This window comes from Eubalaena glacialis, chromosome 3 (assembly GCF_028564815.1).
Source record: "Eubalaena glacialis isolate mEubGla1 chromosome 3, mEubGla1.1.hap2.+ XY, whole genome shotgun sequence".
Lineage (NCBI taxonomy): Eukaryota > Metazoa > Chordata > Mammalia > Artiodactyla > Balaenidae > Eubalaena > Eubalaena glacialis.
The window spans coordinates 31,113,020-32,264,406 of NC_083718.1; the positions used below are offsets into that span (position 1 = coordinate 31,113,020).

Genomic DNA, 1,151,387 nt, shown 5'->3' on the forward strand with positions numbered 1-1,151,387 from the left:
TTGCTGGGTCGTATGGTAATTCTATTTTTAGTTTCTAAAGAACCTCCATACTGTTCTCCACAGTGGCTGTATCAATATACATTCCCACCAACAGTGCAACAGGGTACCCTTTTCTCCACACCCTCTCCAGCATTTATTGTTTGCAGATTTTTTGATGATGGTCATTCTGACTGGTGTGAGGTGATACCTCATTGTGGTTTTGATTTGCATTTCTCTAATGATTAGTAATGTTGAGCATTTTTTCATGTGTTTGCTGGAATCTGTATATCATCTTTGGAGAAATGACTATTTAGGTCTTCTTCTTATTTTTGGATTGGGTTGTTTGTTTTTATGATGTTGAGCTGCATGAGCTGCTTGTAAATCTTGGCGATTAATCCTTTGTCAGTTGCTTCATTTGCAAATATTTTTGTCACTCTGAGGGTTGTCTTTTCGTCTTGTTTATGGTTTCCTTCACTGTGCAAAAGCTTTTAAGTTTCATTAGGTCCCATTTGTTTATTTTTGTTCTTATTTCCATATCTCTAGGAGGTGGGTCAAAAAGGGTCTTGCTGTGATTTATGTCATAGAGTGTTCTGCCTATGTTTTTCCCCTAAGAGTTTTAAAGTGTCTAACCTTACATTTAGGTCTTTAATGAATTTTGAGTTTATTTTTGTGTTTGGTGTTAGGGAGTGTTCTAATTTCATTCTTTTACATGTAGCTGTCCAGTTTTCCAAGCACCACTTACTGAAGAGGCTGTCTTTTCTCCACTGTATATCCTTGCCTCTTTATCAAAAATAAGGTGACCGTATGTGTGTGGGTTTATCTCTGGGCTTTCTATCCTGTTCCGTTCATCTATATTTCTGTTTTTGTGCCAGTATCATACTGTCTTGATTACTGTAGATTTGTAGTACAGTCTGAAGTCAGGGAGCCTGATTCCTGCAGCTCCATTTTTCTTTCTCAAGATTGCTTTGGCTATTCGGGGTCTTTTGTGTTTCCATACAAATTGTGAGATTTTTTTGTTCTAGTTCTGTGAACAATGCCAGTGGTAGTTTGATAGGGATTGCATTGAATCTGTAGATTGCTTTGGGTAGCAGAGTCATTTTCACAATGTTGATTCTTCCAATCCAAGAACATGGTATATCTCTCCATCTGTTTGTGTCACCTTTAATTTCTTTCATCCGTGTCTTATAATTTTCTACATACAGGTCTTTTGTCTCCTTAGGTAGGTTTATTCCTAGATATTTTATTCTTTTTGTTGCAATGGTAAACAGGAGTGTTTTCTTAATTTCACTTTCAGATTTTTCATCATTAGTGGATAGGAATGCAAGAGATTTCTGTGCATTAATTTTGTATCCTGCTACATTACCAAAGTCATTGATTAGCTCTAGTAGTTTTCTGGTGGCATCTTTAGGATTCTCTATGTATAGTATCATGTCATCTGCAAACAGTGACAGCTTTACTTCTTCTTTTCTGATTTGATTCCTTTTATTTCTTTTTCTTCTCTGATTGCTGTGGTTAAAACTTCCAAAACTATGTTGGATAATAGTGGTGAGAGTGGGCAAGCTTGTCTTGTTCCTGATCTTAGTGGAAATGGTTTCAGTTTTTCACCATTGAGGACAATGTTGGCTGTGGGTTTGTCATATATGGCCTTTATTATGTTGAGGAAAGTTCCCTCTATGCCTACTTTCTGGAGGGTTTTTATCATAAATTGGTGTTGAATTTTGTCAAAAGCTTTCTCTGCATCTATTGAGATGATCATATGGTTTTTCTCCTTCAGTTTGTTAATATGGTGTATCACATTGATTTATTTGCATATATTGAAGAATCCTTACATTCCTGGAGTAAACCCCACTTGATCATGGTGTACAATCCTTTTAATGTACTTTTGGATTCTGTTTGCTAGTATTTTGTTGAGGATTTTTGCATCTATGTTCATCAGTGATATTGGCCTGTAGTTTTCTTTCTTGTGACATCTTTGTCTGGTTTTGGTATCAGGGTGATGGTGGCCTCGTAGAATGAGTTTCGGAGTGTTCCTCCCTCTGCTATATTTTGGAAGAGTTTGAGAAGGATAGGTGTTAGCTCTTCTCTAAATGTTTGATAGAATTCACCTGTGAAGCCATGTGGTCCTGCGCTTTTGTTTGTTGGAAGCTTTTTAATCACAGTCTCAATTTCAGTGCTTGTGATTGGTCTGTTTATATTTTCTATTTCTTCCTGGTTCAGTCTCAGAAGGTTGTGCTTTTCTAAGAATTTGTCCATTTCTTCCAGGTTGTCCATTCTATTGGCATATAGTTGCTTGTAGTAATCTCTCATGATCCTTTGTATTTCTGCAGTGTCAGTTGTTACTTCTTTTTCATTTCTAATTCTATTGATTTGAGTCTTCTCCCTTTTTTTTCTTGATTAGTCTGGTTAATGGTTTATCAATTTTGTTTATCTTCTCAAAGAACCAGTTTTTAGTTTTATTCATATTTGTTATTGTTTCCTTCATCTCTTTTTCATTTATTTCTGATCTGATCTTTATGATTTCTTTCTTTCTCCTAACTTTGGGAGGTTTTTGTTCTTCTTTCTCTAATTGCTTTAGGTGTAAGATTAGGTTGTTTATTTGAGATGTTTCTTGTTTCTTGAGGTAGGATTGTATTGCTATAAACTTCCCTCTTAGAACTGCTTTTGCTCCATCCCGTAGGTTTTGGGTCGTCATGTTTTCATTGTCATATGTTTCTAGGTATTTTTTGATTTCCACTTTGATTTCTTCAGTGATCTCTTGGTTATTTAGTAGTGTATTGTTTAGCCTCCATGTGTTTGTAATTTTTACAGATTGTTTCCTGTAAGTGATATCTAGTCTTATAGCATTGTGGTCAGAAAAGATACTTGATATGATTTCAATTTTCTTAAATTTACCAAGGCTTGATTGGTGGCCCAAGATATGATCTATCCTGGAGAATGTTCCATGAGCACTTGAGAAGAAAGTGTATTTTGTTGTTTTGGGATGGAATGTCCTATAAATATCAATTAAGTCCATCTTGTTTAATGTATCATTTAAAGCTTGTGTTTCCTTTTTATTTTCATTTTGGATGATCTGTCCATTAGTAAAGTGTGGTGTTAAACTCCCTTACTATGATTGTGTTACTGTCAATTTCCCCTTTTATGGCTGTTAGCATTTGCCTTATGCCTTGAGGTGCTCCTATGTTGGGTGCATAAATATTTACAATTGTTATATCTTCTTCTTGAATTGATCCCTTGATCATATTTAGTGTCCTTCTTTGTCTCTTGTAATAGTCTTTATTTTAAAGACTATTTTGTCTGATATGAGAATTGCTACTCCAGCCTTCTTTTGATTTCCGTTTGCATGGAGTATCTTTTTCCTTCCCCTCACTTTCATTCTGTATGTGTCCCTAGGTCTGAAGTGGGTCTCTTGTAGACAGCATATATACAGGTCTTGTTTCTGTATCCATTCAGCCAGTCTATGTATTTTGGTGAGAGCCTTTAATCCATTTACATTTAAGGTAATTATTAATATGTATGTTCCTATTACCATTTTATTAATTGTTTTGAGTTTTTATTGTAGGTCTTTTCCTTCTCTTGTGTTTCCTGCCTAGAGAAGTTCCTTTATCATTTGTTGTAAAGCTGGTTTGGTGGTGCTGAAGTCTCTTAGCTTTTGCTTGTTCTTAGCTTTTTCTTGTCTGTAAAGTTTTTAATTTCTCCATTGAATCTGAATGAGGTCCTTGCTGGGTAGAGTAATCTTGTCTGTAGGTTTTTCCCTTTCATGGCTTTAAATATGTCATGCCACTCCCTTCTGGCTTGCAGAATTTCTGCTGAAAGATCAGCTGTTAACCTTATGGGGATTCCCTTGTATGTTATTTATTGCTTTTCCCTTGCTGCTTTTAATATTTTTTGTGTGTGTTTAATTTTTGATAGTTATATTCATATGTGTCTTGGCATGTTTCTCCTTGGATTTATCCTGTATGGGACTCTCTGCACTTCCTGGACTTTATTGACTATTTCCTTTCCCATATTAGGGAGTTTTCAACTATAATCTCTTCAAATATTTTCTCAGTCCCTTTCTTTTTCTCTTCTTCCTCTGGGACCCCTATAATTCGAATGTTGGCACGTTTAATATTGTCCCAGAGGTCTCGGAGACTGTCCTAAATTCTTTTTGTTCTTTTTTCTTTATTCTGCACTGCTGTAGTTATTTCCGCTATTTTATTGTCCAGGTCACTTATCCGTTCTTCTGCCTCAGTTATTCTGCTATTGATTCTTTTTAGAGAATTTTTAATTTCATTTATTTTGTTGTTCATCATTGTTTCTTTACTCTTTAGTTCTTCTAGGTCCTTGTTAAACATTTCTTGTATTTTCTCCATTCTACTTCCTAGATTTTGGAACATCTTTATTATCATTACTCTGAATTCTTTTTCAGGTATGCTGCCTATTTCCTCTTCATTTGTTTCTTCTGGTGGTTTTTTATCTTGTTCCTTTATCTACTGTGTATTTCTCTGTCTTCTCATTTTGCTTAACTTACTGTGTTTGTGGTCTCCTTTTCGCAGGCTGCAGGTTCGTAGTTCCCATTGTTTTTGGTGTCTGCCTCCCGTGGCTAAGGTTGGTTCAGTGGGTTGTGTGGGCTTCCTGGTGGAGGGGACTGGTGCCTATGTTCTGCTTGATAAAGCTCGATCTTGTCTTTCTGGTGGGCAGGACCACATCCGTTGGTGTGTTCTGGGGTGTCTGTCACCTTATTATGATTTTAGTCAGCCTCTCTGCTAATGGGTGGGGTTGTGTTCCCATCTTGCTAGTTGTGTGGCATAGGGTGTCCAGCACTGTAGCTTGCTGGTCTTTGAGTGTAGCTGGGCCTTAGCATTGAGATGGAGATCTCTGGGACAGCTTTTGCCATTTGGTATTACGTGGAGCCAGGAGGTCTCTGGTGGATTAATGTCCTAAACTTGACTCTCCCACCTCAGAGGCCTGACACCTGACCGGAGCACCAAGACCCTGTCAGCCACACAGCTCAGAAGAAAAAGGAGAAAGAAAGAAAGAAAAGAAAGAAAGAAAGAAAGAAAGAAAGAAAGAAAGAAAGAAAGAAAGAAAGAAAGAAAGAAAGAAAGAAAGAAAGAAAGAAAGAAAGAAAGAAAGAAAGAAAGAAAGAAAGAAAGAAAGAAAGAAAGAAAGAAAGAAAGAAAGAAAGGAAAAGAAAATGAAGTTATTAAAATAACAAATATTAAAAAATTATTAAAAGTAAAAAAATTTAAAAGTAATAAACAAGAAAGAAAGAAGAGAGCAACCTAACAAAAAGCAAACCCACCAGAAATAACTAGTGCTAAAAACTATACTTAAAAAAAAAAAACAGAAAAAAAAACCCAGGCAGCCAGAACCCTAGGACAAATGGTGAAAGCAAAGCTATACAGACAAAATCACACAAAGAAGCATACACATACACACTCACAAAAAGAGAAAAATAAAATATATATATATATATATAAAATAAAGAAAGAGAGTAACCAAATCAATAAACAAATCTACTAATGGTAATAAACTCTAAATACTAAACTAAGATAAACATAAAACCAAAAACAAATTAGATGCAGAAAGCAAACCCCAAGTCTACAGTTGCTCCTAAAGTCCACTGCCTCAATTTTGGGATGATTCATTGTCTATTCAGGTATTCCAGAGATGCTTGGTACATCAAGTTGATTGTGGAGATTTAATCCACTGCTCCTGAGGCTGCTGGGAGAAATTTCCCTTTCTCTTCTTTGTTCGCACAGCTCCTGGGGTTCAGCTTTGGATTTGGCCCTGCCTCTGTGTGTAGGTCACCTGAGCACATCTGTTCTTCGCTCAGACAGGACAGGGTTAAAGTAGCAGCTGATTAGGGGGCTCTGGTTCACTCAGGCTCGGGGGAGGGAGCGGTATGGAATGCGGGGGGAGCCTGAGGCGGCAGAGGTTGCTGTGACGTTGCAATAGCCTGAGGCATGCTGTGTGTTCTCCCAGGGAAGTTGTCCCTGGAACACGGTATCTTGGCAGTGGGGGGTTGCACAGGCTCCTGGGAGGTGAGGTGTGGATAGTGGCCTGTGCTTGCACACAGGCTTCTTGGTGGCTGCAGCAGCAACCTTAGCATTTCATGCCCGACTCTGGTGTCCGCGCTGATAGCCGCAGCTCGCGCCCATCTCTGGAGCTTGGTTAGGCGGTGCTCTGGATCCCCTCTCCTCGGACATCCTGAAACAATGGTCTCTTGCCTCTTAGGCAGTTCCAGACTTTTTCCCAGACTCCCTCCCGGCTAGCTGTTGTGCACTAGTCCCTTTCAGGCTGTGTTCAAGCATCCAACCCTAGTCCTCTCCCTGGGATCTGACCTCCAAAGCAGGATCCTCAGCTCCAGTCCCTGCCTGCCCCGGTGGGTGAGCAGACAAGCCTCTAGGGCTGGTGAGTGCTGGTCGGCACCGATCCTCTGTGCAGGAATCTCTCCGCTTTGCCCTCTGCACCCCTGTTGCTGCGCTCTCCTCCGTGGCTCCAAAGCTTCCCCCCCCACCCCCCCACCCACTGTCTTTGCCAGTGAAGGGACTTCCTAGTGTGTGACATCTTTTCCTCCTTCACAGCTCCCTCCCAGCATTTCAGGTCCTGTCCCTATTCTTTTGTCTCTGTTTTTTCCTTTTTCTTCTGCCCTACCCACATACATGGGGAGTTTCTTGCCTTTTGGGAAGTCTGAGGTCTTCTGCCAGCGTTCAGTAGGTGTTCTGTAGGAGTTGTTCCACATGTAGATGTATTTCTGATGTATTTGTTGGGAGGAAGGTGGTCTCCACGTCTTACTCCTCTGCCATCTTGAAGGTCTCTGTCTTTACCTTATTACCAATGTTGTTTACCTTGATGTCTTGGTTAAGTTGGTGCCTTCCATGTTTCTCTAATGTAAAGTTACTATCTCTCCCTTTGTAGTTAATAAATATCTCAAGGAAGTATGTTGAAAGTATGCAAGTCCTATTTCTCTCACGAATTTTTGCATCCGTGGGTAGATCTTTTCTGCATCAATTATTATTGTGGTATTTGCTTAATGGTGGTGATTCTCTTTTTTTTTTCTTTCCTTAAAGAAGAGCTGTTCTTTTCATCATTTATTACTTATTTTATTATTTATTTATATCACTATGAAACTACGGAAAATTATTTTTATTCTCTATATTAAAACCAATACGAACATTATTTTGTGACTCAATTTGCTCTAAATTTGGCTATTCAGGTTAGGCTGCCCCTTATGTTCTTTTGACAAGCCCTCTTATTTCAAGTGCATTTTAACTTTCCTGGTACTAAAAGATTTTCATCATTTGTAACTACACGATCTCCAAACATTTCTATGATGATCTTACATGTGCAAAGTGTTCACTTTGAAGTAGAAAACTGATGAGTTAATGTGACTGGTAATTATCTTCTCCATTAATTAGTTCATTTTTATGTTATAACCAACACAATTGTAAAATTGAGAATTGCCTGCACCTCAGTGATACCAATGTCACATAAAATGGGTAGATGAGTATTACGAAATACCACACATAAATGAAAAATAATAAACTGAAATCACATCTAACTTACAAAATTGTTTGTTGATGTGCATACCTCCAAATGAACCTAAGTATACTTCAGATTATTGTAGGGGTTTCAAGGGATTTGGGGGTTGGTCAAGGCAAGGCATGACCATAAGATGGAAGTAGTACACCCAAGCTTTATTGGGTGACACTTTGATAGATGTGAATGAGGGCAAAATCTCTCATAGTATTTGACCTCCTAGAGTCTAAAGATTAGGGGGTCATCACTCAGAAGGGTAGGAAGGCAAGGGAACTCTTAGGGTAGAGGGGCATCAGAGATGGGATTTATGTGGACACGAGTGAAGTCACCCTGCAGCGTGGTGGGAGTCTTTCAGTCAGAGAGTGCCAAAAGGAAGCAGCAGCTTGGTGTCTTTATGGCCTGGATCTTATCCTATCTATAGGTAGCATATGTTGGGTGCAGTTTTTCATGAGGTACACAAAACAGGCAAGCTCTAATGGTTAAAAATCTGCTTTTTTCGACCATGTTTAAAATAGCTGGATGTGTAAAAATTTGTTTGTCTCTGGTAGGCTTTTGAGCTAAGAGGTCTTTGACAGCAGTGAAGAAATAAATAAGCTAGGATCCATTACAAAGAAGCCATCTTTGGCTCATTTATATAACAAACATAAAGTTGTACCACACTTTTCTCATGCCGCATCAACTCTCAATGCCATCAATATAATGAATGATTATTGAGGGTGAGCTGGAGGGCTAAGCCATTGTCAATAAGCTGACAGAAGAGGAGGGTGAGTAATGGATAACAGTTTGTGCCTAGAGATAAAATATTCAATACCAGACAGAAAAAGACCAATTGGACTCAACCTCCAATGCCATACTAACACTTTGGGGGAAGACATAGGAATAGAGTGAGTTCATACATATAAAAATTAATGAAGTAAAGGACAAAGAGGGTGCTAGCTGGATGACTCTTGTCAGCATACTTTATGCAGCAAGAACGTTATTAGCATGGGACTGTTGCAATAGCAATAGTTTAAAACCTGCATTACAGCTCTGTTTCTCTGGTGGGAGAAAATGGTATGCATTCAATGAGAAGCTTAAGATGGCATGTGATTCCTCATTATCTACTTACCACATATCCAAGGGGCCCTTGGGAAGAATTTGAAGTGACTTGTGTGGTGGAGTGGACAATTCTGGACTTGGATGCCAAAGTCCTCTCCAGATCTTGACATTGCTACTTGCTTGTCCTGATACCCTAAGTAGAGGACTTTTAGCTTTGTAAAAGCAACTTTCTTTGCAAAACAGGAGTAGAGGGGCTTCCCTGGTGGCGCAGTGGTTGAGAATCTGCCTGTCAATGCAGGGGACACGGGTTCGAATACTGGTCTGGGAGGATCCCACATGCCGTGGAGCAACTAGGCCTGTGAGCCACAACTACTGAGCCTGCGCATCTGGAGCCTGTGCTCCGCAACAAGAGAGGCCACGATAGTGAGAGGCCCGTGCACCGCGATGAAGAGTGGCCCCCGCTTGCTGCAACTAGAGAAAGCCCTCGCACAGAAACGAAGACCCAACACAGCCATAAATAAATAAATAATTAAATAATTTAAAAAAAAAAAAAAAGCAGGAGTAGAACTTTCTAATTCACATGGTTGTTTTTTGTGCTGCCATAAGTCCCAGAATGTAACTACTACCAAGGATGACCTTCTAAACGTTGTCTGGCCTGTGGTGACAGAGTAGGTGGTCACCATACCAGACATTATTCAAATGGTCTGGAAACAGTCCCTCTCAATGCTGGCTTGAAGACCCACTACATTATAGGGCTCCATGTGTATTTTGTCTACCTCTGAATATCCAACATCTTACACAGTACTTGACACATAGTAAGCACTTCATAAATATTTGTTGATCAAATAAAGACATTATTCAAACTCCTTATTTGAGAAAACCTTGACTCTAGGCAACAATTCCTGATAAACCAAACATTATTAAATCATTAACATTGGCTTAATCAATCAAATTAACTTCAGCCATGTAGTAATATCCTTGGGGAATGGAACATAGTTTTGATAAATGAGGTCTAGACCATGGGATATTATTGAGTAAGGAAGGTAAAACTATGGTGTTGGGGCAGGTGGTTGCTGAGCAGTAGGGAGCTAGAGGAAGTTAGATGCGTTGAAAGAGGAACACTCAAAATTAAGAGAAGGTTTCCAAAAACAGACACTTAAAGCAAATGTGAAAAACTTCCTGGGAATAAGTTATGTGCCTATACAAATTTTAATGAGTTTGAGTCTCTATCTTACTGGGGTTAAGACATTATGCAATTAATCATATCTTGAATATGGTTAGTATTTCCTAGAAGAAATCAGAAAGAGATAGACACCCATTTTTGCAGGTCCCACAACCCAGTTATCTCTGAAGTACAGATCTCATAAGGCCAATATACACAGAGAGAACCACAGGAAAAGGAAGACAGAGGAGAGGGAGTAGGAGAAAAGAAGTGACAGGAGCATGGATTGAGTGAAGGAAGGAAGAAGCAGGGGAAAATAAGGGCTAGAAAGGAAAAAATGAGATGCTAACAGTCTGAGAGCTGCCTGCCATTAGTTACCTGAGCTGTGTTTCAGAGTTCCTGCTCTACTCAACCATTTCTTGGCATAGGCCAGAGTCCTCAGATAACTTTTTTCTTTTTTCTATCATTCTCACCCACAATCTCAACTACAGTTGCCTTTGAAAGGTATTCATCTGCTTCTCAAATGTTGTTCCTACAGAAAGAAGTCTTTAGACTCTGAGTACTATTGTGTATCTCAGCCACCAAAAAGAACATTTATGGAGAGTAATTGGGCAAATTGAGGGTATAAACCCCAGAAGAAACAATGTATTTTGACCAGAAAAATTGGTTGGCAAATGTTAAGGTTTTTATGAGTAATCATGATGATTTTTAAAGTAATTATAATTTGTTCTATACTTTGTCACAGTTGTTTTGATTTGTGGCTTTTATCAGTGTATAAAGTTATTTTGTTGTCCTTATTTTTAGGAAGATATTCACAGCATTGAAATATTTCAAATGCCAATGATGTTAGATTTCTTGAATATTTTCCCTTTCTAGTGCCTGATGAGTCATTGGACTATCATTCTGTCCCAAGAACATTATGGTGACACCAGTCTTAGTCATAAATCTATTACCATTGTGGAGGCGGGGTGGTAGGATATGGGAAGAAATCTACACAATGAGAAGAATCTGTTTTAATCTTAAAGTTGGAGTTATTACCCCATTTTAAAAGCAGATTTATTTTAAAGTAGATTTCCAAGCCTACAATTGCTCAGCTAGCTGCCCTATTATCATGCTATCACCAGCTGCATGAAGTCTTGGGTTTCAGATGTATGCCGTTTGGATGCTATAGTTCATAATTCAATTTTCTTTTCACCAGCATGATGAATGGGGTTTGGGTGGATAATCCTACAGAAAGACTACATTCAATTACTAAATAGAATGTAAGCCATGATGTGTCCTGTTATATCACCTAAGCATAAAGCTGGAACACACCTACAGATTATCTGCTTCAGTTCCTTATTAAGTATGAAACTCATAGTAACAAGGCTCTGATAAACTTTCATACAGAGGAGATGAACACCAAATGTTGGTTGATGAGCAAAGCATGGCATACTGTTGAAAAATCTAAACAGAAGAGCTGTTTTCAAACATGATAAATAGATCAAATAGTTCTGTAAGAATTAAAACTGACAGCTTTCCTAGTTATGTTATAACATATCAAAATACAACACACTATTGAGCCTTTCAGGTTTTGAGGGGGAAATGAATGCCTTTAGTTTCATTTTATAACCAAGAAATATGTGTAAAACTAAACCTTACCTCATCCCTGACCTTCATCCACATCTACAGGTATGACAGCAGAAGGGAGAAGATATATGTACCGTACGGGTTCAGTTTTCTCCATAAAATAGAAGGTCGACCTTCCCAACTTCATATCTGCAGATTGGTTAGGTCAGATCACTGGGAGAACATTATCTTTGAAATAATCTTATTTTGGGTACTATTTTGTTGTAACATATTAGGAAGTGGATTAAGAAGTATGGTCTCTGTTCTTCAGGAATTGATTTACTTTGGTTTTTCTATTTCATCATAATTAACTAACACTTTAAATCGCTAAAGAGTTTTAGAAACAAAATAAGTTCTCATAGAAGCTCCATTAAAAATACTGTTAATCTTATTTTACATAAATTGCATACAAAGAGATTGAAAAAGATCCCCAAACACGGGATATCTAGAAAGAATGGACCGTTTGATCCAGTTAAACAATTCGTTCTGACAATCAGAACTAATGTTTAATTGTTTTTCAAGAAATTGACCAAACCTGCGAATTGTTTTGGCCTTTTGTAAATACAATGATGATATATAAAATGAGACTTTCTAACTGCTCATCTGTATGTACTTCTGTAATTCCTTCCTTTCTTGTGTGTAAATTGATTGTTGAATGAGTGAAAATTGTTTTACTTGGTTCTGACTATTAACCAATAGTCAATCTTTCACTATTCATCAAAGTTGGAAGGGGGAAAATTATTTATCTGACTTTAGCAATTTAACATTATAAGAAGTTTTTTGGTGCTTAAAAAAATCTTATCAAAACCAACGTATTTTATGTGGATAGAACTGAAATTTATTGTCTTACTTAGAGGTTACTTTTATTTTAATTGCTAATGGAAATTTCTGATTCTGATGAAAATTACTTACACTTTTTTATTTGTAAATTATTTAAATCCTTTTATTTGTGAATTATGTAAAATGTTTTATTTTGAAAAATTAAAAAAGTAAAATATACAAAGAACTCTTAAAATTTAACAATAAACAAACAACCCAATTAAAAAGTGGGCAAAGGATCTGAGCAGACACCTTAACAAAGAGGATATACAAATGGAAAATGAGTATATGAAAAGATGCTCAGCATCATACACCATTGTCATTAGGTAATTGCAATTACAACAATGATGACATACCATTACCACCTATTAGAATGGTGAAAATCCCAAACACTGACAACACCAAATACAATTGAAGATGTGGAGCACCAGGAACTCTCATTCATTGCTGGTGGGAATGCAAAATGGTACAGCCACTTTGGAAGGCAATTTGACAGTTTCTTACAAATCTAAACATACACTTACCATATAACCAGCAATTGCTCTGTTTGGTGTTTATACAAATGAGTTGAAAACTTACGTCCACACAAAAACATACACTACTTTACTCATAGTTTCCAAAAATTAGAAACAAAATTTCTCTCAATGAGTGAATGAACAAACAAACTCTGGTGTATCCATACAGTGGAATACTAGTCGGTGATAAAAAGAAATGACCTATCAAGCCATGACAAGACATGGAAGAAACTTAAATCCACCTTTAGTGAAAGGTGCTAAATGAAAGTGAAAGAAGCCAGTCTAAAAAGACTACATACCATATGAATTCAACTATATGACATTCTGGAAAAGATAAAACTATGGAGACAGTAAAAAAATTAGTGGTTACAAGAGGTAACAAGCATTTTTAGAGCAGTGAAACTACTCTGTGTGAAACTGTAATGATATATACATGACATTATGCATTTGTCAAAACCTGCAGGACTATATAACACAACTAATAACCCTAATGCACAATATGGATTTCAGTTGATAATAATGCATCAATATTGGTTTATCAATTGTAACAAGTATACTTTCTGCTCAATTAATTAAATATATGCAAAAGTGTACAGAATATAAATGGATTTTTACAAAACAAATACTATAGAATCACCAACTATAGAATAAGCTTACCATAGAGGACTTACAATAGACTAAGCAACTAACTAAACTAGTCAAAGCTATTGAGTGTGGCACTATGCTTGGTTTTCATCTGAGAAGTAAGAGTAGAATATACTACCTTGATGAGCTTCCAATTTGGAGGAAACACCAGGGATTTATATTACCATATTTTAATAATTCTAAGATGCTTTTTAAAAAAGTTTTAGAGATACATCTCTAAAACTGGATGCATCTTACAATTGATGGCATTTTATAATTGGTTAACTTTTCTTTTTCTTAGTGTTACATAAAATTTATGAGATCTTGGAATTCAATAAAATATGGTAGCTGCTCCTTTGTAGTCTCTTAACTTACTTTCTTACTTTCTCTCTAAATTTAAAGAGAGCTAATTCAAAGTTCTAGGAGAGCAGGTTCTAGTGTTGGCTCTGTCATGAGTTATGTATTGTCCATTAATTTTTCTGATCCCTGGTTTCATCATCTATAAAATGGTAGAAGTTAAAAGATCCTTAAGGTTCCTGCTAGCTCAACATTTGAATCTAGGTCACTTTGTAGTAAGGCAGGAGATACATGGGCTCCAGGCTAGACATTTACAACTAGCCTCCTGTTTATATTTCTTGAGGCAGGAAATAGAGGGACTCCAGGTTAGACATTTACAGCCAGCCTCCTCTTTACACTTCCAGATAGAAATAACAACAGGAACAAAGTAAATAGCTGGCCTTTGTCTCCAGTGGACATGCTAAGGTAACAGTAATGGCAGCGGCAGAAAGGGACTAAACCCTGCTTGGGCAAAAGATCAAGAGGTCACATATTTCTCATCCTTGGGGTCAGGGAGACCTCAACTGCTCATGCACAGAAAGACTCCTCGGAGGTCAAATAGGAAGGGTCCTGAGTCAAAGAACAAAGCAAGACGATTGACCAGAGGAAAACAAAGATTCAGAAGACTGCCCACTTATAAATGATTTAAACTTCCCAAAGGCATGACTTTTGTCTGAGTTCACCATGTGTCTGTCAGCATGTACTCTGCTTTTCAAATAAACACCTTAGACTTTCTAACTTCTATCTCCTTGTCAAAAAAAATTTTTTTTCAAGGCAGACAAGAACTGGGGCCCAGACTTTAGCCACTGGCCCTCGTGGTCTAGTGGCTAGGATTTGGCACTCTCACTGCTGCAACCAGGGTTTAATCCCAGTCTTGCTTCCAGCGGCTGCTCACTGCTGTCATTCCGAAACCAGTAGAACAGGACAGTCAAATCGCAAGGTAATACAAATGAAATTGAATTGTTCTTCTCTCCCTGTGAAGCACCTGGGTTGTTTCCAAATAGAAAATGCAGCTTAGTAATAGTTGTGAGCAAGAAATGTCTTAGCCAAGCTTAGTGAGGAAATAGCAGCAGAATCACAGGACTTGGAGTATGTGATCACACATTTTATATATTTGGCACCACCTTGGACTTTCATATGAATAAAAATGAAGAAGTTTTTAGTTTTTGAAAATAAAATGTTTCAGATTTGATTTGCCTCTGAATTATACTTAGAAGTAAGGGGAAATTAGCTAAATCTATGACACCCTCCAACTCTCCATCTGTCTGCTCACCCCATGCATTCCCAACATCCTTCTGCACTCCTAGCCCACCACCAGTACCACCGAGTATTGTTCCCATGACCACTTCTCCAGGCATCTCCCAAGGCTCTTCTTTCTGCATATAAGCCTATACTCTGCAATCTACCTTCACCACCTAAGGTCACTCTAGATTGTGGACTCTATCCTTCCAAACATTTCCCAGCAAGTCCGTGAATAATACTCCAAATGTCTTAGCTAATATCAAAAGCTAGAGATCCTCTTTTAGGTTGATTATGAAACCGTGGATTTTATGTTTCTTATAGCTGTGATTTGTGAGCAAATTAACAAACCCAGAAAAGCTGCTAATATCTGCTACTTGCCTGCATGAACATGGTGTTAATAACATAATTATATGTTAATGATAATGTTTTATTATGGTAATGAACTATTGTTCTTTCAAATTAACCCCACAGGGGCATTAGTTTAGCCTTTAGTCTTGCTTAAATCTATTAATTAAATGGCCAGAGATATCTATGTAAATCAACCACTTCACTCACCACTGAAACCTGACAGCTGTTTATGTGACACAGAACTGCTGATCACTTCCTTGAGAATCTGTCTCCTGACAGTTCTGGTAAGAAAGTAAGATGAGTAATGTAATGAATAGACATCAGAAGGGAAAGTTTAGGGCAATTAACATTAAATCATTTCCGTTTTGCTGAATTGCTCACATAAAATGTGATAGAAAAATTAATACATGATTTTAAATACAGGAGACATGAAATCCTACTATTTGCTTTTTAATCAGAACTTGAGATTAGATATACAAATTTGTCTTCTTCTCCAGCTTATTGATATTTATTATTTTCATACATCTCATACTTATTGGTATCTTGGTTTTTGGAGGATAATAAATATTGAGAAAAGCCATTATTTCTCTTTTCACATCTCCCAACCTCCCTTCACAGTTTAAGTGGAATAAAAAAATGATCACTCACTTCTCCCTAATTTTCCTTCTTTCTTCTTCATCACCTAGTTTATATCAATAATTACTTCCTAGATTTGGATAATTATAGAGATTGTGATATTTGTGAGTTCACACAATCAAAATTGATTTGATAACAGCATTCAATAAATAAGCTGACCAGTAGAGGGAGTCAAGATGGCAGTGTGGGAAGATGTGGAGTTAGCATCTCCCTACAACTAGGGCTCCTGCCAGCCACTGATGGGGAACTCTGATGCCCAAGAAGATGGAAGGAACCCCAAAGTGAACCGGTGGCTTGTGGGATCTTGGTTCATGAGCCCAGGGTCAGCCTGAAGCTCCTGAGGTGGGAGATCCGAGTCCAAACCACTGAACTAACAGAGAACCTCAAACCCCAGGGAATATTCATCAGAGTGAGGTCTCACGGAATTCTTCATCTCAGCACCAAGACCCAGCTCTACCCAATAGCCTACAAACCCCAGTGTTGGAAGTCTCAGGCCAAACAACCAGTGAGACAGGAAGACAATCACAATCATAAAAAAAAAAAAAAGAGATGGCAAAAAAAGTCACAGATGAAGGAACAAGGTAAAAACCTACAAGACCAAATAAATGAAGAGGAAATAGGCAGTCTACCTGAAAAAGAATTCAGAGAAATGATAGTAAAGATGATCCAGAATCTCGGAAATAGAATGGAGGCATGGATTGAAAAAATACAAGAAATGTTTAACAAAGATCTAGAAGAACAAAAGAACAAACAAACAGAAATGAACAACACAATAACTGAAATGAAAAATACACTAGAAGCTATCAATAACAGAATAACAGAGGCAGAAGAACGAATAAGTGAGCTGGAAGACAAAATGGTGGAAATAACTGCCAAGGAGCAGAATAAAGAAAAAAGAATGAAAAAAATTGAAGACAATCTCAGAGATCCCTGGGACAACACTAAACACACCAACATTCGAATTATAGGGGTCCCAGAAAAAGAAGAGAAAAAGAAAGGGTCTGAGAAAACATTTGAAGAGATGGGAGGAAGGAGAAGAAGGAAGCTGAAAACTTCCCTAACATGGGAAAGGAAATAGTTACTCAAATCCAGGAAACGCAGAGAGTCCCATACAGGATAAACCCTAGGAAAAACACACCAAGACACATATTAAACAAACTAACAAAAATTAAATTCAAAGAAAAATATTAAAAGCAGCAACAGAAAAACAAAAAATAACATACAAAGGAATCCCCATAAGGTTATCAGCTGATTTTCAGTGGAAATTCTGCAGGCCAGAAAGGAGTGGCAGGATATACTTAAAGTGATGAAAGAGAAAAACCTATAACCAAGATTACTCTACCCAGCAAGGATCTCATTCAGATTCGATGGAGAAGTCAAAAGCTTTTCAGACAAGCAAAAGCTAAGAGAATTCAGCACCACCAAACCAGGTGTACAACAAATGTTAAGAAACTTCTCTAGGCGGGAAACACAAGAGAAGAAAAAGATGCACAAAAACAAACCCAAAACAATTAAGAAAATGGTAATAGTAACATACATATTGATAATACCTTGAATGTAAATGGATTAAATGCCCCAACCAAAAGACACAGGCAGGCTGAATGGATGCAAAAAGAAGACTCATATATATGTTGTCTACAAGAGACCCATTTCAGACCTAGGGACACATACTGACTGAAAGTGAGGGGATGGAAAAAGATATTCCATGCAAATGGAAATCAAAAGAAAGCTGGAGTAGCAATACTTGTATCAGATAAAATAGACTTTAAAATAAAGACTGTTACATGAAAAAAGGAGGGAGACTACATAATGATCAAAGGATCAATCCAAGAAGAAGATATAACAATTATAAATGCTTATGCACCCAACATAGGAACACCTCAATACATAAGTCAAATGGTAACAACCATGAAAGGAGAAATCGACAGTAACGCAGTAATACTAGGGGACTTTAACACCCCACTTACACCAATAGACAGATCATCCAAACAGAAAATAAATAAGGAAACACAAGCTTTAAATGACACAATAGACCAGAAAGATCTAATTGATATTTATAGAACATTCCACCCAAAAGTGGCAGAATACACTTCTTTCTCAAGTGAACATGGAACATTCTCCAGGATAGATCACATCTTGGGTCACAAATAAAGCCTCGGAAAATTTAAGAAAATTGAAATCATATCAAGCATCTTTTCTGAACACGATGCTATGAGATTGGAAATCAATTACAGGAAAAAAAAACTGTAAAATACACAAATACATGGAGGCTAAACAGTGCACTGCTAAATAACCAAGAGATCATTGAAGAAATCAAAGAAGAAATTTTAAAAATACATAGAAACAAATGACAATGAAAACACAATGGCCCAAACATATGGGATGCAGCAAAAACAGTTCTAAGAGGGAAGTTTATAGCAATACAACCTCACCTCAAGAAACAAGAAAAATTTCAAATAAACAATCTAACCCTACACTTAAAACAACTAGAGAAAGAAGGACAAAGAAAACCCAAAGTCAGTAGAAGGAAAGAAATCATAAAGATCAGAGAAGAAATAAATGAAATAGAAACGAAGAAAACAACAGCAAAGATCAATAAAGCTAAAAGCTGGTTCTTTGAGAAGATAGACAAAACTGATAAACCCTTAGCCAGACTCACCAAGAAAAAAAGGGAGAAGACTCAAATCAATAAAATTAGAAATAAAAAGAAGAAATCACAACAGACAGTACAGAAATACAAAGGATTATAAGAGACTCCTACAAACAATGATATGCCAATAAAATGGACAACCACGAAGAAATGGACAAATTCTTGGGAAGGTACAATTTTCCAAAACTGAACTAGGAAGAATTAGAAAATATAAACCGACTTATCACAAGTAATGAAATTGAAACCGTAATTAAAAATCTTCCAATAAACAAAAGTCCAGGACCAGATGGCTTCACAGGTGAATTCTATCAGACATTTAGAGAAGAGCTAACACCCATCCTTCTCAAAGTCTTCCCAAAAATTGCAGAGGGAGAAACACTCCCAAATTCATTATACGAAGCCACCATCATCCTGATACCAAAACCAGAAAAAAAATCACAAGAAAAGAAAATTATAGACCAATATCACAGATGAACATAGATGCAAAAATCCTGAACAAAATGCTAGTAAACAGAATCCAACAGCACATTAAGAGGATCATACACCATGATCAAGTGGGATTTATCCCAAGGATGCAAGGATTCTTCAATATATGCAAATCAACCAATATGATACACCACATGAACAAGTTAAGGAATAAAAACCATACGATCATCTCAATAGATGCAGAAAAAGCTTTTGACAAAATTCAACACCCATTTATGATAAAAACTCTCCAGAAAGTGGGCATAGAGGGAACCTCAACATAATAAAGGCCATATACGACAAACCCACAGCAAGCATCATACTCAATGGTGAAAAAATGAAAGCATTTACCCTAAGATAAGGAACAAGACAAGGATGTCCACTCTCACCACTCTTATTCAACATAGTTTTGGAAGCCCTAGCCACAACAATCAGAGAAGAAAAAGAAATAAAATAATACAAATTGGAAAAGAATTAAAACTGTCACTGTTTGCTGATGACATGATACTATACACAGAAAATCCTAAAGATGCCACCAGAAAACTACTAGAACTAATCAATGGATTTGGTAAGGTTGCAGGATACAAAATTAGTGCACAGAAATCTCTGGCATTCCTATACATCAACAATGAAAAATCAGAAAGAGAAATTAAGAAAACACTCCTATTTACCACTGCAACAAAAAGAATAAAATACCTAGGAATAAACCTGCCTAAGGAGGCAAAAGACTTGTACTCAGAAAACTATAAAATACTGATGAAAGAAATCAAAGAAGATGACATAAACAGATGAAATATACCATGTTCTTGGATTGGAAGAATCAATATTGTGAAAATGACTATACTACCCAAAGCAATCTGCAGATTCAGTGCAATCCCTATCAAACTACCAATGGCATTCTTCACAGAATTAGAACAAAAAATTTTACAATTCATATGGAAACACAAAATACCCTAAATAGCCAATGCAATTTTGAGAAAGAAAAATGGAGTTGGAGAAATAAGGCTCCCAGACTTCAAACTATACCACAAAGCTCCGGTAATCAAGACAGTATGTTACTGGCCCAAAAACAGAAATACAGATAGGATAGAATAGAATATAAATATAGACAGGATAGAATGCCCAGAGATAAACCCATGCACATTTGGGCACCTAATTTATGACAAAAGAGGCAAGAACATACAAATGGAGAAAAAACAGCCTCTTCAATAAGTGGTGCTGGCAAGACTGGACAGCCACATGTAAAAGAATGAAATTAGAACACTACCTAACACCATACACAAAAATAAACTCAAAATGAATTAAAGACTTAAGTGTAAGACCAGACACTATAAAACTCTTAGAGAAAAACTTAGGAAAAACACTCTTTGACATAAACCACAGCAAGACCTTTTTTGACCCACCCCCTAAAGTAACGGAAATAAAAACAAAAATAAACAAATGGGACTTAATTAAACTTAAAAGCTTTTGCACAGCTAAGGAAACCATAAACAAGACATAAAGACAACCCTCAGAATGGGAGAAAATATTTGCAAATGAAACAACAGACAAAGGATTAATCTCCAAAATAATACAAACAGCTCATGGAGCTTAATATCAAAAAACAAACAATCCAGTTAAAAAATGGGTGGAAGACCTAAACAGACATTTCACCAAGAAGACATACAGATGGCCAAGAGGCACATGAAAAGATGCTCAACATCACTAATTATTAGAGAAATGCAAATCAATACTACAATGAGATATCACCTCATGCCAATCAGAATGGCCATTATCAAAAAATCTAGAAACAGTAAATGCTAGAAAGGGTGTGGTGAAAAGGGAACCCTCCTGCACTTTTGGTGGGAATGTAAATTGATAAAACCACTATGGAAAACTGTATGGAAGTTCCTTTAAAAACTAAAAATAGAACTACCATATGACCCAGCAATCCCACTACTGGGCATATACCCTGAGAAAACCATAATTCAAAAAGAGACATGTACCACAATGTTCATTGCAGCACTATTTACAATAGCCAGGACATGGAACCAACCTAAAGGTCCACTGACAGGTGAATGGATAAAGAAGATGTGACACATATATACAATGGAATATTGCTCAGCCATGAAAAGAAGCGAAATTGAGTTATTTGTAGTGAGGTGGATGGACCTAGAGTCTGTCATACAGAGTGAAGTAAGTCTGATGAACCTAGTTGCAGGGCAGGAATAAAGAGGTAGACATAGAAAATGGACTTGAGGACATGGGGTGGGAGGGCAAAGCTGGGCGAAGTGAGAGTAGCATTGACATATATACACTACCGAACGTAAAATAGTTCGCTGGTGGGAAGCAGCAGCATAGCACAGGGAGATTGGCTCGGTGCTTTGTGATGACCTAGAGGGTCATGGGAGGGAAGCTCAAGAGGTAGGGGACATGGGGACATGTGTATGCATATGGCTGATTCACTTTGTTGTGCAACAGAAACTAACACAGTGTTGTGAAGCAATTATACTCCAATAAAGTTTTATTAAAAAAATATATGAATAAATAAATAAGTAAATAAATAAATAAATAAGCTGACCATCTAGTAAGTTGGCTACCAGAACTGTTTTTCAGACTTTTCCTAGCATACTTGCTTCTAAGTAAAATACAAACAAAATGCTTTTGAGCAAGATGGTGGCATGAGAAAAAGACATTTTTATTCTTGCTCCCAAATTCCTATTTAAATGAACAGTAAAATATACAAATATATTTTTAAATAACTAAAAACTAGACATGAATATTATCCATACATTAGAAGAAGTGAATACAAAACCCTAGAAGAGCTCTTCTGACAAGCTATAAATTTCAAGAACTGAAGCAAAAATAGGCCCTGGAGCTATAACTCCCACCTGCTTTTTCCCACCAATAGGATTTGTATTCCACTAGTAAATTCATAGGTCCCTGTGTTCATTCTTGTTTCAGTCTAGAAAGTAGAGAACTAGAGTTCAGCTAAGGTTTTCTCTTTACTCTTGTGAGACTGAGGAGAAAAGTGGCTGGAGACTTCTCTCTAGTGAACTGACAGTATTGGTGGCATAGATGAATATTCATTAAGTGAAAATCTATGATTTATGTTCCATCTCCATGCCCCAGACTGTTAGATCATGACAGTGGTTTATAACTGTAAACTTTTCTTTAAAATGTGTGGACTGAGATTAAAGGTATTCAACCTATTTCTTGCTTGCCTCAAAAGTTCACCATGAGAGGACTTCCCTGGTAACACAGTGGTTAAGAATCCACCTGCCAATGCAGGGGACATGGGTTTGATTCCTGGTCTGGGAAGATCCCACATGCCACAGAGCAACTAAGCCCATGCACCACAACTACTGAGCCTGCAATCTAGAGCCCGCAAGCCACAACTACTGAGACCGTGTACCAAAATTACTGAAACCCGTGTGCCCTAGAGCCCATGTGCCACAACTGCTGAGCCTGCATGCTGCAGCTACTGAAACCCGCATGCCTACAGCCCATGCTCCGCAACAAGAGAAGCCACTGCAATGAGAAGCCAGCACACCACAACGAAGAGTAGCCCTCACTCACTGCAACTAGAGAAAGCCCACACACAGCAACAAAGACCCAACACAGCCAAAAAAAAAAGAAAAGAAAGAAAGAAAGAAAAGAGAAATCTCTGTTAAAAAAAAAAAAGTTCACTATGAGTTAACTGAAATATTGTAGGATGTATGAAAATACACTGCAGTACACATAAAATGGATCATTCAAAAATAATTACTTCTATTGCTTTCTTCAGAAATGGATTTTCTGCCTGATTGAGAAGGAAATTCTAACTTCTAGCAAAATCGTTAGTCCATTGTATACACATGATTTTATAATAAGTATTTGTGAAGTGAAGACAATTTTAGGACAGAAAGATTACATGGAGATGAAAAATATATTTTTTGAAAACAAAAAGATGGTTAGGAGAGGACATAGGGAAAGTAAAAGTTACTAATTAATAATTATAAATGAAAGGATGGTTGGGAGAAATCAAAAGTTAGTCTTTTACTCCCTGATGTGAGAATTAGAGAAAACTATAGAACACTTGAGAGGAAGGTAATTTTCCAAACACAGTCCATACAGCAGAATAGGAAAAAGCAAGAAGAGAATGGATATAGAAAGAAAGAAAGAAAGAAAGAAAGAAGAAAGAAAGAAAGAAAGAAAGAAAGAAAGAAAGAAAGAAAGAAAGAAAGAAAGAAAGAAAGAAAGAAAGAAAGAAAGAAAGAAAGAAAGAAAGAAAAATTTGACATGAGTTAAACATATCAATATGTCTGACAATGTAAATGGATTAAATTCCCTTATTAAAGTGAAAAACTTTCAGATTGGTTTAAAACAAAAACAAAACAACACCAAATCCCATAATATATTGTTGGGGCCCAGAGTAGGCCACACCAAAGTGTGACTCAATGGCATATTGAGTATTCTGAATTAAACTTACTTAAGAAATGGCCAACGCAAGGGGGACACTCTGAGTCTCCTTCTGTTTCCCTGTAAAGCATGAAATAAATCTCCCACGTGAAAGATGCACTCCTTGCAGCTGGAGGTAGAAGGGCATGCTTATCATTAAAGATATGAAGTTCAGGCTCAGAAGACTGTATAAACAAAACTTGTTACTTCTTTAAGTTACTACCCCAAGTCCAAACTCTGCTTAGATTTTTCACTAACTGAGCACCCAAAACCTAAGTTTCTTTGTCCTATCAATTCTTCACAAATTTATTGTTTCTTTGTCTAAAAAGTATAAAAACTGCCTGCTTTGGCCACTTCTGAGGTCCTACTTCTATGGGACCTCCAGGTACATGTATTAAAATTTATTTCTGGAGTCAAGATGGCAGAATAGGAGGACGTGGAGTTCACTTCTCCTCACAAGTAGATCAAGAATACATCTATAAATGGAACAAATCTCATGGACCACCTGCAGAGCACTAGTGGAGGACCTTAAACACCTAAAAGTACAAGAAAAATCTCCATGCAACTGGGTAAGACTAAAGAAAGAAAAAAAGAAAAGAGGAAATGGGAAGGGACCAGCACCCCTGGCAGGGAGCTGAAAGAGAGGAGAGTTTCCCACACTAAGAGAAGGCCCCTCACAGCAGGGAACTCAGCTGGGACAGAGAGGGAACTTCAGGGTATCAAAGGGGAATGAAGCAACTGGTCAGTGGAAGGCAGGACAGAGTAAGATCTGCGTGCATGGTTCATGCTGCAGCCCTGCGCACCCCAGCCTGAGTTGTGTGTCTCCTGGTGTGGAGGGGGTGTGGGTGCTGGAAAGTGGGGTTTGGAGACTGGACCCAGGGAGTGGACAGCTGTTGGCTGTGAAGAGACAGCCTGAAGGGACGGGAGTAAGGAATTCCATGACCAGGAAAGTTTGTGGAAGAAGCCTGGGCCACCATAGAAGCAAGGCACCATTGTTGAGTAGTGTGCAAGGGGTGGGGCTGCCATTGCACCCCCTTTCTCCACCTGCTGGCCCCTGCCTCCATGGGCACTGGAAGGGGTGCCCATCTGAGCAGACTCACCTGACCTGCACAGGCTCTGGGGACCCACGTGCCATGCCTGCCAAAGCCTCCTTCGGAGTCAGCTCTCGGCACCCCAGCCTAAGATGGGTGTCCACCAATGCTGGCAGGGGCTGGGTGTTAAAGTATGGGGTTAGGAGAGCAGACCTGGGGAGAGGACTGCTGTTGGCTGTGCAGAGATGACCTGAGTGGATGAGAGTGAGGAGCTCCGCTGCCAGGAATGCTCCTGGACTAAGCAGGTTCTGCCTTGGAAACGAGGCACCATCGTTGAGTGGCATGCAAAGGGCAGGGCCACCATAATGGATTCTCTCTGCACATTCCAGCCCCTGCCTCCACAGACAGCAGGAGGGATTCCCACCAGAGTGAGCATGCCCCAAACCATCACAGCTTCCTGCCAGCCCCTGCCTCCGCAGAGGGGGATCCCATCAGTGCAAGCATGTGAGCCCCAGTCATGGCCACCTTATCCCTCTCCTGCCTGAGTGAGAAATCTTGCCATCTCCCCCTCTCACCTGGGTGGGGAACAGATGCCTGAGGGTGGCCCACACACAGAGGTGGAGCCAAAACCAAAGTTGAGCCCCAGGGACTGTGGGACTATGGAAGAGGAACTGAAATCTCTCTGTGCAGCTGCACAAGCCACAGATCAAACCCCTATGATTGGCTTGGTAAACCCTGCATCTGTGGAATATCTGAATGGACAAAAAGTGCTCCCACAACTGAGACCAGTCTAGCTTTACCAGCTGTGGAATTTGGGGGCAAGAACATGTGGGAACTGGGCCAGGTCAGAGTCTGAGTTGCCCCCACAGTGCCCACAGTGGGTACAAGAGACCTACCCAGAGGTCTTGGAGGGCCTCCTGGGGAAGTGGGGGGTGGCTGTGGCTCACTGTAGCTGCAAGCACACTGATAGCGGAGGCCCCAGGAAAATTTTGTTTTGTTTTGTTTTGTGGTCGTTTTATTTTTTTAATTTTTTTAGTTTTCAAAGTTCTAAAACTTTTAATTTATTTTTTGAAATTTTTAAATATATATTTTGTTTTTCTACTTTTATTTTACTTTTTTGTTTGTCCATTTATTTTTGTTTGTTTGTTTTTGTTTCTTTTTGGTTTTTTAATTTTTTTTCTGATTTTATCTTTTTTTCGTAGTTTTTGTGTTTGTTTTTTGTTTTCTTTGCTTTTTTACTTTATTTTCTGTTTTTTGTTTTGTTTTTTATTTGTTCTTTTTCTTGTTTGTTTTGGTTTTGGGGTTCTTTGGTTGGTTTCTTGTTTCTTCTCATTGTGTTTGTTTCTTTAGTTGGTTGTTTGTTTTTGTTTGGTTTTGTTTTTATTACTTGTCTTGGGTTTTTTTGTTTTCTTTTCTTTTTTGTTGTTGCTTGTTAGTTTTTCTTTTTGTTATTTGTCTTGGGTTTTGTTTGACTGTTTATTTTCTTTTCCTTTTTCATTTGTTTCTTTTTGGATTTGTTTGTTTGGTTTTGTTTTTATTACTTGTCTTGGGTTTTGTTTGTCTGTTTCTTTTCATTTTCTTTTGTTTTGTTGTTTTTATTTTTGTTATTTTTCTTGGGTTTTGTTTCACTATTTGTTTTCTTGTCTTTTTTTTTTTTTTTTTTTGGCTGCACCATGTGGCTTTCAGGGTCTTGGTCCCCCAGCCACGGGTCAGGCCTGTGCCCCCAGCAGAGGGAAGCACTGAATTCAGGATGCTGGACTGCCAGAGAATTCCTGGCCTGAGGGAATATTAATCATTTGTGATCTCATCTGGAGGCTCCCATCTCAGCACCAAGACCCAGCTCCACCCAACTGCCTGAAAGTTTCAGTGCTGGATGCCTCAGGCCAAACAACCAGCAAGACAGGAACACATCCCCAACCATCAACAGACAGGCTGCCTAAAGTTGTACTAAGCTCACAGACACCCCAAAACACACCACCTGACACAGCCCTGCCCATCGGAGGGACAAGACTCAGCTCCACCCACCAGAGCACAGGCACCAGTCCCTCCCACCAGGAAGCCTACACAAGCACTTGGACCAACATCACCCAACAGGGGAAGACACCAGAAGCAAGAGGAACTATGATCCTGCACCCTGTGGAAAGGAGACCATAAACACAGTAAGTTAGACAAAATGAGATGACAGAGATATATGTTGCAGATGAAAGAGGAAGATAAAAACCCACAAGACCAAATACATGAAGAGGAAATAGGCAATCTACCTGAAAAAGAATTCAGAGATGATCCAAGATCTCGGAAATAGAATGGAGGCACCGATTGAGAAGATACAGAAATATTTAACAAGGACCTAGAAGAACTAAAGAACAAATAAACAGTGATGAACAACACAATTACTGAAATGAAAAATACACTAGAAGGAATCAATAGCAGAATAACTGAGGCAGAAGAACGAATAAGTGAGCTGGAAGATAGAATGGTGGAAATAACTGCCATGGAGCCAAATAAAGAAAAGAGAATGGAAAGAAATGAGGACAGTTTCACAGACTTCTGGGACAATGTTAAATGCACCAACATTCGAATTATAGGGGTCTCAGAAGAAGAAGAGAAAGAGAAAGGGACTGAGAAAATATTTGCAGAGACTATAGTTGAAAATTTCCATAACATGGGAAAGGAAATAGTCACCCAAGCCCAGGAAACACAGAGAGTCCCATACTGGATAAACACAGGAGAAATATGCTGAAACACATATTAACCAAACTAACAAAAATTAAAGACAAAGAAAAAATATTAAAAGCAGCAAGAGAAAAGCAACAAATAACATACAGGGGCATCCCCATAAGGTTATCAGCTGGTTTTTCAACAGAAACTCTGCAGGCCAGAAGGGAGTGGCAGGATATATTTAAAGTGATGAAAGGGAAAAACCTACAGCCAAGATTACTCTACCCAGCAAGGATCTCATTCAGATTCAATGGAGAAATTAAAACCTTTACAGACAAGCAAAAGTTAAGAGAATTCAGCGCCACCAAACCAGCTTTACAACAAATGCTAAAGGAATTTCTCTAGGTGGGAAACACAAGAGAAGAAAAAGACTTACAAAAACAAACCCAAAACAATTAAGAAAATGGCAATAGGAATATACATATTGATAATTACCTTAAATGTAAATGGATTAAATGCTCCAACCAAAAGACACAGACTGGATGAATGGATACAAAAACAAAACCCATATATATGCTGTCTACAAGAGACCCACTTCAGACCTAGGGACACAAACAAACTGAAAGTGAGAGGATGGAAAAAGATATTCCATGCAAATGGAAATCAAAAGAAAACTGGAGTAGCAATTCTCATATCAGACAAAATAAACTCTAAAATAAAGACTGTTACAAGAGACAAGGAAGGACACTACATAATGATCAAGGGATCAGTCCAAGAAGAAGACATAACAATTGTAAATATATATGCATCCAACATAGGAACACCTCAAATATAAGGAAAATGCTAACAGCCATAAAATGGGAAATTGACAATAACACAAGAGTAGTGGGGGATTTTAACACCCCACTTATACCAATGGAGAGATCATCCAGACAGAAAACTAATAAGGAAACACAAGCCTTAAATAGCACATTAGACCAATAGACTTAATTGATATTTATAGGAAATACAACCCAAAAGCAGCAGAATACATTTTCTTCTCAAGTGCAGACAGAACATTCTCCAGGACAGATCACATCTTGGGTCAAAAATCAAGCCTTGGTAAATTTAAGAAAATTGATATCATAACAAGCATCTTTTCCAACCACAATGCTATGAGATTAGAAATCAATTACAGGAAAAAAAAAACCTGTAAAAACACAAACACATGGAGGCTAAACAATGCATTACTAAATTATCAAGGATCACTGAAGAAATCAAAGAGGAAATCAGAAAATTCCTAGAGATAAATGACAATGAAAACACAACAGTCCAAAACGTATGGGACACAGCAAAAGCAGTTCTGAGAGGGAAGTTTATAGCAATAAGATCCTAAAATCAAGAAACAAGAAAAATCTCAAATAAACAACCTATTCTTATACCTAAAGCAACTAGAGAAAGAAAAACAAACAAAACCCAAAGTTAGTGGAAGGAAAGAAATCATAAACATCAGAGCAGAAATAAATGAAATAGAGACCAAAAAAATAGCAAAGATCAATGAAACTAAATCCTGGTTCTTTGAGAAAAACAAAATTGTTAAACCTTTAGCCAGACTCATCAAGAAAAATAGGGAGAGGACTCAAATCAATAAAATTAGAAATGAAAAAGGAGAAATACAAAGGACCATAAGACATTACTATAAGCAACTATAAGCCAATAAATTGGTTGACCTAGAAGAAATGGACAAATTCTTAGAAAGATAAAACCTTCCAAAACTGAACCAGGAAGAAATAGAAAATATGAACTGACCAATCACAAGTACTGAAATTCAAACTGTGATTAAAAATCTTCCAACAAACAAAAGTCCAGGACCAGATGGCTTCACAGGTGAATTCTATCAAAAATTTAGAGAAGAGTTAACACCTATCCTTCTCAAACTCTTCCAAAAAATTTCAGAGGAAGGAACACTCCCAAGCTCATTCTATGAGGCCTCCATCACCCTGATTCCAAAACCAGACAAAGATATCACAAAAAAAGAAAATTACAGGCCAATATCACTGATGAACATAGACACAAAAATCCTCAACAAAATACTCACAAACCGAATTAACAACACATTAAAAGGATCATACACCTTGACCAAGTGGGATTTATCCCAGGGATGAAAGGATTCTTCAATATGTGCAAATCAATCAATGTGGTATACCACATTAACAAACTGAAGAATAAAAACCATATGATCATCTCAATAGATGCAGAAAAAGCTTTTGACAAAGTTCAACACCCATTTATGATAAAAACTCTCCAGAAAGTAGGCTTAGAGGGTACCTACCTCAACGTAATAAAGGCCATATACGACAAACCTACAACTAACATCATACTCAATGGTGAAAACCTGAAAGGATTTCCTCTAAGATCAGGACAAAACAAGGATGTCCACTCTCTCCACTTTTATTCAACATAGTTTTGGAAGTCCTAGCCATGGCAGTCAGAGAAGAAAAAGAAATAAAAGGAATACAAATTGGAAAAGAAGAAGTAAAACTGTCACTGTTTGCAAATGACATGATACTATACATAGAAAATCCTAAACATGCTACCGGAAAACTAGTAGAGCTCATCAGTGAATCTGGTAAAGTTGCAGGATACAAAATTAATACACAGAAATCCCTTGCATGCCTATATACTAACAATGAAAGACCAGAAAGAGAGATTAAGGAAACAATCCAATTTACCATCTCATCAAAAAGAATAAAATACCTAGGAATAAACTTACCTAAGGAGGCAAAAGACCTGTACTCAGAAAACTATAAGATACTGATGAAAGAAATCAAAGATGACACAAACAGATGGAGAGATATACCATGTTCTTGGACTGGAAGAATCAATATTGTTAAAATAACTATACTACCCAAAGCAATCTACAGATTCAATGCAATCCCTATCAAATTACCAAGGGCATTTTTCAAAGAACTAGAACAAAAAAATTTTACAATTCATATGGAAACACAAAAGACCCTGAATAATGAAAGCAATCTTGAGAAAGAAGAACGGAGCTAGAGGAATCAGACTCCCTGACTTCAGACTATACTACAAAGCTACAGCAATGAAAACAGGATGTTACTGGCAGAAAAAAAGGAATATAGATCAATGGAACAAGATAGGAAGTTCAGAGAGAAACCCTTGCATCTATGGTCACCTAATCTATGACAAAGGAGGCAAGAATATACAATGGAGAGAAAACTGGACAGCTACATGTAAAAGAATGAAATCAGAACACTCCTTAACACCATATATAAAAATAAACTCAAAATAGATTAAAGGCCTAAATGTAAGGCTGGATACTATAAAACTCTTAGAGGAAAACACAGGCAGAACACATTGACATAAATCACAGAAAAATCTTTTTCAACCCACCACCTACAGTAATGAAAATAAAAACAAAAATAAACAAATGGGACCTAATTAAACTTAAAAGCCTGTGCACAGCAAAGGAAACCATAAACAAAACAAAAAGACAACCCTCGGAATGGGAGAAAAATATTTGCAAATGAAGCAACTGACAAAGGATTAATCTCCAAAATATACAAACAGCTCATGCAGTTCAATATCAAAATAACAAACAACCTCATCAAAAAATGGGAAGACCTAAATAGACATTTCTCCAAAGAAGACATACAGATGACCAACAAACACATGAAAAGATGTTCAACATCACTAATTATTAGAGAAATGCAAATGAAAACTACAATGAGGTATCACCTCACACCAGTCAGAATGGCCATGATCAAAAAATCTACAAACAATAAATGTTAGAGAGGGTGTGGAGAAAAGGGAACCCTCTTTCACTCTTGGTGGGAATGTAAATTGGTACAGCCACTATGGAGAACAGTATGGAGGTTCCTTAAAAAACTAAAAATAGAGCTACCATATGACCCAGGAATCCCACTCCTAGGCATATATCTGGAGAAAACCATAATTCGAAAGGATCTATGCACCCTGATGTTCACTGCAGCACTATTTACAATAGCCAGGACATGGAAGCATCCTAAATGTCCATCAACAGAGGAATGGATAAAGAAGATGTGGTACATATATACAGTGGAATATTACTCAGCCATAAAAAGGAAGGAAATATTGTCATTTGCAGAGATGTGGATGGACCTAGAGATTGTCATACAGAGTGAAGTAAATCAGAAAGAGAAAAACAAATGTTGTGTAATATCATTTATGTGTGGAATCCAGAAAAATGGTAGGGTGAACTTATTTGCAAAGCAGAAATAGAGTCACAGATGTAGAGAACACACTTATGGTTACCAAGGGGGGAAGAGGGAGTGGGATGAATGGGGAGATTGGGACTGACATATATATACTACTATTTATAAAATAGATAACTAATGAGAACCTACTGTATAGCACAGGGAACTCTACTCCATGCTCTGTGGTGACTAAATGGGAAGGAAATCTAAAAAAGAGTGGATATATGTATATGTATGACTGACTCACTTTGCTGTACAGCAAGAAACTAATGCAACATTTAAAGCAACTATACTCCAATAAAAATTAATTTTAAAAATAAAATAAAATAATTTATTTCTTTTTCTCCTGTTAATCTGTCTTGTGTCAATTTTATGGTTAGTCCAGCCACAAGAACTCAAGAGGGGTAGAGGGGGAAACTTCCCCCTCCCCAACAATATAGTTTACAAGGAATATACCTAAAATAAGGAAAATGAACTGTTAAAAATAAAGAAGTGCAAAGATTTATTAGATAAACACAAAATATAGGAAAGCAAGGGCATTGATATTAATAAGCATGTGTTCAAATCATTATATTCTTATTCACTCATTTTCCTTTTTACGTACCTTGTATGTGCCAGCCAAGCAATTTCCTAGGCACTGGGGATATAACTGAGTAAAACAAAGCTCACGTCATACTTGAGCTTGCTTTGTAGGGGAGACAAAAACTAAACAAATAATTACATAATGTAAAGTCAAATAATGGTAAATGCTATACAGGAACTAAAGCAAGGTAAAAGGAGACAGTGAGGGAAGCAGCATTTTAGAAGGGAAGGCTTCTCTGAGGAAGTGACATTTGTTCCAGGACCTGAATGAAATGAAGAAGAGCCATGTAGTAGTTATTTGGGGATACTTCAGTGGTCTAGAACAGCATGGTCCATGAAATGTTTGTTTCCGGTTGACAGTAAGATAAGGAGAATACCCCAGAATGTAAACCAACTACATCATGGAACACTGTTCTGTCCTGCTAACATTTTTCTTTCATATTGCAAGACATTCTTGATGAAGAAAGCAGTTTGTCAATTTGCACTCTAGCTCATTATCTCTGGCTTTTTATCTTCTTGCACTTTGAGAAACCCTGCTAGACAGAGGGAACAAAGGACAAAGGCCTGAGGCAAAAAGATAATTAGCATATTAGGCAAAGTAGACAGATTGAGTAGACACAGCTAAATAAGTATATTTAGCTTAAATACACTAAATAGTTAAATAATTATTTGACTTAAATGATTGTCTTAATTATTTAAATTAATAATATTCCTTTCATAGATATCAACATCCAAGATCTGTAAAGATCTCTCTCTTGAACTCACGACTTGTATCAATATATAAAATTTTCAACTAGAACTATCCATTTTATGTGTAATAAGCATTAAAACACAGCATGCTCCAAACTCAAGTCCTGATTCCAGTCCCTTTTATCTTGTCTTCCCAAACCATAGTCATCACCACCTTGGTTCAATCCACCATCTTCTAATGAAGATATATTTGCAATAGATTTCTAGATGCCCTCCATGCTTCTATCATTGCCCTCTCTCCAGCCTATACTCCACTTAGAATCCAGAGTAGTTCTTTTAAAATGTTAGTGAAATCATCTCAGGGTCTTTGCTTGTTAGCCCTTTTTGTCATTTCTCTTAGGTCTATTTGTATCTGTGAAATTTTATCTGACTACCATAAATACAATTTCAACTCATCCCCAAGCCAGGACATCCTCTCACTTACCTAGCTTTATCTCCAAAACACTTCATATCAGTTGACGTTTGTTCTTTCTTATCTGTCTCTCAACCACTCCCCCAACAGCTTTATGACACAAGAGAAGTTTGTTGCCTTTATTTTATCTGTAGCACCAGAATGAGCTCAATATAAATCTATAGAGATTTATAGATCTCTCTCTCTCTCTCTCTCTCTCTCTCTCTCTCTCTCTCTCTCTCTCTCTATATATATATATATATATATATATATATTTGTTTACTAGATGAATACAAGAAAAGACATTTAAAAGAAAACACTAGGGGTAGAACAGAAAGTGTAGCTTTCTCCTGCCAAATAAAAAATAGATCTGGAAAAACTATTTATAAGGATCATTGCAATAGGGATAGAGAGACAATTGCAATGGAGTTGGGGGACAACAGTGGGAGGACGTCTATTGCATTAGGGAGAAGGCATAACATCTACAAGTGTCTCAAAGGTCAGGCAGAAAAGGTCTTTTCTCTTATAGGGAGGAGTAATGAAGTTTAGAGAGAATCGGGTATGCAGGAATGGGATGAGTAGGTGATGTGAACAGACACTTTGAGCAGGAAAGGGCCTTCAAGGGGAAGATATTCTGCATTTTAGTGCTTGCTTAAGCTTACTTAAGCTTATGGGTGAGCCAAGGTTCAGCCACGCGGGGGAAGGAAAGAAGCCTGATAAAGTTTAAATGAGTTAAGTTAGTGAACAATTTTCCACATTGGTCAGTGGGGACCAACGGTTCAGCTAATCATTCATGAGACAGAGAATCAGAACATGGAGGACTTTTGTCTGCCTTGTCACGGGTACGCAGGAGCCATCCATGAGTCTCGTCTGAGTCACATGGGACAGGCACCCCTCCGCAGCCAACCATCTCCTGAAACACAAAAGGTGGAGGATTTCTTGCACGTCACTGTTTTCCAGGAGCACTGAGGTCAGGTAACGTTCCATATTGTTAACCCATAGGAGTTTGGTGCACTAACTTCATGACTGTAGAATGGCAGCTGTGGTGCCATCACTCAGCTACCCCTCTTCTACCACAATGTGGTACAGGACTTAGAGAGGTAATGGGTCTCCATCTGCCATCCAGCTCACTGACTCTTGAATCTCACTTTGCCACCTTTCCTTTGGGTAATCAAAAGAAATTAAAAGGTGATTCAATGGGGAAAGTCAGAATATATATCTTATTTTATTCATTGCTCTGCCAACCAATGTGATATGGTATTACTAGAGCTAAAACAACAATGATTTCAGTTATAAACTGTTAACTATCCCCCCAAAAAAGTTGGAATTAAGTTGCTTATGTTTTCTTCCTTTTAAATAGCTTGCTCATGGAGCCAGCCCTGTTTCCTAAACCTACTTTGGCACTGAATTCCAGGATTCTGTAGATCTTATTAAATACACAAATCTGTGTTTTCTAAAGCACTGCTTTATATGAACAAAGCACCTCAAGTTCTTACCCTAATTTTTTTTCTTTTTTTTTTTTTTTTTAAAGTATTTGTTTATTTATTTATTTATGGCTGTGTTGGGTCTTCGTTTCTGTGCGAGGGCTTTCTCTAGTTGTGGCAAGCGGGGGCCCCTCTTCATCGCGGTGCATGGGCCTCTCACTATCGCGGCCTCTCTTGTTGTGGAGCACAGGCTCCAGACGCGCAGGCTCAGTAACTGTGGCTCACGGGCCCAGCCGCTCCGCGGCACGTGGGATCCTCCCAGACCAGGGCTCGAACCTGTGTCCCCTGCATTAGCAGGCAGATTCTCAACCACTGCGCCACCAGGGAAGCCCCTTACCCTAAGTTTTAAAGGATGAGAACCTTGAGGAATACTAGGACCTTATTGGTCTTAGCTAGAAAATGCTAACGTTTGAAGGATGGACATAGCAGAATGGCTTTAGAGAGGGCACACCCAGTCACCTAAGTAATGCTCAAATTCTCTGTTTATAGAGAAAAATCTCAGGGTACCAGTCCTATGAGCAACTTCTCCCAGGCTTCCCTGTGATAATTCCATGATATGAAGAAAAGTCAGATGTCCCATAAAAGAACGATTAAATTGGTACGGTCTCAGACTCCAGCACTTGAAAAGAACTGTTTTTCAACAAGCAGTAAAAAATAGTACCTTACACTTGTCTGGAATTTATACTTTACAAAGTGCTTTTAAATATACCATGCCATTAAATTTTACTACAATTTGGCAAGAAAGAAATTATCTCCATTTTGTTGATGAGTAATAAGATCTATTATCTATTTCACATTCATTTCTTGCCAGGCACCATGCTAAGCACTCATTTAATCCTCACAACAATCTTATGACATAAGTGCTATTATTATCCTCATAATACACAGATTGAAAGTTAGGCTCAGAAAAATTAAGGAAATTTTCTAGGGTCAGGCAACGAGTAAGTGGCAGAGTGGAGATTTTCCCTTTTTGAAACTCCATATTTGAAAACTCCCCTTTTGAACTCCCATGTTTTCTTGACTCACTGTACTCTAAATCAGTGGCCTTCATGCTATTTTGGCCACATAACTTAAAAATTATCTATGTACTAATGTACTATAATGTGCATTAAAAACACACCCAAAATAGACATTTAAAAAGAGACTGTGATAAAAATACATGCAAATAGAAGTTCTAATAGTTTCTCCTCACACTCTTATAGAATATCTTGTACACCTCACGAGCCAAATCTTGATTAGTCCACTCTTCTAGATAATTACTCTATATGGACTGTGTGGATGAGGTAACTAAGGCCCACTGTGTCTTGGTAAGTTGCCCATCACACAATCAGTAAAAGATTTATTAGAGTCTCAACTCCCATCTTCAAACTCCACATCCTCTCCCAGCCATCCACTGCCTCTTGGTCTGCCTCTGACCATGGTATTCTGTGCTGTGTGCTCAGCTGGAAACCTACGGTTGCCACCTCCCCCACCCCCATACACACAAAGACCTACCTGTCTCAGAGGGACATCCTCCTTAGATTCTATGAAGAATGAGAGACATTAATACTCTAACTATTGTAGTTGCTTGAATGAATCAGGCCCAAGTCCACTTCAAGCCCAACTTCTCTTGACAGAGAACATCTGCTTTCACTGAATAATTGCTAACCTCTCCCCACTACTTAGATGCCATGGAGGGCTGCCTGTTTAGCATGGTTCAACACAGATTTATTTGGGGGGAGGGTGATGGGGAGTAGAGCTTGTATTTGACTGACTGTACTCTTGTTTGGAGGCTGACCACTCCCCAATTTAGTATTCATCACTTTACTTGAGTGCTTTTTGCTAATTTCCAATGATTCTGTGAGTTCATTTTAATATGAACAATACACACTGTTGCTCTAGCCATTTACACATCCAAAACAATGTAATTGTGTTAACTTTGCAGGGGTCCTCAGCACACAAGGTTTGTTTTGTCAGAGCCCTCAGTGCCAGATGGCCAGAGTGGATCTGTCCGTGGACATGGGATGAGATGGAGTGAGAAGCCTGGAGTCATTTCTTTCCCAGAAGGCATATGAGCCTAAATAAGCTATGCCTTGTCAACAAGTATCCTGGACAAGAGTCTCCAGGGACCACTACACAAACACAGGAGCAGGGCTGTGAATTCTGACAGGACTCTGGAAAGTCACTGAGGCGAGCAATTGCTTTATCAAGCTTCTCATTCCAAGGACTCCAATCCTTTACCTCTAAGAGTCACTTAAGAACTTCCCAGCTCTAGCCATTTGTATTTTAAAAACAGTCCACTCTCACCAAATTATAGCACAAGGCAGATATAACAGAAATACGAGAGTGATAATAAAATGTCCCCCCAACCACCTATCTAAACTAGTACCCATCCTCTGTGCTTTATTTGTCCTTCAACTGTGCCCCCAATATGATATCTTCTTATGCTTCTGTGCTCTGGGGTCCCCAGCTGGAATGCAACAGCCTTGACACAGTGCCCTGGTCTGGCTCATCTGCTGTTGTGTCCCCAGTTCACAGAACCCTTCTTGGACCATTAACTGTTAGTCGATTTAATGAATAAGCAGAAGAATGAACAAACAGGTGCATATATTGCTCTGTAAATATCTTGCACAGAGGCTAATTCTATTAGATTCTTACCAAGGAAGAGCTGTTATATTTAAGGAAACCAAAGATTGCCTTTCACAAACCAGAGCTCCTGTATTTGTGATCCTCCATTCACTTGAGGACATTAATTTGCATATCCACAAAGCCATGTGGACCCTTTGCTAGAGTTGTCTGATCGAATTCATAGAATGACCTTCACATGTTTCAGATGTCAAGGCTTCCTAAGGGGAGTGAATTATATCCAGATGATAGGGTGTTCTGCACCCTAGAGTCCCAGGTTTCCCTGACAGTCCCTCAGGAAAATGTCTTTCCATCATGTTTTTTTAAAAATTTTTATTAGGGTATAGTTGATTTACAATGTTGTGTTAGTTTCAGGTATACAGCAAAGTGAATCAGTTATTCATATACATGTATCCACTCTTTTTTAGATTCTCCTCCCATATAGGCCATTACAGAGTATTGAGTAGAGTTCCCTGTGCTATGCGGTAGGTCCTTATTAGTTATCTAATTTAAGCAAACATTTTTTTTTCAGTTTTTTTTTTAACATCTTTATTGGAGTATAATTGCTTTACAATGGTGTGTTAGTTTCTGCTTTATAACAAAGTGTATCAGTTATACATATACATATGTTCCCATATCTCTTCCCTCTTGCATCTCCCTCCCTCCCACCCTCCCTACCCCACCCCTCTAGGTGGTCACAAACCACCGAGCTGATCTCCCTGTGTTATGCGGCTGCTTCCCACTAGCTATCTATTTTACGTTTGGTAGTGTATATATGTCCATGTCACTCTCTCACTTTGTCACATCTTACCCTTCCCCCTCCCCATATCCTCAAGTCCATTCTCTAGTAGGTCTGTGTCTTTATTCCCATCTTACCACTAGGTTCTTCATGACCTTTTTTTTTTTTTCCTTAGATTCCATATATATGTGTTAGCATACTGTATTTGTTTTTCTCTTTCTGACTTACTTCACTCTGTATGACAGACCCTAACTCCATCCACCTCACTACAAATAACTCAATTTCTAAGCAAACATTTTTAAGCCAAGAAACAAAGAGTTTCTTTGTTTAAGAAACAAAAGTGTTTTCTTTCTCTACCACTTTGTGAAGCTTTCTGGGTTGGGAGAAGATTCTGTTTTTACTTATATTTCCCCCCAACAACTTCCACTTTTATCTCCTATGGCTACTTCACTGATTTTCCTTTTCCTTACTCAAATTCTTTGAAGAATGACTATTATTTGTCAGGTCTCCTTTTGGAGCATGGTGGTCAACCTATGAACTGGCTGCCAATGAGTAAAGTGCCTACCCCTGGTCCAATCTGTAAGGCCAGGGGTGAAGCTGAATCCTCTGTCCTATGTATGTGCTGAGGTCTGCTCCATGGTAGAGGTTGTGCTTGGGGGTATCTTCTCTTAGTGGCTATGTGCCAGCAAATATTTTTGACATGTGCACCGCCTACTGGCTTATCACCTGAAACTTTCAAATTGGCAATTGGAATTTAAAAGTCAGAGAGTTACCCAGTTTCTCACAGAGAAAAAAGTCCAATTCAGCTCTAGAATACCAGAGTCTACTCATAACCTTGGGAAGTCATCTTGTAACATAAGGCACTGGAGGCAGAAAGAGACGGTGGGGAATGGGGGGCTGAATACAAGCCTATTTGGAAAAGTTACTCAGCAAACATATTGTTCTGGTGGTGAGAGTAACAATTTCCACAGGAAAGAGGAACGTTGAGTATAATATTCACAAGGAAAGAAAAGAAGTGGATTGAGGTAGAGAAAAGAATAGAAAGTGGGAGGAGACACCAAGTACAATATGGAGACAAAACATGAAGACCTGAGCTCAGATGAGAAACGGAGCAAGAACAGAAGAGAGGGTCCTACACTTTCCACAGTGCAGTGGGAGGAAGGAGCTTTGGCCAAAGTCAGCTCACCTGCAGTGATTTTAAGTACTATGGGTGCCGATAAGAATTTAAATAGGATCATGTTTCTTTAGCAGAAAATCCTGCTACTCTTTCCTTTGATGACACAAATTCGGGGTTGTTTGTCTCCATTGCACAGCTATGACCCCTGGGCTCTGTGAAATCTCCCTTTCCCTCTGGAAAACATCATGCAGTTTCATAAAATTACTTTTGTCTTCAGGATGGAGGTTTAGTGGTTCTCCACACAGCTGGGAAATTATCCCTTTTGGAGTATGGGAAGTCTTGATTACCCCTTCCAAATTAGATTTTTCCTCCTCTGTGGAACTTTTAATCAGTACAGGTTTGCCAGTAGTAAGGCAGTATATCCAGAAAGTGAAACAACTTCAGGCTTTGCAGACTGCAGTTTCCCAGGGCATATCATTTCTTACTTCATCCTTATGAAGAAAAATGGTGGAGAAAGAAAACACATATTGAGACTTACTATGTTCCTTGCTCTATGTGAGGTGCGTCATATGATATAAGACTTCGTTGTGTACCAGTAACACTCTTATGATGTAGATAACATTTTGGAAAGGTTACCTGACTCTCAAAGAGACTGAGTAATTTGCCCAAGGACTACTGTACATGAAGTGCTGGGACATGGATTTGAGTCCAGCTCTGACTCCAAATGTTTGCTCTTTGTAGTATAGCTACTTAGTACTCATTAGCTCCGATTAGGCCTGGGCTAAAAACAAGGCTGAAATGATGCTAAATTCGGGAGATTAATGCAATTGAACCACCCCTTTGCCATGTACATGGACTGATACAAATCTTACAAAGCTCTTCCCCTTACCTAGTACAAGACCCTCAGCTCTAATTTTGCTCCTCTATTGGAGACACTAGTTTTTGAAATTCCCCTGGATGTGTTTTCTCTCTCAATTTTCTTTCCTTCTTTATTTTCTCCCTCCCTCCTCTTTCTTTTTTCTTTCTTTCTTTCCTCTATCTCCTCTTCCTTTCTTCCTTCCTTCCCGCCTTCTTTTTTTCTCTTCTTCTTTTTCTTCTCTTTCTTTCTTCCTTCCTTCCTTCCTTCTCTCTTTATTCTTTTTCCCTCTCTCCCTCCCTCTCTCTCTTTTCTCCTTTCTTTCCTTCTTTCTTTCTTTTTTCTTTCTTTCTTTCTCTTTCTTTCTTTCTTTCTTTCTATTTCTTTCTTTCTTTCTTTCTTTTCTTTCTTTCTTTCTTTCTCTTTCTTTCTTTCTTTCTTTCTTTCTTTCTTTCTTTTTCTTTCTTTCTTTCTTTCTTTCTTTCTTTCTTTCTTTCTTTCTTTCTTTCTTTCTTTCTTTCTTTCTTTCTTTCTTTCTTTCTTTCTTTCTTTCTTTCTTTCTTCTCCCCTCTGTAGCCTTTACTATCACTAAAGCAAATAAGTGAGATTTATTGCCCTAGTGAAAGGCAACATATATAGACCAAGTCCATAAAGTAGGAAAGAGGAAGGTGGTGACTGGGGTATTCTTCCCAAACAGGAAAAAGTAGAAGCTCTTCCTGGGTTATAGGGCAGGAGAAAAGGGGATTCAGAGGAGATGATTCAAGGGTTACAATCCCTCAGTAACCCAGAACCTCCAGTCCTCAGGAATTATACCCCAAACTGACGATGGTAGGAGCCAGCGAAAAGGAATGGGGCCATTTTGATAAAGCTGAGGGTTTTCCATAAAATCCTATATGCCCTTATGCCTGTGGGGAAAGACTGGGAAAGCAAGATGTTTTGGAGAAAAGAATCATCATGGATAGGAAATTGAAATAGTTGTTAGACAAGAAATAGTTTTTACCATAAAATAATAGTTATCCTCTCCTGGCAAGTTCCAGGTTTTTCTCATTATCTGCCATCATTTGGGACAGGGCCTCCAGATTTGGATGAGAAAAATTACAGAAAGTAGAAAAGTCTGCATTGGTAGTACCTCTCTCATTTGTAATTGTATTAATTCTGGACAATGCTATGCTTCCAAAACCCATTCTTTGGATTGTTAGTGGCTCCTCTCAAAATACAAAGGGACTGTCTGGGAGGCATTACATGTCCAGCCATGCTAAGCTTCCACACCTTGGTATAAATTAGGTTATTGTGGCTCATCTCGATGACCTGAAGAGACCTACGAGGACCCAGAGAAACTGATATGATGGGACCATGTTCCGCAGGTAAGTCTCTGATGAAAGGGCAGACCCAGGAAAGACCCTATTGTGCGGAAACAATTCAAAAGCTAAAAAATGAACACCTGGGCCTAAGGTGTTTGGGTAAGGCTGGACAGTGGACATGAAAAGGCAGGCCAGGGGGTGGAGTCAGGGGCACTGGCAAGACAATCTTCTCCTTAGCTCAGGATGTGTAGTGAAAGAGTGTGGGCTTAGGGCTCAGACAGATCTGAGGTTGGGTCCTCCCTGGTCACTTACTCCCCAGTGCCTTTGGGCAAACTCATCTGTATAAGGGGCGAGTATAAATTTAGGGGATTTAAGGCGTTGTGAGAATTAAAGAAGAATGTTTGTCATATGCCCAACATTGTGCCTGTCAGGTGGTTGGTAGCTGTCAATTTTAAAGTCTAAAACCAAGGACCAAGCTGATTTGCTCTGGAGGTTTCCCTGAGAAGATGGCTACTAAGAAGTGACTGGAAATGAAAAATATGCTCTGGACATGGTGGCTCAGAATCATGTGGAAGCATGTGTGGTAATTTATGCATCTCTTCATGAGGGTCTGAGTACTCTGGATGAGAGCCCTGTTTAAGCACCTCCTGTTAGCTGGCTTGGTGGTCTAGAAAACCAAACAGACACAACACCTGTCCCCTAAAAACCCCCAAACCTCGTTTTCTTTTGGAGTAGTTAGCTTTGTACCTTTCTGTGAGGATGACTTGATTTGTGGCTTTCCTAACCAACTTACCTATGGCTTTGCCAGACTGTCCTACCTATTAAGTTAGAACAAAGAGCTTTACAGATGTCAGCCCAGGGAATCTGGTTTTGGGGTTCTGGAGGTGCTGGCAACACTAATGGGGAGAAAAGAGGGATGGACACTCCTTTTGTGAGAATGTATGTTACTCCCTTATCAGGATCCTTTGTGCTACCACTTCTTATTTCCTGTTTAAAGTGAAAGAAATTGGGAAGCATATAAATCAGAATGGGAGTGTAGAGCTCTGAGTCTATGAGAAATGGTGATTTGAGGATTCCTCCTGTGTGTATATAACCCGAATATGCCTGGCTCTCCTTGCATTTATACTTGCCCTTGTCCTTTCCAGTACCTGACTTACACGAAGTTTTAACAGTTGTCCCATCTTGACATCCTGCCCACCTCTCAAGCCCACTCCCTAATTCTCAAAGTGGTCAAGGTATTGGAAATGCTTTATTGAAGTTTGAAGGAGGAACCTGAAGAAGGATATTGCACAAAATATTTCACTTCTGGCTTTACCTAAAGTTGCTCTCCATATGGCAGTGGCCACATCTCTCTCCTTTGATCACTCCCTTGTCTTACTATTAACTTCCCACTTAGTCACTATAGACCATAAACTCCACACAATTTTTCCTCTTCTCTACTTCAAATTCCCCAAATGATGTATCCGTCTACAAAAGACCTCTAGCCTGCCTTAGCTTATCCTATCAAGTGTATTTTCTATTTTGTATTTATAATATTTATCTAAACTTTTTTGGTAATTAATCATAATTAAATTTAAAAGGAGAAAATAGGCAGCTATGAAAAAAATCCAAACCAGTATAAAAGTCTGGAAAAGTCTATTGTCTACTTTAGAAAAATGCTTGGAAAAATCAAAGCTCTTCTGAGTGACAAATGCAGTTCTATAAAGGGACCATTTCTCAGTGAAGGATCAGAGCTGAAGATTTCTAGGGCTGGGTCTTGGGATGAAACTATCCAAGTGAGGAGAAGCCTAAACCTAAGGCTAAGGCGTGCATACATTTTTAACTTCCAAGACTGTCTTAGTCAGCTGGGGCTCCTCTAACAAAGTACCACAGACTGGGTGGCTTATAAACAACAGAAATTTACTTCTTACAGCTCTGGAGGCTGGAAGTCTGAGATCAGGGTGCTAGCATGGTCTAATTCTGGAGAGAGCACTCTTCCAGGCTGCAGACTGCCAGCTTCTCTCTGTGACCTCACAGGGAGGACAGCAGAGAGGAGAAGCAAGCTCTTTGGAGATACTTGTAAGGGCACTAATCCCATTCATGAGAGTGGAGCCCCCGTGACTTCATCTAATCCTAATCACTTTCCAAAGGCTCCAGCTCCTAATACCATCACGTTGGAGGTAGGGTTTCAACAGATGAGTTTTGGAGGGACACAAACATTTCGTCCATAACAAGGACTGAGATGCTAACGTGTCACATTTGTTATTTCTCCAGAGCATATTCTTCAACATGGGAGAGGTGCCAAGTCTGGAGATGGCAGCCTTACCTGGAGATACCTAAAAGCTTATGCCCACCCCACCTAGGGAAAGCCTGCAGTCACTGACTGAGACAGTGATGTTGGGGAATAGAAAACTGGCACTGCTGCTTCAAGTCAGGACACCGCTGCTGCCATTCATGCTCCTGAGCTCCCTGAGGGACCAGATGAAGCTGTGTCTTTGCTTAGCTTCTTCCTCTGCCCACTCCAGTGTCTCTAACTTTTTTTTAAACGTCCTTATTGGAGTATAATTGCTTTACAATGTTGTGTTATTTTCTGGTGTATAACAAAGTGAATCAGCTATATGTATACATATATCCCAATATCCCTGCCCACTTGCGTCTCCCTCCCACCTTCCCTATCCCACCCCTCTAGGTGGTCACAAAGCACTGAGCTGATCTCCCTGTGCTATGCAGCTGCTTCCCACTAGTTATCTATTTTACATTTGGTGGTGTATATATGTCAGTGCTACTCTCTCACTTCGTTGCAGCTTACCCTTCCCCCTCCTGGTGTCCTCAAGTCCATGCTCTACATCTGTGTCTTTATTCCTGTCCTGTCCCTAGGTTATTGAGAACCATTTTTTTTTAAATTCCATATATATGTGTTAGCATACAGTATTTGTTTTTTCTTTCTGAATTACTTCACTCTGTATGACAGACTTTATGTCCATCCACATCACTACAAATAACTCAATTTCATTTCTTTTTATGGCTGAATAATATTCCATTGTTTATATGTGCCACATCTTCTTTATCAGTTCATCTGTTGATGGACACCTAGGTTGCTTCCATGTCCTGGCTATTGTAAATAGTGCTGCAATGAACATTTTGGTACATGACTCTATTTGAATTATGGTTTTCTCAGGGTATATGCCCAGTACTGGGATTGCTGGGTCATATGGTAGTTCTATTTTTAGTTTTTTAAGGAACCTCCATATTGTTCTCCACAGTGGTTGTATCAGTTTACATTCCCACCAACAGGGCCGGAGGGTTCTGTTTTCTCCACACCCTCTCCAGCATTTATTGTTTGTAGAATTTTTAATGATGGCCATTCTGACTGGTGTGAGGTGATACTTCTTTGTGGTTTTGATTTGCATTTCTCTAATGATTAGTTGATGTTGAGCATCCTTTCATGTGTTTGTTGGCAATCTGTATATCTTCTTTGGAGAAATGTCTTTTTAGGTCATCCACCCATTTTTGGATGGGTTGTTTGTTTTTTTGATATTGAGCTGCATGACCTGCTTGTATATTTTGAAGATTAATCCTTTGTAAGTTGCTTCATTTGCAAATATTTTCTCCCATTCTGAGAGTTGTCTTTTTGTCTTGTTTATGGTTTCCTTTGCTGTGCAAAAGGTCTTAAGTTTAAATAGGTCTCATCTGTTTCTTTCTTTTTTATTTCCATTTCTCCAAGAGGTGGGTCAAAAAGGATCCAGCTGTGATTTATGTCATAGAGTGTTCTGTCTATGTTTTCCTCTGAGAGTTTTATAGTGTCTGGCCTTACATTTAGGTCTTTAATCCATTTTAGTTTATTTTTGTGTATGGTGTTAGGGAGTGTTCTAATTTCATTCTTTTACATGTAGCTGTCCAGTTTTCCAAGCACCACTTATTGAAGAGGCTGTCTTTTCTCCATTGTATATTCTTGCCTCCTTTATCAAACATAAGGTGACCATATGTGCGTGGGTTTATCTCTGGGCTTTCTCTCCTGTTCCATTGATCTATATTTCTGTTTTTGTGCCAGTACCATACTGTCTTGATTACTGTAGCTTTCTAGTATAGTCTGAAGTCAGGGAGCCTGATTCCTCCAGCTCCATTTTTCTTTCTCAAGATTGCTTTTGCTATTCGGGGTCTTTTGTGTTTCCATACAAATTGTGAAATTTTTTGTTCTAGTTCTGTGAAAAATGCCATTGGTAGTTTGATAGGGATTGCATTGAATCTGTAGATTGCTTTGCATAGTATAGTCATTTTCACAATGTTGATTCTTCCAATCCAAGAATATAGTATATCTCCCCATCTGTTTGTATCACCTTTAATTTTTTTCATCAGCGTCTTATAATTTTCTGCATACAGGTCTTTTGTCTCCTTAGGTAGGTTTATTCCTAGGTATTTTATTCTTTTTGTTGCAATGGTAAATGGGAGTGTTTCCTTAATTTCTCTTTCAGATTTTTCATCATTAGTGTATAGGAATGCAAGAGATTTTGGTGCATTAATTTTGTATCCTGCTAGTTTACCAAATTCATTAATTAGCTCTAGTAGTTTTCTGGTAGCATCTTTAGCATTCTCTATGCATAGTATCATGCCATCTGCAAACAGCAACAGTTTTTGTTCTTCTTTTCCAATTTGGATTCCTTTTATATCTTTTTCTTCTCTGATTGTTGTGGCTAAAACTTCCAAAACTATGTTGAATAATAGTGGTGAGATTGGGCAAACTTGTCTTGTTCCTGATCTTAGAGGAAATGGTTTCAATATCTCACCATTGAGAACGATGTTCACTGTGGGTTTGTCATATATTACCCTTATTAGGTTGAGGTAGGTTCCCTCTATGTCTACTTTCTGGAGAGTTTTTATCATAAATGAATATATGAATTTTGTCAAAAGTTTTTTCTGCATCTATTGAGATTATCATATGGTTTTTCTCCTTCAATTTGTTAATATGGTGTATCACATTGATTAATTTGCATATATTGAAGAATCCTTGCATTCCTGGGGTAAACCAGATTTGATCATGGTGTATGATCCTTTTAACGTGCTGTTGGATTCTGTTTGCTACTATCTTGTTGAGGATTTTTGAATCCATGTTCATCAGTGATACTGGCCTGTAGTTTTTTTTTTTTTCTGAAATCTTTCTCTGGTTTTGGTATTAGGGTGATGGCGGCCTTGTAGAATGAGTTTGGGAGTGTTCCTCCCTCTGCTATATTTTGGAAGAGTTTGAGAATAATAAGTGTTAGCTCATCTCTAAATGTTTGATAGAATTCTCCTGCCAGTCCATTTGGTCCTGGGCTTTTGTTTGTTTGAAGATTTTTAATCACAGTCTCAATTTCAGTGCTTGTGATTGGTCTGTTTATATTTTCTATTTCTTCCTGGTTCAGTCTTGGAAGGTTGTGCTTTTCTAAGAATTTGTCCATTTCTTCATGGTTGTCCATTTTACTGGCATATAGTTGTGTGTAGTTATCTCTCATGATCCTTTGTATTTCTGCAGTGTCAGTTGTTACTTCTCCTGTTTCATTTCTAATTCTGTTGATTTGAGTCTTCTCCCTTTTTTTCTTGATGAGTCTGGCTAATGGTTTATCAATTTTGATTATCTTCTCAAAGAAACAGCTTTTAGTTTTATTGATCTTTGCTATTGTTTCCTTAATTTCTTTTTCATTTATTTCTGATCTGATCTTTATGATTTCTTTCCTTCTGTTAACTTTAGGGTTTTTTTTGTTCTTCTTTCTGTAATTGCTTTAGGTGTAAGGTTAGGTTGTTTATTTGAGATGTTTCTTGTTTCTTGAGGTAGGATTGTATTGCTATAAACTTCCCTCTTAGAACTGCTTTTGCTGCATCCCATTGGTTTTGGGTCATCGTGTTTTCATTATCATTTGTTTCTAGGTATTTTTTGATTTCCTCTTTGATTTCTTCAGTGTTTTCTTGGTTCTTTAGTAATGTATTTTTTAGCCTCCATATGTTTGTGTTTTTTACAGTTTTTTCCGGTAATTGATATCTAGTCTCATAGCGTTGTGGTCTGATAAGATACTTGATATGATTTGAATTTTCTTAAATTTACCAAGGCTTGATTTGTGACCCAAGATATGATCTATCCGGGAGAATTCCCCATGAGCACTTGAGAAGAAAGTGTATTTTGTTGTTTTTGGATGGAATGTCCTATAAATATCAATTAAGCCCATCTTGTCTAATGTGTCATTTAAAGCTTGTTTTTCCTTATTTATTTTCATTTTGGATGACCTGTCCATTGGTGAAAGTGAGGTGTTAAAATCCCCTACTATTATTGTGTTACTGTCAATTTCCCCTTTTATGGCTGTTAGCATTTGCCTTATGTATTGAGTTGCTCCTATGTTGGATGCATATATATTTACAATTGTAATATCTTCTTCTTGGATTAATTCTTTGATCATTAGGTATTGTCCTTCTTTGTCTCTTGTAATAGTCTTTATTTTAAAGTCTATTTCTCTGATGTGAGTATTGCTACTCCAGCTTTCTTTTGATTTCCATTTGTGTGGAATATCTTCTTACATTCCTTTACCTTCAGTCTGTATGTGTCCCTGGGTCTGAACTGGGTCTCTTGTAGACAACATGTATATGGGTCTTGTTTTTGTATCCATTCAGCCAGTCTGTGTCTTTTGATTGGCGCATTTACATTTAAGGTAATTATCAATATGTATGCTCCTATTACCATTTTATTAATTGTTTTGGGTTTGTTTTTGTAGGTCTTTTCCTTCCCTTGTGTTTCCTGCCTAGAGAAGTCCTTTAGCATTTGTTGTAAAGCTGATTTGGTGATGAATTCTCTTAACTTTTGCTGGTCTGTAAAGATTTTAATTTCTCCATCGAATCTGAATGAGATCCATGCTGAATAGAGTAATCTTGGCTGTAGCTTTTTCTCTTTCATCACTTTAAATATGTCCTGCCACTCCCTTCTGGCTTGCAGAGTTTCTGCTGGAAGATCAGCTGTTAACCTTATGGGGATTTCTTTGTATGTTATTTGTTGCTTTTCCCTTGCTGCTTTTAATATTTTTTCTTTGTATTTAATTTTTGATAGTTTGATTAATATGTATCTTGGCATGTTTCTCCTTAGATTTATCCAGTATGGGACTCTCTCCACTTCCTGGATTTGATTGACTATTTCCTTTCCTATATTAAGGAAGTTTTCAACTATAATCTCTTCAAATATTTTCTCAGTCCCTTTCTTTTTCTCTTTTCTGAGACCTCTATAATTCAAATATTGGTGCGTTTAATGTTGTCCCAGAAGTCTCTGAGACGCTTCTCAATTCTTTTCATTCTTTTTCCTTTATTCTGCTCTGCAGTAGTTATTTCCACTATTTTATCTTCCAGGTCACTTATCCGTTCTTCTGCCTCAGTTATTCTGCTATTGATTCCTTCTAGAGAATTTTAAATTTCATTTATTGTATTGTTCATCATTGTTTGCTATTTAGTTCTTCTAGGTCCTCATTAAATGTTTCTTGTATTTTCTCCATTCTATTTCCAAGATTTTGGATCATCTTTACTATCATTACTCTGAATTCTTTTTCAGGTAGACTACCTATTTCCTCTTCATTTGCTTGGTCTAGTGAGTTTTTACGTTGCTCCTTCATCTGCTGCATATTTCTCTGTCTTCTCATTTTGTTAAATTACTGTGTTTGGAGTCTCCTTTTCACAGGCTGCATGTTCGTATTTCCCATTGTTTTTGGTGTCTGCCCCCAATGGGTAAGGTTGGTTCAGTGGGTTTTGTAGGCTTCCTGGTAGAGGGGACTGGTACCTGTGTTCTGGTGGATGAGGCTGGATCTTGTCTTTCTGGTGGAAGGACCACGTCTGGTGATGTTTTTGGGGTGTCTGTGACCTTATTATGATTTTAGGCAGCCTCTCTGCTAATGAGTGGGTTTGTGTTCCTGTCTTGCTAGTTGTTTGGGATGAGGTGTCCAGGACTGGAACTTGCTGGACCTTGAGTGGAGCTGGGTCTTAGCATTAAGACCGAGATCTCTGGGAGAGCTCTCGCTGACTGATATTACATGGGGCTGAGAGGTCTCTGGTGGTCCAATGTCCTGAACTTGGCTCTCCCACTTTGGAGGTCAGGCCTGACACCAGCCCAAAGCACCAAGACACTGTCAGTCCCATGGCTCTGAAGAAAAGAGAGAAAAAAGAAAAGAAAAAATTAATTAATGAATGAATTAATTAAAATAAGTCATTATTAAAATATAAAAGTAAAAAATAAATAAGAGAGCAACCAAACCAATAAACAAATCCACTAATGATAACAAGTGCTAAAAACTGAACTAAGATAAACATAAAAATCAGAAACAAATCAGTCACAGACAGCAAACCCCAAGTCTACCGTTGCTCCCAAAGTCCACTGCCTCAATTTTCGGACGCTTCATTGTCTATTCAGGTATTCCACAGATGCAGGTTACGTCAAGTTGATTGTGGGGATTTAATCCGCTGCTCCTGCAGCCGCACAGAGATATTTCCCTTTCTCTTCTTAGTTCACACAGCTCCTGGGTTCAGCTTTGGTTTTTGTCCCACCTCTGCGTGTAGGTCGCCCTCAGGCATCTGTTCCTGCTTAGACAGGAGGGGGTTAAAGGAGCAGCTGATTAGGGTGCTTTGGCTCACTCAGGCCAGGGGGAGGGAGGGGTACCGTTGTCATAATTGGAATGTGGGGCAAGCCTGCAGTGGCAGAGGCTGCTGTGACACTGCAACAACCTTAGGAGTGCCGTGTGTTCTCCTAGGAAGTTGTCCCTGGATCACAGGACCCTGGCAGTGGTGGGATGAACAGGCTCCCGGGGTGGGTGGGGTGTGTGGATAGTGATCTGTGCTTGCACACAGGATTCTTGGTGGCAGCAGCAGCGTTAGCATTTCATGCCCATCTCTGGGTCTGAGCTGATAGCCGCAGCTTGTGTCCATCTCTGGAGCTTGCTTAGGCAGTGTTCTGCCTTCTGTGGGCACATGGGGAAGGAATCCCCTCTCCTTGTGCACCCCGAAACAATGGTCCCTTGCCTCTTCTGCAGGTCCAGACTTTTTCCTGGACTCCTTCCCGGCTAGCTGTGGTGCACTAGCCCCCTCAGGCTGCCTTCACGCTGCCAACCCCAGTCCTCTCCCTGGTATCTGACCTCTGAAGCCCGAGCCTCAACTCTGAGGCCCCACCCACCCTGGCAGGTGAGCAGACAATCCTCTCAGGCTGGTGAGTGCTGGTCAGCACCGATCCTCTGTGCGGGAATCTCTCCACTTTGCCCTCTGCACCCCTGTTGCTGCGCTCTCCTCTGTGGCTCTGAAGATCCCCCCCACCCACCCACCACCTGTCTCCGCCAGTGAAGGGGCTTCCTAGTGTGTGAAAACTTTTCCTCCTTCACAGCTCCCTCCAAGAGGTGCAGGTCTTGTCCCTGTTCTTTTGTCTCTGTTTTTTCTTTTTTCTTTTGCCCTACCCAGGAACGTGGGGATTTTCTTGCCTTTTGGGCAGTCTGACGTCTTCTGCCAGCATTCAGTAGGTGTTCTGTAGGAGGTGTTCCACATGTAGATGTATTTTTGATGTATTTTTGGGGAGGAAGGTGATCTCCACGTCTCACTCCTCTGCCATCTTGAAGCTTCCCTCCCCCCACCTTCATTTTTTTTAACAGCCTCTTTTTATCTTTTTTTTTTTTTTTTACAGGCTTCTTTTGAGAGCACGCCCACAAAAAATCACTGTGCAAGACTCACCTTCTGAGAGTTCTGGGAGACCCAAATAAAACACTTGCCATGGTGTAAGTAGGGTGATGGAGTGGTCTGCTGGGCAGTTCATGGCTGGTCAGTGATATCACAACATCCAAGCCTCTGTGTAGCTGTGGTTTCACCATCATCTTAATGGTTATATGTGATAGATTACAAAAATGACCACCACTTTCCCCCCTCACTTCAAGCAGTGGAATCTGTTTGCCTAATCCTTGAATCTGTTTGGCCATGTGGTTTGTTTTGGCTAACAGGATATTAGCAAACATGATGCAAAGACTAGAAAAGTATATGCACATTGGGCTTGCTAGTTTGCTGTTCTTGGATCCCTGGGCTACTATGTGAGTGAACCCAGGCTAACCTGCTTGGTGATGAAATGCATATGTCTCAGTTACCCACATTTTCCCAGAAGCAAAGCTGCCTAGCTAACCAGAATTGTACCTTAGATACATGAGTGAGCCCAGCTGAGATCAGCAGTAGAACCACACAACCCAAATTGCTGACCCACAGAATCATAAACTAAATAAATATTTATTATTTTAAACCACTAAATTTTGTTTATTTTATAGCAAATACTAACTGATACAGTGTCATAAACTATGATGGCTCATATTTATTTATACATTTTTGCTGTTTTAGGCTCAAATCGCAGCCCTACAAATGCATATGGCATGATATATGCATATAAAAATATAAAGACACAAATATATATATATGTTGCAAAAATATCTTTTTAAATTAACAACTTTCTTGAAATTTAGACAGGTAAATGTTGTAGTTATCAGTAATTTACATTTTAGGTAGGCAATTTATACAATACAATGAAGGAAAAGATTCTTAACATTTATTGAGTGCCTTCCATGTGTTGGGAGCTTTCATATTTGCTATCTCATTAATCCTCACAATTACATGGTTAATGCGCTGTATCTATTTTTACAAGAGAAAAAAACCCCTAATGCTCAGAGAGGGAATGTAACTTGCCCATGGTGAGTTGGTTAGCAGATGGATTTGAAGATTAGTTTTCCTGACTTCAAAGATGCTATAATCAGGGAATTCCCTGAGGGTCCAGTGGTTAGGACTTCACACTTTCTCTGCCGAGGGCCCAGGTTTGATCCCTGGCCAGGGAGCTAAGATCCCGCAAGCCATGCGGTGCAGCCAAAAAAAAAAAAGGGGGGGGGGGAATAAAGAGTTTAAAAAAAAAAAAAAGATGCTATAATCAGGTACCTCCTGCAAGCCTGGGAATTTTCTTTAAGCGGTTATTTGGAAATTGGAAATGCAGGGCTTCTCATTGTAATATGTATCTTTCATAACAGTGTAAGTATAACTGGATGAATCTGTGGACCCTAATTACCACCCTTTCAATGTTGGCCTCCATGGCTTATATATAGCTCAGATTTGCAAGAAATTTTCAAGCAATTGTTATTTCCATGTTTCAGTTTAGAACAGAATTTCCCAATTTTCAGAGTAGGGGATACACCTCTAAACTTTAAAATAAACCCTTCCAGTCATCTCTCATCTAAAACATCTCCTCAGGCATAATATATATTTTATATTCAATACAAATGTTTATTATGCACTTTTATGTGTCCATCTTTGCCCTAGGCTCTGGAGAGGCAAGAAAGAGTAAAACATAATCCATTCTCTCAAGAAGCTCAAATTCTAGTGAAGGCAAAAAATACACACATAATTACAAAACAATCTAGTAAATGAAATGTAAGAGTGCTACATTGCACACTTAAGTGAGTCTGGGGGCTGGAGAGGTGGAGTGGTCAGGGTGAGTTTCTTAAAGGAAATGATATCTAAGTCTCAGAGGAGTCCACATGGCTAGGGGTGGGGGTGGGTAGGCACATTATTAGTTAAGGAGATAGTAACTGCTGGAATGAATAAACCCCCAAATTTCAGTAGCCTAATACACTAAAGGTTAGTTTCTTATTCACGTTTTGGTCTAATGCAGATGTTCCTGTTGGGGGTGGATGTGGACGTGGATGGGGCTCAGTCCCTAAAGTCATTCAGGGATCGAGGTTGACAGAGGCTCTGACATTTTCAACACACAACCTCTGATGTCTCATTGGCATCCAGAAGAGAGAAAAGACAGGGTGTAGAAGGCACTTCTGCATCTTATCCACTTCAATATACTTCACTTCTATAAATACTAAATTGGTCTATATTCATGGAGTAGTCACATGGCCCAGCCAAAAGGACCAGTACTTTGTTTTGTTAACTGCTGTGTTCCCTGCACTGGGAGCAATCCCTAACACATATTAATGGCACAACAATACTTCTTGGATTTTTTTGTGATTGAATGAATCTTTATAGCAACCAGCACACAGTGCCATTTCATGTATATTTGTAGAAATAAAATGCAGTTTCCCATCCTCCTGTTTTCCCTACGTTAAACATAGTCAAAATGTAGTGAAAAACCTAAGGCATCAGAATATGTGGACTTCTTAGTAATGAACCTAAGTGCTGTGACAAGTTGGCAAAATTCTAGGAAATATTTGTTTGTTGGGCATGAAAGAGGTACCATATCTCTCTAGTCAGACTCTCTCTTAGCTGGAGATTTTTTTCCTTCTGCCCTCCTTCTCTCCCTTTCTTCCATTTCCACAGGCATGAGCATATTCCACAGTGCTGCTGTCCCATATGCTTGGGGGAATACAGAGATTTATTAGACATACTTTTGTTTTGCAAAAGAAGCCCAGACACATCACCAAGAACAAGAATACAAGGAAAACAGTGACAAGCACCACATTAGAGCCGTTTATAGAACTGCTCCCTTCCCTGTTCTCTGAGGCCAGGGAAGGGCTGGTTCTAGAATACCTCCCATCATCTAGATGGTTCTAGGATATCAGCTTTACCTTTTCCCTATCTGGAGACTCTGGTACACCTAACATTCTGTTGCCATTTCTCACTTGCTAGTTCTAGTGAGAGGAAAGTGGAGAAAAGATGACTGGGTGAAAACCTTCTACTGTCAAAGCCATAATTTTCATGTTAAACATCTGATGTCTCCCAAGAGAATGTTCTTGTCATACATATGTGCCTGAAAGTGATTCTCCCCATGAAGAATCTTCTGGTTGTCAGGCCCAAGGATTAGAATTTCACATGTCAGAAGGACAGTTTTTACCCTCTTTAAGAAGTAAGTTAACTAAAATACATATAAATAGCTATTCCCACAGATGCAGCTGAGTTTGGAGGACACCCTAACCAGCAGAAGTTAGTGATTTTTTATGCAATCAGGAGAATTAGCTTTAAAAAGCACTGCTTCCCAGTGAGACATTCATCAGCCAGTACATCAAGTCAAGCTCCAAGTTCTCAAGCTCCTTATATTAAATGGATCATGGGGTTCTTCAGTAGCTTGAGGAATATGATGAATTTGTAACCCTAGGGATTCATACTCTGTTACAAATGTTACATGGCCCACTGATAGTTCCCAAGGGCAGCAGGGTTAATGCCAAGTTAATGTCATTAGAGGAAGAATCAAAGATTCTCACCACATTTCTTCTTCATGAAGAAAATTTCAGTAATGAGGAATAAGGACATAAAATACTGTGTCTTGTTGAGATATCAGCTAAATGGTTGTTTATGTTTTCAATTTCAAAGAAAAGTCAAGAAGAATATGGAACATTCTCAGTTCTGGTCATATCACCAACATCTACATTGTGTGCATTTTACCAGATTTTCTAATTTCCAACTGACGACCTCACCAACTCTAGCCCTTTCTTACTCTTCCAACTGGTTGTTTGACTTCTATTTTTATGATTTTGTCTTATAAACTACATGAGCCAAGTTATTGGTGTCAATCATGAAAAGTCATCTAAATGGAATTTATTTTCTTTAATATTTACAAGGAAGAAAACTAGTAGCCTGTGTAGATAGAAATGTATCTAGTTCCCTGAAAACTGATACCTAATAACCTAAAATGGTCAGTCTGGAGATCATGGGCAAACTGCAATCGCTCTGTCAAGAAAGCCAACCTGCCTTCTGCAGACCTATTAGGCAAAAGTAATAAGATCTGTTAATGTCTTTAATCTTTGGCTTTACGTTACTCTTAGATCATTCTTCCTTGAACTTGTTTTTAGGTCATAATCAAATCCAGGATTCCGCTGAGGTGGCCCTGAAAGGTCCTTCATGAATAGTCTATAAAGTATATATTTCATTAGTATTAGAAAGTAAAGCTATATTTTAGGAACAAGTATAAGTAATGGCAAACATCCAGAATCATTCATTTATTAAAATAACACTTCCTTTCAAAGTTATGTGATGATTCAGAGGCCTGAATCTGAATTACCATTCTGCCACTTATTAGCTCTCTGACATTGGACATCTCTCTTAACCATTTTGTGCTTCATTCAGCTGCTGATGTTTAAAGTGAAGGTAATAATGTTTTATCATCTGACTTCAAAGGTTTTTTTTTTTACAATAAAAAGATTTTGAAAATGCCACTTGAGCTATAAAAGTTATAAACTATTATTAAAATAATCCAACAAGTAGGCCTCACATACTATTGTCTATGGGTAAGTCCTTTCTGCTTTGCATTTTAAAAAATACCTAAAGCCAAATAAAATGAACCAGAAGGTCTTTTTGTTCCTATTATTTTTAGCTCGGGAGGTGTATTGAGATGGAGGAAAACTACCTTAGAGCTTATTAGATTAGTCAACAACTGCATACTGTGTTAAATGGGTTTGGACTAAACTTGAATTAATACTACTACTAGACGTAGGGGTTTTTTAGATTCCACATGTAAGTATTTGCCTTTCTTTATCTGACTTCTTTCACTTAGAATAATGCTCTCTAGATTTATCCATGTTGTTGTAGATGGCAGAACTTCCTTTGGTTTTTTATGGCTGAATAATATTCCATTGTTTATATAGATCACATTTTTAAAATCTATTCATCCATGGAAGGACATTTATGTTGTCTCCATATCTTGGCTATTATGAAAAATGCTGTAATGAACATGGGTATGCAGATATCTCTTCGAGATACTGATTTCAATTTCTTTGGATATATACCCAGAAGTAGGATTGCTGGATCATAAGGTAGTTCAATTTTTATATTTTTGAGGAACCTCTATACAGTTTTCCATAATGGTGATGTAGGCCAAAGGCACAGATTTCTAGTTATAAGAATAAGCAATGAGGATCTAATGTACAACAGGATAACTATAGTTAATAATATGGTGTTGTATAACAAAGTTGTTGAGAACAGATCTTGAACAATCTTAGCACAAGAAGAAAAAGACTTAAGTATGTGAGGTGATAGATGTGTTAATTATTTTGATCTTGGTAAACATTCTACAATGTATATGTATATCACAAGTTGTGCACTTTAAATATATACAATTATATTTGTCAATCATTCCTCAATAGAGTTATTTTGAAAATAATACTAGACAGAATAAGTGATTTGAAGAAAATATCCTGCCTCTTTATTAAAAGCTTGGACAGACTTTTCATAGACTCATAGTGTCAGGGAATACAGATCCTTGGCTCTACTATCTTTAAAGTTATGAGGGCAAATCACTGTCGTTCACTAAGTTGAAGGATCTTAAAGTTAATTTCTAGATCCCTACATGAGACCAATACAACTGATTTTCTAAAAAATAAGAAGAGTAGACTTTGGTATATAACATTCTAAATGATGAATTTCACTAACTTTTAGTCACTGAGGTGACTAGTTTTGGGGTATCAGATATCTGACTTCAGTCAGAATATGAATTTGGTTGATCATAGATTAGGCTCTTGATAAAATAGAATAAACAGAAGATACAAGCCCTTTAAAAGAAAATGTTTAATCCCAAATACCAATTCTACAACTGCACATTTCCTCTGCTGCAAAGGTGAGAGGGAGGGACTATAGAAACAAATGCTAACATGGGAAGAATCTTTGATGTATTTTAAGTTTGGGTTAGTGCTGAGTCATATTTTGACACTTTGAGGAGAATGTGATAGTGAACACTTCCTATGGCTTCTCTCATTTTGGAGCCAAGAACTTCATCAGCAACTTCTAATGTATGAATGACAATTGATGATTAGTTTTCTATGTGGCAGACATATCTTGATTGATCCCGGAAGAAAATATCCTCTTAACATTTTGGGAATTTGTTGATGCATTGTATTTCATTTTAACCCATGTCAAATCATTAAAAAAATAGATATTTTCATGGCAGCTCCTTTCTTTTAAATGCAACAAAAACTTTTATTAGAATATTGAAATTATTTCATTTAATCCTTGTAAAAACTCTGTGAGGTTGCACATTTATTAGCTCCCAACTCTCATTGAAAGGTGTGAAAACTGAGGCACAGAAATTACAAGAGAACAGTCAAACCATTTATTGTTATATATTTGTAAGAGGAAGTTAGCAAGTACCCAAGTACATGCAAGTAGTGAGCTGGCCCTGTCTGGTTACATGGACAAGTGTAAACTTCAAAAATATATATGCAAATAACAATAGAATTCAAAAATCCATGAAGCAAAAATTTTAAAGATTAAAAGGAGAAGTATACAATTTAACAATAATAGTTGGAGACTTGAATATTCCACTCTCAATAATTGATAGAGTGCAGAAAAACAGCAAGGAGTCATAAGACTTGAACAAAATTGTCAACCAACTTGTACTAATCAATATTTATAGAATACTTCAAATGATAGCAGAATATACAGTCTTTTCAGAAGCACATGCAACATTATTCAGAATAGATCATATGCCAGGTCATAAAACAAATTTCAATAGATTTTAAAGGATTAGAATCATATAAATTATGTAAATTAGAAATTAACAGTAGGATGAAATTTGGGAAATCCTCAAATATTTGGATATTAAAAAAACACACTTTTAAATAACCCATTGGTTGACGAAAAATTCACGAGTAGTTATGAAATATTTAAACTGAATGTAAACATTTATGGCCATGAGTGGCCGTAAAATGGTACAACTACTTTGGAAAACAGTTTGGTCATTTCTTAAAAAGTTAAATGTAATCTTACCATATGACTGAGCAGTTCATTCTAGGTGTTTAGAAGAGAAATAAAAGCATATGCCCATAAAAAGACTTATACATGAATTTTTATACAGCCACTATTCATAATAGCTCCAAGCTGGAAACAAATCAAATGTACATAATAGATGAACCTCAAAAACATTTTGCTAAGTGAGAAAAGCCAGATGTAACATATTACATATTATATGATTCCATTTATATAAAATGTCTAGAAAAGGCAAATCTACAGAGACAGAAACCAGATCAGTGTTTGCCTAGGTCTGAGTTGGAAGGGAGATTGACTCCAAATGAACACAAGGGAACTTTTGGGAGGTGATAGAAATGTTCTCAAACTAGTTTTGTGTAACAGTGCACAACTTTATAAATTCACTAAAAATCATTGTAGTGTGCAGTATGATGGGTGAATTTTATGCTATGTAAATTATACCTCAATGAAGCTGTGAAAAATCATAAGCAGCAAGGAGTAATTGTTGGACAAGTAGAGATGAAAGAAGATTGACAATGTGTTTACAATTGATGAAGCTAGTTGACTCATAATGGGGGCTCATTATACTATTTCTCCTACTTTTATATATGCTTGTATATTTTTATAATAAAAAGTATGTTGAATGTTAATATTAAATTAAAATTAACAAAACAAACACCTGGTTTCCCACTCCTCTGGTATCTAAAGTATATCTATCTCTTTTCAACAGTATCAATCCGGGACTTCCCTCGTGGTCCAGTGGTAAAGAATCCACCTTCCAATGCAGGGGACACAGGTTTGATCCCTGGTCAGGGAACTAAGATCCCACATGCCACAGAGCAACTAAGCCCATGTGCCACAACTACTGAGCTAGCGCACCTCAAGGAGAGAGACCGTGTGCTGCAACTACAGAGCCCACGCACCCTGGAGCCCATGCGCCACAACTAGAGAGAGAAAATCCGCATGCCACAACTAGAGAGAAGCTCATGCGCCACAATGAAGAGCCTGCACCACAATGAAAGATCCCGTATGCTGCAACTAAGACCCAACGTAGCCAAAAAAAAAAAAGAAAACAAATATATAAATATTAAGAACAGTATCAATCTTCAAGTGTCTCATCAGATAATTAAACCACAAATTAACTTAAGCCAATTCAATTTAACAAATTTTGATTGCACATCAGTTATATGCAGGATTTCTTGTTGATGCTTACGGCATTACTTTTTTTTCTCCCCGCCAGTTCCTGATTGATTGAAGCAGATAGTCATGTCATTGTTTTTAAATTTGGTGTTTTCTGTTCCTTTTCACTGAATTTTTATTATTGTCAATAGTAAGAACTTAGAAACATTCTGTTCTATATCTCTCCCTAGATCGTCTTCCTTTCCCATATTTTATCTATAGATAATAGAGGTTTCTTATAGATAATGGAGTTTTTACCCTCACAATTCAAAACATGTAATTGTTGAAATAAAATACTTTGCAATGTGGTAAGATAATTAGGCTTTGGAAAAAGTTGTTAGCCCCCTCAGATGACGTCCAGCAGAGACAGTAATTCAATGTCATGCTCCAAGTGACAACAAGGTCTCACTTTATAAAGCTGATTTACTTCATATAGAGATGAGATGGGTGAATTCCTCCCATCAAAGGGTAATGTACTCAATTGAAGTAGCCAGTCCATAATTCTAGCTTTACCTATTTGAAAAATCTCAGAAGGAAGAGAAGGAATGAAGAACGGTTTTAGAATGTTTTTCATTCCCTGCTTCCCCTTAAAACAGAATCACCTATAATGGGACATTTGAGATATTGCATTCACAGACCTTATTAAGATATTTATTTTGGGGCAATTGTTAGAGCCAAAGGAAGATTGATGTCCCTAGGTATGATCAGGCCCTGAACTGTCTTAACTTCTAGAAGTTGGGTACAATGTCAGGAAAGTCAACACAAATTAAACAGACTAACTCTCCATAGAGGTAACTTTGTTACCTCCTAGCAAACATAAGAGATAAGATTATGGAAGTTTTCAAAAGCTCATCAAAGACATGGGAGAATGTCTAAAACATTTATCAAAAAATCTCAGGTTTTCTGAAATCTCCGCACCTGTTATTGGGCCTGTAAAAAGCAGGAGCTCAGTAAAAAAGAACTGAACTGAATGTTATTTATCAGCATTGACAATGACTAATGTAAGATAAATTGTAGAACTATTAATGATGTTATGCCTCAAGTGGTAACAATATATATGTATTGTGGTATATATACTCAAGGACAAAGAAAATTAAAGATATATGTATACTCCATAACATTATATATATACTCATATAAAGTATACATGCACACATATATATACTCTTTTAATTTTAATTTTTTTAACGTGTATATATTGTGACTAAGAAAAAAAGACACGATCTCTGAGAGATACAAGAATTTCTGTCACTAGAAAAGGTGACTACAAAATAAAATAGGAAAAAATGTCCAGATTACACCACAATCTAAATGAAATGTTTTTACTGTTTCAGCCATCTGATTATTTACTCTGTCTGGAAACACCTTCCAACTTGAAAGGCATCAGGCAACAAATACAAGTATCTTGGTCCTTGAAAAAATAGCTTTCAGTGGAAACTGGAATTTTGTTTTGTAAATCAGTGTTTAGTCTTAATGTAGCTAGTATTAATTGTGTGACCTTCAGAAAATCAATTTACTTTTCTGGGTTTCAGTTTCTTCACTTATACAATGTAACGAGATTAGGTCAGCATTTCCCCAACTGTCTCCCTCAGGATGAAAGTCCTAGAAAAGTGCTCAATCTGCTAGAACAACTGGACATCCTCATTTACTGACTTGCCATTGATTGTTCATTGAGTCCATGAGCGTTGGTTAAAATGTATTCTATTTTTTAAAAACATATTTTCACTTTAATTTTCCTTCTGACTTCAGAGTATGAAGTACTACTCCCTCTGACCTGAGGAAGGGGAATGGTATTCCCCAGTATTGCCTCTTTTTCCAATTTCCTGAAGGTGAAAGCCTTCTTTAGAAATGTCAGATGAGTATCAGTGAAGACAGATCCCCAGACTGTCAAAAAACGTTGCTGTCCATTCTGTGCAGGACTTTCTAAAGGACTTGTGGCGTCACACATCCTTATGCATCCAGGTCTCTCAATCTAGCTGCAGGACATGGCCATTTGCAATGACTTCACTGAGTCCATATTCCCTATAGACACTTTCAACCTTCTTATTATTTTTTTTTATTTTATTGAAGTATAGTTGATTTACCATGTTGTGTTTAATTTCTGCTGTACAGCAAAGTGACTCAGTTACACATATATATACTCTTTTTCATATTCTTCTCCATTATGGTTTATCACAGGACATTGAATATAGTTCCCTGCGCTATACAGTAGGACCTTGTTGTTTACCATCCTATTTACATATATAATAGTTTGCATCTGCTAATCCCAAATTTGCAGTCCTTCCCTCGCCCACCCCCCACCCTTGGCAACCGCAAGTCTGTTCTCTATATCTGTAAGTCTGTTTTTGTTTCTAGATATGTTTATTTGTGTCATATTTTAGATTCCACATATATGTGATATCATATTGTATTTGTCTTTCTCTTTCTGACTTACTTCACTTAGTATGATAATCTCTAAGCCCATCCATGTTGCTGCAAACAGCTTTATCTTATTCTTTTTAATGGTTGAGTAGTATTCCATTGTATATATGTACCACATCTTCTCTATCCATTCATCTGTCGATGGACATTTAGATTGCTTCCATGTCTTGGCTATTGTGAATAGTGCTGCTATGAACACAGGGCTGTATAGCAGTTTTGAATTATAGTTTTTGAATTATACTTGAATTATAGTTTTGAATTTTTTGAATTATAGTTTTTGTGAATTATACTTTTGTCTGGGTATATGCCTAGTAGTGCGATTGCTGGATCATATGACAACTCTATTTTTAGTTTTTTGAGGAACCTCCATACTGTTTTCCATAGTGGCTGCACCAACTTACATTCCCATCAGCAGTGTAGGAGGGTTCCCTTTTCTCCACACCATCTCCAGTATTTGTTATTTGTAGACTTTTTAATGATGACTGGTGTGAGGTGATACCTCATTGTAGTTTTGATTTGCATTTCTCGAATAATTAGCAATGATGAGAAACTTTTCATGGGCCTATTGGCTATCTGTATGTCTTCTTTGGAAAAACGTCTATTCAACTTTCTTATTCTTGACCTCTTTACCTCTCTCATCCCTTGGCTTAGCACTTAGTCTGTGACTGTTTTGCTTTGATTATATGTTTGGTCAGGTTTCTTTGGCTCTGCATGGCCAGCACTTTCAACCACAATTTTGTCCATGTTAGGTCTCCAGTTCCTTCCACCACAGTTACGGGTAAGATGTGATCTTGTCTATCTTCATTCTCAATATCCCCATTGGCCAGGGCCTCCATTAAAGAAGGATTAGAAAAGATCTGAAAGCTGCCTTTTCACCATTCTCCCAATCTCCTGCACAATTGTTTATGATGGGAGGTTTGGGGACACACTGTGTATCTCTGCAAAATCTAAGTGCCTTAGATTTTTCTTTTTGCCCCCTACCATGTGGGGTCTCCTGAGAAGTTAGAGGGAGAAAAATGGTGAAACTCACATTTATCATGTGCCTCCTGCACCAGGAACTGTGCTAGTTGCTCACAATATCTACATCACTGCCATTTCACAAAGGGGATAACTAAAGTTCACAGAAATTTACTTAACTTTTCCATAGCTGGTAAAGGGCAGAATTATGATTTGATCCTTATGCCTTTTTCTTTCCTCTCCATATCAGTGCCTCACTTGAACATCTATTTATGGACATATAGCCCAATGTCTAGAGAATCAGATATAATGAAATTTGAGTTTCACATTATTTTTCCAATACCAGTTAATAAATGATAATGAATATTGAACATATTCCTCCTTTTATTCAAAAAACATTCATTGAATAAGTTCTATATCAGGCACTGTTCTAAGCATTTGGGATACATCGATGAAATAAAATGACAAAAATCCTTGCTTCTTGTACAGTTCACATTCTAGTGGGTCAGGGATAGAAAATAAGCAATAAGCACAATAATAAATAAGTAAATTGTACAGTATATTCAAAAGTGTAAATAAACAGGAGAAAAGAAATAGAACAAGGGAAGCACATTGTATGTGGTTTAGAGGGAGGTTTACAATTTGAAATGGAGTGGTGATTGAGAAGATGACATTTGAGCTAAGACTTGAAGGAGTCAGGAGAGCAACTGGGTGGTTGAAGACTTTCCAAAGGCTCTGATGTGACTGAAGCAGAGTTAGCAGTATTGGGAGTCAGGGAGAGGGGAGGGAAGGAGAGGAATACAGACACTTGCACACAAAGGATTTTGGAAGGGCTTTTCTTTTACCTCTTTTGAAATAGGGACCCATTGAGTGTGTTTGAGTAAAAAAGTGATTGATAAGTTTAAAAGAGTGCTGTGTTGAGAATAGACTGAGATAGGTTAAATGTCTAATTTATCATTGTGCATTTACCATATCTCATGTAGGTTAAGACTGGATCTTAACAAGATCAAAATCATGGCAAATGTTCATTTCATTAGACTAAGATGAGCAGCTGAGAAGAGGTGGCTGTAGTCAAGCCTAGAATGTTAACAGTAATGGAGTGTAGGAAACATGGGGGCAAGTAATAACCAGAAAAGTAAAGTGTGGTCTCTGATTTAAGAATCTCGATTTATAACCCCAGGCTTACTCCCAGGTTTGATCTCTTTGATGTTCATCTTTCTTTTCTCCGTTTTGTGAAAAGATTTCAGTTTTAGGAATTGAATTTTCCCTGAAAGATCCTATTTTCAGTTATACATAAAACTAAATTTCAATGTATGTGACAAAGAAACACAAGACTTTGGGCATAATTCTTTTTTTTTTTTTTTTTTTTTTTTTGTATTTTTTGAGCATATGCCAGTAGCTACGTGAGATTCTGTTAACACCTGTTAATTGATTCTTTTATATTCTCTGTTTTTCTTCCTTTTTTACCTACATAGTTCCCTTAAAGAATCCAAGACAAGGGACTTCCTTGGTGGCACAGGGGTTAAGAATCCGCCTGCCAATGCAGGGGACACGGGTTTGAGCTCTGATGTGGGAAGATCCCACATGCCACGGAGAAACTAAGCCCATGTGCCACAACTACTGAGCCTGCATGACACAACTACTGAAACCTGCATGCCTAGAGCCTGTGCTCCGCAACAAGAGAAGCCACCACAATGAGAAGCCTTTGCACCACAACAAAGAGTAGCCCCTGCTTGCCTCACCTACAGAAAAACCTGCACGCAGCAACGAAGACCCAATGCAGCCAAAAATTAATTAATTAAGTAATTAATTAAAAAAAGAATCCAAGACAAGATGAATAGAAGAGCTTTCCAAATAAATGTGAGAATCTTCTCTCTCATCCTCTTTTGTTTTTGTGATTTCTCTCTTCCCCAACTTAGAATTTAGAATGTGAAACAGATGTTCCTACTCTCAAATAGTCATTTGTATTTCTTTGATACTCTTTTCCCTCTCGTCTGAAACATGAATCATATTTATATGTATTAAATATAAGTTAAAAAACATTTACCAAGCACCATTTAAATTCAAAGCACCATTAACCCTCCAAGACTTCAGACCATACTACAAATCTATAGTAATCAAAACAGCATGGTACTGGCACAAAAACAGACATATGGATCAATGGCAAAGAATAGAGAGTCTAGAAATAAACCCACGCAACTATGGTCAATTATTCTTCGACAAAGGAGGCAAGAATATACAATGGGAGAAAGACAGTCTCTTCGGCAAGTGGTGTTGGGAAAGTTGGACAGCTGCATATAAATCAATGAAGTTGGAACACACCCTCACACTGTAGACAAAAATAAACTCAAAATGGCTTAAAGACTTAAATATAAGACATGACACCATAAAATTCCTAGACGAGAACATAGGCAAAACATTCTCTGACATAAATGGTACCAATGTTTCCTTAGGTCAGTCTCCAAAGGCAATAGAAATAAAATTTAAAAATAAACAAATGGGACCTAATCAAACTTACAGGCTTTTACACAGCAAAGGAAACCATAAGCAACATGAAAAGACAACCTACAGAATGAGAGAAAATATTTGCAAATGATGCAACCAACAAGGGCTTAATTTCCAAAATATACAAACAGCTCATACAACTCAACAACAAAAAACAAACAACCCCATCAAAAAATGGTCAGAAGGTCTAAATAGACATTTCTCCAAAGAAAACATACAGATGGAAAATAGGCACATGACAAGATGCTCAACATCACTAATTATTAGAGAAATACAAATCAAAACTACAATGAGGTACCACTTCACACCAGTTAGAATGGCCATCGTTAAAAAGTCTACAAGTAACAAATGCTGGAGAGGGTGTGGAGAAAGGGAACCCTCCTACACTGTTGATGGGAATGTAAATTGGTGCAGCCAGTATGGAAAACAGTGTGGAGGTTCCTTAGAAAACTAAAAATCAAATTATGATATGATCCAACAATTCACTCCTGGGCATATATCCAGACAAAACTATAATTCAAAAAGATACATGAACCCCTATGTTCATAGCAGCACTATTCACAATAGCCACGACATGGAAGCAACCTAACTGTCCATTGACAGACAGATGGATAAAGATGTGGTGCATATATACAATGGAATACTACTCAGCCATAAAAAAGAACGAAATAATGCCATTTGCAGCAACATGGAGGCAACTAGAGATTATCATACTAAGTGAAGTAAGTCAGAAAGAGAAAAAGACAAATACCATATGACATCACTTATATATGGAATCTAAAATATGACACAAATGAACATATCTATGTTGCAGAAACAGACTCACAGACATAGAGAACAGACTTGTGGTTGCCAAGGGGGAGAGAGTGTGGGAGAGAGATGGATTGGGAGTTTGGGGTTAATAGATGCAAACTATTACATATAGAATGGATGGACAACAAGGTCCTACTCTATAGCACAGGGAACTATATTCAATGTCCTGGGATAAACCATAATGGAAAGGAATATAAAAAAGAAGAAAAATTCAAAGTACCAGGCTGGAAATTGAAATATGAACATGAGCTCCAGGAGCTCAAAAGCTAGTGGCTTTCATTCCAGTGGGAACTCTGTTATGGGACCATTATTGAAAGCATCGTCTAATGTTTCTGCATGGCCATGCAGAATTAAATGATTGTGACTGAGGCCATGAACAACTCTCCTGCCTGCACTATTATTAAGGAATGGGTCACACGAGATGTTAGAAATTCTTGCTAGCCACATTATAGCCCAGTCAACTTACACTCTTGGTGACTTTCTCTGCTCATTCTGGTCTTGTAAAATCACTATTGGGATTCAGAGTTGCAGGAGTACCTTATATATTTGAAAGATTTGTAAATAAATCCAGTATGCACAGATCTAGATTTAAACAATAGTTCAATTACTGATTATTCATTTTACCAAAAGATTCATAACTAATTCCTTTAAGAGGCAAGCTCCTCTTATGTATTTAAAACTATGATAAAATCCATTAAATATTCACAGTTGACATATTACTCTTTAGGGGTACAAGTATTATATATATAGAGAGAGGTATAGTTGTACCTTGGCAGAAGTAATAACTCCTATTAATTCTGTGAAGTGAAAAGATAACAGTATTGGAACTAGAGATTCCCTGAAGATAAAAATCTGTATCACAGAAACTGAAGGCAGTTACTTACACCAAAGGGAAAAAAGGAAGGAAAGAAGGAGGGAGGAATTCATTTGTCATTTCCTCAAGGACAGACCAAGTAGAAGAAAAAGGAGATGTACTTTTCCAGTTCCCTACTAACACAGGGAAAGCTTTTAGATGATATTTTATTTTTTAAATGCCTTTTCTATTTTCTGTTTGTGTTCATGTTGTGTATGTATATTTTAAAAACCCATACTTTTGGTAAATATCACTATGTAATGTATATTGTACTGCTATATTCTATCTATCACATTTACCAGATCTATCATCTATCTATCTATCTATCATCTACCTACCTATCTATCACCTATTTATATAGCCATCTATCCTTCTACTCGTCCAGCATAAAAATCTCTGCTCAAGATAACTACATTTTACAAGAAAATCTTTCCATTTCTAATTCTAGCCCACTCTGGAATCTAGAGTGATAAAAAATAGCTTCAAGAGGGAAAGATTATTGTGAGACTTTTCCTCTCTTCAATATATCACATTACAGGGCATTCAACAAATCAAATGACAAAGTTGTCATTGCTACCTTAGAAGCTATGGAGAATAACCACACACATGCACACACATACCCCTGTCTTCTTAGAGTTTATCAACTACTGAAGAGACAGAAACCCAACATGTGATCCAATCACTGAAAATCAGCTTCTGCTACCAGCAACAGAGCACCCAGGGCAGGCAGGGGAGCTTGTGCCTAGAAGATTCTGCATCCTTTACATGCAAGCTGAGGATCACACCCCAAAATCATTTATTCAGTAGAGTCAAGATGTGAACATTCCTCACTCTTTTTCATGTTTTTACTTCATTTTGAGGAAAACAGCCCTGCCTAGTTCTCTTTTGAAATAGCTGTGGGCAGGCCCAGTTTACAGGGGGCTTGTGCCCCTCACAGTCTGGCTCTTTAGCACACTTGGCTCCAGGCCACTGGTAACCAGTATAGCTCATGACCAAATGTCATTCCCATTGCCAGGTTGTGGGAGGCCATGAAATGCTCACAGTATGAAAATGGAATTCATCCAATGTGTGCCATACACTACCTTTTAAAATAAATTAAAGTACAGTTGATTTACAATGTTCTGTTAATTTCTGCTGTACAGCAAAGTGATTCAGTTAAACATATATATACTTTTTTTAAAATATTCTTTTCCATTATGGTTTATCACAGGATATTGAATATAGTTCCCTGTGCTGTACAGTAGGACCTTGTTTTTCATCCATCCTATGTATAATAGTTTGCATCTACTAACCCCAAACTCCCAATCCATCTCTCTCCCACCCTCCCTCCCCCTTGGCAACCACAAGTCTGTTCTCTATGTCTGTGAGTCTGTTTCTGCATCATAGATAGGTTCATTTGTGTCATATTTTAGATTTCACATATAAGTGATATGGTGTTTGTCTTACTCTTTCTGACTTACTTCACTTAGTACTATAATCTCTAGTTGCACCTATGTTGTTACAAATGGCATTATTTTGTTCTTTTTTATGGCTGAGTAGTATTCCATTGTATATGTGCTTCCTGTACTTGGATTTCTGTTTCTTTCTTTAGGTTTGGGAAGTTTTCAGCCATAATTTCTTCAGATACATTTTTGATCCCCTTTTCTCTTTCTTCCCCTTCTGGGATCGCTATTATGCATAGATTGGCATGTTTTATATTATCCCATAGGTCTCTTTTATTGCTTTTATTTTTTTTCATTTGACTTTTTGTTGCTGTTCTGATTGGGTGATTTCCCTTATTCTATCTTCCAGATCTCTTATGCATTGTTCTGCATTATTCATTCTGCAATTCATTGCCTTTAGCTCATCTTTCTCTCTGCAAGTGTGTTTTCTAATTTTTCTTGGCTCTTCTTTATAGTTTCTAGATCCTTTTTACAATAACTTTGCATTTCTGTTGATAGCCTTTCTTAATTCCTTCAGTATTTTTATTACCTCCTTTTTGAACTCGGGATCTAATAGACTGGAGAGGTCTGTTTCATTGTTTGTTCTTTAAGGGGAATTCTCTTGGTCTTTTAACTAGGAGTGGTTCCTCTGCTTCTTCATTTTATTTATATTTCTCTTTCTCTGTGAGTTTAGGAGAAACAATTATCGACTGTGGTCTTAGAGGGCTATTTATAGGTGGGACTGTCCCTGTGTAGCTTGTGTGGGTTTAATATTTTTGGTGCAAGGGTTGTTTTTAGTATGGATGCCTGCTGCCTCTTTCCTCAGCATGGACTGGCCATTATCCCCTTGGTAGGGGCTATGTAGGTGCAGCTGCTGGTTCTTGGCAGCAATGGCAGGTTTTGAGAGCCCCTGTAGCCCTCAAGTGCGGCTCACAACTGCTCCTGGAGCCCGGGAAGGAAGGGGCTGCCATACACTACCTTTTGATCAAAGGGAGCTGTAGGAGAGAAGCAGTAACAACAATTCAAACCAAGAAAACATATCCCATTTCCCAAGGGAGAAAGAGTCACAGCTTGAGAGGACTCTTTCTTTCAGGTCCCCACAGAAAGCATTGCCGGATGGCCCCCAAAGGTGGTGGGGAAAGTGAGCAAACACACAGGGCCTACTCCTGGAGACTGCCTCAGGCAAGCATCTCGTTCATGTGTCTGGTTACTGTACTCTGAAGCTGGGGTCTTATCTTGGTGATTTAGTGCCTGAAGGAGTTTTGGCAGCCATTACATACACTTGGCTCAGGAATGAAGTGTATGCTTGGCAGAGCATGACTCGTTATTTTCTGATAATGTTTACATCCTGATCAGTGTCGTCAGATTAAAAATACTGTCCATTGTGCGGTGATGTCTGTGTGTGACTACAGCTCAGCATAGGAGTGCAGGCACTGTTCTGAGCTTTCACAAAGTGCCTGCTGGGCTACAGCCTCATGCGGCTACAGGCACACTGACTTGCACTGTAGTTCTCCTCTTCTTCTTCTGTGATGCATTTTTACCCTAAACACAGATTCAGTGATTAAAATGATCAAATGATAAGAAGCACCAGTTTTTTCATCACTCAAATCTGGATTCAAATCCTAGCTCCACTAGTTAGCAAATGGGTGAAACTGAGCAAGTCATCTAGGCTCTGAGGCTCAATTTACTCATCAGTGAAATGGGGATACTAGCATACCACCCACTGCCTTATTTTGAGGAATAAATTAGATGATGTATTTAAGCTGCTCTTCAAGGAAATTGGCATGACTAGAGTGTAAGAAACACTATTTATTACTATCGGCAAATCTGTCTCCGAAGCTGCTTCTGTGAACTGGGTGGTAGGCGACCGTATTCCTGCTGATTTATTCAGTAGCTGCAGCTGAATTCAGTCCACCTGAAATAGAATTTTTTATCTGGAAGGGGATGTTGCAAGTAAGATTCTAAAATCTGGAATTGGCTGAGTGAAAGAGGTGGGACTTTGGACAGTTAGGATTCAGATATTTCAGGCTACAAATCAGGTGACCCTTATTATGTGATGGAAAAACATTTGGTCAGATTGCCACCTGCTGTTCTTTGGAATACAGACCATGTGCCATGGCAGCTTTGCTATCAGCATAAGTAGTAGGAAAAATCCAGAACCCTGGCATGAGGTTATAGATTTTTTTTTTCTGAAGGAGAGCTCTGCACTCAGCCTAGAGTTTGCTAATCTGTAAGCAGAGATGGGAGAGGTATTCTTTACCTGTGGCCTGCATTCTAAATTCACTGCGAAGCCTATATTTTGCATACATGCAGAATTTTTAAAATAAATGTATTCTTACCAAACTCAGTACCTGAGGAGTTTTCTTATACACAGTATCTTAAGTGTTCTTTAGACAAATGCCAATTAACTAAGATCATATTACGCTTGATATCTCCCCACTAATGCCTATTATATTTTAAACTACCTCAAAACATGGCCATTAAGCTATGGAATAGAGGACTTGGAAGAGCCCAGAGATCAGCAGGTGAGGGAAAGGAATCTTCAAGCTAAATATCATGTCTAGATGAAATATTTGTCTGTGGTCATTCACACATGGAATTAATTGACCAAGAGCAAAAAGATTGGAAATCGAAATTTTTGATGGAACTATATTGCCAAAGGCCATAATTATTAAACCTCTAAGTCCATTCCTGTATCCCAAATTCAAACCAAAAGAAGTGGCCCCAAAATATCTGTGGCCCCCTAAGGGGCCCCCTAAGGGAAGTTATCCTCTACAAAGCCTGCTTCATATGTAGTCTTGGATGACAATGGTCAAGAGATGGTCTCCCAGGGAGTAGAATGTGAGGCTGTTGGACTGGGTAAACCCAGGAAGGTATCCTAGTGATAGAGCACAGAAGTTCTGAGCTTTCCTGCCTGGCAATGTTTGGTATTTACTCTGGTAATATCTCTGCTGTGTGCTTTCCATTGTTCTCTTTCCCAAATAGGAGTTAATATTGCCCTTAACCTGTTCCTTTTTTTAACCATTAAATATTGAGTGTTCTGGGGAAAGATAGCTTGTCTTTCAGTTTACCAGTCATTAGACTATGTGAAGTCCCATATAGATCTGATGTAAGGGTTGCACCCAGAGACTTTGAAGAGCTGAATGAAGCAAATAAATTAGGCTTTAAGGTTGATGCCTTTGAGGAGCAATGCTAACATATTCTGCCTTGGAAGGAAGGGTGTGTGTGAATATTGGGTAGCCGAAGGAGTTGACTATGACAGATATAGCTAACTGTCTCAATAGCCATTCTCCCCTTACTTACTAAAGAAACTCTAATTTTATTTGAAGTGGCAAACAAACAATCCCACTTACCAATCACCCACTTGGCAATCACCTTCCACTTACCTATAACCTCCCCAGACTTCCTTGAATAGTCATCTGACCCACTTGGACTAATGAGATACAAGCAGAAATCTATTGGCTAGGCCTCCAGAGATTTTATTTTCCTGATTAAAAAAGAATAAAGCTGTTTAGCATTTACTATTTGCTCCTCATCTTCCTCTCTTCTTTTATTTTTAGCTGGAATTAAGACTCAGAGCCTGAAGGTGGAGGAGTCACCTTGAGACCATTAAGACAGAAGCTGCATGCTGAGAATGGTGGAGCAGGTAGCTAGCAGGAAGCTAGCTCCTGGTGACTTCCTTGAGCAGTTGCACCAGCTATGGATTGACTGTCAATTTCTAGATTCCTTCTTATGTTAAAAAATCCCTTACTTATTAAAATCCCTGCAGTTGAGTTTTTGTGTAAATACATGTATACAGCCGCATTTTAATAAACTGTGGCTTGGTTGCCAAGAGAAATAAGAGGTCATGGAAAAGAGAGGAAGGTCAAACATTCTTAGTTTTGGAAAGTCAATAGAAGCAATACCTGAAATGATGGAAATGGCAATGGAGTTGTGAAGGAGGCAAGTGTGAGGTTTATATAGTGAGGATGATGGTACCTAAGGAAGTTGAGGAGGCAGAAGAGTGTGACTGTGCCAGAGGCCAAAAGGAGAGGTGAGGCCAAGAGGGGGCAGCGGTACTCTCTTAAGTAAAAACCTTGGGACAGATGAAGGCCTGTGTCAAACAGAGTTACCCTGCCTGGGCCCAGGTACATAGTAGCAAGCTTCACTAGTACATGTTGGAACTCAGAGGTGGAAGAATCAACAGAATAATCTCCCAATCCTCTGGACATTCTGTGAAGAGTCATGTTTGGGCTGTATCATGGGTCTTCTGCTCTTCTGTCTTTTTCTTCTGAATGAGGACAGTCATTCAGGGGACTAAAAAGGCTGGGTTTAGGTTTCGTGCTGGCTGTTCAGGGGAGTTGTCTGGGTATGCCGCTTTCTAGCATCTGATATGCCTGAGGGAAGCTGGGGCTAGATAGGCAAGGCGAGCTATCATTTAGGCCTTCAAATCACGCTTGGTTAATCCTGTTTGACTCTAGTAGCCTGGGAAGACATTTATTTGCCTTTAATATATTTTTTACCTACTAATTCCATGAGATGTGATATTAGGCATAGAGACTCCTTGTCTAATGAATATATAACAGAATTCTAGTCAAGAAAAGTGATTACATCTTAGTTACCTGTATAATAAACATCTGAATAATTTCATTGGTCTCTCTGATTTTTCCTGATTTCTGTTCCTGCATTTTAAGAAAATACAAAGGAAAAGGTCCTCTAAGATACAGCAGTCTTCCAAGCTTCAAGCAGACCTCAACTTGGAAGGCCTGAAATTGAAAGCACTGGTAATGGATTTGCTCAAATCAAGCAGAATAAAGTCCTCCCTCCTGGCATGAATAAAAACAATCATAATCTTCAAGTAGCATGTACTACATAGATGTTGTGATTATGCCTCTCCTTTTAACATACTGATAAAGAAAACAAGAAATGGAATAAAACAATGAGGAAATCTGTCCATCCCTGCTTTTGCTTCCATTATTAGTTTTAAGAGAGATTATAAGGTCATAGTGGTTTGCCCGCCAGACCTGGCTCATAGGCCAGCTATGTTTGACCCAGTGTTTTAAGAGATTTTCTAAGTACTTGTTGTTAAGCCAATGGATCAGAGACTATTAAGAACACATCTGTAGTTAAGGACATTAGGCTTCTTTATATTGTTGCCACAAGGGTGATCTCACTCTGGGGAAACCTCTGGGGAGTTTCTGGTAAGGGGTTGTTGAAAGGGTCTTCTTTTAGAGGTTGGGCTTGTGTTCGATTTTGAGAAGGAATTGGGAAGCAGATACCAGTTCTGGATTTCAGACTACCAAGAAACTAGGAAAATTCAGACATTGAGTATCTTAATAATTTGTACCTACAAGGTGGGAGCATTATATGAATCTAGATATACGATTGTTAAAGAAGCAGTATCCACTCAGAAATAAGAGATGTTAGCCAGAAGAGGAGTTTTAGCCATTTTTGTGTCAGGGGGTGACCTCATCTATGTCTTTTTCTGAACATAGTCATGGAGTGGCCTTATTTGTTTTGCTTTGAGTATTATAATTTGGGGGTAACATTGTGGTCTGGTTGTCAATAGGGCCATTTTTTTACTTTCTCATTATCAACATATTAAAAATCAAGAGATTTTCACCTAATCTGAATTTGTCTCTTTGGGGAAAAAAATGGAAATATTGGAAAATGCTGGGCTTTTATTTCCAGATGACACTAATTGGCTATTTTATCTCCAGTTTGCCACAGTCTCCACCCACTTATTGTTTGATAACAGGCATACTTTATTCTTTCATGTTATTTTCCTGACCTTTATAGAGGTGTGCATTTTAAACCTCTGGTCTAGATAATTAGCTAACCTCTCTTTTGCAATGGCCTAGGTCTTTTCAGTTATTGAAAATGTTTAATTCTCAAATTTTCTTCACAGTTATTAAAATGAAAGTATTTACCATCATTTAACTAAATCTCTATGTATTAAATTTTGGTCTATATTATTTTAGGAAAATAAAATGAAATCCTCAAAGCATATATCACATTTCAACTGATTGATCAGTCTCTAAATGGCTCAGCTGATTTATGTTGAATTTTAAAGGTAGTAAGCTAGAACACATCTTTCAAGCTAAATCCCATAGGATACTTATAATTTGTCCATCAGTAGGACTCTTGAATACAAGTGACAGTATAATCTCACTCAGACTGGCTTAAACAAAAATAATTTATTGAAACACAGTAAGATAAGCAAAATGAGAAGACAGAAAAACACACAGCAGATGAAGGAGCAGGGTCAAAACACACCAGAACTAACAAATGAAGAGGAAAGAGGTAGTCTACCTGAAAAAGAATTCAGAATAATGATAGTAAGGATGATCCAAAATCTTGGAAATAGAATAGACAAAATGCAAGAAACATTTAACAAGGACGTAGAAGAACTAAAGAGGAACCAAGCAATGATGAAAAGCACAATAAATGAAATTAAAAATACTCTAGATGGGATCAATAGCAGAATAACTGAGGCAGAAGAACAGATAAGTGACCTGGAAGATAAAATGGTGGAAATAACTACTGCAGAGCAGAATAAAGAAAAAAGAATGAAAAGAACTGAGGACAGTCTCAGAGACCTCTGGGACAACATTAAATGCACCAACATTCGAATCATAGGGGTCCCAGAAGAAGAAGAGAAAAAGAAAGGGACTGAGAAAATATTTGAAGAGATTATAGTTGAAAACTTCCCTAATATGGTAAAGGAAATAGTTAATCAAGTCCTGGAAGCACAGAGAGTCCCATACAGGATAAATCCAAGGAGAAACACACCAAGACACATATTAATCAAACTATCAAAAATTAAATATAAAGAAAACATATTAAAAGCAGCAAGGGAAAAACAACAAATAACACACAAGGGCATCCCCATAAGGTTAACAGCTGATCTTTCAGCAGAAACTCTGCAAGCCAGAAGGGAGTGGCAGGACATATTTAACGTGATGAAGGAGAAAAACCTACAACCAAGATTACCCTACCCAGCAAGGATCTCATTCAGATTTGATGGAGAAATTAAAACCTTTACACACAAGCAAAAGCTGAGAGAGTTCAGCACCACCAAACCAGCTTTACAACAAATGCTAAAGGAACTTCTCTAGGCAAGAAACACAAGAGAAGGAAAACACCTACAATAACAAACCCAAAACATTTAAGAAAATGGGAATAGGAACATACATATCGATAATTACCTTAAATGTAAATGGATTAAATGCTCCCACCAAAAGACACAGACTGGCTGAATGGATACAAAAACAAGACCCATATATATGCTGTCTACAAGAGACCCACTTCAGACCTAGAGACACATACAGACTGAAAGTGAGGGGATGGAAAAAGATATTCCATGCAAATGGAAATCAAAAGAAAGCTGGAGTACCAATTCTCATATCAGACAAAATAGACTTTAAAATAAAGACTATTACAAGAGACAAAGAAGGACACTATATAATGATCAAGGGATCGATCCAAGAGGAAGGTATAACAATTGTAAATATTTATGCACCCAACATAGGAGCACCTCAATACATAAGGCAAATACTAACAGCCATAAAAGGGGAAATCGACAGTAACACAATCATAGTAGGGGACTTTAACACCCCACTTTCACCAATGGACAGATCATCCAAAATGAAAATAAATAAGGAAACACAAGCTTTAAATGATACATTAAACAAGATGGACTTAATTGATATTTATAGGACATTCCACCCAAAAACAACAGAATACACATTTTTCTCAAGTGCTCATGGAACATTCTCCAGGATAGATCATATCTTGGGTCACAAATCAAGCCTTGGTAAATTTTAAAAAATTGAAATCATATCAAGTATCTTTTCCGACCACAACGCTATGAGACTAGATATCAATTACAGGAAAAGATCTGTAAAAAATACAAACACATGGAGGCTACACAATACACTACTTAATAACGAAGTGATCACTGAAGAAATCAAAGGGGAAATCAAAAAATACCTAGAAACAAATGACAATGGAGACACGACGATCCAAAACCTATGGGATGCAGCAAAAGCAGTTCTAAGAGGGAAGTTTATAGCAATACAAGCCTACATCAAGAAACAGGAAACATTTCGAATAAACAACCTAACCTTGCACCTAAAGCAATTAGAGAAAGAAGAACAAAAAAACCCCAAAGCTAGCAGAAGGAAAGAAATCATAAAGATCAGAGCAGAAATAAATGAAAAAGAAATGAAGGAAACAATAGCAAAAATCAATGAAACTAAAAGCTGGTTCTTTGAGAAGATAAACAAAATTGATAAACCATTAGCCAGACTCATCAAGAGAAAAAGGGAGAAGACTCAAATCAATAGAATTAGAAATGAAAAAGGAGAAGTAACCACTGACACTGCAGAAATACAAACGATCATGAGAGATTACTACAAGCAACTCTATGCCAATAAAATGGACAACCTGGAAGAAATGGGCAGATTCTTAGAAATGCACAACGTGCCGAGACTGAACCAGGAAGAAATAGAAAATATGAACAGACCAATCACAAGCACTGAAATTGAAACTGTGATTAAAAATCTTCCAACACACAAAAGCCCAGGACCAGATGGCTTCACAGGCGAATTCTATCAAACATTTAGAGAAGAGCTAACACCTATCCTTTTCAAACTCTTCCAAAATATTGCAGAGGGAGGAACACTCCCCAACTCATTCTACGAGGCCACCATCACCCTGATACCAAAACCAGACAAAGATGTCACAAAGAAAGAAAACTACAGGCCAATATCACTGATGAACATAGATGCAAAAATCCTCAACAAAATACTAGCAAACAGAATCCAACAGCACATTAAAAGGATTATACACCATGATCAAGTGGGGTTTATTCCAGGAATGCAAGGATTCTTCAATATATGCAAATCAATCAACATGATACATCATAGTAACAAATTGAAGGAGAAAAACCATATGATCATCTCAATAGATGCAGAGAAAGCTTTCGACAAAATTCAACACCCATTTATGATAAAAGTCCTGCAGAAAGTAGGCATAGAGGGAACTTTCCTCAACATAATAAAGGCCGTATATGACAAACCCACAGCCAACATTGTCCTCAATGGTGAAAAACTGAAACCATTTCCACTAAGATCAGGAACAAGACAAGGTTGCCCACTCTCACCACTATTATTCAACATAGTTTTGGAAGTGTTAGCCACAGCAATCAGAGAAGAAAAAGAAATAAAAGGAATCCAAATCGGAAAAGAAGAAGTAAAGCTGTCACTGTTTGCAGATGACATGATACTATACATAGAGAATCCAAAAGATGCTACCAGAAAACTACTAGAGCTAATCAATGAATTTGGTAAAGTAGCAGGATACAAAATTAATGCACAGAAATCTCTTGCATTCCTGTATACTAATGATGAAATATCTGAAAGTGAAATTAAGAAAACACTCCCGTTTACCATTGCAACAAAAAGAATAAAATATCTAGGAATAAACCTACCTAAGGAGACAAAAGACCTGTATGTAGAAAATTATAGGACACTGATGAAAGAAATTAAAGAGGATACAAATAGATGGAGAGATATACCATGTTCTTGGATTGGAAGAATCAACATTGTGAAAATGACTCTGTTACCCAAAGCAATCTACAGATTCAATGCAATCCCTATCAAACTACCACTGGCATTTTTCACAGAACTAGAACAAAAAATTTCACAATTTGTATGGAAACACAAAAGACCCCGAATAGCCAAAGCAATCTTGAGAACGAAAAATGGAGCTGGAGGAATCAGGCTCCCTGACTTCAGACTATATTACAAAGCTACAGTAATCAAGACAGTTTGGTACTGGCACAAAAACAGAAATATAGATCAATGGAACAGGATAGAAAGCCCAGAGATAAGCCCACGCACATATGGTCACCTTATCTTTGATAAAGGAGGCAAGCATATACAGTGGAGAAAAGACAGCCTCTTCAATAAGTGGTGCTGGGAAAATTGGACAGGTACATGTAAAAGTATGAAATTAGAACACTCCCTGACACCATACACAAAAATAAACTCAAAATGGATTAAAGACCTAAGTGTAAGGCCAGACACTATCAAACTCTTAGAGGAAAACATAGGCAGAACACTCTATGACATAAATCACAGCAAGATCCTTTTTGACCCAGCTCCTAGAGAAATGGAAATAAAAACACAAATAAACAAATGGGACCTAATGAAACTTAAAAGCTTTTGCACAGCAAAGGAAACCATAAACAAGACCAAAAGACAACCCTCAGAATGGGAGAAAATATTTGCAAATGAAGCAGCTGACAAAGGATTAATCTCCAAGATTTACAAGCAGCTCATGCAGCTCAATAACAAAAAAACAAACAACCCAATCCAAAAATGGGCAGAAGACCTAAATAGACATTTCTCCAAAGAAGATATACAGATGGCCAAGAGGCACATGAAAGAATGCTCAACATCATTAATCATTAGAGAAATGCAAATCAAAACTACAATGAGGTATCATCTCACACCGGTCAGAATGGCCATCATCAAAAAATCTAGAAACAATAAATGCTGGAGAGGGTGTGGAGAAAAGGGAACACTCTTGCACTGTTGGTGGGAATGTAAATTGATACAGCCACTATGGAGAACAGTATGGAGGTTCCTTAAAAAACTAAAAATAGAACTACCATACAACCCAGCAATCCCACTACTGGGCATATACCCTGAGAAAACCATAATTCAGAAAGAGTCATGTACCAAAATATTCATTGCAGCTCTGTTTACAATAGCCAGGACATGGAAGCAACCTAGGTGTCCATCATCGGATGAATGGATAAAGAAGATGTGGCACATATATACAATGGAATATTACTCAGCCACAAAAAGAAATGAAATGGAGGTGTTTGTAATTATGTGGATGGAGTTAGAGTCTGTCATACAGAGTGAAGTAAGTCAGAAAGAGAAAAAGAAATACAGTATGCCAACACATATATATGGAATCTAAGGAAAAAAAAAAAAAAAGGTCATGAAGAACCTAGTGGCAAGATGGGAATAAAGACACAGACCTACTAGAGAATGGACTTGAGGATATGGGGAGGGGGAGGGGTGAGATGTGACAGGGTGAGAGAGTGTCATGGACATATATACACTACCAAATGTAAAATAGATAGCTAGTGGGAAGCAGCCGCATAGCACAGGGAGATCAGCTCGGTGCTTTGTGACCACCTAGAGGGGTGGGATAGGGAGGTTGGGAGGGAGGGAGATGCAAGAGGGAAGAGATATGGGAACATATGTATATGTATAACTGATTCACTTTGTTATAAAGCAGAAGCTAACACACCATTGTAAAGCAATTATACTTCAATAAAGATGTTTTAAAAATAAATAAATTAAAAAAAAAATAATAAAGTGTCCTGAAACCAAAAAAAAAAAAATAATTTATTGACTCACATAACTAAAAAGGCAAGGGAAATATTTGTCCATACTGCTTGATCTAGGCACGTAAATAAAGCCATCTATTTACAATGTTTTAGAGTCTTTTCCATTTCTCATCTGGTCTTCTTTATGTTGGCTTCCTTCTCAAGCTCTGCATGAAAATGGCAAATATATATTAAACTTTACAAATATAGTTTAATGTTTGACTCTCTTCTCTTTTTGAAAGCTGCACATTCATTTTTTTTAAGTTCTCAATTCGATTATTCCATTTCATCCCTTCGGTGAATAAATTAACAAACTTAATTTAAAAAAATCAGCACTGTATGCTCTATGCCAGACACTGCTGAGTGATAGGAATGCAAAGGCAAACATAACACATTTCCTTCCTTCAAAGAGCTCATAGTTCATTAGGGGATTCAGACAAATGGGCAAATGATCACAATCTAATGGGATGAATGCTATTATACCTTTATGTACATGGTGCTAAGAGACCATAGCTATCAGATTCAAGTCTGCCTGAGTAGGGAGTGGGTGGTCAGGGAAGGTTGCATACAATAAATACCCCTTGATCACTTACCATGTTCAGATACTATGCTGAGGGATGGGGTTACAATGGAGACAAGAAAGCCCTCACAGGTCTTACCATCCTTAAAAGATGAGGAGGAATTTGTCATATGGAAGATTGTTAGTGACATTCCTAACAATGTTAGTGACATTCTCTTTGACCTAGAAATTGTCCTTCTACTGCCCCTCACCTGAGCAACTCAAATAAACTAAAAACAATACTCACCATAGCCCTGCTCCTAATTTCATTATTGGCAGCCCTAATGATCCTACATTCACACTTCACCTTGGCCAGCATAATACCAATCATCCTATTAGTGCTCACAGCCTGAGAGGCCGCACTCAGACTATCCTTACTAGTGATAGTATCAAACATATATGGCACTGACTACGTACAAAATCTTAACCTCCTCCAATGCTAAAAATTATTGTTCCTATGATTATATTAATACCCCTGACTTGGCTATCAAAAAGTAATATAATTTGAATTAATGCTACAGCCCATAGCCTGCTAATTAGCCTCACAAGCCTGCTCCTCCTTAATCAGTTTAATGATAATAGCCTTAATTTCTCATTAATGGAATAATAAATAATTAGTGCTAAGATATGAAGACATGACTTGTTTAGAGAACTCCAAGTTCAATGTGCCTGGGAGAGGGGCAGAAAGTCAAAATGAAGAGAAAGAAAAACTAAATCACAAAAAACCCTGAATGAATGAATTGTATATTGTAAAAATGAGGAGCACTTGAAATCTTTTCATTGGGGTAGTAATGTAATCAAATTCCTATCTTACGATAATTCTAGCATTGGTGTGGAAATGGATTACAGCAGTGGTCCCCAACCTTTTTGGCACCAGGGACTGGTTTCATGGGAGACAATTTTTCTATGGACGGGGTGGGGTGGGGGGCAGGGATGGTTCAGGCGGCAATGTGAGCGATGGGGAGCAATAGGGAGGGGCAGATGAAGCTTCTCTCACTCGCCCGCCACTCACCTCCTGCTGTGCGGTCCGGTTCCTAACAGGCCGCAGACCGGTACGGGTCCGCAGCCCGGGGGTTGGGGACCCCTGGATTAGAGAAAGCTGAGATAGGAGGAAGGAGACCAATTAGAGATATATGTTAACTTTTGAGCTGAGGATGTGCAGTGGAGGGAAATAAGAGACAGTCTAGAAGTAGAATTAATGAGATTTTGTGTCCAAAGTATGGGAAAAGTCCACAAATGAAGGCTGAAGATGACTCTTGGGCTTTTGCCTTAGGCATCTTGGTGATTAGTGGTGATATTAACAAAGGCAAGGGAAGGAGCGGAAGATTGGTGTGAGGAGGGGAAGATAACGAATTCCACTTTGAAGATATTAAGTTTGAAGTAGTGGCCTGATATTATAAATGCCAGAAAGCAATTGAATGAGTGGGTCTGCAACTCAGGAAATTGGAACTAAGATATATAGATTTATTTAGAACACATCAACCAGGGAATCGAAGACAAGAAGTTAGGATTACTCAGGGAGAATGTTTAGAAATTTTAGAGGAAGACTAGGTTGGTGCCTGGGCAAATTTTGAATGTAGTTGAGCAAAGAGAACCCATGGAAGCAGAGTGACAGGTAAAAAGAGTGTGATTTTTTTAAAGAAAGGAAAGAAAGTATTTCTGAAAGGAAAGTGTAGACGATAATGCCAACTGTTGCAGAAGTGAAGTAAAATAAAAACGAGGAGTAGATTTTAGATTTGGCACCTTGATGTCTGTAATAGTTTTGGATATAGGTGAGGAGGTAAGTATAAAAAGCCAGGAGGGTGGAGGAAAGAATGGAAGATGAAGAAATAGTGGATGTATGTTGCTTTTTCCAAAAGTTTGGCAATTAAGGAGAAAAGGATGATAGCTAGAGGAATTCTCAGAGCAGAGGTTAACTTTTGTTTGTTTGTTTGCTTAATTATTGTTTATTTTATTCCAGGTGGGGAAGAACTGAGTATATTTACATATAGACAAGGTACAGCCATGGAGAATAGGTTCCTACGGGGTTGTGAGAGGATTCATGGAGCAAGAACAAACTGGAGGCAGGAGATGATGAAATTTAAAGACTAGCCAGAGGGATTAGCTCACTGGCTTTCAAACTTGTCTGTGCATTAGGTTCACCTGGAAAGCTCTAATGCAATGCCAATGCTGAGACTCTGTTCTGAATTTCTGAGACTGGGCCCAGGGAATGGATACTTTTTAATAGCTTTCCAGATAACTTCAACATATAATCAGCATTTCCTAAAACAAATAAGATGTATCCAAACTTGTCAAAGTGTTAAAGGGTGAGGAATATTTCCAAGGCTAGAACATCATGAAGGGAGTTTGAGATGATCCTCTCTCAATTCTAGGCAGTAATCAGGACTTTATTTTTTTTCTGGCATCTGACAAGTTACAGAAATAAGATATGGAGGCCATGAAAGAGAAGCACAAAAGAAAAGCTTCCAGAGAAGCACAAAAGAATAACAAAGTTGAAGTATTTGTCCTCCAGGGCCCAGGGGTGTCAAGGAATTTCTCTGGTCATATGAATGGCTTTGAGATGATGAAAAACATGTTTGAAGAGGATATTTTCTTTAGAAAATGTAGACAAAATAGATATAGAAAGGGAGTAAATGAATTCTAGGGATCTTTTTGATCCTTGGGAAAACTTTTATATTGAATAAGTCCCATAAAGTTCCTGTCATTTCTGAAAGGAAACAGTAAGACAGAGCTCTAACTCCAAAACATTCCCTCAACACGCACACACACACACACACACGGAGAAAGGAAGCTAAACCTAAAACAAAAAACCAATATTTGGGATTTTTATTAGTTATGAATGTTTGTCTATAGGCAGCAGAAAATATGACTTCACTGACTTAGCAATTAGGAATTGCTTATGTAATATGACCATCGAAGTAGCTGTTAGTGTTGGTTCAATGACTTGATAATAAGAAACCTCATGATTCATTTGCCTTGCCTTTTGTTTTTTCATCCCATGCTCAACACCTTATGTTGTAAGATAAGCACTACTCTTCTTGGCACCAACACACATTCAAGGCTAGGAAAGGAAGGAAGGGCAGGAGGTTATGCAGGCTGTGACTTCTATTTTATCAGAAAAGCAAAATCTCCCTCAGGACTTCTGCTCCCTGGCAGAGAATGCAAGCTGCTTATCCAACATTTGTCCTCCCATAGTCCTCAATAACAGAAGCCAATTTTATTTGGGGTGTCACTGTGCTCAGCTAAAAGACTATATGTCCCAGCTTTCCTTGCAGCTTGGGCTAGTCAATAAGACAACAGGGAAGTTGTGGGGTTTTAGGAATGTTCCTTAGGAGGTAGCCAGCACATGCCTTTCTTGTCCCCTCTTTTCTACCCTCTCCAGCCCCCCAGGGCCTGCCTGTAATGTGGTGTCATGCCTGGAACCCCAACACAATTCCTCATTTAATCATAGGCAGTGGTGAACTGCCAGAGCAGTCCCTTTCACTTTCTGGTGGAACACAGAGAAGAAGGAATGGTTCCTGCTGGTGGCTACATCCCAAGTTGTCCAAAAGTTCACTGTTCTGCCTTACATCTATCAAATTTGGAAAGAAACATATTTCCACCTTTGAGAATAGTTAATCCGGGTAGATATTTTCTGAGAACTTCATTCTCAGTTATATCAAAGACCAAGGGAAAACACTCAATGGTTTATAGGGGAAGGAAGGTATACGGAAGAAGTAATTTTGGATTTAGCCTCGTCGACTGAAAAACAGGCACAATGTGAGAGTTGTGAGTTAAGTTTATTTGGGGCCTAATGAGGACTATAGTCTGGGAGATAGCCTCTCAGATGGCTCTGAGGAAACTGCTCTGAAAAGGTAGCGGGGAGGTCAGTATATACGTGATTTTGGTGAAGGGGGATAAGTGTAATCAAGCACCCATTTTGGCAGAAGGTTGCTGCTAGTCATGAGGAGCAGACGTCACCATTAATGATTTTAGTGCTTTTCTAGATATGAGAAGATGCAAGAAACTGGGGCCATAAAATTGTCTTCTGAAAATACCTATCTGAAGGCCTATTCAGCTGGTTTTCCCAGAGCACAGAGTGTCTCATTCCTGATCTCAGCCTTGAACTCCTTTCAGGGTGTGTTGAAGGTCAGCGACTGCAGTGGCTAGTGACTTCTTTCTTCCATAACCAAATGGCAGGTAACAATTTTTAGCTGGCAGTTTTTTTTATACATATCAATTTATTAGAGAAATTACCTACCAAGTGGTTAATTTTGGCACAATGCGTATACTCTGATGGGGTTGTGGCAAGAAGTCCCTCATGAATGCCATGTTTTTCTCTCAGAGAGAGTAGCATTTGAGGGCATTGCTACATTTATGCAAAGTTGAGCAGTTTGTCAGGGTGACTGCCAAGTGACGGATCTTATCTGAGGTGCTTTTAACTATTCAGCATACTCCATATGTCTTCGTTTTACTTTAATCTTGGAAGTCCTTGGTTCTGGACAGAATGCTAACCTGAGGGTGGGCTCTGCCCAGTGGCCTCCATTGTCACTTTGGGGTGTCTTTTCGTCATATCACATGGCTACTGCCACTCCTCTTTCTATGGAACTTTTTTTTTTTTAATTTTTTTTTAAACGTCTTTATTGAAGTATAATTTCTTTACAATGGTGTGTTAGTTTCTGCTTTATAACAAAGTGAATCAGTTATACATATACATATGTTCCCATATCTCTTCCCTCTTGCATCTCCCTCCCTCCCACCCTCCCTATCCCACCCCTCTAGGTGGTCACAAAGCACCGAGCTGATCTCCATGTGCTATGCGGCTGCTTCCCACTAGCTATCTATTGTACATTTGGTAGTGTATATATGTCCATGACACTCTCTCACCCTGTCACATCTCACCCCTCCCCCTCCCCATATCCTCAAGTCCATTCTCTAGTAGGTCTGTGTCTTTATTCCCGTCTTGCCACTAGGTTCTTCATGACCTTTTTTTTTTTTTCCTTAGATTCCATATATATGTGTTAGCATACTGTATTTCTTTTTCTCTTTCTGACTTACTTCACTCTGTATGGCACACTCTAACTCCATCCATCTCGTTACAAATACCTCCATTTCATTTCTTTTTATGGCTGAGTAATATTCTATTGTATATATGTGCCACATCTTCTTTATCCATTCATCCGATGATGGACACCTAGGTTGCTTTCATGTCCTGGCTATTGTAAACAGAGCTGCAATGAATATTTTGGTACATGACTCTTTCTGAATTATGGTTTTCTCAGGGTATATGCCCAGTAGTGGGATTGCTGGGTCGTATGGTAGTTCTATTTTTAGTTTTTTAAGGAACCTCCATACTGTTCTCCATAGTGGCTGTATCAATTTACATTCCCACCAACAGTGCGAGAGTGTTCCCTTTTCTCCACACCCTCTCCAGCATTTATTGTTTCTAGATTTTTTGATGATGGCCATTCTGACCGGTGTGAGATGATACCTCATTGTAGTTTTGATTTGCATTTCTCTAATGATTAATGATGTTGAGCATTCTTTCATGTGCCTCTTGGCCATCTGTATATCTTCTTTGGAGAAATGTCTATTTAGGTCTTCTGCCCATTTTTGGATTGGGTTGTTTGTTTTTTAGTTATTGAGCTGCATGAGCTGCTTGTAAATCTTGGAGATTAATCCTTTGTCAGTTGCTTCATTTGCAAATATTTTCTCCCATTCTGAGGGTTGTCTTTTGGTCTTGTTTATGGTTTCCTTTGCTGTGCAAAAGCTTTTAAGTTTCATTAGGTCCCATTTGTTTATTTGTGTTTTTATTTCCATTTCTCTAGGAGCTGGGTCAAAAAGGATCTTGCTGTGATTTATGTCATAGAGTGTTCTGCCTATGTTTTTCTCTAAGAGTTTGATAGTGTCTGCCCTTACACTTAGGTCTTTAATCCATTTTGAGTTTATTTTTGTGTATGGTGTCAGGGAGTGTTCTAATTTCATACTTTTACATGTACCTGTCCAATTTTCCCAGCACCACTTATTGAAGAGGCTGTCTTTAATCCACTGTATATGCTTGCCTCCTTTATCAAAGATAAGGTGACCATATGTGCGTGGGCTTATCTCTGTGCTTTCTATCCTGTTCCATTGATCTATATTTCTGTTTTTGTGCCAGTACCAAACTGTCTTGATTACTGTAGCTTTGTAATATAGTCTGAAGTCAGGGAGCCTGATTCCTCCAGCTCCATTTTTCGTTCTCAAGATTGCTTTGGCTATTCGGGGTCTTTTGTGTTTCCATACAAATTGTGAAATTTTTTGTTCTAGTTCTGTGAAAAATGCCAATGGTAGTTTGATAGGGATTGCATTGAATCTGTAGATTGCTTTGGGTAACAGAGTCATTTTCACAATGTTGATTCTTCCAATCCAAGAACATGGTATATCTCTCCATCTATTTGTATCATCTTTAATTTCTTTCATCAGTGTCCTATAATTTTCTGCATACAGGTCTTTTGTCTCCTTAGGTAGGTTTATTCCTAGATATTTTATTCTTTTTGTTGCAATGGTAAACGAGAGTGTTTTCTTAATTTCACTTTCAGATTTTTCATCATTAGTATATAGGAATGCAAGAGATTTCTGTGCATTAATTTTGTATCCTGCTACTTTACCAAATTCATTGATTAGCTCTAGTAGTTTTCTGGTAGCATCTTTAGGATTCTCTATGTATAGTATCATGTCATCTGCAAACAGTGACAGCTTTACTTCTTCTTTTCCGATTTGGATTCCTTTTATTTCTTTTTCTTCTCTGATTGCTGTGGCTAACACTTCCCAAACTATGTTGAATAATAGTGGTGAGCGTGGGCAACCTTGTCTTGTTCCTGATCTTAGTGGAAATGGTTTCAGTTTTTCACCATTGAGGACAATGTTGACTGTGGGTTTGTCATATACGGCCTTTATTATGTTGAGGAAAGTTCCCTCTATGCCTACTTTCTGCAGGACTTTTATCATAAATGGGTGTTGAATTTTGTCGAAAGCTTTCTCTGCATCTATTGAGATGATCATATGGTTTTTCTCCTTCAATTTGTTAATATGATGTATCACGTTGATTGATTTGCGTATATTGAAGAATCCTTGCATTCCTGGAATAAACCCCACTTGATCATGGTGTATAATCCTTTTAATGTGCTATTGGATTCTGTTTGCTAGTATTTTGTTGAGGATTTTTGCATCTATGTTCATCAGTGATATTGGCCTGTAGTTTTCTTTCTTTGTGACATCTTTGTCTGGTTTTGGTATCAGGGTGATGGTGGCCTCGTAGAATGAGTTGGGGAGTGTTCCTCCCTCTGCAATATTTTGGAAGAGTTTGAGAAGGATAGGTGTTAGCTCTTCTCTAAATGTTTGATAGAATTCGCCTGTGAAGCCATCTGGTCCTGGGCTTTTGTGTGTTGGAAGATTTTTAATCACAGTTTCAATTTCAGTGCTTGTGATTGGTCTGTTCATATTTTCTATTTCTTCCTGGTTCAGTCTCGGCACGTTGTGCATTTCTAAGAATCTGTCCATTTCTTCCAGGTTGTCCATTTTATTGGCATAGAGTTGCTTGTAGTAATCTCTCATGATCGTTTGTATTTCTGCAGTGTCAGTGGTTACTTCTCCTTTTTCATTTCTAATTCTATTGATTTGAGTCTTCTCCCTTTTTCTCTTGATGAGTCTGGCTAATGGTTTATCAATTTTGTTTATCTTCTCAAAGAACCAGCTTTTAGTTTCATTGATTTTTGATATTGTTTCCTTCATTTCTTTTTCATTTATTTCTGCTCTGATCTTTATGATTTCTTTCCTTCTACTAGCTTTGGGGTTTTTTTGTTCTTCTTTCTCTAATTGCTTTAGGTGCAAGGTTAGGTTGTTTATTTGAGATGTTTCCTGTTTCTTGATGTAGGCTTGTATTGCTATAAACTTCCCTCTTAGAACTGCTTTTGCTGCATCCCATAGGTTTTGGGTCGTCGTGTCTCCATTGTCATTTGTTTCTAGGTATTTTTTGATTTCCCCTTTGATTTCTTCAGTGATCACTTCGTTATTAAGTAGTGTATTTTGTAGCCTCCATGTGTTTGTATTTTTTACAGATCTTTTCCTGTAATTGATATCTAGTCTCATAGCGTTGTGGTCGGAAAAGATACTTGATATGATTTCAATTTTTTTAAATTTACCAAGGCTTGATTTGTGACCCAAGATATGATCTATCCTGGAGAATGTTCCATGAGCACTTGAGAAAAATGTGTATTCTGTTGTTTTTGGGTGGAATGTCCTATAAATATCAATTAAGTCCAACTTGTTTAATGTATCATTTAAAGCTTGTGTTTCCTTATTTATTTTCATTTTGGATGATCTGTCCAGTCCATTGGTGAAAGTGGGGTGTTAAAGTCCCCTACTATGATTGTGTTACTGTCGATTTCCCCTTTCATGGCTGTTATTATTTGCCTTATGTATTGAGGTGCTCCTATGTTGGGTGCATAAATATTTACAATTGTTATACCTTCCTCTTGGATCGATCCCTTGATCATTATATAGTGTCCTTCTTTGTCTCTTGTAAGTCTTTATTTTAAAGTCTATTTTGTCTGATATGAGAATTGGTACTCCAGCTTTCTTTTGATTTCCATTTGCATGGAATATCTTTTTCCATCCCCTCACTTTCAGTCTGTATGTGTCTCTAGGTCTGAAGTGGGTCTCTTGTAGACAGCATATATATGGGTCTTGTTTTTGTATCCATTCAGCCAGTCTGTGTCTTTTGGTGGGAGCATTTAATCCATTTACATTTAAGGTAATTATCGATATGTATGTTCCTATTCCCATTTTCTTAAATGTTTTGGGTTTGTTATTGTAGGTGTTTTCCTTCTCTTGTGTTTCTTGCCTAGAGAAGTTCCTTTAGCATTTCTTGTAAAGCTGGTTTGGTGGTGCTGAACTCTCTCAGCTTTTGCTTGTGTGTAAAGGTTTTAATTTCTCCATCAAATCTGAATGAGATCCTTGCTGGGTAGAGTAATCTTGGTTGTAGGTTTTTCTCCTTCATCACTTTAAATATGTCCTGCCACTCCCTTCTGGCTTGCAGAGTTTCTGCTGAAAGATCAGCTGTTAACCTTATGGGGATGCCCTTGTGTGTTATTTGTTGTTTTTCCCTTGCTGCTTTTAATATGTTTTCTTTATATTTAATTTTTGATAGTTTGATTAATATGTGTCTTGGTGTGTTTCTCCTTGGATTTATCCTGTATGGGACTCTCTGTGCTTCCAGGACTTGATTAACTATTTCCTTTACCATATTAGGGAAGTTTTCAACTATAATCTCTTCAAATATTTTCTCAGTCCCTTTCTTTTTCTCTTCTTCTTCTGGGACCCCTATGATTCGAATGTTGGTGCGTTTAATGTTGTCCCAGAGGTCTCTGAGACTGTCCTCAGTTCTTTTCATTCTTTTTTCTTTATTCTGCTCTGCAGTAGTTATTTCCACCATTTTATCTTCCAGGTCACTTATCCGTTCTTCTGCCTCAGTTATTCTGCTATTGATCCCATCTAGAGTATTTTTAATTTCATTTATTGTGCTTTTCATCGTTGCTTGGTTCCTCTTTAGTTCTTCTACGTCCTTGTTAAATGTTTCTTGCATTTTGTCTATTCTATTTCCAAGATTTTGGATCATCTTTACTATCATTATTCTGAATTCTTTTTCAGGTAGACTGCCTATTTCCTCTTCATTTGTTAGGTCTGGTGTGTTTTGACCCTGCTCCTTCACCTGCTGTGTGTTTTTTTGTCTTCTCATTTTGCTTATCTTACTGTGTTTGGTGTCTCCTTTTCACAGGCTGCAGGTTCGTAGTTCCCGTTGTTTTTGGTATCTGTCCCCAGTGGCTAAGGTTGGTTCAGTGGGTTGTGTAGGCTTCCTGGTGGAGGGGACTAGTGCCTGTGTTCTGGTGGATGAGGTTGGATCTTGTCTTTCTGGTGGGCACGTCCATGTCTGGTGGTGTGTTTTGGGGTGTCTGTGGCCTTATTATGATTTTAGGCAGCCTCTCTGTTAATGGATGGGGCTGTGTTCCTGTGTTGCTAGTTGTTTGTCATAGGGTATCCAGCACTGTAGCTTGCTGGTCATTGAGTGAAGCTGGGTCTTGATGTTGAGATGGAGATCTCTGAGAGATTTTCGCCGTTTGGTATTACGTGGAGCTGGGAGGTCTCTTGTGGACCAGTGTCCTGAAGTTGGCTCTCCCACCTCAGAGGCACATCCCTGATGCCTGGCTGGAGCACCAAGAGCCTTTCATCCACACAGCTCAGAATAAAAGGGAGAAAAAATAGAAAGAAAGGAAGAGGATAAAATAAAATAAAATAAAGCTATTATAATAAAAAATAAGAAAAAAAATTATTAAGAATAAATTTATTAAGAAAAATTTTTTTTTAATTTTTAAAAATAGATTTATTAATTTTTATAATAAAAAATAAGAAAAAAATTATTGAGAAAAAAATTTATTAAGAAAAAAAATTTTTAATTTTTTAAAATAAAAAATATGAAAAAACTTATTAAAAAATTTTTTTTAATTTTTAAAAATAGAAAATAAGGAAAAAATTATTAAGAAAACATTTATTAGGGAAAAAAATTTTTTAAGTAAAAAAAAAAAAAAAAAAACAGACGGACCTAACCCTAGGACTAACGGTGAGAGCGAAGCTATACAGACAAAATCTCACCCAGAAGCATACAAATATACACTCACAAAAAAAGGAAAAGGGGAAAAATTAATATATCCTGCTCCCAAAGTCCACCTCCTAAATTTGGGATGATTCGTTGTCTATTCAGGTATTCAACAGATGCAGGCACATCAAGTTGTTTGTGGAGCTTTAATCCGCTGCTTCTGAGGCTGCTGGGAGAGAGTTCCCTTTCTCTTCTTTGCTTGTACAGCTCCCGGGGTTCAGCTTTGGATTTGGACCCGCCTCTGCATGTAGGTCGCCTGAGGGCATCTGTTCCCCGCCCAGACAGAACGGGGTTAAAGGAGCAGCTGATTCGGGGGCTCTGGCTCAGTCAGGCCGGGGGGAGGGAGCGGTACGGAGGAGGCGGGGCGAGCCTGCGGCGGCAGAGGCCGGCGTGACGTTGCAGCAGCCTGAGGCGCGCCGTGCGCTCTCCCGGGGAAGTTGTCCCCGGATCACGGGAGCCTGGCCATGGCGGGCTGCACTGGCTCCCGGGAGGGGTGGTGTGGAGAGTGACCTGTGCTCACACACAGGCTTTTTGGTGGCGGCAGCAGCAGCCTTAGCGTCTCATGCCCGTCTCTGGGGTCCGCGCTGATAACCGCGGCTCGCGCCCCTCTCTGAGGTCCGCGCTGATAGCCACGGCTCGCGCCCGTCTCTGGAGTTCGTTTAGACGGCACTCTAAATCCCCTCTCCTTGCGCGCCGCGAAACAAAGAGGCAAGAAAAAGTCTCTTGCCTCTTCGGCAGCTGCAGACTTTTTCTCGGGCTCCCTCCCGGCTAGCTGTGGTGCGCTAACCCCTTTAGGCTGTGTTCACGCCGCCAACCCCAGTCCTCTCCCTGGGATCCGACCGAAGCCCGAACCTCAGCTCCCAGCCCCCGCCCACGCCGGCGGGTGAGCAGACAAGCCTCTCGGGCTGGTGAGTGCTGCTCAGCGCCGAGCCTCTGTGCGGGAATCTCTCCATTTTTCCCTCTGCGCCCCTGTTGCTGTGGGATCCGCGCTGATAGCCGCGGCTCGCGCCCGTCTCTGGAGCTCGTTTAGGTGGCGCTCTGAATCCCCTCTCCTTGCGTGCCGCAAAACAAAGAGGCAAGAAAAAGTCTCTTGCCTCTTCGGCAGCTGCAGACTTTTTCCCGGACTCCCTCCCGGCTAGCACCGAAGCCCGAGCCTCAGCTCCCAGCCCCCGCCCGCCCCGGCGGCTGAGCAGACAAGCCTCTCGGGCTGGTGAGTGCTGGTGGGCACCGATCCTCCGTGCGGGAATCTCTCCGCTTTGCCCTCTGCACCCCTGTGGCTGCGCTCTCCTCCGTGGCTCTTAAACTTCCCCCCTCTGCCACCCGCAGTCTCCGCCCGCGAAGGGGCTTCCTAGTGTGTGGAAACCTTTCCTCCTTCACAGCTCCCTCCCACTGGTGCAGGTCCCGTCCCTATTCTTTTGTCTCTGTTACTTCTTTTTTCTTTTGCCCTACCCAAGTACATGGGGAGTTTCTTGCCTTTTGGGAGGTCTGACGTCTTCTGCCAGCGTTCAGTGGGTGTTCTGTAGGAGCAGTTCCACGTGTAGATGTATTTCTACTGTATCTGTGGGAAGGAAGGTGATCTCCGCGTCTTACTCTTCCGCCATCTTGCCAAGACCCCCTCTATGGAACTATTTAAGCCTGTGAAACCCGCCTCCTGTGGAACAGCTTTTTCTCTTCCCCACTTCTTGTCTCCACTGAAGAGTCACTCAGCAGCTTCTGTGGATGTTTTTGAAGCTTTGGAGCCCAGTGAGGACTGAATTTTTCTCATGTTGCCTCAATCTTTTAGACTCTAAGCACAATTCCTTCTGCTCCACCTTTCCTGCAGGTGTGGGATACAGCTCTGCCATTATACTTTTCTTTTTAGAACTTCTAAGTTGTGTTTAATTTGCTGATTTTATTCATTCCTTTCTTTCTCTAAAACTGCAGGACCCCCCTGGCACAGGCTGAGATACCTACATGTCCCTGAAGTTCATTCAGCTACCCTTCAAGTGTTTTAAAACATTCAGCCTTTGGATAAGCTACCTCTATTCAAGGCTATCCATTCACAGTTTGCTCCTTCACCCTGAGAACAGAATGGATTTTGGGCAGTGACTCTAGCACTTTCCACCTAAGCTTTAAATTAATAATTTAAAGGTAAATTCTCCCTAGTGTCAACATTCCAATACCTGGAATGTTGTTCATTGCCTTGAAATTTAAAAGCAAACATTTCTGCTCAACAATGCCTAAACGGCCTGTTTATGGAGAAATTCTATTTGTCTTAAAGTTGAATCCTTGCCTCAGCTACGAGTACTTAGAGAAATTATGCCTTCTAGTCCAAGGTCAGTCTGTGGAGATACTGTATGCTGATACTTTGCACTGTTTTCCAGAATGCTAGTACCTGCAGCTTTGTCTCCATAGAAACAGCAGTTTACTGTGGCAAAGTTGCCATAAACTCATGTGAACCACTAAGGTGAAAAATCCAACATGGCTGAGCCTCACACCCAAAGCTGCGTGCCTTGGTGATGACAGCTAAAAACTAAATAAAGGCACAGTTGTTAAGACACAGCCACATGGCTCAGAATGGCCTCTCTAGGTTGTCAGGGTCCAAGCTGTGTACTTACTGAAGCCCACACCTAAATTCCCATGCCTTGGCCTCAGCTAAAGATTCACCACGTCTTATTTTGGTCTGGTTCTCAGATTTCTGGCCCAATCCAATAGATGTTGTACACATCTATTTTCCCCCCCTGCCCAAGTATTGAACTACTTGAAAAAAAAGAAAAAAACAATAAGTTATAGACTGGAGGTCTGTGTCCCCCCGAAACCTAATGCCTGAAGGGATGGTCCTAGGATGTTAGACCTTTGAGAGGTGATTAGGTCATGAGAGTGGAGCCCTCATGAATGGGATTAGTACCTTCATATGAAAGAGAGCCCAGAGAGCTCATAGGATTATCACAGTAGCACAACAATGAACTCTATTGTGTGGGTTTTTTGGTAAATTTACATCGCATTTCTCTTGGGTAAACACTTGGAAAATGAAATTCTTGGCTAATAGGGTAGGCACATGTTCAGCTTTAGAATGTATGACCAGTTTTCTGAAGGGATTTATAATTTATTTTATTTACAATTTATCCAAAGGGATTTACCAATTTATATTCCCATCACCAGTGTAGGAGAGCTCCAGCTGCTTTACATCCACATGAACGTGGTTTTTTCAGTCTTTTTAATTTTGGCCATTCTGGTGGTTGTGTAGTCATATCTCTTTGTGCTTTTGATTTCCATTTTCATGATGACTAACGATTATAAACATGTTTTCATATTCTTACCAGCCCTTAAATATCCTCTTTTGTGAAGTACATGCTCAGGTATCTCCCCCAATTTTCTGGGCTAATTTGATGTTTCTGGGTTGTTTGATGTTTGCTTATTCATTTGTAGGAGTTCTCTATACATTTTGTATTTGCATCCAGACCCAGGACATCTCTCTCAGTACCACAGTGAGCCCATACCTAAGCAACCTGGATGTACAGGGAGTTTTACCACCTTTTAGGGTAAAAATTTGACCAGCACGGGACAAGAGTTGATGGGTTAATGTGTTCCCTTTTTATCTTACTTGGACAAACATCCTGAAAGCATGCTGTATAGTCTTAGTCAGTCCCATGGAATTGAGACACCAGTTGTCTGCATCAGAGACCAAGTCAATAATTTACCCTTAAACTCCAATATCAAAAACATTCTTCCAAGACTTTTTTAAGAGCTGCCTCCCCTCAGACAATTTATCCCTTTGTTGAATTTCTTTAAATATCACATAGTATTTTTTTAATGAACAGTTCAAATTTATTCACCCTTAACTTCCACACAACAATAGATATGTTTGAAAATGCATTTGCTATATTTACAGCACTGTGCTCAGCCCTTTATATGTATATCAGCAAATTCTCACACACACACAAAATAATTACTGTTATTAGCTCTATTTTACAGATATGACGATTGTACGTAGCAGTTTAGTAACTTACTCAAGGTTGTGAACTGAAACAGGAAACCAAACTCAGATCTTTTTTCAAAAATCCTGTTTGAGGGACTTCCCTGGTGGTCCAATGGTTGGGAGTCCACCTTCCAATGTAGGGGATGCAGGTTCGATCTCTGGTCGGGGAACTAGGATCCCACATGCCACAAGGCAGCCCGCGTGCCACAACTGGAGAGAGGCCTGTGGGCTGCAACAAAAAATTTCGCATGCTGTGTCTGGGACCCGATGCACCCAAATAAACAAATAAGTAAATATTTTTTAAAAATAAAGCTTTTGAAAAAAAAATCCTGTTTGATTAATTGCAATGTTCTGCTGCCTTACTTTGATTGTAGTTCTAAATCCAAACATGATAAATTTGCTGCTGATATCACATGACATAATTTTCAGTGTGTTCCCTGAGGCTTCTTCTCATTATTTTCATACGTTAATGAGGAGGAGGAGAAGGAGGATAAAGATGAGGATGATGACAATGAATCACTTAGTCTGATATCCCTTATAAAAGAAAAAGTAGCGAAATCTCTGGGGGAAAATGTCATTCACCTCAAGAGGAACAGATGGCTCAAGCTTACAAGGAGCTACGCAAACACAACTAGGAAACTGGAGCCTTTTCTAAGCATACAGTGGGCTAATAAAGAAAACAAACATTTACTAACCAGTGTTGAATGAGATAACAAGAAAAAGAACTGCAGCCATAATCATAGGGCTTTGGGCAAGCCAGGGAGAGCATAAAGGGAATCTTATCCGTATAGCAACATGGTTAGTTTCCCATTTGCCCATCCTGAGAATGTTTAATCTCTATTTTACTACCGTTGGCTCACTGAAGACAGAGATTGGAGTGAAAGGACCAAAGACTTTGGGGCTGCACATACTTGGGTTTAATACCCGGGCTTGGCCACTTACCAGCTGTATGTCTTTGTGGAAGCTGCTTGATGTCTCTATGGCTCAATTTTCTCATCTGAAAAATGAAACTAATAAAAGCCTGGCCTTTCTGGGATTTTGCGGAGGTAGGTGTCTGGAATTGTTTCCTTGGCAAACATAATGAAATGATAATTTGCATGCAAGAGTTTAATTGGGCTGTTTTCAGGATCACCACCTGTGGGGGAGCAAGGGAAGCAAGTTTGGGCTGAACAAGAAGCTGACGGCCTGGGCAGTTGCAACAGAAACCTCAGCTGATCCTGTAGGAGCTCTAGAACTGAGATGACCCTTAAGAGTTGTCCTGCCTGAGACAAAGGGCCAGGTTTTTATACCCCACCTCTCCCTGTGGACCAGACATTGGATGTGGGTTGTGTCCAGTGGGGAGTTTCTGACCTTGGGCTAGGTGGCTCTCTTTAGCTAAAGCAGATTACCCAAGAGCTGACACTCTCAAGGGATGGCAGAATGAGTGCTTCCGTTGCGAAGGGGGGCCTAAGTAGTGGCCCACAGTATCCACTAGAGTAGGTAAAGCCCCAATGCCATGACTCAGTAGATGTCTCTTCACCCTAACTCTCCTTCCCAGAGTCTCACCGTGCTTTTCCTTAAGACACTGTAATTGAACTTTGAGCTGCCATCATTGGCGTCTACCCTAGGGATCATCCATCTTCCTGGCCCCATTCCCAGCTTCCTTTCCTGAGGTGACAGCATGCCTTTCAGGCAAGACCCAGTCACTCAATTCAGAGACTATCTTTGAGAAGTTCCTGAGAGCTACCACCTTTTAAAGCCTACATCCTGGAGCTGTTTATCTTGAGTCTTTGCACATTTCTGCTCATCTCTTCTTTACTTCAGATACTAGAGTTCAGTTTCCAAATATGAACCTGGCACAAGTCAGACAGCACAAAAAAACTGCCAATAGCCAGACACTAGCCAGAAAATCAGGTAAAAATCAACAAAACAAGCCCCACTGAATGTATCTGCATGGAGGTCAGGCCATTTCCCATAATAGATTCAGAAGAATAAGTGACCTGGTTGGGAATAGCTAGCTAGCTGACAGATGGCACACTTCTCACATGGCCCCAGGGCTGAATGAGTCTTGTTTTGTATATTATGTGAACCCTTCTAAAGCATCAGTGCTGGTTTGATTAGTGACAGCTAATATTTATCAAGCCCTTCCCATGGGTCATGTGGGTTATCTCATTTTCTCCTCACTGTAACTGGGTGGGGTTCCTGTGAGGAGGGGAGTACTAGTTTCTCCATTTTGTACCTGAGGAAATTGAGGCTTAGAATGAATTTACTTTTCTAGGGTCAATGAGATTTGAATCTAGGTAGTCTGATTCTTAATATCTATGTGGGAATTATGGCCTAAAACAATAGGAGTGGTGCAGAGTCCAGTACCTGCTCCCTTAGATCCAGGAATGATCTCTTTGTGTCAAGGAGGAACGCATGGTATATAGTGGGTTGAATAGTGTCCCCACCAAAATTCAAGTCTAGCCAAAACTTCAGAATGTAATCTTATTTGGAAACAGAGTTAAAATTAGCTAAGGATCTAAGATAAAATAATCCTGGTTTTAGGGTGGGCCCCAAATCCATTGACTGGTGTCATAAGAAGATGAGCAGAGGACACAGAGAGACACACAGAAGGAAAGTCCATGTGAAAACAGAGGCAGAGATTGGATTGATGTGATCACAAGCCAAGGAATGCTTGGGGCCACCAGAAGCCAGAAGAGGCAAGGAAGGATTCTTCCCTAAAGTCTCCAGAGAAAACATGGCTCTGCTGATACTTTGATTTCAGATGTCTATGCTCCAGAACTGTGCAAGAATAAATTACTGTGGTCTTCAACCAGCAAATTTATGTAATTTGTTATGCCAGCCCTAGGAAACTGATACGTGGTATAATAGAAACAGACCTAAACTGGAAACCGTTCTTGTTCTTCTGTAAAATGAGGAGTTTGGTTTAAATGACCTCTAAAATCCCCCTCATCTTTGTCAGTGTATGATCCTAAATCATGCCCTTCCCCAAAATAATCTTTGCACCAGCCATTTAATATCACAGTTACTCAGATCCTTCAATACACCTTTTTAAATGGCATTTCTTCTACAAATCTCTTAAGTAAAATGTAATCTAAAATGACTTCAGTTTTGAAAATACTCTTTGTTTGTTCTTGCCATCTCTTCACTTCCTAATACAGGCACTTATAGCACAGATGACAGCATCAAAAATTAATGCAAGCATTTGAATTTGCCTGAGTTTGTCGCTTTTCAATGGGCTATGCCAGTAATGATTAGATTCTAGAGAGAAATTGACTCTCAGAAGTACGTAATCACACCAATAACCTACAAAAGGCTGAAGGCTATGAAATGCAGGACTTTTCACAGTACAGATAATGCCCATGTAAATGTTCTTCCTTACTTAAACTTTTGCAAGATAAGACTGTGACCAACACCTCCTCATTATGGGGGCAGCAAAACTAAAACAATACAAAAGTAGATTTCTACCCCTAAAACACTTTGTTTCTCAGTGGCCCCACAACTAAATCTAGATATGGATCATACTCCTTCACTTTAGAGATCCTGTTTACATACCATTGGCTGAATGCTAAAAGCAACAGGGAGCTGAAGAAAAGAAAAGTTAATTAACTTGTCCAAGGTCACCCGGTCAATAAGTAAAGGAACCAGATTCAAAGTTAAGACAGTCTGACTCCAGAGTGTGTGCTCTTAATCCCTACTGTACTTCCACAACATCTCCATACTATGATTTGGAGAATGGATTTGATGGAATCAAGAATGAAGAAAATGAGACCAGTTAAGAGACTGATGTAATTTTCCAGGCAAGAAGTGATACACACTTGAATTAAAATAGAAGTAATACGGTAGAGGGAGTAGATTACAACATTAAGGAGGTAGAAGTTAGATAGACTGATTTTCAGGAGAGAGAGGGTTGAGGTATATGACATCCTGGTTTGCCTCTTGGTAAGTGAATAAATGGTGGTGTTATTCACTTAGGTAGGGAGCACAAGAGGAGAAGAGATAAGCTTGAGTACAGATAATGTGTTCAGTTTTGGACACACCAATTGTATCTCCATTCCTGTGGAGATGTTCAGTAGATGTCTAAATGGTATATATCTTACTCCCAATTTTTACATGTCTCCAGATTTTCTTGGCTCTCCTGCTTCCCAAGCACTTGGCCACTTGCTCAGTGGAGAACCTGAACTGCTTGCCACCTTGTCTCTCAACACTGCTGGCAGTTCCAGTCACTGTTAGGGAAGGCCAGGCTCTGGCAGTCTCCATTGTCCCCAGAACAGTGGGAGCCACTGCAGCTCTGGCCTCCAAACCTGGCCTGAATGCATCCGGAGGTGTTGGTTTCTCTACCACTCTGGAATCAGATGAAGTACTACCCTGGGAGATTGGCTTCCCCAACAGCTTCCCATAACCTGGAAGTATAGGAAATAAATGGTCCAGGTGGTGAAATTTGACTAATAAAAGACAAAAAATGGAGAGAGCCAGCAGATGCCTTATTCTTCCTGCTTTCCCATGACAACTGTTTCATGGCACAATGGTTCCAACATCTTATCTGGAGACATCCCCTGGAGAACAAGCAAAACAACAGTGCTTTTTTGGAGCTGTACCAACCTGGCCATGTTACAAATTGTATTTGTTTTCCCTTTTTTTCTTTTCCCCTCATTCTTGATTTCCTGGATTGTACCTCCTCCCTGAATAAAGTATTATCTTGTAAGCTTTGTCTTTGCCTCTGTTTTCCAGGGAGCTTTGGTTATAACAATTGGTACAAGAAGTGCCTCTGGAAAGCAGACACTTAGCATGGGGTTTTGACAATGTTCTTCCCACCTCTATAAAGTCAGGAAGAAGTTACTGCTGGAGTAAGTGTGATGGCAAAACCCCTCTGGCATGTAGAACATAACAAATACTAAAGCTTTCACATGTATTTAACTGGGACAAGATGCAGGTGGAAGGGAAGGAGAAAAGAGATCAAGTATATGCTACACTAGGTTGGTATAAGGGCAAGAATAAGTTGTGCTGTGAAGTAAGTACTTTTTTTTCCCCCTAACTTCCAGGGCTTTATTTATTTATTTTTTTGAATTTTATTTTATTTTTTTAACATCTTAATTGGAGTATAATTGCTTTACAATGGTGTGTTAGTTTCTGCTGTATAACAAAGTGAATCAGCTATACATATACATATATCAGTATATCTCCTCCCTCTTGCATCTCCCTCCCACCCTCCCCATCCCACCCCTCGAGGTGGTCACAAAGCACCGAGCTGATCTCCCTGTGCTATGTGGCTGCTTCCCACTAGCTATCTATTTTACATTTGGTAGTATATATAAGTCCATGCCACTTTCTCACTTCGTCCCAGCTTACCCTTCCCCCTCCCCGTGTCCTCAAGTCCATTCTCTATGTATGCATCTTTATTCCTGTCCTGTCTCGAGGTTTTGTTTTTTTTTTATTCCATATTTATGTGTTAGCATACAGTATTTGTTTGTCTCTTTCTGAGTTTGAAGTAAGTACTTCTGAGAGCACTGAAGATCTTGCAAAAAATATAAACAATACGTCCAGAGTAGTTAATTGCCATCTTAAGGAATACTGTGAATGTTAGGGTACCTTTGTGGCAATTTTAAAGGGGATTCCTGTCAACTGCATCCTCAGGGCATGCATGCTCTGCTGAAATATCAAGTCTAGGATCAAATTGTAAGTGTGGCTGTGTTACAAACAAGGCTTAATGCATAGATTGACAGGTTTTCTATGTCAAAGTCAAGGCCCTCACAGGGAAACAGTAGACCTTGAGACCTGGGATGAAGACATTTGGGTTGGACTAATCTGAGCATCTTATACTTGTAAATTCCCCAAGATCCTTCTAGCAAGGAATACAGCCTTCTTTCCCTTGCCAGAGAAGAATAAATTTTACTTGTCTGGAAACTGTAGAAAACATCATCTGAATGAGGTTACTTGTAATATAATATTAGCTTCCAAGTTTCACCTCGCCACTCCTCTTTGGCTTCAGGCCAATAAACAGGGCCATATGTCAGCACAGCCCGAGCAGGGAAACATAGCCTTTGTTTCAGGAAAGATAGCCAAAACATGTCAAAATAATCAAGTGGCATGACTACTATGTACCAGTAGGAAAAGGGAGAATATTTCTGAAAGGAGATATTTAGGGTATTATATCGTGGTATGGAGAAAGCTGGAGCAGGATGAATAGAAAAGAATTTGTTGACATGGGGAGAATTCTCTCATGACTTGGAATTTAATATTCTTTCCTGGAAAGACATATTTGTGCCAAGTGTGCCAATTTCATGGGGCTGGCATGTTGGTGAAATTTTCTAGCAAAGACATTTGCTTAAAGCTGGTTCTTATATTTTGTTAGGATGACTCCTTGAAGCTAGGCATGACAATGACCTTCAATAGATGAAATAGAGATGACAGAATCTCCTTGGCCCAAGATTGAGGAAGGAGTCAGAACGCTCAGGGGTATAGAGTATGAGGATGGGTTTGCATGTAAAACCCCAAATCCATCACTTGACAGTGTTGCCACAGGAGTAGTCAGAAGATGGTTGCTTCACCAAGGCAATCAAGAAGGACCAGAATCATGGGACTTCCCTGGTGGTCCAGTGGTTAAGACTCCACACTCCCAATGCAGGGGGCCTGGGTTTGATCCCTGGTCAGGGAACTAGATTCTGCATACCACAACTAAGAGGGTGCATGCTGCAACTAAAAGATCCAGGATGCCACAACTAAAAAAGATCCCACATGCCGCAATGAAGACCCCACGTGCTGCAACTAAGACCCAGCACAGCCAAATAACAACTAACTAACTAAATAAATAAATAAATATTTTTTTAAAAAGAAGGAAGGACTAGAATCTTTAAAAGGCTTGGTAGCATTCTCTTCTCTTAGTGAGGGTTGACAAAACGGTAATTCTGCCATGGAACTGGACTTCCTTTTAACAATGGGTGTGATGGGTTTCTGGAAAGTCAGAGGCCAGAAGTAATATTAAATCTCAGAAGGCAAGTAGACATATGTGTTATTTATATATTGCTAAGTGCATTTATTAATTCTAACAGTTTATCAGCAGATTCTATATATAAAAATAATCTTTTCTGTACAAAATGAGAATCATATTACTTCCTTTCCAGTCCTCATTATCTTTTATTTCCTTTTGTTGCCCTATTGCTTAGGCTTGAAACTTTACCTTTCTTACAATGTTAACATCTTTATCTCATCCTTGAGCATGGGGGAAAATATTTCAATGTTTCACAATTAAATGTGATGTTTGCTGTTGATTTTTTGTAGATATCTATGTCTAGGTTAAGAAAGTTCCCTTGTCTCCCAAGTTTGCTAAGAGTTTTTCTTATTATTATTATTATCATTATTATTAATCAATGTTAAATTTTAAATCTTTTTTCTGAATTTATCAAATTGATTTTTCACCTTCTGTTAATGTGGTGAATTACCTTCATTGTTCTTAAATGTTAAAATATCTTTACATTCTTGGGATAAAATCAGTATTTTTGTGACATATTTCTGTTTTGTATCTCTGGGTTTTATTTGCTTTTTTAGTTTAAGATTTGACATATTTCCATGAGAAACACTGACCTTTACTTTCCTTTCTAGTACTGTCTTTGTCACATTTTGGTATTGTGTTAATACTGGCCTCAAAACAAATTGGGTGGAAGAATCAATATTGTTAAAATGACCATACTACCCAAGGCAATCTACACAGTCAATGCAATCTCTATCAAATTACCAATGGCATTTTTCACAGAACTGGAACAAAAAAATTTTTAATTTGTATAGATACACAAAAGACCCCAAATAGCCAAAACAGTCTTCAGAAAGAAGAACGGAGCTGGAGGAATCGTGTTCCTTGACTTCAGACTATACTACAAAGCTACAGCCATCAAAACAATACAGTTCTGGCACAAAAACAGACACGTACATTAATGGAACAGGATAGAGGGCCCAGAAATAAACCTACTTTCTTACGGTCAACAAAAAAAGCAAGAATATACAATGGAGAAAATACAGACTCTTCAAAAAGTGGTGAGGGAAAAAGTGGTGCTGGGAAAACTGGACAGCTTCAAAAAGTGGTGCTGGGAAAACTGGACAGCTACCTTTAAAAGAATGAAATTAGAACATTCTCTAACACCATATACAAAAATAAACTCAAAATAGATTAAAGACCTAAAGGTAAGACAGATACTAGAAAAATTCCAGAGGAAAATATAGGCAGAACACTCTTTGAAAAAAATCACAGCAACTTTTTTTTTTAATCCATCTCCTAGAGTAATGGAAACAAAAGCAAAAAAAAAAAAAAAAAGTGACCTAATTAAACTTAAAAGTTTTGCACAGCAAAGGAAACCATCAACAAAATGAAAAGACACCTATGGAATGGGAGAAAATATCTGCAAATGATACAACCAAGAGATTAATTTCCAAAATATATGAACAGCTTATACAGCTCAATAAAAAAAGAAAACAATTGAATCAAAAAATGGGCAGAAGACCTAAATAGACATTTATCCAAAGAAAACATACACACGGCCAATAGGCACATGAAAAGATGCTCAACATTGCTAACTTTCAGAGAAATGCAAATCAAACCTACAAAGAGGTATTACTTCACACTGCTCAGAATGGCCATCATTAAAAAGTCTTTAAATAATAAATGCTGGAGAGGGTGTAGAGAAAAAGGAACCTGCCTATGCCATTAATGGGATTGTAAATTGGTGCAGCCACTATGGAGAACAGTATGGAGGTTCCTTAGTAAACTAAAAATAGAGTTGCCATATGATTCAGCAATCCCACTCTTGGGCATATATCTGGGAAAGACAAAAACTCTAATTCGAAAATATACAGGCACCCCAATGTTCACAGCAACACTATTTACAGTAGCCAAGACATGGAAGCAACCTAAATGTTCATCGACAGATGAATGGATAAAGAAGATGTGGTATATATATGCAATGAACTATTTCTCAGCCATAGAAAGAATGAAATAATGCCTTTTGCAGCAACATGGATGGACCTAGAGATTATCATACTAAGTCAAGTGAGTCAGACAGAGAAAGACATTATTTTAGACTCCACATATATTACTTATATGTAATATAAGTAATTTATTACTTATAATATAGTAATATATTACTTATAAGTAATATAATATATTACTTACATGTGGAGTCTAAAATAATGATGCAAATGAACTTATTTATAAAACAGAAAAGACTCACAGACATAGAAAACAAACTTATGGTTTCCAAAGGGGAAAAGGGGGAGGGATAAATTAGGGATTTGAGATGAACAGATACACACTACTATATATAAACTAGATAAACAACAAGGTTCACTGTATAGCACAGAGAACTATATACAATATCCTGTAATAAACCATAATGGAAAAATATGCATAAGAATATATATTCTTTTACATATATTCTCTCTCTATATATATGTATATGTGTAACTGAATCACTTTGCTGTACAGCTGAAACATTGTGTTGTATGCCTGAATCAACTATACTTCAATTTTAAAAATAATCAATAACAACAACAAAAAAAAACACCCAAAAGAAACAAACTCTTTCCCTTTCTAATCTCTGAAAAAGTTTGTGTGACATTGGTATTACTTCCTCTTTAAATATTTGGAACAATACATCAATGAGACCATCTAGATCTGGATATTTCTTCATGACAAAAACTCTAGTAGTGGGTTCAGTTTTGATCATTGTTTTATGACTGTGGCTAGGTCCTTTTTCAGTGGATATTTCCAATTCATAGTGAAATGTTTTAGCATTAAGTTCTTGATAATATATTATTATTCTTTATTGTCTGTGGGGACTGTAGTGATTTCTCCTTTTTATTCCTAAAATTGGTAGTTTATGCATTCTCTCTTTTTTTTTTCTTGATCAGTCTTGCTCAAGGCTGTTTAATTGCGTTATTCATTTTGTAGACCCTGATTTTGAATTTTTTCTGTTGAACATTTTATTTCACTTAATTGATTTTGACATATATTTATTATTTAGTTTTCTTTGATTTGATATTATCTTTCTATTTATTTTCATGAAATGTTGGATCATTTATTTTCTGCCTTTTTTCTTCACTAATATATGTACTTACATCTATAAATTCTTCATTTCTAAACACTGTTTCTGCTTTATGCCATATTTTGGCATGATATATTTTCATTGAAATTAAATTAAAAATACTTTCAAATATTTATTTCAATTTCTCTTTTGAATTATTTGTTATTTAAAAGCTTACTGATTAATATTCCTAACATTTGTAAATTTTCTGGTTGTATTTTTGTTGATGAATTTTAGCTTAATTGCACTACAATTTAAGAATGCACTCTCAGTTATTTTAATTCTTGGATATGTATTGAGGCTTGCTTTCTAATGCAACATATGAAGAGTTTTGGCAAATGTTCATGTGCATTCTGTAATTCTTGACCATAGTGTTATCTTTAGTCAAAGTATGTAATGTTCACATTTTATATATTGTTACTATTATTCTATCTCTTGGTTCTAGCACCTTTTGTAAGATGTGTGTTAAAATCCCCCAAATTGATTAAGATTTATGTATTTATTTTATTCTTCCTTTCTCGTAATCTCTTTGTCTGGTTTTAGGATATTGCTAGTCTCATAGAATGAGTTATGAAGTGTTCCCTCTGTTTTTATTTTTGGAAGAGATTGTAGAAAATTGGTATAATTTCTTCCTTAAATGTTTGGTAGAATTCACTAGTGGAACCATCTGTGCCTGTTACTTTCTATTTTGGAAGATTATTAATTGTAGATTCAATTTTGTTAATAAACTTCAGCCAATTCAAATTATCTATTTCTTCTTGTGTGAGTTTGGTAGATTGTATCTTTCAAGGAATTGGTTCTTCTTTTAAGTTATTAAATTTGTGGATATAAGATTTCATATATTTGAAGATGTTCATAATATTTGTTTATTATTCTTTTCCCTTTCAATGTCATCAGTAGTGATGAGCCCTTTTCATTTCAAATATTAATAATGTCTACTTTAAAATAAAACGTCCAGTTATCTCACCAACAAAGTTAGTTTATTCAGGAACAGCCAGAGAAATTGCAATTTGTGAAGCACTAGCTATGGCAAGCCATGGGCAGATACAGAGAAAAAACGAGGGGAGCTTGCTTTTATAGGGGAAAGAGGGAGATGGGAGGGGCTGTTCAAAATGAAAGTTCATTAGAGGAATGTAAGAATTCAGGGTGGCAATGGCTTCTCATTGGCTGAGCTGTGGCATTTTCCATTGGCTGAACTTGTTGCTGGGCAAGATGAAAATCTTCCTTCCTCTTCCTAGAGAAGTAAAGTAGAGGCACCTTCATGTTAGAGGTGCAAGGTGCGTCTCTTCCTGTTTGAGGACATTGACACCAAACAAAAGAGGTAGAACATGAGAACTCCTTCAACAGACTTTCCTAACCAACTTTAATTGAGGTTTCCTTTATTAATTTTCACAGTTATTTGTGTCTCTTTTGTTATCTTGATTATAGTGGCTAGAGATATAACAATTTTATTGATCTTTTCAAAGAATTAGCTTTTGGATTTGTTGATTTTCTCTATTAATATCTTGGTTTTGATTGCATTTATTTCTGCTCTGATTTTCACAATTTCTTTTCTTCTTTCTACTTTGAATTTATTTATTTATTTATATTGAAGTATAGTTGATTTACAATGTTGTGTTAGTTTCTGATTTACAGCATAGTGATTCAGTTTATATATATATATATATATATATACAGTTTATATATATTTATATATATTTATATATTTATATTATATATTATATATTATATATATAATATATATATTAAATATATATTATATATATTATATATATTATATATTATATATTTATATGTTTATATATTTATTTATATAAATTTATATTTTATATATATTTATATATTTATATTTATATAAATATATATAATATATATATTTATATATATTTATATATTCTGTTTATTACAGAATATTGAATATAGTTCCCTGTGCTATACAGTAGAATCTTGTTATATGTATCTAATTTATACATATTAGTGTGTATCTGTTAATCTCAAATCACTAATTTATCCTTTCTCCCACACCCTTTCCCCTTTGGGAAACAACCAACCATACTGTTCTCCATAGCGGTTGCACCAATTTACAATCCCATTAATAGCATAGGCAGGTCCCCTTTTCTCTACACCCTCTCTAGCATTCATTATTTATAGACTTTTTAATGATGGCCATTCTGAGCAGTGTGAGGTGATACCTCACTGTAGGTTTGATTTGCATTTCTCTGAAAGTTAGCAATATTGAGCATCTTTTCATGTGCCTATTGGCTGTGTGTATGTTTTCTTTGGATAAATGTCTATTTAGGTCTTCTGTCTATTTTTTGATTTGATTATTTTGTTGTTGTTGTTTTTGTTGTTATTGAGTTGTATGAGCTGTTTGTGTATTTTGGATTTTAAGCCCTTGTCAATTGCATCATTTGCAAATACTTTTCTCTATTCCATAGGTTGTCTTTTCATTTTGTTGATGGTTTCCCTTGCTGTGCAAAGTCTTTTAAGTTTGATTTGGTCCTGTTTGTTTATTTTTGCTTTTATTTCTGTTGCTTTAGGACAACAACCGAAGAAATCATTGCTACGATGTGTGTCAGAGAATGTTTTGTCTATATTCTCTTCTAGGAGTTTTATGGTGTCCTGTCTTATATTTAAGTCTTTAAGCCATTTTGCATTTATTTTTGGGTATGGTGTGAGGTAGTGTTCTAACTTCATTGATTTACATGCAGCTGCCCAGCTTTCCCAGCACCACTTGTTAAAGACATGGTCTTTTCTCCATTGTATATTCTTGCCTCCTCTGTCATAGATTAATTGACTGTAGATGTGTGGGTTTATTTGGGGGCTCTCTAGTCTGTTGCATTGGCCCATATGTCTGTTTTTGTGCCACTACCATGCTGTTTTGTTTACTGTAGGTTTGTAGTATTGTCTGAAGTCTGGGACGGTTATTCTTCCAGTTTTGTTCTTTTTCTTCAGGATTTCTTTGGCAATTCTGGGTCTTTTATGGTTCCATATAAAATTTAGGATTATTTGTTCTAGTTCTGTGAAAAATGTCATGGGTAATTTGATTGGGGTCCATTAAACCTGTAGATTGCTTTGGATAATATGACCATTTTAACAATATTAATTCTTGCAATCCAAGAGCATGGGATATATTTAAATTACTTTGAATCATCTTCAGTTTTCTTTATCAATGTTTTATAGTTATCAGTATATAAGTCTTTCAGCTCCTTGGTCAGGTTTATTCCTAAGTATTTTTTATGTGATTTTTAAATCTTTATTTATTTATGTATTTATTTTTGGCCATGCCACGTGGCTTGTGGGATCTTAATTCCCTGACCAGGGATTGAACCCAGGCCCTGGGAGTGAAATCACTGTGTCCTAAGCACTGGACCACCAGGGAATTTCCTTCTTTTTTTGGCTGCATTGGGTCTTCGTTGCTGCATGTGGGCTTTCTCTAGCTGTGGTGAGCTGGGGCTACTCTTCATTGCAGTGCACAGGCTTCTCATTATGATGGCTTCTCTTGTTGCAGCACATGGGCCCTAGAGTGTGTGGGCTTCGATACTTTACAAGTGGCGTGCAGGCTCAGTAGTTGTGGCTCATGGGCTCTAGAGCACAGGTTCCGTATTTGTGGCACTTGGGCTTAGTCGCTCCATGGCATGTGGGATCCTCCCAGAGCAGGGATCGAACCCATGTCCCCTGCATTGGCAGGTGGATTCTTAACCACTGCACCACCAGGGAAGTCTCGCTTGACGTGATTTTAAAAGGTTTTTTTTTTTTACATTCTCTTTCTGATGTTTCATTGTTAGTATAAAGAAATGCAACTGATTTCTGTATGTTAATTTTGTACTTTGCTACCTTACTTAATAATTTCATCAGTTCTAGTAGTTTTTATGTGGAGTCTTTAGGGTTTTCTATATATAGTATCATGTCATCTGCATATAATGACAGTTTTACCTCTTCCCTTCCAATTTGGATACACTTTCTTTCTTTTTCTTGTCTGATTGCTGTGTCTAGGACTTCCAAAACAATGTTGAGTAGAAGTGGTGAGAGTGAGCATTCTTGTCTTGTTCCAGATTTTAGTGGGAAGGCTTTCAGCTTTTCCCTGTTGAGTATTTGTTGGCTGTGGGTTTGTCATAAATAGCTTTTATTATGTTGAGATATTTTCCCTCTAAACCCACTTTGGCAAGAGTTTTTAATCATTAATGGATGTTGAATTTTATTAAATGCTTTTCCTGCATCTATTAAGACATCATGTGCTTTTTGTCTTTTCTTTTGTTTATGTGGTATATCATGTTGATTGATTTGCATATTTATCCTTGTGACCCTAGGATGAACCCAGCTTGATCATGGTGTATGATCTTTTTCATGTGTTGTTGGATTCAGTTTGCTAATATTTTGTTGAGGACTTTTCCACCTATATTCATCAAAGTTATTGGCCTGTAATTTTCTTTTTTGGTAGTGTCTTGTCTGGTTTTAGTACCAGGGTGATGATGGCTCATAGAATGACTTTGGGAGTGTTTCCTCCTCTTCAGTCTTTGGGAAGAGTTTGAGAAGAATTGGTTTAAGTTCTTCTTTGTATGTTTGGTAGAATTCTCCAGTGAAACTGTATGGTCCTGGACTTTTGTTTGCAGGGAGTTTTTTAAATTACATATTCTATTTCACTTGTAGTGATCAGTCTGTTCAAATTATCTGTTTCCTCTTGATTCAGTTTTGGTGGGCTGTATGTTTCTAGAAACTTGTCCATTTCTTCTAGGTTGTAAAATTTGTTGGCATATAATTGTTCATAGTATTCACTTTTTTTTTGTATTTCTGTGGTATCAGTTGTTGTTTCTCCTCTTTCATTTCTTATTTTGTTTAGTTGGGTCATCTCTTTTCTTCTTGTTGAGCCTGGCCAGAGGTTGTCTATTTCGTTTACCCTTTCAAGGAACCAGCTCTTGGATTTATTGATTTTTTTCTATTGATTTTTATCTCTATTTTATTTATGTCCTCTCTGATCTTTATTATTTCCTTCCTTCTGCTGAATTTAGGTTTTTGTTTCTTCTCTTTATAATTCATTTAGGTGGTAGGTTGGGTTGTTTATTTGAGATTTTTCTTGTTTTTTGAAGAAGGCCTGTATCACTATGATCTTCCCTCTAAGGACTTCTTTTGGTACATCCAATAGATTTCGTATGGTTGTGTTTTCATTGTCACTTGTCTCCAGGTATTTTTAAATTTCCTCTTTGATTTTATCATTGAACCATTGGTTTTTTAGTAGCATGTTGTTTAGTCTCCATGTAATTGTTTTTTGTTTCTTTTTTTTTTTTTCTCATTTCTCTTTCTGTGGTTGATTTCTAGTTTCTTGTCGTTGTGGTCAGAAACGGTGCTTGAAATAATTTCTATCCTCTTAAAGTTGTTGAGGCTTATTTTGTGTCCTAGTATGTGGTCTATCCTAGAGAATGTGCTCTTGAAAAGAATGTGTATTCTGTTTTTTTTTGGATATAACGTCCTGAAAATATCAAAAGTCTAACTGCTCTATTTTATCATTTAGGATTTCTGTTGCCTTACTGATTTTTTCCCAGAAAGATCTGTCCACTGTTATCAGTGAGGTGTTAAAGTCTCCTATTATTATTGTATTTCCATCAATTTCTCTTTTTCTGTCTGTTAGGATTTGTTTTGTGTATTTAGGTGCTCCTATATTGGATTTACATATGTTAACAGGTGAAATAACCTTTTCTTGTATTGATCCTTTTATCATTATATATTGTCCTTTTTATGGGTAGTTTTTTTTTTAATTTATTTTATCGAAGTATAGTTGACTTACACTGCTGTGTTAATTTCTGCTGTACAGCAAAGTGATTCAATTATACATATATATATTCTTTTTCATAGGCATTTCCCTTATGGTTTATCATGGGATATTGAATTAAAGTGTTGTTCTTTATCTTTCTTTATGGCCTTTGTTTTAAAGTGTACTTTTTCTGATATGAGTATTGCTACCCCCTCTTTCTTGTCATTTACTTTCACATGAAATATCTTTTTCCATCCCCTCCATTTTAATCTTTGTGTGTCCTTCATCCTAAATTGGGTCTCTTGTAGGCAGTGTACTGTAGGTTCTTTATTATCCAATCTGCCACTCTATGTCTTTTGATTGGCACATTTAGTCCATTGACAATTTAAGGTAATTATTGATATGTATTTATTGCCATTTTAAATCTTGTTTTCTATTTGATTTTGTATTTTTTCATTTTTCCTTTCTTTTTCCTTTTGTTTTCCTTTTGTGATTTGATGGTTTTCTTTGTATTATTCTTGTGTTCTCTTCTTCTTGGTGTTTGTAAATCTACTGTATGTTTTTCATTTGTGGTTACCCTGCTTTTCAAGCATTTTATCCCATTACTATACCTACTTGCTTTAGACTGGTAGTCATATAAGTGCAAACACATTCTAAAAAAAAAAACCCTACATTTTCTTACTCCCCTCCCCCACATTTTATGATTTTGATGTCCTCTTTTACATCTTCATGCTTATCCTTTTGCTGTTCATTCTAGGTTTCATTGCTTTCACAAGATTTTTTTTTTTTGCTTTTGTTGTTGTTTTTGTTGTTTTTAATCTGTGTACTGGAGTAAGTGATTTACTTTCCAATTGTGATGTTCTCTTTCCTATAGTTTCTTGCTTCTTTTCTATTTGGAGAAGACATTTCAATATTTCTTTGAGGATATGTTTAGTATTGCTGTATTCTTTGAGTTTTTGTTTTTCTGTGAAATTCTTTATCTCTCCTTCTATTCTAAATGATAATCTTGCTGCATAGAGAATTCTAGGTTGCAGTTTTTTCCCTTGCAGGACTTTGAATATATCTTGCTACTCCCCTCTGGCCTGCAACCTTTCTGTAGAGAAGTAAGCTGATAGCCGTATGAGGGGGTTCCCTTGTAACTAACTTTTTGTTTTTCTCTTGCTACCTTTAGAATCCTCTCTTTACCTTTAATTTTGTCATTTTATTTATAATATTTCTTGGTGTATGTCAGTTTGGGCTCATCTTCTTTGGGATCCTCTCTGTTTCCTGTACCTGGATGTCTGATTCCTTCTCTAAGTTTGGGAAATTTTCAGCCATAATTTATTCAAATGCATTTTCAATCCCCTTTTCTCTTTCTTCTCCATCTGGGATCCCTATTATGTGTAGATATGGATGCTGTATATTATCCCATAGGTCTCGTATATTGCTTCCATTTTTTTGCTTTTGTCTTTCTGTCTGCTATTCGGATTGAGTGATTTCCATTATTCTATCTTGCAGATCACTTATTCATTCTTCTGCAATATTCAGTTTGCTATTTATTGCCTTTAGCTCACCTTTTGTCTTGGCAAATGAGTTTTCTCTATCGTTGTCACAATCCTGTCAGGTCAGGAGTCTTCCCCAGTTGTTGCAGTAGAAGCCCCTAGATCCATTTCTGAGCTGTGGTGTGAGGTGGGTGGGACTGGAGTGCTTCTTCTGGGAGAGGAGCCACTGAGTATTCCTCCATAGGAGCTGTCCATTGGGAAGTGTGCTCTGTGGTGTTGCTTGTCACCTATTGTGCAGGTTCACAAAGTACACTGTTGATGGCATGTCCTTGGCCCCAACTCAAGTGTGGGGATGCAGGCAATTGGCCTGGGTGTCCCAGGCTCTGTGCTCACAGAGCCATCAGCACAGATCTCTTGGTACAGATCTGCTGAAGTCTGGCACTGGGACCACAGTAGCCATGCACCTGGGCCCACCAAGGGAGAGTTGGAATCAGCACAGACCCTGGCCTGCCTCCAGGTGTGTTCACCAGCAAAACCCACAGCCACTAACACTGGACCCGCCCCAGCAGTGGGAGCACCAGTAATCTACTCAGATGTCCAGCTGGTGCTGCTCATGGAGTAAATCCCTGGATCGACAGCCCTGGAACACTGCTCAGATTTCAGCCCTGGTTATGGAGTCATGTGGCCCCTGGGGATCAGCTCAGATTTCAGCCCAGCCTCTTTGTGTGGGCAACCTGCTCATGCCTGCGTACTCCTAGAGTTCATAGAGGTGGAGCTGGACCTGCTGTGAGCATACCAAGAATGAAGCTGCTATGGCTGCACCCTGCCCCTCCCTTTGTTTACAATGGGCCTTCTATGGTGGACATGGGTTCCATCCTCTGCACACCCCCAGTTGCACTTCAGACCACACTCCAGCCCCTTCAGGCTGTCTCCTTGCAGCCAACTCCAGTCCTCTTGCCAGGTCTGTCTACTGAAGCCCGAGTTTCAGCTCTCAGCCCTTGTATGCACCAACAGATGTGTTTCTTGGTCTGGGAAGTACAGGGAGGTGGCCAGGACGGTCTGTGCTGGTTTCTTTCTGTTCTGCCTGACAGAATCCAGCTGTTGCATTCTCCTCTGAGCCTCTGAAGCTCCCTTTGTGTCCTGGCTGATCTCCCATCAGTAAAAAGCTTTCCCAGGCTGAGAGTCTCATTCCTCTTTCACAGCTCCATCCCATGGGCACCAATCCCATCCAGATTCCTCTTTTTTTGTTTTTTTTTCTTTTGTCCTACCTGGTTATCTAGTGATCTTTCTTGCAACTTTGGTTATATGAGATCTTCTGCCAGTGTTCTGTAGGTATTCTATAAGAATTGTTCCACCTGTAGGTGTATTTTTGATGTATTTGTGGGAGGAGGTGAGCTCCATGTCCTTCTAGTCCACCATCTTGATCTCCTCTTCTTTACTTTGGATTTAATTTTCTCCTTTGTTTTCTTGTTTCTTAGAATGGAAGTTTAGATAATTGATTTTAGATCTTCTTTTCTAATGTGTGCATTTAATATTATAAATTAATATTTATAGCATGGTTTTTACTGCATTCTACAAATTTTGATAAGTTGTATTTTCATTTTCATTTAGTCCCAAATATTTTTAGCTTCTTTGAGACTTATTCTTTGACCACGTGTTATTTAGAAGTGTGTTGTTTAATCTTCAAATATTTTTGTATTTTCTAGCTCTCTTTCTGTCATTGATTTCCAATTTGATTCTATTGTAGTCTGAAAGCATACTTTGTATGATTTCTACTTTTAAAAATTTGCTGAGGTGTGTTTTCTGCCCCAGGATGCAGTCTATCTTGGTGAATATTCCACGTGGACATGAGAAGTATGTGCACTTTATTATTGTTGGATGAAATATTCTATAAATGTCAGTCAGATCCAGTTGATTGATGGTGCTGTTTGGTTCAACTATATCCCTATTGATTCTTTTTGCCTGCTGGACCTGTTAAGTACTGATAGAGGGGTGCTGAGGTCTCCAACTATAATAGTGGAATTTTCTATTTCTCCTTGCAATTCTGCCAATTTTTCTTTCATGTATCTTGATGCTGTCTTGCTAGGTTTATGCATGTTAAGAATCGTTATAATTTCTTGGAGACATGACCTCTTTAATATTACATAATATCCTCTTAATCACTGATACTTTTCCTTGCTCTCAATTCTACTGGTCTGCAATTAATACAGCCATTCTCTTTTCTTTTTGTTTGCATTAGTGTAGTATATCTTTCACCATCCCTTTCTTTTCTCTTATGTTTTTTATTGGAGTAAAATTGCTTTACAAAGTTGTGTTAGTTTCTGCTGTACAATGAAGTGAATCAGTTATATGTATACTTACATCCCCTTCCTTCTGGAGCTCCCTCCCACCCTCCACCCCCCATCCAACCCATCTAGGTCATCACACAGCACAGAGCTTAGCTCCCTGTGTTTTACAGCAGGTTCCCACTAGCTATCTATTTTACACATGGTAGTGTATTTATGTCAAACCTAATCTCCCAGTTCATCCCACCCTCTCCATCCCCCCCACACTGGGGTCCACATGTCCATTCTCTACGTCTACATGTCTATTCCTGCCCTACAAATAGGTTAATCTGTACCATTTTTCTAGAGTCCACATATATGTGATAATATATGATATTTGTTTTTCTCATTCTGGCTTACTTCACTCTGTATGACAGACTCTGTGTCCATCCACATCTCTACAAATGACCCAATTTTGTTCCTTTTTATGGCAGAGTAATATTCCATTGTATATATGTACCACATCTTCTTTATCCATGCCTCTGTTGATGGACATTTAGGGTGTTTCCCTATCCTGGCTATTGTAAATAGTGCTGAAACGAACATTGGAGTGCCTGTGTCCTTTTGAATGATGGTTTTCTCAGGATATATGCCCAGTAGTGGGATTGCTGGGTCATATGGTAGTTCTATTTTTCGTTTTTTAAGGAACCTCCATACTGTTCTCCACAGTGGCTGTATCAATTTACATTCCCACCAACAGTGCAAGAAGGTTCCCTTTTCTCCACACCCTCTCCAACATTTATTGTTTGTAGATTTTTTGATGGTGGCCATTCTGACCAGTGTGAGGTGATACCTTATTGTCCTTTTGATTTGCATTTCTATAATAATTAGTGTTGCTGAGCATCTTTCATGTGCCTCTTGGCCACCTGTAAGTCTTCTTTGGTGAAATGTCTATTTAGGTGTTCCATCCATTTTTTAATTGGGTTGTTTGTTTTTTTGATATTGAGCTCCATGAGCTGTTTGTATATTTTGGAGATTAACCCTTTGTCAGTCGCTTCATTAGCAAATAATTTCTCCCATTCTGAGGGTTGTGTTTTTGTCTTGTTTATGGTTTCCTTTGCTGTGCAAAAGCTTTGAAGTTTCATTAGGTACCATTTATTTTTGTTTTTATTTTCGTTACTCTAGGAGGTGGGTCAAAAAGGCTCTTCCTGTGGTTTATGTCAAAGAGTGTTTTCCTATGTTTTCCTCTAAGAGTTTTATATTGTCTGGTCTTACATTTAGGTCTTCAATCCATTTTGAGTTTATTTTTGTGTATGGTGATAGGGAGTGTTCTAACTTCATTCTTTTACATGTAGCTGTCCAGTTTTCCTAGGACCACTTATGGAAGAGACTATCTTTTCTCCATTGTATGTTCTTGCCTCCCTTGTCATAAATTGGTGACCATATGTGTATGGGTTTATCTCTGGTTTTCTATCCTTTACCATTGATCTATATTTCTGTTTTTCTGCCAATACCATACTGTCTTGAGTATTGTAGATTTACAGTATAGTTTGAAGTCAGGTAGCCTTATTCCTCCAGCTCCGTTTTTCTTTCTCAAAATTGCTTTGGCTCTTGGGAGTCTTTTGTGTTTCCACACAAATTATAAAATTTTTTGCTCTAGTTCTGTGAAAAATGCCATTGGTAGTTTGATAGGGATTGCACTGAACCTGTAGATTGCTTTGTGTAGTACAGTCATCTTCACAGTGTTTATTCTTCCAATCCAAGAACATGGTATATCTCTCAATCTGTTTGTATCATCTTTGATTTCTTTGATCAGTGTCTTATAGCTTTCTGCATACAGGACTTTTGTCTCCTTAGGTAGGTTTATTCCTAGCTATTTTATTCTTTTTGTTACAATGGTAAATGGGAGTGTTTCCTTAACTTCTCTTTCAGAATTTTCATCATTAGTGTATGAGAATGCAAGAGATTTCTGTGCATTAATTTTGTATCCTGTTACTTTGCTAAATTCATTGATGAACTCTAGTAGTTTTCTGGTAGCATCTTTAGGATTCTTTATGTATAATATCATGTTATCTGTAAATAGTGACAGTTTTACTTCTTCTTTTGCGATTTGGATTCCTTTTATTTCTTTTTCTTCTCTGATTGCCAGTGCTAAATCTTCCAAAACTATGTTGAATAATAGTGGTGAGAGTGGGCCACCTTGTCTTGTTCCTGATCTTAGAGGAAATGGTTTCAGTTTTTCGCCATTGAGAATGATGTTGGCTGTGGATTTGTCATATATGGCCTTTATTAGGATGAGGTAGGATCCCTCTATGCCCACTTTCTGGAGGATTTTTGTCATAAATTGGTGTTGAATTTTGTCGAAAGCTTTTTCTGCATCTACTGAGATGATCATATGGTTTTCATCCTTCAATTTCTTAATATGGTTTATCACATTGATTGATTTGCATATATTGAAGAATCCTTGCATTCCTGGGATAAACCCCACTTGATCATGGTGTATGATCCTTTTAATGTGTTGTTGGATTCTGCTTACTAGTATTTTGTTGAGGGTTTTTACATCTATGTTCATCAGTGATATTGACCTGTAGTTTTCTTTTTTGTGACGTCTTTATCTGGTTTTGGTGTCAGGGTGATGGTGGCCTCGTAGAATGCGTTTGGGAGTGTTCCTCTCTCTGCTATATTTTGGAAGAGTTTGAGAAGGATAGGTGTTAGCTCTTCTCCAAATGTTTGATAGAATTCACTGGTGACGCCATCTGGTCCTGGACTTTTGTTTGTTGGAAGATTTTTAATCACAGTTTCGATTTCAGTGCTTGTGATTGGTCTGTTCATATTTTCTATTTCTTCTTGGTTCAGTCTTAGAAGGTTGCACTTTTCTAACAATTTGTCCATTTCTTCTAGGTTGTCAATTTTATTGGCATAGAGTTGCTTGTAGTAGTCTCTTATGTTGCTTTGTATTTCTGCAGTGTTACTTCTTTTTCATTTCTAATTCTGCTGATTTGAGTCTTCTCCCTTTTTTTCTTGATGAGTCTGGTTAATGGTTTATCAATTTTGTTTATCTTCTCAAAGAACCACCTTTTAGTTTTATTGATCTTTGTTATTATTTCCTTCATTTCTTTTTCATTTATTTCTGATCTGATCTTTTTGATTTCTTTCCTTCTGCTAACTTTGGGGTTTTTTGTTTTTCTTTCTCCAATTGCTTTAGGTGTAAGTTTAGGTTGTTTATTTGAGATGTTTCTTGTTTCCTGAGGTAGGATTTTATTGGTATAAGCTTCCCTCTTGGAACTGTTTTTGCAGCAACCTGTAGGCTTTGGGTCATTGTGTTTTCATTGTCATTTGTTTCTAGATATTTTTTGATTTGCTCTTTGATTTCTTCAGTGATATCTTGGTTACTTAGTAGTGTATTGTTTAGCCTCCATGTGTTTGTATTTTTTACAGTTTTTTTCCTGTAATTGATATCTAGTCTCACAGCATTGTGGTCGGAAAAGATACTTGATATGATTTCAATTTGATTAAATTTACCAAGGCTTGATTTGTGACCCAAGATGTGATCTATCCTGGAGAATGTTCCACGTGCACTTGAGAAGAAATTGTATTCTGCCACTTTCGGATGGAATGTCCTATAATTATCAATTAAATCTATCTGGTCTATTGTGTCATTTAAAGTTTGTATTTCCTTATTTATTTTCTGTTTGGATGATCTGTCCATTGGTGTAAGTGGGGTGTTAAAGTCCCCTGCTATTATTGTATTGCTGTCAATTTCCCCTTTTATGGCTGTTAGCATTTGCCTGATGTATTGAGGTACTCCTATGTTGGGTGCATAAATATTTATCACTGTTATATCTTCTTCTTGGAGGGATCCCTTGATCATTACATAGTGTCCTACCTTATCTCTTGTAACAGTCTTTATTTTAAAGTCTATTTTGTCTGATATGAGTATTGTTACTCCAGATTTCCTTTGATTTCCATTTGCATGGAATATCTTTTTCCATCCCTTTACTTTCAGTCTTATGTGTCCCTAGGTCTGAAGTGGGTCTCTTGTAGAGAACATATATACGGGTCTTGTTTTTGTATCCATTCAGCCAGTCTGTGTCTTTTGGTTGGAGCATTTAATCCATTTAAATTCAAGGTTCATATCTATATGTATGTTCCTATTACCATTTTCTTAATTGTTTTGGGTTTGTTTTTGCGGGTCTTTTTCTTCTTTTGTGTTTCCCACCTAGAGAAGTTCCTTTAGCATAAAGGTGAAACTGGTTTGGTGGTACTGAATTCTCTTAGCTTTTGCTTGTCTGTAAAGCTTTTGATCTCTCTGTTGAATCTGAATGAGATCCTTGCTGGGTAGAGTAATCTTGGTTGTAGATTTTTCTCTTTTATCACTTTAAGTATATCCTGCCACTCCCTTCTGTCCTGCAGAGTTTCTGCTGAAAAATCAGTTGATAACCTTATGGGGATTCCTTTGTATGTTATTTTTTGCTTTTCCCTTGCTGCGTTTAATATTTTTTCTTTGAATTAAATTTTTGTTAGTTTAATTAATATGTGTCTTGTTGTGTTTCTCCTAGGGTTTATCATGTATGTGACTCTCAGCGCTTCTTGGACTTGCATGACTATTTCCTTTCCCATGTTAGGGAAGTTTTCCACTATAATCTCTTTGGATATTTTCTCAGAACGTTTCTTTTTCTCTTCTTCTTCTGGGACCCCTGTAATTTGAATGTTAGTACTTTTAGTGTTGTCCCAGAGGTCTCTGAGATTGTCTTCAATTCTCTTCATTCTTTTTTCTTTATTCTGCTCCTCAGCAGTTATTTCCACCATTCTTTCAGTTCATTTATTCGTTCTTCTGCTTCAGTTATTCTGTTATTGATTCCTTCTAGTGTATTTTTCATTTCAGTTATTGTGTTGTTCACCTCTGTTAGTTCTTCAATTCTTCTAGATCTTTGTCAAATATTTCTTGTATTTTCTCAATCTGTGCCTCCATTCTATTTCTGAGATTCTGGATCATCTTTACTATCATTACCCTTAATACTTTTTCAGGTAAGATGCCTATTTACTCTCCATTTATTTGGTCTTGTAGGTTTTTACTTTGCTCCTTCATCTGTGACATAATTTTTTGTTGTCTCTTTTTTTCTTTTTTTTGGTATGTGGGATTGTATTCCTATCTTACTGGTTGTTTGCCCTGAGGATTCCAGCACTGGAGTTTGTAGACTGTTGGGTAGAGCTGGGTCTTTCTGCTGAGATGACAACCTCTGGGAGACCTCACTCCAGTGAATATTCCCTGGGGTCTGAGGTTCTCTGTTTGTCCAGTGGTTCGGAGTCAGAGGTCCCATCGCAGGAGCTCTGGCCCAACTCCCAGCTTGTGAACCAAGATCCTGTAAGCAGCATGGGGCGGCAAAAAGAAGAAAAGAAAAAAAAGAGGGACTTCCCTGTTGGCACAGTGGTTAAGAATCTGCCTGCCAATGCCAGGGGCATGGGTTCGAGCCATGGTCCAGGAAGATCCCACGTGACGCAAAGCAACTAAGCCCATGCACCACAATGACTGACCCTGCTCTCTAGAGCCTGCAAAGCCACAACTGCTGAGCCTGTATGCTACAACTACTGAAGCCCGCATGCCTAGAGCCTGTGTTCTGCAACAAGAGAAGCCACTGCAATGAGAAGCCCATGCAGTGCAACAAAGTGTAGTGCCCACTCGCTGCAACTAGAGAAAGTCCATGCACAGCAATGAAGACCCAATGGAGCCAAAAAAAATAAAAAACAGAAAACAAAAAAAGGAGCAGAACAATAAGAAAGGGTAAAAAATAAAATTAGACTAGAAAACTAAAAGATATGTTAGAAAGAATAAAAAAATAAAAATATAGATGAAACAACAACCAGAAGGTAAAACAGAACCACAGTAGTAAAAAAGAGAAGAAAAGGAAAACAAAAAAATCTGGAAAAGGCCTTGGTTGTGGGGAGTGGCACTTAGGCTGGGGCAGGGTTTAGGTGGTGGGCAGGGTCTATGTTTAGGCCCCAGAGGGCCAGTAAAGGCCCTCAGGGGGCTGGGGGGGGGCTTAGTCTTAACGCAGCAGGAGGGGCCCTGGCATGCCTCTGGCCTTGGAGGGTGGAGGACCAGGTCCAGGACCCCAACAGGCTCACTGGGCCAAAGTGGACAGGGGAAATGCTAGGCGTGTTCCCCCCTGATCTTCCAATCCCAGAGAACCCCTCCCCATGGCCTCGCTTTTTCTTCTGCCGCCTCCCTCTTATGACCCTGGGACCCCTGCAGCCAGTGGGGACCCTGGAAGGCAGGGGACAAGACCCAGAAACCCAACAGACTCCCCAGGGCCTAGTGCATGGAGGAAACACCTGCAGTGCCTCCTCTGATCCCCCAGCCCTGGATATTCCTCCCATCTGCCTCTCCTCCTCTTCCCCCTTCCTCCCTCCCTCCTACATCCCTAGGACCCCTGCAGCCAGAGGGAGCCTCAGAGGGCAGAGGACCAGGCCCAGGAGTCCAGCAGGCTTCTCAGGGCCTGAATGGGTGGGGGAAACGCCTGCTGAGCCTCCCCTCATCCTCTGGTCCTGGAGGGCCCCTCCTGCCTGCCTCTCCTCTTCTCTCCCCGTCTCCCTCCTATGCCCCTAGGACTAACGCAGCCCGGAAGGGGCCTTGGAGAGCAGAGGACCCAGCCCAGGTGCCCTGCAGGCTTCCTGGGCCCCAACTGGGCAGGGAAGACCCTAAGCGCACTCCTCCCAATCCTCCAAGCCCCCAAGGGTCCCTCCAGGCATGGGAAACCCTCCCCCTTCCCAGATACCCCCTAGGGGTGCTGGTCCTGTCCGGCCTCCACTATTCTTCCCCCCTCACTCTCCTCTCATCCTACCCGGTTGCTCGGGGATTCCTCCTGTCTCCTTGGGCGTCAAAGTCTGTCACCAGTATCCAGCAGGCACCCTCATTGTAGGGAGACATGAACTCCATGTCCTCCCCTGCCACCATCTTAACATGCAGTATTCCTTTACTTTTAATCTATTTGTGTTTTTATATTTAAAATGGGTTTCCTATAGAAAACATAGTGTTGGATCTTGTTGGTGGTGGTGGTTTTTTTTAACCCATTCTGATAGTCTTTTAATTGTTGTATTTAGACCATTCTAATTTAAAGCAATTGTTTATATTGCTGGATTAGTATCCACCACCTCTGTAACTGGGTCCTATTCATTGCCCTTGTCTTTTTCCCTTTTATTTGTTTTCCACATCTTTTTCTGCCTTTTGGTTTTAATTGAACATTTTATATGATTCCATTTCCTCTTCTCTCTTAGCATATAAATTATAATTCTTTAAAAATATGTTTAAGTGGCAGACCTAGATTTTGCCACTATCTCAGTCCACTTTCAAATAATACTATACTGCTTTATGGGTAGTGCAGGTAACATAACAGAGTATTACCAATTTCTCCCTCCCCTACTTTATAACATTATTGTCATATATTTCACTTATCTGTAAGCTATAATCATCATTGTTACTATTTTTTAACAAACCGCTATTTGTTAGATCAGTTAAAAATAAGAAAAGTAAAAGATGTTATTTTAAGTTCATTTGCTCTTTCTCTAATATTCCTTTATTCATATAAATCTGATTTTCTGACCTATATCATTTTCCTTCTCTCTGAAGAACTTCTTTTTAGCATTTCTTGCTAGCCAGATTTATTGGTGGGAAATTCCCTCATTATTGTTTACCTGAGAAAGTCTTTGTTTCTCTTTCACATTTGAAGAATAATTTTGCTGGGTACAGAATTCTATGTTGATTGGTTTGTTTGTTTTTTTTCTTTCAACACTTTAAATATTTCACTCCATTCTCTTTTTCCTTGCATGGCTTCTAAAAGAAGTCTAACATAATTATTTTATTTAGTTAATTTTTATATTATTAATATTTATTATGAAATGTACATCTTTATCTCTAGTAATGCCTTTTGCTTAAAGTGTACATCTTTGGAGTTAATATAGATATTCCACCTTTTTGCGGGGGAGGGTTACTGGGATATACTTTTCTACCCCTTTATTTTCAACCTTTTGTGTGTTTATATTTAAAGTGTGTCTCTAATAAATAACATGTAGTTATATTTTCTTTTTAACTCATACGTAGTCTTAATATTTAGCACATTTATGTTTTTGTTATTACTGATGTATATAGACTTATTTATATCTTTATATTATATTTTTCCTATTCAGCACCTCTCTTTGTTTTTATCCCTTTCTGGTGTCTTTTATTAATTATAAATAAATTAATACCATTAATATCTTAGTGAAATATTTTTCTTGTTCCATTTCTCTCTCTATTTATTTGACATATATTTATTCTTTTACTATTCTTTTAATGGTTACCCCAGAGATTACAATATGTACCCTTGACTTATTATAGTTCAGTAATAACTATTATTTTTATTACTTCCCAATAATGTTAGAAGTTATGGATATTTTAGTTCCCTTTCAATATTTTGTTACTCTTGCCATGAATTTTACTTATATTTTAACTCTCACATAATATTGTGTTTTTATTAAAGTCAATATTTATTTATTTTTACACACATCTTTGCCCTTTCTAGTGCACTTTATTTCTTCATTCATTTCTATCTTTCCTGGCAACAAATTTCTTAGTTTCTTTTTCTTTCTGGAAATGACTTTTATGATTTTTTTTTTTTTGGTATGGATATTTTCACTGGTTAAATAATTCTAAGTTGGCAGTTATTTTCTTTTAACACCTTAAAAATATAATTCTGTTATCTATTGGCCTCCATCATTTTTATTGAGAATTCAGTTGTCATTTTAAAGTCATGTGTCATTTTTCTCTTTTATTCATTTTAAAGTTTTTCGTTATATTGGTGCTGAAAGGCTTTACTATTATTTGCTTACATCTTACTTGACTTATTTAGCTTGTGGTTTGCAGTGCTTCTTCTATATCATTTTGCTTCTCTCTGAAGAACTTATTTCAACATTTCTTGCAAGTCAGGTCTATTGGTGAGAAATTTCCACAATTATCATTTATCTGAGAATGTATTTCTCCTTCACTTTTGTAGGATAATTTTGGTGGATCAGAATTCTAGGTTGGTGGTTGATCTGTGGGTTGATGACTTTGATTAGTTTTGAAATTTTCTCATATAGTTTTTCTCCAAATATTGTTTTTATTCTTTTCTTTCTTTCATCTGTACATTACAACTCTTCATTTTACCCCAAAATATCTTCCACTTTTTTTTCTGTATTTCCTATTCTCAATGGTTCTGTTTTTTAATCTCAGTGCTGCTGTTTGATTATTTTCTGTTAACATTTCTTCCAGTTCACTAATCCTGTCTTCAGCTGTGTCAAAACTGCTGCCAAAGACCTGTTTGATTCTTAATTTCAGTTATTATATTTTTATGTTATAGAATTTAAATATTAAATGAATTACAACACTTTGGTGAAGGTCTTTATCTTTTAATCTATTTTCTCCATCTTTGCCTTTATGTTCTTGAACATGCCAATCATAGTTACTTTGAAATTCTTAATTTTCAACTTATTATCTTGATTACCTTTGAGTCTGTTTCTTGTCTTCTTCCCTCTTGGCTTACAATCATATGTTCCTGTGTCTTGGCATGATTAGTAATTTTTAATTGAAAGGTAGATATTGAATAGTAAAAAAAATGATAGAGCCTCCAGTTTATATTTCTCCATAGAGATTTTACCTTTTCCTGTGCTGGGCATATAGAGAAAGGGCTTATAACTTTATTTCAGTCAGAGACTGTGTTGAGTCAAGGCTATATTTTGTTTTTGGAAAGGCTTTGTCTAGTTCTGGTTAATTTAAATCCTAGGTTGTAAATTTTCAGTGCCTTTTTGTGTTGACCTAAACAAGTAGACTGCCAAATATTCCTCCAGCAAAGATGGGTTTATTTAGGATCTGCTGAGAATTGAAATTTGGGGTCTGCAACCATGGTGAGTCCCAGGCAACTTCCCGCATGGCAGGGGAAGGAAAGGAAAAGGAAGTAAGGAGGGCTACATTAGAGAGTCCATGGCTTTTCATTGGTTGAGTCCTTGCCAGAAAAGAAAAGAAGTCTTCCTTTTTCCTGTTGGACTGTTATTATTACAGGGTGTGAGAACTCCCCATTCTGGTCTCCCACTCTATTTAATTGAGGTTTCTGCTGATTAATTTTTTACATTTCCCCCTTTTGATCAAGACCATTCTCTGAAAGCATCTCTGATCAAGTATCAAGTTTTCTAGTTTCAGCAGCTTTTTGTCCCTCAACATCAGGAAGAACCTTTCCTGGGCATCATGTGTCTTATCAATGGGAAAGTTCACAGATTGAAAACCTATTAAGGTCACAGTGAAGTAACAAGTTAAGAGTAGGAAGGAGAACTGTCAGGCACTTTTTATCTGAAGTCCATATGTTATCAAGTTCATAGACATTGGAGATCATGTGAAACATTACATCATCAAAGGCTTGGCAATAAACTTCCAATAGACCTGGTCCAGATATCTTAGGAAAGCTGTCTCATCAGATGTCATCTGCTTCAATTCTGGGAAATCTTTACTTTCAAGTCACCAGATGAAGTGTATGTCTAGTCAGGGTTCAGTGTTTTCTTTAGGTGTGTAACATGAATCCAAAAGTCTATTCCTTAGAGTTTGGTGGCACAAGGGTTGGTTAGCAGTACTTGATAGGGGCTTTTCCAGCAAGGTTGAAGAGAGTTCTTGTGGTGGTGTCTTTTCCCATAGATAAAATTTCCAGGTTGCAAAATGTGATGCTTAAGGTCTTCATCTCTAGAGAGTACACTGTGAAAAGATGGCTCTACCAAAACATGGTTATTTTAATAGAAGCAATTAGGCCTTTGCAATATTAGGGTATCTCTCCTTCTATCAGTTGTTGATCAAAAGAAGCAGGTGTCAATTGTATTGGATCTCCTGTGACCATTTCAAAGGGTGAGAGTTTATGAGCTCCAAGAGGGGTGGGTCTAAGATTTAGAAGGACCCACAGCAATGCTTTTGCCCAAGGTATTTGGAGGGCCTCTACAAATTTTGTCAATTGAGTGTTAATAATGCTGTTAGTGCATTAGAGGATGGAGGGTTGTAAGCACAGTGAAAGTGTTGTAAAACCAGACACACAACACAGACTTGTTAAAGCACCTGGCCAGCAAAACATGTTCCTTGGTCACTATGAAGTTTGAATAATCTTTCCCAAAAGGACTTTAGCCACAAAACAGGTAGTAGACTGTCTGCAAGGGAAGCCTTCAGTCCAGTCTGAAAATGTACAGATCATGACTAAACATATTTATATTCATTAGACAAAGGAAGTTGTACGAAATCTATTTGCTAGTTTTTAAAAATTATCATTTGGGAAAACATCTCTTTGGACCATGACAAAGGTTTAGTTGCTGTTGTTCCCCTTAAAGGCATCATTCTTTGAAGGATTATCAGCAAGGTGATTTCCCCTAACTTCCAGAGAGTCAAGTTTAAAAAGCCCTGGAATCTTAATAATAGCTAAAGTGACAGGTAAAAATATTGCATCAAATAATTCTTAAATATAGTGCCCATTTAAATTTTTATTTCCACTGGAAGTAAGGAAACCAACATTCCTTCCACAACATTCCAAAATCATGAACTACCAAAAGCATATCTACTATCAGTATAAATATTGGCAGTTTTGTCCTTGGCTAAAGTTCAAGCCTGTGTAACAGCATATAATTCAGCCTGTTGGGCCAAAGTAGCCATGGGTAAAAATGCTGCCTCAACATCAAAAGTAGTTATAATAGCATACTCAGCACAATATTTGCCATTGTCACCTTTAAAATAAGAACCATCAGTGAACCATGAGAAGTAAATATTACCCGATGGGATTTTCTGTAGATCATCATGAGGAGTCAGGAGGTGGTCCATCAGTGTTAAGCAGTCATGAGGGACTTTGTCAGTGATGGAGGGAAGAAGAGCAGCTGGGTTAAGTTTATTACAATATAAAGAGTTATGTGCATGGCAGTTAACAAAAGGACTTCATAGGAGGTGAGGCAGCTGGCTGAGAAATACTGAGTGTGATGAGAATTTAGGAGAGCTTCTACTGCATGAAGTACAAAAATAGTTAAAGGGGATTCCACAATAATTTTCTCTTTGTCCTTAGCCAAAAGAGCAGTGGCTATAATGGCTCTAAGACCAGAGTGGTATCCCCATGCCACAGGGTCCAGTTGCTGACTATATTTCCCCATAGGTCCATGGTAGTCCCTGTGTTTTTGGGTGAGTACTCCAAGGGCATTCCCTTTTCATATATATAAAGGGGGGATATGATAATTAGGGAGCCCAAGGAGAGGTGAGTTCATCAAATTCTCCTTTAAGGCTTTTAAGGCTTTTAAGACTACCTTGTTCCACAAAATTGGACTGGGGTTGTTAATGTTGAGTAAAACCTATAGTGGTTTGGGCATAAGAGAAATTTGGAATTCAATTTCAGCAATAACCAAGTAGCCCAAGAAAACCTCACAGTTGGTGCTTAGTTTTGGGTTTTGGGAAACATAGGACACCATGAAGTCTATCTGGATCTAGGTGTAACCCTTGTTATAATATCAGATGCTCTAAATACCGAACCTGGATTTGGGAAAACAGTAATTTTTCTTTGACGACCTTGTGTCCCTTTAAGGCTAAAAGTTTTTAGATGCTGTCTTCCCATGAGGAGCTTTCAGAAGTAGAGCAAAGAAGCAAATGGTCCACATACTCCAACAAAGTAGAACCTCTAGGGAACTTTATGACATCCAGACCAGCCTTTAGGATTTGGGAGAAATAAGAAGGTCTCTTACTATTACCCTGAGACATTGCTGTCCAGGTGAATTATTCTTCCCAAGTGAAGGCAAAAAGGTTAAGGCAAAAAGCTTCATTAAATGGAATACTAAAGAATGCACTGCATAAATCAATTACAGTAAAGAATTTACTTCCAATGGGAATGGATGTTAGTAGTGTATGGGAGTTAGAAACAACAAGGTGTTAAAGGATAACAATGCTGTTTATTGCTCAGAGGTCCGGAACAAACCTCCACCCTCAGCCTTTAGGTTTTCTCACCAGTAATATGGGAGTGTTACAGGGGTTAGTACAAGGAATAATGACACCCTGAGCGTTGTAGTCTTCTATTATGGGCTTTATGCTTTGGAGGGCTTCTTATAGGGTATTGATTAATTCTGAGAAGACGTTTTGAGACGTCTATTTGCATCTTGATAGGAGTTGTGCTGTGAATTTTGCCAACATCAGTTGGAGATTTTGCCCATAAGGAAAGTAGTAGCTGATTCAATAGGAATGAGTTATCAGTGTTTCCAGAATCACCTCTAGTACCATCAGAGATGGAACAAATAAAAGATGTCAAGGGTCATTTAATTCACTTGGTGGGTTCCTTTGATTACTACTGTTAATTTCTAGAATCATTTCTCTCTTTGGGAAGAAAGACATACTGGCATGATACTTCTCTAAGAAGAAGTCTCAACCTAATAAATAGATGGGGATGGAGGAACTAAGGAGAAAAGTGTCAGTATCTCTCAAAGAGCCTAAACAAAAGAGAATAAGTTTAGAGAGAGGAACCTTTTGAGGTTTATTAGAGATGTCCACTATCCACTATTTGAACTGTTTTAGTACTCCGAGGCAGGGGCTGCTTTATAGTAATGGGGTTGAGCACCAAGAGTGTGGCTCTGGTGTCAATTAGGATTGGAAGCGAGTCATCCCCAGCCTGGAGAAATGTTTCTGAAAGCCAATTAAAAGGGAAGAGTGAGAAGAGCCCCTGCAGTTCCTTGGAGCCCCATCATTGAGAATTGGGAGAAAGTTGGAAAGGCTGGTTAGAGGGCTGTAGGCACCTAAAGCACTTCAATTTGTAATGATCTCTTTTCCAATGTCCTGGCTCTTTGCAATAACAGCAGAAATCAGGAAGGTTTTGGTTTTGTTTAGGAACCCTCATTTGATGGAGTTGAAGATTAAGAGCTGACTGCCAGATTAACAAAATCAGCAGTGGACATAGTTTGCATTCCATCCTGGTCTTTCTTACTAGAAGGAAAAGGTCCCAGTTCAGCAAATTAATAAACATAGAGTTAAAAGCTACCCAGGTGGAATCAATATCTGAAGACTAGAATTTTCTCTAAAGACAACCTGAAGTCGATTGTAATAATCATGAACAAGTTCTTCAGATTTTTGTGTGCAAGACTGAATTTTGTTTCAATCAACAGTCTTCAGAAAAGTCCTAGGAACTGCTAGGTTGATAAGTCTGAATGATTATATTAAATTCCTTAGCAAATCTGAGGAATTTAGTTACTTTGGGAAACTTTTTGACTATGGCTTGCAGTTCAGCTTTAGTCCAGGGAGTATAAGAAATTAAGGGTTTAACCTCTGGATCCTCAGATGGCTTAATTTTAAAGGGACAGGTTCTGACAAGTTCAGAGGAAAAGGGAGTGAAAAGATTTTCAGAGAAAGGGAGAAGTTTGGCGAGAGACTTGGGGGAACTGAGGCTGTAGTGGAAGCATAGGCAGCACAGAAGGCAAGGAGGCAAAGTCTGACCACAAGGAGTTGAGGGAAACAAGACAAGGCTCTGCTGGAGACAGAGCCTGAGACAGAGAAGCCAAGGAAGAAGAGCCTGAGGTGCCGGGAGCCATTTTATCTCTCTTTGGTAATTTGTTTGCCTCAGTTAATCTTAAAATCTTATTCTTTAGTGAGGCAATTTTAGATTCCTAACAGCATTGGGAAGCTTCAAAATACCAATCGGAATAAGCATTCCACACAGTTCTGAAAAATTCTGAGCTATTGTAGTCCAATTCTGTTTTAAGGGAATTAAGTTTGGGGATTCCAAAATTCCCCATAAAGGTCATTGATCTTCTAAATTGCCTTTGGTCAGGTCAGTCTATTTAATTAGAAATGCACAGGAGGAAGGACTGTGTTTTTTTGCTGCGCTGCCCAGCTTGCGGGATCTTAGTTCCTTGACCAGGGATTGAACCTGGGCCACGGCAGTGTAAGCACCACATCTTAACCACTGGACCACCAAGCAATTCCCAGGTTATGATTTTTAAACATAAAATCAGCTGGAGTTCCTGTGAGGGGGGCACCCTCAAAATACTTAGATAACTGGGATCCCATTTCCTACAGGTCTTTTATCCTCTAGAATAAAGAACAATTTTCAAACAACTTAAACAGCTTACAGAACAAATGGCTCAATTCAAACAGCTTGCAAGCTAATCCCAGCCAATCCTAAAAAGATAACTTGGTCTGGGAGGAGCCAGGTCTCCAGAAGACAGCTCTTCTAAAGGAATGGGTTATGGGCTGAAAAACCAACACAGTTTCATTTATTTTTTTCTTAATCATCTTTATTGGAGTATAATTGCTTTAAAATGGTGTGTTAGTTTCTGCTGTATAACAAAGTGAATCAGCTATACATATACATATATCTCCATATCTCCTCCCTCTTGCGTATCCCTCCCACTCACCCTATCCCACCCTTCTAGGTGGTCACAAAGCACGGAGCTGACTTCTCTGTGCTATGCGGTTGCTTCCCACTAGCTATCGGTTTTACAGTTGGTAGTGTATATATGTCCATGCCACTCTCTCACTTGCTCCCAGCTTACCCTTCCCCCTCCCCGTGTCCTCAAGTCTATTCTCTTTGTCTGCGTCTTTATTCCTGTCCTGCCCCTAGGTTTTTCAGAATCTTTTTTTTTTTTAGATTCCATATATATGTGTTAGCATAAGGTATTTGTTTTTCTCTTTCTGACTTACTTCACTCTGTATGACAGTCTCTAGGTCCATCCACCTCACTACAAATAACTCAATTTCATTTCTTTTTATGGCTGAGTAATATTCCATTGTATATATGTGCCACATCTTCTTTATCCATTCACCTGTCAATGGACACTTAGGTTGCTTCCATGTCCTGCCTATTGTAAATAGAGCTACAATGAACATTGGGGTACATGGCTCTTTTTTTTTTTTTTTTTTTTTATAATGTATGTAAGGCACTTAGAACAGTGCCTGGCAATTGGGAAAAGTTACTCTTTTTTTTTTTTTTTAATTTATTTATTTATTTTTGGCTGTGTTGGGACTTCGTTTCCGTGCAAGGGCTCTCTCCAGCTGTGGCGAGCGGGGGCCGCTCTTCATCGTGGTGCGCAGGCCTCTCACTGTTGCGGCCTCTCGTTGCGGAGCACGGCTCCAGACGCGCAGGCTCAGCAGTTGTGGCGCATGGGCTTAGTTGTTCCGCGGCATGTGGGATCCTCCCAGACCAGGGCTTGAACCCGTGTCCCCTGCATCGGCAAGGAGACTCTCAACCACTGCGCCACCAGGGAAGCCCCATGGTTCTTTTTGAATGATGGTTTTCTCAGGGTATATGCCCAGTAGTGGGATTGCTGGGTTGTATGGTAGTTCTATTTTTAGTTTTTTAAGGAACCTCCATACTGTTCTCCATAGTGGCTCTATCAATTTACATTCCTACCAACAGTGCAAGAGGGTTCCCTTTTCTCCACACCCTCTCCAGCATTTATTGTTTGTAGATTTTTTGATGATGGCCATTCTGACTGGTGTGAGGTGATACCTCATTGTAGTTTTGATTTTCATTTCTCTAATGATTAGTGATGAGCATTCTTTCACATTTTTCTTGGCAATCTGTATATCTGCTTTGGAGAAATGTCTATTTACGTCTTCTGCCCATTTTTGGATTGGGTTGTTTGTTTTTTTGATATTGAACTACATGAGCCACTGGTAAATTTTGGAGATTAATCTTTTTTCAGTTGCTTCATTTGCAAATATTTTCCCCCATTCTGAGGGTTCTCTTTTCGTCTTGTTTATGTTTTCCTTTGCTGTGCAAAAGCTTTTAAGTTTCATTAGGTCCTATTTGTTTATTTTTGGTTTCTTTCCATTTCTCTAGGAGGTGGGTCAAAAAGGATCTTGCTGTGATTTATGTCATAGAGTGTTCTGCCTATGTTTTCCTCTAAGAGTTTTATAGTGTCTGACCTTACATTTAGGTCTTTAATCCATTTTGAGCTTATTTTGTGTATGGTGTTAGGGAGTGTTCTAATTTCATTCTTTTACATGTAGCTGTCCAGTTTTCCCAGCACCACTTATTGAGGAGGCTGTCTTTTCTCCATTGTATATGCTTGCCTCCTTTATCAAAGATAAGGTGACCATATGTGCGTGGGTTTATCTCTGTGCTTTCTATTCTGTTCCATTGATCTATATTTCTGTTTCTGTGCCAGTACCATACTGTCTTGATGACTGTAGCTTTGTAATATAGTCTGAAGTCAGGGAGCCTGATTCCTCCAGCTCTGTTTTTCTTTCTCAAGATTGCTTTGGCTATTCGGGGTCTTTTGTGTTTCCACCCAAATTGTGAAATTTTTTGTTCTAGTTCTGTGAAAGATGCCAGTGGTAGTTTGATAGGGATTGCATTGAATCTGTAGATTGTTTTGGGTAGTATTGTCATTTGCACAGTGTTGATTCTTCCAATCCAAGAACATGGTATATCTCTCCATCTGTTTGTATCATCTTTAATTTCTTTCATCAGTGCCTTATAGTTTTCTGCATACAGGTCTTTTGCCTCCTTAGGTAGGTTTATTCCTAGGTATTTTATTGTTTTTTGTTGCAATGGTAAATGGGAGTGTTTCCTTAATTTCTCTTTCAGATTTTTCATCACTAGTGTATAGGAATGTAAGAGATTTCTGTGCATTAATTTTGTATCCTGCTGCTTTACCAAATTCATTGATTAGTTCTAGTAGTTTTCTGGTAGCATATTTAGGATTCTCTATGTCTAGTATCATGTCATCTGCAAACAGTGACACCTTAATTCTTCTTTTCTGATTTGGATTCCTTTTATTTCATTTTCTTCTCTGATTGCTGTGGCTAAAACTTCCAAAACTATGTTGAATAATAGTGGTGAGAGTGTGAAACCTTGTCTTGTTCCTGATCTTAGTAGAAAAGGTTTCAGTTTTTCACCACTGAGAACAATGTTGTCTGTGTGTTTGTCATAAATGGCCTTTATTATGTTGAGGTAAGTTCCCTCTATGCCTCCTTTAAGAGGGAAGTGTATAGCAATACAATCCTGTATCAAGAACAAGAAAAATCTCAAATAAACAACCTAACTTTACACCTAAAGCAATTAGAGAAAGAAGAACAAAAAAACCCCAAAGTTAGCAGAAGGAAAGAAATCACAAAGATCAGATCAGAAATAAATGAAAAAGAAATGAAGGAAACTATAGCAACGATCAGTAAAACTAAAAGCTAGTTCTTTGAGAAGATAAACATAATTGATAAACCACCTACCAGACTCATCAACAAAAAAAAGGGAGAAGACTCAAATCAATAGAATTAGAAATGAAAAAGGAGAAGTAACTCCTGACACTGCAGAAATGCAAAGGATCATGAGAGATTACTACAAGCAACTCTATGCCAATAAAATGGACAACCTGGAAAAAATAGACACATTCTTAGAAAAGAACAACCTTCTGAGACTGAACCAGGAAGAAATAGAAAATAGAAACAGACCAATCACAAGCACTGAAATTGAAACTGTGATTAAAAATCTTCCAACAAACAAAAGCTCAGGACCAGATGGTCTCACAGACGAATTCTATCAAACATTTTGAGAAGAGCTAACACTTATCCTTCTCAAACTCTTCCAAAATATAGCAGAGGGAGGAACACTCCCAAACTCATTCTACGAGACCACCATCACCCTTATACCAAAACCAGAAAAAGATGTCACAAAAATAGAAAATCACAGGGCAGTATCACTGATGAATATAGATGCAAAAATCCTCAACAAAATACTAGCAAACAGAATCCAACAGCACATTAAAAGGATCATATACCATGATGAAGTGGGGTTTACCCCAGAAATGCAAGGATTCTTCAATATACGCAAATCAATCAATGTGATACACCATATTAACAAATTGAAGGATAAAACCATATGATCATCTCAATAGTTGCAGAAAAATCTTTTGACAAATTTCAACACCCATTTATGATAAAACCCCTACAGTTTCATTTAAAGCAGCCTCTTCCCAATAGAATTGGGCTGAAGGCATTCTTAGCCAGCTTCAGTTAAACAGTCTGATCGCAAGATCAGATCAAAGTGCCAAACAAGTAGTTCATACAGAACAAGGCCTTAACCACAAGGATGAAACCTTTATATAGATCCCAAGTAAAAACTAGAGAGCTTCAAATGCAAAGAGGGTGTGAGCCTGGATCCAGGAGAAAGATGTACCTTCAAACGCCAGGGTCAGGCAGAAAAGCAGTGAGTGACAATGGGCTCCACCGTGGATGCCGCACCTATTTGCTCACCAGCCACAGAGCTGCGGAGGTCTTCTCTGGTCCCCATACATGCCACCAAAATGTTGATCTGAAACAAATAGACTGCTAGATATTTCTCCAGCCAAGATGGGTTTATTCAGGATCAGCAGAGAATTGCAATTTGGGATCTGCAACAACGGCAACCCATGTGCAAGTCCCCACGTGGCAAGGGAATGAGAATGCTTTTATGGAGACGATAAAGAAGTTGGAAGGGCTACAGTAAGCAAAGAGTCCATGGTTTTTCATTGTCTTAGTCCTTGACAGGGAAGAAGAAGAATCTTCTCCTTTTGAGCTCTGCTTTTGTCCCAGGACATGGGAGCTCCCTTTTCTGGTCTCTGAGCTCTATTAATTTTTCACATTTCTGATAGCCTGATATGTTCACTGGGAGCCCTTCCCCTAGCAAATCCTGAACTCTAATTTTTATGTCAATATCATAGTGAGACTGCAAAAAGCACGGCTCTGAATTTCAGGAGATTTCGGCTCAGGTTTATATCTTCCGAAGACATTCAGCTATAGAAATAGGCAAATTCCTAGAGTGCAAAATGGTCCCTCACCAGATTGAGTTTCACTCTTCTCTACTCACTGGAATGTTGCCTCCTCACTTCCAATGTTGTCTCTCTAGCCTTGTGAGATTTACATAGTCCCTTCTGGTTTCTGTCCTCCAGCTACGGCCCCCTGCCTGGGAAAAGCCCAAATTATCAGCCTCTTGCCTTGGAACTGGAATTGATAATTGCCCTCAGTAACAAAGTAGCTACTATTGTGGTCTCAAGTTGCATTTCCCTGATGACTAATGATGTTGAGCATTTTTCATGTGTTTATCAGTCATAGATATATCTTCTCTGGCAAAAATCTTTTGTCCACTTTTAGACTGGGTTTTTGTTTTTTTATTGTTGAATTTTAAGAGTTGTTTATAAATTCTGGATACAAGCTCCTTATCCGATATATGATATCAAAATACTTTCTTCCCTTCTATAGGTTGTCTTTTCACTTTCTTGACAGTGTCCTTTGAAGCACAAAGGTTTTTAACTTTAATGAAGTCCATTATATCATTTTTTTCCTTTTGTTGTTTGTGCTTTTGCTGTCATACCTGGAATTGTTCCCTAAGCCAAGGACATGAAGATATACTCGTAAGTTTTTCTTAGAGTTTTAGAGTTCTGACATTTAGGTCTATGATCTATTTGAGTTATTTTTGGTAAGTGGTGTGAGTAGAGATCCACTTTCATTCTTTTGTGTGTGGGTGCTAGTTGTCCCAGCACATCTGTGGAGAAGCTATACTTTCCCCGTTGAATGACCTTGGCACCCTTAACAAAAATCAATTGGCCATAGATATATGGATTTTATTTTGGACTCTTAATTATATTTCTTTGATCTATGTGTCTATCTTTATGCCACTGCCAAACTCTCTTGATTTCCATAGCTTTGTAGTAAGTTTGGAAGCAGGGAAGTGTGATTCTCCAATTTTATTCTCCTTTTTCAAGATTGTTTTGGATATTCTGGATATCTTGAATTTTTATATGATTTTTAGGATCAGCTTATACATTTCTCAAAAAAAAGGTAGATGTTTCAATAGGGTTTGCATTGAATGCACTGTCAGTGTAGTTTAAAATTACATTTATCTTATGAATCAGAAGAACATATTTTTCATATTTTAAAGCCCGTTTGCGTTTCTTTTTCTGAAATAGGAACTCATATCTTTGACTCTTTTCTTCTTTGGGTGTCCGTTCCAGTTCTATTCTTATAACACTCAAATTATGTTTGAGAACAAGACTAGAGGGATGGGCATGTTTCATAGCTACACTAGAATATAGACTCATATATACTCTTCATGCTCCACTTGTATTGTGGTACAGGATATTTCTGATTAAAATAACCAGACCCACATTTAAACTAACAAGGGAAAAACCTGTTCTTTTTTCCTCTTTCCTCAGAAGACAAAGTATATTTATTATTATGTCCATGGATTGAAAATTCCAAAATGACTTTCATCAAAATAGCCAGACAACTCATACTTGGAAGAAAGTTGTTTCACAAGACACATCAATTTATTATTAATGGTTTTTTTTTAATCAGTTTCTTTTTCTTCAGATTTTTTTTTCATTGTTCTCCATGGGGAGAATTTATAGAATTTTTGCCCCCTTTCTGTTTTGAAGGGATTTCCCCTTAGTTATGTTATTTCTCCTTTCTCCTTCCCTTACCTGGTATGGGCTAACAATTATTTATGCTTCTCTTGTATTTTTCAGTTTTCTAACTACAATTTATAGGTCTTAAATTTAGCCTAGTCATGATCCTTGGAAGAAAAAGGCTTAGGTATATAGCTATGTCTTGGTTAGTGAGAAAAATAGCTCCCAGATGTGTCAAGGCCAGATAACCAGTGTCACCGCGAGGTGCACAACGACAGAGGGATAGGGAGCATCAACCTCCATACTGATCAAGGGTCAGTGATGGGTAGTTTTGCTGTTCTCTCCACTATGCTAAGAATTAACTTATAAGTACAGGTGTTTGACAGCTTTTGTTTCAAATATGAAGACCTCTTATTCTATTCCCCTGGAGTACTGAAAGTGTGCATTTTCATTCACTCCAAACAGACTGTCAGTGTCAATGGGTGTTAATCAATTCTAGATCACTAAAAGGCTGTGTGAATACCTAAATGGCTCTGCCTGTTCTTGATAACACATTAGAGAAACGAATAAGGCAGTGAAATTATAACATAATTAATTTCAAATCATGAGCAAAGTAAGATGACCATGCGTTTTAAGCAAGTTTTCTCTAAGGGCTCAGTGCTGTATCTTTTCAAATTTCTTTCTGGGAGCAACTAATGTTCTCTATCTGTCCAGTCTCTCTCACTTCTTTATTTTAAATTGTCCTGTATGTTATTTCATCATTCTTCTTGGTGACGGACACAGATTTTTGAAATATTGACTTGGGTACATTAGTATAGAAAGAAAAAGAATATGTTATAGAGTTTGAATGTGGTTACGTGTGGCATTTCCACTGAAGAATGATATGAACAGAATTTTGCTTGTATTTATTTAACATTTTTCTCCTAAGGAGGTCAAAGAACTTTATAAATGTGACTGTGAATCATCTTTGCATTACTTGCAAGTGGTGCCAAATTCACAGGATTTTTCATGGCACTAACATTAGCAGAAAGCATTGATATTTGCCAGTTTCGGTTAACCATGTTCTCTAGGTTTTTTCACTTTAGTTGTTTCAGAGGACAAGATTTTCTTCAGGTATGGCTAAAGCTATTTTATCAAGAAATTGTTGAAAGAAAGGAACTAACTTCTATGTAGGTCTTCATGTGCCAGAGGCCATGCTAAAAGACCAAAGATGTTATCACATTTGATCCTACGGCAGGCTTATGAGGTATCTTTTATTATCTCCACCTATTTCAGATGAGGAAACTGAGGGTTCTCACACTGCAGAAGAGAGCTCTGAATCCTAGTCTAACTCCAAAGCCTGAACTTCCTCTTCCATATTCACTATCCCACCCCCAAGGAGACTGCATGAGAGTCCTGTGCTCAGGATACAAAAGAAGTAGACTTGGGTTTCCCTGGCCTACAATTACATTTCCATTAAATTCCAAAGTGTGTGTGTTTTCCTATAAAGTTTTAGAAAATGTTTTCAATTCCTTGATTTTTTCTAGGATAGGGGTTATACCTCACACTCCCAGCCAAGTTCACTGAAAATGGGACTTTTGTCAGAACAGGCTAAGCATGACAGAAACCTTATTGCAAGTCAGCTTTATCAAGGATCATTTATGAATAGCATTTTTGGGCCACTTCACTCTTTACAAATGAATTCAAAATCAGAATGTTCACTTATGGAAGCAACAAGTATGTACTGTACAGTACAAAGAAATATAACTATTATTTTGTAATAACTTTAAATGTAGTATAACCTATAAAAATATTGAATGACTATGTTATACACCTGAAACTAAAATAATATTGTAAATCAACTATACTTCAATTAAAAAAAAAAAAGAAGGTTCACTTGTGGAGAAGCTGTGCTTTCTGCTGCTATGTACGTGTGGCCAGAAAATGGGAAGAAAAGGAATATGGAAGTAGCTTAGGTCAAAATAGAAAAAATAAATAAACTAAGTGTGCCTGAAAATAAATGGCCATATCATGTCAGCTCCACTGTTGGTGCTAAGGCTGATCTCTCAGAGGTGTCAGAGCTGTAAGAAAGCTCAAAGATCATAAAGTCTAATTGACCCATTTTTTCAGATGAAAACATTGAGCCACATGTGGCAGCGGCAGGGGAAGCCAGATTCCACGACTGCAGCAGCAGGTTCATGGCAAGAATCATGGCTTGCAGGCTGCCCTGGGTGGCCTCGTCTTCCTGCAGCTTGTAGACCCTCAGGATTAGTGGAGCTGCTGCAGAGGCAGTGGTCACCCAGAGCAGCAAGAGTACCACCACCAAGCTCCTTCCCCTGGAAGTACACTTAGCATTGCAGCATCAAGATGCTATATGTCTGGTCTTGGTGCTCTGGCCGGGTGTCAGGCCTGAGCCTCTAGGGTGGGAGAGCCAAGTTCAGAACATTGGTCCACCACAGACCTCCTGACCCCTCATAATATCAATCGTTGAGAGCTCTCCCAGAGATCTCCATTTCAATGCTAAGACCCAGCTCCACTCAACGACCAGTGCTGGACACCCCGTGCCAAACAACTAGCAAGACAGGAACACAACCTCACCCATAAGCAGAGAGGCTACCTATAATCATAAGGTCACAGACACCTCAAAATACACCACCGTACGTGGTCCTGCCCACCAGAAGACAAGATGCAGCCTCATCCACCAGAAGACAGGTACGAGTCCCCTCCACCAAGAAGCCTACACAACACACTGAAGCAACCTTACCCACTGGGGGCACACACCAAAAACAACAGGAACTATGAACCTGCAGCCTGTGAAAAGGAGACCTCAAACACAGTAAGTTAAGTAAAATGAGAAGACAGAGAAATACACAGCAGATGAAGGAACAAAGTAAAAACCCACCAGAACAAACAAATGAAGAGGAAATAGGGAGTTTACCTGAAAAAGAATTCAGAGTAATGATAGCAAAGATCATCCAAAATCTTGGAAATAGATGGAGAAAATACAATAAACGTTTAACAAGGGCCTAGAAGAATGAAAGAGCAAACAAAAAATGATGAACAACACAATAATGAAATTAAAAATTCTCTAGAAGGAATCAATAGTGGAATAACTGAGGCAGAAGAATGGATAAGTGACCTGGAAGATAAAATAGTGGAAATAACTACCACAGAGCAGAAGAAGAATGAAAGAATTGAGGGCAGTCTCAGAGAACTCTAGGACAACACTAAACAAACCAACATTCGAATTATAGGGGTCCCAGAAGAAGAAGAGAAAAAGAAAGGGACTGAGAAAATATTTCAGGAAATTATAGTAGAAAACCTGCCTAATATGGGAAAGGAAAGAGTCAATCAAGTCCAGGAAGCACAGAGAGTCCCATACAGGATAAATCCAAGGAGAAACATGCCAAGACACATATTAATCAAATTATCAAAAATTAAATACAAAGAAAGAATATTAAAAACAGCATGGGAAAAACAACAAATAACATACAAGGGAATCCCCATAAAGTTCACAGCTGATCTTTCAGCAGAAGCTCTGCAAGCCAGAAGGGTGTGGCAGGACATATTTAAAGTGATGAAATGGAAAAACCTACAACCAAGATTACTCTTCCCGGCAAGGATCTCATTCAGATTCGACAGAGAAATTAAAACCTTTACAGACAAAAAAAAGCAAACAGAATTCAGCACCACCAAAATAGCATTACAACAAATGCTAAAGGAACTTCTCTAGGCAGGAATCACAACAGAAGGAAAAGACCTACAATAACAAACCCAAAACAATTAAGAAAATGGTAATAGGAACATACTTATCGACAATTACCTTAAATGTAAATGGATTAATGTTCCAACCAAAAGATATGGACTGGCTGAATGGATACAAAAACAAGACCTGTATATATGCTGCCTACAAGAGACCCACTTCAGACCTAGGGACACATACAGACTGAAAGTGATGGGTTGGAAAAAGATATTCCATGCAAACGGAAATCAAAAGAAAGCTGGAGTAGCAATTCTCATGTCAGACAAAATAGACTTTAAAATAAAGACTATTACAAGAGACAAAGAAGGACACTACATAATGATCAAGGGATCAATCCAAGAAGAAGATATAACAACCGTAAATATTTACGCACCCAACATAGGAACATCTCAATACGTAAGGCAAATGCTAACAGCCATAAAAGGGGAAATTGACAGTAACACAATCATAGTAGGGGACTTTAACACCCCACTTTCACCAATGGACAGATCATCCAAAATGAAAATAAATAAGGAAACACCAGCTTTAAATGACACACACATTAAACAAGTTGGGTTTAATTGATATTTGTAGGACATTCCATCCAAAAAATCAGAATACACTTTCTTCTCAAGTGCTCATGGAACATTCTCCAGGATGGATCACATCTTGGGTCACAAATCAAGCCTTGCTAAATTTAAGAAAATTAAAATCATATCAAGTATCTTTTCTGACCACAACACCATAATATCAATTACTGGAAAAAAAAAACTGTAACAAATACAAACACATGGAGGCTAAACAATACACTACTAAATAACCAAGAGATCACTGAAGAAATCAAAGAGGAAATCAAAAAATACTTAGAAACAAATGACAGTGAAAACATGACTACCCAAAACTATGTGATGCAGCAAAAGCAGTTTTAACAGGGAAGTTTATAGAAATACAATCCTACCTCAAGAAATAAGAAACGTCTCAAATAAACAACCTAACCTTACAGTTAAAGCAATTAGAGAAAGAAGAAAAAAAAAAACTCCAAAGTTAGCAGAAGGAAAGAAATCATTAAGGATCAGATTAGAGATAAATGAAAAAGAAATGAAGGAAATGGTAGAAAAGATCAATACAACTAAAAGTTGGTTCTGTGAGAAGATAAACAAAATTGATAAAGCATTAGCCAGACTCATCAAGAAAAAAAGGGAAAAGACTCAAATCAATAGAATTAGAAATGAAAACAGAGAAGTAACTCCTGACACTGCAGAAATACAAAGGATCATGAGAGACTACAAGCAACTATATGCCAATAAAATGGACAACCTGGAAGAAATGGACAAATTCTTAGAAGAGCACAACCTTCCGAGACTGAACCCGTAAGAAATGGAAAATATAAAAAGACCAATCACAGTCACTGAAATTGAAACTGTGATTAAAAATCCTCCAAAAAAAAAAGCCCAGGTCCAGATGACTTCACAGGCGAATACTATCAAACATTTAGGGAAGCGCTAACACCTATCCTTCTCAAACTCTTACAAAACATAGCAGAGGGAGGAACACTCCCAAACTCATTCTATGAGGCCACCATCACCCTGATACCAAAACCAGACAAAGGTGTCACAGAAAAGGAAAACTACAGACAAATATCACTGATGAACATAGACGTAAAAATCCTCAACACAATACTAGCAAACAGAATGCAACAGCACATCAAAAGCATCATACACCATGATCAAGTGGGGTTTATCCCAGGAATCCAAAGATTCTTCAATATTTGCAAATCACTCAATGTGATAAACCATATTAACAAATTGAAGGAGAAAAACCATATGGTCATCTCAATACATGCAGAAAAAGCTTTCGACAAAATTCAACACCCATTTATGATAAAAATCCCTCCAGAAAGTAGGCATAGAGGGAACTTACCTCAACATAAAAAAGGTCATATATGACAAACCCACAGCCAACATCATTCTCCATGGTGAAAAACTGAAATCTTTTCCTGTAAGATCAGGAACACGACAAGGTTGTCCACTCTCACCACTATTATTCAACATAGTTTTGGAAGTTTTAGCCACAGCAATCAGAGAAGAAAAAGAAATAAAAGGAATCAAATCAGAAAAGAAGTAAAGCTGTCACTGTTTGCAAATGACATGATAGTATACCTAGATAATCCTAAAGATGCTACCAGAAAACTACTAGAGCTAATCAATGAATTTGATAAAGTAGTAGGATACAAAATTAATGAGCAGAAATCTCTTGCATTCCTAAACACTAATGATGAAAATTCTGAAAGGGAAATTAAGGAAACACTCCCATTTACCATTGCAACAAAAAGAATAAAATACCTAGGAATAAACTTACCTAAGGAGACAAAAGACCTGTATGCAGAAAACTATAAGACACTGATGAAAGAAATTAAAGATGATACAAACAGATGGAGAGATATACCATGTTCTTGGATTGGAAGAATCAACATTGTGAAAATGACTATACTACCTAAAGCAATCTACAGACTCAGTGCAATCCCTATCAAACTACCACTGGCATTTTTCACAGAACTAGAACAAAAAAGTTCACAATTTGTATGGAAACACAAAAGACCCCGAATAGCCAAAGCAATCTTGAGAAAGAAAAACGGAGCTGGAGGAATCAGGCTACAAGACTTCAGACTATACTACAAAGCTACAGTAATCAAGACAGTATGGTACTGGCACAGAAACAGAAATATAGATCAATGGAACAGAATAGAAAGCACAGAGATAAACCCACGCACATATGGTCACCTTATCTTTGATAAAGGAGGCAAGAATATACAATGGAGAAAAGACAGCCTCTTCAATAAGTGGTGCTGGGAAAACTGGACAGCTACATGTAAAAGAATGAAATTAGAACACTCCCTAACACCATACACAAAAATAAACTCAAAATGGATTAAAGACCTAAATGTAAGATCAGATACTATAAAACTCTTAGAGGAAAACATAGGCAGAACACTCTGACATAAATCACAGCAAGATCCTTTTTGACCCACCTCCTAGAGAAAGGGAAATAAAAACAAAAATAAACAAATGGGACCTAATGAAACTTAAAAGCTTTTGCACAGCAAAGGAAACCATAAACAAGAAAAAAAGACAACTCTCAGAATGGGAGAAAATATTTGCAAATGAAGCAACTGACAGTGGATTAATCTCCAAAATTTACAAGCAGCTCATGCAGCTCAGTATCAAAAAAACAAACAACCCAATGCAAAAATGGGCAGAAAACCTAAATAGAATTTCTCCAAAGAAGATATATAGATTGCCAGCAAACACATGAATGAATGCTCAACATCATTAATCATCAGAGAAATGCAAATCAAAACTACAATGAGGTATCACCTCACACCAGTCTGAATGGCCATCATCAAAAAATCTACAAACAATAAATGCTGGAGAGGGTGTGGAGAAAAGGGAACCCTCTTGTACTGTTGGCGGGAATGTAAATTGATAGAGCCACTATGGAGAACAATATGGAGGTTCCTTAAAAAACTAAAAATAGAACTACCATACAACCCAGCAATCCCACTACTGGGCATATACCCTGAGAAAACCATAATTCACAAAGAGTCATGTACCACAATGTTCATTGCAGCTCTATTTACAATCGGCAGGACATGGAAGCAACCTAAGTGTCCATCGACAGATGAATGGATAAAGAAGATGTGGTACATATATACAATGGAATATTACTCAGCCATAAAAAGAAATGAAATTGAGTTATTTGTAGTGCGGTGGGTGAACCTAGAGTCTGTCATACAGGGTGAAATAAGTCAGAAAGAGAAAAACAAATACCATATGCTAACACATATATATGGAATCTAAAAAAAAAAAAAAGGTTCTGAAGAACCTATGGACAAGACAGAAATAAAGGCACAGACGTAGAGAATGGACTTGAGGATACAGGGAGGGGGAAGGGTAAGCTGGGAGCAAGTGAGAGAGTGGCATGGACATATATACACTACCAAATGTAAAGTAGCTATTGGGAAGCAGCCGCATAGCACAGGGAGATCAGCTTTGTGACCACCTAGAGGGTGGTATAGGGAGGGTGGGAGGGAGACACAAGAGGGAGGGGATATGGGGATATATGTATACATATAGCTGGTTCACTTTGTTATACAGCAGAAACTAACACACCATTGTAAAGCAATTATAATCCAATAAAGATGTTTTAAAAAAAATTGAGCCACATGGATATTAAGTGACTTGCCCAAAGTTAAATATTTCGAGTCTCAACACCTAGTCCAATACCCATCCCATGACACCACAATTACTTGAAGGCCATGAAATAATACATGGCTTATAATTTTTCTATAGTTAATCTGATATATATGTTTTATATAGAGTACATTTAACTTACTAAGCTGGACTTTTCTTGAGAAAGAAATAACCCCCTCTTATTTTAAGCTATAGAGATTCTGGGGCTTGTCTGTAACCACAGCATAGCCTGCCTGTCCTGAATAATACATTCCTGTATTGAGTTGATCATACTTTTTTCTCTCTTAATGTATTTATTGAAATCTTACGTTAAAATATTTTTTGATGTTGACTTATTCTTGCATTCTTGAGGTAATTCCTAGATTATGATATAGTATGTTGATATGGCCTATTTGATATATACTACATTTAATAAAATTATTTTATTTATTTCTTGCCTCTAGGATCACAAGCGAGATGGGTCTATCATGTGTTCTTCTTACCCTATCCTTGTCCAGTTTTGACATTAGGTTTCACTAGATTCATACATTGGCTGACTTTTCCTCTTTTTCTATTCCCTGAAATAGCTTGTGTAAGATAAAGATGATCATCTCGAGTTTTGAGCAAGAGGGAATGTAGCATCAGATGAACTTGATGAGGTGATGAGGGGTCAGATGATTTAAGATTTGTAGGCCACAAAATCTTTGTAAGAAGCTTGAGTTTTATTCTAAGGGAATTGGGAAGCTATTGAAGGATTTAAGCTCCCAAATATCATCATGATCTATCACGTATTTTAAATATATCACTCTGGCTTTATTTGGAGAATATATTAATGTGGCTAAGCATGGAAGCAGAAAGAGTAGTTAGGAGGCTACTTAAGTAGTCTGTGTAAGAGATAACGGTGGCTTAGTCTAGGAGGAGGCAGATGAAGTGGGAGAATAGAATTATCTTGATGTGATATTTATTTTGATATATATTGACAAGACATTAATGGATTGTATAAAGGAATGAGGAAAAGGGAAGGATTATGGCTTCCTTGAATGATTCTTAGATTTTTGTTTGTGTAATTGGGAAAAAGAGTGTTCTACATGCTCACATAGGGAATTCTGGGAAAGGAAGAACTTGGGACGTAGGTTGGGAAAATATAATTTCTGTCTTGGACCTCTTTAAATAGAAAAGGCTATTATGTATCCCAGTGAAGATGTAAACAGTTGGAAATGTGAGTTTGGAGCTCTGGGTGATGGGGTAGAAATCAGGATAGGGGATGTAAATTAGGATATCATCAGCATAATGATGGCATTTAAAGCCACTGAGCTGGATGAGGTCACCAGAAGAGAGAGTATCTGGGGGCAGGCAAAGAAGTTGAGCCAGGAAGAGACATTCTCCAGGGTACTTTAGTAGCTCTCTTGTATTTCTAATTTGGGTCTGGATGATTCTCCATCTACTTGGGCTGTGATATTCATTTAGAAACCTGTCAGCCACTGTGTAGGTACTTAATGAATAAAGATTTAATGATTCAGAAAAGATAGTTTTTTGTGGGCAAGATGTTTGGGAATCCACAGGAGTTCTTGCAGTGGCTTCCCGGGCCTCCCTCCACCTGTAGTGGCTTGATAGAGAACTTCAGGTTCTCCCTCAGAGAACTTCTAGCATAAATGTTCTGCTTTCAGTCAGCGTAGAATTGTGTCAGCCAGAGAGTTGAATTGAATCTGGCACATTTCACCAACGGGTCTCAGAAGGGAGGGAGAGCTTTAAACCAGGATCACTCCTGAAGGCCTGGAATGTCACACCCTTGGCCCAGGGCAGGATTTTTAATCAGTCATAGCATTCTTTCTGCTGATCCCACAAATGATGACCTCTTTCTCAACACGCAGAGCTCAAGGCATCTAAACAAAAATGAAAGCAAAAGCTTCATTGTCAATCAAGGAATAGACAGATGTGCGATTTAAGAGCTATAGTATTTGGAGAGCTGAAGAACATGTGTTTAGCCTCTCAAGAGGACCAAAAGAGATGGCTTCAGGGCCTTGATCTGCTGTTCAGGGAGAGTTTCTCTCCCAGGTGGCCATACGCTACACTGGGAAACTTGGAAAAACCTTGTTTTCCAAATATGGGCTCTATTAGTCAAGGGCAAATAACACTGATTTTTGTACCTTGAAAAATTATTCCTGGAGTAATCAATGGTAAGAAAGAAAAGTAATTCTTTCTAGGGGTCTAATATTTAAGGAGAATTGGAAAATACCACCCTGTGTCAAGTAGATTGAAAGCTGCAGATTCGATGGTTTAAGTACCATAAGAGAAAAAGTTACACAGCACAGGGAGAATCTTATCCTGGTGCTAAGCTCTTTGCTATAGACTGCTTTGCCATCTTTCAATTACAGCATTATTCTTTGTATAGTATTTGAAGTTGGTAAGCATAAACTAATTTAGGGTCTACTTTCTAAATGTTTTTCTATAAATTACAGAAGTGTATTAAGTAATTTAAGTAAATCTTCAGTTCACTGTTTTTTGGTTTCCTTTTGTTGTTTCTTCTTAAAAACAAGTTAGGTTTGTAGAAATTCAGTAGTGTTCATGCTTGGCTAGTTGAAAGAACTAGGAAATATTTATAAGTAGAGATAATGGAGAATCAAAGAAAAGGCTAATAAGAGAATTACAAGTGAGGTTCTGACTTGGGGTGAGCAGTTGCCCTTTACCCTGAACATGATAAAATTAGCAACTTCTGAGAAAATACAAGCTGCTGGCGGGAAGATATATATAAGACAACCATGTGGTGAAGACCAACTTCATGATATCAGATAGCAAATGTTTCTAGGTGTGCAGCTTCTCTCACAGTCACACTTCAGCAACAACCAGCCCACCCCTTCTGTATGCAATGTTTAAAACTAAGTCCCTTCTCCTGCATGAGGTCTTCCCTGACACCAAGAAAGCCCTAAATGAAATCAAAGAGATATTTTATTATTGGTATCCTTCATCTGTCATTTTTAATGTTTCAGGTCACTCTTGTCTCAATTTAGATGAAAATTATTTTAAGTCTTCATAGGAAAATGGTGTTCAGTTTTCAGTGTCCAGTTTCAAATCATTTCCTCCTATGCCATCTCATTTTGTAGTTAGACAACATGGATTAGAAGTAACCATTGTAGCCACTTAGTCCAGCATCCTCAATGTAACAATAATCCCTAACGACCATTCATCATGCCCTTGGACACCTCCAGGGACATGCAACTCACCTCCTCAGTAAGGCCATTCTGAACAGCCCTAATTGTTAGAAATTACTTCCTTGCATTGAACTGAAATCCATCTGCCTGAAACTTCTACCCTTTTAAACTTAAATTTGTCCTCTGGGGCTTGAAAGATTATGTTTGATTCTTTTTCCTCAAGAGAATCCTTTAATGTTTTAAGATAATCATCACAAATCACCCAAGCCTTTTCTTTTACTGACAAAGCATCTCTATTTCTTCCTATCATCAGAGTGGCTTTGAGCACCTTCACATCCTTATTGCTTTCCTCCAGATCCATTTCATCACTCCTTCAACCTGTTGTGCCCTGCTTGTGCCTGGCACTGTTGTAGGCACTGGGTGTACAATAGGGTGCAATAAGTAGTGAAAACAGAACAAAATCTCTGTGCTCATAGATCTTAAATAGCAGAGGTAGAGGCAGAGTTTTAACAAACGATTGAGTGTGGAGGTCTATGTCATTGGTATGTGGAATCCAGAACATTCTAGATGTGTCTGCACAGAGCAGTGCTGTGCCAGGCCCAGTTTCTAATAACTCCATTCATTTGGTCTATACTTCTCCATCACTGTATTTCTAGCAATGCAGTCTGAGATTACATTATTTTGGGGGGACAGACGTGCACTCTTTTTGAACAATATTAAGTTTGCTTTCAATTACAAACAAAACAAACAAAACCCAAGTATTTTTTTCATTTGAACTGATGTTCAGTCATATTTTGTCCATCCTGTACTTAGTGTTAATTTAACTCTCTCCCATCTAGGTATAAGACTTAATATTAATCCTTCCTAAATTTCATCTTATTTGGTTACAAGTTCATCTTTCCAGCCTGCCTTAATCTCCCTGGTTTCTGCCACCATTAACCGGTGCATTAGCTATTCTTCATAGCTTTGTGGCATTCATAAATTTGATAAGTGGACTACTTACACCCTTACTTGAGCCATTGCACAAGCCCAGTTAGAACAGGGAAATTCTAAGGTCAGAACTCTGAATCCTCCCCATGAAGTCCTCCTTTCTGGTGTGTCCTGGTCAATTAATCAGCTCTTTTTTCTGACTTTTTTCAGTCTGTTATGAATCCAATGAACAGTTTTTCGAGCCCTCACTTTATCTTCATGTTTACAAAGCTCTCACAAAAGAAACTGTCGAATGCCTTGTTGAATAGTACATATTGCCTTCATATAGTCCTCATTTGCCAGTCTAGAGACCATACCTCCAGAGGAAATGCGGCTGGTCTGCACAATGTTGTGGCGGGTGTACCCTCATTTGGCTCTTTGTGATCCCCATTCTTTTCTTCAAATATTCAAAGCCCATCCACTTTCTGATTGCTTAAGTCCCAGACTTCCCAGCATGGGCTGTAGGTTCTTTGCAATCTGGCCCCAATTTATATACCATCTTCATCTCCATCAAAGTCATTCTTTCTCTTTGAAACCATCCACATCAAACTTCTTGCTGTTCATTAAATATTTGTCTCTTATTTACGTTTCTGTAATTCAGCATATGTTATTCCACCCACCTGAGATGCTGCTGTGCTCTTCCTCCCCTTTGTCCATCTGGAAGATTCCTATCAATTTTAGAGAGTCTGATAAAATGTCCTTGACTTTCATTTCCGTGCTTTCCTAACACTTTGTCCACACATGCACTGAATACATCACATCATAGTGATTTACCCATCTTTCTACTGAACTCTGTCTTGGGAAAGGTTTATTCATCATCAGAGACTAGCATAATGTCTGGTATGTTGTAAAGGACTTAATAGACATGTGTTGAATTCTATTGTAGAACTTTCCTATGGGCAGGCTTTAAGTACCAATCCAGTATGTGCATCTTCTCCCTTATTTCTGGCAAACTGGCTCAATTTTGCTATCACCGTTTCTCTACCATGCTTTAAAAGTTCCTGAGAATTTCATTTCCAAATTCTCTCATTGCCAATGACTGGAACTTCTCTGACTTTGGAGATAAATTCTTTAAGACGATTGAGTGCCTTTTTTTTTTTTTTGGCTGTGCCGTGTGGCATGCAGGATCTTAGTTCCTTGACCAGGGATCGAACCCACACCCCCTGCATTGGAAGCACGGCGTCTTAACCACTGGACCGCCAGGGAAGTCCCTGAGTGCCCTTTTTATTTTTCTTCTCTTATCCTGAGCCTCAGTTGCCTCTTAGAAGTGTTATCACATAATGTAAGAATCATTAGATTTGGAATCTTAAGACTGGAGTTTAAGTCCTGACTCTAATTCTGCCAACTTGTGTGACCTTGAGAAAGTAAGTTCACTTTATTGAAGCCCAGTTTCTTTATTTGTTATTTGAAGGTTATTGCTTCCATTTTTATTATTTTAATATTCTAATCATGTTTTCTATCATTTCTAATTTGAAGACTGTTCTTGGCTAAGAATTTGGAAACTAAATAGGAAATGAGTTCTTCTGTGTTTTCCTACCTTCTGGGGTCATGACCCCACTTACCCCTGTCCAGCTGCTGGACTCTGCACCCATGCATCCCAATATGAGCCCCGCTGAAAACTCCAAACATGGCCTCTTCTTGCCATGCTTAGCCCTCCTGCAGGGGCTCTACCTTCTAGCTCTCATTATACCATTCTGATGCTGTCACCTGGTTTTCACTACATTTTAGACACCATACACTGCCTGTTGGATGGATTGTTTTCAATTACTGTAGCTACAGCTGCCCCTGGTGTCTGACCAACAGAAATGATGGTCTATTTCTAGGCCACTGCTTCTGATCTAATCAATATGACTGCTATCAGACTGCCTTTCTAAATACTTTACTTGCCTTGCAATAAAAAGATTTTCACACAGAACAAAGCAGATAATACGAGTTTTGTTTTATTGTTAAGGACACTGAGGCTTAGAATGGTCAAGTCACTTGCCCACTGTGACCCAGATTTTAAGCAGTGAAGTCAGCTAAAACTCAGATGTTCTGATACCCTCTCTAGTCCTACTCCAACATGCCAAAAGGGCAGGAACAAGGTCGCAACACTTTCTGTATTCCTTCCCAAACATTATACAGCATCTCACTCATAATATGTGTTCAACTAATTTGCCAACTAATTGAAAAGTGTATATAACATTTAAAAATTGTGTCACTTTGGAAGTAATCTATATCAGAATTTAAACATTTTAACAGGAAGGAGTGTTATGATGTGATTTCTTTTGTGTTATGATTTCTAGTCATCTTGTGTGAAAGTTACAGGATTTATGCTATGTTAAGCTATGCTAAGTAGTTCAAATTGAGTCTCAGTGGCCAATGTAAACTTTCATATTAGTTGTTTTGAAATGTCTGCTGTAGGATTGCAAGTGTCTTTGAGTAATAAACTGAGAGTGCTAATTTCGATAAGGGATTTGTTAGGCAAATTAGGATTTATGTCACTGGAACTGAAGGAGCAACTGATAGAGACAAGATCCCCTGGGGTATAATTGTTGCTCCTACTGACAGACAGACTTCTTAAAATGAGACCACTGAGCTGCATGACTGGAAGGCTCTTTGCTGGAGGAGCCAACTCTGAGCTGCTGAGAGCTATTCCAGGAAACTGCTGGGGGCTCCCTCAGAGCAACAGATGTCTTCCCACACATACTTGTCGCTTGTCATGAGCCCTGCTGCTGGACCTGAGATGCCTCCTTCCCATGCTTTTCCTTGGAGCACCTCGTTACCCCCTTGCTATTTCCTCACTTTGACTAACTCATGTTGTGTGCTAATTGTGTGCAATGTACCTAGTGATTTGTGAATTGAATTGGCTACATTTCGTAAGTCTATAATTTTGTGATTCTTTTCTTTTTTAAAAAACGTTATTGGAGTATAATTGCTTTACAATGTTGTGTTAGTTTCTGCTTTATAACAAAGTGAATCAGCTATACATATACATATATACCCATATCTCCTCCCTCTTGCATCTCTCTACCACCCTCCCCATCCCACCCCTCGAGGTGGTCACAAAGCAGAGAGCAGATCTCCCTGTGCTATGTGGCTGCTTCCCACTAGCTATCTATTTTACATTTGGTAGTGTATATATGTCCATCCCACTCTCTCACTTTGTCCTGGCTTACCCTTCCTGCTCCTGTGTCCTCAAGTCCATTCTCTACGTCTGCATCATTATTCCTGTCCTGCCCCTAGGTTTTTCAGAACTTTTTTTTTTTTTTTTTAGATTTCATATATATGCATAAGCATATAGTATTTGTTTTTCTCTTTCTGACTTACTTCACTCTGTATGACAGACTCTAGGTCCATCCACCTCACTACAAATAACTCAATTTCGTTTTTTTTTATGGCTGAGTAATATTCCATTGTATATATGTACCACATCTTCTTTATCCATTCATCTGTCGATGGACACTTAGGTTGCTTCCATGTCCTGCCGATTGTAAATAGAGCTGCAATGAACATTGTGGTACATGACTCTTTGTGAATTATGGTTTTCTCAGGGTATATGCCCAGTAGTGGGATTGCTGGGTTGTATGGTAGTTCTATTTTTAGTTTTTTGAGGAACCTCCATAGTGTTCTCCATAGTGGCTCTATCAATTTACATTCCTACCAACAGTGCAAGAGGGTTCCCTTTTCTCCACACCCTCTCCAGCATTTATTGTTTGCAGATTTTTTGATGATGGCCATTCTGACCGGTGTGAGGTGATACCTCATTGTAGTTTTGATTTGCATTTCTCCAATGCTTAGTGATGTTGAGCATTCTTTCATATTTTTCTTGGCCATCTGTATATCCTCTTTGGAGAAATGTCTGTTTAGGTTTTCCACCCATTTTTGGATTGGGTTTTTGTTGTTTTGATATTGAACTGCATGAGCTGCTTTTAATTTTGGAGATTAATCCTTTGTCAGTGGCTTCATTTGCAAATATTTTCTCCCATTCTTAGGGTTGTCTTTTCGTCTTGTTTATGTTTTCCTTTGCTGTGCAAAAGCTTTTAAGTTTCATTAGGTCCCATTTGTTTATTTTTGTTTTTATTTCCATTTCTCTAGGAGATGGGTCAAAAAGGATCTTGCTGTGATTTATGTCATAGAGTGTTCTGCTTATGTTTTCCTCTGAGAGTTTTATAGTGTCTGGCCTTACATTTAGGTCTTTAATCCATTTTGAGTTTATTTTTGTGTGTGGTGTTAGGGAGTGTTCTAATTTCATTCTTTTACATGTAGCTGTCCAGTTTTCCCAGCACCACTTATTGAAGAGGCTGTTTTTTCTCCACTGTATATTCTTGCCTCCTTTATCAAAGATAAGGTGACCATAGGTGCGTGGGTTTATCTCTGGGCTTTCTATCCTGTTCCATTGATCTATATTTCTGTTTTTGTGCCAGTACCCTACTATCTTGATTACTGTAGCTTTGTAGTATAGTCTGAAGTCTGGGAGCCTGATTCCTCCCGCTCCATTTTTCTTTCTCAAGATTGCTTTGGCTATTCGGGGTCTTTTGTGTTTCCACACATATTGTGAAATTTTTTGTTCTAGTTCTGTGAAAAATGCCCTTGGTAGTTTGACAGGGATTGCATTGAATCTGTAGATTGCTTTAGGTAGTATAGTCATTTTCACAAGGTTGATTCTTCCAATCCAAGAACATGGTATATCTCTCCATCTGTTTGTATCATCTTTAATTTCTTTCATCAGTGTCTTGTAGTTTGCTGCATACAGGTCTTTTGTCTCCTTAGGTAGGTTTATTCCTAGGTATTTTATTCTTTTTGTTGCAATGGTAAATGGGAGTGTTTCCTTAATTTCTCTTTCAGATTTTTCATCATTAGTGTATAGTAATACAAGAGATTTCAATGCATTAATTTTGTATCCTGCTACTTTATCAAATTCATTGATTAGCTCTAGTAGTTTTCTGGTAGCATATTTAGGAATATCTAGGTATACTATCATGTCATTTGCAAACAGTGACAGTTTTACTTCTTCTTTTCTGATTTGATTCCTTTTATTTCTTTTTCTTCTCTGATTGCTGTGGCTAAAACCTCCAAAACTATGTTGAATAATAGTGGTGAGAGTGGACAACCTTGTCGTGTTCCTGATCTTACAGGAAATGGTTTCAGTTTTTCACCATGGAGAATGATGTTGGCTGTGGGTTTGTCAAATATGGCCTTTTTTATGTTGAGGTAAGTTCCCTCTATGCCTACTTTCTGGAGGGTTTTTTATCATAAATGGGTGTTGAATTTTGTCGAAAGCTTTTTCTGCATGTATTGAGATGACCATATGGTTTTTCTCCTTCAATTTGTTAATATAGTTTATCACATTGAGTGATTCGCGAATATTGAAGAATCTTTGGATTCCTGGGGTAAACCCCACTTGATCATGGTGTATGATGCTTTTGATGTGCTGTTGGAGTCTGTTTGCTAGTATTTTGTTGAGGATTTTTGCATCTATGTTCATCAGTGATATCGGTCTGTAGTTTTCTTTTTCTGTGACATCTTTGTCTGGTTTTGGTATCAGGGTGATGGTGGCCTCATAGAATGCGTTTGGGAGTGTTCCTCCCTCTGCTATATTTTGGAAGAGTTTGAGAAGGATAGTTGTTAGCTCTTCTCTAAATGTTTGACAGAATTCATCTGTGACGCCATCTGGTCCTGGGCTTTTGTTTGTTGGAAGATTTTTAATCACAGTTTCAATTTCAGTGCTTGTGATTGGTCTGTTTATATTTTCTATTTGTTCCTGGTTCAGTCTCGGAATGTTGTGCTTTTCTAAGAATGTGTCCATTTCTTCCAGATTTTCCATTCTATTGGCATATAGTTGCTTGTAGTAATCTCTCATGATCCTTTGTGTTTCTGAAGTGTCAGTTGTTACTTCTCCTTTTTCATTTCTAATTCTATTGATTTGAGTCTTCTCCCTTTTTTCCTTGATGAATCTCGCTAATGGTTTATCAGTTTTGTTTATCTTCTCCAAGAACCAGTTTTCAGTTTTATTGATCTTTGCTATTGTTTCCTTCATTTCTTTTTCACTTATCTCTGATCTGATCTTTATGATTTCTTTCCTGCTGCTCACTTTGGGTTTTTTTGTTCTTCTTTCTCTAATGGCTTTAAGTGTAAGGTTAGGTTGTTTATGAGATGTTTCTTGTTTTTTGAGGTAGGATTGTATTTCTATAAACTTCCCTCTTAGAACTGTTCTGCTGCATCCCATAGGTTTTGGGTCATCATGTTTTCATTGTCATTTGTTTCTAGGTAGTTTTTGATTTCCTCTTAGATTTCTTCAGTGATCTCTTGGTTATTGAACATTGTATTGCTTAACCTCAATGTGTTTGTATTTTTTACAGATTTTTTCCTGTAATTGATATCTGGTCTCATAGTATTGTGGTCAGAAAATATACTTGATATGATTTCAATTTTCTTAAATTTACCAAGTCTTGATTTGTGACCCAAGATATGATCTACCGGGGAGAATGTTCCATGAACACTTGAGAAGAAAGTGTATTCTGTTGTTTTTGGATGGAATGTCCTATAAATATCAATTAAGTCCATCTTGTTTAATGTGTCATTTAAGGCTTGTGTTTCCTTATTTATTTTCATTTTGGATGATCTGTCCATTGGTGAAAGTGGGGTGTTAAAGTCCCCTACTATGATTGTGTTCCTGTCGATTTCCCCTTTTATGGCTGTTAGCATTTGTCTTATGTATTGAGGTGCTCTTATGTTGGGTGCATAAAGATTTACAATTGTTATATCTTATTCTTGGATTGATACCTTGATAATTATGTAGTGTCCTTCTTTGTCTCTTGTAATAGTCTTTATTTTAAAGTCTATTTTGTCTGATATGAGAATTGCTACTCCAGCTTTCTTTTGATTTCCATTTGCATGGAATATCTTTTTCCATCCCCTCACTTTCAGTCTGTATGTGTCCCTAGGTCTGAAGTGGGTCTCTTGTAGAGAAGATATATACGGCTCTTGTTTTTGTATCCATTCAGCCAGTCTATGTCTTTTGGTTGGAACATTTAATCCTTTTACATTTAAGGTAGTTATTGATATGTATGTTCCTATGACCATTTTTTTAATTGTTTTGGGTTTGTTATTGTAGGTCTTTTCCTTCTCTTGTGTTTCCTGCCTAGAGAAGTTCCTTTAGCATTTGTTGTAAAGCTGTTTTGGTAGTGCTAAATTCTCGTAGGTTTTGCTTGTCTGTAAAGATTTTAATTTGTCCGTCGAATCTGAATGAGATCCTTGCTTGGTAGAGTAATCTTGGTTTTAGGTTTTTCCCCTTCATCACTTTAAATATGTCCTGCCACTCCCTTCTGGCTTTCAGAGTTTCTGCTGAGAGATCAGCTGTTAACCTTATGTGCATTCCCTTGTATGTTATTTGTTGTTTTTCACTTCCTGCTTTTAATATTTTTTCTTTGTATTTTATTTTTGATAGTTTGATTAATATGTGTCTTGGCATGTTTCTCCTTGGATTTATCTTGTATGGGACTCTCTGCACTTCCTGGACTTGATTGAGTATTTCCTTTCCCATATTAGGGAAGTTTTCAACTATAATCTCTTGAAATCTTTTCTCAGTCCCTTTCTTTTTCTCTTCTTCTTCTGGGACCCCTATAATTCGAATGTTGGTTTGTTTAGTGTTGTCCCAGAGTTCTCTGAGACTGCCCTCAATTCTTTCATTCTTTTTTCTTTATTCTGCACTTCGGTAGTTATTTCCACTATTTTATCTTCCACGTCACTTATCCACTCTTCTGCCTCAGTTATTCTGCTATTGATTCCTTCTAGGTAATTTTTAATTTCATTTATTGCATTGTTCATTGTTGTTTGTTTGCTCTTTCGTTCTTCTTGGTCCTTGTTAAACGTTTCTTGTATTTTCTCTATTCTATATGCAAGATTTTGGATCATCTTTACTATCATTATTCTGAATTCTTTTTCGGGGAGACTGCCTATTTCCTCTTCATTTGTTTGGTCTGTTGGGTTTTTACCTTGCTCCTTCATCTGCTGTGTGTTTCTCTGTCTTCTCATTTTGCTTAACTTACTGTGTTTGAGATCTCCTTTTTGCAGGCTGCAGGTTCATAGTTCCCGTTGTTTTTTGTGTGTGCCCCCAGTAGCTAAGGTTGGTTCAATGGGTTTTGTAGGCTTCCTGTTGGAGGGGACTGGTGCCTGTGTTCTGGTTGATGAGGCTGGATCTTGTCTTTCTGGTGGGAAGGACTGCATCCGTTGGTGTGTTTTGGGGTGTCTCTGACCTTATCATGATTTTACGCAGCCTCTCTGCTAATGCGTGGTGTTGTGTTTCTGTCTTGCTAGCTGTTTGGCATAGGGTGTCCAGCACTGTAGCTTGCTGGTCGTTGAGTGGAGCTGTGTCTTAGTGTTGAGATGGAGATCTCTGGGAGAGCTTTCGCCGTTTGATATTACTTGGAGCTGGGAGGTCTCTTGTGGATCAGTGTCCTGAACTTGGCTCTCCCACGTCAGAGGCACAGCCCTGACGCCTGGCTGGAGCACCAAGAGCCTGTTTCCACACGGCTCAGAATAAAAGGGAGAAAAGGAAGAAAGAAAGAAAGAACATAAAATAAAATAAAATAAAGTTATTAAAATAAAAAATACTTATTAAAAAAATTTTTAAGTAATAAAAATTACTTAAGGGGGAGGGAGATGTACGGAATACAGGGGGAGACTGCGGTGGCAGAGGTCGGCATGACATCGCAACAGCCTGAGGCACGCCGTGTGTTCTACCGAGGAAGGAGTCCCTTGATCACAGGACCCTGGCAGTGGCGGGCTGCATAGGCTCCAGGGAGGGGAGGTGTGGATAGTGACCTGTGCTTGCACACAGGCTTCTTGGTGGCTGCAGCAACAGCCTTAGTGTTTCATGCCCATCTCTGGTGTCTGCACTGGTAGCTGCGGCTCGCGCCGGTCTCTGGAGCTCGTTTAGGTGGTGCTCTGAATCCCTCTCCTCGCGCACCCTGAAACAATGGTCTCTTGCCTTTTAGGAAGTTCCAGACTTTTTCCTGGACTCCCTCCCGGCTAGCTGTGGCACACTAGCCCCCTTCAGGTTGTGTTCACGCAGCCAACCCCAGTCCTCTCCCTGGGATCTGACCTCCGAAGCCGGAGCGTCAGCTTCCAGCCCCCATCTGTCCTGGCGGGTGAGCAGACAATCCTCTCGGGCTGGTGAGTGCTGGTCAGCACCGATCCTCTGTGCGGGAATCTCTCCGCTTTGTCCTCTGCACCTCTGTTGCTGCACTCTCCTCCGTGGCTCCAAAGCTTTCCCTCCTTGCCACCCGCAGTCTCCACCCGCGAAGGGGCTTCCTAGTGTGTGGAAACTTTTCCTCCTTCACAGCTCCCTCCCAGAGGTGCAGGTCCTGTCCCTATTCTTTTGTCTGTTTTTTCTTTTTTCTTTTGCCCTACCCAGGTACATGGGGAGTTTCTTGCCTTTGGGGATATCTGAGGTCTTCTGCCAGTGTTCTGTAGGAGTTGTTCCACATGTAGATGTATTTCTGATGTATCTGTGGGGAGGAAGGTGATCTCTACGTCTTACTCCTCCACCATCTTGAAGGTCTCTCTAATTCTGTGATTTTTAACCTGGCCTAACCGCTGGGCCCTGACAAACAAGGAGAGAGGAATAAACTCCTGATAAGGACAAATTTTAGTTTTCATTTTTATTTTTTTCCTCTTTGCCAGCCCCCTGACATTGGTATGGGAGTTCTAATTAGCAAGAAAATGGCCATAAAATAGACAAAAGGATGGTAAAAGTGGAGAATAATTCATTAATGTGAGTATTGTGCCATAAATAATTGAGAGTTGACTACAAAGAAGAAAGTATTTCTTAAAAGTCCGTCATTTCAGATAAGATTTCTTAAATCGCTTTGCTTTTTTCACCCTGCCTATATCAATCTCAAATTAATTATCCCATAAAATGCCAATGTAATATTGTGACCAGCATTATCCATTTAACATGTCCTCATCTTTGTACTTGCCCCTGTGTCACTTGCAGTTCTTTCACACAATAAAAGCCTCAAATTAGTAAAGTGCTTTCTTCTAGAAATTTAAAATGCTTTCTCCATGTTAATGTTTAATTAATTCTCAAAGCATTTTTCCGTGGAGTGGGCATGTAGTAGGAAAAGGAATTATTCTTTCCTTTTATGACACATAGGAAACAGGTTTGAAGAGCATATCATTTCCATCTACTGTGGAACTTGATGTTAATTCAGTTTTGTTCAAAGTCATAGACCATGTTCTTTTCAAACAGAATCATGTTCATGGATTTATTCACTCAATAAATCAGCAAATAATTACTGGGTGCTCTCTATATGTCAGGTCCTGTTCTAGACCCTGGGGATATAGCAGTGAACAGGAGAGGAAAAATGCTTGACCTCGCAGAATGTAAATTCTTTCAGAGGGAGACAGACAACAAACATCGTCAATAAGTAAATTGTATTGTATGTTTGAAGGTGATAAATGCTCTGAAAAAGAAAACAAATCAGTGTAAAAAGGAAGGGGAGTGACAGGAGGGGGCATAACTTTAAATAAGTTATTTAGAGTAGGCTTCACTGAGAGGGTGCCTCAGCGATATCTGAGGGAAGAGCTGTCAGGGCAGGGGGATCAGCTGCTACAAACGTCCTTTGGTGGCAGCATGCCTGGAATGTTTCAGGAATCAAGGAGGGCAGTGTGGTTGGAACAGAGTGAATAAGGGGAGTAGCACAAATTAAGGCCAGAAGAGGTAACATGGTGTCAGATCAAATGGTGTCAGAATGAGGTCACTAGGGTGGGCCCAAATCCAGTATGACTGGTGTCCTTATACAAAGGGGGAAATTTGGACACAGAGAAGAACACAGAATATGATGTGAAGAGACACAGAAAGCCATCTACAAGCCAAGGAGAGAGGCCTCGGACAGATCCTTCCTTCAGAGCCTTTCAGAAGAAACCAACCCTGGCTGACACCCTGATTTTGGACATCGAACCTCCAGAGCTGTGAAATAATACATTTCTGTTGTTTAAGCCACTCATTTTGTGATGCTTTGTTACAACAGTTAGCAAACAAATAAACTATTTCCAATATTTCAAAAATATTAATCAAATTCTATTTTTTTCCAAGGTAAGACTGAAGCTAAAGACAAAGACAACAACAACAAAGACCTTAAATGTCATTGTTTGGGGTGGAATTACATTTATTGGGTGACGTAACAGGACTTTTACCTGATTCTCAGGAGTTCTATATAGCATGAAAAAATGGATGCATTATTACATTTTACAATTTAATTTGTTTGACAAAAATATCTCAAAATATAGGGTCCATGAGGAAAATGATAAGTGATTTTGAGCGATGATATCTGAGAATCACATATTTACATGGTTTTGGAAAGAAAGAAACAGAAAAACATACCAGAATATCCATGTTGTTTTGCTGTTTGCAACATAAAAAGTCATTACATAGGCCAAAAATACAAAAAAGAACATATTAAAGCTTTATGTTCTAAGATCCAGACAGGCTTTGAGAGATGATCTAGTCTAATTTCCACAGTTTATATATGAAAAATGTGAGTCCTAGAAATGTTAAGGTGATGGACATAATTTTGTTTCCAATATACTGTAACACAAATTATGAATTGTTTAATGAGGCTTAATAATAACAATAGAAAAGATGGTGAAATGTGCTATTCCTTGAATCTTCCTCCTTGATATTTGCCTTGCAAGGGTAAGTAGTCAAAGGAATTTTGAGTCATAAATGCACAGAGAGAAAGGTGTAAGTTAGGTACGTGGAGGGATGACAGTGGGATGAAAGATGAGACAGACAATAGAATGAAAGGCATCTTGGTGGGAGACCCCTGGATGTTTTTAAACTCATGCTGTTGCTAGAGGCATTTTTGCACATTTTTTTGCATAGGGCTTTGGAGACACACAGAGGCATGTTTGAATCCAGGCTCTGATAGTTAGAAGGTATATGACCATGGTCCAGTTTCCTAACATGAACCTCAGTTTCTTTACATAGCTTGTGGGGTAAATTTTGTCAGAAATTGTGAGAATTAAAAAAAATGTATAGGATGAATATAGATATAAATTATGTCTATATATAAATATAGATATGGTAGGAATCCTGTAAATGGTGGTCTTATTATAGTAATTTCCTAATGCGTTTCAGAATTTCTTGCCTATGTGTCTTACTGGAAACCTTTTCTGTCATTCTCTCTACATGGAGATATCCTATCAGTCCTTGAAGAGTCCAGTTTGAATGTCAACCCCTTCCCTTCAGTCAGTTCACATACTTTCTATCATTCAGTTTTGCACTTTCATGTAGTTATTGGTTTCAAGGTTTTAGCTCCCTAACTTGGATTTCTTGTAGAATAATGAAAAGCACCAGGAAGACTTGGATATGAACTCTGCCAGCCATTCAGTCAGGGAAGTAGAACCACCATGAGTATAATGGAATAAGAGTTGTACTTTAGGAACAATAGTTTACACAATTGAAATATCTGAGAAAAGTCACTGCCAGACCCTCTGAGGCCTTTGTGTCGGTGGGCAAGTTGAAGCTTACAGGGATATCTCGGAAGCCAGACATAGCCGGGTGCTGGAAGGGACCATTACAGGAAGCTGGTAGAAAGTCAATGGAAAGCTATGGTCTTTGCATGGCTACTGCTCCTTTAGGTCCACATTCAGACTCTTGGTACGTGTGTAGGGTGACTGTTGCTCATAAGGGTTGGGAATTAGGAATGTCTGAATATGAAGTGAGGGAGAGCAAGGACATGCTAGAACACTCTGGGACTCTGTGTGTGTCACGGTGTCAAACTACAAAGTCCTTCAGAGAGGAATAGGTGCTATCTCACTTTGTTTCCCTTATTTTGCACAAATTCCTCCTTTGGCAAACTCTGCTCACATGCACACAGGGAAGGGGATCTTGGGAAATGTACTTTTGGCTAACCAAGTTGACAGAGTAACAACCAGCACAGCCACTTATTGGTTATGTGGGCTGTATCTGGACAGTTTATGTAAGCTTTCTAATCTTCCCCTTTCCCACTGGTGTATCAGTGTAAAAGACATGACAATTATAACTACCTCTGCAGGGTTTTAGTGAGGATTAAATGAGATAATAATGTAAAGAATGTATTACTAAATATAAAAATTACTTATCGTATTATTATTATTAGATACATCTATTCATTTAGCTAATGTGCATCTACTGTGTGCCAGAAACTGTACTATGCCTGAGATGTTATATAGCAGTGAGATAAATAGACATTATCCCTGTTATCATGAAGCTGATCAGACACCAATTAGATATTCAAATAGAGATGTTAAGCAGGCAGATGAAAGACTGGATTTCAGAGCATGGGTCTACATTAAAGGTATATATTTGGGAGTTATTAGGATTTAGGAAGCATTTGAAGGTCTGAGTCTGATTTAGCTCACCTAGGGAGTGCTCGTAAATTGAGAGAAGTAGAAGCCCAATGACTGAGATATGAGGCATACCAAAATTTAGAAGTGAAAAAGATAAAGAGGAACAAGCAAAACAGCAGCCAGAAATGTAGAAAAGAAATAAAAGGGGTGGGGGGATGAGAGAAATAGGTGAGGGAGTTTAAGAGGTACATACTTAACAGTTACAAAATATATGAGTCACATGTATGAAATGTACAATGTGGGGCATATAGTCAATAATTATGTACTATCTTCGTATGGTGACAGATAGTAACTAGACTGACTGTGGTGATCATTTTGAAATGTATAGAAATATTGAATCACTATGCTGTGCAGCAGGAACTAACATAGCCTAATAAGTCAATTAAACCTCAAAAACAAACAAACAAAGAAACTCAAAGAAAAACTGATCAGATTTGCGGTTACCAGAAGTAGGGGTGGGGGGGAGGTAGAATTGGATGAAGGTAGCCAAAAGGTACAAACTTCCAGTCACAAGATAAATAAGTACTAGGGATGTACTGTACAACATGATAAGTATAATTAAGTATAATTAACACTGTGGCATGTTACATATGAAAGTTGTTAAGAGGAAATCCTAAGAGTTCTCATCACAAGGAAAAAACACATGTTTTTCTTTTCTTTTGTATCTATATGAGATGGTGGATCTTCATTCACTAAATTTATTGTGGTAATCATTTTATGATGTATGTAAGTCAAATCATTATGGTGTACACCCTTAACTTGTATAGTGCTGTATGTCAATTATGTCTCAATAAAACTAGAAGAAAAAAAAAAGAAATAACAGCGGTGTCCTGATAACCAAATGTAGAAAGTTTTTGAGAAGGTGAGAGGGATCAACTTTAACTTCTGCTGCAAAGTTGATTCACATGATAATTGAGAACTGACCATTGATTTAGTAACAAGGAGGTCATTGTCAGAATAGAATGGGTTCAAGACAGAATTAGGGTGAGGAAATTTTTGGTGTAAAAGGAAGCAGAAAAATAGGACAGGAGTAAGTGGGAAGTGTGTCAAGGGAGATTTTACACGTATCTATAACTGTATCTACATATAGATATCTTACGTACATATCTTACCTAAGATAATCTACACATAGATATAGATATCATATCTATATGATGGGTGGATAGGTGGATGGGGTATATTTTACACCTCATTCATAAAACATGAAATGTTAGCTCTATTCTGTTAGTTTGTTGATTGGTGGGAATGTTCCATCAGTGCTGAGCTTGGGTGAGACCCCCCTATAGGGACAGAACCTCTATCTCGAGATGTGAAGGAGAAAGACTGCTTGTTTCAGGCAGTTCCTCCTAAAGAGAAAAATGTTCAAACTGAGTGAATATGCCCAGTTATTCTTTCCAAACTTATTAATCCAGTTCATGACAACTTCCCGGAGTTGACTGAGTGAAGGGGAAGAGAGAGGGGCCGAAGGCGAAGAGGTAGTTTTTGGCTATGGTAAGAAGGTTAAGGACATATATAGAGAAGAATTTGAAAAAATGGCAATTTTGCTGAAAAAGATCACAATTTCCAGAGCACACCATGGAAAGAGTTTGGGAATTGGGGAAGAGTGGGAGATGGGTCAGACTAGGGTGTGTGTAATGTAGTTTGGGCTAGTAATCTTTGCCCCGTAGTATTTAGAACAGAGGATAGGTTGAATAAATATTTGTTCCCTGAGTGAAACCTGACAGGACCTGGGTAGGACTGGGGAAATACACTGGTGCACATGGCCGCTGGGTTTGCTTTGAACAGTTGTCCTGACCAGGGGTAAGTTCTATTCTTACCTAGGATGTTAGGAGGGGCTGGCTTGATTATTTTCTGTCTCTCCACCACACCTGGCCCAGCTGTGGAAGGAAAACTTCAGATACTTATAACTTCACAACCCTGCCCCTGAAAGCTGGACACACAAGTTTCTTTACTATAACTGGGACACAAGTGATTTTTCTTCTTAATGTGGCTCTAATCCTTACAGAAAAGAATTAGTGACAGCAACCTGAAGAATAATTATGGGGGATCAGCACCCCACACTTTCTTTGAAAACTGCTGGAGGTTGAGAGTAAGTGGGTGAAAGTTCCTCTGAGCACCATCTGTCAGAGAGAGAAACCAGATATTGGGGATGTGCCTTCATTTTAACAGGTGGCAAGATGTTCACCTCGAGTTGGCAGCCTCCAGATCATTTCCCGTTTCTCTAACTTAGGAGGAAGCTGTGAAAGTCGCAGGCAAACGGGCTGAATGACTCATTTGATCCTGGACATTTCCTTCACTCCTAGGATGTCTCAATATCTCTCTACTCTCGTTATTTAAGCATAACGATGAACACTCATCTGCTTCCCTCGCACCGTCAGCGAAGTCATCAGGCACGTGACGAAACTGCCGGCTGCAAGGGGCTCCATCCATTCCTGCATGCCTCCATCCATCCACCCACCTACCCATCGCCCTTCCTGTTCTCCGGCTTACACTCCCATCGCCAGGCCTTCAGCGGCGCGCGCACCGCCGGGCCGGGTGTGCAAGGGCCCGGGCTGCGCGCGCTGGGGGCAGGGCGGCAGCTTCCCACAGCGGAGACTGTGGGGCGGCGGGGCCGGAGGGGCCGCGAGGCCGAGCGGAGCCGAGCCCCGCCCCCTAGCCAGCACCTACGGACGCCGGGTCCCACGTGACAGTCCCCTCCTCCCTCCCCAGTCGCGCGCACGGGCCGGGCGTCTTGGTCCCGCGCACGCTCGTGGTCCGAGAGCCCGGGAGCAAAGCGAAGCGAAGGAGGGAGCGTCGGAGCGCGGGCCGTCAGAGCCCTGTGCCCGCGCGGAGGTGATGAAGCTGGCCGCGCGCTGACACCGCCGCACCCAGCCGCCGGGAAGAAGGCGCCTCGGGCCGCGACCTTCAGGAGAAGGTACGTGGCTGGGGGTTCGGGGGTGGGGGTTGGGGGGAGGCGGCGCCCCGGAGCCCCGCGACCCGGTCTTCGGGGCTGACACTGCCGCTGGCCCGGCTCCCGCGCGCGGCTCGGGCTCGCCTGCCATTTGCTGCCGCCGTGAGAGCTGGGCTTGCTTGTTTTCCCCTCTGTGCCTGGTCACTCTGAGGCTTCCGCAGTTAGGTGCTGCTCACGGTGACCCAGGTAATTGCCTAAAGGGCCGACCTCCCACCTGGTCTTGTTTCCGGGACACCTTCTGATGCCTTCTTGCAAAGGTTGGGCAGGGTTACGCCGTGACTTCCGAAGCCGAGTGGGCCGAGGGGAGAGGAGCCAGTGGCCGGCAGTGCAGGCAGGTGAAAGTCGGAGAAGCTGCCCTGACTTTGTGCGGGAGACCTAGGGGAATGAAGACGAAACACATGACTGGAGAATGGCTCGGGGAATGGGCCTCTCTGATGCGCCTGCATGCGGGAAACTAGACAGACACCTGGGCGAAAGTGTGCTGCCACAGGGTGTTGCCTTTCTGCCCATTTGGGGAAAACACCGAAGATACTGTGGAGATGCAGTATTGGGAGAGAAGAGAACTCATAGGATGGAAATGGTAACCGTGGTTTTTTTTTTTTTCAGTGAGCCTTAAACACTTTAAAAAATGAGTACCCAGAAAATCAAGTCAATTAAAACCATAGTCAAATGACTATTTTAACTAAAAGATTGTCATTTCTTACTTATAATTCCCTGGGAGTACTGTAGGTGTAAATTCAGTTTTTTTTTTTTTTTAAATCTGTTTCTGTGCTATTTCTTGCAAGCCAGCCCCAGCATTTAAGCATGCTCTATTGTGGGATGGGTGCTGTGGATGGGGAAGATGAATCAAGAGTCAACCTTCTTAAGTACTACCATTAGGATCTCACTGATGTCTCTCTGACTCTTGCAGGGAGGACTGATAATTCCTGTATCTAAGAGTGGACCACGTGTGTGGTGACATGGCCCAGGGGAATAATTATGGGCAGACCAGCAATGGGGTAGCAGATGAATCACCCAACATGCTGGTGTACAGAAAGGTAAGGATTTCTTCACTTTCGTGGAAAAAGGGAAACTTCTGGCTTCCTTGAATTTTTTTTCCCTCAGATCAGAGTATATATCAATTTTGTGGCCTTATGGATTCTCCAGATCCCCAGTGACTGCACATTATACTTGAGGATGATCTGACATTCTCAAGTAATGCATATGTGTAGAGACACAGTGAAGTAAATGAGGCTACTCATACTGTGTTCTCACACTTTCCCTGGTGATCTTACGTAGATTAATCTGCAGTCAGCAATAGCAGCAAGTTTGGACATCCCACATATTTTGTTTGTTACATACATGATTTTATAGCATCTGTAATAGATTTTAGAAGCTTTTTCTTATACTCCTTCTAAGCATTTAAGTTATAATGATTATAGAAATGTATAACATTTTGGAAATGAAAATAGACTACTTTGCAATTCTGGGGCAAGAGTGAATGTGGCTGTGGATGTATGGGTGGTTTAATAATTTTACTTTTAACTAAACAATTCCAGTTTTCTTCTTGTTAAATCTTAGCTTTAAAGCCACCATAATAAAGGTGTATTTGAATATTGTATGTGCTTCAGAGTGGTTGCTTAGGTAAGTTCCTTCTGGTTATAGTCAACAATCTTACTAAAATTAAGGAAGCAGTATTTTTTATTTAACTTCTGTACCATTTGTTTCTATTGCTTTTTATGCTGGGATTATTTTTCTTTAGCATATTATCTGTAGTGCTTATGGGGCAAGATTTCTTTAGTTAACACTAGCAATGGTAAAAAGGAAATCAGACCTTGAAACGAAGGAAATTGTTAAAGATTTTGGTAAGTGTGAACCCACTGAAGAGTCTAGGATGAGTTTGCCAGAGGATCAGAGCTGGTTATGAATAAAGATGAAAAGCTTTCCACCTTGACCTATACTAAATGAAAACTCTCCTTCTATGTGGGCCAGGATGATTAAGAGGTGGTGATGATATGTGTTTGAGGAAATCTTGTTATTGCTTTGATGTGAATATGCATGGGCATCCTGTCAATGCTAGCCTTGTAGACCGTAGTGTATTGTGTACCTGTGAATGCACTTTTGTGGGTCTGGGATAGCACAGTAAAACTTTTTTTCCACAGGGAAAAAAATTGCCTATTTTAGTCTTAAAGCATGCCAACTGGATAAATCAAGAAAATAATCCACTTAAACCTAAGTTATTACTATTATTTTCCTACATTGATTGAAATTACTGGATATTTGCCCATTCTGTATAGATTTGGTTCTGAGAAGAACTATCTTGGGGGCAGTTATGTGTTTTTTAAAGAAGTTATAATATTCTTTATTGTTTTGTATGACTGAATATTGTAATATGCAAGATGTGAGAATTGTAAATTCTATCTTACAGGTTTGTGCAATGTCGAGAGTTGGACTTTTGTAAAATTATCAGTAGTTAGCTATTTTTGTTAGGTCAAACACTATATTCTCTGTTTCCCTATTAAAGGATCAGGGGCTGAATTGATTGGACACCTAACAGTTAATCTTGATTAGAAATAAAGTTAATGTGACATCAGTCTGTGTCTCATTTAGTCAGTTATCATGAGAATAAGTGAAAAATGAGTCTAGGAGTTTTATAGATAGTTATTGGATTATTTAGTGTACCTAAGCTTCATATTGCTAATTTTGAAACACTCTATAAGTTGTTGTTTAGCATCAAATTGCCGTTAGGGCTACTTATAAATTAACAGGTTATGATGACTTCAGGGAGAGAATGTAATGCCTCATTCTTTTAAGCATTGTTATTCTGTTGGGTAAGGTTGGAACTGCTTGTGCTACTTCTTTGCCCTCCTTTTCCTAGCTTTTTGTTTAGGGTAATGATACATACAATTTATTTCTAGAAAAGATTTCCCTGATAAATCATTGTTGGAAAAAAGTTGTTAACACCAGTAAATTTTACTGAATGCTTAATTATGCATTGCCTGTCTATGCTTTTATTCTCTGAACATATATGTTTTTGTTTGTGATATAAATAATAATATATAAAGAAATACCAGATAATTTGTATAAAGAAACACAGTTGTTCTTGGTTATCATTTGCTGGTTACCAAGTCAAATGGTCCATGTCTGTAGGCAGACATACAACATGATGTCATGTGACCATTTTACCTCTGTTTTTTGTATCTTATGTGGGCTTTGACATTTAATATCTTCTCAGTAGAGGCCAGATTTTAATGTGAAGAACAGCGGAATAGTTGGAGAGGGGTAAAAAGGAAAGGAGTAGGTTGACTCCATATGTCAACTGCTCAACCTGCATGAAAGAATAAGCGACTTGTTACAAATGCTTATTAATCATGAAGTCAGTCAAAGGTTAGGAAAGAGCTTTAGCCTCAGGGTGCATTGCTTAGTATCAGTGAAGAGAATGGATAGAGAGATTGCTGTTTTATCGATTCATGCCAATTTTCCACTTCTAGTTCACTGTTGAAACACAGTTCTTAAAGTGGGTTCTGTGTTCTCACCATTTCCCCTCCCTGCAAGCCACCTCTTGTTTACTGCCCAGGATTCTGATGGTCTATACCTACTAAAGATATGCATGTGCTGTTTCCATTTTTTCTCGGTAGGTTGTGAATGAGGTTTAGGAACATTCTTGTGCGGGATAGAAAACAGTGAATGGTTGTCAAAGTGTAATGCACAGAAAAGAGCTGGGATTTGTGAATTTCTTGTGTTCGTCTGATGTCTCTCCATTATGATTATCCTCATATGGATTATTGGAATTCCTCCAAATAATGGGAAAGTTCCAGGGATCTTTTTTCCATGGAGAATTCCTTAGCGATGTTCAGGAAAAATGTATTTTCAGTGGGTAGAAATATGATCCTCCAGGCAGAGTGAGTGCTGCCATAGTGAGGGCTACAGGCATTAGTAACACTGTTACCGACCAGGGTTCTTGGACTCCTTAATCAATAGAAATTGATAAGAGGCCAGATGAGAAATTCAGGCAAGGGTTTATTGGGACTCCCACTGCAGCACAGGGGGGTGAAAACAAGTAACAGTTCCCCTTACTTGCTGCCTGAGTGGAGGGTGAGCTGGTCCCTTAAATGGGGTGAGGGTAGGGGTGGATCCGTGGGTCGGACTGGAGAGGTGGCTTGGGTCGTCTGCCCACTCCCTTGATGGTGCTGGGTGCAGGGATCATGCACAGCACCCTGCTTTTGCTCTGGACACCTCAGAAGTGGCAGTTGGGTTTTTGGTCTTTTTGTATCTTCTTCATAATTTGCCCCAACTGCACATGCACGCAGTTATTTTTAGTCCCTTATAGTTTCTTTGTATTCTGTTGCTCCAGGAGACATTTGTCCAGGTGCAAGCACTGCAGCAAAGGGTCCCAGGTCCCAGCCTGTCTCAACACTGCCTCACAGTCAGGGTTGGTACCTGCAAATCAGTCTCGGATATTTGCCAGTACCTTTTTGGCTTAATGTGAGGGCTCTCTGTAGGCATCATTTGATATCAGAGGTACATTTAAAAAATCCATATGGACAAAATATTTTCCTTACCAATTTTTCAATTTATAATGCTACTTTTTTTTTTATAAGCAAGTGATTAAGTTAGAGTGGTTATGTCATTTTATGTATTTGAAAACATTCAAAAGTTTATAAAATGTGAAGCTTAACCACTTTTATTTCTGGGGCTTCCTAAGCTCCCTTCAGGTAGGCCTTAACTAGAATGGAATAGAAATAATCAACTTCTTTAAGAAGAGACCCACCTAGCTCCAACTCACCTTGGATTCAGACTAGCTTCTTGAAATGTATGTAGAGGTGAAAACTCAGAACTCAAACACTACTCTCATTCTTGGTCTGCTTTGGGTAAAACTCTCATTCCTGGGGGTGGTACTGGCTGTAAAGGATCGCTGAGCTAGAACCCAGGGTTACAAGGAGACACATTCTAAATTTGGTGTCTGGCCAGCATGCTGCCCACTAGACAGTATACATCACTTTTTGTCCAGAAGCTGACATTCCTGCATTTGAAAAACAAAATTTCTAGGGCACCTTGGGGCCAATATTTCATATTGGCTGGAATGCTGGCTTCTTACTAGCAAGAATGCTCAAAATGACCAATAATTTCTGTTATTATTGTAGCAACCGTTTATCCTCCGGTTGTCAGAAAAGAAAATGAAAATATTTTCCTCATTCACTGTTTTAGTGGAATGAACACATATTTTGGAAATAGCAAACCTATAAAGTTCACTATGCGTCTCCCTTCCCCCCCACCTTTTCCCTCACCCATTCTCTCTTCCCCTCCTCTCTCTTCATTTTCCATCTAGTCACTCTCATTCCATTTGTTTCTTCCTTTTCACTTTTCAAAAACGGCTTAAGCGGGGACTTCCCTGGTGGCCCAGCGGTTAAGACTCTGCACTCCCAATGCAGAGGACCCAGGTTTGATCCCTGGTCAGAGAACTAGGTACCGCATGCCGCAACTAAAGATCCCGTGTGCTGCAACTGAGACCCCATGCAGCCAAATAAATAAATAAATATTTAAAAAAAAGACCTAGGGTGAAGATGTAATTTTCCCTGAGATGCTGCTCATTTTAGTTGTGAACGAGAAAATGGTGTCTTTTGGAGATGAGAGCAGGTACCAGCTTGTTTGAGTACCTGTTATACACAGACGTTCAGGTGCTTTTAAACTCAGTATCATATTGTCGTAGTGGCAAAAGGTTAGTCTTGAAAGATTAAGACTGCTCTATTTTTTGAAGAGTAAGATGGGACCACTGACCTTTCTTATATAAAGGTGTAATGGGAGCTATCAGCCCAGTAGGAAGATGACCTCTGCTGATTGGCTTGACCTAGACATTGCCTTTGAAAGCTTTTTCTGAAGGCAGTCTGTTCTGTGAAAACAGATATATCTGCAAGAGAGGGGAGTGACTAGTTTTCTTCTTTGGAAAAGATTTAGTCACAGACATCACTAGTTTCTTAGTGGTGAGTTAGCTGACATTTTTGGCACTAACTCAGTGCATTTGTCACTTCAGGATTGTCCAGTCTGGTCAGCCTTGAAGGTGTCACATTCCTCCCTCCTCGAACTCCATTATGAAAAATAGCCTTTGACATTTTTGAACCTTAGTTATCTTGCTCTGTCTGGGTATAGGGTGCAGCTACATGTTAGTACAGTAAAGAATATTTCTAAGTGATGACCAGAGAAAGGCCTGTTAGAAAAGGAAGGAATGTTTGCAAATGGATAATCACAAAAGGCATTTAAGCCCCTCAGATTTCTAAATTAGGGGCTCAGATGGGAGGCGGGCATCAGAAAAATTCCATTTCTAAAAAATTCCAAAATGGAGTGTCTTCTATATGCATTATTTGAAAGCACCTTCCTAGACTGAAGGATGTTGTCTACTATAAATATGAATTTAATCTGTTTGAATCAAATGCAGACCTGTTTTTCCCTCAGTGACACAAATGCGTCCTGAGATAGGATAGGACCACCATCTATGATACTTCTGAGAAGTAGATAGAGACATTTTATGAGTAATAATTTCATGTTGAATTTTGGATAATAATTGAGTTCGGAGCAAGAAAGCCTTCCATGGTGGAGCTTTTTCCTCACCAGTTGTTGCTTATCAGTGCTATTTGTGGCATTAAGATAAGAATTTGTGGCCTGAATTTTATTTCCGTTTCTCACCTCCAACCTCCCCACATCTAATCGATCAGAGGAAAGTGCAGATGTAGAAAGGAGAAGCTATGAAGGGATTTTATTGCCTTATAATAGCCTTTGTGGCTCTGTTGAGTGATGGAAAGCAGGGTATATTTCGGTAGTATGATTGATGGAATGTGGTCACTGCAGAGAATATGAAAATATTTTGGATTTGGATAGTTTAGTGACTTAATAATAAATATTAAGTCTCCTTGAAAACGATATTGTGGAAAACAAGCAGCACAAGTAATTGGCCCTTGCTCCCCCTTTCATAGCTGTGAAAAGGAAGCATTTGAATGTCAGAGTTACAGAGGCTTCTATCTTACAAAATATCAATCTAATTATAAAATAATTGTAAATGTTAAAGTGGGTATGCGGTTCCTTAGGGGAAAAAAGACCCACTTCTCTGCCATTTGCCCAAGGCAATATGAAAATTTGACTTTCCCTCTTTTTAATTCCCTTTGTCTTGTGTCTAATTCAATCAACAAAGGTCTCAGGACATTGGAACTCTAATAGACAATCATGAAGGTTATTTCAGCTCCATTAAAATTGCCACCTGGCCTAGGCTAGAAAAAATTTTGACTGGGGGGGCCTATCCAGGGAGATAAGTTGTTCTGTCTTCCGGAAAACTCTGTAGGAAAATGGCAGCTTTGTTCTAGCTGGGTTCTTAGGAATAGTTTAGAGGCCTTCTTATGTTAGGTCCTTTCTGGTGATTAGCAAGTAAAATTTTCTTAAGGAGTCAGTGTGCCGAAGTAGAAGCATGTGCATTGCAGTTGGGCGGTTTTGGTTTTAAATCATGGCTCTGCCATTGTTTAGCTCTGCAGTTGTGGGTTAACAACCTAACTCCTTTCATTTCAGTTTCCTTATGTATAAAATGACAAAAAATAAGGAAATATTTCCTTCATAGAGCTGTTTGATGATAAAATGAGGTAGCCTATGTTAGACCCTCAATGAATGTCTCAAAAATGCTATAAGAATAATATAATTATACAATTATAATTATAACATAATTTATAATATATAATAGTTACATTATATATTATAATTCTAATAACTTCTTTTCTTATTACTATTTATTTAATGAAACACCTTGTATGTTCCATGGGGTCCAATATGTTGCTATATTTTTTGATAAAGGTGAAAATGTGAACATTTTAACCACCTCCAGTCACGTCTTTCTGGTAGTTAAAAGGGCAGATTCTGTAAGATGCTTTGGTAATACCATTTTTATGACACAATGAGTGTCCTGTCTTATGTTATTAGTTCGATATAGCTAGCTTCTTCTATTTTTAATAAGCCCTTTGAATTATTATCTAATATATCTTTGAAGTCTGCATAGTTACTTAGATATTATGTAAACTCAATAAAGCCTTTGCATTCTGGAATTTCAGAGGTAAAAGGAAACTAAGAATTTATCTACTTTTTAATTTTGCAGATTATGAAATTTAAGATCAGAGAAGTAACATGATTTGTCTAAGGTCACACAGGTTGAATTCAGGTCTTTATTTGTCTTTCTGTGGTGTGTGTGTGTCTCTCTCTTAAAATAAATGCAGTAAGTCTTGTGTTTGTAGTTCAGTTTCAGTAAGAAATCAGCATCCTGGTTACTCTGTGGCATCCATGGATTATTCCAGGATATTTAATCACCCATTATAAATAGATTACTAGATTCCCTTTTCCCTTCAACTATAGTTTAGCATTTGGAGCCCCAGGAATGATAAGATTGGGAACTAGACTGACTGACCTACCCTGGTAGTAGTTCTGTTCTTGATTTGATCCTGACTGGAAGTTCTAGGCTGATGAAAACCCAGAATTTGATGCTCTGTGCCAACACTGTCCAATAGAGCTTTCTGTCATGATGGAAATATTCTGTGTACTGTCCAGTATAGTAGCTACTAGCCACAGAGGGTAGTTGAACACTTGAAATGTGGCTAATGTGACCAAGGACTTGAATTATAAATTATATTTAATTTTAATTAATTATAATTTCAATTTAAATAGCCCCCTGTGGCTAGTGGCTATTATATTTGATAGCATAGTGATTATGGAATAAAGACCTTTGGAAAAACAGCATCAAACTCAAGAGAAGAGATAAAAGAAAATGCTATACTTAGCTTGAGACTTGGCATGCAGTGCTTGTAACAAAGTAGAGCCCAGCAAACAATTTTTTAAAATAATAATACAGATGTAAGGTTTTAAAGGAGGACCATGGTCTGCTAAGGAGATATTAGGAGATATTATAATAAATGACACCAAGGGTTGATGTTTTGTTATTTTTCATCCTATGGAAACTTTAAGTTGTCTGCAGAGGCTGGCCCTCCAAAGGTCAGATGATAGGGGCTGTCTTTCAGTAAGACTAAAGTCTGCATATACCATGAATATTCCAGGAAGTGCACTCGCAGCATCTCAGATGATTTGCTGATGTTGAAAGTATTCCAATTAATTTCTATCTTATGGTGTCTCAGACATGCATCATAGCCATTCCAATTCCTAATAAGACTGAGGGAAAACCAGAAGCCCTGGGTAAAAGGGATTTAAAGTGGTTGGAATCCTTGTTCAGAATTTAAAATTGGGTTATAAAGAAATCCATTTTTTTTAAGCTCACTTCTCTTTCATATGTCTCAGAATGTTGAAAGGAAGACAGTAGTCTAGGGGAAGTAGTAATTCATGACGGAGTGACAGAGTCTCCAAGTCAGAAGGGCTAGATGTGAATTCCTGCTCTGCCCCCGACTGGCTGTGTAAGTTTGGGCAAGTGTGTTAACTTCTCCTAGAGACTACTTTACAGAATCATTGAAAAGATGAAGTATAAGTGAGAATGTTTGACTGAGAGTGATTGACAGGTAATACAGACTCTTTTTGGGAATTGTGGAAGTTACTGAGGTTCCTTGCAAGAATAAACTTTGCAAAACTCTCCTTGACAAGTCTTCCCTGCTTGCTGAGTGTCCCCATGGCTGTAGGTCATTTAGGAGTCCAGCTAACATGCTTTCCCCCATTTGGTCATTGCTGGAAGATGTCAAGACCAGTATAAATCTACATAACCATGTTTGGCCACACAGAAGCTTTTGAACGTTAGGCAAAAGGTTAGTAGAAAGTTTTTTTCTAGTACAGAAATCTAGGGAAATTTTTCACCTTTAATATTTAAAATGATGTATACCAAAGCATTTTGAAGAAAATTAAGTACACATAGAACATATTATTAATAATATTTCTCTTGCTGAACTTTTTTTAGATGCATTTCCTCTGGAAATTAATGCCATTTGTCACTTGCTCTGTTTTATATTTAGTATTTTGGGTTTTGACTTTTGGTTTATTGTTAATTAGAATAGTTGTCATTTATTGAGTGTCAAGGCCTTTACCTGTATTACCTGATTTCCTTAAAATATGTTGCACGTTGATTATTAGCATCCTGTTTTTCTAATAAGAAAGCTGAAACTGACTTATGCAGACTATGTGACTGCCCAAGATTGCTCAGGGATTAGTAACAGAGCTGGTGAGCTCCACGAGGGTGGAGACTCCTATCTTTCAGTGCTGTGTTCCCAGCACCTAGAAAAATGGCACATAATAGGTGTTTCTGAATATTGAGTGCCTAAGCACATGAATCAATGAGTGAATAAATGAATGAATGCTTGATCCAAAGACCATATTCTTGCCTCTTCACTGTGTTGCTTCCATTTAAGTTAGTGAATGGACAGCACACTCAAAATTCAGTTCTGTATACCATACATACATTGAGCCTCAGCTCTGATTGAGCCTTGTGTGGGCATTGGGGATAGAGTTGTGCTCTAGATAGATAGGGTTTGAGCCCTCACTGAGCTTACTTTACAGTGGTGAGGACAGATGTCAGACAACTTATCATAGAGTGATTACTGCTGTGAAAAGGGAAGAACTGACTGTTAGGAAAATTTATTTATATTGGGTCATCTGGTTTCTAAAATAAATATTATGTTGATATGTATCTTCTGTTTGCAGTTCTGAGTGCTTAGCACAGTGCCCAAAGTGCCCAGCTTCTGACACTTAGTAAGTGCTCAATAAATGAACTAAATTGAGCTAAGCTAATGTTGAAAGTCTTCAGAGATTTATGGAGACAGAGGAGGCAAGAGTGTTGATCTTATCCCTTAGAAAACCAAATGTCTCCTGCCATAGACTTAAAATTTACTTAATACTTGTGAACTTTAATGAAATTACTTTGCCTCTTTGAGTCCCAGTTTCCTCCTCTGAAAAATGGAGATAGTAATAATAATAATGATAAGTTATTATAAATAGTGCATGTAAAGCTTGGATAAGTAGGAAACATTTAATATATGTTAACTATTACTTATAAATGCTGCCCCAAAAGGATTTCTCTATAAGTGGAAGTGATGACATATAAAGAGGATTTCCCTTTAAAATTTGTCTTTCTTATACATATTTTAGAATTTAGAATTTGCTGCTCTTCATTGGCTCTTGATGATTTTGTTTCAAGCTGTTTCATATGGTAAATGTACAATAAATATTAAAAATTTTTCATCTTACACAATTCAAACAAATATAAAAGAGAAAAATAATATAAAGAATCTTCATGTACCCATCACATCGTGTCAACAATTCTTAACTGCTGGTAAATCTTGTTTCATTTATGCTTCCTCACTTCGGATTTCCCCCAGTTGGTTATTTTGAAGCAAATCTCAGAAAATATATCATTTAAGATATAAATTCTTTAGTGTGTATAAGTACTTTTAAGGAAGATAAAGGTAAATAAAGGTAAATAAAATGATAATTTGTCCTAGGTCCTTAAAATAATGGCATATTTTACTCCATGAGCTTTATCATTTTTTTCATATTGCTCAAATGGGTCTATCATTCTTTCTCTTTCTTTTTTCTTTGTGGTAAAATACATCTAACATAAAATTTACCATTTTAAACATTTTTACATATATAGTTAATGGCATAAAGTACATTCACAATGTTCTGCAACTATCACCAACATCCATCTCCAGAACTTTTTCATCTTCCCAAGCTGAAACTCTGTACCCATTAAACAGCAATTCCCCATTCTCCTGTCCCTCAACCCCTGACAATCACCCTTCTACTACTCTCTGGCCCTATGAATTTCACTACTCTTTTTACCTCATATAAGTGGAATTATGCAGTATTCTTTTGGGACTGGCTTATTTCACTTAGTATAATTTCCTCAAGATGCATCCATGTTATAGCATGTGTCAGAATTTTCTTCCTTTTTAAGACTGAAAAGTACTCCATTGTATGTATATACCACATTTTGTTTATCCTTTCATACATGGATGGGCATTTGGGTTACTTCCACCTTTGACTATTGTGCTAATGCTGCAGTGAACATTGGTGTATAAATATCTATTCGAGTCCATGCTTTTAATTCCCAGAATCAGAATTGCTGGATCATATGGTTATCGTATTTCTAATTTTTTGAGGAACCACCATATTGTTTTTCATAGTGGCTACACTATTTTACATTCGTACCAGCAGTGCACAAAGATTACAACTTCTTCACATTCTCACCAACACTTGTTATTTTTGATAGTAGTTATACTAATGGGTATGAAGTGACATCTCTTTGTGGTTTTGATTTGCATTTCCCAAATGATTGAGCATCTTTTGCTTATTGGCTATTTTCATATCTTCTTTGGAGAGTTTGTGAACTTTTAAAGAGATTTGATTGTCTGCAGTGAGGAATGGTTTGACCTATGAACTACATGACCACTTAGATTTATGTCTAACCAAAATTCTGTTATTTTTGTTTGGATTTCTGAGCTACCTTTTTAATAATGGGGAGGTCTTTAAAGTCCTTTCTATCCTTAGCTTCCAAGTTTACAGTTAAAGTGAAACCTCCATAATTGACTCTTTTGGGTGATGGTAGTGATGAAGCTTAATGAATAAAAAATTTAAAAATAATAGCACATTTAAAAATGAATTCAGTTTTATTTGTTTTGAATCTATGAAGTAACTGCTTTTGGGGCTATTGGGATGGGACAGGCAGTCCACATCTCTTAAAGAATCTTGTAAATGTTTTAAAGAATATTCCAGACTCTCTCAAGAATATTTATTGTCTTTCTTTGACTTTTATTTAGTCTTTCCATCCTTTTATTCCCAGTACATTTAAGTTTGGAAAATGTTAGTGAATATAGAGCACTCACTTTATTCTTAAGGTAAGAATAGAGATATAATTGATTTTAACCAGAAAAGTTACTATTCATTTTAGATTAGTATAGAAAGATAATTTCAAATGAATTTCTCTTTTCATCTTAAATCTTGTTTTTATGCAGTTGTATATTCTTTTCATAACATTTCTTTTAACTGATTTGAACTGATTAACTGATTTGAAGATGTCTTAGTATAGGTCATGTGGGATGAGACTTTCAGTGGCTTCAATCAAAAGGACTTTATCTGTTGGAAATGTGTTCTAGCATTCCCCATTGCTGTCTTACTCTGAAAGTTTACTAGAAACTAATTAATTTACTTGTACACTATGATTTGTTTGACTTGTACCCTATTGATTTGTTTGACTTGTACCCTATTGATTTGTTTGACTCAAAGCTCATTATCACTTTATAAAACTGTGGTAAACCCCTCTGTCCTTGATATTTCTTTTCCTCTTCTTCTGTAGTAATAGCACTCTGCATTTTCATGTAGGCACATGGCCACTAGAATAAAGATTGCATTTCTCAGGCTCCCAGGCAGCTAGTCATGGCCATTTGATATATTCTGGCCAATGAGATGTAAACAGAAGAGGTGTATATAGTATCTGGGAAGTACACTTAAAGAAAGGGAGTATACCTTTCTTTTTTCCTTTTCTTACTCTTCCTGGCTAGAATGCAGTCATCTTGGCTGGGAGGTAGAAGCTGAGAGTTATGGATGGCAGAACAACAAAAGGGAATGAACCGGGTCCCTGATGATTACAGAGTCAGCATACAAACCTGACCTGCCTACATAATTCTATGTTAGAGAAAAATTAAAAATTAATTAAAAATTAAAAATTCTTCTTCTATTTTTTTAAAAGATTTTTTTAGAGCAGTTTTAGGTTTACAACAAAATTGAGAGGAAGGTACAGAGATTTCCCATATAATCCCTACCCTACTTAACCAACCTTATTATCAACATTATTCATCAGAGTGGTAGATTTTTACCAAGGATGAACCTATACTGATACATCATAATCACCCAAAGTTCATAGGCTACCTTAGGGTTCACTATTGATGTTGTACCTTCTGTGGTTTGAACAAAATATATAACGACATGTATCCATCATTATAATATCATACAGAGTAGTTTTATTGCCATCTTTATGTCTTCTTTAAGATATTATGATTTGGATTTTCTGTTACTTGCGACCAAACCAAATTCTAACCAACTCAACAGCTACATCCGAAACCTTTTGTTTTTAATCTGTAAGATAGTAATAGGGAAAAAGTTTTTTTTTTTTTTGAAATATACGTTTCTTGTTTTATTTTATAAACCTTTTTAAAAAAAATTAATTAATTTATTTATTTTTGGCTGTGTTGGGTCTTCGTTTCTGTGCGAGGGCTTTCTCTAGTTGCGGCAAGCGGGGGCCACTCTTCATGGCGGTGCGCAGGCCTCTCGCTGTTGCGGCTTCTCGTTGCGGAGCACAGGCTCCAGCCGCGCAGGCTCAGTAGCTGTGGCTCACGGGCCTAGTTACTCCGCGGCATGTAGGATCTTCCCAGACCAGGGCACGAACCCGTGCCCCCTGCACTGGCAGGCGGACTCTCAACCACTGCGCCACCAGGGAAGCCCTTGTTTTATTTTAAAAGCAACCTATTTGCTTTCTAGGAATAAATGTAGTTTCTTTTAAATAATATAATTGAGAAATTCTGCCGCATTAATTATGTAAATAGTTCAATTTAATTTAGTAAATATTTATTGAACAATTGTTTTGTGCTAGGTAATTTTGCTAGACGTGTCGGGGGTAAAGAATCAGTGATGACAATCATATATTCTTTATCAGAGCACTTTACAATCCCAAGATTGGAGGAGCAACAGTTTTACAGTTAATTTCATGTATGTATATGTGTATGTGTAAAACCTCATAAAATTGATGGTGCACTTATTAAATTTTTTATTATTTATTATTTTTAAAGATTTGTTTATTATTTATTTATTTACTTTATTTTGGGTTGCGTTGGGTCTTAGTTGGGGCACACGGGATCTTCATTGAGGCATGCAGAATCTTTCGTTGTAGCGGGCGAGCTTCTCCTTAGTTGTGGTGTGCAGGTTTTTCTCTTCACTAGTTGTAGCGTGCAGGTTTTCTCCTCTCTAGTTGTGGCGCACAGGCTCCAGGGCACACGGGCTCTGTAGTTGTGGCGCGCAGGTTCCAGAGCGTGTGGGCTCTGTAGTTTGCAGCACTCAGGCTCTCTAGCTCAGTAGTTGTGGCGTGCGGGCTTAGTTGCCCCACGGCATGTGGGATCTTAGTTCCCTGACCAGGGATCAAACCCTCATCCCCTGCGTTGTAAGGCGGATTCTTTACCACTGGATCACCAGGGAGGTCCCTTACTCAATTTTTAAAAAATTCTTATTTTCCTATGAGGAAACCAAGGCCTGGAAAGGTTATTTGCCCATGTCAAAAAATAAATGCACATTAAAACCATATGTTTCATTTTATTGCCAATTAAATATGCTAGGTATAAGAGGAAACACTTTTAAAAAATTTGAATTTATTTCTTTACCTTAGAAATTACTCATATAACAGATTTTATAGCTGAAGATGCTCTTCTTGCAATGTCTTTTTAGCTGATTTGAAAATGGAATCATTTTACATACTAAAACACAAGCTACTTAAAGTTGTAGAGCTAGGCCAGTACTGCCTAAATTTATTTGAACACTATATATGAGCCTTGTTTTATGCTTATAAAAAATTTTATAAGCATTTTGTTGAGCATATTTATGAAAAAGAATTACCCTTCTCGGTAGCGTCTTCGTAGGAAATTGTACATTCTTAACCATGCAGATGAGGTGCTGAGTTGAATTTTAACAAAGAGAGTCAAGTAAGTGCAATGAAAACAATTTATTTACACCATCTATTCCATCAATCTGTGGTGCCCGAGTATATCAGAAATACCCACACAACAAAGCAAAATATAGACGTTTCTGCTGTGGCATAATAAGTTCCACTAAAAAAGCCCCACACTCTGCAAAATCACACACTAAAAATAACTGGCATTTTGAAGGAAATAGAATTGGAATAGATCACTCAAAATGTTTTAACCACCAAAACATTTAATGTTATAATTAAGCAATAACCAAAACAATCTTATTAAAAATTCTAGCATGGCTATAAAAACATGCTAACTTCCCTATAAGTAAAGAAATAACACAGTAATACAAGCCTTTACCTTTAGAAAATACAGGAGAGGGTGGCTTGATGGAAGAGTATATAAGGAAGTATTGCCTGCTGAATTATGAAAACAAGGACAGAGGGACATAAGCAGCAGAATTTGCAGGTAGAGGAGCAGTGACAACCTTACTATGAAATGGTTCTGGCTCCTTATCTAGTGTTTGCTTGTTTGTTTTGTACCAATATATGAGAGAAATGTGCAATAAACCCTTTTGAAACCTAGCATTTAGCCAGACTGAGCCAAGAGGAAGAATGGGTCATGTGAGCAGTGCTACATTCCTCCAGGGCTTGCTGCACCCACTATGTGTATACTTTGTGTTTGGCTCTTGTGTTGTGGTGGCACAAAACGTAATGTGCTAAGAAATATTGTGCATGAACCCATGGGGCTTCTATGTTGGTCTGACATAATTCCCTGGTTTACCAATGGGCTAATTCTTGCTATGGAAATACACTCTGTGTGAAACACACTGCATCAAATGATTGTTAAACTCCTCACTGTTGAGCGAGGGAGACCTGCCCAGTCCAGGCAAGAACAAAAGCAAGTGTGTTTGAACTAAGGGTGGTGCAAGGAAAGGAGGCAGAGGAGGTGAACAATGGGTAGATAAAGGCAGACAAGGGAAGGTGAATGCTTTGAGAACACACTGTTTCCCATGTGTGATTTTATTTGATTTTTGTAACAGTCCTATGAGGGGGTACTGTTTCCTCTTTCTACATATTAGGAGAATGAGGCCCAGAGAGGGTAAAGACTTGGCCCAAGATTGCACAGATAGAAAATGGTGGTGTCAGGATTTGAAATCAAGTATGTGTAACCCCAAATCCTGTGTTTTACAAACTATAGCAGGTGACTTCCCTACTGGGTTGGAATATGGGCCCTGTAGCCCGTGTCTTGAAGGCAGTGGGCCACACTTCTGTGGCTTTGTGAACTTACGGAATCTTTTAAACTCCCTGAGCCTCTTTTTCCTCACAAATGGAGGTGCTAGGAATAGCCACTTCAGAGGATTATTGTGACAATTATATATGATTACACACGTAGAAGTGTTTTACAAATGCGTAAACATTATGCAAGCAGTAAAGCATCTTATTTTCTCTCCACGAAACTTCCAGCTCTTTACATTAAAAATGGTTATAAATGGTTTTTTAAGATTACAGGCGTAGTAGTTTATATAGTCACAAGTTAAAAAGCAGAAAGAGGAAAGTCCCTGGGAAGTTTGGTTCCAAAGCAAAACGCTTCTGTATGTTAAGTAAACTGAAGGAGGGAACTGTTGATTCCAGCTGCAGATACTGCTTGCATGTGTGCTTATTTTTTTTAATCTTTTTGGCTCTTTAAGAAGAGGATCTGGTTCTGGTTTCCCTTGTGTCCCTAGAGAAACTAACGTATCACCTGGCAGATTTAGTGGATATTTAATAACTGTCTGACAGATTTAGGACTGTGTGAAGGAAGAAAGAGAATTGTGGTTAAAATTTTTACAACAGATTCAAAATATTTGTTTCTACTATTTTATTAAAAAGTAGTTCCACGAACTAAGACAAAAATGGCAGTTTCTCAGTTTGCTTTGTAAGTTGTTAATAGCAGCGGCATTTGCTGCAATCTCAAGAGTGTTTAAATAGCCATTTAAGCCCTTACAGAGTAAAAAGTACATTGGACTAATCTGAAGTCCCTGGTTCCGACTTTGCTTATCATTACTAGCTGGTTGGTTTGGACAATCTGGGTCTTAATTCTTTGCTTTGTGAAACGTGTCTGTGTTTGTGCATGTGGGAAGGGCATAGCTGATGTAAGGATGCTTTCCAAGCAGTGCTAAGGTTTCAAGGTATGATTCAAGGTGCTGGAATAACTTCCCATACTCCCCCAGTAACCTGAGAGATATAATCCATCTCTCAAGGTTATAGACCACCCCATTACAAGTGGGCTCAGTCTTTAGTTTCTTGCTGTGCTGTTTCATTTTATTTGGTTTAGCCTTTCTTATTAATGTGGAGATTGGAATAATCAATGTGCAGGAAATTAATTGTCTCGTGGATATTATTTTTGATTGTTTGGAACATTTGACTGGCAAAACCTAGTGCCCCTGCCTGCTAATTGTTAATGACTCCTAATATGTCGTAATTTAATAATGCTTGTGGAAATTAATGTTTGCTTTCTTTTGTATTTGCATATATTAGAGCCTTTGCATAAATCAACTGATGATTCTAGAAGTGATTTTATAGCTAGAACTACTGATACGGATTTTTGCCAAGACATGGCCTTTTTCATTGCAGTTTCCTCTTTTTATAAAAATACAAAATGGTCATAGTATTCAAAGGAAACTGAAAAATCCATGGACTTTCTTAATGCTACTTTTTAAAAACTACATTAGAGAAGGAAACTTTTATCAGTTGAGTGGCTGTTGCTGTTTGGGAGGAATGCTCTGTTTGCCCCTCCTCACTGTATTGCCCTATGATATACAAAAGAACTTTCTAACAGCCATTCAACTGTAGAATGAGTCCCTTCAGGATAGGAAGTTTCTTTTTTTAAGAGGTGCATCAGTTCAGTGAGATTGAGTGTCATTGAGCTTATTAAAGCATTCCATGGCCTAGAATGATCTTAATGATCTATATGACCCATACAACCTCTGACTGAGAACGGATTCTGCTATTTCAACCATTGCCCTTGTTCTTAGTGGAAACCTTAATTATTCTTTAAAGGGAAAAAGATTTTAAACCACCAATTAACCACCATCTTCATAATGTCAGTCTAGAAGCTGAGAATTCTGAAAAGCTTTTACTTTTCTCATCCATCATCTGCTTATTCTAGATAATTTTATTTCTGGTTTACCTTTTTTTTTTTGGAAGGGAATAAAACACTTTGATGTATATTACATTGACTTATTATACTAATAGATTTCTGAGCAAGTTCCTTTGTGGTTATGGTTTTGTTTTACTTAAACGTTATAGAACCAAACAATGTTCACGAAACTATAATATTATACTTGCTATTTATGTAGAACTTTCACAGAAACTTATTAAAACAGAGAAATACAAAGGACTATTTTTTCTACGAAAAAGATGAGAAAACTAAGATGCAAAATAAATAGAACATTTTTGTATTAATAAAGAGAGCTAATAAAACTCAAAATGGCCTTTTGATCTTGCTAATAGATCATAATGCCTATACAAATAGTTTTGATACTCTTACAAAAAATAAGAAAATACAGTGTATTCCTTTAAATCATTGTTAAATTATTGAGATTTAAGGAGTCAAATCATGACTGTCAGGCTCAGTAAAAGATTGCCATAGCCTAACATTTAAGCAGTATTTTGACCTTTACAGAGTGCTTTTAGAGATGCTATTTCTTTTTAGTCCTCATAGTTATCCTATGGGAGTTATTATCCTTATTGAGTATGGCAGATGAGAAACCTCAGTCTTAGACTTAGCCAAGATTATAGATCTGAGGACACAAACCCAGGTTTTCTAACTCACAAAGTAGTTCTCATTCTTCCAACCTAAGTCTTTCCTTAGTCGTCTAGATACCATTTTGAATACATCTGTTATAATGGCCTCAAAGTAAAGACTGGAATGATCCAGTTGAGATATATCCAGTCACTACTGGATTACTCAAGGCAAATTCTCACACGTGACTAAACAAACTTTGTGAAGTTGCTGTCACCTCAGTAACCTCATCTCACCAACTGAGTGTTTTTCTATCAATACCAGTAGTCCAGCAGGCCTTGAGAAGTAAGTGGTGGAGAAAGCTAGGCAAGGCAAATGACAATATTGTAGTGGTTGATGCCTTTAAGGAGTGCCTAGGTCTGCCTCTCTGTTGGTCTGTTTGGAGATTTTTTCTAAACTCCACCTACTGAATTTCCTCTCTGTGAGAGACTCTTCAAAACAAAATAAAACCTTGTATTTGTTATCCTTCTCCTCCCAGGCGACAGTGAATTGAGACCAACTCAGTTATGACTGTTCACCATTTTGGAAAAAAACTCTCCATCCCTTGCAGGAGGCAGTGAAAACAAAGGCTGGTGGGGAAATAGGACTGTCTGTTGCATTCCTATAATGTCAGAACCCGTATTATATGGTTCAGAAGTTGAAATTTTAATTTTTTTTCTTCCTCCTGTTCGTGTCAATTTGTGGGGAGGATTCAGAGGCTTTATTTTATCAGTATTCCAACTAAATTCCCCAGGGAAGGTCAAGCTGCCAATAAGTTTCTGCTTCTCATTTGTTTACAGGTATGCAACTAGGAGATACACCACAATCAAGTTTTCCAAACAGTTTGCACAATTAATTAGGCTTTATCTAAAAGGGAAGTGTTTCATTGTTTTTGATATTTCATTGGCAGTGTATGAAGTAAAAAATTACTTTTTAAAATTGAATGGTACTCTTTGGAATAAATGTTTAAATGAAAGGACTGGAGTGGAGGCTGAGGATACAGTGGGTGAGAGGGAGATTCAGTGTGAAAGTACCCCACGAACAATTTTGGAAACTAGACTGTGCTCTCAGTCTATTACAATTTTAACCTTCCTGGACCAACAAAATTCCTCCTCTGTCTGCCGAACTCTCCCAACATTTGATTGATGTTTCTTTTATGATACGAATCACTTTTCATCTCTGCCTTACCATATGTCTTTGTATTGTGTGTGTATGAATGAATAATTACCTTGTGACCCCCTAACTGGGAATATCTGAATATAAGCTGTATTTCTCATTTTGTATTTCTATAAAACATTCCTGGGCAAACTACTAGCTGGCTAATAAAATTACCCAGAGTTCTACCCATGAGTAGATTTAAATCTCTGCTGTTTTAGAGAGTCTATGGATTGAGTGAAACTAGTAAGTAAATGCAGAAATAAAATAGCAAAAATGATTGCTAGATTCCAGGTCTAAAACAGTCTCATAGTATGTAAAAGTGAATAAGTAATAGTAATAATAGTGACTCTAATAAGAATATCAAAAACAACAGTACAATAGTTAAAATATATTATTTCTTTACCATATGTGAGGCATTGTGCTAAGCACTTTACATATGCTATATAATTTTATCCTTAAACTAGTTACAGATTTGGAGAACTTAAGGAAGATGCCAAGGCTAAGCTGCATTGACAGAGCCAGGATTCAAACTCAGATTTTTTTTAAAGCTTGTTCTCTCCACCATTATATTATAATGCAATAGATTCTCAATCGGGTTTCATTAACAGTTTTTCACACTCAAAGTGAAGCTAAGAGGTTTTGCAATCTTAGTGGTGACTTTCAGTTCAATAAACAACAGCACAATGGGTAAGTGATAATACCCTCTTTCTAAAATTAGACTGTTTCTCTCATTTTTGATAGACAGGATTAGGAGTTGGCAATAAAATAGTATGTATATTTTAAATGTCTCTTTAGTTGGTTTTTGACGTCTGCTAGAGCAAACAGTTTAAAAAAATAGAAGGAAAAATCCACTGAAGAAGAATGCATTTAATATAGGAATTATGAAAAAGCTGTACTAAATAGAGATGAAGTGATGACTGATGAAAACATTTGTTGCATCCAAATAGAAACAGGGTTTTATTTTGCTTTGTAGTGTGGAAGATTATGCCTTTAGATTCTAGGGTGTATAAATAGTTTCCATAAGAAAATTCAACCACAGAGTGGCTTGATTAGTATAGTGGAACTTCTACCACCTATTTTCTGGACATTATAATTCTGTTTTTGCATAAATGGTTTCAATAGCTTTTTGTTTTATCAACCCTCCTACACTTCAGATCACATTGAGCTTGCAATCAAAGGAAGTATTTTTCAGAGAAGCTACTGTATAGCAAGGCCCTCTTCAAGTTCTGTTGATACTTTTCGTGATTGGTTATTTAAACCTAAACACTGGCTTTATGTTGAAATCTTTCTAATTACATTTTATTAAATTTCATTCAGTTTTTCATCATGTTGGGTTTTTTTGTCTGACAGATTATATGTTCTATTCCATTTCACTCTCAGATATGTGACATGGGCCACTTAAAGCTGATCTCATCAGAAGACAGAGCCATGAGGCCTCACTTTAGTTAAAAACTTGCCACCAAATTTTCATTGACTTATTAACCAGTATTTTCTGTAAAATCTAATTTGAAAACATCATTTTCAATTCTAATTTCTAATCGTTGAAATTTAATGTATCTTTATAATTGACCTTAAATATATTTTAAAAATAAGATATGACATAATAATATAAACTTCAAATACATTTTTTAAAGAACGAGATGAAGTACAAACAAGAAACATATGCAAAATTTGGTAAGAGCTGTTGTGGGCAGGCCTATTGATACTGTTGGTTCAAAACCTCAGGGCCTTCCTGGGTGAAACCTGAAACCCGCTCCATACATGGAAGGCAAGGGGAGATGGAAGAGGCAGACACTCCAGATTGGTAGGTGGCAGGTGGAATAAGCAGGAAACTCATGTATGAGACTTGCCTTGGGCAGCTAAAATAGGTTTCCACATCTGCCCGCCAGAAACTTAAAAGTTTATCTAGTTACATCAACTATACCTCAATGAAAAATAGTAATAGTGTTAAGGTTGAGAAACCCTGGAAAAAAAAAAAGTTTATCTAGAGGCCTTTAACCGGGTTCAGTCACATATTCAGTTCAGATGGTCTCAACACCACATTGCTCTTGGAAGTCTGCGTTCTTGCGAACGGCTTCTGCTGGGAGAAGCTTGCCTGAAATGTGTATTCCAAGGACCGGAGAGGGGTGAGGAGCCTCTGACTGCCCAGGTGCAGCTCAGGGGTCAACCTGCGGTCACGTCCTTTCCATGCCCTCTTCCAACATGCATAGCGAAACACTCTCATAGGGAAGTGAAGAAGGGAAGGTGATAGCAGAAGGATTCTCTACATTTAATAAGCGAAGGTGCAAATGAGGAGGTCAGATATGCCCAGCAGACAGTCTATGGCGATAAGCCTTACTTCTGGAGTGTCCTGAGAGAAAGACAGACTAAGAGTGGTGTTTCTTTGCTCCTCACTCGGGAGTTGATGTAATAACACAGCTGGGGTCCCATAAGTTGGATGTTGAGGGATTTCTTCTTTCCCTCAGTCTTTTCCCATTAGAGGTGACTGGAGATGAAGCTCCTGGAGGTACCTCTGTCTGCATAGGAATCCTAGGGAGGAAAACCGAAGTTACTGGTGGTGCTTGAACAGCTTATGACTTTCCTAAGGAAGCTAACAGCCCTGGGGAAGCTGACCTTTGCTGGGGGATTTGGCAAAGGGATTACACTGTTTTATCGGTAGATCCTGTTACCGTGTACTTAAGTTTATTTATCAGTGTAGTCTCTAGAGTAGAGGCTACTTGTGACATAGTAAAAAAAGAATAAAAAACTAATGGTTGTTTGAAGTCATCCTGTTTACCTGGAGAAGTGAGAAAAATTACATTTTCCTCTAATCAACTTACAGATATTCTCTCTTTCTCTGTCCCCCCACCTTTCTCCCTCTTTCTTTCCCTCCCTCTCCCTCTCTCTGTGTCTCAATACTTGATTTGGATTTAAGAAAAAAAAGTTAATAACTTCTGAGCATAATGTTATCCTACAACACAACAGACATATGCATAGCAGACATCAGATCTAAAATCTGTGCTTGATGCCTTGGAGTTTGAAAAATGGTCTCCACATAAAGGTTGGAGTAACCCAAATGGATCACCATTTCTCTTGTCAATAGGCATATCCTGTTACTTTCCTATAGTAATGAAGTGAATGTCAAAAAAGATTTATTTGGGAGGCAAGTAAGTATGTGCACCTGTGTCTGACAGTGGATTATGCATACATGAAACATGCCTTGAAGCTGTTCAGATCCTTTAATTTTCTCCTACTTCCAACACTCATGTTAACAACATAAATACCCGTTTTACTGTTGTGTGGTCATTTTGCAATTTTGTATTTACAGCTTTGTGTGAGTAACTGGAGAGTGACGAGCACAGTAGTACTTATTGTATGACTTTTTCCCCTTTTATTTTTTCCAGTTTTATTGAGCTATAATTGACATATTACATTGTTTCAAGTGTACAACATAATGATTTGGTATTTCTATATATTGTGAGATGATCACCACAATAAGTCGAGTTAACATGCATCACATCACGTAGTTATATTTTTTTCCTTTTGATGAGAACTTTTAAGATGTACTTTTTGGCAACTCTCAAATATCCAATATTGTTAACTTTAATTATCATGCTGTATATTATATTCCCAGAACTTACTTATCTTATAACTAGAAGTTTGTACCTTTTGACCACCTTCACCTACCCCATCCCTCTCTCTGGCCCCTGGAAACTGTAAATGTGATTTCTGTTTCTATGAGTTTTTTTCTTTTAGATTCCACATATAAGTGAGATCATACAGTACTTGTCTTTCTCTGTCTGACCCACTTCACCTAGCACAATGCCCTCATGGTCCACCAACGTCATTGCAAATGGCAGGACCTTCCTCCCTTTATGACTAAACAGTATTCCACCACATACACACACCACATCCTCTCCATCCATCCATCTGCTGATGGATACCCAGGCTGCCCCTGTGTCCTCGGCATCATAAACAACACACACCACCATGGACCTGGGGGTGCAGACATCCTCTGGGGATGGTGATCCTGTTTCCTTCAGACACGTCCAGAAGTGGAACTGCTTGACCATATGGAAGATCCATTCCTAGTTTTTTGAGGAACCTCTGTTCTGTTCTCCTCAGTGACTGCATCAGTCCATACTCTGACCAACAGTGAATGAGGCCCACCCTCATCCCTGCCAGCACTAGCCATCCCTCATCCCCCTGATAACAGCCATTCCAACAGTTGTGAGGTGACACCTCACCGTAGCCCTGCTCTGACCTTCTTAATAATTCCATACACTTGCTGGACACCTGAATATCTTCTTTGGAAAAAGATCCATTCAGTATTGTATGGCTTCTGTGTAACTAGTAGGTGCAAGGATCCCCTGCTAGTTTGGATCACAGTGATCACTCACTAAGAATTGATTGAAAAGGGCTGCATAGGTCCCTTGCATCTAGTTTCACATTGCTGTGCTTAACAGCACCAGGAAGGCCTGCCATTGTAGTGAGTAAAAAGTTTGTCACATTGAAATAGAGAAAATCTTTGTTGTGTAAATAATTGTTTTTTCTTAGTTACTAGAATCCTTTAAATCTCCTTAGAGTCAGGTTGTTGATGGGGATGAGTGGACATTGAAATATATATGATGTCGACTAGTTTCAGATATGTTTACCAATATTTTTCTCATATCAAGATTACCTTGTTTGTGAACTTTACGTTCATTTTTTTCATTCCTCTTCATTTAAAATGTAGCTATGACTATAAAGTCATAAATTTATAGTAGAATATGAAGTGTTATAGATTACTCTGACCACAGAAAATTTTAAATTCTGAATATAAGTATTAAATATATTTCTTAAAGAAAGAGCAATGAGCTGAGCCTTATGAAATAGGTCAGATTTTGACTTAAACATATAAGTTAGAAGAGGCGTCTAGCCAGGGAAAAATAGCCAGAGAAAATTAATAGATATGAGAATAAGCCATGGAAAGTTGGTGGGCAACAGTAGGGAATGATGCCAAGAAGTGAGATCAGATTCTGAAAGGTCGTGATGATCATGATAAAAGAATTTAGCCTTTATTCAGCAGACGGTGGTGCTCTATAGAAGAGTTTTTAATTGGGGATGACTATGAATTAGGAGGTCTTCTGAAGCAATACAAAGATTGCACATGGGAGAAGGCAGAAAGCTCAATGATAAGGCCCTCATAAAATCCCCAGGAGGGTAGTGAGGGCGTAAGTTATACTATTTGCAGAGAAAATGGAAAAAAGGGCATTGGTTATATATGAGACGTAGCATCACTAGGTGGTAATAGAAAAGGAACCATCATCTGTGTCATAAGGCAAAAAATGTTCTGGGTTTCTGCTTCCATATCTATTCTTTTCCATTCCAAATTGTCTCCAGGGCAATGCATCCAATGTTTAAAATATTCACTATAATAGTCTAACTGTTTTAAGTGAACAAGCTAGTGATAAGTAGCTAGAGAGTTAGTTTAAATTTAAAGCTCATTTATTCCTTCCTCTATTGAGTAGAAAAGAAAATCATCATCATTATTGTCGTCATCACGATCAGGACCATCATCTAACAACATTGAAGGCTATCTGTGCTAACCACTATTGTTCATAATCTCACTTATTGCTCATAATAACCTCTTGAGGCACTCTTACTATACCCATTTTACACATGAGATAGATGAGGCTTAGAGAGATTAAATAGCTTGCCTAGGGCCACATAGGTAGTAAATGGCAGAGCTGGGCTTTGGGCTCAGGCAGCCTGGGCTTTAAAAAATAACACTGTTTGCCTGTGCCGCTTTGCTACAGCAGTATATCAAGAATAGATTAAATTCTTTTACTATGAACTTCCAGAATTTATCCTAATTATTTGGGTATATTACGAATCTGTCATACTGGGGTTTGGGGTATATTTCAGAATAGTTGTAACCCAGCGGGTTGACTGGAATCAGATTCTCAGGGTATCAGGACCTCAGACAGCTCTCAGGCTTGTTCTCTAATGGGAACTGCTTCTGTCTGGCATTTTCATTTGTCGTTTTTTCTACTAATTAGCCTTCATCCTATACTTCACCTTTTGTCCTCCCTCATAACATTAAATTATGTTGGCTCTTCTGATTTCTAATTCCAAAATTTTGAGATTAGAATCTGATTGCCTGGTTTATCTTCTGATACTTGGGCATAGGTTTGCCACTGCCTAGTGTGTGCATTGACTGTCCTTCAATGAGAACCCAGTTTGTCTTCTTAAAACTGGATTTGGGGGAAGGAGAAGACTGTACTCCCCTAGGCCTGCCCCTTCAGCGAGAGTGATGGGTGACACAGGCTCTGACAGGTACCTCTTTGGTTTAGAAGAAGTAGATGGTATATGTTACAAATGCATCACTATTTAAGTAAAATAAATTGTCACATCATCTATTGGTAAATACTGTGTATTAGCCAGAACTTGGTTGTGTTCATTGGCACTTAATATAGCCACAGAAACATATTATCAGGAAATTTTATATTATCACAGAATCAAACACTTCACTTTTTATTTTTTTTTAATTTCCAAATAAAAATATCACAGTAGTTTGTAGTGTATGAGAATAACTATGATATTTAAATGATTAAATCAGATAATCAAAATCCCTTGGTTTTTGTTTTCTACCTTGATAAAATTTACATGTTTGTTTCTTACTGTCAGAAGAATTTAGAAATCATTTTATTTCCCAGCTCTATCAAATTGATTTCTGTCCTTTGGAGTATTCTAAGACTGCAGCATAAAATTCAAGATCTGGGCAATATTTGTGTGATTCTGTTTTCATTTGTTCCTCATGTGGGAATTCATGAATTATGATATCTTTATCTTACATTTCATAGACTATTTGCTAGAAAAAGGTAGGGCCATTGACACTGTGACTGTATGGAAATGATACTTGCTACTCTACAGCCTAATAGGATTTCTGAAACTATCACCTTCAGTAGTAATCATGTTGGTATTTATTATTTAATGCCATAAAGGCCTTCAGGTTTTCTGAGGTTGGAACTTAAAGAACACCTGAGGGGCTGCCTAACATCAAGGCTCAGTTCACCCTTAAAGGGAAATTCATATAATTTACCCTGATAATTCAATTCAGGGTAAACTGTTTTTTAACTTGAATTTTTACATGTAGGTTATTCAACCATCCAATTTTTTTCATTAACTTTCTTTATATGAGAAATAAACAATTGGCAGATAAGCTGCTATATATATATATTTGTTAAAACAACTTCTGATGTCAGTTATAGGGTGAACATAGAGTCATTAATATCTTACAACACCTGAACCTGTTAAATAATGGTAGCAGATATGTGTGGATTATGTGGAGAAATAAAATAATCCTGGAATGTCTTCTGAATAATTATTTTAAAAGATCCAGTCATTCACTTATAGTTCTGCAGTTGTATACCTACTATGTCCTCACTGCTGTGGGAGACTATGAAAATGAATAAGATGTGTTAGAGGTGGCAAGAGAGATATAAACCAGAAGACTGAGAATGTAGAGGACAGAGTTGTTACCCTCATATGGCATAATTTGGGCAGATTAATAGAGGAGGGGTTTGGATGAGTTGGGTTTGAATACGTGGAATGGGAGGTATGTTAGTCCAGTTGAAAAAGAGAGGAGAGAACAGACATGGAGCGGGGGTGAGTTCTCTGAATGCTAAGAGAATAGCACAAGGTCTTTTGGAGATGAAGTATAGATTTTACAAAGGATATGTGGCTTACCAGTGAAGGAGGCAGGTTGGAGCCAGCTTGTGAAGAGCTTGAATTCCAGACCAGAGGTTTGGACTTTATTCTACAAATAACAAGCAAGAATTATACAGTTTTAAATCAGGACACATACACATACACATATACACATTCTTGAGCTGTGTTTTAAGAAGTCTAATCTGTCTACTATGTGTGGGATATACTAGAGAAGATTATTTAGGATTATGGTTATTAGTTCTAGGTATATTTTATTCTTTAAGTTGGGCAGTAAATATCTGATATATGTGGTAATTCTGACAGAACTGAAGCAACCACAACCTCCTATCTTCTTGTTGTTAGGTATAAATGACAATATTCTTTGGTTTGAAGTAATAATTTTAGGAAGAAGTTTGGAAGAGTCTGACATTGAAGTAGTTAAAAATCTGACTTGTGATTCTGAATCAAGTGGAATATTTTTCACTATGCTTTTGGAAAGTGAATCTGATGTGTCCACCCAGCTTCATATTTGGAATGTCATGGAAGCATGTTGGCTGAGCTGAAAGGGAGATAGGGTTCACATCCAGCTGGAGACTCTGAATTGCTTAGAAGCAGAAAGCTTTGGAGAGAAAAAGACTACTCATGCTTACTACGTTTTAAATATAGAAACAGCTTCATTTCTTTGGGAGATAGAAAGGGCAATAATGCTCAAAGATGCGATGGCCAAAAGTGACTCTGTTATTCTGCAACAATTTGATCTGAAAGAATTTCTCCCTGTGGTGGTACAGTTTAAGGAGAAATTTATTATCTCCTCCCCACCACGCTGCCCAAGTTTGGACCTAGGGATTGGATTTGGGAAAGAATAAGTTGACACCAGGTCTAAATATTTATAAAATCTTTATGAAACTCCCTTTTTCAGATCTAGACTTCCTGTATTGAGTGGCAGTCTGCATGTCTTCCAGTCATTCACTGTGGGCCAGTGCTTATAACAGTGGGTTTTGCTGTTTCCTCTGTCCATTCAAGTTATGTAACATTGAGTGTTTACACTGATATATTAGGTAATTGTCCAGTCCAATTTCTATTTTGCTTTGTATTGTAGACGCAGCTGCATTTTAATTTTATATGTTATTGGAACAGAGAAGGCTTGTGCCCACATCCCAACCACCCCTTTTTTGCTACTGCTACAGAAAGTGCTTGCCTCACTACAGCACTCAGCACCCTCTACCGAAACTGTAGATTTACCTTGCATCTCCACTAGTCTCTGTTTGTTGAGAGAAGAGGCAGTGTCTCTCCTTTCTGTGTTGCAGTGCCTAACACAGTGCCATCAATTAATGTTTAGTCAATAAATACCATTAATTAAATTAATGGATTGTTTACATAAATAATTGTAACCTTTTCTAAGGCATCAAATCACCTAGTTTGGTTTAACTACCTAGTCAAAGGGCCAATTGCTTAAGTGAGAGAAAGAACAAAGGTCAGCCATTTGTTTAACTTTTGGAAATGTCAAAGTTATCAATTCACTCATCTCTTTATTCAGTAGGTGCTGTGCTAAGTCATGTGGGAATAACACACTTTCTGCAGTTATTTCAGTGTGATAAGTGCTTACTGTTGATGAATGCATGGAGGGGTCTGTCCAAAGGATAAACATTTATATTGCACTAGAGAGCCCGAAAAGGCTTCCTGGAGAAAGTGATGCTGAGTTTTGAAGGAAAACCAGGAGTTAATTACTTTAAGAACATAGGGAACGGTACTTACAATATCAGGAAGAGCATCTATAAGGGCGCAGAGTTGGAGTCAGCATGATGCTTCAGTGAACTACAAGTACTTCAGCATGGCTGGGAAAAAGCCTGGGAGAGTAGTTAGCTTCTTTTGGACATTTTAAAACTTTAAAACAGAAATTATAAAATATTTTCTTAAAGATATTTAATAAGTGAAATGAGATGGTAATGCTCTCTCTCTTTTCATTTATCCTTATTAAAAATAAAACTTTCTTCAACCCAATAGTAATACATGATTATTATGGTAACTTGGACTACATGGAAAAGATAAAATAAAATAAAACTCCTCCTTTAATCCCTCCATTCAGAGATACTACTGCCATTAATATTTTGGTGTATTTTCTTACTGATTTTTAAAATATCAACATTTAACAGATACCATTAACAGTAATAATTGATGTGTTTTTGTAGGTTTTTTCTTTTATATCAGTATTCCATATCTAATTCCATAGATGTAGAACATAGGAAAAATGAAAGTCAAGCAATAAATCATTAAATGGCCTTTATTTTAGAAAGGGAGAAGAAAGTTAACATTTATAGACAAAATGTTAGGTTTTTCATATTAAATATTATCAGTCAACCAAGTTAACGTTGCCAGAGGAATTTAGACTCTAATCTCTAGAAGATAAGAAGTGCCTATGGGATGCTACCATGTCTACATGGATTTCCTGCTACAGTTCTGGTTGTTCACTTAATCATTTAAACAGTCTGATGAATCACTTGAAAAATCACAGATAACCCAAATGTCTTACTTGAGGAGTAATTTATGGATCAGTGCCCTTCATTTGATCATCTCTTTCTACCCTCTTTTTAAAAAAAAGTCAAATGCCATGCATGTTTAAAGGGTTAAGTCTACGCAGCCTTTTCTAAATGAAGCAGAGAATTGAATTATTTTATTATTTTATTCAGTAATAAAAATTGAATAATTTTTTATTGCTTTACAATGATTAAAAAATAGTATGAATGTTGACTATTTTTACTTGTAAAACAACACTCCTGTGTTGAAAGTCCTCACAGTAGAAGCACTTAAATGCTGGCAATTGCATACATGTACCTAAGAATACTTTAAAATACTATCACATGTAAGAACTGACTTTTAAAAGTGGCGAGCTCTTTGAGACCACCTGCTTGCTACATTTCAGCCAAGTCTTATTTTATAGTTATTGTGAAATACTGTAGATGTGTACAATTTTATTGTTATTTTATTATTAAAACTGAGATACTTCCATTAGTGTTTGATGTTTGGATTCCCATATTGACTTAATAACTTTAACTTACTGTCCATATATATGTATTTATTATTTTCGCTTTTCTATCAGAATGTTTACTCTTTGGTTATAAACTCCTGGGTAACAGGGGATATGTCTGTAATACATAGACAAATGTATTAAACAAGGAATAAGTATTATGCTCAAACTCTCCATTGAGAAGGTGAAGTGGGTCAGCAGCATCAAGATGGCAAGAGATGGCTTTCATATGGAATACACAAGAAAGGATTTAGTTTATGTAAGGAAGCCAAGGCCTTGAAAAGGAATCTCAGAATAACTTGTATGGCATATGAATCACTGTTTACTGCCCAATGTTATATTCTGCTTTGGCAAAGGAGATGATGATATTATTGTCCTTGTAAGATATATTCAGAACCCAAAATATATCCAACAACAGCAGCTGAGGAGTGGCTTCGAAGCAGATGTATGAAATCTCGATAATCCGAAGAGATACATCTATAATGTAAACAATTGAGATGTTTATTCCATGATGTTTTGTAAAGGGCGCATACTTTGGTATGTGGGGACCACATTGGTCTCTCCTCTCAAAACCCGTCATCAGAATCCTGGGTGGCTGGGCGTGTGGTCCTTAGTATAGTGGGTTCTTGGGTGAGGTCTTAAAAAGCCTGGCTCGAGGTTCAGGGTTTGATTCAGCTGAAGGGTTGATAGCAGCTTCTCTCAGGCACATTGAGAGACCCACGAAAAGATAAATGCAGAAAGCAAGACAAAGGTCTTTTCCCCATATTTGGCTCCAGGTCATCTTAACAGCTATCTTACTGGAGACCAAGATGAAGTTCTAGAGCTGACTTGTGTTGTTTCACAAGAGTCAATTGTTAAACATACAGATGACCAATAGGCACATGAAAAGATGCTGAACATCACTAATTATTAGAGAAATGAAAATCAAAACTACAATGAGGTACCACCTCACACAGATCAGAATGGCCATCATCAAAAAGTCTACAACTAACAAATGCTGGATGGAGAGGGTGTGGAGAAAAGGGAACCTGCCTACACTGTTGGTGGGAATGTAAATTGGTGCAGCCACTATGGAGAACAGTATGGAGGCTCTTCAAAAAACTAAAAATAGAGTTGCCATATGATCCAGCAGTCTCACTCCTGAGCATATATCCAGACAAAACTCTAAGTTGAAAAGATACATGCACCCCTATGTTGATAGCAGCACTATTTACAACAGCCAAGACATGGAAGCAACCTAAATGCCCATTGACAGATGAATGGATAAAGAAGATGTGGTATATATACCCAGTGGAATATTACTCAGCTATAAAAAAGAATGAAATAATGCCATTTGTAGTAACATGGTTGGACCTAGAGATTACCATACTAAGTGAAGTAAGTCAGAAGACAAAGACAAATGCCATATGATATCACATATATGTGGAATCTAAAATATGACACAAATGAACTTAGCTACAAAACAGAAACAGACTCACAGACATAGAGAACAGACTTGTGGTTGCCAAGGGGGAGGGGGTGGGGGAGGGATGGATTGGGAGTTTGGGATTAGCAGATGTAAACTATTATATATAGAATGGATAAAGAACAAGGTTCTACTGTATAGCACAGGGAACTGTATTCAATATCCTGTAATAAACCATAATGGAAAAGAATATGAAAAATAATTTGTATATGTATAACTGAATCACTTTGCTGTACAGCAGAAATTAACACAATATTGTAAATCAACTATACTTCAATAAAATAAATTAAAAAAAAGAGTCAATTGTTAAATTCTCAGGAAGTCTCTGTGTTGGTTTTTAAACACAGCCATTATTTAATATTAAGTAACATAAACTTACAATTCAGTAAATTATATTAAAAGGCAGTAATAAGTACTCAAAACTCATCACTTCCTAATTATTTTTTACAAATTTTATTATTTTCTGTGCTTTTAAAACTGTTTACATCTTGTAAATAAACTGCTTATCTCTTCCCAACTCTAGGTTCTATATCATACATTGGAAGCTTGAAATCAGCCACATTGGGATAGTTGCACCACAAAAATCAGCTAACAGTACAAATGGATTGCTTACTTGATTGTTTTATTGAATTCTAGATCTGAGAAAGTGATGGCAAAAACATTGACAATGCAGATATAAACTTAAAATACATCGTGTTTAGAGCTGTTACATTGTGAACAGCCAAAAAAAGAGGAAATGTTCTTCTGATATTTGAAAACTGTTATCTGAATCAACAAAGTTACTCACATCTTTGATAAACAAGTAAAGTTTTGACATTCATCTTCACTGTTTTACTTGTTAAAATAAAAATATCAACCAGCATTCATGCTACATATAAAATTATAACAAAAACTATTTGGAAAGGAGTTATGGATTGAGATGCAACTCCATTTGTCAAATCATGGTTGAATTGCAACCACTGTTGGCTATGGATATAACAGTTGGGTAGAAACCAATGAAAGCATCCTGTGAGAATCAGTTGGCTGTGTAGAATTTGCAATAAGAAGTATGTATATTGTATTCTTGGTAAACTGTGTGGTACTCATTCTGTCAGTATAATTTATAATAAACATGTTTATACTTATATTTTTGGAGGGCCAGGTGCTGTCATTCATTAGCATAGTGCTGCCAAACTAGAAGCTGACAGCAATACCACCTACCCCTTAACCTTAAAAGTTTGGGCCTGTTTATGAGGCTATGATTATGAGGCTGTGGAAAAGCCCTTTCTCCTCCTTCCTTTGATGAGTAGAAATTTATTTCATAGACTCAAGGCTTCCTGTTTGTTTAAAATGTTAACATTCTTGGGAGAAGTGGCACATTATTCTTTATTAATCATTTGCATTATAGTATGCTTGAATTTGTTATATTGATTCATTGATTAGAGAGCCAGGGATATTGTGGAAGTAAAAAAGCTCAGAATGGAGAGTCAGAAATCAAAGAGGAATTTTACATACTTCGTTATTTTGTTCAGTGGCAGCAGGGAATTTAGAATTAGAATTATTTATGAATATTGGTCACAGGAGAGTTTAACATCCTTTGTGGGGTTTAAATAGTTTGTTTGCTTCTTCTATCAGGGTCTTTTCTGGTCAGCTGGCTCTATGTGACATTCCATAGCTCAGGGGCAGGAAAGTTAATAAGGGAGAATTGTTGGTATTGTTCAAAACATAATTTAGTCGAAATTATCAAAAAGAAATCATATTAGAGAATGCATTCAAATCTTTGGTACAACCAGAAAGTGACTCGGTATTGATACATTTTTTAAGCCATTAAATTCCTGATATTTATTTTCTCCTAGTCTGAAATTTTAAGGCAATAAGGCATAGCAATTTTCAGACAATAGAGAGTTAACAGGATAACTATGCTGGAGGAAATACAGGACTCAAGAGAAACACTTTAAGTTAATTATTAAAAAAATATGAAGTCAAAACATTAAAATACCCCTGGTAAACAAAATGAAGTGGTTGATTGTGAGATTGATCACTATTCAATTTAAAATAATTCTGTATGAGGCTTCTCTTTTTCTTAGGTTGAACTCGCTACTGTTAAGTAGATCTTCATTTCTGGCACTCCTCCACTCCCCGGGACCAAACTTATTTCTGCCATCATCTGCACCTCAAAAAATGGTACTACCATTCATTCCATTATTTAAGTAAAGAAATCTAGAAGCTATTCTTGATTCTGTCCTTTTTCTCACGTTGTATTCTATCCATCAACAAGTTTCCTTGGCTCTACCTCTAAAATACATCATGACTTCATCCACATTAAATCATTTCATAGTTACCACTATCATCTCTTACATAGACTACTGCTATTTTTTTCTCCACAGTACAGACAAAATGATCTATTAAACATTTCAGTTAGCTTATGCCACAGCATACTCAAAACTCAGTGCGCTGTAGGTCCTTGCCTTAGTCTACAAATCCCTATGGGGCTTGGGCCTGGCCATTGCTCTGACTGCTTCTCTCACCAAATCTCCTGCAAGGGTCTCTCTCTGGCCCTTTGCTAGAACTTCTTTGGTCTCTGGATGGGTTCTGAAGGCGCCAAGCTCATCCTACCTCAAGCAGTTTACAGCTGCTGTTCTTCTGTCTGAAATTCTCCTTCCTCAGATATTCACGAGTCACGATTTCTCTTAGCTCATACATCAACTTTCTTGAACTCCTTGCATTACTCTCTTTGTTTTCACCCTGCTTTATTCTTCTTAGCATTAATCATTATATGATATTCTATTACATATGATTTTTAGTGTTTATTGTCTGCTTTTCAATGAGGACTTCCTTGACCACATAATTTAATAATGCTCAGTCTGTTTCCCTGATATTCCTAATTCCCTTTACCCTCTACTATACTTATACATTGCACTTATCACTTTCTAACATTGTACGTAATATTATGCTATTGTTCCTAGTGTATTTCCCTCACTAGAATGTAAGCTCCATGAGAGTAGGTACCTTTGTAGATTTTGTTCACTGGTGCATCCCCAGTGCCTAGAATAGTAGGTGCTCAATAAATAGTAACTGAATGAATAAAGATGAGGAATGAAAAATTTGTTGAGTGATTGGAAAAAGTAAGGAAAAGCTCCCTATGGTTTGTAACCTAGTGATGTTAATTCCCTAATCAAATGTCCTTTGGGAGGCTCAAAGTTAGTAATATGCTAAGAAAATCCCAGTTGTGGTGAAGTTCACTTTTGAAAGCTTTAATTTTTCAAAGTATCAAATGTTCATCTATTTGCTGATGAAAAGAGAGGCTCAGAGCAATGCCCTGTTGCTCTTGCTGTGTATGTACTCGTCTTTTAAGTATCGGGGGCAAAGAGAATCAGCTTAAATTATTTTGTGGCTTTATTTTCCATTTGGGGAACACATTCCATGATACAGTCAGTTCTGCTATAACACTCATTTGAAATCACAAATTTGTTCCAACACAATTGATATATTAGGGAGCAATTTGCATATAATGCAAATTCACTTGTGAGTGAATGAAGAAAACTGCACGCAGCTGAATTGAGCCATATACAATAGAAATACACAAAACGCACATTTCTCAAACATCTACCAACTACCTCACAGTTTAGACCTATGCTATGAGCCACACCCACCTTCATATGGTGTTACCACTTTGCAATTTCAGACAACCCTTTTTCCATCACTTCACAGTAACACAAGTTGTAACCCTTGCCATGCCCACATCTGTTAGCCAACATCAGGTCTTTTCAAGATGGAGATTATGTATTATCTTGAAAATACTTAAGTACTGTAGAAGTTATGTATATATTAATCAATTAACATGTGAAAAACTGCTGCCATTTTTAATAGGTTTGCATCTTTTTTTCATGTGTCAGAGATTTTTTTTTTTAAATTAATTTTTATGGGAGTATAGTTGCTTTACAATGTTGTGTTAGTTTCTGCTGTACAGCAAAGTAAATCAGCTATATGTATAAATATATCCCCTCTTTTTTGGATTTCCTTCCCATTTAGGTCACCACAGAGCACTGAGTAGAGTTCCCTGTGCTATACAGTAGGTTCTCATTAGTTATCTATTTGATACATAGTAGTGTATATATGTCAATCCCAATCTCCCAATTCATCCCACCCCCACTTCACCCCCGGTATCTATAAATCCATTCTCTTCGTCTGAGTCTCTATTTCTGCTTTGCAGATAAGTTCATCTGTATCATTTTTCTAGATTCCACATATAAGCGATACTGTACTATATTTGTTTTACTCTTTCTGACTTCACTCTGTATGACAGACTCTTGGTCCATCCACGTCTCTGCAAATTGCACAATTTCATTCCTTTTTATGGCTGAGCATTATTCCATTGTATATATGTACCACATCTTCTTTATCCATTCTTCTGCTGATGGACATTTAAGTTGCTTCCATGTCCTGGCTATTGTAAATAGTGCTGCAGTGAACATTGGGAGGTATGTATCTTTTTGAATTATGGTTTTCTCTGGGTATATGCCCAGTAGTGGGATTGCTGGGTCATATGGTAGTTCTCTTTTTAGTTTTTTAAGGAACCTCCATACTGTTCTCCATAGTGGCTGTATCAATTTACATTCCCACAGATGAAGTTTTGACTGTTGTGCCTCTAACTACATTTTCCCCCCATAAGCTCTGTGATTTATTATTTATTTACTTTTATTTTATTTTTAAATTAATTAATTTTATTTTTGGCTGCGTTGGGTCTTCGTTGCTGCGCGCGGGCTTTCTCTAGTTGCAGCGAACGGGGGCTACTCTTCTCTGTGGTGCTTGGGCTTCTCTTGTTGCGGAGCACGGGCTGTAGGCGTGCGGGCTTCAGTAGTTGTGGCTCGCGGGCTCTAGAGCGCAGGCTCAGTAGTTGTGGCGCACGGGCTTAGTTGGCCCGCGGCATGTGAGATCTTCCCAGACCAGGGCTTGAACCCGTGTCCCCTGCATTGGCAGGTGGATTCTTAACCACTGCGCCACCAGGGAAGCCCCTATTGCCCAATTTTTTGTAGTGCATAATTTTTAGGAACACCTATGTTGTGTTATAGCTGAACTAGCTGTGTTTTCAAAAGGGACTGCAAAATGTCTAGTAATAATAATACCTTACAATTGTGTTATACTTTGCAATCTATAGGTTCCATTTTTGTTATCCAATTTTTTATTTTAATAATGATTCTTTGAGTAAGATACTTTATAAATGAAGAATCAAAACATGAGAGAGGGTTGAGAACCTTGTCAGGGGTCAAAAATCAATGTCAGAACTATAGTCAAATCCAAGCCTCTGTCTATAAGTGCAGTTCTCTGCCTCAGCAACTACAAGTACCAAGAAGAGAGGATACTGGCTCATTTCTCTGATCACTGTCTTGCAGATATGCATTCCATATCCCTCTGTGGGAAAAATATTTCTGATCGTCAAATGAATACCTTTGATTGAGCAGTGAATTTTAAAAAGCAATACAAGAATATTAAGTTAAGAATTTTAAAATTTCACATAACAGCAGAATAGGAAAGAGAGCAATTCTGAACTGAGTGAGGGAGGCATTTAAAGGCTAAGGGAGGATGATTCACCCATCATTCACTCCTATAAGCTCCTTTTCATGGATAGTCGTTAGCTCCCTGGGAATTTTATGATGCCATGATTTTGTCCTGGGTTTTCTTGACTGTAGGGGATGGTATGTTGGTAAAAAGAACATATTCCTGTCTTCCTGTGTTGACTGTCTCTTTGTCTTTCATCACACACACACAACACACATGCACACACACACGGCTTCTTCATCCAGGTCTTAATTTACACTGTTTCTTAAGATAGATATACTTAACGGAAAATGGTTGACTTGACTAAATTAGAAGATGTATTTGCTGCCATGAGTCAATTTCTCAAGTTCTTGACTTTTTTCATAAAGAAAAGAATGACTGCAAGTATTGGTTTCTTGTTCCCTTAAGATGAAAGTTCTTTGAAAAAATCCACCTTCAGGAAGAAGCAAACATGTTGTGTGCCTTGGAAATATGCCTTATTAACTTGTAATGGAATTACTCACAAGACAGCATTAATGGCATTTTTGGGCTGATGCATCCCTTATCTTGCTCTGGAATGCTAGCATATTTTTGTGAGTAGCAGAGACTGTGGCATTAAAACCCCTCTCACTAGGGTTCTCAAGGATACTTGTGCCAGTGTGACAAGTGGATTATTTTGAATTAATAAGAATCTGAGCACTGTATGGTGAGCTGTCAGACTGGTGCAATCATGGAGACTCATGAATCATGTGCTATTTCAATTATCACATTAAGCACGATATTGTAATTTGAGATTAATTCTAACATTTGCATTTTGCCTTGCCTCCTATGCCAGAGAATCAAATGTCACAATCTGTATTGTTTTCCTAAGTTTTCAGTGAATCAGGCATCTTTTATAGGAAAAGACACTGTAACGTATAACATTGTAACACAGTGTTCCTCAGATCTTTGGTATTATACTGACCTTATCACTTTTGCATTCTAGTAATGCTTCTAAGTATGAGTTTATTGCTGAAATCTTCTGTTTCCAGTGGCAAATGTCAGATGTCTATACTTTAATGCCAGATGCCGTGACTTTTGAATAATTTCTTTTGATAATGAACTTTCTTTTTTTTTTTTTTTAAGATAGTAGTCATCTTTTCTTTTTTTACATTTATTTATTTATTTATTTATTTTTGGCTGTGTTGGGTCTTCGTTTCTGTGCGAGGGCTTTCTCTAGTTGCGGCAAGCGGGGGCCACTCTTCATCGCGGTGTGCAGGCCTCTCACTATCGCGGCCTCTCCCGTTGCGGAGCACAGGCTCCAGACATGCAGGCTCAGTAGTTGTGGCTCACGGGCCCAGTTGCTCTGCGGCATGTGGGATCCTCCCAGACCAGGGCTCGAACCCGCGTCCCCTGCATTGGCAGGCGGATTCCCAACCACTGCGCCACCAGGGAAGCCCCGATAATGAACTTTCTTTACAACAGCCTGCAATATGACCAAGATGATTGGGTGATTCCTGTTCCTTATGAACTCCTTGGGTTGTTTATTCTTGTCATTTTCTTTTCGGTGCTTGCATGCCTTGAATTTTATAGGAGAGGTTAGTGAAAGATAAGCAAGAGAAATAAAATGAACAGTTTTGAGCCCATTGTTTGTCCATGTACTCACTCATTAATGCCACTCTGACATAGGTGATGGCTGTCCTCAGTTTAGAGAGGATGATGGAGAGTAAAACAAAGGAGACCTGTTGGTGTAAGAACCAGTATTTAAGTAATTCCAAACATTTTTAGTTTAAAAATCTGCATTAGCTAGCTTTCTTTTAATAAATCCTGCTTTCTTTCTTTTGCTGACTATTTCCGTGTGCATTAAGCTCGGAGGACACCCACACAGTGTGCTCATTGTAAGTATCCGTGGTGTGAACCAATGTATAAGTCTGGAGAGCGTGCTGTAAAAAGCAGCCCAGAGTCATGGTCAAATCTACTAGATTACGGATACTTATATCCAGGCTATGTTAGAAACTTTAAAAATACTTAGCAACTGTCTAGCCCAAGCCCTTAGAAGTACTTACACAGATGAGCACAATCCTTTCTAGGTCTCTCAGGCAATAGACCAGCTGATAAAAATAATTTGCTCTGACCCCCTAACAGGCTTGTTGCTGTCATCTTACAGGGCAAATGTTTAAAGTGTGATGCTTTATCCAGGTGCTTGATCCACATCAGTGTAAAAATATAAAGTTGATTTGTTTTTGGTTAAACAGAACTGGAATATTAGAATACAGCTAAGTTTTAAGCTGTTATTTTGATGGTCCTATTTTAAATACCAAAATGGGATCACAGCTCCTTCTATATTCAGTAGACTGTAAGGGATTTGATTGGGAGGCTGGACTGGAGTTGTTTTTCCATTCTGGTCAGTGTGCCCTGGGCTGCAGGCTAAAGAAAGCACTCAGTGCCTCCCCACCTCATTATTCTCATCTCCCTAGCAACTGCAGTGGCATCAGTGCCTGAAACAGCCCTTGAAAAAGAATAAAGATCATTGTGTCCAAAGTTATTCCTGATTTCGCAGAGGTAAGGATGTGTGTACATCCATCTGCACATTTTAAAAATAAAATCACAAGAGTGAAAAAAATTATTGGAATGAGGCGAAAAGCTGAGTATCAACATACAGCTGGAATTCTCATTGAACACATATTCTTATTGCCGTCTGTATCTGTACCTGAGGTCAAGGGAAGATAAGACTTTCACCAAGGACACCCGCTGAATGCTCTGGAGCTTTGGGTCAGCAACTTCTTTGGTAAGACATCCCATTCATTCAGTCGATCATTCAAGAATATTAACTGAGCATCTATGTGTGTCAGACACTGCAGATGCTGAGAGACACAACAGAAACACAAAACAAGTAAGACTCCTGCTCTTAGGGAATTTCTGTTCCAGTGTACATTCATTCATGTCTTGATATGACTTATGAAAAGGGCCTGGAAAAAAGCCTGCCATATTATGAGTAATCAATGACCAGCATCCTCTTCTTATCTTCTCCTTACCTGAAATTTACTTTTCTAAAGCAAACCTATTTCTTTTAGTTGGTTTGAGTGAATAACTAAATCTCTTAGCAGTTTGTTGAGATCTGTTGGTGAGTTAATAGAAATGTACTGGAAAGCCCTGATCAATACCTTTGCTCAATGGGAAGTAGCAAGATAATTGATGCACTCAAAAGTCTGTTGTTTATTTTTATATAATGTGCGTTTGTTATTTATCTCTTTTGGCAGTTGGTTACGCCAGTTTCCATTAGAATCTTTCTCAGTGTGGCCTTATTAGCAGGTCAGTGAATTTAGTAAGTTTTCCTTTAACCACTTTTAAATTCATTAGGATGGAGTGGAGAGTATGCACTTCCAGGGCCCACTCATAGTGTTTGGGATGTTCTCAAAATGTTCCTATAAATGACTCATCCAATAGATTGCATATTGAGATTGGACACAAGAAGAGCATTTTTCTATGGTCACATTTATAGTAAAGATGAAAAAATACCTAAACCACAAGAAACACAGTAGAATCTTTCAATAAAAATCTGTATTAGCAAAAAACACTCAACAGGTGAACAAATACTAATTTGCCTACCAAGGGCTTTGATTTCATTTTTACAGCCTTTCTCCCTTACAAACCATCTCATTACCTTCTTACCTTGTTGTTAGTGTGCTATGAAAGGAAACACTGGATAATCAATCATATGACACTATTTTGCCAGTTAACCTCTTCTGTTCCAAAGTAGGCTTCTAGAGGTAGGGATGTGTGTCTCTGTGTGTGTGTGTGTGTGTATGAGAGAGAGAGAGAGAGAATGAGTAGGAGGTCTTCTTGTAGTTACTTAGAAAATATATTAATATATCTTCTTTATTCTGATCTGAATTCCATGCTCCAAGACCATAAACTTTTCCAACTTCATTTCTACTGGTTAGTTACAGGTTAGTTAGACCTTGGAGGAAGTTACTTCACCTCTTTACATCTTTTTCCTTCTATAAAGAAGAGAGTGGGGAGAGTGGAGTTTTTGAGAAGGCCTTTGAAGTCCATCCAGTTGTAAGATTATTCTATTCTTTTAATAAATGTCTCTGAGGACAGTGCCCACTCTGAGTTCTTTGAACACATCCTCTAATATCCTGACACAGTCATTAGCAAGAATGGCCGTTATCTGAGCCTGTGAGAGCATGGCAATCACTTTGGTGGAACTCGATCTAGAAAAACTGAGATCGAAAATGATGTGGGATTGAGCATCAGCTTCATATTAATGCCTGCTTCTCTAGTTATGTGTGTGTTTTTTTTTTTTAATAAGAGAAAACTAGCCACTGGGGTAGAAATGCTGGAAAAAAAAATATATGTTTGTAAATTAAAACTTGGAAAAGGATATGAGCCAGTGAAAATAGTTTAAAATTCCTAAAAAGAACCTACCAGAGAAAACACAGAATACCTTTAGAGAAATTAAGCAGTTGTACCACTCATAAACAGAAGATCTGAAAAATTTAAACCTTTAAATAATATAGTAGATCAGGTTTATTGTGAAGTTTGGTTGTTAGATATTAGGACAACTATTTTTTGACAGATCAAGAGGGTTACAACATATTACAATGACTACAATTAGTCACTGTGTTTTAATTCATGACATAGCTAAATACAGGTAATAATAACAGATACTGATAACAGTGTGTAGTTAAATAAATCTTTGACACTACATTCCCAGGACCTTCTCAAACCTCACACATGGCAGATACATGATTTCTTACTTTATTTTCAAGCCAGCACCATAACTATCTTTGATGTCCCCTACCATCTTTCAAAAGTAAATAACTATATTTTTTAAACTAACTGCTTATTTAGCAGTATGTATACAACCCGAACTTTGTTGATATAGGAAAACTGGATGGTCAGTTCTTTTCTCCATGTGCACTTCTCCCAATCCCCTCTCAACCCCTTGCTGAGTCATTTGCTTTTCTATCCAGCTTGTAGCACCTAGAACTCAAATTCCTGCCTCAGCCACATTACAAACTTTTAATCATCAGGCACCTCCTGGGCCACTTGCAAATAGCAAAAACAACAACTCCAATCCATTGAGAACTTTTGTTGGATGTACTTCAAGACAGATCAAGGATCTGATGCTTCTCGTCACTTCCAGGGTTACACCCTGGCCTTAACCATGACTGTGGCTCTCTTGGGTGGGTGAAACACCTAACTCATATCTCTGCTTCCACACTTGCCTCTATGGTCTTTTCTCTGCACAGCAATCAGAGTGGCCTTGTTAAAATGTAAATTCACCAAATGGTTGACAAATGGAAATTTCTCTTATAGATATATTCAAATAATAAATGAAGAATAAGTGACAGAATGCAAACTGTTATCATTTTGAAATGATTATCAATAGGCTGTTACCACCACAAAATAAAACTTAACCTACATTACTGTTCCTCCTGATAAAAGTATTCTTCCTTCACCTATGAAGGAGTTTTGTCCAAAAAACAGAACCTGAATCTGAACAAGCCACTTGATCTTACTGCCAATTTATAGGAGACAGAGGAACATGTTACATGAAGCCATAGGCCTGCAATCAGCAAAATCCAGACTGTGGCAAATTCTGCAGAATAAACAACCTGGTTTTTTCAATAACAGCAAAAATAAATGCAAGAAAAAAAAGAGATGTTGGAGACCCTATAGATTAAAAGAGACTTAAGAGATAGCAACAATTACAAAGTATGGATCGTATTTTGATTCTTATTCAAACACACAAAGTAAAAAAAATTGTAAGTTTACCAAGGAACTATGACCGCTCACTGGACATCTGATGATATTAATAAAGCATTGTTAATTTTTCAAGGTTGAATCAGAGGTGTGATGGTAAATATTTAACAATTGGATCTCCAGAAATAAAAGCCCTGATTTTCATGTTTGTTGATTTCCGTGAAGTATATACTCCCCCTGTGGCCAATTTCAAGTTACCTACTTGAGGTCAGAGATCCCTGAATGAGAAGAGATACACACACAGGTGCTTTCAGGCTAAGCCAATATGAACTGCTCCAGCCCACAGTGGGGGTGATAATTATGTTGCAGTGGTGTTAAAAAAAAAAAAGTGCCTATATTTTGGAGGTGCCTACTAAAATACATATAGTTGAAATGACATGATGTCTGAGGTTTTCCTCAAAATGATCTGGGGTGGGGGTGAGTAGGGAGTATAAATGAAAAAGTATTTTAGTCATAAATATACTGGGGTTTCTTATACATTTTTCTCTACTTTACATATGATTTACATTTTCTAAAATAGAAAGATTTTAAAAAGTAAGTCACATCTTCTACTGAGAATCCTCCAGGGACTACCTTTCTGAGTAGATACCAAAGTCCTGACTATAACTTGAGAGGCTACACTTGACCTTCTCCTTTCACTCTGCTCCACTGGTGTTGACCTCCCTGCTGGCCTTTCAGTATGCTAAGCCTGCTTTCTCCTTTGGGCCTTTGTACTGGCTGCTGTCTCTGCCCAGAATACTTTCCCCCAGATGACCGCAGAACTCACACCTTCACTTTCTTCAAGCCTTTGCTTAGATGCCATCTTCCTAATAAGGGCCCTATTGAATGCTCCATTCTGCCCACAGCCCCAGCCTAGTACTTGTGATGCCTAGTACTTATCATCTTCGAACACATAATATTATTTACATATTTAAATCAATATAAATTACATATTTAAGTAGTTAGAATAGTGCCTGGAATGTAGTGGTTACTCAAAATAATTTTTTATTGAACAAAATGAGTGGATGCAGGTGACATCTGTGAATGTCACAGAATTTTTCTTCTCTTGTTTGCACTTCTGATTATATTACCTGCACTGACTACAACATTTAAATTATATTTTCGGAAGATGGTGCTGCTGGAAACACTTTTTAATATTGATAAAAATAGTACAAATTATCTTAGATTCTCTTCAAAAGGTCAATATAAATTTGTTTCTACACCAGAAATGCGGAGGTAGAAACCTTTTAACAGACTATAATAAGTATCTTAAAAACAGAATCAGTAAGCTTCCAGAGGAAAAAGAAAGACAGTTTGATTAGTTTACTTCCAAAATGTCTTGGCCATTGTTTTAGGGAGTTAACAATTTTTAGTTAGGAGCTGAAACAATTTTTAGTTAGAATCTTTTAGATTCTAGAATATTTGCTTGAATCAGAATTCCCCCACCTCCACTATTCCCCCATTATCTTGCAGCGTATACTTAGATATATGCTTTTTTCAGTATTTGTTCATCTAGGTAGATTAACTTTGACACTCCTTAACCATCATCCCCAAATATTCAGGGGAACATCTTGTAAGAACTTCAAGGAAGAACAAATCTCCTCAATTTTTGGACTTTCAAGCAAACACTGATAATTCTAGATGAACTTCCTAATGCCATGGTCCAAACAGAGAGCTCAAAAACTTGTCTGATGTTTTTTTCATACATGTAGTTAGGGTACATGGACCTAAATGCTATATTGAATTGTGTAGTCCTTTTATTACTCTTCATTTCTGCACTGATTTCTTTGCTCTAGCAAACAAAATTAGCTATTTCAGTGACCCAGGAATAGGAGCACTCCAGTATAGAATGTGAGAACCATGGTTGGTTTTTTGCTTAAGTCACAGCCAACTAATAACTAAAGGGCTTGGTTTTCATTCTGTTGCACAGCATTCAGTGGGACACTCAGGTCTTGAGTAAAAGGAGAAAGGCTTAGAAAATAAGCATATGAAAAGATGGGGAAATGCAAATTAAGACAACAATGAGATACTACTACATGCCTATCAGAATGATTGAAATCCAGAACACTGACAACACCAAATGGTGGTCGGGATGTGGAGTAATAGGAGCTCTCATTCATTGCTGGTGGGAATGCAAAGTGGTGTAGTCACTTTGGAAGACAGTTTGGCAGTTTCTCAAGAAATTAAACGTACTCTTGCCTACAATCCAGCAATAACTTTCTTTGTTATTAATCCAAATACATTGGAACTGTGTCCACACAAAAACTTATGCATGGATATTTATAGCAACTTTATTCAAAATTGTCAAAAGTTGGAGGCAACCACAGTGTCCTCCAGTAGGCGAATAGATAAATAAACTGTGGTATAACCAGACAGTGCAGTATTACTCAGCACTAAAAAGAAATGAGATGTCAAACCATAAAAAGACATGGAAAAACCTTAAATGCATGTTATTAAATGAAGGAAGCCAATCTGCAAAGGCTATGTACTGTATGATTCCAACTATATATGACATTCTGGGAAAAGCAAAACTATGGAAACAGTAAAAAGGCAAGTGGTTGGCGGGGATTAGCAGCGAGGAAGGGCTAAATAGGTGGAGCACAGTGGATACTTAGGGCAGTGAAATTACTCTATATGATCCTATAATGGTATTTACATGTCACTGTACATTTGTCAGGACTCATAGAATATACAATACCAAAAGTGTACCCCTAATGTAAACTATGGACTTTGGGTGATTATGATGTGTCCGTGTAGTTTATTGGATTCTAACAAATGTACCACTCTGGTGGGGGATTGATAATAAGGGAGGCTCTGTGTGTGTTGCGGGGGCAGCAGGATATGAGAACTCTGTATTTTCAGCTCAGTTTTGCTGTAAAAAGTAAAGTCTGTTTAAAAAAAGATAGGCAGGCCTAATAAAACTGAGAGGAGAGTACCTAAGTGATGCCTTAATGTGACTAGTTAAGGAATGAAATGAAGGGCTGCTCCATAATGAACTAGATTGTTATCTATTGATTTGCAAATATGAGCATAAATAGATTTTAGGAATGAAAATCAAAGCTGTGTTTCGAAATTAGAGTAGATTAGATCTCATAGTCTTTTCTGTTTCCTGCAAAAGATGCTGTATGTGTAGTGATGCTGGTTTCAGATCATTTCCTAAATATTCCAGTTGCCATAGCAGCCAAAGCTGATGATGGAATTTATATACAAAGCCCTCAGAAAAGAGATTTGCCAAAAAAGTCTTTGGAGTTGCTCAAGATAGTTGGCTTTTTCATATCTCATCTTCAAAACATTTCTTTGCTTATAAGTTTTCTGCATTTATTCTAGTAACTAAGATAGTAGTATTTTTTTTTTTTGAGCTAAAAATATGTACCTATCATCTAAGTGACATACATGAAATGGTCAGTGTAGTAACTAGACAGAATAATTGAAACACTGAATTTCCTGGAAAATATGGAGACTATTAACAAGCCTAGGAGTGTCAGAGGTTAGAAAGGGAAGCCCCAAGAGTCTTCAGAACTGTATTAGCTCAGGTTAGTTAGCCCTTCTTTCTCTTTAAACATATTATCATTTCTTGGGGACTAATCCTAGATTTAAGGTTGTACACACTAGGGACTTCCCTGGTGGTGCAGTGGTTAAGAATCCGCCTGCCAATGCAGGGGACATGGGTTCGAGCCCTGGTCTGGGAAGATCCCACATGCCGCGGAGCAACTAAGCCCGTGCGCCACAACTACTGAGCCTGCGCTCTAGAGCCCGTGAGCCACACTACTGAGCCCCTGTGCTACAACTACTGAAGCCTGTGCGCCTAGAGCCTGGGCTCCGCAACAAGAGAAGCCACCGCAATGAGAAGCCCGCACACTGCAATGAAGAGTAGCCCCCGCTCGCCACAACTAGAGAAAGCCCGTGCACAGCAACAAAGACCCAACGCAGCCAAAAAAAAAAAAAGATTGTACACACTAGAATTAAAATTAAAGGGTGAGAAGTACTTGTCATGTCTGCAGAGATCACTGAACCAGCTCTGGACTCCCCTGGAGATGCAATTTTGTAGCCTCTTGTTCTTTATCTGCTGATTTATGTGATGGTAAACATGCCCCAGCCTTGGGCACAGCTCTGTTGACCTTATTACACTTGTTTTTCTTTTCTGGAAGGTTATCCTAAGGTCACCAGAATGTTGTGAACGGAATCAAAACAATGGACACTAAATTCTTTCTCCACGGCTATGTGATCTCCTCAGAAGATTAGATGATGGGAGTCCCGGAGACTTTGAGAGAACTGACCTTTACCAGTATTGCTACTACCAATTAACATGGTTTCCCTGTTGACTGGTGCTACCAAGTATTTGCTTAGTGTTTAACATTCATAGAAGAGAACAAGCCTTATTTGGGGAAAACTATTTGTGAGATACTTCTTCTGGTCTACCAGAATTTTCTCTAAACTTGGACCTTGGTTTCCACTCAGCCTAAGCATAATAATACACAAGGGTGTAGATGACTGTGCTGAGTGCTGTGAAGAAACAGTAGAAGGTGCCATTAGGGAATATGGGAAAACCTGATTTAGTCAGAGGGGTGAGATGAGCCAAGATCTTCCTGAAGTGGTAACGTTTAAGCTGGGACCAAAAGAACGAGTAGGTGTCAGTAAGGCAAACAACTCTACTTGGATTAACTGACCTTATTTCAACTTTCCAAACATAATGCAAGCTCCCTGATCAGGGTATTCACACAGGCTACTTAACATTGGCTTGAAATGTTGGTCCTCTCCTGGTTTGTGATCATTTTTGTAATTATCCATTTAATATTAGTCTTCCCTAGTAATCCGCAATCAGAAGTTATATTTCTTTCCTTATCACCTGGATTTGAGTAATATTGAATTACTTTGTGATTCCTCTTCTTTGTCCCATTTGTCACTGTCCACCCAACATCTCCTTTGAGGGGAGTGAGTTAATGCACTGGTAGTAGATCCAATGGCAAATGAATGAGACTTTTTTTTTTTTTTTTTTTTTTCTGGTGTTGTTTGCATTTATCCCCAGAGCTAGAATAATGTCATTACATGCTTAATCTGTAGAATGGATAATTTTCCTTGTTCTTAGTTATGTCTTACCTGATTTACTACAATAGTTTTTTTTTTATTTATTTATTTATTTTTTTTTTATTTATTTTTTAACATCTTTATTGAAGTATAATTGTGAATGAGACTTTGCTTGAATATTTTTCTGTGCTGCCCAAGTTCCCTTTAATAAAATAATTTTGGTGGTTTTCTGGTTGACTATCTTTAATATATTGCTTTACCATTTATAGTGATAGCACACTTGTGTTTCAGTGTTTGATTTAGGTCTTGTAGTAGTTAAACTTTGCAACATATTACAGTTGTTCCTTCACCATTTCGTTGGACACCTTCAGACTGAAGTAGATGCTACTTCGAGTCACTTTGATTTTACTTTCTTTGATACTGTTCATTAGAAAAGTATTCTTGGGGACTTCCCTAGTGGTCCAGTGATAAAGAATCTGCCTTCCAATGCAGGGGATGCGGGTTAGATTCTTGGTCAGGGAACTAAGATCCCACATGCCGTGGGGCAACTAAGCCCACACACCACAACTACTGAGCTTGCATGCCTCAACTAGAGATCCCACGTGCCACAAACAACAAAACCCGCGCACCTCAACTGGAGAGCCTGTGTGCCACAAACTACAGAGAGTGCTCTGGAGCCTGCATGCAACAACTACAGAGCCCATGTGCCCTGGAGCCTGCACCACAACTGGAGAGAAGCCCATGTGCCACAGCAAAAAGATCCCGCATGCTGCAATGAAGATCCTGCCTGCAACTAAGACCTGATGCAGCCAAAAAAAAAAAAAAAAAATCTGCAACTCCTTAAATCAACCCATTATTGAAGTCCAGATTAATGGGGGATTTAAGGATTTATGAGTTCAAAAGCTGTCTATGGCTTAGTACTGTAATTATTTACATGTCAAGAATTCAGCCATGCCTTTTATAGACTTCACAGCAGATCAAGCTTTACCATGTAGTTCTTCCTAGTATTGGCCAATTATACTGTTGAATTTTCACCTGGTGGTGATGCCCCTGGTGACAGGATCATTCTTACTTGCTAATGAATTCCTAAATTTCTGAAATGAGGTTTTTAGGATCACAGAGTTTGTTACTGATTTTTCTCCTAGTAGAGCTGAATAATCAAAGCCACATTCAAACCAGATATGAAGAAAGTTGACTATCTATTCCTATACCTCATTACAAAAATTCACATCTTCTCCTTATATTGGTAGGGCGTTCTTGTTGTATTCTTTCTGAATTTAATCCACTCATCTTAATCTGGTTCTAAAATGGTGCTGCTATCCTTCTGAGGATTCATTCTCATAATTTATCTGTCCTTTCCATCCTTCCTTTTACAAATTAATTCCATAAATATTCATTGAACACATTCTATGGGCCAGACAGTTTTCTTTTTTTTTAATTTAAAAAAATTTTTTTTTAAATTTTATTTTATTTAATTTTTTAATTTTTTTTATTTTTTTTTTAAAATTTATTTATTTATTTTATGTATGGCTGTGTTGGGTCTTCATTTCTCTGCGAGGGCCTTCTCCAGCCGCGGCAAGTGGGGGCCACTCTTGGCCAGACAGTTTTCTAGGTCTGGGGCTACTGCAGTCAATTAAAGACAAAAAAATCACTTTCTTAATGGAGTTCACATTCTAAAGGCATGAGACAATGAGTAAGAGAAATAAGTAAAATATAGCATTTTAGTTGGTGATGAGTGCCATAGAAGAAATAAGGGAGAGAGATGGAGTGTTGGTGGGCAAATTGAAAATTTAAATCAGGTGGCCAGGGGAAAACCTAGCTGAGAAGCTAACCTTTGAGAACAGATGTAAAGGAAATGAGATGGCACTATTGGGGGAAGAATGTCCAAACAGGAAGAGCAGCAAGGGGGAAGATCCTAGAAGAGAAAAGATGCCTAGAATGGTCAGGGAACGATGAGTAGACCAGAGGGGTAGGACCAATAGGGAGAGGAAAGAGGATAAGGTCAAATATGTGACAGGGATCAGGCCATGTGGGGCTGTGTGGGCTACCTCAGGGACATTGTGGCTTAGTTACTGTGAGGGAGATGGAAAGTCCCGGGAGTTTTGAGGAGAGGAATGACATGATCTGATTTACACATAAGCAGATTTACTCTGGCTGTTGTGTAATAGGCTGAAAGGGATACAGTTGGAAGCAGGGAGACCAGTTAGGAGGTTGTTGCAATAAGCCATGCAGGAGGTGAAGGTGGTTTGGATCATAGTGGTGGCTGTGGAGGTGGTGAGAAGGAGAAGGATTCTGGCTGTATTTGTAAGGTAGATCTAAGAGAGTTTGTTGATAGATGGGCATGTGAAGGAAAGCAACAAGTCAAGGATGACTCAAAGTTTTTTGGCCCAAGCAACTGGAGGTGTGTAGTTGCTATTAAGAGAGATGGGGAAGACTGGAGGAGTGTAGGTTTGGTAGAAGATCGGAAGTTTGAGACAAGGTCTCCTTGTACCTCCCTTTCTCAAGACCCATGGCTATTCTCAGGCCTTCCTCAGTCCTGACACATACACACTCACTCATTCCCCACTGAAGGTGGTTGACAGGTTCCTGGGAGCTAGAGTCTCATTTAGTTCTGAACAAAGGGGCTGGGGGAAGGGAGAGGATATGTGTAGAGACAGAGTTGCCTTTTTAACATCTGAATTTTGGATGGAGTCCTGGAGGGCCAGGGACTTGAAGAAAAATACAAATTATACTAGAATTCATGTTTCATTTTAAAGTAACATAATCTCACAAGGAGTGAAATAAAGAACTTTCGTTGTAGCTGTTCTGGTATGCTGGTATGTATTTTCCTCTTTCATGTCAGATTTGAGACCTCAAGCTAGAAGCCATTCCTCTGGGATTCACATTTTTTAATTCCCTCACGCCATCCCACACCTCCTGGGCCCCTCCTGCCTGGTTTTAGGTCTTGCTCCCAGCCTGTTGGGTAGGGTCCATATTTGCTTCTTCACAGCTGAATTTGTTGAATGAATGGCGTTCAGCTCTATGATGTGACTTGTGCCTTAAAAAGCTCTCTGGTTATAACAGATCATCCTATTATTTGTAATTGGTTTTCCTTTACGTAAGTGTTTCACATTGAGATTGGGCTTCATTGGGAAGGGGTTCATTGAGATATGGGTACATAAGCTATTTGAATAATAGCAAAGAAATAATGTGCTACAAAATCTTAAAGCTGAAAATGGAATAAATCTTTGAGATTCAGAATTCTCAGAGGTATTAGCATGTCAGTTTTTTGGTAAACTCTATTTTATCTGGTAGTGTTTACATGTTTATACTATAAGGCCAATCGTGTTATTACTTTGAAAGAGGCTCACCTAAAAAGTGCTGATTTAAGGAAAACTTAAGTAATAGTACAAGAGGGTCATAGTTATAGCAAAAATTGTGAAGGTTGGGATGTAAATATAAGCTTGGGAAACACAGGTCTAATCTAAACAACCAGTTGATACTTGGAAGTATTCTTCCATAGCTCTGCTCAGTGGTCATTCAGCCTATCATTGTGTATGTTGAAGACTGGAGATTTTGCATGCCATAAGGTCATATTCAGACAATTGGGATTTATGGGAGTTCTCCACTGCATTAATGGTACTTTTCTTCTGAATCCGTCTAATAATTGTAAGAAACATAGTACATGGATCTTCAACTCTCAGTTACCCTGGGCTGCTTCTCAAGCATGTTTTGTTTGTTATTTTAGTACTATTATTAACGATAATTAGATAGGTAACATAGATTCAAATAATTTTAAATATTATCTCCTTTGGCTCATAGAAATGAATAAAAGAAGAATCAATTTATGTGAAAAAGAGAATAGACTGAACAGCTGATTCTTGTCCTTTTCCCAAGCTGGCCCTTGGGGGCAAGGAGAGACATAAGCAAGACCCAGCTTTTGGTTTGCTTTTGCAGGGATGTATTAGGTGTAAAAAATTTCCTCTTTAATATTAAGGAAAAGTGTCAGTTTGATTAAGGAACTGCTAAAACTGTGTCTTAAAAACCAACTAATTAAAATAAATCCAATTTGAATTGATAAATATATATATATTTTAGTCCACAAAGCTAGGAATTAATTTGTCTCTCCTGACTGCTACCAAACTGCATGGCAGATTTTATCATTACAATTATTAAAGAAAATGTCCTAAGTCAGGCAGTGTTCACAGACACCTGCAACCAGGCTAAGTCCCATGCAACAGTGTCTGAAAAAACAACTTCATTTCTATGCATTTCAAAAGCTTGTATGTAGTTAGTGATGGGCAGAGTTAAAAAACAACAGTTATTCTGTTGGTTGCTGTGGTGATGGCCTCAAGCTGGTAGCACCTCAGAGATGAACGTCTCCAGCTCATTTGGATGAGGCAGAAATGACGTGATGCTTAGGGTATGGCACTCCAGGTGTGTTTTTAACATGACAGTTACTGCGGAGAAATGTCTATTCTGAGACAAGTTGACTTTATTTTTAATTTTTCACTTGAAAACATTTTTATGTCACTTGACCCCCTAATCACCATTTCCAGCAGCCATTTCTCAGAGCTCAGTGTGATGGAACTTTGTACAGCGTTTACCATTGAGGGTGACTCAGCATTCTCAGCTCCTTTTCCGTGGTACTGAAATAAGGGTTCACCTTTCTGTTTGTTTTTCCTGGCTCTGTCAGTGCCTCCTTCTCCTCTTTGTTTCCGAAGTATGATCCTCCAACGTTGTTGCCTGTCTCCTCTGTCTGCCTCCTTCTGTGTCCCTTCTCCCTTCTCCTCTCTCTCCTCCCGCTCTTCATCTCCCTGTCTCCTCCTCTATTATCCAACCACCTCTCATGTCTATACAGATGATTCCTGAACCCTCATTACCAGCCCAGGATTCTCTCTCCAGTTGCAAATTCACATTTCTAACTCCCAGTTAGAATCTTCTCAAGATACTCTGTGGACACTTTAAACTCAACTTGTTCAAAATAAACTCATACTCCTACCTCCATTTTTGTGAATAATATGGATCTCTTAACTAACCACCCAGAATTGAGTCTTTGAGGCTATCTTCAATCCTCCCCTCTCCCAGGCCATTTGTATCCAAGCATGGGTTGAGTAGTCTTATAACCCGACACTTGGATCTACCTCATCCTCGCCTTTGTCACTGAGGCCACAGCTGTCACTGCCTGACACTTGGACTCCTAGCATAGTCTTTCACCTCTGATTGATTCAGGATGTTACTTGCTGGAGCTCCACAAACACAGCTCCAACTTAGCCTTTCCTGATATTCAAAATATGCCCTGTGGGCAGAAGAAAATCTCTATTCGTAAGTGTGGTAGTCTGACCCTATTCCCTGTTTTCTGCCTCAACACGGCTGTTTGCACCCACACACCACTGCTCTGGCCGCATAGGAAATGGGTTATGTTTTCTTACTGACTTTTCCTTGCTGACATTTCCCCTTTGCTTTGAAGACTCTTTCCCTCAACCTTTGTTACCTTTACATTAGTAAATGTAACTGTTTTTCTTATTATATAACAAATTTTAAATCATGAAAGTAACCTCACAGAAATTTTGGAAGACAGTAGAAAAATATTAGAAAGGAATTAAAATTCTTGCATAGTCACATCACTCAGATGTAAGATCTATTATATTATTTAACTTTATTTTCATTGATATATATTTACCACACATTTAGTTTAGTGATATTGATAAACACTGTATGTACAGGTTTTACATCAGCTCTTTTTACTTCGAATTACATTGTAAGCATTTTCTGGTGCATTAAATGTTATTTGAGAACATGTGTAATGTCTGCAAAATATTTTATCATATGGATGTACTGTAACTTATTCAAAATCTACTGGTTTGTGTAGTAAATAATTTTAAAGAGGTATAGTTTTCTGTTGAATTTTTAAGATGATTATCCCTGTACTGTTTCTTTAGGACACATGGTTTATTTCCTCCTGCCCTCCCTTTCTTCTCTCTGTTGCCCTTTATTTTCCCTGGGGTGAGAAGTGTTCAGTGTAGATTAAGCATTTGGCTGTAAGCAGGGGCGATGGCTTGTACATAATCCACCCGCTCTTGGCTTGAGTGCTGATAGTGTCTTCTCAGACCCATAACCTGGACTGGTTGTGCTATGAGCAGTTTCTAAGTCCTGTACCCTTCCGTTGGATTAATGGCATCCTCTTCTATCCTCACTATTTGTCTCTCTGGTGGACTAATAAATGGACAAAGTACATGAAAATCCACAGCCCTGATGTCCCTTTGCTACTAGGGCTCTTCAAACTTCACTATACAAGTAGCATTTTACCAGGATGGTGAAGTAGCACTTCATCATCCTGTAGCATTTTACTTTTTGGGGTCATACCCGTTTCCAGGGAGTGCTTTATTTCTTAAATGATCCCTTTTACACCCTCTCTTCTTGTTTTAAGGAATTAGTTTGTATAGGAAGCTGTGGAAAAAATAGTATGGATTAAAGTAGAGGCCAAGACATAATTTCTCTCACTGATTGCACTATAGAAGGAGTGCTCCTAGTGCTTTGGTTGGGACACTGAGTATTCTCTGGGCTGGAATTAGAAGAGTAAGGAATGTCCTATCTCCCCTTAGGCTGGTAGCACTGTCCCATTTTAGGTGGTAAACCATGTTCTGGCCAGTAGCAATCCTCAGGTCAGCTCTACAAGTTAGTGACCAGTGGAAATTCCTCAGGGTTCTTTATCAGACAGCCATCTGCTTTAGCTTCTTTTTCTGTGTTAACATGTTATTTCAGTTGCTAGATTTACGAACTATAAGCCACACATCAAAAGCACCCACAATTCTATGAGGCCCATCTAAAATGGCCTTTACATGAACTGATCCTGATGTCCAGGGGGACTTGGCTCACCGTCTTCCTCCCTTGTGTTCTCATAATACTTGGATTATTCTGCTCTCAAAGTGTATATCTCATTTGGCATAATCTGTGTACATTTTATCCCCTTTACCAGTCTAAATTCGTTAAGGACAGAGAGGTGCTTTATTTACCTTGCCATGTTCTCAATAGAAATCTGGGAAGGAGGTGGGGTGAGTGGAAACAAAACATGAGTGCTTGTGGCACACTAAGTCAGGCGCATGATACTTTACCTGTGCCATTTTATACTTCCATTATATTGATTAATTGCATGCATACATGCAGATATCCTTTTAAGTGCCAATGTCACATTAGAAAGTAGTGTTCACATATACATGTGTTTGTAAATAAGTTTATAATCCATCTAATCAATCCATGACATGTCTACACTCATTCTCCATTGACAGTTGAGAAAACCGAGCTTTGGAGAATTTATATAATTTATCCAGACTCACACAACTATGAAGTGACAAAACTGGTATCCAAATCCAGATCAAATCAATTGTAAAGCCTCTTTGTCACCCTTCCACACCCCTACTTTTTATAAACGTATGCTGAGGTGTTTAGTTAATGTACAATTGAGTACAGAGTTCATTCTCTTTTTTATTTTATCAATCAACCTAACTTGAAATGGGAATAGGCCAAAATTTCCTTTCTACTTTGCATAAATAAAAAAATGAAACAAAGGGTTTTTATTTTGCACCCTGAGATAGTGGATGATTAGAGAGAGATTTGGATATTTGGAGTTCACGTAACCATGCTAATTTTCTAAGTCAGTGCTACCTTTTTGTAAGCTTTTGTTGGAGAAGCTATTCATGTATCTTAAAAATTTAATCTGTTGGCTAGTGGATTGTGTCTGAGGGAAATTTGCACACGTTCTTTGGAATGCCACTTTATTTTCAAATCATGTAAATTGCACACTTGGCATCAGCTAGTGCTATTTTCCTTTTGATCATCTTGCCTATAGCAGCTCTGGGTGAGACATTATTACATATGCACTCCCTAAAATACATACTTCTCATTTACAAACACTTGTACATGTGAACCCTACTTTCTACTGTGGCATTTGATTTTAAAGGGAGATTTTCACATGTGTATGCAACTAACTAGAACATAGAAACACTGAGATGGAAAATGCAGGGCTGCTTTAACTTTTGCATATATTCTAATGATATCTCCCTTGGTGAGATAAGAAATTTCTCAACAAAGGATTCCTGCTGAGCTTGAATAAGTGATAGCACCACCTACTTTCAATGTGAGTGCACTGGGCAGAGCCGTGGAGAGCGGCCCTGTGCTCTACCTTGCCTCCATTGCTCCTCCTCTCACTTCAGTAGCAGCAGGCACAGTCATGACCCAACTCCGTCCTCCTCCCCCCCACCATTCCCCGTCTCCCCCCAGGCAGATTGAGAGTCTGTTTGATCTCTGATGCACCTGAGACAGTGAGGTGTGATGAAAGCTTCCTTAATTTAGAATAAGTGCTCAGGAACCCAGGTGCTTTCTAAATATGCTTTGTGGTTACTCCATAAATATTTGTTCAGTCAATGAGTGAGATAAGTGCACCTTTTACTAGGCACTTAACAACTACTGTGTCATGGAATCTGGAACTATAAAATTGAATGAGAAAAATTGAATGAGTTGTTGCATAGAATCTAATTGTTCAGGAGGGTTACTAGATGTTACTATACAACATGGTGAGTATTATGATGGAAGCCTGGAAAGGCTATTAAGGGAATATAGAAGACAAATAAACCAAGCTTGTAAATCAGGGAGTATTTCCTGACAACTGGACAATGGGATTAAATTTTGAAGTATGAGTGGGCATTTACTAGATGAAGAAGGTCCACAGGGCAGAAAGAGGAAAAAATTTATGCAAAGAAAAGTGCAGAGTTAAGGAAAGGATGATGTATTTAGGGACCTACAATTAGTTTGAATTGACTGGAGAAGGAGACTTAGATGCTGAGGCTGATAGAGAGGCAGGAGCCAGACCATGAAGGACTTATGTACTTAGTATCTCATGGAAAGTTTGACTTGCATTGTCTTGGGTATGGGGGATGCTCTGAGACCAGCACCCCTTACTGAGGGAAGAATTGGTGTCATTACTTGCCTTGCATATTAAGCCTTATACAACAAAAACAACAACAAAGAATGGTCTGGGCATTTGCAGAAGTTGAGTGGATTTATACAGTTACTAAGCAGGCAGGTTGCTTTGGTTTTGGCTGGCGTCTAATGTCAGAACAGTGCCGTCACTGGAAGGCATCCTCGTGGTAGTGGTAATTGTGCTCCAGAAAGGCGTATTTCCTGCTGAGTAGCTAGAGGTTAGGATGGAGAGGCTACAGGGGCCAGAACCACCAATCAGACGTGGAACCTGAGTTCCAGAGGTTGGGGAGGAATCCTATCCTGCAGGTCCTCAATTTCTTGCGAGAGGCTTTGGGCAGGGTGCCATGAAGAGAATTTTCAGGACTTTCCAGAAATGGATTTATTCCCTTACAGGATGTTGCAGTTGTTAGGAGCCCTCAGTTTGAAAATGGAAGTAGGCCTTTTTACTTATCTTACTCCTCTTGATGGCAGATAACCTTGATGTCTGCAGCAATGCAGTTTCCCATCTGAGGAGTCTACAGATCAGAGAGAAGGTTCCCTTCCTTTGCATCACTGCCCCACAGGCACTTCAGCACATTCATAACAGATTCAGATGGAGTTGGAAGGAGGATCCACTGTACACTTCGTTAGGCTTCCTGAAAAGCCTTCTCAGAGGACAAGTAACAGGCATGCTGGTCTCCTTACCTGCTCAGAGATGAAGCCTGAACTAGATACATGAAAAAGAACAGGAGCTTTGGAGCAGAACAAACCTGGACTCAAATCCTGAATCTTATCATCTCTAGCCATGTGATCTCAAGCATGTTGCTTTACCTCTCTTAGCCCAGTTTTCACATATGTGAAAACTTCACAGGTAATAAAATATCAGGTGCTTGGTCACATAAACTGTATGATCTGTTGATGTTCATTTTTTCTCATTGCCAAAACTTCACAATTTCTGTGCTGTGGAAATTTTCATTATTTCTCATAAGTTTCTACATCAAGTAAAATGTTAATTGATCTGCAACGAGGTGCCCCTAGTTTTCTAGAAGAGTTCCACTTTCAAATGACTTGTCCTATGTCATGTATCTTGATTTTTTTTTTTCCATCAGAAAATCTGGCCACCACAGATGTCCAAGCCTGACTGTTACTTCCTTTAGAACAGGGCAGAAACCTGATTTCTGGCAATGCATGTGATGTTTATACGGGAGAAGTTCATCTGTCATATGTATAGTAGATATTTATAGGTATCTATAGAAATGAGGAGAACCAGAAGGATCTTCCTTTGCCTAAGATCATTATATGATGCAGAACACTTCTGTATTACAGAAAAATAGAACTGGAAAAACTAGAACCAGGGGCTTACGGGTCATACACTGTACTAGTGACCTCATTGCCATGTATCCTTTGTGCCCAGAGAGAAAGGGTTCTACCCTCACTGTAATACTTTATGTTAATGGGCGGAAACCACTCCTTTTGTGCTAAGACCCTGGACACATCATGACTTCTCTTAGCATTGATCAGAATAATTTTGTTTAGAATAATTTAGTGATGTCTACATGTGTCACTGTCTAGTGACTTTTAAAAAATACTGTAGTCAGCTGTATTTTGAGCTTTAAGGTCAGGTAATTTTATCATGACATACAGGAATCTATATTTTGAAGGCTCTCCAATGGTTGGAGTCTTTGCAGGAGTTAAGCACTGAAATCTAGATGCCATTTGTCAATTGTGGTGGGTGGTGTATAGGTTACCAAACAGAAGAAGAGGGCTGCAAGTGGCATGTTTATGGGACTGTGAAGTCACTTTAATGATATTACTCTTCCTTGAACAATGTGGCATAACTAGAGACTTCTGGAAGATAGCAATAGTCAGGCTGGTAGCAGCAAGCTGCAGGGGGCTGGCTTTTATTCAGGAAGCTGAAAAGACCTGATAGAAGGATCTCTGTTTGGACTAGATGGAGAGAAGGAGAAGAAACTCAGAGGTTGAATGAGACTGATTCCTGGTGAGGCAGGTTTGATATACTCTCTATGCGATTGAACCAGCAGATAGTCTGTATATTCAGGCTTGCTAATAGGATAATACCATCATCTGTTCATCCCCCCCTTTAAAATTACAGTGGGAATTCTTCCTGATGGTGTTTCGGAATTAGGTTTGGTTGGAAGGAAAGGAAGCGTCTCACATATAAAATAATAGGAAACAATTTCATTCTCCTTTATTAGAGCTGATGAAGGGAGTCAGTGTAAAACAAACTGGACTGAATGGAGAATCTGTATTCTGATCTTAGTTTTACCACTAAGAAGTAGCATAACATTGTCTAAGTCACTTCATTGCCTTATCACCTATGAAAAGATCCCTAAGGCTCTTTCTGTCTCAGCATTGCCATGACCTTAGGTATGGGAGAAGGTAATAGAATTGTTGAGGTTTTCTGGGATGGAATGGGTATGACTAGAGATGAAGGTAGAGAGAATGGAAGTGACCTCAAAAAGGGACTTGGAATGAATGATTTCCTTGAAGATAATGCAGCAAAAAGTTGGTAGAAAACAAAAAGTTTTGAATTCAAAAGGATATGATCAATAAACAAAAGGATTATGATTACATTTACAATTATCATTTTCAGGTTATTATTAACTCTTATGATAGAGTTTCAAAAATAAGGAATATGATTGATAATCTTTATTCTAAGAGACTTGAACCTTTTAGATTTGGTGTGTGTTTGTGGGTGAGGGCTGGGGAAAGGTTGGGGCATGTAACCTTGAGGACCACGTTCCACAGAGGGCACTCTTAGCTACTGTGAAATAGTCAGGAGTCCAGCCCGGCAGGAAGAGGTCAACCAAGACCAATAAGGAGCTTCCTTATTGGTAAGAAAATTTATTATCTGAGAGGAGTTTTAGTACACTGTTTGAAAGCACTGACTCTGGAGACACACTTCTTGGGTTTGAAACCTGGCTCTGCCACTTTTAGCTGTGTGACCTTAGACAGGCTATGTAATATCTTTTTGAATCAGTTTCTTTGTGTGTAAAATGGAGATGATAATAACTTTACTTTAGAGGGTATTATGAAGATTAGATGTAAAATACCTGGGACAGACTTCTGTCTCCAAGCAGGTGAAGTAGACATACTTTTTCCTACTGGATCCTCTAAGTACAATGAAAAGCCCTGGACACTATATACAAACAAATGTAAGAAGACTATGAAAGGAGAAGATAAGAAGTTAGACTAGCTAGGGACTTTGGAACATGAGGAATGATACTGCTAATGAGTTCTATAGGTAATCTTTTTGCTTCATATCCCAGACTTGGAGTAGAAGAAGGCAGCAACCTAGAAATTCCAATGGGCACAGACCAGAAAAAACCCCCACAAAAACCTGATCTCTCTAGTTGAGGGACCAGGAAAAGGGCAACTCAGAAAGACAGATACTTTTAGATAATAACAGCTCCACTCTAGCCAAACACCACAGAAAAAACTGTGGCCCCACCACCACCCATACCAGCAAAGGCTCAGTGGGGAGACTAGACATTTTCTCTCACAAAGCTGTAATGAGGTACCCAACACCTTCATCACAGTGGTGCCAGAGAAGACCAAGTAGGGGTCGGGACTTTCATTCCTTGTTGTTAGTATCAAGACTCTCTCTCCCATCCCACACCATGGTCAGTGGAAACAATATGGGTAGCCTGGACAGTAACGATGTAAACCCTCTCTTTTCCTCTGAGGTGGTGTCAGAGGAGGCTTAATGGAGAGTCAGGACTTTCACCATTGCCCAGGGGTAATGAGAATATCCCCATTGTGGTGTCAGAGCTGGAAATACCACCCATGACAAAGAGTGACAGGGAGCGCCCTCCACTCCCAGGTGTCAGTGGAAGCCAAGTGGCAAAACTGAACTTCATCTGGCAATAATGAGGTAGCACCCTCCCCAATACCCTGCCAGAGCAGTGTCAGAAAACATAAGATCCAGAGTCTCCTAACATGTGACAAAAATGCCTTGTTTCAGTTGAAAATCACAAATCATACTGAGGACCAGGAAGATCCCAAACTGAATGAAAAAAAAAAAAAATCAATAGCTACCATCATCAAGATGACAGAAATGTTAGAATTATCTGACAAAGATTTTAAAGCAGCCATAAGAATGATAAGAATACTTCCATGAGCAATATGAGCACACTTGAAACAAATGAAAAAATGAAAAGCCTCAGCAGAGAAATAGAAGATATTAAAGAAAAAAGCTAATTGGAAAATTTAGAACTGAAAAATGTAATAACTAAAATAGAAAGCTCAGTGAATGGGCTCAACAGCAGAATGCAGGTGATAGATGAAAGAGTCAATGAACTGGAAGATAAAGCAACAGAAATGACGCAATCTGAAAAACAGAGAAAATAGACTGAAACAAAATGAACAGACTCAGGACCTGTAGGATTATAACAGAAGATTTAATATTTGGGTCATCAAAGTCCTGAAAGGAGAGGAGAATGAGGGTGGGCTGAAAAGGTGATCAAAGAAATACTAGATGAAAACTTCCCAAATTTGGCAAAAGATATACACCTATAGATTCAAGAAACTGAATGAACTCCACCCAGAATAAACCCAAAGAAATTCATGCAGGGACACACCATAATTAAACTGAAAATTAAACTAAAAGAAAAAAATCTTAAAAGCTGCCAGAAAAAATGTCATTTTAATCTATAGGGCAAAAAAAAAAAAATTAAAATTTTCATCAGAAACATTGGAAGCTAGAAGGAAGTGGCATATTATTTTTCAAGTGCTGAAAGAAAATAGTTGTCAACCCAGAACCCTCTATCCAGCAAAAATATCCTTCAGGAATGAAGGGGAAGTCAAGTCATTCTCAGATGAAGGAAAACATAATTTATTGCCAGCAGACCTACCCTAAAAGAATGGCTAAAGGAAGATCTCTAAACAGAAAATAAATTATAAAAGAAGGAACCTTGGAACATCAGGAAGGAACAAAGAACATCGTAAGTGAAAGTATGGGTAAATACGTAGTTTTTTCTTCTCCTTTTGAGCTTTCTACGTTATGTTTGACAGTTGAAGTGAAAACTACAACACTGTCTGATGTGACTTTAAATGTATGTGAATGAAGTATTTAAGGCAATTATATTATGAAGAAGAGAGGGTAAAGGTACATAAAGGGAGTTAAGTTTTCTATATATCACTCAAATTGGTAAAATAATGACACCCAAGTAGGTTTTGATAAGTTATGTATAATGTAAAACCTTAAAGCAACAAATAAAGTTATACATGGAAATTCACTTAAAAAGATATCAAAATGAAATTCTATAAAATGTTCAAATAATCCACAGGAAGGCAGGAAAAAGAAAACTTATGAAAAACAGAGGGAATAGAAAAAATTACAAAGGCAGACTTAAGACCTAACATATCAATCATTACATTAAAAATAAATGGCATAGTACACCAATAAAATTACAGAGCTTGGCAGAGTGGATTTAAAAACATGACTGAGCTATATGCTGTCTATAAGGAACTGGTTTCAAACATAATAATTAACAGAAAGTGAAAGATAGAAAAATAAATTTATACAAATATTAATTAAAGGAAACAATGAGTGACTATATTAATATCACATAAATTAGTCTTCAAGGTCAAAAAAATTACTAGAAACAAAGAGGGACATTATATAATGCTAAAAATGTTAATCCAGCAAAAAGACATAGCAGTCTGAAATGTGTATACATCAAAAAATAGTTGCAAAATATTTGAAGCACAGCTCATAGAATTGAAAGAAGTAGACAAATCGACAGTTTAGCTGGAGATTTCAACACTCCTCTCTCAAAAATGGATTAGAACAACTGGACAGAAAGACAGCAAGGATATAGAAGAACTCAGCAACATCTTCAACCACCAGGATCTAACCAATATTTAAAGAACACTCTAGAAGTAATATATATATATATATATATATATATATATATATATTTTTCACCCCCCCCCAAATGGTTATGGAACACATGCCAGATAGACCACATCCTGGGACATAAAACTCACCTCAGTAAACTTAAAAGAATCGAACCCATAAATAATATGTTTTCTGACCACAGTGGAAATAAATTGGAAATTAATAACAGAAAGGTAACAGGAAAATCTCCAAACACTTGGCCACTAAACAACACATTTCCAAATAAATCGTGAGTCAAAGGGGAAGACCAGCAGGAAATAGTTTAAAAATATTGAACTGAATGAAAATGAAAATAGAATATATCAAAATTTGTGGGGCATAGTTAAGTAGAACTGAGAAATTTAGAGCATTAAAAACATATATTAGAAAATAAGAAAAGCATCAAATCAATAAGAGGAGCAAAGCAGTAAGAAATAAGGAAATAATAAAGATAAGAACATATAGAAATGAAATTGAAAATAAAAAAATAGAGAAAGCAATGAAGCAACAGGCTGGTTCTTTGAAAAGATCAAATAAAGTAGCAAACCTCTGGCAAGACCAACAAACAAAAAAAGAAAGAAGACATATGTTACCAATCTCAAGAATGTAGCAGGAGCTATCACTATAGACTGCAGATAATAAGGATAATAAGGAAATACTCTACACACATAAATTTGATAACTTAGATGAAAGGACCACTTTCTCAAAAAACACAAATTATGGGCTTCCCTGGTGGCGCAGTGGTTAAGAATCTGCCTGCCAATGCAGGGGACACGAGTTCGAGCCCTGGTCTGGGAAGATCCCACATGCCACGGAGCAACTAGGCCCGTGAGCCACAACTACTGAGCCTGCGCATCTGGAGCCTGTGCTCCGCAACAAGAGAGGCCGCGATAGTGAGAGGCCTGTGCACCGCGATGAAGAGTGGCCCCCGCTTGCCGCAACTAGAGAAAGCCCTCGCACAGAAACGAAGACCCAACACAGCCAAAAATAAATAAATACATAAATAAAATTAAAAGAAACAAGCTACACTTCTCTTAATATACTCTTTAAAAAAAAAAACAAAACAGAAAAACCCCAAAATTACTACAATCTACTCAATATAAAGTTGATAATTTGAATAGCCCTATTAACAAATGTTTAAAGAGTTGACACCAATTCTACACAATTCCTTCCAGAAAATAGAGTAGGAGACAACACTTCCCCAATCATTTTAGGAGCCTCATATTACCCTTATACCATAACCAAACAAAGACTGTACAAAAAGAGAAAACCTCACATCAGTATATCATTAATATAGTGCAAAAATTCTTAACAAAACAATCACAAGTAGAATTCAGTAGGATAAAAAGAATTATACACTATGCCTACCTGGAGTTGATTTCAGTGATCCAAGGCTGATATAGTAGTTGAAAATCAATCATAAATCACCGTATTAGAAGGCTAAAGAAGAAAAATCTCATGATCATATCAATCAGTGCAGAAAAACCATTTGACAAAATCCAACACCCTTTTATGGTAAAAACTCTCAGGAACCTAGAAATAGAAGAGAACTTCTTCAACTTAATAAAGAACATCTACAAAAAACCTACAGCCAGCGTTATTCTTAATGGTGAAAAACTGAGTGCTTTCTCCCTAAAACTGTGAACATTGCAGGGATATTTACCCTTGCCACTCATTCAACACAGTGCTTAAAGTTTTAGCCAGAGTACAGTAACTCATGAAAAGGAAAGGACATTCAGATGAGAAAGGAAGAGGTCTCTCTTTGCAGATGACATGACTGACTATGTAGAAAATTCCAAGGAATCTATGAAAAAACTCCTAGAACTATTAAGTGAGTTCAGTAAGATCATGGGATACGTGGTACATGTCTTAAAATCAATTGTATTTGTATATCATAGCAATGAAAATTTTGGCACCAAAATTAAAAATATAATACCATTTACAATTGCTAAAGATAAAATTGAAATATTATGTGTAAACCTTATGAAACAAGACATATGCTGAATATTGTGCAATGCTGATCTAATAAATCAAGATTTAAATAAATGGAGAGACATACCATGTTCGTGGATTAGAAAACTCAAAATATTAATGATGTCAATTCTCCCCAAATTGATATATAGGTCTAACATAATTCCTATCAAAATTCCAGCAAGAGTTTTTTGTAAATATAGGCAAGAATACTCTAAAGTTTATGATGAAAAGCAGAGGAACTAGATTAGGTAAAACAATCTCGGAAAAGAAGAATAAAGTTGGAAGAATCAGTCTTCTCAATTTCAAGATTTATTATATAGCTACAGTAATCAAAACTGTGTGGTATTGGTAAGAGGGATGTATACATAGATTAATGGAACAGAATAGAGTAACTAGAAACAGATCCACACAAATATGAACAACTGATTTTTGGCAAAGTTGCACAGTTTGAAGGAGGAAAGGTAGCATTTTCAACAAAAGGTAATGGGGTAATTGGACACTCATGGGGAGAAATGAACCTCAACCTCTTATGTTTCACATTTTATACTAAAATTAACTGAAACGGGATTATGGACTTAAATATAAAGTCAAACTGATAAAGCTTTGATGAAAAACATAGGAGAAAACCTTTGAAATGAAGAGTTAGGGAAAGAGTTTGAATATATGATATTAAAAGCATAATCCATAAAAGGAAAAAAATAAAATGGACATCATCAAAATTAAAAATATTTGCTCTCTGAAATACCCTGTTAGGAGGATGAAAAGACAAGCTATAGACTGGGAAAGAATATTTGCAAACCATGTATTTGACAAAGGGCTAGTATTGAGAGTGTATAAAGAGCTCTCATGACCCATCTGTAAAAAACCAAACAATCCAATTAAAAAATGGCAAAAGAAGTGAAGAGACATTTCACAAAAGAGGACAGATGACAAATAAGTATGTAAAAATATGTTCAACATCATTACCCATAAGGGAAATGAAATTTAAAACGAACAATAAGAAATAACTACACAGCTATCAGAATGGCTAAAATAAGAAAATAGTGACAACAGCAAAAACTGGGGAAAATGCAAAGAAACTGGATCACTCATACATTGCTGGTGGGAATGTAAAGTGCAATAGGCACTCTGGAAAATAATTTGACAGTTTCTTAAAAAAGTAAACCTGCAACTACTATTCTATTTTCCCAGAGTTTGCAATCCTGGACATTTTTATTCCAGATAATTGAAGATTTATATTCACACAAAAACCTGTATATGAATGATTGCAGCAGTTTTATTGATAGTAGCCCTGACTTCATTTGCTAGGGCTGTCATAACAAAGCACTGAAACTTTGGTGGCTTAAGCAACAGATAGTTGTTGTCTCACATTTCTGGAGACTAGACATCTGAGATCAAGGTATAGTCAGGGTTGGGTCTTTCTAAGGGCTCTGAGAGAGAATCTGTTCTAAGCCTCTGTCCTATCTTCTGGTGGTTTTCTGGCAGTCATTGGTGTTCCTTGGTCTGATCTCTGCCTTCATGTTCACACAGAGTTCTCCCTGTGTTTATGCCTGGGTACAAATTTCCTTTTTTAATGCTGACATAAGTCACATGGATTAGGGGCCCACCCTACTCCAGTATGACATCATCTTATTATTTATCTGCAAGAACCCTGTTTCCAAATAAGATCATATTCTGAGATACTGGGGGTTAGGACCTCAATATGTGAATCAACAAGCCCCAAACTGGAAACAAGCTAGAAATCTTTCAACAGGTGAATGGGTCAACTGTGACATATACTGTAAAATACTACCCAGCAATAAAAGAGGACAGACTATCGATACGTGCAATAACCTGGATGAATCTCTAGAAAATTATAATGAGTGAAGAAAGCCAATCCCCAAAGTTTACGTGTGGTATAATTCCACTTATATAATATTCCTGAAATGACAAAGTATAGAAATAAATAACTGATTAGTGGTTGCCAGGAGTAATGCAGGGGGTGGAGTAGAGGGATGTGGGTGTGGCAGGCAGTATGAGAGATTCCTGTGGTAATGGACAGGGTCTGTGTTTTGTACTGATATCAATATCCTGGTTATGATACTCTACTATATTTTTGCAAGATGTTACCATTGGCAGATATTGACTAAAGGTTTCAAGTGGTCTCTCTGTATTATTTCCTGCAACTGCATGTCAATCTGCAGTTATCTCGAAATAAAATTGTAATGCCAAAAATACCTAAGATGTAAGTGTGTGGTACATAGCTAATTGTTCAGTAAATGAGCATTTGACTCAGTAAATGAATAAATTAGCACTAAATACTAAGTTATTATTATCTTTGATAAAAGACCATGTTTTTCATATAACTTCAGCACTGAGTGTGTCTACACATAATACATTTGACTTTTACCTTCCCTCAAAGAACAAATGTAGAAATAATAAGAAAATCAGTAGGTACCAACACCCATTCTTCACAGTAACTGTACTGTGTCCTTCCTCTTGAGTCCTAAGTGGAGCTCTCTGAGCTTTCTTGAGTACTGAGTACTGAAGGAAGTAACATCTTTGTCCTAATTCTCATCCATGTACTCCAGTGTATTTCTTTGTTCAGTTATATTATAAAGAAGTTCTGAGATATTGCTGCCTTCCATATTGCCCATGATTTCTTGTGGTCTTCATTGGGGAAGGAACCAACCAGAGCATGTACTAATTGTGTCCCACTATGGGGAAGATGTGTATGTTGATGGAGGCCCCCATGTGAATAGCTGTTGGTATGTGTTCCTTTTGTGGTGGAGTGAAGAGAGTGCTTCTCCCACTTTCTCTCAGAAAATGAGAATGGAGAATGGAAACAGGAAACATACAGTCCATTTTCAATGGATCTAGAAGGCATCTGCTACCCTAAACCACAATGAATGAGGAAGGGTGGACAAGTACACTAAAGGTCAAGGAGAAGTGTGCAGAGACATTGAGTCAGCATGCTCAAAATGAGAGTTTATAGACAAAGCCAACAGAGTACAGGTCTTCAAAGTGGGTGGAACAACCTGAGGGACAAGACAACCATCCACTGTTGGGAACAGTGATAACGAGGTGCATGGGCTGGTAAGGGAAGGATGAGTAGTTGCGGGTGAATGAGAAATGACACTGACGTGCTATAGTTGTGAGCTGCGGGCAGCAATGGAGGATCTGCACTGGGCAGCCTACAGCTACTGAAGAACCCTCACCCACCCTGTGTCAGAGAGAACCTCTCCAACAACCTGTAAATACCTGCTCCAGGAAGAGCTCACATTGTTCAAAAACAAGTGATAAATTATAAGGGGGGTGGGTAAGGAGAAGAGCCAAGAACAAGTTTTGTACAAAAGTAATGTAGAAAAGATTAGAAAAAACAAATACAAATGGCAGATGGAGAACGTGCACTCCAAAAATGTTCTCTGAACAGAATGATATTTGTGTTTTTAAAAAATTGAAGAAAGCAATAACTTCCATAGAATAAACATTTCAACCATGCATATGAGGTCATGGAACATGTGGTGAGGCAGTAGAAGAATGTGAAACATGAACTGCTTGAGCTCAAGAAATAACATGAAAGAAAAAAAAATCATCAAATATGAAGTCCTGCTTGGAAGCAACACAAAGAAAATTAGAGATTATTGAAAATAAGGCAGGTGAAATGAGGAGGTATTAGGCAAAGGATGCAAATTCTCATTATACAAGATGAATAAGTCCTGGAGATCCACTGTACAGCATAGTATCTGTAGTTAACAATACTCTATTGTATACTTCAAATTTTATTAAGAAGGTAGATCTTAAGTGTTTTTTATCATAAAAAATAATAAATAGAGAGGGCAGTAAAAGACTTTTGGAGGTGATGAATGTTTATGGCAAAGATTGTGGTGATGGTTCCATAAGTGTATATTTATCTCCAAACTCATGAATTGAATACTTAAATGTGTACAACTTTTGTATGTCAGTCATACATCAATAATGTCATTTGAAAACTATGGTTAGAAATATGAGTGTGACAGCATTGAGGAAAGCAAGCAAAATGATGACATGAGCAAAGCATAAAATGATTTTAAAAAATGATAAATATGGTAGAGAAAGTGAATCAACATATATATATTTACTATTCCTGAAGAAAAGAATCAATTAATGAAATGGAAAAAAAATCTAAAGATACAATTTAAGAAAACTTCTCATAACCAAAAGAAGCCTTGAGGCCAGGATTCAAGTGCCAAGAAATGTTGACACATAATAATCAAAATAGATGTATATCCTAGTAACTTTACTAGACCTCAGAATTGTAAAAATAATTTGGGTATAATAAGATGAAAAAACTGAGCCCAGCTTTAGACCTTTCCACAAAATTATCTAGAGCAGAAATAGAGGAAATTGGAGCAATGCCCTGCACTGTTCTGTACACCCCCCACAAACTGAAGCAGTGTTTTTAACAGCAAAAGAATCAAAGCAATCTGTAAATGTCAATCATTAGAGAACTATTTAAATGAATTATAATATTAAATTATAGTATATGCATGCAATGGAAGATTATATAGCTATTAAAAGAATATAGCATCTCTGACAATAATGTTTGGAATGATTTCCAAGGTATATTTTAAGCAGAAAACCCAATGACATGCTACTCTGTATTATTTTAAGATATATTTTTAAAAACTGATAATAGAGATTGTCATTGAGCAGAGTTAAGAGGGGTACCTTTCTCTGTCCCTTTTTTCTTCCTCTGTGCACATGCTATTAAGCTAAAGAACTGAAACAAAAAGAAATGGACTTGTTTATTCAAAATATCTTCTCTACTAGAGCCTGAAAATTCACCATTAGAGTCACCTTTCAGTTTTATTCATTGATTTCCATTTTAAGGTGCAGATATTCATAGGTCAGATAGCACATTGTGATTCCCTTGGGAGAAATGGACCATTACAATTCTTTTGTTTTTCTTCAGAACACATTTATCAGAGAAGATGCTCAATAAACACTGATTGTCTGGACATTCATTAAGCTAAAATGAAGCAACAAAATAGGATCCTTAAGATGATTCATATTGTTGCTTGAGTATGAAAGTATTACCAGATTGTCAGCATTGCTTCTTAAACCCATTTAGCCAAATGAAACATGGAATTGAGAATTAGAAATAAAATTAGCACTTTGAAGCCATTTTTTACTCTGCTTTAAGAACTGTATTTTTCCTTTTTGACCTGTCAGTAGAATCATATTACCTTTCAGGCTTTATCAAGAGCTAAATGTACTAATGACAAGAGTTGCCCCAAGTTAATTGTGTTTAGTCTAAACTGTTTATAGAATATTTTTGAAGTCCCTAGCGTATTCTGTGCTCTGATCCATTCTGAGCTGATCTTAAAGTCACCTACTTCATTTCCAAGTTCTGTAGGACAAATGTCACTGTGACCCCTGTGGTTCCCACTACCGACACAAGAGTTATGACAGACAAAGGCTTTAAATGGGGGAAGGTGATAAAATAATTGGATTATCTCCGTATCTCACATACAACCACATCAATATTTCTCAGCCATTAGCATGGCTCATTTTGGTCATGATTTAACCCACACAAGCCTGTATAAGGCACCTATCTAGATTCATTAAAAGCTTCAAATGATTAAGTCTCCATTTGAGCTGTTGCTACCCCTACTAAACAAATAGGTTTTTCTTTTACTGATTTGATTTTGTTTCCTACTGTAACTTTTTGAGAAATGTATTTTCAACCGACAGAACTGAGTGAAAAGAGCTGAGTGAAAAGTAACTGAGTGAAAAGTAGCTAAAATGCCATCTGGAATGGCAGTGCTTGCGTCCTGGCTGGTTTAAAGCATACAAGCTTGATTCTTTCCCCTTTGTCCTCAAGTAGGGCTTTATGAGATCCCTGGGAGAAGGAAGTCCCTGGAAAGCTTTTATAGATGAATACCCTGCCTACTCTTAACTCTGTTTTTCCGTCTGGGCCATTAATAAAAATCTACCAGCTGATCTTAATTGCTACAAGGGAGAGAAAGATGCTCTCAATGGTGGTTAACATTTCCTACCACAGAGGGTTTTAAAGAATCAAGACAATGTCTTAAGCTACCGTAAGATGCAAATAGGGAAACACAAAGCTCAAGATGGCGGAATAGAACGTGTATTCCATCTTACGAGAACAACAAAATCACAACTAACTGCTGAACAACCACTGACAAAGAAAACACTGGAACCTACCAAAAAAGATACCCTGCATCCAAAGACAAAGAAGAAGCCACAACGAGATGACAGGAGGGGCGCAATCATGATAGAATCAAATCCCATACCTACGAGGTAGGCAGCCTACAAACTGGAAAACAATTATAACACAGAAGTTCTCCCACTGGAGTGAAAGTTTTGAGCCCCACGTCAGGCTTCCCAGCCTGGGGGTCTGGCAATGGGAAGAGGAGCCGCCGAAGAATCTGGCTTTGAATGCCAGTAGGGTTTGATCATAGGAATTACACAGGACTGGGGGAAACAGAAACTCCACCCTTGGAGGCCACACACAAGGACCCATGTGCACCAAGACCCAGGGGAAAAAAGCAGTGACCCTGTAAGAGACTGGTCCAGACCTACCTGCTGGTATTGAAGGGTCTCCTGCAGAGGTGGGGGTGGCTGTGACTCACTGTGGGGACAAAGACACTGGCAGCAGAATTCTGGGAGTACTCATTAGTATGAGCCCTCCTGGAGGCCGACATTAGCCCCACCCAACAGCCTATAGGCTCCAGTGCTGGGAAGCCTCAGGCCAAACAACCAACAGGGTGGGAACACAGCCCCACTGGTCAGCAGAAAAGCACAACCTTCCTGAACATGGCCCTGCCCACCAGAGGAACAAGACCCAGCTCCACCCACCACCAATCACACCCATCAGGAAGCTGGCATAAGCCTCTTAGATAGCCTTCATCCACCAGAGGGCAGACAGCAAAAGCAAGAAGAACTACAATCCTGCAGCCTGTAAATGTAATGGAAACCACAATCACAGAAAGTTGGACAAAATGAAATGGCAGAATATGTCCCAGAAAAAGGAACAAGATAAAACCCCAGAACAACTAAGTGAAGTGGAGATAGGCAACCTTCTGGAAAAAGAATTCAGAGTAATGCTAGTGAAGATGATCCAGGATGTTGGAAAAAGAATGGAGGTAATGATCAAGAAGATGCAAGAAATGTTTAACAAAGACCTAGAAGAACTAAAGAATAAACAAACAGAGATGAACAGTATAATATCTGAAGTGAAAAATATCCTGGAAGGAATCAATAGTAGAATAACTGAGGCAGAAGAATGGATAAGTTACCTGGAAGACAGAATGGTGGTAATCACTGCGGCAGAACAGAATAAAGAAAAAAGAATGAAAAGAAATGAAGACAGTCTAAGAGACCTCTGGGACAACACTAAATGCACCAAGATTTGTATTATAAGGGTCCCAGAAGGAGAAAAGAGAGAGAAAGGTCCTGAGAAGATATATGAAGAGATAATAGCTGGAAACTTCCCTAACATTAGAAAGGAACCAGTCACCCAAGTCCAGGAAGCACAGAGAGTCCCAGGCATGATAAACCCAAGGAGGAAGATGCTGAGACACATAGAAATCAAATTAACAAAAATTAAAAACAAAGAAATAATATTAAAAAGAAGGGCAAAGCAACAAATAACATATAAGAGAACTCCCATAAGGTTATCAGCTGATTTCTCAGCAGAAACTCGGCAGGCCAGAAGGGAGTGGCACAATATTTTTAAAGTGATGAAAAGGAAGAATCTACATCCAAGAATACTCTACCCAGCAAGGCTCTAATTCAGATTTGACAGAGAAATCAAAAGCTTTACAGGCAAGCAAAAGCTAAGAGAATTCAGCACTACCAGACCATCTTTGCAGCAAATGCTAAAGGAACTTCTCTAAGTGGAAAAGAAAAGGCCACAGCTAGAAACAAGATCACAAATAAAGGTAAACACACAGTAAAGGTACGAAATCGTCCACACACAAATATGATATCAAAACCAGCAATTGTGAGAAGGGGAGAACACAAGGCAGGATATTGGAAATACATTTTTAATTAAAAGACCAGCAACTTAAAACAATCTTGTTTATATATAGACTGCTATATCAAAACCTCATGGTAACTGCAAACTGAAAATCTACAATGGGTACACACACACAAAAGAAAAAGGAATCAAAACACAATACTAAAGTTAGTCATCAAATCATAAGAGAAGAGAACAAAAGATGAAGGGAAGAAAAAAGACCTACAAAAACAAATCCAAAACAATTAATAAAATGGTAATAAGAACATACTATATCGATAATTACCTTAAACATAAATGGATTAAATGATCCAACCAAAAGACACAGACTGGCTGAATGGATACAAAAACAAAACCTGAATATACACTGTCTACAAGAGACCCAACTTCAGACCTAGGGGCACATATAGACTGAAAGTGAGGGGATGGAAAAAGGTATTCCATGCAAATGGAAATCAGAAGAAAGCTGGAGTAGCGATACTCAAATCAGGCAAGATGTACTTTAAAATAAAGACTCTTATAAGACACAAAGAAGGACACTATGTAATAATCAAGGGATCAATCAAAGAAGAAGATATAACATTGTAGATATATATGGACCCAAAATAGGAGCACCTCAATATATAAGGCAAATACTAACAGTCATAAAGGGAGAAATCGACATAGTGGGGGACTTTAACAGCCCACTTTCATCAATGGACAGATCATCCAGACAGAAAATCAATAAGGAAACATAGGCCTTAAATAGGTCATATTAGACCAGATGGACTTAACTGATATTTATAGAGCATTCCATCCAAAAGCATCAGAATACACATTCTCCTCAAGTGCACATGGAACATTCTCCAGGATTCGTGCTGGGCCACAAATCAAGCCTCAGTAAATTTAAGAAAATTGAAATCATATCAGACATCTTTTTTGACCACAATGCTGTGAGATTAGAAATCAATTACAGGAAAAAAAACCTGTAAAAAACCACAAACACGTGGAGGCTAAACAATATGCTACTAAATAGCCAATGGATCACTGAAGAAATGAAAGAGGAAATCAAGAAATACCTAGAGACAAATGAAAATGAGAGCACAACGATCCAACACCTATGGGTTGCAGCAAAAGCAGTTCTAAGAAGGACTTTTATAGCAATAGAATCTTACCTCAGGAAACAAACAAACAAAAAATCACAAATAAATGACCTAACTTTACACCTAAAGCAACTAGAGAAAGAAGAACAAGCAAAACCCAAAGTTAGCAGAAGGAAAGGAACCATAAAGATCAGAGCAGAAATAAATGAAATAGAAACAAAACAATAGAAAAGATCAAGGAAACTAAAAGCTGGTTCTTTGAAAAGATAAACAAAATTGACAAACCTTTAGCCAGACCCATCAAGAAAAAAAGGGAGAGGACTCAAATCAGTAAAATTAGTAATGAAAAAGAAGTTACAGTGGACACCACAGAAATACAAAGAATCATGAGACTACTACAATCAACTATATGCCAATAAAATGGACAACCTAGAAGAAATGGACAAATTCTTACAAAGGTACAGTCTCCCAAGACTCAACCAGGAAGAAATGGAAAATATGAACAGACCAATCACAAGTATTGAAATCGAAAGTGTGATTAAAAAACTTCCAACAAACAAAAGTCCAGGACCAGGTGGCTTCACAGGCAAATTCTTTCAAACGTTTAGAGAATAGTTAACACCTATCCTTCTGAAACTATTCCAAAAAATTGCAGAGGAATACTCCCAAACTCATTCTATGAGGCCACCATTACTCTGATACCAAAACCAGACAAAGATACCACAAAAAAGAAAATTACAGGCCAATATCACTGATGAACATAGATGCAAAAATTCTCAACAAAATACTAGCAAACCATACCCAACAATACAATGAAAGGATCTTACACAGTGATCAAGTGGGCTTTATCCCAGGGATGCAAGGATTTTTCAGTATCCACAAATCAATCACTGTGATACACCCCATCAACAAACTGAAGAATAAAAACCATATGATCATCTCAATAGATGCAGAAAAAGCTTTTGACAAAATTCAACACCCTTTTATGATAAAAACCCTCCAGAAAGTGGGCATGGAAGGAACATAACAACATAATAAAGGCCATATATGACAAACCTACAGCTAACATCATTCTTAACAGTGAAAAGCGGAAAGCATTTCCTCTAAGGTCAGGAACAAGACAAGGATGTCTACTCTCGCCACTTTTATTCAACATAGTTTTAGAAGTCCTAGCCATGGCAATCAGAGAAGAAAAAGAAATAAAAAGAGTCCAAATTGGAAAGGAAGAAGTAAAACTGTCACTGTTTGTAGACAACATGATACTATACATAGAAAATCCTGAAGATGCTACTGGAAAACTGTGAGTTCATCAGTGAATTCAGTAAATTGGTGGGATACAAAATTAATATACAGAAGTCTGTTTCATTTCTATACACTAACAACACAAGATTAGAGAGAGAAATTAAAGAAACAATCTCATTTACTGCTGCATCAAAAAGAATAAAATACCTAGGAATAAACCTACCTAAGAATACAAAAGACCTGTACCCTGAATACTATAAGATGCTGATGAAAGAAATCACAGATGACACAAAAAGATGGAAAGATATACCATGTTCTTGGATTGGCAGAATCAGTATTGTCAAATTGACTGTACTACCCAAGACAATCTACAGATTCAGTGCAATCCCTATCAAATCACCAATGGCATTTTTCATAGAACTAGAACCAAAAATCTTACAATTTGTATGGAGACACAAAAGACCCCGAGTAGCCAAAGGAACCTTTTTTTTTTTTTTTTAAATTTTTTTTAGATTTTTTGATGTGGACCATTTTTAAAGTCGTTATTGAATTTCTTACAGTATTGCTTCTGTTTTATGTTTTGGTTTTTGGCCACGAGGCATGTGGGATATTAACTCCCTGACCAGGGATCGAACCCACACCTCCTGCATTGGAAGGTGAAGTCTTAACCACTGGACTGCCAGGGAAGTCCCAAGGCAATCTTGAGAAAGAAAAGTGGAGCTGGAGGAATCAGGCTCCCTGACTTCAGACTATACTACAAAGCAACAGTAATCAAAACAATATGGTACTGACACAAAAACAGTAAAACAGGATAGAAAGCCCAGAAATGAACCCACTCACCTATGGTCAATTTATTTACAACAAAGGAGGCAAGACTATACAATGGAGAAAAGACAGTCTCTTCAATAAATGGTTCTGGGAAAACTGGACAGCTACATGTCAAAAAGTGAAATTAGAACACTCTTTAATACCACAGACAAAAATAAACTCAAAATGGATTAAAGACCTAAATGTAAGATCAGATACTATAAAAGTCTTAGAGGAAAACAGGCAGAACACTGACATAAATCGCAACAATATCTTTTTTGATCGGTCTCTCAGAGTAATGGAAATAAAAACAAAAGTAAACAAATGAGACCTAATTAAACTCAACAGCTTTTGCACAGTAAAGGAAACCATAAACAAAATGAAAAGACAACCCAGAGAATGGGAGAAAATATTTGCAAATGATGTCACTGACAAAGGAGTAGTCTCCAAAATTTACAAACAGCTCATGTGGCTCAATACCTTAAAAACAAACAACCCAATCAAAAAATGGGCAGAAGACCTAAACTGACATTTCTCCAAAGAAGACATACAGATGGGTAAGAGGCACATGAAAAGATGTTCAACATTGCTAATTATTAGAGAAATGCAAATCAAACCTACAATGAGATATCACCTCACACCAGGCAGAATGACCATGGTCAAAAAATCTATAAACAAATGCTGGAGAGGATGTGGAGAACGGGAACTCTCCTACACGGTTGGTAGGAATGCAAGTTGGTACAGCCACTATGGAGAATGGTGTGGAGGTTCCTTAAAAAACTAAAAATAGAGCTACCATGTGATACAGCAATCCCAGTCCTGGGCATATATCCAGAGAAAAACTTGGTTTGAAAGTATACTTTCACCCCAATGTTCATTGAAGCACTGTTTACAATAGTTGAGACATGGAAGCAACCTAAATATTCATCAACAGATGAATGGATAAAGAAGATGTGATACACATACAATGGACTATTACTCAGCCATTAAAAGAATGAAGTAATACCATTTGCAGCATCTTGGATGTACCTGGATATTATCATACTAAGTGAAGTAAGTCAGACAGAGAAAGGCAAATACATGGTATCACCTATATGCAGAATCTAAAAAAATGATATAAATGAACTTATATACAAAACAGAAACAGACTCACAGACCTAGAGAATGAACTTCTGGTTACCAGGGTGTAAGGGTGGTGGGGAGAGGTAGATTGGGTGTTTGGGATTGACATGTATGCACTGCTATATTTAAAATAGAAAACCAACAAGGGCCTATTGTATGGCACAGGGAACTCTGCTCAATATTCTGTAATAACCTACATTGGAAAAGAATTTAAAAAGAATAGATACATGTATATGTATAACTGAATCACTTTGCTGTCCACTTGAGACTAACACAACATTGTTAATCAACTATACTCCAATGTAAAATAAAAATTTAAAAAAAGATCCTCAAAAAAATAAGTTGCAAATAGGAAGCTAGCATACTCCCAAGGTGACCGAGCCTAAGAATGTATAAACAAGTATCCTGTTAGGGGTTTGTTATAACATGTGTTTTTAAGGAAGCAAATAACTAATTGCATAAACTCTTCCTACTGAATATCACCTTTCCTCAAATTGAAAAAATAGACAACTTCCTTGGGTCATCATATGAACTAGTAGGTACTGAGCAAAGTCTTGTCTGTCCTGGGTCAAAGCACAGTCCAGGACTGTGGCTTTAATGTATGACTGTGGCCACTTCTGAAGTGTCTTTCTAATAATCCATTCTGTTTCTTCAACAAGAGCTGAATTGTCAGCTGTACTCAGTCTTTATGGTGAGGGAGGTCTAAAAAACTGTTCTGCTGAGCCAGCCCTGCCTTGCCTATGGTAATCAAATACCATAAGTACACTCATAGTACACTGTTCTTACCCTTACTTCTCACTTCTGTCAGTAAAATAAAGTGGCTATCCAGATAAAATAGGAGCACATCTACCTTGCCAGAGTTAACTTGAATAATCAATCCATCCTGTATAAGGTAAGGTCTTCTCAGTGCTCTGGTTGTGATATGATCTGAAAGAACATATTTAGAAGGTCAATGATACAGATTATTTAGTATAATTTCTCAGCTTAATATAAACCAGGGGAAACCTAGGCTTGCAATTTTCCATTGTCAGTCATGAGATTGGGAGGAAATACTGAATGTAACCACAGGGCATTTCCATGGGTAGTAATGAGGTTTTATTAGTAATATAATTGTATTCATTTTAAACCTGGAAAAGTCATGAGTAATAAGTCAGTTCAAACCATCCATTAAAAAATTTCTAACTTAATTTCTGTATTTTCCACTTAAATACATTAGAGTTTCTTGAGCCTTCTCAGTTAATGTCATAATCATATCTGCATAGATTACATTGATATTTCTTCATCTGTAAAATTTCTTCAGATATCTGTGTTACAAAATCATAATAAATAATATTAGTTCTGGGTACAAAGTTGCCTTAGAATGGCATCATTACTAAAAATTATTTAAATAGTTCTGTTATTTGTGTAGTCTTTGCCTCTTCAAAAAATTCAGGGGAAGTTTAGTTTAATTAATCTTTGTCCAGTTAGGTGTCTGGTTAATACAACCAATTTGGTGTATAATACCACTCTCCTCGTTTTAGACATTCAATAAAAGTTTGAGCGGCTACCAAGTATCAGTACCAGTCCAGATGCTGAAAATATAAAGATGAAGGAGATTTCTGGGTGCATGTAGGAAGTTACAAGAGACTATCACTCCCACACTAACTTTGACATTATCACTCCCACACTAACTTTGACATCAAGTCAAAGTTGATACTCTATAGTATTATAACCTTTCAAATCCATCAGAGCTGAGTATGAAGAGAAAGCCAAATTAACTAAATTTCAGAAAGTGACAAGCTGTTTCTGTGAGAGGGGAGACCCATAGTTGCTTTCATTCTTGGTTGATTAGTAGGAGAGGAAAAATCTACCATAGACAAAAGTATAAAGAGAAACCAGCTTAACTTTTGACAGTTGCATGTGAGTTGGCATGAAGGATTAGAATTCCAAAGAGCTCCAGACACAGCATATCTGCTTCCATCTGCCAACTCTTTTCCAGGGACCTTCACCAAATGTGCAGAGGTACAGTGCCAAATAATGGCATCAGAACAAGTTTGCTGAACTAATTTATCCCTGAGATATGAGAGGTCTTTCTTAAATACAAGGCGGAAGACTATTGAAGGCTAGGGATAGGGCAGGAGATAAGACAAATTTCTCTCAGGCATTTTAGACCGTCATCAAGTATACTATAGTAGGCCCCTAAAGGCTGAGAGTGGGGCAGGAAAGCTGAGATCGTCTCACTAGAGTAATTAGGGACTTCACAGAATGTACTGTAAAAGACTTCTGAAGGCTAAGGGTCAGGTATTAGTGCTAAGAGGGATATCTTGAGGTGGAGAAAGCTATAAGTGGGACTGGAGAAGAAAGATAACTCCCTAGAGACCAAAAAAAAAAAAAAGCTGGAAGATGTACTGAAAAGTAGGTAGAGATTTCTCAGAGCTTGAAAATTTGGTGGCTGAGTTCCAAAGCAGAACAGTATTTCTAGAGACTTACCAATGGCCCAGTCTTGCTGAAGGGAAAGTCCTGATCGTGTCTTTCAACTTTTGAAGCCGGTGCATAACTAAATCTGACTAAAACAAAACTTTAGCCCAGACACATCTCAACTACAGATTATCCTAACTAAGCACTGACAGAAGGAGGAGTGTATCCTTTCTTAGGAAGTACTATTATTTACTTTAGTCTCTAATATTACTTTACTTACAATGTCTCAACCACAATAAAAATTCATGAAGTATGCAAAGATGTAAGGAATATGGCTTGAAGTCAAGAGAGGATATAGTCAATAAAAGTGGACTAAGGGTTGGACTAGATGATGGAATTATCAGGCAGACTTTAAAAAGGCCATGATATGTATGTTAAAGGATCAGTGGAAAAGTGGGCAAAATATGTAAACATACAGGAAATTTCAGCAGAGAGATAGAAACTATAAAAAAAACAGCCAAAGAATATGCTAGAAATGAAACCTACAAAAATAAAAAATAAAAAAAATTACTTGATGAACTTAATAGATAGAGGAAAGGATCAGTAAACCTGAACAAGTAAAAAGTGAACAAATGATCCAAACTGTAAAAGAGAAAAAAGGAGGAAAAAAATGAAATGAGCTACTTGAAACCTGGGGAAATTTTCAAATGGTCTAATCATAGGTAATTAGAACCTATGGAAAAAGAGGAGAAGAGCAGAGAGAAAAGAAATATCTGAAGAGAGAGTAGCTGAGAATTTTTCAAAATTGATTAAAGGCCTCAACCTTGACGAAAGATCTGGAGAGAGACTGGTTATATGGATGGGGTTAGGAACTTCTTTTCAGATTGGGTATTCAAGGAATGCTTATATGAGATTAGTGTAATTTGTGCAGAAATCATTAACCATGGTAAAATATAGTTGAGAGCATTCTAGGGTGAAAAAACAAACAAAAGCCCTAAATTGGTAGTAATCCTGGTGTGTTTGAGGGTGGCAGGAAGCCAGTGAGGGGAAAGCTGTGGGAAATAATGTGTAGAGGTCAGCAGGAGTGAGATCACATGACCTTGAGTAGGCCATTGCAAGAGGTGATGGGCAAATTCTGCTATGGGAAGATATTGACAAGTCTTAATGCATTTGATGAGAATTGTTTGAACTATGGGAATACCCGAACAGATTTCCACATCTGATTTCCTTTTTTTTTAAACATTTTGAGATACAAAAATGTTAATTCAGGAAAGATTCTTTACTTGTCTCTCTAATCAAGCTCATCAGGAAGCTCTGAGGTCATCTTTGGGTGAGGATCATAATAATTTTAAAGGTTATAACATCTATTTACAATTTTGGACTTTTAAATTTACATTTTAAAAGAAACATTTTAGCCAGGTTAGTTTCCACCAGCAGAAAATATACAGGTTAATTTTCCACATAGGTCAGAAGTGAAATGATGAATGTTTCAGCCACTGTGGTGATATTTAAAATAGGAGCCATGCATAATTCAAAAGGGACGTTAAATGTCTGAACGGGGAGTTTTATTTCTATGAATGTTACTTCATAGTCATTCTGAATGTCAGGTCTTCTGTACTTCTCATGGCCTAGGGCAGTAACCTACCTGACGAATGAAAAGCAGATTCACTAGAGCTTCAATTGGAGTTTTCTTTAAACTACATTAAAGTTTCTTTAAACTACGTTAAAACTTGAAAGTTTTCTTTACTAAGACAGGTACTTGATCTTCGAGCTATCAGTACACTTTCCAAGGCCACCAGGTTGGAAAAAATTGCTTTAGTTTTCATGTAAGCCATGGGAATATGGCTTAAATTTTGTCTGTTAAAATAAAGAAGTTTAAGTAGATTTAGGATTAAGTTTTATCCTTGTAAGACTTGCAATGCAAAAAACAAATGACCCCAAGATCATTAAAAGAGGACTATTTCTGCACCCTGAGATAGATGGAAGGAATGCACTTCTGTTGTTCCATGTGTCCAGTTTTAAATATGGTGCTAGTTAGGCCAAGGGCACGGACTTGCTTGTGCCATAGGAATGTCCTTAGCCTTATTCTACTCTGTCCACCGAAATGGAGAATTTCAATGGGAATTGGCACTGTGGGAGAGGGACTGCCATTTTAAAGCTAGGACCCTTGAGAGTACTCAAGGAGACAGGGGCAGGCATTCATCAGTGGAGTCAGGCAGGGCTGGCACAGTAGGCCTCCCAGAGAGGGTGAGGCTTAAACCAGTTCTGAAGGAGTTGAGATGAATTAACTAAGATTTCATAATATTCAAGGTCTTTGAGTTTATTTTAAAAAAAACATATCTGCTCCTATGTGCTATCCAAGTCATTTCGCTTGCTGATAAATGCACTGCCGAAAGTAACGGTGTTCAGAAAGAATGAGCTGTTTTTAATTCAGCTTCATAACGACCTAAGTTTGCCAACTGCTTGTGAGTCCATGGCCCTAAATGGCTAGAATGATTTACAATGCAGGATTTGTTCTTGTATTGTTCAGGCAGTAGTGTAAATTTCTACTGGAAAATCCGTAGATTTTCAAGTGTTGAAAGCATGACAGGTCTCATTTGGGATACCTATGATACATTTAGATAGAGGAAATGTACTTATGGTTCAAAGAATAGCAGATCTCCCCTTTGTCATCAGAATCACTTTTCGTTCTTTTTAAATTTCTTTCCCTTTTATTTTTCTTTCTTTTTCAATTACTCTCACTCAGTCTTTTCTTTTCCCTTTTCCTTGCTTTCTAAATCTGACCAGAGGCATATGAACAGACAAGCTGAATACATATTTCTGGCAATTATTCTTGGAAAAAGCTTTGGAAAATTATGTGACTGTTATATTACCATTCCCACCTAGTAGAATCTATCAAGATAAAAATACATGACTCGGCAGGAGCCCTTGCTTGAGGACCCCTGGGAATGAAATGTGAGGTTGAACCCAGTCTTCTTTCAGGTTTATTTTTACTTGCTGGCATCCTCAGTCATTGTGTTTGTCCACTAGGAGGTGTCTACCCATGTTTCCACAAAAAGCATCAGTGGACTAGAGTGTCACCTCCATAATCCTCCTACCATGTTCATCTGAGGCTTTTAGGCTGGTTACAAAAGAGGCCCGAGATTCTGTCAACTCTTCCATTTTCCTTAAAGTATTAACGCTAATCTCCTGGAAACATGAGATAGTTGTTGAGTTAGGAAAAAAAATGGCAGGGATGATAAGTATCACTCTATATAATTAGTCTGTATAATCTCTAGAATAACTACTGAAGAAATTTCTTATATATTTATCTAAACAAAGAAAGTTTTAAAATAATAGTACAGGTTTCTAGTTGAGCATGGAGCTTTGAACACCTGTTTTACCTCAGCTCCCTTTTAAAAGTCCACTTAAATGCTAGTGTAAGGCATAAAAATCAAGTTCAACAGTGAAGAGGAAGGAGAGAAATCAGGAGTGGGCTAGAGGTGTCCACACATTTTTGGAATATGTAAAGAGGTTGGAGGAGTGGAGACTGATTTAGCAGTGAGATAAAGCTGTAACTTATGCCTGTAGATGTCATCAAGCAACACCACAGATTCCCAGAAAGGCAACATGATTGGAGGCTTCAGGTACCACAGACAGCAAGGATAAAGTACAAGGCAAGACTATAGGAAAATCAATCCACATGTAGCATTTAAACCTCCACTTTCCCTCCCATACCCCATAGTGCCAGGCAACCACCCCTACCCTTGCTTCTATAGGAGTCTAGAAGTCTACCGCTGGAAAAACAGACTGGAGAAACTGTTACCTCAGGGAGCTCAGGCACATTGCAGGCCTGTGTTCTCAAGCAGGGACTGTTTTGCTCCCCACCCTCTGGGGGATGTTTGTCAATATCAAGAGACATTTTTAGTTGTCACAACTTGGGGAGGCTTCTGGCATCTAGTGGTTAGAGGCTAAACAGTCTAGCAATGCACAGCATGGCCTCCCATAGCAAAGGATTGTCTAGCCCCAGGTGTCCTCAGTGCTGAGGTTGAGAAACCCTGCTCTGGGGTAAGGAGAGGCACAGGGCTTGATGGGAATTAAGCCAGAGTCTGCACCTTGAACACTGGGAACCCCAGCTCCTTTCCCTACTCTGGTCTTGGAATGCCAAATGGCAGGCAGGAACTCTGATGAGTCTCTTCTGCAAGAGAGAAGAAAAGGCCACCAGACAGTGACTTTTGGGGAGGGGAGGTGCCAATAAAAATGCCTCTCACTGCCAGATTGTCCAACCACCAACTGGCAAGACCACCAATACACAGGTCCAATCAACGTGTTAACGTTTTATCTTTAAATATGAATGACAGGATATAATCTTAGAAATATTTCAGACTCAGAAAAAAAAGCACACACTTAAACTGAAATTAAAATTGTAAAAAGTGTAAACAGAGAAAACCAAAAAAAAAAAAAAAGTGTAGAGAAAAGAACACTTAAAAAAAATCTCATAATATCCTCAGAGAGACGATAGAAGTTTCAATGTATTCTATACTAAAAAGAGAAATCAGAGAGCAGGAAAGAGCTTTTTGAAATTAAAAATATGTGGGACTAAAAAAATAGAAGAGTTAAATGAAAGTTGAACTTTGCTAGGAAGTAAAATAAGAAGCAAAGAAATTGACAATTGGAGAGAAAAGATATGAAAGCTGGGGCTTTGACATGTGTCTACTGGAAGTTCTATAGAGAGAGAATAATAGGCAAAGAAATGTGAGAATAATTCCTCAAACCAAGGAATATGAGTCTCCAGAGGGGAAGAACTGCCAAGCAGCCAGCACCAGAAATTGAAAGAGAAAAATCAAGGCAAATCATTGTGAATTTTTAGAACACCAAAGAGAAAAAATGGGTCCAAACAAAGGACTGGGAATAGGAATTGGATCAGTCTTCTTAGCAGCAACCTGATCCACTAGAAGTTAATGGAACAATCCCTTCAGAGTTATGAAGAACAATGGTATGACCTGGTCACAGCCATCTAACTAGAATTCTCAACCCAGTCACACCCTCCGTGAAAGGTGAGGAAGGAATAAAGGCATTTTCAGACAGGCAAGAGGCCCCAAATCTACCTTTTATGCATCCTTTTTTGAGGAAGATACTGGAAAGGGGGGGAAGGTACAAGGGGTGAACCTGGGATCCTGGAAGCAAGGTCCCAACCTCAGAGAGTGTCTGAAGACAGGTGCAGAACAGCTGTGCAGGTGGTCTGGTGAGCACCCAGTCCAGCCTGGAGACAGGCAGAAGCTCTTGGGCAGAGTCTCCAGGTAAAGAAAAACGAAACAATGATTTCCTGTTTTGTTGGATTAGTGGAGCACAGACTTGACTTAATCATGGCACATACAGAGAGCAGAGGTCTGAATTATCGGGCTGTTCTCATAAATACAATGCTATATCTGAGATCTGAGGAGGTTTGAGGAAAAGGAAGAAAGAATTTGTCTGATTTTGTTGTCACATTTTATTGGATTGGCCAAAAAGTTCATTCGGGTTTTTCCGTACGGTGGTACCAAAAACCAGAATGAACTTTTTGGCCAACCCAATATATCCAAAAGGCTTGCTTACACTCCTTAAAATAAAACTCTGTTTTTCACTATGTCCCTGAAGTTTCTACCCAATGTTTGAAAAATATTAGGTGTTCCGCAAATAAATATTAGTTGAATGAATGTTTCAGATATGGACCTCGGTTCCACAAATTGTGGAAGAGTACACAAGACTGCACAGAAGTTCTCTATTCTGTCTTGAGGGAAGATAACATTCAGGTGAAAGAGGCCTGACTCCAAATGAGAAGGCTCAAGAAATGGGGTGTTCATCAGTGACTAAGAACTGGAGAGAGTTTTTAAATAAAGGAAAAGGAATGGAGAGATTTCGCCAATTTTGGAGCCAAGATAATCCCGATAAAAACCACTTTCAAAAATCAGATAATGGAGTCAGTGTGTGATCTTGACAACATGCAATTCCCCAGTCCTTGGGGTTTAGCTAACAAATTTAATGAGGCACTTCCAATTATTCTGAAATCATGGAGACCTGGCATGAAACCAGATCTATGCATAGAAGCCACATAATAGTTTCTAAAATAGGTGAATAACGGTCTTAAAAATTTGGTGTTAATCCTCAGAACAACAGTCTTAAAAATTTGGTGTTAATCCTCAGAACAACAATGATTTAAATGAGATAAAGGCAGAAGAATGGCAAGCGGCTCTGAGGCTCTGGAATCCTAGGTAGAGAATTCTGAATTTTGTGGTTCACAAAACCTTGAGCTCTCCACAAACACCCTCTACAGATCACCTCTGTTCCAGCCCCTGGAAACCAGGCTGTCTTGTACATTGAAAGGCAGGGAGGATCAAGAGGGAGGTGAATATAAATTGCTCTTGTCTAGTACTCAGGATTTGTGTGACCTGGATGCTAATGTCACACATTAATTGAATGTTGAATCATTTTACCCCATGATTCAATCTGAGTAATCACAGTTCTGTTTTTTTTTCCTGAGACTAAATGTCCATCCCATGTGTACTGTTGACTCTTTTATATTTGTTACCCTATGCTTCGGTCCCTGTAACTCATCCAAATCCTTCCTTTCTTTTGCTTGTCCAACCCGTTCAGGCTCATCTTGGAGCCCTGCCCCCTACCCCACCCTCTTGCCCTGACTCTGCACCCTGAGGATAGATATTGATCTTGTAGGACTGCCTCTGGGAACACCTCCCATGGCTGTTCTCCACCTGCCTATGGAAAATTTCTCTGCATCTTCTTGGCCTCTGCTGGCTTCCTGGATACCCTACAGCAAACCACCTTCTGGGTACTCAGAATCAACTGTATGCTTTAACTTTGCCCATGGGTCTGTTTTGATTGCCTTCTCTTCACCTATTGGTGAGGGAGGGATTACCATCCTAAGATTATGGGATGGCTGAACACATGGCACCTGACACTGGACAGATGAGATCAAAAGCAGTTTATTAAGCATATACACTCACAGCCTGGCAGAGGAGAACAGACTACCACCCAGAACATGTGAAGGCTGCACTTTGGAACAGAGCGAACAAGAAGGCAATGTGGTTCGTAGCCTTTGCAGTAATAAGAGGTTGGGGTGATCTCTGGTTCCTATGGGAGGATGTGATTGGCTTGTTTGAATAATTCCAGGGGCTGGCAAGGAACTGAAGCACACTATTCAGGGATGAGCAGGTACTGTGTCTGCTCTCCTTGATAAGGAGGGCTGTTTGTTTAGCTAGGGGACATTACCTGTGGGAACTTGCAGTTGGGCCATTCCAGGCCCCTCCTGGTTTGCTGCAGACTGTCAAGACAAGTATAATATTAGGCCTTGATACCTCAGGGTCTTTCCTTTATCTCCTGCCCTATTTGTGTGTTTATGTCTACTTAATCCTTTCCTGCCCCAAACACTGCATTTACCTTTCCATCTCTTGCGACATCACGGGAGAAAGTCAATCCACACCCACTGCATTAATCTACTTAGTATTATGAGATAAAATAGCTTGGTGGAAACCTCAAGATTGTCTGCCTGGATAACTTCATTTCGTAGCTGAGGGAATGGAGGCTATGGCATGCCTTGATCATAATCCCACAGTTAGTATTGCTGCCGGGGCATGAAGTTATTAAGATAAAATATTCGTTTATTTGATTGACAGTGAGATACTTTGGAGTTTCCATCCAGGAGCCATAGAATGCCTGGGTCCTCATCAGCTGAACAGGGACCTTAAATATTTTAAGAATTATAGCAATGGGTCATTAGCCATAGACACACACATCTCTCCTGTGGCCTCTACAGTACTTGGGATCCATCCAGGGAGGCTTCCTTCTCTTTTTCTTCCCTAGCATAGTGTGAATGACCAAGGCATTGCAAGGGGGAATGATGAATGGAGTAGGGAAGTGGGCTGTAACCCGGTATATGAAGGGCTGAAATTCAGACTTTGAGGATATAGAAGTGTGCCCTAGTGTTGCTAAATAATTCTATCTCACTTGAAAATTCCTTTTTTCCACTTGTCCTTTGAAAATAACTGTTATTTTCCCTGGCCCATCCACATAGTATACATGCAATATATATTATTTTTATTTCAATCTGAAAATTACCTTCATCTTTTTAAACATTTTTTTCTTTTTTAGTGTGCAAACACACTGTAAAAATCAGGGAAAATAGCATTTTTTATTTCCTGCTTTCTTAACCATCATACTTTTCTATAGGTCTAGTATTACTAAATGGTTATTTTTCTCTCCTTGGTTACAATTAACATCATGACTGCTGGTCCTTATTTAGCAGCTGTCTTCCTGGTATAAAGGGTAGAATAGAATTCTAGAGCTGGAAAGGATTTTTGTGACCATCTCAATTGTTGCCCTTATTTTTTATTTTTTTTCCAACATCTTTATTGGAGTATAATTGCTCTACAATGGTGTGTTAGCTTCTGCTGTATAACAAAGTGAATCAGCCATATGTATACACATATCCCCATATCCCCTCCCTCTTGTGGCTCCCTTCCACCCTCCCTATCCCACCCCTCTAGGTGGTCACAAAACACCGAGCTGATCTCCCTGTGCTATGCAGCTGCTTCCCACTAGCTATCCATTCTACATTTGGTAGTGTATATATGTCCATGCCGCTCTCTCACCTCGTCCCAGCCCACCCTTTCCCGTCCCTGTGTCCTCAAGTCCACTCTCCACGTCTGCATCTTTATTCCTGTCCTGCCCCTAGGTTCTTCAGAACCTTTTTTTTTTTTTGTAGATTCCATATATATGTGTTAGCATACGGTATTTATTTTTATCTTTCTGACTTCACTCTGTATGACAGACTCTAGATCCATCCACCTCACTACATATAAATTTCATTTCTTTTTATGGCTGAGTAATATTCCATTGTATATATGTGCCACATCTTCTTTATGCATTCATCTGTTGATGGACACTTAGGTTGCATCCATATCCTGGCTATTGTAAATAGAACTGCAGTGAACATTGTGGTACATGCCTTTTTTTGAATTACGGTTTTCTCAGGGTATATGCCCAGTAGTGGGATTGCTGGGTCGTATGGTAGTTCTCTTTTTAGTTTTTTAAGGAGCCTCCATACTGTTCTCCATAGTGGCTGTATCAATTTACATTCCCACCAACAGTGCAAGAGGGTGGTGTTTTCTCCACACACTCTCCAGTATTTATTGTTTGTAGACTTTTTGATGATGGCCATCCTGACCGGTGTGAGGTGATACCTCATTGTAGTTTTTTTTTTTTTTTTTAACATCTTTATTGGAGTATAATTGCTTTACAATGGTGTGTTAGTTTCTACTTTATAACAAAGTGAATCAGTTATACATATACATATGTTCCCATATCTCTTCCCTCTTGCATCTCCCTCCCTCCCACCCTCCCCATCTCACCCCTCTAGGTGGTCACAAACCACCGAGCTGATCTCCCTGTGCTATGCGGCTGCTTCCCACTAGCTATCTATTTTACGTTTGGTAGTGTATATATGTCCATGCCACTCTCTCACTTTGTCACAGCTTACCCTTCCCCCTCCCCATATCCTCAAGTCCATTCTCTAGTAGGTCTGTGTCCTTATTCCCGTCTTACCCCTAGGTTCTTCATGACTTTTTTTTTTTTTCTTAGATTCCATATATATGTGTTAGCATACGGTATTTGTTTTTCTCTTTCTGACTTACTTCACTCTGTATGACAGACTCTAGGTCCATCCACCTCACTACAAATAACTCAATTTCGTTTCTTTTTATGGCTGAGTAATATTCCATTGTATATATGTGCCACATCTTCTTTATCCATTCATCTGTTGATGGACACTTAGGTTGCTTCCATGTCCTGGCTATTGTAAATAGAGCTGCAATGAACATTTTGGTACATGACTCTTTTTGAATTATGGTTTTCTCTGGTTATATGCCCAGTAGTGGGATTGCTGGGTTGTATGGTAGTTCTATTTGTAGTTTTTTAAGGAACCTCCATACTGTTCTCCATAGTGGCTCTATCAGTTTACATTCCCACCAACAGTGCAAGAGTGTTCCCTTTTCTCCACACCCTCTCCAGCATTTATTGTTTCTAGATTTTTTGATGATGGCCATTCTGACCAGTGTGAGATGATATCTCATTGTAGTTTTGATTTGCATTTCTCTAATGATTAATGATGTTGAGCAGTCTTTCATGTGTTTGTTGGCAATCTGTATATCTTCTTTGGAGAAATGTCTGTTTAGGTCTTCTGCCCATTTTTGGATTGGGTTGTTTGTTTTTTTGATATTGAGCTGCATGAACTGCTTGTATATTTTGGAGATTAATCCTTTGTCAGTTGCTTCGTTTGCAAATATTTTCTCCCATTCTGAGAGTTGTCTCTTCGTCTTGTTTATGTTTTCCTTTGCTGTGCAAAAGGTTTTAAGTTTCATTAGGTCCCATTTGTTTATTTTTGTTTTTATTTCTATTTGTCTAGGAGGTGGTTCAAAAAGGATCTTGCTGTGATTTATGTCAGAGTGTTCTGCCTATGTTTTCCTCTAAGAGTTTTATAGTATCTGATCTTACATTTAGGTCTTTAATCTATTTTGAGTTTATTTTTGTGTATGGTGTTAGGGAGTGTTCTAATTTCATTCTTTTACATGTAGCTGTCCAGTTTTCCCAGCACCACTTATTGAAGAGGCTGTCTTTTCTCCATTGTATATTCTTGCTTCCTTTATCAAAGATAAGGTGACAGTATGTGCGTGGGTTTACCTCTGGGCTTTCTATCCTGTTCCATTGATCTATATTTCTGTTTTTGTGCCAGTACCATACTGTCTTGATGACTGTAGCTTTGTAGTTAGTATGAAGTCCAGGAGCCTGATTCCTCCAGCTCCGTTTTTCTTTCTCAAGATTGCTTTGGCTATTTGGGGTATTTTGTGTTTCCATAAAAAATTGTGAAATTTTTTGTTCTAGTTCTTTGAAAAATGCCATTGGTAGCTTGATAGGGGTTGCATTGAATCTATAGATTGCTTTGGGTAGTATAGTGATTTTCACAATGTTGATTCTTTCAGTCCAAGAACATGGTATATCTCTCCATCTGTTTGTATCATCTTTAATTTCTTTCATCAGTGCCTTATAGTTTTCTGCATACAGGTCTTCTGTCTCCTTAGGTAGGTTTATTCCTAGGTATTTATTTCTTTTTGTTGCAGTAGTAAATGGGAGTGTTTCCTTAATTTCTCTTTCAGATTTTTCATCATTCGTGTATAAGAATGCAAGAGATTTCTGTGCACTAATTTTGTATCCTGCTACTTTACCAAAGTCATTGATTAGCTCTAGTAGTTTTCTGGTAGCATCTTTAGGATTCTCTATGTATAGTATCATGTCATCTGCAAACAGTGACAGTTTTACTTCTTCTTTTCCAATTTGGATTCCTTTTATTTATTTTTCTTTTCTGATTGCTGTGGCTAAAACTTCCAAAACTATGTTGAATAATAGTGGTGAGAGTGGGCAACATTGTCTTATTCCTGATCTTAGTGGAAATGGTTTCAGTTTTTCGCCATTGAGAACAATGTTGGCTGTGGGTTTGTCATATATGGCCTTTATTATGTTGAGGAAAGTTCCCTCTATGCCTACTTTCTGGAGAGTTTTTTCATAAATGGGTGTTGAATTTTGTCGAAAGCTTTTTCTGCGTCTATTGAGATGATAATATTGTTTTTCTCCTTCAGTTTGTTAATATGGTTTATCACATTGATTTGCGTATATTGAAGAATCCTTGCATTCCTAGGATAAACCCCACTTGATCAGGGTGTATGATCCTTTTAACCTGCTGTTGGATTCTGTTTGCTAGCATTTTGTTGAGGATTTTTGCTTCTATGTTCATCAGTGATATTGGCCTGTAGTTTTCGTTTTTTGTTACATCTTTGTCTGGTTTTGGTATCAGGGTGATGGTGGCCTTGTAGAATGAGTTTGGCAGTGTTCCTCCCTCTGCTATATTTTGGAAGAGTTTGAGAAGGATAGATTTTAGCTCTTCTCTAATGTTTGACGGAATTCGTCTGTGAAGTCATCTGGTCCTGGGCTTTTGTTTGTTGGAAGATTTTTAATCACAGTCTCAATATCAGTGCTTGTGATTGGTCTGTTTATATTTTCTGTTTCTTCCTGGTTCATTCTCAGAAGGTTGTGCTTTTCTAAGAATTTGTCCATTTCTTCCAGGTTGTCCATTTTATTGGCATATAGTTGCTTGTAGTAATCTCTCATGATCCTTGGTACTTCTGTAGTGTCAGTTGTTACTTTTCTTTTTTATTTCTAATTCTATTGATTTGAGTCTTCTCCCTGTTTTTCTTGATGAGTCTGGCTAATGGTTTTTCAAGTTTGTTTATCTTCTCAAAGAACAAACTTTTAGTTTTATTGATGTTTGTTATCTTTTCCTTCATATCTTTTTTATTTATTTCTGATCTGATCTTCATGATTTCTTTCCTTATGCTAACTTTGGGTTTCCTTTGTTCTTCTTTCTCTAATTGCTTTAGGTGTAAGGTTAGGTGGGTAAGGTTAGGTTGTTTATTTGAGATTTTTCCTGTTTCTTGAGGTAGGATTGTTTTGCTCTAAACTTCCATCTTAGAACTGCTTTTGCTGTATCCCATAGGTTTTGGGTGGTCGTGTTTTTATTGTCATTTGTTTCTAGGTATTTTTTGATTTCCTCTTTGATTTCTTCAGTGATCTCTTGGTTATTTAGTAGTGTATAGCGTATTTTTTAGCCTCCATGTGTTTGTATTGTTTACAGTTTTTTCCTGTAATTGATATCTAGTCTTATAACGTTCTTGTTAGAAAAGATCCTTGATACGATCACTATTTTCTTAAATTTACCAAGGCTTAATTTGTGACCCAAGGTATGATCTATCTGGGAGAACGTTCCATGAGCACTTAAGAAGAAAGTGTATTCTTTTGTTTTTGGATGGAATGTCCTATAAACATCAATCAAGTCCATCTGGTTTAATGTGTCACTTAAAGGTTGTGTTTCCTTATTTATTTTCATTTTGGATGATCTGTCCATTGGTGAAAGTGGGGTGTTAAAGTCCCCTACTATGATTGTGTTACTTTTGATTTCCCCGTTTATGGCTGTTAGCATTTGCCTTATATTTTGAGGTGCTCCTATGTTGGGTGCATAAATATTTACAATTGTTGTATCTTCTTCTTGGATTGATCCCTTGATCATCAGGTAGTGTCCTTCTTTGTCTATTGTAATAGTCTTTATTTTAAAGTCTATATTGTCTGATACGAGAATTGCTACTCCAGCTTTCTTTTGATTTCCATTTGCATGGAATATCTTTTTCCATCCCCTCACTTTCAGTCTGTATGTGTCCCTAGGTCTGAAGTGGGTCTTTTGTAGACAACATATGTACGGGTCTTGTTTTTATATCCATTCAGTCAGTCTACGTCTTTTGGTTGTAGCATTTAATCCATTTGCATGTAAGGTAATTATCGATATGTATGTTCCTATTATCATTTTCGTAATTGTTTTGGGTTTGGTTTTGTAGGTCTTTTCCTTCTCTTGTGTTTCCTATGTAGAGAAGTTTCTTTTGCATTTGTTGTAAAGCTGGTTTGGTGGTGTTGAATTCTCTTAACTTTTGCTTGTGTGTAAAGGTTTTAATTTCTCCATCAAATCTGAATGAGATCCTTGCTGGGTAGAGTAATCTTGGTTTTAGGTTTTTCCCTTTCATCACTTTAAATATGTCCTGCCACTCCCTTCTGGCTTGCAGAGTTTCTGCTGAAAGATCAGCTGTTAACCTTATGGGGATTCCCTTGTATGTTATTTGTTGTTTTTCCCTTGCTGCTTTTAATATTTTTTCTTTGTATTTAATTTTTGATAGTTTGATTAATATATGTCTTGGCATGTTTCTCCTTGGATTTATCCTGTATGGGACTCTCTGTGCTTCCTGAACTTGATTGACTATTTCCTTTCCCATATTAGGGAAGTTTTCAACTATAATCTCTTCAAATATTTTCTCAGTCCCTTTCTTTTTCTCTTCTTCTTCTGAGACCCCTATAATTCGAATGTTGCTGCATTTAATTTTGTCCCAGAGGTCTCTGAGTCTGTCCTCAATTCTTTTCATTCTTTTTTCTTTATTCTGGTCTGTGATAGTTATTTCCACTGTTTTATCTTCCAGGTCACTTATCCATTCTTCTGCCTCAGTTATTCCACTATTGATTCCTTCTAGAGAATTTTTAATATAATTTATTAAAATTATATATTTATAATTATATAAATATAATTAATATATTAATTAATATTAATATTAGTATATATTATACATTAATATGTTAATACATGTTAATTGATATAATTAATATATAACCAATATAATTATAATTATATTAAATTTTAATATAATTTATTAAATTTATTTAATATAATTTATTGTGTTGTGCATCATTGTTTGCTCTTGTTCTTATAGGTCTTTGTTAAACGTTTCTTATATTTTCTCCATTCTATTTCCAAGGTTTTGTATCATCTTTACTATCATTACTCTGAATTCATTTTCAGGTAGACTACCTATTTCCTCTTCAGTTTTTTGGTCTGGTGCATTTTTACCTTGCCCTTCATCTGCTGTGTATTTCTCTGTCTTCTCATTTTGCTTAACTTATTGTGTTTGGGGTCTCCTTGTCGCAGGCTGCAGGTTCGTAGTTCCCGTTGTTTTTGGTGTCTTCCCCCAGTGGGTAAGGTTGGTTTAGTGGGTTGTGTAGGCTTCCTGGTGGAGGGGACTAGTGCCTTTGTTCTGGTTGATGAGGCTAGATCTTGTCTTTCTGGTGGGCAGGACTGCGTCCGGTGGTGTGTTTTGGGCTGTCTGTGACCTTAGTATGATTTTAGGCAGCCTCTCTGCTAATGGGTGGGGTTGTGTTGCTGTGTTGCTAGTTTTTTGGCATGGGGTGTTCAACCCTGGATCTTGCTGATAGTTGAGTGGAGCTGGGTCTTTGCATTGAGATGTGCATCTCTGGGAGAGCTCTCACTGATTGATATTATGTGGGGCCGGGAGGTCTGTGGTGGACCAAAGTCCTGAATTTGGCTCTTCCACCTCAGAAGCTCAGGCCTGACAGCCGGCCGGAGCATCAAGACCCTGTCAGCCTCACGGCTGGAGAAGATGGGCTATGAGTTGGGTGTCAGCCACTGCCTTGTTGTCGCTTTGTCTCAGCTGTCTCCAAAGGTCACCCAGATACATTGGGTTATTCCACCATTCCTCAGAACTTGCACATGGCAGTCTAGGATTTTTAGATGCCCTCCTGATACTCTTCATCGAAATACCTTGCATTCATGGTGGTGAGAGATATGCTAATAGTGTTGGTTCTCTTTTGTTCAGAGACTGGGACAGTCTGAGCCTTCACGTGGCCAAGTCAGGAGCAGCTGGCCAATGGCCCCAAAGTGATAACATGTCAGATTCCAAGAACGCTTTCTGCAGCGCCTGAGCAGTGGTCCCAAGCAGCCGCTCTGCTCAGCTGCAACACTCTTACCGGGGAACTTGGTGGGACCCTCAAATGAGGATTTCTGCCGCCCCTAGTGCCTGACTTGCCCACCCAGGCAAGGAGATGAGGAGAGCGTCTCCCGGCCCTGTCTTACCAGAGGAGTGGACACCTGCTGTTGCCCTCATTTTTGAGAGGAGTAACTTGAAACCCAAGTAGAGCTGGAACTGGAATATAGTGCATGAGAAACCAGACAATTTGGGGTTGCTGCTTGTGTGACATGGCTTGAGGAGTGCCAGCAGGGCTCCCTTGCTAAATACCTGCTCCACTGTCTGTCATCCATGAGGACATTGGAGCCATTGAGGCTTGAAGAAGTTTTACATTAGAAGTCTTCTGTTGAAACCAGATGTCTTAGGGAGGAGTCCCACGTTAAGCCCATTTTAGCCAAACCTTTGGATATTTGTTGGAACTGTACAAGGAATTAGCAGAATGAGACACAGCATTGATCTGGAGTTAGGAGACAGGGAACAGTGGGATATGGAGGGAAAGGGCATTCCAATGCTTTGTTACTGACTTTCATGACAATATTGTCTGCATATAAGGTAGGTAATATTATCCCCATATTAGAGATGATGAGCCCAAGATTCAGAGACATTAACTGTTTTATCCAAGGTCTACCTATGGAACAAAAACAAATCCTCCCAAAATAAACGATATAACACTTTATTCTTTTGCCTTACCTAAACCCAAGTTGAATGTCTTTTGACTTTAGAAGCATGAATGCTTGGATTGGTTACCCTGTGAAAAATCAGGTGTTACTTTGAAGTCTGGCTTTTTCAGGCAGTATAGGTAATTGATATAGTCAACATAGGTGGACAGAAACAATTAGGTTACATTTAATGATGATTCAACCTCTGAACAGGTATTTAGAGCCACTTTGTCTGTGCCCAGTAGAAGCCAGGAACAGAAGAGCAGTACCAAGTAATCAGTGCCTACCCTCCAGTCATCTGTAGTGTGCTTGTGAGAGTTTCCTAGGAGAAACTATTGAATGTTTGTTAGGACAGCTGTGTGGCTAAGCCTGCTAGTGTTGTAGGCGCTCAAAGAAGACTGAGGCTAGTAGAGCCACGGTGGTTAGAGGAGCTCCACGGTGAAGGTGGAGCTTTTAGTGGATAAGCAGTGAGAATTTGGGCGGATATAGGACAAATCTCATATGAATAGGAGGCAGTGTGGTGCAGCTGAGCAAACGTAGGGAGTCAGATGACTTTGCATTCATTTTGGTCTTTGCTATTCAAAAAATTGATTATGGGATTATGATTATGATTTTAATCTCTAAACTAAGTCTTAAAATGAGGGAATAAGACTACATGATCTCTAAGGTCCCTTCTACTGCTAACATTTTATAATTTTAAATGGTGCACATTAAATAGAGTGGTATCAGTTGAGGTTTGAGTACTATGTCATGAGGCCCAATGATGCCTACAAGTGGGGATGGCACAAGTGTCCTGCCTGCTTTGTCCTAGATCCTTTCATTCTTGGGCCTCATAAACAATTGTTGTTGCTATTAGATTAGTATTTTAGTGGTATGTAATTTGTTCCTGACTTCATTCTTTGTGGTTTCTTTTTAGTCTTTATACTTACAATACCTTTATATGTCATCCCAGTGAGTACATTGTGATAAGCTCCTTGAAAACAGGGCCATACCTAATTTTTTTTTTTTTGGCTGCGTTGGGTCTTCATTGCTGTGCAGGGGCTTTCTCTAGTTGTGGCGAGCGGGGGCTACTCTTCGTTGTGGTGTGTAGCCTTCTCATTGCGGTGGCTTCTCTTGTGGCGCACAGGCTCTAGGTGTGCAGGCTTTAGTAGTTGCAGCACATGGGCCTAGTAGTTGTGGCACATGGACCCTAGAGTGTGCAGGCTTCAGTAGTTGCTGCACGTGGACTCAGTAGTTGCGGCGCGTGGGCTCAGTAGTTGTGGCTCGCGGGTTCTAGAGCGCAGCATGCCTAATTAATACTTGCCTAGTACAATGTATGCCACATATTTGCTGCTAAATATTTGCCAGATAGAGTTAAATAGAACATTTAAAGTGCTTTTCAACTTTTTGTAACATGAGAGAAGTTGCATTGGTCCTTAGAATTGTGCTAGAAACTGAGATGAGGGAGAGTGGGAAAAGAAGGGAGAAGTGGCCTTGGTTATGTGGGCCCAAAAAAAAAAAAAAAAAATGGAATTAGGGCTAATATCTCTACCTTTGTATAATTTCCTGCTGTGAAGCCTGGTCCCCTGATGCAATTGACGTTGCCTATATTATTGGAGAATTATCATTTCTATTTAGATGTAGAAATAAAAGAATGATGGTGTAGATTTAGACTAATTGTTTTCTTTGAGGTACTGTAGGATAGTAGTATGGAAATGTGAATTATCATGTTGCTAGGCAAAGTTAATTGGTGTAGAAAATTTTCTGTGTATCTTGCCTCTCATAGATCATTTGAGTAATCCTCTCCCTACTTCCCCCCTGAATTTTTGCTTGTTTAAATTCAGACTTTGGTGATGTTCACAGAATTTCTAGCCTAAATCAGTTCAATTAGAACCTCCCTAGGGTTGTCTGTTCCTTGTTAGGACTGTAAGTTGTTTGACTTGCATGACCTTGGCCTTTCCTAATGTAGGCATGGACTGAGAAGAACCTGTGGTTGCTGGGGAAAATAAAAACATGGCCTTTTATGATTTCCTCATTTCATCTACTTAATTCTGTTCCTTAAAAGACATGGCATGCATGAATGAGTACTGAAAGGCTGCTGTAGCTCTCACTAAATATTTAAGTAAATTAATTGCCTTAGAAAAGGTCATCAAAATCTTTAGATGTTATAAATTGTGTGATTCAATGAAACTAAATTCTGCCACTCAAATTCTTCTATTACTTCTTGTGTCTGAAACATATAAGACTTTTAGTCTAGAATAGTTTTCTCATTTCTTTCCCACCCACATTCCCTGTCAATTTGTTTTCTCTACCTTGAGTTCAGGCTTTTCCCTCATTCTTGCAGTGGAAATGGGGTTCACTGTGATTATTGAAGTGCTACAGTTAATTCCTTTTCTGGAAGAAAGGGGAAGTCTTTCTCCCTTCCATAAATCAAAATGAATAGGATGAAATGAAAAAAAAGGATTAAACCTCTTGCCAACTCAGTATATGAGATCTCATTAGATTAATTGTATCCAACGATTCCAGATCTAAGTTTTTAAGAGGCCGTGATATATGTCTTTAATTCACTGTTTAAGTCCTCCTACCTGCATGGTGTTATAGATTGTTAATTTTCAATGATGAAAATAATTTAATTAATTTTCTCTCTACTTATTTAATGATTGGTCTAATGGAGTAACAGCTGATTCTAATTCTAGCAAATACTTCCTGTGTGAAATTTGGCAAACCATTTCAATTCTCTGCATCTCTGGTTCCTTATCTGTGAGGCAAGGCACATAGTTTTTCTTTTCTTTCCTTTGTGTGTGCCTGCAAGGGGAGTTAGAGAATGAGAGGTGGGGAGAAAGAAAGTGGGGAAAGTCTCCTTACTGTTGTCCTACTGAATTAAAAATGATATTTTCCTCACACTTTAGACAGAATTTTAATTCCCAGAGGGAAATGTATTGTTTTCTCTTAAATTAGAATATAAGCATTTTGAAGACAGGAACTTGTGCCTTCTCCATATTTATTTAGACTGTACAGGGCAGACTCAAATATTGCAAATTCTTATTTCATAGATTTGTGCCTTTAGGCACAATCTTGGTTGTTTTAACTTTTTTTTGCAAAGTGTTCCAAAGTTTTCAGTACAGTAATGTATACATATATTATTCTAATAGCAGTTTAAAAATAATCGGCATCTTGGCCTATGGGAGAAGTTTGAGAAAGTCGTTGCTGTGGACTGAATGCTTCTATTCCCCAAAGTCACATGTTGAAATCTTAACCCCCAAAGTGAGGGTATTTGGAGGTGGGGCTTTGGGAGGTCTTATCTTAAGTCATCAGGGTATAGTTCATGATTGAGATTGTAAGGAGAGACGAGAGAGCTTGCTCTAGCACTTTCTGCTCTCTGCCATATGAAGGTACAACAAGAAGATGTCCATCTACAAACCAAGAAGCAGGTTTTCACCAGACACTGAATATGCCAGCACCTTGATCTTGGACTTCCAGCCTCTGTAACTGTGAAAAGTAAATTCCTGTTGTATAAGCCACCCAATCTATGATATTTTTGTTATAGCAGCCTGAGCTAAGATAGTCCTTTGAGGAAATAGTGCAAAATGTAAATAAGTGACAGCAAGACTACCTCACAATTACAATGGATTCTCATCCTCAACTGTTGACCATTATGTGTTTCAGCAGATACCAGTTGTTTGATACTTCTCTGTGCTGGAAGACTTTTTGAAATTATGTCAGGTGTTGGACAGACATTTTGTTCAGAGCATAAAGTCATTTTTAATAATTTCTGTCTCTTTGGAGAATGAATCTAAATTTTTCCAAACACCTAGAGCCATTCTAGAGATGTATAACTTTTAAGATCTTGACACCCTAATTTCCTAAATCATCTTACACAAACCACATGGAGTGATGGTTCAGGCTTGCTGCAGTAAATTTTTTTGAGGTGGGCTATAGGATTACAGAACAGGGGTTACCAACTGGTGAAGATCTTCAAAGATCTTTAAACTTTACCTGGGACTTCTCTCGTGGTGCAGTGGTTAAGAATCCACCTGCCAATGCAGGGGACACGGGTTCGATCCCTAGTCCGGGAAGATCCCATGTGCCACGGAGCAACTAAACCCATGTGCCACAACTACTGAGCCTGCACTCTAAAGCTTGCGAGCCACAACTACTGAACCTACGTGCCACAACTACTGAAGCCCGTGCGCCTAGAGCCTGTGCTCCACAACAAGAGAAGCCACCGCAATGAGAAGCCCATGCACCGCAACAAAGAGTAGCCCCCGCTCGACACAACTAGAGAAAGCCTGCGTGCAGCAACGAAGACCCAAGGCAGCCAAAAATAAATTAAAAAAAAAAAAACTTTACCTGATCCATGTCTACTTGTATTCAATAGTATTGTTTCCAACTTCTCCTCTTTTAGTTTCTGTTGTTGTTCAGGGACTTCTCAGTCTATTTCTTTTTCCACCTCTGGTATCTCAAAATTTCAAGAAATATAAAGTAGATTCTTTTCATAAAAATATTTTTGAATTCCAGCCATAACTTCTGGTTTCTCTCATTAATGGAATTTCCCGCATTCTGTTTTGCAGTGAGTGTTTGTGTCGTTAAGCACCCACTTGAGAGTTTTAGTGAAGGGCATAAAGCTAGGGAATGCCTTCCTTCTAGTCAAACCCAAATTCAGAGCCCTTTCTGCTCCATATCTATCTGAAGAAAGAAGCACGTTGCAAATCCTCCAGGAATCGAGCCCTGTCTACTTACATTTGGACAGTATGCCCCCTAAATGCTGTTGGCAGTTACTCTTCACCTCCCTCATCCAGTTTAAACACAGGGAATATTTTTGTTGTTGTTCCCTCAGATTCAGTGTCTGCTCATTCTTCTGTCTGTTCTTAGAGTGCTTTTTGTGTTAGTGTTTCCTGTCATAGGCAGTTAGTTCCTGGAATTTGTTTGATTCAGGTTGAATGACACTCTGTTCAAGTTATGGGCATTACTAACTGCATCTGTCAATGACATGGTGGAAAGAAGGTTTTTAGGTGGTGATTAATGCCAGTCTCTCTACAAAACTTGGCTTCAGCAGTAAAATAATAGAGTTATTTCTCATTCCCAGTAGAAGCTTAGAATACCTTTATTTATGCCTCATAAAATTGGACACGACTGATTCAGAACTAGTGATCTCTGCTTGCTGTGTTTCATGTTTATCATCCAAATAAATTGAAAATCAGTAGTTGCTAACTAATAATTATACAGGATCAGTGTAAGGTATTGTTCACTTATTTAGAAGAATTGTGAGAACTTTAGCAAACTAGTTCCTAAGATTATATATCCTCAGGGTTAGAAAAGATCTCAACAGTCATCTTCAGTCCTCTGTGTGGCCTAGTTTCTTCGTCTTCAAAAGGAATGAAGACAGAATAATTAGACAAGATGATCTACCAGCTGTGAAATTCTGTGATGCTATGTTGTGGGTATTTCAACACTTGGGTCGGTGAATTTCAGGATCAGTCTCAGGAGTAAATTGAACATTTTGGGGGGAACATCAGAAATGTTGGTTGCTAGTACTCTCCAGGTGGTAAAGTGCCAGGCAATATAATTCTTAGTATATAATTATTGCTTTGCAATTTATTCAGTTATTTTTCTGAGAACATTCTGAGATTAGTCAATATTATTTTGAGAATAGTCAGCATCTTATAACTAATTTATAAACATACAACTAAATCCTCAAAACCCGGCATCCTATGGACTAAATGTTTGTGTTCCCCAGATACCTATGTTGAAGTCCTTAATTTGTAATGTGATGGTATCTGGAGGTGAAGATTTGGGGAAGTAATTGGGTTTGGTTGATGGTGGAGGCTTCATGATGGAATTGGTACCCTTATGAGAGAATGAACAGGCCGGAGTTTTCTCTCTCTACCATGTGAGGGCACAGTAAAAAGGCTGTCTGTAAACCAGGAAGAAGAAGAGGGCCCTCACCAGAACCCAGTCATGCTGGCACACTGATTTCAGCCTTCCCAGCCTTCAGAACTGTGAGAAATAAATTTTTGTTGTTTAAACCACCTACTCTATGGAATTCTGTTAATAGCAGCTTGAACAGACTAAGACACATCTCAAAAAGAAAAAAACAAAAAACTCCCTCCCTTTGGATTTCATTTCCTACAAACATGATTTTATTACCTCCTTGAATGACTCCCGTGTCCTTCTTACCCCTTTACAGCACAACTTTAACATTCATTTCTTAACAGTATCCACTAACCATTCATGGCCTCTGCTTAGTTCGCTTCTTAATTTCTTAACCATATGGTACGTTGTCATCCTTGATGCTGAAATTGTGATTCTTAGGTCTATCTCTGATTGCTCCTTTTCTGTTTCTTGCCTCCTCTATTTCTAGCCTCTAATTTGTTAGCTTTTTTTTTTTTTTTTACTGGGAAAGAAGGAGGGCCACAGAATCAGAGACCCTGGGGAACTTTTCAACATCCACATGCCCCACATTGTTCTTAACCTCATGCATCTTTGAGTCAGAATTGTGGAGGGAGAGAGAAGTGTACTTTAGCCCTTTTTTACAGCCAAAACAAGAGTTGGCATAAAGCAATCAAGTATTGCCAGGCGCTATTGCTGGAGCATCACAGGGAGTGGTATTTCGTCTTTGCCTCTTGCACAATTAGGGATCCACTTTCATTTCCACTCCAAGAAGAAGGTGATTTTTTTTGTCAAATGGGGTTTAAACCCTCCCTCCTATCACCACAATGCCCAACGGATGTTCATGTCATAGAAATCTGCAGCCACCAGGAAGCCCTCAAGAATGAAGAAGTGAACATGTCACATTAAACTATACAGAATAAAACCTCAGAACATGGAGATCCAAGCCAGACCAAAACCACTCTCCTGACTTGCACACTTGCATTTCTTAACCTGTCTCCTAGTGAGAAGAAATTTAAAGAGAATAACACCAGATTCTACTGTTTATTTCTTACTAATAGTGTATTACATGTAGATATACCTAGCAAATGATAATAGTTCTCATCCAGAGTTTTTATCAACAATATTGTTTGTCTTCATAAATTTGGGAGTTAAATTGAGTTACCATAGAGATGAGAATAAGTCAAAAACCAACTCAGATTAGGAAGAAAATAAGTAACCACTATAGAATTCTGTGTGAAAGCTTATTTCTGACTTAGGTTACTACACATGACATAGGTTTTCCTCAAGTTTCTGTGAAACTCTAGAATTTCAGAGAATGAATACTGCTTATTTCTCACAAAGACAGTGAATCCTGAGGAACAAAATATAGTGTGCTTAGGGCAAGGCATAGTGGACTTGATCTTCTGCCTCAAGACCCATGCAGAATAACCTTTATCTTCCTTGAGAATGCACCATGTTGGTGTAGAGGTAGGAGAAAAGAAGTAGCCGTAGATGGGCTCTTGTTAGTCTGGAGGCCATGTTGTGGAGATGGCTATGTGCAGGAAATGATAGGCACACTCTAGGGGCCGAGGGCCTTGCTCCTACAACCACAAGAAATAAATTTTGTCAACGAACGGGGAGGTTGGAAGAAGACCCTGAGACTCAAACAGGATGCAGATTTAGCCAGCACCTTGACTGCAGCCTTGTTAGACCCTGAACAGAGGGCTGATGTAAACTGTGCCCAGATTCATGACCTATGGAAACTGTGAGGTATTAAATATATGTTGTTCTAAGATGCTAAAAAAAAAGAAAAAAGGAATGCACCATGTCAAACATCTGCTAGAGAAGGTGAAAATGCCGTAACATCTACCCTTGAAGGATTTAAAATTTATTTATTTGTAGAACTAATAATTTGTAGAACTAACTAAGTGGATGTGTGTGGGTGGGGGGAGTTGTGAGGCTTAGCAAAACTCAGGTGAGAGACGACCAAGTATGGTCTCAAGGCCTCCTGTCCCTCTAAATTCTTTGATCCTCCTGGAAAAGGGGCATCATATTACAGAATTTCTCTATAAGATCTCTTGGGAAATAGCTACTAAATGAACTGAGAAAACACTGAACTGTGTGTAACATGTTCCCCAAGTATTGAGACTTTACTTTGTGATGTTTCCCAAAGAAAGAAAACCACAGTGCATTGTTCAGGGTGGGTGTCTGCTCCGGGACATGATGAGAACTTGGTCTTCACCTCCTGGTAATAAGCTCACCTTTCAGTTCCATTTGCTTTCAGAGTCATCAAGAAAGAAGGACAAGAGCTAACCTTTTCTTGACCTATGCTTATGAAGGACAGCATCACGCCTGCAGTGCCATTCTCTGCAGCCTTGCCATGTAAATCTGGGTGTGGCTGGTGGTGAGGGTTCTTTTGCTCTTAACAGAGCTCCCAAATAATTTGCTGCTTCCGGTGGCAAAAGGATTGCCTTCTTATGATTTAAATGTTTAGCTTAGTATTTGGAACTAGAACATACATTCTTGAAAAATTCAGGGCCTCCTGTGAATTGGAGAGCCCTTTGACTGGAAAGACCTTCACTCCAGTCAAACTTCATGTGCTTTATTCCTTAGACTATTTACTTTCTTTTCTTTCTTCCTCACAATCATATACTCTCTACAGAGAGAGCATAATAGTAAAACATTTCAGCAGAGGTTCTTGTCTTGCTAAGCTACAATGATAAAGGTAAGATATCTGAGTAATTATTAGTGTCTTTGAAGCCCAAGGTGGTTGTTGAAGGCTTCAGGTACTTTTTTATTAGCACCAAACACAAAAATTAATTAAAAGCAGCCAGGGATTAATTTTAAATCTGTGTCACTGGTAGTATCTTCTCAGTATCAAATAGTTACTTGAATAATGTCTCCAAAATGTTGTAAAAGTGTGTTTAAATTTTCAGAGGAGTCAGTATTTGCTGCAAAAAACAAGATTTGAAAATATACAATGAAAGAGGCGTTAGCATGTTATTATTTTAAAGAGTGATCAATAGGTAAATGTCAGAGTATGAATCAAGGACACTTACTGAAAGCCAATACTAAGTATAAGGGATTCAAAGATGAGCAAGGCTGAGCCCTGCCTTTGAGCTGAGCAGAGGAGGCAGACATGAAAATAACAAATACAACAGAACAACTCATTATTCAAAGGGCCTTTCAGAAATCCACTGGGCTCAGCCTCCTTGTTTATTGAACTTCTTGATGCTACCAATATTTCTTGGTTTGAATGAGTTATTATTTCCTCTTGAGTTATAGAGTTTTATATTTGTTACTTGACAAATGACAGACATCATCTGACAAATGTCCAAACACTGCTGTAACAGCCATTTATCAAAGTGACTAGTGCTTTAAAGGAACAGTGCTTACCCCTAAGTACAGATGGTTTGTGCAATAGAGAGACCTGAAAGACAACAGAGAGGCAGAGAGACAGGCATTCCCTGCTTTATCTTCTGTGGTGTTTTTATCCAAACATTAATTCTCGCATTTTAAAGTGCTTTAGTTACTTTGTAGGAGGTGAATGTCAAAAACCACAGCACTAAAATGTTTACAGTGGTGACTCCAGATATTATTTAGAGCATCATTTTTTTAAAAAATTTTTATTTACTTATTTATTTATTTTTATATTTCTTTTTGGCTGTGTTGGGTCTTTGTTTCTGTGCGAGGGCTTTCCCTAGTTGCGGCAAGCAGGGGCCACTCTACATCGCGGTGCACGGGCCTCTCACTATTGCGGCCTCTCTTGTTGCGGAGCACAGGCTCCAGATGCGCAGGCTCAGTAGTTGTGGCTCACGGACCTAGTTGCTCCGCGGCACGTGGGATCTTCCCAGACCAGGGCTCGAACCCGTGTCCCCTGCATTAGCAGGCAGATTCTCAACCACTGCGCCACCAGGGAAGCCCTAGAGCATCATTTTGTAGTTCATAGGTCAAAAGTAGAAAGGTAGGGATAATCAATTACACCATTTTAAAAGAAAAAGAACCATAAGTGCTTGTTATGGACTGAATGTTTGTGTACCCCCCAAGTTTATATGTTGAAATCCTAACCCTCAATGTGATAGTATTTGGAGGCTAGAACTTTGGGAGGTGATTAGGTCATAAAGCTAGAGCTCTCATGAATGGTATTAGTACCCTTGTAAAAGACATCCCAGAGAGTTCCCTCCCCCCTTTTGCCATGTGAGGATGCAGTGTGACATCAGTGTACTAGGAAGTGGGCTCATATGAATATCCCAGTGCCTTGATCTTGGACTCCCAACTTCCAGAACTATGAGAAATAAATTTCCATTGTTTATAAGTCCACCAGTGTATGGTAGTCTGTTATAGCAGCTTGAACAAACTAAGATGGTGCTTTTGACCTGTTTCACTAATGTAAGATTTAATTCACCCTTATTCCCTCCTCCAACAAAATTGTTTGCTCTTTCTTTTAAAAAACGAATTTTTATTAAGTATGAAATATAAAAAGGTAGTGTAAAATATAATGTATGCCATAGAGAATAACACTTAAATGTGTTATGTACTCACCATTTTCCTTCCATGAAAAATTTACCCTTATCCTGATTCTTCTATTTATCATTCTCTAATTCTTTACAGTTTTCCCGTATATGTTTGCATTCTGAAACAACATCTTTGGCTTTTCATATTCTTAATGTAATATTAATAGAATCATATTGTATATATCCTTTAAAAATTTAACCATTATGAGTCAATTCATTGTTAACTGCCATATAATATTTCATAATTTATTTATGTACAAATACTCTACCATTTATTTATCCTTTAAACTGCTGAAGGAAATTTTCAGTATCTTTCTGTGGTACAAGCAGTGGTACTAGAGGCATCCTTGCATATGTCTCCTGGCGAATTGTCTAAGAGTTTCTAAGATGTATACCTAGGAAGAGATTGCTGGGTCATAAGGTCTGCATATGTTCAGAAGACACAATGTTATTAGTATGTGAGTTCTCCCACAAAAGATTTATAGATTTAATGTAATATCAGTCAAAATCCCAGCAAGCGTTTTAGGAAGAAAATGACAAGTTGATTCCAAATTTATATGGAAATGCAAAAAGCCTAGAATTGCCAAAACAATTGGGAAAAGGAGGTCAAAACTGAAAATTTTACACTGCTGATTTCAAGACTTACTATAGGAAAGTAAGCAAAATAATCATGCTATTTGTGTAAAGATAGACAATTAGAACAACAGAACACAATAGTAGTCTAGAAATAGACCACACACATATGGTTGAAGAGTTTTGATAAAAATGCTAGGACAATTCTATGGGTAAAATAATCTTTACAACAAACTGTGCAATAACAATTATGTAGTCATATGAGAAAAAAAATGAACCTTGACTTTTACCTTGTACCATGTGCAAAAGTTGACTCGAAATGAATCATATACTGAAATATCAAAATCTAAAACTTCTAGAAGAAAATCTTACTGTCCTTAAATTTGACAGAGTTTTCTTATGTGCCATAGAGAACTATAAAAAGAAAGTCAGTAAGTTAGACTTAATGAAAGTTAAAAACAGGGATGAATAGACAAGCTACAGACAAAGCACATGTTCAATAAAGCACTTGTACCTAGGCTATATTAAGAACTCTTACAACTCAATATAGTCTAATTAAAAACAGGGAGAAATGTTAACATCCAATGTTAATATCCCTAAAAGAAGGAGTGCTTATAATAAGAAAATGCTTTTCAATAAGAAAAAGTATACCGTGATAGAAAAGTGTGGATGGTATGTGAATAGACAGTAAACAAAACAACAAAAATACTAGTTTAACCCCATTAATAATTAAATATGCAAATAAAAGTAACTCAATAGTTTTCATTTACCAAGATTTCAGAAATTAAAAAAAATCTAAGCAAATCAGGTGTAAAGCAAAACAGGCAGTTTCAAGTACTTCTGATGGTGTATATTCACAGAAATTTTGTGGAGGGCATTGTGCTAAATGTGTCTGAGTATCCCAACTTCATTCTTGTGGACTGGGCAATCGCACACTTAGAAAATAATTGTATATCTTTAAATATATATTTACTCTAGCACTGTTTATATTAGTAAAATTTTAGAAACAACCTAAATGCTCATTAGTAGAGGAGTAGTTACATAAATTATAATATATGCATAGTATGGAATATGTAGCTATAAAAAGTGATGATTGACCAGTTTTTCACATTTCCATCCATCCCTTTATCCATCCACATATTTATCTCTTCGTGTGTGTGTGTGTGTGTGTGTGTATGTGTGTGTGTAACTAGGTGAAATTACTCCTGAATTAAATGCTACATGTTCTGAGGCAGAAAATGAGAGTTTTTCAATCGGAGAGAAAAGTGCTTCCCCTGCTTGAGGTGGTAGGGGGTTTAGGAGAGATGGATGGGTCTAGGAAAAGCTGAGAAAATACATATGGACAAGTGAAAATAATGAGATGGTGGCTCTAAATCATGATAGAATATTTTGCACGGCTCAAGAAGACTTTACTCCTTGTGGTAATGTCTACATTTGACCCATGGACTGAATGAGCCTCCCTCCAATGATGTTATTATCTCCAGAGAAAGAACTTAGGGAGAGAAGAAAGCTTTTTATGCAGGATGAGATTCAGATTCAGAGTTAATACCTAACTTGAATATTAAAAGAAATCCCATTTCTTTTATGAAATATCATTTAATTGAAATATCATTTAATTCCCTAGCTGCTGAAGCAAAACACACCTATTATTGTACATCAGTGTGTGCTTATAAGAAGAGATGTCTTGAATACAGTCACTTAAAAGCTTATGGTGCTCATCTTTGGGTAGTGAGATTTCTAATGACTATAACTTTCTTCTTTTAACTTTTTTATGTTGTTTGATCTTTTCCAAACAACCAAGTATTATTTTTACAAAATCCAAAAGATTATTTTAATAAAATGCCATTAAATTTTGCATGTGATCATTTCATTAGGGAAATGAAGCTGACTAATTTTAAATGTTTAATTAGTTTTTGAACTTTGAAAATGTTTTCATCTACCTACAGATACTCCTGTACAAACTTCTTGTAAAAATTAAAACATTGAACACTGTAAAGAAAATTCTTCTTTCTTTGACTTAGGAATGTTATAATTTTGAAGATAACCTGTATATTTTCAAGAGTCCCTCTTTTGTCCTTATGCCTTTTCTATTTAATTTTCACCTCTCTGCAGATTGTCATAAGTAAGTTCAGCAGAGTTACCAGGATTTCTGAAGGTGGTGTGTGTTTTATAAAAATTCCTCTTATGAGCTCAGAGATTAGAGCAGAGATGGCCAAACAATAGTTTTTAATCTACTTAAAAATTATCTTGAAATAACTTTTGTAGTAAAGTCCATATAATAACGCGCACTCTGGCAAACAATTTAAAGTACTTCTCAGATAATATATACATATGTATATATTGGGCTGGCCAAAAGATTCATTCATTTTTTTCCATAAGATGGCTCTAGTAAACTTAGTTGTCTTTAGCTTCATTCAAAATAATTTTGATAGATTGTATGTGACAGCTGTCATATCAGCATGCATTTAAAAAAAGACTTATCAAAATTGGTGAATTTTTGGGACTTCTCTGGTGGCGCAGTGGTTAAGAATCCGCCTGCCAATGCAGGGGACATGGGTTCGATCCCTGGTCCAGGAAGATCCCACGTCGTGGAGCAACTAAGCCCCTGAGCCACAACTACTGAGCCCGTGAGCCACAACTACTGAAGCCCACGCGCCTAGAGCCCATGCTGCGCAACAAGAGAAGCCACCGCAATGAGAAGCTCACGCACCACAACAAAGAGTAGCCCCCACTCGCCGCAACTAGAGAAAGCCCGCGCTCAGCAACGAAGACCCAACGTGGCAAAAATAAATAAATAAATAAAATGGTTAACTTTAAAAAAAAAGGGTGAATTTTTGTGTATTTTAATATTGAAGATGGAAGAAAAAAGCAACATTTTCGGCATATTATGCTTTATTATTTCAAGAAAGGTAATGCAACTGAAACGCAAAAAAAAAAAGATTTGTGCAGTGTATGAAGAAGGTGCTGTGACTGATCAAACGTGTCAAAAGTAGTTTGTGAAGTTTCATGCTGGAGATTTCTCATTGGACGATGCTCCACGGTTGGGTAGACCAGTTGAAGTTGATAGCGATCAAATCGAGACATTATTTGAGAACAATCAATGTTATACCACGTGGGAGATAGCCAACATACTCAAAATATCCAAATCAAGCTTTGAAAATCGTTTGCACCAGCTTGGTTATGTGAATCGCTTTGATGTTTGGGTTCTACATAAGTTAAGTGAAGAAAACCTTCTTGACCATATTTCCGCATGTGATTCTGTACTTAAACGTAACAAAAACGTTCCATTTTTAAAACAAATTGTGATGGACAGTGAAAAGTGGATAATATAGAATAATATGGAACAGAAGAGGTCGTGGGGCAAGCAAAATGAACCACGACCAACCACACCAAAGGCCGGTCTTCATCCAAAGAAGGTGATGTGTATATGGTGGGATTGGAAGGGAGCCCTCTATTATGAGCTCCTTCCGGAAAACCAAATGATTAATTCCAACAAGTGCTGCTCCCAATTAGACCAACTGAAAGCAGCCCTCGGTGAAAAGCGTCTGGAATTAGTCAACAGAAAACACATAATCTTACATCAGGATAAACACAAGACCTCATGTTTTTTTGATGACCAGGCAAAAACTGTTACGGCTTGGCTGGGAAGTTCTGATTCATCCACTGTATTCACCAGACATTGCACCTTCGATTTCCACTGATTTTGGTCTTTACAAAATTCTCTTAATGGAAAAAGTTTCAATTTCCTGGAAGACTGCAAAAGGCACCTGGAACAGTTCTTTGCTCAAAAAGATAAAAAGTTTTAGGAAGATGGAATTATGTAGTTGCCTGAAAAATGGCAGAAGGTAGTGGAACAAAAGGGTGGATACATTGTTCAATAAAGTTCTTGGTGAAAATGAAAAATGTGTCTTTCATTTTTACTTAAAAACTGAAAGCGCTTTTTGGCCAACCCAATGTATTATGTATATAATTATACCTCAGATATAGTATAGTTTGAAAACAATGCCTTAATAAATTATTCTCCTGGTCTGACATCGAGTAAGGGGGCTCCTTGTTATAAGTAGAGGAAAATCAAAGAAGAATAAGATCAACTTCCTGGCCTCAGAGAGCTTAGGCTATGACTGTGTGGGCCTCTGTTTCGGGGAACACAATCTTCCCATTAAGTTGACTTAAGTTTTTGTGATACTGTGATTAGTTATTGTGAAAAGTTGTTATCTAACACAAAATAAATCAGAATAGGTTTCTCTGATGCTACAGTCTTAAACTCATCAGAATATAATACTCCTGAGATGAGGTCTGTTGCTCTAGAGCTCAACTCCTAATTTTCTAAAACTCACCGTGTATTCTTAAACCAGTCATTTAAATTTTCCTATTTCCATTTTGGTCACCTGTAAAATATAAATAAAACTTACGTCATTGACTTCTTTGGCAAGTATTCTAAAATTGTAGACAACATTAGAATAAGATTTACTTATCTTGAACTCACAGGGAATTAGTAGTCATTAATTGCTGGGTATTTAAAGTAGGTAGGGATGGATTAGATGCTAGCACTCCAATTGTTTCAGATTAAAAATTGAATAAGATATGGTATATGACACCTGGTTAGATTTGCACTTCAGCATTGCCCTATAATATTGGAGCAACTAGGTAATCCACACACACCCTGGGCCTTGAGGTTTTCATTTATTAAATGGATGTAAGAGTAGGACTTGCTCTATTTAATAAGATTAGTATGAGAGTCACATGAAATAATATATGAAAAAACTTTATGCATTAGAGTGGCCTATGAGTATAGATTACTAATGTATCAGATTCTTCCTTAATATAAATAGAATACACTGGATTATCATCTAGGTTTTTATTTTCTATGTATATTATATACATATAATTTAAGGAAGTCATTATGAATATTCTTGCATTTCCTATGCCAAAATACAGCTGTAAATATAAATGCAGTTGTAGTACATAAAAATGTTTACTACTCTACACAACAGATGAACATATCCCACATACCCCACCCTACCCACATCCTGAGATGCACTTTAGAGGTTGTAACCCTTGTAGCATCAAACACTGACGTGCAAAGTACTACTGGATTGCTGGTAGCTTTTGGCCAGAGTTTCCTGCAGAAATTGTTACCTATCTCACAACAAATATATATAGCAATTTTTTTCTACTTTATTTTCTTCAGACACTGCAATACTGAAGTTCAGGTTGATTTTTAGCCCCCACATATCTCTTCCCCTCAGAGCTTCAGAAGTATTTTTTTCTTGTTATTTTTTCTTTATATTTTAATTTTTTTCTTCTACCATTTTCTGCATGTAATATTTGACTTATTACAGGCATTTTTGGCCAGTCAGAAACTTTGTTTCTTCCAGGCCAATAAATTACTCTGTGATCTAGGCCAATTAGAGTGTCTTACCTAAATTCACTTTTTACTAGCAGCCCAGGGTCATCATTTTGGCTGTGAAAGTGAGTGCATGTATGATTAAAAACAAGCCAAAGATTCAGGAATCTGAGAAAATCCCAAGCCAGATTAATAATGAAGAAAAGAAAAGCACACCTATGAACATCATTATAAAACTTCTGGAAAACAAAAGTAAAGAAAAATAGAAATCTAAACACAGTGACCAAAAAAAGACACATTACGTAAATGGGAATGTTGATAAGAATGGCAGCTAACTACTCCCTAATAACAATGGTAGACAAAAAAAAAAAAAAAAAAAAGGAACAGCATTTTTTAGTACTAAAGGAAAAAACCCTGTCAACCTAGAATTCTATATTCAGTGAAGCCTTTTGTGGAAGTCCAAGTGTCTAGCAAAGAAATTTTAGCACTGTTGGATACACTGGAGAGGGTAAGAAGAATATTTTGACTTTTACCCCTGTCACCCTTCCCTCAGCTCAGTGCCAAGAGAACACATCTTGGGCCATAATTTCTGCTGTGGAGAAAAGTGAAACTATGTTAGTGAGCACTTCCCTAGCTATGCTGGACACTGTCAAAGAGGCTCATTTCTCTCTTTCCCCATCCAGAGTACTGACTGTGAGAGGCATGATTTGGCGGGGGTGGTGGTGGTGGCAGTGAGTGGCTTGGAGAAGAACAGCCAGCGCTCAGAATGGAATGTATCAGAACATGGATTCTACTAACCATGTCATGGACTCTACTGGGAGGCCTGCCCATGAGCTGCTGGGGATACCTTGCCTGCAGATAACTCCAGTTGGCCCATGGGCACCCCTAGTGCTCCATGGGCCTCACCCACATATCCCCCACTCCATGCCTGGCTCATCGGTATGCTCCTGATGGCAGCGAGAGCAAGCTACTGTAGATGGCGAGTGAGTACATGCAGAAAGCCAACCAGGATCTGCAGGCCTGAGAGAGACCACAAACTTGAGCATTTAGCACTGCCCTTGTGAAAGCAAAAGGGAAGCTGTCAGCATCCAGCCTGGCTTGGCAGGATGGAGAGAAGGCATACTGGCTTAAGAATTCTGCCACGAGAGAGCAAGAAATGTGGAGCAGGCAAATCCATAGAAGGTCTGAGTGAGCCTTACAATCCCTAGCAGGGCTAACAGAAGGCATTTGTCTCCTGAAATCAGTCACTAAAAGATGGTGGAGGTGACTGCTACTTCATATGTGAAGACAGCAGTGCAAGACATGAAGGAACATGAAAAATCAAGGAAACATAACATCAATGAAGAAATAAAATATTTTTTTCAGGAACAGATCCCTAATACATGGAGGTCTACAATTTACCTGTTAAAAATTCAAAATAGTTGCTTCAAGGAAGCCTAATGAGCTACAAGAAAACACAGAAAGACAATTGAATGAAACTAGGAAAACCATACATGAGTAAAATGAAAAGTTAACAAAGAGGTAAAATCATTACAAAGAACCAAACAGAAATTCTAGAGTTGAAGAATAGAGTTAATGAAATGAAAAATGCAATAAGGAGTATCAATAGTAGAACAGATCAAGCAAAAGAAAGAATTTGTGAAGTAGAAGACAGGACTTTTGTAATTGTCCAGTCAGAGAAGAATGAAAATAAAAAGAGTGAAGAGAGCCTGTCTTAACTATGGGATATCATGAGGAGAAACAATCTGCAAATTATTGGATTCCAGAAGGAGAAGAGAGGGAGAAGGGAACAGAAAGCTTATTTAAAGAAGCAATAACTAAAACTTCTCAAGTCTGGGGAGAAATTTGTACATCCAAGTTCATGAAGCATATAGTTCCTGAAACAAATTTAATCAAAAGAGATCTTCTGCAAGACACATTATAATAAAACTGTCAAAAATCTAAAACAGAGATAATCTAAAAAGAAACAAGAGAAAAAACGTTTGTACTTGCAAGGGAATCCCCATAAGGTTATCAGTAGATTTCTCAGCAGAAACCTTACAGGCCAGGAGAGAGTGGGATGATATATTCATAGTGCTATATGAGAAAAACTGAATACTTTATCCAGTAAAATTTTCCTTCAGAAATGAAGGGGATAAAAAACTTTCACAAACAAAGCTGAGGTTGTTCATCACCACTAGACTTGCCTTACAAGAAATTCTGAAAGGAGTTCTTCATGCTGAAATGAAAGGACACTAATTAGTAACACCGAAACATGAAAGTATACAATAGCACTGGTAAAGATAAGTATGTAGTTAAATTCACAATACTCTAATACTGTAATATAGTGGCATATAAACGTAACTCTAAAGGTTAAAGGAAAAAATATTAAAAATAACTATAGCTACAATAATTTGGTAATGAATACACAATATAAAAAGTGGTAAACTGTGACATCAGAACCATAAAAGAGGGAGAGTAAAAAGGTAGAGTTTTTGTGTGCTACCAAGTTAAGTTGTTACCTTCGTAAAATACACTTGTTTGTATAAGAAATATAACATCGTGTAAGTTTAAGTAGTACAGTCTGGTGATTTGATACACATATATAATTGCAAAATGATTATCACAATAGGGTTAGTTAATTTTATCTTAATAAAGCTGGAAAAGGTAATACAGGAGATAGAAATACATTAAAAATTTTTAAATTTATATCGGGGTATAGTTGATTTACAATGTTGTGTTAATTTCAGGTGTACAGCAAAGTGATTAAGTTATATGTATACATACATCTAATCTTTTTCAGATTCTTTTCCCATTTAGGTTATTACAGAATATTGAAGAGTCCCCTGTGCTATACAGTAGGTCCTTGTTGATTACCTATTTAAAAAAAAATTTTTTTTTTTAAATTTATTTTTTGGCCACGTTGGGTCTTTGTTGCTGTGTGCGGGCTTTCTCTAGTTGTGGCAGGCGGGGGCTACTCTTTGTTGTGGTGCGTAAGCTTCTCATCACAGTGGCTTCTCTTGTTGAGGAGCACGGGTTGTAGGCTCGTGGGTTTCAGTAGTTGCAGCACATGGGCTCTAGAGCATGCGGGCTTCAGTAGTTGTGGTGTGTGGGCTCAGTAGTTGTGGCTCACGGGCTCTAGAGTGCAGGCTCAGTAGTTGTGGCACATGGGCTTAGTTGCTCTGCAGCGTGTGGGATCTTCCCAGACCAGGGATTGAACCCATGTTCCCTGCAATGGCAGGTGGATTCTTAACCATTGTGCCACCAGGGAAGTCTGATTATCTATTTTACATACAGTCGTGTGTATATGTTAATCTCAAACTCCTCATTTATCCCTACCCCCCTCCCCACATTTCCCCTTTGGTAATCCTAAGTTTGTTTTCTAAGTCTGCGAGTCTGTTCCGTAATTAAGTTCATTTGTATCATTTTTTTAGATTCCATATATAAGTGATATCATATGATATTTCTCTGTCTGACTTTCTTCACTTAGTATGATAATCTCTAGGTACATCCATGTTGCTGCAAATGGCATTATTTCATTCTTTTTATGGCTGAATAATATTCCCTTGTATATACGTACCACATCTTTATCCATTCCTCTGTCGATGGACATTTAGGTTGCTTGCATGTCTTGGCTATTGTAAATAGTTCTGTAGCGAAACTTGGGGTGCATGTATCTTTTTTGAATTATGGTTTTTTTTGAATTATGGTTTTCTGCGGATGTATGCCCAGGAGTGGGATTGCTGAATTATACGGTAGCTCTATTTTTAGGTTTTTAAGGAACCTCCAAACTGTTCTCCACAGTAGCTGTACCAATTTAGATTCCCACCAACAGTGTGGAAGGGTTCCCTTTTCTCCACACTCTCTCCAGCATTTGTTTGTAGACTTTTTGATGATGGCCATTCTGACTAGTGAGAAGTGATACCTCATTATAGTTTTGATTTTTATTTCTTAAATAATTAGCGATGTTGAGCATGTTTTCATGTGCTTTTTGGCTATCTGTATGTCTTCTTTGGAGAAATGTCTATTTAGATCTTCTGCCCATTTTTTGATTGGCATGTTTATTTTTTTGAAATTAAGCTGCATGTGATGTTTGTATATTTTGGAGATTAATCCCTTGTTGGTTGCATCATTTGTAAATATTTTCTCCCATTCTGTTTGTTGTCCTTTCATTTTGTTTATAGTTTCATTTGCTGTGCAAAGTATTTAAGTTTAATTAGGTTCCATTTGTTAATTTTTGTATTTATTTTCATTACTCTCAGGGGTGGATCCAAAAAGACATTGCTGCAGTTTATGTCAAAGAATGTTCTCCCTGTGTTTTCCTCTAAGAGTTTTATAGTATCTGATATTACATTTAGGTTTATTTTTGTGTATGGCGCTAGAGAATGTTATAATTACATTCTTTTACATGTAGCTATCCAGTTTTCCCAGCCCCACTTATTGTAGAGACTGTTTTCTCCATTGTATATTCTTGCTTCCTTTTTCATAGATTAATTGACCATAGATGCATGGGTTTATTTCTGGCTTTCTATCCTGTTCTATTGGTCTATATTTCTGTTTTTGTGCCAATACCATACTGTTTTGATTACCGTTGCTTTGTAGTATAGTCTGAAGTTGTGGAGCCTGATTCCACCAGTGCCGTTATTCTTTCTCAAGATTCCTTTGGCTATTCAGGGTCTTTTGTGTTTCCATACAAATTGAAAATTTTTTTGTTCTAGTTCTGTGAAAAATGCATTGGTAATTTGATAGGGATTGCATTGAATCTGTAGATTGCCTTGGGTAGTATAGTCATTTTGACAATATTGTTTCTGCCAATCCAATAACATGGTATATCTTTCCATCTGTTTGTGTCAATTTTGATTTCTTTCATCAGCATCTGACAGTTTTTGGAATACAGGTCTTTTACCTCCTTAGGTAGGTTTATTCCTAGGTATTTTATTTTTTTTGATGTGATGGTAAATGGGATTGTTTCCTTAATTTCTCTTTTTGATCTTCCTTCCATTGTTAGTGTATAGAAACACAACAGATTTCTGTGTATTAATTTTGTATTCTGCAGCTTTACCGAATTAATTGATGAGCTCTAGTAGTTTTCTGGTGGCATCTTTAGGATTTTCTATGTATAGTATCATGTCATCTGCAAGCAATGACAGTTTTACTTCTTTTCCAATTTGGATTCCTTTTATTACTTTTTCTTCTCTGATTTCTATGGCTAGGTCTTCCAAAACTATGTTGAATAAAAGTGGCGAGAGTGGACATTCTTGTCTTATTCCTGTTCTTAGAGGAAATGCTTTCAGCTTTTCACCATTGAGTGTGATGTTAACTGTGAGTTTGTCACATATGGCCTTTAGTATGTTGAGGTATGTTTCCTCTATGCCTACTTTCTGGAGAGTTTTTATCATAAATGGGTGTTGAATTTTGTCAAAAGCTTTTTCTGCATCTATTGAGATGATCATATGGTTTTTATTCTTCAATTTGTTAATGTGGTATATCACACTGATTAATTTGCAGATATGGAAAAATCCTTGCATTCCTGGGATAAATCCCACTTGATCATGGTGTTTGATCCTTTTAATGTTTTGTTGGATTTGGTTTGCTTGTATTTTTGCGTCTGTGTTCATCAGTGATATTGGGCTGTAGTTTTCTTTTTTTGTGGTATGTTCTCTGGTTTTGGTATCAGAGTGATTGTGGCCTTATAGAATGAGTTTGGGAGTGTTCCTTCCTCTGAAATTTTTTGGAATAGTTTCAGAAAGGTAGGTGTCGACTCTTCTCTAAATGGTTGATAGAATTCGCCTGTGAAGCCACCTGGTTCTGAACTTTGTGTGTTGGGAGTTTCTTTTAAATCACAGTTTCAATTTCAGTATTTGTGACTGATCTGTTCATATTTTTTATTTCTTCCTGGTTCAGTCTTGGGAGATTGTACCTTTCTGTGAATTTGTTCATTTTTTCTAGGTTGTCCTCTTTATTGGCATATAGTTGCTTGTAGTAATCTCTTATGTTTATTTGTAGTTCTGTGGTGTCAGCTGTAACTTCTTTTTCATTTCTAATTTAATTGATTTGAACCCTCTCCCTTTTTTTCTTGATGAGTCTTGCAAAAGGTTTATCAATTTTGTTTGTGTTTTCAAAGATTCAGCTTTCAGTTTCATTGATCTTTTCTATTGTTTTCTTCGTCTCTATATCAGTTATTTCTCCTCCGATCTTTATGATTTCTCTCCTTTTACTAACTTTGGGTTTTGTTTGTTCTTGTTTCTCTAGTTCCTTTAGGTGTAAGGTTAGGTTGTTTATTTGAGATGTTTCACGTTTTTTGAGGGAAGCTTATATTGCTATCAACTTCCCTCTTAGAACTTCTTTTCCTGCATCCTATAGGCTTTGGATTTTTATGTTTCATTTTATTTTTCTCTAGATATTTTTTGATTTCTTCTTTGATTTCTTCAGTGGTCCATTGGTTGTTTAGCAGCATATCGTTTAGCCTCCTTGTATTTGTGTTTTTTACAGTTTTTTTTTTTTGTTGTTGTTGATTTATAATCTCATAGCATTTTGGTCAGCAAAGATGCTTGATATTATTTCAATTTTCTTAAATTTACTGAGGCTTGATTTGTGACCCAAGGTGTGATCTATCCTGAAGAGTGTTCCATGTGCTCTTGAAAAGAATGTGTATTCTGATGGTTTTGGATGGAATGCTCTATAGTTATCAATTAAGCCCATTTGGTGTAATGTGTCATTTAAGGCCTGTGTTTCCTTATTGATTTTCTGTCTGGATGATCTGTCCTTTGATGTAAGTGGGGTGTTATTGTCTCCCACTATCATGGTGTTACTGTCAATTTCTCCTTTTATGGCTGTTAATATTTGCCTTATATATTCCAGTGTACCTATTTTGGGTGCATATATATTTGCAATGTTATATCTTCTTCTTGAATAGATCCCTTGATCATAATGTAGAGTCCTTCTTTATCTGTTATAACAGTCTTTATTTTAAAGTCTATTTTGTCTGGTATGAGTACTGCTACTCCAGCTTTCTTTTCATTTCCATTAGCATGGAATACCATTTTCTGTACCCTCACTTTCAGTCTGTATGTGTCCCTAGATCTGAAGTGGGTCTCTTGTAGACAGCATATATACAGGTCTTGTTTTTGTATCCATTCAACCAGTCTATGCCTTTTGGTTGGACCATTTAATCTATTTACATTTAATGTAATTGTTGATGGGTATGTTTTTATTGCCATTTTGTTAATTGTTTTGGATTAGTTTTTGTAGGGTTTTTTCTTTCCTTTCTCTTTTGTTTTCTTCTCTTGTGACTTGATAACTAACTTTAGTGTTGTGTTTGGATTTCTTTTCTTTGTATGTATCTATTGTTGATTTTCAGTTTGTGGTTCCTGTAAGGTTTTGATTGAGTAGTTTATATATGTACAAGATTGTTTTAAGTTGCTGGTTTGTTAATTTAAAATTCATTTCAAATATTCTGCATTCATACTGTCCTCCTCTCAATGTTACTGGTTTTGATATTATATTTGTGTCTGTATGTGTTTCTACCTTTACTGTAGGTTTGCCTTTACCAGTGAACTTTCCCATTTTGTAATTTTCTTGTTTCTGGTTGAGGCCTTTTCTTTTCTGCCTAGAAAATTTTCTTTAACTTATCTTGTAAAGCTGGTTTGGTGGTATTGAACTCTCTTAGCTTCTGCTTGTCTGTAAAGCTTTAGATTTCTCTGTCAAATCTGAGTGAGAGCTTTGATAGGTAGATAACAGTAAGTCCCCTACATGCGAACCTTCAAGTTGCGAACATTCATAGATACGAATGTGTGTTCTATCAACGTCAGGCGTGAGTGAAATTGCAGCTTTCCCTTTGTCTTCTGTTGCGAGGATCCTTCAGCTTTATCATCTCCCACCTCCTCTTCCTTCTCCAGTCAGTAACTATTCTTGCCTGTTCACTTGATGCTAGCCCCTGTATGACAGCTGTTGTACTGTACTGCTGTACTTTTCAAGGTACTGTATTGTAAGATTTGAAATGTTTTTAAAATTTTTTTGTGTTTGTTTTTTATGTGTTATTTGTGTGAAAAGTATTATAAACCTATTACAGTACAGTACTATATAGCCTACTTTGTTTGTTGGATACCTAGACTAGGTATCCAACTTTGTTGGACATACAGACAAATTGGACTTACAAACCCACTCTTGGGACGGAACTCGTTCGTATTTCGGGGACTTACTGTATTCTTGGTTGTAGGTTTTTCCCTTTCATCACTGTAAATATATCATGCCACTCCCTTTTGGCCTGCAGAGTTTCTGCTGAAAAATCAGCTGATAACCTTATGGGGATTCCCTTGTATGTTATTTGTTGCTTTTCTCTTGTTACTTTCAATATTTCCCCTTTGTCTTTAATTTTTGTCAATTTGATTAACATGTGTCTTGATGTGTTTATCCTTGGTTTTATCCTGTATGGGACTCTGTACTTTGTAGACTTGGGTGACTGATTCCTTTCTAATGTTAAGGAAGTTTTTAGCTATTATCTCTTCATGTATTTTCTCAGGCCCTTTCTCTCTCTCTTCTCCTTCTTGGACCCGTATAATGTGAATGGTGGTGCATTTAATATTGTCCTATAGGTCTCTTAGACTGTCCTCATTTCTTTTCATTCTTTTATCTTTATTCTGTTCTGCAGCAGTGATTTCCACCATTCTCTCTTCCTGCTCACTTATTTGTTCTTCTGCCTGATTTATTCTGCTCTTGGTACCTTCCAGTGTACTTTTCATGTGTATTGCTCATCTCTGTTTGTTCTTTATATCTTCTAGCTCTTTGTTAAACCTTTTTTGTAACTTCTTAGTCTGTGCCTCCATTCCTTTTCCTATATCTTGTATCATCTATGCTGTTGTTACTCTGAATTCTTTTTCAGGTACATTGCTTAATGTCTGCTTCACGTAGTTGTTCTTCTGGGGTTTTATCTTGTTCCTTCCTCTGGAACATATTCCTCTGCTGTCTCATTTTGTCTAACTTTCTGTGTTGTGGTTTCCATTCCGTAGGCTGCAGGATTATAGTTTATTTTGCTACTGGTGTCTGCCCTCTGGTGGGTGACACTGGTCTAGACACTTGTGCAGGCTTTCTGGTGGGAGGGACTGGTGCCTGCTCACTGTTGGGTGGAGCTGGGTCTTGTCCCTCTGGTGGGCAGGGCCATGTCAAGGGGTGCATTTAGAGGTGGCTCTGGGCTCAGGAAGATTTTAGGCAGCCTATCTGCTAATGGTTGGTGCTGTGTTCCTGCCCTGTTGGTTGTTTGGTCTGAGACATTACAGCACTGGAGCCTACATGCTGTAGGGTGGGGCCAGGCCTTAGTGTCTAAAGGGCGGTCTCCAGGAGAGCTTAAGCCAGTGAGTACTCTCTGGTACCTCCACCACCAGTGTTCTTGTCCCTGCAGTGAGGTACATTTCCCCTGCATCCCCAGAAGACCTCTCAAACTAGCAGATATGTCTGACCCAGGCTCCTATGAACTCACTGCTTTTTTCCTGGTTCCTGGTGTAGAGGAGAACTTGTGTGCAACCTCCAAGAGTGGAGTTTCTGGTTCTCCCAGTCGTGTAGAGTTCCTGCGATCAAGCCCTGGCCAAATGCTCTGGGGCTCCTCCTCCTGATGCCAGACCAGTGGACTGGGGAGCCTGACATGGGTCTCAGAACTCTCACTCCTGTGGGCGAACATCTGTGATACAATTTTCCATTTTGTGGGTTACCCACCCAGTGGGTATAGGGTTTGATTTTATCACAAATGTGCCACTCCTACCATCTCATTGTTTCTTCTTTGTCATTGGATGTAGAATATCTTTTTTAGTAGCTTCTGGTTTTTTTTGTCAATGGTTGTTCCGCAGTTAGTCATGATTTTGGTGTTTTCATGAGAGGAGGTGAGCTCAAGTCCTCCTAAGCCACCACGTTGTCTCCAGCTCTAGGAACACATTTCAAAAAATAGCACTTACCCCAAAAGAATACACGAAATCTGCAGGAAATGAGGGACAAAGCAACAAACCCAGTAAGGTGGGAGACTGAAACACAACCATGTCATTATTTACATTCAATTTAGATGGGATAAACTCTTTATCTAAAAGACAGATTTTTTGAATATTGGAAAAAAACCAGGACCCAAGTATATGATGTCTACATGTATATACTTTAAATAGAAAGACACACATCAATTGAAAGTAGATGGATGGAAAAATATATACCATTGCAAACATATTATAAAAAACTTGGTTGGTTTTATTAGTATCAAAGTAAATTTCAAGGTAAGGAATAATACCATGGATAAGGTAAAATAAGGATTAAAAGGTCAATTCATAAAAAATTCATAACAATTCTAAATGTTCATGTACCTAAAAATATAACTTCAATATATATAAAGCAAAAATTGTCAGAAATAAAGAGAGAAACATATTTAGACATTTTAACATTCCTCTCTCTTTAATTGACAGAAAAAGGAGTTGGAAAATCAGTGAGGATACAGAAGACTTGATCAACACCATCCATCAACTTGACCATATTGACAGTTACACTGTAATAATCCAATTAATGTAGGCTACACATTCATTACAAGTGTACATGTAATATTTATCAAGAAATTGTATTTTGGGTCGTAAAACAAATGTATTGATACAAGATATTAATTCTGTCTTTATTTCTTCCAAAAGACAAATATTTTAAAATTATTTTATTAATCTAACATCACGATCCCTATTTTTTTCAGTTGGGAAAAGGAAGCTTATTTACTCCCAGCTTACTCTAATTAAATCCAGTTTGATTCTTGCTCTTGGTGGCCACACAGACCAATTACATGTTTGTATTATTTAAGAAAGCTATCACAAAGCCTTGCCCTCTGGGCCTCCTAGGCTGGGTATCCCTGGCACTATTGGTAAAGAACAATAGCATGTGGATTTTTCTTTCAACTAAATGATTTATGCACATAGAGTCTCTTTCTTCCTATTATTGCAATTTCAGGTTCATGCAAAAGTACTTACCTTGTAATATTAATAACAGTGGAATTCATGATAACCAAATTCAAGAAATATGACTTGGTGGTACTTTAAAATAAACTGAAATATTTGAATTAAAGGATTTAATTCAAGTATAGCTTTATTCTTTCATTCAGAAATAATTATTGAATCTTTCTTACATGATGGACCTTGTTTTGAGAGAGCTTACAACTTAGAAAAGGATACAGTGAAGTGTTCCAAGTGTGTCTCATTTTGTAGACAAAATGAGGCTATATTCTCTTTTAAAGACCAGATGTATGATTACTTCAGCCTCTCTCCTGCTTTAGTGCAGTAATTCTAGTCTTTTGTCATGTCTCTTTTCATGTATTTCTGGGAGTCCCAAGGGGATGGTTACTAATAAATGAATTTATTCTGGTTGTTGCTGTGTTTTCACCAGTCAGCCAGTCATGTCAGTTCTGCCCTAGGGCCACTGCTGGTTTCCTTCTGTGCCCCCACTTCCTGGAAATGGCTCCCTTTGGGCCACTGCTGCTCTCCTTTGTGTTGCTTCATCCAAGCATGGGTGCTTAATTTTATGAGATTTACAATATGTTCAGGAATAACAGAAGAAAATAACAACAAAGAGAACAATTTAGAATGGCTACTAGAAAGGCCATTTTAAAGCTCACAGGCCCAGACCCCTCAGATTCTAGCCTAGTACCATGTTGCGGAAGCCAGTTTACCTACCCGTAAAGGACTGCTCAAAACCCAGAGCCATGCATCCTTCAAGTCTCTGAGCAAGAGGGAGATTTGTTCTTCTCATATCCATTCCTTTTAGTTTAAGACATACCTTCCTAAACCTTGTATTGGTACTGGAATTAATCTCTGCATTGGAACATGGACAGTGAAAATATCTACTTCCTTCAAAAGAAATTTCACCTTTTACTTCTGTAGGGACATAGTCTGTTCCTAGAGTTAAAATCACACTGTCATGCTAGACCACAATAGTGAAGAATCAGTATATTTCCCTAAGTTTGAATTATTGTCTAGAAATACACAAGTCAAAAAATATAGTTAAATTTAAGTGAACTAGGTTCCATTCCTTTTTATAGTCATGTCTCACTTTCAAGCAGACCCTGTGGCCTGCATATCCTTCCTGCTAATTTTTGCGGTATTCATTTCTGATCTCTGAGATAGCCACCCCAGTCTTAATCCATACCCAATCACCAAAGACATTCAAATATTTTTAAAGAAAATAATAATGTACAATTGCATAGGTCAGTCTTAATCCATACTTGGGAAAGAAATTTGCTCTAAAGGAAATAATCTGGAGACATTCAACTCTGCCTACCACAAAGGGACACTTTTACATCATTATGCTGTATTATTTTTGGCTTCTAACACTCTGTATCCAGAAAAATCTCTGCTGTACATTTGTATATCTCATGGTCCTTCTGAAAAAAATGTTCTCTGAGTGATGAGATCACTGCCTTCAAGACAAAGTCAACTGTTTACCACTTGTCATAGAAAATGTCTTTGCTGGATGCTCCAATAGCATGGTGTTTTCAGGTTTTTGCCTTTCCAATGAAACAGGTGACTTTCTTCATTTCTCTTTGCATGTTTAATAGGCACCTGGAGCATGATGTAGCGAAAACAGAACTCTTGATCCCCCCCCAAATTTCTCCTTTCCCTCTGTACCCCATTTCATAAAGGCCAACTCCAGCAATTTGGTTGCTGAAGTAAAAACCTACATATTTTTTTTGATTCATCCCTTTTCCTCATCTTCCCCATTCTCTCTTTCTTCCAAGCTGTTAACTATAGTCTTGTTGGCACCACATAAAATATATTCCAAATTCATCTATTTCTCTCCCCTCTGGTCAAGTGACCCTGTGATTATTGTAGTAACAACTGGTCTTTCTGCTTCTATTCTTATATATTCTAGGAGCTAGTGAATTTTTTGAAGTGAAAACCGAGTGGGAGAGAAAATATTTGCAAGTGATATGACTGATGAGATTAATTTCCAAGATATATAAATAGCTCATACAACTAAGTATCAAAAAATCAAACAACCCAGTCAAAAAATTGGCAAAAGACCTGAATAGACATTTTTCCAAAGAAGACATAGAAATGGCTGATAGACACATGAAAAGATGCTCAACATCACTAATTGCTAGCAAAATGCAAATAAAAACCTCAATGAGATACCACCTCGCGTCTGTCAGAATGGCTATCATCAAAAAGAACACAAATAGCAAATGTTGGCAAGGATGTGGAGAAAAGGGAACCCTTGTACACAGTTTGTGGGAAAGTAAATTGGTGCAGACACTATGAGAAACAGTATGGAAATTCCTCACATACTAAAAATAGAACTACCATAGGATTCGACCACTCCACTCCTGGGTATATATCTGAAAAAAAAATGAAAACACTAATTTGAAAAGATACAAGCACCTCCATATTCATAGCAGCATTAGTTGCAGGAGCCAAGATATGGAAGTAACCTAAATGTCCATCAACAGATGAATGGATAAAGAAGATGTGGTATAAAACAATAAATGCTGGAGAGGATGTGGAAAAAAGGGAACCCTCTTGCACTGCTGGTGGGAATGTAAATTGATACAGCCACTATGGAGAACAGTATGGAAGTTCCTTAAAAAACTAAAAATAGAACTACCATATGACCCAGCAATCCCACTACTGAGAATACCATAATTCAAAAAGAGTCATGTACCACAATGTTCATTGCAGCTCTATTTACAGTAGCCAGGACATGGAAGCAACCTAAGTGTCCATCGACAGATGAATGGATAAAGAAGATGTGACACATATACACAATGGAATATTACTCAGCCATAAAAAGAAACGAAATTGAGTTATTTGTAGTGAGGTGGATGGACCTAGAGACTGTCATACAGAGTGAAGTACGTCAGAAGGAGAAAAACAAATACCGTATGCTAACATATATATATGGAATCTAAAAAAAAAAAAAAGGTTCTGAAGAACCTAGGGGCAGGACAGGAATAAAAACACAGACGTAGAGAATGGACTTGAGGAAACGAGGAAGGGGAAGGGTAAGCTGGGACAAAGTGAGAGAGTGGCATGGACATATGTACACTACCAAATGTAAAATGGATAGCTAGTGGGAAGCAGCCACATAGCACAGGGAGATCGGTGCTTTGTGTCCATCTAGAAGGGTGGGATATGGAGGGTGGGAGGGAGACGCAAGAGGGAGGAGGTAATGGGGATATATGTTTATGTATAGCTGATTCACTTTGTTATACAGCAGAAACTAACATACCATTGTAAAGCAATTATACTCCCATAAGGATGTTAAAAAAAAAAGTTGTGGTATATATACAGTGGAATATTACTCAGCCATAAAAACAGAATGAAACTCTATTATTTGCAACAACATGGATGGACCTAGAAGGTATTATGCTTAGTGAAATGAGAGAAAGACAAATACTCCATGTTATCACTTATATGTGGAATCTGAAAAATAAAGCGAATGATTGTATGTAGCAAAACAGGAACAGGCTCACAGGTATAGGAAACAAACTAGTGGCTACCAGTGGGGAGAGGGAAGGGGGAAGGGACAAAATCGGGGTAAGGGATTAAGAGATACAAATTACTATTTATAAAATACATAAGAAACAAGGATATTTTGTACAACACAGGGAATATAGCCATTATTTTGTAATAACTTTAAATGGAGTATAACCTATAAAAATATTGAATCACTATGCTGTATACCTGAAACTAATATAATACTGTAAATCAACTATACTTCAATTAAAAAAATAAAGAATATAATTTTGCAACCTAAAAAAAAAATAAAGTGAAAACCAAATGCCATTTTCCTGCTAAAAGACTCAACTATATTTTCCTACTGCACTTATAATAATATTCAGATTTCTTTCCATGACCTATGAAATCCTATGTGATGAATGAAGTAAGAATCCTTGATTTTTGGTGGCTTATTGGCTATGAAGGGAGTGGGAGTGATATCAGCTTTGCTTCTTCAGTGCAAATGCTTGGCATAGGGTTCTGATTAAATCACCTTTTCTAGTATAAAGAGAGAAAACAGGATTGGGTTGGAGAATGGGAATGGGAGACGCAGAAGACACAAAGGAGAATGAAAGAGTGACAAAAGATATTACAAATGTTTAAAAAAAATTTCAAAAAGCAAACATGTTGTTTGTTACCTGTGAAAAAGGAAAATAGCTTCACTCTAGGTTGCTGCTTCTCAGGTGATAACCATGTGAAAGAATAGGCTTCTGAGAAACATGGACAGTAGGGGTCTGTTTAGGTTCACAGACGTGTATGCGTTTGCTCTGGTATCTGAGTCACTGTTAGCAGAGTAGTGGCTGTAGGGGTCTTACGTATCTCATGCACCCTGAAAGGTGAAGAGAGTTCTTTAAGCTCACCAGGCTCTCAAAGGTATTTTTCTAAGTGTTGCATTATTTTGGCTGCTTTTCCATGAGGTTGCCAATCACTTCTAGGAGGCAGAGGGGTGAAGGTCAAAGTAGCCCCCTTTGAGAGCAAGCAGTTCCACAGACATGTGCTCCCCCTTCTTTGTGGCCTTTAAGCCCATGGAATATTGAGATGAAAATAGAAAACAGCTCTGGAAAATTTATGCCTCAAGAAATATTGAGCCAAATTTATTTGTTAAGGCATTGCTAATCGGTTTTATAGAAAAGTAAAATGACTCAGAATCAGATGTGGGGCAAGGTGTCAGAGGACTGTTTCCTTTACTTGAATTGTCAAGTGGAAGGCGTTTCCTCTGTAAGGCCAATAAGGCTGTCTTGAGGTCCCAGGTCTCCTACTTTCTCTCTCACTGGAGAGAAGCAGAGGGCTCTTTCTGGAGAGGACCAAGAGGGAAGGGAAGAAAACAGACTGTTGCAGCTGATTAGGAATGCTGGAAGGTGAGCTGAGGCTATCCTCTTAATTATTGCTGACCTCCTCAGGAGGGCAGAGGGACTACATGTGATGAAGATGAAGAAGTGATGGCATCTGTTGGAAGGAACTTAAAAGCATTTGGATGCCAGGTTTTCCTGAAGCCCAGGAGGCCAGCATGAGTTGTCAGAAGAGTGCTTAATATGAACAGAAGTGGCTCAGGGAGCAGGGCAGTGATTTGTTTACCTTAATCTGTGTCCCCCCCAATAATAGTATTTATCTCTGTTTTTCATGTTATAATTTAAAATCATGTTATTAAAGCATTATAATTTAATGTTTTAATGTTATAATTAACATTATATCATTATAATTTCATATTTTGAATAATTATATTCCTAATTATATATATATAATTCCTAACCATTAATATATAAAATTCTTAACTATATATAATAGGAATATAATATGTATGTGAAGCTATATATAAAACTATATATATAACTTAACTATATGTAAAATATATAGTTACAGATTTATTTATGGTTATATTTATATATTTCTCATATATGTATATTATATATTTATACTCATTATTTATATATATTTATTTATATAAACACACGTTTAGCAGACCCATGTTTCAATGAGATCTACTCTTTTATATGGTTACTACCTTAAAAGTGGCAACCCAGTTTGAATTTAATACGTTTTGTTTTCTTACAAGCAATGTTTACACACACACACGTGTGTAGTATTTGTGACCATGTTTAAAGAGCAAATTCTCTAGCTCCATCAGGCTTATTCCTCGAGTCTGATATTAGTCAGAATCATGTAAGCCTGATGGGGCATCACTTCTGTGGTGGCAGGTGTCTAAACTGCAGGATCAGTGCACTGAATCATTAAGAGTAGCACATGTCACTCTTCTCGTTCTGCCGGGGTGTTCACTCAGGCACTTGCCTGTGTCAGTGGCAATTAGATGACTCAACTGTTTTCGCCATGCAGCCTTTTCCCCCTGCAACACTTTCGCTTCAGTGTTGAAAGTGTTGCAGGGGGAAAGTCTGAAAGTCTGAAGTATAGAAAGTCTCTGTTTCTATAATGTTTATCTGACTCCTCAAGCCATGGGGCCCTGGATCATTATTCATTTACTTTACTTGAGCCACTTCTGTTTTAGCTTCAATAAGTGGCCTTGGTGGGCTTCACTCCTGCCATATGTGTGCTAAATTGCAGACAGTGTAGTAATTGATGACATGCTGGTTGCTTGTGTATTTTCTATCTTCTCTGATAAAAGCACAACAGGTGTAAGATATACTGTACTTATTTACAGATTTCTGGCCCCATTCCCAGAATTTCATTTTTTTCCCCCACTTACCATGAAAGTGGATTTTCTTTTAATTACTCTCTTTTAAAACCAAGGTATAATTTATATACAACAAATGCACAGATTTTCAATGTACAGTTCAATTAATTTTAACAAATGAATATGCCCACGTAACTGTGCACCAAACTGTCGAACATTTCCATCACCCTGGAAAGTTCACTTGTACACCTTTGCAATTAGTCCCTTTCCATGAAACAATCTCTTTTCTTACTTCGTTCATCATAGGTCGTATCTACCTGCTCTAGAACTTTCTATATGGCATCATACAGTAGGTACTGTTTTTGTTCCTGACTTGCTTAAAATGTCTTTGAGATTCATGAAGAAATTTATTCCTTTCAAGTATCAAGTAATGTTCCACTGTATGAAGATACTACTGTTTATATATTTACTTGTTGATGCTCAGTTGTTTCCATTTTGGGACTATTGGGTTGTCTATTTATTATTGATTCATAGAAGTTTTATATATTCTAGATAACAAGTTCTTTGCCAGAAGTTGGCTTTTCAGATATCTCTCCCAGTCTGTGTTTTATCTTTTCATCTTCTTAATGGTGTCATTTGATGAGCAGAAATTTAACATTTTGATTATGTTCATTTTATGATTTTTTTTATGCCTAGTGCTTTTTGCATCCTGTCAGAGAACTCTTTGCCAACCACAAGATCATTCTCCTGTGTTTCCTTTTAGAAAACATTGAAGCTTTCTAGTTTCAGATTTTGCATGAAGGCTTCCTATCTAAATCTAATTCTTGTGTATGGTGTGAGGTAGGGGTTGAGGTTCTTTTTTTTTTAATATGGATATACAATTGATCTAGCATCATTTGTTGCAAAAACTTTCCTTTCCCTATTGGCTCTGTGTGTGTGTGTGTATTTCAGGACTTTATTCTGTTTCACTGACTTGTTTATCTACCTTTATGCAAGTGTCTTAATTATTGTGGTTTTATGGTAAGTCTTAAAAGCAGGTAGTATAAGTCTTCCAAATTTGTTCCTCTTTTTAAGGTTATGTTTACTATTCTTCATCTTTTGCATTTTCATACACATATACAATCAGCTTGTTAATTTCTACTACAAGCCTCATGGAATTTTGATTGGGTTGCACTAAATTTATAGATCAATTAGGGGAGAACTGACACTTTAGCAATATTAATGTTTCCCGTTCCTAAGCATGTTATATGGTTTAACTTTTTATTTAATAACTTTCTGCAATATGTAGTAGTTTTCAGAATACAAGTCTTACCTATCTTAAATTCATTTTTGGGTATTTTATGTTTTTCCTACAATTGTAAATGAATTGCTTTTTAGTTTCATTTTGTAATAGTTCACTGATAAAATATTGAAATATAATTAAATTTTGTATATTGATCTTAATTCCTGTGACTTTGCTAAATTCACTTTTCAGTTCCAGTAGTTTTGGGGTAGTAGATTCCTTAGAATGTTTTGTATTTACAATCATGTCAACCTCAAAGAAGACTGTTTTGCTTCTTTCTTTTTAATTTTTATACCTTTTTTTACATTGTTGTATTACATAGAACTTTCAGTATATTTTTGAATAGATGTGGCGACAGTGGAAATCTTGTTCCTGAACTAAGAAAAATTCAATATTCACCATTAAGTATGACATTCTGTTGTTTCTTCATATATGCCCACTATCAGGTTGATGAAATTCCTTTCTTTTCCTAGTGTTTTGAGAGTTTTTTTTTTTCATGAACAGGTGTGACATTTTGTCAAAAGTGTTTTTGAATCAATTGAAATTTTTATTTCTCTTTGATTCTGTTAATGTGATGAATTACCACCATTGATTTCATAATGTAAAACCAACCTTTAATTCTGGCATAGGCTCCATGTATTAATGAAATTTATCCTTTTCATATAGTGCTGAATTTGATTTGTTAATATTTTATTGAGGACTTTGTATATTTATTCATGTAGGATATTGGTCTATAATTTTCTTTTTTTATAATGTCTTTGTGAGGTTTTGGTAACAGGGTCATGCTGGCCTCATTGAACTACTTGAAAAGTATTTCCTTCTATTTTCTCAAAGAGTTTGTATAACACTGGTATTCGTTTTGTCCTTAAACCTTTGATAGAATTTGTGAGTAAAGATATATGGGCCTGGGGTTTTCTTTGTTAAAAAGTTTTAAATTATGAATTCAATTTTGAAAATGGATATAAAGCTCTTTGAATTTTTCTGTTTCTTCTTGTGCTAATTTTGGTAAGATGTGCTTTTCAAGGAATTCTTCCACTTGCTCTAAGCTGTTGAAGTTATAGGCATAAAATCGTTAATGTTTTTGTCTTTTTGGAGAATTGAATCCCTTTTCATAATACAATAAGCCTGTCTATCACTAGTAATATTTCTTGTCTGAAGCCTACTTTGAGATTAATAAAACTACTTTAGCTTTCTTTTGAGTAGTATCTGAATGGAATATCTTTTTTCATTCTTTTACTTTTAATCCATTTATGCCTTTATATTTAAAGTGGTATTCTTATAGGCAGTATATAGTGGGGTCTTGCTTTTTATCTAATCTAACAATCTATATTTGAATTAGTGTGGCTTACATTTAATGTGATTATTGACATGGTTGAATTAAAATCTACCATCTAACCAGTTGTTTCCTTTTGTAAATTTATTATTTTTAATTTTATTTTAAAATTTTATTGGAATATAGTTGATTTACAATGTTGTGTTAGTTTCAGGTGTACAGCAAAGTGATTCAGTTATATATATATACATATATTCATTCTGTTTTAGATTCTTTTCTCATATAGGTTATCACAGAATATTGAGTGGAATTCCCTGTAGTATACAGTAGGTCCTTGTTGGTTCTCTATCTCATATATAGTGGTGTGTGTGTGTTCATTCCAAGCTTCATCCCTCCGCCCACATTTCCCCTTTGGTAACCATAAGTTTGTTTTCTATATTTCTATATCTGTGAGTCTCTTTCTGTTTTGTAAATAAGTTCATTTGTTTCCATTTTTAATTAGATTCCACATATGAGTGATATCATATGATATTTGTCTTTCTTTGTCTGACTTAATTCACTTAGTATGATAATCTCTAGGTCCATCCATGTTGCTGTAAATGGCATTATTTTATTCTTTTTTATGGCTGAGTAATATTCAATTGTATATATCGATATGTACCACGTCTTCTTTATTCATTCCTCTGTTGATGGACATTTAGATTGCTTGCATGTCTTGGCTGTTTTGCTCTGTGGTGACTTGGCTACTGTAAATAGTGCTGCAATGAACATTGGGGTGCATGTATCCTTTTGGATTATGGTTTTCTCTGGATATATGCCCAGGAGTGGGATTGCTGGATCATATGGCAGCTCTATTTTTAGTTTTTAATTTTTAAAAAAATTTTTTAACATCTTTATTGGAGTCTAATTGCTTTACAGTGGTATGTTAGTTTCTGCTTTATAACAAAGTGAATCAGCTATACAAATAGATATATCCCCATATCTCCTCCCTCTTGCATCTCCCTCCCACCCTCCCTATCCCACCCCTCTAGGTGGTCACAAAGCACCGAGCTGATCTCCCTGTGCTATGCAGCTGCTTTCCACTAGCTAGCTATTTTACATTTGGTAGTATATATAAGTCCATGGCACTCTCTCACTTTGTCCCAGCTTATCCTTCCCCCACACCGTGTCCACAAGTCCATTCTCTACGTCTGCGTCTTTATTCCTGTCCTGCCCCTCGGTTCTTCAGAACCATTTTTTTTTTTTTTAGATTCCATATATATGTGTCAGCATACGGTATTTATTTTTCTCTTTCTGATTTACTTCACTCTGTATGACAGTCTTTAGGTCCATCCACCTCACTACAAATAACTCAATTTTGTTTCTTTTTATGGCTGAGTAATATTCCATTGTATATATGTGCCATGTCTTCTTTATCCATTCATCTGTCGATAGACACTTAGGTTGCTTCCATGTCCTGGCTATTTTCCATACTGTTCTCCATAGTGCTTGTACCAATTTACATTCCTATATTCTGATTCAGAAAGTCTGTATGAAGCCTGATATTTTGCATTTCTTACAAGTTCCCCTTGTTGATACTGCTGATAATCCTTGAGAATCAATGATCTAGACTAGGAACAGGGGCAGTTCATCCATGCAAGAGGAGTGGCCAGTAAAAGGGGATAGAGTGACACAAGATCACAGTATGTTTGGGGTATTGAAGATAGTTTATTTGTCTGGAGCGTAAGTCATAGATGAGCAAGTAACAAGAAGAGTCAACAGTGTTATGGAGGGCCTTAAAAATAGACTAAAACATTTGGACTTTATCCTGAAAGGTGAGAAGATACCACTTTCTACCACTTTTAATACATGTAGACATGATACATATATTCACTTAATAAAAATTGCAATTTTCTTTTCTCATATTGTTTCTGTCTGGAACGTTCAATAGATTTAGTGGAATGGGTTACAGTGAGGGTTAGTAAAGTTCCATAAGGGAAAATAGTATTTATTAAAGTTCTTAGGGCAACTGTATGTGTAATAAAGCTGGTGAAATCTGTTTTGTTGGTACAAGGTCACGGGCCCCAAAGCAGCCAATCCTAAATGGTGTGTTGTAGGCAAAGCCATGTGATATCCACAAAAACCTACCTGTACAACATTGTCGTATCTTCAGGCAGAAGTTGTAGCCACTATTGCTTACTTTTCTTCCTGCCCTCTCCAGACATCTAAATGCGTGCACACATGTGGGCACACAACACACACACACAGACACACGCACACACACACACACACACACACGCACACAGTATGAAGAACCATCCAGGTGGGCCAGCCCCTGGTTGCTCCCTCTCCTGGCTTCCATGGCACCCTGCACCACATTTCTGTCCCAGCACTTTATTTTTTTTAACATCTTTATTGGAGTATAATTGCTTTACAATGGTGTGTTAGTTTCTGCTTTATAACAAAGTGAGTCAGCTATACATATACATATATCCCCATATCTCTCCCCTCTTGCGTCTCCCTCCCTGCCACCCTCCCTATCCCACCGCTCTAGGTAATCACAAAGCACTGAGCTGATCTCCCTGTGCTATGCGGCTGCTTCCCACTAGCGATTGATTTTACATTTGGTAGTGTATATATGTCCATGTCACTCTCTCACTTTGTCTCAGCTTACCCTTCCCCCTCCCTGTATCCTCAAGTCCATTCTCTAGTAGGTCTGCGTCTTTATTCCCATCCTGCCCCTAGGTTCTTCATGACCATTCTTTTTTTTTTCTTAGATTCCATATATATGTGTTAGCATACGGTATTTGTTTTTCTCTTTCTGACTTGCTTCACTCTGTATGACAGACTCTAGGTCCACCCACCTCACTACAAATAACTCAATTTTGTTTCTTTTTATGGCTGAATAATATTCCATTGTATATATGTGCCACATCTTCTTTATCCATTCATCTGTTGATGGACACTTAGGTTGCTTCCATGTCCTGGCTATTATAAATAGAGCTGCAATGAACATTGTGGTACATGACTATTTTTGAATGATGGTTTTCTCAGGGTATATGCCCAGCAGAGGGATTGGTGGGTCGTATGGTAGTTCTATTTTTAGTTTTTCAAAGAACCTCCATACTGTTCTCCGTAGTGGCTGTATCAGTTTACATTCCCACCAACAGGGCAAGAGGGTTCCCTTTTCTCCACACCCTCTCCAGCATTTATTGTTTGTAGATTTTTGGATGAAGGCCATTCTGACTGGTGTGAGGTGATACCTCATTGTAGTTTTGATTTGAATTTCTCTAATGATTAATGATGTTGAGCATTCTTTTATGTGTTTGTTGGGAATCTGTGTATCTTCTCTGAAGAAATGTCTATTTAGGTCTTCTGCCCATTTTTGGATTGGGTTGTTTGTTTTTTTGATATTGAGCTGCATGAGCTGCTTATAAATTTTGGAAATTAATCCTTTGTCAGTTGCTACATTTGCAAATATTTTGTCCCATTCTGAGGGTTGTCTTTTCGTCTTGTTTATGGTTTCCTTTGCTGTGCAAAAGCTTTTGAGTTTCATTAGGTCCCATTTGTTTATTTTTGTTTTTATTTCCATTTCTCTAGGAGATGGGTCAAAAAGGATCTTTCTGTGATTTATGTCATAGAGTGTTCTGCCTATGTTTTCCTCTAAGAATTTTATAGTGTCTGGCCTTACATTTAGGTCTTTAATCCATTCTGAGTTTATTTTTGTGTGTGGTGTTAGGGAGTGTTCTAATTTCATTCTTTTACATGTAGTTGTCCAGTTTTCCCAGCACCATTTATTGAAGAGGCTGTCTTTTCTCCATTGTATATTCTTGCCTCCTTTATCAGAAATAAGGTGACCATATGTGCGTGGGTTTATCTCTGGGCTTTCTATCCTGTTCCATTGATGTATATTTCTGTTTATGTGCCAGTACCATACTGTCTTGATTACTGTAGCTTTGTAGTATAGTCTGAAGTCAGGGAGTCTGATTCCTCCAGCTCCGTTTTTCTTTCTCAATATTTCTTTGGCTATTCGGGGTCTTTTGTATTTCCATACAAATTGTGAAATTTTCTGTTCTAGTTCTGTGAAAAATGCCAGTGGTAGTTTGATAGGGATTGCATTGAATCTGTAGATTGCTTTGGGTAGTATAGTGATTTTCACAATGTTGATTCTTTCAGTCCAAGAACATGGTATATCTCTCCATCTGTTTGTATCATCTTTAATTTCTTTCATCAGTGTCTTATCATTTTCTGCATACAGGTCTTTTGTCTCGTTAGGTAGGTATATTCCTAGATATTTAATTCTTTTTGTTGCAATGGTAAATGGGAGTGTTTCCTTAATTTCTCTTTCAGATTTTTCATCATTAGTGTTTAGGAATGCAAGAGATTTCTGTGCATTAATTTTGTATCCTGCAACTTTACCAAATTCATTGATTAGCTCTAGTAGTTTCCTGGTAGCATCTTTAGGATTCTCTATGTATAGTATCATGTCATCTGCAAACAGTGACAGATTTACTTCTTTTCTGATTTGGATTTCTTTTATTTCTTTTTCTTCTCTGATTGCTGTGGCTAAAACTTCCAAAACTTTGTTGAATAATAATGGTGAGAGTGGGCAACCTTGTCTTGTTCCTGATCTTAGTGGAAATGGTTTCAGCTTTTTACCATTGAGGATGATGTTGGCTGTGGGCTTGACATATATGGCCTTTATTATGTTAAGGGAAGTTCCCTCTATGCCTACTTTCTGGAGGGTTTTTATCATAAATGGGTGTTGAATTTTGTTGAAAGCTTTTTCTGCGTCTATTGAGATGATCATATGGTTTTTATTCTTCAATTTGTTAATATGGTATATCACATTGATTGATTTGCGTATACTGAAGAATCCTTGCATTCCTGGGATAAACCCCACTTGATCATGGTGTATGATCCTTTTAATGTGCTGTTGGATTCTGTTTGCTAGTATTTTGTTGAGGATTTTTGCATCTATGTTCATCAGTGATATTGGCCTGTAGTTTTCTTTCTTTGTGACATCTTTGTCGGGTTTTGGTATGATGGTGATGGTGGCCTTGTAGAATGAGTTTGGAAGTGTTCCTCCATCTGCTATGTTTTGGGAGAGTTTGAGAAGTATAGGTGTTAGCTCTTCTATAATGTTTGTTAGAATTCGCCTGTGAAGCCATCTGGTCCTGGGGTTTTGTTTGTTGCAAGATTTTTAATCACAGACTCAATTTCAGTGCTTGTGATTGGTCTATTTATATTTTCTGTTTCTTCCTGGTTCAGTCTCGGAAGGTTGTGCTTTTCTAAGAATTTGTACATTTCTTCCAGGTTGTCCATTTTATTGGTATATAGTCGCTTGTAGTAATGTCTCATGATACTTGGTATTTCTGCAGTGTCAGTTGTTACTTCTTTTTCATTTCTAATTCTGTTGATTTGACTCGTCTCCCTTTTTTTCTTGATGAGTTTGGCTAATGGTTTATCAATTTTGATTATCTTCTCAAAGAAACAGGTTTTAGTTTTATTGATCTTTGCTATTGTTTCCTTCATTTCTTTTTCATTTATTTTTGATCTGATCTTTATGATTTCTTTCCTTCTGCTAACTTTGGGGTTTTTTTGTTCTTTCTGTAATTGCTTTAGGTGTAAGGTTAGGTTGTTTATTTGAGATGTTTCTTGTTTCTTAAAGTAGGATTGTATTGCTATAAACTTCCCTATTAGAACTGGTTTTGCTGCATCACATAGGTCTTGGGTCGTCGTGTTTTCATTGTCATTTGTTTCTAGGTATTTTTTGATTTCCTCTTTGATTTCTTCAATTATATCTTGGTTATTAAGTAGTGTATTGTTTAGCCTCCATGTGTTTGTATTGTTTACACATTTTTTCCTGTAATTGATGTCTAGTCTCACAGCCTTGTGCTCGGAAAAGATACTTGATACAATTTACATTTTCTTAAGTTGACCAAGGCTTGAATTATGACCAAAGATATGATCTATCCTGGAGAATGTTCCATGAGCACTTGAGAAGAAAGTGTATTCTGTTGTTTTTGGATAGAATGTCCTATAAATATCAATTAAGTCCAACTTGTTTAATGTATCATTTAAAGCTTGTGTTTCCTTATTTTCATTTTGGATGATCTGTCCATTGGTGAAAGTGGGGTGTTAAAGTCCCCTGCTATTATTGTGTTACTCTTGATTTCCCCTTTTATGGCTGTTAGTATTTGCCTTATGTATTGAGGTGCTCCTATGTTAGGTGCATAAACATTTACAGTTGTTATATCTTCTTCTTGGATTGACCCCTTGATCATTATGTAGTGTCCTTCTTTGTCTCTTGTTATAGTCTTTATTTTAAAGTGTATTTTGTCTCATGTGAGAATTGCTACTCCAGCTTTCTTTTCATTTCCATTTGCATGGAGTATCTTTTTCCATCCCCTCACTTTCAGTCTGTGTGTGTCCCTTGGTCTGAAGTGGGTCTCTTGTAGACAGCGTATATATGGGGCTTGTTTTTGTATCCATTCAGCCAGTCTATGTCTTTTGGTTGGAGCATTTAATCCGTTTACATTTAAGGTGATTATCGATATGTATGTTCCTATTACCATATTCTTAATTGTTTTGGGTTTGTTATTGTAGGTCTTTTCCTTTTCTTGTGCTTCCTGCCTAGAGAAGTTCCTTTAGCATTTGTTGTAAGGCTGGTTTGGTGGTTGCTGAATTCTCTTACCTTTTGCTTGTCTGTAAAGGTTTTAATTTCTCTGTTGATTCTGAATGAGATCCTTGCTGGGCAGAGTAATCTCGGTTGTAGGTTTTTTCCTTTCATGGCTTTAAATATGTCCTGCCACTCCCTTCTGGCTTGCAGAGTTTCTGCTGAAAGATCAGCTGTTAACTTTATGGGGATTCCCTTGTATGTTATTTATTGTTTTTCCCATGTTGCTTTTAATATTTTTTCTTTGTATTTAATTTTATATAGTTTGATTAATATGTGTCTTGGCATGTTTCTCCTTGGACTTATCCTGTAATGGACTCTCTGCACTTCCTGGACTTGAAAAACGACTTCCTTTCCCATATTAAGGAGGTTTTCAACTATAATCTCTTCAAATATATTCTCTGTCCTTTTCTTTTTCTCTTCTTCTTCTGGGACCCCTATAATTCGAATGTTGGTGCGTTTAATGTTGTCCCAGAGGTCTCTGAGGCTGTCCTCAATTCTTTTCATTCCTTTTTCTTTTTTCTTCTCTGCAGTAGTTATTTCCACTATTTTATATTCCAGGTCACTTATTTGCGCTTTTGCGTCAGTTGTCCTGCTATTGATTCCTTCTAGAGAATTTGAAAGTTCATTTATTGTGTTGTTCATCATTGTTTGCTGTTTAGTTCTTCTAGGTCCTCGTTAAACGTTTCTTGTATTTTTTCCATTCTATTTCCAAGATTTTGGATCATCTTTACTATCATTACTCTGAATTCTTTTCCAGGTAAACTGCCTATTTCCTCTTCATTTGTTTGGTCTGGTGGGTTTTTACCTTGCTCCTCCATGTGTTGTGTGTTTCTCTGTCTTCTCATTTTGCTTAACTCACTGTGTTTGGGTCTCCTTTTCACAGGCTGCAGGTTCGTAGTTCCTGTTGTTTTTGGTGTCTAACCCCACTGGCTAAGGTTGGTTGAGCGGGTTGTTTAGGCTTCCTGGTGGAGGGGACTAGTACCTGTGTTCTGGTGGATGAGGCTGGATCTTGTCTTTCTGGTGGGTAGGTCCATGTCTGGTGGTGTGTTTTTGGGTGTCTGTGACCTTATTATGATTTTAGGAAGCCTTTCTGCTAGTCGGTGGGGTTGTGTTCCTGTGTTGCTAGTTGTTTGGCATAGGGTGTCCAGCACTGTAGCTTGCTGGTCGTTGAGTGGAGCTGGGTCTTGGCGTTGAGATGGAGATCTCTTGGAGGTTTTCGCCATTTGATATTACGTGGAGCCGGTTGGTCTCTGGTGAACCAATGTCCTGAAGTCAGCTCTCCCACCTCAGAGACACAGGCGTGACACCCCACTGGAGCACCAAGACCTTGTCATCCACGTGGCTCTGAATAAAAGGGAGAAAAGAAAGAAAGAAAGAAAGAAAACTAAATAAATAATTAAAAAGTTATTAAAATAAAAATTTAAATATAACTATTAAAAATCAAAAAATTAAAAAGTAATTAGAAAAAGAAAGAAAGAAGAGAGCAATCAAACGCAAAAACAAATCCACCGATAACAAGCGCTAAAAAGTATATTAAAAACAAACAAACAAACAAAAAAACACCCTGACAGTCAGAACCGTAGGACAAATGGTAAAAACAAAGCTATACAGACAAAATCACACACAGAAGCATACACATACACACTCACAAAAAGAGAAAAAGGAAAAAGTTGTATATATCGTTGCTCCCAAAGTCCACCGCCTCAATTTGGGATGATTCGTTGTTTATCCAGGTATTCCACAGATGCAGGGTACATCAACTTGACTGTGGAGATTTAATCCGCTGCTCCTGAGTCTGCTGGGAGTGATTTCCCTTTCTCTTCTTTTTTCGCACAGCTCCTGGGGTTCAGCTTTGGATTGGCCCTGCTTTTGCGTATAGGTCACCTGAGGGTGTCTGGTCTTCGCTCAGATAAGACGGGGTTAAAGGAGCAGCTGATTAGAGGGCTCTGGCTCACTCAGGCCTGGTGTAGGGAGGGGTACAGAATGCGGGGCGAGCCTGGGGCGGCAGAGGCCAGCGTGACTTTGCACCAGACTGAGGCGCGCCATGCGTTCTCCTGGGTAAGTTGTCCCTGGATCACGGGACCCTGGCAGTGGCAGGCTGCACAGGCTCCCCGGAGGGGAGGTGTCATAGTGACCTGTGCTTGCACACAGGCTTCTTGGTGGCTGCAGCGGCAGCCTTAGCATCTCATGCCCGTCTCTGGGGTCCACGTTGATAGCTGCAGCTTGCGCCCATCTCTGGAGCTCGTTTAGGCAGTGCTCTGAATCCCCTCTTTCGCGCACCATGAAACAAAGTGGCAAGAAAAAGTCTCTTGCCTCTTTGGCAGTTCCATACTTTTTCCCGGACACACTCCCGGCCAGCCGTGGCGCACTAACCCCCTTCTGGCTGTGTTCATGCAGCCAACCCCAGTCCTCTCCCTGGGATCTGACCTGTGAAACCCGAGCCTCAGCTCCCAGCCCCCACCTGCCCTGGTGGTTGAGTAGAGAAGCCTCTCGGGCTGGTGAGTGCTGGTCGCCACTGATCCTGTGTTTGGGAATCCCTCCGCTTTGCCCTCTGCACGCCTGTTGCTTCGCTCTCCTTTGTGGCTCTGAAGCTTTACCCCCCCGCCACCCGCTGTCTCTGCCAGTGAAGGGGCTTCCTACTCTGTGGAAACTTTTCCTCCTTCACAGCTTCCTCCCACCGGTCCAGGTCCCATCCCTATTCTTTTGTCTCTGTTTTTTCTTTTTTCTTTTGCCCTACCCAGGTACGTGGGGGAGTTTCTTGCCTTTTGGGAGGGCTGAGGTCTTCTGCCAGCGTTCAGTAGGTGTTTTCTAGGAGTTGTTCCACATGTAGATGTATTTCTGATGTATTTGTCAGGAGGAAGGTGATCTCCATGTCTTACTCTTCCGCCATCTTGAAGGTCCTCCTCCCAGCACTTTCTATACTGCACTTTTGTTTTCTCCTTGCACATGGGAGGACCTTAAGGGAATGAGATGTTATGAGAGAGGAGCAGAGTTAGTGATTTATCCCTCAGCTTTTACCAGGCTTAGTCTCAGGGACTAAGTTGGTGGATGGGAGTTTAGGCTCACTCAGAGAGACTGTTTTTTTTTTTTTTAAGGTATCTGCAAAGCCCTTGTTACGTCTGGTCTTCTCCAAGCTGGTCAGAATTCTCAGACGAGCCCAGAAAACCTTTCTTTCCCACGTTCTAGAACAGAGTAGAAACCTGAACTGCCATCTTTTGTGGTCTAAATTATACTTGAGCACTGATATTTGGGGCCTTTGTTTTGTACTATCCTTTCATGAGACAAAATATTTAGAAACAATATGTAAACCAGACATAAGTGGAGCTGCTCTGATTAGGTGGTCATGCTCCCCTTGCCTTTCCTGGTGGAACCTCCATCCAATGTGGAAGAAAACATTTCTTAACATTAAAGAAAAATATTTTAAGTCTGTGAATAAAGCTTTCTTAATTTATATTCTGTATATTCAGTCCTGAAAAGAAGGCTTGGTGGAATCTCATTCTGTGGTTTATAAGTATACAAAATATGCTTCTGATGATAGATATTCTGAAATAGAGATTCTGGTGGCGCTTCCTAAGGAAACACGATCTCTGTGGGTGGAGTTTGAAATGTACTGATACATGGTCATGTGCACAAGCCCCTCAAACAGGCAAAATTGTGTACCGTTTGTCTGTTTAGTGCAACTTTCATTATAATTTCATTATAATCTGGGCAAGGGTGGGGGTGAGTTGAGACCCTAAACTTTATTTTTTTTTCTAAATTATATTATCTGAATATAAATTAGTTTTAAATTAAATATTCTGACGTGGGATTAAGAAGTCTATGGTACAGAAGTAATGCTAATTCTTTTAAAAAAATTTTGTTGAAGTATAGTTGATTAAGATGTTTGTTAGCTTCAGAAAAGTTATACAGAAAAGTTATTCATGTATATATATATATATATATATATATATATATTTTTTTTTTAACATTCTTCTCCATTATAGGTTATTACAAGATATTTAGTAGAGTTCCCTGTGCTATGCAGTAGGTTCTTGTTGCTTATTTTATGTATAGTAGTGTGTATATTTTAATCCCAACTCCTAATTTATCCCTCCCACCCTTTCCCCTTTGGTAACCATGAGTTTGTTTTCTATGTCTGTGAGTCTGTTTGTGTTTTGCAAAAAAGTTCATTTGTATCATTTTATTTAGATTCCACATATAAGTGATATCATATGATATTTCTCTTTCTCTGTCTTACTTCACTTAGTATGATAATCTCTAGGTCCATCCATGTTGCTGCAAATGGCATTATTTCATTCTTTTTTATGGCTGAGTAGTATTCCATTGTGTATATGTACCACATTTTCTTTACCCATTCCTCTGTCGCTGGACATTTAGGTTGCTTGCATGTCTTGGACTTTGTAAATAATGCTGCAATGAACGTTGGTGTGCATGTATCTTTTCAAATTAGAGTTTTTTTCTTTTCTGGTTGTATGCTGAGGAGTGGGATTACTGGACCACGTGGTAAGTCTATTTTTAGTTTTTTAAGGAACGTCCATACTGTTTTCCATAGTGGCTGCACCAATTCACATTGCCACCAACAGTGTAGGGGGGTTCCTTTTTCTCCACACCCTCTCCAACATTTATTATTTGTAGACTTTTTGATGATGGCCATTCCGACTGATGTGAAGTAATACCTCATTGTAGTTTTGATTTGTATTTCTCTAATAATTAGCGATGTTGAGCATCTTTTCATGTGCTTGCTGGACATCTGTATGTCTTCTTTGGAGAAATACCTGTTTAGATATCCTGCCCATTTTTTAATTGGTTTTTTTGTTAGTAATGCTAATTCTTGAATATTTTAGGAATGTGGCAAAAATCTGTTGTACTCAGTTTCATTCTGTTTATAGTTGGGTTATTGGTTATTGTTGTACTTATAGTTGGGTTATTGGTTATTGCTTTTTTTCCATTTTTTTTTCTTTTCTTCTGGTTTATACAATCAGCTTTGACCCAGCCCTTCTCTGTGTACTTAAATCACTTTCTCAAAAGACCAAAAACAAGTGCTTGATGTGCATTTTCCTTGGCTTGCTCTCCATGGGAAATGCTACATAATGAACTAAAGTGGGCAAAGCAGAGGTTTTGGGAAGGCAGAAAAGATTTATTCTTTGTAGTATTTAATAGAGCATCGGTTTTGCCCCTGAAATTTATGTACATTGAAGATAGATGGATTTTATGAGTTATGTTGAGCCCTTGATCTATGGAAAATTTTGTTCCTGTAGGTTTTTTGCTCAGCTCTGTGTTCAATTTTTAACCTACGTCAACTTCAAATTCAGATCAAAATCATATTGCTTCTTTAGTGAATGTAACTTGGGCATGATAATAATGCTGGGACCTTCCACTTGAATTTTCTTAGTCCTATATTGTTCATATTCTCTCAAATCTAAACAAGCTCAGCATAAGTCTGACTGAGGTTGTGACTTAGTGGCAGATAATGTGCACAGTTTAATAATATAGGTCTTCCTTATCTGTAAACCATGTGTTAACTAGAAGCATAATATCAAAAAATTAACACCATTTTCTATATGTGATGGATGTTCAGAAGTCCTTATTTTGGGTCAAATGACAAGGTGTTAACAAGAGAAATTAGCATCTGTGGGAGGTTTAACTGGGTCATTTGGTGTCTGTAAATTTGCTTCATGACTAACTCTACACACTGAGGAAAAATAAAAACCTTGAACTCCAAAATTGCATGTTACATAATATAATATCCTGAATACATTTCACTTTTTATTAGTTTCCAGATTAAAAAAAACAGGTGAGTGGTTCCTTTCTAAGTGTTTAAATATGTACATTCATGCACTAGACAGTTTGCTTTGTGCTAGTCATGCATTCAATTATGTTTCTAAAATGTCAGCAATATAGAATATATATATTAGGGACATTTGTCATCTTGGGTGTTCTGCCTCCTCTTCCTCTTTCCGACAGTATCTCGGTGGGAAGCAAATCAAGGTGCTCGGCTTCATACCAATAAAACTGGAGGGTCCCAGAGGTTCCTTCCACTAGATTGTTCTTCTCACTGCTGCATTTCCACTCAGAGGCAGACACAAAATCCAAAGTTGACTAGTCAGACCCTTTGTCCATGTACTTAAAATCCCGAGTGACAGATAAGTTGGAATGCTTTGTGGCTGAAAGCATGAGATGAGCCAGCTTACAGTGGCTTAAGCAATAAATGTATGATCTCATATAGCAAGAGATCTGGAGGGAAACATTTGGTAGCATGAGGGTTCATCAGCTCAGAAACAGCATAGAAGACTCAACAGCTTCCCTTTCCTCAGAGGGCTGGTTTTTCATTCTCATGTTTGTCATATCATGGTCCCAAACTACAGATGTTATATATTCACACAGGCACACAGGAGCATATGAAAACAGAACTGAGGGGTAGTCAGGAAGCCAGAAAACACACATACTCTCTTTCTCTCAGAAAACAAACACTTCCCAGGTCACCTTCAAGAGACTTCCTCTTATGTTTCATTTCCCTATGCCTAGTTAAGGGAAACAGGGAAAATGGATACCTGGGAAGCAGGTTTCAGTCAGCAGGGAAGAAAGGAAGGGAGGAATGGACACAAAAACAAAACAAACAAAAGAAACTCCCACAATCAGGATGAAAAACCAAACAGTAAGTATTGCTGGAGTTTATAAATTCATTCCATTGGCCACATCAGCATGAGCCATGGAGCTAATATTGCGATGGAAATCTTATAGAGCTGCCTGATTTCTGTTTGTTCCAAGTTTTGATCTTATACATCCCCAGATTTAAAAAATATTTCCCTTTTTGCTTATGTTGCCGGTTTGCTCTTTACGAAAGGAACCCTAGCTTTTTCAGAGACTAAGTTAGAAGCCAGATTATTCTGGGTTCTGACATCAGCTCTGCCATTCAATGTTTGTGTGACCTTCTGAAATTAATCATGCTACCTCTCTGAGCTTCAGCTTCTCACCTATGGAATCGAATTGTTAAACGGCTTTGCATGTTATTGTCACTAACACCTATGATTTTGTAAGATCTATTATTATATTCAATTACAGGCCTTCTGTCTCTTGAATATTCCCAGAATGGTTGAATAAATTTGCTTTTTTTCTGCTACATCATAAAAACAAAGAGCTTGTTAGTATCATGATGAATACATTAAAAATTAGATTTAAAAATCTGAGAGGCTTCTGAAGGCCAAATTGTATACCTAAAATATTAGGAATTTATTACCCTGGAAATAGCATGGAATTCAAAGTTGATATTCCATGAGGTTTTTTTTTTTCTACTTTTGCTACTCCTTTGCAGGAAACCAGCTAATATCAACTAAGCACCTACAATGTGTTGACATTACTGCATCCTCAGTAACTGGAGTAAAGTGTGGTGTATATGTTTGGATTAAGTTTGACAATAGGGAACAGAGACCTAGAGACACAACAGATTAAATCAGGGAGCACCGTATGTCTTTCTTATGGAAAGCCCAGAAGTAGGTGACCAGAGTGGTATATGGAGATGCAGGCTCTTCTCATACTGTTGCTTTGCTATGTGTGATCCCCCATTCCTAAGATCACCTCATGGTCAGGATGGCTGCTCCTGACCTGCTGGTCAGGTCAGATTCTCGCTATCGAGAAGGAGAAAAAATTATATTTAAAGACTAAATATAAATATATATAAATATAAAGAAGGAAAAGATATACACTGGCTGTTTTGGGGGGAAGATTTCTGGAAGCTGCCTCATGAACTCCTGCTCACTGACCACAACATACTCATGCTGCTACATCTAACTGCTGGGAGGCTGGGAGATATAGTCTTTAATTTTTTGCTGTGCTTACTGAAAACTTAGGGGCTCTCTTACTTTGGAAGGAGAAGATGAATATTGATGAGCAACTAGCAGACTTTCTTATACATGGTGATTCAGTTTTTCGAGATGAGTATATAAGTATTTAGTTAAAATGCAATATAGAGAAAACAATGATAGACCTCCAATTTTAGCATTTTGGAAGCACGTAAGAGGAGCTCCATGTGTATGTGTGTACGTGTGTGTGTGCACTGTGTACATGCATTTCACAGTGGAAGATAAGGCAGGTGGAGAGAAATCAAGAGAGGTTCCTAGGATAGGGTAATGTATAAACTAGACATGAGATATAAATTAAAATTTAAGCAAGAAACATCATAGGATTGCAGGGTGCTACCAAAAGATCAGTGCTAAGGAAACAAACACTCTGAGTTATGGATGATGGGAAATGATGTTAAGTAGCAGGCAGAGATTGTGTCATAGAAATCTTCTCATACCATCATATGAATTCTGTAAAAAGATTATAAGATTTTATTTTATAAAAACCAATGGTCTACAAAACTAATTTTATTTATGTATACTGGCAGTGAACAATTTAGCAATGAAAATAAAAGCACAATTTCATTCATAATAGCATCAAAAAGGCCAAAGCACTTAGGATTACATGTAACAAAAGAAGTGCAAGGCGTGGACATTGAAAATTACAAAATGTGGGTGAGAGAAATTACATGTTCATGGATTGGAACACTTAATATAGTCAAGATGGTGATTCTCTAGTTGATCTGTATATTCAACACAATCTCTAAGTCCCCATAGGCTTTTGTTTTTTCTAGAAACTGATGAGATAGTTCTAAAATTTATATGGAAATGTAAAAGACTCAGAATGTCCAAAGCAATTGAAAGAAGAAATTAGACCACTAATTAGACCACTCAATTTAAAACTTATTATGAGCTTACATAAGTTAGACAGTGTGGTATTGGTTTAAGAATACACATATAGATAAGTGGAACAGAATTATGAGATCCAAAAATAAATCCTGTATTTATGGTCAACTAATTTTTCAACAAAGGTGTCAAGATGATTAAAAGGGGATAAGGACAGTTTTTTTGTCCAGTAGTAGTGGGACAATTAGATATCCACAGGTAAAGTGGTGAATTTAGATCCTTACCTTCTATCACACACAAAATCAACATAAGATATATCATAGACCTAAATATAAGAGCTAAAATTATAAAACTTCTAAAAGAAAACATAGTAGAAAATCTTTGTGATCATGGGTTAGTCAACATGTTTTTAGATATGATACCAACAGCACAATCATGAAAGAAAAATTAATAAATTGGATTTTGTGAAAATTAAAACCTTTTGTTCTTCAAAAGACACCATTAAGAAACTGAAAAGACAAGCCTTAACCTGAGAGAAAATATTTGCAAATCATTTATTTGATAAAGATATGTGCTATAGAATATATAGAGAAATCTTACAAATCAGTAATAAGACAATTCATTTAAAAATGGGAAAAAAGCTGAATAGCTAGTTCATCAAAGAAGATATATCATATTAATAGCTCTTAAGCACATGAAAAGATGCTCAACAGCTTTTGTCATTAGGGAATTACAAATTAAAACCACAATGGAGTACCACTTCTCACCCAGTAGAAAATGTCTATTATCAAAAAGGCAATTACCAGTGTTGGTGAGGATGTGGAGAAAATGAAACTCTCATGCATTACTAGTGGGAATGTCAAGTAATTCAACCACTTAGGAAAACAGTTTGGCATTTTTTTGAAAAGTTAAATATGAACTTACAATACAACTCAACAATTTTACACTTCGCTATTTACCCAAGGGAATTGAAAATATATGTCCACACAATAATATGTACCCACATGTTCATAGCGGAACTATTCATAGTAGCCAAAGATGCACACAATCCAAATATACATCAAATGGTGAATGACTAAAAAAGTGAATATATGCATATAGTAGAATATTTATAGCAATTAAAAGGAATGGACTACTGATACAAGTTGTAACATGTAGGAACCTCCAAAACATTATGCCAAGTGAAAGAAGCCAGACTTAACAGAATACATTTATGTGAAATGGGCAGTACAGGCAAATCTATAGATACAAAAAGCAGATAGTGGTTTCCTTGGGGCTGGGTTGGAAGCAGGCTTTGCTGCACATGAACAAAAAATCTTTTAGGGGTTATAGAAATCTTCAAAAACTGAATTGTGGTTAGGGTTGCCAAACTTAGTAAATTTACTAAAAATCATTGAATTATACACTTAAAAATGGGTGAATTTTGTAGTATGTAAGTTATACCTCGATAACACTCTCAAAACAAAACACAGTGATCTGAATTAGAGTGGTCTATGTTCTGAATTAGAGACATACAGTAGAAATCCTGAGAAGACTTCTAAATATATACATGTTCAGCATCCCCCCACCCTCCCGCCCCAAGGCTGTTCTGATTCTCTAGGTTTGGAGTGGGCTTAGGCATTTATTTTATGGAAATGCTCCCAGGTGATTTTGATGTGTACCTTTAGATGATACTGTAAGAGGGAGACACTTGAAAGCTTGTAATCAGGAGAGGCCTAGGGTTACATTATCTGTTAGATATAGAACAATGACAATTTAGAGGAGGGTGGGTTTGAAGATAATTTGACTGTAAGGCAGAGATATGTTAGGAGCTTATTTTACTTGTTCAGGGAAAAAATGATAAGGACCCAAATTGAGGTAAGCTAAAGCACCTGTTGTTTCCTTATCTATAAAATGGGGATAATAGACTCATTTTATTAGACCTTACTTCATAGAGTTGTTGTGAGGATTAAATGAGTTTATATGTGTAATGTGCTTAGAACAGCTCCTGGCACAGAGCATTATATGAATATTTGCAATTACTATTATGATTATTATCACTAGCAGCAGCTTGGGACATGTCTAAGAATCAAGAATGTAGATTTGGATGATCAGGTGAACATGGTAATACTGACTCTATAAGAGAAGGAAAATTCAACCGGACAAGGAATCAAGACAACACAGGAGAGAGTGGGCAAGCAGGGGGTGGGACTGGGCATACCTCACCCTCTGTGACAGGGGGAACACGAGTATGGATGTGGTGGTAGGGGCACTTGCAGGTGGGGAGGAGATGGGGAGCTGAGCTTGGAAACAGGCACTTTAGTTCTCCCTACATTGGGGCTGGCACCTCGCTGTGCTCTAGTAAGAAGAAAGCAAGTTTGTTGGCTGAGAGGGGCATAGTTGTGGACCTGGAGAAGCAACATAGTGCCCAATACATTCTTGTTTCCTCATCTTCTCAAATTTTACCTCTGAGCATTAATACTATTACTAGCTCTTAGTACCCTCTCCTGTTTCCCTCAGTAAACCGTCTAGGAGTCTCTGCTCCTTAAGTTCTCTACACTGTTGTCTTTATTCTTAGGTCAAAACTTTCTCATGTTGGCTTTGATGAAACTAGGTCTGAAATGGCTTCTATTTTATTGCTTTGTTCATAAAATAAATGTATGACTGGGCAGGAGGATGATATAAATGCCGCTTGAGGCCAGACAGGGAAGATTCTGCCAATATTTTTGCATTTTACAAAGCCAAAGAGCATCTATTTATTTATCCCTTTTGAAGATGTAAAACATAACAGGCTATCTGATGAAAATTAATAGTACCCTCTTTAGTTCTAATAAAAATTCCTTTATTACCATAATATCTTTATAGATATGAAGTGTCTTCCTCTTAATGATTTCCTAGAACTCCAGTGGTAGAATCACATTTTGCTTCATACTAACTCTGGGAGAGAGTTGGAGATGAGAACAAAGCAGCCTGATCAAGTGACTGTTTGTAGTACAGATCAAGAACTATGGCTTCTAGGAGTTATTTGACATCTTGTAGAGATAATAAGATGTGATCTAATTTCATAAATAGTGAAGTAATTGAAGAAGGAAGAAAGAGAAATAATTTCTCCCTGAATATAAAGAAGTGAAAATGAGCAGGAATAGATAACGTTTGTATAATGAGCTATTTTACTTTATCTAGTCTGGTTGGAGAACAGTGCATTCTAGTTTTGTATGATTCTGACAGAGAGTTTTCTGTACAAACCTAAGGACAACTAATTTTCAAGGAATCATAATAAAACAAACCATATTTGACCCTATGGCTTTATTAAGCATAATTTAACTTTACTTAATGATTCAGAAAATGCTCTCAGGCATTGTACAGGCTTTGGGGTCAATATTATTGCTCACTGAGTACAGACTGTAAGAATCAAAGATGGCCCCTAGTTTGTCTCTGTGACATGCTCCGCAATTCTTCCTAGAAAAATGAGTCTGTGTGCCCCCAAATTAAATGTGTTTTCTTACTCCATTGACACACATCGAGTAGGAATTTCCAAGAATGATAAGGCAAGGACTTCAGGTAGAAAGTCAGCCTGATGTTAGAGGGACAGTGTAGTACAGTAAAAAGAACCTTGACTATGGATGGTGGAGGTTATTGGTTTTAGGAACTGATGAAGATTTATCATCCTGTAGCCAAAATTCTGAATGTTGGGCAGTAGCCCTTTACGCTGAACTGTAGAGGTTATCTGTTTTCTGTTATAGATCTACAACCGTATGTTTTAGAACAATCAATTCCTTTGGTTTTGAGATAGGAGGCCAAGCCCATTGCTATTCTGTTTGGTATCTTTATGTTCATAGATAAGTTTTATGAATGTTCCCAGGATTTGAAGACTGGTTGGCAAAATTATTTTTAAATGCTTCTGATAATTTCCCCCAAAAGTATCCTTCAATTCTGAATGTAAACTGATAAAATGCATGTTTTCTTGAGGAGGAGGAAAGAAGGAAGTGGCCTACTACACCATTTGTAAAAAGCTCTTTAAATATTTTACTCAACCTTCTTTGATGCAGCCCCATTTCTGTCTCTTCATATATTTAGAGCAGCTCAGTTAGCTTTGGAAGGCAGTTTCAGAGAGCTTTCAGCTAGCTCTTGGCCACAGACAGATGGCATCAGATGACTAGTGCGGAGGATGTCTCACCTGTAAATGAGGGCAAGTAGAAGTGGAAGCTGCAGGCATGAGGACTCTTGGCTAGAACAGAGCGTGTGGCTGCCAAGAATTCAGAGACCAGAGAAGAGGTTTAAAGATTTCACTACTGTGGGAAGTTTCCTATCATCTACTTCCTAAGTTAATTTTCTCAAAAATGCTTTGGCTGCAATGTGCTTGAGTATAGCTACAGTATATTAGGATACTGCCTCGGAAAGCAAGGCCTGAACTGCGAGTCAGTAGACCATCTGTTCTGGCTTTATTAGCAAGTTGTGATGGGGGTAGCAAACGGAAATTGAATACTTTCTAATTACCAAGAATGGCATTTTCCTCTGAGTGTATGCCCAGTAGTGGGATTGCTGGGTCATATGGTAATTCCATTTTTAGTTTTTTAAGGAACCTCCAGACTGTTCTCCATAGTGGCTGTATCAATTTACATTCCCACCAACAGTGCAAGAGGGTTCTGTTTTCTCAACACCCTCTCCAGCATTTATTCTAGACATCACCCCTTAATAGAGAAATGACAAGGTCATATTGGAGAAGAACACGTGGGCTGAGAGATATAGTGGGGAACATCTTTGGAAAACACAGTATGCCACCACATTAAATAAAGTAATGATAATAAAGAGTTCTAAGCTAAGTAGAAGTACCCTCAGGGTACCTAGTTAATCAAATCACTATTGCTTGTTAAAGCTCTGAGTATCTTTAATTTGACAGATGTCTTTTATTGACCCTGAAATCTGACCTTTTGCATACTGAAACCAAATAAAACTCTGTCCTGAGCTTTCAGGCTCCATACCAGTTACCTGCTACCTGATAGACCTTACCTTTTCCCTCTATGAACAATTCTTGCCACAGAGTTTATTTTGCCCTCAGTTGGATTTCATCACAGTCAAATGCATCCTCAGCCACTGTCACTTGCTGGCTGGGCAACCTGAGCAGTTTCTTTCATCTCTGTGAGCCCCTAATTTGAGGTGTGAGGAGTTCAGGATATATGGTTCCTACGTTCCCCTACAGCTTTCATAGTCTCTCATTGCATGTGTGCACATGGATATATCCCTATACATGGGTTTTATTTTGCTATATTAGATCCCACCTTAGAAAACTTTTCCCTAGCTGACATAAGTGAATTTTAACGACCTTGGAATTCCTCACCAGAGCTGACCTTTGTATTGGCAGTTCACAGTCTTTACTGCATCAGATCCCAGCTTGCCTTCTGAAAGCAAAAGTGGCACACGTTCTTATACATTTGAACGTTTGACCTAAGAATATCATGACCATTTTTCATGAAGTCATCTGGGAAAGTAAAACCTATTTTGTATTACAGTGTGGTTTTTTAAACTTTTGAAACTTCAGAATTTAAAAAAGCAAACAAAACAAAAACTACATGCAGAATAAATTGTTAATATATTGAGTTTTTAAAAATAATTATTTGCTATTCTTATCAAGGGTGATGATGGCTTTCTCTGATCAATTCCTGCTTATCCTTCAGTGTTCAGCTGAAATGTCACCTGGAAGTAATCGGTCAATTTTCCCTATTATATAAATTCCTAATATCTTATTTACCTCCTTCATAACACTTGTCACAAGTGTTATGTAATTGAATAATTATTATGCAATGAATAATATATATTTTTTCCCATTGCCTTTATTCTTTTTTTATATTTTATATTGGAGTATAGTTGATTTACAATGTTGTGTTAGTTTCAGGTGTACAGCAAAGTGATTCAGTTATACATATACATATATCCATTCTTTTTCAGATTCTTTTTCCCATATAGGTTATTACAGACTATTGAGTAGAGTTCCCTGTGCTGCACAGTAGGTCCTTGTTGATTATCTACTTTATACATAGCAGTGTGTATATGTTAATCCCAAACTCCCAATTTATTCCTCCCCTCACCTTTCCCCTTTGTTTTCAACGTCTGTGAGTCTGTTTCTGTTTTGTAAATAAGTTCATTTGTATCAGTTCTTTAGACTGTATTTACATTTAGAATCTGTTATTTTTTGCCTCCACTTTTGTATAAGCTCCGTGGTGGTCTAACTCATTATTTCCCCCACTGCTTGGTCATTAATAGGTGCTCAGCAGAGTTTCACTGTGTGCAGGAATGAAGAATAGGATATACTCTCAATCCTGTATATTGAAAGAGATCATCTAATCATCTTAGCCACCAGACTCTGTGGGACTTGCCTTGTCCTGAACATGACTGGAGCAAGTGGTCACAGAAAAGGATGCTAGCCTTCCTCCAGCCCCCTCTCAAGGGTACTTGCATACTGTGATGGTAGCCAGCTTATTGTTCCTTACGTTTTGTAGGAGCATTTAATATTTAATAAAACATTTTGTTTTCCTCACCTAGAGGGTAAAATAGATTTTCTCGTTCTCTCTTCTTTACTCAGGGAGCGTCTTTTTTTGGCTAATGCCATTGTCTTCTTTAACAGGTGAGTGTGTTAGGGAATTTTAAGGGACTTGGGGTGCTCTCACCTCCGGCACTCTTGGCTTGAGATGTAGCTGTTGAACTGCCCTTGTGGATGAAACAGTACCCTCTTGATCACATGAATTTCTCCTGGCTTCTAGCCCAAGGTTCGAGTGGTGTTGCAAACGTCAGCACCCTTGAAGAGGTTTCAAATATTTAGTCCAATAAATCAATTTTTCCTCACTCCTACCACTGCTAAATGGCACTCTTTTCTCAGTGGCAGCAAAAAAAAAGGCGACTTAACATGAAAACTGCAATTGGGAAGTTGGCATACAGCTCCTGTTTATGTCTCGCTCAGGCTGGACTGTTATCACTGTTGATTTCTGTACCTAACAAGTCAGAAATAACTGAGCTCAAGAAAGTATTCATACTTTCACCCTCTCCGTCAACATGAACTTTAAGACGCTAAATAAGTCATATGCTCAAAGAGAAGCTTGGTGGAAATATCACAGTCACTCAAAGGCCTTGTAATATCTCTCTAAAAGGCACATTAAACATTTCACATCCAAAGCCTGCTCATTCATTCATTCAGCCAATATTTGTGGAGCAGACACTATGTGCCAGGTGCTGGGGATGCAGCAGTGAATGTGAGAAGAATCCTGCCTGCCTTCAGGTGTCCTACCCCATTTTATAAGAGAGGAAGCTGAGAGAGGAGCATAGAATTTGAAGATTTATTGCAGTTCTTATGGTATCAGCAATGAAGTCAGGTATATTATACCTTAAGACAGTATATTTACTATATATGTCTTTCTTGGAGAATTGCATGAATTATTTAGGTAATTTAAGGCCAATTTCTTTACTTTTCCTTGAATTATAGGGACCTGTCTTAAATGCATATTTCCTAAATTGCACATTTTCCTCAGTTCTCCACTATGCTCTGAGTGAAGCACCACAAACAACGTTTTTTTTTTGGTCTAGGTGATTTCCAAATCAAACTTTTGTTGAAAACATTCTATGCTGCAATCACTCTGCTATACACTGTTGGAGAACCAAAATTGTAGTGGGCCTGTTTAGAAAAGCTTGCTGTGGAGACGATGAGACAAGGCACAGACTCAAGAAACTAAATGGAATGATTGCCCATGGTAGCTGCTAAAGAAGAGAAATGTGGGCCTCCATTCTTTCTCAGGAAGTATTTTATCCACTGATGTATTTGGTGGTGTTTATATTTAAATACAGTGAACATTTCACAGTTAGCCTCCTATTAAGTCTTCATCAAGCTACATCTGACCAAATTATTTTCATGAATTTTTGTCTAATTTTAGTGATGGGAAGAAAGAGACTGTGTATTCTAATAAATGAATTTGGAATCGATATACTATATAAATATAGACTGTGTATTTTGTTTACCAGTCATTAGACAAGGCATTTCACAAAACATCTTTTCTTGGAAACCCACGATATGTAAAGATAGAGTCTTAGGACTGTCGTGGGCCCTAACTGTCTTCTTATTCCCTTCTAGTGCAGAGTGACAATTTTAGTATCAACTTGAACATTTCAATGGATGGGACCTCACAATGTGATAATAGAAACAAAAATATCCAGTGTTTTATATGCTTTTACAAAACATATTTTCTCAAATTCTCCTAGCAACCTTGCTTGTTATTTTTAGAACAGCACTAATTTTTGGAAAGTCTTCTTTATATCAACCAGAACTTTCTTTTTTGAAAAATCTAACTTATGATCCTGATTTAACTTTCTAGAGTTAGGTAGAACATGCTTATTTTATCTGGGTGAACATACTAACCTCTTTTAGATGACAACTTTAACAATATTTGAAGGTACTACCAATGTTCTCTTTTTCCAATCATCTTTTCTCTCCACTCATCAACTTAATTTTGCCTTTTTTTGGGTCAAACTCTTCCATATTATTTTAACCTATTCCTTGTGGAAATTGCTTGCAGACTCTCCAACAACCTGGTCACCCCTCTCTGGACACAAATTTACTATCATCTTTAAACTGGGGTGCTGAGGATAGAATGCAGGTACCTGACTGTGTGTGGCACAGTGAGATTCTTACTTATCTTGATCAAGGCATTTTCTTCAGGTGAATGGGAGGTGTCATAGCGTAGAGCTCAGAGTGTAGACTGTGGAGTCAGCAAGACCATTGGTTAAATTGTGGCTGCCTGCCTGTGGCTGTAAGACCTTGAGCAGTTTACCTAGCCTCTCAGTTTGAGCTTTGGTTTCCTCAGCTAAAACATGCAAAGCGTAATATTTACAAAGCAGTTTTGTTGTAAGATACGTGTGTAATCTTCTTGTTACTATTAATAACAATAATAATATAGCTCAAAACTTGGATGTGAGGCAAGTGCATCACACTGTTCATTTATATTAAGCTTTTCACCAACAGACTTTTGGTTTCTCTTACACATTACTTTTAAAATCTGGTTTCTGTCATCCTGTAGACCTGTGGTTCTCCAACTTATCACCTGGAGAGCGTTTAGAAATTCCAGTGCCCAGGCTGTACTTCAGAAACCAATTAAATAAAGTTTCTGGGAGTAAAGACCAAGCACCAGTATTTTTTAAGGTTTTACAATTTTTCATATGCAGCTAACTTTGAGAACCACTGCTGTAGAATGCTGAGAATAAAGATAGCTTAAATACTATCTAATTCAACATCTACCATGTTATTCAGATTAAGTAATGCTAACAGGTATAATAAATCCACAAATCTTAGTAGCTGAGCACCGTGAAAGTTCATTTCTCACTTACACCATGTCCAATATGGATGTTCCTAGTCATCCATGTGGACTTCTGATGCAGAAACCCAAACTCCTTCCATTTTGTCTCTGATCTCCTCTAATTCTTAGAGTTTTTCCTAAAAAGTCATTGTCTTGATCAGGGCTCTCCAGAGAAACAGAACCAATAGGATATGTACACACACACACACACACACTCACACACACATACACGTATATATGTACATATTCATGTATATACATGAATATAACTATATATATATTTATTTAAAAATTTGTTTTAAGGAATTTGCTTACACAATAATGAAGGCTGTCAAGTCTAAAATCTGCAGGTTGGGCTAGTAGGCTGACCCTGAGAGGAGCTGATGCAGTAGTGCAAGTCCGAAGGCCCTCTACTGCAGAATTCTCTCCTGCTCAGGGGACATCACCCTTTTGTTCTAGTCGGACTTTCAACTGATTGGATGAGGCCCACCACATTATGGAGGGCAATCTGCTTTACGCAGAGTGCACTAAATGTGAATTTATTCCCGAAACATCCTCACAGAAACATCCAGAATAATGTTTGACCATCTATCTGGGCACCCCATGGTCCAGCCAAGTTAACACATAAAATTAGCCATCACAGTTAAGCCTGAATAGTTTTCATTAACCAGGTCTGGATGTGGCATTTATAACATCTGTTCGTGTTTCACTGGCTAGAACTCAGTCACATCACTACAACCAAGGACAAGAGAAGCTGGAAAATATAGTTTAGGTGTGCACTCAAGAAGAGAGGAAATGGGTGAACATCTAGCCAGTATATGCCACATCTGCATTTAAAAAGCAGAGAAATAAATATTAGCTCTTATCATCTAATAGAGGGTTTTGTTCTTGTTTCTTCTTATTTAACTGAAGTGAAGAACCTTATTTTTGTCTCCCTCTATTTTTAAGCTTTGCTTCATTCCTTTTTATTTCAGTAGAATCTAAATCCTTAATATACTTGTAGAGTATTAGCAATATTAATAATATTAACAGTTACACTGTCACCACAGGAAGAGTCTTCCCGCCCTAAGATTAGAATGATCTTTGTGAGAACCCAATAGTGTTCATGAAAAACTATAACCACCCCACATAATTTGAACATCTGTCTCCTAGTACTTTCTCTCCCTTATTTGAGAGGAATTTGCCCCATTTCCTACTTTTAAAAAAAGGGGGGGAGGAAAAGGGAGTATGAGAGGAAAGAAAAATAATTTTCTCTCAGGAATAGACTCTATTTTCAAAGGTTCTTAACCCTGGCTACACATTAGAAATACCTGGGGAGTTTCAAGTATATTCTGTGTTGGACCCTGTCTCCAGACATTTTAAATTAATTGGTCTGCAGTATGGTGCAGACATTGATATTTCTAAAGAGATTCCTAGGTGAATATGACCGGGGTAAGAATTACTTCCAAAATTACTTTATTGGCAGTGTTAAAATCTAGAATTGCAAAATTGGATGTTTATTTAAATACTAAATAATATAAAGTTATATACATATATATGTATGTGTGTGTATATATACATATATAAAGTTTTATATATAAAACTTTTTCAAGTAGGCAACATAGCAGAATGAAGCAGACCATAATAGCAATCAGGTGGAAAAATATATATGACAGAAGAGCCGAAAGTAGAAATTTACTTCTTATTTATAAATCAGATTAGAGATTAGCAAGTATTCTTGGTATGGAATTTAAAGACTGCCTTTATGTGGAAGTTTTGTGATATCACATACAACAGATTAAAAAAATGTGCATTGTCATATGAATGGCAATTTAGAATCCAGATGATTTTTATGAGGAAGCCCAAAGCAAACCACCTCTTCTTCTGTTGGCATGATCATTCCAACTCTAGGTTTTGAGATTCAGTTAAACCAAGGATGAAAAAAATGAGGAAATTTTGGACATAATTTAGTTTTTATTTTTATTCACCTTTTAATATAGGAGTATAATATGAATTAAGATATGTACGTAGTGTGCAAAGAGTGAACAAAATAATCCTTTCCTCTTTGGCTTTCACTTATCTTCCTGGTTCTGTTTTCCTGGAAACATATATAGATGGCTTGGGTCAACTTTGTTACGAGGCTGCATTGTGAAATTGACCCTTGATTGGTACTGTACCTGGACTGGGAGACCTATAAATGCCTGATAGGAAGCCATAATTTTGGTCCCAGACTGTGACTTGAATAATCAACATGTCCCTTTTGGGTTTCCTGAAAGGTATGTCTGTGGAGTTATTCAAAAAAGATGTGAGGCATGTGTTTTCTAAACCAAGATGCCCCTCATACCTGCCAGATGTGAATCTGGTAGCTCCTGACAACTGGGTAAGCTACTACAAGGACTCCCCCAGAAAGAGGAACACTTGGTGCTTTCCTGCTGGCATGCTGTATCTACTGTCCTATAGCATCTTATTAGTGGTTCTGAAAGGGTGCTTCTTCGGTCCAGCATCATCATTATCTCCAGGAAGCTTCTTAAAAGTTCAGATTCTGGGGCCTCATCTCAGGAACACTGAATCAGAAACCCAGGTGGAAGGGGAGGGTTGGGGAGCAGTATTCTGTGTCTTAACAGCCCCTTGAGACGATTCTGATGCATACTCAAGATTGAGAACCATTGCTCTGAGTGATCTTGATGCCAAGTGTGGCCTATGGTAGTCTTGTGTGTCTGAGTGTTTAATTGAACCTATGACAGTGATCTTCTCTGGTGTGCATTGTGCATTAACTATGTTCAAAAATGTGTCAGGGAGGGCTTCCCTGGTGGCGCAGTGGTTGATAGTCTGCCTGCCAATGCAGGGCACATGGGTTCGAGCCCTGGTCTGGGAGGATCCCACATGCCGCGGAGCAGCTGGGCCTGTGAGTCACAGTTGCTGAGCCTGCGCGTCTGGAGCCTGTGCTCCGCAACAAGAGAGGCCGCGGTGGTGGGAGGCCCGTGCACCGCGATGAAGAGTGGCCCCCGCTTGCCGCAGCTGGAGGGAGCCCTCGCACAGAAATGAAGACCCAACACAGCCAAAAATAAAAATAAATTAATTAAAAAAAAAATGTGTCAGGGAAATGCACTTGTCCCAATGTGTTAGAATTGGTTTTAGCATTTAATGAGGATAGTTTGACATGTATTTTGTGGATCATAACATAAGATAAAGTTCCTATTTGTGGTGAAACTCACCAAGAGTCAATTTCACCTATTAAATTCCATTTCCCCTAAAGCAAAAGTTCTCACCTGAACAAGGGATAGGGAGGGAGGGTGAAAGGATATTTGAGTCTTTTGCAAGAAACACATTTGTGCCCTTCCTCATTAGAGTTAACAGAATTTGAGGTTGAGGAAACGTGTCATTCAAGGACACATACACACACCCACACACATGCACACACAGACACACAAATTTCCCTCCCTGTTTCTTTTTCTTCCCTTCCCTCCCCCCTCCCCTCCCCTCCCCTCCCCTCCCCTCTCCCCTCCCCTTCCCTTCACCTCCCCTCCCCTTCCCTTCCCTCCCCTCCCCTCCCCTCCTCTTACCCTCCCTCCCCTCCTCTTCCCTCCTTCCTTCCCCCTTCCCTTCCCTTCCCTTTCCTTTCCTCCCTCCCTCTTCATTTTTAAATTTTTTTCTTTTTTCACCAACTATTTAATTCTCTTATAAATCGTTTTATTAATGCCTCAAAAGATAGAAAGGAATATACCAGTTAAATGGTTAGCTTTGTTCTTTTGAGTTTTGGAGCTTTCAAAATTGATTAAAAACCATCTGAAAGCATATCCTGTAGTAGAGAATTCTTTATTACCATTTTCAGTATTATCCTCTTGTGTCAAGTTGAGATAATCCTGAATGGCTTATGTGAAATGGCTCTGGTTTGAGGAAAATGTAATTAGTCTAGGCTTAACACATACACAGTTAAGTGAATAATTGGTGGCAATCTTGTGATTGGAAAGCCCTTTTAGTGTAAGTGGAACCTTGATCTTTGCCAGTGAACCACTTGGGAAGGTAAAAGAAAAATTTTTAAAGTGTATTTAAAAGGCTTTTGTTGGTACAGTGGATTTTTAGTTTTAGTGGTGTCTCTTGCTGATTGCAGTATGGGTTTTACCTGAAGGGAAGTTTCATCAATGGAGTAAATTGGCATGATAGGTTGTAACACAAATCTGCCTATGGAACCCTTACTTGCTATATTACACAGTACTCATAGTTTTAAGTGACTCCAACTGTATTAGTCTACTCAGGCTACCATGACAAAATACCACAGACTGGGTGGCTTAAACAACAGACATTTATTTTCTCACAGTTCTGGAGGCTGGTAGTCCATTATTAAGGTTCCAGGAGATTTGGTTTCTGTTGAGGAACTCCCTTCCTGGCTGGTAGACAGCCATCTTCTCACTGTGTCCTCACATGGCTTTTCCTCAGTGTGCTCATGGGATTGGATGAGTAGGAGAAAGAGAAAGAGCTTTCTGATGTTTCTTCTTATAAGGATACTAATCCCGTTGGATCAGGGTTCCACCCTTATGACCTCATTTAACCTTGATTACTTCCTTGGAGGCTCCATTTCCAAATACAGTCACACTGGGGGGTTAAGACTTCAACATATAAGTTTTGGACTGACACAAACAGTCTATAACACCAGCTTAACTGAAAATGTCTTAAGGGCAATTAGAATGTTCCTATAACTGAAAGTTCAGATTATCAAAGTTGCTGGATGCAGGCTTAAATGAAGTTGTTGGGACTCTGTTCTCCTATATTTCTTAGCATTGATTTTTATTCTCGGCCAGACTCTCTCCAAGAGATGGCAAGATGACCACTACCAAATTCCAAGTTTATATTCTGTCATCTAACTCAGTGAAAGAAAGCTTCACTTTACCAACTGTTTTGTTCAGATTCCTATGATTGTATCTCTTTTAGTTTATTTGAGCCACAAATTCATTCCTAAATCAACTACATTGATCAGGAGGCCAATTGGTCAGACCTGGGTTATGTGTCCAGATCAAGGATTGGGGCAGACATGTCCAAAAATATGGAGCAGGAATAAAGGAGGAGAAGTTACACAAAGGAAACTATAAATGCTGTTGATGAAAGGAGAACCCATTCTTGGCAGGCAGAAGTAACATAGGCACCATACTTCCTAAGCAGAGTGGACCTTCCTTCAGAAAACTGCATTTATCTTCCTACAAATATGGCTGGTATTGATAGGATCCTGTCTTAGTTGGTATATATTTTTTCTAAGAGTGAGCTGGATTTAGAGTGACTTCATGAACACCATTTGAAGGTTTAAGTGTAAAAAGTCATAATCTAACCAGGTATATTTTAAATATATAGAATTAAGCTGGCTGTGCTTTTTTTCTTTCTTCTTCTTTTTATTTATTTTTTTTGATGTGGACCATTTTTAAAGTCTTTATTGAATTTGTTACAATATTGCTTGTTTTTTTTTATATTTTGGTTTTTTGGCCCCAAGGCATGTGTGATCTTAGCTCCCCGACCAGGGATCGAACCCACACCCCCTGCAGTGGAAGGTGAAGTCTTAACCACTGGACCGCCAGGGAAGTCCTTTCTTTCTCCTTTTTAAAAGCTCAGTGAAGTTCCTGCTCTTCAAATGACATGGGTCATTGCTACTTTTAATTAGTATAATTTTCTAATATTCTATTCAAAATTTCTATGTGTATATGATATATAAACAGCAATGTTTTTCCTTTCAAGTAATTTTAGATAGAAGTGAAGTTCAGTTATTTTATGAATTTTATTTTCCTTGTATTATCTTCACTTAATTTATGAATTATATAGTGATTTATCCTTGCAGGTAGATGAGCTGAAAGATGAGGTATTTAATAATGCAATTTTTGGAATGTACTTTTTTCTGTTGGGGATTTTAAAGACATTATCTTCCTCACTCATATGAGATATAAAAGGCTTAGGCATTGGATGTTTACCAGCTGATATGAAAGGCATAACAGTAGTTATGACTGTACTATGTATGCTGGTGAATAAAAGACATAAGTAAGGTATTCCCATGAAGGAGTTTACAGTCCAATCTGGGAGACAGTCCACTCAACAGAAATGCAAAGCCATCTCAATTTCCTGGAAAAAAAGGGGAGGCTAGTGCTGAAATCGTGAACCCTGAAGTAATTCCATTAATTATTAGTTCTGTGAACTTACACAAGTTACCTAAAATTTCTGGGCCTTAGTTTTCTCATTTGTAAACTAAACATAATAGACTATCTCACAGGGCTGTTAGGAGAATTTAAAAAGTTAATATATGTTAAACATTTATAAAAGAAACTGGGTAGAGAGTAAATACAGGCACATGGCCTGTTTTTGTCTGTTTATTTAAAAATAATTTTGTTGAACATACTATAACACATAGTTGGAAATTCAACTGAGGGAGACACGCTGGTCTTGGTAATATCAGAAGAAGTTGTGTAAAACTAACCCTTCTGCTGATAAGAATGATAAATTTTGGGGAAAAAATTTTAAAATTCTCAAGTCATTGGAAAACAATCAAAAGCAGACAGAAGTTAGAGGGCATGCAACCCTCCAACAAGAAAACTACGCTGGTTAAGATTCACATTTGTAAGTCTTTTCCCCCAAGAACACCTCGTAAATCACATCTTATGGGGGGCTAGAACTGAGGCAGAAAGTTGAAGTCCTGTCAGCCTGAGGAGTCATAAAAAGAAAGAGTTTGGAATAGCCAGAGTAGCTGGAAATTGAGGGAAGTAATACCAGAAAAGAGAGAGAGATAGAAGGAGCTGCAAAATATAATGTAAACTCTCCTCAAATCCTTGCTTGACCCGTGAACTGCACATGTGTTACACATGTGTTTGGAAAACCTCCAAAGAATCTAAGGAAAAAAATAGCAGCTGGAGGCTTGAAAGAGCTTAGCAGGGATGTCAGCCACTACCTATTACTAAGAGATAAGAGTTTGAAATTTGAGTCCTGTCAAGTTAAGAGAATGTTGGTAAACATGTTGTTGGACTTTTCATTGAAATCCTAGAAGGACCACTGTTTAGGAATAAATACTATGTATCCAGACTGAGATATTTGCTCTGAGACTAAAAGCATAACCAATATAGGGCATATCCTCATGAAACATGACATTAAATCTCAACTTGGTCGAGGCGATTCACCAGTGATTTAACTGCCTGCTAGTACAAATCTCAATACTCTTCAAAGGAAGACAACAGATTCTAAAATTTTACAATGAAATATCCACAATATCACTATACAATAAAAAACTCACTAGACCCACTGGAAAAAATAATGTTATAGAAATAGACCCATGAGGAATACTTATATAGAATTAGCAGACAAGTAATTTATCATAAATATATAGTCTACAGGAAAAATAGGTATGTTAAAAAAGGCATGAGGAGTTTGAGGAAAACTAAGAAAAATGTAAAACAAAACAAACTGAATAGAAATGCAAGAACTGAAAAATATGAAAGCTGAAATAAAAAGTTCATTGGATGAGATTAATAGCAGACTAGACACAACAGAAAAAGCAATATATTTGGTGATAAATCAATAGAAGTCATCTAAAAGGAGACACAAAATGAAAAGATTTTAAAAATGAACAAACTCACAATGATCTGAGGGACAGTATCAAATGGTACAATACACTTTTAATTGTAGTCTTTGGCAGAGAGAAGAGAGAAAATGAAGAAGGAAAAATAGTTGAAGAAACTTTAGCTAAAAAATTTCTAAATTTGGTCTAAAACAGTAATTCACAGATCCAAGAATCTCAGTCAATGAATATAAAGAAAACTGTACCTAGGCACATCTGCTGAGGTCTTAAGGTTAAAAAAAAATCTTAAGGTCAACCAGAGAAAAAAGAAACATTATATATTGGATAAAAATGCTAAGAATTTTTAAAGATAGCTGACATGTCATTGGAAATAATTGAGGCCAGACAAAAATGGAATGATATCTTTTAAGTTCTGGGAAAAAACTTGTTAATCTAGAATTCTGTATTAAAACAAAATCATATTTTTTTAAATGAAGGCACAATAAAGACATTTTCGGGTAAATAACAACTGAGAGAAATTGTTGCTGGCAGGTCTGCAGTCCTAGATATACTAAAATAGAGTTCTTCAGGCTGAAGGAAAATGATCCAAGATGGAAACTTAGAAATACAGGAAAGAAAAGCAAAGGACATTATTGATATGTAGATAAATACAATGAATATTTTAGTTTCTTTCTAAAATTATTTAAAGTCAACTGAATGTTTATACCTAAACTAATGACAGTGTATTTATTGAGTTTATAACATGGGTAAGGGTACTTTAAACAATAGCAAAAGGATTGGGAGGTCTGTAATGGATTTATACTTATATTATGTATCAAGTGGTATAATATTAATACTATATTAATAATATTAATATTATTAATATTCAAGGTAAACTGTGCTAAGTTCAGAATGCATGTCCTAATCATGATGGTAGCAACTAAAAGACTACTACAAAGAGGAGTACCGAAAAATTCAGTAATGATGTTGAGTGTGACTATGAAGAGGGGGGTGGATGTTGACTAGTCTTTATACAGACTTCAAGTAAGTTTTCCTGTTTCCATTACTATGGCTAACTTTCACCTCCTGTCATATATGGTCCATTTTCACATGAGTTGTGACAGCCTCGGTCAGATAACTTGATTTGCATTCAGGATTCATTCTGATTTGTATGCGATGAACATAAAGTAATGATTGGAGCAGAGATATTTCAGTGCTTTGCCACTGCAAGTGAGATTTACGGTCGGTAATGAAAGTGCAGTGTCTGATACCCAAGGACATGCTTACAAACAAGACATCATCTATCAATGAGTCCTCATCCTTCAGAAGCAGTTTAATTAAAGGATATATAACCCAGAATCCCGAATGCGTTCCAAGTCAGCAGCATCAAAGCAGAGCCCACAGTATGTGGCTGAAGGTTATCCTCAGGTATATTTCACCAGGAGGCTGACAACAATTGAGGGTAAATAGGAAAAAGAAAAAAACACTTGGATTAATATAAGGATTGGCCCATTTTCTCAGGAACTGATTTCAGGAGCTTTGGGAAAATGTGAGAGAGTTACCGAATAAATGGAGCTCTGACCAAGGAGCAGTAGGAGAGGTGTTGATTATGAAAGCGACATCTGTGACCTGGGACACAAAGCTGGTCCTGCAACATCTGCTTATGTTCCTGGGCAAGTCATTCATTAGACAGAATGCAGAGAGCATACCACTGATGAGCTGGGGACCTTGGGAAAGTCACCAAAATTCTGGAGGCCTCAGTTTTTTCAACTGAAATGAGAGGGTGGGACTGAATGATATCTGAGGTCCCTAAGATTCTGATTCAGTGCTGCACTCAGATACAACTGAGGCCCCTTCCTGCACAACCAGGAGCATCCTCCACTAAGCCCTCCTTCTCCTCCTACTCCCCCAGCCCTGGTACCTTCAGATTCAGCTTTTATCCTCACTGGCAGGACCGGCTACATGTACATAATTTGTGAGGTCTAGTGCAAAATGAAAATGCAAGGCACCTTGTTCAGATACTAATTAGAATTCAGGATGGAGAGAGCAGAGCATGTCTTAGAAGCACAGGGCCTTCTAAATGTGGTACCCTGTGTGACTGCCCAGGTCACATGTCTATGAAGCCACCTCTGCTCCCTGGACTTTGAATATGGAAACTTAGTAGTGACACAGATTATCCCAAATGACAAATATGCAAATATTACATATTGATGGTAGAATATTTATAAACTGTAATTGTATAAACCTGCCTCCTCATAGTACAAATTTGATATCTGACATGGTAGAGAAATGGTGATAATGGTTAACCATAATTTTACTGACTGAGTTAATTTAATTACTAGTAATGATATTGATTTTCTAATAGACCTTATTTTTTAGAGCTGTTTTAGATACATAGTGAAACTGAGTGGAAAGTACAGATATATATATATATATATGGTATATGTATTATATATATCCTATATACCACTCACCCACCCCACCACACACATGCATAGCCTCCTCTATTATCAACATCACTTACCAGAGTGGTACATTTGTTACAACTGATGAGCCTACATTGACATATCATTGTCACCCAAAGTCCACAGTGTACATTAGGGTTCACTCTTGGTGTCGTATATTTTATGGGTTTAGACAAATTTAATGACATGTATCATATAGAGTAGTTTCACTGACCTGAAAAGTCTTTGTGCTTCACGTATTTGTCCTTCCCTTCCCCTTAACCCCTGGCAGCTACTGATCTTTCTACTGTCTCATAGTTTTGCCTTTTCCAGAATGTCATATAGTTGGAATCATACAGTATGCAACCTTTTCAGATTGGCTTCTTTCATTTAGTAATATGCATTTAATTTTCTCCAGGTCTTTTTTTTTTTTTTAAACCCCACATTTCTTTCTTTATTTATTTTTGGCTGTGTTGGGTCTTCGTTTCTGTGCGAGGGCTTTCTCTAGTTGTGGCAAGCGGGGGCCACTCTTCATCGCGGTGCGTGGGCCTCTCACTATCGCGGCCTCTCTTGTTGCGGAGCACAGGCTCCAGACGCACAGGCTCAGTAGTTGTGGCTCACGGGCCTAGTTGCTCCGCGGCATGTGGGATCTTCCCAGACCAGGGCTCGAACCCGTGTCCCCTGCATTAGCAGGCAGATTCTCAACCACTGCGCCACCAGGGAAGCCCACTCTCCAGGTCTTTTTATGACTTGATAGCTCATTTCTTTTTAGTGCTGAATAATACTCCATTGTCTGGATGCACCACAGTTTATTTATCCATTCACCTACTGAAGGGCATCTTGGTTGCTTCCAAGTTTGGGCAACTATGAATAAAGCTGCTGTATACATCAGTGTGTCAGTTTTGTGTGAACATAGTTTTAAATTCTTTTGTATAAATTCCCAGGTGTACAATTGCTGGCTTGTATAGTAAGAGTATGTTTAATTTTGTAAGAAACTGCCAAACTGTCTTCCAAAGTGGCTGTACCATTTTTTATTCTCACTAGCAGTGAATGAGAGTTCCTGTTGCTCCACATCCTCACCAACATTAGGAGCTGTCAGTTTTCTGAACTTCGGTCATTTTAAAAGGGGTGTAGTGGTACTTCATTGTTTTAATTTTCATTTTCCTGGTTAAGTATCATCATATGGAACATCTTTTCAAATGCTTATTTGCTATTTGCCTATATTCTTTGTGAGGTATTTGTTCAGCTCTTTGGCCCATTTTAAAAATCAGGTTATTTTCTTACTGTTGAGTTTTAAGAGTTATTTGTATATTTTGGGTAACAATCCTTTATGAGATTTTTTTTTTCCAAATATTTTCTCCCAGTCTGTGGCTTGTCTTCTAATTCTCTTGACTTGTTTCTTGCAGAGCAGAAAATTTTAATTTTAATGAAGTTCAGCTTATCAATTCTTTTGTTCATGGATCGTGCCTTTGGTCTTGTATCTAAAAAGTGTCATTGCCAGACTGAAGGTCATCTAGATTTTCTCCTGTTTTTTCTTCTAGGAGTTTTATAGTGATACTGGCTTTTTTAAAACCTGTATAACTTGTCACCATACACACAGTGCTTCTCACCTAACACAATTATATTGGATTCTTAGAATCCTATGAAAAATACAGTTATTTTCCAGGTTAAGAAAATGAGGCACTGAGACAGAACAATGATTCAGAGCCATCTCTTTTTACTCTTGGTCCAGTTTTCTTTCTTTGAGACCATGATACCCCACTACATCACCTCCCTGAACTAAAACTTGATGGAACACAAAGACATTTTTATTTAGAAAGTTCAAACTGCTCTAGGTGCAATTCCTTATGGAAGATTTATTTGGCTGTTTTGTATAAATAGAACTGGTACAGCAGATACCATTGAAAAGAACCTTTATGAATACCAACCATATGCTAGAATAGCCTTGGCTGCAAGGTCTTTTGTGATTTTTTCTTCTTTTGTTGAGTACAGAGGACACTTACCTCTGCTGCGAATGGCTTTCATCCCCACACTTTGCATTTCTTGCTATTGAACTAGAGTAATGGAGTCTTTAGTTATGAAAGTCAGGGGTTTCTAAACCTTACAATAAAGTTGCTGTTTCAAGAATAAGATGCATTGTTCCCAAATAATATTGAAACTGTTATCTGCTTGATACTATACTCTGCCTGTCTCTCATTCTATGTTGGGGGTTGGGGTAGGTAGAGGAGGATAGACTGATGAATTAATACACTGGGTTGGGAGTTCAGATTCTAGCTCCATACTTACTGTGTGATCTTTGGCAACTTACTTAATCATTCTGTGCCACTAAAATACTGGAAAATATTTGTACCAACAAAAAAGGATTATTGTGCTGAGTAAAAGAAATATAAACCACATAGTTTGCTCCATAAAAATTAGATAATAACAATTTATTATTTTAGGAAGTAAAGTGAAGAGTTGATAGAACAGTGTTTTATGAGTGATTTTATTAGCAACTTGGTGACACACTCCAGGAACTAGCATGAACAGTATGCAAAATGGGGATATAGTGAGATGGCAAAAATGGAATGAAAATGACAAAAACAGAATTTAGGGGAAAATGTTAATAGTAAGGGAACTAACAAGACACAACAAGCACACAAAAACAAAGCCTCAATCAAAACAAAAAATATCTGAACTAAGCTTCAGAAAAGTAAAATTAGCCAAATCAGATTATATAAGAAAATAAAAAATACAACCTTTAATTCAATTACTTTATTTACCCAGAATATGCATTATACTGAAAGGCAGATTAAAACTAATGTAAAATGGGTTTAGGAACTGTTGAAAGCAATTAAGGTTAAGGTAATTTGTAGCCAAGTTCAAATTTATATGGTTACAGTTTTGCTTTATGTCAGTGCACTCTTAAAATATCTATTTGTAGCATGTTTCAAAATAGTAGATGGCAATTCTCTTAAAATAGTTATTTAGTTCAGGAGAAAGTAAGCTATAAGCTTATGAATAGGGTATGATCCCTGCCTCTGGGTGGTCAGGCATATAAAAGTCAATAAATATTTATTGAATTTAATTGAAACATGTAGAGGTACAGGTAGAGGCCTCAGAGGACTTTTGGTTTGGTGACCATAATATACTGTTAGCCTTGAATTTACTTATGTTGCTATGTTACCAAAATAGTGTCTATAATTTATTCCTTTAAGAATCACAGGGTAAAGATCCTTGGCAATCACTTGGTCCTGTGTCATCTCGTGTCCAAAGCTTGTTCATTCTCCGCAAGGTTTGATTCCCACTAGAAATCTTTTTATTGAGTCCATGCTTATTCTCCTTCACATCTAATCCTTGTTGTTTGTAATTTGGAAAACTTAAACACTGTGGAATGTGCCTGCTATGATTTTCATGACTACCCTCTGCAGCAGTGCAGACAGCTGGTGGACAGAGAGACTTGAGGACCCCTGCAAGCTGTCATGTTCTTCTCCTCTTTCTGTTGTTTAGGTGTATATTCACCAATCTTTTCCATTCTTCTTTTTTTAAAGTGGTCGCGTAGCCTCTCTCTTCAAGGCCCCATTTTTCCTAGAACAGAATACAGTATTTTCAGTGCAGTCTGATATGGACAAACTAGAGAAGCATTATTAATTCTCTCATTCTGGGCACTATTCTTTAACAGCACCTAAGATCACATTAATATTTTTGACAAGCACATTACATTATTGATTTATTTTAAGTTACTGTATATCTTTGTGCCTCAGTTTCTTCACCTGTAGAATGGGAATGCCAATAAATTTACTTTAAGGGTTTTGTCCAGAGTGAATGAGTTAATGCTTTTAAATGATTAGACACTTTAAATGATTAGAGCAGTGCCCAGTACATGGTAAACCCTTCATATATGTTAGCTGCTATTATTTTACGATTTTTATTATTATTATTAATGGTCAGTTAAAATTCCTAAGTCTTAATCATATTGATGTTCAATCACATTCTTCCCATCCATTCTAATGGGGTTTTTGTTTTTATCTTTAAGGGAAAGATTTGGATTTACTAAATATAATCTTGTTAAAAATCCGTTATGCCATGTTATCTAAATCTGGATACTCTTACCAATTCATGCTGTGTTCTTCTAGACTGTGCATTATTTCACATGTGATAAGTGCATCATCTGTGTGTCCCAGGCTGTTAAATCACTGTTAAAAGTGTCAGATTGGTCCCTGCAGTGGACCACTAGAGACATAGCTCCAGGTCGACACTGATTTAATAATTAGTTTTCTTTGGAGATAGATGCCCAATCAGTAAAAAGCTGACCGGAATTTATACCATTCAGCCTGTATTCCATGCACAATAGATCCTTCATCCAGGGACGTGGTGTTGATGAAGGCAGAGCCCCTGCCTTCAGAGGAGCTCCGCTTCTGCCTGAGTGCTCACAGAGTTTCAACTGTGGCTCTGTGATCTCTTTGGCAAGTTCTTTCAGTACCTGATAATGTAGTTAGAACAACAAAGATCCTCTTACCTCACCTGAATATTTCTCTGTTAATTGTGTTTTTAAATCTCTCAGGGTTTCTTCCCCTGTTTCCCAGACCACATAGGCAGATTGGAAAGAACAAAACTATTGCTTGAACACACAGCTTCTGCAGTGTCGTGAGCATGTGTGGGATCTTGTTTCTCATTCTGCTGTGGGGCTGGGGTGGGACAGATAGGGAAACTATAGTATACTTTTCACCTGGGATGTTCCTCTTTGCTATGGCAGAGGAAATTGCATAGGGGCAGGGCTAACTGGGAAGGGCTAAGGATTGAAATTAGATCAGTTCATTGAGGTGCTCATTATCACTGCCTTTCCTCCATCTTCCAAAAAGAGAATCCTGGTGTGGTTCTGGAAATGCCTTCTGGTCTGTGGACATCACTAAGCCTGTCGCAGTAACCCCATTCCTTTGATCAGTGATTGGCTCAGACATGAGCATGAGATGCATAGTGTGGGGCAGAGACCAAGTGAGAATTGTGTCCTAAACAAATGTAAGAATTACTACTATTTTTATTTTGGAGAAAAAACAGATGGCAAAGATATCAGTGTTTCTACTCAAAATCCCACAACAAGTAAAGCAGAAAGAATCAGTCTACTCTTTAATCTTGAGTATTGAGCCATTATTTTCTTTTCCAGTGGCAGCAATTCAGTGAACCTTCCATTTGAGTGTAGTTTTATGGACAATTAACTGCTTTTGTTAATTGATCTAGGGGAAAGAGATACAAAAAATTTGAAAAACATTTTTACTTGAACACGTCACTTGATTTTTTTGGGTGGGTTTGGTTAATGAACCCTTTTGAACAAGCCCATTGTAACTCTCTTTGCTAGTACCTTTTACTTCATCCCCAGCAGTTATCACAGCCTGAAATTTTCTTGCTTGTTCATTTGCTTGTTTGTACTCTGTCTCCTCCAGCTAAATGTGGGCTGCATGAAGACAATGGTATTGTCTGTCTCATATTCCAATGCCTGGAATAGGTAGTTGCTTAATAAATGTTCACTGAATGAACAATCAGATTTTCTAGCCATCTCTATTACATCTACATGTAAACTATGCACACACGTTTTTTAAGTGCATTCTCTATTCCTGGCATAGTGGTAAACAAAATAGCCCTATGTGATTCTTAATTTTTAGAAGGGAAAAGCAGAAAAGGAAGGAAGGAAAGGGAATGAAGGAAGGAAGAGAGAGAGAGAGAGATGGAAAGATGGAGAGAGGGAGGGAGGAAGGATGAAGGAAAGAAAGGGAAAGGAAATAAAAAAGAAAGAAAATAAGAAGGAAGAAGGAGGGAAGGAAGGAAGAAAGGAATGACTATGACAGTTCTGGAGGCTCAGAAGTGCAAGATCAAGATGCCAGCCAATTTGTTTCCTGGTGAGAGCTTTCTTCCTGGCTTACAAATGGCTTCCTTCTCCCTGAGTTCTCACATTGCCTTTCCTTGCGGTGTGCACGTGGAGATCTCTGTCTGTCTCTCTCACTCTTCCTCTTCTTATAAGAACACTAATCCCATCATAGGGACCACATCCTTTTGACCTTATATAACCTTAATTACCTCTCAAAAGTCTTATTTCCAAGTACCATCATATTGGGGGTTTGGGCTGCAACATATAAATTGTGGGTGGGGGACACATTCAGCTCACAAAGGAAGGAAGGAAGGAAAGAAAGAAAGAAAGGAGGAAGGGGAGAGAGAATATGAAGGAAGGAAGGAAAGAGGTAATTTGAGAAATCATTAACTGCTATGGAGAAAAATAAGACTGAGCCATGTAATGTGACTGGAGAATTATGTTAAATTGGGTGGTCACATGGCCTCTTCAAAGAGGTGACATTTATTTAAGATTGATATGTAAAGGTGAGCAAGAAGAGAGTTCCAAGCAGAGTGGTAGGTAGTCCAATGGTTCCGAGGAGGAAATGGCTCACGGTATTTGAAGAACTGAATGCCAGTGGGGTGAGCATGGTGGGTGAAAAGATGGTGACAAGAAATAAGGTTAGTGACATTGATGGGAGCTCCATAAAACAAAGATTTGTAAGTCATGGTTAAGAAGTTCTAATTTATGCTGAGAGTATGGGAAGCCAATGAGAAATTTTTAGAAGAGGAGTGAAACCATCTGATTAGATTTCTTAAAGTTCACTCTTTTGGTCATGAGGCAAATGGATTGTAACTCAGTAAGAGTGGCATCAGGAGACCAGTTTAGAAGCTATTGTATTAGTTCATGACTAATAATGATGGGTGGGACCAAGGTGGTTGTAATGAGGATGGGGAGAAATACATGTATAACAGATGCCTTTTGGAGGGTGAGTCAACTGAATTTGCTAGTAGATAGACATGGGGCTTAAATGCAAAAAAGGGACGTTACTGCTTAGATTTTTGGCTTGAGCAAAGAACTTCAAAGCTGTGAGAAAAGTCAGGTGTCTTGATAACTTCCTCTGTAGTTCTATTCATCCAGGCTATGAATTATCAAGACCCATTACCTCTTGCAATCATTACTGGTACCTTATAATGCTTTTTTAAGGAGTTTCTTCTAAGTTAGGGTCAGGAAATATTCAAGATAGGAGATTCTATGAATACTAATTGACTTTTTTCTCCATTAGTTAATTATTTCATGAATTAGCAAAAAAGTTCAAAAATAGTGATTAACATAAATTTAGGGGCCTATCTATGGATTCTGTTATTGATTCTTGAATTTCATGACCATGGATAAAAAGAGATAAATCTATTAATAAATAATTTTACTTTTGTGTATCTATATGTATACATACTGTATGCATATATATGTATGTGAATATTATTTTAAACTCAACAGTTCTGATAGCAAGATGTTCAAATATGAATTTTTAGTATAAGGCACTTAAAAGCCCTCAAATGGAGTATTTCATTATTGATACAATTTAACTGTATTATCTATATTATAGCTTATGTATTGTCACTCTGTGAAAAGCCAATTTAAAACATTAATGAAAACTCGAGAGTTTTCCACCATTAACATTTCTTTTAATATACTCATTCTTTTTTTGTTTGTTTTTTGTAGGGGTAGGAAGAAGAAAAAAAACAAAACAAAAAGGCAGTTGAGACAATAGTCTTTTTCTCTTTTGTTGTTAAATCTAGCTGACTTTTAAAGTGAGCGCTCTAAATTGGATTCTTTCATTTTTAAATATTTCTATTCTAAATTGGCAGACACCACGATTATTAGCTTTTTACAGAGAAAGAAAAAGAGTGCTATAATTACCTTAATTTTATCTTTTTTGCCAAATGAATTTCTACTTTATTCACTAAGAAAATTGTACAGCACCCACCTCAAATTTATTATGTGTGCTATGTGTTTTAAGACCTTGCACATCACACCTCACCCATCCCGACCCCTCCCCATGTCCTACAGGATAAAGAACACAGGAGCTTGGCAGGCAGTCACAATGCTTGACCTTTTGTTCTTCAACTTTCTGTTCCTCTGGGATCCTTTTCATTTCACCCAATTATCCTCTTTGTTGTGTGTTGACTCTGATTCTTGAGCTCCGTTTTTTGTGTGGTTTCTAAGAGTATTTCACCACATATGGTTCTGTCCCTCCCCCTTCACACATATCTAAGTTCTTTTCATCATTTTAGGCTCATTCTTTCTAAAGTTTTTCTTGGACTTTGGTCAACTGAACTTTCCCACTTAATTTACTTTTGGTAAATGTATACTCCTTTCACCCATTATTCCCACCCCCCCCATTTATTAAAAATAAAATAAAATAAATCATAACACGCATCAGTAAGTAAAGAGCTAGTAGCTTAATGGCAAAGAGGCATTTTTTTCCAAAAAAACAATTTTGGTAATATTTGACATTTAGTCTATGTATCTAGATTGTTGGCCATTTGAAAGGGCAATAGAGTTCCTATTAGGTTTGACCCTCAGATGATGGCTTCAGGAAGATAAATTCTGTTTTCAAATAATGTCATCATCTGGACTGCATGTGTCATATCTTCTGGTTGCCAACAACAAAAATATCAAGGGAATTGTAAATTTCGTGACGGTTAGTACTATTTTTATCCTGCCATTACTGTACCTTAATTGTTTAGAAATGTACCTGCCATGAATGAATGAAAAATAAAATAAAGGGAATTTATTACATTTTAACAGAAAAAAATAGCATTGCAGGGGTTAGTGTACTTGTTTTGTGATTGCCCTCTATGTGTCAATCAAGAGATTGGGATTATATCAGACCGGATTGTTGCTTTCAAGTCATAGAACCTTCCTTTGATTGGTTTAAGCAGAAAGAAATTTGGTAAAAGGATATTGTTTGGGGTATTCAGTGCTCACAGAGTCAATGAGAAACTGGAGGACCCAGCTTGAAAAGGAGCAGGAACCAAGATACCTCTAGATGGTCACGGCAGCCAAAAATGCAGATGCCTTCTAAAGACAGGAAAGTAGAGCAGAATGGATACATGGCCTGGGTTTGAATCAGAAAAGTCACAGCTGAAAGGTACAGAATCTGCCCAGTATCTGCCAAGCAGCAAGATTACATGCTACGTGTTGAGGACAAAGCATTTCAGGATGTATCCCTCTCTTTGCTAGATTCCTTCCACTTTTGGTGCTGTGGCCCAAATTAATTGTCCTTATTATTCTTATAAAGAGGCCTATTTTCTTATTACGGGAAAAGGAAAATGTATTAAAAGTATGTTTGCCTCATAGGTGAGCTACTTCTAGACTAATAAACTATGCCAGCTGATGATATCTTATTGTTGTTTACTCTGTTTGTAAGTTCCACAGGCATGGGGAAACAGATATCATGAATATCTATCATAAGAACTGAGTAGATATTTATGAATGAATCTTGATAATGTAGGGTACTAGCCTTCTATCATTCTCTTTGGTTCTTGTGAGGTTGCTAATTATCTCCATCTCAGTCCTTGCCCCACCATTAGGAGTAGGATGTGAATTTTGTGGTTTTAACACCTATCCCTTTGGGGTTTCCTATTCTGATGCCAGAAGAGACAAGTTCTCTCATTTTGGGAGCCTCACTATCTGGGATGATGTAAGGCGAAAATCTCTATAGCCATGGCCAGACTTCTCCTGCCCTAACCTATAGGATGAGTGTCCATAATGGTGGAAGAGAACCGTGGAAAGACATAGAAACAGAAAAAGGGGAGAGAGAGAGCTACTATGAAAGTTATAATTATGGGATTACCTAAAATTTTAATGTTTTTAAAATATTTCCTTATGTTAGTTTGGTTAGCTTTTTGTTTTTTAGGAATTTGTGCATTTTATCTAAATTTTTAAATGCATTGGCACACAGTTGTTCAAAATAGCCTCCTCTTAATCTGTTTTAAATTTTTTTAAATTTTTTTAATTAAAAATTTTTATCCACTCTTTTTTAGATTCTAGTCCCACATAGGTCATTACAGAGTGTTGAATAGAGTTCCCTGTGCTATTCAGTAGGTTCTTATTAGTTACCTATTCTATATATAGTAGTGTGTATGTGTCAATCCCCATCTTCCAGTTTATTCCCCCTCTCCCCATTACCCCCTGGTAACTACAACTTTCTTTTTCTACATCTGTGACTCAACTTCTGTTTGGTAAATAAGTTCATTTGTACCATTTCTTTAGATTCCGCATTTAAGCAGTATCATATGATATTTGTCTTTCTGTCTGACTTACTTCCCTCAGTATGACAGTCTCTAGGTCCATCCATATTGCTGCAGATGGCATTATTTCATTCTTTTTTATGGCTGAGTATTGTTCCATTGTATATATGTACCACATCTTCTTTATCTGTTCCTCCATTGATGGACATTTGGGTTGCTTCTGGTCCTGGCTATTGTAAATAATGCTGCAATGAACATTGGGGTGCATGTATCCTTTTGAATTATGGTTTTCTCCAGATATACACCCAGCAGTAGGATTGCTGCATCATATGGTAGCTCGATTTTTAGTTTTTTTAAGGAATCTCCATACTGTTCTCCATAGTGCCTATACAACAGGAACCTCCATACTGTTCTCCATAGTGGCTGTATCAATTTACATTCCCGTCAACAGTGTAGAAGGGTTCCCTTTTCTTCACACCCTCTCCAGCATTTATTGTTTGTAGATTTGGTTGATGATGGCCATTCTAACTGGTGTGAAGTGATACCTCATTGTAGTTTTGATTTGCTTTTCTCTAATAATTAGTGATGTTGAGCATCTTTTCATGTGCCTCTTGGCCATTTGTATGACTTCTTTGGAGAAATGTCTGTTTAGATCTTCCACCCATCTTTTGATTGGATTGTTTGTTTTTTGATATTGAGCAGCATGAGCTGTTTGTATGTTTTGGAAATTAAGCCCTTGTCGGTCGCTTCATTTGCAAATATTTTCTCCCATTCTGTGGGTTTTCTTTTAGTTTTGTTGATGGTTTCCTTTGCTGTGCAAAAGCTTTTAAGTTTAATTATGTCCCATTTGTTTAGTTTTGTTTTTATTTTCATTACTCTCAGAGGTGGATCAGAAAAGATATTGCTGCAATTTATGTCATAGAGTTTTCTGCCTATGTTTTCCTCTGAGATTTATAGTATCCGGTCTTACATTTAGGTCTTTAATCCATTTTGAGTTTATTTTTGTGTATGATGTTAGAGAATGTTCTAATTTCATTCTTTTACATGTAGCTGTGCAGTTTCCCCAGCACCACATATTGAAGAGACTATCTTTTCTCCATTATATATTCTTGCTTCCTTTGTCGTAGATTAATTGACCATAGGTACATGGATTTATTTCTGGGCTTTCTATCATGTTCCATTGATTTATAAGTCTGTATTTGTGCCAGTACCATACTGTTTTGATTACTGTAGCTTTATAGTATAGTCTGAAGTCAGGGAACCTCATTCCTCCAGCTACATTTTTCTTTCTCAAGATTGCTTTAGCTATTCACAGTCTTTTGTGTTTCCATACAAATTTTAAGATTTTTTTTTGTTCTAGATCTGTAAAAAATGCCATTGGTAATTTGATAGGGATTGCATTGAATCTGTAGATTGCCTTGGGTAGTATAGTCATTTTGACAATATTTATTCTTCCAATCCAAGAACATGGCGTATCTTCCCATCTTTTTGTGTCATCTTCTATTTCTTTCATCAGCTTCTTATAGTTTTTGGAGTACAGATCTTTTGGCTCCTGTGGTAGGTTTATTCCTAGATATTTCATTCTTTTTGATGTGATGATAAATGGGATTGTGTCCTTAATTTCTCTATCTGATCTTTCATTATTACTATTTAGGAATGGAAGAGACTTCTGTGTATCAATTTTGTATACTGCAACTTTACCGAATTCATTGATGAGCTCTAGTAGTTTTCTGGGAGTATCTGTAGGAATTTCTATGTATAGTATCATGTCATCTGCAAACAGTGACAGTTTTACTTCTTCTTTTCCAGTTTGTATTCCTTTTCTTTTTCTTGTTTGATTGCTGTGGTTAGGACTTCAACAGTACATTGAATAAAAGTGGCTATAGGGGACATCCTTGTTTTGTTCCTAATCTTAGAGGAAATGCTCTCAGCTTTTCACCATTGAATATGGTGTTAGATGTGGGTTTGTCATAGATGGCCTTTATTATGTTGAGGTATGTTCCCTCATTACACAATTTCTGGAGAGTTTTTATAATAAATGGATGTTGAATTTTGTCAAAAGCTTTTTCTGCATCTATTGAGATGATCATATGTTTTTTCTTCTTCAGTTTAAAATCGTTGCATCCCTGGGATAATTCCCATTTGATCATGGTTTATGATCTTTGTAATGTATTTTGAAATTCAGTTTGCTAGTATTTGTTGAGGACTTTTGCAGTGATGTTGGCCTGTAGTTTTCTTTTTTGTAGTATCTTGTCTGGTTTTGGTATCAGGGTGATGGTGGACTCATAGAATAATTTTGGGAGTATTTCTTCCTCTGCAATTTTTTGGAATAGTTTTAGAAAGATAGATGTTAACTCTTCTCTAAATGTTTGATAGAATTTGCCTGTGAAGCCATTTGTTCCTGGACTTCTGTTTGTTGGGAGTTTTTTACTCACAGTTTCAATTTCAGTACATGTGATTGGTCTGTTCATATTTTCCATCTCTTCCTGGTTCAGTCTTGGGAGATTGTACCTTCTAAGAATTTGTCCATTTCTTCTAGGTTATCCATTTTATTGGCATATGGTTTCTTGTAGTAGTCTCTTATGATCCCTTGTATTTCTGTAGTGTCAGTTGTAACTTCTCCTTTTTAATTTCTAATTTAATTGATTTCAGCCCTCTCCCTTTTTTTCTTGATGAGTCTGGCTAAAGGTTTATCAATTTTGTTTATCTTTTCAAAGAACCAGCTTTTAGTTTCATAGATCTTTTCTATTGTTTTCTTTGTCTCTATCTCATTTATGTCTGCTCTGATCTTTATGACTTCTTTCCTTCTACTAAATTTGGTTTTGTTTTTCTTCTTTCTCTAGTTCCTTTAGGTGTAAGGTTAGGTTGTTTATTTGAGATTGTTTTGTGGTGTTTCCTGAGGTAAGCTTGTGTTGCTATAAACTTCCTTCTTAGAACTACTTTTGCTGCATCCCATAGGCTTTGGATCGTCGTCTTTCCATTGTCATTTGTCTCTAGGTATTTTTGGATTTTCTCTTTGATTTCTTCAGTGAGCTGTTGGTTATTTAGCAGCATATTGTTTAGCCTACACGTGTCTGTGCTTTTCACAGTTTTTTTTTACTTGTAGTTGATTTCTAATCTCATAACATTGTGCTCGGAGAAGATGCTTGATATGATTTCAATTTTCTTTAATTTACCGAGGCTTGCTTTGTGGCCCAGCATGTGATCTATCCTGGAGAATGTCCCACGTGCACTTGAAGAAAATGTATATTCTAATGCTTTTGGATGCAATGTTCTATAACTATCAATTAAGTCCCTTTGTTCTAATGTTTCATTTAAGGCCTGTGTTTCTGTGTTGATTTTCTTTCTGGATGATCTGTCCATTGATGTAAGTGGAGTGTTAAAGTCCCCCAGTATTATTGTGTTACTGTTGATTTCCCCTTTTATGGCTGTTAGCATTTGCCATATATATAGAGGTGCTCCTCTGTTGGGTGCATATATATTTACAATTGTTATGTCTTCTTCTTGGATTGATCCCTTGATCATTATGTAGTATCCTTCTTTGTCTCTTGTAACAGTCTTCATTTTAAAGTCTATTTTGTCTGATATGAGTATTGGTAATCCAGCGTTCTTTTGATTTCATTTGCATGGAATACTTCTTTCCATCCCTTCACTTTCATTTTGTATGTGTCCCTAGATCTGAAGTGGGTCTCTTGTAGACAGCTTATATATGAGTCTTGTTTTTGTATCCATTCAGTCACTCTATGCCTTTTGGTTGGAGCATTTAGTCCATTTACATTTAAGGTAATTGTCTATATGTATGTTCTTATTGCCATTTTGTTAATTGTTTTGGATTTATTTTTGTAGGTGTTTTCTCTTCCCTTCCTGTTTTGTTCTCTTCTCTTGCTATGCGATGACTGTCTTTAGTGTTGTGTTTGGATTCCTTTTCCTTTTTTGTGTGTTTTTTTTGTGTGTGTGTTGTAGATTTTCCCATTAGGTTTTGATATAGCAGTCTATATATGTACAAGATTGTTTTAAGTTGCTGTTCTTATAATTTAAAATTCATTTCAAATATCTTGCATTTGTACTCTCTTCCTCTCAAGATTACTAGTTTTGATATTATATTTGTGTGTGCATGAGTTCCTACCTTTACTGTATGTTTGCCTTTACTGGTGAGCTTTCCCATTTTGTAATTTTTTTGTTTCTGGTGGTGGCTTTTTCTTTTATGCCTAGAGAAGTTCCTTTAGCTTTTGTTGTAAAGCTGGTTTGGTGGTGCTGAATTCTCTTAGCCTTTGCTTGTCTGTAAAGCTTTTTATTTCTCTGTCAAATTTGAATGAGAGCCTTGCTGGGTGGAGTACTCTTGGTTGTAGGTTTTACCCTTTCATCACTTTAAATATATCATGCCACTCCCTTCTGACCTGCAGAGTTTTGGCTGAAAAATCACCTAGTAATCTCAGGGGCATTCCCTTTAATGTTATTTGTTGCTTTTCCCTTGTTGCTTTTAATATTTTCTGTATGTCTTTAATTTTTTTCAATTCAATTTATATGTGTATCAGCATGTTCCTCCCTGTGTTAATCCTGCCTGGGACTCTTTGTGCTTCCTGGACTTGGGTGACTATTTCCTTTCTCATGTTAGGGAAGTTTTCAGCTATTATCTCTTCATATATGTTCTCAGGCCCTTTCTCACTCTTTTCTCCTTCTGGGACCGCTATAATGTGAATGCTGGTGCATTTAATATTGTCCCATAGGTCTCTTAAACTGTCCTCATTAGTTTACATTCTTTTTTCTTTATTCTAATCCACAGCAGTGATTTCCCCTATTCTGTCTTCCTGCTCACTTATCTGTTCTTACACCTCATGTATTCTGCCATTGATTTCTTCTAGTATGTTTTTCATTTCAGTTATTGTATTCTTCAACTCTGGTTGCTCTTTATATTTTCTAATTCTTTGTTAAAATTTTCTTTTAACTTCTTGCACTGTGCATTCATTCTTTTTCTGAGATCTTGGATCATCTTTATAATCATTACTCTGAAGTCTTTCTCTGTTAGATTGCCAATCTCCACTTCACATAGTTGTTCTTTTGGGGTTTTATCTTTTTTCTTAGTCTGGAACATATTCCTCTGATGTCTTATATTATTTAAATTTCTGTGTTTGCCCAGTTGGTTCCACAGGCTGCTGGATCATACATAGTTTTCTTGCTTCTGTTGTCTGCCCCCTAGTAGGTGAAGCTGGTCTAGAGGCTTGTGCAGTCTTCTTGATGCGAGTGGTCGGTTCCTGCCCACTGCTGAGTGGAGCTTGGTCTTGGCCCTCTGGTGGGCAGTGCCATGTCAAGGGTTGTGTGTAGAGGCAGTTGTGGGCTCAGGAGCTCTTCAGGCTGCCCGTCTGTTGATCGGTGGGGTTGTGCTTATGCCCTGTTTGTTGCTTGGCCTGAGGCGTCTCAGTACTGAAGCCTACAGGCTGTTGGGTGGGGCCCTGTTTTGGTGCTGATGACCCAAGCAAGATGTCTGCCTCCTCGAGGGTTCATGTGTCTGAACAGTACCCGAAATTTCCACCACCAGTGTCCACGTTTCCAGGGAGAACCACAGCCACACCTCACCTCCTCACAAACCCCTCCAAGACCAGTGGGTAATTTTGGCCTAGGCTCCTGTGAAGACACTGCCTTTGACCTGGGCTCTGGTACGTGTGAGACCTGGTGTGTCTCCTCGAAGAGTGAAGTCTCTGTTTTTCCCATTCCTGTGAGCTCCTGCAATCAAGTCCTGCTGGCTTTCAAAACTAAATGCTTTGGGAGCTCCTCCCCCTGATGCCAGATACTCAGGCTGGGGAGCCTGATGTGGGGCTCAGAACTGTCATGCCTGTGGGAGAACTTCTGCAGTATAATTATTCTCCAGTTTGTAGATGGCCCACCTGTGGGGTGTGGTATTTGATTATATTGCGAGTGTACCCCTCCTACTGTCTTGCCATGGTTTCTTCTTTATATTCTCGGATATAGAATATCTTTTTTTGCAGGTTCCAGTCTTTTTTATTAATGGCTGTTCAGCAGTTGGTTGTGTTTTTGGTGTATTTGTGGGAGGAGGTGAGCCCATGGTGCTTCTATTCTGCCATCTTTTTTCCTCCAGAGATTTATATGAACTTTGCCAAACAGTAGCTTCTGGGGCTGAGGGTGACGGCCAGGAGGACACTCAGCAGATGGTTGGTACAAATGGAAAGGCCCCTCATTAACCACACAGCTGCTAGTTTGCCTTACCACCAGCAACTCGAAACTACAGCCAAGTAGTTGGCTGACTTAACATGGAGGCTGAGAAGCTTTTTCTTGCAGTACTGATGAAGAGACTAATAAAAAGGACACGGCCCTTGTAGCTGAGTACAGTGAGTTTTCATCCAAGTGGCCTTGTCTTCTTCTCATAAGTTTGTTTAAAATTTTCTCTCCTACAGGGACAGAGCCTGTCCCCAGGCCTGCTACTGCTCTGTCTCTATAAGTTTTCCCCTCAATCAATGGCTGGTCCCAGTTGGTGTGTGTGCTTTCAGGTCATTCAATCTTGATTACTTGACATTAGATGCTCTTGGACAAGTTATTAATTCTCTGTGAGCCTCAGTATTCTCTTCATTAAATAGGGATAATGACAGTAAACACTTCATTTGGTTTCTTCTTTATGGATCCTCAAAGTTCATCAGAAACTTTTAAAATCCTCTAGCTTATCTTGCACTACTCTATTTTCTCTTCTTCTATTTTTAAAGTCACACAGGAGAAAAATAATCAGTTTTCAAAGTTCCATTGATCTGATCTCCCTGCACCAGCAAAAATGTGTCCAAGTGATTTGCCAGAAAGTAAGCCAAAAACTCATCAAAGGTAAAATGAAGAAGTGAGGAGTGGAGAAGGAAGGGGACGGTGAAAGCTGGGGGTCTTTGGACTGGGAGTCCAAGTAGCCAGAGAATATTTTCATGCTGTTGAAATCTACAGTACTATATACCCGCTTTGGTTGTCATACAAACAAGCACACTCGTGGACACACACTTTCTCTTTCTCGCAAAAGCAGGCACATATTCACACTCACACAAACCCGTGTGAAGAATCTATCAATAGTAACCTCTAATAGCTGTTGCGTGCTGCAAATGGTTCAGCTCACTTTACCTTTGATTGGTGTAGGGTCAAAAGAATATCCAAAATCAAAGGGGGCCCCCACAACCATGTAGATTCCAGACCCTCTCCCCCAGGCAGATTCATGATTTTACTACTTTTATCTTTTAATTTCTCTACTACCTTTGTGTGGGAATGATATCCTACATTTACTCTATGTTTGCCTTTAGCAGTGAGTTTTTACTTTGTAATTTTCTTGTTTCTAGTTACCGCCTTTTTGTTTTGTGTTTCTTTTTCTAAGTTCCTTTTACATTTGTTGTAAAACTGGTTTGGTGGTACTGAATTCTTTTAGATTCTGCTTGTCTGTAAAGCTTTTGCTTTCTCCATCAAATCTGAATGAGAGCCTTGCTGGGTAGAGTATTCTTGGTTGTAGGTTTTTCCCTTTCATCACTTTATATCGTGCTACTCCCTTCTGGCCTGCAGAGTTTCTGCTGAAAAATCAGCTGATATCCTTATGGGACTTCCCTTTTATTTTATTTGTTGCTTTTCCCTTGCTGCTTTTAATATTTTCTCTTTACATTTAATTTTTGTGATTTTGATTACAATCTGTATTGATGTGTTCCTCTTTGGGTTAATCCTGTGTTGGACTCTCTATGCTTCCTGGACTTGGATGACTGTTTTCTTTCCCAGTTTAGGGAACTTTTCTACTGTTATATCTTCAAATTTTTTCTCAGGCCCTTTCTCTCTCTCTCTTCTCTTTTTGGGACCCATGTAATGTGAATATTAGTGTGCTTGATGTTACCGCAGAGGTCTCTTAAATTGTCCTCATTTCTTTTCATTCTTTTTTCTTTTTTCTGTCTAGTGGCAGTGATTTCCACTACTCTGTCTTCCAGCTTAGTGATTCGCTCTTCTGTATCACTGAGTCTACTATTGATTCCTTCTAGTATATTTTTCATTTCAGTTATTGTGTTCTTTATCTCTGTTTGGTTGTTCTTTAAATTTTCTAACTGTGTTAAAAACTTCTAACTTCTCACTCTGTGCATCCATTCTCCTCCTGAGTTCTTTGAACATCTTTAGGATCATTACTCTGAACACTTTCTCAGGTAGCTTGCCAATCTCCACTTCACTTAGATCTACTTGTGGGGTTTTATCTTTTTTTCTTCATCTGGAACATATTCCTCTGCCTCCTTATTTTGTCTAAATTGCTATTTGTATTGTTATGTATGTGGTAAGTTAGTTATGTTTCTTGAGCTTGGAGAAGTGGCCTTCTATAGAAGACATCCTATGTGTTCCAGTAGTGCACTCCCTTCTCATCACCCAAGCTTTATGCTTTAGGGTTTCCCCTTAAGATGGCTGTGTGGGTCCTTCTGTTGTGGCAGCCTGATTATGTGGGTGGTCTGGTAGGCTTGATTGGCCCCTAGTCCTGTTGGTTGCCAGACCCTGCTTTGTATGGATGCTGCTAGCTGCTGTTTAGCAGGGCCTGGTCACAAGGCCTGGTTGCAGAACCCTAGGGGGCCCCAGGAGTAGTGCTGGCTCACTAGTGGGTGGAGTCAGGGTCCCAAAAACTCTGGGGCTGTTGCCCACCACTGGCATGTGAAGCCAGATCCTGGGGTTAGTTCCAGACTACTGACAGGCACAGCTGTTTCCTGGAGTCTGGCTGCAGGACCCGGGGTTCCCAGAGCTTGTTTCAGATCATGGAGGGGATGCTTGTTCCTGACACAGTTGCATATGGGGTCCAGGGTGTCCTGAAGGTTGTGTTGGCCTGCAAGTGGACCGGGCTAGGGCCCAGTTGTTCCTAGGGTACGTTCTGTTGTCCTGTTCATGAATTTGTTCTGCTGGTTGGGGATCATAATTTTCTTCCTTCTGATGACTGCCCCTGGTGGGTTAGGCTGGTCTAGAGGCTAATGGAGGCTTCCTGTTGGGAAGAGCTGGTGCCCACTCACTGGTGGCTGGAGCTGGTTCTTGGCCCTTCTGCAGTCCTATGGGTCACTTGTAAGTATGTCCCACTGGCCTTCAAAGCCAAATGTCTAGGGGCTTGTCTTCCTGGTACTGGACCCCCAGGCTGGAATGCCTGATGTGGGGCTCAGAACTCTCACTTCTGTGGGAGAACCTCTGCAATATAAATATTCTCCAGTTTGTGGGTCACCTACCCAGGGGGGGTATAGCGTTTGATTGTATCATGAGTCTGCCCCTCCTATCAGTCTCATGGTTCCTTCTTTATGCCTTTATTTGTAGAAGGTCTTTCCTGGTAGGTTCTAGTCTCTTTCATTGATGGTTGTTCTGCAAATAGTTGTGAGTTTGGTGTGCTTGTGAGAGGAGGTGAGCTCAGGGTCATTCTACTTCACCATCTTGGCTGCTCTCTTCATGGTCTTTTCTTAATTTTCTATCATTATTTTCTTATTCTTCTGGCCTTAATTTTTTCTTCTGACTCATCTTCCAATTCACTGATTTCTTTTCTTTGGTTCTGTATAGCCTACTGTTCTATCTATCCACAAAGTTTTAAATTTCAGCTCTAGAATTTAAATTTTCTTTGTTTTCAGAGTTTTTGGCTCTTTGCTAAGTTTTTTCACCTTATTTTACTCTTTAATCACAGTTATTTTGAAGTTCTTATCAGATGAATACAATAACTGGATTTCTCATGGGTCTTTAGTACTGTCTTTTTTTTCCCTCTTGTTATTTGGCCACATCTTTTAATATGGTTATTTCTAATTGAATGTCATATGTTGTAGATGAAAACTTGTAAGATATTTTGAAGCTTGAATGAATGTTCTTTTTCCAGGTAGGAGTTAGATTTATTTCTTGAAAGCAGCTTGGTGAAATGGCAATCCCCTTAACCCTTTAAGGGGTTGAGCTGAACTGAAGCTTTTCTTAAGTTTTTATGAGGGCTAATCTGTTTTCTCTTTACACTTACTTTCAGTCTGAAGCCCTCTGGGGTCCCTAATGGCATCTTATATCTTCACCCAAGGCTATTCATCCCTTAACAGCTGTGAAGTCAAACTTTTTTTGCCCTTCCTTGTGGAACTTTTAAATACTTCATTCAGTCTCATTCAGTCTCTAAGCCTTTCAGCACTTGCTTTGGAGGTATACTGTCTCGTGGCTTCCCTTATCTCAGAATCTTGGCTTTGAAAATCCTCTTTATCTTCATGACTCTCTGATGAGTTCAAACATAAGGGTTTTGTAATTTTTTTTCAGTTTTTATATTATTTTCTGCAGGAAATTGGTGAGAAACAAAATGACCTCCATTGCCAGAGCAGAAGTCCACTTCATTTTTGAAGAACAAAAACCTTGTCTTTGAAGTTTTATTAGACTACCCATTTTCTGAAACTCACCAGCTAGAGAGACATGATGGTTAGAAATCACATTAGTTAATTTTTAGGATCCAGGATGTTAGGAGTTATCATCCTAGGAGACCTGACTAAAGACGGCAGGAGCCAAGCCCTTCTTCCAGTATTGGAGAGTGGTAGAGAGTGTCTGAGACTCAGGTCCACAGGGCTACCCAGGACCATCCTCTGGGGCAGCAAGGGATGAAGGAGGTTCTGAGGGAAGTGGCTAGCATTCTTGGATTAGCTATCTGATTTGGGGCTTAAAGAGGATGAATTATTTCTCACTTGGTATACTTCCAGCCTCAGTCAGAATTGGCTTAAGAACTGACTTAAGTCTGATTTTGTAGGTGATAGATTTGGCTATAAGGAATGTGAAATCCATAGAAAAAGAAAAACTTGTGGTTCCCAATACAAACATTTGTGTCTCTACAATTAAAAACAAGGCAAGGATGGCTGCTCTCAACACCTTCATTTAACATCATGCTTGAAGTCCTTACAGATGCAGTATGTCAAGAAAAGGATATAAAAAGTATACAAAGAAGAAAGAAATAAAACTGCCACTATAGTCAGATGGAATGACTCATGTCTACATAGAAAATCCTAATGCATCTACAAAAAGTTTCCTAGGACTAATTAGTGAGTTCAGTAAAGTCACAAGATATAAGATAAACATACAAAAACCTATCGTATTTCTCTATCAGAGTAGTGAACACATGAATATCAAAACTAAAAAGATATTACCATTTATAATCATTCAAAATAAAAAAGTAAGTACAGGACAAAATGTGCAGGACTTATGCTAAAAACTACACAATGCTGATCAAAGAAAAGCTAAAGAAATGGAGAGAAATATCTTTTTTATTACTTAAAACAATAGAAATTTATTCTCACGCTGTTTCAGAGGCTCGAATCTGAGATCAACATGTCAACACCGTTGATTCCTTTTTGTTGGTTCTGAGGGAGAATCTATTCCTTTTCCTCTTCCTAGCTTCTGGTCCTTACCGGCAATCCTTGGCATCTTTGGCTTGTAGACTCAGTACTCCAGGCTATTCTTCTGTTGTCACATGGCATTCTACTTGTGTGTCTCTGTCTTCACAGGGCATTCCTGTATCCAAATTTTCTTTATTTTATAAAGACACCAGACCAGTCACTGGGTTAGGACCCACTCTTCCTAATCCACTATGACCTCATTTTAACTTGATTATTTATATCTGCAAAGACCCTATTTCCAAATAAGTCACATTCACAGGTCCCAGGGTTGGGCCTCAATATATATTTTTTGAGGGACACAATTCACCCCATAGCAATATGCCTTATTTTAAATTATACTTTTGTAGATTGGAAGACTCAGTGTAGTAAAGATGTCAATTCCCTTCAAAACCGACTTACTGATTCAACACAATTTCTAGCAAAATTCCAGCAAGATTTTTGTAGATATAGAGAAGATTATTCTAAAATTCATATGGAATTCAGAGGAACTAGAATAGCTAAAACAATCTGAAAAAGAAGAATAAAGTGGGAAGAATCAGTCTACCTGATTTTGCTATCAAGACTGTGGAATTAACAGTGGAATAAATGCATAGATCAATGGAACAGAATAGAAAATTGGAAATATACCTGCACAATTTTTGATAAAGCTTCAAAAACAAGTCAGTGGAGAAAAGATAGCCTTTAGCCTTTTCAATAAATGGTGTTGATGCAGTAGGATATCCAAAGGGCAAAAAATTGAACCTCAATCAGTCTCACAGCTTATACAAAACTACCACATATATTAACACAGAATGGATCACAGACTTAAACATAAAATGTAAAAGCATATAAGTTAAGAGAAAAGAGAAGAAACTTTTCAGTATCTATGCCAGGGCAAATAGCTCTAAGACTTGATACCAAAAGCATGATTTATAAAACAAAAAATTGATAAATTAGACTTTATCAAAATTAAAAACTTTTGTTCTGTGAAAGACCTTGTTAAGAGGATACAAAGACAAGCTATAGACTGGGAGAAAATAATTGCAAACCCTATATCTGACAAAGGCCTAGTATCTAGAAGGAATTTTCAAAATTCAATAGTGAAACAAGCAAACAATACAATTAGAACATGGGCAAAGATAGGAAGAGGCATTTTACCAAAGATATACAGATAGCAAATAAGCACATGAAAATATGTACATTATTATCCATTAGGTTAAAACCACAATTAAACACATCTATCAGAATGGTAAAATAAAAAATAGTGCCAGCACTAATTGCTGGTGAGAATGTGGAGGAACTGAAATATTCGTATATTGCTTGTGGTTATTTAAAATGATTTAGCCATTTCGGAAAGTTGTTTGGCAGTTTCTTAAAAACTAAACATGCAACATGCAAAAACTACATGCATACTACACAGTACTTGTACTCCTGGACATTTATCCCAGAGAAATGATAAGTTATGTTCACATAAAAACCTATATACAAATATTTAGAAGCTTTATTCGTAATAGCCCCAAATGGGAACAATTCAGATGTTCTTCAATGGGTGATTGGTTAAGCAAACTTACGTAGTATTACATGGTATGGTACGTCCATACCATGGAACACTACTCAGCAATAAAATGAAACAAATGATTGATACATGCAACAACATGTATGACTCTCCAGAAAATTATGCGGAGTGAAGAAAGCCAATTCCAAAAGGTTATATACTATATGATTGCATTTACATAACATTCTTAAAATGACAAAATTATACAGTTGGAGAACAAATCAATGGTTGCCAGAAGTTAAGGAGGGCATGTGGTGGAAGGGGAAGTAAGTTTGGCTGTAAAAGGACAACATGCGGGATCCTTGTGGTGATGAAGATGCCTGTATCAATGTCAATATTCTGGTTATGAGATTATAGTATAGTTTTGCAAGATGTTACCATTGGGGGAAACTGAGTAAAGGGCACATGGGATCTTTCTGTATCATTTCTTACAGCTGTATATGATTCTATAATTATTTCAAAATAAAAATTCTTATTAAAATGTAATAATCATAGGAGGAAAAAAATTAAACCCATGAATACCTTGACTGAGACTACCACTTGCTGACCTAATTCCTTGATTTTATCTGATTCCTGTTTCATTATCACAGACCATTTCTTTTTCTTTATGTGTGTTGTTTTAGCCTCCTCAGGTAGACTGTGGGCCACTTGGGCACAGAGAAATGTCTTTCATATGCCCTTTTTCCACATGCTCCACAATTCCTGAACCAATGCTGAGCATGTGGAAGTGAACCTCACTTAATGTGTTTGGCAGTTGGGTAAATAACTGAGATAAGTGGTGTTATCACAAAACCCTGTTACTTCATTGAGTTGGAAATGTAAAATGAAGAATAATACGGTATTTTTGTTTTGTTTCTTTACCCTCCAGAAGACATATGAAATAGATAAGCATAAGATTTGTATAGCAGGTACATTTTGTATTTTTTGGTTGATAGTTTGAATTTCTGCTGAATTGCTAAACATTAGAAGTATTTTTGTATTTCCTCATATACTTTTAAAACATTTCTTTGAGGTAGTGATAGGAAGGATTTCTTAGTACTTCTCTTTCTAAATAAGTAAACGAATTTATGGAGGGGTTAATTTACTACCCAAGATCACAAAATAATGTCACAGAAACATAGAAAGCAGTCAATATTAGTCCTAGTGCTTTTCCTTAGTTTTCCAAGGTGATTCTTATTATTTCTGTTACTGATTTGTAATTTTAAGTATGGTTTCTTTGTAAAACTTGTGAGGAGGATTAAGAGCCTATAATCATAAAATTCCTCAAATAAAATTTCCATGGATTGAAAGATGAAGATCATATTTTTTGTTACCACAACAGTTTGCTATAAAGAAAAATATCTTATAATTGAGGTTCTCTTTTGATTCTTATACATATTTTGTATTTATTATAAAGTTCTTTTTTTCTGAAGACCTACTCAACTATTTAAAAAGTAGATTGGTTATATAAGTAATTAACATATTCACTTGTGAAAAACTTTCTGCATGATTGCTCAAGGCCTGCCTGTGCTTTTGGGAGAGTGGAATGAAAGGACTATAATGGAAGTTAGAGAAGAGTCTAATTCTCCTTTTACCTTTAGATAATGTTGTAATGCAGTCAGTGTAGTGGATGTTTGTTAGTTCATATCATTTGATCTAACACCAAATTGAATAATGGAATTGAAATAAGCAATCCCCTTGCTAGATGAAGAGAAACAAACAGATACTTAAAGGTGAAGATAGCTATAGGGAGTAACTTATAGTTTGCTTTTTTTAAGAAATGAAGTAAGATAAATGGCAGTATGCACTAGGTTAATGTTAATTTCTTTATAAAAAGATTCTCAGTCCTTGAAGTGGGGCAACCATATGAGCCTGAAAATTTGATCTTTGGCATTCCAGTTTTATTGAGCTGTATGACATAGAGAACTGATGATGAAAAGAGCCTTCAGTTAGTATTCCAAACAATAGAATTGCCTTCTCTAAAAATCTTCTCTCCCTGAAATAATAATTTTATACTGGTATTTAATGATTTTTTCCTCCTGAAAGTGACAGTTGAAAAAAAGTATAAAATCTCGAATTTGAGTTCAAATCTTAGCTACTTCACTTACTAACAGTGTAGCCTTGGACAATTCATTTATCACTCCAAACTTAGTTCTCTTCATCTATGCATAGGGAACTGTTATCTATCTCACAGGATTGTCAGGAGGATGAAATGAGGTGACAGTACTGTGACTGATGTCCAATGGGATCTTAGTAGATGCTGAACCTAAATTGAGATCTTATGTAATACTATAAACTCCCCTGTTTATTCTTTATTTTTCCTTCCCTCCTTCACAACATCTACCCTTTCTTTTTTTCTTTATTAAAAAAATAATCACAGAGGTTTGTATTGGGTCCTTTCCCCTCTGCTATAACCTTTCCATACTTGAAAAACAAGTTTGGCACAATTCTCTCATCTCTACAATAGGCAGTCTCTTCTCCTTCAGCATGCTGGAGAAGTCTGTGGGATTCGATATTAAAGGAACTTAAGTTTATATGAGGATAATATGCCTGTATCATTCTTGGCAAATGAGTTGACACAAAAGACCACAAGGTTCTTCCCCTGTCTACATTTCTATTTCATTCAGTGTGTGGAGTTCCTTGTCATAGACATATGCTAATATTAGATAAGAAGCATGATCAGGAAACGGAATTTCAGGGAAAAGAGGTTTAAGAAGAGCTATAAGAGTCAGATAAGAATGCTAGGGAAAACCATCTTAAATGAGGGATCTTGTGATCGTTTGCATCAGTTGATAAATTAGACTTAATCAAAGTTGAAACCTTTTCCATTTCAAAAGAAATCGTTAAGAAAATTAAAAGTCAAGCTGCAGATTGGGAGAAAATGCATGCAAAACGTATATATCTGATAAATGACTTGTATCTAGAATATTAAAAAAATTCTTACAACTTAATAAGTGAAAGAAAAACAGCCCCACAAAATGTACAAAAGCTTTGAGTAGACATTTTCACAGAGAAGATATACAAATGGCAAATAAGCTCCTGAAAGGATGTTTAAAGTGATTAGTCATTAGGGGGACTGAATTAAAAGTACAGTGAGATACCACTCTACATGCACTAGAATTTTTGCATATTTTTGGCTATAATGAAAAATAATGACAATAGTAAATGTTGATGAGAATGCGGAGAAGCTGTAACTTTCATTCTTTGCTGGGTGGAAATGTAAAATACATAGACACTGTGGAGAACAGTTTGGCACTTTAAAAGTTCACAATAACTAGCCATGTGGTGCAGTAATTCTACTCCTAAGTATTTACTCAATAGAAGAGAAATGAAGAAACTTGGGGCTTCCCTGGTGGTGCAGTTGTTGAGAATCTGCCTGCCAATGCAGGGGACACGGGTTCGAGCCCTGGTCTGGGAAGATCCCACATGCTGCGGAGCAACTAGGCCCGTGAGCCACAATTACTGAGCCTGCGCGTCTGGAGCCTGTGCTCCGCAACGGGAGAGGCCGCGATAGTGAGAGGCCCGCGCACCGCGATGAAGAGTGGCCCCCACTTGCCGCAACTAGGAAAGCCCTCGCACAGAAACGAAGACCAAACACAGCCATAAATACATAAATAAATAAATAAAATTAAAAAAGAAAAAAAAAAAGAAACTATACCTACACAAAGATTATATGTGAATATTCACAGCAGCATTAGTCATGAGAGAGTCAAAATTTGGAAACAGTTTGAATGTCCATCAGTTGGTAATGGATAAACAAAATGTGGTATATTGATGCAAAAGCATGCTATTTGAAAAAAAAAAGAAAAGAAAAAGGAAACAGTCTACTGATATTTGTTACAACATGGGTAAACCTCAGAAAAGTTATGTGAAATGGAAGAAATCAGGCATAGCAGATCATATAATGTATGATTTCATTTGTATGAAATATCTATAAAAGGCAAATTTTATAGACACAGAAGGCACATCAGCAGTGGCCAGGGACTGGGTGAGGAGCAGTGATTGATTGCAAATAAGCACAAGGCAATCTTTTGGGGTGATGGAAATGCTCTAAAAGTAGATCGTGGTGATGGTTACTAACACACTATATATTTTCTTAAAATAATTGAATTGTACATTTTTATGAGGTGAATTTTAAATTACATTTCAACACTAAAATTTTTAAAAATATGCTGTCAACTTTTTAAAATTTAACAGTTTTTAATGTCTGTCTGAAATGCATGCAATTATATCTGTTGATCATCTTCCCTTTCCCTTACATCATAGAATTGCCTAACACCTGCATTGAACTTATGACTGACTTTGGAACCTGACCTTTGCTGCGATGCAGCTCCACCATTTTATTTAATTTCAAAGCAGAGACAAATCACAAAACATACATTAAGGTCATAGAAATTGTTTTATTCTTTTTAAAAATAAACAGTAAAATTCACTTTTTTTTGCATTACAATCCTATGAGTTTGGTCAAACATTTACAGTCATGTAACCACCAATCAAGAACTGTTCCATCACTACCCTCTCTCCCCCAGATTCCCTCATGCTATCATGTTATAGTCAATACTTTTCCCTGCTTCCAATCCCTGGAAACCTTTTACTGTTTTCTGTCCCTATATTTTTACCTTTTCCAGAATGTTTTATACATAGAATAATATAGTATGAAGCCTTTTGAATCTGGCTTATTACACTTAATATAACATTTGAAATTCAGCTGTGGTGTTGCCAGGTATCAGTATTCTGTCCATTTTTATTGCCAAGTCATATTCTATTTCATGGATGTATCCCTGTTTATCTATTCACCAGATGAAGGGTATTTGGGTTGAAATTATGAATAAATCCTCTATGAACTTCATGAACAGGTTTTTGGGTGAGCATAGAAATTTGGGGGATAGGTAGGAGCGGTTTAATATCTGGTTTGTAACATTTTTTATTATCCTTTCAATATTTGTAAGGTTTATAGTGATGGTTGCTTTTTTATCCCTGATACTGGTAATCTTCTCTCTTTTTCTCTTAATCAAACTGGCTAAAGGTTTATCAATTTCTTAAATTTTTTTTCATGAACCAGCCTTTGATTTTATCTATGTTTTTCTGCTTTCAATTCCATTGATTTCTTTTCATAACTGTTGTTTTCTTCCTCTGTTTATTTTGGGTTTAGTTTGGTCTTCTTTCCCTAATTTTTTAAGATGGAAACTTAGTTATTCTTTTTAAATTTTAGTGTTTAATTCTATGAATTTTCCTCTAAGCAGTCTTGAATGCATCCCACCATGTTTGATATGTTGTGTTTTCATTTTCATTCAATTCAAAATATTTTCTAATTTTCCTTGTGACTTCTTTTTTTGGTTCATGGTTATTTAGAGGCATGTTTTTAAATTTCAAAACATTTGGGGATTTTCCAGTTATCTTTTTGTTTGTTGTTAAGCTCTAGTTTCATTCTATTATGATCAGAGAATTTATATGATTTTAATTTTTATGATTTCTTAAGGTTTATTTTATGGCTCAGATTATGGTTCAGCTTGGTGGATGTCCCAAGTGCACTTTAAAAGAATGTGTATTCTGCTGTTGGGTGGAATGTTGTATAAATGTCAGTTGGTAAAGTTGGTTGGTACCATTTTCAGGTCTTCTGTATCTTTACCTATTTTCTATTTGTTCTGTTGATTACAAAGAGAAAAGTACAGAAATATTCAACTATAATTGTGAATTTTTCTTCTTTCAGTTCTGTCAGTTTTTGCTTCATGAATTTTGAAGCTCTGTTTTTATTTTATTTATTTATTTTTTTGGTGATTAATCCATATTTTATTTTTTTATTTTTTTAACATCTTTATTGGAGTATAATTGCTTTACATGGTGTGTTAGTTTCTGGTGTCTAACAAAGTGAATCAGTTATACATATACATATATCCCCATATCTCCTCCCTCTTGTGTTTCCCTCCCACCCTCCCTATCCCACTCCTCTAGGTGGGCAAAAAGCACGGAGCTGATCTCCCTGTGCGATGTGGCTGCTTCCCACTAGCTATCTATTTTACACTTGGTAGTGTATATATGTCCATGCCACTCTCACTTCGTCTCAGCTTACCCCTCCCCCTCCCTGTGTCCTCAAGTCCATTCTCTACGTCTGCATCTTTATTCCTGTCCTGCCCCTAGGTTCTTCAGAACCTTTTTTTTTTTTTTTTAGGTTCCATATATATGTGTTAGCATACGGTATTTGTTTTTCTCTTTCTGACTTACTTCACTCTGTATGACAGTCTTTAGGTCCATCCACCTCACTACAAATAACTCAATTTTGTTTCTTTATATGGCTGAGTAATATTCCATTGTATCTGTGTGCCACATCTTCTTTATCCATTCATCTGTCGATGGACACTTAGGTTGCTTCCATGTCCTAGCTATTGTAAATAGAGCTGCAATGAACATTGTAGTACATGACTCTTTTGAATTATGGTTTTCTCAGGGTATATGCCCAGTAGTGGGATTCCTGGGTCCTATGGTAGTTCTATTTTTAGTTTTTTAAGGAACCTCTATACTGTTCTCCATAGTGACTGTATCAATTTACATTTCCACCAACAGTGCAAGAAGGTTCCCTTTTCTCCACACCCTCTCCAGCATTTATTGTTTGTAGATTTTTTGACGATGGCCATCCTGACAGGTGTGAGGTGATACCTCATTGTAGTTTTGATTTGCATTTCTTTAATGATTAGTGATGTTGTGAAGCTCTGTTTTTAAGTGATCATAGGGATTTCATATTAAAATAGGATAGACAAGTAGAAACAATAGAATTCTGTATTTCTCTTTAAGAAGTTACTTTAAAAGGAGAATCATCTTCATGCATAGACCATGTAGGCACAGTTTCCTTTGTTCTGTCCTTCAGACTACTTGGTGGTTCTCAGACTTTAAAGTTAAAAATCCTACATGATTGTAGACCAAAATCCATTTGTACTTCATGGATAATTTCAGGAATGTACAAGGATAAATTTAACTTTATCTGATTTTTCCTAATGCACTTACTTTAGAGCCCAACTTCCTATAAAAATGCACCTCCACCATATTTTTTCTCCTTTATTCTACTTGAGAATGTTCAAATCAAAGGTTAGTCTCTCAGCTAAACTTCTATGAACTACTTTTTTCCTTAGTAGATTAATTTGAGCTTCCATATCTCTTCAATTATATCTGTATCATGGCAGTTGAAATTCCATTATATTTGATATATCTATGAGCTGCCTTCCAAGAATAACTTAGCCATCTGTTTATCCAGTGCTTGTCATAGCAACCTGACATGTGGTTAGGTCATTAGGGGTTATTTTAAAATAAATAGGTATAAAAATGAGTATAAATTTTCTGTCATCTTCAACAGAGTAGCTAGGTAATTTATGTTTTTCTTGGCTCCTGACCTCACTTAATAATTGTGGACTCATGATCCTTAGTAGACTACTTCACTCAATACATTTTTTTTTACTCAATACATTTTTTGATTAACTAACCAGAGCCGTTTATGATCATGGAGTGCACAAATAATCTAGTTAGCTACTAAGTGACTTTGCTTTTTCTAATGTAACCCTCCTTGTCTGTTGCTTGATGCAAAGTTGCATGGAGGTGCCTCATCTTTACTTGTAATACCCAGAGGTGAGCTGCTGTCAATTTGTAGCTCTCTATTCCCACCCTCTTCTGCTCTGTCCATCTGGCTTCTACCAGGTAACACTATCACTTCTTTTAGCTACTGCTTTTTCCTGACAATGACGTCACAGATGTGTTTTGGTCTGAAGATGCCTAAGGGATGTCTCTGATATCCTTCTTGTGCCAAGGCCATATAGAAGTAGGGAGAATGCTCCTCTCTCATTACTGTTTCATTTTTTCCACATGGTTCCCATGTGGTTCGCAAATGTTTTTCTATATATAAAACCTCTCTTTCCCAATCCCTTACTAGAATTCAGACAGGAATATATAGGAAGACTGGGCTGGAGGACAGATTTGAACTTGTAGAATTATTCTTCTTCTTTACAAATTATCTTTGCACTTGACCCAGCTTGACTTCTTCCTGAGAGTGAATTTTTTCCCCAGGAATCTTTTCAGTACCATAGGTAGATAGACTGCCTACAGGCCTGACCCACCTATCTACCACACATACCCAGATTGCTTAATTACAGGTGTCATCACAGTTGTGATAAATGAAGGATAATTTATTGTGTTTTGAGTATCTACAGGGCCTATTTAGCTATCTACAACGGGATGGGCCAGACCAGAAAGGTCCTACACCTGTCTGGTGAGATGGAGCAGATAGCTGTTGGCTGAGCTGAGCCTTTTGCATGTCCTAATAGAAATCAAGTACCACAGATAGGCACACACCCAAATCATACTGTAGTCATTGTTGCAGAGAAACAATTAGCAATAGAGGTTTCCAGAAAAGGTAGTGTAATAGGCACATGTATGAAGTCCAAGGACTGAGAAGCTGAGACGTGGTCTACTTCTATGTCCAAGCAGGAAGGCAAGTGGTATTTGGGTGATCACTAATAGGGAGAAGGGCCCAGCCATCAGACTCAGTTCTGAGTCTAGGCTTCAGGTTTTAGATAAGGGATTAGTGAGTACATGACAGGGACCCAGTGCCAGGAGAGGGTTATCAAAATGAAGCAAATAAATGGGATCGGAGCATGTATGAATGCATTTATTCATTCCTTCTTTTAAAAGACATTTATGGAAACCTAAATGTGCCTGGTGCTATGTTAGAAAGAAGCTTGTTCATAAGACCTAGAGAAACTAAAGCTCAGGAAGGGATGCAAACTCAATTTTCAGAACAGAGATACAATACCAAGGTCAGAAGAGCAGCAAACGTTGCTTTATGCTGACACCTGAAAGTATGAGCTATCATTTAGAAAGCATTCATAGCCATGCTAACATTGATGTAGCACCTATTATATGCTGAGAGTTGTGTGTGCTAAATGCTTTAGTTGCATCATTTCATTCAGTTCTCTCAACTGCCTTGTAAGGTACACATTATCTCCATTTTTAGAGGTGAAGAAATTGATCATTAATCACAGCTGTGACAAATGGAGTATGATTTATTGTTCTTTGGGTTTCTGTGGAGCCTGCTTAGTTATTTACAACAAGATGGCCCAGGCCAGTAAGGTCCTAATCCTGTGTGCTGAGATGGAGCAGACAGTAGCTGAGCTGAATCTGTCGCAGGTGCTGATGGTAGAGACCCAATTCAGGAAAATGAAATGACTTAGGCAAGGTACCAAAATTATGAGACTGAAGGAGAGTTAGAATTTCCAACCCTGCTTTTCTTGCATCACAATGCCATCGATTGTAATACTGTAATATACTAATCTTTCTGGTCTGTTAAGATACAGAACATTATTTGTTCCCCCACTGTATGGTCTCAGAACAAAACTCTTTCAGAATTCTTATGCTTCCTTCCTATTTTTCTTCTGTATTCCCCTATACATTTGCCACCATCGGTATGGCTTCTTCTCACAGTTCTGGCTTTTCATTCCAATCAGCAGCTTTTGATCTGTTGTAGGCTAAGAAACAAATAAGACCTGGAGAAACTAAGGCTCAGGAATGGGATGCAAACTCAAATTTCAGAACAGAGACACAATACCAAGGTCCCAAATAACAGCAGATGTAGCTCTTTGTTGACACCTGAAAGTGTGAGCTATCATTTAGAAAGCATTCACAACCATACTAATATTGATGTAGCACCTATTATATGCTGGGAGTTGTGTAAATACCTGCCATTTATTGAACCTTGGCTATCTGGCAGGTTCTGTGCTAAGTCCTTTACAAGTTTTATCTCATTTAATTCTTACTACTCTACGGTAGAAATACTATTCTTTGTTTTAAATAGACTAATTTTAGAGCAGTTGTAAATGTCACAGCCAAATTTAGAGGAAGTACAGAGATTTCTCATATATTCCCTGCCCCTACACATGCACAGCCTCCCCCACTATCGACATCCCCCACTAGAATGGTACATCTGTTATAGCTGGTAAACCTACATTGACACATCATTATCACCCAAAGTCCATAGTTTACATTAGAGTTCACTCTTGGTGCTCTGCATTCCATGAGTTTGGACAAATGTATGATGACATGTATCTACCATTATAGCATCATATAGAATAATTTCATTGCCCTAAAAAATCCTCTGTGCTCTGCTTATTCTTCCCTCTCCCCTCTGACCTCTGGAAACCACTGATCATTTTACTCTTTCCATAGTTTTCCCTTTTCCAGAATGTCATAGAGTTGGAATCATACTGTATGTATCCTTTTCAGATTGGCTTCTTTCACTTAGTAACAAGCATTTAAGGTTCCAGAGGTACTAGTCTTCCCAATTTACAGATGAGAAAAATACAGTCTGTGAAAGCTGAGTGACTTGCCTAGGATCACACAAAGAGTGACTGGCAGATGTGTCTGACTTCAGAGCTGGAGAGAGCTCCAGACTCCCCTCCTCCCGCTGACCTTTGTTGGTAGCAGAGTCAGGAAACTTCACGCCCCTTGACTCCTGATCTGTTGCTCTTTCTACAATGCCATTTTGCTTCTCAAATAAGGTGCTGCTATAATAGAAGAGTAATTATAGGGATGGAAACCTTATTCTCTGCTTGGAAATATTGTCCCACATGCAAGCCATGTCCTAGAGATCTGTTTCTCAGCATTATACTTCCTTATGGTTGCCATGCAACAAGAAACATGTGTCAAGGTGTGTTTCTTATATATGATGCTCTGGACTGAAATTTTTATCTTAAGGGAGAACAACACACACACACACCCCTTATATTACTGTGTTCCTCTGTTTACCAAAAATCCCACTAAGATTCTTGTCCACCTTATATCTGAATCACACCAATGGATGGATGACTGTTAATTATATAGGGCATCACAACATTTAAAAATTTTTTCTATTTTTGCAATATTAGATTTTTATTTAACATTTCATAAAGTGAAAGGCATCTACCCAACTAGATTTTAGGACCCCTAAAGGGCAAGAAGTGTATTCTGTATTCCTTTGTGCCCCTCATAGTGCCTGTCAGAGTGCCTCTTGTGAGTATGATTTAATATTGATTTGCCAATTAACCTGTCACTAAAAGCAAACTCTGGTAATCACACCATATTAACAGAAACTCTTGGTGAATTTTTTCTTGGGCATCCACAGACTGTGATGTTATATTCTTCTGGAATTTGGTACAGAATTGGACTAACATGCTTTTTAGATCAACTGTAAATCATTAGACTTTCTTTCTGTAATTATTGTGTTGAGGGAAACTGTGGGTCACATGTTGTCCATCTGAATCTGTGTGGCAATGAATCATGTGCCTGTGGAGATTTATTATGCACCAATATTATGAATAATGAAAAGCCTTTAGAGCTAGATTGGGATTTACCTGCCTACAGGACTTTGCTTAGTTGTGGCTCCCTTGTTCCAGTATGTCAAATGGGAGTGCTAACTGTCTTTTACTTGCTCTGATCTGGTGCTGCAGTGACTCAGAATGATAATTGATTGATGATTAAGATACCCCATCAACCAGAGTTTTTGAGAATCTACCAAATATTAGACACTTGTTAAATTCTAGGACTTTAACTGTCAACATATCAGGCCTGTTCCCACCCTCAACAGAGCTTACGGTTCAGTAGAAATGTAGCCAGTGATGCACCATGATGGAAGATAATTAGCATGTGTCTTTAGGCTGAGCTACAATGTAGTAGGCATCTTTAGAATTCTACACAGTGAGCACTAAAGATATATAGCACAGTTTGGTATATATCTTGGTATACATAGCACAGATTGATATATATCAGTCTTACAGTAGAATCTAAAACTGATGCACAAGAGATAAATGGAAATGATAATGAATAAAAAGTTTATTTCTTTATTCCAAACATCTGGTATGAATAAATGGATTAAATTTTAACTGGATTCTGGTATCATATCAGTAAAACCTAGGATGTAGTACTTAGAAACTATATCCACAAGGAAAATGATATGTTTGGAGGGGTTTGAATCTTATGCAACATATCAAACTCATTATACACTGTTGACCACATCCTCCTTGGAACACTTTCTTCTGTTGGCTTCTTTTGGTTTTCCTCTCTTTTGGTTTTCCTCCTATTGCAGTGGCCCTTGATGGCTATTCACCTTCTACCAACCTCCAAATGGTCAACTCCCAGGGTTTGATCTTGGGCACTCTTCTTGTCTCTATGCTTAGTCTCTCCCTAAGTGATCACAGCTAGTCCTATGGCTTTAAATCCATCCAAATGCTGATGATTCCCAAATTTATATCTCTTACTCTCAATAATATCCTAGACTCCTGACTTACATATACAACTACCTTTTTCACATCTCCATCTTATTACCAGTAGGTATCTCAAGCATACTGCAACTAAATTGAACCTCTGGGTTTCCCCCACCTTTCCCTTCCTCCCCAGTTTTCCCAGTCTCAGTAAATGACACATCCATCCAGTCAGTTGCTTAGGCTCTTAAGAATAAGACCTAGGAATTGGCTTTGATTATTCTCTTTTTCTCTCCATTCCTACCCCATTCCCACAGGAAGTCCTGTTGCCTCTATCTCCAAAATATGTCTTAACTCTGTTCATTCCTCTACCTCCCCACTGCCACCCTCAGTCCAAGCTATTATTAATTTTCACCTGAACTTCTGCAGTAACCTCTTAACTATTCTGTCTCAAAGTTTGCTTTCCTGCAGTCCATTCTGCACTCAGCATTCAGAGTGCATAAAGTTACTTGAATAACTTCAATACTATTAGTCCTATAAAGACATTCCCCTGTTTAAACCTTTTCAGTGGCTTCCTGTATTTACAATAAAACTCAAATTCATAAATATGGCCACCATGAACCTCTCTGACCCCATTTTCCAGTGTGTTCCCCATCTCTTTCTGTGCTGTAGGATCACTGGCATTCTTTGTTTTGAACATGCCAAATGCGTTGTTGTCTGAAGACCGTCATATCTGCTATTCCCTCTGCATTGGATGCCCTTGTCTGGCCCCTGACTTCTTACCACTCTGGTGTGTGCTTCTTCAGACAGGTCTTCCTTGGCCAGCTCTATGAAGTAGCCTTTCACTCACTTTGTGACATGATCTGATTTTATTTCTTTCACAGCCTTTTTCATTATCTCTTTATTGACTGTTACAGGCATCTTTACAGGCTTTACAGGCTTACACAAGAATGTAAGCTCCTTGAAGGCATGTGCTTTTCCATATTGTTCATTGTTCTCTCCTAGTCAGACAAACAGGGTACCTATCAGGCACTCAGGAAATACTGCTTGCATAAATCACTTAGCTCTATGCATAGCCTCGAAGTCCTTTTCAGTTTGGTGAGACGGTACCATGTCAACTTTACACATCGCCATTTTAGAACTTGAAAGGCCAAGTTGCATAGAGTCCTATTGCTGGAGAGTGCCTCATGCCTAATTCAGCATTTCTCAGAGGAGGGAATTAGCACACTAGACTACCAGAGGATCCTGCCATGGGACTTCACTCTCTTGGGTTTCCCTCAAGTCGTAAGTCTTCAGAGTAGAGTCTATTTTTCCTCATAAGGTTAGTATTATTGTTAGTCATATCCAAAGCTCACAATGCCCTATAATAGGGAGACTGCAGAGTGTGTGACTCTTGATTACCCAAAATGCAGCTGCTTTGTGCCTTTATCTAAAATATAAGCCCCAGTCCCTTGTTTTCTGTCCCATTGGTTGAGTATAAATCGCAGACCCTCATTTACTACTCCTAGGTTTAGGATCCTTAGCCAATTAGAAAAGTTCATCTGACTTCTAGGTAACTGATGTTCTCCTGGAGGTGGTAGAGGGTAAAAAGAGCACTTGAAAGATACCGACTCAGAGATAGCTAAGCACTTTTCCTCCGTCCTTCGGATGAGTGTGCAAACAAGTAAACAAACTAATAACCCAGATTTTAAAACAGTATCCCGGGCAGCTTTGGTCTTTCCAAAGCTCAACTCTGAACTAACCCTGATAAAAATCTTTCAAAGCTTTCTATTGCTTACATATCCTATTTTAGGATAATGCTCAAGGGCTCCTGATTTCAGTCTGTGACTCCCCTTCATAACCTTATCTCTCATGTCTTTACTTCAAAGGATGGCATAATAACAAAGGGGAGCTGTGGTAAAGCTGCCTGGGTTTCTGCTTTGCCTCAGCTCTTGTTACTTTCTAGTGATTAGGCATCTGATCTTTCCTTGTTTAAATTTATTGATAGCTCAATCCTCTTTTCCTCCTCTGTCATGGATTCCTCCCACCATACAGCCTGACCCACTTCTCTCTTTGAATTCTCATATTTATCAACTGCCCTCTTACGGTATTATACTTACCACATTCTGGCTAGCGTTCTGGCATTGATGCAGACATCCATGTCCTTTCCTAGTCTACAAGCACCTTGCAGTCTTGCAGGTCTGTGAAAACTCGTAAACCTTGGACCAAAGCCTGGTCTTCCCTCTGGAGAAGACCTCTTCCACACATGTGGCATCCTGGGGGTTATTCATGGAGCAGTGAGTGCGAAAGTGACACTCAGAGAGCTAGATGAGTCCCCACCAAACTGGTGATGACTGAAGTGACTGCTGTGACAACTAATCTCCCACTCCTCTCTCCTCTCTCCTGCTTGTAGTGATGGTATAAAAGTAGTGATGGTATAAAAGAATCTTACATGCCACTCACGTGTAACAGGAGACAAGGATGCCTTCTTTTTCTCATGTATCTTCTGATATTTTCTGTGAGTTGGAGTCTAGAAACACATGGGAGATATTTTCCCTTTCAGATACACTAAAAAAGAACTGCATTATTTGCTTTTCAGTGTTCACAGAACTACCACAGACAGGAGTGCTCTTCCTACTAACCACAAAGTATGGAGGAGAAGGAAGTTGTCCCAGTATAACCACTTTTTCACTTAATTTTTGAAAGTAGCTCAAGATTGTAATGTATTCTGGCTTTGGGTTCACCACTAACTAGCTGTTTCCTGATGTGTAAATTGGGAATTAGTAATAGCCTCACCCAACAGAGTTTTAAGGATTAATTAAAATACTTCATATAAAGCTCTCAGCCCAGTGCCTGGTGAAGAGGATGATTGGTATCTTAAAAATAAAAGTTTCCCTTGGGTGTGCCATGCAATACATTGAATTTTCATTAGTATTAATGGCTCACTCTAATTCTGTGGATCTGAACAAATCTATTTCTTATCTGGTATTGGGAACAGAAGAATTAACCTCTTACAAATTTGTTGGGCAAAGTAAAGATTTAGATTTCTAAAGTTGCTTCGTGCTTTCTGACTCTGGTTTTAACACATAGAAACTGCTTTTGTGGACTATAATTAAAGTGGTGGAATGCTTCCATGTCAGATTTTCAATTTTCTCAACATGGTACTTCAAGCAATGCCCCAAGTTAACCATTTTATTTAAAAATTGGGTCGTGTCGTATTAATTTCTTAGGATCACTAAAATTGTTGGGATCCTAAAATCCTCAGGATTAATGAAAAAGGGTTGTGAGCTCCAATTTTATTTTGCTTTCCCTTCAGCAGACCTCAAGGTGGGTGGCAAGTGAACATATGAAGTCAGTGCACTTGGAAATAATTTGTGTCTTTAAACGGTTAAACTCTCTGTATACCGTGGTGTTAGGGTAAACTGATTCAGAAGCATGAACAATATTTCCTCACTTGTCCTTCCTCCAGGGTAAGTATGAATAAGTGTGTTCCGAGTAACCTGGAAGGATGGGACTGTGGACCCCTGTTTCTCAGTACTGCCTCAAGCTGCATGGCTTACTGTAAAACTGCGGTATCATCTGGCTTGACCAGTAGGAGAGCAGTGGTGGTGGTTGGGTGGATGCGGGATTGGGAGGCAAAAACTGGTAATTATCAGATTACCATAAAAGTAGCTAACCTAAAGCCAGATAACCATTTTTCTCTCAGACTAATCAACCATACTTTCTATATGCTTTGAAATAAAAACTTCTGGCCATAAAATTCCTAAAATATGTTTACATACATTATGATATTTGATATTCATAACAACCCTGTGACCTAGGTAACTCAGGCATCTTTATTTATCTATACAAAAAAGGAAAAGAAGAGTCAGGCAATCAAAGTATATAAATCCACTGGAAGAAGTAAGCTAGAATAGAGGCCCAATTGTGGAGGCCAGAGGCTGTGGTTCAAATCCTAGACCTGCTCCATATAATGGTGACTTTGCCAAGGGATTTAAAACCTCTGAGCCTCAGCTTATGAATCTGAAAAATGAAGATTGTAATAGTCACTATGTAGGATTTATTACAAGGGACATAATTTGGAAGCTGTATGTAAGATATGAAGATGGTCCAATAATCTCTAAGGAAAAAATTTGCAATGGTCTATTTATGCTTCTCTTTCTAGGACCAAAAAGTTATGCCAAGAAAATTCCTTGGCTCCCTTTTACTGCAAAAATTTGACAGAAAGAAGGCCCGATTGACATGTATAATTAAAGTTGCTTGCCTTTTGCTCTTTAAAAGAGCATTGCGAATTCTTGAAAAAAAAATAACGCAGTTACGGGTAAATAATCTTCACTGTTTATTGCATTCTTTCTGAACTTTGAAAATAAAATTTCCTTTCCTGCTCATTTTGTTCATTTCCACTTGACAGAAACAGATGACTCATTTCTCAAGGTTTGAAGATGGCAACGATTTAAAGTTTTCAAAGTCACCAGCAAATTAACTGACTTCAAGGCTGAATTTAGACACAAAACCAGATTTATTTTGTCCTTGGGTTGTCAGTTCAAAATCTGGTGAATTCTGTCTAATGTGAGTCCAACTTGCTGTCCACAAAGCATTAAACTATCCATAGTACCTTAATTTTATTCAGTGATTTATAAATGTACAAAGTCCAGCAACCATGTCCTATTCTTTGCCCTATTCTTCTGATTAAGTATTGGATTTTAAGATACTGCTTTTTTTTTTTTTCCCTGTGAGTGAATGTAATTATTTCAAATCCTGGATGTAATACCTGTTTTTATTTTACCATTTTAGCTTTATATTTTGCAGTTTCCTTATCAAAGTCAGTGTGCTCATTCACCCAAAATCATAGCCAGTGATGCCAGGAAAGACCTTGGTATCCAGATTGCCACATAAGCTGTGCTTTTTAAAAAATAACTTAGCAGAATCAGAAAGCAGAAGACATAACCAACAAGTGTCTTGGCAGCACAGAAGTGATTGTATAAACAATAGGATTAATGGAAAAGCAGTTTTTAGAACACGCTGAGTCCTGGTAGAGAAATCCTAGTTTGCTAAAGGTTGATCTGAGCATAATGAGTTCAGTTAACCTTTCTATCTCATAATTTTCCACTTGTTAAATTGTGAAGATAATGCAGTTTTTTCTGGGTTGATAAACGGGATATTTCAAGAGTAGCACAAACACTAAATTTACACAATATCAAAAGAAATCAACTGAAAAAAAACCATCTAGTCAATCCATTTGCTACAGATGCATTAACTTTGACTGATTTTTTTTTCATCTACTGAACAGAATGATTAAGAAAACATTACAGAGTTGTTCAAATTAACTAATTATCTGATGAATGTAGAGAAAGCTGGAATCTTTTCCATTTAATGTACCTATGTCACTCATGGATTAGGTACAGAAATAATCCGTTTCTCAAAATACCTAAGATATTCCCATGTGTTAACTCAATGACAGGTACTATAAAGTGATTTAAAAACCTCTAGAACTCACTTATGATTATAAAATTGAACTTCAGAGGATTTTTGTATCTTAGAGTACTATGTAAGAGTAGAGTTACATTTATATTTAAATTTCTGACATTTTATTTCATGGAACTGTGGGTCATATAAATGATCTATAAGTATGTGTTAAATGAATGAATAAATGGATAAGTGAAAGAACATTTATAGGAGTTAAAGGAACTGAGTTGTTGACTAAGATTGTGTAGCTATGTCTCAGCTGAATCATCAGCACAATGGGACTGCTGTCTGATTTATGGGATTATAGTGAGAAATGGAAAAAAAAAAACTTTGGAAACCACTAATAACTATTTAAATGTAATATGATGCTTTATTTAGTATGGTAACATTTAATTTTTCCAACATTATGAGAAAATGACATGTTTGATGAATGAAATTTCTAGGCATTCACCAATTTAGGTAGTATTAAAATAACCAGTTTGACAGAAACTTTCTAAAATATGGTATATATTTCTTTCCTTTATTAAACAGAACATAATGAACATAATTTAACCTTGCTCTAATGACTCATACTCATCGTTACAAAGTGGGCCGCAAAGTAATAATTTTTTCTTGATTATTAAGTTTGTAGGACTGATGGCTTCTACATCAAATGGCCCCTGACTGCTTTGCTTGTCTAATTAGCTTATTCCTATCATCTGTCACTTCTGACTATCCTAAGAAGATGACTTTATTGCTTCTAGTCTTTAGTTCTCTGTAGGCCTGGATGAGGTAGGATTGACAGGAGAAAATGGGGATCTAATGTAAAGCAAGTAATTTTCGCCCTGGAACTGGAGTGATTCTCTTTCTGTGCTACAGTAGCAGAGTGAAATCTTCCCTGTTGCACAGGCAAAGTCACTTTCTGCTCTCTGCTCTGATTTCCATCTACTCTTTGCACATTGACCCATATTTGTAATTGCAAATTGCTCTGCCAGCCTGCCTCTTCCTTGACAGCATGGTAAACTTGGGCAGAAATCATCGACTGTATACCTCCTATCATGATACCTGATATACATAGTAAGTTTATAATAAATATTTGTAGAAATAAATGCATAAGAGATTTACCAGCTCTCTTTGTCTCTGTCTCTCCAAATAGGGCTGTTATGTATCTTTTCAGTCTGCTTGCAAAGTTGTCTAGAATCAAAACATATTAAAGGATAATTGTTTCTGATTATAATATCCAGGGATAATTCATTTTTTTCACTTCTTTTTAAAAATTTTTTAATTTTAATTTTTTTATTGGAGTATAGTTGCTTTACAATATTCTGTTAGTTTATACTGTATAGCAAAGTGAATGAGCTATACTTATATATATATATCCCCTCTTTTTTGGATTTCCTTTTCATTTAGGTCACCACAGAGCATTGAGTACAGGTCCCTGTGCTATACAGTAGGTTCTCATTAGTTATCTATTTTATACATAGTATCAATAGTGTATATATGGCAATCCCAATCTCCTAATTCATCCCACCCACCCCCTTCTCCCTTGGTATCCATACGTTTGTTCTCTATGTTTGTGTCTGTATTTCTGCTTTGTAAATAAGATCATCTATACCAATTTTTTCAGATTCCACATATATGTGTTAATATACAATATTTGTTTTTCTCTTTCTTACTTACTTCACTCTGTATGACAGTCTCTAGGTGCATCCATGTCTCTATAAATGACCCAATTTTGTTCCCTTTTATGGCTGAGTAATATTCCATTGTATATATGTACCACATCTTCTTTATCCATTCATCTGTTGATGGGCATTTAGGTTGCTTCCATGTCCTGGCTATTGTAAATAGTGCTGCAGTGAACATTGGGGTACATGTGTCTTTTTTGAATTATGGTTTTCTCTGGGTATATGCCCAGTAGTGGGATTGCTGGGTCATACGGTAGTTCTATTTTTAGTTTTTTAAGGAATCTCCATACTGTTCTCCATAGTGGCAGTATCAGTTTACATTCCCACCAACAATGCATGCGGGTTCCCCTTTCTCCACACCCTCTCCAAGCATTTATTGTTTGTAGATTTTTTGATGATGGCCATCCTGACCAGTGTGAGGTGATACCTCATTGTAGTTTTGATTTGCATTTCTCTAACGATTAGTGATGTTGAGCATCCTTTCATATGTTTGTTGGCAATCTGTATATATTCTTCTTTGGAGAAATGTCTATTTAGGTCTTCTGCCCATTTTTGGATTGGGTTGTTTGTTTTCTTTATATTGAGCTGCATGAGCTGCTTGTAAATTTTGGAGATTAATCGTTTGTCAGTTGCTTCATTTGCAAATATTTTGTCCCATTCTGAGGGTTGTCTTTTCGTTTTGTTTATGGTTTCCTTTGCCGTGCAAAAGCTTTTAGGTTTCATTAGGTCCCATTTGTTTATTTTTGTTTTTATTTCCATTGCCTAGGAGGTGGGTCAAAAAGGATCTTTCTGTGATTTATGTCATAGAGTGTTCTGCCTATATTTTCCTCTAAGAATTTTATAGTGTCTGGCCTTACATTTAGGTCTTTAATCCATTTTGAGTTTATTTTTGTGTGTGGTGTCAGGGAGTGTTCTAATTTCATTCTTTTACATGTAGCTGTCCAATTTCCCCAGCACCACTTTTGAAGAGGCTATCTTTTCTCCATTGTGTATTCTGCTACTTTTGGATGGAATGTCCTATAAATATCAATTAAGTCTGTCTAGTCTAATGTGTCATTTAAGGCTTCTGTTTCCTTATTAATTTTCTGTCTGGATGATCTATCCATTGGTGTAAGTGGAATGTTAAAGTCCCCCACTATTATTGTATTACTGTTGATTTCCCCTTTTATGGCTGTTAGCATTTGCCTTATGTATTGAAGTGCTCTTATGTTGGGTGCATAAATGTTTACAGTTGTTATAGCTTCTTCTTGGATCAATCCCTTGATCATTATGTAGTGTCCTTCCTTGTCTCTTGTGACAGTCTTATTTTAAAGTCTGTTTTGTCTGTTATGAGTCTTGCTACTCCCTCTTTCTTTTGATTTCCATTTGCATGGAATATCTTTTTCCATCCCCTCACTTTTAGTCCGTATATGTCCCTGGGTCTGAAGTGGGTCTCTTGTAGGCAGCATATATATGGGTCTTGTTTTTGTATCCATTCAGCCAGTCTCTGTCTTTTGGTTGGAGTGTTTAATCCATTTACATTTAAGGTAATTATCTATATGTATGTTTCTATTACCATTTTTTAAATTGTGTTGGGTTTGTTTTTATAGGTCTGTTTCTTCTCTTGTGTTTCCTGCCTAGAGAAGTTCTTTTAGAATTTGTTGTAAATCTGGTCTGGTGGTGCCGAATTCTCTTAGCTTTTGCTTGTCTGTAAAGCTTTTGATTTCTCTGTTGAATATGAATGAGATCCTTGCTGGGTAGAGTATTCTTGGTTGTAGGTTTTTCCCTTTCATCACTTTGAATATATCATGCCACTCCCTTCTGGCCTGCAGAGTTTCTGCTGAAAGATTGGCTGATAACCTTATGGGGATTCCCTTATATGTTATTTGTTACTTTCCCTTGCTGCTTTTAATATTTTTTCTTTGTATTTAATTTTTGTTAGTATGATTAATATATGTCTTGGCGTGTATCTCCTTGGGTTTATCTTTTATGGGAATCTAAGCACTTCCTGGACTTGATTGACTATTTCCTTTCCCATGTTAGGGAATTTTTCACCTATAATCTTTTCAAATATTTTTTCAGATCCTTTCTCTTTCTCTTCTTCTCCTGGGACCCCTATAATTCAAATGTTGGAGTGTTTAATGTTGTCTCAGAGGTCTCTGAGACTGTCCTCAATTCTTTTCATTCTTTTTTCTTTATTCTGGTCCACGGCAGTTATTTCCGCCATTCTGTCTTCCCTCACTTATATGTTCTTCTGCCTCAGTTACTCTGCTATTGCTTCTTTCTACTGTATTTTTAATTTCAGTTATTGTGTTGTTCATCACTGTTTGTTCTTTAGTTCTTTTAGGTCCTTGTTAAACGTTTCTTGTATTTTGTCCATTGTATTTCTGAGATTTTGGATATCTTTACCATCATTACTCTGAATTCTTTTTCAGGTAGATTGCCTATTTCCTCTTCATTTACTTGGTTTTGTGGATTCTTATCTTGCTCCTTCGTCTGCAACATATTTCTTGGTCTTCTCATTTTGTCTAACTTTCTGTGTTTGAGGTCTCCTTTCTGCAGGCTGGCTGCAGGGTTGTAGTTCCTCTTGCTTCTGGTGTCTGCCCCCAGTGGGCAAGGTTGGTCCAGTGGCTTATGTACGCTTCCTGATGGGAGGGACTGGTGCCTGCATTCTGGGGTTTGGAGCTGGATTTAGTCCCTCTGCTAGGTTGTGCTGCATCAGGTGGTGTGTTTTGGGGTGTCTGTGGGCTTAGTATGACTTTAGGCAGCCTGTCTGCTGATGGGTGGGTTTGTGTTCCTGTCTTGCTTGTTCTTTGGCGTGGGACGTTCAGCACTGGAGCATGCAGTCAGTTGGGTACAGCCAGGTCTTTGAATTGAGATGGAGACCTCCGTGAGAGCTCTTGCTGTTTAATATTCCCAGGGACCGGGAATTCTCTGGCGTTCCAGCATCCTGGACTTGGCGCTCACACCCCAGAGGCTCAGGCCTGACCCCCCAGCCTGGGAACCAAGACCCTGCAAGCCACACAGCTTGGCAATAAAAGGAAAAAGCAAAGAAAAAAAAGAACAGATAAAAAACAAATGAAAACAAAGAGGCAAAAATCCCAAGACAAATAACAAAGACAAAAACAAGCAAACAGCAACAACAACAATTAAGAACAAACAAATGAAGAGACAGACAAAACCCCAGACGGGTGGTAAAAGCAGAACCAAACAAAAACAAAAACAAAACTAAGAACATACACACGTACAAAAAAAGGAGAAAAAGAAAAACGGGGAAAATAAAAAGCAAGAGAACAACCAGACAAAGAAAAGAACCCCAAAACGTTATCAAACAATTAAAACAAAATATAAAAACAAAAAAATATAAAAATATATAAATATAAATATAATATATATATATATTTAATATATGTAATATATAATATATATTATATATAATATATGTAATATATAATATATATTATATATTATATAATATATATAATATATAACATAATATATAATATAATATATAATATATAATATATAATATATAATATAATATAATAATATATCATATAATAATATATAATAATTATATAATATAATATAATATGTATACTATAATATATATTTATATTATATTATATATTATATAATATAATAATATATATAATAATATATAATATAATATATATAATATAATATAATATATAATATAATATATAATATAATATATATACTATATAATATATATTATATATAATAATATATAATATATTTATTTATAAAAAATATAAATATAAATAAAATATAAATATAAATAAAAAAATATAAAAACAAAAAATAAAAAACATAATAAAAGCAGAATGCAAACTGAATGAAAAAACAAATAGAACAAAACAAACACAAAAATGATTTTAAAAAGATAAAATGATAAGAACAAAGAACAAAGGAAAAAATATATAAACAAAATAGAACAAAGGAAAGAAAAAAGAAAAAACACAGAACAACAAAAAAGTAACGTAGAAATAGAAATATAAAAAAACAATAAAAAATATGTAAAAAAACTAAAGTATAATAAAAATAAAGCAAGTAAGAAGACAACAACAGAAAAAACAAAACTTAAAAAAGTAGTAAAAATTGTATTTTCCTGGGGTTTCATCTCTCAGTGTCCTTGCCCCCACCGTGAGTCACAGCCAACCTCTTCCTCCCCAGGAGGCCCTCCAAAACCTCTAAGTAGGTCTTTGGTCCCCCTGTGGGCACTGTGGCGGCAGCTTAGATTCTGACTTGGCCGAATTCCTGTGGGTACTAGTCCCCAATGTCCACAGCTGCTAAAGCTAGAGCAGTTTCATTTGTGGGAACACTCGTTGTCCATTCAGATATTCCATAGATGCGGGGTTTACCTAGCTGATCACAGTGATTTATGTCTATGGCATTTAAAAATTTTTTAAATGACATTTTAAAAAAGATATCCACTTGATAAATAAAAGTGAGGGAGGTGTGAGGGAAAGAGTATAAATGAAAATTAAGTTTATTCATTATTTCAAATCTTTGGAAATTAATTGAAAGCAAAATCCTGTATGGTTACTGGAATGCCTTGTGTAGAAAATCTAAATGGTGCCCCAACACACTTTGTGGTGAACAATTGGCATGTCAAGGAAATTCCAACAAGCTTGTATATGAGAATACTACTATTATCCGCATGACTCAGCTGCCATAGTGGTTACCCACCATGCTGATAGTAACTGAAAGGAGAGCCACATGGTAACTGTCTAACAGAGTCATTGTAGTATTTCATTAGGGATGTCACTAGGAGATCAGTTGAGATTTGGATATGTTCTTTATTGCTGCAACTACCTATTCTCAGCTGAGTTAATGTGGAAAATAGGCTGGTTGAGAACCATCCTAACCATTGAGGATATCAATTATAAACACACTAACACACATGCATATGAACATATATAAGAAGAAGCCAAACCAATTTCTTATAAACTACCTATAAGAATTTCACTCAAATTTGCTTCTGTTTAATAGCTAAATTCCTCATTTACTAACTAAAAAGTGATCAAGTCATCTTGCATTAGCCATCAGTAAAGTGTATATACTGGACTCAAGTTAACAATATGTTGTTTTCAATTAATGGCTAAAGAAGCACACATACATATATGCATACATACATTGTCACAGTCACATAACACATTCGGATGAAAACGACTCTTGATTTTCTTAAGGACCATAAACTTAAGGAGCATATTCATATATATGGGTGTATATATATATATATGCTTTTTTTATATCTATTTATATATGACCATACATAACATATATATGTGTGTATATATTTATAGTTTCTTATAGCTGCAGAAAAAATTACCGTAAACTTCCTAGTGACTTAAAACAGCACCCATTTATGAACTCAGAGTTTCTGTGGATCAAAGGTCAGGAGTCTGGAGACAGCCTAACTGGGTCCTCTGTTCAGGGGCTCAAAAGACTGAAATCAAGATGTCAACCAGCCAAGGGGGCAAATGGCGGAAGAGTAAGACGCGGAGATCACCTTCCTTCCCACAGATACAGTAGAAATACATCTACACGTGGAACTGCTCCTGGAGAACACCCACTGAACGCTAGCAGAAGACGTCAGACCTCCCAAAACGCAAGAAAATCCCCACGTACTTGGCCGTGTGGATGAAAGGCTCTTGGTGCTCCAGCCAGGCATCAGGGCTGTGCCTCTGAGGTGGGAGAGCCAACTTCAGGACACTGGTCCACAAGAGACCTCCCAGCTCCACGTAATACCAAATGGCAGAAATCTCTCAGAGATCTCCATCTCAACATCAAGACCCAGCTTCACTCAACGACCAGCAAGCTACATTGCTGGACACCCTATGCCAAACAACTAGCAAGACAGGAACATAGCCCCATCCATTAACAGAGAGGCTGCCTAAAATCATAATAAGGCCACAGACACCCCAAAACACACCACCAGACGTGGACGGGCCCACCAGAAAGACAAGATCCAGCCTCATCCACCAGAACACAGGCACTAGTCCCCTCCACCAGGAAGCCTACGCAACCCACTGAACCAACCTTAGCCACTGGGGACAGATACCAAAAACAACGGGAACTGCAAACCTGCAGCCTGTGAAAAGGAGACCCCAAACACAGTAAGATAAGCAAAATGAGAAGACAGAAAAACACACAGCAGATGAAGAAGCAGGGTCAAAACAAACCAGACCTAACAAATGAAGAGGAAATAGGTAGTCTACCTGAAAAAGAATTCAGAATAATGATAGTAAGGATGATCCAAAATCTTGGAAATAGAATAGACAAAATGCAAGAAACATTTAACAAGGACGTAGAAGAACTAAAGAGGAACCAAGCAACGATGAAAAGCACAATAAATGAAATTAAAAATGCTCTAGATGGGATCAATAGCAGAATAACTGAGGCAGAAGAACGGATAAGTGACCTGGAAGATAAAATGGTGGAAATAACTACTGCAGAGCAGAATAAAGAAAAAAGAATGAAAAGAACTGAGGACAGTCTCAGAGACCTCTGGGACAACATTAAACGCACCAACATTCGAATTATAGGGGTCCTAGAAGAAGAAGAGAAAAAGAAAGGGACTGAGAAAATATTTGAAGAGATTATAGTTGAAAACTTCCCTAATATGGGAAAGGAAATAGTTAATCAAGTCCTGGAAGCACAGAGAGTCCCATACAGGATAAATCCAAGGAGAAACACACCAAGACACATATTAATCAAACTATCAAAAATTAAATATAAAGAAAACATATTAAAAGCAGCAAGGGAAAAACAACAAATAACACACAAGGGCATCCCCATAAGGTTAACAGCTGATCTTTCAGCAGAAACTCTGCAAGCCAGAAGGGAGTGGCAGGATATACTTAAAGTGATGAAGGAGAAAAACCTACAACCAAGATTACTCTACCCAGCAAGGATCTCATTCAGATTTGATGGAGAAATTAAAACCTTTACACACAAGCAAAAGCTGAGAGAGTTCAGCACCACCAAACCAGCTTTACAACAAATGCTAAAGGAACTTCTCTAGGCAAGAAACACAAGAGAAGGAAAACACCTACAATAACAAACCCAAAACATTTAAGAAAATGGGAATAGGAACATACATATTGATAATTACCTTAAATGTAAATGGATTAAATGCTCCCACCAAAAGACACAGACTGGCTGAATGGATACAAAAACAAGACCCATATCTATGCTGTCTACAAGAGACCCACTTCAGACCTAGAGACACATACAGACTGAAAGTGAGGGGATGGAAAAAGATATTCCATGCAAATGGAAATCAAAAGAAAGCTGGAGTAGCAATTCTCATATCAGACCAAATAGACTTTAAAATAAAGACTATTACAAGAGACAAAGAAGGACACTATATAATGATCAAGGGATCGATCCAAGAGGAAGGTATAACAATTGTAAATATTTATGCACCCGACATAGGAGCACCTCAATACATAAGGCAAATACTAACAGCCATAAAAGGGGAAATCGACAGTAACACAATCATGGTAGGGGACTTTAACACCCCACTTTCACCAATGGACAGATCATCCAAAATGAAAATAAATAAGGAAACACAAACTTTAAATGATACATGAAACAAGATGGACTTAATTGATATTTATAGGACATTCCACCCAAAAACAACAGAATACACATTTTTCTCAAGTGCTCATGGAACATTCTCCAGGATAGATCATATCTTGGGTCACAAATCAAGCCTTGGTAAATTTTAAAAAATTGAAATCGTATCAAGTATCTTTTCCGACCACAACACTATGAGACTAGATATCAATTACAGGAAAAGATCTGTAAAAAATACAAACACATGGAGGCTACACAGTACAGTACTTAATAACGAAGTGATCATTGAAGAAATCAAAGGGGAAATCAAAAAATACCTAGAAACAAATGACAATGGAGACACGACGACCCAAAACCTATGGGATGCAGCAAAAGCAGTTCTAAGAGGGAAGTTTATAGCAATACAAGCCTACCTCAAGAAACAGGAAACATCTCGAATAAACAACCTAACCTTGCACCTAAAGCAATTAGAGAAAGAAGAACAAAAAAACCCCAAAGCTAGCAGAAGGAAAGAAATCATAAAGATCAGATCAGAAATAAATGAAAAAGAAATGAAGGAAACAATAGCAAAAATCAATGAAACTAAAAGCTGGTTCTTTGAGAAGATAAACAAAATTGATAAACCATTAGCCAGACTCATCAAGAGAAAAAGGGTGAAGACTCAAATCAATAGAATTAGAAATGAAAAAGGAGAAGTAACCACTGACACTGCAGAAATACAAACGATCATGAGAGATTACTACAAGCAACTCTATGCCAATAAAATGGACAACCTGGAAGAAATGGACAGATTCTTAGAAATGCACAACCTGCCGAGACTGAACCAGGAAGAAATAGAAAATATGAACAGACCAATCACAAGCACTGATATTGAAACTGTGATTAAAAATCTTCCAACACACAAAAGCCCAGGACCAGATGGCTTCACAGGCAAATTCTATCAAACATTTAGGGAAGAGCTAACACCTATCCTTCTCAAACTCTTCCAAAATATTGCAGAGGGAGGAACACTACCCGACTCATTCTACGAGGCCACCATCACCCTGATACCAAAACCAGACAAAGATGTCACAAAGAAAGAAAACTACAGGCCAATATCACTGATGAACATAGATGCAAAAATCCTCAACAAAATACTAGCAAACAGAATCCAACAGCACATTAAAAAGATTATACACCATGATCAAGTGGGATTTATTCCAGGAATGCAAGGATTCTTCAATATACGCAAATCCATCAACGTGATACATCATATTAACAAACTGAAGGAGAAAAACCATATGATCATCTCAATAGATGCAGAGAAAGCTTTCGACAAAATTCAACACCCATTTATGATAAAAGCCCTGCAGAAAGTAGGCATAGAGGGAACTTTCCTCAACATAATAAAGGCCATATATGACAAACCCACAGCCAACATTGTCCTCAATGGTGAAAAACTGAAACCATTTCCACTAAGATCAGGAACAAGACAAGGTTGCCCACTCTCACCACTATTATTCAACATAGTTTTGGAAGTGTTAGCCACAGCAATCAGAGAAGAAAAAGAAATAAAAGGAATCCAAATCGGAAAAGAAGAAGTAAAGCTGTCACTTTTTGCAGATGACATGATACTATACATAGAGAATCCTAAAGAGGCTACTAAAAAACTACTAGAGCTAATCAATGAATTTGGTAAAGTAGCAGGATACAAAATTAATGCACAGAGATCTCTTGCATTCCTATACACTAATGATGAAAAATCTGAAAGTGAAATTAAGAAAACACTCCCGTTTACCATTGTAACAAAAAGAATAAAATATCTAGGAATAAACCTACCTAAGGAGACAAAAGACCTGTATGCAGAAAATTATAGGATACTGATGAAAGAAATTAAAGATGATACAAATAGATGGAGAGATATACCATGTTCTTGGATTGGAAGAATCAACATTGTGAAAATGACTCTGCTACCCAAAGCAATCTACAGATTCAATGCAATCCCTATCAAACTACCACTGGCATTTTTCACAGAACTAGAACAGAAGATTTCACAATTTGTATGGAAACACAAAAGACCCCGAATAGCCAAAACAATCTTGAGAACGAAAAACGGAGCTGGAGGAATCAGGCTCCCTGACTTCAGACTATACTACAAAGCTACAGTAATCAAGACAGTTTGGTACTGGCACAAAAACAGACATATAGATCAATGGAACAGGATAGAAAGCCCAGAGATAAGCCCATGCACATATGGTCACCTTATCTTTGATAAAGGAGGCAAGCATATACAGTGGAGAAAAGACAGCCTCTTCAAAAAGTGGTGCTGGGAAAATTGGACAGGTACATGTAAAAGTATGAAATTAGAACACTCCCTGACACCATACACAAAAATAAACTCAAAATGGATTAAAGACCTAAGTGTAAGGACAGACACTATCAAACTCTTAGAGGAAAACATAGGCAGAACACTATATGACATAAATCACAGCAAGATCCTTTTTGACCTAGCTCCTAGAGAAATGGAAATAAAAACACAAATAAACAAATGGGACCTAATGAAACTTAAAAGCTTTTGCACAGCAAAGGAAACCATAAACAAGACCAAAAGACAACCCTCAGAATGGGAGAAAATATTTGCAAATGAAGCAACTGACAAAGGATTAATCTCCAAGATTTACAAGCAGCTCATGCAGCTCAATAACAAAAAAACAAACAACCCAATCCAAAAATGGGCAGAAGACCTAAATAGACATTTCTCCAAAGAAGATATACAGATTGCTAACAGACACATGAAAGAATGCTCAACATCATTAATCATTAGAGAAATGCAAATCAAAACTACAATGAGGTATCATCTCACACCGGTCAGAATGGCCATCATCAAAAAATCTAGAAACAATAAATGCTGGAGAGGGTGTGGAGAAAAGGGAACACTCTTGCACTGTTGGTGGGAATGTAAACTGATACTGCCACTATGGAGAACAGTATGGAGGTTCCTTAAAAAACTAAAAGTAGAACTACCATACGACCCAGCAATCCCACTACTGGGCATATACCCTGAGAAAACCATAATTCAGAAAGAGTCATGTACCAAAATATTCATTGCAGCTCTGTTTACAATAACCAGGACATGGAAGCAACCTAGGTGTCCATCATCGGATGAATGGATAAAGAAGATGTGGCACATATATACAATGGAATATTACTCAGCCATAAAAAGAAATGAAATGGAGGTATTTGTAATGAGGTGGATGGAGTTAGAGTCTGTCATACAGAGTGAAGTAAGTCAGAAAGAGAAAAAGAAATACAGTATGTTAACACATATATATGGAATCAAAGGGAAAAAACAAAATGTCATGAAGAACCTAGTGGCAAGATGGGAATAAAGACACAGACCTACTAGAGAATGGACTTGAGGATATGGGGAGGGGGAGGGGTGAGATGTGACAGGGTGAGAGAGTGTCATGGACATATATACACTACCAAATGTAAAATAGATAGCTAGTGGGAAGCAGCCGCAGAGCACAGGGAGATCAGCTCGGTGCTTTGTGACCACCTAGAGGGGTGGGATAGGGAGGGTGGGAGGGAGGGAGATGCAAGAGGGAAGAGAGATGGGAACATAAGTATATGTATAACTGATTCACTTTGTTATAAAGCAGAAGCTAACACACCATTGTAAAGCAATTATACTTCAATAAAGATGTTAAAATAAAAAAAAAAAGATGTCAACCAGGCTACATTCTTATCTGAGGGCTCAACTAGGGAGGAATCCACTTCTATGTTTCCTCAGGTTATTTGCACAATTCATTTCCTTTTGGCTGTAGAATTCATGGTGGTTTTCTTCTTCCAAGTTAACAACGGAGAAATGGAGAGAGAGCATTTGCTGCTGTCACATAGCATTTTCATTTATGTCATATTGGATAGAATCCAGTTATATGGTCTTATTACCAAGGTTGGTGTCTTTATTACATTGAAAGATAGGGAGAACAGATATTGGAGGAAATCTTACCATCTTTGCTTTAGTGTGCCCCTAGCTACCCAACTATTTGTGTGTGTTTTTTTTTTTTTAGATTCAACACGAATATTTATTATCACATAGTCATTTTCATAGACCATGTTTATTCCTTTTATTCATTCTTTTTTTTTAACATCTTTATTGGAGTATAATTGCTTTACAATGGTGTGTTAGTTTCTGCTTTATAACAAAGTGAATCAGTTACACATATACATATGTTCCCATATCTCTTCCCTCTTGCGTCTCCCTTTGTGTGTGTTCTTTACTCCACACCTCTGACACAGTTCCTCCTTCCCAAAGGAGGCAAGCCCAATGTTCTAACCACTTACTGCATCTGAACTAAAGTCCAAGATGTCTGCTTCAGTCTCCTGCTTTCTCCCATGTCTGGGTAGTATTTTTCTTATTTTGATGACCTATAAACTAAATGACATGTTATTTGCCCCTCCCAGCTTATCCCATTTCAGTGGACCAATGGCATAGGAAACACTAATAGAAACTCTCATTCAGATAAGAAGAGAATGGGAGACATAGGCACTGTTCCATAACATTGGGCTGGCCAAAAAGTTCCTTCCGTTTTTCAGTAAAAATTAACATTTTTCATTTTCATCAAGAACTTTATTGAACAATGTAACAACATAACAACATAATCATTGTTTTGTTCCACTACCTTCTGCCATTTTCCAGGGAACTTCATAATTCCATATTCCCAAAACTTTTAATCTTTTTGAGCAAAGAACTGTTCCAGGTGCCTTTTACAGTCTTCGAGGGAATTGAAATTTTTTCCATTAAGAGAATTTTGTAAAGACCGAAATAAATGGAAATCCAAAGGTGCAATATCTGGTGAATACAGCGGATGAATCAGAACTTCCCAGCCAAGCCGTAACAGTTTTTGCCTGGTCATCAAAAACCATGCGGTTTTGCGTTATCCTGATGGAAGATTATGCATTTTCTGTTGACTAATTCTGGACACTTTTCATTGAGTGCTGCTTTCAGTTGGTCTAACTGGGAGCAGTGCTTGTTGGAATTAATCATCTGGTTTTCTGGAGGAGCTCATAATAGAGGACTCCCTTCCAGTCCCACCATATACACAACATCACCTTCTTTGGATGAAGACTGGCTTTTGGTGTGGCTGGTGGTGGTTTATTTCACTTGCCCCATGATCTCTTCCATTCCACATTATTGTACAGTATCCACTTTTCATTGCCCGTCACAATTTGTTTTAAAAATGGAACGTTTTCATTACGGTAAGTAGAGAATCACATGCGGAAATATGATCAAGAAGGTTTTTTTTCACTTAACTTATGTAGAACCCAAACATCAAAGCGATTCACATACCCAAGCTGGTGCAAATGATTTTCAGTGTTTGATTTGGATATTTTGAGTATGTCGGCTATCTCTCGCATGGAATAATGTTGATTGTTCTCAGTTAATGTCTTGATTTGATCACTATCAACCTCAACTGGTCTACCCGACCGCGAAGCATCGTCCAGTGAGAAATCTCCAGCACAAACCTTCGCAAACTACTCTTGACACGTTTGATCACTCACAGCACCTTCTCCATACACTGCACAAGTCTTTTTGCGTTTCAGTTGTGTTTTTACCTTTCTTGAAATAATAAAGCATAATATGCCGAAAATGTTGCTTCTTTTCTTCCATCTTCAATATTAAAATGGCTACACAAAAATTCACCTATTATGTTAAGTTTTTTTTTTAATGCACGCTGATATGGCAGCTGTTACAATACAATCTAACAAAATTGTTTCAAATGAAATTGAAGATAACTAAGCGATACTAGAGCCATCTTATGGAAAAAAGCTCAACAAACTTTTTGGCTAACCCAATAATTATCAATCTGACTGGTTAGGAATAGCAAAGATTTCCTTCCCTGGTAGTAGAGCATTTTTCTTATTGAACTTGTCCTGCAGGCCCTGGTTCTGCCCTCCATTGTCCACTGTTTTTGTGCCCTCTGGCTCAGCCTTCCAAAAGATTGTTCTTAGTGCATTTATCATACATGACCTTTCTATTGGAGGGTATTGGGGAGCATGCCATGCTTGAGGTTGCTCAGTTGGTATTAGTTTTGGGGCCAGGGTTCTCATGGAGTCTGAATATTCATGGGCTTTTTCAGGTTGGGAGTGCGGATTATTTGGCAATAATCTTTCAAAAACTTAAAAGGCTTCTGATCTATTTATTCATAATAGACTCATCTGCAAATAACTATAGCCAAAGGCACTGTCTAGGAAATTTTTCAATCCAAAATCTCTGGCTCTACTCATCGCAGCCTATGTCAACTACAGGGTGACTTCCTTGTGATCTTCTAAAATAATAGCTTAAGCTTTTCCCTGTCCTCAGTTTCAGGGCTTTTGTAAGACAGGATTATCATTTCATTCCTGTTGTGGCTGCACCTTGGAGCTATTCTAGACTAGCTGATTTAATCTCATTTTATATTCTATGTCTTCCCATTTGTTAGGCTCCAACTACAGGGTCTTTTTTCAGTTCTTCAGATAGCTGAACTTTTTTTCCTGATCAGGGCCATTGCCATATGCTGCTTCTCCTTGAAATGTTTTTCCCCGCATATCCTCTTGTTCTTCCTCCTATCCTTCAATGACTAACTCCATCTCATGCCCAGTTCCCAAGTTCAAATGTCACCTATTAAGAGAGACTTTTCTGACCACTATATATACATAAAGTCCCCCATTTTTATTCTCTATTTTGGCTTCATGTTTCCTTCATGATGTTTACCCAATGGATGATTTTAAAATTTGCTTTCTGTAATGGGTTGAGTAGTGTTACCCCCCAATTAATGTCCACCTAGAATCTCATAATATGACCTTGTTTGGAAATTGAATCTTTGCAGATATATCAGTTAAGGATCTTGAGATAGAATTATCCTGGATTTAGGGTGGGCCCCAGACCCAATGACTGGTGTCTTTGCAAGAAGAGGAGAGGACACAGAAAGACACATGGGGAAGAATGCCATGTGAAGAAGGAGACAGAAATGGGAGTGATAGTGTCACAAGCCAAGGAATGTGAGAGGCCACCAGGAGTGGAATAGGCAAAGAATTTTCCTCTTGAGCCTTTGAAGGGAGCATGGCCCTGTTAATACCTTGATTTCAGACTTCTGGACTCTGGAAATGAGAGAGAATAATTTTTTTTTGTTTTATGCTATGCAGTTTGTGATAATTTGTTATGACAGCCCTAGGAAACTAATATACTTTTCTTTTTATTTGATTTTTTCCTGACTGTTCTGTAGAATGCTGCTTCTCAGATATGAACCTGCATCAGAGTCACCATGAAGGATTGTTAAAACAGACTTGCTGGGCTCCAGCCCCAACATTTCAGATTCAGTAGGTCTGAGGTTCTAAGATGAGGCCTAAGAATTTACATTCCTAACAGTTTTTCAGCTCATGATGATGCTTCTGGACTGTGGGGTCAAACTTTGAGGACCACTGCTCTCAGGTATACATTTCTGAGGTTTGGGACCAGATTTGCCTTTTTCAACATTGTATGCTAGACCCCTGGCATGGAGTCTGACACACGGTGTGTGATCATTACATATTTGTTAAGTGAATTATTAAGTTGGTAGGTTAAGAAACTCATATTTGTATAGGTTACTCATTCAACATATTCTACTCCTAGCATGACTGCTGGTTACAAATATAAACTGCTGTGCCCAACAATAAAGTTGTATACAGATTTAGTACCTACCTCCTTCTGTGGTGTTAATAACTAAGTATCCCGGCTGTTCACCAACATAAGTCCATCAAATGGTGAGACTTCATATACAGAAGGAGTGAACCCTTTACAAAGAGGCAGCTGAGGATTTGAATACAATGGAATGGAAATTTGACCTATATGATTGCATGTGAATATATTGTTCAGTACTGTGGTTATGGTTATAGACATTTGAGTTAAATTTTTTCCAGTGATGTTCAGATTATATAATACCTTATTGGCAACTCTGAGAATAGTTCCTTGCATTCAGACTACTGAGGAAAAACGTTTCCTCAGTATTGGGATTTATTGATCCCAAGTACATATTAGCATATGTCGGTTGCAAACTGGTGGCCCATGGGCAAAATCTGCCTAGTTGATGTGTTTTGTTTGGCTTGCACAGTATTTTTTAAATGTGGGAAACTTCACATACATATTTAGATATCTACCTTCTTGATAAAAGCCCTTAAAGCAACAGTCTGCCAGATCTAATTAGAAGCTACCACGTTTAGATGGGTCAGGGGCTCCTCAGAGAGACAGTACCCCACTGCCTATCTTACACCTGACTTTCGTTCCTTTACTTCCTTGGCCTTCCTGTAGACACATGAGTTTTCAACCTGTCGTGTTATATAACAAACATTAGTGAACATGTGCTGTGTATCAGGAACTGAAATTGGATGTGAAGAGATGATTAAGACAGCCCTTGGCCTCCAAGCACACATGGTCTATTGGGAGAGATAGGCACTGAAGCAAATAATTATAATGGTGAAAGTGCTATCTATAATGGAGGTTTGCGTAAAGTATTAGAGGAATTACTACTAATTATTGCAAAGAAGCGAGAGAGAGAGAAAAAAGATCCAAAAGTTTTTTGTTCTTTCTCAGATGAAATGCCATAGATGTGGGGAAGATTTTTTAAAAATGCAGATTGATTCTTGGCAAAGTGCATGATTTCCACTGGGCTTGTCCTTTGCTTTTTTCCCTTTTTATATGTAACTATTTTGTTTATTGAAAACATTTAGTTTGTGCTCCTCTTATCTTTGCCACTGAGGATAGCGATATGATAACAAGTTTATTGACTTTGTCTTTTTCTTTCTTCATGCTGTCATGCACATGATAAAATATTTCATTTCAGATTACTGCATTTTCAGTGTCACCAGAAACAAATGATAATAAAAATAATTAAATAAACAAAGTATTACCAACCACCGCCACCAATATGTTTTGTATTTGGCCAATACTGTTTTGGTTTTAGCTAACTCTGGCGTATAAGACACTTTTCATCAATGACTTGTTTTACTTTTCATCAGAATCATCATTTTTAACCTGGATGTATGAAGCATGATAATTGCCTGGGTAATTATGACAGAAGTATTGGGTTGGACAAAAAATTCGTTCGGGTTTTTCTGTACAATGTTGCAGAAAACCCCGAATGAACTTTTTGGCCAACCCAATATGATTTCATGTAGGATTTAGCATAGGAACAGTTGGAGAAATGCCTCCTTATAATTTGGGATGGCATCATGCTTGTTTCTGCTTGTGACCTCTGCCTAAAAGAATTTTTATTACTCCCAGGAATATGCACCTGATTATCTGTGTTAATTACTGGTGGAAAAGGAATGAAGCACCAGAATCACCTAGAGAAAAGAGGTTCTCAGGCTTAAAGTCTAAAGATTTTTGTACATGAGACTATCTTGAACAATCTAATAAGGTCTACCAACAAAGAATTTTCGCCAAAATGAAAGTGAGATATTAAGTGTAATACTAGATCCTGGAATTTCAAAGCGTTCTTAATGTGATAGTCAGTGCAAATCATTTGACTTTCTGTGAGTCTTATTTTTTTATTACATGTGTTCCATCCCCCCTATACTAATGCCTCTCTTTTACTCTTTCTCTTTTTCCCTACAGTCCTACTGAGTACTTCTACTTTCTTCCAGTATATTGTCTTGGCCAAGGATGTTAAGTTTTCTTTGCTTTATGTCTCTTCTTTTTTTTAAGTATTTATTTATTTATTTTTGGCTGTGTTGGGTCTTCTGTGCGAGTTGGGTTTCTGTGCGAGGGCTTTCTCTAGTTGCGGCAAGTGGGGGCCACTCTTCATCGTGGTGCGTGGGCCTCTCAATGTCGCGGCCTCTCTTGTTGCGGGGCACAAGCTCCAGATGCGCAGGCTCAGTAGCTGTGGCTCACGGGCCCAGTTGATCCGCGGCATGTGGGATCTTCCCAGACCAGAGCTCGAACCCATGTCCCCTGCATTGGCAGGCAGATTCTCAACCACTGCGCCACCAGGGAAGTCCCTATGTCTCTTCTTTTTAATATAAAAATAAATATTTTTGTCTCTTATGTTAAAAGGTAATAAGAATTAACCTGATAAAATCTAGGAAAGAATTAAATATATGTTATTATCAGGTTGTTGCAACCAAATAAAAATCATCCTTAAAATTTCAGTGAAGTATGGCAAGTATTTCTTGAGAGTCTAGCTCCTGAAACATGAAGAGTACTGAGCATTGTTTTGTGCTTAACATGTTTAGAACAGTGTGAATTCATGTGGTGTGAAAGATTTCTTTTAAAGTTAGTGTCATCTGGTGTGTCTGGCTGCACTGAGAACTCGGAGTTGTGTCAGTCTGATTAGGATATCCTACTGAGTGTGTTGTTAAAAACCCTGCTGTGCTTTTCATTTTTTTACCTTTCCTTGGTCCTGGCTTGAGGGTCAGCACATTGTTATGACTATAATTGACCACCATGTTTAAGTTTCCAACTGAGCCAGTTTTCTCTGATTTTCTGCTGGCCAATCCATGTGTTACTTGTTCCTGACCAAAATGACATTTTATTTAGAGAGTGGAAAGCCTCAGGCAAACTCTAGAAAGATAATAGAAAGTAGTTAGTGAAAATCATTGACCCTCAAGGTAACAATTCTAGTGTGTTGGAATAAAGGTTACAATTTGATTTGATTTGGCTTTAGGAGTTGTGAATAGGAGGCAAGAGGGAAGCCTTTGGTGTTGCCCAGGCCTGCCTTTGTCCTGTTCCCAAGAAGTCCCTGAGCATGGTTTTGATAAGGTCAACCCACTGTGATCCAGAGGTTGGCCTGGACCTACAGACTCAGAGACCTGACTGGTTAACACAATTGAAGTCAACCTGTCCCTCATCATGCAATTACGTATTATCCCCGTTCATAAAGTTGGACATAAAGCAGAGCAGAATTTATTAATTTCCAGTAAAATTGGTAAGAGTGCTGAAATCTTGTGTCCTCTAGTCAACCCAAATGCTCTCTACAGACAAAATACACAAGAAGCCAAATTAAAAATGGAAAGCTAGTTGTGAACATTTATTTGAAAAGAGGGGTGTTACACTGTTATCTCCGCAAAGCCACATTTAGCCCTAGTACTGAACGAGTTGAGCTAAATCACCCTGTTTTCACTGAAAGGATTGGAAGGTCACTACAGTTGCTTGCTTCAGGCACCTTCTTTTCCTGGCTTCTGATTAAGCCCCTATTCATCCCATTGGCTGAGTTCAGCCAGAAGTGGTCATGCTTTCCTACCCATGGAGCTAGTCTTTCTTTAAGGAGACGTTGCATATAACTATTCCTATCATATAGTTTTCAAAATGGTAAACCCAGGACAACTTAACTCCCATCTTTTACAATTTCTTGGAACATAATGCTGTCATTTCCAATATACTAACTATAGGTCTACATTCTACACTTTTTTTTTTTAAATATTTATTTATTTGGCTGTGTTGGGTCTTCCTTGCGGCATGTGGGGTCTTCTTTGTGGCGCTCGTTGTGGGCGCATGGGCTCCTCTCTGGTTGTGGCATGCAGGCTTTCAGAGCATGTGGGCTCTGTAGTTGTGGCACGTGGGCTCTCTAGTTGAGGCGTGCAAGCTCAGTAGTTGTGGCGCGCGGGCTTACTTGCCCCACGGCATGTGGGATCTTAGTTCCACTGACCAGGGCTTGAACCTGTGTCCCCTGCATTGGAAGGTGGATTCTTTACCATGGACCACCAGGGAAATCCCTAGGTCTACATTCTAAAGGTATAACAGGCTTAATGAAGGCAATGATTATCAAAGGGCTGGAAACTATGGTTTAAAAACAGTTGCAGACTGCCTTAATTCTAATAAGTGCTCTGCTATTTACTGGCCATGTAGACTTGGCAAAGAAACTTACAACTTTAAGTCTCAGTTTTCCCGTCTGTAAGATGGGAATAATAATATTGCCTGCTTCATGGAATAGTTAGGATTAAATGACATGATATATACATAAGGTTAAGCAAATTTCCGGGCATTTATTGAAGTAAGCATTAAGTTGAATGTTCGTTATTACTATTTATAATATTATAATACATGCTATTTTTAATCATGCCTTAAAAACACCAATCAGGTGAAGTGGGCTGATCAGGTTTGAATGGAGATTTTGATTCTCTTGGTGCAATGAGTTCTCTGTGTCAATGGCAGAACTTCCAAGATCCTTCTAATTGCTACTTTTGGATACATTGAAAGCTATAGTCCCTTCTCATGACTAAATCCCATCAAAAATTATATTTCAGTTATTCCAGTACCTCTGCATATGCAGATACAACCTGGGAATGATGTAGTTTCTATTTTGGAACTTCTCAAAGAGGGTGTTTTATTTTATGAAGATTTCTTAGTCATTTCTACAGATTATTTGGGTGTCTAACCAAATTCAAAATGCATTAGCTACCATATTCCTTCTGATTTCAAACCAGCAAAATGTGGTAAACAAAATGAATACACTTTGAAAAGTCCTGCTATAGATAACATGGCCTGGATGGTTTGATAGGTCAGGAAAAGAGAAATCAAATTTCAATTAAAATATTTAATAAGCTGGAATGGTGCAACAAAATATGCAACTCCTCCATAATTCCAGGACAGTTTGAATATCAAATTGACTCATCACCATTTTAATTCTGAGTTGATTTGTTATTATTATGAAACAGCTCTTATTTTGCGGGTATAATTGATAATACAAATAAAGAGCCAATACATAAAACTCACATTGAATTTCGTGAGCATGAAAGCTATAACAACGCTCTATTTTAAATTCAAATATACATTCCACATCCCAGTTCTTCATTGCTACTTATCTCACCTGTCCACATATCATTCAGGTGATGAGTCACTCAGTCTTTCTTACTTGGAAGAGGAACAAAGTAATATCTTTCATTTTAACATCTGTCTTGAATTTTATAAAGAGGGTGAGATCTTACCCAGAACTCTTTGCACTGTTCAGAAGAAAGGAATACCCTCTCTTGATCTTGAGGGCTGAGTCATTGTCTGTATCATAAGATAAGAAGTCAAGGATGATGGAACATTGCTTTTTCAAATTCCCTTCCATGATAATGACTAGCCCCCAGTTTTTCCACATTGAAATCATACATCTGACACGTTGTAAAAGGAAGAGCTAACATAGGAATCTCAGGTCCATATTACTTAATGATAATAAGAAGTTCTAAGTGTTCTATCGAAAATATGACAAAATGGCCCTAGGAAAAGGTTTTCTTCCTGCCATATTGACTTAACCTTTTCCAGAGGTGCTCCAGTTTCTCATCACCTGCTTTGCCTTTGGCCCAGAACACTTTGTGCCCTTCCCATCCTTCACCCATCTGGCTTCATGCTGCTTGTCCTGCATGGACTTAACTCAACATCACCTCCTCTTAAAGATGCTGTCTACACTGGCCTCCTTCCACTCTGACTTAGGTGTCGTTCTTCTGTATTCTTCTTTGATCCCATAGCACTCTGCTCATACCTCAATGCTCTTATTAACTAAGTAGAAATATCTCATTTTCTTTTCCAATTTTTAGTGTATAGTAGATGCCCTATATGTTTGTTTAATAAGGAATAAATGAAAGGATGAATGGAAGAAATGTTTATTTTTGCCTGGGGCAGTTGGAAAGTTCCTACATTTGGATTGTTCTAGAAGGATGGCTAGGTGTTTGTCAATAAAGAAACAAAGAAGGGGATTCTAGGTAGAAAGAACTGTGCATGACAAGGACAAGAAATGAAAACACTTGGCGAGTAGAGGGAGGAGTTAATGTTTTGCTGTATAGTGAGACAAGTGGATGAGATAAAGAATCAGGAATCAGGTGGGTAATAGAACAGTGTTGGACAGGTCAGGTGAGATTAAATTATGAAAGGCTTTTGAAGCTGGAGTAAGCAGAAAAGAAATCATTGTAACTTCTTAGGTAAGCGACAGATGTAATTGAAATGGATTATGTGTTTACAAACAACAGAAAAGATAAACATATGTATCATTTCTTTGTGAACTCTGACTCCATAAAGCTCAGTATACTTTGAAAAATAAGAATAGGCATAAGCTCTTGGGTACTCTTTTAAGAAATATTGCATAAATAAATTGATAGATGGAGAGAAAGATAGAAGGCTCATGGGTAGATTTGTAGCAAAATTGATTTTTATGATTTGCAGTGCATATGGGAACCCTAGACATGTTAGTATTTAATTGGCCATTAATGTGCCCTTTGGGATTAAAAATTTTATTTCTAATCTTCTGATATCTTTGACAATAAAGTTTCAGGCTCTGGAGACTAAGTGCTATTGTATCAAAGCCACTGACTTCCAGGGATAAATTAAAATTCTGGAACTTTTAGGAATTGTCCAGGGAAGACATTTTCTACCTAGTTTGGGAGGCAGATCATAAATATTCTTTACACTTAAACAGATATCATCATTGCTGGTACATTTCCCTGTTGCTTACATGTTTGAAGATATATCCATTCATTTATCTAGGCAACATTAAAATGGCTCCCATTTATTTGACAAATACTATTTTTCCAGCTCCATATTTAATGCAGATATTTTGACCTAAAAGTATGTGAAGAAAGGATTGAGTCTGAATTGGGGTCTATAAGTCATTATGCATCTGTGTGTAAGGTGTTTAGTGTTTTGTGAGAGGCGAGGTAATTATAGACAGGTGTATATGTAGCAAGTCTATCTATGTGAATACCCAAATTGGGGTATTCATCAATAATCAAATGTATGATATTTTGCCCATGGAACCATAAATCATATAGCTCAAGAGTTGGCAATTTTTCTAAAAAGGGCCAGATGGTATACATGTTGGGCTTTGCGGGCTATACGATACCTGTTACAACTTCTCACTTCTGTCATTCCAGGGTAAGCAGCCATGTACAACATGTAAATGAATAAGCATGGCTGTGTTCTAATAAAGCTTTATTTATGGATACTGAAATTTGAATTTTGTATGATTTTCACATATCATGAAATATTATGCTTTTTATTCTTTTCATCCATTAAAAGACCTAAAAAACATTATCAGCTCATGAGCCATACAAAAACAGGTGGCAAGCCAGATTTGGCCCATGAGCCAATGTTTGCTGATTCCAGACAAAGGTGATCATCTTTGCATCTAGAATCATATTCTGGATCTGCCTGATGGATCTACTTCCAAGATGCCTGGATGAGAAGCATCCCTTCCTTGGAAACCAGTTTTTACTTAAGTATTGATGAGACTGATTCTCACACCAACTACTAATTACCTTTTACAGCAGGTGGTTTTCCATGTGGTGCAAACCAAGGAATGCATTGTGAATCACGGAGGGAAGGTGGTGTGGGAAATCCCCTTCCTTACTTTCAAAGCTTTCCTAGCCTCAACTTCTTCCTCTCCCTCTTCACTAACTCATGTTAGAGCATCAGACTTTTCAGGAGCTGATGCCAGCCAGGGCTCCTGGAAGTAGGCAGAAGCAATGGAAAGTAACATTTAGCAGGAACAGGGTGGCCCTTGTTTCCAGGTTATATCTTGGAATAGATGTTTTCCTTTTTTTCCCAAGAACTGCCAGTAAGCTAGGAATGCAAGTTGCACTGATGGAAATGCCAGTCCTAGCAACTGAGTGACCAACAGCATGCTTACCTTTGGTAGAGATCTTAAAAATATATATGTACATTCACACATAAGTATGTATACATGTACTCATGTACAGGAGGCAGGCTGTAGTCAGAGTCTGGGATATAAAATGATAATTAAGCAGTACGCTTGGGACCAGTATCTGGAAGGGAGGAAAAAGAAGCAATAGGGAGTAGAGGGAGAAGTTGAGCTGCTGTGCAGGCCCAAAGACAGAGACCCTATGGGGAGCTCTGTAATTAGAATTGTCCATCAGAGTTGTCCCAGGTTGGGCCAGGATAGGCACATCTTTATGCTCTCACACTAATTATGTCATTAGATTGAGAGCCACCCAGGAAGGGGTATGACCTTATGCGAGGCCGTTTCCTGCAGTTGGCTGACAGCTGAAGGCTCTCTACTGACTGCACTCACAGACCTAGGCTACAAGTCCTTTAATGAAGAATTCTATTTCTCTATCCCTTAACTCTCTGTCCATCTGTCCATGAATCCATCCATTCATTTATCTATATATCAGTCAGTCTACTGTGTGCGTGTGTGTGTGTACAGATGTGTGTAAATTTAGGAATTCTAAAATTATAAATCCTAGCATAGTGCCTAGCTCTTGAAATAATTTGCTGGAAGGATTAACTATAATTAATGTCTGACAAGGTATCATAGCTGGTTATAAGTATTTGTTTTGTTTCATTACTTAGCATGAAATTTATCTTTTGGCAGTTTATCTTGAGATTAGTGAGTTTGTGATAAAGTTATTTTTTATTGCCTTTATTGATTTTCTTTTGCATATCTGGACTACACTCTTTTTTGAAAAAAACATGGCTGTTTTGACAATTCTTTTTGTTTGTTTACAAGTTACTGTCATTGTTGACTACATCTTCCCTTGGAGTGATCATTTATTAGATGCCCTCATGTCCCATCTCTGCTCTCACTGACAATGAAATCAAGTAGCTGACCCTAAATTGTCTATTATTTCTCTCTCCTCTTTGCCCTTGTCATCCAATATGTCTCCAGGCTCTGCCAACTTTACCTTAGTATGAGTTTTCAAGTTTTGGCATCTGCAATATCTGCCTAAGGCTAGGTTCTACTTATCTTACACTTAAAATATTTTAATGGCCTCTGGCTTGTTTTCTTGGCATTTGTGGAGACACCTTACATCCAGCAACAGATTCATTTTCAAGAGGTTCTAATAGCTTTACCTTCTCTGGGTGCTGCCCCTCTCTCACTGGCCTTTTCTTAAGGTCCCCCTCTTGTCACTGCTGCCTTTTATTCTTATGTCCTGGGCTCACCCCTTCTCTTCAGCTAGAGCCACACTGGCTTCCTAGGAAGACACACTGGTTTTCCCTTGAGTTCTGTACAGTTGCTGTTCCCTCAGTTTGAGATTCTGCTCTCCCTATATCTCCACAGGGCTCTTTCCCTCCCTGCACTTAGGACTCTGATAAAATTCCATTTTCACAGATCAGCATTAACCATCTGCCCAAAGAAGCCAGACCCATTCTTTTTTTTTTTTTTAATTTATTTATTTATTTTATTTATTTTTGGCTGTGTTGGGTCTTCGTTTCTGTGCGAGGGCTTTCTCTAGTTGCGGCGAGCGGGGGCCACTCTTCATCGAGGTGCGCGGGCCTCTCACTGTTGTGGCCTCTCTTGTTGCGGAGCACAGGCTCCAGACGCGCAGGCTCAGTAGTTGTGGCTCACGGGCCTAGTTGCTCTGCGGCACGTGGGATCTTCCCAGTCCAGGGCTCGAACCCGTGTCCCCTGTATTAGCAGGCAGATTCTCAACCACTGCACCACCAGGGAAGCCCAGACCCATTCTTCTCTATCCTCTTACCCTTCCTTATTTTTCTCCATGGTACTTATTAGTATCTAAAAATATTTTATATACTTATCACTTGGTTTTTTTCATCTTCCCCCATTACAATGTAACCCACAAAAACAGGACCTTTGTCTCCTTCGCTGTTTATCCTGTGTCCTTGCACTGACAAAGGTCAAAGATCAAAAGGGCAAAGATCCTTACACTGACCATCTAGGAAATTATACATTTTGATAAAATTATACATTAAAAAAACTTTTTTATTGAAGTATATTTGATTTACAATGTTAGTTTCTGGTGTACAGCAAAATGATTTGGTTTTTTATATATATATATTCTTTTTCATATTCTTTTGCCTTATGGTTTATTACAAGATATTGAGTATAGTTCCTATACTTCCTATACAGTAGTTCCTACTGTGCTATACAGTAGGACCGTGTTATCTTTTTATATATAGTAGATTGTATCTGCTAATCACAGACTCCTAACTTATCCCTCCCTCAGCTCCTTCCCCTTTGGTAATCATGTTCGTTTTCTATGTCTGTGAGTCTGCTTGTTTTGTAAATAAGTTCATTCGTGTCATATTTTAGATTCCACATATAAGTGATATCATATGGTATTTGTCCTTCTCTCTGTGACTTACTTCACTTAGTGTGATAATGTCTAGGTCCATCAATGTTGCTGCAAATGGCATTATTTCATTCTTTTTAATGGCTGAGTAATATTCCATTGTATATATGTACCACATCTTCTTTACCCATTCCTCTGATGATGGACATTTGGGTTGCTTCCATGTTTGGCTATTGTGTAAATAGTGTTGCTATGAACATTGGGGTGCATGTATCTTTTCAAATTATAGTTTTCTCCGGGTGTATGCCCAGGAGTGGGATTGCCGGACCATATGGCAACTCTGTTTTCAGTTTTTTAGGAACCCCATACTATTTTTCATAGTGGCTGCAGCAATTTACATTCCCACCAACAGTGTAGGAGGGTTCCCTTTTCTCCACACCCTCTCCAGCATTTGTTATTTGCAGACTTTTTAATATTGGCCATTCTGACCAGTGTGAGGTGTTACCCCATTGTAGTTTTGATTTGCATAAAGTTAAACATTTTAATCATGTATGTAAAAGCACTTTAGAGCATTTAAAGTATACCCAAATAAGAATATTAGTCCTTGATTTTGTGCAGTAGTACTGTACCCTGGAATACTTCTCACCCTCCTCACTTCCAAGCCATGTATCTTCCTTCCTTCCAAGCTCAGCCTAAGGCTAGGCTGTTCTCCATTAGACCTTTCTGTTGCTGTATTTGAGGAGCCCAATAAATAGTGCCTGCTTCCCTGCCCAGATTCTGGGCAGGTGGAGACACAAAACATAGCAGTAAGACTGCTGAGACCACATTACCACCATTATTACTGGTGAAGGCTATGCTGGAAGATGGGGTTTAGATCTGCAGGCAAATGTGCTACCCAGTGCAGAGCACTCAAAGTAGACACGCTCACCTGCGTGGCCATAGGCATCACTTGACTGGGCCAGACCCCTCCTCTGTTGTGAACAGCTTACCTTGGCGGCACAGTGGAGAATATTTCCCTTAACATATTTTTCCATATAAGCCCATATTTTTACTTTTAAAGTGGATTGAGCTGAATTGCATACAGCTTGAAGGCAATGGTTGGGTCTCATGGTACCTGCAGGAATGCTGTGCTGTCATTGCAGTTGTCAGCAGTTCTGATACTATTCTTTACAATACTACCACTCTGTTATCAGCCTGACAAATGTATCTCATTTTTGTCTTACAAAATGAACATAATCCATTTGTGGGTTTATGTGTAAATCCACAATGACTATTCATTATCAGTTGATATTTATTCTGAGTGACATTTAAATGGGGAATGTATTACCTAAATTACTCTGAGTTCCAATTATACAACTCATAGATCTTTATAATTAAAAATATGCACTGATTTGTAGTCCAGGCATATTTAGTAAGTGATCTGGTTAGCAAATATCAGTAAAGAGATAGGCAATAAGACATTTGTTTCAGTCAGAATCAGTTAGGGTATGGAAACTAATAACTTCCAAATCTCAGTGGCTTAAAACAAAGTTTTCTTTCTCACTTTTGTCCTCACCCACTGAAACACTGCTGGCTCCTGTGATAGGAGGAAGAAAGTGATCTCCTAGCAGCAAACATGCGAAATGCTTGTCATACCTCCCACTCACAGCACAGTGCCAGAGCTAGCCACATAGCTCTACTCAACACAGGGGTCCAACTCGCATCCTCCTAACATTTCCCCAGGTAGTGGACAGCCAGAAATACTTGGTAAAGGGCATTAGGGACTACATCAGCATTGTAGCGTATGTAGCATAGGAAGCATATGGCTACACTGAGTCAGAGACTAAAGCAGACTATATTGTGGCTAAAAGCGTCTGGAGCGTTCACCAAGCTTAATGAAAGAGTTTCATTCAATGACAAAAAAAATAGCAATTGCTGTTGGGTAAAGTTCTCAATATGTCTGAATAACTTAAAAGAGCTTTTGCTAGGGAACCACTGCTCTATCTTCAATGAATAATAATATTTTCAATAATGATGCAAAAAGACACTACCTGGGACCTGTATTTACCTATTTTTAAGTAACATACATTCTGCAATTAGGGCATATTTTATTGATATTTTTAAACTGGGATGTTTTTTGTTCCAGAGTTAGAGTTAAATTGTCAAGAAAACTATCAAAACATATATGGCACTGATATCCAGCTCTACATTTTCCATTCTCCTTAGGACTTTGGCATGTCCTAAAATTCCATTTTCTTGAATCTCAGTGAGACAGAGTCACCTTTCTTCCTCATTTTCCATTAAGTCACTCGTTAAATTTCTCATTTGAATCAATAAGAATGCTACTTACAGGGGCAAATGTTAGGTTATGAAGGCAAATAAGAAGTAAGTGGAATATTCTAGACTAGCTTTGTTGATAAAGTGAATGTACCATGAGCATAGTTTGCAAAGATGGCTCACAGCCCAAGGTAGAGTAAATGTTTTTATAGACAACCACATGGCAACAAGAGTTGGTATCACATTCACAATACGTAAAGATGCTAACATGAAAATGTGTCTCTCCCTCTGAGATAAAGTTCTTTAATATAATTTAAGAGAAATTCTACTTGATATTTTTCTGGTTCTTCTAACAAACGTGTTATGTTATAGTGCATTTTCTTACCATAATAGCAAGCCAATGGAAATGGAGTCATCTTATTAGATGTAACCCAAGTGTTTTGTCAGCCTGGAGTCCAGACCTAAAAGAGTTCCTAGTCCACTATCCCCTCTATTCACTTGATAGCTCCCATCTGTACTGCCCGTGACAGAACTGGGTGTTTCTCCTCTGGTCATTGTTTACAATCCCTTCCTCAATCCCACGTGCCAAGTGAATGCTTCAGTTTCCTTCTGCTGGAGTCTCTACACATGTCTGGGCTGCCTTCATGGACATGGTCTAAGGAGCTCAGGCTTTCTTTGCTCTGACACTTTGGGGGCACAAGTTGTAGTACCTGCTCTTCAGGGCACCGGCACAAATGCTTGCCAGCACGATCTCTCTTCTTACAAATTTTCAGGCATGACATCAAGGGCCAAGCCCCAGGGGATATAGATCAAGCTTCTAAATCCTTTCTCTAGGATGGAGGTGAGGGGCAAACTCTTCAGCATTCCCTATGGAGTGGGGCATATGGCACAGTTTATCCAAAAAACCCTTTGTTAATCTCCAAACCTACCATTTTGAACCATTTTGATTCAGTATGGGAATCAATTTTATATCTTCAGTATGACTGAGGGACCAAGTCATCATTTTTCCCCATGGTCTTGTTTTCTTATCCTGGAAGGTAAGGAATTAAGGCCTCAGGCAAAACTGAGACTGAAATGATTACATTTTGATATCTTTACTGTACTGACATTTATTCTCAAATCTCTCTACAAGTGAACATAGAGTGAAAACATGCATCTCTGTAAATGGGTTACATATTGCACTAAGTGTAATTTTATTGGTTACTACAGTTGCTCATATTCCCAAACAAGTTGCAATCATGTTACCACCTGTCTTCATTTTATGATCCACATTATTTTTTTTTTTTGCTCATCTGTACTGATATATATGTAATTCAGTGACAAGGGATGGCAGCCTCCCTTTAACACATGAGCATTGTACCCTTGGTCTGTACATTCCCCATGTGCAGGGAAGACGAGTAGAGTGGTTTAGAAGAAATGCCCATCATTCCCTCCCCCACTGTCAGTCTCTATTGGACATGCAGCAGATGTCCACACACAGTTGTTCATCCCCCAACACATTTATTGCCATTATACTATGGTATGGATATAGGTATGGGTATGGTTAACTGAGAGTTAACAACTACTGCTGGTTAATAAGATAAGGCCTAGCCAGTCTGTTTGTCTATAGAACTTATTCTGGAGAACAGGGCCATGTGAGTATAGTACCGGTAGGATGACACAACAAAACAGCAAGTCATGTCAGTAGTTTTGTAAAAAAGAAAATGCTCACATTAGCTACTTATGAAATTAATTGGTTACATTTTCCACTTTTCACTTGGTTGTTTGCCGTTTGTTTGCTGTGCGTATAGCCAAAGTAAGCACCTGAGGAATATTTTCTGCTTTTTGTTCAGTTAGAACCACAGATATTTGTGCTAGATTGTACACTAAAGATCATCAATCCAGTGATGCCCTGTTGAAGCATGAAGACCTTTTAAAATGTCAACATAGTTGCTACTGTATTTTTTGTATGTGCAACAAAATAAAAAATAAACAATTAGGATTACATCAAACTAAAAAGCTACTGCACAGCAAAGGAAACAATCAACAGATTGAAAAGGTAACCTACAGAATGGGAGAAAATATTTGTAAACCATATATCTGATAAAGAGTTAATATCCAAAATATAGGAGGAACTCCTACAAATAAATAGCAAAAACCAAATAACCTGATTTAAAAATGGGCAAAGAAGCTGAATAAACATTTCTCCAAAGAATGGCTCCAAGGGATGGCTATTTAACAACAAATAAGATAAATGTTGGTGAGGATGTAGAGAAAAGAGCACCCTAGTACAATCTAGATGGGAATGTAAATGGTACAGTCACTATGGGAAACAGTATGGAGGTTTCTCAAAAAACTAAAAATAGAGATACCGTGTGATCCAGCAATCCCACTTTTGAGTATATATCCAAAAAATTGAAATCAAGATCTTGCAGAGATATCTGAACTCCCATGTTTGCTGCATCATTATTCACAATAGCCAAGACATGGAAACAATCTAAATGTCCATCAACAGATGAATAGATAAAGACAATGTAGTGTGTGTATATATATATATATATATATATATATATATATATATATATATATATACACACACACACACACACACACATATATATATACATACACATATGTATACAAAGAAATATTAATCAGCCTTAAAAAAGACGGAATTTCTGCCGTTTGTGACAACAAGGATGAAGCTGGAAGGATATTATGCTAAATGAAATAAGCCAGACACAGAGGATCATGGTACCTGGCCATGATCAAATACTACATGGTACCACTTACACGAGGAATCTAAAATAGTCAAGCTCACAGAAGCGGAGAGTAGAATGATGGTTGTGAGGGGCTGTGGGAAGGGGGAGATGGGGAGGTATTAGAGGGCACAAAGTTTTATTTTATTATTTTATTTATTTATTTATTTTTATACGTCATACTTGAATTTTATTTATTTTTTAAAAATTTTTATTGGAGTTGATTTACAATGTAAATAGTTGATTTACAATGTTGTGTTAGTTTCAGGTGTACAGCAAAGTGAATCAGTTATACATATATCCACTCTTCTTCTTTTTTTCTTTTTTTTTAGAGTCTTTTCCAGAGGGCACAAAGTTTTAGTTATACAGGATGCGTAAGTCCTAGAGAAATCTGTTGAACAGTGTAGAGCCCATAATTAACAAAACTTTATTGTATACTTAAGAAGTTGCTAAGAAGGTAGATCTTAGGTTGTATTCCTATCACACACAAAAAGAATCGTTTAAAAATTTTTTAAAAATTAGGACAACCTTAAGAAAGGTATAAAGATAAAATAAAAAGTCTTTTTTTAAAAAATATTTACGGACCAAAGTTACTATAATTTCAGTAATGCTTTTGAATGATACTGGTTTTCTTAGGCACAAAAACTACATATATGTGAAACTGTTATTTTGTTATTGTGTGTGTATGCATGTGTGTTCAGTCTTTACGTAGCCTTAGACTATATGTGGGTTTTCAGATCCTTATAGTAACTCCCGACTTGACCCAACTGGTTGGGAACCACCTACCTTGTCTATCTGTATTATTTTATGGGTGAGGAAAACATCAGGTGAAGTGACCTGCTTTAGGCCACGCATAGTGGAAGGAGTGTTGTCATTTAGTATTATGATTATTATATTTCAACTGACACTCATAGTTGTACTGGGCTAAGTGCTGGGAATAAAGTATTGAGACATAGTCCATGAGAAGTTAAGACATACATAGAAAACAAAAGGGTTTCTAACTTATACTGACCAATATTACCAGCAGACCCTATTCATTACCATTTGGCTAAATGACGTGAAGTGAATAGAACATTTAAACTACCACATAGTACCAGTAAAGTTGTCTTGTCACTGGGCATATAGATACAGTTCTAGCCTCTGAGGCTTGACATACTTCCTGGAAGATAGTAGTCATTCAATGAATATTTGTTGAACAAACGAATGAATGAGAAGAAAGTAAAGAAATAAGAAAACAGCATATTTTTTTGAGTCCCTTTATGGTATTGTGTTGATTCCTTATGTATGTAATACTTAATCTAGATGGAATATTTAATCTGCCAAAAAAATTTAAAAAATAAAAATTTAATTACTTTGTGGACTGATTCTCGAAATGCTTTAAAGATGCATTTTACTGGTACCCTGCATAGAAATTACATGTTAAAACTGTGTGATTTACTGGTAGTATTGGAATTATTGTCTGAATCATTTATGCCTGTCATTATTGAATCTTTTTTTTTGTTTTCTCCTTAATCATAAAATATGGAGAAGTAAAATTCATTATATTTTACAGACAGTAGAAGACCAAGATAGGTAATGTGGCTTACCCAAGGTCATATAGCAAGTAAATTCATCCAAAACTGAGAAAAGAATCCTACTTCTAGGTTAAAGCTCTAGGTTAAGGTTTGCTAACCAGAGCAAACAGTAATGGTGGTGTAACCTTACAACAGATTGAAATTAACTTAGATTTTGCACTTTTGGCATATAGGGAATGATCATATTGGATACAGATGAGTGGGGAAGGAAAAGAACCCGGGACATTGAATTTCTTTGAATTAGTCAATGTGTCTCCCTATTTTTTATAATAATCTCTGCACCTTTCTCTGACTAGCCAGAGAGTAATTTCTTTCTGGAGGTTGCCTTTGCTGGAAAATGGAATCTTGTGTGCATGTGTTATTAGTTCCTTGTGGCAGGCTGGATGGAGGTGGTGATTGTCAACCCAAGGGATGCTTCAAGTATGAAATAGATGTGCAAGTAGAGTCACAAAACTTAGCTATCAGTGAAGCAAAACAAACAAGCAAACAAAAAAAACCAACCTTCTTGGGAAAGGCAATGAGTGACCTCTGGGGAGAAAGAAGAGAATATCTTATTTTCTTGCTTTGGTATATAGTTTAGGTTGGGAATCTTGTCCCTAAGTTATTTATGTTCAGAGCTCAGCTATTGTGATAGGATCAGGTTTTCCAGATGTTTCTTCTGATGCTGACATTTTACTGAGTAAGGATAAGGGAGCAATTGTGTGACTCTTTTGCTGCATCAGTGGCTTCTGGAAGTGCTTCAGCCCAGCGCATACTTGCCTTCCCTTCCTCAGCCTTCTTCATCTGCCAACCCCACCCCCAACAGAGCAGAGCTGTGGTTACTTCTTTATCCTCAGCCAACAGTCAAAAACACCTTACCCTTTCCAAACTGTGACCTTTCCCTTTAAAGGTAAACTGAAGTGATAAAAATCGTATAACTTGCATCTTCCGCAAAACAGTGAGAAGTATCAGGAAATTTGCAAGGTTGAAAAACACTCAAAGAAAATGCAAATTTCACTCTGATTATCACCACTAGAACTGCTAATTAAACTGTGGATAAGACCATGGAATATAGAATTTAAAAATAGCAGAGGACCTTGAAGTCTATCTAATTCAACCTTGAATCCAAAGTACAAATCTCTTGTCAAAAATCCTGCTTGAATGCTTCCAGTGGTAGTAGGGATGCTTTCTCTCAGGACAACATAATCCCGTTTTATAGAGCTCTAATTGGTGTGAGATTCTGCCTGGAGCAAGCAGGCATCTAAAACATTTTATAAATGACCCCAAAGCCTGAGGTGGGGAAGCAGGAGCAGGAAGGAAGAAAGAGCCAACTCCTGCCGACTCGCTAAGCTGGCCCTTCTTGGGAGGGTGAGATTTTAAGGAAGAAGAAGAGGCAGGCGAGCTAACAGAAGAGGAAAAATGATAGTGCCCCTCATGCTCTCCTGCAACATTGACTAGTTCAAGGGTTTCCTGCCCCACTGGCAGCTCTGGGATTGACTGGCTGGATGTCAGCCCTGTGCTGCAGGCTTGTTGCTGCTATGGGGGATGAAAGATTCCAAATACCAGGTTTAGCATCCCTCCACTTCTGTCTTGCAAATGCAGCCAGATACACAGCACTTACCTAGGCAGGCCCAGGACAGCACAATGACAGAGATGATTAGGTTTCTGCTGAGGAGTGCCAGCACTTTGAAAGCACTTGCCTGGCGGTTAATATTCTGCCTCAGTGCAGATCAGTGAAAGATTACATTTACGGCTTCCCAAGGAAGGTGGGGTATTTTGAAGGTTTACAAAGCTGCTTCTGTGTTTAATCCTCTGTGCCTCAGTAAATGATAATAGTGTCTAGAAGTTCTTACTGATAAGACCTTTTGCCAAACATCCTGTGAGACCCACAGAGGGTATTGGGCCATACCTACTGTGTGTGTATCTGTGTGCACACGTGCGCAAGTGCGTGTGGTAGATGCATTTACAAGAAAGGTTTGGTATAAAGACCAGTGAAATAAATAGCATATGCCCCGGCACATGGGTATCAGTTTGAATGAGAATTTGGTCTATCTTCCTGAAGCAGTCCATCTGAACAATGCTTTTATTTTTCTATGTATTATTGGAACAAATTTGGAAAGTCAGTTAAATCTGTACATTATTATTTCAGCTAAGTAAGTGGTTTAATTCTTTGGAAAATACATCCCTCCCTTGCTTGCCTTAAATATTCCATTCAGAGCTGCCTGCGTATAGCAGTGGTTCTTACCTCTAGAGGGAATAGCCACCTCCCTGAGGGCTGTCAAGAATGCAGATTTCCAGTCCTGCCCACAGAGAGTCCAGCTCAGTGGATCTGGGAGGCCAGGGACCTGCATTTGAGGCACTGGGGATTCTCAGCCCCTTGACCAGGCCTCATAGCTGCTCCTTCCTGGGCTGCCCCTCCTGGGGGCTTTGGCTGGGTCTTTGCTCTTCTCTTGCCCTCACTCCCCATCAGTAGAGAAGTCCAATAGTCAACAATCCATATCTCCAATTTGGGTAGAGAACATCTATTATAAAAGCACACTGGCTCTTAGAGTAATTACATACCTTTGGGTTGGAGAAAGCTGCTCTGGTAACTTTAGGGAAACTGAAGAAGTATGCCTTTCCTATTTTTATGCTGAGTAGGGTGGAGGTGGTGGGATTGTCTTCTACTGTGAGTGACTACAAAGCAAGATAGGGAGGTGACAGTCCTCAGAAGAAACCCGAATGCTGTGAAATCAGAGGGGAATGGACACTAATGGGTAAATTGTGTCAAAATATGTCTGAATCAATGACTTCAAGATAACTATTAGTATTATACTTTCATTTTATGCATATAAGTATTGGTCTTGGTTTTAAATAAGGAGTTTTGCTTATTCCCTGTGTCAGTCAGTGAGCCAACAGGAAGGAGGATGCACACTTGAAAGGAGCTATTTGAAGAGAATGAAAGATACTCTGTCCAGAGGGTGGGCAAGGTTAAGGAAACCATCAGAGAATGGAGAAAAATAAGGGACCAGTCACGGCAAGGAGCCCTTCACACCTCTGGGCTGACGGTACAAGGGGAGGGGGGTCTTGGTGGGAGTTGTCAAGAGTGTCCAGCCACAGAAAAGGGCCTGCCTGGCAGGACTATTCAATAGGAAAGGAAAGGCATTATCCACTGCCAAACTGCAGCCCGCAGGGAGAGGACAGAGGAAAAATGTTCTCCAGTCGTGCTCTCCTCATGCCTGTGTCCCAGTCATAAGCCAGATACAAGCAGCTTGGTGTGGAGGACAGCCTGCAGGACAGAGAGTAAGGGAGAGAAAAGAGCAGGGCAGATGTGGAGAGCCAACAAGAATATCCAGCAGGGTCTCTCTCTGCAGGGTAGTTCATGTAAGGAGCACTACTCAGAAACAGGATGGTTATTGGGTATGGTTCTCTAAAAGAATCTACGTGGGCTAGAAATAAATTACAGTCGTAATCTTGGGGTAGAATCAAGATTATGACTGTAAATATTAGTTGAGGCAAAACTTTTAAGGAGAGTTACTTCTAAATTGGGGAATTATAATGACAAGAAAAAAATTAGTTGAGAATAGTCAAATGAAAGTATTTTGAAATGAACACTTTATAAGAAAGCATGGCATAAGCACATGAAAAGATGCTGAACATCAATAGTCATTAGGGAAATGCAAATTAAAAGCACTATGAGGTACAACTACACACCCAGTACAGTGGCTGTCATCAAAAGAGACAGACAATAATATGCTGGTTACGATGTGGAGAAATGGGAGCCTTCAGACTTGTTGGTGGGAATGCAAAATGGTGCAGCCACTTTGGGAAACAGTTTGGCTTAAACTGTTTGGAAACATTCCCTTAAAAAGCTAAACATAAGCTTATCATCTAACCCAGCAATTCCCCTCCTAAGTATCCATTACCTACCCAAGGGAAAGAAAAACGTATTTTCATCCAAAGATAGTACATTAATGTTAATTGCAGCATTATTCATAATAGACCCAAAGTGGAAGCAAGCCAAACGGTCGTCACAACTGGTGAATGGATAAACAAAATGTAGTACATTCATACAGTGGAATGCTATCTGGAAAAAAAGAAGGAAGAAAGGAAGGTAGGAAGGAAAGAAGGAAGGACACAATCTACTAATAAATGAAGCATCATGGATGAACCTAAAAAAACATTTTGCTAAATAAAATGTCAGACATATTTTGTATGATTCCATTTATATGAAATATCCAGCAAAGATGAATCTGTGGAGACAAGAGTTTTGGAGCATTTTTAATCTTTGCTGATATTTTACTTCTCTTCATTACTGGAGCTGAGTGTTATTGATTGATGATTTTGTATAAAATATTATAAAAAGGCCTAGAGTTGGTACTTAGCTTAATGTCAGGTACATTCGTTCAGCCCTAATCTGGATTATGAAGATACGTTATTTTTTAAAAAGCATATTATGGGGGGAAAACCTCCACTAAGCTGTTTAAGAGAAATGGAAATAATCCTCAAAGCTTTTGAAGAAATATAAAATAAATATTTATGCAGAGAACTTCAAGTAGTAAGTGGAAAGGATGGAGATGAGTTTTTTTGGACATGATCTTTTAAAACAGGGGATATAGATAAGTGAAGTAAGTGAAATAAAGAGGAGGCACAGGGTATGAAATTATATTAATTATCAAATTCTAAGCATCTATGACTATCACTGGATCAAGACAATAGATGCGATACTTTTAACAACCAAATTCTACAGAAGCCAGGTGTGCCTGATGGGGGCCGTCTCTCACAGCAGCATGCTGTGCTTCTTGTGGCCTCCTATTCACCTCCTATTCACATTCCTATTTAGCTCCAGTTGCCCAATTGTGCTCAGCCTGTTCAGTATCCTTAAATCTCTCCTCTTCCTACTCTCTCCTACTCTCTCTCCACTTGTTCTCTAATGCCTCTCTCTTAATTTTGGTTCACTATGATACCTCCCTTTTTGGTTGCCCATAGCATTTATTACTAGTGTTACAAATTTTGGCTCTTGATTAAATTAAATTTAGGAATTGTTTATATATTTTATTTTGTTATTCTCTAATAGCTTTGTGTTGATTCATATCATCTTCTCAAATGATAGCATTCAAGTTCCTCTTCGGTAGCATATAAATACACTTTGTGATTCCGTAAAAATAGTGATATACTGGTAAACCAGCTCTCTGGGGAAAAAAAGGCCCTGATTTGTAACATTTGCTAAATTCTGTGGTTTAAACATTCTTGCCATGGCCAATTTCAAGCTAGCTATTGTTTAACAACCTCTCACACAATTCCTGAAAATTTAACCACTGGGTCCTGCAAAGAGGTGTGTGACAATTCCAGCCCACACTGCAACTAGTGTAGAGACTAATGATGTCCAGCAGCCTGCTTGGACAGTCTGAATTGGCTCACAATGGAAGTTATGGCAGTTGAATTTTTAGGATCTTATAATGAATATTAAATTTGGGAGCTCAAAGTCATAAAAGACCCCTTTGTAAGCCCTTGTATATTCATACTCCCTAAAACAACAAGAAAGAAAAAACAGTAAATAAAGATTTCAATAACATACATATATTAAAAAGGCTCAGTGTTTTTAATTCAGATATAATTCATTAAAGTTACTTATTTGACATAGACTCTGTGCCACTCTCTGACTTAAGCCCCAAATACGTGAAGACCAAAGAAACATAACTACTCCACTCAAGGAGTTCACAGTAGGAAAGGGAGAAAAGTAAAAAGAGATGCCTATAAAATATAGTTTTTGCTGGTGGAAGTCAAGGAACATCTATCCCAGACTTGAAGGGAGGAGTGTCCAGCATTAGGAAAAACTTCCTAAAGGAATGATGTCTGAACCGAGCCCTCAGGGACGATATACCCCTGAGAAACTATCCTCCTCAGCTATACTGGCAAGCAATTAAATATAATAAACATTGTTTTAATAATGAAGTTTATAATAGAATTTTACATCTGCTTGAATGGACATCAAGATGATCTAGGCAACTAACAGATTAACAGAAGGCACATCTTCATGGCTTCTTTGGGCCCCTCCTAACTCTAACATATGAAAATTACACATTTTTAATGCAAAGGAAGAGAAAATAGATGACAAATCATTGTGAAAACAAAATAAGAATAGTATAATTCCCATTTGTAATTTTTAAACCGATGAATTTACAAATGCACTTGAGCTGAGACCATGAGCAGTCCCCAAACCAATTGAAAATGAAAACACGGTAGAACAAATTAGCTATTTTTGGGTGCTCTTTAAAAATAAAAAGAGTATAACCATTTTCAGGTAGTCAGGTAGTTTTGTTGCTTCTTTACCCCAAATTTCCCAGTTGCTGCCTAGGGGCTTTGTGCCTGGAGCTCCTTACCAGATGCCCAATGCTCCACATGGCCACTCACTGTGAGATTTCGTGGCAGCTGTGTGAGCAGGAGAGAACTCTGGGGTGACACACACCTTTATACTGTCGATGTCTCCACTCACCTCTAAACCACTAGGAAAGGTTTCACAAGGTGCTATCCAAGAAAAATCTCCATCATGACTACCTGTGGAGACAATGGAAACTTATGTTTACTTCTTATTTTTTTGACTTTTTCTACTCATTCTGTTTTTTTTAAATTGAAGTATAGTTGATTTACAATGTTTTGTTAGTTTCCCGTGTAGAGCAAAGTGATTCAGTTATATATATATATGTATATATATACACGTATATACATGTGTATATTATTTTCCATATTCTTTTCCATTATAGGTATTACAAGATACTAAATACAGCTCCCTGTGCTATACAGTAGTACCTTGTTTATCTTTTTTCTTTTCTGATTTCTTTTCTTTGTTAACATCTTTATTGGAGTATCATTTCTTTGCAATGGTGCATTAGTTTCTGCTTTATAACAAAGTGAATCAGCTATACATATACATATATCCCCATATCTCTTCCCTCTTGCATCTCCCTCCCTCCCACCCTCTATCCCACCCCTCTAGGTGGTCACCAAGCACCGAGCTGATCTCCCTGTGCTATGTGGCTGCTTCCCACTAGCTATCTATTTTACATTTGGTACTGTATATATGTCCATGCCACTCTCACTTCGTCGCAGCTTACCCTTACCCCTCCTGGTGTCCGCAAGTCCATTCTCTACATCTGTGTCTTTATTTCTGTCTTACCCCTAGGTTTTTCAGAACCATTTTTCTTTCTTTTTTTTTTAGATTCCATATATATGTGTTAGCATACGGTATTTGTTTTTCTCTTTCTGACTTACTTCACTCTGTATGACAGGCTCTAGGTCCATCCACCTCACTACAAATAACTCAATTTCGTTTCTTTTTATGGCTGAGTAATATTCCATTGTAAATATGTGCCACATCTTCTTTATCCATTCATCTGTGGATGGACACTTAGGTTGCTTCCATATCCTGGCTATTGTAAATAGAGCTGCAATGAACATTGTGGTACATGACTCTTTTTGAATGATAGTTTTCTCAGGGTATATGCCCAGCAGTGGGATTACTGGGTCGTATGATAGTTCTATTTTTAGTTTTTTAAGGAAGCTGCATACTGTTCTCCATAGTGGCTGTATCAGTTTACGTTCCCACCAACAGTGCAAGAGGGTTCCCTTTTCTCCACACCCTCTCCAGCATTTATTCTTTGTAGATTTTTTGATGATGGCCATTCTGACTGGTGTGAGGTGATACCTCATTGTAGTTTTGATTTACATTTCTCTAATGATTACTGATATTGAACATCCTTTCATGTGTTTGTTGGCAATCTGTATATCTTCTTTGGAGAAATGTCTATTTAGGTCTTCTGCCCATTTTTGGATTGGGTTCTTTGTTTTTTGATACTGAACTGTATGAGCTGCTTGTCAATTTTGGAGATTAATCGTTTGTCAGTTGCTTCATTTGCAAATATTTTCTCCCATTCTGAGGGCTGTCTTTTCGTCTTTTTTATGGTTTCCTTTGCTGTGAAAAAGCTTTTAAGTTTCATTAGGTCCCATTTGTTTATTTTTGTTTTTATTTTCATTTGTCTAGGAGGTGGGTCAAAAAGGATCTTGCTGTGATGTATGTCATAGAGTGTTCTGCCTATGTTTTCCTCTGAGAGTTTTATAGTGTCTGGCCTTACATTTAGGTCTTTATTCCATTTTGAGTTTATTTTTGTGTATGGTGTTAGGGAGTGTTCTAATTTCATTCTTTTACATGTAGCTGTCCAGTTTTCCCGGCACTACTGTTGAAGAGGCTGTCTTTTCTCCATTATATATTCTTGCCTCCTTTATCAAAGATAACGTGACCATACGTTTGTGGGTTTATCTCTGGGCTTTCTATCCTGTTCCATTGATCTGTATTTCTGTTTTTGTGCCAGTACCTTACTGTCTTGATTACTGTAGCTTTGTAGTATACTCTGAAGTCAGGGAGCCTGATTCTTCCAGCTCCATTTTTCTTTCTCAAGATTGCTTTGGCTATTCTGGGTCTTTTGTGTTTCCATACAAATTGTGAAATTTTTTGTTTTAGTTCTGTAAAAAATGCCATTGGTAATGTGATAGGGATTGCATTGAATCTGTAGATTGCTTTGGGTAGTATAGTCATTTTCACAATATTGATTCTTCCAATCCAAGAACATGGTATATCTCTCCATCTGTTGGTATCATCTTTAATTTCTTTCATCAGCGTCTTATAGTTTTCTGCATACAGGTCTTTTGTCTCCTTAGGTAGGTTTATTCCTAGGTATTTTATTCTTTTTGTTGCTATGGTAAATGGGAGTTTTTCCTTAATTTCTCTTTCAGATTTTTCATCATTAGTGTATAGGAATGCCAGAGATTTCTGTGCATTAATTTTGTGTCCTGCAACTTTACCAAATTCATTGATTAGCTCTAGTAGTTTTCTGGTGGCATTTTTAGGATTCTCTATGTATAGTATCATGTCATCTGCAAACAGTGACAGTGATAGTTTTTTTTTTTTTATCATAAATGGATGTGGAATTTTGTCAAAAACTTTTTCTGTATTGAGATGATCATATGAGTTTTATTCTTCAATTTGTTAATATGGTGTGCCACCGTGATTGATTTAAGGGTATTGAACCATCCTTGTATCCCCAGGATAAATCCATTTGATCTTGATGTATGATCCTTTTAATGTATTGTTGAATTCAGTTTATTAAAATTTTGGTGAGGATTTTGCAGCTATGTTCATTAGTGATATTGACCTATAATTTTCTTTGTTTGTGGTGTCTTCGTCTGGTGGTGTTATCAGGACGATGGCTAGCCTCATAAAATGAGTTTGGAAATGTTCCCTCCTCTGAAATTTTTTGGAATTCCTTGAGAAGGATAAGTGTTAACTTTTATTTAAATATTTAGTTGAATTTACCTATGAAGCCATATGTTCCAGGACTTTTGTTTTTGGGGAGTTTTTTAATCACTGATTAACTTTCATTATTTGTTGTAGATCTGTTCATATATTCTGTTTCTTCCTGGTTCAATGTTGGGAAATTGTACATTTCTAGGAAATAATCCATTTTTTTCTAGGTTGTCCATTTTATTTACATGTCATTGTTCATGGTAATTGCTTATGATTCAGTGTATTTCTGTGATGTCAGTTGTGGTGTCCTCTTTCACTTCTGGTTTTATCTGGACGCGCTCGCTCTCTTTTTGGTTTTTTTTTGATAAATCTGGCTAAATATTAATCAATTTTGTTTATCTTTTCAAGGAACCAATTCTTATTTTCATTGTTCTTTTTTATTATTTTTTAGACTCTATTTTATTTATTTCTCCTCTGACAATTACTATTCCTTTTCTTCTACTGACTTTGAGTTTTGGTTGTTCTTTTTCTAGTTCCTTTAGGTACAAGTTAGATGGTTTATTTGAGATTTTTCTTATTTCGTGTGGTAGACTTGTATGAGTATCAACTTCACTCCTAGAACTGCTTTTGGTGCATCCCATAGATTTTGGATCATCGTGTTTTCATTTTCACTGTCTTCAGGTATTTTTGATTTCCACTTTGATATCTCCAATGACCCATGTTTTGTTTAGTAGCATATTGTTGCTTTTCACATTTTTTTCTTGTAGTTGATTTTTACTCTCACAGCATTGTGTTCAGAAAAGGTGCTTGATATGATTTCAACCTTCTTAAATTTATTGAGGATTGTTTTGTGGCCTAACATGTGATCTATCCTGAAGAATGTTCCATATGCACTTGAAAAGAATGTGTATTCTACTGCTTTTGGATGAAATATTCTTTATTTTTCTATTAACTGTATCTCATCTAAGGTGTTATTTAAGGCCAGTGTTTCCTTATTGATTTTTCTGTCTGGGTAAACTGTCCATTGATGTAAGCGGAGGGTGTTAAGATCCTCTACTATTATTTTATTACTGTAAATTTCTCCCTTTTTGCCTGTTAATATTTGCTTTATGTATTTAGATGCTCCTGTGGTAGGTGCATATATATTTACAGTTTTATGTCTTCTTGGATTGATCCCTTTATTATTATGTAATGTCCTTCTTTGTCTATTGTTACAGTCTTTGTTTTAAAGTTTATTTTCTCTGATACATGTATTGCTTATCCAGCTTTCTTTTTTTTCCATTTGTATGGAATACCTTTTTCTATCCCTTCACTTTTTGTCTGTGTGTGTCATTAGATCTGAAATGTAGGCAGCATATCTATGGGTCTTGTTTTTAATCCAGTCAGCCACCCTGTCTCTTTTCTATTGGAGCATTTAGTTCATTTACATTTAAATAATTACCAATAGGTCTGTACTTATTGCCATTTTCTTAATTGTTTTTGTAGTTCTTTTTTGTTCTTCTCTTCATTTTTTGCTCTCTTCCATTTTGATTTGATGACTTTATCTTTAGTGTAATGTTTTGGTGTCTTTCTTTTTTTTTTTAAGCCAAGCCACGCGGCATGCAGGGTATTAGTTTCCCCAGCCAGGGGTCTAACCCACACCCCCTGCAGTGGGAGCGTGGGGTCTTAACCACTGAACCACCAGGGAAGTCCCTTCTTTCTCTTTTTTGTGCTGTATCTATTATAGATATTTTTTGCATTTACGACAGGAATATATTTAAAAACATACATTTTTACATTGCTTATCACTTAAGTTCAAATGCATTCTAACAACCCTGTACTTCCCCCCATCACACCACTGCCATTCAGTGGTTTTGACATCATCTTTTACATGTCTTTTTTTCATGTATCTCTTAGCAACTTATTGTTGATATAGATGATTTTAGTACTTTTGTCTTTTAACCTTTCTACTAGCTTTATAAATGGTACATCTCCTACCTTTACTGAATGTTTGCCTTTACCAATGAGATCTTTCCTTTCATAATTTTCACATTTCTAGTTGTTGTCTTTTCTTTTTCTCTTAGAAAAATCCCTTTAAGATTTCTTGTAGAGCCAGTTCAGTAGTCCTTTTACTCTGTAGCTTTTGCTTGCCTGTAAAAGTCTTTATCTCTCCTTCAAATCTGAATAGTAGCCTTCCAAGTAAAGTATTCTTGGTTGTAGGTTTTTTTCTTTCTTTCCCTTGAATATATTGTGCCACTCCCTTCTTGGCCTGCAAAGTTTCTGCTGAAAAGTCAGCTGATGGTCTTATGGGAGTTCCTGTGTATGTAGCTAGTTGCTTTTCTCTTGCTGCTTTTAAAATTCTGTCTTTATCCTTTATTTCTTCCATTTTAATTATAATGTGTCTTGAAGTGGAACTCTTTGTGTTGTTCAGGACCCTGTGCTTCCTGTATCTGGATGCCTATTTCCTTTCCCAGGTTAGAGACGTTTTCAGCTATTATTTCTTCAAATAAGTTCCCTGCCCCTTTCTCTCTTTCTTCTCCTTGTGGGACACTTATAGTGCAAATGTAGTACACTTCATGTTGTTCCAGAGGCCTCTTAAACTATCCTAATTTTTTAAATATTATTTTTACTTTTATTCCCTTCAGTTTGGGCTATTTCTGCTACTCTGTTTTTCAGTTCACTGATTCATTCCTCTGTGTCATCTAATCTACTGTTGAGTCCTTATAATGGCTTTTTTATTTCAGTTATTTTATTCTTCAGCTCTTTTTTTCTTCTTTATATTTTCTAGCTGTTTGTTAAACTTCACTGTTTTCATGTATTCTTCTCTCAAGTTTGTTGAGCATCTTTTTTTTTTTTTTTTTTTTTAATTATTAGCACCTTTAATTATTATTTATTTATTTATTTATTTTGGCTGTGTTGGGTCTTCGTTTCTGTGCGAGGGCTTCCTCTAGTTGCGGCAAGCGGGGGCCACTCTTCATCGCGGTGCGCGGGCCTCTCACTATCGCGGCCTCTCTTGTTGCGGAGCACAGGCTCCAGACGCGCAGGCTCAGTAGTTGTGGCTCACGGGCCCAGTTGCTCCGCGGCATGTGGGATCTTCCCAGACCAGGGCTCGAACCCGTGTCCCCTGCATTGGCAGGCAGACTCTCAACCACTGCGCCACCAGGGAAGCCCCTGTTGAGCATCTTTATGATCATCATTTGAACTCTTTATTGGGTAGATTCCTTATCTCCACTTTGTTTAGTTTTTCCTCTGAGGTTTTGTCTTCTTTATTTGGAATGTATTCCCCTGTCTCCTCATTTTGCCTAATTCTCTGTGATTGTTTCTATGTATTATATAAGGTGGTTACATTTTCTGTACTTGGAGAAGTGGCCTTACATAGGAAGCCTCCTATAGGGCTCAGCAGTACACTGTCCTCTGGTCAGCAGAGCTATATGCTCTAGGGATGCCCAATATGTGAGTGTGTGAGCCCTTCTGTTGTGGCATGGCGAACTACTGTGTGCACACTGGTAGGTGGTGCTTGCCCCCAGCCTGGTTGGCTGCCAGCCCCTGCCTCTAGTGGTGGCTGTTAGCCTGCTGGTGGGTGAGGTTGGGTCCTGGGGTGGCTGGCTGCGGTGCATGCAGGGGCCCAGGGCTGGTGCTGACCTGCTGGTGGGCAGGTCCAGGTCCCAGGGCAGTTGGATGCACAGCCTGGGGGCCAGGTCTGTTGCTGGCCTGCTAGTGGAGGAGGCTGGTCCTGGGGCAGCTGGCTGCATGGCCTGAGGGATCGTGGAGCTGATGCTGGCCCACTGGTGGGCGGGTAACCCCCCTGGCACTAATAGACTAGTGAGAGGACTCCTAATGGTGCTTGCCAGCACCAGTGTCCTCTTGGTAGAAGGAGCTCCCCAAAATGGCTGCTACCAGCACCTATATCCTCAGGGGGATTCCCAGTTGCCTCCTGCCTCTCAAGGAGACCCTCTAAGAGCCTCACATGGGTCCGACCAAGCCTCCTTTTAATTTACTGCCTCTGTGCTGGGATTCAACGTATCTGTGATTTTTGTGTGCATCCTTTTAGAGCAGTCTGTTTCCTGTAACCCTCCCATTCTCCCGTATGCAAGCCCCACTGGCCTTCAGAGCTGGATATTCTGGTGGCTTGTCTTCTTGGTGCAGGACCCCAGGCTGTAGAGCCTGACGTGGGGCTTGGACTCCTCACTCCTTGGGGAGAACCTCTGCAATTGTGATTATCCTCCTGTTTGTGGGTTGCCTATTCAGGGTGTATGAGTCTTGACTATACTGCATCTTCACCCCTCCAACCTATCTCATTGTGGTTCCTTCATTACACCTTTAGTTGTGGAAATTCTGTTCTGTTAATCTTCATGTTGTGCTTATCAATAGTTGCTGTGTAAGTAGTTGCAATTTTGGTGGGCCTGTGGGAGGAGTTGAGCCCAGGGTCTCCCTACTCCACCATCTTGACCACTTCTCCTCTGTATTACAATTTTTACAATCTATTCCATTTCTGCAGTGTATTACGATGCATTTACAGTGTTCCACTTACATTTTTCAGAGCCCTTTTTTTAATAGAAAATCCATTCTTATAAGTTGAGTTATTGAAAAATTTTTACAATAAATCTGATTTTTAACTTTGAGATTGCTTGTATTCTGTAAAATTTTGAGCTAATGTACCCCCCCTCAAGAAATGCAAGAATCTCATATAAATTTGTGCCAATGGATCCCATAGTCCTATACTCATGACAGTTATACTTATTATTTAGTTGCTTATTTTTTACTTTGATTAAAAATAACATTGCTAGAGACTTTTCTCTTTGCTAGGTGTTGTGTTTTTGTTCGTAGCTGATAGGCTGTCAAAATTAATGAAGGCAGGGATCTTTTTCCCTACCCAAAGCACAGACCTGACCCTGTGTTTTCCATAAACGATTATTGAACAGATACATAATGAACACTTCTCTGGGCTTCACTCTACATATGGAGATGCGGGAACCATTCAACGAAGTCCTTGTGGTATTGTAACAAAATATTTATGGATTTCTGTCTGAAAAATATTAGTCCCCCGAAATTATCCTACTTTTTAATTATTTTTGTGTATGACACATAACAAGTAGAATATTTTCCATTGTCTTCAGGCTTTCAAAAAGGTTTACATTGTATTCATGGGAGTTTCTTTTTAGTGAAAAAAGGAGCAGAATCCCTGGCTTGTGAAGACTGACAGTCCTTCAAGAGGTCCGTCACTAATAGACTGCCACTTCTTTCTTTCCTTTTATTAAACCTAATACATCACATTTTACAGTTAGGATGGATGCTGCTGCTGCATTTAGTTTGCTGTATTTTAAAGCATCATCTATTAACAGGGTATGTAATGTGATTCAAGCTGGTATAATGAGGCAGACAAGTAAAAACAAATGTCCTTCATTCTCTGCTTGGTTAATAAATATTTCTTCTGCATTTTATTATGGGATAGCTAGCAAAGAAGCCAAAGTTTTTTGTTTCTTTAAAAGAAAAAACATCAGTGAAGTAGCATTGGATGTTGGGTTTAATCAGCTCCAGCTTGTACATTTGTACTGCTTAGATTTGGAATCATAAGTAAGATATAGAAAAATGAGATCTGTGATGTTATGAGAGAAATTCTGGTAGATCCTTAACAGCTTAGGTGTCTTTTTTTCTTTTAAAATATATTCCTACTCTTTGCCCAATTCCCACACATATGTCTAAAGAGACAGTCTCCTCCTCACTCTCACCAGCTTTAACCCATCTTCTAGAACAGTAATTCCGAACAGTGGTCCCGATATCATCAACACCAGCCAGCTTATCCAGGAAAAATGTTAAAAATGCAAATTTTCAGGCCCTACTTCAGATCTACTGACTTCTAAACTCTGGGGGTGGGACCCAGAAATCTCTGTAAGCCTTCGCTTTGATTCTGATACAGGCTCAAGTTTGAGAACTTCTATTCTAGAAAGAGTGAAATAATGTCTTTATTTTGGTGATTAGATTCTTGCGAATGAGCAGAGATCCAAATTCCTTTACTTTTCCAAATAAACATTTGGTTTCTTTCCCTGTGTGCTGAGTGTTTAGTTTAATTCAAGAATGAGTATGATTCATGGGTGACTCTGGAAAGGTGTTTTTATTTTTAAGGTACAGAGAGTAAAGTCTAAAGGAGAAAAACATATATTGCTCAATTTTTTAAAAAAAGTGAATCATGTCATCGGCATAAACACATCATTCTTCAGACTGGCATTAATTCAGTTAATATTACTTCCTAAATTGCTACCATCAATATCATGTTACAACCACCTCTCCTTTCAGAGCAGAATTATCCTGGCTTCTTGTTTTCTTTCACTTTGTAATTAAATCTTTTTTCCTATTAGTTTGCATTTAATTGCTATTAACACCTATCTCCAAAGATGAATGGGACAGAGTAAGGAGTTGTCACATTTAGCTTACATCTGAAAGGAATACTAAAAAGCAAAAACACTCAATCCAAACCCTTAATGGTTCAGGAAAGGAAATGGTGTTCAAGAAAGTTAAGTGGCTTGCAAATTTAGGATCTCTGTTGCTTTAGCAGAGAATGTTTACCACTGTTTGTTGTTAGCAATTCGGCATAGTTAGGAAAAAGATTTTAGACTTACTGACTAAGAAATATGTATTTTTTGGCATGAAGTCATTACTGATTTCATCTTTGCCTTTTTCTTATTGTCTCCCTTCTTATTAATAGACATGAATACTTGAAAGCTTCCTGCAGGATTTATAAAAGTAATTACTTGCTCAAATGTTGCCAAGCAGACAGGAGATTCATTCCAGGACTTTTTCTGTGTGTCAAAATGATTCTAGTTTTTAAAAATGAGAATGAACAATGGTCCATAGTACAATTAAAAACATAAGTACAGAGCTTAGTTCTTTTTATTTTCTTTGTCATTGTTAATCACTTAAAATGGGTAATTAATTCTCAAATTAATCCCTGGAAAATTAAAGGAACATCTAGTGAAGTGCATTATTTTGGATTGTTTTACAAAGAAGTGGTTACCAAGTGAGTGCTTACTGGGCTAGAAAAATTGTAACCTTAACCTGTTTTTTTTCTCCTTTTGAAAGTCAGCTAAACAACATTCATTCTCAATAGAAGTAATAGCTCCATCTATAGTCTATAGTAACACTGACAATTTGAAGACTGTTTGCTGAGCAGTGATAGCAACTTTCTGACTTATATTCTTGCCCTAGATTCAGAGAGATGGATCAGTGATTATACTAATCAAAAGCTTGCAATTCTAAAATACCCAGAAGAAATTCAGTTGCATCATTAATTTGATATAAAAGTAATTACTTGAAAAACAGTTTTAATAATATAAGAGATCTGAGATGGACTTAGGTTGACTGTGTAAGAGTCATTCCCCCACCCCTTGGCACACCCCCAATTTTATATAGGCATTCGTACTCCCGCATGCTTTAGACCAATGCTTAGAAGGACTAGCATCACCTGGGAGCTTGTTGGAAATGCAAACTCGTGGGCCCTACCTTAGAACTACTGACTTTTATGTGGATCCCAGAAATCTGTGTTTTAATAAGCTCTCCAGAAAACTCCAGTGCACACTCAAGTTTGAAAACCACCACTTTTTGGGGGGTTGATTATATGCATCCCATTCTCTTTGCCAGTGATTGGCTTATCAAGCACACTTAACCAAATTCTGGCTGATTTGACCTAAAGAGATTTCTTCTATGGGGCTGCCAGGAACACTTTTTTGCTATTTGATGGAAGCAAAAGTAAGTGGTAGACCCATTATGTTTGTATTTAAACATTGGTATATGAAATGTGTTGCCTGGGACTGTTGCAGGCATCTTATGATTATGAATGTCACAAAGATGTAACCAAATCTTAAGTCACCCTACCTCAGGACTTCTCATTTTATGAGATTTTAAAACAAACAAAAAACCTATTACTGCTTAAAGCATTTTAGTTCAGTTTTTTATTTCTTTATTTGCTTGTTTGTTTCTGGTGGCCAATAGCCAAGTTCACTTGAGCACACAGGCCATTTATGGCATTTTGCAAATAAATCTTATGGTTGATTTGAGTGTTAAGACTGAGGGTGAAAAGCTCACCTCTTTTTATATCACTTCTGCTTTGAAAATCCTTTTTCAAAATGTTAGAAAAGTATAATTTTGAGAATTTTTTTAAAGTTATGTTTCCCCCTTCTCTACAGTGTTAATTGGTGTATAAATAGAAGCTGTCCTTCTGTAAATATTTCTGGGTAGGAACATCAATTATAATTATTTAGCTGTTTAACTGTTATTTAATTTGCCTTCTTTCTGGGCTTAAGACAGGATATAGCATAGAGGAGGAAAATGTGAACTGTATCCAAGGCTGAAAAATCTTAAAAGAGTTCCCACCCCTTTCTATAAAATTCCCTACCTACTCCTCTCATGAGCTGCTTTTTTTGCTTGTTATTCTGTATGTTCAAATAGCATTTAAGTGACCAGTTTCTCAGCAATTCCTTTGCAAAATAATTTTGAAATATTTCGTAGAGTTGTCGATCATTCATGTATACTTACATATATACATGTATTCTATAGTTTAAACTTTTTCCTATAGCGAAATCTTTTCTGAACTTTTATGTAACATATCTCTCTATATTTCCCCTTTAACTCTATTTAGCTACATTTTTGAAAGTTCAGTTTTGTTATTTTCAGTTAAAATTTGTTTATCCTTATATATTTATGAAATATGTTAAACTTTTTGCAGAGAACAATCTCTAAAACTATGATTTTACATCTAAGTATATACACCTAGATACATGTTAGTACGACTGTTTGTAGTCTACCCTGTTTAAATATTTACCTCTATTTTAATTTTAATTGATAAAATAGTATGGAAATTTATTATTTTTTTCTAACTTAATAGAATTGTGCTCTCTGTATGATTCAGTCCTTGAAATATATTGAGACATACTTTATGATCTAGTATATGGTCATTTTTTTTATAACTGTCACATGTGAGTTTTAAAAACTATTATGTATTTTGAAAAGATGTTTCCCAAATATTACAGGTATTCTTTATTTGATAAATCCCTAATTATCCTTCAAAGATTCCAATATAGTGTCACCTCCTCAGGGAGGCTCTTCTGATAGCTTCAGGCAGATCCTTCATCTGGATTCCCCCAATAATATTACGTTGACATTGAAATTTATCCATTTATGTGCAAATCCACCTTAGACTATAAGATCCTAGGTCAAAAGAAACTTCTAACTGATCTTTACTACTGTACCTAATTTAATACTGTACCATAGTACACATAGTAGGCACTCAGGAAATATTTCTGGAGGGAAGGAAGGAAGGAAGGGAAGAAAGGAAGAAAAGAAGAAAGAAAGAAAGGGGGGAAGTGAACAATAGAATGGTAATATGTTGAACTTAATCATATGCTTAGGATTCTGCAAGGTTGGTTTCTGTATTTAGACAATGCTGTCACCAAGACAAAAAAAAAAAAAAATCAACTCAAGGTTGCTAAGTAAAGAATGAGCAATTTGAAGAGAAGACGTAATTATAGCCAACACTTACGTGGTGTTTTTCTGTACCAGACACTTTCCTAAGCTCTGCAGTAGGTGTATGGGGGCTGGGGGTAGGAGGGTGTAAACTCATTTAATCCTCACAACAGCTCTGTGAGGTGGATACTATTATTTATCAATTCTATTTTTCAGATGCTGAGATTGAGGCACTAAAATGTTGACTAACTTTCCCAAGTTCAGAAGATGGAGAATAGCAGAACTGTGAATTTTATCCAAGCAGTATTGCTCTAGAGCCTGTGGTTTGAACCTCATGCTATATATACTACCTTAATAAGTACAAATGGGAAGAACCTCAGATTCTGGCAATTTTGAGAGAAGAAGGAGCAAAATTTGAAAACTTTTTTTGTGGGGGGTCCTCTTGAATGGGGTTGTCTTCTGACCCTTGAATGGGCTTTCCAAAACTCCAGGTCCCAGCTGTGGTTCTGCCCTCTGCTGTCTGAGGGTCAGTTCTGGAGTCATTTAAACCGCTTACATCTCCCTCTGTTCCCTCTGCACATTGGAGATAAGAGCATTTTTCCTTCGTTAGAGGGCAGCTGTGAGATAATGTTTGAAATGCACATTCCTAAGAAGGAATAAGATCTATGTAGTAAAGGGGAGTTAATATATGCCATAAATTAGATGGGGAGTGTAAAACTCTCCATCAGCTCAGGCTGTTTCCATGCCAGGTCACAATGAAGAGGACCTCCCTACTCAGAGCAATAAATATGTATGTACCTATTACATTCTAAACCCACCTACTATGTGTCTAAATTAACTCTGAAAAGTAGGAAGATTGCTTTATTCTTTTAACAGCTGGCATGAGAACTTTTCTTAAATAGAGAACTGACTTTGTTGGGAAAGCATACTTGGAATAGAAGCTGAAGGCTGAGTGTGGGGGAGGAAGCTGATGTGCAGGAGAGCAGAGGAGGAACCCGTGGCTTTTCTGCAGAGGAAGGGGAGGCTGAAGTCAGTGTATGTGTGTGTGCATCGGAAGTATCTGGATGAGGGAGAAGGGAGGACAGAGACCTAGAGAAATTCGAACATTGCAGTGGGATGTAGCCCTCTCCTTGTTATCCCCTCAGATATTGAGTGAATTCTAGAAAACCTTGAATTGAAGTGAGTAGCATTCTTGTGGAGAGCTATGTAAGAGCTGATTTTGAGCTCACTCTATGCAGGCACAGAATAATGACCTTGCGTCTGGATAAAGCTGAGCCAGGAAAGGTATTAGCAGAAATCTCAGGATGGCTTAAGATTTCCTCATATTGTTCATTGGAGGGTCAAAGAAATTCTACATAAACTCCAAGGACATAGAATCCCAGCTGTTATCTAGGTTGTGGTTCATGAAGCAAAAAGGCAAGGCAATGCCAAAAACATTTAAGATACCAAGAAGCATTTTCTGCCTAATGTCTTGGGAGAAGACAAATGCTTTAGTCTCTGAAGAAGGCCTCCCACGTCTTTATATAATCAAGTTTCTTCAGGCCTTACCAGTCTGATGGTACAGAGAGAATCAATTGATCAGTAGCAATCCAGTTTCACTGGTTCTTGCCTCTATCTGCAGCTCCTTGCTGTTTCCCATCAATTTTCCCCAAGCACCCCTAGGAGGGCCCGAAGTGTGTTTCATATGTCCACATGATCAGGTCAGCTCCCAGGGACCATTGATGGTTTACTTGGGGGTCACATGGCTCTGCCCTGTCCACTAGGCACAGTCTAGCTCCCACAGTTCTTGGACACTTCATTGCAGGAAGCTGAGATTGGTTCCAAAGCATTAGTACTGGTTCCCACCTAGTGTTACTCTTTTAATGGAACAGCTTTTTATTATTTTGATTTTCTTTGAGTGCTACTCCTAACCCCCTACATCTGCCTTCCATAGTAATGAGACAAAAATCTAAAGAGAAAAACAGATGTCCTCAAAACCTGTCTCCCCATCTGCTGACTAATGCTTTTATAAAGCTTGGTGGTAGAAGGCACCTTTTGGCTCTTATTAAGAGGCATATTCTTAAGTACACCCCTCGCTTATCCCCACCCCTATATTGACTCTTGGCCTGGAAAATTGATTAACTTGTGGCCTGGAAAATTGACTTAACTAATCAAGTGATTAACTTGATCAGTAAGTTTTGGAAGAATAACTGAGCATCCTAGGTCCAGCTCCACCTTTATTCTTCTTCTTGGATTCAGCTTCTTCCTACAAGGTGCATGAGTTCCCCTGCTTCCCCAGGGGCAGGCCTCTCTTAGGGTGAGGGTAGAGGGGGTCCTGGGGGTTGCCCAGTCCAGTGCTGCCATGACTGGGTGGATAAATCTGCACCAGTCTGAGGTGCAGTATTATCAAGCCTTTTTGGTATCAAACCTAAAGCTATGTTCTCTTATCTGTCCCCTAAGCCTTTGGTTGATTGTTTTTTAGGAAGAATACACTTGCCAGACTGTGGGAGATTATTAGTGGAGGGAAGGAGGCACTGACTCTGCTTAGTTCAGCCACAACTCTCTGGACTAAGGCAGTTGTTTTATAGACAGAATGGAGCAACTGGTTTTGAGAGGCATTGATGAGGTAAAATCAATAGAATTTGGAATCTGATTGGATAATAGAGAAACAGTAAGGAAGAAGGAGCTGTTTAGCCAGACTGGATGTAAGGTTCCAGAGCCAAGGGCATTGCTGAGGTTAAGCAGGCCTGATACAACAGGACAGGCCATGGGGGTAAGTCATAACAGAGGCTTGGCTGAGGCCACCTTTTTATGTCCTCTAAGGTTCATGGGCCCTGCTGAGAGTAGCTCACACTGAGTTCCAGAGGCCTCCATGATCACACAAAGGCAAGAACTTTTCTTTCTTTATTCACTCACTTAAAAATCATTTATCGAACACTCAGTGTATGCTAGACACTAGAAATTTGGATGGCTGAGAGAAGTAAGAATGCTAAGTAGAAGATTCAAGTACTAACTAAAGATCAAGATTTATTCAATTTTTATTGTTTATTTGTTCAATCACCAGCAGGATGAATGAAGTGCCAAGTGGTTAAATTACTTTATTGTGAACCCACTGAACAGCTTCATTGAAGGTGACAACTGTATTTGCCTAAACAGAATTTGCCAAAGACGATGCTTTAATGATTCTTAAAAAGTAATAAATGAGTCCTGGAACAGAGCTTAATAATTACTCTGAGAAAAAGAATTACCAGTTATTACACAGGGAAACCAGCATTTAATCTTTCTTCTCTAAACCTCAAAGTTGTGAGGAGATCATAACTGGAAATTTAAAGTACTGTGGTCTTCAAGAAGCTTCCAAGCAACCCCACCACCCCGATTTTTATGCTGGAAAGTCAAACTAGTTGGTTACATTTTATGTATGGCTGCATCAGTTATAGGGTTTATTTCCAAGCAGATTTTCAAATGACAGTTTTATTGTTGCTGCTTTTTATGGACTTGTTTTTTTGTTCCTCTTTTTGTTGTTGTTCTTTCATTACCTTAACCTAGACCCATACGTACCTTCTAAGTGTCTTGTACTCAGCATTAGCCTCTGAAATCTCCCTACAAAATAAGGTTCTACAGCTCCACTGTTTGGAAGTACTGCATACCACAGTCCTGTCTTAGAAATCTTTGGTGCAAGTTAGAAGAGTAAGACCTCTGGAAGCCTTATATTGGAGACATAAGTTTAAAACTTTTTTTCCCACCAATATTTCACAATTTGGTCACTGAATCCCTTTTCCTGATATCATCTATAAACTGTCCAAATTACTAGCGTTCTGCTCTCTGGGTATCCTTCAGAGTCCCAAGAAACACACAGGGGCCTCGGCAAGGGTATTTAATGGAATAAGAAATACCATCTACAGTGGAATGATAATTGAGAGAGCAGTGTTCATGGGAACACATTTTCCTGGGACCAAAGCCTTCTACTGGGGCCTAAGTATGTGTATAAAACCCTTGCCTCTAGTCTTTCTCCACAATCCAAAATGTGGTGTGAAACAGGCTTACTTAATCTATTTAAAATGTGCCTAACTCATTTACCTTTACTCTAATCCTCCATTCCCTATTTCCTGAACTATGGGCAAACTTCATTACCTGCTGCTATGGTACCATGAATAACCCCTTTCTTGCTTGGTCCACTTTCTTTTTTTGCCTCTATCTCTAGGCACAGGTATTTCTAGGTCTGAGACCAGCTCTGTCCATGAACAGGAAGCATAAGGAAACTCAGGGGATTCTTTGGTCCACTTGTTCATTAATTCAACAAGTATATCAATATTTTGGACATATATATGTGCCAGGTAAAAACATTTCTGTGCAAGACATGGTTTCTACCCATAAGTTGACAGTATAAAGGAAGAGACAGATAAATAAACTACAAATACAGTATCAGGCAATAAGGACTATGTTAGAGGTATGCAGAGAGCAGCGTGTGTGAGAGAAGGTGCCTCACAGCCATGGACTCTTGAGTAGAATCTTGCAGGATAAGCTGAATTTTACCAGGTAGGCTGGTCAGGCCAAGGCTCAGAGGCATGACAGCTCGCTTAGGAGAAATGACTCAAAACTTCAATGTGGGAAGGAAACAAGGGGAAGAGGATTGTGTTGTGGATGGGGGAGGGCCTCTTATGCAAAGCCAAGCTCTTTGAACTTTATCCTAAAGACAAATAAGAAACACCAAAGTATCTTCAACAAGAGAGCAAAATAATTAGATTGACTCACAACACACTACTCTGACCACAGGGTGGAAGGTAGCCTTTAAGATCAGGACTACACACCAGAGTGCAATGGTTGTCTCCAAGATAAGTCCTGTGCGATCCTTTGAGTTGCAAGCAGAGCTAGTCTTCTTTTTCATGGAACACCATTGTTAGTTGAAAGAACGACTAAACTATTGTTTCAGACATGGGTGTTTGGCAGACTTATTTATTTATTTGTTTGAACAAAATGATCCTGTCACTTCAAGGAAAAAAAAACCTGACAGTATTAATTGCCAATAACAAAGTTCTGTCTTTGGAGTAAAAGTTAGAATTTTGGAAAACTTGTAATTGTCATAGTGAACCTGGCAGCTTCCTAATAGGTAAAGACGTTTATCATTAGATTGGTGGTGATATTAACAAATGTCATGTTTGCTCTTATATAATGAAATGTGTCAGGATTTGAGAGATCTACATAACTCAGTGACTCAGTTTTCAGATGACCAATGCACAATATCCCTGGGTGAAAGATTCATTCAAAGTGCAAAATAGACCAATAGATTTTAATGTAATAGAAGATGAAAAGTTCATTGATAAGGTATCAGATTCTACAGCTCAACTAACCATTGATAAACTATAGTGTTTTAGTGTAGTATCAAAGAGGAATATCCTCAGCTGTCTGAAATAGCTATTAAAATACCTCTTCCTTTTCAACCAAAGAACATACTGCAACAGATTGAATGCACAATAGATATAAGAATCCAGCTGTCTTCTCCTAAGCCAAACATTGAAGAGATTTGCAAAAATGTACAATAATGACACTTCTTACTAAGTATGACTTGGGAAATATAGTTATTTTGTGATAAGAATTATGTTAACATGTAATGGATTTATTATAATTTTAATGAAATGTGTATATGTATATTTATATTGCTTAGTTTTGATTTCAAAAATGGTAAATATTAATAGGTATAACCCATTTGATCAGAAACTCTTTAGGGTTCCCAATAACTTTTAACAATGTGAAGGGGTTCTGAGGTCAAGACATTTGAGGAGCTGGGTTAGATGTCTCTTTCTAGAGACCAGAACTTTGGCTTTAAATGAAATGAGGGTTTTTTTGTTGTTTGTTTAATTGTTTGGGTGGATCTTAAGGATGGGAACTACTTGCTTACATGTATTTCCTCATGGAATGCACCCAATAGAGTAGTATTTTACAAACTCCTAATTATGTTCTATTAGTAGGTTATGGAAGCAATTGAGAAGGTTGTAACTAGTGTTTTTATTATAATATAATGGGGATATAATGGAAAATGCCAGACTTCACTACCCAGACTAAGTGCAACTATTGTTTTATAAAACTATTTTTTTTCAATTAAATCTATGTATGTAGGAATATGCATGTTTGAACTGGGTCATAATGGAAAATGTTTATGTCACTGTACATTGCTGTAAAAAGTCTGCAAGAGAGATCTTACAAAGCTCTTACAAGTGGTTGTATTAACCCAGCCTCTGCTTGGGTTGACCTCATGCTGTTTTTTTTTTAACATCTTTATTGGAGTATAATTGCTTTACAATGGTGTATTAGTTTCTGCTGTATAACAAAATGAATCAGCTATACATATACATATATCCCCATATCCCCTCCCTCTTGCGTCTCCCTCCCACCCTCCCAATCCCACCCCTCTAGGTGGACACAAAGCGCCCAGCTGGTGGGAAGCAGCCACATAGCAGAGGGAGATCAGCTCGGAGCTCATGCTGTTTTGGTTCTTTGCAGCACTGGCTCTGGTTCCCAAAGCCATTCCTTGATTTCTTACCCAAGGTCCTTTTTGTCTTTGTTGGCTTCCCTATAACAACCTTAGGATTGAATTATATTGCAGCTTTTCTTTTTCCTCTGATTATTTCCTCTTTGTTGCCCCTGTCCTACTTCTACTCAGGCCTGTGCATAACACGCTTTCACTTTCTCTTACAAATACCTGCTCCACAAACTATCTGTTCTAGTCAAATTAATCCAAAGCTTTCTTACTGCCTTGGTTTTGCTTACATCCCTCCACTCAGTTTATCTGATTTGTACTCAGTGTTCAAAGCACAACCCAAAAGATCTCTCCTCTGGGAAGTCATTCCTCACCTCCTTTCCTGTCACAAACCCCAGACTACAGTAGGCATTTGACATTTCTACATTATAGATTTCACAGTAACTATAATACTAGCAACTTTAGTGAAGCATTTAGAGAGAATTATTAAACAGTTGGTTCAACCACTGACATATGGACTGAATGACATAGTTTCTGTATAGTTTCAAAAATTCTATAAATCTTAGCAGCTTTTCCCAGGGAATGCATGAAGACAAGCAGAACTTGAAGTGAGAGTATTTCAAAGTCTTGGTTGAAATTCAAAGGATTGTTAGTACTGTATGCAATCAAATGGAAAATTTTCAAGGTGGTATAAGTCTTTTCCTCAAATTTCCCCTAATAGGAGACTAGACTGTGTTCTAGGGACATTTATATTGTATTTTAAGAGAAAAATTGATGTTCTTTTTTTTATGGCAGTATATTTTTTGGAATATTATTCTCCATTGCCATGCTCTGCAAGTGGGCTCACTAGAGTGTTCACGTCTTTCCAACTGTGTAACCTTGAATCTATCACTTTAATTTTCAGACCCTTAGTTCTGTCATCTGTAAAAAGATGTTAATAGTAATAACATTATCTATATTATATGGTTATTAGGAGCAAATTAAAAAATGTATATAAAAGTACAGTGCAAATTTTTAGCATATGAACTATTTTGCTCATTAAAAAAGGTCAGATCTAGTGCCAAAAGTATCCATAGTGGCAGGAGGCTAGCACCCAAAGCCTACTAGATGAGCCCAGTCACTTTTTATGTGAGAAATTCACACTAATTGAAAAATTAGTATATGTTTTCTTAAAATAATACCTTTTGTAGAGGGAATTTATATTCCTTTTAAAAAGTAAGTTGGCATAATAACTTGATGATTTTTATAGCTGAGCGATGAGTACATAGGGGCCCAATGTATTCTGTTTATCTGTGTCTATTTAAATTTTTCTACAATAAAAGTTTAAAAATTACACATATAATGCAAATTTTAGAGAAGTCTAATTATAGATCACATAAGATTTGGTTTCACATGACTCCCCCCTTTCTAGGGCACAGATTTCCTAGGCTGGATATATTCATTGTCTTCCATGTCAGTCAATACCTAGCACCAATGGAAGGACACAACGTGGCCCTTTAGGAAGCAGGGTAAAGAACGTTTATACTCCCCAAAAGGAAACTAATCCAAATGAAGAGGGCTGGCAAGAAGAAAGGAGAAGCCAGCCTGTCACATTTCACAAATGCACTGAGGAAAGAAGATTCCCCACTAAGGCCTGAATACAATGATTCTCCATTTGAGAATTCTTAGTATGCGTGACCCTCAAGGGTACATAAGCAGAATTTTGAAAAAGTTAATTGATAAATATTTAATAGAAGAATAAATGTCTCCTGGAAGAAACCATTTAGGTTTATACCCATGGCTCTTAACTGAGCTGTACAGCATTGCTGGGGTTGGAGTGGTTGGGATTTACTTTGGTCTTTTAGAACTTATAAGATATAAACATTTAAACCAACAACTGTCCAAAGATTCAGAGCAAATCATTCTTTCACATAGGAATAATCTATTTCTGATCAGTTGCTCGGCTACCTACTAAATCAGTGTTTTATTTGACCTCAACACCTCTCTATTAGTCATAGAATGTTAGAACTGGAGAGGGATTTTGGTTCTATAAAAGGCATTGTTTGGACAAGGATTTACTCCAAATTCTTCTCTGGAATTCTACTACATATAATTGTGTATGTTTAAAAGTGTGGAAATATAGACCACCCAAATGAGACCAAAAGATATTCAGAGCTTGCATAGCTACAGAGTCAGCCACCGTCACTGGCATTTGGCAGATATTCAGAAGCAGGCAAGGGAGTGGGAAAGCTTTATACTGAAAAAGAGAAGGCTTCAGATTGGCCCTGATTGCAGGTTGTTGGCATGGGGAAGTTGGAGGTGGATATCTTATTGGCTTGGGGACCATATTTAGCTTTCTCTGGTTGGTCCTGAGTTGGAAGCAGGGGCAAAAATTAGGGAAGCTACTATTCATTGCCCAGGTCCTGACTGTTCTAGGCTCATTGCTGCAGAGCTTGTGATTTGGCTTCTTGGGCTGGTTGCAGAGTTTGTGGGTCAGAGTTCTCTTGTCATTTGTGGTCTGGCTGTTGTCTCTTTGTGTATTCAGCCTCTCAAAGGGTACTGTTCAGGATATACATACAGGTATAATTAAACCAGTATTTATTCTCAAGAAACCTGCAGTAAAAGAGGGCAGAAAAAATACTGTACATAGATGATTATAGTAATACAGAGTGTGTCATAAGAAGGGAATAAAGAAAGTCGTTAATAGTCACTCTGAAAATAGGACAGTTTCACTTCATAGTAGTGCACTTTTGAAAATACTGTCATCCCAGGGTCTGGGAAGGGGAACAAATGTTGACAAGCACATGTTCCATCAAAGAAGTAGCATTCTCGTTTTATAGAGAAAAAGACTAAGGTTCAGAGACGGTAAATTACTTTCCTAAAATCATTCAGCAAATGACAGAGCTGAGATTTCCACCTGGTTCTCTTGGACAAGAAAGGTCATTTACTTCTCACTTCTAGTTCCCAAAAGTGCACACTTATGAGGGTATCAAAATGTTAAGGGAGCAGGTGCAGTTATAAAAATATATTTAATATTTTAATTTTTTCTTTAAGACCATAAAAAACAAAGCTATTGTTTTCATTATTTGAGCTACAGAAAATAAATCTCCACAAGTTTCTCTTGACTGGTGGAGACCTGCAGAAATTGATGACTGTCAATGGAGGTGTTTCAAATTGTCTAGGAGTCTGTGGAACTTGCACTTGTCAAAGGGGAAATAGTTTTAATGATTCAACATCACTGCACTTTAGTGTAATTATGTAGAACTAAATTTGCTGATTTTTTTTTACTTATCACATTTTTTTATTGAAGTATATTTGATTTACAGTGATGTGTCAATCTCTGCTGTACAGCAAAGTGACTCAGTTATACACATACAGACATTCTTTTTTATATTCTTTTCCATTATGGTTTATCACAGGATATTGAATATAGTTCCCTGTGCTATATACATTAGGACCTTGTTGTTTATCCATTCTAAATATAATAGTTTGCATCTACTAACCCCAAACTCCCAGTCTTTCCCTCCCTTCCCCCCATCCCCCTTGGCAACCACAAGTCTGTTCTCTATGTCTATGAATCTGTTTCTTGTTTGTACATTCATTTGTGCCATATTTTAGATTCCACATATAAGTGATATCATATGGTATTTGTCTTTCTCTTTTTGACTTACTTCACTTAGTATGATAATCTCTAGTTTCATCCATGTTGCCGCAAATGTCATTATTTTGTTTTTTTTTATGGCTGAGTAGTATTTCATTGTATATATGTACCATATCTTCTTTATCCATTCATCTGTCAATGGACATTTAGGTTGTTTCCATATTTTGGCTATTGTGAACAGTGCTGCTATGAACATAGGGGTGCATGTATCTTTTTGAATTATAGTTTTGTCTGGGTATATTCCCAGGAGTGGGATTGCTGGATCATATGGTTATTCTATTTTTAGTTTTCTGAGGAACCTCCATACTGTTTTCCACAGTGGCTGTACCAACTTACGTTCCCACCAACAGTGTAGGAGGTTTCTTTTTTTTCACACCCTCTCCGTTTGTTATTTGTAGACTTTCTAATGATGGCCATTCTGACTGGTGTGAGGTGATACCTCATTGTAGTTTTGATTTGCATTTCTCTAATAATTATTGATGTTGAGCATCTTTTCATGTGCCTCTTGGCCATCTGTATGTCTTCTTTGGAGAAATGTCTATTAAAGTCTTCTGCCCATTTTTTGATTGGGTTGTTTGTTTGTTTGTTTTGTCATTGTTGAGTTGTATGAGCTGTTTGTATATTTTGGAGATTAAGCCCTTGTCTGTTGCATCATTTGCAAGTGTTTTCTCCCATTCCATAGGTTGTCTTTTCATTTTTTTTTTTATGGTTTCCTTTGCTGTGCAAAAGCTTGTAAGTTTGATTAGGTCCCATTTGTTTATTTTTGTTTTTATTTCTATTGCCTTGGGAGACTGACCTAAGAAAACATTGGTATGATTTATGTCAGAGAATGTTTTGCCTATGCTCTCTTCTAGGAGTTTTGTGGTCACATGTCTTATGTTTAAGTCTTTAGGCCATTTTGAGTTTATTTTTGTACATGGTGTGAGGGTGTGTTCTAACTTCCTTGATTTACAGGCAGCTGTCCAACTTTCCCAGCACCACTTGCTGAAGAGACTGTCTTTTTCCCATTTTATATTCTTGCCTCCTTTGTCGAAGATTAATTGACCTTAGGTGTGTGGGTTTATCTCTGGGCTCTCTATTCTTTTCCATTGATACATATGTCTGTTTTTGTTCCAATACCACACTGTTTTGATTACTGTAGGTTTGTAGTATTATCTGAAGTCTGGGAGAGTTATGCCTCCTGCTTTGTTTTTTTTTTTTTTTCCTCAGGATTGCTCTGGCAATTCTGGGTCTTTTGTGGTTCCATATAAAGTTTTCGATTATTTGTTCTAGTTCTGTGAAAAATGTCATGGGTAATTTGATAGGGATTGCATTAAATCTAGCTTTGGGTAGTATTGCCATTTTAACAGTATTAATTCTTCCAATCCAAGAGCATGGAATATCTTTCCATTCCTTTTAATCCTCTTTTATTTCCTTTATTAATGTTTTGTAGTTCTCAGCGTATAAGTCTTTCACCTCCTTGGTTGGGTTTATTCCTAGGTGTTTTTTTGTTTTTTTTTTTGGTATGATTTTAAAAGGTATTGTCTTTTTACATTCCCTTTCTGATATTTCATTGTTAGTGTAAAGGAATCCAACTGATTTCTGAATGTTAATCTTGTATCCTGCTACTTTGCTGAATTCGTTTATTAGATCTAGTAGCTTTTGTGTGGAGTCCTTAGGGTTTTCTATATTTTGTATCATGTCATCTGCATATAGTGATAGTTTCACCTCTTCCCTTCCAATTTAGATACCTTTTATTTCTTTTTCTTGTCTGATTGCTGTGGCTAGGACTTCCAATACTATGTTTCTAGAAAGTTGTCCATTTCTTCTACGTTGTCAAATTTGTTGGCATATAATTGTTCTAGTATTCTCTTATGGTTTTTTGTAATTCTGCTGTGTCAGTTGAAATTTCTCCTTCTTCATTTCTTTCTTTCTTTTCTTTTCTTTTTTTGGTTTTCTTTTCTTCTTGGTGAGCCTGGCCAGAGGTTTGTGAATTTTGTTTACCCTTTCAAAGAACCAGCTCTTGGTTTTGTTGATTTTTTTCTATGTTTTTAGCCTCTATTTTATTTATTTCCTTCCTTCTGCTGACTTCAGGTTTTGTTTTTTCTTCTTTTTCTAATTCTTTTAGGTGATAAGTTAGGTTGTTTACTTGAGATTTTCTTGTTTTTTGATGAAAGCCTGTATCGCTATGAACTTCCCTCTAAGAACTGCTTTTGATGCATCCCTTAGATTTTGTATGGTTATGTTTTCATTGTCATTTTTCTCAAGGTATTTTTTAATTTCATTTTTTATTTCCATGTTGACCCATTGGTTTCTTAGTAGTATGTTATTTAGTCTCCATGTAATCGTTTTTTTCTCATTTCTTTTCCTGTTGTTGGTTTCTAATTTCATGCCATTGTGGTCAGAGAAGATGCTTGAAATAATTTCTATACTCTTAAATTTGTTGAGGTTAATTTTTTGCCCTAGGATGTGGTCAATCCTAGAGAATGTTCTGTGTGAGCTTAAAAAGAATGTATATTCTGGGTTTTTTTGGACGTGGTGTCCTGAAAATATCAATTAAGTCTACCTGTTCTATTGTATCATTTAGGACCTCTGTTGCCTTATTGATTCTGTCTGGAAGATCTGTCCATTTATGTGAGTGGGGTGTTAAAGTCTCCTACTATTATTGTATTCCTATCAATTCCTCTCTTTATGTCTGTTAGTATTTGTTTTATGTATTTGGGTGCTCCTATATTGGTGCATATATGATGATGAGTGTAAAATCCTCTTCTTGTATTGATCCTTTTATCATTATATAGTGTCCTTCTTTATCTTTCTTTATAGACTTTGCTTTAAATTCTATTTTGTTGATATGAGTATTACACCTCCCGCTCTTTCTTGTCATTTCTGTTTGCATGAAATATCTTTTTCCATCCTCTCACTTTTAATCTGTGTGTGTCCTTTGCCCTAAGGTGGGTCTCTTGTAGGCAGCATATTGTAGGCTCTTGTTTTTTATATCCAGTCTGCCACTCTGTGTCTTTTGATTGGAGCATTTAGTCCATTGACATTTAAGGTAATTATTGATACATATGTATTTATTGCCATTTCAAACCTTGTTTTCCAGTTGGTTCTTTGTTCTTTGTTCCTTTCTTTTTCTTTTTCTTTTTTTTTTTTTTTGTGGTTTGATGATTTCCTCTTATTTTATCCTTGTGTTCTCTTCTTTTAGGTTTTTGTGAATCTATTGTATGTTTTTGATTTGTTGTTGCCCTGTTTTTCAGTTATGTTAACCCCTTTCTATATCTTCTTGCTTTAGACTGATCATCATATAGACTCAAACAACGCTCTTAAAAAAAGAAAAAGAATCTGCATTTTCTTACTCACATTTTATGATTTTGATGTCCCTTTTTACATCTTCATCTTTATCCTTTTACTGTTCCTTGTGTTTATCATTGCTTTCAGAAATAGGTTTTTATTTTCTTTTTGATTTGTATACTGGCTAATTTAAGTGATTTACTTTCCAATTGTGATTTCCTCCTTCCTGTTTCTTCTTGCTTTTTTTCTTTAGAGATGACCTTTCAATATTTCTTTTAGGATAGGATTCATATTGCTGTATTCTCTTAATTTTTGCTGGTCTGAGAAATTCTTTATTTCTGCTCTTATTCTAAATGATAATCTCGCTGGGTAGAGTATTCTAGGTGCAGATTTTTCTCTTTCAAGACTTTGAGTATATTTTGCCACTCCCTTCTGGCCTGCAGTGTTTCTGTAGAGAAATCAGCTGATACCCTTACGGGGGTTCCCTTGTAAAGAAATCTTTGTTTTTCTCTTGCTGCCTTTAGAATCCTCGCTTTATCTTTGACTTTTGCCATTTTTATTATAATATGTCTTGGTGTAGGTCTGTTTGGGTTCATCTTGTTTGGGACCCTCTGTGCTTTCTGTATCTGGATATCTGTTTCCTTCTTTAGGTTTGGGAAGTTTTCAGCCATAATTTCTTAAAATATGTTTTCATTCCCCTTTTCTCTTTCTTCTCCTTCTGGGATACTATTATGCATAGATTGTCCCACTTTATATTATTCCATAGGTCTCATATTGCTTTCATTTTTTTTTTAATTTGGCTTTCTCTCTTCTGTTTTGATTGGGTAATTTCCATTAGTCTATCTTCCAGGTCATTTATTCTTTCTTCTGCATTATTCATACTGCTATTCATTGCCTTGAGCTCAGCTTTCGTCTCGGCAAATGAATTTTCTAATTTTTCTTGGCTCATCCTTATAGTTTCTAGTTCCTTTAACAGTAATCCGCATTTCTGTCAATAGCCTTTCTTAATTCCCTCAGTATTCTCATTACCTCCTTTTTGAACTTGTGTCTGTTAGACAGAAGAGGTCTGTTTCATTGATTGTTCTTTCAGGAGAATTTTCTTGGTTTTTTAAACTGAGAGTGGTTCCTATGCTTCTTCATTTTGCTTATATTTCTCTCAGTCTGTGAGTTTAGGAGAAATAATTATCTACTGTAGACTTGGAGGGATATTTATAAGTGGGATTGTCCCTGTGTGGCTTGTGTGGGTTTAATATTATTTTGGCATGAGAGCAGTTTTTGGTTTGGATGCTTTCCATCTCTTTTCTCAGCGTGTGCTGGCTGTTATCCCCTTGATACGGGGTGTGCAGGTGCATGGCTTGCGCAGGCTCCCAGGAAGGCATGGGCAGAGGTTGGCTCCTGGTTGCAGGTCCCTCCGCAACAGAGGTGGCAGGTCACGTGCCCCAAGGGAAGTTGGCCCCGGATCGTGGGACCCTAGGTGGCAGTGGGTCGTGCGCCCCCATGGAGGTGGGGGCAGTGGTTGGCACCGGGTCGCAGGACCCTCAGCAGAGGCGGGCCTCACATGCTCCCGGGGAAGTTTGCCCCGGATCGCGGGACCCTCAGCAGTGGCCGTGGTGGGTCGTGCGCACTGGGGGTGGTGGGGGAAGTGGTCGGCACCAGGTTGCAGGGTACTCGGCAGCGGTGGCAGGCCATACGTGCCCCCGGGAAGTGGGCCCCAGATCGCAGGACCCTCAGCAGTGGCAGGCCATGCAGGCTCCTGGGAAGGTGGGGGCAGTGACCTGCACCCGCTGACAGGACCCGCAGCAGTGGCGGCAGCAGTCCATGCCTACCTCTGGAGTCCAAGATGGCAGCCGAGGCTTGCATCTGCCCCTGGAGCTCGTGGAGGCGGTGCCTTGTCACCTGCGAGTGCACAGAGAAAGAAGCTCCTATGGCAGGCCCACCTCCTCCTCTCACGCCCCCCCAACAGTGGTCCCTTGCCTCTCTGGCAGGCCCAGGCTTCTTCCTGGACTCCCTCCGTTGTGGCACACTACACCCTAGCCCCCTCAGGCTGTCTTCACACAGCCAACCCCAGTCCTCTCCCCGGCGTCTGACCTCTGAAGCCCGAGCCTCAGTACCCAGCCCCCACCTCCCCCAGCAGGCGAGTGAACAAGCGTCTCAGGCTAGGGAGTGCCGGTTGGCGCCAACCCTCTGTGCAGGTCTCTCTCTGCTTTGCCCTCTGCACACCTGTTGCTGTGCTCTCGTCTGAGGCGCTGAAGCGCCCCCTCTGTCCCTGCCAGTGAGAGGACTTACCAGTGTGCGGAAGCCTTTCCTCTTTCACAGCTTCCTCACAGAGGTGCAGGTCCCATCCGCATTCCTTCCTCTCTCTCTCTGCAGATTTAGAGATCGGATCAAGATGGCAGAAGAGTAGGACGTGGAGCTCACCTTCTCTCCACAGATACATCAAAACTAAATCTACATGTGGAACAACTCTCACAAAACATCTACCGAACACTGGCAGTAGAACTCAGACTCCCAAAAGGGCAGGAAAATCTCCAAGTAACTGTGTAGGGCAAAAGATAAAAAAAAAAAAACGAGAGAGAGAGGAAGGAATGCGGATGGGACCTGCACCTCTGTGAGGGAGCTGTGAAAGAGGAAAGGCTTCCACACACTGGGAAGTCCTCTCACTGGCAGGGACAGAGGGGGCGCTTCAGCGCCTCAGACGAGAGCACAGCAACAGGTGTGCAGAGGGCAAAGCAGAGAGAGACCTGCACAGAGGGTTGGCGCCAACCGGCACTCCCTAGCCTGAGACGCTTGTTCACTCGCCTGCTGGGGGAGGTGGGGGCTGGGTACTGAGGCTCGGGCTTCAGAGGTCAGACGCCGGGGAGAGGACTGGGGTTGGCTGTGTGAAGACAGCCTGAGGGGGCTAGGGTGTAGTGTGCCACAACGGAGGGAGTCCAGGAAGAAGCCTGGGCCTGCCAGAGAGGCAAGGGACCACTGTTGGGGGGGCGTGAGAGGAGGAGGTGGGCCTGCCATAGGAGCTTCTTTCTCTGTGCACTCGCAGGTGACAAGGCACCGCCTCCACGAGCTCCAGGGGCAGATGCAAGCCTCGGCTGCCATCTTGGACTCCAGAGGTAGGCGTGGACTGCTGCCGCCACTGCTGCGGGTCCTGTCAGCGGGTGCAGGTCACTGCCCCCACCTTCCCAGGAGCCTGTATGGCCTGCCACTGCTGAGGGTCCTGCGATCTGGGGCCCACTTCCCGGGGGCACGTGTGGCCTGCCACCGCTGCCGAGGACCCTGCAACCTGATGCCGACCATTTCCCCCACCACCCCCAGTGCGCACGACCCACCACGGCCACTGATGAGGGTCCCGCGATCCGGGGCAAACTTCCCCGGGAGCATGTGAGGCCCGCCTCTGCTGAGGGTCCTGCGACCCGGTGCCAACCACTGCCCCCACCTCCATGGGGGCGCACGACCCACTGCCACCTAGGGTCCCACGATCCGGGGCCAACTTCCCTAGGGGCACGTGACCTGCCACCTCTGTTGCGGAGGGACCTGCAACCAGGAGCCAACCTCTGCCCATGGCTTCCTGGGAGCCTGTGCAAGCCATGCACCTGCACACCTGCAAACCCCGTATCAAGGGGATAACAGCCAGCACACGCTGAGAAGAGAGATGGAAAGCATCCAAACCAAAAACTGCTCTCACGCCAAAAAAAATATTAAACCCACACAAGCCACACAGGGACAATCCCACTTATAAATATCCCTCCAAGTCTGCAGTAGATAATTATTTCTCCTAAACTCACAGACTAAGAGAATTTGGCTATTTGCTAGAACAGGGAAACACTTAGGTTTACTGGTTTACCTTTATGATAAATTATATTATGTGGTAAAGGCTACAGATGAATATCCAGATGAAGAAATACATAGGATGAGGCCTGGGAGGGTACTAAGTGCAGGAGCTTCTGTCCCCATGAAGTTGGGATGTGTCAGACTCCCTGCATGTTGATCTGTTCACCAATGTAGAAGCTCCTTGAACCCCATATTATTAAGATTTTTTTATGGAGGCTTCATCAACTATGCAGGATTGAAAATTAACTCCATTTCTAGCTCCTCTCCCCTCTCTGGTGAACTGGGGTCGGGGGGGGGGCTGACAATCCCAAGCTTCTAGACATGGCTTGGTTTTTCTGGTGACCAGCCCCCATCAAGGAGCCTATTAAGTGTCACCTCATTAGAAAAAAAGACACTCTTATCACCCAAGAAATTCCAAGGGATTTAGGAACTCTGTCAGGAACCAGGATCAAAGATCAAATATTAGAACGAAAGATGGTCCTGGTACCCTTATCACTTAGGAAATTACAAGGATTTTAAGAGTTCTATACCAGGAATCAGGGGCAGAGACCAATATATATACGTTTTCTATTATTTTGCACTTATGCTTTACAAACATACTGCATATTCCATTAATCCCTCCCCCTGCAAAGGGATTCATAGAAATTCCTATATATATAAAATGTGGAGTAAGATCTTTTTCTCCAGCATAATTGTAATTCCTAGTTCATCCTAGCTACCTCTCTCTATGCTTAATGACACCTTCACTATGATTCCCTTCACCTGGATTCCTTTTTTTTTTTTTTTAGTATTTATTTATTTGGTTGCACCGGGTCTTAGTTGCGGCAGGTGGGCTCCTTAGTTGGGGCACGCAAACCCTTAGTTGCAGCATGCGTGTGGGATCTAGTTCCCTGACGAGGGATTGAACCCGGGCCCCCTGCGTTGGGAGTGCGGAGTCTAATCCACTGCGCCACCAGGGAAGTCCCCACCTGGATTCTTTTTTCCATTCAGGCCACTGTGTGTTAGATAAGTTATGCTGTGTCATATTTTACCTTCCTTATTTGTAATGCTAGGTAATTGTCTGTGGTTAATCTCTATTTTTAATGCTTGGTGTATATCTCTGCTGTTGCCTTGATAACATATGTATTATATAGCATGTGATACTATACTTTGTAATAAAGAACTTTGGCCTACAGGAGAAAAGTGCTGTTTAATGGAAGATGTATCCTGGCAAGGGTTTAAACACGCATAAATGATGCTGAGATCTATCCCAGCCTTTTAGGTGAATGGATGCTTTTAGCATTTATGTCTGTTTCCTCAGTATTTTCTATCTACACTTTAGCACACTCACTGGAAGAAATGGAGTACATTTAGAAACTGAATAAGTTAGTAGACATGAATGGAAAAAAAGAATGATTTAATTACAAATTTTATATTCAATAAATCATGTTACATTCAATCAATCATGTTTCCCTAGGGATACAACTTAGGTTTTTACATTACACAGTGTTACATTACATATTTGCATAACATTCAAGGAAGCACTTTATAGATTATAGAATATGGACAATTTTTGCTTATGAGACACTATTATAATGTGATTCCTTTTTGCACATAAGTGCATATATGTCAGGTCCAGTTAGACCTCTGAGACCTAATAGTTGTAAAATTCATGAATCTTATAGAATCTGGAGGGGAAATATAGTTGATGTAAGGACTATTCCTTCAAACCAGTATTAAAAAGTGATTACATCTCATAATTATGTTAGACGCACACACACAGACACATAAATATAACATAACAATATATTGTTATAACATTACTATATTTGAACTATTTTTAGGGCAGTGCCTGAGCTTTGTGCAATAGCAGAACAAAATTAGGATTTCAGATTAGTATTTTTGGCTAGGGCAGTGGCTAGCCCAAGCCAATCTTGATTATGGTGCTGAGTCTCCCATGACCTTCTGATGTCCATGGTTTTATTTTTTTTCTTCTAGTTTTATTGAGATATAATTGACATACTTCTGTGTCAAATAGAAATGGCAAGAATGGACATCCTTGTCTATTCCTGATTTTAGAGGAAAGGCTTTCAGTTTTTCACAGTTGTGTATGATGTTAACTATGGGTTTGTCATAAATGGCATTTATTACGTTGAGATTATGTTCTCTCTATACCAACTGTGATAAGAGTTTTTATCATGACTGGATGTTGAATTTTGTCAAGGGTTTTTTCTATGTCTACTGAGATGATCATGTAATTTTTATTTTTCCTTTTGTTAATGTGGTGTATCACATTGATTGATTTGCAAATATTGAACTATTCTTGTGATCCTGGAATAAATTCAACTTGATCCTGGTGTATGATCCTTTTTTATATACTATTGGATTCACTTTGCTAATATTTTGTTGAGGATTTTTGCATCTATTTTCATCAAAGATATGGGCCTGCAATTTTCTTTTTTTGTAGTGTCTTTGTCTGGTTTTGGTATTAGAGTAATGGGGGCCTCAAAGAATGAGTTTGGTAGTGTTCCATCCTCTTTAATTCTTTGGAATAGTTTGAGAAGGATAGGTATTATCTCTTCTTTATATGTTGTGTAGAATTCCCCTGTGAAACCATCAGTCCCGGACTTTTGTTTGCTGGTAGTTTTTTTAAAATTACAAATTCAATATCACTACTAGTGATTGGTCTGCTCAAATTGTGTTTCCTTCTCATTCAGTCTTGGAAGTTTCCATATTTCTAAAACTTTGTCCCTTTCTTCTAGGCTGTCCAATTTGTTGGTATATAATTTTTTTTTAATTTTATTTATTTATTTTTGGCTGCATTGGGTCTTCGTTGCTGCACGCGGGCTTTAGTTGCGGTACACGGGCTTTCTCTAGTTGCGGTGAGTGGGGGCTACTCTTTTTTTTTTTTTTTTAAACATCTTTATTGAAGTATAATTGCTTTACAATGGTGTTAGTTTCTGCTTTATAACAAAGTGAATCAGTTATACATATACATATGTTCCCATATCTCTTCCCTCTTGCGTCTCCCTCCCTCCCGCCCTCCCTATCCCACCCCTCTAGGTGGTCACAAAGCACCGAGCTGATCTCCCTGTGCTATGTGGCTGCTTCCCACTACCTATCTGTTTTACATTTGGTAGTGTATATATGTCCATGCCACTCTCTCACCCTGTCACATCTCACCCCTCCCCCTCCCCATATCCTCAAGTCCATTCTCTAGTAGGTCTGTGTCTTTATTCCCGTCTTGCCACTAGGTTCTTCATGACCTTTTTTTTTTTTCCTTAGATTCCATATATATGTGTTAGCATACTGTATTTCTTTTTCTCTTTCTGACTTACTTCACTCTGTATGACAGACTCTAACTCCATCCACCCCATTACAAATACCTCCATTTCATTTCTTTTTATGGCTGAGTAATATTCCATTGTATATATGTGCCACATCTTCTTTATCCATTCATCCGATGATGAACACCTAGGTTGCTTCCATGTCCTGGCTATTGTAAACAGAGCTGCAATGAATATTTTGGTACATGACTCTTTCTGAATTATGGTTTTCTCAGGGTATATGCCCAGCAGAGGGATTGCTGGGTCGTATGGTAGTTCTATTTTTAGTTTTTTAAAGAACCTCCATACTGTTCTCCATAGTGGCTGTATCAATTTACATTCCCACCAACAATGCAAGAGTGTTCCCTTTTCTCCACACCCTCTCCAGCATTTATTGTTTCTAGATTTTTTGATGATGGCCATACTGACCGGTGTGAGATGATACCTCATTGTAGTTTTGATTTGCATTTCTCTAATGAATAATGATGTTGAGCATTCTTTCATGTGTCTGTTGGCAATCTGTATATCTTCTTTGGAGAAATGTCTATTTAGGTCTTCTGCCCATTTTTGGATTGGGTTTTTGTTTTTTTGTTATTGAGCTGCATGAGCTGCTTGTAAATCTTGGAGATTAATCCTTTGTCCGTTGATTGGTTTGCAAATATTTTCTCCCATTCTGAGGGTTGTCTTTTGGTCTTGTTTATGGTTTCCTTTGCTGTGCAAAAGCTTTTAAGTTTCATTAGGTCCCATTTGTTTATTTGTGTTTTTATTTCCATTTCTCTAGGAGCTGGGTCAAAAAGGATCTTGCTGTGATTTATGTCATAGAGTGTTCTGCCTATGTTTTCCTCTAAGAGTTTGATAGTGTCTGGCCTTACACTTAGGTCTTTAATCCATTTTGAGTTTATTTTTGTGTATGGTGTCAGGGAGTGTTCTAATTTCATACTTTTACATGTACCTGTCCAATTTTCCCAGCACCACTTATTGAAGAGGCTGTCTTTTCTCCACTGTATATGCTTGCCTCCTTTATCAAAGATAAGGTGACCATATGTGCGTGGGCTTATCTCTGGGCTTTCTATCCTGTTCCATTGATCTATATTTCTGTTTTTGTGCCAGTACCAAACTGTCTTGATTACTGTAGCTTTGTAATATAGTCTGAAGTCAGGGAGCCTGATTCCTCCAGCTCCATTTTTCGTTCTCAAGATTGCTTTGGCTATTCGGGGTCTTTTGTGTTTCCATACAAATTGTGAAATTTTTTGTTCTAGTTCTGTGAAAAATGCCAGTGGTAGTTTGATAGGGATTGCATTGAATCTGTAGATTGCTTTGGGTAACAGAGTCATTTTCACAATGTTGATTATTCCCATACAAGAACATGGTATATCTCTCCATCTATTTGTATCATCTTTAATTTCATTCATCAGTGTCTTATCGTTTTCTGCATACATGTCTTTTGTCTCCTTAGGTAGGTTTATTCCTAGGTATTTTATTCTTTTTGTTGCAGTGGTAAACGGGAGTGTTTTCTTAATTTCACTTTCAGATTTTTCATCATTAGTGTATAGGAATGCAAGAGATCTCTGTGCATTAATTTTGTATCCTGCTACTTTACCAAATTCATTGATTAGCTCTAGTAGTTTTCTGGTAGCATCTTTAGGATTCTCTATGTATAGTATCATGTCATCTGCAAACAGTGACAGCTTTACTTCTTCTTTTCCGATTTGGATTCCTTTTATTTCTTTTTCTTCTCTGATTGCTGTGGCTAACACTTCCAAAACTATGTTGAATAATAGTGGTGAGAGTGGGCAACCTTGTCTTTTTCCTGATCTTAGTGGAAATGGTTTCAGTTTTTCACCATTGAGGACAATGTTGGCTGTAGGTTTGTCATATATGGCCTTTATTATGTTGAGGAAAGTTCCCTCTATGCCTACTTTCTGCAGGGCTTTTATCATAAATGGGTGTTGAATTTTGTCGAAAGCTTTCTCTGCATCTATTGAGATGATCATATGGTTTTTCTCCTTCAATTTGTTAATATGATGTATCACGTTAATTGATTTGCGTATATTGAAGAATCCTTGCATTCCTGGAATAAACCCCACTTGATCATGGTGTATAATCCTTTTAATGTGCTGTTGGATTCTGTTTGCTAGTATTTTGTTGAGGATTTTTGCATCTATGTTCATCAGTGATATTGGCCTGTAGTTTTCTTTCTTTGTGACATCTTTGTCTGGTTTTGGTATCAGGGTGATGGTGGCCTCGTAGAATGAGTTGGGGAGTGTTCCTCCCTCTGCAATATTTCGGAAGAGTTTGAGAAGGATAGGTGTTAGCTCTTCTCTAAATGTTTGATAGAATTCACCTGTGAAGCCATCTGGTCCTGAGCTTTTGTGTGTTGGAAGATTTTTAATCACAGTTTCAATTTCAGTGCTTGTGATTGGTCTGTTCATATTTTCTATTTCTTCCTGGTTCAGTCTCAGCAGGTTGTGCATTTCTAAGAATCTGTCCATTTCTTCCAGATTGTCCATTTTATTGGCATAGAGTTGCTTGTAGTAATCTCTCATGATCCTTTGTATTTCTGCAGTGTCAGTGGTTACTTCTCCTTTTTCATTTCTAATTCTATTGATTTGAGTCTTCTCCCTTTTTCTCTTGATGAGTCTGGCTAATGGTTTATCAATTTTGTTTATCTTCTCAAAGAACCAGCTTTTAGTTTCATTGATTTTTGCTATGGTTTCCTTCATTTCTTTTTCATTTATTTCTGATCTGATCTTTATGATTTCTTTCCTTCTGCTAGCTTTGGGGTTTTTTTGTTCTTCTTTCTCTGATTGCTTTAGGTGCAAGGTTAGGTTGTTTCTTGATGTAGGCTTGTATTGCTATAAACTTCCCTGTTAGAACTGCTTTTGCTGCATCCCATAGGTTTTGGGTCGTCGTGTCTCCATTGTCATTTGTTTCTAGGTATTTTTTGATTTCCCCTTTGATTTCTTCAGTGATCACTTCGTTATTAAGTAGTGTATTGTGTAGCCTCCATGTGTTTGTATTTTTTACAGATCTTTTCCTGTAATTGATATCTAGTCTCATAGTGTTGTAGTTGGAAAAGATACCTGATATGATTTCAATTTTTTAAAATTTACCAAGGCTTGATTTGTGACCCAAGATATGATCTATCCTGGAGAATGTTCCATGAGCACTTGAGAAAAATGTGTATTCTGTTGTTTTTGGGTGGAATGTCCTATAAATATCAATTAAGTCCATCTTGTTTAATGTATCATTTAAAGCTTGTGTTTCCTTATTTATTTTCCTTTTGGATGATCTGTCCATTGGTGAAAGTGGGGTGTTAAAGTCCCCTACTATGATTGTGTTACTGTCGATTTCCCCTTTTATGGCTGTTAGTATTTGCCTTATGTATTGAGGTGCTCCTATGTTGGGTGCATAAATATTTACAATTGTTATACCTTCCTCTAGGATCGATCCCTTGATCATTATATAGTGTCCTTCTTTGTCTCTTGTAATAGTCTTTATTTTAAAGTCTATTTTGTCTGATATGAGAATTGGTACTCCAGCTTTCTTTTGATTTCCATTTGCATGGAATATCTTTTTCCATCCCCTCACTTTCAGTCTGTATGTGTCTCTAGGTCTGAAGTGGGTCTCTTGTAGACAGCATAGATATGGGTCTTGTTTTTGTATCCATTCAGCCAGTCTGTGTCTTTTGGTGGGAGCATTTAATCCATTTACATTTAAGGTAATTATCGATATGTATTTTCCTATTCCCATTTTCTTAAATGTTTTTGGTTTGTTATTGTAGGTGTTTTCCTTCTTTTGTGTTTCTTGCCTAGAGAAGTTCCTTTAGCATTTGTTGTAAAGCTGGTTTGGTGGTGCTGAACTCTCTCAGCTTTTGCTTGTCTGTAAAGGTTTTAATTTCTCCATCAAATCTGAATGAGATCCTTGCTGGGTAGAGTAACCTTGGTTGTAGGTTTTTCTCCTTCATCACTTTAAGTATATCCTGCCACTCCCTTCTGGCTTGCAGAGTTTCTGCTGAAAGATCAGCTGTTAACCTTATGGGGATGCCCTTGTGTGTTATTTGTTGTTTTTCCCTTGCTGCTTTTAATATGTTTTCTTTATATTTAATTTTTGATAGTTTGATTAATATGTGTCTTGGTGTGTTTCTCCTTGGATTTATCCTGTATGGGACTCTCTGTGCTTCCAGGACTTGATTAACTATTTCCTTTCCCATATTAGGGAAGTTTTCAACTATAATCTCTTCAAATATTTTCTCAGTCCCTTTCTTTTTCTCTTCTTCTTCTGGGACCCCTATGATTCGAATGTTGGTGCATGTAATGTGGTCCCAGAGGTCTCTGAGACTGTCCTCAGTTCTTTTCATTCTTTTTTCTTTATTCTGGTCTGCAGTAGTTATTTCCACCATTTTATCTTCCAGGTCACTTATCCGTTCTTCTGCCTCAGTTATTCTGCTATTGATCCCGTCTAGAGTATTTTTAATTTCATTTATTGTGTTTTTCATCGTTGCTTGGTTCCTCTTTAGTTCTTCTACGTCCTTGTTAAATGTTTCTTGCATTTTGTCTATTCTATTTCCAAGATTTTGGATCATCTTTACTATCATTATTCTGAATTCTTTTTCAGGTAGACTGCCTATTTCCTCTTCATTTGTTAGGTCTGGTGTGTTTTGACCCTGCTCCTTCACCTGCTGTGTGTTTTTTTGTCTTCTCATTTTGCTTATCTTACTGTGTTTGGGGTCTCCTTTTCACAGGCTGCAGGTTCGTAGTTCCCGTTGTTTTTGGTATCTGTCCCCAGTGGCTAAGGTTGGTTCAGTGGGTTGTGTAGGCTTCCTGGTGGAGGGGACTAGTGCCTGTGTTCTGGTGGATGAGGTTGGATCTTGTCTTTCTGGTGGGCCCGTCCACGTCTGGTGGTGTGTTTTGGGGTGTCTGTGGCCTTATTATGATTTTAGGCAGCCTCTCTGTTAATGGATGGGGCTGTGTTCCTGTCTTGCTAGTTGTTTGGCATAGGGTGTCCAGCACTGTAGCTTGCTGGTCATTGAGTGAAGCTGGGTCTTGATGTTGAAATGGAGATCTCTGAGAGATTTTCGCCGTTTGGTATTAGGTGGAGCTGGGAGGTCTCTTGTGGACCAGTGTCCTGAAGTTGGCTCTCCCACCTCGGAGGCACAGCCCTGATGCCTGGCTGGAGCACCCAGAGCCTTTCATCCACACGACTCAGAATAAAAGGGAGAAAAAATAGAAAGAAAGAAAGAAAGAGGATAAAATAAAATAAAATAAAGCTATTATAATAAAAAATAAGAAAAAATATTATTAAGAATAAATTTATTAAGAAAAAAAATTTTTTTTAAATAGATTTATTAATTTTTTATAATAAAAATAAGAAAAAAATTTATTAAGAAAAAAATTTTAATTTTTTAAAATAAAAAATATGAAAAAACTTATTAAAAAATTTTTTTTTAATTTTTTAAAAATAGAAAATAAGGAAAAAATTATTAAGAAAACATTTATTAGGGGAAAAAAATTTTTTTAAGAAAAAAATAAATAAATAAAAGATGGACGGACCTAACCCTAGGACTAACCCTGAGAGCAAAGCTATACTGACAAAATCTCACCCAGAAGCATACACATATACACTCACAAAAAAAGGAAAAGGGGAAAAATTAATATATCCTGCTCCCAAAGTCCCCCTCCTAAATTTGGGATGATTCGTTGTCTATTCAGGTATTCAACAGATGCAGGCACATCAAGTTGTTTGTGGAGCTTTAATCCGCTGCTTCTGAGGCTGCTGGGAGAGATTTCCCTTTCTCCTCTTTGTTCGTACAGCTCCCGGGGTTCAGCTTTGGATTTGGACCCGCCTCTGCATGTAGGTCGCCTGAGGGCATCTGTTCCCCACCCAGACAGAACGGGGTTAAAGGAGCAGCTGATTCGGGGGCTCTTGAGCCAGAGCCGGGGGGAGGGAGCCGTACGGAGGAGGCAGGGCGAGCCTGCGGCGGCAGAAGCCAGCGTGACGTTGCAGCAGCCTGAGGCGTGCCGTGCGCTCTCCCGGGGAAGTTGTCCCCGGATCACGGGAGCCTGCCCGTGGCGGGCTGCACTGGCTCCCGGGAGGGGCGGTGTGGAGAGTGACCTGTGCTCGCACACAGGCTTTTTGGTGGCGGCAGCAGCAGCCTTAGCGTCTCATGCCCGTCTCTGGGGTCTGCGCTGATAGCCGCGGCTCGCGCCCGTCTCTGGAGTTCGTTTGAGCAGCGCTCTGAATCCCCTCTCCTTGCGCGCCGCGAAACAAAGAGGCAAGAAAAAGTCTCTTGCCTCTTCGGCAGCTGCAGACTTTTTCTCGGGCTCCCTCCCGGCTAGCTGTGGTGCGCTAGCCCCTTCAGGCTGTGTTCACGCCGCCATCCCCAGTCCTCTCCCTGCGATCCGACCAAAGCCCGAGCCTCAGCTCCCAGCCCCCGCCCGCCCCGGCGGGGGACCAGACAAGCCTCTCGGGCTGGTGAGTGCTGCTCGGCGCCGATCCTCTGTGCGGGTATCTCTCCGCTTTGCCCTCCGCACCCCTGTGGCTGCGCTCTCCTCCGTGGCTCTGAAGCTTCCCCCCTCTGCCACCCGCAGTCTCTGCCCGCGAATGGGCTTCCTAGTGTGTGGAAACCTTTCCTCCTTCACAGCTCCCTCCCACTGGTGCAGGTCCCGTCCCTATTCTTTTGTCTCTGTTATTTCTTTTTTCTTTTGCCCTACCCAAGTACGTGGGGATTTTCTTGCCTTTTGGGAGGTCTGACGTCTTCTGCCAGCGTTCAGTGGGTGTTCTGTAGGAGCAGTTCCACGTGTAGATGTATTTCTACTGTATCTGTGGGAAGGAAGGTGATCTCCACGTCTTACTCTTCCGCCATCTTGCCCCTCGGGGCTACTCTTCATTGCGGTGCGTGGGCTTCTCATTGTGGTGGCTTCTCTTTTTGTGGAGTACGGGCTCTAGGTGTGCGGGCTTCAGTAGTGGCACGTGGGCTCAGTAACTGTGGCTCACGGGCTCTAGAGTGCAGGCTCAGTAGTTGTGGCACACGGGCTTAGTTGTTTCACGGCATGTGGGATCTTCCCAGACCAGGGCTTGGACCCATGTCCTCTGCACTGGCAGGCGGATTCTTAACCACTGTGCCACCAGGGATGTCCCAGTTGGTGTATAATTGTTTGTAGTATTCTCTTGTGATTTTTTTTTGTATCTCTGTGATATTCGTTGTTATTTCTCCTCTTTCATTTCTTATTTGGTTTATTTGGGTCCTTTTTTTTTTTTCCTGATAAACCTGGCTAAAGGCTTATAAGTTTCATTTATCTATTCAGAAAATCAACTCTTGGTTTCACTGATCTTTTCTATTGATTTTTTCGTCTCTATTTTATTTATTTCCTGTCTTATCTCTATTATTTCCTTTCTTCTGCTGACTTTGGGCTTTGTTTGTTCTTATTCTAATTCCTTTAGGTGATAGGTTAGGTTGTTTATATGAGATTTTTCTTGTTTCTTGAGTAAGGCCTGTGTTGCTACAAACTTCCCTCTTAGAACTGCTTTTGCTGCATCTCATAGATTTTGGTGTGTTGTGTTTCTATTTTAGTTAGTCTCAAGGTGTTTTCTGATTTCCTCTTAGATTTCTCCATTGACCCATTGGGTTTTAGTAGCATGCTGTTTAGTTTCCATGTGTTTGTGTTTTCCCCATTTTTCATCCTGTGATTGATTTCTAGTTTCATACTATTGTGGTTGGAAAAAATGCTTGATGTAATTTCTAATCTCTTAAATTTGTTGATGCTTGTTTTGTGGCCTAGCATGTGATCTATCTTGCAGAATTTTTACATGTGCACTCTAAAATAATGTGTAGTATGCTGTTTTTTAGATCAGGGTCGTATAGATAGCTGTTAAGTCCAACTGTTATATTGTGTCATTTAAGATCACTGTTGACTTGTGATTTTCTGTCCGCTGATGTAAGTGGGGTGTTAAAGTTCCCTACTATTATTGTATTACTGTCTATTAATATTTGTTTTTAATATATTTGGCTACTCCTGTATGGGGTGCTTATATGTTAATGAGCATAATATCCTCTTTTTGTATTGATCCCTTTATCATTATGTATAATGCCCCTCTTTGTCTTTTGTTTATAGCCTTTGTTTTAAAGTCAAGTCTAATATGAGAATTGCTGCCTCTTCTTATTTGTTTTTTCTGTTTGCATGCAATATCTTTTTCCATCCCTTTACTTTCAGTCTGTGTCTCTAGCTCTGAAGTGAGTCTTCTGTAGGCAGTATATAGGTGGATCTTGTTTTATTATCCTTTCAGCCACCTTATGTCTTTTGATTGCAACATTTAGTTCATTGACATTTTAAGTAATTATTGATAAGTGTGTACTTATTGCCATTTTCTCACTTGATTTCTGTTTGTTTTTATAGTTCTTTTCTGTTCTTTTTCTTTTTGTTTCTTCCCTTTGATTTGATGATTTTTCTCTAATAGTATTTTTGTATATTTTCTTTTTAGCTTTTGTGTATCTATTGTAGGTTTTTGATTTGTGGTTACCATGAGGTTCATGTATGTTGACCTACACCTAAATCTACTAGTTTTAAACTGAGTCTTTTAAGTTTAGACACATTCTAAAAGATCTACATTTCCCCCCCTCCCACATTTTGTGTTTTTAATGTCATATTTTACATCTTCATGTTTATCTCTTAACTATTTATTGTAGTTATAGTTGCTTTTACAATTTTTTTCTGTTAGTCTTTCTACTGGCTTATTTAAGTGGTTGATCCTTAGCCCTTGCTATATATTTGTCTTTCATAGTTGGATTTTCCCTTTCCTATAACTTCTTCTATCTTTTCCACTTAGAGAAGACCTTTTAACATTTATTTTAGGGAAGGCTTAGTATTGATGAACATGTTTAGGTTTTGCTTGTCTGAGAAGTTCTTTATATCTCCTTCCATTCTAAATGATAATTTTACTGGCTAGAGTATCATTGGTTTCAGGTTTTCCCTTTCATTGCAGTGAATATATATATATATATATATATATATATATATATATATATATGGCCACTCCCTTCTTGTCTGCAAGAAGTTTTTGTGAGAAATCAGCTGATAGCCTTATAAGGATTCCCTTGTATGTGACTCTTTGTTTTTCTCTTGCTCCTTTTAAATTATGGTATGTCTTGGTGTGGGTCTGTTTGAGTTCATCTTGTTGGGACCCTCTGTACTTCCTGTGCTTGGATATCTGTTTCCTTCTTCACATTTGGGAAGTTTTCAGCCATAATTTTCTCAAATATAACTTCTATCCCATTCTCTCTCTCTTCTCCTTCTCAGAGCCCTATAAAATGAATGTTGGTATGCTTAATGTTATCTTGGAGAGCTCTTAAACTGTTTTGATTTTTAAAATTTTGCTTTTCTCTTTGCTGTTCTGTTTGGATGATTTCCATAATTCTATCTTCCAGACCACTTATGTGTTCTTTTATGTCACTTAGTCTGCTGTTCATTCCTTCTAGTGTTTTGTTTGTTTGTTTTTGTTTTTGTTTTTTTGATTTCAGCTATTGAATTCTTCATTTCTGATGGGTCTTTTTTATATTTTCTCCTTCTTTGTTAATGTTATCACTGTGTAGATCTATTATTTTACCTAATTCAGTTAACATTTTTATAACCAATGCTTTGAATTGTTTATCTGGTAAATTGTTTATTCTATTTCATGATTTTTTCAGTGGTTTTCTCTTGCTCTTGAGAAGAGAGCAGTTGAGAGCACTTCCTCTGCTTTTACATTTTGCTTAACTGTCTCTGCTTCTATGAATTTAGGTAAAACAGTTGCCTATTGCAGTTTTGGAGGGGTGTTCTTATGTGGGAGCATTCCCATATAGACTGTTTGTAACCATTGCCTTTGTGGGAGAGCTGGATTTGATGTGGATGCAAGTTATGTCTTTCCTCAGGGTGTACTGGCAACTATCACTTTGGTAGGAGGTGGGGGCTGCAGATGGGAGGGATAGAGCTGGAGTCACTTGTGAGGTGGAAATTGTCCTCTGCTCAGTGGCTGTCACTGCTATATCCAGTGTGGGGTCTGATCCCAAGTTGCTGGAGCAGGAGTCCTGAGGATTGGGACTGAGCTGGCTTTGTTCCCTTTAAGTGTATTTTCCCCTCTTCCTGCACTGGGACCCTTGCCCCAGAGAGAGTAGTACCAAAGCAAGAGGGGCCATGCAGGCTCTCAGCTTGTGGTTGGCTGTAGACAAAGATTTGAGCTGTTTCCAATGTGCTGCCTGTGCAGGCATCGTATTTGTGTCCCTCACTCCACTCAGACTCAGCCTTGGGTGCAACTCTCCTTTATCCCTCACAACTGATCACTGCCCCCCCCAGCCTCTGCCGCCCCCAGCTTGTTGTGGGGTCACACCACAGAGCTGGCAGGGTCAGCGTGGACTTTTGGCATGCATCGGGATGTGAGCTGTGGTTGACCAGTGCTGTCAGAGATCTGGGCTGCTTCTGATATGCTGCTTGAGTAAGCGCCCCAAATGGGTGCCACAGACCTGCCCATTCTCTGCTCCTGGACTGGCTTGTTTGTGCATCCTGGGGTTGAGTCTTCTCATCTCCAGATTCAGGGCCACGTTGTGAGACAGAGTAAGTAAGGCTGGAGTGTTTACTTGTCTGGGGCTGAGGTGCAAACCGAGGCAGTGGCAGGATACTTTGGCAGTTGCTAGAGCAGACCCTGAAAAACATTGCATGCTCTTTATGAGCAGAGTCCAGGCTTCCTAATGCCCCATTGTCCCAGCAGTCCTCCATACAGCCAGTGGGGCTCATCTCCCCCACATAGCACCCCAGGACTAGGGTGTCTAATCTGTAGCTCTCACTGCTCACTCCCCAAGGTGAATGTCTGTCTGTGTATTCTCCCTTTTCCTCTGAGCCCCCTCCCAGGGGCACAGGTCCCAAGCTGATCACTTTTCTTCCCTGCCTGATTATGTGTGTATCTTTCTTATAGCCATGGTTGTAGTGGAGTCCTTCTGCTAGTTTTCTGGTTAGTGAGAATTGTTCCACATGTAGGTGTATTTTTGATATATTTTTGGGGAGAAATGAGCTCCATGTCCTCTTACTTGGCCATCTTGGTTGATCTCCTACAACATCATTTTGTTGACATATATACATATGAAACGATTATCACAATCAGTTTAGTAAACATCTATCCTCTCATATAGATACAAAATTAAAGACAAAGAAAAAATTTTCTTCTCGATGAAAGCTCTTAGGATTTACTCACTTAACAACTTCATTACAGGAGTTTTAATTATGTTTATTGTGTTGTACATCACATTCGTAGCTCTTATTTTTCTTATAACTGGAAGTTTGTGCCTTTTGACTGCCTTCGTTCAGTCCCTCCCTCTCCCTACCCCGCTTTGGTAACCACAAATCTGATCTCTTTTTCTATGAGTTTTTCTGTTTGTTTTTGCAATAAAATTGCCCTAGAACACTTTTAATTCCTGTTACACAACATAATGATTCAATATTACTATACATTTCAAAATGATCACCATGGTAAGCCTAGCTATGATATGTCACTGTGCAAAAATATTATATAGTTATTGACTATATGTCCCACACTGTACGTTTCATACCTGTGACTCATTTGTTTTGCAACTGGAAGTTTTTAAGTCTTTATCCCCTCACCTATTTCTTTTTTCCCTCTACCCACCTCCACTCTAGCAACCACCTATTTGTTCTCTGTATCTACAATTCTATTTCCGTTTTGTTATGTTTGTTGATTTGTTTTGTTTTTTAAATTCCACATGTAAGTGAAATTATACCTGACATCCATGTTTTAACTATAAAATAATAGATATAGGCGTTCTAGCAGTAAGTAAGGCAAACTCCTTATTTGACTTTATTTTTTTCTCATAAAATTATTGAGTATTGTTGTCAAGAAGAAGGCAGCCAAGGGTTCTGATTTCCTTGGCATGAGAATTTTATTTTCATGAGGAAAACAAAATTGTGGGGGAGATAAAAGACACAGTTATTGGATGAGAAGTTATACATTTGTATATCTAGGTTTGGACCTACTTTGCTTAGGGATTTTGTATAAACTCAATCATTATGCATCCTAATTTCTCTTTTAAGAGTAGAGTAGAATGAGTGAATAGTTGCACTAAACTTGGTGCAGAGAACTTTTTTTGTAGACAGATCAGTAAGAGGGAGGTGATTTTTGCCAAATCCCCATCTCCAGCCTTCTACATGTAAAGGGTGAATCAGAAAAGTCACAATGAATTTTTCCTTATTTAGACCTAACTGTTCAGTAGGCTGGAAAGATCAATATGGCTGTTCAAATGCTTTTGAAAAAATAAAATAGATATTAGCTTTGTAGTGCCTTGAATTGTCAGCACCAGGAAAGGTAGAGTTAAAGGAGGAGTTTCTTTTTTCCCTTTTGCCTTCTACAATTTACTCATTGATCTCAAAAGAATTCTAAGAAATTGAAATTTAAAAATCAATCTGTGAAATAAGGAAACCAAGGAATTTCCCATAGAGAAAAAGGTCAGGATCAGCAGCAGCAAAAACCAATTTATAACTCTGAAAAACATGAAACATAAGGCAGATAGCCAAATCATCGTATCTTTATTTTTAGTGTGTGTATCTGAAGTAGGTAATCCTTCATCATTGGCATGATTATACTTTTGTCCTTTTAAAGTGCTTTTGTCTGTCTTCAGGTTATAATCCTTTAAAAAATTGTTTTAAATGGGAGCCACAGACAGGGTATTAATTCTTACACTAAGCAGGCTGGATTAACCTAGGCTAAGCAGTAATCATATATATGGTGGTGATGACCACAGGCCATTATTTTGATTACACTTGCTAAAACAATATTGAAATCATTTCAGAGATATCTCTGAGCATCCATTTTACAAAAGAAGTTGTCATAAAGTAAATTACTTAAGTAATATATATTGATATCACATCATTAAAATAGGTGTTTTTAGCCCTTCTGCCCACACTTAATCCAAAGCCCTCATGTTTCCTCTCAGTGGAAACAGAATACAGCTATTGCTTGTGGCTCCAAAAATAACACTCCATGCACTGACAATTAGGTCCTGTCTGGACCAGCACTCTCAACCAGGATTTTCTGAGAATATTAAACCCTAATTGCCTGAGGGTTCCATTTTATGTGATAAATTAACTTCAGAATACCACTAGTCCACTACCAACTTTGAGAGAATTGAGAAGATAATCACTAACATCCTATTCTGAAGGGCTTAATTCTCTTATGGAGTCTCTTATGGGAAAGGAGGCTGGGTAGGGTATTACTTCATTTGGCATTGTCCTTTGCATTTTTATGAAAGAATAGTCCAACCTAGGGGAACCTATACATCAATGAAACCACTGGACAAACCTCTTTTTCTAGTCCTTGGAAAGGATCTCACAGCTCTGACTCCTGGGCCCTGGCAAGAATGTTCAAATTCTAGGTCTTCAAGCACACAGATCGGCAAAGAGCTTCCTGTTGCTTCCAGGTTGGGAAACAGTGCAACACAGGGTGAAAACAGATCTTTTCTTGTCTCCCTAACTCAGAAAGTTTTTCTACCTTGATCAATGCTGCAAGAACACTTGTCTCTTAAATTTCTTACTCAGTGCACCTTCCCTTCTGGTCTTAAATCTCTTGACTGTTTTCTGTATCTGAAGCCTTCCTGATAGTGATGGGATTCAGAGAACTTAACCTTATATTTATAGCTCTAGCCAGGCTAAGGGGACAGAAAGAACAAAGAAAGTTAGTGTGAGATTGATCAAAAGGACCAGCTCTTGCTATCTTAACTACTTGTTACTTTACTACATAATGCTTTATATTCTGAAATCAGGATTCCACTTCACTTAAGAAGACCCTGGGAAGTATGACTTAAGGGCAATATTCATAATAGTACTTAATAGTTTTTGAAACATTGCTTTACATATATATCTTATTGAATATGAGAGGTAAGTAACATTATCTCCATTTAATGAATAAGGACACAAAGGCTTAAAAATAGGTGACTTCCTCAGGATTATTTAACTATTATGCCACTTAGCTGAGTATTAAAATTAGCCCCGTTTTGTTATTTCACACTTGGCCCAGACTGAATATCATCCTCTCTTACCTCTAGACACTTTGCTAACTCTGGATCTTTATATGTTCCAATTAATTGTGATAGTGTTGCCTGACTTTTTGCCTCCTTTGTTCAGTTCCACTGTTCCTGACATTGTTTCCACATTATGCCAAACGTTGTTATGGAAATTTTGTAATGATGAGACCTTGTAAGAAGAACTTTTAGAACATTCTTTAAGAATCTCTGTAGATACTTAAAGTAGAAATAATGAATGCATGATGATATCTTTCATTAAATGATAAAACATGGCATCAGTATTCCTGTGTTTACTTTTATTAGGTGGATTTCTGTACTGCTACTCACCTTAATCCCTAGTCAAAGATATGACTTATCTAGGCTTGATGATATAAGAAAATTTTAATTAGGCTGAGAGGAAGAAAGGCAGGAGTAAAATAAATTCAGGATTTTATTGCCTTTTTTTCTATTTAAACATGAATGTTAAACTTCAGTACAATATATTAATGACATTCTTGGTCACAAATACAGCTGTTTATGAGATGTGCATGGATAGACTTAAGTGCATTTTATAGTTTGTAAGTAACTTTGTGGTGAAAGTAAATTATAACTTAAATAACATTTATATTTTAACGTGCACTCCAAAATGAATCTGATGTCTCCTAAATTATATTCCATCTTCCCTCTGTAGCCATTTTTATCTCTGTCATTCATAAATTCATCCAGATCTTTTTTTAATGGCAGTGTAGTTCATTTACAACATCATATTAGTTTCAGGTGCACAACATGGCACTTCAAAATTTTTATAGATTATACTCTATTTAAATTCACCACAAAATAATGGCTATATTTCCCTGTAGACTATCCATTTTATACATAGCTTTTACTTCCTGGTCCCCTACCCTAACCTGCCTCTTCCCTCCTACCTCTCCCAAATAGTAACCAACAGTTTTTTTTCTATACCAGTGAGGCTGTTTCTGTTTTACTATATTCATTCGTTTGTTTTAATATGTAGATTCCACATATAAGTGATAATATAACAGTATTTGTCCCTGTCTGTCTGAATCATTTCACTAAGCATAATACCTTCCAGGTCTATCCATGTTGTTGCAAATGGCAGAATTTCATTCTTTTTTATGGCTGAGTAGTATTCCATTGTGTTGATTTTTTTTTTTTTTTTTTTTGGTGTGTGTGTGTGTGTGTGTGGGTATCTCACATCTTCTTTTATTATTCATTTTTTGATGGACTCTTAGGTTGCTTCAATTTCTTGGTTTTATAAATAAGGCTGCTATGTATATTGCAGTGCATGTATCTTTTTAAATTACTGTTTTTGTGTTTTTTGGATATACACCCAGGAGTGGATATGCTGGATCATATGGTAGCTCTATTTTTAGTGTTTTGAAGCATCTCCAGACTTTTATGCATAGTGGCTGCCCCATTTACAATCCCACCAACAGTGTACAAGGATTCCCTTTTCTTTATATCCTGGCCAACATTTGTTATTTGTGGTCTTTTTGATGATAGCCATTCTAAAGGTGTGAGATGATATTATCGTCATGGTTTTAATTTGCATTCCTCTGATGATTAACAATGTTGAGCATCTTTTCATATGCCATCTGTATGTCTGCTTTGGAAAAATGTCTATCCAGGTTCTCTACCCATTTTTTAAAATGGATTGTTTATTTTAATTAATTAATTAATTAATTTGCACCAGGTCTTAGTTGCAGCAGGCAGGCTCTTTAGTTGCAGATTACAGGCTCCTCAGTTGCAGCTCTCCAGCTCCTTAGTTGCAGCACATGGGCTCCTTAGTTGCGGGACATGAACTTTTAGTTGCAGCATGCATGTGGGACCCAGTTCCCTGACCGGGGATCCAGGCCCCCTGCATTGGGAGCACAGAGTCTTATCCACTGTGCTGCCAGGAAGTCCCAAGTGGGTTGTTTATTTTTTTTGATGTTGAACTGTATGAGTTATTTTTATATTTTTAATATTAACTCCTTATCAGATATATCACTTCAAATGCACTCTCCCATTAAGTAAGTGGCCTTTTTGTTTTGTTAATAATTTTCTTTGCTGTGCAAAAGCTCTTTACTTTGATGTAGTCCCCTTTGTTTATTTTTGCTTTTGTTTCCCTTGCCAGATAAAACATATTTAATAAAACTATAACTAACACTGATGGCAAAGAGCTTATGGCCTGTGTTTTCCTCTAGAAGTACTATGGTTTTAGGTGTTTCATTTAAATTTTTAATCCATTTTGAATTTATTTTTATGCTTCGTGTGAGAGTAGTCCAGTTTGATTCTTTTGCATTTAACTGTCCAGTTTTCCCAACACCATTTATTAAAAAGGCTGTCTTTTCCCCACTGTATATTCTTGCGTCCTTTTCTGTAGATTAATTGCCCATATAAGTGAGGGTTCATTTCTATGCTCTCTATTCTGTTCTAGTGATCTATGTGACTGGTTTTGTACCAGCAACATACTGTTTCGATGCCTGTAATTATGTAGTATAGTTTGAAGTCAGGAAATGTGCTACCTTCAGCTTTGTTCTCCTTTCTAAAGCTTGTTTTGGCTTTTGGGGGTCTTTGTGTTTCCATACAAATGTTAGAATTATTTGTTCTAGTTCTGTGAAAAATGCAATATGTCCACCAGAGGGCAGACAGCAGAAACAAGAAGAACTATAGTCCTGCAGCCTGTGGAACAAAAACCACATTCACAGAAAGATACACAAGATGAAAAGGCAGAGGGCAATGTACCAGATGCAGGAACAAGATAAAACCCCAGAAAAACAACTAAATGAACTGCAGATAGGCAACCTTCCAGAAAAAGAATTCAGAATAATGACAGTGAAGATGATCCAGGACCTCAGAAAAACAATGGAGGCAAAGATCGAGAAGATGCAAGAAATGTTTAACAAAGACCTAGAAGAATTAAAGAACAAACAAACAGAGATGAACAATACAATAACTGAAATGAAAATTACACTAGAAGAAATCAATAGCAGAAAAACTGAGGCCAAAGAACAGATAAGTGACCTGGAAGACAGAATGGTAGAATTCACTGTTGTGAAACAGAATAAAGAAAAAAAATGAAAAGAAATGAAGACAGCCTAAGAAACCTCTGGGATAACATTAAATGCAACATTCGCATTATAGGGGTCCCAGAAGGAGAGAAGAGAGAGAAAGGACTCAAGAAAATATTTGAAGAGATTATAGTCGAAAACTTCCCTAACATGGGAAAGGAAATAGCCACCCAAGTCCACGAAGCGCAGAGAGTCCCATACAGTATAAACCCAAGGAGAAACACGCCGAGACACATATTAATCAAATTGGCAAAAATTATAGACAGAAAAAAATTATTGAAAACAGCAAGGGAAAAACAACAAGTAACATATAAAGGAACTCCCATAAGGTTAACAGCTGATGTCTCAGCAGAAACTCTACAAGCCAGAAGGGAGTGACATAATATACTTAAAGTGATGAAAGGGAAGAAACTACAACCAAGATTACTCAACCCAGCAAGGATCTCATTCAGATTCGATGGAGAAATCAAAAGCTTTACAGACAAGCAAAAGCTAAGAGAATTCAGCACCACCAAACCAGCTCTACAACAAATGCTAAAGGAACTTCTCTAAGTGGGAAACACAAGAGAAGAAAAGGACCTACAAAAACAAACCCAAAACAATTAAGAAAATGGTCATAGGAATATACATATCGATAATTACCTTAAACGTGAATGGATTAAATGCTCCAACCAAAAGACACAGACTTCCTGAATGAATAAAAAAACAAGACCCATATATATACTGTCTACAAGAGACCCACTTCAGACCTAGGGACACATACAGACTGAAAGTGAGGGGATGAAAAAGATATTCCATGCAAATGGAAATCAAAAGAAAGCTGGAGTAGCAATACTCATATCAGGTAAAATAGACTTTAAAGAATGTTACAAGAGACAAGGAAGGACACTACGTAATGATCAAGGGATCAATCCAAGAAGAAAATATACCAATTATAAATATATATGAGCCCAACATAGGAGCACATCAATACATAAGGCAACTGCTAAAAGCTCTAAAAGAGGAAATCGACAGTAACACAATAATAGTGGGGGACTTTAACACCTCACTTACACCAATGGACAGATCATCCAAACAGAAAATTAATAAGGAAACACAAGCTTTAAATGACACAATAGAGCAGTTAGACTTAATTGATATTTATGGGACGTTCCATCCAAAAACAGCAGATTACACTTTCTTCTCAAGTGCGCATGGAACATTCTCCAGGATAGATCACATCTTGGGTCACAAATCAAGCCTCAGTAAACTTAAGAAAATTGAAATCATATCAGGCATCTTTTCTGACCACAATGCTGTGAGATTAGAAATGAATTACAGGGAAGAAAACATAAAAAACACAAACACATGGAGGTTAAACAAAACGTTACTAAATAACCAAGAGATCACTGAAGAAATCAAAGAGGAAATCAAAAAATACCTAGAGACAAATGACAATGAAAACACAACGATCCAAAACCTATGGGATGCAGCAAAAGCAGTTCTAAGAGGGAAGATTATAGCTATACAAGCCTACCTCAAGAAAGAAGAAAAATCTCAATTAAACAATCTAACCTTATACCTAAAGGAACTAGAGAAAGAAAAAACAAAACCCAAAGTTAGCAGAAGGAAAGAAATCATAAAGATCAGAGCAGAAATAAATAGAAACAAAGAAAACAATAGCAAAGATCAATAAAACTAAAAGCTGGTTCTTTGAGAAGATAAACAAAATTGATAAACCATTAGCCAGACTCATCAAGAAAAAGTGGGAGAGGACTCAAATCAATAAAATCAGAAATGAAAAAGGAGAAGTTACAACAGACACCGCAGAAATACAAAGCATCCTAAGAGACTACTAAAAGTAACTCTATTCCAATAAAATGGACAACCTGGAAGAAACGGACAAATTCTTGGAAAGGTATAACCTTCCAAGACTGAACCAGGAAGAAATAAAAAATATGAACAGACCAATCACAAGTAATGAAATTGAAACTGTGATTAAAAATCTTCCAACAAACAAAAGTCCAAGACCAGAAGGCTTCACACATGAATTCTATCAAACATTTAGAGAAGAGCTAACACCCATCCTTCTCAAACTCTTCCAAAAAATTGCAGAGGAAAGAACATTCCCACACTCATTCTATGAGGCCACCATCATCCTGATACCAAAACCAGACAAAGATACTACAAAAAAAGAAAATTACTCTCTGAAGAATATAGATGCAAAAATCCTCAACAAAATACTAGCAAACAGAATTCAACAACACATTAAAAGGATCATACACCATGATCAAGTGGGATTTATCCCAGGGATGCAAGGATTCTTCAATATATGCAAATCAATCAATGTGATACACCATATTAAGAAATTGAACAATAAAAACCATATGATCATCTCAATAGACGCAGAAAAAGCTTTTGACAAAAATTCAACACCCATTTATGATAAAAACTCTCCAGAAAGTGGGGATAGAGCGAACCTACCTCAACATAATAAAGGCCATATACGACAAACCCACAGCAAACATCATTCTCAATGGTGAAAAACAAAGCATTTCCTCTAAGATCAGGAACAAGAAAAGGATATCCACTCTCACCACTATGATTCAACATAGTTTTGGAAGTCCTAGCCATGGCAATCAGAGAAGAAAAAGAAATAAAAGGAATCCCAATTGGAAAAGAAGTAAAACTGTCATTGTTTGCAGATGACATGATACTAAGAGAATCCTAAAGATGCCACCAGAAAACTACTAGAGCTAATCAATGAATTTGGTACAGTTGCAGGATACAAAATTAATGCAGAGAAATTTCTTGCATTCCTATATACTATGGATGAAAAATCTGAAAGAGAAATTAAGGAAACACTCCCATTTACCATTGCAACAAAAAGAATAAAGTACCTTGGAATAAACCTGCCTAGGGAGACAAAAGACCTGTATGCAGAGAACTATAAGACACTGATGAAAGAAATTAAATTTGGTACAAACAGATGGAGAGATATACCATGTTCTTGGATTAGAAGAATCAATATTGTGAAAATGACTATACTGCCCAAAGCAATCTACAGATTCAATGCAATCCCTACCAAATTACCAATGGCATTTTTTACAGAACTAGAACAAAAAATCTTAAAATTTGTATGGAGACACAAAAGACCCTGAATAGCCAAAGCATTCTTGAGGGAAAAAAGCGGAGCTGGAGGAATCAGGCTCCCTGACTTCAGACTATACTACAAAGCTACAGCAATCAAGACAATATGGTACTGGCACAAAAACAGAAATACAGATCAATGGAACAAGATTGAAAGCTCAGAGATAAACCCATGCACCTATGGTCAACTAATCTATGACAAAGGAGGCAGGGTTATACAATGGAGAAAAGACAGTCTCTTCAATAAGTGGTGCTGGGAAAACTGGACAGCTACATGTAAAAGAATGAAATTAGAACACTCTGTAACACCACAGATAAAATTAAACTCAAAATAGATACAAGACCTAAATGTAAGACTGGACACTATAAAACTCTTAGAGGAAAACATAGGAAGAACACTCTTTGGACATAAATCACAGCAAGATCTTTTTTGATCCACCTCCTAGAGTAATGGAAATAAAAACAAAAATAAACAAATGGGACCTAATGAAACTTAAAAGCTTTTGAACAGCAAAGGAAACTGTAAACAAGACGAAAAGACAACCCTCAGAATGGGAGAAAATATTTGCAAATGAGTCAACGGACAAAGGATTAATCTCCAAAATATATAAACAGCTCATGCTGCTCAATATTAAAAATACAAACAACCAGTCCAAAAATGGGCAGAAGGCCTAAACAGACATTTCTCCAAAGAAGACATACAGATGACCAAGAAGCACATGAAAAGCTGCTGAACATCACTAATTTTTAGAGAAATGCAAATCAAAACTACAATGATGTATCACCTCACACCAGTTAGAATGGGCATCATCAGAAAATCTACAAACATCAAATGCTGGAGAGGGTGTGGAGAAAAGGGAACCCTCTTGCACTATTGGTGGGAATGTAAATTGATACAGCCACTACGGAGAACAGTATGGAGGTTCCTTAAAAAACTAAAAATAGAATTACCATATGATCCAGCAATCCCACTACTGGGCATATACCCAGAGAAAACCATAATTCAAAAAGACACACGCACCCCAATGTTCATTGCAGCACTATTTACAATAGTCAGGTCATGGAAGCAACCTAAATGCTTGTCGACAGATGAATGGATAAAGAAGATGTGGTACATATATACAATGGAATATTACTCAGCCATAAATAGGAACGAAATTGGGTCATTTGTTGAGACATGGATGGATCTAGAGCCTGTCATACAGAGTGAAGTAAGTCAGAAAGAGAAAAACAAATATCGTATATTAATGCATTTATGTGGAACCTAGAAAAATGGTAGAGATGAACCAGTTTTCAGGGCAGAAATTGAGACACAGATGTAGAGAACAAACTTATGGACACCAAGGGGTGAAAGCAGTGAGGAGTGGGTGTGGGGGTGGGATGAATTGGGAGATTGAGATTGACATGTATACACTGATGTGTATAAAATTGATGACCAAAAAAAAAAAAGAAGCAGATGAAAACATTCAGACCACTGGGCAGAGACAGCATCAGAACAAAGATCTTGGGGAAAAAATGCAATATGTATTTTGATAGGGGTTGCATTGAAGCTGTAGATTGATTTGGATAGTATAGTCATTTTAGCAATATTAGTTCCTCCAGTCTAAGACCATGGTATATCTTTCCATCTGTTTGTGTTTTATTTTCTTTCATCAGCATCTTACAGTTTTACGATTACTGGTCTTTTACCTTCTTAGATTTATTCGTAGGTATTTTTTTATTCTGCTGCAATTGTAAATGGGATAGTTTTCTTAATTTCGCTCTCTGATAGTTTGTTGTAAATTTATAGAAATGCAATAGATTTCTATATGTTTATTTTAAATTCTGCAATTTTACTCAATTCATTGATGAGTTCTAATTGTTTTTTCGTGGCATCTTTAGTATTTTCTATATATAGTATCCTGTTCTCTGAAAACAATAACAGTTTTACTTCTTTTCCAATTAGAATGCCGCTTTTTTCTTGTCTGACTGCTGTGGCTAGGACTTCCAATACTATGGTGAATAGAATTGGTGGGAGTTCACATTCTTTTCTTGTTTGTGATCTTACAGGAAAGAAGTTCACGTTTTCACCCTTGAGTATGATGTTAGCTGTGGGTTTGTCATATATGGTTTTTATTATGTTGAGGTTTGTTCCCTCTATACCCACTTTGTTGAGTGTTTTTTTTTTATCATAAAGGGATATTGAATTTTGTCAAAAGCTTTTTCTGCATCTGTTGAGATAATCATATAATTTTTATTCTTTAATTTGTTAATGTGGTATATCACACTGATTAATTTGCAGATTTTGTACCATTCTTGATACCTTGGGATATATTTCACTTGATCATGATGTATGATGTTGTTAATGTATTATTGCATTTAATTCTGTTTCTTAATATATTGTGGATTTTTGCATCTGTGTTTTATCAGTGATATTGGCCTGTAATTTTATATTTTTGTGGTATCTTTGTCTGGTTTTGTTATCAGAGTGATGCTGGTCTCAGAGAACGATTTTTGAAGCATTTTTTCCTCTGCAATTTTTTGGAGTAGTTGGAGAAGGATAGGTGTTAACTCTTCTTTAAATGTTTGGTAGAATTCACTTTTGAAGCCATCTTGTCCTGGACATTTGTGTTTTGGGATTTTTTAGATTACTGATTCAATTTCTGTACTAGTATTTGGTCTGCTTATATTTTCTATTTATTCCAGACTCAGTCTTGTGAGATTACACACTTCTAGGAATTTGTCCATTCCTTCTAGTTTGTCCATTTATTGGCATACAATTTTTCATAGTTTTCTCTTATGATCATTTTTTTCCCCTGTGGTGTCAGTTGTAATAACTTCTTTTTCATTTATGATTTTATTTATTTGGGCCCTCTTTTTTTTCTCATGAGTCTGGCTAAAGTTTTATCAATTTTGTTTATCTTTTCAAAGGACCAGTGCTTAGTTTCATCAATCTTTTCTCTACCTTTTATTTTCTTAGTCTCTATTTCATTTATTTCCACTCTGAAATTTATTATTTCTTTTCTTTTATTAACTTTGGGTTTTGTTTTCTTCTTTTTCCAGTTCCTTTAGGTATAAGTTTATGTTGTTTATTTCAGATTTTTCTTGTTTCCTGAGGTAGGCTTGTATTACTATAAATTTCCCTCTTACAACTTCTTTCTCCAAACCATAGGTTTTGGATCATTGTGTTTTTATTTTTATTTTATTTTTTTGTCTCCAGGTATTTTTCAAATTTCCCCTTTGATTTCTTAAGTGACTCATTGGTTGCTCAGTAGCATATTATCTAGCCTCCAGGTATTCATGTTTTTTGCAGTCTTAACTTTTTTATTTGATTGGTTTTTTGTAGTTGATATCTAGTATCATAATGGTGTGGTCAAAAAAAATGCTTGATATGATTTTAATATTCTTAAACTTACTGAGACTTGTTCTGTGGCCCAGCATGTGATCTGTCCTGGAGAATGTTTCATATACACTTGAAAAAATGTGCATTATGCTGCCTCTGGATGGAATTTTCTTTATTTATCTATTAACTCTATTTTGTCTAAGGTGCCATTTAAGGCCAGTGTTTCCTTCTTGATTTTCTGTCTGGATAAACTGTCCATTGATGTAAGTGGGGTTTAAAGTCCCCTAATATTATTGTGTTACTGTCAATTTCTTCCTTTATGTCTGTTACTATTTGCTTTATGTATTTAGGAGGTCCTATGTTGGGAACATACACATTTACAGTTGTTATATCTTCTTGGATTGATGCCTTTATCATTATGCAATGTCCTTCTTTGTCTCTTGTTACAGTGTTTGTTTTAAAGTCTATTTTGTCTAATATAATCACTGCTACTCCAACTTTCTTTACCTTTCAGTTTTCATGGAATACCTTTTTCCATCCTCTCACTTTGACTCTGTCTATGTCTTTAGATCTGATGTGAGTTTCTTGTGGGCAGTGTATATGTATGTATGTATATGGGTCTTGTTTTGTATCCATTTAGCCACTCTATGTCTTTTGAATGGAGCATTTAGTTCATTTACATTTAAAGTAATTATTTTTAAGTGTGTACTTATTGCCATTTTGTCAATTGTTATTGGGTTGTTTTTGTAGCCTTTTTTTCCCCTTCTTTTGCTGTCTTCCCTTCTGATTTAATTACTATGTTTAGTGTTATGTTTGGATTCCTTTCTCTTATTGTGCGTGTGTATCTATTAAAGATTTTTGGTTTGTCTTTACCAGATCATTTGTATATAGCAAGCTGTTCATATATGTGATTGAGTTGATGATCTCTTAAGGTCAAACACATTTTACCAACCTTGAGTTTTTACAGCACCCCCCCCCACATTTAATGATTTTTGACATCCTATTTTACATTATTTTTGTTTTATGTATCCTTTTACTACTTATTGTGGACATAGATGATTTTACTGCTTTTGTCTTTTCACCTTCCTGCTGGCTTTATAATGGTTGATCTCCCATCTTTATTGAATATTTGCTTTTACCAGTGACATTTTTCTTTTCATAATTTTCATGCTTTTAGTTGTAGTCTTTTATTTCCTGCTTAGATGTGTTCCTTTAACATTTCTTTTAGAGTCGGTTTAGTGGGGCTAAACTCATTTAGCTTTTGCTTGTCTGTAAAACTCTTTATTTCTCCTTAAAATCAGAATGATAGCCTTCTGGGTAGATGATTCTCAGTTATAGGTCTTTTCCTTTCATCACTTTAAATATATCATGCCATCACTTCTGGCCTGCAGAGTTTCCACTGCAAAGTCAGCTGATTGTCTTATGGCAGTTCCCTTGTATGTAACTGGTTGTTTTTTCCTTGCTGTTTTTAATATTCTCTATTTTTAATTTTTGCCCTTTTAATTACTGTGTGTCTTGGTATGGTCCTCTTTGGGTTGATTTTGTTTTGGACTCTGTGTTTCCTGGTAATGGATTTCTGTCTTCTTTCCCAGGTTAGTGAATTTTCAGCTATCATGTCTTCAAATATGTTCTCTGCTCCTTTCTCTCTCTTTTTTCTCCTTCTGTGATCCCTATAATGCTAATATCAGTATGCTTGATTTTTGCCAGTGGTTTCTTAAGCTGTCCTAATTTTTTTTTTTTTTTTTCCTTTCAGCTTAGGTGACTTGCACTACTCTCTTCCAGTTCACTGACCCATTCCTCTGTGTCATCTGGTCTACTTTTGATTCCTTCCAGTGTATTTTTTACTTTAGTTATTGTATTCTTTAGCTTTGTTTTGTTCTTCTTTATATTTTCTAAATCTTTGTTAAATTTCTCACTGTGTTTACCCATTTTTCTCCCAAGCTCTCTGAGCATCTTTATGATTATTATCATGAACAGTTTATTGGGTAGATTACTTATCTCCACTTTGCTTAACTCTTCTTCTGGGCTTTATGTTTTTTTTTGTTTCAAAAATATTCTTCTGTCATTTCATTTTGCCTGATTCCCAGTTTTTATTTCTGTGTATTAGGAAGGTCAGTTACATTTCTCAATCTTGGAAATGTGGCCTTATGCTTGAGATGTCATATGGGGTCCAGCAGCACACTCTCCTTTGTTCACCATAACTGTATGCTCTAGAGGTGCCTTGTATGTGGGCTTCGTGGGCCCTTCTGTTGTGGTAGGGCCAACTAGTGTGGGCATACTTGTAGGCGTGACTGGCTCCAGGCTAGTTGGTTGCCAGGCCCTGCATAGCCCAGAGACTGTCAACTGCTGCTAGGTGGGACCAGGTTATGAGGTGGCTGACTTTGTGGTCCTGGGAGTCAGAGGTTGCTGTTGGCCCCTGGGGTTGGGGCCAGATCCCTGGACTGCTGGCTGCATGGCCCATTGTGTCTTGGAGCTGGTGTTCACTTGGGGCTGGGCTGGGCCCCAGGGTGTCTAGAGACTGGTGCTGTCTCACTGGTGTGTAAGGTCAGCTCCTGGAGCTAGTGCCCAGTCCACTGGTGGGCAGGGCCAAGTATTGAGCCTCCTCAGGAGTGGGGCCAGTTCCTGGGTCTGCAGGGGTTGTTCATTGGGGCCTATGGCTGCTGCCTGCCTTCTGGTGGGTGATGCTGTGTCCCGCTGAGCCTGGGGCAGTCCCAGGACTAGTGCCTACCAGCTGACTGGAGGGTCTGGTCCTGGTGCTAATAAGCTAGAGGGAGGACTCCAAAATGGCACTTGCCAGCTCCAGTGTCCTTGTGGTAGAACAAGTTCCCCAAAATAGCTGCCACTGGTGTCTATTTCCCCAGGATGAGTCCTACTTTCCTCCTGCCTCTCTGGGAGGCTCTCTAAGATCAGCACATTGGTCTGACCCAGGCTACTTTCAAATTACTGCTTCTGCTCTGAGTCTCCGAGCGTGTGAGATTTTGTGTGTGACCTTTAAGAGTGGAGTCTGTATTTCCCACAGCCTTTGACTCTCCTGAAAACAAGCCCCAGTGGCCTTCAAAGATGAATTCTGGGAGCTCATCTTCCTGGTGCAGGACCCCCGGCCAGGGAGCCTGATGTGGGGCTTGGACCCCTAGCTTCTTGAGGAGAACCTGTACAATTTTAATTATCCTCTCATTTGAGATTCTCTTCCTTGGGAGTTTTGGTTGCTTACCTGAGAGTATGGGTCTTGACTATACTACGTCTCCGCCTCTCCTACCATTCTCATTGTGATTCCTTCTTTATATCTTTAGTTGTGGAAGATCTTTTCTGCTAGTCTTCAGGTTCTCATCAATAGCTGCTCTGTAAATAGTTGTAATTTCGGTGGGAGGAGGTGGGCTCAGGGTCTTCCTACTCCTCCATCTTGGCCACACTTTTTAGGCAGTCAGTACTGACTTTTGATTGAGTAACTAGTTCTCCTACATATTGCCTGCCATCCTATAGTATTCATGGCTGACTTCTGAAATGGTGATTTGCAGAGCTCCAAACTGTAAAATCTCTAAAAATAAGAAATGGATGTTTGAGCATTAGCAGGCCTCCATGGTGTCTCATGGCAGCATTACGATAAACATTTAAGTAGTATTGTTTCATTAATCTTCACCCCTGATAATATGTATACTATTATCTTTTTTTCCATTAAAAAATGAGAAAACTAAGTCTTAGAGTAATAAAGTAACTTACCTGTTCATACAGCTTGCAGGTAGCACAGCGAGGATCAAACTTAGATCTGACAGTCCTAAGTACATGTTCATAATCACTCTGCTGTTTGGATTGAAACTGAAATATGTTGACAGCTGGAAGCAAATGCATTTGTAAAAGGTCTCGTCAATTTAATCAGCTCATCGGTTTTTGACTGAGATTTGACTCTTTGACTTAAGTAAGAAAACTTACCCAGTTCCAAACACTGATGATTATTTCCAGACTTAAGTAATGTTGTAGCTAGAAGAAATCTTACAAATCACCTGCTTCTAACTTTTTATTTTAAGGGTTAATTAAATAAGACTGAGAGAGAGCCTCCGTGACCAAAGGCATGCCCCGTTTTACTGCCCATAGTCCACTGTTATGTTATCCCACACTCAAAGTCTCCTCACCTTCAGAAACAGGCTCATGAGTGTGAAAACACATTCTGACCCTGTATAACTCAATATCATCCTTATGAAGATAGATAGATAGATAGATAGATAGATAGATAGATAGATAGATAGATAGATAGATAAATAATCTTCTTTTGGGATGCTCATGATATCTGAGTCTTTTGGCCTTAAATTAAATCGCCCTAAAGAGTTTTAATATTTATTAGAGTTACTTTTTTAGTATCTTGCTGTGTAGCTTGCTTTTTAGTTTGTCTGCTTTTAGCATTCTCCTCATCCATTTTCTATTGCTTATAGTCGGAAAGCAGATGATCAAGCATGTTAAAACCTGCTTATTATAAAAATAGTCTCTGAGTGAATGCTTAAATGAGTTTAGAATGATGTGTTTTTTATATGTGGCCTTTGTGACTGATTTTAGCTTTTAAAAACTAGATTGTATTGGGTCTTTGTTTTTGTTTTGTTTTGTTGTTTTGTTTGTTTTCTTATTCTATGTCATGATAAGGTTCATGTGTAAATCATATCTGAATTAAGATAAAAACAGCCAAATACATTTTGATGATCACATTTTCAATCTAGAACACAAATCCTATTTTTACATGGAGTTTAAAATTTTTTTCTACTGTGGAACTTAAGGCTCAGGAACATTGAAGATTTTAAAATACAACCACAGAGGTCACTTTTAATTCCCAGATTCCTAACCTTGCTACTTTGGGATCCAACGAACTGAAAGATGGACCTTAATTCAGCATCCAACCAGAGGTGATGATTGTCACATCCAGGGAGCTTAGGTGATTAAAGTGGGAGTCAGAGAGGTTTCCATGTCCATCTAAGCTGGCCTAGTTTAAACCATTAAGCTGATGATAAAAGGATTTACAGGCTGATACTAGGCAAGGCAAAGCAGCTTATTCCTCATTTCTGAGCACTGTGTCAGGTAAATGAAGGACAAACAACAACAAAATAAAAAGCCATAAAAGTGTATATTTTTTCATGTTTCTATAATTGGATGAAATATTTTATTACATGTAAAGAACTGAATATTGTTGGGGTCTTTGGGGGGTCTGATTAAAAAAAAAACAGACTTCCTTTCCTAGCTGAATTCTGAACCCACTGAATATCACAACCAAAGAGTAAAGCAGTTAGAGGTCACGGTATCACCTTGATTGCTGACAAAGCTATTATATTGAAGAGTGTTTGTGAACACAGGAGACTTAATCCTAAAACCTAGTCCTTAACAGACTACTCACCCACTGGGGTAGGCCTCTCCAAATCAGCAGATTTGGATATGGGCTTCCCTACAGGAAAGGGATGGGCTCTGTAAGCCAATTTCTCATTCCCAACTCTTTTACCTGATAAGTCAGCCCAGCTCCCCAGAGTGGAGTGAGTTAGGGAACAGAGAGAGGCAGGAGAATTAGGCTAATGGTGCTCCCTCCACATGAAAAAGGAACATGAGGAGTAGAGAATATGCAGCTCGAAGTATCAGGGGTGTGGTGTGTGTAGACATCTGAAGTCCAATATTTATTGTCTGTGTGTGGTGTTTTATATATGCTGTATCATTTAATAAAATACTGTACTCTTCCCACCCCAACCCAACCCTACAAAGGTTGTGGAATAGTTGTTATAAATATTATTATATACATTTTACACATGAGGAAACGAAACCTTAGAGAAGTTGCTTAGCTTGCTCCAAGTGTCATGAATGATAATGAGGAGATTTGAAACCCATTTTCCCACATCTTAGTTTCTCATGTTAATAAATCTGAAAATACTTATCCAGGCAAATAAGATATCTTCATTGAAAACTGTTCTAAAGCTGTGTTGATTGATGATTACTTGATACAACATTTAGACTGTGATTTTTTAAAACTTTTTATTTTGAAATAATTTCAGATTTACAGAAAAGATGCAAAAATCGTACAGAGAAGTCCCTGTATGCCCTTTATTCAGCTTCCTCTAATTTCATCATCTTATATAATGATAACATAATTGTCAAAAATGGGAAATTGATATTGGTACTACACTATTAACTAAACTACAGACCTTACTCAAATTTCACTACTCACCCATTGTTTTCAATATTGACTGAATTTTTTGAAGGCAGCAAGTGTATTATATTCGTATTCACACCCATAGTGCCCTCTGTAAGTCTGGTCTAGAATCAGTCATAAGTAACTGCTTGTGCGATGAGTAAATGATAGATTTTGAGTTTCAAACTATCAATACAACTTGTGTATATTTGTGTGTATATATGTGCCACAGGCTTAGAAGCACATACAAAAGTCTGAAGCTGTGATTTGAATGAATGTTATTCAAAACTAAGTTCCACATTAGACTTGGTAAAGCAAAGCCATTTAAAACTGAAAAATTTTCAAAAACAAAAGAGAATGTACTAATCAGATTGAAAGAAAGGTACATACATTGGAAGGTACTAAATTAGCAAAAGGCTATGGTGTGACATTCATTTTATTACTTTTGTACATGTGTGTGCATGCATGTAGATTTCATATGTCAGTTTAGTAAATGCCTGGGCAAGAGAAGAAGCAGTTGCTGGCAGTCAGTCCTGTATTTCTAGTCAGGTTGTGGAAGTTTATGTTAAATCAAATCAAATCATATAAACTGTCTTGTTTGAAGAGGAAATCCAAACTGATGCTTTTAAGTCTTATATTTTCTTTTGCACTGACTTCAGTAGAGATAGCATTAATGAAGTGTGGATCTTGTTATCACAATGTTTTCTGATCATTTATAACCAAAGAATGTGAAGCCAGGAGAGAGGCAATATTCCAAGCACAAAATTCTTCTTAAACTCAATGGACTCTGAAATAGCCACCTTTCTTTCTGTTTTCTCAATCATCTTTTAACCAAACTGAAAATATTAATGTGACAAAGTATAGAAAGACACGAATATGGCATTATTCTTAGTTAGACAAAACAGGTATACAAAATTCTTATGAGGACTGATTTTTCTCAAAAAGTTCAACTTTTAAAACATTTTAATTATTTTATTATTGTTATTTAGATGGAAGACGTCATAGCACGCATGCAAGATGAAAAAAATGGAATTCCTATTCGTACCGTCAAAAGCTTTCTTTCCAAGATACCTAGTGTCTTCTCTGGTAAGTTTGCATTCAGTGTAACACTATTTTCTCCAGCACTTTTCATATAACTATTTAAAATCTTTTCTAGCCATTTACTATTGATGCTCTCTCTAACTCATTATTCAATAATTACTTATAAAAATTCATGTCATGTTCAATATCATGTTGGATACTTGATAGTAAAACAAATCAAAACAGAAAAAAAAAAAAAAATCATGACCTTACCCAAAATTAGTTGCAAAGACATAATGAACAAACGTGAAATAACAGGAAAAAAAAAGAAACTATGAAAATTTAGATGTATGAAACAGTGTGATGTAGATTATATACAAAAGTTAGGAAGGTGACAAAAATCAATGAAGAGACAAGAAAGGGTTCCTGAAGAGCAGTGATAAGCTGAGTTTGAAAAATGAGGAACTATATCAACCTCAAGACCACTACCTCAACCAATTCTACATGCAGAACTGGGAGTGACCAAACTGCTGAGAACAGGTTGGATAGATGGGAACGAATAGAGTTGGGTCAAGTAAGGAGGGTCTAGGGTCTTTGAAAGCCAACCAAAGAATCTAATTCTGATATAACAGAAAATATGGAGACACCTGCAATTTTTGCAGAGAATGTTATGATGAAAGTGCTTGGGGTGAATTGGTATTCGGTAAGGGTCCTTGTCACTGTGATAGGTATAAGGCTCTTGTAGGAATAGTTTGAATGCTAGGGATCTGATAGCCAGGGAGTGAAGGAATAGAGGGGAAAAGGCATGAGGATTTGGTGAATAACTAGGTATGTAGGATATAAGATGACATGACCCAGTGGTTTTTGTTTTTTAATTGGGTGATTGTGAGATATAGGAATTATTATTAGAAATAGGGAAACCCCACAGATTTGGTTGAAAGTGACTAGAGAAGCCCTAGAGAAAATGGATAATAATAAGTTAGAAATATGTGCTCTGGCTCCAGGAGACAGTGAATGGCCAAGCTCTGGGGACTCGGGTGTGCTCTGTCCTTGGATGGCACGGCTTAGAGAAGAGACAGAATCAGAAAGACCAAAGCCTTAGCAGCCAGTAAGGAGAGTAAGGAGGCTGGTGCTGAGCATGTGGAGGGGAGGGTGCTTGATGGAATTCATGAACAAGAGTTGTGTGATGCTTTCTTGTGAACAAGGATCAAAAGAAGACCAATGATCAGGAATCCTTCAGCCTTGGTACGATGGTAATAATTAGGACCAGAACACAAATAAGTAGGCCCAGATGTTGACGTTTAATAGCTGCATTGCTCTCAGATGAAAGAGAGAAAGCAATGGAGCAGGCAAGAGCTGCAGTAGCATGACATTTTGCTCTAATAAAACGTATTCTCTTTTTCCTGTTACTGCCTTTCAGTCCCACTTTGTTCCAGTTTCTTGTTCTTCCTTGATGATGCCCTATATTTTCCCATACTCTTCCTTGCTCACTATTCTACTTCCAGACTTCGAGGTCATTCTGACCATTAAATTCTGTCCATTTTTCAGCAGCTAGCTCAGAGACCTCTTTGGAGAAAACTATCCTGAGTTTTGTTCTCTGTTCTCTCAAAAGACTTGTTGTTATTGTTGTTTTGCCTCCCTGTTAGTAGTTGTTATGCCCCACCTTGCCTTATAGTTATTTTTTTATATGTTCTATATCCTCGAGTAAGTATTAAACTCCTTGCCGTCAATAACTCAGAGAGTTAACTTTACCTCTAAACACAAGTATGAAAACTACTCATATTTTGTCAACCAATGAAAAAGAGAACTTATCTCTTTAAAATACTTCAATACTGGGGTTGTAAAGTGAAATGCATTCGCAATCCAGACAAATAAATTCACTAAGTTGCCCATCTGAACTGGGAGCTGTGGTCAATTAAATAGTGCATAGCCCATCCAGAGGCATTTTAATTCAGGAATTTAATGGCTGAACGCAAAAGGATTGCCCATCAGTTTAAGCTGAGCTTCAAGTTAGAGTTACCTGCTCTAATGGTAAATCTAAAATTTTGGTTGAGTTCTTCAAGTAATAATGCCTCATACAATTCCAATACAATTCCAATATAGCATTGTATTGGAAGAACTCTTGATGGACAATATTAAGGTCTTAATTAAAAAGTGAGAATGAGATTGAACCATGAAGTGCCTGATATGATTTTAATGTCCATTAACATAAACAAACAATGTTAGCTGTGAAATAAAGAGAATATCAATGACATTTTTCATATTACTGTAATTAGTTTCTAATTATCATTCAGTGTTTCCTAGAAACTTTTAGGAGCTCTCTGCCTCACAGGTTCAATTAGATGCTTTGCTGTGGATTTAATTTGTATGTCTAGTATTATGTCTAGTATTTTACCAACCTCTTTGTATTAATATCCCCAAATTATAATGGTCTGAATCTCCATCTACTTTACTAGCAGTTTTTGGTCTTTTTTAGTAATTTTCTTCTCCTGCTGTTTCTTATGGTGATTTGGGATTAATCCCTGTGTTCTTTTGTGGCCTGACTTGCTACCCACTGCTTACTTTCCTGCCTCTTTCTGCTTCTTCTTTCTCTTTTTCATGTTCTACTTCAGAGCTGCTAATGAAACAAGGAATCTACTAACTTTAGGCCCTTACTTCAATCAGAAACCAACTGTGATGAGTGATGTAATGTGTTAGAGGAAGGTAGTGTGATTGTTGGGGAAAGGAGTCTATTTTGTTATGGACCATTCCACAAGGGAAAAACTGTCTCAAATACTGTTAACCTAGCTCTTTCAGGTTACCCATTTATGCTCCCTAAAGCCTTGATGAACAAAGTATGGTCCCTGAACCAATAGTATCAGTATCACCTGGGAATTTATTAGAAATACAGTATCTGGGCCCACTCCAGACCTACTAAATCCGAATCACAATTTTAACTCTAAAGTTTAAGAGGTACTGCCTTAAGTAGGGCAGCAGGGCCAGACTGGGTTCCAGGCCAGCACTCGTTTTTTACTGGATGCAGTGGCCAACCTGTTTGTGCAGAGCTTTCTGTTTCCCTTCAAGGACCCTGACTATTTTTTCTGCAGTCTGGCCTCAATCAAGCCCACCCCAGTTTGTCTAATGGTTTTTTCTTGTTTTGGTTCTGTTTTGATTTGTTTGTTTCACTTGTGGGAGGGAGAAGGGATTATAAAGGAGAATCTAGTTCCTTCTAGTTCCTTTACTCCAAGCCAAGAGCCTCCTCAACCTCTAAGATTGAAGGATGTTAACAGTTAATGTGGAGGGATGGAAACTATCCAGCTCTACCAGGCAGCACCCATATATAATACACATGTCATGGTGGCCAAGTAATGTTCACATCTACCTCAGGTGAAAACAGCTGTATTGAGAACATGATGATGCAATTCCATCTTCTCACAACATCTGAGATCCAAACCCAGAATCATGGTATTACATAGATAATATAACTAACAGTGGTTTGGGCTTTGGAGATTTTTTGTTTGTTTATTTTTCCCCACCTCCTGATAAATGCTTTCCTCCAGCTAAACATCCAAGACTTCTCTAATTATTTTGGTTTTGGAGTTGTTAATTTCAGCCTCCTGGTTTCCATGGTCCCAACATCGGATGAAAAATCTTTGGATGAACACTCCATGTTGACCCCTTGAACTATGGGATAGGAGATGTCCTTGGGTAGGACAGTGTCCAATCACAACATTGTTTTTCCCCAGAATTGCCTTCTCAACTTGTGAGATAGCTTAGGCAGTTCCATTGGTGTTATATGACTGGACCCCCTCAAGTTCAAGAAATGAAATCAGTGGTGGGCATTTGAATGTTTTCATATTCTGGACATTCAGTATTTCACTTATTCTAGATCATGGTGAAATAAGCCTTTACCCATTGTATGAGTTTAATTTTCTTCAGTGGATTGATTGACTGGGAAGTTACTGTGTTTCCAGATAAGCCACAGCAGGAAATAAAACTGAACGCTCTTCTCAGTTCTTTATAAATGGTGTAGGTTTTCATTAAAATGGTCAGAAATAAATTGGGGGTTGTAAGTCAACCATTCCTGCATTTCATATATTTCTGTCTTTTGTCTTAATAGCTTGAGGACGTTCTCCATCACGAGCACATCGATACTGAAGGAGTTGCATCTTTTTGTTACTGTTCTTTTGCAACTTATTTCCATTCTTCATCTGAATTGATCACCTTTAACATGCTCTCATAAAAATGGCTTGCCACCAATTGGCAAGAGCAAAATTTATAGTCAGAAGAGTTATTTAATAGTCCTTATGATGTGTGGGTTTGGCTAGCCTCAAGTCTTTTCTTCTAACTACTTTATTGAGCTATGATTAAAATAAAAACCTATATACATTTAATGTATTCAACTTGACAAGTTTGGAGATAAGTATAAACAGGTGAAACCATCACCACTATCCATGCCATAAGCATATCCATCATCCCGTAAAATTTGCTTCTGCCTTAATTAATTAATTTTGGGTAAGAACATTTAACATAAGAGCTACCATTTTAGCAAATTTTAAAGTATGCAATACAGTTTGTTAACTATAGGCACTACACTGTACAGGAGGTCTCTATAACTTTTACATCTTGTGTAACTGAAAGTTGTACCCTTTGACTAATATGTCCCCACTTCCCATCTCCCAGCCCTTGGCAACCACTATTCTACTCCCTGCTTTTATGAGTTTGACTGTTTTATATTCCTCATATATATGGTGTCATGCAGTATTTGTCCTTCTGTGTCTAGCTTATTTTAGTTGGCATAATGTCCTCCAGATTCACCCATGTTGTCACAAAAGGCAGGATTTCCTTCTTTTTTAAGGCTAAATAGTACTCTATTGAGACTTTAGCCTCAAGTCTTAGGCTCAAGAAAGCATCTTTAATTCTCTAGAATCCACTCAGGCCATTTTTTCCCTCTGTGTTCTATTCTTACTCTCAGCAAGTTTGATAACAAAGGAAGCCCTAACCAGTAACATGCTGAGCTACTCCAATTACATAGAAAAAGGAATTATTATATTTCATATTACTGGATAAGGAATCATTATTCATATTTTATTATTATTTTGGTCCTCTAACAGGGTATACAGTTCTCTGTGATGCCTTGTTCTTTTCAGGCATGTAAATGAAACTGAGCAGTAGTATGAGCTTAAAAATTAAGTTGCTTTTAAATGAAATAATTTGAATATGTCCTGCCTCTTATCTTTTATTCTTCCAAAGGTTGTATGAATGTTTATTAGTGTCATGGAGAAATGATCTGTATAGGCTTAAACTTATCTTGTGGGTGGCTGCACGGGTAAGAAAGAAAAGGAGAAACCTTGGTGATATGGACTGGCTGAATGCAAGTTTAATAAGTACATATTTTGCATCTAAAAGTTTTTGAGAACCGCTTTCAGGGTGCCTTATGACTTAAACCTGATTACATCTGGAGTTAACTTAAGGACAATAAAAATAGAAATAAATATTATGGAATATTTTTCTGTGGAGACTATAAAACTGTCTAAGTAATTCTAAGATACTTCTAAGAGTCTAAGATGCTCTTTTCTGAAACTGACATCTTACTGTGAAATATTTTTCATCTGTCATTGGAATGGTAGCATGGGTTCTACAGAAATTCAGAGAGAAATAGGTTGCTTTTAAAACAATTGTAAAATATTTTGGCATGAATCATGCTTGTAATATTTTGCTTTTATAATATCCCATTGGTAATTCAAGAATCCAAAGAGGAAATTTATAAGCAATAAATAAGAAAGAAAAAATGTCTAAAAATATTGGCAGTTCTTAAAGTTCAATTCTGAAAAATTAAATTCTTAGAGAAAACAAAAAATGTTAACTAGATTTGCAAGAAACATAAACATTTGCAAAAAGCCAGTCCTTTCTTTGTCACCTTCTTGACATACCTCTCTGACAAAGTCACAAAACAACTGGCACATGGTAACTACACAATCAGCCAAACTGAGGAACAGAGGGGAAGCTGAACTGTCACATAATCAAACAAGTATTTAAATTATCTTTGCTGTGAAAGATTCTTCACCCCATCTTGGTTGTCACTCTTATTGTAAAATAGCACCATGAAGTGTTTAGAAATAGTAAAGAATTCTAATCTCAGCTACTTGGACTCTCTGGCATTTGTTCTAGATAATTCTTTTTCTATAGCTAAATACTACTGGGAAAATGATAAGGTTAGCTATGTTTTGGGCTTTCACTGTATTTGTAGATAAATGACTTATTTTATTTTGTTTATTTATTTATTTTTATTTATTTATTGGCTGTGTTGGGTCTTCGTTTCTGTGCGAGGGCTTTCTCCAGTTGCAGCAAGTGGGGGCCACTCTTCATCGCGGTGCGCGGGCCTCTCACTATCGCGGCCTCTCTTGTTGCAGAGCACAGGCTCCAGACGCGCAGGCTCAGTAATTGTGGTTCACAAGCCTAGTTGCTCCGCGGCATGTGGGATCTTCCCAGACCAGGGCTCGAACCCGTGTCCCCTGCACCGGCAGGCAGACTCTCAACCACTGCGCCACCAGGGAAGCCCCAAATGACTTATTTTAAAATGTGGTTGAATCAATTTGATGTGACCAAGATAAAAAGCAAGCTCTTGTTTTCACCAGAATGTTAGAAGAAATGGTAAAAATTCAGGAATATCTTAATGCTTTGATTTCACCTTTAGCTTTCTTTGTAGCCACGCAAATTAGACCCAGGAATTATTTTTCTCTTTCAGGGTAACTATAGATGGTGGTGCTGTTTCTCTGGAGTGCTTTTTGGACATCTGAATTTGCTATTTTGTATTTTAAGTGAATATTATGGGGATTGGATTGGATTTTGTCCTCCAAATAACTTCATTCCAGAGAGGGAAAGTCTGTTCAAATACATAAATATGTCTATCAAAATTCTACAGGTAAGAGTCCTCTCTGACTACCAACTGTGTTGGTTTTCTGGAGTAGTTCTGTTACCTTATCTTTTACTCAGAACATGGCTTCTCCCTATATGTTCTTGCTGGAGCAAAGACTCTTTCCAACACAACTGAATCATTTCATTGTTGTATGACCAACAGCTGTAAATAAATCTCTGGAGATGGACCTTTTTACTTAAGATTATGAACAGAACTCAAGAGTAAATCATTATCAATAGCCAAAATATGTAATTTACTTGACAAAAATCATTGTGCCTACAGAATAGCAGATTTCTATCCTTAAGGAGTTCTCTGGAAAAGACTCTAAGAACTATGATGAACTTCTAGTTCTCTCATTCCTACCTAGGAATCTGACAGGGTTCGTAGATAAACACAGGGTGAATGCACAAACATGTAGCCAAGGTTCTATGGAGAAATATTGAGGCTCACTAATATTGTAGCTTATTTTTTGGACTTGGGGGAAAAGGGCAATTGATGTACTTTTTTTAGAATTTCCAAAAACCACTACTACATTTTTACAAAGAAGAACTGTACATGGCAGTGTTGAGAGTATTTTGGCATGGTTAAGGAACAATATATTGATAAAAGGCAGAAAACAGAGTGCAGTCATAAACAAACAACTGTCTATAATTCTGGGGAATCCCAACTGGTGTTGAATTTTATCTTAGAATTTAAATATTATCTTTAGGCATCTGGACTCTTCAGATTTACAGATGATGCCAAATTGTTCCAAAAAGTAAAAACCCAAACCATGAAAGAAAAAAAAATCAAAGATGAGAACACCAGGATATGTGAAGAACTTTCTGGAAAGTTATCAAGAGAGAGAAAATTTAGTCAAATAGAAAATAATACATTTATAAAAAATAATGCAAAGTCAAGTCTGGGGCAGGTTCAGCACTAATATTTAAGACCCATGAAAGGAACTAAAGGATCACCAATAGCCTAGTCGCTAAAGTTGCTGCTCCGTTGTGCTCCTGTGATCAACAAGACCCCACTGAGGTCTTGAATAAGGTGTTGAGTATAACATAGGAGGAAATTGGACAGAAATAGGAAACTATCCTACCCATATTTAGAACCATATGAATATGAGCTCCTCAGAATTAGAGCTATTTCATGCCATTTTTTAATCTAACCTCAAGGCAGATTTAACAGTTTGAAAAAATTCGATTGAAAATTTGATTGATTGAAAAGGAAGCCTAGGTAATGAAAAGTAGTTGTTGTTACTGGTCATGTGTTAAAAATATAAACAGTTCGAAAGGGTTAGATAAATATAGATAATGCATGCACAAGAGATGAACAAGGAAAAATGGGATACTTGGGGTTTGTTCTTAATTTTTGATGTTGATGTTACTGGGAAATTCAATGTATCTGTGTGTGGCACACAGGAAATTAAAAATAAATGGAAAAATTACTGTAGTTAATACCAATAATATTATTACTTTAATTACCACCTTCAGAGGCCTGGATTAGGCCCAGATTTATACGTTCTCTTTCCTCCTAGATAGTTAATCTGTTGCAAGACCAGGGGTAATTACCTGTGTTGGAGGCTCTGTAGCATCTGGCACAAGGTTTTTTTAGTATCTCCTTAAAAGGTATTTGTTGAATACCTATTACTTTCATTAATTGATGATCATTTCCCACATTCTCAAGGTGCCTTATAGATTTTAACACTCTTTAATGTGTCCTATCTTTTATTCCTCACAAGTAACTAAACATATGAAATTGAAATCTTCTAGGGAGATGAATGCGTGTTAATTGCCCTTTTCATATAATATCATTGGAACTTAAGATCATTACACATTGATATTGATTTTTTTCCTTAAATAAATCACATTTTGGCTTTCTTAACTAACTTCTTTATTATCATAATGTCAATACCCAGCTAATTGTGTCATCTGGACTCTTAGTGAATGAATAAAATAGTGATAGAGGCAATCTTGCAAATTTGTTTTGGGAGATTTAAATGATGCAGACATATTAACTTTTCATTTTTTAGTTACCTACTCTGAAAATTTTCACAAATGTTGACTTTTCTTTAAAGCAACAGGCCTGAAAAGCTTAATTTTGTTCATTAGTGAGTTTTTTTCTAAAATCATAGAAATGATAGGTTGCTAAAGAAAAGCCTATCAAAGTGGAGCTTTACTTCTTTAAATTAATGCATTAGTATTGCTTTCTTTTGGGAGGAGATCAAAATTGACTGTAGAGATAGACATTTATTTGGGATGATACTAAAGCCTTCATTATCTCCAAGAATGAATAAATCTTGATGACTGAATTGCTGGTCTGGATGTGTTTTGTGAAATGATGAATCAGTGAACAATGTTCGAGGTACACCATTTTGCTCTGCCTTTTAATCCTGATGATACCATCTGGGTTTCTTTTCATTTCCCTCTCTCTCTGAACATACTTTGAAGGGCTTCCATTTTTCACCTCCTAGAAATTCTAGGATAGAGAACTATCCTGTCCTTACCCTCATCCTACCCTATTGGCATCCCCAAGCCAGCCTGTATTAATCATTCCTTTCTCTGGGTTTTTCTAGCACTATGTTTGTCTTCATGGAGTTTATTTTACCTGACATTTTGTCCTCAGTGAGCATGTGCTATGATTCTTACTAGTGGCTGTAAGCACCTGGAGAACAAGAATAATTTCTCATTTCAATTTGAATCCTCTGTAGATTCAGTGTCTGGCAGATAGTAGATACTCAGCAAATGTAATGACTTCTCATAGGACAGCTGATGTCCCAGGCATTCAGGTACATCCACAACAAATTCCACTTTTCGATTCATTGGCAGTGGAAAGAACACTCAGTGTAATTATTTGCTCTGTTGGCATCCAGCGCTGTATGATACTTTTATCTCAGCAGAGAGCACTAGAAAGATGGCATCTCTGCTTTGCTGTCATTTACTAGCTGAGATGGGTTTCAGGATGGAGACCCAGCATGGATTCCAGAGTCCAAAACACTCTCAATTTAAATTTTATTTGGTTTAAAGTGAATGTTTACAGCATCAGACATTCCCATATTTAAATGTAAATATTCTTCAACCCTGTCTAGAATAGTGCAAAAAGTATATATATTCTGGTAGTAAAGAGACCTGGATTTTAGTCCTATATCTCATGTTGCAAAGGAGAACATTATGTGTTAAGTGACAGCTCCAGCTCCAATGCTTATAAGAATATGAATGTTTTGGTCATAACCAATATCATAGGAACTACCGGCATTTATTGAGTGCTTACAATATACTTGATATTCAGTAAATATTTACTTTTTAGATGTATTCTTTTATATATTATTGTCCTTACAAAGATAAGTAAAGTTCAGAGAAGTTAAATAACTTGGCTAAGGAGAGACTGTTAGAAAGGTTCTAGGTATTTTCATCATAAACACCTTTGCCACAAGTAGTTTCACAGCACAAGTAACTGGCTGTAAAGGCATTTTGCTATAAAAGACAAAAATACAGTTATTTTTTAAAACTGTTGATTGGCAGTTTTGTTTTGATTACAGTAGAAAATGATAAAATACCAGTTTCTGCAAATCCTTTGGTGAGCAGTCATCCCTCCCACCTGTCAGAATCAGAAGTTTTCCGAGTTAAGCAAATATAAGAGGCGGCTAGTGATTCCCAACAGCTTTTGAAGGCATTAATGATCGATTCTTTAGCTAATTTAGTTACAACGGCTTGTTCTCTCTTGCTTTCTTTTCCAGATTTATGACATCATACTAGAAGTTGGAGGCAAAAGGAGAATCAAGCTCCTCCTATCCTCCTGGCCCCCAAATGGTTACATGATTCCTGATAAGTTTCTTGAAAACGTTGAAAATTTTAACAGAATATGGCTTAGATTAGCTCACCAAAGGATTTGCAAAAACTGATATATTATCATTTTCTAGTGTGACGTCAACCATATATTTTATCTTTTACAGCAAATTAGCCTCACGGCCAGTTAGTTGTAGGCGAAACTGCTTGCAGGGAAGGTATTTATAGGAACACAGTGGACACATGTTAGGTAAGCTGTAGAGCTGACATTTAAATCTAGGATAATCTAGTGTGTGTGTGTGTGTGTGTGTGTGTGTGTACATATATACAAATTATGATAATACATTATCATATAGTGTGATAAATATTATAATATATATATATCTCATAATCTGATCCCATTAAATAATTTGAATCCTTCCTGTTTCATTCTGCATTCAGCTTGGAAATGCCCTTTTCTCTTTTACAAAGAAATCAGTCAAGTAAGAGACTTCTCAGGGTAAGGTGACATGGGTAATAATCAAGGGGCTTTTCTTTTGAGACTTGATTACTTTACAAGCATCAGTCCATTCACCATAGTACTTGGGTATCTTATCCAGTGAAAAAGTGCCATGTTTATTTAGGAGATATGCACAATCAGTGAAGGAGAAGAAAACAACATGCTGAGAATGTGTAGTGGAAAGAAACAGAACAAAGCAGAGCAAAAACAAACAGAACAATAGCTGGAGGGCTAAACAAGGGACCATGCTTATGTAAACTTCCCTGGGGACTCATCACTGCACCAAACGCACTGGACCCTTTTCCCTTCCTTCCTTTCCACTGACTCTGAGCAGCTGACACAGGAACAAACCATGAATGTTCCCAGAACTGGGGCACATCCAGAATTCCACAGCACTATGTCCATCACTTTTATCCAAATACCAGGACTGTCACATTACATAATTTTCACATTTGTTCTTATTTTTGATGACCACAGAACAGACTTGTGTCCCAGTTAGCCATTTTGTCCCTTTCATTTATTCTTTGGGTCAGATTTCTACTAACTCATGTCATTTGCGTAACTGCTCAGATCTGTTTCCAGGGAAACGGTTTTACTTTCCATGTAAATATAAGATATTTGTCCTAACTCCCCTCTGTCACATTTTGTTACAAAGAGACATTTTGGGTAGTTGTTTATTCTTAAATTTCTCTTTGAAACACTTTCTTGTGGAAATCATGTACAAAATTACTTATCCCTTTTGCTATATGCAGGACTCTATTGAGAAAGGAGAAGGTTGACTTAAGAGGGTTTGTTTGGAGCAGGGAGAGTCAGAAAAGTTATGAGATTAGACTTTTAGGTTTGTCTCTAGCCTGTGATGTGGAATTAATTTAGAGTGTGATTTCTGTCGTTAGCTGGAGATTTGGGGAATTATTTACACAAGGTCAAATTTCACATGTGAACAAAATGACAATTTAGGAAACTACACCCTTTCTTTTGCAGTACTGGAGTTCTTCACTGAGCAAAATTTCCCCCAGTTTTTATTGCAGAGTGCTGAGTTTTCCATGTCTGTGGGGGTTCCTGGTGGAAGGAAGCCATCAGGAGGTCTGGGGGTTGGTCAGGGAAAGCTCATCAGTTAAAGGGGAGAGGGATATGGAGGCAAATGAAGAACATTGTAGAAGAGGCTCAGTCTGAGAAACACGACACTCGAATCAAATAGCATCATCTTTTCCACACATCATGGCAGATATGGATCACCCTCTGTGGGGTCTTCCACGTGGGCTGCTCAGTATAACCTTAGGATGGCTTTGAGTGTTAAGCCATTGCAAGTTGATACCTGAAAACTGCCAATTTCAAATGATTTTGGAGCAGAGTTTGATGATGGATGCATCATTCGAAGAGTCAATCTAGAAGATACAATCAACGGAGTTGCACTGATGATTTAAAATGTTTGGAAAGCAAAGCCTGCTGTAAACTTCATGTGAAAAATCATTGGTCACTTGGTCATTCTCACCCCACAAATAGTGGTAACTTAAGGTGACAGACTAATTTGGTAGTTCTTTTCAGAAGGACAGTTTTCGGGACCCATACATCTTCATGAGATCATGTGCTTTTTAGTGATCTTTCTTCCTCAGAACAAATTTCATGTTAGAAATCTTCCAGGGCCCATCTGTGGAAGATACTGAGAATATAGAGGACTGGATTGCCTGGGAAGACCTGCTTTCTCTCTTTCTCTCCCTTATCAAAGACATGTTAATAAAGGGTTAATGAGTTCTATGTATAAAATCTTTGGTTTTTAAAGCTTTTTGCTACCTGACCTCTTTTAATATTTGACTTTTTCCCCCTTCTCTTTTTTGGCAGCCTTCACATGTACAAATCTCACTGAAGTCATTCCAGGCTGAAAGCATTTATGATCAAATACCAGAAAGCTAAAAATAAGTATTCTACCCTTTCTCTAGAGGTTACTGAATATTTCTGTTAACCTTTCTGGTCAGGTGACAAGAGATGGATTTTAATGGTTGCTGGGGGCAAATGTGGTGGAAGATCATTAAATAATTCAAGATAACTGCACTCAAAACCACCCTTCAGTGCCAAGCAGTCTGGCTTGTTTCACAACTTAAATAGTTTTGGAAAATGGTGATACAGCCAAAACTCCAAGGCCAGTATTAGATTACACCAATTTGTAGCTGTTGTATTTGATGGCTTCAAAGCCATCCTCCCTTTTCCTGGCATTATCTCCTTGGATTTCCTTTGGGTAACTATCTCATCCCACTCTCAGTCCAAGTGTTGTTGTTTTTTTTTTTTTTTAAACAACCACCGGAAGTCTTTTTAAATTTTTATTATTTATTTTTTTTTTTAATTTTTTTTTTGTGGCTGTGTTGGGTCTTCGTTTCTGTGCGAGGGCTTTCTCTAGTTGTGGCAAGCGGGGGCCACTCTTCATCGCGGTGCGCGGGCCTCTCACTGTCGCGGCCTCTCTTGTTGTGGAGCACAGGCTCCAGACGCGCAGGCTCAGTAGTTGTGGCTCACGGGCCTACTTGCTCCGCGGCATGTGGGATCTTCCCAGACCAGGGCTCAAACCCGTGTCCCCTGCATTGGCAGGCAGACTCTCAACCACTGTGCCACCAGGGAAGCTCCCCAGTCCAAGTGGTTTGAGTGGGGCCACCCAATCTCTGGATCAAGGCGAGGGGAAGGTATGTGACTCAGCCTTGGCAAATCAGATAATCATGGTCAGTACTTTTGCTGGAACAGTTGAGGAAAGAGACCCTTTCTTTCTGCATGTTGTTAAGCTAGTAGGTGTAAACCTAAGGTAAAATTTGTCTGAAAGTGAAACCAGTACAGAGGAGAGCAGAGCCATAGATTAGAATGAAATTTGGTCTTGAGAACAACTTTTGAGCACCTGTATCCGGCTGTACTTGAAGCTTTTCAGCTACTGAGCCAATAAATTTCCATTTTACTTAAGTTAGCTTAACCTTGTCTTCTGGTAATGAGTTCTGAATTATACATTCCTCTTAATTATCTTCAATCCTCATTTTTTCCCAAGGGATTCTTTGCATCTGACACCAAACTTGGTCATTTTGATTTTTTTTTGGGGGGGGTGTAATTTTAAAGTTGCATGTTTTTATTTCTTTGAGTTGCAAAACTAAAATAATGCATCATTTTTCCTGCTTAAAGATAGAGCAGTCTAAGACACAAAGACAGTTAATTTTTTTCTACGTTTATCACTGAGGTCTATGGCCTAGACTTGACTTGCCACAGTTACAGAGATTCAAAGAAAGAAGATGGCATTTATAAATGATGTTAAAGGATGAATTAATTTTACCAGGTATTGCCCATTAACTTCTTAATTATATTACTATAATCAAGTTTATGTGGCTTTTTCTTCCTCCTAGATGCTTAACACTAGAAAGAAGCCTGGTAATGCATACTCTTGTTCCCACTGCAATTTTTCAGACTCACCCCTTTCTGAGGGAGTTTTACCACAATATGGACCACAAGAAGTAAAAGCTGTGTTTTATTTACTCTCAGATCATGTGTCAATGGTCCTGGTATGGAATACATGATCAGAAAATATTTGCTGAACCAACTAGTTTATCTAACTTTGTAGTCCAAGTGTATATTAATTCTACATAGTCACCTCTTCAGTAATGTTTTCTCATTGAGTATCTTCTACAGTCAGATTTTGTGAAATACATTGATGATACAAAAATGAGAAGGCATATTCCACCCAACTGCACTGGGAGTTTTTCATCAACATGGAAGAATGACCAACAGAGTTTATCTCCTATTCTTCTCCAGACCCACAGAAGTGACAATAAAGGACTGTTTGAAAGGTATTAACCCACAGGGACAATGAGAGAATGAAGCAATGGATGAAAGATGCAATTTTTTTTTTTTTTGAATAAGGAAAGTGATGGAGGAGAAGGGTTCACACTTAGCAGAATGGACAGAACTATATAACCCAACTTCCAACCCAGTGAGAAATGAGCCAGTTTGCCCCACAGAACTCAGTTCTGTGAAAGACTTAGTTGAGAAACAAGGCTGGAAAGAGATTTATTGAAACAATAGATCTAGAGCCGCTGGATCCTCAGGACCCTCCCCCACTCCATGCAACCGTCCAGAAAAGTCACAGAGTTTTATTTTCTGGAAATATTGTGCAGCTCCTAATTTGAGAATCCCAAATGCAGTCGGGAGAGCTGGGGTGGGAAAGGTAAATAAGTGAAAATCTGAATTACTGACTTTGTTCTTCTTTCCCCAGTCTGTCTGCAGTCTGCCTGCAGGGTGCCAACATACTGTCTAGCTGGGAGCTTAGGGAATTCCCCTCTGGAGAAAGTCACTGGCCCCAGAGAATGGCCATCATGTACTGACATTTGTTTCCATCCTAAATTTCTTTTGAAGTATAAAGGAATGACATTATACAGGAAGACAGGTGCAAACATACACACACCTGGAGAAAGGCGTTGATTCAGCTTCAGTAATTCAGCAAATATTTCTTCAGGTTGACAACAGCCAAGGCCCTGTGCAATCAAGGGTATCAGTAGGTAAGAGAGTTTCCAAGACTGGCTAGGGAGAGGGGTATACTCTTTCTGAATTTAAAGAGCAAATGATGGAACTTAAAATCTGTTTACCTGTATATTCCCAGTAATTTTAAACTTAAAATTTTTATTCTGGGCTTTTAATTTATAGCCACTAAAGTTTTCATTGAAAGAAAAGGTTCTGTGTTAACATAATTCAAAGGTAACTTAAGATTTGTATACTTTTTCCTGTCTCTAAAACGTTTCTTATGCATTACATTTTTCTTAATAGTTTTGGAAATCATGGTCAGTTTCTTACATTAATGATCATCTTTTCTAAGATTTTTTTTTTTGTTTTTTTGGTCTGGTGCCTCATTTCTATTTCATTAGTTTTGGTCTGTAAGTTCCTTGAGGTCAGGACTCTGTCTCACCCACTTCTATATCCCCACACACAGAGGTGCTAAATGAATGCTTGTTATCGTTTTTGTGTGTCTATTGTTGAGTAATGCAGCAGTCCTTAAGCAACAGCACAGTGTCATCTCCTTGAACAGTGTATCAATCATAATTTTATGTTATATATTTTCTGATGCTTTGACATCTTGGGGCCTTGCTAACCCATGAGATACTGCCACTTCCAGGGCTGGCCAATTTCTAGAGAAAGTAAAGGACTGGCATGCAAGTGTGTCTTTCATATGCAAACCAAAAAATCCAAAGCCCACATCCCCACCACCTCCTCTCTCTGGCTGTCACAGGGCTCTTACGCTTCTATACCACTGCTCCCATCTTACTCACCCCATGGCTAGGTACCAGACAACTCAGGACAGCCCCTATTCCTCAGAGCCCTCTGAAATTGTTCAAACTAGGCAATCCTAATTCTGCTTACCCTGTCTTACGTCGCCTTTCCCATGAAAATGACAATGAGGCTCTTGCCCATGCTTTCTCCCATCTCTCTCTGCCTCCTGACTGACCCTGGTGCTTCCCCATGTGGCCCCACATGTCATGCCATTCCTCCTGCCATAGGGAACTGTGAATAAAACTTCTTCCTTCATGACTATCATTTCTGTGTCTGCATGTCTTACCATACCTGATTAAAAGAAATCCCGGATACATTTTAAAACAGTTGACTTATTCATAGACTTGGCTGGTAAGGAAACATTGCTGTGCCCCAATGTATTCAGTGTTTTCACTTACACAGAGAGCAAAAGCAACATCAACATGGTGTTAGTTTGCCATGCCCCTGTTCGCACAGGACACCACCAAACTAAAGGGACCAGATGACACAAGTGGTGGGTCACTCTGTAGCTGAGAAGTCAATTCCACACTGCAGTTAAGTGGCATTATGGTCTGCAGCTATGCCCAAAGACGGACAAAGTGGAAAATTCCACGCTTCACTGGAACCAGGAAGGTGGATGGGAAACAGCCTCATGGCAGCCTTCTGGAAAATGGAGAGCCTCCTGCAAGATAGTCTGTGCAACAGTTCCTCACAGAACATCTGTCTTGCCATGTTCCAGGAAGGATGGCAGAGAACATTCTGCACAGACATGGTCAGACTGCAGTTGAGCCTTGCCTGCACGGTCTATGTGGGCATATGCAAGGTCACAGGGCACTCTGGCAGAACTTTCCCCTACATTTGTCACTTCTCAAGGTCTTCTGGTATTTCTAGCACTGTGATAGTTTAATGAAAGCTTTAGTTTTTAAGTCTACCCAGCTTAACTCATCAGATGTGCTGTATGTTTATCAGATGTCTTTCAAAATATCTTTACCACTTAGATTACTAGATTGTGGATCTGTTCTGAGAGATGTCAGAAATATTGCCATCTAGTTCTATCCATTTCTTTAGTTATTTCAACTTCTACACTTTTTGTGTAATTTGAAAGTGGTAAAACATCTTTCAGTAAAAGGAAAAGAGTAAGTGTCACATAGCACTTCATGTTTAAAGTGAAGATCCTCCTTCCTTCCCCTTTTCTTTCTCCTTTCTATTCTTCCCTCCCTCTTTCATTTTTGCCTTAATTGGGGTAGGTAGTGTAGTCCCATGTTCATCTATGGATGGAGGTGATTGGAAATGTGATTTAATTAGTATTAGAGAGTGAGTGAAAGTCAGGATGTAGACCTGAACATTCATCTAGATTTCTTGATTGGACCTTTGATTGTTAATTGTTCTTTGTGTCTGTCTAGTGAGATTAATCATATAACTAAATTAAGAAATGTATAAAAATTTAGCACAGCATACTTTCATATATAATATTCTTACTAAAAATTTACCTTAAAAGTAATTTAGCATCTAAGGATTAGCAAAGCTTTTACAGGACATTTTATTTGAGCCTCTCAGTACCCTGTGAGGTAAGCACAACTGCTTTTTTCACCATTTATAGCAAAGTAACTGAAGATCAGAGAGCAAAAATGTCTTGACCAGAATCACACTGCTAATAAATATGGAACTAAGATTTGAACCGAGGCCTGGCATACTTTTACATAGTTATAATTGTCTTTAATCTCATGCATGTTCTCTAAGGCACTGTTATGTCCTGAATTTTGTCCCCTCCAAATTCATATGTTAAAGCCCTAACCCCTTGTACTTCAGAATGTGACTGTTTTGAGGTATAGGGCCTTTAAAGCAGTAGTTAAGTTAAAATGAGGCCCTTGGGGTGGGTCCCAATCTATCCTTATAAAAAGAGGAGATTAGGGCTCTGTATACACCATGGATAGGTGTATACAGAGAAAAGCCCACATGAGGACACAGTGAGAAAGGCGGCCATATGTAAGCTAAAGACAGAGGCCTCAGGAAAAACCAAACCTACTGACACCTTGATCTTGGCCTTCCAGCCTCCAGAGCTGTGAGAAAATAAACTTCTGTTGTTTAAGCCATCCAGTCTATAGTATTTTGTTACGGCAGCCCTAGCAAACTAGCATAGGGACAAAAGAGAAACTGAGGAATTCATTAATGAAACCACATTCTTAGACCAAACCAGCCTTCCGTTCAGGAGCAGTACTTAGCAGAAACCATGGAATGTCTACTAAACTAGTGCTGTGAAAGGTGAATGGATATCTTTTTATATTGGTGATGTTTAAAATATCTGGCAAGGCATGCTGGCTCTGGGAAATACCCTATTACCTAAGATATAATCAGTCCAGTCCAAAACCTCCTACCTAGAAAGTGAGTCAGAAAACTAAAATTGCAGAGTATGCTCCTCCAGCTATAAACTAAAGTGAAATACCTACAGAAAGGGACTTCCCTGGTGGCGCAGTGGTTAAGAATCTTCATGCCAATGCAGGGGACACGGGTTCGAGCCCTGGTCTGGGAAGATGCCACATGCCACGGAGCAACTAAGCCCGTGAGCCACAGCTACTGAACCCACATGCCTAGAGCCGGTGCTCCACAACAGAAGAAGCCACCGCAATGAGAAGCCCACGCACAGCAACGCAACTAGAGAAAGCCCGCGCGCAGCAACGAAGACCCAACGCAGCCAAAAATAAATAAATAAATAAATTTATTTTTAAAAAAAACCATACAGAAATAGGAAAAAATTAAAGTAATCAGAAATACAAAGTTTTTATAGAAAATGCCACATGCCACCAAGATAACTAGAGAATACATGTTTAGTAAATATCAGAAAAAGGAAGACAATCAACCTTTTTTGATTGTTTTTACAAAATGTGCACATAATGGAAACCTAATGTTCTTGTCCAACTTTTTGTGGAGAAATGGGCATTTTTTTAATCCCCATCATTCATCCCTCTGAGTTATGTGAATATAATGAGTTTTGTCTCATTTTCTCTTCTAAACAGGGAGCATCCCACATTGTGCCCGATAGCTGGTTACCCAAACATGGCCTCCTGTAATGGCTTGCTAAATTCCATGCCTAAGAAAATTATTACCCATTCCAGGCATGCCTGCACATCCTCTGGGTTTGTCCTTGTGCCTGCTTCGCAGTGGGGCAGCTCTGCTCACAGTGTGGACATCCTCCTCTGGAGGCTTGCTTTGTCCCTAATCAAGCCCTGAAGAGGCATCTCCTTATGGCACTCACAGATGGCTGTGTGGAAAACATTTTCTCATCTTGGTAAAGCTTTTTTTAAGGTCATCTTTCGGTCAAGGTGAACTTTAAAAATAGTTTTACAAAGAGGCTAGAAAACAGTTGCTTGACTAACATTGGAAAACCTCTAATTCCCCAGCTTATAGAAGTGACAGATCATAAATAAATTGATTTTGTTTAGCCTACCCTAATGGCTTCTTGGCTGGAGGCTTCTTTACATTTCTACCAAGCTGTGGAGAATCCCACAGGTTTATTTGGATTACTGAGCTGTATGGAATAGAATGGGAAATTATCAATGAACTGATCAACTTATGTTTCATAAAAGTGTCCAGTTCAGCTGCTCCTGGTGAACTTTCTTCCCCTACTTACCTTTCCAGATGTTACATTTACAGTCCCTCTTCATGTGTCCTTTCCAGATCTGTCCACTTGCTCCCTCACCTTGGGTCAGGGAGCAGATATGCATATAGTCTCCTTGTCAGGAGAAAGAATGCTGCCCTTCTGTGGATGGCCCTGTATTATCATAGACAAAGGCTTTGTCATCTGGTCCTCTTTGAACCTGCCTAACTTCTATGTGCCACTGGGCAAAGTACTTAGTGTAGTGTATTTGAGACTCCATTTTCTCAGTGAAATGAGTATAACCATGCCTTCCTTTCTCTTAAGAGTGTTGGAACATTAAATGTAATTTATATGCATATATATCTCATATCTATACATGCATATATGCACACACCCAGTAAATATAAGGCATTTATGATATATGAATTCCTCCTAGTACAGGTTCTGTTTATTTTTTCCTTCTGTCATTTAATTTTGTTTCAATGTAATTTTTTCCAATAGCATGTTGCTATCAAGGGCACTTTTGATTATTACATTAGTACATTTTCATATGGGTCAGAAATAAGTCAGCAATAAAGTAAACTGTGTTTCTTTTACATTTTCATGAATCTCTCACCATTTCAGTAGTACAAAAAGCCATATATGAAAACTTGAATAAAGGCAAAATGTGTTATACTATCCCTTCCTCCCCAAAGCGGTCTGATATCATTGCATAATTCTCATTAGGATTGTCATTCATGCAATGTTTAAATTTTTCTCTTACTGACTTAAATAGAAATTGTGTTAGCAAATTTGCACCTGTTATTCTTTATTGCTCTGAGGTATTTGAATTTTACTACTAGGTGCTAAAGCTTTTAAATTAGGCATAGTCAAATTTTTCCATTTCTCTGGAGAAACGGAATATGGAAGAATCAGAGTTATCATTGTATTAACTGTACAAAAGTACACTACTAATTTTAAAATATCTATATATATCTCTGGTAATATAAAGATTGTGATATTGAACAAAGTTGAAAAAATATCTACTCCTATTGTGCTCCTTGTGTTTTAAACATCTTTCTCCCTGATGCCAAGACTATACTGCTTTCCTGAACCTTCCATTTATAACATCCTCAGAGGAAAGGCCCTGTGAGGTAATGATTATGACTGACCCTGAAGCCACACTCCCCAGTTAAAACCAGCCCTTCCATTCATGAACTTTGTGACCTTAGACTCTATTGTGCTTCTGTTTCTTCATCTGTGGAAAAAGAGTGATAGTGGTTGTTGTGAAAATTAAATGAGTTAATATATGTAATATATTACTATAGTAGCTGGGTGATGGTAAATGCTCAGGAAGTTTTTAGCTATGGTTGTTAGCTGTCATTGAGCAGAATAAGGAAGAAAAGCTAAAGGAAATCCAGAGTGTCCATATATCTTTAGCTTTGGTTACAATATGGGTCTTTACAAAATTAGATTTACCAATAGTATTTTAGATAGATAGATAGACAGAAAGAAAGGGAGGGAGGGAGGGAGGAAGGAAAGAAGGAAAGAAGGGAGGGAGAAAGGAAGGAAGAAAGAAAGAAAAAGAAAGAAAGAAAGAGAAAGAAAGAAAAAGAAAAAAAGAAAAGAAAGGAAAGAAAGAAAGAAAGAGGGAAGGAGGGAGGGAAGGGGAGGGAGGGAGGGAGAGGGAGGCAGGGAGGAAGGAAGATAAAGAACCCAAAAGCTGAAAGTAAACTTTATTTTCTCTGGTCAAAATACCTACCCATTGAATTAATGCAGTGCATTCTGTATAGCTTCTTTATTAGCTTCATCCCACTGTTGGCTGGTGGGGAAGCTTATGGTCAACAACAACAAATCTCATAAGTTGCTGTCAATTCTGCTCCATTCTATATTGTTGCTTTTTTAAAAACCTCAATGTATAGCTTTACTTTATATTCCATTTTGGACTCAGCCCATCCACTCTACTCTCTGTCCAGATCATTTAGATGGGAGCAGTTACCTATGCATCTTAACTATTAGGTAAGAAACCAACCATAGGAAACATAATAATTTATTGTTCTGATTATAATGATTTCTGTATTTATTAATATATTTGCAGATCTTGTACTTAGAAAAAGTTCTAATTTCTGAGTAGGTTTCTGGTTTTTCATGAATGTTTACTAACTGTATGTATAGGTATCCAAAGTCCTGGAAAGATAGTTCTCAGTGGTCCTCACCCAGTCCCTGCTTACTTAACATTGATAAGTGTCTGCTAAGTGTCAAGCTAGTATCATGGAATACAGAGTTAAATCAGGGATAATCCTTATACTTAAGGAGTTTCCAGCCTAGTGGGAGAGGAAGATAGATACACAATGATCTTCATAACACCATGTTGTAAATATTATAATAGAAAGTAGGGCACAGCTAAGTCAAGCTACAACACGTAATAGAGATCATTACTTTAGCTTCATTTAACTATTGTGGTATTTCACCAGAATGGGTACATTAAGGCTTAACAGCATTCATCTGGCAACTTCACACAGCTAATTAGCAGTTAAGCCCTTTGGGAAATTCAAACCTCGTGATGCTAAACGATGTAAAGCAGGACACACTGTATTTTAGTGCAGGAAGGAAACATTTCTTGTCTTTCCACCAAATCAACACATTAGCTGATTATTTGTGCCAATGATCTCAGAAGCTCCTTAACAACCAAGTTTGCCTGAAGATTCTTTCTTATTTCTTCCTGTAGCAAGGTAAAGGGCAAGCAGTTCAGTTTCACCTTAACACCAAGAAGTCTTACAATAATGGTCCACATAATGCCTCTGATAGATTTCAGTTTCCCTGTTCTTGTTCCTAAGTCAATCAAGTACCTTAATTTAAAAGCCAGTGAGTGTCTCTGAGTGGGTCTTAGAAGTGATGGTAGTTATTATTTGAAGAGCTAGAGATGAGAGGTAGACAATTGGGCTCATCTAAAGAGATGAGGCTCTTAGGAAATAAAGAAAGAAGGCTGTAAGAACTATGTGTTGAGGTCACAGTGTTGCCCACTGTAAATATTTAATCAAGATCTCACAGTTTTATTTTTAATAGTAATGAACTTGGTGCATGGGTAGAGAGAAGGAAACAGAAGTGATTTGTTCAACTCGCAGGAGTCCTGCGAGTGTGGTTCCTTCATTTGCAGTGTTTATGCTTAAGGAGACCAGAGCAAAGTAGAGCTGAAAGTGTCTTTTTTTGTCAGCATGATTGTTTGAGTGGACCACCCTAGAAGGGACTAGGTGCTTCAAAGTTTTACTGCTCTTCATAACACGGATCAATGGAACTTGGATCAATGCATGTACATTTCTGATTGCTCATCCATTCACTCATATAGATAATCTTGAGGGTAAATGAGGAATGCCTTTATGGGTAATAGGTTAGAGTTAGGAGTGACATAAAGATCCAAATTTCATAAAGGTGGTAGTTGATTTGTCTTGCATGAGATAAATGAGAATATCATTTACTACATTATTAATTTATAATGTATGCTTTGTATGCACTTACATGCTGTTTTTACCATGTATTGTCAGTAACTACTCTCTGTGTGGTAAATAATACTAAATAGCATCATTAGAGTGCATACCAAATGCCAGACATTGTTCTAAGAGCTCCATACGATTTATCTTATTTAACTCCCACAACAATTCTATGCAAGAAGTATTAGCCTAGTTTAACACCTGGGAAGTTTGAGGCTAAGAAATAGTTCATCTAACATCACTCAGCTAATTAGTAAATAAAGTTTATTTATACCCAGGTAGTCAGATTCTAGCTCTTCCACTTGACATTATATGCTCCCAATAAATCAATTGGATGGATTAAAAAAACTGGTGAATGAATAAGAAAGAGATACTTTAAAAAATAAATATAAGCAATATAGAGAGAGTAATAAATGTTTTCTGTCATTGAACATTAATAACATTCCCAGTAACTTAAACTAAACTATGGTGGTGTGTATAATTCCCATTGGTATTAAATAGAAACATAATATTTTAACCAAAAAACAGTGAACTTGATCCTGGTGCCACATTCTAAAGGGAATTTAACATCTGACATCTTATACAACAGAAAGGTTAATGTCTTCAAGAACAGCATTTCAGCAAAGAGTTTTTACATGGCTACTCTATAAAAACTGACAAAATTGGGGGGTGGGGAGGATGTTTAAAACTTGGAGAGCACCCATCTGAGCCAACTCTTTTGCCAGGTGTTTTATCTGTGAATCTTTCAATCTCAACAACTACCTTGTCATTATTCCTTGCTATTGTCCCAGTTTTATAGAAGAAAAAACCAAGACTCACACAGATTAATTAGCTTGTCAAGCTTATGCAACTAGAAGTGGTGAAGGTTTATCTTTCTAATTCCAAAATCCATGCTTTCTTCACTACACCATGTTTAAAATATAATGATGGATACAGAGTGAAGTAAGTCAGAAAGAGAAAAACAAATACAGTATGCTAACACATATATACGGAATCTAAGGGGGAAAAAAAAGGTCATGAAGAACCTAGTGGCAAGATGGGAATAAAGACACAGACCTACTAGAGAATGGACTTGAGGATATGGGGAGGGGGAAGGGTAAGATGTGACAAAGTGAGAGAGTGGCATGGACATATATACACTACCAAACGTAAAATAGATAGCTAGTGGGAAGCAACCGCATAGCACAGGGAGATCAGCTCTGTGCTTTGTGACCACCTAGAGGGGGGGGATAGGGAGGGTGGGAGGGAGGGAGATGCAAGAGGGAAGAGATATGGGAACATAAGTATATGTATAACTGATTCACTTTGTTATAAAGCAGAAACTAACACACCATTGTAAAGCAATTATACTCCAATAAAGATGTTAAAAAAATATATAATGATGGTTCAAGCTAGAGTCTCATATATATGACTTTATAGTGAAGTTACACTTAAAAGAAGTGGTTTTCAAAGAAACTCTAGCAGCACTGGAATCCATTTTTTTTTCTGGATACACCACAGGGACCCCCAATAAATTATAAACTTAAAAGTGAAGATGTTCCTATCGAAGGGACTGTGTGCAGAGCTCCTTTCTACTCCCTCTTCCATAAGATTCCTATGGCACTTTAGGTGCACAAGGAATACCTGGAGCACTGGTTTAAAAATGCAGATTCCTGGGCCATGGCCCCAGATAATCTGATTTGAGGCTATGAATCTGCATTTTAAATAAGGACTTCAAGTGATTCTAATACAGATGTCTTAGAAAAACATTGACCTGTAAAATGCACAGCCTGCCCCTTATCTGATTCCTCTCAAGTCTCACTTGCCTAGGTTTTTGGACAAGATCTCTAAGATTCTTAAATTTGGTAAATTGCTTGGATTGTAAAAGTAAATGCTGATTTCATTTATTATAATAATACCATCATTTGTAAATGTAATAAAAAAAGAGCAGTGCCTGACACACAATGGGTTGTCAATAATATTTGCCAAATGAATGAATAGATGAATGAATGAATGAATGAATAATGTAATTTCAAGAATTGCTACAAGTTGGGAAATAGGAAGAGACACAGTGTATCGGTCCAGTGCAAAAAGATAATGTAATGGAGTTGAGTAAAATAATTGTTATGAAAAATAATGGTGTCATGGATCAACATCTGAGTTTTTATGCCAATGATTTCTTCTTAGTGATTGTTTTTCTATTTTGAATAATTTGCATTAATTTACAGAAAAATTAATTAACCAGCTTTACTGAAACCCAGTAAAGCACTAAATTGAAATCCTATTAATTCTCTAGACGTTTGTTACTTCAGAGCATCTTCTGGTAATAGAGGATGGCATCTAAAGAAAAGAAAGGCAGGTGACAGCAGAAAGTTTTAAATGGCTATCAATTAGGTAAATCCCATACTTTTAAAGAGAACAGGTCCTCTGTTTAAAATGTCTGTTTGGGGGCCTAAATTACTTGCTTTCTGAGATTTCCATGCTGAGAATCTGTAATTCTGCTCTGAATCTCTGTATGAGAGCCTACGGTTCTCTTGGCAATTGATCAGGCCCTAATCCAAGCCAGAAACAAAACTCTTACTGCCTTTTTTAACAGGAGAATATGGAGTGCTCCCCATATAAAATACTCTAATTCTTCAAAACTATTAAGGTCCACCAAAAGATTTAGTAATCTGGCTTTCCTACATCACTCACTCTGAGCAGATTTTCACCAATAATCTAATGTTAGTGAGGAATTGTGAAGGAATAAAGCTAAATAAAAACTAGGTGGGGGGGGGGAACCTTCAAGATGGCAGAGGAGTAAGACTTGGAGATCACCTTCCTCCCCACAAATACATCAAAAATACATCTACATGTGGAACAACTCCTACAGAACACCTACTGAATGCTGGCAGAAGACCTCAGACCTCCCAAAAGGCAAGAAACTCCCCATGTACCTGGGTAGGGCAAAAGAGAAAAGGAAAAACAGAGACAAAAGAATAGGGATGGGACCTGCATCTCTGGGAGGGAGCTGTGAAGGAGGAAAAGTTTCCACACACTAGGAAGCCCCTTCACTGGCGGAGTTTGGAGGTGGGCGGGGGGGAAGCTTTGGAGCCACAGAGGAGAGCGCAGCAACAGGGGTGCAGAGGGCAAAGCGGAGAGATTCCCGCAAAGAGGATCACTGCTGACCAGCACTCACCAGCCTGAGAGGCTTGTCTGCTCACCCACCGGGGCAGGTGGGAGCTGGGAGCTGAGGCTCGGGCTTCAGAGGTCAGACCCCCGGGGGAGGACTGAGGTTGGCTGTGTGAACACAGCCTGAAGGGGGCTAGTGCACCACAGCGAGCCAGGAGGGAGTCCGGAAAAATTCTGGGCCTGCAGAAGAGACAAGAGACCATTGTTTTGGGGTGCACGAGGAGAGGGGATTCCTTCCTTGTCTGCCCACAGAAGGCAGAGGACCACCAAAACAAGCTCCAGAGATGGGTGCGAGCCGCAGCTATCAGCTTGGACCCCAAAGATAAGCATGAAATGCTAACACTGCTGCTGCAGCCACCAAGAATCCTGTGTGCAAGCACAGGTCACTATCCACACACCACCCCCCCCCCCGGGAGCCTGTGCAGCCCGCCACTGCCAGGGTCCAGTGATCCAGGGACAAGCTCCCCGGGAGAACACATGGTGAGCCTCAGGCTGTCGCAATGTCACACTGGCCTCTGCCGCCGAAGGCTCGCCCAGCATTCCAAATATAACTACCATACCCCTCCCTCCCCCTGGCATGAGTGAGCCAGAGCCCCCTAATCAGCAGCTGCTTTAACCTCTCTCCTGTCTGGGTGGGAACAGATGCCTGAGGGCGACCTACATGCAGAGGTGGGGCCCAAACCAAAGCTGAACCCCAGGAGCTGTGCAAACAAAGAAGAGAAAGGGAAATTTCTCCATGCAGCCTCAGGAGCAACGGATTAAGTCCTCACAATCAACTTGATGTACCCTGCATCTGTGGAATACCTGAATAGACAACGAATCATCCCAAAATTCAGGTGGTGGACTTTGGGAGCATGTGTAGACTTGAGGTCTGCTGTCTGCGACTGATTTGTTTTTGGTTTTTAAGTTTATCTTAGTATAGTTGTTAGCGCTTGTTATCATTGGTGCATTTGTTTATCGGTATGGTTGCTCTCTTCTTCATTTATTATTATTATTTTTTTTTATTTTAATATTTTTTTTCTTTCTTTTTTTCTCCCTTTTCTTCTGAGCCGTGTGGCTGACAGGGTTTTGGGGCTCTGGCCTGGTGTCAGACCTGAGCCTCTGAGGTGGGAGATCCGAGTTCAGGACATTGGACCACCAGAGACCTCCCAGCCCCATGTAATATCAATCCACGAGAGCTCTCCCAGAAATCTCTGTCTCAATGCTAAGACCCAGCTACACCCAACAGCCAGCAACCTCCAGTGCTGGATGCCCCATGCCAAACAGCTAGCAAGACAGGAACACAACCTCACCCATTAGCAGAGAGGCTGCCTAAAATCATACTAAGTTCACCGATGCCCCAAAACACACCACTGGACATGGCCCTGCCCACCAGAAAGACAAGATCCAGCCCCACCCACCAGAACACCCGCACCAGTCCCCTCTACCAGGAAGCCTACACAAGCCACCGAACCAACCTTACCAACTGGGGGCAGACACCACAAACAATGGGAACTACAAACCTGCAACCTGTGAAAAGGAGATCCCAAACACAGTAAGTTAAACAAAATGAGAAGACAGAGAAATATGCAGCAGATGAAAAGCACGGTAAAATCCCACCAGACCAAACAAAGGAAGAGGAGATAGGCAATCTACATGAAAAAGAATTCAGAGTAATGATAGTAAAGATATCCAAAATCTAGGACATAGAGTGGAGAAAATACAAGCAACGTTTAACAAGGACCTAGAAGAACTAAAAAGCAAACAAACAGTGATGAGCAACACAATAAATGAAACTAAAATTTCTCTAGAATCAGTACCACAATAACTGAGGCAGAAGAGTGGATAAGTGAACTGGAAGATAAAATAGTGGAAATAACTACCACAGAGCAAAAAAAGGAAAAAAAAATGAGGACAGACCTCTGGCACAACATTAAATGCACAAACATTCGAATTATAGGGGTCCCAGAAAAAGAAGAGAAAAAGAAAGGGTCTGAGAAAATATTTGAAGAGATTATAGTTGAAAACTTCCCTAACATGGGAAAAGAAATGGACAATCAAGTCCAGGAAGTGCAAAGTCCCATACAGGATAAGTCCAAGGAGAACCAAGCCAAGGCACCTATTAATCAAACTATAAAAAATTAAATACAAAGAAAAGATATTAAAAGCAGCAAAGGGAAAGCAACATATAACATACAAGGGAATCCCCATAAGGTTAACAGCTTATCTTTCAGCAGAAACTCTGTAAGCCAGAAGGGAGTGGCAGGACATATTTAAAGTGATGAAAGGGGAAAACCTACAACCAAGAATACTCTACCCAGCAAGGATCTCATTCAGATTTGATGGAGAAATTAAAACCTTTACAGACAAGCAAAAGCTAAGAGAATTCAGCACCACCAAACCAGCTTTACAACAAATGCTAAAGGAACTTCTCTAGGCAGGAAACACAAGAGAAGGAAAAGACTTACAATAACAAACCCAAAACAATTAGAAAATGGTAATAGGAACATACATATTGATAACTACCTTAAATGTAAATGGATTAAATGCTCCCACCAAAAGACACAGACTGGCTGAATGGATAAAAAACAAGACCCGTATATATGCTGTCTACAAGAGACCCACTTCAGACCTAGGGACACATACAGACTGAAAGTGAGGGGATGGAAAAAGATATTCCATACAAATGGAAATCAAGAGAAAGCTGGAGTAGCAATTCTCATATCAGACAAAATAGACTTTAAAATAAAGACTATTCCAAGAGACAAGGAAGGACACTACATAATGATCAAGGGATCAATCCAAGAAGATGATATAACAATTGTAAATATTTATACACCCAACATAGGAGCACTTCAATACATAAGGCAAATGCTAACAGCCATAAAAGGGGAAATCGACAGTAACACAATCAGTAGGGGACTTTAACACCCCACTTTCACCAATAAACAGATCATCCAAAATGAAAATAAATAAGGAAACACAAGCTTTAAATGATACATTAAACAAGATGGACTTAATCGATATTTATAGCACATTCCATCCAAAAACAACAGAATACACTTTCTTCTCAAGTGCTCATGGAACATTCTCCAGGATAGATCATATCTTGGGTCACAAATCAAGCCTTGGTAGATTTAAGAAAATTGAAATCGTATCAAGTATCTTTTCCACAATGCTATGAGACTAGATATCAATTACAGGGGAAAAACTGTAAACAATACAAACACATAGAGGCTAAAGAGTACACTACTAAATAACCAAGAGATCACTGAAGAAATCAAAGAGGAAATCAAAAAATTCCTAGAAACAAATGACAATGAAAACACGATGACAGAAAACCTATGGGATGCAGCAAAAGCAGTTCTAAGAGGGAAATTTATAGCGATACAATCCTACCTCAGGAAACAAGAAACATCTCAGACAACCAACCTTACACCTAAAGCAATTAGAGAAAGAAGACCAAAAAAAAAAAAAAAAACCCAAAGTTAGCAAAAGGAAAGAAATCATAAAGATCAGATCAGAAATAAATGAAAAAGAAATGAAGGAAACAATAAAGATCAATAAAACTAAAAGCTGGTTCTTTCAGAAGATAAACAAAACTGATCAACCATTAGCCAGACTCCTCAAGAAAAACAGGGAAAAGACTCAAATCAACAGAATAAGAAAAGAAAAAGAAGTAACAACTGACACTGCAGAAATACAAAGGATCATGAGAGATTACTACAAGCAACTAGATGCCAATAAAATGGACAACCTGGAAGAAATGGACAAATTCTTAGAAAAGCACAACCTTCCGAGACTGAACCAGGAAGAAATAGAAAATGTTAACAGACCAATCACAAGCCCTGAAATTGAAACTGTGATTAAAAATCTTCCAACAAACAAAATCACAGGACCAGATGGCTTCACAGGTGAATTCTATCAAACATTTGGAGAAGAGCTAACACCTATCCTTCTCAAACTCTTCTGAAATATAGCAGAGGGAGGAACACTCTCATACACATTCTATGAGGCCATCATTGCCCTGATACCAAAACCAGACAAGGATGTCACAAAAAAAGAAAACTGCAGTCCAACATTACTGATGAACATAGATGCAAAAATCCTCAACAAAATACTAGCAAACAGAATCCAACAGCACATTAAAAGGATCATACACCATGATTAAGTGGGGTTAATCCCAGGAATGCAAGGATTCTACAATATATACAAATCAGTCAATGTGATACACCATATTAACAAATTGAAGGATAAAAACCATATGATAATCTGAATAGATACAGAAAAAGCTTTCGACAAAATTCAACACCCATTTATGATAAAAACTCTCGAGAAAGTAGGCATAGAGAGAACCTACCTCAACATAATAAAGGCCATATATGACAAACCCACAGCCAACAACGTTCTCAATGGTGAAAAGCTGAAACCATTTCCTCTAATATCAAGAACAAGACAAGGTTGACAACTTTCACCACTATTATTCAACATAGTTTTGGAAGTTTTAGCCACAACAATCAGAGAAGAAATCTTGAAATAAAAGGAATCCAAATTGGAAAAGAAGAAATAAACTGTCACTGTTTGCAGATGACATGATACTGTACATAGAGAATCCCAAAGATGCTAACAGAAAACTACTAGAGCTAATCAATGAATTTGGTAAAATAGCAGGATGCAAAATTAATACACAGAAATCTCTTGCATTCCTATACACTAATGATGAAAAATCCGAAAGAGAAATTAAGGAAACACTCCCATTTACCATTGCAACAAAAAGAATAAAATACCTAGGAATAAATCTACCTGAGGAGACAAAAGACCTGTATGTAGAAAAGCATAAGACACTAATGAAAGAAATTAAAGACAATAGAGACGGATGAAGAGATATGCCATGTTCTTGGATTGGAAGAATCAACACTGTGAAAATGACTATACTCCCCAAAGCAAGCTACAGATTCATTGCAATCCCTATCAAACTACCAATGGCATTTTTCACAGAACTACAACAAAAAATTTCAAAATTTGTATGGAAACATAAAAGACCCCGAATAGACAAAGCAATCTTGAGAAACAAAAACAGAGCTGGAGGAAGCAGGCTTCCTGACTGGAGACTATACTACAAAGCTACAGTAATCAAGACAGTATGGTACTGGCTCAGAAATAGAAATATAGATCAATGGAACAGGATAGAAAGCCCCTAGATAAACCCACACACACATGTTCACCTTATCTTTGATAAAGGAGGCAAGAATATACAATGGAGAAAAGGCACCCTCTTCAGTAAGTGGTTCTGGGAAAACTGGACAGCTACATGTAAAAGAATGAAATTAGAACACTCCCTAACTCTGTATACAAAAATAAACTCAAAATGGATTAAAGACCTAAATGTAAGGCAGACTATAAAACTCTTAGAGGAAAACATAGGCAGAACACTCTATGACATGAATCACAACAAGATCCTTTTTGACTCACCTCCTAGAGAGATGGAAGTAAAAACAAAAATAAACAAATGGGACCTAATGAAACTTAAAAGCTTTTGCACAGCAAAGGAAACCATAAACAAGACGAAAAGACAACCCTCAGAATAGGCAAAAATATTTTCAAATGAAGCAACTGACAAAGGATCAATCTCCAAAATATACAAGCAGCTCATACAGCTCAATATCAAAAAAACAAACAACCCAATCCAAAAATGGGCAGAAGACCTAAATAGACATTTCTCCAAAGAAGATATACAGATTGCCAACAAACACATGAAAGGATGCTCAACATCACTAATCATTAGAGAAATGCAAATCAAAATTACAATGTGGTATCACCTCACACCCATTAGAATGGCCATCATCGAAAAATCTATAAACAGTAAATGCTGGAGAGGGTGTGGAGAAAAGGGAACCCTCTTGCACTGTTGGTGGGAATGTTAATTGATACAGCCACTATGGAGAGCAGTATGGAGGTTCCTTAAAAAACTAAGAATTGAACTACCATATGACCCAGCAATCCCACTACTGGGTATATACCCTGAGAAAACCATAATTCAAAAGGAGACATGTACCACAATATTCATTGCTGCACTATTGACAATAGCCAGGACATGGAAGCAACCTAAGTGTTCATTCATCAACAGATTAATGGATAAAGAAGATGTGGCAAATATATACAATGGAATATTACTCAGCCATAAAAAGAAATGAAATTGAAGTATTTGTAGTGAGGTGGATGGACCTAGAGTCTGTCATACAGAGTGAAGTAAGTCAGAAAGAGATAAACAAATACTGTATACTAATGCATATATATGGAATCTAGAAAAAAAAATGCTTCTGATGAACCTAGGGGTAGAACAGGAATAAAGGTGCAGACATACAGAATGGACTTGAGGACACGGGGAGGGGGAAGGGTAAGCTGGGATGAAGTGTGAGAGTAGCATAGACATATATACACTACCAAATGTAAAATATCTAGCTAGTGGGAAGCAGCCGCATAGCACAGAGAGATCAGCTCGGTGCTTTGTGACCACCTAGAGGGGTGGGATAGGGAGGGTGGGAGGGAGACGCAAGAGGGAGGGGATATAGGGATATATGTATACATATAGCTGATTCACTTTGTTAGAAAGCAGAAACTAGCAAAACATTGTAAAGCAATTATACTCCAATAAGGATGCTTAAAAAAACAACAACAACTAGGTGAGGATTCAATGAACCGTTGTGACTCTACAGTGTTGGTGTTGTTCCACTAGGCATTTGAGATGATGACAGGACAATGTGAAGCAAGGAGAGATTGGATACATTCAGCTGAAAAATTTACAGTCTTGGCTAAATGACATTAGTTATGCTTAGCCATACAGATTTCTGTACTTTGGATATATATGTATACATACTGAATTCTAAACAATTGGTCACTTTTCATTAGAAGGTAGCCCTTTATATGCATACTTCTCTATTCCTTGTGAAAGACTTCCTATAGAAGATAATTTCTAATAAGGCTTTGAAGGGTAGTGATTATGCTAACTGACATTTTTTTAATGATTAAGAAGTGTAGGTGATCACTGAAGGAAAAGCAAAAATAGAAACTGTGAGCAAACTAGCCTTACTGGGATGGAATAAATGATCTATGGTTCTTGAATGTTGGGATGCAGCCAAGCATGGGTCTTGGAGCTAGATACATCTTTTAGGTGGTAGATAGGGAAGATTCAGTGTGGCAGATTTAATAGGTTACAGAGAGAAACAGATGATGATCTAGGCCCGCAGGAAATATTGAAAGCTCTAACTAAGGGTGATGAAAGAATCCCACCAAAGGGATTGTATGTTTCACCTTGCTTCCCAAGCCTTCACCTGGTGAGTTTGTCTCTCAATACCTAGTTCAAGCATCACTTCTTCTAAAATCCTGTCTGCTACCCTCCCCTTTCTTAACTGATTTAATTGTCTTCCTGTATGCTCCCATAACATCCTGTTTATGTCTCTATCTTAGCACTTACTAGGAATGGATTAAGAATTTTAGAGGCCCTTGTATTGAGAGGACAAAACTATTGTGTAACCCAACAGTGTAATAAAAATTAAGGTAATATTAAATGATAATGTAAGGTTACTGAAGTCCACAAAGCTCTGAATTTTTCCACTGGTGCTTGTTCTGTTTCATTTTTATACCAACTATATCAAACTCCTCTAAATTTTTTCTCAACATCCTTTGTTCCCTGTTGTGCTAGTATCCTAAGTATGAGTTTAGTCTTTCTGTTGGATAATTTTTTAAAATTAAATGACCCATTTTTGTGTTTATTTTCACCAATATACAGTGAGCTCTTAGAAAGTGTGATTCATTAATTATCGTATTATAAGCGTTTGTCAATAAATATTTGTTGAACTGGACTTAACTGAACCTTGGTAGACAATAGAGAATTTGGTTGTACTAAGTCCAGTATATCAGTCAACATGTGTTAGTGAAACTTCTCAGTCTCTAGGTTTGGGGCATACGCCAGTCCTTAAGAAGCAAACTGGGGGGTGGAAGTGGAGAGGGAGGGGAGGAAAGGGAATCATTCCCTTTCCTAAAGAGACAAGAGAGTGAGAGAGTAAGATGTGAATGTGGGATTCAATATCAGGGCTAGAAAAGCAGCAAGAGTGATTTAATTTTAGTAAGCTTAAAGTCTTAGATCACTACTTCTTAAATCCACACTACTTCCCACCCTCAGGGTAGGTTAAGAATTGGTTCTAGAAACGAAGATGCTGGAAACCATGTTGAAACTATTGCCTTATTTGATTTATTGAAGTATCTCTTCATTCATATTTTTTCATTTGTTCAGCAACAGGCTACTGTATGTCAAGTTAGGTGCTAAGGATACACTGACATACCTAATCTACAGCATAACAGAGTTTGCAGACTAGCAGGGGTTATAGCTGCATGAATAACCTAGCTTGTCCAAAATGGTGTTTATAATAGTTTCTCATTGTAAATAGCTTGGTATTTGCTCTGACTGGTTGGTGCATATACTATTAACAGTTATATATTTTGAATATCACCCTTTTTTTACAGTAAGTAGCTACAATGGAATTAGAATACAGATTTCCATTTTATAAGAGTTACTTTGGCTGATGGGTAGAGAATAAAGTAGAAGGGTCAAGACTAGAGACAGAAAAACAGTGAGAAAGTCATTGTAGTGACCTAGGAAAGGTGGGAGGGTGCTGGCAGCCTAGATTTTGGATGTGCCAGTGGAGATGGAGAGAAACAGATGGATTTGAAAATTATTTAGGTGATAGAGTTAAGGGAGCTTGGTAACTGATTTAATGTGGAAACAGTCAGCTTATAGGGTCGAGTTAGTTAGATGACAACAGAGTTCTTTGTAAACTGAGAAGGCATAGATCCATCAAGGCCAGTCTCCCTTAGTGATGCTTCAAAGGAATGGGCTTCTTGGCTTACTGGATCTTGACCCCTTCTTTGTATACATCACTCATTTCACAAATAAAAATTTATTTCTAACGCTATTATTTAATTAAATCCTCTGGGAGACACTGTGATAACATTATATAAAGCAGTTTTGAAGCCGCCTCTGGAGTGTATATCCCTGATCAGCTCCAAATGTTAGCTCTCCATCCCTGGAGTGTGGATTCCTTATTTGGCTGCTTCAAATGCTAACTAACCTACTCCACACATACATCACAGTGTTCATATTTTTAAAGTGAATTATTACTTTTGACCATTTTACCAGGTCTGAATCTCATGAGAGAGATAGGGGCTAGAGGTATAGATTTAAAAATCATCAGCATGTAGATGGTAGAGCAAAGCCAAGGGAGCAAATGTGATATTCAGAGGATAGTGTGTAAAGTGGTAAGAGAATGGTCTCTGCCAGCTTTGGGAGATACCAACATTGTAGGTATAGGCCAAGCATGCAGATCCTGAAATAAAGATAGCACCCTGAGAGTTGGGAGAGAAGCCAGGATAATGCTTTGTCACTCAATTCAAGGGAGGTGAGGAAGTAGCAACTGTATCAGATGTTCTCAGATGTCTTTTGAAGTTTGCTGCTGACTTTGGCAAGAGCACTTTCAATGGCATGATGGGGTGAAAACCAGATTGCAGTAGGTTGAGGAGTAAGTCAGATGTGAATGCATGCAGACACAGCCAAGTCCTTCAAGAAGAATGTTTAATACCTGAATCATAGACTGTAGAGTGGAGCTTAGATTTCATCTTGTTTATCAAAGAACTGTCACATGAATCCATTGACTCCCACCCATTTTAAAAGTAAATATTGAATAACTACTACATGCAAGACACTAAGCTAATTGTCCTAAGTAGTTTACAATCTGCTAGAAGAATGAGACTAAGTATACAGATAAGCTAACTTAAGATCCAAGGATTCAAAACTTGTAAATTTAATTCTTAGAGAGGGACAAGAACACAGATCCTATAGTAAGATAGGTGAATAAGTGTGTGAATTTTGAAGTCAGTCTAACTAAATTCAGACCATCTACACCATTTAACTCTCTTTTCCTCTCTCTCTGCCTCCTCCTCATATGTAAAAGTGGGATAAATAATATAACTATTTCATAAGGTTTTTGTGAGGATTAACTGATGATTAATTTAAAATATGGCTTTAATATAATATAATAAATCCCAATAAATAGTGGGGATTTTTACCTAAAGTAGCCCTCTTATTGTACAAATGAGAATACTGAGGCTCAAGGAATTTAAATGACTTATCCAAATATATCAGCTAGTTAAGGTTAGAGCTGGAACCAAGACACCAAATAACTGAAGTCTCATCTAGGTTTCTATGTTTTTAATAAACCATGTTCCATCTACTTGCAAAGAAAATTCAGAGAAAACAATACTTAGAGAGTACATATTATACAAGATTATCAATTTGGTTAAATATCCACAATTAGTTAAAAAATTACTTAGTGTCTAAAATAATGTTAACTAAATCAGTAATGCCAGCGAAAATTCACTGTCTTGAAAGTGAATTTCTATAAATAGATTAAAGTTACTTTGATCATAGCAATGGTGCACATGTTTGCATGGGCTAGGAAATCATTTGGGAGGAAGAGCAAAAAAGGACATTCCAAGAAGCAGTACACATGATAGTGAATAGAAGATAAATGGAAACTATTAAGTCAGTCTGTCTCAATTTTAAATAAATGTCTTTATGTATGTATTTGTACAATTTTAATAATGATTGCCCTGAAAGAAATCTCAACCTGTTAAATGACTAATAATAACTATTTATCCTGTACACGTAAAGAAAGGAGAAGCCAGACCCCACAATTAACAGTAATATGCTGAAATGAATATTAAATGGTTCTTGGACTGAATACAAAGCCAAAGGGAGGAGTTTTGAATACTAATCCCACTGCATCATCTTCTCTAAATGGAGTCCTGAGAAGCCCAAGAGAGACCACAGATCTCCCCAGCTATGCCTCCACAGGATAATTGTCTTCTAGTTCCTTTATTTGTTCAACAAGTATGTATTGAAAAACTATTGTATGATAAACAGTATTCTTTGCACTGTTAAAGTAGTAAATCAGACAGATGTGATCCCTGAACTCATAGAGGTTTACACTCTAAAAAAAAGATGCAGAAAATAAAGACAAACAAGTAAATGAATGAGATGAGATGGCTACAGTGTTAAGAGGAAGGTTAAATAGGGTGATGGGATAGCCATAGGAGGCAACACAGGAAGGAAGATACTGCTTTAGATACAATGCCTGTTAGGAGGTGACACTTGAATTGAGATCAATAATAAGAAAGAATCAGCCACTTAAAAATCTAAAGATAAATCATTCCAAGGAGAGGTAATATTGAATAGTATGTGCAAAGATCCTGAAGCAGGGATGGCTTGCCTGATTGGGAGCTAGAATGAAGGTCAGTAAGGCTGCAGCACAGTAAACAAGGTAGAGTATGGTGTGAGAAAAGATTGGAGAGGTAACCTACACGATCTGTAGATCAGGGGTTTGCAAACATTTTTTAAAAACATAACTTGTATTAAGACGTATGTTTTGCATTGCAAACAAATACACACACAGCCTATATAGATAAAACTGAAAAACAAAACAAAACCAAAAAGACTTACCCCACTGCATATGATTCACTATGGTATTTATTCCGCTGTATTTTTTTTTTAATGTAGGTCATAATCTGCCAAACTGATATGATTAATGGTTCATGATTTACTGGTGTGGGATCTTGTAAAGCATAGTAAGAAAATTTGTAATGAAATTACTAATTTCATTAGTAATTGAAAACCATTGGAGTGTTTTAAGTAGAGTACTGATTAGGAATTAAAAAGCAACTCTACTTGTTGAACAGTAAACATGCAAAAGTGGAGCCCAGTTAAACAAAAGATTGGATGATGGCTTGGACGAAGGGATGGTGAAGAGGGTGAGAGTGATTGGATGAATTTGATATGGGTGCTAATGAATCTGCTGATGAATTGGATATGGGCAGTAAAGAAAAGAGAACAATCAAGGATGATTTCTAGGTTTTGGTCCAAGTAACTGGCAGGATGTTGACATTCTTAATGAATTTTTGGGGTATTGGGGAAGTAGCAGGTCAGGAAGTGTAATTTAAAAGTTCTGTTTTAAACACATTGTACATTTGGACTGCCTATTAGACATGGAAGTGGAGCTGTCAAGTAGATGGTTGGATCTTCAAATCAGATGTTCAAAGGGGAGGTTGGTGTCAGAGATATTGAGTGGGACTCACTAGTACGTGCTCCATGGAATTGGATGTTTTCATCTAGGGAAACAACACAGATGGAGGTGAAAAGAAAGATAAAGACTAAACCCAGGGAAACACCAGCATTTAAAGGAAGGAGTTGCCCAGGAGTTTGGCAGCTTTGTGCATTTTAAACAAACTTATTCCTTTGTGTAGCTCTCACTGATTCTTCTGCTGTGCAGTGGTCTCCCTTTGCTGGACTACATCATCAAATCACAGTTTAGCACTTAGTTGCATTTGATATTGTTCTGGACTATTCATTAATCTTTAGTTTTATATATTCTCTTCCTAACTTTATTGTAGGTCTAATAAGATCAAGGACTCTCTTATACCTCTTTTATGTCTGTCAAATCCATTAATTCAATGCATATTTATTGAGCATGACAGCCATAGGTCATAGAACATTTTTGAGCACAGAAGAGTAGATGCTTTTTGCCTGCAAAAAGAACTCATGATGACAATAGTGAGTGAGAATCGAGAATCTTATTGTTAGGGAGAATCCCCAAATGCAGAATTATTTAAAGGTATTCACAGTCAATCTAGGAATAATAGGTGACCAAAGAGTACATTGGAATGTAATTGGAATTTGCTGTATTCTTTGTTGACAAATAGTGATGGAAATTTTGTTTTTAAATTCCCAAAATTAACTATAACTTTTCTACTTCCCAGGGGAAACCCTAGGAAAAGTCTCCAACTTTTAAGGTCAGTGTGGGCAATATTCAGTAAAGCAAATTAATCAGAGATCTACAAAGCCATGATGGGACGTGTCCTGCGCGTCACTGAGCAGGAGTCTGCCTGTTCTGTGGGGTGTGCATAGTGTGGATTTTTTTTTTTTTTGATAGAACACTGATTTCTGAAAATAAGTAGAAAGCATCTATACAGCTGAGCTTAAACATAGCCTAATCATGTCATTAGTCTGCCAGAACAAGATAATTTTTTCACCCTAATTCTCACTAATTAGGGTGAAAATCTAACCTCTTGAAAGATACCTGCATATATTTGACTAAATTCCAGGTGTCTCCAAAATATATACTCTTTCTTCCTAAAGGCATGTTTATTTGGAAGAGAAATTCATTATCATAAAGCAATAACACTGAAAATACCTCTTGAAAAATACTTACACTCTCAAGAATAAAATGAAGATTGATGTCATACAGTGAGGTGATTCACCAGAACTCAGTGAAAATTGGGGCTAAATAAACTTTCCAACGAAAAGAGTATCCTCTCCTTCTTGTTCTACACATAGCAGTCGCATGTTTTTCTTCTCTTCCACTCAAGTGTGGCTGATTTGTCAATACCAGCCTTTTTTTTAGTAGAGGGGCCACATTTCCTAATGAATAATAATAATTTAAAAATCCTAGTTTTTGAGGACTAGCAGCTTTATTTGAAAATATGTTAGCTAGATTAATTCCAAAACCTCTTTTGCAAAACACTTCCAAGTTTCTAGTAATAGACAAAAAAGGAGATTCAATATATGAATATATTTCTTAGGTTTGCTGTATTTTTCCCAATGTTTCAAAATCTAGCAGTGCTTTCTAGACTCAAACTAATTTTTGAAATTTTCTTTCTTTTTTGTATTTTCTATTAATGTCACATTTGTACAAATGTTAGTGAATGTTGGCTGGGGATATGTAAATTACCTCAACATGAAAGGGCATCACTCTATCAAGATGAATTTGGATCTTATAACATTTAATCTCTCAATCTTAATATGTCACTAGTACAAAAAAAGCATCATCAAAATAAAAATAGGAAAAAAAAAATAAAGGGATTCAATGCAAGCAACCAGATAAGAAAAACCAAGTTTTGTCTTTCTTAAAATGCCTGTTTTCTTCGTGATCCCAACCAATTCAAATTCAAAGCAAAGGCTCCAGTAAAAAAGTAGGTATCTAAAGCACACACTGCCCTTAGAGGGTGCAGCTGCTCTGGGGTAGAGGCATCTGTGGAAGTCCTTGCCTCATGGCAGCTTGGGAGGCATGGTGGGGTGGGGGTGTCTCTGGATAGTCCTGTCAGGACTTCCCTCAAAAGTCAGAACACTGTCAGTGAAAAGGGAATAGTTGGAGCTCTGTGGCAGTGCGACTGGTTTGTGTGAATTGCGTGGTTAAGATAAATGGAAATGGCAATCATTTTTCCAAAGTAACTTAATAAAACTTATTATTATTATTATGAAAGGGACACTAGATATGTGAATATGATTAACAGCAGCTGTTTTCTAATATAAACAATGACTAGCAGTACCGTGAAGTTGAGGAGACAATGTGAACGCAACGAGGAGAAAGAATCCCATGTAATTCCCCCCAAAGTCAGAACAATGTCAATGGAAAGGGTAATAGGATTCTCCTACACATTTCAGAGGGAGCTTGGCCCTTCTGACATTTTGATTTCAAACTTTTAGTCTCTGAACTGTGAGACAATACATTTCTCTTGTTGGAAGCCACCAGGTTTGTGGTCCTTTGTTATGGCAGCCCTATAAAGCAGACACAGTGCCTAAGAATTGGGTGAAAAGTCCAGAGAAACAGAGCACTTGGTACATGCAATTCTCTTAGAGGCATAAGACATTATATCAGAGGGAGAGTAGCAATAATTTCCCCAGACTTCTTGATTGATTTGTGAGGACACTGTAGCCCCAAGAGAGTAGGTGACTCATCCGGGTGATGAGCTCAGTGTATCAGACAGAAGGCTGGAATTCAGGTGTCCTGACCCACAACTGTTGTGTACTTTTACACTTGGACAGGTGGCCTCTCCACTTAATGTTATTAAATAATCCTGAGTGACAAGTATGGAGTTATGCAGGTGCAGAGATTTAACAAATGTTATTTGACATGGATGTGATTTTTTTCCCAATGAAATTAGGCATATATTTAGTAGCAAACTTTCTAGCTGCATCCAAGATGTTATGCACAATGTATCATTATTTGGCAAATAAAATTTCAGCACATTTATTTAATATCTTCCAGAGAGTTTAAATCGAAAAAGGTACCACGTGGTATTAATAATAATACTGTCACAGTGACACCATGAACTGTGAGTGAGAGGCTGGGAGGCCGTGCCCTACTGGTGGGCTTCTCTCCTCGGATTTATGCAGGCATCAACTGGAGGTAAAGGGGAGAGTATGAGGAAAGCAGATTCATCTGTTCCTCAAGAAATTTCTCTAAAAGTTTTTTAAAAGGCTTAATAATTTTTATGAGAGTATAATTGTTGATGTTGAACTTTATGTTTTGTTTTAAGGAGGCTAAGCCAGGTTTCCAGATTACTCACCCTGTCCTGGGGTTATGAACAGAGATGGATCTAAAGCAGAGACATGGTAATACCGTGGGAACACTTTGTCCTGAGACAAGGGAACACCCTGTAGACTCTTTCTCCTCAAATTTGGTAGTGACTCCCCCACATGCACACACATATACCATGATGGTTTATAGAGACCATTAGCAGGCCATTGAGAATTGTGAACAATTATTTCACTGAGAAGATTTGAATGGTGTGTATTTCTCATTTGCCTGAATATTCAAGTGTAATGAGTTAATTTGCTCATTTGAAAGTGTTTCTTGTCTTCTATTAAGTGGTAAGTGCTAATAGTGATGTTTGAGTATAGAGCTCCCTGTTTGAAGTACATTAAAAAGTGTAATAAAGGAAATAATTTAGGGCTTCCCTGGTGGTGCAGTGGTTAAGAATCCGCCTTCCAACGCAGGGGACATGGGTTCGAGCCCTGGTCCGGGAAGATCCCACATGCTGAGGAGCAACTAAGCCCGTGCGCCACAACTACTGAGCCTGCACTCTAGAGCCCGTGCTCCACAACAAGAGAAGCCACCGCAATGAGAAGCCTGCGCACTGCAGCGAAGAGTAGCCTCCACTCACTGCAACTAGAGAAAGACGGCGCACAGCAACGAAGACCCAACGCAGCCAAAAACTAATTAATTAATTAATTTAAAAAAGGAAATAATTTAAACATTTGAACGATTTGAATTCTATTGTTGTAAAAATATGTTTGGCAGAGGAAGGAAGAGAAGAAAGAGAAGGGAAGAGAGAGGTGGAGGGAGGAAGGAAGGAAGGAAAGGGAAGGGAAGGGAAAGAGGGAAAGGAAGGGAAGGAAGGAAAGGAAGGAAGGGAAAGAAAGTAAAAGGATGGGCGAGGGAAAGAAGGTTGACTGAAAGTGTCTTAGTCTCCAGTGCAGTTCTAGGAAAAGTTCAGCAATGCCATGTGGAAGTTCTCAAGCTAAAATCACAAGCAGTGTCCTGTGTCTCTCAGGAATGGACCATTTTAGTAAACGTATTGTGCTCAGTCATTGATTGGTAGCAACCTGGGAGAGATGTGGCCTCAGTGCAAACCTCAAAGTGACTTGTTCTCTCTATAACATTTCTCTTTGTCCTGACCTAAAGGTAATCAAGACCATAAATACAGGCTTTAAGTTCCTGCAGTCTTCTGCAACTTGGCAGATCTGAGACTGACCCTCAGACATGGGCCCATTGGCTGCTCAGAAAATTGCTGCTGCTGGAACAAGCCATCGGAGGAACACTAGCGTTTCCTTTCATCCTGTTCCTTCTGAGCATGTGTGGGGATCTGGGGGCAGTAAAATTTAAACTTGTGTGAGTTTCAGTCACACTGCTGGCCACTGCTCATCCATTTTATAGGTAATTGCTAGATTGAGGAGGATGAAGAGGAAGTGACAAGGCTAGTGGCTAAGGAGAAGCGTGAAAACCTTCTGTCTACAGATTTGGGGAAGAGCTCATTCCAGTTACTCTGAAAGGGAGAATTAATCTTCACACAGAGCCCCTGGAAAATCAGTAGAGTGTGGTCCTATCATGAGTTAAGAGTTACAGTTTAGTGAAAGACAGACATATATTCAGATAATTTCAAATAATTAGTGAGTGCTGAGACAAATTATGCTGAGGATGCTATGGGTGCCTGAAGGCTCAGGAAAAGTTTCTTATAGGAAATGACCTCTCAGCTAAGTCTTCAAGGAGCTCAGTATTTTATATTTTTACTTAGTATTTTAGTACTGCTACTACTACTACTATTACTACTACTACTACTTTTTCTCCTTCTTCTTCCTCCTCCCGCTCTCCTCCTTCCTCTCCTCCTCCTCCTCCTCCTTCTTCTTCTTCTTATTTACTCAGTAATTACTGTTTCTGGAAAATATTTGTACATCTTTCCCTTTTTAAAGCCCAAAGCTCCTTAAGCATCTTCCTGCAGTGAATTTTAAATATTCACTAAAATATGTTACAAGTTCATTTTGGAGATTGGAAACCACTACATGGCCCTTACATGACCTGACCTTTCCTGTGATGGTAGAATTATTATTAAATTAATAAACTGAGAATGGTGAGATGAGTACTTTAGAAGATAGCCACTGCTTGTTAGAGAAGCAAATTTCCTGCAAAGTATGTGTGGATAATAAAACAAGATAAGATGTTGTCTCCATCCATAAGGCCTGCAATTTGTAAGAGATAAAAGAACATAAAGAAAATGAGCATAATACACAAAAGTGCCCAATTGTGAGTATATTTTATTTCAAAAGGTTTTTTTAAATCAGTCTTTTGGATATAATGCATTTTCCTATAATGACAGTGTTATTAACAAAATTTTATTTCTTAGGCCAGTCCACAAAATGATATAAGGTAGCTTAAATGCGGCACTAAGAACCCTGATTAGTAATTATTCCACAATCATCAGGCGCTAACTGTGACCCCGTGGATATTGGTGCTTGTCAGGGTGTGGCGAACTTAAGGTCTGGAAGAAAGAATTTGCCAGAGGAAGTGCTGTGGCTTGTAGGCTACTCGCTTTAAGAATGATACCAAGTTTATGAAAAGGCCTACTATCAGCATGGACAGTTGAAGTCTGATGAGACAGTTCAGGAGAGGAAGGGTAGTAAGTCCATAAATAGACTTACTGGGGGTTGGGGTTAGAATATGCTAGAAGTAGTTCAACTTCTTCAACAACTCCGAGAACCACTCCTGAAAACTTTAGGCTTCAATGAAGCTTATCCTCATCTGATATACCTAATTGTCTCCCTCTCATTTGTAAAACTTTCTGAGTATTAATAAACCTAAGAAAAGCTTCCAGAAAAAAATTATGATTTTCTACCTGACCTCTTGTTGTCCCTCTCTTAATATGACATGAGAAAGGATAGAAAGAAGTAATACAATACATTTTTTAAAATGCACATTCCTCCTAAAGAAAGTTCTCAATAACATATCACATGCTTTCATTATCCTAAGCTATAGAACACTTTGTATCAAACTAAAAGAAAGGCCTGAGCGTTTGAGAGGTAGTTTCCGTTGTGAGAGATCACTGCAGTGAGATCTTTCAGGAAAGAATTCTAAAAATGGTGTCACGGGTAGTCTCAGATTTTGACAGATCAAGAATATGGGTGTAGGCAGTTCAAGGAAGACATGAAGTAATTTACTTGAAGTTCTTTCTCTCCATTAAAGATACATGGTTTTTCAAGGTTTTCATTTGAATGACACCACAAAATTGATTATTCCTTCCTTTGGCCAGTTAAGGAAAGAGACAAATATTTAAGGATCACATGGCTCTGCCCAAAATAACAACAGTAAATGAAACGTTGAGGGAAACTGAAAAATTCTAAACTCATAAACCACAAGGATCTCATAAAAAGTTTGCCTGCCCTTCCCCAAGTAATGAAACAAGTTAAAATCCCAAAGGTACCTTTTACACACCAGAGCACATTTTCAATTTTGTAGAGCTGGGCCAGGTTGCTGGGTATTCAGATGAATTGTTGGAGGAGATAGAAAATACAGAATCCCTAGACTCCCAAGGGTCTCTTTTTCTTCTTTGACTATATCCCTCTTGAAAGACTTTTTAAAAAGTAGAAACATGGATTCTAGCCTTTTTGGTCATGTTCCAAAGATATTTTTCGAACAATAAACAGGAAAACAAGGATGAGTTTCAAGGGGAAGGCATCCATTCTAGTTTTGGGCAAAGCAAGCCTGCATGGAATACCCTTATTATTCAAACCTACCTAGAATAACATAACTTACCTGTTCTAAATTTTTGCAAAATGTGGCCAAAAAGTAAAAGAAAGGAGTCTACCATGCAAAATATTGATTTAAGTACACATTTGAGAAGAAAGCACACTCAAGGAAGTAGAAGAAAATTTAGACAAGTATTTTACAACATGAAGGACTTTAATAAAATTGAAAACATATCATCTAATGTTCTGAATGAAAAAAATCAAAGATGAGATGAACACACAAGAGAATTTGATGTAAAGGGAACTAGCCACGTTAAGGAAAGAAACTAAAGAGAAAGTAATTGCCATTGCAGAAATTAAAAGCTCATTAAAACTCAAAGAATCAACACTTCAAAGCTGAGTCAGTGATAAAGCTGCCTGAATTTAGAGAAAAAGAAGAGGTTAAAACAATTAATTATATTAATAATTAATATTTTGAGCATTTACTCTGTGAAAGAAACTGCTCTAAATTCTTTACTTGTGTTAACTTATTTAGAGAGAGGATTATAGATGTGGAGGCAAGAAATGAATACCAAATACCAAATGAATACCAAACCCATGAATTTTTGGAATACCTGAAGATTACATAAGAACTGAAAAAATCATTTTTTAATTGAAGTAGAGTTGATTTATATTAGTTTCAGGTGTACATCATAGTAATTCCATATTTTTATAGATTATACTCAATTTAAATTGTTAAAAAATAATGGCTATATTTCCCTGTGCTGTACAATATATCATTGCTGCTTATTTATTTTATACATAGTAGTTTGTATCTCTTAATCCCCTACTCCTATCTAGTCCCTCCTCCCTTTCCCCATGCCAATGGTAAGCACTAGTTTGTTCTCTGTATCTGTGAGTCTGTTTCTATTTTGTTGTATTCATTCTTTTTTCTTTTTCTTTTTTAGATTCCAAATGTAACATAGAGTATTTGTCTTTTTCTGACTTATTTCACTAAGCATAATTCTCTCTAGGTCCATCCATGTTGTTGCAAATGGCAGAATTTTGTTTTTTATGGCTGAGTAATATTCCATTTTGTGTATGGAGATATATATGTATATCACATCTTCTTTATCCATTTATGTGTTGATGGACACAGGTTGCTTCCATGTCTTGGCTATTGTAAATAATGAATATTAAGGTGCATGTATCTTTTTGATGAATTAGTGTTTTCATTTTCTTTGGATATATACCCAGGAGTGGAATTGCTGGACCATATGGTAGTTCTATTTTTAGTATTTTGCAGAACCTCCATACGGTTTTCCATAGTGGTTGTACCAATTTACATTTCTACCAACAGTGTACTAGGGTTCCCTTTTCTCCACACTTTCACCAACATTTGTTTTTTTGTAGACTTTTTGATGATAGCCATTTTGACAGGTGTGAGGAAATATCTCATTATGGTTTTGATTTTCATTTCTCTGATTATTAGTGATGGTGAACATCTTTTCATGTGCCTGTTAACCATCTATATATCTTCTTTGGAAAAAGTCTATTCAGGTCTTCTGCCTCCTTTTTAATTGGGTTGTTTGGTTTTTGTTTTTTTGTTTTGATACTGAGTTCCATGAGCTGTCTAAATATTTTGGATATTAACCCCTTATCTGTAATATCATTTGGAAATATTTTCTTCCATTTAGTAGGTTGTCTTTTTCTTTTGTCAATGGTTTCCTTTGCTTTGCAAAAGCTTTTAAGTTCAAATAGGTCCCATTTATTTATTTTTGCTTTTGTTTCTTTTGTCTTAGGAGAGAGATCCATAAAAAATATTGCTGTTGTTTATGTCAAAGTGTGTTCTGCCTATGTTTTCTTCTGGGAGTATAGTTTCAGCTCTTACATTTAGGTCTTTAATCCATTTTGAGCTTGTTTTTGTATATGGTGTGAGAAAATGTTCTAATTTCATTCTTTTACATGTAGCTGTCCAGTTTTTCCAGCACCACTTATTGAAGAGACTCTTTCACCATGTACAGTCTTGCTTCCTTTGTCATAGATTGATGACCATAAGTGCATGGGTTAATTTCTGGGCTCTCTATTTTGTTCCACTTTTTTGTGTGTTTGTTTGTTTTGTTGGTGTTTTTGGTTTTGTTTTTGTTTTTGTGCCTGTACCATGCCTTTATGATTATGGTAGCTTTGTGATGTAGTCTGAAGTCAGGGAGTGTGATACCTCCAGCTTCATTCTTTTTTCTCAAGATTGCTTTGACAATTGGGGGAATTTTGTAGATCTGTAGAAATTTTAGGATTATTTGTTCTAGTTCTGTGAAAATGTCAAGGGTATTTTGATAGGGATTGCACTAAATCTGTAGATTGCTTTTGGTAGTATGGACATTTTAACAAAATTAATTCTTCCAATCCATGAACACAGGATACCATTCCATTTCTTTGTATCATCTTTAATTTCCTTCATCCATGTATTACAGTTTTCAGAAAATAGGTCTTTCACCTTCTCAATTAAGTTTATTCCTAGGTATTTTATTCTTTTTGATGTGATTTTAAAAGGGACTATTTTCTTGCTTTCTCTTTCTGATAGTTCTTTAAGAATGTATAGAAAAGCAGCAGATTTCTAGATATTAATCTTGTATCCTACAACTTTATGAATTCATTTATTAGTTCTCATAGTTTTTTGGTGGAGATGTCAGGATTTTCTATATATAGTTTCATGTCATCTGCAAATACTGAGAATTTTACTTCTTCCTTTCCAATGTGGATGCCTTTTATTTCTTTTTCTTGTCTGAGTGCCATGGCTAGGCCCTCCAATGCTATGTTAAATAGAACTGCTGAGAATGGCCAACCTTTTCTTGTTCCTAATTTTAGAGGAAGAGTTTTTCACTGTTGAATGTGATGTTAGCTGTGGGTTTGTCATAAATGGTCTTTATTATGTTGATATATGTTCCCTCTATACAAACTTTGAAGAGAGTTTTTATCATGAATGGATGTTGAATTTTGTCTAATGCACTTTCTGCATCTATTGGGATGATCATGTGATTTTTATTCTTCCTTTAATGTGGTATATCACATTGATTGATTTGTGGATATTGAAACATCCTTGGATTCCTGGAGTAAATCCCACTTGATCATGGTGTATGATCCTTTTTATATATTGTTGAATTCAGTTTGCTAATCTTTTCTTGAGGATTTTTGCATCTACTGCAATATATTCATGAGATATATTGCCCTGTAATTTTCTTTCTTCTTCTTCTTCTTCTTTTTTTTTTTTTTTAGTAGGGTGTTTGTCTCATTTTGGTATCAGGTTAATTGTGGCCTTGTGGAATAAATTTGGGAGTATTTCTTCCTCTTCAATTTTTTGGAATAGTTTCAGTAGGATTAGTATTAGCTCTTCTTTATATGTTTGGTAGATTTCCCCTGTGAAGCTGTCTGGTCCTGGACTTTAGTTTGCTGGGAGTTTTAAAATTACAAATTCTATTGTACTATTAGTGATCAGTTTGTTCAGATGGTCTGTTTCTTCCTTGATTCAGTCTTGGAAGGTCATATGTTTCTAAAACTTTGTCCATTCCTTCTAAGTTGTCCAATTTGTTGGCCTATAACTGTTTGTAGTATTCTTTTATGATTTTTTTTTGTGTGTCTCTGTGATATTGGTTGTTATTTCTCCTGTTTCATTTCTTATTTGGTTTATTTGGGTCCTCTCTCTTTTTTTCTTAATGAACCTGGCTTATCAATTTTGTTTATCTTTTCAAAAAACAGTTTTTGGTTTCACTTATGTTTTTTATTAGTTTTTTGAGAGAGAATGTCTATTTTATTGATGTCCTTTCCATTCTTTATTATTAACTTCCTTCTGCTGACTTTGGGTTTTGTTTGTTCTTCTGTTTCTAATTCCTTTAGATTGTAGTTTAGGGTGCTTATTGGAGATTTTTCTTGTTTCCTGAGGTAGGTGTGTATACCTCTAACTTCCCACTTAGAACTGCTTTTGCTGCATTCCATAGATTTTGGAAAGTTGTGTTTCCATTTTCATTTGCCTTGAGGTATTTTCTGATTTCCTCTTGGATTTCTTCACTGACCCATTGGATTTTTATAGCATGTTGTTTAGTCTCTGCATGTTTGTGATTTTCCCATTTTTCTTCCTGTAATTGAGTTCTAGTTTCACATCATTCTGGTTGGAAAAAATGCTTCAGATAATTTCTGTCATATTAAGGTTGTTGACACTTGTTTGGTAGCCTAGCATGTGATCTATCCTGGAGAATGCTTCAAGTGCACTAGAAAAGAATGTTTATTTTGCTGTTTTTTGATGGAATATCCTGTATATATCTATTAAGTTCCATAGGTCTAATGTGTCATTTAAGACCACAGTTTCCTTATTGATTTTCTGTTTGCATGATCTGTCCATTGGTGTAAGTCGGTATTAAAATCCCCTACTATAATTGCATCATTGTCAATTTCTCATTTTATGTCTGTTAATATTTGATTTATATATTTATGTGCTCCTACATTAGGTGCATATATGTTAATGAGTGTTATATCCCCTTCTTGTATTGACCATTTTATCATTATTTCATACCTTTCTTTGTCTTTTGTTATAGACTTTGTTTTAAAGACTATGTTGTCTGACATGATTATTGCTATGCTGGCTTTCTTTTCATTTCCATTTGCAGTGAATATCTTTTTCTCTACCCTCACTTTCAGTCTGTGTGTGTCTTTTGCTCTGAAGTGAGTCTCTCATAAGCAGCATATAGATGGGTCTTGTTTTTTACCCAATCAGCCACACTTTGTCTTTTGATTGGAGCATTTAGTCCATTGACCTTTAAAGTGATTACTGATAGGTATGTACTTACTCTCATTTTGCTACTTATTTTCTTGTCATTTTTGTAGTTCTTCTCTGTTCTTTTCTTCTTCTTTTAATTTCTTCCTTTGTGGTTTTCTTTAGTGGTATGCTTGTTTTCCTTTCTCTCTAGTTTTTGTGTATCTTGTTTTCTCTGTAGTTTTTGTGTAAGTTTTCGATTTGTGGTTTCCATGGGGCTCATATGTGTTGACTTATAACTATATCTATTTCTTTTAAACTAGTAGTCATTTAAATTCAAACACATTCTAAAATATCTACATTTTAACACCCCTCCCCATATTTTATGTTTTTGATGTCATATTTTATATCTCCATGTTTATTCCTTCACTGTTTCTTGTAGTTATATTTGACCTTACAATTTTTGTCTTTTAATCTTCATACTAGCTTATTTAAGTGGCGGATCCTCAGGCTTTATCTATATGTCTGTCATTCTAGTGGGACTTTTCTTTTCCTATAGATACCTCTTGCTGTAGCTTTTTTTTCCGCATAGAGAAGACCCTTTAAAAGTTCTTTTAATGTAGGTTTAGTATTGATGAACACTTAGTTGTTGCTTGTCTGAAAAGTCCTTTATCTCTCATTCAGTTTGGAATGATAATCTTACTGGGTAGAGTATCCTAGGCTGCACATATTTCCCTTTGAGCACTTTAAATATATAATGCCACTCCCTTCTGGCCTGCAAATTTTCTGTAGAAAAATCAGTTGATAGCCTTATGGGGGTTACCTTGTATATCACTCTTTGTTTGTTTGTTTTTTGCTTCCTTTAGAATTCTCTCTTTATCTTTAATTTTTGCCATTTTAATTATGATGTGTCTTGGTTTGGGTCTGTTTGAGTTCATCTCTGTGTTTCCTGTACCTGGATATCTGTTTCCTTCTTAACGTTCTGGAATTTTTTGGCCGTAAGTTCATCACATCCATTATCTACCCTTTTCTCTCTCTCTTCTAATTCTGAGACCCCTATAATGTGAATGTTGATATGCTTTATGTTGTCCCAGAGGACCTTAAATGGTTCATATTTTTTAAAAATATGTTTTCCTTTTTGCTGTTCTGATTGGGTGATTCCCATTATTCTTTCTTCCATTTCACTTATGTGTTTTTTTGCATCACCTAGTCTGCTGTTCATTCCCTTTAGTATGTTTTCCATTTCAGTTACTGTATTCTTTATTTCCAACTGGGTCTCTTTTATATTTTCTAGTTCCTTGTTAAAATTCTCACTGTGTTCCTCTATTCTTTTCCGTAATTCAGTTAGCATTCTTATTACTAATGCTTTGAACTCTTTATCTGGTAGATTATTTATTTCTGTTTCAGTAGTTGGTTTCTCTTGTTTTTTCAATGGAAACAAATTCATCTGTCTTCTCATTTTGATTATCTTTCTCTGTCTCTTTGAAATTAGGTGAAACCATTACCTATTCCAATCTTGAAGGGGTGTCCTTTTGTGGGAGCATCCCTATACAGTCTGTGTGTGCCCAGTGTCTTTTGTAGGAGAGCTTGATCTGACATGAGCATGGGTCACATCTTCCCCCTGGGTGTGCTGGCAGCTATCACTTGGTAGGTGTTGAGGCTGGATATGGGAGTCCTTGAGCCAGAGCCAGGTGTGAGCCAGGCTTCTTCCATGCTGAGTGGCCAACATTACCCTATTGGCATTAGGGTTCAAACCCAAGTTGCTGAAGTAGAAGCCTTGAGATTTGAGTGCAGGCTGGCTCCTTTCTGTCTAAGTATGCTCTGTCCACTCTGGCACCTTTGCCCCAGTTGGAGCAGTGCTGGAGCAGACACTCGGCATGAGTCTAGGTACAGGTTGTGGTGATGATCCCAGCCCCAGTTAGCATCCCGCACCACTTCTGATGCACTGCCTCCATAAGCATGAGTAACGACATCCCTGCCCCATTCAGATGCCCTTCTGGGCTGGGCTTGCTCTGTCCCTCACAGATGAGAGCCCCTTTGGCCATGGAAGCAATAGGGTGCTATTGTGGAGCTATGAGTGGACCCAGTGTGTTCCCTGTCAAAGGTGTAGGTGTGACTTGGGCTGGCCCAACTGAGCCCTCCCCATGCCCTGATCACAACCTTGGACTATCAGCTTCCGTCTTTGGTACTATGTGGAGAGGATTTTCTAAAGAGGAGCATGTTTTAAATACTACTTTGGCTGTTGTGTGGAAACTGGCTTTAGGAGGAGGAATGGAAACTAGGAGACCCAATAAAAGTCCTGTGGCATAGTCCAGGGGAAAGATGATGGTTGCTTAGACTAGGGTAGTGACAGTGGAGATGAGAAAGAGTCAGGTTTTGAAATTCTTTTGCTGACAGAGCCAATAGGATTTGCTGATAATGGGGGCTGAGGAAAAGAAAGATCAAGGAGACTCTAGGTTTGGATTTGCACAGCTGGATGGGAGGTGGAGCCATCTACTGAGGGGGGTGTGTGTGTGTGTGTATGTGTATATTTTTTTAGAAAAATTACATAAATTGTGGTAAAAACAGACCAGCTTAAATTGATTCCAATGCTCTGGGGGAGAAAATAAACTCAAATCTTTCAGTCAGTGTCAGATGCACCTGTTGTCTCAACAGATCATGGCTGATGGAAAAGAAAAAAAGAAACCACCTTTAAGCCTCCCAGTCAATCCAGTTTTGTCATTGCCTGGATGGAGTAGGAGGGAAACTATACCTGGCTATTCCTTTAAATAAATTGCCAAACACTAGTGAGAAAGTGGCAGTCTAAGAAGAGTAATCTTTATGCTCAGTGTAATAGCTTAATCAAAGGCTCTTGGACAAACGTGGAAGCTGTATGTTGTGATGCGCATCATTCAAGAAAGCCATCAGAAGAAAGCTGTAGAACCATCATCAGTAAAATAGAGGTGTCTGATATTTGTGCCTCTTCATTTCACAGATTGCCACAACCAACTATATTTAAGAAGGTGAACACCAACAAAGAGAAATGAAATAAGTTTAGGCTAATACAGTATTTTTGGCAGCTGCTGTTTACATCATAATTGATGCACACAGGCAACCATATCTGTATAATATATTTGTCTATCGATACTGTGAAATAAAAGAATTTAGAGACAAGCTGTCAGTAAGAGTACGTTATCCCCTTTAGGGGGAATTATTCTATTTAGCAGTAAATAGATCAGTATGCTGGGAAAACTGTTGGCAAATAAGACCCTCGGATGCAAGGCAATTGAATAATCAGGGAGTTTATTCTCGTTCAGATATTGTAACATTCATCTTAAAGGCTTAAAATATTAAATTTCTTAATTTTCACATGCCACTACACTTGGAATATTCTGGTCAAATGGCAACAACAGGCTCTATAGCAGATGGGAAGAAGCTTATTTACAAAATATTTGACTTGACACCCAGATCATTTTAAACCACAATTCCAAGCCCCAAGTCAGCCTTTTTCTAAAAAATTTTTTATTAGAAAGGTAGATTTGGGGAGGGGTTATGTTTAGAATGAATGAACATAATTACACGCAGTTTTTAATTTCATAAAAAAGCACTGAAAGTAAGTATTCATGTCTGTGCCTGAAGCTAAAAAAAATTGGGTGCTGTCTATTTTACTGGATTGTTACTCTTTTTTTCTTAGTAATTTTGTCAGTGAAAAAATCGTTGGATTTGTGCCACCTGGTAGAACATCTTCCTCTAATTTCTGCTTTTTTTTCACTTCAAAAACCTCACCCTACAACCCTACTTAGCCATCTCCAAAACTCTTCTTATCCCCTTGACTTCTACCTCTTCAATTTTACCCTCCATTATCCTGAGGATAATGTTGCAGCCCAACAGAGCAAGTGATTTCTCCTACCTACCGACATTGGTCAAACCCGTGCCTAGAACATCCTTTCTCCCTCTCTCCATGCATCTAATTCCTAATTTCTTTAAAATATAGATCAAGTCTTGTATCCTTCGAAGCTTGTTATGAATTTGTCCTCACTACCCAGATGGTAAGCCCCTCAAAGATAAAATTGTTGAATATTGTTTTTGACTCCTTCATGTCTGGTTTGTGTCTCTTTACTTGTTCTCTCCCTTTTTACCTATCCAAAGGTATCTATACCCTCAACAGAACTAACCATGCCTCTGTACGTTCTCACTGGTCTCCACCTTCTTTGCTTTTATCTTACTTGACTCTTAAGCAGCATCTCTTGGCTGGAACACTTCCTTTAGTTGGCTTTTGCGGTGCTATGCTCTCCGGGCTCTCCTCCATCTCATCCTCAGTCTCTATTCCTGGCTCAAAAATCTAATACAGAAGTGAATCCAATGGCACGGTCTGTGTACCATGCTAGCTTTTTCTATTCTCTAACTACACATCATCTGTAGCTGTATAACAAGTATAATATTAAAACATTAAAGCTTTGGATATGCACACACTATAATTGTACTTATTTCTACAAACTGAGTATGAGTTCCAAACTCTCTCCTAGAAGACAACTTAATGTAGACACTTTCAATTCAATAAGGTGATTTCTTGGTCAAAGGGAAGATTGTTAACATGTCCCTGTCATTTAGTAGTGCCTCTCATTCACAAGATCTTTTTTATTTTTTTCACAGTGCTTTGTATCTGAAATAATTTCATTTATGCCATACTACAATTGTCTGTCTCCTTCACTACAATGTAAGTATAGCCAGACCGTGACCTTGCCTATCTGGTTCACTGTTAGGAAGGTGGCCGCTGCCCATCCAGAGCTTAACATTCAGGTGGTGGAAGCAAATACTAACCAAATAATTGCTCGTTTAATTATATTTACCAATTTTTATGTACTACAAAGAAGTTAAAAAATATATTAAAGAGACAACTTGACAGTATCTATCCAGTACTGCTACATTTAGAATATATGCCTACATCACCATATGCCATTTATACTATGTACTGAATAAAGAGCATAAAGAATTTAGACTGTATTTCACCTGAGGAATTTATCATCCCACTGTGATTCAGTTTTCATGCTAGCATGCCCTCACTTCTAGAAAGGTAGTATGCTATTGATTAGAGTATTGATTTTGTTAATTATCTAGTAGACATCTGGGCATTTGGGTTCTGTATTTTAGTAGCTCCATCAGGTAACTGAATTCATTGAAAATGATCCCTGTGATAGTTCTGTTCTTATTATGAAGTGTAGTAGCCTCCATTCAAAGAAGAGCTTTTTTATTATAATTTCCCTTTTTTATACGTGCTTCATCTCTGTGGTTCTCCAGGCACAGATAAAGGAAAAAGACAATACTCCCTCGCAGAAGTTTGGTTTCAGTGATTTTCAGCAATGCAGAATATGAAAAGCTCCCTGCCACAGCCTCAAGAGCCCTGGGCACTCTTAAGTGGTTAAGAGCATGAAACTGGTATTGGACTGAGGGTTTGAACCTCAGCTTACTAGCTGTGTAACCTTGGGAAAATATCTGTTTTACTTTTATTAGCTGTGAACCTGGATAAGGATAGCATCTAAAGGATTGTTGTGAGGATGAAAATGCCTAATACATAGAAGGGCTTTGAATCAGTCATAGGCACTTCGTAAGTGTTCAATAAAGCATAGATAACACTACTGCCTATTAACCACTGACCTGTCTTCTTCAAATATTGTGTATTTTAACTTTCCTTGAAAGCCCATATCCTCAACTATTTGTGTGCATTTGTGAGTACATCACTTGCCTTCAAATACTTTGCATTTCATGAGTTGAAATATTTTTTCTCTGAAACCAAGAGAAGGCATTCACTCTTCCGGAGAATACTTTAGACTTCCTCACAATAGAGCCTGAAGCCAGTTGCCCCCTGAGGCTGATTCCTGGGTACTCAATAGAATGAAAGCTATTGCAGCCCTTCAAAGTTTCTAAAATCATCAGTAGCTCTCAATAGGAATTTATCAAAAAGTAACATGGGTAGAAATTAACATTTTAATTTGCAATCAGCGGTTGCTTTGACCTACTCTATTCTTGATATAAGGATGAGAGCATCACATTTGCTTTTTTAACATGGGCACAATAGAAAGCTGGCCTAAATTACCCCCCTAATTAACACATAATCTTTTCAAATTAGTGAGCTGCAAGGGTTTTTTTTTTATTTCAATTTTATTTTATATTGGAGTATAGTTGATTTACAATTTTGTATTACTTGCAGGTATACAGCAAAGTGATTCAGTTATACATATACATATATCCATTCTTTTTCATATTCTTCTCCCATATAGGATATTACAGAATATTGAGTAGAGTTCCCTGTGATATACAGTAGGGCCTTGTTGAATATCTATTTTATATATAGTAGTGTGTATAGGTTAATCCCAAAGTCCTAATATATCCCTGCATCACTGTTTGAGATTCCACATATAAGTGATGTACACTTCTTACGATTGCTGGTTTTGATATCATATTTGTGTGTGGATGATTTCCTACTTTTACTGTATGTTTGCCTTTACTGGTGAGCTTTCCCATCCATGATTTCATGTTTCTAGTTGTGTCCTTTTCTTTTCCACCTAGAGAAGTTCCTTTAGGATTTGTTGTAAGCTGGTTTGGTGGCGATGAATTCCCTTAGCTTTTGCTTTTCTGTAAAGCTTTCGATTTCGCTGTAGAATTTGAATGGGAGCCTCGCTAGGTATTCTTCATTTGTAGGATTTTTCCCTTTAATCACTTTATTTTTTTTTTAATTTTTAAAAAAATTTTATTGGAATATAGTTGATTTATAATGTTGTGTTAGTTTCAGCTGTAGAGTAAAGCGAATCATACATATACAAATATCCACTTGTTTTTTTCCCATAGAGGCAATTACAGAGTATTGAGTAGAGTTCCCTATGCTATAAAATAGGTCCTTATTATTTATCTATTTTATATATAGTTGTGTGTATATATCAATCCCAATCTCCCAATTTATCCCTCCTCTGCTTTGCCCCCATAACCATAAGTTTGTTTGCTACGTCTATGACTCTATTTCTGTTTTGTAAATAAGTTTACTTATACCGTTTTTTAGATTCCACATATAAGCGATGTCATATTTGTCTCTTGCTGTCTGACTTACTTCACTCAATGTGACAATCTCTAGGTCCATCCATGTTGCTGCAAATGGCATTATTTTGTTCTTTTTTGTGGCTAATATTCCATTGCGTATATGTACCACATCTTCTTTATCCATTCCTCTGTCGATAGACATTTAGGTTGCTTCCATGTTGAGGCTATTGTAAATACTGCTTCAATGAACATTGGGGTGCACGTATCTTTTTGAAGTATGGTTTTCTCCAGATATATGACAAGGATTGGGAATGCTGGATCGTATTGTAACTCTATTCTTAGTTTTTTTTAAAGAACCTCCATACTGTTCTCCATAGTGGCTGTACTAATTTACATTCCCACCAACAGTGTGGGAGGGTTCTGTTTTCTCCACACCCTCACCAGGATTTATTGTTTCTAGATTTTTTGATGATGGCTATTCTGACTGGTGTGAGGTGATACCTCATTGTAGTTTTGATTTACATTTCTCTAATAAATAGTGATGTTGATCATCTTTTCATGTGCCTGTTGGCCATCTGTATGTCTTCTTTGGAGAAATGTCTATTTAGATCTTCTGCCCATTTTTTGATTGGGTTGTTAGTTTTTCGATAGTGAGCTGCATGAGCTATTTGTATATTTTGGAGATTAATCCCTTGTTGGTGGTTTCATTTGCAAATATTTTCTCCTATTCTGAGCGTTGTCTTTTTGTTTTGTTTATTGTTTCCTTTGCTGTGCAAAAGCTTTTAAGTTTAATTGGATCCATTTGTTTATTTTTGTTTTTATTTTCATTACTCTGGGAGGTGGATCAAATAAGATCTTGCTGTGATTTATGTAAAAGAATGTTCGGCCTATGTTTTCCTCTAAGAGTTTTATAGTGTGCAGTCTTACATTTAGGTCTTTAATCCATTATGAATTTATTTTTGTGTATGGTGTTAGAGAGTGATCTAATTCAATTTTTTTTTACATGTAACTGTCCAGTTTTCCAAGCACCACTTACTGAACAGACTGTATTTTCTCCATTGTATATTCTTTCCTCCTTTGTCATAGATTAGGTGACCACAGATGTGTGGGATTACCTCTGGACTTTCTATCCTGTTCCATTGATCTATATTTCTGTTTTATGCCAGTACCATAGTGTTTTGATGACTGTAGTTTTGTAGTATAGTCTGAAGTCCGGGAGCCTTATTCCTCCAGCTCCGTTTTTCTTTCTCAAGATTGCTTTGACAATTCAGGGTCCTTGGTGTTTCCATACAAATTGTAAAATATTTTGTTCTAATTATGTGAAAAATGGCATTGGTAATTTAATAGGGATTGCATTGAATTTGTAGATTGCTTTGGGTAGTATTGTCAATTTGAAAATACTGACTCTTCCAACCCAAGAACATGTGATATCTCTCCATCTGTGCCATCTTTGATTTGTTTCATCAGTATCTTATAATTTTCTGGCTTCAGGTCTTTTGCCTCCTTGGGTAGGTTTATTACTAGGTATTTTATTCTTTTTGATGTGATGATAAATGGGATTGTTTCCTTAATTTTTCTTTCTGATGTTCCATTGTTAGTGAATAGGAACTTAAGAGATTTCTGGGTGTTAATTTTGTATCCTGCAACTTTACCAAATTCATTGATGAGCTCTAGTAGTTTCTGGTAGCATTTTCTATGTATAGTATCATGTCATCTGCAAACAGTGACAGTTTTATTTCTTCTTTACCAGTTTGGATTCCATTTATTTCTTTTTCTTCTCTGATTGCCGTGGCTAGGACTTCCAAAACTATGTTCGATAAAAGTGGTGAGAGTGGACATCTTTGTCTTGTTCCTGATCTTAGAGGAAATGCTTTCAGTTTTTCACCTTTGAGAATGATGTTAGCTGTGGGTTTGTCATATATGGCCTTTATTATATTGAAATATGTTCCCTCTATGCCCACTTTCTGGAGAGTTTTTATTATAAATTGCTGTTGAATTTTGTCAAAAGCTTTTTCTGCATCTATTGAGATAATCATATGGTTTTCATTCTTAAGTTTGTTGATGTGGTGTATCACACTGATTGATTTGCAGATATTGAAAAATCCTTGCAGCCCTGGGATAAATCCCACTTGATCATGGTGTATGATCCTTTTAATGTGTTGTTGGATTCAGTTTGCTAGTATTTTGTTGAGGATTTTTGTGTCTAGTTCATCAGTGATATTGGCCTATAATTTTCTTTTTTTGTGATATCTTTGTCTGGTTTTGGTATCAGGGTGATGGTGGCCTCATAGAACACTTTTGGGAGTGTTCCTCCCACTGCAATTGTTTGGGAGAGTTTGAGAAGGATAGGCGCTAGCTGTTCTAAATGTTTGATAGAAGTCACCTGTGCAGCCATCTAGTCCTGGACTTCTGTTTATTGGAAGATTTTTCATCACAGTTTCAATTTCAGTACTCATGATTGGTCTGTTCATATTTTCTATGTCTTCCTGGTTCAGTCTTGGAAGGTTGTACCTCTCTAAAAATTTGTCCATTTCTTCTAGGTTGTCCATTTTATTGGCATATAGTTGCTTGTAGTAGTCTCTTATGATCCCCTGAATTTCTATGTTTTGAATTGTAACTTCTTTTTCATTTCTAATTTTATTGATTTGAGTCCTCTCCCTTTTTTTCTTGATGAGTCTGGCTAAGGGTTTATGAATTTTGTTTATCTTCTCAAAGAACAAACTTTTAGTTTTATTGATCATTGCTATTGTTTTCTTCATTTCTATTTCATTTATTTCTGCTCTAATCCTTATGATTTCTTTCATTTTACTAACTTTTTTACTAACTTTATTCTTTCATTGTTTTAGGTGTAAGGTTAGATTGTTTATTTGAGATTTTTCATGTTTCTTGAGGTGAGATCAAATTGCTATAAACTTCCCTCTTAGAACTGCTATTGCTGCATCTCATAGATTTTGGGTCATCATGTTTTCATTGTCATTTGTTTCTATGTATTTTTTTATTTCCCCTTTGATTTCTTTAGTGATCTCTTGGTTATTTAGCAGCTCACTGTTTAGCCTCCATATGTCTGTGGTTTTTACAGTCTTTTTTCTGTAATTGATTTCTAATTTCATAGCATTGTGGTTGGAAAAGATGCTTGATACAATTTCAATTTTCTCAAATTTTCCGAGGCTTGATTTGTGACCCCAGATGTGATCTATCCTGGAGAATGTTCCGTGTGCACTTGAGAAGAAAGTGTATTCTGCTGCTTTTGGATGGAATGTCCTATAAATATCAATAGAGTCTACATGGTCTAATGTGTCATTTAAGGCTTGTGTTTCCTTATTAATTTTCTGTCTGGATGATCTGTCCATTGGTGTAAGTAGGGTATTAAAGTCCCCCACTATTATTGTGTTACTGTTGATTTCCCCTTTTATGGCTGATATCATTTGCCTTATATATTGAGGTGCTCCTGTGTTGGGTGCATATATATTTACAAATGTTATATCTTCTTCTTGGATTGATCCCTTGATCATTATGTAGTGTCCTTCCATGTCTCTTGTGACAGTCTTTATTTTAAAGTCTATTTTGTCTGATATGAGTATTACTACTCCCTCTTTCTTTTGACTTTCATTTGCATATAATATCTTTTTCCATCCCCTCACTTTCAGTCTGTATGTGTCCCTAGGTCTGAAGTGGGTCTCTTGTAGGCAGCATATATATGGGTCTTATTTTTGTATCCATTCAGACAGTCTTAGTCTTTTAGTTGAAGCATTTAATTCATTTACGTTTAATGTAATTACTATATGTGTGTTCCTATTGCCATTTTCTTAATTATTTTGGGTTTGTTTTTGTAGGTCTTTTTTCTTCGCTTCCTCTTTTGTTCTCTTCTCTTGTGGTTTGATGACCATCTTTAGTGTTGTGTTTAGGAAGCTTTTTCTTTTTTGTGTACATCTATTGTAGTTTTTTGGTTTGCATTTCCCATGAAGTTTTGATATAGCAGTGTGTGTGTGTGTGTGTGTGTGTCTGTGTGTGTGTGTGTATATATATATATACAATGCTTTTTTAAGTTGCTGGTCTCTTAATTTCAAATGCAATTCCCATTTCCTGCATTTGTACTCTCTTCTCATGGTTGCTGGTTTTGATATCATATTTGTGTATGGATGAGTTCCTGATTGTACTGTCTGCATTTACCACCAAGCTTTTCCATTTGTGATTTTCTTGTTTCTCATGGTGACCTCCTTTTTTCCCCTGCCTAGAGAAGTTCCTTTAGTATTTGTTGTAAAGCTGGTTTGTTGGTGCTGAATTCTCTTAGCTTTTGTTTGTCTGTAAAGCTTTTGATTTCTCCATTGAATCTGATGAGAGCCTTGCCGGGTAGAGTATTCTTGGTTATAATTTTTTCCTTTCATCACTTTAAATATATCGTGCCACTCCCTTCTGGCCTGAAGAGTTTCTGGTGAAAAAATCAGCTGATAACCTTATGGGGATTCCTTTGTATGTTATTTGTTGCTTTTTCCTTGTTGCTTTTAATATTTTCTTGTATTTAATTTTTTTTAGTTTGATTAATATGTATCTCAGTGTTTTCCTCCTTGGGTTTATCCTGTATAAGATTCTTCACTTCTTGGACTTGGGTGACTATTTCCTTTCCCATGTTAGGGAAGTTTTCAATTATGATTTCTTCAAGTATTTTCTCAGACCATTTCTCTTCCTCTTCTTTTTCTGGGACCCATGTAATTCAAATGTTGGTGCATTTAATGTTGTCCCAGAGGTCTTTAAGATTGTCCTCATTTCTTTTAATTCTTTTTTCTTTATTCTGTTCCATGGCAGTGATTTCCACCATTCTGTCTTCCAGCTCACTTATCCGTTCTCCTGCCTCAGTTATTCTGCTATTGATTCTTTCTAGTGTATTTTTCATTTTAGTTATTGTATTGTTCATCTGTTTGTTTGTTCTTTCGTTCTTCTAGGTCTTCGTTAAACATTTCTTGTATCTTCTTGATCCATGCCTCCATTCTTTTTCTGAGATCTTGGATCATCTTTACTATGATTGCTCTGAATTCTTTTTCAGGTAGATTGCCTATCTCCTCTTCATTTAGTTGTTCTTGTAGGCTTTTATCTTTCTCCTTTGTCTGCAACATATTTCTTTGTCATCTCATTTGTCTACCTTACTGTGTTTGTGTTTTCCTTTCCATAGTCTGCAGGATCATAGATTCTATTGCTTCTTGTGTCTGCCCCTTTTGTTTTGTGCATGAGAGACCTTGTGTGCTCCCTCCAAGAATGGAGCCTCTGTTTCCCCCAGCCTTGTGTAGCTCCTGCACTTAAGCTCCACTTGCCTTCAAGGCTAAGTGCTCTGGGGTTCTTCCTCTCAACTCCAGACCCTCAGAATTTCTTGGAGGGCTTTTGTTTATGTGAGAACATCCCTTTGTAGCCTGTGTGGTTTTAATTTTTTTTTTTTTTTTTCGGTGCAAGGACTGTTTTTAGTATGAATGACTGCCACCTCTTTCTTCAGTGTATGCTGGCTGTTTTCCCCTTGATAGTGGCTTTGACTGGTGTTGTGGTGACCAGAGCCTGCCCTGGATATTGAGTGGGGCCTCCCCTTTGATCTGTGCTTGTCACTGCCCTGTCAGGGGTGGGATCTGCTCCATAGTTGTTGGAGTAGAGGCCCCAGATCTGTTTCTTAGCTGTGTTTCTGATCTGAGTTGTGAGGGAGGCAGGATTGGAGCACTCCTACTGGGAGAAACCACTGTTCCTCCCCTCTAGCTGTTCACCTGTGAATGTGCTCTGTTGTGTCCCCTTTCGCCCATTGTGCTGGATCACAAAGTACACTGTTGGTTGCACTGCTCTCAGTCCCACCTTAATCGTGGGTATGCTGGCAGTTAGCCCTGGTGTCCCTCAGGCATTGTTTTCACCAGGCCACTGGTGCAGATCCACTGAGTTCAGGTCCCAGGACTGCAGTAATCGTGTACTTGGACTTGCTGAGAGTTTTGGAGGCAGCTCAGACTCTGACCTGGCCCAACCCCCACATGTATGTGCCCAGAAAGCCCACAGCTGCTAAAGCCAGACCCGTTTCAGCTGCAGAAGCACTTATTGTCCATTTGGATGTTCCGCAGGCGCTGAACTTAGGAAGCCGTCAGCGCAGGTGTAACTCCACTGTTCATGAAGCCATGAGGAGAGATTTCAGCTCTTCTTCCTTAGTCACATGGCCCCTGGGGCTCAGCTGTAGTTTCAGCCCCACCTCTACGTGTGTTCCTCTCACATGCAGAGCCCCACTTCTGCATGTCTGCGCCTGAGGCTGCTGGAGCACACGAGCCCATCAGGTGGGCAGGAGCCAAGGTGGCGATCAGGGAAAGCAGGTGGCCCAGGCTGGAGGGTGCTGAGGAAACGATTGATCAGGGCGAGCATGCCACCCAGACAGGGAGGGGGTGGAGGAGGCGATTGCCATGGGTGCGTGACCCAGCTCCGGCAGAAGCCCTCCCTAGTGCCCATGGAGGCAGATGCTGCAATGGCAGCCCTGCCATTTGCTTGTCACTCAAAATGGCACTTTGCTTCTATGGCGGTCTGGGATTCCTCCACAAGCATTCCTGGTTGTGGACCTCCTCACTCCTGTCCCCTCAGGCTGTCTCCTCTCAGCCAACAGTAGTCCCCTCCCTGGGTTTGCTCTCCAAGCTCCATGTTCCAGCACCCAGTCCCTGTGTGCACTGTGTCTCAGGATGGTGCATACCGGGCCGTGGCACAAACCATCTTTGGAGTTCTTACTCTGTCCTGCCTGCCGCAGACTGGTTGCTGCACTCTCCTCTGAGCCCCTGAATCTCCCCTTCTGTCCCAGCTGATCTCCCTGTGGTGAGGGGTTTCCCCAGATGCAGGAACCTCTTCTCACCTTCAGCTCGCCCCCTAGGGGCACAGATCCCATCTTGCTTCCTCTCCTCTTTCTTTTCCCTTTCTTTGTTTCATCCTACCCAGTTATGTGGGGATCTTTTTGTCCTTTTAGTTGTTCAAGGTCCTCTGCTAGTTCAGCAGGTGCTCTGTGAGAATTGTTCCATTTTTAAGCATATTTTGATGTGTTTGTAGAGAGAGATGAACTCCACGTCCTCCTACTCCTCTGCCATCTTGCGAGACCCCTTTCATCACTTTAAGTATATCATGCCACTCCCTTCTGGCCTGCAGAGTTTGTGCTGAAAAATCAGCTGACATCCTTATAGAGATTCACTTGTATGTTATTTGTTGCTTTTAATATTTTCTCTTTTTTCCTTTAATTTTTGTCAGTTTGATTAATATGTGTCTCAGCGTATTCCTCCTTGTGTTTGTCCTATATAGCACTCTCTGTGCTTCCTGGACTTGAGTGAGTGTTTCCTTTCCCATTAGGGAAGTTTTTGACTATAATCTCTTCAAATATTTTCTCAGTCCCTTTCTCTCTCTCTTCTCCTTCTGGGACCCATATAATGAGAATTTTGATGCATTTGATGTTCTCCCAGAAGTCTCTGAGACCATCCTTATTTCCTTCATGCTTTTTTCTTTATCTGTTTCAGAGCAGTGATTTACACCACTCTGTCTTCCTGCTCACTTATTCGTTCTTCTGCGTCATTTATTCTGCTATTGATTTCTTCTCTTGCAGTTATTGTTTTGTTCATCTCTGTTCTTTAGTTCTTCTAGCTCCTTGTTAAACTTTTCTTGTGTCTTCTCGATCTGTGCCTCCATCCTTTTCCCAAGATCTTGGATCATCTTTACTATCATTATTCTGAATTCTTTTTCAGGAAGATTGCCTATCTCCACTTCACTTAGTTGTTCTTCTGGGTTTTTATCTTGTTCTTTCGTCTTGAACATATTTCTTCACCATCTCATTTTGTCTTGTTTGTGGTCTACTTTCTGCAGGCTGCTGGGTCATAGTTACTCTTGATTCTGGTGTCTTGCCCCTGGTGGGTGAGGTTGGTACAGGGACTTATGTAGGCTTCCTTGTGGGAGAGAGTGGTGCCTGCCCACTTGTGGATGGAGCTAGGTCTTTTCCCTCTGGTGGACAGGGCAGTATCAAGGGGTGTGTTTAGTGGTGGCTGTGAGCTCAGTACAACTTTAGGCAGCCTGTTTGCACATGGGTGGAGCTGTGTTCCCACCCTGCCTGTTGTTTGGTCTGAGGCATCCCAGCACTAGAGCCTGCAGGCTGTTGGGTCAGGCCACATCTCGATGCCAAAAGGGCAACCTCCAGGAGAGCTCACACTGGTCAATATTTCCTGGAGCCTCTGCCACCAGTGCCCTTGCCCCCACAGTGAGCCACCGCTGAGCCCCATCTCCCTAGGAGACCCTCCAAACCCACCAGTAGGTCTAGCACAGGCTCCTATGGAGTCACTGCTTTGTGTTTGGTTCCAGTGCATGTGAAACCTTGTTTGTGCCCTCCAAGAGTGAAGTCTCTGTTTCTCCCAGTCCTCTGGAGCTCCTGCACTCTAGCCCAGCTGGTCTTCATAGCTAAATGCTCTGTTGGCTTCTCTTCTTGATGCCAGACCCTCAGGTTGGGGAGCCTAACATGGAGCTCAGAACTCTCACTCCTATGGGAGAACCTCTGTGACATAATTATTTTTAAGTTTGCATGTATGGGATTTCATTATATCACAAAAACGCCCCTCCTACCGTCTTGTTGTGGCTTCTTCTTTGTCTTTGGATGTAGAATATCTTTTCTGGTAGGTTCCAGTCTTCTTCATTGATGATCGTTCTGCAGATAGTTGTGATTTTGGTGTTTTCATGACAGGAGCAGAGCTCAAGTCCTTCTACTCTGCCATCTTGTCTGGAATTGAGGGGATGTTTTTAGTTTGGATGCTTCCAGCCTCTTTTCTTAGTGTGTGTTGCCTGTTATCCCCTTGATATGGAGTGTGCAGGTGCGGCAGCCTGTACGCACTCCCGGGACAGGGAGGGCAGCAATCAGTGCCCACTCGCGCATCTCACAGTGGCATTGGTGGCTCGCATATCCCCGGGACAGCGGAGGCAGTGATTGGCACCTGCTCCTGGGTCTCGTACTGGCAGCAGCAGCCTGCACAGTCCCGGGATGGCAGGGGCAGTGCTTGGCACTTGCTCATGGTCTGTTAATGGTGGCAATGGCCCATGTCCATCTCTGGAGCCCAGTATGGTGGCAATGGCTCACGCCCACCCCCAGAGCTCATGTAGGTGGTGTCCTGTTGCCTGAGAGCATGCACAGGTAAAGAAGCTTTAATGACGGCTCCACCCCTCTCCTCGTGCACCCCGCCCCCACCAATGATGGCACCTTGCCCGTCTGGCAGGCCCAGGCTTCTTCCAAGTATGCCCACAGTTGTGACACTCCAGCCTCTTCAGGCTGTCTTCACACAGCCAACCCTGGTCCTTTCCGTTGGTCTGACCTCCGAAGCCAGCACCCAGCTGCTGCCCACACCGGCAGATAAATGTCTCAGGCTGGGGAGCGCATGGCGGCAGTACTGACTGTCTGTGCACATCACCCTCCACTTGCCTACTGCAAGCCAGGTGCTGCACTCTCCTCCAAGGCTCCAATGCTCCCCCTCTGTCCAGGCTGATCGCCCTGCTGGTGCAGGAATATTTCCTCATTCATGGCTCCCTCCCTGGGGCACAAGTCCCATCCTGATTCCTTTCTCTCTCTCTCTCTCTCTTTTTTTTTTTTCTTTTGTCCTACCTGGCTACGTGGAGGTTTTCTTGCCCTTTCGGAAATCTGAGGTCTTCTGCCAGCATTTAGTAGATGTTCTTTATGAATCGTTCTACTTGTGGATGTATTTTTGATGTATTTGTGGGAGGAGGTGGGCTCCATGTCCTACTCCTCCGCCATCTTGATTGCTCCCTGCCCTCTTTGAGAATAATAAATACACATCTCTCTCCACAATTTCTTTTGTTCTCTGTGTACATGTGTTAGTTTCTTGACTAAATTTGACCTTGCACTTCATAATTTAGGCTTCCATGTGACATTGTTCAACCTATCAAATGACATTGAGATTTGATTAGATTGTCTTTAAAACGGTCAGTTCGCATTTCTTTCTTGACTTTAGTAGTAATATAGTGAGATATCACTCAAAAATGTCACAGACACACTAGCCCATCATTCCTCAGTGGTGTTTGTGCTTCCCACTGGATGGTCAAGAGTGGCAGTAAAACCAGTTTAAGCAAAGAGAGCACCATGGTATTCAGCCATAAGGCATCAGAATAAGCACAAAACTCTGAAACTATTACTGTGATCACCCAAGTCTGCAAGGTTGCTAAGAGGTACTTCCTGGATCCGAACCAGATTTGCTTGACTTGAGCCATATTTTCCTTCTTCCTTTCTATAAGCACAGCTTTCAGCTTTTGAGCATCTATTATGTACAGGTGCCGGGCTCCACAAACTTCCCCATAGCCCTGTGAATATTCTATTTCCCTTTGTAGTATAATGATTCAGACATGGCCTCTAAAACTAGAAACCCAGGGTTCTAGTCCTGTCCACCAGTAGTGTAGCCTTGGGTAAATCACTTCGTGTTTGTACATTAGTATTCTCATCTTTAAAATGGAGATAGGAAGCATTGTCAAAGCAAAAATTGCACTGGACAAACTCAAACAGGCAAGGAAGACATTTTTCAAAGCTATTGCAGTAGGGGAGAGAAACCAGAAAGCAATCTGAACTCAAATTCACTGAAACAAAGGATGAGAGAATTTTTTTGAGACATGGGTGGGGGAGATCATAGGCCATCTGTGTTTTCCAATTGGCCTTACTCACAGAGAAAGTAATCTTTCCCGTATCTTTGTGACAGGAGGTAATTTTACAACTTGGAGCAAGGTACGCACTGAGGTTAGGCTCCTCTTCTCCTACAGATACTGGGATTTAGGGGTGCTATCCTTCATGATGATTTCATTTCAAGGGGATGGCTCCCAACTCCTTGAAAAAGAGTCCTAGGTTGTAAAACAGGCAAGAGGTGTTTTAAAAATGTACCTCAGAAGAGCAGAAAAAGAATTTCAATTACAAATTTTCTAAAGTAAATGCTTTAAGAAAAGGGAGGTCAGGGGCCAAGAGTCAGGAAAAAGCCTGTCTACAGTTTATTCAAGCTGAGGAGAATGTTATGGCCATCTTGGTCATCACCTACATCCTTTTAGGTTGTTACAATCATTAACTAAGTAAAACCAAATGAGTAAAATGTAAAGTACTAAAAACAATGCCATAAATGCTCAAAGAGTATTAGTTATTATTCACAATAGGTAGAACATCCATGGTTTAGAGAATAGGATTTGAAGTCAAACAGACCTGCCCATAAATTCCTACTTAATGAGGGCATGGGCAAGTTACTTAACCTTTTAAACCTCACTTTTACCATATATTGTATGAGGTTGAAAACGTGTATCTAATAGGGCTATTGTGAGGATTAATGAGGTTGAGTATTACAAGCCTTGCATATAGTCAGTTCTCAATAAATGATAGCTAATATAGTTCTCTTAGGTCCCTGTTCTGCATCAAAAACTGCTGTCTTAAACAGCATAACACGCAGTGTTCAGAGAGAACCCAAGAGGTAACTGGCCACATTTATCATCACTGACTGTCACCCATCCCTACCTTAGGAATGCCAGGTGTGCAGTTGCTTATCCTTTCCCACTATTTTTCTCAGGTTGAACAGAGCATATGCTTGTGTATCAAAAAGTAAACTAGGGTGATGGAGGTGGGACACCAAGTGGTTAATGATTATTTGATAATGGAAACTAATTAGATTTTTCTAAGACACAAAACTGGAATATTATCATATCCATGAGGAATGTTTCCACATAGATTTTTAACAGTAAAGAAAAAGACATTCAATCCCAGTTAATAGTTTACCTTCCATCTCCTTTTTTCTCTATATAATTTTAAAATTTACAGATAGAGAATCTAGAACTGTCCACACATCACTGAGTCAGCTAATACCTAGTTCTTATTTTGAAATTGGGTAAATGGTTTTGGAATCCATCCTGCCAGTAAGCTGTGCAATTTTGCATTGCTCTGCACCAGTCAGAGGTATGTTTGCTGTCCAAATGATATGTATATGCTCAGAAGTGAGGCTAAAGCATTATATACAAGAGTATATTTAAACATTTTGAAAACAAATTGCAGACCTTGAAAATTAAGATAGTACGCTGTATTTTGAAATAACCATTTTTGTTTATTTAGAAATGGAATGTTATTGTGTCTTTGTTCTCCTATTTACTCAGCTCTGTGCCTCACCCCTGGCATGTGCACTGAACCAATGAGAAATAAAATAGCAAACCTGCTTATCACAGTAGAATGAGGACTTCCAAGCAGCTGCTGTAGTGTTACAGAGGAGGATAGATAAGTGTAAATTGTTTATTGCTACTGATGCATGCAAAATAGAACTTCTTTGGTTCTGGAGCCCAGATTGAAATTTGAGAAAGGAAATAAGATGAGGCAATGCAGCTATCTGACAGCACTAATAAGGAGGTCTACCAACACTGCAAGTCTTCCTGTCAGCATTTCTAATTAAACTGTAAACATTAACTGAATTACTCTTCTGTCTAAATTTCCCATTTACAACATAAGAACCATATTATTTGCTTCTTCTCTATTCAAAGGAATGATCCAAAATTGCTTCTGAAGATAATATATTGTGATCCGCTTTGGGGAAAAAACTATAATTTGATATGGTTGATCATGTTTCCTTGAGTATTTAGCCCTGATGATTGTATCGTGGAATCTATTATATTGGACAAGGAAATAAAAACATTCCACTATGTTCTTCTAGGGAAATCTAGAACTTTACACAAAAATTTAAGATTGATCCTTTGACCAAACTGATGGGTTGTTTCCGTGCAACGGCCAGTTTAGCTAATGCATTTTAGTGGGTTGAATGGTGACCCCTCAAAAATATGTCCACACCCTAACTTCCAGAACCTGTGAATGTCAACTTATTTGGAAAAAAAAAGGCCTTTGCAGATGTGCTGAAGTTAAAGATCTTGAGATTAGATCACCCTGGTTTATCTAGGTGGGCCATAAATCTGATGATGAGTGTCCTCATAAGAGACAAGAAAGGAGAAGAAATAGAGGAGAAGGCCAAGTGAAGATGGAGGCAGAGACTGGAGTGATGCCACTATAAGGAATGCCTGGAGCCACCAGAAGCAGTAAGAAGCAAAGAAGGATTTTCCCCAAGGCCCTTCAGAGGGAACATGGCCATACCAACACCCTGATTTTGTGCCTGTGGCCTCCAGAACTGTAAGAATAAATTCCTGTTTATTTAAGCCACCAAGATTGTGGTAATTTCGATGGCAGCTCTAGGAAAGTATACAAGCATATTTTCTTGACTAGAGAGGCCACATCCCTGGAATGAGCAATTCATTGGATTATTTTGTTTTGTTTAGATACAGCTTGTGAGACAACTAGTAGATGAACTATTATAAAACACAACCCACTTAACTATAAAAATATGCCATGTTTATATAACTCTATATCAAGTGAGCAAATCAAGTATTCATTCCTTTTAATTGAGTCAGACTGGTCACTTGGCATATGAGAGATGGAATCAGCATTGACTGAGCACCAGATTAAAAAAAACCTCAAAAATAGATTTAGTAATTTGGTACGATTCTCACAGATAAGAAGAAATGTGACTTCCACTTTCACCTCCAATATACAAAGAGCTTGTGATTCATCACTCCCATCCCTACAATAAGAAAAGCCTGGACAAACTGAAAATCAATGACCTATCTTAGACCCATCAGAGAACTGAGGTCATAGGTCTACCTGCCACCCTGAAACCTATAGAGATAGATTCATCCAGGGACATACCACATGAGAGCAGGAAGGGGTGGGCAGAATTGCTTATGGGGAACAGAAGATGCTAGATATTGTCAATTAGTAGGAACTCTTAAATAGTAACAATGATGAATTGCTGGAGACTGAGGGCAGAGTAGCATGAGAGTGAGAGACTCATAGTCATAGTAAGGCCCTCATACATTGTGGGCTTTCCCTTTAGAAAGCACACCAGGTTCTCAGGGTTAGGTTCTGAGAAAAATCTCCTCAGAGCCTTGGCAGGGGGAATGGAAGGGTAACTGTCCCAATCTCTTTTCCCCAACAAAGGCCTTCTCTCCAGGGAAAAGGAATTTTTCAGAGGCAATTCTGGAACTTTATCATAGCTAGGATAAGGGAATTCTGCCCCACTCCAGCACTATCTACCCTGAGGAAAAAAGAAAAACCATAGTCATCAGGGGGCAGCCCTTCAAGGAAATAGATTAGAGAAGGGAGCAGGGAAAGTGGGAAAAAAACCAGAGAAGGGAGCAGGGAAAGTGGGAAAAAAAACCACAAATCTATATCCCTTGAGGAGGGTGGGACAGAAACACACATGAAGGCCACAGCCCCGCTAAATGACTGAGAAGTAATCAGAAAATTATACAATGTTCCTATCTGCTATTCCCTACCACCACACCAATAAGCCTCCAGTATAATAACACTGTATTACAGTTTGAAGACCAGTAAGGCACAGATCTTCTTGAAACTAGTACCAAGAGTAGCCCTCAAATCAAGAGAGAAGACAAAAAACAAAAGCAAAAACAAACAAACAAAATGGACCCTAGAGGAATTGGAAGCCTCTGATCCTATAGCAGCAACTAACATTAAACACAGCTGAACTCCTAGGCATATTAATAGTAATTCTCACATTAAAGCCTAATTTACCTTAGTCTCTATTACCTGATACAACATTTCTGGCTTTCAACAAAAAATTTCAACAAAACTTACAAGGCATGCAAAAAGGCAAGAAAAAAATGCACTAATCATCAGGACAGACAAAGTAATCATCAGAACCAGACTAAGACATAACACAGATACTGGAATTATCAGACAGAGAATTTAGCATAGCAGTAATTAAAATATAAAGGACCCTAATAGGAAAATATAGACAACATGAAAGAAGGTGAAGTAGGATTTTTTTAAAGGAAAATGAACAAAAACCTAACATATTAAACTGTAGAAAACTAAAGACAAAGAGAAAATCTTGACAGAAGACAGACAAGGATAAAAATCATCTGTAGGAAAATGCACAAGGATCAGAGCAGACTTCTCATCAGAAACTATGCAATCAAGAAGAGAAAGGAGTGAACTCCTTGAAATATTGAAAGAAAATCTGCCTTCCTAGAATTCTGTGTTTAGCTAACTTGTCCTTGAAAGGTGACATAGAAATAAAGCCTTTCTCAGACAAATAAAAACTGAAAGAGCTCACCACCAACAGACTTTCCCTGCAAGAAATTCTTCAGGCAGAAGTAAAATGACATGAGTCAGAAACTTGCATGTACACAATGAAAGAGTGAGCATCAGAGAAGAAATAAATGAAGGTAAAACAAAATCTTTTATTTTCTTATTCTTAACTGATCTAAAATACAACTTTTTCAAGCAATAATAATAATAACATTAGGGAATTAGAGCACATGGATAAATGATCTAAATGATAGCAATGTCATCAGGGATGAGAGGAATTAGGAATTCTCTGTTATAAGGTACCTGCACTTCTGATGAAGTAGTGTAGTGTTATTTGAAAGTGGATTTAATTTATTTCAAGATATATATTGTTTATCCCAGGGCAACTTTTAAATAGTTTTTAGATTATTTAAATAGAAATTTTTTAATTAAAAAATAAGCATAAAAAGGGGAGATAAAATAGAATGATATAAAACACTCAGTAAGAGAAAGCAGTAAAAGAGGTGAAAAGAAAAAAGAACACATGCAGTGGGTAGAAAACAGGTACAAAGATGGTAGATTTTAATCCAAATATATAAATAATCACTTTAAATGTGAATAGTATAAAAGTACCAGGTAAAGACAGAGATCATCAGATTGGATTAAAAAAAAAAAATACCCAACAGTATGCTGTGTATAAAAAGCCCACTTTGAATATAAAGACTCAGGTAAATGCTACATAGATGGGAAAAGGAGATTCTAGTCCCAATCCTCTCCCTAAATTGATATGTATTACAAAGTCACTTAAACATTCTGGACCTCATTTCCTTATCTGTATTTGTTTTCATGTTGTTATGAGTTTTCATGTAAAATTTTTGCTAAGGAGTTTAAACCGTCTTTGGTATGATATAGGCTCCAACTTTTCATCATTTTCTATATACCATGTTATCCTGTCCTGCCTTGTACCCTGTAAGTGATTTCTGCTATAGTCTTATGAGGTAGGTCTGCCAAATTCCAGGTTAATAATTTTTAGATAAACATTTTTCTAGTGACCTTATAAATTAAATAATAATTTCAGACCCAGTTATGGACTGAACAGCTTGACAAAATTGCATACTGGGTTTTAAAATTTTGTGAATTTGTTTATATGGGAGTTAGTATAGTACAAGCCACAGAACTCGGTTATTTTTTAACTTGAAGAGACAAGTAAAACATGGAGAATCAGGACACGTCAATGTCTTATTCTGATCTGACTTGATACTTATAACAGATTGGAAAGAAAGAAAATGCTTGTTTTTAAAAGGATGAAAGATCTAAGTGAAATTATCCCAAATATGTAATTGCCATTTATTTAATTAAATTAATTGAAATAAATTCAGTTGATGGTGATGGTAATTTACCAAAAATTTGAGGACACTAACATGAAAAGAATAGAGGTTGACTTTACTTAGTACTGTCAATCAGTATAAGATTAATCAATTAATCTATAATTTACAAGGCCATAATAACCTTCTGGGTAGCGCATTCATCTCAAAGCATGTGCTTTGGTTTGAAATATCTCTATGAAATCAAGCCATAATGGTCAATTTGTTAAAGTCTTGTACATTGGATTTTTTTAATTGTTCAAGTTAACATTAAGCTAATGGAATATAGTTTACTTCGTTAGCAACCAAGAAAAAGTGGTGAAAATCCTAACTCTGAAAATGAGAAGTTTTATTGGATGGTTTTTGCATCATATTTTGTCTTCTAAGCTGTAGCAGAACAACGAGCCTAGAAAGTATGGGGCAGATGAACATAATGAAACTTAAAATTTTAGATAAAATGAAAATGTAACATTAAAAGTCATGACTTTTCCTCAGCTCCAAGAGATTGATTTAGAAGATCTTACACTTTCTCTGAGAGCCTGGAGATGAAAAATGCAAAGCTTTTTGAAACTGTGGTTCTTTAAATTTAGAGGTATCATGAATTATAAACATCAGAGAATTTTTCAATTCATGCTTCAGTGCTCATAAGCATGCAGGAGAGTGAAGGGGTCTTCTGAAATCTGGCGACTCTTTTAGTTTTATCTTACTCTATTTACCTATGTCCCATCTGAACTAGACTACAATGTTGTTTCCATTAAAATTCCTGCCTTTTGTATAAGCTGTGGAGCCTGTTTATCTCCATGTGAGTATCTCATCTTTCAGTCTGGTGAAGACTTACCCATTCTTCAAGGCCAGCTGAAATGCCTTTTCTACTCACTAGAGCCTGGAATGACTTATTTCTTTCCAAGATTTTCATAGTTATTTCTATCACTCATATGGAAACTTTCATACTGTAGTTATCTGTGGGAATGTTTTACTTCCTTCATATGATTTTAGGCATCATAGTATCATGGTGCTTCCTGGAACGTGATAAATATTCAAAGGATATTAATGAATAAACAAATGAGTTGAGCAGTCTCCATGTTTAGGAAATGACGATACAGTTACATGGTTGGCCCAGTAATTTCTGCTATCTTAACAGTCCTGTGATATCCTTTGGGCTATAGCCAAAAAAACTGGAGAGAGCTTGTAAAAGTTTAATTCTGAAGATACCTGTAGACAAGTAATATAGAGTGCATCTGTCCAGTGGATTTAAAATTAAAGTGCTGTGTGACCCATTAATGTTTAAAATTTTATCTTTATGTAAGATTGCATAAAAGGCTAATATCATAAATATATATAAATACTATCTAGACAATGCTATCTGATTATTGGATAGATTCAAATTTTATACTGAGGGGTGGATGTAAATGGAGGGTATGCACAGAGTGAAAAAATTTTGATTTTCTATGTTAGGTACTGTCATGCCATCTAGTTTTTGCATTTTGAGACAAAAATCTCAATAAATGTAGAAAATGGAAGATTGTGGGGGGGAAAGAGATCTTATTTCACAAAAAAAGGAAGCAAGGAAATGTAGGCTTGGTGATGTGAATCTCATATTTGACAGCTAAGACCTTTTTAGAAATAGTGTTTTTAAGTCTTTCATCTAGAATAGACCATCACCATCATTTCTCAAGTTAATGTCCTAATGCTAGTGAGGTTCCCTGAGAAGGGCGTTCTCTTTGTAGCTCTCATTCCCTGGAATTTTACTGAGTAGGATTTAACAAGATTCATTTACATTATTAGGCTGAAAGTTCCCCTTAATATGTTGACTCTCAAGAGTGGCATCACCTCTCTTTGTCCTCTCCTGCCCTATGTCTTTCACTAATATGATATGGTAGAGACACTTTAATTATGTGCTGTAGCACTAGGTAACATTCTCTATTTTCCATTTTAAGGTATAGTTCTTAAATCCATTAAATCCATTGACTAGGTTCATTTCCTTTTGCTCTGCATGAGTGGAAAGAGGCACATTTATTGACCTGGATTTCTCACCATCAGGGAGAAAGCAATAGTCAAGCCTTCTGAGCTATGAAATGGAAAGGAATTTCCCTTTCGAACCCCTAGTTCAGCTTTTTAAAATTAACCACCACAACACGACATCAATAGGCACATACATATACATATACATACATATATATACATCTTTTTATTTCTCAATAACTGACCTGAACTTCCTCATGAGCCCTATTTCTATTCATTCATTTCCAGTTTCTTGAAATAGGGCTTAATTTTTCCTATTACGTATAACCGAATCACTTTCTGTTTATCCTGTCACTTTCCAGTGACTTACTGTCATTTAGGTAAAGTTTCTTCCCAAGTCCCCTTACCTTCTCCTTTCCTTTTCTTGGACAGCATTCCAGTGCAGAGGGGTAGGTTAATATGACGTCATGTTTCACAAGAGGAGCCTTGGACCACTTGCTGATTTCAGGTCCTTATTTGCTCCTTGGGCTCTCACTGACCTTCACTGAGGTGTCTTGCCGTACTCATGTCTTTGAGTCTTGCCCTCTGGCCTGGCTGTATCCCATGTTCAATTTTCCAGCGTTGGTGCAGCCCATGGTCTGTTCTTGTCAATGTTAGAGACTCCCTTCCCCACCACCACCATCATCACTGTTGTCTATAACTGGCTACCCTTATCTACAGGTCCCTCATTCCACACTGTAGAGAACTTCAGTAGGCAACATATTTCTTAATTCTTATCTGGCTTCCATGCCCAGCACTCAAGGGCCTCAGGAATTTTTGGATCTCTTCTACCTCTCACAGGTCCTTCTTGAGCAAACAGGGCCAGATTCCACTGTTTCTCTCCTGAGTCTACTCCACTTTGCTGTCAGCATTCCATGAGGCCAGCCCCTCCCATGGTGCTAGGAAGGAAGTGGCACATGTATCATTCTGCCTTTGGATCACCAAACCTATCTGGATTATTATAGACTGATAGGTTCTGTCCTTCTGTGGCAGTCAACCAGTACTTTCTGCTGAATGTTGCATTAAAAGAACTCAAAACATATAAATGAAAAAACAAAATCTTTGTATGTTTCTTAGACTAATCCAAAAGGATTAGTACGCCCAGGAAGCATACTTCCCCAGACCTCTTTTACAGGCTTTTCTCTGCTTGAGACAAAATAAAATTTCCTTTTATATCACTGGAGTTATGTATTTAGTTTTAGTTAAAATAAAATACGTATAGTTCTTGTTAGATACCAAAACAGTCTGTGTGCAGCATTTCTGATGAGAGGATCAAACATCTGATGGAGTTCATCACCTCTTGCACAGGAGCCAGTCAGCATATTCTCCCCATTATGCCATCCTAGATGCTGATATTCTCAGATGAGACCCATTGATAGGATCAGCAAGAAATTGGACCATTGGCCATGAAAGATGGTAACTTGAAAGTCACAGAATCACAAAATTAGTTATGAATGTTAAGTAATGTGTAAATGCATTTCTAGAAGAGAAGTTAAGCTTTTGATCTATGAGTTTTAATTTAATTTCTTCCTCTTGGTCTTCTCTGCTAGGTTGGAGAGCAGAATAAAATATCCAAAAATGCAGTTTCATTCTTGGCATATTACAAATGATCAGCAATTGTTCCTTTCCGGGTGTTGAACCTGCCAGTGAGAGATCATCACAGAGCACGGTTCTTAATCCTTTTGGGACTTTCTCCTGATGTGTTTGGTTAGGAACAGGAAAGCACATGTTGCCAAATGTTTCACCTTAAGTGTTTACATCTATGTGTATTCTGTTGCTAATGTTAATCCACAGAGGGATCCAATTTCTTTGGCTTTAACAACAAGCACCCAGACTTTGAACTATTAACATCATTAGATATTCATTCACAGCACCAACAGGGTAATCACTTTAGAGCAAAGTGCCCTTCAGATACTCAAACCCAGATAGTCATACCAAGTCTCTTATCTTTTTATTCTAGGCACTACCCAAATGCCATCTCATTTAATCTACTACTTGTCTAGGGCTGCCATAACAAAGTATCACAGACTGGCTGGTTTAAACAATAGAAATTTATTGTCTCACTGTTCTGGAGATGTGCGTCTGAGATCAAGGTAACAGCAAGGTTGGTTTCAGGTGAGGCCTCTCTCCTTAGCTTACAGATAGCCATCTTCTCCATATCTTCATATGGTCTTCCCTCTGTGTATCTATGTCCTAATTTTCTCTTCTTTTAAGTACACCTGTCATATTAGATTAGGGCCCAATCTAATTTAACCTTATTTAACCTTAATTACATTTTAAAATACTCTGTGTCCAAATATAGTCACATTCTAGGATACTGGGAGTTAGGAATTCAACATAGGAATTTGGGGGACACAACTCAGCCCATAACATTCACTTAACTCTACAGCGTTACACTTTCACCTGACTTAACCCTTCTGCTTTACAGTTTGTACCTCATTGCTGGCTCTCCTTTCAACAGTTTACAGTATGCCTTCCAACATCCCTATTCAATGATAAAGGTGACAGAGGTATTCACTCCCATTTCTGGATATACCGTTAGATGTCAGTCTGTCCCCAGAATGCCAAATGATGCTGCCAGTTCTCTACTCAGTGACTGAGGAAATATGTGAATGGCACCTCCTATTGGAACTAGAACCTCCAAAGCTATTGAGTAGTCTTGGAATTCAGATCAGTGTAGACTTCTTCACCATAGAGACCCAAGGGTCCTTCTGTGTTTCTTTTGCTCTTTCTCTGAGGTCTGGCAACTTCTTTTCCTATATTCTCCAACACTAAGTCACTCAGAATTGATTTACACTCCTCAGGGCCGGCAGCAGCAACATCTTCTGGGAGCTTGTTAGAAATGGAAACTATCAGGCCCCAATCCAGTTTTACTGAATCACAATCTGCATTTTAACAAGATTTAAACAATGTGATTCATATGCACATTAAAATTTGAGAACTGCTGGTCTTTCTGGCATCTCTGTCATTCAAGAGGAGAAAAACTAAAGAGTTTTATTTCAGTTACTAAGTCTTACTTATATATAGAAACTCCTTTATAGGTCTCTTTATTAGAGATTATTTTAGATTCCTGACCTTAATAGAAACTTGGTCTTTCCTGAAAGACACTGCTTTCTTTGCAGCCATGTATAGCAGTGGCTGAACATGCACCACATATCCATGTGTTTGATGTGGGGCAGGAGAAAAGATGGGTTTTTAAACTTTATTGTCACTTTAAGACTCTCGAATATTTTCTAATTCTTTCAATAATTTTTCTAAACCCCCTAGATCATTGAATGTCCTCCAGGGCCTATCCTTGTGCTAGACCCACCTTGAAAACCTCCTGCTTCCTCTGTGAGCTTGTACCTGTACAGCTGAGTGCTGCTGGTGGAAGCTTCTCTGCCCAGAACACCATGCTTCCCAACCTCACCTGGACCCTTAGGGCCTCTTGTCAAACCTTTGTCAGCAGCCTCTCCCACTTCTCATAGCAGCACTTCCAACTCCTCACTTCTTCCTTCAAATTCTTATATAATAACCACAATTGACTCAAAAGATTGCCATGCCCCTGGTTCATAGGAAAATTTGAGATATAAACATACCAATTTCCATACTTTGAGAGTACTTTCAATTTCTAGTCCCATCTTTCTTTCCATCTCAGAAAAAGGGTTTTGATTCATATCCTGCATGTAGTTTGTCCTGTACTTTGATTTTAATTCTATCCTATCTCTTCTAGGACCTTCCTTTTCTACAATTCTGTCTCATACATGGGTTCAATCTTTTCCATCCAAGTGCTTAGAGAAGGCTCTCAAGCTTCCAAACTAAACCAGGATCGTTTGTTTTAATCTTTCATTGTTCCCTTTAGTTTCGGTCACAATATTTGCCACTCTAGTTATATATTTAATTTGGGATTATATGTACAGTATTTTCTCACTTGCTAGAGTCTGAGTGCCATACTGTTGTCTATGAAGCTTCTTTTTTTTTTTAATATTAAAAAAAACTTGAGGGTAAAGTACAGTTAAGCCCTTGAGGAGATGGAATAAAATGAGATAAAAAGGGATTTGCTCTGGACAGGAAAATAGAACCCTCTTCTTCAGAAACTGGGGAAAATAGGAGGGAGGAGATATAAAGACAAACAAATTTATACATGTGGATGCAGTAAGTTGATGGAGTTAATCTTTGTTAACCTCCATTTTTAAATTGAAGTGACAGGCAAGGGGGGGTCATTTGAATATTAGGTTGAGATTTATTGACCCACTGATACCACTGGGTTTTTTTATCCCCACCTTCTAACTTTTAAGGTTCAGAAATACTACATTCTGTTTGTCAAAAGCAGGTGGAAGGTATCTACATAAAAAAATGAAAACATAAGTCCATAATAAGAAATGACAGGAATATTCATAGCAGTTTTATTTATAATGACCATAAACTAGAAACAACCCAAAGGTCTATAAACAAACTGTAGTATATTCATACAATGAAAAGAACTCAGCAGTTAGAAGGAACACTGATACATGCAATAATATGAATGATTATCAAAACAGTATGTTGAGCAAAAGAAGCCAGACACAAGTAAGTGCATACTGTAAAATTTTGTTTTATAAAGTTCTGGGACAGGCAAAATTAAAACATCGTGATAGAAATGAGAATCCTAGTTTTCTCTGGGGAAGGGGTTATCTTGTCCAAAAGTGATCATGAGGGCATTTCAATTACTATGATGATGAAAATGTTCTGTATCTTAATTGAAGTAGTACAGACATCTGTCAGGACTTAGCAAATTTTATACTTGAAATATGTGCATTTTGGTGTATATAAATTGTACCTCAGTAAAGTAGGGCTGTAAGTTTTAGTTAACTTAAGCTTCTCTGTTTTACATTCATTTTAGCAACCTCATAGCAGTTGAGAAATTTGAGCCAGTAGTGGAAGATTGGAACAGTCACCGTAAAGAACAGGAGAGGAAGCTAACTATGAACGCCAGTTCCTGATGTCCCGTCTCCTTCCTTCTCTCTCACTGTATGTTAGGTACCCTGTGTACTCGCTCCTATAGTGGACTGTTCTTAGGTCTGTCCTAGCACTTACCACATCTGTTTCCTTGCTTCAGCTGCCATTCAGTGGGTTCTTTGAGAATGAGCATCGTACTCTTTTTACCTTTTCTCTCCAGTGTACCAGTGTCCCCATAATTACACAGCATGTATTCATGACTGTGGCGTGAATGGGTGGAAAATAAATTACTGAGTACCAGTGAGAAAGGCTGAGGTAGGAGACTAAGTTCCTAACGGAGGTCTATGAGTTGTGCAGATTCTTCAGGATTTTCAGTCTTGGTATTGGAGTAAAGGCACAGGGTCAAAAGGGTCCAACTTTCTCCTCTTTATGCAACTACCTTCCCTGACTAGGCAGTAAGTTCCTCTAGGTAGAAGTCATGCTTCTCTTGTGTTGTTTTCTTTCAGTGCCCAAGAGAGTGCTAAGTGAATTTGGCTTAATGACCAGGTGTGTGGATTCTTGTGATGCTTTGATGGAGACAGGTGCAGGAGTAGGAGGGAGAACGCCTTCATGAATTAGAATTGGGTACTGTTTTGTAGTAATTATGTTTTGATGCAAACTCAGAATCGCTTGTTAAAACAAAACACTTTATGGGATTCTGTTATCCTCCTCACTAAAGTTCTTTTTTAAGAGTGAGGTTGACACTCAGGAAAGTGGACTCACTTGCTCAAAACACCAGAATATCAGGTTGTATAGACACTTTATTGGGGGGGGGAGTTTGCAAACAATGCTGAAATGAGTATATTTGTGTGTGAATATCTTTATGTGTGTTTATATCTTTATGCACTTGTATAGCAATAGGGCACATTTTTTAAATAGCAGATTTTCTGAGCTATAAGGTGATAGCTATAATTTAATAAATTTTACAAAATTATCCTGAAAAGGGACTGAACTCTAACTAGTGTATAAAAGTTCTGGTTCTCTATCCTTTCCTCAAAATGGTGTATTATGAAACATTTTTTTCATTTTGCCAATGTGTTGAGTATAAATTTTATGTATATATTGTTTTATTATTTAATATGGACTATTTCCATTTAATATTTAATGAATGTCTTATTCATATATCTGCCTGCTTTGCTGTTGGGTTACTGGTCTCTAATAGTTATTTTCTCAAAGTTTTAAATTTATATTCATCCATTCATCAACCATTTATTGAATTCTTATCATATGCCCAAACCACCTGAGGCACTGAAGACACAGTCATGAACAAGGCAGATCACATGCTTGTCTTCATGGGGGATGAAAACAAATACCCATAAAATCTAGTGTTAATAAATATAAAATGTAACATCAAGATGATGAGTGCTGAGAAGACATGGAAGAAATACTTCCTTTTCCAAATTCATTACAAAAACTTCACAATTGTTCTTTTTTTTAAAACTTTGTTTATATGCCTTTCCTTTTTTTCTGTATAGAATTTTTTAATTTTAAAACTTCATATCAGTCATTTATTAATTTTTTTTAGCTTCTTGCTTTTATATCTTGTTTAGAAAGCTTTTATCCTTACTCATCTACCTTTAAAATTATCTAATTTTCTTCTTCTGCTCTAAGCTAATTTGAACTTCCGTCTCTTGTTTTCACTTTGGAGCACTTTTTTTAATTCCCTTGATTTTCTTCTTACTCTTACTTCATGGAAATGTTCCTTCCAACTTGAGTGGAAGAGATACTAACACATTTTTGTTGTTGCTGTATGTCTATATTGTGTTAGGTCCTGTTTACTTTCACATGTTAATTTCATTTTGAAAAAGTAAAGATTAGCCTGTGAAAACACATACATATTCAGAGAATTGTTCTTGTAATACTGTAGTATCTGGACAAGTGCTGTCCATTAGACTTTCTGCAATGATGTAAATGTTCTATATCTGCAGTTCCAATACAGTAGCCACTAGCCAACTGAGGGTATTAAGCACTTGAATTGTGGCTAGTGTGACTGGGAGGAACTGAATTTTTTTTTAAATTTTTTATTGGAATATAGTTGATTTACAACGTTGTGTTAGTTTCAGGTATAGAATAAAGTGAATCAGTTATACATATACACATTTCCACTCTTTTTTAAGATTATTTTCCCATATAGGCCATTACAGAATATTGAGTAGATCTCCCTGTGCTATCAAATAGGTCCGTATTAGTTATCTATTTCATATATAGTAGTTTGTATATGGCAATCCCAATCTCCCACTTTATCCCTCCGCCATTTTTCCCCATGGTAATCATTTGTTTGCTACATCTGTGACTCTATTTCTGTTTTGTAAATAAGCTCATTTGTACCAATTTTTTTTTAGATTCCATATATAAGGGATAACATATGATATTTGTCTTTCTCTGTCTGACTTACTTTCCTCAGTATTACAATCTCTAGGTCTATCCAGGTTGCTGCAAATGGCATTATTTCATTCTTTTTTATGGTTGAGTAATATTCCACTGTATATATGTACCACATCTTCTTTATCCACTCCTCTGTTGATGCACATTTAGCTTGCTTACATGTTTTGGCTATTGCAAATACTGCTGCAATGAATATTGGGGTTCATGTACCTTTTTGAATTATGGTTTTGTCCAAATATATGCCCAGGAGTGGGATTGCTGGATTATATGGTAGTTCTATTTTTAGTTTTTTAAGGAACCTCCATACTGTTCTCCATAGGGGTTCTCCCAATTTACATTCCTACCAACAGTGTAGGAGGGTTCCCTTTTCTCCACACCCTCTCCAGGATTTACTGTTTGTCAACTTTTGATGATGGCCATTCTGACTGACATGATGTGATACCTCACTGTAGTTTTTTTTTTTTTTTAATAGCTACTTTATTTATTTATTTATTTTTTTAGCTGTGTTAGGTCTTCGTTTCGCGTGAAGGCTTTCTCCAGTTGCGGCAAGCAGGGGCCACTCTTCATCGTGGTGCGGGGGCCACTCTTCATCACGGTGCGCGGGCCTCTCACTATCGCGGCCCCTCCCGTTGCGGGGCACAGGCTCCAGACCCGCAGGCTCAGCAGTTGTGGCTCACGGGCCCAGTTGCTCCGCGGCATGTGGGATCTTCCCAGACCAGGGCTTGAACCCGTGTCCCCTGCATTAGCAGGCAGATTCTCAACCACTGCGCCACCAGGGAAGCCCTCTCACTGTAGTTTTGATTTGCATATCTCTAATAATTAGCAATGTGGAGCATCTTTCAAGTGCTTTTTTTTTTAACATCTTTACTGGAGTATAATTGCTTTACAATGGTGTGTTAGTTTCTGCTTTATAACAAAGTGAATCAGTTATACATGTACATATGTTCCCATATCTTTTCCCTCTTGCATCTCCCTCCCTCCCACCCTCCCTATCCCACCCCTCTAGGTGGTCACAAAGCACAGAGCTGATCTCCCTGTGCTATGCAGTTGCTTCTCACTAGCTATCTATTTTACATTTGGTAGTGTATATATGTCCATGCCACTCTCTCACTTTGTCACATCCTACCCTTCCCGCTCCCCATATCCTCAAGTCCATTCTCTAGTAGGTCTGTGTCTTTATTCCTGTATTGCCACTAGGTTCTTCTTGACCTTTTTTTTTTTTTTCCTTAGATTCCATATATATGTGTTAGCATACGGTATTTGTTTTTCTCTTTCTGACTTACTTCACTCTGTATGACACACTCTAACTCCATCCACCTCACTACAAATAACTCCATTTCGTTTCTTTTTATGGCTGAGTAATATTCCATTGTACATATGTGCCACATCTTCTTTATCCATTCATCTGATGATGGACACTTAGGTTGCTTCCATGTCCTGGCTATTGTAAATAGAGCTGCAATGAACATTTTGGTACATGACTCTTTCTGAATTATGGTTTTCTCAGGGTATATGCCCAGTAGTGAGATTGCTGGGTCATATGGTAGTTCTATTTTTAGTTTTTTAAGGAACCTCCATACTGTTCTCCATAGTGGCTGTATCAATTTACATTCCCACCAACAGTGCAAGAGTGTTCCCTTTTCTCTACATCCTCTCCAGCATTTATTGTTTGTAGATTTTTTGTGATGGCCATTCTGACCAGTGTTAGATGATATCTCATTGTAGTTTTGATTTGCATTTCTCTCATGATTAATGATGTTGAGCATTCTTTCATGTGTTTGTTGGCAATCTGTATATCTTCTTTGGAGAAATGTCTATTTAGGTCTTCTGCCCATTTTTGGATTCGGTTGTTTGTTTTTTTGTTATTGAGCTGCATGAGCTGCTTGTAAATTTTGGCGATTAACCCTTTGTCAGTTGCTTCATTTGAAAATATTTTCTCCCATTCTGAGGGTTGTCTTTTGGTCTTGTTTATGGTTTCCTTTGCTGTGCAAAAGCTTTTAAGTTTCATTAGGTCCCATTTGTTTATTTTTGTTTTTATTTCCATTTCTCTAGGAGCTGGGTCAAAAAGGATCTTGCTGTGATTTATGTCATAGAGTGTTCTGCCTATGTTTTCCTCTAAGAGTTTGATAGTGTCTGGCCTTACACTTAGGTCTTTAATCCATTTTGAGTTTATTTTTATGTATGGTGTTAGGGAGGGCTCTAAATTCATACTTTTACATGTACCTGTCCAGTTTTCCCAGCACCACCTATTGAAGAGGCTGTCTTTTCTCCACAGTATATGCTTGCCTCCTTTATCAAAGATAAGGTGACCATATGTGTGTGGGTTTATCTCTGGGCTTTCTGTCCTGTTCTATTGATCTATGTTTCTGTTTTTGTGCCAGTACCATACTGTCTTGATTACTGTAGCTTTGTAGTATAGTCTGAAGTCAGGGAGCCTGATTCCTCCAGCTCCATTTTTCGTTCTCAAGATTGCTTTGGCTATTCGAGGTCTTTTGTGTTTCCATACAAATTGTGAAATTTTTTGTTCTAGTTCTGTGAAAAATGCCAGTGGTAGTTTGATAGGGATTGCATTGAATCTGTAGATTGCTTTGGGTAGTAGAGACATTTTCACAATGTTGATTCTTCCAATCCAAGAACATGGTATATCTCTCCATCTGTTTGTGTCATCTTTAATTTCTTTCATCAGTGTCTTATAATTTTCTGCATACAGGTCTTTTGTCTCCTTAGGTAGGTGTATTCCTAGATATTTTATTCTTTTTGTTGCAATGGTAAATGGGAGTGTTTTCTTAATTTCACTTTCAGATTTTTCATCATTAGTGTTTAGGAATGCAAGAGATTTCTGTGCATTAATTTTGTATCCTGCTACTTTACCAAATTCATTGATTAGCTCTAGTAGTTTTCTGGTAGCATCTTTTGGATTCTCTATGTATAGTATCATGTCATCTGCAAACAGTGACAGCTTTACTTCTTCTTTTCCGATTTGGATTCCTTTTATTTCTTTTTCTTCTCTGATTGCTGTGGCTAAAACTTCCAAAACTACGTTGAATAATAGTGGAGAGAGTGGGCAACCTTGTCTTGTTCCTGATCTTAGTGGAAATGGTTTCAGTTTTTCACCATTGAGGACAATGATGGCTGTGGGTTTGTCATATGTGGCCTTTATTATGTTGAGGAAAGTTCCCTCTATGCCTACTTTCTGCAGGGCTTTTATCATAAATGGGTGTTGAATTTTGTTGAAAGCTTTCTCTGCATCTATTGAGATGATCATATGGTTTTTCTCCTTCAATTTGTTAATATGGTGTATCACGTTGATTGCTTTGCGTATATTGAAGAATCCTTGCATTCCTGGAATAAACCCCACTTGATCATGGTGTATGATCCTTTTAATGTGCTGTTGGATTCTGTTTGCTAGTATTTTGTTGAGGATTTTTGCATCTATGTTCATCAGTGATATTGGCCTGTAGTTTTCTTTCTTTGTGACATCTTTGTCTGGTTTTGGTATCAGGGTGATGGTGGCCTCGTAGAATGAGTTGGGGAGTGTTCCTCCCTCTGCAATATTTTGGAAGAGTTTGAGAAGGATAGGTGTTAGCTCTTCTCTAAATGTTTGATAGAATTCGCCTGTGAAGCCATCTGGTCCTGGGCTTTTGTTTGTTGGAAGATTTTTCATCACAGTTTCAATGTCAGTGTTTGTGATTGGTCTGTTCATATTTTCTGTTTCTTCCTGGTTCAGTCTCGGCAGGTTGTGCATTTCTAAATATATGTCCATTTCTTCCAGGTTGTCCATTTTATTGGCATAGAGTTGCTTGCAGTAATCTCTCATGATCCTTTGTATTTCTGCAGTGTCAGTTGTTACTTCTTCTTTTTCATTTCTAATTCTATTGATTTGAGTCTTCTCCCATTTTTTCTTGATGAGTCTGGCTAATGGTTTATCAATTTTGTTTATCTTCTCAAAGAATCAGGTTTTAGTTCTATTGATCTTTGCTATTGTTTCCTTCATTTCTTTTTCATTTATTTCTGATCTGATCTTTATGATTTCTTTCCTTCTGCTAACTTTAGGGTTTTTTTGTTCTTCTTTCTCTAATTGCTTTAGGTGCAAGGTTAGGTTGTTTATTTGAGATGTTTCCTGTTTCTTGATGTAGGCTTGTATTGCTATAAACTTCCCTCTTAGAACTGCTTTTGCTGCATCCCACAGGTTTTGGGTCGTCGTGTCTCCATTGTCATTTGTTTCTAGGTATATTTTGATTTCCCCTTTGATTTCTTCAGTGATCACTTCGTTATTAAGTAGTGTATTGTTTAGCCTCCATGTATTTGTATTTTTTACAGATCTTTTCCTGTAATTGATATCTAGTCTCATAGCGTTGTGGTCGGGAAAGATACTTGATACGATTTCAATTTTCTTAAATTTACCAAGGCTTGATTTGTGACCCAAGATATGATCTATCCTGGAGAATGTTCCATGAGCACTTGAGAAAAATGTGTATTCTGTTGTTTTTGGGTGGAATGTCCTATAAATATCAATTAAGTCCATCTTGTTTAATGTATCATTTAAAGCTTGTGTTTCCTTATTTATTTTCATTTTGGATGATCTGTCCATTGGTGAAAGTGGGGTGTTAAAGTCCCCTACTATGATTGTGTTACTGTCGATTTCCCCTTTTATGGCTGTTAGTATTTGCCTTATGTATTGAGGTGCTCCTATGTTGGGTGCATAAATATTTACAATTGTTATATCTTCTTCTTGGATCAATCCCTAGATCATTATGTAGTGTCCTTCTTTGTCTCTTGTAATAGTCTTTATTTTGAAGTCTATTTTGTCTGATATTAGAATTGCTCCTCCAGCTTGCCTTTCATTTCCATTTACATGGAATATCTTTTTCCATCCCCTCACTTTCAGTCTGTATGTGTCCCTAGGTCTGAAGTGGGTCTCTTGTAGACAGCATATATACGGGTCTTGTTTTTGTATCCATTCAGCCAGTCTGTGTCTTTTGGTGGGAGCATTTAATCCATTTACATTTAAGGTAATTATTGATATGTATGTTCCTATTCCCATTTTCTTAAATGTTTTGGGTTTGTTATTGTAGGTGTTTTCCTTCTCTTGTGTTTCTTGCCTAGAGAAGTTCCTTTAGCATTTGTTGTAAAGCTGGTTTGGTGGTGCTGAACTCTCTCAGCTTTTGCTTGTCTGTAAAGGTTTTAATTTCTCCATCAAATCTGAATGAGATCCTTGCTGGGTAGAGTAGTCTTGGTTGTAGGTTTTTCTCCTTCATCACTTTAAATATGTCCTGCCACTCCCTTCTGGCTTGCAGAGTTTCTGCTGAAAGATCTGCTGTGAACCTTATGGGGATTTCCTTGTGTGTTATTTGTTGTTTTTCCCTTGCTGCTTTTAATATGTTTTCTTTATATTTAATTTTTGATAGTTTGATTAATATGTGTCTTGGCGTGTTTCTTCTTAGATTTATCCTGTATGGGACTCTCTGTGCTTCCAGGACTTGATTAACTATTTCCTTTCCCATATTAGGGAAGTTTTCAACTATAATCTCTTCAAATATTTTCTCAGTCCCTTTCTTTTTCTCTTCTTCTTCTGGGACCCCTATAATTCAAACGTTGGTGCATTTAATGTTGTCCCAGAGGTCTCTGAGACTGTCCTCAGTTCTTTTCATTCTTTTTTATATATTCTGCTCTGTGGTAGTTATTTCCACTATTTTATCTTCCAGGTCACTTATCCATTCTTCTGCCTCAGTTATTCTGCTATTGATCCCGTCTAGAGTATTTTTAATTTCATTTATTGTGTTTTTCATCGTTGCTTGGTTCCTCTTTAGTTCTTCTACATCCTTGTTAAATGTTTCTTGCATTTTGTCTATTCTATTTCTAAGATTTTGGATCATCTTTACTATCATTATTCTGAATTCTTTTTCAGGTAGACTGCCTATTTCCTCTTCATTTGTTAGGTCTGGTGTGTTTTTACCTTGCTCCTTCATCTTCTGTGTGCTTTTCTGTCTTCTCATTTTGCTTATCTTACTGTGTTTAGGGTCTCCTTTTCGCAGGCTGCAGGTTTGTAGTTCCTGTTGTTTTTGGTATCTGTCCCCAGTGGCTAAGGTTGGTTCAGTGGGTTGTGTAGGCTTCCTGGTGGAGGGGACTAGTGCCTGTGTTCTGGTGGATGAGGCTGGATCTTGTCTTTCTGGTGGGCAGGTCCACGTCTGGTGGTGTGTTTTGGGGTGTCTGTGGCCTTATTATGATTTTAGGCAGCCTCTCTGCTAATGGATGGGGCTGTGTTCCTGTGTTGCTAGTTGTTTGGCATAGGGTGTCCAGCACTGTAGCTTGCTGGTCGTTGAGTGAAGCTGGGTCTTGGTGTTGAGATGGAGATCTCTGGGAGATTTTCGCCATTTGGTATTATGTGGAGCTGGGCGGTCTCTTGTGGACCAGTGTCCTGAAGTTGGCTCTCCCACCTCAGAGGCACAGCCCTGACGCCTGGCTGGAGCACCAAGAGCCTTTCATCCACACGGCTCAGAATAAAAGGGAGAAAAAATAGAAAGAAGGAAAGAAAGAGGATAAAATAAAATAAAATAAAGTGAGATAAAATAAAGTTATTAAAATAAAAAATAATTATTAAGAAAAAAAATTTTTTAAGTAAAAAAAAAAAGGACGGACAGAACCCTAGGACAAATGGTTTAGCAAAGCTATACAGACAAAATCTCACACAGAAGCATACACATACACACTCACAAAAAGAGGAAAAGGGGAAAAAATAATATATCTTGCTCCCAAAGTCCACCTCCTCAATTTGGGATGATTCGTTGTCTATTCAGGTATTCCACAGATGCAGGGTACATCAAGTTGATTGTGGAGATTTAATCCGCTGCTCCTGAGGCTGCTGGGAGAAATTTCCCTTTCTCTTCTTTGTTCGCACAGCTCCTGGGGTTCAGCTTTGGATTTGGACCCGCCTCTGCGTGTAGGTCGCCTGAGGGCGTCTGTTCTTGTCTCAGACAGGACGGGGTTAAAGGAGCAGCTGCTTCGGGGGCTCTGGCTCACTCAGGCCGCGGGGAGGGAGGGGTACGGGTGCGGGGCGAGCCAGCGGCGGAAGAGGCCAGCGTGATGTTGCAACAGCCTGAGGCGCCGTATGTTCTCCCAGGGAAGTTGTCCCTGGATCATGCGACCCTGGCAGTGGCGGGCTGCACAGGCTCCCAGGAGGGGCGGTGTGGATAGTGACCTGTGCTTGCACACAGGCTTCTTGGTGGCGCAGCAGCAGCCTTAGCGTCTCATGCCCGTCTCTGGGGTCTGCGCTGATAGCCGTGGCTCGCACCCGTCTCTGGAGCTCGTTTAGGCTGCGCTCTGAATCCCCTCTCCTCGCGCACCAGGAAACAAAGAGGCAAGAAAAAGTCTCTTGCCTCTTCGGCAGCTGCAGAGTTTTTCCCGGACTCCCTCCCGCCTAGCCGTGGTGCACTAGCCCCCTTCAGGCTGTGTTCACGCAGCCAACCCCAGTCCTCTCCCTGCGATCCGACCGAAGCCGGAGCCTCAGCTCCCAGCCCCCGCCCGCCCCGGCGGGTGAGCAGGCAAGCCTCTCGGGCTGGTGAGTGCTGCTCGGCACTGATCCTCCGTGTGGGAATCTCTCCGCTTTGCCCTCCGCAGCCCTGTGGCTGCGCTCTCCTCCGTGGCTCTGAAGCTTCCCCCCTCTGCCACCCGCAGTCTCCGCCCGCGAAGGGGCTTCAGAGTGTGTGGAAACCTTTCCTCCTTCACAGCTCCCTCCCACTGGTGCAGGTCCCATCCCTATTCTTTTGTCTCTGTTTTTTCTTTTTTCTTTTGCCCTACCCAAGTACGTGGGGATTTTCTTGCCTTTTGGGAGGTCTGAGGTCTTCTGCCAGCGTTCAGTAGGTGTTCTATAGGAGCAGTTCCACGTGTAGATGTATTTCTGATGTATCTGTGGGGAGGAAGGTGATCTCCGCGTCTTACTCTTCCGCCATCTTGCCCAGCCCCCTCAAGTTTATTTTGAAATTAATTTTGAACTCTTCTGCTTTAAGCAACTAGAATTATTTGGCCATTGTTAATATCACTCATTTGCCAGGTCTCAGGTGGGTAGGCTACAGCTGTACCCAATCTCCAAGAGAGGTAGAAATAGAATCTCGTTTCACACAAAATTTCATTCATGCAGCCCTGATACAGCTTACTAAGTATATGTAACTATTTACATTACATATTTTTTGCAGTTTTATGTAGAAATGAATTATGCTGAAAGCCAAATTAAACAGAAATGAACATCTCAGGTAAATCAGCTCCTCTTCCTGAATCTCCCATTTCTGCTCATATTTTCCCCATTCCGTTCATTCCTAATGTTCCTGGACTGTAAACTTTGAGTCCTCTTAATTTTCCCACTGGCCAACCCCAGACCTAGTCACAAGGTCTTAGAACAAGTCTAATTCTGTTCTAATTCACTGGTACACTGAACTAGCTCAGGGCCTTATCCTTTCAATCTTGGATCACAGCCCAGTAGAAATGTTGGCTGCCCTGCTTTCCTTTTGACCAGCCTACGGCTCTCCACACACATTGCCAAAGGTGATGGTCAAGGGAAGTTCTGTTGTGTAAATGAATCTTGAGTGTCTTGAAAATAGTGGAAAGACCTTTCAGTCAAAGAAAATAGTATTATAAAGACACAGTACTATAACAACACAAATTTGTTGCCCAAAACTGACAACCAATTTGGGTTGGCTTGAGAGTAGATACAGGGACTGGATGGGGAAAACCAGAAATGAGACAGGTATCATCTTATAAAGTATTGGTTATGCCATGCTAAGAATTGTGCTTGAAACATAGTGGGCACTCAATAAACATTCATTAAATGAATAAATCAATGAATCACTTTATCCACTACTAGTGTATTAAATCTTTATGTTTAAACATTTCATATTTAATAATTGACTAGTTTGCACCTTGGCTCACTGAAGAAAGACAATGTATTCACGCTCTGTTTTCAATACTTCATATGTGGCTGATCTTTAATCTGTTATTATAACAATTAGAAACATTCCTACTCTTATGAGTGCTAAATGTTGAGTTCTTAAGGTTAACATATATAAATAGATGTTCATATATATATATATGTGTTTTTCTTTTTCTCTTTTTTCAGGGTCAGACATTGTTCAATGGTTAATAAAGAACTTAACCATAGAAGATCCAGGTAAATAAATAATTTTCCCATCGATAAAAGTATTTTCTTTGTGGTTTTAAGAAATATGTTTTCTCAGGGCTAACATGACAAGCAAGCAAACCTGAAAAATTATAATTACATTTTAAGTATGTTTCTCCCATTTATACAGATTTTATTGTAGTCAATGTATATTTAACTAAATTTTATTTAGTTTACTTTAAAATTTTTTCAATATATAATGTCCTATTTTATAACATTTGATTCAGGTGATTAGCGACTGTTAGAAGGGATGAGCAATATACATGTCCATAGATAATTATACATATAATTTATAGCAAGTGATTATGAAATAATTAAATTTCTCTTCTAAAAACACATAGAACTAAATCTCATTAATTTATAATTTTGCCTTAACTCCATTTTTGCATGAGGTTTGAAAACAATGTTATTTGTAATTCCAATTTTTTATCATGCCTATGTTATGTTTTTAATACCCTTATTGCAGCCATGGACTCATTTATTGTGGTGGACATTTTGTGTATTCTGCAACACAAAACCAATGTCCACAATTTGAGAACAGTTTCTACCAGCACACTTCTTCATTGCCTAGAACATATTCTGAATTGTGAGGAATTTAATGACTTTTAAAATATATCATGTAAGAGCCTTCATGTGTGGCAAATATTTCACATCACTGAAATAAAAATGAGATTATTTTGTTTAGAGAAGATGCTGAAAAAAACAAAAGAAAATAACATAAAAATTGGGATTACAGTGACAGAATGACATAATAGAGAAAGATGGTAATACACTAACTACACAGACACTATTCCTTCAATTAAAAAAAAAAAATTGATATGGCTTTTACTCCTGCTTCTGGTGATTACCACCTTAGAATGGTTTAGAAATAATAGTACATGGAGATGCAAAGTTTTTATTTTTACTCATTTTGAGCTAACTTTATAAGGCCGTGCCACCAGAAAATATACTTCTAATTCTGTACAAAATGTCTGTGTACATCCCCTGATCACTTGGTGTATGATCTTTTAAAATACTTATTCTATCAAGTTAAACAGGAATAAAACAAGTAAGTAAAGATGAAGCAGCTACTGCCAGCATCAAATTATTACTAGGTGAAAAAAGGAGATAATTATTGGGAAAGGAAGCCACGGTCTTGACAGTTTTACCTTTCAGCCTCAGCTCAGTGCCATTCCTGACTTTGTAAACTGTAGCACCAGACAAAAGACTCCAGTGCTAAGAAAACACTGGCACAGTCACAGAAAACCAGGGAACTACTGATTTGCAAAGAATATCATTTCTCAAAAGGTGAAGTAGATACAAAAGAGTAGTTCTTTTGCAAATTAAGACTGAAAGTGTACTTCAGTAATAGTCTGAGAAGCAGGGGAAATATACAGGTATAATATGCTAGTAAGAAACATTCATTGTTTATAATTTATACAAGAAATATCATTTTAGCTATAATGTATATGAAAAACTGATTTTATTTGCTTGTTCAACAGTTTAAGGAGGTTGTAAATCTTCATTAGAAGGTATATAAAAAGATAAAATCAATTATATCTGGGAAAGAACATTCATATTTTTTAGTCATATTTATGACAGGCTGAAAAATTAGTTTTTGGTTGGTTGGTATGGAGTGAAAAATTCTGTGCTGCATTTTAAGAAGCACTGATGATTGTTCTGAAGATATAACAGATTTTGCACACAGAAAATGAATCAACCTGGGAGATGATTCTAGTTAAATATGATCAAGAATGTAGTTGACATCTACTTTGGTGGTTGCATGATTAATTTAATCATACCATTTTAGAACTGCTCATGAAGAGATAAGTAGTTATTATAAAGCTAGGTCTAATTTTAACTTCATAAATTATCTGAATATATTTAAAAATAAAAGAGAAACCCATGCCAGGCTTCTATGTTGTGCTTATTTGGTGGTCAAGTGGTTGTTTGAAGAACTCTGGGGATCATTTGAAGTTCTAGATCAATAATTTGTTGAAAGAGAATTTTGTGGCAAGTTGGAAGAAAAGACTAATGCTTTGGTATGGGAGCAGGTTCTGGTGATCCATTTAGAGATGGGGAGAGGGTTGCATGATCTTCAGGGACTTCTGAGGGAAGGGGGTTGCATAATCCAACACCAGTGTATATTTACATATACATACCAAATTTTCCTTTTACATTCATTCAACAATGGACGGTTAGGTTGCTTCCATAACCTGGCTATTGTAAATGATGCTGCAATGAACATTGGGGTGCAAATATCTTTTTGAGTTAGTGTTTTTTTTTCCTTTTGATAAATTCCCACAAGGGGAATTGCTGAATCATATGGTAGTTCTATTTTTAATTTTTTGAGGAACTTCCATAATGTTTTTCATAGTGTCTGCATCAGTTAACACCAACAGTGCACAATGGTTTCCTTTTCTCCACAACCTTGCCAACATTTGTTATTTATTATCTTCTTGCTAATAGCCATTCTGACAGGTGTGAGGTGATATCTCATTGTGTTTTTGATTTACATTTCCCTGATGATTGGTGATGTTGAGCATCTTTTTCAAGTACCTGTTGTGGACATCTGTATGTCTTCTTGGAAAAATAACTATTCAGATCATCTGCCCATTTTTAATCATATTTTTTGTTATTGAATTCTTTATATATTTTGAATATTAACACTTAACCAGATATATGATTTGCAAGTATCTTCTCCCATTCAGTAGGTTGCCTTTTCATTTTGATGATGGTTTCCTTCACTGTGCAAAAGATTTTTAGTTTGATCTAGTCCCATTTGTTTATTTTTGCTTTTGTGTCCCTTGCCTTTGGGGTCAAATCCACCAAAACATCACTGAGATCTGTGTCAGTGAGTTTACCACCTATGTTTTCTTCTAGGAATTTTATGATTTCTGGTCTTACACTCAAGTCTTTAATCCATTTTGAATTAGTTTTTATGTATGGTATAAGATAGTGATCTAGTTTTGCTCTTTCACATGTGGCTGTCTAGTTTCTCCAACACCATTTATGACATTTCATGACACCAAGATAATGTCATTTCTTTCTTTTATGTTTTTGGCTCCTTGGTAGTAAATTAATTGACCATATATTTGTGGGTTTATTTATGGCCTGTCAATTCTGTTCCATTGATCTGTGTGTCTGTTTTTGTGTCAATACCATACTGTTTTGATTAATATAGCTTTGTAGTATAGTTTGAAATCAGGATGCTCGATACCTCAGGTTTTGTTCATTGTTCTCAAGCTTGTTTTTGCTATTTGGTATCCTTTGTGGTTCCATACAAATTTTAGAATTATTTGTTCTAGTTCTACAAAATATGGCTTTAGAATGTTGATAGGGATTTCATTGACTCTGTAGATTGCTTTGGCTATTAGGGGCATTTTAACAATATTAATTCTTCCAATTCATTAGCATAGAATATCTTTCCATTTATTTGTGTCTTCAGTTTCTTTCTTCAGTGTCTTATAGTTCTCAGTGTACAGGTATTTCACTTCCTTGGTTAAATTTATTCCTACATATTTTAATCTTTTTGATGCAATTGAAAATGGGATTGTTTTCTTCATTTATCTTTCTGATAGTTTGTTAGTAGTGTATAGAAACACAACAGATTTCTATATATTAATTCTTTATCCTTAAACTTTACAGAATTCATTTATTAGTTCTAATAGTTTTTTGGTATAGTCTTAGGATTTTCTATATATAGTATCATGTAAACTGAAAACAGTGACAGTTTTACTTCTTCCTATCCAATTTGGATGCCTTTTATTTATTTTTCTTGCCTAACTGCTGTGGCTAGGACTTCAATACAATGTTGAATAAAAGTGGCAAGAGTAGACATCCTTGTTTTGTTCCTGATCTTAGAGGAAAAGTTTTCTGCTTTTCTCTGTTAAGTATGATGTTAATTGTGGGTTTGTCATATATGACCTTTATTATGTTGAGGTACATTCCCTCAGTACCCCCTTACTTGAGCATTTTTGCATAAATTGATGTTGAATTTTGTCAAATGCTTTTCTGCAACTATCAGGATGATCATATGATTTTCTATGTTCACCAAGGATTTTGGATTGTAACTTTCTTTCTTGTGATGCCCTTGTCTGATTTTGGTATCAGGGTAATGCCAGCTTTATGAAATGTGTTTGGAAGGCTTCATTTCTCTTCAGTTTTTTGGAAAAATTTAAGAAGGATCGATATTAAATTTTTGAATGTTTTCTAGAATTCACCAGTAAAATCTACTGGTCGTGGGCTTTTGTTTGTTGGGAGATTTTTAAATTACTGTTTTAATTTCCCTACTAGTGATCAGTCTATTAAGATTTTCTATTTCTTCGTGATTCAGTCTTAGAAGATTGTATATTTCTAAAAATTTATCCATTTCTTCTAGACTGTCCAATTTGTTCACATATACTTGTTTGTAGCAGTCCTTATGATTCTTTATTTTTCTGTGGTATCAGTTTTAAATTCTCCTTTTTAATCTCTGATTTTATTTGTTTGAGTCCTCTCTCTTTTTTTCTTGGTTAGTCTAGCTACTTTGTTGATTTTATCTTTTCAAAAAACCAGCTCCTTGTTTCATTGGTATTTTCTATGTTTTTTTAATCTCTACTTCATTTATTTCCACTCTGATCTTTATTATTTCATGTATTCTACTAATTTTACCTTTGTTCTTTTTATAGTTCCTTTAGGTGTAAAGTCAGTTGTTTATTTGAGATATTATTGTTATGAGGTAGGAGTGTATTGTTATGAAATTCTCTCTTTGAACTGATTTTCTGCATCCCATAGACTTTGCTATGTCATATTTATGTTCTCATTTATCTTTAGGTATTTTTTTTCTTCTTTTGATTCTTTGATTATCCATTGATACTTTGGTATCAATTTTATTTAATTAGATTTAATTATAGATTTTATTTAATCTCCATTTTTTGTGTTTTTTCTCTTTATTTCCTTGTGATTGTTTTCTAGTTTAATACAATTATGGTAAAAGAAAATACTTGACATAATTTCAATCTTCTTGAATTACTTGAGACTTGCTTTGCAATCTAACATGTGATCTATCCTGGATATTGTTCCATATGCATTTGAGAAGAATATGTATTCTGCTGCTTTGAGATGAAACATATGTATCAGAATGTATATATCTCTTAAGTATATGATGTAAATGTGTCATTTACGTCCACTGTTTCCTTATTTTGTCTAGATGATCTATGCATTGATTTAAGTAGGGTGTTAAAGTCCCCTACTATTGTTATATTGCTTTCAATTTTTCAACTTAAGTCCATTAATATTTGCTTTATATATGTTGGTGCTCCTCTGTTGGGTTCATATATGTTTATAAAGGTTATATCTTCTTGCTGAATTGACCTATTTATCATTATGTAATGTTCTTCTTTGTCTTTTATTATAGTTTTTGTTTAAAGGCCTATTTTGTCTGATATGAGTATAGCTACTCTTGCTTTCTTTTCATTTCCATATGCATGGAATATCTTTTTCCATCCCTTCACTGTAAGTCCATGTGTGTCCTTTCTTCTGAAGTGAGTCTCTTGTAGGCAACATATAGATGGGTCTTGCATTTTAATCCATTCAGCTAGTCTGTGTCTTTTGATTATTGAATTTAGTCCATTTACATGTAAAGTAAGTAGTGATAATCATGTATTTTGCCATTTTGTTTATTGTTTACTGGCTGTTCTTATAGTTACTCTCAGTTCTTCTCTTTTCCTCTTTATCTCTTCCCTTGTGTTTTGTTGATTTTCTTTAGTATTATGTTGAGATTCTTTTTCTCATTTTCTTTTGTGTATTTACTACAAGTTTTTTTCTTATGGTTATTATGAGGTTCACATATGATAGCCTGTTTAAATGGTAGACTGTTTTAAGTTGGTAGCAACTTAAATGTGAACACATTCCAAACCTTTATCTTTTTACTCCTCCACCCCCCTACCCTGGGCAAACGTTTTACTCATAACACATTTTACATTATTTATTTTATGCATCCTTTAATTAATTATTATAATTTTAGTTATTTTTACTTGTCTTTTAACCACTATGCTTGCTTTATAAATGCTTGACCCACTTCCTGTAGTATATATTTATCTTTACTGGTGAAATTTTTACTTTCATATGTTTCTTATTATTAATTAGTGCCTTTTCTTTTCACCTTAAATAAGTCTTTATAATATTTCTTGTAGGGATGGTTTAGTGGTGATGAACTCCTTTTGCTTTTGTCTATCTGGGAAAATCTTGACCTCTTTTTCAATTCTGCGTGATATTCTTGGTTGGAAGTATTTTCCCTTAAGCACTCTGAATATGTCATCCACCCCCTTCTGGCCTGTAGTTTCTGCTGAAAAATCTGTGATAGCCTTATGTGGTTTCTTTTCATATGTAACAAGTTGTTATTCTCTTGCTGCTTTTAGGATACTCTTTTTATCCTTAAACTTTACAATTTTAATTATAATGTGTCTTGATGTGTGTCTCTTTGAGTTCATCTTATTTGGAATTCTTTGGGCTTCCTAGACCTGGAATGTCTATTTCTTTTCCCAGATTAGGGAAGTTTTCAGCTACTGTTTCTTCAAATAATTTTTCTGGCTCTTTCTCTCTTCTCATTCTAGGACCCCTATAATGCATATATTTCATTTGATGTTGTTCCAAAGTTCTATTAAGATTTCTTCACTTTTTAAAATTCTTTTTTCATTTTTCTACTCTTGTCTATGTTAGTTCCATTGTTTTGTCTTTCAGCTCACCAAATTGTTCTTCTACATCATGCAGTCTGCTGTTGAACCCATCTAGTGTATTTTTAGTTATGTCATAACTTCTATTTGGTACTTTTTAATATTTTCTGTCTCTTTGTTGAACTTCTCACTGTGTTTATTCATTCTGCTCCCAGGTTCAGTGAACATCTTTATGACCATTATTTTCAGGTCTTTATCAGGTAGATTGCTTATCTCCATTTCATTTAATTCTTTTTCTGAAGTTTTATCTTGCTCTTTCAATTGGGACATACTCCTCTATCTCCTTATTTTGCCTAGCTCTCTTTGTTTGTTTCTATGTAATAGGTATATCAGCTATCTCTCCCAGTCTTGAAGGAGTGGCCTTATTTAGGTGATGTCTCCTGGGACTCAGAAGCACAATTCTGCCTGGCCACTAGATCCAGGAGTTCAAGGGGTCTCCCCTATGTGTGCTGCATGCACCCTACTCTTGTGGTGGAATCCTGGCTGCTGTGTGGCACTGGTGGATGAGTCTGGATCCCAGGTTAGCTGCTGGGAGCAGCTGCCAAAGGGCACTGGTAGATGGGGCTATTGCTAATCCAGCAGGGCTCTTAGTGAGGCATGCCCACTGGTGCTAACAGATGGACAATTCCAAAATGGCACCCTCTAGTGCCAATATTAGCAAGGTAACCTGCGATCACATAAATGGCTCAAATCAGTGATTCATTTCCAGGGGGGTATTCCACCTCTTTCCTGTCTCTCTGGCAGCTGCTTCAAGGTTAGTAAGTGGGTATCCTATATCTATGATCCGTGTACTTTTTTTTAAATTAAAGTATGGTTGATTTACAGTGTTGAATTAGTATCAGGTATACAGCAAAGTGATTCAGTTATATATATATACATATATTCTGCAGATTCGTTTTCATTATAGATTATTACAAGATATCAAATATAGTTCCCTGTGCTATACAGTAGGTCCTTGTTGTTTATCAATTTTATATATAGTAGTGTGCATCTGTTAATCCCAAACACCTAATTTATCCCTTCCTCCCCCTGCCTTTCCCCTTTGGTAACCATAAGTTTATTTTCTATGTCTGTGAGTCTTTTTCTGTTTTGTAAATAAGTTCATTTGTATCATTTTTTTAGATTCCATGTATAAGTGATATCCTATGATATTTTTCTTTGTCTGACTTATTGGGATAATCTCTAATTCCATCCAAGTTACTGCAAATGACATTATTTTATTCATTTTTATGACTAATATTCCATTGTATAAATACCACCTCTTCTTTATCCATTTATTTATCTGTCAATGGACACTTAGGTTGCTCCATGTCTTGGGTGTTGTAAATAGTACTTTTATGAACATTAGAGTGCTTGTATCTTTTCAAATTAGAGTTTTCATCTTTTCCGGATATATCCCCAGGAGTCGGATTGCTGGATCATATGGTAACTCTATTTTTAGTTATTTTAAGGAACCTCCATACTGTTCTCCATAGTGGATGCACCAGTTTACATTCCCTCAAAGAGTGTAGGAGGATTCCCTTATCTCCAACCCCCCTCTAGCATTTGTTTGTAGACTTTTGATGTTGGCCATTGTGACTGGTGTGAGGTAGTTTTGATCATTGTAGTTTGATCATCATTGTAGTTTTGATTTGCATTTCTCTAATAACTAGAGATGTTGAGCATCTTTCCATGTGCCTGCTGGCCATCTGTATGTCTTCTTTGGAGAAATGTCTATTTAGGTCTTCTGCCCATTTTTTGATTGTTCTATTTTTTAATATTGAGCTATATGAGCTATTTCTATATTTTGGAAATTAATCCCTTGCCAGTTGCATCATTTACAGATATTTTCTCCCATTCCATAGGTTGTCTTTTCATTTTGTGTATGGTTTCTTTGCTGTGCAAAAACATAAGTTTAATTAGATTCCGTTTGTTTATTTTTGCTTTTATTTCCATTACTCAAGGAGATGGATCAAAAAAAAATATTGCTGCTTTATGTCGAAGAGTGTTCTGTGTTTTCCTCCAGGAATTTTATGGTATCCAAACTTACATTTAGGTCTTTAATCCATTTTGTTTATTTTTGTATATGGTGTTAGATAATGTTCTAATTTCATTCTTTTACATCTAGCTTCCCAGTTTTCCCAGCACCACTTATTCAAGAGACTTTTTTCCATTGTTTGTTCTTGCCTCCTTTTTCATAGATTAATTGACCATAGCTGCATGGGTTTATTTCTGGGCTTTCTATCCTGTTCCATTGATCTGTGTGTCTGTTTTTGTGTCAGTACCATACTCTTGAATACTGTAGCTTTATAGTAGATTCTGAAGCCAGGGAACATGATTCCTCCATTTCCATTCTGCTTTCTCAAGATTTTTGGCTATCTGAGGTCTTTTGTGTTTCCATAAAAATTTTAAAATTATTTTTCTAGTTCTGTGAAAAATCCCATTGGTAACTTGATAGGGATTGCCTTGAATTTGTAGATTGCCTTGGGTAGTATGGTCATTTTAACAATATCGATTCTCCCACTCCAAGAATACCACCATATATCATTCCACCTGTTTGTGTTGTCTTCAGTTTCTTTCATCAGCATCTTCTAGTTTTCAGAGTACAAGTCTTTTTCCTCCTTAGGTAGGTTTATTCCTATGTATTTTATTCTTTTGGATGTGATGATAAATGGGATTGTTTCCCTAATTTCTCTTTCTCATATTTCATTGTTGGTGTATAGAAATGGAAGAGATTTCTGTATATTGATTTTGTATCCTGCAACTTTATTGAATTCATTGATGAGCTCTAGTAGTTTTGGTGGCATCTTTAGGCTTTTCAATGTATAGTATCATGTCATGTGCAAACAGTGACAGTTTAACTTCTTCCTTTCAAATTTGGATTCCTTTTATTTCTTTTTCTTGTCTGCTTGCTGTGGCTAGGACTTCCAAAATTATGTTGAGTAAAAGTGGCAGAAGCAGGCATCCTTGTCTTGTACCTGACCTTAGAAGAAATGCTTTCAGATTTTCACCACTGAGTATGATGTTAGGTGTGGGTTGTCATATGTGGCCTTTATTATGTTGAGGTGCATTCCTTCTATGCCCACTTTCTGGAGAGTTTTTATCATAGATGCTGTTGAATTTTGTCAGAAGCTTTTCCTGCAGCTATAGAGATGATCATACGGTTTTTATTCTTCAGTTTGTTAATGTGATGTGTCTCATTGACTGATTTGCAGATATTGAAACATCCTTACATCTTTGGTATAAATTCCACTTGATCATGTTTTATGACCATTTTAATGTATTGTTGGATTGAGTTTGCTAGTATTTTGTTGAGGATTTTTGCATCTATGTTCGTCAGTGATATTGGCCTGTAATTTTCCTTTTTTTGCAATATCTTTGTCTAGTTTTGCTATCAGGGTTATGGTGGCTTCGGAGAATGAGTTTGGAAGTGTTCTCTCCTCTGCAATTTTTTGGAATACTTTCATAAGGATAGGTGTTAACTCTTCTTTAAATGTTTTGTAGAATTCACCTGTGAAGCCATCTGGTCCTGGACTTTTGTTTGTTGAAAATTTTTAAATTACTGATTCAATTTTAGTACTGGCAATTTGTCAGTTAATATTTTCTATTTCTTCCCGGTTCAGTCTTGAGAGATTGTTCCTTTTCAAGAATTTGTCCATTTCTTCTTGGTTGTCCATTTTATTGGCATATAGTTGCTCGTAGTAGTCTCATGATCCTTTGTATTTCTGTGGTGTCACTTGTAACTTCTTTTTTATTTCTGATTTTATTGATTTGCACCCTCTTCTATTTTTTCTTGTTGAGTCTGGCTAAAGGATTATCAATTTTGTTTATCCTGTTAAAGAACCAGCTTTTAGTTTCATTGATCTTTTCTATTGTTTTCTTCATCTCCATTTCATTTATTTCTGCTCTGATCTTTATTTCTTTCCTTCTACTAACTTTGGGTTTTGTTTGTTCTCCTTTCTCTGCTTGCTTTAGGTGTAAGGTTAAGTTGTTTGAGATTTTTCTTGTTACCTGATGTAAGACTGTATTGATCTAAAATTCCCTCTTAGAACTGCCTTTGCTGTGTCCCATAGGTTTTGGATCATCGTGTTTTCATTTCCATTTGTCTCTAGGTAGTTTTTGATTTCCTCTTTGATTTCTCCAGTGATTCCTTGGTTGGTTAGTAGCACATTGTTTAGCCTCCACACGTTTGTGTTTTCTGCCTTTTTTTCCTTGTGGTTGATTTTTAGTCTCATAGCATTTTGGTCAGAAAATATGATTGATATAATTTCAATTTTCTTAGATTTTCCAAGGCTTGTTTTGTGGCCTAGCATTTAATCTACTCTAGAGAATGTTCCATGTGCACTTGAAAACAATGTGTATTCCCTGCTTTTGGGTGGAAATCTCTCTATATATCAATTAAGTTCATTTGGTCTAATGTGTCATTTACAGCCTGTATTTCCTTATTGATTTTCCACCTGGATTTCCAGTCCATTGTTGTAAGTGGGGTGTTAAAGTCCCCTAAAACAATAAGCTTTACTGTTGATTTATCCTTTTATGTCTGTTAATTTTTGCCTTATATATTGAGATGCTCCCATGTTGGGTGCATATATATTTACAATTTTTATATCTCCTTGCATTGATCACTTGATCATTATATAGTGTCCTTCTTTGTCTCTTGTAACAGTCTTTATTTTAAAGTCTATTTTATTCAAAATAAGTATTGCTACTCTGGCTTTCTTTTCATTTCCATTTGCGTGGAATACCTTTTTCCATATCCTCACTTTCAGTCTGTATGTATCTCTAGTTCTGAAGTAAGTCTCTTGGAGGCAGCATATATATGGGTCTTTTTTTATTCATTCAACCACTCTATGTCTTTTGATTGGAACATTTATTTCATTTACATTTATGGTAAATATTGGTATTCCCTCCCCCTTTTTTTTCTTCTCTTGTGATGTGATGACTATCTTAGTGTTATGTTTGGATTCATTTTTCTTTTTTGTGTATATATCTGTTATAGATTTTTTGGTTTGCAGTTACTGTGAGGTTTTTGTATAGCAGTCTCCCTCTCTCTCCCTCTCTCTCTCTCTCTCTATATATATATATATATGTGTGTGTGTGTGTGTGTATATATATACATATATTATATTATATATATATGAATTATTGTTGTAAGTTGCTGATCTCTTAATTTCAAATGCATTTTTAAAAGCCTGCATTTGTACTCTCTTCCCCTCACGATTTCTGTTTTTGATATCATATTTTACCTCTAATTGTTTTCTGTATCCCTTAACTGCTTATTGTGGTTACAGATGATTTTAGTACTTTCATCTGTTAACCTCCCTACTAGTTTTGTTTGTGGATGATTTATTACTTTTCCTGTATGTTTGCCTTTGTCAGTGAGCTCTTTCATTTTGTAATTTTATTGTTTCTAGTTATGGCCTTTTCTTTTTCACCTAGAGAAGTTCCTTTAACATTTGTTGTAATGCCAGTTTGGTGGTGCTGAATTCTTTTAGCTTCTGCTTGTTTGTAATGCTTTGATTTCTCCCTCAAATCTGAATGAGAGCCTTGCTTGGTAGAGTATTCTTGGTTATAGGTTTTTTCCTTTCACCACGTTAAATATATCATGCCACTCCCTCCTGGTCTGCAGAGTTTCTGTTGAAAAATCAGCACATAGCTTTATGTGAGTTCCCTATTATGTTATTTGTTGCTTTTCTCTTGTTACCTTTAATATTCTCTCTTTATCTTTAATTTTTGTCATTTTGATTACAATGTGTCTTTGTGTGTTCCTTTTTGGATGAATTCTGTATGGGACTCTCTGCACTTCCTGTACTTGGGTGACTGTTTCCCATGTTGAGGAGGTTTTCAGCTATTATCTCTTCAAATGTTTTCTAGTACCCTTTCTCTCTTCTCCCTCTAAGACCCCTATAATGTGAATATAAGTGTGCTTGATGTTGTCCCAGAGGTCTCTTAAACTGTCCTTGTTTGTTTTCATTCTTAATTCTTTTTTTCTGTTCAATGGCAGTGACTTCAACTACTCTGTCTTCCAGGTTACTGATCTGTGCTTTTATATCATTTAGTCTACTATTGATTCCTTCTAGCATATTTTTCATTTCAGTTATTGTATTCTTCATCTCTGTTTGGCTGTTCTTTAAATTTTATAATTCTTTGTTAAAAATTCTGACTCCTTGCACTGTGCATCCATTCTCCTCCCTAATTTTTTGCTCAACTTTACGATCATGACTCTCAACTCTTTCTCAGGTAGATTGCCTATCTTCACTTCACTTAGTTCTTCTGGGGTTTTATCTTGTTCCTTTGTCTGGAACATATTCCTCTGCTGCCTCATTTTGTCTAAGTCCCTATTTGTATTTTTATGTATTTTAGGTTATTTTTGTTTCTCAACCTTGGAGAAGTGGCCTTCTCTAGGAGACGTCCTATGTGTCCCAGCAGTGCACTTCCCTCTTGTCACCCCAGCTGTATGCTCTAGGGCTTCCCCCAAAGAGGGCTGCATGGGTTCTTCTGTTGTGGTGGTCTGATTTATATGGGTGGTCTGGTAGGCTTTACTGGCCCCTAGTCCAGTTGGTTGGAAGGTCCTGCCTTGTGTGGATGTTGCTGGCTGCTGTTTAATGGGGCTTTGTCATGAGGCAGCTGGTTGCAGAACCCTAAGGCACCCCGGGGCTAGTGCTGGCTCACTGGTGGGTGGAGTCTAGGTCGTGCAGGGGCTGTTGCCCACACACTGGCATGTGAAACCAGATCCTGGGGTTAGTGCAGGACTACTGGCAGGCAGAGTTGTTTCTTGGAGCCTGGCTGCATGGACTGTGGATCCCAGAGCTCGTTTTAGATTGTTGGTGAGGGAAGGCTAGTTCCTGACACAGTTATGTATGTGATGTATGTGGTGCAAGGTGTCCTGAAAATTGTGTTGGCCTACTAGTGGGCAGGGCCAGGGCCCAGCTGGCCACAGTGTAGGTTCTGGCTTGCTGTTGGCAGTCTTATTCCACAGGCTGTGGGATCATGGTTTTCCTGGTTCTGGCATCTGCCCCCTAGTGAGTGAGGCTGGTCTAGAGGCTAGTGCAAGCTTCCTGGAGGGCAGGGCTGGTGCCTACTCACTGTTGTGTGGAGGTGGGTCTTGGCCCTCTGGTGGGCAGGGCTGTGTCTAGGCGCATGTCTAGAGGTGACTCTGGGCTCAGGAAGTCTTTAGGCAGGCTCTCTGCTGATGGGTCCATACCAGGTTAGTTGTTTGGCCTGAGGCATCCCAGCATTGGAGCCTACAGGGTTTGGGTGGGGCCAGGTCTTGGTGCTAATGATCCAGCAATGTTCACCTATTTGGATGTTTCTCAATATGCCTGCCACTAGTGTCTTTGTTCCCAAGATTCCCCACCTCTCCAAGAGACCGTACGAGTCCAGAAGGTAAGTCTGGCCCAGCCTCCTACCAAATTACTGCTTTTGCCCTTGGTCCCGGTGTGGGTGGGATTTTGTGTGCTCCCTTTTAAGAGTGAAGTCTCTATTTCCCCTAGTCATGTGGGGCTCTGTAATTAAGCCCTGCTGGCCTTCAGAGCCAAATACTGTGTGGTCTCTTCTTCTTGGTTCTGGAACCCCAGGCTGGGGAGTCTCATGTGAGGTTTAGTACTCTCACTCCTGTGGGAGAACCTCAGCAATATAATTATTCTACAGTTTGTGGGTCTCCCCTCTCCCTGGGGGATATGGGATTTAATTATATCATGAGTCCACCCCTCCTACCTATATCATTGTGGTTCCTTCTTTATGTCTTAGTTGTAGAAGATCTTTTCTGGTAGGTTCCAGTGTTCTTCATTGATGGTTGTTCTGCAGATAGTTGTGATTTTGTTGTGCTCATGAGAGGAGTGAGCTCAGGGTCTTTCTAGTCCGCTGCCTTGGCCAATCTCCCTGTGTACTTTTTGTTCTGTTCTTTTTGTGCTGGTTTTGGGTTGAATGAGTCTGTACATAAGATGCTTAAGAACAGGTTTTATGCCCCCTGCATAAAACCTGTGTTTTATGTAGTTTTATGTAGCTTTCCTGGGCATATTCCCCATTGGTTTTCAAAGCTAAGCATTTGGGGGGCTTGTCTCTTCTGTGCAGGATCAAAGGGTTAGAGTGCCTGATGTGTAACTTGAATCCCTTTCTCCTCAGGGAGAAATTCCATACCTTTGTGATCCCTCCTAATTGTGAATTGCTGTGGCTGAGGTGTGGGTTTTTCCTTGACAAGCCAGTATCTCTGCCTTTTCTTCCTGTCTTGAAGCTCTCCTTTTCCCTTTGTTGAGGAGGTTCTGTTCATTCAGTTTTCAGGTCCTTTTCCAAAAGAATTATTTCATATGTAGTTGTAGCTTTGTTGTGTCCATGGGAGGATGTGAGTTCAGGGTCTTCAATACTGCCATCTTGAACCCACCTTTCTCTGAATGTTCCTTATTAGGCATATTCCTAGTTATTTTATTTTGTGTAACTATTATATGTGGGTTCTCCCTTCCAATATATTTACTAACTAATTATCGTTTGTACTTATGAAAATTATTAATTTATATATGCTAATTGTATATATCACTACATTACTAAATTTTACTTTTGTTAATGTTTTTGTATTTGTAATTTATTTTAAAACTAGAATACTACTTCCAGCAGTTTTTCAGGATTATATGTGGTTGCGGTTGAGTACCTGAGCCCTTGCGTATGTGACAGTAACTTTTGTTGCTTATGTGTATGCTGACAACATGGCTAGATATAGAGTACATGAGATAAACTTTCATTTTAAAAACACTGTAGATATTAATTCATTGTTGTTGTGCATTCAATATGCTGTTTTTCCCCTGCCAGTATTCTTACCATAATGTCTTCCCTCTCTTTGAAATTCAAAATATAGGTACACAGTTCCTAGTTGTTTATACTTTTCTTTTTTTTTTGGTGTATTTATATTATGTGCTGAATCATTTAAGTTGATTTAGGTTTTCTTAAGATGAAGAAAATTGTTTTTTCCTTTTCTCTTATTAAACTTCATATTTTTCCTTTTTAAAATGTGACTACTATTTTGTGCTTTTCTGAGAATTGAAATATATACATATAAATAAATTAAGCAGTTAATACTGCATCTAGGTGCTCAGAAGATGTTAACAATTATGGTTAGTTTTATATTCATTGTTGTTGTTATATCTAATTATTTTCCTGTTTATTTGTTCTGGTTTATTCTTTTGAAACATTTACTGGTATATTTCACTCCATTCTATACTGCAATTTTTTTCATTATTTTCCTAGTTTTTCACCTTTCTTCTCCATCTAGGTTAACTTATTAAGTTTGTACATTACATGATTTCTTTTAATTTTCTTCACTGGCAGTTCAGCTCTTTATTGCTGCTAATAGAAAATAAATATATTATGGTACTCTAAATTTTTATTATTTTTCTTATTTTCTCCAGTTCTTTATTTATTTTTACCTGCCCTTTTGCAAGTTCCCCTCTAATCACAGTGTGCTGTCTTATTAGTTATCTTTTATCTCTTCTTATATTACATCAGTGCCATTCAGTTTTTACATTATAATTGTGCATAGAAAATACTGTCATAATTTTACTTCTTGTCATTTTATGTCTTAGAAATGTTTGTGGGTTTGTTTTTTGAATTGTTTTCCCATTTATTCTCCTCAAACATAAAATATTCTACATAGGACTGACATTTAGTTATTGATAGGGTGGATGGATTGTCCTTAGAAAACTCAGTGCCATAGTTTCCCTTTTTTTCAGCTGGAGCTTCAGTGCTGGTAATATTAATTTGCCTTAATAGGTTAGCTTTAGTTTGATAGACTGAGTCATGTGGTGAAGGAGCTGGAACTGTGGAAACCCTTATATCAGGACTTCATCATGATATTATCACTGTCTCTGAGTGTGATGAACCCATTTCACTGGGTTACATTCTCTCCCTATATTCTGCTTTGTCAATTGCCTGGCTGCCTGCAAGCTGTGGCCTTTCCAGATTTCTGTGGTATTTGTTCTCCACTGTGGTAGAGAAAAGCAGTCCAAAAATTTTACTGTTGTTATAGCCCCACTTCGGCTGCTTTTGGGTGCTGTTGATCTACTTGAATGAACAGGATCCAAAATAGTGTGCTCTGTTCTCTTCTGTGTTCTGCCCTTCCCATGCAGATTTTGGGGTTTTATTAGTGATCTTCCAGAGTCTTCTCAGTGCTGTGGTGCTTTCTTAGGAGGTGTTGCAATCTGGTCCAATATATATTATATTCTTAAGCTTTGGGGGTGTATGTTTTGCCACACTTCCCTAATTTTTAATGCTGATGCAGGTTTCTATTTGTGTAGTTTTTTGCTGCTGAGTTGATAGTTATAAACTTTGCTTATGTTGCCATGGTGCTGGAAGTTAATGATTTTATTAATACTTTTCAACTCTATTTCTTAGAACATAGAATATATATGCAAATGAAAAGCACAGAATAAATTGCATTAGCCTTAGAGTTAGAGCTTAGCTGACAGACTAAATGAAATGGTACTTTGATTTCACAGAAAGAGAAATTGATGGGGTAGGAGTGTGAGAGGAAGAATTTAGCCCTTGGTGAACATCTTTTCTCACTGGCATCCATTGGAAAGCATATTGTACACTACCAATGTCTTCAGTTGGTGATTCACTCAGTTGCTTGCATGTTGTTTCTTATTCCCATTGACAAGGTCTCTTCCTTTCTTTGACAATATTTGCTTTACCAGGCTTAGTTCGGGATCACAGGAAGTGATCCTGCCTCAAACTGGGAAAGTGTGCTGTGCTTCCTAAGGCCCTGTGGCATATTTCTGTTTTCCTGCCAGCTGCATGAGAATAATTCTGCTGCTCTCCTACCATTCTGAAGTATGGGGTTCTTTGAGTTGTCTGAGGTCCTCTCTGCCTGGACAAATCATACAGTCCTTGCAGTATGATCCTTCTGGGTCACCAGGTCTCTATTTAGGAAAAGAAACAGGTGGTCTCTGCTCTTAGGTAAAGGTATTAACCTTGTGCTTGTGCTTTTCCCCATTGTTTGAAATAGTATTCTATCATATCAATTGGCTTTTGCTATGTAACAAACCACCCCAAAATTTAGTGGCTTAGAATAAACAGCTATTTTATTTAGCTCATGATTCTGTGGATTAGCTGGGCCAGAGTTTACTTGGTTGATTCCTGCTGGACTTTCTGATGGAGTGTAGCTAGCTGGTGGATGGATGATCTAGGATTTTTGGTATATTTGGTATTTGGTAGGCTGTCAGCCAGGTGCATCTCATTCTCTCATCCTTCAACCTGCTAGCACTGGCTTTTTACCATGGTGTTTTCTGGGTTCCAAATACAACACAAGCTTCTGCTAGTGTCACATTTTCTATTGCTTCATTTGCCAAGCAAGTGCCATGGCCAAGAACAGAGCCAGTGTAGGAAGGTACAACCAAAAACATGGATGCAGAAGGGTGCAAGCAAATTAGGGCAATTACTACAAAAATCTTCCACATCTGTATTTCTTCTGCCTTTCAGGTCTGCCCTCCTATGGTATGTCCTACTAGCTTTTGACTTGGAGTTGCAAAATTCATCCTCCAGAACCTGTTCATTTTTTCTTAGTAAATATGCTTTATGTCTAATATCATATCATACTAATTATAGATGTGATTTGAGTGAATTTATCAAAGACAAAGCTTTGATGAAGTTTGCATCCTTCACAAAATGATTGACAGGCATCAATAACTTCTTGATATCACCCTGCTCATTTGTGATCCTTGCTGCCTCTCCCTGGAAGGGTCACTTTTACCAAACTCTTGAAGTGATAGTGACCAAGGTGAGTAGTACCTCAGACTAATGAGTAGCTAGGATTTGACATGAGTCTCACTCTGACCCGTGGATATCAAAGAACATTAAATATTTCTATGTTCCCTGAGTGGCACCCTGCTTGCTCTACCTTTCTCCTTCTCTTTGTCAGCCCATGCTTCTTGAGATCCCAGTATTCCTTGAGAGGCATCCTGGAATTGAAGATGGGTAATGGGCTTTGCAGACATGCTTGAGTTTGAATCTCTATCTGTACTTACTGTCTATGGGGCATTGGGCAAGTTACTTAATTTCTCTCTTTTTTTTTCTTTTCTTCTTCTTCAGTAAGATGCTTTTATTACAATGTTTTGTGAAGCCCAAATGAGTCAACATGCAAGTGTGCCAAAATCCTGATTTTATTTTTAAATAGTCCAGATTCTTTTAAAACTCTGAACATTTGCAAGCACATTTAACTAAATTGAATTCTTTAAAAACGTATGCAATTTTTATACCAGCCTTCAAACGCAACCTATTCCTTCTCATCATCATTCAGCTCCCATTGGCTTTCCTTTACAATGAATATTTTCTGAGCATATTTACATTTGATAGCACTCAATTTGTTGCTTAATTTTATTATCTTTTATTTTTTATTTTACATGTTGGTCTTGTCGCTTCATTCAAATCTAGAGAACATAATGGCAGAGAACATATATCCCCTCCAGTCATTGACTGAAGTGCCAAGATCAATCAGTTCCCAATTATCACTTGATTTTTTTTTACTAATGGGAATCCACTGAAGTGATATCAAGTTTATGGTAACTACTGATTTAGTTTGTGATCTCCTAAATAGATGAGAAGTGAGGAAGAAGAAATTTCAAATGAACTTTTCTTCATCTAAACCAAACCCAATATAAAAGAAATGGTTTAAAATGCAGACAGAAGAATAAGATTAAGGATAAATATAGATTTATCCAGGATAAAAACTTAATTTTGAATAGTTGCAAAATTTCTTCCTTTAGAAGTATCATCTGTTGTAAAAAAAAAAAAAAAAACCTGTGAAAATTGAGATTCAAACAAAATTGAGATTCAACCAGATGTTTCGCTTACATATTATCAAACTGAATTGAATATCTTGTCACTGAATTAATTGAATCAACCTATTATGTTCACCATTATACAGAGTCTGTCATCTGCCTCTAAATCCTGCCACAAGTTCTCTAGAGAAAGTGATATAAATTCTGTTAAATATAATAAAACTCTGTTACAAGTGGCCTTAGTATTCTATGGATTTGGTTAGTTTGCCAGTGAAATCAGAATGTATCAGAATTGAGAAAGTATATAGTATCTCTGTTATCCTTGATAATGTTTACTTGCAAAGCATTTCATGCTTTTTCCATATAGTTTTTAAATAGATCATTTCATTTGAATACCACAAAAATATCAAGAAATAGCCATGCAGACATAGTTATTTTACAATTGGTGAATCAACTGAGAGGAAATTATGACAAAAACCTGTTTAAATACATAGAAACGTGTCTCCCAATCTCTACCCTGTGTGTATGATCCTTTTTGCACAATTATTTCAGACCTAGATTCTACTTTTCCTTAAATGGGTGGCAACCATGAGAGGTGCATAGATCCACCTGACCAGATGTTTCATTATATAGTGTCTTTTGGAATAAAGAAATTGATTTTCTCGGATTTGGTGTTGTACTTACCTATTGCATCCTGGCCATACCCTTTGTTAGAGCTATTTCCTATATATTTCAACTCACATGTATTATAGGCAAAATAAAAAGAGATCTTTTCTGTATGCTCTTGTTTCAAACAATAGTCTTACTTGGGTAGTGGGAGGAAAGAAGCATTTAAAACACTCTGAACCTATAAAAATACATATTTTATTGTCCAGTCTACAAGTTATCATGTCAATATGAAATAGATAAAAGTGACCCCTTTATTATTTATTGTTTCAATGCTAATGAACCATTATAGGAAAATATTCTTTCTTTCTAAAGCATAATTTTAAATTCTGATGATAATATGCAAGAAATCATAGATTGGAGCCATCACACACACCTCTAACAAGATTGATTACTTTGACCTTGTTCAGAATGATAGCTATTACCCAAGCATAAATCTTGCAAATGTGTATTTTCTGTTTTAAATAATGCTTAAAGAAAACACTAATAAATTCCTCATATCTTTGAGTACCTGCTCCCAACCCATGTCCCTGCTACTGCAGTCAGAGCTTCATAGTTATTCATATGTACACAGGGAATACTATATGTTGTTCTAATTATTTTCATGTGAGATGAGCAAGAGCCATAGTTTCCTTTATGTATTCATTTTAGTGACTTATTAGCTTCTCCTGAGAAGAGAGCAGTAATTCCTTTTTGCATATATTCCATTAGTACCCCAGTTCTTTAAAATACAAATCACGGTATCTTTATATGGAATATAATCAGGAGCCTGTCTTTTGGTGGCCTTTGCCCCTTGGGAATACTCTAGCAAGGCAGAAAGTAAAAAAGTCTGCAAATGTTTACTCTATGATATCTTCCAATGAAAGTAATCCATACCAACAAGTAAAGCCCAGTCATATCTAGCCTATTGGGATCAACTCTTTCATTTAACTTATATCCTAGCCACACTTCCTTCTCTTCCTCTCCCCCATTTTTCTATCTATTTATTTATGTTTTGAATTTGCATTTAAATACCATATTTCATAATGGAAAAAATGAGTGCTATTGTCATTTTATTAATATAATAATGCAGTTGCTGTACATAATTAAAACTCAAAACCCAGAATGTACTGAAAAATCTTCATGAAGTCCATAAATCAAAATTTTGATTGCCAGAATGGAGGCTATTACTCCCAGCTTGTCTGCCATGGTTTTAGCCACAGGCAGGCCATTTTTCCTGCTGATAGATGCTTTTTCTGGTTTGGCCTTCTGGCTGTCTTCATCTCCCACCTCGATTACTATATTTCAATAACAGTAGAAAAAAATTATAATACATTAGCATTAATGAATTGGGTGTCCCCAGGTACCATACTGTATGTTTTCTTCCTATTTAAATCATTATAAATAGGAAGGAGACAAAAAAGTTCACATGTGTTGAACACCAACTATATTGCAAGCACCTGTTGAAAACTTGGTATACCATTGACCCTTGAAAAACACAGGTTTGAACTGCACAGGTCCACTTATTTGCGGATTTTTTTCAATTATAAATACTACAGTACTACACAATCTGAAGTTTTTGAATCTGAAGATGCAGAACCCTGGATATGGAGGGGACTGACTGTAAAATTATACTCAGATTTGCAACTGTGTAGAGGGTCGGCACCCCAAACCCCCACACTGTGCAAGGATCAACTGTATGTTATTCAATCTTAAAGAAAAAAGAGAGAGAAACTTCATAAAGTAGGTGGTAGACCAGAAAACTAAGTCGCAGATCATGAAACTACTAAGAGAGAGAGAACCAGTATTCAAATCCAGATACATTTGATATCAAAAAATGAACTCTTTCAGGTCCAGACAAGGAATATCAATTTCACTTTACAGATGAGGTTCCTAAGACTCAGAACAGACCTGAGATGTGGAGCTGGGATTCACACCTGCTGTGTCAGACTTGATGCCAACACAATGCATTTGTTAGAGATTCAGCAGGTACCCTCTGTCTGTGCTAGTTCCCTCTTTTGATTTTTACTGGCTAGCACATGCATCTATAAATGTCAGTCCCAGAGTTTTGTAACCGCTCTCAAGTTTACCTGAGTGGATGATTTTCTGTATTTTATTTATAGTTGCCAACTATTTATTAAGGAATATACTAAAAGTAGCTGGGAATGTAATTAGAATTGCAGTCTTTTCGTTTGTAAAACTTGAACAAGCATAATGATAGCATCATTCAGTGTACTTTTAACTAGGTTATTAATTCCACTTAGGAACATTTTCTATCTCAGCAGAGCTTGATATTTCTATCTTATCCACTAGAAAAACCAAAAATAAAGATTACTCCACAGACCAAATTGCCCTGTGGTGTTGTCTAAATTCTTCTAGGATCTGGTTGGCCTATGTGCTGTCTTCTTCTTTTTAGGTCTTCACTTTCTTTATTATTAACCTTTTTATGTACACATGTTCCTTTTATAAGCCAACTTGAATATTTTTGTTTTGAAGAAGAAATAGGGCATGTACAACATTTTTAAAAAAAAAAAGAAAGGAAGGAAAGTAGGAAAAAGTAAGGAAAGATAGAAAAAAATTAGAAAGAAGGAAAGAAAAGTAGAAAGGATTGGTAAAGCTAATAAGGCCTAGAGCATAAGATATTGAAAATATATCTATTCATCAAGGTAGGCTACTCAGAAAAAGAAGGGAAATGTAAGTGATTATATCTGTTATCCAGAAGGAGCCATAGACAGTTGTGTAAGAGCTATCTAAAAAGTCAGGCCCCTTTATCTTTTATTAAATATAACAGTATTTTTTATCTCCTAGCTGAAGAATGAGTTAGGTTTTTTTCCCCCTCTGTATTTGAGTTGAGGGCAATACTACTTGCTCTATTTCTATGTCATAATTTTGAAGCTTTTCCTTTTATTACAACTAAGAATGCTAGGAAATGCTAGCTACAGTAGTACAGAAAACATGATGAGTGCTGATAGAAGCTTTGTAACCTAAATATGATCCTACTATGGCATGAATATACCGGTCTGTTCACTATCACCTGGTCACAAACCATACATAAAGATTACTGCTTTCACAGTAAAAAGATTATGCTTTTTAAAATAATGAGTCTGAGAAATTCAATGTAACATATAATATGATTTTTAAATTTTGAAAATTCCCATGTAAATGAGAAAGTCGTGGGTCTAATAAAACTAAAATGCTTTTGTAAATTTTGCAGTTATATTAAAATTTAAGTGATTGGACCTCTTGAATTATCCAGAATTCCTCCTTCCTAATACCTGGGCACTGAGGCCCATTAGAGTACATACTGTAGAATTCTGGTTAACTACATTTCACCTGAGGCACACACTCAGAATATGGTTTGTGTCATTTTTCTATAAACAACGGCTCTTTTGATTTAATCTAAATTTTTGGAAGGGGATCTTCCAGGTGTCACTAGCACTTTGATCCTTTTGAATGGCCAAAAGGGAGTGTCAAATTTTCAGACTCTGGAGGGTTACTTGTCTGTTTCAGCAAACCTGACATTTGATTCTTCCTTTGCTGAGTTTCATCCATTAAAAGATCTGTGGTTTGGGTAATTGGGAGCTGCTGTGTAAGCAATGATAAACATACCACTTCTTTAATCTTCTTCTGACTGTTTCACCAGTGAAGCCTTGGCCTTCATTTAATGATCTGCCAGGTTTTCCTTGGGTATTTCCTCAAGTGCGCCTTCTGCTTGGTAGGTCGTTCAATATATCTTTTGGGGAGATAGATGTCAGATGTCACACGTAGTACCTTATAATGCACACATTTTTCTTAAAACATTTTGGATTATTAAAAAGCAATATAAGTCCACCATATGTAATTTGGGAAATGTGGAAAAATATAAAGAGGAGAATAAAAAGTTCTCATAAAAAGGAGTCAGATAACCACTAAAATTCTGGCACATTTTTTTAGTCTTCTTTGAAGACCTGAGCTTTTTTATTGGAATTTGTCTCACTCAGTGTCTTTCCCTCCCCACATCTGGGAGTTTTCCTGGGCCACTCAGGAACCAGTATCTCATGTCCCTTTGCCCTCATCTGTTTGTGATGCCCACATCCTTGCCACAGCTTCAATTGCCCTTATAAGTTTGCTGTGTCCCAGCACGATGACCCCCTGCCACCATCGTTTGACCCCAGCTACGGGCACCATTCCTTCTTGGAAGCTATGAAGCCTGCGCTTCTTCCCAGACTTCTACTTTCATCTCCCAGACTCTGACTCTAGACACTATTTGTTTGAGCCTTATGGAGAGTAGAAGGAAAATACATCAGGAAGTGTAACTATTACCCCTTCACAGTCCAGATCTGTCTTTGTGTCCTTTAGAAGCAGATTCCCGCTTGCCCTCCTCATGTCTAGTGACAGTGGCCAACATCCCCAACACTGACAATCTTCCAGGCACATTCAGGCCCAGCATCTGGGCTAAATTAGCTCCTAGCCAATGAGAAAAGATGAAATTTGCCTTCATCCTACTCTTAGCCACAGTTTCTAAATTCTCATAGCTGACTCTAGGATTGGACTTTTCCAAGGACATCTGAGGACTGACCTTTTCTAAGGATATCTTTTTGGATTGACCTCTTCCAAGGGCTTGTTGACATAACACCACCCCTGTTGACAGGCCTGGATTGTCCTTCCGTTGTCACATGATGGTCTGATTTCAGGACATTTTCCAAAGTCTGAGGCAGATATTCACTAGACTGTGAACTTTGTAAGTAGAAGGACTTTGTTTTTTAATTTGCTCCATATCTAGCATCTTTACTATGCCTGGCATACCTATTAGGCATTTAAATATTATTTAATTGAATATTTTTAACAAAGAGAATATTAACATAAAAAATAGACTGTTTTTTATCTTTCATATTTCACTTAATGTTATGTAGAGGGCATTTTCATATTTATGGCTCAAGCTCTAGATAGAGGTTTATCTCGAAGTGAAAAGCCCTAGGTTCCCATTACCCTACATAACACAGAAAGGGTTTAGTTATAGAACAGAAAATTAAACATCCTGGGGTTATTAATCCATAGGTTTCATATAATCTATTTTTCTCTAAGTAAAGGCAAGGATAAATGTTATCCAACTGCAGGAAAGTATTCTAAATTTTCTGAAACAGCCTAAGGAAATTGTTTTTATTGCATGGAAAATGAGTTTTATGAGCAAATGGTAGCTCCTGTTAGAAATAAAACATGATTTACGTGTTGAAATATTACAGCACTCTGAAAACCTAAGCAAAGGCATAGCAATGACATAATGAGAGTCTCATAAAAATCATAAAGAGACAACATAGTTTGGAAGTTTATCTTTAGGCCTCAAATAATATCGTATTAAGTGAAATAGCTGCTTTAGGTTATACTTTGATTATTTTTCTGAGAATTTTTCAAAAAATATAAAGCCATTAGAAAGTATCCTGAAACCAGGCAGGAATTCTTTTTTAAACATGATTCAAGGTCTGTCCACTTGCTTCCAGCTTAGAAAAGTAGCAGTTGTAGACATTTCTTTTCATACAGTTCAGGAGAGTGAGTAAGTAGAACAGCGTTTCTGGAATGACACATTTATACCAACAAGTATTGGGAGATAAGATGATATTGCAGGTTGGATCACACAACTACTGAACTACTTACTCTTCTGGGACCTTTCTACTCGATCTGGTGTGTAGTGAACAGCTATTAAGGAAGGAGAGCATCTTGTCCCTGTACAATAGGCAAATTCCCATCGCCTCACCTTTTTACAAACATGCACCCTTAGTTTTATTAATGCCTTCTAGCTCCCAACTGGCCTCCTAAATTTAATAAATATGCCTAATTTACTAACAGAGATTTAGATTATTTGGTATTTATCCTTTTTGGTGTTCTCTGAGCTTCCTGGGTTTAGATTTTGTATCTGTCGTTAATTTTGCAAAGTTCCTCACAATTATTATTTCAATATTTCTTCTGCTGAATTCTTTTCTCCTGGTATTCTAAATATACACATACTAAACCTTTTTATATTGTCTCACAATTCTTGGATACTCTGTTTTGTTCTTTTTTATTATTTTTTTTTCTCTGAATTTCAGTTTGGTGGATTTCTATCTCCGAGCTCACTGATTCTTTCCTGTCTTGTGAAGTCTACTAATGAGTCCAGTAAGACATTTTTCATTTCTGTTACAATGTTTTTGATTTCTAGTGTTTCCTTTTGACTCTTTCTTAGAATGTCTGTGCTTACATTACCCATCTATTTTTGCATGTTTTCCACTTTTTCCATTGGAGCCCTTACCAGAATAATCATAGTTATTTTTAATTTCCTCTCTGATAATTTCAACTTCTATGTCATATCTGATTTGGTTCTGATGATTGTTTTGTTTCTTTACACTGTATTTGTCTTGCGTTTTGCACGCCTTGTAATTTCATTGAAAGCTGGGCATCCTCTTCCTTATAATAGGAACTAAGGCCTTTAATGTACCGATTTTTAGTAATCTGGCAAGTAGTTGGGCTGTGTTTAATGTTTGCTATAGTGATCAATGACAGAGGCTTCAAATTCCTCTAATGCTTTCATTTTTGTCCCTGCGCTTGACTTTGGGCTTCTCTAAGCACTCCACCTCAGAGAACATCTGTTTATTACAGCTTTGAGGTGTAATGTCCTGATATTATACTGGATCCTTCAGGTGTTATGGTCAGGTATTGAGGAGTGGGGGAATTCTATAATCTCCAACTAAATCCCAGTGTGTTAATATGCCTGTGTCTTGGAGCTGTGACCTTCGCAAATATTCTCCAGTTGTATAGATCTTCCATCTGTTTACAACTACCTTTATTCCCTGGCTGTAGCTTTCCTAAACTATTTTCTTGAAATACTTTCCTATCAGCTATGTTTTCTTTCCTCTTGGCTAGGTGAGATAGGAAGTCTAGAGAGGGCTGGCATGGAAGAAATGCCCTTTCTCCAGTGGGAATAGGTCTGGAAAAGTCTTTTCCCCTGTAGTATAGTCCGGTGTTGTGGAGAAAGCTCTGAGCATATTTCACAATGACTATTCTTTCTCTCCTCCTTTGAGAACCAGGAGGGGTCTTTCTTGGGTCTTCATTATAGGGATCTGGTGGGATCCTAGAATTATAGCCCATGAAAGTGTGATGCCTCCCCAGGACAAGCCCCTGGTGTTTCTCACTCTTCTGCTAATCCATACTTAGCCCCAGGTCTTGGTCAAAATTGTTATTTTAGTGTTTTACTAGCTAATGGATCTAACAATTCTCCTCCAAGTAAGTAAATCTTGGCTGTGTCCCTGGATGAGTCTGTCTCTGCAGACTTTGGGGTGGAGGTTTGTCCTTCAACTTCAGTTCTTTGATTGGTCCAAAAAAATTAGTTGATTTTCAGCTTGTCCGGCTTTTCCTTGTTGTAAGGATGAGAGTAACAACTTCTAAGCGCTTTACTTGTCTCAGCTGAAACCAGAAGTCATTGTTTGAATTTTTAAGCACAGCATATTCCACTGCATTGTGAGTCTCTTGAGGATAGACCTAGAGACAACATCATACTCACTTTTGTATCCATGGGATGAAACCAAGCATACAGTGAATAATTGTATGGATAACAGGATGGATATATGGATGTATAGATGGGTGAAGAAATGAAGACTCATAAATTGCTAAAACCTGGTATGAATCAATAATGGAGAAAAAGTTTAAAGGAAATAAGAAGGAGATATAATTTTATTAATTAATTATATAAGATAAGCCTAGGAAACAAATCCAGAATGAATAGTGGCAAGAATTAGAAGGGAGAGCACATTTAGGCAAATTGGAGATAAATTAAAGGACCTTTCTCTTCACCATGAGTCTAATATCCTTCCATGCCTAGTCTACACCAGGCTTTCTCAAAGCTTTCATTGGAAACTGGTGGATGTCTTTTTTTTTTTTTTCCACTCATGCTCTGTATAATAAGACTATTCATTTTATCTAAAATTCAATATAATGCAGCACAACTCAAATTAATGCAAATTAAAGCAAGACACCATTTATTCCATCAAATGAAGAATGAGGAAATAAATAGTAATGCCAAGTGGTTCACAAGTTTACAGGGATACCAACACATTTACAACCTCCTGGTGAGAATTTAAATTGTATGCATTTCTGGAAATTAATTTTGTAGTATACAGAAACACTTTAAAAATGTGTGTAACTTTTGACTTCATTACTTATTTCTAAGAATTTGTTCTATGAAATAATGTAGGATTCATTTATCTGTTTTTGCTAGTATACCTTTTAGTTGTTTGTAATATTCTGGAAAGTTAAGGCACTAATAAGAGAGCAGGCCAAAAAAATAAACAAACCAAAAAAAAAAAAGTTCCAACTCACATAGAGCTTAAATGTTCATTGGAAAAGATTAATACTAAATAACAAATAGATAAACATGTAAAATGGTAAGTGGTAATGAGTGATATGCATATAATTAAAGCAAAGTAAAATGGTATGTAGTGAGTAAATCCTATGTTATTCTGTGTAGTCAGGTTATAGTGCCCTGATGTGGTAGATTTCACCAGACATCAACTGGGGGAAGAAAGGAGGATGTTCAGCTCTCTGGAGGAGGAGTGCTGAGCATCTCAGGCAGAGAGAGCAGCAATTGCAAAGCCTCAAGCCATGAATATGCGTGGTAAGTTTGAGGAAGAGTGAGGAGCTCTGTGTGCTAGAGCAGGATATGTGAAGAGGAGGAAGACAGAGAAGTAACTAGTGGCTAGATCATGTAGGATTTTTTTAAGGCCAAAGCAAGCACTTTGAACTCTATCCTGAGAAATATGAAAAATTATTGGAGGATTTTAGTAAGAGTGACATGACCTGATTTACATTTTTAAATAATCACTGTGGAAAAGAGCAGGGCATGAATGGAAACTCATTGAAATGTTGTTGCAGTGATTCAGCCAAAAGATGATACCAGATTGGACTGAGGTGGTGATGGCAGAAGTGGTTATTAAATAGGTAGATTCTGAGCTCATCAGATAGAATCATCAGAATGTTCTTATGGACTGGATGTGATGAATGGGAGAAAGACAGGTATCAAACTCTGTTTCTGTTTTGTTAAGTTTGTTCTTTTATTCCATTGTGATGTCTTTGTCTGGTTTTGGTATCAGGATGATGCTTGCCTTGTAGGATGAGTTTTGAAGCATTCCTGCCTCTGAAATTTTTGGAAATAGTTTGAGAAGGATAGGGGTTAACTCTTCTCTACATGTTTGGTAGAATTCACCTGTAAAGCTGTCTGGTCCGGAACTTTTGTTTTGGGGGAGTTTTTGTTTGTTTGTTTTGTTTTGTTCTTTTTACTGATTTAATTTCATTACTGGTAATTAGTCTGTTCATATGTTCTGTTTCTTCCCGATAAGTCTTGGGAGATTTTACATTCTGAGGATATTTTGTATTTTTGTGGTGTTGAGTGTAACTTCTTTTTCACCATTTCTGATTTTATTGATTTGGGCCCTCTTTTTTTCTTGATGAGTCTGCTAAAGGTTTATCAATTTTGTTTATCTTTTCAAAGAATCATTAATCTTTTCTATTGTTGTGGTCTCTATTTCATTTATTTCTGCTCTGATCTTTATGATTTATTTCCTTCTACTAATGTAAGGTTTTGTTTGTTTGTTTTTTTCTAGTTCTTTAGGTATAAGGTTAGGTTGTTTGAGATTTTTCTTGTTTCATGAGGTAGGCTTGTATTACCATACACTTCCCTCTTATAACTGCTTTTTCTGTGTTCCATAGATTTTGGATCATTGTGTTTTTTATTTCATTTGTGTCCAGGTATTTTTCTTATTTCTTCTTTGATTTCTTCAGTGATCCATTGGTTGTTAAATAGCATATTTTTTAGCATCCCTGTTTGTGTTTTTTGCAGTTTTTCTCTTATAGCTGACTTCTACTCTCATAGTGTTATGGTCACAAAAGATGCTTGATATGATTTCAGTTTTCTTAAATTTACTGAGACTTGTTTGATGGCCTACCATGTTATCTACCTTGGAGAATGTTCCATGTGCACTTGAAAAGAATGTGTATTCTGCTGCTTTTGGATGGAATGTTCTATATAGATCTATTAAGTCATTTTATTCTAATGTGTCATTTTTGGCCAATGTTTTCTTATTGATTTTCTGTCTGGATTATCTGTCCATTGATGTATGTGGGGTGTTAAAGTCCACTAATTTTATTGTGTTCCTGTTAATTTCTCCTTTGTGTCTGTTAATATTTGTTTTATGTATTTAGGTTCTCCTATGTTGGGTACATATATATTTCCAATTGTTACATCTTCTTCGATTACTCCCTTGATCATTATGTAACGTCCTTCTTTATCTCTTGTTACAGTCTTTGTTTTAAAGACTATTTTGTCTGATATAAGTATTGCTACCCTAGGTTTCTTTTGATACCCATTTGCATGGGGTAACTTTTTCCATCCCTTCACTTTCTGTCTGTGTGTGCCTTTAGATCTGAAGTGAGTTTGCTTGTAGGTAGCATATATATGCACATGTATTCATTCAGCCACTCTATGTCTTTTGATTGCAGCATTTAGTCCACTTACATTTAAAGTAATTATTGATATGTATGTTTTTATTGCCATTATGTTCATTGTTTTGATGTTGGGGGTGCCATTCCCTTCTGGCCTGCAGAATTTCTGCTAAAAATTCAGCTGATATCCTTGCAGGAGTTCCCCTTGTGAGAGTTCCCTTGTATGTAACTTGTTGCTTTTCCCTTGCTACTTTTAATTATTCTCTCTTTATCTTTAATTTTTGCCATTTTAGTTACAATGTGCCTTAGTGTGGTCCTCTTTGGCTTGATCCTGTTTGAGAGTCTCTGTGCTTCTGGACATGGATGTCTGTTTCCTTTTACAGGTTAGGGAAGTTTTCAGCTATTATGACTTTAAATCTGTTCTCTGCTCCTTTCTCTCTCTCTTCTCCCCCTTGAGACCCCTATAATGAGAATGTCAGTATGCTAGATGTTGTCTCAGAGGTCTTTTAAACTGACCTCATTTCTATTTTTTTTTTCTTTTTTCTGTTCAGCTTGAATATCTGTCTTCCAGCTTGCTGATCTGTTCCTCCCTATTATCTATCTACTGTTGATTCCTTCTAGTGTATTTTGCATTGCAGTTATTGTATTCTTCATCTCTGCTTCTTCTTCATATTTTCTAACTCTGTTAAAAAGTTTTGACTTCTCACTCTATTCATTTAATCTTTTCTCAAGTTCTTTGAAAGTCTTTACAATCACTACCTTGAACTTTTTATCTGGTAGATTGCCTATCTCCACTTCACTTAGTTCTTCTGGGGTTTTATCTTGTTCCTTCATTTGGAACATATTCCTCTGTCACCTCATTTTGCCTAATTTATTATTTTTGTGTATTTGGTAGGTTGGTTACATTTCCCAACCTCAGAGAAGTAACGTTTTGTAGGAGACATCCTGTGCATCCCAGCAATGCACTCCTCTCTTATCACCAGCTCTATATGCTCTAGGGGTGCTCCCTATTTGGGCTGCATGGGTCCTTCTGTTGTAATGGGCTGACTACTGTGGGTGGTCTGGTGAGCATGGCTGGCACTGGTCTGGTTGGTTGCCAGGGCCTGCCTTGTGCACAGGCTGCCAGCCACTGGTTGGAGGGGCCAGGTCACAAGGCTGCTGGCTCTGGGGCCCCAGTTGTGTACCAGGGCTAGTGTTGGCCAACTGGTAGGTGGAACCAGGTTCTAGAGTTGAGAGTTGCATGGCTGGGGGTCCTGGATCTAGTGCTGATCTGCTTGAGGGTGGGGCCAGTTCCTGATACAGCTGGCTGTGGGGTTCAGGGTGTCCCAAAGCTGGTGTTGGCCTATTGGTGAGAGGGTCTGGATCCCAATATGGCTGGGGTTCCAAGGTGTCTTGGAACTGGTCTTGGCCTGCTGTTGAGCACAGCCAGGACCCAAGGAGTCTCAAGGCTGATGCCCTCCCACTGGTAGGTAAAATCAGGTCCTTGGGATAGTGCCAACACACTAGTGGGTGAAGCTGGGTCCTGGGGTCTTAGACTGTAGGACGCTGGGGTCCTGGAGTTTTTTGGCCCACTGGTTGGTGGGGCTGGGCCCCAGGGGGTCCTGGGTCTGGTGCCTATCCACTGTGGGCGATGGCGGTCCTACGACTAGTGCCGGCCCACTGGTGGACAGAGCCAGGTCCCAAGGTCTCTGGCTGCAGGGCCCTGGGGGTCCCGGGGCTAGTGCTAGTGCATTGGTATGAGGGGCCTGGTCCTGGGACCTCTGGTCAACATTGCTGGGTCTCGGGGCAGTTGTGGACTTAGGAGGTCTTAAGGCAGCAAGCCTGCTTGTTTGGTGGGGCTGTGTCTCTGCCTAGCTAGTTGCTTGGACTGAGTTGTCCCAGTTCTGGTACAGACAGGCTGGTGGGAGGGGTTGGGGCTAGTACTAATTGGGGCTAGAGGGAAGATACTAAAATGGGGCTTACCAGCACCAGTGTCCATGTGATAGAACAAGTTCCCCACAATGGCTGCCACCATTGTCTGTGTCCCCAGGGTGAGCTCTAGTTGCCTCCTGCCTGTCCGGAAGGCTCTCCAAGATCAGCAGGTGGGTCTGCCCCAGGCTCCTGTCAAATTACTGCTTCTGCCCTGGGTCTAGAGCATGTGAGATTTTGTGTGCACCCTTTAAGAGTGATTCCCTATTTCCCACAGTCCTCTGGCTCTCCCAAAATTAAGCCCCACTGGCCTTCAAAGCCAAATACTCTGGGAGCTTGTCTTCCCGGTGCAGAACCCCTGCACTGGGGAGCCCAATGTGGAACTCAGACCACTAGCTCCTTGGGGAGAACCTCTGCAACTGTAATTATCATGCCATTTGTGAGTAGCCCACCCAGGGGTGTGGGTCCTGACTATACTGGGTCTCTGCCCCTCCTACCCATCTGTTGTTGTTCCTTCTTTATATCTTTAGTTGTAGAAGATGTTTTCTGCTAGCCTTCCAGTTTTTTCTTATCAATAGTTTCTCTGTAAATAGTTGTAATTTGGGTGTGCCCACGGGAGGACGTGAGCTCAGGGTCCTCCTACTCCTACCATCTTGGCCACTCCTCTAGAATTTCTTGATTTGAATTCTGGCAATAGAGTCTTCTACTCTATATACTTTATTAGAAGAATCTTATGAAACCATATACTTTTTAGAGGCTGATTGATTTTAATCCTTTAAAAATATCTGGTGTTTATAAATTCTGGCTTATTGTGCAAAAATAGAAAATAATTTTGTGGAGGGGTGTTAATCCTTTTATTAGCTCATCCATATTTCTTCTTTATGTTTCTGAACCTGCCTTATTGTTAGTGTTATGCAATAATCATAGTTTCAATATTTAAAATGAAAATTGTTGATGGAAGTTTGTGCTGATTTTAAAACAGCAAAAAGAAAAATTATTTTAATACATCTCATTTTAATAAATTTACTTCCTCTAATCTCCAAATGTTTTCTTTGCAAAAGAGTATCTCTATTGATTAGATCCATGAGATATATTGTGTATTAGAATTCTAGACATCACTTGTTTGCAGGTTAACTTGTTTCCAACACACACATAAACCAGTATATAAACACAGAGAGAAGAAAGAAAACTGATAAGTACATGTACTTATGCAAACTGGAATTTTTTTGCTTTGAATGTTGTAACGATTATTTAAACAGTTGCTGACATCAGTCCTGATATCCCACACTACACCCCCAGTTGAAGCAATGATTTCTGCAAAATACAGATGAAAGGAAGTTTTATCTTGTTTTGTTTAGAAATTTCACAATAACTGACTATTTCCATGATCCAAGGGTATAGCTTTGAAATTAGCTTTATATTTCATTATGGTTTAAATATCGTTAAGGAATAGTGATTTTAAAAAAGTAGTACCATGAGCAGGTAATATCAGAAGACTATGTGGCTTATTCTTTGTGTGTGTGTGTGTGTTAGTTTCTGCTTTATAACAAAGTGAATTGGCTATACATATACATATATCCCCATATCTCCTCCCTCTTGCATCTCCTTCCCACCCTCCCTATCCCACCCCTTTAGGTGGACACAAAGCACCAAACTGATCTCCCTCTGCTATGCAGCTGCTTCCCACTAGCTATCTATTTTACATTTGGTAGTGTATATATGTCCATGCCACTCTCTCACTTTGTCCCAGCTTACCCTTCCCCCCCCATGTCCTCAAGTCCATTCTCTATGTCTGCATCTTTATTCCTGTCCTGCCCTTAGGTTCTTCAGACCTTTTTTTTTTTTTAAGATTCCATATATATGTGTTAGCATACAGTATTTGTTTTTCTCTTTCTGACTTACTTCACTCTGTATGACAGTCTCTAGGTCCATCCACCTCACTACAAATAACTCAATTTCGTTTCTTTTTATGGCTGAGTAATATTCCATTGTATATATGTGCCACATCTTCTTTATCCATTCATCTGTTGATGGACACTTAGGTTGCTTCCATGTCCTGGCTATTGTAAATAGAGCTGCAATGAACATTGTGGTACATGACTCTTTTTGAATTATGGTTTTCTCAGGATTGGTGGGGATGTAAATTGATACAGCCACTATGGAGAACAGTGTGGAGGTTCCTTAAAAAACTAAAAATAGAACTACCATACCACCCAGCAATCCCACTATGTGGCTTATTCTTTAGGAGTGACATTTGATTTTCAAACCAAATGCATTTAGGGCATTCTGTCACATGGCATGAGTTACTGGGTATTTGTGTGCATTTTTACAGCTAGCTTTTGCAAATATGTAGATAGAACATACATCAATCCAGTTTTTATCTATTTGGAATAAGTGTTACATTTGCTCTGTGCACACATCACTCTTAATTTACCATAAGATTGAGTTTTAAGCAACTGAAATTCTAATCTGCTATTGTATTTCATATTGTACATTTAAATTTATTGTTGGTGTTATTGGGGCAGGCACAATGGCAAGAGTATCTGAGGAAGAAAGAAAAATATCTATTTCCATTTGATACAAAGAGGCAAAATAAATGTGGCAGCATCTCTGCCACAACTTCCAGCATGAGTGTTGACTGCACACCATGTCATGGAATCAGAGTTGGAAACAGTTTAGTGATCCACCCCTGCATTTCCAGATGCCTACTTTAAGGTCCAGAGAAATGAGATAACTTAAGATACGTAGTCACAGAAACTAGACTATGATTGGAATTCAAATCCCATGACTTGCAGTTGAGCATGTTTTTCCATGATATGCACGCATTCTTGTTAAGTAGCATGTGCTGTCTTTGATTTGAAGCAACATAAGCTAAAGAAACTCCCTGTCTTTTTAAAAATTGAACTATAGTGGATTTACAATGTTTTATTAGTTTCAGGTGTACAGCAAGGTGATTCAGTTTTACATATATACTTTTTCCGATTCTTTTCCCTTATAGGTTATCACAAAGTATTGAGTATAGTTTTCTGTGCTATACAGTAGGTCCTTTCTGGTTATCTTTTTTATATATAGTAGTCCCTGTCTATTAAAGTTAGTTCAGTGTCTTACTTTCCTTCCAACTCATTCAGCCAGACTAACTGGTGGAAACTTTGCAGAATATATACTGAATTTTAGAGGGAATGTTGCTTTCCACTGTCATTTATTATTGCCTTGACTCTTGTGATTGTTGTAGATTGCTTACATTATTCTTGAATAAACTCAGTGTGAGTTTTCGCTCATCTGAATACTATTCTAGCACCTAATCACACATATAAATAAAATAGAATTTTGTTGAAGTGCAACTCATTTTACACAATGATGGAACTACCAGTTATACAGAAGGATATACTATATCAGTGAAATGAACATGCTGATATCCTATAGTTACCAGATAACATAGATCTTAAACCAATTCTCCACACCAATATCACATAGGTCTTTCTCTTTTTAAAAATTTCAGCATTATTCTTCATATTGAAATAATCTCTTAAGGTGTCATACTTATTGATACTAGGCAACTAGACTTTTCTACCCCATGTGTGTGATAAGGGCCATTGATGTTTGATCCTGTTACTTTCAGTACCAATTTTTTTAATGAGTTAATTTTTTTGAGTCCTGGGGAAATATTATGCTTCCTTAAGAAATCCTCTCCATTCTGACTGCTGTTCCTGTGCTTCCTCTGTGACTGTTGTTTTTCAGCATTGCCATTCTTGGTCTGTCCTCATATCATTCCCCACCCCCTACCCCCGCCGGCTCCTGAATTGGGGGAGTTCTCACTGATCTGTTGCATTTTCATGTTTCAGATTGTAAACCTGGTGTGCAGAATATGTTACCTTTGGAAATCTTTTCCTATAACTATGATACCAAATCTTTGGGATTTGGGTAGTGTTCTTTGCTGCCTAGGAATAAGTGTAAGTGTATTCCAGAGCAGATTCATCATCTGTACACTAAAGACCCCAGTTTGATCACCTGGAAGACTTTAAATAGTGTTCAATTGGAAGTGTTTAACATGATCTGGAAGGCTGGATCAATACCAGCTACTAGTTTCCCCACTGCCTTTTGCACTAAACTAAGTGCTACTGAATGTGTCCTTTCATAATATCAACTAACTAAAAATAACTCACATTTTTGGAGCACTTCTATGTGGCTGGCCTTATTTTAAGTGCATTGCACATTTATCTCAATTGTTCCTCACAACAGACTTTTAACATCAGCATTTTATTATCTTTGTTTTACAGATGTGGACACTGAGGCCCAGAGAATGTGAGCCTTCTGCCCCAGTCGTACAGCTAGCACATGAGGGAGTCAGAGTTTGAACCCAAGTGGCTGGCTTGTACATCCTAGCTGCTTCACCCCACACTGTGCTCCTTTGTTTGGAAATATTATTTGCTTGCATTAATTACCTAGTGTAAGCTTCAAAGTTGGTATAAATTATGCTTCTGTTTTTATTTCTCCCAAATAGAATCTATTTTATCTTATCTAATCTATTTTACCATATTGTACACTTCTAAATCCTGATTTTTGATTGCTAAAAGGCAAGCGGCACTTCATTTTTCTATGTGGAAATGATTTTTTTTTTTTTAAAAAGGAGAAAAGCCCCAATACTTACTTCTTTCACTAACTCTTACTATTGAGAAGATAGACCTACCTCAGGAATCCCTAACTGTAGTAATAGTTCACTTTTATTTGGCCTTGTTGGAGAAAAAAAATCTTCTGTGTATGTGATTTTTCTACATGATTAATCTTACCTTGCAAATGCCTATTCTAAAAAAAGTATAATATTTTGAAATATTTCTCTAATGACCACTTCCCTGTCTTCTTAAACAGAGAATAACAAGTTTAACAAAATCTTTCCTTTATGACTTAGAATCATCATGATAAATGTCGGTTATTTTACTATTTAATAACTTACCTCTGTCTACTTTTTAGTTTTTCTTTCCTTGATGTCATATCATCCGCTGTCATTTTTTTTCTATTTTGAGTGGATTTCCTTCTAAAATACTTCTCCCCGCACACTAATCATATTTGCTACATCACGTATGCTGTGTTGATAATGAAACAATCACATTTACTAATATATACACATAAAATAAAAGTAAAAATGCATAACAGGAATAAAAATATAAGATTTAGTGAAATTTTTTATTATTATTTCTTCACTCAGAGGCATTGTTCCATCACTGTGAAATTATAGGGTATATTTGGGAGGTGCTGAGACTACCTGCTATGGGATCCCTGGATAAAGAAGATATTACTGAGTTCTGAAAATATGTTATAAATACAGAACTGAATATAGAAATATATATTTCTACATATGGAAATATAGAACTGAACACACAAGTCTCTTTTATAGTATGCTTTTTATCCTATTAACTTTCTGAAGTAGTTGTGATTCAAAAGCAAATTACACCATGCAGAATTCCTTTTACTTTTAAAGGATTTTGATAATTCTGTTGTTTAAGGGTTTGAGGTGAAGTAATGCGATGAGTACATCAGGCTTAACAAAGCTACACTACGCTGTTCACATAGTTAACAGTTGTTTAGAGATGCATTTTTACTTCTCGGTTTGTTCATGGCTTGAACATCCAAATGAAAAATAAACTGGAATCTTAATGGTAAGTTTATTGTTGAACTTTATCTAGTTGTGTGGGTGATGTGGATAACACATGTGCAAGACGATTCATTACTAATTATTTTGCTAAGAAGCATAATGTTGTGGGGCTATCTGGTGTGCCATTATTGGAAGGGTGATCTTGATAGACTACCCATTAGATTCTTTCAACACTTAGTTCCAAGACTGCCAGTGGTCCTCCAGCTTCTTATTAGATTAAGGCTGTGCTGAGATTCAGGAGCAGCTGATTCACGGGGAAATGTAGCTCCATGCTTATTACTAACAATAAACAATTCAACCTTGAGAAAACTATCCCAAGCCCACCCTAAGACCTCTTAGTGGCATTTATGCCATTTATATCACTATTATCTTTTCCCATATAAAACACTTAGAACAGTCCCACCTCAAAAGCTTTAAAAGTATTTTGAAAAGATATTATGAACATCTAAATTATCTTGGCAGAGCTTAAGCTGCTCATCATCACGACACAAGATAACTAGTATTTTTTGTGCAGTATATGTTTTTCATATTCAATATGTCATTTATTCATAAATTTACTTAGTCACTCATTCAGTAAATACTGATTCAGTAGCTACTTTTGCTATTGCTATGCTACATGTCAAGCTTATAGCCTTAAATGAGACAGAAAATTCACCCCGATGCCCTGATTTTCATCTAACCATTCATCCTGTCTTGGTCATGTTCTCTGGAGGTCCTGTGATAGAGCATGTAACTTGTCTAATCTCAATCTCTCTAGGTTACTGTTTGACCAATGACCTTGAAATCATTTTATAAGGTTTGTTAGAAGTTCAGTCCTATTATATATTAAGTTAAATAGTTTGATTTGACCTCTACATCGAACTATGTGTGGGCCATGCAGAAACTAAATTTTGATCTTATTGATACTGCCACAAATGTACATCTATTGAATTCAAGGCATTTTAAGAACCTATCAAAACCAATTTTCCTTATTAATAAAATTATGGAGCATGAGACTCTCTTGGAGGGTTGCAAAATGAGAATATGTATCATTAAACCAAACAAAAACGGAGTATTGTACCTCGAAAAAAAGAGGTCGAGATTACTTGCTAATTTATTATTCTCTTCAGCAAGCATTTATGCAGGCCTAATTATGGTAGTGTTATGTGAAGAAAACCTGCAGACATTCACCTTGCCCTCTAGAAATGTATGATTTATCATATAATTAGTATCTATTGAATACAGAAAGGTAAGAACTTGCTTATGTTCATTTGCTTCTGATTTTCTTTTCTGCAGCTTCCCTATATTTACTTACACTATGTTTTTCTAATCCTCATCAACACATTAGCACCTGTTTTTTGATGTTTCTTTGTTTTATTTTAGTCACACTCTTCCCTGTGCTTAGAGTTTAGAAACTCTTTACTATTAATCTTTCTGGGCATCTGTTCTCCTTTCTTGTATCTATACTCTGAAAATTTCCTCATGTGCCATAATTCAATTTACCTTTCTGGAAAGTAGTGCTAATAATATTTTCCTAGGCCACAGACTGCTGGAATAAAATGAATAAAGATGGTTGTAACAAGATAGGTGGGCCACCTGACTATGAAATCCCCAAACAGATGTAATACATTGCTCTGCCCAGTGCTACCAGACAGGAACACCCAGGGATTCTGAACATGACCAAGGCTGTAAGCACCTGCTCATTATTATAGGCCAGCATTCTTCACAGATCCTATTGCCATTTTAATTTTGTAAATAATCCACAAAAAGAAGACATAACTGGCTGATGCTATTTAGGACTGCCAGCTCCCCCACTCAGCCTAGTTGAAGGCAAATTTATGGAAGTGGATTTCCTGAAAGTACTTTAAAGAAAAGTAAAAATCATTCAGTGTGTAAATGATGAAGCACAATAGCTACCACCTGTTGAGTATCTACTATGCACAGGGTACTATTCCATCTTCTTCTTTATATATATTCTTATTTGATTTTCATACCAGCTCTGCAAGGTGGGTTTATTACCTTTATTAATGGATAGGAGAGTTACAGAGAATTTAAGTAACGAAAGCTAGTGGGTATCTCCAAAGGTTTTGTTCTTCCCACAATATCACACTACCTCCTGAGCTTTAATAAGAATCACAGAATACGTGGGTATATACTTATAAGCAGCTTAGACTTTGAGAAGATCTTGACTTTGAACTAAAAAGATGCGTAAGTGATGAAAAAAATCCTCCTTTGTAGAAAAAGAACATTCTATGCAGGGAGAGACTTGATTGGGAGTGTGAACAAGGTGACTGGGACACTTAATAACAGTCTTCTGGACACATGACAAAGAGGATGATTGGCAGTTGTCCTTTATTATTGACAAGATCAGTGGAGTGGAGGCCGGAGGTAGAAGAAGTTACCAATTAAAATATTTGCAAGATGCTAGATAATAATTAAAAGGGGCACTGTAGTACCCCATTACAGGTAAAATTTAACAATTATCTTATTATTAGCCAATATAGGCATGGGAGTGAGGCGAGGAAGAGGGTTCTTATGCTTAGGTGGGCCATAGCAAGCAGTTTAGTGAGTCAGTACTAGCTGAAGTGTCAGAGTTACCAGTGATTGACAGCCGGAGGTAGAGACAGATCCACATAGTCCTGGAAATTCTGTAAGCATCCTAGAGTTAAAGAACCATTTTAGCTATTCATCTAAAAATAGAAATAAATCTATAAATTGTACATAAAGATACACCAACAGATCAATAAATCTAACTTTTTGTATTTTCTATATACATGTATGCTTATGTTGGACTAAAAGCTATCTTGAATAGTTCCATATTTTCTAGGCTTCAAGTTAGCAAACTAACTTGCAGTAATAATTCTACTGATCAAATTTTATTAACCCTTTGGTTGGAAGAAACTGTTGGCTGCTATAGAAGGATTGTGAGTATTACAGTATTATGTTCCAACTATTTCCCAGACTACTGGGAAAATATAATGTTTTCATTGTCATATAAACCTCTACATAGTCCATATGTAGAATACTGTATACAGAGTAGTAAAAGCTAGAGCAGTCTGGCCAACCACAGACTGCAGGCTCACCTAGTGCAGCATAAATTGTTCTAGATGCCTTAACATTGCCTGTTAACATTGCCTCTAGTAATGATCCATATCATTAGAAAAATTGCTGATAGTATTGGATATTCATATTACAGGGCAGGGGGTGATGCAAGCAAGAACACTTTTTAAAGTTTAAAGTGCTATATAAATGCCAAATAGAATTGTTTGTGGAAGATTATTAACATATAGCAAAATATGTCCCATCTATAAAATGAAGGAACCAGATTCTGTGATTTCAGAAAAACCTTCAGTTTCAAAGTTCCATAACTTTATGTTCTCATGGGCTGGTCGCCATGCACTGTTGGTCATTGCACAGTCACTACCAGGAAGCAGAGCCATCTTAGTACCTTATGTGAAAGAGCTGAAAGAAGTACAAAGACAGGCTTTTCAGGATGCTGAGAATTCCAATGCAAGAATGTGTTCAAAAGGAACAAGATAAAATTCTACATGGCTATAAGTCAACAGTTTTAAAGAGAGCTTTTATATGTTTTTTTGTTTGTTTATTTTCATGAAACAGTGGAGGCACTCCATTTGGGAACACTAATGGCTGCCCATGGCTACTTCTTTCCAATCTCGGATCATGTCCTCACACTCAAGGATGATGGCACCTTTTACCGGTTCCAAGTAAGTTTAATAAAAATATTCTTCAACAGTAAAAACAAGTCTGCATTTTCATTGTTTTTACAAAAATTTTGAAAATTATGACTTATTTTACTTTGACTTAAGCTAGTTAGAATCTAATGATTTGTGAAAACTAAATTGTGTGATGATTTAAATTATATTTTATATAAAATGTTTGAGAAAAATTCAGACAGTCACAGTGGAATTCAGGAAGATGAGAGAGTTCATCTGTAAGTAACATTTATTTGCTAGGAAGGAAGTTGAGAGATGTAACTAAATTTGTTACACTCTGGACCCTGCGTGATCCAGAGCCATCTACAGTCCAAGCAAATAGTCATGGGAATGCTTGAAGCTCCAGGATAGAATTTAGCTAATAAATACATATCCTCTGCATGTCTGAGACCTTCTACAAGTCTATGAAGACTGACATGCATGATGCTTTGCATGCATATACTCATCTGAGACAGGGAGCCACCTTAGATAACTTATAAACTGACAAGAGTCATTCTAGGTCATTTTCAAATGAGATACCTATAAAGAATAATCTTTCAGGAAATGATTGTGGACTCTAATTTCAGTTATTGAGCATTCAGTTGACACTTGAGTTTACAGTGGTTTACCTGAAGTGTATTCTACATTTCATTAGACATTATGGTTCATTAGTAACTGACTGGAAGATTCCAGCCTAGAAAATTAAGGCACATATAATGCCAGAGTTCAAACTCTAGCTCTAGGTATTTTCAGAGGGTTCTTCCCATTGTCCAGCTTTTAGACACTGGAGCATTCTTCTCACTAGCTCTGAATGATTAGATGTTCTATATCTAAATAAAGTGACTTGGATGCCTAAGGACTTGCTTGGACTTTGCAGTTGAAAACAGAGGGAATATGTTTTAAAAAATTGTTCTCAAATATCATTGTCCTCCTAGAACACTCTCCCTGCCACTTCCTTAGGGCACATCTATCCAAGGCAGATAATCATAGGACTTTCTGCACTGAATAGCTAGTAAATAAAGCAATCTCCTGAAACTGTGATACTGACCTAAGTACTCAAGCAATTTAAATTAGTTGAATCACTTAATTTTAAAAGGCTTTAAAATAATGAAGCTTTATCCTTTATAGAGTTAAATTTAAAGTAATGGTAGTTTAAAACAGCTTATTATTAAGTTAGAGTAACTTGTGGTCCTAAAGTTAGCATTTTAATAAATAGAAATTATTAGTGATTAGCAAACAAATTATGTATGTGTTACTAACACTTTTTGATTTTTTAAAAGGAGTTACTTTGCTATTGCAGGATTACATTTTCCATAAAATTTTATTTTCTTATACAAGTTTTTCATATGCAGACTCTAAGTAAATGTTAGGCCTAAAAAATTCTTACAAATTCTAAACGAAATGTATTTTTTTAACAAAAATACCAACTTTTATCTATCTTCGCTATCAATATTACAAGTAAAATCATCTGTGTATAAAATAATATATTTATAAGGGAAGCATTGAATATAGTCTATCTGCTGACAATTATCTAATTCAAAAATTTCCCTCAAAACAAACTAGCTGAGACATGGCCTAAAATTAGAGGTGATGTCTTGAATTTGTATAATTTACAACCTTTAACTCTGCTCTTGTCATTCCCAGACTGAAGTTAGTAGGCAGACAAGGTTTTATTGTCATGCTCATGGGTCAAAGATGAGCAAAGCTGGGAATGGATCACCCTGCATTCTGCAGAAAAGGGGAGACTGTTTTTAAAGAGCTTTACAACAAAGCAAGGGAATGAGTGCAAATGATAAACTAATTACATCACTACTAGGTATAGGCAGAAGATTATCAAGTTCAATATGCCTAAATAGATGATAGATGATAGATAATCTTTTAAATTACATGAATTAATGTTAAATATTAAATGTTAGATATTTTAATGACACATCCACATTCAAAATAGGATAGAAACATGACATATTTGTAAATCTAATAACCATACAATCTAAAAACCAAGGTTTTAAAAACAAACAAAAGAAACCCCAGAAAATTCAGGGATAATTTAATTCCTGCTACAGTGTCTACCAAGGCATTAATTAGTTTATATTTGAATAGCTCTAATAACAGAAAATACATTATTGTTCAAGGTGTTTACTTCCATTTTTGTGTTGGTTCCAAGCAGCATTAAGTTCTTTATTGCATTGAATTGAAATTCAACTCCATGGAAGGATTTTAGAAATCATGGGTTAAAATAGGAAACTTGCAATATTGTGTTTACAATTGCTCCGGTGAATGATTGAGATTCTAACCATCATTAGGAATCTAAAGAAGCTTTGGGGCATGAGTTTGAGGCAAACAGAACTCTTACTTTAATTTCACTGGTATGCCGCAGTAAATTTGTCTCAATTTTTCAATCATATGATTTTTGTATTTACTGTAAACTTGCAATTGTCTAATTATCCTCCTTAGCTAACTGAAATTGAGTTCTGACATGATTATACAGGGCACTTTCATGACTTTCATCACATTAGTATAGGTGCCAAAGGTTACTGAGCGATGGCTAGACAGTTTTGGATCTGTTTTATCATGGCTAAAGAAGCAAACTCTGAAAAGCAGAGAAACTCATACATTAAAATGTCCTAAAGCCTAGTTTAACTGTGAAAGTAAATTTTTAAATTCCAACAAACTATAAGGGTTTGTTATTTAAATTTTCTTTTACTATAAATCAAAATATTTTTCCTAGAAAAAAAACCTTGCAATATTAGTGAAGAGTGTTGGTTTTGTGCCTTTTCCACATAATATCACAGGATAAAATAGCTTCATTCATTTATTTTTACAGTCAGGAAATTTTCACTAAAGTAAATGATAGAAAAATAAAGAAAAATTATAAGAATGCTATTGAAAACATTCCTTGTGGTTTTGAGAAAAAAGTATGTGTCTGACCAGTCTGACTAGAGTATATATTTTTAGAGTTAGATAAATAGATATGCATACGCATGTGTGCACACACACACACACACACACACACACACCCCTCCCAAAATAAAGAAGCAACCCAAAGGGAATAATGCATTCTATGAGAAGTATCTCAAAAACTAGCAGCCCACATGAAAGGAAGATTTTTAACTACTTTGTTTCTCTATGGTTCTCCTAGAGTAGTGACCCAGTTTTACTCTCAGACTAGGTTAAGTGGATTCATTTGCCAAGGAGGGGGTGCTGTGTAAAGCCTTGATATCCCCCTTTATCTAGTGCTTCAACTTTTTTACCCTCTAAATGTCTTGTGTCACTTTGTTCACATATATACAAAATTAGTATTAGTAGCCTTCTTTATGATACTGGAGCAATTCCCAAGAAAGCATAGAGGGTAAATCAAATCCCCTGGGAGTCCTAAACAGTTTGGAAGGGCTCTCTCCCAGAGATTCAAGCAGTTCTCCCAATTACCCTTTTCCCCTCCTTGAGAATCCCTCTTCTAGAAGGCAGAATTATCAAACAGGTAATCAGAGATTACCCTAAATATGCTTGTTACACACAGATTGTTAATATAATTGACTAATAAATATAATTAAGCCCACAAGGCTGATGTCTGTAGTCACTGTTCCATTGAATCCCAGAGGCATCATCATCCAAGGAAACAGTTTGAAAGAGTAGACTGGTGGTGATGGAGTATCCTCGGGGTCTGGAGCCAAGCATGTCCAGCCATCAGGGCTAGAAAAGCCCTGTCAGAAAATATAACATGCTGATGATAATAATTGGGTTTTCTCGATCAGACATTTTCTTTGTAGTTTCATCAATCAGTTTCTAGAATTTCACAGAATCATGTATCTCTCTATTGTTAAGCAATCAACTAAGATATTAGTTTAAAAAAATCATCTCTGACTTGTGCAGTTTAAAAATTTAGAGTAATAAGTGTCTGTATCAAGAAATATTTTTTAAAGTGAGGGGGAAAAGTTGTTTTAATCTAGCTGGATAATGTTGAGAGCTGCATTATATAATTAATAGAACCAAGCAAATGATTGCCAGATCTTAAGGAAAGATTCTGACGGTTGAGCTTTTGGATCTACTGAGGGCAATGATGAAATACCTAAATCATAAAAAACAATTTGCTAAATTTAAACATATCTCATCATGAGTCTTCCTGAATATAATACTTTGCTTTCAGTCTTTGTGGATTAACACTTTTTATTTGAATAATGCAATCAGTCCTTTTACCTTTTTGTCATACAATTGTAGCAAATGTACACTGTTTTAAATACAATTGTAGCAAATGTACACTGTTTTAAATACAATTGTAGCAAATGTACACTGTTTTAAATACAATTGTAGCAAATGTACACTGTTTTAAATACAATTGTAGCAAATGTACACTGTTTTAAATACCTGCTGGTGCTGCACCTGTTTGGAGGCTGAACAATTGCTTAGCAAAGTAAATGTAAAAGAAAAACCTTACAATGCCTCTCTGAGTACTTTTTTCTGGATAATAAAACATGCATTGTTAGCACACTCTTCTAGATAATTGCTGAAGATAAACACAGCTCATAAACCAGGAACCCCACTAATTCTTTATGTGCCTAACCTAAGTTCCACTTCTTTTCATTCCACAGACACCCTATTTTTGGCCATCAAATTGTTGGGAGCCAGAAAACACAGACTATGGTCAGTGCAATATCTCCTCATTTTATTATTGACAACTAGTGTGTATGGATGAACCCATGCTTGCGTTTTATTATTTGTCACTGAGAAAAGAAAACCACAGTTTTCAGTATGGGACTAATATTTCTAACATTGAATTTATGAATGGCCTTGTTTGGAAAGTCACCAAACCTGCTGGCAGCTTATTCCATGTTATAGTGCCCCCTGTGACTATTAAAAAAATACTTTCTTCTGAATAGATGAAAGAGCTATAAACAAACTTAAAAGGGTTATTATTATTATTTTTCTGTACCACCTTGGTCTACTAGAAAGAGTAACAAAGGGGCTCAGAGAGCCAGAGTTTTAGTTCACCTCTCCTATTTAGCTATGATTTGTGGTAAATCCCTTGCCTTTCCCAGACTCCATTTTTCTCACTATTATTTGAGGCATACTATGATTCTATAAGCAGAAGGTTTTGTTAAACATGAAAGGCCAAATGCAAGCAAAAGAAAAGATACAATAGGAAATTTAATCATAGTGAATCAACTTGAGTCAACTTAGAATGAACTCAGTTCAACAACCATGATTTTAGTTAAGCTCTTCAAGGAAATAGGCTCCTAATAGCTGCTCATCTTCTTACATCTTCCTGAAGGCTACAGTTTTCAAAAATAATATTGTATGTATGGTTTTTAAATGTCATTTCTACAAGTATTCGTTGAGGATTTGTTCCAATGCAAAGCGTTATAGTAGGTGCTGGGATAACAAGGAGTCTCTGACTTTGTCTACACTGTTGAGTAACTCATAGGCTAGACTAGAAAAGGGAATTATATAGAAGGAGTTGCTGTGAAGTGCTGAGTGAATATAATAGTGGTATGTGTAAAATATATGGAAGTTTAAAAGAATAAGAGAGTGACTTTGAGGGTTTCTAGAGTGATTCCACAAAAGAACTGAGGGCAACTGAGTTGGATTTTAAAGGAGGGGAGATTTTTCAGGAAACAAAGCAGAGAAGGCATTTGAGGCAGAGTGCCAGCGTGTTCAAAGACAGAAACTTCACAGCAATCTGGCTTTTGTTGGCTCCTGGAGAGACGTTTTGTAAGAAAACCATAGGAAAGCCCATGGAGTCATCCCTCATTTTTGTCATTTCAGAAAGTTGAATTTCATAGTTCATCCAAGGGTGGTCAGGTGCCAACCAAAGATTCAAACTAACATAATTTATGGAAGACAATCTAAAAACCAGAATACTGAACCATTAATAGAGAGAATAGATGATTCCTTTCCAGTCGTGGGAATGTTGATTTTTTTTCATCCAGGGTACACATTCTTCAAAACTGACGCACTTGGAGAAAGAAGTTAATTAAAAAAAAAAAAAATACTGCCGATTTGTGGATCTGAGTTGGAGAACTTTGTGATGTATTTTGTCCAACCTGGGATGGTACCTGGGAATTATTTCACCAAAGAGTATGAAGTTCTAGTGGAGAAAATACCTGGACACCTGAGAAGGAGCTCATGGAGGAAAACCCAGGTGTTGGAGGCAGACAGACCTGACCACAGATACTGCCACAACGATGTACCACATACTAACTGTGTGACTTTGGGCAAGCATGTAACATCTCTGAGCCTCAGTCTGCTCTCTTTTCAAGCAGAAATAATAATATTGACTTTCTAAAGTTGTTGAAATAACCCAAATTAATATGCCTAAAAAAACTGGTATTGCTCCTCTCATACTTAATAAATCAAAATTGTTTTCAGTCGTCATCATTATTGCCTGACAGGTAAACTGCCTCTGTTCCTTACAGAAAAGCAAATTCTTAATGTTCTCTCAGTCCATATTTTGTGTTTTTCATAAATATGTTAGTGTTCCCAATTGCAGTTCATGTTTCAACACTTCACAGTAGATTAATGTTTCTGTGGTAAGGCCAAGGAAATGGCATGGCTTACACAGAAAATCATTTACAGAACATCCCTCAAAGTCAGTTATCTCAAAATTATTAATGTCATTCTGTTTAACATTAGCTCTTATAGGTGTCCATTTCAAAGGGAATCATCTTCTAAACTTTCTCCCGAAACCTGGAGAGCCTGCAATTTTTAACTAAAAATAAGCATAGTCTTTATTATTCTATTTGTTTCCCCCCCTGAATAAACATATACCTGTTTATGTCTCATTTGCTTGGATTATATACAAGTGAAGAATAAAATAATTACTCAATAAAAAGTTATAGAAAAAATGAGAGGAAGTGAAATGATAATGATCTCAGACACTGTACCACTCCTACAGGCAATGATGCTTTGTCTTCTATGATTTTTCTTTTTAGGTGCAAGTATAGAAGCAATTCAAATTATCCAACTTCGAATTTTCTACCACCGTTTATTTAAAGAACATTTATAAAGTATGAACACTTGCTTAGAAAGAGGATGTTGATACTGTGATGTAGTTGGGTGTGAGGCCCAATAGAAATAATAGTGATTACTTAGGCTGTTTATTCTGAGACAGCTTGGGGCAGATGGAGTTTATTGCTTAAAGCAGGTTTAAAGAATGGTTTCTTATATTCTATTAGTATCTACTGTCTATTTCCATCACCAATTCAAACTTACTAGGAAGTCTCTGCAGAACATAAACCTCTTAGGTCAGTTTATGTGGAAAAACACTTTTCCATGGTTACCTTGGTTTTGTAGAAAAATAGAATATGTTGATCATGTTTAATGACTAAGACAAGCCAATATGGACTAAAGGGCTATGAAAAAACACCGTACTTTGAAAATCAAGTTGTGTGAGATTTCTGATATTGTTTCACCAAAGTACAAAAAAATATTCCAATCCAAGCCAATTAAAATGGAGTCGGGAATGGACTTGCCAGGTGTATTTGCATCAAGAATCATCTAGTATAAAGGGATTGCCATGAGGGCTGGAGGCCAAGACACGAGGAAGTTTAAGAGAACTGTGATAAGAAGTAGAGACAGTAGTGGTGGTAGCAAACTAAAACAGAAGCGAGAGACAGGAAGTTCACTGATATCTCTAAGCACACACATTGCACATTGAAGTTCCTACAGATGATCACACATTGACCAGTGTCTTTCGTCTGGCTCCTTTTGAGAGTTAAATCTCCAATGTTCATATAGGGCTTGAACCCCAAGAAATCAAAATTTCCAATAAAGACAGGAGCTGACCCTATACTTGTATGACTTACGTCACTCACTTCACCCAAATCCTAGCCCTGTTGGAGCATGTCTTTTTTTTTTTTTTTAATTATTATTTATTTATTTTATTTTTGGCTGTGTTGGGTCTTCGTTTCTGTGCGAGGGCTTTCTCCAGTTGCGGCAAGCGGGGGCCACTCTTCATCGTGGTGCGCGGGCCTCTCACTATCGCGGCCTCTCTTGTTGTGGAGCACAGGTTCCAGACGCGCAGGCTCAGTAGTTGTGGCTCACGGGCCTAGTTGCTCTGCGGCATGTGGGATCCTCCCAGACCAGGGCTCGAACCCGTGTCCCCTGCATCGGCAGGCAGATTCTCAACCACTGCGCCACCAGGGAAGCCCGGAGCATGTCTTTATTGAATACTTTTATATTTTGTTCATTGTAGATTTTTTTGCAGTTTTATTTTTTCATATATTACATTAGAGTATTATTTTTCTTGATTAGTGAGTTTTTTGGCACTCCCTTGACTTTCGCCCCCTAGGCAAGTGCCATACTCATCTCATCCTAGGGCCAACTGAGACCAACAGATGACAATTGCAGAAAGGCAGAGGTGTTCTCAACATAAGGACCTTTTAACAATGCAAATTGTCTGGAACTTGCATTATCTTGTAGGATGATGGTTGTGCCTCAGAAAACATTCAACCAAAGGCCTGTATTTTCTCCAGGATGTTCTGAGGTCTTTCAGGCATAGGGAGAGAAACTCCACTTACTGACCCTAAGAACTAGACATCACTAAGTCCCACCTGTCAAAACCATGCTGAAATAATATTAGAGTTCTGGTTGGCCAATCATAGCAATTGTATGCTGACATAAAATAATCACAGCAGCTTTGAGATAAATAGTAATTTTTTCCTTCAGGGACAGATTTTAAGTTGGTTAGTTAACATTGGTATAAAGATTGCTATAACCAAATATTGCATTTTGGGGATGGATGACAAGGAATTTATGATTAATTAGAGAGATTGAATACACAATAAATCAGTGAACTTTAAAATAAATGCATGAGCACAATCAAATTAATAGCATATATAACTTCTGTCTGTGTCTTAAATCTTAGTTGACAAAATACCAATGCCTTAAATCTTTGTATATTAATAATTCCATGATATATAATATTGAAAAACTGAGAATTCAAGATTTGGGGGAAAATAGAAGAACTTCACTTTTCTAAAAATTAGTTTGTTTCTTGACCTAAGACACTGAAATGCTTTCCAAAATATTCATCCCATTAATAAAATTGTGTGGTGTAGTGCAGTTCCTACTTCATTCTCTTTGGCACTTAAGTTTTAAGTTGTTTGTTTCATAAGACCTTTAATAGAGCCTCTACAGTTCTATGTAATAGTCCTACATAGAACACCTAAAACCTTTGCCGTTCACTTTTGATGACTCTATCCCTGCTATGTCTATTTTTGAAGTAGGTGTTAGTGGCTCCTAAAACCATGTTTTAGAGAAGAATTTTTTAAATTTCTATTTTTGGAACAGTTTTAAGTATACAAAAAATTGAACAGAAAGTAGGAGAAACCACCTCAATACCACCCACACTCTTTCCTTTTATTAATATGTCACATTAGTGTAGTAAATTTGCTACAATTGATGATCCAATATTGAAATATTATTATTAACTAAAGTCGATAGTTTACATGAGAGTTCACTCTTTGTATTGTGCATTCTGTGGGTTTTGACAAATGTATAATGACATGTATCTACCATTGCCCTAAAATTTCCCAGCGTTCTACCTGTTCATCTCTCCCTCTCTCCTCCTGAACCCCTGTCAACCACTGCTATTTTTACTATCTCCTTAGCTTTCCCTTTTTCAGAATGTTATATAGTTGGAATCACACAGAATGGAGCCTTTTCAGATTAGCTTTATTCACTTTAGTTCCTTCTGAGTCTTTGAATGCAGTTGAAGAACATCTTGGATGTCCATTTGTTCCAGCACCATTTGTTGGAAGCACTATCCTTTCTCCATTGAATTGCCTTTGATCCTTTGTCAAATATTGGTTGACTATATTTATGTGGGGCTATTTCTATTCTGTTCCATTGATCTATTTGTCTATTCTTTCTCTAATACAGCACTGTCCTGATTACTATAGATTTATGGTGTGTCTTGAAATTGGATAGTGTCAGTCCTCTAAATTTGTACTTCTCCTTCAGTATTATGTTATATATTCTGGGTATTTTGCTTTCCAAAAACTGTAGGATCAGTTTTTCAATACCCACAAAATAACCTGCTGGAATTTGGAATTGCAGATCAAATTAGAAATAACTGATATCTTGACAATATTGAGTCTTCCTATCCATGAACATGGATTATCTTTCCATTTATTTATTTCTTGTTTGATATTTTTCATCAGAATTTGGACTTTTAATAAAGATCTAGTACTCATTTTGTTAAATTTATACCTAAGTACTTTTTCTTTTATTTAGCACACTGCTTACAGTTGTGTGCTAATGTAAATGGCACCATATTTTTAATTTAATATTCCAATTACTCATTACTGATTTATAGAAAAGCAGATTTTATAACATTAACTTGCTATAATCACTTTTTAGTTCTAAGAGTTTTTTAGTTGTTTCTTTGGATTTTCTATACAGACAAATATCTGTCATCTGTGAACAAAGACAGTTTTCTATTTTCCTTTTCAAACTATATACCTTTAATTCCTTTTCTCTTGTCTTATGGCATTAGCTAGAATGTCTGGTAAGATGTTGAATAGGAGTGGTGCAAGGGGACATCCTTGCTTTGTTCCTCACCTTAACAGTAATGCATCTAGTTTCTAACCATTTATTATCATGTTAGCTCTGGAATTTTTGTAGATGTTCTTTATCAAGTTGAGGAAGTTTCCTCTCCAATCCTAGTTTTTCAAGAGTTTTATTTACTTATTTGTTTTTGTTTGCTTATAATCAGTACTATATTTCATCAGCTACTTTCTTTGCATTTATTGACATGATCATATGGTTTTTCTTCTTTATTCTGTTGATATGATGGGTTACCTTAATTGACTTTTAGTCAGCAAGTCTTTCATAACAAGAATAAATCTCACTTGGCTATGGTGTATAATTCTTTTTATACATTGTGGATGTGATTTGCTAATATTTTATTGGGGATCTTTTTAAAATTGAAGTATAGATGATTTACAGTGTTTTCATGTGTACAGCAAAGTGATTCAGTTATATACACATGTATATATATATATATATTATATATATACACATATATTCTTTTTCAGATTCTTTTCCATATTAGGTTATTACAAGATATTGAATGTGGTTCCCAGTACTATACAGTAACACTTGTTGTTTATCTGTTTTATATATAGTAGTGTGCATCTGTTAATCCTCAATTCCTAATTTATCCCTCCCCCTCCCCATTGGAGATCTTTGCATTTATGTTCATGAGAACATTGATATGTAGTTTTCCATTCTTGTAATGCCTTTTTAGGTTTTGGTATTAGGATAATACTGACCTCATAGAGTAAGTTAGGAAGTATTCCTTCTGCTTCTATTTTCTGGGAGCAATTGTGGAGAATTGGTATTATTTCTTCCATTTTAATGTTTGGTAGAATTCACCAGTGAAACCATATCATCTTTGTGCTTTCTGTTTTGGTAGGTTATCAATTACTGATTAAATTTCTTTAATTGATGTAAGCCTATTCATATTATCTTTTTCTCCTTGTGTCGGTATTGGTAGATTGTGTCTTTCAAAAAATTAGTCTGTTTTATCTAGGTTTATCTGTTTATCAAACCTGTGAGCTAGAGTTGTTTATAATATCCCTTTATTATCTTTTTAAAATCAATGGAATCAGTAGTGAGAGCCCCTCTTTTATTTCTTATTTCAGTAATTTGTGTCTTCTCTTGTTTCTTTTAGTTTGGCTAGAGGTTTATTAATATTGATCTCTTCAAAGAACCAGCTTTTGGTTTTGTTGAATTACTTTATTGTTTTCCTGTTTTCAAGTTCATGACTTCTTTTTTTTTTTTAGTTCATTGATTTCTGCTCTAAAATTTTAGTATTTCTTTTCTTCAGCTTACCTTGGATTTAATTTTTTCTTTTTCTTTTTTTGTTTTCTATGCTGGAAGCTTAGGTTATTGATTTTAGATCTTTATTCTTTTCTAATATATGTATTCAATGCTATAAGTTTCCCTCTAAGCACAGCTTTCACTGCATCACAGATTTTGATTAAGTTGTATTTTTATTGTCATTTAGTCAAAACTATTTTTCAATTTCTCTTGGGATTTCTTTGACTATATGTTATTTACAAGTGTGTTGTTTAATAACAGGCATTTGAGGGCTTTCTAGCTGTGTTTCTGTTATTAATTTCTAGCTTAATTCCATTGATGTCTGAGAGTATACTTTGTATGATTTCTACTTTTAATAATTTGTTAAAGTGTGTTTTATGGCCTAGAATGTGGTCCATTTTGGTGCATTACCTGGGAACTTGAGAAGGTTGTATATTCAGCTTTTGTTGGATGAAGTATTTTATAAATGTCAATTAGATCCAGTTGATTGATGGTGCTATTCTGTTCAACTATGTCTTCACTGATTTTTCTGCCCAGTGGATCTGTCAACTACAGATAGATGTGTGTTGAAGTCTTCAATTATAATAGTTATTTGTCTATTTTTCCTTAAGTCTCTCAGTTTTTGCCTCCAGTATTTTGATGCTCTGTTGTTAAGAGCATAAACATTAAGGATTTTTATGTCTTCATGAGAATTAACTCCTTTATCATGTAATGCCCCTATTTATTCCTAATAATTTTTTTCTGAAGTCTACTTTGTCTGAAATTAATTTAGCTACTCTTGTTTTCTCTTTATTAGTGTTAACATGGCCTGTCTTTCCTCCCCTTTATTTGTAATCTATCTGTGTCTTTATATTTAAAGTGGGTTTCTTATAGACAGCACATAATTAGATCCAGTTTTTAGTACACTCTGACAGTCTTTGTCTTTTAATTATTATATTTAGACCATTCCCACTAGAAGTGATTATTAGTATTGTTGGATTAATATATATCATATTTGTAACCGTTTTCTATTCATTTCCCTTTTTCTTTGTCTTGCTTTATTTTTATCTTTTTTCTTCCACCCTTTGTCTGCCTTCCCTGATTTTAATTGAGCATTTTATATGATTCAATTTTCTCTTCTATCTAAGTATATCAATTATACTTCTTTTTAAATTTTTTAAGATTGCCCTAGAGTTTTAAATGAAAATTTGATGTAATTCTTAGCCTTTGTCCTCTATATGTAAGGTGTTCCCTCCTACTCCCACCCCAGCTTTGTTCAAGGTTTTCTCTTTGTCTTTGGTTTTCTGCATTTAGAATATCATATATATAGGTATAGTGTTTTTGGTATTAATCATGCTTGGTGTTATATGAGTTTCCTGGATCTGTGGTTTTAATGTCTATTGGTTTGCTAGGGCTGCCATAACAAAATACCACTGACTGCGTGGCTTAAACAACAAAAAATTTTTTTTCTCACAGTTCTGGAAGAATTGTTGGTTTTTATTTTGTTCAGCAGTAACAATTTCCAAGTTACTTATGGGATGGACCAACAGTCAGAGAGCATATTTTTATAGGGGGAAAAATGAACAGATCATGACCAAGTTTGTTGTTTTTGTTTACTTTGTATCTGTTTTTCTTTCATTTTTCTTTTTCTTCAGTATTTAATCCTGGGATGGTCTCTGAGCCAACATCTAAGAGAAATGGAAAACATAAAGTTGCTTCCTTCTGCTCTATGTGTTCTCCCTTCCCACTGGGGTTTGGAGAGTATCTGAAAAGCAGCCATTAGTGTCTTTTGAGGTTGTTGTTTTCCCCTTGATTTCCCTGTAGGCAGCTTTGGAGCTGCCCTAGAATGGAAAGGGAGAGAAACCTGGCACTCTCGATTGGAAAAGCATGGTATAAGGGCAGAGAAACAAAAGTGTGTTTAAGCAGAATTCTAGTAAGCCTTTCATGTTCTTAAATTTTATATATGTTCTACTATAAACCTGTAAAGAACATAATTTACATGTTATGTTCCAACATTTTTTCCCAAAAGCTATCATGATCAGTGGTCATTTCTAAATTGATGTGCCCTGGATCAAAATCAGAGGTGGATTCAGAAAGAAAAATAAAATGTCACATCTTACCAGAAATGTCCCATCATGATTCAAAATTACAGATTATCTGGAATAATTAAAAGTTTAAACCACAAAATGAACAAAATGAAAATCTTCACTGATCCAGCCACTTTGCAGTAATCTAATTTGTGGAAATGATGGACTCCCATACATCTCTCTTAATAAAAATGAAAATCTATATTTAATATTTTATTACTGTAGTTATAAAGGGTAGTATTGGTAATATAATCTATTTTATAAACTAAATATTCACCATGAACTAGTTTTAGCAAAAACAACAACAAATTATGTCTAAAAACAAAATGCATTTACTCAATAAACAGAACTAATTTATTGTCTAAGACTATTCATTTTTAATTTTAGAGCTAAAGCATTTATGACATCTTAAAAATACAAATATCAGCACAAATTGTTCTCCTTTATAAAATGTCCCAAGCTTTTGTCATTTCAAGACACAAAATGTACTGATAAAAATGTTATTGAATGAATTGAGTCCTGCTGCTCACTGCTTACAAAATCAATTACATACTCACAAATGTCAGTAGAAAGGAAAGGTGCCTTTAATGAGACTGCCAGCAATCTGGGGAGATGTTGGACTCAGCGCTCCCCAAAAACCACCTCCGAAAATTCTGCTCAGCCATAAACACTCTTAAAGGCAAACAGAGAAGTAATCTCAGGTAATTATTGAGATGGGGTTCAGAATCATTGCAATCCCCCACTGTGTACAGGCTTGTGGACTCCTCATGATCTTCCTCTAGATGTTATCTTTTCACACACTTTGGTCACAGAATTAGTTCAGGAGATTACTGAAAGGGAAGCAGGGAAGGGATATGGTCATCTGTTAATTATGTATTCTTCACTTCTACTTCTTTGATCTATGGAACTGACAAGTTAGGCAAGGTATTGTGTGATTAAAGTTGCAGGATACAAAATTAATACACAGAAATCTGTTTCACTTCTATACACTAACAACAAAAGATCAGAAAGAGAAATTAAAGAAACAATCCCATTTACCATCACATCAAATTAATTAATTAATTAATTAAATACCTAGGAATAAACCTAACTAAGGAAGCAAAAGACCTATACCCAGAAAACTATAACATACTGATGAAAGAAATCAAAAAATGACATAAACAGATAGAGAGATATACCATGTTCTTTGATTGGGAGAATCAGTATTGTCAAAATGACTATACTACCCAAAGTAATATACAGATTCAATGCAATCTCTATCAAATTACCAATAGCATTTTTCACAGAATTAGAACAAAAGAATTTACAACTTGTATGGAAACACAGAAGACACCAAATAGCCAAGGCAATCTTGAAAAAGAAAAAAGGACTTGGAGGAATCAGGATCCCTGACTTCCGTCTATACCACAAAGCTACAGTCATCAAAACAGTATGGTACTGGCACAAAACAGACACATAGATCAATGGAACAAGATAGAAAACGCAGAGATAAACCCACACACCTATGGTCACCTAATCTATGACAAAGGAGGCAAGAATGTACAATGGAGAAAACACAGTCTCTTCAATAAGTGGTGCTGGGGAAACTGGACAGCTACATGTAAAAGAATGAAATTAGAACACTCCCTAACCCCATACACAAAAATAAACTCAAAATGGATTAAAGACCTAAATGTAACATCGGATGCTATAAAACTCTTAGAGGAAAACATAGGCTCTCTGACATAAATCACATCAAGAACCTTTTTGATCCACCTCTGAGCATAATGAAAATAAAAAAATAAATAAACAAATGGGACCTAATTAATCTTAAAAGTTTTTGCACAGCAAAGGAAACCAGCAACAAAATGAAAAGAAAACCCACAGAATGGGAGAAAATATTTGCAAACAAAGCAACCAACAAGGGATTAATCTCCAAAATATACAAATAGCTCATGCAGCTCAATATCAAAAGAAACCAAACAACCCAGTCAAAAAATGGGCAGAAGATCTAAATAGACATTCTCCAAAGAAGACATACATATGGCCAAGAGGCACATGAAAAGATGCTCAACATCACTAATTATTAGAGAAATCACCTCACACTGGTCGGAATGGCCATCATCAAAAAATCTACAAACAATAAATGCTGGAGAGGGCATGGAGAAAAGGGAACCCTCCTATACTGTTGGTGGGAATGTAAATTGGTACAGCCACTATGAAGAACAGTATGGAGATTCCTTAAAAAACTAAAAATAGAGCTGCCATATGATCCTGCAATCCCACTCCTGGGCATATATCTGGAGAAAACCATATTTGAAAGGATACATGCACCCCAATGTTCATTGCAGTACTATTTACAACAGCCAGGACATGGAAGCAACCTAAATGGCCATCAAAAGAGGAATGGATAAAGAATATGTGATACATATATACAATGGAATATTACTCAGCCATTAAAATGAATGAAATAATGTCGTTCACAGCAACATGGATGGATGGACCTAGAGAAGATCATACTAAGTGAAGTAAGTCAGACAGAGAAAGACAAATGTCATATGATATCACTTGTATGTGAAATCTAAAGAAATGGTACAAATGAACCTATTTATAAAACAGAAGTTTAGTCACAGATGTAGAAAAGAAAATTGTTACCAGGGGGAAAGGGGAGGGAGGGATAAATTGGGAGATTGTTGTTGACATATACACACTACTATATATAGAATAGATAACTAATAAGTACCTACTGAATAGCACAGGGAACTATATTCAATACTCTGTAATGACCTATATGGGAATAGAATCTAAAAAAAGAGTGGATATATGTGTATGTATAACTGACTCACTTTGCCATACAGCAGAAACTAACACACTGTTAATCAACTATATTCCAATTAAAAAAAAAAAAAAGATTTGAAAGGTGTGCTTGTGCCAGAGATGAGTAGAGCATGGGGGTGCCTGGTTTAAAAGTTAATTACAATATAGCTTTCCTAAAGTGACAAGAAAAGAGGCTTCCTCCTGAGGGCAGTTTTCTGCAAGAGCTACTTACAAAAGGAATAAACCATTAAATGGTTTGGTTTTTACCTTAATCTTATGCAAAGATTAAGACACCTTATTTACTCTCTTTCCCAAATATTATATGCCTTTACAGATGTATATGAATATTGCACACACATTTATTTATTTATTTAAGATAAATAGATCATCTCTAATGTTAAATAGTTCCAGTATCCATTGTTATGTGTGATTGATTGAAGCAGTGTTTTCTTCAAATGCCATTTGTAAATACATATTAATAATGCTCTTTGGTTTGAGAGTTTGCTAACATCATTCCATGGACTTTACACATAAACTTAGAATTTTTAGTTAAGGATGATACATATTTTAGTGAGTTAGAAAATATAATATTGCAATGATTTAGTTATGACTTGTTACATCCCTCTCTAAATTTGAACATTTTTTTTTAACATCTTCATTGGAGTATAATTGCTTTACAATGTTGTGTTAGTTTCTGCTGTATAGCAAAGTGAATCAGCTATATTATACATGTATCCCCATATCCCCTCCCTCTTGCGTCTCCCTCCCACCCTCCCTATCCCACCCCTCTAGGTTGTCACAAAGCACAGAGCTGATCTCCCCATGCGATACAGCTGCTTCCCACTAGCTATCTATTTTACATTTGGTTGTGTATATATGTCAATGCCACTCTCTCACTTCGTCGCAGCTTACCCTTCCCCCTCCTGGTGTCCTCAAGTCCATTCTCTACGTCTGCATCTTTATTCCTGTCCTGCCCCTGGGTTCATCAGAACGATTTTTTTTTTTTTTTTTTTTTTAGGTTTTGGGTCATATGGTAGTTCTATTTTTAGTTTTTTAAGGAACCTCCATACTGTTCTCCATAGTGGCTGTATCAATTTACATTCCCACCAACAGTGCAAGAGGGTTCTGTTTTCTCCACACCCTCTCCAGCATTTATTGTTTGTAGATTTTTTGATGATGGCCATTCTGACAGGTGTGAGGTGATACCTCATTGTAGTTTTGATTTGCATTTCTCTAATGATTAGTGATGTTGAGCATCCTTTCATGTGTTTGTTGGCAATCTGTATATCTTCTTTGAAGAAATGTCTATTTAGATCTTCTGCTAATTTTTGGATTGGGTTGTTTGTTTTTTGATATTGAGCTGCATGAGCTGCTTGTATATTCTGGAGATTAATCCTTTGTCAGTTGCTTCTTTTGCAAATATTTTTTCCCATTCTGAGGGTTGTCTTTTCGTATTGTTTATGGTTTCCTTTGCTGTGCAAAAGCTTTGAAGTTTCATTAGGTCCCATTTGTTTATTTTTGTTTTTATTTCCATATCTCTAGGAGGTGGATCAAAAAGCATCTTGCTGTGTTTTATGTCAAAGAGTGTTCTTCCTATGTTTTCCTCTAAGAGTTTTATAGTATCTGGTCTTATATTTAGGTCTTTAATCCATTTTGAGTTTATTTTTGTGTGTGGTGTTAGGGAGTGTTCTATTTTCATTCTTTTACATGTAGCTGTCCAGTTTTCCCAGCACCACTTATTGAAGAGGCTGTCTTTTCTCCATTGTATATTCTTGCCTCCTTTATCAAAGGTAAGGTGACCATATGTTCGTGGGTTTATCTCTGGGCTTTCTATCCTGCACACACATTTAAATGTACTGTGTGTGTCGACTGAAATAAAAAACACACAGTGTAAGAGCAGTGAGTTTCAGTTTTTTCCAGGGACCTTACTGAGGACTAGAGCCCAGGAGACAGCCTCTCAGATTTCTCTGAGAAACTGCTCTGAGGTAGGGGAGGAGCCAGTATATATATGAATTTCTGGCTGGGAAGTGCATGTAGTCAAGCATAAAATGATTACTGCTAATTACAAAGAGCAGATATCTCAAGTTAATTATTTTAGTGCTTTTCTATGTATAGGAAGATGCAAGAATCTGGGGTCATTGAAATTCTTCCTTAGATATGCATCTTAACTATCAAGGGGCCTATATGTTCAAAGCACAGAATGCTTCATCCTATTTTTCCATCTTGAATTCCCCTCAGGGCACACTGTCTGTGGGCAACTGCAGTGGGTTGCCACTTAACCCTTTGTGTAAGGGGATAATGAATGACACTCTTTGTTCTTTTTGTTTACAATGTATACTTTCATCATGCCTACATAAAATATACATGTAGTTATCCAGATGCAAAATTAAAATAAGTCCTAAATATAGTATCTACAAAATAAAATTAAGACTATATTAATATTTTTGAAATACCAGCCTAGTTTATAACCTCAGTCTCTAGAACTGCTGTCTGTTCTACTGAAAATAACTGCAGTTAACCAAGCCACCAGCTTGGAAGTAGCATGTCGCTTATCTCTCCAAGTGGTGAAACAAGCCTATTGAGAAGATTCATAACTAATGATTTGTGCTACTTATTGGTTTCTGGTTTGGCTCCATCCTTACATTTCCTTATGAGTCTTTTCTTCCTGTCAGCTACCAATAATGACATGAAAAAAGAGAAACATATTTGACATATTTGATATTTTATAGCAAAAGATATTCAATTCTTAACTGCCTAATGTCTGCATTGTTATTTTGTATCTTTACATTATTATTTATTCATATATTAAGCGGGGAAAAGTTTTCCATTAACTGTGCTATGTATGATATACATATGTAAATATATTGTGTTCATGTTTGTGTATGTGTATTGGAGGTGGATGAGGGATTTTTTTTGTATAGAAAGACCAATTTTGGAAGCATTGAAATACATTACAATTTTAAATAAGCAAAATCAGCAACATGCTTCCCAACAAGGAACTAATTCTGTGTCTTTGCAAGTCACGAGAATGGAATTTTTAGGACCTGCTATCTCTCAAGTGCTTTATATTTCACTCTTTCTTGAAGTGTGGCCCTGATTTGTCTGCATCAGCTGTGATGATTTTAAAATGCAGATTCCTGGTCTCTCTCCTGACCAATTGAATCTGAGACTTCAACCTGAGAATTAGCATTATTAATTAGCTCTTCCAGATGTACACTATAGTTTGAAAAACAGGCAGTCATTATTTATTTAGTTTACCAAGTCTGATTAACTTGATATTTGTATTTCTGGTGTCTCTGCATTTTCTCTCATTTTGAATGATCATTCCTGTTTGTTCAACTACATTTTAAATAATGGTATATCAGAAATTTGAATAATACTTAACAGCTTATATCATAACTTTACATACATTATTTGCTTTAATCCCTCTCAGGAAGTCTTCAGAGTATTATTAGCCATACTCTACAGATGAACAAAACAAACAAAACCAAGAAAAAACAAAGGACTAGAGAGGTAAAGAATCTACCCTGCTGCTAAAAATGACAGAGCCAGGATTGGAACTCAGGACTTCTGACTGAGTTTTATGCTATTCCCATTCTACTGTACTTGCCTTTCTTTCATGGTCCACTGGGCATGGGTGTTTCTCAGTTATGACATACCATGGTGGCATTTATAAGACTTATAGCTAGCTGGGTGTTTAGCTACATGTGGCCAATATGCAGCTGCCTATGCAATGATATTATAGTTAAAGGCATTGTTATGCACAAGATAATTCAGGAAGGACCTGCACAGTGAGTCAAATAGAGGACCCAGGTTGGAACCTAGATTATATCAACATTTACAGACAAATTACCAGAAGAGGAACCAGCAAAAGAGAATGAGTAAGAGATGTGGAGATCAGATTTCAGTGAAGGGATGGGAAGTTAGGAAACAAAGGCAGTAATAAGCTGATAAGCTCGGACTGTTTTCCCAAATATTTGGCAATGAAGTGAGAAAATAGAAAAGGATGGATGAATGAATGAATGGGATAGAGAGAAAAAAACAGAAAAAGCGAGCTTGCTCAGTAGATGGAAATGATGATGCAGGGTTAGTGGTATGTCATTCAATATGGAAGAAAGATGGATTTATTTGGAAAATAAAAGGATGTTTTAATGAAGGGATAGAGATTAGAAAAAGTAGGATGAACAATGCATCTTCTACAGATGTTTGCCCAGGATACAGTAAGAAAGAGCAGAGGATTCCTAATTCAGTCCAGAATCTAGCACTTCTTTCTCTCTCTAGTGTGCTGATCCTTAACAGGCAATAATACCCTTTGGAATAATAATTTCCCATCCATCCGTGCTATCATTTAGAACTGAATTTCAAACTGATTATGGCACATTTTAGTAGGGTAAAAGACTCTATGGCTCCATTATCTTGCCCTAAGTAAGTTTTAGGTAGAAAAAAAACCTCAGTAACAATAAAGTGGCACTGTATAGGAAAAACTGTGGAATAGATATGTTTGTTTCAGACAAAGGAATATGGATAACTCATATGTGAACTGTAATGTATGCATGTTTTTTGTGAAATTATTGGAAACCTATTGTCTTGGAATGCCATTGATGTAAATATGCATCATGACACACCGTGGGATTAACTAAATAATTTATAGCAATCTAAATAGTGGTGATAATATAAAATAAACATTAATTTTCAATTTAAAGTCACTGAAAATCATGACCAACTCAGAACAACACTGCAGATACTATAATATCCTCTTCAAAAATGACTGGAATCCCAATTATCCATGGATACATGTGTTCAAAACTTTGTGACATTGCCAAGTGTCATGTGACAGTAAGACTTCCCAGGAAAATCTGAATTAGAGACCACAGTAAATTCTATTAACAGGCTAATTTTAGTATATGAATTTCAAATTTTAGTGTAACCTTTTTGCTTGTCATATCCTGATGCAGACTGAAGGAAACACTTGCAGCATTGGGTCATTTCACAGCCCTTCAGAAAGAGCCTTAGAGCAGTGGGCTGTGGGCCTAGTTTTGAGAATCATGGATTTGGGGATTTGTTTGGATTAACAAGCTCTCCCAGTACCAATTCCTTGGATATACCAAGTACGCCTTCTAGCTTTGTTGTGAATTAATTGAATCACATAATCAGTGCCTTTCTTCAAGTGACAACACAGTGGAAGTACTTAGAAAATTGTAGTTGTGGTTATTCACTGGTTATTTGGTTATTGTAATTACAATTTTGTAATTACAATTTTGTAATTACAATTTCATGTATTAAAAATTGTAACTGTGGTTTATTTGGGACCTGGATCAGGATAGAAATATTCTGGCTTAGGTGGAGCTTTTACCTGGTGGGGTTGGAATAAAAAGGGAGTAACGGGCTTTGACAGTATCAGTGTACAAGCAAAACTTCCCATTTTGCTTAGGCTTAATAATTACAGGAAGCAAATTATTTCATTTAAAGTTTTACTAAAGAAAAATAGTTAATCATGGTAACCATGAAAAAAAAAAACAAATTCACACTCCTTATGGAGACTTTTTTGAAGGTCAAAGAATGGAAGGGAAAATTTAAAAATAAAAAAGATCATTGGTGAGATCATTTATAATTTAAGTAAATACTAATAGGCAATGCATTTTACAAATTAGCAATACTATTTCATGAAGACTCAGTTTTCTCAAGTCTAGCAATTAAAGCTGAAAAAAAGTCTTAGTGAATACACATATCAACAAGAGAGGCATTATTTTTTCATTGTATTAATATAGAGTGGCTGGGGGCGTGCAGACTACTGTTCACTCAGTTTTTGGTCCTTGAAATTTTCTCAACCTGGGAAGTTAGAGATAGAACCTTCACACCCTGGATCGTAAATATTCTATATCCTATGACTCTCTGGTTAGGTAACAGAAATTTTTGTGGCATAAAGCTGAAATAAGACTACTTCTAAGTCCAAGTGATTTTCCAAAAAAAATTTGTTTTCTTTAATTAAAACCTGCTTAAAGGGAAATTTGCATATCTGATTTCATATTTTCCTTGAGCAAGGAGAGGGTAGGGGGACTTTAATATTTTGTTTCTACATTCTCTTAATAGAAGGGAGATTTAGATTGTTTTAAATCACACTAGAAAAAGGTCCTCATGGGAACCATGGAGAAAGTGAAGCAAGAGAGTAAACTTGAGCACCTGGCTAGGTTCTGAATTTTCTGTTGGCATAGCAATTGCATGCGCTACAACTCTTCCTTGCCTCAGAATGTCAATGTCAGGGTTAAACCATGACTTTCCCCAGTAATGGAATTTCAGAGCTGCAGGGAGCCTGAGATCATCCAATTCGACCATCTCAGCTAAAGAGGAGGCAGCTGAGTTCCAGAGAGTGACAGGATTTGCCAAGCCAAGGTCACAAGTTATTGACCAAGTTTAGAACACACTAAAAAGTTAGATAAGTAGAAGACTGCTGAATTCTTACTTAGCAGAGCATTCAATAAAGACTTTCAATAACTTATTGAATAGTTGCTACTTTTCTCAGGCTATTAAGGACATATACCAAATGTGCTATGCCTTTGCATTTCTATCATTGTTATGGAACAAATTCTGGCAAGATAAGTTTTCTGTGACTGACCTGGGCTATGCTTTCATGCGAAGTTTGAGGTGTCAGGTTCTTGTTGAGTTTCTCTGCAATCCTAGAAATATTATCCTAAGGCTGCCCAGTCTCCTACTGTTGCTTCCTGGTTTCTTTGTAAAGTGTTGGCCAGCTCCCAGCTATTATAATAAAAGTAACAGTGATAACACACTGTACTCCCAGATTATCGTGCTATTTGTCAAGTTCTCGTACTATTCATCAGGCTGATTTCCTGGGGGGGGAGGCAAAGGGCAAGAACTGCAAAGCCATCTTAAACATATTTCTGTTTTAAATATAGTTTACCAGCTGGGGAAAACAATATCTCTGCTTAATTTATAGGAAGGAAGTAGAATTCTTCTGCCCAGCTGACTGACTATTCAGTTCAAACCACCAAATGAAATGCCTTGGAGTTAAAACGTGTCAAGAGTGACTTCACAAAATGGAATCACTGGGACATGACTTAGCAATTACTGAGTGCTTTTTGAAGGTTAAATCCTGTCCAAAGGCGGTGCAGTACCCTGAGAGGACTTTTAATGATATACCTGGCAGCCTGTCTAGGACACAGTTACATGAGAAGTTATCAAAGTGAATAGTTCCACAGCCTCTTTCCAAAGTGACTGGCACAGCCTTGGGTGAACTTTATAGACATTTGCTTAGAGATCCTGGTCTCCATCTAGCATTTCTATGCCTTAGGCCACTGTAGTTAACATAGACATAGACGACTTCCCTACTGAAATCTGTGTCACAGTATGAGTAACCAGACCATATTGTCTGGTTACTAAGTGTCAGATGGCCCAAAAACACTCTGACTCACCTACTTATAATTCGTATGGCCCTGGGAGTGGACTTAGGCTCTTTGGGTTTCACTGTTACCATCAGTACCTCCTTTCTGAGACAGTTGATTTAAGGGTCTGGATAAGATAATACATATAAATGCCTTAAGATAGAGCAAGGCTCATGGAAGCATGATTAGATGACATTTCCTTTTCCTTAAGGAGGAGACAGAAGTCCACAGCTTTAATTATTTTCATATTTATAGTTCTTGGCTTTTATTCCAGAGATGTCCTAAAGGAATTCTGTCTCCTTAAAACTAGACCTTCAAGGTAAGTATTTGAAGATTTTAAAAGTCCAAGTGTTCAATTACCATAGCAGATCTCCCTATTTTAAATAGAAGTATAGTTGATTTACAGTGTTTCATGTGTATGGCAAAGTGATTCAAATATATATATATATATATTCTTTTTCACATTCTTTTCCATTATAGGTTATTACAAGATATTGAATATAGTTACATGTGCTATACAGTAGGTCCTTGTTGTTTACCTATTTTACATATGGTAGTGTGTATCATTTAATCTCAAATCCCTAATTTATCTCCCCCCTTCTTTCCGCTTTGGTAACCATAAGTTGTTATCTATTTCGGTGAGTCTGTTTCTGTTTTGTAAATAAGTTCATTTGCATCATTTTTTAGATTCCACATATAAGTGATATCATATGATATTTGTCTTTCTCTGTCTGACTTACTTCACTTAGTATGGTAATCTCTAGGTCCATCCATGCTGATATTATTGACATTATTTCATTCTTTTTATGACTAACATTCCATTGTGTGTGTATATATATATATATATACTACATCTTTTTTATACACTCACCTGACAATGGACATTTAGGTTGCTTCCATGTCCTACCTACTGTAAATAGTGCTACAAAGAACACTGGGGTGCATGTGTCCTTTTGAATTATGGTTTTCTCCAGATATAAGCCCAGGAGTGGGATTGCAGGATCATATGGTAGCTCTATTTTTAGTTTTTTTGAGGAACCTCCATATTGTTCTCCATAGTGGCTGTACCAGTTTACATTCCGACCAACAGTGTAGGAGGTTTCCCTTTTCCTCACATCCTTTCCAGCATTTATTGCTTGTAGACTTTTTGATGATGGCCATTCTGACTGGTGAGAGGTGATATCTCATTGTAGTTTTGATTTGCATTTCTCTAATAATGAGTGACGTTGAGCTTCTTTTCATGTGCCTCTTGGCCATCTGTATGTCTTCTTTGGAGAAATGTCTGTTTAGGGCTTCCACCCATTTTTTAATTGGGTTGTTTGTTTTTTTGATATTGAGCTGCATGAGCTGTTTGTATACTTTGGAGATTAATCCCTTGTCAGTCGCTTTGTTTGCAAATGTTTTCTCCCATTCTGTGAGTTTTCTTTTAGTTTTGTTGATGGTTCCTTTGCTATGCAAAAGCTTTTAAGTTTAATTAGGTCCCATTTGTTTATTTTTGTTTTTATTTCCATTATTCTAGGAGATGGATCCAAAAAGATATTGCTGCAATTTATGTCAAAGAGTGTCCTGCCTATGTTTTCCTCTAGGATTTTTATAGTATCCAGTCTTCCATTTAGGTCTTTGATCCATTTTGAGTTTATTTTTGTGTATGATATTAGAGAATGTTCTAATTTCATTCATTTACATGGGACTTTCCAGTTTTCCCAGCAGCACTTATTGAAGAAACTGTCTATTCACCATTGTATATTCTTGCCTCCTTTGTCATAGATAAATTGACCATAGGTACGTGGGTTTATTTCTGGGCTTTCTATCCTGTTCCATTGATCTATATTTCTGTTTTTGTGCCAATACAATACTGTTTTGATGACTGTAGCTTTGTAGTTTAGTCTGAAGGCAGGGAGGGTTATGCCTCCAGCTTTGTTCTTTTTCCTCAGGATTGCTTTGGCAATTCTGGGTCTTTCATGGTTCCATTTAAATTTTTGGATTATTTGTTTACTTCTGTGAAAAATGTCATGGGTAATTTAATAGGGATTGCATTGATTCTGTAGCTTGCCTTGGGTAGTATAGTCATTTTGTCAATATTGATTCTTCCAATCCAAGAACATGGTATATCTTTCAGTCAGTTTATGTCATCTTCAATTTCTTTCATCAGATCTTAAAGTTTTCCAAGTACAGGTCTTTTGCCTCCTTAGGTAGGTTTAACCTAGGTATTTTATTCTTTTTGATGCAATGGTAAATGGGATTGTTTCCCTAATTTCTCTTTCTGATATGTTAGTGTATAGAAATGCAACAGATTTCTGCATGTTAATCTTGTACCCTGAAACTTTGCCAAATTCATTGATGAGCTCTAGTAGTTTTTGGTGACATCTTTAGGATTTTCTCTGTATAGTATCATGTCATCTGCAAACAGTGACAGTTTTAACTCTTCCTATCCAGTTTGGATTCCTTTTATTTCTTTTTCTTGTCTGAGTGCTGTGGCTAAGACTTCCAAAACTGTGTTGAATAAAAGTGACAAGAGTGGGCCTCCTTGTCTTCTTCCTGATCTTAGAGGAAATGCTTTCAGCTTTTCACCATTGAGTATGATGTTAGCTGTAGGTTTGTCATATATAGCCTTTATTATGTTGATGTAGGTTTCCTCTAAGCCCACATTTTGGAGAGTTTTATCATAAATGTGTGTTGAATTTTTTCAAAAGACTTTATGCATCTGTTAAGATGATCATATGGTTTTTATTCTTCAATTGGTAATGTGGTGTATCACACTGATTGATTTGTAGATATTGAAAAATCTTTGTATCCCTGGGACAGATCCCACTTGATCATGGTGTATGATCCTTTTAATATATTGTTGGTTATTATGTTGAAGATTTTTGTGTCTATGTTCATCAGTGATATTGGCTTAATAGCATATATTTGGGAGTGTTGCCTCCTATTCAGTCTTTTGGAAGAGTTTGAGAAGGATCGGTATAAGTTCTTCTTTATATGTTTTGCCTGTGAAGCCATGTGGTCCTAGACTTTTGTTTGTAGGGAGTTTTTAAATTACAGATTCTATTTCACTTTTAGTGATCGGTTTGTTCAAATTATCTATTTCTTCTTGATTCATTTTGGTGAGCTGTATGTTTCTAAAACCTTGTCCATTCCTTCAACGTTGTTGAATTTGTTGGCATATAATTTTTCATAGTATTCCCTTGTTTTTTGTTTTTGTTTTTGGATTTCTGTGGTATCGGTTGTTACATCTCCTTTTTCATTTCTTATTTTGTTTATTTGGCTTCTCTCTTCTTTTTGGTAAGCCTGACCAGAGGTTTGTCAGTCTTCCTTACCCTTTCAAAGAACCAGCTCTTGGTTTTATTGATCTTTTCTATTGTTTTTTAATCTCTCTTTTATTAATTCCTCTCTGATCTTTATTATTTCCTTCCTTCTGCTGACTTTAAGTTTTGCTTGTTCTTCCTTTCCTAATTCTTTTTGGTGATAGGTTAGGTTGTTTATTTAAGGCTTTTCTTGTTTTTTTGACGAAATCTGTATTGCTATGAACTTCCCTCTGAGAACAGCTTTCACTGTATCCCACAGATTTTGTATAGTTGTGTTTTTATTGTCATTTGTCTTAAGGTATTTTTAAATTTCCTCTTTGATTTCAGTGTTGACCCATTTGTTTTTTTAGTAGAATGTTGTTTAGTCTCCACATCTTTCTGCTTTTCCCATTTTTTTTCCTGTAATTAATTTCTAGTTTCATACTGTTGTGGTTGGATAAAAATGCTTGATATAATGCCTATCTCTTAAATGTGTTGAGACTTGTTCTGTGACCTAACATGTGATCTATCCTGGAGAATCTTCCTTGTTCACTTGAAAAGAATGTGTATTTTGCTGTTTTTGGATGGAGTGTCCTTTAGATATCTATTAAGTCCAACTGGTCTACTGTATCATTTAAAATCACTGTTGCCTTATTGATTTTCTATTTGTATGATCTGTCCATTGATGTGAGTGGGGTGTTAAAGTCTCCTACTATTATTGTTTCTCTGTCAATTTCTCCCTTTATGTCTGTTAGTATTTGTTTTATGTATTTGGGTGCTGTATATTAGGTGCTTATATGTTGATGAGTGTGAAACCCTCTTCTTGTATTGATACTTTTACCATCGTATAGTGTCCTTTATCTTTCTTTATGGCCTTTGTTCTAAAGTCTGTTTTGCCTGATATGAGTATTTCAACCCCTGTTTTCTTATCTTTTCCATTTGTATGAAACAACTTTTTCCATCCCCTCACTTTTAATCTATGTGTGTCCTTTGCCCTAAAGTGGGTCTCTTGTAGGCAGCATATTGTAGGCTCTTGTTTTTCTATCCAATCTACCACTCTGTCTTTTGACTGGTGCATTTAGTCCATTGACATTTAAGGTAATTATTGATAGGTATGTATTTATTGCCATTTTAAACCTTGTTTTCCTCTTGATTTTATATTCCTTCTTTGTCCCTTTCTTTTTCTTTCTGTTTTTCCTTCCGTGGGTTGATGATTTTCTTTTGTTTTATCCTTATGTTCTCTTCTTTTTATTTTTGGTGAAACTATTATATATTATTGATTTGTGGTTACCCTGTTTTTCAAGTATGTTAACCCCTTCCTATATCTACTTGCCTTAGACTAGTAGTCATATAAGCTCAAACACATTCTAGGAAATGAAAAAAAAATCTACATTTTCTTACTCTGGTTCCCCACATTTTATGATTTTGATGTCCTCTTTTACATCTTCATGTTCATCCTTTTGCTCTTCATTGTGGTTATCACAAAAAAAAATTTTTTTTAATGTGCATACTGGCTTATTTAGGTGACTTCCTTTCCAATTGTGATTTTCTCTTTCCTATAGATTCTTACCTCTTTTCTATTTAGAGAAGACCTTTCAATATTTCCTTTAGGATAGGTTTAGTATCGCTGTATTCTTTTAGTTTTTGCTTGTCTGAGGTATTCTTTACCTCTCCCTCTATTCTAAATAATGATCTTGCTGGGTAGAATATCCTAGGTTGCAGATTTTTCCCTTTCAGGACTTTGAATATATCTCACCACCCCTTCTGGCTGCAACATTTCTGTAGAGAAACCAGATGATAGCCTTATGGGGGTTCCCTTGTTATTTACTCTTTGTTTTTCTCTTGCTGCCTTTAGAATCCTCTCTTTACCTTTAACTTTTGCCATTTTTATTATAATACATCTTGGTATAGGTCTGTTGGATTTATCTTGTTTGGGACCCTCTGTGCTTCCTGTACCTGGATATCTTTTTACTTCTTTAGGTTTGGGAAATTTTCAGCCATAATTTCTTCAAATACATTTTTGATCCCCTTCTCTCTTTCTTCCCCTTCTGGAATCCCTATTATGCATAGATTGGCATGCTTTATATTATTCCCATAGGTCTCTTATATTGCTTTCAATTTTTTCATTTGGCTTTCTGTCTGCTGTCCTGATTGGGTGATTTCCATTATTCTATCTTCCAGATCACTTATTTATTCTTCTGCATTATTCATTCTGCTATTCATTGCTCAGCTTTCATCTCAGCAAATGAGTTTCCTAATTTTTCTTGGTTCCTCTTTATAGTTTCTAATTCAGTTTTACATTACTCTGCATTTCTGTCAATAGCCTTTCTTAATTCCTTCAGTATTTTCATTGTCTCCTTTTTGAAATTGGTGTCTATTAGACTGAAGAGGTCTATTTCATTGTTTGTTCTTTCAGGAGAATTCTCTTGGTCTTTTAATTGGGAATGGTTCCTCTGCTTCTTCATTTTACTTATATTTCTCTTATTCTGTGAGTTTAGGAGAAACAATTATCTACTGTTGTCTTGGAGGGCTATTTAGATGTGGGAGCATCCCTGTGTAGCTTGGTGTGGGTTTAATATTTTTGGTGCAAGGGATGTTTTTAGAATGGATGCCTGTCACCTCTTTCCTCACTGTATGCTGGCCATTATCCCCTTGTTAGGGGGTGTGCAGATGCAGTGGCTGGAGCCCAGTCCTGGGATTCTCAGCAGTGGTGGCAGCTCATGTGCACCCCCGGAGCACACGATGGGAGCAGAGGTGGCTCACAACCATTCCTGGAGCCCTAAAGGGCAGCGGTGATGGCTTCTGACTGATCCTGAAGCCCAGGGGTGTGGTGGTGGGGGCTTGTGACTGTTCCTTAACCCCAGAGCAGGGGGTGATGGGGTGGTGGTGGCAGCTTGCAACTGCTCCTGGATTCCGTAAGGGTGGCAGTGCTGGCTTGCAACCACTGCTGTAGCCTGAGGGGGTGCTGCAGCAGTGGCTAGCGATCACTCCTGTACCTCGTGTAGGTGGTGTCCTGCCACCTGAGAGTGCATGCAAGGGAAAAGCCTGCAATGGCGGGTCTCCCCACTGCCCTCATGCACCCCCCAAACAATGGCACCTGGCCTCTAAGGTGGGCTGGGCTTCCCCTGCATACACCCTCAGTGGCAGTTGCACCAGACTCCAGCCCCTTCAGTCTGTTTCCACTCATCCCATACCAGTCTTCTCCCTGGGTTTGATCTCCAAAGCCCAGCTTCAGCACCCAGCCCATGCCCACACCAGCAGACACTCTTCTCAGTCTGTGGAGTGCAGGGCAGTGGCACTGACCATCTGTGCAGGTCTCTCTCTGTTCTAGCTGCTGCAAACTGGTTACTGCCATCTCCTCCAAGGCTATGAAGCTCCCCCTTCTGTCCTGACTGATTTCCCTGCCAGTGAGGGGACTTCCCAGGTTGCTTCCTCCCAGGGGCACAGGTCCTGTCCAGATTCCTTTTTCACTTTCTTTTTTTTTTTCTTTTTTCTTTTGTCCTACGCAGTTACATGGAGATTTTCTTGCCCTTTCAGAAGTCTGAGTTCTTCTGCCAGAGTTCAGATACTCAGTGAGAATCGTTCCACCTGTAGATGTATTTTTGATGTATTTGTGGGAGGAAGTGAGCTTCACATCCTACTCCTCCACCATCTTGATTGCTTCTCCCCCACAATTAGTTTTTGATAGCATATTTTATATCTAATTGTTTTGTGTACCCCTTAACTGCTTATTGCTGAGGTGGATGATTTCATTACTTTTGTCTTTTAACCTCCCTACTAGCTTTGTTTGTGGATGATTTCATACCTTTAATCTATGTTTGCCTTTACCAGTGAGCTTTTTCATGCCATATTTTTTTGTTTGTTTGTTTCTAGTTCTGGCCTTTTCTTTTTTGCCTAGAGAAGTTCCTTTAAGATTGCTGTAAAGCTGGTTTTGTGGTGCTGAATTATTTTAGCTTCTGCTTGTTTGTAAAGCTTTTGATTTTTCCATCAAATCTGAATGAGAGCCATGTTGGGTAGAGTATTTTGGTTGTAAGTTTTTCCCTTTCATCACTTTAAATGTATCATGCCACTCCCTTCTGGCCTGCTGAGTTTCTGCTGAAAATCATCTGACAGCCTTATGGGAGTTCCTTTTTATGTTATTTGCTGCTTTCCCCTTGCTGCTTTTAATATTCTCTATCTTTAATTTTTGTCATTTTGATTACAATGTGTTTTGGTGTGTTCCTCTTTGGGTCAATCCTGTATGGGACTCTCTGGGCTTCCTGGACTTGGGTGACTGTCTCATTTCCCAAGTTAGGGAGGTTTTCAGCTATTATTCTTCAGATATTTTCTAAGACCCTTTCTCTCTCTCATCTCCTTCTAGAACCCCTATAATGTATTAGTGCAACTGATGTTGTCCCAGAGGTCTCTTAAACTGTCCTCATTTCTTTTAATTCTCTTTTCTTTTTTCTGTAGCAGCAGTGATTTCCATTACCCTGTCTTCCAGCTCACTGATCCCTTCTTCTGAATCATTTAGTCTACTGTTGATTCCTTCTAGTGTATTCTTCATCTCTGTTTGGTTGTTCTTTAAATTTTCTAACTCTTTGTTAAAAACTTCTAACTTCTCGTTCTATGCATCCATTATTTTCCTGAGTTTTTTGATCATCTTTACGATCATTATTCTGAACTCTTTCTTGAGTAGACTGCCTATCTTCACTTCGCTTAGTTTTTCTTCTGGGTTTTTATCTTGATAAATCTTCTCTAATAAAGGCATTTGATCCCATACAGTAATGAATTCATACTCCTATTTTATAATAACATAGTCTTCATTATTAACATAGTCAGAAAATTAAATAATTTAAAAATAATTTGTATAATATATTCTCCTAGTTAGTTTTCTTTTAAGATTTAATTTATCTTGCTGTTAATGTTTGAGTTGCTGTTGAGTCATAAATTTAAAAAAATAAAATTACCTTAATTACTGTTATTTCTTACCTTTTCATTCCTCTAAGTGCATTCCTAATGACTAAATAATTAAATGATTCTTAGATTTTATAGTACTGTATTAACATCAAATTTAAAGTACTTCCAAGGAATTATTTTGGAAATTATGTTTTTAAAGAAGATAATTGTCTCTTTTTTCAGAGTGAAATTAAGATTAATTTCAGTTTGTTTTTAAAAGGTCCAAAAATTATTGAGGTTTTAAATATATGTCCATTCAGCCTAGATATAATTACAAAATATATTTGCATCTTTGGGTAGGTGTAAGAAGAACTGACTGACACACCATACTTCCCAGAAATTTTCCCATATTGCTCCCCCTCACCCCTGAATGGAATAAAAAACAAAGATAGGAAATCTAGACTAGAATGTATCATTAGAACAGTGAAAATTAGAGAATGATGCCACACATCACTCACTTGAAAGATGTATCTCTTTTCTGGAATCAATGGAATTTAGTTAAGACAGGAAGATGGTGATATCATTTCTTTTCTCAAGAAATTAAGGCAGCTTTACAGAATGAAATTGGATGAAATTCTGACCAACCCATTAATGATTTCCAATATCTATACATGAGAGCTAGAGATGTAAGTCTTGGATGGCAGAGAAAGACTTGCTGCATCTTGGATCAAGGTTTCTTAGGCTTAAACACAGCATTGGAAGAGACAGCATTGCCTGAGGTTTTGTCCCTGACCTAGATTTCATAAAGCATCTCAGGTTCTCTCAGACATTTGGGAAGCAAGCTTAAGAGTAGAGGGGAGAGACTGAGAGAAGAGCAATGAAGTATCTTCAAGGGTAGTTGCTGCTGGCCAACAGCTACCACAGAGAACCCAGGATTATCAACATCTTTTCCAGCTCACCTTCATCAGTGTAGTGGCCTCACTCCAAAATGAGTGAGTAAACACCAAAAGAAACCAGAAATAAGAAGGGTCACCATAACGGGTGATATCTCTCCTTTCCTGGGCAAATATACATCCCAACAAATTTAGATTTTTAAAAAGTTGTGCAAAAACAAAACTTCCTTTCTTTAATTATCCAAGACAATAGCTTTCTCTTCCTGGCCTCCAGGATTCAATAACTGATTAAAAATAGTTTACAATTGGAATGTGAATACTGTAAGTAATTTTTAAAAACTATAACAGAGCATACGATAAATTCTGGTCACTAAAAGAATTAGGAAGATAGGAGGAAGTGAAGATAGGTTAATTTATTCATCATTTATGAAGGTAAGCATTAGACAGTGTTTAATTTCTGAGGTTAACTTTCAAGAAATATGTATTTAAGCATTTATTTAAATATATGAGTGCCACTAAAGGAACAGTAACAAGTTTTATTACTTCTAAATTATTAAAGTAGGAGTTAGAGAACACTCCATGTAACAAAAGGCAGAAAACAGAATTTCAATCAGAGAGAGAGAGGAAGATGATGACATAAGAAAAGGAATAACAAACATTAACTTACACAAATGAATATAAATGTTTGTCTATTAAAAGAGCAAGTATCTTTATGTTAGGTCATGAATAAAATCCAACAATATCTTTCTACAAGGAAGACAAGTGAAACAAACTGACTCTTTCAGTTAGCATAAATGGTGAAAATAACAGTGAAGGATGAAATTAGGGGTTGCAATATACACCAAATGAAAAATAGTTCAAGGTACAAAGTATTAAATGGAGCCAAATCAGTGAAGAAAACAATCCATAAACATTTTTATATTAAAATCTATGATATGAAAACTGTTGGAAATATAAGAAAACACACAGAGAAACATGATGAAAGTGTTGCACTTAACATACCTCTTTCAAGCCAGAATGGCAAAAATTCAAGTCTGGCATTTAGGAGAGGATATTAGCATATTGCTGAAAAGGTATAATGAGTAGAAATTTGGCAATGTCTTATAAAATTCAAAATGTGCCTGTCCCTCAAACCCCTGATACCAATTCCAGGAGTATATGCTATAATAATTCACTGGATAATTATTTATAATAGCTTTATTTTTTTTAAGATTTTTTATGATGTGGACCAATTTTAAAGTCTTAATTGAATTTGTTACTATATTGCTTCTGTTTTATGTTTTGGTTTTTTGGCCACGAGGCATGTAGGATCTTAGATCCCCAACCAGGGATTGAACCCTCACCTGCTGCATTGGAAGGCAAAGTCTTAACCACTGGACCACCAGGGAAGTCCCCTGTAATAGCTTTAGAAAAATGAAAGAAAGAAAAAATCTAGAAAACATCTAAGTATTATTTAAATATACGGATATGGCTAAATAATATGTGCTACAGTCATAGGATAGACTACAGCAGTCAAGAGAAACAAGCTATATCTATAGAAAAGAGCCTGAGTAAATCTCAATGATGTTATGCTGAGTTAAAAAAAAAGCAGGCTGCCGAACGTGTACTGCAGATGCCATATGTCTGTATCATTATTAAACTTCTCTCCAAAAGCCTGGGGGGGGGGAATATATATATATATAAATATATATATATAATTATTATTAGTTTTTGTCTGTTATATATATATATATATATATATATATATATATATATATATATATATATGGGTTATAGGTCTAATAAATAAAAATTCAAGTCCCCCAATAGAAAAACTAGCAAAGTCATGAATAGCTAACTCACAAAAGGAAAAAGTACTCAAATAGTCAGTAAACATTCATTGATGTTTTCACTCAACAAATCTGTTTTGAACATCTACTATGTGCCAAGTGCTATTGTAGGCAGGGGGATACTTGGGAAAACAAAACAAGCAAAAATCTCTGTCCTCTTGGAGCTGACATCCTAGTGACGGCAGTAGGGGGGAAAATTAAGCTAATAAGCAAACTACATAAATGAATACATAAATTGTATATTAGGAGGTAAAATGTTTAGTGGAGGAAGGCAATGGGAAAGGGGCTAGTAAGGGGTGGGGAGGGGAGATGTTGCTGAGAGAATACCAGTTCAGCCCTGAGGGCAGAGCCCAGGCTTTCCAGAAATAGGGAAAGGAGCAAAGGTCAGAAGCGGAACATCTGGTATGCAGCTCAAGCACAGCTAGAGAGCAGCAGGAAAGGAGGTCAGAGGACAACTTAATGGAGAAGCAAGGACTTTGGCTTTTATCTAGAGTGAGATGAGATGGGAAGCAGTTGGAAAAATGGAGAGTTTCAACACAGTGGCAATCTGATTTATTTTAGCAGAATAATTCTGATTGCTTTGCTGAAAATAGACTCTCCAGAGTTGGAGAGGGTATGAGTCACACTCATGTCTAAACTTTACAGAATTTGTTTTTAAGGATCAAAATGCTTGAAAGGTGCATAGTCCCTAATCAGCAATAACACTTTCAGGAAATAAACAATTTCTAAAAAGTAAAACACATGCATGTATACATACATGCAGAAATATTAGTATATAATAGCAAAACTATGGATATAACCCAAGTGCCCAGCAATAAGGGATCATTTAAATAAATTATAGTACATCTTGGGACTTCCCTGGTGGTCCAGTGGTTAAGACTTCGCCTTCCAGTGCAGGGGGTGCGGGTTCGATCCCTGGTCGGGGAGCTAAGATCCCACATGCCTCATGGCCAAAAAACCAAAACATAAAACAGAAGCATTATTGTAACAAATTCAATAAAGACTTTAAAAATGGTCCACATCAAAAAAACTTTAAAAAAAAATTATAGTACATCTCAACACAGGACTGTCGTGAAATAACTTTTTAAATATAAAGAGCAACACTTATTGATAGAAAATTTAGCCACGATATAATATTAAAGAAAAAAGTTTCTAAGACAGCATTTGTAGTACAGTTTGAGTACATTGTAAATAAATATATGCAGATAGATTTTTATATAAATATCCATATTCATGTGTATATTAGTGGATGTATATAGAAGGAGAAAACCCAGAATATACACCAAAATAGTGGCAGTGAGATTATACTTGACAATGATTTTTTACTTTAATATTTATATTTTTCCTACATTGTCTGAACTTTTACAATGAGGGATTAAGGATTTTAAATTTTAAACTACTTCAACTTTGAGGTAAAACAATTTGCACACACTTTGAATGGCAATATAATATCTCATTGAACAAATATGCATGCTTTCTTTGCCTATTCCCCATTGTCATTCCTGTATCCACATCGTGGATGCTTAAGTCTCTGTGCCTCTTGTGTTATTTCCTTGGGTATAGTCTCAGAAGAGCAAGTACTGGAACAATGGCCATGAATGTTTTAAGGCTTTATTACTCATTGTGAAAACCCTTTCCAAGCAGATTTTCCCTGTTTACATGCTCACCAGCAGTGCTATTTCACTCTTCTGTTGCCAGGATAGTTTATTCTCACTCTGTATCTGTCTTTGTTGTTTCGATGTGTAGAGTGATTTTTGTAACAGGATGTTAAAAGGGAAATCCAGCTAGAGTGTGAAGTAGATCAAGAGCAGACGTGAACACACCATGCAACACTGACACACAGAGTACCACAGTAGTTGCCATCAACTCACATTGAGGTTATTTAAGGCTAAGACATTGGCTTGAGGCTCATTTCATGGCTGTTAGGTGCTGGGAGTCATTGCCCCCACCAGCCCAAGTGGGAGGAGTGGGTGGGGAGTGCCTCCACTTCAGGCCCAGTGACAGAGAGTTCAATGGGCTTCTGAGAGTGCTTGACAGCAGTCACCTACCCCGGGGGACACACTGGACCATGAACTTCCAGGGCTCAGAATTACAAAGGGCAAGAGACAGGCTGTCTAGCTATGGATGGGGCATTGAAAGGGAGGTGGCTATGTTCTGTGTCCTACTTTCAGGGCAAAGAATGCATGAATGTTTCTAAGCCATGTGTGAGAGGCAGTCCTGTCTTAGAAGGCAGCCTGGAGGGGCAAACAGCATTGCAAAGAGAAGCTAAAGGTACAAATCAAGGGCTATGGCATTTGCCAGCCCCAGCAAAAGGGTGCTGCAGGTGAGAGATCCCCACAGGAGATCTCGCAGGGGAGAGGTTCTCCAAAACATCCACAAAAGTACCTGAGAAATACAGTAAACTTTAAACCTCTGCCAAGTCCAGAGAATGGCAACACTAGATCATCACGGTGGTACCAGTAGGGTAAGAATGTCAGCACTCACCTTTCCGCTCTTTCCTTGCTGTACTCCAATCCCAGAAGACAAGAAGCCTTGGTTACAATGCTTTGAGGCAGACACAGAAAAACAAGGTGGAGAAAGAAGGCACGCACACTTATTTCACCCACAGAAGCTGGGGGAAAGGGGAAGCCTTCAAGACCTTAAACCAAGCTTGGAGTTTCGACTATTACTTGGATGCACATTCTTATTAATAAACTGGGACTCTTTGAATTACCCAAGAGTGACAAACAAGACTGTGAAACTTGCCTGAATTTTTATTATTACACCACAAAGTAAACTTTAAAAGATAAAAAGGAGTTGCATTATGACACTATGTGTTACATTTGTATTACTTTAGTTGAAAGTTGGATATTTTTCCAATATTTACTTGGCAATTGTATTTCTAGTCTTTACGAATTATGTTTATGTCCTGTCCATATTTAGATATTAGGATCTCAGTGATTTTCTCACTGACCTCTGTGATACAATTCTGTACCCTTTTGTCGTGAGTATCAGTGTTTGCTCAACAGGCTACTCTACATTTAGAGCTTTATGAAATTAAATGGAAAAAATAATGCCAGATTTTACTTTCTATTCAATTAGACATGTGATCCAGAAACTTCGACTTTTCCATCTAAATTCTAAGTTGTATTTAAGCCAAATTCTATGCCTTTACTACACACCTATTTTAGCCAGAGTAACACTTCAGGGTTTTTCAAACTTTCTTCCACTTAGTGGCAGAGCTTCCTATTAAACTACTTGTTTGTTGACCCTTTAAGTCCTCAAAATTATCTCATTATAGTCTCCCAGAAAACTACTGCAAAGAGATATATTTACATTTTAAATTGAAGTTAAACCCTTGATAATGGGAAACATCTTAAATAGAACTTCAGAAATGGGTTTTTTCATTGGTATTTTCAATAATTTGGCAGTACAGAAAAAAATTCAAGCATTATATTAAAAAGTATTCCTACTTTGTACCAGGACCTAGGTCCATACACAACATCATAGGGCACTTTAAGTGCCTAAATAATTAGAGATCAGTACAAAAAGACTTGAACTGAGCCATAGTTTTGACTATGCCCAAGTACTCCCATTTTTTCAATCGTTGATAAATTGAATTGATTTGAAACTCTTTTTCATCTGCTTGGTCCTCCTTCCTCATCCATATCAGCCCAATGCTGATACTCTCTGCTGATAAAGAATAAAAGTATCATCTGTTCCTGTCAACATGCTGTACTGTGTCTAGACTAGGTTGGTGAGGTTTGGGCCATTCCAGTCATGACCATATTTGGTCTATTTTCAACAGAATTTCAGAGTGTTCCCTACTCTGCTAATACAGCCTTCATCTTTTCTCTTCTTTCTCTTTACCAAAGAGTCTAGTAGAAATTACTTGAATTAATTCAACTTCTCAATAGCTCCTTCTGAAAATATCCTGCACATTCATTTATTCATTAATTCACTCATTCAACAAATACATATGAAACATCTACTCTATAACTGGCACTGCCTGTCCATACCTTCATTTTGTTTCCTAGACAATTAAAGAAAATTGCATTTACCTATAATAAAGGATGCATAAATTCTTAGTGAACATTCATCTTAAAAAAATCACTCTGCTCCTGCTTTATTCGTTAGTTTACCTAATGAGGTTAGAAATATGTTTCCCAAAAGGGGTCTTATTTTGAAAAGAACAAAGTTTAGATGACCACAATCAAAAAAACAAGTAGAGGCTGATGCAGCCTTCTGCATATATATAGAGGAGGGCTGACTGATGGGGCTTGAAATTTGATTAAAGGTGATTCCATAGGAAATCTGAAATTATTTAATTAGGTATTTAAGAAAATTCAATCTTTCTCTCATGAAGAGATACCCTCAGGAATGTTGCACATACATTACAATCTCTTTCACCAACTGCTGAAAACATTTTAGATATTTTGTTAAGATCACAGTGGCCTGTACATTAAGAGTTTCTTCAGGAGAGAGTGTAAATTATATCCAATTAGGAAATTACATCATATCAATTTTGTTTTTCAAGTTTCAATTTTATAAATTTTGAAAATTAATAATTTTAAAAATCAGTAATTTTGTAAATCTACATATGAAAATTACTAATATTAATAGAAAAATAAAATTACCATAGTAGATTATAGAAAGATGTGTTCTAAAATCTATCCTAGGTTTTTAGTGTTTGTAGTAATATTAGCATCATCCCAAGGTTGGTCTCTCCTTTGCCATGACTTTCATACAGAAAATCTTAGAGGGCAGAAATTGAATAAATGGCATCAGTGTTTTCAGTGGCCTCAGATTTTCTGTATAAGTTATTTCCTCACTGATATCAGCTGGATTTCATTATCAAAAACTGAAGGTGGTACAGATTAGTGCAAAAGTTGTATTTATAAGAGATCCGCCAGAGCTAGCCTTACAAAAAGTGGTATTTGACACTCTTTATCCAATGGATTTATTTGGCATCTAGAATTGATAGAGTTTACCTTGAACTTTATGAGACTCAAATACCATATGTTATGGAAAATTACAAAAATATTCTGGAAATGAGACTTTCCAAAGGGCTCTGAATAACTTTTTTGGTTTCGGTTGGTCATATTTTGTTTATTTTAATTTTTATTGTATATTGGAGTACAGTTGATTTACAATATTGTCTTAGTTTCAGGTGTACAGCAAAGTGATTCAGTTATACACATACAAATATCCATTCTTTTTCAGACTCTTTTCCCATATAGGTTATTACAGAATATTGAGTAGAGTTCCCTGGCTATACAGTAGGCCCTTGTTGATTATCTTTTTTTTTTTTTAATACAGTATTGGGGAAGGAGACTTTTACAGCATTGTTTTTTTGTTTTTGTTTTGTTTTGTTTTGTTTTTTATTTATGGCTGTGTTGGGTCTTCGTTTCTGTGTGAGGGCTTTCTCTAGTTGCGGCAAGTGGGGGCCACTCTTCATCACGGTGCGTGGGCCTCTCATTATTGCAGCCTCTCTTGTTGTGGAGCACAGGCTCCAGACGCGCAGGCTCAGTAATTGTGGCTCACGGGCCTAGTTGCTCCACGGCATGTGGGATATTCCCAGACCAGGGCTCGAACCCGTGTCCCCTGCATTGGCAGGCAGATTCTCAACCACTGCACCACCAGGGAAGCCCCTGATTATCTATTTTATATATAGTAGTGTGTATATGTTAATCCCAAACTCCTAATTTATCCCTCCCCACCACCTTTCCCCCTGGTAACCATAAGTTTGTTTTCAAAGTCTGTGAGTCTGTTTCTGTTTTGTAAATAAATTCATTTGTATCATTTTTTTTGATTCCACATATAAGTGGTATCATGTGATATTTGTCTTCCTCTGTATGACTTATTTCACTTAGTATGATAATCTCTGGGTCCATCCATGTTGCTACAAATGGCATTATTTCATTCTTTATTATGGCTGAGTAGTATTCCATTGTATATACGTATAAAATCTTTTTTATCCATTGTGCCTTTGATGGGCATTTAGGTTGCTTGCATGTCTTGACTATTGTAAATAGTGCTGCAGTGAACATTGGGGTGCATGTATCTTTTTGAATTATGGTTTTCTCTAGGTATATGCCCAGAAGTGGGATTGCTGGATCATATGGTAGTTCAATTTTTAGTTTTTTAAGGAACCACCATACTGTTCTCCATAGGGATTGTCCCAATTTACATTCCCACCAACAGTGTAGGAGGGTTCCGTTTTCTTCACACCCTCTCCAGCATTTATTGTTTTTAGACTTTTTGATGATGGCCATTCTGACTGTTGTGAGGTGTTACCTCATTGTAGTTTTGATTTGCATTTCTTTAATAATTAGCTATGTGGAGCATCTTTTCATGTGCTTTTTGGCCATCTGTATGTCTTCTTTGGAGAAATGTCTATTTAGGTCTTCTGCCCATTTTGTTTGTTTGTTTGTTTTTTGTTTGTTTGTTTTATTGGAGTATAGTTGCTTTACACTGCTGTGTCAGTTTCTGCTGTACAGCAAAGCGACTCAGCCATACATATACATATATCCCCTCTTTTTTGGATTTCCTTCCCATTTAGGTCACCACAGAGCACCAAGTAGAGTTCCCTGTGCTACACAGTAGGTTCTCATTAGTCATCTGTTTTATACATAGTAGTGTATATATGTCAATCCTAATCTCTCAATTCATCCCCCCCCTTCACCCTTGGTATCCATATGTTTGTGTCTCTAATTTCCACTTTGCAAGTAAGATCATCTTTACCATTTTTCTTGATTCCACATATATATGTTAATATATGATATTTGTTTTTCTCTTTCTGACTTACTTCACTCTGTATGACAGTCTCTAGGTCCATTTATGTCTCTGCAAATGACACAATTTTGTTCCTTTTTATGGCTGAGTAATATTCCATTGTATATATGTACCACATCTTCTATATCCATTCCTCTGTTGATGGACATTTATGTTGCTTCCATGTCCTGGCTATTGTAAATAGTGCTGCAGTGAATATTGGGGTGCATGTGTCTTTTTGAATTACGATTTTTTCAGGGTATATGCCCATTAGTGGGATTGCTGGGTCATATGGTAGTTCTATTTTTAGTTTTTTAAGGAACCTCCACACTGTTCTACATAATGGCTGTATCAATTTACATTCCCACCAACAGTGCAAGAGGGTTCCCTTTACTCCACACCATCTCCAGCATTTACTGTTTGTAGATTTTTTGATGATGGCTATTCTGAATAGTGGGAGGTGATACCTTGTTATAGTTTTGATTTGCATTTCTCTAATAATTAGCTATGTGGAGCATTTTTTCATGTGTTTTTTGGCCATCTGTATGTCTTCTTTGGAGAAATGTCTATTTAGGTCTTCTGCCCATTTTTTGTTTGGGTTCTTTGTTTTTTTGATATTGAGCTGCATGAGCTGTTTGTATATTTTGGAGATTAACCCATTGTCAGTCACTTCATTTGCAAATATTTTTTCCCATCCTCTGGGTTGTCTTTTTGTTTTGTTTATGGTTTCCTTTGCTGTGCAAAAGCTTGTAAGATTATTAGGTCCCATTTATTTATTTTTGTTTTTATTTTCATTACTCTAAGAGGTGGATCCAAAAAGATATTGCTGCGATTTATGTCAAAAATTGTCCTACCTATTACTTCCTCTAGGAGTTTTATAGTATCCAGTATTCCATTTAGATCTCTAATGGATTGGTCTCTTGGATTCCTTTTATTTCTTTTTCTTCTCTGATTGCTGTGGCTCAGACTTTCAAAACTATGTTGAATAAAAGTGTGGAAATCTTTGTCTTGTTCCTGATCTTAGAGGAAATGCTTTCAGTTTTTCACCGTTGAGTATGATGTTACCTGTCGGTTTGTCATATATGGCCTTTATTATGTTGAGGTACGTTCCCTCTATGCCCACTTTCTTGAGTTTTTATCATAAATGTGTGTTGAATTTTGTCAAAAGATTTTTCTGCATCTATTGAGATGATCATTTGTTTATTTTTGGTTTTATTGACATTACTCTAGGAGATGGCTCGAAAAAGATATTGCTGTGATTTATGTCAAAGAGTTCTACCTATGTTTTCCTCTAATAGTTTTATAGTATTCGGTCTTACATTTAGGTCTTTAATCCATTTTGAGTTTGTTTTTTGTATGGTGTTAAAGAAATTTCTAATTTCTTTTTTTACATGTAGCCGTCTAGTTTTCCCAGCACCACTTATTGGAGAGACTGTCTTTTTTCCATTGTATTTCTTGCCTCCTTTGTCATAGATTGATTGACCATAGGTGCATGGGTTTATTTCTGGGCTTGCTATCGTGTTTCATTGATCTATATTTCTGTTTTTGTGCCAGTACCATACTGTTTTGATTGCTGTAGCTTTGCAGTATAGTCAGAAGTCAGGGAGCCTGATTCCTCCAGCTCCGTTTTTCTTTCTCAAGATTGCTTTGGCTATGCAGGGTCTTTTGTGTTGCCATACAAATTTTAAGATTTTTTTGCTCTAGTTCTGTGGGAAATGCCATTGGTAATTTGACAGGGATTGGTTGAATCTGTAGATTGCCTTGTGTAGTACAGTCATTTTGACAATAATGATTCTTCTAATTCAAGAACATGGTATATCTTTACATCTGTTTGTGTCATCTTCAATTTCTTTCATCAGCATCTTATAGTTTGGGGAGTACAGGTATTTTGTCTTCTTAGGTAGGTTTATTCCTAGGTATTTTATTATTTTTCATGCAATGGTAAATATGATTGTTTCTTTAATTTCTCTTTCTGATCTTTTGTTGTTGTTGTATAAAAGTGGAACATAGTTCTGTGTATTAATTTTGTATCCTGCAACTTTACTGAATTCATTGATTACCTCTAGCAGTTTTCTAGTAGCATCTTTAGGATTTTCTATGTATAGTATCATGTCACCTGCAAACAGTGACAATTTTCCTTATTCTTTTCCAACTTGGATTCCTTTCTTTTCTTTTTCTTCTCTGATTGCCATGGCTAGGACTTCCAAAACTATGTTGAATAAAAGTGGTGAGAGTGGAAATCCTTGTCTTGTTCCTGATCTTAGAGGAAATGCTTTCAGCTTTTCACCATTGAGTATGATGTTACCTGTAGGTTTGTCATATATGGCCTTTATTATGTTGAGGTATGTTCCCTCTATGCCCACTTTCTGGAGAGTTTTTATCATAAATGGGTGTTGAATTTTGTCAAAAGCTTTTTTTGCATCTATTAAGATGATCATATGGTTTTTGTTCTTCAAATTGTTAATGTGCTGTATCACACTGATTGATTTGTGGATATTGAAAAATCCTTGCACACCTGAAATAAATCCCATTTGATCATGGTTTATGATCCTTATAAAGTATTGTTGGATTCAGATGGCTAGTATTTTGTTGAGGATTTTTGTGTATATGTTCATCAGTGATATTGGCCTGTAGTTTTCTTTTTTTGTGATATCTTTGTCTGGTGTTGGTATCAGGGTGATGGTGGGCTCATAGAATGAGTTTGGGTGTTTTCCTTCCTCTGCAATTTTTTGGAATAGTTTCAGAAGGATAGATGTTAACCCTTCTCTAAATGTTTGATAGAATTTGCCTGTGAAGCCATTTGTTCCTGGCCTTTTGTTTGTTGTGATTCACAGTTTCAATTTCAGTGCTTGTGATTGGTCTATTCATATTTTCCATTTCTTCCTGGTTCAGTCTTGGGAGATTGTACTTTCTACAAAATTGTCCTTTTCTTCTAGGTTGTCCATTTTATTGGTGTATAGTTGCTTGTAGTAGTCTCTTATGGTCCTTTGTATTTCTGTGGTGTCTGTTGTAACTTCTCCTTTTTCATTTCTAATGTTATTGATTTCAGTCTTCTCCCTTTTTTTCTTGATGAGTCTGGCTAAAGGTTTATCAATTTTGTTTATCTTTTCAAAGAACCATCTTTTAGTTTCATAGATGTTTTCTATTGTTTTCTTAGTCTGTATTTCATTTATTTCTGCTCTCATCTTTATGTTTTCTTTCTTCTACTAACCTTGGGTTTTGTTTGTTCTTCATTCTCTAGTTGATTTAGGTGTAGGTTTAGGTTGCTTATTTAAGATTTCCCTTGTTTCCTGAGGTAAGATTGTATTGCTATAAACTTCCCTTTTAGAACTGCTTTTGCTGCACCCCATAGGTTTTGGATCATCATGTTTTCCTTGTCATTTGTCTCTAGGTATTTTTTAATTTTCTCTTTGATTTCTTCAGTGATCCATTGATTGTTTAGTGACATATTATTTCACCTCCACGTGTTTGTGTTTTTTTCTTGTGGTTGATTTCTAATGTCATAGCAATGTGGTCAGAAAAGATGTTTGATATGATTTTAATTTTCTTAAATTTATAGAGGCTTGCTTTATGGTCCAGCATGTGTTCCATCTTAGAGAATGTTCCATGTGTACTTGAGAATAATGTGTATTCTTCTGCTTTTGGATGGAATGTTCTGTAAATATCAATTAAGGCCATCTAGTCTAATGTGTCATTTAAGGCCTTATTGTGTTTCCTTATTGATTTTCTGTCTGAGTGTTCTCTCCATTGATGTAAGTGAGGTGTTAAAGTCCCCCACTATTATTCTGTTACTGTTGATTTTTCCTTTAATACTGTTAGCATTTGCCTTATATATTGAGATCCTCCTATGTTGGGTGAACATATATTTGCAATTGTTTTGTCATCTTCTTGGATTCATCCCTTGATCATTGTGTAGTGTCCTTCTTTGCCTCTTGTAACAGTCTTTATTTTTACGTCTATTTTGTCTCATATGAGTATTGTTACTCCAGCTTTTTTTTTTTTAATTTCATTTGCATGTAATATCTTTTTCCATCCCCTCACTTTCAGTCTGTATGTGTCCCTAGATCTGAAGTGGGTCACTTTTACACAGCACATATACAGGTCTTGTTTTTGTATCCATTCAGCCAGTCTATGCCTTTCTTTGTAGCATTTAATCCATTTACATTTAAGGTAATTATCGATATGTATGTTCTTATTGGCATTTTATTAATTGTTTTTGATTTCTTTTGGTAGGTCTCTTTTCTTCCCTTCCTATTTTGTTCTCTTCTCTTGTGATTCGATGAGTATCTTTAGTGTTGTGTTTTATTATGGTTTTTCTTTTCTGTGTGTGTATCTATTGTAGATTTTTGTGTGAGGTTCCCATGTGGTTTTTATTTAGCTATATATATATTCATATATATATATATATATACACATATACACATATATATGTGTGTATATGTGTGTATATATAAATGATTTTTTCAAGTTGCTGGTCTCTTCAAATGCATTTCCAACATCCTGGATTTGTGCTCTCCTCATGATTGCTGGTTTTAATATCATATTTGCTTGTGGATGATTTCCAACCTTTACTGTATGTTTGCCTTTACTGGTGAACTTTCCCATTCGTAATTTTGTTTGTTTCTTTCTTTCTAGTTGTCGCCTCTTCTTTTCTGCCTAGAGAAATTCCTTTAGCATTTGTTGTAAAGCTGGTTTGGTGGTGCTGAATTCTCTTAGCTTTTGCTTGTCAGTAAAGCTTTTCATTTCTCCTCAAGTCTGAACGAGAGCCTTGCTGGGTAGAGTATTCTTAGTTATAGTTTTTTTCCTTTCATCATTTAAATATATCATGTCACTCCCTTCTGGCCTGCAGAGTTTCTGCTGAAAAATCAGCTGATAGTCTTATTGGGATTCCCTTGCATGTTATTTGTTGCTTTTCCCTTGTTGCTTTTAGTATTTTCTCTTTGCCTTTATTTTTGTTAGTTTGGTTAATATGTGTCTCTGCATATTCCTCCTTGGTTTTATCCTGTATGGGACTCTCTGTGCTTCCTGGGCTTGAGTGAGTGTTTCCTTTTCCATGTTAAGGAAGTTTTCTCCTATTATCTCTTCAAATATTTTCCCTGGTCCTTTCTTCTCTCTCTTCTCCTTCTGAGACCCCTATAATGCAAATGTTGGTACATTTAATGTTGTCCCAGAGCTCTCTGTGACTCTCTTCATTCATTTTCATTCCTTGTCTTTATTCTGTTCCATGGCAGTGATTTCTACCAGTCTGTCTTCCAGCTCACTTGTCTGTTCTTATGCCTCATTTATTCTGCTAATTATTCCTTCTAGTATATTTTTCATTTCAGTTATTTTATTGTTCATCTCTGTTTTTTGTTCTTTGAATTATCTACCTCTTTGTTAAACATTTCTTTTATCTTCTTGGTCTGTGCCTTCATTCTTTTTCTGAGATCTTGGATCATCTTTATGATCATTACTCCAAATTCTTTTTCAGGTAGATTGCCTATCTCCACTTCACCTAGTTGTTCTTTTGGGGTTTTATCTTGTTCCTTCATCTGGAACATATTTCTCTGCCATCTCATTTTTTCTAACTTTCTGTTTGTGGCCTCTATTCTGCAGGCTGCAGGATCGTACTTCCTCTTGCTCCTGATGTCTGCCCCCTGTTGGTTAGGTTCGTCCAGGGACTTGTGCAGGCTTCCTGGTAGGAGAGACTGGTGTCTGCCCACTGGTGGGGGGAGCTGGGTGTTGTCCCTCTGGTGGGCAGTGCCATGTCAACAGGTGTGTTAAGTGGCGACTGTGAGCTCAGGACGACTTTTGGCAGCCTGTCTGCTGATGGGTGGGGCTGTGTTCTCACCTTGTTGGTTGTTTGGCTTGAGGCATCCCAGTACTGGAGTCTGCAGGCTGTTGGGTGGGGTCGGGTTTCAGTGCCAAAATGGCAGCCTCCTGGAGAGCTCACACTGATACATATTCCCTGGCCCTCCACTACCAGTGTCCTTGCCCTCACCATGTGCCACAGCCCACCCCTGCCTCCCCAGGAGACCCTCTAAGACTCGCAGGTAGATCTGGCCCAGGCTCCTGTGGAGTCACTGCTTTCTCCTGGATGCCAGTGCACATGAAACCTTGTGTGCACCCTTCAAGAGTGGTATGTCTGTTTCCCCCAGTCCTGTGGAGCTCCTGCACTCAAGTCCCCTAGCCTTCAAAGCCCAATTCTCTGGTGGTTCCTCCTCCCGATGCCAGACCCTCAGACTGGGGAGCCTGACATCTGGCTCAGAAGTCTCACTACTGTGGGAGAACTTCTGAGATATAATTGTTTTCCAGTTTGTGGGTTGCCCACCTGGTGGGTATGAGATTTGATTACATTGTGAAAATGCCCCTTTCTCATTGTGGCTTCCTCTTTGTCTTTGGATGTAGAATATCTTCTTTGATAGGTTACAGTCTTTTTTGTCAGTGGTTGTTCTAGAGATAGTTGTGATTTTGGTATTTTGTGAGAGAGCTCCAGTCCTTCTACTTCAACATCTTGTCTCCTCCCTTCTGAATGTCTTGATATTAACATGAGAGTCACTAATATTCCTGAAATCACTGAAGAAATTTGACTGCTCGATGGCAATACTGCTGTCAACGTCCTCTTTCTGTCTGTCATTTATCCTGTAAATCTTCTGCCCAGATGGACTTTGCCTGGTAATGGAGAAGACAGAGTCCTCAAGGAAAACGGAATTAAAAGGTTATTGGATTATAGTTAAGTCAGATGTTGTACTCTCCTCTCTCCTAGTGACAAAATGACTGATTGATGATTGATCCTTGTGGAATGCAGCAAAGAAGATGCTAAGGAGCCTTCAGTTTACATTAATAAATTATTTTAGTTGACAGTAGACTACAGAAAGAATTGAATGTGCAAATAGCGATTCCCTCTTCATGCAATTCTTTTTTTAAAAATCGTGTTATTTGTATATCCAGATTTTAACATTCATTTGATATTTTATTTAAAAGGCTTTATTTTTTCCCCTTATATTTTGAGGAAGCTAAAATTGTGACAACTATTTAATGAAATAAAGGAAATGGTTACCAAGTTTCTAAACATATCTATTTTCTTATAACACCTTTTTATATTACCACTATGTTTGAATTTCAGTAATCATGTTACAGATTATTTATTTTGTCCAAAAAAAGACAAAAAGAGAAAATTACAACTTGGGGAAGAATGACAAAGACCAACATGTCTTGGTTTATAATGCTCTATTTTTATTTTTAGTGTCTCAATGTAAATAAGCAGGTGAGAAATGATTGATTTTTTTCCCTTACAGCGGTTTACCTCTGCAAAAGAACAATGCAAAACAAAGCAAGGCTGGAGCTAGCCGACTATGAAGCTGTAAGTACCAAGGACTTCCTGACAAAGAAAAGTATAAAATGAGCAAGAATAAGGCCTACGGTCATTTCTGGGCACTCTTAACTTTCTACATTCATGGATCTTAGGGATCAGATTTCCAGGGAAGGGCAGCATAATGATTTAACATATCCCTTACTTGCTTACTTCCTCTCATCATTCACACTGAGGATGGTGAAATTCTAAATACACAAACTCAGAGAAGAAGGAGGAAGCATATCTTATTTGCTAAAATTGACTTAAATGTAAAAACTTATATATATATGTATATATACTACATATAATGAAGATATCCAAACTTAGAGAATTATAGAACATTTACACTGGGAAAATGGTTTTTGCAAAACCTTTATGTTGGTCACCATCAGCAGAGTAAATTAATCTCATGTAATTCATTCATATGGTTGCTATGTTCTGATTTACTAAACTTGAAGCACTGTCTACAAGTGGGTAGTAGGGGGCTGAGGGTTTACATTTTTCTCAGGAACTGGGTAGACTGATTGAATCAGTAGTAGAGAGTATTGCTTTCCTGTTCCTCAGTAAAATGAGCACAGGAAAATCCAATGGATTAGTCTTGAGCACTTTTTTATATAAGGTAAGTTTAGTATTTTTGATTTTTAGTTATATTCTCCAATATTAATATTCGTAATAGGTTCTCCTGTGTCCTCTTTGACTGTTAATATGAGTATTAGCTGCATTCAGTGAGCATGACTTATCATTCCAAGTACACTTACTCCTTTAGAAATTCTGATTTGTTTTTTTGGTAAGTACATATGGTAGATAAACTAGAAGGGAGTAGTAAAGCTGAGCACCAGAATGTCTTCACCGTGGTATATTTTTCAGGAGAGCTTGGCCAGGCTGCAGAGGGCATTTGCTCGGAAATGGGAGTTCATTTTTATGCAAGCAGAAGCACAAGCAAAGTGAGTCCTTGTGAGTCTTTTGGAAGATTTGTCCAAGTTGTGGCCTTTTGTCCAGAGAGGCACTACAATTAACACTACTTATTATTCATTGTTATGATATTAACAGAGTGGACAAGAAGAGAGACAAGATTGAAAGAAAGATCCTTGATAGTCAGGAGAGAGCATTCTGGGACGTACACAGACCCGTGGTAAGCAAGCGCACCAACGTTGTCTGAATTCATAATCTCAGCCTTTGGAAAGTAAAGAAAGAATGCGAAATGCAGTAACTCTATCACTTGTCCCAAAGTCTTGGTGAATTATTTAAGAAAAGATTGCCACTTTTGTGTGAGATGACTAGAGTTCAATAGTATATTTTTTTAAACTATGCATTTTTCTAATGTGACATTACTTGCTTGCTCATTCTTTGCTTTTGAGGTGCTTGATACTTTCATACACTTGAAAGAAAGAAGACTGCAACAAACAGTTTTGCATGGCTTATGATCTACATTTTTCTGGATTGATAGTAAAAGTATTAGTCAAAATGTTGTTCCTCCACTAATTTTTCTTTTTTAAAATTTACTAATAACCTGCTTTGAATGTCAACTTTCATGGAAACATTTTAGATGGCTCAGTTTCAGATCAGCTCATACTTCTAATGATGTAACTGGTCATTGAATCTACATACAATAACTTAGCTGGTTTTCTTATATAGTAATGTTAAACCATGTGAGTCAGAGTAACAAATAACAAATGTCCTTGATTAATACCAGAAAACTTTGTGTAAGGAATTAAACAATGGTTATGAGCATTCATAAGAAAGCATGTCTACTCTCATGTAGCATATTTTGATGCTAGGTCTTTGTTTTCTATATATTTCTTTAAACACAGACCTAGAGAATAATATTTACATACTATTATTAAATAACAGGATCACAGCATGAGACAAATCAAGATTCTTTGAGAATATCTTAAAATTTTCCTCTCAACTACCTTTAGAAACAGACCAAAATAGGTCTATTTTCCAAAGGTTTGTATATGTATCTGTATCTATACCTATATACATATAGTTACAGATATATATTGATATATATTTAAATTTTAGATAGTAATGCAGTTGTTAAATTTCATATGGAATTGTTTTCTTTTGAATTCAAAAAAAATTAGAATTGAGATTTAACTGTCTTTCCTACTCAAAATTCAGCTTGAGTTTTATTGCTCATGGTGTAAAGAATTGTGAGGCCACATGCATAAGTATTGCAAGGATATGAAGTAGTATTTTTCCTTGCTTGTTTGTTTTAAGCCATCTCTAGAAACTGGTTAGTACATTATGTTCACATGTTTCTCCACTTTATGCCCCTGGACATCTGGTGGCCCATCTCTAGCCTAGTTTAACTTTGATGGCCTATATCCTCCTGGCAACCCAAGAGGACTCACTCCATGCCGGCTCCCCTACACTGCCCACATCTATTCTACAGCAAAAACTCATGTTCTCCCAGCATGTCGATTGATCTCACCTCAACACACTCCCCTGCTCCATCCCCCAAGAATTACTCAGCCAGTCCCTTGCCTTCTTTGTGCCCTGTTGGAAGCAGAACCTGTTCACAGTTGTTTTTTGCTCTTACCAGTGTAAGTCAGGCTCCAGTCCTCTGTGTCTCCACAGAGCAAGGAGCACATATGGGTGCTCTCCAAGGGGTCCCCTGCTGTACCCCGCATTAGGCTTTCAATTAGAAAGTCATCCCAAGGAGCACCTGGAGGCAGAAACCACCCTGAAGCCATTAGTTCCATGTCCCTTATTCAATTTGTGGATGCTTATAGGGGCTTTATATCACTTAAAATGAACATGTTATGCAATACTTGGTTATTGTTTATTTTCTAGAGGGAAAAAAATAGAGCTTTTGGTTATCTGTATGCCTCTGAGAATGGAATGCACCTAATCCAACCCTACCTTCATCTATTTATTTTTTACATTACAACTCTGTATCCCATTTAAAAAGAAAAAAAAATTTTTGCAGTGATCCCAGGTGCATGTGAAGTGATGACACTTGTCTGGAGGCCATGTCAGACACACAGGTCCTGTCTCGTATCTGGTTTTTAGAGTTCTGGGTCCTTAGTGAGAGTTAATTCAGAGATGATGCTGGCAGGGACATTAGCAGCAAGACGCTCCTATAAGAGCTTATAATGGCTATTTCTGCAGCAAAATGCGTAAGCTATATCTCTATTCATTGGCTGTAGTGTTAACTAAACAATGATAAGAAGAGCTTTCTAAGATAACCATACCTCCAAAAAGTGTCCTTATTTTTATTTTGGTTTTGAAAAAGTCTTATTACAAAAATATGAACACACTACTAAAAGTTTTTAAAGCATAGAAATTAATATTCTCATTAGAATAAAAATCTCTACTCAGATTTCATAGATTCATAACACAATTTATATTTTCCTGGACTGCTTTAGCTTTATTACTATATAAAGTATCTTTGTTTTCAAAAAACAGAAATGAAGTTATCCTATCAGTACTATTTGTTGAATTTTTTTCATTTTATTTCTTCTTGCATAATCCTACTGTTAAACCTTTCCAAAAAATGTAGCAGAGAGCAATTAATCCTTATAAAGCTTTTACTAATTCAAGTAAAGGTGGTGTGCTACATTGCATTTTGTTTGGTTTGCTTTGATTTGATCTGGCTTGATGCTGCCATTTATTTAATGAAAATAGGTTGGAAACCATTAGCCAGAAGTGTAGTAGGGAAGGGGAAATCTCAAAAGGAAGCTCAGAATCTTTAAAGTATACTTAAATTTAATGTAAAATATTATGTTACATGAACTTAGAGATGTAGAAAATATATGCAATGTGATTTAGTTTTTTTTTAAATGATGTCACTTAACACAGTATACTCATTTTATTGCATTTAATACCTTTATGAAATAAATTTAGCTTCTTCAAGCATGTCCATGTTTACTCCAGAAAAAAAAATTAAGGTCATAACACTGAAAAGGACTCTTCAGTTATCAAGGACCCCAGACAGAATTGCCACACACTAACTACTCAAGATGACAGTAGGGGAAATACACCAAATTGTAGCAAATGTCAAAGATAATTTGGGATTTGGGTTGACTTGTGTATTTAGTGTTTTGATACTTTTATGAAGCCTCTTCAAGGGCTAATGGATTCTTAGTCTATATTAATTGAATTTGAGCAACTAGTTAAATTGAAGTAAAAATTCTGTTTGTCACAGTGCTGAAGGGTTCCATTGATACTAACTTCCTAGTACTTGTTTTAATATTATCAGATCATAGTCTTTTGAAGAGCAGAGAGTTTGTCTGAAATTTTATATACATTTCCTGTAAATCTTTTTTTTTACTTTGAATAAATTAGTTTGGAGCAGTCTGGTGAAGTGTGTGTGTGTGTGTGTGTGTGTTGTGTGTGTGTATGCACGCACACAAAAATACATTAAAATTTAGAGTTTAAAAGTGTCTGAAGAAGAGGTTATAGATTTGCATAAGAAGTTTAAGGAGTTCCATAAGATTCAAAGTTTTTATAACCTATTGAGTTATATCAGAGTGATTCTGAGGCCCAATAATAGAAAAGAGCAATGAGATTCTTAAAATACAATCATCATGGAGCAAAAAAAGGAAGTCCAGTGGACTGGCCTTTCAAAATAGAATGGTGCTGATGCTCTGGGTCCAAGGGGTGAAGAGCAACCAAACTTGTTCCACACAGCCCTACTATGGAGCGAGTTTATATCCTTTGCACAGACTTTGTTTTTATTTTGTTTGTCTGTTACATTTTTTTAGCTTTATTGAGGTGTAATTGACAAACTAAATTGTAAGATATTTAAATTGTACAATATGGTGATTTTTTATACTTATTCATTGTGAAAGGATTCCCACCATCGAGTTAACACCGACTGAGAGTTGATCTAAAGACATGTAGTGTAGGGAATTTAGGCCAATTTAATTCTGGGCACATTCAGATGTGTGCACTGCAAGGTGGAGTTGGCAATATAGAATGAATCACCTTTCCTCTCACCTTGGAAATCCACAGTGACCTGGTGGGAGCACTGAGACAGTACTTCGAGACAGTACTGTGGGGGTACATTATTTATACCACAAACTATAAAGCACAAGACCACAATTATAAATATTCTTGCAGATACACTATGACAGGCACCACCTTGACACATTTTTGTTGGGGGTTGGAGGGGACCTGGTATTTGGTCAAGGTACAGGTCTTTTTAAAATTTTTATTGAAGTATAACATACACACTAGAAATGCAAACCCAAATCACAATGAAATAGCACCTCACACCGGTTAGAATGGCTGTTCTAAAAAGAGAAGAAATAACAAGTGTTGGTGAGGATGTGAAGCAAAAGTAATTCTTGTGCACTGGGAGTTCTTGGTGGGAATGTAAATTGGCACAACCACTATGGAAACAGTATGGAGGTTTCTCAAAAAATTAAAAATAGGGCTTCCCTGGTGGCACAGTGGTTGAGAATCTGCCTGCCAATGCAGGGCACACGGGTTCGAGCCCTGGTCTGGGAAGATCCCACATACCGTAGAGCAACTGGGCCCGTGAGCCACAACTACTGAGCCTGCGCGTCTGGAGCCTGTGCTCCGCAACAAGAGAGGCCGCGATAGTGAGAGGCCCGCGACTGCGATGAAGAGTGGCCCCCACTTGCCACAACTAGAGAAAGCCCTCGCACAGAAATGAAGACCCAACACAGCCATAAATAAATTAATTAATTAATTTAAAAAAAAATTTTTTTTAATTAAAAATAGAATTCCGGGCTTCCCTGGTGGCGCAGTGGTTAAGAATCTGCCTGCCAATGCAGGAGACATGGGTTCGAGCCCTAGTCTGGGAAGATCCCACATGCCGCAGAGCGGCTAGGCCCGTGAGCCACAACTACTGAGCCTGCGCGTCTGGAGCCTGTGCTCCGCAATGGGAGAGGCCGCGACAGTGAGAGGCCCGCGCACCGCGATGAAGAGTGGCCCTCGCTCACCGGAACTGGAGAAAGCCCTCACACAGAAACGAAGACCCAACACAGCCAAAAATAAATAAATAAATAAATAAATATTTTTTAAAAAAAAATTAAAAATAGAATTCCACTTCTGGGTATTTATCCAAAGTAAATAAAAACACGAACTTCAAAAGATATATTCACCCTCATGTTCAAAGCAGCATTATTTACAATAGCCAAGACATAGATGTGACCTAAGTGTCTATTGATGGATGAGTGAATCTAAAAAATGTGGGACACAGGCATACCTCAGTGATATTGTAGGTTCAGTTCCCAACCACCGCAATAAACAAGTCCTACAAAGTTTTGGTTTACCAGTGTATATAAAAGTTGTGTTTACATGATACTGTAGTCTATTAAGTGTTCAGTAGCATTACATCTAAAAAACAATGCCTTAATTTTAAAATACTTTGTTGCTAAAAAATGCTAACCATCATCAGAACCTTCAGCAAGTCATAGTAATAACATCAAAGATCACAGATCACCATAACAAATATAATAATAATGAAAAAGTTTGAAATATTGTGAGAATTACCAAACTGTGACTCAGAGACACAGAGGGAGCAAATGCTACTGGAAAAATGGTGCTGACAGACTTACTTGGGTTGCCACAAATCCCTTCAATTTGTAAAATGATGCAATATCTGCAAAGCACAATAAAGAGAAGTGCGATAAAATGAGGTGTGCCTGTATGTATGTACGTATGTATGTGTTTGTGTATATATTTGTACATACATATACACATATATAATGGAATATTATTCAGCTATAAAAAGAATGAAATCTTGCCATTTGTGACAATGTAGGTGGAACTTGAGGACATTATGCTAAGTGAAATAAGTTAGACAGAGGATGACACATACCATATGAGGTCACTTATATGTAGAATCTGAAAAACTAACTCATAGATACAGAAACAAACAAACTCATACAAACCAATTTGTACAGATTTGCCAGAGCCAGGGGGTTGGGAGGGTGGGAGAAATGGTGTGAAGGGGGTGAAAAGGTACAGACTTCCAGTTATAAAAGAAGTAAGTCCTGGGGATGTAATGTACAGCATGTTGACTATGGTTAATAATACCAAAGTGTATGTTGGAAAGTTGCTAAGACAGTCGATTTAAAAAATATGCATCACAAGGAAAAAATGTATAACTGTGTGGTGATGGATGTTATCTAGATTTATTGTGGTGATCATTTTACAATATATACAAATATTGAATCATTATATTGTACACCTGAAATGAATATAATGTTATATGTCAATTATATCTCAATAATAATTTTTTTTAATTTTTAAATTTTATTTTGGGTCTTTGTTGCTGTGCACGGGCTTTTTCTCTCTAGTTGTGGCGAGCGGGGGCTACTCTTCATTGTGGTGCACGGGCTTCTCATTGCAGTGGCTTCTCTTGTTGCGGAGCACAGGCTCTAGGCACGCAGGCTTCAGTAGTTGCAGCACACGGGCTTCAGTAGTTGTGGCACATGGGCTTAGTTACTCAGCGGCATATGGGATCTTCACGGACCAGGGATCAAACCCGTGTCCCCTTCATTGGCAGGTGGATTCTTAACCACTGCACCACCAGGGAAGTCCTGCTCAACAATAATTTTTTAAAGTATAACATACATACAGAAAACTACACAAAGCATAAGTGCACAATGAATTTTCATGAAATGAACACAACCAAGTGACCAGGATCCCAGAGCCCTACTAGTGACCGTTCCAGTCACTATTCCCTAGGTCAATGGTAACTTCTCATACCATAGATAAATTTGCCTACTTTTAATCTTTATGTAAATGGAATTATTAATATCACTCTTTTTATATTCAACATCTTCTTTTGAGATTCTTTCATATTATTGCATGTAGTTGTAGTTTGTTTATTCTCATTACTGTATTGGTATTCTATTATGTGAGAGGAGAGGATTTCATTATATACTGATGTTAAATTAACTTCCACAGTGTTACTACTCCATTATTTTATCCATAATTTTGATATTCAATTTATTATTTTCACTAACTTGTTATGTTCATGATTCAACTTAAGTTACTCCAGACTTTTGTTTATCACACAAAACCATCAACTCAATCTCTTTAATTTAGGTTCAAAAGCAATGCAGACCTAAAAATAAAATAGAAAAACAAGGTGAATGATAGTGTATCATATGGTATTATATATAATAAAAGAGTAATCTTTTGTTATATATAGAACTCATACATCAATGAGAAAATGTCAAAGAAGTAAAAAATGTAATGGAAAACATTTATATTTTTACCTATTAAGTTTGCAAAGAATTTTTAAAAGGTAATATCATAACCATATATTTGCATACAATCTTACCATCTTAGGTCCAAAGGCCCATTTTAATTCTTTGTTTGTTGGGAGAGGCATAAGTAAGTAGATAGGTAGGTAGCTGGATAGATAGGTAGATAGATAGATGATAGATAGGTAGATAGATAGATGATAGGTAGATAGATAGATAGATAGATAGATAGATATAGATAGATAGATGATAGACAGAAAGATAGAGGGACAGGCAGACATGTGTAGAAAAAAGACTGAAAAGATATATACACAAGTATCAACAATAGTTATTTATGAATGTTGAAATTCTGTTGATTTTCTTCCTTTTGCTAATCTGTTTTAAAATTAAAATTTAATGAATGTTTAGACATACAGCAAGAAAAATCAATAATAGTTTTAAAAAGTGAATCAGGACTTCCAGTCCAGCATATAAAGAACTTGGAAGTTGTCACTCCTATTCTCACAATAAGAAAAAATGCTGAATAAACTGAAAATCAACAATTTTTTTTAGATTCATCTCAGAATGAGGTCACTGGGCAAAATAATGTTAGTCCCCAAAACTGGAGAGACAGACAGGCAAATACAACTTACCAGAACAGAAGCCCAAAAGCAGAAACCTCTGAGGAACCAATGCTGGGGTAAGAAATCCTAAACTGTAATCGACAAATTGCTGGAAGTTCAGAGTGGACAGACTTGAACTCAGTCTTAAGGGGACACCACACATTTTTGTGAGTTTTACCTCCAGGAGCTCTACCAGATTCTCACAATGAAGTTTGAAGAAAAATCCCTTGGTACATCTCTCAGGGGAAGGGGAAGAGAAGCTATTTTGAAATACACTCAGGATTTTCTCTTCTTCATAACAAGACCTGCCTGTAAGAGAAACTGATCAGGGTTGTACCAGAGCCTAGCCAACATGAGGGAAGGGAAATACCCAACTTCAACCCTGGTCTTACCAAAATGAGGGGAAAAAATTCTGAGAGGAATTTGTAAAGGTCACAGCCCTGGGGCACAGGCTCACTAAAAGATTGAGACCTAATCACAGGACTATAGGATGCTTCCCCTCCCCCTACACCTTACCACAACATTAACAGAGCCTAAATAACAACAGGGAATTACAAAGGAAAGAACTGCACATCTCAGGCCTTATTTAAGAAGCCTCAGGGAAACCTGAAGACAACTGGGGAGACAAAAACAAGGAAACCAGAAGAAAGTTTAGCCTCTGATACAGCAAAAGAAAACAATAAATACAGCCTACCCCTATCCAGATATACATAAAACCACACAAAAAAACACCTATTTATCTCAGTTTCTTTTACCCAGTATGTTATGTCTGACTTTCAATAAAAAATTTCACATACAGTAAAAGAAAAAAAAAAAAAAAAAACAGCTCAGAGACACATTAAGCATCAGAATCAGACTCAAATATGGCAGAAATGTTGAAATTATCAAACCAAGGACTTGAAACAAGTAAGTATGATGAATGTGCTAATGGAGGAAGTGAACAGCATAAAAGAATAAAGAATAGATGTACAATATAAGCAGAAGCACAGAAACTCTAAGAATCAAAAGGAAATGTTAGAATAAAAAAATACTGTAACATAAATGAAGAATGCCTTTGATGTGCTCATCAATAGACTGGACATGGCCAAGCAGATGATCAGTGAGCTTGAAGAAATGTCAATAGAAATTTCCAAAACTCAAGTGCAAAGAGGAAAAAAAGAGTGAAAAAGACAGAATATCCAAGAGCTGTGAAATAATTACTAAAGGTGTAACATACATGTAATAGGAATACCAGAAAGAGAAAGGAAGAGAAGAAATATCTGAAGCAGTGATGACCAATAGTTTCCAAAAATCAATACCAAACTGAGAACCGGAAGCTCAGAGAATACCAACCAGAGTAAATATCAAAAAATCTAAACCTAAGCATATCACATTCAAACTGCAGAAAATGAAGACAAAGTGAAAGTCTTGAAAGAAGCCAGAGGAGCAAGATTAACAACTGCATCAGACTTCTCTTTAGAAATCATGCAAGCAAGAGAGAAGAGTGAAATATTTTGTGTTGAAAGAAAAAAAAAAACACCTTAGAATTCTATATCCAGCAAAATTATCCTCTGTAAGTGCAGGAGAAATGAAGACTTTCTCAGACAAACAAAAAATAAGGGAATTTGTCATCAGGAGACTTATCTTGCAAGAAATGCGGAAAGAATGTCTTCAGAAAGAAAGAAATGACATAGGTCAGAAACTCAGATCTATTTTTTATTCTTAATTAAAAATAGTTCAAATAATAATAGCAGCAGTGTATTCTGTGATTATAGATTAAGGGTAAGTGGAATGAATGACAGCAGTGTTATAAGGTACAGAAGGGAGAAGGAATTGGGAATAATCTATTATAAGGTACTTGAATGGAGTAGTATTGTGTGATTTGAAAGAGTAGTTGGATTAGATGTAAATGTATATTGCAAACCCAAGGGCAACCACTAAGAAAAGTTTAAAATGAAGTACAATTGATATGTTAAGAGAGGAGGAAAAAAAATGGAATTGTAAAAATTCTCAATTGAAAACATAGAGGGCAGAAAAATAAAGAAAAGAAAAAGAAACTGAGTAATGGTGACAAATATCAATAGAAAACAATAAAAAATATGGTAGATATTAATCCAGCTATAAAAACTATCACTTTAAACAGCAGTGGCCTAAATATACCAATTAAAAGGCAGAGATTGTCAGAGTGAATAAAAAAGACCTAATTATATATTAAGAAACTCACCTTAAATATAAAGACAGAGGTACAGACTAAAAGTAAAGTAAAGCAATGGAGAAAGTAAAGGGATGCTAACACTAGTCAAAAGATAGGTGGAGTAGCTATATTAATTTCAGATGAAGCCAGCTCCAGAGCAAGGAAAATTATCAGAGATGTGGAGCATTACATAATGTGGAGCATTATGTAATGATAAAGAAATCAATTATTCATGAAGACATAATGTGTCAAATTATGACTTAATGTATGTGCACAACAGAGCATCAAAATATGAGACAAAAACTGATAAGAACTGCAAGGAGACATAGATGAATACACCATTATAGTTGTAGTCTTCAACACACCTCTGTCAGCAGTTGACCAATCTAGCAGGCAGAAAATCAGTAAGGACATAATTGAACTGAAGAGCACCATCAATCAACTGGATTTAATTGGTATCATAAAATACTTCATCCAATAACAGTGGAATACACCTTCTCCTCAAATTCCCATGGAACACACTAAGAGAGACCACATTCTGGGCCACAAAACACACCTTACTAAATTTAAAAGATTTTTAATAGAAATTATATGAAGTATTCCCAGACCACAGTGGAATTAAACTAGATATCAATAACAGAAACATAGATGGAAAACCACAAAATACTTAGAGTTAAGCAACACACTTCTAAATAACGTATGGGTCAAAAAGATGTTTTAAGAATAATTTTAAAATATTTCAAACTAAATAAAAATACATGTTATCCAAATTTGTGGATGCAGTGAAAGCTGTGCTTGGAAATTTATACATATATGCATTGATGCATATGTTACAAAAATCTAAAATCAATAATCTAAACTTTTACGTTAGAAAACTAGATAAACAAGGGCAAATTAAATCCAATTAAGCAGAAGAAAAGAAATAAGAATTAGAGCAGAAATTAATGAAATTGAAAACAGAAAACTGATAGAGAAATACAATCTGATAGAGAGCTGGTTGTTGGAAAAAATCAGTAAAGTTGATGAGCCTCTAGTCAGAGAGCAGACACAAATTACTAATATCAGAAATAAAAGAGGGACCATTACTACTGATCCCATGGACATTAAAATAAGAAAGGAATATTGTAAACAACTCTATGCCCACAAATATGAAAACATACAAGAAATGGACAAACTTTTTGAAAGGCACAATCTACCAAAACTCACCAAGAAAACAGTTAATATAAATATGCCTACATGTATAAATGAATAGGCCTGTATCTATTATTAAAGACAACAGTCTATTCAACTAAAGAAATTGAATCTATAAGAAATAACCTTCCAAGATAGAAAGCAACAGCCCAGATTAGTTCACTGATGAATTCTAGCAACATTTACAGGAGAAATTATACCAATTCTTTACAATTTTTCCTGAAAATAGCAGAGGGGCTACTTCCTAACTCAAGCTACGAATCCAGCATTACCTTAATACTCAAACCTAACAAAGTCATTGCAAGAAAGGCAAACAATTTCTCTCATGAACATAGGTGCAAAAATTTTCAATGAAGTATGAGTATATCACATCCAACAATGTATAAAAAGAAGTATATGCCACAACCAAGTGGGATTTATTCCAGGTATACAAGGCTAGTTCAACATTCCATAGGCAACAGGCTAAAAATCATATGCTCATATCAATTTGACAAAATTCAACACCCATTCAAAGATAAAAATTTTCAGCAAACTAGGAATAGAGGGGAACTTCCTCAACTTGATAAAGCACATCTACCAAAACCCTACAGCTAACATCATACTTAATGGTGAAATACTAGATGATTTCCCTCTGAGTTCAGGAACAAGGCAAGATATTCCCTCTCACCACTCCTATTCAACATCTTACTGAAGATCCTAGCTAATATAATGACAAGAAAAGGAAACTGAACATACATAGATTGGGAAGGAAGAAATAAAACTGTCTTTGTTCACAGATGACATGATGGTCTATGTAGAAAATCCCAAGGAATCAACAACCACAGCAACAAAACTCCTAGAATTAATAAGTAATAATAATAAAGTTGCAGGATATAAGGTTAATACACAAAAGTCAACTGATTTCTTATATATTAGCAATGAACAATTGGAATTTGAATTTAAAAACACAATACCATTTCATTAGCGTTTAACAAAATGTTAAATGCTGTTAGATATAGATATAAGTCTAACAAAATATGCACAAGATTTATATGGGGAAAAATACTGAAAGAATTTCAATATTTGCTGTAAGAAATTTAAAAAATCAAAATAAATGGAGGGATATTCCATGAATGGAGATAGGAAGACTTAATATTGTCAAGATGTTAGTTCTTCAATATTAGATCTATAGATTTAACACAATCCAAATCAAAATCCCAGCAAATTATTTTGTGGATATTGACAAACTAATTCTAAAGTTTATGGAAAGGACAAATGACACAGAATAACACAATACTGAAAGAGAGCAACAAAGTCAGAGGACTAATACTATCTGACTTCAAGACTTACTATAAAAGCTACTGTAATCAAAACAGTATAGTACTGTTAAGAAAATAGGCAAATACATCAGTTGAATAGAATAGAGAGCCCAGAAATAGACCCACACAAATATAGTCAACTTATATTTGACAAAGGAGCAAAACAACTCAGTGGAGAAAGGATAGTCTTCCCAACAAATAGTGCTGGAACAACTGAAGATTCACATTCAAAAAAAGAGGAAGAAAATGAACCTAGACACAGACCTTACACCTTTTTAAAAAATTACCTCAAAATGGATCATTCACCTAAATGTAAAATGTTAAACTAAAAATTCTTAGAAAATAACATAGGAGAAAATCTAGATGACCTTTGGTTTGGTGATATGTTTTTAGATTCAACACCAAAGGCATGAAATAAAAAAGTGATGTCAGTTTATTAAAATTAAAACTTTTGGCTCTGTGAAAGACACTGTTAAGAAAATGAGAAGACAAACCACAGACTGGGAGCATAATATCAAAACAAATAACTGAAAATGGACTAGTATCCAGAATACACATAGAATTCTTAAAGCTCAACAGTGAGAAACAACCAATTAAGAATGGACAGAAGATCTGAATAGACACCTCACCAAAGAAGATATACAGATGACAAATAAGTATATGAAAAGATGTTCAACATCATATATCATTAGGACATTTCAAAGTAAAACAATGAAGATACCACAACCCGCCTATTAGAATGGTCAAAATCCAACAGACAAACACCACCAAATGCTGGTGAGAATGTGGAGCAACAGGAACTCTCATTCATTGCTGGTGGGAATGCAAAATGGTATAGCCACTTTGGAAGACAGTTTAGCAGTTTCCTACAAAACTAAACATACTCTTACCATGTGATACAGCATTCATACTCCATGGTATTTACCCAAATGAGTTGAAAACTATTGTCTATACACAAACCTGCACATTAATGCTTATAGAAGCTTCATTCATAATTGTCAAGACTTAGAAGCAACCAAGATGTTCTTCAATAGGAAACTGTGCTACATTTATACAGTTAAATATTTTTCAGCAATAAAAAGAAATGAGCTATCAAGCCACAAAAAGACATGGAGGAACCTTAAATTCATAGTGCAAAGCTAAAGAAGCCAATCTGAAAAGGCTATACAATTCCAACTCTGTGACATTCTAGAAAAGGCAAAATTATAGAGACAGGAAAAATATCAGTGGTTTTTAGATTTTGAGAGAGAGGCAAGGTAGAGCATAGGACATTTTAGGGGCAGTGAAACTATTCTATAGGATACTGTAAAGGTAGATACATATCATTATACATATGTCAAAGCTCATAGAATTTACAACACAAAAAGTGAACCCTAATGTTAACTATGTACTTTAGTTAATAATAATGTATCAATACTGGCTCATCAATTATAACAAATGTGCTACACTGATGTAAGATGTTACTAATAGGGGAAACTAGAGGTGGGGCAATTCTCTGTACTTTCTGTCCAATTTTTCTGTAAACCTAAAACTGCTCAAAGAAGTCTATTTTTTTAAAAAGCTTAGATTTTTTAAAAAGTGAAACAGCATATCACAGGAGGAGTAATGAACCCAACAAAATCTCTGACCACAAGGACACACCAGTGTCATATGGTATCAGCAGATAAAAATAAATTTTATTTGCATAATATCAACCAGGTCCATCCTTGCAGAAAATTTGCGGGCCCTTTCATTGTGTGTCTTTGTACACTCTATAGTCATGACCTTGAAATAGAATATAATGAAGCCTACTTATTGGTCTTCTGTTTTATTCAGTGTGCTTGTTTTTATTTTCCTTTTGTGGTAGATACATTATTGACACAGAGTGGTAAAAAGCAGAGTCCCCAAAAATGGCTTGCAGACATTTTTTTTTTAATCTCTTTGAAGGATCAAGCTAATGCTGCATATGAGACATATTTTTCTCCCAATACTATTGTGTTGGGAAATTCTGCCAATGGTTTCTCCTGGATGGGAATAAATACATTCAAAATACTACTTCAGAGACTGAGAAAAATTCAAAATTCTGTTTCTCAAGGATTAGATGTACTACTGTAATAGGTACACCTCACATGTTATTTTGAGGCATGACCATACATTAAGTGTGCACCTTAAACAAACAAGTACACCATAAGATTTCATTGCCCCTGTGGAATACATTTTTCTAAATATACTAGTAATAGGAGAGTTGTTTAGCAAAAAAAAAATGTAATAAAATAAAAGCATTAAATTTCTTTGATTTTCATTGAAAAAATATATGCGTTCCTTTATTGACTCATTAATTTAGTATATCTTTCAATCAACATTTATAGAAGTGTGCTGCACTAAAAGCTAAAAACACAAAGATGAATAAAACACTGTCACTGTGATTGAGGAATTCTAGCCTGGGGAAGAATGAATGGAGACTTAGATGGACAATTATCATGTAGGTACTATGATGAGATTTATAATAGAGCTATGAATACAGTGACCTGGAAAGTACAGGAATGACTGGAGTAATTAGTTATGATTATCCCTAGAAAAAAAGACTTAAGGGAACAGGAATCTTTTTCATACATATGAAAGGCTGTCAAATATAAGGGGCGGGGGTGACCTAAATATGCTGAATGAAAACGGTATGGTATATGCCAGTGATTATAAAATAACTTTATTTTAGGCTCCCATTTTCTGCTTTAAATTCACTCTATGATGCTAGTTCTTCCCACGGACCTGGTCACAAACCTCTATGGGCCCATGATTTCTTTGGTCACTCTCTTGTGAAACATTCTGTAATTACAGTAAACCCCCAAACATAGTATTGATTAAATATGCAGTTGCAACGCATAATCAAACTGCATACCTAATTTAAGAGTGAGACTTCTTTTTTCCAAGGTTCCACACATGGAAAAGTGGGCAGTTGTTGGTTTCTTCTGTCTTTTCCTATCTAGCATATTTACTCCTTGTTCCCATCTCACTAACCATGGTTTCTGATATGTCCAGAGATAGAATGGAAGGGGCTGGAGAAGTTGGGACCAGCAGTCTTCTTGCCTGCTATGATAATTGAGCTTTGGTGCTCCCTGGGTTGGGCAGAAGTGCGAAGCCACCATTCTCTTGTGGGTGCTTTTGTAGGCCCTCGGCTGACCACATTCCTATCTCTGGGAATTTCTCCCTTGCAGCTGTCTTTGATTAGGGAGAATGGATCTCTAGTTTGGCTAGTTACATAATTTTTCCTCATCCCCTAGGGATCCAGTAATATCTATTGCTTTTCTTTGCTGTCGCTTCACCCCTCCAGGAAGCCCTCTTGGAAAGGAACCTAAGAAGACCCATGCCAGCTAACTCTCATCTGGATTACAACTGGCCCTCTAGAAGCCTATATTCGTTGTCCCAGCGAGCCCTAGGAGTAATTCACTTCCCAAACTTCGCTCTCTATTTTGCTGCTACAGGCTCATTCATCAGCCACTTGCGTTCCTTGTCTTGATATGGTGCCATCACCAATCAACTGTGTCCCTCACAGTGAAGGAGACACATCATTAAAAGCCCTTCTCTCCTGGCTTGGACAGAGAGGAAGCAAAACTTACAGACGACTTCTCTCCTATAGTCCCCTCCTCATCTCTGACTCCTGATTCTGCCCACTCAACCCCAGAGTCAGCAAGGGGTTTAAGAATCATCTATTGCACTACTTAGTACCTCCAGTCCAATGTTGATAGAACTGGTGAGAACAGACAAGCTTGCCTTATTCTTATTCTCAGGCGTAAAGGGTTTATTTACTGTTCTACCATCAACTATGATGCTGGCAGAAGGATTTTCACAGATCAGTGAGAGGGTTAAGGATTGTCTGCTTCTTGGCCTTCTATTTGAATTTTCTATCACTTGCATAAAATGTGACTTAGCTGAAACTTCCACTTTCAAAATCCTACTACATTTGGAAGTTACTGAGAGCATATCTATCTATTTAGATCAAGTTAAAATTTTGCTTTCATTAATTCTGCAAATTAAAAGAGTAAACTATAGCTATATTCTATAAATACAAAAAAAGTATATCATGTGTATTATCCAGGCAGGAAAAAAAAGGTTAGCTACATGCAATCAAAATTTAGTCTATGCCACAAGACAATGAAATAGCATGTATATAATTTAAGGGAGTAGAGACTGTACTTAGGCAACTTGTCTTCCATGTACAGTGGAAATATAGAAACTTTCAGGTATAAATTAAACTATTACTCTATTACCCAAATCACTTTATTAAGGAAAAAAATAATCTTACTTGAGAACTTCCTCCAACCGACCAAAGATAAATCCAATAAATAATTAAAATATGTGAAAGTCATAATCCAAAAGACTGGTGGTAAACAATGGAAATCACTTACATTTTTATTAAGTATGCAATAAATAAAACCTCATGCTAGTGGTAGAACAGATAGCTCTGAAATGAACAGAGGTATATTTATGTTCTTGGTATATAATAAAAGCTCTTGGTAGAAAACATCACACATTAGTGAGGATGAGATAGATGAGTCAACAAATGCTCTCAAAAGAAGTTATTCTGAGGAAAAAACAATTTCTTGTCCTATTCTCCACATTAAAACACATTGAAAACTGATTTAAAAGCAATTCTTTTTTAGAAAGGAAAAAGAAGAAGCAAAGAAAGAAAAGTAAGAAATCTATAGAAAAAAAGAAAAAGTCCTATTCAAAAATAGAGGTTTAGGGACTTCCTTGGTGGCACAGTGGTTGAGAATCTGCCTGCCAGTGCAGGAGATGCCGGTTCAATCCCTGGTCCAGGAAGATCCCACATACCGCTGTGCACCTAAGCCCGTGTGCCACAACTACTGAGCCTGTGCTCTAGAGCCCACGTGCTGCAACTACTAAGCCCTTGCGCTGCAACTACTGAAGCCCACATGCCTAGAGCACATGCTCCACCACAAGAGAAGCCACTGCAATGAGAAGCCCGCACACCACAATGAAGAGTAGACCCCGCTCACCGCAACTAAAGAGAAAGCCCGTGCACAGCAATGAAGACCCAACGCAGCCAAAACAAACAAACAAACAAACAAAAGAAAAAGCAAAAATAGAGGTTTACATTTAGCTAATGTTAGGATAGGGGAAACTTTTCATGCCTAAAGACAGCAGAAGAAATCAGGAAGATAAGTGTCAAATAAATTTAACTTAAAAATTAGTTTTTATGTTTAAAAATATAATTAAAAGGAAAATAGACAATCTTTGAAAACTATCAGTACTAGCAATGTATAAAATAACTATACAATTCAGGCTTAACCTGACAATTTACAATAGAAAATATATAACTGGCTATTAAAAAAATTTTTTTTTAAGTTTAACCTTTCTAGTCATAAAAATGCAAATTAAAACAAAGAGGTGCCACTTGTCTTCAATCCATTTCATTTAAAATTTTTAAAATAAATCACATGTAATCCTGGCAAAAGTAGTAGGGAGATAAGTGCTCCTAAAGCTGTGGTAGATGGGTGCATTGGTATTACCTTCTGAAAATAATTCAACAATATGAATACAAAGTTAAAATATTTTGCACAAGTAAGTTATCTTATCTGAAGTCGCGCAGAGAAAGTGGAGTGGTTAAACATACAAGGATAGATAAAAATCTAAACTATAAATATTATACTTATGTTATAATAAATATTTAACAAGAAGGGATGGTTAAATAAGATGTGCCCAGGTGAGATATATAAGGTGAGATATATAACTGCTCACAATGAGAGTTTCAAAGAGTTTTAAAGATGTGGAGAAAGCCTATGCTGAAATATGAAATGAAATTCTCTGCGTACAAAATTATATGTAATATGATCCCAACTGTGTTAAAAAATAGACACCTAGAGAAACAAGTAGAGAAAGAATATTCCAAATATTGACTGTAGTTATTCTGGGATATTTGATATCATAGGTAATTTTAATTTCTACAGGGAGTGTGTCACATTTATACTCTGAAAAATTATAAAAGAGAAAACATTCTTAGACCCTGTTAACTGACTCCTATCATCCAGGTGAAAGGAAGGCGTGTTTCTGCCATGCTCTGAAATGACCAAAACACACCTGGAGTATGGTATCCCATCCCAGACACTGCATTCTCAAGGGTAATGTGTAGAAATGCTGGCTATCTTTTGAGCAGGGTGAGCAGAAAAATGAGGGTAGGGGGTAAGGCATGGGATAAGATGTATGAGAATAAGTGAGAGGATCTGAGAACTTGAGCTTAGGATAGAGAAGCTAGATGCTATTACTCATTGTTTTCAAGTGTTTGAGCAGCGGTTATCAGAAAAAGGTGTGGCATTTGTCTTACTGTGATTTGGATAAAGGAGGCAGATCTTGTCAGAATGAAGAATGTTCCCATCCGTTTAATTGTCCCATGATGACATCACAGAGCAGAGAGGTCTCTGTCTTTTGAATAGTCCAGGGTTGTGGCATAAGGGTCACCCCTCCTGGGTCACTGCTTGGGCCTCCATGCCTAAGATTCAGTGCTCCTCATTAGGAGAAGGTGCAATGGGAGAGTTATTGATGAAAGGACTTCAGACTGAAATTGGAAAGCATCACATTCCAACAAACTTAATGAAAAGAGACAGAACATAATGTTCTTTCATCAATTCAGATTTTAAATTTGGCATATATCAGATTATATATGATAGTAAGCTCACTAAGAATAAAGGAGCAAGAGAGAGGAAAAGAGCTTGAGGTTTAAATTCTTGTTGTTGTATTATCAACAGTGATTGATAATTGATTGCACATTTCGCCCATGACCAAAGTCTGTTATTTTGCATGGGAAATTATTATCTGATATTCTTTTAGCCAATGATTTGGAATTTAGTAAGACCAGGGTGTGGTTTTCACCCATGTGAAAGCAATCATCTAAACTGTCTATTCTGTTTAACCTCAAAGATGGAGATGTGATGTTTCTCTGAAGTAACTCCAGAAAGAAGGTTAGATGCATTCCCACAGAGAATACGATTGAATTTTTTAATATGCTCCATAATGAGCAGGGATTGTCGCATATTTTCCATTTCTAAAATAGATAAAGTGCTTTGAAATTTGATGTACATTAAGAGACTGCTCCCTTTTCCTATCAGTTTAAAAATGGAATTGATTTTTGCAAACATACTGTTTTTCTGGCTGTGAGGAGTGGTGGTAAATTTTCAAATAATTCCCATCATTGGCTTCATTAACTTAGATATTGGGGATGTTGATAGTTTTAGTATTAATGTGGACCAAGAAGTTGCATCTTGTGTTTGAGAGAGTGTTTTCATCATAAAAATAATACAGTTTTTGTTATAATTATTTCATGTTTGGCTATCTTGAGGAAAACAATCCTCTAAAAATGTCTCTATTCCACCATGGTAATTTCTGATGAGACTATTTTTTACTTGCTACATTAAGAGAAGTTATGGCAAATAGGATACGGATACATTCTCCAAGGCAGACAATATTTTCTCCAGAGAAAATATATTTAGTATCATTTTTCTGAGAAATCCTGGTTTAGAAACCTCTTAAAACATACAAGTTATATTATTTTATTTATTCATATGATGTCTTACATTTTATCTCTTCTTTTTAAAATACCTAAAAACATGCTAGAAAAAAATTATGTGATTGTGAGGTTACTCTCAGCAACCTTCATTAATGTTCGATATTTAACCACACTTACAAGGGTAACTACTTATAATCTAGGTAACCTAAAATTGGTCTTTTCCTTCATCAAATCTCAAGTTCCTGAAAAGTGCCACTGAAAGCAACAAAAGCCCCCAGAGATCCCTAAGACCGAATGATTTTTTTGTGTGCCTTAGAGACAGGGGAAGGTGATGTTTACATTGATGATACCCTTTTTTGTCTTGGTTGGTTCTTTTTTTTTTTTTTTAATTTTATTTATTTATTTATGGCTGTGTTGGGTCTTCGTTTCTGTGTGAGGGCTTTCTCTAGTTGCGGCAAGCGGGGGCCACTCTTCATCGCGGTGCGCGGGCCTCTCACTGTTGCGGCCTCTTTTGTTGCAGAGCACAGGCTCCAGACGCGCAGGCTCAGTAGTTGTGGCTCACGGGCCTAGTTGCTCCGCGGCATGTGGGATCTTCCCAGACCAGGGCTCGAACCCGTGTCCCCTGCATCGGCAGGCAGATTCTCAACCACTGCGCCACCAGGGAAGCCCTCTTGGTTGGTTCTTTAGCTTCCTCGGATTGTGAGGAAGGAGAGTGAGGTCCTGCATACTTAGGCACCGCCCCCGTCACCCCCCCCCACACACACACACACAGGCAGCACTGGGAGAACGAATACCTCAGTCTTCCCAATGTTGGGAAAGAAGATGGCTATAGATAATAACAGCACCCAGAGATCATTCACTGGGCGTCAGGCACTGTTCTCAGTACTTTATATAAATTTGTTCACCCAGCCTTCACAACAACCACAGGGAGCATTGTTATTTTCTCTTTGCCAGTGAGGACTCTCAGGCACAAAACACTTAAGTTGCACGAAGTCCCGCAAGTGGTAAGTGGGGAGCCAGTATTGAACAGGTGATCTTGCTTCAGGGCTCACGCTCTTCATCACGACACCTTGCAAAGGGCCCCTCTACAAAGCTAGTGTTGGCATGTAATATGATTGCTTATAAATTTTCTTTTTAATCCTTATATTACTCTTGTAGGGGAGGAAGAATACTTTTCTCTCTACTCTCTGAGTTCCTAGCTGAACCCTCTGATAAAAGACAGATTAACAAGAAGAAAAAAACAAACAGAAATCTATTAACATGTGTACCTCATATAGACATGGAAGATACCCAGGAAAAATGCGTAGCTCCCATGAGTTACACAGAGGTGGCTTAGAATTCAGGATTAAATACCATCTTAATAGGGAAAGGGGAGAAGGATGTAGGCCTGTGAGAGAAGAATCAATGGTTTTTAGGAAAGATGACTGGTCCCTTAGAAGAACAGATGGAGGAGGTATGACAGAGTTTGTCTGGGTGTGGTGTTGACTTCTAGTCTCTTCTCTGATAAGAATCAATCTTCCTCAGTTGAATCCCAGGGAGGGGATTAATGGCAGTTGAGTTTCTTTTGGAGGATCTGTCTTTAGACAAATAAGGGGAGTTGAGAGAAAGCTACTTTAAATGCTATAGCTCAAAATAATCAATATGCCAAAGCAACATATTTGGGGGTGGCCTGTTCTACTATCCTTCACTCCTTTAGGTTGGCATTAATTTTTAGCCCCACTTCATAGATAAGGCAACTGAAGTTCAGATACTGAGTTTTCTTTTGTTTTCCCCTGGGACATGTTCTCCTTTAGGAGGAGCTAGGAATGAACCTTGGTCTTCTGAATTACATTCCAGTGCTTCTTCCCCTAACTCGGCTGCCTCTCAAAGCCAAGCCCTGAGGCTAACATGACAGTTCCTGAAGGAAAGCAATTAGGATGAGTTAGAACTTATAATAAACCAAGGAAAAGGAAAGGTATAACTTTTTCAATGAAACAATCTTAATTAAAGGCAAAGTAGATTAAATCTTTTAAAGAGACATGCCTGTCTGGAAATCTCACACCACTGAGTACAATTATACTGGCAAAATCTAGAGTGAAGGAGAAGAGAGAAAACAAGGAGTATTATCTTTGGATACTAGAGAGTCCCAGCACAGCAAGGAAATGGATGATGAGATAACACAGATTTTAAAAATGGGACAAAGGCATCATCCAGGTTGGAGATCTCACCTTCTACCCCAGGATGTTTTGATTTTAGTATGTTTTAATATCTAGTAAGTCTCATCTCCCCAACCCCCATTGTGCTTCTCACTCAGTGTTCTTCATTTTAGGTTTTTCCTAGTTATTTTTCCATTTGAATTTTGGAACCAATTGTCTAACATCAGAAAAACAAAAAAACTTTTTGGCATTTTAATTGGATTTGCTAAATTTATGTAAAACTTGGGAGAATTGACTTCTTTATGAAGTTGAGTTATCCTATCCATTTGACATATTTACTTTTGTGTCTTTCAGGAGCATCTTTAATTTTCCTCATGCAGCCTTTTACACATTTCTTGTTAGGTTTCTTTCTTTTTATTTTGTTTTTAATTTTTAATTTTTTATTGATGTAACATTATTATAACATTATATGTTTCATGTGTACAACATTATATTTCAACTTCTGTATACATGATAGTACTCACCACCCCCCAAAGTTTAGTTTCCATCTGTCACTGTACAGTTGACCCCCTTTACAATTTTGCCATCCCCCCCGCCCCTTCCCCTCTAATACCTGCTATTCTGTTCTCTGTAGCTACATGTTTGTTTTTATTTGGTTTGGTTTGTTCATTTATTTTGGTTTTTTTGTTTTGTGTTTTAGATTCCACATATGAGTGAAGTCATACGGTATTTGTCTTTCTCTGTTGGACTTATTTCACTTAGCATAATACTTTCAAGGTCCATCCATGTTGTCTCAAATGGCAAGATTTTTTATCTTTTTTATGGCTTCTTCATTCATTCATTCATGGATACTTGGCTTATTTCCATATCTTAGCTATTTTAAATAATGCTGCAGTAAGTGCTGGGGGGGCAAATTTCTTTTCTAATTACTGTTTTCGTATTCTTTGGATAAATACACATAGGTAGAATAGCTGGACCGTATGGCAGTTCTATTCTGAATTTTTTGAGGAATCTCCATGATGGTTTCCATAGTGGCTGCACCAATTTACATTCCCACCTATAATGTATGAGGGTTCTATTTTCTCCACATGCTCTTCAACACTTGTTATTTTTTGCCTTCTCGATAATAAATATTCTAATGGGTGTGAGGTGATATCCTATTGTGGTTTTGATTTGCATTTCCCTAATAATGAGTGATGTTGAATATCCTTTCAGGAACCTGTTGGCCATCTATATGTCTTCTTTGGAAAAAATGTCTATTCAAATCCTCTGTCCATTTTTTAATCAAGTTGTCAGGTTTTTGGGGGTTTTTTTTGATGTTGAATTGTATGAGCTCTCTGTATATTTTGAATATTAACTTCTTATTGGATATATAATTTGAAAATATCATCTCCCATTTGGTAGGCTGTCTTCTTGTTTGGTTGATGGTTTACTTTGCTGTACAGAAACTTTTTTATTTGATGTAGTTTCATTTTTTATTTTTGCTATTGTTTACCTTGCCTGAGGGGACATATGTAGAAAGGTTTCTAAGTCAAATGTTTTCTTCCAGGAGTTTTATAGTTTCATGTCTTACTTTCAAGTCTTTCATCAATTTTCAGTTGATTTTTGTGTATAGTATAAGAGAATAGTCTATTTTCATTCTCTTGCCTGTGGCTGTCCAGTTTTCCCAACACCATTATTAAAGAGACTGGCCTTCTCCATTGTATGTTCTTTGCTCCTTTGTTGTGAATTAACTGTTCATATATGTGTGGGTTTATTTCTGGGTTCTTGATTCTGTCTCATTGATATGTGTGTCCATTTTTCTGCCAATACCATGCTGTTTTGATTACTATGGCTTTGTAGTATAATTTGAAATCAAGGTGTGTGATACCTGTAGCTTTACTCAGGATTGCTCTTGCTATTGGGAAGCTTTTGTAATTCCATGTAAATTTTAAGAATTTTTTGGTTCTTTTTCTGTGAAAAATTGTCATTGGGATTTTGATAGCATTTACATTGAATCTGTAGATTGCTTTAGGCAATATGGACATTTTAACAATGCTAATTCTTCTAACCCATAAGCATGGAATATTTTTCCATTTCTTTGTGTCTTAAATTTCTTTCAGCAATGGTCTTATAGTTTTCAGCGTAGAGGTCTCCTTGATTAAATTTATTCCTAGGTATTTTGTTCTTTTTGCTGCTACTGTGAATAAGATTGTTTTCTTAATTTCTCCTTCTGCTTGTTAGTTGTTAGTGTATAGAAATGCAGCAGACTTTGTATATTGATTTTGTACCCAGAAATACTTTTTTATTGTTTCTAATAGGTTTGTGGTAGAGTCTCTAGGGTTTTCTGTATCTAAAATCATGTCATCCACAAATAGTGACAGTTTACTTCTTCCTTTCCAATTTGGATGCTATTTATTTATTTATCTATCTATCTATCTATATCATCTATTTATTTATTTATTTTTGTGCCTAAGTGCTCTGGCTAGGACTTCTATTACTGTGTTGAATAAGAGTGGTAAGAGTGGGCATCCTTGTATTGTTCCTGATCTTAGAGGGATAGTTTTCAGTTTTTCACCACTGAGTATAAAGTTAGCTGTGGGTTCATCATGTATGGTCTTTATTATGTTTAGAAAAGTTCCTTCTATCCCCATTTTATTGAGAGTTTTTATCATAAATGGTTGTCAAATGCTTTTTCTACATCTATTGAGATGATCAAATGATTTTTATCTTTCATTTTGTTAACGTGGTGTTTAACATTGATTTGCAGATATTGATTCATTCTTTCATTGCTGGGATAAATTCCACTTGATCATGGTGTGTGATCCTTTTAATTTACTGTTGTATTTCTTTGCTAATATATTGAGGACTTTTGCATCTGTGTTCATCAGACATATTGGCCTGTAATTTTCTTTTTTTGTGTTGTCCTTTGCCTAGGTTTGGTATCAGGGTAATGTTGGCCTTGTAAAATGTTATGAAGTATTCCTTCCTCTTCAGTTTTTCTGGAAGAATTTTAGAAGGATAAGTATTAAATCTTTGAATATTTGCTAGAATTCACCTGTGAAGCCATCTGGTCCTGGGCTTTTGTTTTTGGGGAGACCTTTGATTACTGATTCAATCTCCTTACTAGTGATCAGTTTACTCAGATTTTCTCTTTTCTCATGATTCAGTCTTGGAAGGTTGTATGAGGCTAAAAATTTCTATTTCTTCTAGGTTGTCTAATTTGTTGGCATATAGCTGTCCATAGTATTGTGTTGGCCAAAAAGTTCATTTAGGTTTTTCTGTAACGTCTTACCTGAACGAACTTTTTGGCCAATCTAATATTTTCTTATACTCCTGTGTATTTCTTTGGTATCTGTTAATTCTCCTCTTTCATTTCTTTTTTTTTTTTTTTTTTTTTCTTTTTGGCTGTGTTGGGTCTTCATTGCTGTGTGTGGGCTTTCTCTAGTTGTGGCAAGTGGGAGCTACTCTTCATTGCGGTACATGGGCTTCTCATTGCAGTGGCTTCTCTTGTTGCAGAGCACAGGCTCCAGGTGCATGGTCTTCAGTAGCTGTGGCATGTGGGCTCAGTAGTTGTAGTGCATGGGCTCTAGAATGCAGGCTCAGCAGCTGTGGCATGCAGGCTTATTAGTAGATCTATGGTATCTTCCCAGACCAGGGATCGAACCCGTGTCCCCTGCATTGGCAGGTGGATTCTTAACCACTGTGCACCAGGGAAGTCCCTCCTCTTTCATTTCTGATTTTATTCATCTGAACTTTCTCTCTCTCTTTTTTTTTTTTTAGTGAGTCTAACTAAAAGTTGGTCAGTTTATCTTTTCAAAGAACCAGGTTAGTTTCATTGATCTTTTTCTATTATCTTTTTAGTCTCTTTTTAATTTATTTCCACTCCGATTCTTTTTTTATTTCCTTCATCCTACTGAGGCTTCATTTGGGCTTCATTTATTCTTTTTATAGCTTCTTTAGATATAAAATTAGATTGTTTATTTGAGATTTTTCTTTTTCCTTGAGGTTGGCATGTATTGCTATACACTTCCCTCTTAGTATTGCTTTTGCTGCATCACATACATATTGGTATATTGTATTTTCATTTTCATTTGTCTTCACGTATTTTTTTAATTTCTTTTTTGATTTCTTCATTGACCCAATAGTTATTCAGTAGTATGTTGTTTTGTCTCCACATATTTATGACTTTCCCAGCTTTCTTCTTTTGGTTGATTTCTAGTTTCATACCACTGTGGTCAGAAAAGAGGCTTGATAGAATTTCAGTCTTCTTAAATTTATCGAGATTTGTTTTATGTCCCAACATATGGTCTATCCTTGAGAATATCCATGTGCACTTGAGAAGAATGTGTATTCTGCTGCATTTGGATGGAATCCTCTGTGTAAATCTATAAAAGTTCTTTTGATCTAATGTTCCATTTAAAGCTGCTGTTTCTTTGTTGACTTTCTGTCTGGATGACCTATCCACTGGTATAAGTGAGGTTTTAAAGTCCCCTAATATTATTGTGTTGCTGTCAGTTTCCCCCTTGAGGTCTGTTAATAATTGCTTTAGATATTTTGGTGCTCTTTTGATAGGTTCATATATGTTAATAACTATTGTGTCTTCTCAATGAATTGTCTCCTTTATTATTATATACCGTTCAGTTTTGTCTCTTGTTACTTTTTCTGACTTGAAGCCTATTTTGTCTGATATGAGTATGGCTGCACCCACTTTCTTTTGGCTGCCATTTGCTTGTCTTATTGTCCATCCTTCACTTTGAGCCTATATTTGCCTTTAGAGCTGAGATGAGTCTCCTGGAGGCAGCATATAGTTGAGTCTTATTTTTTAATCCATACAGCCACTCTATTTTTTGATTGGTGAATTCAATCTGTTTACATTTTGGGTGATTATTGATATATGAGGACTTAGTACTGCTATTTTAGCTTTTGTTTTCTGGTTGCTCTATATCTCTATTATTTCTTTTTCCTTGTGTTTCTGTCATTTTTGTTTGGTAGTTTTCTATGATATTTTTCTCAGTTTCCCCTTTTTTTATGTGTCATGTTTCTGCTCTGGATTTATGTTTTGTGGTTGTCATGATGTTTGTATAAAACATCTCATAAATAAAATGCCCTTTCTCTGCTGATAACATCTTATCTTCATTTGCCTATATGGGTTCCATTCTTTTCATCTTCCTCTTTTATGTTTTTGTTGTCTCAAATTATCCCTTTTTATGTTGTAAGTTCATTACCAAATTGAAGTAGCTATAGTTATTTTTACTGCTTTTTTTCCCCTTTAACACTTATGCTTTAATTAAGTGTTTAACAGCCTATTCCTGTATAGAGTTGCAATTTTCTGATTTTATTTTTCACCTTACTCAATGTTTTGTGTACTTTTACCTTTCATTTCAGGTAGACTGCAGCTGTTTTCAGCATTTCTTGTAAGCCAGGTCTAGTGGTAGTGAACTCCCTCAGCTTTCGTTTATCTGGGAAAGCCTTTAGTTTTACTTCATATCTGAAGGGTAAATTTGCCAGATTTTTGGCTGACAGCTTTTAATCTTTCAATATTTTGAGTATGTTATTTCACTCTCTCCTGGCCTGTAGAGTTTCTGCTGAGAAATCTGCTAATAACCTAATCAGGGTTCCTTTGTAGGTTACTGTCCTTTTTCCCTGGTTGCCTTTAAAATTCTTTTTTGTCATTGACTTGGCAATTTTGTATTGGAGAAAGTCTTTTTGTGGTGAAGTAGTTAGGTATTCTCTTAGCTTTATGGACTTGTATATCCAGTTCCTTTCCCACATTTGGGAAGTTCTCAGCTACTATTTCTTTAAATAAACTCCCCATTCCCTACTCCTCCCTTCTCCTTCTGGGGTACCCATTATCCTTATGTTGCCCTTCCTAATGGAATCAGATAGCTCTCATAGAATTTCTTCATTTTTTTTTTAGATCGTAGTTCTCTCTTCTTTTCTACCTGTATCTTTTGTAGATTTCTTTCTTAGAGCTTACTAATTCTCTCTTACATATGGTTTGTTCTGTTTCCAATGCTTTCTAACGTATTTTTATCTCATTTATTGAGTTCTTCAGCTACAGAATTTCTGTTTGGTTCTTTTTTAGAGTTTCAATCTCTTTGGTAAAGTGTTGCTTCAGTTCATTAATTTTATTCATGAGCACATTGCACTGCCTTTTTGAGTGTTCTTGTAGCTCACTGAGTTTCTTCATGACAGCTATTTTTTTTGGCCACACTGTGCAGCTTGTAGGATCTTAGTTCCCGACCAGGGACTGAACCTGGGCTCTCGGCAGTGAGAGCATGGAGCATGACAGCTATTTGAATTCTCTATCAGTTACTTTAAGTTTGGTTTCTGGAGAATTGTCATTTTCTTTTTATGATATTGTGTTACCATGGTTCTTCATGGTGCTCAATGAGTTGTTCCTCTGTTAGCATATTTGAACTAGTGAAACCTTTCTTCTTTAGGTAAAGCTTTTTTTTTTTAACTTGATTTTAACTTAACAGGTCAGTAATTGGAGGCCTTTCTTTGGTTTTTCAGTAGGTGGCACTATAGCACAAGGTTTAAGTTTCTGTTGCCTGAACTGCCTCTGGTTATGGAGTAGACACTTTCCACCCTATACAGTCCCTGCCAGAGGTGTTCTCTGGTGGCCTTGTTGTCACTGCTTGTGCCTCCAGGATCACTGGCACCTTGCTGCTGCTGTTGTTGCTACTGTCACTGGCGTTGCTGCCTGGGGCTCTCGAATGGCAGGCACCTCCACCATGTCCAGTGTCGCCTGGGTTGTCAGCTCTGCTGCTGCAGGGTGGGTGGGGGTCAGAGTCACAGGCACCTCCACTGCTAGAGGGATGGGGACTCAGGCCCTCCTGCTGCTGCTTCTTGATTACCTGTGCAGCTGTGGCTAGGTTGTGCTGGAAGCTGTGCACCACCTCTCCTGCTACTATTAGGTTCTCTGGAGTTGCAGGTCAGCCTCTGTGGTCAGGGGGCCTGGATCAGCACCTCTTCTGCTGTTCCTCATGTTCTGCCTCCTCTATGTGTTCCAGTCTACCCACCTTTTGATGTACAGATGTATGAGCTCTCTGGTGGATTGATGTGTTGGGCAGGGGAACATTTGTTGTGCTATGCATGTTTTGCTGGTTGTAGATTGAAGGGGAGAAACAAAGGGAACATTTCGTGCCACCATGATGCTGATATCACCAAAATGTTCTTTTTATTTTTTAAAATCTTTTTGTTGTTGTTATAAATGGGGTTTTCTTTTCTATTGTTCTTTTTTTAAAAAGACTATCTATATAGTTTGTTTCTATTACATAGAAAAAATGGGGTTTTCTTTTCTATTGTTCTTTTCTTAAAAAAAAACTATGTATATAATTAAGAAAGTATGCATTAACTGGTATCTTATATAGGTGAGATTTTCAAACATTTTTGTCTTATTACTCCTTTTCACTCCTGAAAACTATTGTAGATCCCAAAGAGTTTTTGTTTATATGATTTTTATCTATTGGTATTTACTACATTAAAAATTAAAACTGAGGAATTTTTAAAATATGTATTTGTTGACTCATTTAAAAAACAAGAAGCCAATTGCATAATCAATTATTAGCACAATTTTAATGAAAAAAATTGGCATATTTTAAATACCAAAGGAAAATTAGTGAGAAGAATGGCACTATTTTAAACTTTTGCAAATCATTTTCATCTTTAGCTAAATAGAAGACAGCTGTATTCTCATGTCTGCTTCTTCAGTCAATCCATTGCTATGTCACATGTCATATAATCTCTGGGACACTCTACTGTACACTCTTGAGAGAATGACAGTGAGAAAGACACATAATGTCATAGTATTTTTATGATAATAATTTTGGCCTTGCAACACCCTTGAAAGAAGACTGCTGGTGTAGAGTGTTGTTGTTTTTTGTTTCTGTTTTTGTTTTTTTATGAATTTATTTTTTAAAATTTTTGGCTGTGTTGGGTCTTCATTGCTGAGCATCGGCTTTTCTCTAGTTGTGGTGAGTGGGGTCTACTCTTCGTTGCAGTGCGTGGGCTTCTCATTGCAGTGGCTTCTTTTGTTGCAGAACACAGGCTCTAGGCATGTGGGCTTCAGTAGTTGTGGCACATGGGCTCAGTAGCTGTGGCTGGTGGACTCTAGGGAGCAGGCTCAGTAGTTGTGGCGCATGGGCTTAGGTGCTCTGCGGCATGTGGGATCTTCCCGGACCAGGGCTCAAACCCGTGTCCCCTGCATTGACAGGCGGATTTTTTTTTCCTCCTTATATCTATTAATAATATGTGGATTTTCTTAATGTGTTGTTTTCTTAATGTGATATTGAATTTTTTTGTTTTTATCTATTTAGGACTTTTTCATGGACATTCAAAAGTAAAATTGGCTAGTATTAGATTTACTTTTTATTTCTGTAACGAAATATTTACTGTAAAGTATCACAATGGTATTAATTTTGGCATTAATATTTCCATGTTTCAGAAAAGCCTAATACAGAATTATGGAATTTCTCTAATGTAGATATCTATGATGCGAGGTAGGGTAAAGCAACATTTTATCATGAGCCCAAATGATGGATTACACAAAGCTTGACAGAGAGAAACATTTTGCTTACTTCTATTCCCAATCCTCCAACCACGCATAAGCTCTACACACTGTGGCTTCTCTTCATTTATATTTTCCCCTCTCTCAAATGCTAAGGACTAGGGGGAAGCTAGTGCAGCCACAAAGTTCGATGTAGTGCATCAAAAGAGTAACAGCAGCTAAAAAAGACGTAGCTCAAATACCAGCTTATTGCCTAAGTGTGTGATTTTACTAAATGTCTTCAAGTCTCAGGCTCCTCATTTGTTAAATGTGGATAATAATACCTACCTCATAGGTCCAGTGAGAACACATTGAAATAATGTGTGTAAATTGCTTTTATGTACCTGGCACATAGTCATTGTTTAATAACTGGTGGTTGAAGTTTTTTTAGCAACCATGCTTTTAAAGGGAGACAAAAAATGCAGGAGTAAATGAGTGTAGAATAGTTGGCATTATACCTTTGACCTGGTATAATCAGGGAAGACTTTGGGGGATCAGAAAAACTGGAATTAAGGTTTGAAGCTTGAGTAAATGTATTAGTTTCAATTGTCACATAACAAATTGCCCCCAAACTTCACAGCATAAAATAACAAATTGTTTGTTTTTTTGTTTGTTCTGAGGGTCAGGAATCTGGGAGTTGTTTTCCTGGGTAGTTCTGGCTTAAGGTCTCTCATGAGATTGCAGTCAAGTTGTTGGCCTGGGCTGCAGTCATCTGAAGGGACTGGAGAATCTGCTTCACTCAAATGGTGGGTGGGAGGAGGCGCTTCAGTTCCTGACAACATAGACCTCTACATAAGGATACTCAAGACGTGGCTTCCCCATGACACACCAAGATAGAAAGGGCCCAAAGTCAGAAACTTCATCTGAACTAATCTCAGAAGTATCATACCATCACTTGCACAATGGTCTATTTGTTCACACAGACTAACTCTGGTACAACATGGGGACTATACAGGGTGTAGGTACCAGGAGGAGGAGGTCATTAGGAACCATCTTGGAGGGTGAGTATCACAGTAGAATTGGGCAATGGAAAGAAACAAAACTGGGAGGAAAAGAGAAAACTAGGTCAGACCCTAGCATGAACAACATCCCTGTCCTTGACATGGGTGACCCATGCAGATGCTGATGGAGGTATCTTACAGTAACCTCTAAGCAAGAGGTGGAGACAACAGAGCCCTGGATCAATGGAGAAGGGCTAACCCTACACACTTCTCACAGTTGAACAAGGTGATTTCCTTGCCAAACCGCCAGAGGAAGAACATGAAAGAGTAATTCCTAAACTAAAGAATGCCTTTTGCTACCCATATTAACCTTTAGGCAAGTTATGTATATGTTCTCAACTTTAATTTCCACATTTTCTAAGCAGAGCTATAATCTCTCTCACAATATTGAGAAAAGCAAACTTTGAAAGACAAGTGACAGGCATGAGGTGGTAATCATCCGCTATAAGAAGACAGAGTCCTAACACATATAGTCTGCTTGTCCCTAACTATATTCAGCCAGTGCCAGGCATATAGCAACCTAATGTTGTATCATAGATATACTTTGGATTCACCAGTGAATTAATAATACCTGCTCTCTCTCTTCCCTGCACACATCTTTTGAATGACACTCATTGGTGTAGTTTAAAAGGCACACAGGTTTTTTCTGTCACAGGGCTCTATTTGAGCCAATCAAGGCATAGATGGTCAGGTCCAAGTCAACAGAACTTTGTCAGCTATCACAAACCTCGATGGTTTCTGGCATTGGCCATGCACTAAAGGTACTTAGCTGTTCAAGCTGTGCCTCTGTTCAGATGTACGTTTTTCAACTGAAACACATGTTTAATGTGTACCACATGGACATAACAGTATAGTAATACATGTGGATTTCTGTTGATGATGATAAGAATATTGATTAGTACCTTTATGGAAGTATTTGGTTACAAAAGCTTTTTGCATTCATTATGTCACTCATACTTTACAGGGACCTTGTAGGGTGGGTAATTATCGTCCTTAATTTACAAACAAGAGAAGCAAGACTCTGAGGAGTTTTGTTGACTATCATACAACTAAGTCTCAATCTTTACTTATGACTAAAAGATGGGCATTTGCTCCAAAACTCCATGTAATCTCTATTAAATAGCATGTAATCTTTCTTTGTCAATTTATAGAGTATATCAGGATATTTTATTGCATGAGGGTCAGATTTGTGCACATTAACTAGTTTTTATTTTATATTAATGAAATGATTAATTGAGCTTTTCATTTGTTTGGTGGTCTAATGTGTCTTGCATGTCTGCTTGCTCTCTGAGGAAGGCATAGGGCAGTATATGTCCATTGTCACAGCATCTCTGAGAGGAAACTAAATATTATCAGCCATGCTAGGCTGCTGGGGAAAGAGCCACAACATGGAATGTGCCTTATAAGTACAACAGGTATAAAACCTAGAAACCCCCAGGTCTGATTCTGGGCTGGAACCAGCAGGTGTAGTATTCTATAGATTGTAAGGGAGATGACTTTTAATTCTGTACCACATATAATTTACATGCATAATTTAATGTGTTCATTTGATACTTAAACAGTAGCAGAACTTCAATATATTTCCTAATATCTCCCTTGAAAGGTATCAGTGATAATCCTATTGCAACTTTTGGCATTGTCAATTTTATGGTGTCCATGAGAAACAAATTATGTTGAAGTCAGTAAGAATGATGCAATTTCCTGTCCTTAATCCTCAAATCAGCCCATGTTCCTGATGCTCCCTTCTCTATCAATAGTCTGTGATCTTGTTACTGATTCTTTTAACTGTTTTAGAAAATCCAAATTGTGTTAATCCAAATTTAACTCTTTCCTTTGTGCTATGAAAAAATAATAGTGTTTCTCTCTCTTACTCTAACCTGTTATCTTTGGATTGAAAAATATTTTGACAATGTGGCTATCATGAGCCTCTATGAATGAAATTATTCTTTTTTGCTCCCTGGTTATATCTTTTATCCTCTGTTTGCTCTTGGCATCCTTAAATAAATTTGGAGATACAGTGTCCTATTATTATGTAATATCTGATGCTTTTTACATGAGCCAAGGGTAGAATAAAAACTGCTTTCCCTATTATTAAGTCAGTCCTTCTATAGCCAGTGGGTTGACAACTTTTCAAAATATTGTGCCTAGATTTCTGACCTATGTCTTCTGAAATGGTGAGAATGTGGATAATTGTTGGGGTGATGCTTAGAGCAAAGCCCTGAGGACCAACAGCCAACTCTCAAAGAGGTGGGAAGAGTATAGTATTGATCTCAAATACTGATAGTATGTATCCTTGGCAAGTATCAGGAGGGAAGGACAACCTCTAGCTCCAATGAGCTACTGGGAAGCCAGCCTCTTGGACTATTCCTACTATAGCTGAAATAAAATTCAGTTTGCCAGTGGGAAAGGGTCAATAGGTAATCTTTTAAGTATAGAGAGAGAAAGAGAATAAATCAGGCAAAATGTTAACAACTGAAGAATATAAAAAAAGAGTCAATATAGTCCTTTGAACCATTCTTGAAATTCTTTCAGTAGGTTTAAAATCATATGAAAGTTAAAATGTGCATACAGACATACACACATACACACACACAAGTGAACACAGTCTGTAAGGGGATGACTGGGCAAACAAATGGGCTCAATCTGCCAGTATCCTGACAGGGCCAGTATGAATTCTGATGTCATAGAGAGAAGTTATTATTTAGGCTCTGTTTTGTTCTTCTCATTTACTTTTCCCCAGATACACAAATTGTACTGAAAAAAAAGAAAAGAAAGGCTGTGTTCTTTTAAACTGACACCAAGTATCTGTTTCAAATGAACTTTTTCTTGAGAAAAATAATTAAATTAAAATTTAAAACAATCTAAATTCATAAGAAAAAAAGTAAATCCTCTTTAAAACCCAGAAAGTTCTAGAAAATTTCTCCTCTACTCTGCTGTTTTCCCTTTTTACAATTGTATATGCTTCCTCACAGTCAAAAACTGGATTTTCAAAACCAATTAAATTTCATTATCAGAAACTCCAACATAAAGACATTTATCATTGCATATTTTCAAATGTAGCAGTTAGCCCTTGAGAAATGAAAAATTGAAACTACCATTAAGGAAATAAAATTCAAAGATATTAATCTGGTGCCTGACTTGATGTATCTGAAGAATTTTGAACTGAACATAGTTCTACACCCTTGTCTCCATCCCCACCATATAATAAGTCCCCCAATAGTACTTACTCATCTATTTATTAAATATGATATCAGGCCTTAAATTGCTAAAGTTTGTTTGTTGCTTTTCAGTAGAGTTCAACTGGTTTGTTTTTAATTAGCAGTTTTCTCAGATCCTAATAAACCATCTGAAAGCATGGGAGAAAGACTTAATCCTTTGCTATGTGATTGTTTTCTTTATGTCAAGATATACTGCTAATAATAATAACAGCTAATGTGCTTCCTGTGCTCTGTGTCAGGAGCCATGCTGAACCCGTTCCACACTATTTCATGCAGCATTGAATTTGGTGCTGTTACTATTGCCCTCACTGTATAGGTGGAGACTCCAAGACTTGGAGAGGTTGCTTAACTCTTTTGAGACTATATACCCCATGATCTTAACTCTTTTGTAGTTGTGTTTTGTTCTTTTTATATATTAGTATCATTTTTTTTTTAATTAATTAATTTATTTATTTATGGCTGTGTTGGGTCTTCGTTTCTGTGTGAGGGCTTTCTCTAGTTGCGGCAAGCGGGGGCCACTCTTCATCGCGGTGCGCGGGCCTCTCACTATCGCGGCCTCTCTTGTTGCGGAGCACAGGCTCCAGACGCGCAGGCTCAGTAGCTGTGGCTCACGGGCCTAGTTGCTCCGCGGCATGTGGGATCTTCCCAGACCAGGGCTCGAACCCGTGTCCCCTGCATTGGCAGGCAGATTCTCAACCACTGCGCCACCAGGGAAGCCCCTAGTATCATTTTTAAAAGTGGCATAACCCTTTAAATAAGTGACTTATTCAAAGATTTTCTACATTCTACAATGAATGATTCTTTTCATTGGGGGTGTTAGTCTTTAATTTCTTAATAAAGAGCAATGGGGAACAATGATACCACAATGAGTCTTTTGGAAATTTAGCTCTTTTACTCTAGGTCTACAACTCACTTTTTATGTATTTTTTATTGTAGTAAAAATCCCTTAACCTGAGATCTAGCCTTATAACAAATTTTAAGTGTACAATACATTATCGTTGACCACAGGTATAATGTTGTACAGCAGCTTTCTAGAGCTTATTCATCTTCCTTAACTCAAGTGTTATGTTCATTGATTAGCAACTTCCTATTTCTCCTTCCCCCCAGCTCCTGGAAACAACCTTTTGATTCTGTGCATTGGACAATTTTTAGATACCTCATAAAAGTGGAATCATGTAGTATTTGTCTTCCTGTGACAGGTTTACTTCACGTAGCATAATGTTCTCAGGGTTCGTCTGTGTTGTCACATGTTGCAGGATTCCCTTCTTTTTTTAAGCTGAATAATATTCCATTGCTATAAGTATACCATGTTTTATTTATCTCTTCTTCTGCCAATGGACACCACAATTTATTTATGTATTCTTTTGTCAATGGATACTTAGGTTGTTTCCACACTTTGGCTATTATGAACATTGCTACAGTGAACATAGGATTGTTAATATCTCTTTGAGATTCTGATTTCAATTATTTTTGGGTTTTTATGTTTTTCTTTATTTTTTTGATTTAATTTTTATTTTATATTGGAGTATAGTTCATTTACAATGTTGTTAGCTTCAGGTGTACAGCAAAGTGATTCAGTTATATATATATAACTGAATATATATACATATATATATATATATCTCCATTCTTTTTCAGATTCTTTTCCCATATAGGTTATTACAGTAGAGTTCCCTGTGCTATACAGTAGGTCCTTGTTGATTATCTATTTTATATATAGTAGTGTGTATATGTTAATCCCAAACTCCCAATTTATCCCTCCCACCTTTTCCCTTTGGAAACCATAAGTTTGTTTTCTATGTCTGTGAGTCTCTTTCTGTTTTGTAAATAAGTTCATTGGTATCATTTTTTTTAGATTCCACATATAAGTGATATCATATGATATTTGTCTTTCTCTCTCTGACTTACTTCACTTACTATGATAATCTCTAGTTCCATCCATGTTGCTGCAAATGACATTATTTCATTCTTTTTTATGGCTGAGTAATATTCCATTGTATATATGTATCACATATTCTTTATCCATTCCTCTTTTGATGGACATTTAGGTTGCTTCCATGTCCTGGCTATTGTAAATAATGCTGCAATGAACACTGGGGTGCATGTATCCTTTCAAATTATGGTTTTCTCCAGATATATGCCCAGGAGTGGGAATATATATTTTCCCATATAGGTCATTACAGAGTATTGAGTAGAGTTCCCTGTGCTATACAGTAGGTTCCTATTAGTTATCTATTTTATATATAGTAATGTGTATGTGTCAATCCCAATCTCCCAATTTATCCTGCCCTGCCTTTTCCCCTTAGTAGTATGCTTGTGTTCCTTTCTTTCTAGTATTTGTGTAGATTTGATTTGTGGTTAACACAGGTTTCATATTTGTTGACCTATAACTATATCTATTGATACTTGTTTTAAACTGGTGGTCATTTAAGTTCAAACTTATTCTAAAAGATCTACCTTTTTACCCCCCCCATACTTTGTGCTTTTGATATCATATTTTACATTTTCATGTTTATCCCTTCCCTTTTTATTGCAGTTATATTTGACCAGACAGTTTTTTGTCTTTTTAATCTTCATACTGGCTTATTTAACTGGTTGAACCTCAGCCCTTACTATTTATTCCTAGTAGGGTTTTTCCTTTCCTATAGATACTTCCCTATTAAAGCCTTTTCTTTTTTTTTTTTAATAAAGAGTGAGCAATTCGTAACTATATGAATAGGGTCAGAAACAATGTTGAGAACAAAGTGCAACAGAATAGCATACAAGATGTGATGCAAACAGAGGATATCATTATAAACATGACAGAATATTAATACTGCTTTTTATACAATAGTAACTTTTGAGTCCTTAGTATAGCCTTTTCTTTTTCACCTAGAGAAGATCTTTTAAAAGTTATTTTAAGGTAGGTTTAGTATTGATGAACTCTTTCAGTTTTTACTTGTCTGAGAAGTTATTTATCTCTCCTTTGATTCTAAACCGTGCTGGGTAGAGTATCCTAGGTCACAGGTTTTTCCCTTTCAGCACTTTGAATATCATGCCACTCCCTTCTAGCCCACAAAGTTTCTACTGAAAAATCAGCTGATAGCATCATGGCTTTCAGCTTTCAGCTTTCAGAACTGGGATTTCAGCTCAGTTCCTTTTTAAATGACTCTTTGTTTTTCTCTTGCTTCTCTTAGAATTCTCTGTTTAACTTTTACCATTTTAATTATATATCTTGGCATGGGTCTATTTGTGTTCATCTTGCTTGGGACCCTCTTTGCTTCCTGTTATTGAATATCTGTTTCCTTCTTCAGGTTTGGGAAGTTTTCAGCCATAATTTCATCAAATATATTTTGACCCTTTTCTCTCTTTTCTCCTTCTGGGACCCCTATAATGCAAATGTTGGTACTATTGATGTTACCGCAGAGTTTTCTTAAACTGTTCTCATTGTTTTTTATTTGTTTTTCATTTTGCTGTTCTGATTTTGTGATTTCCATTATTCTGTCTTCCAGATCACTTGTGCATTCTTCTGTATCACCCAGTCTGCTATTCATTCCTTCTAGTGTGTTTTCATTTCAGTTATTGAATTCTTCATTTCTGATTGGGTGTTTTTTTTATATTTTATAGTTCCTTATTAAAAATCCTCACTGGGTCCATCTATTCTTTTCCCTAATTCAGTTAGCATTCTTATGACTAATACTTTGAATTCTTTATCTGGCAAATGTTTTTTTATGTTTCATTATTTTTTTCAGGGCTTTTCCCTTGCTTTTTCAATTGAGATCAGTTCCTCTGTCTTTTCATTTTGTTTAACTTCTCTGTCTCTATGAATTTAGGAGAAACCATTACCTATTATGGTCTTGAAGTGGTGTCCTTATGTGGGAGCATCCCTATACAGTCTGCATGTGCCTAGTGCCTTTGGTGCAAGAGCTGGATTTGATATAAACAGAAGTCACCTCTTTCTCAGGGAGTACTTATTACCAAGTCCAAGCTCATATTGCTCATTGCGCGACAGGCCAATAAATTGAGAGACGAGTTGTTGGGGCAAGGAATAGTGACTTTATTTGGAAAGCCAGCAGACTGAAAAGATGGCAGACTAGTATCCCAAAGAACCATCTTACTGGAGTTAGAATTCAGGCTTCTTTTATACTAAAAGGGGAGGGAGTTTGGCTGGTTGTTGCAGACTTCTTGGTGACAACCAGACTCCAAAGGGGATGAGACAATCTTTTGTTCTTGCAGCTGTCCACGTAGGTCTGGTCATAATGTCCCTGTAAACCTCCAATAAGACAAACGTTATTTTCTGGTTTGCAATGTTTTAATCTTTATATGAATGAAAAGTGTTATGGCTTTAATGGTCAAGCCTGGGAAGCAGAGCTTTTGTGTATATTTCAGGCTATATGCAACATCCTTTTACTGACTGACAAGAGAAAGGTGAAGAGGCAGCATGAATAAGCACAAGCAACAGAGCACAAAGGTTAGAGCTAAAGGAATAGGTCTAATATGGAGTCAGGTTTGTTCTTCTCTGCTACATGCTGGCAGCTATCACCTTGGTAGGAGGTGGGGCTGGAGATGAAGGGGCTAGGGCCTGAGCTAGGTGTGAGGCAGAGCTTCTCCTTTTCTCAGTGGCCATCACTGCCCTATCAGGGTCAGGGTCAGTTCCCAAGCTGATGGAGCAGAAGTCCTGGGTGTCAGGTCCAAGCTAGCTCTGTTCCCTTTAAGTGTGTGCTCTCTCTTCTCCCAGCACCTGCACCCTTGCCCCAGAGGAGAGCGGTCCTGGATCACAAGGGGCCCATATGGGCTTTCAGCTCAGGATGAGGCACGGGTTTCAGTAGGTTGCTCACAGATGAGGCACGGGTTTCAGTAGGTTGTTCAATATGCCACCTGTGCAATTGGCAGTGATGGCAGCCTTTGCTATGTCTAAGTCTCCTTTGTCTTTCACATCTGACCACGACCCCAGCCTCCACCAGCCCTGCCCTATTGTGGTGCTGCACTACAGTGTAGGTGGGACCTTTGTGGGTACGTGTTTCAGGGTGCAGGCTGTGGCAGTCCTGCTGCCATCAGAGACTGGGGCTGTTCTTGATGAGCTGCCTAAGTAAGTACCATCAATGGCCACCCCCACCACACTCAGGCACCACTCCAGGTCCAAGTAGTCTCTGCATCCCAAGATTGAGCTCTGTCCCCAGGCATGGTTGCTCTCATTCCAGAGTGGAGCTGCTTGGTGAATTAAGCTGGGCTGAGCGTTCGCTCGGTTCAGGCTGGAGAACAGGCCAGTGTAGTGGTGGGAAACTGGGCAGCCGCTGGAGCAGTCCTTAATCTACCCTTGTAAGCAAGCAAGCAAGTGCTCCTCATGAGCAGAGTCCAGGCTTCCCGCAACCCTCTTGTTAGTCCCAGTGGCCCTCCAACCAGCCAAGGGGGCTCATCTTCCTTATGGCAGACCCCAGGACTGGGATGCCCAATATGTGACTCAAAATGCTCACTCCCCAGGGTGGATCTCCACCCTTGTATTCTTCCTTTTCCTCTGAGTCCCCTCCTGGGGCACAGGTCCCTACTTGATAATTTCTCTTCCCTTCCTACCCAATTGCATGTGGATCTTTCTTACAGCCTCGGTTGTATAGTAGTCTTTCTGCCAGTTTCGCATTCGTTTTCAGTAAGAATTGTTCCACATGTAGACATAATTTTGATGTGTTTGTGGTGGGAGGTGAGTTCCATATCCTCCTACTAGCCATCTTGATCCAAAGTCTAGATACCAGTGTTCTTAAGTGCACACACACACACTCATTCACACACACCAAAAAACATTAAATAAAACCCATTTTGTACTTTTAACATGAGTAGTGCTCAGAAGGCACTATTATATAAAATCTATTATTTCTTTCATTCATTCATTTACTCATTCACTAAACATTCATTAAACACCTACCAGTTATTAGGAAATTTCAGTCTCTAATGACAGATACTAAGACAGGCAAAGTCCCTATATTTGAGAAACTTACTTTTCCAGGGAGAAAGACAGAGTTAACAAATATAATATACAAGAGTGTTCCAGGTGGAGGTAAGTATTATGATAAAAATTTTAAAAGGTGATACGATTGGAAGGGATTGGAGGGGGGGGGTACTTTAATTCAGGTAGTCAAGTAAGGCCTCTCTGAGACCCAAATGGCAAGGGGAGGGAGCATCTAGTACAGAGGAAAGAACCTGGTACATATGAAGAACAGAAAGAAGGGCAGTGAGATTGGAGTGAAGTTAGCAAAGGCAAAGAGGTACCAAGTGGGGTTGGAAAGGTAAGCTGAGGCTGTTTATATAGCACCTCAAGGGACATGACACAGAATTTACCATGGATCCTAAGTATGATTATAAGAGCTTAGAAGAGGAGAGTGATGATATGGCATTAGTTTCAAAAGGTCACTCTGGCTGCTGTACAGAGAATAGCTTGGGGACAGAGTGAAGAAAGTTGGAAGGGAATGATGAAGACAAATCAGAAGGCTGCTGCAATACTCCAGATGGGAGATAATGGCATCTTGGACCAGGGTGAGAACAGTGAAGATGGAGAGAAGCAGATAGATTCAAGATGTGTTTGGAGATAAAGTTCACAATTTGATGAATCAACTGTGGGAAGTAAGGAAAAGAGAGGAGTCAGTGATGACGCCTAGGTCATGGCTTGAATATCCTGATGCATCAATGGTGGTGGCATCTACTGAAAGGAGAACTGAAAAGGAGTAGGCTGGAGGTCAGAGAAATTAAGAGTTCTGGTTTGGACATTGTTTTCCCTTTTGGGGAAACTTAACTAAGGTTAGTACTGTGTCTGGAAAGCTTTTCCCACAAAAGGCTGGGTGTAGAACAGACTGCCTTATTATCCACTTTCAGGATTTGGGGGAGCTGCTTCCTTAAAATGCTGGCCAGTCACCCACTTCAATTTGCTTTTCTTCCCACCTCTCAGAGCACAGAACGAATTTCCAACTCCTGTTCTTCCTGTCATCCCCTGTCTTAGAACTCCAAGTAAATGTTTGATGTCGTCTACTCTAATCCACTTAATCAGTGTGTATCATATTTATGTCCTAAGTTTTCCAGAAGATATCATGAGAATTCATCAACATTTCATTTGCCACAGTTGTTATACTTGCTACCTCACATATACAAAAATCAAACTCTATCCAAAACACAGCCAAAAAATAAACTCTAAAAGTCTTAACTTTTTTAAAGACTTGTTAAAACTCCCACACTTTAACTCATGTGCTTTGATAGGTTCATTTGCTAAAATGTGAGGCACTATGTTAAAGTAGTATTTGTCGGATTTCCTGACCCCTGTCAGACCCCAAGTAACAAATTAAGTGATGAGGTGTTGCTGGAGGCAAGGATACTGAGAACAGCAAAAGTGATGACTGACAGGGAGAAGGCAGAGGCACTCTGAAATGGCATAAAATGACATAAAATCTCAAAAGACGTTGAGAATTAGGGTCACCTCACCTCATAGGCATTGTTGTCTTAAGGACAGCAAAATAAGTCTTGTTCCCACTAATGACCTTGAATCAACAAGAAATTTTGCATTGCTTTGGATGCAATTATGTAAGAATTCAGGGGACATATGGGAATTATTTTTAAAAAATTTTTCATAAAGGTGAAAATAAAATAAAGTTTTTGGTATTTAGTGATAAGTATATAATCTGGAAAATAACTTTATGTGAAACCCTCTTTTCTGACAAAACCAAATAAAGTATTTATCGTTTTCTATTTTTGGAAATCAAGTTTAATGCAATAAAGTGTATTTCTGAAATCTATCTTCCTTTCTACAGAGGTCTTGCTAACTGAGATTTCTGTTACATGCAGCCTTTCTCTGTGTGCCTGGCCTGTAAAGGGAGGTACACCTCTCCATGTGGGACATATGACTTAGGAGCCTCTCATATCCTTTGGAATTCAAGGCTATTGAATTCAAGGCCACTTTTGTAATTCAAGGCACTATTACATTCAATATATGTAATTCATCATATATTCCAGTATATGATGATTTCTATGAACTTACTTGTCATTTTCTAGTTGTTTCATTGTTATCTATTGTAACAATTATTGTAAGCCTTTTGAACTTACTGTGTGTTATTTATACTAACAAAATTTTATTTGGTTCTTCTTCACCCCTTACATTACACCATTAAATCACCAGTACTAGCAATAGTAATATTTACAAAATTAAAAATCGTTTTCACCAATTCAGTAACTGGTTCATTTCCCTCTTTTTGGGCTCTTAGTTTTTATGGTGTAGAAATTTGCTGTTGCCATCAGAGAGCTAGCCTAGGTTTCATTCCTTCATTCTTACATTCAATAAGCACCTTAAGAGTTAAAGTCAAACTTTTTAACTCATTTGATGATATTAAGCCTGAGGACCAGGGATTCCAAAATTCTGTGTTGCTGCTCACCCTCCTTGAATGAGATCCCAGAGAAACAACAACACAATGTGAACAAAAATGCCACTTCACTGATGGTGACAGAAGTGCCCTAGAAGCCAATCCAGGACTCCTCAGTTTATGGCAAGTTGGAGGTGGTGTGTTAAATCCAAGAGGAGTCTTTTTAGTCTCCCATTTGAAAATCTTTGCATGTCCCCAAATTGCAACTAGATTTTTGTAAGGAAAGAATCATAGAAAGTGCTGGAGATCTGTCACTTGTGTACATGGCAGGCCAAGTGCAACAGAACAGAAGAGTCCATGCACGTCTGCCTCAGGCCTTTGTCTCTTCAAGGAGCTCATATTTTATTCAAGGTAAGTATAACAACTCAGTCTCTACTCAGTGATATTTTTTTTTATTCCTAAATGATTCTAGCTGGGAATATTTTCAGTATTTTAAAGCTGAACCTGAAACATGAGTCATGCCAGTGATCACAAAGGCAAACTTACTTGTTAGACTCCTCTTGGTAGCTTATTGAGAACTGTGACAGTCTGTGCGTACATCACAACAGCTAGTGTATAAAAAAGGAATATCACTGAAGGATGAACAGACAGTTCACAGATGTTAAATGAAAGTGGTCTGATTTCAACCAAAGCAGATTAGGAGAATGTGAAGAATAATTTAGGGAAGTACAGCAGAGGCTCTGATTAATAGGAGGCTGCTCTACCACCCTCTTGGTCATTGACCAGTAGATAATAATCTTGCACATTCAATGTGCTCATATTGCCAATGATGATGCAAAAAGGCAAAGACCCAAAAGGGTGGGCCAGAGACAGATTATTGTACGAACATTTATGCTGGAAATGATCTGAGTCATGAATCTTGATTGGGACTGCACAAAGAGCTTCATTCCAATTGGAGAATTCAGTAAATATTAAAATTGTCTGTAAATACAATCCCGGAGTCATCCTTGATTCCTGTTTTCACTTACATTTATTTCTCTCCCAGGCTTCCTCATCTCTCCCAGGCTTTCTCTTCCCAGTTGCCAAAACCTAGGAGTCATCACTGACTATTCTCTTCCCCTTAGATTCCTGAACCAACCCATCAGCAAGTTTTAACGCAGATGTGCAGATGCCATCACCATGATCTCTTGCCTAAATTATTGCAATAACCCTGTAACTGTTGTCCTTGCTTCCACTTTTGCCCTGACCTCATCCCAATAAACCATTCCCAAAGTAATCACGACTCCTGAGTGAGTTTTTTTTAAAATAAACTTTATTTCTTAGAGCAGTCCTAGGTCCACAGCAAAATTGAGCAGAAAGTATAGATAGTTCCCATATCCCCCCTGCTCCCCGCCACACACAGCCACCCCCATTATCAACATCACCAGAGTGGTACATTTGTTATAATTGATGAACCTACATTGAAATATCATTGTCACCCAGAATCCATAGTTTACATTAGGGTTCACTCTTGGTATTGTACATTTTATGGGTTTGAATAAATGTATAATGACATGTATCCACCATTATAGTATGATACAGAGTAGTTTCACTGCTCCCCAAAATCCTCTGTGCTCCACCTATTCTTCCCTCCCTCTCCCCAACCCCTGGCAACCACTGATTTTTTTACTGTCTCCTTAGTTATGCCTTTTCCAGAATGTCATATAGTTGGAATCATACAATATGTAGACTTTTCAGATTGGTTTCTTTCACTAAGTAAGACGCATATCAGTTTCTTTATGTCTTTTTATGTTTAATAGCTCATTTCTTTTTAGTGCTAAAAAATATTCCATTGAGTACCTGTACCACATTCAGCTACTGAAGGACATCTTGTTTTTAAAATTTTTATTCGAGTATAGTTGCTTTACAATATTGTGTTAGTTTCTACTGTACAGCAAAGTGAATCAGATATACATATACATATATCCCCTCTTTTTTTTCATTTCCTTCCCATTTAGGTCACCACAGAGCACTGAGTAGAGTTCCCTGTGCTATACAGTAGGTTCTCATTAGTTATCTATTTTATACATAGTATCTATAGTGTATATATTAGCAGTCCCGATCTCCCAATTCATTCCACCCCACTCCTTGGTATCCGCATGTTTGTTCTCTACGTCTGTGTCTCTATTTCTGCTTTGTAACTAAGATCGTCTATACCAATTTTTTTCAGATTCCACATATATACATTAATATTCGATATTTGTTTTTCTCTTTCTGACTTACTTCACTCTGTATGACACTCTCTAGGTCCATCCATGTTTCTACAAATGACCCAATTTCGTTCCCTTTTATGGCTGACTAATATTCCATTGTATATATGTACCACATCTTCTTTATCCATTCTTCTGTTGATGGACATTTAGGTTGTTTCCATGTCCTGGCTATTGTAAATATTGCTGCAATGAACACTGGGGTGCATGTGTATTTTTGAATTATGGTTTCCTCTAGGTAGTGGGATTGCTGGGTCACATGGTAGTTCTACATTTAGTTTTTTAAGGAACCTCCATACTGTTCTCCATAGTGGCTGTATCAATCTAAATTCCCACCAACAGTGCAAGAGGGTTCCCTTTTCTCCACACCCTCTCCAGCATTTATTATTTGTAGATTTTGTAATGATGGCCACTCTGACCTGTGTAAGGTGATACCTCATTGTAGTTTTGATTTGTATTTCTCTAATAATTAGTGATGTTGAGCATCTTTTCATGTGTTTTTGGGCCATCTGTATGTCTTCTTTGGAGAAATGTCTATTTCAGTCTTCTGCCCATTTTTTTGATTTGGTTGTTTGTTTTATTGATATTGAGCTGCATGAGCTGTTTGTATATTTTGGAGATTAATCCTTTGTCCGTTGATTCATTTGCATATATTTTCTCCCATTCTGAGGGTTGTCTTTTCATCTTGTTTATGGTTTCCTTTGCTGTGCAAAAGCTTTTAAGTTTAATTAGGTCCCATTTGTTTATTTTTGTTTTTATTCTCATTACTTTAGGAAGTGGGTCAAGAAAGATCTTGCTGTGGTTTACGGCAAAGAGCATTCTGCCTGTTTTCCTCTAAGAGTTTTATAATGTCTGGCCTTACATTTAGGTCTTTAATCCATTTTGAGTTTATTTTTGTGTATGGTGTTAGGAAGTGTTCTAATTTCATTCTTTTACATGTAGCTGTCCAGTTCTCCCAGCACCACTTATTGAAGAGTCTGTCTCTTCTCCATTAGGTAGGTTTATTCCTACGTCTTTTTGTTGTTGTTGTTGTTGCCATAGGAAATGGGACTGTTTCCTTAATTTCTGTTTCTGATCTTTTGTTGTTAGTGAATGGGAATGCAAGAGATTTCTGTGCATTAATTTTGTATCCTGCAACTTTACCAAATTCATTGATTAGCTCTAGTATTTTTCTGGTGGCATCTTTAGGATTTTCTATGTATAGTATCATGTCATCTGCAAATAGTGACAGTTTTACTTCCTTTCCAATTTGGATTCCTTTTATTTCTGTTTCTTCTCTAATTGCCATGACTAGGACTTCCAAAACTATGTTGAATAAGAGTGGCGAGAGTGGACATCCTTGTCTTGTTCCTGGTCTTAGAGTAAATGCTTTCAGTTTTTCACCATTGAGAATGATGTTTGCTGTGGGTTTGTCATTTACAGACTTTAATATGTTGAGGTAGGTTCCCTCTATGCCCACTTTCTGGAGAGTTATTATCATAAATGGGTGTTGAATTTTGTCAAAAGCTTTTTCTGCATCTATTGAGATGATCATATGGTTTTTATTCTTTAATTTGTTAATATGGTGTATCACATTGTTTGATTTGTGTATATTGAAGAATCCTTGCATTCCTGGGACAAATCCCACTTGATCATGTTGTATGATCCTTTTAATGTATTGTTGGATTCAGTTTGCTAGTATTTTGTTGAGGATTTTTGCTTCTATGTTCATCAGGGATATTGGTCTGTAATTTTTTTGTGTGATATCTTTGGTTTTCATATCAGGGTGATGGTGGCCTCATAGAATGAGTTTGGTAGTATTCCTCCATCTGCAAGTTTTTGGAAGAGTTTGAGAAGGATAGGTATTAGCTCTTCTCTAAATGTTTGATAGAATTCACCTGTGCCGCCATCTGGTCCTGGACTTTTGTTTGTTGGAAGATTTTTAATTACAGTTTCAATTTCATTATTTATGATTGGTCTGTTTATATTTCTAATTCTTCCTGGTTCAGTCTTGGAATGTTGTACCTTCCCAAGAATTTGTCCATTCCTACCAGGTTGTCCATTTTATTGGCATATAGTTGCTTGTAGTAGTCTCTTATGATCCTTTGTATTTCTGTGAAGTTGTATTTCTCCTTTTTCATTTCTAATTTTACTGATTTGAGTCCTCTCCCTTTTTTTCTTGATGAGTCTGGCTAAAGGTTTATCAATTTTGTTTTTCTTCTCAAAGAACCAACTTTTAGTTTTATTGATCTTTGCTATTGTTTTCTTCGTTTCTATCTCATTTATTTCTGCTCTGATCTTTATGGTTTCTTTCCTTTTACTAACTTTGTGTTTTCTTTCTTCTTTCTCTAGTTGCTTTATGTGTAAGGTTAGATTGTTTATTTGAGATTTTTCTTGTTTCTTGAGGTGATATTGTATTACTGTAAACTTCCCTCTTAGAACTGCTCTTGCTGCATCCTGTAGGTTTTGGGTCACAATATTTTTATTATCATTTGTTTCTATGTATTTTTAAATTTCCTCTTTGATTTCTTCAGTGATCTCTTGGTTATTTAGCAGTGTACTGTTTAACCTCCATGTGTTTGTGTTTTTTAGTTTTTTTCCTGTAATTGATTTCTAATTCCATAGCATGTGGTCGGAAAAGATGCTTGATACGAATTCAAATTTCTTTAATTTTTCCGAGGCTTGACTTGTGACCCAAGATGTGAACTGTCCTGGAAAATGTTCTGTGTGCATTTGAGAAGAAAGTGTATTCTTCCACTTTCAGGTCATATGTCCTATGACTATCAATTAAATCTATCTGGTTTATTGCATCATTTATTTATTTGTTTTAATAAATTTAATTTTTTTTTTTTTTTTGGCTGCATTGCTGCGTGCGGGCTTTCTCTAGTTGCAGCGAGTTGGGGCTACTCTTTGTTGCGGTGCACAGGCTCTAGGTGGCTTCTCTTGTTGCAGAACATGGGCTCTAGGCACATGTACTTCAGTAGTTGTGGCACATGGTCTCACTAGTTGTGGCTCGTGGGCTCTAGAGCGGAGGCTCAGTAGTTGTGGCGCATGAGCTTAGTTGCTCCGTGGCATGTGGGATCTTCCCAGACCAGGGCTCTAACCTGTGTCCCCTGCATTGGCAGGTGGATTCTTAACCACTGTGCGACAAGGGACGTCCCTACTGTATCATTTAAAGCTTGTGTTTCCGTATTTATTTACCATCTATATGATCTGTCCATTGGTGTAATTGGGGTATTAAAGTCCTCCACTATTATTGTGTTACTGTTTATTTCCCCTTTTATGGTTGTTAGCATTTGCCTTATGTATTGAGGTGCTCCTATTTTGGGTGCATAAACATTTATAACTGTTATATCTTCTTCTGGGATTGATCCCTTGATCATTACATAGTGTCCTTCCTTATCTCTTGTAACAGATTTTATTTTAAAGTGTACTTTATCTGATATGAGTATTGCTACTCCAGCTTTCTTTTGATTTCCATTTTCATGAAATATCTTTTTCCATCCCTTTACTTTCAGTCTTATGTGTCCCTAGGTCTGAAGTGGGTCTCTTGTAGACAGCATATATATGGGCCTTGTTTTTGTATCTATTCAGCTAGTCTGTGTCTTTTGGTTGGAGCATTTAATCCATTTACATTCAGGGTAATTATCAATATGTATGTTCCTGTTACCACTTTCTTAATTGTTTTGGGTTTGTTATTGTAGGTCTTTAACCTCTCCTGTGTTTCCTGCCTAGAGAAGTTCCTGTAGCATTTGTTGTAAAGCTGGTTTGGTGGTACTGAATTCTGTTAGCTTTTGCTTCTCTGTGAAGCTTTTGATCTTTCTGTTGTATATGAATGAGATCCTTGCTGGGTAGAGTAATCTTTGTTGTAGGTTTTTCCCTTTCAACACTTTAAATATACCTTGCCACTCCCTTCTGGCCTGCAGAGTTTCTGCTGAAAGATCAGCTGATGACCTTATGGGGATTTCCCTTGTTTGTTATTTGTTGCTTTTCCCTTGCTGCTTTTAATATTTTTTCTTTGAATTTAATTTTTGTTAGTTTGATTACTATGTGTCTTGGTGTGGTTCTCCTCGGGTTTATCCTGTATGGGACTCTCTGCAGTTCTTGGACTTGGGTGGCTATTTCCTTTCCCAAGTTAGGGAATTTTTCAACTATGACTTCTTCAAATATTTTTTCATGCCCTTTCTCTTTCTCTTCTTCTTCTGGGACCCCTATAATTTGAAAGTTGATGTTTAATGTTGTCCCACATGTCTCTGAGACTGTCCTCAATTCTTTTCATTCTTTTTTCTTTATTTTGTTCCTCAGCAGTTATTTCACCAGTGTATCTTCTGGCTCACTTATCCGTTCTTCTGCCTCAGTTATTCTACTATTGATTCCTTCTAGTGTACTGTTCATTTCAGTTATTGTGTTGTTCATCTCTGTTTGTTTGTTATTTAGTTCTTCTAGATCTTTGTCAACATTTCTTATATTTTCTCAATCTGTGCCTGCATTCTATTTCCGAGATTTTGGATCATCTTTACTGTCATTACTCTGAATTCTTTTTCAGGTAGGTTGCCTATTTCCTATTCATTCATTTGGTCTTTTGGGTTTTTACCTTGCTCCTTCGTCTGTAACATATGTTTTTGTCATCTCATTTTCTTTGATGGGTGGACCTGTGTTCCTATCTAACTGGTTGTTTGGCCTGAGGCTTCCAACACTGGAGTTTACCGGCAGTTGGGTAGAGCTGGGTCTTGGTGCTGAGATGATGACTTCCAAGAGACCTCACTTTGATTAATATTCCCTGGGGTCTGAGGTTCTTTGTTAGTCCAGTGGTTTGGACTTGGTGCTCCCACCACAGGAGCTCAGGCTCGACCCCCAGCTTGTGAACCAAGATCCTGCAAGCCATGTGAGGCAGCCAAAAAAAAGGAGTATAACAGTAACAAAGAATAAAAAATAAAATTAATAAAGCAAAAAATATATTAGAAAAAATATATAAATGAAACAACAACAAGGTAAAACAGAACCACAGTAGAAAAAAAGAAGCCAGAAAAGGCCTTGGCTGTGGGGGGTGGGGCTTAGGCAGGGGAGGGGCCTAGGCTCAGGACACTCACAGTTGGAAAATGCCCTGGGGGTGTTGGGTGGTAGATTTTAGGCTCTGCTCGGCCTGGGGGGCCTTGGAGTGTGGAGGATCAGGCCCAGTACCCAAGCAGGCTCCATGGGGCCCAAGTGGGCAGGGGAAACACTGGCCACGTTCCCTTCCAATCCTCTGATCCCCCAAGGTTTTCTCCCCATCCCTGTTGATTCCCTCATGGTGAGTGGGCCCCTCCGAGTGTGGGAACCCCTCCCCTTCCCCAGCCACCCCTCAGGGTACTGGTCCCATTCCGCCTCCACTTCTCCTTCCCCCTTGCTCTCCCCCATGTCCTACCCAGTCACTTGGGGGTTCCTCTTGTCCCCTTAGGTGTCCGAGGTCCCCAACCAGTGCCTGTTAGGTGCCCTAGTTGTGAGGAGATGCAAACTCCACGTCCTCCTACTCTGCCATCTTAACTGAGCCCCCAGAAATTTTTAATTTTATTGAAGTTCAATTGATCAATTATTTCTTTCATGGATTGTGCCTTTGCTGTTGTATTTATAAAGTCATCACCAAACCCAACGTCACCTAGATTTTCTTCTATGTTATCTTCTAGGAGTTTTATAGTTTAGCATTTTACATTTAGGTCCATTTTTGTGAAAGACATAAAGCTTGAGTGAGCTTTTAAAAATCTAAAGCATACCAAGTCACTTTCATGTTTAAAACCCTCCAGTGACTTCCACTTGTGTTTAGAACTGAACCAAAGATTTTACCATGGTCTATAATTTCTACCTAACTTAACCACTTTCCACGACTCCAAAGTGTCATGGTACATTTCCCTCCCCTCTGCTACAGCAGACTTCCTCGTGCCTCTTGACATGTGGAATTCATTCATAAAATACATTGAAGTAGGATTACTTAATTAAGAATCTATAGCCAACAAATAAGATTGAGTAGTAATCAAATGAGTAAATATTATAGAGGAACGTGAATGGAAGGAATTCCAGGGTAATTGCCACAAACAACTTCTTTCAGTTTGTGTTTAGCATTTAGTAAATGGGTGGGTCAGCAAGGCTGAAAGAATCAGAAGCTAAATCAATTGGCAAGTGCCCAAAACAGAAAGAAAAGCTTGAATTGGCTCTTTAAAAAAATATTCTGAGGTTGAACACTTCAAAAATCTAGAATTACTTTGTATAAGAGTAAGGGATCATTTTAATTGAGGTACAATACATTGCAATTTGAATTTTTAAAACTGGTACAGTGTTACAGAAGGACAAATCATTTTCAATAATTTAATTGTATTTGAACCAGTAATTAAATATATTCAAAATTTTAATTTTCCCAGAGTCATGTCTGATTTTTAAATTTCCAGGAATATGTGTATCCCTTACTATCAGCTCTATATGCCACCTCATTCTTAAATCTCCACTTATTTGTCACTTAGGACATTGTTTTGCCCAGTTACACATCAGCTACAGTTGATTGAATTTAAAGAGAGTTGTTCTCCATTACTATTTTTTTTTTAATTTATTTTATTTATTTATTTATTTTTGGCTGTGTTGGGTCTTCGTTGCTGCATGTGGGCTTTCTCTAGTTGTGGCGAGCGGGGGCTACTCTTCATTGCAGTGCATGGGCTTCTCATTGCAGTGGCTTCTCTCATTGTGGAGCACAGGCTCTAGGCGCGTGGGCTTCAGTAGTTGCGGCACACGGGCTCAGTAGTTGTGGCACACGAGCTTAGTTGCTCCGCGGCATGTGGGATCTTCCCGGACCAGGGATCGAACCCGTGTCTCCTGCATTGGCAGGCGGATTCTCAACCACTGTGCCACCAGGGAAGCCCCTCCATTACTATTTATAGTGCTGCTCTTCACCAAGGATCCTTAAGACTTCCTAAGTTATCCTGAAAACAAGTGTGCCTTCCACTACAGCTAATAAAAATGCATTATGTCATGAGAGGAAATAAATGATTTTTAGCTGCTTTTAAATAAAATATCAATAATGAAAGCAAGAATCCCAGCTTCTGGGCTTCGCTGGTGGTGCAGTGGTTGAGAATCTGCCTGCCAATGCAGGGGACACGGGTTCGAGCCCTGGTCTGGGAAGATCCCGCGTGCCGCGGAGCGGCTGGGCCCGTGAGCCACAACTGCTGAGCCTGCGTGTCTGGAGCCTGTGCTCCGCAGCGGGAGAGGCCGCGATGGTGAGAGGCCCGCGCACCGCGATGAGGAGTGGCCCCCGCTTGCCGCAACTAGAGAAAGCCCTCGCTCAGAAACGGGGACCCAACACAGCCAAAAATAAATAATAAATTAAAAAAAAAAAAAAGAATCCCAGCTTCTGTTTTCAACTCATTAAGACACTTAAGTGAATGCTATGGCAGTAATATTTCTCAATATTATGATCATTTTGCCCCTTCAGGAATGGATTCCAAGACATTAAATTCTACTTTTAATAAATAGTATTATAGTAATGTTACAACACAGCTTAGTTCTGTTGAAAATAAATTCATCCTTGAATTACTAGAAATAATGTATGCTTCTTTTCTAGGCCAATGTAAATACAACTTTATTATTCCTTAAATCCAACAATACTGTGTACTTAATATTATATATGTAAAATAGTACATATTTGAACATTTTTACTGAGTGCCTACTTGATAATGGTAACGTTATTTATATCTTATTGGGAGGATATGTTTTGTAGTTCAGAAAAACAATTTATGCATAACATTTCAAGTGGATCTGCTGGCAGCTAGTGGTATATATTATATATGCTTCAAAAAGATAACTGCCTTTTTAAAATACCAAGGCCAACAAGGTCTTATTGGGATTAAAATTGCTTAAAAGCAAAATTTTTAAAAATATTTATCTGCCATATTGGTGAGGACAAACAGAGTGTACATAAGAATGCAGGTCTGAAATGTTCTGTTGTTGTGTAATGGCCTCTGCCAACCTGTGTCCAGTCCTTATGCTCCTACATTGCAATGATTCATCTGTCTGGCATCCTTATTATATTAACAGAATATTGAGGTATGGCCATACTTTCATTTTTATATCTTACCATTTATCACTAGGTCTGACAATTAGATACAGAAATAAATTTTCTTAAAATTATTTTAAAATTCCCAGAAAAATGTATTGCTGTATTTCATCCACCACAGTGCCTGATTTCTGAAAGCAGTTATTTTGCAAGTATCAACACTAGGTCATGACCTTAATTATTCAGAAATATACTAGACGACTTTGGGCATCTAAGCTTTTTTAATATTCAAGAATCCCCTATTTAACTTAGGTACCAGAGATCTGTCTAAGCATTAGCTGTCCTAAGAGGCTCTTTAGAAATGAAAGGAAGCTGGAAGGTCACTGAGACATGCATCCCAGGTCCAGTTTATTATTTTAACCATTTTGCCATTAGCAAAAAATTTTGAACTGGCATATTTCATTAGCCTGGAATGGGAGCAGAGTTATGGGACGTTACCTCAGGGTTCAGTCTTCTAATAATGTTTACTTTTAGGATCAATGCCTTCTTATTAATTTGCTGATTAATGGTGTTAAGAATTGGTTCACATAGAATTTTAGATGTCTGCTAATGGCTCATTAACTAAATTTGAAAGGCCATACTCTTTTAACTCTGAAAATGAAAATTCTAATTCTTTTTGAGACTGCAGTCAGATACATTCTTATGCGAGGAAAAACAATCTTTCCTCTTCGTGCCTTCAGTGGTTGACACAATTTCTGGGGCCATTTGTCAATACCCATTTGGTATGACTTGGTATGAAGTATGATTGATTTAGAATTCTAGCTTATAACAGAAGGAGTTTTCAAGTTCTATTAGTTCAGACTCCTCATGTGCATAAAGAAAATATATATTCTGTATTTTTTTATAATTGCCCAATTTTTCTCAGAAACCCATTTGAAAGATAGTTTTCAACGTGTGTGCTCTGCATGATACAATCATTTAAATCATCTGCTAGGAAACTTTTGGATAAGTGATCACACTTTCAATTTTTTTTCCACCTCTCCCTGCTGCTATGCAAGGTTGTTTTTGATAGCAGTTTGGGGTACAAATGTTTCATTTTTATATGATCTTCTGGCTTCTTTCTGATTTCTACTTTAGCTAGGTCAGTGGAGTCTATTCCTAGGACTGCTATCATGGGGGTACCATCTCATCTCTGGGCACTCACTGCTGGAGTTTGTGTTCCAGACATTTGCTCCCAGTGTAAAACCCCTGCACACCTCGGCCTTGGTCTCAAACTTAGGCTCCCATCCATCTGTTAATCTTGTCAGAACTTCTGCCTCCTTTACTACTGAGGCATGCAACAAACTCTGGGTCTCTTGCCTACTGTATACAAGCCTCGGGAAACACTATTTCAGGCTCTTGCCACCTCTCTTGCCAACTCCAATTGTAAAGATTCATGTTGGCTGTGATGGCATGTGGTGATTCTTCTAGGTATATAAATGGTACTAGCTATACCACCCACACATTACAGGCTCCCTCATAATTGTCTGACCATTTCTATAACTCTTTTCTTTCCCCCTGGGGTTTCTTCTCCAGAGGAGGAAAAAGAGGACACCTGTTGAGTGCTGCCTCTTACCTTTATTTCTCTTTTTCCCCTGGTCACAGAGGGACATGCCTTCCTTTTCCTGTATATCATATCCTCATTTATCCCACTCCTTAATGTATAGAAGAAAATCTCCTATGATCTATCTTGCCATGCTTGGCTCTTGATATATCGATGAGAGCTTAAAGAATTTCACTGCCTACACTTCCCTAATGAGCTTAGGGGTGGAAGGCTGCAAGGAGATGGAAGTTGAATAGGAAATGAACACACATTGTTCATGTTTTAAAACATTATCTTTGTTACTTCTAGATCAATGGTTATGACTCCTGGCTGCATATTAAAATCACCAGGTGGGGAGCAGTTGGTGGGGAGGCTAAAACATACTTATGCCTAGACCAGCCACAGAAAATTAGATCAGAATATCATATATTGATCAGCCTCATGCTGATAAAGTTTAAGTGAATTGCTCAGTGTCAGTTAGTAATAAGTCTCACCCAGGAGGGTGCTCTTCCTTCCTCCTACACTTCCAAGCAAACCACGGTGCTAAACCAGCTATTTCTATTCTTAAATAGATATGCAAACCAAATTTATAGTTTATTTAATGTTTATAGGGCAGTGTATTATAGTATATATATTTCACATATAATCTATAAAGAAAAAAATGATTTCTTCATTTACTTCTTTATCCCTTACAACATTATGGTGGAGTTTTGTCACGATGGTTGTACTATCAGGGGAGGGTTCTTTAAGGAAAATGTCCTATGTCCTCATTATACAAAGAGCTAATCCCTATTGCTAACCAGTGCTTGTGGAGAACTGCTTATTTCCCTAATCACATCAGTGCTGCCTTTTGCCTTTCCCTCCACCCCATCCCAACTCCTCAAAAGGATTTTTTCCACGTTCATATTTTCTCTGGAGTCACTTTCAAGGATAACTGATGTTTTAATGATCTTTCAATCTGTGGGGGAAAAATAGAGAAATTGAGCAGAGATGTGCAATGTAATAAGTTTTACTAGTACCAGAGAGCCCTACATCCTGTATCAAAACTTGAAAGTAAAGGAAACACAACCATATAACTGCTAACTTCCAATCACTTCTAAAGGATAAGTGATATCTGAGGACCTTTCTAGATTTAAGATCCCAAGTATTTTTAAGTCTCCTTTCTTCTGTTTCCTGATTCATATTTTCTCTTCCCTACCTCCTCTCTCTTTCTATTCCTCTTCCCTTTCTACTCCTCCCGCTTCCTTTTTCTCTCTCTTTCTCTTTTCTTCCTCCCTCCCTCTTCCTCTCTTCTTCTCCAAATGAAAAAGAAGCTTTACAGCTCTTTGTTTCTTTGCAACAGAATGATAAATCTGGTAAAATGACACTTCTGTGGTTGTCAAAAAACAAGGAGCAGGCTGTCCAACCTTTCCCTCCAATCCACCCTGTTTTAAAGGGGTTCACCTGCCTGTGGGAAACAAAAAAGAAAGTCAGGAATTCCTGAGAAGAAGCATGGTATATTGATTCCCAGTTGCTTTCTTCATCTTCCTCATTTTAACCATTAACTCCATTGCACATTCTGCCTATAGAAAACAAATATTCCAAGTCACTGGATTTCATGAATCATTGTAGAAAAATTACTCTGGGATATGAGCTGGTTCAACTGAATGCCTTTGGATTTCTAACTTAGGAGAAGCAAGGAACCATCAGTGTCTTCGTCATCAGAGAGGGTACACTCTGAGTGAAGTTGAATGCAGGTATCAGCTGGGGGTATCACCCCATTTAGTCTCTGGACACCCTTGCTCTAAATCTGTTGGGTTAGCAGCTACTAATAATACTAACACCCACTTTCACATGCAAATCTCTTGTATTTCTTTTTCCTGTTTCTCTGGGAGTTATTCTAGAATGGTATCTGAAGGCTTTTAAACTTGAGGAGTGAAAGAGTGCAAAGTATTTCATCACTGGCTACTGCTGAGAGAAGTGGCTCTGGCCATTTGAAAAGGGCGGCCAGGGACTTGTGTCATCACAGCATTTGCTCAGGTTCTGGAGAGTGAGTGCACTGATCAAAAACTTTACACCCAAAGATTCCTTTGTCTCTCTGTTTTCCATTTCTAGCCTGGATGCGTAAATACCACTGAAGTGGACATTAAGAAGTCATCCAGAATGAGAAATCCACACAAAACACGAAAGGTAAAATTGACGTTTGTTGTGCTGACCTTGGTAATGTGCTGGACTGTTTAGAGGATGTCAAACACACAAAAAAACCCTCTTCCTCCATTTCATGAGTACCTTCTAGTATCTTCCCTGCTCTTCCTTGTTGCTTGACTGGAAGTTCAAGCCCTGGGCTTCTGTCAGTTCCTCTGTCCCCAGGAAATAGCCCCCATCCAGATTCTCAAGTGTGCCAAGGTCCCAAAGTGTGGTGGGGTGGCTGTAAAAGGAAAAGGATGCTGAGAGAAGAGCCATTAACAGAAAAAGGTATCTCTTTCAGAGCCCAGGAAATGAGGAAAAGTAGGTAGAGATTATCTGAGAAAAAGTGGTACTCATGAGAGAAGGACCTTGTTAGAGAAAAATATGAAGAAAAAAAGACATCATCATAAAGATGTTTAATTATAGGTATCGTATGAGGACCACGTTTTAACATCAGAATTTAATTTATAGTGACACAACTATAGAATAGTGGTTGTAGGTTCAGGATCTCTTATGTGAGGAAGTATGTAACAAAAACAACGTGCTATTCTGAATTCAATGACATTTAATATAATTGCTTGAAAACACGTAGCAGAAGTATCTACATTTTTTTAAAGTAACACATTCATGTAGAAGGCATTTTTATTTATTCCATAAAAAATGGTTGATGCACGTAAGAATGTCTGGCCTATAGCAATCACTCTGAGGACACAGCCGAAGGTCAGTGCCACTAGATCAAAGCATCCCACAAATTTCAAGACCTTCTCTTCCGTAGCTTTTTACTTATGCAGCATTTTCCAGGATATGTGTCCCAGCAGCAGGTACTAAACATTTTTTTTGTAGTCTTATTTCTTAATGTCTTCTTCTTCCATCCCTAGAAACATAGCATTATGTTCAAAGGCCCCAATATGGTCCAAGTACCTTCTCTTTCTTGTAAGACAGTTTATCTTGATGTTAGGATAAAGAAGGCACAGGAAAAGTGCCATAAAATCCATTCAGATGAGGTGCTCAAAAGCTTTTGCCCCTAGCATATCTCTGAGAAAAAGAGGCAAAGCCAGACCAAAGCAAGCCTATTGGCCCCTCTCTCTTATGATCAGCCCTACTCAGTTCCTCTCATCCTCTGCTCACAGCATGGCCTGAGTGTACCGGGACTAGCTTTGTGGAACCATATTCAAAAATCTATCAGCTCTCCCAAAGTACATTAAGCCACTTCTCTCCACTTTCTGAAGTTTGAAGAGTTCAAAATACATTACTTTGTGTCACTTCCCCCACAACAGACACCAAGTGAGCTATGCTCTGATTCAGAAGAAAAAGTATATGGATTGATGAGATAGAACTTAAAGATTAATAAAGTAATTTTTTACACTCTCCCTTTAGCACTGCACTCAGTGATGATATCTTACCAGTGCTTCACATTGCATCATTCTTTTTGAAAATTTGGGAAGCATTAGTTTGCAGTGTTTATAGCTGTTTATACATGAAAATATTGATATTTCTTTGCTTCCATATGCAAAATGTGGAAATTTAAATTTTAATGTGTTATAAAATGGGATAAATTATTCATATCTTAGAGCAGCACAAAAGTGTTTTAAGTAAGAAGTACAATAAACTTGCAGGCAAGAGAAACTCTGCTCAAAATAGATAAAAGAGTGGAATAGTCTAAAACCTTGGGAGTAGGCCAGGGCAGAGTTAGCCCTGGATATTACTGGATGCAGGGACTCAGACACAGGCAGAGCTCTCTCTCATTCTTCTCTAGTCTCCTTTCTCTGCCCTCCGTCTGCACTGGCTTCCTCCACATGGCATCAGACATGGTCACAATCATTCTCCAGTTGAGCTGAGAATCCAAAGGAAAGAGAAATATTCCCTCCCCCATCACCAGTTAGAAAAAATCCCAGAAATTCCACTCCACATAGAAAGGCAAAAAAGCTTCCTGCACTCTTTAGTTCTTATTTTAAAGTCCCCTCCCCTTGACCAAAAAAAAAAAAAGTAGGAGAGAATTTTCTTAGATCTCTTCTGAAATGTAAAGTGAAATCACATATGAACAGATTTAAGTAGAAAGTCAAATCTGTTTCATTTAATGAATAACCTATTCAGTATTCATTTGGATGATACTACATATGAAAAGTGCTGATCCAGGCACCCTGGGGAATAAAAGCTGTGTTAATCAAGTCAAAGCATCTTGGTTTAGTAATTACCTTTGCTATTAAAATTCAAAATGGATCCCAATTAGTTAATTTGATTTTCCCCCATCTGCAAATATTAAGACACTGAGAAAATTTTATTTATCTTTCTCTCTAGCCTTACCCACCCTGTGCCAAGATTTCTAATACATTTCATTTTTCTAAAAAATGCAAATCCTTTTACATTGCAAATGATCCTCATAACTTGTCAGCCAAAACAGGATCAATTTTCTTACCTCCTTTACCCCGTAAATTAAGCCCTGAACATAAAATTGCATTATTCGTGGCTATTTTCACTCTAGCCAAGAATCAAAGTTAAAAGCTATCACTGGTCCCCAGAAAATGAAGCTATCTGGGTCCAGCTATCACTGGTTCCTGAATCATGAAAGGGAGAATTCATGATGTTTACTTACATGTAAGACTAAAAAGGAAACTTCCCAGTAACCTCAGAGCCAGTGGCCAGGCTGCTGGAAGACTACTTGAAACAACACTGCCCAATGGCTTGGGTCTTATATAGAACTTCATGAAGATGATATGAAATGCATGCATATTGAAATAGTCATAGAAATGTAGAGCTAGAAGATAATTTATGGATCATTTTACTTCTATGACACCATAAATTGTGGTTTTTTCTAGAAATTTTTCTAGAACTTTTCTAGAATTTTTCTAGAAATCTTGTAAATTATTTTAAATCTTAACCAAAAAACTTACTGTTAGAACTTTCAGCTATCTTGTCTTAAAAGCATTTTTTTACATGAACTAGAGATTCTTATTAAAGAACTTTAAGTAATTAAACCAATGTAAGCAAGAATGGAAAGTTCACACCTTAGAATCTTTTTTATTTTCTTTATCAAAAATTAGCGTGAGACAACTGAAAAAATAGCAGACATTGGAAAGTACGATTGTTTCATTATTAGTGATCTTTCACTTGCCTAATTTTTAAATAGCCACCTCAGCCATTATTTCAGAGTTCAGAGGGTTATGTTATTTAATCAGCCTCAAACGCAACTAGTAGTAGTTCATGCAGGCCTTTTCTGTTTCTTCAGTGGAAATTAAGTCTCCTTATGTTCTAGGCACTATGCTTTTGTCATTCTTTTCTTTCATGATACTTATCACAGCTTTAATCATGTTTATTTGTGTGATTCTTGTGTAACCTTTAGGTTGTGAGTTCCAATGAAAGAGGAAGCATACCTATTTTTGTTTATGTCTATATTCCTAATGCTTAGCATTATATCCAGCATATAGTAGGTGTTCAATAAACGTTGAATAAATGCCAAAAGGAAAGAAAAAGAAACAGTCCAATCCATTTAGTTCAGTCCTGTTAATAATTAATTCACAGCATATGTGCTACTCCTTGGGTTGAAATGTATGCTCAGTAACAAGAATTGAGTTTCATGAGACTGGGGCTATGGCAAAGGAGGGAGGATTGAAGGACCTACCAAAGATAGTCTGAAAACCAAGTCAAATATGTTAAAGATGGGCTAAGAGCAAAATAACGGGGAGTCACAAGGAAAAAGGGCCCAGGTATAGAGCCAAAAGGTTAACATTAAGAAGAGGTGGAGTCCAAGTGAAAACAGGTCAGTTAACAAAACACATTTGAATTTAGAGTTACTGGTAAGGTTGGTGATGGGCCTGAAAATTGGCTCGGTTAAGCATCTACCCTCTGCTGATTTCAATAGTTTCTTTCCACTATTTGGTAACTTTAATTCTGTGGGGCTCATGAAACTTTATCATGTCCTCATCCTTCATCCTCATGTCCAAAGAAAAAGTGCTCAGTAGCTACATTAAGTTCTTTATTTTAAAGTAATAATACTTGGAATTTAAACAAAAATTAATTTGGCCTCTTCCTTGAGTTGACATGTGAGATGTCTCACCTTCAGCTGGGAATAAATTTTTGTCCCTTTAAGTCCCCAGATCTTTATTTATATGTACTATGGGTCTTTCTCAAAATAGAGCATTCCTAAATAGCAGGCTTGACCTTTTGACAAAATAGTAAAGAAGCACTGGGACATTAAGAATTTCAAAGATGTGCAAAACCTTAGGGGTCACTGATGTTTGCAAATGGCACCCAATGGAACCAAATGACAAGGCCAGTATTGTAAGGTAAATAACCCAATTTTGAGATGGGAAAGTAGGAGCACTCTGGAGTGTCTTTATCATACCATCAGAGACCAAATCAGCAATGGAATTCTTAACTTAGTGTCTCTCCTTAGTACTCCATTCCTTTCCTATGTAAAACAATCAGATTATTTTTATGCTTTTTTGGCTTATTACATTTTTATTCTATTCTATATCCACCTCTATTTTATTCTGAAATCACTACATATTAGATGTTGTGTTGTGTTGTCATTCCCCAACTTAGTACTCTCAGCCCACCCCCATACTTTATCACACTAAGCTAGTTTTTTTCATATAATCAATTATTCTGTCAGTTAATCTAACCACGTATTTTTTCCAAAAAGCTGTGCTTCTATTTTATGTCCATATTTGTGATAGCATTTATGATAGCAGTGCCTTTTGAATTTTGATAAGAAGCTTAATCCAATATGCAGCAAAGCTTTGAGTTACCTTACTGGATATATAACACGAAACTACCTTTTAGAAAGTCTGTGACTATAAATGGTATTTTGTCCTAACATATTTTGTTTTTATTTTAATACAGTCTGTCTATGGTCTTCAAAATGATATTAGAAGTCACAGTCCTACCCACACACCCACACCAGAAACTAAACCTCCAACAGAAGATGAGTTACAACAACAGGTGAGTCAACCTATAATAATGGTTTACAGGGTACATGGGTTACAGAGTAGCAGGTATGAAGACCAGATGTTGATGTTAATAGTAGGTATTTTAAAAACTGATTTTTAGGATTGACTGTTTCATATAGATTTGTAGTGAAAAGGTAATTTTAAGATATGTAGTCACTTGAAAATCTATCAGTATATGGAGATAGTTTTCAAAACTCTTCACTCTTTAATTCCCCAAATCCTTTTTCCTCTAACCAATTTTTTAAAATTACACACACTGATTTATAGGTGCCTCCATTATTAAGAGTTATTTTATACTCCAGAACTCTGTCTTAAAGAATGAGAAGACAACAGGTTGGTGACATTAGGTCATGTGTTTTCCACCTCCAGTCATGTGACATATCTTCACAAAAGAGTGCTTAATCTTGTTTCTGCAGTACTGATATCTATAAGCCTCTTGAAGTTTTCCCTCATTAGCACTGACGAACAGTCATGGTATGTATTGTTTCTTGTTTCATACATTGATCAATAGCGTTGGCTCCAAGTAATATTTCAAAGCGAACACCAAGGGTCTCATATCAAATCAAAGTTAAATCTCTTGGTTAGTTAAGTCATGGGACTTTTTCTCCTTTTGCTTATTTTCCCCTAATATTTTATTGTAACATGGTTTATCAATTGTGTAATACATACTTTTTCTACTATATTTATAGTCACCATGAAGGAAAAGTAATTCAGAGAGTTTTAAATTTTCCACGTGTTATTATGTCCATGTGAGAATTTGTCCTGAAATGTTGATAAAATTATTCTTAAAACAAATATCACTGATGCTTTTGTTGGGTTAGTATTAGGAAGTAGGGTTTATTTTGAAATTATAGTAGCGAATAACAAACACATTTATTTTCTGAATTTAACGTTTGAGGGAGAAATGATTCTGATTTGGATAAATGCTTAAAATTTCTACAACACTTTAAAAATAAAGTTACATTTTGTTAAATCAGACAGAATGTTCAAATTCACTGCTGTTCTAAAGCAATACTGGTTATGTTTACATTCAGAGTTTAATTTTTTGTTAACTCTTTTAAAGCCCTCATGTTTGATTTTTTCTACAGACTTTGAAATTTTACTGGTTGAGAACATATTCTTGTTTAGAATTGCTGTCTATCAGAATTTAGAGTTGAAAATTGTGAGAATGTAACTACTTCTTTATCTCTTTTTTCAGATAAAGTATTGGCAAATACAGTTAGATAGACATCGGTTAAAAATGTCAAAAGTTGCTGATAGGTAAGTATTGCAAGACACCCATATAAATAAAAAAATTTTCATATGACAATTAAATGTGCTCAATATGGTAAGAGAACTGGTGGGAGGAGAATTGTTATAAATAATTGGAGTCCTGTAAGAATTATTATTTTCCTTTTCCTTTTTGAACATGGAAAACTTTCAAAGAGCTCTTTTGTTGTACTTCAAATGACAGAATAATCATTATTATCTTAGGTCTCTAGAGGTCCAGTCTTTGTGCAACCAGAATCAAACACAGACAATAATTCCAAGGAGTTGAATCTTTTCACTCCTGCTAGGAGAAATGAAACTTTCAATTTATTAAGTTACCTTTTGGCAACTTAGAGGCTCTCTGTAAATTCATCTTAACATTCACACTACTCAGTTATTTTATGACTCCAGAATTTGAATTAAACTCAGATTTTATATATTTTCCTATTTTTCATTTAAATCTGTTTTTAAGGCATTCATGTTCTTCACTTTGGGGCATTGCCAAATCTTACCTCTCCAACTTTTTTCCTCTCCTTTTTCCCTTTAGTTTTTTTTTAGATACAGATTTTTTTTTCAAAAACTTGTTGTCAGTGATTCCCCCTTCACCTAATTCCTGTAAATACTTTTGACAAAAAATTTCCATTTAACCCCTTCTCCAAGTTGAGCTAAACTTCTCTGTTCTGCTGTGGGTGGGCTAGTTGACCAAGGATTGGAACTGACCTTTAGCACTTCCTTTTACACACTGACCTCTTCCATTTTGCCTCATTTTAATGGAGGGATATTAACTCATATTGCTTAGGCATGGGGAGAGATGGAATCCTTAGCCATATTTGTCTTCCAAGAAGCACAATAAGTTGATGCATTAAAGTTATTGAAACATGAAAACTGCTATTGGATTTCATTCTATAAGCAAGCAAGGATTCCTTGGCCAGATGTTTTTATATTGTGTCTCTTACAAAGATCAGATAAAACCTCAGCCAGAAAACTAAGGAAAATGAAAATGTTTCTTTCTCTCGAGTCTGCTAAGTTACACGGAACAGTATGTAGAATATGACCCGTTTCTTGTGCCACCTGACCCTTCTAACCCATGGTTGTCTGACGATACTACCTTCTGGGAACTTGAAGCAAGGTAAGTGACATTTCCTTTTCCTTCCAAATATTTCACTTATTTCAGGGTTTGAGTGAAATAGGAAGAATCTTATGGCTGACTAATGTAAAAGTAAGTTTACTCTGTGTCTACATTAGCCATGATATAAAGCTCTTGTTCAAGGTAATGGTTTTTGAACCTTAGATATTTGCATTTCTATTAGATTTGCATTTCCAGAAAGAATGGCACAAAAAATTAGAGGTGCAAGCGTTTCAAGGTAGACTAGTCAGTTAGGGTCTTTAGTTCTTAAAATTTAGCTCATTGTTTTTAGCTTCCTTGAAAATCTGCATAGCCACAAAAGCACATCTATTCAAGTAAAATGAATGCTACATCCATAGTTACTTAAGCCCAATACAAGTATGCCTTTATAAATTCAATTTTAAAACAAAATGAATTTACCATAAACACTCTAAGAGAAACTGACAAGAGACTGACTTCTTAAGAAAACCAAAACACAGTTTAAGACTCCCTGGTTTCTTTCATCAGCCATATAAGGGAAGAATTATATCATCAATCTTGATGGAGTCATCAAAAGATCATTGCATACCCCTTTACAGAGTGAGGATTTAGTATTCTGCAGCACTCCTCTAGATTGCATTTATGGACCTTCTCTTCCATCCAGTGGTTCTTAAATGCTTGACAAGTACAGATCTCTTCATCCATTAAATTCTAGATTTTATACATGTGAAAGTTGGAACCCCAAAATGTTGTGACTCAACCAGGACTAGGTCACACATTTAATCAACAGCAGAGTCATAAACCAGGATTTAAGTCTTTTGAGTCTCAATGTATTTTCCTCCAATACAACCTGCCACCATGAGACTTCATTGTGTAGTGGTTAAGAAATTGAGCTCTGGGGTCAGAATGTCTGGAATATTACCTGTTCAACATTGGCAAGTTATAACCCTCTTTCTGCCTCAATTTCTTCATTTCTAAAATAAGAATTATAATAGGATCTGTCTCATAAAGTTGCTGAAAAAATCTAAAAGAGAGAATCCATCTCTTTGCAGCTAATGCTTAATAAATGTTAGACTTTATTATTAATGCCTAACTTTCATCCCATGATAATTTCATTCAGATCCATCAATCAGAGATTTTTTTTTATGAAAAATATGTTAAAGATGGGAAATTAAAAGCATATATGATTTTGAGGGGAAATATAATAGCAGAAGATAGAATTTGTAATGAAAGGAATATATTTGGCTTTGTTTTATCTTCTATAGCAAAGAACCAAGCCAGCAGAGGGTAAAACGATGGGGTTTTGGCATGGATGAAGCATTGAAAGATCCAGTTGGGAGAGAACAGTTCCTTAAATTTCTAGAGTCAGAATTCAGCTCAGAAAACTTAAGGTAAACCATGTTGTTTGAATCTTATACTATATGCAAGAGAGACCTACCTGTGATGAGTCTGGTTATTTTGCACTTGATAGACCAGTTACTATCCCACCAACATCATGATGATGATATGGGCCCATTGAATTTCTGCCTCCTGATGGAAGAAGAAAAGGTAATGAAGGCAAAGCACTTTGTCCAACATTATCACTTCCTCATAGAGGTTTATTTTACACTGTCTCCTGATCTTTTAACTATGTAAATCTGATGCATTTGAAATGGCCTGCATAAAGAAGTGTAACACTTAGACTAGTATTTGGCAAAGTGTGGAATCATTGATAATATTTATGCAGTTTAATTAAAATATCACCTATTTATCAATATTGGTCTTCTTTGTATATTGCATCTCAAGTAAGATCTAGAAAAAGAGATTGAGTGCTTCTATAAAACTTGAAACAAAACTATGGAGTACATTTACTTTGTACACTTAAATACAACCTCAGGGCAGTTGAGAGCAGCACCTCACTGAGCCCTGCTGGAGGGGTGTGCATCTTCCCATCTGTTGTAAACAACATCCTTACATATTTTTGAAACTTTTCTGACTTAAGAGGCACCTGGAAATTGAATTTTTAAATGTGAGACATTGGAATAGATTTTAATGGCTCTAAGATCACTGAAGTGAGTGATAACTTTCCACTACATAAAATGGTTTTTCTACAAGCTCTTTCATTCATTATTCTTTTGAAACTTAACACCCTAATTTACTTTCCCATGGCTTATGCAGTCCTGTGAAATTCATTTACAGAAAGGCATCAGCATTCATTTATTTTCACTGGAACTAAGCAGCTCCAGAAATGTCACATTCTTTTCAGGAGATTTAACAGATACCAATACCAAACCATTCAGAAATACATAGAATTTTGACAGATGTCCCATGGATTAAGCAAGTTGACCACAGACAGTCTGGAGGAATTTAATTATATGTGCATGCCTGTCATGGATTGTTGGGATGCAGCTTCCTATTCTCTTTCAAGTTTATGAGAACACTTGTTGACAGGGCTTTCACAAGGTCTGCAGTTGCTAAGGATTTTTATTGGACCTACTAAATAACATTTTCTATCCTGAGGTCACATTATCAATTATTGAGTACAAGAATGCATAAAAATAAAGCAGAGATAAAGTCTATTTTTAGCCTTTTAGTGGATGGGGAGGTGGAGTTTCCTCTAATTCTCTTAAGTTTTTGAAAAAATGCTGACATCATGGGTTTCATGATGAAGAAATAAATAAGCAGTGCCCCACCAGTATCACCTAATCAAATAAACATCCTTCCTGCTCGTATTAAAAGTACAGCCTAGTGGTGAATACAGAGAAGAAAACAGATCACAACACAAAATCATGGGTATTAGATCAGAGAAATACAGAGGAATGGCAAACCCAGAGGTGGAGATCAGTAAAGGCATCCTAAGGGAAACAGCTTCTAGGCTTGGATGACAAGGAGATAACCAGGCAAAAAAGGAAGAGGGAAGAAGTTTGGGGCAAAAGGAATAGAGTGTGCAAACTCTGTTTCATGAATGAAATTGAATCACTGCTGTTTTCTTAATCCGTGCCTTAACTATTTCTTATCTCAGTAATTCTATGCCACACTAGATTGCCTGATAAGTAATTACATATAAGAAATATTACGTATTTCATTGTGTGAAAATGTATAAATATTATCCAAAAGGCTTTCTGTCCTATATTTTAAAAATACAGAATAGTTAATTTGAAGTAGTCCCGGCCCTAGTGCTATAGGGCTTGGATATTTAATATTTTTATGGCAGAAACGTTTAGTTCTGGAAAAGGTAAATGGTTGCATATATTTTTGCAGTCTAGGATCTCCCTTACTCCATTTCCTCCTTTAATTTAAATGGCCACATGTATATGTCTTTTCCTGCTGTGTTAGGAAAACAGGGGCTGGATATCCCAAGAATCAGAGGTTATATAAAAATATTGCAAATAGACAGCAGACATAAATATCTACCAAATGCTATCTTAAATTTGGGTCTAAACTGATCATTTGGAAATAGATTTATTATAAGTGTTTAATTAGAGCAATTTCTTAAATCTGAACTAAATTGCTTTTAGAGTCCTTTTTCTTTGTAAGCATTGTAAATGCTAATAAATCCTGTTAATTTTTTTTACTGCATGTTATGTTGAAATAAAAAGAAAGAAAAATTAAAAAAAGAAATATTATATATTTCATATATAGTCACATATATATTTCTTGAGTATATACCATAGGCTTGTTATATGTTTCCATACTAAGGATTGATAAATATAGATACAATTCTTGAATACCTTCTATATGCCATAATATGCTTTATATTCACTACTTTCATAAGTATGCCATGCTGTATTTTGTATTTATTATTTCTGATTATCATTCATCTAATCATAACTTCAAAAATGAAATGTAAATATTCTTGCCCCATTTTACAGGCAAGCAAAATATGACTGGAAGAAGTTAAGCATCTTTCAGAATCAGATTACTAATAATTGGCATCCTAGGCTTTCTATAATCCAATACCAAGCTACTGTCCACTGCTCCCCCAACCTGAACCCCCTGCTTCTGCCCAGGTATCTGGTGTCACAGACCGAGGGAGACAAAACAGTCAAGTTAGCCAGCAGGGCTAATTACACCTAAATAAGTCTCAGTGCATCTTATTTAGCATCTGCTATTTAGGGAAGTGTGGCACTCATATGAGCATTTTCTTCTAGTATTGAGACAGAAACAATAGTCAAGAAAAACTGCTAATTGATAAGTACTTATTCCTCAAATGTAACTTCTGCTCTCCCTTGGTGTATTTTTGCTCATTCCTTTTTCAGGTAAAGCAGAGTAAGTACTAAGTAAATGTAATAATATGAATGTTATATGAGTGCCTAAAAATATGTCAAGCACTTCAAAAGTGCCCTTTACATAATTTATCTCATTTAATCTAATGGAAACCCAGTGAGATAGGCATTAGCATTCCATTTTACTGATGGCAAAATCAAGGCTCAAAGACATTAAGATAATTCCTCATAGTTCAGCTACCATATAATAAGGGGCTATAATAAATAGCCAGTGCCCTTTACATTCTACTAAACTATTACAATGACTATGCTGAGGATAAGAAAGGCAATGATGCTTTTAAGGAGGCATTCAAGAGAGTGGTTTTGAGCATGTCATCTGCTGCAGATCTGGGGGCAAACCATAGCTGTGGCACTCACAGTGGGTAACTTAAATAAGTGACTTATCCTTCATATCTTCAGTTTTCTCTAAAGTGGGGGAAATATTAACACATACCCTATAAAGTTGTAGGGATTGCATGAATTAGTATAGCTAAATCACTTAGAATAGTGCCTGCACTTACTTATCAGTGTAGGTGCTGTTAGTATTACCTCCTCAACTCTTTGATATTTCATCCGTAATTTCAAGTCTATTTAAGATGTCACTGCATCTGTACAGCCTTCCTAGAACTCCCTTTTCCAACCCAGTACTTGCCCCAGCAGAGGGGCTCCTTCCTGCTCTGCATTCCCAGACTGTCTGGTTTGTGCTATTCCTTAAGAATCTCTCATGTGCTTCCTTGTATTATGGCCATTTGAATGGTGTATCTTTGCTAGGTCAAGGACAAAGACATTCTTTTTATCTATGTGTTCAAAGAGTGCTGAAGTGAACCTGAATGAGCATGAATTGTAACACTCATGCTCCCTCAGATTGCACCTAGCATTCCTATTAGATTGCACAGTGTCAGAATCTGTTTTGTTTTTTTGTTTTTTGTTTTTTGTTTTAAATAAATTTATTTATTTATTTTTGGCTGCGCTGGGTCTTCGTTGCTGCGCGTGGGCTTTCTCTAGTTGCGGCGAGTGGGGGCTACTCTTTGTTGCAGTGTGCGGGCTTCTCATTGCGGTGGCTTCTGTTGTTTCGGAGCACTGGCTCTAGGCACGCGGGCTTCAGTAGTTGTGGCTCGCGGGCTCTAGGGCGCAGGCTCAGTAGTTGTAGCGCACGGGCTTAGTTGCTCCGCGGCATATGGGAGCTTCCTGGACCAGGGCTCGAACCAGTGTCCCCTGCGTTGGCAGGCAGGTTCTTAACCACTGTGCCACCAGGGAAGCCCCAGAATCTGTATTTTAAAAGGAAATGGTCTTGACCTTTCCCTTCTGAAAGCAACCCATGGTAGTTTCATGTTTAAAGCATTGTTCATGTTGGATTATCTACTGTTATCTATCTACAGGAAAATGGTATCTAGAAACTGGAAAATTACTAGGCTGAGTAATATTTGATATTCTAATTGTAGCTTAACTACTTTATTACTTATTTTTGAACTTTCATTAATCCTCAAGTTAAAACATAATAGTTATGAAGGTACTGCTTATCCCCTTCTACCTTTCTTAAGACTCTGTGGCCTGTAGTGACCTTCACCTCTGTGATCATCTTTTCCATTTCATGATCACATCTGGCCCCTGTTGAGGATAACATAGATCTAGTACTTCCTTTTTCAAGTATCTTTTTTTAATTTAAAAACACTGTATGATGTGTTATATACATATTCATTTTGTCATCATTTCTAGGTCTAACCAAAAAGACATAATATAGAGCAAAATTTTAAAAAATGAAACCCATTAATAGAATGTGACTTCTTATTAGATTTTGCTATTTGCTTTTATCAAGCAAAACATGTTCTGGTGTTCTTTCCTTTCAGAATATACTATATTCTATACAGAAGCATATAAAATATATTTTTATATTTAGCAGTGAGTCAGTATTATTTTTTTCCAGAACTTCTGAATTGTTATAATGCCTCTGCAAATTTAAGTCTTTGAACAATTACATGTGAAAGCTTGCTGCTTCTGTCATTTCATAACTCCCTGAATTAAATCGCCTAAAATTAGTTACTTGCCCTGATCTCTCCAGCTAGGGCATTTTCTAATCTGTGTCCAGGCCTCTTTTAATTCCAGTAAAGCTTCACTGTAATTCCCTTACCTGGTAAAGCAGAAAATCCTCTCCATACTAACCCTCATTGCTCAAATGGACAAAAGATCCAAAAGATAGAGTATGTGGCATACTTTATCCCCCCCAATTAGATGATCCACATCACTCACATTAATGCCCTTCAAACTCCTCTTCCTTTCTAATAAATGGTTATTTAGCAGTGCTCCTTTGTTTCAGTAAAATTTAAGGTTGTATAGAATCAGGACCCTGGCAGATCTGTTTTTAACAGAGAACATCTAAAAGAGATAGTTTTCAAGATTTCCTTTCCCCAAATGTTATATCTTTGAATACAACTAATTAAAAAAATCGGTAAAGGCCCGTTTCTGGACACCCTCAGAGAAAATGAGTTCATTATTATGCTTCATTGTGAATTGTATGATAGGTCAACATTTTAAGAATTTTCAGATTATGAGGCATTGGAGTAAATGCTTGGTGTCACATTTTGCATAGATTCTGGCTAGCAGTGGAGGACCTGAAGAAAAGGCCTATTAGAGAAGTCCCCTCTCGAGTTCAGGAAATATGGCAAGAATTTCTGGCTCCAGGAGCCCCCAGTGCTATTAACTTGGATTCTAAGAGCTATGACAAAACCACACAGAATGTGAAGGAGCCCGGGCGATACACATTCGAAGATGCTCAGGTTGGTACATAGATGGGCCTCACATTGCGTCTCAAATGTTCTCCTGAGAAGTTGAAAGTTGGGATACTTCTGTTTTATTTTCATTGTAATTGGCAGCTATGTCTAATATTTTCAGTTTAGGTAACTGTATGTAAAATAACTAATTGATCTATAAGAGAACAGAGATGCTTTAAAATGAGTTTTTAAAACCTGGGAATTTTTGTAAATTTGAATGTTTTTACATGAAAATTTCTTGAAGGGAAATATTTTAAATATTTGAAAACTTTTTACTTTATTTTCTACTTTGTCACCTCAGTAGCATGTATTTGAACTCTTTAACTTGTCTTCCAATGAGGAGATTCTAAGATTCTGACATTCCTAAATAATTTATTATTATGGATAGTCAGAACTAAACTAAATTAGCTTGAAGTTATGTAAAACTCAAACCACTTTTGTCTCTGATGATAAAATGAAATAGTAAATTTAGGCATTTATTATTTTTCCAAGTTAATTTTTTAGTCTACAAAAAGAAGAAAAAAAGAAATTGATATTAATATTAACATCCTAAGACAAAGTTTTATGAGTTTTTTCTTTTTTTCTCAAACTGGGTGTAATTGCCTCCTTAGAAGCAATTTGAATTTCTACTTTTTCTAAAAAAATATTGTGCTCAATAGGAAAAATAAACATGTAATGAGAGGATATTATTTCCTAATGATGTGTTGAAATTGGCTTTTAAACCAGAACATGCATGCTTCATAATTTCTTAAAACCTCTTTTAGAGAAGAATGTTAGCTCTAGAAAGTATCTTGTTTTTTAAATAGCTACATTACTAAAATAAGATATAGAAGATGAAGAATAAGGTACACAAATTTCCTTTCTTATTTTTACTCTTGGTAGAAAATATATTTATCCTTGGCTTTGGTTTAAAAAGAAATGAGCCACTGTGCAGAAAACTAACACAGGTTGAAACAGCCAACCAAAAACCCATTCATTCACCCTGGCTCTGCCATGGTCTTCTATGTGGAAATAATTACATTCTATGGAGACACATGAGAGAGAGCAGGATGAAAATTCTGGCTCTGTTGCTTATTTCTCTGCTGGTTTTTCTTTCTTGCAGTTCAAGATAAACTTTCAAGCATTTTTCTGGAGCCAACAGCGTGTAAAATATTTGAAATTACCTTCCCAAAATCTTAATATTAAAAAGAACATTTCTTTGTTATCTGTGTCATTGAAGAATATTCTTGCTTATTGGGTCTTCAATAAAAGGAAAAGGCATGATTTTCTATAGAAAACACTACTACCTGACCGTAGGCTTCTTTTTTCAATCAACCTCAGATATTTAATTCCAGTTTTTTGTAGGCTTTTAAACCATATATTCAAAAATATAATAATAGAAAAAAAAAAAAGAAAAAAAAAAATATATATAATAATAGAATTTCCTGCTGCTGTTTAAGAAGAGATGCAGTGTAATAGGAAAGCAGATTCTGGAGCCAAATTGCCTGGGTTTTAGTCTGAGCTTTGCTCTGTGACCTATTGCAACTACTTCACTTCTTCATGCTTCAGTTTCTTCATATTTAAAATAGATATAAAAATGGTTACCAACCTCGTTGAGGTTTTGTGAGGATATAGTTAACTAATATAGGCAAGCACTTAGAAGTGTACCTGGCATATACTCAAGCATATTTGAGCACTTACTATGCATACCCTTATACTTTGCTAAACATTTATCATTCCTCTAATCCTGACAATAACTCTATTTTATAGATTAGAAAATTTAGACTCAGAGAAATGAATAAAGTGGTCAAAATTTACATTTTGTAAGTGGTAGATCTTGAGCAAGATAACATCTGAATCCCAAAATGATTGACTTCTAAATAAGACATTGCCTCACTTTTCCAACAACAAATTCTGATACAGTTCCAAATGTACCATACTTTTGGAGATGAACCTTAGACTAGATATTGAGACTTAATCCAGAACGTCTTTAAGTGGATTCACAGTAACTACAAATTATCGCTGGTGTGTTTAAGACCAGGGAAACTGAGTCATTTCTTAAAATATATATTTTCTCCAAACAAGAAGAGACTGGGACATTCTGGATACTCTCAAATGGTTCAAAACTCTATGTCTAACAGACTGGAATGAACAAGGAGCATTTATTCTCCCCTAGAGTGCAATAAGCTAAAGCAGAATCTCCCTAGATTGGGCCAACACTGAATTGGATGGATACATTTTTTTCTTCTTTGTCTACCAATATTCATCATCAAAACAGAACATTGCAGACTGATTAGGATTATCAAATATTTACCTAATCTATCTCTGAATAAGTCAAAACATGCACACAAATTGTGAGGTTTAGCAATTAAATATCACAAAATTTATTTTTGGACTTGTGCTCTGGCCTAAAGTGGGTGTAGATGACAGTTTTCACCAAAGAGATGATTCATTTGGGAATTCTGCACCCTCCAACTACATATAAATGCCAAAGGTTTCTAGAATGATTATTGAATCTTGACTTCACAATATTCTCTTTTGGCCTGGAGTAATCTTAAGAGACAGCAGATTTATTTTTATTCTTAAATGATCTATGTAAATCAACAACTTGATTTGAAATTACTTCATGACAATCTGCTAACTAAATTCCTTTTTTTTTTTTAAGGACTGGATGTGGTTTACCTCCTCCATAGCTCCCAAACCAGTTTAAACATTGATCCTTGAATAAAATAATAAATTTGAAAGTCTAAATGTTCTATAAGCATATAAGGTATTCTCATCAGTATTATCATTATTATTTTTAGCTGCTTCCAGATTTGTTTTTGAACCAAATGTTGTATTCTTATCACAGTACTTGATTTTTCCTGAGAAATAATAAGGAAGCACCTCAACCATTATTTCTTTTTAGGAGCACATTTACAAACTGATGAAAAGTGATTCATACCCACGTTTTATAAGATCCAGTGCCTATCAAGAGCTTCTACAGGCAAAGAAAAAGGTATTGGTTCTTTGTGAACTTTTTTGACCTAGTTCTCAGTTGTAATTATTTGGAGTAGTTACCTCTGCTGGGCCCACAGTATTGGACAAATGGTAAGTGAATATACTCCAAGACCCTCCCCCAAACCTTTGCATTTTATAAGGGCCATTTAAGTTGTATGGGGTTCCGTTTGTTGATTGCTTATTTTCTTCTTTGTTTGTTTGTTTCTGCAGATGTTCATGCTTTACAAAGTTTTTTAGACGCCGTTTTCATGTTTCATGTTAGTCTTCTGTATGCCAGTTTAAGGAAATAAAAAATTACAATAAAGAAAGGAGAAGAACAATGTCATCAGATCAAAAACTTAAAGAGGGTTTTCCTTGTCCAGTAAGCTAGAATGTATGTTTTGGACCATACACTCCATAACTCATTGTTTTCAATGATAGTTGCCAAAATGCAGTAATGTTTGCTTCCACATATTTTCATTTGGCATTTATTCTGAGTCACTTAGTATCCCTACGATGAGGTTTCATACCTAAGATGATAGCCAAGCACATTTTCGAAGAGCTGCAATAGGTTACATTGTTCAATTAATGTTTATAATCAGAGTCTCACTGTAAATAACACCTTATATAACCAGTATAACAGGGAATGGAAAATCTGGATGTAAACATCAACATCATTCATTATTTTGTAATGTTAAAATAGTCCATAGCTTCTTGAAATTCTGAGATGAAATTATAATTTTGTGTAATTCATGATCATCATTTAAGCTAATGGTATTTTTAAAAGTCCATTGACTTTGCAACGGGAAATAGATACTCTGTAGTTGCACTGTCCAGTACAGCAACCACGAGCCACATGAAGCTGTTTAAATTTAAATTAGTTAAAGTTACATAAAATTCTACTCAAATTTCTAGTACTCAATGGCCACAGCTAAAGACTTCTGAAGTATTAGTTAGTATAGAATGAAATTTCCATGCTTTCAGAAAGTTCTACTGGACAGCAATGCTCTACAGAATTAATGATGTCATCAACAGAAATTTAGTACCAGTAGAAAATTAGGAAATTCTGAAGTTAAGCCACTAGATTTTCAAACATTTAGGCTTTGAAAATGTTGGCATAAAACCTTAACATATCTACTTCATTTTAGTGTAATTTGATTTTGCTTGAAATCACACTATTTTGTTTGCACAAGAAGAGTTTTGGTGTTCAAAGTAAAAGCACTAATGCAAACAGAGCCCATGTCCTGTGACAAGAGGCCTTCTGTGGCAACTCTCCTGTCTTCCTGATCCCTATGATTTAGAACATGAATTTGGTGTTGCATCATTTCATCATCCTGTCTTTTTCTGCTGTTTTTCTTTCTGACTTTTCCTTTCTTTCTTTTTCTTTCTTTCTTTCTTTCTTTCTTTCTTTAATTCTTTCTTTCTTTCTTCCTTCCTTCCTTCCTCTCTTTATTTCTTTTGTTCTTTCTTTTCTTTCTTTCTTCCTTCCTTCCTCTCTTTATTTCTTTCATTCTTTTCTTTCTTCCTTCCTTCCTTTCTTTCTTTCTCTCTCTCTCTCTTCCTTTCTTTCTTTCTTCCTTGCTTTCTTTCTTTCTTTCTTTCTTTCTTCTCTCTCTCTCTTTGTTCCTTTGCCCCACCCAACCCCACACATGTAAGTCGGAATACTCAATGGATCGCAGAACATCTTTTGAAAACTTTGCACAGAATGTGGTAAGTTTTAATTTTTAAGGAATTACAAATCATTAAGTCCAACTGGGAAACATTCCCAGTTTCAAGCCCCATCTTCCACCTTGCATCCTTTGATGTAACAGCAAAGGTATTTATTGCCTTTATTCAAATTCAGAATTTCCTGCTTCCTACTTATCTTTCTGTCCCAGCACTTCCTGGAGTAGATAAGATATCACACGAGAAAATCTATATGTATCAAACTAAGGCTTGGAAAGAAATGTGTATTATGATACATAAAATGAAGAAACTGTTCTTTATATTTTAATTTTTATTCTATGTATCTCTTTCTTTATTAAAGATAGTGCATGCATTTCTATACTCTTTCCCTTAGCTCTTCCTAAGGCTTAAAAGATTAAGAAAAATGAGGGTTCTGTTCTTTCTACTTTTGCAGGGAGAAAATGACTTATTGAACAGTTTAAAGCCAGACTCAGTATGAATGGGGGTCGGCGACAATATATGCCCCACCAAAGACCCACTAGCATGCCTTTCTTATTCTTTATTTTTCAGGAAGGTATTGAAAACTATTGCATAAATCATCCAGGAAACCAGTAGTTTCCCTACCAGTGTTTTCTTAGCATCTTTCCATGTGCTTAAGTGATATATATGTTTGTGGGATTTTTTTTTCTTTTTTTCTTTTTTTGATATTGTGCCAGTGCCTTTGGAACTTTCTAACATTGTGTAAGCTCAAACTAAAGCCTTCAACACATTTATTTTTATAGGGCAGAAACATCCCTATTTTCCCATGCCATAAAAACTGTACACCAACACTGAGGGCCAGCACTAACCTGTTATGAAAAGAGGTAGAAAAATCTTGGTTTATACTCAAGTTTGTCTGCATTGTCTGTTGAGTTGTGTGGTCAGCTCCATGCTGCTGCTGCTGTGGGTGTGTGTTGTGGCTTTTGCTGTGATGGCCAGTTAAGTGGAGTTATGTGTGTTGAAATGTAAGCAAATTGGATTCAGCAAAAATATGTTTTTTGTTTTTAGTTTCCTTCAAGGATCCTTTCAGTGGGGGATGTTAATCAGTTCTTTTTATGAATTCCTAGTTGTGGCTGTGCCCAGAGTATTTGAAAGATTTTAAAAAGCAGTGTATACTTTGAACACTCAATGTGATTGCACAAATTAAAGGGCTGGAAAATGAAGGACTCCGGGAATTAATCACACTATAAACTTCCAAAATTTTGGCTGGATCTTTTGGAATCTCTGACCTTTAATATAAAATTTTCTTAAGCATGCCTCATAAGTCACCATGGGAAGATAAATACAATGTTAAAGAAATGCCTCAAGATTTTGCTGGAGGAAGTCGCCCAGGATGTTGCACAGTGTTCTGTGTATTGTTTAAGCATTGTTTCAAATTCATTCTTTTCTAACATAATGCTGACAGAATATTGTTCTTGAGATTGGATTGGAAATTTCTGTGATATAATTAAAAACCACTTAATGCAAATTAAGGAATATTGAAAGGGGAAGCAAAATGGTTGTCTTTCCTCCAACACCATCCCCAAATCTTATCAACTTCCCCAATTCTTAAAGTAGTACCACATTGTAACTCATTGCAAACTTTAAGAAAGGATCAGTAGGAATTAAGGGGAGAGAGAGTTAGTTATCTACACCTTCTACAAAAATTTATACACCAAGTGCCAACTATACTGCAGACATTGCTATGTCTTAGGAAAAAGACCTTAATTGCTAAGGTACATAATGATATAAACAAAATGTTATGTTGTACAGGAGAAAGATAAACTATTTCAACTTGTATTAGGGTGGATAGGGAGGGTCCATGGGTAATGTGAGAATTCTCAGAAGAAGTTACATTTAACTGGATAAATAGGATTTCATTAGGCCAAGAAAGGCAACCATCCTTTTAAGAAGAAAGGGGGAAAAAGGCTGGGATTACTGAAGAAAGAGAAGTTGAGTAACATTCATACCATAACACATATATACACACAACATACTGATAAATTTCAGATAACCTTCAGACACAATTGTTTAGGGTTAATCCTTTTCCATCCAGGAAAATAAAAAGTAATGTTTTTTATTGAATATTTTGTTTTGGTAGTACTCTAAAGAAATGGAGTAAGAAAATTAGAAAGACTCTCTGATTTCCTCAATAGATTATGCATGATAACATTTATTTAATTAGTTATGAGAAATAAATTTCTATCCTGAAAATTATTTATATACAAAAATTTAAAATATTATACTGTATATCATTAAGTCTTATGATGGTTAATTTCTATTTAAAGTTCCCTTTAACTTTCTATTTTCATTTATTTTTTTATTTCCCCTTGGTTCAGTGTTCTTCCATAATACGATTACTTTTAGGGTCAGAAGTTGTGTTAGCCATCCTAAGTACTTAACATAATACATTTTATGGAATACCTTTATAGGACCAATAAAATGATTTTAACACAAGATAAAGAATGAGTGATTTTATTATCAGATAGACATAATGGAGGAAAGACACAGTTTAAATAAACATTTTAAAAGAGTTCTATGTGCAGGTTGCTCTGGTAAATACGGGGAGGCTACAACATAGAGTATCCAAGAAAGAAATGGACTTGGGGAATTACAGGTAAATAAGTGTGTAGACTGTAAAAGGAACTAGGAAAAGTGAGATAATGATAATAACTCACATTCATTGAGTGCCTGCCATGTGCCAGGCTCTGTACTAGGCACTTTATATTATCTAATTTAATTTAATCTGAACCTACAAGTTAGGTAATATAATACTCATTATTTTACCCATTTTACAGGTGAGAACACTGAAAGGTCAGAGGAGTTACTTAATTTTCCCAGAATCATACAGTTAGTTAAGGAGCTAGCACTAACCCCAAATTTAGTTTGTTCCCAAATTCTTTCTTTCTACACTGATCACCTTGCTCTTCCAACGGTAGAAGACAGATAAATCTTTCCACTTGATGATAACCTCCTCTGGAGTCTAAGTCCATTTCCGTTAGCGTTTATTTGTTGAAGTTTATTTACATTTCAGCATAGTTATTTTTATAACCTGGCTTATAAAAATGGCATCACTGTTTTGTTTCACACAAGAGTCAAAAACGTTTTGCTTGACAGCTCTTCCTAATACCATTGGAAATCCCATTGGTTACTGAGGTTAATAAATTCTTGCATGCACTTTAGAGAATAATTATAGTAAACAGCTAACAGCTGCATAGCATTTTACAGTGTTACAAGGACACTCATTACTTTTTGTTTGTATTTTTGTTGTTTTTGTATTTGTTGTTTGTTGTATTTTCTTTACAAACACAATTATCTTGGGAGGGGTCAGGTAGGTGTTACCATCATTTCACAGATAAGCAAACTGAGGACTAGTGAGGTGAAGTCATTTCACCAATATTAATCAATTGTTGAGTGTTAGGGCCAGGCCTAGAAGCAATGTTTTCTGACTTTAAATTCATTACTTTATAGACTACTCATTTTCTTCTCATTATACCTGACACTGGAGGGATAAAAATAACTCACATTTGTGTAATACCTTCACCTTGGCTTGTTGTCCAAGAAATCTCATTTCTTATCGTTTACTTTTTTATTATTTTCCTTGCCATCAGAGAATTTTCTTCAGGTCTTTCAAGGGTTGCTGTGTCCTCTCATGCCTTTAAATGTTATTCTTATTAAGTTGATTTCATTCTCTTCTGACAAAGTTCATGTAATGGTTGTTTTCTTTCCAACCATTAAATTATCGAAGCATCTCTCTGCCATATAAACCTTAAGGGAGAACAGATAGGAAATAAGGGGAGAAACAAAGTAGGAGGATTGATCAGCTACACCTTCAATCAAAATTCATAAATCAAGTGCCAAATGCCAACTGTATTACTTATTACCTCTTCTCCTTAATTTGCCTTTGGGCTACAGAAGTAGAAATGAGAATTAGAGAATGTTAATGTTGAACTTCCAGGAACTCACCTAATCTAACCTCTTTTGGAGAAAAATTTTACCCTATCTCAATGAAGACAATTTATTGCAGAGCCTTAAAAGAATCAACATACAAGATATAATGACCACTTTGCTCCCCCACACCCTCTCCTCCGGTGTACTGATGCTAGTGCGTTGGGCTTGTAAGGTATCCTCTCAAGACTGAAACAAATTACCAGAAGTTTTGGAAACTGTGTGAGAGAATTTTAACAAAAGGACTGAGTTGGCTCTGAAATCAGTTGATTTTTTGCAATCAAATCTGTATTTAACTGTATAAATCATTAGTAGACGTATTGATAAGAACAAATGTAAATATAAATCCTATAACTTGTTTGGAGTGTTAAAAGTGAGAAAGATACAATATGCTTAGTTCTTTTAGAATGTTCTTTTTGGTTAAATCTAGTTAAATTCTTTTTCTAAGCCCATCATGGAGTTCCTAGTTAATACACCTTATGCAGATTCTATACAAGCAGCAAAATGTGGTTTAAAAAAAAGCCCAGACCTGGAAGCCTGACATGTTAATATTAGGTCTGAAACCCAGTCTTACACTTTTCTTGCTGTATGAATTTTTAGAAATCAGTTAAACTGCTGAACCTTAATTTCTTCATCTACAATTTCTCTAGCCAGAAATAGCTCTAATCAGTACTTGTGCAAAATAAATAAATAAATAAATAAATAAATAAATAAATAAATTAAATAAACTTAAGAAATACTTTAATTATGCTTTTGAAACATGCTTTATTTACTTAAATTGCATCAGAAATATCTTCCAGGTCATTTCATATTCTTCTGCATGATTATATGTATTGACTGCGTGAAATTCTTCTGAATGGATATACCTATAATGCATTTTTCCATTCCTCTATTGGTGGACATTTATGTTGTTCCTTATTTATTTCTTTCTTTATTCATTGTCATTATAGCTCAAAGTGTGGTAAACATTCTTCAAGTTAAATATTGATTTTTTTCTCATACTCATAAAAAATTGAGTTGCTTGGTTAAATGGAATGCAAAATTATGAAAGAAAAGATGTCTATTTATTTTTCTCTCTCTTATCTTTACTTTTGCCCTAATGCAAGAGGTACACTAGAGGGAAAAATAACTTATTACAGAAGACAGAAATCAGAGTTCATATTCTTGATTTCCAAAACCACTTGTGTTACACATTAATAACAGGCTTCCTTATCAATTAGTCCTCAATCTCTGAAGAATTATAGTGTTTTCTGGGAGCCTTACACTTTTTTTTAAGATGCTGTCAAAAACACTATGGATTATTTCTAGTCCGTGGTCAAATGATTTTTAACTTGGTTTTATTAAATGTGAAATCTAGCATGAAACTTCCTCTGCATACCATAACAATCACCATGATTGTACACCGAGACTGCCCTCTCCACCCAGTATAACCCTATGAATAATACAGATTCCAGGTTTTGGAAATACAGCCTCACACCAGCTATGGAGCAATACTACAAGAGTGCAATGCCGTGTCAAATCTACTCATGCAGACCCCTCAACTGTGCAGTTGAGCTGGACATTGGTTCTCTTTAGGATTGAAACATGGCATTCCTGGTTTAGTGCTCTAGACTTTGCTATATGGGCACATTAGTGTAGATAAGCTGTTGGAAAGGATCCTAGAGCCCCTAAAAATAAAATTTATAAACTTGCCACTGGGTTTGTTCACTATGAATAATACCAATATAGAAAATTGACTGACCTGGTGATCTATGTTCCACTCATGCTACATTTTTATCATTTTTTTAATATATTATGTTACTAGTTCCTAGATTATTCATTCATTCAACATATATTGAGTTTTGACTATATGACAGGTATCAGGGAAGAAGAAATTTTCTTCTACCCTTCCAGGTTCTTCTGGCTGGTCTAAGAATTAAATTGATATGAGACAGATTAATAAGAGAAAAATCAAAAGTTTAATAATATGTATACATGGGAGAGGCCCAGGAAAACTAACTCGTCAAAATGTCTGAAACTTTTAACTTAAATACTATCTTCAGCTAAAGACAAAAGAGGATGTTGGGGGTAGTGGTTTGGGACCTCAAAGGAGAAGAAGGCAACTGACATGGAGATGGGAAAGCAAATGTTTGGTAGGACATGCAGAAACAATGGGACACAAAGAGGAATTTTAACAGACTTTCCTAGGTTTCTCCCTATCTCCTTGCCTAGTTCATATTATAGTTATCTATGGTGTTTGCTCCCTTCCTGGAACAGGTTCTCTATCTACATTCTTTAGGCAGTCAGGAGGAAGGTCAAAATTTCTTCCTGGGTGTTTTGGGCCTTGGTTATTTTCAGTTTGAAATAATCCACATGCCAAAGAGACATTTTGGGGTGGCAAATTTTGCTCCCCTACACAGGTTATGTGCTACTCCTTTGTGGTTAAAAAGACATCCTGTTCTTACTTTAACCTCCCTTGATATCAATTTCTACCACAATGAAGTCAGAAAGGGCATTTTCTAGATTGTATTTACACTAATGAAGTTGCACTATAGTTAGACCTCCATGGAGTTAATGAGATCCTCGATTCACATAAACATCCCTCATAATGAAGCAGATCATCTGCTTCACATAAATATCCATCATGATATAAAAGCAGTTTAGAAACTGTGAGAGGGAAGGTTTTGATTTTATATTTGTGCACCTGTGAATTTACCCTAAGGAGAACTTTGTGCATATTCTTTTCTGATTGAGTGCTATAGTTATTGCTTGAGGTTATAGGTATATTCATATAGAAAACCATGTTAGAAAACTCCTAGAGCACCCTAAGTAAATATAATTTATAAACTTGGCATTGGGTTTCCCTAGCATAGATATTAAACACATAAAGTGAGTCTGGTCAAGAATGAACTACATTCTCCTCTTTCTTCTCTAGTGGACCTGAAACTCATCTCATTTATCATTTTGTAGTTGGCATATATGGCTATCCATCTTCTTTTATTGAAACTGCTTTGTGGTGATAACTTGCCTGAGAAAGCAGTTTTAGGTTCCCTGCAGCATGATGTAAATTGATTGGTGTGAAATGTATCAAACTATGTAGGCTATTTAGTTTGGCCAATATATCTTTATTTTCCCCTAGTGGCATCATTAGTTCTTAAGTTGCCACTCAAGTTCTATAAACTATAAATTGTATAGTGGTGTTTGGTCAAAGAGCATCCAGTACAACTCTGGAGGCTCCTAAGGAATGTTTTGAGGCTGCTGAGTAGACAACCCCCAGTGGTAAACTTCCCCCTTTGCTGCTATATATGCCAGAGGCAGAAGTTTCAATAGTATTTCCCAAAGCACTGCTCTGATGTACCCAAGGCCTTGGGTTGAAGCCCAAGTGGTCATGAGGCCCCAGCTACCTGCATAATTGGAGACCACCCTGGGGGCTCTACTTAACAATTTTATAACCCAGTAGTACCCATGTGTCCAAGCATTATTGGATTCTTTTATGCAACAACAAAAAAAATACTTATTGAGCACCTATTGTGGGTCAGGCACCTTCTCCCTAGTTAAGAACACATAAATAATAAAAAATAATAGGAAGCTAGTAGGTAATAATAATAAGTTAATAATAGTAGTAATGACAAATATAAATAATAATAATAGTTAATAATAAGAAGAAATAATAGTCACTAACATGTATACCTTAGTCGGTTCATTCTTCTCATGAAAGTTAACTGTTCAATGAACAGAACTAGTTTCCTACCAGCTTCCCATTAGCTTACTTCATGTAAATCATGAAAGTTTTCCTTAAAGCAACACAGAGTAGGCAGGAAGAAGAGTTAAGCTTAAGCAAGAGATCTGCTTATTAAATAGTTGGGGTAAGCAGCCCTGAAGGAGAGAGAGAACAAAGGTAGAACCAGAAAGAGGGTCTAAGGACTTGACAAATTGAGTTGTGTTCCAGGCAAGACTGCCATGGAGATTTCCAGTTAGAGGAATATAGTACAGAATAAGGTAATCAAAAAGATAGCTCATAATCTGGATCCAAACAATGGGCCATTTTATATATGCAGAAGATGAAGGTGGAAGGCAAGTTAGGAGAACCTAGAGATAAGAGGACATGATAGGATCAGTAGCTACTATATTAATTCGTATCTGATGATAATGCCAAGAACTTGGGCAATGAGATAGAGGAAGTAAAGGAGGAAGAGTACAACTTTTAGCACCAGTATATTTACATATAGGCTACAGTATTTTTGAGCTAAGTTTACTGGGAGTGTTGATAGTAGAAAAATAAACTTCATACTGTCTCAATTAGGAATTGAAAGAGTTATATAATAGTTAATAAATTATTTTACATTATCACTTCTATTTCATTTGACAGTATATGAACTTGAAGTTTTACTCAACTATGACAAAAAATTGTAGCTGAGTGAAGCAAGAAGATGGGGAATATTTGTGTATGCTTGTGTACATTACAATATTTGTCAAGTACTTGAAGACAGTCAACTATCATCTCAGTATTGATCTCAATTACCTCACTGAGTTAAATAGAATTTAATAGAATTACATACAGTTGAATAGAATTTCATCAATAGTCTGAGGACAATACGTTTGCATATTCTTTTTATAAATGTGTTTTACATAGCTAGGAAAAATATAAATGGAACTTAAATTGATAAAGATTGGGATTATTATGTCTAAATTTAATTTCCACTAAAAATACATTCATATGTTAATTATATCTAGATATGAAGTCACTTACTAAGCAACCCCATATCATCATCAAGCCGTCTCATTTGCCGTTTTCCATTCTAAAGCCACGTGTCCCATTGTATGTGTTCATTAGCATTCCTTTATGAAGCACTTTTCAGAAAAGAAAGCCATTTTTATATTTATGACCAGCCATGGGTGTGAATTTTACTTTTCCATAATTTATGCTAGTACTTGGAGGCAACAACTCTAAAATGGGTGATTTAAAATAGCTAGACAATAGACATCTTTATCTAAATTGCATACATGTTTATAGACTTAGATATATTTTGTTTATAAACAAACACCCTGCTGTGTTTTCTTAAGTGTTTGGCAGGTACCATAAGGCAAGCCCAGATTGGGCAAAATCCCATATCCTCTGCATTGTGCATCACATTTTGATTGCTGTTTTTGTCACTGTTGTTTTCCAACGTCCAGAAGTTACCATTATTAAAATAAGCTTGTGGTCATTATTGGAAGTTTAAAACACCATTTCTAAATTGCACTGACTATTATTTCTGGAGAATAAAAGATCAGCCGTCATTTTTTTTGTTCATCAATTCATTCCAATTTACTTATTTTGGTGTTAAAGATTTTTCTTTCTATTTCATCAGCAATAGAAAAATTACTCGATAGACATGGCTGATGTAAACAGGGATAACAAGCACCCATTATCAAGATTGTTCACTTGAAATATGCATATTAATATCTAGGAGGAACATACTTCCAATACCAGAAAGAAAAGACTATTGGGAAGTCTTTATCTTTTCTAATTCTAAAAGTCTTCAAAGGACTTTTGGGAGACATTGAAAATGATGAATTTTTGGAGTCTCAAAATTGAAAAGGGATTTAGAGGCATCAGTTTCCCCAGGTCCAATCCCCAGCCATTGCATGAATCTCCTCTGTAGACTCAATGACAAGTATGCATCCAGCATTTGCTGGCCTATAAGTTTCAGAGATGTGGTACCTTTAGAACACAGGGGTAGTCAATTCCATTTTTTAGAATTTCATTCCTTATTTTCATAATAATCTACTTTTTTGTAACATCGGAGTATTCATCCTAGTTCTGTCTCCTGGAGCTAGGCAGAATAATACAAACATTCCAGTGGATCTAGACATCTGTTGAATTACTTGAAGGTGTAATTATATCTCCTCTCAAGTTTTGTTTTTATTTCCATTAGTTAAAATCTAGTTCACCGTTTTTCTGTATGGTTCAACTATCCATATCCCATATCTCAAAATAACCAGGGGCTTGGAAAATGCAGATTCCTTGACCTTATCCCAGATAAACTGGGTTAGAATATCTCTCTCTCTCTCTCTCTCACTGTTTACAAGCACTTCAGAATTCAGTTTAAGAACCATGATCTAGTTAGCAGCCTGACTTCTCCTTACCAAAGATCAGTGGTTCTCACTTCCTCACTTTAGCTGCAGCAGAATCATTTGGAGAGCTCATAACACAGATTCCTAGACCTCACCTCTCTGAAAGGCTAATTAAGTAGTTTTCTGGTAAGATCCAAGAATTTTAATTTTTTAATAATTCTCAAGTGATACTGATGCTACCAGTTTGGAGACAACACTTTGAAAACCACTACCCTAGCCTAACTGATTCCCTCCACTCTCCCCACTGATAGATGCCAAGGGCACACCTAGTGTCACATCTGAGAGGCTACTCTCCAGTTGTGCTCACACATTTTTGCAAGCAGCATTTGAATTACATGGATGAGTCAATTGTGTTTGTTCCCATAGCTGTTTACCAAAATTGAACTGATAGTAATTACATAATTTATTTAAATGTCATATAAGCTGCTGAAATTTGAGTGTGAAAAGAAAAAGTTATTTCTATGAAAACTAAGCTGAACACTTAACAAGACTTAATAAACTTGCCTTAAAATTGCCATCAAATTAAATCTGAGTGAGCCTTGCATTGGGAAAGTGGGCTTCTAATGTTTTCTCTTTCAATAATCTCATGTTCTCTCACCACCTTAATTGCTCACCTCCTATATCCACCCCAGTTAATCAATAGTCCTCCAAAAATGATAACTGAACACAATACTTGAGAAGTAACCGAACCAGCATCGATTGGAAATATCATCTGCCCAATAGGAAAGAAAGAACATATATAACTTTTACAATCCAGTCCGAACATTGTATCAGCTTCCCCACCCCAGCTCCCAGTCACAGCAGCCATATCAAATTGTAGGGTCATTTGGGGCTTAAAATTTTTTTTAAATCTAGAATTTTTTTTCTTGTGAGCTCAGATTACATCTCCCCAATCTTCTCTTTTGCTGCTAGATTTTTGGTTTATTGTTTGTTTATTAATTTTCATGTAAGTTTGGTTCTTTATCCTTCTTTCCATTAAGTTTTATCTTGTAAGTTATAGCCTTACATAATTTTTTGGAGCATCTCTTTGTTACCCTGTCTTTTAACTAAGATTAGCAAATTGGCATCATACATTCATTTTAGCAGAATTCCATCAGTTTAATCATGCAAATTATTGATTAAAATGCCATAAAGTACAGAGAGGAAGACAGAGTTCCACTACTCCAAAAATTAGCACACCTTGAAGGTAGTTGTTTATTTAGTTATGAACCACACCTTTTTCTGTGTCATCCACAGAGATACCATGAAAGACTGCTAAATGCCTTACTTAGTCCAAGAACCTTTGTTTAAAGCAACTTCCTGTCCTCAAGTCTGGTAAACTCTTTTTAAAAATGAGTAAATGAGCGTGTACATGACAAAGATCTAATATGGTTTATATGGGGAGTTCTTAGCAAAAAAATAATCAGAAGAGCAGTACGTCATTAGAAAAATGAGCAAAGGTCTTGAACAGTTTTAACAGAGGAAATACAAATAGTCAATAAATACATAAGAAATCAAAAAGAAAATCTATATAATAACCAAGTTTAATTCAAAAAGCAAAAAAAAACCTTTTCCTTCAAATAGGTTAGTTTTTAAAATAATCATATCTAGGATAAGAAAATTGGTGATTTCATACATTGTTAATAGGAATATGAATTGCTAATCACTTTCTCGAATAGAATTTTACAGAACATGTCAAACCCTTAAAAAATCTTCTCTCGCTTTCAATCAGTAATTCAACTTCTAATAATTTAATTCTAACAAAACTCCAACGTTTACACACAAACAAGAATATTCATTGCATCATGTAACTGCCAAAAATGACACAATCTGTATATACAACAATAGTGAATTCCTTAAATGCATCAAGGTATATCAACCTGATGCAGCTATTAAAAATTAGATTTCAGAGCACTGACTTTCATCTTTTTTTATTGCCACCCACATATGACATAGTAATGCATATATGTTTGTGAGTGTTTGTGTGTGTAAGTATATATAAACTGTACTTGTGTACATTTATATGTGTGTAGGACTGAAATAACATTTCAAAACAATACATTCCCTTATTATGTGCAACGCACCCTGATATATTTTGATCTGTTCTATGATATGTAATTTTTTCCTTAATGTTGGTAGCATCTTTCTAAATTGATTTCCTTTCCCACTAATGTCATGAATTTCAACAAAACATTGTTTTAGAAGAAATATATGTTACATTGGTAATTGATCAAAATATGATCATTTTAATAAGCATGTTACTCATAATAAGCCATAATACTATGCACAGTATAATATCAGTTTTGTAAAAAAATAAAATAAAATAACATTTTTGTATAAAAAGTAAAATGATATATTAGCATGTAAATAACTGTATTTTGGGTAAAGTTTATCTCTTCTTTATATTTTTCTATGTTTTCCTCATTTTCTCTAATGGATATACACTTTTTATTTCAGGAAAATATTCTTAACTAAGGAAATGAAAGTATTTGGCTTTACTTTTTCTATCTCAAACCACACAGGGAGCTAGTAATAAGTGCTTACATATAAATGTATTCATAAACCATCTCTTTTAAGTATATAATAACAGAATTTTTTCCAGCTTTCAACATTAAATATACCAGCCTCCAAACTAGCTACAGAATCCCCTTCCTTTCTTTCTTCCTCCTTTCCTTCCTTTCTTTTTCTTTCTTTTTTCCTTTCTTTCTTAAATCTCAATAATTGAGCTTTCTTTAATTGTCTAGAAACTCACACTTTTCAGTTTTGCTAAAATTATTCATGGTGATTCAGTAAACTCACCTGCAAATTAACCTAGGAAGCTTGGTTTCATTTAAAGCAGGGAAGATCTTTACAAACCCCTAGCCTAGTTCAATTCCTTCTTAACACATTCCCGGTTAGTTTCATTGATATGAACAACCAGGGCAAAATAAGAGTTGAAAAGACCCAAATTCTGTCAGTTAATTATTTAATAGGGTGTGACCAAGTGCTCCCATTTCTCATCCTACCTTGCCTCTCCTCCCCCAAGATAAAAGTTACTTGTCCCAATACATTTGAATCTCATTACCCTGGTTTCTAGAAGCTTATTCTTAAAATGTGATTTCCAGCCAAGGAACTCAGCTCATGCAAAGCAAGCACATATTTGGGGACTTTTATAATATTAATATTGTTTAACAGGTATCAGTTGCTTCACCAAGCCAGGTAACTTAGAGAATTGTACAAAATAGCATGTACAAAAAATGTACAAGTACTGGCAAAGAGTCCAGAGAGGGAAACTGCAGAACTTAAGGGGCAATTAGAAGACTTCAGCCAAAACCTGAGTAAGAAGTTTAACTGAAGAGTGAGTAGAACCTGAGCTGAGAGAGTAACAGGTGCAAAAGCCAGCCAAAGAACCATTCTGTGGAGTGACAGTAGGTAGTTTGAAAGGCCAGGGAAACCAGGTTATGAAGGATTTTGAAACCCAGGCAAAGACATTTATATTTTTTAAGTGAAACCAGGGCAATTTTCAGTATGAGAGTAAAAGAGTAAACAGATAACATCCTTTAGTTCAGCCTGTTTTAAGAGCATACATGTCCTATCTCTAGTCCAACAGCAACTCATTACCACCAAACAGTCAGCTTTTTATTACACAGCTGTGGGGCTGAGCACAGGTTAGACAACTGGGTCATATACACCAGTAGAAAGTCAATGACAAGATTTGCCCTCTCTTGGTCCCAGCCTCTCACTGTGGCCTCTGGAGCCTACATGGCATTCTAGAATATACTTCTAAGTCTACAGCAACATATGGGAAAGACTAGGAGGCAATGATAAGAAACACACAAGTAGGAATTATAAGAGTTAAGATGTTAACATGTTTTTTAATCCAAAAGATGCTGATAATTTCCTATTCTTCTCTTTAAGCTCTTTCACGACTATCTTCTAAAAATCCATCCCCTCATTTATCGTTGGTTTGCTTAGTGTCCTGTAGACTCAGAAAGACTGCTGTATGTTTTTATGACAGTAATAAAACAAATAGTTGGTCACTCAAGCAAATATAGCTTCTCTCTACTTCCTTTATGGATTAGTGTCTGCAGGAAAGGAGTGTGGAAATTTGCCTCCATGTCAAGGCTCTCAGACTGGAGCTAAGAGCCTGACCTTTACGTCCATTTCTACTGGCTCACAGCTCTTTGTCAACTTTATGTTATCACTTTAAGACCAAGAAAGATGTTAAAAATCAGGTGAAATTCATAACTTTTGATAGTTAACTTGAGAAGGCGAAGAACCAGCAATAGGTAGTTTTGTTTGGGGGAGTTTTATTTTCCTAATTATAACAAAATCTCTATGCAACATTTAAGATAGGAAGGAATTGGTTTGGTGGAGATGAAATTTTATTGAGACACTAGAAAACCTTCTTTGTTTATGTGGTAGCTGTATTGTAGATTAGCCCGAGGCTCTGCCTTCACTTAAGTGCCAGTTAAAGTCAGGTTAATTTTGTCCTGAAATTGATCATGTGCTTCTTTTGCTAGCATACTGTCCATTAACTAGATATTACAAAATCTCATAGGATCTTGAGTTTTTATTTTGTTTTGTTTTGAGTTTCTGTCTTTGTCTTTCTCTATGGATTTCCATTTACAATATAATCTATTTCCTTTATTTTTTTTAAATTTTTATTTTATATTGGAGTATAGTTGATTAACAATGTTCTGATAGTCTCAGGTGTACAGCAAAGTGATTCAGTTATACATTACATGTATCTATTCTTTTTCAAATTCTTTTCCTTTAGAATCTAACAAGAAAGGGTATAAATTATATAACACAAATGTAGTCATTTGGTTAAAAATAATTATTATTCATATGGAATTCAGTTGTAAGCAATTTGGTAAAAACTGCTATTGGTAAGGGATTTTTAGCCCTTTTAGTTTCTAGAATTAAGATTTTAGAACTTAACTATGAAAATTTCCCAAAAAAACAGAAAATTTCCCAGATTCTTCAACTTAGAAAAATTATGAAAAGATAATTAGCAGGATTATCTTTTAAGGTGATTTCATACAGCCTCCAAGGAACCACACTGAAAAGGATTGTTACAAAATATCTGGTGTGCAAATATATTCTTTCCTACCCACAAGAAAGGATTAGTGTTCTTTTTAAGATTTTCCAGTAGAGTGAGCAACTGGTATTTCTTTGTGCACTAGAGAGCACTTAGGTATTTTTCTTTCCAGTATGTGAAAAAGGCAAGATTTGCACAGGGCTTACAGATAGGTCCAAGTAATCTAGGTCTTCAAATCCAGATGACTCACTTGGGTGTCCATGCTATTTACTTTGACCCCTGAGTGGGGCACTTAAGTTCTTTTTACTATTAGTTATACCCAAATTTGCCTTTTAATTGTCTCAATACACAAAACAAATACCCTTATTACGTATTTGGTGAGTCCATATCTCACAAGTGTTTCATTGTGTGGCTATGTTAAGATGTATACATGTGTTCTCCCATTTCTGTTCATCTGTTTTCCTATTATCACAAACCTGAGGTTTACTGTAGGCCTCATTCCGTGAAGGAGTGTTTTTAAATTATCTCCTGGGGCAACAGCTTATCAAGCTAAACTTTTACCTCCCCTCCTTTTAATGAAGTCTATACCAGGAAAAATACTAATAGCTTCAAGGATATTTGGGGGAAAAAAGTAGAAAGAGAACAATGTAACTATTTGTTACATTTACAAAGATGACACAGTTTCCACCCATCCAAATGAGAAATGACTCTGAGTTGCAAATGGCTTCCTATTTCAATGTAACTATGCTATTCATCTTCCCAATAGTTTGAACCAAATTACATTAATCTGTAGTTTTAAAATAAATAGTTTTATATTAACACCTTTATCCTCCTCCTCAACTGTATAAGAATTCACTCTTACGCTTCAACCAGTATATGGTTCTCTCCATCCCACAAATGGCATTAGAAACAGTAAGCACTTTTTAAAAATACGTTAGCCTCAGAATGAATATATATGCACACATGTTAATAACATAAAACAGTAGTAAATATATGAAATAATATAGTCTTCAAGTATAGAAAAGTAGTTTTTCTATTCCAACATTATTTGATTAACCTATTGCTCAGGTTTGGAATATTAAAAGTAGTATAATTTCAGCTTCCAATTCATGAGAAATTTTCTGCTCTTCTCAGAGTCAGAATTGTGACTTTGGGTCTCAGTGTCCTAATGAGAAAGAATAATAATAATAATAGTAATAATATAATAAGGTAATAGGTAACATAAACTGAGTACACAGAATGTTCTGAGAACAGTTTTAAGTAATTTACTTGTATTATTCTTCACAACAAGCTTTAAAAATAGGTACTACTATTATCCCCATTGTATGAATGAGGAAACAGGCACAGAAGTGGTGGCAAGAAGAAACAAAGCATATTTTGTTTATAAGGCCAATGTAAAGTAGGGTGTCCTGTTAAAAATCTGCATTTTCTTTCATATTTTTCTTCCCATAGAGTGATTAGAGCATAGCTAAGTGGGAAAGATCTTTGCTAAACTTTGGATCTTTTACTATCAGTTGCTAAAAACTAAGTTTTGAACCCTTTCTCCAATTAAAAGAGAATGATGCTTCGTTTTCATCACTGCTGTTCAAGTATACAAAAAGGCCTTGTCAGTTACTGTACAGTATGTAAAGAAAGCTTGGTTTTGGAATTATTAATAATTTCTTAAATATATCATTCTTTTCTCAAAATATGGTCATGAATGATGATTTCTCTCCCCAAACCACACCACCCATTTATCAAACTCTGAGCCACATTAGGTGGTAAATCAAGACTATTGCTATGACTAAGTTATTACTAAATATTATATTTCTTAAAAATCTTTTGATTTTCCATTATTATTTTATCCTCTGAGAAGTACAAATTCCATCTATTTTTATACTAGAACATACAATGAGGGATAAAACAGAAATAACCAATTAATGATCTGCTATTCTGATCAGAAATTTAAAATTTCTTACCTCTCTAGAGTATTTGTAATTTACAGGGACAGTTTTGGTTATCAAGGTTTTCAAAAAATGAATATGTATAGTAGGTATTAACATAAAATGTAGAATCAGAATATATTTTTCTGGGATTGGGGTTGGAAGAAATCAAGTGGAAGAGGAAGGTGTCTACAGTTTGAAGTACAGAACAAATAGACTTTTATCTTTAGATGTATAATTGGCACTGGTTGTTTGCTTTTCCATTACCATATAGGATAGGGGATAGACTCAATCTTGAGTTTCCAGCAATCTCACCCTCAAAAATCATTTTATTTAATTAAATCATACCCTCTGCATACCGAGATATTTATAAATGCAACACTAATTTCAGCAGTTGAACAAGAATGCATTCACATTGCAGAGCAGCTTCCTAAGGTTTGTTGTAACATGTTTATAACCAGTTGCAAACCTAGGTGTTGCATCATTGCTAAGCCTCAGTGGAATATTTTGGACATGTTTTATGATTTGCTGATTTGTGCTGTGAACCCATCAGTCTGTTTGCAGTGGGGAGGAAGTGGGTGGGAGGGGTGGGAGGATGGAAGAAGGGAGGATCATTTTGTTTGATGTGTTGGTGGAGGGAGGGAGGGAACTTGGTCATGAAGTTTGAACTAAGATGCACCTAAAGGGTTCCATTTTGACCCTTGCACAAAATCAGCTGCAATAAATAGGTGCTACTCATAAGCAGGTTTTCAGTGATCATATTGTTTTTTTTTTTTTTCTTGTTTATATTTTTTTCTCAGGGGAAATCTCTCACGTCAAAGAGGTTAACAAGCCTCGTTCAGTCTTATTAAAAGGATCATCTTGTAGCATGAAAGTGAACTGGCGTCATTGCATATACTTTGTAGTTCTTTGTTGTTACCTGCAGCAGAGGACATTAGACCAAGATGTTGCATGAGCAAAGGACCTGAATTGTTCTTTCTTTGTGTACATTAAGGCACTGCCATCTCCAAGGGACTCTACCATCTCGATGCCTCCATTTCAAAATGTCTGCTAACTTCCTCCTTGTACTAAGCTGGATCTGTGTCTTTTCCTTTTTTAACAATTCAAGTGAAGTAAATCTTTTTCCCCCCTTTCTCTCTATCTTAAAGCTTCGTCTAGCCACAGAGTTCACTAAAAATTCAGTCACAAACTGGAAGAATTGTAAAAGGAAAAAAAGCATATATCAATAAGTATACATACAGCTTCACATTTATTAAATAAATTAGCACAGAAAGTTTCATTTCACCAATATATCACAGTCAGAAACAAGCTATGTCTTTGTCTGTTGTGTGTATATTCTTGGTTAATGTTTCTCGCATTTATTTTTATACCATATTTAAATGAAACACCTTTTACTCCAAATGTATTAAAGTTGATCCCTTCTCTGTAAATTTGTGAATGTTTATATTGTTGTTTTATCTTTCATTAAAAGATGCATAATCTCGTTGCTTTTGTAACTTTTGACTTCTGTGCTAATTGAAAATGAAAATGCTGAGAAAGCATCAACAAATGTAGTCACAATGTAAGCTCTCACCCTGGAAGTTTGTTTCAGGGTTTCAAGACAAGCTTGGATGGTGCAGCAACCAGGAGCAGACTGAAAGTGATTCATCTGGGAGCTCACCCAGGATCAGGTAGATGCTTTTGCTCCCCTGGAAAACAACACAAATTGGCCTTCCACATTTTCAGAGCTATTTATGAGGTCTTTCTAATTATTAATATGCATCTCTATGTTTTACAAATGCATATTTTATTAGAATTATGTTTTAGTGTGACTTTTCAACTCAGGAACAGATTCTTTTCTTTAAGTATAATTCTAAAATGCCTAGATCAGTGGCTCTTAACTCTGGTGGTTACACATTCCTTTGAGAACATGATGGTAATTACTAACATTTAGTGAGTGCTTACTAAGTACCTACCACTGTACTATGGGCTTCACATGCCCATAAAATCCTCACATTTAATCCACACAGCAGGCCTATAAGATTATTTCTGCAATTTTGAGAATATTGAAGCAGAGAAAGGTTAAGTAACTTGTTCAGAGTCACACAGCCTAGTGGTGGGTTGGGATACAAATCCAGATGATCTGACTCTAGAGCCCACTGTACTACGCTGATACACTACACCACACAAATTCTTTTGGTAAAAGCTAAGTGAAAATCCATACACACTCTCACATAGGAAATATTTGCACTGAATTTTAAGACATTCATAGAATACCCTCTGAAATTCATCCAAGGACCCCAGGTAGGAAACCTGACTGCCTTTAAGGGTTGGATCAGTGACACAGAAGGTCACCCAGCCAAGAGATAGGCCTAATCTGTTTGCTTTTGCATACACCAAAGGACTGCAGAATCTGGTTATTTAAAAAAGAAAAAGAGATCAAGTTATTAATGGCTATTATTTACTGTGAGTAAATTTAAATTCCAAAAAAGTTTACCAATATTGATGCAAAATCAATAGTGGAGTTTGTTGGCTACTTTATAAACTGCTGCAAGATGGAAGAGACTTATATATAGGCTATAATCTGAACACTGTGAATAATTTAAGAAAGATTTAATTATATGCCCATATGGCTTTTTAAGAACAATACATAAAATGCAAGTAAACCTAAGTTTATGATGTTCTCCCTTAAAAACACTTAAGTCAGGACAGCTTTGAGCCCTGAAGCTAAATTGAAACCCTATCTAAAGGAAACATTGTTTGAAAGAAAACAATAACCCTTTTAGAAGAACATGATGCATAAACAATAAGCCTTGCACAAATATGATTGGTCATTTTGGAGACTATTTTTCAAAAACCATTCTTACTAATTCCAAATCATGGAATTGGATTTATACAGAAATAAAAGGCATATGAATGACAATAGAGGGCAAAGAAGTGAAACCCTCAGGCAAGTATCCCTAAGTCAGGAGCTCCCAGTAAAATTGTGAGTCAATTTCTAGGTTCAAGTACATAAAAGTTTTAAGTGGCCTAATGACTCATTTTAATATGGTTTAGACAAGACTCAGGATACGAAACAGTGGTATTTCAGGAAAGGCACTTGGAAAAGTTATGGAATTCCTTGCACCTAACTCAAATAAGCATGGGGCAACTGTCTCCCACCCCACCTTGGGACAATTTTATCTATAAGGCATAGAATAAAAATCTCTCTAGTTTCTAATGAATAAAATGGTTTCTAGTAAGTCTTTTTCTACCATAAAGCAATTTTAAAAATTCACCAAAGTAGTGACCCAGAGTTCCTACACTTACACTGCAAAACTATGTAATATAGCCTCTAAATTGCATCAACTGCTTCTTTCCTTTGCCGTGTATGTTACAGTAATGTTTTTGGTGGATCTCCAAAGGAATTTCTGCTTGAATCAGAGTAGTAGAAAGGTAGTCAGCAACCTTAACTAAGCCGTCTCCTGTCAGATGCCAGGAAAATAAATGAAGGCAGAAACCTTCCCTCTTCATTATTGCAAGTGTGTGAGTTGATCTTGCTACTTAGGAGTAAAGTTCTCACTTCTCTTTGTAGATATACGATGGTTTATTAATAATTTTGGTCTATGGGGAAAGGCAACTCTTGGCTACTAGCATGAATTTAATCCAGCTACATGCACTGATCATCACACATATGATTTTTGTGTTCTTAGATACATACTTGAAAGAGCACATTGAAATATTCCATGGTTTCACTATTCCCCGTGACTATCTCTCCTAGCTGGACAGGAGACCAAAGCCAAGTGCTGAATCAGGATACCAGAGACCAAGGGAAAGGTACAGAGAACAGTCAGTTGTGATGGTGGGTTGAGAACCAACCAGATAAAGTCAATGAAGAATCAGGACCAAATGGGTGACCAAAAACTGAAATTGATAAGTCAAGGAGACTATGTCTTGAACAAGTGGATTCTGGAAATTATAGCTCTGCAATATAGAAATGGGGCTTTTCAGAGAGCATCAATGGCCTCACCTGTGTATAGAAAAGAAACTTTTGCGGGAACCTAGCCAGTATGAGCTAGAGGTGGTTGACGGTTATTATAATGTAGCAGAGATTAAATTAGCTGTCTTTCCCAGTTCAGGGTATTCAAAGGAATCTTTGTCTGGCCCCAAAGTACAAGAATAACAACTTCTCCCTCTCTCACACTCTAAATTTCCAGAGGTCTCTGGGATAACACAGGGAAGTGGGTATTTAGTAACTAAAATATTCAGTTTTGTTATTATTACTTTATAGAAAATACACATTTAGTTAACTAATTTTTTAATAATTTCTTTGCTTACCATTAATTCTTCTTTTATGCGTATATTCTTCAAACTTCTTTTTTTTCTCTTGATAGAGACCATTCTCTATCAAGAAGTAAACTTGGAAGTTGAAAAGTAGAAGGGAGTAGAAGGAAACAAAATATTTTAACTTTGTCTCATTTTTGAGAACTGAAATACAAAATAGCTTTATATTTAGCTAGAAAAAAATACATTTAAAATTTTAACTATGTACTTATACAATATACAATATGAATATTGAAATGAAAAGTACCACTTCTAAAATATATGATAGGGAAATGATGAAAAAAGAAAACTAGATCTATACAATTGGAAATAAGAAAGGGGAAGGGAAGTAAGAGCATATTAAATGGCAAACACAAAATAACGTGGAAGAAATAAATTCAAATATATTAGTAATTAAAATGCAGGAGATGATTTAAAATCATCTCTTAGAAATTCTCAGATTAGACTAAAAGTGCATCTGGGCATAGTTTAGAAGAGACACCTAAACAATACTACCCAAAGTTCTAATCCAAGGTGGCAGTGTGGGAAGATTCTGAACTCACCTCTTCTCATGGATGCAACATATCAACATCTGCATGTAGAGAAATTCCTCCTGAAGAAGAATTGGCAGCTAATTGAACAGCATCTGTACAACAAAAATGATAGAGACGTTTGTAAGAGGGGGGTACCCATAGAGATGGGTAAGAGAAATGGAGACACAGTATGTTTTGCCAAAAGTTTTACTTTCATTTTAGGTTCGAAGGATTCGTTAACAAAAAGACACCACTCGTCACACAAATGACAATTTCAACTTAATTTTAATAGAAAATCATTAAAAATAAAGAAATAGAAATGAAAAGGGAAAGAAAAGTAAAAGCATGTACACCACCAAATTGGGCCAACACCTACACCCAGACTCCAACAGAGCTGGGAAGTCCCAAAAACAGTAATCTGGAGTCCCAATTGGGAAAAGTCCCAGGCAATGTGTCCACTCTGCAGGTGAGACTTCAAATTGCAGTTTAGAGGAGTCCCACTTATAATACCAGGCTGCAAAGTGATATCATCAGTTTGTGTGCAAATATGCAGCTCTGGGTTTCTTCAGCAATGCTGTTTATCTCATTTTGTGTATTATAAGAAGTTCTAGACCCCTGGGAACTTGCCAGGTCCCCAAGGCTCAAGAAATTCCATGATCCACTCCCGTCTTTTTTTTTTTTTAATTTATTTATTTTAATTTATTTATTTTTGGCTGCTTTGGGTCTTCATTGTGGGCTTTCTCTAGTTGTGGAGAGTGGGGGCTACTCTTCATTGCAGAGTGCGTGCTTCTCATTGTGGTGGCTTCTCTTGTTGCAGAGCATGGGCTCTAGGCATGCGGGCTTCAATAGTTGTGGCACGCAGGCTCAGTAGTTGTGGCACATGGGCTCAGTTGCTCTGAGGCATGTGGGATATTCCCAAACCAGGGATTGAACCCGTGTCTCCTGCACTGGCAGGTAGATTCCCAACCACTGCGCCACCAGGGAAGTCCCCTTTCTTTATCTTAAGTGCCTCCGGACTTGCTGGCGGCAGCTCACAAGCAGGCACCTAGTCCAGGCAAGGTCACTAATCAGAGGCCTAATGTTGCCTCTGAAGCCTGAACAAGTCTACTTCCATTTCAAACCTCCTAACACGGTATTGACAGGAACCCCACCCCCAACACTGTGACATGCAGTAGGGAAGCATATCACTGAAGGGCAGGTGCATAGACTTGCTTGCCCTGGGGCACAATGGAAAAACACTGGTTTAAAGGGCACCTAGACTATATGTGAGGGAAATTCATTTACCAACCCTAGAACTTCTGCCAAACGGGAAGGACACTGCTGAAACTCTCTCCAAAGTCAGAGGTGCAACACAGCACGATTTTTTGTATTCCCTTTTCACCTTGATATCACAGGTGGGAACATGATCCAGGGCTCTAAGTCAGCCTGCCAAGGCCAGCTCAGTGTGCCCCAGACCCCAGTCCACATTATCTCAAGCCATCCCCCCAAGGCAGTGCTGGTGCACTACATCTCAGTTTCCCCTGACTGTATGCACTCCAGGTCCAGCTGTCCCACCAAAGTGGTCTTGGTGCAGCATGCCCCAGGACCCGCCCTGGCCCATGCCTGCTCCAGTTGTCCGCCAAGGCAGCTCCTGCATGTCATGCCCCAGTGCCTCCACCCCCCCGGCCCATGCCCACTTCAGTTGCAGATAGCCTGCCAAAGCCACTCAGTACATGAAGTCTACACAGAAGATCCAGAGGAATATATTCCAAACAAAAGAACAAGATAAAACCCCAGGAAAAAAAAAAAAAACCTAATGAAACAAAATAAGCAATTTACCACATATAGAGTGAAAAGTAATGGTCATGAAGATGCTCACTGAACTCAGGAGAAGAATGGAGAAGCACAGTGAGAGTGAGAACTTCTTTTTATATTTATTTTTGGCTGTGTTGGGTCTTCGTTTCTGTGCGAGGGCTTTCTCTAGTCGTGGCAAGCGGGAGCCACTCTTCATCGCGGTGCGTGGGCCTCTCACTATCGCGGCCTCTCTTGTTGCAGAGCACAGGCTCCAGACGCGCAGGCTCAGTAGTTGTGGCTCACGGGCCCAGTTGCTCCGCGGCACGTGGGATCTTCCCAGACCAGGGCTCGAACCCGTGTCCCCTGCATTGGCAGGCAGATTCTCAACCACTGCGCCACCAGGGAAGCCCGAGAACTTCTACAAAGAAAAAATATGAGAAAGAACAATCAGAGCTGAAGAACACAAGAACTAAAAAGAAAAATATACTAGAGGGAATAAACAGTGGATTAGATGATACAGCAGAAAACCAGTGATCTGGAGGACAGAATAGTGGAAATCATGAAATCAGAACAGCAAGAAGAAAAACAAATTTAAAGAATGAAAAGAGTTTAAGGAATCTTTAGGACAACATTAAACATACTAACATTTGCATTATAGCAGTCCCAGAAGGAGGAGAGAGATAAAAGGGGGCAGAAAAAAATATTTGAAGAAATAATAGCTGAAAAATTCCCCAACCTGGAAAAGGAAACATATCTAGGTCCAGGAAACACAGAGAGTCCCACACAAGATGAACCCAAAGAGATCCACACGAAGACATATCATAATTAAAATGGAAAAAGTGAAAGATAAAGAGAAAATCTTAAAGGAAGCAAGAGAAAAACAATTAGTCACATACAAGGAAACCTCCATAAGACTATCAGCTAATTTTTCAGCAAAAACTTTGCAGGTCACAAGAGAGTGGCATGATATATTTAAAGTATGAAAAATAAAAATCTTACACCCAAGAATACTCTACCCAGTAAGGTTATCATTCAGAATTGAAGGAGAGATAGTTTCCCAGACAAGCAAAAGCTAAAGGACTTCATCACCACTAAACCAGCCTTATAATAAAAGTTAAAGTGTCTTCTTTAAGGAGAAAAGAAAAGGCCATGACTAGAGATAAGAAAATATATAAAAGAAAAGTCTCATTGGTAAAGGCAGTTGATAAGCCAGTTTAAAGGCCAGTATGAAGGCTAAAAGGCAAAAATAACTATAACTACAAAAAGTAGTTAAGGGATACACAAAATTTTTAAATGTAAAATATGACATCAAAAACATAAAATGTAGAGAGTAAGGGATTAAAAATGTAGTGCTTTTAAAATGTGTTTGGAGGTAGGGGCAAGATGGCGGAAGAGTAAGACGTGGAGATCACCTTCCTTCCCACAGATACAGTAGAAATACATCTACACGTGGAACTGCTCCTACAGAACACCCACTGAACGCTGGCAGAAGACGTCAGACCTCCCAAAAGGCAAGAAAATCCCCACGTACTTGGGTAGGGCAAAAGAAAAAAGAAATAACAGAGACAAAAGAATAGGGACGGGACCTGCACCAGTGGGAGGGAGCTGTGAAGGAGGAAAGGTTTCCACACACTAGGAAGCCCCTTCGCGGGCAGAGACTGCGGGTAGCAGAGGGGGGAAGCTTCGGAGCCACGGAGGAGAGCGCAGCCACAGGGGTGCGGAGGGCAAAGCGGAGAGATTCCCGCACAGAGGATCGGCGCCGAGCAGCACTCACCAGCCCGAGAGGCTTGTCTGCTCAGCCGCCGGGGCGGGCGGGGGCTGGGAGCTGAGGCTCGGGCTCCAGTGCTAGCTGGGAGGGAGTCCGGGAAAAAGACTGCAGCTGCCGAAGAGGCAAGAGACTTTTTCTTCCCTCTTTGTTTTGCGGCGCACAAGGAGAGGGGATTCAGAGCGCCGCCTAAACGAGCTCCAGAGACGGGCGCGAGCCGCGGCTATCAGCGCGGATCCCACAGCAACAGGGGCGCAGAGGGAAAAACGGAGAGATTCCCGCACAGAGGCTCGGCGCCGAGCAGCACTCACCAGCCCGAGAGGCTTGTCTGCTCACCCGCCGGGGCGGGCGGGGGCTGGGAGCTGAGGCTCGGGCTTCGGTCGGATCCCAGGGAGAGGACTGGGGTTGGCTGCGTGAACACAGCCTGCAGGGGCTGGCGCACCACAGCTAGCCGGGAGGGAGCCCGAGAAAAAGTCTGCAGCTGCCGAAGAGGCAAGAGACTTTTTCTTGCCTCTTTGTTTCGCGGCGCGCAAGGAGAAGGGATTCAGAGCGCCGCTTAAACGAACTCCAGAGATGGGTGTGAGCCGCGGTTATCAGCGCGGACCCCAGAGATGGGCGTGAGCCGCGATTATCAGCGCGGACCCCAGAGACGGGCATGAGACGCTAAGGCTGCTGCTGCTGCCACCAAAAAGCCTGTGTGCAAGCACAGGTCACTCTCCACACCGCCCCTCCCGGGAGCCAGTGCAGCCCGCCACGGCCAGGCTCCCGTGATCCGGGGACAACTTCCCCGGGAGAGCGCACGGCGCGCCTCAGGCTGCTGCAAGGTCACGCCGGCTTCTGCCGCCGCAGGCTCGCCCCGCCTCCTCCGTACCGCTCCCTCCCCCCGGCCTGACTGAGCCAGAGCCCCCGAATCAGCTGTTCCTTTAACCCCGTTCTGTCTGGGCGGGGAACAGACGCCCTCAGGCGACCTACATGCAGAGGCGGGTCCAAATCCAAAGCTGAACCCCGGGAGCTGTACGAACAAAGAAGAGAAAGGGAAATCTCTCCCAGCAGCCTCAGAAGTAGCGGATTAAAGCTCCACAAACAACTTGATGTGCCTGCATCTGTTGAATACCTGAATAGACAACGAATCATCCCAAATTTAGGAGGTGGACTTTGGGAGCAGGATATATTAATATTTCCCCTTTTCCTTTTTTTGTGAGTGTATATGTGTATGCTTCTGGGTGAGATTTTTGTCTGTATAGCTTTGCTCTCACCGTTAGTCCTAGGGTTAGGTCCGTCCGTTTTTTTTTTTTTTACTTAAAAAAATTTTTTTCCCTAATAAATGTTTTCTTCATAATTTTTCCTTATTTTCTATTTTTAAAAAATTAAAAAAATTTTTTAATAAGTTTTTTCACATTTTTTATTTTAAAAAATTAAAAAAATTTTTTCTTAATAAATTTTTTTCTTAATAATTTTTTTCCTATTTTTTATTATAAAAAATTAATAAATCTATTTTTAAAAATTAAAAAAAATTTTTTTCTTAATAAATTTATTCTTAATAATTTTTTTCTTATTTTTTATTATAATAGCTTTATTTTATTTTATTTTATCCTCTTTCTTTCTTTCTATTTTTTCTCCCTTTTATTCTGAGCCGTGTGGATGAAAGGCTCTTGGTGCTCCAGCCAGGCATCAGGGCTGTGCCTCTGAGGTGGGAGATCCAACTTCAGGACACTGGTCCACAAGAGACCTCCCAGCTCCACGTAATACCAAACGGCGAAAATCTCTCAGAGATCTCCATCTCAACATCAAGACCCAGCTTCACTCAACGACCAGCAAGCTACAGTGCTGGACACCCTATGCCAAACAACTAGCAAGACAGGTACACAGCCCCATCCATTAGCAGAGAGGCTGCCTAAAATCATAATAAGGCCACAGACACCCCAAAACACACCACCAGACGTGGACCTGCCCACCAGAAAGACAAGATCCAACCTCATCCACCAGAACACAGGCACTAGTCCCCTCCACCAGGAAGCCTACACAACCCACGGAACCAACCTTAGCCACTGGGGACAGATACCAAAAACAACGGGAACTACGAACCTGCAGCCTGTGAAAAGGAGACCCCAAACGCAGTAAGATAAGCAAAATGAGAAGATAAAAAAACACACAGCAGGTGAAGGAGCAGGGTCAAAACACACCAGACCTAACAAATGAAGAGGAAATAGGCAGTCTACCTGAAAAAGAATTCAGAATTATGATAGTAAAGATGATCCAAAATCTTGGAAATAGAATAGACAAAATGCAAGAAACATTTAACAAGGACACAGAAGAACTAAAGAGGAACCAAGCAACGATGAAAAACACAATAAATGAAATTAAAAATACTCTAGACGGGATCAATAGCAGAATAACTGAGGCAGAAGAACGGATAAGTGACCTGGAAGATAAAATGGTGGAAATAACGACTGCAGAGCAGAATAAAGAAAAAAGAATGAAAAGAACTGAGGACAGTCTCAGAGACCTCTGGGACAATATTAAACGCACCAACATTCGAATCATAGGGGTCCCAGAAGAAGAAGAGAAAAAGAAAGGGACTGAGAAAATATTTGAAAAGATTATAGTTGAAAACTTCCCTAATATGGGAAAGGAAATAGTTAATCAAGTCCTGGAAGTACAGAGAGTCCCATACAGGATAAATCCAAGGAGAAACACACCAAGACACATATTAATCAAACTATCAAAAATTAAATATAAAGAAAACATATTAAAAGCAACAAGGGAAAAACAACAAATAACACACAAGGGCATCCCCATAAGGTTAACAGCTGATCTTTCAGCAGAAACTCTGCAAGCCAGAAGGGAGTGGCAGGATATACTTAAAGTGATGAAGGAGAAAAACCTACAACCAAGGTTACTCTACCCAGCAAGGATCTCATTCAGATTTGATGGAGAAATTAAAACCTTTACAGACAAGCAAAAGCTGAGAGAGTTCAGCACCACCAAACCAGCTTTACAACAAATGCTAAAGGAACTTTTCTAGGCAAGAAACACAAGAGAAGGAAAACACCTACAATAACAAACCCAAAACATTTAAGAAAATGGGAATAGGAACATACATATAGATAATTACCTTAAATGTAAATGGATTAAATGCTCCCACGAAAAGACACAGACTGGCTGAATGGATACAAAAACAAGACCCATATATATGCTGTCTACAAGAGACCCACTTCAGACCTAGAGACACATACAGACTGAAAGTGAGGGGATGGAAAAAGATATTCCATGCAAATGGAAATCAAAAGAAAGCTGGAGTAGCAATTCTCATATCAGACAAAATAGACTTTAAAATAAAGACTATTACAAGAGACAAAGAAGGACACTATATAATGATCAAGGGATCGATCCAAGAGGAAGGTATAACAATTGTAAATATTTATGCACCCAACATAGGAACACCTCAATACATAAGGCAAATACTAACAGCCATAAAAGGGGAAATCGACAGTAACACTATCATAGTAGGGGACTTTAACACCCCACTTTCACCAATGGACAGATCATCCAAAATGAAAATAAATAAGGAAACACAAGCTTTAAATGATACATTAAACAAGATGGACTTAATTGATATTTATAGGACATTCCAACCAAAAACAACAGAATACACATTTTTCTCAAGTGCTCATGGAACATTCTCCAGGATAGATCATATCTTGGGTCACAAATCAAGCCTTGGTAAATTTAAAAAAATTGAAATCGTATCAAGTATCTTTTCCAACCACAACGCTATGAGACTAGATATCAATTACAGGAAAAGATCTGTAAAAAATACAAACACATGGAGGCTACACAATACACTACTTAATAACGAAGTGATCACTGAAGAAATCAAAGGGGAAATCAAAAAATACCTAGAAACAAATGACAATGGAGACACGACAACCCAAAACCTATGGGATGCAGCAAAAGCAGTTCTAAGAGGGAAGTTTATAGCAATACAAGCCTACGTCAAGAAACAGGAAACATCTCAAATAAACAACCTAACCTTGCACCTAAAGCAATTAGAGAAAGAAGAACAAAAAAACCCCAAAGCTAGCAGAAGGAAAGAAATCATAAAGATCAGATCAGAAATAAATGAAAAAGAAATGAAGGAAACAATAGCAAAAAACAGTGAAACTAAAAGCTGGTTCTTTGAGAAGATAAACAAAATTGATAAACCATTAGCCAGACTCATCAAGAGAAAAAGGGAGAAGACTCAAATCAATAGAATTAGAAATGAAAAAGGAGGAGTAACCACTGACACTGCAGAAATACAAACGATCATGAGAGATTACTACAAGCAACTCTATGCCAATAAAATGGACAACCTGGAAGAAATGGACAGATTCTTAGAAATGCACAACCTGCCGAGACTGAACCAGGAAGAAATAGAAAATATGAACAGACCAATCACAAGCACTGAAATTGAAACTGTGATTACAAATCTTCCAACACACAAAAGCCCAGGACCAGATGGCTTCACAAGCGAATTCTATCAAACATTTAGAGAAGAGCTAACACCTATCCTTCTCAAACTCTTCCAAAATATTGCAGAGGGAGGAACACTCCCCAACTCATTCTATGAGGCCACCATCACCCTGATACCAAAACCAGGCAAAGATGTCACAAAGAAAGAAAACTACAGGCCAATATCACTGATGAACATAGATGCAAAAATCCTCAACAAAATACTAGCAAACAGAATCCAACAGCACATTAAAAGGATTATGCACCATGATCAAGTGGGATTTATTCCAGGAATGCAAGGATTCTTCAATATACGCAAATCAATCAACGTGATACATCATATTAACAAATTGAAGGAGAAAAACCATATGATCATCTCAATAGATGCAGAGAAAGCTTTTGACAAAATTCAACATCCATTTATGATAAAAGCCCTGCAGAAAGTAGGCATAGAGGGAACTTTCCTCAACATAATAAAGGCCATATATGACAAACCCACAGCCAACATTGTCCTCAATGGTGAAAAACTGAAACCATTTCCACTAAGATCAGGAACAAGACAAGGTTGCCCACTCTCACCACTATTATTCAACATAGTTTTGGAAGTGTTAGCTACAGCAATCAGAGAAGAAAAAGAAATAAAAGGAATCTAAATCGGAAAAGAAGTAAAGCTGTCATTGTTTGCAGATGACATGATACTATACATAGAGAATCCTAAAGATGCTACCAGAAAACTACTAGAGCTAATCAATGAACTTGGTAAAGTAGCAGGATACAAAATTAATGCACAGAAATCTCTTGCATTCCTATATACTAATGATGAAAAATCTGAAAGTGAAATTAAGAAAACACTCCCGTTTACCATTGCAACAAAAAGAATAAAATATCTAGGAATAAACCTACCTAAGGAGACAAAAGACCTGTATGCAGAAAATTATAGGACACTGATGAAAGAAATTAAAGATGATACAAATAGATGGAGAGATATACCATGTTCTTGGATTGGAAGAATCATTGTGAAAATGACTCTGCTACCCAAAGCAATCTACAGATTCATTGCAATCCCTATCAAACTACCACTGGCATTTTTCACAGAACTAGAACAAAAAATTTCACAATTTGTATGGAAACACAAAAGACCCCGAATAGCCAAAGCAATCTTGAGAACAAAAAATGGAGCTGGAGGAATCAGGCTCCCTGACTTCAGACTATATTACAAAGCTACAGTAATCAAGACAGTTTGGTACTGGCACAAAAACAGAAATATAGATCAATGGAACAGGATAGAAAGCCCAGAGATAAGCCCACGCACATATGGTCACCTTATCTTTGATAAAGGAAGCAAGCATATACAGTGGAGAAAAGACAGCCTCTTCAATAAGTGGTGCTGGGAAAATTGGACAGGTACATGTAAAAGTATGAAATTAGAACACTCCCTGACACCATACACAAAAATAAACTCAAAATGGATTAAAGACCTAAGTGTAAGGCCAGACACTATCAAACTCTTAGAGGAAAACATAGGCAGAACACTCTATGACATAAATCACAGCAAGATCCTTTTTGACCCAGCTCCTAGAGAAATGGAAATAAAAACACAAATAAACAAATGGGACCTAATGAAACTTAAAAGCTTTTGCACAGGAAACCATAAACAAGACCAAAAGACAACCCTCAGAATGGGAGAAAATATTTGCAAATGAAGCAACTGACAAAGGATTAATCTCCAAGATTTACAAGCAGCTCATGCAGCTCAATAACAAAAAAACAAACAACTCAATCCAAAAATGGGCAGAAGACCTAAATAGACATTTTTCCAAAGAAGATATACAGATTGCCAACAGACACATGAAAGAATGCTCAACATCATTAATCATTAGAGAAATGCAAATCAAAACTACAATGAGGTGTCATCTCACACCGGTCAGAATGGCCATCATCAAAAAATCTAGAAACAATAAATGCTGGAGAGGGTGTGGAGAAAAGGGAACACTCTTGCACTGTTGGTGGGAATGTAAATTGATACAGCCGCTCTGGAGAACAGTATGGAGGTTCCTTAAAAAACTAAAAATAGAACTACCATATGACCCAGCAATCCCATTACTGGGCATATACCCTGAGAAAACCATAATTCAGAAAGAGTCATGTACCAAAATATTCATTGCAGCTCTGTTTACAATAGCCAGGACATGGAAGCAACCTAGGTGTCCATCATCGGATGAATGGATAAAGATGTGGCACATATATACAATGGAATATTAGCCATAAAAAGAAATGAAATGGAGGTATTTGTAATGAGATGGATGGAGTTAGAGTCTGTCATACAGAGTGAAGTAAGTCAGAAAGAGAAAAAGAAATACAGTATGCTAACACATATATATGGAATCTAAGGAAAAAACAAACAAACAAAAAAGGTCATGAAGAACCTAGTGGCAAGACAGGAATAAAGACACAGACCTACTAGAGAATGGACTTGAGGATATGGGGAGGGGGAGGGGTGAGATGTGACAGGGTGAGAGAGTATCATGGACATATATACACTACCAAATGTAAAATAGATAGCTAGTGGGAAGCAGCCGCATAGCACAGGGAGATCAGCTCGGTGCTTTGTGACCACCTAGAGGGGTGGGATAGGGAGGGTGGGAGGGAGGGAGATGCAAGAGGGAAGAGATATGGGAACATATGTATATGTATAACTGATTCACTTTGTTATAAAGCAGAAACTAATACACCATCGTAAAGCAATTATACTTCAATAAAGATGTTTAAAAAAAAAATGTGTTTGAACCTAAGCAACTATCAGCTTAAAATAAGCCACTATACATATAGGACAATATATATGAACCTTATGGTAATCACAAACCAAAAACCTACATTAGATACAGGAAAAAAAGAGAAAGGACTCAAACATGGCACTAAAGAAAATCATCAATCCACAAGAGAAGAGATCAAGAAAAGAAGAAAGGAACAGAAAAGAGCTACAAAAAAAAAAAAAACAGAAAACAAGTAACAAAATGGCAATAAGTACATACTTATTAATATTCGCTCTAAATGCAAATGGACTAAATGCTCCAATAAAAAGACATATCTAAAGATACACAGACTGAAAGTGAAGGGATGGAAAAAAGATATTATATGCAAATGGAAACAGAAAGCAAGGGTAACAATGTGTATATTAGACAAAATAGACTTTAAGTTAAAAACTCTAAAAAAAGAAAAAGTTGGTCATTACATAATGCAAGAAGAGGACATAACATTCATAAATATTTAGCACCCAACAATAGAAGCACATAAATATATAAAGCAAATATAAATAGACATAAAGGGAGAAATTGACAGCAATATAATAATAGGAGGGGACTAACACCCACTTACATCAAGGGACAGATCATCCAGACAGAAAGTCAATAAGGAAATATTGGCCTTAAACAACATGTTAGATCAGATAGAATTAATAGATATATACAGAAACTATTTGCAAATGGTATGACAAATAATGGGTTAATATCTAAAACATTTAAACGGCTCACACAACTGTCTCAAAAAAGCAAAAAAAAACAACCAACTGATCTTTTAAAAATAGAGAACCTGAATAGACATTTTTCCAAAGACATAGAGATAGCCAACAGGCACATGAAAAGATGCTCAACATCTCTAATCACCAGGGAAATGCAAATTAAAACCACAGTGAGATATCACCTCACATCTGTCAGGCTACATCAAAAAGATAACAAATATCAAGTGTTGACAAGGATGTAGAGGAAAGGGAACCCCTGTGCACTGCTGTGGGAATTGTTACAGCCACTATGAAAAACAGTATGGAGTTTCCTCAAAAAATTAATAATAGAACTACTATATGATCCAGCAGTTCCACTCTGGGTATTTACCTGAAGAAAATGAAAACACTAATTTGAAAAGATATATGCACCCCAATGTTTATTGCAACATTATTTAAAATAGCCAAGACATGGAAGCAACCTAAGTGTCTACCAATATATGAATGGATAGAGAAGATGTGGTATATATTTATAATGGAATATTACTCAGCCATACAAAAGAATTAAATATTGCCATCTGTGACAACATAGATAGATCTAAAGGGTATTATACTAATTGCAGTAAGTCAGAGAAAGACAAATACAATGTGATTTCACTTATATGTGTGAAATCTAAAAAACAAAACAAATGAACAAACAAAACAGAAACAGACCAATAGATACAGAGAACAAACTAGTGTTTGCCAGAGGGGAGGAGTATGGTCCCCTCCAAGGAGGGATGGTTAAAATAGGTGAAGGGCATTAAGAGTTGCAAACTTCCAATTGTAAAATATATGTCATGGGGATGTAATGTGTAGCATAGGGAATATAGTCAATAATATTTTAATAACTTTGTATGATTACTAGACTTTTTGTGGTGATAACTAATGTATAAAAATATCAAATCACTATGTTGTACATCTGAAACTAATATATTATAAGTCAATTATGTGTCAGTGAAAAAAATACTACCCCAAAAAATGGAACATAAAAATTTTGAGAATATATATAAAAAACAAAATACTTACCAAAATAAAAATTTTATATCTATCCAAAAAAACAATTCAATGTGAAAAGCATTAACTGAAATCAAGAGGTACATTCATATGGATAAATAATCAATAATCCATAAAGAATTTAAAACAATCATAAACCTACATTCACCTAATAATACAGCCTCAAAATTTAAACAAAACTGCCAAATTGGACAAATATATAATCATAGTGGGAAACTAAAATACTGCTTGCAAAAACTAAGTGTAACAGTTATTAAAGATATAGAATATTTGAGTAATATAACTAACACACATGCATTTGCACACACAGACAAACACACACAACAGACAGGATATTGACTTTGTTTTCCAACACTCTCAAAACATTTAGAAATACTGACCAGATATTATGTGCAAAATAGGCTCAATAAATTATTGAAATAGGCTCAATACATTATTGGTATTATTTGCTAAGATACAATAAAAATAGAAATCAGCAATAAAATGATAAACAGGTAAACTTTCTTTAATACAAGTAGAATACGAAAAGCAAACTACAATATTCTTGAATTAAAAAGGAAATCTAAATAATACTGGGAAAATAGATCTATCTGATCAAGAAACTAAAGCTGTTACTCTAAAAAAACAAATAAAATGATAAGATCTCCAAATTAACCATGAAAATAAAAGATGTAGCAGAATTAATAATATTCAAATTAACATCTTCAATATTCTTTTCTTCTCCCTCTGCTTTTTCCTTTCCTTCTCCAGCTATTCAAAGCATACATCATTAGGTGGGGCTTAGCAAGGTGAGTGGCTAGGCAATGTGGGTGCTTGGGGAGAGTCATAGAGGCTCAACATAAGGAGACAGAGACCAAGCAGGGAGATGAGGTGGTCCTCACAGGGAAGGCAACCTAATATGGCCTATGAAAGACTGGGCAGGGTGAAGAGAGTGTGCATAAGGAAAGCACACAAAGCAACAGCCCAGGGACAACCAGGGTATCAGAAATCAAGCAAAGTGAGGGGGGCATCCCAAGGCCTGAGGGTATAGGTTTTTGGAGATTGAGAAGAGGGAAGAGGACCTCTATATAAGGGGACATCCAGAGCGGGGCCCACAGGAGGCCAGAGGGCATCCACCTGGGGGCTAGAGGGTAGTTGGCCCAGCAGCATGGGATGTTAGATCTGCCATATGCTGAGGAAGGAATCCTTGCATAGAGGGGGCAGCAGCAGCAGCCAAGAGCAGGACATTGGAACCTGAGCAGGGTAAGGATGATGTTCACAGGAGGCCAGCACAGATGTCAGAGCCAGAAAAAGTTGAGAATGTGTCTATCTAGGAAGAAGGCTCAGCACAGAATCCAGAGGCTTAAGCATATTATAGTCCACGTGGTGAGTGGACTGGTACAGCATATCAGAGCCCCAAAAGGATCGAAGAGGGCTACCATGCAGGGAGTGACTCAGCCCAAGGAGGATGAATAGGGCATTCAATTGGAATGGGGAGAGGTAGGTGCAATGTTGGAGCCCAAAAGAGGTAAAGAAGGCATTCTTACACAGTACCAAGTATGCGAGAGGAGGTAAGGAGGAAAAAGGCAATGGCAGTCAAGAGAGGAGTAATGGCAGCCAGCCTTCTAATTGTTGGAGAAGGGGTTTAGAAATATGAAAAGGGAAACAACTAGAAAGAACCCTAAGATGTTTGATTAGCATTAGAGATGCCACTGTGAACTTGTTTTCATTATATAATGGATATAGATATAATGTGTACATACATACATACACATAGGTCAAATAAATAGATGTAATGTGTACCTACATACACATAGGTCAAACAAATTCCCTATGTCCACTGAGAGAGCATAGGAGCAGCTGCATCTCAATGACTAGAAGCAATCCAAGCTCCCAGATCACAGCTTCTAAGTGATGCTCCTGGGCAAAAGGAACCATAGCTTCTTGGAGAAAACAGAAAATTCCAGGACTGGGGCAGGGAAAGCAATATATGAAGATAAAACGTCTGGATAAAACACCCGAAACTAAGGAAGTACACAGAGACTGATGGGGAAATGTCTAAAGGACATAGAAGTCAACTTGAAGGAGCTCTCACTGACCAGTTTGAGTATCAAAATAAGTAATGAAATTATCAGATTATCTAATGATTAAATAATAATCTAGTGAATAAAATAGTAATCACTGAATCTAAATTATTAACACAAATGAATGAATGAATGAACGAATTGAATATTTGATTAGGATGGGGTATTTACATAGTTTCAGAGCAGCTCCCCATAAATCATATCAATTACAAAAGAGGAATGAGTAACTTTACAAGGGAGAAGCCTGGAAGGCACCACGTTAATAAGTCCCAGTAACGGGACAAATCCAAATTAAGCACCCACTTTCAAGGATGCAATGAGAAGAATAAACATCATTTCAGCGATATTCCTGCCAAAGATGCACAACTTTAATCATGTGGAAACATCAAACTCAAATTGAGGAACATTCTGCAAATTACTGACATAATGTTCAAAACTGTCAGCATCAAAAAAAAGTCAAGGTGGGACTGAGAAAGTATTCCAAATGGAAGAAGACTAAAGCAACATAGCAACTAAATGCAATGCATGGCTCTGGACTGGATCCTTTTGCTATAAAGCATATTTATGGGCAATTGGCAAAGCTTGAACTGGCTTTGTCGAATAGACTGCAGTAATAAGTCAGTGATAATTTCCTAATGTTGATAGTTGTTGGATTGTTGATATATAGAAGAATGTCCTTGTTTGTAGGAAATACACACTAAGGATTTGGGGGGTGTCAAGATGGTGGAGTGGGAGGACACAGAGTTCACGTCTCCCCACGACTAGGGTACCTACCAGACGCTGGTGGGGGACCTCGACACCCAAGGAGACAGGAGGAACCCCCGAGTGACAAGGTAGGACATGGAGGGGAGTGAGCGGGGAAGAGAAGTGGAGGCCAGACAGGACCAGTGCCCCTAAGGGGTGGCTGGGAGAGGAGAGGGGTTTCCACACCTCAAGGGACCCTCGGGGGCTTAGAGGATCAAGGGGGAACACGCCTAACATTTCCCCTCCCCACTTGGCCCTGGGGAGCCTGCTGGGGTCCCAGGCTGGATCCTCAGCCTTCCAAGGCCCCCTTTGACCACATTGGTCCTAGGGACTTAGGAGGGAAGGGGGGCGAGGAGAGGTGGATGGGGAAGGGCCCTCCAGGATCGGAGGATCAGGGGGGAACGTGCCTAGTGTTTCCCCTGCCCACTCGGCCCTGGGGAGCCTGGGCTCCCACAGCTTGTCCTCTGCCCTCTGAGGGCCCCTACAGCTGCATGGGTCCTAGGGGCATAGGAAGGAGAGAGGAAGAGGAGGAGAGGTGGACAGGGTGATCGTCCAGGACCAGAAGATCAGGGGAAGTGCAGCTGGCATTTCCCCCACCCACTTGAGCCCCGGGAAGCCTGCTGGACTTCCAGACCAGGTCCTCCACCTTCTAAGGCCTCCTCTGGTCATGTGGGTCCTAGGGGCATAGGAGGGAGGGATGAGGGGGAGAAGAGGAGAAGTGGATGGGGAGGGCCCTCTGGGATCAGAGGATCAGGGGGAATGTGCCTACCATTTCCCCTGCCCACCTGGGCCCCAGGGAGCCTGCTGGGCTCCCAGGCCTGGTCTTCTGCCCTCCAAGGCCCCCTCTGGCTGCATAGGTCCTAGGGGCATAGGAGCGGGGGAGGAGGGGGGAAGAGTAGGAGAGACAGACAGAGGGGGGGACCCTCTGAGGCCAGAGGATAAGGGGAGGTGCAGCTGGGGTTTCCACCACCTACTCAAGCCCTGGGAAGCATGCTGGGTCCCAGGCTGGGTCCTCCACCCTCCAAGGCCCCCTCCAGCCGCATGGGTACTAAAGGCATGGGAGGGAGGGAGGAGAGGGGAAGAGGAGGAGAGGCAAACGGTGGGGGGAGGAGACTCCAGGATCAGCGTATCAGGGGAGATGTGGCTAGTTTCCCACCTGCTTAAGCCCCAGGAAGCCTGCCGGCCTTCCGGGCCTGGTCCCCTGCCTTCTGGGGCCCCCTCTGTCCATATGGGTCCTAGGGGTCTGGTGGGGGGGAAGAAGAGGAGAGGTGAACAGGGAAGGACGCTCCAGGATCAGGGGTTCAGGGGGAATGCACCTAATATTTCCCCTGACAACTCAGGCCCCAGGGAGCCTGCTGGGGTCCCGGGCCTGGTCCTCCACCCTCCGAGATCACAGGCACTCCTGGGCCCCACCAGCTGCACTGAGCCTAAGCCCCCCCCTGCCCCCCCCTCCACTGTGGGCCCTTTCCAGCTGCATGGGTCCTAAGCCTAGGTCCTGGACCCCACCTAAACCATGTCCCTGCTTAAGCCCCGCCTCCCACAGCCAAGGCCTTTTCCAGCTTTTTTTTTTTTTTCCTCTTTTTTGCTATTGTGGTTCTGTTATACCTTACAGTCATTGTTTCACTTATATATTTTATTTTTTCTAATATATCTGTTAATTTTCTAATCTTATTTTACTTTTTACTCTTTCTTATTGTCCTGCTCCTTTTTCTTTTTCTTTCTTTTTTTTTTTTTTTTTTTTGCCGCGCCATGCAGCTTGCGGGATTTTGGTTCATGAACCAGAGGTCGGGCCTGAGTTCCTGTGATGGGAGATCCAAGACCGAACCACTGGACTAACAGAGAACCTGAGACCCCAAAGAATATTCATCGGTGTGAGGTCTCCCAGAGGTGCTCATCTCAGCACCAAGAACCAGCTCTACCTAATAGCCTACAAACTCCAGTGTTAGAAGCTTCAGACCAAACAGGAAGATAGGAACACAACCGTATGCTAACACATATATATGGAATCTAAAAAAATATGGTTCTGATGAAGTAAGGGCAGGATAAGAATAAAGACGCAGACATAGAGAATGGACTTGAGGACACGGGGAGGGGGAAGGGTAAGCTGGGACGAAGTGAGAGAATAGCACTGACATATATACACTACTAAATGTAAAATAGATAGCTAGTGGGAAGCAGCTGCATAGCACAGGGAAATCAACTTGGTGCTTTGTGACCACCTAAAGGGGTATGGTAGGGAGTGTGGAAGGGAGGCGCAAGAGTGAAGGGATATGGGGTAAAAACCTACAAGACCAAATAAATGAAGAGGAAATAGGCAACCTACCTAAAAAGGAACTCAGAGTAATGATAGTAAAGATGATCCAAAATCTTGGAAATAGAATGGAGATATAGACTGCAAAAATACAAGAAATGTTTAACAAAGATCTAGAAGAAGTAAGGAACAAACAAACAGAGATGAACCACACAATAACTGAAATGAAAAATACACTAGAAGGAATCAATAACAGAATAACTGAGGCAGAAGAATGAATAAGTGAGCTGGAAGACAGAATGGTGGAAATAACTGTCAAGGAGCAGAATAAAGAAAGAAGAATGAAAAGAATTGAAGACAATTTCAGAGACCTCTGGGACAACACTAAATGTACCAACATTTGAATTATGTTGGTACATTATTAGGGGTCCCAGAAGAAGATGAGAAAAAGAAAGGGTATGAGAAAATATTCAAAGAGATTAGAGTCAAAAACTTTCCTAACATGGGAAAGGAAATAGCCACCCAAGCCCAGGAAGCACAGAAAGTCCCATACAGGATAAACCCTAGGAGAAACACACCAAGACACATATTAATCAAACTAACAAAAATTAAATTCAGAGAAAAAAAATAAAAGCAGCAAGGGAAAAACAAAAAGTAACATACAAGGGAAGCTTGTCCTCTGGCAGGACATACTTAAAGTGATGAAATGAAAAAACTACAATCAAGATTACTCTACCCAGCAAGGACCTGTTCATATTCAACAGAGAAATCAAAAGCTTTATAGACAAGCAAAAGCTAACAGAATTCAGTACCACCAAACCAACTTTACAACAAATGCTAAAGGAACTTCTCTAGGCAGGAAACACAACAGAAGAAAAAGACCCACAAAAACAAACCCAAAACAATTAAGAAAATGGTAATAGGAACATACATATTGATAATTACCTTGAATGTAAATGGATTAAATGTTCCAACCAAATGACACAGACTGGCTGAATGGATACAAAAACAAGACCCATATATGTGCTGTCTACAAGAGACCCACTTCAGACCTAGGGACACATACAGACTGAAAGTGAGGGGATGGAAAAAGATATTCCACGTGAACAGAAATCAAAAGAAAGCTGAAGTAGCAATACTTGTATCAGATAAAAGAGACTTTAAAATAAAGACTGATACAAGAGACAAAGAAGGACACTACATAATGATCAAGGGATCAATCCAAGAAGAAGATATAACAATTATAAATATTTATACATCCAACATAGAAGCACCTCAATACATAAGACAAATGCTTACAACCATAAAAGGGGAAATTGACAGTAACACAATAATAGTGGGGGACTTTAACACCACACTTACATCAATGGACAGATCATCCAAACAGAAAATAAATAAGGAAACACAATCTTTAAATGACACAATAGACCAGATGTATTTAATTGATATTTATAGGACATTCCACCTGAAAGTGGCAGAATACACTTTCTTCTCAAATGCACATGGAACATTCTCCAGGACAGATCACATCTTGGGTCACAAATCAAGCCTCAGAAAATTAAAGAAAATTGATATCATATCAAGCATCTTTTCCCACCACAATGTTATGAGATTAGAAATCAATTACAGGAAAAAAACTGTAAAAAACACAAATACATGGAGGCTAAACAGTGTGCTACTAAATAAACAAGAGATCAATGAAAATATCAAAGAGGAAAAAAAATACATAGAAACAAATGACAATGAAAACACAATGACACAAAACCTATGGGATGCAGCAAAAGCAGTTCCACGAGGAAAGTTTATAGCAATTCAATCTCACCTCAAGAAACAAGAAAAATCTCAAATAAACAATCTAACCTTACACGTAAAGCAACTAGAGAGAGAAGAACAAACAGAACCCAAAGTTAGTAGAAGGAAAGAAATCATAAAGATCAGAGCAAAAATAAATGAAATAGAAATGAAAACAACAGTAGCAAAGATCAATAAAACTAAAAGCTGGTTCTCTGAGAAGATAAACAAAACTGATAAACCTTTAGAGAGACTCATGAAGAAAAAAAGGCAGAGAACTCAAATCACTAAAATTAGGAATGAAAATGAGAAATTACAACTGACTCCACAGAAATACATCGGATCATAAGTGATGACTACAAGCAACTATATGCCAACAAAATGGACAACCTGGAAGAAAGGGACAAATTCTTGGAAAGTTACAACTTTCCAAGACTGAACCAAGAAGAATTAGAAAATATAAACAGACCAATCATAAATAATGAAATTGAAACTGTAATTAAAAATCTTCCAGCAAACAAAAGTCCAGGACCAGATGGCTTCACAGGTGAATTCTATCAAATACTTAGAGAAGAGCTAATAATTATCCTTCTCAAACTCTTCCCAAAAAATTGCAGAGGGAGGAACTCTCCCAAACTCGTTCTACAAGGCCACCATCACCCTGATATGAAAACCAGACAAATATATCACCAAAAAAGAAAATTACAGACCAATATCACTGATGAACTTAGAAGCAAAAATCCTCAACAAAATACTAGCAAACAGAATCCAATAACACATTAAAAGGATCATACACCATGATGAAGTGAGATTTATGCAAGGATTCTTTTTTTTTTAAGTTTATTTATTTATTTATTTATTTATTTATTTATTTATTTATTTATTTATGGCTGCGTTGGTCCTTTGTTGCTGTGCAGGGGCTTTCTCTAGTTGAGGCGAGAGGTAGTTACTCTTCATTGCAGTGCGCAGGCTTCTCACTGCAGTGGCTTCTTGTTGTGGAGCATGGGCTCTAGGTGCACGGGCTTCAGTAGTTGTGGCACACAGGCTCAGTAGTTGTGGCTCACAGGCTCTAGAATACAGGCTCAGTAGTTGTGGCATACAGGGTAGTTGCTCTGCAGCATGTGGGATCTTCCCGAACCAGGTCTCGAACCTGTGTCCTGTGCATTAGCAGGTGGATTCTTAACAACTGCGCCACTAGGGAAGTCCCAAGATTCTTCAATATATGCAAATCAATAAATGTGATACACCATATTAACAAAAGAATTAAGGAATAAAAACCATATGATCATCTCAATAGTTGCAGAAAAAGCTTTTGACAAAATTCAACACCAATTTATGATAAAACTCTTCAGAAAGTGAGCATAGAGGAAACATACTTCAACATAATAAAGGTCATATATGACAAACCCACAGCTAACATCATTCTCAGTGGGGAAAAACTGAAAGCATTTCCTCTAAGATCAGGAAGAAAACAAGGATGTCCACTCTCACCAGTTTTATTTAACATGGATTTGGAAGTCCTAGCCAAGGCAATCAGTGAAGAAAAGAAATAAATGGAATCCAAATTGGAAAAGAAGATATAAAACTGTCACTGTTTGCAGATGACATGATACTATAAAAAGAAAATCTTAAGATGTTACCAGAAACTACTAGAGCTCATCAATTAATTTGGTAAAGTTGCAGGATACAAAATTAACACGCAGAAATCTCTTGCATTCCTATTCACTAACAAAAAAAGATCAGAAAGAGAAATTAAGGAAACAATCCCATTTATCATTCCATCAAAAAGAATAAAATACCTAGAAATAAACCTACGCAAGGAGGTAAAAGACCTGAACCCAGAAAACTATAAGATACTGATGAAAGAAATCAAAGATGACAAAAACAGATGGAAAGATATCCCATGTTCTTGGACTGGAAGAATCAATATTGTGAAAATGACTCTACTACCCAAAGCAATCTACAGATTCAATGCAATCCCTATCAAATTACCAGTGGCATTCTTCACAGAATTAGAACAAAAAAATTTTACAATTTGTATGGAAACACAAAAGGCCCTGAATAGCCAAAGAAATCTTGAGAAAGAAAAATAGAGCTGGTGGAATCAGGCTCCCTGACTTCAAACTATATTACAAAGCTACAGTAATCAAGACAGTATGGTATTGGCACAAAAACAGCAATATAGATAAATGGTAGAGGATAGAAAGCCCAGAGATAAACCCATGCACATATGGTCACCTAATTTATGACAAGGAGGCAAGAACACACAGTGGAGCAAAGACAGCCTCTTCAATAAGTGGTGCTGGGAAAACTGGACAGCTACATGTAAAAGAATGAAATTAGAACACTCCCTGACACCATAAATAAAAATACAGTCAAAATGGATTAAAGACCTAAATGTAAGGCCAGACACTATAAAACTTTTAGAGAAAAACATAGGCAGAACACTTTTTGACATAAATCACAGCAAGACCTTTTTTGACCCACCTCCTAGAGTAATGAGAATAAAGGCAAAAATAAACAAATGGCACCTAATGAAACTTAAAAGCTTTTACACAGCAAAGGAAACCATAAACAAGATGAAAAGACAACCCTCAGAATGGGAGAAAATATTTGCAAATGAAGCAACAAAGTATTAATCTCCAAAATATGCAAACAGCCCATGGAGCTCAATATCAAAAAAACAAACAACCCAATTAAAAAATGGGCAGAAGAACTAAATAGACATTTCACCAAGGAAGACATACAGATGGTCAAGAGGCACATGAAAAGATGCTCAACATCACTAATTATTAGAGAAATGCAAATCAAAACTACCGTGAGCTATCACCTCGCACTGGTTAGAATGGCCATCATCAAAAAATCTACAAACAATAAATGCTGGAGAGGGTGTGGAGAAAAGGAAACCCTCTTGCACTGTTGGTGGGAATGTAAATTGCTACAGCCACTGTGGAGAACAGTATGGAGGTTCCTTGAAAAACTAAAAATAGAACTACCATATGACCTAGCAATCCCACTGCTGGGCATATACCCTGAGAAAAGCATAATTCAAAAGGACACATGTACCCCAATGTTCATTGAAGCACTATTTACAATAGCCAGGACATGGAAACAACTTAAATGTCTATCGACAGATGAATGGATACAGAAGATGTGGTACATATATACATTGGAATATTACTCAGCCATAAAAAGAATGAAATTGGGTCATTTGTAGAGATGTGAGTGGACCTAGAGTCTGTCATACTGAGTGAAGTAAGCCAGAAAGAGAAAAACAAATATCATATATTAATGCATATATGTGGAATCTAGAAAAATGATACAGATGAACCTGTTTGCAGGGCAGGAATAGAGACGTAGATGTAGAGAATGGACGTGTGGACACAGTGGGGGAAGGGAAGGGTTGGACGAATTGGGAGATTAAGACTGACATATATACACTACAACACATAAAACAGATAGCTAGTGGGAACATGTTATAAAGCACAGGAAGTTCAGCTTGGTGCTCTGTGATGACCTAGATGCGTGGGATGGGGGCGGGGCATGGAAGGGAGGTCCAAGAGGGAGGGGATATAGGTTCACTTCATTGTACAGCAGAAATTATTAACTCCAATAAAAAATAAATAAATAAGGATTTGGGGGTGAAGGGGCCTTATGTCAGTACCTTACAATCAAATTATTCTTGTGGGGGGAAATTTTTTTGTACTTATTTGCAACAGTTTGAAGTTGCTTCAAAAATAAAAAGAAAAAGTTTAAAGATAATTGTTTCAAATAGAGATAAATGTTTTTTTTCACTTTTAGAAAAATATGGGAAACCCCTGAGTAAATTTACTCTAATACCTGGATGAAGTGGATAAATTTCCAGAATATAATTTAGAGCATTCAGGTAGGTCATATAATACCAAACTCTCCTATAATGGAGCACCTAAAAATACTGGATAGCATTTTAAAAAATTATTTTAAATGCATAACTAAGTTCACAAGAAAGTGGATTATCCTCAGAGGAAAAAAAGTAGAAATACAATATAGGGTTAGCATAAGATTGTAAGCATAAGAATATTCAAAAATGTCGATGAACAAACTATCATAATAGATTTCAGCAAGTTTCTCATATGTATCTTAGATACATTGTTGATGGAAGGATCCACATGTGAAACACAACATATTCTAAATAAGAGTAATGACTAATAAGAAAAAAATGAGGTGAAATACTCCATTCAAAATAATTTTTAAATAAAAAGCAGTTAAGAATAATTTTAACAAAGTGGATGAACCTCATAAAGAAAATAATACATTTTGTTGAAGAACATAAAACATCTAAAAAATGGAGAATGAGAATTTTCAATAATATTACACACATATCGATTTTTTCAAATAATTTAGAAATTCAGTGCAGTCTCAATCAAATGTAAATAGAACTATTTGTGGAACTTTTCAAATTAATTATAAATTTATACAGAAGCATAAATGAGCAAGAATAAATGAGGCAAAAAATAAAATGAACAAGCTAAGGCCACTTAATCTACAATTTAGCAAGAAATTCTATAAAGTTATAGTAATTTTAGAATAGTGAAATTAGCCCAGGAATAAATCTATAGATAAATGCAATAGAAAATTGCCCCATTAGAAGCATACACAGAATAATTGTATGATGGGGAGGCATCATGAATCAGTGGGGGAGAATTTGGACTATTTAACACATCTTGCTGAAACAATTACATATCTCTATGTAAATAATAAAATCGTGAAATACAAAATAAAGTCCAGATGGATCAGAAACATAAATATTTTAGAAACTGAACTATTTGAGTCAAAAAGAAGACTAACTTAATGACCTTAGGTTAGAAAGATATTAATTAAATTATCCCAATAACACACATAGAACAGAAAAACATTAACAAATGTGGCTATAATCAGAATTTTAAACTTCTTCTTAATGAAAAATAACATTTACAAGGATAAGACAAACAACATATAAGTAGAAGAACACATAAAACCAAGAATTGTTTTTAAAACTATGTAACCAAGAGAACTCCAAAATTTAAGAAGACAACAGAAAATGTGTGCAAAATGCATCAATAGACAATTTGTGGACTCCAAATAGCCAACAAACATATGAAAAGATGGTAAAAATCACCCATTATTAGGAAAGTGTAAATTAAAATAATGACATTTTTCATCTATCAGATAGTCCAAAATATTAGGATCTAACAGTATTGCATATTGATGACAGTATGAAAAACAAGTTCTCAGACACACATCACTGATGGGAGTAAAAATAATTACAACCATTCTGGATGGCAATTTGCTGCATCTATTAAATATGAAAATGTACATACCCAATTTCTCCACAATTCTACTTTCAGGTCTCTGGGTTAAATAAATAGATATGGACAAGGAGATAGATACAAAGGTAAGTATTGCACCCACTTAATTATAGAAAAGTAAAAGAAAGTATCCACATGATGCAATAGGGGAATGAAATGAAGTAAAATGAAATATCATGGATTATTATTCAGTTGTTATGAGAATGAATTATATTTGTATTTATCAATATAGATAGCTCTCAAAAATATGGTTGAATAAACAAGTAAGCTCTTAAATAATATGTACAATTATTTAATGTTTTAAAAACTCAGAAAAATAATATTTGTGTGTGTGCGTGTGTCTAAATGTACATAAGAGAACTCCGATAAAAATAATTGTCTGGCTTCCCTGATGGCGCAGTGGTTGGGAATCTGCCTGCCAATGCAGGGCACACGGGTTCGAGCCCTGGTCTGGGAAGATCCCACATGCCACGGAGCAACTAGGCCCGTGAGCCACAATTGCTGAGCCTGCGCGTCTGGAGCCTGTGCTCCGCAACGGGAGAGGCCGCGATGGCGAGAGGCCCGCGCACCGCGATGAAGCGTGGCCCCCACTTGCCGCAACTGGAGAAAGCCCTCGCACAGAAACGAAGACCCAGCACAGCCATAAAATTAAAAAAAAAAAAAAAAAAAAAAAATAATTGTCTGCTTGGAGGTTTAGTCAATATGAGTCATGATAGAGGTCAAGGTCAAAATGGAAGTTTATTTCTAAACATAACATTGTAATTTTTAAAGAAATGATCATGTGTTCATATATAACTTGTGTACTTTTTCATATATAACTTGTGTACTTTTTCCTTTTTTGAGGAAGATAAAGGCCAGAAGTGTATATAATATATGATATCCAGGCAACAAAATAAATTGAACAGAGACTAGAAGATGTGATGCTTGCTGGGAGAATATGTGCTGGCAATTATCTTATGGGCTTCTTAGGTCTTACTAATATGAAATCTACAAGGGAGAAAAAATACGTATTCTTTCTATACTGTATTTAGAAAGACTTCATTTTCCCCTTGTATCTATCATTAACACCCACCATTTATTTAAGAACAAGTTTCTAATCTTGTCAGAAAATGAGGACCATTAAATCGCCTGATGCACATGAATTGCTGCATGCCCTCAGCATGAACAGAACTTTATCAATTTGCTGACTTTAAGATGACTTCAAGATTCAAAGCTCTGATCCATAGTCTCCACTATCAAAGATGCCTCAAGGAGAAAGACAAGCTGCATCATCCATACCAAACAGTCTGTGGCTTACTTGGTCTTGTCTCTCTCAGAGAAGCTTATTCCCATCTCAAGTTCACTGACTGTTTTCATTACATAGGTTCTTTTGAGGTTCTGACCTGAAGCAAGTACAAGTGGAAAGGCTCAACCATTTAAAGGTGAAGTGAAAGTTCGGTCTTTAACTCCTAGGTCCAAAATTTTCTTCTGTGACCACACATGAGGGTATCGCAAATTTAAAACCTGACTACATGCCTCTCTATCATTCAGGCCACTGTAAGATTAAATGTGACACAATTGATTCAGAGAAATATTAATTACTGTATTTTTTTCACCTTAGCTTCCTAAGCTCCCAAAGAAGTTTCATCACAGGACTCATTCTCCCCTCCAGAGCTTTGAAAACATAGATTGTATATATGCAAATGGAAAGCTCTCTGTTAAGAATTAATGACTAATACAAGAAGAAGCTCCTATCAACTCTCTAGAATCCCAGTTTTCAGAAGAATGATAGTAAAGAAAATGGCTGAAGTCCTAAGTTAGAGTACAGACAATCTAAGTCCAAACCCAAACCATGGGACTTACATATGCCACATGGCTATAGGGAGAGTTGGGTCTGCAAAGCAGACTCTGGGATTTCTTCTCTAGCCAGGCTCTAAGACCTCAGATTACGTCCCACAGTAGATAAAACAGAAACAACGAAGCTCTTATTTCCTGAGAAGAGGATATGCCCATATGAGCTTATCACAGGTGGATAGAAAGGAGAGGAGGAGCCCTGGTCCTTGTTTTTGAGCCAAAGTAATGTCTGCCAAGACTTCCAGTCTCTCTCGTTACCCTGAAACTTTTCTTCACAGAGGACAAGAAGAAGCTAACAAGATCTGTCAGAAGCTGAAATTAATTGGTCCTTTTGGAGCAATTGAATCTACAAAAAAATTGACTGGTACTGGTAAGTGAATTTATAGATAAAAGATCTATACATAAAGACCAATTGAATTGAAAGCATTTTCAGAATGGTAAAGACTTCCAGAAGTCTGATCCTCCATAAAAGCAATGAGAATGTTAGCAAAAATGATCAAAATCAATTTTTTTCAGAAATCTAGAAATTAACTAAAGGCTTGTAATAATTGGAAAAGCATTTATTCAAGAAAGCCAGCTGAATTTTGGTAAGAACAGTGAGTCTTTGGTGTTTTAACTCATCTTTTTCCCATCCCCCTTTCCCTAGCTTCATGGTCACTTTGAAAGCCAAAAGCCTCACAACTACAGTGAAAGCCGTCAACCTCACAGCCATCGGACAGAAGAAAGTGTGTTTAGATCTCCACAACAGCCCTACCCCAAAAGATTCATCACTCTTGGACCTGCCTGGCAGCTTCCTGAAAGGCCCTATTCTCAGGTCTTCTCTTCATTTGACCTGACTTAGAACTTGCACTGTGAGAAGAGCCCTATCACTAGGGTGTTGGCTAAAAAAACAATCAGTAGCAATTGTTTAACATCACAGCTACCTGAGGCAATGATACCAGTTGGGGATTATAGGAGGCTGACTTAAAAACATAAAAGGAAAAACCGAGGAATGATAAAGCTATGATATATTCCAAGGAATCTAGAAGGTCACACACAGGTACAGTTCTGGACATATGACCAAGAAAACCCTGAGAAGGCCCTACTCTTTCACCTCTGACTAATCTTAAGCCTCTATGAAAACAGGAAGTGAAGGCTAAGGCAGAATTGTAAACTCCCTGCTGGAGCATTGAAAATATGAGCAATTTACATACAGAGCCTCTCAGTGAATGTTTGGAAATTTATTGATTCAAGATATTTAAAGAAATCTCTGTCTAATTTTTCGCTGACCACTAAGGTACCTGAGCAGACAATTAAGTGACTGCACATGACAAAAATTAGACTTAACAGGATTAGTCCAGGGAAGTCTTGAAACAAAGAGCAAAAACAATGACAAGAACAAACAACAATAACAAACATTTGGGGAAGGGAGGGTGGCACCAATCTAATTTCTAGAATTACCACATTGTATTATCTAAAATGTACAGTTTTCATCAACAAATTACAAGAAGTGCACCCAGGCAGGAAAGTATGGCCCATACACAGGGGGAAAAAAGCAATCAATAAAAACTGTTCCTGCAGAAGCCCAGATGTTGAATTTACTGAACAAAGATTTTAAATCATCTATTATAAATATGGCCAACAATGAAAGGAAATCAGGTCTAAACAATTAGAGGAGAATATGAGATATTGTCTCACCAAATAGAGAAAGAAATATCCAAAATTAAAAAATACATAGAGACAGAAATTAGATTACTGGTTGCCATGGGCTAGGGGAAAGGGGAATATTGAGTGACCAGTAATTTGTTTCTTTTCTGAGTGATGAAATGTTTTAAAATTAGATAGTAGTAATGGGTGTACAACTCTGTTAATATTCTAAAAACCACTAATTTGTACAATTTAAAAGGATAAATATGATGTGTGAATTATATCTCAATAAAGATGTAATAATAAATCATTTGTGTCTTTATATAGTAGCAACAATCAGAAATTAAACTTAAAAAATACTATTTGCAATGGCATCATAAACATGAAATAGGGATAAATTTAACAAGTTGTTTGAAAGATCAGTACATTGAAACTTCAAGCATTACTGAGGGAAGTTAAGGAAGACCTAATTTAATGGTGAAGTACATTCTGTCCATGGATTGGAAAAAATCAACTCACATATATTGACAAGTGATTTTTGACAAGAAAATTCAGTGGGGAAAAGATCATCTTTTCAACAAATGATGCTGGTACAATTAGATATCCATAGGGGAAAAATTGAACTTTATTCCATACACAAAAATTAACTCAAAGTGGTCATAAACCTAAATATAAAACTAACACAATAAAACTTCTATAACTAAACATATGGGAAAATTTTTGTGACCTTGAGTTAAAGATTTCTAAGATATGACACCAAAAACATGATCCATAAAAAGATAAATTAATTAATAAATTAGATCTCATCAAAATTTTAAAGTTTTGTTCTTCAAAAGAAACTGTTAAGAGAATGAAAAGTCACAGAGTGGGAGAAAATATTGTTAGTTTTATTAGCTACTTGGTAAATCCATCTTCACAGCTAGCAGTTGGTAGAATCTGGAATTCAAACTCAAGAGTGTCTGACTGCAAAGCCCATGTTCTTCACCAAATCAGATAGGTCTCCTCCTACAGCAGTAACACTGTCCCTGGCCCATGGTATACGCTTAGTAGATAATTGTTGCATGAATGATACCAATTAAGTAGGCGGGAACTCACTTGTATGTGTATTGTTAAATGGAAAAAATTCACAACCTATAAGCTGAGAATTATGTTTTTATTTGGTGAACAAAACTGAGGACTTAAGCCCAAGACACAGCATCTCAGATAACTCTAAGAGATGGCTCTGAAGAGGTAGAGGAGCCAGGATACATAGGAGTTTTTGCAACAAAGACCAGGTAGTCGGAACTTTAAAAGATTACTGTTAATCAAAGAAAATCGGAGATCTTAAGTTAAGGAATTTAGCACGTTCTGTGTATGGGAAGATGCAAGAGTCTGGGCTCACTGGAATCATTCCTTTGATATGCACCTCAGCTATCTGGGGCCAGTATCCTGTGCTTTCTCATGGCAAGGCTCCTCAGGGTGCACTGTTGGGGGTGGCTGCAGTGGTTGACTGATAGATAGCTGGCATCCTGTTTCTATCCGGGTTCCCTCAAGTCTTATTGTCAGGGCAGCTGTAATGTGATGACTTGATGGCTGCAACATCCTTTGTTTACTGACATGGCAGGCAACATTTTTTTTTTGGGAGACACTTCATGACCAATTTTTGTACCATGTTGCTAGGAAGGCTCATTCCTAAATCAGGCAAAGATTTTGTTGATATGCCACTCAAGGTGCTAATTTCTGGATAAGCCCTGTTGATAATTTAAAATTCTGTGGATCCCCTGTCTTACTACTTTTTTATGATCCAGAAAATGTTTTCCCTTGTTGCTTCTTCCCATACCTATCACACTATTACAATTATTCTATGTGTAGTTATGAATGTAATCTATTTCCTCAAGATGTTTAGCCATCATCAATTTTGTTGGAGGCCAGGTTACACTTTGGGTAATGTAAGAGACAAGAATCCTATAAAATAGACAGGATATAAGTAATACAACTAATAACATTGACAAAGTCACAGTGCAGCAGGGAGACACAAAGCATAAGTAATTTGGAAATAAAGAACAAATTAAAACAATGATTAGTATAACTAGTTGTAATCTAGTTGCAATAAATCATCAAGTCCACCAGACAGCCTGCTGGAGAAGCCAAATTCTGAAAGGATCAGATAGAGAGAAAAGAGGCATGTTTCATCTTTGTTTACAAAGTTATACTTTATCAACTTGTTGCAGTTCATAGCATAAGACGAAAGGTTTTTTTGGAAAACAAAGATTAAAAGCCAGTATATTTCAAAAAAAGTCATAAAGTTATAAATCATATTTATCAGTTCCTCAGTCCCACATAATTAATTAATTCCTGTTGATTTGGATGAAGTCAACAGGTTTTCCTATTTAAGTGATATGATCTAAAAATTATCAGAAACTTATATCTGTCAAAAAAGTCCTTTCATGAATTTTGTTGAAGATCTCCATTTTATAAAAGCATCAGTGTAAAATAATGATTGTCTATAAAGGACAAAACTTAAAATGGCATCGTTAAAAATTTGATTACAATGCAGTTGGCAAGAAACTTGGACTTTTCTGTGACATATAACACTTTAAGATAATAACTAGAATTAGAACCAATAACATTATACCAGGACATATCAGGCTTTCAGGAATTCTATATAAAGTTTGGAATATCTATATTAATGACATTTATTCATACACTACAACCTAAGGTTTATGTCCAACCACTTGATAATGTTTCTTAAGTAATTTAACCTACTTGGTTTAATATTACTCTCTGAGATATCTCAGGGATCCTTGGAAGCATCCCAGAACTAGCTGAAGGTTAAAAGATCTTTAGTTAGAATTTGATATTTGGGAAGTTTTTAAAAAATATCAAAAGGTTTTAAAACACAAGGTCACTGTGAAACAAGACTTATTCACTTAATCAAGTCACAAAAAGATTAAAAAAAAACTACAGATCACTTGAGGGCACAGAAACTTGCACAATCTGTTATCAAAAGCAGACCTCCAGGGGCTTTCCTGGTGGCACAGTGGTTGAGAATCTGTCTGCCAATGCAGGGGACACGGGTTCGAGCCCTGGTCTGGGAGGATCCCACATGCCGCAGAGCAACTAGGCCTGTGAGCCACAACTACTGAGCCCGCGCATCTGGAGCCTGTGCTCCACAACAGGAGAGGCCGCGACAGTGAGAGGCCCGCGCACCGTGATGAAAAGTGGCCCCCACTCGCCGCAACTGGAGAAAGCCCTCGCACAGAAACGAAGACCCAACACAGCCAAGAATAAATAAATAAATTTATAAAATACCGAGCACCAAAACTTTAAAAAAAAAAAAAAAAGCAGACCTCCAAGAAAATTTGTTCTCTTAACAGAGAGAAAATCAAACTCCAGTCTTGCACTAACTTAGTTTTAACAACAAAATCCATTTACTTAATTAAATTCAATCTAAATTTAGCTAATCCTGATCATGCATCAAACTCTTTTCTTGGGGTTCCTTTTCCGCAACCTCTCATCACTTTCTGTCTCCATATTAGTTTGTCCCTTATGTTTCCATCCAAAAACAACCAGCTCTAAGACAAAATTAATCTTTTCCCCTTAACAAAATATATTGCCACTCCTCATACCTTCTTTTGCTGAAAACACACATTCTACTTTTCTTGCATACTGAAAGATTTCCTTTTTTATTCCTAGTAGCTTTAATTACATATTGCAAGTTTAACCTTTAAAAAATTTAATCCCGGGACTTCCGTGGTGGCACAGTGGTTAAGAATCTGCCTGCCAATGCAGGGGACACAGGTTCGATCCCTGGTCCAGGAAGATCCCACATGCTGTGGAGCAACTAAGCCCATGCACCACAAATACTGAGCCCGCGTGCTGCAACTACTGAAGCCCGTGTGCCTAGAGCCCGTGCTCGGCAACAAGAGAAGCCACCACAGTGAGAAGCCCATGCACCACAATGAAGAGTAGCCCCTGCTCACTGCAACTAGAGAAAGCCTGTGCCCAGCAACGAAGACCCAACACAGCCAAAAATAAATTAAATAAATAAATTTATTAAAAAAAAAAAAACTTAATCCCTAGCAAAAACTGACAATCAGTAAGTGATTGTGAACTGTCTGTCATACCAGAACTTCCTAATTGGAATATCCCATAGCCTCATGAAACATATAACAATTGATTCAATGTGGTACAAGACATGTCTAATAAACCCAAACATCTTTAGTTTCCCTCTCATAAGTAAGTAAATTTAGACCTGTTTAGCAATTTAATGTTCTAGCATCTTATTTTCTTTGGAAATGACCTAGCTATTCAATAAACTTCCATCATTTAACTTAATTTAGCACAACACTAGAATTTCCAGTTAACAAATAACTGGAGAGGTAATTTTAAGTAGACATTTTAAAAAATATAATTGTTTTTAAGGAGTTCACCCAAAAGCTCTTATCTCATTTGCATTCCGTTTACTTATAAGAATTTCATCATATCAAATTATTTATTTTTCTTGCTGACAAATTTGCAACAGATGTAACAAGATCTTATTTGACTTCTATTAAACCGAGGTACAATAAAAGTATTATACTTAATGTTGATGACTCTAAAGATGTGTATAAATTAGATCAACAAACTTGAACTAACCTTAATACCAGATGTCAATTTAATATTGAATATTTCCCAGTTCCCTGAAACCCAGTTTCAGGTTTCCCAAGTGAACCTGAAAGTCATTTGGGTTGGGTTTTTTTATATTTAGAAATATTCAGTTTGTAAGCACTTACTTTTAAGTCAATTAAATAGAGCTCTTTTATAAATTTAATTTTGATAATATTTTCCAGAGATAGAGACATCTCATATGTATAAAGTATACACAGACATATAAACAGACAAAACTAGAGATCTCAAGGCTTCTCTTAAAAAAAAAACAGTTATGAATCAGGTATTACAATATAAGCTTACTAGTTTATATATAACTGTTGCGATAAATTAAAGCTGACTAAGGCTTTAGTATTTGTGGAAAAGACTTTTAAGATTTGTATTTGTCCTTGATAAAATTCTAAGGACGCTAGATTTTCAGCTGAGGGAGGCTTCCCAGCAGTTTGAGTTTAAAGCTGACACTTTTTCCCCCCTTGGTTTCAGGTTTTGCCTGATTAAGAAATTAGGCTCAGTCTCAGGTCCTTGTAGCTGGTCTGTATTTCTGATTTGTAGAGATATGCAAGACAAAAACAGTTGTTTTTAGCTCTCCCAAAGAACTGGTCTGTCACCTAAATGATATTAAAAGATTGATTTGCCCAACTATATTTTCTATATTGGTGAGAATATTTCTAACTAAACTGAAATTTAAGTGTTCTATTATCTAGAACTTTAGGGTTTAACTTATCATGCCTTCAAAATTTGTATAAGGCATTCAACAAAGAACCTCTTTCTGAGTTCACAAGTTAAACCTGAAGCAAAATCACTAATTTTATTGTTATTAACCCCTGAATATTAGTTTCCAGTTTTACTTTATATTGTGTGGTTCAGGTAACCCTACTGGTTTTCTTTGGTATGTGTAATTAATATTTTCTGAGGGACAGATTTATATGCCTTATCTTATAATACCATGTAAGGCAAGCATTTCCCCATGAAACATGCTTATCTCACAATATAATTAATCAAAAGAGATGTAACCATCTTATAAAAAGCCCATATACATATATATATACACACATACACATATATAAATTTTTGTAAACTTTATCTTGATCCTATCAACTTTTATACCTTTGACTTTAGTTTTCATTAGGACCCAGTCAACAAGTTTTGATCTTACAGGAGGAGTCCTAGAAGTTTTTCTTTCTTTTTATTCCCTGTTCAGTTTATCTATTTTTAAATAAAAGTCTCTGGGATCCCCAGAGAGGGGTTGAGCCAAGGAACTCAGGTCCTTTTGTAAATCTTGATTAATTGACCTGTTGCCCCAAGTAATTAGTAACTAGTAATTAGTAATTATTGGTCAGGTATCTCAGTGTAATTTTTTCAGCCCTTCAAATCTATCTATCTATCTATCTATCTATTGATAGATAAATATAGATAGATAGATGATAGATAGATAGATAGATAGATTTTAAACTGGGGTAATAGAGTGGATTTGTTTGGCTTTTAATGTTGGGGACCAGTAGGGGGTCCCTTCTGGTCCATTTAACCTTAGGTAGTGTTATATCAAAACCTTGTGTTTTAATCTCATAAATGTCTGTTTTGCTTATGCCATTTTAAATAACCATCTAAAGATTTCTTTATCCATTTGGGAGAAGTCCCTTTAAAATTTCTACCTTGTTGGGAAAAAGTCTCTAGACTTTCCCCACAGTTTTTTTCCTGTTAATCAACTTAGTTAACGTTAATTATTCTAATGTTTTTGTTAGAATCTGTAAGACCCATTGAGGGGAAGCAGAAAATAATATAAGCCTTCCCAAACTGGTTTTTCTTGTTTGTTTTAAACTAAGCAAGTTCCCACATATTTTTGCCCTTGGGGAGCCTTCCCCATGAATCCTGTGCATTCTTTCATCTTAGCACCAGAGACAGATTATATCAGTGTTATTTATTTTGAGTACCTGTCTCTCTATTTGGAGTGCTTATAACCTGCCCTTATCCATCCAACAGTAAGCAGAGTACTTGGAATATAGCAAAGTTGGATGGAAGTATTTTAAACCTACTCATGAGCTGCAGAAGTCCTATATGCCTTTAAAATCAAACAGTCAAGTGTTGATTGAGCACAGTATGTCTGTGCTCCCTTCTTAGGATCGAAAGCGAACTGTAACTTCAAGTATACAAGCCTTCTTTAAGTCCATTGAAAGCAATCCTACATACTCATTCATGTCTGCCAGACTCAGTGGCTTGCTAAAACCTGGCCCTGGTTAATAAGTAAAAAAAATCTCTAAGTAATCTTGATCTGCATTTAAATGTGTAAGATTAATTGCTCATGGGTTCATAATATATACTTTAGTCATTTGTTTAATATGCTAATCTGGATCTTGTATTCTGATCCCCAGTTTTCTTTTAAGGCAAAAAATATATAAAATAAAAATACATACATATAAAATGTAAAATATAAAAATAGGGTGCAGCAGTTTGGTATGATGAAGAATAGATTGACTTGTTGGAACACTACTATATTTCATTACTTTAAAGACTCACCAATTATAAAATGAACAATTATATTATGTACCACTATAAAAGGGGAAAAAATAGCCCACAAACCACTGTCAATTAAACCAACACAATGCTTTTGTACCACTAAGCATTTTATTTTAAACTTATTGAAAGAGTTTTTTAAGAACTTATTCAAACATTCAGTCATATATCACTCTTGTGTATCCATAAAGAGAAAAAACATGAGAGAAATATATTGTTAAAGGAGTCCAAAAGTTTCTTCTCATTCAGAATCTGGTTATTCAGAATGACTTTGCATTCCAGTTATTGATACCCTCATCCTTCCACAAAGTATTTTCATCTGTGTCATCAAGAGAACAGTGGTGTAGGACTTCTTAGGAGAGGACTACATCAGGAGCAACCTGCTGTACATTTTGATGCTGGCCTTTTCTTGATCTTACCAGAAGATGTCAGTGGAAGTTTTTTCAGACAACAACCAAATCCATTATTCCTTCCTCAAATTGTCCTTAAATGGTCTGTTGGCGAAAGTATTGAAGGCTATAGTTGCCCAGTCCTGCACCAGAAATAGCAACCAAGGGCTGCATACATAGGTAGTAACAGCTAAGACATGAGACAGTGACTGCGGGATGCTGTTGATTATAAAATGTTTCAGAGAAGTAAAATGTGCAAAAAAAAAAAAAGTATGTCTTAGAGTCCTTGGATCTGTCACTTGCTATTTGTGCCATCTTGGGCAACAGGAAAAATGTTTAGAGCCCAGGATTTGGAGTGAGAAGAGAGCCACACTCTGATCCTGATCCTGTGTCTTATTAGCTGTGGGACCTTAGGCAAAATATTTCATCTTCTACAGATTCAATTTCCCCATCTGTCAAACGAGGATATGGAAATACACAATTATTGAAGATATTGTTGTGAGAAATTAATTGTAGATACCAAGTAGTACAGCAAATATTGGGTATAATAATTATTAATATCTTTAAATATGAGGTTCCTTGTTTGTATTACAGGGAGAATAATGATAACATTTATCATATTTTACCCACAGAGTTATTCAATAAGTATCAAGTGAGTTTAACATTTTTGAAATCACTGAACTAGGCAAATATAGGAATTACTATGCCTTTATCTTCGTCTCCATTGTTTTATCCACTATTACAAAGATTGTGTGACTCACAGGCATGAGACAGAAAGAGAGGAACTTACATGAGATGAGACCAATCTTTTCACCTTTCCACCAAAAAAAGCTAAGTACTCAAAAGTATCTTAGCAGAACATTGTACTAGAACAGTTTCATCTTTAAAAGTACATCCTAATCTCATCCACTTGAATGTTAAAATACAGCCCATTATGGAATATTGAAAAGTTAGAATATGGAAATTCTTTCTGTCCCTTTTTACACTATACTAGTGTTAGAATATCAGGACACATTTTATTACAATGCTGTAAGGAATGGGTAGTTATATTATTATCATTACTTACCCATGTTAGTGATATATCTCTTCATAAGATGATCCAGACTTTTGAGAGTTTTACTTTCTAAACTGATGGAGGAAACACAATTTAAATATACTTTGACAATAAAATTTAATTTCTGTTCATTTCAGTAGATAGGAATTTTGGAACATTGGGGAGTATTGGGAGGGAACATATCCCCCATTATGCTAGCTGAAATCGAGGTTGATATTCAGAGTAATTTTCTGTCTAAAACAGAGAAAACACAGCAATATATATATATGAATCATTTAGTAATGTGCATGAAATAATACGAACTTATATTCATTGTTATATTTAAACAATGTCCTAAAATCTCCAGTAACTTAGAACATCAGTTCAGATTCTTCATTTGCAAGCAACAGAAACCCAGTTTAGTTAACTAGCTAAAAAAGGAGATTCTGGAGGCCTGTTGGGACTTACACAAGCTGATGGGAAGCTGGAGCATCAGGCTTGGAAATGAAGACACCTGGAAGCCTTGGCAGTGGGAACCTTGGCCATGCTGCTTGGGCCCACAGGACAATGAGAGAACTCTAGCCATTTTCCAACTCTCTGCCTCTCTGAGTCATGATCCTGGTGGAAAATTTCCAGTTGCTTGAGTGGAAGTCACAAGATTTCTGGGTGACAATTTGGGGGCGACTGAGAAGTACTTCTTTGGGGTAATAGGCTTGGATTAGCGTTTTTTGGAAATAAAGAGATAAATCCCCTGGAGTGAGTGGCCCAGTTGAAGCTCTTGTACCAATCAGTCAAGGCTTCCCCAACTCTTCCCCAGCTGGGCTCCCCATACTGCTTCTGGGTCATCGCCTCCGATTGACATAGCCGAATAAGTGTGGGTGGGAGACTTCAAGAAACACCTAATCTGACTATATGACTTTACTAAGAAAAACCTCTTGCTGGCTTTTAGTTGCCTTCTGAGTAAAAATCCAAACCTTTTATCTGGCTCTTCATAGTCTCTGGAGTCAGAATGTCTATGGCTCAAATCCAGGTTCCACCAGTTACCGTCTCACTTTCTGTACCTCACTTTCATTGTCTGTGAAATGGACATAAGAGTTGCTGTGTGATTAAAAGAGTTTATACACATAATACAATCAGAGCAGTATCTGGCACAGAGTAAGGGCTTTGTAGGCATGATTATTAATCTTTATTATAATATAATTTATTTATTATAATATTTATAATATATTATAAATATAATATATAATATAATATATATAATATATATATAACATATATAATATATATAATATAAATATAATATATAATATTTATAATATAATCTTTATTATAATATTAAAGATGATATTATCTTTATCATCTTGTCAATTTTTATCTTTATTATTGTCTAGTGAATAAGGTATCCAGCTTATTCTTCTTAACAGAATTGCAGGCACCTAAAGTCCCGCTGTGAAACATTGTGTATGTAATGTGTATGCATTGTGAGGGAAATAATTCCCAAGGAGGGAGACTGGGATGCTGTTAAGAAGGAAAACTAAATGTTGGATGGTGTATTAGTTCTCCAGAGAAATAGAACCAATAGGAGATTGATCGATTGATCTATCTATCTATCTATCTATCATCTTATATGTACATATACATATATATATACGTATATATAGGAAGAGAGAGAGATAGAGAGATTATAAGGAATTGGTGGAGGGTAGTGGCTAATCCCAAGACCTACAGGGTACATCAGCAAGCTGGAGGCCCAGAAGAGGTGATGGTTTAGTTCCAGTATGAAGGCCAGCAGGCTCAAGACTCAAGAAGAACAGATGTTTCAGTTGATGTTTCAGTTCAAGTTTGAAGACAGGGGAAAAACGGTGTGCTGGTGGCTGATATTCAGTCAGGAAAGAATTCTCTTACTTGGGGAAAGGTCAGCCTTTTTGTTCTATTCAGGCCTTCAACAGATTGGTTGAGGCCACATTAGGGAGTGGTCTTCTGATTTACTTAGTCTACCAATTAAAATGTTAATCTCATCCAAAAACATTCTTTCAGAAACACCCCAAATAATGTTTGACCAAATATCTGGGCACTCCATGGTCCAATCAAATTGACACCTAAAATTAACAATCACAGATGGCAAATCAATAAATAAACATACAGTAATTTGACTATAGTTACTTTGACAGAATATTGAAATTTATTTATATAACTCAAATTCATAAGCAGCATATAAGCATTGAAATGTCATTGTTTAAGTAAATGGGTAGGGGAATGGAATTAAAAATACTAGCTGTATCAACCCCTAGTATTTGGGTATATCATGGTTAGTGTCTCTTTGAGCTGCAATGTATACCAGTTTAAAGTTTATTTATTAGACAATTAGGGCCAGAAATCTTGTAGATCTAAATGTGCATTATTATGCATAGGGTTAATGAAGAGCACATTCCAAACTAAATTAGTAATAATGAAATTAACTAAATTAATAATTATGAAATTAATAAAAGAATAACAAAAAGCCGAAAGTGACTGGGACACTGATAAACCATATCTTTGTCCTGAATATTGCAGGGTCTCATAGGAAATGGTGCATAGTGAAGCAGAGGTTTGTAGGATTGCCAAGAGGTAAATATAAACAAAATTCTCAACTCTACCAATATGATTATCTAAATCTAGTGGATTTTCAGTAACAGTGCTTAGTGCACAAAAAAAATAAAAATCTGTGTAACTTTATTTCCAACAAGAAACAAGGAGAGAACTTGCATTTTGGCATCAGTTTGAAGCTCATCAGAGATGATATTTTTATCCACCAATGGGCAAAACAGATATTCCACAAGCCTTTTACAGAGATTTGGGGAAGAGGTTATGAGTGGCTGAGTTGAACCCACTTTATGTTTCAATATATCATTAGGGTAATTAGTTCAAGTCATGGATAATTAGTTTGAGGACTTTTGATCCATTTATAGTTTCCCTAGTATTTGCTGTTTTCGTTGGTCATTAGCAAATCAGTGTGCGGGAGGTAGATGTGGGGGGAAAAGAAGGAAAAGGAAAAATTGAAAATTGAAAAGGAAATGAGAAAAAGAAAGGAAAGAGCAGGGGAGGAGAGGGAAAGAGAGAAGTGGAAAGGGGAGAGGAGGCAAAGGCGGGAAGGGCAGGAGGGCAGAGGGATTTACAGCACTGCATTTGCATCACTGACATTGTGAAGATGCCACGTAGGAATCTTAATATTGCTGCTCCCCCAAGGAAGAATCTAAGTAGGACAAGCAAGAATCACCATGGTATCCACATAGGGCAGCTCCCAGACCTTCTCCATAGGGAGCCATCTGGCGGGGGCGGGCGGTGGTGGGAAGTGGCCTACAGGTGTTTATGAGGAGGCCCCCAGGCTCCCTGAAAGCCTCACCCATTTACATCCTTTCGTGCAGGCCCAGCTCTGCTGGCTCCATGGAGCCCTTCTTGATTTCCTTCACTGAAATAATCATTTCCTCCTCAGAACACTAAAGCACACTTTTGTTCTTCTACTCTTAGACATATAATGTGTATATTTTTAGAAATAAAACATAATCAAGAAATTTTTCCAGCATATAAATGTGTTTATATGCAAATACATGCTGACTAATACAGTTAATTTTATTTTACTTGAATTTGAAATGAAGCCATTTCAAATCCCTTAGGAAATAAGGTTTGTATAAATAAAAATTTACATACAAAAGAAATCTTACAGAAGTGTAATAATACTTTACATAAAGTTACTCATTTAATATATTTTGTTACCTGAAATTTGAGACGGTCCTGGAAAAAACAGAACGTGATTCCCCAAATTATCTATGTTGCCATGTTTTATACTGCATGAGTTGTGTTCAGGTCTATTTTTCCCTTCCAGATTCTCAAGAAACTACCTTTAATTCTGACCATTATAATAGGAGGTTAAATGGGCAGTTTTGACCTTAACAATTGACTTGCCTGACACTCAGAGAATTAGCTCAAGGCTAATTGACAAGTCAGGTCGGATTTTAACCCAAGCCATCGATCCCAAGCCCTGTGTTTATTCCACTAACCTACAAAGTTTTGCTTGAGTGACTTTGAGAAGGTATAAAGGTAAGATCCTCCTTTGTCACCAGTAAAGGAATTAACCTTTGAGTGAGAGCATGGTCTTGGGGAATTGAGTCTGCCAACTGTTTTCAAATTCTGAGGATGTCCCCTTGGCCGTTGTGATTAAGATATATTGTGCTATATCATACCAGGAAAGTCTCCCTCTCCTGCCTGCTTTGCAAAACATTGAAGAATGCTTGTCTTGTCTGATCAAATTCTTCATAAGACATAAAGGGACCCCAAAAATTATCTTGCCCTGACTAGACATAGGATCTTGAGCCGTTAATTACCTACAGGTATGTATTTCCTTCTCCTGAAAATGTAGGTAATTGGAATAGATACTTTTTAAGATTCTTTCATCAGAACACAAGAAAAGTGTTTCCTAGGATTACTTTCTGGAGTTTTGAGAACTAGGGTCAAATATGAAGATAGAATCATCAGAATAATATTACCTTTCAAGAGACAACGCTATAGCTGCTTTGAAATGTACTACGGGGGGGCTTCATAGCGTAATGCTTAGCTCTGGACTATTAATTTGGGTATGACTGTCCAAAAATAAAAGTAAGTTATATTTTTAATTCACAGATTATAAACTTATGTAGGGAAGAAAATGAAGTAAACTGAATAAATTTCACATCAAATTTATTTTTTTTTGTCTTGCTATACACTCTTTTAAACACTAGGAACTTAATTTATAAAAAATAATGTTCTGTGTGCCTTGGTACATTTATTCTTGCCACAGAGGTCTCTCCTCTATAGTTCATTCTCCTTTTTCTCTTTCCTCAGTCTTGTTATAGCTTATGTCTATTGTTATGTTCAGACAATATTTAGATGACTTTTTGAACTAAGCACTAAAGTCGCTAAGCGCTTATGTAAGCTATCCTGTGAGCCACTTCTTTAACCAGCCCCTCCGTGATTGCAAACTCACATGCCCGCTGCTCTGGTTCAGGATCCCAGTGCAATTAAAGAAAAAGAAGAGACCTTTTATTCCAAAAGGTTTGATGTCTTTTGATGACTTTTTTTGATGACTTTTTTCTTTCGTATCATAATAGATATTTTCTTTTAGATGTAACTTCTAATTGTCACTGTCATCAGACCACTCTCTGAGTCTGGTCTTTCATCGCCATTTGATTTATTTAGGGCTTTGCAGTTGTCTTTATTCCTCAATGTAACTTGGGTCCATGGACAAGTGTGTGTCAGCCACTCCATCACTTGGGGTGCAAAGATAGCAGAATCTGTGCTTAAGTTTTATCTTTGAAGAAAACAAATTATACTGGCATGAAACACAGACTTGCAAACTCAAATAAAATTGATCCCTGATGGAAATGTGACCTTCATGAAACGGTTGTCAAAGTCACTGAAAACTTCTTCGTAAAAAGGTGAAGAAATAAATGTGGTTTCTGAGCAAGTCTGACATCTAGTGGTCAATTGATATTTCTAAGCTAGCTAAAGGAGCCAGCTCTGTTCAAGTGAATTGTGATGGAACTGTTGTACAGATATTGTAAGCGTACAGACTGATGGAGTCAGTGCAATAAAGTTAAAAGGTAAGGAATGGAAAATTATGAAGGTTACTCAGATATTTGTTATACCTGTCTATGATCAGACAGCTTAAGTGACTATGGACTCAGAGACATGAGTCCAAGCAATCACTTCACAAAGAAAAGAGGGACAGAGAAAGGAAAATGTGCATAGGATAGTATGTGTTTATTGATAAAAATAATAACTATTTTACATGATACCATATGACAAGTCTTATACAAACTGCTGCAAACATCACTGTCTTCCCAGAAACCTTGAAAAATAAGTAATAGGATACTTATGGCTGATGAAATTGAGAGGTTCAGTGACTTGCTGAGTTGCCCAAATTCTTATAACAAAAGTTAGTAGAGATAAATCCTTTGTCTAGGATTTATCTCTAGGATTTCCAGCTAGGCTATAATAGCCCAGCACATAGTAACAGGCAGAGTAGATTAAGGGGTAATTATGGGGTAATAATATCATACTATTACTAAATAATACTGTTATTATAAACAAATAATATTATAAATTATTATAATTATAAATTATTATAAAAATACTGTTAATTAATATTGTTAAAATAAATAATAATAAACTATTATTATTATCCATAAATTGAAGACAAGTAAAAGAAAAAAATTAAACCTCTGCTTTAATACAGAGTTTTAAATTTTATTTATTAATCAATTAGCATATGTGTGTGAATTATTTTTAAGATTTGAACCTTTTTTCCCCAGTTTTATTTTTTTTGAGATATGAATGATGTATAACATTGGATTAGTTTTAGTTGTACAACATGATGCTTTGATGTAAATATACAGCAAAATAATCACCACATGTATTTTCCTTTAGGGTGTCATAATTTGCAGCTGGAGACTATGTTAGAAGAGAAAAGACAAGCAAAGAAATCCTTACTCGCTCCACATCTCCAGTTTTCTGACCAGAGAGCAACTTTCAACATGACATGATTGCTTGGCCTTTGAGTATCATCAACCCTTCACCCTTTTAGAAGCCTTGGGTGGCTTCTTGCCATGCAATACGGTTGCCAAATAGGACAGTGCTCTAGGTATTTTTCTGACCTAAGCCCAGGACTCAGGAAGCTCAGTGAACCCCGAAGATTTTAAATTAAAAAATACGAGGCCCAGTCAGTAAGTATGGTTGGGCCTTAAATTGCTTTGCAGGCTGATTTTTTAGTCATTCTAAAAGACTTATGACATTATTCAGTTTGCAGCTCATAATTTCTAGAAGAACTCCTCTGAATCCCTATGACATCTAAGAACACTAACCATGGCATAGAGCCTTTGTCTGAGTCAGAAAACCCTACTCTAAATGAGCTAGAGTGAGACTTCTAGGCGCAACGTGATTCAAAAAGACACTGAGCAAATAACTTAGAACATGTTCATAAGTGTGTAACAAGGGAGGGGTAGGTGGTGATGTGCAGAAAGGGGCTGGGGGTGGATGCCCAGACTCATTAAGCTGTGGCACTGCCACTGCTCACAAGTTATTTGTTGTTTAATGGTGGGCTGCTTGCTGTGGAAAGAAATGTCAAGGCAGGAAACTGGCAAGCCAGGGATCAGGAGAAGGAGAAATTTTCTCTCATCTCAAGCCAGGATGTTTCTTCACGAGAGAGGCTGACTCTGGGCTCTGGTCAACTACCTGACTTGGGGTGGTTCCTTGTGGATGACTGTGAAGCCTGTATGTTCAAAGAGGTGTGTGATCTGAAACCATGAGTGTCGAAGCCAGCCTGTTGCCAACAAACTAGTGAATAAAACAAAAATGAAGCAGACTCACAGATACAGAGAAAAAAATAGTGGTTGCAAGTGGGGAGAGGGAAGGGGCAATATAGGGGTAGGGGAAGAAAAGGGGTTATTATGGGATTATATGAAATTATCTGTGTGAAACTTTTTTTTTTAACATCTTTATTGGAGTATAATTGCTTTACAATGGTGTGTTAGTTTCTGCTTTATAACAAAGTGAATCAGCTATACATATACATATATCCCCATACCTCCTCTCTATTGCATCTCCCTCCCACCCTCCACATCCCACCACTCTAGGTGGTCACAAAGCACTGAGCTGATCTCCCTGTGCTATGCGGCTGCTTCCCACTAGCTATCTATTTTACATTTGGTAGTATATATAAGTCCATGCCACTCTCTCACTTCATCGCAGCTTACCCTTCCCCTTCCCCCTCTCCCCAAGTCCATTCTCTACGTCTGCATCTTTATTCCTGTCCTGCCACTCTGCCCCTAGGTTCTTCATAACCAATTTTTTTTTAGATTCCATATATATGTGTTGGCATACGGTATTTGTTTTTCTCTTTTCTGACTTACTTCACTCTGTGTGACAGACTCTAGGTCTATCCACCTCACTACAAATAACTCAGTTTCATTTCTTTTTATGGCTGAGTAATATTTCATTGTATATATGTGCCACATCTTCTTTATTCATTTATCTGTCGATGGACACTTAGGTTGCTTCCATGTCCTGCCTATTGTAAATAGAGCTGCAATGAACATTGTGGTACATGACTCTTTTTGAATTATGGTTTTCTCAGGGTATATGCCCAGTAGTGGGACTTCTGGGTCGTGTGGTAGTTCTATTTTCGGTTTTTTAAGGACCCTCCATACTGTTCTCCATAGTGGCTGTATCAATTTACATTCTCACCAACAGTGCAAGAGGGTTCCCTTTTCTCCACACCCTCTCCAGCATTTATTGTAGACATTTTGGTGATGGCCATTCTGACTAGTGTGAGGTGATACCTCATTGTAGTTTTGATTTGCATTTCTCTAATGATTAGTGATGTTGAGCATTCTTCCATGTGTTTGTGGGCAATCTGTATATCTTCTTTGGAGAAATGTCTATTTAGGTCTTCTGCCCATTTTTGGGTTAGGTTGTTTGTTTTTTTGATATTGAGCTGCATGAGCTGCTTGTAAATTTTGGAGATTAATCCTTGGTCAGTTGCTTCATTTGCAAATATTTTCTCCTATTCTGAGGGTTGTCTTTTCGTCTTGTTTATGATTTCCTTTGTTGTGCAAAAGCTTTTAAGTTTCATTAGGTCCCATTTGTTTATTTGTGTTTTTATTTCCATTTTTCTAGGAGGTGGGTCAAAAAGGATCTGGCTGTGATTTATGTCATAGAGTGTTCTGCCTATGTTTTCCTCTGAGACTTTTATAGTGTCTGGCCTTATATTTAGGTCTTTAATCCATTTGGAGTTTATTTTTGTGTATGGTGTTAGGAAGTGTTCTAATTTCATTCTTTTACATGTAGCTGTCCAGTTTTCCCAGCACCACTTATTAAAGAGGCTGTCTTTTCTCCATTGTATATTCTTGCCTCCTTTATCAAAAATAAGGTGACTATATGTGTGTGGGTTTATCTCTGGGCTTTCTATCCTGTTCCATTGACCTATATTTCTGTTTTTGTGCCAGTACCATACTGTCTTGATTACTGTAGCTTTGTAGTATAGTCTGAAGTCAGGGAGTCTGATTCCTCCAGTTCCATTTTTCTTTCTCAAGATTGCTTTGGCTATTCGGGGTCTTTTGTGTTTCCATACAAATTGGGAAATTTTTTGTTCTAGTTCTCTGGGAAATGCTATTGGTAGTTTGATAGGGATTGCATTGAATCTGTAGATTGCTTTGGATAGTATAGTCATTTTCACAAAGCTGAGCCACTCCTGGCCCTACGAGTGGGGGCTTATCCTCCCTGTCCTCTGGATCATAGCCCCTCACACACAACTTCCCCGTGTGTGTTCCCAGCAACCAAGAGAATCTGTTTTTAAAAGATTTGGGGGAGGGAGGTAAACATACAAACAAGAGCAGAATGGATACTTTTTCAGAATGTGAATGGCTCTGTGTAAGCCCACCCCCAGGGTAACCACAGTCCTGACTTCTAACACCCTTGACAGGTCAGCCTTGGTCTGGGCTTGTGGACCCATGGAAGCTTCCTCATCCCCTCCTTCAGATCCTGTCTCTCCCTCGGCATCTTTGTGAGAAGCACCCGGGGAAGTGGGACTGCTAGGCTGTACTGCTGCTAGAACTCCAACTGGGCTCCACCAGGCTCCAGCCCCCCGCCCCGTGCACCTCTCTGACCCTGAGGCACCTCAACTGGTAGGAGCCGCATCACCTTCCCTCCTGGGACTTGTGACACTTAAGGGAGACACTGAAAGGACAAGCCTTTGGCTCCCTGGCTGGCAAAGAGCAGGTGCTCAATTGTCATAAGTGTCCGTATCAGTGAGGGTTCTCCAGACAAAGAGAATCCATAGAGTGTGTGTGTATATACACACACATGTACATATGTACACGCATACAAAAATATACAGCTGTGTATATATGCAGTATGCATACACACATATACACATATAGTATATACAATACACACATACATACACACATATAAAATGCATAGTTTGTATACATACAGTATGTACACATACGTATAACATATGCAATATACACACCTAGGTACATATATATCATACATATATACACACATAGAAAGATATTTAGGTGTGTATATAGACAGTATACATACATACACATATAATACATGCAATACATACACGTACATACATATAGACACACATATACACCTACATATAAAAGCATATAGCATAAAAATATATATGTACTGTATATATAAATTCATCGTATATATACATACCTATATCAGATATATAAGATATATACACATACATATATGCAATGTATACACACACATACACACCTGTATGTAAATATGCGCATGTACATACACATATAAATACATACGCAATGTGTATACAATAGTATATACATATATACATATAATACTTAGAAACATATACAGATACAGGTATACAACATATATACACACCTATATATAAATATACACTGTATACATACATACATACAGTGTACATATACACACCCATATATCAATATATGGGTGTGTGTATATATACAGCATGTTCACATTTATAATATGTATACTATATATATACACATACATACATGTATACAATATATACACACAAATATATAGGCTTGTATGTATACTGTATATAGTACTTACACATATACTACAAACGCACGCACATATAAACATATGTGTATACATATATATAATATGTACACACACATATACAAATTAATAGGCTTGTATATATTCAGTATTTTTACATATATAGTTTTGTTTTAAGGAGTTGACTCATGTGACCGTGAGGCAGGCAAGTCAGGGCAGGACTCTGGGCTGGAGACACAGGGAAGAGCTGATGTCCCAAGGCCATTGGAGGAACAGTTCCCTCTTTCTACGGAACCTCATTTTTCTCTCCAGTCCTTCAACTGATGGACGAGGCCCACCCACGCCGCGGCATTGACAATCTCCTTTACGCAAAGTGGACCAATTTCAGTGTTCATCTTTTCTGAAAAATACCTTCCTGGCCACATCTGGAATAATGTTTGTGGTTGCTGGGGCCCCACGCGGTGCGCACATGAGATTAACCATCCCCGTGGCGATGATGACACTTTATTTTCTCCCTTGACCATTGTCACTACTATTCCAATCTAAAATGGCAGCGCCATGAGGGCAGGGCATTTCCTTTTTTGCCAGTACTGAGCGTCCAGGGTCTGGTGCCTAGCATAGGCTAAATACACGGCATTTTTGTGAACAGAAGCCGGGATTCCGGCTGTCATACTTAATGAGGAATTATAGTCTTATTATTGGGGGGAGAGGTGTCACAGTACGTCAAGGACGGGAGTCGAACCCGCCACCCCAGGCCCCGAGGGGTCTCCCCGGGTCCCACTTCGGCCCGGTGGGAGTGGCCGGGGGCAGTGAAGACGTGCGTACGTGCGTGCGTGCGTGAGAGCGGGCGAGTCCACGGGGCGGCTGGCGCCCGCGCCGCGAGTGAGTGGTCCAGCCCGGCCCCGGCTCATTGTGCTCGCCTCACGCCGGCCCGAGTTGGCGGCAGCGCTGGAGGCCCCGGGCCTGTGAGCACAAAGAGGGAGCCGGGGGCTGGACGGGAGCGCGGCGGCGGCGGCGGCGGCGGCTGAGGCCCAGGCCAGGCCCCCTCCCCTCAGCCTCCCGCCCGCCCCGACCCCGCCGGCGGCGCCCCGCTCCTCCCCCAACCGCCAGACTAATGTGGTGCGGGGGGCGCGCGCGAAGACATGGGGGAGAAGTTGGAGCTGAGGCTGCCGTCTACCCGTGGCCGCTGCCGGTCTACGTGAGTGCCACCCGTCCCCTCTTCCCGGACCCCCGCCCCTCTTCCCCCACGGCGCGCGCTGAGCCCACCGAGAAACGGAGCGACTCGAGTCGCCAGACCCTCTTTGGAGCCCCCCTTCCCGCCCCGCCGTGGTTCTCCGCGGCCGTTTCCAGCCCCCGCGCGCAGGGTGGGCAGAGGGGAGCCGGGGCCGGCCGGGGGCGCAGACTCGGCCGCGGGGACCCCGCGCTTCCGAGGGGCGCCCGAGCCGGGCTGCCGTTGGCTCTGTAGGGCTGGGGACCCCGGTCCCCCTGGGCCTGGACTGCCGGCGGGCTTGCCCTTCCGTACTTTATGATCTGACATGTAGGGTTTCTTTTTCCTGGTAGTTTATTCTTAGCGCTGTCAACGTGCTTAGCTTTTTTATTTTTGAGGACACCCTTTCCTCCCTCTCTCCAGTTTTTTGTGGTTTTGTTTTGTTTTGTTTTAGTTAGGCATTTTGTCCCTCTGATCTTGAGCGGGTGGGCTGGCTGGACCCTTGGAGAGGAGGCGTTGTCTCCCCTAATTTGAGTGGGTGGGCTGGCAGGCCCCTTGGAACGGAGGCATTGTGTCCCGTAATTTTAGTGGGTGGGCTGGCTGGACCCTTGGAGAGGAGGCATCCTGTCCCTTGATCTTGAGTGGCCTTTGGAAAATGACACGCCGAACGGAAATTTACACAGGCGTCCGGTGAAATGCAGGGTGTCCGGGCAGGTGGGCGCCCGGCCTCTCGTCCCCCGTGGCGGCGTGGTGCGTGTGTTCTTGTCTCAGGGTTTACGCTTGGGCCCCGCAGCCCACCTTCGGGAGGGAAAGCGCAGCGGGCGCCTTGGGCCGGCGCCTTTGGGACGCCCTTTCGTGCGCTCGGCTTGCGGGGGACCGGCCTCCAGGGGACCCGGCGGGGAAGCCCGCGCGACCCGCCCCTCGCGCGGGCTCTGTGTGTGTCAGTTTGTGGAAACTGTGTCGCGGCCGGGGGCGGGGGCGGGACGCTGGGACCGCCTGGGAGCCGTTGTTGACTCCGGTCCCCGGTTCTCCGCAGTTCTCCGAGGTCGGAGGGTTTCCATTCCGCCACTGCGCACTGGCGCTTTCTATTTTTGCTCTTCCTGTGCCCGGAGGCGCGGCTGAGCCTGGGCTCTGGCTTTTCCGGTTGGGTAACTCTGGGTGGCCCGGGTGGGCGGCCTGAGCAGTGGGCAGGGCAGGGAGACATCCCAGGGGAGGGAAACTGAAAGTGGGGAGAACCTTCAGAACTCCAGCTGATCCACTTGCCTCGCCTCCCCGCCCCTCTTACTGCACTTGTCATGTACGGGTTGGCTGGCCGGCGCATTTTTCAAAATGTAATAATTTGTTTATCCTTAGTAGCCGTGAAGCATAGTTCACTTGTAGTGCACAGTTGTAGGAGTTTTGACAGATGATCGCCGTCAGGTGGCAGAGCAATCCCGTCATCCCATTTGCTGCCCTTTGGCGCCAGCGCGCCTCTAGCCTCTTGGCCACTAATCTTCTCTCTCTCCCTAAAGTTTTGGCTTTTCCAGAAAGTCAGATAAACGGAACAACAGCATGTAGCTTTTTGATTCTGGCTGCTTTGGCTCAGCAAAACCTATGCGAGATTCATCCCTGGTTTGTTTTTTTTTGTTGTTGTTGTTGTTTTAAATATTTATTTATTTAGTTACTTGGCTGTGCCGGGTCTTAGTTGCGGCACATGGGATCTTCATTGCCGCGTGCAGTATGTTTTAGTTGCGGCGTGCGGGATCTAGTTCCCTGAGCAGGGGTGGACCCCGGGCCCCCTGCATTTGGAGCGCGGAGTCTTAGCCACTGGACCACCAGGGAAGTCCGTCATCCCTGTTGTTGCGGGTATGAGAAGTCACTCCTTTTTCTTGCTGTGTTGTATTCCATTTTCCGTTTGTCCATTCGCCTGCGGGTGGCAGGACTTGTGGGATGTTTCCAGTTTTGAGGGGATCAGGAATAAAGCTGCTGTAAACATCCCAGGGCAGGTTTCCATGTGAACTTGGGTTTTTACCTGACTTGAGAAAATACTCAGGAGTGGGACTGGGGTCTGTGCTAAGTGTATGTTTAACAACCCTTCTGCATCTTAGAAATTGGTATTTTTGAGTATTGGAAGAGTTTAGAAATCCACTGTGACCCAGCACCCAGGCACTTGAAACGAAGTTGAAAGTTCATCTGGAGATGGTCACGTTATCCCCATCACTGTCTTTTATTCGAGGCAGAGCAAGGCCACAGATTTGTAACCCTTGTAAGGGAGGCCTCGTGTGCCCAGGCCCGGGCAGGACCTGGCTTTCTAGTGGTGGGCGGTTCTGAAGTGGAGAGCGTCTTTCCCTTGCTGGCCGGACCTCGCTTGGCAGGGTGCGGGGTGTGCTGCCTGCCTGGCCGGGCGCTCTTTCTGCCGGTCAGCAGCCGTTCCTGGTGTGTCTGTCCTACTACTAGACAGGCGGTCAGGGGCCCTAGTGAAGTGCTCAGCGAGCCGCAGCCTTCCTAAAGCTTTGCGGGTAACGTCTGTTACCCTCCCATTTCCCTGCTGAGAAATTTTGCTTTCTCATGGGAAGTGAGAGGGCAGTACTTTATAAGAGTTCATATTTTGTGATGACTCGATGCTGAATACATTAAGAAAATGGGCTCCTTCCAGAAGCTTAACTTCTGAGAAGGTCAGATTACTTATGTGACCGCACGTTTGAAATGAGTGAGCTTGTTTGTTCATTGATTCATTCATTCTGCAAGTACCTTTTGGATATTTACAGTGAGTGTTCCAGGGGGCGCTGAGGACAGTAGACAGTATTCTTTTTTTTTTTTTTTTGATTTTTGAATTTTATTTTATTTATTTTTTTATACAGCACGTTCTTATTAGTCATCAATTTTATACACATCAGTGTATACATGTCAATCCGAATCTCCCAATTCAGCACACCACCATCCCCACTCCCCTGCGGCTTTCCTCCCTTGGTGTCCATACATTTGTTCTCTACATCTGTGTCTCAACTTCTGCCTGGCAAACCGGTTCATCTGTACCATTTTTCTAGGTTCCACATATATGCGTTAATATACGATATTTGTTTTTCTCTTTCTGACTTACTTCACTTTGTATGACAGTCTCTAGATCCATCCATGTCTCAACAAATGACTCAATTTCGTTCCTTTTTATGGCTGAGTAATATTCCATTGTATATATGTACCACAATTTCTTTATCCATTCGTCTGTTGATGGGCATTTAGGTTGCTTCCATGACCTGGCTATTGTAAATAGTGCTGCAGTGAATATTGGGGTGCATGTGTCTTTTTGAATTATGGTTTTCTCAGGGTATATGCCCAGTAGTGGGATTGCTGGATCATATGGTAATTCTATTTTTAGTTTTTTAAGGAACCTCCATACTGTTCTCCATAGTGGCTGTATCAATTTACATTCCCACGAACAGTGCAAGAGTGTTGCCTTTTCTCCACACCCTCTCCAGCATTTGTTGTTTGTAGATTTGCTGATGATGCCCATTCTGACTGGTGTGAGGTGATACCTCGTTGTAGTTTTGATTTGCATTTCTCTAATAATTAGTGATGTTGAGCAGCTTTTCACGTGCTTATTGGCCATCTGTATGTCTTCTTTGGAGAAATGTCTATTTAGGTCTTCTGCCCATTTTGGGATTGGGTTGTTTGTTTCTTTAATAATTGAGCTGCATGAGCTGTTTATCTATTTTGGAGATTAATCCTTTGTCCATTGATTGGTTTGCAAATATTTTCTTCCATTCTGAGAGTGACAGTATTCTTATTCTCAAGAAACTTATGAACTAAGAAGGTTAAGTGATCTATAAACACAGAAGTTCAGCTGAGGTGTAGTGCCCCATATATGGGATCAGCTGAGGTCCCAGAGGGTGGGGCTGCCAGATTTGCCCTGGGGGAGGTGTGGGTGGCTTCTCTGAGGAGGGGACACCCGCAGGAGGAAGTGCAAACAGCCACAACCGCCTGTATGCGGAAATGTCCAGCCTCCAAAATGGGCTTTTGCGCAATTGACAAATAGGAGGGCGGGGTGCAGGGCGAGTTTTGTTCCTTCTGTGACTGAGAGTTCCCAGATATCCACTTATAGCTCACGGTGGCATTTCTAAAGCAGGATGGCCCTTCTTTTGGTGGGAAAACCGGGTCTCAGCTCAGGAGGAAGCAGGTGGTGTCTTTGGCTGCCTGATGGCAGGGCAGGAGCCAGCGAGGACGTGCAGTGGTCCTTCCCCTCTGTGACTTACTGAGGCTGTGGGCGTGGAGCGGCCCCAGCGTGACTGTCCCCGCCTGCTTCTGGCTTCCTCCTGAGAGCCCACGAGTCTCTGATGAATGCCCGGTGAGCAGTCACGCCCTTCACTCGACTGTGAGTAGTAGCTGAAGTGGGCGGCCGAGTGAGCCATCCCTCCCTGTGACTCAGAAAATATTTTCTGATCTGACCTCTGCTGGTGTGAGTCCTGCCTAATCTGAGCTCAGGTGGAAGGCAGGTTAACCCTTTGACGACTTTCCGTGGGTTAAGTAGCCTCTTTAAAGAGGAAGGGATCACCGGAAAAGCCTGGTATTCCGTACGTACGTGGCTGTTAGCTTTCGTACTTTGGTCCCTAACATCCAAATGCCGCCTGTATGCTCTGTTCCTGGTGGGAGGAGCCAGAGGCAGCCGGCCCTTTGGATATTCACTAGGCAGGAGGCGGCAGAGCTGCAGGGGACCCGCCCCCAGTCTACCTCTAGGAGCTGCATCCTTTTTTCCTTAATTAAGTTAAACTTTTTATTCTGAGATGATCATAGATTCTTGCACAGCCGTCAGAAATAAGTCGGACACATCCCACGTTCTCTTTACTCAGTTTCTCCCGATGGTGGCATCTTACAAAGCTACGCACCGATGTAATGATTTCATTGGTATTGGTACAATCAAGATACAGAGTGTTTGGTGTCCCTTTTGAATTCGGGGACCTGTAGGGTGCGACTGGCTGTGTCTGCGCATCCCTGGGTCCCGGGCCCGGTGCACGTCTCCCAGGAAACCCCTCTCCTCCCTCTTTCTTTCTGCTGTGTCCTCGTCTTGTGGTCCTGGCGCTCTTCCCCAGTGCGTGCGCCTTGTCTCCCTGGCTGTGGGATGACAGTCCTGTTTCCTTCCTCCCACTCAGGGTGCTGCCTGGAGGCCTCTTTGGCATCTTCTCTGTCCCTTCAAGCTGTCCCTGCCGTTCCCACCAGCTGGGTCTCCTGCCGAGGCTGTTCACAGAGGATGTGCCGCGTGTCTGTCCGCGGTCCTCCGCAGCTCATGCGTGGATCTGTAGTGCCTCCCTCACCACCCGCCTTTCTCTTCCTTCCCGGACTCTCTCTCCCCACCCACGGCCGCTGTCGCGGTGCCTAGCCCGGGGCTCTGTTCCTCGGCGCCCCCGTGTGGGACCGGGCCCTCTTCCTGTCCACGGCGCCTGACAGGGCTGCCGAGTCACAGGTTCCCGTGAGCTGCAGTTGGGAGGTCGGAGGCTGTGTGCTTCACTGAGTATTGACCTTGGATGACGATGCCTCCTCATCTCTGAGGGGCTTCCGTTTGAATCCCCTCAGTTAGTCATGAGGTGCGCGGCCGATGCCCGGAAAGCGCGTCAGACTCACACCAGGTGCACGGGCAGCCAGTGTGTGAGACAGGTTACCGCTGAGAACGCTGGTCCTTTGAAAACCTGACGCGTCTTTTCCCGGGTGGGGAAGGGGTTTTGCAGGCTGTGTGCTAAGGGGCGGGGGGCCGCCACGGGGTGGTGCCCACGGGGACGGCGGGAGTCGTGGGGCTCGGGGCGGGGAGCTCTCGGGAAGGATTTGCACGTCGCGTGGTGGTGGTGGCTCACGTTTCCCCTGGTGTGCAGGTGGCTCCCTGGCGTCTGCTGTGTGCTCACCCTGCGCGCTGAGTGAGGCTCCCACCGGGGAGCAGGTGCTGGGGCCACAGGACACGCTGGGCCCACACCTGGTCTGGGACAGACACCAGGTGAAGGGGCGGGACAAGGGGAGGAGGAGCCGCGCTGGGTCTTGTGGGTTTTGTGTCTTTTTAAATAACAGCTTTGTCGAGATCGCATTCACACACCAGAGAACTCAGCCATATGAAGTGTACAATTTAATGGCTTTTACTATATTCACAGAGCTGTGCAGCCATCACCTCTGTCTAATTCCAGAACATTCCATCAGCGCAAAGGGCCCACAGTCCCCTGCCCCAGCCCCAGCCCCTGACACTAGGAACCCCCTCTCTGTGTCTGTGGATCTGCCTGTTCTGGACGTTTCCCATCAGTGGACTCACACACTGTGTGTCCTTCTGTGTCTGGCTTCTCTCACTGAGCATCGTGTTCTCAGGGTCCGTCCATGTTGTTGTGCGTGGCAGGGCTTCACCCCTTTGTGTGGCTGAGTGATGCTCCCGTGCGTGTGGCCCAGGTCGTGGGGTCTCGAGGCCCCTGGAGAGGTGTTTGTTTGGCTTGGTCCTGGGGTGGGGTGACGCCAGTTGCACTGATATGGTGCTAACAGGACCCCTTGCTGGAGTGGGAGACAGCTGGAAGGCTGGGGGCGCGGCTCGCCTTGGCCTTTGAGACCGCGGGGTGGAGGCCGTGCTGCCGCTTGTCGCTCGGGGAGCGCCGGGCGAGTCCTTCTCCAGCTGTGCCCCCTCGGCAGGGCCTCCTCGGTCCCTGGGCTTTCCCTCCCTTCCCTTCCCGGCCTCGGACTCGGCCTCAGGCCGGACTGCTCTGTGGCAGTAAAGCATTTTCTTTGGTGAGGGCGACAGAAGTTCTGGTGGTGAACTTTTGGTCGTCGCGTTCCCCCGTCCCACCGGCGTCACTCCACGATGGCCCCTCCACGCGGACCCCAGGCATCAGGCGCTCAGCACTTGCAGCGGTTCATTGGGTGGCTGGGCGGCCTGGGCTCTTACAGGTGGGCTAGTTTGGATTGAAGCAACTGAAATGGTCTTGTCACCCCTGGAGCCCCCGTGGCGCCCCGTCCTCCTGTGGACACACCCATGCCCGTCCTGCAGAAGGACGGCTGCCCAGACAGCAGGACGTCCCGGCCGGTCCTGGCTCTGCGCAGACTGGCTTCCGTGAGCTGCGGACCCAGGCATGGAGCTCAGGCTCAGGGTCAGGTCTGGAAACGCTCCCGCAGGTGTGGCGGTAGGTGAGGTGGCACACGGGCCACGCGCGTGCCCTCCTGGGAGCCATGTGACGAGTCAAAAGGAGGAGGCAAGGTACGTTTTCATAGCATTGTACGTAAGCGCGTACGGTCCAAACGCTACGTTTTCAACGTGCCATTTAAAGAGTTACTGAAGGGCACTTTTACTTTGTGTGTGTGCGCGCGCACGCTCTTAGAAATCCGCGTGCATCTTGTGCCCACAGCACATGTCACTGGAGTGGGCCAGCGCACACCATTGCCCCTCGTCCAGGTGGCCAGGGGCCGCTGTGGGCACAGTGAGGCTCTAGACCCTTCTTCCTCGTGGGGGCTCCTTCCTTGGACCCTGGTCATCGGGACCCCTGTGTACACAGCGGGTCCCACCTGCCCGGGTCAGGGCCACGTGCCCACCGTGTCCTGCACCGTGTCCGTGGCCCGGGAGCCACAGACCTGCTTCCTCTTCTGTCTTCCTCCTCCAGCTGGACTTTGGCCTCATGGGGTCCCGGCAGCCCCTTCCTGTTTTCCCATGTTGATGGTTCCTTGCAGTGTCGGTCTCGCGGGCAGGGTTTTGCGACGTGGCTCGGTCCCGAGACCAGCCTGGTTTGTCGCCTGGCCCTGCGGGGGGAGGGCCGGGTTGGCGGTGGGAGGAGAGCCTCCTTCCTGGCTCTCTCCTTTGCATCGCTTTACCAGGCGGTTCCCCTCCTTGGCCTGGCTTGTCCTCCGGTACAGTCCTGGGGCCTGGCAGCACCCCCTTGCTGGGGGCCTGCGGACGTCCAGGGCTGACTGTGGATGAGACCCGTGTGATGCTCCACAGCCAGTCTCTCTGCCACCCCCGCCCCTGTGTGAGATGCACTCATTTTCAAGTGAAAACCTGTTCGCTTCTTGAATACTCAGGCCCACCGCAGGCGCTGGCCCTCCCCCTCCCCCTTCACCCCCTGCTCCCTCCCCCTGGTGAGTGGGTGCTCCCCAGAGGGGCTGCAGGCTGAGAGGTGAGGCTGAGCGCCTTCGCTGGGCCTCGGGGCCCTCTGCTCACCTGCCTGGCTTTCCTCCCAGACGGAGAGCCTTCTGTGGATTTTCCACTCTTCCAGCCCGATCTCTGCTCTCAAAGCCCTGCCACTGGGAGAGGCAGAGAGACAGCCGGCAGACCTCCCGCCGTGTTCCATCTCCCCTGCCTTTGACTCTTCCCGCTGTGCTTCTCCACTTTGGGAAACAGTGCGTGCATCCCACCCTGGCCGCTCTGTCCCACTTGCCTTGGCCCCCACCCCAGGGCTCCGGAGGTGTGCACAGCCTCGGGGAAGAAGGCAGCGACCCCCAGCCCGCAGGCCGTGTCCCCTGCAGCCTGTTGGGGAGCGAGGACCACGGACAGAGGCCCAGGATGCTCCCCCTCGGCACCTCCTGGGCACTCGTGCCCTCAGCAGACGGTGATAGAGAGTGTGGTCCCTGCTTGCTTCAGGCTGGTGGTTCTCTGAGTGGGGCCCCTGGGCCAGCAGCTTCCCCACCAGCTGGAACTGGTTAGGAATGCGGGTTCCTGGGGCCCAGACCTGCTGACTCTGAAAGTTTGCGGGTGGGCCCCAGAACTCCACTCTGACCAGGGATTCTGATGCTCGTCCCGGTGTGATGCCCCTGCCTCGGAGGCCCCCTGGGTCCCGGCGTCTTCCTGCTGCAAGTGGGAAGAGGAGGACGGAGTCCACGTCTTGTCTCCTCCCTAGTCTCTGCCCCCTGTCTCTCGCCGGGTCCTCCAGGGACGATGTCTCCAGATGTCGTGCCCCTGTCACCGTGAACCAGCCTGCGTGCTCAGGGGTGGGCCGTGCCCTGGCAGCGAGCACCCAGGAGGCCTCCTGTCCAGGCTCCTCACGCCGGGCGCAGGGCCTGCGGGGACGAGCGGGGGCAGAGCCAGACCTGCGGGCGTCCGGGTGGAGTTCCTGTTCCCACACCTGTCCTCACGGTCAAGGAGGAGGCAGGGGCCTGCCAAGTGGGACAGCCAGACTCCCCCGCCCTGTGGGCGGACCCCGCCCTCACCTGAGCTGGGCAGGGGAGGGGAGCGGGCGGACGGGACGGGCTTGGTGGCGGCTCAGGCCTGATGACAGCCTCCGGCTTCCGCACGGGGTGCTTTTTCAGGCGGGAACGGTTGTGCTTATTGCGGTTGTTTTCCCAGGATCCCGGAGTGAGGCCGCCGGCTCTGTGGTGAGCAGCATTCCGCTAAGCCTGTGCGCGGCTTCCTGCGGAGGCTCTGACACCGTTAGTGAGAAGAGCCTGGGTTAGTCACTGACTCAGCAAGCAGCCAGCAGCGGGCCGGGGCTGTGGCTGGGACGGGGAGGCCGGGCGTCCCGTGCAGCGAGCCCAGGGCTGGCCTCAAACCCCGGAGTTCCAGGGCTCCCCCGGGGGAGGAGGTGTGGGTGCTCCTAAGCACGGGCTTCCTCAGGGCTGTTCTCAGTCGGACCTTTCTGGGTTGGCTTCTGGCGTCGCTCTGTTCGGAAAGCCTGTGAAGCAGAAGAAGAGGCCACAGCCGAGAAGCTGTGAGAGCTTCTGAATCATCGATGGTGATCAGGGCATCTTAAATCATACAACTCAGGATGGTCGCTGGAAGCTGGCCAGTCCCTAAAGCAGCATCCTCAGATCGTAGGAGGCACGTCGTAAACTGTTTGCTTCCTTTCATTCTGGTTGTAAAGCTTGGGAAAGCTTGAGTTCATCTCATCACAGATGAGACCACATTCCAGGCCCCTGTCTTCCCAGGTCGGCGTGATGCGGCCTGAGACGCGGTGGCTCAGCCAGGGCTGCGGCCCGCGTGCCGTGAGGGCCCCTGCCGCCCCTGCAGGAGGAGCATCTCTGGGGCGCGTCCAGCCTCCTGGGGGGCCGGGGGAGGGAGTGCAGTCCGAGCCGGCACGGGCCTGCCACGCGGCGCACGCTCAGGCACACGCGCGTGCTCACGGGGTCCTTTCAGAGCGCGCACGCTGTTTTGTAACTCCACAGTGGTGACCGGAATGAGACTCTCCTGGGTACTGTCATGTCTTCCTGTGGCTCTAAGACTAGTTCTTACGGGCCATGCTTGCAGGGTAGTGTATTGGCCTAAACGCAGACGTGAATTTAGCAGCTTGAGACGATGCACACTGATGACCTCCCATGGTTTCTGAGGGCAGGGATTAAGAGCAGGCGGGCCAGGGGATTCTGGCCGAGGGTCCCTCAGGAGGCTGCAGTAGGGGCTTCAGCCGGGGCTGCCCCATCCGAAGGCCGGACCGGGTGGGATGCCTGGCTTCCAGGAGGCCCCTCCCGTGGCTCCTCAGCACGTGGGCCCCCGCAGGGCTGCTGAGGCTCCTCAGTGCACGGGGGCCGGCTCCCCTCAGGAGGAGTGTGACGCGGGAGAGCGTTGGTGGAAAGTTCTAGAGCTTCCTCCTCATGCTGTGACTACCTCAGCGCCTTGTACACTGTGCTGTGTGCGTTTGTCTCTGAGCAGACCCTGCGGGACAGCGTGGCGTCTTCTCTGCTTTCAGTGGGTACAGGAGCCCAGGGAATTCAGGGCTGCCAGGACTGTCTGTCTGGACTCACTGAATGTTGTGGACCAGGAACAGAGTCTGTCGGCCACGTGAGTGTCTTAGATGCTCAGTATTTTCCTGCTGAGGTGGAGGTGCTTTTAACAATACCTCGCATTTCCTCCTGTAGATTTTGTTGTTGTTTTTTGTTTGTTTTCGCCACGCCGTGCAGCTCGTGGGATCTTAGTTCCCCAACCAGGGATTGAACCTGGGCCCTCAGCAGTGAAAGCACAGAGTCCTAACCACTGGACCGCTAGGGAAGTCCCTGTTGTTGTTGTTGTTGATAGCTGTTTTGAGGTGTAATTCCCATACTCTTCACCTCATCCACCTAATGCGTGCCGTTCCCTGCTTTGTAGTGTATTCATTGAGTGCAGTTGTCACTACTACCAATTTTAGAACATTCCATCACCCCGAGAGAAAACCCCATCCCCATTAACATCCCTCCCATCCCCCTCCCCAGCCCCTGACAACCAGGAACCCACTCTCTGTCTCTGTGCACTTGCTTGTTCTGGACGTTTCCCATCAGTGGAGTCACACCCTGTGTGTCCTTGTCCGTCTGGCTTCTCTCACTGAGCATCGTGTTCTCAGGATCCATCCACGTTGTAGCGAGTGTCAGTGCTTCACTCTTTTTCATGAATGGATAATATTTCAGTGTGCGGAGGGACACATTTGTTTATTCATTCATCTGTTGATGGACATTTGGGTGGTTTCCACCTTTTGGCGGTTGTGAATCACGCCTCTGTGAACATTAATGTTCGGGTTTTTGGTGTGGTTTTTTTTTTTGGCTGCGTTGGGTCTTCGTTGCTACGCACGGGCTTTCTCTAGTTGTGGTGAGTGGGGTCTAGTCTTTGTTGCAGTGCGCGGGCTTCTCATTGTGGTGGCTTCTCTTGTTGCGGAGCACAGGCTCTAGGCCCGTGGTCTTCAGTAGTTGCAGCACGCGGGCTCTGTAGTTGTGGCGCACGGGCTTCGTTGCTCCGCGGCATGTGGGATCTTCCCGGACCAGGGCTCGAACCTGTGTCGCCTGCATTGGCAGGTGGATTCTTAACCACTGCGCCCCCAGGGAAGCCCAATGTTCAGGGTTTTGTGTGGACGAATATTCTCACTTCTCTTGGGCAGACACCCAGGAGCGGAATTGCTGGGTCATTTGCTAACTGTTTAACCTTTGAGGAGCTGCCAGACTGTTTTCCAAACCCAGCCGTCCTCACTGTTTTCTGCCATTTTCCAGGAGTCCTTGGGGCCGATTGTTCCCATCAGTGGTTCTTCCCCAGGGTTTCTGGGTCAGCAGTGGCGCTGATGCTGCAGGTCGGTTCCCCCGTGTCAGGAACCACTGGTCTGCAGGGCTGTCCTGTGCTGGACCGCGCGTGCTCCATCTCCCCCCGGCCCCCGGCCTTGTCTAAGTAATATGAGTTCAATGGATATTTACTGCTCCGTCCTTGGTAAGTTGGAGGATATTATTAAGAAGGATAGAAGATTGTTTTTTTCCTTCGCCTTAAAAAATAAGATTCTGGGCAAAAGGTCACATATCGTCATTCTATTTACAAACGTCCAGAACGGGCAAATCCACAGAAACAGAGAGTGGATTAGTGTTGTCAGGGGCTGAGGAGGGGATTGGGGCGCGTCTGCTAATGGGGTGATGGGATGTTCTGGAACTAGATAGAGGTGATGGTTGCCCAGCTCTGAATGTATTAAAACCCACTGAACTGTATACTTGAAGCGGGGGCCCATTCTGTGTGAATTATATCTCAGTAGGGCTGCTGTTGCAAAGATGAGACTTAGGACACAAAGGGTGTTTCCGGAGTTGTTTGACCTGTTAGGACTGCTGCGCCGTGGGGGGCCCTGTCCTGGGATCTTCCGGGCATCCGTGCCCTGGCCCGTAGGGGCTCTGCCTGCGTTGCCGTCCTCCACTGTGAAGCGTGGAAATGGTGGCCTGGTCTGAGAGGGGCAGTCGCTGTCCTGGGGCAGGGCTGGCAGCTCTGGGCCTGACCATCTCATCTCCGGCTTCAGCCCGTGCTCTTCGTGGCCCCTCCTCTCGCTGTGCATCCTCTTTGAGGCCCCTCCTCACCGCGATAGGAACCTTCATTGGAGGGGCGGAGATGCAGTCTGGAGTTACAGACCGTCCACACGATGCGTCGTCCTCACTTGGTTTCTGCGGGGTCTTGGGTTAGCTGGCCGCCAAGACCCCGGCGAAAGGCCAGAGCGACCCCCGACGTGCTCCTCGGGGAAAGTGGCGAGGCCAGCCCGCCGGGTGCAGTGAGGCCAGGAGAGCGCCGCTGTGGCCGGGAGGGAGGACCGCTGCTCGCCCGCTCCCGGTGGTTGCATGAGTGGTGTTTCCCCATGGAAACCGAGGCCTGCGGTGGTTCAGGGACTTAGAGGCAGGCCTGTGGCTTCCAGGCTGCAGGAGCGCCCGGGGGAAGTCCTGGGGAAGGAGGGTCGGGGGCTTCGAGTCCGTCCCGGTCCCTTCCCCGCAGCCCGCTGGGCGGCAGGGCGCTGCAGGAACAGGCGCTCCCGGAGCCAGCGTGTCCCACGTGGCAGGACATGTTTCCAGCGCTGTGGGTGGAGCTCTCTGGTGGGTCCCGCGGGTCGGGAAATGAGGCGGGGAGTCCCGGGGGCTGCAGCACCCGCCTCCTCTGGTCGCCCCCATCACCGGAGTGGGGAGGGACGGCTCTGAAGCCTGTCCAGTTGTCTTTCAGGACAAACCCCACGATGCTGCTCACGAAATCAGCGAGACCATCCGGTGAGTGTGGCGCCTGCTGGGGCAGGGCCTCGGGGTGGGCCAGTCCTGAGTTCCCAGCAGCGCCCCAGCTGTGCACTCCCCCATTCCTCCGTGCTGATCCGCATCAGCATCGTCAGCATCGAGGAGGCTTGGGAAGCGGGGCTGTGGGGTCAGGGGGTCAAGTCCTCTGAGTGTGACCCAGGACAGGTCTTGGTGCTTCATGAGCTGGTTTCCTGTGGAAGAGGCTGGAAATCCTGAGTGGCTAGCTTCCCGAGGGACTCCTCCCCTCTCCCCTCTCCCCTCATCACCTTGCTTTACTCTTCTCCCGTGGGGTTTGGTGTGACCTTTGGGTTTGGGCCGCTCTTCCCTCTGTGAGCCTGCCCCGTGCTGTGCAGAGGAGGCCGGGTGCCCGGGAGGCTGACCCGGGTGAGATCTGGGAGGAGGACCGCCTGCTGTGTTCTAGTGGGCTGTCTCGTCACGTGGGACCTGAGGGTCTGCGACGGCCTCCAGAGTGCCCTCGGGGGCCCATGCGCGGAATCCTGCAACCAACCGCTCTTGGCTTTAGAATGTTCCACGTGTGTGACCGTGGCCCTGGCATCTCGCTGCATTGTGCCTTAAAATCCTTAGCTGTGTAGCCACTGCCTGGGCCACACGCCATTGCATCTGCTTGAATCTGGGGCGGCCGGGCTGGCAGCAGTACAAAAGGCTGTTTGGTACATAGGGGTGGTACTCCCCCCTCTCCGTCCTGTCCTTCCTTCGAGAGGCGAGCATTTATCAGTTTCTTCTGTATTGTTTCAGGTTATATGTATGTATATATTACTGTAGTATATTAGTATAAAATCTATCTTAGGGTTCTCCAGAGAAACAGACCCAGTGATGTCTGTGTATATGAGATTAATTTAAGCAACTGAGTCACACGACTTTAGGCTGGCGAGTCTGAAATATGCAGGACAGGCCAAGAGAGGCAGACCCAGGGAAGAGTTGATGTTGTAGCTCAAGTCTAAAGGCAGTCTGGAAGCAGAATTTTATGTATACACATGCAGATGAATTCCGTATAATATAGTATAGAGGGGTTCTGTGTAGTTTACCCAACTTTCTCCAATGGTGACGTCTCACATAACTAATAGCAAAACCAGAAAATGGACATCAGCATAATCTACAGACTTTATTCACTGTGCATGTATGGTCACGTGTATGCACGCATGCATTCTTGTAACCTCCACCTCAAACAAGACGTAGATCGGTTTCATCACCACAATATTTTTATCCCTCTTAAATACATAAATACAGATATCCTGGAGTTGGCAAGTGTTGTGAACTTAGGGAAGTAGTGTACTAAGGTATTCAGAGAAGAGCTGGTGTCCAGTTTAGGTTGTCATCATCACTTCCTGATGTGAATCCCAAATTACTGCTTTGGTTTTTTTCTAGTATTAACAAATTCCTGACATGAGGTGGATCTTTGACTTATGTAGCATCACTAGATGACCTCTAGTGCGCAGACATGTGCCGGGCCAGCTCCTGGGCTTCTCTTTGTTTTGAGGGTGGTGGGACATCAACACCAGACTGAAGGTTGCCCAGATCTCCCCCAAACCCAGATTACCCCCCAACCCCTGTTTTTAACCACATCAAATATATTTATTTAATACTTTGACTCATGCTTTTGGTCTTCTTTTGAAAGGTTGTTTTTCTCTTTTTCCTTTCTCTCCACATAGGAGGAAAAGAGACGTAGAGTTACATCCAGAGAACGGTAAGAATTAATAAAGCTTTTTGTTCTGTGCAATATGTAATCTTGATGACTGAAATTACTTTTGTGAAATCTTTTAAAAAGAAGAACTTTATAGTGAGTTGCCAGGGTGACCATAGATAGCTTAAGGATGCTGGGTTTGCGGTCAGGTTATTAACCTTGTGATTCAGGTAGAATTGTCTTACAAAGAGTGAATTGGGGGCAACTGGCAGTTATCAGAACTAGATCTAAAGGTTGTATTAAATATTAAATGTTGAGGTAATATGTGCCTTTCAGGGCTCCTGAGATGAAGATTGATTTTTGGTGGGGGGGGGGGTGGATAGGAAGGAAGACCTTTTGAAAACTGCCTCCACGGGAGGAGTCTGTGAAGGTCATCCTTAGGGTGTGTGATTTTGCTTGACAGAGTTGCTGGACCGCTCCCTGCAGAAGAACCGGGAAGAGTAAGACCAGGAACACACGTGGAAGAAGAAGAAAGAGATGATAAAGCCTGGTCACCTCCAGGTTTGTCACTTCCACCTTAATCTCAGAACCCATTTGGTTTTAGGAAGGGGGGTCAGGGGGTGGGGAGCGTGTAGGAACAGAATGACTTTCACTAATGATCAAAATGACCTTGGATTTAGCTAAAATGCTCTTCAAACTCATTTTTCTGCTGGTTCTCTATGTGGAAGGTGTGTTATGTGGCTCTGGTGATAGTAAATCAGCGGTAGGCCTGCAAGTCAGCTGGACCTCTGCTACTTGATCAGTCAGTCACAGAGCTTCAGTCTGTCCCCTCTCCTGCCTGCGTCTCCTGCCCAGGAGGTCTTTGTGAAGGTCTCATTTTCAAACATATGAGGTGCTAAAGTGCTCTAGTATCGTCCAGGTATAAAGTTGCATTCTTAACTGAGATCAAACCAGGTCTTTCCCCAGACCTCCAGCTCCTTTGTAAAATCAGAGTTTCAGGTTCTATGAAATACAGATGTACCCACTGAACCCCCATGGGAGGGGGGGGTAGGAGAAGGGATTGGGGATCTGATACTGGAAGCTTTACCATTAGACAGCACTGCCCCATATGACAAAGGGCTGACATTGGTCAGGCACAGGTGGTAGAACAATATCACATCCCTTTTGGTTTTATTAAGACGTTGATTAGAAGTTTCAGCTCAGCAGAGGGGCAGCACCCTGGGCAGGCACTGGGCCTCCACCATCTATGGATCCTGCCCTCCAGCACCCAGGCTAGGTACTCAGTTACCAGCAGCCCAGAGGGCAGGAACAGAGATCTGCCAGGCTGGCCTTCCCAGAGGGCAAGTGTAAGCAGCACAGCCAGGAATGTGAACGACAGGCTTTGCTGGGTTGTTGGGAAGGAGGGCGACGTCTGGCTTGGCACGGCTGGAGTCAGCGCTAGCCTCCCCTCGAACACGTGCACTGGGCCCCCTGGTCTCAGGCTCACACAGGCCTCCAAAGCCCTTCCCTCGGGATGGCACTCAGACCCTCCACCCAGCCCACCCTCCCGCCCCAAACACCAGCAGGTCAAGCACCACTCAGAGAAGGGGGCCTTTAAAGGGCTTTAGAAAATCTTAGAATCCGGATATGGAAGCTACTATGTTTCACTTCTGGCTGATAGCTCTGCTCCCAGAGCACAGGATGGCCGAGGGGGGCGAGATGGGAGGGTCTCGCTGTGACCCCGAGGCACTGCTGGCCTTCTCAGCCACATGCCTGCCTTCCTTGGAAATACATTTCATTAACAGCCAAAGGGAACACCCTGAGAAACAGGAGGAATTATTGGTTCGTTTCAACCCTTAGCAACAGTGAGTTTTCACCACCGTGTATTTCGTCTGCTCTCTGCAATGCGCTGGAACTTTCCTTTGGGCTAAATGTGCCTCAGCTGTCCACGGCACCCTACACACTTGGCGACTCCGCCTGACCCGGGAGTGCCCTGGGCCCCAGGGACAGGGTCCCTCCTTCCTGACCACCCCCTCGTGGGAGTGCTGAGGCCAGTCAGCCCCCAGCTCTGGGGGCTCAGCGTCCCCTCGGAAGTGACTGCGAGTCAAGCTCCCCACCGGCCCCCTCCGCCCTGGTCTCCCTCCCGCCAGGGCTGCTTCGTATGCGGTGCCGGTCGCCCCTCCTCAGGGGGGAGGAGACCCGGGCCGACTCCGCTCCACTGACCTGCCGCTGCCCGTCCGGGACGTGGCCGAACAGCTGGTAGGTGTCGGGGAAGCCCCGAGGGCGGCGCCCTCCCGCACCCTCGTGACACGGTGCTGCTCGGGGTGGAGCGAGCCCTCGGCCCGGGGGGCAAGAGGCGCGACGGGGGTGGGAAGGAGACGGGACCACGGGAAGCCTGCGCCGGGGCGCAGAGGCAGGAGGCGGGGAGGGGGGCCGGCCCAGCCGCGAAGCCGGTGCCTCCGCCCCGCCCAGGCCCAAGCGGCCTTCAGACCTCCCTGCCGGCCCCTGGGCTTGGGGTGGGTGACGGGCGCACCGAAGAAGCCGTCCAGCTCGAGCCGTCCAGAGAGGCCGGCCCAGGGGTTGTGCCTGTTCCCGGTGTGGGGCGAGCACCAGGGCATGAGGGTGTGGAGCCGTCCGGCCGCAGGTCACAGGCTTTGCCTGTCGGAAAGGAGGGCTGCGATGGGGCTGTGCCGACGGAAGGGGAGGATGGAGCAGCCCACAGTCCCCGTTTGCCAGGCAGAGCTTCATCGCGGACCCTGTTCTCAGCAGTCGTGCGCAGCAGGGACACCCAGGCCTGGCGAGTCTGCGCCCCACCCAGGGCCGCTGGGTTCCTGCGCGGCAGCCCCGGCATCTCCTGCTGAGAAACCCCAGAGACCGTGCTCCGTCCCCTGAGCCCACCGCAGGGCTGCAGAGCCCAAGGGGGCTGGGGCTTCACCCCAAACTTGAGGAAGCCACACCTGGGGGCCGCGGCACAAGCGGGGCTCCCACCTTCCCCGCAGGAGCAGACCCCGCGGAGGGTCTATCTTTTGGAAATAAATTTAGACTAACAGGTTTTACACACAGAATCTTAGAGCTGGGAAAAGTCCTTTGTGTCATTCATGTAGCTTCATAAGATTTTTTTTTTAATGAGAGGATGGATTTCCTTGAGCAAGAGTGAATTTCCAGGAATGGGTCCCTGGACACCAAGGACTGTTTTGGGGAAGAAAGATGAATCTATTCTGTGAACGCCTTATAGAACTTATTCTATATTGTAGTTCTGTCTGGAAACACATGTACCGTTGATCTTTGTAGCAGCCCTTAATATCCTCAAGAGAAGCTCTCATTTCCCCATTAGTACTTGTTATAGACTGAATATTTGGGTCCCCCCAGCATGTTGACACCCTACCTCCAATGTGATGGTATTAGAAGGTGGGTCTTTTGGGAGGTGATTAGGATTTGATGAGGTCATCGGGATGGAGCCCTCATGATGAGATTTTTACCCTTGTGAGAGTCATGAGAGAGCTGGCTTTTTCTCTCTGCTCTCTGCCCTGTGAGGACACAATGAGAAGTGGACAGTCTGCAACCCAGAAGAGAGTCTTCACCAGAAGGCGATGATGCCGGCACCTAGATCTCAGACTTTCAGCCTCCAGGACTGAGAAATACATTTTTGTTGTTTACAAGCCCCCACCCCGCCCCGTTTATGGTACTTTGTGACAGCAGCCCAAACTGACTTAGCACTCTTTTCTTCAAGTAAATGGAAGAATTTGTGGAGCCCATCCATTTTACGATACAATTTCCCAAATAACCAAGATTCTCTCTATACACTCTGATTTGTCAACTTTTTTATTTATCAAAATTGTTATAAAAAGTTTCCATATTTTTTCCTAAAAATTGTTTCCAATCCATGTTGTCACTATAATGGTTCTATGATATTAATAATTTGAGCCCTAATACCCTGCTTAAAATAATCATTTATTTGTGTTATGAATAAGTTCAGGGTTCAAATGCAAAAGTTTTAAAAGGATATACTGTGTAAAACATTTATGTCATCCCTCTGAAGGAAAGAAGGAGGGAAGAAAGGAAGGAAGGAAGGAAAAAACATTGAATTTGCCCTCAGTTTAGCTGCCACTTCCTAAGGGAAGCCCTTTCCAACTCCAGACCCCCAGGCATCACAAATAAGCTCTCATGGGACACTGTCCATACTGTTGCACGTCATGTTTCCTGAAAAGCTGATTCTGAGACAAGGACAGACTTTCAGGAAGTTTCTTGGGGTGTGTATTTTGGGATAAACATAGAATTACCGTATGACTCAGCAATTCCACTCCTAAATCATTAAAAACAAACACTCAAACAAGTCTGCGTACACACATGTTTATAGCAGCACTATTCACAATAGAAAAATCATGGAAATAACCCAAATGTCCATCAATGGATGAATGAATAAACAAATTGTGGTATATACCTACAGTGGAATAGTAATTCAGTCATAAAAAGGAATGGAGCAATTAAATATCAAACAATTACATGGCCAAAAACATTTTTTTAAGAAATGAAATACTAATACATATTACAGTGTGGATGACTCTCGCAAACATCATGCTAAGTGAAAGATGCCAGACACAAAGGTCACACATTGCATGATTCCATTTATCTGAAATACCCAGAATAAGTAAATCGATAGAGAAAGAAAGCAGATTGGTGGTCTCCAGGGCCTGGCAGAGAGAGCGAAGTAGTATCTTCTTAATGGGTACAGAGTTTCCTTTTGGGGTGATAAAAATGTCTGTGGGAAGAAAAAAATTTTTAATTGGAAAATGATTGATTAAAAACAGAAGTCTGTGGGGTATTTCTTGGTACTGCCTTTCCCAATTTCGACAGTAAATGGTCAAGTACACAGTAAATGGTCAAGTACAGCAGCCATGGTTTGAGAAAGAAATGATGACCAGGGCTCAGAACACTCACTCAGGGACGAGGGTGAGGGTCACCCCACCAAGTAAGCCATCCATTTTAGCAGAGATATTATCCAAGGATGAGGGGACTTGAGAATGGATAGCACAGGAGGAATGACTATCAGTTGTGGCCTTGAGGCCACCTACAGTAACAGAGGCTATAGTTCTACCCACTGACCCTCCTTTCACTAGTAGTTCATCTCAACTCACCCTCTCCCCTACAAACGATCCATGGAAACTATGAAAGAGTTGTTTCCAGAACTTACGCAAAGACGTTGATCCAAGTAAAGGCAACAAAAGCAAAAATAAACAAGTGGGGCTATATCCAACTAAAAAGCACAACAAAGGAAACCAACAACAAAATGAAAAGGCAACCTACCGAATGGGAGAAAATTTTTACATATCATATATCCTATAAGGGGTTAGTATTCAAATTATATGAAGAACTCATACAAAAAAAATAGAAAAAATATCCAACTAAGAAATGGGCAGAGAGTCTGAATAAACATTTTTACCAAGAAGATACAGAGATGGACAGCAGATAATTAAAAAGACACCTAACATCACTAATCAGCAGAGAAATGCAAATCAAACCACAAAGAGATGTCACCTCATACCTGTTAGAATGGCTAATATCAAAAAGACAGGAACTAACAAGTGTTGGCAAGGGTGTGGAGAAAAGGGAAGCCTTGTGCACTGTTGGTAGGAATGTAAATTGTTGCAGCCACTATGGAAAACAGTATGGAGGTCCTCAAAAACTTAAAAATAGAACATCATACGATCCACAATTCCACTACTTGGTATTTGTATGAAGGAAACAGAAACTCTAATTCAAAATGAAATCTGTACCCCCATATTCATTGCAGCATTATTTACAATAGCCAAGACTTGGAAACCCCTGTGTTCATCGATGGATAAATGGATAAAAGACATTAGGCATATATATATGCCAAATTATATATATATATATATATATATATATATATATAATTCAGCCATGAGAAAGAAACAAATCCTGCCATTTGTGACATGAATGGACTGTGAGGGCGTTATGCTAGGTAAAATATGTCAGACAGAGAAAGAAAAATCCTGTATGATCTCACTTTATATGGAATTTTAAAAAAAGCTCATAGATACATAGACTGGTGGTTACCAGAAGCAGGGGGTGGAGGGTGGGTGAAATGGGTAAAGGTGGTCAATATGTACAAACTGGCAGTTATAAAATAAGTCCTGGGGATGTGACTATAGTTAATAATATCGTATTGCATATTTAAAAGTTGCTAAGAGAGTAGATCTTAAAAGTCCTCATCACAAGAAGAAAAGATTTCTACCATGTATGGTAATGGATGTTAACTAGACATACTGTGGTGATCATTTTTTAAATTGAAGTATGGTGGATTTACAGTATTATACTGTAATAACAATATATTTGAACACAGTGATTCAATATTTTTATAGATTATACTCCATTTAAAGTTATTATAAAACATTGGCTATCCTTATAGCTTATTTATTTTATGCATAGTAGTTTGTGCCTCTTAATCCCCTCCCCTACCCCTATCTTGCCCCTCTCCCCTTTCCTCTACCCACTGGTAACCACTGCTTTGATGTCTATATCTGTGAGTTCATTTCCTTTCTGTTACATTTATTCTTTATTTTTTAGATTCCACATACGAGTGATAACATACCGTATTTGTCTTTCTCTGTTTGACTTATTTCACTAAGCATAATAGTATTGCAGCAAAAATAGAAATGAAGTTTTTCCTCTCCTGAAAATAAGGAAAGTAAAGGGGACAGTGAACTGAACAGGCTAGAGAAGATACATAAACTGGCCTGAAAGGGTTAATCGATCCTAGTTTTATTTAAACTGTTACTAATCTATAGAGTAAGTAACTAGATTTATCTTTCACAGAGCTAAATTACATTCTGTTCCTATCACTCCCTAGCTGTCTATGTAAATGACATCCTGCATCTGGTGCTTCAGCTCCCTGCCCTGTCTTGTAGCAAATCACCCTGTGTAGCTGTTTGCATTTCAGGAAGCAGATAGCAGGCAGATAACACCAAGGCAAATGAACCCAATTCCTGGTCCGCCGGACCCAATTACCGGACTGCCTGACGCCAGCGATGCCGGTTTTGAAATAAGGCAAGAAGAAGAAGAATGCAGGACTTTTACCGCTTTGCTCCTTATTATGACTCCCTGGACTGCGGTGGCCACCCGAGGGGCGGGGACGCCAGCCGGGGCCTCCAGGCGTGTGTGGGCATCTTGTCTGCAGCCAGCGTCCCCGAGGCCGCGCTCGGCCCATAATCACTCAGTGAAGCTGTGCCGGGACAGCGCGGCCGACTTTTTCTGGCACTGTGAGGACCTGTGCGCATTGCAGGATTCGGTGCCTCTGCCCGCCGTGTGCGCCTCCCTGCGGGAGGGCCTGCTGGACTTCAACGCCGACCGCCTCCGCAGGGTGGACTGGGCGCCGCCCCTGAGCACTCTCTGCCCCCGATCTGTATCCAGAGCTTCTTCCAGCCACGGCTTGGCGAGACGGGTTTGTAGTTCCCACTTCCAGGGGCTCTCGTGTGGGCGCTGCGAAGCGGGGTTTTAGATGGTGCAAGGTGGAGGTGGGCACTAGAACCGGTGCCCAGTGCCCGGGTGTGCGTGCACTAGACGGGGCGTGCGGCCTAGGACTCCTGCCGGCTCGGTGACCCCGGCCAAGTGCCTTAAGGCTTCTAGGTCTCAGTGTTCTCATCTGTAGCATGGGCTGAACAGGACTCACTCTCTGTGGCGGTTACAAGGTCGCATTCTGTTAATGCTTGTAGACTCTACAATGTAGAACACTTAGCACAGTTTGGAGCATCGTTACTTGTTCCACAGATGTTACCTGGTCTGTTGAACGACTTTGCCTGGTACACGCCAAAGCGTTTAGGAAATGGATATATCCCAGCTTCATTTCCTTTCCATTAAAACAGGGGTCAGGAAAAAAAAAATCTTTTTTTCAGTAGTTGTATCATGTAGTGGAAAGAGCACCAGTGTGAAGGCAGCTTAGGGTTTGAATTCCAGGGCTTATGCTCTCTGTGGCCTGGGCAGGTGACTTTTGAACTGCAATCCCCACACTTGTAAAATGACATGAAAAACCACTCTTTCTGTGGGTTCTTAGAATTAATTAAGCAGGTTATGTGTATAAAGAATCCTGGCACTTGAATGAGTTGTCAGAACCAAGGGCTGCTGGAGACGATGCTTCTGCCCTAGGTAATCTCCCCTTCTACTGGGCAGCAGGTAAACACAAGCACAGTAGTCAGTGTTCTGGAAGAAGTGAGATCTGGTGCTACAGAGCACAGAATCTTTTTTTTTTTAATTTAATTTTTATTTTATATTGGAGGATAGTTGATTTACAATATTGTGTTAGTTTCAGGTGTACAGCAAGGTGATTCAAAGTGATTCCGTTATACATATATGCATTCTTTTTCAGATTCTTTTCCCATACAGGTTGTTACAGGATATGGAGTAGAGTTCCTTGTGCTATGCAGTAGGTCCTTGTTGATTATCTATTTTATATAGAGTCGTGTGTATATGTTAATCCCAAACTCCTAATGTATCCCTCCCCCCCACCTTTCCCGTTTGCAGAGCACAGAATCTTGGAAGGGAAAGTTCAGGGTAGGCTTCTTGGAGGAGGTGCCATCCTTTCTAAGGATATGTAGAAGCTCCTGGGGTGGCAGGAGGGAGCAGTGTGTGTCAAAGTTTGAGAAATATAAGAAAATATGGCAAAACTAAGGTACACGAGTGGAACTCCGGGTTTGGGAAAGAAATGAGAGTTGATACTGGAAACCTAGTGGGGCCCAACAGAAAGGGGCCTTGTTTGTCCTGTCAGAAGTTTAGATGTTTATCCTGAAGGCTGTGGGAAACCCTAAAGAACAGTGAGATGGACTTCTGGTTTAGAGACTCACTCGGACCTCCATGTGGAAGGCACTTGATTGGGTGCAGGGTGAATTGTAATCTAAGGGTCCCACTTAAGTTATAAAAGGTTGGACTGGATTTTGCAGATCTGAGAGAGAATGGGTGGGGCCTGGTGACCAGTTAGAAAAGGGAGGGCAGCAAGTATGGGTGACAGTTTACAGCTGCATCTTTTTGTGAGATACAGAGCACAGTACGAAGGGATTGGCGGGGGGGAGAGGATCTTACTTCATCTTCAGTGCTTTAGAGGGGCCTGGTAGACAGATCTGGGCCCAAGGTACAGATCTGGGCTTTTTGGGAGGACAGGTGTTTGACGGCATGGGAGAGACTTAGGTTACCCACAAGAAGATCCAAAGAATCATAGGTCTGAGGGCTTTTAAAATGGGTATATTGAGGATGTTTATAAGCTGAAAGAAAGTAGCCAGCAGAGAAAGGGTGTGAAGATCTAGGAGAGGAAATGATTGTTCATTTGTTTTCAAAAAGCTGAATACTTATCGTGTGCCTGGCCCTTTTCTAGGATCTGGGATTCTCACCATGTGTTATCTCTTCTGCAAGAACAGTTCAACTCATCCCCTGGTGAAGAGAAGTCAGATTATTCTTTGCATCCCATTCAGGTGTAGGAACTGTTCTGTATCTCTGAAGGGACTTTACTTAACCAGAGTAATAAGTTAGAAATCAAAAGAAATTAGAGCTGGAAGGGACCTTAAAGGCCACTGTACTTAATTTTGCCTAATATTTTATATTGATTGTAAGAAAAATTTATTGCAGAGCCCATTCTCTTCAGAGTTCCTTCACTGAACTTTCTTTATGTCTTTCATCCAGTGGGTCTAGCTTGTAGATATTGGCCTCCTCCTAAATTTGCTTCTTCGTTCACATTACATTTTGCCTGGACTATGGCAGAAGCTCCTGGGTGGTTTCACGGCCCCTGGACTCAGTTCCTCTAAGTTCATCTGCCTACTCGGGTTGAGTGATCTTCTAACATGAAAAGATACGCCTAAAATAATGCTGCTAATGGCTTGCCCACATGGAGTTAGTGCATACTAGCCCCCCAGCATGTGCTCTGCACAGAGGCATGTAGTCTGAACTGTGCTCTGCCAAGCCTCCTAGGGCTCTTTGGCCCTGAGGAAGGAGAGCTTTTTGTGATCACTCCCTTTATCTAATTGGTCCTTCAGCAGCGGGGCACCTTTTTCTAATCAGCGGAGGCACCCTTACTCAGCCAGTGGTAGCCCCAGGGCTCATCACCTGTGGGATACAAGCCATGCTCTCTCCCAGGCTTGATTGGACCAACATCTCTATTTTCTGTCCCTTCTCACACTTGGACCCCTGGCGTTTAGTTATCCCCACCTGCAGTATTTACAGTGCACAGCAGGTGTCAGGCTTGAGTGTCTTTGCACAGATGCTCCCTCTGCAGTTAATGCACCTCCCCTCCAACTCTGCATAGCCTCATCTTTCTCGATTGTACTTCAGGGTTATCATGAAGCCGTCACTTAGATATAACATTTTGCCTACATAGGAACCTCTGTGCATAAAGGTTATGGTTCTTTATCTCATGTGATTGAAATTTTGAGTTTATATATGTCCCTCCTTAATGAGGCTTTAAGGGCAGGGGTCGTTTCTAATCCTTAGCACAGAGCAGATGCTTTTTTTTCTTTTTAGATGCTTTTTAACGGTGATAAAATGTATGGTTTAAATCACTCATTTTACAATAATTTTGCTTTAGGTTCTGACAGAAATAAAGTTTCCAGAAGTTGTGTTCCTGCAATAAGAAATAAAGATGTGACCTTCCAGTTGTGTAAAGCTCTTAAATGCTGTGTAGGTGCGTCGGGTGCGCTAAGGAACCTGGAGCTAAATGGGCTAGTTCTGAGAGAGAGTGACTAAACTACATTAACAAAGGTAAGCCTTCATTGTGTCCTGCCAACATTTGATAGTTGCTTTTGTTGCAAACTAAACGGGTAAAATTTTAAACTGTTCCTCCCCATTAAAGGGATTGAATAAATCGGCCACTTTGGGGCACCTGTGTCTTGCGAATTGTCCAATTGGAGATGGAGGTTTAGAAAGTGAGTTTCAGTCTTGTTTAAGTCTCTTCCCATCAGACTGGTCTCGTGATTTCCTACACACCATGTTACTTCCTGTCTCCCTTTTCTTGGTGTTGTTCATGCCTGGATTGTCTCCTGTACCTGCTCAAACCTTGGTCCATTCTCATTTGTACCATGGAAGTTTGTCATGCCGGATAATTTCAGAGCTAATTTTACTTAAGTTTGTGTTAAGCTGCAAAGCACACATTTTGTATATTTTCTGTTTTTTGTGTTTGTTTATATTTTTATGGTTTCTCTTCAAGAAATATTATGAGAAGGGAAATAGCAAGATGTAAAGAGCAAAAAAGTCATCATTCTCTTTAAATTGTTAGAACATCTATCTGCAATCATAATTATAATGCACTGTGGTATGTGTTAAAATAGGAAATATATGTAATGTCCCGTAGGAGCAGCAAAGTCAGTGGTGTTAGTGGGGGTGTGTCATGGAAGTAATCACAAAGCAGGTGACTGTTGGTTGGGGTCCTGAAACATTAGTGTGTGTTCCCTGTGTCCAGTAGTGGCCTGGAAGGGTCAGGAAGCCTGCCTTTCAATTTGAGGGAACAGAGGGTTTGAGGTCCTCTCTCTTCTATTGCTCTAGTATACTGCATAGCACCTCATAACATACTGGGTTTATAGTTGACATTTAAATCGCTGATTGATCATCAAGGTTGGGATGTATCATTGGAAATGAAAATAGGAAGAGTCTTATGCTTTTTAGGTTTTTCTTTTTTTTCCTATGTCTCAAAAGGTACGTAGTACTTTACTGAGTGGTTGGGAATAAAGTTTCCAGTATTCAGTGTATTCAGTTTTAGTATCTAAATAGAATTAAACTGTTGCTGTAAAGTGGAATAACACTTTGTTACTGACAAGTTTTAGAATGCATCTGTTCGTCAATTACCTGTTTGGGAAGATTGTAGTTAATGATTTTAAGAATGTGGCTATAAACCTCCAATTGACCTAAGAAAAGCAAATAAGTTAAGACTGACAAATGTATAGGCTCTTCATCTTATTGTGTGTGTGGCTTTTTTTTTTCCTTTCAGTTATTTGTCAAGGTATAAGGAACTCTATCACTCTTAAGACAGTAGACTTCACGGGCTATAATCTGAAATGGCAGGGAGCAGATCACATGGTCAAGATCTTAAAGGTGATTTTATGTTTAAACTTCCATGAAAACATATGTGATTGAAGCACATTAACATATTGATACAGATGGCAGTTAATTTTTGTCTTTTAATACATGTGAGTACAGCTTTCATTTTGTTGAAAGAATATGACCAGTTTTCAGTTTGGGATTCTACCATTTAGTAAAGATAGTCCACTTAATTTTAGAAATAAGCGATTTAATATATAATACATAATAATACTTTTATGTATTTTTAGTTACTGAAAACTTTGATTGTGATACTGTGAAGAAAGTATGCCATTATAGTCTTCAAGACTTAAATGAATCAAGTGTTTATTAGCTGCTGTAGTTTATAAAGTCATAAAAATCACTACATCAGCAATTTGTAAATACAGTTTTTAAAATAATGCCTTAACAACTTTACTTTGGTTACAATGACTGTATTTAGGCCTAAAGTTATTTAATAATTTGACATGAAGCCTTTTTAATAGTTTGATGGTACAGATCAGGGATAGGTAAACTATGGCTGGTGGGCTAGATCCAGCCCGTCGCCTGGTTTTGTAAAGAAAGTGTTTTTGGAACATAGTCGCACCCATTGTTTACATGGTAGTTGTGGCTACTTTCACCCTACACCAGTGGGGCAGAGTAGTTACACCAGAAACTGTAAAGCCCAGAAAGCTGGAAATGTTTAAATTTAGATTTCAAAAATTGAAAAATTCTTTGAGCCTATACAGGGCAAGTCCATTAACCCCTGGGGTAGAAAACAGTCAAGAACTTGGGTGCCGAAGCCAAATGGCCTAGGTTCAAATTCCCTTTCTCCCTTTTCATAGCATTTGACCATGGGCAAATCACTTAACGTCTATGCCTCATTATGAGGTTTAAATGAACTCATTTGTATAAATAGTGCCTGGCACATACTAAGCACTGTGTAAGTGATTGGTGTTATTTCTGCTTGGAGCTTTTATAAGTTATTGTTAATAGAAAAATGACACTAATGATTTTCCTTTTAGAGTTATCAAAGGCACTTTGAGTCTTTTATTTTTTCAAGAATGTAATAAGACTTTTTTCATTTACAGTCAGTGTTCCCTGTTACCAAAATTTATTTTATGAATATAAAGAATTGAATGTCTTTAAGACAGTACTTGTGCTTAAATGTCAAACCATTATTTTCCCAAGGCACATCAAACGGGCTCTGCATAGTCCAGGCCTCTAAAGTTTGTGTGCATACCCTAGGTAGCATGTGAGATCCATTTTGTAAATATAGTTTTTAAAATAATGCCTGGGACTTCCCTGGCGGTCCAGCATTTAAGACTCTGCGCTCCCAATACAGGGGGCCTGGGTTTGATCCCTGCTCAAGGAACTAGATCCCACGTGCCTGCCATAACTAAGAGCCCACATGCCACAACTAAAAGATCCGGCATGCTGCAACTAAAGACCCGGCACAGCCAAACAAACAAATAAACAAATAAATAAATATTTTTTAAAAATAAATAAAATAATGCCTTAGGAGTTAGGAAAAGAAAATATTAGAACCTATTTAGCTTTGTATCATTTAAAAAATATCTGTATAGTTTATAATGTACATACATTATATGTATAGAACTTCGTGTATATAATTTGTTAAAAAATAAGATGCATATTAAAAAGTTTTCTTATGGGTTGCCCAGTCAGGTGTTTGGAGACCATTGGAGGACAGAATGATGAAATTTAGAGCCTCAGCAATGATAGAATTTAGAACCAGTTCCCTGACTTAGAAGATAAGGAAAATAATTCATAGACTGTAATTGAGTTGTCCAACTTTACATAACTGTTCAAAAGCAGGTCATCCAGTGGCTGGAATCTAATCACTGACCGACTAGAATCTGGGTCACTGGACTCATAAACCAGAACTGACTGTTTAATTTCTCAGGTTGATTCTCCTGGCATATATGCTTGATATGTGTGTGTGTAAATCTCTGACATAATAAGCTATACTCAGTAGGCGCACCCTGTTTCCTTATTCAAGCACCGTAATTTCATCCCATTAAATCTTTGAAGTATCAGACTACCAGAAGGCATGAAGAAACCTGGGCTGAGAGTCTTCGTTCCAGGAGACCTGATCTTGACTGTATGGCTGGTTTGAGGCGCATCACTCTGAACTGCAGCACGCTCATTGGTGACCTGGGTGCAAGTGCTTTGGCAGAATCTCTTAGTGAGGATTTATGGCTTAGAGGTAAATTCTAAAATTGAAAATATTGAATTTTTAATATGATATATGCTTAGCTTTTGGCATGATACTATTGTGATAGGATTTTTTTTAAAGCCTCATTTTACTGATAGCTTTTATTTTGCTTTTAAACTTTCTCTAAGAGTTGCATATATTCTTTACAGAAAATACAAAGTAACAAGAACAATTACCTATAATCTTAATACCCAGAGATAATCACTGTTCATTTTGGTGCATACACTTTCAGTCTTTTATTTTTCTATAAATATATTTGTACACTTAGGGATTACAAAAGTAGAATTGTAGTATACTTGCTATTTCATATTCCTGTTTCTTTCACTTAATGATGTAGTATGTAGTATTCCATCATATTGATGTCCCATAGTTTAATCAATTCTTTGCAATTAGATTTAGACAGTTTGCTTTTCCCTGTCAGAAACAATGTGAATACGTTGTATATATGTCTCTGTGTCCATTGGGATTACTTCTGTAGAATAAGGTCCTAGAAGTGGAATGACTAAGTGTGACATATTTTTAAGACTTTTTTTTTTTTTAATACTGCAGGTTCTTATTAGTCATCAATTTTATACACATCAGTGTATACATGTCAATCCCAATCGCCCAATTCAGCACACCACCATCCCCACTCCCCCGCGGCTTTCCTCCCTTGGTGTCCATACATTTGTTCTCTACATCTGTGTCTCAACTTCTGCCCAGCAAACCGGTTCATCTGTACCATTTTTCTAGGTTCCACATACATGCGTTAATATACGATATTTGCTTTTCTCTTTCTGACTTACTTCACTCTGTATGACAGTCTGTAGATCCATCCACGTCTCAACAAATGACTCAATTTCGTTCCTTTTTATGGCTGAGTAATATTCCATTGAATATATGTACCACAACTTCTGTATCCATTCATCTCTCGATAGGCATTTAGGTTGCTTCCATTCCCTGGCTATTGTAAATAGCGCTGCAGTGAACATTGGGGTGCATGTGTCTTTTTGAATTATGCTTTTCTCTGGGTATATGCCCAGTAGTGGGATTGCTGGGTCATATGGTAATTCTATTTTTAGTTTTTTAAGGAACCTCCATACTGTTCTCCATAGTGGCTGTATCAATTTACATTCCCACCAACAGTGCAAGAGGGTTCCCTTTCCTCCACACCCTCTCCAGCATTTGTTGTTTGTAGATTTTCTGATGATGCCCATTCTAACTGGTGTGAGGTGATACCTCATTGTAGTTTTGATTTGCATTTCTCTAATAATTAGTGATGTTGAGCCGCTTTTCGTGTGCTTCTTGACCATCTGTATGTCTTCTTTGGAGAAATGTCTATTTAGGTCTTCTGCCCATTTTTGGATTGGGGTGTTTGTTTCTTTAATATTGAGCTGCATAAGCTGTTTATCTATTTTGGAGATTAATCCTTTGTCCATTGATTCATTTGCGAATACTTTCTCCCATTCTGAGGGTCGTCTTTTCGTCTTGTTTATGGTTTCCTTTGCTGTGCAAAAGCTTTGAAGTTTCATTAGGTCCCATTTGTTTATTTTTGTTTTTATTTCCATTACTCTAGGAGGTGGATCAAAAAAGATCTTGCTGTGATTTATGTCAAAGAGTGTTCTTCCTATGTTTTCCTCTAAGAGTTTTATAGTGTCCAGTCTTACATTTAGGTCGCGAATCCATTTTGAGTTTATTTTTGTGTATGGTGTTAGGGAGTGTTCTAATTTCATTCTTTTACATGTAGCTGTCCAGTTTTCCCAGCACCACTTATTGAAGAGACTGTCTTTTCTCCATTGTATACCTTTGCCTCCTTTGTCATAGATTAGTTGACCATAGGTGTGTGGGTTTATCTCTGGGCTTTGTATCTTGTTCCATTGATCTATGTTTCTGTTTTTGTGCCAGTACCATATTGTCTTGATTACTGTAGCTTTGTAGTATAGTCTGAAGTCAGGGAGTCTGATTCTTCCAGCTCCGTTTTTTTCCCTCAAGACTGCTTTGGCTATTCGGGGTCTTTTGTGTCTCCATACAAATTTTAAGATGATTTGTTCTAGTTCTGTAAAAAATGCGATTGGTAATTTGATAGGGATTGCATTGAATCTGTAGATTGCTTTGGGTAGTATAGTCATTTTCACAATATTGATTCTTCCAATCCAAGAACATGGTATGTCTCTCCATCTGTTGGTATCATCTTTAATTTGTTTCATCAGTGTCTTATAGTTTTCTGCATATAGGTCTTTTGTCTCCTTAGGTAGGTTTATTCCTAGGTATTTTATTCTTTTGGTTGCAGTGGTAAATGGGAGTGTTTCCATAATTGCTCTTTCAGATTTTTCATCATTAGTGTATAGGAATGCAAGAGATTTCTGTGCATTAATTTTGTATCCTGCAACTTTACCAAATTCATTGATTAGCTCTAGTAGTTTTCTGGTGGTATCTTTAGGATTCTCTATGTAGAGTATCATGTCATCTGCAAACAGTGACAGCTTTACTTCTTCTTTTCCAATTTGTATTCCTTTTATTTCTTTTTCTTCTCTGATTGCCGTGGTTAGGACTTCCAAAACTATGTTGAATAATAGTGGTGAGAGTGGACATCCTTGTCTCGTTCCTGATCTTAGAGGAAATGCTTTCAGTTTTTCACCATTGAGAATGATGTTTGCTGTGGGTTTGTCATATATGGCCTTTATTATGTTGAGGTAGGTTCCCTCTATGCCCACTTTCTGGAGAGTTTTTATCATAAATGGGTGTTGAATTTTGTCAAAAGCTTTTTCTGCATCTATTGAGATGATCATATGGTTTTTATTCCTCAATTTATTAATATGGTGTATCCCATTGATTGATTTGCGTATATTGAAGAATCCTTGCATCCCTGGGATAAATCCCACTTGATCATGGTGTATGATCCTTTTAATGTGTTGTTGGATTCTGTTTGCTAGTATTTTGTTGAGGATTTTTGCATCTATATTCATCAGTGATATTGGTCTGTAATTTTCTTTTTTTGTAGTGTCTTTGTCTGGTTTTGGTATCAGGGTGATGGTGGCCTCATAGAATGAGTTTGGGAGTGTTCCTTCCTCTGCAATTTTTTGGAAGAGTTTGAGAAGGATGGGTGTTAGCCCTTCTCTAAATGTTTGATAGAATTCACCTGTGAAGCCATCTGGTCCTGGACTTTTGTTTGTTGGAAGATTTTTAATCACAGTTTCAATTTCATTCCTTGTGATTGGTCTGTTCATATTTTCTGTTTCTTGCTGGTTCAGTCTTGGAAGGTTATACCTTTCTAAGAATTAGTCCATTTCTTCCAGGTTGTCCATTTTATTGGCATAGAGTTGCTTGTAGTAGTTTCTTAGGATGTTCTGTATTTCTGCGGTGTCTTTTGTAACTTCTCCTTTTTCATTTCTAATTTTATTGATTTGAGTCCTCTCCCTCTTTTTCTTGATGAGTCTGGCTAATGGTTTATCAATTTTGTTTATCTTCTCAAAGAACCAGCTTTTAGTTTTATTGATCTTTGCTATTGTTTTCTTTGTTTCTATTTCACTTATTTCTGCTCTGATCTTTATGATTTCTTTCCTTCTGCTAACTTTGGGTTTTGTTTGTTCTTCTTTCTCTAGTTCCTTTAGGTGTAAGGTTAGATTGTTTACTTGAGATTTTTCTTGTTTCTTTAGGTAGGCTTGTATAGCTATAAACTTCCCTCTTAGAACTGCTTTTGCTGCATCCCATAGGTTTTGGATCGTCGTGTTTTCATTGTCATTTGTCTCTAGGTATTTTTTGATTTCCTCTTTGATTTCTTCAGTGATCTCTTGGTTATTTAGTAACGTATTGTTTAGCCTCCGTGTGTTTGTGTTTTTTACGTTTTTTTCCCCTGTAATTGATTTCTAATCTCATAGCGTTGTGGTCAGAAAAGATGCCTGATATGATTTCAATTTTCTTAACTTTACTGCGGCTTGATTTGTGACCCAAGATGTGATCTATCCTGGAGAGTGTTCCGTGAGCACTTGAGAAGAAAGTGTAATCTGCTGTTTTTGGATGGAATGTCCTATAAATATCAGTTAAATCTATCTGGTCTATTGTGTCATTTAAAGCTTATGTTTCCTTATTTATTTTCATTTTGGATGATCTGTCCATTGGTGTAAGTGAGGTGTTAAAGTCCCCCACTATTATTGTGTTACAGTTGATTTCCTCTTTTATAGCTGTTAGCAGTTGCCTTATGTATTGAGGTGCTCCTATGTTGGGTGCATATATATTTATAATTGCTATGTCTTCTTCTTGGATTGATCCCTTGATCATTATGTAGTGTCCTTCCTTGTCTCTTGTAACATTCTTTATTTTAAAGTCTATTTTATCTGATATGAGTATAGCTACTCCAGCTTTCTTTTGATTTCCATTTGCATGGACTATCTTTTTCCATCCCCTCACTTTCAGTCTGTATGTGTCCCTAGGTCTGAAGTGGGTCTCTTGTAGACAGCACATATATGGGTCTTGTTTTTGTATCCATTCAGCAAGCCTGTGTCTTTTGGTTGGAGCATTTAATCCATTCACGTTTAAGGTAATTATCGATATGTGTGTTCCTATGACCATTTTCTTAATTGTTTTGGGTTTGTTTTTGTAGGTCCTTTTCTTCTCTTGTGTTTCCCACTTAGAGAAGTTCCTTTAGCATTTGTTGTAGAGCTGGTTTGGTGGTGCTGAATTCTCTTAGCTTTTGCTTGTCTGGAAAACTTTTGATTTCTCCATCAAATCTGAATGAGATCCTTGCCGGGTAGAGTAATCTTGGTTGTAGTTTCTTCCCTTTCATCACTTGAAGTATATCATGCCACTCCCTTCTGGCTTGTAGAGTTTCTGCTGAGAAATCAGCTGTTAACCTTATGGGAGTTCCCTTGTATGTTATTTGTCATTTTTCCCTTTCTGCTTTCAATAATTTTTCTTTGTCTTTAATTTTTGCCAATCTGATTACTATGTGTCTCAGCGTGCTTCTCCTTGGGTTTATCCTCTATGGGACTCGCTGTGCTTCCTGGACTTGGGTGGCTATTTCTTTTCCCATGTTAGGGAAGTTTTCGACTATAATCTCTTCAAGTATTTTCTCTGGTCCTTTCTCTCTCTCTTCTCCTTCTGGGACCCCTATAATGCAAATGTTGTTGCGTTTAATGTTGTCCCAGAGGTCTCTTAGGCTGTCTTCATTTCTTTTCATTCTTTTTTCTTTAGTCTGTTCCGCAGCAGTGAATTCCATCATTCTGTCTTCCAGGTCACTTATCCGTTCTTCTGCCTCAGTTATTCTGCTATTGATTCCTTCTAGTGTAGTTTTCATTTCAGTTATTGTATTGTTCATCTCTGTTTGTTTGTTCTTTAAATCTTCTAGGTCTTTGTTAAACATTTCTTGCATCTTCTCAATCTTTGCCTCCATTCTTATTCCGAGGTCCTGTATCATCTTCACCATCATTATTCTGAATTCTTTTTCTGGAAGGTTGCCTATCTCCACTTCATTGAGTTGTTTTTCTGGGGTTTTATCTTGTTCCTTCATCTGGTATATAGCCCTCTGCCTTTTCATCTTGTCTGTCTTTCTGTGACTGTGGTCTTTGTTCCACAGGCTGCAGGATTATAGTTTTTCTTGCTTCTGCTGTCTGCCCTCTGGTGGTTGAGGCTATCTAAGAGGCTTGATGGGAGGCTCTGATGGTGGGTAGAGCTGACTGTTGCTGTGGTGGTCAGAGCTCTGTAAAACTTTAATCCACTTGACTGTTGATGGGTGGGGTGGGTTCCCTCCCTGTTGGCTGTTTTGCCTGAGGCAACCCAACACTGGAGCCTACCTGGGCTCTTTGGTGGTGCTAATAACAGACTCTGGGAGGGCTCACACCAAGGAGTACTTCCCAGAACTTCCGCTGCCAGCGTCCCCGTCCCCACGGTGAAACAGAGCCACCCCCTGCCTCTGCAGGAGACCCTCCAACACTAGCAGGTAGGTCTGGTCCAGTCTCCCCCGGGGTCACTGCTCCTTCCCCTGGGTCCCGATGCGCACACTATTTTGTGTGTGCCCTCCAAGAGTGGGGTCTCTGTTTCCCCCAGTCCCGTCGAAGTCCCGCAATCAATTCCCACTAGGCTTCAAAGTCTGATTCTCTATGAATTCCTCCTCCCGTTGCTGGACCCCCAGGTTGGGAAGCCCGACGTGGGGCTCAGAACCTTCACTCCAGTGGGTTGACTTCTGTGGTATAAGTGTTCGCCAGTCTGTGAGTCACCCACCCACCAGTTATGGGATTTGATTTTACTCTGATTGCGCCCCTCCTACCATCTCACTGTGGCTTCTCCTTTGTCTTTGGATGCGGGGTATCCTTTTTGGTGTGTTCCAGTGTCTTCCTGTCGATGACCGTCCAGCAACTAGTTGTGATTCTGGTGTTCTCGCAAGAGGGAGTGAGAGCACGTCCTTCTAGTCTGCCATCTTGGTTCCTCCCATTGTTTACATTTTTACTTTCTCTTCCTGTTGTCTATAAACATAATTCCACATAGCTTCAATATAATTTGCCATTCTTATCTTTTCATACTAAATTTAAATTTTATGATTCATAGTTATACTTTTTAACATTGGATTCAGAAGGTTTCATTGTGTTGGTCCATTTTTTAAATTGGTGAAAAATTGGAAATAACCTAAAATAAACTATTGTAAACATCTTCATAAATACAACTTTTCTTTTTCTACTTAAAGATGTATGTTTTTGATTCTCCATTAATCAACTTGCTTGGACAATAGTGTATTAAATAGAAGTTGTTAAGCGTGTTTATGAAGTCAAAAAAAAAGCTTATGATTTGTCTGCCAATTGTTATTTCAAGACAGTGATATTTTAATAATCAAATAGTACATACAAAGAAGTTAAGATTTGTGGTATCACACTAATTACATATTATCATTAAAAATTTATATGATATGTAAAGCATTCTTAAAATAGCTAAGTTGCCTTTTGCTATAATATTAGAAATGGAAATATATATAAATAAAACATGTATATGTAAAACATATTAGGAATTCTGTAATATTAGTACCTGGTGGTATATAATACGGCATCATGGAATGAGAATACAATTAAAATTTTTTTTTTTTATTTAGCATGATTAAACAAAGTGGAAATGTAACTGAAGTATACAAGCTCATTGAGCTATTTTAAGAGTAATTTTATTTCTTGGGCTATTTTTTGTATTTGCCTCAGTTATTTGGAGACATAGAGGTAAGCCAAATCAATAGCTGGGTATATACTTAGATCCAGGTGAGTATAGGGGTAAGATAATGGTGTGAATTGTGTCACATTTATATTGTAATTATGTATGCCTAAAAAAGATGGGAACTTTTACTAGAAATTTTTTTTGTATCTCCTAACACAAAAAGTGTAATTAAAAAAATTTTTAATACAAATGTATTTGCATTAGTTTCTGAAAGTAAAGGAAGGGTATACACATACAAACCACATGCATACAGACATTTTTTTTGGAGGGTAGTTAAGTTAAAAAACAAAATAAAATAGCACAAAATGAACTGAGCTCCTATATATTTTTAAGAGGCACGTTAAATCACACAGGATCATGTGGTGATTATCAATAAGCTACACTGTATGAAATATTTATCCTATATTACCACATACACTCTATTTTACACTCCATCCTAATGCCGCTAAAATGTAGAAAGCAGCAGCATAGCACAGGGAGATCAGCTCGGTGCTTTGCGATGACCTAGAGGGGTGGGATAGGGAGGGTGGGAGGGAGGCTCAAGAGGGAGGGGATATGGGGACATGTGTATGCATATGGCTGATTTGCTTTGTTGTGCAACAGAAACTAACACAGAATTGTGAAGCAATTATACTCCAATAAAGATCTATTAAAATAAATAAATAAAATAACATGAAATATAGTAGATTTGAAGGATAAATATAACCATTTTAACCTATGATGTTTGTTTTCAGTAAATTCAAATTAAATATTTAAATGTGAATTTTAATATATGGCTTGTTCTAAATAAAATATTAACACGTAGGTCTAGTTTTTGCAACCAAATATTTCATATAAAGATACTTGCCTCTTTACTACTGAAATATAGGATAAGTCTCCACATTTCACTCTTTTATCCAGTGGGTTTCATTTGTTTTTTTTGTGTGTTTTCTATATGAAATCAAAGGAGCAGTGAAGGTTGACAGGCTTATTGGAGAGTAACATTGACTCACCTACCACCCAGCAACTTGCAGTCTTATAACTTTTACTGTTTTTACATAGAAAAATTCATCTTAAATTGAAATTTTGGTCTAATTCTGAAGATTCTGTTCGGCAGAAGTCATGGATGTACCTGTGTTTCTCTATCCTTGAGATTCAGAAATGCCAAAGGTGTTCTAAGATTAAATAAACTTGAGTGTTTCTGCATGATACATAAAATGTATCATACTTTGGGATTTTTTAAAAATTTATTTTTCCATTTCTGCACATCTCAATACTTTTGTTTTAGTTAAAATAACTTGTTACTGTAGAGAACTTATATTTTTAAAAAATGCTGGCTTATGTAAAACCTTTTTACAAAACGATCTTTTTTTAATGGCCTTGGCATCATTGTCCAGTGCCTGTTTGATTCCTTTCAAACTGTACACGTTTGAGAGTTGCTCTGTAGACCTTTGGTGCATCTTGATTCCTTCTTTCGTGCTTTGTCAAACATAGGATTGGCCACAAAGAAACCTGTAAGTAATGGAAGGAAACACTCTGCTGGTAAAGAATGTTATGGTCCTGAACCTCTACCACCTGGTGTGTCTGGTTTCCTGCCGTGGCGTACTGCAGAACGTGCAAAAAGCAACAGGTAATGTGTTTGCATTCCCTGTCTTTTTCAGTCGTTCAGAATTCTTTATTTTGGAACTTCTATTACGTGGGCGGTCTCTGGTGCTTTCTATAGAGGAAAAAAGATAACTCACACATGGCTTCTGCCTAATGAGCCCTCTAAGGAAGTAAAACAAAAAGTAATTGGGAGTTTCAAGTTGTTTCTCAAGTGTCACAACAGAGGTAACCCCGTGGGAGTCATGAGGAGACTAAAATTATCTCCAATTGTGCAGGTGAGAAAAGTTTCACTAAAGGCAGGTGTAGTTGAGCCAAGCCCTACAGCACAGAAGTAGGAATTTGGATATGTACGAATGGGAAGAAAGACATTTTAGGCATGGGAAGTAGTTTAATGCAGAATGGATGAGAAATCTGCATTAGACCTATTCTAAATCAACTGGCTTATTAACTCAGTAAATCAGATTTAGTGAGTCAAACTAGCTTTAGCTGATTACTTATCCAGGGGATAACTGTTCAGAGTAATTTTTGTCATAGAACAGTAAATAAAATTGTTGAATTATAGCTTTAGGCTTGCTAAGTGAAATAGATTGCTCTAGATGATTTTCAAGTGACTTACTTGGTAGTATTCATGAAATTGGGGGTTAACAATTGCTTAAGAAAACAAAGAGAATTGATTTTAAATAGTACTTGAAGGAGTTACTGTGTAAAGTATCTGTTCAGTAGCTCATGTTAAATGGATGTTTATAATCCCTATTGGACAACCAACTAATTTTTTGCAAATGGTAATGTGAATTGCTGTTTCATAAACTATAGTGTTGAATCCCCAGTCTTTGCACTTGAGTTTAACAATTCTGTGGTTTCCTATCTTCTTGGTGAGACACTTAATCTCAGGTCCATCCTCATCACACAGAGTGGTAAATTAGAGAACGATTAATATCACCATTTAAAGAAGTGAGACTGAAATCTCAACCATCCTGAACATAGGAGCTGAAGGGGCCTCTCAGCAGTTCAGAGAGTTATCACCAAGCCAGTCGGCTGAATTCTGTTCAGTTTTCTCTGTAGCAGAGCCCTCCAGGTCCTTCTCTTGAGCTTATTTATTTTTATACACAATTCTGTATGGATACTGTACATAATACTAAATAGTTGTATTAACTGGATTTAACTGGTGATGTATTTACATCAAGATCTAACTTCGTTTTGTTGATATCTTTTTAGGGGCTTTCCATTCATCAGACTCGTGATGTATGTAGTCAGGTGCAGGTATGTAGCTATCATATTTATGATATGTAGGGGTCGAATTGGGAAAGGTGGGTGGTCATTCTTTTTGCTTTTTAAACTGACAGAGCCTTACAAGAAACATTTCCCTCTCTGAAATAAATCCATGTAAAACTTGTCTGGTCGCTCTCCCAATGCAACTGTGTAGTTGTGTGGATTTCGCACACAACTGGCAGCCTTGTGGTTATGTCTGTAAACAGGGAAGCCTGTTCTTCAGTCTGCAAATCAGCTGTTACCCAGTGAAACGAACTTGACTGCCATTTCTGACCCCTCACATGGAACTGTCATACTCAAGAATGTTCATATGTTTTCAAGAAATGTTGTTTGCAGGCTATATGTACAAATTCCTGATCTGAAAGCCAATATAAAGCAACATCTCCCAAACCTCTGCTCTCTCACCAAGGCCACACACATTCCCTCGCTTATGGCCTCATGGCAAGCTAATACTGTCAGTATCAGATTCTCCTTCCCGTGGTCTTGGGAGACTGCATAGTTGCTCTGTGAAAGGCACCACTGCTGAGATTGAGAGAAGAGCACCTTGGGTGTCAGTCCTGCCCTTGCATGCCCAGAGGGAGGGGTGTGCGCCTCGCTCTCCTGTTGGGAATTTCCTGTGCTGCAGTTTTGCTGCTTGTTGTGAAAATGATGTCCTAGTGACTTGTCTTCTGCGTAGTTATATAATCCCAGCACACTTCTGTATGATCTGTAGACTTTTATGGGGTTGTGGCCAGGTCAGTTTTTAAATGTTTGGAAATGTCCAATGGAACAACATTGCAGTGGCAGTGACGCTTGACAGGAGAATTGTATTACTGTTACCCTAGTTTTGGCTTAAGGGTGATGAGAAGATGAAATTTTTGATGGGTCAGTTTTAGTTGTGTATGTGTATGTGATTTATTTTTTAAAATTCTAACGTCTGTTACTCACAGCTTAGATACGTTGACTTTCTGATTATTCATCAGTCCCTTTACTGATGTATTTTCCTCCGAAAAACTACATTTTCTTCCAGACTGTTTTCGTCTGATGGTAAAGAATAAATTTTTCATTTGCAGTATAAAGTTGATCCGAGAAAAAATGTTTGCCTTGGCTCTTCACTTGGCTTCTGTGAAAGAAACTTAATAACATGGGCAATTCCCATTACTAATCCTAACCATGTACAACAGAGGTCTGTACAGTAACATAGCAAAAATAAGTTACTGTACTTTTACTTAGTCATTGCCTGTTTTAGACTAAGGAGCAGTGAGAGACATTTATAAATAATGATACCTCAGATCACTTTTGTTAAATGTCCTCTAATATGTGGATATTTGGTATCTGGCTTGTGTTATCTTTTATACAATCTTGTCTTCTTTCTTTGCACTTCAGTTTAACAACTCTGTGGTTTCCTATCTTCTTCTTGTGACACTCAGGTCCATCAGAATTTCCTGTGACTGTGACAGTAGAGAGTCCTTCCTCCTCAGAAATCGAAGAGGTCGAAGATTCCTCAGAAAGTGTTCAGGAAGAGCCAGAGAAAATCAGTTTGAAACAAGAAGCATTGCAGGTACGAAGTTATCACTTAAAAGCTATAGAGAAGATTATTTTTCAAATGGAAGCCTGATTGCAACACTGCACAGCTTGAGTGAGGGTTCTGTTTTCTCCTCCCATCTGCATTGTATCCCCTTGAATGGTTCCTTAAGCTTAGACCAAGGTAAATGGTGGACATTTGAACTCTAAGAAATAAAAATCAAAACATGTCGTTAGTAATATAGTTTCCTTTCCTTAGAACCTTAGGATATTCGATTTAGGGAGAACCTTAGTGATCATAAGATAAAGAAATTGAGTTCTGAATGAATATAGTCAGCTGATTCAGTGCTCTTGTTTTACAAATGAGAAAATTGACAGTTCTAGTTGAACTCTCTTTTTATAAGAGGAAAATATGGCCTCATTTTAAATAAAAGTAAGGTTGAAAGATGTTTTGATGTTAATATTCTCCTTTCCTAAAATAAAAAACATCAAGAAGCTACGTTATATTCCCTCATAAACCTGACATCTAATGTGATTCCATACTTTTGTTTGTATGGACAGAAAAGAAAAATTGATTTTCATAAGAAACTTTTGCACCTCAAAAATAATATATTTGTTTTATTTCAGCTTTAGTGCAGAGCTGAACATTTCTAGTAAATAAGGGAATACCATTTGGGGGAACCTTGTCTTTGTGCTACAAAGTCCATGTTTAATTTTTTTAAATTATTTAATATGATTCTCTTTTCGTATGAAACATGAAACTTGACAGGTTTCAGAACTAATTATCCCATTATTGTAGGACTATGGTAATTACTCTTTGATTTTCAAAAGAGAAAGTTAGATTTTTATGTTTTTAATTAAAATTAATGATAATATAGAGAAATTTTAAGAAAACTTAGAAAATTATGAAATGTTACAGTAGGAGAAATCTGTAGTTCATGTAGAGTTACCCCCTTTCATTTTATAAATGAGCACCTACAATTTGTAGCACGTAAGTGGTTTCTTAGTAAATTGCAGAGTACGACAAGACCCTAGAGCATCTAACCCGCATTCCTTGTCATTTTGGATGTGTTGTATTCATTTCCTTCATGAGTAGAACAGGAGATTGTATTTCTAAAAGCAGTGATAGACTGGGGAAGACCAAGAACTTTAAACACTGGGACCACAGAATAGCAGATTCAGAATGCACTGAGAACCCTTGCAGCTCTTCTCCGTTTTGACAAGACACTACAAGGATGGTATCAAAGTGTTTAAGTACATAAGCCAACAACAGTCAAGAGATTTCAACATAGTTTTGAAAGACGGAAGACAAGTGGAAGAGTGTGAAACTGAAGCAGTAGAACAGAGGAAAAGCATCACCTAGAATATGCACAGGGACCACCTGCAACTGAGGAGGATTCTGACCCCACCTGCAGAAGTACCCCCATGCTCAGATGCACATGTAGGAGAGAGGGTGGAGTTAGTTAAAAGTGTCACTGAAATAGGGGAGCTCATTGAAGGGTTGTGTTTGGAGGAGTGGACTCCTAGCCCCGCCCTCACACTCCTGAAATGAGACGATTTCATTTTGAAAACAGTGAAACTGGGGAGAACTAGGGCAGCTAGTGTGAGTTTTTACACCCTAGAAAAGAGTGTTTGGGGGGGATCCTATTACAGTCACTCCCCACTTCTTCCTGCATAAGAAGCCAATCAGTCGTTGACTTCAGGGAGCTTTCTGCGCTCATTCTTAAATAGAAAATAACTGTCATTTGCCTGATAGTTGAGTAAAGCTTACAACATGAGAGAGGGGGAAAAAGAGTGAAAACATATCCTGGTAGGACCGGGGACAATTTAGGGAACAAAATAATTTAAGCAAAAACCCTAATTAGTATCCTGAGAGAGGTTTAAAAAGAGCTAGCAACTATAAAATAAGACTAGGGTGTTAATTAAAAAGAGAATGGTCAGAAAGCAAGAGAGGTGTCTTGGAAATGAAAATATGGTTGCTGAAATAAATTCAGTAGGAATTTTAAAAATTTCTCAGTATATAAAAAAGAACGATACATGGAAAATGTGATAGCAATATGTTAGAGAGGCTGCATCTGGGAGATCCAACATGTTACTATTAGAAACTCCAGACCCAGACAAAAAAATGGAGGGAAGCTGTCAAAGGGCAACAAAATTCCCCACAGCTGAAAGTAGACATCAGGCCTCAGACTGAAAATAGTTACTCAAGTTTTGAGCAAGATGAACAAGAATAGACTCATACCTAGGCACCCTTCATTGTGAAACTTTAAAATACTGAAAAACTAAATTAAAATAGATTGGGCTTCCCTGGTGGTGCAGTGGTTAAGAATCTGCCTGCCAACGCAGGGGACATGGGTTCCATTCCTGGTCCGGGAAGATCCCACATGCCGTGGAACAACTAAGCCCACGTGCCACAACTACTGAAGCCTGCACGCCTAGAGCCTGTGCTCTGCAACAGAAGAAGCCACTGCAATGAGAAGCCCGTGCACCGCAACGAAGAGTAGCCCCCGTTCACTGCAACTAGAGAAAGCCCGCGCAGCAATGAATACCCAATGCAGCCAAAAATAAATTAATTAATTAATTAAAAAAAAAAAAAAGAATAAAATACTGAGAGGACATCCATTCCAGAGAGAAAAATACTGGTCACCTAAAAAAAAAGTTAAAATCTGACTTTATCATAGTTGTCATCAGCACCATGGATGCTGGAAGGCATTAGAAAGATACCTCCAAATTTTTCCAGCACATAATTTTCACCCTAGGGTTTTGTATCCAGCCAAACTATCAGTCATAAGTGGAGGCTGAATGAGATATTTTGTACACAAAGAAATTTGAAAAATTTACCTCCTGTGCTACACCTTAAGCTATTTATAGAAATAATCCAGCAAAATGAGGCAATAAACCAAGAAGGAAGGTAATAGGGAATTCAGTGCAGAGAGCAGCTAGTCTAGATTGGAGAGGCTTCTATTGATTGTGTGATTGAGAGCTTAGAAACACCTTGAGGCATATTGTACTTACTAGGTATTAGGCACTGTTGGAAGGGAGAAGGGAGAGGAAGAGGAGAAGGAACTTGAACTCCAGAGGAGAAAAGGCTATACTGACATAAACATGAAGCAAACTAAACTATGGTTGATTTTTAACCTACTATTGGTGAGGAAGAGAAGAATCCACTTAAACTTGACACTATAGATGCCCCCGTTTTCAGTGACACACAGGGGTAATGACCACCTATCTAATTTGTTGTCCAAACCAGAACTTGTCCAAACTCCTTACACTTCAATAGTGTAAGGAGGCGCTCTAATGCTGTAACATCAGGACAACAGGTATAAACTGGAACAGCCCAAGGCGGCTTGGGGTATGTGGTCACCCTGCACAAGGGCAGTGACACTGACACAGTATGGAACGAGGTGTAGTCTATACACAGAGACACAGTACATCTGCAGTGGGCAATATTAATTTAATTGTAATAATGGCAATACTGTCTTGGTTTGCAGCTTTTATTGTCAACTTGCATGTAATAACAAATAACTAACCTAAACTATATTTAGTATGTATTAGTATTAACTTGGTATGTACTGAAATGTATTGTGTACTAGTATGTACTTAGTATATATTAGGCTGTAAGTGTTTTTGCATATATTAACTCATTTAATCCTCTGAATAGCCTTATGAGGTTGGTGCTAATATCATTCCCACTTTTGAGAAAAGGATGCTAAGACAGGGAAGGAACTTGCCCAGGCTGTACCAAATTTAGGGTTGGATCGAGGCTTTGAGTTTAGGCTCTCTGCCTGTTCTCTTAAACCTTACTCCCTACTGACTCTCAAATGACAGAAGACTTAACTGCACATAGAACAGAATATAAATTTCAACTTTGACAACGTAAAAGCTAGGTTTGGAAGGTAGACAGGAGGTAGAAAAAAGGGAAGATGGTATGAATGTCCTCATTTTACAAAGTGTGACGTTGAGAGAGTTTATAGTGGATCAACAATGTAGGTTTTTAAGTATATCCCTACAAGTCAAAGAGATCATGAGCAGTGGAATAACTAATGATGACATAACTTTACTGAGCAGTGTGGACATAGGAAAGAGTGTAAAGGAACTAAATCCTTACTTAGTAAATCAGAAAGTGAACAGATAATGCCTCAAATTTAGTCAGAAAATAGTCATGTAAGAGTATTACTTGGAAATGGAGAAGAATTCAAAATAACAATAGTTGGACCTCCCTGGTGGCACAGTGGTTAAGAATCTGCCTGCCAAGGTAGGGGACACAGGTTCGAGCCCTGGTCCAGGAAGATCCCACATGCCGTGGAGCAATGAAGCCCGTGCGCCACAACTATGGAGCCTGCGCTCTAGAGCCTGCGAGCCACAACTACTGAGCCCACGTGCCACAGCTACTGAAGCCCGCGTGCCTAGATCCTGTGCTCCACGACAAGAGAAGCCACTGCAATGAAGTGTAGCCCCCGCTTGCCGCAACTAGAGAAAGCCTACACGCAGCAACGAAGACCCAACACAGCCAAAAATAAATAAATAATAATTTAAAAAATAAGAATAAAAAATAACAATAGTTGACGTAAACCTCATAAAAAAGGAAATCCAAACAGCCAGTAAACACAGAAAAGTATACGACTTCATTAAGTAATAAGAGAAAAGTGAGTCAAAACCAATGAAACTACATGCCAATCAGATTGACAAATACATAAATAAAGTCTGGTAGTATCAGGTATTGTAGACCTAGAGTACTATGGGAATCTTCTACCCTGCTTATACTGGAGTGTAAATCGACACAACTACTTTGGAAAGCGTTTAGCACTCTCCATCAACTGAAGGTATATAAATAGCCTGTGACCCATCAGCCCTCACCCCCGCCCTGTGTAAATGCACCAGAATAACCGGTACAGCAGGATTCCTGTCCATGATTTGCATTAGCACAAATTGAAAACAACCCAAATGTCCATTAAGAGTCAAAAATTAAATAAATTATGTGTATTCGTACAGTGGGAAAACTATCAAGCAATAAAATTGAATGAACTAGAGCTACAGGCTGCAATGTGGATGAATCTTTTAAACCAATGTTGAGTGAAAGAAATAAGATAGAAAAGACTTCATATACTATGATCCTCTACATAAAGTTAGATGTTGACAAAACTAAACTCTTTTGTTAGGGATGCATGCAGGTTAAAGGAAATGATTTTCAGAAATGAGGATGGTGTTTAACTGGGAAGAGGGAAGGAGCTTGTGATGAGAAAACGATATGGGGGGTTTTTGAGATGCTGACAAGTATCAATACTTTCAGATTCGAGTAGTGGTTATGTAAGTATTCTCTTTTTATTTGTCACATTGACAGTTTTGTCCTGTGCACTTCTCAGTACACATATCGTATTTTACAATTAAAAACCTGTGTACAGAATCGGTCACTTCTTGAGTGCTGGATGTGGGAATGGGATGAGATTATTTCATTTTAAGCCCTTCACTACTGCTTGCGTTCACATGTTCATTCATTCAGCATTAATTGAACATATGCTGTGTACCAAGCACTCTTCTAATTTTATATGTGTTTTAACTCATGTAATCCTCACAAGAGCTCTGTGATATGGGAGCTTATCTCCATTTTATAGATGAGGAAGTTGAGGCCTAGAGTTATAGAACTTGTCCAAGGTTATATAGCTAATGGGTAGTGCCAGGCCCATTTGCCTCAGAGAATCTGAATTTTTACAATATAATATAAAAGAGAAATTTAATTACTAATTATAAGCCAAAAAATTGCACTTTAAAGAGGATGACAAGTTTTCATCTATCCAGTTAGAGAAAAACACACAGTCTGTCTTTCACACACGTACATCTTGTATTGGCAGGGATTTTCCTTATTAAGCAATTATTTATTGACCGTCTACGTTGTGCTAGGCACAGGTGCTGGGGATAAACACTTAATAAAATACACTCCCTATCTTCAAATAACTTGCACTGTAGGTGAGGAAGTAAGCCAACAGTTATAGTAGAGGTTATATACCAAGTGCTACATCGCTGATGGCAGTATAAAATCTCAGAAATCTTTTGGAAAGAAGTTTGGAGATAGGTACCTCAGAGCCTTAAAAATATTCATTTGCTTTAATCTCAAACTCATTTTTATGGACTTATTGTAAGAATGTTATTCTCAATATGGAAAAAAGCCTTCATGCATAAAAACGGTTATTTTGTCTTATAATATTGAAAAGTTGGAAAGAATTTAAATGTGTAAAATGGTTAACCAGTAAACCCACTCAGTGGAATATTTTGTAACCCACAAAAAAAAAATCAAGGTTATGAATCCCCTGATTATATGAGAAATGATTGATTTCAATGTTAAATGGAGAAAAGTTGAACGTAAAATTTGATATCCAATATGATGGGAGCTTTGTCCCAGAAAAATCACCCTAGCCAGTGTACAGAAGGGAGGAAGGAGAGCAGATGACAGGAAGGAAAATTATTCCAAAGCCTTATCATTAGTCTTATTTAAGTAATAGAATATCAAGCAATTTTACTTTCTAACTTTTTTGGTTCCATATTTCCATGTAAGGGACATGAATTATTAATACTTTGTAGGAGAGGGGTACACTTTTTCACAAAAATTTCACACTGTGTTCTAATTCCCTCCATTAGAGGGAGAAACTATTTCATGTAATTGCACTTTGATGTGCTATTTAGAACCAGTCAGGAATTTTAGTCTACTTTCCTCTGACTGTGGTGAGGGTTTTTTGTTTGTTTGCTTATTTGTTTAGAATTTCTTTGAAATCAGTTTTAGAAGATTGATTAAACCATTATATTAAAAGTAGAGGAATTTTGCAATTTTTTTCCCTTTTTCCCCATTGAAAACTTGACTGGCTTTAGTAATGAAACATTAAAGAATTTGAAGTTCTTAGACTCTCAATTTGTTAAACATGTTCTGAATATAAAAATATATGTTCATTGAGCAAATCTTTGAAAACAGTGAACAACTTATTGAAGGAAATAAAAGCCACCTCTGCATGTACACACACCTAATCTGCTCTTCTGTCTTAAAAAAGTATCAAAAATATTTTGCCATGTCACTAAATACTCTTCTACATCAGAGAATTTGATTAAGCTTATGCATCATCTCCCAGGAGAAACGCACAGATATATTTTGAATGTAGAACTCCTGAAGCCCGTTCATTAACTCTGGTTGAGACCTCTTCTCATTCTTTTCTTAGTGGCTTTACAGCGCATTCCTTCATACGGTGAGCTATTTTTATTGAAACCAATCCCAATTTGGAGGCTCTTAGCTTTCTTCTAGGGTTTGGTTATAAACAATCTTATGACATCATGTTGGTAGATAAATCTTTGCCCACATCTTTGATTTTCTTAGGGTAAACTCCTGATGTAGGATTGTTGTTAGGTACCAAAAGCTACTCTCCAGAAAGTGATACCAGTTCCTCTCCCAATGATGGCATATAATAGAGTTCCTCATTCTTTAAGCGATTATTCAAAGCAGTTAAAATGTATAAATATTCCTTACTGTTTTCATAAGTATAGGTATTCTGACTGTTTATCGCTGCATAAGAAACCACCCCGAAACAGTGGCCCAAAACAATGACAATCATTTATTTTGTCCACGAACCTGGAGGTTGAGTAGAATATTAATGCTTTTACTACACTCTCACTGACTGAAAACAATACCTATTTGACTAGCTCACAGTTCTGCAGGTCAGAAGTCCAGGCACAGCATGACTGGGTTTCCTGCTCAGATACACACTGGAACATGTGGGTTCCCTCCTGAGAGTGTTAAAGCACGTGAAATTTAAGTGTAAACATTGAGCCCCAAACGTTGGATGTTCACCATAGTTTGTGTGGGTCACAGAGCTGAAATCAAGATGTCAGTCTGGCTGTGTTAGCATCCAGAGGCTCTGGGAAAGAATGCCTCCAAGCTTCTTCGGCTTGTTGGCATAATTCAGATTCCGCAGTTGCAGGACAGAGGTCCCCATTTCCTTGCTGGCTGTCAGTCGGGGGATGGTCTCAGCTCCTAGAGGCCTCTCACTTGCCTTCCCTGCCACAGCATTGGACTTCAGAGCCAGCAATGGAGAGTCTCCCTCTTGTCCCTTTTGTACTTCAATTCAGGAAGAGTTCAAGTCCTTTTCATGGGGTGCCTGAGTAGGTCACATCCACCTAGAATAATCTCCCTATCTTAAAAAATCAACTGATTTTGAATCTTAATTCCGTCTGCAAAATCCCTTCACTGCAGCACCCAGATTTAGGGTTTGATTGGGTAAGTGGAAGGTTTGTGTACTTCAGTAAGTAGGAGTCTTAGGGGCTCTGTTAGAATTCTGCCTATTGCAAGCAGTGTCCCCACTTCAAGGACCGAAGTGTCTTAGTTCCTAAAACTCCTAAGAGAGTTTATCAGTGTTCATTTTATTTGATTGACCTTGGTGAATGGGAAGACTACCACCTCCGTGAACAGGAATGGCACCCAGCTTCCTGAGTCCACAGTGTGGCTCTGCTACTTGGTGGTGTCACCTCGGCTGTGCTGCTCTACTTACTCTACTTCTCTGCCTCTGTTTCCTTCATCTGTAAAATAACATGGAGTTAGTGATTCTTCTTTCCTCGTAGGTTTTTTTTTTTAATAAATTATTTTATTTATTTATTTTTGGCTGCGCTGGGTGTTTGATACTGCTCACGGGCTTTCTCTAGTTGCGTCGAGCAGGGGCTACTCTTCGTAGTGGTGTGCGGGCTTCTCATTGCGGTGGTTTCTCTTGTTGTGGAGCACGGGCTCTAGGCACGCAGGCTTCAGTAGTTGTGACACGGGGGCTCTTGAGCGTAGGCTCAGTAGTCGTGGCGCACGGGCTTAGTTGCTCCGCGGCACGTGGGATCTTCCCGGACCGGGGCTCGAACCCGTGTCCCCTGCACTGGCAGGCGGATTCTTAACCACTGCGCCACCAGGGAAGCACCCCTCTTATGGTTTTGATGATTAGATTATTTAATGCCCAGGGAACTCCAGGAACAGTGCTTGACTGTAAATTGCTTTAAAAGTGATTACTTTTTTAAAAAATGCTTTTGAATCTGCAATTATGCAATTCAGGTATGTTAAGCATGTTCATTAATAGGACTTCCTACTATAAAGAGACCCACAAATAAAAATAGAAGTTTTCTTTCTTGGTCTTAACTATTTATTTCTGACTTGCTATGTTATACGCATATGCCTTTTATGGTGGGCTGCCACAAATTTATGTTGGAAAAAGTGGAATTTAAATAAATCTTTACTATGCTAATTTGATAGATTTTGATAATTCATTTCACTAGCATGGTATGATATTACCAGTAGCAGACTAAAACCTGAGTTCACTTCTGGCTCTGCCCCTAAATCCTGATGAGTCCTATAGCTGGAAAGGCTTTTGGATATTATACTACGAATTAGTTATAATATTTACTCTGTTTGTTTAGGAAAAACTGGAGGAGTGCCTAAAGCAGTTAAAGGAGGAAAGAGTAATAAGACTTAAGGCTGATAAATGAGTCAATGAGGCAAACAATTTCTTATACTTTTGAGAGTGTTTTCGTTTTATTTTGATTTGATTTTAAGCCATACACACATAGTTTGTAAACTTTAAAACTGTAATATGTTGCAAATTGGTTGTATCATATGGACTTTTGCATTTACTGGTATTTAGTGATCATATGATCTGTATTCCAGAAAGCATGTTTTTAAAAATGTGAAAATCTCGTTTTGTGTGTGTGTGTGTGCTTTCATATGACACTAGCTTATTTTCTGTTCATGATTTTTTGATTCAAGAAAGCACTTTTTGTGCCTATACTGTATATACAGTAGCATAAAAGACATGATGAGACTCTCCTGGCAATGAATTAGGAAAGTGAATCATTTAAATAAATTTAAGATATTGGAAAACTTGTACGAATGCAATGCAAGATAAAAATATATACTATAAGAATTACATTAGGTAATGTGCATGAAAGCAGGGCATAATCTAAAAAGTTCCATCTAAATATACTTTATCATAGGTTGAACGTAGGGAGGAATTTTTCAAAGTGCATCCATTGGATTGGCGGACACTCATTCAATAAATGTTGAGCACCTGCCTGTATAAGGCAAAAGGGACATCATGAACATAACAGCCTTTCTGAGAAATACTAGAGTTGAGCTTATAGGGGTTTTAAGTGCATAGGTGATGAGCGGAAGGGGAAGAGTGCACGGGAGTGAATATTTTCAAGAAGCCAAAGAAAATATTGGTGATCGTACATTTAATAAATTGGGTTGGGTATGATTTAGGACTTTTAAACGTAAGCATTAGATAGTTTGCTCACTAAAGTTAATTCTTAACATTCAGCAGAGTTGTAATATGTTTTGTTCAAATCAGATTCTATAATTCATTTTCTAATTTAAGGGAAACTTAAAGCAGGTAATTTTCTAATGTGGAATGAGGCTCCATTATGAATTTAACCAGTTAGAAATGTGATCTTTTGTGAAAGATCATTAATAAAACGATAACTTTGGTTTATTTATGTACCACCTAAGTGTTATATAGGAAACTTTGTTGGGTGCCTGGGGGTTTTGGTTATTATGTGATATGGTCTCTGTCTTTACTGGTGGAGAGTTAGGTTAATTACAGATTAATTACATTTTGAGTGTTTTAGTTTTGTTCCTTGAAACTAGACAAGACTACTTTTGACGACAATGAGAAAAAAGCATGTCAGACATTTTCAGTCTTCTTTTATAGCTGGAACATGAAAATGCCCAGTTAAGAAATATAAATTTACCTTTGTCTGAAGGCCTTCATGTCCACTCATTGACAAGCATGATCCTGGATGATGAAGGTGTTTTGGGCAGCACTGAGAATTCTTTTCAGAAGTTCCATGCTTTCTTGGATCTCCTTAAAGATGCTGGGTTAGTTCATTTCTCTTCATGGCGTTCTTCTCTTTGCGACTATAAGGGTAGTTTGCTGAGGAACTGGAGCAATTTTCATCACTTACGTGGCCATATTTAGCCAAATTTAGTGTAATTATAGGTAATATAGTTGACGTTTTAAAATGAGGAAGTAAATTTTTTAAGAAATGCAAATAGGGGAGCCTGCTTTGGTAGAGTGGGGAGCCCATTATAAAAGAGTAACCTGTAGACAGAGTAATTAGTAGGTATAGTTTTTTGTAAAGACTAAATTGAAGGCAGTTTTCACTGAAAATATTTGGGAATGGATAAGAATTTTCCTATCTTTCATTTATTTTGCTTGTTTGATAAGTTTGAATTAAAGTTATTTTTGTCTTAGACATAAAAATTATTATTAATCTTCAGGGAAGATATAGGTCAGTGGTTCTCAACCGGGAGCAATTTTGCTGAAAGAGGGAAGTAGAGATTGATAGTTGATGGAGTGGTGTTTTGTCAGTGAATGAATTGGTGTTGGGAAGGAAGGAACAAACACATTCTTGGAAACTGGAGGAAAGGTGGTGAAGAAGTGTGGGAATGGAGGTGTGACAGGCAGTGGACGAGGTGCGTGGTACTTGTTGAAGCTGCTAGTGAGACAGTGGGATGTCTCCTAGAGGATGAATCTGGAAAGGGCTGAGAATTTGGGGGAGAGAGAGGCTTGTAGTCTGGAGTAGGATGTTGGCTTTTAAGAATTTAGAAGTATTTCATGATTGTGGGTCTGGGGAAATCTAAACTGCTCTTATGTGATTATAATAACCTTTGTCTTTTCTCCTTTCCTCCTCTGGTCCAGGCTTGGGCAGCTGGCCACAATGGCTGGTATAGATCAGTCAGATTTTCATTTACTAGGTCGTCCCCAGATGAATTCTACTGTTAGTAGTCCACCTAAAGAAGAAAAGAAGGCACTTGAAGAAAAATCAGAATCAAAGCAGAGTGCCCCAGTACAAATGCAAAATCTCCAAGTAAGTGGACAGGACAGCACTTAATGATTCTAAGAGTGATTAGCAAAAAGGAAATGACCAAGTCAGAGAGAAAATAATAATGGTCAGTCTCTAATAGTTCACATGCTCGGGAGCTAGAAGACTGTGGAGTCCTCTCCAAATCTGAGATTAGTAAATGTGGGCCCATTTCATGATACTGTATTGTTGTACATAAGAAAACTGGAAGTTCTTTAGAAAATTTATGAGTTAAAGCAAACTCTCCTTAATGAAGAAAGAAAACATTACAGAAAATATTCCAAATTTTAAATTGTATAAATGTCTATTCTATTCATATTTTATCTAGGTTTCTATTTGTATGCAGTCAGCTTACAATGAAGGAACACTAATGAAGGTACACGTATTGACAGAATTTTTAAAATAAGTAATCTTGACATAGCTAATACGTAAGATATTATAGTGACTCACCTGGTCATGGGAATGGGAGGGGAAACATGTCAGCTTTTCCTCTAGCCTTACTTGGAGCCCCCTTCGCCCACCTCAGCCAATCTCAGACTGGTCTTGGGAACTGACAGCTTGAGAACACAGTCTGGTCACAAACTATATACTGTTTACATGTGCCTGGAGGATAGAAAAGAAATTAATTTTCTTACAGAGTAGGGTTTCATTTTTAGTGAGGGAAAGGAAATGGGTAATAACTACCCCAATCACCAAAGTCTGAAAATGTAGCGGACATAGCCTTGGATATAGCTAGGTTAAGTTGAGAATCACTTGGCAAGATAGAATTAGAAAAAAACTGGCTCTGAAATCTTCTGAATAATCAATTACTGTGTTAATAATAAGATCACAGAATAACATTGAAGTTTTGAACTCTACTTATTAATGGTTGGCTTTGTTCATCACTGAATTTTTGTCTTGTCTTTTGTCTTTCCCTCCAGTTTCAGAAAATTACAGGTGATGCTGGGCTTCCTTTGCCTCTCGACTCCTTCCATGTCCCAGTCTCTACTCAGGAGGCCTTAGAAACTTCCAAAGACAAGCTGGGGGTCCCAGTCACAGAGCAGCGGCAGGAGTCTTTTGAAGATTTCATTGCTAGAACATGTTCTCCCTTCAGCAGACATCATTTCTGGAACTGGAAGTCAAAGAAAAGAAGAGGAATTATCTAGAAATAGCAGGTCTTCTTCAGAGAAAATGAGCAAAGCAGGTGAATATACCAAAAAATACTCTGCTAAGAAACAACCTGGGAAGGACCTGCATTCCTGCTCGGACTCACCTGTAAAGCAGAAAAGCAAAGGAATTGGGCAAAAGAATTCTTTGGTTAATAAACCAATTAAAAGTGAGTCTTTGAAAAAACACATTTCTGTTAAGAAAGAGTAGAATAGTGACTGTTTCATCAAAGACAACTAAAAGTAAACTCAGTCTACTAGAACATTCTGAAAGTGATACTCTTGGATCTGATTGTGAATTTTAAGAAAGCATCCATACTCTCACGCCTAACATAGGACTAAATCTTTTAAAATTATGTTTTTGCCTTCAAATTTTAATAAACTACTTATGTTTTTATTATAGCATATGGTGTTTTCAATTACTTGACTGGAAGCCATTAGAGAAAGATTTATCTATACTTTTTTATTATAATGAAAGTTTTGGTGTATTTTTCCTTGTGACTCTTTGCACCATTCATTCAGCTAGTGTTTTCTGAGGTCTTCATATGTACAGTACTTTTCTGGGTGCCATTGCTTTCAGCAGTGAACAAAATAAAGCCTTTACTCTCCTGGAACTAGCACTCTGGGGTGGGAGAAAACATAAACAACAAAACAGGGTAAGGGGTAAAAAGAGATGGGAATAATAAATGGAATAGTTTTACCATTTGGTTAAATGTCAAACTATTATAAATCACATGCCCAGAAGCCATTGACGTATTTTAATTCACAATAACCAGAGAGCCTCAAACATTTACCAAGGCACTTAACCGTGTTTATGGATTACAGCAACGCTATGAGGTTGGGAACTATTACCATCCCCATTTTATAGATGAGGAGTCGGAGGAGACATGTGAGTTGCCAAGAATTACACAGCTATAAGTAAGTGGTAAGCTGCGATTTGACCCGAACCCATGCTCTTTTTTTTTTAAATGTACGGACTTTATTATGGTTCATTTGTTTCTGATTTATGTGATTATTTTCTTTAAAGATTTTTTTTGATGGCGACCATTTTTAAAGTGTTTATTGTATTTGTTACAGTATTGCTTCTGTTTTATATTTTGGTTTATGGCCGCAAGGCATGTGGGATCTTAGCTCCCCGACCAGGGATCAAACTCTCACCCCCTCCATTGGAAGGCGAAGTCTTAACCACTGGACCACCAGGGAAGTCCCCCTTATGTGATGATTTTTTATGGCAATTTTTTTAAATTTTATTTTTTATTGACATATAGTTGAATTACAGTGTGTGTTAATTACTGCTGTACAGGAAAGTGACTCAGTTATACATTTATATACATTCTTTTTCATATTCTTTTCCATTACGGTTTATCACAGAATATAGAATATAGTTCCCTGTGCTCTACAGTAGGACCTTTTTGGTTTTTTATAAATACATCCACTTTTTTTTTAATAAATGTATTTATTTATTTTTTTATTTTTGGCTGCATTGGGCCTTCGTTGCTGCACGCGGGCTTTCTCTAGTTGCGGTGCGCAGGCTTCTCAATGTGGTGGCTTCTCGTGTTGCAGAGCATGGGCTCTAGGTGCATGGACTTCAGTAGTTGTGGCATCAGGCTTAGTTGCTCTCTGGCATGTGGGATCTTCCCGGACCAGGGCTCGAACCCGTGTCCCCTGCATTGGCAGGCGTATTCTTAACCACTGCACCACCAGGGAAGTCCCATGTAGGACCTTTTTGTTTATCCATCCTGTATATACACCAGTTTGCATCTGCTAATCCCAAACTCCCAATCCAACCCTCTCCCACCCCCTCACCCTTGGCAACCACCAGTCTATTCTCTATGTCCTTGGTTATGTTTCTGTTTCACAGATAGGCAGAACCCAGGCTCTTAATTACTTTGTTATCCTGTTTCCTTGTTAAGAGAGGAAAGGTTTAAGGAAGGCACTGAGAGAGAAGCCAGTGAGCACTAGAGGTGCAAAAGAGTGGGGCTATCAGAAAGCACACCTGTCTCCTTCCCCCATCGTGAGCCGAATTTTTAAACGGCAGAGTATGTAAGAGTATGTGATGACACATCTCTGGATTAAATTATGTCTCCCTGGTAAAACATGTACAGATAAGTCTTTAGTTCATTCAGACTGAAAGGTGAGATCAGAGAAGAGCTGGAGTGTCAGATTTCTTCTAGAAGTTCCTGCCTGATTGTTACTAAGAGGGCTACTACAGTACTAGTTAGTTCATTAGTCATGGATTGAGTGTCAGAGGAGCGAAACAATGAGCAAGATGTAGCGTTGGCCCTTTAGCAGTGGAGTGAGAGGGGAAGACACAGAGCAGATGTCTCATCCTGCACGTGACATGCTGTGACGGGCATATTCAGGGCGTTTCATCAGTGTTTGTGGAAGAAGAGGGGGAGCTGTGAGGCAAAGAAAAGTCATCGAAAGAGGCAGTCCCTAAGCTAAGTCTTAAAGGACTCGTGAAAAACTGGTGAGTCAGCCAGTGAAGGGCAAGGACACTCAAGGCAGAGAGGACAGCGGAACTCCAGAGCCATGAGTGTGCAAGGGGTGTGTTATGGAGCCACAGGCACAGTCTCTGGAGCATCAGTGCAGTGTCACCAGGCAGTAGCAAGCGCCCCTAAAGGAGGCAGCGAGGAGGAGGAGAGCAGGTCTTAGCCATCCATGTGCGTGGAGCTGGTTTCCTCAAAAAATAGCTAAGAATGGAAAGGACAAGTTCAGGTGGCATTTTAGACCACTGACGTCAGTATGGATGAGGAATCTGAAGAAGCCTGGAGACAATTATGCCCCACTCTTCTGAGGAGCAGTGTTTTTTATTTTCGAGTGGGACTTTCACGCTGCCACCTCCTCTCCTGTCCGTACTGAAAGGTTTATAGGCCGGCAGAAGGGAGAACCTGGCTTAAGTAAAGTTAATCAGGTTTCTTTACTGCACAGCTTCTCGGGGCTGCTGTAGGCTGATGTTCATTCTGGATCGTCACAGCAGGCGTATGGTACACAGCCATCCTCAAAGCTATTTGACTCTAGAGTCCTTTTTTTTTTTTTTTTTTTTTAAATTTATTTCTTTATTTATTTTTGGCTGTGTTGGGTCTTTGTTTCTGTGCGAGGGCTTTCTCCAGCTGCGGTGAGTGGGGGCCACTCTTCATTGCGGTGCGCGGGCCTCTCACTGTCGCAGCCTCTCTTGTTGCGGAGCACAGGCTCCAGACGCGCAGGCTCAGTAGTTGTGTCTCACGGGCTTAGTTGCTCCGCGGCATGCGGGATCCTCCCAGACCAGGGCTCGAACCCGTGTCCCCTGCATTGGCAGGCAGATTCTCAACGACTGCGCCACCAGGGAAGCCCTAGAGTCCTTTTTTAATAGAAGTGTCTAACAACTGGTTCCAGCAAACAGCAATTTGGTAACTTCTAGACCAGGTAATAGCAAGAAGAAAGGGGTCTGAAATAAGGTATAGATGAAGGGAGGAAATAAGTTCTAATTGTATTTAGGAAATTACAAGCAAGACTTGATCTTGGGAAGTAAGGAAGAAGTAGGAGGCGGAGGCTGAACCCCCATCTGTGTGACTAAGGTTGAGTGGTGGTATCATTGAGTTTGGAAATAGGGGATAAAGAACTGAATTGGGGAAAAGACTTTAGTTCTGGACATGTAGAATTTTAAAGCACCTGTAGAATTCAGGAGACAAACTGGTAGATAACTGGACCTGCACGTGAAGACATGGAAAGATAAAAATTTGAATGTCATCAGCACTTAGCAGTCATTAAAATCATGAAAATGGATGAGATTTCAGAGAATTGTGAGTACTGACAACGTTTAAGTAATAAGCAGAGAAAGAATTCTGGGAAGGAGAGAGGTGATAGAGTTTCAAGAAGGAGGAAGTAGATGACAGTGTCATCCTTCAGAGAATGTAAGTGTCCATTGGATTTGGGCAGTTAGGTCCCCAGTGACCTTAGAGCAGTTCAGTGAAGTGGTGGACAAGAAAGCCAGATGGCAATAAATTGAGGGTGTAGGGCTGCCTGTGGGGGCCAGGCGGGGCTAGTGAAGACAGTGGGAATAGGCTACTCTGAAGGAGCTTGGATGAAAAGAGAAAATAATTAGCAAAAAAGAATTTTTTAGAATGAGAAGGACATATCTTATATGTTGAAATGAAGGAACCGATAAAGGAGATCCTGAAGATGTAGATAATAATTTAGAGAACTGGGGAAACATGGACATACGAATAAGAAAAAAACCTTGCACAGTATATAAAAATCACTTGTATCCTTCGAGTTGGATGGATACTGGTAAGTTTGGGAGGAAATAAAGGTAAGAAGAGATAGAAGTTAAATGAGTTTATACTGATAGCCTCAGTTTTCTTTGACACAGATTTTTCAGAGACACATATATACACGTACATAATTACAGTTTTAAAATTCTTTCATAGTTACATGTTTTATTAATCATGTCTGAGAAAAGTCATTGATTTTCATTTTGTACAGCATTATCTTGTAAGGACAAGATACAGTGACAACTTCCAAGCTTTTTGCATATCAGAGCTGAAACTGAAAGTATCTCCATAATTGAATTTTCACTTCTTATTTGTAATCAGTTTATCCTTAGGAGGATACTTTCATAGTGTTTGATCACAGATGAGTTTGGGCATTGCTATCACTCAATAATGTTAAGCATCTGTCAGGTTCTCTCCTATACTATATATTAATTTTTTCTCCATTAAGCAAATATTTATTGGCGGCCTGTGGGAATAAGATACACCTAGGTCCTCTTTCCTTGGTATATTCACAAAAGCCTCTGAAACTAAATTTCCAAGTCAGGCCATACTAAGGCCTGGCATAATAAGTTTTCATCGTTAACAGTTTTTTTGTGTTTGTGGGGTTTTTTTGTTTTTGTTTTTTTGAAGCAAGGATAAGACACTGTCTTAACTCAGTAGTTGTCCATTGATGAATAAGTCAAACAAGACACTGATGAAGCATGGTACTTTGAATATCCTTTCCACAGAATAGGTAATGGGCCGTCCTGAAACTCTGGTGAGATGCTTATCATTTTCAGATTTTGGAGTGGCAGAGAAAACCCTATTACACCTTGAATTATCACTAGAAACAGGAATTCAGCCAAATAAAAACAGTGCCTCTGCCTACTGAGGTTGTCAATTTCCATCTTAACAAAAGTGAACATTTCTCCTTTAGATTAAAATCAAGAAAATCCCCTCTGTCCAGGATGCAATAATGGGGTACAAGAAAGAGGAAAGCTGAAGGTATTCCCTCTATTACACCTGAACAGTGAATTCATTCTGATATCAAATATTTGTTATGATTCTGCTATGACCAGGTGCTTTATTGTGTTTAGAGATCAAGTTACTGTTCATTCTTGGTAAGTAAGAAAAATCCATGTTTTAGGACTCTGAATAGTAACTTTATATATTTTATATATATATTAAAAATATATATATTATATATAATATATATTCCACCTATTCAACAAAATTGTAATTTTCATCGTCTCTTATGAATGATGAACTGTATTTACTCTTTGGAAAGGGCTTCTAGGGAATTAAAGTCTCCATATACTTTTCATATAAGACCATGGAAACCAAATTCTCAACTGGGAGCAAACTTAGGTTTTGCTATGAAGGTTTATGCTTGCCTGGCCTTAGCGTGGTAGGCCAGGAACTCAAGGTGGAGTTTTTTTCCTCTAAGTTACTTTCATTGATGCCACCCTGAAAAAATTCGGAGGGAGTATTTTTTGAAATAGCTTTATCTCAGTAACCCTTTAAAAATGCTTCAGGGTATGGGGAACATAACTGTCAAAATGTTCAAGCAACTCTTGTTGATTTAAGTGTAATTGATCAGGAGCAATACAGGAAAGAGCTGGGTACAAAAGACAAAAGGCCCGAGGCTATTTCATGTATAGTTTTTGGCTTATTGTACAAAACAGAGAATGTCTGATACACTCACCCAGCCAAGGTCCCCTACTGTTCTCTCCTTTTAGCATAAATAAAAGAGAGCTAGTTTCTCATTAGCAGCATTCTATCCTTAAGTGGGTACACAGTGATATTCTAATGGTCTCTGGAGCAGGGAATAATTCCGTGGCAGCTCTGACCTCCAGTCACCGGGCTCTCTGTAACTTAAGTCTTTCATGGCCAAGGACTATAATCATTATTTCGATTTCTATTTAGCATCTCAAAATTGAAAGGATTCCATGGACAGCAAAACAGTAAGTGATTTCATGAAGTGTTTTAGTATGGATAAAATAATAAACTATAAAAATACAAATCATCAGTAAAGCTTTTTCTTTCTGGAGAACTATATTCAGAAATTAATGCAAGCATCTAAGGTGCGCATGTGTGTTTTTTCACCCATGATCATGTTTGTGTGTGTGTGTGTGTGTGTGTGCATTCCACTGCTACAGGAGACATGCAAAATAATATCAGATTTGCTACTATATGAAGTACTGGTTTCTCCCAAGAACTGTGTGCTTGCAGGGTTCGTTCAGGAAGGTGAGTGCCCTACCACCACATCGCAGTCATATCTCATCACCTTCAGCAGGAATAATTTACACTTTAACCTTACATGCAGGCGTATTAAATTAGTATTACTCATCAGACCTTGCTTATTAATAAAACAAGCTGAATTAGCCACTGCAGAATCATATTTGGAAATTCAATGACAATTTTACATTTTTAATAAAGGCTCAGAAATATTATTGCAGAGCAGGGGGTACAGAAAACTGTGGTCAAATTTGACATTCATTAATAATTGAAGTGTGGAACGTGACAGGTGAAAATTGATATTGATTTCTTTCCTCTAATATTTGGAAGAGTTCTAAAAGCTAAATAAAGTGAGATAACAAGACATATCAAGTCTCACTGATTTCTTTGATCACCTCCTCCCCACATATCACTCCTTTGCCTACCATGTTTTGAATAATTCAATGCCCATAGTCTTTCCAGTTCAGTGCATTATAAAACACACTCAAGCTGGGTTTCAATCATATTAGACTGAAAGCTGAACTTTTTATGAAGGATTATTTAAAACAAAATGCGTCTTGAGCCCAACAGCCTTTGAAACCAAACAATCCTGGTAGTTCAGTAAGGAAATGTCAACACTGTGGAGAACTTTTGGATTCAGAAAATTCAGTAATCCTATTTGATGTATGTTAACCGTATCAATATTAACAACCTTCTGCTTGATTTCAGCACTGATTTGAGAGCTGAGTTACTACTGGTCTTGTATTTTAACTAGTTGTGAAAGCACTGAGAGAGTTGTTCTTGGGTTGAACTTGACTTGCCTCTGGGAATGCTCTCTGTTTTATCCATCTTGAAAAGCTTTATTCAAGTGCATTTCTCTGCCTTCCTTCTCACCTGCACCCCTTGGGAAAACGAAAGATGCTCAAATATAGATGTTAACACTGCAGATGCTCTGTTTGGCAATGGTGTCTTTCAGCTTCCCAATAAAAAATTATATTGCTGATCACCCATTTGACTGAAAAGTGACTCATTTTACTGACAGATATCTGGATTGAGATGCCAAAAGAAATAGGTCATTTCAAATTTCCTTTTTAATTTGAAGTCATAGCTTTGTGTTGCAACACTACTTGTTCAAAAGTTAGATCATGAAGGTTCCTTCCTATGACCTCCAAATAATCAAAATGTTCTTCAATTGGCTATATAAAAAGCAAGCAGAATATTCCTAATTATCAATCTTTCTCTTGAGTCATATAGTTCTTGTAATTCCAAGGAAGAGAAACTCAAATGTAAAGTGTTACAATAGCCAAGCATACCAGCACTGTTATCTAACCATTCAGCAATTTTCTCTGCCAAGTCACTCTGAACCTTAGACTACTGAGAATGTCTTTTTAATTAATTTTTAAGGTTCTCCTCTTTTGAGTTAAAAAATGGTCACAATTTTATAAGTAAAATTAAAGAAAAAACACAAAATAGACCATCTGAGATATTTCCATTAGGCATTATATATATATATAAATATACATAATTTTAATATATATACATATATAAATGCACTGGGATAACTCTCCATCTTCTGTGTCAGTTGGACATAGGTCCATTTTCTTAGGAATAGGGAACTCCTTTCACAATGGAAGTGAGGAAATTGGCTGGACCATCCTTGAATATAATTCCATGAAGCCACCATTTAAGGTTGTCTGGATCTTGGTTCCTTCTAGCAATCTACTACTCCAACAGTGTGTAGTTCATCAAATTCAGGTCTTTCTGAAGCCAGGCTAGAAATACAAAGTGAGGTGGACGACTAAGGTAACTGACCAAAAAGGAGGAGGAAGAGAGCAAAACAATTTCCCAATTTCATTTTTTCCCATATTCTCTGTGCTTTACAAGGGAAAAAAATATTTGGGTCTGAGTTCCTTTCATTCTTAGCCATTGTTGGTTCAAAGTCTGAGAAAAAAAAAAAGGTAAAAACGAAAATATGGAGTCCAGAATTCCGTTAGCTCTCTTGCATGCAATATCACAACTTAAAAGGCCTTCCAAAATGAAGGGATAAACTTTAAAAAATATAGCCCAATCTTTTCAATCTAAACAAGTAAACACTAAAAATATATTTTAGAAATCCAGCAAACACACTAACCACAGTCAAAGCAAAGAAAGGCTTATGGCTTACCAAATGACAGTGGCTGTCTACAAGAGAGAGAAAGAATACTCCAAAATTCTATCTGACCTGGCAGAGCTCAGCACAGCTACTATTCTTCTTTCCTAAAATCAAGGCATAAAGAAATTGAATAAAACTTGCCAAAATGTCACCCGCTGCCTCCAAAAGCAGATTAAAGAAGGGAATGTCCAGAAATCAGGATGAAGAAAACTACTTAGAGAAGCCCCTTCTCCTATCAGTGGACCACCAGGGTTTATCTGGGTAATAAAATGATAATAGGCCTTTTTGTCATCTTCTTTTTATAATTTATACATTTAAATTTCACTTAACATTTTAAAAATATCCAATCAGGATGACAGGCATTTCCAGAAGTATCAGTTTTTTTAATCCTCACCCTTTTACAAATGTGAAAACTGAGGCTCAGTATAGCTGTCAAGAAATTTTCCTAAATCATTGAAGCTGTAAATTTGGGACCTAAGTCTAAATCAGTTTCTCATTTTATCTTGGCTATCTTCTTAAAATTCTGTTTAGGGACATGGGGAGAGAGAAGGGGAAGCTGAGACGAAGTGAGAGAGTGGCATGGACATATACACACTACCAAATGTAAAATAGATAGCTAGTGGGAAGCAGCCAAGTAGCACAGGGAGATCAGCTCGGGGCTTTGTGACCACCTAGAGTGGTGGGATAGGGAGGGTGGGAGGGAGACTCAAAGAGGAGGGGATATGGGGATATATATATACGTATAGCTGATGCACTGTTATACAGCAGAGACTAACACAACATTGTAAAGCAATTATACTCCAATGAAGATGTTAAAAATATATATATGAAAGCTATACTATAAAATAGATACAGTGATAATATATCTGAGAGGTGGAATTATGGCTGTTTTTAAATCTATTTTTGGATTATTTGATTACTTGATTTCTCTATAAAGAATATGAATCCCTTGTGTAATAAAAGTTACTCAAAACCAAAAAACACAACAAAAAAAAACCCAATTCTGTTTAGGAAGAGAGGATAGAATGAAGGTTTGAGCATAGAAATCATCTAGATATCACTGAAGATACTGGGCCTGTAGTGCAGTTTCATTTGTAGTGGGTTTGGCTTACATTCTTATGTTTAGTTTTATTTCTATACAACTATCAAAGAAGGAGAAAGAAGTTGGGTAACATTTGCATTTACAACTAATCAAAGCAGAATTGCTTTTAGCTTTAACAAAAAGATCATTTTGTGATCTCAGATTAACATCTTTATTCTTAAATGGAGCATAAATAACATTTATTGCTAAGATTATTTGCAATAAACAAGACTGTTTACTGTTTACCACCTAGCAGATGACTATTTGTAAGTCTCACTGAGTATGCTAAAAGCTTATACTGAGCTCTCATTTTACCAGAGTGAATTTAAATTAACTTCAGCAGCCAGAATTAATGAAACCGGGTAAATGATGCAAAGATATTCCACAGGGTATTCTGTTTTAATTAGAGATACAAAATGTGAGTCATTAGAGGTTTTTAAAAATGTTGCATTCTATTACTTTCTCATATTTTAAATCTAGGAATATAGATGAAAACTAAAAAATGTTAGCCACCTTAGTTCAGTTTTTAATGTATATCAGCTCTGAATTTACATTGAGTGAATAGTAAAGAGTCTGAATGAAGAACATAATCTGGAGGCATTCAGGTACAAGTCATAAGTTTTATTAGAAGTTGAGTATCTGTTAATTAGCAGGCAGCTATATAACTTAACTATAAAGCCACTACAATTCAAACATTCATGTAGCATTACTACATGAATGAACACATATACAAATTAAACAGAAAAGAATATCCACAAATAGTTCTAAGTATGTCTGGGAAGTTTGATTGTGATAAAGTCAAGTTATAATCTTTAAAATTGATGCCTAGAAAACTACACACCCATTGAAAACTAAAGTCTGTACCTCACACTACATACCAAAATAAATTACACCAGTTGCACATGTAAGAAGCTTGCAAGTTGCCACTTTATCCTAACAAGATGCATCTTTTTTTTTTCTTTTAATAAATTTATTTATTTATTTTTGGCTGTGTTGGGTCTTCGTTTCTGTGCGAGGGCTTTCTCCTGTTGCGGCGAGCGGGGGCCACTCTTCATCGCGGTGCGCGGGCCTCTCACTCTCGCGGCCTCTCGTTGCGGAGCACGGCTCCAGACGCGCAGGCTCAGTAGTTGTGGCTCACGGGCCCAGTTGCTCCACGGCATGTGGGATCTTCCCAGACCAGAGCTCGAACCCGTGTCCCCTGCATCGGCAGGCAGACTCTCAACCACTGCGCCACCAGGGAAGCCCAAGATGCGTCTTTTACAAATGTTTTCTCCGACTCTGTGGCTTGTCTTTTCATTATCTTGATAGTGATTTTCACAGAGCAGAAATTTTCTATTTTAATGAAGTCTAGCTTATCAATTCTTTCTTTCATGGATTGTGCCTTTGGTGTTATATTTTAAAAGTCACTGCCATACCCAAGGTCATCTAGGTTTTCTCCTATGTTATCTTCTGGGAGTTTTACAGTTTTGTGTTTTACATTTAGGTCTGTGGTTCATTTTGAGTTAATTTTTATGAAGGATATAAAGTCTGTGTCTAGATTTTTTTTTTTTTACTATGGACATCCAGTTGCTTCAGCACTATTTGATGAAAAGACGATCTTTGCTCCATTGTATTGCCTTTGTTCTTTTGCCAAAGATCAGTTGACTGTATATATGTGGGTCTATTTTGGGGCTCTTTATTCTGTTCCATTGATCTATTTGTTCTTTCACCAATACCACCCTGTCTTGATTATTGCACCTTCATAATAAGTCCTCAAGCTGGGTAGTGTCATCCCTTCAACTTTGTCCTTCTTCAATGAGGTGATAGCTATTCTGGGTCTCTTGCCTCTTCATATGGACTTTAGAATCAGTTTGCCAATATCCATAAAATAACTTGCTGAGATTTTGATTGGGATCGCACTGAATTTCTATAGATTAAGTCAGAAAGAACTGACATTTTGATAATACCGAGTCTTCCTATTCATGAACATGCAATATCTCTCCATTTATTTAGTTATTCTTTGACTTCATTCATCATGGTTTTGTAGTTTTCCTCCTATAGAGGTTGTACTTATTTTATTAGATTTATACTGAAGTATTACATTTTTGGCAGTGCTATTGTAAATAGTGTGGGGTTTTTTTAAACCTATTCCACTTGCTCATTATTGGTATATAGGAAAGCAATTGCCTTTTGTATATTAACCTTGGATCCTGCAACCTTGCTATAATCACTTATTAGTTACAGGAGTTTTGTGTCAACTCTTTAAGATTTTCTACATAGATGATCATGTCACCTGTGAACAAAGACAGCTTTATGTCTTCCTTCTCAATCTGTACACCGTTTATTTCCTTTTCTTGCCTTATTGCATTAGCAAGGACTTGCAGCACAATACTGAAAAGTTATAATAAAGGAGGACATCCTTGCCTTGTGCTTAATCTTAGTGGGAAAGCATTGAGTTTCTCTCCAGTAAGTATGATGTTAGCTATTGGTTTTTTTGTAGATTGTATTTATCAAGTTAAGAAAGTCCCTCTCTATTCCTAGTTTACTGAGAGTTTTTCTCATGAGTACACACTGGATTTTGTCATATGCTTCTTCCGCATGTATTTATATGTTTTTTTTTTCCTTTTTTTGTCTTGGATGGATTATATTAATTAATTTTCAAATGTTGAACCAGCCTTACTTACCTGACACAAATCCCATTTGGTCATGGTATATAATTGTTTTTATACTTTTGTGGCTTCAACTTGCTAACATTTTGTTGAGAATCTCTGACACAATTTTTATCACATTTCTACTATAAAAGGTTTGGGAGTCTAACGAATTTAAGCTATTAATTAGTCTTATCAAATTGCGCTTTTTATTCAAAGATACACCATAGCAGAACCCTGAGGGAATGGATGGTGAACGGTAAGGCCTGAATTTACACTTCTTTTATTCTTTATACCCTGAACCCGTCTCTCAACAAGTGTTTACAGCTGATGTTTATTTTTTTGGAAATTAGACATAGCTCACTCCATTCATTCATTCAACAGATTCTACAGCAGAAGGGAGGCTTCTATGGAGGTAGTGTGTATTAGTGGGGCTGCAGGTTATTACAGGGAATCCAAGCAAGGCCTCATAATGGAGACGGTGATATTTGAGAAAAGACCTAAAAAAGTGAGTGGAATACTACAAAGCTACAGTAATCAAGACAATATGGTACTGGCACAAAAACAGAAACATAGATCAATGGAACAAGATAGAAAGCCCAGAGATAAACCCATGCACCTATGGTCAACTAATCTATGACAAAGGAGGCAAGGATATACAATGGAGAAAAGACAGTCTCTTCAATAAGTGGTGCTGGGAAAACTGGACAGCTACATGTAAAAGAATGAAATTAGAACACTCCCTAACACCATAAACAAAAATAAACTCAAAATGGATTAGAGACCTAAATGTAAGACTGGACACTATAAAACTCTTAGAGGAAAACATAGGAAGAACACTCTTTGACATAAATCACAGCAAGATCTTTTTGGATCCACCTCCTAGAGTAATGGAAATAAAAACAAAAATAAACAAATGGGACCTAATGAAACTTCAAAGCTTTTGCACAGCAAAGGAAACCATAAACAAGACGAAAAGACAACCCTCAGAATGGGAGAAAATATTTGCAAACGAATCAACGGACAAAGGATTAATCTCCAAAATATATAAACAGCTCATTCAGCTCAATATTAAAGAAACAAACACCCCAATCCAAAAATGGGCAGAAGACCTAAATAGACATTTCTCCAAAGAAGACATACAGATGGCCCCGAAGCACATGAAAAGATGCTCAACATCACTAATTATTAGAGAAATGCAAGTCAAAACCACAATGAGGTATCACCTCACACCAGTTAGAATGGGCATCATCAGAAAATCTACAAACAACAAATGCTGGAGAGGGTGTGGAGAAAAGGGAACCCTCTTGCACTGTTGGTGGGAATGTAAATTGATACAGCCACTATGGAGAACAATATGGAGGTTCCTTAAAAAACTAAAAACAGAATTACCATATGACCCAGCAATCCCACTACTGGGCATATACCCAGAGAAAACCGTAATTCAAAAAGACACATGCACCCGAATGTTCATTGCAGCACTATTTACAATAGCCAGGTCATGGAAGCAACCTAAATGCCCATCAACAGACGAATGGATAAAGAAGTTGTGGTACATATATACAATGGAATATTACTCAGCCATAAAAAGGAATGAAATTGAGTCATTTGTTGAGACGTGGATGGATCTAGAGACTGTCATACAGAGTGAAGTAAGTCAGAAAGAGAAAAACAAATATCGTATATTAACGCATGTATGTGGAACCTAGAAAAATGGTACAGATGAGCCGGTTTGCAGGGCAGAAGTTGAGACACAGATGTAGAGAACAGACATATGGACACCAAGGGGGGAAAACTGCGGTGGGGTGGGGATGGTGGTGTGTTGAATTGGGCAATTGGGATTGACATGTATACACTGATGTGTATAAAATTGATGACTAATAAGAACCTGCAGTATAAAAAAACAAACAAAACAACTAATACTAAACTTTCATTGGGTTATTTGTATGGAAATATGTTAATATAAATGTTTCAGACATTACATGAAATTTCTAAAAATCTTATATGTTCTGGTATAATGTTATAAGTCATAATCCTAGTTATTACTTTAAAATGTATATCTCAGAAATAACTAATTTTCTTGTCAACTGCATTATTATGAACTTTCATCAAATCTTTAACCGTGGTCATTTTTAAGTCTTTTGTCATTTACAGACAGTTCTGGGTGTACTCTGATGCTTTTGCAAATATGTTCCTATAAAAGGGTTTCATCTTCAAAAAATTCATGGAAAAGACTGACAAGTACAGGTTTCTGGTACCTGACTGTACTGCTGAACTGAATGAATAAGCATTTTCAGAACTCTAATGAAAAACTGACGAACTCATAAAAGTGCTAACAAAAGATCAAGATGAAAAAAAAATTAATTACATGGGACTGAGTGAACTGATGAGGATGAGTATAATTTTTGTGACTTTCTGTTTGAATTAAAAAAAAAAAATCCCACAAGGACTCAGAGGCAAAGAATATACAAATCAATTTTCACTGCAAAGTAAAGGAGCTGTTACAGTGGAGGATTACTGGACTGAATGTCAATATTATGACATAGTATGAGTGTGTTTCATGTGTGGTAATTGCAATCATTGTTGCTTTTGTTGTGGTCATCCATGTACAATGCTTGGTGTCAGTCTATTTATCTCTTGTAAAAATAAAATACAGTGTGTGTGTGTGAAAAAAAAAAGTGAGTGGATGAGTACTGTAGATGATAGTAAAGAGAACAGCAATTCAGGTAAAGGGAACAGCAAGTGAAAATGTCTGCCTACTATACTTGTTGAACATCAAGGACTAAAGAGTATAAGGTGTTTGGAAAAGAGTGAGCAAGGAGTAGAGGTAGAGGAGATGAGATCAAATATATAATGTGGAGGGTAATCATGTAGCAACTTTCCAGCATTTTAAGAACTTCAGCTTCAACTATAATGAAGGGGAAGACACTGAAGTCACATAATTCTTCTGACTTAGATTCTCAAAGGGTTCTCCGGCCACTGTGTTAAGGACACATTTCAGAGGGATAATAATTAAGATGACAGACAACGAAATCTTAATCCTGAGTGATAATAGTGGAAAAATCGAGAAACTGTCAAATTCTGGTTCTATCTCAAAGACAGGGCCGACACATTTTGCTTCTGTATTGGATGTGAAAGGAGAGAGAAAGGAAAAAGTCAAAGATGAATCACATTTTGTAACTGAGCACCAGGAAGAATGGAGCTGCCCTTTTCTGTTTCGGAAAGTCTACAGGAAAAGCATGAGTGACTATGTGTGTATTTGATTGCAAGGTATATTAAGTTTGGGATGTCTATTAAATGACAAAACAGAGATATTCTGTTAGTAAGCAGTCTTGTTAGGTGGACCCAGTCCATAAAGGACAACCATCAACCTACCTAATCTGCTCAATTTGAAGACCCATAAAGGATTTGGGGGCATTAGTGTGAAGAGGGCTTCCTTTTGCGTTTGTGTGTATGTGTGTTATTTGCTTTGACACTGTGGTTAGGCTAAAGTAGCACTATTCTGGGCTTTCATCTTTGGCAACTTTTTTCTCACCAAGAAGCTTTTTTATTGGGTTGACGCCAAATGAGTATTTGCTTGATTCATGTCCTGATTCTTTAACTATTTTCCTAGTTTGGACAGCCACAGATTTGGTTAGTATTTGTTAATTTCACCCTTCAACGTGGACACACTTGAAGCGAACTCCCACCACACTGATGGTAGACTCCATCTGAGCATGCTCAAAAGAGCACAGAAGGTTGTCCACGGGGAGGGTACTATCAGAGGCTGATTGACAGTATCTGTGTTGTAGACCAACTTAAGGGCAAACACATATGGTTCTTACGCTTTCCTGCTCCTGATAATAGGCAATGGAAGGCTCTGGATCACAATGTTTGAACCCAGCAGGAATAGTTTTGCACTCTATGTGGCATGACTATGATAAGGGGTCTATATCTTATCTAGCATGTATCTTCTTTTTTATGCTACACAAATACAAGGCTGTCACTTTCTGAGACAATAAACTTTCTCTGGCTGTGACAGATTCAAAGCAGATGCCAAGTTAGAAACATTTCTGAATTAGGTGATTTGGGTTCGTTGACCAGGTTAAAAAAACAAAACAAAACTGTTTTTCTTCTTGGTTTCACATTTAAACAATATGAGTTAGTCTAAACTATATGACCAAAAAATAGAACTACTAAAATAACAGGCCCTTATCATTATTATTTTGATATAATAAATAATAGAGGGGTATTGTTTTACTAATAATTACCAGCATTTAGTAATGACAAGCCAAACATTAAGCCTTTAGGAAATTTGTGAACTCCTTCATTTCTTACAATAACTCTGTCAGATTGGTACCAGTATTTATCACCATTGATGAAGAAACTCAGTTTCAGAGGAAGACACTGAGGCACAGAGAGGTTAAATGTAACTTGTCCATAATTGCCCTAGCTGCTATGCTAGTCTGCTTCATCAACCACTATCACCACTATCACATTTCTTTAATTGGACTTTAGATTCAGATAAACAATTTTTCCTGGTTGCAAGGAAATCATTTAACAAGCCCAGATTGCAATGCTTGAAATGCAAGTCTGAGCCCAAATCTGAGAACCCTAAACCATGTGATCACTAAAAATACTGAGTATCAATTCTGAGCCTTCTAATATGAGTTTGCATTTAAAATAACAGGTCCTATTAGGAATAAGTGTACAAATGGCACTCTAGGAGGGAATATATCCAACAGGTGTTTTAAATTCCTTTAGTGGCAATGAAAAAGTATGAAGGCATTTCCTGCAATACTAAATGAGCTGATTTCCTTTTGGTGGGTAAACACTGAACTTTGTATACAAAACTTAACCTGAAAGTATTTTCTAAGTATCTTGCTATTACTCTACTCAAAGTTAGCCTTGTTATCTCCTTTAACAAACAAGAATGGTAAGACACAGTCTCGGTCAGTATAGTACGGATAAATCATTTGCAGTCTTGGGGAAACTTGTACCTTAACGAGTGTCTTCAATTTGGGGAAGACAGGAATTCACAATTGCCATTCTCTAAGCATATTATTGCCATATAAACTAACTCCAGCAAAAGAAAGCTATAGTTAGGTAGATCCTTTCATAAAGTGATGCAGTCACTCAGGAATACTTTATAACCTAAAACAACTGGACAGTCAGTAACCAATGCATTATCCTAATGCTGATTCATCTGAGAGGTCCTTTATTCCAATGACTTTCGCTGCTATCCTTCTCTTTTCCTTTTGGGGTTAAGAACTATGCATAAAGTCTTACTTACTCTAAGGTTCACCTTGTACCTCTCCTGTCATACAACTCGTCACTTTCCCCATCATATGCCACCAAATGCCAAAAAGAAATCTGAGTACTCTGCGGTCATGGCACAGGTATTTCTAAAGAGATGAACACCTGTTCAAAAATCACTAATCCGAGAATAAATATATGGGGAAATGAACTGGGGACATGACTGGAATCAGCTGAAACTGTGGGAGGCCAGCAGGGCAGATATGTGTGCCTGTATGTGCCTTAAAGAATAATGTTCTCTATGAGAAAAAATGCTTTATTGCCCCAAACTTTAATCCAATTAATATCTGCAAATATATTTCAAGACCACTTGTATATATGTGTATGTACATAATGTTAGCATTGTATATTATTTGTGTTATGTTCTCCCTTCTATTCATGGGAATATGTTGCCTTTAAAGTTTAACATTTCTTGTTGATTTTGCACATGGATGAAGGTTCACACAGTAAGATAAGTTCAAGGATTTCTTTCTCCAATATCATTGATATGAATTCCTATTACTTAATTTCTTTTTGATAGATTTTCAGATGACAGTCCAAGATAGTTCTGCCAATGGAAATCACAGGACTACCAAATATGGAAAAGACTTTGGAACACTTACAGTGTGTTTTCATGGTCTGCATCAGAATTCTACAGAAGGCTTTTGGCTGAATTGGCAGTGAAATGAGAATGGAAAGTTAGTGTATCAGTTACTTTTCAGTGTGGTATTTTTTCTTTTCTACTATTCTACTATGTATTAGAAATTACGTAAAAATCAGGAGAAGAGAAATGGTTAAGAAAAAACATAATCTGTCATGTTAAAGACATTCAGCACTTACCTAGACTCACAGGTAACATGAGAGAACATGAGAGCTGGCTTGTGAGAGCTAACCTTGTTCCAATTCCCTCACTGTCTTGATGAAAAGCTTTGAGGCTCAAAGAAGGAAGTGACCCTGCCAGAAGCATACCATGAATCAGTGATGAAAGGGAGACTCCTTGGCTTCTGTACAGCCATGCCTCTGTGCACAAGGTATTAAAGAAGCATTAATTAAATGCCCCTTTACCTAACAACGTGGAGCTTAATCATAAGGTTTGGGCTTCTTCTCTCTTCTTTTCTTTTGCTTTCTCTTTTACATCCTTGGGGGCCTTAGTTTTTAGTTGCTCTCTTGAACTGGATTTACAAGACATTTATTTTCACTAGCCCTTATTGTTTTGGATTGTAGGCTGAATTTTTACGAAGTTGGGGAAGGATACTGAACTGCCAAAAGTTAACAGATTATTGGCAAAGATATAAAAATAATTATAATGCCAATTTCCCTGGGTATTCCTTGTGTACTTTAGGGGTAAAAATAGTATTTGTAAAGTGATTTCAAAATGTGCAAATATTACCTGTGGGACATAACCTACTGGTTAAGAGCACTAACTCTGAAATTATTTCGCCTGGATCTTTTTTCCCCAGCTCCACCGCTTATTAGTGGTGGGACTTCAGGAGTGTTACTTCTTTGTGTTTCACTTCCTCTTTGAAAAACAAGGGCTTAATAACCTCACCCATTTTACAGAGCTGTGGCGTGGAGTTAATACAGGTAGAGTGCTTAGGAATCCATGCCACTCTTAAGTCTTTTAAAATCAATCTTACTATTTTTGTTACTACTATTATTATTTTGTTAGCTGTCCTTGAAAAAAAGTTTGCCAGCAGTACTCACTTGCTTTTCTTTTTGTTGTATATTCTCTACATCCCACTTAAGCGTTCTACCAAACCCTAAAAGGCTCTTTTCAGATATTTTACACCTCTTTACTTGTTTGTCACAGCAAAAGTAAAAGGAGTGTGGCTCCCCTTGATCGAACAAACCAGAACTTCGGTTTTCTCCCATTCATACACATTGGTGAACAGATGTGAAAAAACGACTCCATGGGGCTTTCAGTCTGGAGCCAAACATCCAGGCTCTGTGTAACTCGACACTATTATGCACACATATTGTTCCCTAGGGCCCAAAAGAATCTCAACTAAGCCCATCGTTATTTCAGGAATATGAAGAATGCTTTTTGTGAAGTAGCTGAACATAACAGAAATACAAGAAAAGGCAGAGGTGTTTCGTATCACAACTTTTTGAGAAACGCTCAGAGCTCTAAGATGTAGCTGACAATTCCCCCATCAGCTAATGCTTTCAAAATTACCATAAATTTCACCATAAATACATTTTTTCAGCAATGGCAATAACGCGGTGACTATACCGCTCAATTCCTCACAGTGTCAGCATTAAATACATTAAAAGGGTAAGTTAAAATATCTGTCTGATTGTTTCTGACATAACCCCGAGATCTCTTTTATTTCTATACTCCATCAATTATAAGTGGAACATTAACACAAATTATTTCTAAACACTAACAAGCAATGTAGCAACAAGTGGCAGACAATCAAGGGGAATTTTGCCATAGCACGGTGCTTATTTTGTTACAAGCAGGAATGCAAACCCAAAGGATGTAATTTAGAGGAAACTCTGTCCTGTCTATTCTCTAGGAACTAGAACAAGGAGACTGAGAGAAGATGATTCTGGGTAAATCAAACCATTTTCTCCTAATTACAGCTGAATAATAGGGAGCAAACTCCCATGGAAGGCTGTGACCTGCTTGGAAGAAAGCTAGGAGGTTGCCCTGGGTAGGGTCTTTCATATACAGTTATTCAAGCTCAGACTTGATCATCTGTCAGGGATGCTACAGTAGGGAGAGTTTTGCCGTAGCTGTGAGACTCAGCAAGATCACTTCCAACTCTAAAACCTACAATTTTAATTTAATCACCAACACCAGCCATCATTAAGAGCGACCTCAAATAACTCCAAATCTGTTCATCTACTCACATATTCTTTACACAGTCAACAGGCCTCGAGTGATTACTACATGCCAGACACAGTTCTAAGACACAGAATAAGGGATAAGAAAGGTAACAGCCTCTGTCACTGTGGGGCTTGAGTTCTTTGGGAAGAAGTTCATCTAAATACAAAGAGACACCAAAGATAATATTTGTTTTTATTATTATTCTGTGAAAGAAGTAAGGTAATCTGATAAATTGGGACTAAGTTAGGCTAGTAGGACAATCAAGGAAAAAATATCTTTAAGAGATGAGTGCCAAAGAATAGAAAGGAATCATTTATGGACAATTTTTCTGGAAATAATATTTCCAAAACATGGGAACAGCAAATACAAAGGCCCTGAGGCAAGATGAAGCTTAACTACAATCAAGGAACAAAGAGAAGCTAAAAGGTTAGGTCAGGAGATAACCACACAAATTTACACCAGCTGGTCCCTAACTTCAAGTCTATGTGGATATATTCTTGAGGTGAGTTGGACATATATATCATCCGAAAAACAAAAAAAAGTTGACTCCAAAATTACCCTGGAAATTCTGAGTGAGACTCTTTACAAAGGTACAACCATATTAAAGATCACAGCCATCATTCTCCAAACTCCACTCTGGCCATCACTTGCAGGCATTTAATGGGGGTGTTTAATATCCTCTCTAAAATATTGGGCAGGAAGAACAAACATCCTAGCATGTCTGCACCGTGCACCTAGGGTCTCACAATTGAAAAGTAGCTGGAGCTCACCCTGATGATGGCTTTTCCGGGTTTTTTTACCTTTTATTAAGAGTCCCATCTCTTTTAAGAACTGAGATATATTTTTTGAGGGAAATAAACTATAGGAAAATTCAACTGACAGAGATCATACTGTACTTGACTTTTCTGTTCTTTGCTACATTTATTTGTTGAGACAAACGTCTGTTCTTAGCCTTTTTGTAATGGCTCTGTTAAATAGAACGGACACACCGTACACTGCACATACTTAAAGAACACAATTTAAGTTCTGAAATATGCATATACCCATGGAACTGCCAACACAATCAAGAAAAGGAACATATCCATCACTTGCAAGTGTTTTTATGCCTCATTCATAAAGCCCCTTTTTTCCCCTCACATTCCACCCCTCCACACCCGCAAGTGACCACTGATATGCTTTCTATCGTTAGAGATGTGTTTGCATTTTTCTAGAAATTTATATAAATGGATTCACACAGTGAGGACTCTTCTATCTGGCTTCTTTCACTCAATGTATTTATTTTGAGAGTAATTCATATTTTTGTGGGTATCAATAGTTTATCACTTTGCTTTGCTGAGTAGTGTTTCACTGTATGAGTATACCACAGTATGTTTATTCATTCGCCTGTTGATGGGTGCTCGAGGTTGTTACAATTCTGTCTATTAAAAATAAACATGCTATGATGATCCACATACAAGTCTTTGTATGAACATATGCTTTCATTTTTCTTGCATAAATATCTAGGTGCAGAAAGGCTGGATCATACGGTAGGTGTATGTTCAACTTATAAAGAAACAGCCAAACTGTTGACTGAAGTGACTGTACCATTTTCCTTTCCACTAGCAGTGTAAAAGACTTCCAGTTCCTACACTGCCTCACCAATACTTGGTGTGCTTGGACTTTTCTAATTTTAGCCATTCAATAGGTGTGTAGTGGCATCTCCTGGGGCTTTCATTTTCATTTAGATAATAATTCATTACATTGAGCAACTTCATGTGCTTATTTGCATCCGTACACCTCCTTGGCAGGATCTCTTTTAAAATATTTTACCCATATTGTTAATTTAAAAAAATTTTTCTAATTACTGAGTTTTGAGAGTTCTATACGTGTTAGAGACACAAGTCTTTTCAGGTATATAATTTGTAAATATTTTCTTCCAACCTGTGGCTTTTCTTTTATTAATAATGGCTTCCAAAGATGAAACCCAATTTATCACTTTTTTTCATTTATGGATCTTGTTTTTGGTGTCATCTCTAGGAAATCTTTGCTTAACCCAAGGTCAAAAAGATTTTGTCCAAGTTTTAGAGATTTATGTTTTGATCTACTTTTAGTTAATTCTTTATATGGTGTGAAGTAGGGATCAAAGGTCATACTTTTGCATATGGCTATCTATGCACAATATCCGTGTGCTATATGCTTCCAGCACCATTTGTCAGGAAGACTATCCTTTCTGCTCAAAATTGGCTTTGCAGCTCTGTTGAAAAATCAATTGTCCTTATATGTGTGGATATGTCTCTGGGATCTACATTCTATTTGACTGACGTATTATATCTGACTCTTGGTTATAATATATTCTTTCACTGATGTCTTTTCACTTGCTTATGTAAATAGTCTCCCAGTAATATAGCCTTACCATTTGACTGGACATACCTAGGTATACCTGAAATGCATTTGATAAATCGATGGATCTTGCACTCAAACTAGGGTTACTTTCCAAAAACACTTAAAATGTTGAGGTGTAAAAACGATGTATTCTACAGCCTTCCTGCCTCAACCAAGTGTATGTTAACACATCCCCACGAGCTATTTTGCATGTGTATGGGGCTGTAGAGTCTGGGGAGTATGAGAGTGGTATGTGCTGTCTATCCCAAAAGATCATCATACGAGGCAAAGGAAACATTAAGGAAATAGATAGGAATAGTCAAATGCCAAATGTTAAAATATTTCTCATGCGTTTTTAATATTTACATTGAGATAAATAAGCAAATTATTATAAAATAAAATACAAAACTTTAGAGAATATTTCAAAATGCTCTTTTTTGCCAGATGCAACAAGACACTAGGAATAGAGGAATTTTCTGGAACCAGCTTGTCTTTCCTTTTTTTTATCACCATCGAGTGATGGGGTTGTATTTTATTCAGTCTGTTGTACATGTGGGTGTGAATAAGATGGAACTTGTCTCAAAAAGAGAAATGAGCAAAGAATGTATGTTGTCAACTTGTCTAAAACATTTTTTCATGTTCTGACTCATTTTTCCTTGTATTGGTATTTCAAGGGATTTCGCTTTTTAATTTGACTATTAAAAAACCTTGATAATGTCAATGAAATCCCATGAAGATAATATAAACAACTGTAATGGAAAATGAAAAGATGATAATAGCAACCAGCACTGTGATATTTCTTGTCAGTGTTCTTTACTATTTAGAATAGTAACAAATCCCATATTAATTTGACTTTTTGAACTTTGGCCTTTACTTTGGTGGAAGAAGTTCCTTTCACTTTGCTTATTATCTGTTTGCAATGAAAACCAATTAATGACCATACTTTGATATGATCATCTTAGAGTTGTATAGAGGGAGGATAGTTATGCAACTATTTATATATCTATGGGTTCAAGGAAGTTTAAAGGCTTGATATTTGAATCCTGTGGAATGTAGCCTCCTTTCCCACAGGGAAATGAACATATACATGTACTTAATATAGTTTAAAATAAAGCAACGCCTGTTCGTAGAGGCACCTTCTATTCCAGGCATGTTTAGGTATAGGGAAGGGGAACAAGAGCTATAAAACATAATTCTTGTCTATAAGAAGTTTACAGTTTAGGGGGGTTGAGAGCACTCAATGACTCAACGGGGATGAGCCTGATGCAGGTGGCTACAAGGTCACCCTTGGATAAACTCTGCTTTAGGAAAGACCAGCCTACTCTTATTCTGTTAAACTCTTTAATGCGGTGTCCAATAAACCTGAATATCAAGCTCAAACGCCACTTTAGAAATGTTTCCAGGGGTGCTAACAGCCAACAAGTTAATATGATTCCTACACACTTGACACAACTCACCAGAGGTCTTGAATTCGGTGAGCATATTGACCTCCTTTAAGAAAGATCACCATTGAAACTTTGAATGCTAAGTTCTAAGAGAATGAAGTAAGTAATAAGTGATATTCAGGTTCAGAGGTGGAAGAGAAAAGAGGTCTCACCTTGAGTAGAACATTTTGTTGGATTCTCCAAAGTGGCAAACAATAAGGAGAACACTAACCAACTAAGACTCTGAATAAGTTGAGAAATAAGATGAAAGCCTAAGATGGAGGTCAAAATGTCCCCTAGATTGAAGGATACACTTATGCTGAAAGGGAAACTATTGAAAAAGGTGTAGAAAATGCTAAATATTTCACAAAAAATTTATTAGAACTAATAAAACAACTTAGCAAAGTTTGTTTGCAGAATATGAAATCAACATATACGCATCACTTGCATTTCTGCACATTAACAATGAACAATCCAAAAAAGAAATTAGGAGAACAATTCCATTTACAATAGCATCAAAAAGAATAAAATACTTAGGAATAAGCTTAACCAAAGACATGAAAGACTTGTACACTGAAAACTACAGTGTTACTGAAAGAAATTAAGGAAGACATAAATAAATGGAAAGACATCTCATGTTCATGAACTATTGTTAAAATGTCCATATTACACAAAACTATCTACAGATTTAATGCAATGCCTATCAAAATCCCCTATTTTTGCAGAAATAGAAGAAACCACTCCAAAATTGATATGTAACCACAAAGGACCCTCAATAACCAAAGCAAACTTGAAGACCTCACACTTTCTTTTGAAATGAAGTTTTCTTGTTACTGTGGGTTAAAAATCCAAAGTCCTAAATGTCCATAAATTATCCTCCTAAATTTACATTTTGGTTCATTCTCAGTGACAGGGCTTTCAGTGCCTGAGTGGCATTGGGGGCTCCTTCAATATCTCTAGCTTGGACTCCTGCCACTGACATGGTGTGGGTATCTCAGAGCCTTGGCTCTTTTACCAGTTGATCAAGTCCCGCATGAACCATGCTCAGAAGGGCCCCACGCTTGCTTGCTTTCATGCTCTGCTATTGCTGTCTTGAAATTCTTAATGATTTTATCTTTGAACTTACGTTTTGTAAGTAAGGTTTATGGGACAATAAAATATACGCATGAGCAGAGGAGACATGTGCAATATGTGTGTCTGCCACCATTCCTGCTGCCCCATTCACATCTAGTTTTCACCCTGCTTATGCTGTGCTTTCCATGACATGCTTATTTGGTACCCATTTGGAGTCTTACTGAGTTCCACCAGAATTCTGTGCTACTGGTCACATCCAAGACTAAGTGAAGGTGTTAACAGCTCCGGGAGACCATGCTTTCCATTTGAATCTGAACTTACTTCTAACACAGAAAGAAAGCAGTTGTTTTTTAAGAAAAAAGAATGTCCAAGGAATCTTATCATATCCTTTCTTACTTGTGTTACTTCCCAATATTAGCCAAACACTTCTGCTGAAAAAGATGACATATATGAAAAAGAGAAGAGAGAACAACCCATAGAACCCATTTAGGGCTCACCCTAATCTAGTATGATGTCATCTTATCTCGATTCTATCTGAAAAAAGAATTTACTTGGGCATATTCACAGGTTCCAGGTGAACATGAATTTGGGGAGGACACTATGCACCCCAGTGCAAATACTTTCAACAACACTTTTTCTTTGCAGTTTGAACAAGAGGCACTATATTTTCATTTTGCACTGGAGCCCACACATTATGTCACTTTTTACTGTTAGAACCCATGTTGGAAAAAGGGGCTTCATGAGACAGCCAAGTGAGTCTGTCAACTGAATTCTAGAATTATCCAGACTTACCCACTTTGTTGCAGCAAGTTGGTTCCAGGCAAACCCATGTGAAAGGGGCATGTCCACAGTGGAGCAGAGAACTTTTGTCTCTCTATCACCAGACTCACTCCCAAGATGAAGGAAAGAAGAGCTTAGCAAAGCATGGCCAGTTACTCTTCCTAACTTTGCCAGTCAAGTAGGTCACCTCACCCAGCCAGTGTCAGTGAATATAAGAGCAGGGAGGTTAAAAGTTATACTAATCAAATTCCCTTCATATGGAGGTACCATTAGGAACGAGAAGGGAAATTGTCACTAATGCTTCCCTGTTTTTTTCAATCTCTTAACCCACTCAACTATGCCTTTAAGCCTGTAATTAACGGAATATCGCTCTCCCTTCAGGAAAAAGAATAGACCTTTATAGGACAGTCCTGCTCACACTTTTATGGGGCTACTCATTTGAGTGGCCTCCGGGAACTGCTGGTGGACGACTTAAGAGTTTCATCCCAGAAGTCTCCGATATGGGTGAGAAATTGCATTAATTTAAGTTAACTCCAGGGCTACTCATATCCAATGATCAGAAACAACTTTTTGTTCTACCAGCCATCTACAGCACAGCTAACCACAGAAAGTTGATGAGGTTAAATGACACACTAAGGTTAAATACATAAAAGCATCCAGTAATACAATTCAGAAATCATAGAAATGTTGCAAATTTGAAAGTACACCTTTGCCAGTATCAAATTCTTCACAGAGAAATTAAAAGGGCACACATTAAACGCTCTTATGAATTAAGGTCCCAAAGTATTAAAGCCCAATTTTGAAATCAAGTTTCCTTGTTACTGTGGGTTAAAAATCCAAAGTCCTAAATGTCCATAAACAATCCTCCCAAATGTACATTTGGTTCATTCTCAGTGACAGGGTTTTCATTGCCTGAATGGGACTGAGGGCTCCTTCAGTATCTGTAGCTTGGACTTCTGTCACTGACACGGGTGTGGGTCTCTTAGGGCCTTGGCTGTTTTATCAGTTTATCAAGTCTCTCATGAACCATGCTTTTAAAGAGTCTAAAGAGTTACTAAGATACAATTTGATTTTACAGCACTATCCCCAAAATTTAAAAACAATCTCAAAAGCAAGCCAATCCCCCACTCCTAGAAGAGTGAAACTAGGCACATTTTTGTTCCCAGAATCCAGTACAGAATTTGACCAAAGAACATAGCAGAAACTCAATGGCATTTGAGAGAAAGATAAAGTCTCTTTCGTTTTAGCCTCACTAGCATGTCCATTAGTCTATGCCATTTATTTGAAATTTCTGACCTGCGAACTTCGAACCAGGAGGAATCTTTGAAGCCTGACATTGATTTGTCACTATGAATTTGCCATGAGCAGTGCACAGCCCTGAGCATCTGTCACACTGGACTCTTGAGTTATCCTTCCTCCTCGATGACCTTGTGGTTCACACTGCAGTACTGAACTGATTATGGCTTCTGTCGAGTGACATTACACCTCCAGTTCTGATGCGTAGATTTGACAGTGCTATGCCGCCATGGCCATTTTCACTGCCTCCTGCTATGGAACTGCATAGACCAAAGGCGGCTGCCTTTAAGAGAACATTTCTTTCTCCAACATAATTGACAAATCCAGTGTCAGCTTGGGTCCACATGTAAAGGGAGTCACTTGAGCCTACGGTAGACCATATGTGTCAATGCCGACAAGTTCTACAAAACATGTTTTCCTTACAATTGAGTCTTTGTCTCAGTCAAGCCTGCTTGGGAAAAACTGTACCTGAAGAGTAAGGCAAGGTGGACGGCTGCCTGAGACTTTCCTGCCCTGTAAACTCCTGTACACTCTCAAGTCAAGTGCCAGGTAAAGGTGTCTGTATACTAAAGACCCTCCAGGTGCCTTATTCATTCCGCTCCAGGTATTGCTCAGTCACCTGCAACTCCCTAACGCCCCTTTTCTTTATGTCAGACCTTTACTTAAGTGGCTCTAAAGAAACAGCCACTCTCCCACGCCATAAGCTGCAGCCATCAGCCAAAATCAAAGTATCTTACGGCTGGCATAGTGGGTTGGATGGTGGCCCCCAAAAGGATATATCCATGTCCTAATCCTTGACTGTTACCTCGTTTGAAAAAAAAAGGTTTTGCAAATTTCATTAAGGATCTTGAGATGGGATTTCCATCCTATATTATCTGGATGGGTCCTAAATAGAATGACAATTGTCCTTATTATACAAGAAGGGCAGAGGGACATTTGAGACAGACAAAAGAGAAGATACAGACACAGAAAGGGGGTGATGTGAAGACAGAGACAAAAACTGAGTGATGTGGCCTCAAGCCAAGGAAGCTGGCAACCACCAGAAGCTGAAAGAGGCAGGGATAGAATCTCCCCTAGAGCATCTGTAGGGAGAGCAGCCTTGCTGACACCTTGATATCACACTTCTGGCCTCTACAACTGTGAGATAGTAAATTTCTATTGTGTTAAGCCTCCAAGTTTATTAGTCTCCCAGCAAGCACGGAGGACACTTATACAGCATGCATTAAACCTTTTCTAGGCTTCAGCAGTTTACTGCACAAACCTAAATATTTTCAAACAGTCAAAGGTCTCAACTTCCCACCATACATTAAAGACCAAGGCACTACACTACCTTCCTTGGCAGTACCAAAATATTTTCCACATGGACATTTTCCTCTCCAAAATGTCTGCTCCTTTCTTTTTATTTCTCAGTGTTCCCAGGTAATGCACCAAATGTTAGGGTCTTTTAATTACCTTCCAGCAAGTACAATGCCTTAATTCCATTTGGTTTGGAATAAATTAGGAAATAAGATAAAAGAGAAAAGATGGAGGGCCGAATATTCCTGTTACTGTTGATAACCCTGGCTTGAGAATCCAGTTTCAATGAAATGATCACATAACAGAACCCCAGAATTGGGGAGATTTACTAACTAGTAATACACAGAATGAGAGAAAAAGAAGACACTCACTCACACTCTCAAGGGAGAGAACAGAATTAGTCAAGGCAAGCATGCTCACTTAATTCTTTTCAAGCTTTCTATATAAGTCACTTGATCACCCTGGGGCAGAGTCAGTAAAGAAGCAGGGCTGAAATGACACTAAGAGCCTCTTGACAGGACTGAAACATCAGGAGCAGGAAAGGAACATTCCCTCACTCCCCACCACCACCACCCCCAGCAGTAAAAAATGATCATCCACATTGACAATGTAAAAGAAATGAGAAACTACGCTAACTCTGATCCACTCTTAGTATACCAACAGCTAATCAGGAGCCTTGTGCAAAAGCATCTTGATTAGTTGCTAATAAAACTCTTTAGAAGCAGACCCCTCCACATGCCTCAAAGGGAAGATGCAGACCTGTATGCTTCAGGATTTTCTCACCAAAACCCCACACAATTTCTTTACTATTCCAGCCAAGTATGGCCTAGCCCTACCCTCATACCTGTTTTTCTTGGTTTAGCAATAAAGAAACATAGATGGAAATAAAGAAGAGCTATCAGGTAGAAAGATATAAAATAGTGGGGAAAATATTATAAGTAGAGTCAAGTACCACCACCATTTACTAGAAGTGAACTTTCAGCACCAACATTAATATTTTTTCCTGTTATATCTGTAAAGTGATAATAAGTAATATGTACATAACAATTTTTAATTTATTCAAATCTCATTTTTATAACTAACTACTTCACAATAAGTAACATGTTAAGGCAGCATCAATAGATGAGAAAAGGTAGTCCCTGGCCCCAAGGAATGTTGCCCAGAACATTCCTTGAACACAGAGATATGTAAAAAATACAATCACAATACAGTGTAGCGAGTGCAACAATCAGGCATGCAGAAGTGCAAGGGTAGCAAAAAGGAGCATGTGATCACAACACTAAAAAGAAGAGTGCACAAAAGACATAATATGTAAATTGAGTTTTGAAAAATGAAGTGGGTTTCCCAGGTGCCCCATAGGGAGAAAGGAATTCTTGGAGGAGGGAAAAGCATAAATGAAGACAGTGAATTGTTCATTTAATCCAGAAGTGAAGTAGGCAATGGCAGGAGAAATGAGTGGACACAGGCGTCATGAATACTTGCATGTCTGCATTTTAACAAGTCCATTCTAAAGGAAACTTTGAGGATCACCTCGGGGGTGGGGGGCCGCGGGGGACAGAACTAGTCATTCCTGCAAGAAACACTGTACAGTTGTGCAAAACACTGGAACCAGTTTCTACCAACCCACCAAAAAAAAAAACGACTTCAAAGGCAACGTGGTTATCACAGGAAGGGCTTGTTTTTGTGTTTGTTTTTAGTTCATTAGGCCTCACTTAAAATTCTGATTCCACAATGCACTTGCGCTGGGATCTTGAACAACACTCATAACCTCTGCAAGTTTCAGTATAGTAAGTTTATGTGATTACCTTCATCTGTAATATCCCTGTGTTGCAATCTTAATTAATTAAGATTAATTCATCTTAATCTTAATCTCAAGTTCAGATAAAGACTAGTTCCTCTGTGACTTCTCCTCTGAACTGATTCAAAAGCCTTCTCTCCTGTCCTCATTTGGCTTCTCTTCTCTTATGGAATCTCATAAGAACTTCTATGACCTCTTTGGGTTTTTTGTTGTTGTTGTTGTCTGTTTGTTTGTTTTTTAATTGAAGTATAGTTGATTTACAATGTCGTGTCAGTTTCAGGTGTACAGCACAGTGATTCCGTTTTCAGATTCTTTTCCCTTATAAGTTATTACAAAATATTGAGTATAGTTCCCTGTGCCATAGAGGAGATCCTTGTTGTATCTATTCTATGCCTTCTTTGAATGACCGTAGCACTTGTTGTCTGTATCATTTTTATGCCTGTTGTGGCTTTGTGACTGAACATGAAAATTTTCTATTTGTTCATGTCCTGGCCCTTCCTTAAAAATGTGTTCATTTATCTATTTCATATTTATTGACTACATCTTAGACACCGTGTTAGCTGCTTGTTCTAAATGTTAGTAAAATATAGACCTTCCTGCTCAAAGGGTCACAGTATTTGTGGAAAAACAAAAAAATGAACAACCTATGTCTCAAATAGCTTTGTACTTCCCGAAGAGAACACACCTCGTAGGTACAATAAATATATGTATTATACGTAAATGTATAAATAGTTAATGGCATTAAAAACTTGAGATAACTGCTTTTCGATTCTGAGGAAATGATGATTATATTTCACCAGGAGCTCAATACCACTCTGAGAATGAGGGCTTAACCCCCATCCTGACTCACTGCATCGTTTTCTTAGATGAAAATAGACAAGTCTGTACATAGTCTCTACAAAAAGGCTTATCTGGCATGAATTTCAGATAGCAAGAAGAAAAATTCAAGAGGTTCAGAGAAGCATCCAGAAGCTCAGGTGATTCTCTGGCACTAATACAACTTACTTGACAGGAAAATAGAGCTGTAAATCTCACAAAATTAGATGATCTTTTAAGAATTTCAAAACCTCCTGCTATTAATTGGAAATCCTAGAAGAACAGCTTCTTTTAAACTATACTGATAATATGCTTTACAGCTTAATATTCAGAAGCCTATGTTTTGGCTAAGTGAGCATCAGGAAAAAAGGAAACTTGTGGTTTAGTTCCATTTACTCTGGAACTTCTGGTCAAAACATCTACTTCTGTGCTCAGCCATCTTATCATCTGTAAAATGGAGGCAACTCTAAGAAAACATAGTTACAGAGATGTTGCACAGCTTCATGTGTCATTGTCTTCATTTGTTTCAGAAAACCAATAACATCTAAGCTACGACTGAAAGAGTGCAATGTTATTTGGGGTCATCTAGTGCAGCTCTGTCAAAGTAAAGAAAAGGAAAGGGGCCTAGAATAACGATAATTTTCCCAAGAGGACACAATTATTTTATGGTAAATCTGGGTCAAGAACCCTGATCTCTTTGATGCCATTCCATTGTTTTTTCGTTGGGTTCTGAACAACCCAGAGAAAGAAAGAGAAATAAAATTCCTATGTGCTGTGTCACTGGTACAGGACGTGGCAAGATTGGAATTGGAGAACTACATATGAACAGGTATCTGGGAAATTCTTCAAACTAATTGAGATATATACCAGGTACATAAAAAACAGTATGTATTCTCAAGATGATTCTGTGGCATGAACAGAACTGGTAACTGAAGGTGTGTGTGTGCTGCAGTTCCAAACAGGATGGGTGAATTCTTGTTTTCTGGCACCTTGAAGACTCCACCCCAACATACATATTAAAATAAAATTAACATTTCAACTGGGTCATATTTAATTCTGCATGCTCCTGTAAGTCAGCAAAATATTCCATATATCATTTAAGTTGTCACTCACTATTTAACTTGATTTTTAATTTCTAAAAGTCTTTCCAAACACAAAACAGAGGTTGGAAAATGGTATATGGGAAGCTGCAGAGATGAAATAAGTTTATTTCATTCGGCATAAAGATGAATACCCAAACAACTTCTTCATAGCTGAAAGTGTCCAAATCTGCTATCTTCATTTTGTAGTCAAGGCTTCCGAAAAATATGCTAACGGATTCCTAATTACCCAAATGCCCCATATCTGTTTCACTAAGTATCATTATATATTATGGAAATTTTTCTCAGTGACAGAGAAAGACATCCTGGCTGAACATGCCCCTGCCCATGACACAGAGATGATGGTCTCAAGCTATCTTGAAGGCGTTGGAGCCTACTTTATCCGTTACTAATATTAATGGAGGATAAAACTTAATATTCTGTTTGCTCTGTATTTGTTAAATCACTTCTTCCCTTCATTAAAATGGATGGCCCATAATTGAGTCTGTAGTGTGTGTATCATTGGAAACTGAACAAATTTTTGTTGGTTTTATTAATGTCATCGGTTTCTAGGGAGGGTCTACTCAATAACTAAGTCTAGTTTCTCAGTTACAAATAAATTACGATGTAACTTTGAATAAATTAAGCTCATCATAAAGGAAGGATACTGACAGTTGCTACTACCCCTTCCTTTAGGGGCTCTTGTAAAGCACTAAATAAAGTAACAGAGGTTTATATGCATGCATATATTTTCAATGATATTTGTACACACTTAAAAAGAACTCTACAGAATGCATTATAAAAACCTTGATGCTGTGGGTCCCTAGTTCCCAGCTCTCTTATTAAAACGATTTAAATGAACAAAATGTTATCTATTAGGGTAGCTATCAGAGTACTCCAAATACTACTTCTTGCAGTACCCTGTCCCAACCATTTGCCTTCCTCTTCCCATTAGTCCTCAATTCAGAAACCCCGGAGATTTGTTCATTAATTTATGAACATATTCCTTCATTCAGCCAAGAAAATTGATTGATCCCTTACCAAATTTCAGGCACCCTTCTTCAGTATGTTTTATAGGCATGTTCAGGAAACACAGCAGTGATTAACACAGATGAATATACCCTCTCTCGAGCTGAGGGGAGAGACAAAAGTAAAGAAGCAAATATAAAATCCTAAGTTTAAATATGTAAATAAAAATTAAATAAATGGGTAGAATAACTAGTATATCAGGTAAGTGCTGGAGAAAAACAGCAAGCAGGGAAGGGAGATGGAGATTGTTAGCTGGTAGGAGGAGGCTGCGAGCTGAAACTAAGTGATCAATGAGGGCTTTCTGGGGAAGATAAAATTTAAGAGGGAACTTAAGGTTGTGAGAGGGAGCAAGGTGCATATCTGGGAAGTGAATAGTACAAGCAGAGGGAACAGTCAGATGGAAGGGCAATGAGGCAAGAGTGGGCTTGGAGTATCCAAGGAGCAGAAAGGATGTCAGTGTGTGGAAAACAGAGGGAGCAAAGCGGAGAGGGGAAGGAAACAGTCAGAGAGGAAACAGAGGCCCAGATTTCTAGGGCTGTGGAGGCACTTTGAGGACTTTGTTTTTCCTGTGAAGAAGCCACTGAAGAGACTTGAGTGACATGATCTGACCTGTTTTAACAGGATCTCTCTGGATGTCATGTTGATTAGAGACTGTAGGAGAATAAGGACAAGCCCCAGAAGACCAATAGTTGATTCAAAGAAGTGATTTACTCAAAAATGCCCCTCCCCCTCAGTGAGGACGCAGAGCAGGGATCGGCAAATACTGGCCACAAATCAAATCAGGCGCTCAGCCTGGATCTGTGTGACTGTGAGCTAATAATGGTTCTCACGTTTCCAAAGGTTGTTGAAGAAGAAAGGGGAGGAGAAGCTACAGAAACTGTATATGGCCCACAAAGCCTAAGACATTTAAAATCCAGAAAATGCTTTCCAACACCTGATGGAAGGCATCTGGCTGGTAGGAGGTCCTCAGCAAAATTTGGAAGAGGAATACATGAGTCAATTAGTTCCTGAAAACATTGTAAAGTGATAGGTGTCAAGAAACATTTATGCCTTCACCCTTAACCTTCACAAATGATGCCATTTCCATTGAGCTATTGAAAAATATATTCTGGCTTTCAAAACAATAAACCAGAAGGCATTTTCTCACATAAGCAAGGTCATAAACAACTGTCAGCTAAAGTGGAAATAGCAACAAATCAAATAATAACACAAAACGTTTTTATAAATTTTTAAACCTTACAAAGCATTTTCATGTTCATTATCTAATTTAATCCTCAAATCAACTCCATGAGATAGTTATTATTTTCCCATTAGAAATGACCACATATTAAATCCTTAGTGATTGCTCAAGAAAAGCTGAAATCTTGAGTGTTACATCTATTAATGCCAAGGTTGGGTTTTTTCCGATGGGAACATTGGATGCTAAAATCAACAGGGATTTTCAGCTCAAGATGGCAGACTAGGAAACATTTACTTTCTGTTCCTCCTGAAACCATATTTAAGTAAAACTGTAGAAATACCAAAATTAAGCAACCAAGAAAAGCCAAGACATTGTGGAAGTCATCAACCACAGAAAGATTTCAACACATTTTGAGAAGGCAAACAATGAAATGGAGGAGCCATGAATAAAATAATTAAGAAAAGACTACCCTAAGTAGGGTCTGCACAAAGCCAGTCAGCTTTTGCTGAGCTCTGGTTATAGTCAAGGGCAGAGGAAAGAAGAGGGGCTGAAAACAAGGAGACAAAAATCATTTTAGGAACAAAAGTTCATTTAATGAGCTCCAGGGAACACTCAGCCTGCTGCCATACAAACTCATGAATTACAATGGATTGTTGGTAAGCAAGACAAAAAAACAGGGAACAAACAAAACAAACAAGAATCAAGACATTGTTTCTTACTGAACTCTTCTCAAATGAGATCAAGGAATTATGGTTCAATGCCACAGCTGTAAATCATTTCTGCTCCTGGAGAGGTTAGAAAGGGCTTATAATATTTACCCCTTTTTTTCAGACAGAATTTAGGTCTGAGCAAAACCTTTTGTGTCCTCAAACCTCAAAGTTTATTGGGGATGGAAGTCCAAATTAGCTGTCACATATCATAAAAAGAATCTCATGGGCAGAGGGTCAAACTAATTTTGGAATATATGAATTATGCCCAGTGTTATTTTCAATAGATTTGAAACTAAAATATATAAATAAATTTTTACTGATCTATATGACTCTGGGTTCTGAAACTTCTACATGTCACATGCGTGATACATAACACACAATGTCAGCCCCAGGAGAGAGAAAACACTCCAATGAAGCAAGCCAAAGAAACAAGTTTCAAACAAGGTAAAGTGATGTGTAGACCAGGATTTTTCAATTCTTTCCTGTCATGCTGAAGCTTCCAGCTCCTGAATAACAACACGTTTCCCTTGCCCTAGACACCCAAGAGTATGTCTCCTCTCTTGGGCATAAGAATCCCTAGAGTTACATATGTGTAGTAAACAGTGGACCCAGCTGGCATACTCACAATGACCAAATTGTGTTGATCGTACTTTAAACCAATACGTCGCTCCACGATGAAGTTGCAATAAATGATATATTTGCTTTCCAGACATGAATGAGATGCCTTACTGGATATACTCCAGGACGGCCAGAGAAACTGGAATAATTTACTGGTGAATTTCTTTCCGGATAGCCCATGATTTATCTAGAATATAAGCTTTACATATCTGGATCCTTCAAACTAGACCAAAGGGAAAATCTGGGCTGCAAGCCTCAATTAGAAATGTGGGATGCTGCTATGCTGACAATTGGTGCTCCCTGACCTGTATATTCTGAGACTAGAACCCAGTGTGGTGGATGACCAATTCATGCGTTGAACAAAAGAAGACCTCCTACAGGGCAGTGTATGTGTTCATTACACGTATGGCACTTAGGGCTAAGCACCATAAGGGCTACAAGAAAAAAAAAAAAAGTAACACATGAAGCATATATGATAAGGAGGCGCCACAGTCCAGAGCACGAGCTCTGGAATCACACAGGCTTGCTTCGAATCCTAGCTAAGCCACTACCATCTGTATAACCTGAAGAACAGTCGAAGGTTTAAATGTTGTTTTACCAAATTTCGAAAAAGAAGTGAAGAAAGAACCTATCTGCCAGGAAGGGACATCGTGGGGTGCAGCATCCAGTCGGGTCAGGGCTCTGCATCTCCTGCTCAGAAACCTTCGCCACCTGGCTCACGGTGATGCTGGCAGCTGAGCAGCCCTGGAGAAGGTGCTCCCGTCATCAGGCCTCGCAGAGAAGCTGGGGAGGTCCCTGGAGGAGGCTGGCCACAGCCTGGCAAGCTCTGGGTGCCTCCTGCACTCAGCTCTGAGCAGGCTCTGGCCTCTGAGCCCCTTGTGGGGGAAGGGCTGGCCGATACATACACAGGGCTGAGGGACCTGCAGAGCCGGTGCCCAGGCAGGGTGAGCTCTGGAGGAGAAGGCTTCCACAGTCCCCAACAGCCTCCGCATGGTGGCCCATCCGGTGCCAAACACCTGTCACCCACAGCGAGAAGTCCCAGCCACTAGAAAGTCCAGAAGGGGTCGGGCTCTGGGGCCCCGCCCTTTGCCCTTGGGCCAGGGTTTCTCCACGGGCTGGGCTTGCATGCGCCCCCCCGCCCCACCCCTGCCCCGCCCACCCTTTCTTTGTGACAGGTAAAATGGACATGTCACAAGCGCCAGGCTGAGCCATCCAGTGTCCAGTGCTAGACCTTGAGAGGAGGTGAAGCTAAGGAGAAGCTCTCCCAGTTTCACCCTGTTCTCGGATCGCTTGGCGCACAACCGGTCCTACATGGGCAATTTACTATGCAAATTTCGTACCTGGCTCCGCCACCGCCGCCGGCCCCGCCGCCCGCCCCGCCGTGGGGCCCCGGTGGGCTGTCACCCGCTGGTTTTGCCCTCCTGGGAGGCTGCCACATCTGACCGGGACCACCCTGCTGCTCCAGCACCTGCCTTCTGCCCTGAGCAGGGAGTCAACGTCAGGAAGCCGGTACCATCCAGTCACCTCCCACTGAGGAGAGGGGGGCTGGGGAAAACAGGGGCAGAATGGAAAATGACAGCCTGGGAAGGAGGTGAGAAGAGGGAGGTGAAGGTCCCATACCATGCCGTGGTGTCCTCTGCCCCAACCGCTTGCTGCTCCCTGCTGCTGGAGAGGCCAACAAAAAAAGTGCTGGGTGAAGACCACCGGCCCAAATCACCAGGCTCACTGATGTCTGGGAAGGAGCTGCAGCGTGAAGAGTCTTCACGCATCCCAACAAGAAGCTCCTCTTCCCTGCTATCTACCAGCAGTAGGCCCTGCAAGCGGAAGATTCCCCTGCCGCTTTTTCTGCCGCTGCCAGGGCTGAGGTCGCCCCCGTCGGGGAACGAGGCACTGACATGGGATCGAGGTGAGCTGCCCCCTCCTCCTAAGCTTCCGTGCTTAGCTGCTGCCAAAAACCCAGGCACCTTGGAGAAGAACATTCAGTGTCGCTGGAAAAAGATCCCCAAGAATATAAGGAAGGTCCAGCCACCGTCCCATGAAAAAGAACCCCCAACACCCATCTGTGTAGATTCTACCCCTCCTTTATACTTACCTACCCCTCTTCCAGTCCCTACCATCAATCCCCCTATTTTAACTGGGCAGCCCATGACTTCTATGGCAATCCCTTCCACCGGCATGGTCACGGCATCTGGAAGTTTGACCTTGCAGCCTAGTGTCTACATGGACACTACTGCCCCTTCCCAAGCTATCATTTTCAGGTCTCCCCCAGGCTTCAGGGTGGAGCAGAGGCACCCTGCAGGGGTACCAGTGTCCATCAGCCCACCTGTGCCGACGGTCCCCTGCACCACCCCAATTTTTAACCATCCCTTTGGCCCCCAAACCAACCCTCAGCCCATATTTGGGACCTCTGATGGGCAGCAGAGGGCCTCTCTCCCTAGTGCTCCTGTTTTCTCCAGCCGCCCATTTACGGCTTCAGCTCCTGTTTTCCCCAGCCCCCCATTTACGGTTGCGGCCGTCATTGGTGCTTCAGCAGGCAGCACCTCTGACACCAAACCTATGGACACCACACCTCCTTCCCAGGCTGTCATTTTCCATTCGGCTCCTGTTTTCCCCAGCCCCCCATTTACGGCTTCGGCCGTCACCAATGCTTCAGCAGGCAGCAGCTCTGACACTGTACCTATGGACACTACACCTCCTTCCCAGGCTGTCATTTTCCATTCGGCTCCTGTTTTCCCCAGCCCCCCGTTTACAACTTCGGCCGTCACCAATGCTTCAGCAGGCAGCAGCTCTGACACTGTACCTATGGACACCACACCTCCTTCCCAGGCTGTCATTTTCCATTCGGCTCCTGTTTTCCCCAGTCCCCCATTTACGACTTCGGCCGTCACCGGTGCTTCAGCAGGCAGCAGCTCTGGCACTGTGCCTATGGACACCACACCTCCTTCCCAGGCTGTCATTTTCCATTCGGCTCCTGTTTTCCCCAGTCCCCCATTTACGACTTTGGCCGTCACCGGTGCTTCAGCAGGCAGCAGCTCTGGCACTGTACCTATGGACACCACACCTCCTTCCCAGGCTGTCATTTTCCAGTCTGCCCCTGTCTCCAGGCAGAACCAATAGGCATTTCACAGGGCTGTTCCTAGTTCTGGGAACACACCACCCAGTGGTAGCAATGACTCAGCCCATGCCTCGACTCATTTACCTGCAACGCCGGCCAACAGATAGACCAACACTTCAAGCTTCCTTAGACCCAGGTCTCCCATCTCAGGCCACACTGGGGGCCAACGATGGGCAGAGGCCTAACGATTACTTTCTATTGGGAAACCCAGCAGCCTCAGCACAAGATAAAGTCCTAGTCGCTCCTGCAGCCTAGCCACCGCGAGTCAGCATCATGCAGTCAGCTTTGCCAGCTTCCCTATTCGCCACCACCAGCAACACACAGCTGGCCTTTGGTGACAACCCAGGCATTCTTCCCAGGGCTGTGTCCATTGCTACTGGCTTTGGACTTGCCACCAGGATGCCCAGTACTGGGGACAGTAGCTCACTGTTTGCCGATACCACACCGGGCCCACTGTTCAGGGGACCTGCAGCCCCTACGGCCGGTGGGAGCCTTGGAGTCGGTGTGTCAGCCCCAGGCCTCACTCATTCAGAGGCATCCAGACCACTTAACTTTGGGGCAGGACTAAGTGGGGCACGCAGCACCGCTTCTGTTCCTACTTTGGGCCAGACAACCTGCCATCTACCTGACCACGGCAAGGCTGCTGCAGTAGGAGGGGCAGGCACCATCTCAGCATTTGGGAACATACCTGATTCCACCTTAAATCCAAATACCTGGGGCCTACCTGGGCTGAATACAGGGGGTACGGTGATGGCAGGGGACAACACCATCCCCACGATGGGAGGCCCTAGTGTTTCCACTTGCCGTCACTGCACACAGGGCCCATCTGGACGTAGAAAATCTACATTTAAAAGTTCCATCACCAAGGAGAAGAAATCTGTGTCAAGGGACATGTCAGTTTCCCCCTTCCATCAGAGCACACCACATCTGTTGGAGTTGCAAGTGTGCTTACCACCCATGGGTTTCAACACACTTCTAGTTCTACCTTATTTCCAAACACAAGGGGCCCACCTGCCCACAATCCAGGTGGTGGCCGTCTAGGAGGGAACAACATCATGCCCATGACTGGAGGACCTGGTATTCCCGCTTACAACTGGGACCCACCTGGCCAATACACAGGTGGTGCGGATGGAGGGAACAACGTCTCACCGGTGCTGGGAGGCCCTGTGTCAATAATTGCCATCAGACTTGGAACCCATCTGTGCAGAGAACTGGGGGGGGGGGGCATGGGGGACAGCACCACACCTGCTGTGACTGGATACACTTCTGGTGCCACATTCATACAAAGCACCTGGGTCCCCCCCGGTCAAAACCCAGGTGGTGCCACGGGGGATAGCACCATCCATATTTAGAGAGGAACCTCTACTCTCAGGAAGAACACTGGGGTCCCCAAATCAGGACACCCCTCTGACTTAGACGAGCCAGCATTATGTTTGGAGGCTCCTGGTCAGGGCAGCTGTGCCTGTGCTCATAGGAGTCTGGCAGCCTCATAACCTGCCCAGGGCTTCATAGGAGCCATCAGCTAATTCCTTTCTTCTATGAAGAAACTCAACAAATGAAGAGCAGATCTTATTCTGCAAACTGTGTGTAACCATGAATGGACTTTGCCTCACTGGAAAGCGGCTCAGCCCCTTTAAGTGAAACTTAACCTCCTCTCTTCCTACAGCAAGCCGGAGGACCACACCTCAGGGGTGTGCAAGAGAGTGTGTGTGTGTGTGTGTGTGTGTGTGTGTGTTGGAGGGTGAGGAGCATATGAGCCCACTTCAGAACTACACCAGACTTGAGAAGTTCCAGTTAGGAGAATGGAAGAGAGCTGGCTGTATCATCCACTGTGCCATCCCTGGCTTCACTGTTAACTTGGCGGACCCAAGCTCCTGGCCAGTTTTCCCTAGACTTGGAACTGGCAGGATGCCCACTGCTGTTTTCAGATGCTTCCTCTCCCCCTATGCATTTGCCTCAATGGACCCTTCTCTTTCCTAGCTTTATGTACATATATATATGTCAATAAAACCTTGTTCATATTAATCTGCTTCTGTTTATGTGTCTTTACTCACTGACTCAGCTGTAGAGGAAGAACTGACATATGTGAGTGGTGATGTGTGAGCCAGACTTAAGACACCAAAATTCTGTGTCCCAGTGACTGGGATGTGGAATTAGGCACACATTATGGCTGCATGTGCTGACTCCTGAAATCTGTTTTCAGTGTAACGAGTGACAATCAGGAGGAACTAAGGTCCAGAGGAGGGAGAGATGGGGTGACTCACCCTGGCTTCTCTATATGTCTCTCTGTCCCTTCACCACTCCGACCACACTGGAGGCTAGAGAATCCCTGATGCGTGATAAGGAACCACACTTAATGATTGTACTTTTCAAAAATGTTGAAATGTCTTTTGGGGTATGTTTTTATTCAATTGAGTCTTAGGCCAGTCAACTTCATATATTCCCTTTACACCCAGAGAGGACAGATTTGGCATCCAGGTTCATGTGTCTAGAGAAACAAAGGAAGAGTTCATACCTGCTCTGTAATTATTGAAAATTTAAGTTGACCTCAAATGTACCATGTTGCTTAAAATAGCACAAAAGATCCTCTTTAATAACTGGCTTGGCTCTGAGCTAACCCACTAAAATATCAAATCACAAGAGTTACAATTGTGCCCAGTTTTGGCTGACCCTAGAGTTCTACTGGGCCTCCACTAGGTTTAATAATGGCAAAATTCCTGAGTTTGTGCAGCCTATCTTCCAGTTGGAAGGGAGAACAGAAACCCATGTACATTATCTGGTAGGTTCGCCAGGAATAAATGCTATGGAGATTATGCAGTATATGGTGAGGTGAGATTGTGGGCAGAGAGGAGCAAGGCTTTCAATGTAAACAGTAGACAGGATAAGTCTTACTGGGAAGGTGGAATTTGAACAGTCTAGAGGGAGGCAGATGAGTCAGACATCTGAGGGAAAAGCATTCCAGATCATGGGAATAACCTCTGCAAGGCCCAGAGGAAGGATGCCAGTGTCCTCAGGGAAGAATTAGTAAATAATGTGGCTGGAATAGAGGCAGCAAGTAGGAGGGAGGGAAGGAGGAAAGGAGGACAGAGAAGATGTGTGTAGAATTCCCTGCATCACCATTTACTGACTGAGTGATCACAAACAGTTAATTCAACCTTCAAGTGTTTCAGTGAACTCAGTGCTTTTCCTATGGCCTATTGACCTCTCAAGAGTTTTGGAAGGATAAAATAATGTAGGGAAGTGACTTATAAGCCACTGTTACTGTTCTATACATAAGGATAGATGGATAGACAGGTAGATATAGATAGACAGATACATAGATAGATAGATACATAGACAGAGAGATAGAGAGATAGACAGAGAGAGAGATAGAGATAGATAGATAGACAGATAGATAGATAGATAGATAGAGAGATGGAGAGATAGACAGATAGATAGATAGACACACAGATAGATAGATACACAGATAGATAGATAGAGAGATAGAGAGAGAGATAGATAGATAGACAGATAGAGAGATAGAAAGACAGAGACATAGATAGAGAGACAGATATAGATAGATACATAGACAGACAGATAGATACAGAGATAGAGAGATAGAGAGAAAGAGAGATAGATAGATAGACAGATAGATACAGAGATAGAGAGAGAGATAGAGAGAGAGATAGATAGATACATAGATAGATAGATAGATAGATAGATAGATAGATAGATAGATAGATAGATAGATAAATAGAGTTAAGGACTGAATTTCTGTGCCCCCCCCAACCAAATTCATATGTTGAAACCCTATCCTCTTATGTATGATGAAATTAGGAGGTGGAGCCTTCAGGAGGTAATTAGGTTTAGAAGAGGTCATGAGGGTGAAGCTGCCATGATGTGATTAGCTCTTATAAGAAGAGGAAGATACACCAGAGCTTTCCCTCTCCACCATGTGAAGAGACAGCAAGAAGGTGGCCCTCTACAAGCCAAAAAAGGAGGACTCACCAGGAACTGGATTTGCCTTGATCTTGGACTTCCCAGACTCCAGAACTGTGTGAAACGTCTGTTGTTCAAGACACTCAGTCTATGATATTTTGTTATAGCAGCCTAAGCAGACTGATACAGATAGGTAAACAGGGAGATAATGATTGATAGATGATAGATAGATAGATAGATAGATAGATAGATAGATAGATAGATAGATAGATAGATATACATTCATACTCACTTCAATGACAGATGGAGATACTGCACATATATGTATGCTTAATGAATTCCTTCTAAAGCTTTCACTTGGCAATTCAAATGGGAGATCCCCTTTTTAAAGGGAGCATGAAAGTGCTTACTTTTATGAAGTACACACGTGGAAAAATATAACAGCCTAAAAATGCACAGCACTGAGCCTAGTGCAACATTTATGAGATTAGACCTGTAAAAACAAAGAACACCATCACAGAGAGGCTTCCAGACTCCTCCAGGCACCCAGGCGCCTGATTCATTTACTCTAAGTTGTTTGTTACGGTTCCAGAGGATCAAAACTGCTCCCGAACCTTTTCTGTTTTGTTCTTTTTTAGATTCCATATATACGTGTTAGCATATGGTATTTGTTTTTCTCCTTCTGACTTACTTCACTCTGTATGACAGACTCTAGGTCCATCCACCTCACTACAAATAACTCAATTTCATTTCTTTTTATGGTTGAGTAATATTCCATTGTGTATATGTGCCACATCTTCTTTATCCATTCATCTGTCGATGGACACTTAGATTGCTTCCATGTCCTGGCTATTATAAATAGAGCTGCAATGAACACTGTGGTACATGACCCTTTCTGAATTATGGTTTTCTCAGGGTATATGCCCAGTAGTGAGATTGCTGGGGCAGGACAGGAATAAAGACGTAGACGTAGAGAATGGACTTGAGGGCACGGGGAGGGGGAAGGGGAAGCTGGGACAAAGTGAGAGAGTGGCATGGACATATATACACTCCCAAATGTAAAAGAGATAGCTAGTGGGAAGCAGCCGCATAGCACAGGGAGGTCAGTTTAGGGCTTTCTGACCACCTAGAGGGGTGGGATAGGGAGGGTGGGAGGCAGACGCAAGAGGGAGGGGATATGGGGATATATGTATATGTGTAGCTGATTCCCTTTGTTATAAAGGAGAAACTAACACACCATTGTAAAGCAACTATACTCCAATAAAATGTTAAAATAAAAAACAAACTCCTGCTACCTGGCTTCAGAGAATCTCCTGACCTTGTAGTCAGAACTGCCTCCCAGAAGCAGGGTTGATATCCAGGTTGCTTCTAATAGTTCCACACCTTCTCTCTGGGGTGCCTGGCAATATTATCAGGGACAATTTTTAATTTTAAAAACTCATACTCCTTGGCTTTTTATTTTTAAAAAATGGCCTTCAAAGCTGATAAGAACGATTCTGATAAGGCAAGCATTTAACAAATGTATGAGGGATTTAAAGATAATTTTGAATTTCATGTTTTGATGCATTTACACAGTTGAAGCTATTTCTAAATAAATTAAAGTATTTTTTATGAAAATAATACGTGAACATGATAGCAACTCAAATAATACTGAAATTCAACCCGTCTAACCCCAGTTCCCCTCTCCAGAGACAGGTTTTCGCTACTTCAATGTCACCCCCATAATTCTAAACATTATGTTTATCCTGCTAGATCCATTTTAGATCCATTTTAACACCCTAACATGAAGGAGGAAGATAAGCTCCTACCCCCACTACTACTCATCACTCTTCTTTTCCAATACATCATATTCATGTCATTACTCATGCTGCTTCTCTTTTGTAACTTCATGGAGTTTTGCTAGCTGTATTGATGGGAGAAGTGGTAGCATAGTAGCTAAAAGCACTGGATCTGGACATGGACCACATGGCTTGGAAGCTTTCTTCCTCAGTTAATTAGCTCTGCAATCCTGAGTAATTCATATAACCTTCCTGGGCCGCTGTTTCCTCACCTGTAAACCGAGGAAATGGATGATACCCATCGCACGGAGTTGCTCATGACGATGCAAATAATAATAAGGCATTTGCAGCCTTTAGTATCCAACACCCAGAAGCTCTCAAGAAATATTAGCTCTAGTATATAGCTATACTCTCAACTTTCTTATGGTATCAACTTTCCCCCAATCTCATCATTTTCTTTCTGCCTGAGACTATTTGTGTCCCCACAGCTGTCTGTCTTTCCTCTCCCCTTGTACAGCTCACCTTCTGTCAATACCATGTTTGTTTCGTTTGTCTGTGCTGATCACATTTACATTTTCTTATGCAATCACAGCAAAGGGTCCTGTGTTTTATCTACAGGTTGACAACAAGGGTTGAAAACCAAGAAGTTATATTAACTATTTAAGTTTTGCTCAGTCCTGGGGACAAGAGTATGGTAGGACTGTATTTTCTTCTCTCTAGGTATGACGCCCCTACTTCTGTCGTTACTATCAATTATTTAAACTCATGCTATATTTTAGTTTGCTTTTGACTTCAACTATTATCTTCTCCCAAGATTTCATTACTTTTCCTAAAATTTGACCCACCTTCTTCTTTTTTTCCTCCCTGCACTATTTGCCCATAATAAATTATTTTTAAAATTTTCAAATTCAATATTGTTTCCTTGGCTGGGTCCCATCCTGTGCCAGAACGCTTGTCCCTCCCCTACTCAGTTTGGAAGCTGTAAGACCAAAGTAAGGATAAGATCTTAAAAGAAAGGGGACCAACTTGCTTTTAGGCTAGGCCGGAAATAATGACTAATTACTAATTATGGAAAATGAGTAATTCTGGCCCCATCATCCTAATTTCCTTGCTTTGTGGGACAGCTAACAATCTCGATTTCAACCGGCACTCCAGGTTATTATGAGGCAGGTAGTCCTTATTCCATATTGAGCCAAATACTGCTCTAGCCCATCAGTGAGATCTCACCAAGGGGGCGCCTCATGTATCTTGTAAGATTAAAAATTTGGTAAGGCACTGCAGGCTAAAACTCTGATTAGTAATAAGCAGGGTATTTTCCCTGCATATGTCTCTCAAGAATTAGAAGGTGGCTTGGGGAAGATTTGAGAATTTCAGACTTTCTTGTCCTAAATATTTTCTTTTTAGAGATCTAGAAACAGCCCTTGACTGTTATGAGACTGCCCAGGCCCTCCCTGAGCCAGTCACTGCCGTGAACCCAGGTTGATGTCATGTAGTGAGGCTGCCTGACCAGCAATTCATACTTTACCTGAAACAGACCTGGGCGAGGTCCTCTCAGCAGTCCCAGGACAGGAACTTTCTCTAATTATTGAGAGACACATGCAGGGAAAATACCCTGCTTATTACTAAATAGTAGTGCCATACAAAATTTTTAATCTTACAAGACACATGAGGCCCTTGGTGAGATCTCACTGATGGCCTAGACCAGTGTATTTGGCTCAATATGGAATAAGGACTACCTGCCTCAGAATTACCTGGAGTACTGGTTGAAATCCAGATGGTTTTCAGATGCCCCTCCCAGGTAGGAAAACCGAGGCTCGGAGAATCCCACAGGTGCTAAGTGGTAGAGCCATAATACGCATCTCCTGGATTTGTCCAAGGCTGAGGGGCTGGGAGAGACAGAAAGACCAAACCAAACACAGCCACTCTTGAAAAGTTGTCTCTCTGAGGTAAATAGTACTTTTGCCTTAAATTCACGCTAAGTTGGAGATCAGAGAGTTTCTTAGAAGTAGGTTTTCACAAGACAGAGGACAAATGAAAGTTTATGTCTACAGATATGGGGATTGGTTGGGGTTGGGGGGGACACTGAGATAAAGGGTTCAAAACACGAGCTCCAGCAATTTCTAGTTTGCTACAGGACTCGCCCAGGCCCAGGCTGTTGTATAGAAACTTGGAAACACTGACTGTGGTGAAATATCTAAGCTAGCCACATGGACAATCTCTCAAAAATACTTTTCTGTTTCCCTTGAAACACGATTTTATTGATTTCACCAAATAAATATCTCAAAGTTATGACAGAAAGTTGAGTAACTTATATGCTTGGAATTGCATTTATTATTCTTAACAAGCACAGTTGTAGTGCTTAGACTATAACAAGTACTATTCTAAGTGCTTAGCAAATATTAACTCACTTAATCCTCATAATGGCAACCCTATAGGTAGGTATTATTCATAATATTCACCTTTTTTGGAGGAAACTGAGACCCAGAGAGGATGAATAGCTTGTCTAATGTCACACAGTAAGTAGGTGGCAAAAACCCAGGATTAAAACCAGACCGTCTAGACTTTCATCACTTTGCTGTGTCCCCTTATTATAAGTTGTTTAGGGAAGCGACTAAATTGACAAGACTCTGAACTAAAAGGAGAAGGGAGAAATGAGAAAATGAGTGATCCTAGAAACTAGACAGGATTTAGGCCCAGAACTTTCTGGTGATGTGACCTGGAAGAACAAGAACTTGGTTGGAATATTAACTTGGGGTAGTATCTGAATCCATTGAGAAATGGTTTTGTTTTCTTTAAAATTTAGAAAGGCCAGTTGGATGAAGATTAATGAAAAAAAAAAAAAAAGTAGAAAGGAAAAGAAGAAGGTGCCTTAAGTGAGACATAACCTCTTCCCTCTAAGTACTAGGGGTGGGCGTCCTGTGGGAAAGGATGGAGCTCTCTCTACAGGTTTGTCACAAGGATGAACAAGGAGAAACATGGCAACCATTGTACTGGTTTTGATGATCCCTCAAAACCAAGGCTTCAGTTTCCAAGAACGACCTACGGTAGCATACCTACCGTGTGTCAGACATGCCACTAAGTGTGTTTCCAGTCACACATTTTAATTGGAGAAATAGTTCCTATGAGGTACGCATTAGTTCCCTATGGCTGCTGTAGCAAATTATTACAAATGTGCTTGCTTAAAACAAAACACACTTATTTTCTTATGGTTCTGCAAGACAGAGGTCCAAAACCAGTTTCCCTGGGCTGAAACCAGGAGTTGACAGGGCCATCCATCCTCCTTCTAGAGGCTCTAAGGGAGAATCGGTTTCATTGCCAGCATTCCTTGACTTCTGGCCACATCAATCCAACCCCAATTTCATCATCACATTCTCTTTGGAGTAAAAACTCCCTCTGCCTCTCTCTTACGAGAACACCAGTGGTTACAGTTGGGCCCATCCAGGTAGTCCAGCAGAATCTCCCCATCCCAAGACCATTACTTTCATCCCATTGGCAAAGTCCCTTCTGCTGTTTAAGGTGACATTCACAGGTTCTGGGGATTAGAATGTGGCTATTTGGGGGCAATGGTATTATTCAGTCTACTACAAGGTAGATACTGTCATCTTTCTCAGATGCAGGAAATGAAGTTTAGGGAAGTAATTTGTCTCAGGTCTACAATTTCCAGAGTAGAGATTGAAATTCTGCCAGTGAGACTTTAGGACACACTCTAAACAATTTTAATCTGTGTCCTTAACTACTGCATAATCCTTGGTTAAGAGTCACACTTAGGTATCAAGACCCAATTGAATACAACACTATGTACTGTCTCCTCTTTCACTTTATTTGCCTGGTGTATTCATGAATCTTGCCCAGAGCAGAAGAGTTCAGAAAATTGTTATGCAGGTTTACTAAGAGAAAGCATTTACTGTTTGATGTGCACGGAGTAACGGAAGGCTTTTTAAAATAAAATATGCCACCAGATAGTGTTATCGCCATTTTACGTATTTAACCAACCAGACAACAACAACGAAAATCTACAGATGCAAAGGTGTCAGGGACATGTCTAAAGGCAACCTGCCAGAAAAAGGGCTGGAACCAGATGCCAGATGCCCAGGCCTGAATTCTTCCTAGCCACTCCTGATTAAGCACCTGTTCAGAGGGCTTGTGGCTCATCACCCAACACCTGAGTCTTTATATCCCAGCTTCAAGACGGAAATTAGCCGAGGGATCACAGATATTGTACTAATCACTACTTCGTAATCTGCTATCCCCGTCCTTTGTGGGACAGAACTGGGGCACTTCTAAAATCCTTTTCTGCTTGAGAAAGAGCAGAGCAGCCTTTGCTCCTCTGACTGTGACCTACTGTGCTTTGCAAAGGTGATTTGGCAAGTGCAGCTGCAGACCCATCTCCAGTATCACACAGCTATGGAAAATTCCAGTCAGGTTTTAGACCCAGCCGCAGTACATTTTCCTGAGGATCAGTAATGATTTGCTGAGGATCAGTAATGCTCTCCGTATGCTGGCTGACAAGGCCATGATCTCTGCGCTTACTATACTCCATTTGTCAGCTCCGCTCTGACACAGTTGTCCACGGGATTCCTTAGGAATATTGGAGGTATTTAGGCACAATTTCAGGGGCTGCTCTTGCCTGTTTCCTCTCATTTCTTAATCAACATTTCCCAGTTGAGACTATAAATAATTCAACTTGGGTGGGTTATCAGAGGCACTCTTCCCTACTCTACTCCATTTGAATCTCTGTGCTCTTTAAGTTTCACATACGTGGCATCACATATTTCCCATCATCGCTATTTTCAACAGTCAGGGCTACAAAGGTAATTGGCACGTTCATTAGCCTTTCCATTTCTTTCCCTCTTGATAGTTTAAGAGTGATTTGCTAAAGACTGTGCGTTTCGATGTTTTGCAAAGCTCAGTGGTACAGAGACAATACTGGAATTCTGCCCTGGAGAAATAGACATTCTGTTAATTGTTCTCCTCTTATAGAACAGAAAAGAGATTCATCTATCACACAGTTACTCAAGGTTTCTCTACTTGCATTGCCAAGGATCTGGATAAGACTGGTAATACTCCACATTTTCTGTTGGAAGGTACTTTGCATTCCGTAAAATTAAATCCACACCATATGAGAACTTTAGTCTAACCTCTCATCTATTGATTCATGAGGTTTGGCTCACTGAGAGTTCCCCTCCCATACTATTGTGCAGAAAAGGAATTGTTGGCCAAAACCAAGGTCAAATGTTTATATTACATTTCCCAGTTTGTCAGTTATTTTTATGTTTGGGTTGCCTTTTGCCGTGAAGAATTCTTTAATTTTTATGAAGTCGAATCAACTCTCCTTTTTCTTTATGATATCTCAGTTTCATGTTCTGCTTAGGGACAGACTTCCTCATAACAAGAGTATGATTTCTCTTCCTATTTTACATTCTTCTAGGTATTTGTTTCTTGCAATGGAATATTACCCAATGTATGCTACACATGCAGTCCTCGCTCTGAACAGTTTGCCCATGCATGAATTTCAGTTGCCATGATTTAGTAAAACAATCCCAGGACCACAACAAAACAATCAAATTTCAGTTACTGCCATATTAACTGTGAGGAAGGGCATAAAGTACAAACTTCACAGCTAGTTCTTAACTCCACAAATCACCCGGGATATAACAGATGTGTATCATGGTCAGTGAACAATCAGGTCCCTTCTTTCAAAGTCTGTAGGTGATTGGTCACTGTGCATGTTACTCAGTTCACATAAGGACAGCAAAATCCATGTATTGCTTAGAATAGACCATTTAATCTTCAAGTTGGAATTTTCCAGCTTTGTTTTTGTTATTGATTTCCAGTTTGACCTCACTGCAGTCTGAGAACAGACTTTATATGATTTCTGATGTTTCAAATTTATTAGAGTGTGTTTTATGGCCCAGAATGTGTTCTTAGTGTATGCTTCATGTGAGCCTGAGACAATGTGTATTCTGCTGCTGTTGGATGAAGTAGTCTGCAGATGTTTATTCTATCCGTTTGGTCGATGGTGTTGTTGAATTCAGCTTTGTCTGTACTGATTTTCTGCCTGATGGATTTGTCCATTTATGATAGAGGGGTGTAGAAATCTCCAACTATGATAGTGGATTTATCTCTTTCTCCTTGCAGTTCTATCAGTTGTTGTGTCACGAATTTTGATGCTTCGGTGTTAGGCACATAAACATTAAGAATTGTTATGTCTTCTTGGAGAGTTGACCCCTTTATCATTATGGAATGATAATGCCCTCTTTGTGCCTGATAATTGTCTCTGCTCTTAACTCTGCTTGGCCTGAAATTGATACAGCTTCTCAAACTTTCTTTTAATTAGTGTTAGCATGATGTAGCTTTCCCCAACCCTTTACTTTTAAGCTATATGTGCCTTCATATTTAAAGTAGATTTCTTATATTTGGATCTTATTTATCGATCCTCTGTGACAATCTCTGTCTTTTAATTGGTGTATTTATACCATAGGTATTTAAAATGATTATTGATATCATTGACTTAATATCTACCATATTTGTTACTGTTTCATATTTATTGCCATTGTTCTTTGTTCCTTTTTTATATTCCACTCTTTTTCTGCCATTTCTGGTTTTAATCAAGCATTTTATATGATTCACTTTTCTCTTCCTTGAAAATCCAGACACGACGTACCGGTGAAATTCACTGCAGTACATAGTCCTTTAGTGATGTGGTGTTATAGAAGCATTGCATAGTCTTATGATTAGGTCTCAGAAGTGACTACGAGTCAAGCTCCCCACCGACCCCCTCCGCCCTGGTCTCCCTCCCGCCAGGGCCGCTTCGTGCGCGGTGCCGGTCGCCCCTCCTCAGGGGGGAGGAGACCCGGGCCGACTCCGCTCCACTGACCTGCCGCTGCCCGTCCGGGACGTGGCCGAACAGCCGGTAGGTGTCGGAGAAGCCCCGAGGGCGGGCGCTCACCCGTACCCTCACCACTCGGTGCTGCTCAGGGTGGAGCCCGCGGCCCGGGGAGCAAGAGGCGCGACGGGGGTGGGAAGGAGACGGGACCACGGGAAGCCCGGGCCGGGGCGCAGAGGCAGGAGGCGGCGAGGGGGGCCGGCCCAGCCGCGAAGCCGGTGCCTCCGCCCCGCCCAGGCCCGAGCGGCCCTCAGACCTCCCTGCCGGCCCCTGGGCTCGGGGTGGGTGACGGGCGCACCGAAGAAGCCGTCCAGCTCGAGCCGTCCAGAGAGGCCGGCCCAGGGGTTGTGCCTGTTCCAGGCGTGGGGCGAGCAGCAGGGCATGAGGGTGTGGAGCCGTCCGGCCTGTTGGAAGGGAGGGCTGCGATGGGGCTGTGCCGACGGAAGGGGAGGATGGAGCAGCCCACAGTCCCCGTTTGCCAGGCAGAGCTTCATCGCGGACCCTGTTCTCAGCAGTCGTGCGCAGCAGGGACACCCAGGCCTGGCGAGTCTGCGCCCCACCCAGGGCCACTGGGTTCCTGCGCGGCAGCCCCGGCATCTCCTGCTGAGAAACCCCAGAGACCGTGCTCCGTCCCCTGAGCCCACCGCAGGGCTGCAGAGCCCAAGGGGGCTGGGGCTTCACCCCAAACTTGAGGAAGCCACACCTGGGGGCCGCGGCACAAGCGGGGCTCCCACCTTCCCCGCAGGAGCAGACCCCGCGGAGGGTCTATCTTTTGGAAATAAATTTAGACTAACAGGTTTTACACACAGAATCTTAGAGCTGGGAAAAGTCCTTTGTGTCATTCATGTAGCTTCATAAGATTTTTTTTTAATGAGAGGATGGATTTCCTTGAGCAAGAGTGAATTTCCAGGAATGGGTCCCTGGATACCAAGGACTGTTTTGGGGAAGAAAGATGAATCTATTCTGTGAACGCCTTATAGAACTTATTCTATATTGTAGTTCTGTCTGGAAACACATGTACCGTTGATCTTTGTAGCAGCCCTTAACATCCTCAAGAGAAGCTCTCATTTCCCCATTAGTACTTGTTATAGACTGAATATTTGGGTCCCCCCAGCGTTCACATGTTGACACCCTACCTCCAATGTGATGGTATTAGAAGGTGGGTCTTTTGGGAGGTGATTAGGATTTGATGAGGTCATCGGGATGGAGCCCTCATGATGAGATTCTTACCCTTGTGAGAGTCATGAGAGAGCTGGCTTTTTCTCTCTGCTCTCTGCCCTGTGAGGACACAATGAGAAGTGGACAGTCTGCAACCCAGAAGAGAGTCCTCACCAGAAGGCGATGATCCCGGCACCTAGATCTCAGACTTTCAGCCTCCAGGACTGAGAAATACATTTTTGTTGTTTACAAGCCCCCACCCCGCCCCGTTTATGGTACTTTGTGACAGCAGCCCAAACTGACTTAGCACTCTTTTCTTCAAGTAAATGGAAGAATTTGTGGAGCCCATCCATTTTACGATACAATTTCCCAAATAACCAAGATTCTCTCTATACACTCTGATTTGTCAACATTTTTATTTATCAAAATTGTTATAAAAAGTTTCCATATTTTTTCCTAATAAATTGTTTCCAATCCATGTTGTCACTATAATGGTTCTATGATATTAATAATTTGAGCCCTAATACCCTGCTTAAAATAATCATTTATTTGTGTTATGAATAAGTTCAGGGTTCAAATGCAAAAGTTTTAAAAGGATATACTGTGTAAAACATTTATGTCATCCCTCTGAAGGAAAGAAGGAGGGAAGAAAGGAAGGAAGGAAGGAAAAAACATTGAATTTGCCCTCAGTTTAGCTGCCACTTCCTAAGGGAAGCCCTTTCCAACTCCAGACCCCCAGGCATCACAAATAAGCTCTCATGGGACACTGTCCATACTGTTGCACGTCATGTTTCCTGAAAAGCTGATTCTGAGACAAGGACAGACTTTCAGGAAGTTTCTTGGGGTGTGTATTTTGGGATAAACATAGAATTACCGTATGACTCAGCAATTCCACTCCTAAATCATTAAAAACAAACAAACAAATCTGCGTACACACATGTTTATAGCGGCACTATTCACAATAGAAAAATCATGGAAATAACCCAAATGTCCATCAATGGATGAATGAATAAACAAATTGTGGTATATACCTACAGTGGAATAGTAATTCAGTCATAAAAAGGAATGGAGCAATTAAATATCAAACAATTACATGGCCAAAAACATTTTTTTAAGAAATGAAATACTAATACATATTACAGTGTGGATGACTCTCGCAAACATCATGCTAAGTGAAAGATGCCAGACACAAAGGTCACACATTGCATGATTCCATTTATCTGAAATACCCAGAATAAGTAAATCGATAGAGAAAGAAAGCAGATTGGTGGTCTCCAGGGCCTGGCAGAGAGAGCGAAGTAGTATCTTCTTAATGGGTACAGAGTTTCCTTTTGGGGTGATAAAAATGTCTGTGGGAAGAAAAAAATTTTTAATTGGAAAATGATTGATTAAAAACAGAAGTCTGTGGGGTATTTCTTGGTACTGCCTTTCCCAATTTCGACAGTAAATGGTCAAGTACACAGTAAATGGTCAAGTACAGCAGCCATGGTTTGAGAAAGAAATGATGACCAGGGCTCAGAACACTCACTCAGAGACGAGGGTGAGGGTCACCCCACCAAGTAAGCCATCCATTTTAGCAGAGATATTATCCAAGGATGAGGGGAATTGAGAACGGATAGCACAGGAGGGAGACAATGACTATCAGTTGTGGCCTTGAGGCCACCTACAGTAACAGAGGCTATAGTTCCACCCACTGACCCTCCTTTCACTAGTAGTTCATCTCAACTCACCCTCTCCCCTACAAACGATCCATGGAAACTATGAAAGAGTTGTTTCCAGAACTTATGCAAAGACGTTGATCCAAGTAAAGGCAACAAAAGCAAAAATAAACAAGTGGGGCTATATCCAACTAAAAAGCACAACAAAGGAAACCAACAACAAAATGAAAAGGCAACCTACCGAATGGGGGAAAATTTTTACATATCATATATCCTATAAGGGGTTAGTATTCAAATTATATGAAGAACTCATACAAAAAAAATAGAAAAAAATATCCAACTAAGAAATGGGCAGAGAGTCTGAATAGACATTTTTACCAAGAAGATACAGAGATGGACAGCAGATAATTAAAAAGACACCTAACATCACTAATCAGCAGAGAAATGCAAATCAAACCACAAAGAGATGTCACCTCATACCTGTTAGAATGGCTAATATCAAAAAGACAGGAACTAACAAGTGTTGGCAAGGGTGTGGAGAAAAGGGAAGCCTTGTGCACTGTTGGTAGGAATGTAAATTGTTGCAGCCACTATGGAAAACAGTATGGAGGTCCTCAAAAACTTAAAAATAGAACATCATACGATCCACAATTCCACTACTTGGTATTTGTATGAAGGAAACAGAAACTCTAATTCAAAATGAAATCTGTACCCCCATATTCATTGCAGCATTATTTACAATAGCCAAGACTTGGAAACCCCTGTGTTCATCGATGGATAAATGGATAAAAGATATTAGGCATATATATATATATGCCAAATTATTTATATATATATATATATATATATATATATATAATTCAGCCATGGGAAAGAAACAAATCCTGCCATTTGTGACAACATGAATGGACCGTGAGGGCGTTATGCTAGGTAAAATATGTCAGACAGAGAAAGAAAAATCCTGTATGATCTCACTTTATATGGAATTTTAAAAAAAGCTCATAGGTACATAGACTGGTGGTTACCAGAAGCAGGGGGTGGAGGGTGGGTGAAATGGGTAAAGGTGGTCAATATGTACAAACTGGCAGTTATAAAATAAGTCCCGGGGATGTGACTATAGTTAATAATATCGTATTGCATATTTAAAAGTTGCTAAGAGAGTAGATCTTAAAAGTCCTGATCACAAGAAAAAAAGATTTCTACCATGTATGGTAATGGATGTTAACTAGACATACTGTGGTGATCATTTTTTAAATTGAAGTATAGTGGATTTACAGTATTATACTGTAATAACAATATATTTGAACACAGTGATTCAATATTTTTATAGATTATACTCCATTTAAAGTTATTATAAAACATTGGCTATCTTTATAGCTTATTTATTTTATGCATAGTAGTTTGTGCTTCTTAATCCCCTCCCCTACCCCTATCTTGCCCCTCTCCCCTTTCCTCTACCCACTGGTAACCACTGCTTTCATGTCTATATCGTGAGTTCATTTCCTTTCTGTTACATTTATTCTTTATTTTTTAGATTCCACATACGAGTGATAACATACCGTATTTGTCTTTCTCTGTTTGACTTATTTCACTAAGCATAATAGTGTTGTAGCAAAAATAGAAATGAAGTTTTTCCTCTCCTGAAAATAAGGAAAGTAAAGGGGACAGTGAACAGGCTAGAGAAGACACATAAACTGGCCTGAAAGGGTTAATCGATCCTAGTTTTATTTAAACTGTTACTAATCTATAGAGTAAGTAACTAGATTTATCTTTCACAGAGCTAAATTACATTCTGTTCCTATCACTCCCTAGCTGTCTATGTAAATGACATCCTGCATCTGGTGCTTCAGCTCCCTGCCCTCTCTTGTAGCAAATCACCCTGTGTAGCTGTTTGCATTTCAGGAAGCAGATGGCAGGCAGATAACGCCGAGGCAAATGAACCCAATTCCCGGTGCGCCGGACCCAATTTCCAGGCTGCCTGACGCCAGCGATGCCGGTTTTGAAATAAGGCAAGAAGAAGAAGAATGCAGGACTTTTACCACTTTGCTCCTTATTATGACTCCCTGGACTGCGGTGGCCGCCCGAGGGGCGGGGACGCCAGCCGGGGCCTCCAGGCGTGTGTGGGCATCTTGTCTGCAGCCAGCGTCCCTGAGGCCGCGCTCGGCCCATAATCACTCAGTGAAGCTGTGCCAGGACAGCGCGGCCGACTTTTTCTGGCACTGTGAGGACCTGTGCGCATTGCAGGATTCGGTGCCTCTGCCCGCCGTGCGCGCCTCCCTGCGGGAGGGCCTGCTGGACTTCAACGCCGACCGCCTCCGCGGGGTGGACTGGGCGCCGCCCCTGAGCACCCTCTGCCCCCGATCTGTATCCAGAGCTTCTTCCAGCCACGGCTTGGCGAGACGGGTTTGTAGTTCCCACTTCCAGGGGCTCTCGTGTGGGCGCTGCGAAGCGGGGTTTTAGATGGTGCAAGGTGGAGGTGGGCACTAGAACCGGTGCCCAGTGCCCGGGTGTGCGTGCACTAGACGGGGCGTGCGGCCTAGGACTCCTGCCGGCTCAGTGACCCCGGCCGAGTGCCTTAAGGCTTCTAGGTCTCAGTGTTCTCATCTGTAGCATGGGCTGAACAGGACTCACTCTCTGTGGCGGTTACAAGGTCGCATTCTGTTAATGCTTGTAGACTCTACAATGTAGAACACTTAGCGCAGTTTGGAGCATCGTTACTTGTTCCACAGATGTTACCTGGTCTGTTGTGTTGAACGACTTTGCCTGCTACACGCCAAAGCGTTTAGGAAATGGATATATCCCAGCTTCATTTCCTTTCCATTAAAACAGGGCTCAGGAAAAAAAAATCTTTTTTTCAATAGTCGTATCATATAGTGGAAAGAGCACCGGTGTGAAGGCAGTTTAGGGTTTGAATTCCAGGGCTTATGCTCTCTGTGGCCTGGGCAGGTGACTTTTGAACTGCAATCCCCACACTTGTAAAATGACATGAAAAACCACTCTTTCTGTGCGTTCTTAGAATTAATTAAGCAGGTTATGTGTGTGAAGTATCCTGGCACTTGAATGAGTTGTCAGAACCAAGGACTGCTGGAGACGATGCTTCTGCCCTAGGTAATCTCCCCTTCTACTGGGCAGCAGGTAAACACAAGCACAGTAGTCAGTGCTCTGGAAGAAGTGAGATCTGGTGCTACAGAGCACAGAATCTTTTTTTTTTTTTAATTTAATTTTTATTTTATATTGGAGGATAGTTGATTTACAATATTGTGTTAGTTTCAGGTGTACAGCAAAGTGATTCAAAGTGATTCAGTTATACATATATCCATTCTTTTTCAGATTCTTTTCCCATACAGGTTGTTACAGGATATGGAGTAGAGTTTCTTGTGCTATGCAGTAGGTCCTTGTTGATTATCTATTTTATATGGAGTCGTGTGTATATGTTAATCCCAAACTCCTAATGTATCCCTCCCCCCCACCTTTCCCGTTTGCAGAGCACAGAATCTTGGAAGGGAAAGTTCAGGGTAGACTTCTTGGAGGAGGTGCCATCCTTTCTAAGGATATGTAGAAGCTCCTGGGGTGGCAGGAGGGAGCAGTGTGTGTCAAAGTTTGAGAAATATAAGAAAATATGGCAAAACTAAGGTACACGAGTGGAACTCCGGGTTTGGGAAAGAAATGAGAGTTGATACTGGAAACCTAGTGGGGCCCAACAGAAAGGGGCCTTGTTTGTCCTGTCAGAAGTTTAGATGTTTATCCTGAAGGCTGTGGGAAACCTTAAAGAACAGTGAGATGGACTTCTGGTTTAGAGACTCACTCAGACCTCCATGTGGAAGGCACTTGATTGGGTGCAGGGTGAATTGTAATCTAAGGGTCCCACTTAAGTTGTAAAAGGTTGGACTGGATTTTGCAGATCCGAGAGGGAATGGGTGGGACCTGGTGACCAGTTAGAAAAGGGAGGGCAGCAAGTATGGGTGACAGTTTCCAGCTGCATCTTTTTGTGAGATACAGAGCACAGTACGAAGGGATTGGCGGGGGGGAGAGGATCTTACTTCATCTTCAGTGCTTTAGAGGGGCCTGGTAGACAGGTCTGGGCCCAAGGTGCTGATCTGGGCTTTTTGGGAGGACAGGTGTTTGACGGCATGGGAGAGACTTAGGTTACCCACAAGAAGATCCGAAGAATCATAGGTCTGAGGGCTTTTTAAGTGGGTATATTGAGGATGTTTATAAGCTGAAAGAAAGTAGCCAGCAGAGGAAGGGTGTGAAGATCTAGGAGAGGAAATGATTGTTCATTTGTTTTCAAAAAGCTGAATACTTATCGTGTGCCTGGCCCTCTTCTAGGATCTGGGGTTCTCGCCATGTGTTACCTCTTCTGCAAGAACAGTTCAACTCATCCCCTGGTGAAGAGAAGTCAGATTATTCTTTGCATCCCATTCAGGTGTAGGAACTGTTCTGTATCTCTGAAGGGACTTTACTTAACCAGAGTAATAAGTTAGAAATCAAAAGAAATTAGAGCTGGAAGGGACCTTAAAGGCCACTGTACTTAATTTTGCCTAATATTTTATATTGATTGTAAGAAAAATTTATTGCAGAGTCCATTCTCTTCAGAGTTCCTTCACTGAACTTTCTTTATGTCTTTCATCCAGTGGGTCTAGCTTGTAGATATTGGCCTCCTCCTAAATTTGCTTCTTCGTTCACATTACATTTTGCCTGGACTATGGCAGAAGCTCCTGGGTGGTTTCGCGGCCCCTGGGCTCAGTTCCTCTAAGTTCATCTGCCTACTCGGGTTGAGTGATCTTCTAACATGAAATGATACGCCTAAAATAATGCTGCTAATGGCTTGCCCACACAGAGTTAGTGCATACTAGCCGCCCAGCGTGTGCTCTGCACAGAGGCATGTAGTCTGAACTGTGCTCTGCCAAGCCTCCTGGGGCTCTTTGGCCCTGAGGAAGGAGAGCTTTTTGTGATCACTCCCTTTATCTAATTGGTCCTTCAGCAGCGGGGCACCTTTTTCTAATCAGCGGAGGCACCCTTACTCAGCCAGTGGTAGCCCCAGGGCTCATCACCTGTGGGATACAAGCCATGCTGTCTCCCAGGCTTGATTCGACCAACATCTCTATTTTCTGTCCCTTCTCACACTTGGACCCCTGGCGTTTAGTTATCCCCACCTGCAGTATTTACAGTGCACAGCAGGTGTCAGGCTTGAGTGTCTTTGCACAGATGCTCCCTCTGCAGTTAATGCACCTCCTCCTCCAACTCTGCAGAGCCTCATCTTTCTCGATTGTACTTCAGGGTTATCATGAAGCCGTCACTTAGATATAACATTTTGCCTCCATAGGAACCTCTGTGCATAAAGGTTATGGTTCTTTATCTCATGTGATTGAAAATTTGAGTTTATATATGTCCCTCCTTAATGAGGCTTTAAGGGCAGGAGTCGTTTCTAATCCTTAGCATAGAGCAGATGCTTTTTTTTCTTTTTAGATGCTTTTTAACGGTGATAAAATGTATGGTTTAAATCACTCATTTTACAATAATTTTGCTTTAGGTTCTGACAGAAATAAAGTTTCCAGAAGTTGTGTTCCTGCAATAAGAAATAAAGATGTGACCTTCCAGTTGTGTAAAGCTCTTAAATGCTGTGTCAGTGCGTCGGGGGCGCTAAGGAACCTGGAGCTAAATGGGCTAGTTCTGAGAGAGAGAGACTTAACTACGTTAACAAAGGTAAGCCTTCATTGTGTCCTGCCAACATTTGATAATTGCTTTTATGGCAAACTAAATGGGTAAAATTTTAAACTGTTCTTCCCCGTTAAAGGGATTGAATAAATCAGCCACTTTGGGGCACCTGTGTCTTGCGAATTGTCCAATTGGAGATGGAGGTTTAGAAAGTGAGTTTCAGTCTTGTTTAAGTCTCTTCCCATCAGACTGGTCTCGTGATTTCCTACACACCATGTTACTTCCTGTCTCCCTTTTCTTGGTGTTGTTCATGCCTGGATTGTCTCCTGTACCTGCTCAAACCTTGGTCCATTCTCATTTGTACCATGGAAGTTTGTCATGCCGGATAATTTCAGAGCTAATTTTACTTAAGTTTGTGTTAAGCTGCAAAGCACACATTTTGTATATTTTCTGTTTTTTGTGTTTGTTTATATTTTTATGGTTTCTCTTCAAGAAATATTATGAGAAGGGAAATAGCAAGATGTAAAGAGCAAAAAAGTCATCATTCTCTTTAAATTGTTAGAACATCTATCTGCAATCATAATTATAATGCACTGTGGTATGTGTTAAAATAGGAAATATATGTAATGTCCCGTAGGAGCAGCAAAGTCAGTGGTGTTAGTGGGGGTGTGTCATGGAAGTAATCACAAAGCAGGTGACTGTTGGTTGGGGTCCTGAAACATTAGTGTGTGTTCCCTGTGTCCAGTAGTGGTCTGGAGGGGTCAGGAAGCCTACCTTTCAATTTGAGGGAACAGAGGGTTTGAGGTCCTCTCTCTTCTATTGCTCTAGTATACTGCATAGCAGCTAATAAAATACTGGGTTTATAGTTGACATTTAAATAGCTGATTGATCATCAAGATTGGGATGTATCATTGGAAATGAAAATAGGAAGAGTCTTATGCTTTTTAGGTTTTTCTTTTTTTTCCTATGTCTCAGAAGGCTCTTTGATGGGGGACTTTTTATTCTCCCATACAATTCCATGAATACTTTTACCCTGGCACTTATTTTAATGGCATTTTCAATTTATAAATGTCTTTGAAACACATACTGTAAACTATTTGAGGGTAATGACCATGGCCATTGGTGGCACATCTTAAATGTGCATCGTGTTAATTTTTGAGTGTCATGTGGTCTACCATCAGTGCTTCCCTCTTTCACCCAGTTTTCTTCCTCATTTCCTTCTCCAAATTTGTCTCATTTTTCTACTTTCTGTTTTGCTTCTCTATTCTTGCTTTCTCTTTCCATTGCATCTGTCATTCTTCTTCTTCTTCTCCTTCTGACTTCATTATTATGGCCAACCAAAACCTTTTCTGGTATGTTCTCTATCTTTCTTGCCTCTTCATTGCCATCCACAAACTCTTACAGAATATTTGTGATTGACTCCCTTACTTCCTAGCATACCCATGTACTTCATGATCATTTTAGAACATTGAAAAGGGTTGGAATTTTTAAAAATAGGTTATTATAATCAGTCTTCTTTCACCTCTGGCATAAGACTCTTCTTCCTCAATCTGACCATTCTCAAATCTAGGAGTACTCCAGCTCATTGGTCTTCCTTACCCCCATGTCTAGGCCAAAGAACTTGTGAAACCTTAGCCCTGTTTAATACTAGAATTTATCAAAACATAAGAGAGCTAATTCTGCCTAAGGGCACCGAAGAAGAATAAAGATGCCACAGATAAACGTTTTAGTCCATATTTATAATGGACTCTTAAGTGCCTAGTTGAGTGCTAACCATTAACTCACTTGAACAACAGGGAGCTCATGACAGAAACTAACATGTTAATTGTATAGACACTTCATTTCACCATTCCTCAATGTAGCTGATAAACTGCATCCAGTTAGCTTAAATAACATGAATGATGAATTTCCCTGTGTATATAAATTGGGAGTTTCTAAAGTTATCTTTTTCCCTTTGTACAACTACTGACTGCCACCTCGCTTGGTCACTGCAATAGAAAGTGATGACTAAGAAACACATTGTCTCAATATCAGTGGACATAATGTCCTAGTATTCTATAAAAATCTCAAAATTCTTAACCTAAAAGATATATCTGGGCTTCCCTGGTGGCGCAGTGGTTGAGAATCTGCCTGCCAATGCAGGGGACACGGGTTCGAGTCCTGGTCTGGGAAGATCCCACATGCCGTGGAGCAACTAGGCTCGTGAGCCACAACTACTGAGCCTGCGCGTCTGGAGCCTGTGCTCCGCAACAAGAGAGACCGCGATAGTGAGAGGCCTGCGCACCGCGATGAAGAGTGCCCCCGCTCGCCGCAACTAGAGAAAGCCCTCGCACAGAAACGAAGACCCAACACAGCTAAAAATAAATAAATAAATAAATAAATAAATTTATTTAAAAAAAAAAAGATATATCTGCCAATATCTTATATCCTTATCCTTTGTTAATATAAATATCCAATCTGTGAAGGTCTCAGTTTCCTTACTTAGAATATGAGGTGGATAGATTTGCTAATATCTAGGGACCTTTCCAATTTTAATATTCCCTGGTTATAAGGTCTGAGCCAAATACAATGGCTCCCTTAATCATTAACGTCGCTCATGATGAAAGTTATCAGCAAGTTCTACTTGTAAGTGATCAAACATTCATATCCATATATATTGTAGCGCATTGACTTTTACAGAACTCAAAGTAACGCAACGTAGTTACATTCATAGACTTAAGGTCACTGTGGTATACTTCACAATTTTTCTTTTCCCTAGGAAGGAAATGTAGATCCCTAGGAAGGGATTTCTTTCTCTGCCTTTCAGTAATGGAAGCCTTTTATGATCTCTTGGATCCTAAAAATGGGTAGGGTTTTGGCAGGTGGAGCTTAGGAGAGACCTTCCAGGTGGCAGGGACAACATGAGAAAGGGCAGAAGGAAGAATGGATTTTGAGAAGGACTTGTTATCTTACATGATGAGAGCAGCGTTTCACAGTCTCTGTCCTGAGGAACACTGGTTTTAGATGATGTTGATGTAGTTACAAGACAGAAGCATTTGGGAAGAGCCGTACTCTACATCCCGACATGAAATTCAAGTTTCACTTTGTTACATTACATACTCTGAAAAGTTTTGGAGGAAGGAATTGATTTCATTTTTTTAATTCAGTCTTACTCACACTTACTTGACAAACCTATATTCAGCTGATGGGACTGTATTTTGTGAAAGGCCAATCGGAGAAATGTTGAGATGGAGCTTAGGATATTTCCGTGTTGGGACAGGCATGTGATTATTTTTCTTATAATTCTTTACTGTTTGTCCTAACAATTGTTACTTTGCAGGATTTTTTTTTTTTTACATCTTTATTGGAGTATAATTGCTTTACAGTGTTGTGTTAGTTTCTGCTGTATAACAAAGTGAATCAGCTATATGTATACATATATCCCCAGGTTTCAGTTTTAAGCCTTCTGTTTTTATCTGAGTCATTGGGCCTCTTAGATAGCTCAACAATTCTGGGGTCTTCATCTCTTATGTAGTTTCCAGAAGCTCCTGGCACTTACCACTATTTCCTCTTGATTCTTTTCCTCCGACTTCAAACTTCTTATGATTATGAGCTGATTGTTTTCTCAGCCTCTAGTGTCAAAACCAGCTACCTCGCTCATCTTCATTGTCTCAGTTACAAGGTGCAATATTTCCCATGTTTATATGTGTCTAAATATGTCAGGGATTGATACATAGCATATGCATAATAAAAATTGTATTTCCATTTTTTCTTTGTTCAAAGGTATCCAAACACTGACCAAGTTCTTAAATTGAAAGTAGAGTGATCTAATTTATTCAGCTCATCCAACCATCAATATTGAATATTTGTCTTTTTTCTTACACATATTTCTTGTATTCCAATCGTGACATTCTAGAGCACAGTGAGCACATGTATAACTTATTACTGCATTACTACCTTGGCTATTCCTTGGCCAAAATTTACTTCATACAACTGACAGCCTAATTAACCTACTAGAGTTTTTTTTAATGTATGCATACAAACAATAAACACCAATTGCATTGCTAATAACTGAATTTTTACATCTCTATGCACCCATGTATCCAACACCAGGTCAAGATATTTCTAACACCCTACAAGGTTCTCTGTTACTTCTTTCTGTTCCATACTCCCCCAGGGCAACACCCAAGCTGACCTCTATCACCATATATGACATACATGGAAACACACAGTGTGTATTCTTTGGTATCTGGCCTTTGGTTACATATCATTATATCAGTAGTTTATTCTTTTATTGTGTTTTCCTGATTTTTTAAACCTAGACATTCATACAGTGTCAAAGTACCACTGATTTCTTAATATTATTATGCTGACCTCCATCTTCAGGGACTTTCCACAGTCTTCCATGTGTCTTTCCACCTACTTTCTCTTCCGTCTAATTATGTTTAATTTAACCCACCTCAGCCAGCCTTTCCCCCATATTTCCCAACACGTAGCACTCCTGTGTTCAGCCAGTTTTGTTCCCTATTCCATAAGCCCTCTGTGCCATTCCTGACACTGTGCCTGTTCCCTGCCCGGAAGGCCTGTTCCCTACCCTCTATATACTTGTTCAAGACTCAGTTTAAATGCTGCCTGTTCTAAGAAGTCTTCTCAGAAGAAGCCAGTGCTTTTTGGAATCCTTCTTTAATGAAATCCCATAGCAAGTGTAATCTGTCCTCCCTGATCTGGTAATTAATTATCCATTGTTCCTATCATATAGTGTTTGTTTTTCTTATGTGCTGTTATTATTTATTGAAGCAGATTATAGTGACTTGAACCAGGAACTGGGTCATTTTCCTCTTCATTTTAGTTTCTGTGATATGAAGTTAAACTCTTTTTCCCTCACTTCCCATTCACCCTCAGCACTTGTTAAACATAAAGTACAAGTGAAACGTATTGGTTAACAGGTTTTTGTGGTCCTTGATTCTGGTCCCTAGAGCTAAGCTGCACTTCTGTTGTGCTAATTTGACTGATTCCATATTGTCACATAACTCAGGAATTAACTAAATCATTACAAATTTAGATACATGTAAGATATTATAAGAAACCCAGTGGATGTCACAAGTTGAGGCCTGTAGGAGAGTGTTGTATGAGGCCTAGTTCGGTGGGGCTCACACAATGCTCGAGCCTTCCGATATTCCATTGTAAGTAAGAAAGAGGTATGCAAATATATGCTTAATATTTAACAGTGTTGATAAAAAAGAGAAGAGAGAAAGGGACGACAGGTACTTTGAGGGCTTTTTGGAATTCATGAACAATTATGATTGGATGGGGAAAAAGAAAAACCGAGGTCTAACCTCCCACAGATGAGCTCAGGAAAGAGAGAAGGGCTCATCTGGTATGCAGGTAGAGAGGTTTGACCTACAGAAACTTAGAAAACCTCAACAATCTGAGCAGTGTTGGCAAGAGGCAAACTAAAGGGCTAATGAAAGTCTGCAAAGTCTCACACAAAGAGCTTTGGCATGGTGTTCATCATCTAGCTAATCCTAACATGCAGACATTTATGAGAGTAAAGTCAGGTCTTTGCCAGAGTGGGTTCCTTATTTGGGCAACTGGGTCAAATGAAGAAAGGCAAATGTAGGCTGCCAGAGTAAATAAGGAGAGGAAAAACAAAAAGAACGAGACATACCATTTATCAGTGATTTCCCCCCAATATTCTTAGCCTCCACCTTATCTCCATCTTACTGGTAACACAGGAACTAGACTGAACAATCAGGTAAAAGGTCTCTACAGAAACTGAGGTAATATAGAAAATAAAACATAAAATTGTAAATTTTCTTCCTAGGGGTAATTGAGATGATAGTTCAGTAATAACATAAGATCAGTTGAAGTCTAAAGAAATTTTAGAAAACCTGGATAAAGTAAGAAAACATCTGTTTGCTGGCATCAGAATGTTAGAGAGACACCAAGACATGTGGGCCAAGTTCTGGAGAGAAGGGAAACACAAACGCAAGCTAGACATTTGGTGCAGCTTTTCTCCTTTGGGTATTTGCTGATTCAAATCTTACAGCCTAGGAGCTGAAAAGCCAAGGAGATAAAAAGACTCTAACCACAGAAGCCAAACGGCAAGAGCTCAAGCTAAAGGCAACAACTAATGGAATGACAAGCTAAGTGTATCTTTAGTCTCGCAGGGCTGCAGGAACCATTACATTTAAAGCCTAACAAATACAAGGGTAGTTGGGAATAGGGAGAATCCAAACGTTCACATGGTAATCCCAAAGGGCAACACCCGTAGAGGAAGGACAAGACAGAAATAGACGAACCTTCACACAGACTGAAAAACAGCTTTGAAAGAGCTCAAACTGAGAATGGACTAAGGTTACCAGTCCCTATAGTGACTGTCTGCCATGGGCAAAAGGAAATCTTTTCAAGAGAAAGATAACAACATCCAGAATGTGGAGGTATCTTTATAGTTTCCTAAAATAAGTTAAACCCAATTTTAATATAAAAAATAATTTGACATACCAGGAAAAAGACGAAATGATCAAAATCTCAAAAAAAAAAAAAAAGAAAGAAAGAAAAAAGACAATATAAATAGACACAGGAGGACAAGAGTTAGCAGGCCTTGGTTAAAAAAAAAACAACAAAACAACTATGATTAAACAAAGAAAATAGACACATGGCAAATAAGCGTATGAAAAGATGCTACACATTCCATGTCATCAGTGAATTTTAAATTAGAACAATAATGAGATACCACTCACTACACACCTATTCAAATGGCTAAAATCCCCAAACTGAAATACCCAAGTTGGTGATGATGCAGAACAATTGGAATTCTCATTTGTTGCTAGCGGGATACTTGGCACTTTCTTACAAAACTAAACGTACTTTTACCATACAGTGATCTAGTAATCATGCTCTTTGGTATTTACCCATAGGAACTGAAAAGTTATGTCTGCATAAAAACCTGCACATGGATGTTTATAACAGTTTCTTGCATAATTGCCAAAACTTGAAATCAACCAAGATGTTTTTCAATAGGTGAATGGATAAACAAACTATGGTATATCCGTACAAAGGAATAGCATTCAGCAATAAAAAGAAAAGGCTATGAAGCCATGAAAAGACATGGAAGAAGCTTAAATGCATATTGCTAAGTGAAGAAAAGCCAATCTGCAAAGGCTACATGCATATTATATGATTGCAGCTATTTGAAATTTAGGAAAAGGCAAAGTGTGGAGACAATCAAAAGATCAGTGGTTGCCAGAGGTTGTGGGGAGGGAGAAAAGGATGGGTGAAGCCCGGAATTTTAATGGCAGAGAAATTCCTGTGTATGGTTCTGTAATGGTGGATACAGGTTATTGCACATTTGTCAAAAATCATATAATGTACAAAACAAAGAGTGAAGTCTAAAGTAAAGCATGGACATTAGTTAGTAATAATGTATCAATATTGGTTCATTAACTATAACAAATATATTATGCTAATGTAAGATGTTAGTAATAGGGGAAACTGGGTAGAGAGCTAAGGAGGTATGAGAACTCTCTCCTTTCTGCTTAATTTTTCTGTAAACCAGAAACTGCTCCAAAATAGTCTATAAATTTAAAAAACAAATCTAGACCTGCATACAAAACTTGCATGTAAATCCAACCACAGCAGCATTATTCTTAAGAGCCCCAAAGTGGAACTAACCCAAATGGCCATTTATTGTGAATGGATAAATGAAACACAGTAATATCCACACCATGGAATATTATTCAGCCATAAAAAGAAATCAAGTACTGATACATGCTACAACATGGATGAACCTTGAAAACATGCTAAGTAATTGTATGATTCCATTTGTATGCAATGTCCAGACTAGGCAAATCTGTAGAGACAAAGTATATTAGTAGCTGCCTAGGGTTTGGAGAAGTGGGGGAGTAAGTGACTTATAATAGATTCTTTTTCTTTGGGGGGTGTGGATGAAAGTTTTACAATTGATTGTGGTGGTAGATGCATAACACATTAAATTGTACACTTTAAATAATATGGAAAGTAAATTATATCTCAATGAAACTATTATTTAAAATTATGATTAATGTCTTCAAAAAGGACAACATATACAATTTAAGCAAAAATTATCTGTGAAGTACAACCAAGGGAAAATTCTAGAATTAAAAAAGCTGAAATGAAGCACTCAGAAGATCAGTTTAGCAGTACCTTAGTCAAACAAAAGAAAGTATTACAAATGTCAATTAAAAAATAACTACACTAAAATTTCGAGGGAGAAGCATGTAAAACAGAGAAATGAGTACATAAGACATATGGAGTATATGTAAAACACTGTGTCTAGCCAGGCCCAAGTCACACAGCCTAGGGAGGAGGCACACTGCCTACCTGAATCACAAGGACTTCTCCAAAGGAAAAATGAGGTTCTGATGCCAGAAGTGGAAGGAATGAATTGCAAAGAAAACGAACAACGGTACACTATAATCTAGATATACATCCGTAAATACATAGGTTCCCTGGGGTTGTGATCTGGTACAAACAATAAAAAAAAGATGAGACTCACAGTAGAGGCTGCTAGCTTCTGCTGAGGAAAATGTCCAGGGAAGAAGAGTTGATTTATTTAGTTCTTTTTTTAGAGTCCACATATAAGTGACATCATGCACTATTTGTCTTTGTCTAATTTCACTTAGCATAGTGTCCTCCAGTTTTATCCATGTTGTCTTAAATGATAGGATTTTCTTCTTTTTTAAGGTTGAATAATATTCCATTGCATATATATACCATATTTCCCTTATCCAATAATCTACTATGGACACTTAGATTGTTTCCATACCTTGGCTCTTGTGAATAATGCTACAATGAACATGGGAGGACAGATATCTCTTCAAATAATGATGATGTTTCCTTTGGATATATACTCAGAAGTGGGAGGGAGGAAGAGCTTATGACACAAATTGACCATGTGTAAATAAAAGATGTTGTAGGAATGAAAAAGTCTGAACACCTAGGAAGAAAGGGGGAGCATGAAGTATTTGGAAAGGACATTGTTCAAGGTCGTACATAGTTTAAAATTATGACATTTCAGTGAGCCCGTATGCATGAAGGCTTGCTTATATTTCAGGATCTGAATACAGTGCAAAGAAGTGTTGCTAAATTTTCGATCAACATCAAAAAAAAAGGTGGAAATGTTTTTTCTTTTATTATTAAACTGCAGGAAAGGCAAGCCTTATAAGCAGCGTGAGGCCCAGTAGAATTTTCCCTGATGATAGTGGTAATTTAGGAGATGAAGAAGGAGCCAAGGCCATAGAACAATTTTGAAAGCAAAATAAGACTGCTGAGTCTTCACCCAGTGTATGAGATTAAGTTTTAATGGCATATGATGAAGTGGCCATGACACAGCCGGCAGAGCTTGTTGAGTTGTTGAAAATGGCTCTTGAAGCTACAGGAAATGGACAGTAGACATAGAAAAAGAACAAGGTAAATCCAAAAGAGTGGAAGGACAAAATTAATCAAGAGAAAAGTCAAAAATAGGGAAGAAAAGCAGTAAACTTGACAAATAAAACCAAAACGTTGTCCTTTAGAAAGACCAGTAAAATAAGCAATATTTGACAAGTATGATAGAGATGGGACTAGCTATAAAACAGAGAGATTTTTTTTTTAATTACAAAAGAATACTATGCTAGCTTTATACCAACACATTTGAAAATCTGGACAAAATGGCTGATTACTGATAAGTTATATGCAGCCAATATTTACTCCTATTTTGAGTAGAGAATACAAGTAGCTTTATGAAAATGGAAAATATAATCAAAGATATACACCTTAGAAAGACATCAGTCATTTTCCAATGTATTAAAAAAGCTAGAAGAGTCCTAATACAAAAAGCAGATATGGAAAATTTACCCAAAAAGTAACTAGAAGTACATTTCTTTTAAGATCTTAAGTTCTACCCCATATTAGCAAAAAGATTCCAGCAAGATATTTTTAAAAAGTCATTATGATCAAGAGGGATTTATCACCATAAAGCAGATTTTTTAAAGTAGGGGAAAGTTGGAACGAGGAAAGAAATGTCCGTACCGAATATCAAAACACACTCCAAATTTCAGTAGTTTAAAAAAATCTAATAAGCTATAACAGTACACCAGTATATTATTAAAGCAGAATATGAACCCATGTATATATGAGAAATAAAATATAGGGTAAGTAAAGTACAGGCTGTCCTCACTGTGGAACTACAAAAATGATCATCCAAGCTGAACTGTGCAAAGTTGATCTTAATGATCGATGGGGAAAGTATTATTGTTCTATGACCTTAAAATTTTTCTGACAAAAACACTAGAAACTTTCTTGTTGGTTGTAAAGTTATAGATAGACTTAAAAAATTAGTAAACCTTCGATTTAGTTAATACAGTGCAACCTAAAACATTAGAAATATTGAGAATTAACATGTTTTATTCCATTGTAAAAAACTTATGAGACTTCTAGTTTTGAGTCCAGCATGGAAGGAGCTTGGAAGTTGCCACTCTGTCCTCAAAGGTAAATATCTGAACACACTGAAAAATCAACACGTCTTCTTAGATTCATTAGAGAAGTGAGGTGACAGGAAAAATCACCGTGCCCCAAATTGGAGAGGCAGATGGCAGGTACAGAGAATAACAACTTGCTGGGACAGATACCCAAGAGCAGAAATCTCTGTGGAAAGCAATAGTGAGGTAGGAAAACCTGAACTGTATTTGACGGATTGCTGGAGGCTTGTGTGGAAAAGTCTGTGAGGTAAAAAACTCCAGGGAAGCCCCTATCCTTTTGTGAGTTTTGTCTCTTGAGCTCTACCAGGTTGTGACTACCAGGTGAAGGTCAAAGGAAAATCCCCTTGGAATTCTGGCAGGGGGAGGGTGAAAGGAGCAATTTTGAAATACACCAGAGCATTCTGCTATGCTTCATAAGGCCTGCCCTCAGGAGAAACTGTTTTACCAGAGGCCTAACCTATGGGGTTTTGTCAGAGCCTAACTGACCTGGGGGAAGGGAAATATCCTACCCTGACCCCTGCCAGCCATTGTGTTTCACCTAAGGTGAGGGAAAATACTGAGAGGCACTTGTGACATTCATAGCTGAGGAGCACATGCTCATTACCAGACTGAGACCTAATCATAAGACTATGCAATGCTTCTATAACACCACATCACTAAAGGACTATGTACTGCAGTGAATTTCACCGGTACGTCGTGTCTGGATTTTCAAGGAAGAGAAAAGTGAATCATATAAAATGCTTGATTAAAACCAGAAATGGCAGAAAAAGAGTGGAATATAAAAAAGGAACAAAGAACAATGGCAATAAATATGAAACAGTAACAAATATGGTAGATATTAAGTCAATGATATCAATAATCATTTTAAATACCTATGGTATAAATACACCAATTAAAAGACAGAGATTGTCACAGAGGATCGATAAATAAGATCCAAATATAAGAAATCTACTTTAAATATGAAGGCACATATAGCTTAAAAGTAAAGGGTTGGGGAAAGCTACATCATGCTAACACTAATTAAAAGAAAGTTTGAGAAGCTGTATCAATTTCAGGCCAAGCAGAGTTAAGAGCAGAGACAATTATCAGGCACAAAGAGGGCATTATCATTCCATAATGATAAAGGGGTCAACTCTCCAAGAAGACATAACAATTCTTAATGTTTATGTGCCTAACACCGAAGCATCAAAATTCGTGACACAACAACTGATAGAACTGCAAGGAGAAAGAGATAAATCCACTATCATAGTTGGAGATTTCTACACCCCTCTATCATAAATGGACAAATCCATCAGGCAGAAAATCAGTACAGACAAAGCTGAATTCAACAACACCATCGACCAAACGGATAGAATAAACATCTGCAGACTACTTCATCCAACAGCAGCAGAATACACATTGTCTCAGGCTCACATGAAGCATACACTAAGAACACATTCTGGGCCATAAAACACACTCTAATAAATTTGAAACATCAGAAATCATATAAAGTCTGTTCTCAGACTGCAGTGAGGTCAAACTGGAAATCAATAACAAAAACAAAGCTGGAAAATTCCAACTTGAAGATTAAATGGTCTATTCTAAGCAATACATGGATTTTGCTGTCCTTATGTGAACTGAGTAACATGCACAGTGACCAATCACCTACAGACTTTGAAAGAAGGGACCTGATTGTTCACTGACCATGATACACATCTGTTATATCCCGGGTGATTTGTGGAGTTAAGAACTAGCTGTGAAGTTTGTACTTTATGCCCTTCCTCACAGTTAATATGGCAGTAACTGAAATTTGATTGTTTTGTTGTGGTCCTGGGATTGTTTTACTAAATCATGGCAACTGAAATTCATGCATGGGCAAACTGTTCAGAGCGAGGACTGCATGTGTAGCATACATTGGGTAATATTCCATTGCAAGAAACAAATACCTAGAAGAATGTAAAATAGGAAGAGAAATCATACTCTTGTTATGAGGAAGTCTGTCCCTAAGCAGAACATGAAACTGAGATATCATAAAGAAAAAGGAGAGTTGATTCGACTTCATAAAAATTAAAGAATTCTTCACGGCAAAAGGCAACCCAAACATAAAAATAACTGACAAACTGGGAAATGTAATATAAACATTTGACCTTGGTTTTGGCCAACAATTCCTTTTCTGCACAATAGTATGGGAGGGGAACTCTCAGTGAGCCAAACCTCATGAATCAATAGATGAGAGGTTAGACTAAAGTTCTCATATGGTGTGGATTTAATTTTACGGAATGCAAAGTACCTTCCAACAGAAAATGTGGAGTATTACCAGTCTTATCCAGATCCTTGGCAATGCAAGTAGAGAAACCTTGAGTAACTGTGTGATAGATGAATCTCTTTTCTGTTCTATAAGAGGAGAACAATTAACAGAATGTCTATTTCTCCAGGGCAGAATTCCAGTATTGTCTCTGTACCACTGAGCTTTGCAAAACATCGAAACGCACAGTCTTTAGCAAATCACTCTTAAACTATCAAGAGGGAAAGAAATGGAAAGGCTAATGAACGTGCCAATTACCTTTGTAGCCCTGACTGTTGAAAATAGCGATGATGGGAAATATGTGATGCCACGTATGTGAAACTTAAAGAGCACAGAGATTCAAATGGAGTAGAGTAGGGAAGAGTGCCTCTGATAACCCACCCAAGTTGAATTATTTATAGTCTCAACTGGGAAATGTTGATTAAGAAATGAGAGGAAACAGGCAAGAGCAGCCCCTGAAATTGTGCCTAAATACCTCCAATATTCCTAAGGAATCCCGTGGACAACTGTGTCAGAGCGGAGCTGACAAATGGAGTATAGTAAGCGCAGAGATCATGGCCTTGTCAGCCAGCATACGGAGAGCATTACTGATCCTCAGCAAATCATTACTGATCCTCAGGAAAATGTACTGCGGCTGGGTCTAAAACCTGACTGGAATTTTCCATAGCTGTGTGATACTGGAGATGGGTCTGCAGCTGCACTTGCCAAATCACCTTTGCAAAGCACAGTAGGTCACAGTCAGAGGAGCAAAGGCTGCTCTGCTCTTTCTCAAGCAGAAAAGGATTTTAGAAGTGCCCCAGTTCTGTCCCACAAAGGACGGGGATAGCAGATTACGAAGTAGTGATTAGTACAATATCTGTGATCCCTCGGCTAATTTCCGTCTTGAAGCTGGGATATAAAGACTCAGGTGTTGGGTGATGAGCCACAAGCCCTCTGAACAGGTGCTTAATCAGGAGTGGCTAGGAAGAATTCAGGCCTGGGCATCTGGCATCTGGTTCCAGCCCTTTTTCTGGCAGGTTGCCTTTAGACATGTCCCTGACACCTTTGCATCTGTAGATTTTCGTTGTTGTTGTCTGGTTGGTTAAATACGTAAAATGGCGATAACACTATCTGGTGGCATATTTTATTTTAAAAAGCCTTCCGTTACTCCGTGCACATCAAACAGTAAATGCTTTCTCTTAGTAAACCTGCATAACAATTTTCTGAACTCTTCTGCTCTGGGCAAGATTCATGAATACACCAGGCAAATAAAGTGAAAGAGGAGACAGTACATAGTGTTGTATTCAATTGGGTCTTGATACCTAAGTGTGACTCTTAACCAAGGATTATGCAGTAGTTAAGGACACAGATTAAAATTGTTTAGAGTGTGTCCTAAAGTCTCACTGGCAGAATTTCAATCTCTACTCTGGAAATTGTAGACCTGAGACAAATTACTTCCCTAAACTTCATTTCCTGCATCTGAGAAAGATGACAGTATCTACCTTGTAGTAGACTGAATAATACCATTGCCCCCAAATAGCCACATTCTAATCCCCAGAACCTGTGAATGTCACCTTAAACAGCAGAAGGGACTTTGCCAATGGGATGAAAGTAATGGTCTTGGGATGGGGAGATTCTGCTGGACTACCTGGATGGGCCCAACTGTAACCACTGGTGTTCTCGTAAGAGAGAGGCAGAGGGAGTTTTTACTCCAAAGAGAATGTGATGATGAAATTGGGGTTGGATTGATGTGGCCAGAAGTCAAGGAATGCTGGCAATGAAACCGATTCTCCCTTAGAGCCTCTAGAAGGAGGATGGATGGCCCTGTCAACTCCTGGTTTCAGCCCAGGGAAACTGGTTTTGGACCTCTGTCTTGCAGAACCATAAGAAAATAAGTGTGTTTTGTTTTAAGCAAGCACATTTGTAATAATTTGCTACAGCAGCCATAGGGAACTAATGCGTACCTCATAGGAACTATTTCTCCAATTAAAATGTGTGACTGGAAACACACTTAGTGGCATGTCTGACACACGGTAGGTATGCTACCGTAGGTCGTTCTTGGAAACTGAAGCCTTGGTTTTGAGGGATCATCAAAACCAGTACAATGGTTGCCATGTTTCTCCTTGTTCATCCTTGTGACAAACCTGTAGAGAGAGCTCCATCCTTTCCCACAGGACGCCCACCCCTAGTACTTAGAGGGAAGAGGTTATGTCTCACTTAAGGCACCTTCTTCTTTTCCTTTCTACTTTTTTTTTTTTTTTCATTAATCTTCATCCAACTGGCCTTTCTAAATTTTAAAGAAAACAAAACCATTTCTCAATGGATTCAGATACTACCCCAAGTTAATATTCCAACCAAGTTCTTGTTCTTCCAGGTCACATCACCAGAAAGTTCTGGGCCTAAATCCTGTCTAGTTTCTAGGATCACTCATTTTCTCATTTCTCCCTTCTCCTTTTAGTTCAGAGTCTTGTCAATTTAGTCGCTTCCCTAAACAACTTATAATAAGGGGACACAGCAAAGTGATGAAAGTCTAGACGGTCTGGTTTTAATCCTGGGTTTTTGCCACCTACTTACTGTGTGACATTAGACAAGCTATTCATCCTCTCTGGGTCTCAGTTTCCTCCAAAAAAGGTGAATATTATGAATAATACCTACCTATAGGGTTGCCATTATGAGGATTAAGTGAGTTAATATTTGCTAAGCACTTAGAATAGTACTTGTTATAGTCTAAGCACTACAACTGTGCTTGTTAAGAATAATAAATGCAATTCCAAGCATATAAGTTACTCAACTTTCTGTCATAACTTTGAGATATTTATTTGGTGAAATCAATAAAATCGTGTTTCAAGGGAAACAGAAAAGTATTTTTGAGAGATTGTCCATGTGGCTAGCTTAGATATTTCACCACAGTCAGTGTTTCCAAGTTTCTATACAACAGCCTGGGCCTGGGCGAGTCCTGTAGCAAACTAGAAATTGCTGGAGCTCGTGTTTTGAACCCTTTATCTCAGTGTCCCCCCCAACCCCAACCAATCCCCATATCTGTAGACATAAACTTTCATTTGTCCTCTGTCTTGTGAAAACCTACTTCTAAGAAACTCTCTGATCTCCAACTTAGCGTGAATTTAAGGCAAAAGTACTATTTACCTCAGAGAGACAACTTTTCAAGAGTGGCTGTGTTTGGTTTGGTCTTTCTGTCTCTCCCAGCCCCTCAGCCTTGGACAAATCCAGGAGATGCGTATTATGGCTCTACCACTTAGCACCTGTGGGATTCTCCGAGCCTCGGTTTTCCTACCTGGGAGGGGCATCTGAAAACCATCTGGATTTCAACCAGTACTCCAGGTAATTCTGAGGCAGGTAGTCCTTATTCCATATTGAGCCAAATACACTGGTCTAGGCCATCAGTGAGATCTCACCAAGGGCCTCATGTGTCTTGTAAGATTAAAAATTTTGTATGGCACTACTATTTAGTAATAAGCAGGGTATTTTCCCTGCATGTGTCTCTCAATAATTAGAGAAAGTTCCTGTCCTGGGACTGCTGAGAGGACCTCGCCCAGGTCTGTTTCAGGTAAAGTATGAATTGCTGGTCAGGCAGCCTCACTACATGACATCAACCTGGGTTCACGGCAGTGACTGGCTCAGGGAGGGCCTGGGCAGTCTCATAACAGTCAAGGGCTGTTTCTAGATCTCTAAAAAGAAAATATTTAGGACAAGAAAGTCTGAAATTCTCAAATCTTCCCCAAGCCACCTTCTAATTCTTGAGAGACATATGCAGGGAAAATACCCTGCTTATTACTAATCAGAGTTTTAGCCTGCAGTGCCTTACCAAATTTTTAATCTTACAAGATACATGAGGCGCCCCCTTGGTGAGATCTCACTGATGGGCTAGAGCAGTATTTGGCTCAATATGGAATAAGGACTACCTGCCTCATAATAACCTGGAGTGCCGGTTGAAATCGAGATTGTTAGCTGTCCCACAAAGCAAGGAAATTAGGATGATGGGGCCAGAATTACTCATTTTCCATAATTAGTAATTAGTCATTATTTCCGGCCTAGCCTAAAAGCAAGTTGGTCCCCTTTCTTTTAAGATCTTATCCTTACTTTGGTCTTACAGCTTCCAAACTGAGTAGGGGAGGGACAAGCGTTCTGGCACAGGATGGGACCCAGCCAAGGAAACAATATTGAATTTGAAAATTTTAAAAATAATTTATTATGGGCAAATAGTGCAGGGAGGAAAAAAAGAAGAAGGTGGGTCAAATTTTAGGAAAAGTAATGAAATCTTGGGAGAAGATAATAGTTGAAGTCAAAAGCAAACTAAAATATAGCATGAGTTTAAATAATTGATAGTAACGACAGAAGTAGGGGCGTCATACCTAGGGAGAAGAAAATACAGTCCTACCATACTCTTGTCCCCAGGACTGAGCAAAACTTAAATAGTTAATATAACTTCTTGGTTTTCAACCCTTGTTGTCAACCTGTAGATAAAACACAGGACCCTTTGCTGTGATTGCATAAGAAAATGTAAATGTGATCAGCACAGACAAACGAAACAAACATGGTATTGACAGAAGGTGAGCTGTACAAGGGGAGAGGAAAGACAGACAGCTGTGGGGACACAAATAGTCTCAGGCAGAAAGAAAATGATGAGATTAGGGGGAAAGTTGATACCATAAGAAAGTTGAGAGTATAGCTATATACTAGAGCTAATATTTCTTGAGAGCTTCTGGGTGTTGGATACTAAAGGCTGCAAATGCCTTATTATTATTTGCATCGTCATGAGCAACTCCGTGCGATGGGTATCATCCATTTCCTCGGTTTACAGGTGAGGAAACAGAGGCCCAGGAAGGTTATATGAATTACTCAGGATTGCAGAGCTAATTAACTGAGGAAGAAAGCTTCCAAGCCATGTGGTCCATGTCCAGATCCAGTGCTTTTAGCTACTATGCTACCACTTCTCCCATCAATACAGCTAGCAAAACTCCATGAAGTTACAAAAGAGAAGCAGCATGAGTAATGACATGAATATGATGTATTGGAAAAGAAGAGTGATGAGTAGTAGTGGGGGTAGGAGCTTATCTTCCTCCTTCATGTTAGGGTGTTAAAATGGATCTAAAATGGATCTAGCAGGATAAACATAATGTTTAGAATTATGGGGGTGACATTGAAGTAGCGAAAACCTGTCTCTGGAGAGGGGAACTGGGGTTAGACGGGTTGAATTTCAGTATTATTTGAGTTGCTATCATGTTCACGTATTATTTTCATAAAAAATACTTTAATTTATTTAGAAATAGCTTCAACTGTGTAAATGCATCAAAACATGAAATTCAAAATTATCTTTAAATCCCTCATACATTTGTTAAATGCTTGCCTTATCAGAATCGTTCTTATCTGCTTTGAAGGCCATATTTTAAAAATAAAAAGCCAAGGAGTATGAGTTTTTAAAATTAAAAATTGTCCCTGATAATATTGCCAGGCACCCCAGAGAGAAGGTGTGGAACTATTAGAAGCAACCTGGATATCAACCCTGCTTCTGGGAGGCAGTTCTGACTACAAGGTCCGGAGATTCTCTGAAGCCAGGTAGCAGGAGTTTGTTTTTTATTTTAACATTTTATTGGAGTATAGTTGCTTTACAATGGTGTGTTAGTTTCTCCTTTATAACAAAGGGAATCAGCTACACATATACATATATCCCCATATCCCCTCCCTCTTGCATCTGCCTCCCACCCTCCCTATCCCACCCCTCTAGGTGGTCAGAAAGCCCTAAACTGACCTCCCTGTGCTATGCGGCTGCTTCCCACTAGCTATCTCTTTTACATTTGGGAGTGTATATATGTCCATGCCACTCTCTCACTTTGTCCCAGCTTCCCCTTCCCCCTCCCCGTGCCCTCAAGTCCATTCTCTACGTCTACGTCTTTATTCCTGTCCTGCCCCAGCAATCTCACTACTGGGCATATACCCTGAGAAAACCATAATTCAGAAAGGGTCATGTACCACAGTGTTCATTGCAGCTCTATTTATAATAGCCAGGACATGGAAGCAATCTAAGTGTCCATCGACAGATGAATGGATAAAGAAGATGTGGCACATATACACAATGGAATATTACTCAACCATAAAAAGAAATGAAATTGAGTTATTTGTAGTGAGGTGGATGGACCTAGAGTCTGTCATACAGAGTGAAGTAAGTCAGAAGGAGAAAAACAAATACCATATGCTAACACGTATATATGGAATCTAAAAAAGAACAAAACAGAAAAGGTTCGGGAGCAGTTTTGATCCTCTGGAACCGTAACAAACAACTTAGAGTAAATGAATCAGGCGCCTGGGTGCCTGGAGGAGTCTGGAAGCCTCTCTGTGATGGTGTTCTTTGTTTTTACAGGTCTAATCTCATAAATGTTGCACTAGGCTCAGTGCTGTGCATTTTTAGGCTGTTATATTTTTCCACGTGAGCACTTCATAAAAGTAAGCACTTTCATGCTCCCTTTAAAAAGGGGATCTCCCATTTGAATTGCCAAGTGAAAGCTTTAGAAGGAATTCATTAAGCATACATATATGTGCAGTATCTCCATCTGTCATTGAAGTGAGTATGAATGTATGTAGATCTATCTATCTATCTATCTATCTATCTATCTATCTATCTATCTATCTATCATCTATCAATCATTATCTCCCTGTTTACCTATCTGTATCAGTCTGCTTAGGCTGCTATAACAAAATATCATAGACTGAGTGTCTTGAACAACAGACGTTTCACACAGTTCTGGAGTCTGGGAAGTCCAAGATCAAGGCAAATCCAGTTCCTGGTGAGTCCTCCTTTTTTGGCTTGTAGAGGGCCACCTTCTTGCTGTCTCTTCACATGGTGGAGAGGGAAAGCTCTGGTGTATCTTCCTCTTCTTATAAGAGCTAATCACATCATGGCAGCTTCACCCTCATGACCTCTTCTAAACCTAATTACCTCCTGAAGGCTCCACCTCCTAATTTCATCATACATAAGAGGATAGGGTTTCAACATATGAATTTGGTTGGGGGGGGCACAGAAATTCAGTCCTTAACTCTATTTATCTATCTATCTATCTATCTATCTATCTATCTATCTATCTATCTATCTATCTATGTATCTATCTATCTCTCTCTCTATCTCTCTCTCTATCTCTGTATCTATCTGTCTATCTATCTATCTCTCTTTCTCTCTATCTCTCTATCTCTGTATCTATCTGTCTGTCTATGTATCTATCTATATCTGTCTCTCTATCTATGTCTCTGTCTTTCTATCTCTCTATCTGTCTATCTATCTATCTCTCTCTCTATCTCTCTATCTATCTATCTGTGTATCTATCTATCTGTGTGTCTATCTATCTATCTGTCTATCTCTCCATCTCTCTATCTATCTATCTATCTATCTGTCTATCTATCTATCTCTATCTCTCTCTCTGTCTATCTCTCTATCTCTCTGTCTATGTATCTATCTATCTATGTATCTGTCTATCTATATCTACCTGTCTATCCATCTATCCTTATGTATAGAACAGTAACAGTGGCTTATAAGTCACTTCCCTACATTATTTTATCCTTCCAAAACTCTTGAGAGGTCAATAGGCCATAGGAAAAGCACTGAGTTCACTGAAACACTTGAAGGTTGAATTAACTGTTTGTGATCACTCAGTCAGTAAATGGTGATGCAGGGAATTCTACACACATCTTCTCTGTCCTCCTTTCCTCCTTCCCTCCCTCCTACTTGCTGCCTCTATTCCAGCCACATTATTTACTAATTCTTCCCTGAGGACACTGGCATCCTTCCTCTGGGCCTTGCAGAGGTTATTCCCATGATCTGGAATGCTTTTCCCTCAGATGTCTGACTCATCTGCCTCCCTCTAGACTGTTCAAATTCCACCTTCCCAGTAAGACTTATCCTGTCTACTGTTTACATTGAAAGCCTTGCTCCTCTCTGCCCACAATCTCACCTCACCATATACTGCATAATCTCCATAGCATTTATTCCTGGCGAACCTACCAGATAATGTACATGGGTTTCTGTTCTCCCTTCCAACTGGAAGATAGGCTGCACAGACTCAGGAATTTTGCCATTATTAAACCTAGTGGAGGCCCAGTAGAACTCTAGGGTCAGCCAGAACTGGGCACAATTGTAACTCTTGTGATTTGATATTTTAGTGGGTTAGCTCAGAGCCAAGCCAGTTATTAAAGAGGATCTTTTGTGCTATTTTAAGCAACATGGTACATTTGAGGTCAACTTAAATTTTCAATAATTACAGAGCAGGTATGAACTCTTCCTTTGTTTCTCTAGACACATGAACCTGGATGCCAAATCTGTCCTCTCTGGGTGTAAAGGGAATATATGAAGTTGACTGGCCTAAGACTCAATTGAATAAAAACATACCCCAAAAGACATTTCAACATTTTTGAAAAGTACAATCATTAAGTGTGGTTCCTTATCACGCATCAGGGATTCTCTAGCCTCCAGTGTGGTCGGAGTGGTGAAGGGACAGAGAGACATATAGAGAAGCCAGGGTGAGTCACCCCATCTCTCCCTCCTCTGGACCTTAGTTCCTCCTGATTGTCACTCGTTACACTGAAAACAGATTTCAGGAGTCAGCACATGCAGCCATAATGTGTGCCTAATTCCACATCCCAGTCACTGGGACACAGAATTTTGGTGTCTTAAGTCTGGCTCACACATCACCACTCACATATGTCAGTTCTTCCTCTACAGCTGAGTCAGTGAGTAAAGACACATAAACAGAAGCAGATTAATATGAACAAGGTTTTATTGACATATATATGTACATAAAGCTGGGAAAGAGAAGGGTCCATTGAGGCAAATGCATAGGGGGAGAGGAAGCATCTGAAAACAGCAGTGGGCATCCTGCCAGTTCCAAGTCTAGGGAAAACTGGCCAGGAGCTTGGGTCCGCCAAGTTAACAGTGAAGCCAGGGATGGCACAGTGGATGATACAGCCAGCTCTCTTCCATTCTCCTAACTGGAACTTCTCAAGTCTGGTGTAGTTCTGAAGTGGGCTCATATGCTCCTCACCCTCCAACACACACACACACACACACACACACACACACACACTCTCTCTCTCTTGCACACCCCTGAGGTGTGGTCCTCCGGCTTGCTGTAGGAAGAGAGGAGGTTAAGTTTCACTTAAAGGGGCTGAGCCGCTTTCCAGTGAGGCAAAGTCCATTCATGGTTACACACAGTTTGCAGAATAAGATCTGCTCTTCATTTGTTGAGTTTCTTCATAGAAGAAAGGAATTAGCTGATGGCTCCTATGAAGCCCTGGGCAGGTTATGAGGCTGCCAGACTCCTATGAGCACAGGCACAGCTGCCCTGACCAGGAGCCTCTAAGCACAATGCTGGCTTGTCTAAGTCAGAGGGGTGTCCTGACTTGGGGACCCCAGTGTTCTTCCTGAGAGTAGAGGTTCCTCTCTAAATATGGATGGTGCTATCCCCCATGGCACCACCTGGGTTTTGACCGGGGGGGACCCAGGTGCTTTGTATGAATGTGGCACCAGAAGGGTATCCAGTCACAGCAGGTGTGGTGCTGTCCCCCATGCCCCCACCCCCGGTTCTCTGCACAGATGGGTTCCAAGTCTGATGGCAGTTATTGACACAGGGCCTCCCAGCACCGGTGAGATGTTGTGCCCTCCATCCGCACCACCTGTGTATTGGCCAGGTGGGTCCCAGTTGTAAGTGGGAATACCAGGTCCTCCAGTCATGGGCATGATGTTGTTCCCTCCTAGATGGCCACCACCTGGATTGTGGGCAGGTGGGCCCCTTGTGTTTGGAAATAAGGTAGAACTAGAAGTGTGTTGAAACCCACGGGTGGTAAGCACACTTGCAACTCCAACAGATGTGGTGTGCTCTGATGGAAGGTGGAAACTGACATGTCCCTTGACACAGATTTCTTCTCCTTGGTGATGGAACTTTTAAATGTAGATTTTCTACGTCCAGATGGGCCCTGTGTGCAGTGACGGCAAGTGGAAACACTAGGGCCTCCCATCGTGGGGATGGTGTTGTCCCCTGCCATCACCGTACCCCCTGTATTCAGCCCAGGTAGGCCCCAGGTATTTGGATTTAAGGTGGAATCAGGTATGTTCCCAAATGCTGAGATGGTGCCTGCCCCTCCTACTGCAGCAGCCTTGCCGTGGTCAGGTAGATGGCAGGTTGTCTGGCCCAAAGTAGGAACAGAAGCGGTGCTGCGTGCCCCACTTAGTCCTGCCCCAAAGTTAAGTGGTCTGGATGCCTCTGAATGAGTGAGGCCTGGGGCTGACACACCGACTCCAAGGCTCCCACCGGCCGTAGGGGCTGCAGGTCCCATGAACAGTGGGCCCGGTGTGGTATCGGCAAACAGTGAGCTACTGTCCGCAGTACTGGGCATCCTGGTGGCAACTCCAAAGCCAGTAGCAACGGACACAGCCCTGGGGAGAATGCCTGGGTTGTCGCCAAAGGCCAGCTGCGTGTTGCTGGTGGTGGCGAATAGGGAAGCTGGCAAAGCTGACTGCATGATGCTGACTCGCGGTGGCTAGGCTGCAGGAGCGACTAGGACTTTATCTTGTGCTGAGGCTGCTGGGTTTCCCAATAGAAAGTAATCGTTAGGCCTCTGCCCATCGTTGGCCCCCAGTGTGGCCTGAGATGGGAGACCTGGGTCTAAGGAAGCTTGAAGTGTTGGTCTATCTGTTGGCCGGCGTTGCAGGTAAATGAGTCGAGGCATGGGCTGAGTCATTGCTACCACTGGGTGGTGTGTTCCCAGAACTAGGAACAGCCCTGTGAAATGCCTATTGGTTCTGCCTGGAGACAGGGGCAGACTGGAAAATGACAGCCTGGGAAGGAGGTGTGGTGTCCATAGGCACAGTGCCAGAGCTGCTGCCTGCTGAAGCACCGGTGACGGCCGAAGTCGTAAATGGGGGACTGGGGAAAACAGGAGCCGAATGGAAAATGACAGCCTGGGAAGGAGGTGTGGTGTCCATAGGTACAGTGTCAGAGCTGCTGCCTGCTGAAGCATTGGTGACGGCCGAAGCCGTAAATGGGGGGTTGGGGAAAACAGGAGCCGAATGGAAAATGACAGCCTGGGAAGGAGGTGTGGTGTCCATAGGTACAGTGCCAGAGCTGCTGCCTGCTGAAGCACCGGTGACGGCCGAAGTCGTAAATGGGGGACTGGGGAAAACAGGAGCCGAATGGAAAATGACAGCCTGGGAAGGAGGTGTAGTGTCCATAGGTACAGTGTCAGAGCTGCTGCCTGCTGAAGCATTGGTGATGGCGGAAGCCGTAAATGGGGGGCTGGGGAAAACAGGAGCCAAATGGAAAATGACAGCCTGGGAAGGAGGTGTGGTGTCCATAGGTTTGGTGTCAGAGGTGCTGCCTGCTGAAGCACCAATGACGGCCGCAACCGTAAATGGGGGGCTGGGGAAAACAGGAGCTGAAGCCGTAAATGGGCGGCTGGAGAAAACAGGAGCACTAGGGAGAGAGGCCCTCTGCTGCCCATCAGAGGTCCCAAATATGGGCTGAGGGTTGGTTTGGGGGCCAAAGGGATGGTTAAAAATTGGGGTGGTGCAGGGGACCGTCGGCACAGGTGGGCTGATGGACACTGGTACCCCTGCAGGGTGCCTCTGCTCCACCCTGAAGCCTGGGGGAGACCTGAAAATGATAGCTTGGGAAGGGGCAGTAGTGTCCATGTAGACACTAGGCTGCAAGGTCAAACTTCCAGATGCCGTGACCATGCCGGTGGAAGGGATTGCCATAGAAGTCATGGGCTGCCCAGTTAAAATAGGGGGATTGATGGTAGGGACTGGAAGAGGGGTAGGTAAGTATAAAGGAGGGGTAGAATCTACACAGATGGGTGTTGGGGGTTCTTTTTCATGGGACGGTGGCTGGACCTTCCTTATATTCTTGGGGATCTTTTTCCAGCGACACTGAATGTTCTTCTCCAAGGTGCCTGGGTTTTTGGCAGCAGCTAAGCACGGAAGCTTAGGAGGAGGGGGCAGCTCACCTCGATCCCATGTCAGTGCCTCGTTCCCCGACGGGGGCGACCTCAGCCCTGGCAGCGGCAGAAAAAGCGGCAGGGGAATCTTCCGCTTGCAGGGCCTACTGCTGGTAGATAGCAGGGAAGAGGAGCTTCTTGTTGGGATGCGTGAAGACTCTTCACGCTGCAGCTCCTTCCCAGACATCAGTGAGCCTGGTGATTTGGGCCGGTGGTCTTCACCCAGCACTTTTTTTGTTGGCCTCTCCAGCAGCAGGGAGCAGCAAGCGGTTGGGGCAGAGGACACCACGGCATGGTATGGGACCTTCACCTCCCTCTTCTCACCTCCTTCCCGGGCTGTCATTTTCCATTCTGCCCCTGTTTTCCCCAGCCCCCCTCTCCTCAGTGGGAGGTGACTGGATGGTACCGGCTTCCTGACGTTGACTCCCTGCTCAGGGCAGAAGGCAGGCACTGGAGCAGCAGGGTGGTCCCGGTCAGATGTGGCAGCCTCCCAGGAGGGCAAAACCAGCGGGTGACAGCCCACCGGGGCCCCACGGCGGGGCGGGCGGCGGGGCCGGCGGCGGTGGCGGAGCCAGGTACGAAATTTGCATAGTAAATTGCCCATGTAGGACCGGTTGTGCGCCAAGCGATCCGAGAACAGGGTGAAACTGGGAGAGCTTCTCCTTAGCTTCACCTCCTCTCAAGGTCTAGCACGCACTGGACACTGGATGGCTCAGCCTGGCGCTTGTGACATGTCCATTTTACCTGTCACAAAGAAAGGGTGGGCGGGGCAGGGGGTGGGGCGAGGGGGCGCATGCAAGCCCAGCCCGTGGAGAAACCCTGGCCCAAGGGCAAAGGGCGGGGCCCCAGAGCCCGACCCCTTCTGGACTTTCTAGTGGCTGGGACTTCTCGCTGTGGGTGACAGGTGTTTGGCACCGGATGGGCCACCATGCGGAGGCTGTTGGGGACTGTGGAAGCCTTCTCCTCCAGAGCTCACCCTGCCTGGGCACCGGCTCTGCAGGTCCCTCAGCCCTGTGTATGTATCGGCCAGCCCTTCCCCCACAAGGGGCTCAGAGGCCAGAGCCTGCTCAGAGCTGAGTGCAGGAGGCACCCAGAGCTTGCCAGGCTGTGGCCAGCCTCCTCCAGGGACCTCCCCAGCTTCTCTGCGAGGCCTGATGATGGGAGCACCTTCTCCAGGGCTGCTCAGCTGCCAGCATCACCGTGAGCCAGGTGGCGAAGGTTTCTGAGCAGGAGATGCAGAGCCCTGACCCGACTGGATGCTGCACCCCACGATGTCCCTTCCTGGCAGATAGGTTCTTTCTTCACTTCTTTTTCGAAATTTGGTAAAACAACATTTAAACCTTCGACTGTTCTTCAGGTTATACAGATGGTAGTGGCTTAGCTAGGATTCGAAGCAAGCCTGTGTGATTCCAGAGCTCGTGCTCTGGACTGTGGCGCCTCCTTATCATATATGCTTCATGTGTTACTTTTTTTTTTTTTCTTGTAGCCCTTATGGTACTTAGCCCTAAGTGCCATACGTGTAATGAACACATACACTGCCCTGTAGGAGGTCTTCTTTTGTTCAACGCATGAATTGGTCATCCACCACACTGGGTTCTAGTCTCAGAATATACAGGTCAGGGAGCACCAGTTGTCAGCACAGCAGCATCCCACATTTCTAATTGAGGCTTGCAGCCCAGATTTTCCCTTTGGTCTAGTTTGCAGGATCCAGATATGTGTAAAGATTATATTCTAGATAAATCATAGGCTATCCGGAAAGAAATTCACCAGTAAATTATTCCAGTTTCTCTGGCCGTCCTGGAGTATATCCAGTAAGGCATCTCATTCATGTCTGGAAAGCAAATATATCATTTATTGCAACTTCATCGTGGAGCGACGTATTGGTTTAAAGTACGATCAACACAATTTGGTCATTGTGAGTATGCCAGCTGGGTCCACTGTTTACTACACATATGTAACTCTAGCGATTCTTATGCCCAAGAGAGGAGACATACTCTTGGGTGTCTAGGGCAAGGGAAACATGTGTTGTTATTCAGGAGCTGGAAGCTTCAGCATGACAGGAAAGAATTGAAAAATCCTGGTCTACACATCACTTTACCTTGTTTGAAACTTGTTTCTTTGGCTTGCTTCATTGGAGTGTTTTCTCTCTCCTGGGGCTGACATTGTGTGTTATGTATCACGCATGTGACATGTAGAAGTTTCAGAACCCAGAGTCATATAGATCAGTAAAAATTTATTTATATATTTTAGTTTCAAATCTATTGAAAATAACACTGGGCATAATTCATATATTCCAAAATTAGTTTGACCCTCTGCCCATGAGATTCTTTTTATGATATGTGACAGCTAATTTGGACTTCCATCCCCAATAAACTTTGAGGTTTGAGGACACAAAAGGTTTTGCTCAGACCTAAATTCTGTCTGAAAAAAAGGGGTAAATATTATAAGCCCTTTCTAACCTCTCCAGGAGCAGAAATGATTTACAGGTGTGGCATTGAACCATAATTCCTTGATCTCATTTGAGAAGAGTTCAGTAAGAAACAATGTCTTGATTCTTGTTTGTTTTGTTTGTTCCCTGTTTTCTTGTCTTGCTTACCAACAATCCATTGTAATTCATGAGTTTGTATGGCAGCAGGCTGAGTGTTCCCTGGAGCTCATTAAATGAACTTTTGTTCCTAAAATGATTTTTGTCTCCTTGTTTTCAGCCCCTCTTCTTTCCTCTGCCCTTGACTATAACCAGAGCTCAGCAAAAGCTGACTGGCTTTGTGCAGACCCTACTTAGGGTAGTCTTTTCTTAATTATTTTATTCATGGCTCCTCCATTTCATTGTTTGCCTTCTCAAAATGTGTTGAAATCTTTCTGTGGTTGATGACTTCCACAATGTCTTGGCTTTTCTTGGTTGCTTAATTTTGGTATTTCTACAGTTTTACTTAAATATGGTTTCAGGAGGAACAGAAAGTAAATGTTTCCTAGTCTGCCATCTTGAGCTGAAAATCCCTGTTGATTTTAGCATCCAATGTTCCCATCGGAAAAAACCCAACCTTGGCATTAATAGATGTAACACTCAAGATTTCAGCTTTTCTTGAGCAATCACTAAGGATTTAATATGTGGTCATTTCTAATGGGAAAATAATAACTATCTCATGGAGTTGATTTGAGGATTAAATTAGATAATGAACATGAAAATGCTTTGTAAGGTTTAAAAATCTATAAAAACGTTTTGTGTTATTATTTGATTTGTTGCTATTTCCACTTTAGCTGACAGTTGTTTATGACCTTGCTTATGTGAGAAAATGCCTTCTGGTTTATTGTTTTGAAAGCCAGAATATATTTTTCAATAGCTCAATGGAAATGGCATCATTTGTGAAGGTTAAGGGTGAAGGCATAAATGTTTCTTGACACCTATCACTTTACAATGTTTTCAGGAACTAATTGACTCATGTATTCCTCTTCCAAATTTTGCTGAGGACCTCCTACCAGCCAGATGCCTTCCATCAGGTGTTGGAAAGCATTTTCTGGATTTTAAATGTCTTAGGCTTTGTGAGCCATATACAGTTTCTGTAGCTTCTCCTCCCCTTTCTTCTTCAACAACCTTTGGAAACGTGAGAACCATTATTAGCTCACAGTCACACAGATCCAGGCTGAGCGCCTGATTTGATTTGTGGCCAGTATTTGCCGATCCCTGCTCTGCGTCCTCACTGAGGGGGAGGGGCATTTTTGAGTAAATCACTTCTTTGAATCAACTATTGGTCTTCTGGGGCTTGTCCTTATTCTCCTACAGTCTCTAATCAACATGACATCCAGAGAGATCCTGTTAAAACAGGTCAGATCATGTCACTCAAGTCTCTTCAGTGGCTTCTTCACAGGAAAAACAAAGTCCTCAAAGTGCCTCCACAGCCCTAGAAATCTGGGCCTCTGTTTCCTCTCTGACTGTTTCCTTCCCCTCTCCACTTTGCTCCCTCTGTTTTCCACACACTGACATCCTTTCTGCTCCTTGGATACTCCAAGCCCACTCTTGCCTCATTGCCCTTCCATCTGACTGTTCCCTCTGCTTGTACTATTCACTTCCCAGATATGCACCTTGCTCCCTCTCACAACCTTAAGTTCCCTCTTAAATTTTATCTTCCCCAGAAAGCCCTCATTGATCACTTAGTTTCAGCTCGCAGCCTCCTCCTACCAGCTAACAATCTCCATCTCCCTTCCCTGCTTGCTGTCTTTCTCCAGCACTTACCTGATATACTAGTTATTCTACCCATTTATTTAATTTTTATTTACATATTTAAACTTAGGATTTTATATTTGCTTCTTTACTTTTGTCTCTCCCCTCAGCTCGAGAGAGGGTATATTCATCTGTGTTAATCACTGCTGTGTTTCCTGAACATGCCTATAAAACATACTGAAGAAGGGTGCCTGAAATTTGGTAAGGGATCAATCAATTTTCTTGGCTGAATGAAGAAATATGTTCATAAATTAATGAACAAATCTCCGGGGTTTCTGAATTAAGGACTAATGGGAAGAGGAAGGCAAATGGTTGGGACAGGGTACTGCAAGAAGTAGTATTTGGAGTACTCTGATAGCTATCCTAATAGATAACATTTTGTTCATTTAAATCGTTTTAATAAGAGAGCTGGGAACTAGGGACCCACAGCATCAAGGTTTTTATAATGCATTCCGTAGAGTTCTTTTTAAGTGTGTACAAATATCATTGAAAATATATGCATGCATATAAACCTCTGTTACTTTATTTAGTGCTTTACAAGAGCCCCTAAAGGAAGGGGTAGTAGCAACTGTCAGTATCCTTCCTTTATGATGAGCTTAATTTATTCAAAGTTACATCGTAATTTATTTGTAACTGAGAAACTAGACTTAGTTATTGAGTAGACCCTCCCTAGAAACCGATGACATTAATAAAACCAACAAAAATTTGTTCAGTTTCCAATGATACACACACTACAGACTCAATTATGGGCCATCCATTTTAATGAAGGGAAGAAGTGATTTAACAAATACAGAGCAAACAGAATATTAAGTTTTGTCCTCCATTAATATTAGTAATGGATAAAGTAGGCTCCAACGCCTTCAAGATAGCTTGAGACCATCATCTCTGTGTCATGGGCAGGGGGATGTTCAGCCAGGATGTCTTTCTCTGTCACTGAGAAAAATTTCCATAATATATAATGATACTTACTGAAACAGATATGGGGCATTTGGGTAATTAGGAATCTGTTAGCATATTTTTCAGAAGCCTTGACTACAAAATGAAGATAGCAGATTTGGACACTTTCAGCTATGAAGAAGTTGTTTGGGTATTCATCTTTATGCCGAATGAAATAAACTTATTTCATCTCTGCAGCTTCCCATATACCATTTTCCAACCTCTGTTTTGTGTTTGGAAAGACTTTTAGAAATTAAAAATCAAGTTAAAAAGTGAGTGACAACTTAAATGATATATGGAATATTTTGCTGACTTACAGGAGCATGCAGAATTAAATATGACCCAGTTGAAATGTTAATTTTATTTTAATGTGTATGTTGGGGTGGAGTCTTCAAGATGCCAGAAAACAAGAATTCACCCATCCTGTTTGGAACTGCAGCACACACACACCTTCAGTTACCAGTTCTGTTCATGCCACAAAATCATCTTCAGAAAACATACTGTTTTCTATGTACCTGGTATATATCTCAATTAGTTTGAAGAATTTCCCAGATACCTCTTAATATGTAGTGCTCCAATTCCAATCTTGCCAAGTCCTGTACCAGTGACATAGCACATAGGAGTTTTATTTCTCTTTCTTTCTCTGGGTTGTTCAGAACCCAATGAAAGAACAATGGAATGGGATCAAAGAGATCAGGGTTCTTGTCCCAGATTTACCATAAAATAATTGTGTCCTCTTGGGAAAATTATAGTTATTCTAGGCCCCTTTCCTTTTCTCTCCTTTGACAGAGCTGCACTAGATGACCCCAAATAACATTGCACTCTTTCAGTCGTAGCTTAGATGTTATTGGTTTTCTGAAACAAATGAAGACAATGACACATGAAGCTGTGCAACATCTCTGTAAATATGTTTTCTTAGAGTTGCCTCCATTTTACAGATGATAAGATGGCTGAGCACAGAAGTAGATGTTTGGAACCAGAGTTCCAAAGTAAATGGAGCTAAACCACAAGTTTCCTTCTTTCCTGAAGCTCATTTAGCCAAAACGTAGGCTGCTGAATATTAAGCTGTAAAGCATATTATCAGTATAGTTTAAAAGAAGCTTTTCTTCTAGGATTTCCAATTAATAGCAAGAGGTTTTGAAATTCTTAAAAGATCATCTAATTTTGTGAGATTTACAGCTCTATTTTCCTGTCAAGCAAGTTGTATTAGTGCCAGATAATCATGTACGCTTCTGGATGCTTCTCTGAACCTCTTGAATTTTTCTTCTTGCTATCTGAAATTCATGCCAGATAAGCCTTTTTCTAGAGCGTATGTACAGACTTGTGTATTTTTATATAGGAAAGCGATGCAGTGAGTCAGGTCAGGGGTTAAGCCCTCATTCTCAGAGTGGTATTGAGCTCCTGGTGAAATATAATCATCATTTCCTCAGAATCGAAAAGCGGTTATCTCTAGTTTTTAATCCCATTAACTATTTATACATTTACATATGATACATATATTTATTGTACCTACGAGGTGTGTTCTCTTTGGGAAGTACAAAGCTCTTTGAGACATAGGTTGTTCATTTTTTTGTTTTCCCACAAATACTGTGACCTTCTGAGCAGGAAGGTCTATATTTTACTAACATCTAGAACCAGCCGTTAACACGGTGTCTAAGATGTAGTCAATAAATATGAAATAGATAAATGAACACATTTTTAAGGAAGGACCAGGACATGAACAAATAGAAAATTTTCATTTTCAGTCACAAAGCAACCACAGACATAAAAATGATACAGACGACAAGTGCTACAGTCATTCAAAGAAGGCATAGAATAGATACAATAAGGATCTCTTCTATGGCACAGGGAACTCTACTCGATATTTTGTAATAACTTATAAGGGAAAAGAATGTGAAAAAGGACTCACTGTGCTGTACACCTGAAAGTAACACAACATTGTAAATCAACTATACTTCAATTAAAAAACAAACAAACAGACAACAACAACAACAAAAAACCAAAGAGGTCATAGAAGTTCTTATGAGATTCCATAAGAGAAGAGAAGCCAAGTGAGGACGGGAGAGACGGCTTTTGAATCAGTTCAGAGAAGTCACAGAGGAACTAGTCTTTGACCTGAACTTGAGATTAAGATTAAGATAAATTAATCTTAATTAATTAAGATTGCAACACAGGGATATTATAGATGAAGGTAATCACATAAACTTACTATACTGAAACGTGCAGAGGTTATGAGTGTTGTTCAAGATCCCAGCGCAAGTGCATTGTGGAATCAGAATTTTAAGTGAGGCCTAATGAACTAAAAACAAACACAAAAACAAGCCCTTCCTGTGATAACCACGTTGCCTTTGAAGTCGTTTTTTTGGTGGGTTGGTAGAAACTGGTTCCAGTGTTTCTTGCAGGAATGACTAGTTCCGTCCCCCCGCGGCCCCCCACTCCTGAGTTGATCCTCCAAGTTTCCTCTTGGCAATATGCTGCCTCAGTTGAGAGAATGGGCTACTTGGGGACCATGGAGGACCTCCCGTAATAAAGCTTAGAGTCAGCAACTGAGGAGTCTTTTTTTTTAAACTGAAGTTACTAAAGAAACATTTGTGATCAAGAGACATTGTTCTGTGCAAACTTATAAGGGCTGTGCAAATCCAGAATCCTCAAGAACCTCCTTATCCACCAATCCCAAGAGTACTCTGTGTTTTTGAATTTTTTTTTTTTTTAATTTATTTATGGCTGTGTTGGGTCTTCGTTTCTGTGCGAGGGCTTTCTCTAGTTGTGGCAAGTGGGGGCCACTCTTCATCGCGGTGCGCGGGCCTCTCACTATCCCGGCCTCTCTTATTGCGGAGCACAGGCTCCAGACGCGCAGGCTCAGCAATTGTGGCTCACAGGCCCAGCCGCTCCGCGGCATGTGGGATCTTCCCAGACCAGGGCTCGAACCCGTGTCCCCTGCATTGGCAGGCAGATTCTCAACCACTGCGCCACCAGGGAAGCCCCTTGAATTTTTATAGAAGAGAATCTTAGAAAACTTTTTTTAAATTACTTGGATAATGAAATAAGAATTAGTCCATATTAAAGACATTATATCAAATTTCATAAAACCTTGTTGGAGAATTTTCATACATTGGTAAATACAGATAATTTTAAGGAAAGAGATTTTAGGGAAGATGCCTTATTGGGACTGGAAAAACTTTTAGTTTTGCATCTTCTATAAATAAAAGATTAAAGCCATATAATAACCCTGGGATTTTCTCACTGAAACTTTTTCCTGGATTTTCTCATTGAAAACTCATGCTCAGAAAGCATTCTCCTGTCTGCCCTGTGTTCCCACGTCTGTATACGCAGTCTTTTCTCCTGACCATCCCTTTGATCCTCCTCCCCATCTAATTCAGTTCCCTCCTTCTTTGTTCTTTGTGATGTTCTTGGACCCAATTTAAATGGGGGGGGGGTCCCCATACTTCCAACAAGCAATTCTTCAGACACTAGCTGGGTGTCTTACAATTTAACTCAATTCTGACACTATCTACCCAGAGATAGTGTCAGACCCCACAAGTTAAGTGTTCAGTCCTACCAGACTTCTTCCCCCAATACCCACTTCAGATGCCAGTCACAAGCCCAGGTTATCACCTGTGCTTCTGACTGACTGGCTATAGATTAGAGGTTCCAACAACCTCCTCCTTGGACTTCAGAAGCCAGTCTCAAGTTTAGGTTGTTACCTGCATTTCTAACCAACTGGCTATAAATCAGAGTTTCCCACAGCCCCCTCCTTGGGTTCAATTAATTTGCTAGAGCAGCTCACAGAAATCAGAGAAATATTTTACTTACTAGATTCATTGTAAAAGGATCTAACTGGGGAACAGCCAAATGGAAGAGATGCAGAGGGCAAAGTGTGTGTGAGGGGCACAGAGCTTCCATGCCCTCTCCAGGTGCCACTCTCCCTGCACCTCCACGTATTCACCAATACAGAAGCTCTCTGAGTCCCATCTTTTCAGGGTTTTATGGAGGCTTTATTACATAGTCATGATTACTTAAATCAACTGCCATTAGCAATTGATTCAACCTCCAGCCCCCATCCTTAGGTGGTGTCCCAAAGTTAGCTCATTAATATAACAAAAGACACCTTTGTGGTCCTCATTACTTAGGATATTATCAGGGTTTTGGGAGTTGTGAGCCAGGAACCATGGATGAAGACCAAATACATATTTTCTGAATGACCAAAAAATATTTTTTTCTTATAAATCACATTCTTGTATCTGTGAACATACCTGACTACCCCTGGCACACAACAATCTTTGGTTTCTCTGAACTGTATAACTCTTGTCAGTAGTAACAGGAGTATCTACCTATGTACTGTGTTAAGCACTTCACTTAAAATATTCCATTTAATTCTGAAAAAAATAACTTATTTAAGTGTCGTAATCATCCTCATTTACAGACGAAGAAACAGACTAACCTAATCAATAAAGTATAAGTAGAAAGACTAAGCAAATAAATCACACAAGGTCATTCAATGAATGAAGTATGTCAGGTATGCCTCCAACATCTGTGCTCTTAATGACATTCTATTTTCTGTTTCACTGATTTGGCAGTTATATTGTGGTGTGTGTGTGTATGTGTCTGTGTCAACAGATAGATAAATTGATGGACAGATCTTTATTTTAACTTTTGCATCTCGAGAGCAGGGAGCACATTTCATACCTCTCCATGCCACAGACACTTAGCATGTTCCTCTGAAAAGGGTAGTGCCAAAATACATATTTGAGTGAAGGTGATGTTGTTACTTATACAGAAAGTCTAGAGCTCAAGTATGGCCTTTTCTGAGCCTCATATGAAATCAATTTTTATTAACACAATAGATATAAGATAGTTGTTCTTATGTCTAAACTCCATGGAGAATATAAGGAGCATACTTGCATCTCGTTAGTATACTAAGGCATAACATATAAATAATTAAGTCAAAATACCAGGCAGAGTATGGCAAATGTCAAAAGAAAGCAGAAAATACGTACTATAGGAAGAGAGAGAAAGAATACCATGAGTTAAATATGCCAGGAAAATGCCTCCTAGGGACAGGAATTGGAATTGGATTAGGTAACTGCACTGGTGGGAGGCATTTTATATTGGGGGAGAATTATGTTAGCAAGGGTGAGAGGGAGAAAAACACATGGAAATATTTATGGTTGGTTAATAGGCTAATTTGACTAAAGAATCATATGGGGGAGAAGTGTGAGAGATAGGCTATAAAGTTGGGATCCGAGTATGACAGGTTTTAAACAACAGACTGAGTTAAAGACATAATTCCATAAACAATCAAGGAGTTATTAAGGGAATGAAAAGGAAGGAGTTTATCCAAAAAATAATTGAGTAGCTCACAAGACTTCTTGATAAATGATATGTGACATTTCTTCACTAACTTAGTCAAAATGGAAAAAGAAATTCAAAGATGAACATGGAAGATTGGTGGAATAAATACACCACACACACAGACACACACACACACACACACACACACACACAGGAGAATGTGATTACTTACTAAATAAGTAAAAAAATCATCAGGTCCAATTCTCAGTCAAACACTTGAAGAAGTTTATAATCCTCTATTGGCTCTTTTGCCTAACTTTCAACCTTTTCTCTATTTTCATCTTTTTTGCAGAAGAAACCTTCAAAATAAAGATACCTCCATATCCTCCTTAGAAATTAACTCAGATTAAAAAAATCATATAAAAAAAAGGAAGGGATCTATATGTTAAAAGAGACTTAAGAGATGTATCAAACAATTGTGATGTGTAGACCATATTTGGATTCTAATTTGAACAAATAAACAGTTACAAAAACATTTATAAATAAGACAATCAGGAAAAGTTGAACACTAACTAGATACTTGATATTATAGAATTATTATTTAATTTTATATATGATAATGGTTTGTGATTATTTTTTAAAAAGAATGCTTTTAAAGATACATACTAAAATCTTCAGAAGTAAAAGGATTTCCTTCTAAATAGCTTAGAGTGGGCAAAATGGATGTGAATATGGATAAAACAAGAATGGGCCTGAGTTGATAATTGCTGAAGCTGGGTAATAAGTATACGGAGTTTTGTATATGTTTTAAATTATCCATAGGAAAAAAAGAAATCTATTTTCTAATTAAAAAAATCACCTTTAATGCATGGATATTCATTTATATAAAACATAAAAATGTTCTAGTCACATTTCCCCATGGAGTCCTACAGATATTATCAAATCTTCTCAATGCTGATTAATTTATGAACATTACCAAACTACAAAAAATAAAACTTTACATTTATCAAATATCATTTACAGAGAGCTTTTTTACATATAACTTATGACTTTAGACTCTAGTTAATTTTCTCAGAATTAGTGGTAACAGTTCCAGTTTCACTTTTGCCTAACAGATAGTAAAAATATGACAATTGATTAGAAATAAAAAATCATTGAGGATAATAAACTAATTTAAAAATTAAGAAATTATAAGCATTTGTGAGCTCATATTTATATATAAGAAAGTAAAGTTACTTGCAATTCATTCTCTTTTTTTTAATTGAAGGATAATCGACCTCAACATTATGTTAGGTCCAGGTGCACAACATATTTCTTTATATTACAAAATGCTCACCATGATAAATCTAGTTACCATCTGTCACCATACAAGGTTATTACAATATTGTTGACTATATTCCCCATGCTGTACATTTCATCCCCACAATTCATTATCTGTTTACTAGAGCAGAACCCGAGGAATTCATACAAAACAGCTGTTTTGTCTTTCTCTAGTAATAATAGTAGTATAAACCTAAAAGTATTAAAACGCTTTGTCAAGAGGAAGGGTATATGGGGATATATGTATGCATATAGCTGATTCACTTTGTTGTACAGCAGAAACTAACACAACACTGTAAAGCAATTATACTCCAATAAAGATGTATAAAAAAAAGTGTCATCTCTTTTATACAATTATGCTTTGTCAGGGACTATTTATAGCACTGTGAAAATTAGAGAACATAGTATTCCTTTTGACTTTCAGAAAAATTGTTAAGCATCAAATTGCATGTCAAGGGAAAAATGATCTCATGGAAAAATTAACAGGTCTCACTATTTTCCACTGCTTCCTCACAGCCCCCACTCCCAAATACATAGAGGATAGGTAGTCATTACCCTCCAATAAAATAAAACTAGCATCAAAACTAAAACCGTGCCTTACCTCCTTTGATGCAATAAGTATGCTGCTGAAAGGGGGACATTTTAAATACGTTGAAAGAACTAGAGAATTTGCTTTCCAAATGGAAACTTGTGGTAAATGCTTTCTGAAAGAAATGAGGATTATGGAGGTGACTATCCAGAACCTGATATACGTGGGTTATTCACTGGGATTTTCTCATACTGCCTGTCCTTAAAGCTGGGGTCACCTCTAAAAAGGCTAAGTCTATTCTATGACTTCAAAATCTCTCAGTTTATCCATGAACATTCTTTGTAGACATTTTCTCCTCCTTAGCTGTCATTTATGTGATTTTCAGAAACAGTAAAATTTTCATCTTACCTGGAAATTGAAAATATACTGAACCAAAGTAAGAACGAATGTCTCTGTCTGGGACCATACATTTAAACGTCAAGAGCGTACTCCACACTATAGCAAATGTACGAAGGAAAAACGGCAAGCTCAAGCTTTGAGAATCCTCAACTAAGGAAGAAGTTTCTTTAAAAAATGTAGCTAAGGCAATGAGTAAATATTACAGACTTGCTCATATTTCTTAAGTACTGAGAAAACAAAGGATATCCAGACTTTCTCTAATATGAATCTTAAGAAGTTTTGTGCAAGAAGTAAAAGAAGTCTCTCCTGGAGACCTGGAAGATCCTGTATCCAAGGAAGGTTGAGATCAGGTGCTGGATTGATTTATTGTGTGGAAAGAGCACCTGTGAAATTGTTGGCACTAATCCTAGAATCTGGAAGTTGAATCTCTCCGATGAATCCTGACTCAAATATGTGAATGCTTATGGTGGCTTTGTTTGTAATCTTGCAGTTGTTAAGAACTGAAAACAACAAAACAACCAAAATGCCCTTCAGTCTGTGGTTCAGAATAATACTCATTAATAAAAAGGAATGAACTGTTGATACACACAACAGTATGGTTGAATCCCAAATGCATTCTGCCAAGTCCAAAGGCTATATACTGTATGATTCCATTTATATGGCATTCTGAAAAAGCAAAACTTCAGGGGCAAGAAGCAGATTTGTGGTTGTCAGAGGTTGGGGCTGAGGGAAGGGATTGACTATAAAGGGGCATGGGAGAACTTTTTGGGATAATGGAACTGTTCTATATTCTGATTGTAGTGGTAGTTATATAATTGTATGCATTTGTCAAATCTTGAAAAACTGTATAGTAAAAAAAGTGACTTTTACTGCATGTAAATTATATCTTAATAAAAATATTAATAACCTACTCCATTAAAAATGAAATGATAAATAAGCTAAAAAAATAAAACGCTTTGAAAATATTTTGGAATTCAATTGTTCCATTAATAAAATGGAAGTCAATAAACAATTTATTATACCATTGATATAGCCATTTGTTAATTGAAATTAACATTAATAAAACAAATTATTATACCTCCCACAAAGTAGTGTAAATTACTTCAATTTGATCATACTTTTAAAATTCCTTTTAAAAATTTTTTTATACAGCAGGTTCTTATAAGTCATCAATTTTATACACATCAGTGTATACATGTCAATCCCAATCGCCCAATTCAGCACACCACCACCACCACCCCCCCGCCGCTTTCCCGCCTTGGTGTCCATACGTTTGCTCTCTACATCTGTGTCCTAATTTCTGCCCTGCAAACCGGTTCATCTGTACCATTTTTCTAGGTTCCACATATATGCGTTAATATACGATATTAGTTTTTCTCTTTCTGACTTACTTCACTCTGTATGACAGTCTCTAGATCCATCCACGTCTCAACAAATGACCCAATTTCATTCCTTTTTATGGCTGAGTAATATTGCATTGTATATATGTACCACATCTTCTTTAGCCATTCGTCTGTCGATGGGCATTTAGGTTGCTTCCATGACCTGGCTATTGTAAATAGTGCTGCAGTGAACATTGGGGTGCATGTGTCTTATTGAATTATGGTTTTCTCAGGGTATATGCCCAGTAGTGGGATTGCTGGATCATATGGTAATTCTATTTTTAGTTTTTTAAGGAATCTCCATACTGTTCTCCATAGTGGCTGTATCAGTTTACATTCCCACCAACAGTTCAAGAGGGTTCCCTTTTCTCCACACCCTCTCCAGCATTTGTTGTTTGTAGATTTTCTGATGAAACCCATTCTAACTGGTGTGAGGTGATACCTCATTGTAGTTTTGATTTGCATTTCTCTAATAATTAGTGATGTTGAGCAGCTTTTCATGTGCTTCTTGGCCATCTGTACGTCCTCTTTGGAGAAATGTCTATTTAGGTCTTCTGCCCATTTTTGGATTGGGTTGTTTGTTTTTTTTAATATTGAGCTGCATGAGCTGTTTATATATTTTGGAGATTAATCCTTTGTCCATTGATTTGTTTGCAAATATTTTCTCCCATTCTGAGGAATGAGTACATTTGTGTAATATGGAATGAGTACATTTGCAATTGATTTGTCTAAACTACCTTCTCTCCATTAACTGAGCACTTCTCTAATTGCTTTCCTGGGGCCCTGAGAACCAGCAACTACTTTACTCACCATGTAGGCTGGCAGGGCAGAGGAGCACGGTCAGAATCCCAAGGAGGTACAGAACTGGGGACTTGCTCCCTGACAAAGGCCTCATGGTAAGTGTTGACAACCAATCGTGCACCAACCGAAGCTCAAAAATCTCAGATGTCACCTGAAAATATCTGGAAGGAAGAGAGTGAACTAGCAGCAGCACTCTCAAAACTGGATTTCAGTTGCATAACAGTCAGCAAAACCCCAGGGTAAAATACAGGTCAATACTGAACTTTGAGTTTGGAAGAAACTGAGAAAAAGGGGGCAGAATTAGGGCTGAGTGAAAGCGCACTAGAAACCTCAATGCTGCTGACTTTTTTAAAAAAAATGCACAACGTGAGAATTGTGAGTTAAATTTTATTTGGGGTAAAATGAGGACTGTAGCCTGGGAGACAGCATTTCAGATAGCTCTGAGAAACTGTTCCAAAGAGGTGGGGTGGGGGGGAAGGTCAGTATATATGTGATTTTGGTGAAGAGGGAGTACATGCAATCAAACACATATATTTGCAGAAGGTCTTGTGAGGGCTACTGCTAGTCACGAGGAGCAGATGTCACCATGAGGGAATTTAGTGCTTTTCTAGATATGAGGAGATATAAGAATTGGGCTCATAAAATCAGCTCCTGAAAATATCTAACTATCTGAAGACCTGTTCTCCCAGTTTTTCCCAGAGCACAGAGTGCCTCATTTCTGCTCTCCACCCTGAACTCCTTTCACGGGGTGTTGAAAGTTAGCAGCTGCAGTGGCACCTGACTTAATCTTTGTAGAGGTAGATGGCAAGTGCCCATGGCAAGTGCCAATTTGTAGTTGACAATGCTATCATCAAGATCCGATGCCAGGAGCAAGTAGACTTTTGGAACTCTGAGAGTATTTAGAAATGTAACCCTAATCTTTTCTTTTTGTGCTAGGAGTGATGCCAAAGGCTCAGCTTCTCTATACACTGGTGCCGAATTGAATCTCGGAGACAGAGTTTTGGGTGAAGTAGAAAAGGATAGCTTGCCAGGCAAAGGGGACACAGCAGGCTCCTGCGTTGAAAAACTATGTGTCCCAACTTGGAGAGGACAGTGAGAAGTTTTATTGTAATGGTTCAAAGAGGGCGTGATGAGCTCATGGACATTCTTCTGATGGGTTGGTTGGTGAGGTACGTAGGAGTCAGCATCATCAACCTTCAGGTTCCAACTGGTCTCGAGTCTGCATACTTGTGGGCAGCATACCTTTCATTAACTTCTCCCATCTGGAGGAGGTTTCAGTAGCTGCAAAGCAGCTCAAAGGTATTTTTGTGTGTATCCATTGATGGGGAACCAGGACCTTGCCCCAAGGCTGCACTACTTTTTCTCTTGACCGTTCGTTTCTCCGTGGTCTTGCATCCCTTCCCTTCCCTAATTAACAACTGCTTGAATCTGCCCGTTGGAACTCAGGGAAGGTCATGGAGGCTGAAAGAAGCCTATTTCCTGTAACCAAAGAAATGAGGGACACAGAAAGGCTTTGTGCCCAGGAGTCCCACGGGGCCCTACCTGGGTATCAGGAGTGGGAAATTGCTATCTTGAAATGTAAATAATTAATTTCCAAGTAAAAAGATAAACACGGGATTTTTTTAAAGCACTTTGGTTCAGAGTGGGAGGTTTCAGCAACTCTCAAAGCAAAACTTGAGTTAGGTCAAGCTAAGCATTAAGTCCAGTGGAGTTTGGAAATTAGTGTGCGAGGAAGCCATTCCTGAGAAGCACTGCCTATTAGGAAAAGTTGTGACTTCGGTTATGAGTTTAGGCTGCCAACAGCAGAATGAAATTAAAACTCAAACAGAACAAAAACTGATGAAGAAAGTTGTTTCCTTCCTGAAGTTCTAAAGCCTAGTGGGGAAAGAGAGGCATGAAAAGAATCAGGAATATAGAATGGGCTTGAAAAAATTACTCAGACAATATTTGAGTGAGACATTCGTTCTTGTTATTCTTGATTTACTTAAGACACCTAATGAGTCACCCTTTGGTGCCATTCTAATCCATTAGAAGAGGGAAGAGTGGTGCCTGAAGCACTGAAAAAGCATGCACCAGACTTTGAAGTGGTTGGAAGTGGTTAAATAAGAGGAACATTATTGAAGACCTTAAGAATATTCAGAATGTATTCCGTCAGCCAAAAAATACATCCAGTCCTGTCTTATATCTCTGACAAAAGCAGCAAAAGACAAGTGTTTACATGCATAATTTTTATCTTTAACGGGAAGTAATAATTGAAAATATGCCAATGTTTATTAAAAGAAGACAGTGAATTTTGGCAAATGCCTGAAAACGACCTTCCTAACAAGTTTAGCTGCAGACTGTTGTAAGAGTTCGAAATCCAAAGTGCTGACTCTCACCAGAGATAACTGAGTAAATTATGGTGTAATATTGATCATAACATAACCAAATTTCAACCTTCCCAGAGAGGAAGGAAAGCAAATAAATCCACCATGAATTTGCTTTAATTTAGAAAGAGAATCCAAGGTACTACTGAATATTATTTAGAAAAAAAAGCAATTTAAAACATTCACTAGAAGACAATTTTGAATTATCCCTTCTATCTATTAAGCACCTACTATGTTCTAAGCACTTTCCATAAACAATTCTATTTAATCTTACAACAATCCTATAATTTTTTTATCCCCTTCTTGAAAAATGTTAAGTAACACTTGCCAAAAAATTTACAAGCAATAAATGGCTGAACCAAGATCTGAGCCAGATATGTGCTTTCCACTATAACTTAGTACTTTTTAAATAATGTAAATAATTGTCAAAGAAAAATAGATAACTAGGTAGACATGATGAAGGTAAGGAAATGGGGTTAAGATCTAGAAAGCAGAAGCACTGTCTCTCTCCTCCAATCAAGAAAAGACATAATCAAGAGCTCATTCATTCATATCAATGAGTGATATTGATGTTGATACAACCCACTCATCTTATTCTCATTTTTATACCCGTGTGTGAATGTATTCAGTTCTATACAGTTTTATCACATATGTAGGTTTGTGCATCCACTGTGACAGTCAAAATACAGAAAAATTCCATCATCACAAGGAATTTTTATAACCACACCCACCTCCCTCCTGGCTATCTCTTCATCTCTCACCCCTGGAAACCACTAATCTGGTTTCCAGTTCAAAAATTTTGTCACTTTAAAAGTGTTATATAAACAGAATGACATAGTATGTAATCTTTGGGTATTCGGTTTTTTTTTCATTCAGCATAATTCCTTTGACATCCATTCAAGTTTTTGTATGTGTCAATAGTCTGTTCTTTTTAACTGCTGAGTAGTATTCCATGGTATGGATGTACCACAGTGTTCAACCATTCACCTAATGAGGGTCCCCACATCCTTGCCAGAATTTGATGTTGCCACTATTTTTTATTTTAGCCATTCTAATAGGTGTGTAGTCATAGCTTGTGGTCTTAATTTGCATTTCCCATATAGCTAATGATGTTGAACATCTTTTCATGTGCTTATATGCCATTTATAGATGATCTTCAGTGAGATGTTTATTCATGATTTTTGCCCATTTCCTCATTGGATTGTTTTTCACTGTTGAGTTTGGAGAGTTCTTTATTCTAGACATTTGTTTTTAGTCAGATATATGATTTAAAAATATTTTCTCCCAGACTGTAACTTGTCTTTCATTCCCTTCACATGGTATTTTGCAGAGAAAAAGTTTTTTATTTTAATGAGGTCCGATTTATCAATTTTTCCTTTTATGAATATCCTCTTATGGCATGTGGTGTCAAGCCTAAAATCTTTGCCTAGCCTTATATCCCAAGATTTTCTCCTATTTTTTTTCTAAAAGTGTTATAGTTTTATACATTACATTTAAGTCTTAGATTCCATAATGTTTTTCCTGTGTTTTTTCATAAAAGTTCTTTTGATTTTATGTTTCATATTTAAGTCCAGGATTCATTTTGAGTTAATTTTTATATAAGGTGTGAGGTTTAGATCAAGGTTAATTTTTTGCCAATAAATGTCCAGTTGCTCTAGAAATATTTGTCAAAAAGGCTACATTTTCCCCATTGATTTGCTTTTGCCTTTGTCAAAAATCAGTTGAGCATATTTGTGTGTAGATTTATTTTTAACTGTCTAGCATGAGCTGTTAATTCAACAAGTATGTATAGAACCCCTACAATGAGCCAAGAACTCCTCTAGGTGCTGAGGTTGCAGCACTATCCAAGGCAAACAAAAATGTCAATACTCATAGAGCTTATTGTCTAGTAAGAAAGATAAATATATAAAAAAATAAAATTTAATGTATAACATAAAGTCAGAAAGAGAAGTACTGTGAAAATAAGATAATGCAGGGTAAAGTGGTAGATAGTAATGTGTGAGGTGGGATGGGCAGCATATATTAAACAATATGTCCAAGGAAGTTCTTTCCAAATAATTGACACCTGAGTGAAGACTTGAATTAAGTATGGGAATAAACCATGCAAATATCCAGGGGAAAAATTTCCCGAAAGAGATAACAACATGTCCTGTAAACGTAAAAGACTGAATATGTGTAAGAGTATGTAGAGTTCTGTTTTCAGTATAGCTGTGTAAGCTTCTATGGTTCTACTCTCCCACAGATAACTATTATGAACTCTGGACAAGATATGGAGGCAGGGAGCACCTACCTAAAGGGACTAGTGAGTGAACCAAAGTGAATACATTCTAGAAAGCAATAACTATGAGAGGAAGGGAACAGCATAGTACAAGTTTCCATTTGTTAAGGGCATGGGGGGGATGGCTAACACTTTAATAGAAAACTAGCTGACTTTCTGGCCTGGAGAAACAGAAACAGAGTTTGGGGCAACAAGAGCCACTGGAAAATGAAGGGCTAAAAATTAAGAAGCCAGAGAGAGGGGGAGACCATACTCTCTGTAAACCCTGCCCCAGTCTCTGGCTGATCTCTGAATCACTTATTAGTGACTGAAAACAGCCCAGCTAAAGATAAAAGAACTGAACTAAGTTTTGAGCTGCTATCCAAGACAGAATTTTCAGTTCGAGTCCAACTAGGTTAATTGCCTGCTTAAACAAACAGAACCTGTCTTTTGGAGGGAATATAACAGAATTCATTCACAATGTCCAGGATACAATCCAAAATTACTCGACATATGAAGAAACTAGAAAACTTGAACCATTCTTAAGGGGAAAAAAAGTCAATAGACTATCCTCAAGATTATCCAAATGTTGGAATTAGCAAACAAGATTTTTAAATAGCTACTGTAACTATGCTCAATGATGTAAAGGAATAGAAGCTTATTAATCAATAGAAACATAAGAAATCTCAGCAGAAAAACAGAAACTATATAAAACCACCAAAAGAAATTCTAGAACTCAAAAATACAATCTTTAAAATAAAAATGTTACTGGAGGAACTTAACAGCAGAATGGAAATGACAGAGGAAAGAGTCAACAAACTTGAGGATACATTAATAGAAATTATCCAATCTTAAGAAGAGAGAGAAAAAATATTGATATGTAAAAAAATAGAGTTGCAGGGGTTTATGGAACAATATGAAAAGATTTAATATACATGTAATTTGAGTCTCATAAAGAAAGAAAAGAAAAATGGGGCAGACAAATTACTTGGAAAAATAATGGTCAGAAATTTCTCAAGTCAGTGTGACGTGCTAGCTCGGAAGTGTTTTCTGCAGCTATCATGGTTCGTCCGCTAAACTGCATCGTCGCTGTGTCCCAGAACATGGGCATCGGCAAGAACGGGGACCTGCCCTGGCCCCCGCTCAGGTACCTGAATGAATACAGGTATTTCCAAAGAATGACCACAACCTCTTCAGTAGAAGGTAAACAGAATTTGGTGATTATGGGTAGGAAAACCTGGTTCTCCATTCCAGAGAAGAATCGACTTTTAAAGGACAGAATTAATATAGTTCTCAGTAGAGAACTCAAGGAACCTCCACAGGGAGCTCATTTTCTTGCCAAAAGTCTGGATGGTGCCTTAAAACTTATTGAGCAACCAGAATTAACAAATACAGTGGACATGGTCTGGATAGTGGGAGGCAGTTCTGTTTATAAGGAAGCCATGAACAAGCCGGGCCATCTTAGACTATTTGTGACAAGGATCATGCAGGAATTTGAAAGTGACACATTTTTTCCAGAAATTGATTTGGAAAAATATAAACTTATCCCAGAATATCCAGGTGTTCCTTCTGATGTCCAGGAGGAGAAAGGCATTAAGTACAAATTTGAAGTATATGAAAAGAACAATTAATGTGAAAGTGTTTTCTATTTCAAGCCTCCTCCCCCCCCCCAAAATTATGTATTTTTTGTTGTAGAGACTTTTGTTGACTTTAGATCTATGGATAATTATTTCTAAGCAAATTACTTTTATTCCCCATTAATCTTAACTAGACTGTATCAGATACCATTTGTGAAACACTTCTTGCTGTAACTTCCTGAATGCCCATCAAGAGTCAAGAATAGGTGACCAGCACCTGCCTAGGGTAGAATATCTACCAAGACAGCCCAAAGTGGGAGAGTGCCCTGGTAGCATGAGTTGAAACCAGAGCCTATAGAGCTAGGAGCTAGGCAGATGGGTCCAAAGGTCAGAAATGGATTATAAACAGAAGAGCTGGCATTCAGTTATTTAAATTAGATCAAAAGAGGGACTGTGAATTACTTTATATCACACTTCTGAAAAAAATTCTCTTCACTCAGACCAGGAGTCAATAAGTGGAAAAATCCAGGATATTCCACAGGGATAGTAAAGAGGTAGGTACGACACTACCTTTTCGGTGGTTAAAGGAGAAGGTTTGAGAACTTAAAAAACTTTGTTTCTGATCTTCAGTGAGATTGCATGGGATGTTACAACGATAGAACAAGAACTGGCTGCTCTTTACAAAAAAGAATAATATCAAACACAATGGTTAAAATTAAAAATTCAAAGAGGTAATAAATTGAGAATGAATATTGCTAGAAACCAAAATTAGTAAGTTAGAAACTAAACTTCACAGAATTAAAAAATGAAAATTAAAACATGTTTTACCCATCACGTTAGCAAAGATTTAGATTAAGTATCCAAAAAAAATTAGCATTTTCTGCCTTATAAATTGGTACAACCTTTTTAGAGTGTAAGTTAGCAATATCAATTAAAATTCAAAATATTCTGGGTTTGGACCCAGAACTTCCACTTCTAGAAATTAATCCTGAACAAAGAAATGGACCCAAGAGTATTTGTTGCAACTTTTTTTTTCAAACTTAGAAACAGCCCAAATGTTGATTAATAAGAAATAACTAACCAATCTGTCTATAAAATGTAACATCTGCAGCAGTTAAAAGGAATGAAGTACTGACAGGAAAATGCCAAAAATTGCTAAATAAAAGAAGCAAATTGTGAAAAAAAAAAAAAAAAAGAAATTTCTCAAATTGGTGGAAAGAGGTATATTTACAGATTCAAGATGTTCAATGAAACTCAAGCAGGATAAATATGAAGAAAACCATATCTAGTCACATTATATTCAAACAACTGCAAACCAAAGATTTTTTAAAAATTGTTTTTGAAAGCATCTAGGGAAAAAACATTATTTACAAACAGAGAATACTTTGAATGATTGCTAACTTCTCACCAGAAGTAACAGAAGCCAGAAGACAGTATACCAGCCTCTTTAAAGTCCTGAAGGAAGAACACAGAAGAGCATTAGATCACGTAGGGCTTGGTAGGCCCTGTTGGGACTTAGTCTGTGAAGGGAAACTAATCAAGGATTTTGAGCAGAGGAACAACCCAAACAGGTCTCCATGGCTACCAGGAGGAACAAGAGTGGAAGCCTATTGGAGTAATCTGGACTAGAAATGATGGTGTCTCAGTCCAGGGTGATAGTGGTAGATGTTATTAGAAATGACAGAATTAGAGATATATTTCGATTCTATTGTTGATCTCTATAATCATTTCTTTTTACGCACCCTCAACCTTCTTTCTTTAATCTTTCTTGAACACAACTTGTTTGAAAAGACTTTCAAAAGGGAGGTGGAGAATAATGGTAGGTAAAAGAGCAAAGGACCAAAGGTCCATTTTAGGTCAAAGAATTGTTGTAATTGGAGTAACAAATAAAAAATAGCCCAAAGAAACAACCAAATTACATGACTGATTAGATGTAGAGTGCAAGGGAAAGGGAAGAGGTAAAGAAACCAGTGATCTTCAATCTTGGAGAGAATGGTACTATTTTAATAAAATATAATGACTCAGGTGCCGAGAGTAATTATAGGATAGGCCCTAATGGCCTATTAGTTTGATTCCAAGAGATGTCTCAGTAACTAACCCTTGTTCCAGTTTAGGAATGTATTGGGGGTGGGCTGTGTTAGCCAGGGAGGCTAAGTCTTTATACCTCTAGTCATTTTGTATATTGATGAGGTACATCTGGCCCAGATGAGTGGGCTCAGCATTTATCAAAAGCAGCCAGTGTGTAGTACTGCTTCAATGTTATAAGGCAATGCTCAGAAGGGAACATCTGAATTTCCAGATGTTCTGATGAGACTCTTACTCACTTAGATGAAATCATCTCAACACTGAATCCACTGTGATGATTTTGAAGTTTGGAAACTTGGCCTCTGCCTAACCTGGAACATGTGACTGATCTCTCTGCCCTACGTCCAGACCTTGATGACATCCTTCTGTATTTCTGTATGTTTTATATAAGCAAATGATTTGATTTACCCAACCAAGCATCTGATCTTTGCATCAATCTGAGCTTCCTCTTGACATTTGTCAATACGGTAAATACTATCACTGAGTAGATTAGTGGTAACAGTGGGTTTGATGCACAGTCTCCACACATATTATCTCTAAATCTCTGTGAGGAAAAAGTTGGGACAATGAAGGGGAGAGGTATGATATTGTGAAAGCCAGGTTATTTACCATCTATAGTTTGAGATACCTAAAACTTTGAGATGTGTAATGGAAGGTAGAACTTACTAGTGGGACATAATAACTATGCCCTTAACTCCCAAGGATCTGGTCTAGTAGAATAATCTGGAGAGCAACAACAATGAAATCTGATACCCTGACTATTATTTCCTGCCCCAATAAAAATCAATGAGCCAATAGAGGAAACCAAAACAACACAGATTAAGCATGTGGCTACTGGGACTTATTCACATTGTCCTACAAAACTGGTGCCACAGTAAACTTGGGGGTGTCAGGTGTAGCTGTAAAGGGGCAAAACGTGGCAGCCAATAAAGACATTGGAAAGATGAATTCTACAGTGAGAAAAATGGCAATTTCTCCTGTATCTGAATGCATTATTGATAAGAATATTCTAAGTAAATGGAAAACCTACCATTACCCACACCCCCCCAGATCACTAGGGTATGGAAGATCCACTCTTTTTCCAATTTTTAATTTAATTTATATTAAAATATAGTATACCCCAAAAAGTGCAATTAAGTATAGAGCTAGTTGACTTTTCATACATTGAATTACACCCATGTCACACCATCTAGATGAAAAAACAAAATATTACCAAAACCTTCATAGCCCTCCCCATGCCCCCTTCCAAGGGGGATTGCTATTCTGACTTTGAACACTGTGGATTTCTTTTGCTTGTTTTTGTACATTACATAAATGAAATGAAGCAGTATCTACTACTCTGTGTCTGGCATCTTTCACTAAATATTTTATGTTTTGAAATTCATCCATATAATCATTCATTCCATTGTGGTATATTTCATCATGTGATATATCACAGTTAATTTATCCCCTCTACTACACATAAGCATTTTGGTAGTTTCCAGTTTGGAGCTATTGTAGATAGGGCTGCTACAAACATTCTAATACATGTCCATTGTTGAACAGATGTATGCGTTTCTGAGAGTTAATACCCAGGAGTGAAAGTAGGCGTGTGTTCAGCTTTGGGAGTTACTGTCAAAGAATTTTCCAAGGCAGTTGGACAAATTTACACTTTCAACAGCAGTTTTTCAGAGTCATGGCTGCAATACATTCTTGCTAACACTTCATATTTTGTCATTTTAGCAATTCTTCTTGGTATGTAGTGAAATTGCACTGTGGTTTTCTTTATTTTTTTACTGAACTGGATATGTATTTTGTATCAGTCTTCATGCCCCACTGCCATCCTGGGGTTTTCATTTTAATTTCCCTGATGACTAATGAAGTTGATCATCTTTTCATATGTCATTGGCCAGCTGGATATCCCTTTTTGTGATGGCTCTTTCAGGTCTTTTTTTCATTCTTTTGGTGGGCTGATTATATTTTTCTTATTGTTTTGTAAGAGTTTTTTTTAATATATTTTGGATATGAGTCTTTAGTTGGACATAGGTATTGCAAATATCACTTCCCAGCCTGAGGCTTGCCCTTTCATTTCCTTAGTGGTGTCTGTATTAGTGCTGCCATAACAAAATATCACAGATTGAGTGGCTTAAACAACAGGGATTTATTTTCTCACAGTTTTGGAGACTGGAAGGCTGAGATCAAAATGTGAGCACATTCTGTTTCTTATGAGGCCTGGGAGGGGAAGTCTGTTCCAGGTGTCTCCTTGGCCTGCAGACGGCCTCCTTCTTGCTGTGTCTTCACACGGTCATCCCTCTATCAGACATGCACCCATGTCTGATATCTCTGTGTGTCCAAATCTCCCCTTCTTGTAAGGACACCAGCCACATTGAATTAGGGCCCACCCTAATGACCTCATTTTTTTATTGAAGTATAGTGTTATTTATAATATTGTGTTAGTTTCAGGTGTACAGCAAAATTATTCAGTTATATTTTTTTCAGATTTTTTCCATTATAGGTTGTTACAAGATATTGAATATTGTTCCTTGTGTTACATGGTAAATCCTTCTTGCTTATCTATTTTATGTATAGTAATGTGTACCTGTTAATCACATACCCTTAATTTATTCCTTCCCCACTCCCTTTTCCCTTTGGTAACCATGTTTGTTTTCTATGTCTGGGAGTCTGTTTCTGTTTTGTATATAAGATTGTTTATTATATTTTAGAGTACATATATAAGTGGTATAAAATAATATTTGTCTTTCTCTGTCTGACTTATTTCACTTAGTATGATATTCTTTAGGTCCATCCATGTTGATGCAAATGGCAACATTTCATCCGTTTTTATGGCTGAGTAATATTCCATTGTGTGTATATATATATATATATATATATATATACACACCACATCTTCTTAAACCAATCATCTGTTGATGGGCATTTGGGTTGTTTCCATGACTTGACTATTGTAAATAGTACTCCTACGAACATTGGGTTTCATGTATCTTTTTGAATTAGATTTTTCATCCTAAAGACCTAATTTTAACTTAATCACCTTTCAAAAGATCGTATCTCCAAATACAGTTACATTCTGAAGTACTAGAGTACCACAGATTTGAACATATGAGTTTGAGGAGGACAAAATTCAGCTCAACTCAGTAGCTTTTTTTTGAGATATAATTGACATACCACAAAATTTATCATTTTAAAGTCTACAATTCATAAAGTTGTGCAACCACCATCACTATCTAATTCCAGAACATTTTCTACACCCCAAAAAGAAACCCCCTACCCTTTAGCAGTTACTCTGCATTCCCTCTCTCCCCTATCCCCTGGCAAATACTAGTCTACTTTTTGTCTCTATAGAGTTGACATTTCATATAAATTAAATTATACAGGATGTAGTCTTTTGTGTCTGGCTTCTTTTCCTTAGCATATTGTTGTCAAGGTTCATCCACACTGTAGCATGTGTCAACACTTCATTCCTCTTTATGGCTGAATAATATGCCATTTATGGATAGACCACATTTTACTTATCCATTCATCAGTTGAGTTGTTTTCACTTTGGGATTATTATGAATAATGTTGCTATGCACATTCATGTGCATGTGTTTGTAGGAAGATATGCTTTCAATTCTCTTGTGTATATGGTTGAAAATGAACTGCTGGATCACATAGGGGCTCTAACTTTTTGAGAAACTGTCAAACTTTTTCCAAACAACTACAACATTTTACATTCCTACCAACAATGTATGAGTGTTCCAATTGCTCCACATCTTCCCAACATTTGTTATTTTCTACTAAAAAAATTACAGTCATCTCAGTGGGTGCGAAGCAGTATGTCACTGCAGTTCTGATTTGCGTTTCTCTAAGACTAATGATGCTGAGTATCTTTTCATATGCCTACTGGCAATTTGTACACCTTCTTTGGAGAACATTAATGGTATCTTTAAATAAACAGAAATGCTTGTTTTAATATTAGACAATTTATAAATTTTTTCATAATGCCTTTTATATTGTTGTGTATAAGGTTATCTTCCTACTTCAAGATCATGAAGATATCCTTTTACATGTGTTATTTATTTATTTATTTTACTTTTCACATGTAGATCTATAATCCACTTCGGATTTCTTTTTGGTAAATGTAAGGTAAGGGTCAAGATACAATTTTTCCATGTAGCTCTATGATTAACGTAGGAAATATTCATTGAAAAGACATCACTTCCCACCACACTGAAGAGTCAAATTTTGCACAATTAAGGTAAATATACTACTGTAAATATAAATTTTATAAATATATATGTATGTATATATATTTTTTCTGGATATAGTCAGCTTGATTCTATTTGCACCAACACCCACTGTCTTAATTAATACACCTTTATAATCCATCTTTCTTGAAGTCTCTAATAATATTAGTTCTCAAGCTTTGTTCTGTTTCAAGATTATCTTGGCTATTCTTGGCCCTTTTCATGGCCCTGGGGTCTTGTAATAAACCCAGAAAATGAACAGATCACTTGTTTTTGTACTTGGGACCATAGAAGACATTCCATTCAGCAGAGAGTTTTAAAAATTGATCTTTTGTACTAAATCTTAGCTCATGGAATTTAAACATCCTTTTATGAAATGATTTTTGAACACTTACTGTGAACAAAGCCCACAAATGAAATGGTAAGTGCAGTATATGACAGAGGTTAGTTCTACCTTCAGTGGGTAGTGGTCAGAGATACTCAATAGAATCAAAGGGCTATAAATGATGCAATATAAAAATAATAGTATGTTGATAGAGGTTGACAGGTGGAAAGGACAGTGAAGTTGAACATAAACTTAGAAGCACACATTTCTTCGTTTTACATAGTAGTACATATAAGTGTTAGAAACTCAAGAGAAAAGACTAAGGTCGATAAATCAGTAAGGAAGGGATTACAGAAATCTTCTCAGAAGGCATTGAGTATCTCCTAAGAAAAGACTGATAGATACATGTCCCATTTAAAAGTAAAACAAACATACAAATAGTTAAACCTTCTTGCTGCCCACCATGCTACAAAGAAGTTCACCAGTAGAGAAGCCTCACTCATACATGCAGAGATATCAATCAATATTTAAGGGTCCCACACTTTTGTATGGATAGAGAGAAAGGAATGTCCCCCAAACTCAACCTATAATTAGTATTTTCAGAGACAGAAAAAATGATATTGAATCTATGATGAAAGAACAGAATAATACATTAAAAGAACATGTAGAGAACAAGAGCAAGTTACTGGAAATTAAAATATGATAGATTTTAATCTTCAATAAAAATCTTAAAATACAAAGTCAGGAAAATCTTCCGAAAAGTAGGCCGCAAAAAACAAGATATGGGAAGTAGGACAGAAAAAAAAAAGGTTAAAACAATATTTTACTAAAGGGAGTTCTGGGGTGGGGGTGGGGGGATAAGACAAAATAAAATGAAAACAGAAAATAACAGAAAAAAATTCTAAAAATTTTCCCTGACCTAAAGGTCATGTGTTTACAGGTCAAAAATTCCCAACAAGTACCCAAGTTAATGTATGAAAAACATCTTACAGCAAGGCCACAGGGATAAAGAGAAGATACTAATATCTCCCAGAGAGAGAGAAAATAAAAATCAACAACATTGTAAGAAGAACTGGAATACCATGGATTCTTTCATAGCAGAACTGGAAGGCACATGGCAGTGGAGAAATGCCTTCAAAATTCTGAGAACACAAACTTCTACATGCAAACAATCTATCAATTAACTATGAGGGTAGAAAAAAAAAAGTTATTTTAAAACATGTAAGGACTCAAAAATTTACTTCCCAGGCACCTTTTGAAGGATCTGTTCCAACAAAAATGAGGAAATACACCAGAGCAAAGACTTGGAATCAAAGTAATAAAGAGAACAGCAAAGAGAAGACCTAAGATTTAAAAGTAAACCATTTATTTCAGAATCACTGAAAAGAGAGCCTGGGAAGGAAATCTCCAGGAGTGATGGTGGAGAAGTATGTGGAATTAAAACAGCATTGACATGTCTCAGCATTAGGAAATAGATTGCTAGACTATGACAGATCTTTTGGAGCATGTAGCAAGAATCAGCAATAGAAACATAGAAAACTAAACAAAAAAACAAGATAAATTATTAATGCCATAAAAATTAAAGAGCTGTAAAGCAATATATTCACAGATCACTGTTAAGCTTACGTTGGCTTAGCAAAGATCAAGATTTGCTTAATCAGTCAATACATAATGTTTAAAAATAATAAACATAAGTATAATAAGAATATTATTTGGAAATATGTAGATAAACATCATAACACAGAGCTATAGGAGTTGAAAATGGTTATTTTGGGGGAAAGAGGCCAAAGGGTGGGATTGAGTGGATCAGAATCTTAGGGTTTTCATTAAAAGGTTTTTTTTGGGATTATTTGACTTTTTAATTATTTGCTTGTACTACTTTAATAAAATAGTAAATTATTAAAAATAAAGTTGCATAAATAATAGAGGTTTAAGTACGTTATTTAAAGCCCTAAAGATAAGTAATCACTAAAAATATATAAAATTAAATGAGACTGACCAATGGAGAGAGAGAGGAGAGGGAAAGTCGGAGCTAGATTGATCAATTTTGTAGCAGGAAATCAAAATATATGTTTAGAGATAAAAAGTCACGTGATATGAATTCATTCTCTCTTCAGAGTGACTAAGCTAATCAGCAGAAAAACTCAAAACAGAGTAGGACTGAGGCAGAAGAGGGAAGAATCTTACTTTTATTTTTTATAAATCCCTTTGTAAGGTTTGAATTCTTGTTTTCCTGCACATATATTACTTCTATAATTATAATTATGTGTAATTAATTTAGAATTAACACATGAAAAGATTGTGGCATAATTCACATCAGTGTGGAAAGGTCTCCACACTGCCCTGGATGGAGACTTGCAGGGGAGGAAATATGAGACTCAGGTTTCAGAGATGCCTCTGAATCTTCTCTACAGCTTGGCGCCCAGACCTGGAATGGATAGTCCTTTGTTTATCTGAGTACATTCATGGATTTTTGGATATGAAATCCCTGAAACTAGGGAAAGACAGATTGCTAAAATGCTTTCCCTAATAAAGTAAAAAGAAATGGGTTTCTGGGGCAGTGATAGCAAGAACAGATGAAGTGTGATAAGGAGTGATTTGAGGAGAGAAAGCATCAGACCAGAAAATCCTGGAGGCTGGCGGGGTCATGCTGAGAAAGTCAGCTAGAAGAGGTTCCTGGTGGCAGGGAAAGGCAATGGTCTTTTAAGATCACAGTTATGTAACATTCAATGTGAAAGTCCAGTCTTGTGCAGCCAGCCAGACATCCCTCTGTTAACTTGAGAGCGTTAGTAAAAGTCTGCTATGCAACTTTATGTGACTGCTATTTCGAAGAAATCAAAGAAAAGAGGTGATGTTCTCTATAATTGATCAAGATGCAGTGGAGAACCAGAGGCCAGCCATAGTAGCTAAGTAAGCATGAGTGAGAATGACATTTGGGGAGGCAAAAAACTGGAAGAAGAGGTGACCATAAGAAATTATAAAGCTCCCCAGAATATCCAGAGATATAAGAATAACACGTGTGGGATAAGCATTGAAAGCTCTACCCAGGCCCTCAGACCTTTTTATTCTGTGCTCTCCTCTGCAGGCTTCTGTGTACTCTGGTTTCTTAGGGTTATACCTTCCACTCTTTTGGGAGGGCTCCCCTCAGGCTGCTAGTCAGCTTTGTAGTCACACAGAGAGAGCTGGCTGCCCTGGGGGCTCATGTGCCCACAGGGTGTCCCTTCACCAATAACTGACTGGTACAGCAGAATGAAAGCCCAGTTCATTTACCTGGAATTGGGACAAAATGTACACAAACTTATAGTCCAGGGTTCCCTTCTGGGTCAAGGTTAAGCCACCTTCCTTTGACTTTGTCTGGTCACCCTACTACGTGCCTTCCCTGTCCCATCCTGCTTACCCTACTCCTTTTCCCGTTTCTCCTTTGAGAACTTGGAGAAGTTCCAAGTTCCTTAATAAATTACTTGCACACAAATTCTCTTCTCAGGGTCTGCTCCTGGGAAATCTGTCCTAAAAGAGACACTAAAGCTATTTTAATTGAAGTATTAAAGAAAAGAGTGATCACACTGGATGGGAAGACTTGGACATGCTCAAGAAGAATACTTGGGTTGCACACAGGCTTTCAAAGGCATCCAAGCTGGTTATTATTGGATGGAGGGGATGTTAAACAAAACCAAATATACCTTAAATATAAAGAGGAACTGAGAAGTTGTTCCAGAGAAAATATTGGTAATCAATAGAAAGAGAAAGGAGAAGACGGAGGAAGATGTGATATTTGACCTGGGCACTGAAGGATGAGTAGGAAGTGAAGATGTAGTGTAAATACATCTCAGACAAGGCTCCAGTATGAAAATAGAAAGGAAGCATTAATTAGAGAAGCATCAGGAAGTGATTGATATAGGGCTCTAATTTCTCATTACAAGGGAATCAAAGTGAAAACAAAGACACTGCATTTTTGACAGGTGATTATTTATTTCTGCCATTCCACCAAATCTAGGGAAGCAGAAGCTTAAAATGAGATAGGATATAAACCACCAATAGTTCCACATTAGCAGTGGCATCAAAAATTTCAAAGATTCTTCTAACACAGGTATTTTTTCAGTAAATAATAGCACTTAAGGACCAGTAGAGTTGCTAATGAGGGAAATGTACCTAATTCTCTGTTTTTAAGAGGAAGAGAGGGGAAATAAATGTACTGATTTTTAACTGGTGCTCGACTTCAAGTCTGTAGCTCCAATCTTTCAATCTCCAGAGACAGTTTATACACCTCCAGGGCCATTTTTACATCCTCTGGACTTGGGAGACACTGCATGAGTTTCCTGCCTGCGAGTACTTGTTCACAGCCCGTGCGAACTTCCTAAAAGAGATAAAAGGATGGTTTGAGAGGCTTCTCTGCAAACTGTGAAGGTATAAGATTCCTTCAGGATGCCTATTGATGACAATAAAATTGGAGTATCAAGACCCTCCTTAGGACTGATGCAAGAAATCAGAAGATACTTTGTGCATCTCAGCAAAGTATTTGCCCTAAGATCGAGACCAGCACTGCTCTAACGCAGCAATGAAACTAAGCAGAGAAGGAACAGCACTGCAGAAGATACTCAGGGAACTTCTTCAGGGTCAGCTGAAAGGGTGGATCTGATGTCTATGCAAAAGCATAGCACTTACTGTAATAGAAAATGCAGAGCTGGGAGCCGGGTGGCCTGGATCTATGGAACCCTCCTATCTAGGGGCTTGGTCTTTCTTGCTATAAAATAAGAGAATTAGAACTTGCTTTAAGAGCTCAACATGCGCTTTGAGAGTAAAAGTGCTGATTCTGAAATTGATTTAAACAACTCAGAAATGAGTCCCAATAAAAGTCAGCTCTCATCAGTGTTGGCTGGGACAGTGCTCTGGAGCAGGTTACCATTTTTACAATGTGATAGAATACCCCAAGGTGTGTGCCACTTACCCACTCACACTTGGGCACTTCTGGGTACCAGGTTCTGTTCTCTGAGCAGATGATACTGGGAGAGCCGACCACACTATAGCCAGAGTCACACTGGACAGTGACATTTTCAGGCTCAACATACTGATCCTGGTCCAGAGACACAGTTCCATCTTTTATCTCTGGTTTCAGACACAGAGCTGTAATGGAAACATGATTTTGATCATTTTGTGATTCTCAGAATAAGATCTTACAATAGTAAAGAATACTGGGGGGTGAGAAACACTGATAATAAATTATGCCTGCAGTCTGAGAGTTGTTCTTTAACTACATTTATTGTATTATTATAACAATAAAATTAATAACAATAATATTAATGTTAATGTATAGCTATCATCAACATAAAACACTATTATTATCTACACTTTGCTGGAGAGAAAAATTAGGTAAAGACAATTTATGTGACTTGTCTATGATTGTGTAGCTTTTAGGTGACATGATTATGATATAAACCTAGGTATTGTGGTCTAAAATCTGAGTTTTAAAAACTACTGTATGTCAAAACCTGACTCTTTTCAGCATCTTAACTATGTAATTTCTATTCTTATGCCCTTAGTATCTTCCTGTATTAAATGGAGACAATGGTGGGAAATTAGACACTTGAGTTGCGGTTAGCCGTGTGGTAAGGAAAAAAAAAAATCTTGGTCTCATATCAGGTCAGCTTCTCTATGAGGAGGTGATGACATGAACCAGGTACTAATGGAGATATCAGATACTTCAAGGATGTTTGGGATTTTTCCATGAGTCCTCATTCTAACTTTCACAGGAATTCACTAAAATTGTGCTGAATCCTCACTATTCTCTTAAATTAAAAATTATTATCTCTAACTCTTGAATATTGACAAAGGTAGTACTGTAGAGCAGTGTGAAAACTACGGTCCATTTTATGTGGTGCTGGGTTCATTGACTACTCATTGGAGAAAAACAAATTTTGACCCCTACTTTACACAATAAACCCATAGGAATTCCAAGTGGGCTGGGGATATCAATGTGAAAGGTAAAGCAACAAAGCTCTGGAAGATAACATAGAAGAATATTTTTGAGACAAATATTTTTTAATACCGCACATATTTTTTAAACAGCACAGTACCACATCGAAGTATTAAATACAGGAAATGAATAAATAAATACATACATACAAATTTCTAAGTGCTGCCTCTTGCTGGGGGGAAACCATACTGTCAGAACTTGCATGGTGGTCCTACCATCTTAGCAAGGGCCATCAGTAAAGTGGAGTTACCTTTACACTGAGGAACTAGAGATGACCAATGTGAATTTCTGCAGGTGATTTTTTCTTCTCCAACCAGAACATATCCTTCATCACATTTATACTGCACCACAGTAGTAAAGGAAAAAATTGAACTCACATCTTCATAGGATCCATGGGCAATGCTAGGAAACATGTTGCAGTCTTGAATGGCAAAAGAGAAGGGTAGAAGAGAATGAGCTAGAGTTTAACTAACTATTCAGAGTGATGGACTCTTCCCATTTTATAGAACAAAGTCATTAAATTATACTGTTGAGGTATGATTCATTTACTTAACAAAATCACTAGGAATGATTTATTGAGTTCTTAACCACTTGCTAGACACTGTATTAATCATCATATATATGTTATACCATTTAATCCTCATGCTAACTCTCTGAGGCCGTATGAACATCAGACCCACATTAGAGAAAAGGAAACACAACCTTAGAGGAGTCAAATATTCTACACAAGGTCACAGCTAGTAAGTACCAGTAACATGAATCAAATTAAGGATTCAACTCAGGTTTGTGTTAGCACAAAGTCCACTGTCACTTTCTGGAATCCTGCTCTCGGTACTGATTATTGGACTTTCACTTTCTACGGCATCAGTGTATGCTTAAAGGCCATAAAATGAAAGTTCGGGCTGAAGAACAATACTCTCCTTGTGACTTGCAAAGTCTAGCAATGCTCCATATTTGATTAAACAAGTAGCTCAGAAACCAGTTAGAAAACTCTTACCTCCCTCACTTAAAGACAATGTCAGGAATTTAAGACAGGTCAGGAATTTAAATTATTTTAAGAATAATACTTGGGGAAGTATTTTTATAAAGCTTTTGATATCCTGTGAACACCACCTGCAGTCTCAGGTGAGGCTAATGTGTGGGAGAATTTATGCTTCACATTGAGAGAAGGACCCTCAGGAGCTCACTGAGGAAACCTAATGTGGTTCCTTTCAGGCTGGGGAGACATTAGTCACAGTGAACTAGTGTCCAGCTCCTCTCTGAGAAATCTAAAAGGCAAAGGATGGGCTGTCTAGTGACAGGCACTCTAAGGCTCTAAGGTGAGAGTGAAGGACAGATCTCTGCTGCTTTGAGGTTGGCCTGGACTCCTGACATTATCAGAAGCAAGGCTGAGTTAACACTTCCAGTAGATTAGAAATGGGCTGCATGAGAAAGACAGTCATGGTGGAATTGTCCTCAGGCCAGTCCAAAAGGGTCTCCTGAGGTGGGAGGAAGCCCTCTGTAAAAACAAAATAACTCTAGAAGTCACCAGATGATACCTAAGAGATAGGAAATAGGAAATGAACAACCAGAATCAGAGGTGGATCCCTGGATCAGCCAGACCCTGAACTGCAAATTGCACTTAGCAATCCTCAGTGATGATGAAGGACCAATTAAAAAAAAAAACAAACAACTAACAAGAGAGAATAAGCTTTAAATACCCATGAGGCCAAGAGCCAGCCCAGGTTCTTGTTTCCCTTACCTGTGCTCCTCCCAAAGCTTCAACTCTGGGGGGTTCAGAAAGCATAGTAACGGTAACTCCAAGTAAGTCCTGTTTTAGTTGTGAGGAAAAGAAATTCACCTGTGTATAAATCAACAGCTTCCATACAGCCTTTCTTAAACCTCAGATTAAGCACCTCCATAAACATATAAAAATGGCTCTTAGTTTTTATAAGTAAGCACGTATATGCAGTTCTGTACTGGACTTTTCTTGCAGTGTACTTTAAAATATAAGATTTAACCATACAAATAGTTCTACCACAACACTAGTCACACTTGTGCCAGAGGATTAGAACAGGAAATTAGTTCTGTAGGAGAAGGTGGTGACAGAACTGAGCACCAGAGTATCCAGGGAAGGCATCCAGGAATAAGTTGGAGATACCTTGAAGGACGGATAGAAGGTAAGTAGTTGACAAGATGTGAGAGGCAGATGGATATTGAGGCAATGGTGAAGTCTCTGGACTCAGAAGGTCATTACTGTGAGAGAGGGGAGGCAGAATCAGAAAGGGAGATTCACATCAGAGTTGGCAGACATTAAATGCCATTTCAGAGAGTCAGGGCCATGGGTAACGGGAAGATTTGAGGGAACAGAAGAGAAAGGGAAAGGGAAACAGAAACATGAAAAAATAATTGAAAGACTTGTTGACAAATTTGATAAGGCTTTCTTCTACTACCTCAGTCTCTAGAAGAGGGGAATTTAGAGATGAAGTTGGAGGACTGAAAACTCCCAAGCATAAAGTTCTTTATCCTGTACTGATACTATAACCTAAATTAGTACTGTCCCTCAATAATGTTCATGCATCTGATATGAAAAATCATCTTTCAAATATAGATATTCCTTAATTAACCCATGCTTTCCCCCTTACCAGTCTCAGTGAGGAAGAAAACATGGCTTCCACATTTCTAAATCAGTAAGCTAGCTCACATAAGAGCATTCAGCCATTATTTTCAGCTCAGAATTTTCCCTCTAAGCTATCCCAAATCTCCCATTTATATGCCATGACAGCTGTTTCAGGGAACAAATTCATAAATATTTTAAATTTATTATGAAAATTAATTCTCCTAGATAAAATGTTAGCTAACAAAAGAGTAAAACATCACTTTGCTTAGAGGACATTTCCATCTGAATTCTGTAAAAATAAATTAATTTTCATAGTGACAGGTCTTCAGTTCTGGTAAGTTCTCTCAAATCCTTTGGCTTCTCATTCATTGCTAAAATTTTTCTTACATTTCAATAACCATGCCTTACTTTTATATAATGGTTTAGAATTCATGAAGTACTCTATATTTTTACTCTAGAAAATTTACTCCATATTTGTAATAACAGAAAATATTTTTGTTTATGGATGGAATTTTTAAAAATTAAGCAATAACTAAGATTGTAGATGGTATAATTAACCTATTTAGAAAGCAATTTGTTTTAAGCACTTTAGAGCATTTAAATTCAAGAAATTGATTTAAAAATTAAAGATTATTCCTTGCTAAAGCAGCCTCACAAGAATTTTTGCATTTCAACACTTTGTTATTCTAGATACTATAAAATCCTCTATCTGAATTGGAACAATTTCTTTTATACTTAAATTTTATTTCTTATATAGTTCATTGCACTCTCTCAAAAAGATTATGATATACCACCATTTCACTGTATTTGTTTTGTTTTTGTTTTTGTTTTTTTACATCTTTATTGGAGTATAATTGCTTTACAATAGTGTGTTAGTTTCTGCTTTATAACAAAGTGAATCAGCTATACATATACATATATCCCCATATCTCCTCCCTCTTGAGTCTCCCTCCCACCCTCCCTATCCCACCCCTCTAGGTGGTCACAAAGCACCGAGCTGATCTCCCTGCATTTCACTGTATTTGATTAATTCTTAATTGGGTGTTTTTCTCCATATGTTAGAGAAAATACCCCCTTTTCCCATAACCACTGTACTCACCACACAAGCAGGAAGGGCACAGCAATAGCACCAAGACCCCAAAAAGATGCAGTGCTGGGAAAATGCAAGACAAATTGGCAGCCATGGCACAGTCTCAGAGGGGCCACAGTGGCGCTCAGCTGTTCTCAGACACGTTGAATCAAGATGAGGAAAAGTAAGCAACAGTTGAAATGGTGCCTAAGCAAAGAAAAGCTGCCTTGGCAAAGCCCAGCTATGTGTCACTAAAGGGGAGGGGTTGGAGGAATGACTAGAAGGCCAGGTGCTTGGCATAGCTCTGACAGGGACAAGCTCAGAAGGTCCCTTCTTGGGCAGAAGCATCTGGAGGCCTCAGGAATTCTGTATGTATTTACTATTGTAACCCCAAGACTTTCTTGCAGTTCAGATACAGAACATGATGAATTCCTTTCTGGATTTATATACATGATGTTCTCTGAGTAAACAAGAGCACATGGTGCAAGGACTTCAGCTCATGATACACAGTGTCTGATGCACAGTTGTCTCCTCAGGAGGTAGAAGCCATAGCATGAGGGGAGATAAGACGTCTGAGAAGCAGTCCCTGTCCAGGGAGTGGTTTCTTTAATCAGGGGTATGAATTGCTCATAGATAAATAGGTTTTTTAAAAGTCTAGAAAATTATGTTTCTCCCTAGATAGCCCACAGTCTAGCCAAAACAGAGTAAAATGTCTCTCAGTGTGAAAATACTAAAGATCTTGCCCAAACAATAATTATTCTCACAATACTTCAGTAGGAACTTCTTTTCCCTATTTCCTGGGTCTTCTAATGCACATAAAAAAGCAAATAATTCACTCTAGGAAGATATTCTAGTGTAGAAGCTATTTTAGCCTGTGTTTGTAGCACAGAAAAAGCATGCACTGAGAGTTAAATTGTTGAGGATGATGAGTTAAGAAGAAAGGAAGATTTATTATGACTCTCAGAATATCTGAATGATGCTGGATTTGAGTGAAGCCCCAAATTTTGTCTCTAAGCACTAGAAGACAAGTGGATGGAAGGCACATGTGTTATTTTTCATGGATTATTAACCCCAAGACTAAGGTTTCTCTTAACCATCTGGGACTGCCTGTCTATTCATCCAGATCATTTCCTAAATTTTGTCTCCTTAAGTGGGCCAGAAGAAACTACTAACCTGGATTCTATACTTTGCCCACCAACTGTGGATTACTGTTCCTAGAGGAGATGAAGATAGTTGGCTAAACAAAAGAGAAGACTAAGTTCTGGAAATTGTCCTAATGAGCTTCACTACTCAGTTGACCTGGAGTGACTCTACATATGAATAATAGCCAAAATGCTTACTTCTCAAAAATAAATGAGAAGAATTACTAAATACAGCTGAGTGAACTTCTTTGGCATACTAAAGAAAACAAAATTAAATTTCAACTTCCTAGATAGAAAGAAAAAAAATAAACCTACTAAATGGCTGCTGCCTTTAGAAAGAGGAGCCACAATAAAGCAATTTAAATGATTAACCAGAAAGTTTTGCTGACCTGCTTTTAATCTTTAAGCACATCACATACCAGAACTTTACCTAAGTTATCATAACTGATCCTCAAAAACACCTGTGACATGGTTCTTACCTTCCTCTTTGCATAGATGAGGAAACAGGTTCAAATAGATTAAGTAAACTGCCCCCAAACATTTCAGATAATTAGCAGCTAAGCCAAATTCTGAACCCAAGACTGGTTATAAATTCAAGATTTTTTCTTTATACCAAAATAATTTCCACTTACTGGCCAATAATGGTTTTCCTTCAGAACACTGAACCAGCCATTTGGGAGTAAATCAGCATTGTTGGCCTTTACTCAGTAGTAGTCTCACCCTCCAGTTGCTGCTGGTGCTGCAGTTAATGGCTTGGACCTGTGACCTCCTCCAGAGAATGTGCTGGGATGGCAAGAAACACCCTATCCTGATGTACCTAGGAAGTTATACGCTGTCCCCCAGGAGCAACGAATGCCGACTGATATTGGAATACAAAAGCCATGACTCCTTGCCTCAAGGCTGGACAACGCTGTGGTGCAATCTACACACTAGAGCCACCATGGATCAGGTGATTCTCCACTTAACCTGAGAACAGTCCTTGATCAGCTCCTTTCTCTCCATATCCTGCTGCTTTATTCCCCTAGAGTTGTTTTTTCTTTTTGTTTTTGCTGAAGATCACAGCATCAAAAATTCACATGCATCTGAATGCCTTCTGAAGAAGCTGACTGAAGACAGCTTGTACCACTAATGCATCTAGGAAGCAAACTCTAACAATGGGATTCTAGAATTGGATCATTCTTCAGCCAACTGACCATCAAGACTCCATCGCTGGTGATTCGTGAAATATTGATAGTCCTGGCTTGCCGTATCCTTGCAACAAAAAACATTTTTACCTGGTAAACTCTCATGGCATGTAGATGGAAGGAGATGCATTGGCTGTGCAATATCTCTGACATCTGAGAAGTGTAATAAAAATAGCAATTATTAGGATTTTGCAAGGGACAGCTGAGTACCATTGATGCAGGCCCAGTGCCCCTTGCCTGAAAATGAAAGCTCAACACAATCAATCACAATTCAAATCCAAGTGTGAAAGCTACTAGTTACTATTTAAAGAAACTGTTATCTCAGGTAGCTGGGAGGCTAATCATGCTAAGGACCAGGTTCAGGGTATAATCATAAAGGAATACTAGAACTTCAATAAAAGGTGAATTCTTAGCCCTGGCAAGTCTCCTACTCAGACTCAGGGCCCTTTTGGAAGGAATGGTGCCTTTAGATTTTCATTGAGGATATCTGGGTAGATGCACTACAGAACCATGAACACCAGATTCCCCTAAACCCAAAGAGCCTATATAATTGACCCAATATCCCTTGTTATAAGATAGTGCCCCTGTTGCTTGAAGACCATGCAGATGAATCAAATGTGACAGGTATCTTATAAGGCCATAATTGCCCTCCTCAAGATTTACCCCCCACCTCCCCTCCAGGCATAAGACCAATAGCTGGAATCAAATCTCAGCATGAACTGACTAAAGGTATGCCGGGCCTGCTGAGGGAAGAGAGAAATCATATGCAGGATCTATGGGACCTAGTTAGCATGAGTTTGGAGATAGGAGAGCATGCCTAAGAGGGAATCCCAAAGCAGGATAAGAGAGAGTTTGTCAGGATAGGGGACATTCTCCCTTAACACAAGATTTAACACCCTGGCAAGTGCCCTGAGTGTCAGTTCTTACATGTTTCTGGATGATTTGGGAAGGTTAGTAAAAACGATGGTCAATATTAAATGTGTAGAGATGCCAGAACAGCCATGGCAGGCTAAGTAGGAAGTGATCAAAGGCTCAGAGAAGTAGACGTGTTAGAATGATCTAATTTATAAAACCAGAAGACCAACCTGCTATCTTCTTCATGGGAGCCCTGAGGACAATAAGGAATGCACCAGTGACAAGGACCAAAATTATAGAGTAACTTAGTTGTGGCTGACCCTCTGAAGGCTGCATCTTATGGTAGGAGATGCTGTTATCAAACATGGCTGTTTAGCAGCACTGGGGAATATAGAATCCCAGGATAGCAGGGCTAAGTGGAAGAACTTAACCTTCAAAAGCAGGTTAGGTGAAAAATACTGGAGGGATAGAACCAGGGAGATGCAAGAGATGTGCCTAGGATGCAAAATTAAATAAGAACTTATTCTCAGGTTGTGGAAACGCTGACCCTGAAAATGAGAGCCTCCTTAATAGTGAGGCATGTAGGGCAGTAAGGTTGGAATGCAACCAAGGGAAGAGGATATCCTGACCTGTAGAATCTGTGAAGAGGGTTAATAGATATGATGTTCCTTAGGGTAAGGATCAGCCAACATGGGAATTTCTTGATATATAATTAAAAGAGGTCAAGAATGAATGATACAAAGACCAAGGTCAGCTACTTCCATTGAATGTCATGATATTTTACTCAGTTACCTTCCACTCTCCCCGCTTGGTAATTTTCTCACCAGTTCTCAGACTGAAAGTGAGGACAGATTCCTATGAGGAAGGACTGTGCAACACCATAGCAAGTAAATATATTGTATACTTCGCCAGTCTTTGCCCCAAAGGAATCTTCAGTAATTTACTTAAGTCATTGTGCACTAGAATCTTTAAAGACTTGTTGGATCTGAACTATCTCTGGTACCTGGAAACAAAGTGTCACCATGACCCCATTAAAATAGATGCTACAGGGGCCAGGCAATAAAAGGATTCCTAGTTCATGTCAATCTCACAGTGATCTACTGGGTTTTGGACCCACCTGGTGGTCATTTCTGTGGTCCTCAAGTGTATAGCAGTTCATAGGACCCTCACATTAGTACTCTGATCTTTGGAATGAAAGCTATCAAGGTAAGGAAACCTATGTTTAAAAAAAAAAAACTATAAATATTATCATTTACTGCTAAAACACTGAATGCTTTTCCCTTAAGATTGGAAGTTGAGACAAGGATATCGACTCTCATCAGTCCTATTCAGCAAAATATTGGAGGACCTAGCTAGTGCAATAAGGTAAGAAAAATGAATAAAAACATACAGTTTGGAAGGGTAGAAACAAAACTGCTTATTTGCAGACAGCATGATTGTTTATTTGGTAAATTCCAAAGAATTTATAGAAAACCTGCTAGGACTAATTAGAGAATTTAATAAGATCGCAATATACATGATCAATATATAAAAATCAATTGTATTTCTATATACCAGCAATGAAAAATTGAAAATTGAAATTTAAAAAGTACTACTATCTCAAAGGCAAAATGCTGAGTGACAAAAGCTATCTCCAAAAATCACCCACTGTACGACTCCATTTGTAAAACAGTCAAAGTGACATAATATAGATATGGAGAACAGATTAGTAGTTACCAGTGTTAGAGATGGTGGGCCAGGGAAAAGGGGTGAGTGTGAATATAAAGGGTAGATCAAGGGGGATCTTTGTGGTGATGGAATAATTCTGTATCTTGATTGCTGTGGTTGCTCCACAAGTCTACACTGTGATAAAATAGCTGAGAACTATACACATGCATTGAACAAATGTCAATTTTCTGATATATTGATATTGTTATAGATCTCTAATATATAAGCATTAAAAGACATTAGGTGGTGGGTACTTGGGACCTCTCTGTACTACCCTGGTTTCTTTCTGTGAATCCATAATTATCTCACAATTAAACGTTATTAAAACAGCACAATCTCTATATGGTGCATGGCAGTTGAAAACACCAAAACATTCATAAAGAAAACAAAACCTAGTTAAATGGACTGATATGCCATGTTCATGGATTAAAAGACTCAACATTATTAAGATATCAATTATCTTCAAATTTGTCTAGAGATTCAAAGCATGACAATCCAAATCCCAGCAGAAGATTTGTACAAATTGATGAACTTTTTTAAAAAAATTAATTAATTTTTTTATTTATTTTGGGCTGGGTTTGGTCTTCGTTGCTACACACAGGCTTTCTCTAGTTGTGGCGAGCAGGGCCTACTCTTCGTTGGGGTGCTCAGGCTTCTCATTGCGGTGGCTTCTCTCCTTGTGGCGCATGGGCTCTAGGTGCATGGGCTTCAGTAGTTGTGGCATGTGGGCTCAGTAGTTGTGGCGCACAGGCTTAGTTGCTCCATGGCATGTGGGATCTTCCTGGACCAGGGCTCAAACCTGTGTCCCCTGCATTGGCAGGCAGATTCTTAACCACTGTGCCACTAGGGAAGTCCATGATGAATTATTTCTTAAATGTATATGGATAAATAAGCCAAGGGCCTAGAATAGCCCAAATAATTTTGCAAGAGAACAAAAAGTTGAAAGACTCATAACTCTTGATTTCAGACTTACTATATAACTATAATGATCAATACATTGTGGTATGGGCATAGGAATGGACTTGGAGGTCGATGGAAAAAATAGAGTCAAGAAATACACTAACACATGTATGGTTAATTGATTATAGACAAAGGTGCCAAGGTAATGCAGGAGAAAGGGTAGACTTTTCAACAAATGGTACCAGAGCCATTGGCCATCCACATGCAAAAAAAAAGGAAGCTTGACTCTTACCTTTCACCATATGCAAAAATTAACTCAAGATGGATCATAGACATAAATATAAAACTAACCAATTTGAGAACTACTAGTTTAAGAGATATACAATTCATTCATTCCTCTATGTATACCAGGGTCTAAAATCTTTGTTATAGAACTGTATCTCTAACACATATGTGCCTGGACCTCAGTAGCTCAACTCAACTTGCAAAAGTGTCAATGTTAACTCATATTTTACTATATCATCTCAGTTTTATAAAGAGATGATATTTTTGGCTTTTTGAAAAACTCATGAGTTGAGGTTGAAGGCATTATCTATTATTCACGGTTCTTTGTAAAATAACCCCTGTGATAAATTTATTTTCTATTTTCATAACAGACCAAAAAAAGTTTCTCCTATAGAGTAATGCTTCTTTTTACCAATCAATGTAAATATTTGATCCATTATATTTCTCACTTTTGACTGAAGATGAACTCATTCAAAATTACTATGTAAATTAAATTTTAGTAAATTTACTTCTATCTCTAATGTGATTTTGATTTTTTATTTTAGCAAGTTTAAACTATGCATATCTACTATAAACTCATATATTCTTTTTAAATTTTGAAATTACTGTTTCTCCTGCATAAGGTGCTAAACATTAAAAAAAACTACTTAAGAAAACTCTTTAGCAGGAAAAAATTTCAGTATGTAAATACACATCATTTTTTATGTATAAATACTATGAGTGATAATTCCTTTATCTTTAAACCTAAAAATATCAGTATCAGAATGTTTATAATTTGCTAAAAATGATGGGAACACATGATTAGGAGCTATTCACTTTCACTATTAGATCAGAGGAATTTTAAGGAAACCTAGTTCCTTTTGAGACCCTTTGCTTCCCTAATGAGGTAGCAAAATGGCAGCTCAATTCATAGTCTACATTCGGATAAAATGTTTCATCTGAAAGACTCTGATTCACCAACTTCCTTCTCCCCAGGCTTTCTCATTAAACCTGAAGAATGAGTCACATACTTATAGTTTCCCTGTAGTCAGGGAATAATATTTAGCAGCAGAAATTTTTTTATTGATCTTTTGTTTGGCTCAATTAGTAACAAATTAGCATCTCATGTAACTTCAGACACTCTTTATTCATGATATAATAGTCAGCACATACTGTGGGCAAACCTCTAATGGAAATACAAAGATGAACTTAAGATGAATCATTCCACTTAAAACAAGGAGATGAATGCAACCACTCTACTTTCTAGGGACAGGAGCAATCATTTCAAGAAAGAAAGTAAACGATCCCAATGCTAAGTGTGGCAAAGTAATGTTGCAGTGGAAATAGGTTGAGGAGCTTAGGGAGAAGCAGAGAAGCAGTAATCTCATCTTGCTTGGTAGAAATTCAAGTTAATAAAGAAGCAGGCAAGAGACTGGATGATCCTTCTTGGAAGAAGCTGGACAGCAACAGAAAAGATACCAATAAACATTGATGTTTGGGGATTCTCCTGAATTTGTTAGGGTAAAACTAAGCTGCTGAAACAAAGGCAGCAGTTCATGTCTTTTTCATGCAGAAGTCCAGAGGCAGAAGTGTATTCAGGTTAGTCAGCAACTCTGTCCAAAGAGGTCATGCAAGGATCAGACCTCTTCCTCTTTGTCGCTCCAACATCCCCAAGCATGTTGTCCCCATCAGCATAGTGGAAGTTCACTCACCAACACCCTGTCAGCATTTCAGTCCTCATAGGGTGAAAGAGGAAGTGGAAGGTAAGCAGCTTCCTTTTCAGGAAAGTGACTAGGAAGCTGCACCCTTTGGGTGGTTGCTCCAAGGGAGGCTCTAGCTGAGGAGCCATTTCCCCTGCTAATATCTAAAGGGGTGAGAGTAGTTCTATTACTTGAAGGAGGTAGGGGGAAATGGATAATAGGAAACAACCACTTCTGCTATGGCCCCCAACAAGAAAAAACTAGCTCACTGCCTAATCTCCCCATGTACATAGAACCTAAATCAGCTTTTGTGGGCCTCACCCTTGAAAATGAACATACCATCCAGAATCATCATCAACAGATATTTGCAATGAATAGAAATTCCAAAGAAACTGTTATTAATATCCTCTGAGATATCCTGAGATATATGAGTAGTCAGCACATCTCTAAAGAACAGAACACATTTTTTTTTAAACTTTTTTAAAAAAATTAATTAATTAATTTATTTATGGCTGTGTTGGGTCTTCGTTTCTGTGCGAGGGCTTTCTCTAGTTGTGGCAAGCGGGGACCACTCTTCATCGCGGTGCGCGGGCCTCTCACTATCGCGGCCTCTCTTGTTGCGTGCGGAGCACAGGCTCCAGACGCGCAGGCTCAGTAATTGTGCCTCACGGGCCCAGTTGCTCCGTGGCATGTGGGATCTTCCCAGACCAGGGCTCGAACCCGTGTGCCCTGCATTGGCAGGCAGATTCTCAACCACTGCACCACCAGGGAAGCCCCAGAACACATTTTAAAATGATGTGAATATTTTATAAAATCAATAAAATTGTTAAAATACAAAGTCAAGGAAATATCCCCAAAGACCATGGGAGAGGGGTGAATCAGAGATGATGGTATAGGAGACAGAAAGAAAATTTAAGAAAATTATGGGAGGTTCAATATCTGCCTAGTAAGATACCCATAAAGAAAAAAGAAAAATAAACGGAGAAGAGAAATATGAAGAAACTACACCAAATGTATAGAAACTATACAAAATGTCTCTGAAAAAAAAAGAATACAAGAGTCTTTGTAGAAGATTAGATATGAAAAAAGTCCTATATAATTAATAATTAAAATGACTTCTGACTTCTCCATTGCAATATTGGAAACTATCGTACTAAGAAGATATTCTTTCAAAGTTCTAAAAGAAAATTATTTTTAATCTAGTTTTCTACACCCAGTAGACTTATCAATAAAGTGTTCAGATGAAGACAGTTTAAACATGCAGGAATTCAATACTTTACTTTCTATACATCATTTCCTAAGCAGTTCCTTGAGGGTGTACTCCAGTAAAATGAGGAAATAAATTAAGAAAGAGGAGAACATGAATCCAAGAAGCTTAGACAGAGTAGGAAGCAAGTACATAGACATGAGACTTCCTACTTCTGCTGAAGTGTGTAGCAGATAGAGTCAAAGTCCTGTCAATATCACTAGGGCCCTACCACTTCAGCACACTCTGCACAATTTCCAAAAGCCAATGTATCTGCTTTGTTTTGCCCAGACTTTTTCCAGAGCCATTGAAGGCTACTCTGACAGCTTGTAGAGCAGGTCAAAAATACCAGGTAATTAGCACTTCCCAAATGTGGACCTTAACACCTACGAGGGATGGAAGACATTGTACCAATACCCCAGCTCCCTTGCCTTTGAATGGGATAACTCTCAGGCATATGTTTGACACCCCCTTTATAGTTTCCCAGTGAGTTTAGATTCCAGTCACCCACAGAAGTAGGTGGCTTAACAATACAGCTCTTTTTGGCTGCCCTGCCTTGTCTGTCTCATTGCCTCACTCAATTTCTTAAATACTCATAAACACATTTTAAACACATACCTAAAATCTACCAAGTATTTCTGAATATATAACACACTTAAAACATCAATTACCTATCACTCAATACACTCACAAGTGGGTTTTTTTGCAGCAGAACACAATGATATGATACCATATAAAATATGAAATAGTTTCTTTATTCTCCTTTCAAAAAAATTATTCAAATGTAAATAAGAGCGGAATGCCTTGCTTAAGATACAAAACCAGGGGAAGAGTGGCGCACCTGGAAAGAGCATGGAAGCTTCGTGTCCTTCCCACATACTTTTTTCTATGTATCTCTTCCATCTGGCTGTTCCTGAGTTATATCCTTGTGTAATAAACCGGTAATCTAGTACAATCAATTCATACTACAGAACCACTTCCAGAGGACTTTGGATTTCACAAGAGAAACCATCAATGGGGACCACTGGGAAACATCTGATTTCCCAGGGTCTTGGTGCTCACACCTGAGCCTCTCAGGTGGGAGAGCCGAGTTCAGGACTTTGGACCACCAGAGAACTCCCAGCCCCAGGTAATATCAATCAGCGAGAGTTATCCTAGACATTTCTGTCTCAATGTTAAGACCCAGCTCCACTCAACGACCAGCAAGCTCCAGTGCTAGACACCCCATGCCAAACACTAGCAAAACAGGAACACAAACCCACCCATTAGCAGAGAGTCTGCCTAAAATCAAAATAAGGTCACAGAAACCCCAAAACACACCACCGGACATGCCCACCAGAAAAACAAGATCTAGCCTCATCGGAGAGAACACAGACACCAGTCCCTTCCACCAGGAAGCCTACACAACCCACTGAACCAACCTTACCCACTACAGGCAGACACCAAAAACAACAGGAACTACAAACCTGCAGCCTGAGTAAAGGAGATCCCAAACACAGTAAGATAAGCAAAATGAGATGACAGAGAAATACACAGCAGATGAAGGAGCAAGGTAAAAACCCACCAGACCAAACAAATGAAGAGGAAATAGGCAGTCTACCTGACAAAGAATTCAGAGTAATGATAGTAAAGATGATCCAAAATCTTGGAAAGAGAATGGAGAAAATACAAGAAACGTTTAACAAGGACCTAGAAGAACTAAAGAGCAAACAAACAATGATGAACAACACAATAAATGAAATTTAAAATTCTCTAGAAGGAATCAATAGCAGAATAACAGAGGCAGAAGAACGGATAAGTGACCTGGAAGATAAAAGAGTGGGAATAACTACCACAGAGCAGAATAAAGAAAAAAGAATGAAAAGAATTGAGGACAATCTCAGAGACCTCTGGGACAACATTAAACACACCAACATTAGAATTATAGGGGTCCCAGAAGAAGAAGAGAAAAAGAAAGGGACTGAGAAAATATTTGAAGAGATTATAGTTGAAAAGTTCCCTGATATGGGAAAGGAAATAATCAAGTCCAGGAAGCACAGAGAGTCCCATACAAGTTAAATCCAAGGAGAAACACACCAAGACACATATTAATCAAACTATAAAAAATTAAATACAAAGAAAAAATATTAGAAGCAGCAAGGGAAAAGCAACAGATAACATACAAGGGAATCCCCATAAGGTTAACAGCTAATCTTTCAGCAGAAACTCTGCAAGCCAGAAAGGCGTGGCAAGACATATTTAAAGTGATGAAAGGGAAAAACCTATAACCAAGATTACTCTACCCAGCAAGGCACCCATTCTACCCATTCAGATTTGATGGAGAAATTAAAACCTTTACAGACAAGCAAAAGCTGAGAGAGTTCAGCACCACCAAACCAGCTTTACAACAAATGCTAAAGGAACTTCTCTAGGCAAGAAACACAAGAGAAGGAAAACACCTACAATAACAAACCCAAAACATTTAAGAAAATGGGAATAGGAACATACATATCGATAATTACCTTAAATGTAAATGGATTAAATGCTCCCACCAAAAGACACAGACTGGCTGAATGGATACAAAAACAAGACCCGTATATATGCTGTCTACAAGAGACCCACTTCAGACCTAGAGACACATACAGACTGAAAGTGAGGGGATGGAAAAAGATATTCCATGCAAATGGAAATCAAAAGAAAGCTGAAGTAGCAATACTTGTATCAGATAAAAGAGACTTTAAAATAAAGACTGATACAAGAGACAAAGACGGACACTATATAATGATCAGCAAGAATTTCTGCCGCACGGTGATGTAACGGCTGGGCTGTTGTGGAATTCCTTCTCCAGCTCCTGGCAGTGGTGGTCAGTGCAGACCACGCGGTATTTGTCTTTGGTCCAGGTCTTACCGCTGCCAACGCCGCCTCTGGCCGCCAGGCTGCACCGCATCCCCTCACAGGGTGTCCGGCTTTGCACTCTGGGTGAGGACGGTGTGCCTGGGCAGCCGAGGGGCTGCGCCAGGAGACCAGGGCCAGGCCCCGGGGGGCGCGGGCACCGCGCTGAAGTCCGGAGGGGGCCCGAATGCCAGCGGGGCCAGGCTGGCGGCTGGGGCCTATTCATCCTTCGGCGCAGAGAAGGGCGCGCTCCACGTGAGTAGCCGGTAACGTCGGGGTACTGCGGGGGCCCCGGAGGTGGGGGCGGGAGGCCGTAGGCTTGTGGGCCCAGGCCGAGACTGGTGGCTCTGGCGGGGCCGGGGTACACGGGGGAATCCTCGTCCAGCACATCGCCCGCGTACATGGTGTGCACGCCCTGCCCCCGTGCGCACGCTGGGCCCTGGAGCCCACGAGCCACTGCGCACATGAACTCCCGGCCTTTATGCATGCTTTAATTAATCGTTGAAAGAAGTGCTCCTTCCTTTAAATTTTTTTTTTCTTTTTCTTTTTTTTTGCATTGGCTCTGCGGTGTTCTCGAGAGTTTTTACACCTGGAAAGCACCACAGTGGGATTCCAGATGGGAGAGGGCTTGTCTTTTCTTGTAAAGTGGGTGAAGAAAGATTTCGAAAGAAAGGTTAGGAAAGGCAAATCTTCATGACGATTAGCAAAGGGTATGTATAAAGATCTGGATCTATAAATGGATTCCTTTAAAACCATCACTAGCCTCACACTCCTGAAAGTCTGTGCTTCTTCTGGGGGTTCTGGTTTGAAGACCATTTCTTTGTCTATAGGCAAAACAGTAGAGGTGGAGCAAAGTGACGGACAAAACATAGTTTGGGGATAGAATCCACAGAATTTGATAATAAATTGAATTAGGGTAGAGAGTAAGGGAGAGGGAAGTGTCAAGGAAGACTCCACAGTCGAGCTGCTATTTGTTGAGACAGAGAAGATAGCCTCATAGTTTTTTTGTTTATCTTATTTTGTTTTAGACAGTTTGTTGACTGGTATTTTATTGAGTTATAACTCTCAACTTTTTGGCTAAGTTTATCAAATAGAAATGATTATTGGCACATAAGGTAACATTATTTCCAAAATGATTTTCCCTTTTAAAGTGGTATCTTTCCTCACCCTCGACACTCAAACTCTTAACAGCTTCTCAGACTCAAATTCATACTCAAATTTTATTGTGACATGCTGAATGATTATATATTCAAGCTTATTAATATAAAAAGTGGGAAGTTTATTCTTAAATTAAACACAGTTTTAGCTATAGTAGAATCCAGCAAAACTCTATATTACTTCTCTTCTGCGGCCCCTACCAAGAAATGTAAAGAAGGGACCCATGTGTCCTGTGTGCCTAGCTCAGTGCCTGGCACATAGTAAGTGCTCGATAAATAGTTGTTGAGTGAGTGACATATAGGACATTCACCTACTAAGACATTTAAAAAGAAACGAGGTATTTTTACATAGACACACAAACATACAATTATTTCTTAGAATTCCTATAGCTTGCCAACTAAAAATTGTTGCTCACCCTCTGGTTCTACAAGAATGAAACAGTCGCTGACCTTCAACACCCCCTGAAAGGAGTTCAGGGTGGAGATCAGGAATGAGGCACTCTGTGCGCTGGGACAAACTGGCAGAAGAGGCCTTCAGACAGTTAGATATTTTCAGGAGATTTTATAAGCCCAATTTCTTGCATCTTCTCACATCTAGAAAAGCACTAAAATCATTAACAGAGACATCTGCTCCTTGTGACTAGCAGCAAGCCTCTGCCAAAATGTGTGCTTGACTGCATGTATCCACCTTTAGCAAAATCACATATATATGCCCTCCCCCAGACCCCCATAATCTGCCAAGCAGTTTCTCAGAGCCATCTGAGAGGCTCTGTCCTGGGCTACAGTCTTCATAAGGCCCCAAGTAAAACTTAACTCACAACTCTGTGCATTTCTTTCAGTCCACAAACTCTGAGATTCATATTATATCCATATATAACCTTTTACTCATAACTGAGACTTTTAAATGATAAGTTTATGCCCACAGGTTGTGAAAAGATTAAACATAAGTCGTTCCTTTCAAAGCTCCCCAGAGGCACTCTTTCTGCAAAGTCCCTGTTTTTCTTGTGCAAGTGGTAGCTATGTTAGACTGGGGTCTTTAACTTGTGCAAGATATCAGATCTGCCTTTGGTGCACATTTCTGTCCCCACCCCTCTTCCTGTACGGTCAGTATCACGATACCCTTTGGGACTTTGGCGACGGCCTACTGAAGCAGCCGACCACCTCCTTGTCTGCGGGTTCATTTCGTGCCCTGGCCCCACCCCATGCCCCCAGCATCCATTGCGCGGGCCTTGAAACCCCACCCCCGGAAGCCGTTGGCCGAGCGGGCCTGGAGTTTGCAGGCTGGGGTTGAGGCGGCTCGGGCGCCTGGGGCCTTGGTGGGGTGGTTACAGCAGGGAAGGGTAGGGGCCGGGCGCAGTGTGGCCGTCCCTCCTCCGTCCCTCAGGGTCGTCCTCGCCTGGCGCTTTCCAGCGTGTGCAGGCCGAACCTTCGCCGCTGAGCCCTAAGACGGGCCCAGGTGGCCATCGGACCACAGCGCGGCAGGTGAGTGCCTCGGGGACCCCCCCCTTTACACACCGGCGAGCGAGGGGCCGAGAGGGCCGCTGACCGTTGGTTTGCTGGGCTGCCTGGAAACGGAGGGCGTCGAAGTTCCCCAGCTCCCTGCCTCTGAATACCGCCTTCAGTATTCGCGCCGCAGGTAGTAGTTGAGCACCGCGGTGCCCAGGCACGAGTCGGACAGCTGTCCCTGCCCTCCAGGAGCTTGCCTTCCTGGCGCAGGGCTTGTTGGTTGCTCTTTGTCAGTGAGCTCTCTCCTCTTCCCACCTCAATGAGAGTTTGGCGTTTTTTTCCCCAGTAAGTGAGTAATGAACTCCTTAGTTGCCACGATTTACTGCATAAAATATACATAACACATATGTGTAGACACACGACACAAATATAGATGAGTAGATATGTGATTTTTTGTAGGTAGCTATTATCTTCGAAGAAGTTAATATATTGAATTACATTAATAACATTCATAGATACTGAATTTGCATTCATGGGATAAACTCCACTAAGATATGTACATGTATATGTGTATGTATCACATATGCACATTGACACATTGTTGGATTTGATTAGCTAATAATTTATTTAGGATATTTGCGTTTATGTTCATAAGTGTTATTGTCTATAATTTTTTTGGTGCAGTATACGGTACTCGTCTGGTTTGGGAATCATTGCTATTGTAGTTTCAAGAAAGGAGTTCAGTGGCTTTTCTTCTTTATTTCTGAAGAGTTTGTATATTATAAGGATTTTCTGTTCTTTGCATGTTTGATAAAACTCACCTGTAAAACTCTTTTGATGTATTTTACTTTTGGGGGGTAAGTGAGAGCCTTCTGTGTACTGTTTCTTTTTTTTCCTTCATCGGCTTTCAGCAGTTTTATTGATCTTGATTATTTTCTATTAATTTCTCCTCCTTTGAGCTTGTTCATTTTCTAGCTTCTTTATTGAATACTTTATTTTCAATCTTTAAAATACTAAATGCATTTAATGCTCTTCTAAATTTTAAGTTCTAAGTTCTAAGAACTGCTAAAGCTGCAACCACCAACTATTTTTTTTTTATTGGACTATAATTGCTTTACAATGTTGTGTTAGTTTCTGCTGTACAATGAAGTGAATCAGCTATATGTATACATATATCCCCTCCCTCTTGGACCTCCCTCCCCACCCCATCCCACCCATCTAGGTCATCACAGAGTGCTGAGCTGAGCTCCCTGTGCTGTACAGCAGGTTCCCACTAGCTATCTGTTTTACACATGGTAGTGTATTTATGTCAAACCTAACCTCCCAATTCATCCCACCCTCCCCTTCCCTCCCACAGTGTTCACATGTCCATTCTCTATGTCTGCATTTCTATTCCTGCCCTGCAAATAGGTTCATCTGTACGATTTTGCTACATTCCACATATATGCGTTAATATACGATACTTGCTTTTCTCTTTCTGACTTATTTCACTCTGTATGACAACCTAAATGTCCATCGACAGATGAATGGATCTGGTTCATATATATAAATAGAATATTACTCAGCCATAAGAAGAAATGAAATTGGGTCATTTGTAGAGATGTGGATGGACCTAGAGTGTGTTATACAGAGTGAAGTAAGTCCACCGACTTTGAATATGTGATATTTTAATTTTCAGATGGTTCTAACTGGAGAGTAATTTCCATTTTTATTTTCTTTTTAATCTATGGTTTATTTAGGAGTGCTATTTCAACTTTCCAAACTAGACGGTTTTAAAAAATGTATTTTTATTGTTGACTTATTTATTTGCACTATATTACAAAATGTGATCTGCATAATATTGTTTCTTTGAAATGTGTTGTCTTTGGTTACCTAGGATGTGGTCGATTTTTATAAATATTTTATGTGATTCGAAAAGAAAGTGAATTCCTTATTTATTATGTACAGGGCTCTCTATATATCTATTAGGTCAAGCCTATTCATTTTGAGGGTCAAATCTTGTGTATACATTCTACTTTATTTGTTCACTTGATCTATAAATCACTGAGATAGGTGTGTGAAAATATCTCACTATGACTGTTTTTGTGAAATGTCAAGTTTTCTGTAATTCTGTCAGGTTTTGCTTCGTATATTTTGAGGCAGTCTTAGGTACATGAAAGTTACAAGTATTGTAGCTTTTTGATGGATTGTCCCCTCTATTATGTTGAGTCTCAATTCTCCTTATTAATGCTTTTCCTTTAAACTCTATTTTGTCTGATAGAATATTGTTATACCAGTTTTCTTTTGATTACCATTGGCATGGTATAGTGTTTTCTGTTTCTTGTTTTTTTTTAAAATTGTGGTAAAATATGCATAACATAACATTTTTAAGTGTACATTTCAGTGGCATTAAGTACATTCACATTGTTGTGTGACCATTACCACAATCTATCTCCACAGCTTTCATCATCTGAAACTGAAATTCCGTGCTTATTAAACAATAACTCCTCATTACTGCCTCCCTCCAGCTCCTGATAACCACTATTCTACTCTGTATCCATGAATTTGACTATTCTAGGAACCTCATTCAAGTGGAATTATACAATATTTGTCCTTTGTGTTTGGGTTATTTTACCTAGCATGATGTCTTCCAGGTTCATCCATGTTGTAGTATGTGTCAGAATATCATTTTTTAAGGCTGAATAATATTCCATTGTATGTATATACCACATTTTCTTTAACCATTTATCTGTGCATGGACATTTGAGTTGTTTTTACCTGTTGGCTTTTATGAATAATGCTGCTGTGACCATTGGTGTACAAATATCTGTTTGAATCACTGCTTTTGATTCTTTTGGTATATATACCTAGAAGTGGAATTGCTGGATCACGTGGTAATTCTCTGTTTAATTTCTTGAGGAATTGCTGTGACTGTTTTCCATAGCAACTGCACCATTTTCTATTCTCACCAGCATCCATTTCTTTATTTTTAACTTTTTGATATGGTTTTGTTTTATGGATGTATTTTGTAAGCAGCGTATATAGCTACATCATCTAGTTTGATTGTTCAATCTGTCTTTAAATAAATGGGATGAATCCACTTGTATTATTGTGATTACTGAAGAAACAGGCCAAATTTACTTCTCTTTTGTGTTTTCTGTATACCACACTTCCCTGTCTTCTGTTGGATTGATACAATTTTCTGTGTCGTCTGTACCCCTCCTGTCTGTCTATCTATCAGTCAATCATTCTATGTATTATTTATTTTTCCACCTCTGTTTAGGCCCCATAGATTATGTTATTTTAGTGTGTACCCTTAATACATATTTGTCCATAAATTTTTCTGACAAAGTCAGTAATTTTTTTAGTATTTGTTTCTGTTGCCTGTAACAAGGATCTTATGTACAATACTCATTGAACTTCTTCCCACCCAATCCTGTTATTGTTTTAGTATTTTAATTTTAACTTTTAAAATGTAATTGTTCATTATGTTTACTGACATAATACATATGTAAAAAAATTTTTTTTGGTAATCTTTTCTAATACAGTGTTATTTCTTTTAAAAGACCACTTTTATGATGGTTAAAGGTGTGGACCCTGGATTTGCACCCATGTCCACCGTTTATTCTGTACTTTGATTTCCCCATGTGGAGTGAGTATAATACCAGTTTACTCATGTAAAGTGGGTTTAAGACTAGTGCCTAACTCAGAGAGACTTTGTGAGGATTTAATAAGTGAATATATGTAACTATGTATTTGTTTCCTATTGTTACTGGAATTACCACAGATTCAGTGGTTCAAAGCAACACAAATTTTATTATCTTACAGTTCTGGAGGTCAGAAGTCTAAAATGTGTGTGCTGCGTTCCTTTTGGAGGCTCTCGGGGAGAATCCATTTCCCTACCTTTTTCACCTCCCAGAGGTTGCCTTCATTCCTTGGCTTGTAGTCCTTTCTCTTATCTTTAAAGCCAGCAGCATTGCATCTTCTCTCCTCTGACCCCGGCTTCCATCCTCACATCTTCTTTCTCTGACTTTGATCCTCCTGTCACCCTCTTAGGTGGATCCTTCTGGTTATGTTGGGCCCACTGGATAATCCAGGATAATCTCCCCATTTTGAGATTTTAATTTAATCACATTTGCAAAGTCCCTCTTACCATGTAAGGTAACATATTCATGGCTTCTGGGGGTTAGGATGTGGACATCTTTGGAGAGGCCATTGTTTAGTCTACCACCCTGTATAAGTCTACACTATTATTAGTATTATTTCATACCTCATCTCTGTGTCACTTTTCTTTGTACTGAAGTACATCCTTAATTGTTCTATTAGTCAGGGTCTGTGGATGATAATCTCAATCTTTTTATATGTTGAACAATACTTTAAACTTCTTGAGGGGCAGTTTTTTTTTTCTCAGCATTTTTAAGATATTAATCTATTGTCTTCTGGCAACTTTTCTAACAAACCAGTAAACTGATAAACTTGTGGCCTCTTTTTTGACAGAATGGGTAGGACTTTCATATGCACCAAATTGTATTGTATTGTACTGTATTGATGACACCCTGTCATCATTGATCCTTGCATGGGCCTTTTAAAACTAATAAATTATATGTTCAAATTATAAAACAAACACCTGCAAATTCACCACGTAAGACAAGAATTAGGATATTAGCAACTTTTGTCTACAAATATCTCCCTTATTTTATCTCCTTGCCTCCTATACCTCCTCATGAATTTTGTGTTTATTATTGTCAACCGGAAGGACCACAAACTATCAAGAGGCAAAAAGGCAGTTTATTTGGGAGTCTTAGAATTGCAATTGGGGGATCACAGACTTGGAGGAAGCCAGAAGAGTGTCCCACTGGAGGAAAATGGGTAGGGATTTTTATGGGAAAAAAGGGGAAGTTCTTGCATGTTTAAACAAATTGTTTACCAACAATTTGAATTGGAAGACACATCTGTTCTATATATACGACTGGGTTATTGAGCACATCTCATCTGTTACTAGGGAAAGGTATGTTTTCTTTAGTTTAGAAGAAGTCCAGTTCTCAGCATTATTTTGGCAACTCAGCAACTGTTCAGCCGTTTTATTTTAGAGTGTTCAGCAAGAGTTCAGCAAGGGCAGCGAACATGGAGGTCCTCAGGTCTCCATCATTCCTGATTTAGTTCCTTTCAAATTATCTTGCAGTATTAAAAAAATTTTTTAATCACGCATATGTATGTCTACACAGTATACTGTTAAGCTTAATTGTTTTTGAAGTTTACAAAAAAGAATAATATTCTGAATGAGTTTTCTAATAATTCCCCTCAATGATATTTTACCAAGATTAATCTTGTATATTCAGTGTAGTATAAAATTTCATTGTATTACTAGATCATAATTTGTTTACTCTCTTAGTGATGGGCTTTTAGTGTTGTTTCCAGCTTTTAGATATTACGCACAAGGCTACTGTGGAAGGTCTTATGCATGTCTCTTCTATTGCACATGTGGAAAAGTTTGTTTGTGTATGTAGGTATATCCGAATGTAGTTGCTTATTTATAGGGTACTCTAATGTTCAGTTTTTAAAGAAGACGGCAAACTTTTCTGGAGTGGTTATACACTCCTACCAGCAATATAAGAGATATTACTGATGTACATCCTCTCTGCTTGATGCTGTCAGACTTCTTATCTTTTGCCAGTTGAATTACAGAATGGTTAACTTGTGATCTTAATTTGCATGATTCTGATTAGTAATGATATTGAACATCTCTTCTTATGTTTATTTCTTCCTCTGTGAAATGCCTGTACATGTCATTTGCCTATCTGTGTAATTGTTTTAGTCCTTTTTTAGTGGATTTACTCTCTGGAGTTATTTTTATTTTTTTACTTTTTGCATTTGTAGTGAACTGTAATCAGACAGGTGGTGAACAATTTAAAATCCCACGTTCCTTTAGCTGACTCTTTATAAGTAGAGGCTGGCAGCAAACACAATATCTCTCTTGATGTTGGTGATTCCTTCTACAAAGTTATTTTCCAGCTCAGTGTTTCCAATGGCTTTTGCTGCTTGACACATTTGTCGACGTAGTTCTTCCAGGTGCCTCATACAATGAATTATGCTGCCTTCAAAGACATCCGTCATTTTGCAGATATGGGCAAATGTAGTTCCAGCTGCTCAGGTATATACTACATCCATTAAGTGAGGTTTAAATGAGCTTAGGTAAGTCTCCTCATCAATTTCCAATTTGGCTTCTGCTGAAACTTTTGCAATTCTTTTAGTACATTCCTGCATTTGACAAAGTGGTCCTGCTAACTGCTCTGTTAATTTGGGCATATCACTAGAATTCTCTTGAAACACAAAGCAGCTTAGGTTGCCTGTTCTGCAGATACGTCATTGAAAAGGCCATTAAACATCATCTCAATTAGAAGGAGCTCATCAGCACTGCTTATTTCACAAGCCACTCATCCTTTCATCTCTATGACATCAGAAGATGTACATAGCAAATCCCAACCTCCTTAAAACACGTTTGCGACATTTGAATTCATCGATTTGTTGGACAGTTCTTGCTTTCTTTAGTTCTCACTTTGCAGATTTGAAGTCTATTGCAATCTGTGCTTTTTTTTCACGAAGTGTATACATAGTTTCCAAATTTGGATCATTGTGAAGTGGATGAGCATACATTCTACGCTCAAAAGCCTCTACTTTCTGGATGACTTTTTTTCAGTCCTTGATCTTGAATGCCCATGTCATCAATAGAATCTAATAAGGGAACACTATCAGGAAAATGTTTCTGAACTTCCAGTATTGATTTTAAAACACTGTCTATTGTCCAATGGTCAAAGGTCTTTAGGAATGTAAATCCTAACACTGCTGATAGCAGACAGGAGATGCACCAAAACTGGAACAACCTGCATCTCTCCTTTCACATCAGGTTTAGCTGGTTTTGCAGTCTCAGTAGCTGAATTTTTCAAGCTCTCTTTGCTACAGCGCAGAAGTACTTCTACTACATATAAAGGATCCAGTTCACCAGAATTAGGCTTAGCATTTGATTTTTTTGAGAAATTCACCACTACACTCCAGCCAAAATCATCTCCTTCATTCTTTACCAAACAACCTGGTCATAGAAATGGTAAGCAATATTTTGGTTTGTGAATATATTCTTCAATTTACCCAATTTGGTAAGCTGTTGTCTAATCTTGTAATAGATGACTACACTTTCTTCATCTGGTATTACTGTTTTATTATAGTGTTCTTCTGAGTTCTTTACCTTCTCTACTACTCCTGGAATTGCTCTATAGTGCTGAAACTGGTAGAAGGATTTTTCCAACATGTACTCAGGATTAATTTCTTCTACTCGTAGTAAGTTCAAAACCATGTTGTAGGTCAAACGGAAAGCACTATTTAGAGGATCAGCTGAGCCCTTAAGTAGTTGTTTTCCAATCATCTACCATAAGAATTACAATTCCTGTATCATCCATTACCCTCCCTCCAGCACAACCAGACATCTGAATGTATTCACCAGAGGAAATCCATCAGAAATCCTTCTGATCAAATTTTTGGGCATTCATAAATAAAACAGTTCTTGCGGCATGTTAATATCCATAGCAAAAGTTTCAGTGGCAAAAAAGGCCTTTATCAATCCTTCGGAAAAGAGAATTTCTATAGTTTCTTTCAAAATAGGAAGTAAACCACCATGGTGAATACCAATCTCTCACTTCAAGAGAGGAAGTACATGTTCAACCTGAGGGAGCTTTTTATCTTCATCTGACAAGCAGTCAATTGCATTACTGAATACTTCTTCACACACCTTTTCTTCATCTGGGTTGAAATCTAATTTGGTCATTTGAAGTGCATACGGTTCATAATCTTTCTTACTAAAACTGAAAATAATTACAGGTTGAAAATTTCTTTCCATAATCATCTTCACAATTTTGAACACATTTGATGGTCCTTTTATTCCTGTTTTTGGCCCTTTCTGATCTCCTTTTGCCAAATCACCAGCATCTCGAAGTACTTGCATCATCTTCTGTGAAGTCACCATTTTCATCAACTACAAGGTGCAGACCATCTCCCCCTGCTGGAAAAATGTAGTGCTGTAATGGAGTAGGCAGATAATCTGTGTAAATTACATGTCCAGGCTGTTTATGTAAGTGGCAAATCCATTCAGCAAACTGTCGGGCATTTGGAATAGTAGCCGAAAAAAAGACATAGTGAACATCATCAGGAAGCAAAATAATAGTTTCTTCCCACACGACACCACACTCTGAATCTCTTATGTAATGAATTTCATCAAATATGACCCAAGCAACTTCTCGCATAACTTCAGAACCTGTGTACAGCAAACATCTCAAAATCTCTGTGGTCACAGCAAGACAAGATGCTGTAGGATTAATAGTAACACCTCCAGTCATCAGACCAACATCTTGAAATTCTTCATACATTTCACGGTATTTCTTACTGAGGGCCTTAATTGGGCTAGTAAATATTACATGCTGTTTCTCCCTTAAGGCCAATGCAATGGCATATTCAGCGCATACAGTTTTTCCTGCTGATACATGTGCAGATATTAAAACAGACTGATTATTATCAACACACTGAATGGCTTCTCTTTGAAAAGCATCAAGAATGGATGGGTATTCCTTTACAGATTTAACCACTCGAGGTTTAAGTGGTAGATAATCTTCATCTGCAGGAAGTGCAACCTCATGTGTACACCCTTCTACAGTTTCAACTGATTGTACCTTGACTCTGGGCATCAAGTCTGACAAACTTAAGTCTTCAGTTATTGACTCTTCTACCCTGGGCTTCTTTCCGAAAATGGGTTCATCTGTGCCCTCGAAGTCTGCATCTCTCTTTTTTTTCCAATATTAGTTGACTCATTGTACTTTACCATCAAAACGTTTTCCAGCCTTTTCCGCAGCCCCTGGCAGCCCCTTCCATTTCCCCTTCTCCTTTTCCTTGTCTTTTTTGGCTGCTGGCGCAGTGGTCGAGTCGTCCCCAAACACGCTGAAGAGCTCATCCCGGAAACCGTCCGCCATCCTTCGGAGTTGCGAGACCAAATCTCCCTCCCACCCACGATGCTCCACGACCGCACTGACAGTGCCGCCAAGTGAAGCCTCAACAGGGGCCTGTGGGAGACAAAATTTTTGGAGTCACACAGCCGCTGAGACTTCTTCCCTGCCTCCTTTTCCTCCTCCGACCTTTCTTTTACCTTCCCAATCACTGGCGGATGAGCGGCTCCTTGGCTGAAGAGAGAGTGCAGCGAGGGTTCCCGGCAGGCAGCTGGAGTTCTTTTTAGATTCTTGAGACTAATCCTTTGTGATATGTATGTTAGATGTCACTTCAGTTATCTGTTGCTGTTTAACAAACCGCTCAAATTCAGTGGCTTAAATCAAGAATGATATATTATTTCTCTAGGCTCTAGGCTGAGCTGGGTGTTTTTGCTGCTTCATGTGGCCCTGGGTCACTCATTTGACTACATTTATTTGATGGCTGGGCTCGGCTGGAAGGTTCAAAATGTCTTCACTCATGTCTGGCGCTTCAGAGCTTTTCCACGTGGCTGACTTGGAGCATGGTTGTCTCAGCAGGGTAGTTGGATTTCTTACACAGTTGTTGGCTTCAAGGGGGAAAGTGGAAGCTGGCAGGGCTCTGTCGATGTAAAAAAAAGTACAATGTGACAGTTGCGAGTTAAATTTTATTTGGGGCAAAATGAAGACTATAGCCAGGGAGGTAGCATTTCAGATAGCTCTGAGAAACTGTTCCAAAGAAGCAGGGGGGAAGGTCAGTATACATGTGATTTTGGTGAGGGGGGAGTATATGCAATCAAGCACATATTTTTTTGCAGAAGATTTCTGCTAGTCACGAGGTGCAGACGTCACCATGAAGGAGTTTAGTGCTTTTCTAGATATGAGGAGATGCAAGAATTGGGCTCCTAAAATCAGCTCCTGAAAATATCTATGTGAAGACCTGCTCTGCCAGTTTTTCTCAGAGCACAGAGTGCCTCATTCCTGATCTCCACCCTGAATTCCTTTCAGGGGGTGTTGAAGATCAGCAGCTGCAGTGGCACCTGATTTAATCCTTGTAGAGGTAGATGGCAAGTGCCCATGGCAAGTGCCAATTTGTAGTTGACAGCTCTTAAGGGCTGGGCTTGGAACTGGCATAAAGTTATTTTGACAGCATTCTGTTGGTCAAAAGAAGTCACTAAGATCAACTCAGATTCAAGAGGAGGAGAAATAGACTCCATTTTGTGATGAGTAGAGAGGCATGCATGTACAAGGAGGGAAGGAATTAATGGTGGTTATCTTTGGAGACTATGTACCACATATATTTTTCAGATATCTCACAGTATACAGCTTGTCTTCATTAAATGTGAGGTTTTATCAAAAAAGTATTTTAATACAATTCAGTTTATAGACTTTTATATTGTGCTCTTGTTTATAAATCTTTCCTTATCCCCAAACCAGAAAAATACTCGAATATATTTTAAAGTTTTAATTTTGACATTTAAGTACTTAATTACACTGGAGTTAAAATTTTTTTTTTTGTTTTGTTTGTGTATTTGGTGTGAATCAGGAAATATTCAATTTCATTTTATTCCCATATGATCTTTTTTTTTTTCTAGATCAGTTTTTCCCACTGATTTGACATGTTGTCTTTTGTAATTTTCATGTTTCTAGTTGTGGTCTTTGTCACTTAGAGAAGTCTCTTTAATGTTTCTTGTAAAGCTGGTTTGGTAGTGGTGAACGCTTTTAGCTTTTGCTTGTATGTAAAACTTATGATCTGTCCATCAAATCTGAATGAAAGCCTTACCAAGTAGATTATTCCTGTTTTTCCCTTTTATCACTTTAATTATATCATGCCACTACCTTCTGGCCTGCAGAGTTTCTGCTGAAAGTTAGCTGATAGCCTTGTAGCCTTGTATGTAACGTGTTGCTTTTCCCTTGGTGCTTTTAATAGTCTCTTTATCTTTAATTTTTACTATTTTTATTACATGTGTCTTGATGTGGTCCTATTTGTGTTCATCCTGTTTGGGACTCTCTCTGCTTCCTGGACCTGGATATCTGTTTCCTTTTCCAAGTTAAGGAAGTTTTCAGCTATTATGTCTTCAAATATGTTCTCTGTCTTTTTCTCTCTTCTCCTTCTGGGACCTCTACAATGTGAATGTTAGTATGCTTGAAGTTGTCCCAGAGGTCTCTTAAACTGTCCTCTTTTCTTTCTTTTTCTGTTCCTCTTCAGTTATTTCCACTGCTCTGTCTTTCAGCTCACTGATCTGTTCCTCTGTATCATTTAGTCTACTGTTGATTCTTTTTAGTGTATTTTTCATTTCAGTTATTGTATTATTCATCTCTGTTTGGTCCTTCTTTATATTTTACAACTCTTTGTTAAAAACTTCTAACTTCTCACTCTGCTCATCCAAAATCCTCCTGAGTTCTTTGATCATCTTTACGATCACTATCCTGAACTCTTTCTCGAGTAGATTGCCTATCTCCACTTCATTTAGTTCTTCTTCTGGGGTTTTATCTTGTTCCTTTGTTTGGAACATGTTTCTCTGTTTCCTCATTTTGCCTAACTTGCTGCTCTTATTTTCACGTGTTTGGTAGGTTTGTTATATTTCCTGACTTTGGAGAAGTGGCCTTTTGTAGGAGATGTCCTGTGTATCCCAGCAGAGCCTGCGCCTAGTCACCAGAGCTGTATTGTCTAAGGGTGCCCCCTATGTGGGCGGCATGAATCCTTATGTTGTGATGAGCTGACTACTGTGGGTGGTCTAGTAGGCGTGGCTGGCCACTGGCCTGGTTGGTTGCCAGGCAGTCCCTGGCTTGTGTAGAGGTTGCTGGCCACTGGTTGGTGGGTTGGGGTCACAAGGTGGCTGGCTGTAGAGTCCTGGGGGACTTGAAGCTGGTGTCAGCCTGATGGTAGGTGGGACTGGATCCTGGGGCTGCTGGCTGAAGGGCCCAAAGTGTCCCAGAGCTGGTGTTGGCCTGCTGGCAGGCAGGGTTGGTACCTGACACAGCTGGCTGAGGGGCCCAATGTGTCTTAGGGCTGGTGTTGGCCCACTGGCGGGTGGTCTGGGTCCTGCCATGGCAGGCTGTGGGACTGCAGTGGTCCTGGCTCTGATGTCAGCCAACTGGTGTGTGAGGCTGGTCACATGCTGGCCCTCTGGTGGGCAATGCCAGAACTCGAGGTCTCTGGCTACAGGGCCCAGGGTTCCTGGAGCTGGTATTTAGGCCTGCTGGTAGGCGGGACTGAGGCTCAGGGAGTCCCAGGGACCTAAAATAACCACCTGGGACCTAGATATGGAAAGTGCATGTTGAGGATAGCAGAAAAAAAGATAAAAGAAGCCAAGCCTAGGTTCCTAATACTGTGGAGCTTACGTATAAGCCCTGGACTGTTACGTAAGAGAAGAATAAAATTCCACCTTTTAAAAGCCATTGTTATATTTGTATCTTTGCTAGAGCAGACAGAACTTGTATCATAATTAATATAGATTTTAGTACCTATAAATAAGGCAGTGACATGAAAAAAATCCTGAAATACCTGACACCGACTTAAAAGTCAGATGGTGGCAGTAAGGACTCAAGTTAAAGACTTGAATGCTGATGACCCTTGTTATGCCATGGCTAACCACTTGGCAAAACTGTTACCTGTGATATCTTGGAAGCAAACCACATGCTTACCAAGCATGTAGCTCTAGGAAAAGTGGCCAGAAATTTGGTGTGGATTTTTTGCCACTTTTACTGAAGTCCTATAAGAGAGAGATGAACTTTGATTAAACAACAAACAAAACTAGTTTGTAAGCAAAGATGAAAAATAATCACTCTGGTAAAGGAGGATCTCTCTACTTTAAGCCTACAATCTAAATTGAGAGTCCACTAAATTGGGCTGTCACAGTTTTAAAAATGTTAGCTATTTCTTTCTCCCAAACATCAGAAGATAAGACCGTTGCCTTAGGTTTTTCTCAGGAGCTTCACATTAAATGCTTTCTTCTAGACAGGAGCCAGGTCAACAACAAAGGTAATCAGATTGAGGTGTTGCCTTGCCACCAAATCTGTTGTTTCAGATGGCCTCATGGTGGCCTCCATTAAACTGGGGTAAAGGTAGAAAATGGACTGGGTATAGAAAACAATGAATAGAGTAGTCAGAATCATGCTTAGGTAAGACCTTTGGATGTGGTTGCTCACATATGTAATTGATTGAAAATGAAGAGACCTGAAACCCCCTCTCATGGAATCCAAATTCTAAAAGGGTTGTAAGATGTTGATATATAATCCCAACATTGAGTAGTGATGTAACAGACCATGACACAAGAGTTCTCTTTCCCACTCTCATGATGGAGTGGTTATTAAAAGGAAATATTTTGCTTGCAGATTAAATAGTATATATTTTATTTTGATTTTTAATAACATTTGAAATTTAATGTTGTTTTAATGTTCAATCCACTACTAATAGTGCTGAAAATTATACCTTATAGGACTTATGGAGGATACAACATTAAAAGAACCATGCATAATTTTTTCTGAATCGATGAATACATAGTGTCTATTTTTTGCCAGTTTTATTGAGATGTAATTGTCATATAATATTAGTTTAAGGTGTACAACACAATTATTTGATATATGTGTATATATTGTAAAATGATTACCACAATGTGTTTAGTGAACATTCATCACTTAACAGAGTCACACATTTTTTTCTTGTGATGAGAACTTTTAAGATGTACTCTCTTAGCAACTTTCAAACATACAATACAGTATTAACTATAGTCACCATGCTGTACATAGTTCCCCAGAACTTATTCATCTTATAACTGGAAGTCTGTACCTTTTGACCACCTTCACTTATTTTCCCCACACCAAACCCACCATCTCTGGCAACCATCAATCCGTTCTCTGTATCTAAATTCTAGTTTTTTAGATTCCACATATAAGTGAGATCACACAGTATTTGTCTTTCTCAGTCTGACTTATGTCACTTAGCATAATGCCTTCAAGGTCCATCCATGTTTCCGCAAATGACAGGATTTCTTTCTTTTTTATGGCTGAATAATATTCCTTTGTGTGTGTATGTATCACATTTTCCTAATCCATTGTCCGTTGTTAGACAAACTGTGTCTGTGTCTTGGCTATTGTGAATAATCCTGCAATAAACATGACGATGCAAATATCTCTTTGAGACAGTGATTTTGTTTCCTTTGGATATATACCTGAAGCGACATTACTGGATCATATGGTAGTTCTATTTCTAATTTCTTGAGGAAACTTCATGCTATTTTCCATAGTTGCTGCACCAATTTACATACCCACCAAGAGTATACAAGTGTTCCCTTTTCTCAATATCCTTGCCTGTACTTCCTATCAAGAGACAGGCTTTTGATAATAGCCATTCTAACAGGTGTGAGGTGATATATCATGGTTTTGATTTGCATTTCCCTGTTGATTAATGATGTTGAGCTCATTTTCATATACCTGTTGGCCATTTGTACGTCTTCTTTGTAAAAATGTGTATTCAGGTCTTCTGCCCATTTTTTAATCGGATCATTTGTTTTTTGCTATTGAGCTGTATGACTTCTTCACATATTTTGGTTATTAACCCCTTATCACACATAAGGTTAACAGCTCCTTGTCATAAATTGATTAACCATATACATTAATTATATGCTCTTGATTAATTCTAGGCTCTTGATTCTCTTCCATTCATCTATATGTCTGTTTCTGTGCCAGTATCATACAGTTTTTATTACTATAATATTGTAGTATAGTGTGAAATCAGGGAGAAGTTGTCCTTTCTTAATATTGTTTTGGCTATTCAGGGACATTTGTGATTCCATACAAATCTTAGGATTGTTTGTTTGACTGCTATAAAAAATGTTATCAGAATTTTGGTAGGGCCTGCATTGACTCTATAGATGGCTTTTGGTAGTATGGACATTTTAAAAATTAATTCTCCAAATCTATGCATCAGAATATCTTTCCATTGTTTGTGTCTTCTTCAATTTTTTCATTAGTGGCTTATAATTTTTAGTGTACAGATCTTTCACCTCCATGGTTAAATCTATTCTCAGGTATTCTCATTTTTTGGATGCAATTGTAAATGGGATTGTTTTCTTAATTTATTTTTCAAATAGTTCATTGTTAGTGTATAGGAATGCAACTGATTTTTGTATATTGATTTTGTATCCTGCAGCTTTACTGAATTTGTTAAATCTTCTCACAGTTATTCAGTGGAATATTTAGGATTTTCTATGTATAATATCATGTGGTCTGCAAATAGTGATGGTTTTACTTCTTTCTTTCTGATTTGGATGTCTTTTGTTATGTTTTCTTTCCTAATTTCTCTTACTAGGACTTCTAATACTATGTTGAATAAAAGTGGCAAGAGTGGGCATCCTAAAGGAAAATTTTTTTTAGTTTTTTACCGTTGTATATGATGTTAGCTGCAGGCTTGTCATATATGGCTTTTATTGTAGTTAGGTAAATTCCCTCTATATCTGTTTATAAAAGTTTTTATCATGAAAGTGTGTTGAAATTTTTCAAATGCTTTTTCTGCATCTATTGAGATGATCACATGACTTTTATCCTTCACTTTGTTAATGTGGTGTTTCAGACTGATTGATTTGTGTATTTGAAACATCCTTGCCTCCTGGGAATTAACCCCACTTGACCATGGTGTATGATCCTTTTAATATACTGTTGATTTCAGTTTACTAATTTTTTTTGAAGATTTTTGTGTCTTTATTCATCAGGGATATTGGCTTGTAATTTTCTTTTCTTTTAGTGTCCTAACCTGGTTTTGGTATTAGAGTAATGCTGGTCTTATAAAATGAATTTGGAAGTGTTTCCTCCCTCTTCCTCTATTTTTTGAAAGAGTTGGAAGAGGATTGGCATTAATTCTTCTTCAAATGTTTCACCAGCGAAGCCATCTGATCTGTACTTTTGCTTGTTGGGAGTTTTTGATTACTGATTCAATCTTCTTATTTGTTATTGGTCTGTTAAAATTTTCTGTTGTTTCATAACTCAGTGTTGGTAGATTATGACTAAGAATTTATCCATTTCTTCTAGGTTGTTCAATTTGTTGGTGTATAATTGTTCAGAGTAGTCTCTTATGATCTTTTGTATTTCTGTGATAAGAGTTGTAATCTCTCCTCTTTCATTTCTGATTTTATTTGAGTCCTTTCTTTTTCTTGGTGAGTCTAGCTAAAGGTTTGCCAATTTTGTTTATCTTTTCAAAGAACCATCTCTATTTTCATTGATCTTTCCTACTGCCTTTTAGTCTCTATTTTATTATTTTTTTTCTGTTCTGATCTTTGTTATTTTCTTCCTTCTACTGAATTTGGACTTCATTTGTTCTTCTTTTTCTAGTACTTTGAAAGTGTAATTTAGGTTTTTTATTTAAGATCTTTCTTATTTATTTTTTAATAGAGATATTATTGACATATAACATTATATTAGTTTCAAATGTATGATGTAATGATTTGATAATTGTATATATTGCAAAATGATCACCACAATAAGCTTACTTAACATCTATCACCACACATAGTTATAATTTTTTCTTGTGATTGTAACTTTTAAGATCTTCTTGTTTCTTTTTTTTTTTTTTTTTTTTATAAATTTATTTATTTTTGGCTGCGTTGGGTCTTCGTTGCTGCACGCGGGCTTTCTCTAGTTGCGGCCAGCGGGGGCTACTCTTCGTTGCAGTGCGCAGGCTTCTCATTGCGGTGGCTTCTCTTGTTGTAGAGCACGGGCTCTAGGGCGCGTGGGCTTCAGTAGTTGTGGCTCATGGGCTCTAGAGCGCAAGCTCAGTAGTTGTGGCACACGGGCTTAGTTGCTCCGCGGCATGTGGGATCTTCCCCAGCCAGGCCTCGAACTTGTGTCCCCTGCATTGGCAGGCAGATTCTTAACCACTGCGCCACCAGGGAAGCCCCTTCTTGTTTCTTAATGTAGGCCTTTATTGCTATGAATTTCCCTATTAGGACTGCTTTTGCTGCATTCCATAAGTTTTGGTATGTTATATTTCCATTTTCATTTATCTCAAAACACGTTTTGATTTTTCCTTTGATTTCTTCTTTGACCCATTGGTCATTCAGTAGCAAGTTGTTTAATGTCCACATATTTGTCAATTTTTCAGTTATATTTTTGCATTTGGTTTATGATTTCATATCATTGTGGTTGGAAAAGATGCTTAATATGAATTAAGTCTTCTTAAATTTATGAAAATTGTTTTGTGATCTAACATATCATCTATTCTGAAGCATGTTCCATGTGCATGTGAGAAGTCTTTGTATTCTTATGTTTTGGCATGGAGTGCTCTGTAATTGTCTGTTAAATCCATCTGGTGCAATATGTACTTTAAGTCCACTCTTTGTTTATTGATTTTCTGTCTGGATGACCTATCTGTTGTTGAAAGTGGGGTATTAAAGTCCATTACTATTATTGTATTGCTTTCTATTTCTCGCTTCAGGTGAGTTAACATTTGTTTTATATTTAGGTGCTCTTATGGTGGGTGCACATATATTTACAAATATTATATGCTCTTGTTGGACTGACTCCTGTATCATTTGTCTCTTATTACAGCCTTTTGCTTTAAGTCTATTTTGTCTGATATAACTACCCCTGATTTATTTTGATGTCCATTCATGTGGAATATCTTTGTCTTTTCCTTCACGTTCAGTCTATATGTGTCCTAAAACTGAAGTTTGTCTCTTGTCGGCATCATATAGTTGGTATTTTTATACATTCAGCCGTACTACGTCTTTTGATTGGGGAATATATTCCATTTAAAGTGGTATTTATTGCCACTTTGTAAATTGTTTATTGCCATTTTGCAAATTATTTTCTAGCTATTTTTTATTCTTTTCTTCCTTTCATCTTTTCTTGTTCTCTTCCTTTGTGATTTGATGATTTTCTACAATGGTATGCTGAGATTCCTTTTTCTTTATGTTTTGTGTACGTATTATAGCTTTTGCTTTATGGTTACCATGAGGCTTGTATAAGAAATCTTATATTTATGAGTCTATTTTAAGCTGATAACAACTTAAGTTCAAATGCTTATTAAAGCCCTACATTTTTACTCCACTCTGGAAGTGTTCTGGTTTTTTTGGTTCTTTGTTTTGTTTTATTGAAGTGTACTTAATAAACAATATTGTGTTAGTTTCAGGCGTACAACATAGTGAATTGTTTGGGTTTTTCTGCAGATTATATTCCATTATAGGTTATTACAAAATATTTGGTATAATTCCCTGTGCTATATAATAAGTACTTGTTGCTTATTTATTTTATGTCTAGTAGATTATATCTGTTAATTCCATACTCATAATTGGTCCCTCCCCCCTCCCACTCCCCGTTGGTAACCATAACTTTGTTTTCTGTCTGTGAGTCTATTTCTGTTTCATTTGTGTCATTTTTTACATTCCACATATAAGTGATATCATATAATATTTGTCTTTGTCTGACTTACTTAAGTATAATATTCTCTAGATCCCACCATGTTGCTGCAAATGGAAATATTTTATTCTTTTTATGGCTGAGTAATTTTCAAATGTATGTGCCACATCTTCTTAAGCCAATCATCTGTTGATGGGCAGTTGGGTTGCTTCCAAGTCTTGGCTATCATAAATAGTGCTGCTATGAATATTGGGGTGCATGTATCTTTTTGAATGAGTGTTTTTGGGTTTTTTGGATATATACCCAGCTGTGGAATTGCTGGATCATATGGTAGTTCTATTTTTAGTTTTTTAAGGAATCTTCATGCTGTTTTCCATAGTGGCTGCACCAATTTACTTTCCCACCAACAGTGTAGGAGGGTTTCCTTTTCTCCACATCCTCTCCAACATTTATTATTTGTAGACTTTTTAATGAGTGCAGTTTTGACCAGTGTGAGGTGATACCCCATTGTGGTTTTTATTTGCATTTCTCTAATAATTAGCAATGTTGAGCATTTTTTCATATGCCTGTTTGCCATCTGTATGTCTTCTTTGGAAAAATGTCTATTTATGTCTTCTGCCCATTTTTTGATTTTTTTTTTTAAATATTGAGTTGTATGAACTGTCTGTGTATTTTGGAAATTAAGCCCTTGTTGGTTGCACTGTTTACAAATATTTTTTTCTCTAACTTGTCAGATTGTCTTTTCATTTTGTTGATGGTTTCCTTTGCTGTGCAAAAGCTTCTAAGTTTGATTAGGTCCCATTTGTTTATTTTTGCTTTTATTTCTTTTGCTTAGGAAACTGATCTAAGAAAACATTGCTACAATTTATGTCAAAGAGGGTTCCACCTATGTTCTCTTTTAGGAGTTTTATGGTGTCATGTCTTATATTTAGGTCTTTAAGCCATTTTGAGTTTATTTTTATATACGGTGTGAGGGAATATTCTAATTTCATTGTTTACATGTAGCTGTCCAGCTTTCCTAACACTATTTGTTGAGGAGACTGTCTTTTCTCCATTGTATATTCCTGCCTCCTTTGTCGAAGATTAAATGATCATAGATGCATGGGTTTATTTTTGGGCTCTCTATTCTCTTCCCCTCATCTATGTGTCTGTTTTTGTGCCAATACCACACTGTTTTGATTACCCTAGCTTTACAGTATGGTCTGAAGTCTAGAAGGGTTATACCTCCAGCTTGTTCTTTATTCTCAGTATAACATTGTCAATTCTGGATCTTTTGTGGTTCCATATAAATTTTAGGATTATTTGTTCTAGTTCTGTGAAAAATGTCATGAGCATTTTGATAGGGATTGCATTACATCTGTAGATTGCTTTGGGTAGTGTGGACATTTTAACAAGTTTAGGTCTTCCAGTACAAGAACATGGGATATGTTTCCATTTCTTTGAGTCATCTTCAATTTTCTTTATCAATGCTTTATTGTTTTCAGGGTATAGGTTTTTCACTTCCTTGGTTAAGTTTATTCCTAGGTATTTTTTATGTGATTTTAAACAGGATTGTTTTTTAAATTTCTCTTGCTGATATTTCATTATTAATGTATAGAAATGCAACAGATTTCTGAATATTAACCTGCTACCTTGCTGAATGTATTAGTTCTAATAATTTTTGTGTGAAGAGTTTAGGGTTCTCCATGATACAGTATCATGGTGAATATAGATAGAGTATCATGAGATAGAATATCATGTCATCTGCAAATAGTGACAGTTTTACCTCTTCCTTTCCAGTTTGGATATATTTTATTTCTTTTTCTTGTCTGATTGCTGTGGCGAAGACTTCCAGTATTATGTTGAATAGAAGTGATGAGAGTAGGCATCCTTGTCTTGTTCCTGAATTTAGTGGGAAGGCTGTCAGCTTTTCACCATTTAGTTTGATGTTGTCTTTGAGTTTGTTGTAAATGGCCTTTATATGTTGAGATATGTTTCCTCTATACCCACTTTGATGAGAGTTTTTATCATGAATGGATGTTGAATTTTGTCAAATGCTTTTTCTACATCTATTGTGATAATCATGTAGTTTTTGTCTTTCCTTTTGTTAGGGTGGTGTATTGCATTGATTGATTTGCATACATATGTTGAACCATCCTTGTGACACTGTTAAATCATAGTGTATGTATGTATTGTTGGATTTGGTTTGCTAATATTTTGTTGAGGATTTTTACATCTCTATTCATCAAAGATGTTGACCTGTAATTTTCTTTTTTTGATACTGTCTTTGTCTGGTATTGGTATTAGGGTGATGGTGGCCCTGTAGAATGAATTTGGGAGTGTTCCCTCCTCATCAAATTTTTGGATTAGTTTGAGTAGGATAGGTATAAGTTTTTCTTCATATGTTTGTAGGAATTTCCCCATGAAGCCATCCAGTCCTGGACTTTTGTTTGCAGAGAATTTTTGTATTACAGATTCTATTTCATTTCTAGTAATCCATCTGTTCAGATTACGTTTCTTCTTAACTCAGTCTTAGCAGGCTATATGTTTCTAGAAATTTGTCTATTTCTTCTAGATTGTCAAGTGTGTTAGCATATAACTGTTCATAGTATTCTCTATGCCTTTTTCCCCCCTGTGGTATTAGTTGTTATTTCTTCTCTTTTAATTCTTATTTTATTTATTTGGGTCCACTCTCTTTTCTTCTTAGTGAGCCTGGCTAGAGGTTGGTCTATTTTATCTTAAAAAAAAAAAACTAGCTCTTGGTTTTATTGATCTTTTCTATTGGTTTTTTATCTCTATTTGATTCATTTCCTCTATGATCTTATTTCCTTCTTTCTGGTGACTTTGGGCTGTCTTTCTTCTACTTTTTCTAATTCTTGTAAGTGGTAGGTTAGGTTTTTTATTTGAGATTTTTCTTGTTTCTTGAGGAAGGCTCGTGTCACTATGAACTTCCCTCTTAGAACTGCTTTTGGTGCATCCCATAGATTTTGTAAAGTTGTGTTTTCATTTTCATTGTGTTGAGATATTTTCTGATTTCCACTTTGACTTCATCATTGACCCTTTTTAGCAGCATGTTGTTTAGTCTCCATGTGCTCGTTCTTTCCCTATTTTTCTTTCTGTACTTGATTTCTAGTTTCATACTGCTGTGGTCAGTAAATATGCTTGATGTAATTTCTATCCTCTTAAGAGCATCCCTGTGTAGACACTGTATATCTAATATTTTGGGTGTGAGGGCTGGTTTTGATACGGATGCCAGCCATTTCTTTCCTCCTGATGTGTTAGCTGTTTTCACCTTGATAGGTGGTGTGGTTGTTGTTGGGGGATCTCAAGCCTGCACAGGGTGTGATGTGGGACTTCCTTTTTTCTCCGTGGCTGTCACTTTCCTGTCAGGGGTGGGGTCTACTCCCCAGTTGTTGGAGTAGAAACTCTGAAGTTCAGGCTCAATCAAGCTCTGTTCCCCTTGAGTATGTGTCCACTCCCAAAGGAGGGGTTTGCTGAAGGAAATGAGGCCCAAGTGATCACAGAATACCTATGCACCACGTGTACAGACATAGGTGTCCATGGCTCCACTCCCTTGATGTGTTCGTCCCAGATCTAATGCAAGCTGTGGTATGGAGTGGGCAGCACTGGAGGATTCACTAGGCTCAGGCTGTGGGTCAGGGCATTGTGGCTTCAGGAATTGAGATGGCTGCACTGATGCCAGAGATCTGGGCTGCCTCTGTGGCATTCTTCTCCCAGGACCTGTCTGCCCCAGCTCCAGCACTAAGCTGCAATGTGGAGTGGGTGGTGCCAGAACACTCTCACTTGGCTGGGAGATAAACCATGGTGTGCTCCTGTGGTGCTGTCTGAGTGAGTACTGACAGTGACCCCTGCCACCCTACCCAAACCACACCCTAGACCCCCAGACTGTCTCTGTGCAGCTAGACCAAGTCTTTTCCCAGGGCCCAGTTTGCCCAGATCTCACACCAAGTTGTGGTGTGGATTGAGCAGGGCTGTGGTATTCATCCCATTTGGATTAGGGAGTGTGGCAAGGTGGCAACTGCCAGTGCAAAGCCCTCCATGCCCTGATTGTTGGCAAGCCAACATGTAAGCACTCCTTCTGAGTAGAGTCTAGGCTTCTTCGGGCTTACTTATTCCAGCAGTTCTCCCAACAGCCAAGGGGGGTTGTCTCCTCCACACAGGCCCCCAGGGCAAGGATCCACCCATGAGAACCTTCTCTTCCTTTCAGATCCCATTCAGGGGCAGAGGTCCTGGCCTTATGCCTTTTTCCCACCCTACCAAGTTACGTGAAAATCTTTCTTGCATTTTTGGTTGTATAGGAGTTCTTCTGCAGGTTTCCAGTTAGTTTTCCATTATACTGTTCCACATGTAGATGTATTGTTGATGTGTTTGTAGGGGGAGGTGAGCTCTACGCCCTCCTATTCCACCATCTTGATTCCTCCTTCTCCCCAAGTGTTATGTTTTTGATGTCGCAATATACATCTTTTTATTTCTATATCCACTAACACATTATTGTAGTTATATTTGTACTACTTTTGTGTTTTAACCTTCATACTAGATTTATAAGTGATTTTTTACCCATCACAATTACAACATTAGAGTATTCTTAATTTAACTTTATTTACCTTTACCAATGAGATTTATTCTTTCACGTTTTCCTGTTACTAATTAGCATCTTTTCATTTCAGCTTGAAGACATGTCTTCAACATTTCTTGTTAAAATGGTCTAGTGGTGATGGATTTCTTCAGCTTTTGCTTGTCTGGAGAAATCTTTATTTCTCCTTCAATTTTGAAGGACAGTTTTGCCAAGTAGATTATTCTTGGTTGGCAGGTGTTTTTTTTTTTTTTCAGCACTTCGATCATATTGTGGCATTCCCTTCTCACCTGCAAAGTTTCTGCTAAAAAAACTTTATGGGGGTCCCTTGTATGTAACAAGTTGTTTTTATCTTGCTGCTGTTAAGATTCTTTTCTTATCTTTAACTTTTGACAAGTTAATTATAATGTGTCTTGGTGTGGGTTCTTTGTATTACCCTTATTTGGACACTTCTGGGCTTCCTGAATCTGGATATCTGTTTCTTTCTCCAGGTTAGGGAAATTTTCAGCCATTATTTATTCGAATAAGCTTTCTGCCCCCCTTTTTCTCTCTCTTTCTCTTTTAGGACTACTGTAAGCAAATATTGGTCCTTGATGTTGTCCTTTTAGTCCCTTAAACTATCTTCACTCTTTTAATTTTTTTCTTTTTTCTACTCTGATTGGATGAATTCATCTGAACTGTCTTTGAGTTTGCTGATTGTTTCTTCCATTTCATCTGTCTGCTGTTGAATCCTTCTATTGAATTTTTGAGTTCAGCTATTATATTCTCTAGCTCTGTGATTTCTGTTTGGTACTTGTGTGGCTGGATCACCCTGACTCAATTTTGTCATCTCCATCTGAGGCTCCCATTTCTATATGACTGAACTTTAACCTACTCACAAGGAATGCACCCAAGCCAAATAAATTCTCTATCAACTTTCACTCCACCTTGATACAATATGAAAAATGGAAGAATACCTTTTCCTGATGGGTTAGTGGTCATGTTGACAAAAAATTAATCAGTCAATCTAAGAAAGAAAATTTTATTTGAGCCAAATTGAGGATTATAACCCAGGAACAGCATCTCAGAAAGCTCCAAGAACTGTTCCACCCATTAGAAGTCAAAACACAGTCATATAAGTTTTTTGAGACAAACAGCTGTACATTAAATGACATATTAATGACTGTTTACATATGTTATTTATTTATTTTACATATGTAATTTAGATCTAACTATCATCGTGGCTCCTTACAAGATCAAGAAGGAATGTTTTATTTTAAGGAATTGCCTTGTTGTTACTAGGAGAATGTTGCTGTTTATGGTTGAGCAGGTATTTCTACCAATGTGGAAGGTTTGGTTGATGCCTAGTGCAGATACACAATGCACAGTAGAGGGAAGAGAGGAAACCAAAGGGCAGAGAAATTTTTTTATGTTAAAGTTTTTTCTTGCCTTGCCATAAAATATGAATTTTATTTTACAGTCATGAGACTCCTAGAGGGAGGAAAAACCCCACTTGTCATCACTGTGAATGTGCATCTCCCTAGTAGCCAGATTCTATTTTAAGCTCTAGCCCCTTTAAATTCGCTTGTACTGGTTTCATCAGTACAGAGTGCAGTTGTGAATGCCTCTGGATTGTTGTCTATCCAATCCTGCCTGTATGTAAGTTACGCACAGTAAACTTCATAACTGCACTTTACAGAGTTGCCTGCATTTATTTTTCAGTCTCAAGGTTCCTTCTCAGTTCAGAGGATATTATTCAATATCTCCACCTACCAAAAGTACTTTCATTTATTTTCTATCTCTGTTGAAATTCTCACTTTGTTCATCCATTGTTCTCCTGGCCTTGGTGAGCATCTTTATGACCATTATTTTGAACTCTTTATCAGGTAGATTACTTATCTTGTTACCAAACTCAGGTCCAGCTGCTCGCCACTCAAAAGTCAATACTCAAAAGGCAAGTGCTGGTAGAAACAGAAATGTTGCTTTAATCAGAAAGCCAGCAATCTGGGGAGAAGGTAGGCTCGTGTTCCAAAGCCAACTCTGAAGATTCTGCTAGGCCATGAAAATTTCAAAGGGTGAAAGGGAAGGTAATCCCAGTTAGTTGTTGAGATAGGGGATCAGATTCATCACCATCTCCCACCGTGTGTAGGTGTCGACTTCTTGTGATCTTTCTTTAGATGTTATCTTGTTCATACAGTTTGCTCATGAGATTACTGAAGGGGAAGCTGGGGAAAAGATCTAATCATCTGTTAATTACTTATTCTTCATTTCTATTTCTTTAATTTTTTTTTATTGGGGTATAGTTGCTTTACAATGTTGTGCTAGCTCCTGCTGCACAGCGAAATGAACCAACCATATGTATACACATATCCCCTCCTTTTTGGATTTCCCTCCCATTTAGGTCACCACAGGGCACTGAGTAGAGTTCCCTGTGCTATACAACAAGTCCTCAATAGTTGTCTGTTTTATACCTGGTGGTGTATATATTCATTTCTATTTCTTTAATCTAAGGAAAGAACCAACAGGTTAGGTGAAGGTTTGTGCGATCAAAAGATTTGAAAGATGTGCTTGGGCTGGAGGTTAGTTAAAGTGTAGCTTTGCTAAAGGGACAAGACAAAAGAGGCCTCCTGCAGAGAGCTCTTTCCTACAAAGAGCTCTTTTCTTCAAAGAGCTGTTTATAGTCTTTGTTTTGTTAAGTTCTGTTTCTCCAGTTTTAACTTCTTTTTTCATTTGGAACATGTTCCTGTGCCCCTTATTTTCCTTTACTCTGTGTTGGTTTCTGTGTGCTAGATGAAACAGCCACCTCTCCTAGCCTTGAATGAGTGGTCTCCTGTACAAGATGAAAGTTATCATTTGACCTGGCCCTAGCTCTTCGTTGTCTTTCAAACCTTTGTGATTGTCCTAGCAACCTTCTTTTTTCTTAGTGGCTCCCAGTAGTTGTGGGTGTGCAGCAGCTTTTAAAGTATGCAAATATATCTCTTTCAGGGAAAGGTGGGAAATGAGTTTCTGTCTGTTCCCTTTGCACTGAGCCCTTGGGGGTTAGCAGGATAGCCAGTTAAGAACTGATTCTTTGTTTGCTGCAGTCCTTTGGGATCTACAAACACAAGCCTCAATGGCCTCCAGAGATTTAGGGGTGTGTCCCCTGGGTGGCAGCCACAAAATCTGGGGCACCAGACTTGCGCCACAGTATCCTTCCTTCCAGGGAGATACTGACGACCTGGAGTGGGTCAGAGGGAGAAAGAGGAGACTATGACACCAGTCTCCCTAGTCTCTGGAGAGAAGGGAGTCAGCCCTTAAGAGTGTTTTAAATTAGAAGCCTGGACCTCAGGCTGCAGCTTTTTAGATATGCAAATCAGCTTCTTTTAGGGAAAGCCTGGGAGACTGACATTTCTGTCTGCTGCCTCTGCATTGAGCCCTGGAGGGATAGCTGCTTTAAAACTGTTTGTTTGTAGCCTGCAGTCACACTGAACATATAAACATGAGCCCCTCTGGCCACCAGAGCCAGGCTATCGAGGGATGGGTCCTCCAGGCATCAGCTTCAGAAGCTGGGCATCAGGCATGGACACAATCTCCTTCCAGGGAGATATTGGCAACCCATTTCAATGTGGGTTTTTTCTCATTTGCCCAATGTGTATGAGTCATTCTGGATTTCTTTCAGAAGGAATTGCTTCATTTGTAGTTGTAGATTCAATATGTCTGTGGAAGAGGTGAGTTCAGGAGCTCCTATGTTGCCATCTTGAACTTGAATCCCAATTATATGTAATTTTGATTGAGTCAGGTTATTGAATCAGTTATTTTGGCTATTCAATGGTCAAGGTGGACAAAAAATCAAAACTCCCTTTCCTCCACTCTTTCTCATACGTACCATATACACATAATTTAATCTAGGATAATGAAGTGCTACACCTTTGTGTAAAAATAAACTAGTAAGCCAACCGTTACATTTTCAGGTACACATAATTTGCGTCCAGATACACTATCCTGAGTGAATTAAGGAACCTCAAATTTTAAATTGGGATTAAGGTAATCCCAAATTTTAAATTGGGATTAAAGTAGCTCCAAGCATCCAGTAAGAAACCAATAGATATATTTTCTATAGAATAAGACTGTTATCGTAAGCTTTATATTATCTCTGAATTATTTTTCAAATTTATTAATCAGTTAAAAGTAATTAGCAGAAACGAGATTACAGCCAAAAATTAACAAAACTCTAATGACTTGAATTATTAGGTGCATATTCTAAGATGGTCATGGTACTATGTTTAAAGAAATAAAATGTAAGCTTGAAAATACCTAAAAAGAATGAGAAACTATAAAAAAATTGATACAGTCTATTTGAAAAGGAACCAAATATACCTTCTAGAAATGAAAACATAACAGAAGTTAAGAACTGAACAACAACAAGGAAATCATACTTAAGGGGAAACACTTGAAGCATTACCATTGAAATCCAATATTTTTCAGTTAATATTGTTCTGGCGACACTAGCCAATGCAATTAGAGAAGAGAAAAATTAGAGATACAAAATTTGGAAAGGAGGTTGTTAAATTTTCATTATTTGCAGATGTTATAATAAAATATCTGGAAAACCCAAGGATCAAACTGCTATAAACAATTAAGAGAATTCATATATATATATACATATGTATATATATATATATATATAAAATAACATAGAAATCAATATTCTTTATATATACAAGCAACAACCAGTTACAAGATAAAAATGAAAGAAAAGATCTTGTTTTAATGGCAAAAACAAAGCTCAAGAAGAAAAGATGCAATGCTTAAGACTAAGCTTAACAAGAAATATGCAAAACCAATATGCAGAAAACTTGAAAACACTTCTAAGACAAATAAAAAAGCATGCCATGTTCCTGGATAAGAAGACTCAACATCATAAAGGTGTTAATTCTTCTTAAATTAATCCATAAAGTAAAGATAATCCCAATAAGCATGCCAGTAGGTCATATGGGGACTAGAGAAACTGATTCCAAATTCCATATAGAAAAGCTAAACAAGTAAGAATAGCCAGGAAATAATGAGGGCAGATCATCTCAACCAAATGTAATAAACATAGTACTGAGACATAAAAGAAAAGAACAAAGGTCAATGAAAAAGAGTATGCCCAGCAATAAACACAATTGTAATCAGAATTGTACCAAATAACAACGATGGCATTTCAAATTGCTGTGGGGAGTAGATTAGTGAACAAATGGTATTAGTTCAACCAGCTAACAGTGAATCAAAAAAGTAAAATGTTTTTTTAAAAAACATAAAAGTGAGAGGAATTGGGAGATTGGGATTGATACATATACACTATTGACACTATGTATAACATAGACAACTAATGAGAACATACTGTATAACACAGGGAACTCTACTTAATGCACTGTGGTGACCTAAATGGGAAGGAAATCCAAAAAAGAGGGGATATATGTATATATATATAGCTGATTCATTTTGCTGTACAGTAGAAACTAACACAATATTCTAAAGCAACTATACTCCAATAAAAATTAATTTTAAAAAATAACATAAAAGTATTAGAAGAAATTGTATGAAAATTTTAAAATAATATTGGAATTAGGAAGATCTTTATAGATATGACACAAACCCTACAAGTCAAGAAGAAACATAGTTGAATATCATCTACATAAAACTAAGTAAATACATATCACAAAGGGCTAATTTCTTTAATATATAAGTAGCTTCTACAATTCAAGATAAAAGACCAGTTGCCCATTTTCTATGAAAAGAAATGGATAAAGAATATAAATAAATAGTTCATAGAAAAAGAAATGGCTCTGAAATATAAAAAGAGTTGACTCATAATGAGAGAAATGCAAAGTAAGCTAGAATTAGATACATTTTTTTTTACCTATAATATTGATGAGGTGATCCAAAAGTTTGATATCTTTGGCAAAGTTGTGAGGACTCAAAGACTTTCAAACATTAGAGGGCAATTTGTCAATACCTATCAAAACTATAAATCATATGGAAGTTTATAGTGTCTCAGCAACTCTACTTATAAGAAATGATTAGACATGTGCAAAATGACGTGTGTATTTACATAAACTCAGCTTTATTTGTAATAGCAAAAGATTGGGCACACCATAAATATCCATCATTGGACATTGGTGGATATTTTATAATACATTCATTAAATGAAATAATATTAATCAGAAAAAAAGTTTTTAATGTTATAGAAGGATCTTTAAAATGCACTAAATTTTAAAAAATTGCAGAACAGTATACACAGTATGGGAATTAGGTAACTAGGATATAGGTATGAAAAAGAGACTGTTTATTGTATATCTTTATGTACTTTTGAATTATGTACCACATGAATATATTAATTTTTAATTTAAAAAGGAGTAAAATGAAAGACGAAGTGAGGCTATGTAGTATTTAACCCTTTTGAGAGTTTTGGCTGTGAAATAGGAGGCTATGGGATCAAGAGAGACTTGGTTTAGTTTTGGGGCATGTGTGTGTGTGTGTGTGTGTGTGCGTGCGTGTTTTATTTCACATAAAATTGTCCATATTCAACTGGTTTTTACTAACAAAAATGTCAATTTCACATGGTTCAATCAGTGAAGAGACTGGCGATACTAGCATATATATGTTGTTGGTTTTTTTTAAACATCTTTATTGGAGTATAATTGCTTTACAATGGTGTGTTAGTTTTTGCTTTATAACAAAGTGAATCAGCTATACATATACATATATCCCCATTTCTCCTCCCTCTTGCATCTGCCTCCCACCCTCCCTATCCCCCCCCAGGTGGTCACAAAGCACCGAGCTGATCTCCCTGTGCTATGTGGCTGCTTCCCACCAGCTATCTATTTTACATTTGGCCGCAGACGTAGAGAATGGACTTGAGGACACGTGGAAGGGGAAGGGTAAGCTGGGACGAAGTGAGAGAGTGGCATGGACTAATAAATACATATATGTTTGTACAATGGCAAATTCCAGTAGAAAGGAAAAGGCTGATAATGATGAGGGAGAAGGTTACCAAAGAAGTGATGTTCTTATAAAAGGACTGCAGGAGTCTCTGGCAGGAGAGCTACTTTCGTTATTACTGGAGGGAAAGTAGAGGAGACACTTACATTGCATATGAGTTCAGATGAGTAGGTTTGGTGGTAGAAAAATCAGAGTTTGCATATGGTGGACTTAGAAATGTGTATGGTGAGTTCACCAGCTGAGAGTCTGAATGAAAGGGAAAATTTCTGAGATCAGCAGAGGCATCCAGGCACTTGCAACAATGTTGGCTTATATGTATTTGTTTAAATTGTTTTATAATGTACAGACTTTTCCAGAAAGTATTTAGTACCTAAAAGATGAGGTTAACATTTATTTATAGGTAATTTGAAACATTTAAAAAATTTTTAACTGGAACTTCAATACTAGCTGATCCTCAAGGATCCAGTGAAAACCTCTTGAAGATAACAGAATGTGGAAAGAACATTAATTATATTGCTACCAGAGACACAGCGTGCCTTTCTTTTCTCATAAGCGTCCTTTTAAAGAATTCCTGCCCTGTACTTCTCACAGGTATTAAAAATATTTAAAGAAGGAGAATTTCAGAGTTAGGAAGAGGCTTAGTAGTTATTTAGTCCAACCATGTTATTTTACAAGTGGGAGAAAATATGCCCTGAAAAGATTTAGTGATTCTTTCAATATACATTCTTACTAACAGTGTATGAATGCCCATTTCCCCACATGTTTGCCAGTATAGGACATTATAAATCTTTTTCATCTTTTCATTACCTTCAAGACATTCCTGAAGTAGAACTATTGGATTAATATAGCAATATGTGTGACCTACATAGCCTCTGGGCTAAGGTCCTCAGAGGGCCACTGGTGTCATATTGATTGATTTACTTCAATTTGCACACATAACTACATGCAAGAAAAAAATAAAAAGAAATTGCCTGATTTGAAAAAAAAATTTACACACATAATTCCTCAACCCAAAGTTAAAATATTTCAATCCTTTACCATTATCAAAGGAGCAATTCAACACAGCTTCTACTCTTCCTTAACATTTATTTCAACCCATTCAGTTATCTTTTCCAACTCTCTAAGTTGTGTTGCCTTTCATCAAAGGCAATAGTATCACTTCCCCTGTTCTATACTCAAAGTATTCAAGCAAAATGAAGTTGGAACTCTGAGATAACCCATACCTTTCCTCCAAATTGGTCTAAGGAAATTCTTAGTTTTACTTAATATTTGGTGAATTATAAAGTCGTGACTCCCTGTTCTGTTGCAATGAAGAGTTTATCATCAAATTTGTCTCGCAGATTGTGTTGGCAAAAATCTTCAGGGAAAATTAATTTCATGTAGCACAGCTTATTGCTGTGCTATAAGCAAAAAGATTAGCTATAGACTTAAATGAACATTAGATAAAAATAATGGCTAACTCCTAATCTATTCTTTTTTAAGAGATGTAAATAATTCAAATGATTTTGAGAGGTTTTCATATTAACTTCCTTGTTTACCCATTCTCAACCACATTTTTTAAAAGGGAAGAGCAAAAATATACTTTCCGTGCGATTCTCAAATGATATAAAATGTTTTTGTTTCATTTGTATATATTAACATCTATTCATTTTCTTGTGTATAAATCTAACCTAATGTATTTTTTCCCTTAGGAGACTTTGGTGTTGGGAAAACCACTGCCATCAATCAAACGCTTGAAAAGTTGGAGGACTCAGGAGCATTCGATGTGAAATGTGGGTAAATTTTAGGAGAAGTCCTATTATACAGTGAAATTAAAAAATCAAGGTTGTATATAGTAAACTCTAAACTTGATTTGTCTGGTAAAAACACAGGTGGCCTTAATATATAAATGTGCCTGATTTTAAAAAGGAAAACTGTTCTGTGAAAATGCAGAATTACTCAAAAGAGAAGAAGAAAATCTTTACTTTTCCAAAGTATTAACAACTAGATTAATTTCTTTAAGTGAAAAAATTTTACATTTATTTTAAATATCAGTTTGTTTGATATTTAACTAAACTTAAAATCTCAATTTGTTTTACATAACAAAGTACAATTATAAACTACTTTCCTTTCTGGAAAAATGTGCCTAAAACATACAAATAAAGTGTGCGTATAATTGGGGTTTTTTTGCACTAGAAATATATTTCCTTCTTATCAAATATAAAAAGTATTCTCTACAAAGAACTTTGTCTCCATTCTGTGTGTCTCTTCCTGAGGAAAAAAAGGAATGAAAAAGAAATCTAAATTGTGCAAATAAAAACTGTAAATGTTTTAAGTTAATTCTAATTCTGTTAAAATATTGGAGAAGCCCAATGTTGTTTGAATTGAATAAGAAGATGGAATTGTGGAGAGACTCATATCAGACCCCTCCTCTAATCATTAGTCTCATATATCCAACGGCTTATGTCACATGTGTGCTTGGATATCTCATGAATATCTCAAAATTAACATAGCCAAACATAACTCTTGATTTCTCTTCCAAATCTATTCTTCCTCCAGTGTTTCTCATTGCAATAAATGAGACCCAGTTATTCAAGCCTGAAACCTAGGGATCACCCTTGAATTCCCCCTTTTCCCCTCACCAGCCCATCTCCAATAGCCCATGTGATTCCTCCCAACCCCTGTGTCCCCATTTTCCGCTGCCCCATGACCAATCTTCTAGTAGTCAAGTCTGTCCTATCTTCACAATATATCTGAATTCCTCTACTTCTCTTTTTTCAATGTCACCATCATCTAACTTCTTACACTAATGATTTTGGAATAAAACCCTACTATACTTTAATAAGGCCTTAAAAAATCAGAGAAATAGTTTTTGAAACATTTAATAAAATAAGAATCTTTCCTTATCTAAATTATAATAATCATAAATAATGGAGTCTGAAAAAATTAGTTTTACTGGTGCTCAGTTTTTAAACTGAAGTGGATTTTAACCATAACGAAAGATAACATAAAAAAGAAACCCCTGAAGACAAAACCAAAATAAAGGTGAATGGGCCTTTTGTTGAGTGAGCCATAAGGCAAAATGCATTTTATAAAGGGACAAGTGAGTTAACGGCTTACTATCCATAGAAAATATCCAATACCTGGCATACTAGGAATTTGCCCAGTTTGTTTTTTAAGAACAAGCCCACGTTTTGTTAAATTTGGGTATCAGTTCTAATGGTAAAACTAATTTTATCTTTAAAAGCGTGAACAGGAAAAAATATATATTTATTTCCTTGTAGGCGATAAAAGTAAAATCAGCCATACCCTGATACTTTCATTATATTTTGTTCAGTTGGCTACTATAGTAAATAAGCTAATTTTGAATCCTTAAAACATTTTATTCCAATAGCCTGAAGCAGAATATCAGCATCTTTTTTTCTGAAACTCATAAGACAGCAACTGGAAGTCTAGGTATGTATTACAGTATTTTCGAAACCTTCCTATCTCAACCATATGCATATCATTTCATACTGTCAAATAATCTCAGAATAAAATTTTCAATTGTTAGTTTAAAATTTATTTCTGAGAAATATCCACTATCATCTCAAACTATTCTACCCTACTCGAAAGCTAGAATGGTTATGGTAGAGGGGTACTATAACTGCTTACCAGAAAGCCAATATCCTGACTCATCAGTAAGCCAATATCCTGACTCATCAGTGGAAACTTAGCCTAAGTCTAGAAGTAACTGAAGGCAATATCTATTCTGCTCTTCAATGCTTTTAGAAATAATGCAGTAGGAAAGTTGTGATTCCGTAGGAGTTCTTACTTAAATCAAGCTATACAGTAGAAACACATGTGGAACTTCAGGAGCCTCAGCCTTGAAAAGTCTGATTTAGTAGTGTTAGGAGCAGCAACTCCACGTCTGAAGAGGAAAAGATCGGTGGCCCAGAGATAGCTATAGAAAGGGAAAAGGAGCCTGGCCCCAAGATTCCTGCCAGAAGAGTTTTTGGTTTTGTTTTTACTTTTACTTTTACAAGAGCACCATCCCAGATAATCCTTCTGGATAACCCTCACTCAAGGAACGTACCCTAATTTCAGTGCCTTTGGTGGATACACCTCCATGCTGCTTTTAGAGCTTTCATTTATAATTTCATTATAAATATAGCATGTTGGAAACTAAATATTTTAAAAGCAGAGAAAGTTACATGTGTGTACTGTGCATAAATGAAAAGATGGTTCTGTGAGTTTTCATTACTGTTGCATTTGACTATGGCTGTAAAGAGACACTCTTAACCACCTAAAAGTAAGGAAATACTTGGAAACATTTCAAAGTTGGTATTCCTTCTCTCACTGAAATATCCTCAGAGTAATTTCTTGAAAATGACAATGATACAGTAAAATTATGTAATTTTCATATTTCTTAATACCTTAAAATAGAGCAAAGATGTTCTTAAAGTGTTCTAACTTGGTTTTTTTTCTATATCTGGCATCATAGACAAGATTACTAAAAAAGCAGAAGTTAAAACTGATGAAAGTTCATTTAAAAATACTAATAAAGGAATTATAGTCTCTGCAATAAATTTTAACATCAGTACGACAGCTGCCAAAACTAAGGAGATGATCCTTAAGAAGTTAGTAAGAAGATCTAAAGACACTCTTGGAGCACCAAAAAGCAACAGGGTAAAACATCTCCCGTACCTGTTGTCTAATGTGCTTACACTACTCAAGTGATAAAGTGACTTATTTTAATTAATACTAATAAATAGAAAAAGACAAGTGTAACTTACACTCCTGAACATTACTAGGAAATGCACTTTATAATGGAAACTTTGGTTTTCAAATCGATATAATTCAGTTTACAACATGAATTCAGAATTATCAAAGCCAAAAAAACCTACTGGAATCTGAATTAAACGTGAGCAAATATGAAGGCCAGAAAATGAGTTAGATGTCAATTGCCTTTTACTGTATATTTTAGCATATGTTCTTCCTAACGAAAGGGAGAGAAACTTGTGATATCCACAGACTCAGGGAAAGATATTAAGAGAATAGCTTTGTTATAACTTGGACTACTCCTACTTTCTTGAAATGGTATTGGGCATTCCTTATTCTTACCCTCGGTCTGTTTGGTACATTATTAACTGTCCATTTGTTGAACCAAACCCTCTTTCACAACCAAAATTTACAGTCAATGATTCCAGTTCAGTTCCATAAAATAAGCTGAAGTTCAAGATTTGCAGGATTGATTAATAAGAAAATTACATGGGGTTTAACCCCTATGCCCATCAATTTCAAGAGCTTTTAAGGTTTGCTTCAAATTTCCTTAATTTTAACTGAAGATTTAGATAAACTTGGTGGGTCTTTGCTTAACTGGGTACATATTAGGGATTTTGAAAAGGATAATAACTGGTCAACCTAATCACAGAAATGAAAAATGCAAGTAAGAGAAATTTTGGTCAAACGGGTTTATCTATAATCGTCCAGTTTGTGATACAAGAGAGGGGAAACTGAGTGTCTTATCAAAAAAAAAAAAATGATATTGACAGTTACAAATTAGGTAATTAGATAATTCAAAAAAAATGGCTGTTTTTTTAATCTTTACTTGTTTTACAAAATAAATACAATCTAAAGGGGCTAATTCACACAGAGCTTACAATCAGTATGCCTAAATGCATAATATTTTCAAAGGTAGAAATTAACACAGGTTTAAAAACTGGAAATGTATCTTAATATTCTGCTGGTTGTCCATGACAACTGCATTTGCAGCAGAATTTTAAAAGTCTAGTTCCAGATGACAGTTTTATTCCTAAACCAGGACATATATGAAATAAATACTGAAATACCTAAAACAGTGCATTGCCAATAGTAGGCATGCAATAGGTAAATGCTGAATGAATAATAACCACATTCCTATGTAATAGCCATGATTAGATTACTTTGTCCACCATCAAATACATTTCTGACTGTTATTAGACATAATTATTAGAGGTCTATAGAGAGTAGAGTTTCTGCTATTTTGAAAACTTACTGTTTTCCAACATCATATCTTCAAAATAGAATTTGGTCTTCTGCTTTTTAATAGAAAAATAGACATGTCATTGCATATAATTTTGTTCTTAGCATATTCTTAGCATAACATAGTTAATATTCCTAATTCATAAAGTTTAATATGTTTTTAAAAAACCTTTTGTCTTCCTTAAGATTGTAATATTTATTGATGATCTGAATATGCCTGAATCAGATATGTATGGAGCACAGCCACCCCTGGAATTAATCAGACAATTATTAGATATGGGAGGAATTTATGATACTGAAAAAATTGCATGGAAGGTGCAGTACATACTAAGATTTTGTTCATGTTAAACATTGTTACTTAACAATAAATTAAATATTTATAACAATGTTGAGTGAGTTAAGTGTGAAATTTAGAAAATCTGGTCAGATGTACATGAAGAGCAAAGTTTAGACCTTAATTTAACCATGCTAATTATATATTAGCAATTCAGCACAAGTCCATGAGTTCATAGAAATTCTACTTTTAGTAGGATTCAATCTTAGTAAAAATTGCAAGTATGTCCTATAGGTTTAGTTTCTGAGTCAAAAAAAATGTTCACTATTATTAAGCACGTTAATAGTTAATCAAATTTTTCAATGTATCAGCAGCTAATGCATATGAGAAAAGCTAGTGAAAATGTGGTTTAACAAATACATCCTTAATATCTATGTAAGACTACTCTGCATCTGTATTTCCAAGAATGTACAGGATTTTCAGAAGTATTGCAAAGTCAAAAAACATTCCAGAGAGATATTTCTGTGCAATTATTTTATGTTGAACTAAATCAGAAGCGTCCTATTCTAATAAATCACTTCTTATCCATCACTTTGTCTTCTCGCTGAATTCTTTCTGCACTGAGACATAGAGAATCAGAGCTCCTTTGGAACCCCTGAGACACATTTCTGTGGTTTCATCATAATTTTTATTTTGCATTAAATAATGATCTTTTGCCTAAACATTTTAAAATCTTTTGTCCTTTTGGAGCTGGGAAATGGGTATATATTTCAATTTCTACAGATACATTCAGTTACTCTTCCTTTTTACTCTTCCCATAGAATATCCAAGATCTCTCTCTAGTTGCAGCTTGTGTTTTTCCAGTTGGTAGGAGGAATATTAGCCCACGTCTGCTCAAACATTTTTCCATTCTGGTATTGCCTCATCTCCCACAAATTGCCTTACATACTATTTTCCAGGTAATACAACTAATTCATTTTCTACAGAAAAACAAATTTAATTCCATAGTACAAGGGAAAATGTGAGAACTTAAAACCACTAATATAAAAAGAAAATTCTCTTAAGGGGATGGATTTTGTTCTCCCATGTATTTTCTGGCCCATTGTTATAATTTGTCTCTAAATATCAAAAACATAAGTTAGTGTGCATAAGAAACACATGTGGGGCATGTTTAACGAATGTTTAAAATATAGATCCCAAGACTTTATTCTCAGAGATTCTAATCCAATATATCTGAGATGGAGCTCAGGAATCTGCATTATTAACAAGTACACTTGGATTTTTGCTGGTATTCTTTTCATTTCCTTATAGAATAAAAAATAATGAGAGAAAAAAATCTGAAATATCTTATTAGAAAAATGGCTCAACTTGAAATCTGGTTTGACTAGAAAAATAAATCTTATGCAAGATTACTAAATTCTTCAAAACTAACTTTTTTTTTCTTCTTTATAACAAAATTTAAAGATTATTTTTTAAAGTCCATTTTTCAAAGAACACTTAGTAATTCTACAGATGATCAATAATCTACACCTCAAAAAAAACCTGATATAGAATATATACATATACCAATCTTAACTGAGATAATAGTTCTCTCATTTTGTATTTCTTCTAGTCACATGTGCTGAGCAACAAAGATATGGAAGAATTTTCAGTATACCTGGTATACGCACAGGTGGGGCATCGATTGTCCCCAGAGAACACATAACACTTGCCTCTAGATCATTCACCAAACTAGGACCAATTGAAATTTTCCTCAGTTCTCAACATCCAGAGTGTCTTTGTACTAGTCTGCCATCTGTTTAAAATGGATTCTAATTACTAACACTTAAAACGAAATTTAATTCCATTATAGTTCTCCTTTCTAATAGGGATTAACTAGAAATAGTCTGTGCTTAAAAGTTTTGGCAAACTAAATTATAAATTTTCTTTTTAAAGGTTCATTTGGGAATGTGTTTCTCCATCAATAACTTCATACCCGAAGTTCAGAAAACTAAGGATCAAATAATATCTTGCTCTCTAGCTGTATACTATCAAGTATGTCAGAGTATGTTACCAACTCCAGTGAAATGTCACTACATGTTTAATCTTCGACATATATTTAAGGTTTGTTTTAAAATTCATTCTCTAGGTTAATTTTAAAATTCAAGTTGAGGAAACGTAATTTTACTGAATTGACTTCCTCTCTCTCTCTCTCTTTCTCTCCATTTCCCTACTCACTGATACTGTCAACGCTAATTGTTAGAAGGGGAAAAACAGAGAAATTCAAGTTGATTAGTTTTGCTATCTATTAGCAGCTTATCCCATGAGCCAGTTATTATAAAAAGAATCATTAAAATAATTCCATGCAGAGAATTCAGTGATGAAACCACTAAGACTGTTATAATATTTGTTACCAAACCAAACTTGGGTCCACTTGCCTGTGCGCAGTAAAGCCAATCTACTGACACCCAGGTTACGGTGAAGGAAAGTGCAGCGTTTATTGTAAGGCACCACACAAGGAATCCAGGACAGCTCGTGCTCAAAAAGCCCAAACTCCCCAGGGGGTTTCAGACAAGCATTTTTAAAGGCCTGGTGAGGGGAGGAGTAGTAGGGAATGTGATGAGCCTGTGCACAGTGCTCTGAGTGCTTGATGGTGACGTAACAGGGCCATGTCACAGGGCTTAACATTATTAATCCTCACGCTCCAATAGGCCTGGGGCCTGTGTGCTCCTGGTCATCAAGTAGTAAATTTCTTCCATTTTGTGGGGGTTTTAACATCTGTAAAACAACTCAGGAAATGTGCATCAGATACTATTATCTAGGTACTTCAGAGAGGAGCTAAAGCAGAGAATATGGGGGAGGGTTCTGTCCCAGGAAGGCCCCATAGGGTCTTGCTCAGTTACATACTGGCTAAGATTCTCATCTGGGAAAGAAGTGACAAGGTTATAACATAGATTTTGGTTTTGCTTTATTTCTGAGATTTTATTGCAGCTCTCAGAAAATGAAAGCATGTATGCATTTCATAAGCATGCTGAATTTTCACAAGCCTTGCTTTTTTACTCCAGGGAATGTTGCCAACACTATTGATTTAGTCAAAGAATTTTTAGAATTAAAATAAGAAAAACAATTTTTGGTTTGATCTTGCTATGGGACTTTAGCCCAAAATAGCACATATAATATTTGAAATGGGTTATAAGTTTTTAAATCCAAATTAAGAGTCTTAGAACATTAAGAAGCACCTCTGTATCACCACCAATCCCCTGAGGAGTTTTTAAGTTTTTAAGTTTTTAAGCCCTCTCCTTCTAAGGGTGACGCTATACCAGTTTTCTCTGATTTATAACTTGCCCATCTCATCACTTGCAGGAATTGACAAGCCTTACCTTCCACAATTGCTTCTATTTTTATGGAAACATAAACCTGCAAAAACTGAGGCTTTACTTTGCAATCTACCTGATAATGGTTTTTTTTTGTTTAATGTTATTTTTAAATCCCTAATAGCTTCTCCTTGGATTGCTGCAACCTGACAAGTTTGTTGTTAACTCCAAAGAGATGGCTGCTCTGTTCTTTGTTCATGAAGCCACCCGAGTGTTTCATGATCGCTTAATTGAGCAAACTGAAAAGGGGCTTTTCTATCAGTTTCTTTCAAAAGAACTTGAGAATTATTTTCAGGTAAAATTATTATATTTAAAAAATTATTTTAAATGATGTCTTGGGCAAAAATGTTTTATAAACATCCTTGGACATTTCTATAATATTAATTTAAAAACTTGACTAACAATTCCATTTTTCACTTAAAAATGTCTAAATAATTATAGATTTGGTACGATGGAAATGATAAGGTCTTGATGCCCTGCCCTGGTGTTTCCTACCTCAATGACTAGCCTTACCACTCAAGCTTCCATCCATGCCAGAAATTTGAGCATCTCACCTCATACTTTACCCAATGCAGCATGGTCTCTATTGCCTCTTCCTTTATACATATATGTCCCTTCCCTTGGCTCACTCCTGACCATCCTTCAAGATTCAGCTCATGCTTCCTCTCTCGGTGGCCTTTTCTAGCCAACATCACATTCTTTCCAGGTTAAATATCTTTTCTTTGTATTGTCATAAGACTGTGGGCTTTTCCTATCATAGAACTTATTAGAATGTAATTGCTATCTCTCTTTCTAACCTATGAGTTCCATGAGAACACAGTCATTGATTTTTATCGCTACCTAAGTCTACAGAGTTTAACATCATCCCTTACTCCTAGTTGGTACTTAATAAATATATCTGGGATGAATGAATGAATAAAGGAATGAATGAAGGAATGCAGAGACTTTGCTAAAATAACCATCTAAAGAGAGCTTATTCCTGTCCTGGGAGAAGAGCCTAAGTTCTCACCCTGTAAATTCCAATTGCAATTTAGTTTTAAGACTTTGCTAGACCAAGGAATAGATGTAGAGGCAGTAGGAAATGAGCAAGCAAATACTTAGGGGAGACAGGTCTTTCCCTAGTAGGAGTCAGTCCTATGGATGGCAAGAACAGGTACAATACCCCAAATTAAAGGCATAGTAACCAAACTTTCTTTAAGGACATAAGGATGTAAATTACTCCTGTAAGAATTTGAGTTTATACAATACCATTTAATCAGTTGTTTTTGACTGGTTGGCTTTTTAAAAAGTAAAATGTGATAACTCTAATCATAGTTAACACTTACAATGTGCCAGGCACTGTTTTAAGAGCTTTACATATCATTACTCAATTAAATCTTCATAACATCCCTGTGATATAAGTCCTGTTATTATCCTCATTTTACAGATGAAGAAACTGAGGCAGAGTGAGATTAAGAATTTGCCCAAGTTTACACAGCTAGTTAAGTAGTGGAGTCATTATTCAAATCCTGGATATCTGACTCCAGATATTCCCTTAACCATCATATCATACTGCCCCTCAGCCTTCCTTTAGCCATTTGCTTAAGCAAACATCTTCTGAGAGCCTATTAGGAATTTCCAGGGCCAGCCGCCAAGTGGGGTAAGTTTTGAGACCTACATGGAACTAATGTAGGCCATGCCTCCAAGCACCTTACAGCCTAACAGGTGCAATACATTTCTGTAAGTGCTATGACAGGCCTATGCACACACCACAGTAGTGGAACAAAGAATAATTTTCTCTACCTGGTTTTAGGGGAGAGGGAAATGGTCAGACTTCAAAGAAGGGGTAGCCCATGACCTTGGTACGGCAAGAGTTTGCCCAGTGGACCAGGAAAGCAAGTGTGGAAGCTTGCAGATCTATGGTGGTGATTAACAATTAATTAAGGAAAGATTCTCTTTTTCAGATTGTTGGTGAGACCTCATGGTATCAACATGTTATTCCCACAGCAGCGGTTCTTAACCTGGGGCCTGTAGACTCTCAGAGAGTCCTAAGATAGAACTGTATTGCTTCTATCAATATGTTTGGTTTCCTTCGTAACACTTGCATTTTACTATATATATGCATTTACAATATTATTCTTATGAGGAGTCCACAGTTTTCACTGTCAAAAGGGGTCCATAACACAAAAACGGTTAGGAACCCCTGAGGCCTAAATCTATTGAGCCAAGAAGTTCTCTGATACAAGTATATTGCATTAGCTTTGATAACAAGTAGAATTGTGCTATTAATAGATACTACTAAATTATTATCTTGCAATAGATCCAATGGACCGAAGAAAAACTGATGAATGACTCAACTATATTTGTGGATTTCTTGGATGTAAACAAGTCTCATAGAAAGAAGACCTATCAGAATACCAATAACTATAATAAACTTGCCAAAGTACTTAATGAATTCCAAATGAAGTTGAATTCAGTGTTTTTGGAGGTAGAGACATACACTGTATAAAAATCTAAGGAGTACTATATACACATATATTTTATTTATATATATTTACATATGCACACACATATATGTGTGTGTATATAAAATCAAATATTGTTAAGATGTGTGTCTGTGTGTAAGGGTGAGAGAGATCAAAAAAATGAAGTGTGCCCTCAAATTTTAAAGCAGACCAGTAGAAATGTAGATTTATATTGTTCATCTTATTTTGTCTCATTTAATAGGGTATAATTTTAAATACAAGGTACACAACTGAGGCTGTAAAATGTCGAATGATTAAAGTTAGTAAAATTAAGAAATGCAAGAGACACTGTGGCAACAGAGTCAGAGTAGCAACAAGTAGCAGCAATATGGATGTGACTCATTTACAACCTTTCCCATTGTCGTCATGGACAGAGATGTGTTGGAACACATACATCAACAAAATCAGATACCATAAGCTGGTTTCCTAAGACTCTTCCTCCCACCACTTGTTCAATCCCAAGACAGAGCAATAGAAAAGCAGCCTGCATGCTGCTGTTCCCTTTTCCATCTTCTTCCCTCTAGCTCATGATCCCCTCCCAATCTTGCTCATCAGAATACTGGCAGGAGGACAGTTCTCACTGTGCACATTTATTTTCCATAAATGTAAACTAGTTTATTGGGTCTAGATTACTGGATTACCAGAATAGTCATTCTTACTCCTATATCTTGTATGTAAAACCACAATGAACATCTAATTTTTCTATGCCTGTAATCATTTTATTTGTTTCATTTCCTCTGGTAGATTTCTCATTCCATGGTGTTCTTCAAGGAAGCCATAGAACACATCGCAAGAGCTACAAGGATCCTTCGACAACCAGGAAGTCATATGTTACTGGTAAGAATTTAAATTTTTCAAATTTTTTAAGTCTGTGAAATAAAAATTAAGGAAATCCAATAAAATCTACTCTGCTTACAGAAGTTTTATTTATCCAGACTTCCCATTTATGAAAGCTCATATTCATTGAATCATATGACAAGATCCTTGTCCTCTCAAGAGTTTGCATAAGAAATTTATCAGCACATAAAAGTGCTATTTGTTTTTGGAAGGCATTTGATGTGAAAAAAGATGACGGATCTGGCACCGTCTCTAGCATATCCTCAGTATTAATACAGTATCTGTGCAGGTGAATCTTGACTTCAAATATAATACAATTACTTGAATATTTATTTAGAAACATGAGTCGTTGCACAAAGTTTTACTTCTCATGAAGTCAAATGAAAATTAAATTCTTGGAAAATCCCCAAATACCTTAAAAGAGAAAAGCTTTCAGAAGGCTAAATATAATCCAACATATTCAGCCAATTATATAAAATCACATGATTTATGACAATTTAAGTTATTATTTATGCCTATAATTTTATTTATTTTATACTTTATTTATAACTATTTAGTTATATAATACATACCTTTTTTTTTTTCCAAAAAGGACTTTTTCTGCATTCAGAACAATTAAGCCTTTATTCAAACAGTCATTTATTTAAACAGATATAAGTACAGGACTAATTAAAAGGAATTAAAAATTGGAAAATAAAATTAAGGCAAAAATACAACGGCAAATCTTCCCACCACCAAAGTTATTCCTTTGCTAACCTTTCCCACCCCATAAATGGCACCACCATATATCTACTACTCTATCCAGAAACCCAGGAGCCCCTCGTTCTTGACACTTTTCTCTTATGCCCCACATTTAATCCATGAACAAGTCCTGGCAATACAAATTCCAAAATACATTTCAAATCTTCCCACTTCTCTGCATCTCAACTGCCACCACCCTATCTAAGTGAACATCATCTCCACCAGAGCTACTGCAACAGTCTTTCTCTGCTCCCCCTATCAAAAATAGCATGTCCCTTTCCCTCCTCTCAGTGCCTGTCATTCTATCCCTTTATTCTGCCTTATTTTTCTTCCTAGTCCTTAGTATTATCTGATCTTATCTATTAATTTTTATTTATTTACTATCCATCTCCATATTTAGAATAAAGCTCTATAAGAGCTATGATCTTGTCTATCTTATTTCAATTATTAACAGAGGTGACCTTGTCCCAGGGCAGAGCCTGAGTGAGACTGTGACAGCCATTGTTGGTGCTTACTCAAGCAGTGCATCAGAAGTAGCCCAGTTCTCTGATGGCAGCCGCTCCACCACAGCTCACCTCCTACTACACCTTTAGAATCCATGTGGGCCCTGCCAGCCCTGTGTGTGGCTCCACAACAAGTATAAAAGGCAGGGTTAGTGGAGGCTGGGTGCAGTGATCAGCCGTGAGGGACAAAGGGGTCTTGCACCCAAGGCTGCATCTGAGCAGAGTGAAGGAAACAAATATGGGTACCTGCACAGGCAGCACATTGGAGACAGCTCAAGCCTCTTTCTGTGACCAACACAAGCTGAGAGCCTGCAAGCGCCCCACTTGCTTCAGCTCTTGGCCCTTCCTGGGCAAGAGTCCCAGTATGGGGAGAGGGGAAAATACACACTTAAAGGAAACACAGCCAGCTCAGGGCTGACCGTCAGGGCTTCTCCTCCAGCAATGCGGGATCAGACACTATTCTCCAGAGGGTGGCTACAGCCACTGAACTCAGGGGAAGTCTCACCTCACAAGTTCCAGCTCTAGTCCCTCCAACTCCAGCCCCACCACCTACTAAAGTGATAGCTACCAACACACCCTGAGGAAAGATGTGACTTGCATCCATGTGAAATCCAGCTCTCCTGCCAAAGGCATTGGGCATGCACAGTCTATATAGGGATGCTCCCACATAAGAACACCCCTTCAAAACCACGATAGATAACTGTTTCACCTAAATTCAAACAAACAAAATGAAAAGGCAGAGGAATTTTTGCTCTCACTTGAAAGAGCAAGGGGGAAAAAAACCTGAAAATATAAATGAAATAGAAATAAACAATTTAACAGATAAAGAATTCAAAGCACAGGTAATTAAGATGTTAACTGAATTAGGGAAAAGAATAAATCTACACAACTAGAAAATATTAAAAAGACCCAATCAGATATGAAGAATTCAATAGCTGAAAAAGAAAAACACACTAGAAGGAATGAATAACAGACTAAGTGATACGGAAGAACACATAAGACATCTGGAAGATAAAATAATGGAAATCACCAAATCAGAACAGCAAAAAGAAAAGCAAATTTTTAAAAACGAAAACAGCCTAGGAGATATCTGTAATAATATTAAGCATACCAACACTCGCATTATAGGGGTCCCAAAAGGAGAAGAGACAAAGAAGGAGATCAAAAATGTATTTGAGAAAATTATGGCTGAAAACTTCAGAAACCTCAAGAAGGAAACATATATCCAGGTACAGGAATCACAAAGGGGCCCAAATAATATGAGCCCAAAGAGACCCACACCAAGACATAGCATAATTAAAAAGGCAAAGATAAAGAGAGAATTATAAAGGCAGCAAGAGAAAACCAAAGAGTCATATACAAGAGAATCCCAATAAGGCTGTCAACTGATTTCTCTGCAGAAAATTTTACAGGCTGAAAAGAGGGGCATGATATATTTAAAGTCCCAAAAGGGAAAAACCTACAACCTAGGATACTCTACGCAGCAAGATTATCATTTAGAAAAGAAGCAGAGATAAAGAACTTCTCAGAGAAGTAAAAACTAAAAGAATTCATCAATACTGAAACTACCCTAGAATAAATGTTAAAGGGACTTCTCTAAGTGGAAAAGAAGTAAAAAAGCTATAGAGAAGGCAAAGTTCCACTAGGAAAGGCAAATATGTAGTAAGGACTGAGGATCAACCACTTAAATAAGTCAGTACAAAGATTAAAAGACAAAATATTGTAAAAGCAACTTTACAATAAACATTTAAGGGATAAACATGAGATGTAAAATATGACATCAAAACCACAAGGTGTGGGGAAGGGGAGTAAAAAATGTAGATCTTTTAGAATGTGTTTGAACTTAAATGACTGTCAGTTTAAAACAAGTAGATGTAGTTATAGATCAATACATATGAACCCCATGGTAACCACAAATCAAAAACCTACAATAGGGCTTCCCTGGTGGTGCAGTGGTTGAGAATCTGCCTGCCAATGCAGGGGACACGGATTCGAGCCCTGGTCTGGGAAGATCAGGCCTGGAGCAACCAGGCCCATGAGCCACGACTACTGAGCCTGCGCGTCTGGAGCCTGTGCTCCGCAACAAGAGAGGCCGCGATAGTGAGAGGCCCGTGCACCAAGATAAAGAGTGGCCCCCACTTGCCCCAACTAGAGAAAGCCCTCGCACAGAAACGAAGGCCCAACACAGCCAAAAATAAATTAATTAATTAAAAAAAAAAAACCTACAATAAATACACGAAAACTAAAAGGAAAGAAACTCAAGCATACTATTAAAGAAAATCATCAAGCCACAAGGGAAGAAACAAAAAGAAGAAAAGAACAGAGAAGAACTACAAAAGCAACTGGAAAACAAGTGATAAAATGGCAATAAGTACACACCTATCAATAATTACATTAAATGTCAATGGACTAACTGCTCCTATCAAAAGACATAGGGTGGCTGATTGAATAAAAAAAAACAATACCCTTTTCTATACTGCCTATAAGAGACTCACTTCAGGGCGAAAGACACACACAGAATGAAACTGTTGCGGTGGAAAAAGATATTTCATGCAAATGGAAATGACAAGAAAGTGGGGGTAGCAATACTCAAATCAGATAAAATAAACTTTAAAACAAAGACTATAACAGAAGAGAAGGGCATTATATAATGATAAAAGGATCAATATAAGAAGAGGATATTATTGTGCTCATTAACATATATGCACCCTGTATAGGAGCACATAAACATACAAAGCAAATACTAACAGACATAAAGGGAAAAACTGACAATAATACAATAATATTAGGAGACTGTAACACCCCACTGGAAGCATAAAATATCCCGAATTGCCAAAGCAATCTTGAGAAAAAGAACAAAGCCGGAGGTGTCACCCTCCCAGACTTCAGACTATACTACAAAGCTATGGTAATCAAAATAGCATGGTACTGGCACAAAAACAGACACACAGATCAATGGAACAGAATAAAGAGCCCAGAGATGAACCCACACACCTATGGTCAATTAATCTTTGACAAAGAAAACAAGAGTGTACAATGGAGAAAAGACAATCTCTTCAATAAGTGGGTCTGGGAAAACTACATGTAAAACAACAAGATTAGAACATTTTCTAACACCATATACAAAAAAATATATACTCAAAATGGATTAAAGATCTAAATGTAAGAACTTAAACCATAAAACCCTTAGAAGAGAACATAGGCAGAACACTCTTTGACATAAATTGTAGCAATATTTTCTTAGATGTCTCCTAATGCAAAAGAAATAAAAGCAAAAATAAACAAATGGAACCTAATTAAACTTAAAAGCTTTTGCACAGCAAAGAAAACCATCAACAAAATGAAAAAACCTACAGAATGGGAGAAAATATTTGTAAATGATATGGCCAATAAGAGGTTAATATCCAAAATATATAAACAGCTCATGCAACTCAATATCAAAAAAAGAAAAACCCAGTCCAAAAAAAAAAAAAAAAAAAATGGGCAGAAGACCTGAATAGACGTTTTTCCAAAGAAGACGTACAGATGGTTAACAGGCACATGAAAAGATGCTCAGAATCGCTAATTATTATAGAAATGCATATCAAAACAATAGTGAGATATCACCTTCACCTGTCAGAATGGCTAGCATCAAAATGTCTACAAATAACAAGTGTTGATGAGGATATGGAGAAAAAGGAACCCTTGTACACTGTTGGTGGGAATGAAATTGGTGCAGTCGATATGGAAAACAGTATGGATGTTCCTCAAAAAACTGAAAATAGAACTACCATGTGATCGACAATTCCACTCCTGGGTATTCATCTGGAAAAACTAAAAGCACTCATTCTAAAAGATAAATGCACCTCAATATTCATAGCAGCACTATTTACAATAGCCAAGATATGGAACCAACCTAAGTGTTCATCAACAGATGAATTGATAAAGAATATGTGGTGTACATATACATTGGAATATTACTCAGCCACAGAAAGAATGAAATTCTGGCATTTGCAGCAACCTAGGTGGACCTAGAGAATGTTATGCTTAGCGAAGTAACTCAGACCGAGAAAGACAAATACTGTACGATATCACTTATATCTTTAAAAAATAAAACATAAGAAGGTATATAGCAAAACAGAAATAGACTCACAGTTATAGAAAACAAACTAGTGATTACCAGAGGGAAGAAGGAAGAGGGGAGGGGCGAAATAGGGGTATGGAATTAAGAGATACAAACTACTATGTATAAAATAGATAAACAGCAAGGATATATTGTATATCACAGGGAATTATAGGCATTATCTTGTAACAACCTTTAATGGAGTATAATCTGTAAAAACACTGAATTACTATGCTGTACACTTGAAATTAATATAATATTGTAAAGCAACTTTATTCAATTTTAAAAAACTGAGAAAAAAGGGATAAGAGGATCAATCACCAAGAAGATGTAACACTTATAAACATGTACACACCTAACAACTAAGCCCCAAAATGCATGAAGCCAAACTGACAGAATTGAAGGGAGAAATAAGCAGTAGCAGTAGTAGTTAGAGACTTCAGTATCCCCACTCTCAATAATTGATAGAGCAACTACATATAAAATCAACAAGAATGTAAAGACATCAACAATACTGTAAACAATTTCAACTGATTGACATATATTGAGGACTCCACCCAACAACAGCAAAATACGCATCTTCAGGAGCACACATTCTCCAGGATAGACCATATGCTAAACCAGAAAACAAATGTCAGTAAATTTAAAAGGATTGAAGTCATTCAAAGTAAGTTCTCTGATCACAATAGAATTACTGTAGGAATCAATAACAGAAAGAAATTTGGAGTATTCACAAATACGTGGAACTTTTCTTTTATAATACATTCCCAAATAACCAATGGGTAAAAGAAGAAGTCACAAGAGAAATTAGAAAATACCTTGAAATGAATGAAAACAAAAACACAACATACCTAAAGCAGTGCTTAGAGGGAAATTTACCACTATAAATGCCTATATTTTAAAAAGAAGAAAAATCTCAAATAAATAACCTAAGCTTCCACCTCAGAAAACTACAAAAAGGAAAGAAAACTAAACCCAAAGCAAGCACAAAGAGGACGTAATAAAGATGAAAGAAGAAAGTAGAGAATAGAAAAAGAATAGAGAATATCAACAAAAACAAAAATTGATTCTTTGAAAAGATCAACAAAATTGACAAATCTTTAGCGAGTCTGACCAAGAGAAAAAAGGCAAGAACACTCCAACTATTAAAATTGGTAATTAAAGTGGGGACATAACTACCAACATTACAAAAATGAAAGGATTATAGGAGAATACAACTATATGCCAACACATTAAATAACTTAGATGAAATGGACACCTAACTAGAAAGACACAAATTACTGAACTGAAGAAATACAAAATCTGAATAGACATAACTAATAAATAGATTGAAATTAGGAATTTTAAAACTTCCCACAAAGAAAAGCCTAGGGCCAAATGGCTTCACTGAAGAATTCTAACATTTAAGGCAAAATTAAATCAACCCTTTACCACTTTTCCAGAAAATAGAAGAGGGAATACTTGCCAGCTAATCTATGAGGCCAGTATCACCCTGATACCAAAACTATACAAAGACATCATGAAAAAAGAAGATTACATCCCAATATCCCTTGTGAATATAGTAATAAATCTTTTGAACAAAATATTAGCAAACTGAATGCAACAACAACTTATAAGTATTATATACCATGACCAAGTGAGATTTATTCCTGAAATGTATGTTCGGCTTAACATCCCCAAATCCATTAATGTAACACCATAATAATAGAATAAAAGGCAAAAACCACATGATCATCTCGATAGATGCAGAAAAGGTGTTTGATAAAATCCAACACCATTTATGATTTTTTTAAAAAACTCTTAGCAAAAAGGAATCAAAAGGAGCTTCACCAACCTAATAAAGGGACCTATGAAAAATTTGGAGCTACCCTCATGCTTAATGGCAAAAGACTAAATGTTTTTCCCCTAAGACTGGAACCAAAACAAGGATGCTGTCTCTCACAATTTCCATTCAGCACCGTAGTGGAAGTTCTAGCCAGTGCAATTAGGCAATAAAAGGTAAGAAAGGCCATCTAGATTGGAAAAAGAAGTTAAACTGTCTTTATTCACATTCCACATAATCCTGTTTGTAGAAAATCCTAAGGACAAACTACTCAATTAAAAATAAACAGACACCTCACAAAAGCATATGAAATGATGCTTAATATAATCTGCCATTAGGAAAAGCAACAATGAGATGCCACTACACAAGTATTAAAATGACAAAAAAAAAATTGACAATAGGAATTGCCAGCAAAGATATAAAGAAACAGGAACTCTCATTTATTGCTAGTGGGAATGCAAAATGGCACAGTCACTTTGGAAGACAGTTTGGCAGCTTCTTACAAAGCTAAACATGGTCTTATCATATAATCTAGCAATTGTGCTCACACATATTTACTTAACATATTTGAAAACTTACAAGCGAGAGGGGCAAGATGGCGGAAGAGTAAGACGCGGAGATCACCTTCCTCCCCACAGATACATGAGAAATACATCTACACGTGGAACTGCTCCTACAGAACACCCACTGAACGCTGGCAGAAGACGTCAGACCTCCCAAAAGGCAAGAAAATCCCCACGTACTTGGGTAGGGCAAAAGAAAAAAGAAATAACAGAGACAAAAGAATAGGGACGGGACCTGCACCAGTGGGAGGGAGCTGTGAAGGAGGAAAGGTTTCCACACACTAGGAAGCCCCTTCGTGGGCAGAGACTGCGGGTAGCAGAGGGGGGAAGCTTCGGAGCCACGGAGGAGAGCGCAGCCACATTGGTGCGGAGGGCAAAGCGGAGATTCTCGCACAGAGGAGCGGTGCCGACCAGCACTCACCAGCCCGAGAGGCTTGTCTGCTCAGCCGCGGGGGCGGGCGGGGCCTGGGAGCTGGGGCTCGGGCTTCGGTGCTAGCCGGGAGGGAGTCCGGGAAAAAGACTGCAGCTACCAAAGAGGCAAGAGAATTTTTCTTGCCTCTTTGTTTCGCGGCGCGCAAGGAGAGGGGATTCAGAGCGCCGCCTAAACGAGCTCCAGAGACGGGCGCGAGCCGCGGCTATCAGCGCGGATCCCACAGCAACAGGGACGCAGAGGGAAAAACGGAGAGATTCCTGCACAGAGGCTCGGCGCCGAGCAGCACTCACCAGCCCGAGAGGCTTGTCTGCTCACCCGCCGGGGCGGGCGGGGGCTGGGAGCTGAGGCGCGGGCTTCGGTCGGATCCCAGGGAGAGGACTGGGGTTGGCTGCGTGAACACAGCCTGAAGGGTCTAGCGCACCACAACTAGCCGGGAGGGTGCACGAGAAAAAGTCTGCAGCTGCCGAAGAGGCAGGAGACTTTTTCTTGCCTCTTTGTTTCGCGGCGTGCAAGGAGAGGGGATTCAGAGCACCACTTAAACGAACTCCAGAGACGGGCGCGAGCCGCGGCTATCAGCGCAGACCCCAGAGACGGGCATGAGACGCTAAGGCTGCTGCTGCCGCCACGAAACAGCCTGTGGGCGAGCACAGGTCATTCTCCACACCGCCCCTCCCGGGAGCCTGTGCAGCCCGCCACGGCCAGGCTCCCGTAATCCGGGGACAACTTCCCCGGGAGAGCGCACGGCGCGCCTCAGGCTGCTGCAACGTCACGCCGGCTTCTGCCGCCGCAGGCTCGCCCCGCCTCCTCCGTACCGCTCCCTCCCCCCGGCCTGACTGAGCCAGAGCCCCCGAATCAGCTGCTCCTTTAACCCCGTTCTGTCTGGGCGGGGAACAGATGCCCTCAGGGGACCTACATGCAGAGGCGGGTCCAAATCCAAAGCTGAACCCCGGGAGCTGTACGAACAAAGAACAGAAAGGGAAATCTCTCCCAGCAGCCTCAGAAGCAGCGGATTAAAGCTCCACAAACAACTTGATGTGCCTGCATCTGTTGAATACCTGAATAGACAACGAATCATCCCAAATTTAGGAGATGGACTTTGGGCGCAGGATATATTAACTTTTCCCCTTTTCCTTTTTTTTGTGAGTGTAGATGTGTATGCTTCTGGGTGAGATTTTGTCTGTATAGCTTTGCTCTCACCGTTAGTCCTAGGGTTAGGTCCGTCCGTTTTTTTTTGTTTTTTTTTTGGCTTAAAAAAATTTTTTTTCCCCTAATAAATGTTTTCTTAATAATTTTTTCCTTGTTTTCTATTTTTAAAAAAATTTTTTTAATAAGTTTTTTCATATTTTTTATTTTAAAAAATTAAAAAATTTTTTTTCTTAATAAATTTTTTCTAAATAATTTTTTTCTTATTTTTAGTATAAAAAATTAACAAATCTATTTTTTAAAATTAAAAAAAATTTTTTTTTCTTAATAAATTTACTCTTAATAATTTTTTTTCTTATTTTTTATTATAATTGCTTTATTTTATTTTATTTTATCCTCTTTTTTTCTTTCTTTCCATTTTTTCTCCCTTTTATTCTGAGCCGTGTGGATGAAAGGCTCTTGGTGCTCCAGCCAGGCATCAGGGCTGTGCCTCTGAAGTGGGAGAGCCAACTTCAGGACACTGGTCCACAAGAGACCTCCCAGCTCCACGTAATACCAAACGGCGAAAATCTCTCAGAGATCTCCATCTCAACATCAAGACCCAGCTTCACTCAACGACCAGCAAGCTACAGTGCTGGACACCCTATGCCAAACAACTAGCAAGACAGGAACACAGCCCCATCCATTAACAGAGAGGCTGCCTAAAATCATAATAAGGCCACAGACACCCCAAAACACACCACCAGACGTGGACGAACCCACCAGAAAGACAACATCCAGCCTCATCCACCAGAACACAGGCACTAGTTCCCTCCACCAGGAAACCTACACAACCCACTGAACCAACCTTAGCCACTGGGGACAGATACCAAAAACAACGGGAACTACGAACCTGCAGCCTGTGAAAAGGAGACCCCAAACACAGTAAGATAAGCAAAATGAAAAGACAGAAAAACACACAGCAGATGAAGGAGCAGGGTCAAAACACACCAGACCTAACAAATGAAGAGGAAATAGGTAGTCTACCTGAAAAAGAATTCAGAATAATGATAGTAAGGATGATCCAAAGTCTTGGAAATAGAATAGACAAAATGCAAGAAACATTTAACAAGGACGTAGAAGAACTAAAGAGGAACCAAAAAACGATGAAAAGCACAATAAATGAAATTAAAAATACTCTAGATGGGATCAATAGCAGAATAACTGAGGCAGAAGAACGGATAAGTGACCTGGAAGATAAAATGGTGGAAATAACTACTGCAGACCAGAATAAAGAAAAAAGAATGAAAAGAACTGAGGACAGTCTCAGAGACCTCTGGGACAACATTAAACGCACCAACATTCGAATTATAGGGGTCCTAGAAGAAGAAGAGAAAAAGAAAGGGACTGAGAAAATATTTGAAGAGATTATAGTTGAAAACTTCCCTAATATGGGAAAGGAAATAGTTAATCAAGTCCTGGAAGCACAGAGAGTCCCATACAGGATAAATCCAAGGAGAAACACACCAAGACACATATTAATCAAACTATCAAAAATTAAATATAAAGAAAACATATTAAAAGCAGCAAGGGAAAAACAACAGATAACACACAAGGGCATCCCCATAAGGTTAACAGCTGATCTTTCAGCAGAAACTCTGCAAGCCAGAAGGGAGTGGCAGGATATACTTAAAGTGATGAAGGAGAAAAACCTACAACCAAGATTACTCTACCCAGCAAGGATCTCATTCAGATTTGATGGAGAAATTAAAACCTTTACAGACAAGCAAAAGCTGAGAGAGTTCAGCACCACCAAACCAGCTTTACAACAAATGCTAAAGGAACTTCTCTAGGCAAGAAACACAAGAGAAGGAAAACACCTACAATAACAAACCCAAAACATTTAAGAAAATGGGAATAGGAACATACATATCGATAATTACCTTAAATGTAAATGGATTAAATGCTCCCACCAAAAGACACAGACTGGCTGAATGGATACAAAAACAAGACCCATATATATGCTGTCTACAAGAGACCCACTTCAGACCTAGAGACACATACAGACTGAAAGTGAGGGGATGGAAAAAGATATTCCATGCAAATGGAAATCAAAAGAAAGCTGGAGTAGCAATTCTCATATCAGACCAAATAGACTTTAAAATAAAGACTATTACAAGAGACAAAGAAGGACACTACATAATGATCAAGGGATAAATCCAAGAAGAAGATATCACAGTTGTAAATATTTATGCACCCAACATAGGAGCACCGCAGTACATAAGGCAAATGCTAACAGCCATAAAGGGGGAAATCGACAGTACCACAATCATAGTAGGGGACTTTAACACCCCACTTTCACCAATGGACAGATCATCCAAAATGAAAATAAATAAGGAAGCACAAGCTTTAAATGACACATTAAACAAGACGGACTTAATTGATATTTATAGGACATTCCATCCAAAAACAACAGAATACACGTTCTTCTCAAGTCCTCATGGAACATTCTCCATGAGAGATCATATCTTGGGTCACAAATCAAGCCTTGGTAAATTTAAGAAAATTGAAATCATATCAAGTATCTTTTCTGACCACAACGCCATGAGACTAGATATCAATTACAGGAAAAAAACCTGTAAAAAATACAAATACATGGAGCCTAAACAATACACTACTAAATAAACAAGACATCACTGAAGAAATCAGAGGATATCAAAAAATACCTAGAAAAAAAATGACAATAAAAACACGATGGCCCAAAGCCTATGGGATGCAGCAAAAGCAGTTCTAAAATGGAAGATTATAGCAATACAATCCTACCTGAAGAAACAAGAAACATCTCAAATAAACAACCTAACCTTGCACCTAAAGCAATTGGAAAAAGAAGAACAAAAAAAACCCCCAACGTTAGAAGAAGGAAAGAAATCATAAACATCAGATCAGAAATAAATGAAAAAGAAATGAAGGAAATGATAGCAAAGATCAATAAAACTAAAAGCTGGTTCTTTGAGAAGATAAACAAAATTGATAAACCATTACCAGACTCATCAAGAAAAAAAAGGGAGAAGACTCAAATCAACAGAATTAGAAATGAAAAAGGAGAAGTAACAACTGACACCACAGAAATACAAAGCATCATGAGAGATTACTACAAGCAACTATATGGCAATAAAATGGACAACCTGGAGGAAATGGACAAATTCTTAGACATGCACAACCTTCTGAGACTGAATAAGGAAGAAACAGAAAAAATAAAAGGACAATCACAAGCACTGAAATTGAAACTGTGATTAAAAATCTTCCAACAGAGAGGGAGGGGCAAGATGGCGGAAGAGTAAGACGTGGAGATCACCTTCCTTCCCACAGATATATGAGAAATACATCTACACGTGGAACTGCTCCTACAGAACACCCACTGAACGCTGGCAGAAGACGTCAGACCTCCCAAAAGGCAAGAAAATCCCCACGTACTTGGGTAGGGCAAAAGAAAAAAGAAATAACAGAGACAAAAGAATAGGGACGGGACCTGCACCAGTGGGAGGGAGCTGTGAAGGAGGAAAGGTTTCCACACACTAGGAAGCCCCTTCGTGGGCAGAGACTGCGGGTGGCAGAGGGGGGAAGCTTCAGAGCCACGGAGGAGAGCGCAGCCACAGGGGTGCGGAGGGCAAAGCGGAGAGATTCCCGCACAGAGGATCGGCGCCGAGCAGCACTCACCAACCCAAGAGGCTTGTCTGCTCAGCCGCCGGGGCGGGCGGGGGCTGGGAGCTGAGGCTCGGGCTTCGGTGCTAGCCGGGAGGGAGTCCGGGAAAAAGACTGCAGCTGCCGAAGAGGCAAGAGACTTTTTCTTGCCTCTTTGTTTCGTGGCGCGCAAGGAGAGGGGATTCAGAGCACCGCCTAAACAAGCTCCAGAGACGGGCGCGAGCCGCGGCTATCAGCGCGGATCCCACAGAAACAGGAACACAGAGGGAAAAACGGAGAGATTCCCTCACAGAGGCTCGGCACCGAGCAGCACTCACCAGCCCGAGAGGCTTGTCTGCTCAGCCGCCGGGGCGGGCGGGGGCTGGGAGCTGAGGCTCGGGCTTCGGTCAGATCGCAGGGAGAGGACTGGGGTTGGCTGCGTGAACACAGCCTGAAGGGGCTAGCGCACCACAGCTAGCTGGGAGGGAGCCCGAGAAAAAGTCTGCAGCTGCCGAAGAGGCAAGAGACTTTTTCTTGCCTCTTTGTTTCACGGCGTGCAAGGAGAGGGGATTCAGAGCGCCGCTTAAACGAACTCCAGAGACGGGCGCGAGCCGCGGCTATCAGCGCGGACCCCAGAGACGGGCTTGAGACGCTAAGGCTGCTGCTGCCGCCACCAAAAAGCCTGTGTGCGAGCACAGATCACTCTCCACACCGCCCCTCCCGGGAGCCAGTGCAGCCTGCCACGGCCAGGCTCCCGTAATCCGGGGACAACTTCCCCGGGAGAGCGCACGGCGCGCCTCAGGCTGCTGCAACGTCATGCCGGCTTCTGCCGCCGCAGGCTTGCCCCGCCTCCTCCGTACCGTTCCCTCCCCCCGGCCTGACTGAGCCAGAGCCCCCGAATCAGCTGCTCCTTTAACCCCGTTCTGTCTGGGCGGGGAACAGATGCCCTCAGGCGACCTACATGCAGAAGCGGGTCCAAATCCAAAGCTGAACCCCAGGAGCTGTACGAACAAAGAAGAGAAAGGGAAATCTCTCCCAGCAGCCTCAGAAGCAGCGGATTAAAGCTCCACACACAACTTGATGTGCCTGCATCTGTTGAATACCTGAATAGACAACGAATCATCCCAAATTTAGGAGGGGGACTTTGGGAGCAGGATATATTAACTTTTCCCCTTTTCCTTTTTTTGTGAGTGTATATGTGTATGCTTCTGGGTGAGATTTTGTCTGTATAGCTTTGCTCTCACCGTTAGTCCTAGGGTTAGGTCCGTCCGTTTTGTTTTTTTTTTTTTTACTTAAAAAAAATTTTTTTTTTCCCTAATAAATGTTTTCTTAATAATTTTTTCCTTATTTTCTATTTTTAAAAAAATTTAAAAAAAATTTTTTAATACGTTTTTTCATATTTTTTATTTTAAAAAATTAAAAATTTTTTTTCTTAATTTTTTCTTATTTTTTATTATAAAAAATTAATAAATCTATTTTTAAAAATTAAAAAACATTTTTTCTTAATAAATTTATTCTTAATAATTTTTTCTTATTTTTTATTATAATAGCTTTATTTTATTTTATTTTATCCTCTTTCTTTCTTTCTTTCTTTCCATTTTTTCTCCCTTTTATTCTGAGCCATGTGGATGAAAGGCTCTTGGTGCTCCAGCCAGGCATCAGGGCTGTGCCTCTGAGCTGGGAGAGCCAACTTCAGGACACTGGTCCACAAGAGACCTCCCAGCTCCACATAATACCAAACGGCGAAAATCTCTCAGAGATCTCCATCTCAACATCAAGACCCAGCTTCACTCAACGACCAGCAAGCTACAGTGCTGGACACCCTATGCCAAACAACTAGCAAGACAGGAACACAGCCCCATCCATTAGCAGAGAGGCTGCCTAAAATCATAATAAGGCCACAGACACCCCAAAACACACCACCAGACGTGGACGTGCCCACCAGAAAGACAAGATCCAGCCTCATCCACCAGAACACAGGCACTAGTTCCCTCCACCAGGAAACCTACACAACCCACTGAACCAACCTTAGCCACTGGGGACAGATACCAAAAACAACGGGAACTACGAACCTGCAGCCTGTGAAAAGGAGACCCCAAACACAGTAAGATAAGCAAAATGAGAAGACAGAAAAACACACAGCAGATGAAGGAGCAGAGTCAAAACACACCAGAACTAACAAATGAAGAGGAAATAGGTAGTCTACCTGAAAAAGAATTCAGAATAATGATAGTAAGGATGATCCAAAATCTTGGAAATAGAATAGACAAAATGCAAGAAACATTTAACAAGGACATAGAAGAACTAAAGAGGAACCAAGCAATGATAAAAAGCACAATAAATGAAATTAAAAATACTCTAGATGGGATCAATAGCAGAATAACTGAGGCAGAAGAACGGATAAGTGACCTGGAAGATAAAATGGTGGAAATAACTACTGCAGACCAGAATAAAGAAAAAAGAATGAAAAGAACTGAGGACAGTCTCAGAGACCTCTGGGACAACATTAAACGCACCAACATTCGAATTATAGGGGTCCCAGAAGAAGAAGAGAAAAAGAAAGGGACTGAGAAAATATTTGAAGAGATTATAGTTGAAAACTTCCCTAATATGGGAAAGGAAATAGTTAATCAAGTCCTGGAAGCACAGAGAGTCCCATACAGGATAAATCCAAGGAGAAACACACCAAGACACATATTAATCAAACTATCAAAAATTAAATATAAAGAAAACATATTAAAAGCAGCAAGGGAAAAACAACAAATAACACACAAGGGCATCCCCATAAGGTTAACAGCTGATCTTTCAGCAGAAACTCTGCAAGCCAGAAGGGAGTGGCAGGATATACTTAAAGTGATGAAGGAGAAAAACCTACAACCAAGATTACTCTACCCAGCAAGGATCTCATTCAGATTTGATGGAGAAATTAAAACCTTTACAGACAAGCAAAAGCTGAGAGAGTTCAGCACCACCAAACCAGCTTTACAACAAATGCTAAAGGAACTTCTCTAGGCAAGAAACACAAGAGAAGGAAAACACCTACAATAACAAACCCAAAACATTTAAGAAAATGGGAATAGGAACATACATATCGATAATTACCTTAAATGTAAATGGATTAAATGCTCCCACCAAAAGACACAGACTGGCTGAATGGATACAAAAACAAGATCCATATATATGCTGTCTACAAGAGACCCACTTCAGACCTAGAGACACATACAGACTGAAAGTGAGGGGATGGAAAAAGATATTCCATGCAAATGGAAATCAAAAGAAAGCTGGAGTAGCAATTCTCATATCAGACCAAATAGACTTTAAAATAAAGACTATTACAAGAGACAAAGAAGGACACTATATAATGATCAAGGGATCGATCCAAGAGGAAAGTATAACAATTGTAAATATTTATGCACCCAACATAGGAGCACCTCAATACATAAGGCAAATACTAACAGCCATAAAAGGGGAAATCGACAGTAACACAATCATAGTAGGGGACTTTAACACCCCACTTTCACCAATGGACCGATCATCCAAAATGAAAATAAATAAGGAAACACAAGCTTTAAATGATACATTAAACAAGATGGACTTAATTGATATTTATAGGACATTCCACCCAAAAACAACAGAATACACATTTTTCTCAAGTGCTCATGGAACATTCTCGAGGATAGATCATATCTTGGGTCACAAATCAAGCCTTGGTAAATTTAAAAAAATTGAAATCGTATCAAGTATCTTTTCCAACCACAACGCTATGAGACTAGATATCAATTACAGGAAAAGATCTGTAAAAAATACAAACACATGGAGGCTACACAATACACTACTTAATAACGAAGTGATCACTGAAGAAATCAAAGGGGAAATCAAAAAATACCTAGAAACAAATGACAATGGAGACACGATGATCCAAATCCTATGGGATGCAGCAAAAGCAGTTCTAAGAGGGAAGTTTATAGCAATACAAGCCTACATCAAGAAACAGGAAACATCTCGAATAAACAACCTAACCTTGCACCTAAAGCAATTAGAGAAAGAAGAACAAAAAAACCCCAAAGCTAGCAGAAGGAAAGAAATCATAAAGATCAGATCAGAAATAAATGAAAAAGAAATGAAGGAAACAATAGCAAAAATCAATGAAACTAAAAGCTGGTTCTTTGAGAAGATAAACAAAATTGATAAACCATTAGCCAGACTCATCAAGAGAAAAAGGGAGAAGACTCAAATTAATAGAATTAGAAATGAAAAAGGAGAAGTAACCACTGACACTGCAGAAATACAAACGATCATGAGAGATTACTACAAGCAACTCTATGCCAATAAAATGGACAACCTGGAAGAAATGGACAGATTCTTAGAAATGCACAACCTGCCGAGACTGAACCAGGAAGAAATAGAAAATATGAACAGACCAATCACAAGCACTGAAATTGAAACTGTGATTAAAAATCTTCCAACACACAAAAGCCCAGGACCAGATGGCTTCACAGGCAAATTCTATCAAACATTTAGAGAAGAGCTAACACCTATCATTCTCAAACTCTTCCAAAATATTGCAGAGGGAGGAACACTCCCCAACTCATTCTACGAGGCCACCATCACCCTGATACCAAAACCAGACAAAGATGTCACAAAGAAAGAAAACTACAGGCCAATATCACTGATGAACATAGATGCAAAAATCCTCAACAAAATACTAGCAAACAGAATCCAACAGCACATTAAAAGGATTATACACCATGATCAAGTGGGCTTTATTCCAGGAATGCAAGGATTCTTCAATATACGCAAATCAATCAACGTGATACATCATATTAACAAATTGAAGGAGAAAAACCATATGATCATCTCAATAGTTGCAGAGAAAGCTTTTGACAAAATTCAACACCCATTTATGATAAAAGCCCTGCAGAAAGTAGGCATAGAGGGAACTTTCCTCAACATAATAAAGGCCATATATGACAAACCCACAGCCAACTATGTCCTCAATGGTGAAAAACTGAAAGCATTTCCACTAAGATCAGGAACAAGACAAGGTTGCCCACTCTCACCACTATTATTCAACATAGTTTTGGAAGTGTTAGCCACAGCAATCAGAGAAGAAAAAGAAATAAAAGGAATCCAAATCGGAAAAGAAGAAGTAAAGCTGTCACTGTTTGCAGATGACATGATACTATACATAGAGAATCCAAAAGATGCTACCAGAAAACTACTAGAGCTATCAATGAATTTGGTAAAGTAGCAGGATACAAAATTAATGCACAGAAATCTCTTGCATTCCTATATACTAATGATGAAAAATCTGAAAGTGAAAGTAAGAAAACACTCCCATTTACCATTGCAACAAAAAGAATAAAATATCTAGGAATAAACCTACCTAAGGAGACAAAAGACCTGTATGCAGAAAATTATAGGACACTGATGAAAGAAATTAAAGATGATACAAATAGATGGAGAGATATACCATGTTCTTGGATTGGAAGAATCAACATTGTGAAAATGACTCTGCTACCCAAAGCAATCTACAGATTCAATGCAATCCCTATCAAACTACCACTGGCATTTTTCACAGAACTAGAACAAAAAATTTCACAATTTGTATGGAAACACAAAAGACCCCGAATAGCCAAAGCAATCTTGAGAACGAAAAATGGAGCTGGAGGAATCAGGCTCCCTGACTTCAGACTATATTACAAAGCTACAGTAATCAAGACAGTTTGGTACTGGCACAAAAACAGAAATATAGATCAATGGAACAGGATAGAAAGCCCAGAGATAAGCCCACGCACATATGGTCACCTTATCTTTGATAAAGGAGGCAAGCATATACAGTGGAGAAAAGACAGCCTCTTCAATAAGTGGTGCTGGGAAAATTGGACAGGTACATGTAAAAGTATGAAATTAGAACACTCCCTGACACCATACACAAAAATAAACTCAAAATGGATTAAAGACCTAAGTGTAAGGCCAGACACTATCAAACTCTTAGAGGAAAACATAGGCAGAACACTCTATGACATAAATCACAGCAAGATCCTTTTTGACCCAGCTCCTAGAGAAATGGAAATAAAAACACCAATAAACAAATGGGACCTAATGAAACTTAAAAGCTTTTGCACAGCAAAGGAAACCATAAACAAGACCAAAAGACAACCCTCAGAATGGGAGAAAATATTTGCAAATGAAGCAACTGACAAAGGATTAATCTCCAAGATTTACAAGCAGCTCATGCAGCTCAATAACAGAAAAACAAACAACCCAATCCAAAAATGGGCAGAAGACCTAAATAGACATTTCTCCAAAGAAGACATACAGATGGCCAAGAGGCACATGAAAGAATGCTCAACATCATTAATCATTAGAGAAATGCAAATCAAAACTACAATGAGGTATCATCTCACACCGGTCAGAATGGCCATCATCAAAAAATCTAGAAACAATAAATGCTGGAGAGGGTGTGGAGAAAAGGGAACACTCTTGCACTGTTGGTGGGAATGTAAATTGATACAGCCACTATGGAGAACAGTATGGAGGTTCCTTAAAAAACTAAAAATAGAACTACCATACGACCCAGCAATCCCACTACTGGGCATATACCCTGAGAAAACCATAATTCAGAAAGAGTCATGTACCAAAATATTCATTGCAGCTCTGTTTACAATAGCCAGGACATGGAAGCAACCTAGGTGTCCCTCATCGGATGAATGGCTAAAGAAGATGTGGCACATATATACAATGGAATATTACTCAGCCATAAAAAGAAATGAAATGGAGGTATTTGTAATGAGGTGGATGGAGTTAGAGTCTGTCATACAGAGTGAAGTAAGTCAGAAAGAGAAAAAGAAATACAGTGTGCTAACACATATATATGGAATCTAAGGAAAAAAAAAAAAAAAGAGGTCATGAAGAACCTAGTGGCAAGACGGGAATAAAGACACAGCCCTACTAGAGAATGGACTTGAGGATATGGGGAGGGGGAGGGGTGAGATGTGACAGGGTGAGAGAGTGTCATGGACATATATACACTACCAAATGTAAAATAGATAGCTAGTGGGAAGCAGCCGCATAGCACAGGGAGATCAGCTCGGTGCTTTGTGACCACCTAGAGGGGTGGGATAGGGAGGGTGGGAAGGAGGGAGATGCAAGAGGGAAGAGATATGGGAACACATGTATATGTATAACTGATTCACTTTGTTATAAAGCAGAAATTAACACACCATTGTAAAGCAATTATACTTCAATAAAGATGTTTAAAAAAAAAAAAATCTTCCAACAAACAAAAGCCCAGGACCAGATGGCTTCACAGGCAAATTCTATCAAACATTTAGAGAAGAGCTAACACCTATCGTTCTCAAACTGTTCCATAATATAGCAGAGGGAGGAACAATCCCAAACTCATTCTATGAGGTCACCATCACCCTGATACCAAAACCAGACAAAGATGTCACAAGAAAAAACTACAGGCCAATATCACTAATGAACATAGATGCAAAAATCCTCAACCAAATACTAGCAAACAGAATCTAACAGCACATTAAAAGGATCATAAACCATGATCAAGTGGAGTTTATCCCAGGAATGCAACGATTCTTCAATATACACAAATCAATCAATGTGATACACCATATTAACAAACTGAAGAAGAAAAACTATTTGATCATCTCAGTAGATGCAGAAAAAGCTTTCAACAAATTTCAACACCGATTTATGATAAAAAACTCTCCAGAAAGTAGGCATAGACGGAAGTTATGTCAACATAACAAAGGCCATATATGACAAACCCACAGCCAACATTGTTCTCAATGGTGAAAAACTGAAACCATTTCCACTAAGATCAGGAACAAGACAAGGTTGCCCCCTCTCACCACTATTAGTCAACATAATTTTGGAAGTTTTAGCCACAGCAATCAGAGAAGAAAAAGAAATAAAAGGAATCCAAATCAAAAAAGAAGTAAAACAGTCACTGTTTGCAGATGAAACGATACTATACACAGAGAATCCTAAAGACGCTACCAGAAAACTGCTAGAGCTAATCAATGAATTTGGTAACATAGCAGGATACAAAATTAATGCACAGAAATCTCTGGCATTCCTATACACTAATGAAAAATCTGAAAGAGAAATTAAGGAAACACTCCTATTTACCATTGCAACAAAAAGAATAAAATATCTAGGAATAAACCTACCTAAGGAGACCAAAGATCTATATGCAGAAAACTATAAGACACTGATGAAAGGAATTAAAAATGATACAAACAGATGGAGAGATATACCATGTTCTTGGATTGGAAGAATCAACTTTGTGAAAATGACTATACTACCCAAAGCAATCTACAGGTTCAGTGCAATCCCTATCAAACTACCAATGGCATTTTTCACAGAACTAGAACAAAAAATTTCACAATTTGTATGGAAACACAAAGACCCTGAATAGCTGAAGCAATCTTGAGAAAGAAAAACGGAGCTGGAGTAATCAGGCTCCCAGTCTTCAGACTATACTACAAAGCTACAGTAACCAAGACAGTATGGTACTGGCACAAAAACAGAAATATAGATCAATAGAACAGGATAGGAAGCCCAGAGATAAACCCACGCACATATGGTCACCTTACTTTTGATAAAGGAGGCAAGAATATACAATGGAGAAAAGACAGCCTCTTCAATAAGTGGTGCTGGGAAAACTGGACAGGTACATGTAAAAGTATGAAATTAGAACACTCCCTGACACCATACACAAAAATAAACTCAAAATGGATTAAACCTAAATGTAAGGCCAGACACTATAAGACTCTTAGAGGAAAACATAGACAGAACACTCTATGACATAAATCACAGCAAGATCCTTTTTGACCCACCTCCTAGAGAAATGGAAATAAAAACAAAAATAAACAAATGGGACCTAATGAAACTTAAAATCTTTTGCACAGCAAAGGAAACCATAAACAAGTTGAAAAGACAACCCTCAGAATGAGAGAAAATATTTGTAAATGATGCAAGTGACAAAAGATTAATCTCCAAAATATACAAGCAGCTCATGCAGCTTAATATCAAAAAACCAAACAACCCATCCAAAAATGGGCAGAAGACCTAAATAGACATTTCTCCGAAGAAGATTTACAGATTGCCAACAAACACATGAAAGGGTGCTGAACATCACTAATCATTAGAGAAATGCAAATCAAAACTACAATGAGATATCACCTCTCCCCAGTCAGGATGGCCATCATCAAAAAATCTATAAACAATAAATGCTGGAGAGGGTGTGGAGAAAAGGGAACCCTCTTGCACTGTTGGTGGGAATGTAAATTGATACAGCCACTATGGAGAACAGTATGGAGGTTCCTTAAAAAACTAAAAATAGAACTAGCCTATGACCCAGCAATCCTACTACTGGGCATATACCCTGAGAAAACCATAATTCACAGAGTCATGTACCACAGTGTTCATTGAAGCACTATTTACAATAGCCAGGACTTGGAAGCATCCTGAGTGTCCATCAACAGATGAATGGATAAAGAAGATGTGGCACATATATACAATGAAATATTACTCAACCATTAAAAAAATGAAATTGAGTTATTTGTAGGGAGGTGGATGGACATAAAGTCTGTCATACAGAGTGAAATAAGTCAGAAAGAGAAAAACAAATACTGTATGCTAACACATATATATGGAATCTAAAAAAAAAAAGAAAAAAGGTTCTGAAGAACCTAGGGGCAGGACAGGAATAAAGATGCAGGAGTAGAGAGTGGACTGGAGGACACGGAGAGGGGGAAGTATAAGCTGGGACTAAGTGAGAGAGTAGCATTGACATTTATACACTACCAAATGTAAAATAGATAGCTAGTGGGAAGCAGCCGCATAGCACAGGGAGATCAGCTTGGTGCTTTGTGACCACCTAGAGGAGTGGGAGGGAGATGCAGAGGAAGGGGATATTGGGATATATGTATACATATAGCTGATTCACTTTGTTATACAGCAGCAACTAACACAGCAGTGTAAAGCAATTATACTCCAATAAAGATGTTTAAAAATTTTTTTTTAATAAAAACCTGTCCTAAGTATAGTCTATTAATAAAAATAAATAAATAAAGCAAGAAAGAAAAAAGAAAATAAATTACTAAAAATACTGAAAAAAATGATATAAAACCAATTCAAATAGCACTTAAAAGAAAATAAGCAAGGAAGTATTGTTTAAAAAATATTATTAAATGATTGAAAGATTTTCTGAATGAGGCTTGGTAGCAAGAGGAGGGAGTTGGGAAGAGGCATATAGTCACTCTTTCTGGTGGGAGAAGGTGAGTGAGATTTAGTGAAAGCCAGTGAGTGAAACAGTAAGTGACTGTTAGTTGTCTGTATCTAACCCTAAGGAACTAGTCAACATCCTCTCCTCCAGGCCATGCAGACTTTGGAGGTACATAGAAAGAACCACTACAGGAGGCCACACACGTAAAATGGACATCTGTTTGGATTTCTTTTTCTTATAATTATATTGCCCCTGATAACATATGCTGACGATTCATTTTTTGTTTTAGTTTTGGTTTTCATGTGATATATCTTCCCACCTCCTTATAAGGCAATGGCAATTATTTTCCTGTATGTTCTAAAAGTTATTTTTAATATTTGGTATGAAATTATCCAGGCTCCTTTCCTTCCTCTTAAAACAACCAGCAGTGAGCATCAGGTTGAACCAATTCTCCTCTTGTAAATTATTCTGATGAGTCTTTTCTAGGCCCCTTAGTCTCAGCTACGTTCTTAACAGTCTCTTCCACTTTCATTGATCATATTTTTAGTGAATAAAGTGGAGAAGTAGTATTGAAAAAGCACAGGACACTTAAACAATGAGAGCAGAGAGGTGATCCTATTGAGATGTGTCTGAGGCATCACGGGAGCTCATCCTACATCTTCATGCCCAGAACCAAAAAGGGAAACTCAAGATCTGTTATAATGGATTTTTGACTTATTTGTAAATTTCAATTAAGTTGTTTTGCTGGCAGGTTTAACAAATATTCCATTTGTGAGAATTCGGATAACAAGAGATACCACTATAGGTGCAATGTCCAATGGGAGCTGGAAAGCTAAATGAATCACTCTAAGAAAGGGATGGGAATTGAGCTAGAGCCAACAAAAAGCAAGCGATGCAGAGGTCTGATAAAGGGAAGTGAGAGATTTGAATAGAGATAGAAAGTGTGATCGACAGGAACACCATGTCCACAGAGCCATACAGAAAAGGCAGCTGTAGAAGAGGTCATCAGTACTCCACCCATATCCCTAACCTGGAGGTCACTGTAAACAGCCCTTTAGATGTCATTGGCTCCCACTGTTGGCGTCTTCAGGTGGGTGCTCAGCTGGCCCTCACAGTGCAGGTCAGATGTCCTGGGAGACAGTGCTACTGGAGCAAACCTGTTCCAATGAGGGGAAGGGCTGAGTGGATAAACACCTCATGTCCACTTTTAGTTCTTTAATGAAGCTCCATACTGTTCTCCCTAGTGGCTGTACCAATTTACATTCCCACCAACAATGTAGGAAGTTTCCCTTTTCTCCACAGCCTCTCAAGCATTTGTTATTTGTAGACTTTTTGATGATGGCCACTCTTACCAATGTGAGGTGATACCTCGTTGTAGTTTTGATTTCCATTTCTCTAATAATTAGCAATGTTGAGCATCTTTCCATGTGCCCTTTGGCCATCTGTATATCTTCTTTGGAGAAATGTCTACTGAGATCTTCTGCCCATTTTTTGATTGGGTTGGATTTTGTTTTTGATATTAAGCTGTATGTGCTGTTTATATATTTTGGAGATTAATCCCTTGTTGTTTGAATCATTTGCAAATATTTTCTCTCATTCTGTAGGTTGTCTTTTCATTTTGTTTATGGTTTACTGTGCAAAAGCTTTTAAATTTAATTAGGTCTCTTTTGTTTATTTTTGTTTTCATTTCCATTACTCTAGGAGAGGGATCCAAAAATATTGCTGCATTTTATGTCAAAGAGTGTTCTGCCTATGTTTTCCTCTAGGAGTGTTGTAGTATCCGGTCTTAACATTTAGGTCTTTAATACATTTTTAGTTTATTTTTGTATGTGGTGTTAGAGAATGTTCTAATTTCATTCTTTTACATGTAGCTGTCCAGTTTTCCCAGCACCACTTATTGAAGAGACTGTCTTCTCTCCATTGTCTATTCTTGCCTCCTTTGTGGTAGATTAATTGACCATAGGTGCATAGGTTTATTTCTGGGATTTCTATCCTGTTCCATTAATCTATATGTCTCTTTTGGTGCCATTACTAACTGTTTTGATTACTGTACCTTTGTCATATAGTCTGAAGTCAGGGAGCCTGATTCCTCCAACTCCATTTTTCTTTCTCAAGGTTGCTTTGGCTATTTGGGGTCTTTTGTGTTTCCATACAAATTTTAAAATGTTTTGTTCTAGTTCTGTGAAAAATGCCATTGGTAGTTTGATAAGGATTGCATTGAATCTATAGATTGCCTTGGGTAGTATAGTCATTTTGATGATATTGATTCTTCTAATCCAAGAATATGATATATCTTTCCATTTGTTTGTGTCATCTTTGATTTCTTTCAGCAACATCTTATAGTTTTTGGAGTACAGGTCTTTTGCCTCCTTAGGTAGGTTTATTCCTAGGTATTTTATTCTTTTTGATGCAATGGTAAATGAGATTGTCTCCATATCTCTTTCTGATCTTTCATTGTTAGTGTATAGATGCAACAGATTTCTGTGTATATGATCCTGCAATCCCACTCCTGGGCATATACCTGGAGAGAACCATAATTTGAAAAGATACATGCACCAAAATATTCATTGCAGCACTGTTTACAATAGCCAAGACATGGAAGCAACCTAAATGCCCATTGACAGATGAAGGGATAAAGAAGATGTGGTATATTTATGCAATGGAATATTACTCAACCATAAAAAAGAATGAAAGAATGCCATTTGCAACAACATGGATGGACTTAGAGATTATCATGGTGAGTGAAGTAAGCTAAACAGAGAAAGACAAATATCATATGATATCATTTGTATGTGGAATCTGAAAAAAAATGATACAAAAGAACTTATAAACAAAACAGAAATAGACCCACAGACATAGAAAACAAACTTATGGTTACCAAAAGGGAAGGGGGGCTGAGGGATAAATTAGGAGTTTGGGATTAATATATACACACTACTAAATATAAAATAGATAACAAACAAGGACTTACTGTATAGCACAGGGAACTATACTCAATATATTGTAATAACCTATAAGGGAAAAGAATCTGAAAAAAATATATATGTATGTAAAACTGAATCACTTTGCTATACACCTGAAATAAACACAACATTGTAAATAAACTATACTTCAATAAAAAAATTTTTTAAACCTCAGGTTCTAATCCTCAGAAGTACATTCTGAGTTGTGTTCCACACGCCTTCAAGGGGCACTCAGCATAGCGTAGATCCTGTTAGCAACAACAATGATCCCCTCAAACATGCTCCCTCTTTAGGCTGTCCTCCCTTCCACATCTTACTACCCACTCGCTCACAGTGCTTCCTGGGATCACTTCTCAAGGAAACTAGTAATTCACAAATCCTTGAATCAGGGGAAACCAAAATAATTCCTAGTAGCAGGAGCAGGTGATGGCTTTTAAGACCATGAATGAATACCTCTGTATTAAGTAGGTTTCTCTAACGGTTCAAGCCCCTCTGTAGTATCTAAGGTTTAGTGAGAGTCTGCTACACACCATTGCCTCATTGGAGTATGTTTGGGGAAATTAAACAAAAGAGGCCAATGTTCCCCATAGAGTTCTGTGTACAAAAGAGATGAGACAGAGGAACCGAGATATGAATGAAAGAGAGATTTCAGACGACGCAAGAGTTGGAGGAAGTGGTGAGTGCAAGGAATAAAAGCCTCCAAACACTCCAAGACATAAATGTAATTGGTATGGGGTTTCTCCTCAAGTGGGGGACAGTTGCTTGATCCATTTTACTTTTCTAAAAAGGAAAATAGGACCAATCGGATTGAGGACTTGGGAGAACAAAGGTGGCTGTCGGGTGGGCTTCCACTCATCAGGTTTTCAGAGTTTGTTCCTGAGGATGGAATCAGGAGATCAGACACAGACATGAATCCCCCTCTTGCAAGGCAAAGGCAAGAGGGAGCATTAATGAGGCAGAGGCCAAGTGCATGGGGGTTTAGAAAAGGGCGTGACTGCTTCAAATGGGGGACAATGGACAAGGCTTTTGGGGTGTGTTGATATTTAACACCTGAGTGACTTGTACATGTGGAACTGTGGAGTAAAGGCAATCCAGGGAAATGTATTGGTGTGAACCCACGTTCATATGTCCAAGGTCTCTACGGTAAAATAAATATATCAACTTTATGTATGGGTTTGTTCATAGACCTCATTTCACAGAGTCCTAATGACCACGAAGACAAAATACTGTTGGATATGTAAATTTTTTAATTGATAAAACAGACTCTGTGTCCAGAAAAGCAAAAATATGAATCAGAAAATGATCAATAATTCTACAGTCTCAAAGCACTAAATATTAACCAATTATCCTTTCTAGATAATTATTACCACAATTGATGGTGTAAAAGAGATGGTAAAGGTGATTAACTGAAGTGATCCATATTGGATTTAAGGCAGCAAGGCACATTTTCCTCCCCTTCGTGGGAAACATTACAGTGAACACTCCTGAGTGGCTTGCTTTGCCTTATGGTTCTGAAGCTCCAGTTGTTGAATCTCCAGGTACAGCTTATACACCTCCAGGGCCAATCTCATCTCCTCTGGGGTTGGGAGACACTGCATGAGTTTCTTGCCTTTGACCACTTGCTCACAGCCTTCAGGGTACTCCTAAAAGAGAAATATGTGATGCGTGTGCTTAAAAGGCTTCTCTCCCAATTGTTAGGGGGCATAGTTCATGCTGACAAAGGCAGGACTACAGATTCAGGACCAAGACCCACCTAGAACTGGTGGATGAGCAGGAAAACCAGAAAACACCTTGGACCCCACCATCGTCTTCCTAAGAGGAATATAACTCTTTTCTGAGATGGCTTCGCAGAAAGCCTCTGTGGGAACAGAGACTATTTCTGCTGACCATCCAGAAATGGGACAACAGTATACCATATCCCCTAGAAAAGAAAGTTAAGGAGTCAGTACCCCCAGGTCTCTGAGACCCTCCACTCCAAAGGGGCTCAGTTTTCCCTGTTCTCAAGTGAGAGCAGGAAAACTTGCCACTCCTTTCTGACCAGAGGGCTTCAAGGCAAAATTGAGAGTTCCTTTGCATGAATGAATCTTGACAAGTCAGATGTCACCTTTACTGGCAGGACAGTGCTTTGAAGGAGACACCCATTTTAGGGTTTGATAGATTGTAAACTGCCTTGAATTGTGCCACTTACCCACTCACACTTGGGCACCTCCGGGTACCACGTTCTGTCTTCTAAACAAGTGATACTTTGGGAACCAACCAAAGCATAGCCAGAGTCACACTGGACAGTGACATTTTCAGGTTCAACATATCCATCCTTATCCACAGATAACCTTCCATGTTCTATCTCTGGTTTCAGACACAAAGCTGAAATGGAAACATAATTTTAAGCAATCTGTAGATCTAAGAAAAAGATAAGAGTCTACGGTACTAAGAATGAACTATATTTAAGTGCTGCTAATTGTTTTACCTTATCTTTCATCTTGAGAATAAAAATAATTTTCATTAACATATTTATTGAGCATTGGCTACGTATTAGACTTTGGGCTAGTACTTTATGTGATTATCTTATTTAAGTCTCACTATTTTATCTAGGAGAAAGTGAGATACAGAAAAGTTAAGTAACTTGCCCAAGGACATAACAATTTTAAACAGCATGACAGAATATAAAAAGGGCATGTGACCCCAAATCCTCATCTATCAAATCAACTATCTCTCGTATCTTGATCCCTGTAAGATGCTGGATACAAGATTTTCCCTCTCGCCTATTATCCTCCCATGTGCAATGGAGACAATGGTGGCAAGTAATCCCTGCGGTTGTTGATGACAAAGTGATATTAAACCTGTGTGCATGTAACAATCAGACCCCATCTTTACCCCTCTTGTCACCACACAGCTGGCACACTAGGAGTCCCCCACCCACAACGTGCCTACGTCCTGAGCTGGTGGTGCCCTGCCCTGGCTCTGATGGAAATACCTGTGACCTCACCACGATGCTTGCAATTATCCCATGGGAGTCGACATTCATGCTAGACCAACTTTCCATGACAATTTTGCTATGGGCCACAACTACACTCAGATAAGATGTACTACCTGTAGAATATTTCTGGAAGTATACAAGAAACGAAGAATAGGGGCTGCCTCACAGAGGCTGAATTTTGCACCCGGGAGAAAGAAGTAGGGGAGATTAATGTTTCTGTTGTGCCCTCTGTACTTTTTGCTTTGGGTACCGTCAGAATATAGTAAGTATTTTAAATAAATCAAATCAAATCAAATATTTTTTGGCTGCCTCTAGCAGAGAAGAAACTGTGCTCTCAAGCCTTTCAGGACAGTTCCTCCCCCACAAAGCTGAAGAGGGAGCTGGAGTTACCTTTACATTGAGGGGCTGCAGGTGACCAGCCTGAAGAAGTGCAGGAGAGTTTGTTCTTTCCAACCAGGGTGTACCCTTCATCACATTTGTATATAGCATCACCACTTTTTAATCCAAGGAATGAACTGATTAGTTTATGATGTCCATGGGCAATGACAGGAGGAGAATCGCAATCTTGATGTGAGACATAAAAGTCAAGGAGGGTCAGCGTGTCGAATGCTTATATTAACACTTCCCAGAATCTGTGTGGTTTGTAGGAGGCTTCCTTCTGTCCTTCTATCTTCTCTGCCCATCTGCTCACTTAGCCAAACCCAGGACCTATGCTGCCCTTCTGTAGGCCTGAGGCTGGGGAACCTTAGAAAGGCTCCAACGGAATGACAAGCACTTAAGATTTGTTTCATTTTATTGACAATTCACTAAACTTGACACTATTTAGGAGCCATTTTGGCATGAAGGCTGAATTCGGCCCAAAGTCTCATTGTACTAGTGGTACACTCCACTGATTTCAGGCTAAATGCAGAGATGTACATCTGGGAGAGACTGTAAAGATGCGAAATAAATCCACAATCTCTGACTCATTGCTCCCATTCAAACCTGTCCATCCAACCCCCCAAGAATATACTTACTGTCTTCTAAAATATTTTAGAAAAGAGCTCATAGAAAGAATAAAAAAGATGGCTTGCAGGTTGGAATAATAGAGGTGGCATGGTGCTGAATACCTCTCTGAAAGGGAATGCTGTCAGGATCCACAAACAGTGCATGAGAAACTTACATAAAACAGGCCATCAGGAAAGTCAGGTAAAATATTAAACTGATGGGCTATAGTATCTACAAGTACTATCCTCAGATGTCTCCTTCACTGAAGAAAAAGACAGTTTCCAAGAGTAAAGATACTACAACACCTTGGGAAGTATGCACAGTAATGAGTGCCCCAGTCTTCCAAGAGGACCTATGTCTATTTACATAGGTAACTGTGCACAGGTGAGAGGTGCACAATAATCCAACGATTATTGGACATAGAGCTTCAGTTGATGTGGACACCTAGAAACATCATGGCCCCGCTATTAGACCACTTGGTGGCCATTTCCATTACCTTTGAAGGTATAAACAGGGTAGATAAAATGGGTCATTGGTACAACCTCCATAATGGTCCTTTGTCTATGAGGTAAGAGCTGTCCTATCCAAGAGGGCCAAGTAGAAGCCATCGATACTACCTATACCCTCCCGCTGGAGGCAAAGAAGGTAAGTTTTTTAAAATATCATGTAATGAGGGGTAGGGGAAAAGGAGAAATTTGTGCCACTCTTAAAGAACTAAAGATACAGGAGGGGTCATCATATCCCCATGTACTTCACCAGTCTGTCTACTACAAAAATTAGGATTCTGTAGAATTACAGTAAACTACTGAAAACCCAACAGCATTTTAGCCCCTATTGCATGCATCCACTGTACCAGACATGGAATCTTTGCTAGAGCAGATTCGTGTGTCTTTGGATAAACGAGGCCACTGATTTAGCAGAGGCCTTCTTTTCCATCCCTATCAGAGGCCTTCTTTTCCATCCCTATCAGAAAAGAGGGTCACAAACAGTTTGCATACACATGGAAGGTTCAAGATCATACATCTGCATTTTAAGACCTTGGCTATGATAACTCACCTGTCCCTGTCATAATAGAGTCTGGAGATATCATGACCATGTGGACATCCACAGAATACCACACTGATACAGAACATCAATGGTATCACGTTAATTCTACTGAATAAGCAAAAAGTAGATGGCATGATGATGTTCCAGAGTATGGAAGGTAAAGAAGGAAGAAAGGAAGTAAGTTTAGAAAGCCAGGTTCACTAGATGTGGGCAGGTTTTATACTGTAGGTTAAGGCATATGGACCAGAAGCAAGGGAAGAAAAGAGAACACATACCAAGAAACAAAAGTCCAGCTTATCTATTAGATGTGGCCTATTTTCATTGATTCAGAAAAGAAAAGAAAACCAGGATGGTCAAGAGAATAGGAACAAACAATACGGGGGAAAAAAGGTTGTAACCGGGGCAGTGCTTTTTAACAAATTTATCCACTCCAAGAGTTATGCAGGGTATACAATCTCTTTTACCTAACATGAGACCTTCCCTTAATAATCTCCATCACTGTAATATGAAGAAATTTCTAAAATAGCATAATTCCATAGCCCTTACTCAGATCACATGTTGGTGCTTCAGGACACCACATGCCATCTGCTTGGCATTTAGCTTCAAACTTATATATTGTTCATAACTTGTATATGAAACCACATCTCCATAGAAATGGACACAGCTAGTGGCAAAACACTTTTTCTCTGTGGTGATTCTGCCATTCTTCGGCTCTGGTATTGGGCAACATACCTCTAAAAGCTAACAAGTGAGTAAGTTTTTAAAAATATCTTGTACTGAGGGGGAGGGGAAAAGGAGAAATTTGTGCCACTCTTAAAGAACTAAAGATACAGGAAGGGTCATCATATCCCCATGTACTTCACCAGTCTGTCTACTACAAAAATTAGGATGTTAGTAAAATCACCATGAGGAGAATCCTATGGCTAAGAATCTAATTTCCACCTTTAGAAGATTTCATCACTGAAGAGAAATCGGAAAACAGAGACACCGAGTCTGCTCTCCCTGTTCCTGATTTGCTAATGTACTCCAACCGAGTCATTTCCTTCCAACTAAATAATTCCATTTGGAGCCTCCAAAATGAGAAGTTGAATGTAACCTGTATGAAAATGTTTTCAAATTATCAAGAGCAATGACAAATAACATCCATTCCTTTATAGCTTCATTAGGTCTGAAACCAAATAACAGTAGCTTAAGAATTGCATATTTTCTTGAAGTAAATGTTTAAAATATTTACCAACCCATGGATATTCAGAAGACCCTCTCCTGGCCTTTCTCATGGATAGTTTAACCTTAACTATCACTGCATTCTATATGTAGGCTAATTAATCTATCTAGCCAAATATGCCACTCGTATTCCCACATCTGTACGTGTGTGTATATCCTCTGTCTTCTATCTAGAATGCCACTCTTCTTTTCCATTCGCTATGCAAGTTTGTTCTGTGAAGGCTTCTTTCTCTTATTGCCCCAACATCTAGTCATTATTTCTCTGAGTACCTACAGTAGTTATTAAGAAGAGACTATATATCCCATCCAACTATTTATTGAGATCTTACTATAATCTAGACACTGTGTATACTTTATTTATGTCTTCTATGACACTATGTACACCATAAATGGTATATGTATATATTTTCTCATCCAATCATCACAGGCACCCCTAAGAGATCCACATTATCATCTTCCCCACTTTTTATAGCAGAAGGAGAGTTTAAATATCTTGTTTCAAGTGAGGCAGTTACTGAGTGTCAGAGAAAGAAATGAGATCTGTCCTGCTCAAAAGTCCGTATTTTTTGTGGCTTCATTCTACACTCTCTAGCACTTATTTAACAGGCAATTTATACTATCCATATTACAGTTTTTCCCTTTTGAGATGAGGGAACATGTATCAAGTATCTTTGTGTCTTTGCTCTTGACATTGTAGGTCCAAAATAATGTTACCTGTGTACAAGTCTAGTGTTCACAAATGATATTTTTTAAGCCTAAAATCAAACACATCATTAGAAAATACCTTTTATAAATTAATACAACAAATATTTATATAAATTGATCCCTATAAGGCTGTTCAGCAGACATTAATGCACATTCTTGCAGTACTGTAAGAAAAACAAGTCACAACCACATGAAGAGCAAAACCATAATATCAGTCAGTTTATAATAATGTGCCCAAAGACGAGAAATCCCAACAAGATGGATAGAAAAAAGAGGAAAGAGAAAAACAAAGGAAAAAGAATAAGATAACATTTCCTAGAGGAAACTGGAAGTATATTTTAAGTTTGGATAAAAAATTGCTTTGATGAATGAGATGCGGGCAGGGGTTTTGTCTTGGAGTGATGGTCTGAGCAAAGACTTAGAGACAGCAGAAAGTTGTTATTGAAGGATGAAAAGGAGGCAAGCTCAGAAACCAGAGTGAGACAGATTTGAGCATATCTTCTACTGAACATGGACCAGAGGTAAGGGGGCATTTTGAGGGAATGAAAAAGGAGGGAATGAATACAAAGAAACTTGGAGTCATGACAAGTCTCTGTGACTTGTTGGATGCAATCTACCTTCACTGCCTCATGAAGGGAGAGGAGGCCTGGAAGGTGGAGGTGATGGTGCTTAGGGAAGACAAGGAGAGTGTCAGGGTTGGGGTAAAGCTTTGGAAGAAAAACAGATTTAGCAATTTCAATTTCCAAGAGAGAAGAATCACCCAGAATATATGAATTCTTTTACCTCACCTAGAATTTCCCTTACAGTATCCATTGTTATGATATAAAAAACTCCCAAAGTAAAGTACTTTTGTACCACCCCCCTTAGAAATAACTCTGAAGTCACTCTATGATATTAAAAAAGTTCGTAAAGCCTAAAGAGCATGCGATCATTCTGGAGCCCAAGAAATTAATTTGACAAAGGGTGACAAGGTGGCATTTTGGGACTCCACATTCCCTCTGCTTGGCATGTAATGCTTGTATCATTAGAATTGGGAAAATACCCCATATCACATGAAGAGCATCCATTGAAATAGACAGAGCTACTGGTGAAATCTCTTTTTAGTTGAGTAATTTTGTCATTCTGTGCAAAATGCTCTACATTAAATGCTCTGATAGATGACATAAGGGAAATGTATGTAAATATTTTAAAAATATTCTTAGAACTTCTTTCTTTAGAGGAAATCACATGGCAGATGAATAAAAATGATACTTTTATTGGCATATTTCCATTTATAAACTAAAACAATTACATATCTGCATTTATAACCAACGCTACCCTAGTGGGGCCTGTAGATCCTTGCAAACCATTTCAGTGCTCACTGTTTAGGGACAATTATTCCCTAATTTGCTCCACAAGACCTTTCATTTATACAGTGTTTTTAGTTTATGCAGTGCTTTGTAATTTTACCCTAGTAAATTCATTACTTGCAATAATATATTTTTATATTATATATAAAAATAGATTTATAATATAAATAAATATATTTTATAATATTCATTAATTATATATAATATATTAATATATTATATATATCAATATATAATATATTAATATATAATATATATTAATAACATATATTCATTATATATATTCATTCTATATATTAATATATACACTATATATTATATAATAATATATATTAATTATATATAACATATTAATTTTATATAAAATAATTAATTAAACATATATAATATATGTAAATATAATAAAGTAATTTATATATATAATATATAAAATAATTTATATATATTATCTATAAATATAATAAATGAATATAATAAAATATATAAATATAAATTTATAAATTTATAATTTTATAAATTTATAAATTTATGATTTTATAAATTATAAATATATATAAAAAATAAAAATATAAATATATAAAAATATATAAAAATATAAAAATATATAAATATTATAAATATAAATATATATTATAATTTATATATGTAATAATTTATATATAATAATTTTTATATATTATATAATATAATAATTTTTATTTTATATATAATATATATAATATAATAATTTTTATTATAGATAATATATAATATAATAATTATTATATATAATAATTTATATATAATACATATTAATATGATAAAATAATATTAATTTTATGTAAAATAATTAAATAAATATATATTGTATATTTAATATATATTAATATATAATATAATAATATATATTAATAATATATTATATATTGTATATTAATTATATATAAAATGTTAATTATATTTTTAAATATATACATATATTTATATTATTTTTATTATGTTATTTTTATTTGCAATAATATAAAGTTTTACTTTCTGGATGGCAAATGTTTTCTACTTGACAACTGATGCAATAGAAGAGCAATTAATCCTGTAGAAGAATTAATTCTTTAAGAATTTAGGTGTAGCCACTTAAATATAGTACATTAATACAAAAATTAAAAGGTTTTTCTTGTGGCTTGATCAGCTCCTCAAGGATTTGTAATATTTTGCTTCCCACATAATTATAGCCTATATCAGAAGGACTAAAATTGTTTAAATATATTTCTTAATATATTTAAATATTAATATTTAAATTAGTAAATAAAATATTAATAAAATTATATATTTATAATATATTTATATAGTACTATATAATTTATATTAAATATTAATACAATATTAAAATATTAAATGTTAATATATTTCTTAATACTTCATTGTATTGACGTTTGGTTATATTTAACTAATCCTTAATCAAAGGTTCTTCTCCTTACCTTGGTTTAAACTCTCCCCTCTTCCCTATCACCTCTGTACTCACCACACAGGACAGGTGGGCAGTGCAGTAGAGACAGGACGCCAAGGAGGCACAGTGCTGGGAAAATTCCCTGCAACTTAGGGGACATGGTGAAGAATCTCAGAGACACAGCACTGAAGCTCAGTGTTCTCAGATGCCCAGAATCAGGCTGAAGTGGAAGCTCTAAGTCAGTAGTAAATTGACCCCTGACCCAAGGAACTCAGGCTGGGGAAGGCCACAGCTCTGAGTCAGTGAAAGGAGGAAGCAGAATTGAGTAGACCAGGTAGTGGACAGGACCCAAGAGAGGCAATCCAATAAAGCTCCAAGTCTTAGGGATAATAAAATGAGTTTGTCATGACAGCTCTCTGGAGTTCTGTGAGTATTTACAATTGTAACCCCATGACTTTCTCACTGTTGCGGGGAGCACTAGTTGGCTTATCTACCTATAAACATCATTTCTCTTTTGAGTAATCAAGAGAAACTAGGAAAATGATACAGTGTGTATGTCAGTTTCTTCAGGGAACAGGGTGAGATGCTGAGGTATGTTCTATGCCATCTCTCAGTGGTGTCAAATCTTCATTCACTAATGTGAATTCCCAGTAGGAAGGTAGGATTAAAAAAAGATTTATAGTTAAAGTTTCTTCCTAGGGCTTCCCTGGTGGCGCAGTGGTTGAGCGTCAGCTTGCCAATGCAGGCGACTCGGGTTCGAGCCCTGCTCTGGGAAGATCCCACATGCCGCGGAGCAACTAGGCCCGTGAGCCACAACTACTGAGCTCTGCGCGTCTGGAGCCTGTGCTCCGCAACAACAGAGGCCGCGATAGTGAGAGGCTCGCGCACCGCGATGAAGAGTGGCCCCTGCTTGCCGCAACTAGAGAAAGCCCTTGCACAGAAACGAAGACCCAACACAGCTAAAAATAAATAAATAATAAAAATAAAGGAATTCCTTAAAAAAAAAAAAAAGTTTCTTCCTAAATACTTCACAGACTAATTGGAATAGAGAAAGCATGCAAGTGTATAATTGTTAAAAGACAAAAATACAGTCCAAACAACAATTAGTCCCTCAGTATTTGTTTCCTTGAGTATCTATGGCACCAAATAAATCAACTTTGGGGTTACACTAGTTAGAAAGCAAAGGGAAACTTCTCAATGTTTAGAGCACAGATAAAGGAAAATTAAATGATAGAGAATTAAGCATTATAAGTGGACAAAGGATCATGACAACTTCAAGAATTTCTGCATGGCACTGAATCAGAGTGAAGGACCTTCAAGCCCAGCATATGTCTCTGACAAAAGCACTAGATGATAAGCTGTAAAAGGCATATTTGTTAACCCCAGGACTTAGTTCATTAATAAGTATCTGGGTTAAGACTGGTCCATTAAAAAATGAGTCTTTCACTCAGATTATTTCTTTCAGTATCAGCAAGGGGCATAAGTGAAGTTATCAATCTGGATTTAATGTTTTCCCCCTTGGACCAGATGTGGATATTTGTTGTTTGAAGATACATAGATATTCATTCTCAGAAGACAGTGACCATTGGAAAATGTCCAAAAATGACCTTCACCACCCAGTTGAACTATATGAGTGCAAAATGAGGCATATAACAATCAAATCGCCTAGTTCTCAAAAATAAAGAGGAACATTCCCCAGAAATAAATGAGTAAACTCTAAAATATTGATGACAGCACAATTAAGTCATCTTATAAAAGGAACTAGAATAAAATCGGAGTATGTCAGATAAAAGAGATCATTTAGGGGCTTCCCTGGTGGCACAGTGGTTGAGAATCCACCTGCCAATGCAGGGGACATGCGTTCGATCCCTGGCCCGGGAAGATCCCACATGCCGCAGAGCAACTAAGCCTGTGCTGCGCTCTAGAGCCCGCAAGCCACAATTACTGAGCCTGCGTGCTACAACTACTGAAGCCCGGGTGCCTAGAGCCCGTGCTCCACAACAAGAGAAGACACCACAATGAGAAGCCCGCACACCGTGACAAAGAGTAGCCCCCGCTTGCCGCAACTAGAGAAAGCCCACGCACAGCAGCGAAGACCCAACACAGCCAAAAATAAATAAATAAAATAAATAATTTTTTTTAAAAAAGAGACATCATTTAATTAATTTAACAGAAGGTTGTTATTTTTTAAAAAAAGCTTCTGCTTATTAATCATATTCCAAACTTTTACATAAATCATTGCAATTAATTTCTTAAAGCAATACTGTGACATAGGTGTTGTAGCCACATTTTACAAATGAGGAAATTGATTCAGGAAGACTGAGTATACTTCCCAAAACCTTTCTCATCAGTGGCCAAGTCAGATTCTGAACCCAAGACTAATTTAAATCCCCAGCCCTTTTCACTACGCCAAACTATTTTTCATTTAATGGAATCAGACTACAAGGTTTTCTTGCACAGAATCATGAACCTATCATTTAAAAGAATGTGCCTAGAAGCCTTCTGCTTCTACTATGGTGGAAAAGACCTCAGACTGCCCTTCTCTCAGGACACCGTATCCCTATATGATCTATCAAGAATTAACCCTCAAATATGACTCAATAACTCAGGCCTCAGTCTCCATGTATGTTTAAAGAAGGGTTTGGGACTAGAATGGGTTCTGATATTTTCAGTCCAGAAATTCTATGCTTGTGCAAAAGAGTGAAGAAAATACATATTTATTATCTTAAATAAAGGGCAGGAAGGACAGGAACAGGTTAAAAATCTTAAGGGATGCATTTATGATAAAAGCCCTCCAGAAAGTAGGCATAGAGGGAATTTACCTCAACATAATAAAGGTCATATTATTAATAAATGTCACCACTATTATTCAACATAGTTTTGGAAGTTTTAGCCACAGCAATCAGAGATGAAAAAGAAATAAAACGAATCCAAATCGGAAAAGAAGTAGAACGGTCACTGTTTGCAGATGACATGATACTATACATTGAGAATCCTAAAGATGCTACCAGAAAACTACTAGAGCTAATCAATGAATTTGGTAACGTAGCAGAATACAAAATTAATGACAGAAATCTCTGGCATTCCTATACACTAATGATGAAAAATCTGAAAGGGACATTAAGGAAACACTCCCATTTACCACTGCAACATAAAGAATAAAATACCTAGGAATAAACCTACCTAAGGAGACAAAAGACCTGTATACAGAAAACTATGAGACACTGATGAAAGAAATTAAAGATGATACAAACAGATGGAGAGATATACCATGTTCTTGGATTGGAAGAATCAACACTGTGAAAATGACTATACTACCCAAAGCAATCTACAGATTCAATGCAATCCCTATCAAACTACCAATGGCATTTTTCACAGAACTAGAACAAAAAATTTCACAATTTGTATGGAAACACAAAAGACCCTGAATAGCCAAAGCAAACTTGAGAAAGAGAAACGGAGTCGGAGGAATCAGGCTCCCAGACTTCAGACTATACTACAAAGCTACAGTAATCAAGACAGTATGGTACTGTCACAAAAACAGAAATATAGATCAATGGAACAGGATAGAAAGCCCAGAGATAAACCCACACACATATGGTCACCTTATTTTTGATAAAGGTGGCAAGAATATACAATGGAGAAAAGACAGCCTCTTCAATAAGTGGTGTTGGGAAAACTGGACAGCTACATGTAAAAGAATGAAATTAGAACACTCCCTAACACCATACACAAAAATAAACTCAAAATGGATTAAAGACCTAAATGTAAGGCCAGACACTATCAAACTCTTAGAGGAAAACATAGGCAGAACACTCTATGACATAAATCACAGCAAGATCCTTTTTGACCCACTTCCTAGAGAAATGGAAATAAAAACAAAAATAAACAAATGGGACCTAATGAAACTTAAAAGCTTTTGCACAGCAAAGGAAAACATAAAAACGACTAAAAGACAACCCTCAGAATGGAAGAAAATATTTGCAAATGAAGCAACTGACAAAGGATTAATCTCCAAAATTTACAAGCAGCTCATGTAGCTCAATATCAAAAGAATCAAACAACTCAATCCAAAAATGGGCAGAAGACCTAAATAGACATTTCTCCAAAGAAGATATACAGACAGCCAACAAACACATGAAAGAATGCTCAACATCGCTAATCATTAGAGAAATGCAAATCAAAACTACAATGAGATATCATCTCACACCAGTCAGAATGGCCATCATCAAAAAACCTACAAACAATAAATGCTGAAGAGGATGTGGAGAAAAGGGAACCCTCTTGCACTGTTGGTGGGAATGTAAATTGATACAGCCACTCTGGAGAACAGTATGGACGTTCCTTAAAAAACTAAAAATAGAACCACCATATGACCCAGCAATCCCACTACTGGGCATATTCCTTGAGAAAACCATAATTCAAAAAGAGTCATATACCACAATGTTCATTGTAGCTCTATTTACAATAGCCAGGACATGGAAGCAACCCAAGTGTCCATCAACAGATGAATGGATAAAGAAGATGTGTCATATATATACAATGGAATATTACTCAGCCATAAAAAGAAACGAAACTGAGTTATTTGTAGTGAGGTGGATGGACCTAGAGACTGTCATACAGAGTGAAGTAAGTCAGAAAGAGAAAAACAAATACTGTATGCTAACACATATATATGGAATCTAAAAAAAAAAATGGTTCTGAAGAACCTAGGGGCAGCACAGGAATAAAGATGCAGACATAGAGAATGGACTTGACACGGGGAGGGGGAAGGGTAAGCTGGGACAAAGTGAGAGAGTGGCATGGACATATATACACTACCAAATGTAAAATAGATAGCTAGTGGGAAGCAGCCGCATAGCACAGGGAGATCAGCTTGGTGCTTTGTGACCACCTAGAGAGGTGGGATAGAGAGGATGGGAGGGAGACGCAAGAGGGAGGAGATATGGGGATATAAGTATATGTATAGCTGATTCACTTTGTTATAAAGCAGAAATTAACACACCATTGTAAAGCAATTATACTCCAATAAGGATGTTAGAAAATAATAATAAAATAAAATTAAATTAAATTTTAAAATCTTAAGGGTTGAAACCCTGCTCGTATGACCCAACTCACCATGAAAAGATCACATCAACACCTACTGAATAAACAAAATATATGAATGAATAAGAATTTGCTATTTGCCTTAGCCTGCCAAGAAGCAGTCCTTGAGACAAGGATTTCTGTGCAGTAAATTTAGCTGATACGTAATTCTAGAATGCATCATTAAAGGAATAGAGATGTAAAAATGGAAGGGAAGAAAATGAACACAGCTTGCATTGGTGAGCAGGCATGTTCTGGAAGGGATGGGTGGGGGAGGGGTGGGGAGAAGGATGCAATTTGGTACAACCACTTTGGAAAACTGCTGAACAAACACATACATACCTCTTGTGACCCAGCAATTCCATCCTTATGTATTTGTGCAAAAAAAGTACATATGTTCAGCAAAAGACATGTGCGAAAATGTTCATAGCCAAAAAAATGGAAAATAAACCAAATGTCCATTAACAATAGAATAAATATGTAAATTGTGGTATATTTATACAATGATGAAATATTTAATAGAAATGGAAATGAATGAACCTCAACTACACACAACATAGATGAATTTCACAAATATAATACTTAGGGGAAAAAGTCATGAAAGAAAGAATGCATAATGTATGATTCCATTTCTATAAATTTAAATAACATAAAACCAATCTGTGTTGTTAAAAGTGAGGATACTGGAATACTTTGCAGGGGTAGAGTGGTGAGTTAGTAACAAACTGGAAGGGAGCACCAAAGGACTTCTGCACTTTTAGTAATTTTTTTTTTTTATTGCTCTGGTTTCTAATTACAGAAGTGTTTTACTTTGAGAATCCAAGTTCTGTGCCCTATTCTGTTGATAAAGAGTAGGTAGGTTTTGGATATGTTGGGATGAGGAGTAAAAGTATTCAGGCAAAGGTAATGGTATAAACATATTTTGAATTTTCTGGATTGCATGCTTTCTGAGATACAAAAAAAAAAAAGGAAGTTAATTGCTGACATCTGTGAATTTGTGTACTGGAGGTGTGACAAACTAACCAATATGACAGTGAACCCATGAGTAGTCATTAGTTAAATCCATTTCACCTGTAACCTGCCTTTACTAATCAAGGTTGTTTTAATTGTTTCTATTTCCTCTAAGCAGCTCCTCGCCTAAACAATAAGATGTTTGCCCCAGTTGTTTTCCAAGGACTTGCAGTCAGTTGCATCTGGTTGGACCTGAGCTGGTAGCAACTGGATAGGACCACTGACCCTTCAACTGGGCATGTGTGAGTGTCCACTTGGTGACCTTTTGAACTTGCAGAGGCCCATAGCTTAGTTATACCTGCACAGATGACAATTATCGCACCTTTTTCCAATCACCTTTCCCCGCACTACCCATGCTCCCCGTGCCTCAGACCACCCAGCTTCTTTATTCTTTATCCCATAAATACCCAAGCCCTTTGTCTTCAGGGAAGCAGATTTGAGATTTGTTCTCTCAACTCCTTGCAAGGTTTGGCTTGCTGTGCGTGGAGCAAAACGAACGTGGTACAGTAACAATAACAGAGACAATCTGATATTTGAAGGGTGCTTATTTAATTAGCCAGCACTTCGGGTCCAGAAAATTAAACATTTGAATCACAGAAGTCTAGATTATCAAAAATTACACATTTTCAGTAGCAGTAATCATAATCCAGCGCTTCGAGCCCAGACATTTATTACGAGTGATTGTGCTTAAGGAACAGTAAGAGTTGTTGAACAGAGATTCCGTACATTGATTTAAAGGCAAAAGTGACCCCTTTTTTCCTCTTTTTAAGAAAATTTCTTAGTGATATTCTTAAACTTGACTCTCTCGTTCCAATTGTTTAGGAGAAGGGGACCCCATCAGGCAACAAGTGAAAATGGGGACTGGCTGTCTCTAGTTTAAAGCCGCCACCTCAGAACGATTTCGGGGACTGGTCTCTCTCTGCCCTGGGGGCGATGCAGGTGGCTGGGACCAGCTCTAGCTACAGGGGCCAGGAGGGTTCCCGCTGCCCGAGGCCTGCAGACGAAGTGCATACTGCGCATGCGCGGGCCGCGCAGCTCTGGATAGCCAAGGACCTGCAGCGCAGCAGGTGTCTGGGAGAGGGCCGGGTCCAGGAGGGGGCTTTTGGGGGTACAAGGCATCTGCCTAATTCCAAACGCTAACCTACACAAATGTGCATATTCTCCCTAAAGACAGGGCTGGAAGAACTGGCGGGTGGGCCAGGGTACCCTCCAACAAAAGACATCTGGTCTTCAGAGACAGTTTATACAACTCTAGGGCCATTTTCACATTCTGCGGGCTTGGGAGACACACTGCCTGAGGTGTCTGCCCGTGTGCGCTTGCTCACAGACCTCAGGGACCTCCTAAAAGTGATTTAAAGGAAAGAGGAGGCAGGGGGTGGGGGGGAGGATTTAAGAGGCATTACTGGCAAATGTGAGATTGACCAGTGGATGGATGGATGAACAGGATATCAGGAAAGATTGCATCCTAGCAAATGTGAACATTCAGGCCAAGCCCAGATCTGTTCTGAGCAGCAACCAAGCAGAGCTGAAGCAGAAAAGATGCAGAGCTGTAAAGGAGACCCAGAGCACCCCTGCAAGGACAACTGAGGAATAATTCTAATGACCAATCAGAAATGGAGCAAACAGCATTTGTTACATAAAATGTAGAGCTAGGGGGTCAGGATACCTGGGACTATGGGACCCCCCCAAATCTAGTGGTCTTGGCTCCAGCCACAGAGCAGGAAAACTTGCCTCTCGCAGCTCACCACAGTGCTTCAAGGTGCAAAGTGATAATTTTGGTAAGTTACTTATACATCCTGACAAAATTCAGATCTCACCTTTGCTGGCTCGATGGTGTTTTGGGGGAGGCACCACTTTTAAGGTTTGAAAGCACAGGGACATGCATTCGTGCAATTTACCCAGTGACACGTGGGCACCGTTGGGTGCCAGGTTGTGTTCGCTGAGCAAGTGATATTTTGGGGACCAAACAAACTAAACCCAGAGTCACACTGGACTGTGACATTCTCAGATGCAACATACTTTTCCTTATCCACGGACAGCTTTCCATTTTCTATCTCTGGTTTCAGACACATAGCTGTAATGGAAAGATATTTTTGAGCATACTGTGTTTCTCAGTAAAAGACAACATAACAGCATTGAACAATGCAAATGATGAGAAATTCTGTTCATAAGTTATACTCAGGTCTTGCAAGTTGTTCTATATTATCTTTCATTTTCATAATACAATAGTATTATAATAGTAATAATGCAAATTACAGTAGTAATAATTAACATTTATTGAGCAAGTACTTTTGTCAGTCATGTGCTAAATCCTTTACATGCCTTATCTCATTTAATCCTCACTACAACTCTGTGAATTAGATACTACAAAGAAACTGGAAAAGTTAATAATTTCCTCAGTGTCACATAGCTTTTAGGTAGCAGGAACTTTGCTCTTAATTGCTACACCCCACAGCCTTGATCTGCATATGGTCTTAGGTATGTACTTTTCATTGTTCTTGCCTCATAATCTGCCTGGGTTAAATGAAATTGTTAGCAAAATGATGAAAATACCATATACATTGAAGGCAAGCCCATTCTTGACTGATCTTGTTGCTACAACAGGTTGACCAACCAGGAGCACCATCAGGTCATCGAAAATGGAAATGGAAGGGTCACGGGAAAATGGTAGCTTTTGTGAAGATTTCTAACACTTCGTGATTTGGGAATTAACACATGAGATTCCTCTTTCTTGAATAGTTAGAAATAACTCATGAGATTGTCATGAAAACTTTACTAGAGCCACAAAGATATTCTCAGGTAAAATACATTGTCTCTAGATACTCTGGAAAGATACCTAAGAACAAGGTAGTAGTAGGTGCCTCTGGAAAAGGGATGAGCTGTGCCTTTTTTTTTTTTTAACATCTTTATTGGAGTATAATTTCTTTACAATGGTGTGTTAGTTTCTGCTGTATAACAAAGTGAATCAGCCATACATATACACACATCCCCATATTTCCTCTCTCTTGCATCTCCCCGAGCTGTGCTTTTGAAGGACAGCTTTTGAAGGTGTGGGAAGTCAAGTTCATTGTCAATGATTTTTTTAAGTTTACCATGTGTGATTTAACTATTCAAACTAACTAAATAAAAGACAAAATTTTGTGGTACCTTTGATCAACAGGAAACATTGCTCTCACTATTTTCTAATTCTGTCTTCTTAGCAGTGGGCTGTGGGTGGATCTAGAGGAACCAACTCCTCTTTCACTTCCTTGACATTGAAAAGGTGAAGGTAACTAGCATAAAGACTTGCAGAAGATTTTAGCCTCTCCAATCAGAACATATCCTTCATGACATGCATATGTAGCTTCAGGATAAGAAGGTATTAAAATATCTTCCTTGTTCTGGTGAGGAATGTTGATAATGGGGAAGACTGTGCATGTGTAGAGGCAGGGGGAATATAGGAAACCTCTGAGAGGGGATCTCTGTATCTTCCTCTCAGTTTTGCTGTAAACCTAAAACTGCTCTAAAACAATATAGCATTTTTTTTAAATTACATGTTACAAAACAAAAAACCTAAATGGAATGCTTAATCTTGCAACAGAGCAAGAGCATTAGTGGAACAAAATGAAAATTTTGAGTAAGGACTGTAGTATTATATCAATGTTAATTTCCTTATTTTGATCATCTTATTGTGGTTATGTTAGATGTTAATATTGGGGGAATCTGAATGAAGAGCATATGGAAATACTCTGAGCTGGTTTTGCAAGTTTTCGTAAGTCTGAAATTATTTCAAAATGAAAAAAATGATGAAATGACAAAAGATGTGGGAGATCAGTAAGCATTGTACAACTCACTGAAATTGTCTTGAAAAATAGAACTTAAAGCTGGGTTTTGAAGGATGGATGAGAATTTAAGGGATAGAGAGAAGATTTAATTGGACGTAAGATGAAAACTTGTAAAGCAATGCAAAAACTTTGGCTTTTAAGTCTAATAAAATATATATATATAATATCTTCCTTGTAGTGTCCAGGTGAACTGCAAACTTGGCTGGTGAGAGAGAGGGAAGAGTGTGAGCTCATAGCTTCAGATTAACAGGACTCTCCCAAATCCGGGTGATTTGAAGGAGATTCCAGTCTTCCCATTCTCATCCTTTTCCCATAGGATAACTTGCCACAACTCAAACATTTTTACTGCTTTCAGGCTGAGAAGCTGGAAGAAAACTTGTGTGAATAAAAGCAACTTGGGCTGAGAGAATTCTCCCACTTTATTATAGGACTTCTATTTTCCTTTTTAGGGGATTGCTAAAATGTTTCCCTGCTTGGAGATATAATAGGAGTTTGGGCATGAAGGCATAAATTATTCACAATGAGCCATGTTAAACTAGAATTATTCTCAGTAGACAACAGGCTGAATAAAGAAAATATTCAACTGTGAAAAATTATAAAGACTCTGAATGAATGCAGGATTTCCAAACAATCCCAGCTTTCTCACAACTACAATACCACCATAAGAATGTAATTACTGTATTTTACAACTTAAACAGTGACTTAACTGTTGAAACAAGGAACATGAAATGTTAGGGTAAGAACACTGGAAGGGAACTGTCTCCACTTTCACAATTTTGTATGAAAAATTGCAATAAATTTAGAGGCCTGGACATGTCAGAGGAAGGCCTATGTTGAAGGATAATTTCTTCCTAAGGTTAAAACTAAGTGAAAGGGATTTTGGAATGCTATATTTTCTAAAAATAAAATAACTAGCATATGTAACAACCTATAGACATCTGGAAAAAACCTCTGTTGGCCTTTCTCATAGGTCCTTCAAAGTCATCTATCACTATTCTATTTAATCAAACTAGTCAACTCATCTTTACCCAAACTTGCCATATGCATTTCCACTTCTATATATTTCCTCCTGGGATCCTTTCTTATTAGAATGTTCTTACCTTCTCTATTCATTATCTGAAGTCTCACTTTATCTGCAAGACTACTCCAATAAACAATGACTGTTCTTTCATTTTATAGCACTTATTAGCAATAGATGACTTGGAATTATTTATTATTTTCATCATAATGCTATGCTAAGCATTACCAGCATGATCTCATTTAATCCTCATAACAACTCCAGAGGTAGGTATTATCATCATCCCCATTTTGTGGATAATGGAACAGAGGTTGGAAGGGGTTAAGTAACTAATAAGGACCTACTGTATAGTACAGGGAACTCTACTCAATAGTCTGTAATGGCCTATATGGGAAAAGAATCTAAAAAAGAGTGGATATATGTATATGTATAACTGATTCACTTTGCTGTATATCTGAAACTAACACAACATTGTAAATCAACTATACTCCAAAAAAATTTAAAAAGAAAAAAAGAGAAAGGGGTTAAGTACCTTTCACCGGGTAACACAGCTATTAAGTGTCAAGGGCAGGATTAGATACAGACCTGTCCCCAACCAAAGTCCTCAAGCTCTCTAAAACTGCATTTTATGTACTGTAGCTGTTGTTTAACAGTTCCATACACTAATACATTCTTTTCTGTCCACTTTGATGTTGAAGATCATGTATTGTAATATTTTATGTCCCTAGCAACCAGTTTCTTGTTCTGAACATTGATGGTGAGGGTAACATTTTCACCTTTATATAAGTCTAGAGTTCACATACAGTCTTTTGTCAACTTCATTTCAAATACTCCATTAGAAATAAATTTTGGTTTAATTTTTATTAATAAAATAAATGCATGGGGACTTCCCTGGTGGTGCAGTGGTTAAGAATCTGCCTGCCAATGCAGGGGACACGGGTTCAAGCCCTCGTCCGGGAAGATCCCACGTGCCACGGAACAACTAAGCCCGTGCGCCACAACTACTGAGCCTGCGCTCTCAGGTGCACTAGTTGCACAGTAGTTGCTCTCTCAGGCGCAGTAGTTGCGCAGTAGTTGCTCTCTCAGGTGGTAGCAAAGGAAAATGATTTATATCAACTACAGCCTCAAGATCAGAGGTAACATTCTACTAACCCTCCCTTAGAGTAATTTTTAAGAGACTGCAGCCAGCCATTACTTTAGAATCAGTGATAGAGCACAAGTAAAAGGGGCATAAACAGATCAGAGTGGTCTAAAGGGTATACTGTAGCAAATGCTTTTGTACTCATGTCATATCCCTTTGGTCCACCTCTGATTACAGTCTCAGCTGGAGTACATAGTTTACACAAGCTCACATTTATACTGATGGTGTTCTACAGAAAGCATTCACAGTGAATCTCTCAGTTTTTCTGCCTTGGGCCTTCTCTGAAGTTGGAGAAGCACAGTTGGAATTGAGGGGGCAGTTACTGCCCTCAGGGCAACCCTAAACTGATGGGGGACAGAAAGCAGTGGACAAACATCCCAGTCTCCCATCCTTCAGACAGACAATTTTGAAAGGCATTCCTTACACTTAGTGGTCTCAAAGAATTGAGCACCTGCTGTTTACAATACTCACCTTTTCTCTTTTTCCCTGTCTCAATCTCATCCTTCACTCCTACTCCCTAGGATCCTACTTCCTACTTTTGGATCCTATAGTATCCAAAATAAACCACTGGCACCCTAGTCATTTTCTCAAGCTTTGCTTTTAGAGTAACCCAAACTAAGATACCCAATAATCTCTATCATGTTGATGTGAAGAATCTTTCATAATGAAGATATCTCCATAATGATGACATTTCTAGTGTCTTAACCTAATTAGAAACAGATCTTTATAGCCCTAGGTACTCATTTCTTCTCCCTTCTGGTATTTAAACAAAGAGATGAATTAGCAAGACTGAGTTAGAGCAAGATAAATCACTAGGCTCCAAAGGCTCCCCTTTCTAACAAAGTCACTTCCTCAACCTGGGAGCTTCCATTGTTACATAAGTTTATAAATGCTTCTTGCCCCCTTGACTTATAAATACAGAGGTTTGTAAGGTGGTGTCTCTCTTTACTGGAACATAGACCATAGTGCTTACAGACTATATATGCAGGAAAAATGAGAAAATGAGACTTTGAAGGAGATTTTATCAAAGCTACTATTTTCTCTTACAAGAAAATTTTCTTATAAGACTTTTTGTTTGTTTATGTTTTTCAACTGATAAACCTTGTTCTGTAGCTGTCTTGCATGGTGCTAGTGGTACATATAATATCTGTGACCACCTTTGCACAATATTTCTGGAAAAAACAACCCCAAAGTCACCTGGTTTTAAGCAGTTTGATCATTTGTGGAACCAAATGGGACCATCTGAGGAATCTGTAGAATAATTATGAAAAGTTCTTTCAATATTCTTACCTTGCTTACATGCTGGCATTTCAGGCTTCCACGTGCCATCTGCTTGGCATGAACTCATTCCGTCAGGAGAAACAGGGTAATAGCCTTCATCACATGTATATGAAACATTGTGTCCATAGGCATACTCACACCTATCAGGAAAATCTCTCCTTTCACTTGTGATTCTCATAGTCTCCAGCTCTGGTGTTGGGCAGCATACCCCTGATAGATAAAAAGTGATGCTCATGTTTAATGACATCATCAGGGAGACATGCAAAGCTGTCTCAGGAACTGATAGAATTGACAAGAAATCAGTATAGAAATGGATATAGATTTGAACAACACCATTGACAAATTGGATGTAATTTTCATATGTAGAATATTGCACCCCAAAATTGCAAAATACACTACTTTTCAAGTACATACTAAACATTTGTAAAAAATAACTATATGCTTTGCAATGAAGCAAGTCTCAACAAATTTCAAGGATTGAAGTCATATAGAGTACTATTTTGAAAAATTTGACATTATCTACTAATTATGGACATATTTATACTTATGTCATGGCAATTTCAGTCTTGGATGTTTATCCAGCACACATCTGTTACATGCGTACCCAAAGACACATACAAGAATGCTAAAAGCAGCATTATTCTTAATAACTCTAAACTGGAAACAATCCAAAAGCCCATCAAGAAGAGAATGAATAACTAAATTATATATATTTTACAAGGGAGTACTAAACAGGCATAAAAATAAACATACCACAACCTCAATCCATAATATGGATGAATCTCGCAAATGTTGATCAAAAGAAGCAAAATACAAAACACCAAATCATTCTGTTTATATAAAGTTCTAAAATAGATGTTATAAGTCAGAAAAGCATTTACCTGTTATAAGACAGGAAAGTGTGGTTGGTGACTGGTTAGAGCAACGGGGATACCTCTCACAGTGGTTACATGGGTGTGTTTACTGTGCACTCTTGTGTTTGTTAGTCTTCTACAAAAATGTTGTAAAACTTAGGTGCTAAAGGAAGTCTGTATAAAATGTTAATTTCCAACATGTTTTTCACGAATAACAATAAATAAATTCTTAATTTATATTTTTGTGATTGTCCTTGGGGTTACGTCATTCAGAATGATTGGCGCTGCCTATTAACGAATACCTCTGGGCAAAGCTTTATTGACTCATATATACCTCTCCCTCTCTATTCTCAAGGATGAAGAAATAAATATTTTCAGAGTTTTATATCAACTTTAGAGGTAATACACAGGATGAAATTTAGTTATTGATTAAGGTCAGGATTTTTTTTTTCTTTTGATGCAAAATTGAAGAGAAAGAACTATTGGGTTGGCCAAAGAGTTCATTCAGTTTTTTCCATAAGATGGCTCTAGTAGTGCTTAGTTGCCTTTAACTTCATTCGAAACAATTTTGTTAGATTGTATTGTGACAGCTATCATATCAGCATTCATTTAAAAAAAGAAACTTATCAAAATTGGTGAATTTTTGTGTAATATTGAAGATGGAAGAAAAAAAGCAACACTTTCAGCATATTATGCTTTATTATTTCAAGAAAGGTAAAAACGCAACAGAAATGCAAAAAAAAAGATTTGTGCAGTGTATGGAGAAAGTGCTGTGACTGATCAAATGTGTCAAAAGTGGTTTGTGAAGTTTCATGCTGGAGATTTCTCTCTGGATGATGTTCCATGGTCGGGTAAACCAGTTGAAGTTGATAGTGATCAAATCAAGACATTAACTGAGAACAATCAATGTTATACCATGTGGGAGATAGCTGACATACTCAAAATATTCAAATCAAGCGTTGAAAATCATTTGCACCAGCTTGGTTATGTTCATCGCTTTGATGTTTGGGTTCCACATAAATTAAGTGAAAAAACCTTCTTGACTGTATTTCCACATGCGATTCTCTACTTAAACGTAATGAAAAAGTTCCATTTTTAAAACAAATTGTGATGGGTGATGAAAAGTGAATACTGTACAATAATGTGGAATGGAAGAGATCGTGGGGCAAGTGAAATGAACCACCACCAACCACACCAAAGGCCGGTCTTCATCCAAAGAACGTGATGTTGTGTATATGGTGGGATTGGAAGGGAGTCCTCTATTATGAACTCCTTCTGGAAAACCAAACAATTAATTCTAACCAGTACTGCTCCCAATTAGACCAACTGAAAGCAGCACTCAACAAAAAGCATCCAGAATTGGTCAAAAGAAAACGTAAAATCTTCCATCAGGATAATGCAAGACTGCATGTTTGTTTGATGACCAAACAAAAACTGTTACAGCTTGGCTGGGAAGTTTTGATTCATCTGTCGTATTCACCAGACATTGCACATTTAGATTTACATTTATTTTGGTCTTTACAAAATTCTCTTAATGGAAAAAATTTCAATTCCCTGGAAGACTGCAAAAGGCACCTGGAACAGTCCTTTGTTCAAAAAGATAAAAAGTTTGAGGAAGATGGAATTATGAAGTTCCCTGAAAAATGGCAGAAGGTAGTGGAACAAAACAGTAAATACGCTGTTCAGTAAAGTTCTTGGGGCTTCCCTGGTGGCGCAGTGGTTGAGAATCTGCCTGCCAATGCAGGGAACACGGGTTTGAGCCCTAGTCTGGGAGGATCCCACATGCCGCGGAGCGACTAGGCCCGTGAGCCACAATTACTGAGCCTGCGCGTCTGGAGCCTGTGCTCCGCAACAAGAGAGGCCGCGATGGTGAGAGGCCCGCGCACCGCGATGAAGAGTGGCCCCCGCTTGCCGCAACTAGGGAAGGCCCTCGCACAGAAACGAAGACCCAACACAGCCAAAAATAAATAAATAAATTAATTAATTAAAAAAAAATGAGAAGCCCCGAAGCTTAAATAAATAAATAAATAAAGTTCTTGGTGAAAATGAAAAATGTGTCTTTTACTTAAAAGCTGAAGGAACTTTTTGGCCAACCCAATACTTTAGAACCTTTATTTTGACGTCTGCTTCTGATCAAGATGGAGTAACAGGGATAGGATTCACTCTCAGCCTGAAACAATTTAAAAAGGACAAAAGGGGGAAAGGACAAAATAAATGAAATAATGTTTTTTGACATTAAGTATCAAGCAATACAGACAGTGATCCCTAATAGTGAGGAAGCAAATGAGAAAAGCTCTTTGATAGTCACAGTATGGAGAGTTTTCAGCCTTCAGCACAGAGAGGGGAGAACCAAGGCAGAGCCTTCTTGCTCTCCCTGAACGTTGTTAAGGATTTGAAGAAACAGAGATGGGAGTCCAGAGAGGCCGAAGAGGTCAGTGTTCACAGGCAGAGTGATGAAGAGGAAATGGCTGATCAGAGATACAGCATTGCTGATCTTCAGAGGATCCCCTTTAAATGTTCAGCTGCATGTAAGTTTCAGCTGAATGTAAGGAAATAACCAATAAAGAACCCAAAAGGGCAGAGAGAACAATATCTAGAGCTCACACAGGCCTGAATATAGTTCATCTTCCCATCAGATAGACTGGAAAGCCTCATATTTCATGGGGTATTGATAGAATAATCAGAAGAATATTGTCTCAGTAGGGGGCTTCTCTGATCCCTCCAGACAAAGCTAAAAAGCAAGCCTCAAAATAATCGGTTTCCAAGTAATTTAACTGCATCCCAGAGCAAAACTCAAGGAGATTTTTAACAAACACTAAAATATCCAGCACCAAAAGATCAAATTCAAAATGTCTGGCATCCAACTATAAAACTACTACATATACAAAGAGGCAAGGAAAATATAACACATAATGAAGAGAAAATTCAATCAACAGAAACAAACACTAAAATGACACAGGTGATATAATTAGCAAATAAAGACATTGAAATTGTTATTATAACTATATTTCATATATTTAAGAGTATAGAGAGATTGAGCATGTTAAGCAGAGACACTAAAAATATTTTAAAAGACCCAACTTAAATTTTAGAAATAAAAACTCGTAGTTGAGCTGTCTCATGTACAGATAAGTATTTGAAATAAAAAATTCAGTCAGATTTATATTAGATTAGACACTCTAAAAGAAAAGATTAAGAAACTTGAACACATAATAATTATCAAAAATGAAATATCAAGAGATAGAAAGACTGGGAAAAAATGACGCAGAGCTACAATGAATTGTGAAACAACTTCAGGTGGTTTCATACATGTGTAAGCAGAGCCCCTGAAAGAGAGAAGGGAATGGAGGTGAAAAAATATTTGAGTAAATAATGGTCATAGTTTTATCAAATTGGATGAAAATCATAAATCCACAGATTAAAGAAACTCAGCAAACCCCAATCACACAAAACAAAAAGAAAACTGGATGAAGGTACAACATATCATAATCAAATTTCTTAAAACCAGTGACAAAGAGAAAAATTTTAAAATCTTTCTAAGGAAAAAAGACACCCTAAATACAGAGGAACAAAAAGCAAGACTGACAACAGACATCTTGAGACAAATATTATATGATTTCACTTACATGTGGAATATAAAAAACAAACAAAATAAATAAATGAACAAAACAAACCAAACAAAAGCAAACATGTAGATGCAGAGAACAGAGTAGTGGTTACCATAGGAGAAGAGGTGGGGGGAGGGCAAGATGGATAAAGGGGTCAACTGTATGATGATGGATGGAAACTAAATTTTTGGTGGTGAGCATGCTGTAGTGTATACAGAAGTAGAAATATAATATTGCACACATGAAACATATAATGCTATAAACCAGTGATACTTCAACAAATTTTTTTTTAAAGAAAAAGACAGTAGAAGCAACATTTTTAAAACAGTGAAAGAAAAAACTATCAATCTAGAATTCTCTGTTGAGAAAAAATATCTTTCAAACACAAAGGCAAAATAAAACTTTTTCAAACATATAAAGCTAAAAGAATTCATCACCAGCATATCTAAACTATAGGAAATGTTGGTGGAAGTAATTCAAGCAAAAGGAAGATGATGCCAGATGGAAAGCTGTATCTACACAAAGGAGTAAAGAGCACCAGAAATGGTAAATATGTGAGTAAGTAAAAAGTTTTGCCCTTGACATGTCCTTAAGTGGGGAAATAGCTGAACAACTGTGGGACATTTATACCATGGAATACTATTCAGCAATAAAAAGGAATAAATTATTGATGTACATAACCACATCTATCAATTTGAAAATAATCGTGCTGAGTGAAAGATGCCAGACAAAAAAAGCACATACTGTATTATTTCACTTGTATAAAATTCTAGAAAAAGCGAACCAATCTATAAAAGCAGAGCAGTGATTTTCTGGAGACAATGAAGGAAGAAGGACAGGGAAGGGCTTGAGGAAGAAATTACAAAGAAGCATGAGAAAACTTTCAGACAGATTGATATATTCATTATCTTGATTGTACTGATAATTTTGAAAGGGTGCACATACATCAGATTGATAGAATTACTCTACATATGTACATTTTATTGCATGTCAATAAATAAAACTCAAAAATTGGTAAAAAATACTTAATTTGAAATGTTTTAAAAAGCTGACATAAGGGAAATGTAAATAAATATATTTTTTTATTTTATTTTATTTTAATTGAAGTATAGTTGACTTACAATATCATGTTAGTTTCAGATGTACAGCACCATGATTCAGTTATACACACACACACGCACACACACACACACACGCACACGCATATGTACGTATACGTATATATATCAAATAAATATATTTTTTAAAGCTGTAGAAATTTTCTCTCAGATAACACTTTTTAATACTAGATTTATTTTTAAATAACTTAGAATAAAATACTCTAGCTCCCTAATTGCAAATATAGTTAGCACTACCTCTGTATCTGTCAAAGTTAATTAATTTGTGAAAATAAGCCTTAAATTGTCATAGTAATACCTGGCATTTATATTAGGTGTATAACTTACAAATAACTTTTATATACCTCATTATTAATTATATTTATTTTATGTTAATTATAATATATAAATATATATTAATTTACCAATATATGGATATAGCACATTTGTGATAACTTGGTTAAACTACTTCTCATTTTCTGACTTATAGATGGTAAAAAGGTTTTTTTTAAACATAACAATCAGTGAAGCTTTAAACCTAATTTAGAAAACAAGTAGCTTTTTAAGCATCTGTGGGCATCCATTTATATATAAGAAACTGATATATTAAATATCTGGGTTTTTTTTTTCTATTCATTAAGGTAGATTCCTCCAAAGGACGCTATTTATTCTCCCTCCTATTTTTCTTTAAGTATGCTTTTAATTTTGTCCTTTTATTAATAAAATGTTCCCTATTATTTCCCAATAGAATCACATATTGTGAATATGATTCTTTGTGATTACATCTAGTTAATTCCTGATTTTGAATATTGATCTCTCAATAGGTTGACCTAAACCACCACTGCTCATTATCTGTCTTTTACATATATATTAAAATCTAAGTGTATGGAGTAACAATCCCTATAGTCTAGGCCTCTATGATGTCACTTATAAACGACAGAATTCTAGCAGTCTGAATGAAGAGTCCTTGTCCTCGTTTCCTGACATTCCTACCTAAGACTAGAATACCATCCACCAATCCCTCACATCCTCACTCACTTTTCCCAAAGGAGAAGGAGGAGGAGGAAGAGATGAGGGGGTTTCATCTGGTGAAGAAGCCTCTACATTTCTGGTCAAGTTTTTCTTCCTTCATATGGCAGGACTGGCCACCTGAGAATGTGTTCTCTAGACCAGATAAGGAGGCCCAGCTCTTTCGAATCTCAGTAGAGTCTCAATAACTATAAGACACCCGATCCTGTTAGTGTCTGGCTCACAGACTTTCCCTCAACCAGGCAACCCAAAATCTCAAATAGCGAAGAAAGGACCATCAGGGCAATCTGATTTGGACCATAATTCAGTAGTCGTCTCTACTCCAGTTTTACCAGTTATAAAGCTGATCCATTATTTTCAAGTTTCATACCCAAGTTGGTTTTTCATTTGATACTGAACTCGAAGGGGCAGAGTAGGATGGACATGATTTTTCAGCCCTCTCAATCTTCAAGATGACCTTTAAGATAGCTTCTCTACTCATTTGCAAAGATACCAGTAAATTAACTCTAAAAGTATTTCAAAGCGAACATTTTGAGAAATCGGTTATAATCAATAAGGTACAGAATCTTAGCACATGTTCAACACTTTCAATGGAAAAGAAGATACACACACACGTGTACACAAAACAAAGTTCACTTACGTTCACACCCTTCAGATGGTGTCCACGTGAAATTTTCCTGACAAGTCACAGTCAGAGGCTCATCTGGAATAGGTCTATAGCCATGCTTGCATTGATATTTCAATGCAGTCCCAACTGCAAATACTTCTTGGTTACTTAGCTCATAGCCTCTTCTATTCCAGACAGCATGGGGGATGTCTGGTAACCCAATACAACTATCTGATCATGAAAAAAGCACAAAGATGAAAAGAAAGCTGTTTCGGGAATTGGCAGATTGACCCATTGAGCCTGTCACCAAAAAAGAAAGAAAGAAAGAAAAAAGTATAGCACACATTAATTGAGGAAGCAACCAGACAGCAAAGGCAAATGGGAATTCCAGGAACAGACTTGGCAGCACCAACCTCTGGTAGACTATTGCCAAGCACTGAATGCACATGGCGATCGAGAGGCTGCTATTGAGGGACACACTATGGTGCAGAAAGGCACAATATCTAAGTTATTGGGCCAACCTACAGGGGCTTAGTTCTCCTTCCATGTCAGTGCATTTCAGCAGGGGAAGCATTAGAGGATCTCTGAGAATAAGCAGCAAAAATTTCCTGCTAGATAAACCAAACGTTCCACTGTCTCCTTGCTTAATGGGGAATTACAATAGAAGGCCTTCCCCCAGACACTATGACACTGTCACCAGGAACTTCATGATTTGGCCTTAAATCTTACCCTATGTAACTTTTGGATCTTGCTTTTTTTTCTACTCAATATGATGCCAAAGGTACATATGGATTGAAGAGGGGATACATGTCTGTCAAGTTGCATATTTATCAAATTTTGTCACTACATATTTAAAATGTCACCTAATTTCTGTGATGGCAGAAGGAATGAGTAAGCCACAATGTAGCAGTAGCTTCCATCCCCAACTAACTATGTGAACTTGTGCTTAATCACTCTCAGTTTTCTCATCATTAAAATGGGATTTAAAAAAAAAAGTAGTAACTACCTCTTAGGATCATGTAAATACGAAATGAATTAATTGATGTTATGCACTTAGAACAGTTCTTGATACATAAAAAGTGCTTAATAAGTGTTAGCAATATGTATCATTAATATTATGACTGATCCGTATGCATTTACAACTTCAGGGTCTCAAGGTCAACACTAGCCCATAGAGCATCTCTGTGCAAATTTTAAAAAGGAGACCTCTTGAAGGAATTTTACTTCCATGTTTCAAAAACTTTTCAGAATATGTTTATTTTTTGGATGAGACACTTTACTCTTGTCTACTGCAAAATTTTTGTAAGGAATAAATAAATCTGCAATATCTATGATGTCACTGGTGTCAAAACTGTATGATATATGTATATGAAATCCTCAAATAACACTAAGAGATTACTAGCAAAAAAACCTTCCTTCTAACATGAGAGAACTAGAGAAAAGTACTAATTTACTTTAAAATGATTATTGGGATTTAAGTGGGCTTGTGCCTGTGAGCATGCTACACCCATACTCCTGGATAACTTTAGATGCCAAATATGGAACTCTGTTGATCCATACTCACTGAGTTCACAAATGGGAGGAGAAGGATGCCACTTGTTATTAGCTTCACAACGGATTAAATGACTGCCTTTGAGGACATAACCTTTCTTGCAGCTAAACACAAGAGAGTTTTTGTAGTTATAGGTGGGTCCAAATCCAGAGACAATGATTCCATTTGGAACTTGTGGTCGATGACAGACAATATCTAAAGAAGCATAAAAAGGACATCTGAGTTATAAAAGAGAAATAGCAATAAGCATGTGACTGCTATTGTTGATATAGTTCACAGGGAGACCTGATACAAGTACATATCAAGTAGATACAAAGAAAATATTTTAAAGCCTTACGTATATCCTTTCAGTTCCTTGGAACCTTAGCAAAATGAGGTTTCATCATGTTAGTCGATGTGAATAAAGTCCTACAACTTTCTCATCAAAAACAACAACAACAAATTTATAATTATAGATTGGTGGTTGCCAGAGGTGGGAATGGGGAGTGAGCAAACTGAGTGAAGGGAGTCAAAAGGTACAAAATTCCAGTTCTAAATAAGTCATGGGATGTAATGTACAGCCTCATGACTATAGTTAATAACACTGTAATATATATTTGAGGGTTGACATTATTAGTGTGGTGTCCACCCATATTTCTAGTTGTTCCAGGAGAAACAGAAGACTATATTTCCTATTTCCTTTACACTAGGCAGAAACAAGGGACTAGTCTGGCCAAAAGATTTTAATGAAAAGTGAGATACATGACTTGAAGTCAAATAATTTATGAGCCAAGGATTGTCTCCTTGTTCACTTCCCCTGCTGAACTGATTGTGAAAGTTTTGTGAGGGAGTTGTCAGAAGATACAAACAATCTGGATTACCATATAAATGACAGCCTCCTAGAGGGTTTCCCAGGCTAGCAGGGCACTAAAAAGGAGTCAAAAAAACAAACAAAAGAATAACAAAAACAAACTAACAAAAACAAACAAAGAACAAACCTTTTACTATTAAAAAGCCTCGGGATTTTGGTGTTGATTATTATTGCAGAATAGCCTATGCTATCCTGACTAATAATAGTATATGTTTAGTTGAACAAATGAATGAGTTCATCATTGCCTTGCTTCATTTGTCTTTGAATCATTCCATTTCCCTTAATACAGTCATCATTGTGACTTACTTTTACAAGTAGGAGGGCTTGGATTCCAGACACCTATTGCTTTATTTTCCACTGTGCAAGAAATGGAGGCTTTGCCCAACATTGAGAAGCCAGGGTCACAGCTGTAAGTGACAGAAGAGCCATATGTGTAGAGGTCTTCATCTTCACCGTTGTGCTTCCCATTGCTGATGGCTGGAGGAGGCTCACACTTGGCAACTGAGATGAAGATATGAAGAGGAAGAAATAATCAGGGATAGCATCCTTACAAATCTAACATTCATGATGCAAATTCTAATGGAGAGTACAATAAGCAACAAAGAGGCACAGAAGTTTTACTACCTAACATGGTTTAGGTTTATAGTCAAGGCAAAAACAGTCTTTACTTACTTATACATTGTGGGAGAGGATCACTCCAGTCAACTCCTCTACCTTGGATGTCACAATGACTAGTGGTTGAGCCAACTAAGATATACCTGAATAATATAGGTCAGAGATTTTAGTGAAATCTGTCTTACTCTAAACGTTAATTGCCAATTAATAAGGTTTGGATGAAAGGAAATTTTATTCAACCTTTAAAAATGAAAAAATAGTGGTCTCTCAATTACTAATTATCATTTGGGTCAACTTGGGATTAAATTTCGTCATATCAGGAGAAAGGATGATTTTTCTATTTTTTCTATTATTCACTCATTTCTTTAAACCACATTATTAAGCTTTTTCTACACAGCATACATTCATAGCTGATAAAAAGAGTAAATGACAATTTTGCATCCAAAATCTTAGGATTTCACTTAGACTTTCCTTCTCTAAGAAGCTACAAATCAAGCAGTACAAAACAGAGTAAAAGTATACTTGAGTTTGCTATATAGCAGCAGTCCCCAACCTTTTTGGCACCAGGGACCAGTTTCATTGCAGACAATTTTTCCACGGATGGGGGTGGGGAGGGTGTTGGTTCAGGTGGTAATGTGAGCGATGGGGAGCGGCAGTTGAAGCTTTGCTCGCTCGCCCACCCGCCACTCACCTCCTGCTGTGCAGCCTGGTTCCTAAAAGGCCACAGACCGGTACCGGTTGCCAGCCCGGGGGTTGGGGATCCCTGCTACATAGTTTCCTTTGAATAGAAGATCCAGATAAATTACTGATTAAAAAAACAAACTACTTTGATCTCTAATTTGACTCATTCTCTGGTACTAGAATTTGGCTTACTCTCATAAACCACTAACTCCCTGATTATCATCTCGTTATTCTTGCTCTTGAAACAAGTCCCAGTCATTCTTCCAGGACTTGTTGCTTTAAAAATATCAATTTACCCTGAATATCAATGAACAGTTCCTGAATAAAATAAACAAAATTCAAAAACACTTTAAAAGAAAAATATGTCACAACTAAATAGGTTTATACGAAAAATTAAAGGAAACTTCAAAATTAGGAAATATATCAATATATAATATATTGCTATGAACTGAATATATGTGTCCTCCAAAAATTCATATATTGAAGGCTTAATCCCAGTATGGCTATATCTGGAATAAGGAAGTAATTAAGATTAAGTGAAGTGATAATTGTGAGGCCCTGATTCACTAGGATTAGGGTCCTTATAAGAAGAGACACCACAGAGCTCTCTCTCAACCTCTCTCTCTCTCCATGTGCATGCACAGAGGAAAAGCCATGTGACTGAATCCTGCCAGACCTAGATCTGGGACTTCCAGTCTTCAGAACTATAAAAATAAATTTCTGTTGTTACGTCAGCCTGAGCAGATTAATATATACATGATATAATAAATCTAAGGAGAAAAACATCCTGTCATCTTGATAGATAGTAAAATGACATTTTAAAAAAATCAGCAAGTATTCTTAGCAAAAATGTCCAATATAATGGGAATCAGTGGAGATAGAGCCTTACTAAACTTAAGGGGAAAATACTAGAGTCCTTTCTGCTAAAGTTGAGAACAAGAAAGCAAGGGCCAGTATCAGTTTTTTATTTGAGATAAAATTGCTAGCATAATTATAAAAGAAAAAGAAATTCAAAATATGAAAAATAGAAAGGAAAAAGTAATAGTATCATTATTTTCAGATGACATAACTGCATGCCAGGAAATTCCAAGAGAATCCAATTGAAATGCTATTATAAGTAATGCAAGAATTCAGTATATTAGCTGAGATATGAAATTGATGTATAGAAATCCATAGTTTCCATATATAGAGGTAAAAGCTGTTTGAAGGTATAATGGAATAAAACAAACCATTTGAAATATCAAAAATAAAATAAGATACCAAAGAATAATCATAATAAAAATTGGAAAATCTAAATGGGGAAAACTTTAAAATAATCTTGAAACACACACACACACACACGCACACACAAGACTAGGACAAATGGAAAGGCATAACAAATTCTGGGCTAGGAAGACTCAACATCATACAATGTCTACGTTCCTAAAATTAGTTTTAAAAAATCAATGTAATTTATTAAAAATTAAAAATCAACTAATTTTGTAGTTCATATAGAAATATAAATAAGTAAATATAGTCAGGAAAACCCTGGAAAAGCAAGGAGAAAAGAAAGGGGGATACTTCAAAGCAATGGTTCACAATATGAAAACTCAATCATTAAAACACAGAGGAACTGGTTGTGTGAATATATAGACAAACTAAAAGCATGGATATAAAGTCCAAAAATAGACTCATATTCATATGGGAATGAAATATAGTTTTTAAAAATGTTCTTTCAAATTAATGGATTAACCATGGCGTTTAATAAATGATGGCAAGACAACATGAAATCCATCTCGGGAAAGATAACATCGGTTAATGCATCTGAGCTTTCTGTATTAGATAACATTAAACCATAAAAGTAGTTGAATCATTGTAGGTAATTACGTTATAATCTTCAAGCAAGGAAGGCCTTTTGACTATAACTCAAATCCAAAAGCCCTTTTAAAAAAAAATTGATAAATTTAACCATATATAGTACATAATTTTTGTCTGGCAAGAAAAAAATACTATAGGCCAAGTCAAAGGAAAGATGACACAGTGAGAAAACAAATTGTAATTCATGTTAGACATTTAAAAAAAACAAAGGACTTGATGTCAGTTTACACATAAATAAACATAAATATCTTTTAAATACATGAAATATGCTCAATGTCACTCATAAATAGAAAAATGCACATTAAAAATAGAGGGAAGCCATTCAACAATAGCAAAATACACCTTTTTTCCCAAGCACCCATGAGAAATTCACCAGGATAAATTATATCCTGGGCCATAAAATAAACATCAACAAACATATAAAAATTGAAATCATGGAGTATGTATGTTCTGACTGTAATGGAATTAAACTAGAAACCAGTAACAGAAAGACAAGAGAAAAATCTCCAAACAATTGAAAATTAAACAACACACTTCTAAATAATCCACGGTCAAAAGGAAGTCTCAAAGGAAATTAAAAATACACAGAATAAAAATGCAACTCTAACATAACAGAACGTGTGGTACACAGCTAAAGCAGTGCTGAAATGGAAATTTATAGCAATAAATGCTTACATAGGAAAATAGAAAAGTTCTCAAATCAGGAATCCAAATTCCTACTTCAAAAAACTTGAAAAAGAAGAAGAAATAAACCCAAAGCAAGGAGAATAAAGGAAATAAAAATAAAAGCAGAAATCCGTAAGTTTAAAACAAGAAACAATAAGAAAATAATAAAACAAAAAATTGATTCTTAAAAAAAAATCAATAAAATTGATAAATCTCTTGTAAGACTGATAAAGATAAAAGACAGAACTCACCAATATCATGAATGAAATGGGGAATTTCACTACAGATCCTGCAGCCAATGAAAGGAGAATAAGGGAATAAACAATTTTATGTTCATAAATTCAACAACTTAAAAGAAAAAGAATAATCCTTTGAAAAGCACAAAATTCAACAAAGACAAAATAAACAATCTGAGTAATCCTAGAACTATTAAAGATATTGACTTCATAATTAGAAGACTACAGAAAAAGAAATGTCTAGGTCCAAATGGTTTTATTGGAGAATTCTATGAAACATTTAAAGAAATTAATTTTCCACAATCTCTTCCAAAAACTGAAGAGGAGGGAAGACTTCTCAACTCATTCTATAAGACTGTCATTACCCTTATATCAAATTCAGAAAAACACGGTACTAAAAAAGAAAACTATTGACGAATATCTCTCATAATATTATCTACAAAAATTCTCAAGAAAATATTAGAAATCAAGCTAACAATCTGAAAAAACAATGATGCATCATGTCCCATGTCCAAGTGAAACTTATTTGAGGTAAACTTGCTTAATATTTGAAAACTAATCAATGTGGTCCATTATACCAAGAGGTTAAAAAAGGAAAATTATGTCATCATATGCACAGTGATGAACAAAAGGCATTTTAAAAACTCCAGGCAGAGACCTTCAAGATGGAGGAGGAGTAAGAAGTGGAGATCACCTTCCTCCCCAAAAATACATCAGAAATACATCTACACATGGAACAACTCCTACAGCACACCTACTGAATGCTGGTAGAAGACCACAGACTTCCCAAAAGGCAAGAAACTCCCCCACGTACCTGGGTAGGGCAAAAGAAAAAAGAAAAAACAGAGACAAAAGAATAGGGAAAGGACCTGCACCTCTGGGAGGGAGCTGTGAAGGAGGAAAAGTTTCCACATACTGGGAAGCCCCTTCACTGGCGGAGACAAGGGGTGGGGGGGGGGAGCTTCGAAGCCATGGAGGAAAGCGCAGCAACGGGATGCAGAGGGCAAAGCGGAGAGATTCCTGCATGGAGGATCTTTGCCGACCAGCAGTCACCAGCCTGAGAGGCTTGTCTGCTCGCCCACTGAGACGGGTGGGGTCTGGGACCTGAGGCTCTGGCTTCAGAGGTCAGATCCCAGGGAGAGGACTGGGGTTGGCTGTGTGAACACAGCCTGAAGGGGGCTAGCGCGCCACAGCTAGCCGGGGGGGAGTCCGGGAAAAAGTCTGGAACTGCCTAAGAGGCAAGAGAACATTGTTTCAGGGTGTGCAAGGAGAGGGTATGCAGAACACCGCCTAAACGAGCTCCAGCGATGGGCACGAGCCGCGGCTATCAGCGCGGACCCCAGGGATGGGCATGACATGCTAAGGCTGCTGCTGCAGCCATCAAGAAGCCTGTGTGCAAGCACAGGGCACTATCCACACTTCCCCTTCCAGGATCCTGTGCAGCCTGCCACTGCCAGGGTCCCATGATCCAGAGACAACTTCCCTGGGAGAACACACGGTGCACCTCAGGCTGTTGCAATGTCACACCAGCTTCTGCTGCCACAGGCTTGCCCTGCATTCTATACCCCATCCTCCCCACGGCCTGAGTGAGCCAGAACCCCCGAATCAGCTGCCACTTTAACCCCATCCTGTCTGAGCGAAGAACAGATCCCTCAGGTGACCTACACGCAGAGGGGGGGCCAAATCCAAAGCTGAACCCCAGGAGCTGTGCAAAAAAAGAAGAGAAAGGGAAATTTCTCCCAGCAGCCTCAGGAGCAATGGATTAAATCTCCACAATCAACTTGATGTACCCTGCACTTCTGGAATACCTGAATAGACAACGAATCATCCCAAAATTGAGGCGGTGGACTTTGGAAGCAACTGTAGACTTGGGGTTTGCTTTCTGCATCTAATTTCGTTTTGGTTTTATGTTTATCTTAGTTTAGTATTTAGAGTTTATTATCATTGGTAGATTTGTTTATTGATTTGGTTGCTCTCTTCCTTTTTTTAAAATATATAGATACAATTTTTTTCCCTTTTTCTTTTTGTGAGTGTGCATGTGTATGCTTCTTTGTGTGATTTTGTCTGTATAGCTTTGCTTTTACCATTTGTCCTAGGGTTCTGTCTGTCCTTTTTTTTTTTTTTTGTACAGTTTTTAGTGCATGTTATCATTGATGGATTTGTTTTTTGGTTTGGTTGCTCTCTTCTTTCTTTCTTTCTTTTCTTTTTCTTTCTTTTTACTTTTTTTATTTTTAATAATTATTTTTTTATTTTAATAACTTTATTTTATTTTTCTTTCTTTCTTTTTTCTCCCTTTTCTTGTCAGCCATGTGAATGACAGGGTCTTGGTGCTCTGGCCAGGTGTCCAGCCTGTGCCTCTGAGGTGGGAGAGCCAAGTTCAGGATATTGGTCCACCAGAGACCTCCCGGCCCCAGGTAATATCAAACAGCAAAAGCTCTCCCAGAGATCTCTATCTCAAAGCTAAGACGCAGCTCCATTCAATGACCAGCAAGCTACAGTGCTGGACACCCTCTGCCAAACAACTGGCAAGACAGGAACACAACCCCACCCATTAGCACAGAGGCTGCCTAAAATCATAATAAGGTCACAGACACCCCAAATCACACCAAGGGACATGGTCCTGCACACCAGAAAGACAATATCCAGCCTCATTGACCAGAACACAGGCACCAGTCCCCTCCACCAGGAAGCCTACACAACCCACTGAACCAACCTTACCAATGGGAGCAGACACCAAAAACAACAGGAATTAGGAAACTGCAGCCTGCGAAAAGGAGACCCCAAACACAGTAAGGTAAGCAAAATGAGAAGACAGAGAAACACACAACACATGAAGGAGCAAGGTAAAAACCCACCAGCCCAATAAAAGAAGAGGAAATAAGCAGTCTACCTGAAAAAGAATTCAGAGTAATGATAGTAAAGATGATCCAAAATCTTGGAAACACAATGGAGAAAGTACAAGAAACGTTTAACAAGGACGTAGAAGAACTAAAAAGCAAATAAACAATTATGAACAACACAATAAATGAAATTAAAGATTCTCTAGAAGGAATCAATAGCAGAATAACTGAGACAGAAGAACGGATAAGTGACCTGGAAGATAAAAGAGTGGAAATAACTACCACAGAGCAGAATAAAGAAAAAAGAATTGAAAGAATTGAGGACAGCCTCAGAGACCTCTGGGACAACATTAAACACACCAACATTTGAATTATAGGGGATCCAGAAGAAGAAGAGGAAAATAAGGAGACTGAGAAAATATTTGAAGAGATTATAGTTGAAAATTTCCCTAATATGGGAAAGGAAATAGTCAATCAAGTCCAGGAAGTGCAGAGAGTCCCATACAGGATAAATCGAAGGAGAAACATGCCAAGACACATATTAATCAAACTATAAAAAAATTAAATACAAAGAAAAAATATTAAAAGCAGCAAGAGAAAAACAACAAATGACATGGAAGGGAATCCCCATAAGGTTAACAACTGATCTTTCATCAGAAACTCTGCAAGCCAGAAGGGAGTGGCAGGACATATTTAAAGTGATGAAAGGGAAAACCTAAAACCAGGATTACTCTACCCAGCAAGGATCTCATTCAGATTTGACAGAAAAATTAAAACCTTTACAAACAAGCAAAAGCTAAGAGAATCCAGTACCATCAAACCAGCTTTACAACAAATGCTAAAGGAACTTCTCTAGGCAGGAAACACAAGAGAAGGAAAAGACCTACAATAACAAACCCAAAATAATTAAGAAAATGGTAATGGGAACATACATATTGATTATCACCTTAAATGTAAGTGGATTAAATGCTCCAACCAAAAGACATAGATTGGCTGAATGGATACAAAAACAAGACCCATATATATGCTGTCTATAAGAGACCCACTTCAGACCTAGGGACACATACAAACTGAAAGTGAGGGGATGGAAAAAGATATTCCATGCAAATGGAAATCAAAAGAAAGCTGGAGTAGCAATTCTCATTACAGGCAAAATAGACTTTAAAATAAAGACTATTACAAGAGACAAAGAAGGACACTACATAATGATCAAGGGATCAATCCAAGAAGAAGATATAACAATTGTAAATATTTATGCACCCAACATAGGATCACCTCAATGCATAAGGCAAGTGCTAACAGCCATAAAAGGGGAAGTCGACAGTAACACAGTCATAGTAGGGGACTTTAACACCCCACTTTCACCAATGGACAGATCATCCAAAATGAAAATAAGTAAGGAAACACAAGCTTTAAATGATACATAAAACAAGATGGACTTAACTGATATTTATAGGACATGCCATGCAAAAACAACAGAATACACTTTCTGCTCAAGTGCTCATGGAACATTCTCCAGGATAGATCATATCCTGGGTCACAAATCAAGCTTTGGTAAATATAAGAAAATTGAAATCGTATCTAGTATTGTTTCAGACCACAATGTTATGAGACTAGATATCAGTTACAGGTAAAAATCTGTAAAAAAATACAAGCACGTGGAGGCTAAACAGTACACTACTTAATAACCAAGAAATCACTGAAGAAATCAAAGAGGAAATAAAAAAAAATACCTAGAAACAAATGACAGTGAAAACACGATGACCCAAAACCTATGAGATGCAGCAAAAGAAGTTCTAAGAGGAAAGTTTATAGCAATATAATCCTACCTCAAGAAACAAGAAACATCTCAAATAAGCAACCTAACCTTGCACCAAAAGCAATTAGAGAAAGAAGAACAAGAAAACCCCGAAGTTAGCAGAAGGAAAAAAAAAAAATCAGATCAGAAATAAATGAAAAAGAAATGAAGGAAGGGCAGACAGCAGAAGCAAGAAAACTACAATCCTGCAGCCTGTGGAACAAAAACCACATTCACAGAAAGACAGACAAGATGAAAAGGCAGAAGGCTATGTACTAGATGAAGGAACAAGATAAAACCCAAGAAAAATAACTAAATGAAATGGAGATAGGCAATCTTCCAGAAAAAGAATTCAGAATAATGATAGTGAAGATGATCCAGGACCTCAGAAAAAGAATGGAGGCAAAGATCGAGAAGATGCAAGAAATGTTTAACAAAGATCTAGAAGAATTAATGAACAAACAAACAGCGATGAACAATACAATAACTGAAATGAAAAATACACTAGAAGGAATCATTAGCAGAATAACTGAGGCAGAAGAACAGATAAGTGACCTGGAAGACAGAATGGTGGAATCCACTGCTGTGGAACAGAATAAAGAAAAAGGAATGAAAAGAAATGAAGACAGCCTAAGCAACCTCTGGGACAACATTAAATACAACAACATTCGCATTATAGGGGGCCCAGAAGGAGAAGAGAGAGAGAAAGGACCTGAGAAAATATTTGAAAAGATTATAGTCGAAAACTTCCCTAACATGGGAAAGGAAATAGCCACCCAAGTCCAGGAAGCACAGAGAGTCCCATACAGGATAAACCCAAGGAGAAACATGCTGAGACACATAGTAATCAAATTGGCAAAAATTAAAGACAAAGAAAAATTATTGAAAGCAGCAAGGGCAAAACGACAAATAACAGACAAGGGAACTCCCATAAGGTTAACAGCTGATCTCTCAGCAGAAACTCTACAAGCCAGAAGGGAGTGGCACAATATATTTAACGTGATGAAAGGGAAGAACCTACAACCAAGATTACTCTACTCAGCAAGGATCTCATTCAGATTTGACAGAGAAATCAAAAGCTTTACAGACAAGCAAAAGCTAAGAGAATTCAGCACCACCAAACCAGCTCTACAACAAATGCTAAAGGAACTTCTCTAAGTGGGAAACACAAGAGAAGAAAAGGACCTACAAAAACAAACCCAAAACAATTAAGAAAATGGTAATAGGAACATACATATCAACAATTACCTTAAACATGAATGGATTAACCTGTGTTAACCTGTCCAACCAAAACACAGCTTTGCTGAATGGATACAAAAGCAAGACCCATATATATGCTGTCTACAAGAAACCCACTTCAGACCTAGGGACACATACAGACTGAAAGTAAGGGGATGGAAAAACATAATCCATGCAAATGGAAATCAAAGAAAGCTGGAGTAGCAATACTCATATCAGATAAAATAGACTTTAAAATACAGAATGTTAAAAGAGACAAGGAAGGACACTAAGTAATGATCAAGGGATCAATCCAAGAAGAAGATATAACAATTATAAATATATACGCACCCAACATAGGAGCACCTCAATACATAAGGCAACTGCTAACAGCGATAAAAGAGAAAATCGACAGTGACACAATACTAGTGGGGGAGGTTAACACCTCACTTACACCAATGGAAATATCATCCAAACAGAAAATTAATAAGGAAACACAAGCTTTATCTGACACAAAAGGCAAGATAGACTTAATTGATATTTATGGGACGTTCCATCCAAAAATAGCAGATTACACTTTCTTCTCAAGGGCTCAGGAAACATTCTCCAGGATAGATCACATGTTGCATCACAAATCAAGCCTCAGTAATTTTAACATAACTAAAATCATATCAAGCATCTTTTCTGACCACAAGGCTATGAGAATAGAAATCAATTACAGGGAAAGAAATGTAAAAAACACAAACATATGGAGGCTTAACAATACGTTACTAAATAACCAAGAGATCATTGAAGAACTCAAAGAGGAAATCAAAAAACACCTCGAGACAAATGACAATGAACCATGATGATCCAAAACTTATGGGATGCAGCAAAAGCAGTTCTAAGAGGGAAGCTTATAGCTATACAAGCCTACCTAAAGAAACAAGAAAAATCTCAAATAAACAATCTAACGTTACATCTAAAGGAACTAGAGAAAAAAGAACAAACAAAACCCAAAGTTAGCAGAAGTAAAGAAACCATCAAGATCAGAGCAGAAACAAATGAAATAGAAAGAAAGAAAACAATAGCAAAGATCAATAAAATTAAAAGCTGGTTCTTTGAGAAGATAAACAAAATTGATAAACCATTAGTCAGACTTATCAAAAAAAAGAGGGAGAGGACTCAAATCAATAAAATTAGAAATGAAAAAGGAGAAGTTACAACAGACACCACAGAAATACGAAGCATGCTAAGAGACTACTACAAGCAAATCTATGCCAATAAAATGGACAACCTGGAAGAAATGGACAAAATCTTAGAAAGTTATAACCTTCCAAGACTGACCAGGAAGAAACAGAAAATATGAACAGACCAATCACAAGCACTGAAATTGAAACTGTGATTAAAAATTTTCCAACAAACAAAAGTCCAGGACCAGATGGCATCACAGGTGAATTCTATCTAACATTTAGAGAAGGGCTAACACCCATCCTTCTCAAATTCTTCCAAAAAATTGCAGAGGAAGGAACACTGCCAAACTCATTCTATGAGGCCACCATCAGCTTGATACCAAAACCAGACAAAGATACTACAAAAAAGAAAATTACAGACCAATATCACTGATGAATATAGATGCAAAAATCCTCAACAAAATACTAGCAAACAGAATCCAACAACACATTAAAAGGATCATACACCACGATCAAGTGGGATTTATCCCAGAGATGCAAGGATTCTTCAATATATGCAAATCAATCAATGTGATACCCCATGTTAACAAACTGATAAAGAAAAACCACATGATCATCTCAATAAATGCAGAAAAAGCTTTAGACAAAATTCAACAACGATTTATGATAAAAACTCTCCAGAAAGTGTGCATAGAGGGAACCTACTTCAACATAAAAAAGGCCATATATGACAAACCCAAAGCAAACATCATTCTCAATGGTGAAAAACTGAAAGCATTTCCTCTTAGATCAGGAACAAGACAAGGATGTTCACTCTCACCACTATTACTCAACATAGTTTTGGAAGTCCTAGCCATGGCAATCAGAGAAGAAAAAGAAATAAAAGGAATACAAATTGGAAAAGAAGAAGTAAAACTGTCACTGTTTGCAGATGACATGATACTATACACAGAGAATCCTAAAGATGCCACCAGAAAACTACTAGAGCTAATCAATGAGTGTGGTAAAGTTGCAGGATACAAAATTAATGCACAGAAATCTCTTGCATTCCTATACACTAATGATGAAAATTCTGAAAGAGAACTTAGGGAAACTCTCCCATTTACCATTGCAACAAAAAGAATAAAATACCTAGGAATAAACCTACCTAGAGAGACAAAAGACCTGTATGCAGAAAACTATAAGACACTGATGAAAGATATTAAAGATGATACCAACAGATGGAGAGATATTCCATGTTCTTGGTTTGGAAGAATCAATATTGTGAAAATGACTATATTACCCAAAACAATCTGCAGATTCAATGCAATCCCTATCAAATTACCAATGGCATTTTTTACAGAACTGGAACAAAAAATATTAAAATTTGTATGGAGACAGAAAAGACCCTGAATAGCCAATGCAGTCTTCAGGGAAAAAAATGGAGCTGGAGGAATCAGACTTCTTGACTTCAGACTATACTACAAAGCTACAGTAATCAAGACAATATAGTATTGCTACAAAAACAGAAATATTGATCAATGGAACAGGATAGAAAGCCCAGAGATAAACCCACACACCTATGGTCAACTAATCTATGACAAAGGAGGCAAGGATATACAATACAGTGGAGAAAAGACAGTCTCTTCAATAAGTGGCGCTGGGAAAACTGGGCAGTTACATGTAAAAGAATGAAATTAGAACACTCCCTAACACCATACACAAAAATAAACTCAGAGACCTAAATGTAAGACCAGCCACTATAAAACTCTTACAGGAAAACAGAGGCAGAACATTCTATGACAAAAATCACAGCAAGATCCTTTTTGACCCACCTCCTAGAGAAATGGAAATAAAAACAAAAATAAACAAATGGGACCTAATGAACTTTAAAAGCTTTTGCACAGCAAAGGAAAACATAAACAAGACGAAAAGACAACCCTCAGAATGGGAGAAAATATTTGCAAATGAATCATCGGACAAAGGATTAATCTCCAAAATATATAAACTGCTCATGCAGCTCAATATTAAAGAAACAAAGAACCCAATCCAAAAATGGGCAGAAGACCTAAATAGACATTTCTCTAAAGAAGACATACACATCGCCAAGAAGCACATGAAAAGCTGCTCAACATCACTAATAATTAGAGAAATGCAGATCAAAACTACAATGAGGTATCACCTCACACCAGTTAGAATCGGCATTATCAGAAAATCTACAAACAACAAATGTTGGAGAAGGGGTGTAAAAAAGGGACCCCTCTTGCACAGTTGGTGGGAATGTAAATTGATACAGCCACTATGGAGAACATTATGGAGGTTCCTTAAAGAACTAAAAATAGAATTACCATATAACCCAGCAATCTCACTACTGGGCATATACCCTGAGAAAACCATAATTCAAAAGTATACATGCACCCCAATGTTCATTGCAGCATTATTTACAAAAGCCACGTCATGGAAGCAACCCAAATGCTCATTGACAGACAAATGGATAAAGAAGATGTGGTACATATATACAAAGGAATATTACACAGCCATAAAAAGGAATGAAATTGGGTCATTTGTAGAGACGTGGATGCATCTAGAGACTGTCATACATTGTGAAGTAAGTCAGAAAGAGAAAAACAAATATCATATATTAGTGCATATATGTGGAACCTAGAAAATGGTACAGATGAACCAGTTTGCAGAGCAGAAATTGAGACACAGAAGTAGAGAAAAAACGTATGGACACCAAGGGGGGAAAGCGGCGGGGGGTGGGGGTTGTGGTGTGATAGAAAAAAAAAGAAAAACACAAAAGAAATGAAGGAAACAATAGCAAAGATCAATAAAAGTGAAATCTGGTTCTCTGAGAAGATAAACAAAACTGATAAACCATTAGCCAGACTCATCAAGAAAAAAAGGGAGAAGACTCAAATCAATAGAATTAGAAATGAAAAAGGAGAAGTAACAACTGACAATGCAGAAATAAAAAGGATCATGTAAGATTACTACAAGAAACTATACGCCAATAAAATAGACAACCTGGAAGAAATTAGCAAATTCTTAGAAAAACACAGCCTTCTGAGACTGAACAAGGCAGAAAGAGAAAACATAAACAGACCAATCACAAGCACTGAAATTGAGACTGTGATTAAAAATCTTCCAACAAACAAAAGCCCAGGACCAGATGGCTTCTCAGGCGAACCCTATCAAACATTTAGAGAAGAGCTAACACCTATCATTCTCAAACTCTTCCAAAATATAGCAGAGGGAGGAACAATCCCAAACTCATTCTATGAGACCACCATCACCCTGATACCAAAACCAGACAAAGATGTCACAAAGAAAGAAAACTACAGGCCAATATCACTGATGAACATAGATGTAAAAATCCTCAACAAAATACTAGCAAACAGAATCCAGCAGCACACTAAAAGGATCATACACCATGATCAAGTGGGGTTTATCCCAGGAATGCGAGGATTCTTCAATATATGCAAATCAATCAGTGTGATAAGCCATATTAACAAATTGAAGGAGAAAAATCATAGGATCATCTCAATAGATGCAGAAAAATCTTTCAACAAAATTCAACACCCATTTATTATAAAACCCTCCAGAAAGTAGACATAGAGGGAACTTACCTCAACATAATAAAGGCCATATATGACAAATCCACAGCCAGCATCGTTCTCAATGGTGAAAAGCTGAAACCATTTCCACTAAGATCAGGAACAAGACAAGGTTGTCCACTCTCACCACTATTATTCAACACAGTTTTGGAGGTTTTAGCCATAACAATCAGAGAAGAAAAAGAAATAAAAGGAATCCAAATCGGAAAACAAGAAGTAAAGCTGTAACTCTTTGCAGACGACATGATACTATACATAGAAAATCCTAAAGATGATACCAGAAAACTACTAGAGCTAATCAATGAATCTGGTAAAGTAGCAGGATACAAAATTAATGCACAGAAATCTCTTGCATTCCTATACACTAATGATGAAAAATCTGAAAGAGAAATTAAGAAAACTCTCCCATTTACCGTTGCAACAAAAAGAATAAAATACCTAGTAATAAACCTATCTAAGGATACAAAAGACCTGTATGCAGAAAACTATAAGACACTGATGAAAGAAATTAAAGATGATACAAACAGATGGAGAGATATACCATGTTCTTGGATTGGTAGAATCAACACTGTGAAAATGACTCTACCCAAAGCAATCTACAGATTCAGTGTAATTCCTATCAAACTACCATTGACATTTTCCACAGAACTAGAACAAAAAATTTCACAATTTTTATGGAAACACAATGGACCCTGAATAAGCAAAGCAATCTTGAGAAAGAAAAACGGAGCTGGAGGAATCAGGCTCCCAGACTTCAGACTATACTACAAAGATACAGTATTCAAGACAGTATGGTACTGGCACAGAAACAGAAATATAGATCAATGGAACAGGATAGAAAGCCCAGAGATAAACCCATGCACATATGGTCACCTTATTTTTGATAAAGGAGGTAAGAATATACAATGGAGAAAAGACAGCCTCTTCAATAAGTGGTGTTGGGAAAACTGGACAGCTACATATAAAAGAATGAAATTAGAACACTCCCTAACACCATACAAAAAATAAACTCAAAATGGATTAAAGACCTAAATGTAAGGCCAGACACTATAAAACTCTTAGAGGAAAACATAGGCAGAACACTCTATGACATAAATCAGAGCAAGATCCTTTTTGACCCACCTCCTAGAGAAATGGAAAAAAAAAACAAAAATAAACAAATGGGACCTAATGAAACTTAAAAGCTTTTGCACAGCAAAGGAAACCATAAACAAGACAAAAAGACAACTCTCAGAATGGGAGAAAATATTTGCAAATGAAGCAACTGACAAAGGATTAATCTCCAAAATATACAAGCAGCTCATGCAGCTCTGTATCAAAAAAACAAACAACCCAATCCAAAAATGAGCAGAAGACCTACATAGACTTTTCTCCAAAGAAGACATACAGATTGCCAACAAACACATGAAAGGATGCTCAACATCACTAATCATTAGAGAAATGCAAATCAAAACTACAATGAGATATCACCTCCCACCAGTCAGAAGGGCCATCATCAAAAAATCTATAAACAGGGGTTTCCCTGGTGGCGCAGTGGTTGAGAATCTGCCTGCCAATGCAGGAGACACGGGTTCGAGCCTTGGTCTGGGAAGATCCCATATGCCGCGGAGCAACTAGGCCCGTGAGCCACAACTACTGAGCCTGCGCGTCTGGAGCCTGTGCTCCGCAACAAGGAAGCCCGCGACAGTGAGAGGCCCGCGCACCGCAATGAAGAGTGGCCCCCGCTCGCCGCAACTAGAGAAAGCCCTTGCACAGAAACGAAGACCCAACACAGCCAAAAATAAATAAATAAAAAATAAAGTAATTCCTTTAAAAAAAAAATCTATAAACAATAAATGCTGGAGAGGGTGTGGAGAAAAGGGAACCCTCTTACACTGTTGGTGGAATGTAAATTGATACAGCCACTATGGAGAACAGTATGGAGGTTCCTTAAAAAACCAAAAATAGAACTACCATGGACCCAGCAATCCCACTACTGGGCACATACCCTGAGAAAACCATAGTTCAAAAAGAGTCATGTACTGCAATGTTCATTGAAGCACTATTTACAATAGCCAGGACATGGAAGCAACCTAAGTGTCCATCGACAGATGAATGGATAAAGAAGATGTTGTACATATATACAATGGAATATTACTCAGCCATAAAACAAATGAATTTGAGTTATTTGCAGTGAGGTGGATGGACCTAGAGACTGCCATACAGAGTGAAGTAACTCTGAAAGAGAGAAACAAATACTGTATGCTAATACATATATATGGAAACTAAAAAAAAAAAAAAAGGTTCTGAAGAACCTAGGGGCAGGACAGGAATAAAGATGCAACATAGAGAATGGACTTGAGGACACGGGGAGTGGGAAGTATAAGCCTGGACGAAGTGGGAGAGTAGCATTGACATATATACACTACCAGATGTAAAATAGATAGCTAGTGGGAAGCAGCTGCATAGCACAGGGAGATCAGCTCGGTGCTTTGTGTCCCCCTCGAGTGGTGGGATAGGGAGGGTGGGAGGCAGATGCAAGAGGGAGGAGATATGGGGATATATGTACATGTATAGCTGATTCGCTTTGTTATAAAGCAGAAACTAACACACTGTTGTAAAGCAATTATACTTCAATAAAAATGTTAAAAAAAAATCCAAAACCTTTCATGATAAAACTTCTCAGTAGACTAAGAATAGAGGAACACTTCTCAACTTGATAAAGAACATCTACAAAAAGCCTATAGCTAACATAGTTAATGATGAAAGACTGAAGCTTTCCTCAAAGATTGGGAATAAGGCATGGATGTCCACAGTCACCACCACTGTTCAACATAGAATTAAAAGTTCTAGCTAGCACAATAAGGAAAGGAAAAGAAATAAAAGGCATACACATTGTAAATGGGAAAAAAACTGCTTCCATTCCATTGCAGAGGACATTAGTGTTTTAGTAGAAGATCACAGGCAACCTACAGAAATGAAATAAAAGAAACAAAAAAAACCTTTTAGAACTAGTTTAGTGGGTTCAGTATGACAGCAGGACAATGATCAACACACAGGACCAATCACATTACTACATACTAAGAACAGACATGTGGTAATCAAAATTTAAAAGTCAATGCCATTTAAAATTGCTCCAAAGAAAATGATATAAATATAATAAATATGTACATAAAGTGTATGCTGAAAATTACAAAATTTTGATGAAAGAAATCAAAGAAGACCTAAGTAAATGGAAAGGAGTACTGTGTTCATGAATTGGGAGACTAAACATTTTAATGATGCCAAATTCTATAGAGAATGCAAATCTTACCAAAATCCTAGCAAAGTTTTGTGGACATAAAGAAATTTATTCTAAAACTTATATGGAAATATACAGGACCTAGAATACCTAAAACAATTTTGAAAAACAAAAAGGGAGTGGAAGGAATCACTCTACCCAACACTGACTTCCTATATATCTCTAGTAATTAAGACAGCACAGTATTGGCAGAAAAATAGACACAATGGAACAAAATGAAAACCCAGAAACAGACCCACACAAGCACACAGTCCCAAAGACTAAGTGATGAATTCTTAGGCTTAATACCTAATAATTCATAAAAGAAAAATTGAAAAGTTATACCTCATCAAAATTAAAAACCTTAACTCTGTGAAAGACTCTGTGAAAAGGATGAAAAAACAGGCTACAAACAAACACACGAAAGAATGTTCAACATCATTAATCATTAGAGAAATGCAAATCAAAACTACAATGAGATATCATCTCACACCGGTCAGAATGGCCATCATCAAAAAATCTACAAACAATAAATGCTGGAGAGGGTGTGGAGAAAAGGGAACCCTCTTGCACTGTTGGTGGGAATGTAAATTGATACAGTCACTCTGGAGAACAGTACGGAGGTTCCTTAAGAAACTAAAAATAGAACTACCATATGACCCAGCAATCCCACTACTGGACATATTCTCTGAGAAAACCATAATTCAAAAAGGGTCATGTACCAAAATGTTCATTGCAGCTCTATTTACAATAGCCAGGACATGGAAGCAACCTAAGTGTCCATCAACAGATGAATGGATAAAGAAGATGTGGCACATATATACAATGGAATATTACTCAGCCACAAAAAGAAACGAAACTGAGTTATTTGCAGTGAGGTGGATGGACCTAGAGACTGTCATACAGAGTGAAGTAAGTCAGGAAGAAAAAAACAAATACCGTATGCTAACACATATATATGGAATCTAAGAAAAAACAAAAAAGAAAGGTCATGAAGAGCCTAGGGCCAAGACGGGAATAAAGACACAGACCTACTAGAGAATGGACTTGAGGATATGGGGAGGGGGAAGGGTAAGCTGTGACAAAGTGAGAGAGTGGCATGGACATATATACACTACCAAACGTAAAATAGATAGCTAGTGGGAAGCAGCCGCATAGCACAGGGAGATCAGCTCGGTGCTTTGTGACCACCTAGAGGGGTGGGATAGGGAGGGTGGGAGGGAGGGAGATGCAAGAGGGAAGAGATATGGGAACATATGTATATGTATAACTGATTCACTTTGTTATAAAGCAGAAACTAGCACACCATTGTAAAGCAATTATACTCCAATAAAGATGTTAAAAAAAAAAAAGAAAAGAAAAAACAGGTTACAGACTGGAGGAAAACACCTGCAAGACACATATCCAACAAAGGATGAGTATCTGAAATATGCAAAAAAAAAAAAAAAAAAAAAAAAAAACTCTCGAAACTCAGCAGTAAAAAGCCAAATAATCCAATTAGAAAATGGGCAAAATATGTGAACAGGTATATCACTGAAGAGGATACAAATGGCAAATAAGCACAGAAAAAGATGTTCAATATCATTGGCTATTACAGAAATCCAAATGAAAACCACAGTGAGATATTACTACACACCTATCAGAATGGCTAAAATAAATGGCAACACCAAATGCTGGTGTGGATGTTATGGATCAGTCTTACATTGCTGATGGGAACATAAGATGATTCAACCTCTCTGGAAAACAGGCAGTTTCTTAAAAAACTAAACGTGTAACTACTATGTGACCTACCTAGGCATTTATCCCAGAAAAATAAAAATGAAGACTTAAGTTCACACACACACACACACACACACACACACACACAAACCTGTATGTAAATGTTTATAGCGTCTTTATTCCTAAGGGTCAAAAATGAAACAACCCAAGTATACTTCAACACGTGAATGACTAAACAAATTTCATTCCATGGAATATTGTCTCAGCAATAAAGTGGAACAAAGTATCCAAGCATAACAACTTGGATGAATTTCAAGAGAATTATGTTGAGTGATGGGTCAGCCTCAAAAGGTGACATGCTATGTGATTCTATTTATATAGCATTTTTGAAATAACAAAATTATAGAAATGGAGAATGGATTAGTGGTTGCCAGAGGTTAGGGAAAGGGGAGGGAAGGAGTTGTCTATATAAGGATAACACAAGGATCCTCGTAATGGAACTGTTCTGAATCTGGACCACGGTAATGGTCACACATATCTACACACATGATAAAGCTGCATAGCATTAAACACACACACACACACACACACACAGAGAGAAATGAAATCTGAATAAGGTGAATGGATTATATCAATGTTGATTTCTTGATTGTGATATTGTACTACAGTCATGCAAGATGTTACCATTGGGGCAAACTGGAAAAAAATTGTATATAGAATCTTTCTTTACTATTTCTTATAGCTGCATATCAATCTACACACCTCAAATTAATAAGTTTTTAAAAATTACAGGGAAGTTTTATTTTCCCATCTAAATAGGCAAAAATTCGAAAGTTTGATAAAATACTCAATTGTAGAGGTGGTGGGGAAATAGACATTTGTTTACATTACAAAATTGTACAAAGTCTATGAAGAGAAATTTGGCAATATTTATCAATATTTTAAAGTATCTTCTCTGTGATCCAGCCATCCTACCTCTGGGAATTTATCCTACAGACCTAACTGCATGCATGTAAAATAACATGTACAGAAAATTAGGCATCAGGACATTGTGTGTAATAGCACAAGAGTGGAAACTCACAAAAGTCTATCAGTAGGAACCATTAAATAAACTATGATAAGCTATGATACATGCATTGGAAAACTATATAGCTGTAAACATACATACACAAAATGAGGAAACAGTACATGAATATCAAAGATCTCCAGTACATATTTATCTCAATCTGAGCTGCTATGACAGAATATCACAGACTGGTTGCTTAAACAACAGAAATCTATTTCTCACAGTTCTGGAACTTGGAGATCAACGTACCAGCATGGTCAGGTTCTGATAAGAGCCCTCCTCCTGGTTTGTAAATGGCAGTCATCTTGCTGGGTCCTCACATGGTGGAAACAAAGAGAAAGGAAACTAGCTCTGTGTTTCTTCTTATACTGGCACTAATCCCATCATGTGGGCTCCACTCCCATGACTTAATTAACTTCCAAAGGCCTTATCTCCAAATACCATCACACTGGGGATTAGGGTTCAACATATAAATTTGGGGAGGATACAAACATTCAATCCATAGCAATATTGTTAAGTGAACAAAATAAAAGCAAGGTTCAAACTAACATAGGCAGTCTGCTGTCTTCTGTGTTGATAAAGGAGACAAAATATTAATAAAAATATGTGTACTCACTTGTATTTACATATGTAAACACAAAAAGAAGAATCAGAAACTAAAGTCACTTCCTGTCAGAGGGCAGAGAGGAATGAGATGGAGTGGAAGTGAAAGTTCTGGATGTATACCTTTTTACAACATTTTATTTTTGAAACATGAGAATACTTTACCTACTTATAAAAACTAATCGAAAAGAAAAGTATTGCTTCTGGATTGCCTTATACTTACCCCTCTGAGCAGCTGAATTCTACAGTTGAACCAAAAAGAAAATCTGTCTTAACTTCCACTTTCCCATTGGGTAAGTCTTCTAGGTTTCTGCATTGTTTCTCTAGGAGGAAAATGAAAATAATGACTAATGATTACAGTTACTGACAAAACTAAGGGGGAAAAAACCTGATTGGCTTTAACTTCTGCTTCCACATAAAGCCAGAAAATTTTTTCAATGCTTATTTTTGATCCTGACTTATTGAATTTTTTATTTTGAGGAAAAGTAAGTGTAAATATTTATACCATTTTTTGAGTACATTTTAAAAAGAAGAAAAAAAATGTGCTCAGATTTGCTTGCTCGATTAGATCAGTGTGATAATAAAGGATGTGTTATATGGACCAGTTATCCACACAAATGTATGTTCTCAAAAATATATGCCCTTTGTCACAGGGAAACAGAAGGAAAAAAGGGAAATAGATTCTATATCTTTACTGTTAGAAAAATATCTCAGTGTATATTCCAAACTGACTTTCTCCATATACTGTAGATAATGTTAATTTTGAAGACTACGTTGATCAAAGACTTTCATTTGAATTAAAGAATTTATTAAGTTCCTAAGATAACTTTCCCAAATGAAACAAAAGTACAGGTGAGAAAACAAATGTTGATACTTACTAGCACAAAAAGCACTATAGTCCCATGAGCCTCTATCATTACAAGTAACTGAACTTGAACTGATTTTACTATAGCCAAGATGGCAGGTGTATCTCAGTGTAGTTCCAGTTTTGAAGTCTGTGTCATACAACTTCTTTATCGGAGAAGCAAACGGTAAATAAGGTGGAGGACCACAATTGCCTGGATACCAAAATGACGAGGAGAATCAAGTTATAGCTTGGGACACAGCATCTCAGTAATTCAGTAGTAGGACATTTAGAACAAAGATCATGCTTTTCTCCTTCATCATGACTCCTATTATCCCACTGTTCAATGAACACAGTGAACAATCCATAATCCATGTTTGTTACTTGATGACGATGACAATAATAATGGAAAAAGGCAGAAAAATTCATCCATCCTCTCCTGTATATGTGATAATTTGTCAGAAAATGGATGAACAGACCTGAATTTCATCATGCTATTAGATTCCCCAATCTACCTACTCAGAACATTGGCATCTATACCATGCCATATAATCCTATCTTCCTGCCTGAGCAAAAATATATCTTTTATTAATAATAGCATTATATAAGATTAGTAGCCTCAGGAGTCAGGAAGGAGGAGGTATTTCCTTTATGTCCTTTTGGACCTTTTGGATTTTGAATAGACTGCTTATTTGAAAATCAGATGTTTTTCAAAAAACATCACAAGGTAGAGATTCATTAAGTCTTTAAAACGTAAAGTCTTAATTCTACTTCCCTGGGAATAATTAAATAAAGGGGCAGGAGCCCCAGCACAATTACACCCATCCCACTACTTTCTGAAGAACCACACAGGCAATGAAAGCTCTTCATGGTCAGGTGGCAGATAATATATGTTTATTCCAAGTCACGATTTGCTTTGAGGTTAGATTGTTTGAAGAGTTCCTGGAGAGAAAGTTCTAAAAGGGAGTATCAAAAGTGACCATAAATAAACCCTTTGTGGGGGGGGAAGGGGGGTTATAGCAAATTTCCCTAAATTTCATGTGGCCAAATACACTCTACAATGTTAAAGATGGGTATCTATTAGTCATCTCTTATGTAGGATGTGTTGATGAACGCAGTTGTATAGTGACAATCTGACCTTGTCTTCCCATTACTCACCAAGAACAGTTGCCAACAGAGCAGCGACCAAGGTCATTTGGAACAGAGTTGGATCAGAGACTCTCCACGGCCCAGAGGAGGGCCTGGCTCTCATTTTCCCTTTTGTATCAAGGGTCCCATGTGGAACTCTCGGAGGACACATCATCTGATGTTTCCTCAATATTTCTCTGTTGAAAGAACTCATCTTAATAAATAGTTATTGAATTCCCACTTGTCATAATCACTAGGAAAAAACATGGAACCATCCCTTCAAGGAGATTATAACTGAATGTACAAGAAGAGACATTAAGCAAAAATATTTGCAATAAAAGATAGCATATATTATCTGCTTCAGGAGCATATTCAGGAGGCCAGTTATTTCCAGGTAGAGAGAAGGGAGTGGGCTTTATGGAGGTGGCTGTATCTGAGGTAGCAGATGTTGCTATGAAATTTGGAGCATTGGATGCAAGACATTTTATGCCAGAAGTGAAAACTGAGAAAGATACAGCAGTGAGGTATAGAAGGTAAAGGTTATTTCTGGGCAACAGTACTTAGTATTTCAATTTGTTTGGCAGGTAAGGAATGTGTGATAGGGAAAAAATAGTGAAAGATAGAAGGACTGATTAGAACTGGGATTTATTGAGTTTTCAGTGCCAAGATCAGGAGTTTGGACCTAGGAAATGGACAGCCACTGATTTTTTTTTTTGAGTGACATGTTTGCTGTGGTTTTGAGGGATCACTGTGACAGAGTTGGACAAGATAGACTGAAAGAAGCAGAGAGAAGAGACAGGAAGATTGATTTAGAAGATTATTGCAATTGGCCAGGTGAGCCGACGGAGATGATCTGAACAAGGAAATGGCAGAAGAACTAGGGAAGTGGAAGCAAATGAAAGAAAAGCAAGAAATGATGAGACAGAGAAAAGGAGTTATATCTATCGATCTGTTATTTACCTACTTATATGTCTATTTATATCTATGTAAGTTTCTTACGGCAACTACCAACAAGAACAATAACCCATTGGGTCAATTCAAAATTTTCAAAGCATCAATTTTGCCACCAAAAAGAAAGAAAGAAAGAGAGAGAGAGAGAGGAAGAAAGGAAAGGAGAAAGGGAGGAAGGAAGGAAGAGATGCCTTTAATAGCTCTATTGGGCCATTTTTACCCCATAACTGGGAAAAAACACACATACCCTTAGTTTACTTAAAAGATAGTCCTTATATCTAAAGTGATATATGAAATTAACTTTCAGTAAAATACAGGATTTCACTTTTTACTCTAAAACCTGACATAGATTGAGATGGTTTCATATTCACCCTTAATTATACTAACTGTCAGCAGATGCCCACTTAAGTCAAGGCAATTTTCTCACTATTTTTCCCAAAGCTGTCACCGTGCTCCTTGGCAGGGGGAAGCTTATGGTACCCCTCATACTGTATGCAGAAGCTTAACTCTTTGACTGAGTGAAGACTCAAGTCAGATTCTTAACTTTCTAAAACTTGTGATCATTCCACTCCTCCAACCCAATCTCCTGCTACCTGTATACTCACATAACCCTACGCCTCATCCTACATGCCCTATTCATGACTTCAGTTCTGCCAAAAATTCAATCAACATAATAGCAAATTTGTTTATAACAATTAATGTTGAATGTATATGGAATAAATCAGCCTGGTCTAAAAGTGTGAAGAAACAAAAATCTTCACACTGCCCCACTTCTCCAGCACAGGGTCACCATCCGTTTGCTTGGGATTGAGGGGGTCTTCCAGGATGTGAGGCTTTCAGTACTAAAACTGGGACAGTCACAGGAAAAGTGGGACCATTGACCACCTTCATCCAGTTCCCCTTTCTGTGCTCCTTAGAAGCCCTCTCTCTCTCTACCACCTACCTTTAAACCAGAGGGAGCTGTCTCAAAGACAAGTTGTTCATGATGAAAACCAGACAACTCAAAGCTCACAGAAATTTTCAAAAGTATTAAAATCTTCCCAAGAAAAAAAAATTGTAAGTTGTCAGTAAGTCAGTAATTTGGTAGCTGTGGTAAATTGGTCATTTAGTGAAATTAACAAAAATCTTAAAATGCTAAAATATTGGCAAAAAAGTAAATGGCTTTAAAAAAATGTTTAATGACACTTTAAAGTGAAAATGTCCCCTAAAGATCTCTGTATTTGTACTTAAATTCATAAGAAAAATATATGCATTGAATTTATTAGGAAGAAAGCCTTTATAAATGCATTCATTAAAAACAATAGACTCAAGAACACTAACCCTCATGTGACACATTGGACAGTCTTAAAATGGTGCTAAAAAGTATATTCTCATGACTATCTTCAGTAAATACATATTTGTATTCTTGAATATATTCTGAAATTTTCAAACACTTTCCTACTGTCTTACCCCCGTCCACATCATCTGCTCTCTCACTCTTTCCTCCATCAAATCCCACTCATTTTCCAGACACATCTCAAAAACTGGTCCTATCCTCCATTCCAGCCTCCACATTCCAGTTACAATTTAGTGTTTAGAATTCTATTCTAATTCTGACTTGGATTGCAGCTAAAGTCAAAAGTCTGTCTTTCCCCTAAACCATAAACTCCTTGAAGTGAGAGGGTAGGTTTTCACTCATCACTGCCTTGCACAGAAAAGGTGCTGAACAAATGTTTTATAAATTTAAATTCAAAAGTACACAGTGACAAAATATGTTTTAAAGGGAAAAATGTTTCATGTGCACTTCTATCCTTATATTGTGTGTGTGTGTGTGTGTGTGGTCAGATTGTATTTATCTTAAAGATAGGTACATCTTTATTTTAATAAGAAACTAATAGGTGATTTATTGCAGGTTCCAAGATTCCCCTTCCCCACCTTTAATCTGAGTCTCTATATCACCAACCAGGTAATGGAGAACAATGACACAAGACAAGTAAAAGTAGAGTGAGAGAGAGGAGTAAAAAATGCTTCTCCTCTCTCCGCAATTCACAGCCAAGTTAGGTAATGATGGCAGATGGAAAGTGGTGAGGAAATGATTTCACTCCTTTTACCTCAACCTCACAAGGCCACAGCCAAAGTGCTATCCACAGAGGAGGACAGTGTATGGCTGGAACCCAGGCGTGAGCTCTGGAGTCAGACCCAGGCCATGTGGGTTTTCATCCTGGTTCCACCACAAAGGAACTATGTTCCCATGGCAAGATACTCAGCCCTCTAAGCCCCAATTTACTTTTTTATAAAGTAAGAATGATAACTAGAAAAATGGTACAGATGAACATATTTGCAGGGCAGGAATAGAGACATAGACGTAGGGAACAGGTGTGTGGACACGGGGTGGGTGGTAGGATGAACTGGGAGATTGGGATTGATGTATGTGCACTGCCAGGTGTAAAACAGATAGCTAGTGGGAACCTACTGTATAGTTCAGGGAGCTCAGCTTGGTGCTTTGTGGTGACCTAGGTGGATGGGATAGGGGGTGGGGTGGGAGGGAGGTCCAAGAGGGAGGGGATATATGTATACATATATCTGATTCACTTCGTTGTACAGCAGAAACTAACACAACATTGTAAAGCAACTCTACCCCAATTTAAGAAAAAAAAAAAGAATGATAACTATACAATTCTCTCAGAATTGTTGAGAGAATTAAATAAGAATATTTTCTGTAAAGGACTTGGCATGGTGCCTGAAACATGGTAAGCATCAAGAAAAAAATGCTGGCAATTGTTCAATCTGGGGAAGAGAGGAATAGAATTGGAATTAACATGGGACTCACTCTGGTAGAAGGTGAACTCCTGGAAGACAAAAACATCATCACAATAATGATATAAAATTATAATGATGGGTGGCTGCAATTCCAAGGGTCTTTAACCCAGCCCCGGTGCAGAGGAAGGCATGCTGGACTTGGGCCAGAAGCCTTGGTCTGGGCTTCACTATGGCTCATGGTAATAGTGAAACCCAGTGCCACACCCAGAGCAGCAGCGCTGGCGCGCACAGGGGCCCATCCTGGGCTTCTTCTTCCCTCACCTTAACTGTCTTCCTGGGAGGAACTCAACAACCCCATGACTTTGACCATCATCCATGAATCACTCACAGACCTCTGGGCCCAATTGTCTCCCGTAGGTGCAAAAACTTACATGCTCCATAAACTCAATTGTTAATAAAAATCTTATTCTGCCCTCTCTCCTCCCACATGTAATTATTTTATAAAAGCTTTACTGAGAAATAATTCACAAACCATAAAATTCATCCACTTCAAGTGTAAAATTCAGTGGCTTTTAGTATTATATATTCACAGAGTTGTGCAACCATAACCACCATCAAATTTTAGAATATTTTTATCACCCCAAAAAGAAATCCTATACCCATTAGCAGTCACTCCCCATTTCTACCTCCCTCCCAGGCCCTGGCAACCACTAGCCTACTTTCTGTCTCTGTGGATCTGTCTGTTCTAGACTTTTCATATAAATAGAATCATACAGTATGTGGGGTTTTGTGACAGGCTTCCTAAACTTTGTATAATATTTTTAGGGTTCATCACTGTCACAGGACCAGTACTTCATTCCTTTTTATGACTGAATAATATTCTGTTGTATGACTATTCCACCTTTTGTTTATCCATCCTTTAGCTGATGGGCATTTGGGTTGTTTTCACTTTTGAGCTATTATGAGTAATTCTGCTATGAACATTCATGTACATTTTTGTGTGTGTGGACACTTGTTTTCATTTTTTCTTGAGTGTATACCTAGGAGCAGGATTGCTGGATCATATGGTAACTCTATGTTTAATATTTTGAGGAACTGCCAAATTGTTTTCCAAAGTGACTGCATCATTTGACATTCCCACCAGCAGTGAATGAGGGCTCCAGTTTCTCCGCATTCTCCCTCAACACTTGTAATTGTTTCTCTTTTTTCATTTAGCCATCCTAGTGCGTATGAAGTGGTACCTCATTGTGGGTTTTATTTACATTTCTCTAATGACTAATGATGCTGAACATCTTTTTATGTGCTTATTATTATATGGATATCTTCTTTAAAGAAATGTGTATTAAAATCATTTGCCCATTTTTAATTGGGTTAATTGCCTTTTTATTGCTGAGTTGTAAGAGTTCCTTATATATTCTGGATACAAGTCACTTGTCATCCTGTGGGCTTTCTATTTATTCTTGATGGTATCCTTTGAAGCACAAAAGTTTTTAATTTAGATGAAGTCCAATTTATCTATTTTTTTAATTTTGTTGCTTATTTATCTAAGAAATCATTGCCTAACCCAACGTCATGAAGATTTACACTTATGATTTCTTCTAAGTGTTTTATAGTTTTAGTTCTTCCATTCAAGTCTGAGATCCATTTTGAGTTATTTTTTTTATGCTTCTGTTTATTCTAGTTACTTTACTTTCACTCTCCTTTTACTACCAGTTTAGGTCAGACAGGAGGCAACAAAGAGAGAAGTGGTTGAAAGAATGAATTGGCAACCAAAATAGGACTATGCCATGCTCAACCAAGGTAGAAGAGAATTTCAAGGCAGAAGAGAACAATGCCAATTACAGAAAGTGAGGGAGAGAAAAGAGGTGAGGAAGACTATGGCTTCTTGCTTAAAAGACTGAATAGAGGATTACCAGTATCTCCTTGCTCTCAAAGATTGATAGCAGGTGGATGAAGTCTCCAAAGAGAAACCTAAAAACTTTGCTGAATGTAGACTTTGAAAACCAGATCTTCTGTGTCCCACTCTCTCACTGAACCACCCTTGCCCTTCCAGGAAACTTGAATTACTTCCTGCTTCTTCTCCCAGATGTGAGAGATGGGCAGAAAACCAACCAACACACATATTTTAGAATCAATAAAAATAACACCTTACACTCCGGATTTACTTTACAATTTATTTCATTACCAGGCATTCTTATTCCCATGTCTATAATTAAATAATTGTCTTCAAAAATTTATAAGTACTTTTCAAGTCACACAAACCATTTTTTTCTACCACAAAATACAGGAATCCTGAAAGGATTTCTGATGAACAGATGCTTGAGTATACCTCTCTGCCTTATCCTTTGAAGACTTCACTCCTCAAAGAGACAAAACATCAGCCTTTCCCCCAAGGTAATCTGAGTGTTTAGTAAATTACTTACCTGTAGGTTTCTGAGCAAGAAACAGAAGACTCTGTAATTTTGCCTTGAGTTGTTTCTCTCAAGATGAGGAACCTTTGATCTCAGATATTCTTAGCCTTCTCTACAACAGAATTTATTATTACATCCTTGCCTTTCAAGCAAATGCTCAACGGAAAATCCTGAGTTCCAGCAATGTGATTGGTGGTTGGCTGGTCGGGTAAAAATAAGCGAGAATAGATAAGAAGTAACAGTTAATTGTTCCTGCAAATGATTAACTATAGAAAAAAAAGTGGCAGTGTATATTGAATTTCCTCCTTCCCCTTAGCCAGTACGCAAATTGATAACGTCATAATACTCCATTGTTCCCTTTGCTTACCCTTACCCATGAGGGACAATTGGAAGGATGGTTCAAATGACCTACCCAAAAAAGGACACAGGGTTCATTGGACAAAAATGTAAAGCTGGAGGCTAGGAAAGCTGGGTCTATGATATCTTCCTGTCCTGGGGTCTGGATCTTATTTGCTGAAAAATATGAAAGCATTGAAACCTGCTACTTCTAACTCAGAATGTGCCAAAGATGAAGAACTAGCTCTTATAATTGAGTTTAAAAAACGCATAAATAATACCCATATTAAATCCAATCTCAGCAGCAGTGATTGAGATAGTAAATTTTAGGTGGGCCACAATTTTAGAGAGTAATAAAAAAGAAGTTTCTTAAATGTATGTCACTAGCTCACTCATGCTTGGGTACCTCTGGACACAGGTTTTGTTTAGCAAGTAATATGATGGGATGCAAAAACTCAGTTGCAGTGAATGATGACAATTCCTAAGCCAAAGCTCTGGTTTCAGACCCAGAGATATGTTGAAAATCTTTTTTGTTTTTTTTAACCGTGCGACATGCAGGATCTTAGTTTCCCAACCAGGGATTGAACCCGTGCCCCCTGCACATTGGGAGTGCAGTCTTAACCACTGGACCACCAGGGAGGTCCCTTGAAAATCTATTTTTGAGCATTTTATGATGTGCAGGAAAAGATATCAAAAGAGGATAAGATATTTAGAGATGAGAAATACTAAATACAAATTATAAATAGTTACTGTGGATTATTCTCTCCATGCATTCTTTTTATAACAATAATATTAATAATTATAATGACAGTTACTAAGCATGGCTATGTGTTAAATTACATGTATCAATACAACATTGATCTGTTAACTCTGAGATGAGTACTATCATTTTCTCCATTTTATCAAAAATAAAATTGAGGGACAAAAAGCTTAAGTAACTGTAAATGGTCATATAACTTTTAAGTGGCATAGCCAGGATATAAACCTAGATTTTGGAAATTTATCTATAAAAATTGGGTATGTGCACTCTACAACCGGCATGTGCCCCAGAAGACATGTACAGAAATATTCATAGTTGTGTAGTAGCCAAAGAACTGAAAACGTAAATTCTATCCTTATTAAAATGATAAGTAAACTGCAGTATGCTCATACAACAGAACGATATATAACAATGAGAATGAATGAACTACAGTTATAACACATCATGAATAAATCTCAGGAATATAAGCAAAAGAAATCGGACACAATATAATACACGTTGCATGATCCCATTTATAAAAAGGAATAACAAATCAACATTAAGCTAGTGATTAAGAATGCACACTTCCCACCACCAGAGCCTCCCATCAAGCCTCTTAGATAGCCTCAACCACCAGAGGGCAGACAGCAGAAGCAAGAAAAACTACAATCCTGCAGTCTGTGGAACAAAAACCACATTTACAGAAAGATAGACAAGATGAAAAGGCAGAGGGCTATATACCAGATGAAGGAACAAGAAAAAACCCCAGAAAAACAACTAAATGAAGTGGAGATAGGCAACCTTCCAGAAAAAGAATTCAGAATAATGATAATGAAGATGATCCAGGACCTCGGAATAAGAATGGAGGCAAAGATTGAGAAGATGAAAGAAATGATTAACAAAGACCTAGAAGAACTAAAGAACAAACAAACAGAGATGACCAATACAATAACTGAAATGAAAACTACACTAGAAGGAATCAAGAGCAGAATAACTGAGGCAGAAGAACGGATAAGTGACCTGGAAGACAGAATGGTGGAATCCACTGCTGCGGAAGAGACTAAAGAAAAAAGATTGAAAAGAAATGAAGACAGCCTAAGAGACCTCTGGGACAACATTAAACGCAACAACATTCGCATTATAGGGGTCCCAGAAGGAGAAGAGAGAGAGAAAGGACCAGAGAAAATATTTGAAGAGATTATAGTTGAAAACTTCCCTAACATGGGAAAGGAAATAGCCACCCAAGTCCAGGAAGTGCAGAGAGTCCCATACAGGATAAACCCAAGGAGAAACACACCGAGATACATAGTAATCAAAGTGGCAAAAATTAAAGACAAAGAAAAATTATTGAAAGCAGCAAGGGAAAAACGACAAATAACATACAAGGGAACTCCCATAAGGTTAACAGCTGATTTCTCAGCAGAAACTCTACAAGCCAGAAGGGAGTGGCATGATATACTTAAAGTGATGAAAGGGAAGAACCTACAACCAAGATTACTCTACCCGGCAAGGATCTCATTTAGATTTGATGGAGAAATCAAAAGCTTTACAGACAAGCAAAAGCTAAGAGAATTCAGCACCACCAAACCAGCTCTACAACAAATGCTAAAGGAACTTCTCTAAGTGGGAAACACAAGAGAAGAAAAGGACCTACAAAAACAAACCCAAAACAATTAAGAAAATGGTCATAGGAACATACATATCGATAATTACCTTCAACGTGAATGGATTAAATGCTCCAACCAAAAGACACAGGCTTGCTGAATGGATACAAAAACAAGACCCATATATATGTTGTCTACAAGAGACCCACTTCAGACCTAGGGACACATACAGACTGAAAGTAAGGGGATGGAAAAAGATATTCCATGCAAATGGAAATCAAAAGAAAGCTAGAGTAGCTATACTCATATCAGATAAAATAGACTTTAAAATACAGAATATTACAAAAGACAAGGAAGGACACTACATAATGATCAAGGGATCAATCCAAGAAGAAGATATAACAATTATAAATATATATGCACCCAACATAGGAGCACCTCAATACATAAGGCAACTGCTAACAGCTATAAAAGAGGAAATTGACAGTAACACAATAATAGTGGGGGACTTTAACACCTCACTTACACCAATGGACAGATCATCCAAAATGAAAATAAATAAGGAAACAGAAGCTTTAAATGACACAATAGACCAGATAGATTTAATTGATAGTTATAGGACATTCCATCCAAAAACAGCAGATTACACTTTCTTCTCAAGTGCGCACGGAACATTCTCCAGGATAGATTACATCTTGGGTCACAAATCAAGCCTCAGTAAATTTAAGAAAATTGAAATCATATCAAGCATCTTTTCTGACCACAATGCTATGAGATTAGAAATGAATTACAGGGAAAAAAAGGTAAAAACACAAACACATGGAGGCTAAACAATACATTACTAAATAAACAAGAGATCACTGAAGAAATCAAAGAGGAAATCAAAAAATACCTAGAGACAAATGACAATGAAAACACGATGACCCAAAACCAATGGGATGCAGCAAAAGCAGTTCTAAGAGGGAAGTTTATAGCTATACAAGCCTACCTAAAGAAACAAGAAAAATCTCAAGTAAACAATCTAACCAAAAAAAAAAAAAAAAAAAAAAAATCTAACCTTACACCTAAAGAAACTAGAGAAAGAAGAACAAACAAAACCCAAAGTTAGCAGAAGGAAAGAAATCATAAAGATCAGAGTGGAAATAAATGAAATAGAAACAAAGAAAACAATAGCAAAGATCAATAAAACTAAAACCTGGTTCTTTGAGAAGATAAACAAAATTGATAAGCTATTAGCCAGACTCATCAAGAAAAGGAGGGAGAGGACTCAAATCAATAAAATCAGAAATGAAAAAGGAGAAGTTACAACGGACACCTCAGAAATACAAAGCATCCTAAGAGACTACTACAAGCAACTCTATGCCAATAAAATGGACAACCTGGAAGAAATGGACAAACTCTTAGAAAGGTATAACCTTCCAAGACTGAACCAGGAAGAAACAGAAAATATGAACAAACTAATCACAAGTAATGAAATTGAAACTGTGATTAAAAATCTTCCAACAAACAAAAGTCCAGGACCAGATGGCGTCACAGGTGAATTCTATCAAACATTTAGTGAAGAGCTAACACCTATCCTTCTCAAACTCTTCCAAAAAATTGCAGAGGAAAGAACACTCCCAAACTCATTCTATGAGGCCACCATCACCCTGATACCAAAACCAGACAAAGACACTACAAAAAAAGAAAATTACAGACCAATATCACTGATGAATATAGATGCAAAAATCCTCAACAAAATACTAGCAAACAGAATCCAACAACACATTAAAAGGATCATACACCATGATCAAGTGGGATTTATCCCAGGGATGCAAGGATTCTTCAATATACGCAAATCAATCAATGTGATACACCATATTAACAAATTGAAGAATAAAAACCATATGATCATCTCAATAGATGCAGAAAAAGCTTTAGACAAAATTCAACACCCATTTATGATAAAAACTCTCCAGAAAGTGGGCATAGAGGGAACCTACCTCAACATAATAAAGGCCATATATGACAAACCCACAGCAAACATCATTCTCAATGGTGAAAAACTGAAAGCATTTCCTCTTAGATCAGGAACGAGACAAGGATGTCCACTCTCACCACTATTATTCAACATAGTTCTGGAAGTCCTAGCCACGGCAATCAGAGAAGAAAAAGAAATAAAAGGAATACAAATTGGAAAAGAAGAAGTAAAACTGTCACTGTTTGCAGATGACATGATACTATACATAGAGAATCCTAAACCTGCCACCAGAAAACTGCTCGAGCTAATTAATGAATATGGTAAAGTTGCAGGATACAAAATTAATGCACAGAAATCTCTTGCATTCCTATACACTAATGATGAAAAATCTGAAAGAGAAATTATGGAAACACTCCCATTTACCATTGCAACAAAAAGAATAAAATACCTAGGAATAAACCTGCCTAGGGAGACAAAAGACCTGTATGCAGAAAACTATAAGACACTGATGAAAGAAATTAAAGATGATACCAACAGATCGAGAGATATACCATGTTCTTGGATTAGAAGAATCAACATTGTGAAAATGACTATACTACCCAAAGCAATCTACAGATTCAATGCAATCCCTATCAAATTACCAATGGCATTTTTTACGGAGCTAGAACAAATCATCTTAAAATTTGTATGGAAACACAAAAGACCCCGAATAGCCAAAGCAGTCTTGAGGGAAAAAAACGGAGCTGGAGGAATCAGACTCCCTGACTTCGGACTATACTACAAAGCTACAGTAATCAAGACAATATGGTACTGGCACAAAAACAGAAACATAGATCAATGGAACAAGATAGAAAGCCCAGAGATAAACCCATGCACCTATGGTCAACTAATCTATGACAAAGGAGGCAAAGATATACAATGGAGAAAAGACAGTCTCTTCAATAAGTGGTGCTGGGAACACTGGACAGCTACATGTAAAAGAATGAAATTAGAACACTACCTAACACCATACACAAAAATAAACTCAAAATGGATTAAAGACCTAAATGTAAGACCGGACACTATAAAACTCTTAGAGGAAACATAGGAAGAACACTCTTTGACATAAATCACAGCAAGATCTTTTTTGATCCACCTCCTAGAGTAATGGAAATAAAAACAAAAATAAACAAATGGGACCTAATGAAACTTCAAAGCTTTTGCACAGCAAAGGAAACCATAAACAAGAAGAAAAGACAACCCTCAGAATGGGAGAAAATATTTGCAAACAAATCAACGGACAAAGGATTAATCTCCAAAATATATAAACTGCTCATGCAGCTCAATATTAAAGAAACAAAGAACCCAATCCAAAAATGGGCAGAAGACCTAAATAGACATTTCTCCAAAGAAGACATACAGACGGCCACGAAGCACATGAAAAGATGCTCAACATCACTAATTATTAGAGAAATGCAAATCAAAACTACAATGAGGTATCACCTCACACCAGTTAGAATGGGCATCATCAGAAAATCTACAAACATCAAATGCTGGAGTGGGTGTGGAGAAAAGGGAACCCTCTTGCACTGTTGGTGGGAATGTAAATTGATACAGCCACTATGGAGAACAATATGGAGGTTCCTTAAAAAACTAAAAATAGAATTACCATATGACCCAGCAATCCCACTACTGGGCATATACCCAGAGAAAACCATAATTCAAAAAGACACATGCACCCGAATGTTCATTGCAGCACTATTTACAATAGCCAGGTCATAGAAGCAACCTAAATGCCCATCAACAGACGAATGGATAAAGAAGTTGTGGTACATATATACAATGGAATATTACTCAGCCATAAAAAGGAACGAAACTGAGTCATTTGTTGAGATGTGGATGGATCTAGAGACTGTCATACAGAGTGAAGTAAGTCAGAAAGAGAAAAACAAATATCATATATTAACGCATGTATGTGGAACCTAGAAAAATGGTACAGATGAGCCGGTTTGCAGGGCAGAAGTTGAGACACAGATGTAGAGAACAGACATATGGACACCAAGGGGGGAAAACTGCGGTGGGGTGGGGATGGTGATGTGCTGAATTGGGCGATTGGGATTGACATGTATACACTGATGTGTATAAAATTGATGACTAATAAGAACCTGCAGTATAAAAAAAAAAAAAAAAAAAGAATGCACACTTATTTTGTAAAACTATAAACAACAGAAAGGAAGTGACCACTACACATCAAGAGAGCGGTGATGTTTAAAAAAAAGTGATAGGGCAGTGACGGGGTAAGGCATGAGTAAATCGGTTTTGTAAGAGAAAGTTTTGACAGACAGAACTGGAGTTTTTCTGAAGTAAATTAGAGATATATTTTGGAGGTGGATAGAAACTGAATAGGTAAGAAATACTATGATATTGAACCAGAGTCTCCTACATGCTGAGTCATAAACATATCTATCTATACAGTATTAGTTTCCAAACACTCTTGAAAGATTTGGATTCAGAAGTGAGACGATTAAAACCAAACGCATAGGTATATCAGTTGTAGTCTAAGACCAACTTTGTTGCTGGCAATTAAAGCATGATACAAATATTATCATTAAATATTTGTATCCTCAAATATTAACCATATCAAAGGTGTTCTGACTATAAGTGCCCTGTTGCTGGAGTCGGATCCTCTCAGGGCTTTGTAATTTCAACATGAGGGTACTTATGCATTTCCTGATGAGATCTCCAATATTTTCTTCTTTATAACGAAACTTCAGAAGTAAGGGTAAGAATCCCCAGTCTGTTCCATCTGATACTCACTCTGTCCCTTTGTCATTTTGTTCACGATCTACTTTTCTGACACTTCCTCTTCCATGAATCTAACTGTAGGCAATTGAAGATTGCTTTTATCTACTGATTTTCTGTTTTTCAATAAGTCCCTTGGGAGCATTCTAAATGTCCCTGAAGAGTCACATACTTTTGCGGTATAAAGCTTTTAAGCACAGTATCAAAGGTGAAAACAAAGGGAAAAATGTTTAACTCAGGTATAATTTTTACACCACTCATATATCAAACATTATTAAGTAAATAGAAAAGATAATAAAAATATACTAAAATAATTAAAACATATGTAACAAAGTAAGATTTAATGCCATAAATAGAAAAGACTTCTTTACAAATCATTCCAAAAATAGAACTAGCAAATAACATCATGAGAAAAGAACAAGTAAATCAAAAAAGAAGACATTTCATAAGTTAGGTTAACCTATGAACAGTTCATATGTTCGGTTCCCTGGGAAACAGACTCTGAGATGGAGGCTGCACACAGGTGGGTCATTGAGGAGTCCTTTCAGGAACAAGGCCCATAAAAGAGTGAGAGGGGCAGGATTGCGTGGAGGGAAAAGTTGAACTGGGAAGCAGTGGCATCAGAAGTTTCAGCAGATCTCCAGGGCACTCAAAAGCTGGATGGCCCTTTGAAAATGTCCAAGATTGGGTCAAGGGAAGTGGGCCTTTGAACCACTGTATCAACCTGTGAATGATTATGGGCTGCCCTCAAGGAGAGATTGCAAATTTGGTTCAGGCAGTTCCCCAAAAATGCCTTGTGGTGGTTAAAAATCCAGACTCTCAGGCCCCATCCCCTACAAATACATCTGGTAGGTCTTCAAGGATCTGAATTATTACTGAAATGCCCCCAGTGATTCTCATATGCAACAAATTGGGGAACCACTAGTCTAACAGAGATGCTATTTATTCATTTCTCTATATATTCCATGGTCCATCCTTGCTTCAAAATAGAGCTTTAGTAGCTATGTGTCTGGATAGACGCACAGTAACTTAACTCCTTGCAAAAACATCAATCTCAGCTTATGTTTTAATAGATCAACTCAGTTCTTATAAAAGGCTATATATTTGGCTATTGGAAGAATAGCTTTGAAATTGGTGATGGTGTTGTCCATGACGTTATTCACGGTTTCTTATAAAATAACTCATGAGATAAATTTTAATTTTCTATTTTAATATTACCTATTTTAGTAAGAGCAAATAAGGTCCTCTGTCAGAAATATTTTTAGTTTTATCCACCAACAGGAAATATATAACCATTGTATTTCCCATTTTTTCCTTGGTGGAAAATAAACAAAATTTAGATTATAAACCTAAATTTTAATAAATTTGCTGCTACTCTTCCAGGATTTCCTTCTTTATAGACTTAACTCTAAGCAATCGTTGAGTGATTTTGACTTCACATTTTTATTTTAGAAACTTTAAGTTAGTCATGCTCTGCTATTTATCAATGTATTGCCTTTAGCTCCAAATTCACCATTTATTACACACAACTCTGTGATCATGAACAGAATTCCTTTAAACATTTCCGCTTTGCAGTGAGCATGATGCTCAGCTTTCTCAGTAGAGGGTGCTAGAGGAACATTGTGGGAAGAAGGTACGCTCCTGCTGTTTCCTGCTGCTTCACAGTGGGTTAGCACTGTGAGTGTAAGAATACCTACTAGCACTCTGCCCCAGCCCTGTGCCCAGAATGCAGAATCCCATGGTAATTTTGCAGCCCTGAACTGGCCTGGCCACCACCTTCCTGTGGTTCTCCTGACAGCGGTGCTATTCCAGGCCTCTTGCCACACTGGTACTCTCTCTGCATGCCTGCACACCTGGCCACCGGCTGCCATGTGCCTGGCACCCCATCTCTGTCTTGTAGGCTTGCCCCTGGATTCCCTATCACTCTGCACGCCTATACTCCTGGCTACCATCGGCAGTCACTTCACTAACACAGAATGCTCTAGTGCCCCTGGGCCAGCTTCAGGCCCACGTGCATACTCACCAGCTGCAGCTCACTTATGCCCTGCCTGCATTCCCAAGCGTGGTTTCTGTAGACCAGCTCTGGTCCAGGAAACTTATTGAACTTCCCCGGCATCTCGTAGGTTGCAATTATACCTTTTCCAATGAGATCTAAACCCAAGCATTGGAAAAGGCCCCCCTTTGAAGTTTGTCCTTTCTTGAGTACCTTCCCACAGCCCTAGGGAACCATATAGAGTTTTCTTATAGCCTATAGCTTCTCTTTTATCACAATTTAATAATTCTTTATATTTAACTTCCCCTGTTTAAATCATTGTGTGGTTTCTCTCTCCTGATTAGACCCAGATTGATACATGTACATTCTGGTATACCTTAAAAATGGATGTAATTTAAAACTTGCAATACTCAAGCTTCTATCAGGTATTGAGCTAGATGACATCTAAAGGTTCTAAGAAAAAATACTTTTTGGAAATAAAATTTTGTAAATTACATAAATTCATGTAGAGTATTTAAATATATTTTGAATATAAGAGAACTCATCATATCTTTAAATCTGCAAATCAGCTCATTATCAGTATCAGAAAATTGGTTATTTGCCTAAAATTGGTGACAAAAGGACTAAGAAGAATAACTCCTAGATTCAAAGGAATTTTAGAAAATAATATCCCCCTTTTTTTGGCTCCCATAAATACAAAATGGCAGTACAATCAATAGAGTCTCCCCTTAGTTAAAATTTTTCTTGGCAGAGCCTCTGGTTTACCAATTTCCTTCTCCCCAAGGTTATTAAACCTAGAATAGAAATAATCCACTTAGTTGTAATTCATTTTCCTGTGGTCAGAGAATATTTGGCAGCTGATGCTTTGTAGTTGACTTTCTTAGACTGAACTAAACTTTAGCACCAAATTAACATTTCATACAACTGTATACACTTTTTACTCACAGCATAATTGTTCAGCACCACTGTGAGCAAACCTCTGAGGGAAATGCAAAGATGAACTAATCATAGTGGAAGGGAAAACATTTCATTAAAACAAAGAGGCAAATGCAAATCCTCTGCATTTTAGGAAAGGGAGCAACTATTTCAGGAAAAATGAAAGTTCTCTCAATGTTGATAGTGCAAAAGTAATGTGATGGAGATAGGCTGAGGGGTAGAGGGAGAAAACAGAATTCAAAGAGAATATAGAAGCAATAATCTTCTCATCTTGCATGGTAGAAGTTCAAGTTATAAATAAGCAAGCAGAAGACCAGAAGCTTTTTCTCTGGAGAAACTAGACAGCAGCAGAGAAGACAGTAATAAACACTAATATTGGGGGATTCCCCACTCTGTCAGGAAACAGGACAGCCAAAAGCTCAGTGGCTCAAATCAGACAGAAATTTGTCTTTCATGAAAGAGGAGGCATAAGGGCATTTAGGATGGTCAACAGTTCTGCCCACATGATTAACCAAGGACCAGGTCCCTTCCTCCTTGTTGCTTCAGCATCCCACGGGATGCTACCCTCCTCAGCATGGCGGAAGTTGGTTCACCAGCACTCTATCAGCATTTCAGCCCTCACCATGGGGAAAAAGGAAGCAGAGAGCAAGCAGCTTCTTACCCCCACCCGCTTCCCAGTTTTATTGAGATATAATTGACATACAGCACTATGAGAGTTTAAGGTGTACAGCATAATGATTTGATTTACATGTCTTATGAAATGATTATCACAATAAGTTTAGTGAACATCCATCATCTCATATAGATACAAAATTAAAGAAATAGAAAATTTTTTTTCTTGTGATAAAACCCCTTAAGATGTACTCTCTTAACAACTTTCATATGTAACATACAGCAGTGTTAATTATATTTATCATGTTGTACATTACAAACCTAGCACTTATTTATCTTATTACTGGAAGTGTGTACCTCTTGACTGCCTTCATCCAATTCCCCCTTCCACCTCAGTCAGAACTCTTTTTCTATCAGTTTGTTTGTTTTTGAAGTATAATTGACCTACAACACTATGGTAGTTCCTGTTGCACAACACAGTGATTCAATATTTCTATACATTTCAAAATGGTCACCATGATAAATATAGTTACAATATATCATTATACAAAAATATTACACAGTTACTGACTGTATTCCTCACACTGTACATTTCATCACAGGTGGCTCATTTATTCTGCAACTGGAAGTTTGTACCTCTTAATCTCCCTCACCTATTTATTTCCTTCCCCCACCCGTCTCCTCTCTAGTAACCACCTATTTGTTCTCTATATCTATAACTCTGTCAAGCAGCTTCTTTTTTAAGTAAGTGACCAGGAAGTCACACCCATTGGAAAGTTGCTCCAAGGTAGGCTCTAGTGAAGAGAGGCAATGTGTCCTGCTGATATGTAAAATGGTGGAAGTGGTTCTGCTTCTTAAAATCAAAAGGGAGTTAATATAGAAAAACAATTAGCAGTCTCGGTTATGACAATTTAATTAAAAATGCCTCACTTATCCCATCAGACTGCAAGTAAGCCTACAGTCAGCAAAATTTGTTCATATACACAGAATTTTATTTTATTTTATTTTATTTTTTCTTTTTAAACATCTTTATTGAAGTATAATTGCTTTACAATGGTGTGTTAGTTTCTGCTTTATAACAAAGTGTATCAGTTATACATATACATATGTTCCCATATCTCTTCCCTCTTGCATCTCCCTCCCTCCCACCCTCCCTATCCCACCCCTCTAGGTGGTCACAAAGCACCGAGCTGATCTCCCTGTGCTATGTGGCTGCTTCCCACTAGCTATCTATTGTACATTTGGTAGTGTATATATGTCCATGCCACTCTCTCACCCTGTCACATCTCACCGCTCCCCCTCCCCATATCCTCAAGTCCATTCTCTAGTAGGGCTGTGTCTTTATTCCCGTCTTGCCACTAGGTTCTTCATGACCTTTTTTTTTTCTTCCTTAGATTCCATATATATGTGTTAGCATACTGTATTTCTTTTTCTCTTTCTGACTTACTTCACTCTGTATGACAGACTCTAACTCCATCCACCTCATTACAAATACCTCCATTTCATTTCTTTTTATGGCTGAGTAATATTCCATTGTATATATGTGCCACATCTTCTTTATCCATTCATCCGACGATGCACACCTAGGTTGCTTCCATGTCCTGGCTATTGTAAACAGAGCTGCAATGAATATTTTGGTACATGACTCTTTCTGAATTATGGTTTTCTCAGGGTATATGCCCAGTAGTGGGATTGCTGGGTCATATGGTAGTTCTATTTTTAGTTTTTTAAGGAACCTCCATACTGTTCTCCATAGTGGCTGTATCAATTTACATTCCCACCAACAGTGCAAGAGTGTTCCCTTTTCTCCACACCCTCTCCAGCATTTATTGTTTCTAGATTTTTTGATGATGGCCATTCTGACCGGTGTGAGATGATACCTCATTGTAGTTTTGATTTGCATTTCTCTAATGATTAATGATGTTGAGCATTCTTTCATGTGTCTGTTGGCAATCTGTATATCTTCTTTGGAGAAATGTCTATTTAGGTCTTCTGCCCATTTTTGGATTGAGTTGTTTGTTTTTTTGTTATTGAGCTGCATGAGCTGCTTGTAAATCTTGGAGATTAATCCTTTGTCAGTTGCTTCATTTGCAAATATTTTCTCCCATCCTGAGGGTTGTCTTTTGGTCTTGTTTATGGTTTCCTTTGCTGTGCAAAAGCTTTTAACTTTCATTAGGTCCCATTTGTTTATTTGTGTTTTTATTTCCATTTCTCTAGGAGCTGGGTCAAAAAGGATCTTGCTGTGATTTATGTCATAGAGTGTTCTGCCTATGTTTTCCTCTAAGAGTTTGATAGTGTCTGGCCTTACACTTAGGTCTTTAATCCATTTTGAGTTTATTTTTGTGTATGGTGTCAGGGAGTGTTCTAATTTCATACTTTTACATGTACCTGTCCAATTTTCCCAGCACCACTTATTGAAGAGGCTGTCTTTTCTCCACTGTATATGCTTGCCTCCTTTATCAAAGATAAGGTGACCATATGTGCATGGGCTTATCTCTGGGCTTTCTATCCTGTTCCATTGATCTATATTTCTGTTTTTGTGCCAGTACCAAACTGTCTTGATTACTGTAGCTTTGTAATATAGTCTGAAGTCAGGGAGCCTGATTCCTCCAGCTCCATTTTTCGTTCTCAAGATTGCTTTGGCTATTCGGGGTCTTTTGTGTTTCCATACAAATTGTGAAATTTTTTGTTCTAGTTCTGTGAAAAATGCCAGTGGCAGTTTGATAGGGATTGCATTGAATCTGTAGATTGCTTTGGGTAGCAGAGTCATTTTCACAATGTTGATTCTTCCAATCCAAGAACATGGTATATCTCTCCATCTATTTGTATCATCTTTAATTTCTTTCATCAGTGTCCTATAATTTTCTGCATACAGGTCTTTTGTCTCCTTAGGTAGGTTTATTCCTAGATATTTTATTCTTTTTGTTGCAATGGTAAACGAGAGTGTTTTCTTAATTTCACTTTCAGATTTTTCATCATTAGTATATAGGAATGCAAGAGATTTCTGTGCATTAATTTTGTATCCTGCTACTTTACCAAATTCATTGATTAGCTCTAGTAGTTTTCTGGTAGCATCTTTAGGATTCTCTATGTATAGTATCATGTCATCTGCAAACAGTGACAGCTTTACTTCTTCTTTTCCAATTTGGATTCCTTTTATTTCTTTTTCTTCTCTGATTGCTGTGGCTAACACTTCCAAAACTATGTTGAATAATAGTGGTGAGAGTGGGCAACCTTGTCTTGTTCCTGATCTTAGTGGAAATGCTTTCAGTTTTTCACCATTGAAGACAATGTTGGCTGTGGGTTTGTCATATATGGCCTTTATTATGTTGAGGAAAATTCCCTCTATGCCTACTTTCTGCAGGGCTTTTATCATAAATGGGTGTTGAATTTTGTCGAAAGCTTTCTCTGCATCTATTGAGATGATCATATGGTTTTTCTCCTTCAATTTGTTAATATGATGTATCACGTTGATTGATTTGCGTATATTGAAGAATCCTTGCATTCCTGGAATAAAGCCCACTTGATCATGGTGTATAATCCTTTTAATGTGCTGTTGGATTCTGTTTGCTAGTATTTTGTTGAGGATTTTTGCATCTATGTTCATCAGTGATATTGGCCTGTAGTTTTCTTTCTTTGTGACATCTTTGTCTGGTTTTGGTATCAGGGTGATGGTGGCCTCGTAGAATGAGTTGGGGAGTGTTCCTCCCTCTGCAATATTTTGGAAGAGTTTGAGAAGGATAGGTGTTAGCTCTTCTCTAAATGTTTGATAGAATTCGCCTGTGAAGCCATCTGGTCCTGGGCTTTTGTGTGTTGGAAGATTTTTAATCACAGTTTCAATTTCAGTGCTTGTGATTGGTCTGTTCATATTTTCTATTTCTTCCTGGTTCAGTCTCGGCAGGCTGTGCATTTCTAAGAATCTGTCCATTTCTTCCAGGTTGTCCATTTTATTGGCATAGTGTTGCTTGTAGTAATCTCTCATGATCCTTTGTATTTCTGCAGTGTCAGTGGTTACTTCTCCTTTTTCATTTCTAATTCTATTGATTTGAGTCTTCTCCCTTTTTCTCTTGATGAGTCTGGCTAACGGTTTATCAATTTTGTTTATCTTCTCAAAGAACCAGCTTTTAGTTTCATTGATTTTGGCTATTGTTTCCTTCATTTCTTTTTCATTTATTTCTGATCTGATCTTTATGATTTCTTTCCTTCTGCTAGCTTTGGGGTTTTTTTGTTCTTCTTTCTCTAATTGCTTTAGGTGCAAGGTTAGGTTGTTTATTTGAGATGTTTCCTGTTTCTTGATGTTGGCTTGTATTGCTATAAACTTCCCTCTTAGAACTGCTTTTGCTGCATCCCATAGGTTTTGGGTTGTCGTGTCTCCATTGTCATTTGTTTCTAGGTATTTTTTGATTTCCCCTTTGATTTCTTCAGTGATCACTTCGTTATTAAGTAGTGTATTGTGTAGCCTCCATGTGTTTGTATTTTTTACAGATCTTTTCCTGTAATTGATATCTAGTCTCATAGCGTTGTGGTCGGAAAAGATACTTGATACGATTTCAATTTTTTTAAATTTACCAAGGCTTGATTTGTGACCCAAGATATGATCTATCCTGGAGAATGTTCCATGAGCACTTGAGAAAAATGTGTATTCTGTTGTTTTTGGGTGGAATGTCCTATAAATATCAATTAAGTCCACCTTGTTTCATGTATCATTTAAAGCTTGTGTTTCCTTATTTATTTTCATTTTGGATGATCTGTCCATTGGTGAAAGTGGGGTGTTAAAGTCCCCTACTGTGATTGTGTTACTGTCGATTTCCCCTTTTATGGCTGTTAGTATTTGCCTTATGTATTGAGGTGCTCCTATGTTGGGTGCATAAATATTTACAATTGTTATACCTTCCTCTTGGATCGATCCCTTGATCATTATATAGTGTCCTTCTTTGTCTCTTGTAATAGTCTTTATTTTAAAGTCTATTTTGTCTGATATGAGAATTGCTACTCCAGCTTTCTTTTGATTTCCATTTGCATGGAATATCTTTTTCCATCCCCTCACTTTCAGTCTGTATGTGTCTCTAGGTCTGAAGTGGGTCTCTTGTAGACAGCATATATATGGGTCTTGTTTTTGTATCCATTCAGCCAGTCTATGTCTTTTGGTGGGAGCATTTAATCCATTTACATTTAAGGTAATTATCAATATGTATGTTCCTATTCCCATTTTCTTAAATGTTTTGGGTTTGTTATTGTAGGTGTTTTCCTTCTCTTGTGTTTCTTGCCTAGAAAAGTTCCTTTAGCATTTGTTGTAAAGCTGGTTTGGTGGTGCTGAACTCTCTCAGCTTTTGCTTGTCTGCAAAGGTTTTAATTTCTCCATCAAATCTGAATGAGATCCTTGCTGGGTAGATTAATCTTGGTTGTAGGTTTTTCTCCTTCATCACTTTAAGTATATCCTGCCACTCCCTTCTGGCTTGCAGCGTTTCTGCTGAAAGATCAGCTGTTAACCTTATGGGGATTCCCTTGTGTGTTATTTGTTGTTTTTCCCTTGCTGCTTTTAATATGTTTTCTTTACATTTAATTTTTGATAGTTTGATTAATATGTGTCTTGGTGTGTTTCTCCTTGGATTTATCCTGTATGGGACTCTCTGTGCTTCCAGGACTTGATTAACTATTTCCTTTCCCATATTAGGGAAGTTTTCAACTGTAATCTCTTCAAATATTTTCTCAGTCCCTTTCTTTTTCTCTTCTTCTTCTGGGACCCCTATGATTCGAATGTTGGTGCGTTTAATGTTGTCCCAGAGGTCTCTGAGACTGTCCTCAGTTCTTTTCATTCTTTTTTCTTTATTCTGGTCTGCAGTAGTTATTTCCACTATTTTATCTTCCAGGTCACGTCTCTGTTCTTCTGCCTCAGTTATTCTGCTATTGATCCCGTCTAGAGTATTTTTAATTTCTTTTATTGTGTTTTTCATCGTTGCTTGGTTCCTCTTTAGTTCTTCTACGTCCTTGTTAAATGTTTCTTGCATTTTGTCTATTCTATTTCCAAGATTTTGGATCATCTTTACTATCATTATTCTGAATTCTTTTTCAGGTAGACTGCCTATTTCCTCTTCATTTGTTAGGTCTGGTGTGTTTTGACCCTGCTCCTTCACCTGCTGTGTGTTTTTTTGTCTTCTCATTTTGCTTATCTTACTGTGTTTGGGGTCTCCTTTTCACAGGTTGCAGGTTCGTAGTTCCCGTTGTTTTTGGTATCTGTCCCCAGTGGCTAAGGTTGGTTCCGTGGGTTGTGTAGGCTTCCTGGTGGAGGGGACTAGTGCCTGTGTTCTGGTGGATGAGGTTGGATCTTGTCTTTCTGGTGGGCACGTCCACGTCTGGTGGTGTGTTTTGGGGTGTCTGTGGCCTTATTATGATTTTAGGCAGCCTCTCTGCTAATGGATGGGGCTGTGTTCCTGTCTTGCTAGTTGTTTGGCATAGGGTGTCCAGCACTGTAGCTTGCTGGTCGTTGAGTGAAGCTGGGTCTTGATGTTGAGATGGAGATCTCTGAGAGATTTTCGCCATTTGGTATTATGTGGAGCTGGGAGGTCTCTTGTGGACCAGTGTCCTGAAGTTGGCTCTCCCACCTCAGAGGCACAGCCCTGATGCCTGGCTGGAGCACCAAGAGCCTTTCATCCACACGGCTCAGAATCAAAGGGAGAAAAAATAGAAAGAAAGAAAGAAAGAGGATAAAATAAAATAAAATAAAGCTATTATAATAAAAAATAAGAAAAAAATTATTAAGAATAAATTTATTAAGAAAAAAAATTTTTTTTAATTTTTAAAAATAGATTTATTAATTTTTTACAATAAAAAATAAGAAAAATTTATTAAGAAAAAATTTATTAAGAAAAAAATTTTTAATTTTTTAAAATAAAAAATATGAAAAAACTTATTAAAAAATTTTTTTTTAATTTTTTAAAAATAGAAAATAAGGAAAAAATTATTAAGAAAACATTTATTAGGGAAAAAAATTTTTTTTAAGTAGCATACACATATACACTCACCAAAAAAGGAAAAGGGGAAAAATTAATATATCCTGCTCCCAAAGTCCACCTCCTAAATTTGGGATGATTCGTTGTCTATTCAGGTATTCAACAGATGCAGGCACATCAGGTTGTTTGTGGAGCTTTAATTCGCTGCTTCTGAGGCTGCTGGGAGAGATTTCCCTTTCTCTTCTTTGTTCGTACAGCTCCCGGGGTTCAGCTTTGGATTTGGACCCGCCTCTGCATGTAGGTCGCCTGAGGGCGTCTGTTCCCCGCCCAGACAGAACGGGGTTAAAGGAGCAGCTGATTCGGGGGCTCTGGCTCAGTCAGGCCGGGGGGAGGGAGCGGTACGGAGGAGGCGGGGCGAGCCTGAGGCGCGCCGTGCGCTCTCCCGGGGAAGTTGTCCCCGGATCACGGGAGCCTGGCAGTGGCGGGCTGCACTGGCTCCCGGGAGGGGCGGTGTGGAGAGTGACCTGTGCTCGCACACAGGCTTTTTGGTGGCAGCAGCAGCAGCCTTAGCGTCTCATGCCCGCCTCTGGGGTCTGCGCTGATGATAGCCGCGGCTCGCGCCCGTCTCTGGAGTTCGTTTAAGCGGCGCTCTGAATCCCCTCTCCTTGCGCGCTGCGAAACAAAGAGGCAAGAAAAAGTCTCTTGCCCCTTCAGCAGCTGCAGACTTTTTCTCGGGCTCCCTCCCAGCTAGCTGTGGCGCACTAGCCCCTTCAGGCTGTGTTCATGCCGCCAACCCCAGTCCTCTCCCTGCAATCCAACCGAAGCCCAAGCCTCAGCTCCCAGCCCCCGCCCGCCCCGGCGGGTGAGCAGACCAGCCTCTCGGGCTGGTGAGTGCTGCTCGGCGCCGAGCCTCTGTGCGGGAATCTCTCCGTTTTTCCCTCTGTGCCCCTGTTGCTGTGGGGTCCGCGCTGATAGCCGCGGCTCGCGCCCGTCTCTGGAGCTCGTTTAGGCGGCGCTCTGAATCCCCTCTCCTTGCGCGCCATGAAACAAAGAGGCAAGAAAAAGTCTCTTGCCTCTTCGGCAGCTGCAGTCTTTTTCCCGGACTCCCTCCCGGCTAGCACCGAAGCCCGAGCCCCAGCTCCCAGCCCCCGCCCGCCCCGGCGGCTGAGCAGACAAGCCTCTCAGGCTGGTGAGTGCTGCTCGGCACCGATCCTCCGTGCGGGAATCTCTCCGCTTTGCCCTCCGCACCCCTGTGGCTGCACTCTCCTCCGTGGCTCCGAAGCTTCCCCCCCTCTGCCACCCGCAGTCTCCGCCCGCGAAGGGGCTTCCTAGTGTGTGGAAACCTTTCCTCCTTCACAGCTCCCTCCCACTGGTGCAGGTCCCGTCCCTATTCTTTTGTCTCTGTTATTTCTTTTTTCTTTTGCCCTACCCAAGTACGTGGGGATTTTCTTGCCTTTTGGGAGGTCTGACGTCTTTTGCCAGCATTCAGTGGGTGTTCTGTAGGAGCAGTTCCACGTGTAGATGTATTTCTACTGTATCTGTGGGAAGGAAGGTGATCTCCGCGTCTTACTCTTCCACCATCTTGCCCCTACCTCACACAGAATTTTAAATGAGATTATTCAGGCCTCACTCTTCAAAAAGAACTGACCAGTGATCATTAATAAAAGTTTGCAGGGAGCAAAATAACACTAGCTATTACAAATAGCTCCATGGAGTCAAGAATGAATCTAGGTAGAAGGAACAGGATATTATTTTTTTAAAAGAAAAAGAAAGGAATAGAAATCATTTGGAAAACATTAAATATTCTTAAAAGAAATTGAAAAATTCAACAAAAGTGTTGGAATATAAAGCCAAGGGAATCTCCCAGGAAGTGTGTGAAGGGCTGGGGGTAAGAATGAAGACAGAAAACATAGCAAAAGTAGACAATCAACCAATCAACAAGGAGATCCAATATCAGACTAATTGGACTTCAATAAGAGAAAACAGTGAAGAAATATTATTGAAGAAATTACATAAGAAAATTTCTCAGACCAGAAGAACATGAGTTTACAGTCTGAAAGCACTCTCAAAAACCGGCAAAGTGAATGAAGAGATAAAATATAGCAAAGTGCATCAACATGATATTTTAGAACGTCGCGGGTGACGAGTGTATCTTTAAAACTTCCAGAGTAGGGGGGAGAAAATCAGGTCAGAAGTCAGGATGTCCTCTGACTTCTCAATAGCTGTACTGGAAGCAATAAGACAGTGGAGAAATCCCTTTAAAATGAGAGGGAAAATTATTTTTAACCCAGCCTTCTACACACAGCCAAACTATCAATCAAGAGTGAAAAAGAAGACAGTTTCAAACATGCCAAGACCCAAATTTTTACCTCCTATGCATCATTTCTCAGGCAGTTCCCAAAGGATGGGCTTTAGTAAAATGAAAATTCAAGAAAGAGGAAAACATGGATCCAAGAACCAGAGAAAGTAACAAAAGTGAGTGTGCAGGTGTGAGAGCATCCACCATGTGCTGAAGTGTGTAGCAGACCATCAAGCATCCTGTCCATGTCACTAGGGCCCTACCACTTCAGCACAGTCTGGACAACTTCCAGATGCCAGTTCTGCTTCCTTTTGCCTAGGCTTTTCCAGAACTCTTTAAAGCCACTCTGATTTTCGCTTAGCAGGAAAAATGGAGGTAAGTAACACCTCCCAGAAGCAGCTCTCAATTAACAACTGATGGAAGTTAGTATCACTACCCCAGCTCCCTCACCTTTGGGTGATTACCCTGAGGTGTGAGTTGAACATCTTTACCAGTTTCCCCTGGTGTTAGGCTCCTGTCATCTTAACTGGCTTGATAACGTACCTTTATTGGCTGTCTTTCCTTCCCTGTCTCACTGCCCTACTCATCTCCTGGTGTTTCCTGCATCTTCCAAACAAACTACTTACACTTTAATTCTTGTTTCAGGGTCTGCTCCTGGTGGAACCTAAACTAAGGCCAAGTGGGAGAGTGGAGGGCTCTGAGAGGAGGGTCTATTGGGACTAGAAGGGAGTTGATAAGCACCTGATGTCTCTGAACATTGGAACAATCTTGGTAGACTGAAAAATCTCTTGGAGCATTTAGGAGGAATTGGAAATAGAAATATAGAAAACTAAGCAAGCAAGCAGACAACTTCACTAAAAAGGGCACTATCAACACAGGATAGAACAAAAGAAAGTTGTAAAGAGAGGAACATGCTCACAGAACACTACTTGATTTAGTTCAGTCACAACGTGTAACTGAAATTGTGCAATAACTACACGGGAAGAAGGAAGAAATGCAGATGATTAAATTAGAAGATGATTGAATCTTTGTTTGTATTCAATAGACAAATGGACAATTCATTCAAAAGTAGAAAAAACAAGTTAGGTAAAAATATGGTGATAAATACCAGGAAAAAAAAATGTTACAAGAAGTGACAGTGTTTCTCTGAGACTAGGGAAAAGGGATTGTGTGGGTCCAGTTAGTGCACTAATTTGTTAAATGTACTTAGGTTTTAAATTAATTTTAAAGATAAATAAGATTGATAAGTCAAGAAATAGTTTCACTTGTAATGTGGTTTACAATTTGTAATTTTTATATAATGTATAATTTTATATAATTTATAACTTTAATTTAAATTTATAATTATAATTTTATATAAAAATTAAAACTTTAAGTGTGAAATTTAAATTTAAAATGAAAAAAAAAAGAAAAATGTAATGGAGTTGCACTGTTTACACCCACCTTTATTTCAATGTTTGCTGGACTTCCCTGGTGGCGCAGTGGTTGAGAATCTGCCTGCCAATGCAGGGGACACGGTTTCGAGCCCTGGTCTGGGAAGATCCCACATGCCGCGGAGCAACTGGGCCCGTGAGCCACAACTACTGAGCCTGCGCGTCTGGAGCCTGTGCTCCACAACAAAAGAGGCCGCGACAGTGAGAGGCCCGCGCACCGCGATGAAGAGTGGCCCCCGCTCGCCACAACTAGAGAAAGCCCTTGCACAGAAACGAAGACCCAACACAGCCAAAGAACAAACAAATAAATAATTAATTAATTAAAAAATAATTTGTTTATGTGTACACGCATTTATTTTAGATATTTTGAGAGGCATTTAAATAAAATAAAGAATGGAGAAATAATTCATATCAGTGTGAATTATAGTCTCTGTACTGATCCTTTACACTCACAGAGAATGGCAAGGAAGGAAACATGAAGGATTGACATTTAAAAGCCTCAACTATTTCTGCTTTACAACTAAAGAATGAAGCTTGAGGTAGAATTCTTTATCTGAGCACATAAATAATACCAAAATATAAGCATACTTAGCTATTCAATTCTAATCCACTAATAAAATGATGTGGAAGTAAGAATCAGATAGTAGAAATCTTAACTTCATTTATGAAAATGAGAAAAATTATTCTTTCCCAACCTATCCCAATATCCAAATCAATTTCTCTGTATCAGTAAAACATTCTTAAGCACAGCTACAAAAATCTACCAAGGACTTCTATGTATATAATACATTTAAAAACATCAACTATCTTTATCTAATAATCAGTGAACTCATTAGTGAGTATAACTGCAAGCAGTGTTCAATGATACTATATAGTATGAAATAGAAATTACGTTTTTATTCAATTGTAGAGAAGATATGTACTATAGTAAAAAAAAATAATGTGATGTAAATAATAACTGATATAAATTATAATGAAATAGGAAATTAATTCAATCAGCACATAACAAAATAAAATAAATAAGCAAAGACGTGGTTTTCAAATTATTACAGTACTTAATGAATGAAGGCTTTTCTGAGTGAAGTTTGCAGGCAAAGGAGGGAGATGGGAGCATATAATCACTCCTGCTGGTGAGAGAAGATGAGTGAGAAGTAGTAAAAGCCAGTGAGTGAAACAATTGCCAGATATTTATCCACATCTAATCCCAAGGAACTGGCCAGCGTCTTCTCCTCCAGTCCTTGCTGATGCTGGACGTAGAGAGAACCATTGCAGGAAGACACAGACATAAACAGAATGGACATCTGTTTGGGTTTCCTTTGCTTACAATTACACAGCTCCTGCTAACATGAGACTATGCTGGCAATTCAATTTTTTTTTTAATAAATACATCTGCCCTACCCCTTCCTCATAAGGCAATGGCAATTATTTTTTCATATGTTCTAAACTTTAAATTTTTGGTATAAAAGATCCAGGTCCCTTTTCTTCCTCTCACACAAACCCTCAATGAACACCAAATTGAACAAGTTCTTCTCTTGCAGATTCTTCTAAAAAAGCTTTCCTAAGCCTTCTCAGCTCACTCACATTCCTAACAGGATATTCCACTTTCTTAGATCATATTTTTGATGATGAATGTGAAGATAATTATAATACACAAGGCATTTGGACAATGAGAGCAGATGATGATGCAATCCTATTCACAAAGTGTATGAAGAACCCCTGAGGCTCATACTACATCCTCATATCCCAAACCAAAAAAGGAGGAATAATATTTGTTACAGGGGATTGGTGAATTTTAACTGTTTTGTAGGCAGTGTGAGCAAATATTTGATTTGTGAGAATTCATATAACAAGAAATACCAGAATTGGAAAAGAGCCCAATGGAGGATGAAGAAAACTAAACTGCTCACTGTGAAAAAATGAAGGGAATTGTGTTAAGGGCTACAAAATCCAACTGTTGCAGGAGTCTAATAAAGGCAAATGAGAGATTTGAGTAGGGAAAAAAACATAGACTGGAACAACATGTCCGCAGAGAAAAAGCAACTGGAGAAGACATCATCTATGCTCTCCCCACATCCCTGCTCTGGGGGTTACCACAAGCGTCCCCACAGAGCCATTGGCTACCCGTGTGTCTCTGCCTTGATGTCTCATTGCCGGCCCCACCGGCCCACAGTGGGGTCGGATGTGATTGGGCGTCAGTGCTGCTAGAGCAAGTCTTTACCAATGAGAGGAGGGTACTGGAGAATAAATA

The 1,151,387-nt window shown here is 38.1% G+C and overlaps 6 protein-coding genes, 1 non-coding gene and 2 pseudogenes across 17 annotated transcripts; 4 read left to right on the forward strand and 5 right to left on the reverse strand.

Annotated features, from left to right (window-relative positions):
• Positions 1-128,945: 128,945 nt before the first annotated feature.
• On the reverse strand, positions 128,946-129,017 carry TRNAV-UAC (transfer RNA valine (anticodon UAC)). The gene has a single exon. It is a non-coding gene; the product is annotated as a tRNA-Val (tRNA).
• Positions 129,018-163,517: 34,500 nt separating this feature from the next.
• On the forward strand, positions 163,518-753,737 carry RGS7 (regulator of G protein signaling 7). 7 transcript variants are annotated; one of them, XM_061185423.1, is made up of 17 exons: positions 163,518-163,779; positions 164,726-164,852; positions 475,222-475,318; positions 567,663-567,713; positions 609,404-609,510; positions 614,085-614,136; positions 658,492-658,556; positions 659,415-659,491; positions 659,598-659,679; positions 716,622-716,696; positions 721,536-721,634; positions 722,841-722,902; positions 723,909-724,019; positions 725,261-725,386; positions 730,827-731,013; positions 733,895-733,984; positions 753,417-753,737. In XM_061185423.1, the coding sequence occupies exons 2-17, from the start codon at positions 164,775-164,777 to the stop codon at positions 753,465-753,467; spliced, it is 1,410 nt and encodes a 469-aa protein (XP_061041406.1). In that variant the 5' UTR covers positions 163,518-163,779; positions 164,726-164,774; the 3' UTR covers positions 753,468-753,737. The 7 variants fall into 7 exon arrangements, with proteins under 7 accessions (XP_061041406.1, XP_061041407.1, XP_061041408.1 ...); XM_061185424.1 differs by lacking the exon at positions 753,417-753,737 and adding an exon at positions 736,085-736,207; XM_061185425.1 differs by lacking the exon at positions 753,417-753,737 and adding an exon at positions 734,197-734,284.
• Positions 753,738-805,645: 51,908 nt separating this feature from the next.
• On the forward strand, positions 805,646-831,689 carry LOC133089137 (uncharacterized). Of its 4 annotated transcripts, XM_061187399.1 has the most exons (6): positions 805,646-805,996; positions 821,068-821,102; positions 821,503-821,600; positions 827,965-828,480; positions 830,401-830,497; positions 831,604-831,670. In XM_061187399.1, the coding sequence occupies exons 3-5, from the start codon at positions 821,577-821,579 to the stop codon at positions 830,461-830,463; spliced, it is 603 nt and encodes a 200-aa protein (XP_061043382.1). In that variant the 5' UTR covers positions 805,646-805,996; positions 821,068-821,102; positions 821,503-821,576; the 3' UTR covers positions 830,464-830,497; positions 831,604-831,670. The 4 variants fall into 4 exon arrangements, 3 of the variants coding, with proteins under 3 accessions (XP_061043382.1, XP_061043383.1, XP_061043384.1); XM_061187400.1 differs by lacking the exon at positions 830,401-830,497 and having other exon boundaries at positions 831,604-831,671; XR_009700577.1 differs by lacking the exons at positions 827,965-828,480; positions 830,401-830,497 and having other exon boundaries at positions 831,604-831,689.
• Positions 831,690-831,875: 186 nt separating this feature from the next.
• On the forward strand, positions 831,876-860,123 carry LOC133087800 (centrosomal protein of 78 kDa-like). Its single transcript, XM_061185431.1, is given in 10 exon segments — positions 831,876-831,940; positions 832,999-833,102; positions 835,119-835,293; positions 843,943-844,078; positions 845,269-845,313; positions 846,732-846,862; positions 857,593-857,707; positions 858,531-858,699; positions 859,614-859,778; positions 859,780-860,123. Coding segments are annotated over 9 exon segments (1,224 nt in total). The 5' UTR covers positions 831,876-831,940; positions 832,999-833,084; the 3' UTR covers positions 860,050-860,123.
• A 105,033-nt stretch (positions 860,124-965,156) lies between these two features.
• On the forward strand, positions 965,157-965,787 carry LOC133087801 (dihydrofolate reductase-like). Of its 2 annotated transcripts, XM_061185433.1 has the most exons (2): positions 965,186-965,269; positions 965,326-965,787. In XM_061185433.1, exon 2 carries the CDS (start codon positions 965,346-965,348, stop codon positions 965,751-965,753), a length of 408 nt encoding a protein of 135 aa, XP_061041416.1. In that variant the 5' UTR covers positions 965,186-965,269; positions 965,326-965,345; the 3' UTR covers positions 965,754-965,787. The 2 variants fall into 2 exon arrangements, with proteins under 2 accessions (XP_061041415.1, XP_061041416.1); XM_061185432.1 differs by having other exon boundaries at positions 965,157-965,787.
• A 10,764-nt stretch (positions 965,788-976,551) lies between these two features.
• On the reverse strand, positions 976,552-978,719 carry LOC133086948 (C4b-binding protein alpha chain-like). Its single transcript, XM_061183713.1, has 3 exons — positions 978,557-978,719; positions 977,281-977,456; positions 976,552-976,689 (listed from the first exon to the last, which is right to left on the reverse strand). The coding sequence occupies exons 1-3, from the start codon at positions 978,717-978,719 to the stop codon at positions 976,552-976,554; spliced, it is 477 nt and encodes a 158-aa protein (XP_061039696.1).
• Positions 978,720-993,736: 15,017 nt separating this feature from the next.
• Positions 993,737-994,246, reverse strand: LOC133086949 (homeobox protein CDX-1-like; annotated as a pseudogene).
• An 8,116-nt stretch (positions 994,247-1,002,362) lies between these two features.
• On the reverse strand, positions 1,002,363-1,005,436 carry LOC133087802 (exosome RNA helicase MTR4-like; annotated as a pseudogene).
• Positions 1,005,437-1,066,751: 61,315 nt separating this feature from the next.
• LOC133087803 (C4b-binding protein alpha chain-like) lies at positions 1,066,752-1,121,567 on the reverse strand. Its single transcript, XM_061185434.1, is given in 12 exon segments — positions 1,066,752-1,067,071; positions 1,067,617-1,067,792; positions 1,068,796-1,068,969; positions 1,070,986-1,071,052; positions 1,071,055-1,071,173; positions 1,095,729-1,095,926; positions 1,097,260-1,097,442; positions 1,098,404-1,098,598; positions 1,098,770-1,098,855; positions 1,119,647-1,119,746; positions 1,120,302-1,120,481; positions 1,121,426-1,121,567. Coding segments are annotated over 12 exon segments (1,794 nt in total). The 3' UTR covers positions 1,066,752-1,066,897.
• Between the last annotated feature and the right edge of the window lie 29,820 nt (positions 1,121,568-1,151,387).

Excerpts from the sequence above, each read along its gene's own strand:
- RGS7 (XM_061185423.1), top strand. The coding sequence starts at position 164,775 with ATGGCCCAGGGGAATAATTATGGGCAGACCAGCAATGGGGTAGCAGAT. Across the intron at positions 724,020-725,260 it reads TTCTGGGAACTTGAAGCAAG|CAAAGAACCAAGCCAGCAGA; the intron begins GTAAGTGACATT and ends TATCTTCTATAG. Across the intron at positions 725,387-730,826 it reads TTCAGCTCAGAAAACTTAAG|ATTCTGGCTAGCAGTGGAGG; the intron begins GTAAACCATGTT and ends CATTTTGCATAG.
- LOC133087801 (XM_061185432.1), top strand. The coding sequence starts at position 965,184 with ATGGTTCGTCCGCTAAACTGCATCGTCGCTGTGTCCCAGAACATGGGC.
- LOC133089137 (XM_061187399.1), top strand. The coding sequence starts at position 821,577 with ATGATAAAGCCTGGTCACCTCCAG. Across the intron at positions 821,601-827,964 it reads TAAAGCCTGGTCACCTCCAG|CTGTTTGCATTTCAGGAAGC; the intron begins GTTTGTCACTTC and ends CACCCTGTGTAG. Across the intron at positions 828,481-830,400 it reads GCCACGGCTTGGCGAGACGG|GATCTGGGATTCTCACCATG; the intron begins GTTTGTAGTTCC and ends GCCCTTTTCTAG.
- LOC133086948 (XM_061183713.1), bottom strand. The coding sequence starts at position 978,719 with ATGTTTCCTAGCATTGCCCATGGATCCTATGAAGATGTGAGTTCAATT. Across the intron at positions 977,457-978,556 it reads TCTAGTTCCTCAGTGTAAAG|CTCTGTGTCTGAAACCAGAG; the intron begins GTAACTCCACTT and ends TTTCCATTACAG. Across the intron at positions 976,690-977,280 it reads AAGTGCCCAAGTGTGAGTGG|GAAGTTCGCACGGGCTGTGA; the intron begins GTAAGTGGCACA and ends TATCTCTTTTAG.